This window comes from Opisthocomus hoazin, chromosome 6 (genome assembly GCF_030867145.1).
Source record: "Opisthocomus hoazin isolate bOpiHoa1 chromosome 6, bOpiHoa1.hap1, whole genome shotgun sequence".
Classification (NCBI taxonomy): Eukaryota; Metazoa; Chordata; class Aves; order Opisthocomiformes; family Opisthocomidae; genus Opisthocomus; species Opisthocomus hoazin.
Window position 1 is genome coordinate 28,719,314 of NC_134419.1, and position 876,265 is coordinate 29,595,578.

General features: G+C 49.8%; 23 protein-coding genes and 1 long non-coding RNA gene across 53 annotated transcripts; 9 read left to right on the top strand and 15 right to left on the bottom strand.

The window, feature by feature from the left end:
• Nucleotides 1–3,069: 3,069 nt before the first annotated feature.
• TMEM121 (transmembrane protein 121) lies at nt 3,070–43,141 on the bottom strand. 2 transcript variants are annotated; one of them, XR_012764197.1, is made up of 3 exons: nt 43,049–43,141; nt 4,995–6,732; nt 3,070–3,153 (listed from the first exon to the last, which is right to left on the bottom strand). XR_012764197.1 is itself a non-coding variant. In XM_075422373.1 (2 exons), the coding sequence occupies exon 2, from the start codon at nt 6,114–6,116 to the stop codon at nt 5,178–5,180; it is 939 nt and encodes a 312-aa protein (XP_075278488.1). In that variant the 5' UTR covers nt 6,117–6,732; nt 43,049–43,141; the 3' UTR covers nt 4,763–5,177. The 2 variants fall into 2 exon arrangements, 1 of the variants encoding a protein (XP_075278488.1); XM_075422373.1 differs by lacking the exon at nt 3,070–3,153 and having other exon boundaries at nt 4,763–6,732.
• A 65,684-nt stretch (nt 43,142–108,825) lies between these two features.
• TEDC1 (tubulin epsilon and delta complex 1) lies at nt 108,826–183,792 on the bottom strand. The gene is made up of 8 exons (XM_075422374.1): nt 183,631–183,792; nt 182,701–182,779; nt 175,512–175,714; nt 161,723–161,893; nt 155,308–155,406; nt 133,814–133,900; nt 130,669–130,881; nt 108,826–110,050 (listed from the first exon to the last, which is right to left on the bottom strand). Exons 1-8 carry the CDS (start codon nt 183,790–183,792, stop codon nt 109,691–109,693), a joined length of 1,374 nt encoding a protein of 457 aa, XP_075278489.1. The 3' UTR covers nt 108,826–109,690.
• Nucleotides 183,793–192,116: 8,324 nt separating this feature from the next.
• Nucleotides 192,117–196,245, bottom strand: CRIP1 (cysteine rich protein 1). Its single transcript, XM_075422376.1, has 5 exons — nt 196,160–196,245; nt 193,169–193,263; nt 192,991–193,048; nt 192,823–192,870; nt 192,117–192,474 (listed from the first exon to the last, which is right to left on the bottom strand). Exons 1-4 carry the CDS (start codon nt 196,197–196,199, stop codon nt 192,830–192,832), a joined length of 234 nt encoding a protein of 77 aa, XP_075278491.1. The 5' UTR covers nt 196,200–196,245; the 3' UTR covers nt 192,117–192,474; nt 192,823–192,829.
• A 9,222-nt stretch (nt 196,246–205,467) lies between these two features.
• LOC104333771 (cysteine-rich protein 2) lies at nt 205,468–220,592 on the bottom strand. Its single transcript, XM_075422375.1, has 8 exons — nt 220,471–220,592; nt 210,533–210,627; nt 208,844–208,901; nt 208,225–208,365; nt 207,975–208,043; nt 207,443–207,537; nt 207,196–207,253; nt 205,468–206,625 (listed from the first exon to the last, which is right to left on the bottom strand). The coding sequence occupies exons 1-8, from the start codon at nt 220,511–220,513 to the stop codon at nt 206,558–206,560; spliced, it is 627 nt and encodes a 208-aa protein (XP_075278490.1). The 5' UTR covers nt 220,514–220,592; the 3' UTR covers nt 205,468–206,557.
• Nucleotides 220,593–229,249: 8,657 nt separating this feature from the next.
• On the bottom strand, nt 229,250–316,429 carry MTA1 (metastasis associated 1). Of its 3 annotated transcripts, XM_075422377.1 has the most exons (21): nt 316,254–316,429; nt 296,968–297,035; nt 294,477–294,570; nt 286,288–286,414; nt 286,051–286,114; nt 280,393–280,510; nt 278,661–278,763; nt 275,228–275,327; nt 273,582–273,770; nt 272,398–272,472; nt 262,610–262,668; nt 255,602–255,717; nt 254,627–254,778; nt 253,450–253,639; nt 252,979–253,068; nt 250,969–251,121; nt 249,852–249,887; nt 243,493–243,504; nt 238,371–238,402; nt 235,331–235,482; nt 229,250–230,918 (listed from the first exon to the last, which is right to left on the bottom strand). In XM_075422377.1, the coding sequence occupies exons 1-21, from the start codon at nt 316,279–316,281 to the stop codon at nt 230,780–230,782; spliced, it is 2,097 nt and encodes a 698-aa protein (XP_075278492.1). In that variant the 5' UTR covers nt 316,282–316,429; the 3' UTR covers nt 229,250–230,779. The 3 variants fall into 3 exon arrangements, with proteins under 3 accessions (XP_075278492.1, XP_075278493.1, XP_075278494.1); XM_075422378.1 differs by lacking the exon at nt 243,493–243,504; XM_075422379.1 differs by lacking the exons at nt 238,371–238,402; nt 243,493–243,504 and having other exon boundaries at nt 230,832–230,918.
• Nucleotides 316,430–320,005: 3,576 nt separating this feature from the next.
• Nucleotides 320,006–405,514, bottom strand: PACS2 (phosphofurin acidic cluster sorting protein 2). 9 transcript variants are annotated; one of them, XM_075422385.1, is made up of 25 exons: nt 405,352–405,426; nt 404,531–404,643; nt 375,684–375,771; nt 371,403–371,492; nt 366,876–367,001; nt 364,372–364,534; nt 363,247–363,320; nt 362,391–362,471; nt 360,040–360,099; nt 358,209–358,366; nt 355,994–356,084; nt 355,201–355,278; nt 354,301–354,422; nt 353,401–353,536; nt 352,582–352,686; nt 350,652–350,758; nt 349,756–349,910; nt 346,299–346,409; nt 344,110–344,218; nt 336,895–336,937; nt 333,337–333,379; nt 331,936–332,071; nt 328,416–328,642; nt 326,374–326,487; nt 320,006–325,417 (listed from the first exon to the last, which is right to left on the bottom strand). In XM_075422385.1, the coding sequence occupies exons 3-25, from the start codon at nt 375,687–375,689 to the stop codon at nt 325,299–325,301; spliced, it is 2,454 nt and encodes an 817-aa protein (XP_075278500.1). In that variant the 5' UTR covers nt 375,690–375,771; nt 404,531–404,643; nt 405,352–405,426; the 3' UTR covers nt 320,006–325,298. The 9 variants fall into 9 exon arrangements, with proteins under 9 accessions (XP_075278500.1, XP_075278503.1, XP_075278499.1 ...); XM_075422388.1 differs by lacking the exon at nt 404,531–404,643 and having other exon boundaries at nt 353,401–353,533; nt 355,201–355,275; nt 362,415–362,471; nt 405,352–405,514; XM_075422384.1 differs by lacking the exon at nt 404,531–404,643 and having other exon boundaries at nt 355,201–355,275; nt 362,415–362,471; nt 405,352–405,514.
• Nucleotides 405,515–405,830: 316 nt separating this feature from the next.
• On the top strand, nt 405,831–414,115 carry SEC22B (SEC22 homolog B, vesicle trafficking protein). The gene is made up of 5 exons (XM_075422390.1): nt 405,831–406,001; nt 406,275–406,384; nt 411,042–411,202; nt 411,538–411,684; nt 412,077–414,115. The coding sequence occupies exons 1-5, from the start codon at nt 405,927–405,929 to the stop codon at nt 412,229–412,231; spliced, it is 648 nt and encodes a 215-aa protein (XP_075278505.1). The 5' UTR covers nt 405,831–405,926; the 3' UTR covers nt 412,232–414,115.
• Nucleotides 414,116–423,086: 8,971 nt separating this feature from the next.
• Nucleotides 423,087–511,110, top strand: NOTCH2 (notch receptor 2). 3 transcript variants are annotated; one of them, XM_075422391.1, is made up of 33 exons: nt 423,087–423,189; nt 433,386–433,467; nt 443,412–443,671; nt 444,361–444,696; nt 451,267–451,389; nt 467,369–467,602; nt 468,440–468,595; nt 469,717–469,905; nt 471,043–471,156; nt 472,308–472,421; nt 475,663–475,896; nt 476,391–476,501; nt 478,169–478,361; nt 479,913–480,058; nt 480,584–480,703; nt 480,814–480,966; nt 483,750–483,978; nt 486,453–486,654; nt 489,229–489,382; nt 490,355–490,539; nt 491,388–491,520; nt 493,220–493,465; nt 495,345–495,457; nt 496,024–496,553; nt 497,314–497,661; nt 497,910–498,052; nt 498,917–499,127; nt 499,747–499,843; nt 500,302–500,470; nt 505,128–505,429; nt 505,784–505,931; nt 506,451–506,548; nt 507,388–511,110. In XM_075422391.1, exons 1-33 carry the CDS (start codon nt 423,108–423,110, stop codon nt 508,729–508,731), a joined length of 7,299 nt encoding a protein of 2,432 aa, XP_075278506.1. In that variant the 5' UTR covers nt 423,087–423,107; the 3' UTR covers nt 508,732–511,110. The 3 variants fall into 3 exon arrangements, 2 of the variants coding, with proteins under 2 accessions (XP_075278506.1, XP_075278507.1); XR_012764198.1 differs by lacking the exons at nt 476,391–476,501; nt 478,169–478,361; nt 479,913–480,058; ... (17 more) ...; nt 506,451–506,548; nt 507,388–511,110 and adding an exon at nt 474,604–474,761 and having other exon boundaries at nt 475,663–475,742; XM_075422392.1 differs by lacking the exons at nt 475,663–475,896; nt 476,391–476,501; nt 478,169–478,361; ... (18 more) ...; nt 506,451–506,548; nt 507,388–511,110 and adding an exon at nt 474,454–474,590.
• A 2,628-nt stretch (nt 511,111–513,738) lies between these two features.
• Nucleotides 513,739–515,583, top strand: REG4 (regenerating family member 4). The gene is made up of 6 exons (XM_075424137.1): nt 513,739–513,843; nt 514,512–514,599; nt 514,730–514,827; nt 514,909–515,046; nt 515,117–515,222; nt 515,394–515,583. The coding sequence occupies exons 2-6, from the start codon at nt 514,536–514,538 to the stop codon at nt 515,465–515,467; spliced, it is 480 nt and encodes a 159-aa protein (XP_075280252.1). The 5' UTR covers nt 513,739–513,843; nt 514,512–514,535; the 3' UTR covers nt 515,468–515,583.
• Nucleotides 515,584–516,560: 977 nt separating this feature from the next.
• On the top strand, nt 516,561–519,989 carry HMGCS2 (3-hydroxy-3-methylglutaryl-CoA synthase 2). The gene is made up of 10 exons (XM_075422393.1): nt 516,561–516,716; nt 516,983–517,422; nt 517,693–517,818; nt 518,115–518,279; nt 518,351–518,519; nt 518,614–518,784; nt 519,258–519,364; nt 519,456–519,581; nt 519,662–519,782; nt 519,866–519,989. The coding sequence occupies exons 1-9, from the start codon at nt 516,625–516,627 to the stop codon at nt 519,766–519,768; spliced, it is 1,503 nt and encodes a 500-aa protein (XP_075278508.1). The 5' UTR covers nt 516,561–516,624; the 3' UTR covers nt 519,769–519,782; nt 519,866–519,989.
• A 530-nt stretch (nt 519,990–520,519) lies between these two features.
• Nucleotides 520,520–524,047, bottom strand: PHGDH (phosphoglycerate dehydrogenase). Of its 2 annotated transcripts, none has more exons than XM_075422395.1 (12): nt 523,806–524,047; nt 523,445–523,596; nt 523,195–523,260; nt 523,059–523,113; nt 522,883–522,981; nt 522,645–522,777; nt 522,408–522,556; nt 522,092–522,244; nt 521,841–521,973; nt 521,365–521,492; nt 520,982–521,210; nt 520,520–520,756 (listed from the first exon to the last, which is right to left on the bottom strand). In XM_075422395.1, exons 1-12 carry the CDS (start codon nt 523,935–523,937, stop codon nt 520,602–520,604), a joined length of 1,584 nt encoding a protein of 527 aa, XP_075278510.1. In that variant the 5' UTR covers nt 523,938–524,047; the 3' UTR covers nt 520,520–520,601. The 2 variants fall into 2 exon arrangements, with proteins under 2 accessions (XP_075278510.1, XP_075278509.1); XM_075422394.1 differs by having other exon boundaries at nt 523,800–523,961.
• A 3,106-nt stretch (nt 524,048–527,153) lies between these two features.
• Nucleotides 527,154–561,334, top strand: PDE4DIP (phosphodiesterase 4D interacting protein). 6 transcript variants are annotated; one of them, XM_075422413.1, is made up of 44 exons: nt 527,154–527,252; nt 530,619–530,674; nt 530,885–531,063; nt 531,494–531,604; nt 532,054–532,127; nt 533,426–533,549; nt 533,622–533,776; nt 533,972–534,089; nt 540,260–540,379; nt 542,037–542,156; nt 542,398–542,490; nt 542,605–542,820; nt 543,370–543,528; nt 543,900–544,013; nt 544,249–544,386; nt 544,700–544,879; nt 545,156–545,350; nt 546,213–546,356; nt 547,405–547,483; nt 548,011–548,099; nt 548,282–548,398; nt 548,840–548,977; nt 549,299–549,411; nt 550,146–550,273; nt 553,674–553,774; nt 553,880–554,040; nt 554,143–554,458; nt 554,554–554,722; nt 554,848–554,964; nt 555,050–555,524; nt 555,738–555,973; nt 556,185–556,236; nt 556,528–556,745; nt 557,123–557,317; nt 557,883–558,104; nt 558,282–558,413; nt 558,563–558,682; nt 558,916–559,093; nt 559,178–559,302; nt 559,523–559,606; nt 559,789–560,231; nt 560,307–560,445; nt 560,558–560,604; nt 560,838–561,334. In XM_075422413.1, the coding sequence occupies exons 1-44, from the start codon at nt 527,233–527,235 to the stop codon at nt 560,868–560,870; spliced, it is 6,543 nt and encodes a 2,180-aa protein (XP_075278528.1). In that variant the 5' UTR covers nt 527,154–527,232; the 3' UTR covers nt 560,871–561,334. The 6 variants fall into 6 exon arrangements, with proteins under 6 accessions (XP_075278528.1, XP_075278527.1, XP_075278524.1 ...); XM_075422412.1 differs by lacking the exon at nt 527,154–527,252 and adding an exon at nt 527,289–527,341; XM_075422409.1 differs by lacking the exons at nt 527,154–527,252; nt 530,619–530,674; nt 530,885–531,063; ... (3 more) ...; nt 533,622–533,776; nt 533,972–534,089 and adding an exon at nt 535,344–536,698 and having other exon boundaries at nt 559,789–559,964; nt 560,094–560,231.
• Nucleotides 561,335–561,485: 151 nt separating this feature from the next.
• Nucleotides 561,486–569,494, bottom strand: PRKAB2 (protein kinase AMP-activated non-catalytic subunit beta 2). 3 transcript variants are annotated; one of them, XM_075422417.1, is made up of 8 exons: nt 569,388–569,494; nt 566,644–566,821; nt 566,244–566,410; nt 564,918–565,011; nt 564,223–564,337; nt 562,861–562,994; nt 562,479–562,547; nt 561,486–562,356 (listed from the first exon to the last, which is right to left on the bottom strand). In XM_075422417.1, the coding sequence occupies exons 2-8, from the start codon at nt 566,803–566,805 to the stop codon at nt 562,279–562,281; spliced, it is 819 nt and encodes a 272-aa protein (XP_075278532.1). In that variant the 5' UTR covers nt 566,806–566,821; nt 569,388–569,494; the 3' UTR covers nt 561,486–562,278. The 3 variants fall into 3 exon arrangements, with proteins under 3 accessions (XP_075278532.1, XP_075278529.1, XP_075278531.1); XM_075422414.1 differs by having other exon boundaries at nt 564,217–564,337; XM_075422416.1 differs by lacking the exon at nt 569,388–569,494 and adding an exon at nt 568,766–568,995 and having other exon boundaries at nt 564,217–564,337.
• Nucleotides 569,495–569,926: 432 nt separating this feature from the next.
• On the bottom strand, nt 569,927–576,032 carry LOC142358787 (flavin-containing monooxygenase 5-like). 4 transcript variants are annotated; one of them, XM_075422396.1, is made up of 8 exons: nt 575,311–576,032; nt 574,012–574,200; nt 573,772–573,934; nt 572,848–572,990; nt 572,389–572,588; nt 571,949–572,298; nt 570,724–570,796; nt 569,927–570,648 (listed from the first exon to the last, which is right to left on the bottom strand). In XM_075422396.1, exons 1-8 carry the CDS (start codon nt 575,443–575,445, stop codon nt 570,291–570,293), a joined length of 1,611 nt encoding a protein of 536 aa, XP_075278511.1. In that variant the 5' UTR covers nt 575,446–576,032; the 3' UTR covers nt 569,927–570,290. The 4 variants fall into 4 exon arrangements, 3 of the variants coding, with proteins under 3 accessions (XP_075278511.1, XP_075278513.1, XP_075278514.1); XR_012764199.1 differs by lacking the exon at nt 569,927–570,648 and adding an exon at nt 571,515–571,594 and having other exon boundaries at nt 570,778–570,796; XM_075422398.1 differs by lacking the exons at nt 569,927–570,648; nt 570,724–570,796 and adding an exon at nt 571,387–571,594.
• A 103-nt stretch (nt 576,033–576,135) lies between these two features.
• Nucleotides 576,136–581,057, bottom strand: LOC104333764 (flavin containing dimethylaniline monoxygenase 5). Of its 2 annotated transcripts, none has more exons than XM_075422401.1 (9): nt 580,860–581,057; nt 579,758–579,915; nt 579,351–579,539; nt 579,111–579,273; nt 578,727–578,869; nt 578,109–578,308; nt 577,425–577,774; nt 577,110–577,182; nt 576,136–576,856 (listed from the first exon to the last, which is right to left on the bottom strand). In XM_075422401.1, exons 2-9 carry the CDS (start codon nt 579,887–579,889, stop codon nt 576,511–576,513), a joined length of 1,596 nt encoding a protein of 531 aa, XP_075278516.1. In that variant the 5' UTR covers nt 579,890–579,915; nt 580,860–581,057; the 3' UTR covers nt 576,136–576,510. The 2 variants fall into 2 exon arrangements, with proteins under 2 accessions (XP_075278516.1, XP_075278515.1); XM_075422400.1 differs by having other exon boundaries at nt 579,758–579,977.
• A 1,858-nt stretch (nt 581,058–582,915) lies between these two features.
• PLPP6 (phospholipid phosphatase 6) lies at nt 582,916–585,993 on the bottom strand. Its single transcript, XM_009939305.2, has 2 exons — nt 585,552–585,993; nt 582,916–583,807 (listed from the first exon to the last, which is right to left on the bottom strand). The coding sequence occupies exons 1-2, from the start codon at nt 585,943–585,945 to the stop codon at nt 583,437–583,439; spliced, it is 765 nt and encodes a 254-aa protein (XP_009937607.2). The 5' UTR covers nt 585,946–585,993; the 3' UTR covers nt 582,916–583,436.
• Nucleotides 585,994–586,284: 291 nt separating this feature from the next.
• On the top strand, nt 586,285–591,658 carry FAM78B (family with sequence similarity 78 member B). 2 transcript variants are annotated; one of them, XM_075422402.1, is made up of 2 exons: nt 586,285–586,590; nt 587,135–591,658. In XM_075422402.1, exons 1-2 carry the CDS (start codon nt 586,328–586,330, stop codon nt 587,655–587,657), a joined length of 786 nt encoding a protein of 261 aa, XP_075278517.1. In that variant the 5' UTR covers nt 586,285–586,327; the 3' UTR covers nt 587,658–591,658. The 2 variants fall into 2 exon arrangements, with proteins under 2 accessions (XP_075278517.1, XP_075278518.1); XM_075422403.1 differs by having other exon boundaries at nt 586,318–586,688.
• Nucleotides 591,659–592,745: 1,087 nt separating this feature from the next.
• PRDX6 (peroxiredoxin 6) lies at nt 592,746–601,960 on the bottom strand. Its single transcript, XM_075422407.1, has 5 exons — nt 601,804–601,960; nt 600,215–600,371; nt 595,656–595,802; nt 594,905–595,051; nt 592,746–593,452 (listed from the first exon to the last, which is right to left on the bottom strand). The coding sequence occupies exons 1-5, from the start codon at nt 601,893–601,895 to the stop codon at nt 593,321–593,323; spliced, it is 675 nt and encodes a 224-aa protein (XP_075278522.1). The 5' UTR covers nt 601,896–601,960; the 3' UTR covers nt 592,746–593,320.
• Nucleotides 601,961–602,065: 105 nt separating this feature from the next.
• TADA1 (transcriptional adaptor 1) lies at nt 602,066–618,753 on the top strand. The gene is made up of 8 exons (XM_075422404.1): nt 602,066–602,220; nt 602,474–602,565; nt 603,699–603,764; nt 610,096–610,193; nt 613,102–613,311; nt 614,344–614,495; nt 615,447–615,609; nt 616,597–618,753. The coding sequence occupies exons 1-8, from the start codon at nt 602,147–602,149 to the stop codon at nt 616,747–616,749; spliced, it is 1,008 nt and encodes a 335-aa protein (XP_075278519.1). The 5' UTR covers nt 602,066–602,146; the 3' UTR covers nt 616,750–618,753.
• A 25,979-nt stretch (nt 618,754–644,732) lies between these two features.
• Nucleotides 644,733–652,363, top strand: TNFSF4 (TNF superfamily member 4). Its single transcript, XM_075424783.1, has 3 exons — nt 644,733–644,930; nt 650,298–650,340; nt 652,008–652,363. The coding sequence occupies exons 1-3, from the start codon at nt 644,733–644,735 to the stop codon at nt 652,361–652,363; spliced, it is 597 nt and encodes a 198-aa protein (XP_075280898.1).
• LOC142361768 (uncharacterized) lies at nt 647,215–649,730 on the bottom strand. The gene is made up of 3 exons (XR_012764374.1): nt 649,577–649,730; nt 648,493–648,600; nt 647,215–647,740 (listed from the first exon to the last, which is right to left on the bottom strand). It is a non-coding gene; the product is annotated as an uncharacterized LOC142361768 (long non-coding RNA).
• Nucleotides 652,364–797,218: 144,855 nt separating the features above from the next.
• On the bottom strand, nt 797,219–801,686 carry FASLG (Fas ligand). Its single transcript, XM_009939259.2, has 4 exons — nt 801,281–801,686; nt 800,860–800,905; nt 798,955–799,008; nt 797,219–798,512 (listed from the first exon to the last, which is right to left on the bottom strand). Exons 1-4 carry the CDS (start codon nt 801,668–801,670, stop codon nt 798,118–798,120), a joined length of 885 nt encoding a protein of 294 aa, XP_009937561.1. The 5' UTR covers nt 801,671–801,686; the 3' UTR covers nt 797,219–798,117.
• Nucleotides 801,687–811,714: 10,028 nt separating this feature from the next.
• On the bottom strand, nt 811,715–859,847 carry SUCO (SUN domain containing ossification factor). Of its 4 annotated transcripts, none has more exons than XM_075422419.1 (24): nt 859,561–859,847; nt 848,200–848,308; nt 839,275–839,376; nt 837,789–837,934; nt 834,326–834,466; nt 833,986–834,148; nt 831,974–832,094; nt 831,626–831,750; nt 831,073–831,140; nt 830,332–830,439; nt 829,055–829,160; nt 827,141–827,161; nt 826,850–826,905; nt 825,741–825,832; nt 824,939–825,004; nt 821,423–821,497; nt 820,904–820,997; nt 819,014–820,180; nt 818,037–818,124; nt 817,173–817,277; nt 815,296–815,450; nt 814,819–814,910; nt 813,815–813,870; nt 811,715–813,668 (listed from the first exon to the last, which is right to left on the bottom strand). In XM_075422419.1, exons 1-24 carry the CDS (start codon nt 859,623–859,625, stop codon nt 813,222–813,224), a joined length of 3,768 nt encoding a protein of 1,255 aa, XP_075278534.1. In that variant the 5' UTR covers nt 859,626–859,847; the 3' UTR covers nt 811,715–813,221. The 4 variants fall into 4 exon arrangements, with proteins under 4 accessions (XP_075278534.1, XP_075278533.1, XP_075278536.1 ...); XM_075422418.1 differs by having other exon boundaries at nt 820,904–821,000; XM_075422421.1 differs by lacking the exon at nt 827,141–827,161.
• An 11,074-nt stretch (nt 859,848–870,921) lies between these two features.
• Nucleotides 870,922–871,909, top strand: PIGC (phosphatidylinositol glycan anchor biosynthesis class C). Its single transcript, XM_075424139.1, has one exon. The coding sequence runs from the start codon at nt 870,922–870,924 to the stop codon at nt 871,798–871,800; it is 879 nt and encodes a 292-aa protein (XP_075280254.1). The 3' UTR covers nt 871,801–871,909.
• Nucleotides 871,910–876,265: the final 4,356 nt, after the last annotated feature.

Genomic DNA, 876,265 nt, shown 5'->3' on the forward strand with positions numbered 1-876,265 from the left:
ACGAATGTTCAGTCCCCCTCTGCTCAACAAATTAACCCAGGTTGAACAAAAGAATTAAAAACCCCACTTATTTGCACGTGGTCCGAGGTGGCAGTGCATGGGGCTGCACCGGGTGGCACCAGGACGCATGGCACCCCGCAGTGAGGGAGTAGGAGTTTCACAAGGGAGGGAACGGGGCCAAATTCTTTTCAGTAGTGCCCAGCGACAGGACAAGGGCCAACGGGCACAAACTGAAGCAGAGGAAGTTCCAGCTGAACATGAGGAAGAACTTCTTCCCTCTGAGGGTGACGGAGCCCTGGAACAGGCTGCCCAGGGAGTTTGCGGAGTCTCCTTCTCCGGAGATATTCAGGACCCACCTGGATGCGGTCCTGTGCAGCCTGCTGTAGGTGACCCTGCTTCAGCAGGGGGTTGGACTAGATGACCCACAGAGGTCCCTTCCAACCCCAAACATTCTGTGATTCTGTGATTCTGCCAAGTTAAATGCAACCTGACAGCCTGGATCTCTTCCCCCCCCCGTACGCAGCAGGGCTGGGCACACAAGCACACGCTCAAAGAGGAAATCAGAGCGGTGCAGGTCAGGAGGCAAAGCATCCCGCTGCTCTGCTGCCTGCGGGACGGCATCTCCTCGCACCCCGACGCGGCTTCTGCCCTCTGCACGTTCTCGGGGTTGCTTTAGGAGGTGACGCTCTCAGGTACCTCGCGAGCAGCTGTGTCCCAGGGCTGCACGGGAGCCTGTGCTCTAGGAAGGACCGGGGTGGGAGCGGCAATTAAACCTCAGGAAAAAGGAGCAGGTGCCGAGCTGGGAGAGCAGCCTGTGCCCAGGCACCCTGCTCTTGGCATGGGGTTTGCAAGGTCACCCATTGCAGAGCTCGCCTGACTGCAGGGCCACCCTTGTGCTGCATTGTGCTGGTGGATGTCTTTCTTCTCCCGAACCCTCCCAAGCACTTTCAGACCCTGCAAAGACACCAGCGCCGTGCTCACGCGGAGAACCTGGCTGCAGGACCGCAGGGTACTTTCGGATCAGCACCTGACGCCAGCCACCCTCCTCCCAGCCTTGGACAGGGACTGCAGCAGCAGATATTTTCGCCTGCCAAAGGGAGACCATGAGAGGACAAGCAGGACACGTGAGAGCTGCTAGGATCCTGGGAAAGAAAACCCACAGTGCGCGCATGCCCCACTCGCCTTCCTGGTGCCTGTGGCTGTGGAGCAGAGCGGCACACAGGTCAATGCAGCAGCAAGGTGCTCGTGCTGCGGCGTGCTGGATGCGAACTCCCAGGAGGGTAAAACACCTGGTGATTCAGCCCGAGGCAGAGACAACGGTGGAGGTAGTGCAGGTACCACGAGGCTGTTGGGATACAAGAGTTGGGTCCAGGCTCTTCGCACAGACGGTGCCGGGCACGCAGCAGCACAAGCCCATTGCTGCCTCTCCATCCAGATGATGGCAGGGGGACAGGACCCAGGCTGATTTGTCTGGGCTCGGTGCTGCACAACAGCCCGGCATGGCTTGCTTTATTCCACTTACTGGTGAGCTCCTGTTTTCAGTTCTGCAGCGCTTGGGAAGTGGATGGGTTCAGTCCAGCCCATCCTCACTGCCCGGGGAGCAATCGCAGACCATCTGTGGAACAATTTGCTGCCCTGCGGGACCAGCCTGTCAGGAAGGCTCGGAGAGGCTTGGATTTTGCACCTTTGGAGAGTGCCATTGCTCTGCTGTCGCCTGCAAGCTGCAGGGTAGACCTGGCTCCTCCTGGGGCTGTCTCATGGTTTGGAAGGAGGTGTTCACCTCAGCACTGTCCAGCGGGTCGGGAATGGGCAGGACAGCACCAGTTGGACCCCCAAAGCGCCACCGGCCTCTCCCCACCAAGGGCACGGCTCCCTGGTGCCCATGGCCTGTTGTCAAGCTGCAGCGAGGGATGCCGTCCCTGTGGGGTTTCCACTGGAGCGCTGGGATTTCGCAACCCTTTTCCTGCGTTATTGTCGTGCTGCTTTTGCTTCAGTAGGTGGGAGCCTGCAACTTGCCAGAAGGGCTTTGCATTTCACCAAGGAGCTCTTTTGCCAACACACCTTCTCAGTGGAAAGCTGAAAAATTGCTCGGTTCCAGCCTATTTAGTTTTAATTGTTTCCTTTAGTTCTCATTGCCCGCGGCAAAATATCACCTTCCCCTAACACACAGCCAGGCTGGGCGCCAGTCACCCTGCGCAGCCGCCGCCACCGTGCCATCCCTCCCACCGCTCCCCCGGGTCTGCTGTCTCGCTGGGCAGGGCTGGATTTTGGGATGGAGGTGGTGGCGGCTTGCGTTGCCCTCAGCAAGCACCGGGCGAGGAGCAGTTGCATCGCTGCCATCGCTGCGCTCTCTCCCCATCTCCGAGGTCTTTGCTGGCTGCTCTGGCTCTCCCCTCCGCTCGCAGACACTTGCTGCGCGGACTTTCCCAGCAAGCTCTCCTCTCCCCTGCTTCCCAGCCTTTCTCTGGCGGCTGCTGCGGAGAGGCTGGCTCGGAAGGCTTGCTTCCAAGACGGCTTTGAAAAGAAAGGACTGTGCCGCTGAGTGAGAAACATGATGCACACAGAGCCCCTGGGGAATGCGGAACAGCAGAAGAGGAGAAAAGCCTCTCCTCCCTCCCCTGGCCACAGAGCAGGCTTCGAGCACCAGCGAGCTCAGGTGCCTTTAGGGGAGCGATGGAGGTCACCGTGCCCCGGGTGAGCATCACCTCCACGGCCTCTCCTCCCGCTCCTGCTCCGAGCGCAGGGGCGCAGGGCAGCCCTTCCCCAAGGACACCCCTCTTCACGAAGGCGACAACCCCATGGCACGGCCAGGGTCCTGCAGCCTCAGGGAAAAGGCTGTGGGGACTCCTAAGCCTGCTCGGAGGTTACGGCACCAGCAGGATAGAGCACTATTCCCTTTCCATGCAAGCTCTATCCAGGGAGCGCACCCAGACAACCCCCCGGCAACCTTAGGAACAGATCAGACTCAAGGGAATATTAACTTATTCCAGCATAAGGCACGGCTGCAGAGCCAGCTATCAGGCCGAAAAAGAAGGAAACCACACACAACAACCTGCCAGAGTAACCCCCGGGTAATTTATTTTATCCCCAGGATAAAATATTGCTGTGCTTCCAGCACCTACAGGTTTTCCTCCGCTCACTTCTGGGGAAGAGCTGTAAAACAAAAGGCTCATTAATTAATCAGCTAAAAGAGTGACAGAATGTTATTAGATACTCAGGAGTTAATTGTACTGATGTTAATCGCATGCATTTTAATGGCACCAGTAGAGAAGTAATATGCAATTCCATAGGTATTCCAGAATAATTTAGCAAATTAATTAATTTCTGCTAATACTTTTTGTATCACCTGTCCTCTTCCTCTCATGTTCTCCCAGGGAAAGGAGGAAGAAACCTTTCCCGCTGGCTAAATCTACTGAAAACTCACTTTTGCTGACAAAGACAGAGTTTTATTTCTCAGTGGATTTATTCCTGGCAGAGAAACCCCCCAAAGTCATCCCAGGGTGACAGGGTGGCCAAGCAGGGCTGTGATTCCCTGGTCGTCAATTTGGAAAGCTGGATCAGGGCTGGGCAAAACGTTTTGGACAGATGATGATGGGCTGAAAAGATGGAGGCTAAAATGGTTTGTGGATTTAGGTCAAATTCGGTGAGCGGAGCCAGGACAAAATGTGGAAAAGAAAAGTAAACAGCATCAGGCATTTTATTGTCTCCTCAAAACGAAATGTTTGGCTTAGAAAAAGCAAAACTCTCCCGTTGCAGCGTGCTCGAGAGGCAGCTTTTCTGCTTGTCTCCTTGCGCCTCCCCCCAGGCACCAGCAGCGGAGAGGTGCCCAGCATCTGGGGCACCATTTCAGCTGGAAAAATGATTTATATTGGCTTTCTGCACCCACTGCTTAATGAGCGCAGGGCACAGCACCTCAGGACGGAGGTGGATATAGGAGGAGACAGGTGATTTGGGCCATATGGGAGCCGCTCCTCAAGCTGTCCCCCTCCCTCCCCACGCTGGCAGAAAAGAGACCACCAGAAGCCATTGCTCTCACGGGGCTTTTATTGTCGGGCTGGCCCTCGCCCCCTGCCCCACTGCCTGCGGCTGGCCGAGCCCCTCGCCACCGCACACGCCAGCAGAGGAGACCCATGCCCACTCCCAAGCCCAGCCGCCTGCCCGGGGCAGCACATCCTTCCCAGCTCTTTTTTGTTTTGTTTTTTTTTTTTTTTTTTTTCTTTGTTTTTTCTGAAATATTTTATTTGAAAAATATAGTAGCTGTGGAAAGCAGCCCTCTTTATAAACACTCGATGCCAGAGTGAAACGCATCGTCGCCATCCTTATTACTACGCCCTCGCGGGTGCCCACGCCTGCCTGTGGCAGTGCCGGCGGGGCCAGGGCGGCTGCACCAGCAGGGAGAGAGACACAGAGAGACCCTTCCAAAAATAGAAATATTGTGCTGAGTCGTTTGGAGTGAATGGAATACATAAAACACCAGCATTAGATTAGCTTTAGTTTGTCAAATATTGCTCCCAGCGGAGTCGGTGTAGTGCGCAGTCCCCCTCATCCCGAGTAGGGGAGAACCATGCCAGCCCTCGACCCCGCTCCCCACCGCAGGGCTCGCTGCTTTCGCCCACCGCCGACTGCAAGCACACCGGCCCCCAGGACAGCCCAAGAGGCCCCAGGAGCCGTCATAAATAGGAAAACTGTAAACACAACCATTGGAGATAAGAGACATCTACAATCACAGGGTTTACTGGTTCAAACGTCCCACCCTCCCTCCCAACCCGTACACCTATGCCCCTGTCCCCACTCCATAAAAAGGTCTCCAGTAACAAAATCCTCGTTCCAGGCTTGGAGTAAAGGTGAGGTGCTCGAGGAGTAAAAAGGAACATTGCAACCTTAGCGGTCTTTGCTCAGGAGGGGAGAAGTTGGCGGGAGGGAGGGAGGGGGTTAGCTGGTTCAGGTCCTTTGCAAGTTCATTTGGTTTGTCTGGAGGACTCCTATGGTTATACCTGAGATGAAGACGTCTAGGGGACACTCCATAGCTCAATTAAAACACGGTTGATGTTTTGTGCCTTGAAGAGCCCTCGCTGCCGGGATTTGTCCGTTGCGCTCACCCCGCGCAGCAAGAGAGCAGCATCCCTCCTCTCTCAGCACGGGGCTATCTGAACCAACACTCAGCCGGGGCTGATCCCTCATGTGTCCAGGATCTCGCTGGTGGGCGATGGCTCATGGGGGATGCCCTGTACGCTGTGAATGGTCTGGTTGTGGGAGAGGGAGTTCTGCTGAAGCTCCAGGGCGATGGCGTTCTGGGGGAACTCCTTCACCTGCCGCTTGTACTCAAGGAAGGTGCACGCCTTGGTGGCGATCGCAATGATGTTCTTGCCGATAAAGATGGTGGAGACCCTGCTGTCCTGGAACAAGACCATGTTGATGGCCCGGATGAAGATGGTGACGATGTTAATGGTCACCAGGCTGAGGACAGGATAGAGCATCATTTTTTGTGGGGCAATGTGTTCCCCTTGCATGCTGATCTCGCTGAGGGACACGCAAGGCAGGATCAGGAGGAGTATGTAGCAGTAGAAGAACATGAGACCCTCCGCCCAGATGGGCAGGCCGGTCCTGTGCGGCTCCCACAGGTTGGCCTGGATGTCCAAGATATCCAGCAGATCAAGGGCCACCCAGAAGAGGCGTCCCCGCAAGTCCTCTTTCTTCCGAAAGGTCCGTATGTACTCCATGCTGTCCAAGGCCACCAGCACCAGGTAGAGCCCCGGCACACAGATGGAGAGGAGCAGGGTCAGGGCTTTCCTGGCCACCGTCTCCAGGTTCTTCTTGTCCGCCTTGTAATTCTGAAAGATGAAATACAGCTTGATCTCCAGCACGAAGATGTAGAGGAACCACAGGATCATGGCATAGCCCCTCTTGGCCGTCTTCACCTCTGCCCCCACCCATACTGCCACGTAACGCAGCACGATGAGGAAGCAGATGTCCCCCACCAGCACGATGATGCAGACGCCAATCTTACGGGGCCCCTGGTTCTGCTCCACCAGGTAGGCGTCCATGAAGGCCATGCTGGTCATGATGACGATGGTGGTCAGACAAACGTGGCGTTTGTCGGGCGGCGGCAGCACCATGGTGAGATGAGCGGCTGTCCCTCCGCGCTGGCACTAGGGGAGCAGTCCTGCCAGTGGGGCACGGGGGGACATCCGCGGTGAGCCAGGGGATCAACGGCTGCTCCGTCCCCCAGCCCCAGGAAGAGGTCCGTGGAGGAGCAGCGGCTCAGCCAGCAGCCCTGCTCTCCCCGAGCTCTGGGCTGCCCTTGCAGACCCTGTCCCCAGCTCTTTGCCCTTCGCTGGCTGTGCCCCACGAGCACTGCGGCTCTGCTCCCAGTCCTGGGCAGCCTCCGCCACCAGCAGCCAGGACTCACAGAGCTGCAGGGCGTCCTCGAGGGATGTCCCTCCTCCGTGGCGGGTCCCCCATCGTTGGTCAGGGTCTCCAGCGATTCTGCGGCACTAATGCACGTCTGGGCTCCAAGCCCCAAATCCTGGTGCAGATTCCTTGAAAGATGGTAGGTGACCGGGCAGCAGGCAGGGCAGGCAGGGGAGCTCTTTTCTTCCCAGCGAGACTCCACGCTCCTCTGGGGTCTGGAGGTGTCCCGCTGTGTCTTCACAGGGAACCACCTTCACAGCTATCCCTGCGGGGCTGTGCCGTGCTCCCGCTGCTCCCAGCTGTACACACATCCCTCCATCCCTGGAAAAGACGGCAAAGAACAAGCGTTAGGGTCCCTCTGCATGCTGGCCATGGGACGGTGAGGACCACAGACCCCCTCAGCTCGCACCACTCCACGGCGTGAGCCAGGATCCTGCCGGGTACCGTCCCACCTCCGGGGCACCCACCATCGTGCCCTGCGCACGGCTTAATGCAAAACAGCTTTTTATTGAGGACGAACACAGTCTAGGGTGTCCCGCGTGGAAACACGGCATGCTGCCCTTACACAGGCACCCTCCGTCCAACACACCTCGACGAGCTCTGGAGTTTCGTTCCCACCGCTCGAGCAGCAGCACTTGGGGCAGCAGGCTGCCAGACCCACAGACCCACAGAATCACAGAATGTTTGGGGTTGGAAGGGACCTCTGTGGGTCACCCAGTCCAACCCCTCTGCCGAAGCAGGGTCACCTACAGCAGGCTGCACAGTACCATGTCCAGACGGGTCTTGAATATCTCCAGAGAAGGAGACTCCACAACCTTCCTGGGCAGCCTGTTCCAGGGCTCCGTCACCCTCAGAGGGAAGAAGTTCTTCCTCATGTTCAGCTGGAACTTCCTCTGCTTCAGTTTGTGCCCATTGCCCCTTGTCCTGTTGCTGGGCACCACTGAAAAGAGTCTGGCCCCATCCTCCTGACACCCAGCCTGAAGGTATTTGTAGGCATTTCTAAGGTCCCCTCTCAGCCTTCTCTTCTTCAGGCTGAACAAGCCCAGCTCCCTCAGCCTTTCCTCATAGGAGAGATGATCCAGTCTCCTCATCGTCCTCATAGCCCTCTGCTGGACTCTCTCCAGTAGCTCCTCACCTTTCTTGAACAGGGGAGCCCTGCCCAGGGGGAACAGCAGCTCGCAGGCTGTGGGGCTCGTCCCTCCTCGAGCAGGGGTGAGGTCAGGGCTGGCACACAGGGCAGGGGGTAGCAAAGCTGTCCCCAGGGCGGCATGAGGTCCCGGCAGCTTTCTGGCCTGGCTCAGCTGCTCGTGGCCACAGCCCCTTCTCACCGTGCTGCGCCTGCATAATCTGTTCTGCGTGGGGACTGCACTCCCGGGAAGTGAACAGGTCCCACTGCACTCAGGAGTACTATCAAACTGCTTACACGGAGTGAAGGACACAGATAACGGTCAGAGTCAGACGTGCTCATCACACGCTGCGTGACAGCCAGCCCTACGTGCGTAGCAGCTCCCTGGGAGGAAAGGGCTTGACTCCACAGACTCCCCTGTACATCCCCCCATCTCATCCTGTGGAGCCCGGCCACCATGGCTGCATCTACCCACGGATCCCCCATCTCTCACCCGACCCACGCTTCGCCAGCCCTCAGCACCATGTGCCTGCTCAAGCTCTGGTGGCAACGACTGCCCCGCAGATAACATCTCCAGGGTGACGCAGCCAGGCTGCTGGCGTCAGCGAGCGCTGGTGACCCAGCCCGCTGGGGTGAAGCAGAGCCTGGACCTGGGTCTGGATGGCTGTCAAGGTGCTGAGCTGAACCCCGCGCACGCGTGCAGTTTGGGTGCCCATCCCTCGGGGCAGGCGGGCATCACTGCTTGCAGGAGGGGGCCCAGGACCCAGGGAGAGCCCCGGGAGCTGTTGGAGGGACTCGGTGCCAGAGCAGCACCAGCAAAGCTGGTGGCAAGAAGCCAAGCCTAAGGAACTGTAAGCCATTAACAACCTGCCCTACTTCGCACGGGGAAGCGTATTGCAGCTGCTTATGTTTATGGGGCCTCATTTAAATAAAAGCTGTATTCTCTCCCGTTTCAGAGAGAGAAGAACAAAGAAGAAAAAGTGGGAAGCCAGATGAGTCAGAGCCAGCCCCAAGGTGTGCCTGAGTAGGTGGACACCAGGGATGCGTGTACCTGCTCCCTGGTTCCTAAAGGACGTGGCAGGCGAGGATGCGGTGCTCAGCAAACGTTAGCGGGTGACTTCAACCCTGCTGCCCCAGCTGGGACCCACACGTTGCTCTTCCCAGCCCACTGACAGACTCGTGCACGGCTGGGAAAACTGGCCCATTAAAATCAATTCTTAGGCAGGAATTGCACAGAAAGAAACCAAGGAGCCCAGGGGGATTCACGAGGACCCCCAAGACAGTGCTTCCCAGGCAAGGCGCGCACCGCAGCCCCGCTCTCACCAGCGCAGCTCTCCGCGATGTCTTGTAGCTGCCATTTAGGGCTTCAATTTGTTCTTTCTTGAGGTTTCAGATAAAAATATACAGTCACTGCTGTAACTGCTTTTAAACTTGTGCCAAGTTTTACAGGGGATTTATAGCCAAGGATGGATAATTCCAGATAAATTAGGTCTTTCAGGAGGGAACAGTGGGTTTTTTCTTTCCCCCTTAAGCATTTATGCCTTCAAAAGACAGCTGTTATTGAAAGGGCAGTGGGTCCATCACAGCACATTAAGGTTAGGAAGCAGCTTGCTGGTAAATCACGCCCTCTGCCCCTGTGCAGTACAAGTGTGATCTGGGAAGTGGGGCAAGGCACACGCTCCCAGCCCAGGCTATCCTCCTGCCTGCAAGAAAGCACACGGAAAAACCCTGCCCTGCCTCTCGGTGAATACCCAGGGCACCGGACAATGTTAAATCACAGTGTTTACAACAGCAGCAAACAGGTCTTTCACCACCAGTGCTGAGCAGATCGCTCTCAGCAAAAAAATACGCTCCGACGGTGGATTCTTCCCTCCCGTCCGCTCCTGAACGACTTGCAGCAGCTTGGGATGGGTTTGATAAACACGTTCATTTGTCATGGTGACCTTTCAGGGCGGAGGAAGAGAATGGTGGGGCTGAGCTGAATCACAGGGCTCGAGCACTGCTTTATCTTGGGTTAAATCCTGCATTACCCAGGACAAGCACCTCTTGCCTTTTGCAAAGAGTTTCCAAGCATTTGCTGCAGTGCAAGCTCTTCTCATTTTCCAGCTGTGCAATAGCTGGTGTTTTCCCCACCTCTTGCAGCCCTGGTGCCACATGGAAATACGAAGGTCTCTGCCTATCTGTGGAGCAGAGCTCGGCAGTTTGAGTGGTGTGTGACCATCCTGCCAGGGAGGGGGCACGTAAAACTCTCCTTGGAGGACTATTTAAAAAAGGAGGTAGTTTTTAAACAACTATAACTCTGAAACATCCTGATTCGTAATTTTTAAATGACTTGCATTTGACAGTACATTCAGAAACTGCTTGAGAAACGTGCTGGATAAACAAGAAAATGAGCATGTCATATAGCCACAAGAGCATATCAGAGGCAAATATTTGTTTAGACAAGTATTCACAAACTTTTCCTTCCTGCAGGAATTCTTGTAAATAAAAGCTAGCTCACCTGAACATAATGAGCTCGGGGTGCTACGGATGCCAGCGAGCCAGGCTGGCAGCTTCCTACGGGAAGGGATCAGGCAGCCCTGGCATCCCGCTCGGTGCCAGGGCTCCCACAGGCAGGCACTGCAGTGATGCTTCACTCTTGGCAGCTACGGGCCTCCTCACCAGCACAAAAATCAATCCAGAATCGCATATCCTCCTCTACCACTACCCTATGCAAACAGCTCGGTCGCTTGCACTGGAGCAAGCGGGGGCACTTGGTAAGACCCACAGCAGCTTGCCCAAGGGCAGTGTCCAGCCACGCCGGCGAAGGCTGGCAGCATGGCACGGGGACAGGCAGCAGCAGGGTGGCCCCTCTCCATCTCCAGGGCTTGCTTGGGGACATCCCTTTTCCCAGCCCAGCCTGCTCCTTCCCAGCATCCTTGCAGGGTGGGAGAGGCTGTGGTGGGAATGGGGGGGGGGGGGGGGGTGTGTGCTGTGGTTTCCTGGCCAGACTCAAACTGACGTGCAGGGTTTGCACTCTCATCTCTGCCCTGCTGCCTCTGGCACCGAGGGAAAACGAGCAGCAGAGGTGCAGCCATCCCCTGCCCTTACTACTCTGGTGCCTCTGTTCTGGCTGGGGAGTTATTTCTTGGTCTTGTACCTGTTTTTCCCAGCCCTCCCAGTTGCTATATAGCACCTCTGGTTAACCCAAGGACATGCAGTCACAGCCGTGCTTCACCATCAGCCCAGGCAGTTTGGAAGAAAATTAAACTGTACTTTCCACCGTGATGCTGGTGGCTTGGTGCAGTGTGATTAATTACTGCTAGCTCTGCCGTCACCGGTGTCTGCAACCCACACCTGCATCCACTCCTGCCTCCGCCCACTGCCCGTGCCCGGCATCCCCCAGCATGGCACCGGGCACTCCAGAGCCGTCCCGGGAGCCCCCCGCATCCCCACACACCCGCACAAACCCCATCTCCCGGGTCTGGGGAGCAAATGGCCACAGACAAGCCTGGAGGGCTTGTGAAGCCACTGTCAAAACACAGCCTCATTAATGCCAGCAGGCACTTCCCAAACACCAGCTCTACCTGGCAAATTAGTTTAAATTATTTAAGTGATCTGAATTCTGTCTATAAATAAAAGAAGGAGCGAGCGAGGCAAAAGTATACAATGCGTTTCCCAGGTAGTTAGGATGCCGCATTGCTTAAAGCTTCATTTGCACTTTAATTGCTTTGATTTATTCCAGCTTTCCTGGGCGTAAATCTGAAGCTCCCCTTCACTTAGGCCTTCAGCCCTCTGAAGAGCTGCTGCCCCACAAAGCCCCTTCCCCAGCGGGCAGTGCCACCCCGCCATGCCCTGTGTCACAGCACTGTCCCCAGCGTAGAGCAGGACGACACATCTACACGCTTTTTAAACACCTCTGAGGAGTCCCCGTCCCTGGAGGTGTTCAAAAAATGTGTAGATGTGGCAGTTTGGGATATGGTTTAGCAGGCACGGTGGTGTTGGGGTGATGGTTGGACTCGATGATCTTAGAGGTCTTGTCCAACCTTAATGATTCTACGATTCTATGATGAGGCAATGTGCATGGCCACCTTTTGCAGGGACTAAAAGCCAGCTGCAGCAGAGCCACCTGGGCACCTCGTCTTACCGGCAGCCGGCTGCGCTTCAGGGAGCAACCACGTAACAGCCAAGCAACCTGCTCTCGGCAGAGGTCCGGGCTGGGGAGCAGCTCTTCATCGCTTACGCTTTTTGTGACCCACCGAATTATTTGCGAGCTCTGTGCACCACGTAAGGATGGGGTTTACAGGGAGAGCAAATTCTCCTCCGACGAATGAACTATAAATCATATTGTCCCCATGCCATTGCATTTTCCTGCTTCACCTTGCTGAAGATTGGTGCTGGTGGGTGTCTCGTTCAGCCTCACTAACCTGCAGCCTGGGATTTCACTTGCACCCCCGGGGCAGCCCCTGGGGACTGATGGAGGGGGAGCATTGCTGAGGGGGATGCTCGTACCCTGGGGAGTGGGGAAGGTCGCTTCTGAGCCGCGGCTGCACCGTGCCTCCTCCCAGGCAGTACCGGCATCTCAAGTGCATCCTGTGAAGGAAATGAGATTGAGGAAAATTTTTCCGGACCCTGCCCACTAATTGTGTCCGAAGGAGGAAACAGCTTACTTGCTAATGATTACAGATAATTTACTGTGTAGGCACATCGAGAACCAGGGAAAGGGCTGCAAACTGTTCCCAGAACCTGCCCCAAGTCAACAATGCAGCAGGGCTGGCAGATGAAACCGGCTCCAGCGGGCGCAGCCACCGCACCCTCACGCTGCAAACCCTCTCAGTCCCCTCAAGGGTTTCATTTCTCCCCCCTTTCCCAAAAAGAAACTCGAGCAGAAAGTATCAGACCTGTCGCCTGAGAAGGAAAAAAACAAACGCACCCTCTCGACCACATCATTTTTGTGACAGGGTGGGGAACTGCTGCTCGCCCACAGCAGAGCCCTGCGCAGGATGGATGGCCTTTTGTGTTCGCAGCCCTGTCCCCCGCGGCTGTCCTGGCCAGGGCTCTGCCACCGATGGAGGCGGCTGGAGCTGCCGGGAACATTGATTGCCCCATTCACAAACACGCCGAGTTTGACAATATTTGACAGATGTTCCAAAAAAGAAAAAAAAATAGGCTTTTCAGATATTTTGGGTGTTTAAATGTAGTGTTTAGAAGGTAAATGATTCATTTTGACTTGTACATAAAACGCGAAATTATCAAACTATGTTTTGACACTACCAAAACAATTTACCATTCTCCCAGCAAAACGTGGTGTTTCTGTAGAGGAATTGCTTGGCATTTCCAAGTTGGGTAGATTTGTAAGAATTCGTTCTGATCTGGACAAAACCCCAGAGTTAAAAGTGTCAAAATCCCCCACGGTCTGTCGGTTTGGGCGTGTGTTTGGCAAACCCCCGGCTGCACGTGCATTTGCCACAGCAGGAGATGCATGTGGAGCTCAGTGTCTGTGGCGTGCAGGTCCTGCTCATGGACGTGTCCCCATCCTCTTCTCCCTACGGCAGGCTCCCTGCACCCTCTGCTCACCCTTTAGTAGAGCTTTCCCCACTGGTCCTGGGGCTTTTCCTACCGGGGGGGTCCTCCTGGGCCTGCCTCACCCATAGGGAGCTGCTCGTCCTCTCCCAGAGTCCACCAGCATCTTCCCCATGCCCCTGCCCTCCCAAGCTCCCCTCCCGCCCCAGTGCTCCTGCAAACGCTGGCCCCAGCATTCGCTCTCCCAGCGGTGACATGACTTGCCCCTGCTAGGGGAATTTGACCCAACTACACTTTTTTTTGTTGTTTCCCAGGCTGTTTCTCCTCTTCTCTGAGACTCTGTTGGATTTTAAGCCCACCTCCCAGGGTGCCACCAGCAGATGCAACCAAGACCCTAGCCAGGTCACCCTTGACAGTGCCAGTTCTCCTAGCAGTCACTGTCCCCTGCCTGGGAAACTGTTTTGCTTTCAGCTGAAGGAGCCGTGCCAGCCTTGTGCTGGGGGCAAAGCACTTCACGTCAGTGATGAGGGACTCGGTGCGCGGGAGCCCTCCCGCCCCAGGCACCGCAGGGTTGAAAGCGCATCTGCAACTTGCATTTGCACAAGTCACCTAACTAAAATACAGCAACACACCACCAGCTTTGACCTCTGCTGGCACCTTCCTGGATAGATCGGCTTAACCCAACCGGTCACCAAGCCTCACCTGCCAGCAAAGCCCAGAGCTTTGATTTTCTCTATGCTACAGATAGGCATCAAGGCAAACACCAGGACCAAGTCAGGCCAGGAAGGTAAGACTTGGATCCGATCTCGGTAGCTCGAGGCTCTACTTTTGTGTGTGACTCACTGCCAGGTCCTCAAATAACCTTACACTGTCAGCATGAGGAGAAAGGAAAACATGGAGCCAGCACACAGCCCGCACATGGACGCTTCTCCCCACTCCCTGCTGGAAATCCCCATAGATGGAGGATGGAAAAACTCCCCGCTCTGGCTCATCCTTGTCCTCACTCTCCTGGGCGCTGGCAGGGAGGCACAAAGTTTGATAGGAGCGGTGCTCCCAGCACCCTCACCCCACACTCCAGAGAGCTTTCAGGGCTGCTCTGGCGGCATCGGGCACCTGAGAGCCAAGCAGCTCTGGCTGCCCCTCTCCTCATCTGGGCGTGATTGAGAGGGAGTCAGCTAATTAACAGAAAATGGAGGCTGGTGTGTGAAACTATAAACAGGGGAGTGCTAGGAGCTTCCCAGTGCTAGATGTGCACTTGTAAGGGAAGGGGCTGGTGGGACCTCTGGGGCAGAACTCCAGAAACCTCCCAGGGAAGATGAACCTGAGCTCTGCAGACATCTCCTACCTACATGAGACAGCGTTTAGGCAGGGATGACTCTGCAGTAGATGGATGATGGCTTGCAGGCACCTGCTAGTTTCTCTGACCTAGGGCCAGGCTGGATGTCAGACTAAAGGCAGCAGCTGAGGGACGCATTCTCCTACCTCCTCCCTCACCCACACAAGTCAAGGCTGTGGGCAGCAAGCAATTGGTGCTTATAAACCAGGACAAGCTCTAAAGCTACGAGCTGGGAGGACAGAGGGGTCTGACTCTCCAAGTGCAACCCTGGAGATTCCTGCTGCTTAATGCTGAAGGTATGGAGCATTTTCTGCACTCAGTGGCTTTTGGGAGGTGCTGTGCCAGTCCCAGAGAAAGCTCTGTGCTAGGGTGGGAGGACAGCAAAAGTGACCATGTGTGTCCCTCTTCCATAAGAAAGCTTCCCCTCCTTGTCTCTCCAAGCGAGCAGAGGGCCTGGACGCTTGAGGAGAGAACTTTGGCATTGTGTAGGCGGGGAGGTATCTCTGGAGGCCAACCAGCTCACCTGCCAGGCCAGAGAGATAGCTTCTGCGTGAAGCAAGTGGGCATCTCTGTGCTCCCTGGGAGCTGCCTCGGGCTTGTCCCTGCTGCCAGGCTGCGGTGGCATGCTGCAGCCGGGCAGCAATCGCAGAGAAATGCCCCTGCTATTCCCTGTCTGCCCTGAGCATGGAGTTAGTGGAGGTGGGATGAGCCGGGCCAGCAAGCAGAGACTGAGCTGGGCAGTCTGCTGCTGCCATCAGCCTGGCCTTTGATTAAGAGTGATTGTTCTGCTCGTTAATTAACACAAGGCAGCTGCTGGCCACTCTGGTGGAATGAAGCAGCAGAGCTCAGTGAATGTGATAAAAGGCGAGTGTGTCTGCTGGCTCCTGCTGGGCCTGGCAATGCTGCTGTGTCCCCGGCCACACGCCTGGGCTGCGTGCAATGCCACCTCCAAACCTCGCTGGGGAACCTCAGCCCAGGTGGGGGAACTCTTCCCCCTCCTGCAATGCCAGGATCCAGCTGCTGTAGGAACCAGCAGCGGAGACGGAAGGGATCCGGTTAATCCCTGGGGTCGTTTTGCTATATCTGTTCTCCCAAGCCACAGTGAGATGGTACCGCTGGCGACGCCTGGCTGGCTCCTGCAGGCTTTATTTCCCTATCTGCTCCTCAGAGGAGACCTTCCTGAGACAGAGCTCTCCCGTGACAACAGGTCTCATCCGTCAGTGGTACCTGGCATGCTGCTGCTCACCTGGGTCCAAGGCAGCAGTCTGCCCTGCATGGGGTGAGGGCCTCCCCCGGGAACAGGCGTGGAGCTGCTCAGCCAGCTGTGTTTGCAGCTGAGGCAGCTCCCCAGGAGATGAGGAGGCATCTCAGCTATTTCTGCTCCCCAGTGAAGTCACTTGTCAGCAGGCAGCAGGACATGCGTGTATCCCAGCAAAATCTTCACCAAGAACATATGTCTTTTTTTCTGAATTCACCTCAAACCTTGGTAATACAGGGACAGTAAGCAAGAAAGAACTGGTGGGTGACTTGCAAAATCAAGGGAACTTTGCCTTGCCACGCACTTGGTGAATTTATTTCAGCAAGGCTGGTCCAATGTTAATTATTGATGGTAATAGCTCATCGCCGATCATCATGAAATCTTAGCAGGACAAGAACTCTGAGGCGCATCCTCCAGCAGACAACTATTAACTTGTCTGGTCTTAAATCACAGTTGAGTCATGGTAGGGGTTTGGTGGTGCCACAGAGCCAGCGATGAGCCTCAGTGGACTCTGCTCTACTTTTGCTCTCCATCATTTAAGTCCATGCCACCACCAGATCCTTCTGGAACAGGTTCTCTGCCAGATGGTGAGCCAGTGGGTTGTGGTGCTTGTTAGGCTCAGGAGGACAGCAGGTAGATGTGGTTGACCCTCCATGTAGGCACCAAGCTCAGGGTCACCCTCCCCACACTGTGGTGCCACTGCATCTGGGGTGTAGGCAGTGCTGCCTTCTGCTGCTCTGACATCGTTTGGGAGATAAAACATTGCACCCATCTTGAAGCAGCGCAAGAAGAATAATGCCAGCCCAGAGGTCACCAGGGAGACATTTCCCTTCCTCTGGTTTCTAGCCTTCCTTCTACCAGCCATCTAATAAATCTAATAAAATCTGTCTTGCTGGTGTCTAATTCAATTCCATCATCCAGAGACCAGACTTCTTATATCACTCACAGACCTAACCAGCTACATCCTCGGTGTATGAGCCAGGCCAAGGGGCTGCTGCAGGCTACTCCAGAAGAGAGCAATTACCTGGGATCAGAACTCGCTCTCCCAATCCATTACATGTTTATACTTTTTCCTTGGGTCACACCTAATTGAATTATTTAGATGTTTGAACACCATGGTCAGAGGCAGCTGATGACTTCTAGACTGAAGCTGGGGCACTAAATGAGGTGCCTTTTGTTTTGTCTCAAGGACAACTCTCCTGCTCATACCCTGATGCAGCACTCGGCAATCTGCAGTGTGTTCAGCCTAATGCCATCTCCAGCAAGCAGCTGGGCTTTGACTCTTGCTCTAAAGGTGAAGGACTTCCCCAAACTTGCTCCAGCACCTGGAAGCGCAGGATAGTGTCTCTGCTCCACGGAGCATCTTCTGGTCCCTTGCGCCAGTGGCTGCAAGGTCACATTTCAGCAGAGCCTGGAGGCTTACAGAGCCAGGGCTGCAAATGCCCTGATCGGTGCTTCCAGGACCATGTCTCACAAAGGCTTCTGGTCTCACCATCTTCACAAGGAGGATCACCCATGCCTTGTCACACGCAGCTAATGAACCGCCGCACAGCTCCCAGCTGGAGGGAATTGTGTTTCCACCGTGCTGCCCTCCCAAAGGTCCTCCACCCACCTCCTGGGCAGTGACACAGCGATGCTCCAAGCCACCCGGGAGCCAGAGCGGAGCGGTGCTGGGAACTGCCGCAGAGCCTTGCACGGGCATCAGCCAGCATGCAGCCGGGAAGGGGTCGGGGCGGCCGGGGCGAGTGTGTGCTGGGGGATTTGAAGTAGCAACATGCATATGTCGGTCAGGATCTCTGGTACCCCGCCGGGTGGTGTGGAAGCTCCCGGGCTCCTTGCTGCCAGGTCGCAGGTGAGGAGGGTGCTCGGCGCGGAGGTTGCACAGAAATGGGGAGATGCCGTGGCTTCCCCAGCCAACCGCGTGAGCAGGCATCCTGTCCCCCAGGAGAATGTGACAATTTGCTGTGCTGGAGCTCATTGCCAAGGAGATAAAATATTTATGGCTGCTCTCTCTTGCTTCCCGTTTCAAGCCACGGTGACTTATTCTTGACAAATTCACATGCATGTTTAGAGACATCTTTACATTCCTTCTAAGTACAAAAGGTTTATTTCTCCACGTAGCATTTTGCCGGTCAGAATCAGCCGCCCTATCTACTCTGTGCTGCGTTTGTCCCCAGCTTCAGTGCTCATTTTCCTCTTGGTAATGATTATCATTATACTAAGAAAAATGGGTCATTTAGAGCGGTTTCTCCCCAAATGAAAGGCTGTGGGATACAGGATATCATTAAAATTCTAAACCTGACTTCCAACCTCAAAAGCAGGCTCTTGCTATTCGAGTATCTCTGCGGAGGGAGGGAGGAAGGGAGGGAGGGGAGAGGGCGCACGGTGAACGCGCTTTGGCCACAAAAGGACTGTCTGGGTCCGCGTGGGCTGTGCCGCCGACATCTGCGCTGGCATTAAATGTCCCTGGGCTGAGGCCGTCGCCTGTGCTGCTGACACAGATTCGCTGCCCAGCGGTGGAGGGCAGAGTCCTCCCCGGGGCTGCCTCCCAGCCAGCGCATCCGAAGGCTCCGGCTGCACCCACTGCCCAGCCGCCATGCTAATTCCTACAGTGAAAAGAGCAATTTCTCTCCTGCCAGGAGGGATGCGGCCGGGTCAGGTCCCCTGCAGAAGGGGAGGCTGGCAGGCTTAAAAGCCCATGCTCGGACAGGGAAGAAAGCAGGCTGAAGTGCTCAGGTGCGGCATCCCTGGAGGCAGCATCTGCCTTGCCCTTACACATTGCCAGGGCTTAAGGAACCTCAGTCTGAGAGTGTCCGTGCTGTCCCACGGGCCACCTGGCCGCGGGCTGGGACCTGCCACTGGTCCCTCCGACACCCTCGTCCCCGTGCCTGGGGACGGAGGGGATGCTCACCTGAGGTCTCTCCCCCGCTCCTCAGCCCTGGATCCGGGCTTCTGGCACCAGGGTCCCTGCCAGGCTCCACGCTGACCCCTCGCCTCCTCATTCCCAACGACAGGAAAGCGTGTCCTGCCCAAGTTCAGTGCCAGCTTTGTCCGTGACAGCAGATCTGCCACCCGCCTGGTGTTCTCTGCTCCCCGTCCTCCAGCATGCTGCTGCCCCAGAGTCTGGTTTCGATCTCCCGCTATCCCCAGAAAGGGCTTCACGGGAAATGTTTTGCTTGGAAAGGCCACGCAACTTCTGTGCAAGCCTGAAATTGTTGTGTACAGAGCTGTGAGGCAAAGCTAATCCATTTTGCAGCTTAGCCAGCAGCAGAAAGATGCTACTTAGCAGTGAGGAACTGCTAACTGTTTTTCTCCCCTCTGCGAAATGAGAGGGACAAGGGACATTCAGAGGATGAGAGATGGAGGCTGACCCAAAATAGCTAATTTAGAAACGTCTTTTAAGAAGGGAGACTTGCCTCAAATTGTCAACTTCTGAAGTCATTTCTTTCTAACTGTGCTTAGAACGGACTAATTTTTCATTCTCTTTTTTCACATTTTAAATCAAAACGCGTACAGAAAGCTTTCTCGCCACTGATCGCAGCCAAGCAAGCGCACGGCGCCCAGCTCCACGTCTCTCACGCGGGACGCAGGGGCAAACGTATCAGCCCATGGCGGTGACTACGTTAAGCAGCTCCACGTCACGATGCCGACCTCACAGCCACAGAGTTCTTAGTGTACATCACTTCCAGCCTTGCCGTGTCCGGGCGTGCGACCCTCCCCGCGCTACGCAGTCCCCAGGCACCCGAAAACTGCGGCAGCTGCAGAGCCGGGCACCCCACCGGGGAGGACGGAGGCAGGGGAGCGTGGGTGGGAGAGCAGCTCTCCTCCCAGGGCCACGTCTCCGTTACGGGTGTCTCAACGACAAGTTAGTTTTGGTCTAGCGGACTGGCTGAAAATCCAATATAAATTATTTCTGTTTGACTGCCACTTAATTATTTTCAATTGCGTCTTTGAGCAAAATAAAATACTGCAAAGAATGGTTAGGAGTCAACCCGAGATGCTTTGTTCAGCCTCAGAAAGATGTCCTTTCTCTCTGGGGTTATTTTACCCTTCTCCTCCTCCTCCCCTCCCCTCTGCTGCTAATTTCACATCGGCTTTGAAGTAGCAAACTGCTTGGACTTTTCAGGAACAATAAAGAAGATAAACACCACCTTGTGCGGTTTGCTGGAAAACATAGTTTCCAGGGGAAGCGGCTTCAAACCTCATTCCCAAATGATGTCAGACAAAGGGAAGAGCAAGAAAACCTCTTTCTCTCCACTGATGCCCACAGAGCCATCACTGCACCTTTGCCCCTTCTTCCCCAGCGGGAGGGAAGCTCATCCCTCGGGAAGCGGCAGTGAAGCATGGAACGGATCAGAAATTTCCCAGTTTTTCAGAGGAAACGTGAAATGTGGTAAATGCCTCTTTCTGGCAGGTATTTCTCTCTGAGTTTTCAACTCTAAGAGGCATGGGAAAATTGGTGTTGGTAGAGCAAAGGCATCCCTCCGGTACAAAGTGGGCGATGATGAAGACTTGCCAAGAAAGCGGGGAGACTGGGGGGTTGCTGCAGCCTGGGTCACTGCCGAGCTGGCAGAAAGCCCACCGGGCTGCAGAGGCAGAGCAGGTACACTTGCAATCAGCTTTTATTTCAATTTGCATTCTGAAACCTGCTTCTGGAGGGCCTCCTGCCCTCCCTAAGCACTGCATGAACACTTTGCGTTGATTTTTGCACGGCCATTTTCCCTCTCCCACCCTCGCTCAGCCTCACCTTTGCCACCCTCCAGCTGAGCACACCACCACCCTCCCGCAGTGCCCTTTCCTGCCCGATTTGCTTTGTTAGGCAGCCATTTCTCATTAGGATCCCTGGCAGCCCATCTCCCAGAACAGGGGAACCACAGGGACCCTCGGCCACCGCAGCTCCAGGGGTGCTTGTCTGCTCTGTGGCTCAAGGCTTCCCTGTATTTCCATATTTGCATGAAACAAGCCTTCTCCTGCTCTGGGTAGTTAATTCCCGTGTAATCAGGTCGCTAACATCTGCCGCAGCAGCACCGCGAAGCTGCCACCACCACGCTCAGCACCTGCCCACAGGGATGTCCCCGCGTCCCATGCAGCCGCTGCTCTCTGGGCACAAGCAGCCCAGAGGGACCAGGTATGAGCACGGAGGCCAAATATTGGACAGAAAATCACGGATTCCTGTTGTCTGAGGGATGCAGCAGCAGAGTGCAATAGAGAGCGGGGTGCTCGCACCCCTGGTTTCTCGCCCAGTGCCTGGCTGGCCCCCTTGCCCCGGCGGACAAGGCTTCCAGGCAGGGTGCAAGGGAGCAGGGCAGCAGGCACCAAGCAAAGACTTCGCTCACCACAAAGCCAGCTGCCAAGCGTTCGCACCCTGAAAACATGAGGCACTCAGGACCCGGGTCTGTGCAGCTGGGGAACAGCTTTCAGACATAAAAGCCACCGCAGATGAGTTCTTCCAGGGGAAGCAGTGGCAGCTCTCTGCTCTCTCCAGGCACAGGGCATCTCTAGCACCCTGGGGGCTGATCTCGATGCTATTTCTGGCATCGGTGAACCAAGTGAGTGCAAAACGCAAACAGTGCTGCAAGCAGCCAGGTCTGGACTGCGTTTGCTCCTGCTGTGCACTGGGAGGGCACACTGGTCTGGGGGCACAGTGACCTCTTTTAAGGTGTTGGGGGAGCTGCCTTCCCTGCCACGGCTGGGGCTGGGGTGCTATGCTAAGGGGAGCTGTGCTATTGGGATGGAGCTGCCCAGCTCTCCACCATTGCTGTAGGACACGGGGATGGTAGAACCCTCCTTTCACCTTGGGCTGTGTCCTATGGAGCCCTGACCCCCTCCGGATAAAAGCATAGATCGAGCTGCTCATCACTTAACTTGGCTTTCTGCTTACTCAGCCGCGGGCTTCTGCCAAAGGAGGGACTGGCCTCCTGGGCTGCGCTTGGCTGACACCACAGCTCTCGTGCTTCCTTGCCTGGGGACAGTCATTAGTGCCATTAGCTCTGTCCTGCTCTGCTGCTCTCCCTGATGAGTGCTGGCCCAGGGAGGGGACATCGCTCAGCGGAGCTCTTGGCCAGCGGAGAAGTATCCCTGCTTCTGTGAGATGCTCTTCAGGCTCTTTTCCCCAGCATTTTGCTTCAGCTCAATTTTTGGGAGTTTCTTCCCACCTTGGGAGCCCCACAGCCCTTCCTGAGCTCCATTCTTTCCAAACCTCTCTTCCCAGTCCATTTTGTGTGTCACAGCCATCACTCCACCCTTGTGCGATGCTCTGGGGCTGGTGCTTGGCCATCTTGCCCGTAGTGACAGTCAGGTGTTTCTAACCATGTAGCTCAACCCTGATGTCCTGCTGCAGGAATGGAGTGAGCTGTCTGGGGCAGTACATGCTCCCCACCTTGTCTGCTTCTTTGCCCCCCAGAAATAAGGAGGGCTATGAGGATGATGAGGAGACTGGAGCATCTCTCCTACGAGGAAAGGCTGAGGGAGCTGGGCTTGTTCAGCCTGAAGAAGAGAAGGCTGAGAGGGGAACTTATAAATGCCTATAAAGATCTGCAGGGTGGGTGTCAGGAGGATGGGGCCAGACTCTTTTCAGTGGTGCCCAGCGACAGCACAAGGGGCAATGGGCACAAACTGAAGCTTAGGAAGTTCCGTCTGAACATGAGGAAGAACTTCTTCTCTCTGAGGGTGACGGAGCCCTGGAACAGGCTGCCCAGGGAGGTTGTGGAGTCTCCTTCTCTGGAGATATTCAGGACCCACCTGGACATGGTCCTGTGCAGCCTGCTGTAGGTGACCCTGCTTTGGCAGGGGGGTTGGACTAGATGACCCACAGAGGTCCCTTCCAACCCCTAAAATTCTGTGATTCTGTGAAATCAGGGCAGCTCCAGCCTGCAGTGTGAATTTGGGGGGTGCAACCCACTGGCAGTGCCCAGCCCTGCTTCCTGGCTGGGGTGGTGGGTCCTCTGACCCTCCAAGCCTCCCCTGATCCTGGGACAGAGCTAGATGAGGAGCACACCGATTTGGGTGTTCTTACATGAATACTGAGCCATCTATGGCTTTTTGGGTGCATTTTTGTGTTCCTTTCCCATTGAAAGCCAATTTCTTTGTGCTGTACTCCAAAATAGCTCAAGTGTCCTTGTAGAAGAGACTGTGGAGAGCTGGCTTTTCTTTCCTGTGAGCTGAAATACAAGCACAATTCTGCATGATGTTTGAGTGAGCTACATCCCTCAAGATACCCTATAAGCCTTTGGCCCTGAGCAATGGCAGGCCTGGGAGAGCACCGCTAGATTCAGTCTTGCACTAATTTGACCTCAGGTCAGCTTTAAACTGATTAAGGCATACCCAGTGCAAATCCTGAATTAGTCCAGTTTATAACTGAATAATAACTACACACTGCTTTCCACTGAATGAATTACACGTGCACAAACATACCCTTTCTGTAAATTTAAACAAGGTCTTGAAACACAACTAACCAGTCATGGCTGTACGAATCTGCCACTGTCAGATTGCCACTAATGCTGGGATTCCCTTCTCCGCTGAGCGAGGAGACATCCCTCCAGTTCATACGGTTTGGCCTACAGCGGTCGGCTGAGCACGTTCAGTAAGAAAACAATGCAGATAAGGAGGAAGGAAAGAACAAACCTGTTAAACAAACACAGGGCACATCTGTCCCCTTTCTGCTAGCTGATAGACATGCTACACCGAGCACCAGCTCCTAGAAAGTCATCACTTATCCCCATGTCTTGCTAGACAGCATCCGCTCCAGGCAAGATTATAGATGGACTGTTAGAGGTGATAGTAGATGCTAAGATCCCATTACAGGCGTCATTTCTTCTGTCAACACGTGGGGAGTTTATATCGCAACTTCTGTTCGGTGATGGTGAGCTCCCCAGAGCCAAGGAGGCTCCTCGGTGTCAAGCGATACACATTTCCGTGGGCTGGAGATAGCCCCTAGCAGCAGTAAGTGTTTTGGGACTCCGCAGCGAGAAACAGCATTACTTGTTTTGGGCAGTATTCACCGGGGAAAGTCCTTGGGAAAGTCTCCATTTTTGGGTACAAATGCTACGCATCAGGAACACGGAAAAGCTTCATGAAGTCTAAGCTGAGCAAGACCACTCCACCTTCCCGTCCCCTACTGCACTGAAAGTAGTAGTAAACAGGTTTCTTTTTCATTATCCACCTAGAAATTCATCTGGTTTGGGGAGGGGAAAAAAAAAGCCCCAAAACTAAACAACCCATGCTAGGGTCATGTTCGGATGCAAGCCCTGAACTTGAGCCTCATACTCCATCCCCGATTTAACCAGGAATCAGCTCATTGCCTGAGCGTGCCCAGCTGTGGATGGGGTTCTGCTGGCAGCTGCTGCCTTTGGCTCTCTATACCCCTGCATACTAATACGAAGGAAAACGGGATGGGTAATTTAATCTCTGCCCCGCTAGAAGCAAAGCAACCCACAAGCCTGCTCATCCTCTCCTCTTAAGTTTAGCCCAACAGTGTATTAAAGTGCTGCTACTGGATTCTCGCCAGCCCCTACTTAGCTAAACTACCTGACCGTGCAAAACAGCAGAAAATTCTCCGTTCTGTGTCATTTCTGATCTTTGGGAGAACAACCCAGCTCCATGAAGAAACTTGACCCCCTGGGCCCGCGGGAAGCCAGTGTCATTTGGGAGAAGGGGTGGAGCGACGCAGGCTTTCTCGTGATATTGGGCATGTTTCCCGTGGATGTTCTGCTGCCTGGAGCCTCAGGGCTCCCTCCATCCCTCCACTGCAAGCCCACGAACAGTAATGAGTAAATCTGTCCCTGCTTACTTATAAATAGTTTATAAAAGGTACATAAATGATGTCTAGATGTTGTAATGAATAGTTAATCAATTGTTGCAGGGTCCAGCGGGTCAGCAGATTGCTTATAGCCATCAATTACAACGTCTGCTGATGAGCTTATAAGCATCAGTAGGACTCCACTAATGTCCATGACGGGCTCATAGCATCTAGAAAGAGTTAATAAATAATTAATTATGCAAGTGCTTTTAATTAAAACCTGTAGATGGCCATCGCAAAACGCATTCTTGGAAAGCTATGGACAACACAGTAAGCAAACATCTGTACCTGGGTTTGAATCCCTGCCTCTGAGGAGCAAACCTGGCAGAGAGCTGCCAGCCCAGCCCGGCAGGCAACCCAGCTGCCCAAAGACCAGCAAATTTCCTTCGTTCAGGGCAATCCGGCTGATTCAAGAGAAACTCTGTGCCTGCCATGGGCTGGAGCAGTGCAGACCACTCCTCATCCCCTCTTTGAGCCCAGCGGTGGGATGCAGAGGTGCCCGCGCTGAGGATTTTGGTCACCTCGTCCCCAGCTGCTGCAGAAGCATCCTCTGCGCGCTGGCTGCCACAGGGAAAAGCACTGGGAAGCCAAGAAACAGGGATGCTTGGGAAAATTCTCCAGTTTTGGGGGGCTCTGGCCTGCGCCTCTGGACATTAAAGTGCTCTTCCCTCCCGGCCAAAGGGTGATTTGGGGTGAGGTGCAGCCCCCTGGCCTCAGCATCCCCCTCTGCCAAGGGGGGAGGATGGCACACAGAAATGCAGTGCCGAGGAGCTGTGCACTACAGCACCATGAGGCAATAATGTATATGGTGTTTGGCCTCCTTAGCAGAAGTGCTTTATTATCATTAAAAGCTGAATATTTCTGGATGATAAAAGCAATTAAGTGTAAAAAAAGGTAATGATCCATTCCATATTACATCCAAAAGATATGAAAATCCCTCATAAAATTATCACCCTAGCACAGAATTGGACCTAAATATCTTTATAATGCAAGACAGAGAACTTTGCTTACTGTCAGAACATTTATAAGGCATTCAATTAGTCACTAGAGGGTTTCTTAGTATTCCCCAACTCTCCACGAGCACAGAGGCAATTACAGGAGGATCTAACTTTTTAAATTACATACAAAAGGCAGGCGAATTTGGACAAAACCTGTTCCCACATTCACCTCGGAATGTATATGCAGAGGAAATTTCATACATATCGGGCTTAATTTACTGCGTAATTTAGTCCTGAGCCAGAGCAAGACTCTTCCTGCGCATTTTCTGGAAGATCCTTCTGGTGGGAAGGGGACCGGTACGTGATGTACTGCTCTGTGAGCGGGTCCTGAGGATGCTCCCGCAAGGGCTGGGGCAGGGTGCTGTCCCTTGTCCCCCTCCTGCTCCCTCCGCAGACCCTATTACCCCTGCAACGTCCCTGCACCCTTCAGCAGGAGTCCCATCCGCCTTGCAAAGCCGTTCTGGGGGTGTCTGTGACGGGTCTCCCACCTCCCTTGCTCCTGGCCCGTGGGTGCTGGCAGCAGCCGTGCACGCGTGGCAGCGAGTGTCCGTGCCTGCAGCCTGCGCTGCCTCGCTGCCCGCGGCTGCTCAGCCCCCACTCGCTCCTCCATGCACCATCGCACAGCGCAGCCGTGCCCAGGGACTAACTTAGGTTGGAAATAAGGTGTATATTTGTAACAGGCAGTTAATGGTGGGGGTAACTAATCACAGAAGCAGATTAGCGAGGGACGTGATGGATTTCCTGATTCTGACATCTTTAAATCACAATCAGTTTCTCCTTCCAGACCCGCTCGGGCTGAGACAGAAGCGATGGGCTCAGCGACGCATCACCAAGTCAAACCAGTGCTGCGGTGGGAGCCCCCATCCACATCCACCCCGCCGCAGGGTAGTGGGGCTCTCCCACCCCGGGGGAGGACAGTGGCAGGGAGGAGAACCTCTCCCTGCACCAGGGGCTTTGGTCACCTCCTCCTGATTTATATGTTGCGAGCGTTTCAATGGATCAAGATGTCAGATCTGTAGTGCTGCCAGGAAACACCATTTTCTTTTAATAAGCAGAGGGCAGCGGGTCATTTCATCTCCTGTGCCTGCTCTGCTCCTCCAGCAGAGAGGTGGGACTGCACCTTCCGCGGGCAGTAGCACCTCTTGGTTCCTTTCTGGGTGGCTCTGGCAGACCCTTCCCTTCACTGAGAGAGCAGCAGCCCAGCACAGCCCCATCGCTGCAGCTTCTGGGGATCCACACACCCCTACACATTTGCATGAGCGTTTGCTTCTTCAGAGCTGCTCCACGCCGTGATGTGGCCTCACACAAGCACTGGCAGCCGGTCCCAAGCATTTGGGCCTCCTACGACAGATATTTCATGAGTGGCTTCACGATCATGGCAATATTTTAAAAAGGCATCTGAAGCTGTGCCTTTCACTTTGCTTTCTGGCTCCCGAGCCTACAAGACTCGCTTGGCTCACTTGCAGAGCCTTGTTCTTCAGCCACCAGCGCTAGACGCTTCACGCTGGCTTCCAAGGCAAGCCAAAAACCTCCTGCAGCCACACAACAGCCTGCTGCCTTCCCAAGCAGTGAGGACTGCAAAGCTTTTAACACAACCAGAGGAGATCCCAGCCCGGCACCCCAGCCTCCCCGATGCTGTATGGGGCCCTAAGGACCTGGACAGGCAGAAGCATCATGGGGACCGTGCTCCAAAGGACCTGGGCAGGCAGAATAATCACAGGGCTCGTGCTCTGAAGGAACTGGGCAGGCGGAAGCATCACAAGGACCCTGCTCCGAAGGACCTGGGCAGGCAAAATCATCATGGGGAGCGGATGCGTGAGCCCTAGCACGGTTCTGGTTTGGGGGATGTCCCCAGGGACCCTCCCCGGAGCTGGCTGGCACAGACTGCTATGTGAACCACCGCTATGTGGTGAGGGAGGAACGAGACGGGCTTCTCCCACCCCCATCCCACTGCTGCACATCCAAACCTTTCCTACAAACCCAGCCCCGCTGGCGGAGGCTGGGTTGTGCATAGGAGAAAGTGTGCAGGGGAAGGAAACACCGCTGAAAGGTGAAGTGAAAGTTAATATAGCCGCATAAATGAACTCAGACACTCAGGGAGAACACAGCAATGCGTAATGCTCAAAATTACTCTTTTTTTTGCTGAAAAGCAAAGCTCTCTGCTACATTTTCCAGGGCACATGAAAACCTGAGCACATCCTGCCTCCCTCGGGGCATTCCCTCGAAACTCCAGGGTTCCCCGAATGCTCTCCATGAGTATCAGACAAAAGGCATGCAACCTCCTTAATCCCACGCCACAGCGCATTTTGACGCTGCTGCTTCGCCAGAGCTGAGATGGTTACAGCGAGGGCCAGCTGCGGCAGGCCAGGGAGGCAGGGATGCTGCATCCCCTGCCAGCATCCCCCGGGCCTGACGCCCGACAGCGTTTCGTTTTACCCAGGGCGACGTGTCGATCCCAGCGATGCTGGCAGTCGGCGTTAAAGCCATGCTTTGGCATTTCCCAGCTGCTGCTGCCCAAAGAAATAACGCTGACTGCGTGTTCACACAGCAGGGCTGCGCGCCCGCACTGCCTTCCCTGTGCCCCGGCGAAGCGGCAAAGGACTGCTAGCACGCAGATTCCTCACCGAGAAAGCAAGTGCTGGCTCTCGGGCCACTTACAGTCAGGAAAAATAAAGGGGAAAAATAAGAGCATGTTTACAAATATATATATTTTTATATATATATGCATATCTATATGTATGTCATTATGCTAAGTCATGGTGAGACAAAGTGGATCAGCTACAGCCTTGGCATTCTAAAATTAGGTTTTATGTAATGTAAGTATTTGCTTCATGTACGGCAGTTGGTATTAAGATTTATTTTCATCCTGACTTGTATTACTGCTTGGTACGATTGGGTAAAGCCCAGGGCACATGCATATCGTTGCCATTCATAACATACGCATGGATTCATGACCCAGCTAGCAAGCTGAATTGCCTTGCAATCTTTTTTCTCCTGCAGAAATCTTAATAAGCATATAAGTCTTAGAGCAAAAAGAGACCCTACGTATTTGCTCTGCAAGAAGAGCTCTTGAATGGAGCTGTAGGAGCTAGAGAAAGCATCGCACCAACTGCCTTAACAATCATTACCCGGGTGGGCTCATTTCTGAGAGCAGGACCCATTGCGTCTGTGGGACTAACAGGAGGTGAACGGGCAGTAAATGTTAGTGGAGCGGTTGTGTAAGCTCCAGGACAGCCCACGACTTCCCTTTCACGAGAAAAAATTCCCAGTGTGTTTATTTACTTCAACTCTTTAACCAAACGCCTCTGGCAAAGGCATTTTACTGTTATTAAGAAAGCATAAATTGAATGCTTACAAACGTATACACGTGAATCCCCATGCTCCTGCAGGAACAGAAATATGGTTACCATCAACAGGAAGAAATAGTGATTTTAGTAATGACTTTTACGTCCTCTGGGGCTTTCCTGACACAGTGAGAGACACATCCTCACTGCAGCTCAGGTGCAGGGCTGGGAGAAGTTACCCAAGCCCACATGTGGCTGTCGTGGGGATAAACATGGAAACAAAAGGTCCATCACTAACGAGGCCCGGGGAGCTAAGGCTGCCCGCAGAGAGCGAGGAGAACAGACACGAACACGAGGGGAAGAAGCAGCCGCCTATCCATCCCCTCATGAGGGGAAAATGAGCACGGTTTGGTTTCTGCTGCAGAGGAGCAAGGATGACAGGAACACGGCTGAGAAACAGCCCTCTTCAAGAGACCTCCACCAGTCCTTGGAGAAAAAGCTCCTGACAAAAGATAGAAAAGTCACAGCTCGCTAAGGAGAAGGAAGATTCAGGTTCATAGAAAAGCTTTCTCACAAGGGGAGAGAGATCTGTGAAGGACTGGCTTGAAAGTCCCGGGTTTCTAAGGTCAAAGCTGACACGTGATACCCTGAGGGAAAGAAACAATCTGATGCAAGCAAGGAGATGGAGATGTATCCACCAAGAGAAAGGGCCTGACCACGTATGTGCAGGAATTCGGATCACTGGTGCCAGCTGAGAGAACAAGTGGTTTTAGAATAAAAGGACCATGGTGAGGGTCTGCTATACATCCCCCTGGGAGTCATTTTGGAGCAATGCCACTGGACACCGCAGTGCTGTCGGGACCGATATTTCGCAAGAGGCTGCTTTCAAGGCTGAGACTGAGGTGCAGATGCTCAAACTGATTCTGGATGTGGCTAGAGCAGGCTTTTTACCTGCCAATTAGAGAACTGACATGAGGAGATGCTGCTTTTGTTTGCTTTTTAAGTAGAAAGAACACTGTAAAAAAGGCAGCTATAGTAAGTAAGCTTGGAGTGAGCAATCACCACTGGCTTCAGCACAATTACACAGAAAGGTAAGAAAAGCAGGCTCATAAATGAGGGCTTCATCCTGAAGAGGAGAAACTGCTTGAAGTGACCTCCAACCTCTTCCATGTGGGTATTTCTGGGCCCTCTGGCCTCAGCTTCAGCAGGCTGTGCTCACAGAATCACAGGATCACAGAATGTTTGGGGTTGGAAGGGTCCTGTGTGGGTCATCTAGCCCAACCGCCCTGCTGAAGCAGGGTCACCCAGAGCAGGCTGCACAGGACCTTGTCCAGGCGGGTCTTGAATATCTCCAGAGAAGGAGACTCCACAGCCTCCCTGGGCAGCCTGTGCCAGGGCTCCGTCACCCTCAGAGGGAAGAAGTTCTTCCTCATGTTCAGCTGGAACTTCCTCTGCTTCAGTTTGTGCCTGTTGCCCCTTGTCCTGTCGCTGGGCACCACTGAACAGAGTCTGGCCCCGTCCTCCTGACACCCACCCTTCAGATATTTATAGGCATTTGTAAGGTCCCCTCTCAGCCTTCTCTTCTTCAGGCTGAAAAAGCCCAGCTGTGCTCCAGCTGCTGAGCTGCCATGCCGTGCTGTGCCATGCTGCACAGGGGGCAGACCCTGCACAAACCCCACTCACCAGCCCAGCGAGGCAGGACCAGCACTGCCAAACGCAGCGGGGCCATAAGCACCAGCGAGGGAGCAGAGCTGTTTAAGCTAAAGGACAGTGCTGTCACAAGCACAGGTGAAGATAAACTGGCTGTGAATAAACTCAGGCTGGAAGAAGGAAGGATGGAGCTTTGGGCCAGCTCCAGAGCGGAGGGCATAGAGAACGGGAGTCCAGTTTTATTCCCAGCTTTTCCAAGGAGATGGCAGGATGCGCAACCCCAGAAGTCCTTAGCCCACAGACCCGCTATCGCCTGGCACGTCCTCTTCACCACCCATCCTGCTGTTGTGGGGCCAGGGGCTCCCTGCTGGACACCACACCCTTGCCTCCCAGCTCCACCAGAAAGTGTAAGCCCTGCTTTATTTCATACATGTGGTTTGTTTAAAACATGTGTGGCATTTCTTTACAAGTGTCAGCATCGACCTTCATAGCTGCCATGGTGATGAGTACCACAGAGAAGCCTATAAATAACATGAATGTGCCACATGCTGGCCCTTTTATGGGCCCTACTCTTTTTGATTTACTTATATGCAAGATATTTTACAGGACAACCCAATTAAGCTTGACAGCTGGCTGACAATGAATTCCTGCCTAGTGACGGCTTGCAGACACTTTATATTAAAACAGACAACGTGATGCAGAAGACCAGTAGAAGCTACTGGTGGGATTTTATATTTGTACTTGCCACTGCAGGGTCCCCTACTATCTTTACAGCAAGAGCCAAAGGACCCCCACACCACTGGAGATGGGCAGAGCTCACCCCGTTCAGCACCGGACTGCAAGTTTAGGAGGGACCCTTAACTTGCCCTGCTGCGTGCATCGGTCAAGCACTCTCAAGTAGGGTCCCACCGAATTTCTGGGATGCTACAAGGATACTGCACGCATACATTTTAGCTCCGACTCCATCTGAGCAGGTTGCTCTGCTGTGAAGGTAATGCAAAAGCGCGGTCAGCCAGCCTGTGCTGCACAGCGACTGTGAATTTTGTAGGAGGCCACCGCAGAAGCGAAAGCCCTTGCTCAGGGGTGCCTTGGTGGGATCAGCACCCGCCACTGATCCAAGCTCAGTCCCTTTGCCTGCAGCCTGGCTGCTCACCCGGGCTTCCACCGCACCTTCCAAGATGGGAACTCCTCACGTGGCATCCACCATAAGTAACGTCTCACTCGGCAGCTTTCATCCGATACCTCTGTCATTCCAGGATTAATTCCTACATTCCATAGAAGTGAATCAGAAATAAAACAGCAGACCTGGGGCTTGCATGGCGTTGCCTCTCTCAGACTCTGATAAGCTGTAGCTATTCTGGGAAAGCCTCTTTCGCTCTCCGGACCCGCTTCCACTTTTTCTCCCAACCAACCAAACAGCCGTGATAGACAACCCTCATCCCAGAGCTGCTTGAGCCAGCCCGCCTTCCCAGCTTGACAGCATCTTCCTTGCTCTGTGCCTGCACACTCCCGTACCGCCAAGCCAAGTGAGAGCATCCCCAGCACAGACAGCTGAAAAATGAGGTTAGTCCCTGTGGAACTAACCCAAGTGCTTTCTGCGTCGCTCTCTGGGCAAGGCAGTGCCTGGATCCTGCCCCACCTCTTCAGGGAGACAGGGGGAAGGAAGCCCCCGTAGCACGTGGGGAAAAATACAGGCTCCTCGCTCACAAATAAACACAACAGCATTTTCTCAGCTCTTTTTGGCCAGAGCCCAGTGCTGGATTTCAGGCCCAAATACCCATTTTCAGATTCCTGATTTTGAATGATTTAACAGTATTGAGGAAGGCAGCTGCCTCGTAACCACATTCAGTCACTTGAAAACTCAATTTTCCAGCAATTTTTCAAACAGAGAAAGTTTTGATCGGCTGCAGTTTGATGTTGAGCTGACACCTGAACTGGGGTGGCTGGCAGGTTAATGAAGAGCAATGAGTCCCAGTAATGTGTCCTAAACTACCCAAGCTCTGTGATTATTTGACCGCAGGTTTATAAATTCCCCCCAAATTCACATGAAGGGTGCCAGCTCTCCCCTATCCTTCAACATTTTCTCCTTTGATGTCTGCTGCATTTTCCTCTGCTCTTTCTTCCCTCTTTGCTGGATGGTTTCATTTTGCCTTTGCCAAGGAAACTGAGTGCAGCACAACCCTGCAAAGTTCTTTTGCAGCTACAAACTTCCTACACTCATAAAATCATAGAATCATAGAATCACAGAATGGTTTGGGTTGGAAGGGACCTTAAAGATCATCTGGTTCCAACCCCCCTGCCCTGAGCAGGGACATCTTCCACCAGACCAGGTTGCTCAGAGCTCCATCCAACCTGGTCTTGAACACTGCCAGGGAGGGGGCAGCCACAGCTCCTCTGGGCAACCTGGGCCAGGGCCTCACCACCCTCATGGTGAAGAATTTCTTCCTAATATCTAATCTAAATCTGCCCTCTTTTAGGTTAGAGCCATTCCCCCTTGTTCTATCACTACACACCCTTGTGAAAGCCCCTCTCCATCCTTCCTGTAGGCCCCTTCAGGCACTGGCAGCTGCTCTAAGGTCACCCCGGAGCCTTCTCTTCTCCAGGCTGAACAGCCCGAGCTCCCTCAGCCTCTCCTCATAGGAGAGGTGCTCCAGCCCTCGGATCATCTTCGTGGCCTCCTCTGGACCCACTCCAGACTCCCCCTGATAGACTTGGGTGTGAAGAGGGAGTTTCAAGCAACGTTCCGCTCTTCTCGTGAATTGGAGGCAAGATCCGGGGGGGGGGGGGCTGTGATGCTTCACCGCCAAAGCCCGGTTACACAGGAGGACAGAATTAACCCAGAGGTGATTAAGCCCCACCCTGACCTCCACCCCAAGCCAGGGAGACATGAGCACCACCCGAAGTCTAAGGGCATGTGATGCTACGCAAGGCAAAAAATTGTGCTGGCTCTTAGGTGGGACGAGTCATGTAGCAGCAGAAAACACAGGAAGATCAGAAAAGCTAAGAAATCAGAGGAGAAACCAAAGAAAACAAAAAAAAAGAGACTGATTTCTATCAGGGAGATAAGAGCTGAACAAACCAGTGATGGTATTACTGTAACTGCAGAAGGGTTGGGGAGGAGTGGAGGGAAGAGGCTCCCCAGGAAGGGGAGCCCTGGGTGGCTCACTGCTGTGCCGCACGCTGAAGACCAGCGGTCATGCTCACCAAAATTTAAGATACATCGGAAGAATTCAAACAAGATCAAACCAGAAGCCGGATATTTTGCAACGGGATTAAAAGGAAGCTTTGGAACAGGAGCCAGTGGCTCCACGGGTACATTAATTATGTGGAAGCTGCCCAGGAAAAGGACACGTAGCAGCAAGGAAAGCTTCGTCAGCACCACCGGTGTGCAGGACCCGCAGGTTGGGAAGCCGAAGTACAGGTACGCAGCCTGCGCGGGGCAAGAGGAGGTGTCGATCGGCAGAAGGGCTACCCAGCAGGTTCTCCTCGAAATGCAGTAAGGCAGGGAAGCTGTCACAAGCCAGGCTCTTGCCCGCAGAGGTTAAACTGTAGCAGGAGCTTAAAATCCAGCTCTGGAAGAGCATCGCGAGGTTGCAGTCCGCAGCAGGGAGCAGTTGCTGGGATGCAGAACGTGCCCAGCCTTAGCGCAAGGGAATCACTCTCACATCTCCAGCAGACCTAGAGGAATTTCTTCTGTTTTTTAATGTAGGCATACAAGTCCGGAGGAGTCAACATCAACCCAGGCTGTCCTAAATTTAGTAACGCAACAACTCGTTATCTTTAATAATAAAGGCTCTATCAGACTACACTTTCACCTCACAATATAAATGATGTGCCAGGGCAGGGGGTGGCTATAGAAAAGTTAACTGAAACCGCCCGGCTCTGCTGCTGTTGCAGAAATGGACCCCCAGGGAACAGAAAAGCCATCCCAGGGCAGCGGCAGCCGGCAGCCTGAGCGATCCGCTAATTGCCGAGGACAACCAGGGACCTGCAGTTTGTTTGCTGTCTTGCTCGGTCTTGTGTGTGGGAAGGGCGAGGGCACGCTCGCACGCCGCATGGTTTGCAAACGGCACAGGGGGAAAAGTTCAGCTGAAATGCTTCTGTTGGGAAAAAGCAGCCACGTATAAGGAGTAATAATAGCAGCTTTCTTAGCCAGAGTTACCAGCCAGACCGCAGCGATGTGCTTCCCTGAGCAGGCAATGCTGCGAGCTGTTTAACGGGGCTAGCCCGAAAGCAGCTACGCAGCGCTCCTGACGCGCTGGGCAGTGCGGCAGCTTCCCGCTGCCCCCCTGAGCCAGGCCAAGGTGCCTCCGGGCGCTCACAGCCCCTCTGCCCGGCTGTTTCAACAGCCAAGATTGAAACACCAGGAGCGCAGCACAGCCCGCAAACGCACGCGTCCCCTTCTGCTTGCGCAACGGCTGTTGCAGTGGTAGGAAATGGAGAGGCTTCTTTCATCTGGGGAGCCACAGTGTTTCTCCGACCCTCCCAGCCCTGACACCACAGGAGGTCTGGAGAGAGCATGGTTCCGAGGTCCTCGTCCATTCGCTCCCTCTAGCCTCACAGCCTGAGGAAGAAGCACTCGGCCCCAGGGGAACTGAGGACTTCTCCCCTCTGTGGGTGCAGGGACCTGGATCTGCTTCCAGATGCTTCCTCTGGGAGAAGAGGAAGGTGTGATGGGCTCGTGGGAAGGGATGAAGATTTCCTTATGCAGCCTGAGCATCAAACCCGCGTTCCAAGCAGGTTCTCTGTGGACGCTCCACACAGCTGGGCTCTCACACGGGTTTATCTGCAGAACTGTCACGGTCCGAGCCTCTGCTTTGCAGCCAGATTTTTATATTCTGTGCTGATTTCCCAAGGGTCTTCATTTGGGCTCATCATCCCCACAGGGATCAATAGGACTGCAGCTGCCGTCCTAGCATCTGCAGCCAGCTTTGCTGAGCAGCAGTGTGGTCTGCTGGATAAAGCAGGGGCTGGGAGCCAGGAGCACTGAAAGCCATCCCAGCTCCTGCCAGGAGCCTCTGCTGATGGCTCGGTCAAGCTGATCAGTGTCTTCAGAGACACTCAAGGCAAGTCCCAGCCAGGCATTAATACCAGTGATGCTCAGGGAAAGCACCGAGGAGCTCTGTGGGTCCTGCAGGCAGGGTAAGCCAGGTGGTGGTCCGCTCCCCCTGTATCCCACCCCAGCCCTTCCCTCAGCAGATGGCTCTGACTCACAAAGCTGAACGCTGAAAGGCTACAGCATCCGTGGCTGGGATCGAGTAAGAGGAACGTAATAAAAATAGCCGGCGTAGTCCTACATCTTGGTGGTGGGGAGGTGGCTGGACACATCTCCTCTGCCTCAGGTCTATGCTTTAGGTAACTCCAGGGGAGAAGACCTTCTGAAGAGAAGTCTGGTGTGTGCGGCTGGCTGCAGAGCCAAGCGCTGCTCGCTAGCAGAGCCATTCCAATCTCCCTGAGTGCTTCTGGCCCTTTCCAACCTCTTATTTCTAAAAACCCAACAGCAGGCTGTAACAGGCACACCAGAGACCAGCAGCCACCTAAGATGATGCGGAAAATACATCCATAACTGTGGGCTAAAATCTGGCATAGGATCAGCTGCATTCCCGTTCACGGGGATCCTGTGATCTGAAACTGATGCACACTTGGTGTTTCGATGCTGCCTCCCAAATATCTGTATTAATGCCAGGTATAACCTACCTTCCTTCACTCTGCTCTGTGGTCACCGTGCTCAATGTGCAGTGCAGGCATTGCCCAGCACAGGGATTCAAGCCTGATTAGCAGCAGCAAAAGCTCTGCCAATCTAACCGTGTAACGATGCCATCCCAGCCCCTCTGATCCGGAGGAGCTACACCCGCAGGGAACCACGCCAGTCCCCTTGGTCTCTGCACAGCACCGCACGCTCAACAGCGTCGTCTTCGGCTGCTGCCGGAGCCGGGCCTGACTCACCAGCACGTTTCCCTGCTACGTGCCCCTTCAGCTGTAATAAAGCTCCAAGGGAAAAATTAAGGCTGCAGTTTGCCAGGTGTCTTTGTATGCAGTGATGGATTCTGCATCTAGCTATTAACCTCTTGCAAAAGCCCAGTGCTATCTTGTATGGAAGTAATATTAGGTTAAACAGCTGTTGATAACTTATCTCCCACTATCAGTGACTTCTTTCAAGGCCAATATTTACTCACATCCAAGAAGCGTCGCCGTATTCCCAACGGCATTCATTATGGAGTCAAATGAGATCAGCTTTTAATAGATCTTAGGTATTCAGGAGGCCCACATTACCCAAGCACCTCCTAAGCTTGAACGTGTGGCACAGAAAAACCCCTGGCGGGTACAAAGCCTGGACACAGCACACAATCTGGGGAGGAAACCTCACCTGGAGGAGGCAACTGAACCTGGGGGAGGAAACCTAACTTTGGGAGCATCTCCTGCAGACACGAAGGTGCTGACCCAAACTCCCTACCCGCTGCCTCCTGCACCAACCGCTTGCGCTGCTGCTCCTTCCCACCCTTCCTCCCGCCAAAGGGAGGTCAGTCGTGGGCTAGAAGGTCCCAACAGACCCCAAACATAGGTATGACCCTCTCCATCTCCTTCTTCATCCTCTAATGACAGCCCTTCAGCTGAGGGCTCAGAAGAGACATGCCCTGACACTCCACTCCGCCATTCAGATCTAGCGTAGGTAGGCTCCTTTTGACTGAAAAAGTTAAGTCTTTGTGCTCTGGCTGTGGACACTGTCAAGAGCATGTCAGCGGTTTGCTCCGTGGTATCTTTCCAGGGAGCCCATCCTCTTCTTTATTACTTTTGCTGATGCTGTAACAGTACTGCAAAGCCTTAGGCAGAGACTGAGACCCCGCTGTGCTGGACGCGGTAGAAGCAGAGATCAGAGGGAAGAATTTGCATCCAAAAAAATGTGATCCCTGCAGTCTGACTTCTCCCACCGCTATTTACTGGGCACAATCTTGCGAGTCAGGCCTGGGATGGGGACTGGGGGTTCTGAGTTGAGATCCCAGGTGTTTCCCATCAGCACAGGTGCCCGAAGCCCCCCGTCACGCTACTATGCATACCCTCTCGGCACCGCTTGGAGCAGTCAGCGGTGGCACAGCCTGTCCACACATGTGCTCCTGCTTCCCCTGCTTGAAGTTAGCAGGCGTGAAGGCAGAGTTTCCCGGCGAGCTACACAGTCCGGGCTCTCCTCTCCTCCACACCACCGCTGGTCCACACTGCAACCAGAAATTATACCTCGGTGATCGCTGGGCTGTTTTATTACGCCATTGCAGCTGGTGGAGTCAGCTGAACCGAACCCATGATCTGTAAGCAAGCGGCAGCCCTAGGAACGGCCAAGGGCTGGCGAGAGACCGTAGTTAATGCTCAGTCTCCGTCGCAAATGGCAGGTACGTTGTAAGTGTGTCCCCCGACTCCGTACCCAACTGCGGTGAGTTTATAGCCTTCGATATTGTTACATTAATCATAAGGAATCTCCCAGTTTCCAGTGTTGGAAATACAGCAACAAGCTCTCCAGGGCTGGTTTCAGTAGTTTTATTCCTAGGTAATAGCCCTCTCCCTCATTTATAGCTATGTCTAGACACAAAGTGAGGAAGGTGCTATAAACGATGTAAAAACCCTGTCTACCTCCTAATTCCTGCATTTCACATCCCAACCGTGTGCTGAGTGCATGGGTATAAAGTCCGTGCTCACACACCTTCCCATGCCACCAGCCCTGCATGACCCAGCTTGCTGTCCCCAGCACCAGAGTGTGGCAGGTCCCCAGGGGCAGCCCGGAGGGTCCCCGAGGGAGGGAAGGGGGGGCTGTTTGCTCAGGTCCTACAACGCGCCTAGAGAAAATGGCCAAGTGGGAAGGAAAGAGGCAAGGTGTGCCACAAACCTTCTCCGGAAGATGCAGTAGGAGCAGCTCTGCTCACGATGGCATTTCCCAGCGCTGCCCTTCCAGGCACCCTCCGGTCACACACTACAGGGCGAAGTGGACGAAATCAAACTCACCCGTAAACAAGGGGAAAGAGAGGAGCTATTTAATCCTTTTTTGGGGTATGCTAATTCATTATTGACCAAAACCAAGAAAACCAATGTAATGGGATGAAATCCTACAATGTTCAAGGCCTCTATGGATGTCAAAAAAGCATTTACTAAGTTTAAATATTGTGTTTAAGGCACCCATAGCTCCAGTGACACCACCCCAGTTACACCTTGCACAGAGGGAGCCTCTCTACCTATTCTAAGTCTCCCCAGGGCACCTGAAATAACTACCGCTGTTGTGGCAGACAGAGGAGGGTGAGAGTGGTAAGAGTTGGAATCTTAGAATGGCAAGGGTTGGAAGGGACCTTAAAGATCATCTACAGTGTCTGGGGAGGATATATGCTGAAGCCTGGGGATGACCCAACATCACCAAGACTGGGCACATCACAGGAAAGCAGAATTAAACCACAACCCTATGGGAGATGATAGTGATGCTGCTCAGGACCAAGCATGCGAGGTGACAGGGCTTGGGAAGGGGCTGATCAGTACCATCAAGCCTTGGCCATGCCGGGCCAGCACAGGACCACACAGCCTCACACAAGTGTCACACAAGCATGACATCTAAAACTTTGACCTGGGGTCTTGCAGAACAGCTTGGCTGCACCAGCTCACGACACCGGTGACAAATCCAGCAAGCAGAGCCCACAGAGGCAGTCAGGGGCCGGCAGCGGGTGAGCCGGTGACCTGCCTGTGGGGACTCTGCTGCTGCCAAAGGTGGTGACTTCACCTCACGATGCTAGTTGTTGTCAACTGTTTTCCAGTTCTGGTGTGTATTCACGCACTGCATAGCACTTTGGAGCCTTCAAGATGAAAGGTACTTTCACCAGCACTTCAGTGGCTTGTTTCCTATTATAGGTTTGGTTTCGACACTCCCCCACCCTCTTATCTAACCTTGTCTACAAAGCTCCTCTCACTTTTTCATCTTTCTCCTGTGGTCTCTAGCCAGGAAAATAAAAAATCCAAAAAAAAAAAAACAAAACATATTTATTTCCTCTTTGGAAAGCTTGAGATTAATCAGACACAGTGGTCTGGGGACAGGAGACTTTCACAAAGGTGATTCTTCAACAAAGCAGTCTGCAGACTTTTCTGCAAACTCCTCTCTTCAAAACAGCTTGGTGCTTATGGAAAAAAGGCCTTTGTTTTTCGCTTTTAATGAGCCCAGTGGATGTTTTAATTAAGTCGGATAGGAATTTTCAGAGTTACTTGATGTGAAAATGCGAGCCTATAAGAGCCGCCTTTGATGCTTGAGTTATGTTTTAAACACTTGATGAGTCCTGCAGAGCTGTTAATCCTTTCAGCATAGCTAATAGCTATCGCTCGAGTGCTCATGAAATCCTGGTTTGTTTGTGTCTCCGCTGAGCTGGAGACTTCCTCCGAAATGGCAGCAGAGCTGCCCGCAGAGCCCCACACTGCTCGGGGTGGGGGAAGAGGACACCTGGGGACCCCAGGGCAGGGGGCTGTTAGATGGGGGCCACGGGGCTCTCCCAGCACATCCGAACAGGGGGATGCTGGACCGCTCCGAGCATCCGCTTGCAGGAGCACGTCCCCGTGGCATCCCGGGGTTGTGCTAGGGTGAGGTCAGAGGCATGGGCGAGCCCCCCTGTCCTCTCCCGGATGGGTCACCCACTTGCGGTGCCTGGTGGGAGCTCAGGTATGGCCACTCAACAGCAGGGCACACAGCAGTCTGTGTGTGCAATCCTCTGCCATGTCCAGAGTTGCTACCTTAAAATAAGAGCTTTCCTTCTCAAATATTTGGAGTTCATCCCTCTCCAGAGCGGGAGAGCCACCCCTCACCTTGCAAAAAGGCTTTCCTCTGCTCTCTAGCTCTGGATTTGCTTGAGGGACAGGTAGGGAGGAACCGACTTTGGGGAAATGCAAATGCCTTCCACAAAGGATGCTGCAGGGAGAGATGAAAGCCAACTCCATTTGCATTAGTTCCATAACTCTGGATGTTTTCACACACACACACACACACACACACGTTTTTGCCACAGAGCTATTCCGCTGCCAGCTGCTCCTCCCAGGAGCCTTGACCAAACCCCCGTCTCCAGGCAAAGGTACCTGTCAGCGCGGCGGCAGCCCGGGTAGCTGTGGTTCAGCAGAGCCCTGCCGCGGCTCCCGGGGCCGGTGCCATCTCGCTCCCATCCCGCTGCGCACGAAGGGGGACAGCCCGAGCACCCCCGCACCCCTCCTGCCGCCGGCCCTGGGCAGCGTTAGGGTCCTGCAAGCCAAACGAACGCCAGCACGATGGCGAGCCCCACCACAGCGCCTGGGCTGTGCTTTTATGTGGCCCATAGCAAAGTCTCAGCAGCAACCGATCAATTTGTTAAAGCAGAAAAACAGGCACAGGAGAGCGCTCCCTCCCTGGATCTATGTGCTAAACAACCGAGTCCGCAGGGCTGTCTCCCAGGTTGGTATGTGCCGGTGCCCGGTGCTCCCAGGGGATATCCCTTTCCATGGCGAGGCGGCAGATCCTTCGCCGGGTTTGCTGTGAAACGCTCCTCGGAGCACCCACAGCACGCACCCGGAGCCGGATGGTGACATGGGAATGTGGTGCCGGGGACTCTGGCTCCAGACCAGAGCTCCAACCACGACGCTGTGCCAAGCCACGCTCACTTCCCCAGCTCACCGCTCTGAAACCCTCCTCCAGCATTTGTGCAACATTGTGTATTCATTTCCCTTGTTATTTTTTAAAGGGAGCAAGGGGATACCTCTCCAGCAGCAGCCCTGGCTCTGCCAGGTCCAGGGCAGTTTAAGAACAGTTATGATCAGGCAGCCTTTGAAGCCACGGAGGTAAACGGGAGGGGGCTGGAGACCCTAGTACTGCTAGTGTCTTCACCAGAGGCAATTTTCTGTAAAACTGGCTTAAACAGGCAGCCAAACATCTGTTTTAATTCTGACGGCAAAAGCTTTGCATTGGGAAACAGAGAAAAACCCATTTTACATTCAGCCTGATCTACCGTTGGTTGCAGCAAAACCTGTAGAGAGCCCTAAAATTGCAGGATCCGTGCTTATTGCATCTCACATCGGTGACGCTCAGGAGAAGGGGCTTTCCGGAGGAGGGTTGTGCATGCAGCGATCAGACTCTCGCACTCACACCCGTTCTCCCAGACGAGCCCAGGGCACCCTCCGCACCCGACAGGCCCCCAGGGAGGAGAGAGCAAGTGCCACCCATGATGTGTGGCCACGGGGTGGACATCCCGCAGCCTGAACGCAGCCCGGCACAGCGGCAGTCGGAAGAGCTATGCAGGACCCACGGGGCTCAGCAGGCTTGGGAGATGTGGAGGGGATTGTACCAGGACTGGGCATTACGGTGGGCTCAGGGGAAGGCAGCTCACAGCTAAAGAGGCACCCAGATTCCTGGAGAAACCCACCACAGGACACCTCAGCCCCCACACCAGCCACGCTGCCGCCCACCGAGCAGCGTGCCAGCGGCATGTCCAGAGGGAGGGCTCCGGATCTGACCACCCCCCTGGCTCAGCAGCATCAGACAGGGGTCCCCAGAGCACAACTTCCGCGCGGATCGATATCCCGCGCCGACGGGCAGCCACGGCTCAGCTGCGCAGCCTGACCGCCCGACGGATGGTGACACTCTGCCACCACGCAGGAAAAAGGGGGAAAAGGCTCCAAAAGGGGATCTGCCAGGCGCAGGAAAGCTGCTCCTCACCCCTCCCCCTCCCCCCAAGTAAAATCCATGCTCATTAGTGCCAGCAAGGCAGGACCCCCAGCAGCACCCCCATCCTCCCCTGCGCACCAGGGTGGGCAGCACCTCTCCTGGTGGGGTAGGAGAGGGGAAGGTCCCACTCGGGACACGTTCAGCAGCCCCGGGGGGGAGCCAACCCCTTTGGTGACCACCGGGCTGTGCCACCTCTCCTCCCACGCTGACTTTCGGAGGATGACTGCAGAGGGCAAGCGCTTCCAGCGGGGAGACCGGGAGCATCCCCTGCCCGCAAGGTGAGCCCCCCGGCACTCAGCCCCGCTGCGAGGGGGGCTGGGGACCGCTCGCTATCCCGAGGAGGGGGACAGAGATCACACGATCCCTGGGGGGCAGAGCTCAGACACGGGTCTCGCATCCTCCGGCTGAGGCCTAGCCGGAGAGCATCCCGGAGAGCATCCCGGAGAGCGGGGCGGCCGCCGGCCGAGGCCAGGTGCCCAGTGCCCCCCGTAGCAGGGGGCTCCGGGGCATGCCCTTCGGGGACACCCCCGTCCCGCGGGTCCCACCCCGGGGGGTCCCGGGTTGAGGGCGGGTTTCCCGCAGCCAAGTTTGTTTCAAAAGCAACAGAGGCTTCTCCCGCGCCAGCCCAAGCAGCCGGCTCCGCTCTCCGCCCCGCCGACCCCCCCGTTCTGGGGGGCAGCCCGGACACCCCTCCTGCGGCCGGACGGCCCGAGCGGGACCCCGGCCCACGCCGCTCCACTGGGGGGGGGGGGGGGGCTCGGGGCTGCGGGGGTACAGTAGGGAGCGGGGGCGGGGGGGGATGCAGCCCCATCCCTGCAGCATCCGATGGCGGAGAGGGGAGGGGATGGACGGACACGGTGCCCGGGGGGACCGCAACGGGGGAAACTTGTGCCGCGTCCGGAGCCCCGGGCAAGAGCTAACGCACCGCGGGGGTGGGGGGGGGGGGATACCTGGGGCGGGGGCCCCGGCGCTACCGGCGGTGCCTTACCTGCGGGGGCCGCTCGGGAGGCTGCAATCCGCGCCGTAAATCCGTGTGCTCGGTGCGGCGCCGGGCGGGCGGGAGGCTGGCTGCCCCCCCCCACCTCCCTCCCCTCCCCTCCCTCCCCCCCGCCCCGGGGCCGCGGAGCCCCCCGCCGCTCAGCCCCGCCGCCGCCCCCCCGCCTGGCCTCCCGCCGCCGCCCCCCCCCCCGCTTCGCCGCATCGCTGCCGCTGCCGTCGGGGGCTGCGGGCCACCCCGCCGATCGCGGGAGGAGCGCTGGGGGCGGGCGGCGGGGCGGGGCGGGGAGGGGGGGGGAGAGGCTGTCCCCGCAGCCCCCTCCGCCCCGCTGTGGGGGGGGTGGGGGGGGATGTGACACCCGGGACCACCCCCCCCCGCCCCGTTCCCGGGAGCTGGGGTTTCCTCCACCGGCAGGACCCCCATCCCCGTTCCTGGCACTCGAGAGCATCCCCGTCCCTCCGGGATCCTGTCCCTGTGTGGCTGGGGGCTGGGGCTGGTCCCACACCTCGGGACATGTGTCCCCATCCCTGGGACCTGGGAGCGACATCACAGCCCAGAACCCCCACCCCGGTCTCCGTGCCCATCCCTGGGGGCTGCGGGCAGTCCTACAGCCCCGGAGTCCTCGGCCCCAGCCCCTGGAGCTGGTCCCAGTGCCACAGCCCAGGGCTCCCTTTCACCATCCGGGGGGGCTGTGACCAGTCCCAGAGCGCAGGACGCTGACCCTACGCCCTTCTCCTGGCTGTGCCCTGAGGGGGGCTCAGCTGCTCTGTTGGGAAATGGGGAGGGGGCTGCCCAGGCTTTTCGCCCACCCCATAGCCTGTCCTCCGGTAGCAGAGGTCCCCCACCATCCCGTGTGGAGCCCAGGCCAGGCACTTGTCCTGTCTCAGTGTCACTTCTCCAGTCCCCCTCCTGCCCCTGCTGTGCCTTCCTACCTCTCCCAGCCCAGCCACAGGTACGATGCTTCACCGGGGGTATTGCTGCAGCAGCTCTGATCCCAGCGGCACCGCAGGCACCCTGCCATAGGTGGGCTTTGTGTGCAGGTGACGGGGATGGGAGTTGATGCCGCTAGAAATCTCCTAACTCCACAGACCTCGGCTTTTGACAGCAGCGGCTGAAGTGCAGCGAGTCCTGTGCTAGACATCCAGCCTCCGTGTGCGTGTTTGCTGGGGTGCAGAACCAAGGACCCGGGAGAAGTGGCTCCTTGGCTAGCTGTCCTCATCCCCGAGGACGCGCAGCACCAAAAGGCGAAGGGCAGAGGGATGCCAGCCTGCAGCCCTGCTCACACCCCGCTTACCTGCAGGCTCACAGCGCTTTGCAAAGAGGGAACCGTCGCGCCTTCACTCTTTGGAGAGGAAATCTCCGTCCCTTCGTGGCACGAATGGGGGACCCTTGTGAGATGCAGAATTGGCTGGCCCAGAGTCTCCACTGCCTCTCCAGCAGCAGTTACCCCCGACACAGCTGGCTGGCTCAGCTCCCGGACATGGCTAGGGTTCCTCTGCACTGGAAACCTCCAGATACTGGAAAATTATCAAACCCAGAGCCAACGGTTTCTGGAGGTAAAGGCTGGAGGCTGCTCTGTAGCAGCTCACTGCGCCGGGCCGGGCACAGATCCCCCGGGGAGACCGTGAGCACCGGCAGAAGTGGGTGCCTGCACAGCCTCTTGCCTGTAGCCAAAGCTGCTCCAGATGAACCACCCTTCTGCAATTACGGATGGGACTATTTGAGAAGGTGGCTCTCTCATACAGCTGAACGAAAGCAGATTAAGGCAGCAAGTGTGTTTATATGAATATGAGCTTAATCTACTAACCAGATCAATCACAGCTGCAAGTGATGCTTTTCCCCTGGAGTGCCTGCGCCCATTCCTACATTGCTGCAGCAGAAGCTCTGCCTGGCGTACACAGCAGCTGCCCTCCTACATCTGGACCTGCTTTATCTACACAGGCCAGCCATGACCCTAATTTCCAACCATATTAACGAGCAATACTGTAGATTGCTATGAGGGACCTATGGCCGTGCCAGGTATGGCAGGAAGGCTTCACTTCGGAGCTGGAGCACCAATAGAACTGGGGTGTGAAGCCTCGCAAAGCAGGACGATTTAGAGACCTCTCTGTGTGCTCCCGGTCACTTATCACACTTAAGCTGAATTATGCTTCACTAACATCCTCTAAGGTTGCTACTTCAGTGAGCCAAAGCCAGCTCTTATGCTAATGTGACTATTTGTTAGTCTAATAACTCTTACTTGCGTTTACTGTGCAGCTTAATATTGTCAACACTCCCTAATTTCGGTGTGAGAGTGGTTTTACAGTGATTTATAACAGCAGAGGTTAATTTGCAGAAACGCAACTGTCCAGCAGACCCATATCCACAGAGTTTATAGCAGAGAGGTTTGTACGCCATCACAGCTGACCGCACACACACCGCAGGCTGCTTACCCTGTTACTTCTGCACCGGACCTTGTATCTGCCTTGGCCGTATCTACCGGTCTCTTCAGCATGGAGCACATCTGTGTTTCCAGGTCACTTGTGAGCCCCGCTGAACCTCCTGAGACCACGTCTCTCCCAGCGTCTTGCCCGCGGGTCTGCGCTGCCTTCCCGCCCGGGGTGGAGGCATTACAGAGCAGGCAGCACGCGGGACACGGGCTCGGAGAGTTTGACTGTGAATCAATGCGCTGGCTCACGCGAGCTAGTTCAGAACAAGGCTGAAGGATTTTACGGGTCCCTGTTTGGAAATACACATTAGCTGGTTGTCTGTGTCATAAATCTCCCCATTTATCCTGCCGGAGCTGGATAAATAATTGAAGAGAGGTTTGTGGCTAATTGATTTGCTGATCAGTGGAAAGAAATCATGAATAATTTATCTGACGAATATTACTTAACCTTCCATAAAGCTGGTCAGTTACTGAAAATAATTAGTTGTAAACACTCAATTTTTCGGTCGACAGCTTTGTCCATTTGCGAAGGTGCCTCACACTTCTTGCCCTCCAGTGTGGGTCCCCACCAATTGCTCCTGGGCTCGATGCAGAGGCTGCGCATCAGAACAGCCTGAGCACTTCACCACGGCTCTTCTGCTCCACCCACTACTTCATGTGCCACTGCCATGAGCTCTCTTCTGCTTCATCCCCATGTTGCAAAGCTTCCCCTTCCTCCCCGTGTCCTTGCAAGAACAGGCCGTCTGGGTCGCACCAAACTTTCAAAGCGGGACTCAGCAAACATCCTCCATGTGAGATCAAAGCATTTAGCAGCTTTGCTGGTGGAAGGGGAAAATGCAAGCACATACGTGCGTGACACCATCTGCTCCTGGCTCTTTTCAAGCGGCGGCTTTGCTGTGTTGGTTTAGTCCCATGAAGGTACCTGTGCATCCAGCCTTCAGGGCGGAGATGCTGCCGCTTGCCTGCACGGCTGGGCCCGAGAGAGGCCGGAGCAGGGGGCTGGGACGAGCACAGCGGAGGAGGAATATCCCACACCAGTTTCTAGACATGCCAGGGCAGAACCAGCCAGACAAGGCTGTCCTTTTTCCTGCGTCTGCGTGGCTCCTGGTCCTCCCTTTGCAGGCATCCCTTGCAGCACCTAACACAGTAAACAGGCAAGACCTGCACAGCCACCTCTTCTGGGTTCCAAAAAAAGGGGAAAAAAAGAGACTTTGGGGTTTCTCTCGGGTTGCTGTTTATTTTCCAGCTCTTGCATGTTAAGATTTCTGAGAAAACAATCAATCTCTGGAGGCTGGTGGATGTTGTTTGCCTTCTAGTAGAAATCTTACCAGGTCCTCCTGTGGTTCCCAGATGCTACAGGGTCAGCTCCCATCCCTCCTCTTCCACCGCCAAGCAACACACAGGCACTCTCCCCATTGAATTAACAGCATCTTTCACCTGCACCTTCCTCTCTGAGTGACTTCTGGGTCACAAGCAGCCGCAAATTTGTTCTCTCTGTGGCTGGGGATACCGAGCAGTGGGATCCAGGAGCTGCCCGGCATGTGTGCGCTCCTGTGCCAGGCTGCTCTTCTTTGGGAATGGGAATATCCTCTTCCAGTTGAACCAGGGGTGATGCAGAAACCTCTACAGCAGTGCTGTTATGTGTAAGTTTAATGGAAATAGGACACCCGTCTGAGCACACCAGCTTGCTGTCCCCATTCGGGTGCAGAGGTCCCCCTCTCTGTGGCAACCCCATGAGTTTATGCTGGCATCCGCAAGCCTTGAGCAGTTTTGGAGAGTGATTTTGTGGAGGGCTCAGAGGATGCCCAGCCTTGAGCAGGGCCGGTGAACGCCCCCGAACCTGAGCTGGCACTGCTGCTGCAGCCTCGGAGAGCTGCTGCTGCCGCTGCGCCTGCCTGCTCGGCGGGAAGTCCACAGCCCGGGACCGGGGACGGGGGGGGGGGGTAATTTCATTATGCACTGTTTGTAGCCAGAGTCAAGAGTTTAATTACGTCTTTCGTTTTCTTGCTGGCTCTCAGCAAAGCCACGTCTGCTCTGCTCAGGGTGATGCTCAGCCACGTCTGCAAGAAAGTGGGCTTGTTACGCAGCAGGGAGGTGGAGGATGGAGGCTGCAGATCTCAGGGTTGGCAGTGGAAGCCCCTGCTTTGGGTGCTTGTCCCTGGCCACTGCCACCGATGCCAGGCTGGGAATTTGCACGTGGTCCTTACGGCCCAGAGAGAGAGGATGTGCCCGGTCCTCTGGGTCTGTGACCCCAGCTCCCCGGTGCCTCGGGGCTTTCCCCCGCACTGGGGTGCAGCAGCTCTGCCTCTGTGCAGTCGGTGAGAGTCAGGATGCAGCCCGGGGCGGCAGCTCTTCCAGCCCGCTCACGGCTCGTGCAGTGGGACCAACCAACACCCCTTCTCCTCCCTCCTCTCTCTGTTGGGGTTGTCCTCCCCCGGGACTCTGCATGCTGCCAGGGGTGGCTAACTGGCTGCTGGGGAGCCAAGGCTGCCGGGGCTGCTCTGCCACCTGAATTTATGGTACTTTAATCTATTCCTCCCTTCCCCTCGCAGCAGATGCTCCATGTATATCAGCGCCGCAGATGAGCCACGCTGCTCTACACCATCTGGGACTTTTGGCCCTGGAAGGCTTTGTTGTGGCCTCCAGTAAACACCGCGAGGTGTTAACCCAGGCTGAGCTGCCTGCCAGCCCACCCCACGCACCCGGAGAGGCTCCGGCAGCCTGTGCCAGGCTTGGGTGAGCGGGCATGGTCCTGAGAGCAACAGGGAGGAGATGCCTTGCATGTGCACATCCCTTCGCAGGGGGGAAAGGGCCGTGAGACAGATGTCCTTGATACCCACCCTGCCTTGATGCCTTTATATTTGCAACCAGCTTTGGAGAGAGCCTGCCTGGAAACAACGGGTATTTTTCACCTTCAGATTTTCTGTTGAGCTTGTTTAGGTGGAGGATGGGCTTAATGGTCTAGGCTTAGCAGAAAGAAGGGGGAAATTTGCTCAAGACAACATAATTGATCTTAATGAGACAGGAAGGGCTTTGTGCTGCAAACACCAGTGTTTGTTTTGTGGGTTTAATGCGATTTCTGGCTGGGTTTGATTACTCTGGGGAAGTCCTCCGGCCTAATAAACAGAACCATAGGGAATTAGCACTGATAATTCCAGATGCTGCTCTCAGCCCGAAAGAGCACAGCCTTCCAGGGTGGGAACAGAACCAGGGAAAAGGTAATTGTGAATGGATTCCATTAGCTCCCAGTGCCGAACAGTTTGGGCTGCTCCGGTGGGTGGGCAGCAGCCAGGGCCCAAAGAGCCGGGAAATTGTCTGTGGAAAGCCCTGAGGGTTATTTTCCCCAGTCAATAATGATGAAAGCGGTTGTTTTCAGGGGGGAAATTCTTTTTCAAACCCTGGGCGTTTGGACTGTGAGTTTCCTAGAACATGGTGTAATTCCCGCTTTCTTCTAAACTGAAAAATGGGACCACAGTGTGGTTTTCTGCTTGTTTTTTATTGGTATCTCCTTAAACGGAAGGGGAAAAAATGACTCTGAATCTCACAGCTGCTGCTGAAAAAGTGTTTCTCCGGAGAGCAGTGTTTCCACCGAGAGGTTTCTCCGTGCCCGCTAGCAGCTCCCTGACCCCGTGGACTCGCTGGGCAGCGTCCCCGTCCGAACCTGCCCCAGTCAAGAGCTGGGGTGAGGGGGTGGCCGAGCTCATGACAGTGACACACCGCGCTCCTGCAGCTGTGACCTCAGCCGTGGCCGAGAAATGCCCCCAGGATGCCGAGACCTGGCATGCCTTGGGAAAAAAATGTGCGGGGATGGTGCCCAGCTCCTGCTGCCGTGCTCGGCACCTCTCGCTGCACCCTCGCCGGGCAACTCCCAGCTCATCCCCCCAGCACCCCCGGCAAGGTGCCTCTGCTGCTGTCGGTGCCGGGGAAGGCAGGCACTGCCCTCAGAGGTACACCAACACTTGGAGCCAAGTGATGCCTTCTTATGGCAAGGCAAGGGGGGGAAAGGGGGAGCATTTGGTGAAAACACAGCAGTTTCTTTGCGCTTGCCTTCCAGACAAGCAAATCGCGGAGACAAATCACTGCAAGCTCTCCTTTCTTCCATCAGTTGGAGGGAAAAGAAAATGGTCATTTGTCTTTTTTTTCCCCTTTCTTTCTTTTTTTTTCTCCCTTCTTTCTTTTTTTTCCTTCCCTGTGCAAACGAAGCTAATGAAAAAGAATGTCCCTTCCTGAAATTCTTTCCCCCTCCTCCAAATCTGTCCCTGCGGATACAGCATGCGGCTGGCACAGGGCTCTGCACAGCTGCAGAGACAGGGCAAAGCCACCTCATCGTCGTCCCCAGCCCATCCTCACCACTCGGCCACCCACTAGAGACACGCCAGCGCCCCGGGGACAGGCAGAGTCTCGGTGGCAAGGGCTGAGCAGCGCCGAGGGTCTGAGTCACAGGGAAGCCATGCCTCTGCATCCCAGGGAACGTCATGGGAAGAGGGGAGAGGGAGCTAAAGATTATTTATAGCCACAAGAGCAATTACACGGAGCCAGTGTAGAGGAGCTGGCAGGCTGCTGGCTGTGCAGGAGCGGTCACCCCCGGGAGGCGGTGGGATGGGGGGCCGGGAGCTCACAGGGGGCCAGGGGAGCAAGGCTGTTCCTGCCAGGGCCGGGGCATGGCTGAGCGTCCGGCTGGCCGTGCTCCATAGGAAAACCAGGAATAGCTACTATCCTCCTCTGCCTTGTCCACATCAGTATGGCGCTGCGTTATGGTCCCCAGCTCCCATCCCTCGTCTTCCTTCAGAGCTTGAAAAATCCCCTTCGTCATTTTCTTGCCCCCCCGGACCAGGGATTTGTTCTGCTCACTGCTTTTGCTTCCCAGATCAATTTGCTGCATTTCACATTGATTGCTGTCTGTTTTCCCATTTTGCTTTTTATTGCTAATTACTCTTCTTGCTCCTCTTCTGGGGGCAATACTTCTCTGTTTGTTTTTAACTGATGTTAAGGATGTTAAACTATATTTACTAGAGATAAACATTTTTAAATCTTTGGCTCTGGACAGGCTTCTGGTGGCTGCCTGAGCTTGCAGATCTGGCCAGAGGCCGATGATACCCTGAAATACTCTCTCATACCCAAAACTGAGACAGGGCCACGGTCTCCCTGTGCATTTTGTGGTTAAAAAAACGAACGCTGTATAGGGAAGGCACAGCTGGAGACCGTGTGGGTGAGACAACAGCTCCCCGCAGAAGCCCAGGCAGCTGCAAAGTTGGGTTATATCTAATTTCAAATACCTTGAAGGTTCCTGTTTGATTTCTGGGAGGATTTCAGACCGAGAGCTAATAGGGGTAGAGTTGAGGTACATCTAAGACTCTTTGCAGGGCTCTTGCTGGGCCCTTCAGAGGAAGCTGGGGCGGTGCTGGTGGCTCTGCTTGGCGAGGAGGAGAGGTCTCGGGCGGGAGGATGGCCCAGGGAAGGAGAAGCTGCAGAGCCCGTAACGACTCCGGCACCATGCACATCGCAGGCAGGGCAGTGGGCAGGCAGGCTGCAGGCAGCAGTGTGGCCTCAGGAGGACGAACCACCCAGGAATGGCTTTGTAGGCAACTGATGGCCCGTCAGTGCACGTTATAAAGAGACAAATGATTCAGGCTCAGAGCTGCAGAGGAGCAATTTGGATAACAAGAACTTCTGTCTGATGAGATAGATCTGTCAGCTGAGGTTTATTAATCCGAAATGTCGGCTGAAGCTGTCAAGTCAATCAAGGACTGGATCTCCTGGCCTTGCTCCTCACCTGTGAGTCAGCCAGCTTGGCAAGGCAAAGGCATGGGAAGGCTCTGCACATCGTCCCTCCTTTCCCTTGGGGTTTTTTTTTTAGCCATTGGAAAACTTTAAAAAAAAGAGGTTGGGATATATTAACAAAGTCTCTGTTAAAAGGCTGCAAGCTCAAGCTTCAGAAATTCATGAGACTAGTTTTATGGTCTGCAGTTTGACCTTTGTTCTGCCCCCATTTACATTGTGATGCAGTGTTTAGTTAAATGATCACTTGCTCCTTTCTCCTGGGGCTTTTCTCTCATTCCAGTGCACATGGAGTCAAATCAAAGTTGCGCAGGAACCACAAATCTGGCCTTTCCAACATTTAAGTACGTAACTTGCCGCCTGAGCAATAATTTTTTAACAGAGCTTTTTGTCCCTAGTATCTTAAATAATTTGGTATCAGTTCCATTCCCATGGAACTCATGGAGTAATTAGCTCCTGGTTATAAGTGAGCAGCATATAGCATCGTTACCTCACCTCCCCTACAGAGAGGCTTTGCTTGTCACCATGGTATGGTTTTTCTATTAAAGCAGACTGGTTGGTAAATGCCCCAAGAAACTCTCTTGATTCACATGCTGCCGATCGAGCTTCTATATTAAAAACCCATTCAAAGCTCCCCAGCAAAATGTGTGAATTAGAAAAGTTAGAGGGTATTAATTCTTTCTCAAATATCCCAATGATAAGCAAGCCCAGGATGCTGCTGTCTGTTCCCATACACGGCTCTGTGCTAATGTGTGCTAATTTTCCTGGGGAGCTGGAGATACCACTGTCGAGCGCTGCTCTTAGAAATGAGTTACTGGAGCTTTGTGCAAAGGAAAATGGGTTTATTTTCTGTGGAGAGGACGGTGAGTTTGCATCTCAATGAATACCTTTTCCTGGAAGGAGTTTTCCATCGTAGGAGTAAAAAATTCTTCTGGTGGGGAAACTGCTCCAACCATCTGACCTGTGGGATGTGCGTCCCCAGCCCTCGCAGCCTCACCAGGAAGGTGCTGGCAGGGAAAGTCTGGCCTGGCCAAAGGGTGCTGTTAAAAGGCAAGAAGTGAAGACAAGCTACCCATGCTCTGCAGGCGGGGTTCATTGCACAAGTAGACAGGCTGGAGATGATCGGTCTGATGGGGAAAGCTGCCCGATGTCTACCTGAGACTGAAAATGCCACAGCAGCTGGAGGATTTTGTATTCCTCCCCAAATCTCCCCGCACCTGGATTCGGGGAGGGAGGCCATGAATCGTAGCTGCATGCGAAGACCCAGCTCTGGAAAGGAGCAGATAATCGCAGTGGTGATGGAACTGCATGAATCATTTAGAGGGATGTAATCTTGCACAATATGTTATGTGTCAGTACGTGGAGAACGTGTCGCATCCATTAGGATAATAATTGCACGGTTCATCTTCTTCTTTGGGGAAAAAAAATCCCATTCTCTAGGCTCAGCAGCACTTGCAGGGCAGAGATAGGCTGCCTGTAGCACTGCGTTCCAGCGGCAGAGAGACTGGGTGCCAAGGGCAGGCGCTCGGGGAAGCGTCAGGCTGTGTCGAAGGAGGGGAGAGGGAAACAGCTGGGTGGGAAGGGAGTTGGGGGGAGGAAATACTGCTTCAGCAGGCCAAGGGGGCTAAATAAATCATGAGCTTTTCTGTGGACATCTGCAAGCAGGTCAGGATGGATGCCAGGCCCTGGGTGTAGGAAAGCCAAAGGCTTTTGCATACTCACATCTTCCTCGTTTCCAGCCAGAAATGTTCCGGCTTCTGAATTTTGTTAAGCCTTTTCTGTGAGATTAAAACCCCTCTGCTGCTAGCGATGACCTCCTTGCTAGGGGTCTGCAGCAGCGATGGGTGCCCCTGCCCTTCTGCGGCTCCCTGGGGGGCTGTGTCTGAGAGCCTGGCAGAGCAGGATGGGTGGCACTGGCACAGGGCAAGCAGCTGGCATCGCCACAGGACCCCAGGCACTGCGGAGGGGAGTGGGAGCTGGCAGCCGCGCAGGTAGCGTGCGCAGAAGCGGTGGCCGCCCGTGCAGCCGAACAGCCCTCCCAAGGTGTGCTGGGGTGCCGGCTCTGGACAGGAATTAGTTTTCATTAGCAGTTTTCCAGGCTCTTAGGCAGCCATGAAGCCATGCCTGAAAGACTCTGGGGTGAGCTGTCATTATTGCACAAAGGTAGATAAGCTCCCAAATCCTGTTAGTGGAGAGGGAAGAGATGATGCGAATGGCCTGAGGCAAGACAGCATCCAGCTGTGACAGCCAGGGGAAGGGCAGCATCACCTTCCCACACACCTCGCCTCACCTCCACAGCCGCAAGGCTGATGGCTTTTTCTCCCTCAGACCAGCCGACCCAGTGGAGACTTCCAAAACCTCCCAGCATCCATGGTGCCCACTGTCCCTGCTGTGGACTGCCCACACTGCCCACCTCCTGCCACCGTCCCCCGGGCTCCTCTGCCCGCTCCCTGCTCCGTGAGTGCCTTTATACATCGAGGAGCTGAAACCCAGCCCCTCGGCTTCCCCGTTGAGGAAAGCCGTGGCTGTGGCTCTCCTGCTGACTTAGATTGGCTTGGTGGGTGAAGGTTACTGTGCAAATTAACTATATTTAGCCTTCCAGGTTTTTGTAAGACACTTCATCCAAGCGTTAGATGACATTTCGAATTTAAATAATACCACTGCCTATCATCAATAAAGCGTAAGTTAAGAGGCAGAAAAATTGGCCAGGCTAGAAATTGCCATCAGCAAGGAGTCATCACCCATGGCTGCCACCACCAACCTGGAGACCTCCGGGCTGTCTCGTGTCGCAGGCAGGGAGCGATGCCCCACGGCGGGCAATGCCCGGGAGCAGTCCTGTGGGTACTCACGGGCCCTGACACACACAGGCACAAGGAGGCCCGAGGGGACAGGGTCACATCTTTGCTGCAGGGGACTGAAGGAAACGTCTCACACACCACCTCTCCTGTCTCGTGCTGCCCATCCCGCCACGGGACCCTCCTGCCCATCTTTATGCAAGACCTGCAAACAGCGCTCATGAAGGTACTTCCAATTTCACAGCTCTAATTTATGCCCCCTGCTTCGCCTCCTCTCCAGCTGCAGAAGCCCATCAGGGTTTCAAAAACACCCCAACACCAAGAGACCTTCAAAGAGACACAACCCCAGCAGTGAGCAGGCACCAGCGCCTCCTCTTTCCAAAAACGTGGCGGTGAGCGATGCTGAATCCCTTCCGAAAGGAGAAGCCCATGGGGCAGAGCCGTGCGTGGGTGACGCCAGCCGGCCCTGTGGGTGGGATGGGCTGTGGGTGCCTGCAGCCCGGTCGGTGGTCGGTGGTCTGCTGTCCCCACAGCTGGGAGTGCTCAGGGGGAGACGGCATCGCCCCGAGCCGGGGGTGCCTCTGCTCAGCTCATGCGCCATCGCCCTCCACACTGCAGCACTGATTTTCTGGTCCAAAGGGCTGAAAAACGTCACTCAAGGCAATGATGGGCTGACTTTTCTTCCCAGGCATCTTCTCTCCTTCTCTGACTGCCTGGAGTGTCCCTTGGACGTTCTAGTGATAAACTGCCCAAAACCAGCCAGGGGGGTTTGCCATTCCTGCATCCTTCTTAACGGCAGAGCATTGCAGAGGGCTTTAACGAGCCACCCCATACAACACTGGGGAGCAGTGGCTGTCCTGCATCTCCAGCTCCCAAACTGAGGAGACTGCAAAATTTTTCATTCACCAGAAGCTCTAGCAGAGTTTTTAAGAAGAAAATGCCGTTACCCAGAAGGGACCATGGCCGTGGTCGGTGCTGTAGGGCGAGGACCAGCGGGGAGTCTGCCAAGGAAAAGCACGCTCGTTGAAGATGTGTACAGCTCGCTTTCGGGTCCAGCACCAAGACCAAGATTCTGGGGAGCAGACACCGACCTCCCACCACCCAGAGCCCTTCTGCTTGCATTTCCCACTCTGGTGGTGTCGTCAGGGCTGGGAGTGGGGGAGGAGGAGAGCCCAGCCCGCTCCAGTCAGCTTTCCAAGGCTTTCTGTGTGTTACACTCTCCATCAAGTGATTTTCACCCCACAGCAAGTTCGAGGGAGCGCTGTGCGTAGCAAAGAACTACAATAAAATTGAATTATTCTGGTGTGAGAAATTCTCCTCCTCGCCATTTGTCAAGCTTTCTGCATCTCGTTCCATAGCAAAGAAATATCTCCCAGCGATCCATCAGAAAGTGGAAAAACCATAAAACCCCCGCAGCAGGAGTGTTGTGCGGCACAGCACCCGCACAGCTCCCGGGGTGCTCAGGCTCTTTGCCAGGCTGCTGGACCCTCCCAGCCCATCCCTCTGGTGTCATGCCCCTCCGAAACCAGTGCCAAGCAATTTCTGAAAAAATAATCTGCAGTGAAATAACTGATGTGTAACATCGGGGAGGGCAGCCCCAGGTGAGGCTGTTTCCAGGGAAAGGTTTATTTTGCCCCTGTGGGGACTGGAAGTGGGGTGGTGTTGCCAAGGTTGTGCTCTCCTGAGCCCCTGGTACAGAGTGCCGGGGAAGACTCACCTGCAAATATGAATTTCATATTGATTTCTACGGCTAGATGCCCAGTCTATTGCAATTCTTTATTACGGAGCTGAGTAGCACGCAGTGACTGGAAACTGCAAGGAGGGCTTGAACTGCAGAGGGGTTTTCTGAAATATCCAAAAGAAACTTCTTTTGACACAGATTGGATAGAAATAGCTTGGAATTTGTTAGTGATAGAGGGAAGTGAAGCAAATCATTGCCCTTCCCTCCTCCACCCAAAAAATTCATTTTGACTTGGTCAAACTATGTGAAACTAGAATGAAATAGAACTTAGCTTGCATTTTTTTATGGTTTTTTCCTCCAGAAAAGTCCTGGGGAAAAAAATTAGTTGAAGATTTACTAAAGTACACTGAGATTTTATCCATTCACAAAGCAGAAATCTAAATTTTGACTCTAATTAGATATTTGAGCTCCCATGCCCTCCCCAGACCTGCTCCATCAAATCGAAGCGGACAACATTCAAAAGAAAGACGCCTCCGAATGCCACCTGGCTCTCCTTCTGCTTTTGCCATCTGCGCTGCTGGGACACGTCCTGCCTGCACTCAGACCCTGAAGAAAAATGAATATTAGCCTTGGGGAAGTCCATATCCCAGCACAAACCCTGCCTCTGCACCACCACACCCGAAAACGAAGGAGACAAGACTGGGATGCGCCCAGTACCTTGCTCCTGCCCGGGAAATCTGGGGACTGCGGAGAGCCCGTGGGTGCTTTGGGGCATGGTGGGGGGATGCTCTGGACCCCAGACCTCTGTCTCTGCCTCAGCCCTCTCCAAAGTCTCCTGCCCTGCTTCATCCTGATCCATCGCAGGCCTGGCGTCAGGGCAGTGGGTGCCGCCACTCCTCCCACAGCCCCCCCGTTTTGCACAAGGCTTGAGGGCTTTTTGCCTGCTTGTACTGTGGTTTGTTAAAGTGGAAAGGGAATGCCCCTGGGGAGGAAAATACTCTGTTCTAGAAAGGACAAACAGGGGGCTTTGCAGGGAAAGTGTTTATTCTTTCTTCTGGAGTGAGGTTGTAGCCACTTTCACATCTTCCTCTGGAGGATTTTGATGAAATAGAATCTTCTGGCTGAAATGACTGTGTCAAAAGGTGTCCTGCCAACTCCATTCTGCTTTACCACATCTGTTTCATCTGTGAGTACCACTTCTCTCAACAGACTAAGCGCTTTCTTTCCTTTCCTTTCCTTTCCATTCCTTCCTTTTTTTTTTTTTTTTCGCCTAGAAAAGGTCAAACTCTTAGTTTGTTGGAACTTCATAGGAGAAGCTGTGCTGGACTTGGCATATGTCCTCAGGGGCGGAGCACGCAGCGAGACGTGGCTCAGCGGCCAGATGGGTGAAGGGCTGGGCGATGGGACCATTCAGCCCAGAAGGCAGCCCAGAGCAGAGCCCCCAGCGGGGACTGAGGTGACCCCAGCAGCACTGAGTCCCCTCTCTGTCCCCTCCTGCCATGCGGCTCCACCAGGATCTCTGCTCCCCCCCGCTTGTAAGATGCTCTCATTACGGCTGCTGGCCCCAGCGAGGTGTTCGTAGCGGCAGATAAGGAGCCGCACACTCTCCCGATCCTGTCAATCACAGTTCTCAATGGCTTCCGCAGAGGCTGGGGACCCGCCACAAGCACGTCGTGTTGCCAGGGTCTGCAGGAGGTGAGGTGCTGCTCCCCGGCCAAGGGCAGACCGAGCCCCACAGAACTCCCACCCGCCAGCCCCCCCCGTGTCCCCAGCCCAGTGGCTTCACAGCTGCTCATGGTGTGTGGGGGGGCTCCTGTTGTGGACATCGCACCCCACCAGGTACATAAGGGCAGCCCCCTGAACCACGGGTGGAAGGAGCAGAATATCAGCGACGCCAGAAACCTTAATCCTTGCCTCGCAAAGGGTTGACTTTGCATCTTCAGGGTTTCTTCCCTGCCCTTCGAGCTGCTGGTGCCGCCCGCAGTACGGTTCATTGCTCTGAGCCGCGGTTGCCTGCACAGTGCCAGCTGGCAGGAGCTCCCTTTGACAGCCCGAATCCGTCAGCAGCCAAATACCTTGAACTCTGGAAGGTATTGCTGTCGATATCAGTGAAAAATAAGGGGCCGTCCTCTCAAATACCTTTTTTTTCTTTAAAAGAAAAGAAAGCCACAAGCCTTTTTCCTGGTTTTTTTTCTTAAAAAAAAAAAGGTTTAAAAGTCAATGCTTTTTACTTTGTTCTGTATAAATCTGTTCTTAAAAACTGCTTTTAAGAGAGATGCTTTGCTCCTGCCCAGCAATGGTACCCAGAGCCAGGCTCTGTCTCAGCATTACCCTGGTTTTTCTGGGTGCAGAGCTGGACAAGCCAACCAATCTCTGCTCTTTTGCTCCTCTGACAATTTTGAAGAGGTAGGAATGACCTGTTGTGGTTATTTGGTGTCAGCGTCAATATGAAATAGCACTCCTTCACACTTCTGACCTGGGTGTCCTGGTGGACGACAGGTTAACCATGAGCCAGCAGTGTGCCCTGGCTGCCAAGAAAGCCAATGGGATCCTGGGGTGCATCAAGAAGAGTGTGGCCAGCAGGACGAGGGAGGTTCTCCTTCCCCTCTACACTGCCCTGGTGAGGCCTCATCTGGAGTACTGTGTCCAGTTCTGGGCTCCCCAGTTCAAGAAAGATGAAGAGCTACTGGAGGGAGTCCAGCAGAGGGCTATGAGGATGGTGAGGGGACTGGAGCATCTCCCCTACGAGGAGAGGTTGAGGGAGCTGGGCTTGTTCAGCCTGAAGAAGAGAAGGCTGCGAGGGGACCTTATAAATGCCTACAAATATCTGAAGGGTGGGTGTCAGGAGGATGGGGCCAAGCTCTTTTCAGTGGTGCCCAGTGACAGGACAAGGGGCAATGGGCATAAACTGAAGCAGAGGAAGTTCCGTCTGAACATGAGGAAGAACTTCTTCCCTCTGAGGGTGACGGAGCCCTGGCACAGGCTGCCCAGGGAGGTTGTGGAGTCTCCTTCTCTGGAGATATTCAAACCCTGCCTGGACGCGGTCCTGTGCAGCCTGCTCTAGGTGACCCTGCTTCGGCAGGGGGGTCGGACTAGATGACCCACAGAGGTCCCTTCCAACCCCTACTATTCTGTGATTCTGTGATTCTTGGTGGCTCAGAAATACCAAATAAATTAATAATGTCATTTACCATTATGGAAGAAACCATCTCCTTGAATCTGAAATGAAAGAGTGCTTTGTCACTGGTCTTTACATTTTCCTTTGAATGCAACTAATAACTGTTGCTTCAAATTAAAAAAGGGAAGTAGTACAGATGGTGTTTTTTTTGCAACTGAACCCATCACCATTTTTTTTCTCTTTTCTAGGGTGAGGAGACAAATCCAACTTTCCAAATTCTCCTCCAAGACATATAGCAGAAGGTTTCCCCCAGTCCTGGGCAGCAATGCACGGGACCCCCAGGCTAGGGCCATGACACCGGGAGCTTTGCCGCTGCCCTCCCTGACTGCCAGTGCCGCCCCTCCACCTCCTCCATCACCCCCCATCCTCTCCATCCCCTCCATCCTCCCCTCCCCTCCATCCTCCCCCCCCATCCTCTCCATCCCCCCCATCCTCTCCATCCCCTCCATCCTCCTCCCTCATCCTCTCCATCCCCCCCCCCCCATCCTCTCCATCCCCTCCATCCTCCCCCCCCCATCCTCTCCACCCCCTCCATCACCCCCCATGCTCTCCATCCCCTCCACAGCCAGCCCTGGGAAAACCCTGCTGCTTCTCGGAGGTCGCAGGCACACGTGCTGTCGGAACCTCTATGCCTACCAAACCTGCTCTCAGATAAGCAAGAAATACACATAAATTTAATTGCCTGTGTCCTGTAAGAGCAAATATTTAGCTAGTGAAATCAAGGTAAAGAAAAAAGAGCTGGTTTGAAATAGAGCCAAGCAGGCTTTATACAAATGACATCCTTTCCAAAAGCAACGTCGTTCTCTAAGCTCATGGAGACGTCATGGCCCCAGCATGGCACCTCTGCCTGGCCATGTGCCTCAGCCAGCTGGAGAGGGAGTGCAAGGGACCTTGACACAACTTTGAGCCCTGGACCCGGCAGTCACCAGTACGCATCGCCTCCCTCCGCAGACCCCACCGTCCCTGGCAGAGCCCGCCCCGGGGAGCGTGCCGACCCCCTGCCCTGCCGTGGGGCAGCCTCGGGTCCGGCTTGCATGGATGCTCAGCTCCTGGTGGTGTCAAGCGCTCTTGCTCCAGTCCCACCGGCTGTGATTTGGGTGGCTCCTCACTGGACACTCTCTGTTGGCTCCTGCCCACGTCCCTCATTGTCCTTCATCCCCCGGGGTCCATTTCTCCCTCTCCATGGTTATGTGCAGCTCTAGTGTAGGACCCTCACTGTGTTACTGGTAAGAACTGGTTGGGACATATTTATTGGGAAGTGTATATGAGGTTTATAGTCAGAAACTCACAGTCATCCGACGAAAAGTCACACTTTTTATTGGAGCTCAGCCCTTGCCAGGTCCTGGCAGGAGCCTGCTGCAGCCCAAGCTCCCCGCAGGGTCACAGCCCCCTTCAGATATCCACCTGCTCTGTCGTACGGTCCCTTCCACAGGCTACAGGTGGATATCTGCTCCACCTTGGACCTCCATGGACTGCAAGGGGACAGCCTGCCTCATCATGGTCTTCAGCACGAGTTGCAAAGGAAGGCTCTCTGCTCCGGCATCTCGAGCACCTCCTCCCCCCTCTCCTTCTTCACTGACCTTGGTGTCTGCAGAGTTGTTTCTTTCACATCATCTCTCTCCTCACTCCTGTTTTACTGCAGGTTTTTTTCTTCCCCTTCTTAAATATGTCATCACAGAGGCACTACCACTGTCACTGATTGGCTTGGTCTGGGGCAGCGGTGGGTCTGTCTTAGAGCCAGCTGGCACTGGCTTTATCAGACAAGGGGGAAGCTTCTCACAGAAGCCACCCCTCTAGCTCCTCTGCTACCAAAACCTTGTTGTGCTAACCCAGAACAGCCACACATCACCCAGAGGCGCCAGCATCTCCCCTGGGGTTATTGCTACTGGGCTGTGCTGGCTCAACTCATTAAGCTTTATGTCTTCTCCATGCATTTCAGGTCCCCCTGGAGCCCCAAGTCACACCTCTCTGAGGATTAAAAGAGCCATCGCTCTGCCACATTCCCTGCAGGATCAGGTCCCTGCATCGCTTACGGAACCCAGGCAAAGAATGCGAGGGACTGTCCACAGGGAAAGCAAGAGCAGAGCCGTTCCTACAGAGCTGGCCTTAACTACACACTAAATTTGGGTTAATTATGAACACATGCTCCAAGATAAAACTTGAAGGAAGAGCTGAGCATCAAATACACAATGAATCTAATTAACGTGAACACAGCTAATTAGATTTGAATCTGCTCACAGTGTTGCGTGTGTGCTCAAAACTGCTGGCTTTATGGGAGTAATTAAAAAAAGTTAAGTAGGGTTGGATTCACAAATTAAGCAGCCCAAATGATTTCCTTTTAAGCATGTGGTCTTTCCATATATTGTGGTTTTATTTGATTTCTTGAAGAAACTGTTAGTTGTGGACCATTTATTCCCCCAGAAGCTGACAGATTTGAGTTCCTGGAGCTACCTCTGCTCTTGCACAGGGACATGGGGATTTGCAGGAGCAGCCATTCTGCACAAGCCTTTAGAGGGAAAAATGTCTCCTGCCTGGGAAATCGCCTGCAGAACAGCAAGGGCAGGAGCCCAGCGGCTGCTTGGCCAGCCAGGTTGGCGTGCTCAGATCCCAACTTCTCCCAAACCCCCTTCAGGGGCTTCCTATGGTTGGTTATGATGGAGCTCAAGGCAGGTCCTGCCAATTCAGGCTGTCCTCCCCGACTCCTAAGGCTGGACCATGGCTGCTGAGCACACCTGGGTGGCACCTGGAGGCTTCCCAGGGCCAGCCCAGGTGATGGGAATCAGCCTGGAGCAGGCCTGCTGAGGGATAAAAGGCAGCTCCAGGCTCATGAGAAGGGTTTGGGGGTAGGAAGAGGGTTGGGGATATAGTGCAGGCTCCCAAGAAGAATGGGAAGCTGCTGTGAGATCTTTGGACCACCTCTGGGGTACTGTAGGGAGGCAACATGATGAATTTATGCGTGAGAGAAGTGTTTTGCTTCTTCCTGTGATAGCTAGAAATGGTGAGTACCTGCTGAGGAAGCCCCCCTCCCTGGGAGGGGGCAACCAAGGGAGGAAGCCTCTAAGAGTTCTTGGGGTGAGCCTAGAGGTGGGGATACTAGTGAATGGCTGTGCTGGAAAGCAAGCAAATTCTGCTAGCTCCCCCAAAACACAACACAGCACAGCTCCCAGGGTCCCTTGTAGTCTGCTGTCTAGTGATGGAGGGGGCCTCTGTATGCAGTGGGAGCACATATGTTAAGTAAGATGTATCACATATGTTGAAAGGTCTTAACCCCTCATGAAGTCAGACTACCCTGAGTCCTTAAAGCTGTTGCTTTGGCAATTTATTTAATTTTTCTTCATCAATTGTAAAGGAGGAGGGAATTGTGCTCTTGGTCTGTGTTTCATGCTTCTGACTCCTGCTGCTTCTCACTGTCACGTAAAGACGTGGTCTGGCTTAGGCTTCTGACATCTTCATTTTAGCTGGGAATCCACCATGGCTGAAGCTGCAGGTTAAAGATTGCCCTTGTGTTACCATAACCTGGTCATTGGGATGGGGGGGTCCAGCCTGGACCAAAGCCCCATGGGCACCCCACAGAGTGCACAGCCCCTGATGTGCGTTGCATGCCCCGTTCCTGCTGCCTCACGAGCTTTCTGCCTGTTTTCGAGGCCTGGTTCTGTTGTGTTGTACCTGGGGGAAAATGGCTTTTTGCTCAAAGCAAAGCCGAGGAAATGAAATGCAGGGTGGGGGAGATGCAATGGAAACTTGCCTGGGAGTTTTGGATACTAGCGCATCCAGCAGAGGCAGTTGGCTTTACTTAATTAAAATGATCATTGTGCTGAAATACTTAATTAGATTCAGGCACCTGTAGCCAGACAACTGCAGTATTATGCATTAGCTGTCGTGGCAGAGATGCTACTGCACTCAACAGCTCTCGCCTGGCACTGTGTCAGATGGCTGCACTGGTTCACTGGGCTTCGTGCTGCTTCCCGCTTTGGGGGCCAGCCTCCTGTCCCTGCCTGTGGGACTGTCCTGGAGCAGTGGGAGAAAGTGTTTTGTCCCTCAGTCATGGTGGAGGGGGCTGCTAGGTGCTCCCATGGCTGCAACTATTGTCACCTCACCTGCTCCATTGTGCTCTACTCAGCAGCTGCTGTCCTTCGGGCTGAAACTTCTCACCCGGGTCGTGCATCGTGTCACTTCCCAGGGCATGTGCCTACTGCAGCCCTTGGTGCACTAGGTCTGGGTGACATGCCATGCAGTGCTGATGGGAGCAATTTTTCAGCATGAAAAAAAAGAGCTTGAACTTTAGCACGCCCCTCTCTCTCAGCCAGATTTCCTAAAAGTTTAGCTGTTGAGGAGACATCTTCTGTCACTGATGGGCACTGAGACAGGCCATAGCAGCAGCCACAGATTTCAGGACAGATGGGTTTTTAAAACTCCCAACCCCAAGATCAGAGGCTGGGGAAGTTGAATCCATGGGATAAATTCCTTGTTGGGAATGCTTAGCTCAGGTGTTAAACACCTCCAGGGCTGCAAGGAGCTGGAGCAGGCAGTAGTATGCACGGTCCTGGGGATAGAGGGTGGTCTCTGCTTGTGCTGAAATGGCCACAGCATATGGCTATGTTCTGACTCTTGGGTTTGTGTCACCACTTGCTGGTGTGGTGCAGCGTTTCCTTCCAGCTCTGGCAGCAGCTCATGGGACCTGTTGCTTGCAAGCTGCAGTGGTGGCTGCCTGTGCAGTGCTGGTGTGTCTCACAGACCATCACAGCACCCTGCAGACCCTCCAGGCCTTCACCAAGCTGCAACCACTAGGAGAAGGGTCACCGGGGAATGGCTTGCGTGGCTGAGCTCAGCCGGCTCTGTTAGACTGTCTGCATGGGAGCTTGCTGGGGTTGAGACCAGGAGAGTGCCAAGTGCTGACGTGCAGCTTTATCGTATGATCGATCTGGTGATGGAAGGAGCTGGGAGTTAATGAAGCCAGCCATGGAGTTAAACAGGTGAGGGTTGCTTGTGTTCTCTTAATGGGGATGAATCACCAGCGATGCCTTCCCACTCCTCACTGCTGGCGTGAGAGGGATGGGCTCCCTGGCAGTCCCCAGCCCTGCTCGGGAGGTGCCATAGGGGCAGGATGCAGCAGGGTGCCTGGTCCAGGAGCTGCGAGAGGGACAACCACACCTCCTGGGGAGATGGGACGCTGCACAGGGTAGCAGTGGCCAGGCCACAATTTTGGGTGCTGGGAGGGAGAGTGAAACTCCCCTGAGCTGCAGAAGCAATTTCATGAGTCACCAAGTCCCGAATTTCACTCCAACCCACCCATCTGTCATGACTTGGCTGCAAGACAGAGCCATGAATGAGTGATCTTCCCACACAGAGCAGAGCAGAAACAGACGGGAATATGCCCTGTATTTTCAAAGTGGAGGTTTTGATTACCACGGAGCACAATAACTGACAAGCGCCTTGTGGAGTAATTATTGTTGTGAAAGTAAAACCACCACCGCTTGCTGTTGAATGCGCTGTGAAGCGCTGCTTTGGCAGCACAAGATGCAGCCCTGAAAAGGGATGTCTACTTGCAGCAAGACGACGAAAGCATCTGAGGAGGAGGAGGAATATGGGGTCTCATGGGGAGAAAGGGAAATGTGGCCGCAGAGTGTTGAAGCCTTTGCCTCCGCAGGGCGTGCGAGCTCCTCTGCGAACCCAGCCAGATTGTAGCAAGACTCCAGCTAAAGATCCTGTAGATCATTGTAATGTGACTATGTCTTACAACTGTACAGTGTGTGCAAGAAAGGAATGTTGAGACCAGATGAGCTTTGTCCTTTTAGAAATTGTGAGCTGATCTATTGCCCTGTTTGAAGGCCTTGGACAGCTCAGCGATGCTCGCAGGCCTCTGTGCCAGCAGTGGTGGACAGGGAGGCTGGAGGAGATGGGTGTGTGGCCCACTCCTGATGTGGGGCGCTCTCAGGCTGTGTGAATTGGAGTTATTGCCACAGCATTTCCCAGTCTTCTTGGATCCAAAAACACATCAGTACTTACTTTGTTTAACTTACACTTGGTCTTCTGCAAGGAGTTTCTTATAGTTCTATCCCCAAAAAAATGTTCCAAGGAAAAGGTCAGATCCTCAGGGCCCAGCACTTCATAAAGCCCATAGCGAAAGGATGGAATATTGCAGCAAGAACAGAATTGGTTTCTCTGTTACTGAACCCCCCTCAGGTCACCGGCATGTTTGCCAGGCTCAGAGTACTTCATTTCTCTCCATTTCAGCCATTTCCCAGAGCGATTTCCGTGGAAGTTTGGAGCTGCAGGGTGCCGACAGCCTTGCTGCTGGGAGGACTCCCAGGCGTGATGGTAGGATGTGCCTGGGTTCGGTAAAGATGTTTGACCCTTCTTGCTCACAGTCTTTGCTAGTGGCGAAGCGATATATCTGTGCGGGGGGGGAAAAAAACCCCAACCCTCTTCATTGCTCAGTGAACAGCTCGTTTGTTCAGCTTTTACTGCTCGGGTAGTACCAGGCAATTTTGGAACCAGTCCCCGTCCAAAGTCTATTTCATTTCAGAGCAAATCAAACTCGAGTCGTTTTCTTCCAATTGTGTTTCTGGCTTGTGAGGAGCTGAGACAGCTCCAAACAATGTTTTTTTTCTCTTGAATGCTAATGAATGCTGGATTTTACAGAGCTATCAGGGCCATTCCCAGCAGACTCAATGTACTGGGCTTTCTTGAAGGGGGAGTGGTGGGATGGGGGGGATTTTTTTCCCCTCCTGGCTTTGGATGGACCACTCCATGCTTCTGCATGTGGTGCTGAGACCCCCAAGGGTATCTTTGCTTTTCCGGGGGAAAGAAGCTGCTCCATCCTCCCGTGGGCTGTGTGACTTCCGGACTGGGGAGGGATATACTGGGAAGCTGACATGAACCTGTGGAATTGGGGTTACTTGCACAGATGGAGGGGGAAAACTGGACGTCAGGCTGGGTAAAGCCTTGAACTGTATTCAGGGAAGCATCCAAACATGCATGTGTACTTATTATCAGTCAAGTTACCTCCCTAAATTCATTTGCAGAGATGTATTTTGAGCAAGGCTCTGCAAGAAAAAATTGATTATTTTCTTACTGGTTCAGTGACCAGAGTGTTTTTTTAAAAAAAAAAATCTGTATTTCATGTTGAATGAAGCACTCAGTTCAATTCAAAAGAAAACACTTTGGTTTTGTTCTGCAGTACTTACTGTTCTCATTTAAATTTAGCTTGATTTCTAAATGAAACATTTCTAACGCATCACTGGAGCCTTTCAGAATTGTTTCTATTTAACATTATGGCTTAGAAACCATAATATTTGGGGGAAGAAAAACACTTTGCCAAATGAACAATCATTTAGGTGAGGCTGCAATTGCAAACGGCCTCTAAACAGATGACCGTGCTTCCTGAGCCTTGTCTGGGGTCCACTGATGCTGAGGTGGCCAGGCCAAGCTGGTGTCTTGGATGTTCCTTGCAGGCGTGGATAAGACCCAGGTCTTTCTCCTCCTCTGAGGCTGGGTGCTGTTTTGGCATGCTATGCAGGCAGGGGACCCGGGACAATAGGCTTCCTGCTGGGAGGGGGTGGCTGGTTTTAGTTGGGGGGCACCCCCAGCCCCATCCCAGCTCTTTGGGTGCCAGACTCTCTGCCCTGAGTCATGGGCTGGGTTGGGGGGCTTTAGATCATTGTCCCCACTTCTCCCCCTGTCTCCCACACCCCTGAATTACTCACTTCACTGCAGAGATCTCATGAGTTATTGATCCAGAGTTTGGTGTCTCCTAGCAACCTGTTTACTTATTCCATCTCCATCCCTGTCCGGTCTCTCGAATGCATGGGTTGTCCCTGTCCCCTCTCCCCTTGCCTGCAGCGGGTTGTCACAGCACGGCTGAGCCCTTACACCTAACTCTGCTGGGGAGATGGGAAGGGTTTGCCAGAAGCTCTGAAATGAAATGCTCCTCTTAGCAAAACCTGTAGGCTTTGTGTCATCTCGGGAAGCATCAGTGCTACCCTGTGGATGCTTCTGTCTACCCTGAGCTGGATTGGCTGCTCCACAGCTGCTCGCTGCTGCCAGAGCTCACATCACTGTGTGAAGCTGGGAAGTCACCTCTTGGAAACCCCTGGGAGGTTCCCTGCCTCTGTGCAAAAGCAGGGAATGGAGGATTAAGGAAAGTGAGACAGCAGAGATGAACTTTTCCAAATAGTGTAGCTGAGAGGGCAAAAAGCACCCAAAACCAGCCTCTGCCTTGCTGTAGTAAATGAATTTCCCTGCGAGAGCAGATGAACAAGTGGCAGATGCAAAAGAGCTTTTCAGCACTTGCCAGCTGTGGTCTCCACCTCTGCCCTAGCCCTGCAGCCTGCATGGCAGTTACCGGAGACCACCTCTGGCTTCTCCATCCAGCTGTGCAGTTGCCTTACTGAGCGGGGTCCTGGAGGAGCCAGGGTGACCGCTGTTGGACGGAGCTGCTTCAAGTGATTCCTCATTAGCCTGCTCCCTGGTACAGCTTTCTGCCTGGAGGCACCGTGCTCAGATCAGCAGCACCCAAGTGCAGTGTTTCTCGGGACTACCTCTGTATTGCATGGGGCTGGTGGCCACTGGGCAAGGGGAACCTTAAGCACTGGGGACCCCTTAGAATACCCCTGCCCTTTGTAGCTCCCCGCTAAGATTCTACATACTTTAGGCTGAGTTTGCAGCTGGCTTTGGGGTTGGCATGGGTTTGCAGGGTGTACCTGCAGCAAAGCTTTCCTTCCAGCTCCTGCTGAATCAGTTCTGTGCAGGTGTCTGATTGAATCCCCTGTGCCCATGTTAAGAAGTGGCTGATGCAGCCCCATGCTACTAAATCCTATAAAATGCCACCTTCTCTCCCTATGTTTCATGCATAATTCAGAGGATCCTCTAAAAATAAAGTTCCCCAGGCAGCCTCTGAAGCCTGAATAATTTGCCTCCAGGATCAGGGGAGAGGTGAAGAGCTGGGTTCTCCCTTGGGGCTGCTCGTTAGCAGAGAGGCTGAGGTCTGGCCGAGGTCCCGGTGGCTCAGGGAGCAGAAACCTGCCTGCTGCAGGGCAAGATCATGGTCCTTGCCATGTGAGAGGGCACAGCCTGGGCTCTGCCTTTCTCTCACCACATAGCCAGCCTGTGAAAAACCTCCACTTGCCTTCCCCCCACCCCCCCCCCTTTCTGTTGTTGCTGCAGGTCACTGGTAAGACAGCGTAGCGCTGTGGGAGTTTGAGAACCATGTTGCACAGAGCAAGAACAACACAGGTTATTCATTAACGAGATAATAACAATAAGACGACTATATTTAGCTGTTACGTGTTGACTTATGTGAGTATACACAAAGGTCTGCTACCAAATTGGGAGCTGCACAAAGTAAAATACAGTATAGCTGCCTATGGGAATGTGTTTTGACTATGCTACACCGCCCAAATCCAAGGTTTAATATCCCTAGATAGGATTAAAAAAAAAAAATCACACCAAAATCTCAGCTTTCCCTCCAATATCTCCCATTCTTCTGAGATACCTTGATAATCTTCTGCTTTACTGCATCTAATTTTTCTGCACCTAGATCCTATTATCCTACTAGTGCTTATCATCTTTATCCATATTTAGTCACTCTTGGTATAACACTTGAAAGGCTGGAAAGGGCAAAGTTAGAAAAGTCTGTTCTCTCCTGGTTTAGCATGCTGCCAACCCACAGATCACCTGCTAAACAGTCTTTTCTGATCAATGGGCTGATAAACCAAGGACCTTCCTTATTCTGTTGATGAAGTCAATGAATTCCGTCTCCCTCTGCCTGGAGAAAGATCCCTGCCAGTTTGTCTGCAGCAATGGCAGGCATTTCCATGGGCAGGAGCACCAGGCAGGTGGCAGAGTGGACCTCGGTTCTTCCCTTGGCTAATGGACTTGGTAGCTAATCCTGGGAAAACCAGAGTGTGATCAAAGCAGCCCCACAGCTCTGCTGTTCAGCCCTGGGTGTTTCCAAGACTTGCTAGCAGGCTCAATCATGCCCAAAGGCACCGTGAGCAGGCAGGTATGGATGGTTTGCTCAGGAATATGACAGGCAGCAGACAAGAGTCCCTTTATGTTTTCTGATAGTCCATTAGTCATCTCCTGATTTCCCTAAATAGCAACCAAAATAAATAGTTTCTTCCTGGTATGATGATAATAAATGGTTTGGGAGCAGCTCTATGTCCCACATGGCCAGTGCTGCAGTCCTGAGCTCCTCTGCATAAGGCATCCCACTGCATGAACCAATGCGAGTCCAAGTGCCACTCCAGGACTCTGTGCTGGTGATGTCTGAAAGACCACTCCAACCCCTGTATATTGGACCTCCTTACTCCTTTCCATATTTTTGTACTTAAATGGCGGACCTCAGCATCACACTGCATGGTGGGGTAACAAGCATCTGCATGGTTTTGAAAAGTTATGAGGCAATCAATTGAAAATAAACCTGCTGCAGACAATTATGCATAGCAGTGGGGCTGGTTTTGCTCCTGGGTGCCCGTGCTCTGTCATGCCCTGTGCGTTGCCACGGCTCTGCTGTGCAGCTGACAGCGTTCCCCGGTTGCACGAGCATCTCTGCGTGAGTTCAGCTGCTGCCCTGCAGCGAGCTGCCCGAGTGCAGGCCTGGGAGTTGCACAGGGGTGCCTGCAAAGGAGGTTTGCCCAAAGGAATGGTGTTTGCAGTGTTTCCAGCACTCTGTGGCAGGCAGGTGTGTGAAGACACTTATGTTACAGACTGCAGGATAAAGGAGAGTGTAGATGAAAAAGCGGCCGGGGACTATGTTAGGCAATGGCTCTTAATTTAAAATGGTGTTTCCATGCTGTTGGTGTGGGACTTCTGTTTCTGGTGCTTTTGAAACAGATCTCTTCTCACTATTCCTGCTTTGTTCTGATCGAAGCTCACTGGAAGGCGCTGGGGGATTCGGTTCTTGTTGACAGGGCTCTCCTTGCCCGTGCCAGCCTGAGCGCAGGGCTCCAGCCCCATGACCACAATTTTAGTGAGGAAGGGAAACGGCTGAGATACTTCTTATTGGACAGCAAATCAATATCTACTTTTAAGACACTTTTGTATGGCTGTTGATTGCTTCATATTATATTAAGAGGCAGTATATTCACTCGGCTCACTACTGCATTCGGAGTTCATGGCAATGTTGAGAATATTTTTTTGCTCTTCTACCAAAGATGGGAATTCTTCCCCATCCTCTGACCTTCTGTGTTAGCAAAAAACAATGCTGCTTGCTTTGGAATTGTTTTCAGAATGGAAAGTATGTGTAATTGAATTGGAGACAGCTGCTAGGATTTGCAGAGAGCCTGAAATAGTTACTGCAAGATGTATAACTGCTGGGTGCATTTTGCTGTGCTCCTACTCATAGCGCAGGAGGCACTTTCATTATGTGCTTATCAGCATGTCCAAGGAAGAAAAGATTAAATAGAGCTGTAATGTAGGAAAATGAAGGGGGAAAGATGAAGTGCAAATTCAGCTATGCCTTCTGGTAGCAGCTTGTGAAGGCTGGTCCCTTGATGTTGCAGGGGCATCCAGTGCTCAAAGTTTCTCCTTCACCAGGGTTAGAAAGCGCAAACCTTGCTGGGGTCCAGCGACTGAAGCAGCTGGAAATCAGAGAGGTTCCCAGTCATCCCCAGGGCTGTTAGTTAGGCAAACCCCTTGGCTGCAGAGGAAGATGCTGCTGCTGGCCCTGGAGTGGCTGGGACAACAGGCAGCTGCTTTTTGCTTTTTAATCTAAGCACAGCAGGCACCTGGAGCAGGTAGCAGAGCGTGGCTCGGATGCTGTGGAGTAGGGGGAGTGTAAGTGGGAAGACTGAGAGCCCCATGAGAGATCCCTGATCTCGTTACCCATCGATGGGAACAGTGGGATTCACCTCATGCTGTACCGTTCCCACCCAACTACCAAGCATGGCTGGCCGAAGCTGCGGTTGCTCTGCAGGCAGTGTGGGGGCCAGCAGCTCTCTGCTCTTTTGAACAGATGGGCAGGGAGGGCTAAAAGCAAGAGCTCAGCCGAGCTGGCACATTAGGGATGAAACAGCTCGTGCAGGCTCGGATCTCTGCACGCCATGGGCTCTCCACAGCCGGGAGGAGAGGGCAAAGCACGAGTTCCAGGCTGGGTCTCTGCTCTCCCTCTCATGACATGCACCTTGGGCCAGGCCGGTGCTGGTGTCTGGTATTGGTTCAGAAGTTTTACACACGCAAGTGGCCAGCTGAGAAAAACTGCTGGATATCATAGTTCAGCGAGAAAAGGAAATTTTGGGAACATTGACAGGCCCTCCCTGTGTCTGTGTTCGGTGAAAACAAGGTCATTTCTGCAAGCCCAGTTCCCTGAGACATTGTTCTGGCAGAGTTGGTAAGCTCTTCTCTCTTTTTCTGAGAGACTCCTTCGGCCCTGTTTCGAGATGCAGACAAAGACATCCCGTGTCTCACAGAGCATCTCTCAGCTACAGCGGGAACGTGCTGTGCATCAAAACAACCCGTCCCCTGCCACCACACACCTTCGCTGCCGTGACCTGGCAAGACGAGCACCAAACCCACGATGTCCTTGTGCTCCTTGTTCCCTCAGCCCTGGCAGTGCTTACCAACCCAGTGTTGGGTAGGTGGTACCCGCATGCCTGGAGGTGCCATGTTAGAGACCCCAGCTGACTGGCAACTAAATGGGCTCCCTTGGCCACCACCGAGGACCTCTGCAGCACACCTCCTTCCCACCCTGAGCAGCAATTCCCTGCTTGTGGCACCTCTGAGGACAGGCTGTTGCTCTTCCGCTGCTTTCAGCTGCTTTGCCTGGTAGAAGGGCCCACAGCCCTGCCAAGCCTACAGGCTGGGGCCACCTTGGTGCGCCCTCCATAGCTGGCTTAGCCCCGGACTGTGATGGGAATCTGCCTTCATCACTACAAGGGTCACAGGTTAAGTGTCTGGAAACAAAGTTTGTGGCAGGTGATGATGCATCAGCAGTAAACCAACCCTGCAACCAAGCTGTCCTCTGGCCAGCAGAAATGGGCAATTGCCTGCGCTGGGCTTCGGTAACACTGAGAAAATCAGATGCTTGTGGCTCTGCATCTGGCAGGGTTACGCACACTCTGAGGGCGAAGCACAGCTTTCTGCCCCCTAATCCTAAGACATCAAGGGCAGGCGTTTTGTGCAGGTTACAGCCCTTGGGGAAGGCTCTGCAGCCCTGCTTTCTGCCCTGCCCGTGGACAGCTCAGCCCCTGCCCTCCTGCTTGTCTCCCACCTGCCCTGGACAAGTGCAGCCCCATAAAAACCCACTGCTGCTTCTGCCATTTGCTGCTGTCAGACCCCTCCGACCTGCCCCTCGGGCTGCAGTGAGCGGCTGTGAGCACCCCGTCCCTTGCCAGCACGCTGGTCTTGCACAGGAATGTCTGTGTTGGCGCAAGGGGAGCCTCAGCCACCCACCGGCACCGGAGCGATGCCGCAGCTGCTGGCTGGCGAGGGGCTCCCGGTGCTGCAGCGTGCAGGTATCTGTCCCTTTACAGTACTTTATAAATTTAGGTTGGGAATATTTGTTTTAACGGCGTGACCCATTTAGCACATTTGAATGTCTCCTGCTGAAGTGACAGTTTTAATATTTCCCTTTAACCGGTACAGATTGTGCCACCCCTGGGTAATGTGTTAGCAAATCACATTGTTAGCGCTGTGCAATAAACCACTTTTATCTCGTGCTAGGAGAAGATGCAGAGGCTTCACCGATATCGCACTTGTTTTGTCAGCCAGGTGCCAGGTTTGGAGCCGGCTGATGTTGGCTGGCCAGCACCATGCACAAAGGCTGAGCCTCCGGGAGGGGGTGATGCTCTGCCTAAAATGGGGGGTCAGGACTCCCAGGGGTACTGTGCACCACTACAGAAATTCTCTCAGCATCACCTGGAGGTAGAACAAGGCGTAGAGGCTAAACTCTCCTCTTGCCTCCTGTTGCTTGATCTGAAGGAGAGCCCTGGGACGAGGAGAAGGCAGCAGCAGTGAACACCCAATCCTCTGGCGGTGGCAGCCCTGCCAGCCCCATGCTACATCCCCATGTGCTGAAGATCACTTCATTTGCCATTCTCAAGAACAATAAAAGTTGGCATCTGATGTTCCTTTCAAATCCTGGAGATGAGAAAATGGGATGAGGGCCTCAATATCTCAGCATCTCACCACAGAGCCTGCCATGGGTCCCTGTGACAGAGGACGCCAAAGGAAGTTTGGTATGATATAGTTATTATTCCCGTAAGTCAATTCTTCCATTTTTCTGTCGGATGGTTCCCTTGATACAGACTTGTTTATTTACTGAGGGGATCAGATCTATGTAACTTCAAATATCAGGAAAACAAGTAAGCGTTGGAGACCACCAAGTTACTTAGGGCTACAGAGGGACCCTTAAAGTTCACCTATGTGAAGACCTGCTGCTTCCTCCCTCTGTGCTCTCACAGCCTGTGCCACATCAAAAGCAAAGCTGCAAGACGTGGCTGGATTTCCTTGGCTGGCGGAGGTGGTGTTTTGCTTAGCTCTTCTGCTCAGCTGGGCGGTAATTCAAAAGCCAGAGGTAGCCCTTCGAGTTCTTCCAAGATGGCAATCTGCTTTCTCCAGAAAAGCTCACGGACCAAAGATAACTGCCACCTCAAGTCCAGAGGAACAGCAGCAATGTCTCGGGAGAAGACAAATGGCTTTCTCCAGGAGAAACACCACCAAATACAGTTGGAGAGATGTGCAGCCCGTGCACTACCTCCAAACTGTAGCCCTCTGGAAAACTTCTTCCTAGCTGCTGGGCTCCAGTGAAAGCCTGGCACTTCCTGGGGAATATAGGCATCCCACAACCTCCTCCCACGCACACCAGCTCCATGTGGTACTCCTCATGCTATGGGCATCCCAAGCCTCTGCCCTGAGCCCCTGCACCCACCTCCTGACCTTGGAGGATGGGAGACAACCCCCAGCAGCGTGGTGCTTGCTGAGCATGTGTCTGGGGTGGGTGTGCAGGCTCTGTGGTCCTTGGCATGGCTTCAGCTGGATCCATGCTGCAGGTGATGCTTTTTGAATTTCAGCGTGCTGGCCTGGTGCCTTAAATTATGTCTAACTGCTGTCATCTGCCGAAAGGAAAAAATGTGATCTCTTTGGCCAGGCAAGCCTTGTAGGGCAGATTTCTGTAGAAGTTCAGAGCAATTTCGGCACCTTTGCAGGTCAGAGGTTCCTGTGCCTTGCTATGGGGAGGAGAGGGCAGCACCGGTCAGGGCTCTGCAAGAGCTCTTAAATCCTGCAGCAGCACTAATATGTATCAATTTGCACTGGCCCTAAAGGCCATGGGATGAATTAGCCGCTTAAGAAGATGTTTTTAATGTACTTTGCATGCTTTAGCATCATTAATGGCTTAATGAACTAGGCTAATGATGACTTTTGAGTTGCATATAGGTCTATATACAAATGCTTAGCCTGCTTCATGGGATTAAAAAGATTATTTCTCTTTCCTTTCAGGCCCTTAGGCAGGCTGGGAAGAGAAGGAGATGCACAGATGCTGAAAGTGGTTGGAGATGAGATGCTGTGCCAGGCAGTACTGGTGAGTACCTGATCGTCTGACCAGAAGAGCCTTGCAAGTGATGGGTCCTGGGAAGGTGGCTGAGGCCAAGCAAAGGAACAGAAGAAACTTGAGGTAAAGTTGTTACCTGCCCTTTGGGAAAGTGAGGGAGAAAGAAGCAGGTGTGGGGGACCAGCAAGAGCATAAATGCAGGGGACAGAGACTGGGACAGGGCAGATGGGGAAAGGAACTGTGGTGGTTTCAGTTCCCGCTCAAAGACCACTGGTGATGAAGCTAGACGCTCTGCACCAAGACCATTTCTGGAGCATTTAACCCAGATTGCTTACTAGCATCCTTGGGCAGCCAGCCAGGGAGCCTGGTCAGGCCAGGTTAGTGACCTCTCAGCCTGTGTTTAGCACTGCTGCTATCCTGTCCCTACCATGGTTGTACCACAGGGACTCTGCAAACCCTGGCCCTGCAGAGCCTGGAGGTCTTTGGTTTGGCCGCCTGCCTTGCGATGCTCCGGGCTGTTCTCATCGTGGGAAGGACTTAGCTGATGTCTCTGCCTAAACGTATGTGATACACTGCTTCTACATCTGCTGCCAGCATGATTTTTTCTTCACTAAGTAGAAGAGAAGATGAACCGATGCACTGTAATGATTTTCCTCTCCTCAGACTTGGCTGAGTATTGATATTGGCTCAAACACAAGGAGGCACAACAATATCTAAGGAACAGCAGTTGCAGGCAGGCTCTCAGGAAAGCCTTTCATCTATAAACCAGGCCTGGCCTCATGGCTGCCAGGCTCAGAGAAAAGCAAACCAACCATTTCCATCCCGGACACGCAAGAAAACAAGTAGTACAAGAGGATGTGGATACACTGGAGTAAGTCCAGCAGAGGCCACCAAGATGTTGAGGTGGGCAGAACACAGGACAGACGAAGAGAGGCCAAGAGCACTGGGTCAGCTCAGAAGAGAAGGCTTGAGGGATGATACTGCTGTCTGCAACTACCAAACAGGGGGGTTATTGGGATGACAGATGAATGCAATCCAAGGAAATTCAGAGTAAAGCTTCCTGAGGAACAGAGCTGAAGGAGATGCAACATTTCCCACTACCCCCAAATCTGTGCTCCCCTTCTCCTGCCCCTTACGAACTGCCAGAGTGCCTTGTACAGGTTTTACTCGTACACCTCTGGTTGTTCCCTCCCCCAGTGCAAACTCTTCCTCTTTAAACAGTGCTCCCACCAGCCGGAAGATGGAAAGCTGAGTTCTGCCTGGCTTATGAAGTTGACAGCTGGAGTTACTATGTACTTCTAACATAAATCATGTCCCCAACCCCTCTTCCGACTGTGGCTCGGCTACAACTTCTCTAATATGAAAAACACTCGAAGGGTGGAAGCACCACTTTGTCCTGGTCAGGAAGAAGCAGCTCACAGCTTCTATCTAGTGTTTGGGTGAGGTTAGCCCCAAAACCTCTCTTAGAGTATTATCCTGCTAAAAATGTCACATTCGTGATTCAATAGGGCATTGATTGTGCAGGCTTTTATTCATGATGGAGAACTGTGGTGATCAGCCAGATAGCAAATACAGTGTAATTCTTCCAAAGTGCTGTGCAGTTGCGGATGAAGACACTGTCAGGACGCAGAGGAATTACGAGTGCTCACGAGGAGTTTAATGCTGTGCACAAATGAACTGATGAGATCCTTGGACGAATAAAAAGGAAAAAGCTAAGCAGACATATGGGCTGGTGTTGGCACTTGGCTACGCATCTAAAAGTACATATAGGAAAACTGGGACAGCTCAGAGAAGGGTCATTTCTAAAAGCCACTTCACGGGAAGAAACCTAATGGTCTCAATCCATTTAGTTAGTCTGAAGATTGAGATGGTTTGAACACAATTTTTTAAGAATCTACAGGAGGAGACTATACTTCCGGGTCTATTTGTTTAAGGGCTTGTATATATATAGGGCTCTTAAATCTAGAAGGCAAAGCCATAAAAAAGATTAAGGACAGAATGTTTTTATTCTGGAAGCGTAATTGACCCTCAGATGCTCCACCACAACTCCAGGCAAGCTGTTCCATTATGCGGCATTTTAAAGCCAGATTTCAATGACACTTTAAAGAGCCAGGGTGTAGCTAGAGGTAAAACCTCTTGCTAACCTGGCTGGAACAAGCAAAGGATGCTGGGGGGTGGGGGTCCAAGCAATGCCCAGTGCTGGGTCTCTCGGAGCAAGTGTCCTCCCATGGATGGATGGGGTTGGGCAGCTCTGATGGTGTCCCCACACCTTGCCAAGGAGTGGGCAACCAAAGGAGCCTCCAGCTGACGTGTTGACACACTGGGGAGGAGGACAGTGGCCAGCCAGGCAGAAGCTGATGGCCCAGGAGATGCAGCAATTTGGGCCACCCACCCCTGCATCTGCAGGCAGAGCCCACCAAGGGCATCGGGGAGAAAACAGGCTCTGCTCCTCTCCCTCCTCGCCTTCCGTTCCTGTTATTTTTCCGTGCCTTGTTGCTGGGTAACTCTGCTCAGCATGGAAGGACACTGTTTTCAGAAGAACTCAAAACCAAAGTGTGTCTTCTTCAAACAAGAAGTGATTAATCAGAAAATTTGCTTAGTTTTTTGGTTTGGTTTTTCTATCTAACTACAGCTGGTAGGAAAAAGGGGGAAAAAACCCACAGAATAGGCTTAAAAACTTTTGACTCCAAACATAAACAGATCTTTTTGATGCTCTTGGCTAACCTCACCTTTAAATTAAATCTGCCTTTGAGGTTTCAAGGTTGTCATAGGTGTGTAGCACTTCAGACAAGCAGAGAGTGAGCTGTTGGCGTGGCATGCGGGGGAACAGTCCTTCTCCTGGCCAGGCAGGGGCCCTTGCCCTGCTTCAATGGACGATCTTCCAGATCATGGGCTGATTTTCCTCTCAAGGACAACCCATTTCTGCTGCTACATCTGCAGTGTTTGCGAACATGCGGAGGTCTCTCTACGCTAAGCATCAAGACCTCCTCAAAGCCAGAGAAAGCTTCGATTTCTCTCTTGTTTCACGGCACAAAGCCTGCTCATGGGGCTTATTGCAGGCTTAAAGATAGCTTGAAAAATAGCCTTCAAGTAAGACAGCCCAAATAGCTCCCAGTGCTTTCTTTTGAGAACAGGCCACCTCTCTGCAGGGATGTGCACGGGAGCCAGCAGTGCCTCTGCCTTGCACACTGCCTTCAGGGACCTGGACTTTCCCTGGCAGATTTTTTTTTCCCAAGTGCAGATCAGATTAAACCGTTATCTCAATCTAAAATACAACGGATTTCTCTTCTGGCTGCCGCAGCCGTCAGAAGCAGATATGATAGCACAACACAGCTTGCGAAACACTAATCAGACATCTAACGGGAAATGCTCAGAATAATGAGCTGAAAAAGAGCTCTGAAATTCATTCCCTGTGGCAAAGGGGAAGCTGGAGGGAAGACGATTTGCTGTGGCCCAGGAAAAGTGCTGTATTTCTCAAAAAGAGAGATGTGAAACAGTCCTAAGCCTATCTTCTGAAAATTACTTAGCACGCACTAAATCAGTTAAAATAGGCATGATGGGATTTTTCATAGAGCAGTGGGTCACTGCCTAGGCTTTATTTGTGTGTATAAATAAGAGTGTTTAGGGAAGAGTGTATAAATAAGAGTGAAGGATTCAGACGTCGCAGAGAAGAAACTCTGAGCCTTAACCCAGGGAAGAATGCCACGTTCAGGCTGCAATGATTCGCAGCGGTGACGGCCCAGAGCTCTGGGGTAGGTCCTCCTCCTCCTCCCCCTCTGCTCCTTCTGCCTTTAAGCTATGCCCTGCCCTGACCCGTGCTCCCGGCCCCAGCCATTACCATCGCGCTCAGGCTTCACCACGGCGTTCATCAAAGAGCGGGCTGCTGATGGATTAGATCTCATTGATCTCATGCAAACTCTGGTGAGAAATACATAATACATGATCCTGAATTTGGGCATAGCAAGCTGAATCACTGCTGCTTCCCCAGGACATTTTAAAGCCTCTTTTCAGCTGTGCGGGACCTTGGGCTGGATCAGGCGTGGCTGGATTTGCGGGCTTGCAGCGGCTGCAGGTGAAGTGTTCTCTTTGACCATTGTAGGAGTACCTGCGTGTTCCCACCCACGTGATGCTCGAGGTCCATCCTCTGCCTCCAAGGCCAGGCAGCACAGGATTGCACTCAGAAAATGCACGTGATTTATTGCACTTCGCTGCGGGGAGAGAAGAACCAAAGGGAAACGTGATTGACATCAATGTACATAACTCGCCAAATCATTTCATCTTGATGCTGATATTAGCAGCTCCCTGGCTGCAAGCTCCACTCGGAGGCTCTCCATGGGATGACTTCTCCTACATAAGCTGGACTGCAACCAGCTCCAACAAATAGATGGGTAAAAACTGGGTAAAACGAAACGCAGACTTTCTCTCAATCTCTGATGCTTAAAAGTGCTGGGTTTAGTCAGTCTCCAGTGGTGGGGGAAGGATGGAGGCCAGGGGAGCTGGTGTTCCCCCTCCACCCACTCCCGCTCTCCTGGCTGGGCAGGGGCAGGCGTGGGCACCGGCCAGTGCTGGGCAGCACAGCTCGGGGCTCCCTCAGGATTTACTCCTCTGTGCAGCTGCTCCAGCTTTTTGCTGCTACATAATCACACTTGATTAGTTCCTGGAAATACGGAACAATATTTCCAATGCAATTTATTACAGTCAGTGAGACGTAAATTCTGGAGGAAGGGAACAACAGGCTGCTGCAGGGAAAGGCTTTCAGAAGGCAGGTGAGAAAGAAAAAGAGCAGAAAACCCTCTCCAAAGGTTCAAAAAGAAAAGCTTATTGTAACTTAATGCTGTTGAGGAGCCACACCTGTCTGGGGAGTCCTTCCCAAGGATGCTGCTGGGAGGCAGTCCTGAAGAAAACAAACAGGATGGCAGAGCAAAAAATGGGGGAGCAGGACCAGCACGGCACAGCAGTCAGTGCTGAGCAAGGGCTGGCGGGAGGAGCGGAGCTAATTGCACTCAGGAGTGGATTTAGCCACTGTCTTTGCTCTTGTAGGATGCATGGCCCTTTGCACTCCCTTGGAGAGAGATGCTTCTGAATATTGAAAACCAATAGTTCTGTGGGTATTTAGAGAATTACTCCCAGGTACCACATGTCAGTACTGCGTCAGGTAATAGAACAAAATACGGCAAGAGCAGAGATTTCCTGCTGCAGCACCGGGGTGCCCAGCTGGGACCACCTGTCTCACCCCGAAGCAGCATCCCACCTCAGCAGCAATGTGCTCAGCATCGCGCGGATGTCTGCTGAAGCAGCGAGGGCAGCTCTTCAGTAGGAGGAGGAGGAGGCACTTCACTGGCACTTGGTTGAATTCAAAGTGACACCAGCCTGTGGGTGGTTGCTTGAATCCTTGCCAGTGGGAAAGAAGGGGAAAAAATGAAATTATTTCTTTATAAATGACCTTTTTCTCTTGGGCTTATCTTGATTCTTAATGTTGTTCCTGATCAGCCAAAGAACACAAAATGAAAGGAAAATTCATTTAATTAAAAAATGGCTGAAAAAGAAAATACATTGTCAGAAATGCTAGCCTAGTGTAAATGTCCAAATGACCTCACTTTGCAAGGCTAAGAGGTGAATGGTCCCCCTGCAATCCCTGTAAAAGCTCCAAAAACGGCGAGGCACCTGAACGAGGGAACCCCAGGAACAGACTGAGCAGATTGAGCCAACTTTGGTGTGCTTTGTGGGTGAGTCACGCCTGTGTGAGAGACAAAACCTGCTCAGGTGACCGTGGGGACTTCATAGCTGCGCATTTCCAGCACACACATGCTGTGCTGTGCTGTGCTGGCCATCCCACCGGGGCCCGAAATTCATCTTCTTCACGGGGTCCAGCCAGGGCAAGGGCTGAAGCGTGTCAATTGCTTTGTGCCAACGGACTTACGCAATGAAAATCTGTGGGGGTTTTGCTCAATAACACACGCAGGGGAAAAAAAATTCTATGAGTTTGAAGTTATTTGTGATTGAAGCATTGAGAGCCTTCTGCCAGGCTGGATCTTCAAGCAGGTACAAGCGTGACGGACACACTCCCTCGCTACTTCAATGGCAGCAAAGGCGGGGGATGAGGAGTGTCCCACAGGAGGGACGTGTCTGGGAGCAGCTCCCAAAACCTCGGCAGAATCAATCCTCAGTACATCAAATTTAAGCACAGGGTTGTGTGCTGAAAACCCACACTGGCACGTAGGGAGAGAGGGATGTGAGGATGGAGACTGCTCCAGCCACCAAGAACATCTCTGTGGAGCCGCGGCTGCAACCTAGAGGAGCTGGGTTAAAGGATGAGGCTGGAGATGCTGAGGTTTCCATGGGCTGACTGAGGACGAGCCACATGACAACCAAGTGGCCTAAGGCGTGTGCAAGTAGCGTGCGGTCTTGGCATGTCGTCGTTCCCTCCCCACGGGGAGAAACGACCACGGGGCCAGGGAGGAGGGAGAGGGAAGAAGCCCAGAAGCATTACAAATATCCTCCAAAGGCTTGGTAGGAAGGGATGACTCTCCAACCAGACGAGCAGCAATTAGAAGTGAAGCAGGAACGCGATAAGGATGGTGATGTTGATGGAGTAAAACTTGTGCTTGGGCGGCCATCGACGCGTGTCAGTGACTTACCTTCGATGTGTCAGTGGCTCGAACCGTTCCAAGCTACCAAGAGCTTGAATTTGAGGTTCAACCTGAGCATAAAGGTTGTGTGCGCAGTGCAAATGGGAAAAAGCAGGTGGGGTGAGGGGTGCCTGCCAGCGCTGCCCAGCACGGTGGCCTCCGGCGAGGGATGTTGGAGCTGGGTGTGCAAAGCAATAATTGCCTGTGGCCTGAGGCACCCCAGGGCTCAGGGTTTCTGATGGAGGTGGAATCTTTTGAGCCAACTCTCTAACTGGTGGGGGGAGCGGATGTCATCAGCCAGACCCTGCCACAGAAATGGGTCTGGCGTTGCGGAGTCGGTAATTGGTGATGATTTTAACGGTGTGCTCGAGCCCCACAGGAGAAGCTGTTCTGCCTCAGAGAAGATGAGCCTTGACACGGGTTCCTAACCAGGCCAGACAGAACACCGCAGCGATAAATGCAATCAGAGACGGTCCTGCTAGTGTCAGCATCTCACCGGGAAGCCGGTGTCAAAAGGAATAGAGCCGAGAGGCTCAGAAAGCCCAGGCAATTCTGGTGCTGGGTAGAGCGTCGGGCACCTCGCAGGGCTGGGCTGGAAGGATGGGCATGCCCAGGCTGCAGGCAGGGTGACAGCTGGCATCGGCGGGCAGTGCCTGGGAATCGCCAGGCCACTTTTCCCCTGGGTTTTGAGCTTGGCAGGACAGATGGCTCCGTGGCTCCAGCCAAATCTCATTTATTCTGAGAGCTGAGCTCAGATCCTCCGTGAGAATGACCCAGCCTTCAGATAATATCTGCTGCTGCTGTGAAGGGCTGAGACTGATTTACTAGCTTTCTTGTAAATTTAGTAACTTAGAGTTAACAAGAGCAAATGGAGGCTCAAACCATAAACACGGGCATGTGGATGACAAGTCTCTCCTCCCTCCCCAGAAGCAGAAGTCTCCCGTGGCTGCAATGTTGCCTGAAATTAGATTTTCTGTGTTTTAAAGTATTTGCACTTGGGGAACCCCAATACTAGCTCAGAGCTCCCCGGCGCTGCCCCTCCAGCCCTTGGGGATCTCACAGAGTGCAGGGTCCGACTCCAACAACACCTGGAGGATGCCCCGAGGGGTGTCCAGGCGTGTTCTCTGCTAAATAACACAGAAGGCCTGAAGTTAAGCACATCCCGAATAATTCATAAGAAGAAATGAATTATTAAATAACTTCTCCTTATTGCCATTCTAATTACAGACTGTTAATTTCATACCTGAAAGGTGCCGTAATGTTCTTGCTGAATCGTATCTTGCTAGTCCTCAAATTTGAGGGTTTCAACATGCCTGTGGGTTTGGAAGATCAAAGCAAAGCTGGAGGGGAGCCAGGGCAAACACTTCAGGGGCAATTTCACCATTCGCTTTGCAGCAAAACAAATAATTTTGAAAATCCCTTTTCCCCAAACCCTGGGCAATTTCCAACCCCCCAAATCCCTGTGCTTCTTTCCCCTTACTGTATACAGCCACAATATTTTGACACGAGGGGCAGTCTGAAAGCCAGAGGGTCAGTCTGCAGGACGAGGGTCTGCTCGTAGGAAACCAAGCGTCGTCCGAAAGGTCTCGTGCAGAGCAGCGAGACTGCCCGCAATGCTTCATCGGGCCCGGGAAGCAGCGTTTGCTGGCACAGCCGTGGCGCTGGGACCTCTCCGGGCAGCTCCCTGCGGTGGGCTGTGAGCTTTGGCAGCATCACCGGGGTCTCTGAGGAGCGGTGCTAACGGGTCTCTGCTGCGGAGCGAAGAAAAGATCATTCCAGGGAAACGGCAGTTTTGCCTGATTTGTGGGAGTTTCCTCATGCTTTTACGGCAGCCCATAAAACGGATCGTCTGTCTTAGAAGACGTGGGCAGGTAATCGCAAGCTCGGCTGAGGTCTGCCTTGCAAACCAGTGCCTGTCGAGGACTGCGGCAGGACCTGGGGGGAGGCTCTGAGCCATCGGCCCCATCCGAAGCATGTCGCTGCTGCATTTTCACCAGCAGATTGAGCTATCTGGGGACTTTTTGGAAAAAAAAAAAAAGTGCCTGGGCGGGAGGGATGCTCCATTCTGCTTAGGAGAGCAGGAGACAGCCACAACTCTATTTTCAGCTGAGGTTTCCAAGGCACTTGTTTACCAGCACTGCCAACGAAATCTGTTATCACATCGGCACTGCTGACAGCTCTGTCTGGAGCTGGCTTTTAAGGGAAAGCACCTCAAGAGTGTTGGAGGCAGTGCCGGGGCTTTGTAGGAAGGACACAGCAGCCATGTGCACTTGCCCAGCCCTGAAACCCATTAATCAGCACCTAAACCCTGGGAACCCACAATCTGCTTACCCTTGCTGGGACAAAACCAGTCCCTGCTGACTGGTGACAGGGGGTTGATGTGTCCTCTTGGGGTGCTATCTGCTCTGGAGAGCCATCCTGGGCAGCTGGATCCTTACCAGCCACCGCCAGGGTATGTGTCTTGGGGCAGCTGGTGCCATGATGATGCTCAGCATTGCCCCCAGAGCCTGTCTCATCAGCCAGGTCCAAACCTGCCATGTTCGTACCTGACCTGTACCATGTTCGTACTGTAGGTGACCCTGCTTTGGCAGGAGGGTTGGACTAGATGACCCACAGAGGTCCCTTCCAACCCCAAACATTCTGTGATTCTGTGATTCTGTGACCTTCTTGCTACACCATGGTGTTATATCTGCTGTGCTTCTCTCAGCTAGTCAGTAGGTAATTACCTGGAAAGTCACAGAATCACAGAATGTTCGGGGTTGGAAGGGACCTCTGAGGATCATCTAGTCCAACCCCCCTGCCGAAGCAGGGTCACCCAGAGCAGGCTGCACAGGACCGCGTCCAGGCGGGTCTTGAATATCTCCAGAGAAGGAGACTCCACAACCTCCCCGGGCAGCCTGTTCCAATGCTCCATCACCCTCAGAGGGAAGAAGTTCTTCCTCATGTTCAGACGGAACTTCCTCTGCTTCAGTTTGTGCCCATTGCCCCTTGTGCTGTTGCTGAGCACCACTGAAAAGAGTCTGGCCCCGTCCTCCTGACACCCACCCTTCAGATATTTATAAGGTCCCCTCTCAGCCTTCTCTTCTTCAGGCTGAGCAAGCCCAGCTCCCTCAGCCTTTCCTCGTAGGAGAGATGCTCCAGTCCCCTCCTCATCCTTGTAGCCCTCTGCTGGACCCCAGTAGCTCCTTATCTTTCTTGAAGTGGGGAGCCCAGAACTGGATGCAGTACTCCAGATAGGGCCTCACCAGGGCTGAGTAGAGGGGGAGGAGAACCTCCAAGTCACTTGGGTTTGCCTGGACAAGTGAGTTTATTGTGCACCCATCCTGCCGATTTCTCCAAGGCCCACAAGCTCTGAAGAGCTTCTCCCAGACAGTGATGCAGGTGGCCGGCGTCCTCAGGAGCTGCATCAGGAGACACTGAGCTGCTCTGGTGGAGCAGAGAGCAGTGCCAGGATGGGGACAACCACCCTCTCTGTGCCCATTTGCAGGGCAGCATCTGTCTAAGGGTCTTGTCCTGTGCTCCTGCTGCTGCTGTCACCGCTGGGACCCCCATCCTGGGCACCCTGACTGCCCACTGCCACACCAAGGCAAGCTCGGGAGCTGGCGTGGAGCTGACACGGAGCTGAGCTGGGGGCTGCGAGGTACCTTCCAGTCCCGTTTCCACAGCCCTTGAGCAGGATGGGGGAGGCGATTCAAGGAGCGTTGTGTGAAGTTTCCAGCCTCACATCAGTCTCCCATCAATTTCCTGAAGTAATGAAGAGGTAATTAAATTTTGCAGGGGAAGGGAAGCTTCACCAATGGCAAGAGCATATTGAAGCGCCCGATCTCATCAGGGGAAAAGCGAGGCTCCAAATTAAATGCGTCTACTGTTTCGTGTACCCTCGCCTGCAATCGTTGTAATGAATCTGGGAATTAATTGTTTGCCCATTTAAAACAAGTCCCCTCTTGCACTGCACCGTGCTCTCCTCCTCCCAGCCCGCCGTAATTTGATATTCTGGTTAGAAAACAAATTGGCATTCATTGCAAAATCAATCTTTTCATTGTTTAACTCTCATTTCTCTGGGGAATGTGTGGGAATGGAATTACATCCTCTGATATGAACCCTCTCTGAATGCCTAATTGCGGCTGGGGAGCCGAGAGGCTGCCCGCATCCCGGGAGCCGCCAGGACCCTGCGCCGGGAGCATCCATCGCGCTGCATAAGGAGGAGCGCGGCGTCGGGCCGTGCCAGGGAACATCAGCCAGCCGCCCCAGTAATGAGCCCAATCACAGAGTCTGTCACTTATTAGCTGGGATACAATGGAAAGTGCTTCTTACGGTGGCAGCGATGACAACAGCGTGAAGAAAAGCCTGAAGACACGCTGCATTGTGTTTCGTCAGGCTGAGGAGAAGAAAAACAAACAAAATCTGTCCTTTCGCACCGGTGTGAGAAGCACCTGGCTCCTGCGCTTCCGTGTCCCTGCATATCACTGCTTCTGCAGCGCTGGGCCTTGGGCCACTGGGGTCCCCAGGGACTGGGTGGGAGGTCCCCAGGGTGCTCTTACACCCTACCCAGCCATCCCCTCTGCACAAGGACAGAGCAGTGCCTGCTCCAGCGTGCTTTTTACTTGCAAGAGGGCACTTTCTAACCACACCAGGCAGTTGGCCTGGCAATGATGCTTTTACTTCCCGTGGAGAGACTTGCTACTGAAATAAACTGCTAGTTTTATAGGTAGAATTGGTTGTCTTTTACACTTACTGCAGGAAAATGAATAGCCACTTTTACGCAAAAAGGTTTTACTACGATATCAGAAAGCACTAATGAATATACAGAACTAAATTATATGGTACCCCATGAGTCAAAACTCCCGGACAGAGATTTACAGCAAAATGAGTGGCAGGCAAAGATAAAAGCCTGCAGCCAAAGCGGGTCATATAATTAATCGGGGACAATAAATTTCTGAAAAATTGAGCTGTCAGTCCTTTCCATCTGGAGGCCCAGCTCCACTTCAAAGCTAAATAACTTGTAGCGGCAAAGAGTTAATGCAGCAGATAAAGCAGCACCGCAAAGTCGGCCGCTGCCTTGGCAAGGGAGGAGGCTGCACCCAGTCAGGGTGCACTGGGCAGGCACTTTGGTGCCGGGCAGCCCCCGGAGCATCGCCCTCCCCCAGGGCATGGGCTCCCTGCCCACCTACCAGAGGTGCAAACGCCTGCCAGCAGCTTTCTCCCTGCCCACCGAAACAGGAGGTCCCATCGCTTGGCTCCGTGGGACAACACTGTGTTTGTCCCCAAGCCCCGGGTGCACGCTTGTCCCTTGGCTGGGCTGTCACTCACTTGCTTTTCCTCTTCCCCTCCCTCTCCTTGTTCACAAATTAGCGACAAACGCGTTCCAGGTTGTACTAATTAGTTGCCTGGAAGGTTTCAAGGGACCATTTGGGTGAGCGTATGGCACTGCTGGGAGCCGGCTCCGCAGGCTGCCTCCCCGCAGCCGCCCCAGGCAGCCCCTGCCCTCCGCTTCCCCGTGGGGCAGCTGCCCCACGCCGCCCACCCACCCGCTCCCCGCAGCCCCAGCAGGCCGCGAGGGGAGAGTGAGGGTCCCCAAAGCCGAGCGTGCAAGCCGCGGTCGCGCCGTGGGGGATGGCACGCCGCGCTCTGCAGCACCGTCATCGCCTTCCCTCGCTCTGCTCATCTTCTCCCTTCGCGACACGGTGCGAGCACATTCGTCAGGCACATATTAGGAAACATTCTTCATAAAAAAAATAAGGGCTGTGGAAGTAAAGTGACCTCTCCGAGGGTTTCGATTACACTCTAAGGTAATTGTGTCCTCTCCAGGTCTCCACTGCGGTGTTTGGGAGTCTTCGGCAGCAATTTATGTATTTATTACAGTTTAAGTATCCTTAGCCCTCAGCTCTTTCCAGTAATGAAAATATATAGCGCCAAACCAGGCAAATAGAGGCTGAGCCGTGTGTAAAATACGACGGCAATCCTCCTGGCCATCACGCTGCGGAGAGCAGTGGCAGCAGCTCCATACACATCGGTCCCGTCGGCCGGGCTCTGCGAGCTCTCCGTAGGGCATCTGTAGGTGGCGGGACAGAGGGAACCACGGCAAAGGGCTGGGGCTAAAACCCTCTGGCTGGGACTGGTACCAGGGCAAGGCAGAAAGCCTTCCCTGGGAAAAAAAAATACAGATTTCGTACTGTACTTGGCACTAAAGGCTGCTTGGGATTGGGACAGAAAGCCAAAGCAGGCTTGGCTGGGTGGTTGTGGGGTGGGTTTTTTTTTTCTGCAAAGCCTTATTTTATGTGCAAACCTTTTATTTTGCAGGGAAGGAGCGGGGAAGGGCTGCAATGGAGGAGAGGGGCTCAGCTCCTCATGCAGCCGGGGAGCAGCCCCAGGGCCAGCTGAGGCCGTCAGCAGCTCTGACAGGAGCGGGGCTGGGGCTGGGGCTCCCTCTGCCCGGGGATCTGCCCAAAGCAGAGCCGGGACAGGGAGGCTTTGCGTCACCTCTCGAGGTGGCCAGGATGCAGGTGACCCCAGGAGCCGTGCCCCATGTGATTCCACGTGAGCTGGTGGATCTGGCCAGGGCAGCCACTGAGAAAGGAGACGAAATGATGTAAAAAAACAAGGTAATTCTGGTCCTTTCTCCCCATCCCCAGACTTGAAAGTGTCTGAGCATGCTGGCAGAGAAAAGTAGCCTGAAGGGACCAGACTTTCTTCCTCCCTCAGCTCTCCGGAGCAGGTCTTCCTGGGCTGCTCAGCACAGCAGAAGTCTGCACTGAAAACGCAACAGTAAAAAGACCTTTGTAAGAGGCCATGGAAAAAAGAAAGGCAAAAAAGCAAATTTTTTTTCTTGTCAGAAAGACACAAAGTCCTACACCTTGGGCGAGAAAGGGATGATTTAACAAGAAAGAGATGTCACTAAATCCCTGAGCTATAAATCACTTCTCTTGCAATCTTGTAGCAAAAACACCAAACAGCCGTTCTGTGCAGCATCCGTGCAGGAGCTCGTGCTGGGGATTGCGGCTGGTCGAGGGCAAATGGGGCCTGGCCGCTTGCTTTACAGTTGTAGGAGAATTATACAGCAGCCGGGAAATATTCCCTGCCCTGCTGTGTTACTGCCTTATGCCAAGAAGACGTGCAACCAGCCTGGGACATGCTGGAAAGCCTCAGGGACTATCTGCTGGAGGCACCCTGGGAGAAGGGTGTTGTCCTAAAAACCTTCAGATCAATCATTCACGTGGCATCACTGGCAATTTAGGATTTTTTTTTCCAAATAGACAGCAAGAAGGGGAAAAAAAAAGTCTGTTGAGTTAACACAGAGATCAGCAACGTCCCTCCCTGCGGGGTCTGAGTGGTGATGCCGTGGGAGAACCTCCACCGGGACTGGCGGTGACCAGGGCGAGTGTCAGGAGAGTTTCCCAAGGGTTCAGCCTGACGTTTCCTGGCACAGAAACTGCTAAGCCAGGCACAGAAGGATGCTGTATTGCTGCAGTGGTTTAATTGCTGAAGAAGAGGTAATTGCTTAGGGAGTAGTGACCACGAGCAGATCACAGCCCGCGTGAGCAAACAGCGAGCAGCCCCAGCCAGTAACACAGCTATGAAGTGTTTCAAAAGGGCTGGCATAAATCAGGGGAAATTACCAGAAAAACTGACTGGGTGGAAAAAAAAAAATAATCGTTCTGAACGGGAAGTTAAAGAGCTCTTCAAGAAGCGTTTAAGAAACAACGAAGGAAACTGCGTTGTCGGAAGTTTAGCGTGACAGCTGTAAAAACAAGAAACCCATACCTGGGAAACCAGGAAAGGAAAGGTGTCTGTGCAGAATAGACTACAACGAGCACAGGAAATTGAGATGGGAAGGTAAGTAATACGAAAATTTTCAATGTTGGTAAAGATGCCGCTGTTCCACCGAGGAGAATTTAAGCAGAGTTAGAAAAGAGAAAGCGGATCCTCCTGTGGGCAGGAACGGCTCGCGATTCGGAAGGGGCAGGCAGGTGTGATTGAAAGAAGGAGGGCATGTTTACACCAGCTGAAGATGATGGATGCTCTCTCTTCTCTTTGCACTAAAGAGGCATAGTTTAAAACTGGCTGACCTACCTAGCTGCCTCTCCGGAGCCTGCAGCATTGCCTGGGTGACTTCTGTCCCGTGCTCAGCGCCTGAACCAGACCGGAGCCGTCTTCCCCTGGTTGGAGCATGTGGAAACAGATGGAAACCATGGGGCTGCAGACACCAGCCAGAGATGGGTGGGGACAGTGCCCAAGCCACAGCGATGCCACCACCCCCGTGCTCCCCATGGCTTTCGCAGGGCTGGTCTCCCGGGAGGATACATGGCAGCGATGAGAGCAGCCATGTGCTCATCACACCCCAGTGCCCACAGACTGGGCGAGAAGGGGCCAGCAGCAGCGTGTCCAGCTGAGACCATCCCAGCCTTGGTGTGCCAGCTCTTAGGCACCAGGCATGGCCTCGACTTGTTGGACCTGAGCTCAGCTTCTGCTTCAAGGGTAAGTGAAGGCTTTCAGGTCCACTGCACTGCGGTGACGCTGGGTGCAACAGGCAATGTCCCCTTGGGGAAAGGCCAGCTGGTGCAGCTGAGCAGCTGGGTCCCTGCCTGGAGAACCAGGAGCTGCTGTGGGTGGGCTCCTTCAGGAGCATTGCTGCTCGCCCACCCGTCTCCAGGCGGATTTGCTCATCTGAGGGAAGCCACTGTTCTGGTAAGTGACTGCTCAGTATTTCACCGCCCGTTCCCCCACAGCAGCTTTCTGGCAGCAGGCACCACAGAAACCCTCTGCCCTGATTTTCCAGGCTCAGCTGAGCATCAAAGAGCAGGTCTGCCACCTGGGCGGAGAGCGATTTGGAGAGCTGCAGGCACGGCTGAGGACATCACCTCCTGACCGCACCAGCGTCACCTCTTGAGCTGCCTGCTCTGCCGCCAGGCCGAAACCACTTGGTTTTACTTTTGGTTTAAATCTTTCCATTTTGACCCCAAGAAGAGCAGCCAGGAGTTAGAGGAGCTTTTCTTTTCCTGAACACCGCCACTGCCACAGTGACACAGGCGTAATTATCTCAAGCTGGACTTTAATCTAAATATGAGCCCAGTCTTGCTGCTTTTCGCTCCTTCGTTTTTATTGATTCTTTTTTTTGACTTGTTCTTGCTTCCTCTTTTTAAATACTTCTAAATGTATGGCTGACTCAAAGGGAGCATTGCTGTTGTAATGAAAAAATATAAGCGGTTCGGTGCTGTAACTTTCTGGCTGTTTTCCTGGGTCCTTGTTACGTTTGTTTTCATCCAAACACCATTTCCGTAGAAGAGTTGCAAACAATATTGTATTAGCCTTAATTTTGACCTTGCCTCAATTTCTACCAGAAAATTGTCTCGGCTCGGAAATGGCCAGATTTACTCCTCAGGCCAACAATAATCAGTCTGCAAGGTTGAAAAGAAGATGTCAAAAGCAGGCACTAAAGATCACTTTAAATGATAACAGTTGTACTTGAAGCAAAAGTAATATACAAAGCTTTCATCTAGCAATTTTCATCCTTGGACAGCAAAGTGCTTTACAGCGGAATTCATCGTCAGCAGCCCTGTTTTTAGAGGTGAGCAGAAATACGGCTTTTGCTTTCTTCACTGTGTTCCTCTACCCGAAACCAGCTTGTTAATCTGAGACTCGCTGGCTCTCCCGCTCCCCCAGGACGTGCCCGTGCCCGCTTGGCTGAGCAAAGATCTTTGCAGCGACTGCCCACGGGACCTGCGGGGTCCGGTACCGACTCAAGAAGAGGTTTGCTCTTACATGATTAGCTGAACCCTCCTTTTTTTTTTGTCTTCCCACCGAATAGAGCTGACTTTAGTCTGGGGAGGGGGTAACGCAGCTGCTTGGGTTTGCGCCCTGTTGGCTCAGCCTCGTGCTGTGGAGGTGGCTGGAGCTGAGGGCTTGCTACCCCACCGAAACATGTCCCCTGTCCTGGGGGCTGAGCACTGTGGCATGATCTGAGCCAAACAGGCCAAATCCAAGTGACAGCACCAATGCATCCCAAACACCCCCAAACTCATCAGAGCAGCTTCTTTATGCCTAAAGAAGAGGCATCCTGCAAGAGCAAGTACCAGGACTGGCACGGATGTCTGAGACTGGTTTCACCCGAGGGCTGGGCATCCCTCAGTCGCCGTCACGTCTGAGGGCAAAGCACTTCTCCCCATACTGAATAGAGCAGCATCACCCTGCCAAGGGGGGCTGAATTAAGAGTAAAACCAGCAACCTTCTGCTCATTAGTGGGGGCATGGGGCACTGTGGGGCCTTGCTGCAGCTCCCTGTGCAACACCCCAGAACATTTCATCTATGTGGGCAAATGTGGTTCATTAAATAAACCTTGGTGTCTCACATTAGTAGTTCTGGAGAATCTATTTCTTATCTTTGTGCCCCTGGGGATGAGGACCGATGGGGTAAAACACCTACTGCACAGGCTGGGTGAAAGGAGCCACTGCTGGGAGGTCTCCACTGCCCCAGGAGCGGCTGTTCCTCACTCCAAAAACGCAGGCTGCAAAACGCTGCTGCCTTTGAAGGTCTGATGCCCGGGGAAACACAGGTGGGACACAGTCCTGCGATGCTGCCCACCAGCTCCTACCTCTGCACGTAGGCGTGGGGTCACACGGGGGACAGCGGTGACCCTCCTGACCCCACGGCTCGGCTGGGAGGCTGCACGGGGCGTGTGGAGCCTGTGAAGCACCCACACCGAACGCCTGGCTGCCTGCTAGACTGGCAAAGCTGGCTGCCTGCTGCCTGCCCTCGGCTGCTGGGCGCTTTCTCCCCGCTTCTGAGCTGAACTGTGAACTCATTTGAACTGAGCGTTTCTCCCAAGAGACGCTGGAAGCTGGGTGGGCTTTTCCTTAGCTGAGCGCTGCCCATCAGCACCCTGTCACCTACCCACTGGGTTTTCTCACTCCTGCCTTACACCCTTTCTGCAGAGAAAAGTATCTGAGCAAGCCCTGAGGCTCACCAGAAATGCCCACTGAAATAGCTGGAAAGGCTCTTTGTGTAATCCTGTCAGCTGGCCAAGAGGCAAGAGGTTGCACCTCTGGCCGGGCTGGTACCAGGCTTTGCCTTTGCACCTCCTTACTGGCTCCGCAGAGTTTGCTGCCGGGTAAAGCTCAGCGAGGAAATCATTCCTGCAGGAAGCCTAATTGCAGCCATTAAGCCTTTCATCTAACCATGGTTTGTATCTCCCAATGGCGACGCCGTCCCTGAAATACGGGCATACAGCCACGTACCTGCTCACTGCTTGTTTAGTGTTGCGTTTACAGCTATTTTTAGTGAAAAAGAAGCAGGTAGTTACACCCTTATTCAGCCATAAAATTAATTTTTGAAAAAATAAATAAACCCCCCCCAACAAAAACAAACCTATGCACCCTTGAAAAAATAACACCCACCTCGCAGTTCCGCGGAACGTGAGAATCTTTTGTGGCTGGATGCCTCTGCCTGGTTTTCTGCTGTCGAGACCTTGTTGCTTAAGCCCATGGGGGACACAGAGGCCCCCCCCACCTCACCAGCTCGGCACCCTCCCCACCACCGCAGCAGAGTCCTGGAGCCTGACCAAACTGGTCCTCTTGTGCTGGTGACCAAGCTGTCCCACCATGCTGTGTGGTCCCTCCAACATGCTCACAGCAATTATCAGTCCTAGAACTCGGGATGAACACATGCTCCAGACCTTGACAGTAATGGGATGCATTGCATGGGGATAAAAAAGGAGGACCAGCGTGGCTCACATGTTGGGGCTGGGGAAGAAGATGATGGTGACCAGCACGGGCTCATTCACCAGTGGAGGCTGCTGGTACGACCACCCTGCAAATCTCTTCCTTCAGCTCTTCGTGGTCTTCATCAGCAAGGAAAAGCCCTGGAGATGCCAGCAGAGCCCTTTGGAGCTGTGTGATGGGCACACAGCCTCCCCACGGGGACAGATGACTGCCAGAGACCCACCAGCTTCCCAGCCCACCTTATGAACAGGCTTCAGGAGTCAGCTAGAAAGCAGAAAGACCTTTTATTTTTTTGTCCAGCCAAGTTTAAATGAGCTGTCCTGCGAGAAAACAGATGCGTAAAAGTTATAGACAAACACGGACAAAGTGGGGTACCCCCCAAAAGGCTGCTCTAAATAGAGACTTCATTTCATCTGGATGTCTTCTTCCAGTAAAATCTTATCTGCAAGTTTCAGGGCTGCCTGGGAAATCTTGCTGCCTCACCAGGGAAAAGGATATTTAAAAAGGATTAAATCTGACAGTCTTATATCAAAAGTGGATTTTTAAGATATAAGCAAAGATGCAAGAGGAAAAGGCTAGCAGGCTGTTGAAAATGCAACCGCATTTAGGCTAAGAAAGCTGAATTTCCAGCTAGATATTACCAGCCTGAATGGGATGACCCATGCTGACTGCTGGGCTCAGGTACTGCTGCAGGCAGGAAGACGCTGCGGTGGTGATGGGGAGGGAGGGGAGCCAGAGCCCTCTCCTTCAGCACATAGCCTCCCCGGCCATGCGTCCCCACCGGGCCACCCACCCCCAAACGCTGCTGAGGTCCTGGGTGAGCAGCAAGCACTTTTGGGGGCAAACAACAGCAGCCTCGTGAAAGCAGGCGTTCAGGAAGGGTTGGCTGGTTTATTCACACCCCAGAATCGAGAAAAGTTTTGACCTGAATTTAATGTATATTAGACACCAAATAGCCACTTCTCCTTCCAGGCAGGAGGTCTTGCTCTTTCCCCAACCCTACAGAAAAACGCTTGCATCAGTTAGGGCTCAGCTCACCCTCCAGCTATGGAGTAACTCCTATCAATCAAACACTTCAGCTCCTTGCCCATTAAGGCTTGCTCCAATTAGCTTCAGCTTTAAAACTGAGCAAGTAGGATACAAATTCGGTTTCACAAAGCTCCCATCTGTATTTCTCCCCAAATATTCAAATGACATTTCTGCCCACTGACAACAGGATCTCGGAAAAGACTCACGGGATAGTTCATTTGCTGGAAAAAAGAATTGACAGCCCAATTAATCTCGCAGCCTGTGACTTTTAAACCAGAGCTGTCAGTGTAGATGCTCCGGGATGAGAGCAAGAGAGACTGGATAAATATCACAAGACGCTGTTGTCCCAGAGCAGAGACATCAAACGCCTCTCCTCGGTGCCTCGAGGCTGCCCACCACCCCCGAGGGTGGCAGAGCTGCCTGGGCACCCACGGGCTCCCTGAGCTCGGATCTGGATCCGTGTCCCTTTGTTCATAGCTGGTGTGGATGTGGCTGATCACAGAATCACAGAATGTTGGGGGCTGGAAGGGACCTGTGTGGGTCTTCCAGTCCAACCCCCTGCCGAAGCAGGGTCACCCAGAGCAGGCTGCACAGGACCGCATTCAGGCGGGTCTTGAATATCTCCAGAGAAGGAGACTCCACAACCTCCCTGGGCAGCCTGTTCCAGGGCTCCGTCACCCTCAGAGGGAAGAAGTTCTTCCTCATGTTCAGCTGGAACTTCCTCTGCTTCACTTTGTGCCCATTGCCCCTTATCCTGTTGCTGGGCACCACTGAAAAGAGTCTGGCCCCGTCCTCCTGACACCCACCCTTCAGATATTTATAAGCATTTCTAAGGTCCCCTCTCAGCCTTCTCTTCTTCAGGCTAAACAAGGGATAAGGACAGGCACCCGTGTCCCTGACCCACAGCAGCTCCAGAGTTGCCTGGCACAGTGCAGCCCTGCCGCTGGGTGCGAGCCGAGCCGAGCCATGCCGTGCCACAGAGGCACCGGCGCTGGCGGTCAAAGCTGCTGTCCCACGCAGGGTGCCCGCAGCCCCCTGCCAGCACAGAAAAGGCCCCAAAAAAGGGAGAACTTGGCTTCCCATTTTCTTTTCTAGCTAACGATCCCGCGGTGCGATCGCCTCCCTCCTTCACTACCGATGCTCTCCAGAGACTCGCCTCTTGTTCTCACCACAGAGAAGCCAGTGGCCGGGTGATTTATGCACCAGCAGCTGCAAACACTGATGCCCCTTGCAAAATAACTCTGCGTGCGCTTGTGAAAGGTGGGGGGGCAGCTACCACCACGCAGCTTGGCCCCACCGAACAAGCCCACCAGGCTGCTGGCCATGGCAGCTGCAGCTGCAGCTCTCCGAGGCCGGGTGTCCACCACACGTCTGCTCACCCCAGCACAGATTTAGAGGCACAACTCATGCTGCTGCACCCAGCACTGTGCCAGCCGTGATTTGGGGAGGGGTGGGCAGAGGGAGGGGGTGATGGGTTTGCAGGCAGCTGGACGTGCCCGCTTCCTTCCCAGGTACAAGCCATCCCCACACTGCCCACACAAATGGTCGGATCGGCCTTTCAGTCCATTTTAGAGTGTTAATTAACTTGTTCCTTATTTTTATTTTGATTATTCTCTTCTCTCTGGGTACAGAAGCACCTCCAGGCACTGCTGCAGCATCAGCTTAAATCCTCTCCGGCTCCTGCACGCAATCTCTGCCATGCAAAAGGCCTCGGCTGGGTATCAATTTCCTTGGCCCCATCTCTGAAGTGCCAGAAGAAAAGGCAGCGCTTTCATGCTGTTTCGTTCTTGCTGCTCTCTCCTGATCTGCAGATTGAACACATTACACTGCCTGCTCCTAGCCTTGATCCCGAGGCCGGATCAATGGGATTAACTTCCAGCTTGCCTTACAACCTTTCTGCCAAGAGCTGACTTCAACAACGCGCCGTGACGTCCCCCAGCACCCCGGGCTGCACCCTGACAGGCACCGGCATCCCCCCGCATCCCTCCCCAGCAGCCGTTTCCAGGCCAGAAGATGCCCAGGAGGACAGGATGGTCTAAAGCCCAGATAACCCCCACCCAACGGCGCAGATGCTGCCAAGGCAGGATTGCTGTGACCCAAGCCATGCCAAGCGCCGTTGAAAGCCTGGCAATCGCTGGGAGGTGCCTGCTGTCCCCCCCTCCCCGACCCACAGCATGCTTCGCAATTCACCGGGAAATGGAGCAGCTCATCCCAATGCAGAGTGAAAATTCCCACCGCGGCCCGCGCTGCAAACGAGCTAGACCTCTGCGCTGCCCCTGACGCACGGGAAAATTGCTTTTCGACTCTGTGCTAACAAAAAGCAGCCGTGCATCACTTACCAATATCGAGTCCGTTTATAAAAACAGAGTTTTGCTCCGCTTTAATTGCTTCAAGTGAAGCAATTGCACTACGCTCCCTCCCTGCATTGTACCTCGCCGACAGACACTCTCCACCAGCTCGCTAAATTTGCCCTCACCGTGAATTAGATCTCCATGCTCAGGCGGTGGAAACGCGGACGCGCTGCCCGTCACACCCTGCTGGGATGCTAACTGGCTCGCACAGTTCTCCCGAACCCCTGGTGCAGGCTGGCAGCCGACCGGGCTGGGCAGAGATCCTCTTCCAGCTTCACCAGGGGGTTAATTCAGGAACGAGGGAGACCAGGCAGACCTTCTCTGCGAAGCAGGGGTGCAGCCACCCTCCTTTGCTCACTCTTGGTTCCTAACCAGAGCTGTCAGTGCTGTTTCTGAGGCCCAACCTGGCTCTGCTCCTGTCCCAGAAGGTTTCCAGGGGATGCCTGGAGCCTTGCAAGCTCTGGATAGCGAGGTAGCACTGTTGTGTTAACCTAGTGCTTGGGGCGAGAAGCAGAATAAATTGTCCAATAATAACAATAATTATATATATATATATAAAATAGAATAGAATAGAATAGAATAGTCTAATAGTCTAAATATGATACAGGTTAGCCCATAACTCACCTGACCTTTTATTTCACATCATTTTTAATGGCATTTGTCATTAACAAGCAGCTCGTCACTTCCCTCTGCTCTCAGGCTGCTGCTGCAGACCATGGGGCGTCCCTCTCGCAGGCAGCTGCGCCCAGGAGATGCTCCCCTCCCTGGGCTGGCTGCGCTGCCACTGCTCCAGGCTTATCCCTTCTCCTGCCATGGTTTTCCCGTGCAATGTTTAGCAGCCAGCAAGGGACACAGGACCGAAGGGACCGGGACTCTTCTGCTTGGGATGGCCTCGTGCCACCACCTCCGGGCCAACAAGCAGAGGGACTCACAGCTTCTCCAGGGACAGCACCACCGGGGCTGGAGCGGGAACGCAGCCCCGGGCTTTGCTGCGGAAGAGCTGTGCGAAGGGGAGCACCGAGGCATGAGGGCTGCGGCGTCGGCACCGCAGCTGCGATGGCTCGGGGACCTCCGGGCTCTGGCCTGGGGCTGGCTGCTCTCCCCGTGCCACAGCTCCCCATGTGCATGCACACACACACACTCTCACACGCCTGCACACACAAACACGCATGCACGCTCTTCCTGCCTGCCTCGGGAATCTGCCCATCGCCATGGAAACGGTGGTGACATCAGGCACTGCTAACGTTACCCCCATGACTAATTGCGTTACAAACGGCGAGCCAAATTACTGAAACAATGCCCAGGCCCAAGAGAGCTGGACCGAACAGCCCAGCAGACGCCAAAACGAGCCCTTCACCTGCAGGGATGCAGGTAGCTGGAGGGGGACAGCTGGGGACCCTCACCCGGGCTCGAATGTGGGGCACAGAGGGGCTGTTTGGGTTCCAACCCACTTTTACTTTGAATCCTAATTTTCTTGAGGGTCCTTGAGAGCTGTTTTGTACCTGTTTAAGCAGCTGGAGCAGCACCCCAAGGGCTGCTCTCGCTGGCACCTTGGTGCAGCTGGGCTGGTGGCACCCCTGCTGCATGGGGTGCGGGAGGAGATGCTGCGCACCCAGGACGGGAGCCTGGGCACCCAGAGAGGGTGAACACGAACTGGTGGCATCAGCCTCTGCAAAAACAGAGCCAGGCTTCCTGATTTTCCCCCCAGTTTTGTTAGATTTAGCAATGTGCCCAAAACCCTTAAGGGCAGCGTGGGCACCTTCCACCCTGTTGGCGCAGCAGGGAGGAGCATCGCACCGGATCCATCCCACTGCACAGTGAGTGTCCGGCCCACGGGATGCTGGCTATCCCCTCAGTACATGATTTCAGAGGCTTCATCAGACTCCAGAACAAAGAAAAACTCTGGGGAGAAGGCACTTTGCCACAGCAGCTGACATGAAAGGCAGTCAGGGCGTTAGCTATTCAGCTATTTTATTTTTAAATGACAAATACCACAAAAAGAGCCCCAGTCAGAGGCAACTCATGGGACAATGAAACCCTTGCTCTCAGCAGACAGCAGCCGTGTGCAAGGCTGCCTGCCTGTGGACTCCTTTTCTCAGTAATCTGCTGGATCCTGAAGCCATCTGAAAAAAAACAGGCCAGATCTGTTTGTTTATTCATTTATACGTTTAAAATCCCTTCCTTAAGATAACTTCATAGCTTATTGCATCAGCAATTTATAACTCCTGGCTCCCTACAGCATCCGAGCTGTTTATGGCTCTGTATTATTTACTGCCTGACACCGAAATAAGAAAAATCATGAAAATATGCTAAGGAATTATTTGGGCGCCCTGGATCCAGCACGAAACGCACGGCTGTTTGCATCCCTCTGAGGTATTTCACCCTCCATCGCCCAACCTGCAGGCAGGGCAGCAGCGGTCCCTTCATCCCCGCAGCCCCCACCGGTCGCATCCAGGCCCTTGAGGACGGCAGGAGCAGGCGCTGACCGTGTGTAATCACGTTAATTAGTGAAAGACACTGATTCCACCCTCACGCCACTCCAGGAAGCGTTAATTGCAGGAGAAGGCAGGACAAACGCAGGGGCGTTTCTCCCCGTGCCCGAGCCCTCGGCGATGCCCAGCCGCTGGGGAGGACGGGCGGCATGCCAGCGTTTCGGGATTCTCACGGTGCGTTCTCGCAGCGCTCCCTGAGCGCAGTTAGCACAGCAGCTCTGCTCATAAATCCCCACTCAATGCAAAAAGTTACCCCCTCCCAGAACGAAGTCCGTTAGGGGCAGACTGGTCATTTTTTTCTCAGAAAAATTCGAAAATTTATTATTTCTCCCTTTTTTTTTTGTTTTCTTTTCTACAAAACAGTGCACTTTCCCACGCTGGACAGAAACACGGGTCTCTCCGTGGGCTGCCAGGGGCTTGGGCTGCAGCCCGGGCGAATGGCTGCGGCCGATGTGGCGGGGAGTCTGCATCAGCTCTTCCCCATTAATAGGATCATTTAGGCAGCTGTCCCCCGCAGCTCCCATTAAGACACCAGAGAGAGTGCCCGGAGGTGAGAGCTTCACTAATCAAATGTGCTATTAAGATCCTAATCCATTTCATTAGCCCGTTTCATTTGACACTTACTGAGGCTCAGAGACGCTCTGTGTAAAGGGGACGACCGTGCGCGGCCTGTCCTGTGGAAAAATAATCCTTTTCAGTAGACTCCTAATTTCCTTTTGTCCTTTATTAGTTTATTTCTAAACCCAAAGGGCACTGGGGATGCGCAGCTCTGGCAGAGATGCCATGGATTTTCCCTTCGTGTGTGTGTTACCGTGGGGAGCGTAAGAGCGGGAGGGATGCACAGACAGCAGCGATATCCGAAAAAAAAACCAAAAAAGCCCACGACGTTATTTGATGACATATTACTAGACCGTGTTTTGGGGATGTTAACTAGAAGACGCTCCACTGAATATTTTGGAGACTGACATGGTTAAATACCTCAGTCCCCACCTGAAATAGCTTCTAATTTCTTTCTTCCTCTGACTGGGAGCCACGTGAGATGGTCTCAATGGGCAGCAGAGAGGCGGGATGCGGGACTGAACAGCGATCGTTTCAGAGGCTGATAACCCAGCCAGCTAAATTTGCACCAATGCACTGGGCAGGCAGCCTGACACCACTTCATCTTCAGCACGGATTCTGTATCACCTCTTCAAAACAAGTGAGCGTGATGATGTGCGACTCCGCCTGGGAACTGTACACGACCTTGGGGATTTTGTGCATAGGGAAAGGTCTGAAGCTGTCAGATAAGCAGGTCCTAAGCTATCAAATAAGCATTCCTAAACATGAGGACTTCCCACACAGAAACACGCTTGAAACTGCATTAAACCTGCGTACTTTTAAAGAAATCATAGAATCAGAGAATGGTTTGGGTTGGAAGGGACCTCAAAGATCATCTGGTTCCAACCGCCCTGCCATGAGCAAGGACATCTCCCACCAGACCAGGTTGCTCAGAGCTCCATCCAACCTGGCCTTGAATACTGCCAGGGAGGGGGCATATTTTATGAAATATTTTATGAAGTAATAATTTTGTGACCATAATATTCATCTCCAGGACTAGGTCATGGCAGGTCTTTGGAAAGAGCTGGGGAAAACTCCCACACCTCACTGAAACTCTCACTGAGCAAAGCCGAAATATTTCAGCCACAGGTTTCAGAAGATCCTCCTTGAGATCATCCTTCTCCCTGGGTGCCCGAGGGCTATTTGGGAGCAGCCCCGTGTGCCAGCAAGGGCTGCACTGGCCCTGAAGCCTCTCCGAGCTCACCCCATGCTGGTAGGGCATGAAGCAGGTGGGTGCAGCCCTGGAGTACCCTGTAACCATCCTCCCGTGGCCACACAGCCCCATCGGCAGAGCCCCCAGGTCTGCGTGGCTTCACCTTGCTTGAGAAGGTGTCATTGCCCATGGTCCAGGACGGTAGCAGGCACCTCGGTGTCCATCCCCAGGCAACCCAGGAAAGGAGAGGAGGTGCAGCCTGGTGCCGCCCTCCTCGCTTTGTCTCGCTGGGGTTGCTGCTTGCGACGGTGAAATGGGGAGAGCGCCCGTCCCCACAGCCAGAGGTGGCAATGGAGGGGGTGAGCAGCAGATGGAGAAGCTCTCCGGGGAACTCAGGCCCTTCTGGGAATTTATCAGCATACACAGTTCCCGCAGCCAAAACAGCAACATCCCCTTTTCTTCCTCTGTTCTGACCCATTTCTTCTGAGGCAAACAATTTCTGAGCAATTGATGCAAAAAAAAAAAAAATTTAAAAAGCATCTTTGCCCTTAGAAATTCACTCCCATCTGCTCCGTCAGCACTGCCCGGGGCATTCGCCTCCCCCGAGCAGCCGGGAGCAGAGACGGCTCCCACCCGCGCCCGCCGGGACCCCCGGGCTGACACCTCGAAGCGCTCCTCGGGGGGAACCCCGGGAAGGCGGCTCTGCCTCAGGCACCGCCGCGCTCTGTGGAGTCCCCGCCAGAAAAACCGAGCTCAGAGCGGGGTGCCACATCGCTGTGCTGGGGAAAATGGTGCCGAGAGAGGGGGCAAGGTGCAGCACGCCTGGCTGGGAGGCAGTCGGGTGGTAGGGGCACCCACCGGGGCACCCCAGGGACCCGCAGACGTTGAGGAGGGGTTTGCATATGAGCAGAGCAGCAACACAGCCACAGCCAAAACAGGAGGGAGGGACAACAGTCTCCTGGGGTGCATTAGGAGGAGTCTGGCCAGTAGGCTGAGGTTCTCCTCCCCCTCTTCTCTGCCCTGGTGAGGCCCCATCTGGAGTGCTGCATCCAGTGCTCGGCTCCCCAGTTCAAGAAAGATGAGGAGCTACTGGATAGAGTCCAGCGGAGGGCTACGAGGATGGTGAGGAGACTGGAGCATCTCTCCTATGAGGAAAGGCTGAGGGAGCTGGGCTTGTTCAGCCTAGAGAAGGCTGAGAGGGGACCTTAGAAATGCCTATAAGGACAGGGCCAGACTCTTTTCAGTGGCGCCCAGCAACAGGACAGGGGCAACTGGCACAAAGTGAAGCAGAGGAAGTTCCGTCTGAACATGAGGAAGAACTTCTTCCCTCTGAGGGTGACGGAGCCCTGGCACAGGCTGCCCAGGGAGGTTGTGGAGTCTCCTTCTCTGGAGATATTCAAACCCTGCCTGGACGCGGTCCTGTGCAGCCTGCTGTAGGTGACCCTGCTTCGGCAGGGGGGTTGGACTAGATGACCCACAGAGGTCCCTTCCAAAACCTAAAAGTCTGTGTTTCTGTGACTTGTTACAAGGGCATGTAGTGACAGGACAAAAGGGAATGGCTTCAAACTAAAGGAGGGTAGATTTAGATTAGATATAAGAAAGAAATTTACTGTGAGGGTGGTGAGGCCCTGGCCCAGGTTGCCCAGAGAAGCTGTGGCTGCCCCCTCCATGGCAGTGTTCAAGGCCAGGCTGGACGAGGCTTTGAGCACCCTGCTCTGGTGGAAGATGTCCTTGCCCAGGGCAGAGGGGCTGGAACTGGATGGTCTTTAAGATCCCTTCCAACCCAAACCATTCTACGATTCTGTGAATACCCCCACCAGCTCCTCAGTGCACCCCACGTTAACCACTCATGGCACGACTGTGTTAAGCACCGCCAGGGCAGCACCAGGAAACTTCAGCTCTGAGTTTTCAAGTGTTTAAGAGAGAATTTTTATTTTTTCACATATACCATCATCACCAAACATAATTAAACACAGGCAAGCAAAAAAAAAAAAATCTCTCTGAGCAGTGAGACCATAAACCACTCCCTTTCCTATCCCTGCTGGCCACAGAGGCTGGAGCGTGGCGGTGGCCAGAGGCACGCTGTCACAGAAGCACGCTCTCCAACGCCTTGGGCTCCGTGATTGTCTCCCCGGGAAGTGTCAGAGCCCTGCGAGCCCACCCTGTCCCCGTCCCCATCACAGCTCCCGGGGCAGCGGCTCCTGTGCACCCCCGGGGCTGGGCTGGCTGCAGCAAGGGCAGCTCGGGGTGATGTTGTGCCTCCCCGCTGCCCTCCTGCCCTTCCCATCCTGCAGCCCCCTCCTCCCCCACAGCACTGACAGCCCAAACCACCGCCCCGACTTCCCACGGGAACGCAGGTTTGTGCCTGTCCCGTGCCGTGAGCCACCGCCCCCCTGCCCGGCCACGCAACGGAGGTGCAGACCCCGAGCACGTCGATGAAAAGCTCTTCTTGACTTAGCGATATGAATTACAGAGTGATATAAAGGCCTATTAAAGGCTGCTTTCTAGAACAAATGCTGCCCCGGTGGCTAATCAGCAGAATATTCCCTTCATTGGGAGGCAAAATTAATATCGCTGCTTGGCAGATGCAACGATGCCGAGTAAATAACTTGCAATTGAGCGTTATTGTTACGACCGCCTTTTGTTGCTGGTCTTGGCCTCGAGAGGGTGGCAATGAAGAGGGTGAATACAAATGGAAGCCTGTGAGAGCCTGAAATAAATGCGTGCCCCGGAACTGCGGGGAGACAGGGACTCATCGGGGATGCCAGCGTGCACAGCCCAGCCACGCTGCCCTGTCCCCCGCGGTGGGACCGGCGGGCAGGGGGTCGGGCCGCAGCCGTGGCCACGACGTCTCCCCCAGCCCCGCAGGCAGCCCGGACCCGCGGCTGTAGGCTTGACAGTGCATTTTCGTCTTCAAAAGGGGTTTGTAAAGGGACGAGATGCTGTGACAGCACCATGAAAGCCAGCATTAATCAAGGGCAACAGTGTGGTCTCCTTGTGGGTAGTTAGCATTATAAAATACATACGAGCATTTTTAATATTAATCAGTATAAGCAAGAAAAAACCTTTAAAAAAAGCTAATTAGAAAGCTCATTTACTTAGAGGACCAGAATGAATTAATCCTACATCTCAGGGTCGTGAAGCATTCGCACAGAGTGAACTCCCCCAGGCTCGCAGCTCATCCACGCCTCGCACGTCCGGGCTCTTCCCACACCCCACCCACGACCCTCTCCTCCCAGCTGGGATCAGGGGCTGGTCCTGCTCCAGGAGTCACAAAACACCTCATGCCCAACACGGGACGAACTGCGCTTCAGAGCTCGCCATCGGGCTAAGCCTTCCTCCAGCTCCCTGCCGAGCCCGCGGCAGGAGCAGGCGCTCTGCGGCGCGACCTGGAGAAGCCAAGTCATCGCGGGGGTCCGACGCTGTCGAGTGATGGGGTGGGCTGTCGCGAGAGGCAGCGATTTCTGCGCTTACAGAAAGCACACAGACTTCTACCCCCCTTTCCTCCCTCCCTGGCAAGGGATGTGAGGGGGGCTGCAGTGGCTCGCAAATGGGGGGCTGGGGGATCCACCAGCTCCCCTGCTACGCTCCACGGTCATCAGGGAGCCTTCACCTAAAAGCATCCCGAGAAAGCCTCCACCTTCCCGCTTTGCGTGGCCAGATCCCCCGTGCCCGGCATCCTCCACGGACCGGGCTGTGCGCACAGCCCCGACACCGTCAGCGACAGCCCAGGGAAGCTGCACAGCCCACGACGAAGACAAGAGGCAGGCATGAGTAAAGCAAAGTCCTCCACTTGCCCCCCAAGCCCTGGGTAAGATTTTACCAGCCGAGCAGTCACTTTTTACCTTGGATTTGGATTTGTAACACAACGGGCACTTGAGCCCAAAGGCAGGCAGGGTCCTGCCGCGCCGGCTCACCCCCGCATCCCGCTCCCTCCCAGCATTCCAGTCGTGCTCCACTGAGCCGTTCAGTCCTTCCAGAGATTTCGCAGCTCCGCTCCCTCCAGAGCAGCCGTGGGCTGCTGCGAGGCGAAGAAGGCGTCTTGCGAAACAACCAGGCTGCGTTAATAAGGTCAGATGGGAGAAGGAGAGCGTTAGTGGGGGCTGAGAGCCTACTTTGACAGCTACCCTAGCGAATTCCTTGTTTGCTTGTCTTTGAGGCAGTCAGCCACGCTAGAAAGCTAACGCTCAAACATTTCTTAGCTGTGCTTAATGCTAAATCAAAGCGTGAGCCACCAAGAGAGCATGGCTCCCTCCCAGCCCGGCTGCCCACCCGGACCAGCCTGGCTGCTGGGGCCGTGCCTCCGCTGCCCGTTTCAGCCCCCCGAGACACGGGGGGCTGCTTTCCCCAGGGCGGGGGGCTGCCCAAGGCACAGCCATCTGCCCGGGGGCTGCAGGGCTGGGGAGAGCGTGGAACTAACGAGAGCCAAGGGGCAAGGCAAGGTCAAGCTCGGGGTAACTCACCTTACTCACAGGTTGCAAAGCGCTTGTGCTCCCTCTGCTCACGTTCAGTGTCTAGCTGTGCCTGCACAAGGAGTATTTCTCAGTGAGCAAAGGGCTCTCCGGCCCTACAGAAGAAAGCAAACCAGAGGGACTGGGTGCAGACCTGAAGATTCATGCTGGGAAGTAAGGTTGCACGGTTAACCAGGAGGTACCCAGCTGCTGCAGGTCCCAGACGCGCAGGGCACGGCTGCCTTGCCACTGGGGACGGCGGTGTGACATTGGCAGAGTCGCTCGTATGCACGCAGCCGCAGAAGGACAGGCATCGCCAGCCCAGGCACGAGAGCAGGTGGCTGCACGCCTCTGCCTTCCTCGTCACCCACTTTGGAGAACAAAACCCCTCGGACGGGCACGCGGAGAGGGGCAGGGCTGCGGGCACAGCGCAGCGGCTGCACACAGAGCTCCGAGCAGTTGGCTCCAGGAGGCGAAGGGCGAGCATGGAGTGACCCAAGGCTCTGCTGCAAGCGGCCGAGAGGCAGAGGCGAGCCTGCGAGACCATCAGGCTTGTGTTACCTCCCACCGAGCCGCCATACGCACACACGCGCTCACACCAGCTGCTACCAGCTCATCCTCCCGCGGGAGCTGGTGGAGGAATCCCATAGGGAACCCAAAACACTCTAGGCTGGAAATTGCTACTCCCAGCAGCTCTTATTTTTAAACATAGGTTGCAGCCTTTATTTACCAGCAGGCGTGGTGCTGTCAGGAGCAGTGACTGCAGATGCCTTGCCTGCCTGCTGCAAAGCAAACCTCCTGTTTCGACCGCAAGCTGATGGATGCTCAGTTCTTTAGGAAGGAGTATTTCTAGCTGCACAGCGCAAGCCAGGGTTACCAGCCAATTAAGTATCCACGGCCAATTCCATTTTCCTTGCAAGATTTTCGGAAAGTGAGCACTGGTTACATCAGAGAAATGGGTTAAACTGTGCTCTTCTGTGAACGCCTCCATGCTGGCCTACCAGGATCTACAGACACAGAAGTCCTGTGGAAGCTCCTCTTCTTGCTACACTTGGAAGCAATCCATCATCAGAGAGAGTGCGGTTTAAAGACCGCAGCACCAACTCAGCCTGTCTCCGGTGAAGCATTACCAGAGCATGAAGCAAACGGCCAGCCGCTCCCTGCCCCGCAAGAGGAGGGTTCGCTGCTATGGGGGCTTCCTACGGACTGGCTCGGCTGTCAGCTAGCACCAGGTGAACATCTGGGACAGCTCTTTACTGCCTGACCCTCGTCAGGTGTACCCCACAACCACATGCAGCATCTTGGGTGGGTGCTGGTTTAACACTGGTTTCCTGCTTTTCCAGCCTCGGCCGTCACCTCCGATACACTCCTGTCTTCCTCCTGAGATCACTTAGAAACGCTTCATCCAAACCCAAACCAAACCAGCTCCCTTTAGGATGCACCAGCAGGAAGAACTGTTGTAGCCTCTTCTAAAAACCAAAGCAAACCCTTCTGCTTATTCCAGATGCTGGGGCAGCATCACCATCAGCCTTCCCCTACCCCCTGAGCTCAGCAACCAGTCACACGCAACGTGCCACTCGCTATCTCCCAGCTTCTCCAGCTGACACCCACCCCTCTCTGCTCAACTTCATCAACAATTTTAGGGCAGATTCCTGCTTTCACAAGGAAATGTACAGCCAGCGTGGTGACACAGCAAAGGACAAACCTCTTAACAGCTTGTATCTTTGCTTTCCAGGCTGTAGTGTGTTGTTCACAACATTTTCCAATTTCTGTGAAGTAATACTTAACATTTACCGAGCATGCTTGAGCCCGCGGATGAAATGCACTGCTTGAGTCATCTTCTGCCTGTCTACCAGGGCAGCCATTCCCCCTTCTACGGCAACTTCAGCTGCCGACGTGGGGCCAAGCCCCGGTGACTGAGCAGGTCATTGCAGCCTTTAAAACCAGTGGGCGGCGGTGGTGGGTGAGAGAAGTCAGCCTAAACAAGAAAAGGCAAACACTTCAGATGCCAACGGTGGGGGTACGAGGTGACAAACATCCATTGTTCCTGGGTTATGTCCTATTAAGTGTGACCGCAGTCACCCAGTTCACTTTCCCGCCCTCCTTGCAGCCAGTGTTAATCCAGGGATTACTTTCTTAGGTTTTTAAGTGGTGTTTATCAGACAGCATCTCCCAGCAGTACTGGAAAGAGAGCTCATGCCTTGCCATGCTCCCGAGGACTGGAAAGCATCTGTATTCCAAATGCATCAATGTTGTCTCAAAAGCAATCAAAAGTTGTGACCAGTCACCAAGGCACGACCACAGCTCGGTCCCTTCGTGTCCAGCTCCTGTGGAGTGCTGTGATTTCCAAAAGGCAGCCTTCACAGGAAAATCACCCTCCAGATTTTGGTGCATGAGAGTGCCAAGCCCTTAAAGTGCCTCCTGCTTTGTGCTCTCTGTGCTGGTGCTGAGAAGAAGGGGCCACGGGTATCTGTTTTAACACCACTGCCAGCTCAAAACACCCCGCTGACCTAAAATGGGGACCACAGAGTATCTGCTCTGGTTTAAATTGGCACTGAAACAAAAGGCAGTGGGAAATGGGTGCCAGAAAATAAAAACTATACTTGCCTCCACTCTTTGCACGAAGTGTCTGAAGCACACAGCAGCAGCGCAGCCCCACGGGTGGCAAGGCAATCTCCTTTTAAGCTGCTTTCAGCTGCAGCCCCTCTGGATGCTGATGCCAGGAGAAGCAGCTCCACCTCCAGCCCGATGGCTCTCCCAATGGCTGCCCATACGGCCACCTTGGTGCAACGACTTGTGCCAAAGGGTAAATGCAGCTCACTGTAGGCACTTCCACACATCACACACACACACAGGCATACTGCGCACCGTCACTTTTACACTCCATTAGAGAGACAAATGATTCTTCAGGGTCAAGCAGGGGGGAAAGGCGCTGCCAGTTGTGGTCTCTGCTCAAATGGGATCCTTGGATGAACACTGAAACACGCTGCACTAAGTGCTGCACGGTGACAAATACTTGTCTCTAGGAAATAAGTCATGCCACGAGTGACTACTGTCAGTTTAAGTGGACAGCAGCACAATACATCATGGTATTCGGCATTAAGCCAACCCTGATAAGCCACAGCAAGGCATAAGCCAGACCTACACCTGAATCTGAGTACTCTCGCTGTGCTCAAGAACATCTGTCCACTCTTCTCTGCTGAAAATCCCCGGAGAAAAAACGATCTTTTGAGTGCAATGTTTTAAACCTAAATGTGATGCAGTATGAAAATTCCCTTGTATAACAGCTGAAGGAGGATACAAAATGCTCAGAGGGAGATAAAGTGGTGCTGCCACTCTCGTTAGTTCCACGATATACTGTTTCTTTCCCATTCATGAATAATTTTCTGTGAAGCCTGTGTCTGAATAAGTCCTCTTGTGCATTGAATGTCAGCAGCCCTGAAGCCAACGCCCTCCCAAAGTTGTACCAGCTTGAAACAGCTGGGTGCCTGGTACTCTGCACCCACAGAGATGGTTTGCAAAGCAGTGATGTGGATTGGCTTTTTAAGGCCAGGACTGTTCTTCCAGGAGCAGCAGCCTGGGGCCACCCGCCCCAGAGATGGATCTCGCTAGCCCACTTGGGTTTTCTGCTCTCCACCGACACTGGCATTGCCACTCACTTCTGCAGAAACTGCAGGAGAACCAGCACCGGTGGTGCAGATGAGCAGGGTCTGGAAGCACCTGAAGTTTGCTTGGTGTAGCAGAAACTAGGAGACCTAAGCCTTGTCCACTCGCTCCCACCTGCAGACGGTCTCTCTGCAGAGCAGCAATCGTACTGACACCTGGAAAGACGTCCTTAAAAGTTCCTCAGGTCTGGCTGCTGAGTGAGCCAAGAGCAGCTGGCAATCAGTGACACCGCCGAGGTCGGGTAGACGATAGAAATCCAGATTGAAGAAAGCCCATTGCTCACAGCAATTCACAAATGAAAAGCAAAATTTTTTTTTTTTAATTTATTTATTCCTGAAAGTGTACAACTAGAATATAAAAATATTCCTTGGTGAAAGAAAAACAGAAAAGGGTAGGAAACGAATGCCAAGTGAAAAACATTTGCATGTTACAGGGAAAGAAGCCTCCAGAGATTGAGCTTGGAGATTTATCAAGCCTGGAAGTTAAGGTCATATTTCTGTTTTACAGAAATTTCCTATAGCAGATCCATAAGTTACCTCACTGTGACTCATAACTGGGTGGAAGTGGTTTCTAGTTTGTTCTCTTTGAGAATCCAATTACTTCAAGTGCATCACACCAGTAAAGGAAATCAGTGTGCTGCTTTATTTATTATTAGGCATTTGTTTTTCCTTATGGTGACTGCATTATAGCTGCCACGAATATGCAAACCAGCTGAATTAAAACAGCACACTTCCTTGAACATTTCCAATCTCTGTAAGCCTTGGTACTTTGCGTGTTCTCCAATACCTGGATTTTTCTGACTAATGAACTCTTCCATTTGCTGGAAAATACTGAATGCAATTCGTGCTTCAATGCGCAGCCTTAAAGTATGCCGTGCCTAGCAGCTGAGGACTGTAAAAGAGCCCAGTGGTTGGCAGAAGAACCAGAAATCCAAAAGATAAAAGTGAGATTTATGCACACTTCCACCAAGGCCTGCTGCAGAATTTAATTGGCAAGGTTAGCAATAACAGGGCTGCAGAGAGAGCCACCAAGGTTACGGCCCCAGCACAAGTCACAAAGCAGTAACAAGTTATGATTCCCTGGCTTAAAAATTAGAAATTGCATTTGGTTCCTCACCTCGCACTCCCCCATGCCAAGCCACAGAATGTGTTCTGATCAAGTCAGTCTATTCCTTTGCTCTTCTCAGTCCAGCTTCCCCTCTTCAAGGGGAGACGCAAATCACTCCATCGAACCCTTCTGCGACTTCACCCAGCCTCTGCCTGCACTCCTCCTGCAGCTGCTCCAGCTCTCTCTCCAGGCTGGCCTCTCTCATCTGCAGCTCTCTGATCACCTCTGTAGCACTGACAGCTGGAGCAGGCTCCTTGGAAACAGACCCACCAAAGCCCGTTTTGCTGGCAGGATGCTTGCTTCTGAACACCAGTCTGCATGAACCATGCATTTTTTTTTTGCTTGGAGCACAAAGGTGTGTAAGATCTGGCAGTTTCAGTTCAACACTTTCCTGTATCTTCCTAGCAGTGGTAGAGAACCACTCCTTCTGTAGTTCTTCCTCTCTTGTTTTCACCTGTAGAGAGAAGAAAAGAAAGAAAAAAAAAAAAGAGCGTGGTGGATTTCTGTGAAAAAATCCTCCAGCCACGAAGCAACATAAAATGTCATGTTTGGACTAGGACGTACCAAAGAGACAAGAGCCAACTGTGAGTGTAAACCTAAGCGCAAATTGAATTATGCTAACACGTGCTTTCCATCAGGTAGCAGCCTCAGTGACCAAAAAGCTGCCTCTAGCAATTTGTTTGCAGATTCAGTCTACCAGCCGCTCTGCTGATGACTAACACACAAGCGCTCTGCACACTTCCCTCTTGCCCAGGAGTGGGTGGCTTGACTTCAGAGCAAAACAGGAGACCCAGCAGAGTGACCTTCATCACCGTCGTGCTCTAAGCCACTACGTTGTCATAACAGATTAACTGCCTCATGACTAACAGAATTAATTCAGTTTGCAAATGCTTTCTGCACTTGGCAATGCTAAAAAGTAAGGATGACAACTGTAAGCTAGAAATTCCTTAATTCTCAATTCTCATTATGGGGTAATAAATAGGAAAAGGGAAATAATAGAGCAGAGACAAAAAAGTAGAGGCTAAGATCAAAATGAATACCCGTCAGCACAATTTCACTGAAGATAGGCCCAATAAAACAAAGCTTTTCTTGTGACAGAATCGCAGTCTGGATGATAAAAGCAATTGTATATACTGGGATTTCTCTGAAGCATTTGATTCAATGTTCTCTAACAATTTGATTTGAAGAACTTGCAAGATGGTAATTGCCCTTCCAATTTTACTAGGGGATTAAACATGAATTCAGTGACTGATCTCAAAACGTAGTTGTCAGTGGGGAAACATCCCTAAGAGGTACCGTGCTACCACCTTCAGGGAAACGGTTCTTGGTCCAGCGGCATTTTCTGTTTCTGCTACGGCAACCAGCTGCCAAATCAGCTCAGCCAAAAAGCAGCAAAGTTTCCAAAATGCGATGCTGCCTCTGCAACCTGCACAAGTCCCGGAGCTCTCCTGGAATGTGTTCTGGAGTTCGCGCTTCAGGAAAACACAGGCAAACAGAGCAGGATTTGAAGACAGGTCACCCAATGACTCACAGCGCAGAAAACAACCCTTACAGTACGAAAGAGCTCAAGCTATTCCATTCATGGAGACAGATACATAGTTTGGTTTAGATCTTAAAAGAAAGTAGAAAAGTGAGGGACCAGACTTTGCTGACAAAGCCATAAGAAGATGAAATGGATGATATCTGAGTTAAATATTCAGCTTCAGAATAAGACATTGTTTCCTGCTGTGAGGATAATGAACCGTGAAATGCTTCATTGCTGCTCCAGGGATGAATCCTTTGGCCAAAGCTCAGCTCAGGTCAAGCCCAGTGCTAATGATACCTCCTTCCAGCCTTGAAGCTTCTCTGCAAGCTCCCTCTTCCCTGGCCATGGACGAAGCTGAACAGCTCCTTGGGGTTTTAAACCTGCAGAGCTGCATTAAGATATTGGTATCTCACTTCTTAGGGCTTTGAGAAGTTCCCTGTGAAGTCAGGGACATTTTGGCATCTCTGTGAAACACCAGAGATCAGTCTGAGCTCAAAGCAGCACCAGCTGCAAGGACAAGAGTCCAAGGGTAGCAAAGGCCCCCTCCCTGCATTTGCCACTGCCAAGCCACCACTGCTCCAGGTCAAACCAGCTGCCATATCTGCAGACAAAAGGATTTTTTCCGTAGATGAGCAGGGAGAGTTTCACTACTGAAATAAATTCAGACACTTACGACATACAAGGGACAAGACTATGCTCTCTCATGGTGCGAAACACTGCAGGCGCGAGGGCTGCAGTCACAGTTAAATTACCCCACTGACACCAGCTCCACCAGGGCTTCACTCACCCACCCCACATCTTTCATCCGAATAACTTCATGAGTTTTGCAGCCAAGTAATTAATCCTCTCCATAGCCTTCTGATGCATTATTCTCCTCCCCTCGCTCAAAAAAGATTACGAAAATCCATCAAATCAGAAAAGGACTAAATTTCTCTGAATTTTTCCTAACACTTTCAGGGCTTTATCAATGTAGAACTATCTGTTAAAGGAGACCTCTATTGATTAAGGCATTTGAATAGAGAGCTGAAGCCAAGAGAAGTTTATCTCTGCCCTTGTCCAAGAACCCAGGGTCCCTCTTTATCATAATCCCCGCGGAATCCCAGGACATCTCTTGCTGTTGGCTAAAAGAATATCCAAGTCCAATTCTCTAACATCACTTTAGAAGAAACAAAACTGAAAAAATAAATTCAGTGTTATCTGGTCTCCCCACTGCCAGTGAATAAATGGAAAATAATGTTTGCACAAAGTGGATTTAACACTGGAATCCAGGATGGGAAAAATTTCCCATTACTTACAAAGAACAAAATCTCTCAGCAAACAGAGCCCACAAACTGTTATTTATTTTCCTGCATTAAACTCAGGCAGAATACTAGCAGGGCTGTACAAAAGGATTCCTAACGAAACACAGGTTTTCATACTGTCCACCAGCCAAAATTAGAGAATTTTATTATCCACTGTGCAAGGCACATGATGGAAGAGCATGCTCCTCTCAGCACTAAGTGCACTGAGTTCTAACTCACAGCAACAGCAGGAGTAGGAATTACTGTACTGAAGCAGCAGCAGCTGTAAGGACAAGGACAGCAGCCTTACAGTTAGGCAGTCAGGGAAGCAGAAGTATAACAAATTCTGACATCCAAGTATCAGAAGGGCACTGCACGTGTTATCTTCTGTTAAGGGGACCAGTATTTCCTGGGACATTAGATAAATTTAACAGGGGAAATTTTCAAAATAATGAATATGAAATAAGAGAATAAATTTAGCAAAGCACTATTATTTCCTACCAGCACAATCTGGAGCTGGAAAGCTAGCTCGAGTTCTTTTTTGCACTGCTCTTCCTGGTAAGCTCTGCAACTGTATGTAGGACCACAAACACTCTTGCTGCTGTTTGTAGATTTCAATAGCTAAAAATCTCTGAGGGTTACCTTCAAGCAATATTCTTTATGCTTCACACCCTGAACGCTTGCGAAAATACTCAATAACCTCCTCCTGTACACTTAATTGATGCTCTTTAACAGCTTGCTGTCTCCCATTAGTCAGCACACAATGATTATTCTACACTGCAAAACAATCTCAGCAGACCACTTTGTATTAGACAAACATATTGTAAAAGATTAGGAGCCTCAGCATTTTGTGCCTGCCTGTGTCTATCCCACAGCTCTGCCCTTCAGTCTCAATCTACCAGCTGGAAGTTGAATTCCCAATTAGGTACATAGTGCTGTCTGACAACTGCTGCACATCCTCTCTGAATAAATACAACACCACGATAAACATCATTTCCCTTTCTACACAACCAACCTCATCCCAAAGGGACCCAATGCATTTTGAGAAAAGCCAAGCCAAACGTAGAGGGAATCAGCTGATGAGGAATCAGCATCTTCAAACCGACACACATCCCGCTCTGACGCGAGTACTGATCTGGTTAGCTGTTCACAACACAGCAGTTATTCACAGACACTGCAGCTGAGCCCACGGAAATGTGCTGGCCCTCTGCGCGCTCCAGGATCAACGTCCCCTACCAGGTTCCACACTCCCAAGACCGTGACAAGCTAGAAGGAAACTCCCATGGCACGCAAGCATCCTACAAGGGCTGCAGATGGACAGACGCCATGAGCGTACACCAAGGCAAGTACTCCTGCTGAGCTCCTTCTGGCTCTTCACCTCCACATGTCACCAGCTGCTGTTTGGGAAAGGATAGTGGCCAAACTGCCCCAAGTGTTCGTAGATAGCTTCCTTTAAAATGACCTTAGTCATCCAAAAGGCCACTGTAGGTTTTCAAAAGGTATTAAAAACTAAAAGCTAAAGGGAAAACTACAATAATTTTCATGTTCTAAGGAGAAACCAACGAGCTAGTGTAATTGCAGACAGAAGTATCACATCTTAGATCACCGACTGAAAAGGGACTGAGGTGACAAGACAACGTGTGCTGCCCTTCCCAAACTTGGCACAGCGTAAAGTGTTGCTTGCTGTGTGCACAGTCACTGCTGCCACTGGACTCACACGCAGGAATATACAAAGGAATAACATAGGAATATACAAAGGAATAAGCACTAGAATAAAACAGCCAGAGGGTGGGCAGAGACAGGCAGCCTCTAGCTCCTGACGTGGTGGGATTAAGCCAGGTGGCACATCCATCAAGCGTGGAAAGGATTCCCTATCTCCCCAGGGACAGCGCCATGACTGATGCTGCGTTTCCAAAAATGTCCAGGTTGAGGTCTGATGGAGGAAAATGGCCAAGTCAAAGAGAAAAGAGTGGGCCCAGTCCAGCGCTGGATAGGGGCGGTGAGGTGAGGCACATCCAAAAAACAGGCTGCGCAGGCAGCTTGGCTCAGTCCCCCGCACGGGGATTAACTCCTGCACTGAGGCACTGGAGAGCCTCAAGCCTGCAAACACCTACGCACATGATTAACTTCCCTAGCGCTTCCTCACCGCTACCTTCTCCCAAATTTCTTCCAGCCTCAGGAACCACTGGCTGCCCTTTTCATCCAGACAGCTATCTCAGCTATCTTCAGTCCTGGGAATCTTTTGGCTTTCAATAAATTTTATAGCAATGAGCTGAGTGGGCAAATCATGGAACAGGTAATGTCGCACATTTTAAATAAGCTGCCTTCCAGTTTCTTCGCATGTTCCACTGTTTTGAGGACAGAACAGTAATACCCACATTCACCTCCTCTGAATAGTCCCAGTCTTTCAGTTGCCCATGTTGTGGAGGTCTGCTTCTATCAACTACTTAGATGACTTACACATTTAGCTCATTTGATGTCTCTTGAGGAGACCTTCCAGCCCTTCACAATCACTGCTGTGGTTTCCTCAGCCCCCTCACATTTGCCTGCACCTTGCTGGTAATGAGCTTCCCAGAGCTCTGTGTCTCATTCTGTGCGGCTCAGACATCCCCAAGAGGCTGATCTGTCTCCGTTTTAACAGCTCACTGATAAAAAGCGTGGTAAAAATGATTCACAAAACAGTTCTTTTTCTGCTAAGAAGCAAGTTGGATGTGAACTTCCTTGGAGAGAATTTTACCAACATGCCAGACATCCCAAGGAGATGCTAAGAGATCTAGATAAGGACATCAGGTTATTTAAATAATTTTCAGTAATGACCTAAGAAAAGTGACAATCTTCCAAATGCTGGAAGTCAGCACTTCAGCTTGTTAAAACCTCACGTGGCAACCACAAAGCTTCAGGAAGAAAATGAACGCTCAGCCTCTCAGTTACGTACCTGAAGGAAGCCACTAGCTAGAGATGAAGTTTACAATGCAGCAGCAATGAAAGGTCCAAACCCCTATTTCAAAGAAGAGAGTGGGGGAGCGTAGGAGCATTTCCATTCTATGATCGCATTGTTGTCAGCTTTGAGGAAGGAGCAGCAAACCAACCAATGGATGATAAAGACCAGAATAGTGTCATTATTTTTAAATTGCAATCTCTTCAAATTATTCTAGGAGCTTTGCAGAAATGGCTAAAATCGCAGTATTGTGCAGAAAAACAAACTGCACACGCCAAGAAATGACACACTTTCTGCCTCCAGTCCTATCTGTCCACTCACTGTCTCATATTTCTCTTCTGAATAGGGAGAAGACCCCATATGCATACAGCACAAAATACAAATTATTCTTGCCATTCTGTACAGATACTACAAACTGCAATGCCTGCCTTTGCTGGAAAATAGAGTGCAGCCTGCTCCTTTGTGCTCCAAGTCACAAGGAACAAACAGAAAAGCCTCAGATCTTGTCTTTTTGGAGTGAAAGGAAATTAGGAAATACAAACAGATGCAATATCCAAGCCACCAAGCCATACTGCCTTTGCTATCAGGGCATAATCGCCCAACACCTTTCATAAACTCATCTAGTTCCTCCGGAAACACCAAACAGCATTTGACTTGCAAAATTTTTCATTCCTAAAGAAAGCTCATTTCCAAGATTTACTTTAAAGCTATCACGTCTCAGATGGCCTCCTGTACCCAAGCAGCTGAAAAGGGTGAAGTGAAATATTACATGCTCGGAAATATATGATTAATGAGGGGCCAGGCTGCAGAAATCGAACAGACCTGCCAGGCCAGCCGGTGCACTCACCTGCCTGGCTGCAAAGGGCTCCCAGCACATCACAGTGTCCCAAGCACGGGCACTGAGAGGCATTCCTCAGGTTAGAGGAGTTGCCCAGAGCTCTGAGTCTCCACCTATACTGAGCAGACTCTCATCCAACAGACAAGCATCAATTATAGATAAAAATCTAGAAGTACAAAATGAAAGTGGGATAAGCACAGAGGTACTGGCGTCACTCAGACTGCTGGCATGGATGCCGTGCATAAATCCCGACAGCTGAGTGCTGGAAACCAAGCGTGGCAAATTAAGGCTAGTTTAGGAGTTTTCCGTTTCCAGACTGGAACTCAGATCAGTCCAGGGGCTGAACCTTGCAAACACTTGTCTTTAATCAGTACAAGCCTGAATAAGACTTTATAAATGATCATTATGTATACCTTTTGCTGTCTCAACAGTTTATGTCTAGTGTTTATTCCACCACCACCCCCTCCCGCCCCCGAGAAAAACCTTGCAGAACTGCAATGCCAGCTGACAGTCTATCTGGGACAGAGAACAGGATAGAGAAGGATTTGCAGACTAGTTTTAAGCAAGCCCTCCTTGTCAGCACTGAAAAAACAGCACTAAGTACAAAAGGAAAGAGAGCAAAAGGAAATAATAAGCAGAAGTATCAATAACATAGAAGAGGGAAGAGCAGAGTTCACTATAAGCATAGCAGAAAGATCTGTAGGTATTCATTAAAAGTGGAATACAATAAAAATAATTGCAGGGATCCCACAATTCCCACCCACAACCTCTCTGTGCTCCTACACAAGAATTTCCTGGCTATACAGTATGCATTCTGCACCTTGCTGCAGACAGAGCAGCTCTGAAAAACACGCACCCTGGGCTGTCCGAAAGCAGGTGCCCAAGCAGAGGTCGGCTCAGACATTACAGACAGCAAGAACTGAACAAGCCAACACCGTTGCTCTCCATGTTTGTCACTGTTTTCTGTACAGAGCAGAAGAGTTATAAGCCAAGTGTTTTGTGTGCTTGTGTGTTCCCAAAGGCATACAAATAAAACATTTGTGTGTACATAAGTAGGGTGAGGGCTTTACACTTTAATAAACAAGCAATAATTTTGGCCAGTTTCTTTCACCAAAAATTTGCTTTTTGTTTTTTTTGAACAACCATGGTTAAGTGTATGACAAATGCTTTCCTTCCTTAGCTATAGACAGTGACCCGCTAAGCCTCAGAGAAGCAGAGGAAGACACCGTTTCAAGGCATGCTGTGAACGTGCAAGTGATGGAAAAATCAAATCCTGCAGCTCCTGCTTCGGGGAAAAATTACGGAGCGGTGGGAGGGCAGGACCACGCAGAGCCTATGAAGTTCAAACATTTGCTGAACAGTGACTTCCAAGAAAATCAGACCCCCAGCCTTCAGAAAAACATCTAAAGGTATTTGCTGCTTATACAAAAAACTCCTGAAGTTAAAGCAAAAGCAGTATCTGCAACCAGGCTGTTCTGGAAACACTACAACCCTGAGTAAGCAGGTGTTTTACTATAAAAAAAGCCTTACTCTAATTTCAAATTCATGTCTTATAGTAACTTGTCCAGACATAATTTCAAACCTCTAAGAAAGTTATTGAGTTAGTACTGCAGGTCTATAAAACTTCTCTTATTGAATCAAGCTTCTTTGCTGTAAGCTTTCAAGGTTTTTAATTTTCTGCAGCAATTTCTACACGCTGAAGAGTAACCAGTTAAAAACGCTGGAAACCATCATTTTCTATTTTAATAGCTGAACACTTCCCACACTGTCCTGCATAAATGAGGTTTTTTTTCTTCTTGTGAGATCCTTGATTGTACACAAAAAGACTTGATGTTCTTCTGAAATAGCCCATTTAATGCCAATGCTCATGCATTTATGGATTTAAAGTCGTAATAAACTGTTCGATTAGTCTAGCCTACCGCAAAGCATGGGCTACAGTATCTCACATAGTAATTTCTGCAACGTTCTACTACTTTTTGGTAAGCTACAGGGGCTCTTCTAGAAACACGTACTTTTGGGTTTTTGAACATAGGCTCCAGCAGATCAAGAAACTACCCCACCACTGTGTCATCTCAGCAGTGAAATACATTCTTGGTTAAAAATACACCCCTTTTCAGTGAGTTCCGCCTCAGCCACTGGGTCTTCTTATACCATCTTTCATCTGAAGTCTTCTATCCTCAAAAATCCACTTCTGTCTAAGAACTTGCAGAGTATGATCCAGAATCACAGAATGGCAGGGGTTGGAAGGGACCTCTGGGGATCACCCAGTCACACTCCCTGCCAAAGCAGGGTCACCCAGAGCAGGCTGCACAGGACCGCGTCCAGGCGGAGTTTGAATATCTCCAGAGAAGGAGACTTCCCAACCCCTCTGGGCAGCCTGTAACAACTGTAATAAGCTATAACTTTGCCTTGGTTAAATGACGCTTTTCTCGCCTCTCAAAAAGACAGACCGAGTAATTCTTTTATTACCCCTCCTTTAATCCTTTCAACCACTTGATGGTGGCATCAGTGGGGCCAGCACATTTCATTAAGCTCTGAATTGTGATCTACATCTTACATTCAATGACCAGCAGCAGACAGCAACACTCAGTTGCCCATAACCTAACAACTTTTCCATGTCCCGTTACCATTACCTTCTATTTCACAAGACCATGAAATGGAAAGGTTTGCACATATCCAAAACCTGAGGTTGTAGGCAGATCAAACTCATCTGAGCTACATGCATGGGTATTTCTTACTAAACCCAAACCCCAGTGACGGTAAGGAAATCAAATAATTTCTTTTGGCTTAACAATAACAGCTAAAGCAAAATTTCACCATAACATAGTTACTAATTTCTAACACTTGTGATTAGTTCAGCAAAAGGAAAAATCTTAGGCCTTTGGAACTGGTGGTGAACAAACGAAAGGGGTGATCCCAAAGTAATATTAATGGCGGTATTATTTGTACCATAAACTGTGAAGACATTTTAGAAGGGTTGTAAAGCTGAGCTATAGCAACTGGCATAAGATGTAATTATACAAGCAGCTGCATTCCAAATTTTGCCCAGATTTGCAATTTCCTGCAATTAGAGAGGAATGTATGCATCTCTATCCTATGCATTTTAAGCACGACATTCACCGTCCAAATGCCAGCTCCCAGGCACACCTATTGTCATTCCAAAACAAACTGACAGGGAAGCCACCAAGAGGCGAGGTACCTATTTTATCCAGGAACAGAAGGTCATTTTTTAACTAGGGGAAGAATCCTCTAAGAAGAAACTAAAAATAGAGTTTTAATACCAGGAACACAATAGCTGCATCCAGCGAGAACACCTACCACGGTCTGGCAGGGCACTGCTGCTCTGTGCTTCCTTTCATTACACACCGAATACTGCAAAGCCCTTCGTAAGCCTTCAGAACGACATCCACGCTGTTCTCCAACGGAAAGCTCTTAGACAGTGAGGAAGCACAGTAATGGAAAGTTAGAAGTTAATTAAATCATTTGAATGAGATAATTTCATAAAGAGGAGTGGCCTGATCTTGTCTGAATGGATAACATTTTTGCTGGGTTTGGGGTTTTTTTTGCCCCCATCCCCCTTTTTTTTAATAATCAAATAGGTCTGTATTTAGACTCATGTATCTACATACCACATTGACAGGAGTCAGAAAAGTCAGTTGAGCTTAAGATAAAGGAAAATGATATAGGATTAAGAAAACAGGAAAAGAACAACATTAAGTTTTGTTAGGGTCTTTACCAGAAAAATTCGAGTATACTTCCAAATACCAATGCAACACACAAAAGCACATGACTGATAAAAGCATTGCCTGTTTGCCGAGCCTACAAATATCTATCACACAGGCAAAGCAAATGCGAAATTAATCCTCTTAGGCCTAAAAGCAACTGGAAGTCTGCTACTGCTGTGCAGTGAGCCCGTCTGAGCAGACTTGCTTACAGTAAGGGCTTCACCCAGCTCTCCTCCTGCAACAGAGCTGCACTGGATCCTAGCCGTGAAGAGACGCACAGAGGCAGTTGCTTCAAGGACAGCCTTTGGGTTGGGTTGCTAAAGGAGACCCCTGAGGCAAACGAAGGCAGCTATGCTGAAAACCACGTGAGATACATCCCTCTTCCATAAAGCTACAAAAGATTCCTATTGTATGGATATTTTCTGAACTCTCTGTTCCTGAGTTTTTGCATGAGTAATTTGTTTTTCCAGTCGTTAAATTTTGAGGAGAACAAATGAGCTCAAATTAAAAAAAAAAAAAAAAAAAAGATGTGATTCAAAAATGTCATGCAATTATTCTATTGCAGCAACTCTGTAGGCAGAACCAGCCAGGGACAAATCTTAAAATAATGAATGGTCTTCAAAGAAATGAGCAATTTCTGCATCACCTCTGTGCAGCTAAAGAGAATGCCAGCACTGTCAGCAGAAAAAGAGCAGACGCAAAGCATCAGCAAGAGCATACAACAAGATGACCAGAATCACTGTGCTCTGGAGCCAGGAGCTCATCTAAACTTCTTCAGCTACATCCCGAGAAGATAAGCAAGCCCACCACCGGGTCCGGTCCTGCTGATCTCAGGAAGGTGGGACAACTCCAGGCAGGAGCATCAAAAACTTGCAGATTCTTTACCATCAACTCCCAAGGAGACACAGTTCAGACTTGTGAAAGTCCCATATGTCACACAACTCTGAATGCGCACCACAGGGAATAAGAGATAAACACGCAGTTCCTTCTCCAAATCATAAGTCTTCAGCATTTTACAGTAATAAAAAAAAAAAATCCATTCTAGCAGCCTGGACTTCTATAATGCATTTCTTTTTAACTACAGTTTTATCTCTGGACTTTCCAAAATCGTTGAATTCAATTAGAAGATCACACAAATTAACGTAATAGGCACATACTGAAAATATATGATACGAAAACCAGAGTGTGTCAGCATAAGTAATTTAGACACTTGCAAAAAGACTCCAGTGCTACTTTGAGGAAGACCCTGACAACTACAAATTACAAAAGAAGGCAACAGACAAGTATTGCTTCATATAATAAATTGCTCGCTTATTTTTCAATGTGTTCTTCCAAACTTTCATCTTGGGCAGCAGAGACAAACACTGATGATATGAGATATCATCTCAGATCTAAGTGACTTGCAGAGGCTTGGGGGGGCCCACTTTGTTTTAGGCAGAGCATTATCACTGCGAAACATGAAAGTAGCCACGTCAGAAAGAGTGAAGCCACTTCTCTATACTATCCTGCTTTGGGAGGACAGGGCACAAAACAAATTCAAGCAATGTAGTCCCTCTATACACAGCCAAAAAAGGAATGTTTATACAAACCGCTCCTAAAATACACAGATGAGAGGAAGGTATTACCACTTTGACAAATTTTCAGAAAACAGTCTGTCTTACTCAAAAATTACAAGGAAAATGAAAGTTAAAAAACAACACCCAAAACCCCACGACTTTTAGGGAGTTTCTTCACCCCCAAACTGGTTTGGGTTTCAGTTCGAACCTCCACCAGCACCCAGCCTTGCAGCTCTTCTCTTTGCTTTAGGGGGAGGCCAGAGCAGGGCATCCAGAGCAGCAAAGGTTGCTCCAGCGACTCAGCCTATCCACAACTATGTCACAAGGCAAATGAATTTTAACTCCCAGGTGGAGATTTGTCTACATAAAACATTTTCCAAGTTTCAGTGAAAAAAATCAGACATTTTCTAAAGCCACTACTCTTAAAATGCATTCAGCAGTTTCTCTTACTAGCTCATAGCTTTGATGCTGACTAGCAGCTCTAGATGGATGTGAAGCTGCTCGAACGGCCATCGTGACTCTTGCAGCAGCCTGCAAAGGGAAAAACCAAGCAGCTTTTTGGGTTTTGAGAGCACCAATAAGATGAAGAGTTAAAAGCAATGAGTTCTGAGCTCAGAAGTGTACTAAAGCTTTGTCCAGATGCATTTCTGGCTGGGAAGGAGAGACGTGACAATATTAAATTACAGATTTACCTTTATGTCAGCTCTTCTACAAGCACAAGGGACAAAGACACAGAAATGAGTTGGATAAATTTTTCTCTTACAGTCAAGTACCCTCAATTTCAGGGCAGACGACAGAGAACAAGGCCAAGGCTTTAAGAAAAAAAGGAAACCTAAAGTTAAGCTTTGAATGCACAAATGCAAAACAGACCTTCTAAAAACACCTCTATCTACTCACCTGAAAACCAAGCAGTACTGCAAAGTACGCAATGCTTGTAACTCCGGCTGGCGGAGGAGGAACCCATCCCGATATCTGCCTGGAGCTGTGAAGCAACCCACATACCCCCTGCAAGTTACTGTCCCCAAAACCTACTCTGAAAGGTTCGGTAAAACACACTAATAGTGTTTCAGGTAGAGCTGCTCTAGCATACAGCCACTGGCTATGGTGTTTAATACAGCCTCTATCAGCCAGAACTAGCTATGTCCCCAGGATACTGCCCTTGTGGAGGATGGCATTTGTTGCAGTGGCTCACCGCTTACAAGAGTGTCTCTAAATCCAGCAGCCTTGTGGTCTCAGGTACCTCAAATCCCCACCCATCAGCCTCCAAGTTTTTTAACATTCAAAAGACAAAGCAAGCCGGTGCTGGGACCTCTGATCTTAAATACCTTTTGCATCTGAGCCTTACAGGCTTTCCTAGTCTTCATCCATGTTTTATTGTGGGTTTTAACTGTGAGAACATAAGTACTACACTTATTTCTTTAAAATGTACTAAAACATTTACAGTGGCTACAAAACACGTTCTCTCATTGGAATGGGTTTTTTTACAGTTTATTGTTAAATAAAGTTCATCTAAAATTTATTGGAGTATAATTCTTTAGCTGCATTTACTACATGTTTCATTGCCTTGGTCGGTATCCAACATCTTGGCAAATAATGTGAATAAAATATTAACACTGGTTATTGATTATACTTTAACTGATTCTGTCACCTGAGCAAACATTCTGCATTTCAGCAAAGGAAGGGAAAACAGCATCTCTTGGGAAGCAAGAAGATCTTTCCCCCATGTTTACTCCAAACCCCAGAGTTCTGCACACAAAACAGGAGACAGCACTGAAGTTTTTAATGTTTCTCTCTTCCCTAAGGAGCTGGAGTCTTTTAGAATACATAAGCCCCATGAAAAATGTCAGGCTGGGTAATTTATTTTCAGTTACAGTTTCTGTGTGTGTTTGAAAATGGTTTGCCAATTTAGTAAGTGGTACATACAGTCTCTCTGTCTCTCACACAGTTCAGCACTCGTTCAGCAATCTGCACAGCAAGTTAGATCTGCAAAGAAAGAATAAATACGTATCTTTTTCATCTCTTTGTACATTGCAAGCTCAACATTGACTATTCAAGTCCGACCAACCTGCCCGAGTTCTCAGAAGTGAGCAAGATGCTTCCAAAAATCTCCCAGCTCTGCTCATCTGCAGTCACTTTCCACATGCATGCCAGCCTTAAACTAGGCTAACCAGGGGCTTCAGGTCTAATGCACATGTCAGATCCTGCTGTTAAGAGGAGAAGCCATGCACATAGAGATGGCTTCTCTCCTCCCTCCAACAAAAGAGAGGGCACACTGCCCTCCAGGAACAGCCTCCTGGACCTTCACTGCAGTCTCCAGGCACTTCCCAGAAGCAAGCAGCCTCAGACCCCCTGCTGGGTATAGTGATAAATGAGTGACAAATAAACCAGTGCAACAGAATACATGAACTAACAGTAAATACAAACATTAGGATCTTACTTCCTACTGTTTAGAGGAGATCCATGCCTTCTCATAACCTAAATCTGCTAATACCATGGCAATTCCATCAGCAGAAAATTTAATCCTACATTTAACTAAATAAGAACTACACATAAAAGCCATTAGCCTTGTCCCTCCTTGCCATCCTCCTGTCCATGTCCCCCACTGCTCCCTTTGATGGACGTTTCTGTTGATCTCCCTGGGTTTCCTTCCCGTACCCAGGCATCTGGGCGCAGCCAACCATGTGTTTCCAAAAGCTGCTCTTGTGGCCTTGCTAGTTCTTCAATTTCTTTTTGCATGAAAAGCTCCACTGACAGCTGCTCGGTGCTCCAGATGGAGGTTTACAAATACAAAGTGGAACACAGAAATGCTCTGGGACCAGGGAAGGGGCAGGGGAAGGGAATGTGCTGACTGAGGAAATACGCCAGCACTGAACCATTCCCTACCACTCCCCCACTTCCTACACCCTAGACAGCCTGGATAATTAACTGCTCGCTACACTAACATCTTCATATTAGCAGAAAGCCCAGAGAACTAGAACAAACCGCAGAAATAGCAAAGATGCAATGTGAACAGTTTGCATTAAAGGAAGAAAAAAAAAAAAAAAAGAGCTTTTGACAAGCAAGAGCCCAGCTGTCCTTCTGCCACAAGTCCTGGGTTTAAGGCAGCAGAAACACGAAAACACAAGCTGGCCTCGCACCACTGGAGGAGGGAACGCAGCACACCAGGAGCCAGCCCAGTCCCCACCATCACCCAGCACCATTCACACAGAGGAGACAATAATGAGACTTTGTATTTCCCTCACCCATACACATACACTGCACGTGCCTTTATTTTCATGCAGGTTAGCCGCGTGCACAGCACAGCCACCGAGCACTGGCAGTGGCTACTAGGGCATCCACTGCTCCTCATCACCCCCCTCCAATTCATTACAAGGCTTACAGAAAACCTTTGGAAGTACATTTGTTTGAGTAGATAAAATTCAACTCAATCTTGGTAAGAAGAACAAAAAAAAACCAAGCAAAACCAGAAGGATGTAAGACCATGTTTCAGCATCAGCCTCTAGAGCTGCTTCCCTACTTCAAATAGTGAAGCCTTAAATCAAAGTGCATCAAAAATCATTCAGTCTTCTATAAATCTAAGATCCTTCGAAACAAATTTATTTTTATTAAAATCTACCAGGTCTCCAGTAGTGCGCCGTGATGCGCTGGCAGTAGCAAAAAGTTTGAGTGAATCACAGGACTCTTGGGATGGAGCGACAGCCCCTCTGCTTTTTAGCCCCCGCCACCCCCACTTGATGGGGTGTCCCAGGTCATTCCTCCCACCACCGCTGACCACCCCTGCACCTCCCCTCTCCCCAGCCAGAGAAAAGCAAACATCCTTCTCCCATACAGCCCCTTCCCAACACACAGCCCTGCATCCTCCCATCCCTATCAAGGCTGCAAGTGCAACAGTTTGGGGAGGCTGGGGGGTGCTGAGCAGAAGGGGAGGTGACAGACAAGAAAAATACAGAAACAAAGACCAAACGCAGGTTTCAGCATGCTCTTCCACTGTCATTAAAGAACTCTGATACAGGCCTGGGACTGCAACCTGTTAAGCCTCAACTCTGGGTAGTCAGCCATGATGTGAGCCAAGCACACAAGCTTGTTTCTGGACCACACAGTGTTTCTGGACCACACAGTGTTTCTGGAGAAGACTTGCATGTGGACGGAGCACGTCCAAGCTCAGATTGATGGCTCTAAGTCTTCCTGGGCCATGTTTCAGAGGCATGTGCATGAGCAAGCTCCAACCCATCATATTGCCATCTCAAAGGACGCTGGCTTGCTTTTAAATGCTCGTGAACCCAGAGGATCCCAAGATACAATACCCCAAGCTGCAACAAAAGCTCAATGTGGTGTGAGCATTTATGTGATGAAAACTGAAACGATCACCTATTGGAGTGTCCAATACTCTGTATTCAAACATTTGGCATCCAAAAGCTGAACAGACTGAAATTAAATGCCCCTCTCAAATAAAGGAGTAGATAACAAGAAATATACAGAAAGGAAAAAGCAAACAAACAGACAGACAAGTTCTCTTCTGGAATTAGATTTCATCTTTTACCTTTTTTTTTTTTTCCTAAGAAGAGAAACATTTCTAAAGCTTAAGCATTTCTCTCAACTTCTTGATCATTTACAAATCCCCAAAATGTCACCAAAGAAATGACGATTATTTGCCCAGTACTGCATGGAAAAGAACAAAGCTAACAATAAGAAAGCCCTGTATTCAGATCACACCTCTGTCATACGCCTTTTCTCCTCCAAGATGCTGAACACACTGCTGCCTAGAGATGGATATCAGTTAAAATGTCCTATTAATCAGGGTTTCACAAATCACCCAAATCCCATGGCAACATTCAGATGTCTTCTAGTGAATGTCCCTGAAAGAGGAAAGGCTTTCAGGGTCCTTCCAAGCACATAACCAAAGAAAGAGCTGGGGGCAGGCAGAAACCAACAAAAGAAAACAAGGAAACAAACAAAGAAAGAAAATAAGAAAGAAAAAAAAGAAAATAAGGTCTTTAAAAGATTTAAGATCAATAGTTTTAACTACCAGAATAACAGTGTGCAAACGATCAAACTTGCACCAAACAGACACACCACCCCTGAAACCACATCCTGAATTGGATAAGAAGCGGTTGTGTTCAGTGGTGCAAACCAGACATTGTGGCGTAGCAATGACTTTTAAGACACCTGAAATACCTCTGCATAGTCCAAAATAAATAAATCAATCAATCACAGGCTTGCATAAGTGAAAGAGACTTCAAAAGGTTTTGAAGCCCAACTCACAGTCTTCGAGCAGGTCCAACTCCTCTTCAGCCATCCCCAAGAGATATTTGCATAACCTGGTTTGTGCAGGGTCCAAGGATGGAGACTTCACAGCTCATCAGGCAACCTATTCCATTTCTCTGCCCTAGGCATTAAGAAATTTTTTCCTTCATATCTAATCAGAATCTCTGTGTTATGATTTACACACATTATTGTCCCATTCACTGAGGACATGGGGAAAAAAATAAAAATAAAATCCTTTCCTCCACAGAAAACTTCTCCATGTCCAGACTCACATACCTCAACTTAGTCTTTCTATTTTTAACATCAAGACCTTTAAAGACCTTCCATTCCAGACTTAACGATGATTTTAATTTTCCTCTTCTGGACTCTCCCCAATATCTCTCCTTTAATGTGATGCTCAAAAGTGCATGTAAATAAAGAGCAACTGTATTTTGCTGTATCAAACTTCTGTCTAGCCCAGCACCGTCTCCAAAAGTCGTCAACAGCAAATAGCTAGGAAGTAAGTTTAGGACTAGGCAAATACATAACAATACCTCACTGGAAGATACAACTTCCTAAACTCCAGTAATTTGCAGCTGAAGGACTTCTGTGACCAGATAATATTTTTCATACTTCTTGCTTAACAATTATTTTTTCCTTCATCAGTCTGTCCAGTAATTCCCCCTAGGTTCACCCATCTCGAGAACCAAGGAGCATGGAAAGAACAGTAAAAGAATGTTCCCTCCCACTCCAGTGCAATACCCCTCTTCATTCTCTCCTCTTCTAGTGCAAGGAGCCCTAGCCCAGTTAAACTTCCTTGCAGAGAAACCCTTTGACAACTCGGGTCACCATTGCTTCCCCTCCTGTGCCTTTTCAGCTCAACCACATCTTTGTTTTTGAGTTAGGACTGGGACCAGAACTGCACACGACATTCCAGGAACGGATGGAAATATGTTAATTTTCGTTTTCTTCTGCTTTCCTAACAATCCTTAGGATTCAGTTTACTATTTCTGACCACTCATATTGCCACAGAACTATAGTTATAACCCCAAGAGCTCATTCACGAGCCACGATAGTCAGATCAGAAAAAACACACGTAAAATTATGATTCTCCCTTCAGATAAATTTTGTTACTTTTATCTCCATCTAATTTTTCTGACATTTTACCACTCCGTACAAGGTTCCTCAGTGATCCTTTGCTCTTGCCCTTCACACATGCTCTACAGGATTTAGTCCCATCTCTCAATCTGGGCACCTCCCTACCCACTGCCTTTCCCGGGGCAGTCGTACACACGCTGCGCAGCACCGGCCATGGGCTCCACTGGTGACCGCTCCGCAAACCCAGCACGGCTGCCGCCTCTGCTCTTTGCTCGAGGGTAAGAGGAAAGACAGCCACATGGGCAGTTTATTTTTGTTGAGAATCTTTTCAGGACTTTACCAAATGCCATTTGTAAATGCAATTAAACCACATCAATCCAACCTCCCTCGCCCACATGCTCGCTGGTCCCTTAAAGATCTCCAACAGATTTTAGATTCATGATTCTTCCTGCAAAAACTGTGCCGTCTCTTCCCCAATAAATCACGTTTCATCACGCGCCCTCAATTCTGTTCTTCAGAACAGTTTCTACTCAGTTGTCTGGCACAGACACCAGGCCTACTGGTACCAACAGACATAATTACTCAGTGGATTATCATGTTTTTTGAGAAGTACAAGGTAGGGGGCATAAGATCTATAATAAACCTTACTGTCTCTCCGCTGGGCATGCTTGTGAGAGCCAAGATAATTTCCAGATGTCTCAGTATCGCAAGATACAAAGTTAGAGATAATGACCACTTTAGCTACCACTGTATCTTCTCTTTGACTAAAAAAATACTATAGAAGGAAAGATTTGATAAGCTTATTTCTCCGGGGAAAAGACTGAAGGGGGCAGAAACATACAATTGATAGAGGAGCCTGCATTCAGCAAGCATCCGGGGGGGGGGGGGGGGCAAAGACTACAGATAAAGCATCACATAAGCAGCAACACTATTTGAAGGAAAGGTTGATATAAAGAGGATCGATGGAGAGTCATCTGACCCCCAGAACTCCAAAAAATGCTGTCATGTAGCATTACAAAACAATTCAGTTCCAGGGCATGTAGAAGAGTGATAAACCATCCTTTTAACGACACACTAAGATGCACTCCATTTGTTTCCCACCATCATAAACTCATCTGACATTCACTGAATCTCACAAACACTGGAACTTGACCGACCGTCATTCAAATCCATTCAGTGCATCTATTTCAAAGTACACTGAAGAATTCATTGATTAATCTTTTTGGACTTCATTTCCACATTTAAGCAAAAATAATTACAGTGTGATTATTATATCATATTTAACATAATATTTAACAGCATATATACTGTTACATATAAAAGGAGCCAGAGCATATGTCGCTTTGGAAATTTTATTTTTAGAATTCAAGGCCTGAGTTGTCCTGCAACAGTCGTGTCCGTTTTGCCACAAAAGCAACGAAATCTGATGATGCCAGGGATTTGCGTAGTCCAGTAGCCCATCACTGACCTTGACTGACAGCAAGCGCCTAGAGAAGACTACAGTACTAAGGCAAATACATGGAGATACTTCCCCAGAATAATCCCCCAGTCTGTAGTGATTTGTACTCCCGCAACTTCCTAAGCTTGTGATTCATATCTGTATATTTAATAGTCTTTGACACATTCTTGGAAGATGAAATCCACCAAACAGATTTTGAATCCATGCACACTGCCTATATCCACAGTGCCCAGTGGAAGAAGTTCCATGCTCCGTACGAAGCAGCAGCTCCTTGTGCCTGTCCCTGTCTAACTGACCCTAACTAGTCCTTTGTCCTTACAGCGGAAGAGAGCGCGATTAGCTCTCCACACACTTTTTCCATGCCAGACACTTCTGAACTCTTGGGTAAATATCTCTTGACCTGAAAACCCACCACTTCTCTTTTCATTAGCTGATCTACTATCCTGTCTACCAACACCTCAACCTAAAACAAACAAACAAACAAACCCCCAAGCAAAACATCCCCTCTCCTGAGTTAACACAGACAAAAAACAGCGATACAGCATTTTTGTTACTGCTCCATCTGCCTCAACTGTTTCTTTCACTTTTTGTCCATCCACAGGTTTCATAGATTCCCTGGTATCCTTCTTTCCTCTTGATGCCTAAAATAAATGACTAGCTTTTATGCCTGCATCTTCATCATACCTTCTCCTTGTGCCTGCATATTAATATTCAAATTAATCTTCTATATCCACATCAACAACTCCTTTATTTGTGCCCCACCGCCTCCTCCGGGAGCTTCCCAGTGTCTCCCCATCCCTGTGTCAGCGAATCCCATGTACACTTCCTTCATATCACCTCCCTTCCTCCGCAGCCAGCCTCCCACAGCCAGTCTGTTCTTCCACCAAATCTTGCGCTTAGCCCCTTCTCTCACTTCGCAGGTTTCAAATCCTTCTTCTTCCTTCCCCCATCAGACATTTCAAAGACTAGTAACTCAGTGAAAGATGGCAAGCTCTGGCCTCTCCTACCCTCATTTCCCTGCAAATACTTATCTTTTACTTTTCTCGCTATAACCATTACTGATGCTTTCAACCTGCTGCCTCTGTCCCCTCCGGGGGCTGCCATGATTTCCTCCTCTTCTCGTCTCTCCTCTGCAACCTCTATCTTTGATGCCTTCCCTTCCAAAAGAATGCTTATTTTGTTTCAGCACGCTGCCTCTCCGGGACAGATGCCTACTTTGTGTTTGAAAGAGCATCCGGCATGCTGTGGGCATGAACAGACAGGCCCTGAAGATCTGACATTGAGACTGCAGCAAGGTTGGCACAGAGCAACAACAGGGAGGCGGCCCTAGGATGGGCCGTAGCAAGACAGCTGAAAAACACAGGATCTTAAAAGCCTCTAATGATCAAGAATGCCACTCAAAGGCTCACCTTCTCACACCAGGCAGCCTTTCGGTGAGTTACAAGCTCATGCAGTTGGTAACGGAGAGCTGTAAGATCTCTAGATAATCTGTCAATTTGTCCAGTCAGACTGTCGGCCCAGGGGCAGCTCGAGGTCGCCTTTGGCAGCCCGCTTTTCTCTGCATGAACGTCCAGGGACTTGCACATGTTTCCCTCTTCAGCCATATTGTCTAACACAGTTTCCTAAAGGAAAAACAATAAAATTTACTTTTCAGCAGGAGCTAAAATGGTTTCACACACACACATCATCCTGGTAATTCATAACTCGGAATTCACTGCTGCCATCTCAGTATACAGTTGCTTCATAATTTCAGAGTTATTTCAAGAGATAACCTCCTCAGTTCACTACAACACATTTCTAAATTAACAGAAAACTTATGTTGCTAACCTAGCTTATTTTAGAAAGCATGGCATACTGTGAGCTACCCTCGACTGCAGTAAAGCATAATAACTCCTATGGGACAGAGACTATCAGTACTGCAGCAGCTCTAGGTATGTCCCTTCCCCTGAAACTCTGAGGTTGGATGCACTTCTAGGGCTTTTTGCAACGAAGTGATGACCAGGATGGAGCAATGTGCTTACACCGCTCAGGAGAGCCCCATCTGCTATGCGGCACAGTAAGTTGGGACCCATGGGACCACTTGTGCCCATGTAAAACTCCACAAGTTTAGGAACCCCACGAGATCCCTGCTCCAGGCTGGTCAGCAGCTCTGTCAGCTCTGCTCGACCATGACCACCTAGCTGGTTCTATAATTAATTCCACACAGCTGCCTTTGGAGATAGCAACTGTTATTTGAAATACTCAAAAGAAAAACAAACCCAAATAACTTCAGAGTCCTTGAAATGCACGTACCTATACACCGTGGTGCACAGATTATGTAGAAACAGTTTTCAAGCCAGAGTAGCAAAGCATAACTAAAAAACCCAGGCCTCCTCACTCAAAGAGTATTAAATACTTATTTCCATATTGTTATCAAGAAGACATTAAATAGGAGAGGTCATAATCTCTTTTAAGGACATAATTTTTGCATTCAAAATTATCTTTAGAAATTGGAGTAGTAATTTGAAAACAGTAAGAGGAAATTCAGCAGTTCAGCAGCACCGTCTAGGGCAAAGAAAAACCAAATGCATCATTACTGGCTCAGCAGCAACACTGCTGGAAGATACATCAGAAAACCAAAAGTCACCAATGTCATACTGTTAAAGTCAAGTACCGTTTTAGAAAGTATAAAGTCCCCATGATAGAAGAGCGCTGACTGTAACACTGACATACGGGTGAGGCACCTGAATTTAAACACAGACAACTGGGAAAGTCCCATATGAGAGCAGCACCAACCATCAGAAGTTTGCATGAATGGCCTACAGCGAGACATGGAGAGAACCAGTTTTGTTTAGCCTAGAAACAAGGACTGAGAAGGCCATGACATGTTAACAGTCTTCACTTACATAGAAGATTGCTGTAAAGAGGATGGGAATCTTTCTTCCTTCCCCCCCCCTTTCTCTCTCTTCTCTGCAGGTAAGTTACAAACTCTGGCTTAATTCACAGCAAAAGATCTTTAGGCTTATACAAAAAAAAACTTTGCAAGATAGCTAAGAATGGCAAAAGACACCCTACAAAACCTCCTTTCTCAGTGAGCATTGGCATTGCTAATTGGCACAAAGCAGCACTGAAGCCAGCAGTTCATGCTGACCAAAGGCTCAGCTCATGACAATGCAGACATGTTCTGGGCACTGACAAACTAACAAACCACAGGGATATAAAACAAAGCTTTTTTGGTTTTGTTGGTGTTTTTGTTGGTTTGTTTTGTTTTGTTTTTAATTTGAAATTCATTAAATGATAGAATTTTAAAGTAACATCACTGCAGTCACTCCAGTTGCTGTAGTTAGGTGATGCTCTGTCATGCTCCTGCCCACAACCCTAGAAAGACCTGGCAGTAACGACGCAAGAATCACCCCATGCATCAGATCAGCAATGCAAAACATGGGCCAAGTGGAAAGAGAAAAGTACTGTATCCTCAAAGCACATCTCATTCCCATACATCCTACAGCATCTGGGAACAACCACCATCATCAGTGAAACAAAAGAAAAAGGCAAATTCACCATCCAGCCTATTGAACAATTTAAAAAGATGTGCTGGTCAGGTTTTCATAAGTATTTATTTAGGCCGTAACTCCAGGAAGCACACTAACGCTCACAATACTCCTCACACTGTTCAACATCTCAGAGGCAAACGTGGACACACTGAAATGCCGTAACACTTGCTGTTATATTTTGCTTATTTGGAGCCAGACTTATGCTTTCCAAATAACCGTAAGATGGTTGACATGTAAAGCAAAAGCCATTACAGAACCAATTTGAATGGCTCTGCATTGGAAGTACTCTTCAAGACAGGTGAGCTAATTTTACACTCCTTTGTCTTGCTTTTAGCATAGACCAAGGCATATGGGCAATTAACAGTCAGCTCACCGATTCTCAAAGTTCTGTAAACTCACACAGCTAATGTGTGCTATGAAGAATTATTTTCAGCAACTGTGAATGGGTGAAAGTTGTAGAAAGAAGTGAGATGGATGGCACCGTTTACACTCACTTGAGAAATCGTAAGATGCTCAGAGAAAGGCTTATTGATTTTCTTAGGATCATTCAACACAGTTCAAGGGGAAATCGGCAATTTCAACACACTATTTGGCCAGGAAAGATCGAGTTGTTTTATATATCAGCTGCTTGCAAATTTAGTTGTTCTCAAGTCTGCAATAAAGCTTAGGGGCCCTCTTCTGAAAAGCCATTTAATTTTAAGAAAATGTGCAATTGCTATGTTTAAAAAACATTAAAGAGATGAAGATCAGACTTTTTCATTTGTGTTAACTATATGAAATTCTGCCACTCTGCCCTGCAGTTCCTCAGCTTAGCTGAGTGAGTCTTTAGTGAAGGAAACAGAGGGATGAAGGAGAACTATGAAAACATTCCTTACTGTACCAAAGGCTTTTTTCCTTTTTCTCAAATGCTGTTGAACAGCTGGTTTGCAGCATCTGTTTTTGGGGGAAGGGGCGTTTGGAAGTGGTCAGCCATGTTAGAGTCAAGAGAGCTGCACCCCTGAAAACCAGTCTGGTTCATTACCATCCACTGCCAATAAACTGGTTCCAGTTGCTTCCACTCCAGAAAGGCTTCTAGTTGCATCGTTTCAGACTCCAGAAGCTGTAACAACTAGAGGAAAGGAGAAAAAGGAAAGAAAATCAGGTAACGTTGGTCACTTGGAAACTAAATGGAATGTGTGTTTGGTCTGAAGTACAAAAAGAGTGTCACTGTTACATAGGACAACACTGGGTTACTTTACAAGAACATTATAAAACCAACTGCAGAAACGTGATGTGAAACAATTTTCCCAGCATCACTGATTTATTTCTGACCCCGAATGTACAAACAAAGCCTTTTATATACATAAATGTGAGTTTCCATACTGTTTTGAAGGATCAAAGAGCCATAATTCTGATATATTAAGGCCTAGATGCATGCCCATCTTCAAATCTACGCTTCTTGACTCCCAGAATAAGCTATATTTCTCCAAGAGTAGTTTTTTCATCTACCCATTCACTCATATCTATCAAGGCTGTAAGGCCTAAACACCTTCTTCCCTTCCAGGCCACGTACAGCCTTCTCTCAGCTAAAACTTACACGCTTGGTCTTTGACTGGGTCTCCTCATATTCAGTAGTAACGACCCTAACTGCGACATACTGGTACCTTCACCAGTCCAAAGCATCTCCTTCCCATGGTGCTCCCATACCCATAGAAAGCTCAGAACTCCAGTATCTCCAGTCCTCTCTGCCTCCTCCCCCAAAACCCTTCATCCCTTATTCAGGTCACTCCAGCTGAGACAATCTCTGATGCTCCAAAATAGTATGGAAGAACTCCCTCTAAAAATGTTATGTATTTTATAAATTGTCTGATCTGCTGCATGAAGAATCCCTCCCTTAACCTCTCTCCTGCAAGTGCCCCTCAGGTAATGTTCTAGCTATATGAATAATAATTTTTTCATAAATATATACATAAGACACATGTATGCACACACGTATATGGAGAAAGAGACATTCCAAGATTAAATATTTATGCATCAGTAAAACAAAAGTTCTTGGAAAGAATGACAGATGAACAAATTAGGCATAAATCAGAGCTTACGAGCTTTAACAATTTCAGTACTGGCCATATATTTGAAATTAACAATTTTAACACTAATCTGATGCCAAAGGCAAATTTTAAGATGACACATAAACAGTATATGGTCTCAAAGAGAATAAGGACCAGATCAGCACCAGTTTAACCCACCTAATACAGACAACTACCTTCTGCTACCTTTGTTTGGTTTAGTTACTTATTACATAACATAAAATCTAAGTAACTGCAAAGCATGAGTTGACTTTGCAATTTTATTCTGCAGATGTAACTTGAAGATAAAGAAATCTAAGAAAGGAACACACTTGGCAAGAGTAACTGTGGGAAATTATGAGCAGTTTGCTCTAAAACACTGCTGGATCCAAAGCACAATTATTTCACATTTGTTCGCACAACTGACACTTGGCATTACACTTAATGACTCTGCTAGTTTCAAGCTCAGCTGATATATGAAAGGTGGAAGAATGGGTTTCTGTCTCCTTTTTTCTTTCCTCCGTTTTTTCATAGGTATATCTACAGCACAAAAGGCTTACATTACGGGATCTGATGCTGGCAATAAAACCCAGCCAAAAAGTTGATTAAATATTCAGGCAACAGCTAAGTTACTTGACTTTAAAGTAGCTTTGTAATGTTCATGAGCGGCGTGCGATTGCAGTATGAACACGTCTTGTGACAGCTCAAGAGGGCTGAAGGTTGGAATGGGGAGCTTTTCATTTTAAGCCTCAAAAAAAAAAAAAAAACAACTTAGTAAAAACCTAGTCATCATCTTTAGTTTAAGTCTCACCAGAGGAGCTCCTGAATATTAAAAAAGCCCATATGCCACTTGCTTTCACACCACAACCGAAAAGATATGGTTCTGAAACTTTACCAAACCTATAAATGATCTCTTGGAGTTACTGACCTTAACAACAATCAAAGGTTTCTGAGTAGTCTCCTAATCCCAAGCCTTTCAGGATCTTTTGCATCCGGGGCAGGGGGCTGGGGAGGTGTGTGTAGTTTTTTTTAAAAAAAACACAAAAAACAAAAACCAAAAAAACCTGCTCCATTAGTTATGCAAAACTTGAACAGCTCATTTGAAAACGTTCATCTGACTCATCTACTTATGGCGTTCTCACCTTTCACTAAGGTATTACCACCCTCAGAAATATCAGGCCAGCAACTGTCTGCTAGATTGTTTCAGCCATAAATCACTAACGGGATGACTACACCGCTCATCCTAGGAGGACAGTTTTCAGCCTAGCTGGAGCACACTATGACAGCCTTAGGCAGCCTGCAGTAGCCAACATTTGAGTTTCTGCCCTGAGGGACTGAAGGCACTGTTTCTGGATGCCAATATCCTCTTCCATGCAAGACTGACGTTACTGCAGCACGGAAAATTAAGCAGAACACAATAAAAACGAATACAAATATCCTTGAGATACCTTAGTAAAAACCACAAAAACAAATAAACCTTCCAGGCGGGGACAGGACAAGGGATGGTATGCCTGCATGCCATGAATTTGGTCACAAGGAGTCTCCACGTGACCCCGCAGTGAACGGCTTTCGCTCAGACATACCTGCACTCAGCAAATTAACAGCTATCCGTATCAGGCAGCTTCTTTCCTCCAATCTCATCCTTTACTCAAGTTTCTCATGGGCTTTTATTCTTCTTCAACTAAACTATGTGTTTTGTGACTTTGCGGTGAATGGCATCCGCTTTCCTAGGTCACTCACAGTCACACCACAGCTGGTATTTCAGCTGTATTTGCAATTGTGGAAACCAAAGCCCAACTTGTATCTCTGCATCTTCCCCAAATACAGTACCTTTTCTTCTTCATTTAGTACCAACAACAGTTCATAGAGATGCCTTTATATGCAATGAGCACTTCCACTTCTGCTGCTGCATAAATCTCTCAAAACATAAGACAAATTCATAAGCTGCAACTACAGCTGCCTGCTCATTTTTTTTGACCTAAAGACCCAGATGTTGTCATGCCTCCTAATGAAATTTAAAGAGTAACATCTGCAGAAGAGCATTAATTTTGTCTCATGAACAAAGTGAAGCAGCAAGTCAAAAATATGCCTCACGTGGATATCTAAGTGATGCTTAGGAAGAACGTTTGAAAACTGTCTTTCCCCCCCACACAAAATTAAGACAATGAAATCCATCTCCTTCATTCTTCTGGAGGAAGTTATTGCTCTAAAATACTTACATTGAGAGAAAAAAAGTAATGACAAACTCAAATCACTAATCTCTGCAGAGAAGTAATTCCATAATGAATGCTGGGAGCAAACACTTCGCAGTAACAACTTCTCTAAACCATTGTAAAGAAACCATCACTGGCGCAAATGACTTGCAAGCAACAGTTTTGCTACAGAGGCTAAACTGTGCTTAACTGAGCTGCCTCAGACCAGGCTGCCAGGAACCCTCACACTGACGCAGAAGAACGCAAACTCTGTAAAGAACAAGCCTTGCTTCCTCTGCACATGGCTCTGATCTCCAATGCCAAACATCTCGCATCCAAGGGACCTCAGCAAACTTGGGAACTTCAGCTGCACAAGTCCTAGGTGACATCATCTAGGTGGTTTTGGATACTCAGAGACCAAAGTTGAGTCCTCTTTGGTATCCACAAATCTAACTCACACCAAAATCGTTATTTGAGCATATTTGTAATTACTTTTTCTGTTGAGATATTAATCTTTTCCATATTATTTACTAGCATATTGCTAAATTCATTGCTGCCTGTAGACTGTTACAGAAATCAATACTTAAAAATTTGCAGCATAATGCATCCTTTTCATAGTCTTAGTTCCAGAGGGCTCCCCGCATTCAATCTCTGATGCCCACAGATCATAATTCAGTTACCATACCACCAGCAAAAGTATTTTTTAATCAAAAATTGCTCTGCCTAAATATTCAGAAAATCATCCTATTGTTAGACAGACAAAAAATGGTCAAAATACTGTTGATTCATCACCCATTCACGTATGACTGTAGACAGAAAACTTGCACTGGACCCCAGATCACTGCAAACCTCACTCCAAATGCCAACATCAAGTATGGCTCAAGGCTTGAGACAGGGTTGGACAGGGCTGGCTTAGTATGAAAGCTTATATCGGGAAAGTATCAAGAGACTATTTCATACTTTTATTTGTTTAATAGGAAATGGTTTTATTCAGTTTGAATTCTGGCAATCTGAATATTAGTTCTGAATATCTGAGAATGGCAGGAGAGAAGAAAAGCAGAGAAATCCCTTACAAAAAACGCAAAGAAAGGGGTAAACGAAAAAAAGTTACACAATTTACATCACCAGAAGTATATTATCACTGGGATTAAGGCTTTATAGATGTAACCAAGCACCAGGTAAAAGAAACAAATTACAACACAGCTCCATCTCTGCTACCAACACAAAACTCCCCTACCAAAAAAGCCAAGCAAGCAAACCTTGACAAATGAGAGACTCTCAGAAGGCAGGCTATTAGGTGGATGATGTTTGGTTTAAAGGCCAAACTGCACATTAGCAGGGCTAAGTTTTGGGACCCCTCCACAAAAAAGCAGAAAAAATCTTGATATCATAAACACCTCAGGCTGGGACAAAAACCCAACATTGTGGGTGGACACACTCAGTGCTCCAAGATTCAGGTCCACACTGTGATTTCTTCAGAAGCAAAGCTGGTTTAAGACATTCCCATATATCCCTTGAAGGCTGAAGAAAAAATAAATAGGCCTGAAAAATAGAAAGTCACACTGGTGTAGTGTGAAATACAAGCAGCTGAATAGCAAAAACCAGCAGACCAATAAGCAGCCTCTAGCCACAAGGCAAATGCAGCTCTACTCAATTTCTCGGCCTGTGAAATATCACTGAGGGTTGAGACAGAGCAGGAGAAACACTGCAGCCCAACCATCACAAGGCAGGTGGATCAGAAAGGCTTCTGGGTGACAAAAGTGGATAAGAACTTCTCCCACTGCCAGCTACGGACCCCATAGGGACCTTGACTGAAACACTAACAGGGATGGGGAAAGGCCCTCTGCGGCCCTGTGGTACCTGGAAGCAGGTATTTCTGTGCCTGCTGAGCATCATATCTCTTTTGGAATTGTAAGGGTATTATTTATTTGTGGTGCAGACTGTAAGGGAAAAACAGGACTTGGATCTTTTGCAGAAGTCAAAACACATAAAATACAAAACACAGTAGCTCTGGGTGGAGGAGTGTAATTTCAGATGCTGGGATGTGTGCAAAACCTCCAACACTGAAAACAAAGTATGTGACTTTTGCACTCCCCGACACCAGTTTTACACCACTGCAGCTCAAACTTCAGTTGAGCTACCTCTCAGGTTTACATTGCTGAGAGCAGGGAATCAAACCACTAGTTAAAAACCTCAGTGACAAAGATCATCATTATAAAACATAATTGCTATTTGTGGAGGGATTTAGAAAACAGCTGTTTAAAATGAAACTGAAAGAAAACGGAATTTCAAGCAATCAAATTAAGGCATTTGGCACATAAAAATTGTATTACAGCTTTCACATTGATAGTCAATGAACTAGGATGTACTAACAACGACATCCATTTGCAGAGGAACAGGTCAATGAACGGACCACTCGGCATTCTTCCCTGTGGAAATGGCACATATTAAAACAGGAAAAAAAAGATCAGGAAAAAGATGACCGAAGTGTGAGTTTTGTACTCTAATAGCCAAGATCAAGATGTATAAGAATGGAAAAGGTACACATCATCTTCCCCAAAGGTACCACTGATTTTGGGTGCCTACCTTGGCATACCTGAAGAGTCAAATTTTCAGGCAGTCCTATGTACCTTTAGCTGAATGTATGCTCAGTTAAAGCACATCCAGCGGGTACCAAAAATCACGATTTACTTTAGAGAAACCTCAGCCAGAGGATTTCAAAGGAAAGCACCAAATTGTATCACAGTACTGCCTGACAGCTGTTTATACTGTACTGCCAACCAGAACCCCCATGTAGCTGATGTCAAAAAAAGGCCATTATTCATCCGCTTTTATTCAGACTGTTTCTGTACACAGAACAAAGCATTACCCATACTCAGGGTTCTTTTCTCTCCTCCCTCCCCCCCATATACGTGACAATTTTCCTATATTTTTAACAGACCACAAAAACGCATGTAGAAATCAACAGGAATGAGCCATTTCTAATTTGCTTTTTAAACTCATCTGAATTCAGAATTGATGCTACACTTCTGAACAGTTCCAATAATCCTGGCTTCTGCATGTTTCCACACTGGATGTTACCACACCATGAAGCAGTGCTAGTCATAGGAGAAGCATTTCCTTTCCTTTGTGTGTGCGTTTGTTATGACTACTAACTTCAGCAGGGGAACTAACCCTTCAGGTTTTACCCTCCCCCCTTTATTATCCCATCCATCCTTGCCACCAGCTTATTATATCCACCTACTACGTCCTTCCTTGACATCCTTATCCTGCATTTGGCAGTGAACAGACAAAAACACTATCCTTATACAACGCCAAAGAAACACCTTTTTTTAAAAAAAAAAAAGCAACCAAAAAACAACCAACACCCTGTACTGCAAACATCTACTAAGCCAAGGGACTGGCTTTTCTCCTTCCCTTGAGCTTTAGCACCTTCTCTTCAAAAGAAAGGGCTAAGCAGCACAAGTTGTGCACAAGTGATGTATTAAACTCCTGCGGGGGCTTTTCCGCAGGGGTTCATCTGTTCTCAGCTGAGTACACCACAGGCTGCCAGTCCCAAAGGCCACGTCAGGCTCCCACATCTCTTTTTCCTTCCCTGTCTGCTCCCGGCAAGAACAGGGGCTCGGAGGCTCAAATGAGGTGTCTTCCCACAGGTGCTTGCCAGTTCCCTGCCACCTTCTTTGCCTATGGCCTGTAAGGATGGGATGAGCAGTGACATGCAGAGCTTGCCCAGTTCTGCTTCAAGGGCCGACTCGTCAGGGACGGAGCTGCACAGCTTCACCCGCGCTCCCAGGGCACCATCAGATGTACATCACGACTAGGACTGGCTCGTACAGCACCCACAGCAACAGAAACCCAACCTCCAAGCACTAACAAATAGAAATGTTCAATGAAATTTAGCTCTCACCCAAAGACAGAAAAGGAAGCATACAGAAGAATGGCTCCCGTCATTGGAGACCCAACAGCACACAGAACTACCACAGATGTTCGTGTCAGTTAATTAATTTAAAAAGTTATCTGATATGCGGATTAGTCTAAGCTTTCCGGCTTGATATGAATGCAGTTTCTCGCAGCCTAGCTCTTTTTGAGAAGCCATCATAGCCTATGATGCATGCAGGTATTTTCACACATTTTGAAATATGCATTATCAACTAGAGAAAGTACTAATTTAAAGTCTGCTACAGTCTCCCTTATGTCAACTCATTTCTCTTGCTAGTCTCTTAACACAGTCCTCTAAATTAAGCGACAAATATATTTAAAAAGAACCACAAATCCAAAACCACTTGCAAAGCATGAGTAACAGCTTATTTCATTACTCTATTACCCTGGCTATTTAAAAAACAAAAAATACCTGCCAGTAGAGCTCAGTTAACATTATGAGTCAATTGCACACAAAGTTTAATTTTACCAGGCTACAAAAAAAGCTCTACCAGTCTCCTCCCAATGTGAGCTGCATTCTCACCTCCAAAAAGCAGAGTTCAGTTCTGCTTTCCAGCAGCAGTCCAGTTGTGACCAAAGCCATTGCAATATATCAATTTAACTGTAGTTTGCTTCTTTAACTAGCATGAGGCTGGAGAATGCAGTGGTCCTGTTTTGCTTGACTTTCTGGATGGTTTAAGTGTCTTTTTGATGCAACAGTGGATGCAGGACAACAGAGTTCCCAGCGAGGGATCCCAAGATCATCATAGCTCTGGGGCTCTTCAGGATTAGCCTCCACCAATAGCCGTATTTTGGCACAAGAGAAGAGTGACAAGCCTGAAGTCTCTTTTCTATTAGAAGCTGACAACTGATCTCTCTCTTGGATGAAAACCACAACAGTAAAGACTCCGCAAGCAAAGATGCTCTCTAGTGGCTACTGTTAGCTTCAAGGCACAACTCAAGAAATGGGTTACGAGTCTTCAGGCTCCTCACCTTAATGTTTTTCTCCTGAGATTTAATTTCTTCCTTCAGGGCCGAATACTCCAGTTAAGATCCACTAGGCTGGACCAATGAGACCCTTTCAGATTCCATCACCAAAGAACGGCAGCACGTAAGCAACTCTCACTCTGAGGTCTCCTACCGAAGAAGGCTAAGAGGCAGCACGACCAGGGTATTTTGATATGAATGTGGAGACAAGACGCACCTCTCATACCACACATGTCCCTGCATATCAGACTCAGCTGACCCAGCTGATAAATGGGAATGTCATCATTCAGTTGTCAGACACCAGATACGACGCCAGTACAACCATTTCCATAGCACTGTCTGGGATGACAGAGCCTGCCTGCCCTCCCCATGCTGGCCTAAAGCATCGCCTGAGCTGGGGCAGCTTGCTCCCACCACTGGGTTTGTTAACACTTCCATGAAAAAAACATTATCCAATGTCAACTGATGACAAAGCACCTCAGCCTTATCTCTCCAGCTCATTAATTCCAGCTGCATTGTCTCAGATGGAATTATATTATAGCCTGTTACTGTCATTGTCACTGTCACAGCATTCAAATTATGTTAAGTACGGTATAAAACAAGCAAAAGTACAAAAGCAGCAGTGAAACTTGGTATCATCCTATCAGTTTTTCTGTCACTGGTAATCACAAGCAAGTGTTCGTATCAGTCAGGTCACATACTGCAATTCCTACTTCAATGCAGTACGTATCCACTGCATTTCAGAGGTACCTTCCTTTCTTATGGTGTAGGAGACTAAGATATTGCTGTTACATAGTCCAGCAATTTATGGAGTCCGTGATGAACCACTGCATCGTTTTTCAAGGACCAAGAACTCTATATGCTTGGTCAATAAAATGTACTAAGCAATAATTCATCCCAAAAAAATGGTGATGGCAACTGCAGAACTGCAGCTCTATTAACTCCTTTTTTTTTTTGTATGGATAAGTTTAGCTGAAAAGCAATATTGGCAACAAATCGCAGCCCAGGGAAATTTTCACATCAAGGTAATAACGCCACGAGGTAGAATGATTTGCTTTAGTGTGGCCATATAATGCTGCCGGTTCTTCCAATGGGACACTAACTGCAGCCGAAGGCCACCTTGCTCAAAAAATATCTAAAGAAATATTTTAGCACTAAAACTGTCTAGAATAATAAAAAAAAAATAAAGCATCCTTCCCAAGAAGGGACACTGGGAAAGTGAAAGCAGGTACAGAGTTCAACAACTAAATGATTCACAGCTTGGTGACAAGCTAGTGCGTTGTCAACTGAAGAAGCTGGTCTTGTGCTAACACTGCCAGCTGCCAAGCAGAACCACGCAGGTGGGAAGGGACCTCTGGAGGTCTCTCATCCAACCTCCTGCCGAAAGCAAGGTACTCCGGGCTTTGTCCAGCAAATACTGAGTATCAGCAATGCAGATGTCATCCCTTCTCCAGGATCTGGTTCCACAGTTTGACCACTCTCGTGGCAATTTTTTCCCCTTATATCTGGCCAGAATTTCTCCTGTTCTAACTTGTCTTTGTTGCCCCTTCTCCTGTCCCAGTGCACCTCTGACAAGAGCCTGGCCCGTGCTCCAGCCCTGGCCACCTCAGCAGCCTTACTGGGCTTGCTCATGCATGCCACTGCCCTCATGCTGGGAAGCCCAAACGGGATGCCTAGCACCGAGTCCCACGGGACAGGATCTGTCCCTTCACACCGCCAGCTGCACTCCCGCTCTCACAGTGGGGACACGGTCAGCCCTTGCTGCTGGGATGCACCACTGGCTCCTGGGCAACTTGTTGTCCCTGTGGACCCCCACGAGTCAGTCTGCGTTCTTTTGCAAAGCTGCTTACTCAGCAGTCAGCTCCCAGCCTGTACCATTGCACGGGGTTATTCCAGCCCAGACGCAGGCCTTTGCACAAGCCTTTACTGAGCTTCCTGGGTCTCCTCTCAGCTCCTTTCTCCAGCCCACCTTGGTCCCCCTGAACGGGGGATGCTCCCTCCGGTGCATTCACTACTATGCCCAGTTTGGTAGCGTCCACACATTTGCTGGTGATGTGCTCCATTCCATCACTCAAGCCATGAGTATGATGTTAAACAGTACTGGCCTAAAAGCTGATCCCAGAGGGACTCCACTAACAACCAGACACCAATTTGAGTTCAGTAGCCCAAACCATTTTCCGTTCACGTTATCACACACTTCTCCAGCCCACCTCTAACCTCCTTGGCTATAAGGATTTTTCTGTAGTGATACATAAACACAGGCACATTCTCTGTCCCTATCTGCCTTTCTCGGAGCTCTTTAATTACACGTCTCTGCCTCCTTCCGGGATGGGACACTCCACGCTGCTTTGAAAGGGAACCACCAGCAAGATCTGAGGGGAGTGCAGAGGTGGAAAGTGCCCGTCCCAGAGCAGGCAGGACGGAACCAGTCGCTAACAGCAGGCACCAGATGAGTAGAAAACCATCTGACAGCACAGTTGCAGAGAAGGAGAAACAGAAGAGATTGTTTTGATCGTATTCATTCTTTGAGATTTAAAGCAGTTTAGCTTCTGCAGAGGCTTCTTTCTTTCTTTCTACAGCATGACGAAGAGTCACTCCATATGTTTCTAGCCTCTCCAACCTCCCCAAATTAACTCTTCCACGGGTACCCATTCACCCCTTTCCTGTCATCAACCCCAAACTTCCACCCTGACCTGCAGCTGCTTCCCGGCTCTGGATAGTCCCTGTCCATCTCCCTGTCCAAGCTCCACTGCTTCTGGAGGGGAGTACAACTTCTCACAGCAACACAATGGGGACAACCAGGGAAGTTAGGAGAGGAATTCCTTACCCAAAACAACTGGTCCACTGTCTGCCCCAACCACACAAAGCATCCAAAGGCAAGTCATTTATATTTAACTTTTTTTTCAAAGCCATCCCTTCTAAAATTGTCTTAAATCTGCCTCAGAACTATCAATATACGTTATCATGCACAATTTGATTGCTCTTGCTACTACAGGGCCCAGCTGGCCAGAGCCTTTCACTTTCTTAAGAAAGATCAGGACCTCTGCTACAAGTAGACTCGGTCTAAAAGCAGCTTTGAAGGCATTTGACCTCTGTAATTCTTCCTGATTTTACACGGATGACAAGGGTTGCATCTGCTCTGCCTCATTATTGCAAATGAGTACCTGATCCATTGTTTCCAATGGGTTTTAATAACTACTATAGCAAACCATGTTTTATGTGATAAATGTCAGCAAATGAACTGAAAACCAATTGCCTACGGTATTTCAGAAGGAAAATGATATGGCAGCCTACTCCCTCCTTCTGTAGAGTGAATCATTAAAAAAAAAGGCAGGAGTAAAATTCTTTGTTCCTGCCACGTAGCACAGGGTGGGCAGCACATGCTGTCACTGACAGCTTCTTTGCTTTCTTAGAGCTTATTCTTTCCTTGCAATGAAATGCAAGAAGGAACAATGATACCTGAGTCACGCAGAGGTTTTTGATTTCATTTTTAAATTGTTTTCTCAGTAGCCATTCTCCTACTCTACAGGAAATACGTAACAACCACCAAATCACCCCATTTGTAAGGAGTATCCACTGCTGCTCCAGTAATTGTGAGGAGGGGTTCCCATGTACATAGCCGGAAGAAACGACATACAACAGCTTTTTCCAATTTCAACAACCTTCAAGGTACCAAGCTTCAAACCAACAGAGCCTTCTCCCAGAAAAACAACAATAAGTAGTAAACATCCTGGATTTCAAAGGTGATCTAGGCAGTACCACTAAGAGGACCAAAATGCTTTAATGTACTGTGCTGAACATCCTCATGCACAAGGAAAACATGGGTTTCCCAATACAGCTCATCCTCCCCGCAGGCTCTGAAACTCTGCCCAACCCCGTGCAGCAGATTTCACTGTGCACAGCATCGCGGCGGACACTCTGCTCCTGACATTACACCAACAAACGATCAAACTAGAGATATGCAGAGAGAAAAAACGAAAACTTTCAGCCAACATAACCCATGGGGGTTTAAAGCCAGTTCCTGCTCCATCGTCAGCTTACTGATATCAGGGCACCAAGGGGAAAGCAGTAATCTAGGACAGGGCAGGACTCTCAGACAGGGCTGGAAAGCCAGCTCAGACCAGTCGAGTATCACTGACACGCTCCTGACCCTGCTCACCACACAGCAGCACAGAGGCTATATTTCATTGGAGCCTGCAGGTGACCTTCATATTAAATCCATCCTTACAGCCTCCACTCTTTCTCATTTCAACAACCACCATCAAAAAAATTGAGTACTCTGGATCATTCAGCTCCCTTGAGCCTTCTTGTGTGAGCCTCCAGGCCTCCTGCATTTAGGTGCTGGAGCCCCATATATAATTCAATACGTTATCAGATCTGCTCTCCTTTGCAATATTAATATGTCAGCTCCCATGTTAGCTCTCACCAACCTGACTACCACGCATGTAAAATGTCTAAAGTAACTGTGGCTGGAACAACACAAAACACTAATTCAACAGGGGAAAAAAAAGCCTTGGCTTTAACTGACAGTGTTGTTCAGAGCACATGGCAGTAAGCATGTTCTACACTTTTAATGCACAATCCAGCAAGATAACTGCTAAGGCTGGAAACTGAAGCATTCAAATTTAAAAAGTGCCAGATTTCAAGCTGCCTAAACAACACTATTTTCACCATCCCAATGTGTATAAGGTCTAGAATTACGTGACCAAAGTATTTCCCTTCATAATCTGTCTCACCAATGGCACAGAATGGCTGGTGCTCATTCCACAAGCTATTCCTTTTGCTTTAATTGTGTTATTATTCTGTCTATTCTTCAGAGGGAAGTTGTGGACTTACTTGCCATACATCATTCAAATCCCATTCTGAAGACAGAATTTTTATCTTCCACATAAACAAGTTATCTTTCCTAATGACCCATGTGAGATAAGATGATAGTATTATTGTCGTTTTACAAATAAGAAATGAAAGCAAAGAGATGAAAGTAAAACGCTTCCATTTCTTTTGGATGCCTTCACTGAGACTTCCGAGACCCGATTTTCACAGAATTTAAAAATTACTACAAAGCACTTCATGGATACACCTACCCAGCACAACACAACAACTTGCAGAGATGCTTTAGGTAGTTTTCATTGCATTAGTTCCTGAGCCAACGCAGCCATGGCACACCGCCTCGGCTGATTATCTCTAGAGGAAGAACCCAGGTGCCTGGCCCGGGCTGCATTAACACACCCCGCTCTACTGGCTCTAGAATCCAGACTAATGCTTCAGCAGGGCAGTGTGCTGCAAGGGCCTACCACACTGTCTGGGGTTAAATCTGACATTACTAGATGATGCTGCCTGCACTGCTGAAACTGTGGAGGGGCTCCAAGGAGAGGTCCCACCAAGTTCAGCAGCAGCTAGGAACACTTGGCATTTCCGGAAATCGGATCTCTGCGCATCAGATTGGGCACAGAAAAAATGTGAACGTCCCACCGGCAGCCCACCATGGGAAGTCCAGTTTAAGTAACTTGCCATGGAGAACTTGAGAACCCAAAGGCACAGAAGTCTGGCAGCTCTCCAAGACAAAGCACTACCGCCTCAGCTATTAAGGCTTCTTCCCTCTTCCAACAATTCTCCCACTCTTACTACTACTTCTTCTCCTTCATTAACTGCTTTCTTCACTACAGCTCTGACTCAGAAACAAGGAACTCAGCTCTCTGAATGACAAAATAGTTCTGGGATAAAATATCCTACTAAACATACATTACAATGCAACATTGTACTCCAATTCAGACTACCTCATCTTTGGTGTTTTCAAACAGATACTTTTGAAAATTCCTCTGCAACATCAGAGATACCTGCTGTGTACCTGCAGGATCATAACCTCTAGAGATACTTCAGACTCTTGGGACAATAGACTAACTAGCAGCCGTAGTAAGTTGTCCACTGGACTACTGGTGTCCACTTCGACCATCACTGGAGGGGGATGATATTTTCCTGCAAGCAGGAAATTTCTCAGAATGCTGCAAGGAGCCAGAACAGTGATTCAAGTCTTTACACAGATCCATATTCCCCATTCACAGCTCCCTGTCCTAACTCTCATCTCCAGTCTTGACCTTCTTGTCCATATTCAGCCCCTCCTGCTGCAGCCTCTATTCAGCACCTCACTCTGTCTCTTTTCAACCAGTCTGAATTCTTTCACATTAGAGCCACCTTGCCTCCCCCATGCCCTCATGCAGGCCTCTTGTCCGGGCATCTTGTCCAGCTCCTGACTTCACTGAACAAGAGCCAGCGCAAAGAGACTCTTCACTGCGCATCCTATCCCTTTCCTCCTATTCCTATCCAGAACACATCCTATCCCTACTTCTGCTCCCAGTCTGCAGCTCCTAACATAGTAAGTCCATGTTCCCTGCGTTATTCAACGGAGAATGTTAGAATGGTTTAGTGAAGACAGGAAGAAAGGAAAATCTGAATAATTTAAAAGGGCAAAGCATTTGCTATTTTTATTCAAAGTGCTGTGGCGAGCATAATTATGCAAATTCAAAAACCTTGTCATAACTGACCTTTTCAAAACATGTGTGTCCATGGGTCTAACATACAATCCATTGATGAACCCTGAAATTTATTAAAGGTCAGAAGTTCTAGAACTTCTTCTCCTTTCATCATTAAAGAACTTATTTAAGATAAACCCAGCAACAATCATTGATGAAAACAGATAAAATTTTGATTCATTGGGTTAGAAAAACCTGTACCTTAAAGTTCTGTAAAAGGAAAAGAAAAAAATTGTTCCTGCTACAGAATCTGTCAGCTTACTTGTTATTCTGAAAATTCAACAACGCCAGAATCCAAAGATTCTAGTCATCTGAAGCCCTGTAAGCAGATTTAGTAAACAGTCATGACACTTTGTAACATTTAGTAAATGGTCAGGACAACAGTAAATGGTCAGGACTACTGATTCAAACTAAGTTTATTGTGGCAGTGTGTAGCGTAAGTCTAAAATCTCGTTGTGTTTAGATCCTTTGGGGCTTGGTTGTCTCTTCTGCCCTACAGCTCCCAGAACTGTGTCACAGACCTTTGTATTCCTTCGGGGAAGATTGTTCTCCACCTTTCCGATCTCATTCACAGCAATACGGTCTCTCTCCACCTTGAAAATTGGTTCGTGCTACAATCTTCCTACGAAAAGCTCACACAGAACCTGGCATAACACCTAGTAAAATGAATCTACATGAAGATTTCTGTGGAGTCATGACTGGCCAAGAAGGGATTTCCAACAGAACATGCACAGAAAAAAAAACAAAAAACAACCAACAAAAAACACCCCCATTTTCACAAATACTCCCAAGCCCTGATACAACTACTCTTGAACCTTACGCTGTACTATATTTTATGCAGGGTCCACTTGAGAAATTTTAAGTATTTTTTCCTTTCAAGAAACTGAAACACAATGACTAATAGGCAAAGCTGTCCTTAATTAGAACTGTAGTTACAACATGAAGTACTGATTCTGTTCCATGACAGAAATGACAGAACTATGGCTTTTACCAAGGGAATGAAGTAATGAACTTAAAAAAAGCTGAGGGCCAGATCAAACAGAATTAGTTGCCTGAGCACCACAGAAGATAATGAATCTACGACAATTTATACCAATGAAAGCAGCTTGTCCTTGAAGCTCAAGGTCATTTTTTCAGAAAAGAACAAATTTTTTTCTGGAATTTGCATGCAGTACAAGCCTTGGCTTCCTGAATTAATCTTCTACACAGCAGCATCACAGACTACAGCATGAACGTGACTTTTTTTTCATAGGTATTTACGCTCTGAGAAATATGTTGGTTCAACTGCTTCTTGTAGAACAGATGGAAGGACATCATGAAATATCAGACCGACCCCTAGCAGGCTCTTTGAAATTCAAATAAGGCTACAGATCCTTCACCCCTGCCATACAAGTCTGTAACAGGGTTGATGACAGAAATACTACATACTAGCACAGGTCTGTGTCAAATCAGTAATGTGACACAGCGTCAAGATTAGCAGCAGGGATTTAAGTGTTTATTTTCATTTAGCGCCTGCCTGCAGTGTCTGTCACCACCAGGAACATTCCATGAAGTCCTAAACAACCAGCACAAAGACATCAAATATAGTCTGGCACACGGTAGCTGGAACTATCCTGCCATAGTTATTCCGTTCTCATCCAAGATGGTCAGCAACTCAGGATCCATTCCTGGAGATAATGCAATACCATAGCAATTATTCAGTAAGCACCTGAATAACTTGTATTAGATAACAGACTTCACTTCTGCTGCTCTGTCTTCACGTATGTTCCAGGAGATGGTGCTGTAACTCGGACGGAAATGGTCCAAAAACTCTCACGCGGTGTTTGTGCACTGAAAATACTGGCTGATCTTACAGTTTAACATGCCTATGCAAATAAAATACTTCAGCAGATCAGGAGGACTTTATGCAAGAAGTGCACAAGCCCAAACGTGCATGCACGTGACACAAACTGAAGACTCAAATTTCATGCAAAGTAACTAGGTAAATGCATGTTCAACATTTTTGAAAATTCAAAGCCTATCAGTTCCTAATGCTCCCAGTCTGCATGTACTTGTTCTGAAGAGAACAGAAGCTCTTTAATGCTCTGCACGAATTCAAACCACGGGCTATTACTCACAGAGAATAAACCTGCTGTGTCACCCATCTGTAAAAGCCATCTGGGACAGATATTTTAAATGGAAACTGCCATGAGATTTAGGGTTCCAAATCAACTTATCTTATAACTTGATCATTTACTCCTTGAACATCTCAATAAGAAATTATGGAGTCCCACCTGACCGAAGGAAGCAATACACATACTGTACATCGGCTTCCTTCCCCGATACATGAACAGTCCAGAGAGCAGATCAATGCAACCCCCATACCATCCTATCCCATCCCTCCCAACCCCTGCTGCTTGGAGAGATAAAGCTCACCTGAATTTTTTATGGGCATCGAATTGACCATACATTATGTACACAAAGTCAGATAGACTATTTGTTTGTTCTTATTTACTTGGTAGCAAGCACCTCAGTTCCTTAAGCCAAAGAAATTCCTTTTTAAATGCATTAATTATCAACAAGTATCAACATTTCTCATAAAATTCTGAAATAAAATTATTAGCTATTCACATCCAAGTTCTACAAATTTCTCTGTATCCATCTGTCTGACAGCTGCATTATTTATTTGCTGTCACACTCAGTAAATTGATGTACTGGCATTTAAAGGTGTCATTCTTCACTCATTACAATTTCGATGATCACTCCAGCACTGCCAGCATTGTACCAATGACCCGAGTTCTGACTACAACTTTTAAGCTCTGCTAATCACAAAACCTGCAAGATTGAATTCCATATATAAAGCAGTATAAGAAGAGACAGAAGAAGTTGAAGGACTAGGCTGCTTTGCTTCAGAGTTCATTGATCTCTCTATGGTAACAATTTGATGAGAAAATGAATTTAATGTCTCTGAAGTGCAACACACATTTTTTGAGCTCAAGGTAAAACATCAGAACTGGTGACACTGCAATGCAGAATTAAGGTAAATGGGCTTCATAGACAAGAATGGGATTAGATTATGCTCACAACAATGAAAAGCTACCCAACTGGTCCAACATCACAACCATAGTCCTCATAGTCGCAAGCGGTCCGTGACTGCCTCCGCACAAATAGTTGAGACTGCCCTGGAGAATTCCGGGCAGGCGTTGCCTACCCTCATCATACCCTCTGCCTGCTCTCCTCAGTACACTTCTATTTTAGCTGCAGTGCCAGAGACCAGAATTCTTTCTGCCCTGAGATATTTCAGGCTGGCAGATAACAGCAGCCCCCCAGTCACACTGGGGAACTGTTTAAACACGAGCAGTACTGATACAGCTTGGAAAACGTACCAAAACACAAGACATTCAAGATGCACTAGACTATGTTCTAGCATACTCCAAGTGATACACACAAGAGGTTTTAAAGGAGAGAGACAATTCCCTAGGAATGCAGAGGGTGTTGCGCGCTGCCGTCCTGGAATTGTCCCCCATTTGCACGCTCTAGAGCATGGCCTTGCAGACAAACCGCTCCATAACCATCACCACTGACTGAGGCGCTTCTGTGGAGAAAATGACCACCCAGCTATTTCTCCTGCAAGCTAGGAAGTGCTCAAAGTCATGACAGCAGCCTGGGAAAGAAAGGACATGCATATAGAGGTCAAGAGCTAACATGAGCATGCACATGTATTTTAAGTGGAAATCAAACACCATCTGAACTAACATCACCTCCCCTTCACTGACACCCCTGGGAGGCACAGGAATGAAACACAGAGGTGACCTGCAACTCACCGCCCCGCACATATTTAGCCACAGCCAAACCAAACCGCAGGAAAATTTGGAATTTTGATCATGCCTCACTAGAGGAAAAACATAATTAAAACTATTACTCTTGGAAAACTTCCAGCTCTATGAATCTGACAAGGACATTTATGATGATAAAAGAATAATAATGTCCAGTAAAATCCCTGTATGTAAAAGCACTAAAAGAGTTTTATAGTCAGAAATCCAAGGGAAGAACATTTAAAACAAGTTAATGTGCAACTTCAATAGAAAAGGAGTAGCATGGCTTTTCCATTTCATAAACTTAAGTTTAACTTCACAGCTATATGTGTCCTATCAAACTTTTCCTGTCAGGGTAAACATCTCATGTTTTATTACAGGTCAGAGCAACTTATCTCGTGGGGTATTTTTGATGAAAATGAACTCTGTAATTCTCACAGAAAGGACATCGGGCTGTTTCTGTTGAGCTAATTTGTGACACTTCGATCCACTTTGCATTTCTGTCCTTTGAAGGATGCCTAACATGAGAGGAAATTCATAACATCATCTAGCAACAGGGGTGCATTACAATAAGACATATTGACATGCTTGCTCTTTTTATTGATCCATGCAGCAGGTTGTTATTTGAGGTAACATTAACAGAAATGTCACATTACTTTGAGAAAAAATTATTTCACAGTTTTTGGAAAAAACATTTGGCAGAGTGCTGCCATCTGCACCCATATTTGAAAACCAAGCTATTCAAATATGTATAATTTACTTAATATTATCATGATATTTGAAAACTAGAAGCTTTTTATTACATTTTCCAAAGCATCATCTCTTTGCATATCAACTATTATATCCATCTGGAAAACTGACACTTGAAACAGCCTTGCCTTTTCAAGTCCATACCATCTTGTTATATTGGGCTCTTCATACACACTGAGCATATGATTTCTGGAGGTGCTTTTGGGAAATAAAGAAAATGGGAGACAAAAACTACAAAGATTGCTCAATTGATGACAATAAGAAATTTAAGTCTCTTGCAAATACGTATATTGAAGTGCTGTGATTATTTCCTGCGATTTTTCCTATTTATTTTAGAATCCGGCACAAGAGAGCAGCTTTAGAGGAACCCCTTTTATTGAATAGCTTTGAGAGCTTCAAGAGATTAAGAATTTCACTGCTGATTACGCTGACAAACAATTCCTGTTTTGGACCAGTCCAAGCAGTAAGTGCCATAAGAAAAGAATTTCCAGCACACGTGCGCTGGAGCCTGTTTGGGACTGCACCTGCTAGAGCCCAGAAACCGGAGACAGAGACCGTGGCCATTCACAGTCTATTTGCAGAAAACATCTTCTGCCACCCTGCCTCTGTCCCTCTCAGTCATCACCCTTGTTTCGAAGCGGTGTCCCTTGTTTCACGTATTTGCTGTTTAAGCCCAGGAAAGGTGGAATAAAGACTCCACAGATCTTAACTAAGCAACATAGCTGCCCACTAAACCTTCTTGACTATAGCACTTTACCTAACCACAATGTTTAAAATACAAAAAGATTCTTTCCATTTTATCCTGAGCCTCTACTGAACAAGCACACCTAAAGCAAACATCCAGGGAAGGGAGCAGCATGCAAGAAAGGCACCTCCTGGAATGATTCATTAACAGCACAGTCAAAAACAAATAGGCTTTAATCAGGGTATCGTTCTGCTTTACTGTAACAGATCAGTGACACATTCAGGGTAAGGCTTTGGAAAAAGGTAGTTGCAAAGTCCTTGTACACAACCTGGAAGTTTCTAGTACCAGCCCACCAGACCTTTCTGGACATTTGCTAAGCTCTAGAAGACTATAAAGTACAGGCTTCAGAGGACTGTGCTGCTGTGTGTTCTGAGCTGCTGAGCAAATCGTAGGAGGTGGACTGCGAAGCAGAAATGAATGAAATCTCAAGCTGACTTAGCCATTTGCTCTAGAAAAACAGTAATTCTCCAGGAAAATGTTCTAAACAGCTGAACCTTATCAAGAGGCTGGATGTAAACCATCCATCCAAGGAATGCTCAGTAATGAAAGATTAATGTGCACTTTAGGGGGTTTGAACCTAAGGCTATCTCCCATCTTCAAATGTACTTTTCAATCTTGTTTCAGTTTCACATAGAATGAACTTATTAGAACTGTTTTGTAAAACAAATGTGTTGTATTAAAACAAGTGAATTGTACTACTTCAAATGATAAACTGAAACATCTATGATAACTGAGTATTTGAGAGCAGCAGCAGTATATACTTCAGGGTAAAACAGTACACTAGGAAAAAATTATGTTGCCTGAGAAGGTTCTGTCTGAACACATAAGGAAACACTTTTTTTACTGTGAGGATGACTGAGCATGGAGCAGGTCACCTAGAGAAGCTGTGGAGTCTCCACCCTTGGAGATATTCAAAAGCCATCTGGACATGGTCATGGGCAGCCTGCTCTAGGTGACTCTGCTTGAGCAGCGGGGTTGGAATAGGTGACCTCCAGAGGTCCCTTCCAACCTCAACAATTCTGTGCTTCTCAAAACAAACCCCCTTACTACCATCCAAAAAGGTAGTCAACCTGTATAATTTCTGGAAGTAAGGAATGCTAGCATCAGATGTGCTTTGGCTCTCCTGGAGAGATAAATCGGATCTCTCCATGTTCTCACTGACAGCCCGCTCAGACAAGGTCACAGGCAGACACTCTGCCTGGCTGGCCCAGATGTGGTTACTGGTAGTACACAACAGCAGTCAGCCAACTGATCTAGAATGTTTTATTCTACAGGCCTTTTCTTCAGTGGCACTTTCAGTCAGGTCTCTCCCCACTCCCTACCTACCAGTTTTTGCAAAACTTAACCTAATACCTTTGTGTCTATGTTCTATCAAACTGGACAAAACCATTTGGTGAATACAAGTTCTAAGTGAGAAAACTGACAATTCAATATATAAACCCTTATTTCTGTTGGAAACCACGTTAAAAACATGTTATAAGGAGTGCAGTCTTCTGCTCAACAATGTTTGTATAAAGCATGCTAAACATCCAAGAATTACAGGAGAAGCATTACCTGCTTGTAGTTCTCTGGTTGTCTAACAAGATCTGTTTCTGTGACAGAAAAATGTCCAAGGAACTGATCCATATGGGAGCCACTAGTGAATAAATGGATCTGGAATAGATTAATTTAAAAGATTTTGTCAGTACAAGGACCAGATCATTACAAACATCATTAGCTACCATTTAACAGCTGCATGGACTGGAATGGTGATGTGAACCAGTGGTTACAAGCCCACTCCCAATGGACAAGTACAAATGTAACTACTACTACCAGTACAACAGACCTTTTTAAAACAGCCTGCAGGAAATTATGGTCGTGCACCACAGTCGTCTCTCAAAATGGTCCATCTGGTTTTGTTAGCAGAACCACATGCAAGAATTGCTGCTGCTGCCACCACAGTAAAACTGAAAGATTTCTCTTTTCATCCTGTCTCAAAGTCTTTTTTCCTGACACTGCACAAGCTCGTGTGCATAGCATGAGAGGAGAAACTGTTTACACAGATAGCAGCAGTCTTAACAGAGTTAAAGGATACCCTCACGACAATTTTTGCCTTCTTCCATTAAAGCAGAAAATGCTACTTAGTTACAGTAAGTTTCTCTTTTGCTGCTATATTTTGTTGGCTTTCACTTACTGGGACCTTGTCCCAGCTGTGCTGGTGATGGTATCATCAATTACTTGACGAAGAAGCTTCCCAAGTTAGTCAAGGGAACAATAAAAAGCAATTCCTCCTATTCAGAGCTGATCCCTTTGTTACTGTAATAACTGCAGCTGCCAAACAAGATAGCAGTGCACATTTGTCAGACAATTGCTCATATTTCATTAATATTTCTGCCAGAAGACAGAGAATGTTTCCTGCTTTTCTTCCTTTATTCTAATATGAACTTTATCATACACTTGGGTATTGACAACTATTCTAAAGTTGACAGGCACTGGGTAATTATCAACCCTTCCCTGAAACTTCAGAATATTTTAGCGTTCCTTTCCCAAAACTCACTTCTGGTGACAACCATCTGTCACATGTGCAGAGCTATGCAAGTTTAAAAATAAAAGAGCACCTCCCCACACACTGTTCTTCCTTTCTGCTTGCCACTCCTCTCCCTGCTGCATTCTTGCATAACTCTGGCTGACAAACCTTTGGGCCTCCAGCACCAGGGGTGAATTTCAGCCCCTCTTCAAAAGTATGTTGCAGCAGCAGCACTGGCTAAAGCCCAGAACAAATATTCTAAAGCTGTAACAACAGAGGAATAAGGTGTTCCCCCAAAACCAGACTAGATGGATACTGGAATAGTCCAGTATTTGTATTTCTACAATCCGTTACTGATAACCCCAGCATACTGAAGATGAAACAAGACTTGAAAAGCAAAGCAGTACCAAGGTAAAAGCAGCAGGTGAGAGGGTGAGAGACAGAGCACGTGTAGCTGTTGCTGCATGGCACTGGAATGGACTGAGGAGGAGGAAGGTCTGATTTAACCTCACACTAACTTTTGCATGAGAGTACAGGCACAGCCCCACACCGAGCACCACTTCTAGGGAGTTTCCAGTATGAATTCCTAAACACCCTTAAGCTTAGACACCCTGAAGGGAGATCAGCTTGTCTAATTCACCTAAGAGAAGATGAAAAGGGGCGTGTTCATAGTTCACAACACTCCCACAAGAGGAAAGAATTCTACTGCATTAAAGAACATGCTATTGAGATCTAACAGCAAATCCACTTGAGGAAGAAACAAAGATTTTTAAACCAAATATCTCCAGAGAAAAGAAGATATAATTAACCAATGTAGTAATTTACAGTAACATGGTAAATTCTTCACGCCAAGATACAGATGCATCTAACAATTGCAGTTTAGCTCACTCATAAATTACTGACAATGAGGTAATCATCCAGCACAAGTCTCTGCCCTCTGTTATTCAGAAATCAAGACTTTGTCCTTGTCCCTTTACTCTTTTGCTACATCAGATATATTGATACGTCCAATCCACTGTAATACATCTTATTTTATATTGTTTATCTTAGAGGAGGCACAAGAAACCACTCCATGCATAGGAGGTATTTCCCAGGGCTGCTCTGCATTCCTACTGACAGAATACAACTCTTGCTCTTACAGTTTCCAAAAACATTACAGCCATTATTGTCATTTTACCACAATCTGACGCCAATTATGTTAAACTCTTCTTCTATCATCAAGAATTCCACTTAATATCATTTTACCCCTACTAACCTATACACATAATACACAATCAGATGCTCACCTGCTTAACAAAATTCACCTCTGAACCCAATCTAACCCTCCCCTATTTCATGTGTAATTCCTGTCCTAGTCTTTTAGCAGATGGAGGATACCTGAAAATACCCACAGGAAATCCATCAGTTTTGCAGAAACTCACTTGTTCCGCTGTTTCTTTTCACATGCTGATCGTGGCACAGTGCATTTAACAGACCCAAAAAACAACACCAGTTTTAAACTATACAGGTTCCTACCTGTTTTTCTGAAACAATGCAAGGCTTCTCATTCACATATTTTAAGGCACAGTGGTAATTCACAGCCTAACTAAAACCAGCTGCTCTCCCCTATGAATTCAAGGGGTATCAAAAGCCAGGCAGACAGATACTCCTCCGGCACTTGACAGAAAGAGGAAGAAACAGAATAGAAAGAACTAAGGGGTGTGCCGTAACACAGTGATTTATCCTTCACGCTTCCATATATTTGAAGGTATATCAGGTGAATATGTGCCACTGAGAATTTCAAGGGAATTATAATGGTATTACTACATTAGACTTTCAAAGCAGGCCAAACTGTCCACGTTGAGAAGCCATTATAACATTATTTAACAGCTCATAGCCACAGGCTGCAAAATTCCTCAGCAACAGCGAGGTTAAGGTTTCCCTGAGGAAGTCTTCCTCCTACAGCAGGACTTGTGTGTCTGTAAGCTTCAACACACCTTCTGGGAGCTGAAGTCACTGAAAAGCAGCTCATCAGAAGAGCTAGCAAAGAGGAACAGCCAGTCAGACCACCTAACAAGCAATTCCCAACACACAACCGGCTGCAGCTCCAGGGACACTTCGCTCTTCAGTAACCTGCGCTGGCTGCTGCAGAACTTCATACCATTAACCTTAAGTGGCTGCAGGCAGGACAGAGTAATAAAGGCCCCAGCAATCAGTTTCACTTATCATTTGTGTACTTTAAAGAACAGCCATTTATCTTTTCCTGTTTCCCCCTCATATTTCCCTCCTAATGCTCCCTTACCCTTTCTTCAGCCAGTACAATGCTATTTCATTAAGACATGAGTCATCACTTCTAACCTGAAACAACATGTCCCTGATCACCCACACGATTCAGAATCTTTTCACAAAATCATTGAAACAGAAGAGACCTTTGGAGGTCTTTGGTCCTTGTTAGAGCAGGAGGTAGGACTATCGCCAACATCAGTCTGTGGTTTTGTGTACAGGAGTCTTGGAAACCTTTGAGGATGGAGACCATTCAGTGTCTCTGGAGACCCGCTCCAAGGCTGCCCATCGTACTAGAGTTTTTTCTAATATGCCTGAACCTGCCAAGCTATAATCAGCGGTCCCTCGCTTTTTGTCTTCTGGTACTGCTGAGAAGACCATGGATCCATCTTTGTAACTACCCATCAAATAGCTGAAGGCAGCTATTAGGTGACCTCTTCCTCAGCCTCCGCTTCACCAGAGCAAACAAGCCCAACTCCTTCAACCTCTTCTTGGAGGCCATGCCAAACTTAGCTAGTCCTTGACTATCTTGGTAGCCTCTCGCTGGATCCTCTATACACAATTCTTTCTTCTAGTAGCAATATCCATACTGAAAAAATACAGAGCGGAAAAGCAGTCATCTCCTCAATAAGAACACATTTTCCAAGCATGATGCATTTTTCTCAAATAGACAATATGTTATTTTAGAGACTGCGTGAGTCACAGAATGAAATCTGTAGAAGTGTCGCCACTACTTGGCAAAAATGATAGCTCATGATCAGCAGTAAATAAGACTGTTCCACAGTTGAGATACATAACCTGTTAAGTTATTAAACAGAGCGAGTAAAAGCCATAATTATCATTTTGTAGAGAAAGCCCTCTGTAAATCTGTCAGCATAATTAGAAAACATAGCACTCATTAGCCTTTTGCATACTGTGTTTGTGGTTTATATGAGAAAAGCAGCAGCTCATACAGAGGTCACATTGGGTCAGCTCAGTCTTCTAAAACACAGCAGACTAGTTTAAAAGTTCTAAAATTAATGCAATAGCACAGCTAAAATTTCCCTATAAAGTCAGGAAATATCAATTATTGTTTATGCAGCTGTTAAATTGTATAAGTATGTCATATTTTGTGTTACCGTAAATGTTAACATTCATGTGGCACCGCAATGAAGTCCCTTCCAAAGTCACTTTTACCTTTCAATTTTCCTGCTTTTAATTCAGACTAAAATATAAATCAGAGCACTGCACTTTATTACAGCTGTGAATAGAACTCCCACAGCTGCGCATACGTATTTGAGCATGCGTAATATCAGTGTGTCATCCCATACAGAGGAGCTGGGATCCAATCTATCCTCCTATGCACACACCTCTGATGGCGGCCCGCGACATACACTGCAGAGCATAGTCCGATTGTAAGAATCATCACCAGCACCGCTCATTGCATTCAGTTTACTCCAGCGGTGACTGCTGGAGAAGGCAGTAACGGCAGCTTTGGGCAACTGGATGAACAGAGAAACATTCTACCTCTTGATTATTCTTCTAGATTCTGGAAATCGTGGTCCAGGGAACTGCAGCATAACTAGCCTGTCCTTTACATTTGCCTGACTGTAACAGTCCTAACTTTAGCAAAATTTTTCTTTGGATAGCCACAGGGGAGGGGGAAAGTTGAAGCTTGTTTCAAAGTACAGTCCCCCATAGGAGGGCATCATCTGACCTGTCAACAAGTTTAGCACGTTGCCCCACCAGCACATCTCCATCATTTCAGTGCCTGATCCAGACCATGAGCGTGTGTCTGTCTGCATTCGAGGCCCCAAGTTCCACCCGCTCTTAATTCTTCCTTGGTCTCATTAACTGCAAGCTGAGGTACTGAAGCTGCCTAATAATTTGTTACTGCCAAGTACCATATAAATCAGAGCACTGATGATGAGTTATGGAGACACTTGCCTCACCTACTATAAAAATCAGCATACCTTAAATAGAGGTAGCTTATCAAGGGGAGAAGATGCCAATCACTTCATTTGAGTATTATATCACTAAGCCACCTCTCCCAATAGCATCACCGTCTGGAATCTCAGTGCAAAAGCCAAAGACTGCACCTGCACTTACAGTGAAATGCTATCTTCATTCCCAGCTCAGGAAAGCACACTGGTAGTGGGCAATGAGCAGCAAAAGGTTATTTTAGATGCTGCACACAGAGCACCTGATCTTTCCCTAGGGCTGTCAATCAGACATCTTCCCTAGCAATCAGTTCATGTAAAGAACAAAATGTAACCTCATTAGAGTTTTCAGCATTGCTCTGTCAGACACAGGATGAAAACCAAGAAGGCATCTTCATTCAAAACACTCTTGTTCAGATTCTGACAACCTTCTGATAAATGTTGTTCTTTGATGATAAATTTCTCAAAACTGTTCTTAGTCTCAAAAAGATTTTCTGTCAAGGTTCTGAGTACAACACCAAGTGGCTCCACATACGTTACCTGAAGAGATATGAACGGAGAAAGGGGGCCTAGGGAAAACATGGCTGAATAACCTTTAGGACAATCTTTAGAATAATTTTTTTAAAATATGTCTCTGCAGCCACCATCACTGTCAGCTTGGGACTGCAGGCTGTTTCCATCATCAGCATACATGATGCTCCCAGATGTCTGTGATTTTCAGACAAGTGTATAAACATCATTCATAAATGGGACTAGAACTGGAATCTTAGCAATGTAGAGACCACTAATGATCCCTGATCTAAAAGCAGGTAGATTTTGGGTTCTGCTCAGATGTTCCCTAGCACTTCAGAAAGGGAAACTGCATTTTATTTTGCTGCTATTACTTTCAACATCCATGCTCAATATTTTGAATCCACATTTCCTATGAACTTCCAGTTCTGAATCACTACTTCTTGTCTGTGGGACCAGAACGCTGTCCTGCTTCTACCAGGCATTTTCTAACAAAAATGGAGACAGCCTACAGTTGCAGAAGTGACTCATGGGCCAACCTGTAAGAGAGACTTTCATACAACCATTATAACCTTCTGAACACTGTACATACGTCATTTTCTCCTCATCCTGCCCCACTGGGGAAAGGTGGGGGTATTTATATTTAGAGTAATTCACTCTTATCTACAGAAAATGCAGAACCAGCAAACAAGAATAATTTGTATGTTTAGCAGCAGCTGACAAGGCTTTTAAATAATAAACAATGCCATAGTGAGTTAGAAGAATCATTTACCTTGTGCAAAAGTTTGCACTGCTCTTGGTGCTGAGCATGCAAACTCCGCCACTGGAACTTCAGCCTCCCATTTAACCACTGCAGGTATCGAACATCTACTCTGTCTTCCAGCCCATAATCAGGTGCTGTTTCAGTTGTACCTTTCTGGATGTTAGGCAGATCATCTTCACACTAAAAGCAGAAGAGAATACCAAAATGTTTCAAGTTAGCTTCGACACTTTCAAATCATTCAGTAGCCATAGCAAATAGTCCAAAGAGGAAAAAAATCCCCCAAAAAGGAAGTTCCAGCAGTAGAGAGAAATCATAATCTTTTAGAATACAGGACTGGGAACAGCCTAAACAAGTACTAAAGTCTGGAATAAATATCAGCTTCTCAGCTATGACGTAGTGAGCTGTCTCCTCTCCCATCTTTCATTTTCCGTACCCAGGAAGACACAGTGTTCCCGAGACAGCAAGCATGTTCTTTACCCAGATGGGAAAAATCACATTTTGACTAGATTCTAATAAGTCAAAGAACATAAAAAAACAGATTTAGCTCCTCCAGTGTCTTCCCAAAAGGGCTGCAGGCTGTATTTGGTGACCCAATTTTGTAAATCAGTGGCTTATATAGGGACAATATTGCAGCCCTGTGCTTACACAGCTATTTTCTATCCTCCATCCAGCATTTCCCTTCTTGCAGGACAGAGGGAAAGAAGCAATCATCCAGCTGACATGGGCCAGGAGTCCTCAGAGGCACTCTCAGCTACAGTTGCACCACCTGTCTTGCCTTGGTTTGCCTTTCTCTAGAGTAATTTGGTAGGAAGAAGCGAGAAGCAAAGAATTTCCTTTTGTTCATCTTGTCCCAGTTCCCTTCTGCTGCAGAAAAAAACCCAGCAACAACCACCTTCTTTTGGATGAAGTTTCTGCTTGGCCAATGGTATAAAGCAAGCAAGACATTTCTGTAATATCTCCCAATGAACATGGAGGGAATTCCAGCTCCCCCAGCCTCTTGCACAAAGAGGTCATTCACATTCACAAACAGATCTCTCTCTCCCTTTTCAGCTCAGGCTCCTGCAGACTGCAAATTAAAAGGGGATGAAGACATGGGTTGTTTTACTTCTGATGCCAATAACACCACTTCAAGTAAAGCTGAGCTGTCAGCTTCATCCAGTCCATAGAAAGTACATACAATAAGCACAATCCGTAATTCCAAATTTTTTACTACAGTATATTGTATGAAGTCAAAACAACACAGAGCTGCGAAGGCCTGGTTATTCATAATGGGTGTTCGCCACCTAAGAAAGTGTCTCCTGGTTGTTGGGCTCTCAAGAAATTTCTTTAACACGGAAATTTAAAAAGCGCATTTGAAACACGACTGTTTTCAAGAAAACACTTAAGCAGATATTTGGACCCACACACCTTGATGGTGTTTAAACATATGTGCTTCCCTGCTTCACAGACTTCCATGTTCAATAAAATCTTTATAAGATTCAGTTGGCAGGCAAAGCTTGAATGTAATTCCAATTTGGATCCTAAACTAAAAATGCAAACTGTAAAGTGAAGAGACTTTAATCTTGCCTTAAATGCAGATTTCAGCAGAAGGGTATCTATAACCACGATCAAATAACATTCTAATACTTGTTTTAACCTAACTATCACCTCAGTTGACAGAGCCTCTAATACAATGAGTGTTCATATTACTTATAAGCACAAAAATGCTGTTCTGGTCACATAACAAAATGTATCAAGAATACAGGGTTTTTCCTTTTGCTCTGTGGCTCAGATAAATGCATGCTATAAGTCACAGGGGTGTAGGGCTGGTAAAGGGCTTTTCCTTTTAAAGTCACAGATTCATCTTTCAAAAAAAAAAAAAAAAAATAGACAGTATCTCCTTTGTGCTGACTGCAATGTCATTCTCTTTCCTCAGCTGCCTTCAGCCCCGTGCCCCTAAATCAAAAGGCACTGTGTCCTAGGGCACTGCAGTTCTAGCTAAGCACTTTCATGGTTCAGATTGTCTTGCCCACACCAGGAGAGGTTTCTGGACTATGAAACCATACAGATATGATTACCAAGTTGTCCATAAACATGATGAGCCAAGCAACTGGATATTAGTCACTACAGCAGAGAAAACGCATGTGTAAACAACATTAAAACACTTCACACAAGCAGCCAGAAAGCCACAAGGCCAAAGACAGACTTGGGATTTCCAGATTAAAATCTGCATTTTCCATAATTTACAGTTCATCTCCTACTTCCCTGGTTTGAGGTTTCGGAACAGCACAAATACTGCTCTCCTGGGGATTCATTTCAGGAAGGAACGGCATTAGACTCGATTCCTTTGGCAGTACAGAGACTAACACCATGCAGAGCTAATTTTATTGTAGCAACCTGTCTTATTAATATTAAAATAAGGAAGCCAGCCAATGCATTTTTTAACAGGCGCTCTCTATTATTTATTAAACAAACTGCACAAAAAAAATTTACTTTTGCTATGAAATACTTAGCCTGGCATAAAGTAAACAAGGTAAAAAATAGTCTTGCATATTACACTGTGACCTCAATTTCTAGTCCCATCTTTACAATCTAAGACTATTTACTGCTCTCCCAGTGGGAGAAAAATCACTAAAATACCAGCCCAAGCTAGAGCCTTTGCTTCAAATATCACTGTGAATTTATCTAATCTATGCAGCAATACGGGTACACACCTACATTCACTTCTGAGATACAGAAGTGCATATTATTTAGTCAAAGTCATAAAGAGAGCAGCCAAAGCAACTACCCAGGGCTCTCAATGGCCTCCTCGCGCTCAGAATGCTCCACACCAGCTCTGAAAGAGATCATTTCATAGCCACTTACCAGAAAAGCTTTTTGCCTGTAAACTGTTTGCTGCAATTAGTGTTTCTCTTTGATTCTGTTTCAGAGAAGGGAGGCGCATGGACTCCAGCTCAAATGGACTCCAAGCCACAGGCTTGCAGTACAAAACCCACATCAACACGTACCGATACCCTCACTGCAGGGTCAGACTCTCTTCCCATTACACTGGCAGTGTAAGAGCTAGTCTTGTCAAACTGGACGATACGGACTTGTCAGAGCACATGCGATTAGCGTCACAAGCAGAAGCTAGTATGAAGCACTTAATTCCAACTCCCATTGTAACTCAGCCCAAATGAGTTTTTCTGTCGTAAAAGCTCAAAGTACTGCTGTTAGAAGACCTCAGTATCCATTTGTTGGCAAGACTGAGAAAAGCAAGCACAAGCCTGACTCTCGTGGTTTAAGCCAGCAGCCAGCAACTAGGACGACTCAGTCGCTCACTCTGTCCTCCCCCCTGCAGTGGGATGGGGAGGAGAATGGGCTAAAAGTAAAACCCGCGCGTTGAGATCAAGACAGTTTAAGACGACAACAAAGGAAGGAATAATAATAATAGAATATGCAAAACAAGCCATACACAATACAATTTCTCCCACCGCCCGACAACCGATTGCATGGCCCGGCCCAGAGTAGTGATCAAGGAAGCCATGGATTTCACCGAACTTGCCAAACCCATGGAAAAGTCAAACTCACAGAAAAAAGTTCCTGCTCCTCCCCCCCAATTATATACTGAGCATGATGTCTATGGTATGGAAAAATTCCATTGACTGACTTGGGTTAGCTGCCTGGCTATACTCCCTCCCAGCTCTTGCACACCTGCTCACCAGCCGAACATGGGAAACAAAAAAAAAAAAAAATCCTTGATTTCTTAGCAACAACTCAAAACATCAGTGTATTATCAACTTTCTTCTCATACTAAACCCAAAACACAGCAGCTACTGGGAAGAAAATGAACTCTATCCCAGACAAAACCAGGATAGTGATGAAGGTGACATGCATATTTTACATCAACTCTCTTCAAGCCAATTCCTGAGCTATCACCCTGCCCGCATTTAGGCAGAACTTAAGTCCAGCTCTCCTGTGGTAAAAGATCCAGGCAAATAACCAGCTAAGTCCCATAATAAACACACATTCCAGGACACCATGCATCACATCTCAACTAAGGTAGTGTACAAACTACAAAACCTGCCCCAAGCTCACAAATACTTCTCTGGCTTAGTCAGAGCTAAACACAGCTTATGTCCTAAAAGCGTATCTTTAAAATTTTTGCAAGGCAGCCTAGAATTCAGTCTCCAATGCCACAGGAATTTTGCCCTAAACATTCCTCCCCAGGCTATTTCAAGTCCAGTTGTTAAGAAAAAAAAGATGCCAAATCATTCTCAAAACATGCGAATGGATTTGCAGTTTGACAATGCAGTAAGTGCAAAAAAAGGCAACACAGTAAGTGCTGGCAGAAGTGCTCTGAGCAGACAAGTCAGATGAACTGAAAAAAGCCCTAAGATACAAAAAGTACTCAGAGGGAAAGAATAAGGGGTGGGAGAAAGGAAGGTGTGAAAAAAAGACATAGTGATATATCAATTTTCATTCACATTCCATACATCTGAGCAAACAACTTGCATGCAACATGTTTAGAGAGAAATTAAAGATTAAGAAGTTTTAGCTTTTGTAGCAGAAATGAAGCTTTTCTTTTCTGTTTGAAATACAAAGCAATCCCATGTTATTGGAAATCGGAGAGCAGTTCTACCAACAGTGGATGGAGATAAACTATTTATATGATGAAGTACTTGTTTAATTTACCAAAGAACAACATAAGCATCAACTTGTTTGTAGACGTGTGAGAAGGGAGCATTTTTTTTCACTGCTTGCTCCATTCGAGAATTTTAGTGACCTGGTGGTTGACCTTGCTCTGTCCAGACACTTTGAATTCAACTCTAAAAATTGTTTTAAAGCAAAATTCCTTGCAGATTCAGAGGCGAACTTACAATGTGCCACAAGCAGTACTGCAAAGAAAACCCTTTGCAGTGCAACTTCACCACACTTCTACACTTTGTGTACTTTTCCAATACACATAGATATCCTAATGCTTATAAATTCTTACCTTAATAACTTCACTATGCCCTGTACACGCAATGGAAATGAAAAAGCCAATGCCATGCGATGGCAGAGCCGGTTCCCCCCGAGAGGCTCTTCTGTGACCACGAGCTGCTGCCTGTCACTAAGGGACAGAGCTCAGCCACCACCAGCTCATTCCCAGCCAGCTTCCAAACCCCTCCACAGATCACCTCCTTGCTTCTGTATTTGGACGGCCAGCAAACAGCTTGTTGCTCTTCCCATGGAGAAGCAGCCCTACTGGAACACAGATAATGTATATATCCATGGGTTAAATGTGTTAAGTCAACTCCCTGACATTATCCTTGAGCAGAGCAAAATATAGCAGCTGCCAGTTGAAACCTCCCACGCATGCTCCCAGCCCAATACCGACTTGCACCCGAGTTACTTACTGTGGGTCTAGATAGAAACTATTTACTCTCAGGTACTACTCAGATCTTAACTACACTAAGCACACAGCCTGGTACCACGAAGGTGGGAAGGAGCATCCCTCGCTGCAGGACTTAGGAAAGGCAAAGCAATCACATAAATCAAGCCAATAAAGTGCTTCTGCAGCTTTTATTGAGCGCTCGTTCCGAACTGCTCATAACTCAGGCAATGGTTTTGATGTGACATATGTTAACCTGTGTAATTACAGATCTCTAAACGGAGCGTAATTTTTTTTTTTTTAAATTAAACACCATAGCCAGAAATAACATTATCAGACATGCTTTCTTAATTAATACAGCCATGTATCTATCTGCAGGAGGGGAAAATGTGAAAAGGAACAAGCTGAACAGATGAATGCAAAAGGGACAACACTATTTCCATCAACAGCACCATCAACAACACTAATTGGATTTCCTCCTAGACAAGGCAGGATCCAGATTAGATGTACGCATGGAAAGATAGATGGTGTAAGAACCCACTCCCACACGATGAACATACCAATCAAATATCCAGATATTTGCAGAGAAAAATGTTTTCCACAAATATAAGTGCTCACAACGTAGAAGTTATGCTCACAGCATATTCAGCAATTAAAAAAAAAGTAAAATTCTATCTTTCCGCAATGTCTTTTAGCTTTTAAATTTCAATGCCTTTTGTAAAAACTACTACTCACAGCAGCACTCCCAAGAGTTCTGCTAGTATCCGACTGACAAAGAGTAAAAAAGAGAAGGTGCTGAGGGAAGACAGAAAATGAACACAGCTCCTGCCCATTCCTGCCTTGTTCAAACCAGCCTGTCTGGCAGTAGCCACAGGCCTGAGGCACTAGAGCAAGTCTGTCCCTTATCCCATTCCTCCTCGCTCACTCAGGAGGTTACTTAAGAGCTCTGCAATGGAGCAAAAGCACTATACCTTTAAAAAAAGCACAGCAGCGCTGCCTAATCCTTGGAGCTCCAAGGTTTTAAAATAACATTTAAATCCCAAACCTCACTGCATCATGTATTCAGACAAAACATGGAAACCAAATATACTAAAACAAACACGTGGCAGGGTAGAGCTTAGCTCACAGAGCACCGCATTTCGCAGGGCTCAGGAAATGCAATATAGATAACACGTTGCACTGCATTTCCTCCACCTGCAGCTCTGCTTGCCCACGTGCTGGACAGGGGGTAACCAGGGAGAGTGAAAGATGCAGCATGCTACATCAGCAGCAGACCTGAGGCAAGAGGCCAACCAGAGAAGAAACAGTGACTGCCCTCCAGGAGACGGCAGGCAGAGCTCTGCCGTATGTAGGTGGCCTGCCATTCCCTTCTTTGCACACTCCTTTTGCCCTCCTGAGGAAAGAGTGCTTTATTTCAAAAGATCCTCCAATAAGAGTTAAACCTTGATCACTTTTAGCAGCACACCAAAAGCAGAGGCTGTTCTCATTTAAATCCAAAGGCCACACAGCACAGAGAATCACAAGGAACCGAAGCTACCAGCTGCTCCCATCCACCGGAGGGCAGGGGAGGCATTAAAATATCTTAAAATCGCTCTGTTTCCCCAACAGACAAGGAAGGGGCTCCCTCCACAGGATTTCAGCAAAGTGCAGAGTACCAGTATGACCATGCTAAGCCTTCCTATTAGCACACCAGTCCTCATGTTCCTCTCCTCACGCGAAAGCTCAAGCGACTCCAGTGCCTGCTGGCAGAACCTTATCCAGACCACATCAGCTGTAAGGTCAGGTTCAAGAAATTTCACATTTATTTGAAATTCAGACATTACCACAGAAACAGCAGCTTCAATAAATTATAAGCCTTTCTGATTATTTCACTCCTCTTTAGAGGAGTGAAATAATCAGAATATCCTGATATGCTAAAAAAAAAAAAAACAAAAACAAAAACCAAACCTCTTTAAAAGTGTATTCACTGTGTCAGGCAAAAATAAATGTTATTAGCCACACGTTTTCCAGTGCACCACAGGAAATCATTTTTCATTGGGAAAAAGGTTCCACGACAAGTCTAAAGCAGGGAATTAAAAAAACCCACAAAAGATCAGAAGGAATAGCATATACATATGCACATGCAGAACAGGGAGGCAATTTCAGCTATCAGAAGGGGAAAATGTTTTTAGCAAGGCCTGTTGTGATAGGACAAAGAGTAATGGCTTTAAACTAAGGGAGGGTAGATTTAGACTAGATAAGGAAGAAACTTTTTATGACGACTGGCACAGGTTGCCCAGAGAGGTAGTGGAGGCCTCATCCCTGGAAACATTCAAGGCCAGGTTGGACGGGTTGATCTAGTTGAAGATGTCCCTGCTCACTGCAGGGGGGTTAGGCTAGGTGACCTCTAAATGTCCCTTCCAAGCCAAACCATTGTGTGATTCTCTGATTCAAGAGTCCAAACTGAAATGTGCTCCAGTTCTTGTATGGCGAAAACATATTCCTAATTTAATCACCTCTGACCACAAAACACTTTTAAGCCTATAGGCAATATCAGTAACTAAAGACAAAAATTAACACTTCAGGGTGCAATAGTCACCTATTCAGGAAGTGATTTTAAAAAGTACAAAAGGCAGAAAAGCAAAATGCAAGCATTTTCCTCCCTCAGTTTCTGGTACAAGCCTTTACAGAGTGGGTAGCAGCACAAGGAGAGTGCTACGATAGCTGTGCCAGCCACCCAGGAGCCCTGAGAGCTGCAAAGGTCCGGCTCTGGTGCAGCCCCCGCAGCAGCAGCACAGAGAGCAGTGCAGCACACACCGAACAGTCGGGCTATGATGGGCAAAGCAGCGGCAGCAAAAATGAGGCGAGGGAAATTCTGCAGCAGGAACTTTGGGTATCCTGTGCCCTCTGTTTAGGTTCCTGGGGTGGCTTTTAAAAGTGTTCCTTAGCAGCTACTGAATAGGGCAACAACAGTAGCAAGCAAGGGCAAAAAGATAAATGGTGAGAGTTACCAGGAAGACAGGAGGACAAAGAATGGAAGTGTAAGCACAGGGAATAAGTGAGGGAAATCAAAAAAATGAAAGCTGACAGACTAATACTGCCCATAAAGATCTGGAAAGTAATTATGCTTCTGAGTCAGAATCAATAGGTTAATAAAATTCCCTCCTCCGCCCCCATTGGAATAGGAGAAGAAAGAAAAAAAACCCACAAAATTTATATTTACTGACACTAGTGCCAAAGGTTTCCTGGGTTTCTGCTGGGTGGAACATGAAGCTTGGCTGCTACATTAACACTTTTCTCTAATAACATGGTTTATGGAACAGCAGCAACAGTCGAGACTTCTATAAGAGAAAGGCATTTCAACAGCAAGATTAGACCAAGCATAAAACTTACGCTATAGTGGAAATAGCCAGCGAGCCAAACTAGACCATGACAAACAAAAGATTAGTCAAATTGCAAACCTAAGAGTCAAAAGGCATGTTTAGTTTCATTTTTCCCCACCAGAAGTAATTAAACTGAGTTCACTTTGGCATACTGGAGAGACACACATGAATTCGAACTATAATAGGCATAATAGCTCTATTTGTTGATTACTATAAATCCACAAAGGGGGAGGAGCGCCCAATTTCACTCAGAGGGCAAGGAGCAGGCAGAGAGAATTAATGGAACCAAGTACCAGTGTCTGTACAACATATCCTGGTGATAATGAGGGATATAACATCACTATCCCCATCTAAAAAACTCAACAGCCTCCACACATAATTAAATTATGGGGCACACATAGAATAATTTCAGCTGTAGAAGTAATACCTGGGCAGGACGTGTGCCTCCCTGGAAACCGCAGGAATACATGCTCACACAGGATTGCTATTATATGCACAAACCATCGTAGATTCGGACAAAGCTGTGATGATATCACTAAAATTTAAAAAGCGAGGCAAAAAAACATTAGTCAAATAATAAATGTGCTAAAAAGGCAGGTTTATGTCTAATAATTATCTGCTTCTCAGACAAAGAAAGAATACAAGAAATCCCCAGGTCTGCCTTACAGGTTCAGTGAAGGACAGCGTTTCACCCATGGTTTTCAGATGTGTTTTCTACTCTAGGATTTTCATGTGTAAACAGGAATCAATGAATAGCACTTGAGAATAACGTGCATGTACATGATCACTGATGTTAAGACTGACATCACGGCAGTGCGTATTTGATACAGAAATCCACACGGGGTGTAAAAAGCCTTTGAAGACAATGTCCATCAATTAATCACCCAGTGCTTTAAGGCAGTAACAACAGGGGAGAATTCCCAAGTTGACACTTCAGTAAATTGATGTGAACCTCCAATTCAGATTGTACTTAAGTATTTGTAGATCTCATAGAATTAGTGATTACCTTTTAAAACAGCTGACCAATGCAAGGCTTAAACTTTCACTTACTGCCCCTGGAGTCACCAACCTGCTGACAGGTCAGCATAGTAAATTCCAGGAACGGACTTGCACTGCGGCAGCCAGGTATTGGAGTTTGACATTCACCATCCATCCCTGCTTCCCTCTCCTGTTCCCTCTGCACAGCAACACGGGCTCCAGTGTGCTCTTTTAACTACCTCCCCCCTCAGTTTATAAACTTCACACATGGGAAGAAAGCCATGGGTGAAAGGCTAGAGAGGGCAGTGGCTCCTTCAGCCCTGCTCACTGGGGCACCCTGCAGCAGGCACACAGCACCCTGACTCAGGAGAGAGACTGCAGCACCGCCTTCCCCAAAAAAAAAATGAGCTGAGACTACAGGAGACAAGAAAATCCTTCAGGGCACCTTACCTAACACACAAAAGCAGTCAACCCATATAATCATCCTAGGCTACTAACCACATCTGTCCTTACCAACAACTACCCCAAGATTATTATATACATCAGCCACCTTAAGCACTACCTCCTACCACCTTAACCCTTTCATCATGCTTTCACCACTGTTTAGTTTATAATTTTAGGAATCACTTAACTTCTGATTCTGAAGATGTAAGTGGTGCATGTAAAATTAAGCTTGTGGAAGCCTTCCCCAGCTCAGGATCTTACGATTATGAATTCCACACAGCAGCTGAGTTCCATGTCCATCATGTGTCATGAATACCCTTGTCCCTCTATAAATAACCATCCTGAAATCCTTCAGAGCTGATGGAAGTGTTCAATTTGAAGGGGAAGAAAACTGTGTTGCTAAGGAACTACCAAAGAAGAAAAGGCCACAGAGTAGTAATCTGAAATGAAATGAAAGGAATTAATTTAATTGGCCCTTGATATGTTGGGTATTTGGCATACCATCAACAATTTAGCGGGCTGTAGGCTTCCTTTCAACCTTAGGCTGAAAGAATAATCAGAACATGTTAGCTCCCTTAATTTAGGGATTACCTGCATTCTCTCTTCTTCATACAACAGACCCTGTCCACTTCTGTGGATTTCAGACAAAATTTTAAAAGCAAACCACGTGAATATCAGTTTGAACTACAGCTATGCCCACACTTCTTGCGACTCCAGTTTTTTAGATGAAGACGAAGGCTAAGGATTTTCTTCATATTTAGTCTCACTAGTGGACCAACAGATGTGCCTTGCTAGTAAGTACTGGCTTTCATGCTTTGCTGATTTTGGCAGAGATCTCAGCAATGCACAAAACCAAATACTATTTCATGGATTTCTGATTTGCAACATTTTCATTTCAGGAAAATATTTTCAACTGTTTATAATCATTTTAAAAAACGATACTCCATGAGGTGGAAGATGTTTCAAGCTCTTTCTCAGCTGAGAATTTAAATTGTTTTAAATAGCATTTTGTTTTCTTTCTTCTTTTTTCAGACAGATCTTTCTCTAGTGAAGCTTTTTTCCTTCTTTTGCCTTTTTCCTTCAATTTACTTAAATAGAAGAGAGTTACGACTGCAGAGCCTACATCTCTGGCATGTTTAGCAACACCTTTACAATTTGTCACACATCTTCCAGCATTTCAGCTTCAGTATCACAAATGCCTGGTATTTAAGATTCCCGGAGTCAAAATTCTGGTATTTCAATCATTCAAGCTGTACTTTAACTCACAAGATGTCAGGTATCAAACCGACAGCCTCACCTTCTTCGTTTCTTACTATGATTTCAGGGGCTATGTTGTTGAACATTGTCTAACTGATGAGTAGACTTTGCCACAGAAAGGTATCCCACAAAATAACAATAACAATCAAATAACAATATATAGCAATAACAAAACTATCACACTTTTACGCAACAAACAACAGGCTTTCATGAGTGGTTTACAAGGAACTGATTTACAAACCAAAATGAGGTGTGTGACCCACCTACGCTCTTCTCACCCACCATCACCTCTGTAACTAAGCATTCCTAGATCCTAATTTGGTTGGGTCTGACTGGTTGAATTTACTGGTTTTGTAATGCCTCATTGATCAAATAAAAGACGAGACCTCTCACTGAAAATTCACAAACATACTAATCACACTGTAACTACATTCTACCATTTCCCCCCTCCCATGAACATCTGTTTTCACTGGAGCATGAAAACTTGCTAGACAAACATCAGACAAGAAATGTTGCCATTAATACAATGATCTTTACATACATATGCTAACTCCAACTCCCAGTCTATAATATTTTTGTCTGGCTATTGAAAAAAATTTTCCAGACGTGTAAACCTTTCCAAACACTGTTTCAGACAGTTATTGGATAAAATCATTAAATATGTATTACATGCTTTTTGAGAAACACAGGTAGAACTGGTTAGAATTACAGTGAAAGGTACAGTAATAAATTTCTCAGTGTGCCCCTCTGTGGCCATAAGAGACAACATTGTATCACCACAGTTCTTCCATCTCTTTTTGGAAAATGCAAAACTTCAGACCTTCAGAGAAAATAACTTAGGTGCTGAATGAATTTCCTGAATTCATGTCACTGCTACACTTCACTGATCACTCTTGTAACAGAAATTAAGGACAAAAAGTAATCTGCTACCACACAAGAAAACCAAGAAAAAGGTAAGGGAAGTTTTAAGTAAAAAGTTTTCCAAAAGTGTGTTTGTGCTGAAGTCTCCAGGCACCCTTCACTTCACCAGCAGGCACCACCACTCGCACTCAGTGCACCAAGCACAGCCTCTTGCGCTCTCCGTTCTGTGCAGCAAACAACTGCAGTGTAACAAGTGGTCCCTTTTCTCAAAATACTGTTAATAAAGTCGTTACAAAGGTGACTCTTCCCTTTGAACTGTTTCCCATTTGTACAACTGTTTTCCTTCTGAAGACACTGTGTCTACATCGTATCTTTCCAAACTCTCGCTTCTCTGCTTTTCTGTGCCCTAGAAAGTTTCTAGAAAGCCAGGCAGCCTACAGCCTAGGGGAATGTGTATACATAACCATGAAGAACACAAGGTCTTAGACACTACAAGATATCAGAAGGTGGGGTCTCTGACCTACAATGTCCTTTGCCAAAAAATGAGACAATTCTGTGAGCCTGTCATTTTGAACCAGACTGAGCAGTAATTAATGTCTGACCAGATAATGATGACTTAGAGCAAATCCAAAGCCATCTAAGAGAGGCCTCGGCCACACTAATGCATTGTGCTGCTCGGTTTAAATTCAGCCTGTGTTACCTGTTGCGTTTAGAGTAGGGACAGTCTATTTGCAATAAACAAGATATAAACAAGGAAAAAACATCTTCACCTCTCCTGAGCTTCTCACTCTACGCTCCAGAGCGATTGCCTACATAGTAACATGTGCACGCAGTCTTAAATGCAGGAATGGATTTTAAAAGCAGTATTACCAAACATTACTAGACTGTGGTTTTGCGGGGCTTTTTGTCCTTTTTTTTTTTTGGATCACATATATATACTGCAGCTAAAACAGACAAACAGCTATCCTTAACTTGCTTCAGAGCAGGCTTTCTATGCGCTAACATCTTTTTATTGATGGAAATACAACAACACACCCCACTGTTATCTTAAAGAGGCTACAAGGTCATTGGTTACCCAAGAGCAGTAGCTGCCTTCTGAGATCTTGATGTTTTTAAAAAGTACTGTTTGCCTTAGCATTACTTGCTCTACCCAGTGCCAAAACAGCCGCATTCACAGCCAACCTGTTTGCCTACACTGTACGACCACTCATGCTACAGTCTGGAAGCACAAAACTCCGAAGCACAGAGATCAAAGTCATTCACTTACTTGCACTCCTCCACACTTGTCTCACCTATACTGGAAATAAAAATCAGGGAATTCAGGCAGGGGTGGGAGTCTGAGAAAGAGAAGGAATCCAGATCACCTGCACACAGGAAGTTTAGAGAAGGGAAAGAAAACAGGTTCCAGATGCTGACCCCGTTAAGTTTTTTGAAAGCCGGAGTGAGGCATTTATTTGTAAAGGTATCAAGATACCACACATTACACAATGTGACACAGCACGGCTGCTGTATCACAGAGCATTAGTTAAAGACAGATAAGGTGGAAGGACACCAACATGCTCACCGTGCACACAGAGGTCTCATCCCCGGTCTTTACTCTGTTCCGAGCCAAAAGCTGCTCCAAGAGGCTGAGTCTGTGCAGCAGCCAGGAAAACGCCAGCAGCAGCTCCCGACTACCCGCTGAGCCGTTGGAGGGAAGACGATAGAGTTCTGGCCTGCCATAGCCATGGTACCACAACGCTGATTTTACAAACCTAATTTGGTTATCTGAAAAGAAGAAAACAATTAAGAATAACATTCTGTACTATTCAATGCATTTACCCATTCAGTTCCAGAAACTGCTGCCTCCTCTGACAGCAAGATTTTTAATCAAGCCTAAGATTAGTGGAGGACAGTGGAGACTACAGTCTTTGTCAACAATTGATTAAGGACAGGAGCTAAACGGTAAGAGTCTTCCTTACATTGCCCCGTTCTGATCTGCAGGAGCTACTGCTAAGGGAAAAGAAGAAATTCAAAGTTGAGATCAAAGCCAGTAATGGCCTCTTGGAGATTAACAAAGGCAAAAAAGGAAAATAACTATCCCCACTATAACAGGGCTCCAATTCACCCACTCATTTTTTTATGAGCCACCAAGCATGCCATGAATTAGTAAACACTCTGACTCACTTTACTCCTGAATGAAACTGGAATATAAAGATAGGAGTTTCACAGGCTGCTGCAAATCTCTGAGCACCAGTGAGCAGGCAGAGATAATGCAGCACACCACATTGCATACCAGACCACATGGACTATTTACCTCTCAGGAATTCTCTGATCTGTATTCCTTCACACCAGCAAATACTACTCGACAGCTACAAGACAGGCACTACAGAACTATAAAATACTGACGAAACACAGAGAAAATTATTATTAAAAAAGCTTCTGACCAGTAAGCCTCAGCTCTGTACTAAGTCACAGAATCACAGAATGGTAGGGGTTGGAAGGGACCTCTGTGGGTCATCTAGTCAAAACTATAATAAAGAACGTAATTAGGGGGCACAATGATAAACAATACATACTGGGGAAGAATCAACAGTTGTTTGAAAAGGAAGTCCTGCTCAAAAAGCTACTGGAGCTCTCCACAGGCAACAACAAACAAGTGATTAAGGAAGATTCAACCAGTGCAGGACATGTAGACTTCCCAGTGGGATTCAACTAGCACAAAGAAACTAAGCCACTGTGGTGGAGGGAGAGGGAAGGCCCTTGAATCAGTGACAAGTGCCTAGCAGACAAGAACCAGAGGGTAAGAACAAATGGTGGTATCACATGTTCAGCTCTGTGCTGAACAGTTGCTGTTCAACCAACTCAAAATGACACACAGACAATGCGATAGTGACAGAAATTCGGTGCTGATGTGATATTACTCAGTAGTAAGGAACGCAGGCAGATCATGAAGGACCGCAGAACCTAATAAGCCCAAGCTTTAAAACAACAGATAAAATTGTTTTTCAATAAAATTTAAAATGATGCACACAAGGCAAAAAAAACAGCCCTAACTTCACCGACACAGCAATGGGCTTGGAGCTTACCACTGGATTCAGGAATACAGTCTTAGATGGCAAGACTTCTCATGACAATATCACACTCCGTTCTCACATGCATCCAAAAGCAAACTGAATGTGAGAAACCTCGAAATGAAACCACACAGAACACAGGGAACAACGTTATGTTGTTGTCCATATCCACTGCGACCCCACATCTTAAATCCACAGTGTTGTTTTATTTCTTCAGTCCCAAAAAGGCTACAGAAGACTTGGAAAGAAACAAAGAGAAAGGACAAGTACAGTCACAAGTACGGAACAGCTTCGCTGTAAGAACTGATGACATATGCCAAGCAGGTGACCACGCATGGATGTGACAAAACTCTTTAAAACCATGAGTGTTGTGGAATGGGTGAATAGGGAATAATTTGTTTGCATGACATTCAATACAAGAACTGTGAGCCACCAAAAGTTCTCAAGTGTGTGAGTCACAACAAGTTAAAGAGATGTTCTTCCCACATACAGCTAAGCTCCGAAATTTCTGGCTGTGGGACACTATGGGCACTGAGGGTTACACAGGCTTAAGGAGAGACTGGATTTACAGAACAGGAGTCCATGGAAGCTTATGAAAGTCCATGGAAGCTCTCTGGTTCGGGAAGTCTGAGATGTAAATTACCAGAGGCTGAAAGAATACGCCCCTGAAAGCATCTTTCTATATTTGTTCTTTCCTTTCCCCTGGACATCCACTGTTGACAGCTGCCACAGCTGACTGGAGCAAGAGGAACCTCCAGCTTGATCCAGTTTAAGCATTCTTACAACGTAAGGAAGCAAGCTGCCCCCCTCTTCCAGCGTAATGCTTCAGGATCTCTGTAGGGTTTCATAAAAAAAATAACAGGAAGTAAAAACCTCACACAATCAGGGATTGTCACTGCTGTCCTTAAATAACATACCAGTTCACCACATTACATACTCATTTGCCTGCTCCTTGCCACTTGTGGTAAAAACATCCTTAGCATTGACACATATTGTAATCTTTCTTTGTCTGGCATCAAATGCTGAAGCTCAAAAACCACATGATGACCGACTTCAAAACAAAAAAAAAAAAAGAAAGAAAAAAATCTTGTTGCTCTCTAAAGGAACTCGTTAATTACAAGACTCTCACAGTGAAGAGTGGTTGATTTAGCTGGATTTGCAAAACACAAGAGAAGTCACCCACCAAAAGCAATACAAAGCCAAGACACAGGGAGGAGCTGTAAGCTGACCTCCGCTAGTAACCCTACAGGAGCAGTACATGGTTGCAGCTCTGCTGAGGCTGAAAGGAGCCAGTAGCCATAAAGAGCCCCCAAGACCGTTGCGCCATGACCAACCACAGGGAGGTATGTTGTTTGACCAACTTTAGGATTTAGGGAAACACAAGCGCAGATCCCTAAGGAGATGCCTACTTCCAGAGAGCTCCTCAGTCCAAACACAGAGCTGAAACCGTTACACAGATCACTACACATCTTCAGCAGCAGGAGCGGGAATACACGATTGCCACGTGAATGCTACAAATTAATACCTGACAAAGACATTCACCATGGCTGGAGAACAAAAAAACAAGATCAAGAGAATGATTAAGCAGGTGACACAACACTGCAGAGCTACTAATTTTTTTGCAGAACTAGTGTTATGCGTAGCAGAGCTTCTGCAGACACATGACAGTTGCACAACTCGTTTTAAAACTAACTCATTTCTGCATCACAGACACAAGGAAATCCAAACAACTGTATCATTCCGTTTGCTCTTCTTGCAGAACCTGTGAATGCAAAAACAAGCAGCTCCCCTTCGTGACGCTAGGGTGGCAGAAATGCCTATGCTTTGCTAAAAATCTTGCTGTAGATACGCACTCCAATGACTCATGTGCAGACTGGAGCACTCAGGTATTAGAGATTTTATTCTGATTACTCTTGAACATCCTCACACAAGCTAGGTTTTCATGTTGCCCTTTCCTTTCCTTTGTACATTTGCCAAGAAAGGAACTGCCATAACAGGTAAAGGCAGCAATACTCAAAAGTGAAGGCAGATCGGTACACACTTCCCTCCTCCTTCAAAGCAAACAAGCATCACATGCTGCCATCTGCAGTTCAGAGAGCTCCCCAAGAAATCAAGAAGGAACAGAGAAAAAGACAGGTGTTTTTTTTCCTTTATCACCATTTCCCTGCTCTGATACACCACTTAGGACCAGATCCACAAAGGCAATTCGCCACCTGAATTTCTGTGTTGCTCTGGTCATTGATCTCCCCCTGTTCCATCTCTCCCTTTGCAACACACTGCCCTCACGTGAGAGGATACGATTGGTGTGAGTATCAGGCAGGAATTGTGGGCGAGTGGTCAAAGCATAGATCTGGAACTGGGGCTCAAAGAGCCTTTCCATGACCTTAAAGATGTCCTCATCTCTACAGTGCTCTGCTCACAAGGAAACAGTGCTCAGACAAATGGCAGTAAAGGCTATATATGTACCCAAGACCAAGATGGATTCCTCCATCATGTGCAGCTGAGAGAGAGGAAAAAACATCACTCAGACAGCAGACAACACCAGTCATTCGAAAAACCTCCTCTTTGACAACATCTTCTTATGGCATTTCATTAGCATTAGACAATTTATAAAGACAGATCCAGAGTCCTAATTAATCCCCTTCTGCATGCACGTTATTTATAAATGTACGTTCAGCAAGTAAGACCAAGCTGTCGATGAACCTCAGGTTCAGCTCTCTTCAAACTATACTCAAGCTGTGCTCTTCCGCTTTATGAATCCTGCAGAATACTTTCAGTGAATTAGAACATGATATTCAAATAGTCTGGCAGGCTAAGATGGAAAGGAACTAAATCAAGTACAAGAACAGACACAGATACATTACTTCATGCACTCAGGCAAGAAACACCAGCATAGGTATGGTATTATGGGAAACTACTGCTGCAGAAGAATATTTTCTGCTTCATTTGTCAAACAAACAAAAATATAGACCTCTTCCCCATACTATAAAAAATGAATTGTGACTCCAGAAAAGAAACATTTCCTCCAACTATCTACATGCACATTGCACTGCTACCTGGTGCAGCTGTTAGGTTGTTAACCAAGCCGATCAGCTCTCAGACTCCACGAAGAAAGAGCAGCATGAAACCACTAATCATGACTTCATCAGTAAGGTTATGCCCAGAGTACGGCTACACAGCTTATTTTGACCCATACTCCACCAACGAGAGACCTGTTGTCCTACATGTTCAAGGGGCTGGAGTGTACTAATAGCTTCCCAGCAAAGTTTACAGCAAGTTGTTTTTCACTGTGTGAAGAAAAAAAATCTTCCAAAACAAGACACCGAGAGAGCCATCTGCAGTATTTTATAACCACTGACTGGCAGGCTTCAGAGGCTTCTTTTTGCAAGAACGCAATAGTTCCTACATTGTAAAACATCAGACTGTGTGGATTTTTTTTTAATGTGTGATCTTTCAATCACATATTTTCTGCTAGCTAGGCAATAAAATACACCAAGCATTTACAAACATGATGCAGAAAGGTTTTCTAAACAATATCACATCGCAGCTATAACAAGGGAATGACTAGCAGCTGTTCTATTTAAAGCAAATTTAAATCTCTAAAATTCACCTATATGACAAGATCAGATAAAAACGTGACTAATGAGAAGCACTAACTTGAAACAGAAATACACACTTGGGTGCAACTTCAAAAGTCACTTGATAAACAGGAATTCCCAAACCAAGGAAAAATTTTCTGGAAAAATCAGTCCTTTCCATGGGCAAAAATCTGTAAAAGGATTCTCTCCGTACAACACACTGCTTTCTTCTAGCACCTCACAGCTGCAAATGGCCCAACATCCGGCATGCAGCCCTCAAAATGCAGGTCTCACCCTACGGAGTAGTGAGAAGCACCACTGTGACCCCAACAACACATGCAGACTGCAGTCCAAAGCTCAGTGTTTCTTTTGGAAAAACCTTTAGCCTAAAAAAAGACGGCATACAAGACAATTTGAGTATGGGTTCTCCTTTCCACAAAGCTACACCTGCACCTATGCACATAGTAACTTATACTGAAGGAGTCTTCACAGCCTTCCTCTGAGAACTGGCAACTGCTACTCTCCTTGTTTTAGCTAAGATAATTAAGCAGCTGTACGAAAACAGCAAAGAAAGGAATGCCCGATCCATGGACTAAAGCACAAGACATGGATTAGAGGAATCCATTTCAATTCTTCGTGGTGCTACAGGATCCTGTGCAAGCCAGAGAAAGTTCTTTAGTCCCTGTGCCCAAGGCATCCACTTCATTTCCACCAAATAAATACATGCAAGACTAAGTGCTCCGGAGTAGGGTCAAAGAAGAAAGGTAGTAAAATATTGATCGTGTTCACAGCAGACAACTCATTCACTTGCCCAAGCAAAAGTAGTTAGCGTAATTTGAAAAACTGTACAGCTATCTAACCTGAATTTCAGCTTTAATCACGGAGTTGAGACCAAACCAGTTTCTTCAAAACCACCTCAGCAGTTCCGAGCCAAACCACATGCTCCTACCTCTCAATCTACCAGGAGAGGCTGTGGTTGCGCTCTCTACAGCCGGCAGCCTGCCACATGCACATGGAAATTCTGCCTCCAAATGCTACAAGCAATTAATATGGGAGCAGCCAGGATTCAATGAGGTTGCATTTGTGCAGGACAACAGCAAAGCTGTAGGAGACAGCCAATAAATTGAGTTACCATACACAGCAGATTGTGGGTGAGTAGAAAAGAAAAAACAGACAAACAAAAATAGCAGTTCAGTGAGTAACACAGAACCATGCTGAGCTCCTGCTGAGCTACCAGCAAAACTACACTGGTTTTCCTCCACACTCCTTGAGACGTGTCATCCACAATGCTTAGCCTTTTTTAACTCCATTTACAAAGCCAGCGGATTCCTAGCTCTTCAGGGGCTAAAACAATGCTGTTTGGGCTTTTTTGCTTCAACATCAAACGTGGATTTTAAACAGTTTTGGTGTGAGGACACCTCTGTCCCTCAGACAATCCCATTCTCAAAACTTCCTCTGACAATGAAAGAGCTCTAGATAGAGATCTTTCAAGAGAGAAGTCTGAGGCGTAGTATCGTACTTAGAATAATATACATTTAAGAAGTAAACAGCACTCTGTCATTGTGAGAAGCTAACCCACATTCAGCTTCTCTCTGAAGTAGTGGCCCTGTCCACAGAGATATACACGGTCCCTCTAAAATACTTACACTTTACTTTTTGTTTTGTCTAGAACTTCAATCCGAAACACTGCCTTCATGGTTCACATGCTATAATTCACATCCCTGACACAGGAATTGATAGAAAATTAACCACAGAATCATGCGTCATACGTGGATGGGGAAAGAAGGAATCAAAGGAAAAACAAATGTATTTCTGCAATTATCTCTGCAGATGCTGAGAACCCATAAGATCATTGCAGAGATTTACCCACAGTGAAATGTCCAAAACGAGCAAGAGCCTCTAGCAGATGCAAGAACACCCCAGTTTCCTGGGCAAAGCAAGCCAAAGAGGAGCAAACCTGCCTGCACAGCTGTGATGTAACAGTAAGTTGGTGGCACAGGTATTCAAAATGGAGCATTCCTGACACGAAGCAAGAAGCCAAAGAACAGGTGCTACAAAACCAGTCCCAGTACTTCCCTGAGACAGCCGGAAATCGCACAGTCAGCCAGACTGACCAGGTTACCTATGGCATCAGACTCGGTCCACTGCCCTCCGTGGATTTGTTTCAGCAGAGCATAGAGCAGCCTCCAGAAATCCAGGCTCTGCAGAGGAAAGAGAGGGGCGGGAGGAGATCAGCATGCAAAATACCTGCCATATATTTACTCATAATTAGGCAATTAAACCCACATCCTAGCACCAGCTGCTATGTGGAAGAGCACACCTGCATCCTGCCAGCACCGTCGAAGCAGACAGGTTCATGTGTTTGCCGTCTTGCGAACACAGCCTACAGTAAGGTGCCCTCAGAAAGAGTGGGGCTGCTAATGCTGGTGGCACAGCGAGACCCAGCGCTTCTACTTTGAGGCACAGGAGCACGGGAGCGCAGCTTCCAAAATACCTGCTCTGACAGAGCCACATATGGCACCAGTCGCCCGTAGCCAAACAAGCACTCGCAGATGCTGAAAAGACGTAGGATATCACAGGATGGTGGTAAAAACTGGCAAGCAAGAGGCGGCACGCAGTGAGCTGGGACTGGAAACCACCCGTTGCTCCCACAAGGACAGCACGCTGCCCAGCCGAAACAGCGGTTCCTACAGCTGGAATCTCAGTTCTCCCTCACAACACGCCTGAAGGGGGCCGGTGAGCAAGCGGAGAGCCCTGCGCCCGAGGCCTCACCAGCGTCGCGACGCCGAGCCCCGGAGCGGCAGGGCCCGGGCCGGCGCACAGCCAGGGGAAGCCAACCTCGGGTGACACCGGACAACGTCACGGGCGAAGCCAGAACCGCCAGAAAACGAACCCCTCCCGAGGGCAGCGCCGCGCCAGGCAGTGCCGGCTGGGGCCCACACGCGGGTCTTCCCCCCCCCCTCCAGGGGCCCGCCCGAGCGGCAGTCCCGGCCCCGGGGGGCGCGGAGCCCCTCGCCAGCGGCCCGCGCTCACCGCCTGCGGCCGGTCGAACCTGGCACGGCGGAGGGTGTCGGGGGCGGGCCGGGCGCGGGGGGGCAGGGCCCGGCACAGCGCTCCGACGGCGACCGGCAGAGCGCGGCCCCGCGCCTCCTCCCGCCGCCGCCTCATCACGCGCCGCCGCTTCCCGCCCTCTGCCGGCCCGTCGCCGGCGCATGCGCAGCGCCGTGGGGCAGCCTCCCGCCTTTCCGCCGAGCCCGCCCGCTGCGGCGCCCCCTGGCCGCTGGGAGGGCTCACTGCGCACAGCGGGCGGCAGGCGGCGGGGTGGGCTCTGGCTGCCCCCAAGGCCGGGCAGGCCCGCCCTGAGCCGCAGCCCTGCGGGCTCCCACCGCCCCGCCTGGGTAAAAGAATTACCCCAAAACCCCGCTTCGGCCCTCCTGAAAATGCGGCTCCGCTGCTGTCAGACCGAGAGGTCGCTCCTCGCCCGGATGAGCCCCAATCCCCGTCTTCCTGCCTTCCCCTCGGGGTTTCGCAGGCAGCTCGGGTCCCCTGTACACCTGTAACTGGCGCAGTCCCAGAGATTAATGCTTTGGGATTGGTGGGGGGAGAAACGGTCCTGCCATCTGGGAGCCAGCCCCGTCACCGTGAGGAGAATCCCACCTCTTGGCTGGGGTTGCCGTGGCCGAACCCTGGCCCTGGGCTGGGCTCCGGCGGCCGGTGGGTGCCACGGCTGCCTGTGCCCATACGTAAGACCTGCTTGAAACCGCCTCTGCTGGCTGTTTGGCCGGTTACCCGGTTTGTCACCCGTTTAACGCGCTGCCTGTGGACCTAGCGCCATGCTTTTCCTTTTTTTTCCCCCCAGCGTCTGAACACCGTGAAACAACACGTGAAATTCCTTCCAGCCACGGAACGGCGTCTGGCAGCCAAACGGCCGCTGGCAGCAAGGAGAGGAATCGCGCTGGCCCGCCGAGGCCTTCAGCAAAGCCCTGCTTGCTAACGTGAGCTGTGTTCGCACCCTGTCCCACTGGTTGCCGCCTCTCCTTCCCACCCCTGTGCCGGGGAGCGCAGCCCTTTCCGATGCCGAGTGTTGTGTTAGGGCTCTCCCAGTCCCACAGATCCTGGCTGCTGCTCCAGCCGGCCCCGAAAGGACCCCTGGGTATGAGTTATCCAGGCTAAAGGATTTATAAAATAACTTCTTTAGCAGCTGTTCTCTCACATCCTCCTTCATTCCTAACGGCCTGGAAAGCATTTTCCTTATTCTTCATCCAGCTCTAGCTCAGCAACCGCTATCCGCTTCTTCACTCTCCTTACTAACAGGTTTGGCATCTCCGTACGTTCCCTGCCTTTGGTTCCCAACAGCCCAGAAAGTCCTTTGCTATTGCCCAGAGCCTTATCGGACCTCGATAATCCTCTGCTGTCTTTGGCATCCTTCTTGGCTTCCCATACCTTGCTGCTATCAGGCGCTGTCTGGTCCCTCCATGACACATCACTTGTCTATTTTCCCGTCCCCGCTGCAGCCTTGGGGCAGGAGGATCTTCAGCTGGAGCCAATTTCCTGTGTTTTCTTGACCACTTCGTAAACCCTGCTCAAAGCCATCCCTGTCCCCGCATACATTCCTCTGTCTAGGTCTTCTGTCCCCAGGGCAGCTGGCTGCTCTGCCGCTGCCAAGATAAGGAGTATCCTGCAGAACTGTGCACCCACCAGTGGGTGATCCTGCCCATCACCCCTTCTCTGCGCTCCTGTCCTCCTGGCCAGCAGCTCCCGGTTCCTGGCCCTGCGGCCCCCCAGCACGCAGCCCATGGGCACAGCTGACACAAGACAGGAGGGTTGGCACCTGGCCACAGCAAAGTCAGATGCCAGGCGGCAAATCCCAGCCTCTCTGGCGCGGCACGGCGCGGCGGGGGCTCAGTCCTGGCACGCGAGGCCCTGCTTATCTGCTCTCCCAGCTGCCTGGGCGGTTTTCCCAGGGTGGGAGAAGCCAATGGGAAGGCGGTGGTTTCCTGCCGCGGAGATGGACTATGTGCTGCAGACAGATGAAGGAGGTGATGGTGTGACAGACCCAGCATGCTGTGGCAGTAGGGATGGCGATGCCAGCCCACAAGAGCAGAGCCCCTGCCCCGCTGCATTCCGGCCACCATCACCTCCCCTGTCCCGAGCCGCGTCCCATGGGGACTGCCAGACACAGACGAGTGACGACTGATGTCAGCACACCGCTCTGATGTCACATTGAGCACACGCGACTGGTGAAAGCCTCCAAAAGCCCAGCTGGACTTGTCTGGCTGCTCCTCCAGGCCCCCCAGCTCTGCCTCAGCTCCGAGGTGGCTTTGGGAGCAGCCGAGCTGTGGATCGCCCCAGGAGCCCGAGCGGCCATGGGGACCACAGCGGGAAGGGAAGGTCCAGGCAGGTACCGGGAGGCCAGGGATGCTCCTCCTGGGGAGAGGCCACCACGCTTCACCCTCTCCCGATTCCCTGGGCTCACATGACATCGCGCAGATGGCCGTTTTCGGCGCGGTGTGTCAGCCGGGGTCATTTCCGCCCCGGGTGACTCAGCCGGGGCCGAGGCCGCCTGTTTGCACCCGCGCCATGGCAACCCGCCACCGCAGACGGCCCCGCTGTTTGCGGCCGTTGCCAGAGCTGACGGCCGCATCCCATTGCCTCATGCAGTTTGCATGCGATAACGACAATCTCTGCTCGCTCCAGCGGCAGCACGGCTTCCTGATGTCGCCTCGGCTCAGTCCTGCCGAGGGAAAGGTGTGAGCTCCCCTCCTGGGTAAACAACCCCTTTTCTTCATGCTTTTATCCCCGGCTAGGCGCTCAGGCCATGCATCGGTGCTTCCCACACTCCGCCACCAGCTCGGGGCAGATGGACCTCCTTGCTCCTCTCCTCTCGTCTCCTTTCTCCTCCCCGCAGCAGCGGCGGGGGCTGAGCAGACATCAGAGCAGAGAGGAGCTGCTCTCCCTGCCCGTGTGAGGGAGGCTTTGGGTGGCCGTAGCACTGCACACCCTGAGCAGCTCGGGCAGGCTGCGCCGCTTCCTGTGGCAAACATTTCCAGCCCCTTCCCAATGCCTTCCCGGCAGGCACTGTCTCCCCTCGCTGGGACGCCAGGTTAACCCAAGTGGGAAAAGGCACAGTCTGGCCATGCTTGGGGTCACAGCTCCCACCAGGCACTGAGCAGCCCCAGCATCTGCTGCTGATGATCAGTTGTGGGCTCATGCCTCCATCAGCCGAGCAGCCCTCCCTGGCTGGGGAGAGGATGGTGCCTTCCAGACCAGCCACCCTGGGATCTCTGCTGACGGAGCCCAGCCGCCAGCACGCTCAGAGCAGCCGCACCGGGTCGCAAATGGGCATCTCCTTGCCGGAGGGCAATGAGCTGCCTCCTGGCACCGTCTTTGCTGGTAGGTGCAAGGGGTGCTGATGCCGCTGGGATGGCCAGCACACATTTAGCATGCTGAGTTGCATCACGTAACAGTTTCAGATCGCTGAACAAATGGCTACACAAATACTTCTAATGCCGGTTTTCCTGGATGCAGTGAATTAGTCTGCAACAGGCCTGTGTGGGAGCTATCACACCAAAATTCAAGACCAGCTCCCAACAGCTGGATGGTTAAGATAGCTGTTTAGGCATTGGCGTTTCAGGCCCTCTGATTCAGGGTCTGCACTTTCAGTATGGTAAGTGAATTGGGAAGGACTCGAAGAAAAAGATCTGAGATCTTGCAATTCTCTGTTCTCAGGAGTTTCACCCTTTCGTTTTTACTTAAATAGCCAAGCTGACGTTTTTCTGCACCAAGGGGAACTCCCTGTGCCCTCTTCCCCCCTGGACCTTTAACCCAAGACTCGCCAAAGAAAGACAGAGGCTTTGGTGTGAAGATCTTATACCTTCCCTCTTGGAAACCTTCCCTGTGTCCTTGAGAACAGCACAACAGGCGTGAAGGTAAAAGAGTTCTAGTGCCTAAAGCCAGCTTTTCTTCTCAGACTCCTTGCTGGGCAAAGCCACCCAGGACCTGGCAAACGTCCCCAGGGCTCTTCGGACCCAGCTCCTCTCCAACACTGGATCATCAGCACCGGGAATAGGGTGATGGTGGAACCCTGGTTAGACCTCAGTCTCCAGTACCCTGATTCATGGTCTTCTCGTTATGGCCCTGGCTGTCTCCCTTACCCAGAGACCCTCTGCCTTCAGTATCTTCAGCTGCTCCAGTATTTGCTGGGGATGTTGTTCTCCATCAGGAATGGGGTTTGAACCACTCTTTGCCACCTCTGCAAAGCTGTTTCCGCTGGTGGGATGGGGCTTCCCCAATCCGCTGCTTTGCAGAGCTGGGCCAGGAAGTCGCAGCCTGCTGCATGATCTTGCAGAGCTCCTGCTGCCCACCACCAGCTGCACCTATCTCTCTTACCATTGCCCAGATAAGAGGGCAGATTTCTGAGGTGTTAAGAGATGGACAGACACTTTCTCGACTCAAAAGATATCAAAGCTCTAAAAGCTTAACATAAATCAGCCTTAAAAACACCCTAAGTGGTGGTGAGCTGGGTGCCACACCGTTACAGACCAGCTTTGTCACCATGAGCCCCGTGCAGCAAAGAGCAGGAAAACCCCTGCCACTGCAGCCCCCCTGCCACGCTCCCCTGGCCCTGCCTGTGCCCTGCCTGTCCCTGAAAGGGGCACAGCTTTATGTGCAGAAACACACCGGCAGGGAAACCAACCGCTTGCCACCCCACGGCAGGGGCCTGGGCCCACCCGTGCCGCAATGTCTCCCGTGTCCCCAAGGGGCTGGAGATGCAAAATCACCATGCCGGAGGTGTCGCATCTGTGTCCCCATCAGAGCTGGCTGGGCAGGGTCGGTGGCCCCGCCGGCGACTCAGGGAGGCAGCGTTGAAGCAGAACCCCAGGCTCCCCGGCACGTGCGATGCAGCCCAGATGTGAGCGGCAGCTGGATCCCACGGCCACGCTGGCAGGACACAGCCCTGGCCCTGGGCTGCTGCTTCCATGAAGGACAGCGATGTTGAGCGCAGCACCCTGCTGTGAGGCTTCCAAGCCTAAGCTGTGCCCCCTTGCCAGCTGCAGGCTCAGGGACACATCTGTCCCCTGCTTCGGATTAAGGTCTGTCCCATCTGTGCTGGGAGGAAGACGCAGGAGCAGGCGACCCACACTGGTCCCTTCTGCCTGCACTCTGCCTTCACTGGGGGCTGAAGTAACACCCCCCCCCCCTTATCAGTCAGCTCTAGGACCCCCAGCCCCCTTTCTGCCCCTCTCTCCTTTTTTCTGCTGTACAGAAAGCCGCAGAGCCGGGGCGGGGAACAGCAGCAGTTCCGTTTCTGAACCCATCCTGTTTCCTGTCCTTTGCCAAAACCTCTTCTGCTTCCCTACCCAGGGCGTTGGGGCTCGCCCGCGCCCAGCTGCCAGAGGATCGGGTGATGTTGTTTGTTTCTTTTATCACAATGATGAAGTGTTTATAGCAACCATCGCTCCGCAATCCACAAACTTCACTGATCTCAGCCCAAGCTTCTGAAATAAAGGCAGAGGAAGCACAGCCCCCCCCTCCGGGGTCAGCAATGGTGGGCTTCGGGTCGCCGAAGCAGGGGACCTTCGTGTTAGGCATCACCAGCTGGAGATCAGCCCACATCTTATGCTGTCCCAAACGGGCACCTCGGGGCTGGGGCCATGCCCTGACCAACCTGCGATGGCAGCGATATCCCTGTGGCTACTGACTGGTGACCAGGTGGGACGTGGGGGCTGCCAGCCACCTCCCAAGGGTCTCCTCTCTGCTTCGAGTGGTGGAGGCAGCGGGGGGGGGCACACCGAGCCAGTATCCCTCGGCTGCTCCACAGAAAGCTGGGATTTCCCCTGAGCATCCGGCTCTCACCAGCTCCCCTGTCGCAGGAGCAGCACAGCCAGGGCACCGCTGCACTGGGAAGGAAGGGACCATCCCTGCCCATCCCCAGCTCCCACCGGAGCTCAGAGCCGAAAGCACCGCAGAAGAGCTGTGCTGGAAGCCACGCTGCTGCCTGTCTGTGCAGCTCATGCTTCAGGCCACGGAGATTTGCTGTTCAACGGAGAAAAGATGGTGTCTGCTGACAGCCCACCTCCCGGGCACACCGGCCGCTGCCGAGCCTCGCTGCGTATCGGAGGGGAGCGCCTGGCTCAGGAGCGGATTTCCTATCCAAATGTGATACAGCTGTTTCTGCTTCCTCTCCAAAGACTGAAGTGAGTTTTAAACAGTCAGTTTATCATGTATTTTCTTTATCCAAGCCTCCTTGTGGATGTGACCCATGCCTGAACTGCCCAACCTCACAGCATCAAGGCTGGAACAGGCAGAGAGCATGACTTGTACAAGCCCAGCTCTTGGAGGGGAGTATCCTGACAGCAAGTCCTGGGGCTAAACACCATCTCAGTGGGAGTGCCTGTTGCAGGGCAGCCAGAGAAATAGGACAGTCAGAAGGAGCTTTTTGGGAACCAACACCCAAGAGCTTGTCCCCAGAGCTTGCTTGAGGGACCCCTGGTTTCTAAGCTCCCCCACATGCAGCATGGAACGAGGCAGCTGCAGGATCACATTTAGCTGCTTTACAGGTTTCCTGAGGCTGCACAGACCTTGCAGAGTTCCTACATCTCTCCGTGCACCCAGGGCAGGGAGAGCTGTCCCCCAGCCACCCCACCTACCTCACAAAGCAGTGTCAGGGACCAAAGCAAAGGGCAGCCCCGAGCAGCACACTGCAAACAGCCTCACGCTGCCTCCTGCCCCAGCTGTGGCCACTGCCCACGGAAAGGACTTTCAGCTGGAGGGCTGGATCTCCCCAGGCCCTCCTAGAGCAGCACTTGCTTTTCCATACCTCTCACTGGTTCCCTGCTCGTCCCTTCTAGCCTTGCCCCTTGCACCTGGAATTTGCTGCTCCTGGAAAGTTTTGGTGCAGGGCCCTGTTGGGAAAGACCAGGAGCCCAATTCATGGGTCCCTTTCCCAGCTGGACACACTTATGCAAGCCCAGAGGATGACGAGGCCTGTGTTTGCCGTTATTTTTAATGATGTGGGTAAATGCTGTCTCACTGGCACGCTCAAGGCTGCTGAGATTATATCACCAGTTCACTCTGAAGCCCAGTTTGCAGAGGAAAGCCACGTCCCCACTGTCCCAGGGGCAGGCTGGGTGCTGGTGCTGGTGCCGGTGCAGTGCAGGACGGTGTCTCGCTGGGCAGGAGCTGTGGGTGCTGGCTCCCCAGGCAGCTGCTGGCAAGGGCAGCGGTGGGAGTGGGAGGGCCGCGGGCCCTATGAGCCCTGGCTGTCTGGGAGGTGTGCTGGTGGCCAAACAGCAATAGCCAGGGTTTGTCTTTGACACAGAGACCTGCGTTTGTTGTGCTAACTGGGAGGCAGGCGAGGCAGCGCTGGCTGGTCCAGCTTGTGCCACTGAAGCGTGCCTAGTGGGTGCAGAGCCTTGTGGCATCAAGCACACAGGAAGTTTTAAGGTGCTCATCAGATCGGGCTGCTTTTGACACCGAAGATTTTGACATTAGACATGTACCTCTGGCCCCTGAGGGTTTTGGCCAAGTCCCAGCAAGGCCAGTAAGATACAGAGCAGTCTCTAAGGAAATGCTCGCATAAACCGTAGACAAAAATATCCGAGGGTGTTGTGAAGTATATCTGAATATGCAAATGGGCCAGTTCAGGTTAGGGAACGACATGGCTAAGCAACCATTTTAGAAACATCTCTCAAGCTGACATCTTTTACATCTGTCAGTGCTGTTCTTCCAGTGGGGCAAAGAGCTTGAAACACCAAGGAGCAAAGCACTTGCGAGCCAGCTCTCACTTTGTAATACTGCACCTTTGCTTTCCCTCTCACCAGTAACCTCCGCCTCACCGGCCCTTTCATACGGCTGCTCAGAGCGAAAGCAGCACACAGCAGGTTTTCCTGACGTGACAGTCAACCATCAGCCAGCGAGACACCTCCCTGCCCCAAGTGAGGGCTGCAAAGTGCCGGGTCCCATCCAGGAGCAGGGAGCTGGGGGCTGCCCCTGGGCACGGCTTGCCAGCAGGCACTGCCAGGGGCTAGGACATGGCCCGGAGGCTGCTGAGTGCCAGAGAGACCGTGGGTCAGCGGCCTCAGATCCTCAGCCAGCAGCGCTGCATGCCTCTCCTTTGACCCCGTGACAGCCACAGGCAACAAGAGGTGGCTCATGGCGGGAGCCGCCACACCCTAGGCTTTGCAAATGACACAGACCCAGTGAGGCTGTGGGTAGGGTAGGACCTTCCACCCGAGCCCAGGGAGACCCCAATCCTGGACAAGCACCGACACGACACCCAGCACCCCTTCCCTTGGGGCACGCTCAGCCCTGGTGCCCACAGCACCCGGGGGCTGCTCTCACCCCTCCGGGCTCAGGCAGCCCCCGGGGTGGGCAGCCAAGGGCAGGACCCTGTGCACACCACAAGCAAAAGCACATGGAGCCATCACATGGCGTGGGGCTCGATCCAGAGGCCACGTGGGGTCCTCAAGCAAGCAGCAAGCACTTCACAAGCAAGTCCTGCGGGACCACCCCCTTACAGAGAGCACAGCCACTACATGGAGGAAGCATCTTTCGATCTGGGTTTATTAAAGGATATGAATACAACTGTGGGCCCAGCCACGAGAGCTGGGTGCCAGAAGCAGGGCTGGGTTTTGGCTGGAAGGGTGCGGTCTCCTCTCCAGGCAGCCTTCAGCGATACTGGCCAAATTTCCTATCCGGCAGGGTGTCCCAACGCCCCCACCCTGGCAGCGCTCCATCTGGAGTGGAGCCCCTCTCCACACCACCCCAGCCTCGGTTACTTATTGCTTTTAACGTGCTAAGTCTAGTAGAGAGTGAATTAAAACCAAAACTGCATGTCTGTCGCGGTGCGTTTGTGCTGTCTTCGGGCTGTGCTGGGGAACCCTGGCCATCAGACCTGGAGAGGGATGGAAGAGAGGGGTGGATGAAGTCAGGCTGGGCGGGTAGCAGAGACATCCCTGGGTCAATGATGCTCCGGGACAGACCCTGTCTTTGCTGACAAGCCACAAAGCAAAAGCCTTTGGTGTCCGCTGCCAGAGCTAAGCGGGTGTCGATGGCCTCTTGGGGCTGGCAGAGAGAAGGAGCTGGCACCCAGCAGATCGCTCCCGAGCACCAGCGTGAGGGCCAGGAGTCACAGCCAGCCCGGAGGGACACCACGACGCGCCTGCCATCCCCGCTTGCCTGGGGGAGCACAGCCCCCGCCAGCCCCCACAGCCGGAGGGGAGCTTGGAGGGGAGGCACCAACCTGAGGTTTATTTGAACGTGTGGCTCTCGGCTCCTCCCCGGCCAAAGCCTGGAAGAGAGACAGAGCAAGGTCAGCATCGCTGTGGGACAGCGAGCGCACCGAGGGATGCGCCTCGCCGAGAGATGGGAGCCCTGAGCCCCCTTCCCCTGCCTCCCACAGCGACCCTACCTTTGGGCCCAAACAAGGCAGCGTAGCAGGGGTGGTTGCAGTACGGCTTGCCCTCATGCTGCAAGGAGAGAGAAAGGGCATCAGCCCCGACCACGCTTCAGCTCCATTTCCGCCTGTCCCACCGCTCCTGCAGCCCCTAGCTGGGGGAGACAGGGACCTCCTGGGCAGCAAACCTCACCTCCGCATGGCCTCCAGACGTCAGGGTCTTGTTACACTTCTCGCATCGCAAGCAGGGCCGGTGCCAGTCCTTCCCCAGAGAAGTCACCTTCTCGGCTGCCACAGAAAGGAGATGGGTTAGCTGAGGCACTGGTGAGTTTTGGCAGGTTAGCCTTCCTGCCACCAACCCTAGGGAGGACATTTCTGGGCATTTTCTCAAATCTTATTTGTCCAGGACACAGGGCACTCCATTTCAAACCCAAGTGCTTGCTGTGCACACACATTGCCGTGCACATCCAGGTGCCCGGAGCCGAAACCACGGTGCTGTGCCCAGGGTGAATGCCACCGCATCTATGTGGATGGCCCAACTTCCATCTGTCCTCCAAAGATCTGGGGACCTCCCACCTTCCAGCATCAGCCCTGCAAGTGGATGAATTTCTGCCCGGCCAGCTGGAGCCCAAGCAATCACCAGAGTTGGCAGGGGTGAAGGGGGGGATGCTGGCAAGGACCGGGGAGGCAAAGCCATCGCCGTGCCCTGCCCCAACACAAATCAGTCCCCTCCAGCCGCTGGCGCTCTGGCCACAGCTCCAATTTTGCACACACCATGGCAAACCAGAGCGGAGCTGGGGCTCAGGCGGCTGCGGGGGGACAACGTGCTGTTTCCTGGGGCCAGGACATGTTTATGGAGAGAGAGGGGAACACAGGGTGGCTTTTAATTGTGGCACAGCAGGGTGGAAGGTATTTTCTGTAGACACATGCAGTCTTCATATTGGCAGCTGTACTTCTGGGGATTTATTAAGCGATAAAGCAGAGCCTTCCACAGCAACCCCATCAGAGCTGGCGCCGAGCACTCTCCCCACGCCTGCAAAAGGAGGTTGAGCAATGGGACTGAGCCACTGCTGGCAGTGTGTGCCCGGGGTGGCTGCTGGCACCATGAAGCACCTCTTCTTCTGAGTCCAAATATGCTCACGATAGCTTATGCAAGGAGCAAGCCGGCGGCTGCAGAGGTGGGAGCGGGGGCAGTGCCCAAATGTCACGAGGCAGCCCTGCTGCCATCCCACCGTGGCACAAAGAGCCTCCTGTGCCTGCAGCCCGGCGGAGGCCACAGCGTCCTCCCCCCAGGCAGCCCCAGGAGCCCAAGCCTGGCCCTCGGCGGGGCCCTCCCGTCACAGGATCTCTGGATGGAGCCCAGCCCCCCCAACTCTTGCACAAGCATTTGCACCGACACTCAAGCAGGAGCTCTGCCAAGGCTTGCTGCAGCGGGGCCCCCCCCGGCTCTCAGCCACAAGGGCCAGATTCCCCTGGAAAGCTGGTGGTGGCCCTGCAAACCCCAGACCCAGTCCCCTCGGCACCATCTCCTCATCAACCCTGGTCTCTACAGACACCATTCGGCTGAGAGCAGCCCAACGCACACCCGAGCAATAATGCCAGGCTCCGAGAGCCCCGGGGTGCCCCAGAGTAGGGCCTTGCTCTGCTTCCTCTGCCAGCGCTCCTTATCTCCAGAGACAGAAATCAGGCAGCCAGCTCGGTCCTCCAACAGCTTTTGAACCCTCCTCACCCTCTGCATCAACAGAGGTGGTTTTGTAAGAGCAGCCTGATAAGTGCAGGGCCAAACCCCTCCTTGGTCAAACGGTCCCATCCCACTACCTCCACGGCCGCACCTGCAGGCACAGCAAATCCAGCTCACCCCGACTGGTATCGAAGCAGCTCCGCAGGGACACGGGAAAGGCAGACACTGACACCAGCACCTTGGTAGCTCCTGGTATCAAGCCACATGGGTAAATGAGGTGCCCCAGTACTCTTGGTTGCAGGAGGGAGTCATGAACCGTGTTGTGCCAAAACCCCACCACAAAGCCTGGCTTCAAGCAGTGAGATCAAGTTTAGGCAGAGGTGTTCCCCAACCGTCGGAGCCACGTCCCCAGCAGCCCTGCAGGCAGCACCCACGCCAGACCCAGGGTGGGCACCGCGAACGGACACGGCTTTTTGGCAGAGAGCGCAGCCCCTGTTTTTAAGCCTCTGATCTCTTCGGCACAGCAGAAGTTGGGGCACAGACACAAGCAGAGCAGAAACAAGGCAGAGCGAGCCGAAGTCAATGATGGCACCCGGGTCCCAGATCCCTCATCTGAGCAATGAAAGAGCAGTGAGGGTGTATAGGGGACTCCCAGCAAAGCCCCCTAAGTTCAGCGAAACCAGGGAAGCAGGGAGGTCTGGCAGCCAGAGCTTGCCTGTTCCAGCAGCTGCTGCTGGCAGGGCAAGAAGCTCAAACCTCCCCCCCAAATATTCTTGGGCAGGACAGCAGGACCACGGCACCAGAAGGGGCAAGAACCTGGAACTTCGGTGCCCCAGCTCAGAGGGAGGACACCTGCCCGAAGCCCAGCAGCCAACAGCAGCCCAACAAGGCTCACAGCTAGCCTGCAATGGCAGCTTAAAAAGAACACCCCGGGGCTGTCATCTCGCTGGGCTAAATCATGCAGGACAACGTGTGGGCAACCCACTGACCCAGGACCATGCCCAAGGGCAGGATTCGCCCTCGGGAAGGGGCTTGCTCGCCTGCCCAGGGTTTCAGAGCAGCGGGCGTTTGGGTTTCCAGCTGAGCAGTCTTCGGGGCTGCGGGCGATGCCAGGTAGGAGCCAGGGCTGAGCTCCCGCACTGTGCCGTGGCCTTGTCTGCAGGCTTTGGGGGTACCCGCTGCACCCCACCCCCTGCAGCAAGGCACCTCCTTGGGGGGATTTACAGGGCCACCCGCCCAGGGAACCCTGGGGACACGCAGCGCGGGGCTGCACGGCTTCAGGGCGCGCCCAGGATTTGCATTGCTGGGGTGCACGACGTCGGGGCACCCGGGACCCGCGGCGCTGGGGGTCTGCAGGGACCTGCAAGCGGCGGGGTGCCCCGGGGACCCCCAGAACCGGGGTACCCGGAGACTCGCAGCCTGGCGGGGTGCAGCATGGAGGCACCCCGGTGGTCCCGGCCGGGGGGGTCGGGGGTTGGGGGGGGGGGAGCAGGACCCCCTTACCGAAGTAGACCTCCTTCTGGCAGCGGGGACACTTGGGCATGCTGTCGGCTGGGCTCGGCGCTGGCTCTGGGATGCGGGGCGCCGGCCCCGCCGGAGTCACTGCGCGGCCGCCCCGCCCAGATGTGCGGCCCCGCCCGCAGCTGGAAGCAGCCGCCCCGCGTCACCACCCTGCGGGGGCTCCCGGAGACGGGGGGGGCCCCGCACCCCGCACCCCTCCCACGCTTGGCACCCCTGCGCCCTTCGCGTCCTATAGCCCTGCGCCCCTTGTACCCACCCCCCCCCAACTCTGCGCCCTGAGCCCCCGCACCCTGGCTCACCCCCCTGCCCACTCCAGTGCTCCTCGGGGTGCTCCAGAGCCCCAGTCGGACCCGGGCTGGAGGTGAGATTGATTGGCAGCTGTCAATTAACCTTGCTCCCAGGGGAAGCTTCGCTGATCGCCAGGGCTTCACCCCGCTCTGAGCACAAAGCTGTTTTCTCCCAAGAGAGCATAACAGTTGACCTTCAGGCAAGGGGTCTCCTGCCCGTGGGGAAGTTTGGGGTACGAGATGGAGCAGGAGGGAGCTGTGGGGCTGGAACCCCCCTCGGGCAGCACCTCGGGAATGTTGTGGGTGCGAGGCGCGGCCCCACTCACTGTGGAGAGCCAGCCCATCTGCCTCGCCGACTGTTGTCATTTTATGATGAGCAAGGACTGGCTGTTCCTTTGTGCTTGGCCGTGAAGGAAATGAAAAGCCTATCCAAAGGTCTGCTTTGTACGAAACAATCCTCCCCAGGGCACGCTGCTGCGCTGCAAAGGTCATGAGGGCTTGTGAAAGCCAGCGCCAGGACGCCCGGTGTCTGCCGCACGAAATGCAGGGCACCCCTCGCCGGCACAAACGGGGGGCCCTGTCGACAGTGGAACCCGCCCGTGGGTGGGTTGTCACGCTGAGACAGTGTCCTACAACATGGGCGGAGAGAGGTGTCCTTCCCACCCCGAGGCACCACGCGCATGCAAGCGCCGTGTTTCAGTCCTGCCACGTTCCCCTGAACTGAGCTACAGCACCCCGTGAGCACCCGGCTGCGTCGCCCAGACCGGGACCCTCTACCTGCACCCTGATGAAATGCAGAGCACAGGGCATGTCCTTCCCCCCTCTCTGGTGGCCCTGCTTCCCCCTTTGAGGCCACTGCCCGGCTAGGACAGGCATCTGTCAGCTGCGCTCCCTTTTAAGGCAGGTTTTGCGTTGGCAGGCAGCTGAAAACTGGCGTCTTGCAGGTCTGCTTTGGCTGGCCCAGCCCTGCATGTGGTCCCCATGGACTGCTCAGCCCGCGGCAGGAACGCTGCTGTCCCGGCCAAGGCAGCCCGTGCCCCTGCGTGGCACCGCGGGCCGACTGACCCGGCTGAAGCAGAGCCTGCTTCACGGAGGGGTGAGCCGGAGCTTGGCGTCGGCACGCGGTGCGCCACACAAACCTACGGGAATCACGGCAAGCCAGTGTCGGGGTGAAGGTTGCCACGAGTCGGTAGCCCCCGTTTCTACACCCTGCTGGGGCTGCGTGTGCAGCTTGCTCGTGGCCGCTGCTCTGCTCTCGTCCTGTCAATCGGTGGGCATGCACGGCAGCAGGGCAGCACGGCAAAGCTGCCCGGTGCCCGGCAGGGGCTGTGGGCGCTCCCAGAGCACTGCAGCACTGCAGGAGCCCAGGGGATGCAGCCTCCTGCTCGTTTTACAGGGAGCAGGTCCATAAACACCCCTAATGCCGGCGTGTGAAACCCATCAGTGTGCTGCCGTGAGGCAATAAACCAAGCCCCCGCCAGCCAGCGCTGGAGGGAGCTGTCTGGAAACATTATGGCAGCCTGAGGTTTGGGGTCATTGCTCCTCCTGCCACCCAGGGTCCCCCCGGGAGCCAAAACCATGCCGCAACCATCTGTGAGCCGTTTCTGAGCGGCGGCGAGCGGCAGCCAGCCCATCCCTCTGCAGTGGGATGCCGCCCACGGTGCCGTGCCCACCAGCAGCAGGCAAGCTCTAGCACGGGGCAGAGATGGCTCCAAGGAGCAGCGGCAGAGGGGCAGGGGTGGTGTCCTCAGCAAAGCCAGGTCCCAGCCTGACCACTGCTTCAAAGCAAGGTTCTTAGCCTGCCGGCGAAACAACCCAGCCAAGGGAAAACAGCCTCCTCAGCAAACAGCGTTATCTTATCTGGAGACCTTGTTCCAGCTAATTTAACCATTAGGGCAGAGCACGCCTCAGCTGTCTGTGCCCTCTGATAGGAATCAGTGGGTGAGGCTCCATCCCGGAGCATCAGGCGCCAGCGCTCCTCGATGGCATAGCAACAACCCTCGGAAAAAACCTGGGCCGTCCCGTTTGTTTGTTTGGGTGGCGTTGTTATGGCCAGGGTCCCCTCCCCAGTCCCTTGGCACGAGCCAGCACCAGCTCCCCAGGTCCGTAGGCGGCATATTTGGTGCCAGGTCGTCGCAGCCCCCGAGGAACCCCCCCCTCCTAGAGCTTCCCAAGCTCTTGGGGCAGGGTTGCAAGCTGACGGCTCCCAGGCATGCTGGAGCTGTGGGCACACGTTGCCTGCCCCAAACATCCCCCTCGAGCAAGTTGGCCCCTGGTGACTATGGGAGCAATGACTGGAAAATTCACCGGCGTTTTAGCAGGCAGGGTGGGTAACATAAGCCGATTTGGGTTTGTTTTGCTAACACAGCAAGAAAAAAACAGCCATTTCCGCGTGGCAAACCAGCCATCTGCCAGGGCAGCAGCTCCTGGCTCCCCTCCTACCCCCTCTCGCTGGAGCGGGGCAGGGGCTCCCACGCTGCTCACATCACGTTCGGGAAGACGATGCACCGGTGAAGGCACAACACAGGTGCTGGTGGCACTGCAAGCGCTGCGAAAAGCTCCCTCCCCAACTATATTTCAGCCCACACTTGCGCAAGTTGAGGGCCTACTCAGCCAAGACGATTTGTTGTAAAATATGCCCTACCCAGCGCAACATGAGACTCTAATTTGACAAGAAAATCATAGGGTGCCTTAAAAAAAGCCCAGCAGAGGCTGCGGGGAGCTGCCAGATGAAAGGCCTGCGAGATGCCGGCACCGCGGCTCTCGGAAGCAGCACGGGGTGCCCCGCGGCAGGCGGCCGGCGTGCACCCCCTCCCCACTCGCCTTCCATCACAGCCGGATTTGCAAACGGCTAATCCCATTACCGGCCAGCCGGGAAAACGGCAGCACGAAGGCGGCTGTCAGGGCGAATTACACCCGAAGGAAAATCTCTGGGGTATGTCTTCATCAAGCTGAGAGGCGGCTGACAGCTGGGAGGAACTGGGAGCGGGATGGCAGCGGGAGAGGCAGTGCGGGAGTGGGGGGCTTGGGGAAGCGGGTCGGGAAGGGCCTCCCTGGAGGATGCCGGCAGGGGATCCCAGCACACCCATCAACACGCTGCCACTGGTGCCATGAATCACAGAATCACAGAATCACAGAATCACAGAATCACAGAATGGTAGGGGTTGGAAGGGACCTCTGTGGGTCACCCAGTCCAACCCCTCTGCCGAAGCAGGGTCACCCAGAGCAGGCTGCATGGGATCTTGTCCAGGCGGGGCTTGAATATCTCCAGAGAAGGAGACTCCACAGCCTCCCTGGGCAGCCTGGGCCAGGGCTCCGTCACCCTCAGAGGGAAGAAGTTCTTCCTCATGTTCAGCTGGAACTTCCTCTGCTTCACTTTGTGCCCGTTGCCCCTTGTCCTGTCGCTGGGCACCACTGAAAAGAGTTTGGCCCCATCCTCCTGACACCCACCCTTCAGATATTTATAAGCATTTATTAGGTCCACTCGCAGCCTTCTCTTCTTCAGACTGAACAAGCCCAGCTTCCTCAGCCTCTCCTCGTAGGGGAGATGTTCCAGTGCCCTTCACCATCCTCGTAGCCCTCCGCTGGACTCTCTCCAGTAGCTCCTCATCTTTCTTGAACTGGGGAGCCCAGAACTGGACACAGTACTCCAGATGGGGCCTCACTAGGGCAGTGTAGAGGAGAAGGAGAACCTCCCTCGACCTGCTGGCCACGCTCCTCCCAATACACCCCAGGATCCCATTAGCTTTCTTGGCAGCCAGGGCACACTGCTGGCTCATGGTCAACCTGTCGTCCACCAGCACTCCCAGGTCCCTTTCCGCAGAGCTGCTCTCCAGCAGGTCCGCCCCAAGGGGTTTAAGTGTGCGAAATAACACTCGCTGCTGTGCCAAAACCTGTGCTCGCTGCCCTCGTGGGTGCAGTGCAGGGTCGGTCCCGCCGTGGCAATCACATGGCTGTTTCCAGCAGAAACCACCATAAACAGGTTTCCAGCCCGGTTAAGGGAGCTGGCTCTCTGCAGCAGTCACTTGCCAGGTCAGCTCTCAGCCTCAAGAGCCGGGGTGTGAATTATTGTCACGCAGTTAATATTACACCGCGTGAGCAGTAACAAACAGGGGAGCCCCAGGGCCGGCTTTCGGCGCAGCGCTGACACACGGCACGGGGACTCGGTGGGGAAGGCGTGAGCGCTGCTGCCAGCAGAGCGTGGGGCTGCCCGTGCACGGCCGGGCCAGGGGTGCACCTGGGATTGCCATCCATGGGACAGAAGCGCTCGGTAGCCCTCACCCGCCTCTCCAACCCCTCCAAGTCCCAGCTACACGGAAAATCTCCTCCGGTTTCACCCAGGCGCCGTTCCCTCGGTCTCCCTGCGTACGGTCTGGTCAAAGTCTCCACTACCATCTGCCCTTTTCTACAAGCTTTCCGTTAGTGGCAGCCCAAGGAAACCTCCCGGCTAAATCCTGCCAGGGGAGGGTTTGGTGCATTTTCCTGGCACGGCCCCGACTGTTTCTGTTGTGGCTATCGAATCCAGACAGGATCATCGAGGAAGCAACGCCCGCTGTTTTGGGAAGCCGTGAGGCATCGCCTCTGCCTTCTGGGGAGACGTGCATCCATGCTGGGGGCTGGCAGGGAGCGTGGGCACAGCTCCGGGGCTGCTCGCAGGGGGCCAGTGCCAGGGACCCCCTCCCCAGCCCTGTCCTGGTGTGAGGTGCCCGCCCGGCGGCACTGTTTGCCCTGGGCTGGGTCCAGGCCTTTGACGCCACAGCTTTTATTCCTGGTTAAATATTCCCCGGAGGGGAGGCGAAGGGGCGCAGAGGTGTTTGCTCTCTCTGTCAGCACGCAGCTCAGCAGGGTCACGTCATGCTCGCGGCACGGGGAGGGGAGAGCGGTGTAGCTGCTCCGCTCTGCCTTACCCAAGCAAGACGGAGGGTCAGGATAGAGCAAGAGAGAGAGGAGCAAGAGCAGGTGCTGCAGGTTTGCACACCCCTAAGCAGCGTGCACAGCTCCGTCCCACCAGCACAGGTATTCCTGTGCAAGCAGCCCCCCCCAGGAGCCCCCCGAGTCCCCAGGACATCCCCTGACTTCTCACCCCACTGGAAACCAACTGGTGATATAAAGGCTGCTCTGAGCCCAGCCTACATCCCTGGGGGGAAATTGCCTCATGGATCCCCCCAGGTAGCAACAAGCTGGGGAACCTCAGAGGGACCGAGCCAGCTCCTTCCTCGCCAGTGCCATGGCCGGAGCCTGCACCGGCGGCTCTCCCTGTGCCACAGTCCAGCACGCTGCGCTGGCAGGGGGGATTTACAGCCCAAGTCCTCCTCTGCTCCGTGTTCCTCCTCCATCATCCCTGCCTGCTCTCCTACGCCCTCTCCACTGTTTACACCCCGTACTTCAACCTCCCCCTGGGGCCGAGCCAAAGCCCGGCCAAGCCAAGGAAAGCCACACCACTGACTTCAGTGAGATCAGAGCCGCTTCTTGGCCCTCGTGGGAGCAAGCTGTGCTTACCGGGTCGCTTTTAATATCCCGTCTTAAATCACATCTTCCAGCACTTCATCCTTTTTGGCTCCTGTTTATTGACTTCCCAGTAAATGCTTTAAATCTGTCTTGCCTGGCTGCCCAGCTGTGCTGCTCTGGCTCCCAGCATGTCAGAGCCATGGTGCCAGACACAGCCGTGCTGTCCTGACACCTCCCCGCATTTTGGGAGCCCCCCCCACACCGCTGTGGTTCCATCTCGCTTCCCTGCACGGGCTGGCTCAGGTGTTGTAGCACAGGGCTGCCCTCCTCATTCCTACCCTCGCCAAGCCCTTCCGTGGTGTTCTCTGTGCAGGCAGCCTGCCACGTCCCTCTGGGACCAGCCTTTGGACACTCACGGGTCCCTTTCCTGGGTCACTAACGACTGCGCAAGCGATGCAGCCCCATTGCTGATGGCACGGGTGCCCTCAGCCGTCTGCTGAGAAACACCACTAGGTGACAATCCTGCTCCTCGGGGATACCTGCGCTGGCACCCATCACTCAGGCTGCCCACGAAACGGGCTGACCACCAGTGGGTCGTGGCAGCTGGTGGGATCCCTGACCCAGCACCCATCGCCCAGGCTGCCCACGAAACAGGCTGACCACTGGTGAGTTGTGGCAGCTGGTGTGATCCCTGACCTGGCACCCATCACCTGTGGCAGCTGGTGGGATCCCTGACCTGGCACCCATCACCTGTGGCAGCTGGTGGGATCCCTGACCCAGCACCCATCACCCGGGCTGCTCGTGAAACGGGCTGACCACCGGTGGGTCGTGGCAGCCGGTGGGCTCCCTGCCCTGCGCCCAGCGAGGAGCAGCAATGCCCAGCTCCCTGCTGAGCTCCGCCGGCTCCCGGGAGAACTGGGAGCCAGCAAGGGTAATCGCCCAGGACAAGTTCAGAGGGCTTGGGGGATTTCCAAGCAAAGCTGCATCCACTTTGTTCTTTATTTTCCTCTGTACCGTGGAGAGCATGTCTGTAATCACCAGAGCCCTCTAACCTTTTTATCCCACTAGCAAGTCTGAGCTGAAAAAAAAACCTCATCTGGCATCCCCGAGGGGAAGGATGTCTTCCAAGCCTCAAGTGAGGGAACATTTTCAGCTCACATAGGCCTCCCAAAAATAAATACAAAAATGCACCAAGGATTAGAGGCCAGAGCTGCCACTCTGCTGCGTCCGTGCCCCGTTCCCACACACCGACCCGGCAGCATAGGGACAGTCCCGACCCCTCGTCACGCATACGGATAACCCCACGTGGGATCCCAAAGCCCCGCTACATCCTCCAGCTTCCCAGTCTTAACACCCACCCCGTGGGTACCCGCTGTACCTGTGGGCCACCTTCTGCCATGATGGGTGCCCGGCTCCCCTGCCACACCAGGGTGGGGGCACAGCAAAGAGACGTCACCCACCTGGAGCCCGAGCAGCCGGGTTGTCCCCTTCGGGGCAAGAGGAAGCTGTGAGGGACGCAGGCTTCCCAGCACGCCTTTGCACAGAAAAGCTGAATTCTGTCTATTTTTAATTTCATTGCATTCCCCCAATAAAACTCTCACGGGGAAAAGAAAATGTAAGCAAAAAAAGAAAGGAGGAGGGGGGAAAAAAAAAAGCCAGCCCCAAACCAAAATAAAACTCTGCATTTGATGGCTGCCGCCTGGGAGGGGGCAGCAGCTGGGGTGCTGTACCTGCCCTGTCCGTACCCCGTCACGCCCAGCACCAACCCAGGTGCCAGCCACCCTGGCATCCCCTCCCACCCCCAAACTGCCTTCTGCCTAGCTCAAGACCACTGGCTTAAACAGCCCCAGCAGCCCCGCACCAGCTCCTTCCCAGCCCGCTGGGGCTCAGGCGAGACCCCCCTGCGGCGGGGCGCTGGGCAGGGGACCCTGCTGCTTGGCCCCCACCGCGGGGCCAGGGCCCGTGCCCACCGTGGGGATGCTGTTGGGGCTGCCAGGCCAGGGCCACGTGGGTGCTGGGGAGGGCAAACCCCCCCCCCGCCACGGAGCTGCAGGCGGAGTGGTGGGGAGGGAAATCAGCCTGCCCAGTCCATCAGGGAAACTCCCTGCTGCGGCGGGTTGCTACAGCCTAGCAAAAAGGCTGGCATATTAAGCTCGTTAATTAACAATGATAAATAAGCGTTGCAATGAGAGCTGAATTTGTGCCAAGGGCTTTGACAGCAGGTGAACCAGGTGCCGGTCAGGCGATTGGGACCCCTGCTCCAGCACTATACAGGGCAAACTTGGCAAAGTTGGGCTGCAAGGACCCAGGTCCCTGCTGCGGGTCAGGGAAGGAGCTGGCAGAGTGACACCGCTCTGATTTACGCAGCAGCCTCGTCCCCTAAAGCATTGCCGGGGTCGAGTCTCTATGGAAACCCCACCAAAACATGAACACACAGAGCCCGTTCCCCGGCCGAGCCCTCCGTGCCTGGGAAAAGGCTGCGCGCCGTTGGGATCGCTGCCGGGAAAGGGAAAACCGGCAGCTCCTGCGCCCGCTGCTCTGCCAGCTGCCTGAGCCCTGCGGATGCCGCTGCGGCCGAACGGTCCCCGCGGGCGCGGGGATGGAGTCAGCGTCCCTGTTCTGCAGCGCCCGCTGTGTTCCCCAGCCGTGCCCGGGCGAGGAGCAAGGCTGGGGGCTGCGGCCAGCACCCACCCACCCCTCTCCCACATGGCGATGGAGCAGCTCCGGGGCTGATGCTGCTACAAGGATGCAAGACATTGCAGGGGCACCAGGTCCCAATTTTCCCCAGCACACGGGTGCCTGTGTCCCCGGGGGGGGTCAGAGCCAGCCCAACCGGGCTCTTGCAAGAACCTGCCAGAGCGGATGAGCCGGAGCAGCAGTTCCCAGAGCCACTGTTTGCCTTGGCAGCCCCAGGCTCCGTGCCTCGCTTTCCAGACACCGAGCTCCTAGGGGGAATAGCTGGATGTCTAAAACCAGGCCTGGCAGCGGGGCTGGTATCTGGCTGGGGACATGGTAGCTCCCAGGGGCTGGGGGGGGACGGCCCGTGCCCCCACACTGCATTCCTGTGCCGCTGCCGCCGGGCTGGTCTTTCCCACCGGCAGCCTCGCTCAGGCACTGTGAACTCAGCAAGCTTGGGCTGGGGGGGACGGCGTCCTCTGCTGCGTAACATCCCCCCATCAGTTTTCCACCCTGCGAAGCCAGGGAGGATCCCATCCCATCCCATCCCATCCCATCCCATCCCATCCCATCCCATCCCATCCCATCCCATCCCATCCCATCCCATCCCATCCCAGCTGCAGGCCCAGCACAGCCTCCCACAAGCCCGTCCTGCTCAGAGCCTGGGGAGCAGCCATGGCTTGTGCTGCACCAAGAGCAGCTCTGGCCTACGTGGCTCTGCTCAGTTGGACTTGGGCTGCTCTCTCCTGCCCCAGGAGGAGCCCACTGGGGCAGGAGCACGGCGGCAGGGTCCCCACGCTGTCCCGGGACAGAAGGTGGGGGGATGCTGTGCCGTGCATGCAGCTTCCCTCGCCCCCACCCAGAGCCGAGCCGCACAACGCATTTCTCCAAACCTTTATTGTCAGCAAATAACAAAAGTCAGCCCCACGGCGGTGCGGGGAGCCCGGAGAGAGCGGGGTGCTGGCACCCCAGGGCTCGCCGCCCCGGCGGGTCCCCTGCACCAGCCCCCTCCCCGGCCTCCTGGGCAGCAGCAGGGGGGACAGGTGAGACTGGGGGGCACGTGTCATTCTCCAAAGCGAGGGGCACATTTACAACTGCTTATAAATAAACAACAACAACAAGAAACCTCTGGCTCTGGGAAGCAGGCGGGCGTCCCGCTGCCGAGCCGCCAGCCCAATGCACTCTGCCCTCCGAAAGCGGGGAGCAGCCCGCTCCCCGGCACCGCGGCTGCCCCCCCGGCATGGGCTTTGCTGCCATGGGGGACCAGGCTGGGGGGGCCACCAACCCAAACCAGCTGGTGGAGAGGGTCGGGCACCTACCCGGGTGCACACACAGGGATGCCCTGGGGGTGCAAGGATGGGGATGTGGGGAGGTACCAGACCCTGCAACCCCAACAGTGGCTGGGGTCTGCTGCGGGCCCCGGGGAGAGTGAGAGCCAGGGCACGGAGCCCGGGAAGGGCCAAGGGAAGGGCAGCGCTGCCAGATGGGCCAGAGCCCGCAGGGGACCCGCATGTCCCCAGCAGGGCTGGGTGCCTGGACCACCAGTCCCTGTCCCCAAGCTCCATGGGACGCCTGCCCGGCTCCTTCACCTCTGTGTGGTGGGCAGCAGTGGTGGGACTCCTGCCACCATCTCCCTCCCGCTCTCAGCCCCTCGGCTGCCACCCACTGTCCCCTGCCCACGGTGACATCTCCACACCCACCCCACTGCCTCCCATGCTCGAGGGGCTGGTGGGAGGGCTGGGGAGGGCAGAGCGCATTGGGAACCACCAGAGACACCTTCTACCTTTGCCTTTAAACACTGAAGCTTATATTAGAGACTATGATATATAACCCGGGGGGCAGGGCCGTCCTGCCTGGAGTAGAGACAGCAGAGAGCACAGCTCCGTGGCCAGCCTGGCGAGGGTCTGCTCCGGCTGCGAGCAGGGGGTTAGTAGAGGGGCACAGAGCGGGTGGGCCAGGGGGACGCCATCTAGGGCTGGTTCTTTGCCTCAGGGTCTTTGTCGTAGATGTAGCTTCCCACAGCTCCGGTGTTGACACCTGCATAGGGGGAGACACAGGAGGGTGAGGGCTGGAGCACCTCTCCTATGAGGAGAGGCTGAGGGAATTGGGGCTGTTCAGCCTGGAGAAGAGAAGGCTCTGGGGTGACCTTAGAGCAGCTGCCAGTACCTGAAGGGGCCTGCAGGAAGGATGGAGAGGGGCTTTCACAAGGGTGTGTAGTGATAGGACAAGGGGGAATGGCTCTAACCTAAAAGAGGGCAGATTTAGACTAGATATTAGGAAGAAATTCTTCACCATGAGGGTGGTGAGGCCCTGGCCCAGGTTGCCCAGAGAAGCTGTGGCTGTCCCCTCCCTGGCAGTGTTCAAGGCCAGGTTGGATGGAGCTCTGAGCAACCTGGTCTGGTGGAAGATGTCCCTGCTCATGGCAGGGGGGTTGGGACCAGATGATCTTTAAGGTCTCTTCCAACCCAAACCATTCTATGATTTTATGACATGGGTGGGAAGGTGGCACGCTCCAAGGAGATGTCACCTCTGGGCGGTGGCATGAGCATCAAGAGGGGTAACCCAGGCGGGATCGGCTCCCCAACCCACGCGACCCCAGGCACTCACCCTTCGGCCCGAAGAGGATCCCGTAGCAGGGCTTGTGGCAGTACGGCTGTCCATCATGCTGAGGGGCACAGAGACATACATGTCACCTGGGGCAGGGGACCGGGGAAAGGCCAGTCCCCAGGACACGTTCCCCTGGCCGGGCACCTCTCCCGCTCTGCTCATGCCCTGCAGACACCCGCACCCAGCACCCCCCGCTCTCCCCCAGGCTGCAGGAGCAGCACGGCACAGCTCCACGGGACGTCCTCACCTCGGCATGGCCCCCCGGAGTCAGTGTCTTGCTGCAGCGCTCGCAGCGTAGGCAGGGACGGTGCCAGTCCTTCCCCAGCGAAGTCACCTTCTCGGCTGGAGCGGGGACAAGGAGAGAGGGTCACGCTGGCCCCCTGCACACGTGCCAAGGGGGTCTGTCACCTCCGCACACAGACTCCCGAGACAGCGCTGCGGACCCCAGCCTCCCGTGTCTCTCCCTCCCCTCTGCTGCCTGGCAGGTGACGGAGGTTGGTCAAGGACAGCTACTAAGCCACCAAGGACAGCTGTTAAGCCCACGCCACCCACCCAGGAGGTGACAGCAGGTGACACAACACAGATGAAGCCCTGCATCCAGGAGCTCCTCCAAGAGGACCCATCCTTGTAGGTTCCTTGGGCACATCCCTCTGTGCCCCCAATCCCATCTCTGAGCCAAAACCCCCTCCCAGCCCCTCTGCGGGGTCCCACATGGAGCCCCAGCACCGTGGGGCCGTGCCACCCCGGGGCACATGCCCGCCACCCGCTCGCCGCCTTACCGAAGTAGACTCTCTTGCCGCAGCGTGGGCACATGTTGGGCTCCCCGGTGAAGGTGGTGACGCTGGAGGCTGGAAGGAGAGGGGGCATGGGAGTGGGAAGCAGAGGGACGTCTCAGGCAGGACACATGGGTGCAGAGGACCCCTCGCACACACCCCGCACCCCACGCCATTGCCAAGTGCCGTGGCTCTGGACCAGCTGAACATGGCGGCGGCAGAGGGGCCAGGCTGCCCGTCCCACCCTGCCCCTCACCTTTGCTGGGTCCCTTGGGAGGAGCAGCATTCACCTTCCTGTCCTCCACTTTCACCGGGTGCTCGATGGGTCCCGGAGCCGTCTGTCCCTCAATCTGCGGCTGCTCGTAGATGTAGGACCCGGCGCCGCCGATGTTCACCCCTGCAGTGGGGCAGAGGGAGGCTGCGGTGGCCTGGGAGCTCTCGGGGTCTCCATCCTCCCCCCAGCCCCCTGTCCCACCTCCCCCAGCCCCACTGAGCCACAGGGCCACTGCGGACACTACTCCACTTCGCCCCGATGCGCTTTCTCCAGACCCAGGCTTTCTCCAGCCATGTCTGGGGTAGGAGAGCGACTCCACCTTCTGTTTGAATGGGAATTTGTTTTTTAAATATTAAAAAAAAAAAAGGAAGGACAGCTGTCAGGACGGACCCGTCGCTCCCTCCAGCAGCTCTGCTCTCCCTCTGCAGGAGGGGACAGCAGGGCTGGGACTGCAGAGTGCTGGCCTGATGCTCAGCCCCTGCTCGCCTGGCTCCTGGGGTGCTTTCGGGGCCACGGCTCCCCACCAGCAGGGATGGGGGGACCCGGCTCCTCCTGCAGCCCTGGGCACAGCCACGCAGGCACCGGGGGAGCACGGACGTACCTTTGGGGCCGAACAGCGTGGCATAGCAGGGCTTGTGGCAGAAGGGCTTCCCATCGTGCTGGGGAGAGAGGGGAGCATTAGGATGCCGAGCGGTGACCACAGTTCCCTCGGGATCGCTTCCATCCCTGTCGGTGTTCAGAGACCACCCTGGCCATGCACCGCTTTGCCCCGTAAGCATCCCAGGCACCGTCAGGGACGATTATCGCAGGAAGGCACGAAGCGGGCGCTAAGCCCCGGAGCTCCCCACCGCCGCTTCTCACGGGCCAACGGGAACCGAGTCCGAGAGAACAGAAAGAAGATCTGTGGCTGGGGCAGGGGGACAGCGGGGCTGCCACGCACACCGCCCCGCGTGGAAAACCCACCGGGACCCCGTCCTTGGGGATGAACCCACCCCACCCCTGCTCAGCTCCCTGCAGCATCCCAGCCCTGCTTCATGCCCCATGCCCCTGCCCTCCGTCCCCTGGGCTGCAAGGCAAGGACGCCTGGCCCGAAGCGGCAGGGCGGTAGCTGGGCAGGATGGGGGGTCCCTTCCCTCGCCTCCCGGAGCCGTGCTGGGCTGAAGGCCGGGGCTGGCTGGGGCAACGCTGGGTCAGCGAGCAGGCAGCGGGCTGGCAGCTGCAAAATATCGCAAGGCGTAAATATCAGTGTGCTCGCAGCGTTACCATGCCGGAGGGGAGGGTAAACATTTAGCTGGTCTCCCCGTGACACCTTTCCAACCCAGCCAGACTCGCGGGCTTGAAAGGAGGGAGAAAAAGCAGGGAAGGGCCAAATCTTGCCGCCGGCGCAGCCGGTGGGGGCTTGGCCGCCAGCCCCCAGGGGAGCAGAATCCGGCCTTATATGGAGAAGCAGCAAATCCCCCAGGCTTCACCCGGCCCAAAGCAGAGATCCACCTGCGCGGCCCCATCCTCCCCAGCAGGACCAGCCCTGCTCCCCCATGGGCTGGTGGCAACCAGCACGGCTGTCCCTGCCACCACTGCCGCCCGCTCCCCAGCAGTGCTGCCGGCTCGAACCGTGATAAAGAGCCGGTGATGCTCCAGCACGACAGACGCTGCACAGAACCCAGGGCACCCGGTGTCACACCGGGGCGTCGCAGAAGGAAAACACGGTTGCTCGCAGGCCAGAGCACCTGCCACCGCCAGCACGGCACCCTCACGCTCCCAAGCGCCGCAGCCATGGTGGCATCACCGAAAGTACCGGTGCCGAGCTAGCATTGCCATGGCAACCTCCGCATCCTCGATTTTTGGTGGTTTTGTCCACACTCTGGTGCAGGCTGTCGGCACCCGCATGCCTTCGAAGCCAGAGCGATGCCCAGACAAGCCTGCTCAATGCATGGGGCTGCTGGACGTGCTTCCCGGGGCAGGCTGAGCCCTTCCAGGCTGCCTGTGAGCCCACGCTGGGGTGGCACAGCTGCTGGGGCACCACGTGTGTTGCCAGCACCGCTCTGTGGCTTGCCCAGCACTGTGCACGAGAGCTCTTGAGCACCAGCAGCAGCATTTGAAGCCACCACAGTGTGCGCTCCTGGGCTTGCGTGCCACAGGAACAGCCCCTCCACATGGCGCTGGGTACGTGCCCCAGCCCGATTCCTGGCACTCCCCATCCCTGGGGTGCTGAGGAGCCCTGGAGAGCCCACCAGGCCATCCCTGCGCGGCAGCACAGCTTCCCCACCGCGTCCACCCCGGGGGCTCCTACCTCAGCGTGCCCGCCCGGGGTCAGGGTCTTGTTGCAGCGCTCACACTTCAGGCAGAACTTGTGCCAATCCTTGCCCAGGGAGGACACCTTCTCCGCTGCAGGGAACACGAGAGAGAGGTGAGCGACCGGCCGGCACCTGCGGAAGCCCCTAGGGAAGCCAGGCTGCAGGCGCCACAGGGGGCTGCGCTCAAGGGGGGCTGCTCACAGGCACGCTGTGCCAACCGGCCACGCTGCAGGGACAGCTCTGCTGCAGCCCGCGGGGGCCCTGGGGCCGCTCAGGCCATGGGCACAGGGCCCCCCTGTCTCTGAACCCCCCCGCGCCGGCTCTGCCGTCGCACGGACGCCCTTTCCCACGCGCCAGTCCAGCAGCGCTAGCGCTTCCCTTTCCACTCCCCGTGTCTATTTTTACCCACCACGTTACCCGGAATGACCCCGCTCCCATTCAAATATTTGGTGTTACCATGCCCACCCCGCCCGTTTAGTCACGCCTGCCCCACGCACGCCCACCCTCCCGGGCTCCCCGGGGAGCCGACGCTGCGCCCAGGACACCCGCCTGCCTCCAGCCGGGAGGTCGGGATGGCAGACAGCCCCCAGCGTCACCAAGGATGGGCGTTTGGCCCCGGGAAACACCTGTCTCTTGGGCATGGGGGTGCTTGCCCCCCAGCCCGGGAGCGGGCACGACGCGCAGACGGGTACGTGGGCACCATCCCTGCGTTGCCCCAGGGTGCCACGAGCCCGCGGAGCAACTCGCTGCCAGCACCAAAAACAGTTTCAAAGGATCAGCGGGCAAATTCAGGGAAAGAAAATGCTTTGATATCAGCTCCACACCAGCACCTCCTGCGGCTGCCCCCGAGCTGTACGTCTGCAGGAGGAGGCACGGGCTGCCCGTCCTTGTCCTGCATCCCCGGCCTCGCGCCATCCCCCCGCCCTCCCAGCTCCTGTGGGGCTGGGCGCTGCCCCGTACCCCCCGCCGAGTCCCCTTCGCCCTCCCTCTCCCCCACAACATCTGCAGAGACAGCTGGAAAACAGCGTGAGCCCGTGAAAGCCACCGTAAAACTAAATCAGAATAGCCAAATAAAATATTTAACAAGCAAATAAAAACGCAACCAGAGCCTGGCCCTGCTCTACAAGACCTCCTCCGTGACAGCGCGTTTCTCAGCCCTTTCTGCCCCTCAAGGACCTCAGCAAATGTCACCTGTTTGCACTGGATCAAGACATGGGTCAAGAGCTCCCCAAGGGCAGGTCCTGGCTTCCAGAGCCACCCTCCTCCCAAGGCAAACAGCTGCGTCCGGGGCACGCCACAGGGCCAAGATACGCCGAAACAACTGCCATCACCACCCAAAGAGTCAGCCCCCATGTCACCCACCCCAGGGCAGGGTGGCCGGTGGCAGAGGGGGGCAGAGATGGAACCATCACACCGGGGTGCAGAGGAGACCCCCAAGAGCATCCCCAAGCAAGCACACAGAGGACGGGCTTGGGGGAGCAGCACCCGCTGGAAGAAGCTCCGGACCAACCTCCCAGCGATGCCACGCACAGGCCCAGGCTGTCGGACCAGAGCCCAGGAGGCAGGAGCGGGCGGCGGGGTGGAGGGATGCCCGGCCACAGCCGGGGGTCTGGGGTCTGGGGGTCTGTGCCTGCCCACTCAAAGCTGCTGGGGCAAATCCCTGCCGGCCCCAAGCCCGGGGGCTCAGGGGGATCTCGTGCTCCCCAGCCCCTCGCAGCAGGCAGCCGGACCCTGCCCTCCTCTTCCTCTGCACCCCTCAGACACCCCTTGAAGCAGAGAGCCAGCCCCAGCGCACACAGCCCTCGGCCCCCCAGAGCGTTCCCCAAAGCGAGGGGGTCACAGAGCTCCCTGCAGCCCACTGCCTTGGGGCTGTTGCAGGAGCCCCGTGTCCCCCCGAGCCCTCCCTGGCGGGAGCGGGTGCCACCCTGGGGCAGCCAGGGAGGGAAACGGAGCGTGACGGGCTGAAAGCGGAGCCAGGGGCTCCGGGCCAAAGAGCCGCTCGGCTTTGTCACGGCGGATGCACAGCCAGGCCAGGCTGCGCTTCGGCTGCGTCACCCTAGCTCCCCCCAGCACCCCGGCCCAGTGCCGTCACGGCCCTGGGTATAAAGCAAGGAAGAAACTCCCAGCGGATATTTTCCAGAGGCCATCGCCATCACAGCCCACACCATCTCCTTCCTGCTCCTGCGAGACGCCATGGCCCCCCAGCATCTCCCCCTCCGCAGCATTTCAGGCAGCTGTAAAGCCCTGCTGCTCCCTGACGAATGTACCCCACTGCCAAGGCATCCCCGGGCCACGCAGAGCAAGGGGGACCTCGCCGGCACCCACAGCCCCTGGCAGGGGACAGGGCAGGAGGGAAGAGGTGGCCCAGGGCACTGTCCTGCTCCGAGTGGAAACACCATGCAGAGCTTGGAGAGAGTCCAGTGGAGGGCTATGAGGATGAGAAGGGGACTGGAGCATCTCTCCTACGAGGAAAGGCTGAGGGAGCTGGGCTTGTTCAGCCTGAAGAAGAGAAGGCTGAGAGGGGACCTAAGATATACTTACAAATATCTGAAGGGTGGGTGTCAGGAGGATGGGGCCAGACTCTTTTCAGTGGTGCCCAGCGACAGCACAAGGGGCAATGGGCATAAACTGAAGCAGAGGAAGTTCCGTCTGAACATGAGGAAGAACTTCTTCCCTCTGAGGGTGACGGAGCCCTGGCCCAGGCTGCCCAGGGAGGCTGTGGAGTCTCCTTCTCTGGAGATATTCAAGACCCGCCTGGACAAGGTCCTGTGCAGCCTGCTCTGGGTGACCCTGCTTCGGCAGGGGGTTGGACTGGGTGACCCACAGACGTCCCTTCCAGCCCCCACCATTCTGTGATTCTGTGATTCTGTGAGCTTGGTCGGGCATCCTCCGGCTGCAAACAAGGGCTCCCAGGGGACGCAGTCGGGGCCGGCACAGCCTGTATGGCTTTCCAGGCGGCATTGTTCGCGCCGAGCAGCGGAAGCAGCTTGGAGCCACCCCAGCCCATTTCCAGCTCAGCGGAATCCCGCCCGCGGCCATGCTCCCCCATAAATCACTGCGGAGGGAAAACACCAGCGCCCAGATTTCCTGTCACTCAGCCCCATCCGCCCCAGAGGAGAAATCTCCGTCCACGTCCCGCCACCACAGCAGAGACCCCCGGGGCAGGTGCTGGGGGACCCCCGCTCCGCACCCCCAGCTCCGGGAGAGCATCTCACCATCTGCACTGTGTCCGGCTCTGCGCAGGGAGTGCAGGACGGCACGGGGCTCCGGTGCAGGCTTCGCTCGGCCGGACATCGCACTGCTGCCAGCCTCCGCCGCCCAACGCCGGGAAGGGACGGGCCAGCGCCCGTGTCCTCTCAGCACCACACCAAGCGCACACGAGTCCTGCCCCGCTCGCTGGCTCCCGCACCTCCACACTCAGCCAGTGACCAGGCCCTCCCCCCAAGCCTGCCAAACCCCGACCAGCCACGCAGCACCCCCAGGGAAGAGCAGCGGGTACCCAGCTGCGGGAATTTGGCCTTGGCCAAATGTGCGTGACCCCGGGTTTGCCCGCCCTGGGTTACCCGCCTTGCTGTGGGTGGGCACCGGGTACCTCTCTCCTAGGGGAAATGCCCCTGCGGAGGGGAGGTGGGGGTCCAGCCGGGTACACGGCCAGCTGCAGGACATGGCTGCAGGGTGGATTTGCACCGTGCCAGGGTGCAGCCCACCCCAACGAGGGACACCACCAGAGCTGGGGAAAATCAGGGGCCAGGAGCGGGAAAGCGCCCGAGGGGGCTGCCGAGATGCTCAGCTCCCCAAGGCTCTGCGGCAGCCCCACCCTGGAGACAACGCCGCTCACCCCTTAATTACACACCGTGCCCGGGCAAGGCAGCCGGTGTGGGCCAGAGGCGGGTACACCCTGCTGGGGTGGGAAGGGAGCATCCCTCCTCCCAGCCTCGGCGCCGGGAGCCACGCCGAGCCGGCTCCAGGACCTCGCACCGGTACTTCCACGGCCTGACGTCAGCGCTGCTTCCAGCCGGAGGCTTATCCAGCAAAAGCAGACGTCGCTGCAGCCGCGTCCCTGCACAGGGCTGGGCTGCTCCCCATCCGCCCCGCCGCCGCCCTGGGAGGACAACGGGGGAGGGCTGGCAGAGCGACGAAGATGCCAGGTCCCCAGAGGGTCCCAGCGACAGGCGTCCCCGGAGGAGAGGGATGCTGTCGTACCACCACAGATGCGCTGCGAAGCAGTCGCAAGCACAAAGGAATGGATGAGAGAGACGAGCGCAGGGAAAGCAGCCCGGCAAACGGCTGGAAACAAAGCCGAGAGCCCAGGCAGCCGGCAGCCCCGGCCCCTCGCAGCGCGGCCGGGAGCTGGAGCAGGCAGAGGGATGGCTGGAGGACTCCCTGCCATGCCATGCCGGGCCGTGGTGCCCAACCAGTCCCCCGGGAAGGGTCTGTGCTGCCTTCCCACCCCGACCCCTCCTTGGGCATGGCCAGGCAGCTCCTCTCCCCCATCACACAGCCGGCACGGACGGTTACGCTGCGCTGGGGTTTCGTGGCCGAGACGTATATATTCAGCCCCCCCGCAGCAAGGGGAGGCGAGCCCTGAGGGCCCCAGCCGCCCGCTTGCTGGGCTCCCTCCCAGTGCACCGCAAAGCCAGCTCCGCAGAGCCTCGCTGGGGAGCGCCGGGAACGAGGAGTATCCCCGAGGGTGGTCCCGCTCCCAGCCCGAGCGGAGAGGTGAGGTCTTCCCCAGGACCCGAGCCCCCGAGTCACTGAGCCGCTCGGGCGCAAGCGAGGGCTGTTTGATTTCCAGCCGCAGCCCTCACGCGCGGCATGGCTCCCGGCCATCCCGCCGCTCCCCGCCTCGCTGCTGACGAAACCTCACCGACTGCAGGCGCTTTCCTGGCCGTGAGCCCCCAACCTCCCGCTCCGGTGCACGGGGCCAGCGCAGCCGCCACCAAGCCCCCCTCCATTTTCCATGGGGCCGCTCCGCTCCACCGCGCAGCGTCCGCACCGAATGGGTCCCGCCGGCTCTGAGACCGAGCAGCTCGACCATGCCTGTGCTGGGAGCGGGTCGGCAGCGTTTCTCGCCAGGCATTGGGTTCAGCCAGCGCTGAGCCTAAGAAACCGGCTGCTTTTTGCCACGACGGCGACCGACACGTGAGGCGTTGCGGGCAGGCATGCAGGCAGCCCGCAGCCCTCCTCTCACCTCGCCGCGCGGCGTGGGGCAGAGAGGCCAGCGCAAAGCCAGGACACAGGCAGACACACCAGCAAAACCCCACCCTGGGCAACCGCTGGTCCGGAGCACGGTGTTCCTCCTGCGCGCTGAGATACCATCTCTGGCGGGCAGCGCCGGCAGGGTGAGACGGCTTCCTGGCCTGTGTCAGCCAGAGCAGGACTCAGAGATGCGCTGGAGCGGCCAGGCCTGCCTATGCACCCCTCCAGCCCCACGGCTCCTCACACCCCCACCGCCACGGGGCTCCAGCTCCAAGCAGGGTTTGGCCCAGGGCTGTGGGCAGCGCGGCGTGAACAGAGATGGCAGCAGGAGCGGATGGTGGGGACCTGCCCGGGGGTCACAGCACCGGTGCTGCAAGTGCATGGCAGGCTGGTGGGAGAGCTCTCCCTACCTGCACGCCAGGACCTGTCCCCCACCGCCACCTCCCTGGATGCTGCAGGGCCCCCCAGCCCACCAGCAGGCGCGACGGGCACCACCACCCCACCGCAGCCGATACCGGCACCACAGCACGCGCTCCGGGCTCCGTGTTTGATTGCAACATCGCGGTGACAGATTTTCCATTACCTCTCGCTTGGGCGTTCCCGCTCCACCTTTCCTCGTCTTTCCTTTCCAGTCCCATCACCCCACCTCTCCCCATCCCCGTGGTCCTGCCAGGGACAGGGAGGGAGGGCAGGAACGCAAGCGGCTCTGCCCGAGACCCGCGACGTGGGCGCAGAGCTCCGCAAACCAGTCACTGAGCGGAGCGACTCGGGCGCAGACGGGCTTGCGGAGAGCTGCCGGCCCCCAGCACCGCACCAAGCAGGAGCCCAGCAGCTTCCCAGCGTGTGAGAGCAAGGGGCCCGAGAACTCGCACCGTCCCAGCCCGCCCTCCCACGGATAATTTTCTATAGCTCGCGCTGTTTTCCTGAGGGAAAAGCTCATGCTAATCAGCCCGTCCTTCAGGTTCCCACAGGAGCATCCCCCCCCGGCAGGGCCCTGCATCCTCAGCTACCGTTCTGCAAGGTCCACGCACGCCCCGAGAGCAGCCGCCCCGAGACTTGGGAGCGGGCAGCGACCCGCCGAGCCCAGCCAGCCTTCGAGCCGCCAAGCTAGGGGCCGTGCCGACGCTGACGTGCCGGCTGCGCTTCAAGAGCCGCTTCCTTTGTCAGGGACGGCTGTAACTGAAATCACAGAGTCACAGAATGGGTTGGAAGGGACCTCTGGGGGTCACCCAGCCCAACCCCCCTGCCGAAGCAGGGTCACCCAGAGCAGGCAGACTGCGTCCAGGCGGGTCTGGAATATCTCCAGAGAAGGAGACTCCACAGCCTCCCTGGGCAGCCTGTGCCAGGGCTCCGTCACCCTCAGAGGCAAGAAGTTCTTAAAGCCCTCCTGCCTTCTCCTGCCCGGCCACCGGTGGGCCATCGTCTCCCACCAGCCAGCGCCCGCAGTCAAGGACAGCGATTACTTACTAATTGCAGAGCGGTTTCTGCAGCTGGAATTTCTGCGGGAAGAGCACCCCGCGCCTCGCTGCACCCCGCGCCTCGCTGCACCCCGTGCCTCGCTGCACCCCTCTCCGCTGGCATGCTCGGGATGTCAGCGTCACACTGACGCCCTCCGAGAACGCCAGGCTGGGAACCCCTCCTTGCTTCCCGGCTGGATGTGTCCGTGTCCTTAGTCCCCTCCGGCACCCCGTCAGCCGCAGACACAGCCGGGAGAAGCCCCAGGTGACCCCCACACGGTTTTAGGATGCCCCTTCCCACACGAACAGCTCAGCAGCCTCACGCCTGCCCTCAGACACCCCGGCATGCGCAGAGAGCCCCCCCGAAAAGCCCCCTGCCGGCAGACCCCGCTGCACGTGCACTTGCCGCATCCCCGGGGCTTTCGCCTGCCTGGTTGGGATGAGAAAACAGGAAACCCCCCGCCGTCCCCCGCAGTTCCCGGGGAAGAGCGGACGGGAGGCGGAAAGGCTTGGCCAGGGCTCCCGGCGACCCTGCGAAACTCATTTAAGGCTCGCGACGCAGAAGGGAGCTGCGGGAACGCGCGGTGGTTCAGCTTCGGGAGACCGCGGTCCCTCCGGCGCTTCCCGCCAGCAGGGATCACCCGAACCCAGCCCCAGCCCCAGCCCACCACCACCTGCCAGCGCGGGATGGGAACCGGCCCCGGCAGCGCTGCTCCGCCGGTTAAACATTCACCTCAGCCCTCCAACCTCTCCGCAGGGCGAAAGTCAGCCCCTGGAAACAATGTCACAGACCTCGGCCTGCTTGGGAAAAAAAAAAAAAAAATTAGAAAAAAAGCCAGAAATCTATTTTTATATTTCCCTGTACTTTTTAAAGGAAAAAAAGCTCATTCTGCAGCTCAGGAAACGCCCACATCCTCCCGACCGCGCAGGGAGGAGCCCGCCGGATTTTTCCAGGGAGGACGGAGCAACAGGCAGGGCTGGAAATGAGTTTTCCGACGGTACCCGTGCCGGTTGGCGCGGGTCAGCCACGCAGGCGCCGCGCGGCGGGGCCAGGAGCAGGGCATGGCGGCGTTTCCGACGTGCGACCCGCGGCCGCCGTCCTGGGCATCCCAGAAGCGAGAGCTGCCGGCGCTCATTCAGCGCGGGCGAGGAGCGCTCCCCAACACGCGGGGCTTCGTGAATCGCCTCCCCGCCACGGCTCCATCCTGCCGAGGAGTCCCCGAGCATCACCAAACCCCAGGCGCAGAGCTCCCAGTCGCCTTCCTGCCGAACCCCGGGAGCCGCATCCCGGCTCGGAGATCGCACCCAATTTCTCCGCGTCAAACGAGCGGGCCCAGGTTTATCCCGCTGGCGCCTGGGCGGTTCCTCAAGGAACAGCTCGAGGCGTCAGCAAGGAGACGCTCCAGCCTATCTCTGCTCCAGGCAGGGAGGCTTTTGGCTCGCTCGCCTTCTGACTCGCCCCCCAGGTCTCTCCCTGGGGGCTGCGTGGTCCCCGCGGGGAGGTGTGCGATGACGGCCGCCGCTCCCCCAGTCGTCGGGTACCTGGGGGGCAGGAACGGGTGAGCTGAGGAGCAGCGGAGACCTGGACACGGACCCCCACACCTACAGACACCCAGCCCGGGGAGAGCGAGCCTGCGCACAGCGGGGGGCACAGCTACGGCACGATGCCCCCCCAGACCACATCCCCCAGAGACCCAGGAGTCCCTCGGCGCAGTGGGCAGCGCTAGGGATGGCGGTTCACCCCCTGGCACAGCCTGGCAGGGGGATCCCCGAGCCCGGCCCCAGCCCCCCACGCAGGGCAGGCTGTTCCCCAAAGCGAGAGGAGCGACTCTGACCCCGGGCCGGTGCCCAGCTGGCTCGACAGGACACGCTATTTTCTGCTTAAAAAGGAAAAGATTCACACAAGGAAAGATAGCCAAGGGGCCGAGCCCTTCCCACCCCCACACAAATAGGTTTATTTAAAGGAGGAAGACAGCAAATTCCTATTTCTCTGTGTTTACTTGGAGATGGCCGGAAAGGAATGAAAGCACCAACGCCTCATGTGCTCAGGCACCATCAGGACCCTTTGGTATTTCTCCGTCAAACAAACGTGCTGAGGCAGCAGGGGCTGAACCCCGGAGCACGGGAGGGAGATGGGCAGGAGGGGGGCAGGCGGGCAGCGCCCGGCCGGGCCAGCTGGACCCCGCGGCCAGCAGACCCCGGGAGGCAGCTGGGGCTGGAGCACGGGATCTGTCCCCGGAGCCGCCCTGAGCACAGCCCTGGGACCCCCACCCTGAGGATGCCCATCCCGAGATGCCCATCCCGAGATGGCCACCCCAGGGACAAGGGGTGACCTGACCGGGCATGGGAGCAGCGGGCTGGGGCAGGCTCCTCGGGGAGCGGCGGTGAGGCACGAAGGCAGGGGATCAGCCCTGCTTCCCACCTCCGCTCCCGGCGTTTTCGGCAAGCAGGGCGGCGGCGCTCGCCCCAGGATGCCCGACGGGAGACAGCCCAGCCCCGGTTCTGACCGGCCACAACCCCAAACCAGGCCCTCGGAGACCTGCAGGGACTCGCTGCTGGCCCAAACCCGGCCCGGGCATGCCGAGATGGACCTCTGAGCCCAGCCTCTGCCTCTGAAAAATTCCCGTAGGAACCCCAAACCACTCGCCCCGCCGGGAACGGCCCACAGAGGACTGGGCGAGACAGGGAGAAGCGAACGGCACACCTGGAGCCAGGCTCACAGGGGATGGGAACAAACTGGCTGGGAGAAGGTTTGGTTTCCACCTGCCACCACCTGCCCCTCCACACCGAGAGAACCCCCCCAGGCTCCTGGGAGTCCCCCGCCCAGCACCCCATCTGCCTCGGATGGGCTGGGGTCCCCTATGACCAGCAGGCACACGGGGACATGAATCCCCCCCCACCCCAGCACCAAAACAGGCTGCGGGCACCCACCCCAAGCAGGGCTCCTCACCGCCCCCCCCCTTCACCTCCTCAGCCCAGGGAGCAGGGGAGGGTGCCCGGGACCCCCCTGTCACCCACCCCCCCGCATCCCCCATCCTCGGGCTGTACTGGGGGATGCTGCCGGCTGGGGCGGGGGTCCGGGGGGGGAGAAGCAGCCGGTGCCGGGCAGGTCCCTTGGGTGCTCCGGGGACCCGAGGACACACACCGGGGTTTGGGGAAGGTGGGGAGAAACGCCAGCTCCGGGATGGGGGGGTCCCCCGCCAGCCCGGGGGAAGGGGGAGTGGGGGGGATTCGGGACCGGGGTTGGGGGGGGGGGGGGATTGGGGGAATGCTCTCACCGAAATAGACGGTCTTGTCGCACTTGGGGCACTTGGATGCCATGGCGGGAGAGCGGAGCCGAGCCGTGCCGTGCCGAGCAGAGCCGAGCCGGGAGTCCCGCTCCGCCCGGCCCCCGCCCACTGTTGCGGGGGGGGGGGGGGGGGGGGAGGGGGGGCGGGGCGGGGCTGCCCGCAAAGCCTTTGCCCGGCTCGGTATGGCACGGCACGGTTCCCAATCTCCGAAAGCCCAAAGGATGCCAAGAGCTCCCAATTCCCCCCGAAAGGAATCGGGGAGCTCTTGGAATCCTTTGGGCTTTCCCTTGCCGAACCCCACAGCCCAGAGCCATCGTACCCCCCCTCTTTTAGGGGTACGCATTCCTGGGGGGTTCGGCTGGTGGAATAGACGGGCGTACAACCGGTCGCTGCCATCCTTCGGGGTGACCAGTCGGGGGTCTGGGGGAACTCAACGTCAAAGGCGCTGGCCGGGAGACCACCGGCTGCATCCCGACAGCAGCTGCCCTCGCCGACCCCGGAGTTTCCACAGCCATGCAGGAGCTGGTTTTGGGGGGGGGGGGATAGGAGGGCGCAGGGAGAAGCCCCCCACCCCGGGAAGCACCGGGTATTATTAGACACGTTTTTTTCCGGATGGGGTAACTGAGAAATCCAGATTAAGTGGCCGGGACATCGGGCTTGATATGGGAGACCTTGGCGGGGGGACGAGGGCGAGAGGCCCTGGGGGAGCGGAGATAGCGGTGGCGGCAGGCGGGCGAGGGGAGGGAGGGACCCCCATCTCCTGACGGCCTTGCTAGCGCGGTGTGGCACGGCATGGCATCGCCGGGGCACGCCGTTGGCCTTGGGGGTCGAGCTGTGGGTGCTGGTCCCAGGGTCAGCCCCAGCAGAGGGGGTTCGGGGCATCTCCCACCCCGTCTGCAGGGTGAGCAGATGCGCTCGCCGCCCCGGTACCCCCAGCCTTGCCCCGCCGTCACCCCGCTCCGGCAGTGCAGGCTGCCTTGCCACGGCGCCCAGCAGCCCCCCTGGTTCCCAGCGCCATCTTGCTCCGTTGCCATGGAAACGCCCATCTCAGAAAATCCCTCCGGCTGCAGAGGGATGCTGAGGGAGCCACGAAGCGATGCTGAGGCTGGAGTGCCGGCTTTGCCCGCTCCGAAACACGCCTCGTGGTGGGGTGCGGACCCCCCGCACCGAGGGAAGCCCCTCTGCGCCCGGATCCCGCACCACGAGGCTGCTGCGGGCAGCGGGTGCACAGGCAGGGGGCCGTCAGGACCCCTGGCTGGGGTGCTCAGGAGGACTGCACCCCTGCTCCGCCACCCCGCAAGCTGGGGCTGGCTGCGGGTAAACAAGAAATCTGCCGCTCCCCGCAAGCGGAGCGTTGCATTATTCATCAGCTGGCAGCCCGGCTCTCCTCCGCCGCCATTGTCATCTCACTCCTCCTTTCTCCGCCGGCAGCTGGTGCAGCTGCCGGGCCCCAGCCGCAGCGACGGCACCCAGGGCTCCGGGATGAGACGGGGTGACCCCGGCCCGTGGTGGGACGGGGGTGCTCGGCGGCAGGTTTCTCCGTCGGCCGCCCACCCCGCCGCCTCGGGAGGACCCAGGCGCCCCCGTCACTCGGCGCCCAGCTGCCGTCACAACAATGTGGGGCTTTGTGGCCTGCCCAGTCCCCGGGCGGGGGGACAGCCGGCTGGCCCCGGCAGAACGGAGCCGGAGCCCCCAGACCCCGGCGTCGGCAGGAGCTGGGGATCTGCGGAGCTATCGGCTGCTGGGAGGCCAGCTGCCTCCACCGGCACAGCCCCACGGGCATGCGTGTGGGTCCCTCCGCAGCACCCTTGCCCTGAAGCACCACCAGCATCAGCCCCATGCCCGCAGCAGTTCCTCTCCTGCGCTGTGAGGGTCAGCCCAAGAAAGGGCCCACGGTCCAAATCCTCCAGATCCGTAGGGAATCTCGTGGAGGGGTGGGGAGGCAGGAGGAGGAGGAGGGAGGCTGCACCACCTGACAGCATGTGTGAGGCAGCCACCGGTGAAGCCCCCATGCAGAACCCAGCCCCCAGCCAGGCTCTCGCCCACCAAGGGCTTTTCACACGGAGAGGCTGGGGGTGGGGGGATGGAATTAAGACAAATCACCCAAAGGTGTGAATCCCTGCCTGCAAATGCGCTAAATCCCAAGTGGATATGCTTGTTCAGGGGCAAAGTGGCTTTAGCTGGTTGTGTCTTAATCTGCCCTGGCTTAGGGTTGGCATGCTCCCACACCAGTGGCAGGGCTGGCCCGCACCCACGGGAACAGCGGGACGGGTGACTCGAGTGGCAATGGCTGAGCAAGCAGGGTGGGGACAGCTTCTCCAGGGCCAGCACGCCCAGCGCCAGGCATGGGAGCACACTGAGAGGACAGCCCTGGGGAGAAGGACTTGGGGGTACCGGTGGATGAGAAGCTCAGCATGAGCCAGCAATGTGTGTTTGCAGCCGACAAAGCCTACTGTGTCCTGGGCTGCACCAAGAGCAGTGTGGCCAGCAGGGCAAGGGAGGGGATTCTGCCCCTTTACTCCGCTCTTATGAGAACCCACCTTGAGTCCTGCATCCAGCTCCGGAGCCCTCAACATAAGAAGGACATGGATGTGTTGGAGCGGGTCCAGAGGAGGCCATAAAGATGATCCAAGGGCTGGAGCACCTCTCCTACGAGAAGAGGCTGAGGGAGCTGGTGCTGTTCAGCCTGGAGAAGAGAAGGCTCCGGGGTGACCTTAGAGCAGCTGCCAGTACCTGAAGGGGCCTGCAGGAAGGATGGAGAGGGGCTTTTCACAAGGGTGTGTAGTAATAGGACAAGGGGGAATGGCTCTAACCTAAAAGAGGGCAGATTTAGACTAGATATTAGGAAGAAATTCTTCACCATGAGGGTGGTGAGGCCCTGGCCCAGGTTGCCCAGAGAAGCTGTGGCTGCCCCCTCCCTGGCAGTGTTCAAGGCCAGGTTGGATGGAGCTCTGAGCAACCTGGTCTGGTGGAAGATGTCCCTGCTCAGGGCAGGGGGGTTGGAACCAGATGATCTTTGAGGTCCCTTCCAACCCAAACCAGTCTATGATTCTATGATAGCCTGCTGATGGCGGGGACGCAGGGTGTGTGCAGTGGCATGGGGACACGTGGGGGACATCCCCGACCCCGCTGTGCCACATTGCCGGACGGCTGCACTAATGCCCAGGCTGGGGACACATCTCCCGAGGGAGTCACCTTGACCAAACGATGCATGTCACAGCAGGTTCTGCTGACCGTGAAGCAGGGATCGCCTCCACCTGAAGCCTTCGAAAGGCACAAGGGCTTTCCACCTCCTGCGAGGCCAGGTCAACCAGAGAGCGTTGCAGGGAGAGTAAGGCAAAGTAAGGAATAAATAAGGAGTAACTTTCCCCAGGCTGCCTCTCCTTTGGCTCACCTCTCCCCCTTCCCTTGCTGACTCCCCTCGGCCCTTTCTTCCTGCTTAGATGCAAATACCACAAAAATTCATGCACTGAGATGGAGCCGCTTGGACAGGGAAGCTGGGCCTGGAAAGCTTTCGCCTGCTCGCCTCTGCTTGTGTGTCTCACATTTTCTGGCACCTAGGATCCGCTGGATTTGTTATGGGACAAGAAGAGACTGGGGGGGAGGGAAATATCCAATACAAAAAGTGAAGGTAACAAACCCCCGCTGCTGGCTGGGTTCGCTCAGTCACCCCCGCGCAGACCCGCAGACCCTCGGCTGCCACATTGTGTCAGCACCCACGCGCCCACTCCGCTCTGTCCCCTGCATGGGATCCCCCCCCAGGGCGACAGGCTGGGGCTGTCACCCCTGAAGCCCCTGCACCCAGGGCAACAGGCTGGGGCGCTCTGTCACCCCTGAAGCCCCCGGATGCAGGCTGCGGCCAGCTGCTCGCGGTGACGAAGGGCAGAGCAGCCAGCTGCCACCACGGGCCGCGGCGAGGAACAGCTCCCTGCTTTGCCTCGGTCCCCGCCGTTTGGCTGGAGCTTCGTGCCAAAACTGGTCAGGCTCCCACCCGAGCCCTGGGAGCGGTTCCCAGTGAGCGCTCAGGGATGCAACAGAGGAGCCTTTCATGAAACCAGGCAAAACCTTCATTTTTTTAGTTTTCTACGCAGCCCTCCTGGACGTGCAGCGCCTGCCAGCCCAGATCCAGGCATCCTGCGCCCCAAGGCTGGGCTGGGCAGGGGGCTGAGCAGGGAAACCTCCTCCCCAGCACCACGAACCCCAGGTGGGCTGGCTGGGAGGGGGACGCAGCCTCGCTGGTGCAGGGTGGCCACGGGATAAGCACCCAGGGGCTTCGGAAGGATTAGCAAGAGGGGAAGGCGGAGGGCCAGAGTGGGAGCGTGCCGAGGGGCTGGCAGGAGCTGGGTCTTGTCAGGCAGCACATGCCACCGGCCTGGCCCCCACGCCCGCTATCTGGAGCTCCAACCGTCCACTTGTCGCTTCTCTCCTTTAAAGGCATCCGAGCCCCCGCCGTTATCAGGCAGGGCAGATAGTGCCGTCACGCCGGAGATAAAGAGGTTTATGGACATCACGCTTGCCCTTGGAAGCGGGAAGGGACATTTCCATCGTCCCCACGTCCCCTTCCCATGGGCTGCAGCTGCCAGCCCGCCCAGGGCCCGTGGGCATCCCAGCAGGCTGCACGCAGACACCAAGGATCCAGAGAGTTGGTGTGGAGCAGGTGAAGCTCCACAGAGCAGGCGCGATGCCTCCACGAGGAGGGATGGAGGCGCCTGAAAAGCGGTGCTGTAGCCCAAAAAAGGCAGGGAAGCAACTGGAGAGACACGAGGACAGCGCTCAAACCCCCAGCAGAGTCGGGCAGGGTGGTGGGGCCGCAGCCAGCCCCGGCTGCAGAGGGGAGACCACGTGGAGGGTGGCACCAGCGGCTCTGCCCCGCTTTTCTGGGGGAAGGAAAGGGTGCCCCAGGGGACAGTCTGTGCTCAGGGACAGGCTTTGGTGACAAAGTCCAGCTCCCGGCTGTGAGAGGCACCGCAGGGTGGTTTGTCATTAAGCTCTTCCCCTGCCATGGCTCCTCTCGGACGCCCCGTGGACAGAGGTCAGGCTGGCCATGGTGCAGCACGACTTTGGGTGCTGGCAGGGCAGCAGGACAAGCATCAAGGTTTTCATTCTTCATGCCCCACGTGCACACCGCCTCCAGGACAGGGCTCTTGGTGAGCTCCTGGGGCAGGGAGGGGACTGGACACACGCTGCCGTGTCCCCACAGCCCCTTACAGCACCATCTTCTTTTTCGGGAGCACGAGAGGGAAGGTCCACCCACTGGGATGCATTTGCCCTGTGTCCCCACCGGAGATCACAGGCATTTTCTTGGGATGCAGGGAAACGAGTGTGCAAACACATCGGGCCTGGCTCGACACCCACCCGCTCCCCTCTCGTACGTCCTGCGCGGGGGCAGCCAGGACGCAGGCAGCGGGGGAACAAACCCGCTCCTGCTGGAACCCCGCGGATGGAAAAATCTCCAAACAAGCGCAACCTGGCTGAAATCCTCCGGCGAGGACCTGTAAATCTGCTCTCTGTGACGCTGCCAGCATCCCGCAGAGCGCCGGATCCGGGTGGAGAGTCCCCGTGCAGTCGGGAGGGGAGGAAGCTGGCTGCAGAAAGACCCTGAATTTATGTTACTCAAACTCGCTCCAGGAACGCAGCGAATGAGCTTGCAAAGCCCAGAGCAGGAATCAAGCGTGGTTCAGCCCTGACCTTGCCTGACTCATTTTGAGGCTGAGGAGGAGACGGGGACAAGCCCCTGACCCCACAGCCCAGCTGAATTTACCGTGTGCATTTTCTTGAAACGGCTTCCCTGTCGTGAGAGCCTGCACAGCACAAGTGTGATCATCTGCGGCCAAGTCTTTCACCGGGTTTCAAAGCTGGCCAAGCAGGGCAAACCCCTTCTGTTCAGCCCCCGGGAAGAGACGGGAGGGCAGCGGGGACGCAGGGGACACGCCAGCCTCCTCCCTCAGGGGACGTGTTCATATCCTGCAGCTGGAGATCACGGCAGATCCCATCGCTGTTGGCTCTCGGAGGCTCTCCTAGAAAAGTATTGACTAAAAAGCACATTTACAGAGAAAAAAACAAACAAATGGAGCTGCAGCCAGCCAGCTAGAGAGGGCTGTCATGCCCTGGCTTGCCTTTCTGCCGCAGTCTCTTCACTTCTCCCTCTAACACTGCTGACAATGCTTATTGTAAGTTAAAGGCGTTTTTATAAGCCTGTGCCCTCTTGCTGGATCAAGAAAACCAGAAGAGGCACAGGGTCCAGTTTCTGTACCAAAAACCCTTCCACCAGTCAAAATCTGCTAGAAGACTTTGTTCCTGGTCTTCTCTGAAATCCCCGAGGCGTGCACACCCGCCACGCTGCTACACAGCACAGCGGTGCCCACGCCGTCGCACGAGCCGGTTAGCTGCCCCGTCCTCCTCAGCAGCGGAGAGCGGCTCCACCACCACGAGAACCAGCTGGTCCGAGAGAGAATCCCAGGCTTCCCAAGGTCTGGCTTGTGTAAACGCTCGCACCGAGAGCCAGAGCCCGCGGCAGAGCTGGCACAGGCTCCAAATTTCCATTTCAAAGGGAATTTCAGCGTGTATTTTGCTTTACAACTCTCCAGTAGCGTCCCGGTTACAGCCCACCTCCCACAGCAGGAATGCTAGGTTTGGAATTGTTAGTTTTGGTCATGCTTTGCTCTTATTCCACACTATTTCAACAGTGCTGTTACAGACGGTGCGCTGCCATCGTTTTACAGTATCAAAAGCAGAGATCAAAGGGAGCTGCTACTGACAAGCTGTAAAATGCAAAATGCAAAGTAAAAAAAAGCCAAAATTCCAAAGTTAGCTTAAAAAGAAAAATTTATAATGAAAACATTTTGTCTTTAAGTATTGCAGGAATGTTTGGACTTCTGTTTTGTTTGTAAAGACTTTCCTGACGAGCTCCCTGCTACTTTTAAGCTTGTAAAAGCGAAGCATCGTAGCGAGCCTGGAGTCCAGCACGCTCCGTCCACGTGAGCACGAAGCACAGCCTCTTCCGAGGGGTCGGAGCTGAGCCTGTGACACGTCTGCTCCCCCGGCTGCAAGGCAGAAGAACGAGTGAAGGACGGGGACGCCAGGGACATGCGGCTGAGGGAAAATACCAGAATGCATGGGGCAAAACTTACCATGGTCTGGAGGCGCGTGCAGTAGGAGCGACCTGCTGCGGGCAGGCAAGCACTTCCGAACGCCAGGCTCTGCGCCACGGAGCTAGCGTGCCCAAACGCCAGCCCAGCGTCTCTCACTGCGACTCCCCTCAGAGTTTGTCCCCTGCAGCCCCAAGGGCTCTTCACAAGGTGGAAGGGACAGTGAAAAGGGGACACTGCCCCAGCTGTATGAATCTTATTTCTTTTTACGAGGCTCTGAACAATTAAAGGCAATTCCTGCAGCAACAGCACATCAGCATAGGGAGGTGAATATGGAAGAGGGGAGAGGCTGCGTGACAGCAGCCAGCTGAAGAGCGACGGCTCAGGCTTGGGTAGGTCAGTGGTGGGACCTACCATTCCCTCTGCACTTCCCAAGCACTGGCATTTTAGTTCGGACACTAAAGGCATCTTCCAGTCCCTCCTCCCAAGCTGGTGCAAACATAAGCCAGCAAAACGCAAGGGAGTGAAGTCCGCTACCACATGCCGGAAAACGGCATCCATATTAAAGGACGCACAAGGGATCCTTCAAAGTCAGGGCAGCTCAGGGTTTGCTCCCTACTTGTCTGGACCCATTCCCAGAGCAGTGTCTGGAGCCGCTCCAAGCAAGCTTTCAGCTGCTGGGAAGCGCAGGGCTGGCACCCCCAAGTGGTTACTGTCCACGCAGCCCAACGCCTGCGCACAAGTCTCAGCAGCTCGCCCACCGACAACCAAAGCGCACCGTCCCCGGCACGCCGGGACCTCAGATTTTTTTCAAAGTCATCTCTTCAGATTTCATCTTGCAACAGGCAGGAATCCCTACGAGGCCTTTCACTCGCAGACAAAAATGAAGTGTTACAAAACCTTCCTGCAGTCAGCAGCATTTCTGATGCACACAGGGCTGATCCTACAGATCAATGGAGGCAAACTAAAGCTGCCAATGTCTCTGCTGCAGTCCTGCGCTGTTGCACGCAGCCCAGAGGCTTTCCATCCAGTAAGCTTGGTGCCCTTCCCAGGTAGCACATCCTTCAGGAACGGCTGTCCCCTCCCGCTTTTAAGTTACGGATAGGCAAATGTGACCATCAGTACAGGCTACACTTACAACATCTGCTAAGTTGCACAGCTACTCACAGAGTAAGTCTTACCACTCCCGAGCAGCAAACGAGACCAAACATTGAGCCTGCTTTGCTTACCCCAGTAAGGAGCAAACGCAGAAATGAAGCAGTACCTTACATGCCGGCGGGTCCGGCTGCTCACCCCCAGGGATTTCACTCCGCCACATGCCACAGCGATGGCCCAGATCAGGAAGCCGCATGAGCCACCACGGACAAAAGGCTCATTCAGAGCTTGGGAGCTGCATCTGCTGCCGCCTTTACGAGGAGGAGGAGGGAGGGAGTCCCAGTCTGAAGTGCTAGGAGCGTTCAAACTGCACGCGAGGGGAATCAAACTACGAATGACTCTCGCTCTGCACAGCACAGCGGCACTGGCAGCACAGGGACACGCCGCAGCTCGGCGAACACTTGAGCACGGAGCACAGCTTGGGACGTGGAGGCAGGCGTGCCAGCCGGACGGCACCCTAAGGGTCTCGTCCGCTACTTCAGAAGAGACAAAAAGCAGATGTTTCACAAAAGCTCACTTTCCAGGTTTATTAAGTAAAGTTAACTGAATTGTTTTCGCTTTGTGGGGATTCCTTTCCGTCTAACCCGGTGGGGTTAGCAGAGTTGCACAGAATCACGGTTGGACTGTGATAACCCAAATACAACTTTGGCTCATCTCACCGCTGACACATATGGAATGACTCGGGGGATATTACATGCTGTGTCTGCTTGAGGCAGGTACATGTACAGATCAGCACAAGTTGCAAATGATAGTTTACATCCTTTCAGAACAGAGCAGGGCATTCAGCAAATGCACTGCAATGAGAAGACGTATGAAAAAGAAATTATACAGAATTGCAAATACATAAGAAGTTCAAGAGATGCAAGAAACCTCGAACACAAGAAATGTCAAGGGGGGAAAAAACCACTTAATTTCAGACACAATGTGTTCAAATGAAAACCCATCTGTAATTCAAATTCCCGTCGAAATGGGAAACATACAGTAACGCAATTAAAGAGAAACCAGGTCTCGTCCTGGGAGAGATGTGTCCAAAAACACTGATGCACAAACAGGTTCAGAGTTCTAAGCAAAATGTCCCTGGGCATTGGTGTACTTGACTCTTGGAGCCAGAGCAAAGCAATTCATTACACTTGCTGGACTGCTGGGTCTACTGCTGGGTCTTGGTGGTATAACAGCACGTAGGATTCCAGACGTCAAGGAGAAGGCAGCACGCAAACTGGTTACTGGGAGAAATGCCACGGGCCAGATCTCCCAGGAGCTGACTACAGTAAGGACACCTAATTCTGGTAGCCTGGCCTCCACTGCACACAACGTTAGTGTAATGTTCTGCAAGGTTCTTCAGTTCTTAGCTCACTACTTTCTCAGCCTGAGTTGTTTCTGTCTTGTGCATGAGCACAACTGGCTGTGTAAAATGATCCAAAAACATAAGGGACAGGACCAAAGAAAACTGGCTGAACCTGGGGCTGGCTTTCAGCTCCTATTTCCAAATATCGGTTAAAGGTTGGAAATTTATCTACAAAAGAAATAATATAAATGAAATAAAAAATGGCACCGTCCACAAAATTAAAAAAAAAAAGGAAAGAAAAAATCTTACAACACAGCCTTGTAAAAACATCTTTGTAACGAGAGCTCAGACACAAAATGAAGGGTTCTAGCTCTTCGTACATCGGAAGAGGAAACAAAGCTAAAAAGTACTAGTCCATGTTCTCTTAATAAGTTAAACTTACTTTCCCTCCCCCTGTCTACAAAAGGGGTGGAAGCAAAGGGGAAGAGAGGCTACTAAAAATAAAAAAAAATTAAAAAAAAAAGAAAAAAGAAAAAAAAAGAAAGGAGGGAGAAGGAGAGAGCACACGCGAGAGAGAGCAGTCTGTGGTCAGAGGCTCAGAGCAGGGCTGAGTTCCTTTTAAGGGTTTAAAAGATGCAAAACAGTTCCTCAAAAGTTCCCTCTCTTCAACAGTTAGTTCAATGCCGTAGCCATAGAAACTCAAGTATATATTGGAGGAGAGATTCTTTCGGGCAGATCCACCGTCATCCAGAGAACTGCTCAGCGTGTGTTAATCCTCAATGATTATGGGTTCGTCATTCATGGGCTGGCGTAGCTGCACTGCCTGGATGGGCCGGAGGATAATAGGCTTGTAAGGGCGTCTGGCGGCTCGCTTGGCTTCGGAGGAGGAAAGCAGCTTGCGGATTTTCCTGCAGACAATAAGGAAGAAAGGAACCGATTACAGAGACCGGACGCTAAGACACTGTAGAGATCTCGATTTCTCCAAGTGAAACCAGGCCTGCACATGCAGAGGCTGCTCACTAACAGCATGAGCTGACGCTGTTTATTTCAGCAACGTCCTCCCCAGGGAACTTTTGTTTTCTGATTTATAAACCCACCAATGGAGAGGAAATTACATTCTCCGTTCCAGAATCCTTCCCCTGCAGAGCAGAAGGCATTCTGGTCCAGCCTTGTAGGACCAGGGTCTACTGCTGTAAACATAACATGGGAAATAGTTATGACAGCCAGTTTCCATACCACTAATTTATTTTGATGCAAGCAGACACATCGGTTGGACATGCTGCAGGCACCTTGGTGGGAATTTATGAATTCAAGTTACAACCAGGCCTCTTCTGGCAATGCTGGTCCCTTCCCGCCTGCCCACCCATCTCTTGCAGAGCTCTCCGACACCCCCAGCCCCAGGCAGGTGCACACAGCTGCTGCTTCAAAAGCAACCCGCTGCAGCCCAAGCCAGTGACACGTGGTCTGCCATGGAGCTGGGCCTCAAGGCTGAGCTGCCGCAAGGGAGCTCCACACTGGCCACTAACCAGTGAGCCAATGCTGGAGCCTTTCCCCCACACTGGGAACACTAACAGGGCGTCTCCCTCTCTTATTTCTCCTGCACTGCGTGTGCCCAACCCAGAAATGGGTAATATTCACACCCTGCATTTGTTAAGAGTTTCCCTATATGTTACAAGACCAGCAGCAAGTTGTATCAGATGCAAGAAGCTGTTTTCCATACAGAAAGAAAGTAAAAGAGGGAGAAAGTAAAAGAGGGAGAAAGTAAAAGAGGGAGAAAGTAAAAGAGGGAGAAAGTAAAAGAGGGAGAAAGTAAAAGAGGGAGAAAGTAAGAGGGAGAATGGAGAGAGGACACATTGAAGTTCTAAAATTAGCAAAATAAGGTAGAAAGAGACAATACAGAATGATTACTCTTTTCCTTTTGTCAATACCAGGCTTAGAGCTGAAGGAAGTTAAAAAAAAAAAACCTCCAAAACACCAAACAAGAGAGCAACGATGATAAATGCACGACGCAACTAAAATGAGGAATTCATTTCCAGAGGATGTTGTGGTGGTCAAAGGCATACCGAGTTTAGACAGGAGAGTGATAAATATTCACAAGTGTAGGCTACCAGTAGCCACTACACACAGCCTTCAGTTCAGGAACTGGGGCAACAAGGCAGGTCTGATAAGGAAGCACTGCCTGCCCTTATAGGCTCCTACCTTAATTCTTTAACTTACCATGAGACGCACTATACTGCACTAGAGCAAGGGCAGCAACATGGCTTTACAGTCCACAATTCAACTGTCTATCTCCTAAAGATAATTTTTACATTTTTGAGGCCAAATTTTTCATTTTTAAAGAGGGTGGGAAGACCAGACACATTCATAGGAGTAACTGACTAAACTACTACCACCGCCATCCCCCACAAAATTCACCCTCCCCACCATCAGCACTGACAAATCAGCAACTTCAGCTGAAGAGTCTGGATCAGCTCTGGTGAGATCTGGTCATCTCTTCGCTTGCTTTTTTTTCCCCACTGAGCAGAACGAGCCTGCTACATAGAGCTCACACACGCAGAGACACGTCTTTTGTTTGCTCAGCGTCCCCATTCCTCCAAGTGTCTTCTAAAGTTGAAAGGGCACAGGGTGGGGAGAGCAGAGAGCAGGGTGGAAAAATGGTGGGGGAAAAGACAAAAAAAAAAATCTTCATGTGGTGATTTTTCCAAGACTCACTTAGCTGAAGTGATCTACTTTCAGTCAGCTTCTTACAGTAGCCGTGTGTGCTCAGTTAGACACGCTGCCATCAGAAACACATCTCGTAGCAGTTCTAGATTCTGATCAGGTCACTCGCTCCCTCCGCTTGCATAAATTATAAATGCTGAGTTCCTCACTGTGAGGCTTGAATTCAAAAACTCATTCCTTTTCATTTGACCAACTTTCCAAATTGTTCCCTCGAAGCTATCTAGTTTTCCAGCACTGTTCTCAACAGTGGTATACAAAAAGGGGAGGGGGGGGTTGTAAAACTTTAGGAAAGCTTACTTTCTGTGACTGAAAACACAGCCTGCCCCTCAGCTGGGGGATGATATGCAGATATTGCTCCTAGATTGATTGCTATGGAGCCAACACAAAGCTCAAACTGTTTCAGAGCTCACAAACAAGCCTTACATTCTTGACACTGGAATGCAGCAGATGGTTCAGGGAAAAGTTAGAGGTGAAATGCCCGACAGAAAACCCGTGCCGCTTACAATGCTACATCGCTCAGGCTTCCCTGCTTTTCAGCAGGCTGCCAAACACCTCTTTTCAGCATTCATCAGTCAGCTAAGCAGCAAGGCTGTCAGACAAAGAAGGCTTTTTTTTTTTTTAAAGGAAGAGGTAAGGTCTTACTGAGCTGACGTCTATCACTGCGCTACAATTTCTGTGTTAGAGGTGTGCTGGTTGCTGTTGGACTGATCTTTCCTGCCTTGCTCAGTGGTTCTGCAGGAGCAGACGGTTCTGTGCCCTTACAGTAAGCTGTTCTCATAACCGACACAGCATTTGATGAATATTCTCATCATTCTGTACAGATGAAAGGGCAGGACCTTGTCGTAGTACTGAGACATTACTACCATGGACCTGCAGTATTTCTTGTTGGATGATGACAAAGATGTCAAGTGTTTTCGTAGATGCAGTATTATGAAATAAGCCTTGAGCATCTAAGGACTGAATTAGAGACTGTATACCCTGCATCTGTAACGGCACGTTAATTTGCCACAACTGAAGGTCTGTAACAGGATCCCAGTGCCTCTTTACCACTTCCCTTGAAAATTAAATACTTCCCTCACTTTACTTTCCATTATAGAAGGGATCCCACAGCTTACTTTCACAGCATCTCAGAGGAACAGAAAAGGAGAAGGGAAAGACAAGGTAAAGATGTCAGCTGGTGTGGAATGCACAGTTGCATTAAAGTTGTTCATAGGAATAAGTCTAACAAGGAAATTAATTTCATGTTTTTTCAAACAGAGGGGGTTTCCTATGCTGACATCTGATGACCCAGCAGTTAAGTTGGACATTACCAGTCTCAGCTTGTCCATAAAGCCTGTCTTTGATTGCAAGACCCACAAAACAGTCACTTGACACTTGAAATGCTTTGCAGGCGGAGGAGGAGGTTGGGGATGTCAGGAGTCTGACTGTGCACTTCATGCTGAACAAACGAATACTCAGAGTAGCACCAAATTTAGTAATACCAGCAGGGATGAAGTACTCAAAACTCCTGGCCTTCTTGGTCTCTTGTAAGAGCTCAGACATCCAGTAATTGCCATGTCCATCTCTGCTAGGTACTGGAGGGAATGGTGAGTGCTCCTCTGCCTGTTGGGGCACTGGTACCGAAAGTGTTGATAACTCCAGGCTTCAGACATGGACAAAAGCCAGAGAGCACCTCTGCTTGCAGAGAGGGCTGAAAAGCAGGGCTGCGGCTTTGCTCTGACCTTCTTCGAGGTCACCCAGGAGAGAGGAATCAAATTCTTGGGAGGAAGCCACACAAGCCAACGCCTCTACCTTTCTCACCACACCCAGCACCTGCCCTGCTGTCCTAGGAATAACACAGTCCTGGGAACATGCAGACAAAAGTTTTGCTTTAGGCACATAGCTTCTACTGCTCTTCAGTAGCCTGTAAACAGAATTTCAAGTGGAACTCATGCAAGGAAAGTTTCTTTTTTCCTTTTTATCCGGTGGGCAGACTAATGAGAAGGACTAGCAGAAGCAGTACCACAAAAGGAGGAAGATGCACACTGCAGGGCTAAATCTCACTGCTGCTGCTGGCAAATACAAACCACCAAAGTAATGAGGCAACTCAGCTCCTGGAAACCCTCTGTGTCACTTGCAGCTTTCAGTACTCAGACACACAAGGAGACATTCTGGGAGGTAATACGAGAGAGTTCAGCATGCAAGAGGGCATGCAGAGCTCCATGTACAGGAGGCTCCGTTCCTCCACATCACTCGTGCGCCAGAAGGCCCCCATGCTGTTACTGAGACACTGGGGTGGGACCTCCAAAGGCCTTTATGGGTCTGAACCAGGTGAACTCCCCACCTCAGTCTTCCTCCCCTTGTTGCCCACCTCTTATAGGAACTGCTCTGGAAGAAGAATCTGCTTTCTCTGGTGTGCAAGTGTGTGATTCGGCACATCAAACACAATTAGGTATATCACAGCTTTCATCTACCCAAACACCAGAAGTGGCATTCAGTTTGTAGCAACAAATCTGCTGAAGAGATCCTTGCCTAACCACAAAACCAGCTACAGCTCCCACTAGGAACACAGACCAGAAGGCCTCCCCTTAAATCCTCTGAAAAGACCCAAGTTTCCTACCTGGTTTCTTCAGTGGCCATGTAAAAAACATCGTCTGGTGCATCAATCCAGTTCATCCTCCTCCTTTTCACTGGAGGCATGGATCCACCACGAATTAATCGGACTTTTGTTGGGTATGATTTCCCATTGAGCAGCAAGTTTCGGCTTGGTCCCTAACATGATATATAAAAAAGTACAATTATGGACTGCAACAAACCTGCAGTAGCATGTGATAAGCACTCAAAGGGAAAGAGAGTTAAAGTTTTTGTATGAGTTGTTCAGAGTTTCTGGTAAATACATCCCCTCTTGCCCATGACTGAACACGGAATTCACACAGAAGCAATTGTCCACAAGCAGTAGAAGTTAGGCACCTTCAATATACACTAGGACAGCAATACTCCAGCGACAGGACAGATAATAAATGGAGGGCATTACCACTAATCTGTTGTTTGTGTCTGAAAGATGACATCAAGTTTGAAAGATTGAGCAGAAGAGTTAGATTTCAGCTACTACCATAAATCTAGAGCAACTCTATTGATTTCAGGGCAGAAAATCTAGCTACACAGCAAATCAAATAAAAAAGTCAGAATTCACAGTTATTCTGGGGTACCAAACTTACCCATATCCTTTTTGTTCCAGGAAGGTTAATATTTAACGATACATTAAATATGTTGTTGAAAACAAATCTAGAACTACAAAACTTAGCAGCTTTTATCATAAAATCCCTTCAGCATTTAACACCACAGACTTCCCACATATAATACATTTGCTTTGCGAATCAACACAGGTGTAATTTGCCAGACCCACAGCAGACCCACTTCCATTCAACTGGAAAAACATGAGCTGTTATTAAGAGAGGTGCAGTTGCAAGGGAGCAAAGGACTAAGCTTCTCAAATGCAGCTGTCCTTGATCATCTGAAGTCCAGTTCTGCTGCCCCTCTTCCTGCTGATTAGCATATTGAGAAATCCCACTGAAATCAGTAACACTGGACAAGTCAAGAAAGATGCAAAGTAAGGGCCCAGAAAATTTTCTATGACTCAAAGCTGGTCAGAAAACACCCCAGCAGAAATTCCATTCAGGTATTTCACATGCCATCCTCCGAGGGCAGACCATCTCCCCGCATGCACCCAGGCTTCCTCTTCAGCCCACGAAATGGGAAGCTGAGTGTGTACATGGGGGATGTCTGGTCTCGGAGATCCACCTCAAAAGGAAAGGTGGGGACATGAGGTACTCAGGTCCTTAAGTGTCAGGTTATGTCAAAAGCCCAACCAAATTTTAACACTTAGAAAGGGAAGACTTCCATCTGTCAACCAAGAAAAAAAATCCAACAAAACCCTGCGTCTGCCTCATTTTTATCTGAGGAGAAAACAAAAAATGATCGATGACTTTTTTTTTTACTAGCCTTAATCAACTGTTCTAGCACGATCTGTTTCTTGTAGAAAATTAGGGCTTTAGAGCTAAACAAACAAAATCCCACCTTTTAAAACCCTAAGCTCTTTAAATCCATTATATACAAGTGCAATAATGACTTAATTTCTTAGTTGCCCAGCTCCATGTTATAACAAGACAACTTCAGCACCACAGCAGACCACTGAAATACTTCAAGAACTGCTTTCATATTTGAGGTTTATTAATAAAAAGGTTTCAAATAAAAGGCTTTTCTGTTGTTGTTCTTTTTTTTTGACCCCCTCCAGATTTCTCCAAGAAAATCCTTTCATTAGTTTTGCAAAGTATATTTTTTCCACACGTGCTACATATAAAGGAGAACAAGTCCAGAGAAGGTTCTTGGAAACACCTGGAATGGGCACCCCTATGCTTCCAGGTTGCCTTTTCTCTACCTGCACAGAGCAATCTGTTTCAAATAGTACATCTTGAAAGGTGGACCTTTAATTTCAGTTCAGCAGCACACTTTGTCAAGCAGCCAGAAATCAAGGCAGTGCAGGGGTTTCACCCTGAAACACCTGAAAAGGGCTAGGTCATCACAGATTGCTCCCACTGCACTGAGCTGGTTTCTTCAGCAGACACAAACAAGTAGCCAGTCTCCTCAGCGACAAGAAGTGAAGCTGAATTCAACGAGGAATGCAATTTACTACTTCATATCAGATGCTCAAGTAACAAACCAAAAGAATGCTTCGATATTACAAGCAGACTAGCATGCTCAAGCTATAGCTTACCCTCATGACACTGCACACCATCTGAGAGACTTATCAGATTTAATAATGCCTGTGATCACCACCCAGGGACCATCAGTCATACCTGCTGCCGACTGACCCATGTCAGAATGACTCTACTGACACTAATACCTTGTGGCAGTTCACCTAATGAGGCAAGCTCCACTTTATCAACACCAGAAGATCACTTCTGGGGAAAAAAAAAATATATATATATGTATGCTTGAAGTTCTCTCCCATAAGCCGTGCATACGGGGGGGAAAGTGATGCACAGCCTCTGCGCCAGCCCCTTCACACCGAGGTGAATTTCATGAGAAAGCATTTTGCCAGAGACGCATCAATCAGACTGGCTATTTGCTTCTGTCCTTTGATAAAACTCAGCATAATGGATGAAAGGCTAGGGCTCATTTTTACTAAACAAAAAAAGGAAAAAAAAGAGGGGAACACAAAAACCAAGCATTCTCAGCAGACAACTTGCACACCAACTTCCTAAAAACAAATAAACAAAGAAACTGTTTTCCAAACAAATCCTTCCATCAGTTAGGCCTTCCTCCGTCAGTGAAACACATTCCACCTAGAAACACATCCCAGAACTTTGCTATAAACAGCCACTCGGTTTCTGTATGAGCAGAAACAAAATGTTCCATTCAAAACAGAATCTCATTTATACAGAGAGAGAGATTTGAGGTTTAAATTGTATTTAACCACTTCAACATTTCATATGCCCCCAATTTTTTTTTTTTTTTAAACTTTTCAATTAATTGGGAAAGATGACCAGCTGCAAACAGCAAAGACGGAAGTGAAATGCTAGGGTTTAATGGGGTGTTCTATCTAGCGTGGGTTAATAATTCTTCTTTTCCCTGTTTTGGTTAAATGAACATTCTCTTACCATTTGTCTGGTTTGTCCGTGGTTAGGCAGACCTAACAAACAGGAAAGAGAATAGAGCTGGTAAGACCATTGCTTTTCCAAGACAGAAAAAAGTACAAAATCAAAACACACGCAGCTATGATTGCAACTGTGTTGTTTTGCTAAAACAAGAGTTGTCTACCAAACTAACTTCTCCCCTCCTTGAAAGGTAACTGAGAAAAGAGCTTCCTTAACAACATGGTTCGAAGAGCAGAGCCCCCACGTTAGAAACACATTCCATTCGCTCAGTCTTTTCTCCATTTACTCACACCTTTCTTCAAACTACCGCTAAAAGTACACCTCCGCTTTCAGATCTGAGGTTTTCCTCAAGTCTTGGGAAAAAATCTGGCATTCTGTTTTAGTTTTGGAGGAATTTACTGACATCAAGAAGAAGAAAGTGGAAGGTACTATACACTGTCAAGACAGCAACAAATAAAATCTTTCCTATCATCCTTGGAACCCCAGGGAACTCTTCAGCTCAGATGTTAGCTACAAACTGTTAGCAAACAGATTGTATCTGCTGAACCTACCACAAACAAATACTTCCACAGGTGCAGCTCCATCAGCCACAGAGCACAGCGACTCCAGCTATCGCACAAAGCCCTTCCACAGTAACACAGCCAGCACCGAGCACAATGGCTTGATTTCACGAGCGTATGTGCTACGCTATCCGACACCCTACCACCCTGCCACAGCGCACGTGCTGCATGGTACACGTGAGACCCTGCAGGGCACAGAAAGGTCTTGGGCTATAACAGAATGATGTGTTGCTATAAGGCAGCAGGGTATGGCACGGAATGGACCAGGAGACCTAATAAACCTTTTTGTTAGCACCATTTAGTTTTCTAAGATGCACGCTCCCAGAAAACACATTTCATTAACATCAGTGCACCAAACCATCCTTCTTGGCTCCTTCTGCCCGAGAACCTAAACGTCAGTACATCAGATCCAACAGGTACTACAGGACAGACACCAGCAAATGCTGTCACTGGCTGCAGAAGTTATCAGTATGAATTCTGCTTTCACATTTATAGCAAGCTTCGCAGCTTGACTTTTGAAACTTCCCGTTGCTAGCGAGTTAAGCTGTGATGAAACCGCAAAGCTTTTTAAGGAATCCAGCAAAAATTCAATTTCACAGCTCAGGGTCCACACTCAACACATTCCTTGAGATTCTCCTCAGTAAAACCAAACACATTGTACTCACAGCAAGTATGCCAGGAAACACGTGGCACAGCAACGCATCGGCAGGGAGGCAGGCAGAACGGGGGACATTTTCTGAGCACCGAGTATCATGACACCACATTAAAACCAACAGTTTATATCAAGTGTATTTTCCATTCTGTGTAGACATATGCTGCTAGCTACTTTAAACACCTAGTTTCAATTTTTGCAGCATTTTTGTGCCTAAGTATCCACAGTGATGAAGAAATAGTTGCCAGAAAGATTTCCATCAAATCTGTGGAACAGATGTACCAGGCACCAAGCAAGAAGACCAGTAACAACCTTTGGATGTTGACAAAAGCAAAGCAGGTGCCAGATAATCACTCCTTTTTACAGGGGAGCAGCCATCGCATCCCAAACACAGCTGTGCACAGCTGTTTGAGATGGATGGACAGAGTCCACAGGTGCTGGGAAACAGCACAGCCAGCAGGAAGCAACCCGAATCTGTTGGCTTCAGAGTCAAGCTCTAGCACTTGTTTCTTCTTCCCCCTTCCGTAACAGAAAGGTAACATTTTCTCCATTCGCAGGAGCTCCGAGAGATGCAAATCAGCCGACGCTAGTTCCTGGACTGAAGCCACACATTTCACTTCAGTCACACTCCAGACCAGCTCTTTTCTTGTACTAAGAACATTCTCGATGCCAGAAAAGACCAGCCTACAGGAGCAGCTGATACGTGGCTGCTTTGGTGACTACCACCAGGTGTAAAACAGAACAGTAAACAGTGCTATGCCTAAGCCCCAGAACTAACTCAGAATATTTCACGGTGAGAAGAGATGTTGAGACTGACACAAACTGAGCAAAGGCTGAGCAAAACTGCTGCCTGCTCCAAGCCCCAAAGCTCCAGAGGCCTCTAACAGCAAAGCAGCAGTGGTTACAACAGGGACACACCTCATCCCCTAAGCTATAACTTCGAGCATAAAGCTGCCCATGACAACTTCTTGCTTCAGTAAAATAAGGCACAAAACAAAGATACAGTTCCAATACAATTTATACTCTTGCTATCACAGTAATAAGGTATCAATTAGCATATTAATCTTAGCTATCTGTGAATTTTCCCTTTAGTCACACTTTGATAACTGGAGTTTGAAAGGATAAATATAAAAACAGACACTAAAAAGACTAGCTTCACTTTGCAATAAAAAAATCACACTAAAAGCATATGCAGCTGAAGCACTGCTGTTAAATGAGCAACTTTTACCCACCATGGTCACCAAAGAGATGCAGAGAGACAGCACAACATCTGCAACCCATTGCAGAACAGCTGTCAAGTCAATAGGATGCATCCGTACTGGAAACAACGGATTCTCATCCAAAAGTTTTTGGTGGCTTCTGTGTGAGAGATGAGGTCTGCGAGACAGACACCTCTGAGAACTAAACCAATGCCCCGTCTCTGGGTGAGGAGTGGTACAGACAGGTACCTGGCCATATGAATGTGGTCCTCCCCCAGGTGCTTGCTGCATTTACACAGACCAAGGTTTGAGAGAGACTTCTCACACACACACACATCCACAAGCAGGTTAAAATAGTAGGACAGCATATGAATATAAACCAGAAGCAAAATCCAACAGGGTTCTGGCAGCTCCTCTACAGGAAAAAAACCCTGTCTTTATTTTACAGAGGGATTTCTAGAGAAGCCACAGGGTAGAAAGCGTGAATATTCCTTTCAACGACGTCTAAGGTCCAACTGCTTAAATTTACGTAGCTCCACATCAGAAACAACAGTAAACTCCACCAAATAATGAAGAAAACCAACAACAAAGAAAGGAGGTGACCAAACCGTTAACAGCTAAGTGTAAAGGTCTACAATGATGAATTTAAGCATATCTTCCACTCTTTTGCAGCCAAAGATATTGAAATGTACTCTGAAAACTCAAGATTAAATGTTTTTTTCCATAGCACTGAAAAATACCCCAAAGCCCTAGAAAATCTCCTCCCATTCAATTCCTCCTGTCAAAGTCTCCTCTACAACACTGCAAGCAAGAGGAAGTCCCAGAGGATAAAATGTAGACAAGGTAAACTGAGGGTGTGTCTGCAGACAGCCATAGAGGTCCTTTGCCACAAATGATTCTACCTTGTTAGTGAAATGGCAATAGAACAACTAATTCCAGCACAGAGATTAACTGACACCCTCACAGCATGCCTCCACAATTTAGTGAAGACGACCTCAGAACGATTCCTCAAGCATAAGCACAATTACCAAGATTTTGGTTCAAAACCAGGTCACTACGCCCTAACGATCCTTTCATGCTTGAACTATCCAAGCTGCATGTGATATACATATATGCATGTATACTTCCACCCCCCAAAAAAACCACAGGTGGGGAAGGACTATCAGAAACAGCAAATGAAGTCTCTTACTACTGTTTCTTTGCAGCTTTGTTTTATCTTTTGGGATTGAGGGGGGACGACCTCTCAGTCAGCCAACCTGTTTCTTCTCATGGAACAGTCTCATATCATTTGGATCTAACGCCTTCAGGTTTATTAAAATTAAAATAAAAAAAAAGAGGTAATACTCAAACCTTAACTTCCTGCAGCAACTAGAGCACCACCCAAAGAGCATGCTGCGGGAGTCAGGAATAGTTGGCACCCAACAACACAAGTGGAATGTAGGAATCTAGTTTCCCAGTGGGAAGCAAACCAGCACATCTGGTCCCTCTGGAAGCCTGAGAGGGGACGCACAGGCTCTTTGCTGATCCAGCCCCATGCCCTGCGAGTCCAGCCAGAGGTCCTCAGCATCTGAATGGCAGCATTCAAAAATTACTCCCACAGCTCAAATTCAGCCTGATGTTTTGGCCAACTCCACACAATACATAGCTGCCCTTTCGAGAAGCAGGAGAGCCTAAGCCCTCCACAGCGTGCCCCATGCAGACTGGTGTGCAGGGCTATGTTCAGAAGTTACTACAGCAAGCAACAACCAGCTGCAGGATAAGCACAAACCACGGCTACTTTTCTACTCAGGTAGAAATCTTCCAGCACTTTTCGGTGCCTGAACATACACACCGTTGCCTGTGTATTTACAGATCATTTCAGAATTTGGCACAAGAAGTCTGAACAGAGTTGCCCCTAGCACCAATTAAGAAGAGTAGCCCAGCTTCCCGCCATAGGACATGACTTGGAGCTGTTAAATCTGCATTTCCTGGAACTTACTAACTCCAGTCTTCAGCACATTCACCACACACAAAAACATGGGTCCTTCATCTCATGTTAACATAATTACTTTTTTTTTAAACCAGTCAGAATATCAAGCAATTAGTCACAGATGGTGTTTTGTTTTTAACTTCTGTTTACCAAAGAGAAGTATCATGCAGAACATGCAATATGCAGTAACATTCATAAGCACGTCTTCAGTCACAATGAATGCACAGATTTTAACACACACTTTTACAACCAGCAAGTTTACTATACTAAAATACATCGCTTTCAAAAATCCATACACTCTTCATATGCATTTTCCTTTTCCAAAACTAATCCTCCTGGGATTCCATCCTTCCCAGCAGTAACAAAAACATCAACAGTACCACATTTGTGAGCAAGCTAGAAAAAAATACAAAAATCCATGCATGAATGAGGTTTGATTAACAAGGATTTCACTTCAAAGTTACTAGTTCACTTGAAGTGGTCTCTGCGTGTTGACATATACACACACAGTTTTTGTAAGCTTACACAAAGGCTCTAGTACACCTCTCTCTCAAACTGCCAAGAGTGTGTTACCACTGTGAGCGGATTGAGTGTCCATCTTCTAACAATCAAAGGCTATACACTTCCAGGAATGCAAGTGCAACAAGCAGAACTGAGAATAAATTGTACCAAACATCACCTAGACTAACATTTGCTTAAAGTTCTGTTGTAGATAAAAACAATGTTAAAATTGCAGTTTACTTACCTAAGTAAGTTCCTACCAAGATTGGCAAAGGAAAAGGAAAAAAAAGATTTAAGGTTAAAAAAAGGAAAGATTCACATAGTTCAGAATACAGTAGCCCAGCCCCATGCAACAAATAGAGAACACACTGTTTTGGTTGTAATGAAACACACAAGCGATCACAGTTCTCCGTTGGACAGATAACCCAAGACAACATTAAACAAACAGTAACTCCAAATGAGAGATTCCACAAAGAGGTTTAATTTTGTATGACTAAGTAGTGGTGTGTTACCCATCTCCTTCCACTAACTCCTGCACAGTAACCTCGTTGGATTTGGACAGTCCTTCCTACAACGCTTGGTCTAACAGTTCACCTTTATTTGCTTCACAGTACCTCACAGATCACGTGTTTGTTCATGCAAAGCTACACCTTCTGCTGAGAGTACTTCACAGACCCTAACTAATATCTTCTGGGCAGTGACATCCAACTACAATGAGTCAGCCTCTACCCGTGGACAAGTATGTTGAAAATGGCAAGTCGCTATCTATCTTGGTGTTTAGTCAACCGATACTATCCATTCGCATTCCTAAAACAGCATCACTGTATATTTTGGTCTGGCTGCAACACACTAAATGGTTAAAAAAAAAAGGAGGTAACAAAACCATACACCTCACTGCTTTAGGATTTGCTGATCTAAGCCATGAAAACTAGAAAACACTGAATTATTCACTGTTCCTAGAACTGGGAGTGTTACACATCATATACACGTGTGTGTACATAGATATATATGACATGCGTCACACATGTAGATTCCACTTAATTACAAGCTCAGGCTTTGTATTATCAGGGGTTTTGCAATTCTGCATTCTTTTCCTCTCTTATAAATTACACCTGCTCCCTACTACTGCCTCAAGATAGGCACTCTCCTCTCACTCCGTCAACATTTGCACCTTACTCCATACCATCCCTCATAAATGAAACAGTTTTCACTGGTTGATCCATAGAGCATAATGCCCACCTCCTGACTGCATTTCCAGATCTTTCCCCGTAACGCCAAACGAAACTAATCACAGTACCATGGCTAACCTGAAAGCAAGTGAACCAAGTTTCACTTAACATCTGAATACAAAAACCTAAGTACAATTCTCAAAAATAATCTGTACTGTTGGCATATAAACTAAAGCAAGGCAGTTGCAAAGGCACATGTTTCTTGGGGTCTCCAAAAAGCATTTCAAGCAACTTGTCATTCTTCCCAGCTGTGCTGCTGCTGGCAAGAAACAGCCATTTCTTTAAGAAGCACCGAACACTTTCTCTCTTGACACTAGTCAGCATTACAGCGGTCCGGATATCAACAGCTAAAGTCAGGACTTCTCCCCAGTACCACACGTATCACATTATTCATTACAGGACCAATACTCCCTGCTGTTTACTGCCATTCCTGGATGGGCAGATATCCTTTGGCTGGTTGTCCTTGACTTTGGAAGGGCAGCCAGGGGCACTGCTGGTAAGGGGAGAATTTTAATGCAACTTCTGCATACAGGTAAGTCCACATTTTCTGCAAGGTCTAAGTCAGCCAGAAAAAATCTTTGAGATAAGTCTGGTTGCCTACATAGCTGACACTAGAGAACTTCCTTATGCTCCCGCCTCAATAGATGGTTTTGACCAAGAACAGCATTTCTATTTTCATGCTCATCTCTTGATAACTAAACTAATGCCATGCTAGGCTGATGAACGCTTCCAGTTCTAGGAGTTCATTCACGTTTCCCCAAAAGGAGGTGAGAAACAATGAAGCAGAACACGTTAAATTAGATTGACATTCCATTTCGGTTTAGAAATCCCCAGAAGCAGAAGCAAGGTATTCCAACAGTTAATTAACCTCACTCAAAAATTTGCAGCTTGTTTCCAGCCAAAGTTTTTCTGTGGTACCTTCTGGCTACTGCAGCTCATTATTCCATTCCCGGTTAGACTAAAAAAGCCCTCTATTATTACACTTCTGCTGCTCCTGTCAGCAGAGACAAACACCTACAACTTCCACTTTGATAAAAGCATTTTCCATTATACAGTGTGTTTTTTCCAGTCCCTTCACCGTTTTCATGGCTCTTCTATAAACCCTCTCCATTTTTCAGCATTCGATCCACTACCATTTTATCAATGCAAGTTTGTTGCTGGGAAAAGCCTTCCCTTTATTTCAGCTACTCATTCATGTTCTCTCTCTTTCTGTCAATTTTAGAGTGCATGTGATGACCCTGAAAAACAAATTTGATTAGATGAATGCTAACATGGTGTAAAAGAGGGGGGGTGGGGGGGGAATCTAACAATGCTCCCTCCCTTCCCCCAGCAGGAATTTGCATAGACAAGTATCACATAGACCCCATGCGGTATAGCTGTAAGGAAAAAAATAAACAGGGTCCAGAACATAAAACATCCTCTCTCTCTCGAGGAAGTTTCATGGCAAATATTGTCAGTCAAGCTCCAGAACGCTAATGAAATGCAATAAACTAGTAATTTTTTAACATCACACTGTATTCGACAGCTTATGAGACTCCATGTACTTTTCACGTTCCAAAAATAGGATGCTGCAGAAATTTGTCCACGCTAATCTAATGCTGAAGGAGAGCTGGGAAGTGCACTGGATGCCTAATGATGCCTCCAATGCGATTTAAACAAGAGGAAACAAAATAGATAAAAGGACTACACCCTCCTTATAAAACAGAGTGGAGATAGTGAGGAGAGTTGAGATTAAAAATATTTTCCCATTCTTGGAATTCAAGCACCAGTGGAAACTCTAGATGCCTGGCCAGACAAACATGTTTAAAGCTTGAAAAAGTTCAGCTTTCCAGGGTTAAGCAGGGATGACTCAGAAAAAGAAAAGTTAAAGATACTTAGCTGGAGTTACAGTAGCAAGAGAACAAACAAACAACAAAATTTCAAAGGAAAAAATCTGAAGTACTCTAAGTTCAGCAATTTCCAACATTTCCACAACTAGTTTTAATTAATTCTGGCGGCAGCCCACTAAGAACAGTCTCCTTTTCTTTTCCTCCTTGATCTCTCACCACCAAGGCTCCCATTTTCCCAGCCTTTCCTTACTTCCCATTTCTACCTCTCTTCACACAGAGTTCAACCTGACCAATCCGCACCTGCCCATAGACTAGGTGGCCTTCCACCTCCAACCCCTTCACCCTCAGTCATGGTCTGGGCACATTTAGGAACAGTGTTTCCATTTACGCAGGAACATTCACCAAGCACTTCACTGATAAACTTCTCTGAGGCCTGAATTGTAACTACCAACCACCCATCGTCCTAAATACCAAGGGCTGGTAGAACCTCAGATGAAAATCTTCCAGCAGTGCTGCCTGAAGAAACACCCCAAAAACCTGTAAGAACAGTTAAATTTTCAGCAATGTTAAACAGCAGGTGAAAGCAGCAGGTGCCATGGGAATTTAAATGCCTTAGAAACCTGACCACCAATATATACGTACAAACATGGATCTTAATGCTTTACACTAAGCACAAATACAAGATGCTACTTGGCTCATTCCCTGCAAAGCAACCTCTTGATTTTATATTGCTTTACCATCTGGCCATGATGAAAGCCTTATAAACTCACCACATGCCATCAGCTCAGCACCCAGCCATAACTTACAGTATACATACTCCTCCCATGAGTTTGGAAGTATAGCCCAGCACCAAAAGACTTTTATCACCAGCAGAGAGACCTCAGCTAAAGCCCGCTATAATAGCTGTCCACTGTCATATGTCAGACTTTGACAGTGATGTGTCCAAACCATAAGATATCTTTCAGGTGCCACCAACACAGCACATCAGCATGAAGCAGAAAAACTCCTGGATAATTCATATAACATTGCATAGGCTAACATCTCATTGAAAACTATTTCACCACAGGCGGACAAAGTGTCTTCCTGCATCTAAATTTGTGTCCAAAGAATACTTTCAGCCTCTCTGCGCAGTCATCTTAATACCAGCTTTTCCCTGCAGTACACTCCTACAATGACCTAAACCAGCCAATATGCCACCATGTATCACTAAGGGAAGAGGAAGAACAAAAACAGCAAAGAAACCCCCGCCAATTCCTGTAGTTATAGGAGCTATGTAAATGAAGAATCTGACTGGTTATAACAATTCAGTTTTATTCTCATTAATCTTTTTATTCTATTTCAGGTCAGTTACGATCCAGAAATCAGTCACTCGGGATAGATGGGTTTATTTCAGTCCTTTAACATTAACTCATTGGCTCCTGAATCCTGGTCACAAGGCTTCATCACTCTTGCTGCCTTTCACTCCTTCACAATGGTTCCAACTTGTGCTCTTCCTCCTCTCTGACCTCCTCCTCTCCCTTCCCACCAGCAGCCTCCCAAACTAATCAGGCCGTAGGACTCCATCCAGAGCCAAGGAGAAGTCTCAGCACCACGTTCCCAGTTCTGGCACAGCACATGAAACCATCGTTAGCCATGCGCAGAGCCAGCAAAGCTTACCAATGCACATGCAAAGCAAATGGGAACCAATGCTAAGTGGCACTGGCACACAAACTGGCTCCAGGCCAGAAGTAGATCCACCAGACTTCCACCATCTGTTTGCCTGTGCCCAGCAGATCTTGATCCATGTTCTTTAAACCTTGTTTTCCCTGCAGGTGGTTTCCTTCCCTCTCTGTCTCGGCAAAGCTTCCAGGAACCCACAGCCAGAAAACATTCCAGATGTCAAAACCACAGCATGGCAAACATTTTCCATTCACAGATAAATCTCAATCAACAAGTTTAAGCTGAACTGCTCACGAGAATATCCAGTTCACACTCACCACCCCAGCAGGTAAACAGATTCTGAGACTGATTCGTAACTCCGCTACCTGGCAGTCACAGGAACAAGTACTACTGCAAGTATTTCAGTGGCAGGCTGAGAACAGACCAAGCAGACAAAGCAGCAGGCGCCCAATGAGAGCCAGCCCTGAGAGTCACAGAAACACATATTCTGAGCAGCCTGAACAGGTACTTCAACAAAACCACCTTTTTGCAAGCTACTCCAGCAACAATTATGACTGAAATGTATGTAATTAAATATGTATACCAGCAGACAGATGTTTTAAAACACTAAAACAAGAACCCTCCATTGCCAGTAAGTAAGTGATCTCAGGCTATCAAATTCAGCGCTCTATGCAGAGAGAGCCTGAGGGAAGAGTCAGGTCTTCCACTTCCCTCCTCTGGGCCACAACATCTCAGAGCTCCAGGAGCGTGTCATCCGCCGAGTGACTCGGCAGTCCCCTTGCTGATGAGGACATTTAGCAGGGAGCAGCAGGCATGCCCATAAGCAGGTAGTCCCTAGGAATTGTGGAAATTCAGTGAGCTACCCCGCATCTACATCCCGCGTTACTGAACAAAGCTTCCGAGGAAGCCAAACCGACTGAGGCAGCAGGGTTTTGTTACTCTTCCCAAAACACAAAAGTTTAAAAGCACATGAAAGAACTCAGCAACACAGTATCAAGGCATAAATTCCCAAAGACAGCAAGACAGCAGAAAGATCACTGTCCTCATTCTTATTGTATTCTCCACACGCACTTCTATACGCATGCACGTAAATATTGATAACAGTCATCCACTGTCTCAGCCATTAAACACATAGCTTCACGTCAGGGCATGCAGTGTGGCATTTTATGGCAACATGTAAGCTTACGTTTTAGTGTTTGTCTGTCTAGCAATGACATTTGTATATCCTAACTACTCAAAATTAGTCTGTTCTATTGAATTTGGTTAAGTGACATGGTATGAGTGTTTCCTGCATTATCAAAAATGAAGCTTCTGGGGTGTGTTCGTTAGCCAGAACCGAGTAGTTTTTAACCTGTGGAAATTTTGAAAACCATTTCTATTGCAAGAAGAGAATGTGCAGACAGTCTCTCACTGTTGAGACTGTCCACTCACAGTGGACAATAGAGAGGCTTGAACCTGGGACTCTGTATGAATACTGTCTTCTATTTCTTTTGCTCAAAGTGAATTTGAAGTAGTTCAGGACACATGAAACATTGATTTCTTAAAAGCCACAGTGAAACAACACCTAGTTTCAAACCAACCATTACAGCTTTCAGCAGTTTCTCAAAACCACTAGAAAACTGTTCCATCAACTTGAGGAATTAGTAATCAATTCTGAACATAGCACTTCATGTCTTCAGTACGGCTGTACAACTTGTCGCCTGCATCTCAAAAGCCTGGAAGGTGAGCAGCATAACCATGGGTGGAAGTGGTTACCCAAGGAACACTTAGACATTGACACAGAAGGTGCACACAGACTCATTAGCCACAAAGCACAGAGAAGCCAGCAGATGAATCTAAAAAAATGACTCTCCTAGCATAAGCTGAGCGCAGCTTCAAGGTCTTACCCCTGCTAGGCATCAACAGGCGCTTCTTCATGTTGCCTGATAGAGCATAAGTGAACAGAAAAGAGAAAAACATCACATCAGCAACCTGAACAGCAGCAGTTTTAAAAGTTCTTAATGTTAAAACACGAACAGTAAGATATCAAATGTTTGTAATTATATTTCAGATAAGCTACATATAAAGTTAAAACTAAAGGTAAAAAATGAGAAGGATTCTCTGTATCTCCCTTCCTGCCCAGAGTCACCATTAAACCAACTGTTTCTTTCCCCTGTTAAGGAGAGCTACCCTCCATGTTCTCACTCCCGTTAAGACCATTTGAACAGACCCCTTTCATCCTCATCTGAGAAAAAGGCTGCACGTTCTCTTCCCCGACACCCTCATGCAAGAGCAACTCTTCAGAACAGAGCCCTGGAGTCCGTGCCAGGAACATCCTGCGTTTATCTCCCACTTCAAACACCTTCCCCTTGCCTTTTATTCTCGAGGAGATGAAGCCCCAACTCCACTGCACAGAGGTGCTCAGTGACAGGGGCAACAAAAGCAAATGCTCTGGCTCTGCGAAAGGCAGGAGCAGGCTTATGTCATGCCAGATCTGGCACGTCTTCTGCCTCTCTCGGTTAAACAGCAGCCTGCCTCTCTCAGTGGCATGCAGTCTCAGGTAGCTTTGCTGAAAGCCAGGTGATCCACACGTTACAAAGCGACCTGGGAACTGCACAGCTACTACCTACAGGTTAAAAAAAAGCCGTAAACCTCAAGAAAAATGAACCATCACTAGGAAAAGCTATTAAGGTTTCCTTCCTAGTACTCATTTAAAAATTGGAGGGGAAGTTTCTCCCTCACTATCCCATTTGCAAGGCTGGTGAAGCTAGGCAGAGTTCCACTCGCACAGTACCTTTATGTGCACGCACCACTCAGGCAGTACACACCACATGTCACACCCAGAAGGAGAAATGGGACAAGTAACTTCTACAAAAGGAAAAAGTTACCCTCTCCCCCAGCCCCAAGAATAAGAAACTTTGAATTAATATGAAGAGCTATAATTTTAAACAATCTCCTTGTACACTGAAAGGATAGAAGAAAAAGCCTATGCTGACAATACACATTTTGCAGAAAAATATTTACCATCCATTCCATTGTGTTGTTCATAACTTCTTTTTCCCAGGATCGTTGGGGACCCATTATTAATGACCGGCGTAAACTTAGCAGGAGTCAGACTGTTGAGAGAACTGGACAAGCTCTTTGCAGGATCTGGTTTCGGAGGACATGGATGAGACTCTGTCGTGAAACAGCAAGGGGGTTTTTTATTAGATACTGCAATTATAAATCTGAAAGCAACCTACAACCTGAAAACATCCAAGGTGACCAAGTATGCCTCCCCTTATATACAAACTATCTCAGTCAATAATTTTGACTGAAGATTGGTATTTATATATAGCATTTTAAGTATATTTAGGAATTCACCTCTACTTAAGATGTTAAAACCAATGCCATAATGTTCATTGCAACATATTATCCTAAAATAAGAGTTGATAACAAAAGCACTTCACACCTATTTCCAGAACACTATTCTCTGACAATCTGAGGTCATCCGGGGGCTGCTCTATATTAAAAGCCATCTTTGGGCTGTCATGCAACACCCCTAAACTCTGGGGAAATTACAGCTTTGCCAGTTTTGCAAGGTTTGTAAAAAATACAATTTCTAAACTGGCCAAACAAGTGAGGATTCAAACCACCAACATAAGGAACAGAGAGTCTGACTTCAAGCTTCCGGCTGAAGCAGAGATGAAGCACACATTGTTCACCTGAGAAGATTCTGAAAAAGTTACAAGCAACAGCACATGGAAGCTTCAACCGAGTTTTTCTCTTGCAGCCCCAACAACCGAGCAACAGGTAACTTCAAGCATACTGAGCATGACACCACCAAAACCACCTTCTCATCAGTCCGTCAGTCTCCTTCCACTTCCTTCCCTTCTCCCAGCTCAATAGCCAAATGGAGACCCTGAACAGCGCTAATGAAATCTCATAATCTCGTGCTACATTCTGTAAAACTATTAAAAGTAGAATTTTACCCAACAGCGAAACTTCTCCCTTTATTGGCTTTATTTGGTTGCACTATAGGTATCCAAAGTTTTCTCAATCTGTGTGTCTCATCAGTGCACAGTAGAATTACAACAGTCAGAGTAGTAGTAAATATTTAATAAACCCTGAGCCTTACAATATTTCATCAACATAAGTGTTCAAAGAAACATAAAAATCAACTCCAGTGTTTCTTATCAGAGTAAAAAGGCAATCCATTTCATTGTTAATCCGGAAGCCTTCAAAGTATCACTGTCCACGCTAACTTTCTGTGGCTAGACTCACATTAGACTGCTGTAACAACCTGAGACATGTCTTCAGGGCATCTCTAGCAACACTAGGGAAAGAGATTTTGCATTCGTTTGTGGTCAGAGCTGACATGTCACATAGCTGGCCTCTTCCAGCACCTGAAACTTACACCAAGGTCCAGGAGAAAGCTACTCAGTACTCCCCCACAAAGCAGCTGATGAGGCCCAAGTCCTCAAGAAAACCATAAAAAAAACCCCCAAAAAACTACCACCAACCTCCCCATCCTAGAAGAAAGTAAAGAATGTAAATATAGTCCCCTTGCCTAGCTCAAGCGCAGAAGACCCAACAACTGATTCACAAGCTGTGGGATACAGTGCTGTCCTAAACCCAAGCGGCTTCTTGGAAGACCCAACTGCAGGAAGTGCCTCCAGACAACCCAAAAATTGGAACAGCAGACTGACCAATTGTTCCCAAAACATTACATTTGTGCCTTCACCAGCAGATGGTAACTTGTCCCCTACATGCATCAGAAGCCACAGCAAACACGTCCCTCCCTTCACTTGAAAAAGTTTCTGACAGAGCTCCATGAGCCCAGAGTGGACTGCTGAGCCACTAGGTCTGTCAAATCAGGTAGAAAAATGAAAATGGCCAAGTTCATGGGAAGGTTTCCATGTTTGGTTTTTAATCCAGAAACTGCATCTAAATCCAGAACGAAATGCAAAAAGAAATCGTTAGTAGAATTAGCTAGACAGTTTTGCGTTTGGTTGGGGTTTTTTGTGTTTGGTGTTGTCTGGGTTTTTTTAATACCTAAATACCGGAGTACTGCTTCTAAAGGCTTTCGAACCACTTGCTTTAATAGCAATGGGTTTTCTGATGCCTCAGGTAAACGTGCTGTGCCTGTAAAATGAAAAAAAAAATAATTAGAGGGTAAAGACATTTCAATATTATAACAAAACTAAATGAGTAACTCAAGTGTCCTAAAAGAGCTTTCCAAACAAAAGGAATTTTACAGGTTGCAAGCATGTCTTGGCAACAGTACAAATGCAGAATGCTAAATGTAATAGCAAACATTAATATTCTATAACAAACAACTCATGAATTTTCAGAGTTATTTGTCTAGCCTACAATCAGTTGGAATACACTGCGAGTACAGCTAGATTTTGTGAAACCGCTAGCTACATGCAAGAGAGCATCTCAAGAAGCTGCAACTCCAGCTTCATAGGAAAGGAATCTCAAAGGGCTCCTTTGCAAGCAGATCCCGGCTGCATCACCACTCACATTCTGCTTTGATGGCTGCACTGTTAATAGGCAGATAGGGATGTCTTGCAGCATGCCAAGGGCGCAAGATATCTCGACATAAACGTCTGGCAATTCTTGTCAGTTTTGTTGTATGGAGATAGAAAGCCTGTCGTGTCTTCATAGCAAACTTGGGACTCCCACTGTTTCGTACTGGCACACCATGAGGACTCTAGAAAGAATGAAAAATAAATAGGATTTCTAAGAAATAATTATTCAAAGTATGGTTTTAAAGAAGAGAAAGAATATCATGTAAAATCACTTTCAACTACTGATTCACAGACCTATTTACACACTTTTTAATTAACAAACAAGAGGTGTAAGGCTGATAAAACCTGGCAGTTATCTCAGCCATTAGGTAGCTTCAGAGGGCAAACAGAAGCCTGGAAAGGACAGAGGATAAACAAAAAAAATAGCATAGAAAGAGAATGATAGCAAAGACTAGGAGAGATGAAAGAAATTAATCTAAGACCAAAGTTCAGTGTGCACTATCCTTCTGTCCATGTGATGCAGCTAATTTTTCTGATCAGCTCAATGTATGATGCTTCCAGAATGAACTTCCACCAAATGCAGAAAAATTCAGAGAATTTATTTTTTAAATAAAAGTGGAAAAATTAAACAGAAGCAGCTCGTACTATGCTTGCTCAAACCTATCCAAAAGGAAGAAGGACTAATTAAAAAAAAATAGGATGAAATAGAAAAACAAAATAAGGGATCTCCACTAGCTATTTGGGATATCTAATGTTGAATGTGCCTTGGCAAGGGGAACAGGTTTCAAGAAATGGTGAATTCCTTCATGGGAGGGAAAAAACATCATCTTCCCCCTGCAGCAAAAATCATAGAAACCACATACCAGAAGCACTGGGTGGCATTTCAGTTTTTTCCACCTTCTTTAAGTTGTCCCATGCATTTGATGGCTAGTTTGCTAAACAAGTGATGGTTTTTTTCGCAGGGCAATACTTGGCAACAAATTACTTATAGCCAAAGTTAACGTGCCAACTTTTGCAAGACCTGAAATACCAAACCCGAGGACAACAACGGAGGCTGAAGGCATTCTTTTTGTCATTAAATATTTAAGAATAGTGAACAATTAGCTGGATATCATGGCACCTAGCTTTCCAGGCAAGAGCACCGAGCAGTCTGCTTTGCAGATACCTACCAAATTATTGCGGTTTGGTCCTGGTCTTTCCCCATCTAACCGTGTTGGCATTTTCAAGCCACCGTATTTCTTCCAGTACGTCCAACAGGATGCACAGAGGCGACACTGCATGTTAGGGGGACCCCAAGAATACCACTGGTAAGACTGTGTGGCTAGAGATAACAAAGGTGGAAATTATATATATCCTTAAACAGGATCACTTTTCAGAGCTTATTCTCTTTAGAACCATCACAAAAGAAAACCCACACAAAGACAGTGCAAAGCTCAAACAAATCTTAGAAACCTGACGACGGCTTCACCATCATCCGCACTGTTAAATGTACTTGCGATTTCAGCAAAATTAATTACACATATAAAATCCTTTCAAAACACAAACAGAAAAACCAACTAGTAGGATGGGAAAATGTCCTGCCAATGAAACTGAAAGCTCTCATTTTACAAGACTGGTAGACCACAATTGCTGCAGAGCACGGGAGGGAGAACGCAGATTGTCTTCAGGAACTCCCCATACATTAATTTTATGGCTAAAAGTACGTAAGATAAATCTGTGACTTGACTTCTCGCACACTCCTACACGTGAGCATCTCTAACGGCTCCCCATAAAGGAGGGGAAGTATTAGAACTCAGTAGATCAAATACAAAGATATCACGTATTTTGAAATCTACTAAAACACTATGAAAAAATTGTCAACTTCACAGCTCAGTGATTAAAGTCTTTGCTCAACAGCCACTTGCAATTACACAGGACATTTACTAACTTCCCCTTAACTATTTCATAATTATATTTACGAACATAACACCAGTAAGAGCGAAAAATCCCCACCTTTGCTTAAATGCTGCCATGTCAAATACTGTGCCCCCACCCTTCCAAAGCCTTCTCTCCCACCCCCCGCCACAACATGGCTTTTACTTTACTGTTTGCAACACAGCACTCACACTCCCTGTGCATAGCTGCCATACTGGCACGTCACTTACTGTAACAGCTTTCACAGGCCCGTCCTGCTCCCGTGTTCTGTGCCTGTACTCCAGTACCATTTACCACTCCTGGTTTGACATTATTTACATTGATCTGGTTGGGATTTGGCTTGTTACTTAAAACACAAAGCAAAAAAGAGGACAAACATTAATTGAGGCATACAATTTCCTATGTGACTTTAAAAAATATGGCCTAAAACGTCTGAAGATTTAAAGTTCGCTTCCAGAACTGTAAGCTGCACTTACCAGCAATGTGACTTCCATGAACACACTGTCTCCGATAACATTTAAATAATGCCGATAGCAAAAATAAATATAATAATAGTTAAATACCATTTTCATGAGTTAAAAACCTTTTAAAAACAATAAACCACCGAGGCCAGGTAGGTATCACTATCCCAGACATTCTAATGTAGGTGACAAAAAGATCTTATCTCTTTCAGTCTTCAACATGAGTGATATTTTACTTAAATCTCCAAAAAAAAGCTTGGGGGAAGAAGCAGTAGAGGTAGATGGAGAAAGCTCAACCCCTGCCTTATTCAGGGAAAGATAACCCTAGACTGCAGTCACCAATATTTCCACATTGTCTCACTGCAGAGGTTTGCATCATGTAGCCACAATTTGCACACGCACACCCAACACACCAAACAGAATCTTTGGACATGGTGTATACGCAGATATTCACAAATATAAGCCTTCTGGCAAGTCTTAAACTACGGTCCACGCTTGTAGTAAGAAGCATTTAGGTTTCTACTAAATGGAGAATGTCTGAAAGCTTAACATCCACAGAGCAAGAAATGCACTGATGACTGTCACTAATACATTCTAACATAACATCTGAATCACCTCAGCTCATCCCTATGGCTCTCTTAAAAATGTTGACTCAGGGAAAATAAAAGGTACTGGCAGGAGCTGAGAATGGAAGGGCAAATAAAGCCTTGGCATAGAGAGCAGTATGGAACAGTACAAGGTCCCTGCAGAGGAAAAGGTGTCAAAGGGGGGAAAAGGGAGGCATTCAAAAAATCCTTGGCATGGGAAGGAACAAAAAGGACAGAGAATTGATATTGCAGAGACAGGACTTCTGGGGAATGGAGGAAGATGGGAGAAGTCACACAAGACGTCTCACAGAAGAATACACAAGGAACTTACAAAAGGACTCCCAGGTACTGTTAGGACTTCAGCTTATAGAAGCAACAAAAAACAGGCAGCTGTTGGTGCCAACTTCTGAACATAAGCCCAGACTGTAGTGCTGATTACATTTCCCTCATATTCTCTTACCTGCAGACCGAAAGGAGTGGGCATATCCCTTTTATTTCCAACTAATAAACCCATGATTTGGAATCCACTTATTGAAGCAGAAATATCTTTAAATGGCTTGCTGAAAACACATTTACTTGCACATCAGTTGCACACTGACACAGCAGTCGCAGTGATTTCAGTGACCCAGAATACTTACTACTTTTCACCCTGGCTAGTGCTGCAAAAACAGCATTGTGGGAATATGGCCAAACTAATTTCTTTCTAATGAGGCATCAATATTAGGTTTCACATTCTCAGCAGTGACTCCGGAAAGCAGAGTTCCAAGTGACTGAATTCTGAAGACAACTGACCCTTGCAGCTCCAGAACAAACCCAAATGCTACTGGAAAGCTCACACTGCCCTGGAAGCCAGAAGGTCATCCTTTTCCTCATCTGAAGATGTCCGATCAGGCACCGAGATACAGAGCTCAGTACAGCTACATTTCTATAGAGACAAAAAAGATTTGGCTGTGAACGACCTACAAGGACCACACATGTTGCATAAGGAGGTAAGAGAGCATTTGCCCAGTCTCAGAAAAACTTCAGATAGCATTCAGATAGTGCTCCTCACTGCAAAGTTCAGGGCCTTTCTGCAGAAGAGAAAGCTTAGGAGGCTACGTGGCACTCAAACACTGTAAATAAGCTTGTTCATTCCGTACACTGATTAGCCCATACACAACCCAAAAGAAGCAAAGAAGAGAAAAAAAAATAAAGGCGTTTTGGATTAACAAGCCTGATCAGGTTTTCTTCTCCCTTTGCTTATTAATTCGCCCGGCTCTTACACAGATTGAAGTGTTTCGAGGTGCTTATCAGAATGGCACGAAGTTCTGACACCACTGATGGCAGGAGACCTGCAGACACATTTAACAAAGGGGAAGTTGACAGAGGGTACGTTCATGCTACCCAGCATTTTCTCTGGGATGTCACTATAGTAACCTGCTGCAAAAGAACTTCTGCCAATGATTCACTAGCAAACTCCATGTGCAAACATTACCAAGATGCTGTAAAACAAACAGTCCTCACAGATGCACACTGTCACAAGCGGTGTCGCTCAACAGACAGAGCAGAAGACTGAAGAAACCTAAGCTTACGGCTCAACATGAGACATGCTGCTTCCCTTCTGTACATTTATTTATCCTCTGAAAAATGGAGTAAAGCAGCCTTAAATCCACCAGTAAAGCACATAAAAAGGTTTGGGGTTTTTTTGAGCAGCATGTTGGGAAGCCCTGATGTGTCTGGTTGTAAACAGCAAGTTGAGAACAAGACTGCACGCACTGGCACGCACACCCAAAGGTCTAAGATCATCTGCAGAACGGAGGGCGACGGCCTGACTCCGCTGTCCTCTCTACAACCCTTATCAAACTCATATTTCAAATGCAAGTGAAAGGGATGTGGGGGTGAAAGCTGATCACCAAATCACGCTGATCACAGAATTGTCACACTTAGTTGTGACAGTAACTTCACTTCAGGATTTTGGAAGAGTACAATTAACGTAGCTGCAACAAGCACCAGAAAGCGTTCTGCTCCAAAGCTAAGGTCAAGTTTCACCACGGCAGTAACAAAATTCGGGCAGCTAATGTCTTCATCATACAAGAAGCAAAAAGCTCTTAATTGTTGATGATACGTTAATTAAACTTGTTTGATACCACCAAAGCCTGCTACAGCTATTAATAAGCAAATTAGATGAATAACTGGATGAATCATTAGGCAATTAATGAAGCCGAAGTGAAAGATAAAAATAAGGTAGTGGGAATACTCATGTGCAGTAAACTATCATTTCCAGTTCTTACATCAAGAATGCAAGTCTCAAACTGGTTTCAGTTGCACTGGAGCTAGAACACGGATCACAAAGCGCAGACTTCTGGGCTGCATTCTGCAGGAGATCAGTCTCAACCAAAGAGATTGAGGTGATAAAGCACATGCAGAAAGAAGGCACAGGAAGCCACCCGTTGTGGACTGAAGCCCCTACCCAAAAAACCCAACCTGAAGATAACCCTGAGCCACGCAGAACACTGAAATCCCTTCACTATACGAGTGGCTAGCACGTCACCACAGCACAGTGATAAAATTTTAGTTGTTAAAAATAACTATAACACCACCAGTTCCGCACTACTCAGGAAACCATAGTGGTGCTAGATGCAACGGAACAATTCAGAAATTAAGCCTCAGAAATAAGAGTAACTTTCAATCCTTTGTAAGGAACATTTATGCCATTTACCCCTAGGCATATAACCCAAGTGTCTGGATTCCTTACCCAGACAACAGAGCGCTGAGCTCTCATCACATGCTACTGTAAACACCCACTTCTATTAGAACAGGTCTAATGACTGCTAAACAGTTCTTTTCAAAAATGAGAAGCTTTCTCCAACAAAATGTCGAAGGTCACCATTTTAACTAGCACAGCTACACAAGAATGGACGACATTACGCCTTTATGTTTCCCACGTTGCACTGGACCTCTGCACGGTTCTCCACAGAAGGAAAAAATTCTTGCTCCTCAGGCAGAGGACAACAAACAGACAAAGGAATTATCTTCAGTTTGTTAAGCAGTTGCCCCTTGTAGTCATCCAAAGCTTTGACCTATTCCTCCAGTCTCCCTATTTGCATAAAAAAAGAGGCAGGGCAGGGAAAATAATATTTCCCTACTTTACAAGTGTTTGCAAGGCAGCATTTGCAGCTTGTCAAAGTGCTTTGAGATTCTCAGAAAAAATACCGCAAGTAGAATGTATCCATTTACATCTAGATGTAAATTTAAAACCTACATTTTATATTAATACTTTCTGGAGAGTGGGGATTGTGTGGAGCACTCCATTCTTTCCTTTCTGTTCTGACCCCTTTTGACATCACTTAGATCAAAGCAACAGAGAGAAAAGCCACACAGAATTGTATGTCTCAGCCTTGACGATCTGCAGATGTCCCAACCCCAAAAAGCACCAGCTACACAACCACACTGTCATCAGAAAGCAGCACCTAGTACCTGCGATGCCCGTCAGTTCAGTAAAACTGGAATATGGCTTCCACAACAGTCTGAAGAATATGTTTGGGTACACACTAGAAAGAGACCGAGACTACAACTGCAACAAGAAACTCCGTCACGCTGGTGGACGACATGATGAAGTGTGTAAGAACATGGCATCTCTTTGGGCATTCAGGCTCCTTGCTGCTTCTTTATTTAACACCATTCCCACTGACAGAGAAATTGCTAGAGAAAACAATTAAAAGATTTTTCTCAGTATTTCCTGAATGCAGGATTCAACTGATTTTACACTTCATCCTTCCACCGGGAAAGCACACCAGTGCTTTTCAGCCCGAGGGATGCACTACAAAGCCAAGCATACAAACACTGGGTTCAGTCACATCACCTCCAGATGTCTGTCCCAAACCCAGGGCTGTTCCTGGAAGGAGCACAGAAATATCTGTCCGACATCGAGGACAGAAATGTTTTTCCAATGTCTAGGATGTTGGTTTAGAGAAATAACCTTTGAAGACCACTTCTATTGTTTTTCTTCTTATTTTCCTCCCCTTTCTATTAACATCACACAAACAAACATGAGTTCCATCAGTGGAAGACAGCCAGAGACAAAAATAAGATAAAATTGTTTCAGTCTGATATCCTCCAGGGTCTCTCTTTGCAAACAATTTTACACCAGTTATTGTTAGAATAGGTTTTGCTCAATCAGCTGATACGCTTCTGCGTAGGTCTTGTGACAGCCTACATCAAGTAATTTATTTTTGAGGTGACAAGTAGATCATTATGGTTCAAGCCTTGAAACAGGAATGGGCTCAGTAACACGATAAGGACAAATCAATAACATTGATATTTAGATCCCTACACCACATACTGCTGTTACAGGCCAAGAATATAATCTTCTTCTAGGTCACAAGATAATGCAGATGCAGTACATTCCCTGTGTGCCAGACCTTGTACTGAAACTCAAGTAGAAATACTCAAAAAATATTAGAAATACTTAATTGTTGCCACATTTGGAGGTATCAATAGCAAAAAAGAAGCAGACGCATTCATGTGGGAATAAGTCACATACGCAATTGCTGCTTTTCCTGATATGAAAGGATCTTGAAGGAGGAGGAAAATTTGACACCCACTTTATCAATTAAACAATAAGTAAGTTAAGGTGTAACACTCACAAAATCAACTGTGACTGGAAATCAAAGCCACAGATAAAAATAGCAACAACAGAGGTAGAGACAGTAGTCTCTTCCTGAAACAGAGAGGCAAGTTGCTGATTTTATTATATTCTTTAGACAGCAACATGAATTATTTTGCTGAGATACAGTGTTGAGGGATAGGATACCACTCCAGACAGCCACTATCAAATGAGCACCACAACCTTTCAGATACAAAGCCCTACCTACATACATTATAATCCAAGAGCAACAGCAATATCCTTTTGCATCTGCAGTCTAAATTACATTGGCTTTTGCTTTACAAGCTTATCACATTGTGAATTCATGTTTAATTTGCTGTCCTGTGTCCCCCTGCAGAGACACACCATCCACAAAAAGCAATACTGTTGAAAAATTGCATGACAAGAAATCTCTTTCGTTTCACTCTGAATATTACACCTAATTTTTAGTAAATTCACCTGCAAGATTATCAACATATTTCAAAGAAAAGAAAAAAGAATCAGGGATCCTCTATTTTCAAGAGAAATAAAGGATTGTCTTGCAAGCTAAGTATGTAAAACTCAGTTTTGTCTTAAGTAACAGCACACACTGTAGAAATTCATAAATATTTGAAAGCAGATAGCATAAAAGAATAAAGGAGTCATTTGGGATAATACATGTGGGAACCTATCTGTGAGTGAAAGCTGAAAAGAGAAAGGACAGGGGAGATTTAAAGTTCCACACTGTAAAAACTGTTAACTGGGTTATGCAGAGGAAATGCAAGAGAAGAAACACATTTCAGTAAGAATTTTTATATATATCTATGTTTTTGTACTATTTTTCATTATATATTAAGTTTAATATAGGTCCATATATAAATTTATGTGTATCTAAATGACATTAGGAACAACCACATGCTGGTGATCCACTGATGACAATAATTCATAAAAACCAGATATATTCTTGAGTAGTTAATTAGCTACCGTTTTCCTCATGACCGTGCTGATCTGCTGCCACGTCCCCAACTCCCAATCCGTATAAAAATAAAAAATAGAAGATAAGTAACAGTCGCTTCTGGATAGAAAGATTATACAGGATGAAGGAAATGAGCAACATGACAGCACAGCATCCTAACCAGGAAAGCCCCAAAGGCAAAGTCCTCGGCTGCCCGGGGAGGAAATAGCCTGTGTTCCACAAGCGGAAGGTCAACGAGTGGCAACAGCTTTGTCTTTTACACACCCATAACCAGCAGCGTAAGTACACAGCAAGGACTGCTGCTTTGTTCTACCCAGCTTTGAAATACCAGAGCTATCATGGTTTCCTCCACAGGACTCCCAGTTGTTTATTAGCATCAGGGTGGTTAGCATCAACTCAGCTAAAACACAAAGGAATTCAAGCCTAATCAGGGATCAGCAGAAGGTTCGTTGTACTGGTAACCTAATTTAATAGTTCTTCAGCATGTTTGTTCAGCTATGCCTCGCATTATGTAATTAAAGCAAACACATAATACTGGCAGGCCATGGGAACTGCTACACCAGACCGTCTACAATGAAATAGGAAACAAAACAATACAAGGAGATACTTACTAGTTGGGTATATACACTTGTTTTAGCTTGCTTTCTGCTTCTGCTGCTTTCAATCGTTTCTTTAAAAAGAAAAGAAAAACATTAGAATAAAAAGAAAATAAGGACTATTTCACCTACGAGCCAAGTAATTTACCTGTAAAAACTTTAGCGCTTATTCACAAACAATGAAGTTTTCCTTTCAGTAAGCAGCTACCACAAAGTCCGTTTCCAATAGGAAAATATCCACTGAAAACAACTGCAGGCATCAAATGACTACGTACACAGCTTTCAAAAAAAAAAAAATCAGAGATGACAATCTGCTATTCATATGGACAAACTTTTCAGTCCCATTCACTTCAATACAAATTCATGTGTTGTTCCTCCCACAACCCTTTTTTTTCATGCAGAGGAAGATCTGACATATAGGTCTGCATTTGTTCTCCATGATAACATTCACCAGTTGGACAGTAACAGGTATAGTAATGCATTCTCGCCATCGTTATTTCCTCAACAGCTGAATCAATTCAAAGAGTTTGAACGCAGACTTTTTTGTTGACGGTCCTCATTTTTGAAGACTGAGTGACACACGAGATCTTTAAAAGTTAAAGAGGACAAAAGGATAGGGTTAGAGATCATTTACACAAACTGGACACCCTCAAATCCATGGGCCCCGATGGGATGCACCCAGCAGTGCTGAGGGAGCTGGCAGATGTCATTGCTGAGCCACTCTCCATCATCTTTGAAAGGTCCTGGAGAACAGGAGAGGTGCCTGAGGACTGGAGGAAAGCCAGTGTCACTCCAGTCTTCAAAAAGGGCAAGAAGGAGGACCCAGGGAACTACAGGCCGGTCAGCCTCACCTCCAGCCCTGGAAAGGTGATGGAGCAGCTTATTCTGGATGTCATCTCTAAGCAAGTGGAGGAAAAGAAGGTTATCAGGTGTAGTCACCACGGATTCACCAAGGGGAAATCATGCTTGACCAATCTGATAGCCTTCTATGATGGTGTGACTGGCTGGGTAGATGAGGTGAGAGCAGTGGATGTTGCCTACCTTGACTTCAGCAAGGCTTTCAGTACTGTCTCCCATAACATCCTCCTAGGGAAGCTCAGGAAGTGTGGGCTGGATGAGTGGACAGTGAAGTGGATTGAGAACTGGCTGAATGGCAGAACTCAGCGGGCTGTGATCAGCGGCGCTGAGTCCACTTGGAGGCCTGTAGCTAGTGAGGGTACTCAGGCACCCAGGGCTCGGTACTGGCCCAGTCTTGTTCAACTTATTCCTCATTGACCTGGATGAAGGGACAGAGTGTACCCTCAGCAAGTTTGCTGATGGCACAAAACTGGCAGGAGTGGCTGATATACTGGAAGGCTGTGCTGCCATTCAGTGAGACCTGGACAGGCTGGAGAGCTGGGCAGAGAGGAACTGCAGGCAGTTTAAAAAAGGCAAGTGCTCCTGCACCTGGAGAGGAACAACCCCATGCACCAGTACAGACTTGGGGTGGACCTGCTGGAGAGCAGCTCTGTGGAGAGGGACCTGGGAGTGTTGGTAGATGACAAGCTGACCATGAGCCAGCAGTGTGCCCTGGTTGCCAAGATGGCCAGCGGCATCCTGGGGTACATTGAGCAGAGCATGGCCAGCAGGTCAAGGGAGGTTCTCCTCCCTCTCTTCTCTGCCCTAGTGAGGCCCCATCTGGAGTACTGTGTCCAGTTGTGGGCTCCCCACTTCAAGAAAGATGAGGAGCTACTGGAGAGAGTCCAGAGGAGGACTATGAAGATGATGAGGGGACTGGAGCACCTCTCCTGCAAGGAAAGGCTGAAGGAGCTGGGCTTGTTCAGCCTGGAGAAGAGAAGGCTGAGAGGGGACCTTAGAAATGCTTATAAATAGCTGCAGGGTGGGTGTCAAGAGGACAGGGCCAGACTCTTTTCAGTAGTGTCCAGTGACAGGACAAGGGGCAACGGGCACAAACTGAAGCTGAGGAAGCTCCATCTGAACAGGAGGAAGAACTTCTTCACTCTGAGGGTGACGGAGCACTGCAACAGGCTGCCCAGAGGGATTGTGGAGTCTGCTTCTCTGGAGATACTGAAAACCCAGCTGGATGCGGTCCTGTGCAGCCTGCTGTAGGTGACCCTGCTTTGGCAGGGGGGTTGGACTAGATGATCCCCAGAGGTCCCCTACAGCCCCTACCATGCTGTGATCCTGTGATGAGCTCAACTTGGTGCTGATACAGAATTACCCAAGAGATTTTTTTTTTTAATTATGGCATGTCATCACTTCTGACTAAACATCAGCCATAGGTAATCTGTATATTTGCACTTTCTAAAGGTAAGCAACTCTAGGCACACAAGCACTGTGCATTTATCTCCCTGTGAGACAAAAATGAAATAAAACCCTGGCACATGTGCGATCTCAGGGGACAGGTAGCAAAGAACATCAAGGGGGGTAAACAGGGGAGAAGCTAACTAGACCAAACAACAAACCCCTAATGAAAAACAGTATTGCCAGGAGATATTAAGGTACATAAGAGATATGCTTATGGGAAAATACACACAAGCAGAAGAGTTTCAGAGCACAGGGGTGCATGTTTTGTCTCTTTACATGGCCCTGCTTCAGTAAATCCATCCATTAACTTCTGTCCACACTTCTGGAGTACATGGATTACAGGATCCTTTCAGTGGGATGTATGGAGTAAATTCCAGCAGACCAGCACTGCTTTTCTTTTCTTTTCAGCCACAGCTGTAAACTTGCTGATAGCCCATGAGAACATGGCAGAGGTAGGCAGTTCGCATTAGCTTTAGTAACTTGCCAAGAATTCCATTTATAACTCAAACCTTCACACCATTTAAAAAATAAGAGACATTCTGAGATTCAAGTTTTCTCTTTATTACATAAGTTAAGTTAATTTAGGGTGAACCTCTGGAGGCCTCTAGTACAACCTCTTGCTCAAAGCTGGGCCCATGCCAACATCCACACCAGTAACAGCAGTCTGCATAAAGCCACCATAACGTTTTCCAGACAAACCAGCAGCATGGTGATATTCTAGACAAAGAGATTAACTTAACATTTTCTGTGCAGTCGCCTCAAGGCACAGTCTAGAAAATAATTGTAAAGCTGAAGTCAGTATCTTCATAGACACAGGAAGACCCAGAAAATGTAATAAAATCGAAGAGCGTGTCATTGAGGAACTGGACAAACAAAAATCCTTTTTACAGGGACATGATGGACACACGTAGAAACAATACAGTAAAAGTTTCCCATAAGCATAAAGCTTGCTTTGATCAGAGGGACAGTCTTAAGCATGGTTTTCCATTTGACAGCCTGACAGTTCTTCGCCAAAGATCTCTAGACTCCTAAAGAAAACCCCCCTCTTACATTTTCCTGCAAATAAAAGTCAACCTATGTCAGAAATCAAAGAATGAAGTTGTCAGAAAAGAGAACAAGGACTGAAAAAACAGAATTTCTGGAAATTATCCACAGATTATGCGTACACCTTCAGACAGCTGCATCCAGAAGCTGACTTCTTTATGCTGGTGTAGGCAAGTTTCCCAGATTGCTTCTGATAAATACAGTTTAGGACAAGGACAGCTACCTGAAAACTGTCTTCAAGAAAACCCAAATGAAGACTTCATGGAGAGGATCCTTATCAATCCCACAGACTTAGGGGAATCAATAGTACACACTTTACTGGCAATTGGTGATGGAACTAAAGAGGTTCTCCCTCTGAATACAAACCACAAATTCAAAGTTGAACATTTTCAAAACACCTTGCTCAAGCCTTTTGATGGCAAAAACCAAAGCATCCAATGACAGGCCTCAAAAAGTGCTGTGACAATGGTTCTCCAACAGCATCAGAAACCCTCCTCCACCTTCCACAGAGACACTACCCCCAAAAAATCATCCTTCAACAAAATGCATGCTCTCAGGTGCATTTCTGCTTATGAACTGAAGGCTGTTCCACCCACAGCCTGGACTGAAAACCCAGTCTTCTCTCCCCAGGCACAGACTACCACAGACAGTTATGGCAACAGATGAACAGACATGGAGCTCACACTCTCCCCAGGAATTACAAGGAAGTCCAACATCAGATACTGATAAACAGTTTAAAATACTGCTTGAGGAACTCTGTACAAGAACTGTATTTCCTTGAAGTCTAAGCAGGAAATCCAGGGAACTTCCACTCTGGCAGAGAACTGGGGTTTTTTTGAGGGGTGGTTTTTTTTAAATTTCCATTAGATTTCTAGATTGTGGGGGAAAAAAGCTGCAGTTTTCTTGACAAAAACTCCCAAGGGGACTGTGTGGAGTCATTATGTTATGACAGTTTTTGAAATCCATTAATGGAAAAAGCTTCATGCAAGCACAGTGCATTACCAGCAGCTGAAATATTCTACCATCCACAGTATAAAGTCACTTGCCTTGGAGACATGGGTAATTTAGGGTATTAAGCAACATTTTAGTAAACTGATGAATGTTAACCTCACACCACAGATTTTCTTTGTGAGTGATGCCCATCCCATTGTGTGAGCTCTGAGCTAACAATTGCTGTAAGTCACCTGGACCTAGCAACACTCTCCTCTGCTAGAGCTAGCTGTCAGGGGACCAGCACAGAGCACGACATACAGCACAAGCCTTTATTACAAACTAGTATACCAGGGAACATGGAAGGTTTTCAGAAGGTACCACACTGTACTGAAGAAAAGGAGGTTGGTTTTGCACGAAGTACCTGCGGCTGTGGACAATCAATAGACCAGATATGATGAGTTTCCTATTTTCTGACAGTGACTGATACCAGAAGGTACAAAAGAAAGGTGCCTGCAATGTAGTCATGCACAATTTCAGAACAATCCCTTCACTGGGAAAGTGCTTTGCTAGGTCCTTTGCCAGTTATTGATTTGTGCCTGAAGCGTATTTACACTATAAATTCTTAATGTTGTCTGATGTAGCTATGAATGTCCTCATCCGCAAAAAAACACCTGAACATTTGTAACTTTTCCTAGTAGTTCAGCCTAAATGCAATCTTATGTTTTTGAGTTAGTTATATATGCACATCTTAAGTATATCCTCCTATTTACCTCATCATATGTTCCCCATCTATAAAAGGGAGATATTACCAACTTGTCTGTCCCAGAGGGACCACGGGATTAAATGACTAAGCACTGTACATTTGAGTTGGTGCAAACATCTGTCCTTTATATATCCTCTGCCTAGATTTAACATCTTTCATTCTACCCACTGAGCTCGAAAGAGTTTTATAATACGTGACGTATCAGAGCAAATGTTCATGGCTATTTTCTAAAGAGTGAACATTTATAAAGAGGAAGTAACAGAAGAAATCTAGGAATGCAGGGGATATTTCAAGGTCTGCAACACAAGAGTCAGGCTGGTAGACAGCATGGGGGCACCTCAAACATCCTCAAATACTAAGACTTTATCAGTTGATGACGGGGAAGATAGTCTCTAAACTGCACTTTCTGGATTTAGAGGAGAAATTTCATTTATTCTTTTTCAAAACTCTGAACACCTAAGTGCTGCTGGGAGGTGGGGACAGGAAAGGTAATTAGTCCATGATACATTTGGGAGAAACATTTCCAGCTGCTTGCACTCCAGCAACACATCTCAGCACTGATGTGTGGTACCTGCGGTCTCTCTCACTTGCCAAAACTGCCATAGTTCCATGTTACTGTAGGCTTAACAGGAGGTGTTTGGGGATAAAATGTCCTACGTATGCAGAAAAACATTTCTTTGATGTTCTTTTTCTACTTTGCTAGCACACCGTACTTTATGAAGTCTAGTACATTAAGATGTCACTCGCACCTCTTGGCTAGGTACACAGAAAGTTTGCTTTCCTTAATAAAGATGTTTTCTATCTACATCAAGATTTAGCCAGAGCTCCCTCCTTTATGCTCCCTACATCATATAGTCAAATATAACAGCACTTTCTCCGTATCTTCTCAACACCATGCCTACCTTAAAACCGATTTTCTCTCTCTTCCTTCTAAGCTTTTCTAATGGTACTTCCACATAACAAATGGAACAGCAGAAATTCTTAATACGTGATCTTCCTCTTGAAGTTACAATGCAAAAATAAATATAAGCCTTCAGCTCTCAGAAATCATGACTAACTCAAACAGCTATCTGCCACTGTCATATCCTGAGTTCTCCTCAGCTTCATCTCAACAGCTGGAAGGTGTTCTGTTTAAAAGCTTTCAGGACTTCCCCTTATGATATGCAAAACAACAGAGGCATTTAAGGACCTTAAAAAAAAAAAAAATCATCCTGGAATTCACAACTAGATAAGAACCTGACCTTCACTTTGAATGAAAATGGAGGCATACTTCAACACCACATCAACTCCTGAAACATCTGAAGAGTTCTCAAATCTCTGGGGGAAGCCACCACACAGCAGTTACTCAGTGAACACCATTTCCAACCTTTCTGAATCAGAAATACAGGCTCTCATGAATTTACACATGAACTGTGTCTCGAGAAAAGAATGCATTAAAAGCAGACATGGAATACTGAATTTGGAATGCATCTCCCTCATTTTCTTCAGGACAACTCTGAAAGGGTGTCTCTGACAGGACAACTCTTGGGATCGCTTGGACAGACATTCAGGAGCCTACATCAGACCAAAAATTCTGCATCAACATGGCAGTAGGAGAATTACTCCTAGCAGTTCTGTTCTTGGGGGGTCAGACATCCTCTTGTAATGACTGGACTCCTAATAATACTGGTAAACTTCAAAAGCATGGTATAGCCGAGTCACATGAAAATTACTGGATAAGAGATCCAAGTGTATGCTCCAGAAGTGCTGTATTAAGCCTTCTGACCTCAGGTATATCAAACATTCAGACCTTTCCCCATCCCATACAAACACGAATATTTCTGTATGCTAGCACTTCAACAAGAACAACTCATTCTACTTATTTGCAGAATACTCTGGCTACTGGAACTGTAGTTTTAAGCTTACATAGATAGGGCTTTGCGCTTCCCTTATTGTTCAGTTCTACAGAAGGGTCTTCTCTTGAAGTCAACTCAAAAATTAGCTTCCTCCACAGGAAGAAACAGATGGATTCTGCTTCAGGGTTATGACAGTGCTTTCTTGCTCCAAAAAAAAAATCTCAGAGGAAATACAGGAGGAGGTAAACAGTTCCCTACTAACTGGTTTTCATCAAAGCAAGCAATTGCAAAACAAAAAAAATTTCATTAATATGTCGTGTAACTCACAGAAATAGACAGTTTAAATAGATGTTTCTAAGTTCATTTAGCCAAAGACTCTACAAAAAAGAGTCTTTTCTTCAAAGACAATTTTTTTTTTTTTTTTTTTTTTTAAGACAGTAACATACAGCCTTGGAATATAATTTAATCATCCTCTTCGAAGGAGGGCAAATGAAAGTGAAACAACTCCGGATACACAGTTTGTATATCCTTACTTAGCACATTTTCAATATCTCATGTACAAAAATGCTGTTAGCCCCAGAACCATTCTGTGGTATTAGACTAAAGAAAGAATCTACACAGATGAAACACTATGAAGAAACATATGGAAAAAGCGGTGAGAGATGTGCTTTGTCAAACATTTTGCACACATCAAGTAAAATATAAATGTAATACACCATTATTTCAAATGCAACTTCCTATGCTTTCTTTGTGGTTATATATAAATACCTCTCCCGGGCTCTTTATAAATGTTTAATATTATTATTTGCTTGTACAAGCCGGGAATTTGAGATGAGGTGTTCACTCAGTTCAGACTTAATTGATACGGTATCTGTGTACTGCATTTTCTACCTGTTCAGCTTATACTCATACTGTTTCGTAAGTGCAGAGCCTCTAACTGGAACTTATCCCCAAATCCCACTCCCTGGTCCCAGACTGCTGGGCACCACATGTAAGGTATAGTATAACCATGACAAAAAAGCCCACTGCATAGGTATATAGCAAAACAGTATGAGAAATTGTAGGTTTGCTGGGTTTTTTAATTGCTGCAAGAATAAATAATTAAAGTCTTTCATGCAGCTACCCCCTCTGCCAGCTTGTCTATGTAATGAGAAACTTCAAGAAAGTGGAAAAAGAACAAGAATTTCACCACTTCCCAATAAAGGCACAGTTTCTCCATTTGTTTTGGCTTCCCAGGCACAGGCTGGAAGTGAACTCCAGGGACAGTATTCTGATCCTTCTCCTACAGTACTCAAGAGCGAACACCAAAGAAACTGCTCCCTACCCCTTATTCCCACCACCACCGTTACATACCTCAAGATGGGCAGAAACGTAACTTCACCATTGCAAATGTATCATGGACTTCATGAGCTGCATAGAGATGCTTTTTGTTTTATTCCTTCCCAAGAACTCCTACTATTGTTTGCTGTTCTGACTGCACAGGGGTGACAATTCCACGCAACAGCCTAAGATTCTAGTTTCCACTGACTGACAAAAAGACCTTTCCTCACTTTTTCTGATACCTACCATATTGCTAGATTTTTATCACTAAAAGGAGTGAGGTGAGATAAAAGATGCAGAGAAGATAAATGGATTCCTCTCAGTGCAAATATTGAGCATAGTACAGGCTGAGTACACTCAGCTATCGTCTCCTGAACAGCTGTAGTCAGACAGTATAGCAGCACTCACTATACCAACGGTACACACAGTTCAATGGGGAAGGAAAGACCACGACCTCATTTCTTCAGTACCGTTTTTCCCCCACCATGCCAACTTCCATCACCATCCCCCTTTCCTACCACCCATTTCCTTACCAGGAGGAAGAAGTTTCAACCAAAGAATGAACTTGGGAAAATATTAGAATGAAGATGCAGTTAATATTTTTTAAAAAAATAATATAGAATTGATGCAAAAAAGAGTTCTTATTTGTCCTGAGGATCCCTCTGTAACTTAAGCAGTGTTCCAACTGGAAAGAAAATGGTAAAAACCACATTACAGACCAAGGTGCCCAAATATAGCACACGCCAAATATTGTTCAACACCTCAGACATCTAGTCGTTATCCCAGGCTGAATTTCCAAAGAAACAAGTTAAGGTAGGACATTTGTTATAATTCCACTTTTTCTAATATTTCAGATAGGTATCTAAACACAATACTGGTAATTATAATAAAAAATCCTTTATGTATTTCTCCTGTCTTTTAATTAATTTTCCCATGAAATATTATAAGTAGTTTCAGCAACTGATACTCTGCAACTTTTTGCATGCTGTTTGCATTGTGCTTTATTTAAGGGGCCAAGCAGCCTTTGTATTTAAACAAGTGAGAGAGAAAAACAATTGTAAACACTAGTCAAAGTTGATTCTCAAGTATAAGTCTATAAGTATAAGTCTGCGAATTTGAGCCATCAATGCTTTCCAGACATACTCTTTACCCACAGTGCTTACAAAGGGGAGCCTGTGCATCTGCAGCGAAAGTCATGGGCAGGCAGAGGTGGGGAATGATCACGGGTGCCTGTTGTAAAGCAACCGCCCACCCCACAGGTTGAAACTAAAGTTAATGCTGACCTTGAACTCTACAGGAAGAAATTAACTGTATTCCCTTCCTCAAACTGATGAATTCCAAAATAGACATTTGAAAGCTTCAAACAAATCAAGTAGCAGCAAACATGAGAAGACAGCACAAATGCCAACACTACATGGTTGTATCTATGGAATGGCTGATGTGTTTAGTGACAAGGCATTGTTTGCTGCTTCAGATCATTACAGAATCCACCTGTTGGCAAGGCTGAGCCCAAAGACGGAGAATAAAGCAACAACGTTTGGTTTCAAAGGCAAGAAAAATATCTTCCGTTAGAATGAAAGAGGTGATTCTGACTCTCTTACCTGCTGAACGTATCTGTCTGTAGTTTTCCACATATAGTAATATTCTATTATGCTTGTTAAGGACTTCCACGGGAGCTAGGGACATAAAGGAAAAGCAGCAGTCACTGCAAGGAGCTGGCACAGAGCCTCACTGAAATCACAGGATTCCTTTGACAGTTCATAGCAGAATTTTGCAATTACTAACCCTACTAACAAAAAAAAGACAGTCAGTGACTGAATCTCCTAAAGGCATTAGATGCACAGGGGACCCATGTTAAATTAAATGCCCTTTAAAAAAATAGTGCTTTCAGTGTAGAAGTAGAGCAGGTTACAGGTAAACCTTCATGTCGCATTGGCTCCACAGTAAACCATTCAAGAGAGGCACAATGTGGAAGCCCACCGGCTCAGACTCTCTTCTGCTTGAGCAGCAAAGACTCAAGCAAGAGCCTCAACTACAGCATCACAGTTCTGATTTGCTTGGCTTCTATGGAGCTGTCCCATTAAAAAAAAAAAGTAATAACTACTAACAGAATTGTGCCCTATCAGCTCTGTTCTCTGTGAGAGAAGCACGAGGATTTCAGCAGGACCATAGAGAGTGTTGTGCTGTTTCCAAGTCCCTCTGTCTAAAAGATTAGAGCAGGGAACAAGCAACACTGAAACTACTTGTTTTGTTCCAGGACTCGAAGAGCAAGACACTGAAACTTGGCTCTCTTTACAGTGCTCCATTCAATCTGCAGGCTGAGCACCTAGGGTGGAGCTTTGGCCAAACTACAGGACACTTCCCTTGGATGCCCAAGACTCCTTTTAAAACTTTCAAAAGGCCCTTTCTGAAATCGCACTATAAAACTGACTAAATTTTCATGTTTCAGAAAGCCCAGTACTTATTCTCATTCAAACACAAATTAATCTACAGCAGCTAGGTTGTCACAACACTTTCGTAAATCCTCCCTCAGCTGCAGTGGAGCAGATTATTTTAAACTAACATCTCTACAGGAAAAGCTATCATCTGTGATTTGAAATTCTGACTGTACAATAGGCTGACTCCAGTATGAGGTCTGCTTTTCTCCAACTTACAGCAAGGCATACGCTCCAGTTCAAAGTCCTCTTCAACACAAAGAAAACCACCACACTCTAGACGAGCTGCACATCAGCTCTGGCACTGATCAGAACAGGTCAGTATGTGGGGTCCATTCTTGCATACTTACAAAATCTTGCTGAATGTCAGTGAAATCTTTTCCGTATTTTTCTAGTGCTTCCTCAAAGAGGTTTGCCTCTGAAGCAGACCACTCCTCCATCTCATCTCTGCACAGGACTGGCCCACCTTGTGGCACAAGTGCAGAGATTGCCTTGGAAATGTCATAGACATTTTTGTGCAAAGTGTCCATAGCATGGAACTACATGGTCGTAAAAGAGAAAGATAAATGTAAAGACAAGCATCTAGGGGGAAAAAAACGTTTAACAGTGAAACAGCAACAGCAAAAATTCTGCACCAAGACTTGAGGTGCAGTATTCTATACTTCACACAGTCAGTAAAAACTTGTTCCACCCTCAGACTTGCTGCAGTTGTCAGCGTACAAGCCTCATGTTCGCTAACCCTAGTGGGGTTTGTGGAACACGAGCCCTTGCACATCAGTAATTCCTACTTAGCTACTCACCAGCACCTCCACTGTAGCACTGCTGTTAAGAAAATGCAAGGATAGTGTCCCACTCACCCCAGGACTGAGAAGCCCTGTTAGGTACCATCCACAGATGGGGCATGAAGGCTGAGGTCTGAAGGCATATTTTCTAATAAACTTAGCCATGCACTTTCTTTGGCAAACAATCCATAAAAATTGCATTTAAGACAAATATTTAAGAAGAGTAGCACATGCATACAGTCCCCCCAAAGGCCAGAAATCCCCAAAAAGATTCAAGTCAACTCACACATCATAGCTGAATAGGAAAGAATTACTCCCAGGAGCAATTACTCCTCAGAAAGCTGAGCTATTACTGTCTGCAATTTGTGATCTACAAAGGGCTGGGCTAAGAGTATGTTGCCAGGGAAGAACTGGTATTAGTAAATGAAAGCTTGGCTTGATTTCCTGATTTCTGTAGTTTTAATCAGGAGGTTATTTGCCTTTCATCATATCAGTTTTCACACGTGCATAATTAATCTACAGTGTTCCATCCTAGAATTTGCTCTATATATGATTTCACATTATTACAGTTATGAGGTGTGGCTTTGATAACAGTTCTCTGGAGACTTCATAAACTTTATTCAAATTTTCATTAAACTTTCCCTAGCATTGAAGTTCAAGTTTCCCCTTTCCTCTGTCTACTCAGAACCCTTTAAGATAATAAAATATTAACAACATCACCACTCCTCAGGTACTCTATAATGGAGCTTGTCAAAGAGAAGAATGGAATCAACTGAAACTTCTTATCTGACCACAAAGCTTTTGCCGCAGACGATCTTGCCCCAGGATGCCAGTGGCAGTCTGGCATTGGGGAAGTGATGAGCAGTGCCATTCTGGCATTGTAACACTGCAGACAGGCAGATCATAATTTGCATTCTTCTCGAGCCAGCTATTAAGCCCATGCAAAAGAGAGGCTGTGAACCATGTCATCAAAACATTTTAATAAAACAAAAAAATAAATTATCTCATAGAAATATCCATGATGGATTCTAGGAGGCACAAGGCCAGAAAAAGTTACTCCATATGTAAATAAAGGGTTTCTTTACAATGACAGGACCTGCTTCACAGCAGGCCACAATTACGATCCATCTGCCCCTCTCTCTTTCCCAATTATTATTGCTGAGGTGAATTATTTTTCATGTCTCAAAAACTTAAGGTCCTCTTAAACATCTTACCAGCGTGATGTCCCTGGAGGCTGCTGCAGCACTCATGTGCAAACTTGGCTGTCTGACAGAACTACTGCAATCTAGCGCTCGGGCAAACGTACCAACAGACCTGAAAGAAATTAAATAGAGCATTAGCTTTGCACGCAAAACAAGTGTAAATATAAACACGCAGCCAACACTTTTTAAGATCAGCAGATTCCGTTTTCCAGTAACAAGATTACATGGTTTGGTGCTAGATCTGAGCCAAAGACCATTCTCTTCAGGTGTGATCTGTTATTATAAAGGCTTTACTCTACTTAGTTCATATGACAAAAGAGGCTTAGGCACAGGAGTTTAAACAGTGACAGACTCAAGGATCACAAACGAGTTTTGGACTACTCTTATCCCTTATCTCTCAACAGACACAAGCTGTAACAGAAATTGAGCACAAGTTTTATGAATGGCAAAGGTCTCTTCCACAATGGAAACAGCAGTGCTGCATTGTCCAGAAGTACACAAACAGATGCCACGACCAGACAGAAAAAATGCAGTAATGCAAGCATTTTTCTAAAAGTTTCCATGAAATTAAAAACAATCTCTACTTTATAACATAATATAGTATACGTATTATATAGTCTGCATAAGAATACAACAATTCTCAAATACTTCCCAATGCCAGCCATGCCTGCTTGTGAGACAACAATCCTCATGCTGCTTACTTTGTCCCCGAAGAAACCTTTAACAGGAACATTGCTTCCAGCAACTCCTACTCCCCTCTCTGCTTGCTACACCACATGGGTGAAACGCTTGTGCGAAGTGAACTGGAGCCAAACTCCTCTAAGCAATTACAACAACAAAAAAAGGTGGGTTTGTTTTTTTTTTTTTTCCACTTCACTCAGATCACTTCCCCAATCTAGCTGAGTGCACAGAAGAACAAACCAGTGCCAAGCAGTGCAGGAGTAGGAAATGCAAATGCTTAAGCAGTATTTGTCATCAAGTATCTAATTTTGGCCAAAATCCAAAACAGCCTCCCGCACCCAAGTTTCTGTGGCGATTCACACCGCCCTCTCCCCAGCCTCCCAGATGCTATCCCCATCCCTGCTTCCCCTGTCCCCAGCTTTAGCCGAGCTGATACTTCTGCGCTTGTGGCATCTAATTATAAACTGGATCACTTTTCCAATTCTGGACAGAAGCAATTTTTATCTTGATCTCTTCAGCAATTCTCACTACCACCATCACCTTCGAGTAGCTGTATCAGCAAACCCAGTGGGCAGCAGCAAACAGCCAGAAAGCATTACTAAAACCAGCTTCGCCACTAAAAGCCCACACCAGGTGGAAATCCCCATCACAAAGCAGCTCTACAGTTGCTCCAAACCAAGCCACGTGCAAACACCCACCCATCGGGGCACTTCTACCCTCTGACTTCCTGCTGGGTCTTCCTGACACCAGAGCACTGTGTGGCTGAGTGGCAAATTTGAGTCAATCCTGCTGAATATTAATCCAGAAAACAAAGTTCTTGGCTTTTCGGTGATGTCCTGTACTTCACTTCATTAGAAGCAACTGCGAAACTGCAGCCCTGTCAAGAAGGGTCCCTTAAGAAGCAAGAATACCCTTTGCTGGAGATATCCCAGCTCTCCCCATTACTCTTTCATGTTTGTTCTGCATCACTAGTGGAGATTATCCTCTCCCCATTTCCATCCATTTCCCTACGTCCATCTCATCAAGCAGAAATAATCTGTTGCACATAAACCACTTGGTTCAGCTGGCTTGACTTTACTGTCGACACAGTTGAAGTGAAACAGCAATGCATCACGCAAGCAGCACAGTGAAACTTCCACAAGCCTGAATTTTATGGGAATTCTTTAGCATAGCCAGAACACTGTGAACTTTATAAACCTTAAAAAAGTCTATACAACAAAAAGCACGTGTTTAACCAAAGGCAAAAATATATTCATGGATTCTGAACTGTCTTCAATCTGGAGGGCAGTTAACATTTTTAATTTTAATCAACCTAGTTTCAACTCTTGGCTCCCTGTTACTGGACTCACACACAAGACCCAAGCAGACATGTAAAGGTTTTTAAGTGCTGCAATTCAGATTAGCAATTTTAAAAATTTTGGCTAAAGTTCTTAATAATGGCAAGTTTTGTCTTCAAAGTACACAGAAAATTCGATTTGGGTGTTTACTTCTGAGTATACACACTTCTCATCTTGAGTACTTAAAACATTGCATTTCACCATCTCCCTCATTTTCCTCAATCGCCCCCCCAGTTATTTCCCTGAGCTTGAATCACTCCACATGTTGAATGGCGTATGCACTCTCCTTGCACCATCCAAGAGCTTCAATTCAGAACCAGAAGGCCCTGTCCAGGCCAATTCTTACACACCAGCTCTAGGGCTGCCTCTCTGGGGAGCATCCCATGAACCTACCTCACAACAGGCACAGCAATGCCACACATGGGGAAGTTCGGGGGAGACTCAAAGCATGATAACTCCAGTGGGGAAAAAAATCAAGAATCTAAAGGCTGACGGAACCAGGGCCCAACTCAGAGCGTCTGAAACACAGGCACAACTCAGTTTTCCAGGGCTAAAGCCCTTGGCTGACACAGGCAGCCCTCCGAGTCAAGGTCCACATCTATCAGATACCACTCTCAAGACTAGCAAACCAGATACTACTAGCAGCTTCTAACTTTACGCGCTCCTTTCCTAACCATATCCAATGATAGCTTGCTCCACTGACTGAAAACACCACAAGGTCCAACTATCCATCTACTCACACCACTCTCCTCCCACACAGTCCTACAAACTTACCTAAAAAGCACAGAATTTGGAGAGTTATTTTTTCTTTTTTTTTTTTCCAAATTATTCAGTCCCCAGTTGCTATGAAAGCCTAAAATTTAGTATAGGCTTCTTTAATTGGTGTGCATTTATATGGACTTTTGAAAAATGAAAAGTTGATCAACAAAGATTGCTTTGGGCTTAAATGAAAGCATGATTTCACCATCTGTACAGATTTGCAGGGTTTTACTTTATTGTGCCCACCTACTGGAATCTATGCATTAGAAAGCATCCACACTCCATCAAAAACATTTTACCAGACTTCTTAGCAAACTATTAATGGATGCTAAAATGTCACTGGATTTGTAAATGGGAGAAAATGCACAGAGTAATGAACTGTCAAGAATTTAGTTTGCTAAGCCTTCTGCATGCTGGCCAAAGAACTTGAAAAACCTCAGCAATTACAGGATACTTATTACATGCCATTTGCTTTTCTTTTATGAAAGTGATTAACTGTAAGTTATAAATCTGAGTAGCTGTTCCTAAAGTCATGCAATTCCATGGAAGGCATGTAAAATGTGCATCATTTCAAAATGGAGCAGATGAATCAAGCAACCAAATACCAGTAAAGCAAAAAGAACATAAAAAGTACTCGGAAAAGAAGAGTTATTAAAATTTACTCTTACCGTGCTACCACCAGGAACTGGTCTATCTGCTTGTCTACTAGCGGGTTAAAGGCTTCCCAAACTTTTGTTTCAAGTTTTGACTGATCTCTTCCATCATCCTCACCTGGTTGGAAAACAAATTAGAAATGCTCAGTACGGCCATGTTAAAATAAACAAACTTCTAGATTTTTTTATCTCACAATAATTTAACTGCTAACCCATCTCAGTTACTCTTTCTAACAGGCGACTGTGAAAAATTCATTCACTCATTTGTCTGTAACTATTTCAGCTTGACAGACACAGCAACACAGCTCATCTGAATCCAGCAATCAGGTTTTGAAGAACTGGTTTTACAGGACATGTAATGGGAAACAAGAGTACATGCTTCTCCGAACTAGCCAATCTCTCTTCAGCCCCTCTCCCCAGCTTCTCTCTCTTTCTCCTTTATCTTGCAGCCCTTTCAGGAAAACAGGCATACTTCCAGCTGCTCTGAGCAGGCAAAGAGTAGCCAGTTCAACTTGCATTGGCTGCTTTCTAAGGGGGAAATCATGGCATCAGACTCTCTTGCTTTTATTTACCTGATTCTACACAACAAGTCAAAATACCCTGGAAAAAATACAGAGGCAACTGAGACTTTTTCTTCTTTTTTTTGCTTTTTTCTGCTCCCTTTAAAACATCTGGAGATTATCCTTATCTGAAGCCCTGTTTTGGCCCACTGAGGGGAGAGAATGCCTTTCAAATTAGTTCATCTTCCTTAGGAGGCTTGCCCAGCTGCTGAATAAATACCAGCTTCATAGACAAATTAAACAAAAGTCCCGACCAACTTACTTGCCTCTTCCAACATGAGGCTAATAGCATCAGCAAAGCTCCTAAACAAAGACAGAAGCGTCTCCTTGCTTTCACATCTCTGCCCACACCGTCTGCAGAAGGTCCTTCCAACATGGGTCACAACCCCTGCTCTCTTAGGAGAAGCATACCAACAGACCTTTCCCCATGCATTACACGGGTCTCAGAAAGGAGCAATTAGATGCCAATATTCTCCATTCCTCTCAGTTTTTCCACTCACTTTAGGATCTATAGTGCAGTGCAATGACAAACCTTAAGTTAGTTACTATTTGGTAACTAGTATCGGTTACTGCTACTACTCCCTCTTGCTCAGGCTGGGGTCCTCATTGTCCTGCTGCTGCATGACATGGCAGGGGCAGGCTGAGGTCTCACCACACCTTCAGGCCAGAAAAATTATCCTCCTGCCTGTTCTGCAGGTGAGAAGTCTAGGCTGGCAGCCAGCACTTGGGATGGGGAGAGGGCTCCGAGGAAAAGACACCCAGCAATAATGGGCAAATTTATGAGAGGAGAGAGCATTTAATTGGCAGTAATTGGGGAGGGGCTCTTAAAGGGAAGTGAGGCTTGATTAAAAACACAAAAAGCTTTACAGAAGCAATGGAAATTTGTGTTTCCCATGGAAATTCTGAAATCTCTTAATAAATAGAGTACAAGCTCTGAGAGAGCAAATTAATTCAATTTGTCTCAACAACTTTTATGATTTGGACAAATGCCCACTCAAAGACTGGTTTGAGACATAACTAATTGCGTTCAGTGGGCAACAGCTTCAGTCACCAACCAACCAGGCCACTGTTGTGCCCATGTCCTGGCAGTGGAAATCTCCACCTCCCATGCTTACACAGGCCACACACATAAAAGCAGCCACATCAGACATGGCCTCTTGAAAATTTAAATAATTTATGGAAATTACCCTCTTTTAGTAAGTCTGTTATATCTGCCTGGTATCTGTTTCCAACTCGAATCTCTCCTTTATCAGCGAGTAGAGTCTTTTGCTGAGGATCATATACTAGTGAATAGAAGAAGAAATCCTAAAAATAAAAGAGCAGCAAAAAAGTGAACAGTATTATTAGCTTTTACTTCCAGTTTTACGTACATACTAGCAAGCTTTTACATTTTAAGTTTGGTTTTATTACCTATATATAGGACTTCAAAATTGGGTGAATAAACAATAAATGAACCACCAGTTTTAAAACCCTACGTCAAATGCTGCCACTTTCCTCTATCTTATAAGAGTAACAGCTCTGCTCAAAAGCAGCCATTCCTTTAATATACAGTCTTTGAAGTTGAACTGAACAAAGCTCCTCTTGCACAAACGAGGCTCAGAAGGGCCAGGAGATAATTTTTAGTAGCATCAGCTGTTTCAGAACACAAAATTGCACTTTCCCATATACCAAAATAGCAGTACTAGACACTAGTGAGTTATCTGCATAGAAATACTGGTGCAAAGGAAAGCATAACTTGAGCGTTACAGCTATACCAATGAAACACCCCATGGAGACACGAAGCCCCGGACAATCTCTGTGGCCTCTGCTGGACTTGCTCCAGTGCATCAATGTCTCTCTTGCACTGGGAGGCCCAAAGCTGGACACAGCACTCCAGAAGTGGTCACACAAGCGATGAGCTGAGGGGATGAATCCCTTCCCTCCACCTGCTCACTACACTCCTGCTAATATAGACCACCATGTGCTTGGCTTTCCTTGTCACAGGGATGCCACACTTCCTTCTGCTTATTAGTGGGAGAGGGGTGGCAGCAGCAGTAATTAGCTGCAGGTGACAATACATTAATTTGTTGCTTTTGTGCAAGCAGATGAGAAAAAGGCTAACAGAGCTGCTTGGCTTCTGCTACCTGGGTATGTAAAATTAAGGCAAGAAGTCACACCAGAAAGAGAATGTCCTGCCAGGGTGGAGAAAGCAAACAGCCAAAACTTGAACTACTGCACTGTATAAGTAATTAAACTTTCCCCATATTTCTGTGTCAATAGCAGGCACCCTGTTTAAATACATCTCATTTCACGCTCACCTCATTTTCCCTTTCCCTATATTTGTATGTGTCAACAGAATTCAACAAAAATTAGGACAAAACCAGCATCAGTTTCAAGCCCTGTTCATCTTCATGAAGAGGTGGCAAGGGAAAAGAGACTCTCCCAATCTGTCATACCGAGCCCAAAAAAGGAAGAATCACTGTTTCTCCAGTAACATGCCAAAAATTCTGTGTGCTAGGCCTTCAAAGGTACACACTCGTTCTGTTCCTCAGCCCTGTGCATTACACACGTTAATCTAATTATGATGTGATAGAGGTAAGGTCTCCCGTGTTTTCTTTATATGTATAATGCATCCAGCATCCAATTACACAAGTAAAAGAGCGTTAAACATGGCAGGTCTCTATTTTCTGGTCCGATTTTAGAAAAAAATCAGCATCTTCTGGGAAGAGATAAACTTCTACGGAAGGGAGGAAAAAAGCCAGAAAAGAGCCAAGTAAGCCAGCCAAACCTGCTTTCCTCTCTGACAAAGCTACTGCACAAACAAGTATCACCTATGCAGCACAGCCCAAGAGGCAAGTCAGGAATTCATATCTATCTCCTCCAGCAAAAAACCAGCCATTTCCCCACCATGAATGCACGAACTCCAAGGGCAGGAACAATCACACACTATGTCACGATAACAGGATAGAAGTGATAGCTAACACTTGGCAAAATGGTCCTCTGACACCCAGCCAAGGCAACCAGAAGGGCTGTCTGTGGTTGGGTTTGGGTTGGGGGGATTTGGTTGCATCCTAAACAAATGACATTTTTGACAGAATTGATTCCTACTCCCACAGGCACAAGGGTCAATTTACATCAACCTACTGATAGCAGAGAGCTTCAGAGTAGATGAAAACTCATTTATATTATAGCTGTGTAAAGAAATCTGTGTCTCTTGCTCCCTGACATACACAAAATTTAAGATATTACAATATTTTGAGGATTTATTGTTGCATGAATAAAATGTAGGAAAGGTTTTTGTCTCACAAGCTTCCATGTTATAAATATAGTGAGTGTTTTATTTGTTCCAGCTCCAAAATACCTAACTGTAGGACTAAGTATATGCAGTGCAGCATTAATGCTTTTCAGGCACATTGCCCAGCAAACCAAACACTGTAGTATAGTAACACAGTGGGCCCCAAGGAAGGTCAATTCTACAGACGATTTCTTAACACAGTCTTTCTTGGCCAGGGAAAGTCACTGATTGTGGAGAGGTTTTCTCCCATGGTCTCTGACCGTTAGAAGCCTTCACTGCTTCTCCTTCATTGATTATCGCTATGAATTTTCTCTACAGAATAAAACCCATCCTTCTCTACCAGTCTCAGGTCAACCTTTTATATCTCATCCACTTTTGTCCCGAATCAAGCAGGTTTAGCGAAAGAATTAAAAACCTCCGACCTCTTCTCCCCAACTAGAGTCTCCTAAACAGACGAAAGATGGAAGTTTAGGGGCTCAAGTGTGAATACAAGACAGACTGTAATCGCCAGAGGTAATGCAATACCACCACCACCTTCTCCCACAGAAGCATGAAATTCAGCTCATGCAAATGGAGTAGGATTTCTGGAAACATTAATAAATGTCATATTAGTGCCAATGCAAACTATTGTGTAAGGAACAAAGCAGATCCTTGTAGACACTAAAGCACATGTGAACTCTTGACCACCACTACTCGATAAGAACAATTTTTCAGCAGGGTTTCAAAACAAGAGTGATGGTCACAACAAAGTAACATGGCTCTTCAAAACCCTCCATGCTCATTTTAGCGGTCAAAACTCTGTATGCTGAGTTTGCAGCACTGAAGAAAAAAGAAGGGGTTTCTCTTTTAATTTCAGATCACAGAAAACACCCAACATGTTTGGAAAAATTAAAATGACCTGCCAAGAGTTAAAATTAAACCATGACTTTCTACTTCTCCAAAGTGTTATACAGACACATATGCTCAGAGCTTCCCTTCCCAAGCCCCTAAGCTACCTATAGCCAAGATTCAAAGCCACTAAGAAACTGCAGAAGAACTGGAAAAAAAAACAGGCTCAAAGTGAAAGTACAGTACAGAAATAGTGGTTTGTTCATTACAGCTTGCAAACTTACTTTCATGAAGTCAGTTCGGGTGAAGGGGAGGAATATGTTTTAACTATATAGCATTTTATTTTTAGTGAGGTACCAAAAGGTACCAAAATGCTAGACATCTACCCAGCATGCAAAAGTCACACAAGCCTCTGGATCTATCCTAGCAGAGCAGTAAAATTGATGGTACACATAAAATAGTTTCCTGCAAAACAGGGAAATATTATGTTTTTGCCATAACCGGCTTTGTCCTTCTCTTGATCTCCCTGGAAATAGAGTATCTACAGGAAATTCAGGTTTTCCGGTTGCTTTTTTTCTTTTTCCTCCTGTTCCTCACTCCTGCTACAAACCCAATTCTGCCAGGCACAGTGAAAGAGTCAGTGCTGATCCCCCTTCAGCCTGCTCTTCAAATGTAATACAGCAGTCTTCCTGAGGAAGATGAGAGAGAGAGAGGGTGGAAGCAGGAAAACAGAGACAACACAAATGTAATTTTGCTATGCTTACTACCCCCCTAAAAATTTCTGTTTGCATGTTTAACCTCCTTCGAGGTAGACAGCCTTGGGCTGAAAACCTACTTTTAGTGGTCATAACATACAAAAAAATCAAACTACAAAATCCCTAGAACTGCTTAGGCCTTATTGACAGAAGCCATGTTAAAAAAAAAACAACAAAAACACTCAACACAACAACAAAAAAAACCCCAAACATTTTGTAAGCAAAGAACAGTTTAAAAGCAGGGAGGGAAGAAGAAACAGTTCAAAACAATACCACCCAGTGCTCGGAATTCACCAGGCAACATCTATCTCCTTTTCTTAATCTCTTTACCCTCCACCCAAGCACATTTGTGTTCCTGAGCTTTTAATTTCTTTACCATCTGTCCAAGTTAGCTTGCACCACAGCAAAATACTGTGCTAAGTGACAGGACACATTCAGGGAACTCTCATTCTGTGAAATCTCTAAGTGCCTGCTCAGTTTCAAAAATAACCCACATCACTCATCTTGCATTTTGAGAGTTCAAAAGGATGAAAAAAAGAAATCTCTTTCTATTCCTATATCTGTAACAGAGCAGTTGCATGATTAGAGCAAGCCAGCTCCCTTCTCTGTGTCAAGGTACTCACCTGTAACATTAGTGGTAATAAAAATGCGTTTGGAGCAATAACGAACAAATACTACTTAAAAGTTGGGTACTAGTAAATCTAAAATATTTTCAGTTCGATTAAATTCTGCTTTCAAATTGGCATATCCAAGACTGCTAGCTGGTAACAAGCATTTCTGAATGCAACGGCCCTTGTTTGATGCGCTGCCACTTGGCAGCCCTGAGCAGACTCGACATGTTTTTGGTTTCACATTCCAAAGAGAAACCCGACTATTTAATTCCTGTGCTTTGTTTAAAATTCTCTTAAACTAGAGTATCAGATTAAGATTAATCTTATGCTTAAATAAATACTAAAGAAAGCTAACAAAGCATTTAAAAAGAAAGCTCAACTATGACACAGACTACAGCATGCTCCTTGCAGAAAACTGACCTGTTTTCTCCTTGTTTCTTAAAGGCTGGTAATGACCGTTACCCTACAGGTTTCAATTACAAGATTTCCTCTCTTGTATAATACATTTTAATGTTCTCAAAGGTAATGCCTGCACATGTATTCAAATAACATACTGAAATTGTTTGCTAATCTCCCAAAGTAAAGGTCCCAGATTGTCAAATTCCAAGATTGTCTAACCCAGCTGGCAGCCAGAGGTCTAGCCACAATTAAAGGTTATATAAATACATTTAAAAGAACTACAATTGTAATTTTCACAATCCCAAAATACCTGAAAGAGTAAAACCCAAGATTTATATTCTGAATATTGATTAACAATGCAACACAACTCCATTTCAAGTGTTCAGTCTGAAGTACCTTTAAATAGCCAGATTTCTGCAGGGCTTGGAATTAACTGACAAGTATTTTTTCAGGGACCTAAGTGTCTGTGGTGCCATATGAAGACTACAGGCAAACAACAGTGAACTCAAAAGACAGAGAACTAAGCTCCTCAGAAATCTGAGGCAAGATTGAGCTTAAACAATATTAACATAAATCTGTAAGATTTCAGGGTAAAGCAAATACATAGAAATACAGCATGCTGGCTTGCTGCCTCTTCACATTGATGCCATCTCCCACCCTGGCTTGTGTGGGGCACAAGTCTCCAGGTTTGAACTTTCAGACTGCCAGGCTGACAAGCAAACAGGGCTCTCTTCACTGAAGAAAAGGCAGCTTACTGTCACAAGGATGTAGACAACAGGTCTGGCCTCTAGATCCACAAAGTTTTACACCAGAATGTAAACTGTATTGAGCCTACAGCCTCCCACTGTCAATGCCCATACGGTGTACGTAGAAATGAAAGAACCACCTTCTTTTTAGAAAACCTGTGAAAAGCCACCAATCCTAAAATGTGCCAGAATAAACTGTTCAAGCTTGGTAATTCACAAAATGGGTTCATACCTCCCGTTCCAGATATGATTTAAGGGATTCTGTCTCATTTAACAGAGTAACGCTGCATTTGCCTCTAAAAAAAAGAGAAACACATTTTATGAAAAAACATTTTAAATGTTCATGTGATTCACAAGATGGTATTACTGAAGCTGTACACAGAATTTAAAATTACATTGAAGAATACTTGAATGATAATAATGCCATTTGGTTTTTGAATAAAAAGGACTGGAAGAAAATAGTCATTACCTAATGTGTGTGGCTGGCAGAGATTCCAGCTGTCGTGACAGAAACAACTCACGATGTCTTAGCTGATGCTTCTGTTTCTCTGGTAAATCAACCATTTCTGGATTTTCCATCTCTTCCTCCATTTCTCCTATTTATAAAGAGACAAAATTGACCATCAAGAACAGTGCAAGTATTAATTCTGAGCCAACTGGCATGAGCTGCTCCAAAACCTTTGCTAAATAATACACATTAGTTAGATGAAATCTAACTCCACTGAATCCTCACGCTTCAGCCAACTGAACAATCAGATAATTAGTACAGATCCTTCAAACGATGCCTGCAAAGAGTTATTATTTATTCACCTCTGGGATCAAAGCATTGCTGGTACGCACAGGTCACACTGGCTCACCAAGCTGAAAGTCACACAAATCTGTGAGCGATCTCTTCAGAGCTGCTCTTGTAGACCATCACTGCACTGTCAGCTCCATGGGGAAGAAGCTGATGCACGATGAACGAGGCAGTGAAAGCGCAGTCTCTCCCCTCTGCCAGGCATCAGCTACCTCAGACCCTACCCCTCTTACAGCATATCACAGACTGCTCCATTCCAACTTCAAAAGCTTTTGCAGGAAATGCCCACTGAAAAGGTGAGTTTATTTATTTAGTGTATTTTATTATCTTCACCCCAACCACAGCCATCAGATCACAGTCACAAGATTAACTGGAATGTAACCAAGTGCCCAAGGCCAGCCTTGCAACCAGCCCCACCCTGCCACACCACATGCATTTGACTGGCACTCCAGTGTTGGCAGTACTGCTATCTTTCAAATGTTTCTTTCTTTTGCCGTCAGGATCCACCATCTTGCTTTCAGGTATCCAATCTACATCCAACCAGTTTTTAAATGAATGCCAAAGTAAATACATGAAATCACATCCACACCAATACACAAGTGATCCAAAACAACTCTAGGCATCTTCCTTCTAAGAAATAAATTATTAGTATGTTTTGTGTTCATTAGCAAGTATCCTGACCAGACTTTCTCCTTCCCTAAGCAATTAAGGCAGTTACTGTATTTTGCAAAACCAAGGGAGAGGTTTCCCAGACTGTTGTAGAATAAGCTGTAAAGTCTCATATGTGAATAGTAAAACTCTAATTTTACAGCAGCGGTACTCTCAAAGAGCAGACTTATGCCTGCAGCTTAATTCAACAGTTGTTGCCAAGAAACATTTCTAGTCAGAAACACATACAGGCACAGTTATGATTTATACACCCTTAAGATTAATTAACTATAATCCTCATAGTTATCCTAAAATAAAGCAAACAAAAAGGAGAGATCCCCATTTTATAAAACACTAAAATTGCACTTAGTTTTAAATAGGGCACCATTATGCCAAAGGGAGTGACAAAAAAATCTGTACCCTTCAGGTTCCCCACAATTTATCACTGTTTTACTGTCCTGGAAAAAGACCCGTGGTTTATATGCCCCTCAGGTAAGCTGCTCCAGCAAGGAAGGAAAAAAATGGCAGCATAATTAAACCATACTGCAACATACAATAGGTCTTACACCACAGGAGCTGTTCAGCATACGACAGCATGCACTTACATTTTACTATCTTCCTAGGAACCAGAAGCCCAATTTACATTTGTGCCACAGTTTCATGGTTCTGCAATTTATTTACTGAAGTGGATTCTGTTTTAGCTGAAAATTAATATTGTGGCTGCTGACCTACACTATAAATACACCAGCAGCAATCCACAAACAAGTCAGCAAGTTCCAGGCTGGCTTGCCCAAAAACCGAAGGATGCACAAATGAAAAGGCATTCACGCCTGCACTTACAACAGTTTTTTGGAGAATGACAGTAGTGCACTGTGTAACGCAGGGAAAAAAACTGTAAGAAGCAACCTAAAATACTTCATATCTCCAGTGCATTTAATAGCCTAGAGCTTTCAAAAATTACATTTTTTAAAAAATATATTAACCACTATGTGCCAATCAAATCTACAAACAAAACGAAACCACTCAGCACAACCAAGCTGATCACGGGAACCACATCCCTTCAGCTCAGCTCATCTTCCAACTAGTATTTTATTTATGTGTCTAGCTTTTGTAACAGAATAAGGAAGGTGGGAAGCTTGTATCTTCTTGTTTTGCCAGCTCTGCTGTGCACAGCCTTTCAAAACAAAACAAAAAAAAAAAAAAAAGCTTTTTTTTAAGGAAAAAAAAAAAAAAAGGCAGAGATGAGGAAGAATTTCTTCATGAACAGGCTGCCCAGGGAGGTTATGGAGTCTCCTTCTCTGGAGATATTCAAACCCTGCCTGGACGCGGTCCTGTGCAGCCTGCGCTAGGTGACCCTGCTTCGGGAGGGGGCTGGACTGGATGATCCCCCCAGGTCCCTTCCAAGCCCTGCCATTCTGTGATTTCTACAGGTAACAAACAACTCCCTCCCCACTGCGATGTAAAATCGTCATAGGTCCTGAAGACAGAGGTAGGAATATTCCAAGAAATAACAAACAAATCTACACAAGCATCTTCCCTCCTTTTCCACAGCCATGATTTAGTACTGAAAAGAACGAATCTGGCAAATGCATTCAGAACCATGGGAAGGAGAGAATACAGGTCTGGATTCAGCACAGGAACCTCTGCATCTCCCTGAAGTCACGCAGAAGTAGCTTTGGGAAAAACCGTAACTAGCACTATCTCACTGCCTCTACGTAGACGGCAAAGGCTTAAGTCGGACCACAAACCGCAACAGGGGCTGGTCCAGGACAGCCTGTCTGATGCTTCTGCGTTTCACCCTCCTATAGCTCAAGGACTCAAGCTCTCAGCGAAGCAGACCTCATCCTAGACAATGGTGGCCCCTGAGAAATAAGAACCATAGTCTTCGAAGAAAAAAAATAATATAAAATATATAAGGAATATTTTCAGAAAATTTGCCCACATTTTTGACCGTACTGCAGCGTAAATGGTATGGGAATACTGTAGGTGCCATATATTGGGACTTCCAATGCTCTCAAAGCCTTACTTCAAAATTAATTTCTCAGCTTGATAGATGTGCTCATGCAGATTTAAAACTAAACATTTAGTCTTGGTACAAACAGTAATACATCAGCTATGCTGAAGTAGCCAGTGGAATGCTGCAAGGAGTGTATTAGATTAAGTACTATTTGATATTTGATGACAGAATCATTAACAGCACATTAACAAAGCCTGCAGATGACTTATATTGGAAACAGAGACAGGCAGGCTGGACACAAACAGCAAGACTCATGTGAAAGCTAACATATATGGGGAAAAATAATTAGAAAGAGTAAACTTTGAGTTGGCAGGAGAAACCCAAGAGGCAGTAACTGTAATTTAAAATGACAGTGTGTATGAGATGCGAAATTAAACATCAATATTTGCTAGACACTAGAAAGGACAGCAATTTGATACAGATCAGATTGGGCTCTCTAGGACATCAGCAGTAGACAGCACCAGCCCTTTCTCTGCATTCTGGGTGTCGTACAAGTAGCTACATGGCAGAATTCAGAAATGCACAAAGGCAAACAAGATACAGAAATTAGGTTTTAGAGGGCACACTAGGGAGTCCAGCTTGGGAGACAGTCCGTAGTAACAAAACTGGTTAGCATGGTATCACTAACAACAAAATGTAAAGAAAAATGGAAAAAAGCGTGGTCAAAACACAGGGAAACAGTAAAGTCAGCGCTATTGACTTGTACAACAGTTCCTTTGGTAGTGAAGGAAGCTTAAACTCTTGGTACTTTAACAGCTCAGCTAAGCAGCTTGGAAGGACATTATGGAAGTGCTGCACTTGAAGAAATGAACAATACAACACCACATTCTTTCTCCCAGTTTCACATGGTCTATATTAAGACTCAGCCTTATTAATCTTCTCTCTAACAAAAAACAAATATTGATTCATAGCTATAGAAAATATGGTGAAAGTTTTAACAACTAGAAATCCTTATACCTTGACACTTCAGAACAAGTTAGCTGTGTTATCAAGACGTCCCATTACGATCCCTTCCAAAACTTCTTGTGATCGTCTCTTGCAGCCACGGCCAATATTGCAGGCAGCATACAGAGCAAACAGACACTATTTTGGACACTTTGCTTATCTTTCCTCTCTGCACCACCCCCAGAAGAGAAAAATCATAGTTTCGTCCTCTCAGTAACAACAGAGCCAAAAGTATCATTACGGAATTGATGAATTCGACTTCTCTTAAATCTGTATGTGTGGTGTTGCGAGACAATGGAGGAGAACAGAAATAAAATGGAAGAAATGCATTAAAATAATTTGTGAAGCTATTGTCAAACTGCATTTGGGCTGGTGTTATCTAAAATTTAAAAAAACACCAAACTAAATAGACCCCGTAGCTATTTAGGCACACAGGTCTCGTGCAACTCATGGACTGACTGAGTAATGACATCTCACTGCTGCAAGACATTTACTTTTAGAAGCTTTGGCACTTACAAAATTATGCTGCCATGTGTGCCTGGCACCCGAACATCACCTGCTGTAAGCTAACCATAAACCTGCCAAACCGGTGGGCACTAACTACTCAGTTCCCAAACAACTACACCAAGTAGCCACTCATCATTTTACAGATCAGGATAAATGTTTTTAATGAAGCAAAAACTGTGGTCATAAGACAGATCACAAGTAACTGGAGGTGGGTGGTTAGAAGGGGGGACACGGGGTCATATTCCTACTGTTGGAAATATTTACTTAATTATATAAGAAACTATATAAGACATTATAGAGAAGCTATATAGGGACAAAATATATAGTCACAGCATCCAACAGTGCTTGAGGAGCAACTTAACTAACTTTCTCACTTCTCTTTCATCAAGTTCCGCCTGGATTTTGTTTGCACACAATATTCCACCTTAAACCACTACGAAGTCTCTGGGCAAGAACACTAAATAGTGTCCTACTGACAAAGCAGGTTCAGTTCAGAAACAGGCAGAGAAATTCCCTAGAATAGTTTGTGAGGTGATTAAAGAGACTTATGAATAAAAAGTGCTAACAACATATGGAAGCCATTATGAGGTTGAAAGATTTATAAGAAAGCCCAGAGAAGCTTTTTATCATATGATAAAAATAGTAAGATCACAGATCAAATCCAAGAATCAGGTTGCACACATCAGGTACCAAATTATAGTCACCAACTACAGAACAAGTTGCTTCAAACTCATTTGTCTTTTTAAAGAGTTATGAGAAAAGACAACGTATCTCAGACTTGTCTGTTTCAGATATCTGATTGATTACACAAGTTAAAGTGCCTTTTTAAAAAAAAAAAAACCAAACTCTGCAACATTCATTTCTCAATCACATTTTTTTCCTTTCTTTATTGCAAGAGAAAAATATTACAGAAATATACATATACTTTTTCCATTTATGTTCTGGCCATATCTTCCCATTATTTGGTTCTCTCACTGCACTGATCTCAACAGTAGGTCTCAAATAAAGGCATCTTAAACAGAAGACTGTGTGAATCCAGAAACGTCTGCAGTCAGAAAGCTCCATTAATCAGCTGAACAAAGGCAGTTAAAAGATCAGCGATGCAGATACGTACATCTACTGCAAATGCACCAAAATGAGGCAACAGGAGACTTTATGGAAATGAACTCAAAGTCAGTGACAGTGTTGAGTATCTGTACTAGAATCTTAACATCCACAAAATTTAATTTCACTATATCATGCAGGATGTAGATATTTTTTTCAAACTGAAGAACTGACAGCTGTCCAAAAGCTCCTTCTTAAGGAGGGAGGAGAGAGTAAAATTAAGAAGCCACACGACAACAAATCTAAATAAATGGAAGTCATTTAGTACCAATTTTATTCTGCACCAGAAAGAAACATGCTGAAAAATACGGTAGTTACTAATGAAATTTACACCAGGAGACAGTCCAGTTGTCTCCGGTGGCTCTATTAATAGGACTGTGCTATAGAAGAATTTTCCTGTCTTTCAAACACACATGAATATGAACAATTAACTACTTGTTTGCACACACCAAAAAAAAAAATCTTAAATTTCTCATCACAAAAAGAAATCAGCCTTTGCAGGTTCAAAGAGCTTTTATATGGGTTCAACTACTTTTCATTTTCATCCTCGGGCATGTGTTTCTTTGAATCATTCCTACCTGCTTCCTTTGCTAAATCTAGTGAAGTGAGACACAGATGAAGGAATCAATAGTCGTGTTGTTTATGGTGAAGCTCCTGTCCAGCTTCAGTATTTTTGGATAAAATGACTACTGCTGCACTGAAGAGATATCAAAAAAGCTTTGCCTGCTACGACAATTCTGCCACACAGCCAAATCTCATCTCAATGTCACATTACTTTTTTCCCAAGGTATGGTTGAACCAGAGGGACTTATTTGGACTTGAATCTACAATAGAAAATATTAAAATTTATCAATAAGGAGCTAGTTTTGCTGCATGTTTTCCCCAATGGCACTACAGCACTGAGAACACAGCAAGACATCATACTCATTGTTAAAATTGAATATCTGATTTAACCAATCCTCATGCAGTATAACTATGTAGATCCATATCACGTATACATCACAGTCTATTCATACATACACCAAGAAGCACATTAAAAGACAATGATGCTTGGCAGCTAAACAGTAATTTTGACATGCCCAGATCTGATTGCTTCTTTTTCATTTGTGTACGTGCCTACAGGAAAGCCATGAATTGATATGGGTGTCCATGCTTTTTGCTAAATTTTAAGCAATCTTAACAGCTACATCTTACATACTAAACTGCTTACAATTAAAAGCGGTTTAGTAACTCCACCTGTTTACTCTTTCTCCGCCTTTGAACATCTCTTGTTTCGGTAACTGTTTTGTTAGTGCTGTATCCATCACCTTGCAGAGAAGGGACAAGAGGGATGCTGAACTGGCAGAGGAAAGTGTAATGAACCTAAACCTACTCCTCACTAGCAACTAGAACAGAGTCAAACAGGCTGGAAGCACCCCAGATGAAGTGCCCAATGTCATGTAACATGCTGCACTGTTTCTCCCCTGGAGATGGACACTCTCTTTGAGAGCCAGCTAGTGCACCACACTCCACCCCTTCTGAGTTTAGAGTGCACTGACCTACCAGCAGCAGCTACTGTGTGCGGGTTTTTGGTTGTTTCTGGGGTGTTTTTGTTTTGGTGTTTTTTTTTTTTTTGAAACTATCTGAATTTTTTTGAAATATCTTACCTTACAGATTTATAGAGGCAAACATCTAACCTATACTGACACGTAACTATATTTTGTATGTACTTTTTAGAATTTAGAACTGTTTTCATAATGGAAAGAGAGCTGTAACACTAAATTTTTTGTTTAGAAATAAGCTTCCATCTCTACTCAGCCAGGTATCTCTTATGTGTCTGGCCTCATTGGCAGAGAAGTACATGCCAACATAAGTTAACACAACATTCTGTAAAATAATAAAAATCAATAAATTAGTTATGCAACACATACATGGAAAAGAGGATGATGTAAAGTAGCATTAACAACCCTCTGAATATTATGATAGTTTAGCTTCATGATTATTTTTTTAGATTAGAAAGTACGATACTCAAAAAAAAACCTGTAGTTTTCAAGTCTCCTCTCAGCCTAGACATAATCTTTTTCCTAACAAAATGACTTGAAGTATTCAAAATAGTGACTGAATGCCCTAAAATTCAGTGCTTTTAAAATGCACTTACTGAGCATGTTCAGACAAAAGCTGTCACTACAAAAATATTACTAATATTGAAGTGTAAAAAGACTTACTGTTAGCCAAGTTTCAAACGGGCCATGTTTCAAGTCGATTTCCTATGACCAGACTATTTGATTTAGTCATAAACAAAGTTTGAGGGTGTTTTTTTTTAAACCTGCTAACCAAACCAAATCATCCATGAGAAGTAATGTATGAGACAGGGAGAATACTTTCACTCATCCCAAAATTTAAGAAGTTCACTCCTATGAAGCAAATAAGATACCTTTATGCAACCTTAACTGAAAACTTCTGTCCTCGAGGTTTTAAAAGGTTTAAGGGGTGAGCAAGAGAGAGAGAAAAGTCAGCCAAAGTAATAATGCAATTTGCTGAAGATGAGTACAGCGAAAGGACATTTACAAAGAGTAATATCGATAATTGTAACCGCAATATCAAAGTTCTGTCCAAGTTTGGCAATTTCGTGTAGAAGCATCTTGAACACAAACAAGCTTACTTGCGTGTTTGTCTGCCAACACAATAAGTGTACTTGATATGTCTCTTCTTCTGTAGAAACATACCACCTTTGCTTCCACATTTCCATTGGCAGTCTGAAACAGGAAAAAAAGAAAACAAATGAGCCCTAAAGAACAGAACTGTATGCACTGAACTAGAAAACTTCATGAACAATTTGGAATTTTGCACAAGAGCTACATAGCATCACCTTTTAGCACCCTCCATGAGATACACTCCAGCTGCACACACATTATCTAACACACAAACTCCGGTCTGATCCATTCCAGGGTAGGGAAACAGAGCTTGGCCCTTCCCTCCTGACTGTTTCTGTGGGATCACCATTTTTGCATTTGCAGATGTCTCAAGGGGTGGGAAAAAATACTTACCTCTAGTTACAATATATTAACAAGCAACTTTGCTACTTTTCAGGTGATGCCTACATTTAGTAGAATTCAAAAGCATCCTTAAAATCCTAATAAAAACAACTGTGAAACAGAGCAACAAAATTCAGGTTCAGGCTGTTCTCCAAACTCTGCAGGACAGTAGGAAAGCAAGAAAGAACCCAGCCATTATTACTTTCACAGAAGAAATCACATAAGGTTTTCTTTCTCTGACAGCACTGGTGAGCTAAACAATGACTAACACAAAAAAGCCATTCCAAAAGGAGATCCGAGAAAGCTGCAGCAGGCAATAAACTCTACCCCTGTGACAATACACAAAAAAGTCTGAATTTTTGAAACGTTTGGAATTTTTCTTTTTCTTCAAACTCTTCAAATGAGGTAGGTGGCAAATGTCCTGTAAGATGGTATCGGCCAAACTGTGAAACTGGCTTTATGCAAACTCTAGGGGAAATACACCTTCAGGTTTGTAACAGCCTCAGCTAACCTACTGTCTCTAAAACAAATCAACAAATAATGAAAATGTAACCGAAAATAATTGTATCCTACTACTGAAGAGTCCCTGAAGACCACAGTGATGACACACAGTTTAAGAAACTAGAATTTCCCTCTGGGAAATCTGCAACAAAGGTAGTGGTCCAGCAATCTGTCCACAAGGAAACACAATAAAAACATGCTGCTTGTTGAGATGTGAATGGAGGAAAAGTTTCATATTTTATAATGCAAATTTTCCTAACAATCAGACAATACATACATGCACAAATACTTCCCCTTGCAGCCTACTAGTTTTTGATACAGACCCTGCAGAATTTCTATCCTTTTCTGTTAAATAATTCAGAAATTTTAAATTTTGCAGAACTAAAATACAAAAGGAGGAGCCATCTTTTTAAAAACACAGCTCCAATGTAGAATTATTTATTTCATTTAATTGCCCAGGCTTTGTTTACACTCAGTGAAAAAAAGGCAACACAGGATATACGATTCATTTCAACCTGAAAGACCCGTTTCAAAGAGTAGGTCAGAGAAATTACGGCTCAAGCAGGAGTTGCACTCAGATGAGAGATCCAGGCTGGAAGTTCTTTTTTCAACAAGTGGGGAAAAATGAAGCGGGAAAAGAACAGTAAAAATCTCTTTCCTAGAAAGTGATTAAGGAATTTGCACCCTGTAACTGATGGCATACAGCTACTGATACCTCATGGCTATGGACCCGCTAAGAACACTTTAGGAACTCTATTATAGTTTCCTTAACGGAATGGAGAAAAGTATTTCTGGAAAAGACCTCCACTAAAAAGACAGGGTTACAAGGATGTTCTAGTCTTCAGATTCTTTACTTGTCATATATTAATAAATATTCTCTTCCAAGTAACTGCCTTAGAAAGATGTGTTTTTCCATCACTGGTGGCCCAAGAAAAAGACCTAATTTTAGTCAGTTAAATTCAAATCCAAACCAGCAATGTTACATTCCTTCTCTATGGGCTGCAGTGGACATGCTGGTATTAAACCTGAGAGAGTGGCTTGTTCAGGACACATCTAACAGCTTCAGAACAGTCTTCCCTACTCAACTAGGTAAAATTTCAGCATCGAGGACTTCAGCTGGCTTCCCACATACCAGCTATCGCGCTTCCATTTTAGACACAATGAAAGTGAAATCTGGCAGACGAAATAATACACTGGCCCAAAGGACAACCAGCAAATATAAAGTCTGAGGAAGCAGGTAATAGCTCCAAACCTTCCTGTTGAGCAAGAGCCTCCCCCAAGAAAGATCAAACTACAGAGCTCTCCATCCTCTAGGCAAACTGTTATTTTATCTTCGTATCACATGTTCCTGGCAGGGAACTGAAGAAATGCAGAAACCTCCTGCCCTACAGATGGGCATACTCACCTTGAGAATGACCTGTCGTTGACACTCAGCCCTTTCATACCAAAGGAGAACAATCTAGCACATCTCAAAGCATTCCAGAAAAATACCAGAATAAGAGTATTTTTAAGCTTCTGATTACCAGAAAACTGCTACAGAATTGTTTTGATTTTAATCAAATCAAACAGGTGATAAATTCAATTAACTTAAAAGATTTGAAGGAAAAATTTGCCTACCTTATTGAGCTCTTCTATTCTTCGTATCAAATACGGGTTGCTTGAAGAATTTTCGAAGTAGACATAATCTGACAAAAAGAAAAAAAGACTCTTTAAAATACAAACTGCTCAGAATCGAATCAAAACCTCACATGTAGACCTGTTAAAGTCACCATACCAAATGCACTTCCTGGCACAAACAGTATTTCAAATGTTCCTGCTAAATCCAGGATTTTAGGCGAGGAAATGCAAAATCCATGCCAGTATAAAAAACATATATTAGAGCAATCGGAAGGCTATAAACTCACTTTGCGGGGGGGAGGGGGGGGTGGGGGAGGGCGGGAATATGGAGCTCTGTTATCAGCCTGGAAAGCAAAGTGTAAGATCTTCCTTCTCTCTCTGTTCAGATTACTTCCACTTTGATCACACTGTTTACTTGCTTCCTCTTCTTTCGTATTGCATTCTTCCGTATAGTTTCATTCTTTTTTTTCCTATCTTACCTTTTCCTCTACTTCCTGATCTTTTACATCTACATTATCCTAGAATACGCTCAACAAAATTCCATATAGTAAGCCAAACAGGTCAGTAATGCTCATATTTCCAAGCAGGAGTCTTATGTTACAGGAAGAAAGTTAGTTATTTACTCAGGGCAGTGCCTTCAAAAAAATGAGAGCAGCATCAAGGAGTGCCATACGAGTAATTTGGTACCACTGAGCTCCAATCTTTAACACTCTTTTTTACAGGTAAGGAAACAGAAGCTCAGGAGTCCCGAATGGATTTGACCTTTCTCTCCCAATCCTCCAAAGGCCAAACCCTAAGCCTTGAATGTGGCAAAAAGAGGGCTGAATTCACCTCCCCGCCGCAGGCACCCACCCTCGGGTGCTGACCTTGCATGCAGATCTAACAACGATTCCTTCCAAGACTATCTACTAAATTTAAGAGGATTTCCCTCCAGATTTCCCAGCTCACCCATAGCCGCAGGCACCCACCCTCGGGTGCTGACCTTGCATGGAGATCTAACAACGATTCCTTCCAAGACTATCTACTAAATTTAAGAGGATTTCCCTCCAGATTTCCCAGCTCACCCATAGCCCCTAGGCAGGACTCAGGCAATCTGCAGGGAACATATTAGCATGGCACTCCACCGCTGAATAGGCGTTTAGTGGTGCCAGCCTATTGTAAATAAGGACAACTACTGAAGCTGTTAGCCTCAATCTGCCCGAAATACTTGTTAAAAGGGCAGTTGATAGCAGAGATACCAAAGGAAGGCAGACATCCCCCCACAGGGCTCCTCAAAAGCTGCACTGTGAGGGTCAGGGAAACACCCGAGCATCCACTCATCACACCCTACAGCAGCCCTTCCAAGTCGCCATGTACCACACCGATTTTTTCAGACTGTGGCTTAGAGCTCTGGTGACCCACCACCAGCCCTGGAGCAAGCAGGTCAAGGTGCTTGCCACAAGAGCCCAGCAGCGAGCGCTGGGCAAGTGACCCAGCAGGTCCTGCAGCCCGCACACAACTCCAGCACCCTGGGGTCCCTTCAGCAGGGCCAAGCTGCCCAAGCAGAGAGCACGGTCACAAGGCAACAATCCCAGGGGTTACAAACCCCCAAAATGGTTTCCAAGCTCTTCTTTCCAAAAAACGTGTCATACACCATGAGTTGCAAAGACACCTTGACAATGGAGTCTCAGGGTGGTCTTAGTTGGAGTGACAAGTGACGAGGTTGCAATGTCAATATGCAAACAGTGCACATCTTGGGTTATTCAACCATACATAGTGCAACCAGGGCTAATAAAGCACAGAAATACTACACCCATTTTTTTATTTCTATGCATTCCATGCTCCAGACCTCTCAGACTGCTCATCAGGTATCTTCACACACACTAACACACATCTGAGCGACTTCTTCCTGACTGCAAGAGTCTGTTCCTCCTAAACATCACTTCCCTGCAGGCTTTCGACTGAAGAACAATCTCACCTAAGGAACTCGGACTGGACATTCGGTTTGTAGAAAAACAAAGTCTGCAGAAATGGTTAAAACACCCAAGTAACCAGATCCCAAATCTCCACCCCCAAGCACCCACTCTGTACAGCGCACCAAATGGGAAACAACAGGCTCAACATCACTCTGACCAACTCTACCAGAAGTCACAACACCAAACAGATCTTTGGCTGCTTCAGCAGTCACAATTGCTGACTGAAATAACGACAACAGGCATTAAGCATTTTACAGATCAGCAAAGAGAAGCCTTTTCTCCCACAGCAGAACCACCTATGCCCTACCAAGGTGCTGCTGCAGTGGAGAACGTGGAAGCTTTGAGGTGCCTCCAAGCTCACTAGCCACCTCTCCAGTCAAGGCTTCATCAGCTGAAGAAAGGACAACTTCTTTCCCTCCATCCCTTTCATTACTCCCAAGACAACCAGCTACCCCTTGCTTCAGGCACTTTGGCTGAGGCTGACGCAAAAATCTTACATTTGCGAACACTGTGACTGAAAATAAAAAATGAAAATTAAAGAAAACATCGATCTCTGTCTTGAAAATACAACTTGTCTTTAATTCCATGGGTTTCATGCGACCATTACAAATCTTTATAGTTCACATAATTTTTCTAACAGCTCTTTTGTGTGCACATATGTGCTAATATTCTCACAGGCACATTTTCTATGTCAAGTGAACATTAACTCAATTTTTTTATGTAACTACAGTTTATTGATTGTAAAATCTGGCATGGATGTAAAGAAAGTTTTAGCACAGATGAATGGTTTACCAAAGAACAGCTCACAGTGGTATCTGACAGTTTTGAACAATAAAACCCTCCAAACACTGTTTTGCTCAGCAGCAGAACATCCCCAAACCCAGACTCTGTGATCAGTAACTGGAAAGGAACCTCGCACAGAACAGCGAACTGCAGACGGCTGGCAGAAAGGCAGAACCCAGGCTGTCCCACCGGATGGTTCAAGAGCTGACACAGGACACACAGTACAGGTGCATACTTAGATCAGTGCTTGATGACTTCATATTGTCACACAAATGCACAGCCCAGTATATCTCATCCATGTTTCAGACTAATCCCACAACTATGCTAAGCATTTCACCAGCAGCTATGCAACTAATGGAGACCTACTGCCCATTACTCAAATTACCTGGAAAAGGGTTTCTTCCTCTCTGCAAGTAATGCAGAGCGCAAGCGCACTGCAAATCACACAAAACAGAATGTATGAGCAGAACAGAAGGGAGGAATTTGCATTTTTCATAGAGATTTTAAATACTTTAACTAAAATTAAAATGCTATCCCTCACAGAGAAATGCTCGAGTTACTCACTGTTCCACATATACTTAAAATTTCCCTTGTACAATAAGCCACTCCCCAAACTGATGCTTTAGCAGGCAAGAACGCTCCTCTTAAAATTGTTCCACAAGCAACACCACCAGTGAAGGCTGGTTTCCTACACACCGGGTTTAAAGGAGGTGCAGCACGATGCTCCATTGACCCCTACAAAACACCTCCTCGCCCCCTGAGCAGCGCGTCCCCTTCATCTCCAGCTTCCTTCCACACCGTGGAAGTGCATCCTCCTCAGACTGCCTACCCAACTAATACTATTCCCAGTTTGCTTTCAGGACAGCAGCTACAACTGCACACACGCACACATTGGATAAGAGAAACCCTCTGCAGGCTGCCAGCAACCCAGCTGTCAATGGGAGACATCCTGTAGGTGCACAACTGTCAGTCTCCGTGCCCTGGGCTGAAAGAGGATGGGGAAAGAGACAAAATTAACTAACCTCTAAACAGGAAGATATGCATCTTGGCTCCTACCACAGAACAGGAAGGAAAGAGTAGACTAAAACAAAAAAATAAAGTCTAAGGATGGAAAAGAAGAGCTTGACAGCAAGCGAAACAAGTCAGACTCTTCAAACACAACAGTCTGCCTGTCCTTGCTGATTTACTGGCTTTCCTGCTCACAGGGCTGAAAGGACCAGCCTACCCGCTCTGCAGCCCATGCACGCAGCACAGCTCCTTACCAGCAACAACCGCCGTAAACACACGGAGCTCACCCCCTACCACCCAACCACCTGAACGAAGGTTGGAGGTTCAATCCCATACCTTCACAACAGCTTGCAGCTTAAACTCGCAACCCCTGAATTAATCAGCCATGCACTCACACCACGATGACAATTAACAGCATCACTCATGCACGTTACAGAATTCTCTATGATCAGGCTAAGGCAATGACTAAGGAGTGTGGCAATACCACAAGACGGCAAGAACCATCCTGCGTATCACCACCTTCTGACACAAACTCAACATTTCTTTCTTCCTCTTGCCTGTACTGTTATAGAGCAGAAGTACCTGCATAGGTCAATCTACCCAAAAAGCCTATCCTGTAACTTTTTTTTCCTGAAGCCGAGAACAGACACAACTTAGTAGAAAATACTGCTGTATTACACAGGTACTAAACTGCTGTCACACAGAGACAAACACACTTGCAACAGTACAGCAGCTAAAGCTAGAATGACAGCCCTACAGACCACAGAAGATGGAGATTTTCCACAAAGGCAGTAAAATCATTGTTCTCAACTAGCAATAAACACAGCAGACTTTCTTTTTGCTCTCATACACTTTTAAGACATTATTCTAAGATTATCTTCTCCCTCTGCCCTCTTCATGTTAGCTGTTGGTTAAGTCTACATCAGCCCAGGGAAAAGAAAATCAGGAGAGGGTACCACAAAAGAAAGAACACATATTGTCTAGAGGTCATATATTTATAAGATTAGACATGTCTGACCTACCTAATAACCTTATGGGCTTTTAGGTGATCAAGTTGCAAAAATGCCCAGAAGTATTTTTATCCTTCCCAACTTGCATTTGCCTTTCAGGCTACAAGCGCCTTCCGAGGACTGACCTCGCTGACTGCTCCCTACCTCCGGAAAAGTCTCACACGCTGCGTACTGCATCAGCGTACAGATGTACCCAGGACACGAAGGAGGCTGAAGCCTTCCTCTTCCCACACACTACCGCTATACAATGTGCATTTCCAGACACGTGATAAAGAAGTAACTTCACAGTTGCAAATATTTCCCCTGCCCAATCCACAAAGCTGCTGCCCTGAATTAAAGATGAGCATCAAGAGAGTGCATAAACTTACGATGACCTGCTTACTTTATGACTTCTTTTACAGGAAATCTATGCCTCCTCATACTCTGAATTTCCAATTCAATTCTAGGCCAGTTTCTTTTGGTAAGCTCCAGTGTTCAAATTATTCAGCAGCTTGGTCCTGAAACTGTCAATCACTTTACACTTTGGATAATACAATCCCTCCTGGTCTACATTCTCATGAAAGAGGATGCTGGAGAGGCTAATGTTGCTTTCAGCCTAAAAGTCAAGCAATCTCACCTGGCAGAGCCCAGGTCCCATTTTGGCTGTTCAAAAAACAGCGTCACTTACAGCAATCACCTGACGAAATGTTTAGTTACAGAACAGACAGAGTTTCAATAGAGAAAGCCTTACCAGCGCAATATTTTCATTACCAGAAAAGCAAATCTGAAATAGTTCCTGTTGCTAAAAGAATTATGAAGTCCTATGCACCTAGCAGGATACACGAACCAGGTATTTAATGTCTTTCACAGATCAACAAAGTTATTAAAGATATACTGTCAGCACAATTTCATTTCATATTTACTAGACAGCAGCGTTTGTCGCTACTGCATGCACAGGAGACGTTGCCTCATCCTCAGCCTGCTGTGCTATGGGCAACACCACTACTACTGCTCAACTCCCTAACACAGGGGTGGAAATGGAGCAACAACCCAGGCACACAAGCATCTGAAATACCTATAGTCATCTAGCGAGGGACATGGCAAAAGCAAGCACTAATTCCTGCAGAAATCTCCACTCCATACTGTTAACAGCAAACCGTTACTACATTTAGTAATGATAGGTTGAGGTACCCCAGTTAAATCAAGCTAACTTTGCTCTTCCGAGCAAGTGACCAAGTCAAAAGGCTTGAGAGGCTAGAGATCAAAACAAATAAACCTTGACTGAAATCTTTAACCAAGATAGAGGTCTCAAAAGGAACCATGCTCATGAGAAGAATCCACTACTCGCATAACATGCTCTCAAGATTAGCTGCCTGGTCTCAACAAAAAACCTTAGCTACAACAAAACAGGGAAAAATAACCGAAGCAACATATTTTCACTGCTAAAGCAGAGAGTCTGGTTCTCCGCAATCGATCAAGATTAACACACCACTGCACCACTTCCTTAAGCCCAAAATATCTAGGAAGTTTACTGCAGGCAAGTTAGCAATGACAAGCTGACTTGGTGCATGCACATCCATCCAGAACAGTGACTATCCCATCTCTCAACACGCAGTGAAAACAGTCCCAAGTCAGGTAACAACAGACAAGGCTTCCTTCAGCAAGGAAGGCAGCCACCCTCAAGAGCTATCGGTCACAGGACCCAGCAGGCTCTGGCAGTCAGTCAAATGTTTTAGGTCACCATCAGGTCTACAGACATCGCAAACTCTGTCCAATGAGGGTGGGATGGTTCCACGTGCAAGCAAAGCGATCCACAGCCAAATTCTCCTGATGTACTTAGAGCTTCTCAGACTGGAGCCAGAAAAGATTCTTAAAGGAACTGTTGCAGCCCTACCCTTCCCTTTACGATTTCCTCCTTCAGCCTGGCAGTAAATAGTCTTCACTTGGGAGTTTCTACAGCGTGACTCCTCTGCTAGCTCCCATAGCTTTCCAGGTTCAGTAGATGTTGAGAGTTGGCCTAGGCAGGGAGTTATACGAGCACACTCCCTCCATAGTTATGTCTAGTTAATTACACACTGAAATTATATGTATGGAAAAATCTTAATTTACAATGCTGTTTTGTAATTATGTAAAATGTTTGTTTCTCCTAAGAGACCAGCCCTTACAATGGAACGTTGCTTTTATCCTCCTGGAGGGCGTGCAGACAGTATAACAAGGGTGCGTGTACAATCCTGAGCCTACAGGGACATACTGGGAAGACAACATCCTAGATATTAAAAACCAAATACATCATAACAACATCCATGTGCCAAGTACTTTAGTGGTGAGCAAACACACAGCCTCTCCACATTCTATCAGCTCATATAATATACTATAAAACCTCTAAAAAAGCCAAATTTATAGATATCTGTATACAAGGATATGCAGCACGTTCAGCTCAACTTCCCCTTTCCAACCCTTCTCCAAGAAAAACAACATGACTTGAAAGAAGGCTGGAGCTCTAAAATGAAGAGTCCGGATACATGCAAGGAAAAGACAACTCAAGTTTCATTTAATAAACCAAAGCCTCTATAATGACAATCAAATTCCAAGCATGCATCTACACACACACGCCCGCAGAAGCACAGCTCAAGACTGCTTTGTACTAAAGGAAGTTCTGCCTCATGTATTCAAAACGTATGGCAGCCGTCCATGTTCTCAAGTTTCATACCAGCTTCTACTCTTATTTTCAATAACACAGTACAAAACGTCATTCCAGCACCCAGCAGAGAGAAGGTAAAAAAAGTGGCAAATTCATAAATATACAAGTGAGAAACCCATATACTTTTTGCCAAGTCCCCATGAAACACGCACACGTACGAAAATGGGTAGAACCGGATAATCAGTGCAAATATCAATACCTTATTTTATCATAATTTAATATCACACTTCCACTCAGAGTCAGCATGCTTGTAAGAAACAGGCAGTGATTTTCCTGAGTTTGTTAATTCATCTTTTTCTAATGGCTACGCTCTTATTTCTAAAGGTGGATTGCCCTGGAGAACGCGATCAAAGCCACGAACATAAAAAAGCAGGAATAGCTTTTTATCTCTTCACCTTAAAAATTCCCAAACCGTAAAGTGATAAGAAACAAGGATTATCTACACATTCATATGGTAAACGAAATGTTCCCATTACATCTTCTTCCAAACGTGCAGAACTTGTATCTAGAAAGGCACAGCCAAAATAACTTGGCTGTTTTAAGATGAAACCTACACACCAGTTTTTCTGACTTGTCTCCAAAAGTCCAGGTTCAATACTCCCCAAGCTGTAACCCTAAAGTAGAAGCAATTCATGGCAAAGTCCATGTAACAGGACTACGGATTATGCACACACCTATAAAAAAGCTGATATAATCTTTTATCGGTGCAAGCTCTTCTCATGTAGTTAGATACGCTACAAAAACAAACAAACAAACAAACAAAAACCAAAAAATACCCAAAACCAAACCTCTGAAGGACCTGTAATGGTTACAAACAAAAACTCAAATATCTACCACACAGAACACTACTCAAACTGAGAAATATCCCCTATCTTCCTGAAGCAAAAAACCCATCTAAGTTAATAACATGCAATTTACTTGGACAAACTAATGGTTGCTCGATTCAGTTCAAATTCTGAAACATTAAGGGATCTGGAACTGTCCAAAGGTCTTCTGTCCTTTGTTTTCTACCATGTCAAAGTGGGAAAGAAAAATTCCTGTCCAGCTATCTCATATCATTTTTCTGCCTAAGTCTTAGCGAAACAAGGTTTATGCAACTCCATTATCCATGCATTAGTTCTTCCCTATTAACTCCTGAACCCTTGGTGTGATTTAAAACATTTCACAGAGGCACAGAAGTCTCAAAGATAATTACGTTCTGAGCACTGTTCCCTATCTTAAAAACATAGATACTGAAACTACAAGAGAAAGCGAAAAAGGTAAGGCAGACAATTGAAGATAGGAAATGGTTCCCATTGCAGAAACAATTAACAGTTTTAAAGCAAATCACTGGAGATTCCGCAGTGAATTTGGGGGAATTATCAAAAACGCTTGCTTCCTTACACACTTCCCAACACCTCTATCGTCAGTGCTGTTCAAGGCAGGTCCTGGGCTTGATTAACTCCTGATCTGATTCGTTATGACCAAGTGTGTTCCCAAACATTTACCCTCTGTGTCGGGGAGAAAGGCAGGTATTCCACCTAGCAGCAACAATCTGGAGACTCAAGGTTTTGTCTGTGGGCAAGTCACAGGACTCATCCACATGGTAGCTCTCCCAGCAAAAGCTGCAAAATTACAAAGAAATGGGAGCAGAAGAACGTGAAGAACCACCTCACGGAAGAAAGAACACAAATTTCAGATAAAGTATACATCCTCCTTTCTGTTCCTCACAGCACTGTTGGCTGTTTTCAGTTGCAGCAGATCTGTGGAAAAAACCAGAGGACAGCAATCTGCTGGTACTGGTGAAAAAGAGGTTACGGGTGTCAGCTGTACTTCATGGGTCACTCTTCTTATCTAAGAACTACGCCGCGCTGAAGTAACTGCTACTAGGGATGCCAGCTTAAAGGTAAAGTCGGGAGACTGTGTACAGACAAGACTCGAAAAGAGAATTTGTGAGAAACCTAGAAATAAAATAAAGCTTCCAAAGTACTACCCTGAGGATGAAGCAGCAATCCTGCTGCTAGAAATCAATTATATAGCAATACAAGGAAACCAATTTCAATTAATCCACTCCCAATATCCCAGCCGTAACTGAGGCACATCTGCATGTGGTGCTGACCTTTGAGGTTAACCAAGTCAACTCCCTCCAGCTTCCTGCAGGACAAGCATACACTAAGTATTCCTGGAGAACCGCTTTTTTATTCTCTGCTTTACATGACATATCTAAGCATGGTTCGAAGTCCTCTGGACACAAAGCCTCTTCTGCCACTTCAGTTCCCAAAGATGTAGCTATACCAACATTTTCGGCAGTAGAAAAGTTGCGAGCCTATGTCATTTCAGCTGCGCCAGTACAGCTTTTTGTGGGGCAATACCATGAACCAGCTCATGAAAACAGTCCAGGCTTAAAAAAAAGAAAAACCTTTCACCAAAGGTGGGTTATACAGGAAGACCAAGATGGTCTAATTTACAGAAGAGCCAGAGCAATACTTGAGCAGATGGAGACACTAGCAAGAACAGAACTCCTTAAATCATGGGGGAGTATTGGGGGGGGGGGGGGGGGGTGTGCACAGAAGAGGAATATCCTGAAACTGCACCCTAACAATCTTCTCTAGCACCCAAGAGAACAGCCTGTTCCATTGAATTCTCATCGCTAAGGACAGATAAGCAACATTATTTTTCAAAAGATAATTAGGCAGCACGGAAGATGGCAAAAAAATCAGCTTCATGTTCCCTGCAAGTATCTCAAGAGTTTTAAAACAAGAACCTCTGAAGTACTCAGAAACCAAGTTTGGTATCACCCTCAAGAAACAAACAAAACAACAACAATAAAAAAGTTCTGGGTTTTGTTTGGGTTTAGTTGTTTAAGAGCAATGTTTGACTTCAGTTAGTCAACATGAATTAATTGCTTAGGCCATGGTATGACAGTATATTCAGTCCAGGAGTAGGGGTTTCAGTGCCAGACCAAACCACCATGGCCTCACAATGTAACACACGGATGAAGTATAAACTCCTGCCATAGTTTTGCAGATGTTTGTTCAAACAAAGAGTGCCAGTGAAGCTGATTCATCCCCCGCCCTCTCATACCACCCCCTCAAGTTGTGACAGTTTCTCCTTGGACGGGAGGAGGCAGGCACACATATGGTAAACCTGATTAGGAACTCACCCAGGTCAAAAAATTGTCTCCAAACCCAACCAATTCCCTGACCTGCTTCGCTGCAGAGGCACACCGAGCTGTGGAAGCCCAGCTAAGGAAACATCCACATAAACGGTCTCACTTGGCTGGTTCAAATTTGCTCAGATGTTGACAACTTAACTCTGTAAGGACAAGCTCTGCGCTAAATCAGGAATCATCTGCTCACACCACACTAACTTTATGCTTGGTCAAGTGTCGTCTATCCTCCTATGTCTTGCATAATAAAAGCATAAAGTCCCTGAATTAACCAGAGCACATCATGTGCAATTTAACAGAAACATTACCATGGGCCGCATCTGACACAGTTCATGATTGGTGATCTGGCAACGTACAGAACCAGAGCTGTGAAATCCCAGGTGCCACATAGACTAAACAGCTTGCAAGCAGCACAGGTGCAAAAGACTCGAGAAGCCTACATTTTTTCTTTCGCTTACAAGCTCACTTGAAGCTGCCAACTAACTTCTTTGCTTTGCTTCATTGATCAATGTCAAGTAAAAACTCTCAGGAACACTCCTCCTTCCTAAAGAGGATCCAGCCAAAGAGCTGGAAAAGGAGACTGTGTGCATGGTTCCTTCAGGGCTATGCTACAGGTCTGAAAGCTTCACCAGTCCTTCATAGGTCCTTCCTCCGAAAGTGATGCATCTGCCTCTTCACGTACTCCAGAAAGCAGAAATTGAGCTTTAGCTAGGAGTGATACACCAAAACCAAACAGGTTTAATTCTCCCGAAGACCATAAAGAAAACCTAATTCTTCAAGACTTAAGCCTTCCCTTATGGCTGAAGGGGATAACAAACTGAGGAAGTCTTCATGTTTCTCACTAGACACCCTACTCACACTCACACCCCACAGGCAATGGGGATGTACGTAAAGGTAAAGGATGAGTCCCCACACTGGCAGTGAACTGATGACCCAAGCTATGGATCAGGAGCTTTGCTTGAGGGGACTCCCCTGCTGAGTCAGGCCTAGGTCTCACCCAACCCATCAGAGCTTATAAATAAACACAAAAACCTTTCATGGAGGTCAAGCTGAAATTTCTAGGTTTTTTTTGTGAAGCAAACACGGAAATCAGAAGTACACAGGCTATTGTCTTTACAGGCTGAATTCTTTGCTGAGATAAGAATGGTTTCCATGCATCTTGAGGCATCAAATAGTGTTCAATCCACTAAGAATCACCCAAAAAAACCCTAGCGTGCAAGACACGCAGGAGCAGCATGGGAGAGAAGACAAGGCGTTTCCTGAAGCTTCTAAAGAGAATGAACATGTTCTTCCTTAAATTCATCTGAGATTTTACAGTATATTTAAAGAAAATTTGTTAAATATATGCACATAAAAAGGTTGCCAGATAAATTTAAAGCTTAAGTTTTGTTATGCTTGAACATTCAGCACCAATCCCGAGAACCTCCTAACGTATTGACTTCCAGAAACAGCGTATCCCATTTCTCACTGGACATGAGAAACTTGCCATCTGCAATGGACAATAAATTATTCATCTAAGCACCAGGGTTCAACCCCCTTTGAACTGTGGCATAACAAAGTTCCTTTTAAAAAGAAAGTTGTCTTTTATACTGTGAAAAATTCCTCGATGCCTTTCCCTACTGCAACGCTTTCTTACACATTAAATAATTGCAGCAGAAACTTCTTAGTTCTTGTTAACAACAGACAGTCCAACAGACCAAATTTGGTTTTACAAGTAAAGAAGAGAGAAGGAATCATACCAGACTTTAAAAAAAACACTTTGAAGCAGGGCCTCTTTGTATATTAGATCTACAGCAGAGGGCTCCAACATACTGAAGGCCTAGAACCGTAATACCTTGCAAGAGCACCTTTCCCCCCAGTTCTAGTTATCTAAACCTCACGGGGAAACTCAGACAAAGCAGCTGAAGGGCTTGGTCAGTTACCTGGCTGGGGATCTCAAAAAATAATGATCTCACAAAGCAATAAGACACAGCGTAAAAACTCCTTCCTTGGTGCAGAAGTAACACTGGCTTAACAGATTACTTGTTGCCAGAAGGCGTGCAGAACTACGAGCGGTGACCTCCAACAGTTCACACCCCTGCTTTCAAGCAACCCTAGACTGCTCAGGAGTAGTTTATAAATCAAAGTAAACACAGTAACAGCAACCACCTTATTCTCATCTTAGTGGGGAGAGCTTAAGTACTCTTTATTTATTTAAAGTTAGGATGTTTAAACATCAAAAGTTACTTGAAAAACAACAACTAGATGCAAGTGAAAGGAAAATTTCTTACACTCACCCAAAATCTCACTAGTTAAACAAAAGGAGATACTTCAAGAGTTTAAAAGGGCCACAAAAATGATGAGAGGCCTGGAACACCTCTCCTATGAGGAAAGGCTGAGGGTTGGGGCTGTTCAGCCTGTGGAAGATAAGGCTCCGCGGAGACCTTACGGCAGCTTTTCAGTACTTAAAGAAAAGATGGGGACAAACATTTTCACAGGGCCTGTTGCAACAGGACAAGGGGTAATGGTTTGAAACTAAAAGAGGGTAGATTTAGACCAGATATAAGGAAGTCATTTTTTACAGTGAGGGTGGTGAAACATTGGCACAGGTTGCCCAGAGAGATGGTAGATACCCCATCCCTGGGAACATTCAAGGCCAGGCTGGATGGGGCTATGAGCAACCTGATGTAGTCGAAGATGTCCTGCTCACGGCAGGGGGGTTGGAACTAGATGACCGTTAAAGGTCCCTTCCAACCCAAACCATTGTGCGATTCTATGAAAGTCCCTCTTCCACCATTTCTTATTAAGTGTCTCTTATTCACCATCACTGGAAGGCAAAACGCACAAACACGACCGAGGGGCTCTGAGGGAACAGCACGCAGGCACTCCCGAGGGGCAGCTCGGCCACCCACCAAACCACCAACCAGCCCCTGGCACGAGCCAGCCGTGCCCCCCAGCCCAGCCTCCTGGCAGGCCCCAGCCCAGGAACTGCTTCAGCTCGCTAACCCAGAAAACCGTCCCCATCGCTGTGCTGGCTTTCTAACAGGCCAGGAACACCAACCCAGCCAAAGAGGCAGCCAAGAAAAAGGAGAAGAGGCAACAGGTAAGCACCACCCTGCCGGGGACAAGGAGGGGGGAAGCCAGATGGCAGAAGCAAACTCAGTACTTTCACTCCATTTTGCCAGCTGCAGACAACTTTACGGTTATTACAAATCCACGGAGTGTGTACTGACAGAACCCTTACTGGTCTAGCCCCTAAACACAGCTAAGTCAGCTCACAACACACTCTCCCACCACATAATGTTTCTCAGTTAAAGGCTAATGAACACTGAAGCAGTCCAATATGGGGGAGACGGGGAAGGAAAGGAAGGCTGTAAAACACAAGATGATAAACTCTCGCATAACCAGAAACAATGAAAGGAAAAGATGAAGAAACCCACTGCCTGGCTGTTGCTGGAAGGTGATAAGCTAGAAGCTGCCCTATATTTGTTAGGGCAAATGACCGCAGAAACCTATTTGTAAGTTGCAAGAATAAACTCTCATTTTTATTATCTTTACTGGTTGTTTAATACCTCTCTCCACTACATGCACTCTCAGCTCAAATTATCTTCAAACACTCCACTTCAGCTAAAAGTTAATAAAGAAAAAAAAAACCCCAAACAAAAAAAAACCCACAGTAACTCCTCCTGCAAAATACATACACCCTGATAACCCAGCAAGGGGACAGGAGAGGGTTCACACATGCACCTGTAGTCAAATTATCTGAATTACATGCTCCAGATCCAGACTCAACACGTTTCTGTGCAAGCTTCCTTACAAGCTCTGTACTTTGGTTCTTTACTGGGAAAAGCACAGAAAATTGTTATTGACATCATTGCGATGTGAAGAGGACCAATGCACCCATCTCCTCACAGCTCGCCCACAGCAGTACAGATGTCAGGAGTTGAATGCTGCCAGGAGACTCTGGATGCCAACCAGGGGTATGTAACGGGATGGGGGCAGGTCAAACCACGGTCCCCAGACACGCATTAATAACACCCAATAATAACAGAGCGATGATGTCATGCTGCCATTCTTAAAAACTTTGGGGATGGCTACACTGAAATGAGAAGTATGACTGCAGCACAGAGAGGCGCACCAATACCAGGTCTAATCTAGCGAGCGAGAATAACCCCACCAACTCAGCTGCAGACCTTCAGTCTCCAGCACACTGGAATAAAGCTGCCGGGAATCCTAGGTGCCCACACCAGGCGCTGTGGGGCCATACTGGGACTTAAACGTGTTAGATGCAGCTAGCACATACGTGCCTGACTGACTTGTGGTTGTATCTCCCCGTGCCATTCAAACGCACCTTAAATGTACCACAGACTCAAAAGCAGTGCTAATTTTGTAGCCTAGCACGCTCCCACCCAAGAAGGTAACTCTTAAAAGCTGAGAACATGTAAAAGGCTTTTCATCTAAAAGCATAAACTGACATTTGCCTCAGCCAAGGTGTTGGCTTCAGTCGTTCTTCCTCCATCCTTCCTCTCCTTTCTTTCCCCATCCTCTTGTTCCCAGCCCTCCCACTGAGCCCATTCAGCTGTTCACACAGTCCCACGGTGAACCAGATTGGGTAGCTGATGCAGATTAAAAATAATCCAGGAAAAAACAAAGAGTGAGGAGGAGGGAAGGTGGAAAAATTTAACTTCTTCAAATCAGTGCAAGATAGAAACGCAAAAATCGTTGTCTCACTGCATCAAGGGAACGCCAGAGGAGCACAAACCTGCAGTGGAGCCCAATCAATCACCACCACTGGAGAAATACTTGTCATACTACAGTTAAACTCTCCTGGAGAAGGTGGAGACAGAATAGCTGTTGGAAAGTCTCTTGATACCAGGATGACCTGTTCTCTTCTAGGCAGCTGACACAGCACTCTCCTGAAAGCTGAGCCTGGCGCTAGCTAGAACAATGAACATCTCTCTCCCACATGCATTTTTTCATCAGAGGCCCCAAATTCCAGCTCAGAGGTCCCAAGCTTCTTGGATCTGGTGTTTAATCCAACATTCCCATACGGTTTGTGATCGTGCAGGCTGCCAGTTCGCTCAATGAAGCGGCAGGCCAGCCCACCGTGACTCCTTCCAAGCAAAAGCAGCCCACTCTCGTAATGCTGCCATTTGTTTCATGGCTGTGTGGCAAATGTTGAGAAAAATCTTCACTTTTGCTACACTGGAAGCAGGTGATTCCATGATTTCCTTCTGGACAATGAGCAACATCCCATATTTCATTCTGGAATTTAATACCCTGGCATCTTCTCTACACACTTAAAAAGTTTCATATCCCTTGTAAACCATGGTAGCTTATGAGAGTCCCATTTGTACTGGCAACCAACTGCCCTCCATCAGAAATGTACCAGTAGAAACTTGGCAGGAACCAGGGGAACCAGTTGCTTTCTCCAAGCAACTCAATGCCACCAGTCAACTTACCCACAGAGTCTCACAACCGCTCAAGTGGCAGCTCCTAGCCCCCTCAGCATGCTCATTCTGCTACACAACGCGGAGGAGAAGACTCACAGGCCACCTTCAGCCCCCACAGTGCAGGCTCATCAGCTCCTCTACACAGGAACTATTGCTCGTCAACGTTAAAAGAGAGCAAGACATTTCATGTCCTCTGGAAGAGCTGTCAACTACGTGTTTAAAATCAGTTTTTATCAGAGAAGTGCAATCCACCTACTGCTTGCTGAAAACAAAAATTCACAGCATTTCATGATTAGGCTAAAACTGATCACTGTCCTCTCCTGAGTCAACGTATACTTCGAGGAGCACTATTGATCTATAGCAAACAAGCTGCTTTTGGTAGCTGTTAGGTTCAGTAGCCACAAGAATAACAGATTATCTGCCCAATGTTTGTCTTCCAGTGGGAAGTTTATTAAATGACTATGCACAAATCCCTTTCAGGATTTAATCCTGCCCTGGAGTTCACACTCAGCTTCAGCGCACAAAACCATTAGTGGGAGATACCAGCACCAGAGCTCAGAAACAATTCAGCAACACAAACTCCTCCAGCTCAGGCTGAACAGAGCGCTCATACAGAAACAGCTGCATCCATCCATATGTTGAATTTGGTAATATGTCAAATCAAGACTTCATCCATATGTACAATAACGAAGCGCTGTAACCTTGGCTATCAGCCTACTGCCTTGCCCTCTGCCCAGAAAGGTTACAGAGCAAACCCTGGACACCATTTCCAAGGACAAGAAGGTGACCGAGACCAGCCAAAATGGATATATCAAAGGCAAATCATGCCTGACTAACCTGACTGCCCTCCGGGATGAAAAGACTGGCTCTGCAGCAGAGGGGAGAGCAGGGGGTGTCAGACACCCTGACTTCATGTCAAAGGCCATGACAGTCTCCCACGGCATCCTTCGAACCAAAGTGCTGAAGTGTGGCCTGGATAACCAGACAATAAAGGTGGGAGAAATCTGGCTGGAATCTGGCCAGGCTCGAAGGATTGCGATCAGCAGTTACAGCCTCCACCTGGCTGCCAGTCACTAACAGCATCCCTTGAGGATCAACACTGGGGCTGGCCCTGCTTAGAAGGTTTTTAATGACCTGGATAGGGACTAGAACATATTCTCTAAAAGTTTGGAGACTTGGGAAAAGCATACTACATAGCGAAGGGCAGGGCTGCTATTCAGAGAGACTTAAAGCAGTTGGAAAATGGCCTGACAAGAATTTCACACAGTTCAACTACGGCCAGAGCAAAGCCCCACATGTGGCATGGGATAACTCCCCACAGCGGGACAGGCTGCTGGCAAAGCGTCTCTGCAGGAAGGCACCTGGCAAAACAACAAATTGCCCAGGAGCCAGCAGTGGCCCCTCACAGAAAAGGTGGCCAGCATCGCTGCGTTCGCAGGAGAGCAGCCGGCAGGGCGAGGGGACAGATCCTGCCCCTCTGCTAAGCACTCGTAGGACCATTTGGAGCACTGGGTCCAACTTGGGCTCCCCACAACAGGTGACACACAGGGAGGAGTCCAGCAGAGACCACCGAGGTGGTGCACGGGACGTGCAAAGAAAGGTGGAGAGAGGCGGGTTAGGCCAGCCCTGCAGGAGAAGGCTCAGAGGAGACGTCACTGCTCTCTACAACTACTGAGTGGGAGGTGTACGCAGACGGGGCCAGGCTCCTCTCAGAGATGTGCAGGGATAGGACGAGCGACACCAACGGGAACACAAGAAAACCCAACCAGGCACACAGAAACAAATACTTGCCTTAAGTATGGTCAAACACTGGACAGGGCCCAAAGTAAGGGTGGCATTGCCACCCTGGAGATACTCAGAAGCGGGCTGGCCGCAGCCCCCGGCACCCTGCTCTAACGGGACAGCTTCTAGCAGGAGGTTGGCCTAGAGGATCTCCAGAGGTCCCTTCCCACCAGCCATGGGCTGCACAGTACACATTTAGTGATGCAAAATACTGGAGACTACACTCCACGCAAGACTGGCACCTGTAACATTGCATGCCAGACAATAATTTCCAGAAAACAATTCCCTTCGCAAGTCACACCAGGAACAGAGCTGTAAATTTCCACAACTCCTCTTTGCCCTTCATCTTTCGGTGTCTCTAAACCAACAAAATGCTACATGCACACTATCAGCTTGTAGCAACCCAAGAAACGAAGCTGGGACAGCCAAGAGGCGCACCTCACCCCTCTACGAAACCAAGTGCAACCAGAAAAAAAGTAAAAACATGACAAAAGAAGGGACATTTTTCAGAGCACAAAGTAAGGGTAGGCCAGAACAGCAGAAAGAACAGAAAGTAGTTGTTGACGGCGAACAGCCAGACAGGATGGCCTGGCCACCTTCGCTGTATTTTTTCCCTTGTTTACTTTACTCCAGTTTTACAGAACTCCACAAGAAACAGGGCATTGTGAAAAGGCGTGAACCCCTCAGAAACACCTTCCTGCACATCCTATAGTCCTGGGGAGAGGGAAGCTCCACAGAACAGCTTTTGCGAAGGAAAATGGCTGAGCGCAAATTCATGCCAGACCACCCTCAGTTTATATTCCACAAAACGCAGTCCCAAACCCTGCTGCCTCTCCTTTCTCTTCACGTGAGTCAAAACAAAGGACAATCAGACAGGAGCGCAACCCCGAACGGAAGACTAATGGGAAGGCACACAACAAAACAGCAAGAGTGGAAGGGGAGGCCCAAGACCAGCAGGACGTGCCTCACACGGCCCCCCCCGCACCGCCAGCAGCCTCTGCCCATCTTTGTGCCCCTTCCTATCTCACCGACTCCTCCTCGCTCCCCACCCCTACAACCTCGCATGACCCACACCTCAGCAGCCGCCCGCCGCTCACTCCGCCCGCGGCCCCTCCGCTCTCGCCTCCCTGCCTTGCCCCAGCCCCGCTCCCCGAGACCCCCCAACTCCCCGCACCCCCCAGCCCCTCAAGGCCCCACGAGGCCGCTCTCCACCCCCTGGCCCCGCAAGCCACCCCGTCTAGCCCCGCGCCAGCCCTTCACCCCGTTTAACCCCGCGCCAGGCCTCCCCCTCCCCGCAGCCCGCCAGGACCCTGCCCCGCTCCCGCCTCCCCCCTCGCGCTGCCCCCGGCCCGGCCCGCCCCAGGCCCCCCGCCGCCCCGCCCCGGGCCTGCCCCGCCGCCGCGGCCCGCCGGGCCCCCGAGGCGCCGCTCGCAGGCGGGAAGCGGCGAAAGGCCAGGGAGGCGCGGCGGGGCCCCCGGGGGCTCTTACCTCCCACCCGGTACATGTTGGCGGCCATGCCCGGTGCGGGGCGCGGGCCGCTCCCGCCGCCGCCTCCAGGTGCCGGATCCGCTGGAAAATGGAGGCTGGAGCGGCCGGGCGGGGGAGGGGAGCGGGGAATTAAAGGGGCCGCGCCGGCTGCCGCCCGGCCGACGGACAGGCGGGAGGCGGAGGGCGGGGCGGCGGCGGGCCGGGGGCGGTGGGCCCGGGCGGAGAGGGGCCCGGCGGCGGCGGGAGGGAGGGGAAAGGAGCCGGCCCCGCGGCCCTGCCCGCGGCGTGTGAGGGCGGCGCTGGGCGGGCTGCGCCGGCGGGAGGGGCAGGAGGGGAGGGGAGGGGAGGGGAGGGGAGGGAGCGGGCGGGCGGCGGGCAGCGCCTCTGCTCACGCGCGCAGCCACGGGCCCTCCTCAGGCGCGCCCCGCCGGTCCCCAGACACACACACACCGCCCGTCCGTCCCCTCACAGACAGACACACGCACACAGCCCGTCCCCTCACAGACACACGCACACAGCCCGTCCCCTCACACAGCCCGCCCGTCCCCGCCATGCAGACACACACACACACTGCCTGTCCTCACGTACAGCCCCGCGCACACACTCTCAACCACCATCTGTGCTCGCACACAGCACAGCACTCCTGATACACACTCTGGGTGTACTCACAGCCCTCCTCACACACACACCCCCCCACCTGTACTCACAGCCCTCCTCACACCCTCCCACCTGTACTCACAGCCCTCCTTACACACACACTCTGGGTATACTCACAGCCCTCCTCACACACACCCCCACCCGCCTGTACTCACAGCCATCCTCACACACACACACCTGTACTCACAGCCCTCCTCAGACACACCAGGCATTCTCGCACACCGCCTGTCCTTACGGACAGCCCCCACGCTGCCTGTCCTCACACACACCGCCCTCCTCACACCCGTACCTATGTCCGTACCCTGCCCAGTTCCCGTGTACACCCCTCCCTCCCGTCACACGCACATGGGAGCCCCATGCCCTACGCACACCTCCTGCTCACCCACCCGTTCCCCTCCTACACCGTCTCCCTCCGGTCCCTGTGATGGCAAGGGGCTGCCTGGCCTATCCCCTCTGCCCCGAGACACTGCCGTGCTGGAGCTTTCCCCCCTCCTCGGGTGTCAGTCCAAAAGGTGAAGTGCAGCTGGCCGCCTTAGCTTCCCCTTGCCCACTGACCTGGGGGTGTCACCATCCCTTCGTCACCCACGTACTGCTCCTCTCCAGGTGTCTCCTCGGCAGCCCTGCAGCAGGTACGTGGCTGTTCAACAGTCGCTGGCTCCAGATCGCTCAGCAGAACTTGCACGTTGCCGTTGCCATTTCCTCTCCTACAGGAACTGACAGGCTGACACCAAAAAATACCCCTGGAAACCATCAGTCTTGGGTACGTAACACCTTTACAGCAGGTCTCCCAGCAAGGGCTGATGAAGTACAGCAGAGCCCGTGACCGGCCATCCCCCCCCCCGAGGGCTTCTCCACGCCCTTGGCCAAGGCTGGCTGGTGAACCCCAGCGAAGAGCTGTGCCTCCGGTAGTCAGCACCAGCGGCCGCTGGGCACCACGAGACGTCTACACTCGCTCCTCGGCTCCAGCGCAGAGCTGGAGAATCACCTCACGTTGCCGGAGCGCAGGGTGTCAGCCCAAGACCCCTCCTCACAGTCAGACAGGTCACAGTGGCTGAAAAATACCGGTCACGAAACTCTTTGCTGGAGTAAGCGGTTGACGGCGCAAACGATCATAACCTTTACCAGGGTTGGGTACAGCGGCTGCCTGCGCACTCAGCCCCACTTATCAGAGTCCTGAAACAGCTACACAAGACCGCCCAAAACCTGGACATCTGCCCAGATGCATCTTGTTGAAAAAGAACTGAGCTTTTGTTAAAATTCGCTTTGCCTGGTAGAGGAAACTCCCAAATCTCCAACAGGCAAGGAGCATGGCAGAGCAAGGAAAGCGCTTCAAGGGATGAGAAACCGCTCAGCCAAAAGCAGCTCAACGTGCCGGGGGGCACCTCTGTGGGGGGCATGTTCTTCTCCCAGGTTAAGCAACAGCCGCAGCCGCTGCCAGGGCGTTGTGCAAGGGGCGGGAGGGGAGCTGGCAGCCGCAGCCTGGGATGGAGCAGGCTCTGGCGATGCCCCATCTCCCACCGTCAAACCCCACTCCCACCAGTGCCGCCAAGTCCCACCGTGGCAAACCCCATCCTTCTGGGCAGGTCTTGGCGTGTCCCGACAGGGCATCGCTCGCATTTGCCGCCTCTCAGGCAGCAGTAAGGGTGCACCTCCGCCAAGAAGGGCCAAGACCTGCAAAGGGAAGACACTGGCGCTTCGACAGCCCTGTCCCAGGCTGCCTGGCAGAAGCCAGCCTGTTCCAGTGCACATGGGTGACAAAGGCTCTCCAGGCCCGTTGCGTGATGGGCACACCCCGCCCTGAACCACCCTCACTCCACCCAGCTCTGTTTTCCTTCTCCGTCATTCCAGAAGACAGCGGAGTGTGTCCACGGCCCCACCTGGGCTTTTGGCATGGAGAGCTCGCTCATGCTCCCCGGTGACATGGGGAGCACTCTGCTCACCCCGAGCCTCCCCACCACCCCGGCCCCCTCTGCCTGCGCCCTCCTTCCACGCCGAGACGAGCTCCTTCGGGGGCTCAGAAAGGTGAAGCTCACACTAAGCCTTTTCCATGCAGCTGGGCCCTCGGTGCGGATTTACAGCTGAACCTGTGCAACAAATACAGAGCCCAAACACAGCCTTCGCCCAGCTGCCTCCCCCACCTCGCCAGCGGCCCGGCCCCCTCCGTGGCTTTTGGTGCTGTGAGTCCTGAATTAGCCCTCGCCCCAGCTACGGACCTTCCTCCTGCCCGGAGCTACCCAAGCCCCGCTCAGTGCCACCTGGGTCGGACTTGCGTTCCTCAGGCCATGAACACACCTGCAAACCTGGCCGGGCCATGCGGAGGAGCCGGGACGTCCATCAAGACCTGGGGGCTTTGAGAGCACCCTCACCCCCACCCAGCTCCTTGCTCCACCAGTGGCCACCCCTCCTGCCCTCACCCTTGGCCACGGGTGCAGGCTGTGCCGGCTCGGCATGCCCACCGCTGCCTCCAACGTGCTGTATTTCCCAGGGAACACGGCCAGGGGCCCGTTTCCCAAAATTTTTTCACCTCTCTGCCCCAAAACAGCTGCTCAGAACTTTTTCCTTCTTCGTGCCACCTTCCCACTCCCCAGCACCAAGCCCAGGCGCTCGCCACCCCACACGTCCCGGTCCCTCCGCCACCGCTCTCCCAGGAGCGCACACAGCTTCAGGCTACCGCAGCCTCAGCCCTCCCCCAGCGAGATCCCCCCTCGGCACCCTGACACCAGCTGTGCCCACCCAGCGCAGCCGCCAGACCAGAAACGGACACCAGCCTGGTCCCTGCTTGCTGCGAGGGGTGAGGACCCGGGTGCTAGAGCGGGCTGCCGGCTCCGGGAGAGCTGCGGGAGCGAGTCCCTCTGGCAGAGAAGACATCGGGGCAGGGGAGAAGGCAGCGGGGCTGCAAAAACCGCAGGAGGGTTCGGTGTGGGGAGGACGTGCGGATCCACCAGCTCTGCCCTGGCAGTGCTGCCGGGCAGCTGGATAAATAACGCAAAGCGATCCCCCCACGCCAGAAAGCCACGCTGCTGTCTGCTGCTGGAGACCACTGCCCCAGCCACGCCAGAGCAGCCCCTGCTGAGAGACGACTCAAGGGACGGGTGTGTGCTTTCATGTCCAGTTTTATTAGTGTTGCATTAGTACCATAAAATAGTTGACGAGGTCGAGCACGTTGCAGTTTGTTCCAAAAAACGGCTATTTACATTTAATCTGTCTTCATTAAAAAAAAACCAAAAAAACCAAAAAACAAATTAGAACCCAAACAATACAACAATGAAACAGATGGACAACTCGAATCTACAAAGTGGTAACGTCCCCTCGTACGCCGCAGTCCGGCCAAGGCTGGCGGCACGCAGCCCCACCGCACGCGGTACCCCCGCTCGCACAGCACGGACGCAGCCGGGCAGGCAACGCTCCGGCAACCCCCCGGCCAAGGCGAAAGCAGCGGCTGGCTGGATGTGGCCCCACACCAGTGCTCTCCTGTAACAAAAGCAGTGACTGCTGTTTCCCAAGTGGCATGTCCCCTTCTCCCCCAGTCTGTCCCAAAGCAGCCAAGTGACCCTGCAGGAGCATCTCCCACGAGAACCTCCCTGAAGAGGCTCCACCAAACCTCTGGGAGATGCCGCTGCTCCTTTCTGGCCTCCTCCCTGCCAGGCAAGCCCGGAGGGAGCATCACACCAAAACGTCACCACACAGCCACCTTACGAGATTGAGACCCCCTGAACGAAGGGGACAGAGGTGCTGCGTCCAACGTAGCTTCAAGAGAGCTCCAGGGCCCCCAACCCTTTACCGCTGCACGGCGGGACTGCCCTAATCCCAGCCTTCCCCTGCCCTTGGCACACCAGGCAGTAGGGTGAGGCCACCAGCTCTGCTGCTGCTCACCAGGATTTTCTTCTTTAACTTGGAGGTGCCAGGTACAACGCCCTCCACCCCGGCTCCCCAGCGCACGCTGCCGGCGAGAAACGCAACGAGGTCTTGGCTGCAGTTGCAGGGAAGCACAGGGCAGCGTAATTCTGAGCTTGATGGTGGAAAAAAGCAAACGAGCACATCTCCTCCAGCCCTAGGAACCTCCCAGCCACCCAGCCCTGCCCTCCCTGCAGGATAAAGCCACAGGCGTGTGCTAATTAAAGCAGCAAAACACAGCCAGGAGAGAGTGGCTCTCCCCAAACTCATGTGTAATTAAGGAGGACTCTGCAGTCACCGCTGAGATGTAACCGTAACAACTGAACTGGATGGAAACTGCAGCGCGGAGCTCCAACAGCCACCCACGGTGCCCGTGAAGTCGCCGGCGCTGCAGCAGAGCCGGCAGCTGATCGAACGCCGGTGGCAGGGCCAAGGCTGAGCCTTTGTCTCCGGGAAACTCAATCTGGAGGACCAGGAAGCGCTCAAGGTACAACACGACGCCACAAAAACCTTCCATCTTTCATCTGCTCGTTAGCATTGCTAAACTAGGTCAGCGCTGCAGAGCCCAGCACAGCAACCAGACCCTTCCTGAGACCTCACCTCCGAGTGAGGCGGAGGCCCTCTGCCCGCAAGCAGCTGGAAAAGAACCCGGCTGCTTTGAGCAGCCACAGCCAGGGGAGCGGGCGAGACGAGCTCTGCGGGGAGCAGGGGGAGAGCTGGGACACAAAGGGACAGGGAGCCCGGGGGGACACCACCTTCAAAGTGGCTCCAGGCCAGAGATGAGCTCAGATGCTGCCTGCTCCAGCCCCTGCCTTCACTGTCAGACCACACAGCTCCACAGCAAGCCCCATCTAACACAAGCGGGCGAGGTAACGCCACTGCGTTTCTTCACTTGAGTTGCACCTTCCTCGCCAAAACCCTTGAGAGCCGAACATGAGGCAGTGCTGTCTCTGCTCTAAGCCATCCTTTAGTACTCACCAACTCGCACGCCATCATCTAAGCCCACCAGGCTGGCGCAGCTCTGCAGGCACAGGGCCCATCTCTGCCTGGCAGCTCTCCCCGGCTCCACAGCCCGGACCCCTCCGGCCAGTGGGGCTTCCTGTGTGACAGTCCCCTGGGAAACTGCTGGGGAAGCTGGGAGGGTGGGAGACCTGAGATCGGTCACTCATACATGTCACCAGATGCAAACCCCCTTCCCAAAACAGCCTGAGCCACACACATGCTTTGACATTTATCTCCCTGTTTCTCCTCCCGTCGGGGACAGAAACGGCTGCACAAAGTGGCTCCACGTGATACACGAGAAACAACAGAGGCACAACACCGCCAGCGGAGCAACACCACCAAACTCGCACGTCCACCCTCGCCCGCAAGGCTGGGGAGCACCACAGCCCTCCTCCGCGGGCAGGTCCAGCCTGCCGCTGCCAGCAGGACGAGGCTGAGGAGCCGCGAGGTTTCCTCACACGGCAGAGGCATCTCAGAGCAACAGCAGCTTTCCACAGGGCAGAAGCCCTGCAGAGACGCAAGCCCTCAGGTCTCAGGTGTACAGAGTTTCCCAGTGAATTCGCTTGTATAAACTTAGAACCAAACACAAACCAACACGAAATGCAACGAGCAGAAGTGTTTCTCTCACACGTACACACACACGGAGTAGGGCAACACACATTTGACAGGCAGGACCTGGAAATCCTGTCCTAGCTACCGTTTGTTTCTTTACAGTAGGTTGAAATACAAAGAGGAGCACAGTGATGGTTCCCCCCTCACCCCCCAGCAAACAAAGTTATTGCAGTCGGTCAGCCCGCCCCACCTCGGCAGCACCAATACGCTCCAGCACCGAGTGCTGCCCAAGCTGCGGGCAGCTCCCGGCGCAGGAATCCAGCCCAACCACTCTTGTCACACCAGCGTGAGACTCACAGAAGAAATCACACACTGACTAATTTCCTTTAAAAAGCTTTTTTGTACGAAACAGCCTCACTAAAGAAAAAGAAGGGATGTGCTTACACACCATCTCCCACGCTACCGCTGCTAGGCAACGCTACACAGCCCCAGAGCACCAGCTCAGGTCAACCGGAACCGCACGGGCCGATGGACGCGATGACATTCAAACTAGAGCCGAGCTTCTGCCGCAGCCAAGGGCTAGCAGACGGCAGGCAGACCTGCCTGCGGGACGCAGCAGAGTGTCGCAGCCAGACAATCTGTTGTGTTCAGCAGCGTGCCGCCAGGCCTGGGACCACGTCCTCCTCCCCTGCGCGGGTTGGAGGGAATACCCAGTCCCTGGCCAAGTAGGCTGCCCTTGTGCTGGGAGAGGGCTTCACGCCATCAGAGTCAGTGAAGCAGCCCACGTGGTGAGCTGCGACAGGCACTGGATCCAGCAGCGACCATGCTCTCGCCTAATCACCCCTCGCTCCCCGTCAGCGGGAGAAGGCTTAACAGAGCACACCACCACCGCCCTGCCCAACAGAACCCGGGCGGCCCCTGCGCAGAGCGGGACTCACCAAGCAGGGCAAAGCGGGTTCCCCAAGCCTTTAAAAACCCAAGGGTAAGGGATCAGACCGGAAAAAAAAAAAGTTCAAAAGCATCACTGCCCTCGGAAAGTGCCTTCTGGAAATGCTTGCAGAGCCTGGCCTGCCCACAGGGGTGGGACCCAAAAGAACTCCATCCAAAACCTCAGTCCCTTGCCCTAAGTGCCAGCGATGTCTGCTCCCCGAACGCCAGCTGCCGCCTGCTCCCAGTTCCTCCCAGGCACGCCTCAGGAAGCCTGCAGAGCACAAGGCCACAGCTGCAGCACCCAGAGCCACCCAGACCTGCGGCTTGTCACGCTGTCCCCTCATCAGAGCATTGCCTCCTCCTGGCACCCCGAGCACCCCTGGCAGCAGCAAGGTGTACAAAGTGAAAACAAGTGCAGCCGGAGCCAAGCCAACAGTGTGAGACACCTAAAAAAGTCTCTCTCCTCCATCTCACAGGACGCCTCGCTGCCCGAGGGGGACAGAGAACCTGGCTGGCTTCATCACCTCTCACGTCCCAGCTTCCGCTGCGCCTTGGGACGGAAACCCCTAGCAAAGCCTCAGCCCACAGGCAACACTGTGCCAGGGCAAAAGCACGTCCTGCTGGGGAAGGGACGCAGCCCACAGAGAAATGCCCGCGGGGAGGAGGAACACTCGGAAAGCAGAAGGTGAGGACAACGTCCACCCGCAGCACAGCCCGCGGGAGGCTGCCTACCCCCAGCACCCTGCGTTTTTGTTGCAGTCTCTCAGTCCCTATGAGCTGAGGTCCTGCATGGTTCGAGGTCATGGCAAAAACGCGCTCTTGCAGCAGGCCTGAGGGCAGGCAGCCCGCACCCAGCGTGGGGAGGTGCGCGAGGGAGGCGGCAGCAGGCTCCAGGGAGCCCGGCGCGGTCAGCGCAGGACAAAGGCAGCAGATGAAGCAGCCCACGCTGCCTCACGTGTGCGGTTTGACAGATGGACGGGAAGGCAGCTGGACACGCAGAGCGCCTGGCTGGCTCCCAGTCCAGCCACTACAGTGATGTATCACTTCACAGACAACGGCTCATCTTCCTGGGTTTGTTCTTTTGGCAATTTAATTTTTTTTCCTCTTTTGTTTTTATTATTATTTTTTTTTTAGAAAGCATTAAAAAAAAATCTGCAGCTGTTAAAAAAAATCCGTTCCCTTTAGAGGCTGGACGAGGTTTTATTGACAGGTAAATAATCGGTGTGAGTACGTAAATAGCAGCGACCCCACTGACGCGGTGTCCCTCAGCAGTGCAGCCAGCTGCGGGGACATTGTGACTGGCTCGGTTTGGTCATCGTCACAGACCTGGGACACTGGAGTTTCCTTACGCCTAGTGTTTCCCTAACTCCTGCTCCTGCCCAACCTCCTCGGGCATCGCTTCAGCACAAACGCCTGCCCGTCCCCGCGGCAGGCTCCACGCTCCGAAGCGGATCTCCTCTCCAGACCTCCCTAGCTATGCAAGTGGTTTGTTTTTCAAACTGGACAGCTGAACTCCCTTCCAGACTCGCTGATCTCTCGTCCTCCGTCAGCAGGAAGAAAGACTGGCCATCGTTTTTTCCTAGAAATACCGAGGGAGGGGGCCGAACGCACCGTGACACGCGTGCTCTTGCGCAGAATCCGGTTGAGCTGATCCACGGCTCACACCAATGAGGTCTCAGGTTAATAAGCAGTGCAGTTACTCGGCTATCTGCTCGTAAGTGGTAGGTGTTCTTGGGCAGGTTGCCTGCTCCTGCCAACTCCCCCACAACTTCATGTTGTCAGCACATCTATATTTAAGACTGGGTTTTTTTGCCTTTGTTTAAAGGGGTTTCCTTCCCTTGTAGTAAACTTAAGAGTTAATAGAAAAAAGTAATTCAAAGGTAATCCAAGCACATCTGTAATTAATTCTGCAGGAGAGGGCAGAGCGACGCGAGTCAGAGTTGGCACGCAATTCCTGGCTCCTGGTGTGCAGTCCCCTGGACGGGCAGAAGGTCCCTCCACCGAGCATGGCTAGAAGTTAGATTTGGAGTGTCCAAATATGCAGATGGGAAAGTGCTTGACATGAGAGGACCACTGTGCTGCCAGCTGAAAGAACTTGACGTCGTTCCACTCCACTCCATCGATCAGGACTACAGGGGAGGGTGAAAAGAGAGGAGAGTTAGAAAATACCACATGGCAGCAGCCAGCCTGAAACAGCTTTGCTAGGAACCTCCCTGCAGTCGGCAGAGGGAGGCCTGGCCACGTTCTGTGCTCAGGGTACACACTGCTCCGCCCGGCCACCCCGCCGCTGTAAACAGCTGCCAACACAGGGGAGTCAGGCTCGAGAGCAGACCAGGTTCAGGGAGGACAGCTCAGATTGTTGTTCCAGCATCGTTCACTGACACTGGAACTCCTCGGACTGCCGATTTCAGCATCACCTGATCCAATTTCTCAAATTTCCTAAACACATTCCACTTTCTTTTTTGGGCAAACGCACTCTCACAGAGATGGACATCAGTCTCTCCTCACTGGCACTCTCAACCAGGAGATCCGCATCTCCTGAAGAGGTGACACAGGTTCTGTGACCGCCCCTCCCACTCACCAGCCTCGCAGGGACTGGGCCGGGATTAAAGGGCTGACCTAAGCCGAGCCCTCTGCCCTTACCAGTGGTGGGGATTTTCAGCTGAACAGGTTACAGGGATATTTGTGATGCTGGATGCACAGCTCCACTGGCAGCCACTTTAGGTCTGTCTGCAAGACGCACGTATGGCTCCTGCCGCGGCGAGCCTTTGTGCTGGCATCCTGCCCACAGGAGCAGCCACACTCTCACTGCTCTCCACCACCACTCGCACCAGACGTGCCAGGGAAACGGAGAATGACAGGGAGGGGAAAGCAGCCCTGCCCAGCCCTCTTCCTCATCCAGGGCACTGATTCAGAGGAGTTCCTAGGTAAGGGAGGATTTTCCCACATCCTAGACCTAGTAAAGCATTCCCCCGTCCTGGATACGTCCGAGCTCGTTCGCTAGAAACACCCCCATTACACCCTTTGTCTGGAGGACAACGCTAGCAGCTGAGCCTTGCCCCAGGGCCCCATGGGCTGCACTTACCCCGCAGCATGTTCTGCTGATGCTTCGCTGTGCAAATCAACCTGCTGATTCCTTCAATACACTGGCTCTTCGACTCCACCTCCTTGTCTTTTGTTTTCTTGGGCAAAAACATCACTGGAAGAAAATCAAATGGGCACACAGTGAATCTGCCACTCACCGGAGCTGCACCAAGGCTTGTTTGGGCTTTTGTATTTAAACATTCACGTCTGAAAATTCTAACTCTAATTTTAACTCCTAAAATCACCCCTGTTTGGCAGGAGTTTGACTGTCAGTGCTCAGCACCACCACCTATGCACATGGACATCTTGGCTCTAAGCGTCTCTGCGTGAAGCATTCCCAGCTCATAACCCAGGCCCCAACAGGCAAATTCAGGGTAACTCCCGCTGCTCTGGTGGGACTCCAGGGAACACAGGTCCATCTGTAGCGGTCCCCAGCCTGTGTCCTGGGCTGGGCTGACGGGATCTGCTGGGCGGCCACACAATGTAGACAGAATCCCACACACTGCACTCCAGCCTCCGATGTAGCTGCAGGCAGGTTTGCTGCACCAACAGCGGCCCAGCATGTGCTGGGGCTGCACAGACACCTGGAGAGCAGGAAGGACTACTGCCATGGGCAGCTGGTGGAGAGGGAAGGTGTTAGGAGAGCTAAAAAGGGTCCAGTTGCCCAAGAACTGTCCAAATGTATGAGCAAAGATGTACAAACCAGCTCCACAAAAGCTGATGGTGTTGAACACCACTGCTCCAGGCTGGGCCAGCCCCAACTAAGAACATTCTGAGTGTCTCAGGATTGCCTGTCCCTTAGGCATGCCAGTTAAACAGGGTGTAGTCAGGGGTGGGGCTGCTGGTACCAGCAGTGCCACAGCTATGCTGGCCCAGCAGTGACCTGGCTGCAGGGTTATGCACCCATGTCCTGGAGCCACTGGTCCAGGAGGCTGTGCCAGCCTTCTCTGAGCCCTCAAAACCCCCAGTTCCACCAGGAATGACTCCCAGGCCAGTGGGCAGGAAGACGTCGTGAAGGACAGCTACCGGCAGTCAAATGGATGTGCAGAGCTGCCTTGCTGCTTCCTTGAAAATACTTCGATGCAGAGCTGTTCTCAATTTCTAATATGTTGCACATTACCAAGGCCAGGAAGCAAATACAGAATTACTGGCAACATTCAAAACGCCTTTTTTGTCTGTTTGTTTTGAGAAAATAAACTCAAAGTCATGAATTTAAGAGCAGCAGATTGAAAAAAGAAAAAAGCCAACATCAGGCTTTACGCCAAAAGCATTTCTCTTCCACCTCCTTTTGCCCCAGAAAGCACTCTGCAGAAAAACATAGGAGCTCCTGCAGAAGAGCTAACACTGCTGCAGCCCTGCTCTGAGTGACACCACCTCTTGTATGTACAAGCACACCCAGCCACGGCTTGGCAGGTCCGGCTGGTGCGTTTGTCTGGCTGTGACAGTGGTATTTTAACATGAGGACACCAGGTCAAATCTAGCAAAACATCTCCGCTGGGGCTGCTGCCATACGCTGCAACACGATGGGATGCACACACATCCTGCCTCTGTCTGCACCTCTGTCGTGTGGCAGAGGAGAGACCAGAGCGTGGAGCTGTACAGGCTGAAGGCTCTGCCCTGGCTCTGGCAGTCGGGGCACAAGCTGCTTCTTACCTAACCCAAGACCACCAGCCAGCACCAGCAGGCTCACAAGGAACACAGGGAAGCTGTTCAGAGCAGCGTTCCTCCGGCTTTCTGCACAGCCACTCAACAAACATCTTTGCTCTGTCCCCACCTTTGTTCTTTTGGGCTCTACCATTTCAGCTGCTCAGCTGCAAGGGTGAACACATCCCCTTTTCACAGCACAAAGAGGAACCACCCTTTCAGACCCTATCGTCTTATGCAGTCACTTCTCATCTACAAACAGACTAGGATTTTGGGGATAAAAATATGACTAAGGTGCTGTAATGCAGGACTGACAAGTCAGGCAGCCCTGGAACGGCAGAACAGGGAAAGCAGCATTGCATTCCTGGCCTTTGGCAACAGCAAATGTGTCCACTTTACCTTTCTTGTTCTTCTCTTTTGTCACAACAGTCATGGACATGGTCGGAGTGGTGGCAATCTCACCGCTGGCAGGTAACCTGCTGACCTGGAGGGACCGGAAAGTGCATTTCAGTGTGTTTTTGGTAGTGGAGGGGTCCTTCTTCTCTGGGTCTCTCTTTCTGTCCATGGGTGGAGCTGCAATCCAGTAATCCACCTGCAGGCCCATCAACTCAGCACCAAGGCTCTGGCTGGAAAACAAGAGAAGGAGGTAATTTCTGGGCAGCACTCGGCAGAGGTCCCCTCATCTGTGTTTTTTTCAGAGCGGCTGCTGTTCCTGACCAGCTGGTCAGAAGACAAGTGCCTGGCTCTTTGGGAAATCAGGCCGCAACTTTTTGTAGCGAGACCCAATAATCACAAAAGCACAAGTCAGCACCCAGTGATGCAGCCTGGGTCACGTTACGTGGTGGCACCGGCTCGGCAGCACAGAACCGCAACGAGCCAGACAAGCCAACCTGCTGCACAGCCCCAGGGACGAGCAGCGGGAAGGGGAGCTGGCAGGCGCTTCCTAACGCGATGCCAAGCTCGGTGACCCAGACAGCAAAGGCAACCCCTGAGGTGGCCCAGATCACTTCCAGCCTTTGAGTGGGCAAGATGGTCTGTAAGCACCTTGCTGCTGCTGACTCCCGAGTACTGACGAATGACTGACTCCGGCCAAGCGCAGCACTGCCAATATCATCTCTGAACTGGGGCGAACAAAGAGCTGTTGTGTCCCTGAACACTGGGCACCCAGTTCCCAGCCTCCCTGACTGCCTCCCATCTCCTCTGTCCGTGAGCTCTCCCTGTCACCAGCTGCCTCCCCTCCTGTCCGGAGGCTCCACCAGGTCACACAGGATCTCTGTTCTCCCCAGGTCGCACTAACAGAGCTGGCACTGGGCGATCCGCTCCACGGCCCTGCTGCAGGCTGGAGAATTCCTGTGCTGGGAAAACGCTCTGCCAGTCCTGTGATGTTTGCTAAACAACGGCAGATTTCAGGGCCTGATATGCTGTTGAAAACTCCCGCACATCGTGTGGTAACAGACACGCGTCACCGAAACGCTGCCAGCCTTTCTTGAGCCAGAAAAGGGAAGATGAGCAGCCTGGGAAATTCCACCCCTCGCCTGCCCCTGCGCCTCTTGCTAGCTGACCCTGCGTGGAGCAGGGGTTTATCATCCAGACCTACAACTGACAACCTATACTTCTTCCTACACAACGATAAAGTGTTGAATAATACGCAAGTACTAGACAAAAAACTAATTTCATTTATCTACCAGTCTGTGTCCCCTGCTTAAGAAGCAGCAGTTGTTAAGGAAGAGGAATCTGTGATCTTGAATGAAATCTGCATCCCTCTACACCGCCTGTCTAGTAAGAAACTCCCAAGGTAACACAAGGATGGCCCATCGTTAAGGTCCTCGCAGCAAATCATTTCCTTTTCTTTGCCATTGCTCAGCTGAAAGCCAGATTGCAAAGCAGAGTTCATCTTTGATCACCAAAACCAGGTTTTGGGTTCTCAGATCAATTTCAGAAGCGAGATTCTTTAAGGATGAAGTTTTGGAGATGCAGCTTTGGATTTTAAGGCTCCTTTGCATCACATTTCTCATCTCGGTTGTAAAGACAAAGCACCCTAATGTTTGCTACGCCCAGGCAGGATTTTCTGTTCCATTCCTGGCTAAACACGTGCCTTAATCTTTCAGTCTGGGTCACCCTCCAGCCCCACGCTGTCACAAACAGATCAGTGGAGATGGAACAACGCTGAACCTAAACTTCCTCATTTCTTGATGATTTTACCACACAGCATGAAACCAAAAAGTACCGGATTCCTAGAACCAGGCTGTCAAATTCAGATATATCACGTCCTTGGCTCACACCTTTAATAGCATACAATCCTGTGGGTACAGGTTCCCAAACCACTTCCACATTCGGGAAGCTGACACAGAGCTCACAAACGAGAAGTCAGCTCTGCTCTCCAGAGCCCGCGCAGCCCCCAGCTCTCTGCACTGCCAGCCAGCTGCTGCTGCGATGGCTCTCCTGCCACCAAACCACAGGGGCCATCTGGAGGGACCTGGGGAACTGGGCCTCCTGGCACAGGCTAACAGACACTAACACCTTCCAGTTGCTGGGCACCCTGCTATATTGCGACTTCTACATTTCCATTTCCTCTCATTAAAAGGGAACTCTCAAGCCAGTTCAAGAAGTCAGAGGTTAAAGGCCCCCAGAGGGTTCTCTGGGGTGGGCAGGAAAGGTCCCCATTCTGTCTCCAGCAAGGACAGCAGGACACACTGCTCAGGGAGAGCCCATGAGCCCAGCCTCTAACTGCACAGCATCCCATAGGACCTACCCAGCCCGACAGTCACAGGATTGGGAATGGTAGAGAGGACATTCCTGAATCATACTTTAGTATCCATTAATGGATCTGCTGTCTGTGAACTTGCCTAACCGCTCTTTGATCTGCCGATGCTGCTGCCACACAAGTAGCAGAGGCAGACACGGTCCCAACATGCCTTTCCTGCTGTGTGCAGAAGTCCCTTCCTTTCTCTCTTTTAACTGACCTCTTGCCAGTGTCACCGCGTGCCCCCAGGTCTTGTACCACAGGTTTGGTGAACGACAGTTCAATATTCAACAGACCTACAACCACTGTGATTTTGCAAAACTTGAGTGGCTTACCTCTTTCCCCTCCTCCCCGAAACTGCAGAGTCCAAGCCCTTCTAGTCTCCCCTCACCAGGCTGCTGCTCTGTCCCCTTCTTAACTCCCCTGAACCTTTAATTTCACCATGTGCTTCTGGGTACCAGAACCACACACAAAGTGTTAGACAGCTATAGCAACGTTTTGTGCAGCAACAGAATGGGAGTCCTGGCCAGGGTAATTCTTTACTGGGAGATTTCTAGGGGTTTCCTCCCTCCACCCCTAAAAATTTTAGCTAAGCCAGAGCTTCACATTGCTTACAGGTGTTTGTCCTCACTGTTCTGATATGCTTTCAGGCACATGTGTGAATGGGAACTGCAATTCCGCTATGCCACCTTACAACTGTCAGCTCTCCCCTCGCAGAGAAAAAGCCTGCTCCTTCCATAGAGTCACTCTGCCCTTGCACCCACTTGGTCCTTAAAAATGTAAGAATCATGAGGGATTAGGCTAGCAGTCACGTGTATTAGTGTCAGTATTTTCTTCGGCTACACATGCCCCCAGGAGCACCCAGTCTCAAAACAAAAATACCAGTAGATGGAGAACACAAACCTTCCCAAACAAGCTGCCATGATGGCTCATCAGAATCAGGGTTTCTGCCACACTATCAGAAACAAGGCTGCCCCTTTTAGTTCAGATGTGTGTGCCCTTGAGAGGTGCAGTCTTCCCATCAGGTGCAAGATCCCCCCTGCCCTCCCCAGCTCCTTGTCAGCCAGCAAGGACACAGTCATTCCAGAGGCAAAAGAGGGGAAGGGGAAAGGTGACAGCTTCAAGAGCTAAGATACGACAGCCAGGGGAGCTGTAAGGAGACAAAACATGCTTTACCTTGAGGACGTGACGCTGCCTGTGACAGACGGCGAGGAAGGTGGTGTGGGGGAGGCTTCTTTCACAGCAGGTGACACAGAAGGTGGGGTAGAAGAAAGGACACTGGAGCTTGAGGGAGCTGCGTCATCAGAGTCACCTTGCAGAAGAGAAGACAAACTGTTTGCCTAGGCTCGTCTCGCAGCCCAGCACACGCGTGCTGGGATAGCTCGGTCTCTTTGCCCACCCTCCTGCTGCACAGGTTTTGTTCAGACTCAATCCAGAGCTCAGCCAGCCCACCGGTTCTGACTGCCTCCACGCTTAAACCACAGGATTTTCTATGTTTGGGTAGGAGGCAGGCACAGACGTTCAGACTCCTCTGGGCTCCCCACCTGGCATCTGCTCTCCTGGGGTTTGCTCCCAGCTGATTTTGAGCCTCCTGCACAGTCAAGAGCCCAGGCCATTAATCCCTGCTGGGGAATCTTCCCCCGCAACCACTGCAGGGCAGCACCACTCCGAGACTCTTGGAGAATCCAGTACACTTGGGCTGATCACAGGGATCTCATCACCCCCTCTGCTTCTACCCTCCACAACCAAGGCATCGTTCCCTTCACATTGGCCCTTTAGGACGGTGGGAGCGCTGTGGCAGCAAGGAGTGACCCAGCGCTGTGGCAGCAAGGAGTGACCCACAGAAGGGCTGCCTCCATGCACAAACCTTTGCATAAGCCAGGCCACAGGAACCTGCGTTTAACAGCAAAGTGATACAAGAAACAAGCCCAAGAGATGAGGGAAAAAAAAATATTCCTGACTAGCAGTGCATATAAAGGAGAACAAGTTCACATCGATAAATTAGCACTGCCCCACGTCCATGTGTGTAAGCAGGCAGTATCATGTAAATCAGCTCTGCACTCCCCCATTAAAAAAACTGCGTCGAAGTTTGTTGTTAGATTGGCAAACTGGTCGCCTGACATGGAGCTCCCAGTGTCAGGCATACGTTTGAGATCAATTTTATTAGGCAGCTGAGCCCAGTGCAGGGAGACAGACATGAACTTCCAATGAACTGCCTGCCCATTTTGGAGCAGGAACCTCAAATAACCAGAGTGGTGAATCCACCCCACTGTGAAGACACATAAGAAAAATCAGTGTTTGCACATATGCGTGGAGCTCCCCTGGATGAGGGTGTGGGAATTTTAGCTGGCCTGAAGGTCCTTGTAAAGTAACAAGAAAACGGGCCTCTTTCAAGAGAGAGGCCTCTCTTTCTGTGAACGGCTGCTGGGAGTCAAGGCAGAGGAACTGGCAGCTAATAAAATCCAATTCCACCTTACAAAACTCCAAGACATGAGCAATGGACAAGCTTGTTAAGCCTGTGAAGCCAGGCTCCCACCAGCTGTATGCCACAGAAAGCACACACAAGACGCTTGTTACCTGATGTTGCAGAAGATTGTTCCACTATTCCAACCTTCACCACCTAGAGGGGGCAAAACAGAAGAGCTCTGTGAAACAGGAGTCCCCTGAACTTCAGGGGGGAGCCCCCACCCCCAAACTAAGCCCATGACTATAGCTCCCTTGGCACTGTTCTTGCAGAGTAGTGTCAAAGTATGTTACAAAGTGGAGTCTTCTAAGAGCCGGGCAGGTCCCAGCAGTGTCCAGCCAAGCAGTACCAGCTCACCACCCTTCCCTGACCTAAACCAAAGACAGCACAGAACCTGTGGAGCTGTTACAGACCCACGCAGCTCTGAGCGGCTCATCGTCAGCCGCAAGCTATGGGAACTACAGTGCCTGTCTGTGACACCTGCTAATATATATACGTCCCTTTAGCGTTGCTTTGATGACACCTGCTGATTACAGACATATTGCTTCCATCTCACAAGTGCAGCCACTTCTAGGGTGCAGCGTAGCTGGGGTTAACGATAAATGCCACTGCTATAATTTGTGGAACAGAGCATGCTACAAACACTAGCTCCCAAGAACACCCTATGCCTAGCAAGATAAAATGACCCTTGGTGATATAAAAGCAGGGACCTTGTGTAGCGATAAGCTGCTGCAGTACACAGTGATCATTACTCTTGCCACTGCAGAGGAGAGATCCTTCTGAGAGTCCTTAAGAAACTTGTATCCAGGGCTAATGTCTACCCTATATAAATGTTGACAAATGGGAAAGAGCTGCACAGGGATCTCAAGTCAATAAAACCTGCTTTAGAATGAGAAATGATGTCACACAGGCTATTTAGTTTGAAAACAGAAGGTGGTTAAGTTCAGACATGACCATGTCTAGACCACATCCCTAGGGAGCACATTTCTGTGTTAAGGGATCAAGATAAAGGACCTAATCATTAGAAGCAAAAAACTCTGCACAGTTCAGAGTGGCGGGGTGTACGCTCAACTCTAGATGTTGGAGAGCTGTCAGGCTCTCTGGTGGAGTCTCTGTCAGCTCCGGTCTCGGAAAAGGCATCTTGAACTCAGCAGTGTGTGCAGAGAGGCTCCCTGAGGGGGCACCAGCTTGGAAGGAGGAGGCTGCAGCTCGGTTTGGCCAGTCTCCACTTGAAGGGCAACAAACCAGGCTCTGGAGTTCAGCAGCCATTTGTGCTGTATCTGTTAAACGTCAAGAGGATGTTTCACAGACTGTAAGTAGCTGTGAGCAAGAGGAGGTGAGGCAGAAGAGTTAGAGGAAGAACAAGCAACACAGAAAACTGCCTACAGCCACCCTGATCGGCAAGCCAGACAGGAAACCTCCTGCGGTCTCTCCCCCTTTGCTGGCTGGCTGAAGATGCTCAAGTTCAGACGCACGGGAGGAAGACAAGGTTAAACATTTTCCCTTCCCCTCCACTCAGGGCGGCGCTTGAGACTGCTGCAGCCCCGACGTCGCCTCCATCCAGGAGCGCTGCAGCAGCCAGCCTCCCTTCCCTTCAGGAAGGAGGTGCATCCTGTTAACTCTCCTGGAAGCTAGCTGCCAGCAGGCGCACGGCTGCGCAGCCTCGGCACCCGGCCCTGCTTTCTCTCCCGGCTGGCCCCTTCTGAGGCTCCGCTCCCAGTGCTTCAGAGCCTGGCCGGGCAGCACAGCACTGCCCTGCTCGCTTCTGGGTCAGAGACTGCACAATCCAGCTGCAGGACACCAGGTTTTGCACCCTAAAAGCCAACAGAGTCCAGCCAACGCCAGGAGTCACAAACCCAAACGTTGCTGGCTCCCTCCCTCCCTCGGCCAACAGCTCCAAGCAGGATGCAGGTGAGGGAAAGAGCTTCGGTGTTCATGTTCAGCCTCAGACTTTGCGAGACACCTGCAACTGGCCTTTCAGAGTCTCTCCAGATGCATCTCATGGGGAACTACTGTGTCAGGAACACTTCAGGAGCAAGAACAAGCAGCACTAATCTGACCCTCACCACCAGCTGACATAGGAAGTCAGTCTGCTTTCAAGGCAAGTTTTTTTGGGGGTTGGCAGTGTTGTGCACCCAACAGAGATGTTCACTCTTCCCACTTTCAGAAAATCAAACCCAGACTGGAAAAGCATTACTAACGTCAGGGCAATGATCATTTTAGAGCAACTGGACAAACGCTTTGAGTCCCATTTGCTTGCACATAGCACTGAAGTAGATCAGCCCCAAAGAAAAGCTTTGCAGAGCCTAGAAGCTATAGTGAGATGAGTCCAGGAGCTTCCAAGCCCTTCTGGGCTTTTCATTTTACTGAGAAAGGTGAAACAACTGTTTCATAACAACAGTTCTTCACCAGCAATCACAGTTCGTGGGAGGGACAAGATCACATCAAAGCTCATCAGCAGGGAACAAATTGGGAAGATGTGTCTCTCCGCTTTCACGGAAGACATCTTTCCTTCAACAAACAAAAGTAGACTGTCATCTCAGGAACACTGCAGAGAGAGACTCTCACTTGGAAGAGACACCAGAGCGAAAGCAGGGCCAGCCTGAGGGCAAGAGAGACTAAGCTCTTTAAACGCCTTGGGATTTCAGATTAGCTCTGACGCACTGACAGGGATGCAAACAGGAATGCACACAAGTCAGCTTAACACAGAGCAGGCAGAACAAGACAGCCAGCATGCAAGAAAAAGAAGCTACAGGAGAGCAGCAAAAACTGTGAAGAGGGCATTCCATAGCTGAAGAGCAGTCAGGGGATATCCTTTTGGCCACATGCCAATGACTTTATACCTAAAACTTAATGAATTGAAGAGCGTGATCAAATATAGGGAGGGAAGCTAGAAAAGGCACAAAATACACTGACAGAAGCACAAACGCACCCCTGCCTAGATACTAGGCACTTGCCCACCCGAGCTGGGAACATTTAGAGATAAGGACAGGAGGAAAAGCCAGGGACTACTCTCCCAAATACATATTCACATGGTAAAATGCATTAAATAGCTATTGCCCCAGACTCAAACTTAACAGTGGTACAAATGATCTCCCTGGTGAGATGTACTCTCCACTTCCCAAGAGTGGATGGGATATTAAGAGGATCGGAGACTGTTCATGACAAGCACACAGAAGACTGACACTGGCATAGCAAATTTGGCCAAATCAATCACTCAGGGCAACGCTGGGCACAGCAACCCTGAGATCAGGTTTCCAGGAACACACCACCTTCCTCCGCACGTGGCCCAGCAGCAGTTCTCCACCAGCTAGGTGCTTTGGTCTGCAGCAAAGATGGGCTGTGGATCAGAGCACTTCAGCGTCACACTTTCCTCTCTGTATTGACTGAACCAGGCAATAGCGAGGTGCCTGCTTCAGCGCTGGCAGGCACACAGCACAGAGCTGCCCAGAGCCAGCTGCCTGGGAAGTAAAACACACCCTGTAGTTTGTTGAAGGATCTTAGATGTTTGCTTACATACCAGGCAGTTGCATCCAACCATCAGATGCTCACGCTGACTACCTTAGAGCATCCAGTGCTCCTGCTCTACCCCAGAAACCAGGTAAGTTTGGGCTAACAGCTGTGGACAAATTCTGTCTGGCTTGAGACAGTGTAACTAAGATGACACTCACCCCGACAAAGGGAATGAACTTCTGCGAAGATTCTTCGTCAGGGCTAAAGGCAAAGAGAAAAGAGTTGTTAACAGCTTGCTTCCACACCAGGCACAATACTCACTTTATATGTCGCATTCAAGCATGCAGCAGGGATGGACAGTATGCAAGCGCCAGTCCAATGTCTCCTCTCAAGGCCCCCTGCCAGCAGGCTAAGAATCTGCAGGGGTGGGGAAGAGCACGCGGCTTACGGCACATCTCAGGGGAAAGGTCTCTTCCTCCCTCCCTCACGCTTGACAGAGAAACATGCTTTAATGGCATGGCAGTCATTACAGACACACGACCTCCTACTGCAAGGAAATGGATCTGTGCCACAACAACATGGAGAACTGTGCGTTACTTACTAGTACCTGAAGCGCTCTGCACGCATGGCCTTCGCGCGTCCCACCTTTGGAGTCACATGCCATACCTTGCATATCCCAGCATCGCTAAAGCAGTTAGCCTGCCACGGGGTTACAAGCCGTGACACGTGGTTATTCGTACAGCACCAGCAAGTACACACACACACACACGCACACTCACGCACACAGATACGCGTTCCCTGCCACTGGGAGCTTGCGGTCCCTCACACAGGCACACTGGAGACCTCGGTAGTGGAGTACACCGGGCAGATCAGGACACCAACTCGAGAACGGCAAACAGCTAAACTAAACCAAACCAAATGCACCCCACGTCCCAGAAACAGCTGAAGACAACACTACACATGTTTCAAAAGCAGAAAGGCATCAGCTCCTCCTGCTCTGGCCCTGCCCAGGACTCAGAAGCCACAGGGTGGAGAAGGGCCAGCAACAAAGCCACAGTCAAATCTAGCAGGAACTAGGGAGAGACTGAGCAAAGACAAGAGAAGGAAGACCTGAGCGAGGAGGAAGGCAGGCGTAGAGCCACTGCTCCCTCCACGGGTGACAGAGATGAAGACGAACCCACAGGGTGAGGAGAGGACTGCAGAAGCACCTCCGCGTGTTCCAGTTCAGCAGTGGAAGTGACTGCACGGGCAAGACATGCAACATTTCTCAATGGCCAAGCACAGGAAACAGGTAGCAAGCAGACAAACACTGAGATTTCTCATGTTTCTCTTTTCGTGCATCCCTCAGTGCTCGGACCACGGCAATGTTCAGAGAAAAACCATCCAGCATTGCCTTCATCCAGAATATTGATGGGTGCAGCACAAATGTGTCAGGAAAGCAGGTATTTCTGTGCTGTTTCCAGCACAGATCGGAAATGCACCAAATGGGCAAAGGTTGCCAAGCACTGCGTGATTAGCACGGGCTGGACAGTTTCCTCTAAGCCCTGTGGAAAGAATGACACAGAACTGCAGCAAACAGGACCCAGCCAGAGCTCCTTCTCGGTCCAACGCAGAGTGTGCTTTTGCAACTAGCCTCTCACTTTGGCTCAGCTCTGCTTACTCATCTCTAAGGCAAAGCCAGGGGCTTTGCTCCCTTCCCACCTCACAAGGCCAGGCACCGCACCCTTCATTCTGCCCTCAAAGCACACGACAAAACGGTTGAGTCCCCATTTCTGTGCTGGAAGCCAGAAGGGTCACATCTTTCCAAACACGGTTGCAGGCCCCCCAGCAAATGTATCTCCTACGAACGTGACATTTCCAGCTCCAGTTTTGCAAAGTGAAATGAGAAACCAACAGAGCTGTTGGGAGCAGCACAGAACAGAGGCTCAGCTTGCTTCTCATGTCTTCAGCTCCACGGACTGAGAAGCAGGCAGAAGCGAGTCCTGCTGACCAAGTGAGGGAAGCACAAGTCACCTAGTCATCTCTCAGCTACTGGATGGCTTTGCTGAGAGCTCTCAAAAACCAAACCATGCCCAATTCCAGCAGAAAACTCATTCTTGTTCCCCCTGGGAGCTCAGATGCCCACTGAGGAGAGCTCAGGGGCGATTCTGAAATAAATCGTTTGCTTCAGTCACCATTTATCACAGCTCACAACGATGCACAGACTGTTCCTAAAGCAATCCAGCTGGATTTCAGCTCGGCTAGTCGAGTCCTGTCACGCATCCTCTTGGGAACTCTGATCTTGCACATGTGCCTCTGAAAATGCGGCTTCTCAAAACAGGTGCTCTTCACGTGGATAGAAGGAAAGACGAGATGATCATGCTTGTTCTCCACTTCCTCTTTCACATTCTTTCCTGATTCTTGTCCTTTGGGATGCCAAAATATTAATCCAGAATCCTCTCACCTTGATAACGGTTTCTTCTGTTCCTCCTACCACAGCCCCGCAATTAAAATATCCCCTGTCCCTGGAAAGGCAGTTCTCCCCGATCACCTACACTGCACCAATTCCCAGGCTGCAGAGGTTTTACCCCCATAGCGATGTCCAAGGTATTGGTTTTACCCACAGGGCTTCTGAAGGCCCTGGCATCTCAACCATAATTTAAAGCCAGACCTGACCCTGGTCTGTGATTTTTAACGGTGTGATTGATACTTCAACTCTGCAGTTCTGGGGGAAAACAAATCCCAAATCCTGGGGAAAACAAAAAACAGATCTATGCAGAGAGGCTAGGAAGAAAACCTTTACCTGCAACGGGAAGTTGTCTAATTATTATTTTCGCTTGGGCAAAATCCATCCACCTGCAATCAGTCCTTCAAAGGTAAACTGTCCAGACACGCAGGGTCCCTCCCTACCCCAAGAAATTAATTCAGACTGAACACAGACCTACAGTCAGATTTATGTGTTTTAGGACTCTTGGGAATGAGAAGAAGCCACTTCACCAGGAGTCACTCAGCTGACAAGGTGAAGGCATAATCTCTCTCACTTCTGGGGCAAAGTACAAACTAAGCTGCAAAGCACTCGGACGCTACAGTAAGAGGGGTTGAATAATCACTTAGAGCAGTTATGCCAGTTATTAGCCTTTCAGTAAGATATCAGTAAGAAGTAACCCAAAACAGGTTCAGATGTAGCCAAGCACCTGCAATTTCCTAGCAGGAGGGTCTCAGGAACTATCTTTATTCCACGCAAGTCCTGCAAGGGTGCAGCAGAAAAGAACAGACTTCTACCACCGCAGGACCAGCAGGCCTCTAAGCGAGTTCAGAGACCAGCACCTCTCCAAGGTTCATCTTTGGTGTGAAGCATCTGTTGTTCCCACCCGGCAGCTGCAGCTGTCTGCTGGCTAATACTGTCCCTGTTCCACCAAGTCTCCAGCACTCAAACAAAGCACAGCAGCTCCAGGTCCTCAACACATTAGATGAGTCACCTGTCTGCTCCTCAATGAAATTGTCCTCCAGCACCTTTCACGTTCCCACAGAGGGTGGGAGAGACTCAATAGGACACTTCAGCACATTTCTTCAGCCTTGACTCTTTGCCGCATTGCTCTGCTAGGCAAGGGGCACAAGCAAACTTCTGCTACGTTTCCACCAACTGCACAAGGAGGTTCATACAGCAACAAGCCAGGTGAAATGGGTACTGTGGAACCAGTGGAGGGACCGGGTCCCTCTTCACCAGCTGTGTTCATGTCCAGAAACTGCTGCAGGTTGGGTTTTAGGAGCAACACTCAGAGAAAGGACCTGGCCTCTGCCTAGCCACTGCCCCACAGAGAGTCAGAGACATGCAGCAGGCAGAAAACAGCGCTACCCCTGCTTCCTATCGCCCAGGAACCCATGCTGGTTCACCCTCCAACCCAAGGCACTTGTACTCCACAACACATGGGAGTGAAGGGTTTTTAGTTACATGTTTACTATGTAGGAAATGACCCAGCCCTCACCCTGACAAGTGAGCAATGCTTTTATTTCCAGCAGCCAAGCTGGTTCCCAGATTCACGTGAGGGCTATCCAGAAGCCACACGGCATGAACTGAATTACAGTGGGTGACACCAGCCCAGCTTCACGGAACTGATCAGCCATCCAGCTGCACTGGAATGAGTGTCTGCGAGTCCCACATCTCAACTACTGCAGGGTTTCATTCAAGAAAGCAACGCAGAGAGGCACCAACGTTGACGATACACCCCTCCTAGTGAGAGGCCTGCCTCTGCCAGCATGGTCTCCGTTCCCTGGATGTTGCCTGGACTGCAGCATTTCTTAACAATTCAGTAACCAGTAATTCTCCCAGTGCTCAGAGACAAAGTCAGTCACCCAGTGTAACGCAGAGGAGCTGAAATGGCAATTCACTTCTTTCCTGAACCCCCTCCTCATTGCCAGCCCCCTTGATTTCAGGTAAGGTCAGCAGATGCTCCAAAAGAATGGGATAAAGCTTTTGCGCCATTGCAGTCCATCACAGGCAGTACATGCGCAACCTTTTGCCAAGACAAACAGAACAAGGGGACAGGAAGGAGAGCAGAGGTAAGTCAAAATAGGGATAGCTAGCAATAAAGTTATGAAGCAGCTCGTCACATACAGCTACGTCCTTAAGACTGGGTTGTTGGCTTGGCTTTCCTTGGACCACTAGGGCTTGTTTAACAGAGCAAATGCTAGGATACTGGGAGGTTTATCTTACAATGAATTTGTAGGTAGCACTGCTGTTTTTACATGGACCACTGCCTTGAAGCAGCTATTCACCTCTGGCCTTGAGGGAAACGGAGTTGCAGTAACTCTGTGAACTGAGTAAAATAAACAATGCCCAACAATCCTATGACTCGCAGTAGGAGACCCTGCAGAAGCAAGGGGGTCTTGGAGGCAGCTCGGTGAGCACAACTCCCCTGCTAGCATACATCTGTCTCCTCTTTATTCAGCTCAGAGAAGGCCCATACGTTTGAGATAGCCTGTCAATAAGAGACTAGTCCTCATTTTTTTGATTACAGGGAGAAGATTTGCTGGTCTGCACTCAGACACTGCATGGCTGAACCCCACCCTGAGTCACTGAGTGTCACCTACAGCACTCCAGTTCCAACAGAGGGGATCTGCAAAGCCTTTGCTCAGTCCTGACCCTTGTGGAGCTACACTATATCCTCTGTCGGCTAGGAAGAAGGGAAGAAAAAAACCCTACCTTCTCCGTGTGTGACTGCTCAAAGCCACTCTCTCAATAACCACTTCATTCCCACTCAGTTTGCTCCCCAGGAACCTGTATGTGTGGTCCAAAGGCAGAGCAGCAATGTTTAAGAAGCGTTCTGCCAGCAGATGCCATAGTTTCAAAGCAGCGAGCAGCATTTAACCTAAAGCACAAACTGTGCATCCCAGACCTGCAGGACCTGTTAAACAAGGCACAAAAGACCAGTTCATAGAGGAAAAGGTACAGGAGACAGGAGAGGGAACCTAAAAGGAACTGATACCTTATGGTAAAATCAAAATGAAAGCTCTTTTTCCTTTTCAGAAAGCAACCAAAGAAAAAGATAAATATGTTATTACAATTACAAAAAACGGATGCATTCATTTAGATAGTGCTAATGGAAATATGGTTTCTGTGTTGTTTTTCACAATACCCTCCCTAAGTTGCTGCCAGTGACAGAGCGCTGCATTTCTAAAGAAAGCCACACGGGGAGATAACTGCCCTTCACCCCACGGGAGAGCTTGTTCGTCTAGCTCACCCTCTAGTTTGCTCATGGGGTACTTAACTGAAAGTAGAAGTTATTCTAAAGTGGACACGACAGAGATACTAAGAGACTGCAGGCTACACCAGGAGTCTGACTAAAAGTCTCAGCCATCTCTTTTCCAAGTAACCTTCTGCAGGGTTTGAGCCTGATCCAGCTTCAGGCATGGCGCCACCAAGTCCAGAGGGTCTAAAATCCAAAGGGATCAGACCAGCTTGGTAAAGCAGTCATGCACGCTGCTGGCAGGGCTAAGGGCATCAATTACTGAAGACATTTTGGATGTTTTCAAACAAAGTACCAAATTATCTTTCTGGGCACATTAGAAGTAAAAATGATTACATGCATGTTAATGACAAAAATGAACCTGTAACAGAACGGAGAAGGCAGTGGAAACCACTGCAGATCCCAGCAACCGAAGGGTGCAGAGAAATAACAAACCAGCCATCACAAGGGGTTCACACTGCCCTAAGAGTATCTGAACTCTGTATTTGTAACTAAGGTAAGTCTTCCCACCAAAACAAAAGATGGAAGCCAAGAGCTTCTGACCCTGCGGCTCTCCAAACTTCACATTTATCAGGCTAAAATTATAGAAGTTCACAAACAGTGACAAGAGTATGCTCTTTTTAATGGACTAGCCAGTCTGGAAATATTTGCCCTACGAGAGCATGAAGAATAGGCTAAATTTTACTGAATCCTTTCTGCAAAGTAACATAGAGCAGACACAAAAGCAATATACAACGAGCATTTTCAAAAACAGGCAGAAAAGTGACTCTGCTCTCACCTTTAACCCCTCCCAGTTTTTATGCAAAGGAGGCACCAATGAGGGATGTTAATGGATCAAAAATGAAAGATCAGATATAACATGGAAAGGGTAGTAATTAACATAATCCATGCCTCACAGGAGACTGTGAGTCTCCAATTAAGAAAAATCACGAGTTGAGTGTTCGTCCTGCTCTGAGAAATTACTGGGATGTGTGTGAGTTGGAGTCTATTATTCTCCTTTGTGCCTCAGAAACAACACATCTCCACCCTTCAGTGACCGTTACTCTTCTTCCCAGAACACAGCCACATGAGGCTCTACATACCTCTCAATCTGTTTTTCCGACCCCAATCCTCCCTCCTACAGGCTGCTTATCCCTTAAGAGAAGTTGAAATAAAACTTGGTGAATGTCAGCCCTCCCCAGTAGGAATCTCAGTAGCCTGCAACTGCCAGTCAACAAGGATTTTCTCTCTCCTGCGAGAAGCTCTGCTATTTGCGCTCTAAAAAGAAAGGGTTTCAGTTCCCTCAACACTGGTGCAAAAAGGCCAGGTCTCATGGAAGATACTTTCGTGGCGGGGAGAGGGGGAAAGGGGGGAAAGCTGCAATCCAGTATTACACACCTAAAGTCTCCATGCTAAGTGAGAGGTCTCTGTGGTAAGAGGTCTCCAGCACATGACCATATATAATCTGTCCATCCCCCATCCTGCCCAGTCCCCACTTCCTCAAACTTCTCAGCTCTTCAAAGAAATCACGGCACTTAAACAAAGCACACTGTTGTAAAGTCACTGTGATCTAAGTGGGACACATCTCTGGGTGCAGGCTACAGTAAGGATCCCAGGGTGTTTGCAGGTTGGAGTGATTTTAAGACGGCTGGCACACGAGATGAGAAAAGCACTTTGCTTTCACCCTGATGCTCATTCTGGACAGTCAGCGTTCTGTCAGCGACATACCTTTTCTGCTTGTACGTCAGCATCGCTTCAGCAATGGGCAACTGGTGTGCACAGTTTGCCCCTGCTATATACTGTGTTATCCGGGAGACCACGTCAGGCGTTTCTGGAACTGCAACAGAACAAAGAGAGAAAATAAATTAAGTGACTTCTCGGACCAGCACCAGCAGTGTCCTCCATTTGCTCAGCCAAGCAGCTCACGGTAGGCAGCCAGCTGCATGTGAACTTCATCTTCCAAGGGCAGCTCTGCAGCCTACCCCAGAGCACCGTACAGCTGTCTAACCAAACGCAAGCGTCCTGCAAGAGCCCCACAGTAAAAACATTAGGAAGGCACACTAGATACGCCCACATCTGTACACAGCAGCATTTCCTGAAGTATTAGTTCATTTCTATTTGTTAAAATGCTTTTCTTTGAAAATGTGTACCTGCACAGAGTCAGCTTTAGACTTTTTTTGCACCCTGACTGTAGGTATCTGCTGAAGAAAGTGCCTAGCCATCTCTCCCAGGGCCTTGGTGGGCTGCCCTGCTCACACCAGCATCTGAGCTACCTGATTTCCTGACAAGCTCAAGGCCTTGCTGAGTTAACTGCAAAGACTGAGAGCCACACAAGGGTAGGAAGAGCACAAAGATCACACGTGTAGCACAGCAAGTATGCTTCAAGCCTGTGAGAGTGTTTGATTGAAGTTGACAGGACATTTCCTAAATGCCTTCCATATTTCTTTGGTTTCAAGCACAAAGCCTCAACTGTGAGATCAAGGGAACACAAGTTACCTTCACCAGCCACCTCCGCACCTTAACGGGCATTTTAACCCGGAGTCTCTTATGACAATTATTTGAACTGTGAAGAGCTATGATTCTTTGCCAGATCTTCTTATGCCATCACAGGGTTTCTGCACTGTTCTCACTGCACAGATGAAAATGGAGAATCTACAAGGCCTGGACTGTACAAAAACGAGGCTGCATTTTCCTCATAGTATGCAGGCAAATAAATAATGGCTGCAGCACACAACCTACTGAAGAGCAGATACGGCTCCTGAGCTAGATTTCTATAGGTAATGAAGTATGCCTAACCTAGACACAAAAATCAAGACTGTATTGACATTTGTCCGCATTTTCAAGGGCGGAAAGGAATTAAAAGAAACCTCTTCCCAACATCTGTTCTTCCACAAACTTGAGATCAAGTAAAAGCGTGGGTTGGGTGGCACATTAGGACATCTCTAGTCCAGCCTCCTGCTCCAAGCAGGGCTAACTTCACCTCCAGAATAGGCTGCCCAGGGCCTTGTCCAGCCAAGTTCCCATCTGCCGGAAAAAGCCCTGAACAACCCCCTGTGAAGAGGCCTCTCCCTCTCCTCTCATGGCTAGAGGACTTCCAGGATCACCCTAGGACCCCGAGGCTCCCTGCAATTCTAACAGGAGAACCAGACTGCAACCTCCCCACCTGTGCAGCGCTCCAAAAACCACAAAGCTTTTTCCTGCTAGTGACATTTCTGTGGGAGATATGCTGCCACGAGAGCACCGCTCCTCAGTAAAGTCTCAGGTAGCCCTCAGTGTCAGATGCAAATCCTCCTTTCTCCTGTTTCTTTCCATTCTTGAAGGAACGGATGGAAAAACTGTAAGCATTAATATTTTAAGCAAATGAGTACCTTAACACACAGTAAGACTTTATCCTGGCCTAGAACAGGTTCAGATCGGAACAGGAACTTGTTGATCTGACCTAGGGTAGCTCCCACGTTACAACACTGTTGAATAACAAAATTCTTCTTTTAATGAGAAAGATCCTGCCAGCAGATTTCAGAAATGTCAAGGTCATTCTCACATGCAACTAATAGAAGTTAATCTTCCCAGAGTTCCCAGTTTTCCAGAACTTTTAGGCTGGACAGTTTCTGAAGGGCCAAAGAAAACAATGTACCAAACTTGGTAGTGAGACCTCCACATTAATGAACAAAACTGAACGACAAGTAAAAACAGCGTGACTCAGAGGCAGTTAGTGCCTCTGGGAGCCAACAACTGTTTGCAAACCACCACGAGGAGGACATACAAAGGTCAGCATCTGAAAAGGGAATGTGGTGGAGTGAGGAGAAAAGAGGAACAAAAACATTTGTCTGCTTCCTCTTGTATTACATGACCTTTGCTAAAATTACTCATTCAAGCCTTTTATCCCACACAGGCCAGACAAAGACACGTGGTCTTACCAGTGGTCTGTGCTTCAAGTTTGTTGAACAGATCTCTCCAGGCTAGATCTTGGAAGAAGTTGTTGTATCTATAATCTACAGACCCCAGATACTTGGCCACTGGATGAGAGCCTAAGAAAGAAAGGAAAACATGACAGTTGTTCTTCCCAGCAGTGACCGCAGGTGTGTTTTTTACGCTTAAGCAATTGAATTTCAAAATCAAGACTACACTAGACACCCCAGAAATAAATTTCTTCAATTATAATAAATTAGTCCAGCTTATCTCTACAAGAGCATGCAAACAGAATTCCCAGCAGAGAGACTGCTTCAACACCACTGACATCTTTCAGTGATGCCTCCCCTTCCCCCTCACCAAATTAAATTTTAAAAGGCCAAAGAAAACAGGACTGAGAAACTGCTGAGGAAATAAATGATTTGGAAGACACACAGGCCCTAAGGCTCTTCATCTCAGTCTCTCAGTTTTGCAAGCGGCTTTCCTGCCCAGAGGCTGCACCGCGGCCAGGTCACCTCCGCGTAGAGCAGTCAGACCCCTTCCTCCAGACACCATTCGCACACCACGGCTGCTTTGCAATACAGCAATTGTCTCCAACCAGGAAAAACAACCCAGGGAGGCTCGTTTAATTGGTGGAGAAGGGCTGGAAGTTGAATAAATAGTAATTAAAGACAGAAGGATTACAAGGACTACAGTCTCTGGTGAGCGCTGGCATACATGTCAGATCCCTGCTTGCTCTAGCTTTACAGCTCCCCTAAGACCTACTTGCAGAAAGTTTGTGTGTCCTGCCTCCAGCCCTGGATGGAGAGCTGCCTTCACACTTACTTCTACTGAACAGGACAGGGAAGGCATTTAAGTGACAATATCTGCCCCTGGGAGGTAGCAAAAATTTCATTTTAGGCCACATGTGTCCCCAACGCAGACAACTTGCTCTTGCAACTACCTCTCCAGTCTTCCAACACAGGAGAGAAGGCGTGCCAGGACTGCACTTTCCAGTCACCACATTTCAGTCATGCTCAGCTTGAGACCTGTACATTTACACTCAGCCATGAAGTGGCCTCAGAGTTCCTCCTGATGAGCTTATTTTCATCCTTCCTGCATACCGTATTCTCAACTCAAGCCACGCTTCCAGAGCCTGCAACAGCTGGGTCATCAGCTGGTAACTGGTAACCTGACAACTCCTTCCAAGAAGAACCCAGTTGCTTAACTATAATCACCATCCTCCAGTAAAGCCCACGGTGGGAAAAAACCACTGTCTTTTCTCAGCCCTCCAAACCAGTGCTGATTTCCAGACTTCCAGGAAAGGTTCAAGCAAAAGGCCTCTCTGAGCTCCCCTCAGTGTCATTAGAGACTGGGGCCTAAGTTCTCTCATGGACCCTCCTGATCATGGCTACTTTCAGACCCATCATTTCTTTTGCAGTGGAGTTTTAAACAGTGCATGTGGAACAGCTCTGCACCATGTGCTGGAGAAGCTTTCCCTCATGCTGGGAAAACACATTGCACACGGCAGATGCAGTTGGAAACAAGCACCAAACACAAGGTCTCCCAAGAATTTCTATCCATGGGAGCTAAACAAAACACTAAAAAGCCCCAAACAGCAAAAATAACCCCCAACCTTTTTTTCTTTTGTATTTTCCTGTTTTCAGTTGTTTATACACTGGTTTGGACATCAATGGAGTCTTTCAGCCACAGAATCAGAAGCATGAGGCAGGACTGAGTCTCCCAGTGCAGATGCTTGCAGACATGAGGCATTTCTCACTGTTCAACAACTGTAGGTTGACTCTTCTGTCACTGCAGCGTGTAGTTGTGGACTACGAAGGTAAAACCCCCTTAGAAAAAACTCCACCACTGTTACTTCAAAGGTGTTGCTAATGGCAGAAAGTCTTTTCCAAGACATTAATGGCATGGTCGCCATTCTGACTCTGGTGCTTATCAATTGTCAGAAAAGAGAGGTTGCTGCTCAACCATTTTAAAGGAACTGCCAGAAAGCTGGCCAGAAATAAGCACTTGATCCGATCAGTAAATACTGCAGATTTCTATGGGAAAAGCCCTGTTAGGTAAGTTTCTGTACTTGAAGTACATTTAAAAAGCATTCAGAGTTGTGAAGCACTTCCATTATCAAAGAGTTTTGATCTTCCTTTTTTTTAATTACCAAAGAAAGTTCTAAGATTAAAAAAACAACTAGGAACCACACTAGCTAAATCCTGTGTTTCACTTTCAGCGAGAGAATATTTTCATATGATTAAAGACTGCAGGACAGAAAACTTCTTCTGAGGCCAGGAGACAGTCAGCATGTGAGGACCGAAGTCCTCAATCACACAGACTCTCATTCAAAGCACACTTAACCCTGCAGAAATAATTTTTTGTGTGTTTTTACCCCCTAAAGGGCATTCTCATCTTCCTGCCAATGACTTTGGAAATTAAATGCCTTCCTCACAGACGAATCCAGCTTTCTTCTTCTGCCTTTTTTATTTGACTTCTGCAAATCCCATCACTGAATTGACAGCCTAACCCCACTGCTGATGGTGCCAAGCAGCAGCTTCCAGCTCCTACAGCAAATGCCATCAGCCAGTCCCAACCCTAGACAACTGGAAAATACCAAGAAAAAGTGCTTTCCCAGTTTTCTGTTGCCTACACCACCTAAGTGCCCTCTTCACACAAACTAAGCCTTGGACTAGACCAGCTTCTGGCATCACACCCTTCCAACACCAACACTGCCCAGATGCCCCTGCCCACTAGCATCAGCGACCGCCTGGCTTTCCAGGCCTTTCCGCTATAACATTCCTCATATTTTCAACTACGACAAGAGCCCTAAGGTTATTATCGGCCCACTCCACTTGCACCTACACAAACAATCCAAGCTGGGTTACTTTCCAGCCAGGCAGGCTTGTCGAGCTGTTGGAAGTCCAGAGATAAGGTGCTGGAAAACTGAGGGTAACACCCGAGGAGAACAGCACATCAAGAAAAGGTCAAAAGACACATGTAATTTGAATAATTTAAACTCTCAGCAGTTTCAGAGCCTTTAAAAAATTTTCAGTCTCCCTTCTCCATAAACATTTTCTGTGTCAGCCTCAGAGAGGCCAGAGCAGTTATCACTTCGGGAAACATAGTGCTCAATGAATTTAAGATTTCAGCCAGGGAAAGGGCTTCCAGAACATTATTGTACACATTCATTGTGACGTGATACAAAGATATATAAGAGCCTCCCTGTATGGGGAGAAAGTACTCAACCCCTTGCTTCAAACAAAAAGGTTTACAAGCAGACTTTGGCATCAAGAATGTAAAGATGAAATTCACTCATGCAAGAGCAGCAACGTAAGCGTTACACAGTACTATGACAGCACGACATTTGCCTCGCATAACAGCCATATACCTAGCCAAAGCTTCCAGGAGGGCTTCTCCTGAGGGAGCAGATCACATTTAACCCGTTCGTCTTTCTATGAAGAAAAATTGTTCCTTATTTACCTAGAGGGATGATCAAAAATCTCATGTAGCCGAGCCAGTCTGGGGTTTTGTGAGACAGCTGCTCTACAAAGAGCCTCAATACAGCACTGAGGTAATTCTGGGCTCCGGCCACTGCAATTTTAATGGGGTTTGGAGGCTGTGAATTGCAGTTACAGCTAGACAGAAAAAGAGGGAACATATTCATAATCGTGCTTCCAACCAGCTATTTCAGAACAAGTACAAAAATCGGTTAATAACAACCAAGGCAGAAGAGAGCTTGTTCAATACACAAGGCAACATCACGATGATTATCAGCAACTTAAAACGTTATTAATAAAATGCAACGTTGTTCAGTACTTTCTTAATTGGTCTCCTTGCTCCTCCTTTCACACATTTTGAGACTCTGTAAAGCTGAACTCAAATATGTAGATTAGGATGTACCTATTGTAACTAACTACCGTGTCAGAGAACATACCCAGGTACCCACAGCCCTCAGTGGGTATCTAGGGAACGCCTTGAGGAACTGAGAATTAATACGGGAATTACTTGGGGGTGGGGAACAAGAACTCTTTAAAAACCTACCTATTAGGTTTGTGTGCTTTACTGGTTACTAGATCTGACCTATGAGGCAGCCTCCAAAGCATAATCTTTTAAAAACACTGGTGTCAGTGAAAGGAGACTTGTATCCTCACACGCATGGCAGAACAGCAACAACCTTGCAGGGCTGGCGAGCGCTGAAGAGCCACGCAACTCTGACGTCAGGAAAGCAGATTGGGGAGAAGAACTGGAAGTGAGAAGTATAGGAAAGGAGAAGTATTTCTCAGCTATTGGATGGAAAACTCCCTGGGCATGGGGGCAGAGGAGCTGAGAGGCTTTTAGAGCTGAGACTCAACAAACAACACAAGGTGAGAACTTACTATCTCTGTATCCTGGAGACAATAGTGCTGAAAGCTGCCTGAATATCAGCTGAGGAGCATGTGCAGACCACTGGCAAAGTATGCTTTTGCAAGACATCTGATAGGTACTGAGGAGAGAACAGAACATGTTACGGTCCTTCTTTTGGTACAGTTTGTGACAAGAAGCACATCTGCCTCCCCCAGTCTCCCAGGTGTTCTCGTACCCAAGCACGGGCACTCTACCGATGTCCAGTTTGCAGGTGATTCAGCTGTTTCCCAAATAACTCATCCTTGTGCATCAGTCAAAAGAAAACTATTCCACACAGCAACACTGCACCTTCTTGACAACCACCAACACTATATCCAAACCACAGTATTTCTGGCAACAACCACTCTAATAAGGGGCAATGACAACTCTAATAAGGGGTAATGGCTTCAAGCTGAAAGAGGGTAGATTTAGACCAGAGAGAAGGAAGAAATTCTTTACCATGAGCATGGTGAGGCCCTGGCACAAGTTGCCCAGAGAAGCTGTGGCTGCCCCCCTCCCTGGAAGGGTTCAAGGCCAGGTTGGACAGGGCTTTCAGCAACCTGGTCTGGTGGAAGGTGTCCCTGCCCACGACTGGGGGCTTGGAACTGGATGATCTACAAGGTCCTTCCAAGCCAAACCATTCTACAACTCTGTGAACTCTAGAAGAGCAGGGGTTTTATGGACACAGAGCAGGGCGGCAGCAGAAGGTTGTTCGCCTCGGAGACAGCACTTGGTAAAAGCAGATGTTCTCTGATCGCCTGCTTCTGGGACTGCAGTTGCACCTCTCTGATTTCAAAAGGACTTAAACAAATGCAATGTTCTGCTCACCCTGGAGCACTAAAAAGGGGGAGGGTGCTACCAACACACACGTTCCTCATGACAGACGGCTTCCCCTCCATGCAGCTAACAGAAAATAAGTTAATACACACCTCAGGTATACATGGACATAACATTGATGAGATTTGGCAATTATCTCATGTTTTCAAACTCTGCACCGCTAATTCATAGACCGCAGCCAATGCCATCTTCACCTCCTCTGATATTGCACACACAAGCTGCTAAAACTATTGGGAGAAGACCTACAATGCCTTCTGTTAATCTCTGGAAGGTATTTCTCCATCTTCCAAGTATAGAGGAGCTGGAACCAGTAGCTCAGCTGGTATTTTTCATCTCTGACACTGAGACCATACTTCTTCCAGAAGCAGGCGGCCAAACCAACCGACATAACTCCATAAGCCTGGTGCAAGTTCTACAGGCACCAGTCACCCAGTACGTATTTACTGGGTTTCTTCCATACACATTTTATTACTTTCTCAGACTGAGGTTCCAAAAGGAGCAAAATTTATTCTGAACTCCCAACCAAACCCATAACAAACCACCCATGTTGCCAGCATAAGAAAGCACTGCTCAGGGTTCTCCTTAACAGAACTGTCACTCAGAAAAGACAGGGTGACATACCTGTAGCCAGGCATCACAAGCATCCATGCAAGGCAATAGAGCAGACCTGAAACATTTTCTCCTGTGATTACCTGTGCCCAGAAATCTCAGCCTAAACTACAGGTCAGTCCTTCCTGCTTCCTCCGTCCCAGCCTACCACAGCCAAGAAGTAGGCTCCTGAGTGCAAGGGTCTAGATGTTCCCAGTGTGCTGCTAAACAGAAGGAATGGCATTTCTAAGAAAAGGTAAAACCTCTGGGAAAGGACTCAGGTGGGAAAGCCTTACAAGATCCACAGCACCTCCCAGTGAAACAAATCCCAGTACAGGCACTGAACTCTCAGTATGCTGCCAGCCCCTGCACACCACAACTGCTCTTCCAACCAAGCAGCAGAATCTACTTGATTAGCGCTAGAGCTCAAGGCCTGTCCATTCCTGAGGAGGAACAGTGAAGGAAAACTTCGCTTCAGGTAACGTCTCCTGCCTTTACCTGGCCTTGCCAATCAGAAGTATTGATAAGAATAATGTTTTCTGGCAGCTGGTCATCGGAAACCAGGATGTGATTTAGTTGGTCATATACCGTTTTCCTGGGGATCTGCAAATAAAGACACAGAGAAGAGAATGGTAGGAGAAGTCAGCTCTAATTCTCCAGCCTCCACCTCTTGCATTCATGCCAGGTGGCTGTGCATGGCTGGCCAGGGCTCGGTCACCCCATCAGCAAAGGCATGCTAGCAGCCGTGCTGGCTGTTGGAACTGACACTTACCAGCTTCTTCAATACTGCAACATTCTGCAGGCTCCTCTATTAGACACCTAGATTTTGCTGGCCATTACGCCTTCTGCCATTGCACTCTTCCTTACTTCATTTTATATCAACTAACAGTAGTCTGAGGAATTTTGGATTCACAGAAGCTAGCAACAATCTCCTTAAAGGAGGGAATTAACTGAGTCCTGCAACTAACAAAAGCACGGCACATGCTCTGCACAAGTTAGTGCCCTTTTGCAATTCCTAGCAATTTGCCTTCTTTCAAAGCAGTAATTCCTCAACACATCCCTACTCCTTTCTCATCACAACAATCTGTTCCAGTGTTTTCAGTTTATGGCTGGCTGACAGAGAAACAAGCTGGCAAAACCCAGCAGACTGGATGGAAGATACAGTATCAGCCAAGACATAAATTCCCTCCTTCCTGGAGCCGCAGAGCTGCGTTTCTTTCCAGCAGGGACAGCACTTGGACCAGAAGGGACCACAGGAGACAGTTGGAGAAGAGGAAAAACTATGAGTGGCTGGGGAGACAGCAATTTTTTTCACACCTGTAAGTGGTGCCGGGTGTCCGGAGAGCGTTCATTGTCCAGACTGTTCGCTCTCTCGTTCTGTGGCCTCACTGGCTGCCTCTCCTTCAGAGACGTGCTCCTTCCTCGACGTCCCGTCTGCTTCCCTTCAGACCTGCTAGAAAGATGTGCTTGCAATCCAGAGCTGGCTCACACCTGAGCAAGATCCAGCCCCCAAATCCCAGATCACCCAGTCTAGCAACCTCAGCAATGTGAGTGGAGGCACAGCGGAATCGTGCATGTAGATCTGAGCTAGCTTGAGACTTGCTAATTCTGCTTCTGATAGTACAGAGCACACAGCTCCGCTACACAGCATGTTCCCAGGAGTCCCAGGCAGACTTCCACAGCCATGCTAAGACCCACATCATCACCCTGCTATTGATACACCAGCATAACAACTACGCAAACTGCAGTCACACCTCAAACACAGCACAGAAACACCTGTTCAAATGAACATCTATTTGTCTGCAAATAACCACAGAAACTATATGGTGGCATTGCTGAAGCCCACATTCACCATCCTATTCAGGAAGGCTTAGCAGGACGTAAGTTAGACTTGACAGCCACCTTCAAGGCCAAAATCTGCATCAGACATTGACTTAGCAACAGCATCTTCAAGCAAGCAGCTCCAGAGCTTCATAAAAACTTAATTGGACATGGAGCAGGTACAACACAAGAGACAGGAGCAACCTCAAAGCAATGTTGCTCTTCAGGGTTCCGAGCATTCATTTATCAAGTGCTCAAGACCCATCAGCTGCGTGCCTGAACAGCAGGAGGGTCTCCTCGCAGTCAGTGGCTTAAGGCCATCCTGAACTGCTGGCAGGCTGTCTCCGACTTCCCAAGCAGCCCTGCAGCAGGCGCAATGCTGCGTCACCACCCTACCTGGTGGACGGGATAATGAGGGACTCGGTCTTTGTGATCTTCCCACTGGGTGGGAGCTTCTCGACAAACACATCTGGTGTGGGAAGTTCAGCTTCCTGGACCTCAGCTTGCTGGTTAGATTCCTGCAAAAACACAGGGAACCAAGTGATCAGGAACAAACCCTCCCCTCTGTCTCACTACCACAAGGGCTGGCAGAAGGCACCCCAGCTTGGCTCTGGTGGGGCACGTTCAGCCTGCCTCTTCCAGATGTGCTCCTCACTGCCAAAAGGGAGAAGCCAATACTGCCTCTCTGGGACTACCAGTTCCCAGCTGTGCCTCACAAGGGAGTTGGAGGCAGGAAAGGTGGTCAGAAGCTATTTGGAGTAGGCACTCTCCCAGCTCAAACCCAGAGATGCGTCTTCTAAAGCAACAGAGATCAACTCAGCTTACCCAAATGAACTAGCGGACAGTGAGAGACATGTGAGAAACATTACAAACTGCATGTCCCCAGTAAGGCAACTTCAGCTTTGGGATTTTTACCCCAGGACCAGCTCAATTTCTGCCAATTCAGCTTGAAGTAATACTTCCATCTGGTAAAATGTAACAGCCCTGAGAACACTTTTCAGGACGATACACATGCTCAGTAAGATACTGTGGGCCAGCCTTCCTCAAACCAAGAGAAAGGTTGTTTAAACAGAAGACCACATAAAGGATTTGAATTTCAGAAGGCTGAAACACAAGAATCTCCATCATCTAAGGTCAGGAGGAGAGCTCAGCATTATCTTCACTGCAGCTAATGTTCTCCACATAAATGGTGTTGCATACGCAACTATACGGATGGACAGGCGCACACCACAGTTCAGTTCACAGCTGACACCCAAACCGCCACGGGGAATGTTCAGAAGTGCATTTTCAACTTACATAAGAGACAGTATCAGAAATACTGTCGCCTGTGTGTTTGGCTCCAAGACTTTTTGTCTTTTCAGGCACTTCTACCTGCTTGGGAGGAGAAAAGTCATTAGGAGGTATGGCACCAGCAGTTTTCAGCCACACTCTCTGGATCAGGCTGTGCAAAAGACACGCTTCTCCGTTTAAACAGCACACAGCTCTGCAGCAGGACCAGGAGTGCTTCCTGGTCACACCAGGATGGAATGCATGAGTGTGGGATGTGGCAAAGCAGCAGCTGATGCACACCACACAGCAGAAGCAAGGAAGTGCCCTGGAATAGGGTGATATTCTTTGTGCCTAATATACCCATCCACAAGCAGGTGTAAAAGGGGGTGAGCTGCCCCTCAGCGTTCGCTCCCAGCCGCCAGGAAAAGCATCCCAACAACAGTAAGGAAAAGTTTCCCTGCAACAGTGCCAAGGAGTCCCTAAAACTCCCAGGCAACATCTCCCATCCTGGCAGTCATTGCAAGTACAAGGGAATCCGGAGTTATCCATACTGTTAGCAAGTATTCAATATATAACCTGAAGATGTCCCCCTGAGTTAATACAATATTTGCTTTAAAAAACACCAAACCAAAACAAAAAACTACAACAACAAAAAAAACCCCAAACAACAAACATGTTTTCTTAGCAGAAAATTCATACATACGTATACAAGTCTTTGGAGGAGGTCAGAGAGGGTGCTTTAATGTACACATGCAAATAGAGACCGTGCAGGTCTGCTGTATTACCTGCAGATAGATAACCTTCTTGAAACATGACTTACAGGACTTGATGGCTCTCTCTGGCTCCTGATGCTGTGGATGCTACCAATTTCTGTCTGAGAGCTGGAGTGTGACAGTCCTTCAAAATAAGGTCTGAATAAGGAAAGCAAAAACAGTTTCTTATTCTCAAAAACACTAACAGAGAAAGTGCCCCGGTTTCACAGCAAAGCAACATGACTGTTCCCAGGCTGTCTTACTGCTCCCCACTGGTTCCAGTAAAATTTATAGGCAACTTTTGAAAGGAGAGGGAGGTCTCCAGGACAGCAAGAGAAGCCAGAAAGTCCAGGGACCCCTGTCTAGCTCTGACAGTGACTGACTGACCTCCATCTCATGGATCCAATATGTCACCTGTCACACAGCACACCAGAGTTATACAGCTCTTACTAGGAACGCTTGCACGCTCCCACACTGCACACCAAACAGCAGCTTTTGTTTCCATAAAATCCAGGGTGGGCACGTGGGTCCAGCGTTTTTCTACAGCAGAACAGAATGCACGTTCACCCCACACAAGCAGTTGCGTCCTCGCTAGCTCACGCACCACGTGCGAAGTTTCACACTGCAATTCTCGTTTCAGGTCTGCAAATGCTGACTGAACTACGTGCCATTCCGGATGGGGTCTAGCTCTTGACTGAAAGACAGCAAACAGAGTTACTGTTCCCCTCTGATACTCTGCTCCTGCGGGTAAGTGACTCTTGGTGCTACCACGCATTTTATTTCCAGCCTGCATCTGGATTTGGCTGCCAGCCCTAGGATCCAATTACACATTTGCTCAGTGAGATAAGGTAGCGCATACAATCAGATTGCGCTTCCACATAAAAAGGCAGTTTATCACACCACGCTACAAGGCTCATTTACAATTTAAGGAACTGATTTTTTTTGTTGCAGGAAAAACCTGCCTACAGGCATCACCATTTATCACCTCCATTTCAACATACGAACACAAGAACTGGCCAGAGCAAACCACAAAGTGGACAGAGCAAACCACAAAGGACCAAATGGACATGTGAAGTTCTTATTGCAGCGATACTCCAGCAATCACATAGCTCAGAACAGTTAGCTCCTCGGCTCCAAGGAACACGACATGAGCTCTCAGTGTGTGCAGTACACCACTTTGGCTTGTTTCAGAGCAGCTGCTCACCACAACACATCTGCTTTCAAATCCCTTCAAGGCAGGGCGTACCAACTGTCAAGGTATTGGGTCAAACTCCAAATGCCTTTACAAGTCACCAGCCCCATCACTTAACACTGTTGCCCAGTCTATCCTTGACGTCTTCTGGCTCAGTGACAGGGAACAAGTCACTCCAGATTCAGAATTGATTCTTAGCCCAACTAGGCTATTCTACCTTAATTAGGATATTATGACACCTGCTAATTAGCTGGCATTTAGCAGACACTGTACTGCCCAACTGCAGTGGGAGGCTTTGCTTGTTTCAGAGCCGTCACAACACTGAAGGCCTGAGCATGCAACCACATGTCAGTCAGAAGCATGACGGCAGCTCGAACAGTCTCACGTTTTCAGTCTTTACTAAGGCAGCGACATGACATAGCTCTGTTAGCTCAGGGTTCTGCATCTGCTTGAGACCCTGAGCCAGCAATCCCTGGCTCAGCTCCACTGTGCTGTGATTGCCCATACATCAGTGCCCACGAACGCCGGTTCAGAACAGCCTTGTGTGTATCTACGTGTGCTGCAGTCAGTCCCCTTGGGCCCTGAGGAACTCCTTTGTCTCCCGCAGTTCTGCTTCCTTAATCCCCACAAAGACTCTCTTTCCACACAGCTGTGTCTTATCAGCTTTTCCAGAAAGACACAGTCTGCCTTGTCCATCCCTGCCTCTACTCCTGCAGCTTCCAACCGTATCTCCTTCTGCCTCAGCACAGATATCCCAGCTGTTCCTACCACCTCTTCAAAACATCTGTGTATAGCTTAATCTCCTGCCTGCCTGTCAGCAATTCCTACCCTGTGCTCAGGCGGCAGGGCAGGCAGAATGTCTGCAAAGGGAACAAGGAAGAAACGAGGCAGAAAGGAAGCTGGACCCAGCCACAGACTACCCCCAGCTCACAAGCAGTCCTTCAGGCTGTAACCACACACGCTACGGCTCCAATACCAGGTCAAGAGGGGAAAAAAACAGGATGGAGGGGTGGCAATAGAAATAACATCTAATCTGTGCTGACAGTGCACGTGGCCTCTCTCTGGCCCAGCATCAGCCACCTGACACTTACTTTAACTTTGGCTTCGGAGTGCTCAAGACACTGTCATCATCCTCCATTTCTGGCCCACTGTCACTGGGGTTCTCTATATCCAATGTGTCATACAGAAGGTCCAAGTCCTCCTCCACCTCTGGAACGTGTTCTGCTGGGTCCTGCTCTGAATCCAGAACCTACGTGCAGGACAAAAGCAGGCATCACTGACTCTGCTAGGAGCCAGACTGATCCCATGACACCCGAGCTCCCCTGAGGACTGCAGCACATCAGTCTCGGGAGTAAGATTCGGAAGCCCACAAAAATGGTCAGAGGGCTGGAGCACGTCTCCTATGAGGACAGGCTGAGAGAGCTGGGGCTGTTCAGCCTGGAGAAGAGAAGGTAGTGGGGAGACCTCAGAGCAGCCTGCCAGTACCTGAAGGGGCCTACAAGAGAGCTGGAGAGGGGCTTTTTACAAGGGCATGGAGTGACAGGACAAAGGGTAATGGCTTCAAACTGAAAGAGATAGAAGGAATAAATTCTTTACTGAGGGCAGTGAGGCCCTCGCACAGGTTGCCGAGAGATGCTGTGGCTGCTCCCTCCCTGGCAGTGTTCAAGGTCAGGTTGGATGGGGCTTTGAGCAACCTGGTCTAGCAGTGGGTGTCTCTGTCCATGGCAGGGGGGTTGGAACTGGATAATCTATAAGGTCTTTCCAACCCAAACCATTCTATGATTCTGTGACATGAGAAGTGCTTGTTTTGGGTCAAGCTTGTCAGTGTCTGGTTAAGCAGGAGTTTCCTATTGGACTAAGCAACTACAAACAAGCTATTAACAGTAGATTATGTCCATTATTCAACACCATTCTATAAACAAAGCTTTTAAAAGGCTCCAAATGGAGTCCCAGTTTTCTTAGAATAAGTACACAAATGCAGTACTCCCAACAGTGTAATCTGTCTCAGGTTTTACTGAAAAAGTTGCCATGACACCTGCTGATTCGATACCCAAGCAGACAGAAATGACAAAGATGTCTACAGGAGGCACCTGGAGCATGGACAAAGATCAGCTGCCACCCACACGCAAAGCGGGAGAACAGATACGTCACACAGAACTTCCACGCACTGCTTCACACATACACCAGAGTAAGCAGGCAGTTGTGCACAGCTCACAGCTTGATTTTTGAACGGTAGCTTCAGAAAAGCAGCAGCTCAGCTGGCTGAGACCTCAGCTACGGGTGCTGACTCTGCTGAGCTAACTTGAGAAGAACAGCAAAGCTAACAGGACTGTTTGGAAGCATAAGGAGTTACTCACTCTTTCCCACAAGCCACAAAATCAGCACACAGCCAGCCAGCTGAGAAGTTAACCGTTTTTATATTAGATACTTCATGTTACACAGGTTTCTTGGGTTCTGGATCTCTTTCATTTTCACCTCTGACCAGACAGCTGACTCTCCTGTGGATCTGCATTCCCTATCCAAATTTTTCATGTCTTGCCTGGCTGTTTTAGTAAGATAAAACAGGCTGGGACTTAACTTCACAAGCAGCATACGCAGTAGACTACTTGCCTTTGAAGGAGTCAAAGATAATTTCAAAGCAGCCTGCAAAACTAATGGGTGCACATGTGGTTGCCAAAATCTGGTTTTGATAAAACTCTATCTAGAAGATGTTTGCTGACGTTTTAAAGTTGGCCCTCAAGACTCCATGCAAGGCCAAGGTGTAAGGAAAGGTCACATCCACTGCAGACTTGAAAACAAAATCAAGGGAAGTAGGGGGAAACAGGAGATTGTTCCTGAAGACTAAAGCAAGGTGCAAAAAGCAGTCAGAGGGCAACAGACAGTAAGGGCAACACAGGAAGGCTTACAGACCGAATTACTTACCTCATCAGACACTTTAAACCTCTTCAGCAATGCCACAACCTTCTGTTTGAAGTTTTGTTGCTGCAAGTCAAAGACACTTTTACACAAGTGAACTGTTTTCTCCCAGTCTGCAAGAAGCCCAGACACATCTGACACTGGTGCTCTAGCTGCTGCTTCAAATCAAACAACTCCCAGCACCACAAATGAAGTCTCTGCTGTTCTCATGCTGAAATCAGCTTTTCCAGACCTATGGTACTTTCTCTCCTGCATTACAACAAACTCGGTCCCACTCCACCAAGCATTATAAATCTCATGGCCCTGATGGATGGCATACCACTCTTGGTTGGACACGCAGTGGATAACATTCTTTTATCTGCCAGATCACCTCCTGTACCTGTTTGATAAATTTCTGGCAAACATTTGACAGTCAACTTTTCTGATTCTTAACAAGGGTGAGCCAACACAGGCATCTACCCACTGACCCAAAGTACAAATATGTTTTCTACCAACAAAGCACTGTTTTGCCATGAGCTTGCAGTTCATCCTGGCAGGGTCATTTACTTGAGAAAAGTTGTGTGGCTTGTCCTTAGCACTCACCTATCAGAAAATGCTTTCTGAGTCTGGTACCCCCAGACCCTGGGCACAGCAGGTACCAAGTCCAAAACATCATAAGCCAAACTGCTGCACTTCTTTTGTGCTTACTTGCCCCCAAGAGACATCTCTCTCTTGCAGAGCCAGACAGCTGAGATCTGCCACGAGCTGCTCAGCCTTTCTGTCTGGCACTGACCAACCTAATATGCACCCTCTGAAGAAAAGAGAGAAGAGCAGGGCCCAGGCGTGAATGCTGGTACAGAGCATTTGAGGTGGAATCCCTGTGTCAGAAGGAAAGGGAGAAGAAAATGGCTGGCACCAGGTCACTCTTAGGTGAAGAAAGTTGCTCATTCGCTGGCTCTCCTGTACCTCACGCAAGCTCTTCTTGCAAGTAAAGCTGCCTGCTCCCACTCTGGCCTCAGACACTTCACACCGCCTCCCACCTCCAAACCTAGCCATTTGCCTCTGAACTCAAATCCTGTGAGCTGCAACCACCTTCTGCACAGCTGAAGTTTAGGTGAAATAAATCCACCAGGTCTCAAACAAGACTCTCCAAACACCGCCCTATCTATTTCTGTCCCCAGTGCACTGGTGAGGCCGAGATGCTCTCACCATAGTGAGAGTTGTCCTCTGGCTCAGGATGCCAAGCAAAACCGTCCATCACACAGACCACCTCGGATCAGCATGGCAGTGGGAGGACACACGGCATGCAGCAGCCAAGGTGATAGGACAAGAGCCGTTTGCTGGCCTGAACGGTTTGACGGCAGACAGGAGGCCTGTTGGCTTTGGTGCTGGACTGACATTAACTTAACTGGCAGCACCAAACCCAGTTTTACACCAGCCCCACATGCTGGAGATTCAGCATCAGTTTAGTGGTCAGGGCCAGAAAGACATTGTTCTTGCTAAGAAGAAGTTGCTCGTTTAATAACCATGTGGTGTATTTTGTCCTGGCCAGTCACCAATACCTGAAAACAATACTAACTACACCAAGGATATGAACTAGAATGCTCCTGGTCTCATACATAGGGTCTTTTTAGTGGCAGATTCATGTCAAAACAGGGTTTATTTCAGACCTTATCAAAATACAGATTTTAAGAAACAGCCTCACAGGAGGTACAATGATCACCAAACTCACCCCTAAGTCCAAAAGAGAAAACCTAGCCCATCCCGGTGGTTTTGACTTATTGTCATCACAGATGCGCGTAAGCAGAAAGCTGCATTACGGCGTGGTCAAGCACAAGACACTGCTCCACACAGGCACACACACGCTTGCTGTGAGGGGAAGTCGCATGCAGCTATCCACCCTAACGCCTTCAGTATCCTGCTGCTTCTCTCGCCTCAGCACCACGTGCACCACTTCAGGTTTATCTGTCAAGCTCCAGCTCCTGACTGAGCTACTGAACTTCATTCTGAAACCTTCCCACTGGCCTCTCCCATGCAGAGCACAAACAGAAGAGATTCCCTTCACTTAAAGCTACTTTCAGGACTTACATGAGCATGGATCCTGCACTGGCTTCTTCATGGGAGTGAATTTCACACACTTACATGATTTTTGGAGCTCCTTAACCTTGCAACCAAAGGACATGCAAGACAGCACATACACACACCTCGGACAGACCCACCCCCGAACTGGCTGCTTCTGGCAGCTCTTCACATGCTGTGACCATGCCCCCAAGCTCTCTGCTGGGCCAGCACATCTAGTACTGCTGCTCCCGTAAGTCACATGCACTGTGCATCCTGGCCAAACCCCATCAGTGTTAGTAAAACTAATTTCCACCGACCCTGGTTATGGACGTCGTTCTTACTATCGATCTCCGCTGCTTCTTGGGCTTCCCCAGCTCGTACTCATCATCATCCAAATCCTGAACAGAAAGAGGATTCCTGTGTTACCTTTGTGATATGGGGACATACGAGCATTTAAGTGCTAAAAATGTGCCCTCTATGAAGATTAACCTGCTGCGCTGTCTTCCAGGCTTTCAGCATTTGCCTTAATTGCAGTTATGATGGCAGAGGGAAAAAGGAAGTGAACCAGGTCTGCAGAGAGCCAGGAATAACAGCTTGGAGAAGCAAAACAGCCCTAGTTCTACATTCAGAAACAAGGATAGTCACAGCCCCACATTTCAGTGGTTTCCTCTCTCAATACCCTCCCAGAGGTGGAAGGCAGGTGATGCCAGAGTCTGAAGGGAAATAAGACCCAAACTCGAAAGCATCTCGCAGCTAGCCACGGGGTTCTCTGTAAGGAACTATTTTGTAGAAGGTATTAAAGACTAAAGATTGACTCAGACCCCACTGGCCCTTTAATTACAGCTAGGGATCTAGTTGGGCTCTTTGAATCCAATCAGCATTACAGAAGCAGTCAATTGATGTCTTGACCGTTAAGCAGAGAAACGCACAAGGATGCTAATGTTTTAGTGTTTAAAGAGAGCTCAAGTCCAAACACGTGAACAGATAAATCACAGCACGGTGGTAGAAACCAGTCACTGAGCAGGCCTTCTGCCACTGCAGCTAAACACTTGGTGACAGTCTCACACTGTCATGGTTTAGCTAAAGAAACAGGCTTTTAGTTTCAAGCATGAGCTGAGAGTGTACACGTTCTACTGAAGCTCTTGCAGGGAGAAGCCATGCCCTAAACAGTACCTGGCCCTGTACGGCATCATCACTGGCCTCCTGCTCAGAAGAGAAGCTCTCGTACTCTTCCTCGGAATAGTTGTCTGAAAGGAAAGGAAAGAGGGGAGAGATCCTGTGAAACTCCTTTAAGGTGAGGGGACAGTCTCATCTCAGGAGCAAAGAAGGCCAACTAACAGTCACAAATCAAGAAAGGAGGCACACAAGGAGATGCTGCTAGTTTATCTTCTAGTTGTGCTACAGTCAGTGAGATGGGAACCACCTGGGAGGTGTAGGAACAAGAAGAAACATGTCTAATTGGAAGGACCAGCACACAGATAAGGCTGCTTGAAACACCACCCCCTTTTACCCTGGAAAGAACCACCTGGTAGACAGCAGCAAGAGGTTTCTCCACAAGGGAAATTACTTTTTCTCCTAACATGGGCATAACTGGCTTAAAGGAGCAAGTACGACATGCCAGGAGAGTCTAAATCCTTTATTGAAACGACACTTCAGGTGAGCTGCCTGGCCTCGGGCAATAAAACACAAGCACCTGCATGCACTACCTTCAACAGGTCACTCTTCTAGCAGCGAGCTGAAGGCTGGTACCACGTAAGATGACTGTCACCAGTAGAACCCTAACGACTTCCCTATATAGTGCACAACACCATGGATTTACACTCGTTAAACCAGGCCACAATCCACACCAAAACATGTTGTTGGTTTGCAGGTCTCACCTAAGTTAATGAGATTTATTGCAGAATACTCAAAGGAAAAAGAAGTTGGAAGAGTAGCTAAAATGTGAATTTCCCAAGTACAACACTGTTAGCCAGGTGAGAACTACAGGTTCTCAACACACCCACCAGCAATGCCCGAAGAGTGTAGGCGAGAACACAGCTAACCCTTGCTGGATGGCTCAGGCCTGGTGTGATATGCAGGAGAACCTTGACAACTCAGTCCCCCCACTCCTGCCACACTCGCTGCTCACAGAGCAACAGGTTTGCAAAGTGAGTTTTCTTTGCATTAATCACTTACAAACACAGCAACTTCTGCAAACCAGTTCTCATTTGTCCCAGGAAGCATCTAAGCCCAGGTGGGGTTTAACTCCAGCTAGTTCAGGAAGACACTGGTCCTCAGAGCATTTGGTTGTACTCTTACCTGTAGACTTGATCTTCTGGCTGGCCTGCATAGTGCTGTCTTCATGGTCAATTGGCTGACTTGACAAGGAGAAGATCCAGATTTCTGCTACTTTCACCGCGGCCTCTTTGATGTTGCTGAAAAGGCTCAGAACCTGGCCACCTTCTGTTGGGTGCTGCATGACCTGGGACAGAAATTAAGCAGTACAAATCTGCATTTAAATGTATTTAAACTTGCACCATTTGCATACTACAAGAGTTATTTATGTTAATACAGTTACTCCACATCTCCAAGTACAGAAGCAAGCCAACACCCTGCAAGTCCAGGAGCCACCTGCAGGCACTACACAACGCTAGTTGAGATTTTATTTGACTACTAATGGAAGTGATGGAAGGAAAGAAGAAGCGTTCTGATCTCGACAGCCGGTTAGCTCCTCCTTGAAGCACAACACTTGACTACCTTATTACTACGTATTTGCTTCCACGCCATAGCATTGATTTGAATTATTAAGTTACCAACCTTCTCAACACCTAATTAAGGAACTTCATTTTGTGTTAAAGCTCAGCAGAAGAGCCAGTGGCTCACAAAATTCTTGGTGAGATACAAATGCAAAGTGCTTTCTAAAGCAAAAATCCCAGCTCCAGAGAGCTGGCACCTGAATCTCAGACGGGCTGGCCACCCCAGGATAACGAAGCAGTGGCTTAGGAAAAACAAGGCAATGGTGGAGGCAGAGTGACATCTCAGTGTGGGTTTCTCCTTCCTTCTCCACTCGCAGCTCACAGGGCTCTCCCCAGAACCTAAGACTCACGTTCTTCTCTTGCCCCTCCGGAGTCAGAAAGCGCTTCCCCGCGCCTGCACATCGGCTTTCTAACACACACCAGGCTGCTTTGTCAGCTCCTCACGTGGCTTTAAAAAGACCTGAGCTGATAAGGAACACATACCCCCCTGCTCTTAAACTCTGCTCACACTCACAACTCCAGTTCATTGCTTTGTTTCAATAGCCAAGAGAACTTTTATTATTTTCTTTTTTAAAGAAATACGTCAGTGATGTTTAGGGATCATTATACCAAAAACTGCAGGGGGAGGAGTGTAAAATCTGTTTTCCTGAAGTCTTCAATTTCAGAAATATTCTAGATGAGCTGGAGAGCAACTGTTTCCTAATACTGTGAACCTTTGAAAAATTTTGACCTTCTAACCTCAGTCAGCTGACATTACAAAAAGACATAAGAAAAACCACATGCAGCAGCGGCAAATGCCCAATGCTCAGAAGTTCACTGATGGGTCTAATTCACAGGTCCACATGTTTTCTGCCTCACAGCACTATTTAATTTCTAGTTCCTAAACAATACAAACACAGTACAGGGAAAAAAGTTAGCTACAACATCACAAATCAGAATTTGGCCAATTCAAATGAGGAGTTCACCATTTACTGCAAGTCTAAGGGAAGCTGAACTTACACACACGGAGTGTTTTTTATAATGAATTATTTAATATAGTACTAACTCACCACAGCATAACACTAGTTTATTTTGGATGGAAATGATTTGTTGACAGAATGCAGTCTGATGAAGAATACTGGTGTTAAGATGAACTTGCTACTGCTAAACCCATCTCTACATACTCAGAAACAGAAACAGCAGAGATTAAACAGGGCATGAAATAATGAAGCACAGAGCTAATCCATTCAGAAAGCCTTAGCGAATAATTTACCCATATTTGACTCCAGCATTAATTTTCAGATGCAAATCTGAAAATTTTATCATTTGCCTCTCATGAACAGAACTCCACCTAAATAACCAGCAGCCATGAAATAGGAATTGCAAAGTGTATTTCAAGCAAATGGAGAGAAACTGGTTGATACTGAACTCTCTCACAGTAGCACAGAAAAGCACAGCAAACCTTGTTTTAACTTTAACATTATGGCCTCAAGTTGCGTCAGAGGAGGTTTAGTTTGGATATTAGGAAAAATTTCTTTACTGAAAGAGTTGCGAAGCATTGGAACAGGCTGCCCAGGGAAGTGGTGGAGTCACCATCCCTGGAGGTGTTCAAAAAATGTGTAGACATGGCACTTTCAGGACATGGTTTAGCAGGCATGGTAGTGATGGGTTGACAGCTGGACTTCATGATCTTAGAGGTCTTCTCCAACCTTAATGGTTCTATGACTCTATGATTTCTTAAGGTTGGAAGGCTTGCCCGTGTAACCCTATCTGTCTTGTTCTGCACTTATGATCTGGACACCCTAACTCTAAAAAACACCATGCAACAACAACAAAACACTGACAAGGTAATACATTAGTCTCGTGAAAGCTTTAGATCTCAAGGCACTATCCAGAAAATGTCCAATATTATTACTCTGTAGTTAAATCTGTTTAAAATATTGCCCTGTGAATACTGATTACAATTATTAAGACAGCTACATGAAAGCCCACCTAGTACTTCTCAGTGAGGAAAGTGACAACACTGGGTTTAAAGAGAAAGGAAAATGTCTACCTTTGTAAACAGAGATCATGTCAAATGCTGCTCACCTCAGCCATGTTGATAGATCCAACAGCCAGAGTCTTGTAGCCTAAAATGGTTCGGTTCTTGTACCGCTTCCGCCGCTGCAGCATGATCTGAAGCTTGTTGCCTTCTCTCTTCAAGAAGTGAGGGTACTGCGGTTGGGAACACAAGGGAAAAGTTTATGACATCTCCTCTCCCAAGCTGCCTGCTTCATGAGTAAACTCCATTCCCAGGGATTAACCCTAGGGCTTCTAGCAGTGCCTACAGCTAGCTCACGCTCAGTGGACAATCCTTCGTTATCCCAGGGAAGCCTTCATCTCTGCCCAAACAGCTCAGCCCAGCCAAGCACACTGAAAACACCATCAGGGGTGCAGAGGAGCTGTTCAGCTTGGGACGGGCTGAGACCAAGCCCGCTTCCAGAGAGACAATCAGCCTCCAAGAGACATCTCCCCTGACAGCTAAATGGGGGCTGCCCAGAACTGGAGCCCCAGAGGCGCTGCCCGGGGCATGGGCTGCCCCTGCACAAGCAGTGGGCAGCACACAGGGACAGCCACGGACCCCACGCTCTCGGGAGGATACTGCCTTCGCCTTCTCAGTGTTTGACCCTCTACTGCACACGTCTAAGAACCTACTGTGCTCTGAATAGCAACTGAAAAGAAGCACAGCTATGAAGAGGCCAAGGATTTGCTGATGCCTATTTTGCTAAAGCATGGAGACCTACATGGTCACACAATGATTCTCTCCAGGACAATGCTGTCTCCTTCAGGCACGTGGCTCTTGCAACTGTCAGTGTTTTCGAGCATTAATATACTCAAACATCTGTTTGCTCCAAGTGGTTGAATCTTACGTAGTTAAGTCAAGAAAAATCCTGTCCTACTGCCAGGCTATATTGCATAGACATAAATCCCTCCAAGCCACGTTCCATGCAAGAAAATATATTTGTTAATGTACCATCCAAACAACTCCCCAAGAACAGAAAGGCTGTGAAGTCAAGGAGAGACTGCTAGGGAAAGAGTGGGCCTGTCTCCGTTTGCCCTGCTCATCTACACAGAGTGTTAGCGCAGTCAGGCCCTGCTTTCTGCCAGGATGCCTGCCAGAGCACTGACAGTCCCCAGGGCAGCAGGAGGAAGCAGCTGTGCAACAGGAGCATTCTTGAAGAAAAGATGCAGCAGCCACCTGACCAGGTAGCTGAGTCTCATCCTGAAAAGAGGGGTGAATGGGACACATGCTCCAATTACACAACATACATAGCACTAAGTAACCTGCCGACAGGAGAATCTAACTGCAGGGAGCTCACACAGGACATTCCCAAGTGAGAGATGTTTCTCTCGCAGGCAAGACCTACTTTTTGTTTTTCCCCCCTTGGGACATTGTGAAAATAACATCCTGCTTATTAAAATGTTTGATGAAAACTAATGCTGAGTGCCACCAGAAACCCTGAGATATTAATTTGCAGTCCAGAGCAAGCCTGATTGCTACAGAGAGAGCTGGGAGCAGTGGCCACACAAACAAGCAGAATACTAATTAACCAACTGCTCTGCAAGGGTGAGATCTACTGTGCTTTGTGCAAGGCAGCGGCCCTGCAGAAGAGAGTAACAGCAGTCCACGTGATTAAGAGACAACCTCAACACACACCTGCATTCAGACACAAACGGAGTCTGGGGCCTTACAGGCACGTAACGTCCCTAAACAAGGACAGAAGAAAGTCATTGGGGGGAAGGGGCAAGAGGGGCTCCAAAAGCCAGAGGCACATTTTGCATTCAAATCTACCGTCTCCCTGACTCTGGGGCCCCTTCATGTGTTGGAAGGGCAGCAGGAGAGAGGGGCTCCTTGCTCTCAGCTCAAGGGACTTGGGTCACACCAAGGCTCCTTAAATACGAGCCTGCAACTACAAACTCCAAAGTCATGCTTGGTCCCAGGCCAGCTTGGTGTCAATGCGTACACTTTTTCAGGGATTAAACTGGATGGCTCAAGACCACACATGTGCAAGTTTCTGTTTTTCAAAGGTGTGCTGCCTGGCCACCTCTGACGAGCGTTCACGGAGATAAAAGAAAAGCACACAGAGGCCACTCGGCTCCTCAGCTAAAAAAGCAACGGCCTCTAGAAGAAAAGCTGAGCTATTTTCATAGCACAGACAAGCTATTTTTAACACCTGCCATGCCTTATCAACTCTACAAAACGGCTTCGACCAGAACTTTTCAGTAATTCTCAGTCTATGGCAGACATTGGAGAGGAAAATGGTTCACCCCAAAACATCTGAAAACAAGACTTTTTGAGGAAGCACCAACACTCTCTAAGGCATCTCTGAGAAGTGAGAAGAAGCGGCCATCACACACACAACGGGAGTCAGGGCAAGACATTCCTTCTGAAGACCTAGTGAGGTAATTCCTGGGTCTTCAGAAGTTTTATTCGTAATAAAAGAGATTTATTAGATTAAACACAGGAATTTAGTGCTCTGGAGAGCTGTGATGTTGCGCTTGGAATATCTGGGGAATTTCACTTGATCCCATGAAACCCACGGAGGTTCAGGAGAAGCAGCCATTCCAGCAGTAAGGGTTATGGTAGCTCACCTGCCAGAAAAGCTACCGCTGGTCTAGCCCTAGCTGGCAAGGCAAAATAGGATCAGAGACACCGCTAACTCCAGTCTTACCCCAGCTGCGTAACAGAGCAAGAGGAAACTCCTCCCTCCTGTTTGAGCAGAGGCCTGCCAGACACAATGGGCTGCTCGCTACCGTGCCAGCCTGCACCGTCACCTTCCTTGCTTAGTGCTGCCAAGGAAACGCTCTGTGCAAAGGACAAGAATTTCACCCAGAAGCAGCTGAGAAGGCGGCAACTGTGAAGATACAAGGGGCTGCAAATCCAGACAGCTTGCACAGCGTGCACGCACACAGAGCAAGGCATACAGTTTGAGGAGGTGACAGTGCAATATGGAGATACTGGCTCCTGCAAGACATTGAGACCTTCTTGTGCTGTGACACCCACATGCTTTTACTTTACTACTCATCACTCTCAAATATATCCCAGGCACTAAATTCAGACTGTATCTGGCATAAGCTGCAGTTCTTAGCTAGGAGTAGCTTCCAGCCATTGTCCAATTAAGAAACAATAAAAGCTGTCATAAAAATCCTGCTGTGCCATTTCAAGAAGTCTTCCCAAGCCTTACTGCAGCCAAAACCAGCAATCCTTCCTGCAGTCAGAGACCAGCAGCACATCTCTGCATGAAGCTTGCTCACCTCTTCCGAAGGCTCAGTGTCACAGATATCGCTCTCCTATTCTGGCGCAATTCCCAGCCCCTTCAGAGGAAACCGAGTTAAAGGCAATGCTTTGCTTTCTGCTGCAGCACTGCTCCGAGTCTCAGAAAAAAAACCCAAACCATATTTCCAATTAATTCCACGAAGATCTGCAGAAATACTTGCTCCTTGCTGACACAGGACTAGAAGAGGGAGACCTGGCTCCTGTTACAGCTCTGGTCCCAACCATGGGAAAGCTGCAGCCCCAGGACCCAAGCATACGTATTCCCGGCACTCTGTGGGTGTGTGGCTTTGTTATTGCAGTTCACAAAGGAGGGGATGCAATGCTGCAGTTAACCCAGCCTGTGGGCTGCACCAGGACAGAACCAGAAGCATCAGCCATCTGTGTACCTGCCTGGGCAGCCGCAGGGTTATCACCCATCTACAATGAAATCTTACCTGCTTCGAGTCCGCGCAGGCCTCAGAGTAACAACCAGTTTGTCTCACATCATCACTTGAGCCCTTCTGCTCACCAAACTCCTGACTTCAAGATCTAACCAATAGTCCCAAAACACAGGTAATCACTGCTGCTGCTTCCCCACATGGTGCCTCCCTCGGCAACTCCAAATCAGAGGTTCACCTGCCCATTCCTACTCCCACCCTCCATCAGCCTGCTACTCTACACCACCCCCATGGCTGGCACCCTCCAGTGCCCATTCATCAGGAAAGCAATAAAAGGCATAAACGAGCCATCCTGCTCTGCTCTAGGTCCTGCCACAGCCATAAAACGAGGAGGACAGACTGCAGCAAAGTCCTCATGCTCCTGGGCTCCAAACACAGGATGCACACTGAGGAAGGTCCCCTAACAACACTGCGAACCAGCACCCTGGCCCAGGCCCTCAACGCTGAGAGGCAACTCGGACAAAGTTGTGTTGCTGCACTGAGAACACGCAAATTGCAGCTAGTGTCTAACGTGCCTGTTTCCCCCAGACAAGTCAGGATTAGAGATCTGCCTTCTGTGATGCAGAGTTGGCCCCAAGAACAATTCCAAGGGTTTATATGGCAGCTTTCCTAGTGGGCTTCCCCCTCCCCAGATCCTGAAAGCATCTGGGCCATTTTTTCCTCAAATTCCCCACCGCTGACCACCCAGAGACAAGCCAAAAGAGCTCAGATAGCTCTTCAGAAATGCCTGGGACTGCTTTAAGAACAAGCATCTCCGGCAGCACTAGAAGGATCTTCACCTCGGACCCACAAAGCACCTCAGCTCACTCTAAGCAGCAAGTCCAACAAGCAGAGAGCCCCCAGGGCCACATCCCAGCCTACCTGCAGCGAGAAGGTCAGCGCAAGCTCCGTCTCCACATGTCCACTCGGGGGCAATACAATCTCGTGAGACCGCAGGATGCGCTTGGAGCCCTGTGCAGAAACAAAGTCCGTGGGGTGAACTCCTCAGAAGCCAGCCCGTACATCCCACCCCAGTCCTACTTACTGAAAACCGGGAAACGTTGTCAGGGACTACCACAGAGAAAGTGAACGGATGGGTCTGACCTTGCACTTCTGTGAAATATTAATGAACTGAAAGCGAGATATTCGACTAACAAAGATTTGGGCATATTTACTGTCCCTAACTGCAACAAAGCAGCTCTTGTTCTGCCAAACTCCAGCATTCAAAAGCTATGAGTCAACCCCCACCCCTCTAGTTCAAGTCTTGGATTTTTACTGCAGCCAATAGGTACAAGGCTCATCGTCTCCTGGGCTCGAAGGCTGCAGTGTCACACTTCAATCTCCAGCATTAGCCATGACCGACTGGTCTTTTCTTTTTGTGCACACGTCCCTCCCTGGGGAAAGTGGAGATTTTAACCTGTTTCAACAACCGCAAGTAGTTGGGGTTACAAAAGAAAAAAATCTACTAAGCATTGCAGTGGAGTCTGGAGACCTGATAGTATTACAGGGTGTCCTGGTTTTGGCTGGGATAGAGCTAATTTTCCTCCCAGTAGCTGCTGTGTTTTGGATTTAGTACGAGAAGAACGTTGATAACACCGATGTTTTTAGTTGTAGCTGAGAAATCAAGGACTTGTTCCAGTCTCCCATGTTCAGCTAATGAGCAGGTGGTGCAGGAGCTGGGAGGGAGCACAGCCAGGCAGGTAGCCAAGGTGGCCAGTGGAAATATTCCACACCATAGACGTCGTGCTCATTTCAGGAATGGGCGTTGGCCGGGGGGCAGGAATACTTTTATCCGTGATTTTCCTCTTTTTCGTGGAGTTTGAACTTCTCCTTGAGTTCAGTCTTTTTTTCAGGAGTTCCACAAAATTTGTGAAACCCATGAGTTCCGTGATCGTTGCTCAGGGACTGGCTATACAACTGGTCATTGGGTGGTGAGAAAACAATTGTGTTGTGTATTGTTTGTTTTGCATATTTATTATTATTATTGGTAGTATTTTCCTTTGTTGTTTTATTAAACTGTCTTTATCTCAACCCACGAGTTCTACCTTTTGTCCATTCTGGCCTCAGGTTGTGTCAGGGGAGGTTTAAGTTGGAGATTAGGAAGAATTTCTTTACTGAAAGAGTGCTCAGGCATTGGAAGAGGCTGCCCAGGGCAATGGTGGAGTCCCCATCCCTGGAGGGGTTCAGAAAACATGTAGATGTGGCACTTCGGGCCACGGTTTAGCAGGCATGGTGGGGTTGGGGTGATGGTTGGACTTGATGATCTTAGAGGTCTTTTCCAGCCTTAATAATTCTATGATTTTCCCCCCCATCCTGCTGGGCGGGAAGAGCAGAGGTGAGTGAGCGGCTGTCTGGTCCTAGTTGCCAGCTGCCAGGTTAAACTACGACACAGAGCAACTCCAGATCACCACTGTGTTTGGGCTGCTGTACGCTAACCGAGTTACTGGGCTACGTACTGCGTGAGCATTTCGTTTCAGGGGAAAAAAAAGCACGAAAGTGTGACAGACTGCTGCCTAGCAAATCCCTCTGCACTGTTCAAACACAGTGGCAAGTTTCAGAGGTCCCTGGCTCAATGTTCTGCTGAGGCTGCAGAGCTGGCTTTGTCCAGATGGGCTGATCTCCCAGAAGCACAGGACTGCAGCTCTCAAACAAGCAGCATCTGGGAAACCAGAGACAGACTGGGAGGGTGAACACCTCCCAGCTACATCCAAAGGAAAATCTGGTCTGCCCGTATCAGTCACAAATAGCATCCCAAGATGAGGGAGAAGCAGAGACTCGTTTACATCCCCTGCTCCCCAAACACATCTCTCAGGCAGCCAGAGTGAATGCAGCGGTGCCTCAGCTCCTGCACAACACTGCGCAAAGCTCCTCTGGAAAAGCCGAGGTGCCTGAGCTCCATCGTATCAGACGACAGACAGCTGAGCAGGGTGAGAAATCGAGGGCTCCCCCCAGGGAAAGCAGCACACATACAAGGAAAGCACAGCTAGCCTCGCCGCTGGCAACAGCGGCATCTGTTCTGTTGGTGCAAAGCTCCTAACAGCAGCAATCTTGCTTTACTTGTTGCGCAACTCAAAATCTAATGAAAGACCAAATATAGCCGCCTTTAAAAGACCGCAGCGGATAAACAGAGCAACAGCTTGGGAAATGCAGTTGACAACTCTTTGAACATCACTGTTCAGGAGGCAGCAAGGAGATGCGGGAAATGCAGGTGAGATGCTCTCATTAGGTCTGAATTCAGTCATCCCCTCTGGAAGGACTCCGGTGCCTGACACCTCTCTCTCACAATTCCCCATACAAAGGCAGTGAGTCATTTGACAGAGATCATATATTTGATGACCCAGTATCACCAGCCTCAAACAACAGCCATGCCAGAAACCTGAGTGCTGGCAAATTAAGTGTCCCTGAAAGAGCTTGTCAGCATCACCATCACAACCTGGAAGCTATAAAGGGACTTTTAATAACAGGGCTTCAAATCTGCCCGCGTCTGAGACAGCTGCAGTGCTACTGACCCACCGTTAAATGGCACATCACAAAGAAACATACGTGCCGATCCAGCACAAGGGACACCTAAGTTAAGGCACCCTCTGGGACAGTGGTCATTCCAGCCACTGTCACCTCGAGGTCAACTGGGAGGACAGAACAAGGGCAAAAGAAGGATGGCCTAGGGATGTGAGCTGCAGCCTGGAACTTGGCAGATAAGCAGCCCAAACCTTCTCAGCAATACAGAGCGAGTCCTTCTGCCTTCCAATTCTTTGGGGATCTGCCCTGGTGTGGAGAGGACTGTAGAAGAACTACACGGGTTCCAGCGTCTGAATTACTGTGGCAAGGCAGATCGCAACACGTACCCAGACAGACAAGAAAGTCCCACGTGTTAAAACTCCATTTGGATTTGCAGGTCTGGAGCAGCATTTCCAACCTTTCACCCACAAAACGCGTAAGCAGTCTCAGCAGTAACCTGGACTGGAGAAGAAGGCTTTGCTCTAGCAACAGTTACTGAATTCTCCAACCCAAGTCTGACACACTCCGGGTGCAGATCATTTCCTGACAAGCCTTGGGCCCTGACAGTGATGCATCCACCATCCAGCAGTACAGACATACGGAAAGCGTTCGGTACTGATAAGCAACACCTGACAGCCCAGGAACCCACAGCTGTGCTGCTTCTTCTGAGGGTCCCATGAATCCGGGTGTGTGCAACGATTCCTTGCCTTTCTGCTTCCTGCTGTGGGTGCGTGAACCCCTTCCAACACAGACGGACATACTTCTATCGCAGCTCACAGAGATGAGAGATGCTGGTTAAATTCTGAGCTGCATGATGCTGCATCATACAGCCTTCCTGATTTCAGTTTCCAAGCCAGATTTTGTGTGTTTTGACACAACCAGCTCTCTACAGGGGTTTGCCTGGCTCTTTACTTGAAAAGCAACTGTTTTTCAGCATGGTTAATGGTATTTTTCTACTTACAGATCTGCTAGGCTTTTACTCACTTAGCACTTCAGTATTTGCAGTGGTGGTAGCACGTGAGCCAAACTGATGCTGTGACGCACTGTGGAATCCAGTCCCCTTCCTTCCTAGCCTGCCCAGGCAGCGTGACCTACATATAGGCAACTAATTAAATGGCACAAACATAGGCTTCAAAGTGGGTTATTTACCTAGGATGACAGCTGTATTTTATGGAAACAAATTAAAATGTACAGGCACCCTACAAATCCACTGACAAGCACCTGACTATGAAATGAGTTGGAGTCCTGATAGCAGAGCTGTCCATCAGCAGAGGAAGGCCCAGACTCCCGAGCCCCCTGACCAGGACCAAGTTACGAAGATGTTCAGCCCTAAAGTGAGCTGAAGCATGTTAAATAGAGAACCAGGCTTGGATATAGTGACAGCTCAGGTGACAGCGTATGATCGGTAAAGAGCATTTTTACATACAGATACGCTCACGTTGAGCCCTCGGTGAACAGTATGATTCACTTACAACAGTGAAATGCAGTAGGAACACAGGGGAAGGATCAGAAGAGACTCTCCACACTTCCAGAATGTCCGGATGTACTTGGGAAGAAGCCCTGGGCTACAATGGACCCTCATATGGAGGTGAAGCTCAGTTCAGGCATCTGCCAGTATTTTTACGCAAGCAACACATTTAATTCTTAGAACTGAGCAGCAATTACCTGCATTTTGACAGCAATGACCCCAGAAATAAGCTCCTTATCCAATTCCTTTAGGACTACCAGTTTCTTTAATGTCAAGCTGCACAACCTGCAAACAGGAACAGAAGAGAAACAGTTACAGTCATGCCTGAAAAAGGAAAAGCTCTGAACAGCTTTTACACACAGCAGTATCCCAGTTTGAGGGAGAACAGGCTCCAGACACAAGCCACACACTGATGGAGACATAAAGACAGCAGAAATATGTGAGGCGTCCCTGGCTTTTCAGACTGAAGACACAAGAGGTGGACAGGAGGTCCGTCCGTTTGTTTGGTACAGACTCATGGCCACACGAAAGCGCCTTGCAGCACGGACTTCCACTGACCACAGCCTGGCAACTCTTGCTCTGAGTCAGACCAAAAGCTTTAGGGTCAGAGGAATTAAATTCCAGCAATACAACAGCATTGGGTCAGGCTAATTTTAAACTTGTCTACAAAGATTTCCTAAACGGTTGGCTTTTTCGGTTTCGGAATGCTGGCTCCCAAAGATCTCACTCCCACCTCCTCTTGTCAACCCACACATTCTCCTCCTCATCCCCAAACTAAAGTGCTAGCAAGCGGCTCAGGCATCTCTAATGGGGGGGGGGGGGGGGAGTGGACTCAAGCAGTGCCCTCTGGCCCTGGCGTTCACATGCCGCACATACGCAAGTAAATCACATTCTTTACCCAGGCAATGCTACATTGTTCTGGTTGAAGCTGTTTGCACTTCTGCCTTCCAGCCCTGGGAGGGGATGAAGCTTGGACTAGGTGCACCTGAGTTCAGGCTCTGAGGTACCGGGACCATGGTATTGCCACTGTCACAATTTCCGAGAAGTTACCACCAGCTGGTGTAATTAAGAAGGCATGCCTAGAAACCAGCCGCAGGGAAAGTCCAACCCGAAGCAAAGGCAGCTCAGCTTGGGGAAAGCAGAGGCCACAGAAAGCTGCCGGGTGGGCTCTAGTGACCGGACAACATACGTCACGCTGGCCAGGAGCCGGCACTACCCTTGTGCCAGGTCCCTACACCATGGCATGGCCATCTTTGGCCTCCGCCATGGGATGCCAGTAAGCCTCAGCACGGCTCCTCTGGAACCCACTGCAGAGCTCTTTCTCCCAGATAAAGTGTAACATCAGGGCAGCTCACGAAGGGGTCAAATCCAGCAGTAGATGAGAAGGGAAGAGGAGCTGTCACTGGACTTTGGTGCGTGCCCAGGCAGCAGTAGCACAACTGCCACTGACTGAAGCCTCCACTTAAACTACAGGGCCCCACACTGGTACCAGGAACCCAACAACTCACCACTGCAAGGGTGACTTGCACCTGCACCACCTTCTCCACCACGGTGGGAAGCTGAAAGATTGTTTTGCCGCAATACCTGAAGGTAGACACGATCAGCCCGGGTACACAAATGCAGGGGAGGCGCAGCTAAAGGCTCTTCTCGACAGGAGCAGCAGCAGATGTTGAAGCAGCTCCTGCCTGCCACATCCAGAAACACCTGTGGCTCTCCCTGAGCTCTGCCCTCTCGCACGGGGCCAGGGAAGAGCTGGTCTTAGCTCTTAGGGTGTTCACTCAAGCACCTCTTCAAACCTACCCTTGCCAGCCAGCCTCCTCTCCAGCCCAGCCCATGCTCTCTGCTCTCCCTGCTCATTTGCAAAGCACTGGTTCCTACTATCAGCCCCCAGCCTTCCCTCCGCGCCCCGAACAAAACGGCAAGCACAGACACACGCAGCCACTGCCGTGGAGCAGCCGGGCCAGGATCTGGAGGAAGGAGGCTGTGATGCCATTTGTTTTCTTTGTAAGGCTGTAGCTGGAGGACAATCGCGCTCAGCTTGCCAAAACCCACAGAGCTCGGGCCAGTCAGGTGCTGAGAGCAGAGGTAGGACAACACACTGGCATTGTCTCGGCTGACAGGCAAGGAACAAAGGCCTTTTCTCTCCGGCCCTGAGCTCGAGGATGAAAAAGGTACAGGAAGAAACAATGGTGTTCTCAGCGCACACAGCAGAACACAAGGAGGGCGTTCTGTTCTCCGCTGGGCATTCCTTCAATTCATCATTTATGAGCTTTGATCAAGCCCTGTGGAGCACTCACTGCTTGGGGAAAAAAAAAAAAAAAAAAAAAAAATTAAAAGCCTCCTTTACAGCGATCAGAAAAACAAAAGCAGTTAAAAAAGACACGGGACACATCTGCTTTCTTTATCCCCCATTACTGGGCTGCTGGTACCAAAAGGCGCTTTACACAAACAACAATGAAATGTTTATATTCTCCATGGGGGGGGGAACGAACTCAGAGTTTAAATCCCATCAAGTCAGTCTTACCCTCAACACACTTCTTGTTCTGGGTCTTCTGTCTAAGTTTGTAGCTTACAAATCAAAGCAACCTTCAGAACACGTGGCAGAAAGGGGCCGTACCTTACTCAAATAATCATGAAAAGGCATATTCCAGCATGTCACTGCATCCAGAGCCAGCGCTGTGGCCCCGCCGCCAGCACAGTGATCCTGAACCACTCACATCCACAGTTACGGCAAGGATTTCTCTGCCATAACTGCCTCCGATAACAGTGGCACCTCCTTCCATATACTCATTTTTGCCTAGGTTTTGCTGTACTTCCGTTAAGTCTCAGGTATCAGGAAGGGGAACAGTCTCCCAAAACACTTCTGTCAATGAGTTGATGGTTGGACTTGATGATCTTGGAGGTCTTTTCCAACTTTAATGATTCTGTGATCAATGAACCTGTTAATTTGGAAGTTTCACATACATATATATTTGATCTCCATGAACACAGGGGGAAAAAACCCTAGAGCACAGACACACAAGGGGACCTGAGGAAGCCTCATGTAGAGCTGAAAGAGCCTGAAGGTTTTTTTGACTGGTCTATAAAAAGCTCAGGACTGCAATTCAGGAGGTGCAGACAAATCCCTCCTTTGCGTGTTTGTTTCAGCAGCGACCTATGGCTGCACGTGGGGAGCTCAGCTAGCGAACACTCTAAGTTAGCTGAAGCAGTGTTAAATAAGGGCAAGGGAGGTCTCAGAGCCAAGATTTTCACCCTTTTTTGAAGGCTCGTAGTACACCTCCCCGCCGGGAGCACAGCCGGGTCCCACGCAGCAGCAGGCAGGGCCTGCTGAGGAGCCTGCGTCCCCGCCACAGCGAGGAGGCATGAGGTACTTGCCTGACCCTGTTCTCAGGTTAACAAATCCTGAGATGGCTTAATGCGTTCTACAAGAAGAAAAAAATCTTCATCTTTTTACATTACTGCTGCAAAAATGCAATTTTAAAGAGGAAACCTGGACCTGACCCAATGGTTTCGACTCACCCTGCCAATGCAAGTTGCGCTGAATAGCTTCATCACGAGCTCTTTGCTCGGGGGGGCAGTTATCTGCAAAGAACACAACATTTTGGTAACTGAGACCCAGCAAACATGCCCAGAACATCCAAATCAAGTGCTGCACTCTTTGCTCACTGGATGTTTTGCTTTTCCGTCCCTCTGAGTAGGAAGATGAGGCAAATAAACCCCCTCCAAGAAAGAGTCTGCCTCATGGAATTAAATGTCTGTGTCTCCACAGGGAGCGCAGTAATTGCACAGAGACCTCGCTCACGCAGAGACAGTCGAATCAACAGGAAGGAAAAATTAAAAATTAAAGACCTGTATTTTAATTAAGCCCCATAGAAGTCAAGAATAATAACAGATGCATCCACAGCTATAGGGGACTCCAAGTGCAAGATGGGAGCTGGGGCAGGAAGACTCTAGCTCACTACACAGATGTCCTTTGGCCGTCTTAAAAGCTGTGAAGACAGTCTTCCTCGAGAAAAGACTTCATGCCAGGCGCACTCTCCTCCAAGGTCTGTAAGCCTCCATCAGCCAGTGGCCACGAGGAAGGAATTGGGCTGTTTGGTCACTGGACAGTTTCACCTCACCCAAGTTATTTCAGTGTTTCAGGACAGCAAGCAGCCTCCTGCCCTGCCGCTTTCAACCTCAACTTTTGAGTGCTTTACTCTGAGCTGACACTTTACACCCAAGTCAGTCCCAAAATAAATCGTGAGCCACTTGAGGGAGAAGTGGAGGGAGACACCCGCCTACACACATGCCTGCCCAGACAAACAGAGCCATTCTGCACATAGCTCCAGGGGCGTCTGTTCAGGAGAGGCCGGAGCGAGAAGCCCTGCGCAGCATTTTTCAGAGACAGCTGCTTAAGTAAGGTATGAACGCTTGCAGCGCATGAACAACCAACTGCACGAGCGGTCTCCTACACCTGCTTCACCCATGCCAATGAACATACTCATGGCTGCACTTACACACTGAAGGCAGAGCTCTGTGCTGGCCTAGGAGAGTTAGCTTGGGGAGAAAAGCTGTCCTCTAATATCACTGAAGCGTTAGAGTGGGGCCTCTGGGCAAGGGTAGGAACGCTAGAAACCCCAGGAGGAGTGCTTCTTCACTTTCCAAAGCTTAGGAGCTAATTCGCTCAAAACGATCTAATCTCGGTCCCATTCTCAGGTAAACTCCAAGGCAAGAAGAGATTAACCGAGGCAGCAGAGGTCAAGCGCCCAATTTCTGTCATTTTTGTAAAGAAACACAATAGTCCTGTATTAGTGTCTGTTACTTCTGCTTCATTCACACTCACCACCAAGCTAAACAGCAACCTCTGGCCAGCTCTTCTGGCTACAGATCCATTCATGTAAGCTTTAAGAAGCCAGGAAACAATTGCAGAGCAAGTATTTTCATTATTATTCTTCTCAAGGATCTTGAAATCCTCTTCCCAGCATTAATACAGAGAATTACTCTCTTAAGATTCTAGAGACTAAGATCCATAGAAATGCTGTAGCAAGCAGTTCTTGTTCAGACAGGTAAGAGGATGGCAGCTTATTTTACGCAACAGGCTCTACGCAGTACCTCCCAAGGACACACATGCACAGCCAGACACTGTCCTGCAGATGAAACGCTGTCCTGCTCACTGCAAATATATTACACATACACCTGCTCCAAATTGAGCATACAACAGTGGTGGGGATGTCAAAATTTTGCAGATCTGCATCATTTTTAAAAGATCCTAGATATCCGCATGAGCATATTTGCTATTGGAGGAGCAGCATACAGTTAATATGACCGAGGATTAAAGCGCATCCAAACTTAGATACTCCAACATATCAATTTGAAAATGCTGATAGATGTCTGTCTTCAGTGGGCCAAGACATTGCTGGCTGGCTCTAGGGGACCCACCTAAGGCAGAAAGGCGTCAGGATCCCTGTGCGTCAAATAACTCTGGCTCACAAAACAGAGTTTACACATTCCCTTGGCACTTCTCACTGCTTAGCGTTTCAGTAGCCTGGAAAGGGCACTACCGAGACACAGTGATGCTGGTGAAACCCACAGGGGCTAAAGCTAAATCTCCACAGCTCCACATACTCTTCAGGTAGCCAAGCAAAACTTCTTGTGCAAGCTGGCAGTTGTGTCATGCCATATTCTGACTACTAGCTGAGACCTGATGTATTCCAAGTCACATCAGCAGGAAATCAGCCTGTCTGTCACCAACTGCTCGCCTCCAGGTACGTGGTCTGAACTGTTTTTCCCAGAAACAGCAGCTTTCTCTCCCTCTAAGAAGTCACTGCAGCGAGAGCTGAAGCAGCTCGCTTCACACATCCATTGACCTCAGCCAAGACAGCAGTTCTTGCACACACTGCTATACATTTGGCTTCTCACTCTCAATTCTGATGGTTTCAAAGCCGATTACAGGGTGACTTACGAGGGGAAAAAACCAGAAAGCAGGGATTAGGTCTGTTTCTCAGGCAGGCAATGGAGTGCAAAGGTGTTAGAAAAACTCACCTATGTGTTCACACCACGCTGCCTGCAAAGCCAAGCACAGGCGCAAGTCTAGTTAAAGACACCTCTCCTAGTTTGGCTCTTTCAAATCCAACATCCAGAACACCAGGACTGCACGGCATCCTGACACCAAGGTGTGCATCAACGAAAAAGCCTAGGGTACCGGTGGAAAGGTCTGATCAATATTTTTAAAGTTTTGAGGCAATAGGAAGGTGTTTTATTGGCTTTAAAGACTAAAGCCAGCAAATGACAAAAAGCTGATTCTTGGTTAAGGCTACTTTGACAGGCCATCAGGATTACATTTTCTATGTTACAGATGACACAAACACATCTGATAATTGTTGTATCAATTTAGCAGTAGCTGCAGTAACCAGAGGCACCACCACCAAGGAATGAGCAGCAAGATGGAGACAGACCAGGTATCGCCGCATCCATCTGACCAAAGGCCAGTGGTAGCTATGGGTCTAACAACCTTCCACGAGATACCCACGCACTGCAGCACAGCCACTCGCCCAGAACACCTCGCAGCACTGAAACGCCCGTCTCCCATTTCAGCACCTAAAGAGGGCAGTCAAAGTAGCACATGTCAGGGAGCGGGAGACTTTAGGGTGCCGGCTGGTCAAGCTGTTTCTGCAGCTAGGGCTTCATTTCTCAGCTAGCCAGCAACAAAACAATGACACAACCCAGTAAGCGTGTATGAGCCAGTCAGGGTGGAGGGCAGCTCCCCACCACGTGCCTTATGGATCGGCACAAAAGCATCTACACAAATGAGAAAACAAATCATGCCCCGGACCAAAAGGAGAGTCTAGAAAGACAAATGCAAAAACCAGTCCGTGGGTAGAGGGTGAAGAGGAGATCTCTTCACAGCTGGAACAAACGCAGCAGCCCCCCCCCCGCCTCGAGTGCCTTCCGTAGCAACCCGCCTTCTCCTCGCTGGTCCCCCGCCCCAGACAGCAATGCCTGCCACACAGCAGGCTGAGTGCCAGGATCAGCTATTCCAGACGTGCTACAGGAACGCTCTCCCTGCCTGTCAGGAGCTGTTCCTATCTGCCCCTGAACCCTCTGGGACTAGCGGGAGCTGCACAAAGTAGCCAGCAGAGGAGATGGAACACCCAAGCTGAAGGCTTCCTGATGTGTCCACAGCTTGCCAGAAAGCATGGAGCAGCACATCTCTGCCTCCATCTGCACCAGCATCTCCCTCCCCAGCTGACAGCACTGCAGCCGGCTGCAAGAACAAAGACAGCACCTGGCCTGCCCGCACGCACCCGAGGAAATCCTTGCAGTGGTAGCTGGCTCGGTTACAGGCACCAGTCAGCGAGACGAAAGGGTTAAAGAAAATGTCTCAAGGCACTTGTTTTCTCCAGCATGTGCCTTGCCTGGATGATACTCCTCACTCTCTCCCCTGTCCTCTCCTCCACCACATCCAGCGCCACACCTGAGTGCAGCATCCCCAAATGCAGCGACAGCAGCACCAGGTCAGGAGCTGTAACGTCTCCACAGCAACTCGGGATGTCACGGCCGCAGTGTGACCAGCTCCCCGCAACCACGCAACAAATGAGCCCAGCTCCTCCGACAGCCTGCGTGTTCCTCCTCGCTCCCCTCCCGAGCAGTCTGGTGGCAAATCCTCCTCCACCACCGTGTTGAGAACTCTGTTCTCCGAACAGCCACTTCACCAGCACTGCAGTGCCAGCCACAGCACATACTGTCCCCAAGGCCTGCAAACCACCAGAGGCCAGGACGCAGCCTGAAATATCGTCATCTTCCCCTTTGTCTGTAAAGCAGCCATCAAAGGCTCCCATCAAGAGGGGAAAATTATGCCAACAGGAGCCTTGACTTGAGGCCCCTGTCAGAAGAGCTCATAAGGAAGAGCTCAGTTCTGCTCGGGTTACCCGTCACTGTGATCTCTTCATCATCAGAAATCAGGGCTAGGAAGCCTCCAGCTAAGAAAGCAGGCAAGGAAAAACAGATGGCTTCCCGGTGTCCCCAAATCAGAGTTTGTTCTCAAGGCACGAACAATTTGCCATCTCTCTGCCTTATTTCTCTCCACTTGAAGAGCTTCCATGACACCTTCTGATGCGGAGGTAAGCTGAACAGCCTGTCACTCCAGAGACCAGACAGGCTCACACCAAGGGTCGCATCAAATTACTTCTCACTCAGCCATCCCCGAATGCTGCCCCGCTCACGTTCACGAGCAGTGGCCCTCCCAGTCAAAGTCAAGCTCCTGACGGCATGTAATCCTTCAGACTCGGTGCTTCTCTGAAAGACAACCACTACACCACTCTGAATAAACAGACTTTCTGAAAACTGTTGTAGGAGGGTTTTTTAAAGGAGTTTTGGTTTTGGCGGTGGGTTTTTCTGTTGTTTTTTAAGCTTGCTTTTCCCTTGCTGACCCATCTGGACCCCAGGCAGCAAAGCCAGGGTAGGTGGGCCATTCCAAGCACACTGCCATTCTGTAACCTTGATTCAAACCAGTTGCACTGAGTCTCAGATGAACAGAATTTTGTTTGTGAAATTTGCAAAATGACCTGAAATAAACAAGATGGGAGAACCACACAGGTGTAATTTAGAGCCCAAATAGCTTTTATGTTTGAACTGAGAACTCAAAGCGTGCTGCAAGGGTAAGGCCAGAGCAGCCAGCAGCAGTGAAAAACATTTGTGAACTTTGATGGTATGTTTGGTATCAGCCAGCACAGCAATCAAATATGCAAAGCATCTCGCTAGCAGGCTTGCTTTCAGGCTAGAACACTTCACAGATCCCAGTGCTGTTCTCGTTGCAGCAAGTCTGTCAAAGCCTGCCATTCTGGCCTTCTGCCAGACCAGCACATGCAGCCAGCCACCCCAACACCTCGCAGAGCCAAAGGTCTACGCTGTTCCTTTACTTGCCCCATGCTTAACACTGGCTCCCTCCTCGCCTGACTCCAGAGGTGAATAGGGTGACAGTCAAACAGGTATCAGAATTCATCACCTAAGTTAGAAACGTAATTTTTGCACAATTCTCATCATGCCTCAAACACAGGAGGACTATTCAGCACCCTGAAGTATGATTCCTTTCCAGCATGCAGAGGTTCCAAAAATACAGCACTCGTAACCTGAACTACAGGGAAGGAGCCGCAAAGGGAAAGTTACAAATCCAAACCCCAATGTATTCAACAGCAGCTTGGAAGGAAGGTTAGGAGACCCACCAGCTCCACAAAGAGCAACTTCTGCAGCTGTATGAAGCACCGTGCGTAGTGCTTGCAGCACCTCAGCTGCCTGCTCTGACAGCACCATAGCACACAAGCACCGAGCCTCTCCGAGCCCCACAGCACCAGCTCATCTGTGCACAGGTGCTTCGAGCAGGGGACTGCAACGCTGACAACCCATCTGCTCTCTGGCCACAGCTCAAAGGATGTTTCCAAACCAAACACAACAAAATAGCTTAAAAAGGAAGGTGGTTCTTTCCCAGAAGCATTTATTTAGATTTGAATGGTGCCAGTTTTCACAAGGCAACAACACACAGCTGACAAAGCAACCTCCATCAGCACTAAATATAATTCACAAAGAACTCTGGATCCTGTCACTGAAGCTGGGGAACTCTATTCAGCATTAAACACATTGGAAACACTGGTTAACATCCCTCAAACTGGAACAAAACATCCAGGGTAAAGCAGATGAAATGTACTATCCCTTGCAGATTTGTCTCCCCAGAAAGGAAGGGGGGCAAACCGAGAGAAGCTTTGCAATAGTAACAGTGGTCAAAAAAGGGCTGAAATGCAAAAGCGTTCAGCTCTCCTTGCAAGAAAAGCAATGCCTCATGATGCCTTTGGCTGAAGTAGAGGCTTCAGCCTCCGGCCCTGATCCCTTGCATTTCTTCCATCATATATTCTGGGCAGCGCCTGTGCATTTGCACACTGCCTGCTGGAGTGCTCAGAGGAGCACAGATAATCTGGGAAGGAAATCACCACAGAACAGGAATAAGGGATCTGATTTTTGCCTCTGTCCTCACTGGCAAGTGCTCCAGGCACACTGCCCAAGTCGCTGAAGGGAGAGACTCGGAGAATGAAGAACAGCCCACTGTAGGAGAAGCTCAGGTTTGAGACCATCTAAGGAACCTGAAGGTGCACAAGTTTATGGGACTTGAAGAGGTGCATCCCTGGGCCCAGAGGGAACTGGCGGATGAAGTTGCTAAGCCACTATCCACCATATTTTAGAAGTCGTGGCAGTTTGGTGAAGTCCCAGTGATTGGAAAAGGGGAAGTATAACCCCCACTTTTAAAAATGGAAAACAGCAAGACCCGGGGAACTATAGGCCAGTCAGTCTGCCCTCTGCGCCTGGCAAGATCATGGAGCAGATGCTCCTGGAAACTATGCTAAGGCACATGGAAAATATGGAGGTGATTGGTGACAGCCAACAAGGCTTCTTCACTAAGGGCAAATCGTGCCTGACAAATTTGGTGGCCTTCTACAACGGGGTTACTGTGTTGGTGGTTAAGGGAAGAGCAACTGATGTCATCTACTTGGGCTTGAGCAAAGCATTTGACACTGTCCCGCATGACACCCTTGTCTCTAAATTGGAGAGACATGGATTTGATGGATGGACCACTTGGTGGACAGGGAGTTGGTTGGATGGTCACACGCAAAGAGCTGCAGTGAATGGTTCAATGTCCAAGTGGAGACCAGTGACAAAAGGTGTTCCTCAGGTGTCAGTACTGGGACTGGTGCTGTTTAACATCTTTGTTGGAGACATGGACAGTGGGATTGAGTGTACCCTCAGCGAGTTTGACGATGACATCAAGCTGCATGGTGCAGTTGACATGCTGGAGAGAAGGGATGCCATGCAGAGGGACCTTGACAGGCTTGAGAGGTGGGCCTGTGTGAACCTCATGAAGTTCAACAGGTGCCAACTGCAAGGTCCTGCACATGGGTTGGGGCAATCCCAAGCACAAATACAGGCTGGGCAGAGAACTGATTGAGAGAAGACCTGAAGAGAAGGACTTGGGGGTGCTGGTTAACAAGAAGATCAATGTGACCCAGCAATGTGTGCTCGCAGCCCAGAAAGCCAACCGTACCCTGGGCTGCATCCCCAGCAGCGTGCCCAGAAGGTCAATGGAGGTCATTCTGACCCCCTACTCTGCTCTGGCGAGACACCCCCGGGAGGTCCTGCGTCCAGCTCTGGAGCCCTCAGCACAGGACAGACATGGACCTGTTGGAGTGGGTCCAGAGGAGGCCAGGGGGTTTGGAACTGGATGATCTATAAGGTCCTTTCCAGCCCAAACCATTCTACGATTCTACGATGATTCTATGAATACCAGCTGAACAGGACCGAAAAGGCTTACAGAGAGTGCAGGGCCTAGCCTGCTGGCAAGCACAACACAAGCTCTCCATTGAAAGCCTTGAAAAATACAGAACCCACCAAAAGTGCACTGATGAACAGAAACTAGGATCTATCGTAGTCTTTAAAGCTGACCCGTGGAGGTTACGTTACAGTGAAGCAGAAGCATTGACAAAGACTGCATCAAACATCGTCCCCCCAATTCGGAGGAGATACCTGAACAGGAAGGAACCTGCATCACCAGGCTGTCCTTACAGCCTGGGGGACAGCCAGCAGAAGACGAACTTCCAGGCTTTGCAGCGGGGCTGCAAACAGCTCAGGTTTTCAGAGCACTTCTGATCCCCTCTTACTGAGAGCCACCTCCTTTAGCGAAACTCCCAGTCTCCAGGTGATCTCAAAATGTCTCTCAACAACGCTTTAAAAATGTCTTTCCCTCCCCTGCAATCTTTCTCTTTACTTCTAAATATACTCTGTATGCTCTACTTTTAAGAGCTGCTACTGAAAAAGAAAGCACTTGTTTGGAAATAACTCAGCACACTGTTTTCTATTTGTTTTCTTTTCTGTAAAAACCCCTCGTGACTGAGATTTCACTGCGTTTCTCATGGAAAAGGGAGAAAACCTGGCAACTCAGACTTTGCTTATCCTCTTTTCCGAAAGCCTACATCACCTTTCAGCTTATCAGGGAATACAGTAACCACAATTTTTACTAAAGGAGTTCAGAAGAACCACCAGTGCCAAATGCTTGCAGTGGTGGACAGGACTCAAGGATTTGCTCCGGAGAAACATCTGCATTTGCTTAATATTCTAAACCTCTTCACCAACTGCTGGAAGTTGAGCTGACAAGCAGAGATTCAATATTATTTAGGTATTATATTTCTCCAGTATCACTGCTGGCAATATTTCATTCCTGAAAGCAATAAGGAAGCAGCAAAGCAAACCAAATGCCTGAACTTGTTAGTTCAATTTGTCAAGAATATTTATTATAAGAGTGACCTGTGTAAACAAGCAAAACAGTAAGCTGTGATCGACACAAGGTGCTCTGAGATGCTGGTCTTCACTGCCCAGAACTTGCTCCAGACCCCTGAAAGATTTTGAATGCTGAATATAAGCAATAAAGCTAAGTCATTTATAATAATCATAACCCATTCAGTCCCCACAACCCGTCGTCAGGCCTACAAGCTCCCACTGAACTCATATTTATCAAGATAAACTGTAGATGCTCTACAGAATAAGCAGATGGAGGTAAATGAGGCATGAACAAGCAGAGGCTGGACGGAAGGCAGCTCTTCCTCAGTGGGATATTACGGTTCACTGCCGGGAGGGATTAGTGAGGATCCCATCCAGCATTAAGAGAGAGTTACTCCATTTGTGAACAGGACCACACCATGAGATCACTCAAGAAGACCAGACTCAGCTCCCTGAAAGTGTTCTCCTCTAATGCACGTGCCTGATGCAATCAGCTAATAAACACCAACATGACAGTGATGCTGAGAGCAAGGAATAGGTATCAGCATCATTCTGTGGTAGTGCTTCCGCCTATGGATGAGGCGAGGAGCACCCTGAAAGCAGGTGCACATACGTACTCCGGCTGTCAACGAGCATTTCTGTCACAGAATGAGTTGAGCATCATCAGCAGGGATGAGACAGGGACAAGCACCACAACATCTTTCCAACCATCAGGATGAGATGTATCCTTAATTTTACGCCCTTCTCACTCACAGGACCACACTCAGCCCCCGGGTTTTCACCACAGGACTACAGCTAATACCAAGCACATCAGACTTCGCATTGGGGGCTATGACTAGTCATGCATGAAATGTTTTTATGTACATTGCATGTTTCTGGCTGCTGGGATTTTTCACCAATAGCCTCAAATACACTGACATGCAAATGATTTACTGAACACTACATTTTTTAAGTTGTGAAATGTTCCACATCTGGCAGATTGAGCTGAGATTTAAAAGGATGATGCAAGATGTTCTCTGTTGGGGTACCTGTAGAACATTCAACCCGCTTCTCTGTGCCTGTCTGTTACAGGACAATACAAATCCACCACCCCTCATGCTGTTTTCCTTTGGAGCCTGGGCACTTACACTGAAGCCGTGATGAGAGGGGCCATCCTTACCTTTTCACATCTTACAAACAGTAGAATAATAACTCCCATTCTAAGATTTTGCATGCAATTTGCAAGAAGTCTCCCAGGCCATGGTCTGGCATGATAGTCAGCACAGAGGCAGTCAAATCCACATCTCTGAAGAAATATTTCCCTACAGAGAGAACAAGAAAAGTGGTTTTGGGGGTCCCACAATCCTGGTGAGTCCAAGCTCTCCAAAGAGCCAGAGTAGATTTGCTACCACTCCCCAAGCGTTTATTTTGAGCCTTCATTTCCACCACCGTGAAGCCAAGCTCAGCTCATCAGCTCACAGCAAGCGCCTCAAAACTGGCTGAAGGGAAACACTGGCATCAAGGAGAGTGCATGCTACAACTGTTTCACTAAGAGATTTTCTCATGTTACGCATATGAGAATTCTGACCACACACAAACTTTCATATAATTAGAAATTATTAAGTCATGTCTGTTTTCACACCTGAATCAGCAAGAACACTGCAGAGGCAGATGGCCCCCCATGACTGATACTCAGCAGGGTCCACTGTTTGCAGTTACCCATCTCAAACACAGATTAGCTTCTACTCAGAGCAGATCCTATGGGAGGGCCGGTGGAGAGTATGAATCCACTCACAGGAGAAAAGCCCAAAGTTATTCATGCAGTAGCCTGGAAAATCTGGTGATAATTTTGGAACCATGATAGCCCAGGAGACCGTCAGCAGGAGCAGCAGCAGTCTACTGGCAGAGAACCGAAAACAGAGCAACAAAAGCTAGAGATGGAACCTGAATTCACTGTTCAAAAGACAGGAACTGTGGGAGACAAGATGAACTGTTGGATCTCCAGAGATCAGAGAATTGTTCACACTAAGTTACATCAAATTCTGCCTTTAAGCTGGCACAAGCCTTCTGTGATGTCCTGGATGTCAGTAAACCTATTCCAACTCACCCCATAAACAGATGCTGGCTCTTTGTATGGCTGTGATTCAGCCAGCCCCATACCAAACCCTGGCAGCCCTGAGCCATAGTGACTGCGACAGAATACAGTATGCCTGCAGATCCCAGTTGTTGGGCTTTGTTATGCACCATAAAAAGCAAGAAATCACAAAAGCATCAAGTCTGATGGATTCAAAGAGGAAAGAGTTGCAAAATTTCTCCACCCAGTGGGAAGGCAGAGGAGAACTGCAGCATGCAAGACTGGGTATTCCTGATGCTTCAAACATCAATAAAACTTTTGTCTAATGTGTCCTTTACTGTACTCCAGCTGTCATACGATTTCTGCAATACAATGCAGGGAGAGCAAAGGAAAACTCAGCTATGTACCTTTTTTCTCAGGGAAACATCTAACATATTTCCTCACAGTGATCTACCCTGCTCCAGATACTTCCTATCTGCACTCCAAAGTAGCGAGTGGTCAAAACAGTCTCAGAGCTCGACAAAAAATAAAAGTCAAGTGTTTTCAACAAAATCCTCTTTGTTACCACATTCTGATCACTTGGCTACTGGAACTGCAAACCTGTTCAGAAAGATGCCTTAACAATGAAGCACCACTTTAAAATGCATTTGCAGCTGTGTATATTTCACTTCAGTCACACGATTGTGAATTATACCTCAGCATGCCACGGTAGAAAAGAGGTGGGCTGTCAGGGGGATGGGAAGGGGGAGAGAAAAGAAAGGAATTTCTGCAGAACAAAAGAGCTCCAAGAAACTGATACAACTTTGCTGGAAGCTATTCCCAGCCCACTCGATATTTTTGATTGTATACAGACATACCAGAACCCCAACAAGGGGCATTTTTCCCAGCGCTAAAATTTGAACCATCAGCAAATCTGACCACCACCAGAGAGAAATACAACAACCTAGTGGAAGCAAAGAAAAGCAGAGAGAAATCATCTTACGTCCTAACCCAAGAGCTACATCTGAGGGCTCACTGCAGTGGCAGCCTCACACAAACACATGCCCAGTATCCAGGACACTGCTAATCAAAGCCAAGCAAAGCAGGATTCCTGTGCAGTTGCTTTCTTTACTGCCAGAGTCATTTACACGGCACTTAGAGCACCTTTTCCCCGCCTCCCTGGAAGCCCTGTGAAGAAATGTATGGCTTTACCAATATTCACCAGATAGTTTCACAGTGACCCATTCTGCAGGAAATCGTGCACTGACTCCAAGTCCATTGAGAACCCAAGCACTACGCCTTGCTTCCAGAGCTCGAAACCACAACAGTGGCCTGTGGCAACACTGAGAGAGGCCAGGGGAGAAGGAAATACCGCAAGAACGCAGGAGGCAGCACGCGGCAGGGACGTCGGTGAGGCTGGGCTAAACTGACTCACAACACAGCTCTGAACCACAGCCTGTACTCTAGCACCTGGGTGCAACAGGTTTTTTTCATGCAGAGATTCTCTTGAATGCTAGTGCTACACAAAGGCAGAAACACCAGGAACCAGGCTACTCAGACCTGCAGGAGAGCAATGCTGCAAAGCACACCTAAGCATCCGAACCCAGGCAAGGCAGATGCATCTTTGAAACGCGGTACCATCAGCATCTGTCCAGGGCACCAAGAAGAGCTGAGCAACACGTGCGTGGCAAGGGACCAGCACCAGAAAGCCGGCCTTGAACGCAGGTGCAGCAGGAACATAAACAGAGCTGCTCAGCGCTGCCAGGCTGCATGCATGTTTAGCTTCTGATCCTGGAACACGGAAACAATTGAATGAACAGCAAAAGCTTATTATAAACGGGTTTTTAAGGACACCCAGTAGGACCTGCCATTTACATGTCAGAAAAACAGGAACATGCTGACTGAAAGCTGAACTGAGAAAATCCACCTCTGAAACCCCTTATCCCTGGAAAAAGCTCTACTCGCTTCCTCAAACAAAGCACTGGCCAGGCTTCTGATCCTCAAGCACATCCCCATGGGCCAAGGGGAAACGACCACCAGAGTTCTGTCTCAGTGAGCAGCTTTACACTTGAGCTGCTGAATGCTACGTGTTGGGAGGAAAAAGTCCTCTGATCTGCTTTGGCATCTGCAAGCAGCTGTCTCGGATCCTCACTGGGACTGACGATGAGCAGGCAAAGCTCATCCAAGTACCTGGAGACACTCAAAGTCTATTTGTGAAGCAAGGACAAAGCCTACATTAATGGTCTTTAACTCTATTAAGCAAAATAAAGCAGAATCCTGGCACAAAGAAGATACAGATCCCACCAGCCTGAAAGAAATCGGAGCACCTTAAATTCTGGCACGCTTTCAGGCACAGCATAGGCAAGAGGTAGAAGAGCAAATAAAAGGGAGTTCAGCCCCTAGCAAGCCACTAGCAACATGAAATATATATGATCCAGTTCTTGCAGTTCTCAGCTTTCCTTGCAAATCCTTCATTTTAAGGCACTGCAACTTGATCGGGAAAGCAGCATATCATCTTTCTAGCAGTTAGAAAGCATGCAGGTATATTTTCATGAAAGGGGACGTTTTGGAATGATCCTTTTGACACTGAAAACTACCCTTCTGAGAGGAAGAGACCACAGAGGAAGGCTGCAGGACAGCCCCAAGGAACTCAGAGCAGACCCTGCAAACTGTAAATCAGCAGGCGGATGGAAGGGTGGACAGGGCCACGGGAGAAGGATTAGAAGTACTAGAGATTTACGATAAGTGATGCTCTAACTATAGCTTGCTTTTAAGAAGGAAGCTCTTCCTGCTGTAGTTAATCTACTTAGTCTGAATATAAATTTATACACTGGGGAAGAACTGCATACAAGACAGGCAACTCCTTGGTCAGCTAAAACCTAAAGTTTTAAAACTCCTACAATACCTACCCAGTGACACGGACCACGGCAGAGGGGTAATAGTCTCTCCCCCAGGCAGCTGTCAGGGGCTGCTCAGCGGAGCTGCTCCAGCCTTTACATGGGCTAGAAGATGACCTAGGAGTCTTATTCAGCCACATTTTCTGTTTTCATTGTTTCTCCCCACCCCGAGAGGTCAAACAGATGAAAGCACCAGTTTAATGCCAGATGGGAGACAAGCTAAGCCATATGAATCTTTGCTTATTATACGATTACCTTACTTTCTTGTAGAAACATGGAAACGCTTACAGTCACTGGCTGGATATTTTGTACATAAACAAACATTTCTAGGCTGTTTATATTTTAAAGAAATTAAGTCTACATGGTTTTGACCAACTACTCCATTACCACGTGGCTCATTCATGAAAAAAAAAAAAACAAGCCTAATTTTGAAGCTACGCCAGGAGGTTGCAGACATCAGTCTTCCCCGCCCCCCCTCCCAGGAACCCAAAATAATACTTATCAAATGTGCTCATTAACTCACGGTCACAGATCTACTGGGCAGAAACTTAAGATTATTTGCACTCAGTGTTAAATACACCAAAATATTTTCTGCAGAACTCAAGGTCATTAAATTTACCTTCAGTGAGCCTCAATACATCAGCAAGGAAAACAGCACTGAAATGTTGAAGCTCATTTTGCTACTGAACCAGAGCAGTATGGCAGTGGACAGTTTCAGCACCAAACACACCCAACCATGTGCCAGAACCTCGACAGATCACTTGCGTAAAATCTACAGGGGAACTTCATCGGTACAGGTAAGAGCAGCACTGAGAAACTGTTAACAGATGCAGCTCTGCAAGTCATGCTCTTACTATAAAGTAAATAGCAATTAAAGATCCAGTGCACAGATGCTGAGTTCTGAATGGAGCCAGCTGTATTTGTAGGTGTCCCATTAGAAACCAGGAGCACATGTTTGAATTTGCATAAGAATCGGTGTGAAAGATTCAGTTACCTCCCCAACAATCTCCAGTAGCTTTGGTTACACTGTCAATTATTCAAGTTAGAAAGCACCTGTCTGACAATCTCCTCCAAAGAGCCTAGCTCCCAAAACCTTCTTCGCACCAGAGAACCCCCTTAGAGCCCAACAGAAGGAAAGACCACCTCCACCCCAACCATCTCTTCCCCTTGAGGCACTCTGCAGCTCTGACAACAGCAGCCCCGAGCTGCAGAACACACATGAGACTTCAGACCACCCAGGGTTTCTAGCACACAGCTAAAACACAAGCCTCTAAACAAGGGGCTGGGCTTCTCCCACAGTCATTGGAAGTCATTTCCCCGGTCTAAAGAGCAGCTCTGCTAAATTAGAAATGCGATACATACATTGGGAGCATACAGAACCACTTATTCCTTCCACTTGATGACTTCCCAGCAGCAGCGCTAGATTAAATGGGTTACCTGCTCCGTCCTCACCCCTGCACTCTGCCTGCACAACCACTTGGACCATCACGCAGCAAAGCACAGCAGAGAACTGACCCAACTGAAACACAACCCACTTCCTCACCTCTACCCCCAAACCCCGCTCTGGTCCGCTTCACCCTGTGAACTCTCAAACACTTGCACTGGAACAAGGCAGAAGGTGCTGTCAAGCAGCAGCCTAAGCAGGTAGGTTACAAAAAGCCACCAGACACATCGGCCTCAGAGGAGTTGGTAAAAGCTAGCCATAACCTTGCCTGAAGAGTGGCAGGACAGTATGCACAGCTCTGTGCACATCTGAGAAAGAGCTCTTCAGTGAGAGAGCTATTGCAGCTTTGTTGTAAGAGGTACAGGACCGATAAATGCTTCATGTCTTACACTCACACCTACCCACTGCACAGATGGAACGGTATAAAGGTAGGGACCCCGATGCTGGCTCCCTGCAGCTGGAAAATGGATACTACAACTGCTCTGCTGAGAATGGTAATGTCCCTGTCCCCGTTACAAACCAATGAGTTCACATGGTTGAGGCAGCAGTGAAATCAGGACATGGTGAAATAAAGACTCTGCACGTGTATCTGATGAGCTGGAAAGTTTGAAGGATTGTCTTGAGATTAGACCCCTGTCATAGACACCCATTTTCAGGACAGCCCCTCCACAGGCAGTCAAATCTAGCACAGCCTCCAGCTGAAGTGTGCTCTGCTTGAAGAAACTCAAGACCGAGTGACCTCAAATGATACTGCTATATTTGTAAAAACATGTGCGAGGAGATGTCCTCCAACAGCCCTATGACTTTCACGGGCCTAGGAAAGGCAGGACATGTCTTGTCAAGCTTCCAGCCCGAACAGGGTTAAGAGATACACTGACAGACCAGTTCCTTAAAAGACATGAGAAAGGAATCAGCCTCTGCAGTGTAGAAAACAGGGCTGCTCTTTTAAAAAGAAAGACCTAGAGCCACAATCCCAGAGCCAAATGAATCCAAAGAGAAGCCATGCCTCCAGCAGGTCCAACAGAACCTCATGAGCTATTCACAGATTGGCACTTCAAGCTGGTACAAAGCTCCCCAGACTCTCACTTCTTCAGTTTAGGGATGCACTACAAAAATGCTAGGTGCGCAGCAAACTCTCTGCCGTAGAAAGGCAGCTGTGCTCCGCTGCAGCTGGCCCTCAGCAGCTACCAGGACAGCGACAAAACCCAGTGCTGCACCAGTTGGAAAAAGTCACATACTATACGGAAAGGAAGGCTGGCTGGGAATGGCCTCAGACATCCTAATGGTGAAACTGCACAAGTGCATAAATTAATGGGAGACCACACCGCTGTGTGAAAAGGCAGCCTTGTCCACCTCGCTGTGTGTTCCCACTTCTGATCTAAGGTACCTGCTAGTTTGGGGTTTTTTTGCTGCATTAGGATGAAGCAGGTGGCATGAGCGCTGCACATTTTTCCTCATTCCTGAAGCAGCAGTACATCTGTGCAGGTTCTTCTCACAGTACACCCCGGTAAGCAGCTGCAAGAAAGGGAACTGGACAGGGGCAAAAATCCTACAACAGCTATTTCCTGTCAAGTCATTGCCAAGCTACGATCTCACCGCTTTACTGAGAGCGCTCAACAGACCAATGTGCTCCGAGGGACAGGCACCAGCAGCTCCACACGAACGACGTGCCCCAGCCTCGGCAGCTGTTCCCGCCGGCCAGCGGCTGCTGCATGCTCCCACAGAAGACAAGCCTAGCTGGCTGCAGGAGCTTATCACCAGCTTGCCACAACAGCACGGTCACGGCACAGCGTTGCCGGGACCCTCGGCAGAGAATTCCCCACCGCAATAGAAACCAGGACACAGTAGGGAGAACTCACACAGGATGCAGCAGACATGACACTTTCGGACCTTTGCCTGGTTCTCAGAAGCAGGGGTATATCTGCATTAACCACGCTCCCCAGGCAGAGATTGTCCTCTCAGCAGAAAGGGGATACAGACTTATATCGACTATATATAGATAAGGCTTCCTAAGAATCTCTCCATGGGGGTTACTCTCTGCTCTATATCTAGATCTGGCCTAGTGCCTGTTGGGAAACAGACAAGTGTGCATGCAAATTGCAGCTTATTTTGGCCATTAATGAGAGCCCTGCACCAGAAACCCTCGAAACAGAGGCCGGAACCACATTTTGAACTCCGTGGTTTTCTCACGTCTCCATCTGCAGCCCTCCAGGTGTTACCCTGCAGAGGTGAAGATCCCTTTAGAAATCTCTCTCCTGCACATGACACTTACTCACCAGCAGCAAGGAGCACCTCCAAGCCCCCGCACTACAGTGGCTTTGTAGAAAAATACAAAGAGCAGGGAACGATTTCTGAACAAGCAACTTCATGGAGCAAAGGGATCTGATGGAAGGAGACACGTGTCTTTCTTCAGAAGATTTTTAACAGCAAAATAAAGTACTCTAAGCAGTGAAAACACGTTTCACTTCACTCTGCACATAGGCACACACTTGATCCCACCCCTCCTTTACAGCCTCACACCTTCAAACCTCCACCTCTCCCCAGCCCCAGCAACAGACACTTTAAAAAATCCATCCTGGATCACCAGGTTTGTTCCTTTTTTTTTTTCCCTTTTGGAACAAGGTCCAGGAGGACCTGCAAGCTGTGCAAGTTTTGGTTAAACACTGGTGTTCTGTCTTCCCTACTCCCTTCCACTTACCTCCTACAAGCTCCAGAGCACGTGACTGCCAAAAAGGTGAATGAACAGGAGAGGGAAGCTGGGTTATCTTTAGGCCAAACTACAGCTTGGGGGCAGGGGGGAGGCCCCACACATCTTAGAGCACCGGAGAAAAGGTGCTAAACTGCCACGTTGCAGCAACAGCAAAGTGATCATATTTATTTATTTATCTATCTTTCCTAGACTTCGGATGAGCCACTGCAGGAAACGGTGAGTTGATCAAACCCTCTGAGTGTCGCGGTGCTGTTCCCTGCCCAAATGTAGCACAACATCAAAGTTGATATTTTATGTTAATCTGCCTGCTTACAGGAGAACAAATGCTACTTTCCGTGACAACTCCTCTGAAATAAGATCTGAGCAACCGTGCAGATTTCAAACTCTTCTGAAATATCAGGAAACCAAACGCTCTCACTTTCAGTGCAAAAACTCTCAAGAATGGGCACTCTGCAGTTCAGGCAGGCAGCGACTTCCACGCAGCACGCAGCCCCCAGGAGCTGCACCCAGCACACAGCTGCCGCAACGGTGCAGCACCCACCGCGCACCACCCCGAGCCAGGCAGGCAAGCCATTTTCTGCCTTGCAGACCCCAGCTCTAGTTTAAATACATGAGAGCCTCCACTAAGCAAAATTCACAGTGTACAAGTTGCTCTGATTTTTCTTTTTGCCACACACTTCAAAAACTAGATTGCTTTCCCACGGGAGCAGGGGAGGTCCAACGCTGACATTTGAGCTCCTGATCAAATATAGCTATTGCCCCGCAAGAAACTGCACTTGAAGCCAGACTGGCCTGCAGACTCACAGCTGCTGGATGAGAAGGAACAGGCAGGCCACCTCCGAAGTTAGGCACAGCTCCTGACAAGTGACACAGCCACACAGAGCACTGCTGGAAAGGCTGAAGTGGTTCTAGAGAATACCGGTTCCAGACTCCAGCACGCAACAAGAGAGCCCAGGCACCTCCTTTTCCAAACACAAGGAGCACATGTCCTCCTCCTTTCCCCAGACTCGGGCTCACCGGGCAGATCTGAAGACACTCTACTACAGTTGCACTGACCCAAGGACAGGGACTGTGTGTGCAGCAGTCATCAAGGACCCTCATTTTTGAGGAATCCCTTCTCCAGGGCTCCTGGCTGCAGCATACCCATCAGGCTCTCTAGGCAATTCACTGTTTTAAACAAATGAGTGATTAGCAAGGATCCACTCTCTCCTTGTGAAGCTGGCTGCATGCCCTGCAAGCCTCCCCATCACTGTACAGTACTATAATCCAATTAAACCTCACCATGCGAGGAGCTTCACGCTATCACATTCAATTAGGCAGTTAAGCTTCTTATCAACCGCACGTTGGGATCCATTCGGACTCAAACTCCCCCAGCACTGCTGGGGAGGCAGCATTCTCAGACCAAGCAAGGACACAGAGATGTCCCGTCGGAGCTACAGGAGCACCATACAGGTTAAGAAAATCATAGAGCTGGCTTACAGGGAGGCAGAAACACAAGAAAAATAAAATACTGCAACTGGTTCCTGCCCACTCACACTTATGCACTCTCTGAGGCCCCGCACTCCCCCTCGTCCTCCTGCTCCCCAGCTTCCCTGGGAAATGGGGCAGTTCTGAAGGAGCACGAGGGGCCCAGAGGAATTTTGCTCTCTTTATTAAGCCAATGGAAAGGCAAAGGCTAATGGAGGACCTGGCAATACAGAGTCCTTTGGCAGCCGGCCACCAGTTCCATAGGAAATACCCTCCCTAGAAGGTCACCATAACGGTGGCAAAATTTGGCCCCAAAGAATCAGAAAAAGCTGCCAAGATGTGACGCAAATAAAGCCAGCGAGCAGGCCAGCTTCCTGCGCAAGGCCAAAACACGAAGTGCTCTTGGAAAAAGAAAGATTGAGGGTTGCAAGGAACATAATGGCCTCTTGTAACAGCCGAGTTGTTGCTTTTCTTTTCTTGGCAGAAGAGAGGGATGTTCTGTTGCTGGCTGATTAATCTATTATGCAAATCATTTCATAGCTAATTTGATACAGCCACTAGCTTGCCACAGAAATCATCCGCAGGCTCAGAGCTGATGAAAGGTGGAGTATCAACGGCTCCATTCGACAGAGCTTTTACTTCCCATCCAAGCAGCTGCAGGGTCGCCTCCTGCCACGCAGGGCTGCAGGAGCACGGGCCAGACCTGCCAGGGAGCACGAGGGGAAGGTCTCTTGGGCACCTTCCCTTGGTGGAAGGCAGGGAAAGAGGCCCTTCAGGAGAGCAGCCCTTTCCTTCCACTCCCAACACCCTTCTGCACCAGGCATGGGCAAAGCGTCCAGACGAACACCACGCACAGCCCCATCCAGCGACCTTTCGCCAGCAGCTTTGAGGTTTTAAGACTCGTTCAGAACCATTCTCGACATGCACAAGCCTCACCTTACGTCAGCTTAAAGACGACTCAAAATAGGTCTAACTGGAAGTGTGACTTCAACAAACCACTCAGCCTCTAGACAGAAATTTTTTTTCCACTGAAGGGTCCAAATTACATTTAGTATCGCACAAAGTGACAAACTTAGTAACTGCTGTGATAGGATTTACATGGGGAGCACTAAGGGATCATCTGATCTTGCCCAAAGTAACGTTATTTCAATCTTGCTATCTTCCACAAAGACTAGGAAGGAGAAATAGGACCTCCTGGCTCTAAGAATAACAGGGTTGGTTTTGGCGACCGCGCTTTACCCCAAGCATTTCACCTCCATTGCGCAGTCATGGATGCTCTTCCTCACGCATCTCAAATATTCAACATCGCCTTAGCGATTTTTTTTTTAAAGCCTATCCTGTGTGCTCATTTGTATTCAATTCCCTTCAGTGTGAAATGTTAGGCATTCCATGCTATTCAAACAAAGTCAAAAAAAAGCCTCCAAATAAGCACTTCTGAAACATACCTAGCCATCTGAGTAATTAAGACTTTTTCCTAGTTCCAAATGTACCAAAAATTTAGTCAGCTCCAAACAACCGTGCCAGCAGTTATCTTAAACAAACATACTAATAGATCAGGAGGTTGATACATTTAAATTCACATCTATCCCTTCCTGAATTAATCAGCATTTTTAATTATGTAGCATCACCTGATCATAATTATCACCCTAGCAAGTTGTCCACCTTTCTCTGCTGATACGGCATATAGTTGCCATTGCTCGAGCCAGGCCAGAACATGCTCTCACCAGCCACGCAAAGATCCCATTCCCAGTGTAGGCACGCATCCTTCGTAGAAAGAGGCAAAGTCTCTCCCTTCTGAGTGCATCTGCAGCTAACCCTCACAGAGAACAGCCAGACGTGGACTTCATGCAGGTCACAACCCCCTCAGCACTGAGCTGGGAGAAGGAATTAACACTGTGTAGAGGTGCAAACACGAAGCTTGCTGGAGTGGTCCCATGCCCCAGCAGTCCTCACTGTGTCCCTCCCAGTCACACATCCATGCTGTCACCTTTACATGCTCGCAGGCCCCTCTGCAAACCACTGCAGCTCATTAACCCACAGAAAACCAACAGAGAGACAGATCAGAAGATGGGAGCTGGCACAGGGAGAGGAGCACATAGCCTAGGGCATGAACAAACTGTTAGGACCCACTCAGCTGCTGTGAATCCACAGCCTCAGCCCAATCAGTTTCCACTGCCCTGGGGATGTTCGCACCAGGGCTGGTGTGAAAGTCCACGTGCTTCAAGGCCGTCCCACTGCATGCTGAGCAGCAACATCCCTGCACCAGCAACCTCCTGTCTGAGTCCAGGGGATGTGCGCAGATTCCCTTCATGTTTCCCCACCTGGCAGGCAAGCTACAGCAGCAAGCTGGCATGTGGAATGCTCAGGCAGTGCCCAGTAAACCGCCTCAGATCTCCAGCATTGTCCTTTCCCAGGTGTACTCCATAGCTTCCTTCATATCTCCAAGGGACACCAGGTCACACCTGATCCATGCCCAGTTTGGTCTCCATACTCTTCACAGCTCAAAGCTTAGCAGGAACTAAGAAAGCCAATGGGATCCTGGGGTGCATCAAGAAGAGTGTGGCCAGCAGGACAAGGGAGGTTCTCCTTCCCCTCTACACTGCCCTGGTGAGGCCTCATCTGGAGTACTGTGTCCAGTTCTGGGCTCCCCAGTTCAAGAAGGATGAAGAGCTACTGGAGAGAGTCCAGCGGAGGGCTACAAGGATGGTGAGGGGACTGGAGCATCTCCACTACGAGGAGAGGTTGAGGGAACTGGGCTTGTTCAGCCTGAAGAAGAGAAGGCTGCGAGGGGACCTTATAAATGCCTACAAATATCTGAAGGGTGGGTGTCAGGAGGATGGGGCCAAGCTCTTTTCAGTGGTGCCCAGTGACAGGACAAGGGGCAATGGGCACAAACTGAGGCACAGGAAGTTCCGTCTGAACATGAGGAGGAACTTCTTCTCTCTGAGGGTGACGGAGCACTGGAACAGGCTGCCCAGGGAGGTTGTGGATTCTCCTTCTCTGGAGATATTCAAGACCCGCCTGGACAAGGTCCTGTGCAGCCTACTGTAGGTGACCCTGCTTCGGCGGGGGGGTTGGACTAGATGACCCACAGAGGTCCCTTCCAACCCCTACTATTCTGTGATTCTGTGAAGTGTATGGAGACCAAACCAAGTTGTATATGTGACAGCTAAGGCAGCAGCCTAAAGCAAAGCCCATTCTGAATGACAGCACTGACCCTCGGCTTCTCCTGCTCCAGCAGACCCCCTTCCAACAAGGCTTTGTCCCCTCCAAGACCACTCTTCCTCTAGACAGCCTCCCCACGAGGCTCCTTTGAGACAGGACGGTACTGCATCCAGCCATTCACACCCACAGCTTCACCAAGAGATCAGAAAGAAAAAAAAGAAAACAAAAAAAAGCCCCAGCCCCCCCCCCCCCCCAATAATTCTTACTTTTCAGTGCAAGGAAACAGAGTGAGAAGTTTTGATTCTCTCAGTCCTGCAGCAAGACCACCACTCTCAGTTTTCACAGGTGGTAGGGAGAACTTTACGTAATGTAACCTTCTGCAAGGAAAAATATTTCAGGGCACAGAAGAAATGGCAGACAAAGGTAAGCATCTCTGCCTTCTGGTACGTGGCAGGTACACCCAGACAGCGAGACAGTTTGAGTCACATTTCTGGGACGACTAGAAGAAAGCACTTCCATTTCAGAACAGAATTTCACCATCGTTGTTCAAAACCCCCAGGAGCTACATGTGCTGGAGAAAGCAGTCAGAAAATCACTTCTGCAAATGGCAGACAAGAAAGGGAGACACAGCACAAGTGCAAAACACCACCTAACCTTGTGTTTCACTCAAAACACACAATTGTGGAACAACACTACGGTTCTTCACTATTCTTCTTCCTTAAGCTTAGACACAGCCTTTTCACCCAAGGGAACTTTACAGAGGCACTGAGGCAGCCTTCCAGATTTTACTGACACCACCTCCCCCCCCGAAGCGGAATGGGCTTTCGGTAAATCACCCTTCAAAGAAGAGCTCGTTGAAGAGCCGTGCGTTAGAGATCTGCCTCCCACGGCCCAGCTCTCAGCCACCCTCTGGGAAGCACGCACCGCATCCGCAGGGGCCCTCCACCTCAGCACCCACCCACACAAGCCATGGCCGCACAGGCACAGCCCACTCCAGGCGCTGCTTCCACCCGGCCACTCCTGCTCCTGCCTAGTGTAGGAGAAAAGGTTCAGAAACAGGGTAAGATTCATCATACCAAAAAGAAACGGGAAGGAAGGAACACTCCCTCCCCAAACACATGCCCCTCTTCCATGAATCCACTGACTTTCTGCCAAGTTCAAGTCTCTTCTCAACTACGAAGGCCTGTCCTGTCAACAGAAACCCAGCGGGGAACTTGTAGCTGGTGGAAATCTCAGAAGAGACCAAGGCAGCTCCACTGTACTTGACCACACACCAAGGCCCACTCTCCTCCACATCCTCCTTCCACGTCCCCACAGATGCCTGCTTGAGCAAGCTCATTTTGAATATTGTTTCCCCTGCAGAACAGTTTTAACCCCAGTCTCTCTCGCTTTAACACAAAGAATCTCAAATGCTGTTCCATCACAGGAAAAATCATTACAATAAAAACTTAAAATATAGAAGCAACAGTGTAATTTAAAGGTTTTCAACCTCCTGCCTTCTCTGACAGAGAGGTTTGCTGCAAAGCCTGAATGAAATGCAAAGCCTGGACCTGATGTTGCATCACAAGACACGACGTTAAATGATTAGAAACAGCAGGATCAAGCGTCCAGGCTCTGCACCCCAGCTGCTGCCACAGAATTCACGGCTTGCCCAGCACAAGCAGCGTAGCACACACCTTACCCTGCGATCAGGCTAACATTGCTGCAGGAGCTGCAACATCAGCTGCTCCTGACTTCATTTCAGAGGGACACAAAACACTTGGCACCCGCAGCTACAGCTGCAGCCCTGCCACACACTGCACCCCATATGCAGCCCTCGCACGCGTGCCCAGCCCACGGCCGGCGGGGCTGTGGGAAGGCCGGCTCCTTCGGTCAGCAGCGGCGGGTGCGCACTTACCCTCCAGCTCCAGGAGAAAAGGGCACCCTGGAGCAGCAGGCAAAAGTGATGGCAACAGCAGGGCTGAAAACAGAGGGACCCACCACCACACGCAAACTCCCTCGCACAAATGCTACATTCTGAGAAGGTCCCAGTTGCCCCAGTCCTCCCATCGTTGCCTCAAGCCCCAGTACATGCAATGTGAGCACTTCCACCAGGCCCTGCTTCACAGCTTGCTCCAGTGACTCCAAAATTTCTCCCTCAAGCCCCACTTCTGCCCCTGCTGCCCAGACACCCACGTGTCCTTTGCATCACCCAGATTCCTCCAGGCACCTTGACCAGCTGCCTGCAATCTGCTGCCCAACGCAACTCAAGCAGCCAGGACCCACCCTAGATGCCAAGCCCTATGCAGATGCACCCCCATGCCCTACTGCATCAAGGCAGGGCTGGTGTCCTTACACTGCATTTTCCGGTCATCTACAGATCTGCAAACAAGCAAGCTATGTTGTGAATTCGTTTTCAGATCTGCAAGTATCAGCATAAATGATAATGCAGAACTAGAAGTCCTTGACAGCGACAGACATTTGGGTTTTTATTTCAGTTGAACAGCCACTGTTACAAGGTTGGATGAGATGGAAACCCAACCGCCTTCCTGTAGTGGAGGGCACAATGGAGAGAACAGTTTTCAAAACAGTGTTACAAGAGGGCCTCCGTGCCCTCTGTACATCACACCAGGGGCGACGCAAACCGCACTGGAATCCAGTGCAAAAATCACAAGTGCACCAACTGCTCCTCCAGCTCCTCCCATACAGGCAACTCCTTCCATGGCAGAGGGAGTCCTTGCAGAGGGGCAAGTTCCCCTTGGTGCTAGTCCCCTTCCAAGATCTCGCACTGCAGAGAAGAAAGGCTAAACAAGACACAAGCAGACAAACTTGCTGCCCAACAGATACTCCAAGGCACTGTCAGCACAGACAAGCTGTTAGAAACCAAGATCATCTGCAACTGCAGGGCTCGGGTTTTCTTCCACCCCATCCCGTCACCCTGCCCACGATGTCAAAGCACTTCGACTGTGGGTAATGTTGAAGCTAAGACAGTTACTAGCCCCAGGAGCAAGCTGCTAGTCCTGCAAGACCGGGGCACAGCCATCAAGACCAACCTGCTATCTGGATAGCGCAGAAGACAGAGGGATTTGGGGGGTTTGTAAAGCTCGCAAAGCTTTACATTCCTGCGAGGTCAGCCCGATGACTCTGCTCCCTTTTTGCTCACTTGCTGCGTCCCCATGAAAAAAAAAATAAAAAGAGAAAGAGGAGTGCTGCAAAGATTCATCTTCAGAGTGCTTAAATCCTCAGAGGCGTTCTGCTAAAGCCAGGCTTGAAAAGCGCAAATTTCATAAAAACTCGAAAGGGATCCCTCCCATGCGGGCTGAAAAAAGCGCAGGCAAGGGATGCATCTGCCTGTTTCTGCACAGGAGATTCGAGACTGGGAGCGGGTGGAAGACCAGCGGAAAGAAAAACTGCTGCCCACCGACGGCGGGGCATTTACCGGGCGAAGCCCCCGTTAAGAGGACTGTCCACACGGGATGGCGGGGCACGGGGAGCACAACCCGGTGGGGGAAGGAGCCGGGCACCCCAATTTAGGTTATTTCGGGGGGGCACTCAAATGCATGGGGGGAGGCCACAGGGTGACTCCCTCATTGACCTGGCGCAGAGGGCAGCACCCCCTCCCTTTTTAGGGTGCCTTCACACGGTCCTCGCGCCCCCCACCCAGTCCCAGTGAAGGGGGAGGGGGAACCCCGCCCACGGCTGTGGTAACGCGGGGCGGGGGGGGGACACGACGACGACGACAGCCCAAAATGGACGGAAGGGACACTCAAACTGAGGGAAAGACCGCAAAGCTACGGGGAAAGGGGGGGTGAGGAAGCAGCCCCCCCCCGCGGGCGGGGTCCCGCTTGAGGGAGAAGGGTCCGCCCGCCGTTACCTGGGGACGCAGCTAGGGCTGGAACCGTCGATCTCCCAAGTGGCGAAGAGGTTCATAGGTACGGGCCGCCCCAGGGCCCCGGCACCGCCCGGGAAGCTGAGGCGGCTTCGTTCCGCCGCCGCCGCCATGGCTGCCGGCCCTACCGCGCGCCCACCGGGGCCGCCGCCGCCGCCGCCGCCGCCGCCGCCACCCCGCCCCAGCGGGGCGTCACGTGTGAGAGAAGGGGCGGAGCTTGGCGGGGCGGGGCTAAATCACAGCGAGGGGCTCGACGAGGCGGAGCCGTGAGGGTGGGATGGGCGTGGTTAAAAGTGAGGGGCGTGTTTTGGGAGTGGGCGGTGCTTCAGCACGGGGGGTGTGGCTAGGGAAGGGGGACGTGACTGCGCCCGGTTCGTCGCGCTCCTCCTCCCCTGCCGCCGCGGCCGTTTAGTGGCGGGGTCGTGTTGTCGCCCGGGCGGTTTGCTGGCTCCGGCCGGAAGTGCCTGTGCAGCTACGGTGGTGGGACCGGATGTGGCGGAGGTTTCCGGCCAGCTCCGTGGCAGGCGGCGGCGGCGGGCGGGGCGCGGCGGGGCGGCGAGATGGTGCTGCTCACGATGATCGCCCGCGTGGCGGACGGGCTCCCGCTGGCCGCCTCCATGCAGGAGGACGAGCAGGTGGGGCCGCGCACGGGCGGGGGTCCGGCCCGGTGTGTCGGTGAGGCGCGGGCGGGGGGGTGGGCGGCCCATCCGGGCCGGTGCAGCCCCTCCTCACAAGCGGGGCGGCTCCCGCACAAGCGTTTCCCGGCCGGTGGGCGCGGGTGGGAGGCGGGGAGTCGCCACTGCGCTGCTGGGGGCGGCTCCTCCTCCTCGGGCTGAGCCTGGGGCCCCGCAGCCCCCCTGCCTTACTCCGGCAGCAGCCGCCCCCAACAGCCTGTCCTCCCTTCTCAGTCAGGCCGCGACCTGCAGCAGTACCAGAGCCAAGCGAAGCAGCTCTTCCGCAAGCTGAACGAGCAGTCCCCCACGAGATGCACCCTGGAAGCGGGAGCCATGGCTTTCCAGTGAGTATCCGCGGGGGAGCGGGCGTCTGCCGCCGTGGAAAGGAGCGAAGGTGCTGCTGGGTCGGGGTGAGGGTTTGTTAGAAACGGGGCTGCCTGAGAGAGCGTGAGCTGTTGGATTGTCCGCTCCGCCAGCTGAAGCATCGCAGCTGCCCGACGGGGAGAGCGGGTGAGGGGCTGCTGCTTGGCGCTGCTGCCTGGTACTTGTTTTTCTGCCGGGTTCATAGTTTTGCCTCTGCTGAACAGAAATGTAGGTGCTGTTCCTTCAAAGTCTTTCTGTTTGTTTGCACCTGCGAAGATACTGTGTTTTGTCTCTTTAAAAAAAGAGATGTTCTTGGTAAAAACAGCCTGGCAGTACCACTGTGAGCTCCTCTTGCACAAGATTTTCCTCCCTGCATGTCCCGTGAGAGAGTCCCTTTGCACACATTAGCATCACATGCAGAAGCACACAGAGCATCTCTGATTTTTTTCCTTTTTATTATTATTTCCTTAATATCTGGCAGACTTTTTTCTCCCGTCTTGTAGATTCAGTCACTTTGTTGCCATATGTGTTGGGTGCGTTTAGTTAATTTCTTAAACTGTTTGGAGACTTTCAACTTCAAAGCACTTTTGGTGTACTTGAGTAGCACACTAATGAGAACTTGAATGTAAAATAATGAAAGCTTACAGACAATGCAGGTCAGTCCTTAGTCCTTAGCCAGTAGCAAGGGAACTGGAAAGGCAGGTAAACGGGGGAAGAATTGACAGTGAAAGGCAGGAGACCAAGCTTATGTCTGAGAAAAGGAAATGCTTCTTTACGTGGTGTAGTTACCTAGCAGAATAATACTTGAGAACTCGATCAAGCCCAAGATCTCGTCAAGAATCAGGATTATGCTGTTAGCGGAAATAATTGTTAGAAGTTTCTGAGACCAGATGCCACGTGAGGTCACCCGGGCAGAGTCGTGGAGTTTTGCCAGTGAAGCACCAAGATTTCCGTCGCTTGGCACCACTTGTGCCACGCCGCCAGCAGCGGGATCCCTCTCCATTCCCCAGTCCTGGTGACCGGGTGCTCATTTGCAGCTGGGTGGGTGGGAGACAGCCTTTGAATGCACCGCAAGATTGGCTTTTGGTCTCTGTTTCCGTAACAAGGACCCTTTAGCAAATCCCCTGCCCTGTCCCTTTCTTCAGAGGTTCAGCGACATGAAAAGGCAGGAACAAGAGGTTTTTTCGGACAGGCAATATTCGGCAAAAGCCGTGAAGTTCTGAGGGCAACTTTTCTTGTGATTGTCTTACATATAACTGCAACAAGGGGTTTTTTTTTTCATCTCTTTCTTTTGGCTTCTGGTTGCCTTTGATAGGGAGTTAGAGTGCTCAGAGGATAGCCTTGATTAAATAGTCTGGCCATCCCTGTCTCCTGTCGGGTTTGGGTGTTGTTGCCAGCGATAACTGGAAAGCGCTGCTCTGCCTCATCTTCTTTCTAGAAGTTAAAACTTCCTAGAATTTAAAAACTTCCATGGCACTGCATGGGTGTAGCTCTGACTGGCAGTGAAACCTTGGGAAAGAGTCTGTGTAGATTACAGTAAATCCCTTCTTGTGTTGCCTCCATGGCTCCAGCAGAGTAGTGTCAGGGCAGGCTGTGCTCCTTGCAGTGCCCAGGAAGGTGAAGCCTCTTGCCAGTGGCCGTAGTGTCACCAGTTCTGACAAGGCAGGAGGGCTTGGGCAAACTCGTGTTTTGACAGCAGTTTCAAAGAAACGGCCGGGTTACCTGGCTGGCAGAGGAGTGGGAAAAAGAGTGTTTCTCTGTGTTACATGAGTCCCTAGACAGGTTCTACAGGTAATTGACAGCTGCTGCTGCAAAGCACTCAGCTGCTGCCTCTCTTTAAATGAGACATTAAAGCAGCAGCTGTGTGAAAAGAATACTTTCAGATTGAAAAATCTCCTGTGATAACAGTACAGGCAGGGGAGGAAATGGAGGAGTTTGAGATTTAGTTGAAAATAATGCTGATTGATGGCCATGCCGTTTGTTAACGCAACACACCATTAGCTCTGCCAAATCAGAGCTCTGACTGCTGAGGGCAGCACAAACCAAGGCAGAGCGTTTTGTGGGGTGAGAGTTACACGTGTGGCTAAGGATATTGCTGAACTTGCCGAGGTGGTTTGGAACATTTTTAGCTTGATCAATTTGGAGAAGAGCCTAGTCTTGCTGAAAAGTGGAGCTTAAACTATGGCCACTGAGGTGGTTTCTGTCAAACACAGTGTTTAGACTTCGGCTCCACAAGTGGTGTCACCCTGTCAGCTGCAGCACTCGGTGAACGCAGCTGTGCAGGCGCAGGAGTGCCAGCGGAGTCTGCTGTGCTGTCAGTCTGTAGTTGACCTTTGGCTGCTGAATGGCTGGAGCAGCTCTTACCTGTCGTGCTGAAAACAACCCTTGGCCTTTGCTGCTGTTACCAGGGTAAAGCTTTTCCCTCACAAAATAATCAGGATAATTGTACGAAACCTACTGGCTGTACTCAGGGCACGGAAGTGCTGTGTACAGAAGGTAGCGGTGGCAAACAGCACCGTCTGCCCCGCGTGCGTGTGTGCTGCTGTGTGGTTGGGTGCTATGCTGGAGCTCGGAGGCACCCACCAAGGGTACGACTGAGAAGCCCAGCTGTGCGGGAACTGACTGCTCCGGTGTTGAACGGGGGCTGACAAAATTGAATCGGGGACAGAATGAGGTGTGCTTGTGCTCAGTGGTGCTGACAGATCAACTTTAAATCCAACACATCTAATATCACATCAGGGGAGGAGCAAGTGGGAAATACAGCTGAAGAGCTCCAGGCAGGACCAGCTGGCACAAGCAGGGATAAGAGATGGGGAATAAGATAAGAGATAAGGACAGGGAATGTTCCTTAGACTGCTCTCATCTGGAGTTTACTGCTCTGGCTCTCAGGGAATGCTGTCAGGATTCCTGTCTGACACGAGCTTTGCTTATTGCAAAAGACTTTCAAATAATGCGGTTCGTGACGGCGGCTAAATCGAGCTCTAGGTGATGGTTTGTAGCAACTCCAAGCTGTCAAGCAGATCTGCAAGGGTAAGAGAAGAACAGATGCATGGTGTGCTGTGGGATTAGTCTGGCACGCTGACGCAGCGCAAGCTGAGAAACGTAAAAAGGAATAAAAGCATGGGCTCGTGGGGACACGCTTGGGGAATGGATTATAGTGACTGGAGTTTCATGCTTCTGGTTGGGGTGGATCGGTTGTTATTTGGAGGCTTGCAGGATTCGCACACAGGCCATATAGAAGCTGGAGAAATGGACACTCCTGAGCCCAGAAACAAGCTGAGAATGGGTAATTGAAAGGACCTGGACCTGTTGAGGTATCTGGAAAAACAGTGGGGAGCAGGAGGAAGTTGTTTTGTAAGCCTGATACAGCTATTAACAAAATTTTAAGCTACTTACTTAACTATGGCGCCCTCGTGACTGGGTCAATTCTTTAATACTGTGAGTCTTTCTGCTAACTAGGCTGCTAAATGCTGGCATTAGGCAGAAAGTCAAAGGAAGGTAACATAAAAGTAGCATTTAAATTTGACCCTGGATAATACAGATAAACATGGAAAAGCGTATGCAGGGTTATCTGCCGTCTTCGCTCCCTTGGTTTTGGTGGAAATATTGTTGCCTTTATTTTTCTGTTGGCTAAATGAGGAGGAAAATGTAGTAGGGAATGTGCAGCAGCAGACAGCTGTAGCAAAGCCTGAATAATCTCAAGATTGGTTCTATCTTATCCCTTATTTCAGTAGGCTTTTTGGCTGAATTATAATGAAAAGCCCCTGTTCTCAGTGCTGACGGAGGCACTGGAGCTCACACTGAAGCAAGGTCAGCACTAAGCCTCTGCAAACGAGGACGGATTAGGTGCAATGGGATGGGGTGGTGGGAGGAGGAGAAGACCTCTGCGCGTTCAGCTCCAGAACAAGCCAAACGGCATCGCACAGCAAGAGCAGCTCCTAACACCACAGCCGAAGAGCTGGTAGCATGGTCATCCTCACCCACGGCAAACCCATATGGGGAGGTCACAGAAACCATCTGGCACCAATATTTTTCCCCAGCTGCCTCTGAGGTCACGCGTGTGGATAGTGACACCCCAGCCACAGGCTGGTGTTTGGGGAGGAAGGGGATACCCGGCGCTCCGAAACGGAGAGCGGGAGCTGGCAGTCGCTGCGCGGCTCTTTAGCACTCTGAGACCGAATTCTTGTGCGTGTCCTAATCTCAGGGCAGAGCTTCCCGTTTGTGGGCCTCGGGTTCTTGGCTGTGCTGTGTTGTCTTAGAGCCGTGTTGGCCACCTTCTCCTCTACTCCGCTGGCAAACTTTCTTCTGCTCCCTTTTTTCACTGCAAAATTATAACTCTCTTGTTGCTGGTATTTTGTGAGGATAATGGTGTTCACAGGCCAACGTTTGTTCCAGTGCAGTCAAAGCTCAAGGCTGTTGGCATGGTTATAGGGTCTGAGGCTACATGAAAATTTATTTTGGGCAAAGAAAAAATAAGCCATTACTTTGTAGAAAGATTTACACCCGATCCAGACATGGCAAACTGGAAGTCCCTGTACCCATTTCTCATTGCCTCATGGGAACAGAGATATGCAGAGTGGTGTTTGATAGGATAGATTCAAAATTGATTGATTAATGCTCTGTCTGCTGTTCTTGTAGCTACATCATTGAGAAAGGAGTGTGTTACCTGGTCCTCTGCGAAGCTGCATTCCCCAAGAAACTGGCCTTTGCATATCTGGAAGACTTGCATTCAGAGTTTGACGAGCAGCATGGCAAGAAGGTGCCGACGGTCTCCAGGCCCTATTCCTTCATTGAATTTGGTGAGGTCCCTCACTTTGTGGCTGGTTAGGAAGCTTCTTGATGGGGGGGAGCAGCAGGCACAGAATCCTCTCCAGCTTGGCCTGTGGAACTGACGGTTCAACTTCTTCTTGGCACCGGAGAAATGGGTGTTTTGAGCAAGAGAATAGAGAAGCGATAGGGAAATGGATGGTGGCTGTCCTTTGACTCAGATTTCCTGCTTTGAAGTCTTTTGGCCTCTCTCCAGTGAATGTTTGCATGCAGTCTGCTGGCTGTCTCAGCAATGTTCTTACTCCTTCAGCAGCCAGGCTGCTCTGTGTTAGGCGAGATTCCCTCTGATAGCCCCCTCTCGTTCCAGACACCTACATCCAGAAAACCAAGAAGCTCTACATTGATAGCCGGGCGAGGAGGAACCTGGGCTCCATCAACACAGAGCTGCAGGACGTGCAGAGGATTATGGTGGCCAACATCGAGGAAGTCTTACAGCGAGGAGAGGCCCTCTCAGGTACAGAGAATGGCTGATATTTGGCATACGGTTCCTTGTCCCCGCGTCAGCTGGGTGGGTAGAGCATACCGGAGGAAAGGCTTGCTGATCCCTGAGTCTCCTGAGAAAAGCTGTGGCCTTGGTGGCCATCTCGGTTGGATCAGTTGCATCTTGAAGCACCTGGCAGGTACTAGTGCTTCTTTTGGGCCAGACCAAGTGTCCCACCAGCTTGGGTGGCTTTCATCCCAGCAAGGACAAGCACCAGAGCACTGCAGATAGCCACAGGCCACACTGCCGTGTGAAACCAATGTGCTTCCAGCTGCTCCAGAGGAACGTGTACAGTTAATGTGACATTTGGGGAACGTCTGGTTGGGTTAATCTTGATTAACTTCTCTCCCCTTTCCCTTCAACAGCTCTTGATTCCAAGGCCAACAGCTTGTCCAGTCTGTCCAAGAAGTACCGTCAGGATGCGAAGTATCTGAACATGCGTTCCACTTACGCCAAACTTGCAGCTGTAGCTGTGTTTTTTATCATGTTGATCGTTTATGTGAGATTCTGGTGGCTGTGAGCCAGTTGCGATCACGGAAGAGGGAAAGCTGGTAGCCTGGCAGGTGTATGTGTGCAGGACACTGTTCACGGGGGATGTGCATTAGAATCCACACAGGACCATCACTTTGACAGGAGTGTCCTGAAATTGTTAGGTGACACCTGACTACTGCATCTCTTGGTGAAGCCTAACGATAGGTGTAAAGGCTTGTTGACTACAGGCTTTTCCTCTGAGGCAGTTTGCACTAGGGTACTGCGGAGTTTGGCCTCCCACGGCTCTGCCCCCCTCCTGGGGCTGTGCTCTGGGAACAGTCAAGCAGTGTGGTTTAGCGTAATGGCGGTGTACGTCCTCCCGTTGAGTAGCTCTAGTGGGAACTGGACTCTAATGAACATTCCTTGTGTTGTCAATGTTTGCTTTTTTAGAATCTCAGTCTGCAGTTATTTCTCTTTCTTTCTTTTTTTTTTTTTTTTTTTTGGAAGACAAGACTCCCCTGTTTGAACGCAAATACTGCACTGTACATATAATAGCTTTCACCTCTGTCAGAATAGCTATTGTTGAGTTTTCTGTGTCGGACATTTTGGCTTTTTACACTTCAAATTGCTTTAGAAAGAAATGTATGTTAAATTATGCCTTAAAATACATTCTGTCTGGTACTAGGAGGGGCAATGAAGACTTCTATAGGACTGATTCCTACACAATTAAACTCCTGGTTTGTGAGTGTCCGCTCTCCCTCTCCTGACAGCTGTGAATGACAGTATGTTTCCGTGTGAACAGGGTGTGTAATCCGAGTGCTGTTGGAGCAGGCACAGTGCAAACTATGTCAGCACTCTCTCCTTCTCCCTTCTGTCTGCAGATTCACTACATTATTTCATTCCTTTTTATAGTCGTGCTTTCTTTCCACAATGTGTCAAAACTGCCAGCGTTTCATCTCTGGGATGCTTGTTTTCTTTCTCCCTCTTTTCCTCACCCAAAACAACCAAAAAAACCAAAACTGAATGTTGCTGTGGAAAAAAAGGCAGTGTTTCCTTAAAGAACACTTTAACTTTACGTGAAGGATTCAGAAGGATAATTTTAAACCAGTGGAATCCTTTGGAAACACCATCTTTTTTTCCTGTGGTCACCCTTTCCCTACCTCAGTTGGGAAGTTGAAACTGCAGGTGAAGAAAAACTCGTTATGGGGCAATAGTATGTAGCTGCTTCTTTCTCATGGGCCAATCTATATATTTCCAGTGTAATGTGATTTTTTTTTTTTTTTTTTTTTTTTGTCCACATTTTACCAGTCAGCTTTTCTTTTTATTTAAAAAAAAAAAAAAAAAAGAGAGAAAAAAGAAACCCCACAGCTCAGGCACGCTTCTGCACTCAAGTGTGTGCTGCTTGGTAGGAAGCAGGCAGTGGCACAGAAAGAAGTTTCAGGACTCCCCTGCACCTTTACTAGCGGATAATCTTGTGTAGTTCTGGAAGTGTAAACTGTGACCTGGATGTGTTTCCTGCTGCTGGGTGTGGAGCAGGGAGCTGTTGTCCTGCCTGGGAATGCTCCCCAGCTTGGCACTGTGTTGGGCTGGCAGGGACGCGATTAGCGCTCGTCCACCAATAAACCTAGCAAATCTGATCTGCCATGTGGTCTAAAATCCTCTGGTGTCTGCATGATGCCTCCAAGTGTTACTTGGTAGTTTGCATTATTATTATTAGCATTATTTTTAATCCTTTTAAGTGGTGTCCCTAACAGGTGAATGTCCCAGTGATGTAGGTCTGCGTAACGTAGGTGCTGCCAGCTGAGCAGACACCGACCGTCCGTGGATTGTCGTGATTGAGGGGAGTGACGCTTCTGCAGTGAAGGGCAGCTCGGTGAGCGGTTGCCTCCTGCGACCCCAGTGTCAGCAGTGAAATAAACGCTTCTGAAAAATCCCCTCGGCAGCGCGGCGTTTCCCGTGTCTCGTTTCTGTGATCTCGGAGGATGCTTGCTTTCCTTCCAGAGACAGAAGAGGGTAAAGGCCCCGAAGGTGAAGCCACATGGCACAAGGGCTCCTTTCTGGAGGCAGAACTAGCTGCAGAACATTATCTTGGCCATTTTCTGGCAGAGAGACTATGCTTTGGTTATAGCAGCGGTTTCTTTCCCTGCTGGCATGGGCCTCTGCCTGTTGGGTGGGAGCAGGCAGCCCCTCAGCGTGGGCAGAGCCTTGTGGCTGCATGGGCAGCCTTCTGTGGGGACAGTTTTGGGACGATTTCACGTGGGGCGTGTGTGAAGCAGAGCGTAATGGGAGGGATGTGTGTGTACCCCATCGTGTGCGTCAGTATTAACAGGTCACAGAGCTGCCACTGCCACTTGCTTGAAGAGGAAGGCTCATCTCCTGCAGGCCAGCATGGGCTCCAGGGAGTGCTTTTTAGAATCACAGAGCCATTAAGGTTGGACAAGACCTCCGAGATCATCAAGTCCAACCGTCACCCCAACAACACCTTGCCTGTAAGCAGGCCCCTTGCTGCATTTGCAGTGCGGAGCCCCTTGTCCTCCCTCACACAGTGCACAGTTGCTCCTGTCCCGCTGCTCGAGGCAGAGGGCAGGAGAAGCTGCTGCTCTTTTCTGCAGGTGTTCCATGACAGCTTGCTTGAGGCTCAGGGACGGGGCTGCCTGCCTCAGTGGGCGCAGGCCTGCTGGGTGTGGGTCACTGTCGTGGTTGGGTTGCCACTGGCTTGGGGGTCATGGTGCTGCGTGCTTGGTGCTGGCAGCAGCCCAGAGCCGGGCATGCATGGAGCTGGTGCGGCACGGAGCCATGCCTGGGGTTGGGAAGGCAAAGGGGGCTCTTCCTGAGGGCACCCCACCTGCTCACAAGGCCGTGGCCACTCAGAAGATTCACAGCCTCGCGTGAACCTGGGGATCTGCCTGCAAGGGCTCCTGGGCTGTGCCACGCAGGGCTGTGCCGCCTGGCCTCCTCCCGTCATGCAGCTGGGATGCTGCGACGGAGCTGGACGGTGATGCTTCCCAGCAGGGCAATTGCCCGAGTCAGCTCCTACCTGATGCCCAACCCATTTCTGTTTCTGAACTGCCCCTCTGCCTCCAGCCACTCCGGAGCAGCCTTTACCTGCTGGGTTCCCCCTTGGTTCTGCGCCTGGTCCTCGCAACCGAGAGGGTTTTGTTCCATGCCAGGCACACGCGGAGCAGAGGGAGAATCACAGAATCACAGAATGTTCAGGGTTGGAAGGGACCTCTGTGGGTCATCTAGTCCAACCCCCCTGCCAAAGCAGGGTCACCCAGAGCAGGCTGCACAGGACCTTGTCCAGGTGGGTCTTGAATATCTCCAGAGAAGGAGACTCCACAACCTCCCTGGGCAGCCTGTTCCAGGGCTCCGTCACCCTCAGAGTGAAGAAGTTCTTCCTCATGTCCAGATGGAACTTCCTGTGCCTCAGTTTGTGCCCATTGCCCCTCGTCCTGTCGCTGGGCACCACTGAAAAGAGAAGCAGGACTGGGATCGGTACAAAGCCCTAGAACCTCTGCAGCACCTGAGACCCCTGCGCTGGGGGCCTTGGGGGGTAGAGCTGGGCTCTCGCTGGCCCCACAGTGTGGCCGTTGCCGCTGAGACCCCCTCGGCGCGGGGTATGGGCAGGGAACAGCAGGACGCAGAAGGAAAGAGGGTGGTGCGAGGTGCCCCAGGAGCTGCTCTGCTCATGGCAGGATTCTTTGCCCTGAGTGTCTGAGAGAGCAGACAGGCAGAGCTGGTTCCCTGATGCTACCAAACCCGCCACAGGTGGGGGCACAGCACTGCGGAGAGGAAGAGTGTGGCTGGATGGCAAAGGCTCTTAGGGTGCTCCAGCCACCGTGTCAAATATAAACCAGGTCTCACCCAGCACCAGCTGCGGCTGTGCTCTGCACCGTCACCGCTCCCAGGAGCAGCCATTCGGGCACTGCAGGGTTTTGGTTTCTGTGTTTAGTCGGGCACCAGCTGCTTCCCCTGCTTTGAACCAGCTCCTTGCACTCGCCAAGCCCTCTTTCGGGCAGGTTTTGAGAAAAACCCATTTTCAACATCTTTCCGTCTGGCACCGAATTTGACCCCTGGTAGTTTCTGGCAGCTGCTTTGCGGTGGGTGGACGTCCTCGTGGCACAGAGGGCTGTGCCAGCATCCCTGCGGCAGGGCGAGTGCCTGCCCGCAGCACCCAGCGCCAGGCAGCTCCCTGGGCAGCGATGGTCATGGCGGCAGGGCTTGGAGTTCAGCCTTCGAGCACTTTATTCCTTCCCCTCCCTCTTTCGGGGGCTGCCGCGGGACCGTGGCAGCTCTGTCCGTCTGCGCGGCCTCGCGATCCCAGCGTGGCCGGGGAAGGATGCCCCGCAGAGCTGGGCCAGGGGGCTCGGGAGGTCGCTTTCCCCTCCCTCTCCTCACGCTCTTCTCTGCTGCATTGCCGCCGAGGCGACCTTTCAGAAAAGAGGATGTCGATTTTCTGCCTCCCGAAAATGAAGGCTGTTCCGATGGCAGGGCTTGGCGGCCGGCCACAGGCAGCTGACTGCCGGGACCAGCCCTCCGGCACGGGCCTGAGTCAGCGCCGCGTCCCATCCCAGAGCACCCCCGAACCGTCCTGTCCCCCCCATCCCGGGTGACACGGCTGGGCTGGTCCCCAGCCCTGAGCACTCAGCAAGCCCCAGGGCAGGACGTGGGGCACCCCCCGAGCCCTGGCAGCTGCCTTGCTCCATCTGCCTTGCTCCATCCCTGTTGGTCCCCCCAGACCTGAGCCCTTTGGGGTTCCCTGGGGGTCCGGCCGCCCCTGACCCCCGCAGCCAGCACCGGGGAGAAGTGGGGTGCAACCTCTCCACTGTGGATGCTCTTCCTGTGCTTCCCGAACAGCCTCCCACCCAGCTGTCCATACGTGTCCCCGGCTCCGCTTCCCCTGTGGCAGCTGTGCCACCTCCCCTCCCCAGCCTGTCCCCCTCCTCCTCCAGCTTGTGCACCGTTTGAGTCCCCTGCGGGCACAGGGGTGCCCGGGGGTTTGCCAGGGGCCGTGCCCGCAGCACCGAGCCCCGCAGGGTCTCGCGTGGCTGCTCCCGGCTGGCTGCAGTCACGCCTGCGCTCGCAAACCCTCCGGAGGGTGTAAAGCAGAAGTTAGGGAGTCCCCGCACCCCGTGCCCACCCCGTCAGGGCTGCCAGACCCCAGCCACGGGGCTTTCCCTGGGCTGACGGCTGCATGGGGGACCCCAGCGTGACTTTGAATCATGGCTCAGAAAACCCCCTGCGGCTGGGCGCCAGAGGCTGCAGAGAGATGATAAACCTGTTTCCTCTGTCCTTACTTTTGTTTTGGTTTCCTTCCCCCAGCACCCCTCCAGCAGCAGCCCGGCCCCTGGGTACTCCCCGGCACGCTCCACTCCCCTGGCGTGCCACCCACCCTCGCTGGGAACAGGACTCCCAGCCCCGTCACGGCACATCACCCGGAGCCGAAAGTGCACCCTCCCCGTCGGCCGCCGCTGGGGCCCCCGAAAATGGCAGCAGACACAGGATTTGCATAGAGGAGCAGAACTAAACGTGCTTGCTGGAGTCGTGATAACCTCAAGTCCTCCGCACTGGGACCCGTGTGGGTCCCAGTAGAGCCAGAACCTGCAGAGCCTGGGGCATGCGGGGCTGGCTGGGGCCTTTCCCGGAGCTGCACGTCCTCCCTGCCTCATGCATGGCCACGAGCCCCTCGCGGCTGTGATGGCATCTTGGCCCTGGCATCCACTCGGGAAAGGAGGGACCGTCGAGGCGAGAAGGGACCCAGGCGGTCTCTGGCTCAGCGTGGGCTCGGAGCAGGCTGTGCGGAGCAGCCCGAGGCTCCTTCCCGGTGCCAGGAGGGACGCAGCGGCACGGCGGGGGGCTGAGGCCAGGCTCTGAGTCCCACAGGAGTAGGAAGAAGCCCTATTCTGCTTTCCCTTGGCCCTTGGGGACTACAAGTGGCGGGGGCTGTGCCCAGGTGGCCAGCCCTCAGCAAAAGGCGCCCACAGGGTTGGCTTGCACTGGCCATGCGTGTGCCGGGAGAGGAGCGGGGTACTTGCCTGCTGCAAATCACCGCTGTAGCTCCCCAGCGGCTGCTGATTGAGAGAGAGAGCTGCAGGTTCCCATCGACGCAGCCGGTCCTGGGCGCAGACCCAAAAAAGCAACCGAAGGATGGATCTGAGCGGTGCTGAGCCGCTGCCCCTTCCCTGAGTGGCAGCCACACCCCTGTGCCAGCCGTCCTTGCGCCACCAGCTGCTACCTGGGGGGTGACCACAAACCAGGAGCGTTTTGGGAGCTTCACCACCACCCTGTGCATCAGACCAACTTTTGGTAAAAGCCTCGCAGCTCCACCTGCGGTGTAAACACTCCAAGGGGCTGCTGAGGGCGAGGGCAGCGGCGGGGGAGGCAGAGAGTACGAATTCCCCAGGCGATTATGTCCTGCGAGGGAGGCAGTTTGGGGTGCCTGGAATGCCTTTGCACTGCTGTGGGGTTTTTAAGACGAGACTGGCTGGCAGGTAAGGTAATCGCGGCAAAAGCCAAGTCATGTGAGCGTTAAGAGTTAGCAGACGAGCCACAGGACAGGCTATTTGCGGCGCAAGTGCAAGGCTGCCAGCCCTGAGGATTTTGTTGGAAACCTCTCTCCCTCCTGTTTTTCTTAAATGTCTCGGCTGCTGACGTAACTATGAAATACCCTCAGCCTCCATTTTAACGGTGTTCCAGCTCTCCTGTCGTAAAAGAGAAAGCTGGGATAGATGACCCAAGCGTGTCCTAAGGACCCCCGGACCAGGGGCAGGTAAAAATAAGGTGATGTTTATCCGAGTGTGTAAAATGCTGGGATGCAAGGCAGGAGTTTGGGTGTGAACGCCTGAACCGCCAGCAATGTCACTGAAAGGTTATTGCAAGAAAAGACAATTAATTCTGAGACAGACAATGCAGAGCTGGTGAAACCAGCAGTTCCTCCGAGGTGAGGGACAGAGGACAAGCGGTGCAACGCTTGCCGAGCACATACCGATACCCAAAAAGCACCTCAGAGCAATTGAATACATTTTGCCTTCTGCGAGGAGAGCTGGGGAGAGCACGGGGCACCTCTGCTGGGCAGCGTCCCCCAGGTTGGGAGTGACGAGCCCCACGGGACGTGGGGAGGTGCTGTCCCCGTGGGCTTCTTCCCGGCGTGGAGTGAGCGCAGGCGGGCGGCAGGACGCCTTCACCCCTTTTCACAGGCGGCCATGCCATCGGTGGAGATCAGCAGATCTCCTGCTGAACCGGGGGGACCCGGACCCCGACATCGCCCGGGGCCGGCACACAGGGCTGTGCTGGAGCAGTGGGCCAGGCAGCCTGGAGAGCGCTGGGGCCGGAGAGCTGTCTGCAGACGCCGAGATCAAAACGAGCGTGCCGCTGCTCTGTGGAGTCGGCAGGCGAAATCGTGGCGGAGCGGGGCTCCTGACGTGGAGCTGCGAAGAGGACTTGATCCCCCCGCCTTTGTCAGCCAAAGCGCGAGGATTTCCCTAACTGCCGGAGCCTTTAGATAGCGATGCTGCGGACATGGAGTCTGTTCAGCTCTCCTAATCCCTCAGCTGGCACCGCTTTCAGCGCTGGAGCACGCCCAGACCTCTGCCAGGCACCTGCACTCTGCCTGCACCCTGTCCACCACCATGCCTGCACCCTGCCTGCGCCCTGCCCACCATGCTGCCTGCCACCCTGCCCACAACCCTGCGCGTACCCTGCCCACCATGCTGCCCACCACCCTGCCTGTACCCTGCCTGCACCCTGCCCACCACCCTGCCTGCCACCCTGCCTGATATGCTGCCCACCACCCTACCTGCACCCTGCCCACCACCCTGCCTGCCACCCTGCCCACCACCCTGCCTGTACCCTGCCTGCACCCTGCCCACCACCCTGCCCACCACCCTGCCTGCACCCTGCCCACCTCCCCTCACCAACCCAAGCGACCGGGGCTCAGCTCCCGTGCCCAGGCGAGACGCTCTGTGGGCAAAGCGGAGTGAGGCACCAGGAAAGCTGGATGGAGACCGCAGAAAACTTTGCCAGAGCCCTCCCATTCCAGTGCTGGGCACTGGTGGTCTCCGGGTGGGGAACTGGGTGGGAAATGGCGTGTGGTGGAGCTGGAGGGTCAGGTCACTTCTGCCGGCGGGTGCCCTGCGTGACGAACCTCTGCCTGTTCGTATACGGTGTTGCTGATGGGACTGTAACAGGGCGCAGAAGACGAAGCAATGCTGGAGCAGATTTTTAGCTCCTCTGCAAACAGCTCATCGCTTAACGAGACAGACCCGTGATGGGGACCGAGGAGCTTTGGCGTGGGGACGCAGTAGAGCGCCCATCCTGTCGCCTTCACAGAATCACAAAATCACAGAATGTTCGGGGTTGGAAGGGACCTCTGTGGGTCATCTAGTCCAACCCCCCTGCCAAAGCAGGGTCACCCAGAGCAGGCTGCACAGGACCTTGTCCAGGCGGGTCTTGAAGATCTCCAGAGAAGGAGACTCCACAGCCTCCCTGGGCAGCCTGGGCCAGTGCTCCGTCACCCTCAGAGGGAAGAAGTTCTTCCTCATGTTCAGCTGGAACTTCCTCTGCTTCAGTTTGTGCCCGTTGCCCCTCGTCCTGTTGCTGGGCACCACTGAAAAGAGTCTGGCCCCATTCTCCTGACACCCACCCTTCAGATATTTGTAAGTATATCTTAGGTCCCCTCGCAGCCTTCTCTTCTTCAGGCTGAACAACCCCAGCTCCCTCAGCCTTTCCTCGTAGGAGAGATGCTCCAGTCCCCTCACCATCCTCGTAGCCCTTGGCTGGACTCTCTCCAGTAGCTCCTCATCTTTCTTGAAGTGGGGAGCCCACCCTTTGTACTCGTCCTGCTCGTTGCCTCCCAGCACGGGCAACTCTCCTGGCCAGGGTGGCCGGAGGCAGCTCGACCCTCGCCTCCCCGGCTGCAGAACCCGTGGTGCCCACCCAGGTCCATCTCCTGCGAACCTTCACCACGCCAGCAGCCGCTGTCATCCCTTTCCTCCAGCTCACAGAGGACGGGATATTCTCCCTTGTGGGTGGATAAGCCCGCGCACACCCAGGAGAGCGGGATCAAAGCGGAGAGATGGGAGCAACCAGCAGGTTCCCCAGATCCATGGGAGCGAAGCATCGCCTTCCCTCCTCGGGGCTGGGTGTCCTCAGTGAGCCCCATCTTTCAGCTGCAGCTGGTTGCCCTCATGGCAGATTCTGAGAGCCGTCCTAGGGTGGCCACAGATCTTGCCCCTGCGCCGGGGATGAGCACCTTGTGCTGAGGCCAAGCAAAACGCAGATGGTGCAGAACTGGCCACTTCAGGGTCGGGGATAAGAAGTAATGCTCGGTGCTGGGGGGAGCTGGAAATGGCAGCTTTCAGTGAAACACCAGAATTCCTCCTGAATTAGCTGCCTTAGGGAGAGCAACCCCAAGCCCTCCTGGCTCCGGTCACATTCCCGCCTGTCCCTCCTCCATTCCCAGCTTGGCTTCGTGATCGTTTTAACTTAAGCGTTGGTCGCTGCCACCCATAATTTTATACAGGGCAAGTTTTGGGCGTGCTGTGGGCCTGGCCTCCACCCCAGCAGGCGAGGAGCCACGTGGAGGGCGGTGTTCCAGTCCCAGGGCCACGGGACGGCCAGCGCGGCCATCGGGCACCGTCGCCTGCCCACCAGCAGCTGTTGGAGCGGCGATGGGAAGCTCCGGCACCTGTGCTGGGTTGGTGGGGGATTCTCCATCCGGGCTGCAACAGCATACCTGGAAAAAATCACAGAATGGTGGTAGGGCGGTGGTAGGTGGTAGGACCATCCAGCTCTGTGCTCAGGAGCAGCTCCTGGTGAAAATCTGGGGGAAAACAGTGAGGTTTATTCATCGCCCCCGAAGCCGGCGCGATCGTGCCTTGGCGGGCCCGGCTGCCGCGTCAGCACCGCGCACAAAGGGCGCTCAGTCCGCGGGGAGCTGGGGCCAGGGCAGACGGATTTTTAACGCTTTTAACGATGGTTGAGCGCTGGGAGGGGTCTGGAGGTTGAATTCAGCTGCTGCCCTCGCAAGACTTCTTCCATGGGAACCCGGCTCTCCTGGGCCTCTGCAGCGCGAGCAGCCGTGGGGCTGAGCCGTGGGGCGCAGAGCTCGCCCGCCACCGCTGCCACCACCCCACGGGGGCACGCCGCCTGCGTCCTGCCACCCTCGCCCCCCATCCCCACCGCCTGTGTCCCCCCGTCCCCGCTGGCCCGCGGCCCCCCGTCCCCACCGCCCTGTTCCCCAGCCCCCCAGCTCTGTTCCCCCTGCCCAGACCCACGGGGGCACCGCCTGCCCATCCCGCTCCGGCCCCTCCCGTCCAGCCCCTCCCGCTCCCCTCCCGCTCCTCTCCCGGCCATCCCTGTCTGTCCCCTCCCGTCCATTCCCACCCAGTCCACTCCCCTCCATCTCCTCCCCATCGCCTCTGCTCCATCCCCTCTCCTCCCCATCCCCTCCCCATCCCATCCCCTCCATTTCCTCCATCTCCTCCATCTCCTCCATCCCCTCCCCTCCATTCTCCCTTCTCCCCTCCATCCCCTCCCCATCCCCTCCCCTCCATCCTCTCCTCTCCTCTCCTCTTCCCTCCATCCCCTCCCATCCCCTCCCTATCCCCTCCATCCCTTCCCCATCCCCTCCCCTCCCCTCCCCTCCTCTCCCCATCCCCTCCCCTCCATCCCCTCCTCTCCCCTCAATCCCCTCCCCTCCACCCCCCGTCCCGCCCCGTACCCGCCGAGCACTCCCCGGCCGGGCGCCCCCTGGCGGCGGTCGGTGGGGGCAGGGCGGGGCGACCGGCCCGGCGGAGGAAGCGGGGGCGGCGCGTGGCGGCCGTGTCCCTCCGCGCGGGGCGGTCGCGAGGCTCCGGGGGCCGGGCAGATCCCTCCGCCGCGCTTCGCGCCGCGCCGTGCCAGAGGCGGCGGGAGCGGCCGTGGCCATGGCCCGCGGAGCGGGGCCGGCGCTCGCCGCCCTTCTCGGCCTGGTGCTGGCCGTGCTCAGCCGCGCCGAGCCCGCGGCCGGTGAGTGACCGGGGGGCGCGGGGCTGGGGGGCGAGGCGGTGCGCGGGCTGCTTGAGGGCACGACCGGCCCCTCTTCCAGCGCTCCCGGCCCGGCGGCGGTGTCACCTTCCCCCGCCGGGGCCGGGCGGGGGTGGGGGGGAGGCTGCTTTGTGTGGAGCGGGACCCTCCCCCACCCCCCGAATCCCCCCAGATCCCCCCAACCCCCGAGCTGGGGTCACCTGCGAGCGGGGCCGGGCCGGGGCTCCACGGGGTGCAAACGGCGGGGGGGCTGCCGTGCCCTCCCCCCCCCGTGGGGTCTGCCTCCCCCCCCCCGTGGGAGCTCACGCATAGCGGACAGCCGTCCTTTGCTGGCAGAGGGGTGGCAGTGATACACGCCGCCATCACAAAAATTTTAAAAAAACAAACCCAAAATCCCACCGGGTTTGAGGTTTTTTGATTTCAAAACACTGGAGAAAATGGTTCTCTGCTCTCCATTGCCTGTGCGTCCTCCGCGTCCTGGCCCCTGCGTGGAGGGAATGCCTCTGCCCGCCGAAGGAATTTCTGCGCGTCCTCCTCCGTTCGCTGCTGATCGCTTCGGGCGCGATGGAGCCGTGCGCGCCCGTCTGAAGAAACTGCTGCTTTCCGTCCCGGTTCCCTCTTACGCCTTGGCATTGGCAGCGCCTTGCCCAGCCGGGCTGGAGGACGCGGCCCGCAGCCGTAGCGGTTGGGTTCCGATGGGCTGGGGTCCCGTTCCTCCGGTAAAGCGTGTGCAGCCTCGCTGGCTGTCGAGGGCCAGCGGCCATTGAGGACTTACGTGACTTCTCATTCTTTCTTCCTTTTCGCTCCTGAGAGGTCGGATCGCTTTGCGGGTGGCTTGCGGAGAAGCGTGGCGATGGGGGAAAGTGGTGGTGGGAGCTGTTTCGTGCGTGGCTGAGCAAGACGGTGATATTTTCAGCAATTTTATGTTTTTGGTATAGAAACCATTGTCTGCAGAGTTTTGACTGTTGCTGCTATCTTGAATGGAGAGTAGCCTGGTTAATCAGTCTAGCTGTTTTGAGTTTGAAGTGATCAATATTTGTGTCCCAGGAGAAATGTTGCGGGTGTTCCCCCCCCACCCCCCAGTAACCCCATCTGAAGTCTGACTTGCTTAGTTTTACTAATATGGTGCAAGAAAATGGTGGAGTGAAAAAAAAAACTATTTCCTAAATGTGTTTTGGCCAGGTTTGCTCAAAAGGGACTGGAAAAATAAAGGATCTTTCAAGGGTAGGTGTCCTGTAAATTCAGAAACGTGTTTTCTTGGTAGGGTGGAGGTGTGGTGCGTAGTAGGACTGTTATTTCTGGAAATGGCTTACACAGCCCAGTAAGATGGCAAAATACTACATTTTGCAAAGACTGAATGTCGTGTCCGCTTAGTTAAATTGTGCCTTCCTACCAGCAGCTTACGAGCTTATCCCTAGCCCTGCAAGCCCCTGCTCTGAGAGGAGCAGCAGCCGGACCAGCACTTGCTGTCGCTTGGCCGGGTGTGGATACCTCCCTGCCAGGCTGGTCGAGGTCCTCCCCCGCTGCAGAGGTGTTTGGCGTGGTGGGTGAAATCTCTTCCCGGTGCGAAACAAAGGCTGGATGTCAGCGATGACAAATCTAGACTGAAAATGCCTCCTGTTGTTCATGAGATACTGACCTGCATCTGGTTCTTGGGAGTGGGAGCTGTGGCTTGAATTAATGAGAAAGGGAAAGATGAAGTCACCGAAAGGGTATTTTCAGGTGCATATTCAGCTGCCTTGATGCTCTTGTGCAAGAGAGGGCAGGTATCTGATGTCAGCCCTCTTGGTCAATAAATAGGAGGCTCCTGGGTGCACCAAGCGCTATGGTTTGGACTACCTCAACTCTGCCTCATCATGCAAGCCCAATGGTGTAGCAACTTGCTTTTCCAGTCGAGCCGTTGTTTAGTTTTGCAAAAGGCCGCGGTTGAAGTTGCAGCAAGCTGGGGTGGGGCAGCAGCACCTGCGCTTTTGGTGAGGATACTCGCCTGGTAATTGCTGTGAAGGATTTGCTCCTCTCCTGATCGGGCAGGAAAGGGGCGAAACGGGAATCCTCGCGAGTAAAGCCCACCCTAATCACCTGCTGTCATGATTAATTCTCGGGTTTTGCTAAGCCCAGTTTCGGCAGGTTGCTGCCGACTATCAGCCCGTATTTCTAACAGGTTGCAAGACATTTTTAATGTAGAGCAGCGCAAAGGTGGTGCGCTGATGTGGACTGCAGTTTGAGACCTGAGTACTCAAACAGTGAAACTTTTTTGAGGACTTGTGATAACGCTGACAATGCCGGTCTGCTTGATACGGCTTTCCTTACGGCAGAGCAAGTTTTACTTGATCTTTTGAAGGTGTTACTGTCTATCAAATTTGTTCTTATCAAAGATGCTGATTTAGACTTTCAGAGGGGAGCGTGATAAGAATCTGGCTAACTCGCATCACTTCCTGCAGGGCATCACTTAGTCAGATCAGAAATCCGTGAAGATCCTCTTGCTGCCGTTCTCAGGACTTGAATCCTTGGGAAAAGAGGACTTGCACCTCTGGTGGCATTTGGCATTTGAATCTCTTGCAATGGGCGTGTTGGGTTTTTGTCAGCTTCCACAGCTATTTCCCTTCCTCCCTCCCTTTTTTTTGGGTGTCTTGCTGCTGTTGCAATAGGTGGATAATTGTCTTCAATCCGCTCTGGTTGTGTTCAGCATCTCCCATGTCCAAACACAGTGTGTGTTGTGGGCTGGGGTTTGAACCTGGGACGAGGAGCAGGTGGAAGAGCGGCAGCAGGACCCTGGCAGCCTGTTCCTTCTGGACTTGGGAGTCTCGCTTAACAGCAACTTGTAACTTCGGCTGTAACGTTGTTTCCTTTGAGTTTGTGCTCTTGGCTAATGACTGCAAAGCCGAGGAATGATATGGGGGTTATCAATTCTCACCCCTCTTTTGGGACACCTTAGCGAAATGTCATCCACGTTGGGGGTCAGAAAAGAGCTTCCCTAAGCATCAGTGTTAAAAAGTCCTTTTGTAGTTATATTCTTAGTTTGTATGAATTCACTTGGAAATTGTCTTGCCAGCGGAAGGCAAGGGCTGTCGGTGCCCATCTAGAAGAAACAGCACTCATATCATTCTAAACGTGGTCATCTGAGAGCTGCAGAAATAATCGTTCGTTCTGTTTAGAAAATAGTCTGTTCCTAGGGCACATGTCCTTTTTTTAGACTGCTACGAGGATGAAAAAAGAGCTTTTGTATCTCAAAATGGCACAGGCGTCTGCTGTTTGTTCCGTGCAGCAAGTCTTCATCTCGTTTCTCTGACATCACCCTGGACGGCTGCGGAAGCGCCGCTCGGCACAAGTAGCGGGCTAGCATTTCTGCGCAGGGAAACATGCTTAACCTTCAATTTAATAAAGATTTAGTGCTGGAGAATGACGGAAGACTCGGGAGAAGAGGGGAGCATGGCTCCCGTCTGCCAGATTGCCATGGAAACACCAATACCCCTTCAGCTCTTTAATTGCCTTCCCGACATTTTTTTGTTGAAAACTTTTTTTTTTTTTAAACAATGCTTTATGTTGCTCTTCTGGATTTTAGGCATTTTGACTTTGTTTGGAAAACTGAAAACAGGGGAAGGCAGGGAACAGTAGCTGTGCAAGGAGATAGAGAATATGGTGACTGACAGACTTTTGAACTGTGTTACGAGTTCATCCTGAATTCAATATGTATTATCACAGAGTCACAGAATGGTAGGGGCTGGAAGGGACCTCTGTGGGTCACCCAGTCCAACCCTCCTGCTGAAGCAGGGTCACCCAGAGCAGGCTGCACAGGACCTTGTCCAGGGAGGTCTTGAATATCTCCAGAGAAGGAGACTCCACAGCCTCCCTGGGCAGCCTGTTCCAGTGCTCTGTCACCCTCAGAGGGAAGAAGTTCTTCCTCATGTTCAGCTGGAACTTCCTGTGCCTCAGTTTGTGCCCATTGCCCCTTCTCCTGTCGCTGGGCACCACTGAGAGGAGCCTGGCCCCATCCTCCTGACACCCACTCTTCAGATATTTATGGGCATTTATAAGGTCCCCTCTCAGCCTTCTCCTTCATTTATAACTTGTCCTTCTTCCCCAGGAACAGTGTCACACAAACTGTAGCCGCATCTGCTAGAAATAACAGTCCTCCTGTGGCTTCCTAGACCTAAGACCCCGAGAACGGGAAGACTTCAGCTCTACCTGGGAGTTTGCATGGCAGTTCTCAGCTCTGTCCTTAGGAGGGCCAGTCAGTAGCTTTTGCCAGGTCCTAGGCATTTGGAGGAGAGACTGGGAACAGATGAAGGCGGGGCGTGCAGTTTTGTGGGTCAGGTTTGCTGTTTGTGCTCTGGAGTTCGAAAAAACCTGATGGACTTCTAAAGCAAAATTTCTTCTTCTTACAGGCCTGTTCTTCTAAAATCTGCTTGCTTTTTTTTTTTTTTTTTTTTTTTTTTGCCAGTATTTTTATGTGTGGCTTACAAAGCCTAGAAAAGCTAGTGACGAAAACCAGTTTAGACATTGGGGTTTTCTCTCCCGAAAGGTACAGGACATTGGCTGAGTGCCTTCACACTCCTCTGAGCTCTGCTCAGCTGCTCAGTTGACGAGTCTGGTATTATCCAATTGATTTCAGGCTTTTGTGTGTAAAACCAGTGGAGACGTCTTAATAATCCAATTAAAGCATTCTTCCTTTACAGATGACTTCTGTGCCTTATAGACAAGCTTTGTCCTTAACTACTACCTTCTGTCTGTGGTGTGCAAACTGCTCAGCTTGTTTAAATGCCCCAAATGTAAACATTTTGTAAATCTGAGCTGAAGATAAGGCCTTATCACTTTTTCACAGTAAGGATTTTTCCTAGTTTGGTTTTCTCCCCCTCACTGTGTGGCTGCCATGGGGGATCTGTTCTTCAAAAAGACGAAAAAAAAATATGATTTTTCTTCTGTCTCTTTTTTTTTTTTTTTTTTTTAGCTAGCACTTCTTTACTACTGGGTTCTTCCCTGGTGCATAATCTCACTGGAACTGTAATCTGTTGAGGTTAGTGAATAGCGTAATTAGTTATCACTCCTTTGTGGTTTTCCTCCAAAATTTGGTTATCTTCGAGTATTCTCTCCGTTTGTGAAGCGCTTCTTACTACTTACCAGCTTTTTCAGCAGCAGTCTGTGCGGTGTGGGGTGCTGCCATGGGAGTATTTTGTCCCTTTCCGCATAGCGAGGACCTACTGCTCTTCCTCCAGAATTGCACCTCATGTTTCAGTGTTTTCTTAGCTTCATTTTTGCACGCTCTGTTTTTCCTGAAGGGAGGCAGAAGCTGTTTTTTGCTCCCTTGGAATTTGAGACCCCTCACTTTGTAGTGTAGCTGGTGTTTCTGACCTCTTCGGAACTGATCCACCTGGGGTAAGCAGCCTGAGCTGGCCTAAGGATTCCCCGTGCACCTCGTGTTGCTCCTGTTTGAGGACCTGGAATCCTTTTCCTCCTTTCTCTTCATATGTACTGAAATGACAGGCTATTTCTCCTAATGTTAATCAAGACTGAAGATCCGCTGACTGTATAAAGGTTGTTGAAACCTATTTTGTCCTTCAGTTTTCTTTCTAGTTGTTAATGTATTTTTAGCCTGACTTTTGTGTTCAAGGAGGCTGCTTTCCACCCTCTCTCCCAAGAGAGCTTTTAAACCTGTGGACCAGTTTCAGCCAAATATGGCAGAGGTCTAGGTTTGTAAAAGATACTGACTTTCTATGAACTTAACAGAAAATTTACGGACAGAAAGAGGAGAGGGACCTATATGGTGTCCTCCCAAGGAGAAAGCTGTACCACAAGCTCAGCTATGTTCTCTGCCAGAATATTGCTCTCCCTTTCTTTTAAGTAAAACCTTTGATTGGAGCCTACACTGCTTTAGATGCAGGATAATCAACCGCAGAGCTACAGGAAACCAGCTTCATAACGCCTCTTCCTCACAGCATTAATTGTTTTGGTATTTTGCATTTGTATTTCTGCTTGACTTTTTCTGAACTTGTGGCTGAGGAGTTTGTTTGCGTTGCTTTCCTTTTGGTATTTCCAACAAAGCCCTTTCAGATTTTCTCTGGTTATGGCTCTGTTTCCCTGTAGCAGTCTTCTCTCGTAAAAGCTGAACTCTGACACAGCTTCCAATCTTAAGCCCTCGCTATTTATTTTAATACTCTAACCTAGGAAGTATCTGAATTTATAGTGGGCAGATGAAGTATAGAAACCAAATTATAACTTCCAGATCATCTTGACATCCTAAAGAACAAGGAGGCAGAAACACGACTTTTCTTTTCCTCCTAGATTTGCTTCAACTGTCTCGTTAGCCAAAAAGATTAAAACCTGGGTGTGTTTTAATTTCGTGTGAGCTTTGGTAGATTTGGATGCTGAGAATCACAGCACTTCCTGTAGTGCTGCTGCAAGTAATGCTTTCTGCTTGTGCTTGTTTTACAGCAGTGGCTACCTGTTTTTTCCCTCTGGCCTTGGAAAATAGTCCTGGTAGGCTAGTTCAATGTCAGGTTAGAATTTGTGTCGAACTGCAGGCATGTGCAAGGGTTTGCATGGACTCTAGGCTGGGTAGTATAGCTAATGACATTCATCTCGCCTGCACTTACAGCCCTCGTCCGGGAAGTCTTTCAAACTTGGCTGCGATGCGTGCTGGAGACTGGGTGGTTCTTTCACAAAGCAGTGGCCTGCCCACTTCGTGAGAAGCCAGTCGTTTGATAATCATGTGGTATCTTCCCAATATTCCTGTAATATGCCCCAAAGGACTGGTAAAAATCATGAGGTGGTTCAGTACCGTAAAAAGCCATGGGATTTCCCCTTGAAGACCCGTTGGCACACTGGAGCGAGCCCTCCACCACAAGAGAGTACGAGGACTTGAAACATCGCTGCTCGCGCTTGGTCTGGGCTGCCCCAGCCTCTGGTAGTCCTGGTGGTTTTGGCAAGCTAGAGCAAGTCCAGAAACAGCAACAACTAATGCACCGTTGCTGGTTTTTTTTTTTTTTCTTTAAACACAGCAGAAAACTGTCAAAAGCAGCCTGTTAGACTCAAAGCCTTGGCAGCACGCTGATGCTATCTAATGATGGCTTCTGGAAAGGCGGCTTTGTCTTTTCAAGACAAGGTTGTCTTCCCTCATGCTGTACGCACCAAAGTGTTTCCAATTAACATAATGGGTGTAGCAAAACATACTTCTTATGCTGGCTGAGATAGAAGGTAACGTTTCTGATACTATTAACGCTTGAGCACAACATGGCAGAGGAGCAGAAAAGTAGCTTTGGAAAGAAGTCATGTTGAAATGCCTTGGTTTTGCATACATTGTGAAATTGTTAAAAGATATCATGAAATACAGGAAGACAGTGCTTTGTGCACAGAAATGCTAATTTTACTGTGAGAACTGTAGTCTTTGATTTCCCTTGTGATTTCTTTTTTAAAGAGAAGTGGTCATGTTGCTTTTTAATACTCATTTTAATATCGAATATGGTTATATTTGCATTCACTTCAGCTTTGGTTGCATTTCAGTGTACTTCTATTCAGCCTGTTTTAGTCTGAAGCTGAAAAAGTACAAAGGAGTCTTCTGCTTTTGTTTCCTTTGCTTCTTTCAATTCTAAATTACTATATACAAAATAGATATTTAGCTGCCTTCGTTGCCCAGTTCACTCTGTGTGTCTGTTAAAGAATTCTGAAGATTGGTAGTAGTTCAATGACCTGCTAAACAGCGTTTTGAGGCAGGAATAATTTGTCAAAAGCCAGGAGAAAATTAATCATTTGTTTGCTGAAGCCATTCTACTGTGTCTGTATTTGACCTCGCAGGCGAAACTGGCCTCCCTGATTCGGATCCTTCCTGCAGCCCCGAAAGCCGTCACCCTCTTGTTCCTCTCCTCCGTGCAGTCGTGCTGGAAGGTGTTGTTGGCCAAGTGCTAGTTAAGCTTTTACTACGTGGGTTACAAAATCAACTGACTGCTCAGTTCTCACAGGGGACACGGGTACTCGAAGAGATTACAAAATTGTGTTTGAAAGCGTGGGCACAAAAGAAATAATCCTCTGAATATTTGCTTCACTGGCTTGATTGGTGTGGAAAGAATGAAAATTCAAGGCAGTGAGATGAGAATAGCAAGTCTGCTTCCTTTCCCGGTTCTCTGAAATGCGGTGAGGCTCATTTTCACCTTCCTCCGCTTCCCTGGAGTAGCATAGGTGGGAAGAGAAGGCCAGATCAGTACAGGTCCTTTAGTGGTTTCGCGTGAACACAGTGGAGCTGTACTGTGCTAACTGGAGCTAATCTTTGCTGTCAGAACAAGCTGCTGTCGTGTTAGACAGAAGCAGATGAAGTTTGTAGTCAAAGCCTCATGGATGTCGCAGTTAAATGGGATAAAAATTGTCAGACAGGTGCAAATGAGTGCAAGTATTTTTGACCGCTGTGGGGGGGAATGCCATGCAAAATCCATGTTAATATTTGTATCGCTTAGTAACCCTGACTTCGGGGGTTATCTGAAAGGGGCTCAGAGAAGAATTTTGTTCATTTCCTGAGAGCTCTGCAGATGCAGTGCCGTCCAAGTGCCCCTTTTTCAGAAACCAAGTTAACAGAAACGGGCGTACTCGTATTGTGGGAAATATTGATATTTTTCCTGGGCAACTGGGTTTAATTTAACTGTATTCTCTGTAGGGATTGCAAGCATGAAGCGCTCCTATAGTATCTCGTAGTGCATGTGACCTGTTACGTGCTGCAGGGTTATTGAGAGATAGCACTTCCAGCCCTGGATAGCAGTAACTGGAGTCTGTTCCAGCTGCTGGACTGAATTTGGGCTAGTTGCAGGGAGAGCTTAGTGGGACTGATGTGTTAACTCTTCTGTTGCTGAGCCCTGTTCCTTAGTCACCAGTGTATAAACTTTGCTGGTGGTTTGGACCAGTTTTTCCTGATGCCCCTTGCTGGATTTGTGCTGATAATTTAATAGCCCTTGAGGAAAGGAAAACCATCCCTTAAAAAAAAGAAAAAAAAAGGTGATCTGCCTGACAGCAGCTGGTATGCAAGTGGGGGCAGTTTAGGTGGTTGGATGTGACTGATGCCTCTGGGGACCGTTAACTAAGACTGGTTAAATGCTTTCCCAGATGCAGTGAGATTGTTGGGGTAGGGTGGGTACAGGCAAGGAAGCGTGTGTGTTAAATGGGAGAGAGAACTGGAGGCTGGGAAGAGCTTGTGACTTCTCGGGGTGTGGGTAAGCTTAGAAAGGACCTTGATCCTCTGCTTCCATGAGTTTGGTGCTGTTCAAATGGCAGGCTGTGGTCTAGGTGGGATCGCTAAAGCTTTGTGGTTCTAGAGGGCCCTCTGCTTCCACAGGGTTTCCGTAGTTCTTGCCCTTCTGGTCGCTTTGGAAATAGCTGTGCTGCTTCGGGTCCTTGCGAAGAGATGGGCGCTTGCCAGGGCTGGAGCTGATCTGTTGCTTCCATCAGAACAGGCCTTACCAGAGCTTTCAGTAGATTTGGGTAAAAATTGACCAGTGTAAACTGTCTTGTACCTTATGTCTTTTTTAAAACAGAATACTGAAACTGTCAAGTTTGAGCTACAGAGTATCTCCTTAGAAACACCAAATTCTTTGCTGAAAGTCTTTAACACCTCTGATGCTTTCACTTACTCTCAAACACAATCCTGAGGGAAATCAGAGTGCCATGACAGTAGTGATGTTGCAGCAAATTCTGAATTGCTAGAAAAGTACAGCATGTGAGCTTATGAAGGACAGATGCCCCTATTTCAGTGCCAAGGGACCCTAGAGATAGCAGAAAAGAAGGAAAGAAATGGAGACAAAATGCTGTGAAAGAAGGCTGAGGAGTAGTTGTCTCGTTTCAGAGAATTTCAGTCCAGAATTTTGATCAGAAAGTAGTAATTGGTGACACTTAACCCAAAATGTGCAAGCGCTGACACGGGTGTCCTTGTAGCTTGCTGAAATTACTGCATGCTTTCCTTTGAAAATCTACCTAAAAGAAATTCTGGAAACATTTGGTTGCCTGATGAACAGATCCTTGTTTGATTCTTCTTTCAGTCTGCCTCTTCTGATGCTGGCAGAGATTAAACTATATGATAGTGTCTGGTTTTGTTCCAGTCATGTAAAATTTTCTACTGTAAAATTTTCATTCCCCTAAAGATGCTGATGAAGCTCTAACTTGACATGTACGGCTAGTGATTTGACTGTCATTTTCTTTTCTTTCAGCTTTGCAGTGTATGGATGATTCCAAGCCATGTGTTAATGAGGGAAAGTGCATTCCATATCAAAATGGTACAGGATATTGCAAGTAAGTTGGATTAATTTCTAATCAATTTAGTTACCAATCTTCTTTTATTCAGGGTCCTAGCCAGAAAGGAAATGTGAATTGTTAAGATTTTCCTGTCGGGTGCATTCAGCGTAACGGTTTTAGCACAGTTGGTGTTTCTCGATAATGTGTTAGTTCTTATGTGCTAGCTTTTTGTAATGTAAGAAATCTGAAATTCTTGTTCATATTTTTGGGTTTGGATCGTTTCAGTTTGACTTCTCCGCATTAGGTTGCGAAGCAAGGCCAAAGCGATGATTGAGGTAAAACTCTGTACCTTGCTTCCAGACCCACAAGTTAAGTTAGAACTTGCTCTCCATCTTACAGCTTACCTTACTTTATAGAGCTTCAGCCCCAGTTTGAATATTTTTTGTTGAAAACTACTCTGCACTCTGAAGTGTGCCACTTTCTTCCCTTCTACATGCTGGAGAGCAAGTAATAAGTGGCAACTGGAAAAACAAACTAACTAAAAAACCCCCACACCCACGTTTGTCTTTACCGCGTAATTGATTTTGGTAAATGCTGACAGCCACCATCAGTGGTGCCTTCACTTTGCTGCTGCATGGAAAGCTGATCAGCAGGGGCTTTGGCAGTGTGTGGTGTCTGGAGAATGACATCCAATTTGTTTAAATGCAGTTAGCCTTTCAAAATGTGGTGTTTAGATTTTTTAAAAATGAAGTGATGTTTTGCAAAAAGATAAATCCGCTTTGTTTGGCAGGGTTAATTTACTATGTCTGCAGTAAATGGATTATTTTCAAAATTGTGTTTACTTCGTCAGTGCAAGTTGTGCCATTTTCCGGTGTGGTAAATCATTCTTTTCTTAATGCCAACATTCTTTAAATATTAGTGAAGTCTGTTGTGTTGATTTAGCTTGGCTAACACATAGCTCTGCTCTTCACCCTTTTCTGCACATCCATCTTCCCCAGCCACAGCCTTCAGTTCTTTCTATTAATGCGGTACAGAAAACTTGATATACTTAAATTGCACCTGTGGCACACAAAGGGGAAATCGTAATCTAATTTGAGGTTCTTCTCAGTTTCAGATCAATACCTGACGTTCCAGAAAGGCTGTAGAAGGGCAAATATGTAACTTGTTATTGCCTGTTGTTTTCTCAAATTTTTAACTTACTGCTTCCTAGTCTTTTCCTTTCCGTGGATTTATGTTGCTGTCAACAGAAACGAGTTGCACTGCTAGAAAGAAAGCTAGAACTTTTTCTGCTTTTCACTTGTGTTTTAATACTGAAGCAAGAAATTGTGTGATGTTACAACATCTTTCTGACACGTACTGAAGCATATTAGTCTGGACCCAAAGTGTGTGGGTCACGAAGGCAATAAACAAGACTGGTATTGATGTTGGTGCCGCTTGTACCTTCCCAAGGACCTTTTCTCCAACTTGCCTGTTCTCTTAACCATATCTTAGACTGTACAAAGAATGTAGTTGGTTCATCTCATGAACTTCTGTTCTGTATCTGTAGTGCAGTCCAGATCTTGACCCATTTCCTTTATCACAGTAGCAGCTTCGAGCACTCTTTTTTTTTTTAGTGCACAGAGTTATTTATAATTTTAATGTTGCCTTCTTCCTTTTTGTGCAAAGTCATCTTGCAGGTCTTAAGCCAACCCCTTCAAGTAACACCTCAGTCCCTTTGCAGGTGCCAGAGTAATTGGAAAGGCTAATAGGGTAGGGGCCTGTATACAGAGATTAGTATGTGTCTTTTCTAGTTCTGCCTCAATATCTCTTTTTTTGTTTCAGAAAGGAAGGGAAAAAAGTAGCAAAACCCCTCAATTGTGGAGACTCTACCTTTAACAGGCTGATTTTTTAGCATCCTGTTTGGTTTTAACTTTTTTTTCTTTCCTGCGCTGTGAGGAACTCTAAATAGGGGAACTTTCTATCTGATGTAGTAACCTAAATGACTTTCTGAATTTTTGATGGCTGTAGAAAAATGTTTTATTCAGGAAACTGAACTTATTACTAAAGCACGTGGCTTGGCTTCTAGCTCTGCAGGATCACTCACTGATTAGCTAAATCTCCACCCCTTCCACTTTTTTCAGGTTTTCTGCAGTACTTCCTCTGCTGGGCAATGAGTTGTTATAACAGGCTCTCTTCCTCTTTCTGTACCTCCTCTCGGCCAAGTTGTTTGTTCTAGCATGTGGTCAGTCCATCTAGTTTATCTTGCTGCCTGTAAGAAACAAGCGAACAGGGAAATAATCATATGTGATGAATAAGACATGAGGAATGGAAGTGCTGATAGGCAGAACATCTCGTCTAGGTATCTGGCAAAGCAGCAAGCGACACCTTAGTGCTGAAACAACTTTCTTTGTCAGAAAATCCTGTAGCGTCTACACCATTAAAAGAGCAAGTTAGTTTTCTGCTAAGAAACCTCTATTCTGCTGCATCTGTCTTCTGTTATGGGAACAGCGATTGTGACCCTTGTAAGGAAATCGGAGTTGGATCTTTATCAGATCGCTCTTGTGAGCGCCGTGTAAGTAGCTCCGTTCCCCTGGTGACGCTGCTGGCCCATGGCTGTCATTTTGTGGCACAGTTTGATAGAATTACTGACTTTTTGACCTTGATTTTATATTTAGAAAATTACGCATTCCTGTGTTTGCATGTTGCAAGGTCAGATTTTTTTTTGGAGAGAACTTTCTACACCCATTCTGTGACTGGCACGGTCAGGATGCAGACATTACTCCAAGGAATACGGCTGCATCTGCAGTAGCAGTACGGAGGGGACCTGTCGTTCCAAGCTTTCTGGGTCCTGCCTTGACGAAAGGCAATTTCAGTTTGGGGTTTGGCTTTGTGTTGCATTGTGGTGGGGTTCCCCCGCCCCCCCCAAGCATCTCCAGGCAGCCTCTGGCACATTGAGGTCTTAAGCATGAAGGAGCCTTCTTGCATACGCTCATACCCAGCAGAGAAGCGGGACGACAGTTGCTTGCTGGTTGAGGTGATTTGTGACCATCACAGGAAAGCTCTTTCTGGTCTCCCTGCTGCCAGATGACTGGGGCAGCAGTGGTAGGAACAGCCTGGGGGACAGTGCTGCTAGCTCGCAGCATTTCCGCAGTTGCAGGCGGGCTGGGGAGGTGTGGGTACAGGGAGCTGTTTCAAGGACAAGCAGAGCAGAAATTTTTGGCAACGCTGCCCGCTATTTTCTGAGCACGAGAGTCTGCCCTGCTGCAGGGGGATGCAGGAATGGGAAGTCCCTCTGGGCTTGGAGCAGGGCAGGGCCCTGAAGTGGGGAGCATCTTAACTGGTTTCCCCGCGTCTGGCAGCTGTGGCCTCTCCCAGCTTCCCTGCCCTGCGCCCCAGTGACAGGGAGCAGAAGCAAGGCTGTGCCAGGGAGAGAAGCAGAAGTGGGAAGGAAGGGAGTCAGGGTAGGGGTACTCCCACGTTCAGGGAGGAAACTGAGCCTTGCTGCTTCTCGTGCTTTGTAGGTTTTTAAGACTGAATTTTTTGACCTTAAGACAGTTGCACATTGTGAGCCCGGAAGGGTTGTCGGTACCTCTGTATGAACCAGAGTACTGCTTTAACTCCAGAGTCTTTTGTCAGGTCCTGATGGTAAAGAAAAAAAAATGGGGGGGGGGGGGGAGGAGGTACAGTGGCAATCGCGGCTGTTTGCTGCGTTTCATCAAAAGTGGAGACTGCTGAATTTGGCTGATTCCAAAAGGACAGTGTCCTTCAGCACATCCTTTCATGCCCAAAGCTGTCAGGATCTGTCCGGCTTTGTGTGCTTCTGTGCCTCTTCAGTGAGCAGCATTTTTCTCACCGTGCGCAGAAGTTTGTGCATTCCAGGATAGCTTTTATTCCTTATCTGCAGGGTAGCAACAGGAGGACCTCAAAGCATGCTGAATTCAAGGCAGCAACAGCATGGCAGTAAGGGGCTTCTGTGCCAGTTCTAACCCCCAGTAATTCCAACCCCCTTGCCAGGTTTTTGACCTAACTTTCTTTCCAGCTGGATCTTCATAAATGAATTTTGATTCAGGTTTGAGAGGACTTCTGGGGCTGAAGGCAAGATCCTGGACTGCAAACTGACTCCAAGACTGCAGCAGATATCTTCTCAGGATGTATCTCGAGAGACTAATTGCTCCTAGACCAGTGAATGGGGAATACCCACAGGAGACCTTGTAGCAGGATGAGGTCTGAGAGTTTTCCAGAAGAGGCTAAATGCAAAAGTTGAGAAGTTGTCCCTTTCTGAGAATGGGCTGCCCTTGCCTGTTTCCTTCTGTCTCCTTTCGGAAGTTAAAGGAGACCCTAGAGACCAGGGCAGAGGAAAAAGGGGAGAGAGTACACACACTTCTAGCTTCAAATCTGGGAACAGAGTGGTGATTTGAGTCACTCAATCAAAATTTTCTGCTGTGATTTACCTGTGCCGACCAAAAGCTGTTCAGGGCTCTGATGGTCAGCAAATGCTGAACGAACCCTTGCCCGTTCAGACCTTGGTTGCTGTTGCTCCTCGGCATGCTGCGGAGCGGTACACTGTGGAAGCGCTTTCTGTGGACTAGAAACAATAGCTGTGTACCGCTTTAAACACACAACAGAGAGTTCGTCCCATCCCATAGTTTGCATTCGAAGCATGACGCATAAATGGGAGCCTTGAGCCATGGGAAGGAGCGTTTGTAAAGCTAACCAGAGAATCCTGTTTTCCCTCCTGAGAGGAGGTGTAGGTGTGGGAGTCAGAACCCGGGAGCCGGAGGGAAGTCTGGTTAAAATCTGTAGCGAAATAGCTGAGACCCTTCTCACTTTAGTCATCGGACTGCATTTTTTTTTTCTCCTTCTGTTGAAGCATCTTCCAATCAAAGTGGAGGGAGTGTTGGGCTGAGGGGGGGAGAAGCAAGACTATGAGGAAATTCTTCCCCTTGCGTTTTAAATTCAAACCATCTGCTTCCTTCTGTGCATCTCCAGATGATATCACTGGGCCTGAGTAGGAAACTCCCATGAAAATCAAACATCTGGAAGACTGGTTAAAACAGTCTATAAGGTGCATTTGAAGAGCCTGTCTTGTGAATGTGCCCAAGTAAATCTAGCACGGCAGATGAGGAGGTTTTTCCAACAGGCCAGACATGTTTTCCAGAAGTCTTTTGAAAGCAAGAGGGAACTAAGGATTGGGAGGTAACTTCAAGGTAGTTTTGTGGCAGAAGAGCCAAAAATGCAGCTTTTGTGTCTTCTACTTTCACTTTGTAGAGTTAGGTTATTAGAGTGAATGCGCCTCTGTGGATTTGTGGATACTTCAGATTTGGGTAAATACCTTCATTTTGTTTTTACATCTCTTGTTCAGCTCCGTGAGAGCCTGAGCTCAGGCGAATGCAGGCTGGAGCTGAAAAGGAGGAGGGAAAGAAAAAAAAACTGGGCTGAGCTCTGACTAAAGTATTTGTGCTGGAAAGTAGCCCAGAGAGAGTAAAGGAGAAGCTTTAATTAGAAGCAGCTGCATAGTTGATGCAGCCCACAGGACATTTTCCCATTTCAAACTCTCTAGCTTTCAGAAATAATGATTTGAATACAGTTGTATGTGAAATTTGTTCTTAAAAGATTAAATTCCTGTTGAAGTAGGCTGAGAGACCTCATGTGCTTCCAGAAAGTGCCAGAACAAACTTTATCTTCCTGTTTCTGTTTCTGAGTGTTAGATGGAAAACTGAGGAGAAGCAGTGGCTTTTATTTGGAAAAGATTGGGTTTCCTGTACTGAGCATGTCATTTGGAGCTCGCACAAGCTGCTACAATTTTAAGCTGCTCTGTAGACAAGTGGCTTTCCCCCCCCCCCCCCCCCTTCCGTTTCCCTCCTAAAGAGAACTTGAACGAGTAGGTTGGGATGAGAGCAGAGCAGGGGTGGTGGGAAGCTGGAGCTGCTGTTGAGCATAATCATAGCCTTTAAAGAAGTCTGGACTTAGACCCCCCTTTTTGGGTGTTTGCCTCTATTTTTGGAGAAACAATGTGGTGCCCAACATCAATCGGGGGCAAATATTTGCAGTTTTGTCTACACCAACATTTAGAACTAAATTACTAGTATTTGTGCCTAGAAATGTTGATGACAGGAGACATGGTTGAAAAAATCTGGGCTGTAGGTTTTTGTTCTTTAACGTTCAGAAAGGATTATGCTGAATTGCTGGAGGGGAAAATTGCATAAGTGTGGGACCAAGCGCTTCTCCAGGAGGAGAACAAAATGGTGGGTATGAGGGCCATGTGTACCTGACCTACCGTCTTTCCACAGGCAGGCACGTTCCCTCTGGCATATTCTGTAAGGCTTTGTTCTTCCAAATGGAAAGAGCTAAAGTTGAAAGAGCTTTTGCTGTTCCCTGCTGGAGCGCTCCCTCCTGTTTTTCTGATTAGCCTCAGAAGATACTGGAACAAGCCTGGTCTCGGAGCGCTCTTCAACTTTGTACCAGAACATTTGTGTACAAAACCCTGGGCCATTTGTGGGTGATGGTTGTGAGTGTCGTCTTAGAGCACAGGTCTCGGCTTTCCTTTTCGATCATACCAACAGTAGTCTTAATCAGTGTTTAGGCTCCCTCCTCTCTGTTACCTAGGGGCGATGGTTAAATGCACTTTCCAGTATCCCAGAGTGCTGGGAGAGTGGGAGAGAAGGCGTTTTGGTGGTTTTATTTGCTTGTGTACAAAACATGAGATGTTCCTCTAGACTTTCTAGTTTGTTTTACAGCCTTTCAATGAAAAAGCACTTTAGGACTTCTCTTTTAGGTGTATTTTGGTTTATTTTGTATTTTTTGGAGTGGTGAGTGGTGTTGGAGGACCTCTTGTTTCCCTGATGAGATGCCCTAGATGGGGTTCTGTAAACTTCTGGTGTGTTGCTTGCTCTTTCATGATAAAGAGAACTACAAGCGCATCGCCTGTGCCTGCTGCTGTTAGTCTGAGGAGCTCGGTGTACTGTGGGCGCTGGAGACAGCTGAGCTGCCCAGACCCCCTCATCACTGGCAGTGGCGAAACCAGAAGAAATCCCTATAGCGAGATCTCGTAAGCCTTCTGGGGCTGAAGTTCAATTTGACTTTACACGTTCATCAGCTGCGTGTAGATATCCAGAACCATGATTTAAGTGTAATTACCCAGACGGTCTCTGAGCAGAGCCAGCCAGCACACCGTGTGCAGGCTCGCACGCCGTGGGAGTCAAGCAGTCCTCCGGCTTCTGGCACAGCTGTCTTCACTGGGTTCCAGATTTCTCTGGGATCGAGCTCCTGCAAAGCCGTGCTGTAGCCTGCTGGCGTTTGGACTGATTTCTAACCCGTATCGAGGAGGGATTTGGGATGTTAAAGGAAGCCTATAGAACTGCCATGGCTTGGGCCCAGAATACCTGAAGATTGACTGTCGTGTGATATGGAGCAGCTCACGCTGACTGGCAGCCTTCGGCTCATACACCGAGGATGGCACAAGAGGCAGAGGATACTCTGCAAATGGTGTTGGCTCAGGATTTGCCTTCTGTGACTTCATTGCTCCTGCCTTGCTTTGCAAAAACTCTTCTTTCATGTCTGTTCTTGGGTATGAAGTCGAAAGTATTAAGGTATGGTGAAAGGAGCCTAATTTGGGTGTGGGGAATGGTAAGTTATGTTTATGCACATCTATTATATGACTTTCCTGCTTTAGACGTATGGCTAAAGCTAGCTCATAAATTTTAACATGAGAAAAAACAGTTGTGGTCATCTAGTAATGACCCCTTGCGTAACTCGGATAATAACCTCTCCGAATAGCTGTGTTTGAACTAGCGTGCATACTCTCTCTGAAACAGCCAATCCTGGTGTTCTGTTAAACAAGCAGGAGTGATGGAGAAATTCCACTGCAACCTTAAATGCGTTCTTCCCGTTGTTTCTCTCCACTGCTGAGAGACTGTGTATGTACGTCTGTGTCTGAAGATAAAGATATTGCCCTATTTATAATTTGAATTTATCTTGCTTGAACTTTTAACTGCTCAGTTCTGTTATCCCTGCACCCCCTAGATTGGGAATTATTGTTAAATCTGAGTTCCTTTGTGGGTACTTGGAGCTTTTGATTAACTGTTCCCTTCCCTTTTCCCTTTGATAAATAGACTGAGCCACCTGAGCTCTCCATTGTGTCGGCAGTTACCTGTTAATCATTACTGTTGACTTCTTTGAATTTGAGCTCTTGCTTTTTAAAGAGCGGACACCAGAACTGATGTAATGCAAGTGTCAGGTGTAGCATAATCTTATTTACTCTTACCTGATACTCACTGTTTGTATGTATGATGTATTCCTGGCCAAACTGTCACACTAGGAATTCACGTTCAGCTGACCATTAGGAACCCTCAGAGCGAGTCTGTCTTCCCCAGATCAGTCTCCTGTTTTGGGGAGGATGCTGTATATGTTTTGTTTCTAGATTTATGACTCCGTAATGCTAAAGTGCACTTTCCATGCTGGCTGCCTTTTTTAGCAGCTTGTGCTACTGCTCTCTATCAAGAGCTTGTCTGCTCTCTTACCTGTGTGTTTGACCAGCATTGATGTTTTCTGTTGTTACTCATTGATAGAAGTGTTGAATAGCATAGGAACAAAGGCAGATTCCTGTAGCATTCTGTTTAAAACACAGCTTCGTGACCGTTCTTTGATCGTAAACTGAATCTTAAGACCTATCCACTCAGATGTGTTTTTTTGTTTGTTTTTGTTTTTTTTTAAATCCACCATACTCTTTTAAGTGCGTAAGGAAAACGCAGTCTCTTTACTGTTACATTCTTGTCTGGGGGCTAACTAGAGACTTCGTACTTCTTGCAGTTGTGTTCCCCTCCCTTTGGGTTTGAGTAACTCATTGATTTAATAATTGCACCTATCCTGTTCTGGAACAAAGCATATCTGATGTTCACCTCTGAATTTTTTGCAGTGAAATACATGTTCTCTCAGACTGTGTGTATCTTGGGTTACTTACCAGTTAAAGCATGCAGCTGTGCATGATAGAATAAACTGCAAGTGAGCAGTCCTGTTTTATATGTTAGGTGTTGTTTTTATCCAGCATATACTCCTGCAGCTGTCTGCTACCTGAAAGAAGCAAACAGAACTGTGGGTGACACAAAGGTGGGGTTTGCAGGCTTGCTTGCCTGGGTCCTGTATCGCTGGAAGTTAAATGGAAAATTCACAGTACAAAGGCCAGTTAAAAGATGGATTACAGCTGACAAGTGTAGTCAGACTGTATTGACATAAGTTTAGGTTAGAGAGAAATCACTGCAATTATTCTGCAATCGCAGATCTTTGTATAAAATATTACCCTCGTTGTAGATAGTGTGTGTGTACTCGTTTTTCTGTGGGAGACGGAGGAACAATGACCTTGTCGTCAGGGTGCTAGCCAGGGGCGTGGGAGACCTGACTTCAGTGCCTGCGTTGCTAGCTGAGCGCAGCCTTCAGCATGTCACGGTCCCAGATGCGCTTATCAACATGAGGATAACAGTATAGTCCTGTCTCACGGGACTGTTGTGGAGAAAGATCTGCTCCAGACCTTCAGGGCCTCAGACACTGCATTTGTACAAAGTTTATAAATATTTTGGAAGATGGATAATGCCTGTGGTTAATACCTATTGCTGAAACTGGTTGATTTCCTTCTAAAAAAGAATGCTTGTTAAAATGGGAGTAGGTGCAAGGAATCAATTGTTACTGGGCAGTTCTTTAACACTTAGGCTTTTACTGAAGTTTTGAAGGGAAATGCAAGAAGAATTCCCTGCATTTGATGTAACTCTGATTGTATGCAGGATTTATTTATTTATTTTGTAATGAGTGATTTCACAATTTGAACTTAAGTTTGCAGTGATCTCATTTAGGACAATCCCAGAGGAAAGCCCTGTTACATCAATGATGTTAGTATTTAGGTCTGTTAGTGTTAGCGTTAATTATGGCAAATTCCAAGACTTTTCGTGGTCGTGGGACTTCATTCCCGGTATCTTCCCAGGACAGTGAGGCTTTAGGTGAACGTAGCTCAAGTAATTTCTTCTCCATTGCAGGTGTAGAGAAGGCTTCCTTGGAGACTACTGTCAGTACAGAAACCCCTGCGAAAGCAATACCTGTAAGAATGGGGGAACTTGTGAAACTACATCTCTGATAGGAAAGGCTACCTGCAAATGTGCTCCAGGATTCACAGGAGAGGACTGTCAGTACTCCGAATCACACCTCTGCTACGTGTCCCAGCCCTGCCTGAACGGAGGAACTTGTCATCCCCACAGCCAGGATACGTACGAGTGTGTCTGCCCTCCAGGTTACACAGGTGAGGTTCTGCGTTCGTACCTCCAGACTCCCTCCTCTGTGAATTGCTTCATCCTGGAATGTTCTGGGCAGTCGTAATATGCTCTCAAAGTTACTAGCTCCAGCACAGGAAACGAGAAGTCGTCTAAATGAGTTAATGACCAAAAAAAGTAAAGAGGGGTAGGAAATCAAACTCCCTACCCTTTACACATAAGCAGAAAAACATTTAGATCTTGTGGGGTTGTCCACATGGGAAAACTGAGTGCAGAAGCTGCTCTGGAGTGGCTGTTACGCTTAGAATTCAGAGTCTACCTTCCAGAAAAAATTAAGTAAATATGGCCAGCAATATCTTTCTGTTGGAAAACTGTAATTGGGTGCCTGAGGGGAAGCATGGAAACTCACCTCTTTCATTCTTGAAGGGGACATGAAGAAGAGTGACTGTCAGTGTGTAGTATGATTTCAGGTTATGGGTTATTTCTATAACTCGCAACATTTTATGTCTTGATGCTACCCTGACTGAAAAAACTGACTTTGTACTGTAACTACAAATTGATTTTTGTTTCAAATGTGATACTGTAAAATGAAGACATAAATTTTCCAGTAATAATTTTAAGATTTAGTACACCAATCATTTTGAGATAGCATGAAGGAAATACTATTTTCCCTAGAAATAACTTTTTACTAATGGAGTGGTCTGTCTTGATCCTACAGGAAAGGATTGCCAGTGGATTGATGCCTGTACATCTCAACCTTGTGCCAATGGAAGTACATGCACTGTATCTGGAAATAAGTTCTCCTGCATCTGTCTGGCTGGCTACACTGGCCAGAAGTGTGAGATAGATGTGAATGAATGTTCTACGCCGGGCCTTTGTCAACATGGTGGGACCTGTGTCAATTTGCCCGGTTCATACCGATGCCAGTGCAAGCCAGGCTATACAGGGCATCGCTGTGAGAGCGTATATGTGCCATGTTCCCCATCACCCTGTATGAATGGAGGAACTTGTCATCAAACAAGTGACTTCACCTTTGAGTGCAACTGTCTGCCAGGTAAGCGATGCTTCTGCAAAAGTGCTTGGGTTTGTAGGCTTGTCACTGCATTCCTGTCTGTGTTGTTCTGAAAACTTCTCTTGGAGTTTCTGCGTGATATTCGTGTAATGTAAGGTTGAAGGGAGAAATCTCAGCAAGGCAGGAAGCTCTGCTAGGATGCTAATTTCAGAGTGTCAGGATTTCATAATATGGAAGGGAAGGAAAGGAAAGAAGCGTAGAAATGACGGATTTCTTTGGAACCCAGTTAGAGACGGAGTATCAAATAGATACAAGCTATGAGGTAGCTTCAAGGAGATTAGGGTGGTATCTCCTAATGCCCATTTGGAGTGCAAAATTCGATGAACACAAACCTCTACAAATACAGTTTTGTGTCAGTAAAGGCCACAGTTAACTTCAGTGCTTAAATTAGGATGAACACCTGTATTTCCCCTTCTCAGTCTTTACCCCGAAAACATATTAGGTTCTATTCCCTTCCTTTTTCTCCTCCAGTTCCTCCAAATCTTACAAGACACCATTTCCAACTCACCACACCCTTTTTCTCCTGTAACACCTCCAGACAGATTACGCTTACTTGTTTTCTGATGCTGTTAGCTGCCCTGAGTTCATCCACAGCAGGGGTGGTGTGCTTACTCAGGATCGTGGGCTGTATTGGTTTTGGGTGTCAAGCTGGGCTCCAGTCACCGAGGCACGAGTCTCTACAAATGACTGTGTGTCACCTGGTTGGGACCCTGGTGGTCTCATCCTGTCCTTCTCCTTCCTGTGTCCTTGTTGTTTTGACCATGGGGCAGTACTAGTTGCCTTTGCATATCGGGGTTTTTTTTAGGCTGATATTTTATTACTGAGTAATTCCATCCATGGGAAACTGATTGTTTGGAAATGCTTTTGACTAGACTTCCTACTTAAGTGTATTGCAGTTTGGCACATGAACACTTGGTGTGTGGTAATCTACAAAAGTAAACTCTCTTCCCTGAAGCATTTCTCTCTTGTTATTTGTGTGAAAGAGGTAGCTGCCATATACTGTTTAGGATGGAAGGTAGAGTGACTGCGTTCTCATGAGAATCATCTGGAGACATAGGCACGAGTTGGAAAGAGCATTTAGAATGTAATTCTTAAAGAATACTCTCTTTTTGGAGACCTTTGTCTTGAAGTGGTGGTTCAAATGACCTTAAACGTACATTGCCAACCTTAGCTAGTGCCTGCACAACAACTTTCTGGGCTGTCTGAGCAAGCATGTGACTTTGAAGAATCTAGGAAAGTTGATCTTAAAATAGAAGGATGTATCATCTTTATTTTTCTGTGAAAGCGACCATTTCTAACTATGCTTGAAGAAATGGTACTTGTACATACGGCATTTGAAAATGCCGTGTCTTAACTGACAGTTGTCCTCAGGGAATTTATTGCTTTTCTGCTATGCATCTATTTAGAAGGAAATTGTAAACAAATTAGCTCTGGATTAACAGGCTTGATCTGAAATTCAGAATTTTCTGAAAGTCCGATCTGTTTAGCCAGTTCAAGGAGTTTCAGATCTCATGCAGAAGCAGCGTGGTGGGGGGAATAGGAGAGGAAGATGAAGCCTGAAGGACTTGATCCTGTAAAGCTGATAAGACAGCTTGCTTTCGTGACTCTTACAGGGGCACGAGACTGGGTAGGAGCACATTTTCCCTTAGACAAGTGTGTGGGCTGGCTAAACTACGGTCAGGAAATGAAAATGAGATTACTATAGTAACAGTTACACACCCACAGTGCTCTCACACGTTTTGGATTATTAACTGCTTTTTTGGACCTGTTACACAATGCATGTAGTGGGGGTAAGTTAATGTGGCTTTGAGAGACTTCACTTCTGTATTTCCTGTATTTGTTTAGGTTGGCCACGTTGTTTTGCTAGCTTAATTTTTTTTTAAATTAGGCTTTTGAAAAACAGCAAAAAAAAGGGAGAGGTTGAAGAGGCCAAAATGCTTGCATGAAACTCTTTGATAAAGGCAAGGCACCCAGCCATTTCTTCCCCCTTAGTGAAGCATGCAGAGCGAAATTTCTGAAGTGTTGGAAAAGGTTCTGTCTGGGAAGGAAAGGTCAACAGAGAGACGAGAAATGGTGGCCTGTCACACCCAGGGAAGATACGAACAAGGCCTGCTCATCTGGAAGAGAGTGCCAAGAGTATGGACTAGAAATTCTTCTTTAAGCTCCCTCTCTGAATTGGAGCCATGCCAATGATGTTGTGACTGTAAATGGAATTGCTCCAGCCCTTGCTCCTGGACTGCCTTAAGATGTTACCACCGCTCAGCATAACAGCTGTAGAGGCAGGAGGCGGTTACATCTTTAACTGCTGGAATGGGTTTTGATATGATTTTGCGTCCTGTGACCTGTGAAACTGCTTTGAAGAAACTGATGGTGCCCAAGCAGCAATTTAAGCATAATTAGGTCACTCCTGGACTGGCCACGAAAGAAGTTCTTGTTTCCTGTAGATGTTTTCTTCTTTGCTTTTGAGTGAATTTCATTTTATGTAGCTATAGATACAAGAGAATGAGAGCTTGAAAATACGGAAAAAAGCCTACAACCTGGAGTTACACATCACAGCAGCTTTTTCTACAGTAGTGCAAGTACTGTTTAGCCACAGTGTGGTCAAGCTGCTATTTTAAATTCTCAGGTTCCAATTTCACTTATGGACTTGCACAAACAAATCTTCCATTAGGTAATTCATGAAGTCATGTGTTAGAGGTCAGCATTTGGTGGCAAGTGTAAGTGAGGAGTTATATATACTCTTAGTATTTCGTCTGTATGAAAAGTAACTTATTTTCTGTCCATCCGGTGTAATCACATTTTGTCTGGGCTTTGACTGAGATGAAAAGATTGTAGACCAGTGAGTGTGTTAGCTCAGTTGTAACGGATAGTCATAGTAAAAAAAACCACAAAACAAACTTCTATGAGACTTAACCTGAAGTATTAGCAACTCTAAATATAAGAATGAGCTTGTAGTTATAAATATTTGACAAAAAAGGAGTTCATTTGGCAACTAACCTTTAGAGGAATGTTAAACAAGTCAATAGAGGAAGTTCTTAGCTGGGAAAGTGATTATTCATTGTTATCCATCAAAATAATTACCCATTAACTAAGATAAGGACCCTAGGGAATTCCGAGGGCTTGTTCAGGAAACGATCTGTCAGGCTGGAGCAGGCTGTTTATGAGCGCTGGAACACTTCCTGGGAAGAGGAAGTAACCTCACGCCGGTTCGGAGCCTCGCACCGTGCAGTGAGCGTCGCGGACGGGGTCTGTCAGACGTACGGAATCTCCCGCGGTGGCGAGACCCCGCTTGGTGGGGTGGAGAGGTGAGCTGCTTGCCGTGGGGTGTGAGGTTCTGCGTGGCGGCAATGCTGGGGTGCTGGGCGGCTTGCGTGCCTCCCTACTCCACCTGAGCTAGCTCTCTGGTGTGGAGTCGCCCATCTCGCGTTTGTTTGGAGGAGCTGAACTGTCGGAGGTGCATGCAGGCAACGGCTGTCAGGCCCCTGCTGTGCTGAACCTTACTTCGGTGTTAAAGTGGTGCGGGTCAGTTTTAGTGCTCTGTGTCAAGATCCCTCATTTCTTGCCAGCAGGCCCTGAATCTGGCAATAACTCGACAATTTCTTTCAGGTAGAATTTCCTGTCCCCATAACTAACTGGTCCTGCAGAAAGTCTGAGGTGTAATTTATAGGTTGAAATAGGGCTAAGGATTAAGATTGGGAGGGCACTGGTTACGGTGCTCTGGAATGGGGTGGAGATTTCGGATGATGTAGGAGTAGAGTTAGCTGCTCGTATCCGTCCGTGTGCTAGAGGAACAGCGTGCTGTTAGCAGTGGGAACGCTTTTCCCTTTGAGGTTCTCATTCCGTAGTTTGCTGTGCTTGGAGATACGGAACAAAAGTCAGGATGTGTATTGCAAACTGTTCTCTCGGAGGGAGAAAGCAAAGGACAACGTGTTAGTCCCAGCGCAGGGGGGAGCGGGAAATGGTGTCAGGTGTCCAAATACATCCAAGCAGTGAACTCTGGCTTGCTGGAAAAGGGTCAGGTTGTGGGATTGCAGAATCGGATCCTGGGACCCAGCTTAAGAAAAGCTCACATGTCTCAGAGCAACTTCATGCTTGTTGTGCTCAGATGTAGGTGCATTGGCCCGAATATCCATGACTCTAAAGAACTGATTTTGAAGAGTGGAAGCTAAACTTCACTAGGACAGTTTTATTTACCAATTAAGCAGATCACACTATTGTGGTTTAAGTTGGGCTTGAAGAGGACACAGAAGTCATGCCTTTACAGCTTTTAGATGTTCTGAAACTAAGCCAAAGGTCTTCTTCAGAGTAAGACAGATTTAAAGGGGTTTGGGAGTTGTGAAGTTACCAAAAAGGAAACTTGTGTTTTCTTCAGCCGTGCACTCGAAATAGTATAGTCTTCACCTATTCAACCCTTCCTGATTCTCTTTCCCTTGGAGATGTCTTTTGACTGAGCACACTTGACTGTGTGTCATTTCTCTTGAACCTTTTGCTACATTGCCTTTTTTTGTAAGCTCTTTTTTGTTTTATTCTGTGCTACTATCACTAGTGGTATCCTCTAGCTTTTAGTGTGGGATTAATAGTTTTCCACATTTGCATGAGATGCTTGAGGACCAGCTCTCAAATAGTAGTATAGCTGGTTAAAATGTTAAAATGTATGATGGCTTGGTGAGGTGTTTTAGTATTGGGGTGACTTCCATGCTTTATTATTACTCAAAAACATTGGGCTGCTTTAAATTTGTGTGTAGTACAGTGAGACAGTTTTAAATAAATGTCTCCTGTCAGGAATTTGTTTCCTGGAAAGTAGGGTAGGTCTTCATGTTTTCCGAGCCGAAAGGATAGGAAGTTAAACCTTTGAAGTTTGTAATTCTGGGTGTACGTCCATGCTGATGACGTTGCTGGCATGCGTGCAGTCTGTGGTCGATGGGATGAGGCTCCTCAAGCTGAAAAGCAAGCTGCTAGGACACCCCTGTGTTTGACAGCTGAGCCTTTGTTCGTGCGTGGTAGCTTTATACAGTTTTAAATACAGCGATCTGATATGAATTGTATTCCGTGGTAGTTGTTCCTCCGCACCTTTTGCCAGGAAGGCACTGCTGTGATGATTAGGATTCAGACTAACCATGGTGCATTTTCTCTTCATTTTAACCTGACCTACTGCCATGAAGTTTGCAGGATCTTGGATGAAGGTGGGAAGGGCTTTGAAGGCAGAGGGTAATATACATTTATACATTGCAGGTCGTTTTTGGTGGTGTTTGTTTTTTTTTTTTTTTTTCCAAAGTATGCTGACTCTGTCCTTCCTTGCTGATGGATGCTAATACACTTGATCCAGCTTGGTAACAACACTCCTCTTTGCTTCTGACTTTTACCTGTAGTATTGGAGAAGTTCAAGAGGTGGGAATGGATATGAATCATCTTAAGATTCTTAAGTGTAGCTGTAGTCTGGAGAAGCTGCTTCAGAGCTTTACAGTCTCAGTCTCATCTGCCACACAGCGTGATCTGCACTGGAGCAGATGTTGCTCACAGGGTCTATGTGACTTGACACAGATGTTATGGAAGCGTCTGGAACAGGGCATCAAAAGTAGATGAGTTAAAGCATAATTTTGGATGAGAGGACTGTGTCATATTAACATTACATTCCAAAGCAGTGAAGAGGCAGAGCTGATGTTTTAAATTAGCGCATATGTTCTGGAATTGTTTACTTCATCCATATTGGCATGCATCCACTTGTGCTTTGATAAATAGCTCTCTCATCCAGCAGAAATGGCAGGTTTATTTAATAAAGCATGAAGTAAATCAGCGGGTGAAATTGAGGCGAAGGTGGATTATTGATGACTCCCTTCCCTAAAGGCCCCACTTCTGCTTATTTGAAAGGAGAGGGAGATCTAGCAAGGATATTTTGCCAGTGTGGCTACATTCGTTAGGAGCCTTGGTTTTCATTAAGGAAGGGTGTCTTGTTTCTTCTGCTTTTCAGTCAGGGCTTAGTGTATAAGAATTGTTTGGGTGGTGGCTGATTTGTTGATTGGCTGACGTGTCTCACTGAAGAGGGCCAAATCAGGAATTTGGAAGCCCATTTTCAAAGCATAGAAGATCTTTCTTCAACATGTCCAAGGCACATGAACTGTGCTGAGGTATTCACGAAGTGAACGCCAGGCGCTTTTTTGCCATGGGAAAAACTTATCCTGGCTGATGCTCTAACAGCTGCTTGGTAGGCAGAGTTTACTGTATATAAGCTAAACCTCTTGGTCTTCGCTTTGTTTGCTTTGAATGACAGTGCTCATTAGTCACTTAAAGTACTCATGTCTCTTTGGGGGTGAAAACTTATGTGGCCATCTACCCACGGCAGTAGTGTTTTAACTGCGTAATCTGACCTGATAGCTATCAGCAAAGGCCTTCAGTGAAGTCTCTGGTCAGCATGCTATATTGAAGTTCATCAGGATTAGGTTAACAGGGCAAGTGTTTAGGAAAAAAAGGAGCAGGGAAGCTGGATGAAGGGTGAATTCTCTTCAAAAGAGGCTGGAAGCCCATTTCAGTGTGCTGTGTTTCTGCTTTGTCCAGGTTTCGAGGGAAGTGTCTGTGGACACAACGTTGACGACTGCCCAAATCACAACTGCCAAAATGGGGGTATATGTGTGGATGGTGTGAACACCTATAACTGCCGCTGCCCACCGCAATGGACAGGTACGTACTATGGAAAGCTTTCCTATAAGGGCTGGGCACACTTTGCAGGAATGACATGCAGGACTATTGGCCTTCACCCAAAGTAGAAGTGGAGTTGTGTACAGCTGAATACAGCCGACATCTGTGACTTGTTCTGCAATCTGGGGGGCAGATGTCAGTGGAACCCTTAAAAGAAAATTGTTTTCATCAAAGCCGCCACAATGGAGGGCAATTTCCCATTGCACCAGGCACTGTTACAGGCTTGTGTGTGCGTGGGTTTGACAGACAAGTACCGTGAATGTTGAGCTGCAATGCAGTGCAACTATCAGGGTTGCACTTCTGCTTGTATGGATTACTTTGTAAGAGGATATGTGTTTTAGAAAAGCACAAAGCGTGGCTTTGCTATTACAGGTGTGTGGGTTAACAATGCTTTGCTGATACGTGTCGGGGGTATTTTTAATCTGGAATAACAATCCCCATGTAGATACAACGCTGCTGAAGAACAGGGCAGATCTTAAAGAAGGCATAGGTGGGAGAAAGGAAGGGAAGAGAAAAAGCCTGCGTATGGGAATCTTATGTTTTTGCTACTGTTATTTTTCTGCTGTGACTGATTTTTATCTGGAGTTCTCTGACTAGCAAAGCTACTTTTGCTTCATAAATGAGTCTGCTTTACTCTGGGTCTGTAGGGGGAAAAAGTGTGAATTTCAAGAAAGTGTTATGCATGATATAAGGAAACAGCTTACAGGAAATTCAGTGTCATCTTTAGTCACGAAATGTCTCCATACCTCAAAAATAAACAAAGACCTCTGGTCTGTGTGTGTGGTTTTTTTTTTTTTTTTTTTAGTCATACTAGTCATTCTTAGCTGACACACTTTCTCAGCTAAGTATAATTTTGCCCTTCTTTCAAAATCATAGGTAAAAAATCCAGCCTTAGAAATGGAGAACTGAGGTATGGATTCAATTTGCATTTTTGCTTTCATGAAGTAGATTGGGATACTTGTTTTGGAACTAAGCTTGAACTAGCTCCTCAGGTTCTGAAGAACCTTTAGCACATTTTTCTCAGTATCTAGAAAATATTGAGTTTGAAACCAGAACATCTGTAGTGACTGGTAATTCAGACAAATGCACTGTGAGGAGATTGACTACTAGAGACCAGGAGGTTTCATGTTCTACCTTTTTTTGTCAGTGAGCATCATTCTCATTATAAACTGGTTGTTGTTAACTGCAAAGGAGGCTGACAGTTAAGAACCGTCATTAACTTTAAAAAATTATATATTCTTAAGTGAAGTTAAAATTGCATAAGAGTGAAATGCACCACTGCTTGCATAGCTCTTTGAAACTAGATGTAAAGGAGAAAATGAGCCCTCCTCTTAATGAGCAAGTACCCTTGCTTCTCTGTCTGTATGTCCTTAAAGCCTTCAGAAAGTGAGACCTGCAAAGGAAAACCTGAAGAGAGAGCTCGGGTGTGGAGCCAACAACCCTTCAGTGACCCCTAAAATCTTGCTTCATGCTGCAGAAATTACAAACCTTGTAATGCCTTCTAGCACCTGTCAGTAGTATATTAATCTCAGGCTTATTCCTGAAGAGTAGATGATATGATGGATCATGAGTGTGTACAGTGTGAGTGTGTAATCTACTAAGGGGTTATTTTTCTTTGTGGAGGCATTTTAAAGTTAGCTTGGTTTACAGGATTTGGGTGGATGGCTGCTGTCAACTAGGAATGACTTCTGCAACTCACCTGGAAGAGACCTTGGTGGTAATAGGCTGCGATCCTGTTTGGTTTTGTGGTAGATTGTCTCTCTGATTAACCACTGAAGTTCTTTGCAATGCAGTTGGTGGTGGTTCCCTCTCTGAACCTCTTATGGGCTCTGACTGACTAGCCTTGGGAAAAATCGTTAGGCCCGTGTTGTGGCCTAGTTTTGTGCCATCTTTCTTCTATGTGGACAGTCTCTCCAGTAAACTTTGTGTGCAAGAAGGATGCTTCCCTTCAGTGAAACCCTGGAAAGAGAGTGGAACTGCCCATGACTTTCTAAAACAATTTAATGGAATGGGCTTTCTGAGAATTTCCTTTGTTTATGGTGAAGTTAAGGTTATCAGCACAGTAGTGGTTTTGGATGATGGCTTCTCAAGGCCTTTGACTTCCTAGACTTAAGAATCAGGTCAGTTTGGAACTAAAACTCTTTAAGAAAGAATTTCTCGACTGTTTGAACAACAAACGTTAGAGCTGTTGGGGAACTGAACTGTCTTGTCCGAAATGAACAGTGCCAGTTTCAGTGTTCAAACTAAAACATGAGTAGCTTAAGAAGTAGCTATGCGTGTTCGTATTGGGTGTGTTTGACACACGTAGGGCACTAGCGCTGTGCATCTGCAGGATGCCTCATCCATAGCCATTCCTCTGCAGTGTAACTGCTGATGTGAGTGTCTCTGGAGGCTGAAGGCTCACGATGGCAATGGAGAGCTGTGTTTGGGGCCTTCTTTATGTTGCTTTTCTTGAAAGCCTATGCAGTGAAAAGCTCTTGGCCAGCTGGTCTTTAAGAATTCATTTATTTTATCTGTATTATTCCTTTTGCCCAATAAATGTATGTGCAGGTGATGGCCCATGACACACTGAAGTCCTGTCCACCTCCACAGTGAATGCAGCCGTGTGGTGCGAGTGGACGAACTGTCTCACAAGTCACCTGAATGCCTCTTGTTCTGCTGTGGCCCTGCGGGTCATCCCAGCCGTGACCCCATTCTGTCATCTCAGCAACGTTTTCTTAAAAGAAGCTTGTCTCTCGGAATGTCCTTCAGTCCCTTTCCCGCACCTTCAATTAGAGACCAAGAAAGTGCAGGCTAACAGTACACGTTTAGCATGGAGACAGGAGGTGTGATGCAGGGCACAAAATAGGGAAGGTAGGTGGAGGACTGCTACAACAGTTTGGAGAGAGATGTGACTTTTTTCCCAAGATTTAGCTGCAGCTGATGCTGACAGGAGTAAATTACAATAAAAAGTGAGTTACTCAGCAATAAGGAAATGATGTGTAATTGCAACTCCATTCTTTGCACAAACATGGTTTATAACATTGTAAATCATCTCTAGGGTAAGTGAAGAGGGGAGAACTGAGCAAACAGCTCTTTCGGTGTCTGTCCTCATAAATGCTTATAGCCCAACAGTGAGGAACTGTGAGAGCGAACATTTCAGGAAATCAGAAGCTTCCAATGAGACCTTCAGGTTAGAGGACATTGTGTGCTCTTAAAAAAAAAAAGGGCCCAAACATGTTTGTAAGTGAGTGTCAGCCAACACTGAAAGGAGGTTGAGTTTTCTAAAAATACTGAACAGTGTAGATGTGCTGTCTTCATAACAGTTCTTCTGCAGTCTCCTCTTTAAAATAGTTACCTGTCAAGTAATGCTGGAGAAGTTTAAGTTGGTCTCTTTGCAGCTTTAGTCTTTATTTAATCCGTGTGCTGTGGACTATGTTTGTTAACGTAGTTTGTGCTTCATGGCAGAGAGAAACCAGTCCCATTCCTTGCTAGAAAAATCAAGAAGCTGTACTGCACCTGACGAAGAATAGTTTTGTGTAAAGTAATATTGAAGCATCCTTTACTGAAACAGAACCTGTCCTAATTAATTTTGGTAACCATCTGCCTCTTGTAATTCCCTGAGAGGTCATAGGCTGGACTATGTAACTATGCATTTTTTTAAATATTTTTTTCTGCTAGGTACTAGAATCTAGCTTCTGAGAGACAGTTTGCTTTTGGTCTGATTTCCTACTCCTCAAACTGAGCTGATGGCTTCTGTTTTGTTGAAGTGCGTGCCTTCTCTTTCTCTTTTTGCTGCTTTTTCCGGAAAGATAAAATCTTGCCTTTCAGAAACAGTGACGAGAAATTCCTGCTGTCACTACTGATTTTGCCACCTTCAAAGTTCTCATATTTCATATGGTTATAATGACTGTCAACCTCATACATTTGTAAATGGCAAGACAGTCTTGGATGTGTTTTGTTGAAACTGCCCCAGATCTTTCCTGTTGCTGAGTGTGAACTGATTTGTTTGTTTGTTGAAGGATGACTTTATCTTTTCCCAGGTGAAATCCTGTGTCAGAAGCAGTGTTTGTTGGGTCCTTTCAAGGCACTGTGGTGCAGATGTGTGATGAAGCTCACCTTTTCTTGGAAATAGGTCAGGATGCTTTTGTCAGAGACTGAAGTCTCTTCCTCTGTGCATGGCAGGCCAGAGTTTGTGGGGTTTGTGTGATTTGGTGTGTTTTAAATGTGCTTAGAGTCCAAATTAGCCCAAAGTCCTGGCTAACGTCTGTGCCATGTGAAGACTCTGCTTTACGTCGCTGTTCTGCAGCAGTTAAACCAGCCTGATGGGCTCCCTGCAGTCAGAGGAGGAAGGCGGCTTTGTCTTGTCTCCCTACTCCCAGCCACCCTTCCCCTGAGCTGGCTTGGTATTTGTTGGAGTGTGCCATTTTAACTCACTAATCTAGTAAAAAATCCTGTCCAGCTGCTTTTTCCTGGCGCCCCCTGCCCCAGTCTGAGATCAGGAATTAAAATTCGCAGAGCGGTCTCATGGCTGAGCGGATGCAGAGTAGGTGATGGCAGCCCAGGGCTGTGAAGTCGTGTGGAAGGTTAGAATGTTCTTCCACAGGACACGGTGAAACCATCCGAGAATTTAAAGACTGGTCAGTCGTTCCAAACTACAATTTGTATAAAGAAACAAGGCTTTGTTTAAAATGCCCCTGTTTATTCTGTTGATGAACCTACACAGCTTTGCGTCAAGCAAGGTGACTTGAGAATTTGGGTACTACAGTGAGAGACAGTGTAAAATGCTGTAGATGCTTTTTGTTTTTCTTGGCTGAGAAGGACTCCTGCTTCGCTGTGGGAAGTTTTCAGTGTTTCAGAGGAGGTTTTTGTCATGAATCTGTGTTTGGCCCAAATCACCTTTTAGCAATGGTGCACAGCAGAGATTTAAGATTTGTATCTTCCATTAAGTCCTTTGCATAGTTTGCTCCTGAAGTGCTGCATCAGGAGCTGTGGGATGAGTTTCTGGTTTTGGGGGACATGCTATGTCCACGCTGAAGTGGTTTTGGAATACCTACATGACAGTGCTTCAGTTGCAGGTTTGGCCTGTTTGCCCTGCTTCTTTATTTCTATCCCTGTGACTGGGAAGGCGAGACTCCCATGGCAGTTGTATTTACTTAGGCTTTGTTTTCCCTTGAAAAGGGGGCTCCAGTGAACTGTATGTTTTAAAATCTAGGAGACCTTTGTCTCAAGGGAAGCGCAGTGTGCTAACAGCTGACTCCACCAAGTAACTCCAGCATTGGGAGCTAGCTTAAGAAGCAAATGTTTGTCTTGAGCAGAAAAGCTCTTCAGGCAGCAGGGCTGTGCTTTTTAATTAAAATAGCTGCTAGCTCGGTCATATGCTCTTAAACACTAGCACAAGTGTTACTTTTTCTGCAGAGCTTTAGGCAGGAATTTTCGAAGAGGGGAAGTTGAGTGTTCGATTCCTACTTAATTAAAGTGATATTTGCTCCCTACCTTGGTTTTCTTTGAAAATCCCAGCCTTAAACTCTGGGCAGACGTGACTTTTCTTTGCTGAGAGAGGAGGATAAACATCAAAAGGCTAATGTTTAACATTTTTATGTAAGATCCTATGTTCTGGTATTTTGTTTTTTTAAACTTTCTTTGCCAAGTACCACTTTCCCCAGCTTCTGTATCACAAAGTATCCACTAACAAGTCATGCTAGCTTAGTGTTCAAAAAATACTGCCTTGCTGGAATACTTAGAGGCTGGAAATGCGGAGGGACTAACTCTGACACTAGATGACATGGATAGTAAATGTTGAACATGCCAGTCTCCTAAGTGATGGAATATACATGGCTGCTGCTTTCTATAGAGAGTGTTGATGATTACCAGCCGGAGAGCGCTGTCGGGGTTGCACTCCTTTCTGATTCTGGTTGGCTTACGCATACGTAATGTGCACAGAGCAATCCTTACCTTTGTGTCAACACAGGGAGGCTGCGCCAGACTCCTGCGAGAGGGACAGTCATCTTTCCAGTGCAATGGCAGACTGCTTGGTGCCTTTCCAAACTGTATTAAAAAGCATAGTAGCCTCTTTGGTATGAGCTGAGCTCCGTCTACGCCAAACTTGGCAAGTTGGCTGGTGGTTTGCTGTCGCTACAGTGGTATCTCCAAGAGACAGCTCTCTGAAAGGGGCCAAGAGGGATTATGATTCTTTTTCTTCCTTCATGTTTGAACTGGCAGATACAAAGGGAGCAGGGAGCATGTGGCAACCTCCAGACCTGGCAGCTCTGAGTTTGACTGTACAAATTATTTGAAGCATCGGACATAAACAAACCTTTTCCTGGACGTTGTTTGTTTCCCTTGTGGTACTTGATTCCAGTGTTGTGCAGAGCGGATGGATTTCAGAGGTACTAAAAGTTATGCCGTTACTCAGTGCCTTACCCAGCTTGGATGCTGGAACACCGACCCCAACCTCCCGTTTATCTCGTGCTGCTTTCCGTTTCCCAACAGCAAGCCTGGGTTAGGGGGTAGCTGTAATAAAACACCTGAGGTGTTAACAGTTGAACTGATGCGATGACAGAATGACAGCATCCCATTTAGACCGTGCTGCCGCCTCTTCTGTTGCGCCTTTGGTGACTTTCCAGGTCGGGAAATACTCTTTTCTGATCAAATGTGCCAAGTAATCTCTTGTGGAGCTCTCTTTAAGTTTTCAGTATGTCTTGCATGTGTTTGGCACTGAAGCAAAATAGGCTAGACCACTCTGGTGAGGCTGGGTTGGTGGATGTGCGCTGTGAGACCAGGCTAATAGGTAACAGTTGTTTTATCTGCGGCTGACTCTTTTCTGGCAGTTTCTGTCCCTTCCCTTGTACTTAGAATGAGGTGATTTGTCTTTGGATAATTGCTGAAGATGCGTTGCTGAGATAGCTTGAGAACATGAAACTTTTGTTGTAAGGTTTGGCTCCAACCTTTACGCTTTTGCCTTGCAGAGCTTTTCACGTGTTAGGTATTTCCCTGATTCACTGGATTTTCCAGAGGGGTAAAGAGAAGGGCGAAATGGAGAGTAGCTTGGTGATGCGTGGTTCCTTTTGGTTACTTCTCTGTCCTGCTGCTGTCCCCAGTCGCTTTCACCTGCCACTGCGGTATTAAACCAGTCTGTCATTAGTGCATCATTAGTAATTTTTAATTAATTTTGTTCTGTTCATTTCTATTACTGCCTCTGAAGAGCTCTGTCAGGACTGCCCTCTCTACCCAGTAGTCTGTGGGGAGTGATTTAGGGCAGCATTTAATGGTTCAGGGCGTGCGTAAGTCTCTTAAAGCCCAGAGTTTTGTGTTTGGGGGTTGTAAAATCCCTTGTAAAAGCCCATTAGTTCCACTACATGCTTCCCAGTGTGGTTATGAAATTAAACTCTTTTCTCCACCGTATTAACCTAAAATAAACACAGATGTTTACTCTGCTTGCTACAATTGTAGGTTCATCTCCAATTGTTCAAATTCTATAGTAAGCTCTTAAAATTTATGATATCTTGAATAGCATTTGACACTGCCCAAGATACAGTAGATACATTAAAAACAAACCCAAAAACCTGACACCTGAGGTTTAGGAATGGCTGCTACTCTTCTGCTGCTTTGTAATTCTATATTTCGAATGGGAGAAATATGCTGTGAGATTCTGGGGAAGGAGCACTTTTTTGAGGGCTGTGATGCCTCTTGCTACTTTAGAAAACTCCTACGAGGAAAAAATATTTGGCTTCACCCGTTTTTTCAGGGGAAACTGCCATAGTACTTAAGCAGAAAAGACCTTTGCTAAACATACATGCAACTGGGGGCACTTTTTGCAGCTGTGAGCAATGTAGTCATTTGAATTCCTGTGTGTGTCTGAAGCCATCCTTGGTGCTGAAGGCAACAGTCTCATTGATCAGGTTGCCTGCAGGGAGCTGTTGAGATGGCTTCATCAGAGGGTCTGGAAGGGAATGTGATCTGGACATCATGCTTGAGATCCCTTTCAGTATTCCCTGTGTGTTGCTCTGTATGTTCTTGTCTGTATAAAGGTGTCGTCTCTTTCAGAGAAGTTTAAAGGTCTTCGCTTTGAGATATCTTGTGTCAGTAAAGCAAATGATATAAATGATCACGTATTTTCTTTACCATGTGCTGCATCTTCCCTGCAATCACTGTTGTATTATATTTTTTTATCGTTGGTCTTTCTCCCATTGTCCGTAACAGTTGCTTTGTAAGTCTCTTACAAAATTCTTCTCTCCATCGGTCTGTTGGACTCTGAACTCTACCCCAGTTTCGGTGTCTTTATTCAGAGGTGGTGGCTGCCGTCCTGCAAAATGTATTCCAGACTGAGGCTATGCCACTGCTATTACACAACAACTGCTTGTGTTACTTGTTCTTCCTTGTAGTCAAATGTCTTGTCAGTGATGTTTCTTTTGTTGATTAAAGCTGTGATTGAGCCGCGGTCCCCACTGAAGTCTTCCAGGGAAGCTGAAGTCTTTCCTCAAGGAGTGCCTAACCGAAACTTCCTGCAACAAGTCTGTTTACCTTTGTATTTTACTTGGCGTTTGTGCGTCTGGCTTTGTCTGCTGTTGGACTGCCCAGCAAACTGGCTTGTTTGAATCTGTCTGAGATTCCCTGGCTTCCTCTTGGATAATATAAATATTATTTTGTTTAAGATACCACTGCCTACTGTTCGTCTCCTTCCAGGCCATTAATGAAATACTCGAGTGCCTGTATGTATTAATTAATTGTAACTTAGTTTTTTTCAAGGACTATGGATTATTCTGTAGTTTAAAGATTAATTGAATGTTTTTACAAATACACAATTCAAAAACATGGGAGCTAAAGTATTTTTCCTACACATCATTTTACCAGAAGGTCTGATGGATCCATGCAGTTTTTCCTTTGCTCTTCCATTTGCTGAGGGGACTCACATGGCAACGTGAGGAATCTGAGCTTTGACCTGACTGACCAACATGCGTTGGGTTAGGCTGTCAATGCAGACGTTTTCCTGGAACTGGACAGAGAAATGTCCTTTCCCTAGCCAGATGCCGTCTGCCAGCTGGCGTTCTGAATATACACACGGATGGTTAGAGAGGAGAAGAAACTGCATGGTCTCTTGTGTTGTGGCACTGCGAACCTTCTGCCATGATTCAGCCTAGTCTTGTTCAACTTCTTCATCAATCACCTGGATGAAGAGATAGAGTGTAGACTCAGCAAGTTTGCTGATGACTCAAAACTGGGAGGAGTGGCTGATCCACCGGCAGGCTGTGCTGCCATTCAGCGAGACCTGGACAGGCTGGAGAGTTGGGCACAGAGGAACCTGATGAGTTTCAACAAAGGCAAGTGCAGGGTCCTGCACCTGGGGAGGAATAACCCCATGCACGAGTACAGGCAAGGGGTTGACCTGCTGGAAAGCAGCTCCGTGGAGAGGGACCTGGGAGTACTGGTGAATGACGAGTTAACCATGAGCCAGCAGTGTGCTCTTGTTGCCAAGAAGGGCAATGGTCTTCTGGGGTGCATCAAGAAGAGTGTGGCCAGCAGGTTGAGGGAGGTTCTCCTCCCCCTCTACTCTGCCCTAGTGAGGCCCCATCTGGAGTGCTGCGTCCAGTTCTGGGCTCCCCAGTTCAAGAAAGATGAAGAACTACTGGAGAGAGTCCAATGGAGGGCCATGAAGAGGATTAGGGGACTGGAGCATTTCTCCTATGAGGAAAAGCTGAGGGAGCTGAGCTTGTTTAGCCTGAAGAAGAGAAGGCTGAGAAGGGGACCTTATAAATGCCTATAAATATCTGAAGGGTGGGTGTCAGGAGGATGAGGCCAGACTCTTTTCAGTGGTGCCGAGCGACAGGACAAGGGGCAACGGGCACAAACTGAAGCAGAGGAAGTTCCATCGGAACACGAGGAAGAACTTCTTCCCTCTGAGGTTGACAGAGCCCTGGCCCAGGCTGCTCAGAGGGGTTGTGGAGTCTCCTTCTTAGGAGATGTTGAAAACCCACCTGGACATGGTCCTGTGCAGCCTGCTCTGGGTGACCCTGCTTTGGCAGGGGGTTGGACTTAGATGATCCCGAGAGGTCTCTTCCAACCCCTACCATGCTGTGATCCTGTGGTTAGATTAGGTCATTTATGCAAATATTGTTTCTTGTCTCTTAGCCCATTCTTGAGTCTTGTTAAGATGCTGTTCACCTTCTTACTTAGTAGTCCTTTGAAAGTTGGAGAAAAAATGTAAACAGTTCTAATGAGCCATGCTTTCCTTAGCTACACTGATCATGCTTACAAACTGTACAATAATCTTTTAAATACTTGTACTAGAGCGCTAGTCTGAGATAAGTGACAAACTTCTGGTGAGGTACTGAGAAGATGAGGGCATATAAACTGAGAAGATGAGGGCATATAAACTTCTTGAAACCTGGTGCTACTCTTCCAGTGGGTCCCTTAGGACCTGAGGACCAGTTTGTGATTCTCTCTGGATTATCTTTGCCTTCCAGTGTCGCTGAACTTTTAAGATATTCTGACTTCCAGTTCAGTCTGAGTCCAGTGCTGTGGTGGTCGTGATTGAAACAAACAGATGTTGCTGTCTCCTCCCATCTCAGTTTTCAAGGAATTGATTTTTTCATTTTCAAGGCATAGGAAAGTATTTGCATCCGTTGTCCTACTAAACGTTTTTAGTGCTTAAACTGCATGTGAGATCTCCTCTCGGGAGCTTCAGGCTCTGGTTCTCCAGCTACACATCAGGAGTCTTTCCAGCTGGAGAGCGGTTGAGATGCCAAGAAAGCTTTCTCCTTTACGGAAAGTCTGCTCTGCCGAAGACAAAGACCTCTGGTTGAACTGCCTGAAGGCCCTGCGTTCAGCTGCGGGATCAGTGCAGTTTGCTGCCTTGGCACTGGGGTTTGCGCAAAGCCGTGTGCGGTTCAATAGGATCAGCCTTTGGAGGCAACCGTTGCTACTTCCCGGGGCACTGGTTTGGTTTCTTAATTTGCTCAAGCTAATGCTCTGCTCTTTCAAAATAGGACTGTATTAATTTTATTTGCTATCTGCATTACTTTTATAAATGGGGCTTTACTTGTAACGTAAAAAGTTCTAGGAGAAGGGACTGCCTGTTTCTCCTCAGTGAAGTGTGGTACAACTGCTTGAGGGGCCTTGAACTGCTGCATCCTGTCTCTGTGTAAAGAGAAGCTCCTAGGGTTCCTGTCCAGTTCCTGCTGGTCTGAAAATGGGAGCAATCAAGGCAGCAAATATGTCTGTCTTGCTCTGTACGGCTTTTCTGAGGGGAAATAGACAGGAAGTAACGCAGTTTCATAGTGGACAAAAAGCGCTAAGAGTTGAAGGCCGTTCCCTTTTTCTACTTCTAGTTTTCAATTTTGAAATACCACATGGACTAGCTGTTTACTTTGTACAAGGTCACTTAGAACCTGAGTTGGCATTTTGTTGATTTCCCAGGCTCTGCAAATATCAAGGTCAGAGTAGGCTTTTATTAGGTTCTTGGAGTAATTTGTTTCCTTTCTTGTTGTCTTTTGTATGTATGCTTCTAGATTTCCATGAAAATATTGTTCAGTTAGTGTATTTGTGCTTATCTTCACTAGTTCACCCTATATTTACTATGTTTCTTTTAAAAATGTAATTGAGACTAGCAAGAGCACAGGAAAAGAAATCCCTACAGAAACTTGCAGCTAACTGAATTAACATTTAGCTGAGGTGGCTGTGGCATTCAGAAGCACTCGGGTTATGAAGATGTGTGTTACACTGGACATTTCATAAATGGATTTTGCACTTGGAAGCTGAATTTCAGTCCTGTGAATGAAAGACTTGATTCTTCCTAAAACTCTTAGCAAACAGAAAACAGGCTTACGAAGTACATGGCTGCAAATAAATATACTTGATTCAGTGACAATCTAGTCAAAGCAGCATCCCTTAAGTAAACTGTTGCGGAGATCTTTTGTCTCATTTGATTTAAATCTACCAAACTAACCCGGCAGAGAGAAGTCTTGCACAGAATATTCCTTGAGAAGTTTTAGAATTAAATCCTGTTTTATGGCTGATACTGAGACTTCTGTCTCTGCTGTGAAGAAGTCATTCAGGAAGCCCCCAGGACAGACACTCCATTGAAGACCTAGGTCACTAAAAACAGAACATCAAATCTTTTCCTTGCAGCACCTGCCCAAAATATTCACCCATTTCTCACATTTGCACAAGGGGTTGACGTCTCGACTGAGGGCAGACGTCTCGACTGAGGGCAGATCAGCCCTGGCAGGAGAGTGAGACGTTGTGGCCATCCTGCAGTCCTGCTGGGAGTTAAGTGATGCTGCTGCTTTCAGAGAGGGCAGTCTTGAAAGCTGTTTACAAATGTGTGTGCTGGTTTCTGGGGCATAAACCACTACTAAACAAAAAACCCAAACAACAGGAAAAACCAACCAAACAAAAAGCCCATTCCAAAAACCTCTGTTGAAGAACTACGATATTGACCATTAATCCCGTGTTGTTAACACCTCAAGATTCAAAAACACCATATAAGCAACCATAGGGTAGCTAAAAAACCCAAACCCCACCAAACCACCCTACCTAAAAAACCTGAATTTCTCTCTTTTGAAGACTTTGGGCTACAGAATGCATTTCCAAACTACTCAAGCCCCACTTTAGCAATAAGGGCTTTATATTCTTGCCAATTCATCAGCTCCACTTGAGAAGTACGAACGCCTTGGCCTCTAGTCTGGGATTTGTAATATTTGAAAACATAGTTCCAAAATCTTTCAAAAACTATTACACTTACATTGGTGGCGGTGGTGAGACTGAGTGCTTATTCATGTAGTTAGATTGATCTGCTCTGCTTGCCTATGTTGCTTTTGATTTGTATATCTTTGCCCAGAAATTGAGTCTAGATTTCAATTATAACTTCAATAAAGAACAGGTTTTTGTCATTAAAATACTCAGTAGGAAAATGCAATAGTTAATTGCTCATTTACGCCCCTTGTATATTGAGTTGAATTTCCTTTTTGTTTAAAACAAACTGTATTAAGATGGAGCTATGTTTGATTCATATTCATAATTAAACACAAACAGGGATGTGACCTGGTAGCTGCAAAAGGAGCATTAGAAATCTGAGAAGCTAAGTGAAGATCAAATTTAAGGAGCTCAGATGTGGTATGTTCTTGAAATGGAGTTGAATTGCTCAAAGAAGGTTTAAGCTCTGCTTTTTTCTCTGTGGAGACAATGATATACCTTTTTTAAAAAAATTTTTAGTTTCAGGCTGCGGAAATATGGAATAGCCTAGGACAAGGGGTTATTGCAAGGACATCAGTGATGCCACTTGGAACTGTTCTTGCTAGAACTGGAGAATAAGTGCTAGGAAAGAAAAATACTAAAAAAATTTCTAAGTGTTGATATTACTAGTGACACGTGAAAGGGGAAGTTAAAAACAAACCCAGAGAGTTTATAGGAGGGAGTAGATTGTCCATCTTTGCTTAAAACAAAACAAAAAAACCCCAAAAAACCCACAACACTCCCTCCCCCCCAAACACAAACGTGTGCACACACATCCCCCAGCACACCAAAAAACCCCACAAAAGGTTGTATTTCAGGAGTTCTGTTCTTCCAGTCCCAGGGCAAGTGGTTTAGAGAGAGGTGTAGCAATCCAGTGTGGTGTGGCAGATGTTCGCACTTCAGCGATCCCGAGTCTGAATTGGTTCCCCTCAAAAGGAGCATGTAAATGCTGCAGGAATGCTTCTGTAGAATGGTTGTGCTGCGGATGAGCGTTTGTCAGAGAGAGCGGTCTTGGGTCTGGGTTGGGCCCCCTCCAAGAAAAGAAGGAAAATCACTTTTATAATAAGCAAATAGCGTCTTGATTTTTTTTTTTTTTAAAGGAAGTCAATTGTGTTGAGTTGCAAGATACACACAACTACTAGGAACCAGTCCATGTTAACTGGCTCTTTTCAGTTTGGTTACTGATAAGTGACTATCAAAAGCTAATGAACAAACGACTTCTGTTATGACAAATGCATGGCTTTGGTTTTTTGTAACGCAGAGCGCTGTGTCTTGGAAATAACAATATAAAGTGTTAGATTTCCCCCCAGCTGTTTTGCTGAGTAAACTGGGAAGTGAGGATTAATTCTGAAAGCACTGCTGTAGTTATTATTACAGTTAAAATTTTATTATTTATTTTCAAGTGATAAAATCCTTGTTTTGAAGTAGTCCTGCTGGAGGAAGGAACACATGCCCAGTACAAAGTCAGTTGTGCAACTTTTTTAAACAATTTTATTTCTTTGCCACTAAGGGAAAAAACTTGAGAGCTCACAGGACCGGTGGCTAAGATTTATTTAAGTACTTTGAAAACAGAAGGAATTGTGGTTTGGGTATAGTAGATGGAGATGGTTAAGACTGAACTTTTTTACCTTCCTGCCAACAATAAATGTTTCAGTTCTGGGGGGGGGGGGGTGCGCTTGGATCGTAATTTCTGGGCTGTTAATAAACAAGGTGGCTGTTAAGCAGCATCTAATAAGTATTTTTAAATTGGCAAACCTGAATAAACTGGAGCCCAGGCATATTGGCAGGGAAGATCTGTGGCCTGCTCTTGAATTTCTTGTTCTTGGAATACCAGGGGAATTCCAGGCAAATGCAAGTGCGCAGCTGATACAGTAGCTGGAGATGGCGAAAGGGAGGATCTTCGTAGTAGCAGCACAGTTACTTAAGAGTCTTGAAGCAAAGAATGGAAAGCTGCTGCAAGTTCATGAGGGAGGTGATGTCAGCTGGAGGAGAGAAAAGAAAGGTCACATCAAACAAAACTAATCTTACTCTCTGAGAACAGGTGGTCTTTCGGTGCTGTGTACATCATATCAACATTTTGGGAAGGGTGGTAAAAGCAAGTCAGAAGGAAGCGTTAAAAGAAACAGCAAGCTTTCAGTGCTAGAGAGTTTTTAATGTACCAGAAAGGGGAGAAATAGTTTATCAAAAAGAAGGTTGTAGACTGTGGCCAGTACTCCATGGTTGCACATGTGCACCAACGTGCCAGCTGGGGAAGAAATTAGCTGGTGCTTAGCTATTAGGTTTTATCTGTTCAGGAAAGTCAAAATAAGAATGAAGGACTTGAAACTTAAGCTAAACAATTTCAGCTTATAAGTAAACCGTGCAACTTTAATCAGGAAGATGAAAGAGTGCTGAGACAAAATATTGATGCGAGTGGAAAGTTCTCCGGATCTTGATGTCAAAGCAAGATGGATTTGGATGAATAAATACTGTGGTAAATGTGAATTGCAGAGCTTCCTAGAGATGTGACTGTGAAATTCAGTATCCCTTGAAATTTTTCATACATAGTGGTCCGATGGTCCTTTTCCTTAAAGCTCCCTGAAACAGTGTACATTTGTGTTCTTCTCTTTCATATCTCCAATCATTAAAGACTTTTATTAGAGTATTTGGTTTTTTTCTTAAAAAAACCTGAACAAAAACGAACAACCAAGAAAACATCAACTATTTGTGGTTGTCAGTGGAAATACCTGGGGGACAGAAAATGAGTATTTTAGGTAGAAGAGTCTCAAGAATTCTATTCTTCTTCATCAAGTGATATTCGTTACAGAATTATGTAAGGAAATATTAAGTTCTCCTGACGAGTTACTTTGCTGCTGGCCTGATGACACTGCTTTGGCCAGGATTTTCTTGTGAGCCCGTCTTCTCTCTTAGTCCCTGTGGCTGCTCTGCAGGCAGAGCTTCGTTCTTTCTGCTTCTCACATCCCTGCAGATGTATCGTGTATACTGTAGGCTGCCTGCTGGCTCTCATACTGTGCCTTTTTAAAGTTATTTGCAGTTCAGCTCTTACTTTGGGGTCATTTAGGGCTGCTACTTGTCTTTTCCTAATTTGATGATAGCGTTGTTCTGAGTTGTCAGGCTCAAATGTCCTAGAAACAAGAAAAGACGATCAATTTGGACTACGGGGTTTCCCTTGATGGTGTTATCTGTGCAAGAATCTTCTTCGGTCTAAGTGTCAGAACTTTTATTAAACTTGTTTCTTTCTGTGCATCAGGCCAATTTTGCACGGAAGACGTTGATGAATGTCAGCTCCAGCCCAACGCTTGCCAGAATGGAGGTACCTGCACCAACCACAATGGAGGCTATGCCTGTGTCTGTGTTAATGGTTGGAGCGGGGACGACTGCAGTAAGAACATTGATGATTGCTTCACCGCCTCCTGTGCTAATGGATCTACTTGCATTGATCGAGTGGCTTCTTTTTCGTGCATTTGTCCAGAAGGAAAGGCGGGTAAGGGCAGAAAACTTTCATAGGTCTGACACCTAATAGAAGATACTTCCTGAAGTATCTTCAAGCATTTGCTTGAAGTGGTATGTTTATTTTATGCACTTTGTGACCAAACCGTGAAGAACAAAAGGAAACTTGCTGTCCGTGAGCAAAGGTCTGTTAAACCTCTGTAGCTTGGGACAGAGAAGTATTTGTATTAGGCTGGAAGACAAACTTCTTATAGTTTAGATTGCAAGGAAAGCAGGTGTTTTTCTGGTGCTTAGCAGGACCTGTATTTGCCTGAGAAGTTATGCATGAGGGTGACTTGCTCTGTGTCACTTACGATAATTGTGCTTAAAAGTCTAGAAAGCAAATTTAGATATTTTTGCGTGCGTGAGGGTGCCTTTACTGGTATAGTGGAAGATTTGCGGTTTTATGGTAGGTAAAAATATGATGGTCTCCTAACTACTACGCAGAAATACGAGTGATCAACATATCTGAATTAAGAAAGTGAGCTTCATGTGCACCTGTGTTTTAAGCTGTTAGAAATATCATCATGCTTATTAGAGAGAAGAGTTAGTGAACTGCTCCAAGGAGGAGATTTTGATAATGGTAAGCCATTGTACTGCTCCAGAAGTACTGGAGACACCTCTGAAGTCACAGTATCTATATTTAAGTATAATGTTTTATAAATAAGTGTGTGGTGAAATTCCTGTGGTGGTCTATAGGTGGAAGCCTGTAAGATATTGCGCAAGCTCCTGGCTGTGGGAGTCTGTTTGAAATATCAGGATTTGATTGTGTAAAGTACAGTTTGGCTGCTGTATCTCCCTTTTTGGAATAAACTGTCGGATGCTTCTCTAGGTCTTCTGTGCCACTTGGATGATGCGTGCGTTAGCAATCCCTGCCAGAAGGGTGCTCTGTGTGATACCAATCCTGTGAATGGACACTATATCTGCACCTGTCCTCAAGGCCATAAGGGAGCAGACTGCACTGAGGATGTGGACGAATGTGCAATGGGTGAGTTTCTACTTCCTGTTTGTGAGTACACAAACGGAGTTGGGTCATTTGCTTTATGAGCTAACCAGAGGGGCAGGAATACACGTTTTGTCATAGCTTCTCAAAATAAATGCGACTCCTTTCCTGCTCTCCTCCTTCCATTTCAGTGTCTTTAGATGAATTTTAGGTCTTGTGTGAGACTTGGGGCAAAGGGCTGAGTCAGAATAGCTGTCTGTGTTTGAACCTTTAGCATCTGGAATATGAAAAGCAGGGAGATGTTTAACCATTCTTCATTGTGCAAAAGGGCTTTAGCATTGTGCGAGGAGTGCACGCAAAGAGATGCGATAATTAAGTTGACCCTCAGAACTGCAGTGTACAACCACAGTTCATGTGGGAGTAGTTGCAGCTCCTGCCTTGCTAGAAAGATGTCAAGGCTGTTTGATAGCCGGAATATGGCTGGATCTTTTGGGTGCCTTCCGAGACTGGTGACCACATGGGCTTTTAAAGCTGCAGTTCTCTGATGTAGTGCTGTTGTGTTGTTTTGGGGATTAGCTGGACTCTCACAGACTTGCTTAGATAGTTTTGTGAGTGCTAATTTATGCTTCTAGAGTGTGATATGTGAAGGTAATACCTAACCAGCACTCATGGAAGTATTGCAAAGAAGCACTTCTTTGAATTTCGTTCCTTGGTCTGCCTTGGAGAAGAGTGCTGTTCCTGTCTGAAAACACACAAAGGACTAGTTTGGTTGTTTTGTGGTGGTGGCGGCATCTTGTCAGCCTCAGGAGTGAAGTAAACATAAAAGATGGTCCAGAGATAAGGCCTTGAAAGATCGTTAATTCTCTAATCCCTGCTACTTGATACTCTCCTCTTAAGAACTGTCATTACTAGTATGGACTGGAGGTGCTCCTTTGGTCCATTGGTAATGACAGCAATCTTTCTTCTTGCCTCTGACAGGCAGGTAACTGCCACATAATTTCATCAATCACAGTAGCTTTTCCTCAGAAGGATGAACAGTGTTTTCCCCAGTATTACTTGTCAGAAAGGAGTGGCCTTTGGGAGAGACCATGACTAATAAAGAATGCTGTGGCTTTCCTGCTCCGAGGAGAGGTTTTGACACACACATGTATGTATTTTTCTTGCAGCAAACAGCAATCCATGTGAACATGCTGGGAAATGTGTAAACACAGAAGGCTCTTTCCACTGTGAGTGCTTGAAGGGCTACACAGGACCTCGCTGCGAAATGGACATCAATGAGTGCCATTCAAATCCGTGCCAAAACGATGCCACCTGCCTGGATAAAATCGGAGGATTCACATGTCTCTGTATGCCAGGTGAGGGGAGTTTCTGACAAAGATGGGACTTCCAGCGAAGGAAAAATGCAGAAGGCAGAGCGCAGGGACGGTTGCCAGCTCTGCTGAGGCACAACACAAAATTGCAAAGGGGTGAGGCTAAATGAAACGGTGAGAGAGAGAGTTTGCTGTGGTGGCACCAGCCAAGAGGACTTGGCGTTTGTGTGAGGGAGGGAGAAAGCAATTAGAGGACTGAGAAAGAAACCAATCTCTACATCAGCAAAGGAAGTTAGCGTTCTGAGCTGGAGTGCATGTGAACGTATTTGTTACTATACCTGGTGAAGTGCATGTGCAGAAACTTTGTGAAAGCAAAGCAGGTGCAAACTTTAAAAGAGTGACTGTGTTTTGAGATATGTATATGATGATTCTGGATAATAATGTCTGGTTTTTTCCTCTGCTTAAGAGCCCAAATGATGCAAGCTCCCGTTGATCTGAGGAAATAACTGTAAAAAAAGTTACTTGATTGAAATCGTGCTAATAAAATTCACGTGTCCAGCATAGGCCTATGTAGTCTGCTATTGTGCTGTCTGGTAGAAAGTGGCAAAAAGGAAAGGGTGCAGGTTGCTAGTTGCACAGTCTTATAAAGTATAATGAAAGAATTGTGACCCCTGCAGGTGAGCAGCTGGTGCCATGGAAAGTAGAATGAGTTTTTGTTATTGTTTAGTCTGTTTTGAAAGGTGGAACTCTAGTCCGAAGTATTTCACCCTTCTTAATGTTTTTCTTTTACTCTGTCATTAGTTAAAAAGCCTTGAGCTAAAATTATCTGCTGTGTTTATTTCTTTACATTTTAGCTTGTATTGGTGCCTACCCAAATACACTGATATCTTCCAAAACGTTAAAACATAACCCGTTCTCATCAAGTGGAAGAAAACACTAGATGTGAATTCAGTATTAACTTCTCCTGTTACTGCTGGTTACGTGAGCATGGTGAAAAATACACATTCAACACCCATTTTCAACTTCTGATGTATGTTCTTACCTCATAAGTTCTGTCCAAACTGCAGACTTGCAATGAAACTAGGCTTAGACTTTCGGCACAGGTATAAGAGGCAGTTACACTCTTAAGGGCACTTTCAAAGGCCTTCAGTCACCTCTTCTTACTTCTTTTTTTTTTAACAGGTTTTAAAGGTGTTCACTGTGAAGAAGATATCGATGAGTGTCTAAGTAATCCCTGTGTGAATAATGGAGTGTGTCTTGATAAAGTCAACCGCTTCCTCTGTGTCTGTCCTCCTGGTAAGTACTTCTTTCTGGAAGATTTTCCTGCTTCCCCTTACAAAGAACTGCGTAGATAACCAGTGAGAGATTGCAGGCAGTATGTTTCTTGTGAGTTTCTGTTGTCTTGGTGCAGCATCTGTTTGAATGAGTTGCAGTCGCTGGTAAAGAAGAATAGGCATGTATTGGTTGCAGTAGGATTGTGCGCGCAACTGGGTGTCAGTGCTGAGAAACAAACAGTTGGACGTCTCACCTTAAAGGGTAATTTGGCAGCAAGAACTTCTGTTATTGTGGATATCGTAGTGAGATACAGATGAGTAATTCTAAATACATTTTAAAAATCAGAGCCTCTGCATGCGTTTTGTCCTTTTCTGAAGTTTTTAGGCAGCAACCATTTTTGCATCGGTATAGCTTATGTTGCTTGCATGAGAAAGGAAGTGGATTGGGTCTTCACTTTAGACAAGAAGGACAAATGCTGAGCTGAGAGATCAATATTAGCTATAGGGTAAACATCACTTGTCTTACTGATGACTGGGAAAAAGTTCTGAGATCAGAATATACTTGACAAAAGCCTGCTCTGCGTCTCTTCTTATTGAGTTAACGATGTTCTGTCTCCTCCTTTGGTTCCTTCCTCCAAGAAGAATTCCTGGATGTTGTTGGTAACGTAACCTATTGATAGTTTGTTAACAGTTTCAGCAAGTGCGGTTACAGATAAAGTGCTGTGTCCTAGCACCTTCCACACTGCTGTAGTAATTCTAGTCTGAAGGCTCTAGTGATGTATGCATTATTGTTTCATTTTAAGTTACTTGCTTTGATTACTTGAAAGTTTTTATTTGTGACCTCTCGGTTTTGTAGACAGGCATACTGTCCAGTGCTGGACACCACTTGTGCTCCATCTGCTTTATTTTTGTTTGACTTGGCCGTCTCAATTTTCAAGCTGAGGCTCCTTTGACCTGGAGGATAGAAACTATATTTTGGCTGGTGGTTTTGACAAGGAACAATCCACCCAGGGTGTGGTGTGTGTGCTTAATGATGCAATTGAGTTTAGATTTACTGAGCTTATATTTGGGTGGTTTTAAGGATTTGCTAATGAATAATTCCTGACAGTGCAGCTTTTTTTATTACCTACTTCAAATTACTTCTGAATTTTCATCTTTTTTTCTGCCTTTCAGGATTCAGTGGTGCCGTGTGTCAGATTGATATAGATGACTGCTCGAGCACACCCTGTCTTAATGGAGCCAAATGTATCGACCATCCCAATGGCTATGAGTGCCAGTGCGCCACAGGTTAGTAACCTAAATACAGAAAGGTGTGGTCAAAGAAATGTCAGTGTTCTTTCTTTTGTTCTCTGAAATACTGCTTGTTTGTTGTGAAGCTTTTACTCCTGTGTGGTAGAGAATAGTAGTTAAGTACAGAAAGCCTTTCACTTGTGACAGCAATAAGTTATGGGAGTTCTGGCCTCCCTTTTTCAGCCCTATCTCCTCCTTCCCAGAAAGTGACAGCTTCTTCTCTATTGACTATGGAATCCACGAGTGGAAAAACAGCAGTGTGAAGCCTTTGATCTGTGGCTTACCTTTCTGTCTTCCAAGTCAGATTAGGCAGTATACAGTTGAAGAACAAGAGATGGACAGAGCAGTACTACTGCTTATTCCGGTTTCTGTTGCGTCAGGCTATTTTATGTCAAAAGTGGAAGACTGAAATGCAGTAAAAATTGTGTCCACTGGGAGAAATACCACATAGCAGCTGCCTGCCAGAATGTAGTTGAAATGATTTGTCAAGCATCATACAGAAATTTTGACAGAGCTGTGGATGAAACTGAGGTGTTTTTTTTTGAATGCACTGAATTCCTTTACTGCTTGGTTAATTACACATTTGGAAGCATCAGGTTTAATTATTGGATTTTCTTATCTTCAGACCTCTAGGAGTGATGAAGATATATTTTATCTTAGTTTTTACATCTGGTTAAATAAGAGGGTTCAGAGCTGTTACAATCTAATTCTCAATAAGGAGTGACTTTTGGTTGCTTTCAGTTCGTGGTGCCTGATGCATTGCTTGTGGTGCAGATTCAGGTGTGGAATGCATTGGCTTGAGCTCTTCCATTAGGGAAGAGGTGAAACAATTCCTGGAGTTACCTTTGTCCCAGAAATGTGCTGTTAGGTTGGCTAGACTTGTCTGCAATTTTTCTCATTTTAAATCGTTCCATGAATCAAATTGTTAAAAGCAAATTCGACTTCACTAATTTATTCTGTGCTCTGCAGAATATAGCAGAGATTAGCTGAAGAATTCCTCCCAAGTCTTTTCACACCCCCCCTCTCCCCTTTCCCAAAGTGCCTGAAGAAACAACGAATTTGTTGGAAGTAGGCGAACGCAGTAGTTCTAATCAGGAGAGGAATAACCATTGTTGTCAGAATTCTCCTTTTGATTACTGCGTGTGACAGAATAAGCTGACACTTGCAGAAAGAAGAAAAAAGCTCAAATCTTCTCCAAACTTGGAAACTGTCTTAGTCTTTCTCAAGCCGGTGTGTGGTCTGGTAGCTTTCGTTCGCCAAGAGTGCAGAGCTTGTCGAGCCTAGGAGGGTTTTGGGTCATGCGGTGAAGGACGATGGGGAGAGCTGCGCCTTGAAAAGCATGTTCTGAATTTGGGCACTAAACTTCTGGAACCACCTTGGTATAGAAATCCTAGGTTTCCCAGATGAGGAGGTAAGGCGGCTGCTTCCAAGAAGGCACATGATGTATGGAGCATTTTCAAGGAACAGGCTGAAAGCAACCAAATGTATGTCACTGAAGCAGCAGCTTTTAGTAAAATCCTTGGTTAGTACTTTGGCTGAACATGGAAGAGGGCTTTTTTCTGTCCTGTCTGAGGGATTCTTATGTTCTATATTTAAGTGGGGTTTTTTCTAGTCTGACTCTTGTCTGCAAAGAGGGAAATCATATCTTAGTAAAGTACATTCAGTTAAGAGATCAAGAAATGTATCTCATCTTCAGGTGGTTCGGTTGAACTGCAATAGGAGGCAAGGTAATACTTTTTTAAGGAATGTATGCTAAGTATTATGTTTAATATTGACACCCTTCTGTAAGAATGAAATGTGGATTTCATCACTGGGGCAGGTCAGTTAGTGGAAAATAATGTTTGAGTATGTTCTTGATCTATTAATCTCCTATTATGAGCGATATGTTTTCCCTGAATGGTAATTGCCAGCTGCCGAAGTGATTGAAAACTGCAAAATGTTTGGCCAAATGCTGTACAGATAGCTCTATTTACTGCTTGCTTTTTGTCTTTTCTTTCCCTTCTGGCATTATTCCACTTCTCCTTCCCAGTGGTAGATCATGGCTTTTCTTTTCTTGAGTTGTCTTAGGTCTTTCCTCTTTTCTTTGCCTTATTTTTTTTTTTTTTGCCACTGTGCATCCTCTTATCGGTTTGTTTTTCTTCCTTCCCTAACATCTTTTTATATCCATCTCTCTAACTAGCTTCCCTTCCCTTTCCCCACCTACTTCCACACCCATTTATCCATGCATACGTTCGCAGAACTTGGAAATGTTAGCCGTCACCTGGTATGTTTGACCAGAGAAATAACCACAAACCTGTATGAAAAATGGGGAGCCTGTTATCCACTTGTAATACTCAGGTGAGAATCACTCTTCAGCTGTTGAAATTCCCTGCGGCTTGGTTTGTATCAGTCTCCAGTTGGTGTCTGACCTGTGAAGTTCTACCTTCCTAATCTTCAACTGCTGGAAGACACCATGGACTATTGCTCCAAAACATCATCTCTGAAAACCATTTATTTTAAGTTGTCCCTGTTTCATACAGCTCTGCTCCATCATGGAAGACAGGGCTCTTGAGGGAGTTGTTTGCTGCTCCGAGCTTCCTGAACCATTGTTTTAGCCCTTCTGGTGAATTGATTCTGTCCTTCTTTGTTGCTCAGGATGTTTCCCAGCTGAAGCAGAATGAAACAGGCCAAATTGCTGCTTGTTTCATTGCTCCTAACTGAAGAGATTGCATGCAGTCTTTCATAAATGTGCAGCTGGTGCTTGACTGGGGTTACTGGAAGGTTTCACAATGAGAGGGACAAGAAACTTTTTAATAAGCAGAGCTGCAGAAGCTTTGACATGAACCAAGGGATTTCCCTTGGGAAGGTTTCTGCAGCATCTTTGTAGTAATTTCTCATACTAAAAAAGTCAGCCCCCCTGGTATTGTGTAGAGGAAATAATGACAGGAGAGTGCCTTCAGATAGTTTATACTGATGTGTGTAAATACTTCTCGTGGAGGTTTACATGTTTCCTCTCATTGCTACTGTTCTGAATAAACTGAAGGTAACCTCTTCTAATGCCAGGATTCTCCATGCAAGTTGTTCCGTAATGCTGCGAGCAACGGAATAGTGTTGTTTTCCAGGACTGGAAAATGGGCGGCAGCTGAGATGCCCAGTTACCCTCCATGCTGTCTGCCACTTGGCTGATTCTTAGTATGGTTCTTTCTATATTTGCATTATAGTCACTACAGCATCATACTAGTTCCTCTTTTTTCCTTAGGTTTTACTGGCCTTCTGTGTGGAGAGAATATCAACAACTGTGATCCTGATCCTTGCCACCATGGGGAATGTCAAGATGGAATTGATTCATACACGTGTATCTGCAATCCTGGCTACATGGGTGCCATATGCAGTGAGCAGATCGATGAATGCCACAGCAATCCCTGCCTCCATCAAGGGCGCTGCATCGATTTGGTGAATGGCTACCAGTGCAACTGTTTGCTGGGCACGTCAGGTACATAAAGCACAAGTGGAAGGGTTGGATTCTAACAGAATTGAAGCATTTAATTATTTCTTATGTGTAGTCCGCTGTGTGCCAAGTTTGCATACAGAGATAAGCTTATGCTGTGAAAGTATCATTTTCACGTTACTTTTCCTTGCTGAATTTTGGTGTGTTTGTGTGGATTGCCTAACACTTACTGGTACTTCAGCTCATCTTGGAAGAATTTACTTCCTCTTTAATCCCAACATTCAAACATACAGTAAAAAAATTAGGTATAGTGTTCAAAACAGTTTATTCTTTTGTTTAAACAGTCAGTACAACTTTAGGGTCACAAGGTGACATTTCTTGGTATCGCAGTGCTTCTGCATCATGACGTGTTTAAGTTGCACCAATGCACATATAACTTTGAAGCAGGTGGCATTCTTAATTTGGCTATTTCTGGAAAATAGTTTTGTTGTCTTGCTTGTAAGATTTGGCTTCCTTATTTGTCTAACTTCTTTTTCTAGGAGTGAACTGTGAAAATAACTTTGATGACTGTGCAAGTAACCCGTGCATTCACGGGGACTGCATTGATGGCATTAATCGCTACAATTGTGCCTGCAAACCTGGATTTACAGGTAAAATCAGCTACTTGATAGCTCTGAGTTGTTTTGAAGATAGCTTCCAGGCAGCTAAGGAAGCTGTTCTTTGCATACTGACTGCAAGGGATTTAGTTAGTATCTTGGTAAATCCTTCTAATCTTTGAATCTCAGCGTCTTATATTACAGCAAGTTCTACCAAGCAGAAAAATGGCCTAATCTGTGCTGTGAAATGCCATTCTTGTTAGGTAATTATGTCCAATTCATGGTTCTTGGTTTTATAACAAATAAACCCGTGTGACTTTGGTTTATTATTTACAGCGTCTTTCCAGGGACAGAGAGGTTGTGGACAATATAGAGAGGTCTTTGATTAGACAGTGTCTCGGGCTTTGACCATGAACAGTATTTCCCTTTCTGTGAAAGCAAAGCCTGAACTCAGTGTTCTAATGAGCTGCTTGCCACTGTGAAGGCTCCAACTGAATAACCTGCATTCTTCAGTACTTCACTTTGTGTGGTCTGTTCTGTTTCCTTTTTAAATTGTAAAGATTTATCTAATACAGTAGAAGTAGAGCTGAAATAAAGAAGCTTTTAGGCACTTTTAGATCCACGCTTAGAACTGTAGATCTACATCAGGACTATTTCTGATGACTAAAGCACATCTCAACACTGTTTATAATGGACTTAATATGTTTTTGAGCCATGTAGGGTAATATGCTCATAAAATAATTGTTGTAAGGCAGTTGGCACTGTTTATAACAGTTTTCTCATCGCATTTGTTACTGTTTATTACTGAATGCTTCTAATTAGAATTGATCTGAAATGCATTAGAAATGGCGCTAAGAAGTTTCAAGTGTCTTGTGCTTTTCTCTTGGTGTCTTTCAAAACCTCTGACACTCCTTCCTTTGGCTCTGACGTGGTGGTACTCTTTACTCCCCAGACCAGGAAGAGGTGTGATCCTAATCTCTTTGCCTTTCAATCTTCTTTGTTGCTGACATACCATATTTGTTATCCTATTGAACTTCTTACTGTTATGCTGTTAAAACAATTCAGTAATATGATGAATAGGTATATTCCACTATTTAAGGAGCTGGCTTGCATGGGGTCTCGTTACTTTGTCCTTTCCATATGTTGAAAATGCTTCCAACTTACTGCAACATTCGCTTTGTTTAGCTTTCCAGCCTCACAAGATCTTACGGTCACTACTTCAAGGATCTTGCAGTCGTAATCAGAGGCAGGCAAAACAGGAAACGGTGTTTTTTAGAGTCCCTTTTGCGCAATAAACCACAAGACCTATATTTACTGCAGACAGTGTGGCAGTATTGGTTGTTCAAAGGGTAGGTACTTTCAAAGCAGAAGAGCAGGGCCATGACAAGTGGAGCTCAAGAGGTTTGTTCCGAGCATGATACAATTGAGTGATTTTTGCCTTCCTAATGAATATTAACCAGTGATTTTTAGTGGAATTCTGTTGAGATTCTTGACTGGTTTGTAAACACTTGTTGAGTGTAAGTGCTGTTTTCCAGGCACAGACAAGTGCTGCATCTTTCAAAAATGCTTCTCTTGACTTCAGTTAAAGCACGGAGGCATGCAAGCTTTGTTCTGCTGCATTGGCTTTACTGAGTTGTGTCTCAGTGTGTGTTCTCGCAGACATGCAAAGCACATGTTCTTATAAGAAATACTGCTTAATAAGTGTTGGGTTTTTTTTCTAGGCCCGCGTTGTAATGTGGACATTGATGAATGCACATCCAGCCCTTGTCATAATGGTGGAACATGTATAAATGAAGTCAATGGCTTTCGGTGTGTTTGTCCTGAAGGTTACCATCATCCTCGCTGTCAGTCACAGGCAGATGGCTGTCTTAGTAATCCTTGTGTACATGGTAACTGCACACATATTGCTAGTGGGTAAGTACTTACTGTCACATTAAACTGACCTGCTGCCTTCTATACTTTTTTGTTTTTCTTGCTTTGCCTGGAGTTCCAACTTGACTTGAGGTTTCTGATTTTTGTCTAATTTCTCAGATTAGGATCCAGACTTATCTGCTGCCTGTGACATAATCACAGTAAGGTGTAGACCTTTAGTCACCAGCTGTAGTCTGTGCTGTTTCAACATATGTTTTTCTGTCCTGCATTGCATTCTTTGCTGTCTTTGCATGGGCATGTAGTGCAGGGTGGACTGCCACCATCTAAAGGGAGGGTTTGGCAATTCAAGCAAGTAGAGTGAATGGAATTAAAATAAAGAAATGGTTCCAGATTGGATCTTTGGGGAGCAGCAGCTATCTGTCCCATCAAACTCTAAAACATTGAATATCGAGACTATCATTGTTGACTGGTGCTATTCTAGCCACCCAAGTACTCTGTATTAGGGAACAGGCAGACAACTTTTGTTGCAATATTTCACTTAGAACAGCTTGTCCAAGGCTGAGATTTCATCAGCTTTAGTGACATTGTTGTATGCCTGAGAGGAAAAAGGAAATCTCTTTCTGGCTATTCTGATGGCAGTGGTTGCTTCTGATCCTTCCCACCAGGAAGACCAAATGCTGGTTTCAGGAGCCTGGAATCAGACTGCTTTTTGGCAATGTGAAGTCTGGGAATGCAGGGCCCATGGAGTCAACAGGTTTGGGGTGGTAGGGCTTGTGTTGGTGAAACTTCCCGACTGTACGTGGACTATCAGTGCCTCCCAGACGTCTCCGGCATCCTGGAAAGTGTTGTCAGCACTTGGGCAAGGAAGTGATTTACCACTGTGGGTAGCTCTGTAGGGCAGGATTCAGCACTTTCCTGGAGCTGGCAGGAAGGCTGCCTTTATTGCTAATTCAGCCCCTGTGTAAGCTTGGGGAAAAAAATTTTTTTGGTTCATCTTGTCTGTCACCTGCATTTATATTTATGCCCATGTACACCTTACACTTGGTGCCAGATAAAATAAGTCTTGCTTGCATGACAGGGAGGGAGGCCAGTGTGTGTGTTGGGTGGCCTGAGTCCAGAGTGATTCACCAAATCCTTGGTTCTCTGTCATAGGGGTGGAGTGCTGCTCTGCTTTGGATTTTGAAACGTGGAGAAGATTGCTTCTGCTCCCAGCCAGCTGTTTTCATTTGTAACCACTACTTTGTATTAGATCAGTCTAGTTATCTTTGGAACCTATTGTTCCCCTCCACTTTTTGTAATCTTTTTTTTCTGTCTTTGTTTAAATGTGTTGAGGTGGTCTTATCAAAGCAGAGACATACTGCTGGTTGACTGAGTGCTTTGTGAAAACTGTAATGGAGGGAAGTGTGGTTTTAAGGGGGGGTTTATTTTCAGTATTTCCAAAACTATACAGCTTGGGTAAGCAATCTAAACATAACGTAGGGCTCTCCTAAAGAGAGGTGGTCTGGTTTTCTCTCCAAAACTGATCTGCAGGAGAAACTGGTAGAAGAGTTATTTCAGAATGCTCTAAAATTACTGCTGGTTCTGCCTTTAAAGGTACAAGTGTGTCTGCGACCCAGGCTGGACAGGAGATTACTGTTCAACAGAAGGCAATGAATGTAAATCAAACCCTTGCCAGAATGGTGGAACATGTGAGGATCTGCTGAACGGATACAGATGTACCTGTAGGAAAGGATTCAAAGGTGAAAATTCAGAGAGAAGTTTCTCTTCTCTTTTTTTCTTTCCACTCCGTTGCACCCTTAATGCCATTTTAATCTTTTCATTAAACTTCATGGAAATAGCAATCAAGAGCGGAAATGGCATGGTTGTATGAAGTTGAATTACAGTCAGTTCATGTAGACATGATACAGTAGTAGAATATTTAGTAAGGCCATATCTAAGCCTTGCTTGGACTCATTGAGAAGTGTTCTGGTAGCAGCTCACTTAATTTTCTCTGTAAGAAAGTTAGACTGGGGTATGTAAATGCACTGGGAATTGAAGGGTTATTAAACTTGGAATTACCATGGCTGCTGTCTGCTTGTACGCGCTGAGCCCATGAGGACTTCTCTGATCTCCTTTTCCTTCTGCTGAGATTTTTCAAATACGGAAATGCTGTCCACTGTTGTGTAGGATAATCCTGGAAGTTACAATCTCTTTATTCATTCTTCCAAGAAGCACCAAGCTCTTAGCAGCATACTGTCCTGTTTTTTTCCCCTTCTGCTCTTCAGGTGTGAACTGCCAGGTAGTGGTTGCTCCTTGTTCCCCTGATCCTTGTGAGAACTCAGGAGTTTGCCAAGAATCTCCTGACTCTGAAGGCTACACCTGCCAGTGTGGCCCTGGCTGGGAAGGTAATGTGGCTGGGGAACACGCTGTACTTTCAGCGCTGAGCAGGGTTGGCTTTGAGCCTCTTGACCATTGCCTTATGAGGGTTCTTAATTTTGGGCTCTCCATGTTTCAGGGGAGAGATGTACCGTGGATATTGATGAATGTCTCTCAAAACCCTGCAAAAATCATGCTCTGTGCCATAATATTCAAGGCAGTTACCTGTGTGAATGTCGGCCAGGCTTCACTGGAGGAGACTGTGACAGTAACATTGATGACTGCCTTTCAAGTGAGTATCAGCAGATTGTTCTGTGTTTTCCAGTTTGTCCTAGAGATAATTTTGCTGTACTATGAATGACTACTATTTGACAGATACTGAAAGTCCTTTTATAATCTCTTACCAAAACGAAAAAAACCCAAACATCAGCTTTGTAAGAGTTGCATATTTGAGGCGAAGTCCATCGTGTTCAGCTGCTAGGAAGAGACTACGGCGTTCTGACTGATAGTAGTAGTTGTTCCAAGATTCTTAACTTGAAAAGATCCTTAGAGTTTACATACTTTAACAAGGAGCACTGCTAAATGAAGGATTATATTTGCCTGATATGTTAATAGACCAAATTGAAGTAACACTGCAGGGCTTGCCTGTATTTCAATGTTAAGCTTGACTGAGGTCTGGTGGGAATCTGGGGTGTAGCAGTCTTTCCTGAAATGTCTCTGTCTGACGTTAATATTCTGGAAAGAGTGAGTCCTATTGCTATCCCAGTTAATCCATGTTCCAAGGCAAATTAAGTGGCAGGAGGGCACTCTATTCTGGACTAAGTATCAGTTGCAGGAGGATAGCCCATTCACTGATGAGTGCTGAAATTGTTGAACTTACAAGAAAGGAAATGTTAATTTCATCCCCTTGACAGTTCTGTTTACAAGGGAAACCAAATACATAGTAACTTCTTCTTCTTGCTGGGCACATTCTGTATCACGGTCAGATAAAATCAGAGTTTCCTGAGAAGTGTCATGTGTTTAAAAGTTCGTTTTTTAGTATTTGAAAAGTGCTTTATCAAACCTTGGAGGAGTTCACCGTGTTGTAAGTTTTTCATTTGATGGCTCTTTAAAAAAAAAAAAAACCAAACCACCTCAAACAAAAAACCCCAAACCTCTATTTTTTATTAGCATAGCCTAAGAACAAACTGAAGTCATAAAGACTTTAGGTATGAATTTAGAGAGTTGTGTTTTGCATTGGAAAAAAATTATACTTGTGACTGCTGTAGAGAAGGATCCAAACAAGTCTATTAGCAAAAGTTACTGTGTGCAACCCCAAAGCAGCACTGCTGAAAGAACTCCTAAGACATCTGGCTCAGCCTGAGCTTTTGATTGCCACTTTCTGAGCAAACAGGTACAGTACAAAAAATATCATGCTGGTGCATTGACCCAGAGCTTGGTCTTCTGAAGCCAACAAAATAATTGCTTGGCCTGTTAGTTTTTACATGGGTGTCTGAAGGTAAAAACGTTTTTAAAGCGTTCATCTCTTGAACAGCTGGGAAATCTCTCTCTATTCCTGAGTGTTCTGAGAGCTGTGAGGTTCATCGTGTGTTGTCTGTTAGGCAGCACACCCATGAGGTTGAAGAAGAATTTCAAATTACTGCTACAGCTGATTTCGTTTAGCGTAACAAAAACCTTCCATGGCTTGAGCCAAATGTCTTTAATCTATGAAGCAAACAAACCCTTCAACAACAAGTACTTATTGAAACGTTGATACTTGAGTCTCCTTTTTCTGTCGGTAAATGTGCAGCACAGAAAATTAGTGCGCAGCTTTTGGCTTCAGTCATAAATGGCTGGCTGCCATAGACACAACATTTTATAGCTGCCAGGGGTCTCACTTGAAATGTGCTTTTTCTCTCCAGTAGTCAGATGACCTTTAAATGGATGCAGGTGTGTCTCTTACAGCACAATTTTTTATCATGTGAGGATATTTCTCAGTCAATAAATGAGCTTTAATTAGCTTTCACATCTGTTTTCTTCGTTTACCAGTGAACAGAATGATCCTGTACTAAAGTTGAACTGTGAATTTTTGGTGGAGCCTATTTGTATTTTAAAGTTTGTATTTTAGTAGTACTTAAAGATAGTCATAGATCAAAAAAAATCCCTGTGCTGTAACCTTTTTTTCACCTCCCTTCCTGTCTCCCCTTTTCCTTCCCCCTCCCGGTTTTCCTCCCTGTCTTCATATACATGGATTTTTGGTCTAGGGAATGCAGAGTAGAAAGGGAAGCTGGCTTCAGAGGCGGTGTTGGACAGAGGAATGTGGGTGTAAATCTGAAAGTGGAAGGAGCAAAGCAGGAAGAAACTACTGAATGGTGGACCTCTTTCGGGTGGATTGGTACTTGTGAAAGTAGAGGGAATACAGTAGTAGGAGGTGGCTTAGAAGAAAAAGTAGTGCTGCACAAGTAGCAAGATCATGGTACGGGTAAAGAACATGTCAGGAAATGCAGAGGTGAGGAGACTCCAAGGTGGTGCATGGATTTGTGAGCTTTTCTGCCAGCCTTTCCCCAGTCAGCCTTTGATACTGGGAAAAATGCGAATTGCTCAGTAATGCATAAGTGCTCATATATATGCTAATTTACACATACACGTTTGGTTTGACTGGACTGCTTTCATGCTTAAAATGAAGCACACAAGTTCTTTCGTGTGTTGAGCAGTATCTGGAAAAGAGAGAATGGGCCAAGTTCTCATGAATAAGACTGCTGTTTGTATTGTCTTTCTCGGTAGGCATTCGTCAAAAAAGGAGAGTTTGCATTTTAAACCAAGAGACTTTGGGCTCTGGTTTTGTTGGTTTTAGTTGAACAAATCCCAGCAGAGAATCCCTTAGGCCCTGAAGCTTGGTCTTGATCCACACCTTCTTGTGAATTCATTATGGATAATGCTTTGCAATTGTCTCTTCCATAAAGTGGCTTAGAAAAACTTGTCAGTAGTCTGTCACACTCCTGGCTGCGTAATGCTTTTTTACCTGAAAGTTACTTCTCTAAGCCTGGTCTTTTACCGTTACCCATTTTAACACTTACTGTAATGCTTCTGTCATAGATCCCTGCCAAAATGGAGCGTCATGTGTGGATGGGATAAACTCTTTCTCATGCATCTGCCTACCTGGTTTTCATGGAGATAAATGTCAGACAGATACCAATGAATGTTTGAGTGAACCGTGCAGGAATGGAGGCACGTGCACGCACTACGTCAACAGCTACACGTGCAAGTGTCTGCCTGGGTTTGGGGGAACCAACTGCGAGACCAACATCGATGAATGCACCGAGAGGTGAGCTTCACTGTGCTGCTGCACTGAGGAGCCACACTGTGTGCTTGTGGCTTGAAGTCAGTCCTATTCAGAAGCAGTTTTTAAGGGTGAGGATCTGTTTCCCTGTCTTTTGTCACCGAGACGTTCTTGTGATTCATGCGAGCAAGACCTGCTTACCTTGTGCAGGATACCAGCTGAAAGACAGCTGCCTGTCAAAGTCGGTCTTCTGTTTGCAAGACCAGTTAGAAGCTTAGTTCCATTATAGGAGGAATGTGACAGCATTTAACGGATGATAAAACAGTAACAGATGCTAGTTTGTTGAAACATAAATAATTTATGTTTTGAGAAGATCATTATCGTATAGAGGAGGTAAAATAATTGATCGGTTATGAACGGTTACTGCGTTGAGAAATACGAAAGCTAGGAAAGTGCAAGTAGTGGCCAATTCTCAGAAAGGCAAGAAAATTAAACTAGTCCTGAGTTGAGTTATTGACTGCAAATAATGGAATCCAAAAAGTGGGAAAGCAGAGTGAATGTGGCAGATAAGAAGCAGCAACCAGGAGGAACACTAAATCTGCAAATTCTGTACTGAAAAGGCTTAATCACCAGAGATCTTTGAATGCTCACAAATTGAATGTGGGTTAACAGTGCTGAGATAAAACCTGAGGTCATTCCAAGCTAAAATGCTCAACAGCTTGTCCTTACAGAAATGGTTCACTTGGTGCTTTTCAAAAGCTCTTTGAGGGTTAACTCTGTGTATCTGTCATCTTCCAGCATGTTTATTTTAAGCTTCATTAGGAATGATGTAAGAAACTTTAGGTTCTCAAGTGGAAACAATTTCTACTAAAGCTTGGAATGGTGAAAAAAAATAAAATCAAAAAATAGTCGGTTCTAGTCTAGTTATCAGAAACAAATAAGGTGCCTAAATGCAAAGCTCTTGCTATTCTCGTGCATTTTCTGCACACAAAGAAAAGATCTTTCTTATCTTTCAGAAAATTGCAGTTGTGGGGGAGGAAGTATTTTAACATCTTTTTCTTAAGAACAGGCTTGTGTCACTGATGAGGGTGTGTTTAATTTGCACAACAGTTGTTTAATCAAATGAAGTATGATGGGTGTTTTAGCAGAACCCTGGTTCTTCCTTGAGGTTCATCCTGTTTTTGGTGTTGTTATCAGTCAGGACAGAAACCAGTCTTGCAGGTATGAACAAAGGATGTAGCAATTTTCAACGCTCTACCAAGCTAAACCAGTCACACCTTCTCAAACAAGATTTACAAAGCTATACTTAGGAGCGCCGCGATGGTTGGCTAATTCGAATTCGGTTCAAATAATTCTTCTGTGTCTCATGTGAGAAGCCACCTGTGAGAGAGTGCCATCTTCTTCTGGAGATGGATACCTGATTTCAGTGAAACACGCCAAGTGGTTGACAGTTCCTCTGGCTTCTCCTCCTTGTTTTGCCATGAATGTAAATGGCAGGGTTTACTCCTTGTAAAACAGAGTTCAGCTGTTGAGGCAGAGGAACATTTCTGATAAATAGGTTAATGTTGGCATCTTTACTGTAATCACAGTCAGAATTGAGATACTTAAAATTTGCATTGGAAGTTCAAGGAGGCGAGTCAGTGGCTTCTCTCATGGAAGTACCCTTTGACAGTGCACAGGACAGATAACAAGCATGAATTCGTTTTGTGTACGTTATCAAACTCATTATCTTGCGTTCCATCTAGGGCTGTTTTCGGAGGAGCGGGAGTTTCCTGGCAGACGTTTTTTAGAAGGAAAAAGACATGAGTTTTGCATGAGGCATCACTTCTCCTAATTTTCCCAGTCGCTTCTCCATAGGACACCTAATCTGGCAGAATTTCTTCTGATCAGAAGACTGGGGGGAGGGGGATAATTTGTTTGATCTGAGTTCTGCCAGGGCATGTATGAGTATTTTATAAATCAAGTACGTAAGGTTCTCATGAGAAGAGGAGGACGGGATTTAGCAATACCAATACTTTCACATAATTTCAATGAAGAACATGCTTGTGTTTTGCGTGTTATATGAACTTTTTCCTTGAGAAAACATACCGGTGACTCCTTTGAAGTGTTTTTTAAAAAAAAAAGGCAAATTGTTTTGTGTCTCATAATTTGTAATACAATTGTGATTTGTAATAAAATTTGTATAACATTTATCAGTTTGAGCAACCCACGTGCCTACCTGGTACAGTACTGTTGGTGGTTACATGGAAGCTGGGAAGATTTCATTAAAGAAGTTACCTCCGTCAGCAATGACTCATTGAAACTCTGCTTTACTTTCTTTGCCTGCCAAGGTAAAAAGTGAGCTGGAGTCCCCTTGAATTGCTGTTATCCGATTTATGCTTCTTTAGCGGGAACTTACCAGTGGTCAGAAGATCCTGTAATCTGGTTTTCTCTCTCATTGCAGTAATATTTAAGTGCCGTTTTGGCTGTGAGCTAATTGCATTTTGTGTCAGCTTATCTTTGTTCTCACTCTCTTGCAGCTCCTGTTTCAATGGAGGTACTTGCGTGGATGGGATCAATTCCTTTACTTGCCAGTGTCCGGTGGGGTTTACAGGACCCTTCTGCCTCACGGAAATTAATGAGTGCGATTCACATCCCTGCTTGAACAGAGGCTCTTGTGTGGACAGCCTGGGCACATACCGGTGTATATGTCCTTTGGGTTATACTGGGAAGAACTGTCAGGTGGGTGGCATTCTCTTGCCCCGTTTGCACAGGGCACTGTTGTTTGAACTGTCCCACAGCACAAGTGACTGAGTTAGATGTGAGGTACCAAACGTGGCAGAGCTCTTGGTCCTTCAGTTCCGGTAAGAGGTGACTGGCTCGTTAGCCCTGGGAAAAATCAGTCCAGTGCCTCTGTCTAACAGAGCAGGTGCCCCCGTTCAAAACTCTGGAAATTGAAGGTGTCTGTTTGCAAGAGGAGTAAAATGCTTGGTTATTTATGAGGACAGGTGTCATTGGAACTTTCTAGATTAGTTTTCTTCTTAAATGAAAAACAGCTGTTAGCTGTGAAAATGGCTGCATTTCATCTGAAGTGTAAAATTGTCCTGATTGAAGGCAGAGCCCTGCATTAAAAAAAATGCCAAACAAACATGAAACAAAAAGCAGAATATTGGTCTGATTAGCAGGACCTTGATTTAACTGATTTATTTTTTACATGGAGGTGTACATATTCTGGGTTGATTGTGGATTATTTTTTTTTTTTTGTCCATAAGAAGCCAGAAGACGTTTTGGGGCAGTAACTGATGTGATTGTCCTTGTCCACAGCCTCAGTGAAAAGCTCTAGCCTTGCTTGCAGACTTAAGCTCAGGTGATTTATGGTTTTCCACAGTTTGAACGTAGAAGCTGCAAACCCATACTGTAAAGGACTGACTAGTACCTATTAAAAACTTGGGATATCACAGTGGAAACAGAATGCTGATTTGATTTTTCAGATCAGAGTGTTTTTGGTTCTATTCTGTGCTTATCAAAACAGCAAGAATGATTTGAGACTATTTCTAGCTTTGGAACAGTAAATGCTGTATTTACTTCATAAGCAGTTGGAGTGCTGCCGTTTAAAAAAAAAATCTGTGAATTTCTTAAACTACTGGAAAACACTACATTTTTGTAAGAATTTTGCAACTGTCTTTCGTGCCAGTGTGTCTTTAAAGCAGTGGGTGTTAGGAGCAGCATTTTAGTGGCAGTGGGGGAGGTGCTTTTCCAGAAGTGTGTTGCTAGACATTAAATTGTCAGGTCTGCTTCTAGGTATTGCTAATGGAGGAAGTGCATGCAAAGTAATGAAGTGATATAAAAAAAGCAACCCCTCTGCTACCCTAATTATGCATTCTGGGCACACCACTTAAACCTTGTTGGGAGAATTAGCATTAAGAGTGATCGTAAAGTACTGTGAAGTTCAGCAGTTCCTCTTCTATTACGTTTGCTTTGTTTTTACTGAGAAAAGGATTAATGTTCCTGTCCCCAAATTAAATGTTGTGGTTTCTCAGAAAGTCTGCTTTATGTTCGGAGAAGCTTGATCATTATGTATTACTCATTTTATACAAGGAATCAGAACTTTCTGAATTTGTAAGTACTATTCAAAGCTGCGTTGGAGAGATTTATAGATTACAGCTACACTGTAGTTCTTGTCTTAGTGGTAAACTGGCTTGACCCAATTAGCAAAGCTAAATAAGCAGCACAAAATCAGACAATGATTCATGAGTTATAGAATTTGCATATAAAACAGGCAGCTACTAATTACAATGCATAAGCAAGAGGCTTGGTGTTTTTCTTCTTCACACTCAACTACATGTGAGAAAACTTAATTCCAAGTTTCTTTCTGGTTGCCTGTGAAAGCACAGATTTTTGTATTTTAATCTTTGTGGGGAGACAGTTTGCATCTGAAAAGCAGAACTTTCTGCAGTTGAAATTGCATTTTACAGCCAAAATTCAGTACTACTCACTTTAAAAACTCATCCTTCCCCAAGTCAGCTTGAAATCAATCAAATAGCTGTACTGCTTCGAAGACTAAGTGCTCGAAAGGAAATGATGCTTAGTGGCTGGGTTATATAAGGTCAGAGAGAGTTATTTTGGGTCTTAGCTCTACTTTCGTAAGGTGATTTACTGAGTTTTAGTCTGTTTGTTTGGAAACTGTTTTTTTATATAAGATATCAAGAAAAGCAGTATACTTTGGTCCATCTTCAGTTCATAAAACAGTTGCGGGGTTTGAATTGAATCTCAGAAGAGAGGAAAACTCAGAGATGTTACTAGAGCGAATGAAGCCAAAAGCAGGTATAGGGTAAGCTACTGACAAAAAGTAAAATCAAAAATCAAAATGTGGGACACATCTGTCATCTTCAAAAAGCAGTGAAGATGGGGGGGGAGTTTGGGAGAGAAAAGAGCACCTGTTACTGTTGGTAGCTGGAAGCCTCCTGCTGATGTGGGACTAGAAGCCTAGTCTGGGCTGAATTTTCTCGAACCCAGCCAGCCAAAGATCCGTCTGCATAGCAAGATGTGAGCATCAGCTTATTCTTGAAATGGCGCTGCCATCTGGGGTTTGCCTCTCTGTACATTTGTGCTGTCCTAGGTATATGAGCTCTTGAGCCTGACAGTGAAGCACCTGGCTTAGACTTGGGGCATACTGCCCCTTCCTTCCCAGTGCCACATGGAACCAGTTTTGCAGAGCTTCCTTTCTTTGCTTCTACTATTGCTCTGAGTAGTGTTTCCTACTGCGCTTGCCATATATCATGTTGTGTTTTGCTTTGTTTTGTTTTTTCTCTCCAGACACTTATGGACCTCTGCAGCAGGTCTCCCTGTAAGAATAAAGGCACGTGTGTGCAGAGCGGAGCCCAGACTCAATGTGTCTGTCCCTCTGGCTGGACGGGTTCTTACTGCGATGTGCCCAATGTCTCGTGTCAAGTGGCAGCTTCACAAAGGGGTAAACAAGCATCCTCTGTGCTTTAACTGAAAGCATTTCCCCATGCGTCGTTAATCTGCGCCTCCTTTCCCCATGCGCCCGCGATCACAGCATGCATTGGAAATCCCAGAGAGCTTTGCCTCGGGGTGGTTGCTCGTGATCACTTCTAAGCTAAAAAACTGTCTGCAAGGTTGTATTTGGGAGTCAGGGCTTTCTTGAGTCTCCCTGATGTAAGAAGCTAGCCTCTACCATAAAAATATTAGAAGAAATGAATATTTTATGAAGTCTCAGAGTTTCAGTAATACTGTTTTACATGGACTGCCTTTCTGGAAAATACATTGGCTATTTATGCCTTTCTGCTAAATCCCAGGCAGGCCAGGTTTAAGACATGTCCTTGTACAAGAAAGGCATCTTGTAACTCATGATCTTTGTAAGTATTTCTGCAAAGAATACTGGCTACTAAGTGTGCTGTTTAGCTATATAGGTAATACCATGGCCCCCCAAAGTAGTAATTTCCTGCTTCAGATGATGCGTGTGTAAAAGATTTGGTTTTTAAGTTAATTTCTTTCTGGAAGGTGGCTTGTAACCCAGGCTGATGGACAGTGTCATACCACTTCCAGTCCAGGAAATCCGAACAAACAGATTCACTGTCAACAGAGAAAGGTGTCAAGCTCCAGTACCTTTTGCAGACTTTCTAGGTGGAGACATTGAACCTTTATATTGCAGCAGTGTCACTTCAGAGACTTGTTTTTCCCCAGCCAGTGGTAAAATAATACAGCCATACAAATAATTCACGCTGGTGTTGCTGCTGGTGATCCAAGGAGAACAGAGCAGTGACTGCATTCAGAAGCCAGTTTTGGTTCTGACTCACTATAGTTTCAAGAGTAACTTTTTCAATTTTTCAGTTTTAGGTTTTCAATTTCTTATGCATTCCTGGCTGACCTGCCAGCGCAAGTGGCAAGTGTGTTTGATGTGTTTGCTCACTTGTTTCAGGAGTCACAGCGGACCAGTTGTGCCAGCACTCTGGTCGTTGCTTCAATGTTGGAAACACGCACCACTGCCAGTGCCAGGTGGGTTACACCGGCAGTTACTGCGAGGTGCAGCTGGATGAGTGTGACTCCAGCCCCTGCCAGAACGGTGCTACCTGCCGGGATCACCTGGGTGGATACCAGTGCGAGGTAATGCATGGTGGTTTAGTAGGAAGAGGTCTAAAGATTTAGAGCATTGTAACGCAGAGCAATCAAAAGAAATCAGAAACATGTGCAAGTGGTAGAATAGCTTCAAAGAGAGGGGATAAAAGCAACCTGCACATGGAAGGAATTTTTAATTTAGCTGCAGCAGAAGCAGTGCCCCTAAGAGGCTTTTAAGACTTAATTGGAAGTGTGATCCTATGGAGGTGTGGTTGATGGGCATTGGAACTCCTGGTCTCTTTGGAGTTGTAGTTCTTATCCTGAAAGATTTTTTTTGCCCGAGGTGTGGTCTATATTGAAATGTATGTAGAATGCATTAAAGGAATGTTATATTCTCCCTGTTGGATGGGCAAAGTATCCCTTGCCTCTCAGTGTGGGAGATGCCTTCCACTGCTTTCTGTTTCCTACAGCTGATGCAGAAGCAGTGTAAACCATAAGATTACAGCATATCAACCATCCCAAGCTTTTCAGAATGGTAGAACACCTTGGAAGCTCATGCCCAGAAGGAAAGAATGAGTTTTATGTAAACCTTAAGTCAAAACTACTAAGCTGGTCTCAGTGGTAAAGGGTGTCAGGATTTGATCACTAGATTTTGCAGGAATAAAGTCACTCAAATTCCAACATGTGGTGTGGTGCTGTTGAGGAGTCACAAGGTCAAGTTGTGTGCTTAAGCTGGCTGGCTGTGCAGCCCTTGAAGTCACTTGCAGTTGTAGAACTACAAAGGCAGTCATAATCTGTCCCACTGAGAGTTCATTTTGTCTGCGTTAGCCTTCCTCAGATGTCTGCTAATGTATCTGTTAGAAGAAGATCATTCACACTTATTTTTATACTGGCAGTGTGTGCCTGGATACCAGGGTGTCAACTGCGAGTATGAAGTGGATGAGTGCCAGTTCCAGCCCTGCCAGAATGGAGGAACATGTATAGACCTCGTCGATCATTTCAAGTGCTCCTGTCCACCAGGAACTCGGGGTATGAATGTGATGCTCAGCAATTAAGTGAATGTTGCAAGAGTGAATTTTCCTTTCTGTCTGCTGGTTTCATGACGTAGAGTCTAAAGGAAATGCATTATTTTCTTTGAAGAATGTTCCCAAAGTGCACTGAATCCCTTGAGATACATATTTTCTCTTTAAAAATAAATGCTGCTATTTTTTCTTCTTTTCTTTTAAAGTAATAGGTCATGAAGTGTCCTTTAGGAATGTATGATCCGTCTTTGGCAATGGGATGGACTAGATTATGGTTAAAGTCTCTCCCAACCCTATCTGTTTTGATATAGTATATCTTCTTAGCTAAGATGCTGTGAAATGACACATTTTTTCATGTGTATGAAATGTACAGCTCAGTGTGAGCAAAATCTCCAGATTTGTGTCAGATAGGACTAAATTCTTGGTTCATAAAGTAAATTTAATCAAAATTATAAAATAATCCAATATATTTTCCTCCTGTCCATGTGTATTACCAGTTCATTCACTTTAGTGTGGCTGTCAGCACATCTCCCCAGTCTGGATAAGTGTTTGTTTCGTTGTAAATCATTGCGTTAGCAATTCTTCATTTATTGTTCTTAATCTGGTCCTCCCATTGGGAGAAAAAAAAAAAAAAGTAAAAGTTGCTTCTTATGTCTCTACGTCAAAGTGTGTATTTATGTACCGATTTCTGCATTGCCAGAATTTCTGTGTTGTACTAAAGCGTCCACCCTCCTTTGAGAGGCTCTGAGTGTATTACTTTTAATTCTTCAGTCTATATTTGTTGAGGTGAATTTTTGGGTGTGATTTTTTTTTTTTTTTTTTGGAAATGAAAGGAATTAGAAAAGATTGATATAATTACTTATCATATCGAGACTCAGCTTTTGTCCCTGGGCCAGTCTGAAATGAACACTTCTACTGATCATAGAATCATAGAATGGTGAGGGTTGGAAGGGACCTTAAAGATCATCTAGTTCCAACCATCCTCTGTGTTTAGGCGAACGACATTCCTTGCTCTGGATGAATCAACTGTATTAGCGGACAAAACTACTTGGTCATCTTACTCTCTCTGTCCCCTTTCATCCATTACACTGTGTGGTGAAGGCAGAACCAGTACCAGACGTTGTCTCTGGACAGGGAACCCCGTAGCGAGAGGGAGAAGCTGCCACCACTAGCCACTGTTGAGAGTTTACTGTTGGTACCCAGAAGTCAAACTGCAAAAATGGCATGCTGGCCAGGAATCTGTGTCTTATCACAGTTGCTTTACTGTTGGTTTGTTGTCTCTTGTTTTAATGCTGTCACTAGAAATGCTCTTTGCCGAGTTAAAGGAATGGTGAGAAGCTTGTGGCCTTGCAAGGGCAGCGCAGGGCTCTCTGGCTGTGTTCAGTCACAGGGCTAAATTGAGTGCATCTTTTTTGGTTTGGTTTTGGTTTTGTGTTTTTAATTATGCCTGTAAATTAAGTCAAGCATGAAAACTGCTAAATACCAGTACGACCTACCGTTGAGAACAGCGTGGATCTAAAACACATGCTCCCTAGGTCTGATCTGAGGCTGGCTGGCGGCACGGGGTATGGGTTGCATTAAGCTGGGATCTTTACCTGTTTCTGGCTGGGACTGTGTGAGACGTGGTCTTAAAACGTGATGAGCAGTGTAGCAAATGAGGCCATGACACCGTATCCTCAAAATGTTACTTTTTACTGTCTTAACAGGCCGTTTGTGTGAGGAGAACATCGATGACTGTGTTTCGGTCTCAGGAGTACCCCGCTGCTTTAATGGAGGGCAGTGCATTGACCAGATCGGGGGCTACAGCTGTGTTTGTCTCCCAGGCTTTGCAGGCGAGCGATGCGAGGGAGATATCAACGAATGCCTCTCTAATCCTTGTAACCCTCGTGGAAGTCTGGACTGTGTTCAGCTGATAAATGATTATACGTGCGTCTGTCGTAGTGCTTTTACTGGTGAGTATTTGTAAACATACTTCCAATTTCAGAGTAATATCTTGAAAAATTGTCATTATTTCCGTTTCTGGCAGTGGTGTTATCTAGTCACTTCCCTTTACAATATCTGACTGTTCCCAGCGCCATTTCTCAGTTTTTAAACAATCTGTCTCTTAAACCTTCTAAGAAATTTGGCTTCCAGAACTGTCTCAAACAATGGAATCTCCTGAGACGCTTGGCTGCCAGGACTTTTTTTCTGTGGTACTTTTCTCTTCATAATTTCATGTGTCTAATATTGGAAGCGTAACTGTTCACGTGTCAGCTTCTCCATGATTTTTCATTTTGCAAAGCAGCATATGAATTTTCTCTGTAAATCAGTGTCCTGGTATCCATAATTAACTTTTAGCTTAGCTTTCACAATCCAACTTTGAATCTCAGCTTTGCAAGAGTTTCACACTGCGCAGTCTTATGTCTCTCTTGCTCTAGATCCCTTCTTTGTTAGTATTGCTGCTATTCTGCTTTTTGCCTCCCACTAAGCAGAAGTGTGGGCTAATAGTCTCCAGATGTGTCTTGACTTTCAGCTTTCCAGTTTCAATGGAAGTTTGACTTCTTCAGTATTCAGTTTTCCTCCATTTAAACCTTTCACTTTCCCTGCTTACCAATGACCTTCTCTGCATGCTTTACCAGTAGTTTTTACTCTTTTTTTTATTATTATAATGTAAAGATGCTGTGATTTTCCAATTAAGTTGTGATTGTCAGATGCAAAGAAATCACAAAGACATACATTTGAAGAATTCATGTGGTAGTTTTTGAATGCGTTACCTAAACTGACAAAAGAAGTTCCTAAAAGAGCAACATGTGAGGGAAGTGGAGCCAGGCTAGCTAGTGGGACACCGGGGCAGATCGTTGGATAGGTTTATATTTAAGCCTGTCTGTTAAGCTTGCTTTTATGAGTTACGCCTCATGTTGCTTCTGGCTCTCATGGAAGGATTGCTGGAACTTGGGATGCGTGAGTGCAGACCTGCTGCACCCTAGGAGGAGGAGGGAGAGCTGCTGTGTCTCAGACATGAAATCTGTCTGGAAACGTTAGGCACAGAGGGGGAGCAGGCTGCTTCCTCTAGCTGGTCGTATTCTGTGCATTCCACATTGACCCGTCTGCCTGGGAGGGGATGGGGTGGCTTTGCTGTGGTTGGTGACTGGTAGGATGCCAGGACTCCATGGGCCATCCTGCCCTGTCTGGCCCTGTCTGCGAGCAGTCAGTCTTGGCTGCACATATGTGGAGACTTCTATTAACTTTTTTGTAGGGGGTCCAAGTCATGCTTAGGTCATTCTCGTCTTACTAAAGTCTGGTGTCAGAGTTTGACTCTGGGAGCTGCTGTAAATGCTAGTCAGCACAGTGAGACCTCCGCCTAGCTGAGCAGTCTGCGGAGAGTCCGCTTGCTTGTCCCGTTCACTTAGGTTGCATCGGGTTCTGAGGGTTGTTCATTCATGGTTGGAGTGTGATTTGCTTTTGAACTCATTGAGCACCTCTCAAAAAGTAAGGATGTCTTAAGAACCACCAGCAGCTTCAGGTTCTGTGCCTGGATGACTTGGAGGTGACAGCAGCAAATTCTGTCTTCGTGCTGGATTGCACATATTCTTGAGGAAGCAGACAAGGTGGGTTGTCTCCAAATACCCCTTGTGGATTCTGGGCTTGTGCCTTCCTCTACAGCTACTTAGGCGGCTCCTTAGAGAGCATGTGTTATCTGAAGAGGTGTTCCCTACCTGTTCCGTGGGGAAGGTCTCACTGGAGTGTTTGGCTTGTTGGCTGTTCATCAGAGTGTCTTGCTTTGTGATGGCTTTCTGCTGTGCACACACACACATTTCTCTGCTCTCTTCTCCCTGTGTGTCTACATGTCAGGTCGTCACTGTGAGAGTGTAATAGATGTTTGTCCCCGGAAGCCTTGTCAGAACGGAGGTACCTGTGCTGTGGCCAGCAATATGCCGGACGGGTTCATCTGCCAGTGTCCTCCGGTAAGCACCGTATCCTGAAACCGAATTGCCTGCCTCAGCTGTAGAGTTCTCTGGCTACAGTTGCATTAGTTTCGCTGGTCCTCTATAGGTGAAAGTTATCCTTTCTGTACCTCTTGAAAAGCTGTGTCCTTAAACACTGTTTACCCACATCCTTTGGTTTATCTGCTTAGCTGGGTAACCCAGGGTTTCCGGGTGCCCTAGGAGAGTGATGCTGCCTGTTGTTACCCCAAACAATTCTGCTGTTGAGGCAGGATAGCTGGCTTTTCTATCTTAAACCTAGCATTAAATTTTGACAATTTTTTTTTGCTATCCTATGTTCCCTGTGCTCACTGCAAGACTCCCCTTGTTCATGGCTCTTCTGAGTCCATTTCAAAATGTTACGGAGCCTTGTAAGTTCCTAGCTCTGTGAGGCTGGATGCAGAAAATCATGGCTCCTGCAAAGAGGCTAGAGGAGTTGTGGGGGAGAAAGAGCTTGCACGTGACACCTTGCCTCAAGCCCTCAGAGTGCTGATGAAGTTTGTAATCCTGGTTGTTTTGTTGTTTGGTTTTTTTTTTTCCCCCCATAGGGTTATTCTGGAGCAAAATGTGAGTTCAGCAGCCACAGTACTTGCGGACAAGTGAAATGCAAGAAAGGGGAGCAGTGCATCCACACATCTTCTGGTCCACGGTGCTATTGCCCTAAGCTGTCTGTGGGAGAGGAATGCCAGACAAACACGGGTTGTGCCAGTGCCCCATGCCAGAATGGTGGAAGCTGTCACCCTCATTCTCAGCCTCCTTATTATTATTGTCAGTGCCCTGCTCACACCCAAGGCAGCCACTGTGAACAGCCCGTGACTTTCAGCCCAGAGCCCCAAGGATGTCTGGATTCCCAGTGTGCAGAAAAAGCAAAAGATGGCTATTGTGATGAAGAGTGTAACACTCATGCCTGCCAGTGGGATGGAGGCGACTGCTCCCTGACAACGGAAGATCCTTGGGCCAACTGCTCCTCTTCATTGCGCTGCTGGATGCTTTTCAATGGACAGTGTGACGAGTTCTGCAACACACCGGAGTGCCTGTTTGACAACTTTGAATGTCAGCAAAGTAGCAGAACGTGCAAGTAAGCTTCTGAGAACAGTTTCTGTGTCACTAATGTATCTCGTGCTAGTGCTTTCAGTAGTTGGTACGCTTCATGCCTGCTGCTCGCATCGCTTCCATTGTTTCTGTTGCTGGTCCTTGCCCATGCTTAAAGTTTCTGCTGCTTTGTCTACTTTTCATCTATTTTTGGAAAGAAAATCTGGAATTTGCATGCTATGAACTAAGTTGATAGCCTGAGCGATGGTAATGTGTTAACCTGCTTGATTGATGTGCCCTGCTTTCTGTGGAAAAGTGAAGAGGAGGCGTTTCACCTTGTGCTGGATTTCGGTAGTACTGCCTCCTATCCTGAATTTCACTTAATACCAGCAATACCTGTGTGTTTATCCCAGCTGTATTTGCTACCTCTGAATGTGTTTTCCAGCTTGTTTGTCGTGGCACTTCTTGCTCTTCAATTATTCATGATAAATGCTACAGCTTTTGCTGTGATGCTTCTCCCGTGGTGAGGCAGGAGGTGTTGCAGCTGTACCTTAGTAAACAGAATAAGCCGTTCTCTTCCACTGGTAACAGAACTGAACCATGTGTTCTTGGGGTGTTCTGTGCTGCCTACTTCTGCCAGCCAAGCTTATCCTGGGGTTATATTTCTTCTCCTTGTATCCTGAATATGAGTTTAATTTTACTTCAAATTATTATAAAGAGTATGAGGCCTTGGCGCCTAGACTGCAGGTATACTGTACAGAATGTATATGTCCTGTATGCCGCCTGTAACCCTTTCACTGTTGTAGGTATGACAAGTATTGTGCAGATCACTACGCAGATGGCCGCTGTGACCAGGGCTGTAACAGTGAGGAGTGTGGCTGGGACGGTCTGGACTGTGCTGGTGACAAAGCTGAGAAGCTGGCAGAAGGGACCCTAATCATTGTGGTCTTGATGCCCCCTGATGAGCTGCTGGGTGACGTTCGCAGCTTCTTGCGCACTTTGGGAACTCTCCTGCACACCAATTTGAGAATCAAGCTGGACTCCCAGGGAAACCCCATGGTATTCCCATACTATGGGGAGAAACTGGCAGCACGGAGTCGGCGATCACTTGTGGTCATTCGCAAGCACAGAGAACTGGAGCAAGAGGTCATTGGGTGAGTGGATGCCTTTCTGTTCCTCTGGCCTCATGCTGTTAGCTCTTGCTGGTAGGTGCCTCGGGCATTCTGGACCTTCTAGGGCTGTAGTCTGTGGGTTTTTTTTTTATGGGGAAGTGTAAAGCTATTACAAATGCCAAATTCAGTGCTGGGGTGGAAAGATTAGCTTAAAAGGCAGTTTAACCTAGTGCTTTGGCAAAAGTTTCTGTCGCTGACTTCTGTGCCCTCCTCTTACTGTGTTGGTGCAGCACCAGGGTGTTCCTGGAGATTGACAACCGTCAGTGTGCAGAGGATTCGGAGCAATGCTTTCAGAACACGGAAGCTGCTGCGGCTCTCTTGGCTGCTCAGGCCATGAAGGGCATGTTGCCCTATCCTTTTGTGTCTGTCCAAAGTAAGTAACTGCAGAGGGAAAATTGCTTGTAGAGAAAGGCCGTCAGCAAACTTTGGCTTGCAAAAGTCATCTTCAGATTATTGATCATCATCTTAGTATGTCTCACTGTTTAGTATGGTTTCTGGGAGCTAACTTACGTAATTCTATAACTGGGGATGAATATGTGCAGTGTGCTTATTCTGCTCGGAGGGGACATCTGGTTAGTAAGGCAGGGCATTTAATTTTGGACCTTAGTCATTTTAATACCTGTGGAAACAGTAATCTCTCATGCTGCGGCAATGTGCCACGCACTGCAGTGATCTTGTCTGCACTAAAAACCATACATGTGCTCTAAGCCGTGAATTCCATGAAAAAGGTGCCATTAGAGAGAAAGCGGGGGGGGGCATTCCTCCTCAGTCTGAGAGATGTTTTTTCCTCCGGCAATATGTAATCCCTTTGATTTCTGCTCCCCTCTCCCTCAGTATGAGGCTTGGCTGCAACCTCATACTAGATTGGTAATATCGCTATTCCTAGTTGGGTCATGTTTGTACCTTTACGTAGAACAGCTCCCTCTACACTGATTCAGGGTGGCTGTCTTCAGCCAGCAGGACTCTTGAAGAAGGAGCAAGATCTTTAGTTCCGCAGCCATATACCCTAAAAAATATTTTGAGAAACAAGATCAAGGGAAGCCAGAAAGACAGGATATGTTCTTACAACGGTTGCAGCAGAGCCTAAACTTCCTCAAGCCTTTGCTCTAAGTACATCACAGTATAGAGACAATGCACTCTCTGTGGGGAAGCTTCGGAGTGAGAAAAGAAAGTATGTAGAGGCAAGGTCGTTGTCTCCACTTTGTTAATCTCATTGTGTTTTAACTGGAATTTTTAGGTGAGCACTTGTTACCGCAGAAGACCCAGTTGCTTTACCTACTTGCTGTGGCAGCTTTGATCATCCTCTTAATCCTTCTCTTGGGTGTGATGATGGCAAAGCGTAAGCGCAAACATGGTTCGCTGTGGCTCCCAGAGGGCTTTATTCTGCGCAGGGATCCCAGTAATCATAAACGCAGGGAGCCAGTTGGGGAAGATGCTGTTGGACTCAAGTAAGTTTGCATTTAGGCCACTGGCAGTGTTTTTATTGGTATGTTAGAGGATTTCGAGAATGCAGTGTATAAATCTTTCTTTAAAGGCAGTTAACTCCATAGAAAAAGCTGCCTTTTAAGCTAGAACTTAGGCTATTTATCTAAATTTTAATACATCTGTTTTGGACAGAAGAACTTTAATTAACTGCAATCTATGAGATGTTAGTAAGGAATCTGATCTCCTGGTTACATTTGGTTTTCTGACACTGTGTTTAGTTCAGCAGTTGGGTACTGTTTGCATAATTTCCTCCTGGAGCAGGTGAGACTTTTTTAGGTTGATAAGTGGCAATGGATTTCTAACATATCTAACTCAAGGTGTTAAAGACATGACTCAGAAATAATGGAAAGTTTCAAGTGAAAAATCCATTTTTTGTGGTTTGGCTTTCCACTGAATTAACCGAGTTTGCAGTTGTAAATGCATGAAATGCCACTGTTGGCTGCTTGAGGTTTGTAATTTCTTGGTCCCTCTGTTTGCAAGCTACCAAACTTGCAAGCTTCCCATACTTCGTCTCTGCAGGTGTAAGTAGCGGTAGTAGCACCTGCTCAGCCTGCAAAGTGATGTGTTCTCCTTATTTGTTAGAAATCTGGCAGTCCAGATACCAGAGGGTAACCTGGCTGATTCTGGACCAGCTGAACACTGGGCAGGTGATGGTGGACCTCAGCCGAAGAGAGCAAAGGTAAGGAGCTCCAAGACTTGAACACCCCATGCTTACCACTGAAACTGCTAGTGAGGAAAACAGCTGCATTAACTTCCAGAGTACGTCCCTCACTCAAAGCCTCCCTTTGCTTAGGGATTTGTAATGTATAGGTAATGATACCTGAGGAGCAAATCCTCAGCTTAACATTGCCACCACAGGCCAGGAGAGAAACCAGATAACTCTGTTCCAGTGTCCCCTCCCTGCCCAGGCCCTGCTGCATCAAAGGGAAGGCTAACCATAGTATAATGCCTTGCAGTTCAGGCTTGATAATGTGGGAGTGTGAAAGTCGAGAATACCGAGCAGAAGTAAATGGAGACTCTCATTAGCTTAAAACAAAAACAAACAAACAACAAAACAAAGAAAATGCCAAGAACTTTCAGGGTCTTTGGCCACTTGATGAACATTTTGAAGCATCTTTTTATTTTCCAACTGCTCAGCCTGAGGATCAAGCCTTGCTCCCGGAAGGTGATGAGCAGATAGATCAGCGCCAGTGGACACAGCAGCACTTGGAGGCAGCAGACGTCTGTGGGAGCACGTCACTAGCCCTTACACCACCTCAAGCAGATCAAGAAGTGGATGTTCTAGATGTCAATGTCAGAGGGCCAGGTCAGTACTCTGAGTGTCCATGTGTTCTGTCAGCCAGCCACCGAGCTCCCCTGTCTCCAATGGCTGGGATTGCTAGTGTTTTAAAATTATATGGGGTATACAGGAACACCAGCAGAACTTTTACGGTACTCGAGGAAAGCTCATGTGCACGCCAGAAAATAAAGCTGGAGAGATTGGATCATGGTCTGCAGCACATGGACTATCATATAGCCAGGAGAAAAAGAGTTCACTTAGCAAGCACCTGTAGGAACTACAGCTATAGGATCTCTTTTATAACGACACGTGCCTAAAAGATACTGTCAGAATTCCATTGCGGCAGAAATTTGGAGTTCATGGCTGTGCTGGAAATAGCCCCCAACTTCTCCAGCTGGATCACTGCAGAAACTTGTGGCAGACTTTGCCAAGGACCAACTTATCAGGGTTTATACCTGAGGTGTCTGTTATCTGGGGTGGAAGCACAGATGGCCTTTTCATTAATAAGATGACTTATGGCAGACAGTATACCCGAATCAGCAGCATGTCAGACTTGTGTACTGGAACAGGGCAGCAAAGCAGCAACCTGGTTAATGATTTTTTTATTTTTTTTTTTTATTCACTGATTTATATCCTCAACTTAAGAATTCAGTGAGTTGATCACCATAACACAACTGTGAACTTTGAAGGAAACTTCTTTAACATGCACACGTGCACACCGGCTTGCTCTCTTTCGGTCTGAAATGACTAGAAGCAGTAAGAATGCGCTGCTGCTTTTTCTAGGTGTAGCACCGAGGCTGGTAAGAGACTGGGTGGGTCATTGGGTAATAACCGATTCCTGTGTTCTGAGAGGAGAGAGTTGACTAAGAACCTTGTCCTGGTCGGAAGAGCTGCAAGCATGGCTCTTGTTCATATGCAGAGAAATGATTCTGTTGACATTGCTGCAATTGCTTTTTATCGGATTTTATGGGAATATTTCCATGCAATTTAATGGTGACTGGACTCATTCTTTCAGTTCCCTTCTGTTGTCTTTGCTGCTTCTTGACCCGTTAGCTCTCCTAAACGCAAAGCACAGGGAAGGATTTCTGTATAATGAGTGTGAGAACATAAACCTTCAGTTTCTGCCAAATTTAAGTTTATTTCCCCTATTGAAGCTTCTAGTTGTGTGGCGGGCTAAAAGCTTTCCAAGTGCAGGCGATAATGTTCTTAAGTCTTCAGACTGCTTATTTTCATGTTCACTCAAAGCTTTGTCCAACAATAGCAATGAAATAATACTGACCTGGGAGTTGCTTACCTGCCGTTCAGATGCAACTGTGAAGCTTGCAGCAAGCTGCTGTAAGCTGTTCCCCTCTGCTTGCAGAAGCGAGCGACTGAGTTACTGTCAGGGGAAGAAATTTTTAAAAAGTCTGAGACATGTTGGAGTGATGGGTTAGTAAGGAAGGGTAGGATTCCTCACAGTTAATGTAGTTGTTCGTCTGCCCTGGCCACCTTCCTCTTACTTTGCAGGCAGAGGGAAGAAGTAGGCACTTCCGAGGGGTAGTTCATCTCTGCCTCAAGCAGAAGTCTCCTGAAGGCTGGATGGCTCATGCTCTGGTAATGCTTCACTGCCCCGAATTACAAAGGGTGTTGAGGCTGGCTGACTTGGGTGCAGGTGTCTGGGCTGGAGCCACCTGAAGCCGGGTTAGATCCTGGCCACAGGTCCAGATGGCAGGTAGAACAGTAGAGACGTTTTCTAGAGAGAGGAGAGGCAAGTCAAAACACCTCCATGTAGCAAGGGGCTGTTCCCTTTCTTAATCCAGCACCTTCTGTGGTCTCTCAGGTTCAGGAGGATCCAAGAGGTCCAGGCTCCTACAGAAGTATTGCCTAGAGACTTTGCTAGTGGGTTTTTTACATCCCAGCTTTCCGTATGTTGTGCCTCTTTGAGCCCTGCAGTTGTACCTGTCTGGTGAACGTCTGGCTTTACCAGCTTGCTCCGAGTTTTACATTTACTCAGGGGCTGTCTTCATGAAAGACAGCAAACAGAAGAGTTTTTATAAAATGCTGCTGTCACCTTTGTCTCCCCATGCTGTTCTTTCTCTGTGTCCCCCAGAGTGGCGAGGACATTCTTTTCACTGGAGTTACACTGACTGTGTAACCAGGGTAATGCAATTATAGGCATAACTGGTAAAAGCACCTATAATTAAAACTGATTAACTGTCCCTATTATATGCCCCTCTTTTTCAGTTACTAAAACTTCAGTGGTTCAGACTGGAATTTTCCATGCTGTGTGTCTGCCTCCAGCTGGATCTTTTTGGGTTCTTTTCCAGCTATTTCAGAGAACAAGCTGGAAGGAGCAAAAAAAGATGTCGTGTCCGTGGCTTTTTTTTCTAGTAGTCCATCAAGCATTTAATTGTGATGGTCTAGCTGAATGTGCTGGTTGCCAGCCTTATAAAACTACCCATGTGTGGCCAACTAAGAAAGCTCTGAAAAGAGCCACACGTACCTGAGACACTTTGTGGAGAGTGGCAGCTAATTTTTCCAAGGATTTGATGCATACTATAGCTGTGTCCTTATAGCACATCTAGGCATGATCCATCCAGGACTACTGCAGTGATTGAGCAAGACCTCTCCTGTGAGTGTTTTTTCCCAGGGCTGCGGTGCTGGAGAAAAGGAAAGCTCCTTTCTGTGCTCGGTCTCTCTGCCTTTTGTGCCGGGGCAGTACGGAGGAGACCGCAGCCTGACTTGAATACTGAGAAGTATTCATTTGGGACAAGGAAGCAGAGCAAGCAGTGGGAGGGAGAAGCACAAAAGGAGGTATAGCCTTGGACAACAGGCAAGAGGGTCTATGGACTTGGATCTTGGAACTGAACCCAGGACCGTACGTCAGTGCTTCGCCGCCGTCCAACAAATACTGAGAAAGGAGCTCGGCGAAAGCCTGCGTGTCCTGTGGCTGGGAGCCACCAGGAGGAGTGTGCATGCTGCTGCCAGCCTGCCTGGGGAGCGGACCTGGAGGCCACGGCCCTCCCCACCGCTCCCTGCCATGGAACGGCAGATTTCTAGAAAGTTTTGGAGCTACCTTGAAATAGAGAGTCAGGAAAGCTAGGTGATCAGAAGTTTGGAAGTGGGAGCAGGGCGTTAGAGCTCTGCATATTACTTTCAGTAGGAGATCATCACCTCATTTATCTGCACAGAATCCGAATTCTGCCATGTGGCTTTCTGCAGGGCTCGCACACTTCCTTCAGTGGAGACAGCGCGCTGTAGATTGAGGGTTGTGCAGGCAGGGAAGCTGTTGTCTGTAGAGTCCAGGAAGGTCCCCTGCTTGTCCATTGAATAAATCAGGCAGTTGCTGAAAGATTGTCTTGAATTTCTGCTCGTGAGTCAAGCTGAAGAAGCAAAATCTGTATTCACCTTTGTAGAGCTCCAGTGGGGCACTTAGCACAGAGTGTTTCACTCCTGCTGTCACCTAAGTCCCTCTTACTTTCCAGGTGCTTAAAATGTGTGTGGAGTAAAGGAGTAAAACCAGTAAGCAAGCGTTAGCGTCTACAGTTGGAGTCTTGGATTTTAGGTATTTGACTGTGCTGTCAAGGTCAGAGTGTGCTGAAACTGAAGCACTTGGCGTTTGATAGGTTGCTGAAAATATGTGGAAATATTTCATTCAGAAGGGTGAAAAATCAGCAGCATGAGCTAGGCTTCCTGTACCACCCTCTCTGACCAGCAGAGAGAAAGGGAGGTTCTTAAAAGGCAGCTAAGTTATATTAGAGGTTTGGAGGAGCCTTTCTCCTTCCAGTGGCAATGGAAGGATCCTAGTTGGATGAATGTGAATTTAGCTGTTATGGATGTCCCATCAGTGTGAGCCCATCACTGGAGACTTGTGGAGAGACACAAATATCTTTCAAAGCACTCAAACACTGGTGAGAGTTCCAACAATTTGTAGCTGTGGACAGTCCATGCTGTGATGGAGGGGTACATGGAGCAACATTGCGTGTGTGTAGGTTGCTGCTGGTGCACCAGGGAATAATACTGGATTAGATCCTATTCCATGGTCCCTTCCTACTTGGCGTACTGCTGTGAAATGACAGCGTGTGCTCGATCAGTTTGTTTAGGGCTGTGCTCAGGGATGTTATTAAAAGCAAAATGAAGTTGGTTCAGACGGTTGTACTGTGGCGCTTTTCAGCTCTGAGTGCTTGACTCACAACTGCAGGGTCCTTCTCATGAAGACTTTGGTGTGTAATAGAGATAAAGGCTTTTGTCTGCATGTCTCCTCAGCTTACGACCTTCGAAATGCAGTTTTCCATTAATTGTTCTCTGTAAGTGGTTTCTTTTTCCCAGGTATGCTATTAGAACATCCACGTGAATAGTTGTACTTAGTCATCTGAAGTCTTTGATTTTTATAGCCCTTGCTTCTCATTAGGAACTTAGCTACCCTTTACATTTTGAGGAAGTTTTTCCCTTTAGCAGCAGACATTTTTTGTTTTATAATGATTTGAGAAGTGTCTAAGTTCTGTTGGGGGTGCAGTGAGCGTTAAAGTCCTGCTGGGGAAGAAAACAACTCTCTAACTCCATTGGGCTTTAAGATAGGAGATGACATTTGAGTTAGTGACTGTAGGGATTGTCTCTAGCTGTAGGTGCTCAAAGGGAGAGAATTCTGTGAGGGTTTCCTTTCCTTTGCTGTCAGGTTACTATGATAACATCTCTTCTGTTGCAGATGGATGTACTCCACTTATGTTGGCATCTCTGCGGGCGGGCGGCTCCGATATTAGCGAGGATGATGAGGATGCGGAAGATTCCTCAGCAAATATCATAACAGATTTGATCTATCAAGGCGCCAACCTGCAGGCCCAAACAGACCGTACTGGGGAGATGGCACTGCACTTAGCAGCCCGTTATTCAAGAGCAGATGCTGCGAAACGTTTGCTGGATGCTGGTGCGGATGCTAATGCACGGGACAACATGGGGCGGACTCCCCTGCATGCGGCTGTAGCTGCTGATGCCCAGGGTGTCTTCCAGGTACAGCAACCGAGGAAACCCTTTTAGAGGAGCTGTGCTCTCTGACTGTGTGAGCCTGCCCAAGCCGCGCTCTGCTCACTCACAGCCTTGCTCTCATGCCTTCCGCAGTGTGATGGCCAGGCAAAACTGTATTTTGCCTCCAATTTCCTCAGGTACTCCTAGCCTGAAGAACTCGACATGCATGAATCATCTGGCATGTGTTTATTTTGTCTGTTTTGTCACCTGTTAGCTGGGTCCTTGCATTTCAGTGCTCAGGCTGCTTTTTCATTGTAAAGTTTGTCCTGAGTTTCTGCCAAATCCGCAGTGTTGGTCTGTAGAGGTATAGAAAAAATTCTGTCTTCCCCTCTTGTCCAGATCCTGATCCGTAACAGAGTGACGGACTTGGACGCTCGGATGAATGATGGAACGACCCCGTTGATTCTGGCTGCACGTCTGGCTGTGGAAGGAATGGTGGCCGAGCTAATTAATTGCCAGGCAGATGTGAACGCCGTAGATGACCACGGTAGCGTGAACACAACATACTGGGCTGGGGAAATATGGCAACCATGATGCGAGTGAGGGAGGGGTGGGCTTCTGCTCTCCCGGAGATGGGTTGCTCATAAATTGTGGAGCTAGATGAGACGCCAGGCTCTCCTGCAGCAGTCTGCCTGGTAGTAATAGACTGCAGACTGCTACACAGTGGCTTGGTTAGACAGTCCTGGGAGAGAAGCAGAAGAAGGACGGGGTTGGATATGCTGGGATTTTCTGGACTGCAGGCATAACTGTCTGGGTAGGTTATTTTAAAAATAAAACAAAAAAAAAAATCCCAGAGCAAGTTCTGAAAGTCCCATTGGATCTTGATAACACAGGGGTATGTCACAGCGTGGTGATTTCCAAACTGTAAATAAACGTGACTTCAGGACATGTTCATGTGCAGTGAGCTGCACTGCAGTTGCTTTCTTCCCTCAGTCTACCTTGTCCATCTTGGTGCTTGAGAAAATAGCTCCTCGGTTTGTTACTGAAGTTGTTGGTTTCCCTGCAGGTAAATCTGCTCTTCACTGGGCTGCTGCTGTCAACAACGTGGAAGCAACACTAGTGCTGCTGAAAAATGGAGCCAACAGAGACATGCAGGATAACAAGGTACAGTCTGGGTGTGCTCAGCGTGGCTGTGCCTCCTGACACAAAGCATCTCTTTGCTTTTGGTAGTGGGCTAAATGCAGGTCTTCCAAACCCAGACCGTGACTGGGACTCTCCCCAAGTGCTGCATGTCTTGCAGGATTTCTGATACGGGAGAGCAGTTCGCTTCCTGTTTGGCCAAGTCCTGGGCGTCAATGGTGTGTAAGAGCACCCGGGTGAAGTGGTGCTGGTGTCAAGGAGCTGGATTCCGGTTAGCAGAGAGCCAGATCTGGCAGCACAGCAGCAGTTATGCCCTGTCATGTTTCCAGGGGTGTCAATGCAGGATGGATACAGGGGAGGAGCCCCTCTGTTTGAGACAGTCTGCACTGTGCAGACCTCCTGTAGCTTCACTGTTAGTTTTTGCTGTGTCTTCTCCTTGATTTCTTTCCTCTGCCTAGGGTTTCTTTTTTGGATTATTATGTATTACATAGTGGATGTTTGAGCTACCAACAAGCTGCAGTTTTTTATTGGGCTGTTTTAGTCCCTTGTACCTTTCCCTCATAGAGGACAATGGGAGAAAGGCACCAGGTGCTTTCGCAGTTCCTCCACGGACCCGTGGCAGAATAGTGCACTTTCTGGTGAGGTAGCTGAGCCTATGTGCTCTGCTGCGGTGTAGGAAATCATCTCCTGTAGTCTGCCTTTTTCAATGGGCACCCCTCAGAGTGGGTTGTTCTTGGAGACAGTTAATGCAACACTGCATTAAACGGTGCTTCCAGGTGTTGCTGCACCATTAAGGGAGCGTTAGCTGTAAGTCAGTCCCCCCACAGTGAAGCCACTAAAATACTTATTCTCTGTGTTTTCAGGAAGAGACACCGCTCTTCCTTGCTGCTCGGGAAGGCAGTTTCGAAGCAGCAAAAATCTTGCTGGACCATTTTGCCAACCGAGACATCACAGACCACATGGACCGCCTGCCCCGAGATGTGGCCCAGGACCGGATGCACCACGACATCGTGCAGCTTCTCAACGAGTACAACGTGGCGCACAGCCCGGCTGGGCACCCCGGCGCCATGCTGAACTCTGCCCTCTCCCCGGTCATCTGTGGCCCGAACAGGTCCTTCCTCAATCTGAAGCATGCTTCTTTAAGCAAGAAGTCACGAAAACCGAATGCCAAAGGCATCATGCCCACCAACCTCACCAAAGATGCAAAGAGGAGAAGGAAGAAGTCCCTCAGTGAGAGCAAAGGGCAGTTTTCGGAGAGCTCAGTGACCCTGTCACCGGTTGATTCCCTAGAATCGCCCCATGCTTTTGCATCCGAACCAACATCATCTCCTGTGATGCCATCGCCAGGGGTGTTACACTCGTCGCCCAGCTCGCTGCTGACCGCTCCGTCGGTGCAGGCTGCGCACACAATGTCCTTCTCCAACCTCCACGAGATGCAGCCTTTAGGACGTGGATCCAGCACCGTGCTCCCATCCGTCAGCCAGCTGCTTTCACAGCACAGAACCACCCCTCCCAACAGCGGCCTTGGCAGGCTCCGGCCAGGCAACGTTTCCAGCGAGTGGATGAACCGCATGGAGGTGAACGAGTCCCAGTACAACGAGATGTTTGGCATGGTGCCGCAGGTGATGCATTCGCACCCCAGTGTTTCTCAGCAGAGCGGTTTGGTTCAAGCAGATACAAAGCACATGGGAGTGTCCAGGGAGTCCCTGCCCCCTATCATGACTTTCCAGCTGGTTCCCAAGGGTGGCATAAACCAGCAAGCACTGCCACAGCAGGCCCAGTCAAACTGCGCTCAGAACATGGCTGGTCCTCTTAGCACGATCTACCAGATACCGGATTTAGCTCAGCTGCCCAGCGCCTCGTTCTCCGTGGCTGCCATCCCTCAGCAGGATGGGCAGGTGGCTCAGACGGTCCTCCCGGCCTACCACCAGTTCCAGAGCTCGATGGGGAAATACCCCACGCCTCCGTCGCAGCACAGCTGCTACTCCTCGGCCACAGAACGGACTCCTAGCCACAACCGGCACTTACAAGGGGAGCACCCATACCTGACTCCGTCGCCCGAATCTCCAGACCAGTGGTCCAGCTCTTCCCCACACTCTGCCTCTGACTGGTCTGATGTGGCGACCAGTCCCAGTAACAACCAGCGTGGGCCTGCGGCCGCTCACATGACAGAGCAGCAGCGGAACAACATGCAGGTGTATGCCTGAAGGCTGGCAAAGGTGAAGCCCGATTAAAGCGGACTCCAGAACTCATGAAGGTCTTCCAGGATGGAAATGAAGAACCATTTTAGTATCCAAGAGTCTTAATGAGCCCAGGCTGTTCTTCCCTTGGAGGGACTGTGGTCGCTGTAGGCTTGTATGCTTTTACGCTAAACAGAGAACTGTAGAAGCTGGTGATGGAGAAGACCAGCTGGGTCACTTCTAACCAACTCCCATGCACCTTGGGTGTGATTGCTGTCTGCACTGGATTCTCCAGTCTGCTTTTAAATATGTTCCACCATTTCTTTGGAGAGACAGCTCTTCAGCGTAATGCATCTCGTGGTCGTTTCTCCAGAAATTTCACCAAAACCAGCTTTGTATCCTTATTTTGTTACTCATTTTGTTACCCACATAGCCTCTCTCTGAAGCACCTTCCACTAGTTCTCCTCGAGTTCCAGTTGCCTTGTCTTGACACAGCTCAGAGCTGCACCCGTGTTCCTCGAGCCCTCCTTCCCGCGGCCGCTCTTGCTCAGCAAGCGAGCCGGACTTCCCAAAACACCTGCAGGTCAAGTGACACCTTCTGTCACACAGCTTTCCTCTTCAAGAGCCTTTGCCTTGTACAAACCCACTAACACCCCCTAGCATTCTCACTGCCTGCCCCCCAGGTGTTATGAGATTATGTATACATGTAGTCTTCTCTTAGGTCTTTTTTATTTTTTATTTTTTATTTTTCCCCTCCCGAAAACGCTGGTCTGACCTGGTCTTCCCCCTGCGGTGGCCTGTAGGCGCGTGTCTCCTGTGTTGTATGTCTTCCCCAAGACACGCCTGACCATTTTGACACACTACCCTCCCCGTGCCCCCCGTCCTGCCAGGTGTGTCGGTGACCGCCTTCATGGGCTCCCGTGCCGGAAGAGATGCCCTGCAACTGATCCAGGCCTTTCGGGAGACTCTTGGGATGAGCACGAGTGTATCAAAACCTGAGAAGACGAGCTCCCAGTGTTCTTGCACAGTACTCCTCTCTCCTCCATCACAGGGTGACTGTGTGTCCTGTCCTCCAGATACCATATGCTGCCTCTTTATGGTACTATCAAGAAGCGTCGAGGACGTTGTTGCGTGTTTGCAGTGTGTGCCCTTCTGCAACAGTGTCCCGCCCTGTGAAAGTGCCCCTTTTGCACCGGCCCTGGGGCAGGGCTGCCTTGTCTTCCCCTCCCAAGAAGGAGGCCACAGCACTGACTCCCGAGCAGGCTTCCAGCAGCAGCAGCAGCGTCCCTGAAGCCAGGGGCTGGGCTAAAGTGGCGGACCAAATAGCTCAGAAACCATTGCCTGAACGCGGTTTCGTTACCAGGCTCGGGGCTGTCCTCCACGCTCAGCTCCAGCCTGTGTCGAGATGTCCCAGCTGAGGTGCCCCACGTGCTCTGTGGGACGGTGGTGCCATTTGTGCTGCAGCTCCCCCGATATATTTGGAGTTACGGAAGCCAGCTGTTGCTGACCTTGGGCAAACAGCCGCTCTTTCTGCTTCGTCCGCAAGAGCAGCGCTTCCCTGAAGGGCTCTGAACCAGCCAGCAGCCGAAGTGAACATTGCTGGGGGATGGTTTGCTCCTACCTCTTCGGGGGAACCCTGCAGACGTGCGTTCCAAAGAGATCGGGGCTGTCGGCTGCCGCCAAAGGACAGCGAAGGCCGCTCCCCTCCGAGCAGCGGCCAATCAGCATCCTACCGTGTACAGTATTTTCTCTGATGTTTCTTTCCATTCTAATCAAGAGTAAAAGCTTTTTTCTTTCGATTCGACTCAATGGTACATGAAGGCAGGGCCTCAGGAGGAGCTGGTTCCCGGGGCCATCATTTTGGGCTGAAGTTTTTAATTCTGAAGTTACCGCTTTTTACGACGCACACAGCGTTCCCCGGCACGCTCGCTGCAGTGTGTCCTGTGAAGTTTAGCTGCAACTGACTCAGATCTCCAGGCAGGAGCCCGCGAGCTCCTGGAGGTCTGTCCAGGTACCTGTATCACTGCGAATAATGAAGTGTTGCTACATCGATGCTAAAGAAACAAAGGGCTTCTCCTCGTTAGCCCCAAATAATCAAGTGCCTTTTTATATGTGTGGCTGCCTTTCACAAGATGAGTGCTCTCTGTGGATTGGAGCCGGTTTCGTGCCTGGCGTGTTAATACGATGGCCCTCTGCCTTTCTTTTTTTAACTACTTGTAAAGATAATATCTCCTTAAGGTGGTATTTTATCTCATAAATTGTAGAGTAACCATTCACACAGCAGCATTTTCCTATATTAATAATGGAAAATATTTGCTTATTTTTACATTTTTTATAAAAGTCTTTTATGAAAATAGTTGCTGCAAAATGTATAAGCAATTTTTATCCCCAGAATAAAGAGTATGTGCCCAGCGTCTGAGTGCTGCTGGTTTTCATTTGCCCTCCTGGCTGTCACAGCACAGCCGTTGGGTTGTAGACGGGTCGCCGGTGCTGGGTGGCTGTTCAGACCCCTGGCAAGGGACAACTCGTCAGGACCTTTGCAGTCCGCGTCGAGAGAGAGCTTTTGGGGATGAAGGGTGCTCTGTGCTGCAGCTCAGCAGCACACGAACCCCACCGCTTGGCTCCATCCGAGGGAGCTGAGAGCAGCTGAGCTCGGGTGTAGCAGGAGAATTCTGGGTCTCCTGGTTAGCTGAGAAGGGGGCAGTAACCAGCAGCCGAGCGGCTGGGCGTACTGGGAAGGACGGGGAGGGACTTGGACGGGGTCTTTTTGAAATGCTTTGAGCAAGAGCTCTCACCTGCCTGGGACTCTGGGAGCCAGGGCGTTGTGTGGCTTTTAGAAAGGTCACGGGCAAACATGGATCAGGCAGCGGTTAGCGGGGATGCGTCTCCACTTGTCCTGGCAGGTCCTGCTTGCTGCAGCCGGGAGCGGGACCCTCGTCGCTGGAGCTGGGGCTGCCTCCCTGCCGCTGGCTTGGCAGCTGACGGTCTGCGATTCTCTACAACAGGGAAGCACGGCTCCTCCGTGCTGTGTTCGGACTCGAAAAGTTTTTACTTGAACGATTAGAGAACAAACGGACAATTGGCTGCCTTCCTGTGTTCCGAGCAGGGAGGTGCCACCGAAGCCCTGGGCTCCCGCAGCACTCCCCGGGCTGGTTGTGGCAGGCTGGGACGGAGCTGGCAGCTGAACTGCAACGCCTAGCAGGGCTTAAAGCTGCTGGGGGCATTTTAAGGGTTTAATATTCAAACAGCGCAGCTCCTTTATCTCCTAGTAGAGCCAGTTTGGCAAGCACGAACCTCCGGGAGGCTTTCATCCATGTTTTCCCACAGGTCGCACATCTGTGCCAAAGTTTAGCGAGCTCTGCTGTGTGCCTGGCGCGGCTGCCTCGGGTTTGCCGCTGCTCAGGCCGAGACTTGAAACTGCGTCTCCCCGGGGACGGCACAGGCCTCTTCCCCCGCCCGGGATGGCGAACGAGGGGCTTGTGAGAACTTGTGTTGCATCCAAACAAGCCTGATGGAACCAGCTGGGCGGGGAGCTGGGGTGTCCCTTATCTAACCGAGGAGTAATGGAGCAGCCTCAGGCTCCCTTGGGGAACGTCTTCACCGTTCTTCATAAAACAAGGTGGAGCCCTGTCTTCTGGCAGGGGTGGGTTGCTGGGTTTGGTGTTTCCCCATCAGGCAGAGCGGCTGATCTCCGCAAGGTTGGCTCTTTCAGGAGAAACGAGAGCAGGGAGCAGCTGTGTTTGGACACAAGAAGGCTTTTACCCCTTTGATCCCGGCAGGTGCCTCGCGAGCTGGCTGAGCCTGGAGAAGTCTCAGGGCGCAGCAGCAGCTCTGTCCCAGCTCTGTGGGTGAGGGAGACGGGTCTGATCCCCTGCGCTCCCTGGGGTGGAAGCCAGACCTGCCTCTGCATGCTGGCCTGCCAGGAGCTGCTCCCTGTGGGCGTTGCAGCAGTCGCCGTGGGTTTTGGTAAATGCTGCCACAAAGGAGCCGTGGGAGATCCCTGGGGCACATGGCTTGATCCTGGCAGCCACAAGTACCAGCTTCAGCCAGCTACAAGCCCTCTGTGTCGGGGGAAGAGGGGCTCGGCTGTCTCCTGGGTAGCTCCTGGTGGCCTCCTCCGAGGGTCTTCAGGAGGGCTGGGGGAAGGAAAGCTGGGCATTGGCAGCAGCATGGTGCTGGGCGGGAGCTGGCAGCTTCGCAGGAGGCCACGGGGCGGGCAGCGGGAAGAGCTTTCGAAGCTGCTTGGGTACGTTAGGAGCCAGCAAGGAGATGCTCAAGAAGCAGTGTGGTCGAAGCAGGGGGGTAGATGACCTTCAGCCACCTTCCACCGGTGCCGAGAGGATGCTCCAAAGCGAGGAGCAAGGACCGTGCCAGGGGGAAGGCTGTGCCCGACCCTTCCAAAGGGCCAGGGCTGCGGGTACCGCACATGGGGCATGTTCCTTCCTCCCTCCGGGGCGCGGGCTGACGAAGCCCTGTGTCACCGCCAGGCGTGGGGTCTGGCACCCCCCCACTGCCTGACGGCACCCGCCGGCCCCTGACTGCAGGCTGTTCCCGTGTCCCCACGTCCTGCGTGCTGCTGACGAACATCCCCAGGCGGTTCAAAGAAGGGTGGTGTGGGTGACGCATGGTGGGGCCGGGCAGGCCGTGGGGCAGGGCCGGCTGCCATCGCTCGGCTGGGGACGCGGGCGATGTTGGTGGGTGGTACCCACAGCCTGGCACTCACCGTGGGGATGCTCCGGCCAGGACCAGGGCAGCCTCTCCCCATGCTAATCCCTGCCAGCCCCCAGTTTAGCCGGGACTGCGCCAGCAGGCATTCCTGCCCGGTGCCAGGCTGCTCTCTGCTGCAGTTACCTCTGTGTTTGCACTAGTAATTAATGCTAATTGCAGGGGGTTTATTGACCAACTAGGAGAGGCTCTTCCTGTCTTTCCCAGAGAAATGCTGAATGCAAACAGATGGGAGATCTGGGCAGATTTCCAGCAAAGCGGGGTGGATGGAGGGAAATCAGCAGTAGGATTTTTATGGTGGCAATCACCTGAGCTGGGCAAACACTGGTGCTGGTGAGCACCAGGCTATAAAGGGCAGCTCCTCTCCCGGCGAGCCGTGAGAAGCCGTTATTCCTCCCCGTCTCCAGGCAGCAGGTGAGGAAGGGGACCCTCATGGGGTGGCTGACGCCTCGGGGTGCTCCGAGGTGGCTCGTGGGTGAGCGGGAGCAGGTCCCGGGGGCTGCCCTTGCTCGATGGGGCAGGCTGCAACAAAGCAATTTGCGGCCCTGCGTTGACTTTTGTCGCTGCTTCTTGGAGAGGAAGATGAGCTGAGTCTGCAAATCGGCCCCGGTGCCCGGGGATTAGCCCAGATAATGGGGAACTGCGGGCTCGGGGGGTGAAAATGGTGCTGTGCACGTAGTCCCTGCAGCCCCGCTGGCCTCGGCTCTGCCTGTGCCGTCGCTGCTGTTCAAAGCCAGAGCAGGGCTGGGGTCCCCCCACCCGTGCCTTTGGCAAGCCCTCTCCCCGTGTCCTTGCAGGGCAGCTCAGCTCACCCAGATGCCTCCCGCCGAGGCTGGGACTGGGGGAGCCAGGACCCCCCACTGCCGATGTGGGCTGGGGATGCCGAGCCGTGCCCGGGGATGGAATGTGGGCACAGGGTAGGGATCTGTGCCAGGGAGGGGAGCAGGAGGCACAGCTCCATCTCCTCCGACTGGATGAAAGGGGCTGGGGTCAGCCCACAGCGGGGTGGGTTTGCACCCCCTGAGTGTGGGTGCCATCCCCTGGCCCCGAGCAACCCACTGTGACCCCCCGAGCTCTTGCAGGAGACACGTCCAGGAGCGAGGAGGATGGTGGCAACGGCCAGGCTGGCTCTCCTGCTCCTGGGCTGCGCGGCACTCCTGCAGCCAGCCGGTGAGTCCCACGGGGAGACGGGGGCTCGGGGGACAGCCGGTTTCACGGCAGGGCCGGGAGGGAGCCAGGCTCCTCTCCCGCCAGCGACACCGGCTGCCCCCCAGCCCTCCCCGCGGCTCTCCCTCCGCAGATGCCATGTACATCGACTACTGCCCGGCGGGCTGGAACTACTACAAGCTCAGCTGCTTCAAATACTTCAGCCAGCTCCGGAGCTGGGATGAGGCCGAGGTAAGCCCGTTGGGGTACGCGGGTGGCCAGAGACGCCCCAGTCTCCCAGGGGTACCCCGGCTGTGACGGCTCTCCCCACAGCGGCAGTGCCAGACCGTCCACGCCACTGCCCACCTGGCCTGGGTGGAGGAGCTCCAGGAGGCGGCCACCCTGCGGAAGGTCATCTCCTACTACCAGCGCAGGCAGTTCGTCTGGCTCGGTCTCCGCTATGGGGGCGAGGTGAGGCGGGGGGCGGCAGGGGGTGGCGGGGGGCCGGGGCCGTGCCTCTGACCCCCCTCTTCTGGCACAGAGCCAGGCCTGGGAGTGGGTGACTGGGGACAAGTACAATGTCACTAGTGGGCTGGCAGAGGACGGTGCCCACGGCGGGACCTGCGGCTTGCTGAGCCACCTCAGCGGTGAGTGCCCGGTCCCCGCGTCAACCTCCAGTGCTCGGTGTCCTGGCATCCCCCCACTCCCCTTCTCCTCCTCCTCCCGGACCAGTCCTGTCCGGGGGGCTGCGGCGGGCAGAGCTGGTGCCTCTGTCCTCGCCGTGGCCCCTGCCGACCCTGCGCCCGTCTCTCTGGCAGACTTCACCCTGTGGTCCAGCGCCGACTGCGCCCAGCAGTATCCCTACATCTGCAAGTTCACCCCCCTGCACTGAGCATAGCCTCGGCCCGAGGTGGGGACCCTGTGGAGGACCCCATGCCAGCGACGCTCCCGCCTTGCCACCTCCACTCCTCTCTCTCCCCAGCTCCTAAAAATATATCTATAAAAAACCCCAAGTGTCCAAGTGCTGCGCGAGTTTGGTGCTGGTGCAGAGCCCTGGTGCGGTCCACCCGTGGGTGTCTGGGCGAGGGAGCAGTGGGCACCGCCACGGCTCCCCAGACTTCCCGGGTGCCAGCGGAGCTGTCTGGGGGGGAGTCCCTGGGCTCTCACAGCCCGGTGCTCGTATTTGCTCACCCCCAGCCCTCCGGTGCCAAATGGGACAGGAGACCCTGGGGTGCAGGTCGGGGAGACAGGAGTGTCCCCAGGGTGCAGGCTTGGAGGACACCTGGGGCACGGACGCGGGTGGGGATGGGCGCTGTGGTGGGCGTGCAGGCCTGGGGACGGGTGTTCCCCGGGGGTGCAAACGGCTCTGCAGGGGTCTGGGGGCTGCGACGCTGCCTGGTGGCTGTGTTGACAGCAGCGCCGGGACCAAAGGTCCCTGCTTGTGTCACCGCGGTGTTGCCACAGGCATCACATGGCTGTTTGCTCTGCTGTTTTGGAGATGGCTCTGTCCCCACCCAGCTCATGAATTTTTTTCCTCTCCGGAGCCACGTGTGACGGAGGTGGACCGCGTCCTGGGCGGCATGGACGGTGCTGGCACCGAATCCCCCGGCTGCCCTCTGCTCCCCCCCCGGGACCGTGGGGGCAGTCGGGGACGCCACACAGCACCTCGCACACAGCATGGTGACCGCAGCCGTACTGGCCAGCCGCGGGCACCGGAGCTGCCACCGCCCCGTGGCGTGGGGAGCTGGGGCTGTGGGAGAGCCCGTCCCGCCGCTCAGCCCCGACTCCAGCCAAGCGCATCCTCAGGCTCTGGGGCATGAGAAGGAGACATCTCGCGAGTCCCCCCCTCCAAAGCCAGCGCTTGCTCCCCTGTCCCTGTCGTGTTGGCTGGCGCTCGGCGACCTTTGAGCACCAGGGTCCGGCATGCTGATAAGGGCCAGGAGGGCTGTGCCGTGCTACCCACACAGTTTATAAAAGCCCCATGCAAGGCCCATCCTGCTGTCCGTCCCGCTGCCCGTCCCTCCGTTCGTGCAGGGAGCCAGGGTGAAGATGCTGCACCTGGTCGGCCGCGCTGTGCGCTGCTGGGGGGCGAGACGGGCACCCCGGGCGGCCCAGCACCCCACGGCCGTGCAGAGGGCATGGTGAGCACCCAACGCAGGTCGGCCGGGGTGGAGGCATAACAAGGGGGGGGGCAGGGGGAAGCTGGGGAGCTGGCGGTGCTCTGAAACCTTGCTGGAGAAAGGGATGCTCTCCCTCCTCCCCGCAGCGCTGCCGGGCTCTGGGAACCAGCAGGGATTTGGGGTGCTCGTGTCCTGGGGTGCTCGCTGCTGGCACCCGCTGGGGGCCACCGCCTGTGCCCAAGGCTCGGGGCTGCCACGGGACCTTCGCCGCTCCCTCTGCCCCGCAGCCTCTCCAGCGCCGCAGGGACGGGCGCCTGGCCCAGGGACGTGGGGATCCTGGCGCTGGAGGTGTACTTCCCTGCCCAGTACGTGGAGCAGGAGGATCTGGAGCGGTACGACGGCGTGGAGGCCGGCAAGTACACGCGGGGCTTGGGCCAGCAGCAGATGGGCTTCTGCGCCGCCCACGAGGACATCAACTCCCTATGCCTGACGGTGGTGCAGCGGCTGGTGGAGCGCAGACGCCTCTCCTGGGACGCCATCGGCCGCCTCGAGGTGGGCACCGAGACCGTCATCGACAAGTCCAAGGCCGTCAAGACGGTCCTCATGCAGCTCTTCCACGACTCGGGCAACACTGACGTGGAGGGCATCGACACCACCAACGCCTGCTACGGGGGCACGGCTTCGCTCTTCAACGCGGCCGCCTGGGTGGAGTCCAGCGCCTGGGACGGTGGGTGAGGGCAGGGACCACGCCATGGGGAAGCGAGGGCTGGGCATGGGCTGGGTGCTGTGGGATGGGGGAAGGAGGCAGGAGGTAGGAGGTGACCTGAACCCCAAAGAAGCTCCATCCAGCCTTAAAGGGAGCCTCGGCCCCTCCAGGCTCCCCCTCGCCCCCGTTTCTCACTCGCCTCGGCCGTCACACCCAGCAGCGTGGGGATGGGGACGGGCGAGGGCTACAGGATGGAGGCTCCCGCCTGCTGACGGACCTGTCCTCCTCCAGGTCGCTACGCTGTGGTGGTGTGTGGGGACATCGCTGTCTACGCCACGGGGAACGCACGGCCCACGGGAGGTGCCGGTGCCATCGCCATGCTGGTGGGACCCAATGCCCCGCTGGTGCTGGAGAGAGGTCAGTGCTGTGAGACCCCGGGGCTGACAAGTGCCGTCCCTGGGGGTCGCACGTCCACATTCCAGCTCTGGATGGAGCTGCTCACCTCCAGCAGCACCAGCTCTGCCGGTCCCAGTGGCTGCCTATTGCTGGGTACCCCAGGATCCTGGCCGGCCACCTCCCTATGGGCACCTTGGATTGACCCGGGGAGGCTGATGGATGCTGGGGCTGGCATGGCGAGTAGCACCCATGGGTGTTTGCCGTCGGCTGGGACCCCCTGGTGCTCCCTGACAGCCGGCTCTCCCCCATCCACCCAGGCCTGCGGGGAACCCACATGGAGCACGCCTATGACTTCTACAAGCCAGACCTGGCTTCCGAGTACCCGGTGGTGGACGGGCCGCTCTCCATCCAGTGCTACCTGCGGGCGCTGGACCGCTGCTACGCCCTGTACCGCCGGAAGGCAGAGAGCCAGTGGCTGCAGGGTAAGTGGCGGCACCCCCGCCGTGCCTGTGCCACCCCACCACGCGCTGACAGCCCTCGTCTTGCCTTCCAGCCGGCACCCAGCGGCTCTTCACCCTTGACGACTTCAAGTTCATCATCTTCCACACACCCTTCTGCAAGCTGGTGCAGAAGTCGGTGGGGCGGCTGCTGCTGAACGACTTTTTGGCCGCCCCCAACCCCGACACGGCCGCCGGCCTCTATAAGGGTCTGCAGCCCTTTCGGTGGGTGAGCGGGGTCCCCACACCGCATCCCCCGTCCCCCAGCCCAGCTGGGGATGTGCCCGTGCGGGGTTCCAGCCGGCTTCTCTCTGGGCAGCGATGTGAAGCTGGAGGACACCTACACCAGCAAAGAGGTGGAGAAGGCATTCCAGACGGCCAGCCAGGAGATCTTCAACCAGAAGACCAAGCCCTCCCTGCTCCTCTCCTCCCGCAACGGCAACATGTACACGCCGTCCATGTACGGATGCCTGGCCTCCCTCCTGGCGCAGTGAGTCTCCCAAAAGCTGTCTCGGTGGCAGGGGAGGAGGGGAGGTCATTTTGGTGAGGGCTGGTGCGGGACGAGGCGCCAGCACTTGTCCCACCTCCCCCAGCAGAGACCTGACATTTTCGTTGCACGTAGCCCCTGCTGTAGACACGTCCTGCCCCGTGCCTGCTCCCTGCCAGCCCTTTCATCGCGGCTCACTGAGCTGGGCCGGCGCATAAAGCCCTTCTGTCCATGTCGGGGGGATGAAAACCCCCTTGTCGTGCCCGGCAGAACGGCTGGTCCCACACGAAGGAGCCATGGGAACAGCCAGGCACCGGGAGGGGGGACAGGACACAAAAGCCTTGTCCTGGGGCTCCCCAGGGCCATGCATCCTCGGCAATGTACCCCTGAAGCCCAGGACCCCCGAGCCTGAGAACAGGGCGGGAGGCAGCCCCCTGCCCCCAGTCCCCTCTAACCCCCCCAACCCCTCGCCACAGGTCCTCGGCGCGGGACCTGGCCGGCTGCCGGATCGGCGCCTTCTCCTACGGCTCGGGGCTGGCCGCCAGCATGTTCTCCCTCCGCGTCTCGCAGGATGCGTCCCCCGGTGAGCCCCACGGGAGAGGGGGGCCGGGAGGGGTGGGCAGCGGGGGGCTGGCAGTGCCGTCTCACCTGGAGAGGGGGGGTCCCGCCACCAGATTCGCCCCTGGATAAGCTGGTCTCCAGCCTGGCCGACCTGCCAGCTCGCCTGGACGCCCGCAAGCGCGTGGCCCCGCAGGACTTCACCGAGATCATGAAGCGGCGGGAGGAGACCCATCACTTGGGTGAGCGGGGCTGGGGCAGCGAAACCCATCTGCTGGCACCCCGCGGCCCCCGCTTGAGCATCGCCGCCCTCTCCCCGCAGCCGACCACGCTCCCCACGGCTCCCAGGAGGATCTCTTCCCCGGCACCTGGTACCTGACGCGGGTGGATGACAAGTACCGCCGGGAATACGCCAGGAAACCCGTCTAGAGGAGACTGGAGCGGTGAGCCCCAGGGTGGGGGATGCTCTCCTCCCCGCCGGCATCCCTGCTCACCCCCAGGTGAGCTCACTCCCATTCCCCTGCAGGAATCCTCGCCTTGGATGGCCGGGAAGCAGCCGGTAGCGCCTCGGGCCCCAGAGCTGGTGGAAACGGCGGCGTTTTCTGCGCAAACCCGGGTGGTGTGGGGGAATAAAGGCAGCGATGAGAGGGGCAGCGGCCTGGCTCTGGCTCGGGGATGCGAGCGGTCCTCTCCCGTCTCAGGGCCCTTCCCGCAGCCGCCGCTGGCTGGGTCACAGCCCCTTATGGGATTTATCCCATGGGAACCTGCTGGGCACCTGCCTCGGTGCTCCCGTTTCCCCAGGATGGGAGCGTGCCTCGATGTTTTTGGGGAGCCAGGTCAACCCCAGCTCCCCAGTCACCAGTTTGGGGGGGCTGTAAGACGCCATTTTCCCCGTGATGTTGGTAAATGGACACAGCCCCACGGGAAAAGCCGGGGAGGGGGCCAGGCGACGCGGGGGCTCACGGGAGGGCTCAGCCCTTCTTGGAGCACTGCCTGCTCTCTGGGCCATGCCTTGGCGCGGAACCGTGGCCGGACAGGACCTCGGCGAGGCTGCAGCAGCCACAGGGACCTTTGCACCCTTGAGTAAAGAGCAGCGGGGCTGGGGGGGGCAGCGGGGCAAAGCCTGCAGGAGCTTTGGGGTGGAGGACGAGGGACTGCAGAGATAAGGCATCACACACTCTCTCCTCCCGGACCCTTTATTGAGAACGGGGCCACCCCAAGCCCACCGTGGGGGCCGGGGGGTCCTTGCTGGTGGTCAGGGTTTACAGGTGGAGCTGGAAGACCTCCGTGATGCGCGGCTTCAGCTCGCCGAGGTCGAACAGGGGGGCCGAGAGCCCCACGACACTCCACTGCTCCCCCGCCACCGTGCTGGAGCTGTGGTAGGACTGGAGGTGGACCCCCACCTTCCCCAGCAGCCCTGGAGAGAAGGAGAGGGGTTAGGGGCTGCAGGCTGCCCCACCGCCCCAGCACCCGCTGGGTAGCAGGGCTCGGCCCACCCCAACACCCCTCAAACCCCTTGCCTGACCCCCTCCTTCCCCGTCTCTCCATGCAACGCCTTCCCCCCTCTCCGATGCAGCAGGGGCTTGGCTCTGGGGTCTCCCCACGCTGCTCCGCCTGCTCGGGGGTGATGCCAGGAGCTCACCGGTGAGCGTGGGCAGCGCGCTGGGCTCGGAGGCTTTGGCTCTGTAGACGAGGATGGGGCCAGTCAGCGGGGCCGGTTGCTTGAAGGTGGCCCCGTTGATCTCCCGCAGCACCGGGGTGCTGCCCTGCACTGTCCCCACCACCCGGTGTGGGGAGTCCTGCAGGACCACCCGCAGCAAGCCAGTGCTGTCGTCGGGCTCGGGGGTCACGTCGTTGTGGGTGGTCGTGACCTGCCGGAGAGACGCGGCCGCTCGGCACCCAGGTCCTGATTGGGGCGGGTCCCCAGGGGATGCCCCCCCCAGCCTGGGAGCTGCTTTAGCAGCCCCACGGGGAGACCCTGGGAGAGACAGGGTCTGGGTGCAGCAGGCTGACGTGTCCACGCACCTTCAGCCCAGCCTCCTGGGCCAGCAGCAGGGCGTTCACCAGGGTCACCTCCTTCTGTGCCCCTCCAGCCAGCATGCCCGCAGCCACGGCGGGCACCAGGTAGCTCCCGGCCTCTCGCAGGGGTGTCCCTGGGGTGCGGGGTGGGGGAAGGCAGGGGTTGGATGGGCCAGCAGCAGAGAGGTCAACCCCACGCTGGGGTTGGTCCTTCCACCCACCCATCCATCCCTCCATCCCTCCTTCCACCCATCCATCCATCCCTCCATCCCTCCTTCCACCCATCCATCCATCCCTCCATCCCTCCTTCCACCCATCCATCCCCTCATCCCTCCTTCCATCCATCCATCCCCCCATCCCTCCTTCCATCCATACCCCCGAAGCCCTCATCCTCCCATCACCCTCCCGTCCCTCCCTCCTCCCACCCACCCAGCCCAGGGGGTCCCCGCACCCGGGCACGGGGTGCAGCCGGCCCGGCTCACCTAGGGTGCAGACCTGCACGCTGCCCTGCGCTCGCTCGCCTGCCGCGCGCAGCACCGTGCCCAGGGCCCTGGCCAGGGCGATCCAGGGCTTGGTCTGGGGCGCGAAAGCCTTGCTGAGAGCCGGCGCGTTGACCTGCGAGGGAGAGCAGGACACGCGATGGGAGCCCACCAGCGAGCACGCAGGCTGACTCCCAGCAGACAGGGAAACTGAGGCACGGAGGCGAGGTGCCGGGTGGGGGGGACGGACTCACTATGCCAGCCAGCCCCTCCCCCGTGGCCATGTCCACGATCTGCACGGCGATCTCCTTGCCGCAGCGGCTCTGTGCCTCCCGCGTGCTGGCACCCAGGTGCGGGCAGCAGATGACGTTGGGGTGGTTCACCAGGTCGCGGTCCTTTGGGGGCTCCTGCCGACACAGCCCCGCCCCGCCGTCAGCCCCCGGCACCCACCTGGGAGCCCTCTCCCCTCGCAAGGAGGGCTGCTGGGGAGGGCTGTCCCCGGCTCCGTGGCATGTGCCGGGCGCTGCTGAGCCGAAGCCAAGCCCAGGGGGTTCCCGCGGCCCCGTTCACCTGCGTGAAGACGTCGAGGGCGGCCCCGCCACACTGTCCCGATCGCAGCGCCCGCAGCAGCGCGCCCTCGTCCACGATGCCGCCTCGGGCGCAGTTGACCACCTGCACGCCGCGGCGGCACTTGGCGAAGGTGCTGTCGTTCAGGAGCCCTGCGGAGCGAGGGAGGGAGCGCTGTGAGGGGCGGGGGGGGATGCCCCGGCTCCCCCCTATCCCCCTGTGCTGGCGCCCGCCCTGTACCCGTGGTGGAGGGCAGCAGCGGCGTGTGCACCGTGATGAAGTCGCAGCGGGGCCAGATCTGCTCCAGTGGCAGCTGCTCCACGCCGAAGGCGGCCGAGGCTTCGGGAGTGATGATGGGGTCGTAGCCTATGGTCTGAGGCAGAGTGGGCGCTCGCTCCTGCGGCCTGGCACGGTGCCCGCGGCCGGGCCAGGCGGGGTCCACGCTCCCTGTCGCTCCCCCCCCGCCCCGGCCCCTCACCTTCATGCCGAAAGCCTGCATGCGGGTGGCCACCTCCCTGCCGATGCGCCCCAGCCCCAGCACGCCCAGCGTCTTCCCGTTCAGCTCCATGCCCATGTACTGGGGTGCGAAGCGGAGGGTGAGCGAGCGCACCCCAACACGGGCACCCACGGCCCCTCGTCCGCCCGCCCTCCTACCTTCTTACGGTCCCACTTGCCCTCCTTCATGGAGGCAGCTGCCTGCGGGATCTGCCTGCGAGGGGAGGCCGCGGTCAGCGCAGGGTCGGGGGGCTGCGGGGTGCGCGTCCAGCCTCCCGCCCGGCCCTGCGCTCACCTGGCCAAGCAGAGGATCATCCCGCAGGTGAGCTCGGCGGCGCTGAGGCTGTTGCCAGTGGGTGTGCTGGGGATGGAGAGCGGCGTCACCGGAGTGTCACCCCCGGGGGTGACGGGGGTCTGAGCCCCGGGGGGGTGGGAGACCCTCAGGGCGGTGCCTGGGATGCCGTGGGTGGGCAGGGCACCCTGCCCAAGCCCCCCTCGTCCCCCCAGGAGCTCAGGCAGGGGTGACCCCACGCTCCCACCCTTACTTCATGACCAGGACACCCCTCCTGGTGGCCGCTTCCACGTCGACGTTGTCCACGCCGGTGCCCGCTCTGCCCACCACCCGCAGCCTCTCCGCCGCCTCCAGCACCTCGGCCGTGACTTTGGTGGCCGAGCGGACGATGAGCCCGTCGCAGTCCTGGGTGGGTGGGTTGGGGGGGTCACACACAGGGCACGGCGGGTGGGTACCCGGGGGTCCCGGGGTGGGGGGGGGGTTGGGATCCATCGTGCGAAACCGGCGGGGCTCTTGCATCAGCCGGGAGGCGGGGAGCGGCCCCGCCGGCTCGGGGCCAGCCCGGGGGGTCCGAGCCCACCCGCGCCCCGCACCCACGCCGCGCTCACCCGGACCTCCCGCAGCAGCTCCTCCGCGCTCAGCCCGGGCATCTCCCGCACCCGGAGGCCGCCGGCCCGCAGGATCTCCCCGCAGCAGGGGTCCAGGCTGTCGCTGATCAGCACCTTCTGCAGCGTCCCCAGCGCCATGGCGGGGGTCGGGGTGCCAGGTCGGGGGCGGGGGGTGGTCGGGGTGCCGGGGTCCCTCCGCGCGCCGCCGGGAAGCCGCTGCCGCCCGCCCGCCCGGCTAAAAGGGCTGCGAGCGGGGCACGTTTTCCGGGCTCATTGGGTCCCGTCTCCATAATCCCACCTCCTTCCCGTCCCCTCCCCGCCCCAGCCCGCCCGGCGTCCCGCCGTGTGTGTCCCCCCCCCTGCTCCCGGAGAGGGGGAGGAGGCGGAGCAGCCCCAAAGCCGGGGGGTACCCCGGCGGGACCCCCAGGCCGGGGAGCCGCGACGCCGGGGGGAGCGGGGAGCGGCGTTTGTGTCCCCCCCCCAACCCCGCACACCACGGCCGTGCCTCAGTTTCCCTGCCCCGCGCGTCGCAGCGCAGCAAAGCGGGATGGGAATGGCGGTGGCAGGCATGGTGGTGCGGGTGGCTCCCCCCGAAGCTGGGGATGCCGCTGGCGGGGGGGCAGCCAGCACCTGGCAAGCCTGGCCACAGAATCACAGAACCACAGAATGTTCGGGCTTGGAAGGGACCTCTGTGGGTCACCCAGTCCAACCCCCTGCCAAAGCAGGGTCACCCAGAGCCGGCTGCACAGGACTGCGTCCAGGCGGGTCTTGAATATCTCCAGAGAAGGAGACTCCACAGCCTCCCTGGGCAGCCTGTTCCAGTGCTCCATCACCCCCAGAGGGAAGTGGCCACGTCCCCCCAGCTCGCCCAGGAATGGGGGTTCCCCAGGCCTTTGCAGCCCAAAGGCGAGGCAGCGCTGTGGCCCATTCCCACCCCCGGCATCAGCCTGCTGTTGAGCAATGGCCCCGATAAGGGGTCGGGGGCACGGGGCCAGCCCTGGCCACTGGCTCCCAATGAGGTGGGGTGCACGGGAGCCACCCAGCAAACACCCACAGTGGGGCAAGAGCCAGTGACCTCGCGCGGGAAAGTGGTGGCCCTCGAGAGAGGACGGCATGGGGAGCCCACGGGGCTGGGCACAGCCTGGCGTGGGGGATGGCAGGGGACGGAGGACATCCCCTTGCTCATGGGGACACAATGTCACAGTGCAGCAGGACCAGGCGGACCGCGGGGGTCCTGCCTGCGGAGCAGCTGGGCTCTGACCTTTCCTTGCCCGCTGCTTTCCTTGCGCTGGGGGTGGGCAGCAGGGACACAGCACTCCCGAGCCTGGTCCTGATGGGACTGAGCCCTTCTCCGGGCTGTGTGTGGCCTGAGCAGCAGGGCTGGCCCGAACGGCCCCATGTGCAACCTGGGGTGGCCCTGGAGGCTGTTAAACCCAGCAAAGCCCAAGTGACGGACCCGTCCTGGCAGCTGGGAGGTGGCCAGGATGGCTGCCCTCACCACAGGCAGCACGGCCGAGGCGGGAGAGCCCAGCGCTCCGTACCCCCCGGCAGCGCACACACCCCGGAGCGATGCACACCCTGGCACCACCTGCACCCCGGTGCTGCGTGCACTGCAGGCACAGCCAGGGAACAACCGTGACGCCAGAGAGGTGAAAGTCCAGGGCAGCCGGCACAGGGTGAGACACGCTGTCAAGGGCAGAGGCTGGGGAAATCTGCAGCGGGGTCCCGAAACGGCCCCTCGGTGCGGCTGTGTGAGCCGGGGACCGGGACAGGGCTCCCTCTCCACAGCCTCATGCGTGGCCTGGGGGCACCCACACTGCAGGATGTGCCATGGCCCCCAGCCCCACCAGCCCTTGGCACAGCTTGCCACCAGCCCTGGCCTCCGTTAACCATTAAGACCTTGCTCAAGGTGCCCGTTGACCCAGCACCTCGGCATCCCGCTCCCTGTCCTGGCACCGCCTGGGTTTGCCCAACGTCTCCCTGCATCTCCGTGACCCTCACCCAACGGTGCCCGTGTCCTGCTCATGCAGAGGCCATGATGCAACGTCATCTTTGCTGGCTTTTCCCGGCCGGCTGGTGCCCTCTCCTGGGAGTGGTGCTGGAGGCACAGCCCCACGGCACCCTGGTACCCCGGCTTCCCGGCACCCCGTCCCTCGCCGGGGGCCTGCTGGGACACACGGGGTGCTGGCGGGGTGGCGGTGCCAGCAGGCATGTCCCCCTGCTCCTGGCCCTCTGAGGGAGCCACCTGGAGAGACCCGGGTCTGGTCCCTGCCTGTGTCCCCAGGAAGGGCCCCTCAGGCTGTCAGGGACCCCAAAGCCGGCAGCGCCAGCAGAGTGGGTGCCCGGGGCCTGTGGGGGGTGGTGGCCGATGAGCCACGACTGGGATGAGGGTTACAGGGACATGGTATCCCGCTGCTGACCCCATTACACCGGGGTGCTGCGTGGGCTCTGCTTGGTGGCAGAGGTGGGGGGCCACGGGGGACAGCTGGCTGAGGGGCTGTGGGTGCAGGATGGAGGAGGCAATGGGGTAGCAGAGGGGGGTCCCTGCAGAGCAGCTGGGGGAGAGGGCAGGGGCAGCACTGGCACTGGAGTGTCAAGCAGGGGAAGGCATGACGGAGTTCAAAGGGGACCGGGGTTATTGGTGTCGGAATAGGGGGTGGAGAGGAGAGGCAAGGGTGGGGGAGATTGTGGGTGTTAGTTTGGGATGGTGGGTGTTAAAGGGGTGGGTGGGGTGCTGGGGGTCCAGGGGGATCGAGGGTGACAGGGGTGTCCCAGGGAAGATTGGGAAGTCACGGAAGAGAGAGCAAGTGAGGGTGTTGCGGAGCTGGAAGGATAGCTGGGGGCTCTGGGGGCTCTGGGGTTGACAAGGGGGATTGGGAGTATCGGCTTGGGATGGAGGTGTCCAAGGAAGACCAGGGAGGCAGGGGATGACAAGGAGGACTGGGGGTAACTGGGGTGTCAGGATGGATATTTGGGGGAGTCACGGGGGATCTTGGCTAATTGGGGGGTTTCTTTGGGGTGACAGGGAAATTGGGGCAAGGACTGAGAGGGGTCAAAGAGGGGTCAGGGATTGTGCCTGGGGGACTGAAAGGTGGGGAAGGATTGGGGTTCAGCCCAGAGAGACTGGGGAGAGTGGAGGGTTGGGGGGGAGGGTGGCTATGACAGCCGGGGCAGGAGAGACGAAGGGGGGATGGAGAGAGGGAGCAGGGGGGGTGGGGCGAGGAGGAAGGGAGCGAGGTATGGAGCGGGGAAGGAGGGATGGAGGGAGGCAGGGATGGATGAAGCATGGAGGCGGGGAGGAGAGAAAGGAGGAGGAGGAGAAGGAGGGGATGCAGCGGCGGGCGGAGCCGGCCGGTGCCGCAGAGGCTCCTGCGGAGAGCCCCGGTGCCACCCGGCGCCCACCCGGTGCCCTCCCCGTGCCCGGCGGGTCGGGATGCGAGCCCCGCAGCGGAGGTGAGCAGCGTGTCCGTGCGTGGCCGTGTCATCCGTGGGTGCCCGTCTCCGTGGGTGATGCTCGTGTGCCCACGCAGGTTGAGGCCCAGGTACCAAGCGGCATCGGTGCGGCCGGAATGCGGGGGTTATCCTCGGGTCCGTGCGGGGCCGGACACCGCCTGTCCCCATCCCCGTCCCCCTCGGGCCGTGGGTGTCGCCCTCCCGCTGTCGGGGTCCCGCAGGCTGGCGTGGGTGGCGGGGATGGGGGACAGCCCGCTCCCAGCCGGGCTGTGGTTCGCTGGGCCGTGCGTGGGGCAAGCCCGGGAGCGCTGCCGGGCATCCAGGCAAGGGATGCGGGGCAGCTGCCGGGAAGGGAACGGGGACCCCTTGCTCGCTGCCCCGCGGTGTGAGGACCCGGGGTGATGGCAGGGTGTGCGGGAGAGGGAGAGGGCTGCGGGGCTGGGATGGCACCGGCGCCGGCGCTGGGCTCTCCCGGGGGCACTGGGTCAAGTGGGGTTTGCTGGGAGGCGCTGGGCCAAGGGTGGCCCTGCAGGAAGGGCTGTGGTTTGGGGTGCTGGCGTGGGGAGCTTGGCTTGCCCCATCTGCCCAGCACCGTTTCCATCCTCCCCGCTCTCCCCCCGGCTCTGCGCATCCCCGGTTCCCCCCCGCGCCGCCGGACGGACCGTTTGGTCCGGCACCCGGCCGGGGCTGCTGGGCCCCAGGAGCCGTGTCGGCTGCCACGCATGCGGCGCAGCGCCGAGAGCCGGCCTCGCCAGGAGCGTGGCCAACGCCGGCCCCGGCTCCCCCCGTCGTGCCGCGCTCAATGGAGACCTTGTTGGCGTGCCCTGTGCGCAGGCGGTTGGTGGGCGGCCGTGCCATGGGCTGCACGCACACACCCAGGCGCGCAGGCAGCCGCGGCTGGCTGTCCCCCGCTCCACCTCGCCCGTGGCAAGAGCGCTCAGCCCCTGCTGAAACATTTGTGCCGATGAGTCAGCGGGGAGACGGGCTGTGCCACGCTCGGCATCCCGGCACCGAGCTGCCCCGCTCACCCTGACCTTACCCAGCCCTGGCCACGGCCCCTCTGCCAGCCCGGAGACAGCTGCTGGCCCCCGGGGTGGCTGTGGCTGAGCACAGGGCTGGGGGCTGCCGTCCATCCCCCTGTCCATCCCTGCGTCCGTCGCTCCGTCCGTCTGCCCATCCGTGGGAGGTGATCCAGCAGCGGGAGGAGGTGAGCTGCCGTCGGCGCGCTGAGCGGTGCCGGGTGCTTTAGGGATGCTCTCACCATGTGCTGCGGCCCTGGCACCCACCCCGCTGGTCTCCCCTCTCCCGGCGGCACCCCGGAGTGCCAGCAAGCAGGCTCGGTGGCCCTGGTGTGATGCCACGGAGATGCTCTGAGTCAGCGGGTGCTCTGACTCAGGGCCACAAGGCACCCCTCGTGCCAGGGCTTGAAGGTACATTGGGGTGGGAAGTTCTGCCCAGCGGGTGGGGGGCCCTGGGGCCGTGTCCCTCTCTGGCTCTGTGCTGTGCCGACGGCTCTGTTCCGTGCCCCAGGGTGGCATGGCTGGCATGAAAGGGCTCTTGTCCTCCGGCAGCCCCAGCAGCACCGCGGCGGCCTCCCGTTTGCAGCAAACAAATTTCCAGTGTTGGGCACACGGATGGGGAGGGGGGAGCCCCCCGTGCAGCCCAGCCGGCCATGGCAGAGCCCAGGGCTCCTGCTGGTCCCAGCATCCCCATCACCCAGCATGGGGCTCCCAGTCCTGGTGTTGGGGGGTGCTGGCCGGGCAGCCGGGCTGCGGGAAGGGAGGTCCTCTGCTCACCCCAGAGCCCACTGCCAGCCACAGCGCCAGGGTGGCCCTGCCTCTGGGCGGCCCTGAGGACCCCCTGTAGTGCTGGAACCGCAGGGGTTGGTCACCTTCCTGTCTGGGTGTCACCCCTCTGGGCGTTGCATCTCCTCTGGTGTTGTGCTTCCTCTAGCATTGCACCTCCTCGGTGTCGCATCCCCGGTTATCGCACCGTGGGTATCGTACCGTGTCTCCGTGGGTATTGTCCCTCTGGGCATCGCATCTCCTCGGCTGTCAGGCGTTTGGCTGTCATGCCTCCTTGGTTGTCGTGTCTCTGGGTACTGTGCTTCTGGGTGTCATGCGTCCTTGGATGTCGCGTCATGGGGTGCTGTGCCTCTTTGGGTGTTTTCCCTCCTGGGATGTCATGCCTTGGGACACCGTGCCGCTGGGCGCTGTGCTTCCTTGAGTATCGTGCACCCTTGTGCATCCTGAGGCTGAGTATCGTGGCTTCTCGGATGTTTTGCCTCTGCTTATTGCACCTTCGGGTATTGGTCCTCCTGGGGTGTCATGCCTCCAGAGATCGTGCCTCCTCGATATTGCGCCTCTGGGTACTGGGTCTCCTCAGGCGTCATGCCTTTGGGTGCTGTACTTTTGGGTGTCGTGCTTCCTTGGATGTCACGCCTCCAGGTGCTGTGCCTCTGGGTACAGCGCTGCTCGATACCGTGTCTCCACGTACTGCGCCCCTGGGCACTGTGCCGCTGGCTATCGTGCCGCTTATGGTGCCTGGCAGGGCACAGGCCTGCCCAGTGCCGGTGTGTTTAAAGCCATTGTGCCTCAGTTTCCCCTCGTGGCAGGTTGTTGGTGCAGGGCCTGTGACTCCCAGGCTGGCATCGCTGTGTCCCCTGCCCATGAGATGCTGGTGTGGCGTCCGCAGCTCAGGGGGCACAGTCCCGGGGCCCCATCACAGCCTGTGCTGTAGGGACCTGCCGGGGCTCAGCATCACGCGCTGGGAGAGGGCACTGTGCCCATTGTGAAGTGGGGGGCGAGTGCCCACCGCACTGCTCATGGGACCCAACCAAAAAGCTCTCATGCTGGGATTAGAAAATAAATACTCTGATTTTTTTTTTTTTTTTTTTTTTTAAGGCAAAAGATCCGGGTTTCTTAATTTGCAGGTTGTTTGTTTTTTCTTTCTTTTAAATCACGGAATGACTCACGCTTCTCTGCTGAAAATAAACCTGCTAGCGGCTGCATGGAGCTGGTGAGCCGTGATAGCATGGAGGCAGGGGGCCCTTAGGCAGCCCCTGCTCGCTGCCAGCACCCAGACCCCCTCCCCGGGGCCACGGGGGGCTGCGTGGGGGGCTCAGGTGGCCCTGCCGGGGTTGCTAATGGGGCTGAAGTGCTCCTAAGGGGCACGGCCATCTGCACGCCTCGTGTCTTTGCAATTACAGCAGATGCTTCCCAGCTGCGGGAACGCATACGGGTCCCCCCACGCACGTGTACCCCTGTCCCGAGCCCTCCGGCACAGCAGCTGGGTGGTGCATGGGGGGGCCCTGGGGGCTGGACCCCCGAAGCAGTGTGTGACGTGGCCGTGTGCTCCTCTCCGCAGGGACCCCTGCAGCGGTGACGGGCCAGCCGTGCTCCCCGGAGCCACCCGCATGGCGGGTAAGACACCCCGAGAGCCCCCCGGTACCCCGTGTGCCCCGGCCCCGTGCCCCGCCGAGGGCGATGCACCGGTGCTCAGCACCCCGGCAGCATGCATCGCCCCAGGAGACGGAGGCTGGGTCCCAGGGTGTCCTGGTGTCCCTGCCGGGGACACCTTGGAGGCAGGCGGTGTGCGGTGTCTGACTGCCGCTCGCCCTCGCTCCCTCCCAGCTTCCCACAACGAGCCGTGGGGCGAGGGTGAGGAGGACCCTGCACCGCCCAAGCTGGGGAGGTCCCACGGCCCTCCGGGTGCTCAACCCCAGCCCGGCCCCTTGGTGCAAACGTGTCTCCTCCAGGACCTGGAGATGGGTCCCCTCGCCCAGACGCAGACCCTGCGGGACTTCGAGCAGGTGAGACTGCGGGGTCCTGGGTCGCCCTGCCAGGGACCCCCCAGCACCTCTTGCAGGCTACGTGCCGGATGCCTTGGGTGGAGCGGTTGGGCGTGGAGGGCAGGAGGAGGGACGCGGGGCAGGTGGCGATGGGACGGGGAGCCACGGCCCCCCCGGCCACCACGCTCCCCCTCACCGCCCTCCTGGCTGCCGCGCCGGGGGCCGCCGGAGCTCGGGTTTCACCACCCGTCCCGGCCCCGCTCCAGCGATTCCTCAAATAGCTCCGGGAGGCGGAAAAAGCAAAGGACGGGGGGCCGCGTCGGGGCCGTCTCTGGGTGCTGGCGGGCGGGCAGGGACCCGGGGCCGTGTCCCCGGCGCCATGTGAGGGGTGCCAGGATGCCCCCCTCATGGAGCGCCGGCCATGGCTAACGGGTACCGCACGCTCTCCCAGCACCTCAACGACCTCAAGAAGGAGAATTTCAGCCTCAAGCTGCGCATCTACTTTCTGGAGGAGCGCGTCCAGCAGAAGGGCGAGGGCAGCCGGGATGATGTCTACCGGCGGGTGAGCACCCATGGGGGTCAGGTGCCCGGTGAAGGGGGGGTTTCCCTCCCCATGTCCCCCACTTTGCAGCAAGGGGCCGGGGCCGGGGGTGCACAGCTGGTGGGGATGCCAGGGAGGGCACTGGGCATGGCACCGCGGCTGGGAGAGCCACTGCACAGGAGTTCACCCCTTGCCGCCTTTGACGGGAGTGGGGAGAGGGATGGGGAGGGTGTCCCCAGCCCAGTGGGGTGGGTGGCGGTGCCAGTGTGGGCGCGGGCAGGTGGAGCGGGTACACCTCATCCCAGCGCCGGCGGGCTGAAATACCACCCGTGCCACCCCAGGAACTCCCAAAGCCCTGCCGCGGGGTGGGGGACCCCCCACTCTGTCTTCAGGACATTCCCGCAGGCAGCAGCCCTGGGGGGTCCAGGCAGGTGTGGGTGCATCCTATCCACCTCCCTCTTGCCCCACAGAACATCGAGCTGAAGGTGGAGGTGGAGAGCCTGAAGCGGGAGCTGCAGAAGCAGCAAGCCCTGGACAACACATGGTGAGCACTCACCCCGGGGCGGATGCTGGCATGGGCATGGGGGAAGGGGGCTGTCTGCCTGCGCCCTGCCCGCAGCGGGCAGCGGAGGGGTTTGCCGTGGGGCTGGAGGGGTTTGCAGTGGGGCTGGGCACGCGCGGGGCTCCTCTTACAGCCCCGGAGCCAGCCAAAAATAAAGAGCAGCACCTGTTTGGCAGGGGAGGGCAGCGCCGTGCCCAGGGGCTGTGGTGTGGGTGTCCCGCCGTGGGGCACCGCCGGGCGGGGGACCAGGACATGGCAGCCGGGGAGCCTCCGGTTTCGGGAGCGTGCGGGGACGGCTTTGGTGGTTCAGAGCTTGAGGATGGCCTGGTGCCACCCAAGGAGCCATGTCCCCAGGGCAGAGGTGTTGGGAGGTTGCGGTATGCCCTGCCCGGGGGTCCTGCAGAAACAGCACCCATGGCGTGGGGGGGAGCTGGGCTGGGGGCACCCCGGGTGGTACAGCTTGCCCAGCCCAGCTGGCTTGCTTTTGCAAAGGGAGGCCATGCCATGCCATGCTGTGCTCTGCCAAGCCATGCCATGCCGTGCCATGTCACGTGCCGTGCCATGCCATAGCATCCTGTGCCGTACCATGCTGTGCCATGGAGTACTTGCATCCAGCTCTGGAGCCCTCAACATAGGAAGGACAGGGATGTGCTGGAGCGGGTCCAGAGGAGGCCATGAAGATGATCCGAGGGCTGGAGCACCTCTCCTGTGAGGAGAGGCTGAGGGAGCTGGGGCTGTTCAGCCTGGAGAAGAGAAGGCTCCGGGGTGACCTTAGAGCAGCTGCCAGTACCTGAAGGGGCCTGCAGGAAGGATGGAGAGGGGCTTTCACAAGGGTGTGTAGTGATAGGACAACGGGGAGCGGCTCTAAGCTAAAAGAGGGCAGATTTAGATTAGATATTAGGAAGAAATTCTTCACCGTGAGGGTGGTGAAACACTGGCCCAGGTTGCCCAGAGAAGCTGTGGCTGCCCCCTCCCTGGCAGTGTTCAAGGCCAGGTTGGATGGAGCTCTGAGCAACCTGGTCTGGTGGAAGATGTCCCTGCCCATGGCAGTGGGATTGGAACCAGATGATCTTTGAGGTCCCTTCCAACCCTGACCATTCTATGATTCTATGTTTTATGATTCTGTGATTCTATGCCATGTCATGTTGTGAGAAGCCATGCTGTGCAGTGCCATGCCATGCCATACTGTGCCGTGTCACATGCCATGCCATGCCATAGCACGCTGTGCCACACTGTGCTGTGCCATACCGTGCCGTGCCATGCCGTGCTGTGCCTGGCAGGGTGGCTGCGGAGAACCAGACGACCCGCAGCCAGGCAGTGCTCCAGCAGCAGTATGAGGAGCGGCAGCAGGAGTCGGAGCATGTCTACGAGCTCCTGGAGAACAAGATCCAGCTCCTGCAGGAGGTGAGCCTGGGGGCAGTGGGAACCTGGGGGGCCAAGGGCCGGTGACCGGGGGCTCACCCTGCCACCATGCAGGAGGCCAGGCTGGCACGGAGTGAGGCCGAGCAGGCCACGGCGCTGGCCAGAGCTGAGGCAGAGCGGTGCCGGGAGCTGGCAGGGAAGCTGAAGGAAGCTGCGAGGACGAAGGAGGAGGACAGGAGCGATGACGGCTGCGGCACCATGGCGCAGAGGTGGGTGCTCAGGACCCGTCCCCTCTGTGATGCCAGCCTGTGCCCTGTGCCAGTCCTTGGAGACCACTGAGGGGCTGCTGCTGTGCGGAGCTGGGGGGCTGCGGGCATCTGGGGGAGTGGAGGGGTCACCCCAAGGGGAGAGACGTGGGCTCCAGGGACTGCGCTGAGCATCCCCCATCCTTCCCTCCCTCTCAGGAGGATCGAAGAGCTGACCCGAGAGCTGGCCGCCAGCAACCGGCTCGTGGAAACGCTGTCGGCTGAGAAACGTGACCTGCAGCAGCGCCTGGAGGAGCCCCCAGCCGTGGAGGCGCAGGTGGGTGGGCAGGCACCCGGGGACCCCAGCCTGGCACCCCGGGGAAGAGCATGGGGGGCTGGCAGGACCCGGCGCGCGATGTCGGGGGAGAGGCCACCGGCCTGCGCAGTCCTTCTGCGGGCGTCAGCGCTGCCTGCACCCGTCTGCTGTGTAAATCTCGGGTCTTAAAATACCCCCGGCAGCCCGGCGCGGTGCCAGGCAGGATTTCGGGGCTGCGAGGGATCAGAGCAGCATGTTCCCGGCAGCCGCACAGCTCTGGTCATGCCGTGTCGTGGTGGCACCACGCCGTCGCCAGCAGCCGTGGGTCACCGGTGGGCAAGCTGCCAGCGCGGTGGTCCTGCCAGGAGACCTGCTGGGTGGCACTGGGTGCCGTGCAGGGTGCTGGCAGCCTCGCGCCACAGGGACATGCCGCCCCGGCACTGCGCGCTGGGCTGGGCACTGGCGCTGGGCACTTGGACCGGGACATGTCACTGGGTCTGGGCACTGGGACTGGGATGTGGCACTGGGGCCGGGCACTGGTGCTGGGCACTGGGACTGGGACATGGCACTGGGGCTGGGTAGTGGCACTGGACACTGGGACCAGGACATGGCACTGGCGCTGAGCACTGGGACTGGGACATGGCGCTGGGGCTGGGCACTGGCACTGGCACTGGGCACTGGGACCAGGACATGGCACCGGTGCTGGGCACTGGGACATGGCGCTGGGGCTGGGCGCTGGGGCTGGGCACTGTCACTGGGCACTGGGACCAGGACATGGCACTGGTGCTGGGCACTTGTGCTGGGCACTGGGACTGGGACGTGGCACTGGGGCAGGGACCTGGCGCTGGGTGGACACTGGCACTGCAGACAGGCACTAGTGGGGGGTGCTGGGCGCTGGCGCTATGCCCTGGCACTGTCGCCGTCGCCGTCGCTGTCGCGATCCCCGTCGCTGCCCTGCGCCAGCCCCACATGCGCCGGGCCCGGGCCGCGGCAGCCACTGCGCATGCGCAGCCGGTCGGCGGGCCGCCTACAAAGCCCGGCAGGCTCCGCCGCGGGTGCGCATGTGTGAGGTCGCCGCCCGCCGCCATCTTGAAACCCGAGCCAGAAGCCGGGCGCCGCCGTGGCAGGAGCATCCTCGGGGGAGGCGGGAGGAGCGGCGGGGGCTACGGAGCAGGGGGGCTGCCCGGGGTGAGGGGCGGCCCTGGGGGGGAGGGGGCAGCGAGGAGGAGGGGGAGCTGAGCTGGGGGGGGGGGTAGTGGGGAGTCAGCCCTGGTGTGGCTGGGCTGAGATGTGAGGCAGATGTTGTAGGGTGAGGTGTTTCTGTAGCACCCGACTTGTCACCTCCCTAAAAAAGAGGGGTTGGTGGGGTGAGAGGGACTGGTGGGCTCAGGGCTTGAGGGAGCCTGCTGAGTGAGCGGTAGAGGCCTCGGGAAGGTCTCTTGAGAGCCCCCCAGAAGTAGATTTGGGTGCTGGGAGGGAGGATGAAGGAGACCTGCCGGATCTGCGCCCGGGAGCTGTGCGGCAACCAGCGGCGATGGATCTTCCACACGGCAGCCAAGCTGAACCTCCAGGTGCTGCTCTCCCACGTCCTGGGCAGGGAGCTGTGCCGGGATGGCAAATCCGAGTTCGCTTGCAGCAAGTGTGCCTTCATGCTGGACCGCATCTACAGGTTCGACACCGTCATTGCGCGCATCGAAGCCCTCTCCATCGAGCGCCTACAGAAACTGCTACTGGAGAAAGACCGCCTCAAATTCTGCATTGCGAGCATGTACCGCAGGAACAACGAAGACTCCAGCACAGATGACAGAGCTGGGGATGGGACTGTGGACCTTTCTAACCTGCCTGATGCACGGTATGCTGCCCTGCTTCAGGAGGATTTTGCTTATTCTGGGTATGAATATTGGACGGACCAAGAAGAGCACGGCTTGGAGCCCCACAGTTGCCATGCTTCAGAGGGAGCGAGTAACCGCCCGCGGCGCTGCCGTGGCTGTGCCACGCTGCGGGTGGCTGATGCCGACTACGAAGCGATTTGCAAAGTGCCGCGAAAGGTGGCCAGAAGCATCTCCTGCGGATTGTCCAGCCGGTGGTCGGCCAGCATGGGCAACGAGGAGTCATCTGTGTGTGACGCAGCAGAGTCTGCCAGTGCCAGAGGGCCTGTGGATGGGGAAAGCATGGAGGAAGGCACACCTGCCTCCTCTGTTGAGTCCCTGGACACAGCTGTGGAGGCAAGCCCTCTGCAGCAGAAGGATGAAGATGTGGAGAAGGGGGTGAAAGGGAATGGGAAGTGTGATGATTTCTCGGATGACCGCATGACCCCAAGCTCTTCACTGAGCGGGAACAGGCTGGAGCTGGCCCTCAGTTTGATCAAGGCTTTGGACTACAAACCCCTTCAGAGCCCCCGCGGCAGCAGGCTACCTATTCCTGTGAAGTCCAGCTTGCCCCCTCCCAAGCTAAGCCGTGACTTGGCAGATGGCAGCGCTTCTGCTGGCTTAGCGTGTGCTGGTTCTGCCTTCCTGAACGCAGACAGAAAATCTTTTTCCAGAGCTCCTTTGGGTCTTTCCCTGGAGATTTCTGAACTGCAGGAGCTGTGGGATGACCTCTGTGAGGATTATATGCCGCTGCGGGTACAGGTAGAGGTCATTGTGCTGCTGTTCCATTGATCAGCGTCCCTGTGGCTGAGCCTACTAGGGATTCTTCTGTGCTGAGATAATAGATAGCCACGTGTCGCTGAACCCAGGGCTAAGAATAGGCAGCTCCGTCCTTTTTAGGTGTGCTGCCTCTCTCCTCTGTCATTCTCCTGTCGTTTGTTTCCTCCTTGTGTTCTGGGAAATTAACCTCCCTCCCTCATCAGTTCTCCCTGTCGATGCAGCCTGCTAGATGCGTCTAAGCTTTCTGCATGCTTTGTTATTTTTCTGCTGAGAAAACACCAGTTTCACTTCAGCTTTCTCCATAAGAAGTCAGTGTGGCTTTTACCCACAACCAAAGGGAGTGTTTTAAGCTTCTGGGCATGTGTTTTCTTTGTGCCTGGGTAATGGTTCAGGGTCAGGAACGCCTGCCTCCGGAGCCCTGCCTCTGCAGATCAGGCCTCCAACCTGCCAAACATGCAGATCCACGCAGGGATTCTGTGGTGTGTGCCCTGAGGAAAAGGTGTTTTACTTGCAGGTGGATTTGTGCCAGGGGATGACTTTAGGGTTGGTATTCTAGATAATTGGTTTACTTTCTGATCCTTTGGAAAGATTCACTGATTAGTGGCAGGTGTTGCTGAGAGGCGATGAAAGTTCCTGCTTTCATGGGACTTCCGAGTGCTGTTATCTGCCTCCATGGTAGTCCTTGTGTGGTAGTCCTTGTGTAGCTCGGGATTGCCTCTGTTTTGCTGGCTCTAATGAAATTTTCATTAGTATGCAGTCAAAAAGCTGAACTTGTAACTCCTTTACCACTTTCCTTAATGAATAGAAGGCCTCAGTCAGCCTCAATTCAGGAATATCCATGTCAGCCTAATTGCATTGCCATTAGCAGCCTTAGCGCTGTCTAATGCTCTAGGTAGCCTGGGGATTAGAAAAATGCTGGTTTATTGCTATGGCAACTGTGGCTGCGCTGAATTACGCTTCCTTTTCAGCCAGCGCTGCTTGCTGTCCCGTCTGCTCGGGCGTCTCCCAGAGCTGTGTGTATTTCCCGTGAAAGCCTGCTGAAGAAATGATGCTAGGGAGGAATGCAGAAAAACTGATTTTCATCTGGTGCACAAAGGGATTATGCTGGCAGCCAGGAGCTGAAGATGTGGAGCAGGGCGTTGGTGGTGCTCCTGTAGTCTGTTGCTTGCTACTAATTTTCACTGCTAGGGATATATTTACAGCATAAAAATAGGCGCGCTCGTAACAGGATGTGGTGCATCACCGTGGCCTGCTTATGCCTTGGCTTTGTGTCACACATCGCCATCCTCATCTGAGAACTGCTTTTGAGGAGTTTCTGCAGCCTCTGCCTTCTGACCGTCCCTGCCAGGAATTCATCCTGTGGGTTTTTTTACTGCCTGTTTCTTGCCATGGCAGCAGCAGTTGTGGTCTTCAGTGCAGGTTGTGGCAGAAGCGGGAAAGGGCTTAATCCTTAGGATGGCTGTAACAGCAAATTGAGAAGTCAGATGCAGCTGGTAGGCTAAGTAGTTCTTGTGTAAATCATTTTTCTTTCTCTCTGTACAAGCAACACTCTTTCTAAAAGTCCAGTGATTCATATGCATAAACACCTTTCTGGTAATGTGGAAGGAGTATATAGGGTATATAGGACCACAGATTCCTTATTAGTTTTGGGAAACTGCAGTTCTTTAAATTTACAACTGTAAGGTACAGTGACTGAGAGCAGTCAGTGTTGGGGCAGATGATCTCATAGGTACTGTCCTGGGCGTTTTCTGGAACCAGCAGTTGTTCCCCTTCATCACCACAGCCCCAGGAAAATGCCACCAAACCAAGCCTTTGTCAGACGCACGCTCACAGCTGCCTGCGGTGCTGCGCTGGCGGTGAGGGAAGCATTGCCCTACTGACAGCCGATCTTTTACCCACTGTTCTGGGCAGATGCGAGCTTGGCAGGCTTAGTTAATGCTGTGATTATTATAATTATTTTTTCTGAAGAAGTGTTTTGTCTAGGTTAGCGTGTGCTGACATTGCTGGAGCTGTACTGAGGAGGGATTGTCGGTAAAATGCTGATGTAGGAGAAACAGCTGGGGAGCCGTGCTCCTGACATGGCTGCGGTGAAGCACGAGGGAGGCAGCTTGGGCTTGGGGACTTTGGACTCTGGAGCTGACTCTGCCTTTCCCATACCTGCTCTTAGCTCTTTGCAGGCTTTCAGCTTACTTTTCTTTGGAATGTGCAAGTTGTGAGGAAAGGTGTGTTTCCCCCCCCCCCCCCCCCCCCCCCCATTTTCTTTTTGTCAACCTTATTTCAAAATAGCTGCTGTGTGACAGATTCCAGCAGCTCTCCCTGTTTGATCCAAAGCCTTCTCCTGGGGAAAATTTGAAATTACTTGCTGTGACTGTTTAAGTTGTCACTAGAATCTTAACAAAACATCAGGGTAAAGGGAAGCATTGCTGCTGTGTGGAAGCTTCTGTATGCGAGAGGCAATGTGCAGGCCTGAAGGAGCTCCCCTGCAGTGCCTGTCGATCCCAGAGACAGGGTTTCTGTGGCTGGTGAAGATGAGGATTCAGTCTGACAGGGCTAATCAGAGTTGGCTGTTGTTCTCCCTGCACTGTGTTGCCTGGAGCTGGTGCCCCTGTGTGCACTCTGGAAAGTTCTGCTGTGTTCTCATAGCCTCTGTGCTGCAACCCTGCAATTGCCAGGGCTCCCATGTGAAACAGACACCAGCACAATCGATCTCGTATTGCTGGTAATATTCAGGAATACTTAACGACTCCTGCGAGGGCTGGGGTGGGTGGCTGGTTTGAATGCTGCTCTGAGGAGTTAACAACTCACTGGGTGCACGGTAGTACAAGAGTAAGAAGGGATGACGAGGGATTAGTGTGTGCTCAGCCAGCAGGGTCTGACAGGCCACGTGTCAAAGTAGGCTGTTTCCGTTCTCAATAAATGGGTATGTCATGAAAAAAAATCTCAGCTGTGGCATTGAATTTGCTATGGCTTGTGAGGCTGCAGGGAATCGCACGCGGTGTGGGTACTGGAGCATGGGGAGCTGTGAAGGAGAGACCAGAGAGTCGAAAGAGGGAGGGTGACTGCCAGGTCACTTACCTTCAGGAGGGTAGCTGGTGGGAAGGATAGAAGGCCGTGGACTTGATTAAGGAGGAGAAGCTTGGCAGGACACGGGGAAGGAGTTTGATTTCGTGCTGGCTTTGTTTTGAGGCTGCCAGCAGGGTAGGTATGGAGGAGAGAGGTTTTAGAGACATGGCTTGGGTGTGGGGAGCAGAGCAGCCGTCAGCCTTCAGACAGTGGTTAGAGCCAGACAAGCTGCTGGGCTCACGGTGTGGGAGCGAGGAGAGACAGGGAGCCCAACCAGAGTCTCGGAGCAGCAGGCAACTTCTGGCTGGTCCAGCAGAGAGGTGCCGGTTGCCAGCCTGCCACCCAGGGGGACAAGGGCAGCATGGCATTTTGGAGACAGACAGAAAATCACGTGGGGCTGACCCCATGCTGCTGGGTCTCAGTAGAAGAAACCAGTGCAAGACTGGAGCCGTTTACTCTCAATTCTTTGTTTTCCTCCAGAATTTGCAGGATGAATGTCAGCAGCTGGCTCCAGGTGACCCTGCAGCAGGGGAGCACGTGTCCGATCTGTGTGCTGCAGACCTGCAGGGCAAAATCCAGCAGTTTGAAGCTGCCAACAAGGTATTTCTTCATGAACAGTAAATTCAGTGCCTAGTGAGTCCCCTGTAGTTAGTATTGGAGGGTGCCTCCTAGCCTGCCCAGAGGCAGGCATTTGCACCTCTGTTCCAGCAAGGGTGTGTGCGCTGACACATGATTCTTGGTGTGGTTGTCTGCCAGCTTGAGCTAAAAGCATTTATGTTTTTTGTGCAGCTGTGCTGTGTAAATTTTCCGTATTTATTTTTGCAAACCATTATTTTGGAAGAACTTCCCACTTGCCTGGTGAGCTTTCCAGGAGCTGGTGAAGGAGAGATGCACAGGGCTATTTCCCTGTCTCTTGGATTTGCATGGACTGAGCCTGGTTGAGGAGAGGGGGACACTTGCATTACGAGACAGCTGCCTTCTTTATTGCAAGTAGTAGGGGAGATCAGTGCAAAGGGGGTCTGGTTTTCAGTTTGATTTAAAGGCATTCTTAGGAAAGAAGCATGCAGCTGGGTTGTCTTGAGGCAGATCAAATATAACACATGTTGTGAGGGGTTGATGTTCTGAGTTATGCTCTTGAACTCTAAGGTAAGTTATACCCATTGGGAAAACAGAGGGATTAAATGGGGAAAAAACATTGGGATGGGTTATTTATTTAAATCTGCGGACAGTTGTAAGCTCTTGGAGCTGTGCGGACTGCAAATATTGACAGGGAAGTAAAGAGGCCCAAGGCCCAGTAAATGCAGTGGGAAGTGTTTAAACAGTTTAGGGGGAGTGTCTCTTAGAGAAGAGATAACATGACAGGTGTGTAAACTAGTGAGCAACAAGAGGAGATCATGTGGCAGCACCAACTCTGTAAGAAACTGAGGCTCGAGTGATTTCTGAAGAAGATGCATATCATTCAAGATTAGGAACGCCAACAGGCCACATGTTTAGAAGTGCTAATGAACTTTATGGTGAAAGCAGAGAACTGTCTCCTAAAACTGAGATGGTAGGCTCTTACGGGTGAAAATGTCAAAGGCAAAAGTTTTTCAGGTTGTAAACCAACTATGGAGACTAGTGAGATATTCCTCTCTGCTTCGCAGCCGTGCTGTTGGCATGATGGCACTGGCTAGACTCTGTTGTGCTGAGGCCAGTTAAGCCACTGATCTGATCAAACGTAGAATTACCTAGACCAGCAGTTGCTGCAAGAGTGCCTGGGTCGTTGAAGGAGGCAGCAAGAGAAGGAGATGGAGGATTGTAAAGGGGCAGCTGCAGTGCTCTGAAGGTGCTCAGAAGCAAAGGGAATGGTTTTTAGAATGCGTAGCTTCTCCATGAAGCAGCCCTTCGCTCTTAAAGGAACAGAAACAAATGACAGCAGCTGGGAAGGCTGCTGGGCAGTCCGAGCACGACTCTCCTGCAGTATGTGGAGGCACTATGGTGTGTGAAGCCGAGCCTGGAACCTCCACCCTGCACATGGGGGGCTGCACTGGAGGGACCAGAAGCGCTGGAACAGTCCTGTGGAGGGACTGAAGGCTTTGTGTTTATTCACCAGTCTCCACCCAGCTCAAACAGTGTTTACAGACTCAGGCAGCCCTGTTGATCTTGATCTGGTGAACACCTGGGCTAAATTGACTTGAGTAAGGAGTGGAGGGAGTCCTAAGAGTGTTTATGTAGAGCGTTAGGCAGGATTAAAAAAGCAACATGTTTCTGTCTTCAGGTGTTACAGGAAAAGCTGAATGAATTGAATTTTGAATTAAAATCTGTCCGAGAAATGTCGCAACGGCAAGATCGTACAATCCAGAGTCTGAATGAGGCCCTGAAGAGCAAAGAGAGTAAGGTAATAGTTTTGGGTGGACAGGATGGTGCTCACCGAAAGAGGAAAGGTTGCTAGCCCTGTGGGCAGTGGCTGAAAAGGAATGCTCAAGCCATTGCTAGGCATCCTGGATCTCATTAAATTATTTCTTGCGCAGGTCTTTCATGTTGTGCTGTCATGTGTCATAATCCACGCTGGAGGCTTGGGACGGGAGGGTTTGTGCTTGGTTTGCCAATGACTGGGCTTTCTGTCCTTTGACTCGTAGACAGAAGAGCTATACCATGTCATTGAAGGGCAGAACGAGACAATGGCCAAGCTGCAGGACATGTTACACAGAAGCCATATGGGACAGTTGCAGGTACATCCCTGGAAAGCTTCAAGTACATCAGGTTTCGTTCTATAGGGATCGTGGTTTTTAAATTCCTCTCGTGAAGTGAATCTATGAGGTTCTCTGCTTCCCACTCTTGTATAGATGTCGGAGAGCCCACTCTCGTCGCAGGAGCAGCAAATGTCCCTGCTAGATCTTCAGAACACGCTTTTCTGCACCAAGCTGGAGGTGCAGAAACTGAAAAGAGCTCAGCGCCAGAAAGAGCATCAACTAGCTGAAGCCAGGAGAGCAACGCAGCTCCTAGAGACCATAGTGCATGAGGAAGAGCAGCAGAAAGAGGCAACCTGGAAACACAACCAGGTATGACAAGCACAGCCTGCAAGTCCCTGGGTTTGCACAACGTAAGCAGCACTGATGTAGTCAGTACTACTCTCATCCATCCCTTCTGCCTACACCAGTCTGGGCACACTTGGCTAACCCCTTGTCACGTGTGGCAGGGAGAATTCTCCAGCCTCCATAGGTTCATATCTGAGGATTTAGAATCAAGAAAGACACTTAGTAGTGTGTATGTTGTCACTTGTATGTCTTTGGCTCTTGCAAAGGTCCGATCTGGTGGGTTTTTTTTGGGTGTTACAAAGTTAATGTCCCCTGCTGCACAGGTTAGCTGTGACTGGCTGCAGAGCTCTGCCTGTGGCCAGAGCAAGCGATGTAGATGGATGGAAACCCTGGGAAATGAAATAAATTTGGACCATCAGCATGGAAGTGTGATTTGAGATGTGAAAGCTGTAGTATTGCAGAGCATTTTTGGCTGTTCCCACAGCCCTTGTTGCTCTTAGCTTCTTCATATTGGCCAGCTGTGTACAGGTCTGTTGAGGACTGGCTGCCAAGGTATGTGCTTTTCCCTCACAGGAGCTGCGGGCTGTGGTACAGCAGCTGCAGGCAGAGCTGCAGGACAAGGCTCAGCATCTGCAGACTGTGGAGTGGGAGAAGTGCCGTGAGCTGCAGGCCCAGGGGCAGAGAGTTCAGCGTTTGAGTCAGCATCTGGCTCGCAAGGAACAGCTTCTGCAGGTGAGATGCAGAAAGATTCAATTTGAGCACAACAAGCCAGGGCCCCTGCTCCTCCTTTGGTATCCGGTGATGCAAAAGTCAGCCTGTAGCTTTCACGCACGCCCTTCGAAGAAGGGAAGGAAAGCGATGCTTCTGGGCTCCCAAGATGAGGAAGAAGGCACAGGTATCCGAGTACCTCAGCCCACAGCAATGCCTGGTGAGCCCTGGCAGGTCTAGTCAACCGGCCCCAGCTGCTGGGACTCTACCACCCTTTAATGTGGGGGTAGAGCAAGGGTAGGGTGGAGGTAGTTAGCCCTGATTCTCCAGTGCTGCTCCTAGGGGGAGTTTCTGGACAGACAGTTGTACTAGGAGGGGTTGTGTGTGACCTCTAGGAATCGAGGGAGCTTCTGCAATGCCAGCAAAGCTTGGACAAGAGCCCTGCAGCTGTGAATGCCATGCTGGAGAAACTGCAGCAGCGAGTCAGCGACAGGGATGCTGCTCTGGAGGTGAGCACAGTCTGTCGGTGGTGTCTCGATTTTCCCTGAGGCTCAGCCTTTGGGCTACCATCAGCGGTGCAGCCCCAGGCTGACCCCAGGGGTAACCATGTCTTCTACATGCTCTTCATGGCTCAGCCTTCCAGAGGAGCTCCCTGAAAGGGAGAGATGATGTGCCCCACACAGTCAGTGGTGGGCTACAGAGCCTGACTACCCTATTCTAAGCCATCACCCCCTCTCACCGTAGCGAGCAGTAGATGAGAAGTTCTGTGCCCTGGAGAAGAAGGAGCAAGAACTGCAACAGCTCCGTCTCTCAGTGAGGGAGCGTGGAAGTGACCTGGAGAGACTGCACAATGTCCTGTCCAGCAACGAGGCCACCATTCACGTGAGTGCTTGTACCTGGGCATGCAGAGTCCAGCCTGGCTGTGGCGTGGTGCTGGACCAACCTTCCTGTGAGTGCTCTGGTTGTTGCTGGGGACAGTGGCTGCAGGGTGTTGGCCTTCCTGTGGCCCTGTGTGCGGGGCAAGTTCTGGGTCACTCTTGTTTCTGAGCTGGACGCAGAGGTGAATGTGGTGTCTGGAGAGGACAGGGGTGAATCTATGTGACTCCACTAGCAGGAGAGGCTGGTATTTCCAGTTCTGTTTAATTCAGGATTAAGTCTCTGTCCCTGGTTGAGCTGCTTCTCTTGTGGTCCCCAGAGCCTGGAGAGCCTCCTGAAAGCCAAAACCCTGGAACTAGAGCAGGTCTCAACAACCTGCCAAAACCTCCGCTGGCTCAAGGAAGAGATCGAGGCCAAATCCTGCAGCAGGCAGAAGGAGCAGGAGGGGATCATCCAGCAGCTGCAGACCTGCCTGCATGACAGGAACAAGGAAGTGGAGGTAAGGCCTTAGCTTGGCGTCCTGAGCCTTCAACCAGTTTGTCTGCAGAGTGTGTGGTCCCAGACCAGAGCCTCCTGGCTGCCTGCCTCTCAGGAGGACACTTGAACCTGTGCCCAGTGCTTTGGAAGTTGGCTGCTTTTGGGACCTGGAAATATTTGTGCGTGCCAAGATGTTACTCTCTCAGCTGCACCCAGGCTGAAGAGCTGTTTGTCCTTGAACAGCTTGCAGTTTGATGGTAGCAATGTCTCTCCATCTCTCCCTGTCCACCTTGTTCAGGAGCTTACAGCAACTCTGCTGTGCAAGCTGGGCCCAGGACAGAGTGAAGTAGCAGAGGAGCTGTGCTTGCGTCTCCAGCACAAGGAGAAAATGCTGCAGGATCTCCTCAGTGACAGGAACCGTCAGACCATGGAGCATGATGCTGAAATCCGAGAGCTGCTGCAGGCCGTGAGCACCAAGGAGCAGCAGAGCAGAGTGAGTTGTGGGGAGGCTGGGGTGGATGGCTCTGCCTTGCATTAAGCAAATGTGAACTGCTCTCCAGCTGCTGTTGGTGCAGCCTGGTGGAGGTGCTGAATGTTGAAGGACCACAGGAGTCTCGACCCATCAGATGGGAGCAGTTATGAAGCAGCAGCTCTTGTAGCAGTGTTCGGATGTCAGGTCCCTGTCCTTAAGTGGACTGGGCAGAGTTTGTGTGTGGTGCAAATCCTCTTAGATATCTGTGCTCCTGGGCTTGGAGCAGCAGAGGGACCGTAGGAGGGTCACTGCTTCATGTGGATGTTGGTGTTACCAGACCAGAAAGAGAGACTCTGAGCTGTTTCGTGTGTAACATGGATATCTGAGTGAGCTCTGCTCATTGCCTCTTAACTTACATGTTAGTCAAACTCTAGCGCATGATCTTGGGCATGTAAAAGCCACTTAAAGAGCACAGCTTCTGCTGTGCCTCCTCTTGCACACTAGATGCGGTTCAGTGTCACCCAAGATAATTTGCGTGGCGTTCCCTTTAGTAAAAAGGGGGCTTAAAGGCCAAGCACTGTCTCCTCCTCTCTGCCTATCCTCTGTCTTTCTCCACGCCTGAATGGGTGAGAGAGGCTGAGGAGCTTGTTCCTCTGTGGGCCAAGAGGCTGAGCCTTGCTGCAGCTGTCTGGCAAGTAGAGAGGGAAGGGCTGCAGTGGAATCACTCTGAGTGGCCAGCAGCAGTAGCCCCCAGGCTGGTTTGCAGAGCACTTCTAGTCTCAAGTGATTGAGATGGTTTCCCTTAGTCCCTAAGGAATGTGAGGAACAGGGGTTCCACTCCTGATCACAGCCATGTCTTCCCCTATTTTTCCTGCTCAATCAGACGGCTGCTGAGAAGATGGCGAACGCTTTGGCTGAAAGAAGCTGCGAGTTACAACTCCTGCGGCAGCATGTGCTGGGGAAGGAGACTGTCGGGACCCAGTTGGCTGGTGCCAGGCTGTTGAAGCAGGACAAACAGCCCATACAAGTAAGAATTGTGCACTGTTTCTCTGCCCTTGGCCTTGGGGCTCCACAGACAACTGATTGCCACAGGAAGAAATGGGAGAGAGGGGAGCACCACAGAGAATGATAGAAATGAAAATGGGATTAGGGGAGAGGCTTCCCATAGGAGGACGAGAAGAAACTGAGAGGCAGAAATGCTGCCTGGATGTTCCGATCTTGATTTCCACGAGCCTTTGTCACTCAGTGTCTCCTTTGGTTTTGATCAGGCAGTATTTAAGTCCTGAGGGCACGTGAGAGTATGAAAGAAATCCACCCTCTAACCTTCAGCATTGACCCAGTCCTTCCTTGGGCTGGGCTGCCTCACTGTATTGTAATCCCCTCCCTGACATTGTCACATTCTGGAGGGGACAAGAGAGCTAATTTTAGGTCCCACTAATTCTTGGCAGAGCCTGCTGGCTGTTTGCTGTCTCTTCCACAATTGGAGTTGGTATTTTTAAAGCAGCTTTGCTAAAAACCCCTTTGAGGTTGAACACAACTCCAAGGCCACATATGTTGTGCTCCTACGTGAGCAGCTGTTAATGGTGAGCTGACAGGTTAGACATTTTTAAGCAGCTGTAAACAGGTTGCTGGTTTCTATTCCCAGGATCAAAGTGAGGTCTAGAGACTTCCAGGGACATGTATATGGGCCAAGCTCTGTTTTGCTTCCTGCATGATCCCTCTGGGCCACATCTTTGGATGGAGATGTAGGTCTCTGTAGAGTCTCAGTTGAAAGATGTTTTTTTTCTGCAGTTGGGTGAAACCTGTTTAGTCCCTACTATGAAGATACTCACTGCCAGCAACCTCCTAGTGCAAAATAAAACAAGGCCATAGCCCTGTTGCCCACACATACAGCTTCTAGGTTGGGTGCAGTTCACTTGTTCCCACTGCCTGACTAGATCCCCTTCGTTGGTTTCTCACGTTTCGGAGCATCAACAAAGCAGCTGGCCGTTTTGCTGCACTCCTGGAGTTCTGGGGAAGCTGTGAGTGCTAGATTCCCCATAAAGGTGCAAACCCAGAGGCTTTTGTGTTTTCAGGAAGTACTGCAAAGAGCTTGTGGAGCTACAGCCATTGCCGGACCCCTGCAGGGGGACAGCAGCTGCATGACAGAGGGAGGTGAGTGTGGTGACAGCTTCTTTTGCGGTCCCCAAACAGGGCTTTTTGCTGTGGGGGAAGCATGGTTACGTGAAACTGTGAGAGAGTAAAGAGCTTTGAGCAAGAGTGAATCTTTTGAAATACAGCTGTGCCTCCGCTTTGGGTGATGGTTCAGGGACGTCTGGGGATGGGGTTGTGGGAAGAAGAAAGGCTGGTGTCAGGTTTGAGGTGGGGTGCTTCTGCTCAAGAGCTGATGCTCCCCAGTGGGGGGTTTTGACTTTATGCTTCACGCTGGGCTGAGATAAGTGCAGTTGGTTTGGGTTTTGCCTTGGGGCCAGGATGTGTGAACTTTGCCAGGGGTGGGACAGCAGGCCTGGGACCTTGGGCTGCTGGTTAGGGATCAAGCAGGGAAGAAGAGTGTTTACTAAGAGGCAGTGTGATGAGTAGTGCAAGCATTGTAGACCTGTCTTGCCAGAGAGGGATTCTGTCTGATCCTGGGGTCAGAGCTGACACACGGTAACCCTGCAGTAACCAAGCTGTCTTTGCAGGTACGACGTCGGCAGCAGAGCTGGAGAAGGATCTTGTTAATGCCAAAGAGGAGCTGGAGCTAATGGCAAAGAAGGAAAGGGAAAGCAGGGTGAGCTTGTGATGGAGCCTGTGCTGATCTCCCTTGCTTACAGGAGACCATTGGCCTGCCCCTCACGGGAGGTTTTGGCCTCCCCTGTTACGAGGGTACCCCCAGTGAGAGAAATGGGGCAGCATCTTGCAGCGGGGTTTTGGCTTTCTGAAGTTTTTCATGGACTTCTCTTCTCTCTGTAGCGGGAGCTCGCTGCTCTCCAATCTGTTGTGGCCACGCAGGAGGAAGAGCTACAGGTGCAGGCCTCAGATATAGAGTCCTTGACCAGGACCATCCAGATCAAAGAGGACCTCATCAAGGTGAGATAGCACGCTGTGCTGGGTCAGTTCTGGCTGGGAAGACTGCAGAGGAGTTTCTTCTTCCCCCAGATCCTCAGAGTATTGTGGCTGGCTGTCCGTGGATAGTATCGCTGCTGGTTTGCCAGCACTCCTCTGTGTTACTTTGTCCAGAAAGCAAAGGCCAAACCCCCCCCAGTGTTGTTATTTGGCTTTTTGCTCCTTGTGTACTGAACACCCTTGTTCGAGTCCTTTAAACAGAGCGCACTGTGTCTCTTCTCAGTTTTTGCTCCAGGCTGTTGTCTGTGCCTGCTCCGGGTGCTCTGACATTTCTTTCTTTGGAGACCTGGGTCTTCCCAAACTCTGGAAACTTTTGGCAGTTGCGTTCCAGGGAGGGTTACGAAGGTCCAGCTGTCCTTGTTACTGATCCCTTCTTCACTGAGCCCTCCTGCTGTTGGGTTTCAGGATCTGCAGATGCAGCTGGTGGATCCCGAAGAAATTCCAGCCGTGGAAAGGCTGACACAAGAAGTGCTGGTGCTTCGGGAGAAAGTGGCCATAGCAGAGTCACAAGGACAAGAGGCTACTGGAAACAGAAAGCAGCAGGTAGCGTGCTGTGTGGGACAAGCTTGGATGTGTTGATATTTCTGCTGGGGCTCAGTTACGAGGCTTTTTTTTCAGCCTATGGATATGCTGAGATGTGGTTGTTCTGGGAAGCTGGCTGTGTAGAATATGGGGATACAAAGTTCCCATTAGCACTTGTCTCAAGAGCAGAATCTTTGGGGATTCCAGGGGTGACACAGATCATCTTGATCACTTGGGCACAAGCAAGAGAGGAAGGGGAAGGCCCTGTTTCTCTGGGGCAGCCAGATGCCTCCATTTATTTCTGCCTCTCACTGTTGCATTTTGTCTGTTCTCTCCACCCAGTTGTTACTGATGCTGGAAGGGCTGGTGGCTGAAAGGAACCGGTTAAATGAGGCTCTCCAGGCAGAGAGGCAGCTCTATGGCAGCCTGGTAAAGTTTCACACACACCCAGACAGGTAAGCAAGGCTGCTCTGATCCGCTGCTGGGCAAGCGTGGGTGGTCCAGTGGGACAGTCGCTGAAGCAGTGATCATTCTGCAAGTCTGTGAGCCCGCAGTGGGGAGGAGGGACAAATGCAGCTCTGGGAGTCCAAGTTTTAGGCTGCCTTCTTCCCTTGAAGAGGCTGCAGTGGCCAGCTTGAAGTGCTATGCAGACTTCCCCCATTGCCACCTCTTGTTCAGGCCCTGAGATTTCCATCTCTGCTCCGTGGCTTATCTCTTCCCGGCTCAGCTTCCCACCCACACTTGGCCGCCTTTCAGAGGCTGCTGTCAAATCCCCAGCCAACTGTTGGGCCAATAAGGATCTATCTAGGTGCTTATCCCGGCGGTTGTCCCGCGGTGCAGTGCAGCCTGCATTCTCTGTCCTCCGCACTAATCTCCTGCCCTTCGCGGGGCTGCAGGCTCTGGGATATTTGAGCTACCTGATAGCAAGAGAGCACATAAGTGGAGTGCTTGGGTAAGCACTGAGGAACAGCTGTGCCTAGGAGTCCCCTACCAGGGTCTGGAGCCTTTTTTGGGGATGGCCGTTCTCCGGGGAGGCTTAGAGGTGAGACAGGAGGTGGCCGAGCTGCCTGGGGAGTGTGCAGGGCCTGTGCCTGGAGTAAGCGGCAGTCCTGGATGGAGGAGCCAATTTGGTGTGCGCTTGCTGCAGCCTGTCTAACCCTCTTCCCTCTTGTGCGGCATGTCTGCTTAGCGCTGCGAGAGACCACACTCTGCAGGTGGAGCTGGAGGGGGTCCAGGAGCTCCGGGGACAGCTGGAAGAAGCTCTTGGAAGAAGCCTGGAGCGTTTGAGCAGGCTGGAGACGCAGGGCACCAGAGGAGGTGGGGAACAGGAGCGTGTGAGAGTCCTACCCCAGCATGCCTTCTGAGCACTGACGCTCGCCCGCCTGCCACGGAAACAGTTCACTAACCGAGCGAGCCTGTCTCACTGACTCTGGGAGGGTTGCTTTGGTGCTTAGTAATGGTACGATAGAACTGGTGCAGGGCTTTTTTTGTTGTTTCATTTTTGAGCTGCTTTCGGAACGGCGATCAGTGCAATCCACCTGTGTCCCGTGTGTGTTCCAGTCTGACCCAGCCTGGTGGCCACTGATGCATTTGCACATTCAAATCATTCCATTTTAGTTGATTTCCCTCATCTCCCTTCTCCTCCCACCCCCATGGGCCAAATAAAGATTCCCTTTCTCTGAAGGAAACACCAGACGTTCTCTGTCATCTCCCAAGTGCATGAGTGTGAGTTTTTGTATTCCCTCACCGTTTTTCTTACCCAGGGACATCCCCCTCTTGGGTTGATGGCAGCTGCCCCAAAAGGAGAAGGGGTATGTGCAAAAGTGGGTTCCAGAGAATCTGAGAAGGGCCATGAGACCTGGTGGCACTTCCTGGGGCACTTGCGCAAGTCTGGAGTGTAGAACCAAGCATTCATTTTATGCTTAAACCAAATCCTACTCCAGTAGTGATGATTTTACTGACTTTTTACTTCTTTCTTCCCCTCCCCCATTGTAAGTTGTCTCAGCCTGGCTTCTGAGTGCCTTCAAGGGAGCACGTCCTCCTCTTTTTGGCAGCAGATTTGGGGTGACCGAGACCTGTCCCTGCTCCCAGGGTCTGGGCTGGGTCTGCTCCCTCGCTTGTATGCGCACATCTCACAGGCTCCACATGCCCCTTGGGCAATGGGCAGGGCCCTGTTTCTACTTTGCTGGGGACAGTCCCACTTGTCACCACTGCATACCCTTTCTAGGGCATCTTTCACCTCCCCTGTGAGTGTTGGGGCTGGTGTGAGAGCTGAAAAACAATAGCAACAGCTTTCCGATGACCGGCGCTTCCCCTGTGCTGCGGGCTGTGGATCAGCTGCCTCATACTTGAGACATGCTCACCCTCATACTCACTTCCCAAGGTGTCAGGAGTGAATTTTCTACCTCTGAGCACTTGCTTCTGCTTGCTGGGGGAGCTGAACTAGGAGTGGGTGGAGCAGAAGAGCTCCGTCTCGCTGGGCTGCACCACCTGGACCTGTGCCTGCTCTGCTGCACATCTCCCTGTGACCGTTGTGTATGGCACTGCCTGTCCCGTGCCTTGCACCCATGCACAGGTCCTCTTTTCCCTAGCCCAGACAGGGCTAGGAGGCAGCACAGCTCTCCTGTCATGTGCAGCAGGTCGGCACTGCTCCCCTGCATCGGCACGTAGCTGTGTGGTGAGTTCAGCAGTTCTCCTGTGGCCTGAAGGGACACAGCTGGTGGCTGCCGGGCAGCCCTGGTACTTGGTTTGCTTCTCCTTTCTTGTGTTTCATCTCATTCCCTTCTTCTCACTTCTCTGTGTAGCACCATCTCCTCTTTCTCCTTCTGCCTCCCACTGTGTAGGAGCCATTGTGTCCCTGTCCTTACCTTTCCACCTTCCCTCCTCCATCCTGGCTCTGACGCCTGGCTGGCTCCCTGTCCCTTGGCTACCGTGGAGCCCAGCACAGGCTCCTTGGCATGAGGGAAGTCTTGGCTGGTGCTCCAGCAGCTCCTGTCTCTTCTGTGCTTTGCTGCAGATCTGTCCCTGGCCTCTGGTACCATCTCTGCTGTACAGTGCCCCAGGGGGAGCGTTGGCCCAGGCTGAGGTGTCCTAACTTTTCCACTCTGTTCTTTGGGGCCTCCTCTCATCCCTGATTTCCCTGACTGCACGCTCCTCTGCCCCGCAGGAGGACCAGCCTGAGCATCCTATGCCTGAGAGCAGCCTCTGTCAAACTGTCCGGTGCTTTGTGCTGTCTCATAGCTCTTTGTGGAGGTCTCTCCTTCCTCCCCCCCTTTCCCTTGCTGCCCTTCCCTTCTTCCCAGCAGTGCGAAGACTTCCAGTGCAGCCAGTGCTCTCGGCTGTCCTGTGCCTGCAGGCCACGTGCCATTTTCAAGCCGTTCGACTGCTTCTCTTTGCCTTCAGGCTAGGTGTGAAGGACTGGAGCCTGTGGAAAATAGTGCTGGGGCTGCATCGCCAGTCTCCTTCGCTGGTAACACAGAGCGAGCTGAGCAGCCCCTGTTCCTTTGCCTTGGCACCCTGGTGTCCTGCTGCCATGGAGGGTTCAAGCACTGGGTGAACAGCAGCCTGGGCACACTCTGCCCTGCGTGCACGCTTCTCTGCTCCCACCGCACCACTTTCCTCTTCTTCCCCTGTTTTCTTTTGGTTTTTTTCCCCTTGAGGTTTGTGCTCCTTTTTTCTGCCCCAGTCCTGGAGCGCTGGGAGCTGTGCGGAGCTGTGGGCTGTGGTGACAATCAGGGTGCTCTGCCACAAGAGGTGGTTCCCCCATGTCCCCGGGGCAGCTGTGCTGGCTGTGACCCACCCTGCCCACCCACCTTGAGACCCCTGTGCACAGGGCCCTCAGCCCCACAGCAGAGCCCGCAGCTGGGGGTCTACATCCCCTCGCACTTCAGGGCTTTGCAGCCATCGAGATGCAGCCCTAGATGGTTTGACACCTGGCAGGCTGTGTCCCTGGGGGCTCACGGGGCTGTGCTTTGGCCGTGCTGAATGCCACCCGTAGGAGCTGCTGCTTCTCTGGGGTGCTGCTGCTGCTTCCAGCCGCCTCTAAGCGTTTTGCTCCCGGGACGGTGCTTCTCCGTGATGGCTGCCCTTGCTCCCTGGGCACGGCTGCTTGGGTGAACAGGCTCCACTGCGCAGGGTGATGTCTGCCCAGGCTGGGCAGTGAGGTGTCCCTGCTTGCTTCTCCTTCCCCAGCAATGTTTGGTCTCTCTGCTCCTGCCAGGATCTCTCCTCATTCCCCTGCTCTGTGTTCAGCCTTGCCTGGGAGTTCCAGACCTGATGGTGCTGGTTTTGGCCATGGGCAAAGCGGCTCCATCTCCTCGGGGGCACAGGCAGCTGCGAAACCTGGCCCTGCACAGTCCCGGGGGCTGGTGTGGGGCCCTGCACAAGCTCCTCTCTGCCAGGGAGAAGAGGGGTTGGGGGTACACCCATGGCCCAGCCCAGGCAGCCTGAGCCGAAGCCCTTGCCCCAGGCTGTGCACCAAGGGGCCAGGAGCAGAGCTCTGTGCAGACGGAAAAGCACAGCCCTAGCTCGGCTCTGTGGGGCAGAGAGGGGTTGGCAGGGCACAGGAACAGTGGGGAGCCCTCTGCTCCACTGGGAATGCCCTGGCATCAGGCACCTTCCCCGAGGCTGCCCGGTCGGTCACCAAGGCAGAGGGGACAGAGGCAGTTCTGCCATTGCCACGGTGTAAAACCCCCTGTTGTGCTGTGCTGTCTCCTAGGACAGGCCACTGGCACAGATTGTGATGGTTCCAGCACCACCTTCACTGACGGCACCAAGGAGGAGGCAGCCCACTGTGGGGCAACCCAGCACGTGAGCAAGGTCAGCGTGGCACTGGGAACAGGGATGGCAGAGCTGGGCACTGCGCCGCTGCTGCACCACGTCCTTTGGCAATGTCCCTGTCACCCTCTGTCTTTGTCCCTCTAGAGCAGCCCCCGGGCCCCTAAGGAAAGCGGGGGCATTGGGAGGGCCCTGACAGGGAGCACGGCACTGACCACGCTGGAGCGGGAGCTGCGGGCGGAAGAGGAGCTGCGGGAGCTGAAGGCGCAGCTGGAGGAAGCTGGCTTCTCCTCTGTCTCCCACATCAGGCAAGAGCCCCGGGATGTGGGCCGGCGGGTGATGGCGGGAGCTTGAGGGGACACCCCGTGTCTCGGCCGCTGCCGGCCCTTCACACTGCCACGTGCCCCCAGGAAGGCGATGCTGAGCCTGTGCCTGGAGAACGCGGAGCTGAAGGAGCGGATGGGTGAAGCCACGTTGCTGCTGGAGAGCGGGGAGCCGGAGGAGGCTGGGCTGGGCAGCTCCCTGGCCCCGGAGCCCCGCAGGCTGCAGCGGAAGAGCCGCAGCACCCTTGGGGACCGCCGGGCTGGTGGCAGCGTCAATGGCCAGGGGGTCCCGGCAGAGAGGGCAGCTGTGCCCGCCAGATGCCCAGTGCTGGAGGCACAATCCCAGGATGATGTGCTCAAGAGACCCTGTCCTGGCACCTTGGGCAGAGGGAATGGGAGCCATGTAAGTGCCCTTGGCCCAGGAGACCGGGACGGGGATGATGATGATGATGACGATGGTGGAGGTGGGGAGCTCACAACCCATCTCCCGTGTGGCAGGTGGAGGGCATGGCCCCTGGCACGGGCTGGCCGGGGCTGGGCGCGGAGCTGCGCTCGCAGGTGGTGCAGGGCCAAAGGCAGTGCCAGGAGCTGCAGGACAAACTCGCCGCCTCGGAAGCCACTGTGCGGGCACAAGCCGAGCAGCTGGAGAAGTACCACGTCCTACTCTGTGAGTTCAAACCCTGGGGCGGGATGGGGGGGCCGTGCTGAGCCCGGTGCATGGTGCTGTGTGTGGGGCAGGGATGGTGAACCCTGCCCAGGGGGACACCCTGAGCTGACAGGGCTGCCCGGCAGGTGAACCCCACGCCCAGCAGCTCAGCAAGCAAGTGCAGGTAGACTTCCAGGACCTGGGCTATGAGACATGTGGGCGAAGTGAGACCGAAGCTGACCGGGATGAGACCACCAGCCCCGGTAAGGACAGCCAGCAGCTCCAGGGATCCCTCTGCCTTGCCTGTCTGGCATGGCAAAGCGACATGGTGCTCTGTCTCCTCTGCAGAGTGCGAGGAGCCAGATGTGTTCAGCGAGCCCAGCTTGGGCGAGGAGCCGGCATCCCTGTGCCGGCCAGGGATGCCTGGGGTGGGCAAGTCTGCCCGGAAAGCTGCGGGTCCAGCAGATGTGGGGGCCCTGCACCAGCACATCCAGGACCTCAAGGCGCAGCTACTCAATGCCAACAAGGTGATCCAGAGCCTGCAGCGCCGTGCCCGCTCCGTCTCCATCACCAGCGGCTACACCTCGAGCGCGGAGCATCCCCCACCGGGTCCCGTGGCCCTGGCCTCCCCGTCCCACAGCCTCACGGATGAGGACGAGGGCTGGCAGTCGGACGGCTGTGGCACCCTCTGCCCGCCTGCCCTGCGGACGCACCGTGACCTGCAGCACCTTATGCGCCGCGTTGCCCTGCTCGAAGCGCAGCTGCCCGTCGCCAAGCCTGGAGGGGGTTTGCAAAAGGAGCTGCAATCTGCCACCTGGCCAGGGTATGGCGGTGGGGATCGGGGCCGGGCGGGGGGCTGCCGGGATCTCCAGGGGTTGCCCAAGGCCATGGCTTCTTGTTGTGTGGGCTCCTGGGGCATTTGCACGGTGGGGCACGGTGGACAGTGCGCAGCCTCCCCCAGGGCACCCCATCTCTGCCGTGCTCTGCGGAGGGGGGGCTGGCAGCCCTGCGGACCCCTGCTTGCCCATCCCCCTAGGAAGTACGACTCGCTGATCCAGGCACAGGCTCGGGAGCTCTGCCAGCTGCGGCAGACGCTGCAGGAGGGCCGCGGGGTGAGCCGCATCCTGGCCCAGCACCTGCGCGATGCCCTGCAGTCCTTCGAGGAGCTCCTCCGCGGCACTGACATCGACTACTACCTGGGCCAGGGCTTTCGGGAGCAGCTGGCCCAGAGCAGGCAGCTGGCCAAGAGGCTCAGTGACAAGCTGGGCATCAGTAAGTACCTTCTGGGGGGACACTGGGGCTGGTCATAGTGGGGCACGGCAGGCTGGGGAGGGATGATTTGGTGGGTGCTGTGAAGGGCTGGGGCCTCATGCTATGTGGGCTACGTGCTTCAAGCTTGGCTGTCCTGCTGGGGCTCTGTTTGGGGATGGGCAGCGTGGGGCACAGGGACACTGACTGGCTCCTCCCTGGCTTGGTTTTTCAGGAGATCGACAAGATGGGGAGGATCAAACCAGCCACGAACTCCTGATCCTCAGGTACCTGTTCCCGGGGGGGGCTTGGGGGGCCTGCACTGCATGGGGCTATCACTGCTCATGGGGTGAGGGTGCGGGGTGCCTTCAGGGTCTCTGCTCCAGGTGGCCATCCCGTGGCTGCCTCTCCTCTGGGGACAGGGAGTCCCAGGCTCGGGCTGGGCACCCCATGGCTCCGGGCAGCCTTGCGGCAGGGATGGGACGCGGCGTGTGGGGTGTCACGCTGGAGCATGCGCAGCACAGCAGGGAAGGGCTGTGGGATACCCTGCCAGCTCCAGTGAAGGGCCACCTCCGCAGGCTCCGCCAGGAGCTCCAGGAGAAGGAGAAGGTGATTGAGAGCCTGGAAGCGAAGCTGCAGGAGCGCTGTGAGTCCCCGGGCAGCAGCCGCCCACCCTCTGAATCGTCCCGCTCTGCCACCAGCACCTCCTTCGTGTCCGAGGGGCTGGAGCCATGCTCCGACGGGGATGTGGCCAGCGAGTGCAGCCAGTGCCACGAGGAGCCTGCCCGACTTGCAGGTACTGGGGGGTGCCCGGGGGGGTCCCTGCAGCCCCTCTGCAGCGTCTGGGTCCTTGCAGTGATAGGTGCCCATCAGGCCTGGGCAGGAGCTGCCCGTGGAGCACCGTGCTCTAGTGCCAGCCCGAGGAGGGTGAGCACACAGCACCCGGGGCTGCAGGGGAGCGTCTCAGGAAGCCCTGCTGTGGTACCACAGTCCTGCAAAGCTGGAACCTGACTGGCCTCATGTGGGCTGTCCCAGCCTGCTGTGCCTCCGGACACAGGGACTCGGCTGCTCAGGGCGTGCCAGGGTCCTAGTGCTGCCGGGGAGGAGGGGTCCCCGCCAGGCTGAGCCAGAGCCACGCTAACATCTCTCTCCATCTCTCTCTCCTGTCTCCAGGCCTTCACTTTGACTCCTTGTCCAACCCCGTTAGTGCCCCTCTGCCTGCGCTGTCGCCCGGGCTGCCCCCCTTCCTGCCTGCTGGGCCCCCTCTTCCTACAGCCACCCTGCTCCTGGGCTGCTGTGGGACCCCCATCTGCTCCCTGGCCGAGGTGCAGCAGGAGCTGCAGGTGCTCCAGAGGCAGCTGGGAGAAAGTGAGCCTGTGCCTCTGGCTTGGGGTTGGCCCTGCCTGCCCCACGTGCCACGCTGTGCCGCGCTGTGCTGCATGGCCCCCTGCCCAATCTGTCCTGCCTGTCCTGCCCTGACCCTTCTCCTGCTACCAGGGGCTGCTGCTTTAAGGTTGGGTCCCATCACTCTGGCTGGGGGATGGTGGGAACACATGGCTGTCAAGAAGAGGGGACCTGGTGGGTGGGATGGACACAGCCTGAGGCAGCTCTAGCCCTTGGTGCGGGTGCTTGCTCATCCCAGGGCCCCTGGGAAAGGGCTGGTTTGGTTAGTTGATGGGTAGGACTGAGGCTGAGATCCTCCAAATTGTGTCACGTAACCAGGAAGCCTTGGGAGAGCCTCTGCTCTTCAGGAGGAATGGGTGTGACCAAGACAGGAGGTCGATGCTGGGGGATCACCATGGGGGGGCATGGGGCTGCACTGTTGGGCAGAGCAAGAAGGGGGCAAGAAGCACATGGAGGGACTGGGTTACCCCCATTCTCCCTCCCTGCTCCTTACTCTCCTTCTCTTCGCTGCTTTGCCCTGTGCGTGCAGCCGTGACGCTGCCCGTGGCACCAGCAAAGCCCGCAGCCCCGCTGGGCCCCTTGGGAGAGGGCAGCAAAGCCCCAGCATCGCTCTGCCAACACGACGTGCTGCAGAGCCTGCCTGAGATCCCCGGGGCCACCGAGACCCGTGCCCACTGGGACGTACCCTGCCCCGGCCGGCTGCTTCACGGGGCCCTGCCGTCGGGGTACGCCTCCAGCCAGAAGCTGACAGGTAAGGTCCATGCTGGAGAGCACGGGGGCATCCCGGCTGGGTGTGGGGGAACCGGCAGGAGCCCCGCACCGAAATGGCTGCGGAACGTGGCTCTGGAGTGGGGCAGAAGAGTGGGGATGGCACGGAGCAGGCGCCACAGCTCAGCCCTGCCCTGAGCCTTCTCCTCGGCTGTGCCAGGAGAGGACCTGCTGGAGGAGCACTTGGTGGAGATCCGCAGCCTGTGCCAGCGCCTTGAGGAGTCCATCTGCACCAACGACCGGTTCCGGGAGCAGCTCGAACGCTGCTTGGCCTTCACCGGCAAGGCCAGCGGTACGGTGCTGCAGGGGGGCCAGGGCCGCCGGGGACCCCTGCGCTCTGGGGGGGGGCCCAGCCTTCGCACACCCCATTGCAGGGGTGCACACCCACCCCGTGCACAGCAGGGTGTCAGGAGAGAGACTCAGCACCGTGCCCCTTTGCAGGATTGCCCAGCGATGTCTATGCCCAGGGGTCCGAGCCAGGGCTGCAGCTGAGCAGGGAGAACCAGGCTCTGCGTGAAGACAACCGGACCCTGCGGCTCCAGTGTGACCACCTCTCCCAAGGTAGGGCTAGGCCACCAGCATCCCCGGTCTGAATCACAGAATCATTAAGGTTGGACAAGACCTCTAAGATCATCAAGTCCAACTGTCACCCCAACACCACCGTGCCTGCTAAACCATTTCCCAAAGTGCCACATCTACACGTTTTTTTGAACACCTCCAGGGATGGTGACTCCACCATCCAGAGGGCACTGGCTGTGGGGTGAGGGTGACACCTCCGTGCTCTCCGTGCCTAGAGCTGGCGCGGATGCAGGACGCGCTCCTGGCTGTCCACTCCCAGGCGCGGGAGGCTGAAGCAGAGCTGGCCCAGAGGCGTGGGGACCAGCGGAGGCTGGCAGAGGAGCTCGCCGAGCGCCAAGAGAGCATCCGGCAGCTCCGGGATGAGCGGCGCGCTCTGCAGGAGGACAACAACAGGTAAGGTTCGGGGCACTGTGGCCTTGGGGACAGCAGGGCTGGGTGGCACGGCTGGCCCTGGACCCATGTGTCACCCCTCTGCAGGCTGCAGCACAAGGCGACGCTCCTGCAGCAGCAGTGTGAGGAGCAAAGCCTGCTGCTGCAGACCCTGCGTGCAGAGCTGCACCTCTGCAAGAGCCTGCCCAGCCCCTCCGCCGAGACCCGTGCAGGTATGGGACCTGCACCCAGCCCCCTCCACCAGCCCCAGCTCCCGGTCCTGGGGTGCCTGGCCCCTCTGCAGCCCTTGGGTGGTCCCAACACCTCTCCTGTCGAGGCAGCAGGAGGGACGCGGTGGCCCTGCAGGCGGGCAGCAAGGGTGGGCTGGCCCATCAGCTGCCCCAGGCACGGAGCTATGGCCATCCACAGGGGCTCAGACACTTCTTGTTCCAGGCTGCTTCCCATCTCCTCCTGTGCGGGATGTTGGCACCAGCTCGGCGCTGCCCCCTGACACGTCCGTGGCCCGGCGGATGGAGGGTGAGTGCCAGAGCCTGCCCACACGCGTGCCTTGGGGCTGCTGAGACCTGACAAACTCGTGGCACCACGCTTGCTGAGCAGGGACGGAGAGCCCAAGGGCAGAGCCGAGCCCCTGGGATGGGATGGGGAGGTCCGCAAGGGAAGCAGGCACTGGTCCTCACCCTGCCCTGCTCGACTCACAGAGCCACTCAGTGCAGACCCACCGGTGAGGAAGAGCGAGAGACTGACGGGGACTCACGCCATCGGCTCCCTGGACACCTACCGGGCCCTGGAGCAGCACATCCTGGAGGGGAAGGTGCTGGCCGGCGAGCTGATGTGTCAGCTTGGTCTGCCCGGCTGCCCGCTCCCGGGAAAGGAGGTAAAGCGTGGGCAGGGTGGGGTGGACGGACCCCAGGCGCCACTGCAGGTGCTGCCCTGCAGCGTTGGGCTGGGCACGGTGGGACACAGGTGCCCCGGCAGCACCTGCTCTCGCACCCGTCTCCCACAGGTGCTGGGGTGGGCGGGCGCGGGGCACCTCTGGGGCAGCGCCAGCGCCCTGCACCTCATCCTGGAGGAGTGCGTGTCTCTCCTCGACGCCTTCTGCGGCACCGCGCTGCCCGGCAGCCCTGCCCCACACCGGGACAAGGTGAGCTCCGGGCCAGGGGGGCTGGCAGGGTGGTCTGGGCTGGGCACCCAGCTCATTGCGCTCGTCTGCTCCCAGGAGCAGACACTGCAGGGTGAGATCGCGGCACTGCAGGCCCAGCTCTCCGAGAGGGAGGACGCTCTGCAGAGCATGGCCGAGCGGCTGCGCAGCATGGCCCAGCTGAAGGACAGCATGGAGCAGTTCATCGTCAGCCAGCGTACGTGGGTCCCGCTGCGGGGTGGCACGGCCGAGCCGGCTGTGTCCCTGTGTGCCTGGGGCGGCTGCGCAGCGCGGGGACCTCCCTGACCCCCTCCCTCTCTCCCTCGCAGTGACCAGGACCCGCAACACGCTGCGCAAGGCCAGGACGAACCTGGAGGTGAGTCCGCCCCAGCAGCCAGAGCACCTGAGCCCTGACGCCCTGGGGATGGGCACAGACAGCAGACACCCCACGCTCTGCGGCAGAGTGGTGGCTGACGGGGCGAGGGGGTGCCCAGGGCTCAGCTGGGTGCAGCGTGGGGCACAGGGACCCATTTTCCTTGGCTGTCCCCAGCCTGTGCGCCCGTGTCCCCGCAGCGCTCCCCCTCATCGCCACGCGTGCTCTCTCTCCAGGTGAAGGCCCAGCAGCCCCTGCCCGTCTCCTGAGCCCCAGGCACGGCAGGGCGTGATGCCCTCGGCTACGAAGCAGCCTGCCGGCTGCCGAGCCTTGCCACACTGGAGCCGGCTCTGTCCCTGAGGGCTGGGGTGGACAAGAGTGCCCACTGCTGCAAAATCAGTGGGTTTCAGCTTCCATGGTGGTCGTGTGCCCTGTGCCCACCTTCACTTGGCATCGCAGCGGCAGCTGCTGGCTTGGGCTTTGCCTGTCCCACGCTTCAGGGCTTGCCTCCTTCCACCCGCAGTGCTCAGAGCGGGGCGATGCAGCCCTCCGCACCGAGCACCGCCGGCCCTGCGGACTCAGGTCCTGTCCACAACCCCGCTGCGTCCCCGTCCCGGCTCGCGGATGTATGTATATGTATATACAGGGAGGAAGGGGTCAGAGATGCCACGTTCTGTGTGGTGGCTGCAGAGTCCCCAATAAAGGTTTCCTTTGGGTTGCGGTGTTTCTGTCACGCCCGTCTCTGCAGCAGGGCACCCTCCTCCCTGGGGGGGTCACAGGCACCGGTGGGGCTGAGGGGGAGGCTCTGAGCCACCCCCCCCCGCGCTCACTTCCCTCCCCTCACTGCTCTGCAACCCCCAGCAACACCAGGCCGGCAGCACCCACAACAATAAATACTGTAATAAATAGAGAAAACCCTGTCCTGGCGCATGGCACCACTCCGGCAGCAGGCGCTGTGGCCGGGGGCCTGGGGTACCCGCCCTCCGCCGCTACCCCCAGGCCCCCTCCAGCGTGGGCCGCAAGGGTCAGCCCTGCCCCACAGAAGCCCTCCACGCTGGGGAGGGGGCAGGCATTCAGTCCTCGCTGGTGCTGTCCCGGCGGCAGGTAAGCACGGCTGCGTCCAGCTCTACCCTCCCTCCCGCTGGCTCGGCGCTGGACCTGGCGGGGAGCCCACCTCCAGGGCCGCGGGACGGGGCGCAGGTGGCAGGCTGGGGTGTCCCAGAGTCCCCAGGGATCAAGGTGGCCTTGCAGCCTCATTATCAGGGCAACACAGCAGCCTTCAGCAGGTAGGACACGTTCCTGGAGGCCCGGGGGGGGGACAGCGCCAGGACCGCCCCGGGGCCCTTGCAGGCTGGAGCAGACGGGTGGGGTGAAGCCCTCTCTGCGGCGGCGGCGAGGAAAGGCTCTTCTGGTGAGCAGCAAACAAAGCGGCCCCAGAGACTCACAGAAGCCAAGGGGAGCTGCGGGTGGCTGGAAACCAGGGGTTAAAATCAAACCACAGCAGCAGGATGGGACAGCATCACAGGCCCCAGCGGCCCTGCGCTCATCGCCGGGGCCTGTCCCCCTGCCAGGTCCGAGGCTGCAGCCAGCGGCCAGTCCTCACAACGTCCCGTGGCCCAGTGTGTGCAGACAAAGCGGCGCTGCGTGCCCTGCGTGGGGGGCGGGCGAGGCCCCAGCTCAGATGGGCTTGTACAGTAGCGTGGTGACGTACTTCTTCTTGTAGCGGTGCGTGGCACTGAGCACCATCACGCCATCCTGCGAGAGGCACGGCATCAGCGGGAGCCGGGGACATGGCCGCCCAGGTTCTGCTCCCTGCAGGTGCTGCAGGCTGCCGGGGGCCCTTCCCTCGCGCCGCGGCCTCGCGGGCCTGCCCTTACCTTGATGGAGAGCGCGTAGAGGTGATTGAGCATGACATGGTTGGGTTCGGGCAGCAGTGCTGGGTCACACTAGGAGGAGAGGAGTGTCACAGGGGAACAGCAGAGCCCTGACCCCCACTTCCCCCGCCAGCCATCACAGGGAGCTGCCACCTCAGGCAATCCGAGCTGCTGGCACCTCTGGCTGCTCTGAACAGTAGCAGAGCCCAGCTCAGCACCTGGCAGAGCAAGGGGCCAAACCAGCGCAGTCAATGGGAAAAGCGATGCTTTTCATAGGAAACAGCAAGGTCCCCCCAGCCAAGGGGAGACCAGGCTCCCTACGGATAGGGCTCCCCTTCCAACCCCAGCGTGGCTCTCCATATGCAGGCAGTGTGCTGGTACCCACCGAGATGTTGGTGTCCTTGTTGAGAATAACCTGAAGGAGGTGAGGTGGGAGGATGGGTGGGGATTTGAAGCGCTCCTCAGGCCGGTATACGTACATCTCTTGGCCGTAAGGACCAGGGGGTGAGCTTGATAAGTCTAAAGAGAAGAGATGGGAGGAGCTGTGAAATGGCTAAAGCAGGACTGGCGAGTGCAGAGCGGCTCTGAAGACACTGAGAAGGACCCAGCAGGCTCTTTTTTCAGGCACAAACATCATCATCACAAACATGAGCCACGGCCATGGCAACAGCTCAGCCTTTTCACAGCAGCACAAGCAGCCAGGTGAGCCCTGGGCGTCTCCAAGCAGGGCTGTAAGCTGGTACGTGCGCTGACACAACACAAGCACCCCGTGGTATCTGCCCCAAGGCGCATGGCTCTCAGCGCAGCAGGGTCCCTCTCCCTGCAGCAAGCAGCCGGCTTCAGCTGTACCCTCTGCAGCAGGGGCACAGCAAGCCGCACGCCTGCACGCTCTCCGTGCCGCAGGACTGCCTGACAAGCAGGTCCCAGAAAGGGCAGATGGAAAGTCCAGATTGAGCAGCTGCTCGGCCCGTGGGAGCTTGCTGTCACTGGGAGCTGGACTGGCTGTATCTCCCAGCCACATCTGACCTGATTGTTTTGGAACTGACTGCCAGCATCCGGAAAGGCTCCACCGCCCTGGAGCTCCTGCTGCTTGCTGGCTTCTTTTCAGCGAAGCATCTCCTGCCCAGGCTGGGCAAGGATGTGGAGCTGAGGCTGTACCTGAGACGGGATTTGTACCAGGGACAGCAGGCCACACTCAGGGCGCCCTGCAACGAAACACGACGGAGCTACCTGCTAGCACTGCACACCGAGCCAACACTGCCAGCGTCCGTGCGGTAACCTAACCTGCTGCTGTAACACAAGCGGAGACGGAGGTTGCCTCTGTGTTACTGCTCGTACAAATTACCTTGGCGTGAAAGTGAAGAGCGGCTGCTGAAAATAACCCGGATGCTGCTCTCGCCCTAGCTTGTACCCTAGATCAGATGACTTACTCACAGATGAGCAGACAGAAAGGGGTGATCTTCTCCATGTTCATGAGTTTGAAACGGCTGCCTCAGCCGTGCATGGGCACCGACCCTGCTCTGGGACAGTGCTAGCACGGGACAAGTTACACCAGCACAGCCCCTCCACAGAGACGAGGCCTCAGCTGTGGGCTGCTGAGGACATGCTGAGAAACACTACTCTTGCAAGGTGTGGGCCCACACCTCTGCTCAGGGGGTCTGTTGACCCCCAGAGCAGCCAGTCTCAGCGCAGAGGACATGGAAAATAGCACATGCAAAGCCAGAACGCCACAAAAACTCACCCCGACCTGAGGTTTCGGAGCTCTCCAGGGAATCCACCTTCAAAGCATCGAACACCTCAAAGTCAGACTTCTTGACATGAATCAGGTTATTAATCGTCCCCATCTGGCTGGTGACCACAGGCTGGAGAGAACAGAGGTAAGAGTCTTCCTACATTCACCTCCAATCGAAGCACATGGAATGCTTCCTAGATCCTCCCAGCCCAAGCTGTCTTTGCTGTGCCATCAACTGAGAGCACAGGTGGCCACTGTCTGCTCTATGCTTGCAGAGCTCTGCTGCTTACCCTGGGATGATTTCCCTTTACTCCCAGGCTGCTACATCACCTCCTGTTTTCATTGTCCCTCTGGCTCCATGCCGATGGGTAAGTGTCCTCTCCTCCCCGTGATGCTACCATGTGATTCAGTTTGGAGGAGAACCTGCAAATGAGTGCTAACCCCACAGCCCATCTTCCCACGTAGCCAATTCGGAACAGGGCTTGCAGGCCTTCTGGTGTTTCCCTGCCCCTCAGCACCTCCCAGACACTCCCCCCCCCAGCATGTCAAAGCCCAGAGGAACCAGCCTCTGAAAGGACTCTTGCGACGGAGCTGCCCCTTTCGTTTTGGCAAATACCCTCTTCTCCTCCTGTTCCCCCTCTGCTACAGTCACATTACGCCTAGACCCCTGAAGAAGACAAGATCTGGATGCATAAAGCTTTGAGCGTTACCTCAGACGGGTCGTGGACCCACTGGCCATCCACAAAGAACTTGTACTGGTGCTCTCCTTCGGGGAGGTCCAGGATAGCGACAAAGTCGTTGTGGCTGTGCAGAGAGAACAGACGTGCAACAGCATTACCCCACTGATGCTCTGGGTGCTGCTCTTCCCCTGGGTGCTGGAAAACAGCCCCTTCTCACACATTGCCCATCCCCTCTACCCCAACACCTTCAAGCAGGGTGAGGCTTGCTCATCGTCAGCAATCTGAGGCACGGACACAACAGGCACCAGCGTGGCTCAAACCCCCAGGAGCCCAGCCGCAAGGAGTGCAGGAGGCCAGCCAGCCCCACATGACCCGGGAGAGTCGACATGACTGTGCAAGAGAGTGCAGAGAACGCGCGGGCGAAGGATCTATAACCCTGCGCTGGGGCTGCAGGACGCAGTCAGCAAGTGCAGCAGCTCTGTTAAGCCTGCAACTGAGATAAACCCACTCCAAATGATTTGCTGGGATCACGCCCAGAGTCCTATGCACTGTTTCCACAGAAATCACAGATGTATTGCAGAACAGCGAGAACACAACTAGGGCAGGAAAACACGCGAGGGACAAACAAACAACCCCGCTGGCACCAACACAACTAACCATGGGGTAAGGCCAAGGGAAGAGCTGACAGCTTCCAGGGGCCTGCTGCATACCTGGGCAGGGCTCTGCTGCCAGGACTAGCTGCTGTGTGAGATCCAGCTGGGCAAGCAAAGTGGCCTGTCCTGTCCCTCTGCTTCACGGCTTCCCGTGACCACAGCAGCACCACCCAGGGAAGCAGCTGGCTACGTGTTTGTGCTCAGACCCTCCAACTGGGGTGAACTAAGTAAAGCCAGTTAAGCAAAGGGAACAGCAACCAGCACAGAAACGGGAAAACACCCCCTGTGATCACAGAATCACAGAATGGTAGGGGTTGGAAGGGACCTCTGTGGGTCATCTAGTCCAACACCCCTGCCGAAGCAGGGTCACCTACAGCAGGCTGCACAGGACCTTGTCCAGGCAGGTCTTGAATATCTCCAGAGAAGGAGACTCCACAACCTCCCTGGGCAGCCTGTGCCAGGGCTCCGTCACCCTCAGAGGGAAGAAGTTCTTCCTCATGTTCAGCTGGAACTTCCTCTGCTTCAGTTTGTGCCCGTTGCCCCTTGTCCTGTCACTGGGCACTACTGAAAAGAGTCTGGCCCCGTCCTCCTGACACCCACCCTTCAGATATTTATAAACATATATTAGGTCTCCTTGCAGCCTTCTCTTCTTCAGGCTGTCATGGAGCAGAGGGGAACACAGGGTGACTTGAGGACTGGCTACCTCTTGATGAGCGGGATCTTGGTGCTCCAGTTGTTGAACGATCCGGAGATGAAGACCTCTTTGCCTCCATCAGCCCAGCGGATGACAGTGGGACGAGCTTGTTGGGATGGTTTCACCGACTCCTCCAGGTCTGGCTGCCATGACACAAACTCCTTGTCCCCAGGAATCTGAGCAAAGAAAACCAGAGCCTGACTGAGACACACAGACAACCGGGACCACATTTACTTCCCCCTGGCCTCTACCAGCCCACCCGCACATGCCAGCCAAGAGCATGACAGAGCTCCTCCAGCCTCCCAGCTCTCCGCAGACCCCTCGCATGGGAGCGCAGCCTCGCACAGCCAGTGAGCTTAAGCCCCAGCCAGGGCCCCAGAGAGCGGAACAGGCAGTGACCAGCCCCTACCTTGGAGTCATGGGAGCTGAAAACACTGGGGTCGTCGGTGCTGCCCACCATGATCTTGTGTGGGTGCTCCTTGGCTGGGTGGGGGGCACCGGAGCCGTCTGAGCGGTGGGACTTGGAGCCATGGCGCTCCCCAGACACTCGCTCACTGGTGGTGTTCCCCATGACAGCTCAGCAGCCACTGTGAGAGAGAGAGAGAGAGGAGGGTAGTGTGCCTGTGCCCACGGGATCCAGCAGCGAGGATAGGAACACAGGCGCCGTTTCCCAGTGCTCTTTGCCAGGGGAGACTGACAGCAATCCTAAAAAAGGCCCAAAGTTCATTCCCACTGCCAAGTTTGGGAGCTGAAGGGGAATTTAACAAACAAGACAGCTTGACCTAATTATAGCCATATCCTTATGAAACATCACTCCAGTTAAGCTGGTAACCGTTATACTCCAAAACTGATACTAGTCACCCTGCTTCCCATACCAGCCCGCAGCCGCCAGCATAGCAGAGGGGCTGATAGGAAAAATAAAGCCAACCTTTACCAGAAACTCCATTGCTTGGCGTTAACAGAGCCTCTTTCACAGTCCCACAGTCAGGCTCTTCAGACCCATCCCCTACACACAGCAAAAAAACAGCCGGAGAGTGAAAGTAGCAGCTGTCTAACAGCTCCCAACAAGTCTCCAAGAGCTCACGGGCAGAAGAGAGGAGCCTCATGCCTGGCAAAGGCGACAGGGAGCATCTAAAGTGTCCGAATGGAATCGCCCAAGCTAGAGTTTGGCCACGGCATCTGCAAAAACCTCAGCTCTCGACAGCATTCAGCTATGATTCACCAGGCAAGTGAGCGTGTCAGCTGCAGCACAGTGCAGCGACGAGGTCCACTTGCTGTGCCCTTAACCAGTGGCACCACCCCGTCGGCTCCAGCGTCTGCCTGGCCATCCGGAGGCACATGGCGAGGGACAGGCAATCCCAGCCACCCCAGCACCGCTCTGCAGCTGGAGATGGGCTGCCAGCCCCGATCTCACCCAGCTCCGAGAAGGCAAAGCAGAAGAACTGGCCATACAGCGCCAAGCCATGAACAACTACACACCTCTGGGGACAAACAACCAGCCCACCGCAAGCTACGTGGGACTCTTTGGGCCTTGCCCAGTTTCCAGCAGCCGAGACGGATCAGGGTTCTTGTCCCCTTCCCAGGCTTATTTTGCAGCTTTCAGCTGACCTTGTTGATCGTGGGCTCCGCAGGGCAAGGCAAGAGGACAGCCAGCCTTCCTGCATGCACTTAGCTCCGATGTCTGGGGATTTGTTTAGAAGACCAAGTGATGCAATGGGTGCCAGGGCAAGGCCGCCAGCCAAAGCCAGGCTTTAGAACATTATGGAGCAATTACTGAAGTATTTCTTAAATCCTGAAGGCTAAAAGGCAGCTCGAGAGGGCAGCTAACCCACACCCCCACCCCCTCACAGTGAAGATCAAGTGTAGCTGAAGATCTGGGGCAGATGAACTGCACTGCTTGCTCTGATATCTTCCCCCTCTGCTTGGGAGGAGGCTCAGCTGGCTCCTCACAAAGTCCACCCCTGTGCCGCTCGACGTGCCGCTGAGGAGCTTCTCCCCTAGTATCTCCACTAAGGCTCCCTCCTCACTTCTCACCCATGGGGAGGAAGGTAGGAAAAGCTGAGCATCCTCTTGTACCGAGACAGACCTGAGAGATACATGCAGGTGTCAACAGATGTGAAAGCTCCCCTTTCCATTCCCTGAAAGCAATCCAGTCCCTCGGGCTGTCCCTTACAGGCCACGCTCTCCAAACGCCTCCACAGAATCACAGAATGTTCGGGGTTGGAAAGGACCTCTGTGGGTCATCTAGTCCAACCCCCCTGCCGAAGCAGGGTCACCCAGAGCAGGCTGCACAGGACCGCGTCCAGGCGGGTCTTGATTATCCCCAGAGAAGGAGACTCCACAACCTCCCTGGGCAGCCTGTGCCAGGGCTCCGTCACCCTCAGAGGGAAGAAGTTCTTCCTCACGTCCAGACGGAACTTCCTGTGCCTCAGTTTGTGCCCATTGCCCCTCGTCCTGTCGCTGGGCACCACTGAAAAGAGTCTGGCCCTGTCCTCCTGACACCCACCCTGCAGATATTTATAAACACTTACAAGGTCCCCTCGCAGCCTTCTCTTCTCCAGGCTGAACAAGCCCAGCTCCCTCAGCCTTTTCTCGTAGGAAAGATGCTCCAGTCCCCTCACCATCCTCGTAGCCCTCCGCTGGACTCTCTCCAGGTTCCTCCCAAGCGCTGGCTCCTTCCCGGCGCGGGGCACCCGAAGACCACCCCACCTCCGCTGCCCGCGGCACTCGGCTCTGACCCAGCTCACCTCCACACCCGAACCCTCAGCCGAGCCCCCCGCGCCGCACCACGCTCCCATGGTTCGACACCAGCCCAGCCCAGCGCCCCAGCCGCCCTCGGCGCGCCCTCTCCCGGCTCGGCTGCGGCCCGCAAGGCCCCAACGCCGAGCGGGCACGGCTGGGACGAGGGCTCTGCGAGGCGGCGGCAGGGCCGCCCGCTCCCCTTCCCCGCCGGGTGACGGCCAAGCGGCCTTCGCCCCGAGAAGGAGAAGCGGGCCGCAGCGGGCCGTGCCCTCCTGAGGGAAGGGCTGCGGGGTCGGCCACGCCAGCGCGGTGCCACCCGTGGGAGTGACGCGCGGCCAAGCTTCACCCACCGCCTCCCGCGGCCTGGCCAGCCGCGACACCCCGCGCCGCAACCCCGACCGCGGCCCCCACCTGCCCGCCGCCGCGCCGCTCTCCGCCTCCGTCCAAAATGGCGACACCCCCCGTCGCCGCCGCCAGCCTCTGCGGGGCGCTCTGGCCCGCCCCCGCCCGCCGCTCTATGGCCGCGCCCGCCGCCGACCCGCTTCCCCGGCGGCCGCCATCTTTTTTAAGGGCGACCTCGCCAGTTGTTGTTAAGGGCGACCGGCCTGGCAGGCGGGAGTGCCGGCTGCCCGCCCCGCGGCTTCACCCGCGCCCCCAGCCGGCGGGCGGCCATGTCGGTTGAGGGCAGAGCTGGGGCCGGGGCCCGGGGCAGCGGTCAGCCGTGGCTGTGGGGCCGAGCTGCCAGGCCGCGGGGGGGGCGGCCTGGCTGTGGGGCCGGCTGTGGGGTGGGCGGGCGGGCTGTGGGGCCGGCTGTGGGGTGGGCTGTGGGGCCGGATGTGGGGTGGGCAGGCCGGTTGTGGGGTGCAAGCGGCCAGGGTGCTGCCTGTGGGCTGGGCCAGGCCCTGCGTGGGCAGGACAGACGCTTCGGGACAGACAGCCCCCGCACCAGGTCCCTGGTCCCCTCGGCACGGGGACAAGCTTTATTGGCCTTTTCCCGAGGCGCCCTGGCCGGGCGAGTTCCTGGGTCCCCGCTGCCTCTGCTCCGACCTGACCCACGGGTAGAGCTCGCAGAGCTGCCGGGCCAGGATTTAGGGAAGAGGAGTGATCCTTGTCCTCAGAGCAGCCCTGGACAAGGCCTGATGTGGCCCTGGCACAGGAGGAAGGTGAGACAGACCAGGCTGCATCTTCGAGGAACCGACTCCCTCCATGCCTCCTGACACAGCGGCAGACCTAGTGCAGAATACAGAGAAACACCCAAGCCCAAAGGAGGGGAGGAAGATTGCCGGCAGGACCCGCTGTCTCCTTCATTTTAGGTTAAGGAGAGAGCAAGACATAGACAAGAGTGGCCGCTATCAAACCGATGCTGAAGAAGACCTTGAAGATGTGGGGCACGGTGCTGGAGCGGGCAGGACGGTCCCCGGCTCTGGTTTGCAGGGGCTTGATGATACGCTGGCGCTGGGTGAGGATGGCCTCCCTGGCGCCCGGCCACGCGCCCGGGCCCCGCAGGCGGTACTGGTACGGCGTGCAGGGCCCGAAGGTCACCTCCAGCGCCAGCTTGGGGTCGGTGAGGAAGAGGGTGAGCAGGCTGGGCTTGACCCCCACTTGGCAGGCGAGCTCGTCCATGTAGGGGATGTAATCCACCTGGATGGTGTGCCGCTGGCTCTTCACATACCTGCGGGCAGGGAAGGCAGGCAGGCTTGGCACGGGGATAATGGTGGCAGAGGCGATGCCTGCACAGGGTCCTTACCGCTCGGCCATTTTCTCCTTGGTTTGCGCGATGTCAGCCAGCATGTCGGCAGACGGCGGCAGGTCCTGCAGCCCTGGGGAAGAGGAGGCCGTGGCTGCAGGGAGGGCTGTGCTCCCGCCAGGGTCTAGTTGGCTCTGCAGCCCAGCCTGGCCTCTGTACACAAAAGCTTTTGGGACGTTGGGGACATGCTACCATGGCAGGAGCAAAGCAGGAGGCACGGGTGAAGAAAGTAATGGCAGGAAAGCAGAGGGAGAAGGCGGCTGGCAGGCAATGGGACCTGTTTGTGGCCCCCACAAGAGAAGATGAGCACAAGGCTCATTGCAAAATGCAATGCTGGTTTTTGTCCCTATGAGTAAGGAAAAGGGGGTTGGGGCAATCGCAAGCACAGATACAGGTTGGGTGGAGGACAGATTGAGAGCAGCCCTGAGGAGAAGGACTTGGGGTTGCTGGTTGACAAGAAGATCAGCATGCCCGGGCAATGTGCGCTCGCATGCCAGAAGGCCAACCGTACCCTGGGCTGCATCCCTAGCAGCGTGGGCAGCAGGGCAAGGGAGGGGATTCTGTCCCTCTGCTCCACTCTGGTGAGACCCCACTGGCAGTCCTGCGTCCAGCTCTGGAGCCCTCAGCACAGGACAGACCTGGCCCTGTTGGAGCGGGGCCAGAGGAGGCCACAAAAATGATCTGAGGGCTGGAGCACCTCTGCTGTGAGGAAAGGCTGGGAGAGCTGGGGCTGTTCAGTCTGGAGAAGAGAAGGGTCCAGGGAGATCTTCTAGCAGCCTTTGAGTACCTACCTGAAGGGGCCTACAGGAAGGATGGAGAGGGACTTTTCCCAAGGGTGTGTAGTGGTAGGACATGGGGTAATGGCTTTAAACTGAAAGAGGGGAGATAGAGATTAGATAAAAGAAAGAAATTATTTACTATGAGGGTGGTGAGGCCCTGGCACAGGTTGCCCAGAGGAGCTGTGGCTGCCCCCTCCGTGGCAGTGTTCAAGGCCAGGTTGGACGGGGCTTTGAGCACCCTGCTCTGGTGGGAGGTGTCCCTGCCCAGGGCCGGGGGTCTGGAACTGGATGATTGATAAGCTCCCTTCCAACCCAAACCGTTCTGTGATTCTATAACGAAGGTCAGTGGAGGGAGGTGGTGTGCGAGGGGATGCTGCCAGGTGAACGACTCAGCCTTGCTATGTGCAAGGGAGCCTGGCTGTGTCCCCCCACCCTGCCTCGCTTACCCTTGAAGACGCGGGTGGCCCAGCGACACTGGAGCTCGGCCGCGGGCATGATGGCACCCAGGGGCTGGATGAGGCCGATGAAAGCCAGCGTCGGCTTCTCCAGGTCGGGAAGGAACATGAATTTGTAGAGGGGGATCTGGTTCTCCACCACCTTGGCGCAGCCCTCAAGGAAGGGGAAGGAGAAGCTGTATCCCGTGGCGAAGACCACGGCGTCTATGTCTTCCCTGGTGCCGTCCTCAAAGATGGCAGACGTCTCCGTGAACTCCTGGACGTTCGGCTTCACCAGCACCCGTCCCGAAATGATGCGGTTGGGCAGGTCGTCGTTGATGGTCGGGTGCTGGTCAAGGGCCCTGGAAGGCACAGGCAGACCTTGTGCGGGGCCCAGGCAGCAGGACGGGCAGTGCTGGGGCAGGTCCCCAGGGTGCTGCCAGGGCGCTCACCGGTGCCGGGGCTGGAGGCCGTAGAGTGCGTGATTGAAGCGGGCGTTCAGCTTCCTCTCCACCAGAAAGTTGCTGGCGTTGTGGGGCAGCAGGCTGCGGAGGAGCTGGGTGAAGCGGCTGATGTAGCAGAAGTCGAAGGGGTACCCACCGTCCGCCACCCGGTGCAGCACCCACGTCCCGCGCTTGGTGCTGAGGAAGACCTGAGAGGAAGGAAAGGAGAGGTGGTGGCCTGGCAGCACCTTTGGGACCGGGCTGGTCCCCCGCCGTGCTCCTCGGACAGGGATGCCAGCCCAGCTGCTGGGACCACAGCAGCCACCCCCATGGAGAGGGGATGGGGTGCTGGTGGTCGGCTGCGGTGCTGGAGGGAGGGGAGCCCACAGGGGATGGAGGGGGGGTTGCTGGGTGCCCCCCGGGGTCCGAGTGATGAGCACCCCGGGGCCGGGGGCTCTCCCAGCACACCTGCTTGGCTGCGTGGCTCAGCTCCACTGCGATGTCGACGCCTGAATTCCCAGTGCCGACCACGACCACCCGCTTCCCCGAAAAGGACTGCGGGCTCTTGTAGTCCCGGCTGTGCAGGTACCAGCCCTCAAACTTTTCCAGCCCTGGAAAAGAGAGGGAAGCCGTGCCGGGCAGGGACATGGGGCAGGGAGTGGCTGCCCCCCTGCTCGGACTGGTGGTGTGTTTTGGGAACAGGCTGGGACCAGTGTGACCAAGGGGAGCGATGCAGCCCTGGGATGGTGCCCAGAGAGGTGGTGGCATCTCCAGCCTGGGAGATGGTCAGTGTGGCCCTGAGCATCCTGCTCTGGCTTTGGGGCTGGCCCAGCTTGGAGCGGGGCTTGGACTGGAGACCTCCATGCTCCCATCCCAAAATCTTCCTGTGGTTCCTGTCCGATGCCAGGCGCTGGGGGCAGAGGAGCAGCTGGGGTCTGTGCCATCCCACCGGACCCTGGTGCTGGTGTTCCCCAGCCTGTTCCCCAGCCAAAGAGGTCTCCTCAGCTGAAAGCCCTCCAGGCATTTTTCCCTGGCCCCCAGAGGAGAAGGCTTCCACTAGCACCGTGCTCTTGAGCCTTGCCGGGGAGACAGAGAGCCCAGCAGGCATGTGGCCGGCAGCTTGGGGCTCCTGTCTCCAGTGGGAGAGGTGAGCTGGCGGCGGTGGCACATGCCAGCAGGGCATGTTGGCCAGGCACTGACGGCACAGCAAGAGCCACCACGGGCAGACCACCAAGATGGGTGGGGTAGCACCATGCTCGTGCAATCCCACCTGGTGTGTTAACCTGTGGAGGCATTTCTGGCAGCAGCCAGAGCGGGGTGGGGGCTAAGCCGGAGAGGAGGGTGCTCCCGGGGGTGTCGGGGAGCAGGTGAGCAGCCGACGTGGGGCCGTACCTGGGAAGGTGCTCAGCGGGAGGTGCGGCTCGGTGTGGTGCCCGGTGCACACCAGCACGGCGTCGAAGACAGCCACCTCCTGCTTCCCCTCGCTCTCTGTCACCACCTCCCACTGGCCCGTGGTGGCGAAGTCAGGGCGCTTGGACACGCGGCACACGCTGGTCTGGGTGCAGGGGGAGCGGGTGTCAGGGCCCCTGCACCCCCCTGGCCCCGCCAGCCCCCCAGTCCCCCGGCTCTCACCCTGAAGCGGATGTGGCGGAGCAGGTCGAAGCGCCGGGCGTACATGCGGAAGTACTCCATGATCTTGGAGTTGTGCATGTAGTTGGGGAAATCCTCGGGGATGGGGAAGTCGCTGAAGCACATCATCTCCTTGGAGGTGTTGATGATGACGGAGCGGTAGATGCTGGCGCGGCCCTCCTCGGGGAGCTCCTGCGGGAGCGGGGCACGGCTCAGTGCTGGCGCAGGGACCCCAGGGCTGGCTGCCCTGCCTGGGGCCTCGCCGTGCCCCTGGGTGCAGGATTAAGCCACAGGTGGTCGTGGCACCCGTCGCTGCGCCCAGCACCCTCCCGCAGGTGCGACTGCCCACCCCACAAAACAGGGAAGAGGAAGCTCTGGGTTGGTGGGTGCCAATGGGGTGTGGGGGTTCTCGTGCCTCAGTTTCCCCACTTCCCACCCCCTCCCCGACGAGGCGGTGCATTCCCAAAACTGCCTGTGGTGCCATTGCCCCAGTTGCCACATCGGGTCTCGCCGGTTGCTGAGCCAGCTCCAGTGCTCCCGGCTGAGTGGCTGCTCCTGCTTGCTGCATCTCTCAGGCGCTGCTGCCCCAGCTTGGCCCTGCCAGACCCGTTTCTGACCCACCGCAGGCAGAACTGGCGGGCTGCACCCAGGCGACCCCAAACCCCACGCTGGCGTGGTGTGGTATGTCCCCACCCTGGCTCTGTTGCGTGTCAGGGCGTGGTGGGAAGGCTTGTCTTCTTGTCGGCGGGTCCCCAGGGGGAAAAGTCAGCTGCCTCGTTATGTGGGGGCAGAAATGGGCTCCAGGGGTTCCCCGTGGCGGGGAGAGCCAAGGCACAGAAGAAGCAGCACTCGGTGCGTGGGCGAGCGGCGCAGAAGCAGCGAGAAGAGCAACAGGGACTTCCCAGGGAAGGGCCTGGCGGGACACAGGGACTGGGACAGCCAGCTGGGTCCGGTGGGACCCTGGAAGGGCTGGAGGAGACCAGGAGCAAAACAGCAGGGATGGATAAGACCGGGAAGGGAGGGATGGGAAGGGGAAAGACTGAGCTGGGGGAGCGAGCCCCCAGTAAGGTCCTTGGGGAGGGTCCGTCCTGCTGCTGGTGGGATGGAGACGGGTCCCACGTGGCTGGCACCGCGGGCACCTCCCGCTGTCCCCGCAGTTTTTCTTCCCTGTGGTTTTTGTTGGAAACCTGCCCGCCGCGCGCATGCAAAGCAGGGGCACGGTGCTTTGTTAGCTGCCAACAACCGATCCCAATCCCGCCCGTGCTGCTGCCGCGGGGCAGGCTGGCACGGCGCAGGGCTTACCTCAAAGCGCCAGAGCCCCCCGATGTCCCCGCTCCTCTCGAAGCAGGTGGGCGCCAGCCCCTCATCCAGGCAGCATTTCAGGGCGCACAGGCCAGAGGCGCCAGCCCCGATGATGGCGACTCGCCGGGCAGCCATGTCCCGTGGTGTGGTGGTGGCAAGGACAGCGGGGGAGCCTCGGGGGGCACCACACGGTTGGGGAGGGGGTGCGGAGCCTGGCAGGTCACGCCGGGGAGACACGCGGTGCTGCTGGGTCGGGGGTGGCCGTCCCTTGCGCTTTCCCGTGGGTGACCAAGGTCAGCAGGGGTGTCACAAGATGTGTTTCTTCCAGACATGATTTACAGGTTCCCACCGCCGCCGTGCCACACCTCCTGCCTGCGCCCGCCCTCCACAACGGGCTCATTAGGTTCTGTAAGCGCTTAACGACGCCAGATCCGCCCCGGGACTTCCTGGGCGTGGGGGATGAGTCGTGGCCACGCGCCACATTTTGGCAGGCCGTGGCGTGGAAAACAGAACCGGGGGGATGCACAGGGCACCGGTGGCCAGCAGTTGTTCCGGCCCTGGCATGCGATGGCCTGGACCCCCTGTCACCTCTCCAGGTCCCCAGCCCACCCCGCTGTCCTCCGGAGAGGCTGTGTGCAGGTGACAAGGGTGAACATCGGGACCCGCTCTGCCTGTGCGCGCCCTGGACGAGGCTGTTTACCCATAGGTACACACGTGTGCATGCAGCCCGTGCTGCCGCAGAGCAGGAGCTGCGCCGCCGGCACGAGGCCGACCTCCAACTCGCGTGTGTCCTCCCAGGTGTCAGTGACGGGATGGACGCGTGGCTGTGTTCAACGTGCTTTTATCTGGTTAGGCAGCCTGCTGTGCCTTTGCTGCTTAGCTCCCGTGTGAGCGCGCCAGTGGTGGCTCAGGGAGGTGACAGGTGACAGGAAAGCGGGTGCATCCCCGCCGGGTCAGAAGCGCTGCCCGAGGGGGACTGGTTTTTCTCCTGCGTGTAAGCAGGTTTCCTCGTCTGTCCCCGGCGGTGGCTCCCCGGGAGGAGGTGTGGGGCATTATTTTGGCAGCCAGGGAGGCTCCACGCACCCAGAGCTGGCAGTGGGGACGCGCCGTGGGTGCGCAGGCTGCCATGGGGCGGGGGGTGGCTGGCCAGGCCCCCACTCAGCACATCACGAAGCCTCCCTTCCCGCACTTGCAGGGCACCTACAAGTAAGCAAAAACGACGGCGAGGACGGCCGCGGCCCCAACCAGCTTGAAGAAGAGGGGCATGGCATGGGCTGATGCTTGCTTTTCCATGTGCCGCGTCTGCAGGGGCTTGATGATACGCTGGCGCTGGGTGAGGATGGCCTCCCTGGCGCCCGGCCACGCGCCCGGGCCCCGCAGGCGGTACTGGTACGGCGTGCAGGGCCCGAAGGCCACCTCCAGCGCCAGCTTGGGGTCGGTGAGGAAGAGGGTGAGCAGGCTGGGCTTGACCCCCACTTGGCAGGCGAGCTCGTCCATGTAGGGGATGTAATCCACCTGGATGGTGTGCCGCTGGCTCTTCACATACCTGCGGGCAGGGAGGGCAGGTGGGTGCTGGCAGCGGAGCCGGCAGATGCCCTGTGCACCGGCAAGGCGGCGTTGGAGGGTATAGGCATCGGAAAGGGTCAGCGGGGTGGGGGTGGTGTGGCTGAGCACATCCCTGCCGTCTGCTGGCATGGCCACGTGTGCCGGGACGCAGCCCCAGGACGGGACGGGTGCCCACGAGCAGCCGTGCCCCAACCGGCCCTCTCCCTGTTCCCGGGTAGGGGGGCGTTTCTTACTGCTTTGCCATCGCTTCTTTCTTCTGCTTGATGTCAGCATCCATCTCGTGCCGTGGGGGCAGATCATTCAGCCCTAGGGGGGATGAGCCACAGCATGGGGGGGCTGCACCCCGCTGGCAACAGTGGCTTCCTGCTCGGGGTACGGCTGCCCCCCTTCTGCTCAAGGAAAAGCCCGACTTGCTATGACGGCTGCAAGGCGGCCATACCATTGCCCGCGGCCAGGATGGCACGATGTGCTGCTGCCTCCCAGACATGGCTGGGCACCGTTTGTCCAGCTCCGGGGGTGCAGCCACAGGGGAGGTTTGCCTCGCTTACCCTTGAAGACGCGGGTGGCCCAGCGACACTGGAGCTCGGAGATGGGCATGATGGCACCCAGGGGCTGGATGAGGCCGATGAAAGCCAGCGTCGGCTTCTCCAGGTCAGGAAGGAACATGAATTTGTAGAGGGGGATCTGGTTCTCCACCACCTTGGCGCAGCCCTCAAGGAAGGGGAAGGAGAAGCTGTATCCCGTGGAGAAGACCACGGCGTCTATGTCTTCCCTGGTGCCGTCCTCAAAGATGGCAGACGTCTCCGTGAACTCCTGGACGTTCGGCTTCACCAGCACCCGTCCCGAAATGATGCGGTTGGGCAGGTCGTCGTTGATGGTCGGGTGCTGGTCAAGGGCCCTGGAAGGTACAAGGAGCCATCAGGATGCTGGGGTGTGGTGTCTCTGCTCCATGTCCTGCTGCGGCCACCGCTCCCTGCTCTGGGGATGCTTGTCCCCAGGGATGCTCAGCTCCAGGGATGCTCAGCCCCAGGGATGCTCAGCCCCAGTAGGGCGGGTTCCCTAGGGATGCTCAGCAGCTGCCACTGCACCGGTGCCACCAAGGATCCCCAGATGGGGCAGTGGTGGCTCCCGTGAACATTGCCTGGGCACACTACAGGTATTAACTGGGTTTCCAGGGCTGGAGCCTCAGCATGGAAATGGCCAAGCAGGGCTGGGGAAGTGTTTGCTGGCACCTGTGCTTTGGCTTCAGGCCGTAGTGCGAGTGGTCAAACCTGGCGTTCAGCTGCTTCTCTACAAAGGCATTCACCATGGACGTGGTCACCATCTTCTGCAGGAACGTCTTCATGCGGGTAGTGAGGACGACATCAAAGGGGTAGCCCCGATCTCCAACGCGGTTGAGGACCCACGCGCCCCGGCGTGTGCTGAGGAAGACCTGGGTGAGGAAGGAAGCATCGCCTCCTGAAGGCTGTGACAGTTCTGGGGGGCTGCCCTGGGGTCGGGGGGGAATGCCCTTGCTGCGGAATCACTCCTCTTCACACTGCCCAGGTGCTGGGAGAAGACCCGGAGGGCAGAGAGAGCCAGGAGTGGGCACCTGGCAGGGAGAGGTAGGGAAGAGCCACAGGGGCCACCCCGGGCTCGGGGATGGAAACTGAGGTATCGGTGTGGGATGGAGTCCCGGCTGCCACTGCTGCCTGGCAGCTGGGATTGCTGGGTGCCGGCACTGCTGAATGCAGCGAGTGCCGGGACGGAGTGGTGGCTGTGCCAGCCCCTTGGCCCTGGTGTCCTCGTGGAGCCGGCAGTGTCCCACGGGGAGCTGCCCTGCCCACCAGGACCCTGCTCCGGCTGCTCACTTGCTTGGCTGTGTGGCTGATCTCCACGGCTAGGTCCGACCCTGAATTCCCAATCCCGATGACAACAACCCTCTTGTCCGTGAAATCCTGGGCATCCTTGTAGTCTCGGCTGTGGAGGTAGCGGCCCTTGAACTTGTCGATGCCTGCGGACAGGGAGGAGGGATGCTTGGCTTCCTGGTGCTGGTCCGGAGGGTCACCTCCCCAAAAACTGAAGAGGGTCCCTCCCTGGCCCTGCCAGACCCCTCCCGAGCAGCGGAGGAGTGCTCCCAAGCTAAAGCAAGGCTGGGAAGGGCTGAGGGCGGGAGGAAGAGCAGCAGGGAGAAGAGGAGTTCCCATGGCTGAGCTTTCTGGGGTGTCCCCTTGGGCTGGGGCGTGGGGCCATACCTGGGAAGGTGCTCAGCGGGAGGTGCGGCTCGGTGTGGTGCCCGGTGCACACCAGCACGGCGTCGAAGACAGCCACCTCCTGCTTCCCCTCGCTCTCTGTCACCACCTCCCACTGGCCCGTGGTGGCGAAGTCAGGGCGCTTGGACACGCGGCACACGCTGGTCTGGGTGCAGGGGGGAGTGGATGTCAGACCCCTGCACCCCCCCGGCCCCGCTAACCCCCTGTCCCCCTGGCTCTCACCCTGAAGCGGATGTGGCGGAGCAGGTCGAAGCGCCGGGCGTACATGCGGAAGTACTCCATGATCTTGGAGTTGTGCATGTAGTTGGGGAAATCCTCGGGGATGGGGAAGTCGCTGAAGCACATCATCTCCTTGGAGGTGTTGATGATGACGGAGCGGTAGATGCTGGCGCGGCCCTCCTCGGGGAGCTCCTGCGGGAGCAGGGCACGGCTCAGTGCTGGCACGGGGGTGGTGATGGGGAGGGACGGCTGGGGCTGAGGTGGTGGCCCTTTGTGTGGAGCCCCTGCCCTCAGCCTTGCCCCCAGGACCCTGCTGTGGCCGGCTGCGTGCCACCCCCCCGGCCACTGCCGCCGATCCCTGGCTGCCACAGTGCTGACCACCAGCAGGATGTGCGGCTGGCAGGGATTACCTCAAATCTCCAGAGCCCTCCAATGTCCCTGGTCCTCTCGAAGCAGACGGGCTCCAGCCCCTCTTGCAGGCAGGCTTTGATGGCGCAGAGCCCACTGCTGCCTCCTCCGATGATGGCCACCTTCTTTGCCATGCTGCCCTCCGCTGCTGCGTCTCTGCCTGGGGACAGCGCCGGGGAGTGGGGACGAGGGCGTTGGGCTGAGCCGTGCAAAACCTTGGCCCTGCGCACCAAAGAGGTCCCAAGCTGAGACGCAACCCCCGAAAAACTCGTCCGGGGCTGCGAGGCAGCCGCTTTTCCCCGCCGCGGCAGGGACTGCGCCAGCACCAGGGTTTGGCAGCATGGCGGGAAGGAACGCTGCCGAGTGCCACGGAGCCTCAATGTCCCCCTGCCCACGCCAAGGCCCGGCGACCGATGGCTGCCTCCCGGGTGGCGACAGCCCCGCTGCTTGCCCCTTGCCCTCTCCCTTCCCGGGGTCGGGGGAGAAGGAGTCGGTAAACAGACGCTGCCTGAACTTTTACCTTGGGGATTATCAGGCTCAGCCCATCCCACTTTGTGCTCGCACCCAGGGGCACAGGTGGCTCTGGCTGTGCTGGTGGCACCGGTGGCACCGGGCACCGCATCACCCACGTCCCCTCGGCCCCACAGCGTCCCCAGGGCCACAGCCTGGTCCCGGCCATGGGGGTCCTAGGGACAGCGGGAAGCTGGGGCGAGGAGCACCCCGCTGCCAGGGTGCTGCTGGTGCCGGGGCAGTAGGAGCAGGTGGGAATCGGCTGTGCCCGGCAGCCAGAGGCACGGAGCAGGTGGCTTGGGAGCATGGCGCTGGCTCCCGGCACACTGGCGGCCGGACAGCCCCTGGGGGGGGGCTGCAGGGGGGCCCGGGGAGCTTCACCGCAGAGCTGAGCAAGGCGCAGGGGGGGGCCGAGCTCTGCGGCTGAAATGGTTTTAACCTTCTGAAAGCCACAGTATGTTTGCAGGAAGTGTAATAAAGCTCTTCCTGTCCCTCGCTGCTGACAAGGGCTGATCTCTACCCAGGGCAGAGGCGCGGAGCGGCCAACCCACCCTCGGTGCCTGCCTGTTGAAAAGCACCGAAAGCATCCCTTACCGGGTGAAGCGATCGGCACGGGCTGGCGAGGAGGCAGCCCTGGCAGCGCTGCCCTTCTGCTCTGCTTTCCGCTGGCTTCTGGCTCTCGCAAGCTCTGTCCGAGGGAGGCGTGTCCAGGGGACTTCTCCCGGCTCTCGGCCCGACCGTTGTGCTGTGAAACCTCTGCGCACGTTGCCTCGGAGTGTGCCCTTCTGCCTAGGCAGCTGTAGGAGGTTGCATGGCCTTGGACTTTGCCCCTGCCGTGCTTTGACTCATGGCCCAGCCAAGCCACGCCATCAAGCACAGAGGTCGACGGGAGCGCGCCGGGGTCAGGGCACGGCATTTCGGTCAAGACTGGCTTGTTGATGTCTGCAGGAAAGCCATGGTCCCCCGTGCCCAGCGAGCACCCAGGACAGACGGTGTGGTGGGCAATGCGCACAGACACAGCCAGTCTGGGCTTTCACAGCCGGCAGAGGTGCCATGGGACAAACCGAGCAGAAAGCACCCACCTCCTCCTTCCTATCAGCAGGCTGGCACCCCATGCTTGGAGGAGCAGTGATAAGTGACAAGCACCAGAGGAGACCAAAGGTCTCGCTGGCGGAGGTGGCAAGAAGCAGAGCAGAGATGAGAGGGCAGCAGGGCAGCCTGTGACCCAGCGAGGCTGTGCACTTGTGATGGCATGTGCCACCAAGCAGCTCATGGAGGGTTCTGCAAGTGAGCCGGGAGCAGCTTTTGGCACACAAATGCTTGTGGGAACAAGGCACAGATGCCCAGGGTTGCTGCTTCACCCCTCCGTGGCCTGGGGAGGAAGACCCCACCAGCTGTAAGAACTGCCTGGACGAAAAGCACCCCGTGTCTGGGTAAAACTAGAGCGAAGACGTTTTGGCACAGCTCAACAAGCCCCAATTACCCCGAACCCTGACCCCAGTGGAGCGTGCCATCTGCTCGTGACCCCGCTGCCACTGCAGAGCTCATCTCTGCCTTGGGGTGGGAGGGCTGGCCGGGGTGGCCGGGTGCTGCCGTGCAGATGCCAGACTGGCCCAGCCGGCTGCCAGGCACGCGATGCAACCCAGGGGGTATTCTTGTTTTGGACACTGGAGCGCAAACCCACAGCTGGTAGCTTCACCAGGTCACCGTGCCGGTGGGTCAGGGCTCAGCTCTGGGGGAACCTTGTCAGGTCAAGCACTTTCATTTCAGCCCCTGTAGAACTGAGGGTGGGTGACAGACAGAGACGGGGTGCTTGTACCAGTGGCCCTCAGGCTGCTCCTGCGCACTTCACCCAGAGGAACAGCACACTTAAAGACTGCCTGATTTTAATACAACTTAATTCATGCTTTCCAGGGCCTAAGGGCACTAACAGACCTTTCTGGCCACGATGAGCCTCACCTGGGCCCAGTCACCCCCACCCACATGCTGGGAGTGCTATTTAAGCTCAGTTCAAAACCCTCCCTGGCTGTGGTCCTTCTTGATAGAGATTTTGTACCTTTCTTGCCTAGCCTCAGCCCTGACTCATTGTGGAGGCTTATTGTGGTCCCCTCCTGGCAAGGACAAATTGTCCTCTGTAAAAACCAGGCTGCCGGGACCGACGGTGCCAGGGCAGAAAAGCCAGCTGGCAGGGGGAGCTGCGGCTGGCAGAGCCAGGGCCTCTTGCTTCAGGAGGTTCAGGTAAATCTCGGCTCCTGGGGCTGCCCAGCAGCCTGGGTGAGGGTGCATTGCTGGCTGCCGGGCTACAGGGAAGGGGCTCGCTCTGCAGTACGCTCTCAGCAGCATGGGTCATGTGCCGATAAACAGGAATTGCTGTGAATGTACTCTGCCCCTGGGAGACTGAAAATCGCATGGAGGGGAAATGGAGCTGTGAAGCTCTGTGGGAGGGCTTCAGGAGCAGGCTGCTGCTGGGAGCTGCTTCCCTCGTTACCTGCTGTCCTAGTTTGGTCCAACCATGTTATCTCCCTTGGTTGCACTATTCTTTCCCCATGGCACTGGGAGCCAGGTGCCTGTGTCCTCATGGCTCAAGGTCTGCCCTCAGTGCAGTACTTAAATCAACAGCAATAGGGAAGAAACACACTGCTTAGGAAGGCAGAGCTCTTTATAAACCCCAGGACAGACCCCTGTGAGCCCCATCCAGGCAGACATTCTGGAGTGGGCTGTGCAGGGTACGCTCACGACAGCAACACAGAGTATTTACAGCACACAGATACACGGGCGACTGCAGACAAATCTCTGCAAAGCCACAGCTACCACAAACACCGTGGGCTAACGCAGCAGGTGCCCAACAAGGGCGTGCCGATTCACCATATCAGCAGCGAGCTGCCAGGTGAATGCGCTGAGCCCTCCCTGTGCTCTACAGGGACAGTCTTTTTCACAGGAGAACAGTCGGTGCAGCTGCTTGGCCAGTGCACACCCTGCCTGATGGCCCATCAGGAGGGCAAGGCAGCACCAAACGTCTAAGCGCGGGCCCAGGAGCTGGCAGCACCGCAAGTATTGAAGTCTTGGCTGGACAGACAGGGTCTAGGATGTGAGTTGAAGTCCCAGCATCGCCTCCCTGTGTGCACCTGGAAAACCAGACGCGTGCCGCCACCTCTGTGAAGGACCCGGCCATCAATGGCTCCAGAGCGCAAAGAGGGCAGGCGCGCTGAGCGGGGACAGCCAGCAGTACTCCACCACGCTGTACAGCGCGTAGCCCAGCAGCAAACCAAAGAGCACGTCCGTCACGTTGTGCCTGCCCAGCATGACCCTCGAAACGCCGACGATGAGAGCCCAGAGCACCACGAGGACACGCAGCGGGACAGCCAGCACCAGGTGGTGCAGAACGAAGCGGCAGACCAGGGCGGCTCTGGTGGCGTGGCCCGATGGAAAGGAGTACTTGTCCACCGAGATGGTGACGAACATGTCCATCTTGTTGTGGGTGGGCCGCCGCCGCTTGACGAGCCCTTTCACCACAGCCACCAGCACGAGATCCAACAGCAACGCTAGGAGACAGGAACAGTGAGTTGGCAAGGTTTGGGTTTTTGTGTTCTCCACCCCCCCCAAGGAAAACAAGGCAAGAAGCAAAGCCATTAGCTAAGAAAGCAAGCACTTGGCTACCAGAACCTGCTAAGAGAAGGCAGTATTCCCCATGGCTACTGTTCCCAGACAGGAAAAGCAGGGCCCTCATCCAGTGCCTGGTGTTCTGCCGCACGAGGACATCTCCAATCTCCACTCCTGCTGCATGCAGCCCTTGTGTGTTGTCAGCCCCTCTGCCAGCCCCGGGCAGCAACAGGACTTGCCCTGGCTTGCACCCAAGGGCTTTCTTTTTCTGTAAAATCTCATCTCACCATGACTCGGGGCTCAAATTAACCCTTAACCTGAAGGCAACAGAGGGTTAGTGTTCCCCACAGCTCCCTTCCCGACAGCCCGTGCTGCCTCAGTGCTGCTTTGCCCACCCTCCTGGCTGGGGGTCAAATCGACCCGGGTGAATGATCAACTTGCCTCAGCCATGGCTCGGGGTGAGGGGCCCCGAGCTCGCGGGGTGCTGCCATGGCTCCCGTGGTCTGGCTTCCCCCTGCTGCCGCAAGGATTAATGCCAGAAAGTTAACCATGCTTTGGTTTCCAGGAGCTGAATAAAGGATGATTTAAATGATGGCAGTTTGCCCCCAGAGAGCTGAAGGCTGTTGCGACAGGAATCGGAGGCGAAGCAGTTCTGAGAAGTGTGCGGCTGGTATTTGGCAAGAGCAGCTTCTCACGTGGCGCAGGGGATGCTTTCTCCAGCCCCATTAGCTTGCCTAGCGCAGCGCTCGCAGCCAGGGCTACTTCCAAGGAAGTCTTGTGAGAGACTGACTTCCACTCTTGTTTCTGGACACCAAATCTTTTGGTCACTTCAGTTCATTCCCTTTGGTTAATCATTTAAGAACAAGTATTTTTTTTCCCCATGTGTAAACCTAGCTTTTTCTGGTTTTACACATGACTTGGGAGAATCAGCTTGGACATTCGGGGTCGTGAGTGCTGCAACCCTGAGACAGGGCCCCAGCAAGGCTGGTGGCTCTGGGCCAGGCCAGACTTCCTTGGAGCAGACGTTAGGGTGGAGGCCTCCCTGTCCCTTCCCACAGCTCTGCTGGGAGACTGTAATTTAACTGTGTGCTGCTAGATGAAAAAGATGCAGAAAGCCTATGCACCAAGTAAATTTAAATTCAAATAAGTGTGGGATACCAATTATTTGCAGCTTCAGAAAAGAGTAAGAACTAGGGACCTGAAAAGGTCTCCTGCTCTGGAGCTACTACAGTTTCTAAATGAGCAGAAATGAAGAGTCTAAGTGCACCTAACAGGTACTAGGAGGGAAATATTGCACCACACAAAATTAAAATGCACGCTGCAAACCGAATTTCCTCACTGGCTGACAGAGATCAATCCAGGCAGGTACTGCCTGCAGGGAGCCCGAGGGTGCAGACATCTGTGTGCCGGAGCAGCTTTCCAGGGAACGGGGCCGGTGTCTCAACCCCAGGCAGCCGCGCCTGGAATGCGCTGTGTCCTGATAAGCTGCAGAACTAAAAGAGAGAGTTCAGCTCCCTGTAAGTTCTGCGCAGCTCCCAGAGGGGTTCAGCTGGTGGGGAGTTCCATGGTGTGTGGTTGGTGCCGTGACAGATGAGCCGTACCCATGCCACCATGCTGTGGGGTTACTGGGCACCCCGTCTGAGTCCTGCCCCAGGCCCCCCTCCCCGGCAGAGCCCCCCGCCTCACCGAAGAGCAGGTTGAGCAGCACCTCCCTGACCGCCGAGCTCCCGCTCTGGCAGAGCCCGTAGCAGGTACCGAGCAGCCAGGGGATGCCGTGCCCCGAAACCTCGATGACCTTCATCAGGGGCCGGGCGCTGCCCCAGGCCGAGCCCTCTCCGGCGCAGACTCCCAGGCGTTTGGAGGCCCAGAGGTCGACGGCGAGCAGGGAGCTGAGGGCGATGCCCAGGAAGGAGGGGTTCAGCTTCATGCAGTCCTCCTCGGGCAGCGGGGCCGCCGCCGGGCCGGCCGCTTCTCTGCGGCGCGACGGGCTCTCCGGGGCGCCGGGGCCGCGCTGGCTCACCAGGGACAGGAACTCCGGGCGGCCCCCGCGCCGCTCCCGGGTGCTGCGGGGGCTCGGCATGGCGGGGGCCGGTCACCGGGGCCTGCTCCCCGCACCCCGCCTCCGGGGTCCAGGCCGCCCCGCTTCCGCTTCCGCCCTCCCCGTGACGCGCGCGGTTGCCATGGAGCCGGGACGCCCCGGATCGGGGCTGCGGCGCCCCCTTTCGGCGGGGAGGTCCCACCTCCCCCCCCCCCCCACCCCACCGCGTACGGCAGCCGGCGAGGGCCGCAAGAGGCGCGGCGGCGCCGGCGCCTTCGCCCTGCCGGTGCCGGTGCGGGCGCCGGTGCGCGGTCGGCGATGCGGGGCGGGCGGGAAGCGGCGGCGGGGGGGGGGCGTAGGGGGGGCCGGGCCGCCCCGCCGGCCCCGCGCCTCGGCGTCGGCGGGTGACGGCGTCCCGGCGGCGATGGGGTGCCTGCAGAGCGTGGCCTGCAAGGCGCGGGTGCGCCGGGAGCAGATCGTGGTGTCGGACGTGTCGGCCACCATCGAGCCGGCGGCCACCGCCATCGAGGAGAGCTCGCCGGTGGTGCTGCGCTACCGCACGCCCTACTTCCGTGCCTCGGCCCGCGTCCTGATGCCACCCATCGCCCGGCGGCACACCTGGGTGGTGGGCTGGATCCAGGCCTGCAACCACATGGAGTTCTACAACACCTACAGCGACCTCGGCGTGTGAGCACTGGGACCGGCGACGGGACCCCCCGGCCCCGCGGCGCCGGCGTCGTTGGCTGCGAGGGGTTCTCGGCACCGTGGCTGGTGTCGGGACGCCGGTGCGAGTGGAGGTGGTCGCTCGGCGGGGAGGGCAGTGGCCGCTGGCGGGCAGCTCCAGAGCCCGGCTGCGTCCCGGCGGGAGGTTTCCGCCAAAGCTCCCCACTCCTGGTTGCCACGCGGCGGTCGTCGCCTGTGGTGTTGCTCACGTGGTCGGTGGCCGAGATTCGGGCTGGGATTTCCCCTTTCCCCCCGGCCATATTGCAGGGGTTTTGTCGATCGTGGTGTTTAATCACACGTGGCTCCGTATGGGCGCCTGCGTTTAGAGGCTTAAAACGCGCCGTGAGGGACTCGGCGAAATAACCGAAGCCGCGTCTGTTCTCGAAGGGGGTTCCCGAGCGCTTGCCGCGGGCGGGGAGAGGGTCCCCGCACTGCTTGCCTCCCCGTCCCGCGCGGGGCGCTGCCGCCGTCTCCCCGCTAACCCGGCCTTTCTCTTCCCGTTGGCTAGGTCGAGCTGGGAGCTGCCCGACCTGCGAGAAGGACGAGTGAAAGCCATCAGCGATTCGGATGGTGTGAGCTACCCCTGGTATGGAAACACCACAGAAACCGTCACCCTGGTGGGGCCCACTAACAAGATCTCCAGGTTCTCAGTGAGCATGAATGACAATTTCTACCCCAGCGTGACGTGGGCTGTCCCTGTGAGCAACAGTAACGTGCCGCTGCTGACCAGGATTAAAAGGGACCAGAGCTTTACCACGTGGCTGGTGGCCATGAACACCACCACCAAGGAAAAAATCATCTTGCAGACTATAAAGTGGAGGATGCGAGTGGACATTGAGGTTGATCCCATGCAGCTGCTGGGGCAGCGGGCGCGGCTGGTGGGAAGGACTCAGCAGGAGCAGCCCCAGATCCTCAGCAGGATGGAGCCCATCCCACCAAACGCACTAGTGAAACCCAACGCCAACGATGCCCAAGTCCTCATGTGGAGACCCAAGCGTGGCCAGCCCATAGTCGTGATACCTCCCAAGTAGAGCGGCGCCGGTGGGCGCGCGCGAGGAGCTGGGTGCTGTCGGCCTGCTGCAAACGAACGGGGTTTCTGAGCCAAAGCAGACCTCTTGGGTTCTCCTGCCCTCGTGGCTGTGGTTGGAAACGTGGCTTCTCCTTAGGAAGAGAGCCTGGCTGGCACGGGGGCTCGGAAGAGGGATCGCTGAGCTGGAGGATTTCCCAGGAAGCAGAATCGAGCACTTCTAGGGGCTTGCGGCTGGCAAAGCGGCTGCCTGACCTAAACGACTCGTCTTTCATTGCAGGGCGATGCAAGGAGCGTGAGCGCGATCGAGCCGTGCCTGTGGCAAACGCTGCTCTCCACCCGGCTGGAGGTAGAAGCGGAGACCGTGCCTGCCGGACGCGGAGGGCTCCTGCGGTGACCCTTGCTGCCGGGGTGCGGGCGTCCCCGGGGTGTCTGTACCTATGCATTTTGGATCGAGAATCGGACCCCCAGCCAGGGCGGGAGGGCCTGGGAGCCGAGCGGGAGCTGGCAGTGCCGGAGCTCGGCACCCGCTGCTGCCAGGGAGGGGTTTCCCGCAGCCGAGGGGGAGCGGGATGTTTTGCATGCGTCGGGGTGTGTTTGGAATAGTTGTGAGCGTACGCGATGCCATAGCTCTTTTCCGTCTTGGAGTGAGATCTGGGGGTGGGTCGGATAGCCTTTCGTCTTCAGGTGCACTAAATCTTTGCAGTTCCTCAGCCTCCCTGCCCCCCCCCCCCAAATCCCACCGGCCCTTCTGTTGTGGAAGCAAAACCCGTTCTCAGCTGAGCGAGACGCTGGGAGCCCATTTACCCAGCCCAGGGCGAGCAGGTGCTCGCTGACCGTGGGGTGCCCAGACCGGCTTGGGGGTACCCCGGGACTCGCATGCTTCCACTGCAGACCCGAGTCCCTTGCGAGAAGTTGGGTGCTTGCTCGTTTTCCACGCGGGGACCCTCCTCAGCCACCCACAGAGCAGGGTAGCTACAGGCAGGGACGCTGACGGGGGGGACGGCATGCCTTGCGGTCACTCCCCGGGCTCTGCTGGGGTGGGGGTCTCTTCTCTGTGGGCCGGAGGCAGGGACGTGAGCGGAGGCTGCGCGGGGCAGGCCGGAGTTTGCCTGGGAAGGAGGAGGCAAGCGCTCTGCCTGGGCTCGGGGGATAACAGGGGTTTATTTGCCTTTCTCCTCGCCCCTCGCTGCCTGGGTCTGCTCGGTGGGACGGTGCCGGTGCCGCGACCTGCGGTTCCCGACATTTTCCCCTCGAGACGGAGCGGAGGCACGAGCCGCAGCTGCGCTGCCGATGCCCCAGCTGCCCCATTGCTCCTGGGCAGACGGTCACGGCTTTCCCCAGCTCCGGCCGCTGTCCCGGTGCGAGCCCTGCGGCTCCTCCGGCTCACGCCCCAGCCTTCTCCCCACGGGAGCCGTGTGCCGCCCTGGGGTGCGGGTGATTCCGGAGGGGAGGATCCCATCGCCCATCCTGCTGCCGGGAGAGCCTGCGGAGGGTCGCCGCGTTGGCGCGTCCATGCCAAGCCTTTCCTGCCATACCGGCAGCGCTGCCCTCGGCCTGGCCGTGGGGATGTCCCCACGGCGTGCCGGCACGTCCCTGCGGCATCGCTCCACGCCACGGCCGAGCTCCTGCAGAGCTTCAGCCACGGCTTGCGCTTGTCCAGAGCGGGATGTGCACCCCGGTCCCCGCCGGCGAAGGGGCTCACCAGGCATCCTAGACCAAAAATCCCTGTGAAACCCCCGTGCTACTTACTGTTCTCAGTAGCGTTTGCTGCTGATTCGATTCTTTATTTATTTTTCCTGTGAGAGCGTTGCATTTTGATGTCTCGACGCACACTTTCCCGTGCCAGGGCCGGCAGTCTTGCTGCTCCGGCTCGGCCTCGGGGCGGGCTGGGAACCTGCTACTTTTGGTGCCTATGTCTGGGTTTCGCCGGGGGCTGCAGCCTTGCGGTGGGAAAGGTTTGGAGGGAGAGGGGGCTCTGAGCTGCGGTTTGCTGTGTTTTCTGGAGCAAAACTTCTCCTGGGAGCTTGCTGGCGTGGGAAGATGTCCCGCTCTTGTGAGACTCTGCCCGTGGTTTTGTCCTAGTACAGGGTTGACAGTGGTTGTTGCCGTCACCGATGTTTTGTTTCTCGAAAAGCGTGTGCGGAGAGGGGTTAGAAACTTCAAATACAATTTTCCTTAAAGTTTTGGGGGGAGGAGGAGGGGTCAGCACCTTTCGGTTTGAAGTAAGGCAGATGTATACTTTTGACCCAGCGGGACAGAAATGTCTGGCAGCATCAGAGCTAAAAAGCCAGCGGAAGAGGTTCCCCAACGGACAGGTAGCCCCGAGGTGGGCTTCTTGCTGGGAGAGGGTGCTGTGTCAGAGAGGCTGCTCGAGCCAGCTCCCCGGAGCCTGCGGGGAAGGGCTGGGGCTGCGCTGCGGGGCTGCGTGCCGGCTACTGGCCCTGGGAGCTGCTGGCTGGGAGAGCAGGGACGCTGGCGCAGGGATGCCGCTGGATTCCTCGCTGTGTTTTGGGATGCGCTGGTCGGCTGGAGCGTCGGCAGTCGTCTGCCGCGACGCTGAGACAGCAGCCGCCGCTGTTTCTGTCTACACGTTGTCTGCAGCGTCCCTCGGGGAGGTGCTGGGTGCTGCCTGGCGTTGGTGTCGGGCTCCGTGCCTGGCCGCAGCTGTGTGCCTGAGCTCCCAGCCCTGTCTCAGCCTGCGGGCAGGCTCTGCCGGAGCCCCAGGGCCGTGCCCGTGCTCACCGCCCCAGGCTTCTGCGCCCGCTCCTTCCCCGATGGCTGGATTTGATGCACTTGGTTCGACGTGTGGGTTTGTCTTTGTGGCATTTCCCCATTAGAAAACAAAAAAAGTGGGTGAAAGTTGTTTGCGCAGAAAATCCGCAAACAAAGCTTGCGAAAATTTGCAGGCGTTGTGCATGTTCACGAACGTGCTGGGGCAGAGGCGCTGGGTGAGCGTCTGCGCGGGCTCGGCCGCGCTGGCCGCTCAGCCCGGGCGCGGGGCTCGCAGTGCTCCAGCGAAGGGCAGGGAGGCGGCGGGTGACAGCGCCCATCTGCCAGCCCAGGTCTGGCTCCCGTTCCCACAGCTGTACCGACGGGGACCCCGAGCGGGAGCCCCAGCTGCAGAGCCCACGCCAGGGACGAGCACCCGGACCCCCAGGCTCAGCCGCGCAACCGCCCCGCGGGGTGCCTTCCCTGCGCCCCCCCCCCTTTGCACCAGCACCCTGTTATCTCAGGGAGGGGCAGGTCATGGAGATGCCCACCCGCACGCTCCCCTTGCCCTGGGCCTCGGGGTGCCCCTTCCCCTCCATGCCCAGGTCACTTATTTATTTATCTGTATCTATCTATTTATTTATTTAAGGTTTAAGTTATTTATTGGTATTTATTGATGGCTGGAAGTCGGGGGGGTCGTTTCTGCTGTGCGGTGGGGGCAGCTGGGCTCCCCCCCGCTCAGCCCCCTGAGTTTTGGGGTGCTGCTGCCTGTTCGGGAGCGCTGCTGGGGAGGGATGCTGGCGGGCCCCCGCGCTCCCGTCCCCTTTGGAGCCGGGGAGGGGGGAGAAAGGAAGGGGAATCACGTCGGTGCCTGCAGGGAGGACACCCCGTGCCTGTCCCCTTCCCGCAGAAGCGCGAAGCCCCCGTGCCCCCTCCCCAGGCTCTGTGCCCCCTCCTGTGCCCGTCCGTATTTATTGGCCTGGCCTCCCGGCATTTCTCTGTACGGCTCCCGCTGGCTTCGCTGTTGCCAATTCCCGGAGATGGTGAGAAGAGCCAGGACGGGTGGGTGTCGCTGTGGAGAAAAGACCACACCAGGTATTCTGCTGCCGCGTGGGGAAAATCGGAAGGAGGAGAAGAGAAAGCTGGTTTTGCAGAGTGCCTTAAACACAAATGACTTTACCAAGCAGGGGGGCTTGGACTTCTGTCTCTGGATGTTATTACCAACTCGAACAAATGTTGCATTTCACTTCTCTGGGATTAAAAGAAAAGCACTGGAGCTGTACTGGAACCAAACCCTGTGTTTGCTTGTGTCCGTCTGGGTTGCACGGCGGTGCAGGGGAGCAGGCAGGAATCCATGGGCTCTCGGCCGTCAGCCCCTGCCTGGCTCAGCGGTGGGACCAGCTTTAAGCCCCTGGGTCTGGCGGTGGGACTCAGTCCCCCTTGTACTGACTCGCAGGTGGCTTCTCCAGCATCCCAGAGTGGTTGTGCCCCTTCCCTGGGGGTGCTCAGAGCAGCCTGTTTGCACAAAGCTTGCCGTGCGGCTGTGCAGTTGGTTGGAAAGCTCTGGCAAGGGGGGTGGGCAGCCCTGTTTCCCTTAGGAAACTGGATCAAGGCGAGGGCTGGGTGCCGAGGTACAGGCAAGGAACCCAGGAGCTCTTGCAGCCCGGCCCTAGGGAAGATGCTTTCTTCTGCCCTACGCTTGATAAGGCTGAAAAACTAGACAGAAAAGGGGTATTTCCCCTTTGAACTGGCAGATCCCCCTCCCACTTCTTGCAGAGTGAAAGACGGGGGCAAAAGTCAATCCAGAGATGAGGTGATTTTGTTTTCTAGTAAGAATAATACATGGGGATAATGCAGAATTTCGTAACAAAAGGTTCATTTAAAAGTCATCTGGGGAAAAACACAAAATATTCACTGTATAGTTCCTGGGGGCAATTAAGTATTAATATAAACCCTTTGTTTTGGTAATGAAAGAGGGAGTTCTCCGAAACGCAGCCATGTTTGGGGAAGGATGTCCTCAGCGGGGTGGCCTGGCCTGCAGGCTGGGGTGAAGGACAGCGATGGTGCTGGGAGAAACCAGCGACTCTGGACGGTGTGCGAGCACTGACGGGCCGCGTCCCAGGCGGGTGCGGGTGCTGCCCCAGGATCGTGGCCTGCGGGATGCTGGAGGGTAGCTCATCGCTTCCAGTGTGTTCCTCTGAGACTATGCCCTGGGCCAACCTGCGTTTGCGCAGTGCCTGGTTTACAGAGCAAGAGCGAGGGCCATCTGTGCCGCTGCCGTCCACCCACGAGCACGGGCAGACATCGCAGCGGCGTGGCCGAGGGAACACAGCAAGCGGTGCTGGGGACGCTGGCAGAGGCAGACAAGGGATACTGCAGGTAGCACTGAAAATCAGTTTATTTGCTCTATTCCCCCTTCCACAAAACCTGAAAACAATCAACTTCCAGCAAGAGACAAGAAGCAGTAAGAAGTGAGAGATTTGGCTCAGCAGCTCCTCCCCTACGCGCGGGACCAGGCAGAGGTGTTAATGCATTAGTGACAGCTGCTCCAAAAGGCACACGGCAGTTCGGAGCCCCCGAAGCTCCCTGACGTGAGCCCAGCAGGTCGCTCCTCCAGGGCCTGGCTGCTGACACCACGCTTCTCGCCGTGCCTCCGGGAAAAGCTCGGCCAGTGCCGAACAGGAGAGACCACAGCGCCAGCCCAGGAGACCCCACCTGTCTGCTAACCTCTTGCAGAACTGATTCAAGGCAAGAAAACACCAGGGTTTTAGTTTTGAGGGGATGAGAGGGATGAAAGGGACGGGGAGGATCGGTTTAGTATTGCGATGCTCCGTCAGTGAACGTAACGGTACGAGGCTGCCGGTCGCGTGGTGTCAGGGAGGCCGGAGCCCGGCTCGGGGAAGGCTCCTGACGCCGAGCGACCTGCAGCCCAGCGGGGCGGGTGGGCAGGCCCGCTCACTCCGGCTGCGGGGTGTAACGCAGGTACTTCTTGCCCGACGGGAGATCCTTCGTGAAGACTCCTTTGGGGAAGAGCTTCTTGGCTTCCTCGTCAGGTATGGTGGGCACGACCACGACGCTGTCGCCACACTGGGGAGAAAACGGGAACGGTGAGAGCAGCAGAGGAGCTGGCAGGCTTGGAAGCCCTGCCCTGCGGAACTGCCACGGGAATGGGGAGAGGAACTGGAGCATCTCCGCGATGCGGGAGGGAGCACAGCTTGCCCCAGTCTGCCCACCCGTTCCTATTGCTCAGGGACCCCTGAGCAGGCAGCGCTGGCTGCCCCTTGGTGTGCCGAGTCCCGTTGGTCTCTTCTCTGAAGTAACTAGCGATAGGATGAGAGGAAACGGCCTCAAGTTGCGTCAGGGAAGGTTTAGACTGGATATCAGGAAAAATTTCTTTACTGAAAGAGTTGTGAAGCATCGGAACAGGCTGCCCAGGGAAGTGGTGGAGTTGCCATCCCTGGAGATGTTCAAAAGATGTGTAGATGTGGCACTTGGGGACACGGTTTAGCAGGCACGGTGGTGTTGGGGTGACGGTTGGACTCGATGAGCTTAGAGGTCTTTTCCAACCTCCATGGTTCTGTGATTCTATGACAGGCGTGCTTCCCTGGGAGGGGGGCTGGTGCGCGAGCAGGCCCCACGCCGCTGGGGGCTGACGCTTCAGGAGACAGAGGCCTCTGGAGGGAAGGCTGCCTCCAGGCTCTGCTGTGCCCCGCAAAGCGAAGGTGCGGTTCGCTGTGTGCTCGGCACATGGACACGGGTGTCGGGAGGGGCGGACAGGCGCAGGGAAGCGCACCGATGCCTCGAGTTACTCGACCTCCGAGGCTTGTGGGCCCTCCTGCCCAGACGGAGCGGGTGTTTGGGACAATGGTCTGGGAGCCTGGTCCTGCCTGGCAACGCAGGAGGACTTCTCCAGGACACCCTGTAACAGCAGGAGCGCAGCCTCTGGCTCCAGACAGGCAGGCTTCCCCAGTAACCGCTATCACAGCAGCCAGACTGTGCCGTTTGTTCTTGCTTTAGATTGGCTGCCCAAACTGGTTCTGGGAGCTTTAAATAATGCTACTGAACAGGGATGGCCACAGCCAAGCAACTTTAAACAGTAATTTTCCACGAGGACGTGACTTGGCTGTGTATGTGCTGGGCAAAGCGGGGCTGTGCCTGTACTGGCCCTTCCTGGCTCAAAGGCAGGAGCGCAGCAGCCGTCCCAGGGAGGTTCCCCCCACTCTCGCTGCTCTGCGGGGACTCTGGCACGCTGACACCTGGTAATGCCCTCCCTGATCACAAACAAGGGCAGGACCTGCCTTGCCCCAGAGCTCAAGTACTGATAAGCCAGAAGGGCCAAGCCCAGACTGAGGGGAGCAAAGGGAGGTTCCTGTGGCTGACTCCAGACTGCAACAGCCCTGGGGCCTGGGCTGGGATCTAGTTCACATCCCAGGGCCTCAGCAGCTTTCCCCACCCGGTGGGTGCCCCTCCAAGGGAGGCCGGTTGACACTTCAATGCACGTTTTCAGTGCCCAGCTGTGCGCTTTGCTCCCCTCCTCACCTTCCAGTCCACAGGGGTAGCGACCTTCTTGTATGCCGTCAGCTGCAGGGAGTCCACCACTCTCAGGATCTCATCAAAGTTTCTCCCAGTGGAGGCTGGGTACAGGATGGAGAGTTTCAGCTTCTTATCCGGGCCAAAAATGAACACCTGAGTGGAAGGAGAGAGGGTCAGGGCCGGGCAGCAGACGTCTGTCGATCTGCCCTAATGGATCTGCTCGGCCCTGCTGCTCCTCCCTTCCCCAGGACGCGGCCTGCTTGGCCACACATTGGCTGGACAGCGGAGGTGCCACTGCGGGGATCATCTAGAGCAAGAAGTGATGCCCAGGCACAGGGAACATGGTGCTTGCCCTGGCAGCTCCTGTTTCCAGTGCCAGCTTGTTTTGCTACTTGAAATGTTTCCTCCCCTTGACCTGTCCCCTTCTAATGCAAGTACGGGAGGGGACAGGGGAAAGTCCAGCAGATCGAGCACTTATGTCCCCTCTGTGTTAGGGCAGGCACAACCAGGATCAGCTGGCGGCAACAGCAAGACGGAGCTGCTGCCAGCAGGCCGGCGCTGCGCCAGCCTCCTCCCGCAGCGCAGCCTGTGGATCCAGCCCAAGGAAGCCAGCCTAGCTCCTGAAGATGGTCATGCCCATCCAGGTAAGCTGCCCCCACCTCCGAGCCCAGCCCTGCGGACACGGGGCGGGCCGGGCCAGCAATGCCTACTGCTGAGCAGGCCGCCGTGCCGCGGTGCTGCAGGGCCAGGCACTCACCACGCGAGCGGACAGAGGCATGCCGTCCTTGTCCCGCTCATCTGGGTCCAGCATGCCCAGCTTGACAGAGAGCTCCCGGTTCGCATCGGCGATGATGGGGAAGGGGAGTTTCTCCTGGGGTTGTTCTCCGTTGTACGCGTTGATGTCCTGCAGAGACAAAACCATCAGCATGCTCACGCTCCCTGTTGTGGGTACCGCCGTGGGAGACAGAGGCCCGGCAGGCAGACACCCACGCAGACTTTCTGTGTGGGGCAAGGTCCTGCAGAGCGGCCACACAGAAACGTGTTCGGCAGCCACGCTACAGGAGCCTGTGACTTGCTTGGCCCAAAGGTCTCAGGCTAGGACAGCATGGCCAGGGGACTATGGCTCCCTGAAGTTTCCCTGCTTCCAGAAACCAGGTGAAAAAACAGAAACCCGTGTGCCAGGCCAGACTCTGCCTTGTTCCCAGACATTATTTGTCAGGCTGCCTGTGCTCACACCCTGTCGCGCCCCTCTGGAACTGCCCGTAGACCAGCTGTCTCCGTGCTTTGCCCAGGCAGCGGGTATGGAGAAACAGGGAATTCCCTGCCTGTGTGGGTGACACAGGGAGATCTACCCACCTTGCCCTGAGAACGGAGGTGTGCCTCTTCCAAACCCCTCTCAGCGAGTGAGCTTGCACTACTGACAGATGTGTTGGTGTCCCACCCAAACTGGGCTGCGCTATTAAGGAGCAGTCTGAGTGCAGGTGCTGGGACACTGCACGCTCCGTTCTGCACCACAGCTGAGACAGAAGCGGAAACCACCACCTTCCACAGCTGTGCAGGCTCTCCCTTGTGACCACGGTTTGCATGAGGTTGCTCCCTGTGCTAGTCCAAACCTGACCTGCTCCACAGAGAAACTGTGTTTGGAGCATCTCCGAATCTGGTCTGACCTTGGCCAAAGCATTCAGGTTTGAGGTACGACCCGTACAGGTCATGCTGAGCCACAGCAGAGCTGGGAGGAATCCGCTGAAGGCAGCACAAGCAGAGCAGCTGCCAGCATTAAAACAAATTCAATCCCAGGTTTCCAGCCCAGAACAGAGCTGCATGTTCCTTCCATCCTCTTTATGCTACAAGGGGACAAAACTGACCCTAGCGCCGATGCAAGCCTCCCATGCACCTCTGCGGTGCGTTATCAGCTGAACCGATAATTTGAATGTTACAAGTCTCCCTGCTTTGAACGTGCAGGAACAGGCTGGGTCCTGCTCAGGGGGAACTTGGGGAAGGCAGGGTTGCGCCTTGGCACTGCCCGCTGCTGCTCAGAGCACGCCAGAGGCAGCAAGAGCACGCAGGCCCAGTGCCGCTCCTCAGCCCTCCTAGGCTGACGGCGGTGACCTGAGGGGCTGTAACCCTGCCCCGGCTGCTCAGGATGCTGCAAGCAGGTCAAATGGTGCACGTGGCAAGATGTTTCCTTTCCAGCTTTTCTCTTTGCTTGTTTTCTCCCCAGGGCCTTCAGAGTCAGCACTGCACTGCAAAAAGGGGCTGTTTATCTTTGCTGGGCTGTGGTCAGGCCTGCCTTGGAAGGAAGGCATCGGTTCTGTTCGCCTGCAGACCTGCCTTGTCAGGGCAGAGCAGGGAAGGAAAGGAGAGCCGGAGAGGCCAGCCCAGGCAAAATGGTTTGGAATGCCCCACGGAGTCACAGGAGGCTGTAGACGAAAGTCAGTGACACCCCCACAGCCCTTCAGAGGTGGGGACTGGAGGATGAAGAGAGCTTCTGAGAAGCAATCTCCGAATGCTACCAAGTGTAACTCGTTCCAAAATGCACGTAATTTGATGACCCGGGGATATCTATACAAAACAGCCTCACAAACCCCACCCTATTTTGCAATAAGACACCCAAGACTTGCTGACTTCCCTGCGACCTATTTTTCTCCCCAGCGTCCAAGCTGAAACCAGACATCGCTGGAGTGATTTATGTACCCCTGACTCACCAAGGCTAAGGCATCAGTGGCCAAAGAGAGCCTCGAAACCTCCATGGACATGCACAGCACGCGCCAGTCAGCCCTGCTTAAGGAGCTCCTGCATTCAGCCAACCCCTGGAGAAGCAGTGCACGGACTGGGGAGGCATGAAAGTGGGACCGATCCCCGGCTGAGCTACAGGCTTGCTCCGAGTCCTGGAGGAAGCCTCTCGGTCTTGGCTAGGGATGGCTGAGAATGGCAGCGACCTCTTTGGCTGGGAAAGCAGAGCTGGGCAAAGTGACACGAGAACTACTGGCTACACGCTGGTCCCACCTTTCCAGGCCCCATCTGCCCACTGAAACCTGGCAGCAAAGCAAGCAGAAGTTTCTTTGGTTTATGCAGGATTTCAGTCATCCCTCCTGCCCCCTTGCTTCCTCACAGGCTGTGCTCCAGATAAAAGCAGCTTCATCCTCTCAGCAGGAGCTTCCTCCGAAGAGACAGCATACGTATATAGAGGAACACTGCACAGAGAGGTCTGCCTGCCCAAAGTTCTGCTCGCTCCTAATACTTCTCTCTAAGTTAAGCTCTAGCAAAGGAAATTGCAGTTTCCAGATCTCAATGTAGCATTTAATGGAGCCTTCTGCCAAGGCCTGTTATCTCTGTTAAGCTCTTTTTTTTCCCACGTTGGCAGGAGAACCTTTGGGGCACTGCCCCTGGTCTCAGACTTGTGCAGGTCTTAGCAGCTGCCTTCCTAGTTCAGCTCTTCGGCGCTTTGCATGATGTGAAGCTGTTCTCAACTTTGTCAAGGACAAAGGAGAAGGACCACACGTGTGGACAAGGGCTAAGAGCAGAGCAATCACATCCCTGTCCTCTCTTACGTCCATCATGATGCACGCATGCTGCGCTCACTGCTCCTTCACGCTTCCTGTGCTGCTCACGGTGTCGCAGCCTGACACGTCCTCCCGTTCCCAGGCTGGAGAGCCCCAGTGGCTCTGCACTGAAGCAAGTCTGCCCAGATCTGCAGGCGGATCTGTTCCCCCCCTGCACCTTTTCTTGTTCCCTGCAGTCTGCGAGATGGGTGATTTCAAACACGGGCTGCTTGGAAGACTCCAGTCTGCTGTGGGCTTGTCCTCACCAGCTGCGTCTTTTGCTCTGGAGGACGTTCACAGTTTTCTTTCCAACTGGTGCCTAGCTGACATTTCCAAACCACTGCCTCTGAGGCCTCTCCCAGCCTGACAGAAAGCTGCCCGCAGCTTGGACCGCTGCCCTCTGCCTCTCTCCGCGCTTGTTCCGGAAGGTTTTCCAAACGTGCTACTCTGCCTCCTGTCAGGCAGCGTCGAGAGGCTGTTCTGCAACTTCTCCTGGTTTTACCGGAGGTTGTGCTGAATAATTCCATAGCATCAGCAAAGTCAGCTCATTGTTCATCTCTTTTCCGGGTCACCCGAGTATGCTGAACCCCACGCGTCCCAGCTTCCTCTCGTCTCCCTGCAGAAATCAGCCTGCCCTTCACAAAGCTGATTTCTTTGGAAACTTTTTGAGGACTTTGTGAAAGTCAACAATACCTCAGAGCTGTTCAAAGGGCTTCAGCCAACCAGGAGATGAGACTCCCTTACAAAAGCAAACCCCAAACTTTCTGTTACCTTTAACAGGATGTTATCTGCCAATTTGACTGATGGTTTCAGCCAGTTTGACCAGCACAGGAACCTCATTAAGTGGTGTGGGATTTGTGTGCTCTTTTTTCCAGGCCCTTCTGAGGCTTGGTGGGACACCGGCCATGCACCACTCGGGTACGAAGGTCAATTTAAGCAATAAGGCAATTAGGTAATTTCTAAAGCCAGTCAGACATGAAACAATGTTTGACTGTGGAAATTTCTCACCTTTGCTACCTCTTATTGCATGCATGTCTCACCCCTGGAAAACGCGTGAGAACACTCCCAATTTTAAGAGCAAAGAAAGAGGCAGGTGATTCACCCAGGGATTTTTACACTCTGGCCATATCTGCCCGAAACGCTCACTTCACCCCCCCCCCCCCCCCCCAGTGGGCCCTGCAGTCACACCCCCTGGCACCACACCATCGCTGAGGCTGCGTCTGAAGCTTTTCACCCGTTCCTTTTAAGTTCCTTCAGCAAGCTATTTTGTTCCCAACTTTTTTAATACTCTCTTATGATGGTTTTATATTTAACATGTACTTATTTGTGGTTTTATGTTTAACACACCCCTGTTTGTTCTCTGTTCTCTTTTCCCTGCCTGGGCATGAGTTGCACCCTTTGAAGACGGCCTGTTCACTTCTGATGCCTCCTTTCCTTTCCTGTTTTACTCCAGAACTTTTTGAGGGTCTGTGGATTCCTCTGAGCTTTTGGCACAGCCTTCACATGCGTTTTACCCTTTCAGGTACCGGTAGGAGAGCGGTAATATTGTTTTCCCCTTGTTTCAAAGCATCAGTGAACAGAGTGCCCTGGACTTTGTGGAGTGCTCCATGAAGATGGAGCAGACCTTCCTGTTCATGCTCTGAATTTTAGCACCTCCTGTCCCATATGCTTTGGGATTCAGGATATGTCGTTCCAAGCCTGTGCTCTGTTCTGTGGAGCCTTTCAGAGCAAGGCAGCAGCACAAGCTCCCCTTGTGCCTGCCCACACATTGTACCTTGCTCCAGCAGAGGTGGTCTTGGACGCTGTCGATGGAGAGGGCGATCATTTTCACGTTGCGCTTGCTGAACTCAGATGCCAGCTTTGCTGCCCGGCCAAGCTCTGTGGTGCAGACGGGCGTGAAGTCCCGCGGGTGGGAGAAGAGGATGCCCCATCTGAGAGAAGAGAGCAGGAGATGGCGTTAGGGTGAGACATCGTTTCGGTTTGTACTTGAGACAAAAAGCTGTACAGGCGGCACTGCATGGACACTACCACAGGAACAGCTCACACCTCTCTGCTAAGTGGAAATCCTGCCCTGGGAACTCCTTCCCTGTCGCTAGAAGCCTTCATGAGACGAGCCCTGGTCATCACGCTCTGAAAAACTCCCTCAACCTTGCTGCCCCTCTCCCTCCAGAATCCCCCCGGAGATGCTGGAAGAGCCCACGGTTCCTGACGTGGAGGTGGACACGGTGCCACGTGAGGAAGTTTGGGGGAGCCACGTGTATGCTCTGCACCCCAGAGCCCACACGTCTGAGGGCACATAGATGCCAGCCTGCTGGCCATGTTACTGCAGAGATCGTTACCGATTTACATGGCTATTCACTGTCCTGTATACCTCATTGACCACCGTGAGGAGAAACACCTGCGTACATCACGCAGCTTAAAAGAACGGGATAGGACCAAACCTTAACCCAACTGCTGCTGTGAGCTGCTGAATGTACTTCATGAAAAAGTAAGAGTTAATCCAACTAAAGGGGGAGGCCAGAAGTCAGTATTGCGCTACGGTGATGGCAATAATGCCAGCTGACTTTTGCTCACCACTTCCCATCAGAAGATTTTGCAGTCTTTAGAGCGGGCAAATACAAGTCACCCCACTGTGCAGCTCAGGCAACGGCACACGGAGAAAGGCAGCAAAGCGGCCCAGCAGCGGGATGGGCTGACAGCAAAACAGCTCCCAGCTCTCAGGCTAACGCAAAGCCACCCCCAGCACTTCAGATTTCCTGCCAGGCACTTGTCACACCATTGCTCAGCTCAGTGTTCACAGGCATTACCGCTGCGCTCTCCGCCTGGCCCCCGGCGCTCAGTGAACACAGCCGCACGCCGCGGCAGCCAGGCAAAATCCCGCCTCGGAGATTTGGAAGGGGAGGCTGGAGGGGTGCAGAGAGCACCGGGAAGCGGCGGGGCAGCCACCCAGATCTCTTTATGCAGCCAGCACGCTCCTGGAACAGCGAGGCGCAGAAAGCTGCCAGGAAAGCTGCCGTGGCGGGTGACGGGGCTCGAACGGGCAGCTGTCAGGCAGTGCTGCAGGTTGTTTTCTCGCCCAGAGGGTTCATTTTCCCCCAAGCTGACAACGGCGGGCTCCAATGCCGGTTCCCGGCCCAAGCCCCAACCCCCCCCCTGGAACGAGCCCACGGACCGGCCCAGCTCTGCCTCCCGCCCTCGGGAGCGACGCGGCCCCGAGGCTCCCACCCGAGGCCGAGCCGGGCTCGTCTGGAAGCAAAGCCCTCGCCCCCGGCGCACCGGAGACAGGCCCAGGTGAGGCCCGGCCAGGCCCGGCGGCGTGGGGGAACACAACCGGCCCCCTCCCACCCTGGTCCCGGTGCTCACGAGTCTCCCAGGAAGTCGTGGAAGCGGATGCGTCCCTGCGTGGTCTCCGCCTCGAAGTTGGGCGCCTCGTCCCCCAGAAGCAGGCCCGGCATGGCTGCAGCTACCGCTCTCCCTCCGCTGGCGACTGGGGCTGCCGACGCCTCTGCGCATGCGCGGGGTCACCGCCCGCTGCGGGCGGCGGGGCAGCGGCGGGCTGTCACGTGACGGGCACCGGCCCCCTCCCCCCCCCCCCCCCCCCCCCCCCCCGCTCGCTTTACGGCTGCCGCCGCGCTTTGTGGCGCTTTGCGCCGCGGAGGGGGGCAGGGAGGCGGCGGCGCTGACCCTCTCTCCGGTAGCGGCGGCGATGACGACGTACGTGAGCGAGCTGGAGGCGGCCAAGAAGAGCCTGAGCGAGGCGCTGGGCGAGAACGTGAAGCAGTGAGTGTGGCAGGGAGTGGGGGAGCGAGGCCGAACCGCGGTGGGGGGGTCCCGTCGGGCAGGGCTTGGGTGCCGCGGCGCGGCCCGTTCGCCTTCTCCCGGTCTCAGAAAGGGCCGCGGGTCCGTGCCGCGTCTGTGGCGAAGCCTCAGCGGCTGGCCTGGCCCCGGGCCGCTTTGCGCTGCTGGGGGCAAGCGCTGGGCTTGGGAACAACGCCCCTCGTCCGGCGTCCGCACCTGCCCCGCTCTCCCCTAGGTACTGGGCCAACTTGAAGCTCTGGTTCAAGCAAAAGATCAGCAAGGAGGAGTTTGACCTGGAAGCGCGCAGGCTGCTCACGCAAGACAATGGTAAAAGGACACCTTTTGTTTGTTTTCCTGCTGTCCCTGATGCTGCCTTGCCCCTGCCAGGCCTGGGGGCGGTTCCTCCCTGCCCCACGTCGCTTCCCCAACGGGGAAATGGCTGTGAGGGAAGTGAAAATAGCTAGGGCTCGGGCAGCAAGAGAGTCAAAAAGGTGTGAGGTGCCCTGGCCTGCAGGGGGAAGTTGCTTTGTGGCACTGGCACTGACAGGCAGTTTAGCCTCGTGTAAATGTGGTAAAAATATAAAATATGCTGTCCCAGCAACCAAAAAAATGCCTTAGAGACCCAGTTCTTTCCGTATGGCACTCACCCTTGGGTTGGGACGAAGCTGGCATTGTGGCTGCAGTGCGGGAGGGAAACCCTGAATTCACCTGGGCGGTTGTGCAGCTGGCAGATCCCTTTCCTGGCCTTTGGGAGTGGCAGGTTGGAGCTCTGAAGAGTGGGATTCCTTCCTCCTCATTTCTGTGCGGTCCGCAAGCATTGGTGGGCACTGCTGAGAGTGTTGTGGGGCCTCCTGGCTGCCACCTTTGGGATTCCTGCAAGGAAGGGCAGGGAATTTGTCAGTGCTCAGGTTCAGAGACCAAAGGGCATCCTGTGACCCTCTGACCCTGGCTTATGCAGTTCCTCTTTGCTCTTTCTCATGCGTAATTACTCACTGTGTGTTCCAGTGACCCTTCTGTGAGGAAGTTGCATTTTATCTAGGAACTATTTGGCTTAACTTCACTTTCCTGTGGCTGGCTCTTACTGGTCGTTTTTTGGAAAAAACGAAAGCCCTGCTAGCAGGAGTCTGCATGGCAGGAGGGGCAGCTGATCCTCCTGGTGCTGGCTGAACGCACCAGGCGTTTCATGCTGCATGCTGTAGGGCTGGATTTCTGTGTGCAGCACTCTGGCAAGCAACCTAACTTGCTTCTGTGCCACGTAGTGTCCTGTTTGTTAGAATGGTAGTAGCAGATTCTGGGTCCAGTAGGAGAAAACTCTTAAAAAAGCCTAAGTTGTGCCTAAGTAGATGGGCACGTGGGGAAAACACAGCGGTGGAACGGCATAGTGAGCTACGTTAAGACCGCTTTGAGGGGGTGCCGCTGGGCACTGATGCGTTGCTAATGAACTGTCTGTCTTTATGCAGTCCACTCTCACAACGATTTCCTCCTGGCTATTCTTACCAGATGCCAGATCTTGGTTTCCGCACCAGGTAAGTCCCAAGAACGCTCATTAAAAGCTGTTGGGTAGCAAAGCTTCGCCGCGTGTGTCGTTGGTGGGTTTTGCGCAAGGCGCTCCAATTTTCTGAGCCTGAATGCTCGTGTTCTTTTTGCCACTTAGGCAAAAGGGTATCAAAGTAGTGATGCAGCTGATCTCAGCAGAGGTGCTTTTATAAATAAGCTGTGTGTGCTTGATTAGAGGTTGACGCTGGATTGCTGTGCGTGATAATTGCTGGCTTGATTTCTGGGCTGTGTGCGTGCTGCGAGCTGAAGGGTGAAGGGAGACGCTGCTTTGTTTTTGATCTGCTTTGCTTACCACTTCCTCTGTCTTCTGAACTTGGTAGTGCTCTTTGTTCTTCTCTCTGCTGGGGATATCGTTTTGGGGCGCTGGATTTTCCTGACTGATCTTGCTATCAAGTACGTATCTGATACAGAAATGCTTACTGTGAATGCTTACAGTGCATCCTGATTGAGCTATGGCCAATTAGCCCGACCTTCTGCAGATAGTTAACCTTTTAACTTTGTAAGCACTTCAGATGGCTGCAGTCAGGACTGCAAGATATGTTTTTATTGGTCTTCAGAAAAACTCTCAATCCAGAGATCTGACAAGAAGGACAACTGAGCTGCAGTTCAAGATATGAAACTCCTGTGTAGTAAGGGAGGGAACATTGTTGTAGCTCCGATGGGCTGAGACCTGAGACGAGGTTTTTGAGAGGAGACAATACCTGATTAGAGTACCTGATGTAGCTGGAGGAAGGAAAAAATGGAAAGTTAATGGATTGTCCACAGCCTTTTGTGTCCTAGCTGGTCTTTAACTATAGCAGTTGTGCTGCTTAAACGCTAACCTCCCCCTCCTCAAAACTTGCTTTGTTTGCTTTTGAACTTTACAAACACCTTTTGAGTCCTAGGCTTGTCCTCTTTAGTGGCCTGCTCTCATGTAATTTGGGAGATTTCTGTCTAAATCTTGCTGCTCCTTGCTTTTGACTTTGATAATCCAGCTGTAAGTACTCTAAGGAAAGCACAAGAACAGTGATTTCCCTGTGAGTGTTACCTGGAGTAGCTGAGTCTAAATTAGGAGGGGGAGGAAGGGAGGGGATGCCCATGTTCTCTGAGCTCAGAACTGAGCTGATGTGAGCGTTGGCAGTAGAGGTTGTAGCCTAAAGGTCTTGCTTCTGGGTGGCAGTAGTCAGGTTAGAGCCCATCGCTGTGTGACTGACGTTGGGATCGTTTATTCCTGTGTGCACCGCTCTCTGTATCACAGTATTGAATTTTGGTTTCTCTTTATCCCCAGCACGAAGCAGTGTGGTGCTCCGCAGGTGCCTTCTGTTTCCTGCTTGACCTTTTTTAAATTCAGCCCCTTCCAAGGACTTTTCCTCTTGTCCCATTCAGGCTAACTCTGTTTAAGAGCCCTTGAAGAACCCTTTGTCGTGCTTCAGCAGACTGGTGACAGCCTGTAACAGGGTGCTAGCTGACCAGCTACCTCACCAAGCGCTGACCAGCTGGTCACCTCCAGGGGTTTGAGGCAGGCTTTTGTTGGCTCTGTGTCCGCAGATCTGCATAAGCCAGCTAGAAAAAAAAAAATCAATTTAATAATGTGTGTGTTCTTAAAGACAGTTTAGTGCTCTGCAGTTCACAGTACATACTGCTAGTCCCTACTAGAGTCTTTTGCTCTACTCCAATCAATGCAGAGTCTCCCAACGGTTTTGGAGCTAAGCTGCACTGAGATACCTGTTTCTGGGCCGCTGACTGGTAGATCTGTTACACACATGTCTTACTTGCCAGTCTGCTCTGTGTGGTGCAGTGGATGCACAAGGCCAGGGCAGTGCAGTAGGAATGAAATACCAGATGTTAGGTCTAGGCTTCTTTTTCTCCCCCTAGATGCCAGTCTGACACCTGCTGGTTTTTGCTGTTGTTTTTCTTTTTTTTTTCTTTTTTTTCACCATATAAGAATGGAAAGCTATCAGGCTTTTGTCTCCACCACTGTCTTTTGGGTAGGAGGTGTTTACTTCGTGATTCGTGGAAACAAGTAACTTTAGAGAAGTGTGCCTGATGTGCTTGGCACGCCATCACAGAGGGTTACTGATGCATGTGCTTTCCGCCTTCGTGTGAGAGACAAGGGGGAAAGAACCATCTTCAAAATGCTATTTTGTTTTGAAAGAAAACAAATTGTGTGGTCAGTGTTAAGAGTGGCCTTTGGAATAGGAAATCTTGGGGAAGATGTTTTTAAGGAGTGCTCATAACATATGTTGAACCATGCAAACCAACCCATCTGATCCAAATTTTGCTGCCTCTGGTGGTAGTGGTTCCACCAGGGGTTATGAGGGAGCACGGGGTGAATGTGACCCCTTGTGAGAGCTCTTTCTGTTTCCCCCTCAGCTGCTTCGGCTGCTGGTCACGCGAACCTCAAGCCCCAGTGCAACAGCCTGTGTGGCGTGAGACGTTTAGGACTTGGTGCAGAGGGAGGAAGGTTCATGTCTATTCCCATGTGAAGGATGACTAATTGCTTTAATTGCTGCTGAGCTCCTGCTGAGGGCACAGCGGGATCCTGAGCAATCTGAAATCTGACTTTTCTGCCCTTTTTAAAAATGGGTGGTGGTGTTCCCTCTGGTAGCTGTGTTTGTAAAGACACCTATGAATACTCCAGTGGCACCCAGCTGTAACATAGCTGGGAAGCTGTGAAAGTGCCTGAAGAGAGGAACTTCCCAGAAACATGCTGTGCAAAATACTAGAGAGTGCCTTAATGGTGATTTTAGTGTTTTGCTATACCAGCCTGAGTAGCGTGGCGCACTTGCCATTACAAGAAAGTTGTTTTCTTTGATATTCTCTTTACCAGTATTTTCAGAAGTGCTTTTCTGAATTTTTATGCCTGGGGTTTTTCTTCCTCCCCAAAATTCCATAAAGCTTAAAGCCTTTTTTGACCTTGCCTGAACTTGCTCACGGAGCTTATCTTGTTTGTTGGACAATTGCAAGCAAGTTAGCAAGGTTTCTTGGGTTGATCTCACTTGAACTGTCGCCTCCCTCCTTAGCTAAGTGTAAACAATAAAACTGAGATGACTGCAAGCACTGGAGTTAGTGATGTAAGGATTTAATTTATTTACAACTAAGCTGGTGCAGCTAAGAGGTGGTTCAGCGAATTTGAACTCTTGCCTGGATAGCAGGAGCATTTTATTATAGCGGGGTTGCCCGCGGGCTTTGGTTGAAGGGCTGCCAACTAGGAGATGGGCTCGGGTTGCTCGTGTTCCACTTCTCTCCAGAGAGCTGGGAAGGGAGCAGAAGGAAGAAAATGGGAGTGTGAGTTGTTGATAGATGAAGGTCATGGGAATATATTTGGCTAAACCCTTGTCCCTGCAAGAAGATTAAAAAAAACCCCAAAGATCAAATAAACGAGGGTGGGAAAATGCATGTTTCCTGTGCCTGGCTGCTTTGCTGTGTTGTGACTTTCTCTGTTTGTGTCTTTGCCCTTTCTTCCTGTGCAGTGCTGGTGCAGCATGCCAGGAAAACCTGATGCACTCTGGACTGGCTGGTGCCATCACTGAGAGACATGGCAGAAAAACATTCTTATCTGTTGCTCATCTTTGAAGGCATATCAGCAGCCATTGCTGTGGCTTGTTAACTTCTAATTCTCTTGCTAGCAAGATTAAATAAAAACTGGTAACATCTCTGAAGTTTCGTGTCTGAGCCAACCCAGTCTTGTCATTTGTGGCCAGGAAGGCAAGTGCTGGTTTTCTTAGAATAATAGAGGGAAATTCTGCTGTCTTCATCTAGTGCAAGTCAGGCTTGGTAATATGAAAACCTGGAAAAGGAGCCAGAAAAAATCTGCTCTGGACTCTTTATAATGGCGAATAGGAGATAGTATCTCACCTTTTCCTTGTTCTAAGCTAAGTCTGGCTAAGTTTTTGTTGAATGTGAAGGCTGACATTCGATTAAGTTGCATCTTTCAGGGCCTGCTGTCAAAGCCTAAAAATCTAGTTGCCATTTAGTTTTAAAGTTACTGTTATTTTTTTAAAATAAGGCATTTTTAAAATGCAGACTCTGCTATAACCTATACATCTGTAATACATTGTCAGATAAAATGGTCTTGTTTGCTTTTTCAGTCCCTTTCTGTTCCATTTTCTCCATATGCACCACCACCGTATTTGCATGGTTAGCTAGGGATACTTTCTGGAGTGAGGGTGCGACGGAGCTGTAGGAGACTTCTGACAAGGAGGGAGGGCCTGGGGTGGGGTGACATTACGAGACATGGAGATGTGCTTTTACTGAAAACTTTGAAGTGGGCCCTGCCTCAAGGGGTCTGACCTGCTATGGCGGAGAGGAGGAGAAAGAAAGGACTGATCTGTAAAGAGCAGAACATCCTGCAAAAGAGGTAGCATTATGTTGGTAGATCCTAAGGTGTAAGTACTGAGATCTCCATGAAGGGCAAGAGTGGTCCTTCAGGCGATTGTTTGCGGTGCTTTCGCACACCCCCTTGCTAGGCCTCCACTGCGATGTTGTAGTAAGGAGTAGTGATGCCAGCTTTATGATTTTGGGAGAGGGTTTATTTATTATCTTTTTATTTCCTGTAACTGAGTGGTGGATTTGTTGTAGACTGTTGGTTTTCACCGCACTAATAAGATGTAGCTAACCTTTTTAATAAACTTATTTTTATAGGGGGAATATGCCATCTGTGTGTATGTGCGTGTAGGTTGTTTCTAACCCCTTCTCAGCAGCTGACCGTTCATAAACTTCACCTGAATCCTCTGGTTTAGCCTGATTAAGTCATGTTTTAGAGGTTTGGTTTTTTTCATGGCAGAGGACGCTGTGCTCATGCTACAGCAGTGAGTGTGGGAAGTTCCACACAGCCAAGGACTGGCAGCCAGCCTCGCTCCATATAAACAGGGCTATAGTATAACTGTGTTTAAGAATTTCTGTTTACGGCAAATTAAACATAGTTGTGAAATCTGGAGGTAAACATGCCAGTTGGCGTGAGGCTGCTGTTGAGCCACGGCAGCCTGCGGTAACAGGAGAGAACCAGAACGGGTTGTTTGTCTGTACTGGGTGACTGTGCCTGAGGCTGGCCCAGTTGTGGATGTGAGCTGTGGGATGGCTGCTGTCTCTCCTTGTCCATGCCTGGAAGAAATGGCAGATGCTGGCTCAGGTGCGGCCAGGGCATGTCTGAGACATTGCCGTGCTGCCAGCAGCCGAGCTCCAGCCTCCACGTTGGAGGTGGCTGAAGGACCTTCAGACCTGAGCTGCCCGAGCTCTCTGGAGCTGGGCAGGGACCCCAGCACTGGGCACGCCCTGCTCCGGGGGGAAAAAGGGTGCTCACTCGCTGTGCAAAACCAAGGGAGGAGGAGACCCGTGGCAGAACGCGGTGGCTGTCTCTGTAGCCACAAGAGGGCTGTCCAGTCTTTGGGTTGTTGGGTTGCACTTCTTGCTCGCTGTCAGCAAGCGCATACGTGTCCAATGCAACGTGGTCTGAAACCCCAGCGTACCTGAACGAACCGAGCGCAGATCCTGTAAACCCATCGGTGGGAAATCTGCTAGGCTGTCATTGCCAAGAGCTGTACAATTATCAGGGTGTGGTTTGGCCTCCTGTAAGTGTAGCTGTCAGCATACAGTGGACTTTTGAACGTTCTCCTCAAGATGATGTGGCCAAGTGTATTTATCGGTACTACCCAACGATCTCTTCTTCAGCTGCTTGCCGCTTCTGCTCAGTCGCAAGGTCACTGCTCACTTTGGTGTTGTCCCGCTCCTGGGCTCAGCGACCTTTGCAGTTTTTCCCCTCTCACCTTTCCCCTCAGCGTACCAAGAACGACCAGCCGTGATGTTTAACAGGGTTCTGAGATGGAGCTTGCTAAAGCTGATGGGGAACTGTAAAGGCAGAGGTAATGAGCCAGACTGTTCGATCCTGCTTGGTTAGCATCTGACCTGATCTGGGAGGTAGTGGGAGGAGAATCCCCCTCTGGATGAGCTCCTGTCATCTTCCCGATGGATCAAATGGCTTGTTTCTTTCTTGTGGCTTTCCCTGGAGGCTGTGCTCATATCTCTCCTTCCGCCATGGGTTTTTGTGTGATGTATGGACAGAAATTCCTACTTAAGTAATGGTTCATGAGTGAGTCAAGCTGGCAGGGGGCTGACAAAGGGGAAGGGAAGGGCTGCCAAAAGCGTTCTCCCTTGAGAAGTCCTTCCTCTAGGCTGTGCCTGTTGGGTTTGGCTTAAGGCTTAGCTGGGGGCCAAATGATAAGGGTTTTTCTGTGTGGACAGTTTCATCCTGGCCCTAAATCAGCAACACCTATCGAGTGGTTTTATTTTGTTTTTTTTTTTTTTTTCCTTTTCAATTTATAGAAGGCGCTGGATCTCTGCCTTGGCCAGGTGGCTCTGCAACTAAACCTGGAAAACCCAAAGGAAAGAAAAAGATTTCTTCAGTTCGACAGAAGTTTGATGTAAGTGTCCACGGTCAAGTGGTCGTGGCTCTCTGACATTCTGTTGGGGTGAAGAGCTCCACACAGTGTGCAGTTCTAGTTACAGCCAGGGGTGGTGAAAGTCCATCGCATGCAGTAGTGTAGGTTATATTTGTTTTGAGGTCTGGAATGGAGCAGGAGCTGGGAGTTAGTAGCTGCCTCTCTTGTGGAAGCCTCTTGGCAGAAAGGCTGCAGTGCGAGCTGGCATTGTTAGACACTGGAGAATCCATGGAAGTACACCTAAATGTCACTTGCAAAAGCTTGTGTTCCAGGAGCAAACTTCACACATATGCCGAATTCTTGAAGCAGAAGTGAATTCCGATTTATTCAGGCAGGCAGGCAGAATTCTGTGATTGTGTGATCCACTCTGCAGAACTCTACAATCCGAAGTGTTGGAAGTAAGATGTTCCTTGGGTGACATGTTTTAGGAGGATCAAGTTATTTCAGAATTGAAAATGCTTTGCACAAATGCCGTCTTCTGGTATGGGGCAGAGAAATGCCCAAGATCCAGTTAGTTTTGCAACGAAAGCTCTGTACATCCGTCTGGTACTGTCACGCGTCTGTTCTGCAGTTGGTTCTGCGCTGCTGGACCAGTGGCAGTGACGGGGAGAGCGCTGGTGTGAAAGAGGATCGGGATGCAGCACTGCCTTCCACTGGCAGGGTTTGGTGATTCAAACTGAATTAACAGTTTGTTGAAAGGGAGAGTGTCAGTGTCATGCTGAGCCAGATTCGTCAGGTGTCTGAGCACATTGTGATCCAGCTCAGTTCTCTGACAAGGCAGAAAACTAACCAAGCTAAAAGGCCCCAAACACCACATTTTTCTTGCTGGTTCATTCGCTGGATCAGCATTGCTTGCGGCTGGATGAATGCCAAGGCCAGCGCAGCAGAGGAAGAAGGGGCAGCCGTGTGGCTGGGGGTAGTGGGGAAAGGTGGGCATGTGAAACCTCCCGCTCTTAACGCTGTGAGAAGTTAGCCTGGCTCAGCCAAAGCGCGTACCACGATTCTAGGGACCATAATCGGGCATTATATGTGTGTGCTTCAGAGAACAGTGTTTCAGAGGGGTGCGAGTCCAGCTGAAGGCTCGTTGTATTTAGAAACAACTGCTGAACTGTTTTGCAGTGTTCACAGCTGCAACCTGAACTCTGATGGCAGTCTGTGTTATCTTTTTGTTTTAAAACTTCACTGTAACTTTTCAGTGGCAAGTAGAGGAGAGTCTGAGCAGCAAGTCATGATGTAGTGGCAGTCTTGTAACGTAGGGGTATCCGAGTAAACCACATTATACCACATGTCTAGTGTGTGTTCCTGGAATGCTTGGTAGTAAGTACTGTTTGAAGTGTATGTTATGATTAAGGGGTTTGTCTCTTACTAGTGGCATTCCTGAGTAGTGTGAGCTTGAAGTTTCGTGATAATTTCCTGATGTTTCCCACACTGGTCAGAATAACAGCTGTGAATGGCCACGGGTTCATTCCAGTTGGCTTGTGCTCTCCCAAACCACATTCCTCTTAAGAGTTGCTTACATTTTGAAGGTCTGTTTTTCCAGGCATACAGGCATGTAGCTTTCCTGTAATGAAAGCTTCAGAATTACGGGGAGGGAAACCTGCTTTCACATCATTAGTGGGTGGACTGGTTTTTCACTCTGAGTTAAATGCCACGCTGTCCTTTGAATAAAGCAGCCTCCCTTCCTCTCCTGAAGCTAAGATGTGATAAATGCACTTTGCTGTATATTCATTGTTTATATTTAAAGTATGTGTTTGTCTTGATGTCCCAAAAGAGCTTTGTGGCAGTCTTCATTCCAGACCCACTGGATTTGTGGCTTGGGGAGCTGAGGGATGGGAATTGCGGGAGTACTTGATGGGCTGGGGCCGTGTTGTTCCCTTGTGGGTTGGGGCTGGGCCAAGCGCATGTCTGGGCCCAAGGATCAGTCATTCCCATCTGCTTTTCCCCCTTTACCTGGAGACTGAGACTTCCTGGGAGCCACCACGAGCACCCAGAGCTTGAGACACTGGCGCGTCAAGGGAATTGTGCTAGAATACATGTGGCCTGGGAAATGGGGGTTGCCACCTTCCTATATGAATTCCCGTTCTGTGATTATTTTTTTTTTTTCTCTAAATAACTGAGTCAGTTCTGAAAAATAGCCATAATCCATCTCAGAATCAGTGGCTGCTCATAACGCAGCTCTGGTTAGAGTATTGAAAGTGCATGGGGAGACTAGAGTATGAAATTCAGAACTGGAATTTGGCTAAGTTGTTGCATTTAAAGCTTTTAAAGAAATTCAAGAATCACTTAAGAATCACATAAGCTTAGGATCATGGTTTTTAATCTTGATGGAAACTGTACAGTTAGTAAGTAAAAATACACCCTTCTGTACAAGAAATGACTAAATAGACAAGAAGTCTTCAGCATAGGAGGAGGTGACTGAGAGATGTGAAAGTCTGTAAAATCATCACTGGCCTGGCTAGCGTGAACAGAGATAAAAGGGACAATGACTGACCACATTTGAGACTTCCAGGAGAATCAAATAAATCTAGGAAGTGGGAAGTACAGAGCAAACCAGAGGAGGTGACCCTTCATGTGGTGTGCTGTCACTCTGTAGAACTTCTTGCTGCAGGATGTTGTGGATACCCAAAGTTTAGGTGGTTCAGGGTGCTGCTGGACAGGTTCGTGGGCTGTTGAATAAAAGGACACCAACTCTGGCTCAGAAATTTCTCCAGTTACAAGTCGTTGGGGGTTGGGAGAGTATCCCAGGGAGGAATATCACCCTGCTTGTCCTACTGTGATACGTTTTTATAGGTGTTGGCTTTCTGACTGGAGAAGGGATGTTTGGCTAGGTGTACCAAAGGGTCTGAACGAGTATTTATCTTCTTATACTCTAATGTTATGTTCATAACAGCACCGGTTCCAGCCTCAGAATCCATTGTCTGGAGCCCAGCAGTTTGTGGCAAAGGATCCTCAGGAGGATGACGATTTGAAGCTGTGTTCTCATACCATGATGCTTCCTACACGTGGCCAGTTAGAAGGAAGGATGATCGTAACCGCATACGAGCACGGGCTAGACAATGTCACAGAGGAGGCAGTGACAGCAGTTGTGTATGCTGTGGAGGTGAGACTGGGCTGGGCAGCAGTCGAGTTTGCATTATACCGGCAACAAAAGACTCTGTGTGCAGTATGGGGTAGCGTCCCTCAGTGGGGAGAGGAAGCCTGCTTCTCTGATTGCCTATTTGCCTCGGGAGGAGTAAGATGAAAATCAAAGGGCTTCCAGATTTGTGGCATTATAGATGTAAAGTCTTGCATTTTTGCCTGTGAGTCTTAATTTTGAAGTACTTGCATATGAAGAACTCCACTCATGCTTAAGTAGGTGTTTCGGAAAATGCTGTTCCTGTCGCTTAAAAGCAGGGACAGAACGGGAGCTCCAGTTTAAGCAGTTCTATTAAAAAAAAAATCCATTATAGGCGCAAGTGTCTGGCATGGAAGTGCAGTAACAGAATGGGGTAATACCTGCAGGTGAAGTGCCCGCTGTTGCTGGCTGTGACCATCAGGGGTGCATTACCTGACGTATCGCAGGAACGACACAGCCATTACTTGGAGCGGTGATGTGTGGGTGGTTTTCTGGAGTCAGGACGTGGAGGCCAACCTGAATTCCCCATCTGGGAGTGAGGCCAAATTAAGAAGCAGTTGTCTGCCTGTTTGTTTTCAGACAGCTGCTTCTCCAGCACTTTCCAGGCAACTGAACAATCTGAAAGAGAAGAGTGAGTGGTTTTTCACTATAGTTTTAGAGCAAGTATTTCAGTACAAGTGTAGCATCTAGTGCCAATTATGAAATCTCTTAACTCATTATTGAAGGGATCAGAGGTTGGGAATTTCCTAACATTTAAGAAACCTCTTTGACATTTGAAGCAGCACATCACATATTAATGTATGCTTCGCAGGGTAATGCACACAGGACTCTCGCACAGCGCCATGTTCTCTGTGTCAGACAGCGAAAACGTACAGTAACTTGTACAGATCTTGGTTCCCTTGTATCTTTAGATTATTGTGGTCATAGCAGCACCACTTCTGACTTGCCAGTTCTCATAGCTCTGACTTGGTAGGGTGAGTAAATCGGCATGTATAATAAGATTGTTTGTCATTGCAGAACCATCTTAAGGATATTCTGACATCTGTAATATCCAGGCGGAAAGCCTATCGTCTGAGAGATGGCCATTTCAAGTATGCCTTCGGAAGCAACGTTAACCCTCAGCCGTATCTGAAGAACAGTGTTGTCGCTTACAACAATTTAATTGAGGGGTAAGGAGTTCTCGGCACAAAATTTCAAATGCAGTTTGCTAGTCCCAAAGTTACTCTGTGGTTTGTCTTCTTATTTCTTAGTAGAACCTGTTAACAATGGTGTTTAGCTTTCACATGCTAAGATGACATCGGTACGGAGCACTGCGCGGCTAAACAGGGAGAGAGAACATGGGAATTTCTTGGCAGTGGGGTTTAGGGCAGTGTGAAGTCTCTTTTACCTGCCTGTACTTGTCCATCAATTTATGAAGGTGACCCCTGGCCAGCTGAATGTCACTACTGCTTTTTTGGAAGCTGTAGTGAACGACACGGGAATTTTGCCGGTCTTGAGGAAACTGCCCCTGGGCAGAAGAGCCCTGCCTTCGTGGCGGCACCGCTGTGGTGCCACAGGCATGAAATGTAAGTGAAGGCCTGTGGGACACCACCATCCTGTCACTTTCTGCATCCACATGTATTTACGGTTGCTTGGCAGGCCTTTTCAGTTAGCAGAGCTTCAAGGTCATCTTGTTTTCCAGAGGCTCGATCTCAGACAGCTTGTGCTATGCATCTGACAGCGTGTGTGTGAGAGAAGGCAGTTGTGTTTGTCTGTGACGGCTTCCAGCAGTTGACAGGAGGTCGTGGGTGTTTTAAGATTTGATTATAGCACTACAAACACTACCAGTGCAATCCACTCCAAACAACTTGCCTAACAGCTAACGTCTTTCAATTTAATGTTGTGGGTGCCTTAATTTTTATGCTGGGTGGAAATTATTGGCTGTAAATAACAAGCTGACCAAGCAGGTTTGAAGCGTGTTGCGGATTGGTTTGCACTATTTTTATTAAATTGGAATTTTAAAGAAATTCTAATTGCAACTGAAATCTTATGTACCTAAGGGCTAAGTCGACTGATACAGAAAAGCAAACCCCTGAGCCGTTTTCTTGCTGGGAAGGTTTTACCGCCTGCTCTGTCCGCAGCCCCCAGACCTGTGCGACACCTTCTGCTGGTCAGAGCCTGGCTCCGCAGCCCCCACCCGACGATGCCGAGCAGCAGGCAGCTCTGCTCCTGGCGTGCTCCGGAGACACCTTGCCAGCATCCCTCCCGCCAGTGAACATGTATGACCTTTTTGAGGCGTTACAGGTAAGCTGTTCATCTCACACCGTCGTGTCGCAGGCAGCGCTCTCCTGAGTACCGGCTACCAATTTCGGATTTGGTTTACATGCTGCATGGAGGGGAATCTGATTTCTCCTCCTACAGTCTGTTTCTTTCTTTCCCTCTCATTTACAGTGCTTTGGCTTGTTACCACTCTTAGGTAACAGCTGACGTACAGTTAGCTCATGGTTTAATGCCTGTTCTGCTCCCCTTGGTCAGAGAGTTGATGAGCAAATCCCTGTCTCTGCTTAGAGCTGCGTAAGAAAGGTGAACTCTTCCTCTGTAGCTAGGCTGCAGTGATTAGATCAGAACTGAGCTAGACTGAGATTTTGACAGCGATGCAGCAAAATGACTTGCTCGGCATGTCCCTTCTGACTCCTCGTGTTCCACCCCGGGTACTTTAGAGGAACGCTTGGTCCTGGCGTGCAGGCTGCTGAAGTGCGTTAGCTATGATCGCCTGGCCCTGGCGAGGCGACTAAGGCAGACTGGATGAACCTGCCTGTGGAGAGGCATGCCTGTGGTTCCCTTGCTCTCTGGCAGCTCTGGGGGCATTCAGGCTACTTTGAATGTCTAAAACTAGCTGTGAGAAATTCCCCCTTGATCTCCGATATTGTGAACAGGCCTTGGGATTTTGTCTCAAGGCTATGGAGGCAGACCGCTCTTTGTAAGAGCTGTAATCAAGCATTCGTCTCGTGTTTGTTGTTTGTAAGATTTTGATGACAAATTGATGCCATCGCAGGAGCAAAATGACGATTTACTTTCCATGCCACTCGCTCGGCGTAATGGGCGGTTGTTCTGTGCTGGCTGGTGTGGCAGTGCTGGCGAGTTGCAGCTCTCCTCGTGAGTGGCAGCCTGCATTCCTGCTCCGTAGGGCTGGTGCTCCGACCATCCTGTAGTAGAGGGAGCTTATCCCATGGGCAATGTGGGGAAATGTGTATGAGAGCGTGAAATTTTTTTTCTAACATGTATCTCCAGGTGCACAAAGAAGTTATTCCTGCGCACACTGTCTATGCTCTGAACATTGAGAGAATTGTCATGAAACTCTGGCATCCAAACCACGAGGAACTACAACAGGACAAAATCCATCGCCAGCGCCTGGCAGCAAAGGAGGGCCTTCTGCTCTGCTAGAGCTAGGCAGCCCTGTCAGGCTTCAGAGGGCTTTGGTGCTGTTCCTTGGACTTGATGTTCAGATGCTTTTTACAAACCTGTGTCAGCATTTCAAGCATGACGTAAGTTATGAGTCAACTTTTCCTATGGAAATGTCACTGAGTTGCGGTACACTTTCTCTGCTTCCCCAGAGTCATGTGCCGTGGCGTGCTTGCAGCAATCCCACCGAACCGGAAAGGAGAATCGAGAGATTTGTTTACAAAGACTGTTTTTTAGGAAAAATAAATGTGAGGGTGGAAGGAGTTGGTTCGAAAAAGGTGTATTTGTGTTTTCTTTTGTGAGCACAGGGAATCTGCCTCCTCACCCTCCCCTCTCAGGTAGTTTCCTTTCTGAGCTCAGTCTCCAGGAGCCTTGTCCAACTTTGTTGCAGTTGCTGGTATCCTTTTCCATTCATTTAACTGGGAACAAGGTGGGCTGCTGTGAAGGTGAGCAATTCTGTAAGCTAACATTGTTCCTCTTCTACCAGGGGAACTTCTGATGAGAAACTCTGAGAAAACAAGGCAAAAAGGGAAAGGTCCTTTCTAGCCTATATTTTGAACTGTTTTGTACCACAAAACATGAAGGTGCACACTGTCGTAGGAATCTCTCACGAGTTGCCAAAATGTGCAATAAAATCAGAGTTGTGAGTAGTGTTTCCCGTCAGCCTAGTCCTTGACTCACCCCTGTCTGTAGTAGCTGTGATCAGCTGTTCTAGGAGTTGTTGGAGCTGTGACAAGAGGCAGCCTCTCTGCCTGTCAGTGCAGCTAATGATGTCGCCATCTCCGCAGGCCACTTCACTGCGGTGGGACAGCAACTCCCAAACATCCCAATTCACTGTCTGGGTGTTGCAGACCCCTTGGATTTGCAGCATGAACAATGCATCTCATATTACTTCGTTGTAAAAAAAACCCAAACATATATATATACACACACAGCCTCATATTACTTCATAACAAATACGCAGCCACGGACGTCACCGGGTGTAAAAGGGGAGAATCCGCCTGTTGTGTTTCCGGTACTCTGCTGCTTTTCTGAGTCAGCTGTGCGCTGCTCAGATGCTGAAGGGAACAGGCATATTATAAAGTGAGAATTCTATTAAAATGTCTAAAATGTCTAAGTTAATTACTATATTGCCTGCTTTTTAACCACACCTACGCAGTACCTGCTGAAGGATGACTTGGCTTACTGTGCCTCCAGATAGCGGTTTTGAAACAGCTTCCACTGGGGGTAGATGAGAGGGAAAGCTCATGGTTCCCCTCGGTAATTGATGGCCTCGCTGGACTTGTCAGTGCATGATGAAAGACACGCTCGGACTCAGGTGCCAAGAGCCAGAGAGTTAACAAATGGAGCAACTGACTTGTGCTTATCTTATCAGACAGAAGTAATGGGGGATAGCCTGTCACTGTAAACCCAGTGATCTGTGGGGCGCAGCGGAGGCCGCGCAGCCAGAGATTGCTTTGGATAAAGAACAGATGGCCCCTGAAGTGCATAACGAGATGCCCGCTCCATAGGCGTGTCAAACTGCTGAGTCCCGCTTCTAAGGACACGACATTCTGTGCCAAGAGCCAACTGACACACAACAATTGACTTAGTCCCACCTCGCAAAAAGATTTTCAAACGTATAAAAATTGGCACATGAAAACTCTCTTTGGGAGGAGGAGCCAAACGAGAACTTTACTTGATGGACGGGTTGACGGGCCTGAACCTCTCTTCCCCCTGAGAAGGGACGCCTTTTTGGTAAGAGTTGCGCCTCTGACTTTGTCAGACGTATGCCTGGGAACACACTGTTAACTAAAGCGTTAAATCATTACCTTGAGCTCAACTTTTGTAGACAGTGCATTCACCAACGGCAATCCCGAATCTGCGATACCTGTCGCTTGAATAAATCACCTATGTTTCAACCTTGTGAAACCGTTTCAGTGAAAGTCCTTGGAAGGGCTCTGACAGGCACATTGAGTCTGATAAGCGGCTGCACACTTAACCCTTAGACATAAACCATTGACCAAGTCTGGGACTAGGAGTAGATCCAGCCGCACCTGGACTCCTCTGTGAGAGAGAGTTTAGAACGCAGGGGGGTCTGCTCTGACCCTCGTGACTCAACGGGAGGGCTCTCCTTTTGCCACTTGTCAGACTCCCTTACCCCTTTCAACACGACACCCTGCATTCTAGTTTTCCTCTGTTTGGGAAGTATTTGGGTAGGAAAACTGTCATCTTTCCCCTTTCCCATGCAGTTTCCTTCTCTACTGTGCCCCCAAGGTGCAGGTCCCCGATGTTTCCTCCCCGTTACCTTTTTATGACTTCCTTTCTTGGCCCCCCTGACTGTTGATGGTGGACTGGAGTTGTAGCAAGGGGCTGTGCAGCTGTCACTGCGTTGCTGGCTTTCCTGCATCCCCTTGTGGGATGTGCTGTGGAGTTAGGCACAGCAAGAGGCAGTGCCTGTGTGGGTATTGGTGGCTGTCATCACGAGAAGGCCATTTTAGTATTGTGAAGAAGCTGGGAAAGGAAACAGCAGAGAGCTACAGCAGGATGAGAGCTGTTCTACACTGGGTAGGTCTCTTAAGGTGTGTAGCAGTGTGTGGTTAAGGGAGGAGAAGGAAGATTTGTTTTGGTTCATTTCTCTCAACTGCCATTACTTCTGTATTGAAGCATACATAGATGTTCAGAGTGAGCCTTAGCTGAAAAGTTGACCCCAGTGGCTTTTACATGACAGTTTTTAAAAGCAACATTGAACCTGAGTAACTGTATGTGGTGAGATCAAGTCACCCAAAGTACGGGCTCTAGGGTGTGGGAGGGGGATTTCCCAGGTAATTGTTATGCTTCTGGTGTAAAATGAAAGCATCAAGTTTGTTTGCTAGAAACTTTGGAGCAGCTCTGAGGGTTTCAGATCTGAAGAAAGCACGCAGCCTCTGGCAGCATCACAAGTGAGTTCTGAAACAAAATACGAAATATGGCGCAATAAGAGCCTCTCCTGTTCGCGTGCGCCAGGGGGAAGGCTCTGCAGACAGAACCTCGTGTTCTGAAGAGCTGAGTCATCTATTCCACACTGAAAACAGTGGGTTATTCAGGACAGCTGCTAGACAACAGAGGCTCGAATAATCCTCTCAGCCCCATTTCACGGATTGGAAAACTGAAAGGCACAGGTTCACGATGCACTTTCCCACAAAGTGCAAGGTTCTCGTGAGAAGTGGTGTTGCATAGACTTCTGGGGTGATTTAGCTGGAAGGGATGTCTGAAGGCTGCTTTGTCCACCCCCGGCTGAAAGAATGGCTAAGTTCAAAGTGAAAGCAGGCTGGCTGTCTCTGGAGATGGGACCAGAGAAGTGGTGGCCTTTCCTGTTCCAGTGTGTGACCGTGCTGATGGTGAAGGTTTTCCTTTCATCTCGTCAGAATTTCTCATGGTTGTACCTATGCCTGTTGCCTTTCAGCTTTTCCTGTGAGTTTCTTTGTGGCTCCCCACAGAGAATGGCAGATAACAGTAAGATCCCCCTTTTGCCTGCTCTCCAGGCTCAATAAACCTGTCTTTCAGCTTCTCCATACACGGTGTGTGTTCCAGCCTAAACTATCTGGGTACCCTCTGCTGAACTTGCTCTGGTACATCACTGTCCTTGTGCTGGGGAACCCAGACTGGGCCCAGCTCTCCAGAGGGTCCCACGAGTGCTGAGCAGAGATGCGTTCTCCCTCCCCTCGCCCCGCTGGCTGTGCTTCTGCTAGCAGTTGGCCTTCGCTGCGCAGGCGCGCTGCTGGCTCCTGGGCTGGCTGTCCACCCATGCTTCCAGGCCCTGTCCTGCAAAGCTGCTTTCATGCCTGTTGTCTCCAGCCTGTCCTGCTGCAGGGGGTTACTCTGTCCCAGTGGCAGGGCTGTGCGTTTGCTGTTGAACTTCTTGAGGTTTCTCTCCACCTATATCTCCAACCTGTCTCGGTCCCTCTGAATAGCAGCTCTGCCAAATTTGGTGTCATCTCCACCAAATTTGGTGTCATCTGCAGGCTTGCTGCCCATATGCTCCATCCTATCACCCAAGTCAGCAGCAAAGATATTAAAGCATAAGAAGCCCCAGTACTGAATCCTAAGTGGTCCCAGTATTGAGTGCTACTAGTGACCAGCAGCCAGCTGGACTCTGAGTTGCTGACCTCTGCTCTTGGAGACCTGCCCTGAGAGCAGGGTGATGGTACTGATACGTGTCGCTGTTAGGCTGGTGGCTTTCACTGTGGCATGACACTGTGATCACTACAGTAATCAGCCCCCTGAAATGAGTAAGATTTACTGAATTTCAAAGCAGCAGCTCCTCAAAGTAGCACTGAAATTAGTTTGGAAGGGTCTATCTTCTGCCCCAAGATCCACCAAGACCCTGCCAGATCTATGGCAAGCTGAGCTTGACCAAAACTGTTCTTGACAGTTGTTAGCTGAAAAACTTGGAAGGGAAGCTTTCAGAGTTAGCTTAAGCAACCTGTTGTGCTGTTTGGTGGTCTTCACCACCAAAGGCTTTTTCCACAGTCCTGTGCCTCTTGCTGCAGCTTAGGCCTAGGACTTGTTATATTCACCCCAGAGTATTGTATGGGAAGCACAGAAGGGAAGGAATGAGACATCATCTGTCGCATCCCTGACAGCGAGAATTGCATGGGGTGGTCTGAATCCGGTAGTAGCTGTGCAATGTACTGGAAGTTGCCACTTGAGAGCTTCTGGTGCTTCTGGATCCCACTTCTGGATTTGCAGTGGAAAACCATTAGCTGTCACATGAAGAGGGGGGAAAAAAAGCACTTAAGAGCTTCACGGTGCTGGCTTCATGGCCTGAGTTTGGGTGTAGATGGCCATCTGATCTCAGGATGGGGTCAATGCTCCTGGGAGTGTAGGATACAGAAAGAAAATAGCTTAATTTTATTTTTCAGGCGGCTCCAGCTACTAGATGTGGCTTAAGTCTGACCAAGCCTTTCCAGCTGGGTGCCAAGGAGGATCCTAGAAATGTGAATGTAGTCCCCCTCAACAACCCAAATAGCCAAATTCTTGCTCCTGAGACTGGTGACCAGGAAAAATGTTTCTTGTTGCTAGTTCACAGCAGAAACCTGGAGCATAGCACTTGCTGACAAACATGCACCACACTGCCTTTCTCGTACCTGCTTGTATATTCTCTCCCAGGCTTCCCACTCTTTCTTCTGCAGGTGAGGTGGACTTCCTTGCTTGTTGCCCCAGTTCTGCCCTCCTAGCAGAAAATCCCCCTGTTGTAGAAAGCTGGGACTGGGCTTGTTGCAAAGAGCGGCTTCTCTATTTGAGGGCCAGAAACTGTGTGCCAGCAGTCCCTAAAAATGCAGATTCTGGTTTCTCAATAGAGAAAAGTTCAAGCTAGTGACTTTGTACCACCTTCCTCCTGCTTAACCTCTAGGAAACTTCCGGCGAAGAGAGGGAAATGCGACTCCTTGCATTTAAGAAGAAACCACGTGCACTGCATTTGTGTCCTTAACAGTGAATGCCCAAGAGCCTCAAACTGGGGTGGCAGAAATGCTCTGCTGTCCAGCCAAGCAAAAAACTCTACCAAGACAAGAGACGTCCTTTTGTGCTCCTGAGGTGGAAGGAGGTGTGTGACCCATTGTTGCAGCCCCATGTCCTCAGAGAAGGTCTCCACAGAAGAGGGGCTGCCTCCTCAGTTCTGAGACAGCAGCTGCAGAGAGGGGTGGTGGTGGCTTTTCCTTGTCAGGGGCTTGCAGGTGGTGATGGATGTGTCTTGCTGGCCCAAAATTAAGTGCAGAAGGGTTTGCAGCGTGCTGTAGCAGTAGCACACTGCCAGCAAGCTCTCCTCCTGGCGAGAGGCACAGCTCGTGCTGCTAGAGGAGAGCTTCTAGCAGGCTCCTAGAAGGAAGTAATTTCTCGGATCCGAAAGGTTTGCTTGTGGCGTTGCCTTTCTTCACCAGTGTGATTACTGGTGTGGTCTGGTTGGCAGGAGGAGAGGCAGAGTTCACCAGCCTGCCTCCTAGTCACTGCAGAACAAACCTTTCTGTGCAACTGTGGCTGTAGCCTGGGGCAGCCGGGAAGCCAGGCAGTGCCAGGCAAGCGCACCCTTTGTGTCCCCGAGGTCGGTATTTGCCAAACTTTGAGGCAAGCATGGCTCCGTGTGCTCCAGCCACTGCGGGCTGCAGGGACTGCCGTGGCCTTGGCACCCCTCGGCCAAACAGAGTTAACCAAGTGTGCAAATTCAGGGCACGAACACTGGTGTCCGCCTTCCTCAGGTCTACAGAGGCCGCAGTTCACGCTGAGGCCAGGGCGCTTCGGCTGCCTGCAAGTCTTTGCCTCTTCCGAGGGCTCCCGTGAAGTGTCCTGGGCACCCCTGCGCAGGCACAGCTCTGGGTGGGGTTGTGTGGCAACAACAGCGACACGGTGCAGATGTCTTCTGGGTCAGGCTGGCCACTGCTGAGCCGCTGCTGTTACCTGCCTCCAGCCCTGAGTTTCATTATGGTCCAAGGCCCTGATTAGATGATTAATTTCGTCTTTTTTTTCTAGATGACAAAAGGTGGAGGCAGCATTGAGTTATAACTGGACAGAAAACTTGTGTAAGAATAACTGCTCACCCAGGAGTGCATCCAAATGGAGATTTTTTTTGTAGCATTTTCGATTAATTTCTTGCCAGGAAATGAGTTTGTGTCGCCAGATAACATCTGGCCGATGGGGGTTTTATGACTGCTGAGGATGCTTGGGTAGAGTGTTGGAGACCTGGACTTGGATTCTTCAAGTGAGAACAAAGAATGTTCCTGTATTTGAGCGGTGCAGGGTGCTCCTGGGGCTCTGCTCGGAGCCTTGACCTCCCTGTGACATGGGTACAGTGCGCAGAAAAGAACTTCAAGCTGCCACTGCAGCAAGCGTTCGCGTCCCCGTGCCTGCCGGAGCCGTTCCCATCGTGCAGCCGCTGAGCCTGGCCCTCGCCCCGTGGGGCCAGCTGCTGCGGAGCTGTGCCCGGGAGCGGGGCTGGATGCCCCGCGGGAGGGCACTCAGCTCGTTCTGCTCCCGCTGGATCTGGTGCCCAGGTAAGCCCAGGAGGAATCGTCTCTGAAGAGAGCTCCCTCAGAAGGACAGCAGGCATCGGCTTAGTGACTGCCTTGCTGGGGGTGTGGTGTTGGCTGTCATTTAAAAAGTGTTGTTTCCATTTGAATTTCTGAAACCAGTTTCCCGTCGGTGGGTTTTGTTATGTCTTCTTTAAATTTAAAAGCGCCCACAATCAGATATCTGCTTCTGTGCAATGACAGCTGCTTCTGAAACTCCACTTCGATGATAAGAAAGGGAAGGAGCTGGGGTTGCTTCTGTCTCACAGGAAGGGCTACTGGCCTCGCCATGGAGCAGCCCGTGACCTCTTTAAACCCTCCGAAGGTTGTTAGACCTTGCTTTGGAGTGCGGAGGCAGCGCTCCGATGCGAGTCCTGGCAGCGGTGTGTGCGCGCGACGGCCCCTTCCCCTTTTCCTGCCTTGCTGCTCCCTCCACACGCACGGCCGGCCGGCTGGCTGCCGCGTCCCTGGAGGGGGTTTGACCCGGGCTCAGCGTTCTTCCCCAGTGGTTCTTGAAGCTGTCATCCTGCCACAGGTAATCACAGAAAAGCCCTGTTTAGGTCTTTCCGTTTCGGTGTGGGCTGGACGATAACAGCACAGACGCTGCAGGGAACAGCCTCCCAGATGGTTTTATTTACTATTGCAGGAGCAGATGTTCCAGGCAGGTTTTGGCAGAGCCATCAGCAGGCACTTGTTTGTGCACTGTGGGAGGTTGGCACGCAGCCCTTCTGTGAACTGTAGGCTGGATTTTCATATTAATGTATATATTTTGTTATTAGACTCTATGAAATGCTGATGGTAGCGGATACTCTGTGTTGCTCTAGGGAAAAGCAAAGATTTCAGACGTTTTTCTACTGAAACTTTCATTTCTCATGAAAATGCTATTTTCCCAGTAGAAAGAAATCACAAGCCTGCTTTATTTTTGCCTCTGCCCCAGCCTCTCCAAAACATTCACCAGAAGATTGTTCCAAGCTGTCAAATCTGTTTTTTCAGTCTGTAATAAATACAGTTAATGAGTAACTCCTTAATAAATGGCTTCCTCCAACTTCCCCGCTGTCCTCCTCCCCTCTCTACTGTGCTCCTTAAAGATAGGAAGAGGGGGAGCAAGAGCACGGTTGTCTACCAGCTTTGCTCCCATGCCCTGGGAGTGCTCAGCGGAGGTGCAGTCCTGCGGTTCTGCAGCTGGCCGATGGCTCACACCCAAGGGTTGATGCTGCAGAGGCATTAGCAGGGTTTTCTCCTTTCTTGCCAGGTGGAGATTCATCTGTGAGATCTCCTCCTGCCCTGCAAAATGTCTCCGCTGGACTCCCAGGCTTTCTCTGGAGCCTGTGAACAAGGGATGCGTGAGAACATGGACCTCTATCATAGGCAGCAGACACCACACCGCCTGGTGGTCCTTGTTCTGCCAGGACCATCCATCAGGAGGAGAGGGAGGCAAGGTCTGTGCCGGTCCCTAAGCCAGGGACACAGAGCAGAGTTTGGCTAGGTGTCCCTTCTGGAGCTGCACAGCCCTGCGAGCCATTCTGGGGTGCAGCAGCTGCAGTTCAGAAAACTCTTGATACTGATGGTGCTGGAAAAAGGGAGAATTCAAGTATTGACTCTCCTGCCCAGAACCAGCCTGTACACACGGATGCAGCGAGTCATAAATCACGTTACGGGTGAGTAAACCAGCCGTGCCTGTGCCCCTAGGGCAGCTGCTCCTGCTGTGCCTGCGCCTGCCGCCCCTGCTCCCATCGCCAGCATGGCCCCATGTTGGGCAGCCTGTGCCCCCCACGCTGCCTCGCCGAGGCGCGGCTCCCTTCGCCGACCCATATTCGAAGGGCGAGGGGGTGCCGCCGCTTGTCCCCACGCCCCCGTACGCGGTTGAGCCGGAGGTCCTGGGGCTGTTCGTACGCTGGCTGCGTTCTCCCTCCACTTCAGCTTTCTCAGTTTCGCTCCTGCCGGCTGCGAAAGCCAGCGACGCTGACGCAGTCGAGCACAGCTCGCGCTGTACCCCAGCATGGGCATCCTGTTTCCAAAACAGCCGGTGCAACCCCGTAGTCTTCAGCATCCGTATTCCCAGTGGAAAAACCTGGGGAGCTGAGGAGCTGGGGCCGAAGGGGAGAGAATGGGAGGGTGGGAATATTCCCCCCACTGCCATTTTTTTTTTTTCTTAACAAATGGGAGTGATGAAAAGCCAGCTTGGGAAGCAGACAGGCAGGAATGGTGGAGCCCCAGGAGGCTCTGGGGACAGCCTTCGCGCAGCCGGCCGGGTGCGGGGAGCAGCGTGTGGTTGTGCAGCAGCTCCTGTGGTTTCCCGGCACTGTGAGCCCCACGAAGTGGGGTGGGGATGGCCAGGAAGCCCATCACCACTGCCAGGGCTTCACCCCCCTGCTACCCCAGAACAGCTCTCCTGCCTTTTCCCAGAGTTTGCTGGTAAAGCGCAATATGCCGGGCTGGATTTAGGGGTTTTATTTTGAGATGAGCTTTCAGCTGAGATCCCTCAGGGCAGCCTCATGCGGCGGGTGCAGGCTCCGCTGGCCGATGCCAGAGGCACGCGTCAATGCCCGGTGGGCAGCTGCACCCTCTGGCCTTGTGTGGTCCCTGCGGTTTCGTGAGCTCCAGCTCCCCTCACCCCACACGGACAGTGCCAGGCATGATTTGCGTTATTTGAGTCTTCAGGACGCCCACAGGTGGAAAAAAACAAAAAAAAGGCAAAGACAAACACCCAGCAGCATGCACATACACACACACACACACACACATAAAAAAACCCCACCTGAGCACAGCCCAGCCGCTGCCGGTGACAAACGCCCACTGCCCTCACGCCGGCAGCTGCCGCTCTGAAGGCACCGCTGCTCTGAAGGCACCGCCGCTCTGTAGGCACCGCGTTTCGCAGGCTGTTGCTCCACAGGGCTGTTCGCTGCGGCGTGGTGGGTGTTACAGCTCAGCCCAGTCACCGATTTCCAGCTCCCGAGGACTTGGTGTGCGGGTGGGTGGTGGATGTAGTCGCAGCTTCGGCATCGTAGAGAACAAGCCCGTGTCCTGCGTTTTCTCAGCCGGCCTCCTCCACCTTGAGGCTCAGGGGAGGTGCTGGCCCCTGCACAGCTGATCCCATTAAAACTAAACCTCTGCGTCTGCAGCCAAAAAAGAAAGCAAGCAAACACAGGCTGAAGAGCGTTGTTGATACAGAGCAGCCACAGCCGCCTGGAGATTACACCTAGTATTTACTAGCAAGCAGCTGGTGGAGCTGGCTCGCACCTAAGGGCATCTGCCCCAGGGCCAAACCCCCAGACCAGGGGCTGTTTGGGGCCATCGAGGTCAGCTCTGTCTCTCACCCGCAGAGGTGTGGGCATTGCTGCCATCGCCCGCCTTGCGGCTGCCTTGCCCACATGTGCTGTGGTTACCCGAGGAGCCTCTCAGCTGGTGGCCCCATGCGGCCAGGTCCGAGCAGCCTGAGACCTCCTGGCCCTCACGCTGGGCGGGCGCTGAGAGGCACCTTGGATGGTATGGGGGCTGCAGGGGTGGCCCTGACCACGTAGCACACAGGGACGTGCCCCATCTTGCCGATATGACACGGAGGTGTAAGCCGAGGAAGGAGCAGCCTCCCCGGTGCCTAAATCGATGTGGGTGTCCTCCCCGGCTCGTGGCCCCCCCTCAAGCCCTCACTGCCCTAGGAAGGCGGCGATGGGCAAGTGGGACCACCGTCCCCTGGGTGCCACACTGCTGCTGGCCACGGTGGGGACAAGGAGGGAGCAGGGATGAGCCTGCAGCCAACCAGGCTACCTGGGTGGTGGTGGTGGTGTTCACCGGAGGGGAGTGTGGGCATCCCTGTCCTCCGGGGGCAAACGGGAGCTCCAGGCACCCCGGGCACCACAACCTCACGTGCGACATCAAAGCGGCTGAGGTAAGAGCACGATGCAAATGAGCAATACCTCAGAGCTGGTGCTTAACCACAGCTGCGCTTCTGCGTGCGCCGTGGGAATAAGCTGACGGTTCCCCTTTCTGAAGCGTCTCACAGGAGCCCGGAGGCGTTCGTGGTCTGCCCCAGGGCTTTGGGGTAAGGATGCCAGGCCAGGCATGGACCCAGCACCACGGCAGCACGTCCTCTGCGGGCCCAAGGCATCGCTGGAGACCAGGAGAGGAGCAGGCAGAGCACGGCTCCCCGCGCACCTCTGCTGTCATCACAGCAAGGGCACGCCATGTCCTCCTGGTGCCCCCAACACTTCTGCTCCCCTGGGCACTTGATGGTTGTTGCTTTTGCTCCTAGTAAAAGGGAATATGTAAAAAATAAAAGCATGGGCCTGACTGCCCAAGTACTGGATCCTCCAGGCATTGGAGGAGCACCTTGGTGCTCCCAGGGACTGCTCACAGTCTGGTCTCATTTCTACTCCTGTAGTTGTTTATTGCTCTGGTATTAAAATCAGAGGAACCTCTACAACCATTAGTTATGGCTTCTGCTTTCTGGGCTTTTGATGGTTTATTCCTTAGTGTTTTCTGAAAATCTCAAATGCAGGGAAAAAGCGATCCCTAGCCAGAGGCTGAGCTGAAGCAGCTGGGATGACCCTGGCCATCACAGTTCCTTATAAGAACAAAATTTCCAGTCCCTGTGGAAATGCATCCTCAGGCTCATGCTCCGCTCTCTGCTGGGCTGATGTCGGTGCCGCGGGGCCAGGCTGGCCCCATGGCCGGGCAGCGAGGGCACCGTGGGCCCCATGCCTGAGAGCCTGGCGTCCTGGGGCACGAGCGTGCCCTGGCCACAGGTCCCTGTTTCCTGTCGGTGTCACAGGCAAGAGGAGCTGCAGCTGCTTTTCAAACTGAAACGGGAGGGAGAGAAGCACTAAGGATTTCTTTTAAAGAGCAGGGCGTGGAGGCATGTCTGGGCCATGTCTGAGGCACATCTGCTCCCTCGGGCCAGGGTAATGGTGCTGCCTGCTGCAGCAGGGCAGGACCATGCTGCTCCCCAGCTTGGTTAAAGTCTGGGGAAATGCAGTGTTACCGGGTGAGCAGGGAGCTGCACCTGCTGGCAGCCACGCAGGAGAAGGCTGCGGCCAGTCTCCGTGCCCCTCGGGGGCTTCACAGGGAGCAGCGGCCGTCCTCCCGTGGCACAGATGGGGAGGTTCCGAAACCCCCTTTTGCTGTGCCACCCAGCTGGGAGACGAGTCCCAGCCTGTCCCTCCGGAGCGGGTGTGTTACCTTGGTCAGGCCAATGCCGCCCTTGCTCGCAGCTGCGGTCCCAGGGGATGCCGACACCTGGGCAGTGCTTCACAGCAGCATCGAGCCCAGAAAAGCCCAGCGAGGGGCGAAGCAGCCCCACTTGGCATCGCTACCAAAGCCAGATGCACACACCACTGCAGCCCACGAAGGGAGAGGGAGGGAGCACCATGCAGCAGCCACCCCGTCTTAACAGCTGGGGAAATACTGGGCTGCACAGGCTGAGCAGGACTGCCAAGAAGCAGCCGTCCACATGCTGATGGCACATCACCTCTCCTCCCAGTCCCGGTGGAGGCCGGCGTATGGCTGGGAGCGGGGGCCAGTGTCCCCTCTCCATCGTGCACGGCTTGCTGGGTGGGTGCTGCGGCACCATTGCTGACTCTGTGCAAACAAATGGCCACGGTGCCGTGGCCAGGCACAGGACCGGCCCGTGGTGTGCTGCTGTGGGAGGCTCCGTGTCTCTGTGCACTGCTGTGGGTCTTTCAGAAATCCCCCGATGCCGCAGCTAATCCATGGTGGCTGAATGGGGCTGGCAGAGGCTGAGGCTGGGGGCCGGCAGGGAGACCAGGGAGGGCTGGGGCTGCTGTCGGGGGAATTCCTCGGCGGTTTATACACATCTTTGTGCCATCCTTATCTGTGGTTTACTGCTCACTTCAGAATTGAGTTCTCTATTTAAAGCACATCATCTAAAGTCTTAACTCCTTCCTGGGGTCACCAGGGAGAAGCCCATCGCTCTTCAAGCACAAAGACTGATGCGTGTCCTTGGTGTGTCCCGGTCCCCACCGGCCCCTGGCTAAGAGCTCACCTGGGGAGGGGTCTGGGGTCTCACTCGGCATGAGGAAGCTGCTTTTCCCCTTGTTGTGGGCTGGCCCAGTGAATTACTTGTCTGTGAAAAAACAGAGAGGACTCAGTGGCGTCTGGGTTAATAAGATCTTGATCTCTGCATGCTTCTTCCTGCAGTGTTTCTGCAAGTGCTTTGGATCAGACTCATCTCGGTGAGTCAGAGAACCACAGAGCAGAGGGGATCCATCACTGCAGCCCCCAGCCAGCCCGGTCCAGGCCACAGCCAGCCCCCAACGAGCAGCCATGCAGCCCATGGGCAGCCACGTATGGTGGGCAAACACTCCTCCAAAGCCTGATGAAGCCATGTCGCAAATGCCATCGGGACATCAGGAGGACTCCTCCCAGCCCACTTTCGCAGCCCATCTCTGGAACACAAGAATAAATGCAGCCCACCAGGACCTCGCTGCATTTGTGGGCGGGTGGAGAGCTGGAACTGACAAGGGGGGATGCTTGGAGGGAAATGGGCTGGAAAGGGGATGCTACGAGGCTCTGAGCACCTGCACCCAGCCTGGGTGCTGGAGCCCAGGGCTGGCACCGCTCCGGGCAGCACAGGGCTGAGGAGGGGGGGATGACGGTGAGACCAGCTCCAGCTCATGTGCCCATCTCGCGGCCCGAGACCACTGCCTGCCTCGAGGCACACGCTGATGTGGTTGAAGACAATTTCCTTTTCTTAAAAAAAACACATAAAGGCTCCTGATGGATCATCTTCTTGACTCCCAATGGCAGCTGCAACAACAAGATGAACTTTATGGTGCGGAGGATCTTGTCAAATAGGAAAAGAAAAGAAACCCATCTACAAGCCGGAGGAGAGACACAATTTCAGCACAACAGTACAGCATGTTCCCCAGCCTCTTGCTGCTGGTTAGGGCTTTGCACCACGTGCAAATAGTCATCGCTGATACAGGAACATGATGCTGCTTCCAGGAACCCGGGGAGTGTGTGGGAAGGGGTATTTACTCCGGGCTGCACTCAGAGCACCTTCACTGACCTGACCTCCATGAATATGGTCCGTAGTAGACTTCGCCAAGCAGATGTGTGACAGAGCAGTTGCCATCACATCGCCGCCTGTCTGTCTGCTCATTTCCTGTGGTTTTTCCTCTCTTGGACAACTTGCATGCTGTAGATGAGTGTGAGTCTCAAAGAAACTTCAGATCCAGAAACTCAAAGGAATTAATGTTGCAGGAACCCACAGGAAACCTCTTAAAAGCAAATTCATTTCTCCTGGAGTCGGCGCCAACTGGGCCGCGTGGCCTAACGCTGAGCGATGCTGGACAGGATCATCAAAGAGGAGTGAAACGCTGCTCACTGAGGGGCTTAAATCATTACTCGCTGCAGAGATCTGCTATATATCAGAGCTGGCTTCCCAAATGGCAGCTACCGTCCATTACCTTCCCTTCTCCCAGTAGTCTAAAATTGAACTTACTAACTTTATTCCCTCCATCCTTCCCTCATGGCTTCTTGGAGGAAATCGCACCTCCAGGCATCGACCAGGCAGTCACCAGCAGGCGTGTCAAGCTGAGAACAGGATCCCAATATTTAGCAGCTTGCGCTGCAGCTTTGAGCTGGGGTAAAGACACAGGCAGGCAGGCAGCCCTGCAAGCCATCCAGCCCTCCTGCAGCCAAGGCTTCCCAACGATGGGTGATGCTTTGCGGCATTTAGTAGTCATAAAATTTGCTTAGACTGATCATCTGTGGGATTAACTGACAGCCAGCGGATTGCCGATAGATTTATTGAGCCCACAAGGTGTCAGCTTGAAAAGAGGTCTAAAAGAAGCGTGAAAATCTGTACTGGTGGGGAGGAGATGGGGACACGGGTGGTGGTCGGAGGGGGCTCGGCACTGCCATGCTGCCAGCACGTGGCGAGAGAGACAGGACGCAGCTTGCAGGGCTCACTCCAGTGACTTCCCCTGCCACAGCCATCTCGCTTTTGCTTTCTGGGGCATCGCTGGGTTATGACTCCAGGGAGGTTCCTCCCTGCTTCCTATCAGCATAGCAAAACTGCCTGTTGAGGAAACCAGCTTGTTCTCCTCCCTGCAGCTCTCAACAAACCCAGCACGGAGGCAGAAGGACTGTCATTCCCTGCAAAGGCAAGAACCGCTCAAAATAAGATCTGCCCAAGCAATTTGCCACCCGGGGTACACCAGCTGCCCCTAGTGCCAGAAGGCTGCAGCTCAGGTGCTCTCCGCTCTCTGATCCTCAGAGGCAGCTCTGGCTGGGCACAGACACACAACTCTCAGCTACTTGGCTCCTTTCTGGGGCCTCAGAGCAGTGCTGGGGTTTCTAGCCTCGAGCCGCTCCTGCAGCAAGGGCAGGATGGAGGATGACACCCAGGGGAAAAGGCTGTGTCCCTGCTCTGCAGGCAGTGCTCCCCTCAAGGACCTGGTGTCCAGCGCTGAGAGAAACCCTCTGCCCCAGGAGCCTGTTAGCCTCTGACAGCTGGGGGTTTAGTGTTTCACCTTTAAAGACGTCTAGGAGAGTCACAGAAGTCTTGGGCTGGGATCCAAAGCGTTGGATTGCTTTGGCCCTGGGACAATCACAGCCTGAAGTAGTGCACTTCTACTCATGGCTGACTACATACACACCATATTATCAAAAGCCCCCACAGGACTCTGCGAGGGGTGGAGAAGTGCCACTAGCCTCCAACACCCAGCATCGACCATCACTGCTCAGCTTGAGGGACCCTGTGCCGAGATGCTGGGGATCAGCCAGCACCCGCTAGCTCTGGGGTGTTTGCCTCAGGGGACCAATGCTGCCCCAGTCTTGGGACGTCAGGCATAGGGGCTCCCAGGCTCCTACTATGTGTCTAAGTCAGTCTGGTCAGTAATTTCAGCGAGAAGACATGGGGAGTTCTGCATAGGAGTGTTCATTTAGCTACCTGTACCCAGGGTTAACCAAAGCTCCATCGGCCTCTCAGGCAGCCCCACAAACCCCCGGCCACTGTTTCAGCAGGACACATGGCTGAAGGAGAACCAGCTGTCTCCGTTTCGGAGGCTGGAGCAGCTCCTCCACCTCTGCCTTCTCCATGCCAGGTTTGCCGTGTCGGGGTTGAGGCTCTCTCTGGCTTCTGGGGGAGTTTTTGCAGCCGAGTGTGGCTTTTGGATGGGGGTCCTTGTGCGGCTCGGGTGGCCGGTCATGGTGGGCTTCCAGGAGGCAGCAATGCTGCCTGCGGATACTCACTCCACCTGAGAATTTCCAGCCAACTTAGTCATTGCGGTATTGATGATATCGCTGGGTGGAGAGACATGACTGCGCCTGCTCCCAGCACTACGCAGATGACTCCACCATGTTATCAGCTGAACTTCTCTGGGATTTTTTTTTTCCTCAGCCACCAAATACCAGAAGTCTTTTTCCAGAAAAAAATGCAGATTTCTTTGCAGTTAAACTGCAACAAACCCCTATCAAGCAAATGCTGGATCAAAAGGCCACTCTTCAAATGCTTCTGTTGGCCTGATGAAATGCCATGGGGACAGTGGCTTTTAGAAAGTCCCCCCTTCACTCCAGTGTCACCGCAGGAGACGGGGGCCAACCAGGCAGGGCTAGTGCGTCATAACCTTGAGACAAGTGTGGGTGCCACAGGGGCTTTATTTTCCAGCACTAACCAGCATCTTCACCCAGATGTACACTGATTTTGTAGACAGTAATGGTGCAGCTGATGAGTCATAACCGCAAATATTATTTATCCATTAGCACAATTATGGTGCTAAGCCTGCCAGGAGTAACACAACCACAGAGAAATTAGCAGAGGAAGTAGAATAATGACTGGGAGAAACTTTACGTGAAAGATGGGAAAGCGGACATGAAACCTGGCAAAGCACTGAACGCACAAACCATTTGAGATTTGATGGTACCTCACAGCTAGGTCTCTTACGGGTACCTCCGTTCTCCACCATCACAGCAGGATGGGGCACCAAATTGGAGGCAGAGGCCTGCTTTCCCCTCTGTCCCAGCCTGGCAAGCCAGTGGGCTCGCTCCCGTCAGGGCTCGCGCAGGTTTCGGTGCCCATGGGGAGCTGCCAAGGGTATGTGCAAGAGCAGACCTAAGTGCGGACAGATTTCCCATCACTCCCATCTTCAAACCAGGGCTGGAAAATGTCCCAGACTGATGACAACCTGTGGCATTAAGAGAAGAGAAACCCCCGTTCGCACCACGGCTGCCTCCTTGCTCACTTGCTGCCTTCGGTTGACCTAGTTGAGTCACGGGGAGACGGCGAGTGAGAGACATCCTGCGCTGTGGTTGGCACTGACGCTGCTCCGGGGAGAAAAAGGTGCTTCTCCCGAGGGTCGCTCCCTGTCCCACGTAGGCGGGGGGAGCAGGGGCAAGAGGCGACCACCCCAAGGCAGGGCGGGTGGAAAGGACTGGCTCTGGCTCACACCCATGGGATGCCAGCCCGGCCCTGGGTCCCCATCCTGCAGTCCAAAGGGAAAAGCTGGTTTCTCTTCCCCGGCCAGAGCGAGGGATGTCGCTGGTGGCTCTCTCCCAGATGATGTGTGGGAGAGATGGCACAAGCTGAAGGCAGGAGCTGGGTGGTAGGCAAAGGAACTGGGCTCTGGGCAAGCCCCTGTGGGGACCTGGCTGGGTGCTAAACCTCCGTTCAGACACGTTAAAGCATGTTCAGATGCGTTCATCACTTGCAAGCACTTTTCTTGCTCGAGTTTCGAAGGAAATACATCCAGGTGTCAAGCCATTGCTTGGCGTGTCTTACCTGACCACTGCCTCTCCATGGGACCCATCCCAGGCAGCCCAGGAAGCCCTGCGGGGACAGGACTCTCCTCCTGGGGCTGCTGAACCTGGAGGCGAGCAGTGCTGCCACCAGCTGTGGCCCTCTCTGCATCCCCAGGCAGGCTGTGGAGGAGAAAGCCTTCCTCAGGAAAAAATACAGATTTATTATTATTATTCTTGGAACTAAAGGTTGCTCAGAATTGGGACAGAAAGGCAGGCTTTTTTTCTTTTTCTTTTTTTTTTTTCCTGAAAAGTATTTTTTTGTGTGTGTGCAAACCTTTTTTTGCAGGGAAGGGAATCAAAAAAGAAAAAAACCTCCCCACATGGGAGAGCTGGACTTCAATTTGGCTGGGGAAATGGAAGGGCTGCAATGGCAGGAGAGGGGCTCAGCTCCTCATGCAGCCGGGGAGCAGCCCCACAGCCAGCTGAGGCCATCGCCAGCTCTGACGGAAGTGGGGCTGCGGCTCCCTCTGCCCTGGGGTCTACCCAAAGCAGAGCCGGGACAGGGAGGCTTTGCATCACCTCTCGAGGTGGCCGAGATGTGGGTGAGCCCCAGGAGCTGTTCCCTGTGTGATTCCATGTGAGCTGGTGGATCTGGCCAGGGCAGCTCCCTGCTTGCCCAGGATGGGCACCATGAAAGAGGAAGAAATGCTCTAAAAACCCAAAGTAACCTGGGCTCTTTCCCCTATCCCCAGCCTTGAAAGGACTGAGCATGTTGGCAGGGAAATGTAGCCTCAGGGGAATAATGTTTATTCCTTGCTCAGATCTGAGTTATCTGTTGCATCTGTACTGAAGATGCAACTGAAGAAATCGGGCTTTTAAGGTGCTAAAGAACCTGCATACACTAAAAAAGCAAAGAATCCCTAAACGCTGGATGAGGAAGAGATGATTTGGCAGGAAAAGGTGGTGACCAATTCCCTGAGCTGTAACTTTTAAAAACTATAAAACTCTTTTTGCAGCCTGGCAGTGATAATATTTAACAGTTGTAAATGTCAGCGTGGGAGCCTGTCCAGAGGGTTGTAGCTGTATGAAAAAGAATTAAAAGCAACAAATGCTCCAAGTATCTGTTTAACGTGTGAGCTGTGGTGGCACTGGGGGGAGAGGACACTGCTGGGGGGGCAGGGGCTCATCCACCCCCTGAGTTACTGCATCCACCCTGGTAAGGAACCAGGAAACTCTCCCCGCCTGCCCAGAAGCCTGTGGGACCCATCACAGGGTGCTGGGAAGAGCCTTCTGAGACTGTACAGGGCTCACTGTGGGATGGCTTGGGGTAGGAGCAAAAGGGGAAAGGGAGGGTCAAGGCGGTTTGGGGAGGAACCAGTGTGGGAAAACAGAGGGGAGAAGGGGTCAAAGGGGACTGCTCAGATGTCTGGCTGTGATCTGTGCCTGATCACTGCGGCGTGTCCTCTCTGCTTACTAAATTCTCTTTAGCTCTTTTCCTGGTGAGGGTCTCTGCTCGGGTGTGCACGGGTGTGCATGGAGGTCAGCGTCCCAGCAGCCAGTGTGCCAGGATGGCAGCAGCCGGAGAGACTGGGGTGCCAGTGGGTAACTTGGTGTGTGGGATCGCTAGCAAACAGCAAGCCAGGCCAGCTGAAACCTAGGATAAAAGGCTCAGGAGCCAGGAGGATAGACTGGAGAAACTGTATATCTAAGACCAGCAGCTGAAGGAATCTATATTGTGTGTATTTTCTGCTAATGGCCTTCCATCCTGATTAGCCAGAGAGGGGAACAGGATGAGGCCACTGGTGCTGTTTGCGTGAGGACTGTACATTTTCTGCCTGTGCTGATCTACATGGCTGTCTGTGTGTATATATATGTACACTTACTGCGGGTGTATGTCTATATGGACTGTGTGCACGCACACTCCGCCTCGCTTGCTGGCTGGCCCCAGGGAATCAGAGCTGCGGCAGCCTTACCTCCGTCGAGCTGCCAGGTTTGGCAAACCCTAAGACAAATCAATGGCAGCACAGGATACTGGCATGAACCCCCCCGCTTGCCTGCCTGCAGAGAAGCCCCCCTGGGGTGGCTGGGGTGAGGGGGTGGTGGCTGCAGGTAAGGGAGCCCCAAACATGCCCCTGAAGCCCGGCTGTGTTCACGTCTCTGTGGGACGAACTGGGCAGGACTGGTTATATTTCACTTAAGGACTAGTGAAAGTGGCAGGTGAAGAAGAAAACAGAGGTCAGCTGCAAATGTTGGTGGTGAGGGGCTGCCTGCTCGGTCCCCCTGGGTTTCGTACTGCTGCACCCCTTGGACTTCTGCCTGCCTCCCTCTGGGCTGGCAGTGAGCTGGCTGCGTGGGCAACGCAGGGAGCCGGAGGCTCTGGGGGCTCTGGCTGCGACCACAACCTTTGTGCTGTCCCCCGCTTTAAAGCCCGCCGGAGCACGAGCGCTGCGGTGTGTAATACAGAGAAAACCTCCGGCCTGTGACAGTCATTTGAGGCTCTCGATACTGCCTCAGCCCTCTGAACTAGCGCTGCGGAGGGGCTGGATGCACTCATCTGTAGAGCCCCTGTACATACCGAAATACACGGCCAGGCGACGGCTGCGGGTGCCCCGGGGTCCGCAGCACCCATGGGCTGCTCCTGCAAGCACACGGGGCCTCCTGCCTGCTACGACACCCAGCCTCGGGTGAACAGGGCCTGGCTGCTTCTTTTCTAGGTGTACGAGAATTACGCAGCAGCTGGGACACATTCTCTGCCCCTGCAGTGGTGCAGGCTTATGACACGAAGATGGTGAGATCGGCATTAGATGAGGCGGAAAGCTGGGGGCACCCTGGGACAAGCACCTCTTGCTTTTTGGAGATATGGACCTTTTCATGTCTCACCCAAAAATAAAAGTTTAAAGAGGATAAAGAATAAAAGGAGAAAACTGAGAGCAGACTGTTTCTGTCTGCCACATTAGAGCAGAGACTGACACCAGGTCTCAGCAACCTCCCTCCCATGGGGTCCAGAGAAGGAAACGGTGATGCTGTGGGGAAAATCTCTATTGGGACTCATGTGTGACCATGGAGAGTATCAGGAGAGTTTCCAAAGGTTTCAGATGGCCATTTCCTAATACAGAATCTGGGAAGCTGGATGCAAGTGATATATTTGTTGCTTTTTACAGTGCTTAAAGATTTGAATTGCTGAAGAAGTTGTCAGGGCTTAAGGAGTAGTGACCACAACCTGATTATAGTCCGTGCGAGCAGAGGGCAGCCCCAGCCAGTAATACAGCTACTAGATGTTTCGAAAGGGCTAATATAAATTAGGGGAAATTATGAGCAAAACTGACCAGGTGGAAAAAATTGATAACTAAATGACTGTGAATGGAAAGTTAAAGAGCTCTTTAAAAAGTGTTCAAGAAACAGTGATGGAAACAATTTAGCCAGAAGTTTAACCCGACAACTGTTAAAAATAAGAAAACAATATTTAGAAAACAAGAAAAGCAAAGAGTTCATATTGTCCATGAGGGAGATGCTATGAAGCATCGTGCGGGTCAATGTGCTTTTGTTGACACCAGATCATGATTCAGTCTCTGGAGTTCCGTAACTAATGGGTAGATCTATGCTGACGAAGCTGATGGTGAGAGGCAGGTGCAGCAGTATTGCACGCATCCTGATTAGAAAAAGATGAGTTTGTCATCCCAAGAAAAAACCTGCAAAGGGATGAAGTGACTCATCAAGTAGGAAATAGTACGGCATGTGAGTCTTTCTCGCTGGGCTTGGCTGGGGCAGGAATGATGTCTAACCCTTCTCCACCTCTTCAACGCAACAGTTTGAAGTCAATGTAAGGCTGTCACCACTGAGTAAAACGCACAAGTCACCCCAAGATAGAGGGACGCATGGCAGAGGCTGGGGTTTGCAGGCAGAACTGTTGCAATCTCCAACATGCCTCTTTCCTAGAAAGGTCACCGGCTCTTAATGCCCTCTCTCCTTACTGCAGTCTCTGCTTGCCCATCTGCTCATGCTTCACTCCAGCTATTTAAGGGAGCTAATGAGAGGTAGTACCTCTGCCTGCAAAACTTCCCCAAATCCTGCTCGCAATTCCTATCATCACATTTAAAAGAAGTGAACAGGTTAGACACCAACGGGAAGAATTCCAAGCTGCAATAGAACCTAATTTTCAGGAGGGATGACTTTCAGAGTACCTTTGTTAGACAAAGAACTCCCACAGGGGTGATGAGGGGAAACAGACAAATCAATGATGATAGTGCCAGATAGGCAAGGGAAACCACTTCTTTAACCCAGAGCAGAGCTGTGTCTGGAGTGTCACTGTCTTCACGTCCTTTCCAGGGGTTTCTGAGGCCACAGGAACGGCAGGGAATGGAGCTGGCTGAGCCGGGAAGCTCTGCAAGACCAGCTGCATTTCTGAATATCAGCTGTAGAATTATTTCGTTTTTTTTGTTTCATAGATTGTTATTTCTCCTTACCAGAAAAACGGCAAAAGATGTATTTGATTTTCTCTCCTGATATCTTACGGTATGACGCTATGATACGATGGGATTTCTGACTGAAGCAGATACTGAGGAAAAGGAGGGGACATTGGTATGACTAAGTTCACCTTGACCTTTTAAAGGTGCCGTGGTTAACACTTAGCCCCTAACCACTGAGCTGATACCGTGATAAACGAAGACCACTCTGAGGAAAAAAAGAGCACGGTCCACAGGGGCTCACTGGAAAGAGATAATGCTCAGGGGAAAGATCACTACCAGCACTGGAAAATCTCCCGTCATGTCAAAATGGCGGCAGCAGCTGACCTTTAGAAACCAAACAACTCTGGTGCGAAACGCGGTGGCTGCCAGCTGAGGGCACGACGATGACAGCTTGCTCGGAGGTCTGCACTGTTGCCCATCGGGGGCCGTGCTGAACACCACGACGCTGCCGTTAAAAACTGCCATTAAACACACAGCTCTTCCCCAGCCACCGTACCTGCCTATGATTCTGACTAGACTATCCCAGAGCGTTGGGCACGCCACGGTCCCTAAGCACCAAGAAAAGCTGCCAGCACTGTCAGGGGGGCAGGTCCTAATCCTGCCTGGCTTTGCAGTGGCCAGTGCAGATGGACCTCAGCATCGGGTGCTCTTGGAAAAAAGCCGTCTCTTGGCCCAAGGTCTGTGACAGCCAGGGAAAACGACTCTGCACACGGCAGTGAGGAACCACCAGCTGCTGGTGCCCCACGGAACCCATCTGCCGCTCACCCCGCTGCTCCCGTAAAGCAGCTTGCGAGGAAAAATCCCAACGCAGCACTCTGGGATGAGGCACAGCGGGATTTACCTCGGTGCCAACACTCCTCTTTTGGGATCTCTCCACAAAATCCTGGCTCCACATAAATGTCAATATTTTTATTTACGATTTCACAGCATTTTCACAGTTTCCTTCTCTATTTCACACTGCCAAAAGTAGCCTGACTGACAAATTCCTTCCTGCTGGCTCTGCTGGCCGAAATCCTTGATACACGCATCAGCCAAAGAGCAGCTACAAGCAAGGAGCAAGAAAAATCCACGTGGAAGTGAAATCAAGTGTGAGAGTTCACTAGTTCAGAGACACTGGAGCAGAAGTCCACAAACATTTTAGGCAAAAATCCCTGACTTTGGTAAATAAATCTGGCTTAGTTACAAAACAGTTCATTTCTGGAGCAGATGGAAACATTGAACAGCAACAGCTGGAGCACATCCTGAGCAGCAGGACCTGGATGAACATCTTGCCTTCGTAACACTTTGCTTTTTCCCACCTCCTGTGTAACTGCACGGCTTCCTTTGCTGTTTCCCACTGTTTTACTAAATCAAACCACGCGACCAGTTATCCTCGAGGCAAAGACAGCCTTGGTGGAAAACAAGCAATGGCTCACAAGAAGACAGCCCTGTACCGGGTGTAAGCTGCATTGCTTGATTACAGCAATGAGAGCAACAGCACTGCTCCCCTGGAAATTTATTCCAAGTGGAGGCCAAACCTTTAAATTGTAGTCAAAGACTACCAGCAAGAGCCCAGGCCAGATCCCACCCATGAACGTGTCCGCATTCCTGCTTGGCTTGCCAGAAGGCCCAGAGGATCCCCGAGGTGAGAAGAAGGGCAGATCCCAGGAGGACAAACTATGTCCTTCCATTTTGACAACAAACCATCCATAATCACTCAACCAGCTCCACTTCAGACCATGCTTCATGAATATTATGAAAAAGAGACTCAAAACTGCTACTGAAGGCACAGTGAAAATCCATAGCGGCTCCTCTGCCCCAGAGGCTTCCTTGCCCCACAAGACGACATTGGGTTTTGTTCTTGGAAACCCACGCTGGTTGCTACTAATTGCCTTTTTCCTTCTAGATGTTTACAAACAGCCCAATCAGTAGTTCCACTGTTTTTCTGAGAAGCAAAGTTAAACTCTCCTGTATAATTCCCCGATTCCTCATTCTGGGGTGGTGAGAACACTTTCCTGGGAAACGGGAACTAAATCGAGGAGGGTGCCAGCAAGGGCTGCCAGGCCTTGGGCAAGGGCCCCCACCCCGTGACTCCCATGCACGGGGTGCTCCGTGTGGGCCAGGGGCTGTGGTCTGCGGTGAGGATGCTGTGCCCTGTCCCGTGGAGCCCAGCAGCCTCGTGGCACGGGGCACTGGCAGGCTGGGGCTCCGAGCTGCGTCTCAGAGCCGGTACAGCAACGACACTGCGGGATTTAGCCTTGACTGTGACCAACACACTTTAGCCAAGGTTTTAAAACACTTGGCTCCCCAGTCTGGGAAAGCCCAGAAATGATAGCCTAATATAAGAGATACTGGATTGTTGTAAAAAAACACCCCAGCAAGCCATACTGCCAACTAACTCAGGGTTTTCTCAGTCCTTGCTGGAATAACGTTGCTGCATGTGCCAAGAGGTGCTTCTATGGAAAACTGCTGAGACGACCAAGTAACCAGGCTCTGCTGCAGAGTGCCCATGGAGCCCCAAAGCCTCCTCAACCTACTTGCTTGGCCCATCAGTCGAATAGCACGATGACTGGAAAGGGTTGAGAAAGACCCCACCAGACTCCACCTTTGGTCCCTGTGGAAGAGAGGCCAAAATAATTCTGATCAATGCAGCGAAATTTGTCAGTTCCTGGGGGTGTGCAGCAAGCCTGCGATGTGTCAGGGTACCGAAGGCCAGGAAGGTTTCCTCTAGGAGAGAGAGCAGGGACTCTGAAAGCACGTGTCTAAAGCCACCGAATGTGCATGTACTTGGGTTTTCGTATGCAAGGCAGGAGGACAAGCTGAAGGCGATTAAAACCACGAAAGACAGTCTGTGCATAGGTGTTTATGATGCCTCTGAATGAGCTGTCCCCTTTCCTGTTTCAGACACAATACCAGATACATTACTTAAAATGTAGCTTTCGATCCTCAGCGCTACCAGTATTGTTAACCCAGGCTGAGCGACACTTGCACTGGGGGAGTACAGAAATGAGGAGGCAATTTCAGAAATACATATGCACAACCTCCACCCACATTTTTTTTTTAGGGTTTTAGAAACAAAACCAGTGCAAGATCCAGAGTCGGGGAGGGAGGAGACGGAGATGGGCAAGAGCTCGTGTCTGGTTCAAAGGCATGCACCCAAAATGTGAGAATTACAGGATCACACGAGTTTGGAACATCTTAGCTCAGCATCCCGGCATTTTTTTGCAGAAATTAAGCAGCGAATGGCAAAACCAAGTTTCCTTTCCTGGAGGGAGCAGGGAGGGAGCACGCAGGGCACAACAGCCCAGGCTGCCTGCGCTCGACAGAGCTGCTCCGATAGACAGCAATGCCTGCTCTTCCAGGAAGGCAGCCGTGGTGTGATGAGCGCGCACTCTCGCTCTGTGATTCCCCGCTGAAAGACTGACAAGTTCGTTGGCAGGCTGTGCAAGACCTGCAGCTGGCTGCCTCTGCAGTCACTCTCTGGAGGCTCTTGCTACAGGTGGGAATGCAGGGACGTGGCAGCCACACAGCCCTCCTCTGTGCCTGCCCGCTCCAGCTACAGCTTCAGCCGCGGGGACCGTAAGCTATGGGGGTCCGGGGACACTGCCCCTGAGACATCCCCACAGCAGGGACCTCTGGGCATGAGGAGATTCTTGGTCACGCATTGCGCAGCCTGGACAGCCCCCAAAGCCTTTTCGCCTTTCTCTGAGACTGGGACATCTGGGTCCCACCACTGCCATCCGTCTGCACTGCAGCCGGCTGAGACCCCTGCCTGCTGGGGAAGGACCCAGAGCTGGATTAGTTCTCCGCCAGGAAGCTTCTCTGAAGCCACATTTGAGATTTCATCTCCAGAGTCTCCGTGCGCTCCCCCATGCCACCAAGCCCCTTATGGATGGACACCAGGGCTGCAACTAGGGTGAATGTTTTCTGGGGACCTTCTAAGCAAGCACCTAGACATGGCAAGATGCTGCAGATCCAGGGGAGCAAACAGTCTCGTTTTCCACATCCCCCCAGCCTCAGCAGGCCTCCGCAGCAGCCCAAGGTATCACTTGAGTCCTCTGCAGGACTTGGCCAAGCCTGAGCCCGGTCACAGACGGCGCTGATCGTGATGTGGGGCCGCCCGGGCTCCCCAGCATTTTGTGACTCCTAGGTGTTAAAGTCCTACCTCCAAACTCACGCTCGAAATCAGAGGGAACTGCTTGGAGGCAGCACAAACTCTCCTTGCTGTGGCTCCAGCCGTATTTCTAGATGAGGAAGGAGGGTTGGGGTTGCTCCCAGGGCCTCTCATCAGGCTGGGACTCAGCTGGGGACTCCAGCTGCTGGTGAAAGCAGGACGAGAATTTCCACATGCTCAAGAACCAATGGAAAATGTGAAAGCTGAACCTCCCTCAGTAAGTTTCCACGACTTTTGGTTTGCTCTCAAGACAAACACCAGAGCGTACTCCTGACTCAATCCACCAGCTACCGGCAACTTGAGGTTATTTTTCAAGAACAAGGGTGGTGAGGGTGGGGTGTCCTGACGGCAGGTTGCTTACCCTGCTGCTGTACTCCCCCCTTGATTTGGTTTATGTTTATAGGAAAGATCCTTGCCTAGATGGAAAAAACACATGAAAGAACGTTACTCTTGCTTCCTCTGCATGCAGAGTACGTGTTTGTCAGGACATGTGCCTTGTGACAGGTTGAGAGCACACATTTTGGGGAAGGGAAACTTTCTGACAACTCCCTGAAAGACAGATATACGATAATGCTCCCAAGGGGCTCGATCCTCACCAGGACGAGGCAGCGCCTGACTTCAGTCACGACATGGTAATTTACAGCAGAAAAAATTCTGGCTAATGGAGCAGTGGAAAGAGCAGTTCTGGACTGCCCCCAAAAAAGACGCAAAGCCTGTTGCCCAAAATAAGCACAGGAGATGGTCCTTGCTGCAGACAACTGACATTTAGCAGCTCCGTGTGTCACAAGCAAATGTCACAAGGAGACCAAGCAAAGGGGAGGTGCTGGTGTCCCAAGAGACAGGCAGTCCTCTTCCAGGAGGGAAGCCTGGATGGCTCGGGGGTGCCCCTCCGAGCGCATTCCCTGGACTGCAGGTCCAGTGTGTGCAGAAGGGGATGTTCCCTGAGCAGTTCTCCATTTTCTCCCTCTTAGGCTTCATGCAGCATCCCATGCGTTTAAAGCCGGAAGATAAAGGTGAAGTGAAATGGACAGTGTATATTTTCTCTCCAATTCTTTATGCTGTCCACCTGTCCCACATCCCTTCCTATTCATTGCTTCTTTACAGAAAAGAGATTTCAGCAGCAATGTATGCTGCTGAGAAGGGAGGGAGCCAGCCCTGTAAACCCTCTGCCTGAGGCTGAATAGAAAGATGAGAGGTTTTATTGAAAGAAGATCGAGTGAAGACAATTACTGTCCACCCAACTCTTAGCTATTGTTGGAAACATCACGTATCAAGACATCCACAGCTGAAGCTATGAAAGACATAAACACATCTACTTTCAAAGGCCCTTACTCAAATCTGAACTGGGATGCAATAAATCAGCCTCCACATTCACACACCAAAAAAAAAAAGAAAAAAGAAAAGAAAGAAAGAAAGAAAGAAAGGAAGGAAGGGGAAATTCAGATTAGTCACAAAGAAGTTCCCCCGCCTGCTTCTCTGTGCGCATAAAGCAGTCTCCTAAAGGCACTGTCTTCACTTGATCTCATCTCCTGGGACAGGAGCACCTAGCTCATCTGCCCCTGGCTCCTCCAGGCTCCTGCTGTGCTCCTGGCCCCTTGCCCAGCACCTGTTGGCAGCACTGCTGAGATGGAAGGACAGCTAGATGGAGAGACAAGAAACCAAGACAAGACGGGTCGTGAAACGGAACCTGCAGAGGATGCATGGAAGAGCTGGCAAAGGGGACAGGTTAGGAACACGCTGCACCTCGTGTCTGCGGCTGCTCAGTGGATATTACTGCTTGCCTGCTTGATTTACCTTGGTATAAATTCTCTGCAACCCTCAACGGTAAGAGCTCATGTTCAACCCATTGTCTGCTGGCCTGTAAAGCTTTGTATGGGCTTTTTTTTTAAAATTTTATTTTTGAGAAAAGAAAAAAGCATTTAGATTTATCCCTATTCAAACCACAAGATTTTAATCCCTTCCTTAATGATTGTCATTCTTTTTTGTACATTGCCTGTCCTCGGAACAACACTCAGTATTGCCCAGTGCAGTGTCTGGGGACAGGTTGCCTGGAGGGGGACATCATTCCAAGAATGCTCTTTACACCGGCCCCTGGAGAGAGGGAGGTCTGCCTTCCCCCTACTCCCTCCCCTACTTGCAGCAACTCAAGTGCATTTCCATTTAATTAAATGGGATCATCTGGGTGGATGTTTTCTTTCAACAACTGCATGTGGAAGAATCTGAACCCAGGTTATTCATAAACAGCTCCTGAACTTTTAAAATGTACTGTATGTGCAGGCAGATATGTGAGTAAGCAAGCTAGCTTGCGACAGCTCAAGCAAGATCCCCGAAACATGTCAGCACTCTCAGCCTGCACATGTCCTGGGCTTTAGGAGTAGTCATCTCCATCTGCAGAGGACAACCTCTGTGTGTGTGTAGATGTGAGAGAGAGACAGTCTGATAGGGCCAGAGAGAGTTTGTGTATGTGTAACACTCCTGCAAACGATATAAATAACAGAGATGCTTGAAACTCAGAATACTTAAGCAAAAACTGCATCAAATACATTTGTCCCTTTCATGTGTTTGCAGGCAGGTGGATTGTCACCAACCTTTCACTGCTATTTCAGTGTTTCAGTGCTGCTTATGCTGTAGCTACTTCTCCACCCACATCTTCTCCAGGAGCTATGTACCACTTTAAAGCTTGTTGTGCTTCATCTTACCGGAGTTCATTCTTTCCTCCTGCTTAGACTTGGCAGAGAAACAAGCCAGGCATGTAGCTATGCAAGGAAGCGATGGCCTTGTGCTCTGGGTCTTCTGTTGTTTAACGAAAACCCTTGTGCTCTGCGCAAGTTTCACTGGCCTGTGTCTTACAGTGGTTATTAAACTGCAGAATGATGACCCCGATAATCCTGAAATATAACATTTTTCATTCAGTGCAGTCCTCTTCTCCTCCCACTATTTTGGGAGAAAGAAGTTGCACTGGAAGCCAACAGAGAAGGGCAAGCTATCACACTGCTTGAGATGCAGAAACCTCTCCTGGGTCATATTCTGATTGCGACTCCTCACCTCAGCATCTCTCTCTTCTGTAAAAATGTGAACTCAAATCCTCCTCCTCTGGAGGAAGATGGCAGAAGCTGGCAGTGCTGCCTGTGAGCCTTACAAACCCAAGAGAGCAGCAGCTGAGGAAGGGACACACTACATGCCTGGAGTTCCCCTTCCTCAACAGAAACAACCGAAACAGGGTGCTCGAGGAGCAGCGACTGCAGCAGATGCAAAGTCCAGGCCCTGGGAGTCACCGGAGGACCTTTTCAGTTTCAAACACTTGCTAACTGCAGGCTCAGAACCGGTTTCTGTTTTTAAGCAGATAACCGTGGTGTCCTGTTTTGACTGCAGCATGCTATGCAGGAGCGGTCTCGCAGGCTATACATGGGGGGATTTCATCGCGCTGGTGCTACAGGGCTGGGTAGTATAACCATCTAAATGTCTACGGAAGAGGCAGCAGTACTAATCTGACTTGACTCTCGGGGCAGTTTAGGGAGATGAACTTTATGGAAGTGGGGGCACAGCAGCATCAGAGCAGCAGGCTGTGAGCGCTGGTCCGTGGGACCAAGCGAGGGGCTGTCCCTGTTCTTGGGAAGAGTCTCCTTCTACTCTCCAGGGCTGGAGAGTGCCACGCTAACTTTAATAGCAAGACAGTAGCTGTGTTTTTTCATAGCAAGACCATATTTGATTACTTTCCGTTGTCCTCTGTCGTGGCTGAGCCTGGCTGGATGCCAGGTGCCCAGCAAAGCCGCTCTGTCACTGTCCCTCCTCAGCTGGACAGGGGGGAGAAAACACAATGAAAGGGTTGTGGGTCTAGACAAGGAGAGGGAGAGATCACTCACCAATTACCGTCACAGCCAAAATAGACTCAACTTGGGGAAATCAGTTCAATTTATCACCAATCAAATCAGAGTAGAATAATGAGAAATAAAACCAAATCTTATAAACACCTTCCCCCCCACCCCTCCCTTATTCCCAGGCTCAGCTTCAATCCCATTTCTCTCCCTCCTTCCCCGGAGCGGCGCAGGGGGACGGGGAACTGGGGTTGTGGTCAGTTCACCACATGTTGTCTCTGCCGCTCCTTCCTCCTCAGGGGAGGACTCCTCACACTCTGCCCCTGCTCCAGTCTGGGGTCCCTCACACGGGGTGCAGTCCTTCAGCAACAGGCTGCTCCAGCGTGGGTCCCCCACAGGGCCACAGGTCCTGCCAGAAGCCTGCTCCAGTGTGGGCTCCCCACGGGGTCACAGACTCCTTTGGGCATCCACCTGCTCCGGCGCGGGGTCCTCCACGGGCTGCAGGTGAAGATCTTCTCCACTATGCACCTCCAGACCTCCATGGGCTGCAGGGCCAAAGCCTGCCTCACCATCGTCTGCTCCACGGGCTGCAGAGGAATCTCTGCTCCAATGCCTGCAGCACCTCCTCCCCCTCCTTCTGCACTGACCTTGGAGTCTGAAGAGTTGTTTCTCTCACATAGTCTCAATCCTGCTGCAATTGCCATTATGCTGTTTTTTTTCCCTTGATTAAACATGTCGTCACAGAGGTGCTACCACTGTTGCTGATGGGCTCAGCCTTGGCCAGTGTTGGGTCCTTCTTGGAGCCTGCTGCCATTGACCCTATCAGACATAGGGAAGCTTCTAGTAGTTCCTCACAGAAGCCACCCCTGTAGCCCCCCCACTACAAAACCTTGCCACACGAACCCAACACATCCTGAGAGCTCCTAAAAAAAACCCTGGACTGTCCCGTGAAAACATAGCGCAAATAATGTCATGGCACATGCTCAGGAAAGCCAGCATCTGCAGCCCAGATGGTGCTTAACAAAAGGGGACAGTGATCTGGTTTCTGTCATGATACTGCTTGGAGAGCAAGCCTCAGCCGTGATTTCCAAGAGACCAAGTTAAAAAAAAAGGTAGCAATAGTCTGCTTTCACATCTGCAAGGTTCATGAGTTCCCACCTCTGCTGGAATTGCCTCCTCTTGCCACAGCAGCTGGGATCAGACCATGGGCAAGGCACCTGCAGGTGCGATCAGGGGGTGTGAAACCCCACAACGGCAAATGCATGGGAGGTAAAAGCCTTGAGCCGCTGTTGGGAATTCAAAGGCTTCTAACGATCTGTTGCAGGACGGTTTTGCCTGGACAGGGTGGGAAAAAGTGCAGGAGGAGTAATCATGCAGAGGTTTAACGTAGATGAGGAAGATATGGCCATAATCCTAATATCTCCTGGCGTGGAGAAGGTACAACCCACTTCCAGAGCACAGTCGTTTGCAATCTGTGTGACACACGGAGTCGGACATGTGATTGCAAAGGTCTCCTAAATCAGTGCACGTTGCTACCGTCCCCCGAGATTTGCGCTTTGTGCAGTACAAACCTGTTCCTGAAACTTCTGTCATGTGGTATGGCTCTGCACACAATGGCCCACACAGGAGGACATCTCACGTTTGGGGATCCAGAACAGGCGAAAAACGATGTGGAAATTCTGTGTGTATAAGATACGGGGAAATCTGAAGCAGTCAGTAAGGAGCACGTCTCTGCCCTCAGCCTTTCCCACCCACCCTAAGAAGGAAGAACAGAGAAAGAGGGGTGACTAACTTTGCTACTAGCTCGCGGACACCCTGCCGTGCATTGTGCCCGACAGTACATTCTCTCCTCAGCAGAATTTATGAGTAGATCATTGCAAAGTGCTTTGAGGTTGCGCAATAACTGGCAGAGGTGTGTGAAACAGGTAATATGCATCCGTGACAACAGGGCTGATATTCTTACAATTGCTACAAGTTTGTCACCCAACCTGTGTTTAATACACCCCGTCCACCAGTGGCCAGATTGTTCACGTTGCGGTGGATGTTGTTTGACATCAGAAGCTCAGAGGTCCTGGGCCTAGCTATCAACTTGTTGGGAAACTACCTGGAAATCCCAACTGCCTGAGCCAAAGAGTGAAATGCTCGTGCACTTCAGCACCTAGAAAAAGAGTAAGAGTAAGACTTGAGCTGCTGAGGCAATGGTTAGGATCAGTAGTGCTGGGGGAGATGGTTCCACCGGAGCTGGCATGCAATAAAAGCTAGTATTCGGTAGTCGAATCCAGCCTTGCTAGTGGAACAAGCAGTAGAGCATCAGCTGTGGCAGCACTAGAGGGTGCCAGAGCAGACCTTTCCCACCACCAGCACCCACCTCACCCTCCGGCACCCACCGCACAGGGCAGCCCGGCTCCAACCTCCTGCCCCTACCTCTTGGCTTTACCAGGGCACAGCACTGAACCTGCAGATGTGCATGTCTATGCTCACTCTCTACTCTGTCCCACCACTTTCCCGGTGCTCAGAGTGAAGGGGGTGCTCTCTTCGTGTAACAAGAGGTCAAATAAACGAAAGTCAGCCCAACACGCATCTCGCCAGCCCACCTTTTCCCTTAGGAAACCGCAGGCACAGGTAAAGAGAAGAACACGGAGTAGCGAGCCTAACCTTTCATTTTTTAACCAGGCAAAGCGCTGAAGACTTGTGGTTGTGAAGAGACTGCAGATTTGGGTCTCCTGTGGTTAAGATGAGAGATGGGTTTGAGATGCAAAGTTCAGATTTAAAAATCTAACACAGAAGTTTGGTGTTTTGCGTAGCTGATCAGTAAGATACACACTTCTGCATTTGCATTCACTTTTTCTGTTATACTCACAGAATGCAAATCAATTTTAAACGTGTCTCAATGCACTTCCGAGGGATCCGCTGAGACACTCGCATCCGGCAACAGCCTGACCCAGAGCGCAGGGAACCCCAAATCTGGACCCTCCGCTCAGTGCCTGCAGGAGGAGGGTGGCGGGCAGCAAGGACACATCAGGGGTCCCAGCCCTCGGCTGTAAGGCTGCTTGGAGCGGGTGATGGAGCAGAGGCTTAGCACCCCGCGGTCTCTCCTTACCGTGTGGTCTGCCTCAGTGACACTCACCGGGGTGTTCTTCTACACCTCACCAACATTACCGGCTGCGCTCTGGGGGCTCAGCACTGCGCTGGATGTCGGGCTGGCTAGGAACTGGCTAGAATATGAAATCATATTTTATAATGATGATATAAAAGCAATTGAGGAGCATAGGTGCCTTCGGAGGCGGGGTCCCAGTCGGGAAATGGAAGAAACAGTGGCAGCAGCGAGGGGCCCACCCAGTGCCTTACCGAGGATTTCTCTTCCCTTTTTTCACAGCTTCAGAGCAAAGAAGTGCCGTGGACCCACATCCGCTACACAGGTGGGTGGGCGTAAGGGCAGGGGCCACCCCGCAGGGCCCCCGACCCCTCGGGCAGCGCCGGTACCCGCTGACAGGCTCCCGCTTACCAGCCAGGCTCCCCACAGTCTTTCCTGGAGGGAGGAGGCTCCTGGACACTGGTATTCCCCTCCCCTCCCCTGGTACTCCCCACTCTGCCCCTCGGTCCCTGGCAGCTGGTGGCCCCTAAAATGCCGGAGGGCGTTAAGCGCTTCGTGTCTTGGGCAATGGCTGTTTCTTGGGATGGAAGAAGGTGCCGGGAGAACTGCCTGGGGAGGAGAGGGGCCAAAACTGCCTCTGTGCTGCAAGGTGCCAAAACCAGACAAAAGGGTTTTCCCAGCGCGGAAGAAAAAAACCCAAAAATCTGCGTGGATTTCTGCAGTCCTTACCTGTCTACTAAAACAAGCATTCACTCTGCGAAAGGACGAGAAAAGTGTTTTTGAGAATTTACTGAGTACACGTGGCATGCTCTTGGGGTATTTCTGAAACAAGTCAATGATTTCCTGATTTATGAAAAATGTAAATGACTTCCTGGGGAAGAGCGAATGAACGTATGCACGGTAACAGAAATAGCAGTGCTCTTCGTGCCGACTACGTTGGATGTTTTGTCCGATGACACACCTCAACAATAGAAGCAAATACTAAAATTTTAAAATCATGCTAAAAATACTTTTGACGGTTTTACTTTCAGTTAATATTGTAAGGTAGCAATTAGTCTAAGCTGATAAAACCCTATGTTCTTAGAGATAAAGCTTGAAAAATTTGGCCTCAGCCCGGAGGGGCTGTGCTGCCTGCCAGCAGACCCTCGGGGTCCCCCGGTCCCAGAGATTTCAGCTGGTGTGCTGAATACCCAGGAGCACAGCAGGGATACCTGTCCACCACAGCCCTGGGAACTCTTACTGCTCATTCCAAGAGAAAATCTTTCATGCCAAGTTCTGGTTTAATTTTTCCAGACTCTGCTCTGTATTAATTTGTTTCTTCTGTTTCTGTCTCTACACTGCTCTTTTATCCTGTCTTCTGTTAAAAAAAAAAACAACAAAAAAAAAACCAAACAAAAAACAAAACCAAAAACAACAAACCCAAAGACAAGGACTTCTGTTACCACCATCTCCACAGAAAGAAAGCACTTTTCCTCTTCCTTCCAGTTCTGAACACTTTTTCCTCTTATTTACTGTCTTTATTTTCTGTTCTTTTTAGGAACCCATGCTTCCTAAGCTCACAGAGGTTATTTACTCACATCTCTGTATTTTAAGTAAGACATACAGTAAATGAATAGTGCATAAACAGAAATGTGGAGGAATAATTCATACAAACTGGAGCTGTAGTCCAAAAGGCACAGCTTGCTCAGGAGTGGAAGTCTAGAAATTTCCGCTGTAGAGGATGCCTGTCTAGGGTAGATGATATTCTAGCTCTGTTCTGCCCTATTCTCTAGTTCACCCTCTTCCCTTCCTATATTTTTCCATGTTTCCTGCAGTCAGTCCGTATAAAATGGACATGTAGGCATGGTGGTGATGGGTTGATGGTTGGACTTGATGATCTTAGGGGTCTTTTCCAACCTTGACGATTCCATGATTCTGTGATTCTATGAAAACGACCCATTTCCAAGACGACGTTTGTCATTGTGGGATCATCTTTGCTTTCTTCCATTCCAGGCAAAACCATCAAAGGAGTAGCCGTGAATCTCACTGCTGAAGTAGGCTCTATTCAGATGAGAAATGGTTCCATCATGATCCCCCATGATGGCCTCTACCTAGTGTCCTTGAAGGGCGCTATCCTTTTCACTGACCTGGAAGAGGAGGACTTGCTGATGCTGTGGAAGACGGACAAGACGACCAGTGAGGTCCTCTGGAAGCAAACTGTCCAGGACAGCAGCAACACAGTAAATATAACCACAGTGCTCTACTTGTTTGATAAAGATAACATCACCCTGTGGACCACCTCCAATGCCACCATCTCAGATTTGTCATTTAGCCTTGTGTTAATAAGTCCCTTCATTTCCTCGCTGTAGAAGATGACTTACGGAATGTAACATGTAAAGCATAGCCTTTCCTACCAATCCATTTGCCTGTGGGAGGCTTGTTCTCACAGGCTGTACTTGTATAGGCAGACTGCTCTAGACTCCTTCCTTGGGGCTGCAGAAAGCCTCAGCTGGAGTGCCGATAAACCACAGTGCAAACGGGCTTTATCTAGTACATGCCATGTTCATCTCTTCGGAGCTCTGCGCAGCTGTTTTGCTACCTAGGATGGATCTTTCTAACTTTGGAGAAACGGATGTGTGGAGCCCTTGAGAAGAACAGAAAGGAAAGCCAAACAAAGTCACCTAAGCTTAGCTCTTATTCAGAGAAAGCCCGGGTTTCTCTGTTTACTTGACAGTATCTGTATATAGTACAAATGCACTCTATATTTGCTAAAATAAAAGTCTGGTAAATCAGGAAGATACCTCAAGTGCCTTGAAGCCATTTGGAGAATGGAGAACAGATCTGCTTGACAGCTCTCTGCCTGGCAAGGCAGGAGACAGGGAAGAAGTGAGAAGGGATTTCCTTTGCAGCGATCTGCATAAATGCTGGCTGACAGGTAAAGGCCACAAAAGGAAGGTGGTATTTTGAAATGAGCTAACAGGACTGCACTGGAGAGAAGAAATGCAGGTCCTGCAGCAACTGTGAAGTTTTTAGGAGCAGCTTTTAAGACCGGAGGCCCACTGGCTTTTTCCAGCTGTCTGACAGACTACTCCTGAGCTGAGTGAGTATCTGGTGGGACATCTATATCGTGGCACCAGCTCTTGGAGGTGTTGAGTTGAAGGAAAAACTCAAGCACGCACACACACAGATTGGCTTGACCCAGAAATGATCCAGGCACGTAAAAATTTGGAAAAGCATGAAGACTCTTGATTTGGTGGGTTCTCTCTGATAAACCAAGTGAAGGCTGCAGGTCTGCACATCCTTTCCTCTGGGAGGATTCAGATGGTTCAGATGCTTCAGAGAGATTCACAGGCATAACATTCATGGTGCACCCGTGCGCACCCCGCTGAAGTCAGACTGCTCGCGGTGATCCCAGGCTGCGCATCCCTCTTCTCCTTACAGCTTGTGGCTGCTGAATTCAAGTCCTGCCCTGCCTGCGCTGCAGGCAGCATGTGACCTGAGCACAGCCACCTACCGCTCTATTTTTTGATTGAAGTGGGGCAGATTTCAAAGGCAAGTCAACTGTCTGGCTCCAATGAACTCCAGCAACATTTCAGCATCTCGCTGCTGGCTGTACACTCCAAAGCCTTTTGTTGAAAGTATTTATGTATTTATATTATAGGCATAAGAATGTTACTTTGGATTTCTTAGAAACACTGGGAAGGGTTCAGACTTTGGGTTGTCAGGGCTAAGCTCCTCTTTGCAGATGCTCCCAATGCCCCGGTGCGTTCCTGCTACATGGGCACGGTGCTGCTTGCCCGCCTTGGCTCCCCTGTCAACCGGCTGCAGGCTGAGCACTCCTGTGGGCTCAGGTGCCAAGCAAATCTTCCAGGCTTTGTCGAGGTTTTCCGTATGTTTTGTACTGTTGTTGGTAGGTTTTATGAACTTCACTATATGGGGCCAGGCCACAGCCCCAGGGGAAACCTCTGTGGCTGGAGCAGTTATTCACGCAGTGCCGAGAAGCAGCTTTTTCTCAGCTTGGGACTGAGAAGCTGTGGGCTGACTTGTGCCCACAGAATGCTCCTCCCCAGCTGCAAGGGGCACTTTTGGCTCTTAACCTCTGGCTGCTCTGCCCGCCACTGGGACCAAAGGCAGCTGCTCCTTGCCCCCAAGCTGGGGATTGTCACGCTCCCCGGCTGAAGTGACGATGTGTTTCCCTTCCTAAAAGCTAATAAAACTTTCCTTTGTAACCTTTGGGCTTGCAGTGTCCCTTAGGAGGGGGTGCTGCTGAATTGTACATTCACTGTGTTTGAGCAGACACTTTCACTGGTATGACAATGGCATGAAATTTTCACAAACTTTATTTTTTTACAGCTCGGCTTCAGTTTCAGCTCTCCCCAAGGGTATGCAGGGCTGGTGCTTCCCAGCGCGGACAGGGGAGGCCATGTCAGTGATGTGGGCAGGGGCACACAGGACAGCAAGAAAGATTAAGCCTAAACTCAAACGGATTTGTACCTGAGAAGGGTGCACCCCTCTTTCTTCTTGTTCAGAGCAGGAGAGGGCATTTCACACGCTGATTCCTCTGCACTTTCAGGCTGACCTAGACTGACCAACATAAATACACTTACACGCGCTTGTCTTGAAATAAAGGTTGAAACAATTCAATTCCTGAGACTAATTATTTGAGAGACAGACTATTCTCATTGGTAAGTTTCCATACCATCAGCTTCTCTTTGTATCTGGCTACCCCTTCCTCCACAAGGTTAAAAGTCTCTTTGATATGAGAAACATTAATTTTTGTTATTGGACTTGTGAAGGTCTTGTAGGAGCTGGTAGATGGTGCTAAAGTCAAATCTTACAGCTCTGCTCAACTGGGTCAGTGCACTGAGGCTTTAGGTCACCCCTCGAAGCTCATTACAGCTGGAGGTGCTGCAGTGCAAGGCTGGACTAGGCAGTTTCTGGGGACAATCCCTAGCTCCGGAGGGACGTTGTCCTTCCCATGCTTACTGCCACTGAAACAGGACCTCGTGGTCTGTCCCACAGGGCTTTTCAAGAGACCCATTTCACAGAATACAGTCATCAGCCAGGGATTACTGACCCCCTCACGGTTTTAAAGTAATCTGCACTGCTGCTGTGTCTTGTGTTTAACGCACGCTACTGCATAAACTAGAGGTGGCCACCATGTATTCCTTCCCTTCTCTCTCCTCTTTCCTGCCACTCCACTCATGTAAAGCAAGGGAGAGGGTGACAAAGCTGATGTAAGAGCCACAGTCACCCCCAGGGAAGGAGCTGGCCTCACCACATTGATCAGAGCCATGTGGCTGTTGCTCCCCAGCTGAGAAGAAGCTACCAAAGGCAGTGCAGAGCAGAATGGGATGGGGGCTCCTGCTCTTTACACAGATACAAGAACAAATGATGGGAAGCATTTAATTTAAACTCCATTCATGTCCCTTCAAAAGTCATCTCCTTTCCTACCACAAATGGTTGCCAGTAATGGTGGATAATGAGCCTGTGGTTTTTAGACACCACTTAGATTTCATCAGCAGGCGTGAGTCACAGCTATTGCCTGTCAGCTTCACCAGCAAGGGAAATGAAAATGCTAGAGTGTGCTTGGCAAAGTGCAATCGATCCTACTGCTGTAAAGCTGCCACTGTCCAGCTCGGACAGCAGAAAGCACACGGATTTATCTTCCATATTCAAGTATCAAAATCAGAAAGTACGATATGAAATTCAACAGTCTCCTGCAGTAACTGGAAGGTTTGACTTAGACTTATCTCAGCAGCATCCATAACTTCAGCCAGTAGAGCTGTTCTCTGAGCTGACAGTTGGTTATTGGTTTCCAGGGGATCCGGACCAGGCCCAGAGATTTCTTGCTTCCAGCTAAGTGGTAGTCCACCAAGCAAATTGAGCAACGCTCACAGAGGACTGGGAGAAGGGGAGTTGGTTCCAGGACAGAAAGGGACAGTGGCAAGAGAGCTCCAGAAGGATTTGTCACTTGCCGTTTGCAGCCTTGTATGCCCTAAGGCCAGGGAGGATCGGAGAGCTTATTTGCTCAGTTCTCTAAAGCTGTAAAGGGCTAGCAACCTGGGCAAGCAGCGCAGAGGCTGAAGGCGTGTCTCCCCATTCAGGTGCCAAGCAGTGAGCTCACTTGCTGGTAGCTGCTCTGTATCCCAGGGCAAAATATACCCTGATGGCACCCCACGTGCTGCACTGCAGCAGCTCCCTGTGCTCACGGAAGCAGGAGCCTGAGGACACAAAAACCCGCAGGCCAAGGCGGGAGGGGTCAGTGGGGCTGGCTGACCTGTCCCAGGGGAGCTGAACGTGGGGAAGGACACTGGGCAGAAAGCCCAGGAAGCATGGGGAAGCAGAGCTCAGGAGAGACACGATGCTGCAAGTCTGTGGATTGTGCTTAGGACTTTGAGACCATGGGGTAGGACAGAGAGAATCACAGAACCACAGAATGGTAGGGGTTAGAAGGGACTTCTATGGGTTATCTAGTCCAACCCTCCTGCCGAAGAAGGGTCACCCAGAACAGGCTGCACAGAACCTTGTCCAGGTGGGTCTTGAATATCTCCAGAGAAGGAGAATCCACAACCTCCCTGGGCAGCCTGTTCCAGTGCTCCGTCACCCTCAGAGGGAAGAAGTTCTTCCTCATGTTCAGACGGAACTTCCTCTGCTTCAGTTTGTGCCTGCTGCCCCTTGTCCTGTCGCTGGGCACCACTGAAAAGAGTTTGGCCCCCTCCTCCTGACACCCACTCTGCAGATATTTATAAGCATTTATAAGGTCCCCTCTCAGCCTTCTCTTCTTCAGGCTGAACAAGCCCAGCTCCCTCAGCCTTTCCTCATAGGAGAGATGCTCCAGTCCCCTCACCATCCTCGTAGCCCTCCGCTGGACTCTCTCCAGTAGCTCCTCATCTTTCTTGAACTGGGGAGCCCAGAACTGGACACAGTACTCCAGATGGGGCCTCACTAGGGCAGTGTAGAGGGGAAGGAGAACCTCCCTCAACCTGCTGGCCACACTCCTCCTAATGCACCCCAGGATGCCATTGGCCTTTTTGGCAGCCAGGGCACACTGCTGGCTCATGGTTAACCTGTTGTCCACTAGGACACCCAGGTCCCTCTCCGCAGAGGGAGAAGACATGACTAAAGGAGTGTTTCTCCTGTGAGCTCACGCTCAGTGAACCAGACCTCTGCAAACACCTAAGCACAACCGCTGCCTCCTCTCCCCTTAATGTCAAGCCTTGCACAATTATCGTTTATACATGACAGCTGGCACCAGCTATTGTGTAATATTGCTCACCTCTTACGAAGGCAAGGTTGTCCCAAGGGGATTACAAGCTACAGCTGCTCACAAGCACAAACGTGCTCCCGTTCCTGGGCTTGCACTTTCTCCTGCCTCTGCAGTTTGCTGGGTTTGGTAGCCTATGCTGCTCTTTGGTGGCCAGCCAAGGCACCAGGGTGTGGAGCTGGGCCTCTAGGCAAGGAGCGTGGGTGGTCCATCAGCGTTCAGAGAGTAAATAAGACAAGGTTTGCGGCAAGACAAAACATGATGTGGGCAGATATACTTTCTCAAAAATTGCTTTCATTGTTTGCTTTGAGGCAAAATTCACACCTATTTACTGGCAATCCAGAGACGTGTTTCGTTTATTTATAAAGAAAAATTGGTACAGAACACATCTCCACAGATAAACAAACGTTTAACCCACTATAGGATCTGGTTCATAAAGCATACAGCAACTTTAGAATTTCATCATCAAGTAGATCCCTGAGACAAGATATCACTGGTGTTATCTCATGTAGTTCAAAGGACTCACTTTCCTTTCTCTTGTTTTGTTAATTTAAAGTTTCCATTACTACCAACATCTGCTTATTTGGCTTACTGTCACCAGCACAGAAAGTCAGTAGGATGCATACATTCAATAGGGACAGATGAAATTTAATTTCAGACTTTTTCAGGGTTATGTGTAGCATTTTGAAACACTGGCTGATCTGCTTCTCCCTTTATCACTTCCCATAGGACCCAGAGCGCATTAACACATCTGCCAACAGGAAACTTCTTTCATGTTTCAGGTGTTCCACTCTTGACAATGTGAAGAACTAATTCTGGTGGCTGCTCACCAGCTCTCATTATACCAGACCAGACTATACATTGTATTTATCAGTACCCACCCTGTACAAGAAAAGATTTGCTCCAGCTTGCATGAGAAAAATCTCACTGCATCCCAGTTGGCTGCAATCACTCCAGTCACCTCCTCGATACGCCTCGAGTTACACTTGATTCTTTTTACGAGAACTATTCTTTCTAGAAGCAGGGGCAGGTGCTGCCTACCCATTCAGTGCTTCATGGCCCATGCACCAAATTCTGATGGTTGTGATGACTGCACTGTCACAGATGCAGCATGAGACCTCAGCTCCCCTGTACCAGAAAGCAGCTGGGACTCTCTTCCTTGCTGTTATGGGTACAGTCACATACACCCATGCCTCTTGCCTTGGTTTAGAAGAATAACAGCAAAAAATGCAATAGCAGATGGAGAGAGATAACCCTCCACTGATGCTTCAGATTTTCCCAGGTATCTGCACACAGTTTGGACCAGACAAGCTGTGGCCATCAGCAAGGACTGCACTGCAGAAGGGGATGGTCTGAGCTGAACACCGGAGTCACTGGTCTCGAGAAGCACGCCATAGATACTGCAAGATTTTAGGTCAGTGCAGCTCTGCTGCATAAAGAAAGCTGTCAGAACAAAAAAGAGGCTGAATCAGTAACTAAAACCTGAGCTTAGTGGAAACAACCTCTCCTGCATAATTAACATCTGCCACACTATAAACACTGCTGATCAAAAGAGAGGAGATAGACAAAAATCACCGAAAACCAGCTCTGTGGCCACAGTCAGGTGTAAAGGTAGGTAAAGCATACGTACAGCGACAGAAGGCAGGACAGCTGCCTGCGGCTAAAACCATTCACAAATAGCTCAAAGGAGATAGCTCGTCAGCAGTAACGCAGGCAAAGGGTGCCTAGCGCAGAAAGGGCTGAAGGGTTTTGCAAGCAGATCGTGAACACAGCTTTGCAGAAGACGAGCAGCTCCTCCGTGTGTGTCAGAGCGCAAGCTCTTGACCTGGGGCTGAGCATTCCCCTCTGCAGCTGGGAGCAGCCTGCTCGCTGCTGGCTGGCACCGCTCCTGCATACAAACTCCCTAGGACAGTGTGTTTTGGAACCCAGGAAAGCCGCAGACGCAGACCATACACAAGACCAGCGAGCACTGTAATTAGCAGGTTGGTGCTACGACAGGGCATACAGGCAAATCTGCAAGCTTCATTAGAAATGGATTCAGAAGGTCATACCTTCCTAGCCTCAAAAAAAGTACCATTACAGATACTGGTTGCTCACAAGGTGAACACACAGCGGGAAGCAGCAGACAGCTCTCCAGCTGCAAGGTCTACGAATGAAGCTGGAAGGAGATTGAAGAGCCTCATGGTGCCAGGGACCACAGGCATCTCAGGGACTCTGCCTGAAAGGTTTTGGGGATGGACGTCCCATCAACGCTCAGGGTCCTGCAGGCTGGGACAGCAGCTTGTCTTATCAGCACCCCGAGGCCAAGTGCTAATTCATACAGTGAGTGACCATATTGCCAATTACTACACATCCTCCCAAGAGGCTGAAAAATCACAGTTTTACAAAAGAATTACTTTGATTAAAAACCAAGTTAGATTAGTCAGAGGATATACTCATAAGTCATATGGTCGTAAGGAAAAAACGCAGTAGTGAAAAACACAGTAGTGAAAAACGCAGTAGTGAAAGATGCCCAGATAATAATCTGTTGAGGGCCATGTGCATAAGCACATTGATTACGTGCTTTGCTCAGCAGTGATGCGTATCAGATGTCTCACTTCTTGTGGACCTTTTCCCTGCGCCTAAGGCTGTACCATATCCCACTCTGAGGAAAACATTCCCTGGCTTTGTAAGTCTGTAGCGGAACTCTGAACCTACGCCAGCTCTCTCCTCAAGAGACCAGGACTGTCTGGTCACTGGGGCTCTAATGGCATGTGAGAGCAATGTGGTTTTCTTCTTTGCCCTGTTTCGCACCCTCTGTCCCAGACTAAGCACAGTGAGTCAGACCTAAAGGTCCAAAACATTGCTTTTCTCCTTCTCCTCCTGACATGATCACCAACAGCATGAGTGTGCTAAAATACTTCCAATACATGTTGGTGAGTACGTTCAAATACTTCAAATGCACATACATTCAGTATCCTTCTTGCAATACTTTCACACTTGCATTTTCTCCAAACCCAGAAAATTGCAACAACTAATTAAGACAGCTTAAGCGGGGACTGTGGAACTTAGGATTGTCCATCTTTGCTTGTGTATTTCTAAGTCTGTTTTGCAATGCTTGCACACCCTGATCCATCCTCAAACACACATGCAGATAAGTCAGGCATGTCACCTGCTCCTCACAGCTCCTATAATATCTACTCCAGCAAATGGCAAAGCATATGAATTCAGGAATATTATGGGAAAATAAAACTCAAGCCCAGTCTGCCTGTTTTGTTTGAAAAGGATCTGAATTGCTGCTGTGGTTTTCCACAGCTTGAAAAACCAAACCAGCCACTGGGGGGTTGCAGGAAACGCTCTGATGCTGTTCAGACAATGGAGAGTTTCAGGTGGTTCTGCTCTGGTTGCAGCCAGCCAACTGATGAATGCAGCAAGACGTAACATAAAAAGCCAGTGTGCAGAAGTCACCCTCGGGCAGGCGGTTATAAGCAGGTCTCCATCAACTTTACAGCTTGGACAACAGCCTGTGCAACCACGGCCACCTCATAAACTTACTGCCTCCAGCTGCACCCGCAGTTGGATTCGGGTCTCCAGCACTGATTAATCTGTTAATGGCAGAGCAGTGCTTGAGGCAGGCAGTTAGAGCTTTAAATGTCCATATTAACACCACTGCTCCTGAGCAGCATGTTGGGAGAGCCATGGTGGTCCATGGGACACTTGTGTTTCAGGACAGCTTTTGTCCCCTCCCTGTCAGGCCCACCCCTGGCCACCTCTACATGGCTGAGCTTTGTGACAGCACAGATGTCCCCACAAAACGTCAGTCTGCCTGAAAAAGTTACTTCCTACACAACCCACTGCCTTGCTGTGTATGCAGAATTGGATACACATCCTCTAAGTCATCAGTCATCTGTTGTTAATGTAATCACCCACCATGACAGGATATGTCAGACTTCTGCCTAATTTGGGCTCTCCCAGCAGAGCTGGTGACCGCAGAACCCAGGTTCTTCTCAGTGCCCACCTTGGGCACTCCCTGCTTCAAACGCCAGGCCCCTGGCCCCAAGAGGGCAACCTTGCTCCCGCCTGTGAGTGATGGAGAGGCAGGAGCCTACAGAGCCCTGCAGAGAGAAATCCAGGCTGCTTTGCTTGCACAACTCCTCCTCCTCCGGGAGCTTGGAGAGGACCAGCAGAAAGCCGCCATCTTTTCTCCCCCTCTCCAGACATCCCCCAAGATCCCCACTGGCCACGTGGGCTTCAGAGTGCCTGTCCTTTGTGTGCCAGCCCCACTGGAGACCAGTATTTGGGTCCTACTGGTTTGGAGGCCAGTCATCTCCAACCAGCAGGCCATGGGATACTGCAGGCAGAGCCGTGTTGAAACCTTCCTGTTGTTACTCGGTATGCTGTTGTGGCCCTAAGCTGAGAGGTATGAGAATGGAGAGGTTAGGACTGGAGTCCTGGTCTCTGTTCCTGGAGCTGGTTTTGATGCATATCCAAAAAGGGCCCTAAAGAAAAATTCATTAAGGATGTCCCACTCATCACAGCCTTTCAGCTGGAGTTAGGGTCCCTCTGGCTTCTTCTTCTCTCTGTCCCATCCCCTTTGCATGGTGACACAAGCTCAACAGGCAGGTTGCAGCTGGCTGTCATACAGCAATGAGAGAGGCCTCGTCCTAGGTGCAAGTTTCCTTGCAGGCTCAATGGTGCCTGCTGCTTGTCTTCCACACCGGTGTAAAACATCGCACAAAAGCAGGCCAGCGTCACTAACTGAATTCTGGCCTTTGCCTGATTTTTCAAGCCCCATTGGGGAAGGAGGTTTAGGTGATTTCATGCCTCCATCTGCATTGCAACAGAACTCGAGCAGTGTAAGAAGAAACAGGAATTTTCTGAGAACAGTCATGTCAGGGTGAGAAAATTAGCTGCCCAGGGAGCTTCAGGCTGAATAGAGAGGCTCCTAGCTACAATACCTCCCAATGAGCTTGGGCAGTCACGGGGGGAAAAAGATGCGTGTGATGTCTCTACGTTTATGAGGACTGGATATCACCTGAAGTGCTGGCCGATGGTGTAAACATGGTGGATGGCAGCTCGTACGTGTGGGGGAAACATCTGGCTCTTTGTAAGTAAAATAAACCCTACGTGGATGTGGAAGCGGGAGCTCGCAAGGGATTGCATCACAACAGGAGCACGGGGGCATGTCGCAGCCCTGCAAGGCTGCCCTGTCTTCACAAGACCTTTCTTGCATCATGCTTCTGGGATGCCCTGAAGTGAGAACGTTTGAAAACAAAAATACACCCCCTTTCTGGCAGCACCTTCCCTGCCTGCTCCTCCTCTCCTTGCCCTCACCTCACCTCGGAAGAGCACGACGTCACATGAGATCATCCTGCCAGGTATCGGGTGGGCAGTTGGGATCTGTCAGCAACCTGCCCACTTCTGCAAGCCTATAAATGACATCTCCCTTTGCCCAAGAGGAGCAGGAAGCAGTTCCTGTCCTTTTGCCAGGGGAGATTGATGGGAGAGGCTGCTGAAGGAGGTAAATAATTAAACAGGGATGCAATAGGTGCCAGCTGGTAATGCCAGATCATCAGTTTCTGGGCTGGGCAGAAAACCTCACTGTGGCTACAAAACTAACTGAAGTCTTAGTTTTTCTTCTGGCTGAGTCTCAATCAGCTTTTCTATTCTGAAAGTAAATAGAGAAGGCAGATCAGGAAGTAGAGGGAGTCAGCTTGCACTTTCAACCCTCCATGCACCAGTGGGGTGTGAAACACCTGGTGAGCTGCACTTCAACGGCTGGCTGTATTCCCTCGTGCTGTGCTGGGGACATCGCCTTATTTTCCCAGCTCTCTACCGGAACGAACTTACTCATGCCTGTATTGCGGTAAGGGCACGCATAAGCCAAGCACCGGCTGCTGTGGCTGCTGTCACAGGGGAAAGGGAAGATCAGCTTAGAAGTTTGACTGATCATCCATTTCACACTCCCAACACATAATTTCTATACCCTTCTCTCCCACCAATGAAATACAGCAAGTTAAAACCAATCAAATAAAAGCCTGTGGTAAAGTATGGTGTGTTTTTCACAGAATCACAAAATCACAGAATGGTAGGGGTTGGAAGGGACCTCTGTGGGTCATCTAGTCCAACACCCCTGCCGAAGCTGGGGGTGAACTTCGGGAGAAAGCTGTTACTGCTGCTGTCCGCCCATCCATGCTGCAGCTCAGCAATGTTATCACTGCCAAAATGTCAGTCTTGAGATGGCCATGTCCTGCACAGTAGCTCCCAGCACACCCAGGCAACACACAATTCAGACATTTAAAACCTCGCTGGAGGCCTGACAGACAGAGCTGCAGTGCCGAGGAGCAGCTCAGAGAGGACGATAAGGTTGAATACAGCAATAGATCAAGAGAGGCAATGGAGGAGACAGTGGGGAGAGGGGCCTGGGACCAGGGCAAGCGGAGAGAGACGAGCCCCGAGGCAGGTAGAGGGTCGGTGTGCTGGGCTGCCCAGCCTCCGCTCCTCGGCTGTGAGCAGGGCTTTAAGCATCCAGAAAGTGACAGCTCTTGATGCAGTTTCTCAAGCATCATGCCTTTGAAAGGTCTGCTTATGGGTTAGATTTTAGGAAAAGGTTTGTGACTGTTCTTAATCTGAGCAAACACACTCGATTTGGGTGAAAATCCCTTAATTTCTGCCAAAATCACCTTTCCTCCAAATGCAATTCAGTAGTTCAATAAAATCAGTTGAGGGATTGGACTGTGTCATGTCAACATGATTTGCATTCAAATTATTGCAAGCACGTTCCCACAGGCAGTAATTTTCTGTTAATTCCTTTCAAGATTAATTGTTTCTATGTTTCATTTCAAAATAAGTCTTCATTTCAAAACTAACAGAGGTTGTTTCAAAGCCAAACAACAAATGAGGACCGTAAAAGCAAAACAAAACATTTCATATGGGGAGGACTGAACTTTGGTGTTTTTGTCTGCAAAGAGGAGCAGGTGAAGACATTTTTCCTTCTTGATCTTTACAAATTTTCAGTGAATTAGTAAGCCAGACATTCACACAATTCCAGGGAAACCTCCACTGGTCTTACAAACAAGCGATGGGGACTGTCCAGAACATCTCCCAGGCGTCAGGAAGTCTGTGCGAGGAAGCATGAACGCAGGGACCTTCGCAGCGATAGTGCACAAAGGAGTTGGGGGCCTGGATTTTTTTCCTTTTTTCTGGGCCAGGTTAGAGGATGACTCGTGTTTTCCCAAACCTCGGCAGAGACAGCAGTAACAGAAGCTCAGCTCTGGGAAGGCAAAAAGCAAGCTGGCAGAGATGGCGGGCTGCCACCCAGCTCGGTGGGCGGCTGTGGGGTGTTGGATTGCAGAACTAGCCCCTGGCTGAGCCCCAGGCCAGTGCTTGGCTGTTGCTCCCCCAGCTTCTCGAAAAGCCAGGCATGAAAGCAGAAGGTGCACAACGGGGATCTCCAGCCTGCTTTTCTTCACAGCGTTTCCACCCACCTCACCTTCCTCTGGACAGAGCTCAGAAACCATCTGCTAAGTAAGCATGGGAAGTGAACTCCTGCAGAGGAGCTCCTGACACAGCGCCAAGGGGTTTCTAGGAGCACAGTGGGTTCACAACTAACTGTAGAGTAGAAACAGCTTCTAGCAGGAGAGGCTGCTGCAGGTCCCGGCCCGTCAGTCAAGCCAGCAGGTCACCATGTCGCAGGCGCAGGCTACGCGTGTGTGCGTGCTGTCCCCAGGGTGCAGAGGCAGGTCCAGGGATGGGCACCCAGCACACGCCCAGTCAAGCCTGCGGTCCGCTTGGAGCGTGTTTGTGGGTGTGTGGGCTGCAGCACAGCGTGGCTGCTGTTGCAGCAGGCATTTATGATTTGGCTTGCTCACTACAAACTGCACAGGAGACAATTTTTGCTCTTATGAGTGGTGCAATGCTATGAACTTCAAAAAAACCCTGCACGGTGATATCCTCAGAAGTGGTGTAGGGGTTTGGCAACTCCTCTCTCCAAAGACTTTTCTCCACCACATCCCTGCCTCCATCCTAGGATCACGGATGGTCAGAGGAGACACCCTGAGCTGCACCACTCCCAGAAGAGCAAAGAGAGACCCCGCAGCTGGGGGGCTCTGGAGGACCTGGCATGGACCACCAGAGCCATGACCGTCAGGAAGGTGAGCTGGGAGCTCCTTACAAAGCAAGCTCAGGTAGATGTGAGCATCTCATTAAACGGACAGATAGCAGGTTTAAATGGAAAACAAGGACTTCTAGGATCATTTCACGCAATAGGTAAATAACCTGTGGAAGTCATTGCCATAGGAGGAAGCTAAAAGTTTGGACAGGCTCAGAAAGCAGCAGACTCACGCAAGGGAAATCCCTCAGAAACTACTGAACACAAAGAAACACAACACACAGCAGTCCTGACAAGTAAGGCAGGGTACCATGCTGGCTGTTATACAAGGTTGAACGGAAAGCTAAATACATTGAAAACCAGGTCGCCAGAGCTGAGTCCCCAAACCACTGTGCTGCCAGTCCAGGCTGGCAGTGCCGGCGTGCCCTGTGCCTGCAGGCTCACCGCGGTGTGCCCGGGCTGGCTGCCCCTGCCACCCACTGCCCTGACAGAGGAGGAAATCCCCTCTTGCAAAGCGCATGTGATCCAGGGCCGGCAGTTGTGCAATGCTGGGCACGAGAGGCTGCTCGCACAGCCCCAGCTCCGTCCTTCCCTAACGCTGGCTTTGCTGGTAAGGCAGTGGTTCATCAGCCACATGGAGGAAATAAAATCAGTGCACAATGAAGCAATGTGACAGAAGTCAGGAGGGGGTAAACTTTAAAAAACATCCATGCACGAGGCTGTGAGAATACAAGTAGCCACTCTTGAGCAACCCTGTGGGGAGCAGGGACAGACGAGGGGAGGGTTGGGCAGTGCAGGAGCTGGGGGTCTTACCCCGCAGCTGGGCTCTGCCTGGCGAGGAGCCCCGGGGAAGGCAGGAGCCACCTCTGACACGGGGCCATTCACCCTGCACAGCTCGCACTGCGTAGCCAGCACTGCCAAGTTTTTCGGTGCCCTGTGTCTTGGCAGGCTGGCCCAGAACGGATACATGACTCCAAGCTAGGTGACACGCAGCAGCAGGGTCGTAGTTTCATTTCAGCAGTGAGGACAGAAGCAGAGAGCGGCAGGCTGCCAGACGCTGATGCAATGCAAGATGATGATTTGTAAGGCTTTCTGAAGGATTAGAAGAAGAATTTCAGTGTCCGGGGGCGGGTGATGCAAGCGTCCCAGCCCAGGGCTGGGGAAGAACCACACTAATGTTTCATAGCTTTCAGAAGGATCTCTTTTTTCACATGTCAGTGAGCTGGGATCTCTGCCAGACGAGGAGTAGGATGGATGAGTAAACAAACTGCACTTCACTTTCTTTAAGCAATTTTGAAGGAAAGTGAAAGAGCTGAATGAGATAACAACTGCTCATTTTCCTCCACTCCTCTCTCTCTCTCGCTTTGGTGTGTGCAGGGACTACTCCACACACTCCACGGCATGCCCAAGGGCTCCATGATTTCACATGAAAACCAGATCCCATCCTTCTCTACACAACCCTCCACACTGCTAGAAGGGACATTGCTCCATCATTGTTCCACACCAGAAGAACCTGGATTTTGCACAGAGGAGCCAAGTTCTGCTGTTACACAGACAGCATGTGAAAGAGCAGTGAAAATAAAAAAAGAAAAAAAGACACAGGACAAGTCTGTAACTGAAGTAAACTAAGCCAATAACCTGACCACTCCACTAACAGAAATCCCCCAGCTACAGTAATACATATGGGCCAAGCTGATATCACAGAAGCATAGAATGGTATGGGTTGGAAGGGACCTTTAAATATCACCTAGCCCAACCCTCCTGCAATAAGCAGTGACATCTTCAACTACATCAGGTTGCTCAGAGCCCCGTCCAACCTGACCTTGAATGTTTCCAGAGATGGGGCATCTACCATCTATCTGGGCAAGCTGTGCCAGTGTTTCGCCACCCTCATTGTAAAGGATTTCTTCCTTATACCTAGCCTGAATCTATCCTCTTTTAGTTTAAAACCATTATCCTTTGTCCTATCGCAACAGGCCCTGCTAAAAAGCTTGTCCCATCTTTCTTACAAGCCCCCTTTAAGTACTGAAAGGCCACAATAAGGTGCCCCCAGAGCCTGTTCTTCTCCAGGCTGCACAGCCCCAACTCTCCCAGCCTGTCCTCATAGAAGAGGTGCTCCAGCCCTCTGACCATTTTTGTGGCCTCCTCTAGACCAGCTCCAACAGGTCCAGGGCTGTCCTGTGCTGAGGGTTCCAGAGCTGGATGCAGGACTGCCGGTGGGCTCTCACCAGAGTAGATCAGAAGGACAGAATCCCCTCCTACACCCTGCTGCCCATGCTGCTGGGGATGCAGCCCAGGGTACGGTTGCCTTTCTGGGCTGCAAGCGCACACTGCTGGGTCACATTGAGCTTCTTGTCATTCAACACCCCCAAGTCCCTCTCGGCAGGTCTGCTCTCAATCCCTTGGTCCTCCAGCCTGTATTGATACTGGGGGTTGCCCCAGCCCAGGTACAGGACCTCATGAAGTTCACATAGGCCTAGCTTATGTCCCACTGCAGCCAAGGTGAATGCTTTCCTACAGTGAGACCACGATTCATTCAGATTACTGTGCTATGTGAGAGGCTGGTGTGGAACACTAGTTGTTGAAGAACAAGTATAGGGTCTCAAGCCTAGACACAAAACCAGAAGTGTTAGGGAAGGGCAGGATGAAGTTCAAGTGATCTGCACATGTGGAGAGAGGGTCTGAAAAAATGAGATGCAATTCAGAGAGAAGATGCAAGTTTATACTGTGCCTAAGCAGGAATGATCTGCCATAGAAGTGCAATAAGGAACAAACAGTTTGGGAGAAAAGCACCTAGGGGCTACAGTGTGCTGCCACCAGGCTGAAGATGACAGTCACTGGAAAAGGCAGACCTCACACTGTACATGAAAGCTTGAAGACACAGGTCGGAGGGCTGCATCTAGTTCCAAATACCCACTTTCCAGAAAGGGCATGAATCAGTCACAAGTAGTCCAAAGGAAAACTAGGATATTTAGAGGTGTAGAAAACATCTCCCAAGAGTCCTGTTTTCCTCTGGACAGCTTGCAGGTCTTGGAAATGACTGATGCAAAGAGAAAGGAATAACCTGTTCTCTGTGCCCACGGTGGGTACGAAACAGGCCTCAGGTTTAATCTGGGAGCCTACAGGAGACTGAGGAGAAACTCCACATTAATAAGGAGAGTGGAGCCCTAGAACAGAAGGCCTCTTTGGAGTCTTTAAGAGCAGTTTAGACAAATTCCTTTTAGGTATCATGCAATTACCGGTGCTCACGCCATGGGACAAGGTGAGGGGGCAGAGGACCTCCCTGCAGAATCTGATGCTTGTAGCTGAAGGAGACAACAAGCACCAGCTTTCAGGGACAGACTTTGAAAACCATTTCACCCATCTGCAAAAGAATTTAGGCAAACAGACTTTCTGAGGCTGATGTAGAACCACTGTGTTTTTCAAACTAAACCAAGATCACTGGTACTCACTGCGTGAGGAGAGCGCAAACAGGAGACCAACCACTTGTCTGTTCTGCCTCTTTAGAAGACCCTGTCCCATTCACACTGTTGCTGGTAACGCCCACAGTCTCACGCTACAGCTCCCCAGCTTTCGCATCAAGAGGAAGCAAAGCCGAGAGTGAGGTTGCACTGCCTTTTCCAACCCAAGTAACAGCTGAGGACCCAGTAAGCACTCTGCAGTCTTTTGGACTAGAAAAATCCCCATTTTACTACAGCATTTCAGAGAAGTATCTCCCTATCTGGAGTCCCCTGCTTACATTTCAGTTTGAATGTGGAACTTGGGCAAGAGGAATGAGTGGGCTGTGGATGGAGACTCTCAGTTCCTTCACAAAGTAGCATTTGCAACATGAGACTTGAGCTGTTATCCCCGCAGCCCTCCTCGAAGAGCGCCAATGGCATAGGTGGTCCCAACACCCTGAGCAAGCACTTCCAAGGGCCTGGAGCAGGTCTCCCTATGAGGCACATCATCAAGCTTGGACCTGTGTCCCTGGACCAAAGAGCAACCCTTACCCATCTCTAACCACTGGCACATGCTGAGAACACGTTCAAAGATAATTAATACTGCTCTATGGTTTCTCTGTGCTTTACTCTCTTTCATTAGGCTGATGACGACACTCAAGCCTTGTGGCAATACAGCAGTATCCAAACCACAGGTTGCTGCCACTGCTTTGGCTGGCTTCTTTGGTGGGATTTCTTCCTGTTATGGTTTCTGATAGCTGTCAGATTGACTGCTTTAACAGTTAGTGTTCACTAGAATTACCACTGAAGGAAACAGAAGAGTTAATTAGAGAACAAGGAAAAGAAAGTGGCTACATGTAATTCCATCATCAGATTGTGTCTGACACATACGTCTTCGCAGGAAAGAACCAGGAGAACAGAGGGGGCGTAAAACAAGGCAATTGTTTTTCGTTCTTCTTACTGAATGGAAACTGGTCAGATTTACTGGCTCCTCCTCTTCTTCGAACACGTGTTTTTTTTATATCTGTTTTTATCCTGCTGCTAGGGGATATTTGTGGATACTGCCCAGATCCAAGTTAGCACACCCCTTTCACCAAGGGCTGTTGAAGGGGAAATAAGTGTAGGGGAAGGGAGGGAAAGCTGGCATCATTTCATGGTCTCAGCCTAGGACAGACTCACCCAAGCCCCCTCATACTTGGATCTATGGCAAAATCCCTTTGAAATCTCCCATTTTGACTCCTGCGCAATAGCTGTCACTGCAGGATGTGGAAGTCGGACTAAAGCTGGCAAGGGAAGGAAAGATGGCAGCAAGATGCTGTCACTCCAGAGAAAGGTTTTACAGACTAGAGGCTGCTGGTAGAAGCATCACAGCTGGAGGGTATCCAGTCTGCCACAACACGCAAAGCATAATTTCATCCCACACCAGGAAAAATGTGGTTCTAAACTCACATGGGAAAAACAATTCTAGGGAAGACACTATAGCCAAGATTATCAAGCTGCCAGTCACTAATGCATAACCACACTATTCAAAAACATGCACAGAGCAGCCAAGAACCATATAAGGAAGCCGAAGAAGCCTCTTGCACAGAAATCCAACTGACTGTGTAGCTGTGTACAATGTGATCCTGGAGTAATTCATATGATACCACAAGAGTCCAGAAGTTTTGGAAAAATTTTCCTGAATAAATTCTGGTTGAAAGTCACAGGTTCTGAAATGCTTACTCGGTCCCGAAATACTTCAGCCCCAGAGCAGCCAAGCATAGCTTGCTGCTTTTCAGCTCCAGACCAGCAAATATGTTTAACACTACATTTCAGATCTCAGATAGCATCTGCAAGGATCACAAAAAGCACTTCTGGAAATCTCTTCTCAAATGGTGCAGGAGAAGAGTCAGCTTCCAGAATTTAGGTCATGTTTATGATGGCTGTGAGCAGACAAAACTGAAGGAGCAAGTAGGAAACCCAGAGATCTGCTAGGACACTTACTTGGTTTAAGCCTAGAGGGAAACTGGTGAGGATGGTTGAGATGAGACAGGATCCTCTCAAGCATCTCTCTCTTTTATCTTTGGGCTCGCAAGGAAGAAAAAAACCCCTAGTGTCTATGATCATGGAGGAGGCTCAGTGATGAATGGAGATGATTCTGCAGAGACCGTGGCCCAGCGGCTGTGAGAGGGATGTCCTGGGGGGGACAGACCCAGTCTTCACACCAGCCACTGCATTAGTGGAAGCCATCCAGTCTTCTATGGAAAGGAGATGTAGGGCTGCTGTCTGTGCAGTTTGCTTTGGGTGACACCAGTGCATTTCAGGGACCCCGCATGCTCAGTGCAGACTTAGAAGCAGGTACAAAGCAAGGCTGGCTTCTCCCTGCTGTTCAGAGGAGCAAAGACCACAGCAGCATGGAGGAGGCAGAGCCTGCACCCCTGCTGCTTGTCCTGAACGTGTTACTGCAGGAAACCCTTCTTCTTGGTTTTGTTGCATGTTTGCTTCTACCTAGAATAATAATCACAGCACCCTAGACACACTGCCCAAGGTGAGTGTGTGACCTGGCAAAACGCATGCTGCGTAATGGTTTGGGAGAGGCAGGAGGAACGGACCCAGTACAAACACCCCTCAAAGAAACTGTCCTGGTTTTGGCTGGGATGGAGTGAATTTTCTTCCCAATAGCTGCCGTGTTTTGGATTTAGCACGAGAAGAATGTTGAACACTGATGTTTTCAGTTGTTGCTAAGAAATCAAGGACTTTTTCCAGCTTCTCATATTCTGCTAATGAGCAGGCCAATGAAAATATTCCATGCCATAGATGTCACGCTTGGTTTATAAAGGAGGGTTGGCTGTGGGGCAGGAAGCCTTTTTTTATTCTCTTTTTCGTGAGTTAGAATCCTCTCTTGTCTGGGAGTTCGAACTTTTCCAGGAGTTTTGTCTTTTTCAGGAGTCTTGGGAGTTTTGTGAAATTTGTGAAATCTGCGATTTCTGGGTTCTGCAATTGCTACTCAGGGACTGACCGTGAATCGATCATTGGGTGGTGAGAAAAATTGCATTGTATATAGTTTGTTTTGCATATTCATTATTATCATTATTACTATTTCTTTTGCTGTCCTATTAAACTGTCTTCACCTCAGCCTTTTTGAGATTTACCTTGTGTCCGTTGTCTTCCCCACCCCACCGGGGGGAAGCGAGGGGTGAGTGAGCGGCTGTCAGGTCCTAGTTGCTGGCTGCTGGGTTAAACCATGACAGGCACAAAACACTGGTGTGTGTCAGAGAGAACCTCACCGCACCAGCACAAGGGCTGACCACCAGCAAACGCTGGATTCACAGAAGCTGGCACTCTGATCTGCCTGCGCATGTAATAGAGAGCATGGAATTTCCCCCTGCCTGGTGAAATCCCTGCTGGGAAACACCACGCTATATGACCACCTGTGCCCCACCCGAGTTCATCACGATAGCTCTATCAGCTGCATCACAGGAGAGTGGTTATGTTCGGTGGAGCACCATTGGCAGATCTGACTTTTAGGATGTTAAAATGCTCACAAATGGAAAATACAAAATGGAAAAGGGTTTGGGAGGGAGAGGAAAGTTGCACAAGGAAAGGAAGAGGAGGGTAGAGGACACGTCATCTGTGGTGTTCATATACGACAACGTCATCCTCCATGGTGCTGGTTAAGGGAGATCAAGAGGAAGTGAACATTAACTCTGAGATGACAGTGCGGAGACGGAAAGCGAAGGAGGCTGCTGGAAGAGATGATGAGTGCAGGAACAGAGGGGTGAGCTCACAAGTGCAGCCCTGTTTGGTGGGCTGGCCTGCCTGACACTCACCCCTGGCACCAGTGACAAGAAGTGACGTGGAGAGAGAAAACACAGGGGACAGGTGAACTGCAGGAAGCTGGAAGGCTTGCAACAGCTTGTTCCCAGTAAAAATAAACGCAGTTTGTCAAAGGCCAACATGATACTCTCCCCCCCTTCCATTTTCACCATCGAGATATACTGCACCTTGCGCATTTTGTGATGTATTCAACTGCCAGCAGGTGGAAGGCAGGGCATGCCCACCTCGCTCATGTTGCAGCAGGGAGACACTTTGCTTGACACAAGAAGGCATCGCACACCACTGTCCCCTTCCGCTGCGTTCTTGGGAGCTTACGATGAACACAGGGTGGATTTACTATCCTGCAGTCAACAAACAGCCTGAACCAACAGCCAGCCCCTGCCTTAGCCCTGCTCACACCTAGCAACACAACAAGGAGGCGAGCTCAGCGTGGCTAGGGAGCCAGAGAAAAACCTGAGCCAGCCCTGCAGCTGGTGGGGAGGTGCCTCCAGCCCTGAACCTGCCCTAGCTCTGTGGGAAGATGAAGGAGCAATGCTGGTATTGTGCATCAGGAGAAATGTTCTTTCATCTCAGATAAAAAGCCCTGAACGGGAATAAGGAATCACAGCTTTTAGAAAACCAAAACCAGGAACATCTGTTGTGCAATGGAACATTTCAAACACAAAATATCCGTCTCTGTGAGTAGGTCCTTCAGAGTTATAAGAGCCTGCTGTGGATGTCACATGGGAACTGGACTGAGCTCCTTCTTCCCACCCCTCCCATTCCCACAACTCTCCTCAGAGGAAGGCATGCTGCTCATGACCTCATGGGCTGGAGCTACCTCCAGCCTTCTTCCAGGAGCTGCTGGCTGTGCTGGATTAAGGCTCCAATCACCGATCACAACATCAGATACAGAGAGGACAACTTTCTGTCTAAGGTCACATTTATTACGCAGCCATTGTTTCACCCACACCTGAAATCTGTCACTGTTCATATCATACCACTCATTAACCTGGCAGCCAGTGGAGGAATAAAATATAGTGGATAAAAATCGAAGGCAAGCACACGAGACGCAAGTCTTTAACACCGAGAGTGCTTTGCTGAAGGAAAACCATAGGTAGGAACGTCACAAATTTGGCACAGCCTGCAGTCAGCTCAGGCCCAGGCATCTCTCCAGCAGCTGCGCTCTGCGGGAAGCTCGCGCACCTGGGCTCCCTCCAAGGCGCCCGAGGAATCTCCCCTGCGCCGCAGGCAGCTGCATCGCAAGGGTGTCACCATCCTTCTTGAGCCATCAATCTCGGAAGCACTGCCGCTTCACTGACAAGCATAAGGGAAAATCAGGAAGCTCCCAAGAACCAGGGAGCAGGCTGCGCCCCAGGGAGACCGCAAGCAGTATTTAAGGAGAGAGTTTGTGAAGCTGAGTATTTGTCTGTTGTACTCGGGCAGAGCACTGTGTTTTGGAATAAAAGCACTCAGGGTTTTTCTGACACCTACTGCTGTCCTCCAACACCAGCCGGGGCCTTTGGCCAACACCAGTGCAACAAGCACTTCTTCTCAGACCGTCCCCCCCACCGCCCCGCTCTGCACCTCTGTTTCAGAGTCCAGCTCGGTGCTAGCTTGGGCAGACACCCAGCAGCTGTTGGTCCCGTGGCGGGGTCTGCAGCATCCGTCTGGAGCAACAAGCTTCCCACTGAGCCTTGTGGGTCCTGGTGTGCACCCTCAGCACAGCCTCATCAAAGCAAGACATTTTCACTCTCGGGCACAGAGCCATGCACTTCGATCAACGTTTAGACCTTAGAGCAAATGAAGCCTGACTCAGAGAGATGCATTAGGTGTTCGCAGTGACCATGCAACACCAGAGATTTCACTGCAGCTCGCCCACAGTTTACAAGAGTACTTCTAGCAGGCGGTGGTTGTGGGTACCAGGAGGCAACACAAACCAAGCCATGCAGGCGTTTCACCAGCTGCCAGGACAGGGTGCCAGCGCTGTCCGATCGCTTCCTTCGTGCCTAGTACTGGGGAACTCATCACTGTGGTCCCCACTCTGGCTCCATGCCAATCCCAGGGTCTACAGCACTGAAGCATGGGACTGACCGGTGCCCAGGGTCTGCCCTGACAAGGCATCTTGCCATGGTTCATTTTCCCAACGGCAGCCTTTTTTTCCAGTTTTGCCCACTGATTTTGTTGCCCCTCCAAAACACTGAGTTAGAGGGAAAGGAGGACAGCAGTAATGCCCGCACAGTTGGTGCAAGAGATAGATCTGAAATTCAGGATCTTCCAAGTGAGTCTGCTTTTCTTTTTCTCTACTCCTGTAGACCGGGGCTGAAACTCCGCTAGGGCTTTGCCGTGCTGCTTAAGCCTCTCTCCTATCCTTGGAAGGATGTGGCTACTGGAAACACGCCAGCCTTCCCACAAACACAGATAAAGGCAGGCTGTGCCACAAAGTGAAGATAGGGCACATTTTGTTGCCACTGAAAACAAGCTCATCAGGACCTGGAAATCTTACCCCAGGGTTAAAGCAAACTTCATACTTATAGTGAGTGGTGCTAATATTTGACGATAAAAAAAATATGGGATTCTGTGACTGCTGAGGCTTTGAAAAGGAGCTCCCCAGGGACAGGCTGCGAAGCACAGTCCAGCATCTCAGCAAGAGGGGCTGGAACAAGCTCTCTAACGAAGGTTGTCACATAGCATCAAGCAGGCTAACGGAAAGCTTCCGCCTGAATACATGGGTGGTAAATCTGCAAGCGCCAATCTGTGCCTGAGCTGTGAAATTACGGCGAGTCCCCAGGGCCAGGTTTAGGCAGAGGAAATGAGGTTAGGACTGAACAGCAGTTAGGCACATGATTTTCCCATGCTACTTTAATTATCTTAACTGGTATTTCATATTTAAAAGTTGGATAAGAGTAAAATGCTTGCACCCATGCACTCCAACACAGTAGAAATTCAAAGGCTAGCGATGAACTTTGTGTTTTGAGCGGTGCCATTGCTAGTGTGAAGCCTGTCAAACCCTTGTCTTTTAAAGAAACCAGGGTAGGGAAGCAAGGGAGAAAAGGCAGGCAAGAATCATATCCTAGTCCTTCGTACGGAGCACGGCTGCTTCTACACTGGATTTGTTTCCATCCCTTCCTAACAGGCTGTTGGAAGAGAGAAAGGAAAGAAAAGGAAGGACAAGACCAGTGGCCACAGTGTCAATAAACACATTAATTACAAAATCATATTCCAACAGCTGAGGCTAGTTTTGAGAAGCACCAAGAAATGAGGAAGAAAATGAGCCCAAATGTGGCAGTGATCGCATCCCCCGGTCTGCTGGGCTTAGTCTGCGTCTGCTTTATCACTGGAGGTGGCATGGCTAAACACTGGCTGAACAAAACTGCTGAGGTCTGTAGGGAAAACACAGTTGAGATGCAGCCATAAATTTTCTTGCAAATAAAAAGAAAGCCTTAATTTAAACAGTGCTTTCACTGCTCCCAAGCCTGGCTGAGGCTGCAGGAACTCCAGAACGGAACACTGCCGCTTGCCAACTCCCGCCAGGGCTCCTCCAGCCCTGCCCAGGGCTTGCCGCATCCCTGGGATCCTGGCACAGCGCTGCGGCACCGTGGCTCTCTCCCTGTCACGCACCAGGCAGCAGATTTACAGTCCCTGGCCACAGTCCTTGAGTGCTGCCACTTAACAGGAGTCATGAAAGCTACCATATCCGTGCTTCACATAATATAATACGATATAATCAATATCAAATAAATATACTACTAGCTGGACTCCGCCTCCACCAAGTGAAATGTCTGTTCAAAGTCTGGAAGTATTCAACTCCAGCCCCTTATTGATCCTGTACAATCCCTCCCTTGAACAATCCTTCCCATTTTAACCCTGTATTAATCTAAATAACTGGCAAATTTTGGGTACCAGGACTGATATTTTCTGCCCCTGAGCTCTATTTGTGGTAGCAATAATAATTTTTTCTTTGAACAAAAAAAGTGGTTGTTTTGCAGGTTAAAAACAAAAAAAAGTTGCTGAAATTGCTCTTGGTAGACCTTCTTTTCTTCTTGTAATATTTTCTTGGTTTGTTTTGGGGTTTTTCTTTCAATATACTTATTTTTAGACCCTTTGCTTCCTCTGTGCTGTATGGGATGTCACAGGAAGTCTCACCTGCATGCTTTAAAATGAAGATTGTTAGGTCTTCTTTTGTGGTCAATGCCAGGAGTTTAATAAGCAGCAAGCTTAGCATCTGGGGCTGTGGGGCTGGAGCTGCAGGCCAGTGCTGGTTTGGTGTCAAAACAGGGCTTCTAAACCAGCCTGCGAGAGTGTCCAGGGAGAAGCAGGCTCTCTGTCCATAACCAATGCCTGTTTGCAGCCAGCAGTATGTTTCTCACATCAGTGTGGCTGCATTTCAGGGTGATTGCAGGGTTTGGTCCAGCTCAGAGGAACACTGAATCATCAGGAGCTCTTGCACGTATGGCTTCAATGAACCAGTTATTTAAGGGAGAGAGAAAAGGGGCTGGCGCAGGGACAGTCATTTGCTCTTCCCTGGTGTTGCTCCAGGACAGGGTGCAGAGGAAGGCATATATCATAGAGGTTAATAGGTCTCCCCACACAGGCTGAGTTCTTAATTGCATTTTTTAGGAAGGAGATCGTGGAAAGTACCCTGTCTCCTTGACATTAGTCATGTGGAGTCACTACTAAGGCAGGTAGCAAACCCATATGAGCTGGGGGGGCCACAGGAAAGTCACACTGAGGCTGTCTGGGGCTTTCCTTTCCCACGGCTTGCCCTGAACTTGCCCCGAGGGGCAAACAGCCCTGCCACAGACCAGCCCCAGCCACCACTGCCCTCGCATGTTTGGCTTTGCTTCAGGTAGCTCCCTCCCACCTTTCCTCTGAGAAGCTCCAGGTTTGACTGTAAAAAGCCCGGAGAGTAGCAGCCAGGGTCATGGGTGGCTTCGGGCTTGCGGTGGCATGTCCCCCTGCACTGGCAGCAGCACAGCTGGGAGCTCCCCAGCAGCTCAGAAGTTTTCTGGAGGCAGCACAAGCAGATTTCCCTCTGTCTCACCCTAAATTAAATGCGTGCTAAGCACCCTCTGTACTGCTAAGTGAGAATTCGAAAGATGAAGAGGAGTATTAACACAACAGTTCAGTTTTTTAGTTTCGCTCCTGTGCCCCTTCCAAATTTCTGTTTCCATTTCACCCCTCTGCAAGACACAGATATTTAACTTTGGTTCTGTGCAGCTGGAAGTGTTAAGGATTCTTCTGCAGCTTGGGAAGAGCACAAGACTAGAGTGTATAAAGGGCATTTTCCATGCATCTCAGCCCCAGACAAGGGAGTGCAGCAAAGCTGGCAGAGGTCTCTAAGTGACATCAAGGACGTCAGAATTTCTTTTTCAAATAAACACCAGTGAAGAACATTTATTCACACTGAAAGAAAATTCAAAAGAACGTGCCAAATGTAAAAATAGTGACTTTAAAGATTGACAGTTAAATTTATATTTCTTTTAGGTCTTGTTTAGTTTTCATTTGTTTTTTACTTCTCATGCCTATCTGCTTTTTCTTTCCTTTCTCTTCTTTTTGCCTTCCCCACACAACTCCCAACTCACAATTTTGTTCCCACAGTAAGGAATTCAAAAAGTAGGTAAGAAAAAATAAAAAGGGCAAAACTAAAAATTATTTTAGGAAGACTTTGAAAATCAGCCAGCTCATTTCAAGCTGCAAATTGAAAGCCATTTACACAATCCCAACTCCTTTCCTGCTCTCCCTCCTCCTCCTCGAATGGTGTCAGTGTGGAAGTCAAAGTCGGTGGTCGGTGCAACGGTTTCCATTTGCCGCTAAGGTTATACTTGCGGCTCCAGACAGTGCTCGCTTGCAGTCATATTTTTAAGTGTGTGTAGTTTCACTTTTGCTGCATGAATCATGTCCTCAGGGAACTTCAGAAATGTCCTTCTGTCATCAGTGCTCAGATCTGTGCTGTCAAAATGCAAAGCAGATTTAATCTGTTGCCAACTTCTCAGCCATAAAAAACACTGGTACCTTTGGCGACAGAAGTGGATTGCGTGCAGCCATCGGGAGGTTCCTGCGCTTGGCACCTCACCCTTTCACTTTGCGTTTGCTGGAGGGTTGGTAAACTTGACTCCTTGCGTGAAAGTCCAGAGTGCTTTTCGGAGCCCTCGCAGCCTTGTTGCCGCAGTTTCGTTTTGGTCATTCTGGGCCAGGAGCCAAATGAAAGTTCTCTGCCTCAGTTTCATAAGGAAGTGCTAACGCATCGCCTCTTAGCCCGGGCTAGTGATGAAATGCACCATGGCTCCTCCTCTTGGCTTTATTAGCATGGGGAAATCTCCAGCATATAATTGTGTCCATGCTCCGCTCTGGCAAGAAGGACCTCAGGAATTCTCGCAGTACCCTTCTCAACCGTGGTGCTGTTTGCATCCTCACCCTTAGCTGTCTCAAGGATAAGCATCATGGAAGCACCAGAGTTGCTGGAGAATGGCAATATTCCACAGAAAAGGAAATTCCCTTGTTGTCAAGTAGCTTTTTGTACTTTAATGTTTGCTTTGATTATGATTTCAGCAGTCTTCTGTTTGCTCTATCATAAGCAGGTAAGGACAAAGCAAAATTCCTAACTCTGAAGTATACAACGTGTATTATTGATTAACATTGCCATGTTGATGTTATCAACTAACTGCAGCCTAGTCATTCTTTCTCTTTTGGAGACACCTAATGCTTTTAGTTTCAAGCTTTCAGCTGATAACTTTTCTGTCATTTCCTTGGGTAAATATCATAAGTTTAATAAAAACAGTTTTTATTTCCATTCTATTTCCTCTCCTGCACCAATGAAGTACGCTGTCCTAGTGTGATATCAACTGATGATGCTCTGTAAGGACAGGAGAGGCTGAGCAGTCCTGATATTTCATCAGGCATGAAGCTTTTTCACTCCTAATTTTGCCAAATGCTAATACAGTCTAGCCCAAATAGCAGTTACTGAGTCAGATTGTCTGCTGCGTTTCATTAGCTGGTTTCGATGGGCTTTTTCTATCTATATCTGTATGTATGGTAATGCACAGAAATATGGGGCTAAGCAAAGTGACTCATTTGCTGAAGGTCAGGTTTTTATTTTCTGTTTTCCAAACTGTGAATCAGTCTCCCGGATGATCCAAGTGCTAGTTTGGGATGCTGGTTTACACATCTCGCTCTGATGCAGCACCCTCCAGTTCCAGTTCTGGGGAAGAAGAAGACAAGGAAAATGTCCCCTTCTGTTAAGTGACAAAATGGCTTGTTCTCACGGTCTGACAGCTTCTTGTGGAATGATGACACCAGGAACACGTCTGAGGACTGATCCTACAAGGCACTCCTTGTTTTTGTAAAATATGAAAACTGCTAAATTCCCACAAAAGAGGAGCCTGCTCTGCACCTAACAGCACTAATATTTAGCAGACAACATAAAAAAAATTAATTGCTTTGCTACATTTAGCCCTGCTCCCATGGCCTTTGTCATCTATTTGGAAGCTGTGAAGCAGCAGGTCTGTGACCTGCAGTCACAGCCGCATCCCTCTGATGGCAATGAGCACACGCAAGCACACAGCATTTCACACGTATTCTGCTCTTCATCCTCTATTTTTCACATTGCAGAAAGCTACTTTCGTAAGTGAAAGAACTGCCTTTAGTCCCATTGCTTCATATTAATCGGTGAAAGCAGGATCGGGTAACAAAAGCCTTTTCCCTGCAAGGAAGCTGCCAACGTCCCCAGCACTCAGGACAGCAGCTTCCTAAGGAACAGATGAAGTAGTGCTTCAACAGCGATTTTAAGCATTTCAGAGCTTGCATCCATAAGATGCGAGACATAATTGGGTAGCTGTGTCTGTTAGTTGATGCCAAGTCTGCTTTTTATGGGCTCTGGCCAGAGAGAGAACATAGCTGCTGTGCAGGAAGAGCATGACCTCTGTAAGGAAACACTGAGCCGTGAGTCACAGGAACAGACTGAAGTCTTGTACCACTGACCGTTTACTACCTGGACACCCACGGAGCCGCCTCCTTCCCTTGGCTGGGTGGGCACTGGAGAGCTGCTCTGACTGGTGGATCAGAAAGCACTATGCTTGTTGCCCAGAGCTAAGCACACTGCAGTGGTTAAAGAGAAGTAGGCTTAAGTAGGCTCAGTTGTCCCTCCCATGGCAGGGGGGATGGAACTAGGTGATCTTCAAGGTCCCTTCCAACCCAAACCATTCTATGATTAAAAGTCAGAAGCTGCCCTTTCCATTCTGCTTATCAGGTGTGACCTCAAGGGCATCCCTTCAGCCCTCCATGTTTCCTTCTTCCTCCTTCCATAGGGGCTACAAAGCCCAAGAGTGACTCCAAAGAGGAGGTAACTGCTAGTCAGCATGCCTTTGCCGCTCTGAGATCGCAAAGTGCCACAGAAAAGCAGCATGTGAGAGCACTGCGGTGCAGGGCTACTACACAGCTCTGCCACGCACCAAATCAGCGCTAAATGATTTCAAACTATGATGTGCAGAAGGAAAGGTTCGTGGTTCTGATGAGGGTGAATTACCACAACACTGCACACCTCCCCATGGGTACACGCTGGCTTCAAGTCGAGCCCGTGTCCACAGAGACATCACTTGTGACAGTCTGCCAGAGCCGAGTCCAGGGATGAAATTAAAGTCCTCTCACCCGAGAGGAGCGTAGATTTCCTTCTAGGCACTTCTGATGGTTGTCTTTTTATTTTTTGAGAAAAAAACACCAAAATGCTGATCTGTTTTAAATATTTCAAGCTTTGTTGGAAAACCACTGTTATTTCATAACAAATAATTGCCTATATTCGTTTGTAATGATGGATGAAAAGGTTATTTCCCTTCCTGGGAAAATCCTTTTGTGCTCTTGTAATGATAATGCTCCTTGCTAAGCTCCCCGATAGACAGAAAAATTGCAGCAGAAAACACTGACCAAGCACTGCTTCTTTCCACAGGCACCGGGGTCATGCTGGGCACATGGATCGTGTAAGTATGGAGATGCTAGACCCGCTTTCTGGTTTTGTCAGACTTGTGCTGTGACAAAGATGACTCTTTCACAGCCCTTATGCCTGGTTACAACTGCTCGAAGGACGGGCGTGAGTCCTGACCGCAGAAATATAGAGCCCATAGGGCACTGTGTTCACAACAAATAGAGCTCTCCAGCTCTGCACCCAGGGCTGCTGGAGAGCAATTCTCTGTCTCTGCCAGAATCAGCCACATGCACCTTTCTGAAAGCAGCCAGTAAAATCAGCATCGCAAGGGTCAGATTTATTGCTGCCAAGTGTTAGTCATCAGTTTCCCAAGCTCAGCCTAGGCAGGTAATGCCCCATACACCAGCTCAGCCCCTCAGAGAGGTTTAATTAAATCAGTGAAAAATTTCTGCATGCATAAAGCTTCAGCTAACGACTGTTGACTGTGCAAGACCCTAAGCATCCAGGAGCGCCCCAGGCAGATGCAGTGGCTGAAGGCACCGACCAGCGCTGGGGCGCGAGCTGGATGTCCCCATTATACGGCATTTGATCCATTCTGCAGAGACCACATCACGTACCGCAGATACACACGCCCTGGCAGCATGCACAGCCTGATGTTGCTGTGCGTTGCTGTCTCCTTACCCCGTGCGTCAGTGTGTGCAGTGAGGGGTGTGGTGGCTGCCACCCATCGTTAGTTTTAGTGCTGACAGCACGTGTTCATCCAGCGCAGAGAGAGGGGGGAGATCTGGGAAGAGCCTGCAGGCTCAGCTCTCGTGAAGGACTACAGCCACAGCATCCAGAGAGCAGAAGATTACTGTAACCACCCTAATCATCCTCAGATCCGGCTGAAGTTCTACCGATGAATTTTTTCTTATTAGACACCAGTTTGGACCCAGTCCTCAGCCTGGGAGGTTCACAGTCTCCAGGGTGCTTCCAGCAGCTAAACTGTCCTGACAGGGAACCCCTCCAAGCCACCCGTGGCCATGAGATGCTTCACAGCCTCTCCTGGCAGATTAAGACCCCTTCCTAGCACTTCTGAAGGGTTAGCAAACTCAAAAATATCATTAATAATAAAAAAAATTACAATTAAAATAGTAAGTAAATAATAATAAAGTCAGGAAGAGAGTGGGGGGAGTGAGATGTACCAATAGGAAACAGTAACAAAACATACTTATGTACAGAACAAGGTTGTCCTTAAGCATAATTAATCACCATACTAATTTTTGTCTGTGTTTTCCTCAGTAAAAGAGTCTTCTGCACCAAACCTTGAAGGTGCCATGAGCTGGGACTGGAAATTAGAGCACTGCAACGGATTTGTGCAGGAGGACCACGACCGGTACCTCATAATTGAGCAAAGTGGCAACTACTTCATCTACGCGCAGGTCAACCGCAAAGCAGATATGGAAGAGCCTTTCACACTGATGCTGTACAAAGAGCCACGTATCCCCCTCAACAAGGCTGTGGGACCAAACAGAGGAGATGAAAAGGGCACGATAAATTTTGGGAGACCCTTTTTCCTGCAGAAGGGAGATAAGCTGTACTGTGAGGCAAATTTTCATCTTGACTATGTTCTGGAAGGGAATCAGACTTATTGGGGCCTGTATAAAATATAGCAGGATTCTGCTCTGAGTCAGCTCCTCCTTTATTCCCTCCAGGGCATGGATGAAGAGTCTGCAATTTCTTTGTATGAAATTCACCTTGCTGGAGTGCATGCCATAGTAGGCTGGTATCCTGCAGTGACAGAGTAAGGTGTAAAAAAAAAGTGAATGGCAAACTTTGACAATAATGGATGGCACCTGATCATCACAAAGTGTGAGAGAAAGATGCTTCTGGGAGGAAAAGTTCTTGACGTGTTACGGAGTTGACTCTCAGATCCTGGAAAACAAAGTCACTATATTCAGTGTGTTCTGAGCTGGGGAGGAGCTCTGCTCTGCAGCAGGTTGCATTTCAGAGCTGGGTATGTATCAGTACCTTGTGTCCCTTCTAACGAAAGGTGCTATGTAAACCTAAGGTATTCCATATCCTTCCTGTGCAACCTGCCCGTGAAGCAATGTGTCTAGAGCCAAAGGATGAAATAGTTCAGAAACAGTCTGTGACAGAAAGAAAGCTTCTCAGCCCCATCCACAGCCTTGCCACTGGCAAGGGAAACACCACGTAGGAGCTTCCTCAGGGAAGCTCCATCTACATGGGTATTTCAGAGCACAAGGACCTTTCCAGTCAAGCACAAGCAGCGCTGCACCTCTGTGAATTCATGCCAGCTCTCTGCCACAGTCCAGACGCGCACCACAGCAAGCTTGTGGATCCATTTTTTACTATGCTGCTTAATAGGTGTTGCAAGCAGGGCAGGGCAGAGCAGACGCAGTCCTGACATGAAATGGGGAAGGGCTGAGCATCCTCCCCTACCATCTCCCCCAGTCCGCGCCGCAGGCACAGCTTTGATACCCAGCACAAAGCACAAGCTGTGCCAGTACTGCAGCAGGGAGGTGAGAAACATGAGCTAACAGGGGAGCAGCACACCCTTCACCTGCCTGGAGAACCGGCAGGTACGGAGACGCTGCTCGCTTCAAGGCCTTGGCTATTGGGCCGATCATAGGAAGGTCTCAAGACCTCAGCAAAGGCAAAGTGCTCTTGGAAAAGCAGGCTGCTGTGACTGCACAACAGCCCAGCTGCCCCGTGCCGTGGTTCCTCTCCCTTGCCTGACCAGTTTCTCTCAGGGGCTTTGTGCTTTGCTTTCCTGCCACCAGGACCTTCCTGGGTGAAAACTCCTCTACCATTCCTCAGAGCACGTCACAGCCTTGTGGCTGGATTTTCATGGGGAAGCAAAGAAACTGAGAAGCTAGCTGGAAATAAATAGTGGTTTGGGGTGGGTTCGGGCAGTTAGGGGTGCTATTTAATCTTATAATTGTATTGTAACTCTAACAAACCAAGAGTCAACTTTTTGCAGATATCTGCAGTCTGGTGTATTGTTTCACACAAACTGTTACCAATTAAAATGTTACTCTTGTTCTTACTTCGCTTTGTTGATTTGCTTTAGTTTAAAATAAAAAAAAAAACAACAAACCTACAAACCACAAATGTATCTCACTTCTTTGATACGGACTGAGAAGATCAACTGACACATTTCTCTACCCTTCATCTACTTTCGCTAAACAGTCTTTTCTGCTCAGAGAGGTTGGCAGTATCAGCACGGAGCAAGACTAGTGTGAGCTGTACAATGCCCAACTGGGTCCTCTTCCCAGCACACCAGAGAGCGGCATGCGGCCCAGCCCCATTGGGATGGGGGGGGGGGGGTGTGTCTGTACCCAGGGCAGCCCACACACCAAAGCGCATCAAGCTTTGATGCATGCAGGAACAGCAACAGGAAGGAGAGGCAAGTGATAAAGCTTCAGCATCTGGCAGAAGATGTTACGTCAAGACACACATACCACCACTGTCGCCAGTTACTTTCTGAGACACCAAACAAGCCCAAAAGGGTCCACTGGGGATGAAGGACTCCTTGTTCTACATGTCAGACCAGCAAAATTGCAGACCCTGATACACCTTGGCCTAAAGATCTGGCTCCAAGACCCAGGCACCCAAAGCAGGGATGAAACCAGAAGACAGATGTGGAAATGCCACTGCAGTGAAATTGCCTGGAGGCCTCCTTGCTCCATGGGATGTTTTCATCATGCCCAAACAGGTCACTCAGAGCAGAGATGATGGATGCTCACAACAGGGCTTCCCATAGCTTCTTACCCAAGCTGTTGGGCCTCCCATCCCTCCCCTGCACTTCAGAAACAAATGGGAAAATCTCTCTGTTTCGAGTCGGGCTTTGCCCATGACATGCCTATTCAGCTCTTCATACAATAGTACTCACATTCAATGGGGCCAGCATCACGAATGGCAAGAAACAATAAGCGCGCTCCAGCCCTTCCTCCCCAGCCTGCCAGTGACCAAACTGTTCAGATTCCTTGAACATGTAAATGTGTCTCCTTGCCTCGCCTCTGGCATCTGGGAATGCATAGCAGACCCAAAAGATGAGGTTCCCCAAAAGCCTCAGGTTGGCAATCCTGCCTCTCTGAAAGCTGTTACGCAGAATTATCAAATCAATGCAGTGTCAAAAAGTCACTTACATACAAAACTTTTTTTGACATTTTTAAATTATCACTTGCCACTTGGAGAGCTCTTTGTCCGAGATGAGGTGTTATGAAAAAGTAGTATATTTCTCCATGCCACAATGCCTTTTAATTATACGTACTACAGGAAGTGTGGTTTAAAGGAGAGTGGATGCATCATGAGATTAACTGTATAAATAACTAGTCACGTGCCTTGAACCAGGAAAAAATGCCTTTTTTTTTTTTTTACTGGACTTGGAGTTTCTGCTTTCCCAGAAGCTTAGTACACTGCACAGCCCCCCACAAGATCAGAGATGCAAGTGTCCCTTAAAGTACAGAGTTCTGTCTTCAGAAATTAGCCAAAATGTGGTTCTGTAAAAGGAATAATCAGATTATTTTTAAATAAATACTCGAATACAGGTAGCCACAATATGTTCAGCAGTTTTTCTGTTCAACATACAGCCATGAGCCACCTATTATCAGCACACCTCGGTACACTATTCTTTCTATAGTCAGTAGAGGTTGCCTATTTTTCATTTCAGCATGATTTGCAAATTCAATTCAGACTTTCAGGAAAAGTGCCACAAAGCACGTGAAAGCCAGCACGGCCTTTCCTCTATGCAGGCAGAGACACTTCTGAGGATGTTACACAGACACATGTTGTTTAGAACACCACCATTACAGGGGCTTCTCAGGCTGCTCTGAAAGTCGCTGCTGAGCCTGGCCATTCCGATGATGTAGCCAGCAGACCCTGGGGCAAAGCAGACCCAGTTTTGAACTGCCCAAAGACACAGTGATTTCTGCCTAAACTGCCGGTGTGTGAAGAGCATCCTATGTCCAGAGTTATCATCAGCTCTGTGAGGACAGGCAAGTGATACAACATGCAGTAACAGCGCCTGAAAACCTGCCCCAGCACAGTGACCCCACACTCTCTGCTTGTGCTGGTTAACAAACATACGGCACATTGAGGGTTTTTCTGTCCCCATCTCTGTCACGCAGCACCCTGTTCTGAAGATGAAGTACACATTGCATAGTACATGTGCGTGTATCTCAAAAACAAGGTAAATTTTCTGATCGGTGCAGTGAGTGGATGATGCTGTCCTCTCTTCGCAAACAGGGAGCCCAATCATGAAGGAAAGGTAAATGGCAATCTTTAATTTGGGTTGCTTGAAGCAAACTATCTACAGACCTAATTTTTCAGAGTAGGTTGTATTCTATAAGCATAACTATAATTAACTTTGGTTGTAACTTCCAGAGCTCAAGACTTCTGCATATCAGTCCAATGAGGTAATGCAGCTTAGGACGTTGGAGCTAAGCAAGCTGTCTTTGGTCCTGGCGGGAGGATGGCTACCTAAGCAAGGTGTTCTGAAAACCCTTTCCTCTGGACAACATAACCTACCCTTCCTGGGCAAGAATGAACTGTCCCAATGGAAATTTTGCCATGGAAAATATTCGGTCTGGCACAAAAACCCTGCACTAGCAACTTCAGCTCTAAAGATGAGTGCGTGGGAAGCTCAGAACTGGTCTAAACAGTCTGCCAAGAGAACCAGTAGAGAAGTATTTTTGTTATTCCTACCCATGCAAAGTAACAACTGCTTTTATGGTTATATTTCCCATAAATCCTCTCAGTGAGACAGCGTCTTGTGGTGGTCTCACTGCTGTTGCCTCTCAGCTGGGTGGAGATTTAATGGTGCAACCCAAAGGGCCTTAGGCACCAGGCTTCTGGTGACAAGTCACACACTCCAGCTGAGGTGCAGCACTCTGGTTTCCTGCTATCTTCTCCCAAGTTAGGGAAGGATCTGCATCATGCCCAGCCTCTTCACCTCCCAGGCACACCAAAGGCTTCCTCACCATGCGAGGTGGCACTAGCAGATGCTTTGGGAGGAACCACCCCACCCTCCCACCTACAACCAGGTTTCTGTGTGCTTTGCTACCTCCTGATTTCAGGGATCCACTGCACTGGGCACTTCAATTCCACATATAGCAAAAGACAGCCCATGTCATCACAGATTTTAGCCTAATAAGCAAAACATGTCTTAGAGAGGAAAAAAGTATTATCAGCACTTTAGAGATAGGGAAGAACGGCACAGCAAGATGATGTTATTTCCTTACGGTTACTGGAAGCCCAGGCAAGCAGAGATGAGAATTGATCATGGGACTTTGGGGAAGGTATTAACCAAACATCCTCACTGCGGACAGTAAGAGTGGTGGTAAGGGCACTCAGGAAACACACCCAGCAAGTGCCACATCCGGATTAAATTCTCAATTAGTTTCCAGCTCTTTTGAAGAGAACAATGTAATACATTCACAATATCCCAGAAGTGGACAAAAAAAAAAAAATCTTCCAAATGCCAGAAATGTGACCATGGTGCAGAGTACGGTGGCGTTAGCAAGCTGGCCAGCACAGTGCTCACCCACTGCTTCCTTTGGCCTCGCTGGACACTTGCCTGTTCTGTGGATCCCTGGGCTTTGGCAAGCTGGGCAGCAGAAACCCATTTCTACTTCAGGTCTTTTGAAATAGGATTTTGTATTGAATGACCCTCCCAGCATAAATTTGGCAGATCCCACCATTCATCTTCTTTGAGATGAAAGAGCACAACAGCATTTTTTTCCTTTAGCATACAGCATTAATCTGTGGAAAAGAAATTCTGATATCATGTCATCCCTACACAGAAAGCTCCTGTGGCACCTCAGCTCCCAGAGGCCACAGAGCAGTCACAGGGTACTGTTGGCCCAGGCTTTACGCACAATGCAGAAAACACTTTTGCTTTTGGACCTTTTGATAAACAGCATGAGGGCTCAGCCACCAAGTGGTATTGGTGAAACTGTCTCATGGTATGGCCATGCTGCTGCGGAAACATTTGCTGATATGGGCCAGCACCCTGCTTACCTCTCTGGCAAACCTCTGAAGAAGTAGGAAGCATTTGGAAGCGACAGGTCCTGTCTTTACAAAGTAAACAATTCACAGAAGAGCCACTGAAGGGAAGTCACAGGGGTATGACTCACTCGTGGTATAAAGTCACAAAGTATTTTGTTACATGATAGCCTTAGAGGTGAGAGATGGATACTGTTTCATCGTGCAATCCCAAAACCTTCCCCCAGCTCCACCCTTGTATCTGCCCTGGCACTCATTTTTCCTGTTGGAAGGCTTTGGGTCATCTCAAACCCTGTAGACGTTTCCAGCCTGAAAGAAGGTCTGGCTGGTTGATGCCCTCTCCTCTATGTACAAGCTTTGGCTCCTAGTGCTCCTTTCCCTCCCTCGTATTACCTCTCCTGCAATGCTGACAGCTCACTGCCACCTCTGATCAGCACTGCTAAGCTTCCATCATGAGCCTTGCCAGTGCCTTTCCCAAAGCACCAGATACCAGAAATGCAGGTCTCGGTTAAACAGTTTGCTCTTTTCCTGAGAGGTTTTGGAGTAAAAGCAAAAAAAATAAAAAGAAACCAAAAGTAGCAAAAAGTTCCAAGATTAACAGAAACTAAGAATTTTGCCTTTGTTGATCTTCACATTTTATAGCTGGTTTCACAATATTTGAGGTCTCGATCCATATTTTTGAGTATCTGAGACTAGCAAAATGGAAGATAAAGTAAATCTTATTAAAAAACACTAACAATCAGTGCTATATGGAAACCATTATGGCCTTGTCAGCAAGCCATAGCTTACCTAAGTGTTATATGCTGTGGACTGCGTTATGAGATTTAACTTAGTAAAAAGCTATACAAACTTTTGAGATGCATGGAAGAAGTGCTGCATGATGTGGTGGGAAGGAATACGCCAGCAAGTTCCAGTTTTGGGCATTTCTGTGTTTGTCTCAGCAGCCCCTGAATTTATAGAGGTGGTCTTGTTTCTTTTCATGGCTGGCATTTGTCTCAAATTCCTTCATATGTGCATCAAACTGTACAGCTGGAGCCGAATGCTGGGAAAAGCTTTCAAATTCCAGATCTAAAGCTGACACCTGAACTTGTAGCTCAAAGCCAGGATGATTAATACCACTAGCCTTTGACGACCACCAGGTTCGAATTTCAAAAATGTTTTCAGATCAAGTTAATTACATGTGAAGCCCTTCTCCTGAAGCACCGTTATAAACTTTAAAGGTAAAATTTCTCTCCAGTATCAAGAGTATCCAATATACCTTCCCATAGGAAAGGGAGGGACCCTCCTAGATGCTTCCCTCACATACAGCAAGTCCAGACCCATGATAAGCAAAGTGAAGCAGGGACAGGTATTCTCCAGTATGAGGAAGATCAAACACCTAAGCAGCCTCTGAGTTGAAAGCCAAGAAAAGACCTTTGAATGGACGAAGCAGCCACACACCAGTTAAACCTGACCAGCCTCTGCAGCCCCTATTTACAAAGTTAGGCAGCTTTCTTTGCATACAGAGGTCTTTACTCTGAGAAAGAGTCAGAGCAGGTGCAGGACAGCTCTTCAGACTCTGCCTTTCTGCAGGTCTCCGATACAACTACTCATCTTTACAACTTTTCTTTCCTCCTTCATTTGCCAGACCAAGGCCACAAGTGGAAATGCAGCTCGCAGCACCTGGTGAGCTAGCTTTTCATTTAAGCACCTGCCTGAACAGCAGAGCTGAAATTTAGGTATGTGTATAATTGCTTTTCTGAAAAGGGACTATGGGAAAACTAGTGATGATGGAAACCAGGGGTGAATCTACAACAGTAAGTCTTCTTTGGCACAAGTCATTTCAAGAAAAAGCTAGAAAATCTCACAGTGCATGATGAGGAACTAGAGATGACTGAATCCTTTCCCCATTTTGGCATGGGGGAAGCTTTGGACTATAGTAACTGCAGCATGGATTCTCCTCCATCTTTCAATATATGCTTTTCAGGAGAAGAGTCAGCAACTCAGAACTTACTTCCCAGTATTTACAGCCCTCACTGGATGGGTATAGACATGCAGCTTAACGAGCACTGAGATGAACAGAGTTTACTTCTTCCACAAACCTAGATTTTGAGCCTGGATTATCCAGTGTTGAAAACAGATACAGCTTCAAGCGAAGCCCTTCCAGGACTTAGAGCTTAGACTGTCCTGTGTGGTGGGGTTCAGCTATTCCCCGATCTCTCTCTTTTGTACTAATAATCCCACCCCTGTCAAAACCGTAGTAATTTGAGATTATTCCTCTTTCCTATTTAGCTGATACTAGCTGTGCAAAATAGGTGGAGGGGTTGGTGGGGATATAGAGGGCACACAGATGCATGCCTGATCTCAGACTCTTCCTAATCATAAAGAACTAGCCTCAAGCAGCATTTTCACGTAACTGTTGTTGAAATCCTTCCTGCAAGTTTGACATTTTTATAGTCTTTTTGTTGTCAGCATACATATACCCTTTGATCTGATGTTCCCCTTTAAACAGGAAAGACAACAATTTATGGTGTCTTAGTCTTCACGTATGCTACGAAGAAACACATCAAAAGATCGAACATTTGGTGGTCGAGAACAATATTTACCAAAATTATTTTTCAAATTTTCAGCCACGTGCTTTATGCTGAACTCTTCTGGTTTTTGGTATGGGATTTTCTGTTCCTCTTCAGGTAAAACTGTACAGTAGACTGGAGTGAAAATAACCATTTTCAAACTATGTCAGAATAACCTCTCAAGACAACAGCAGACAAAAGATATGAAATCTTCACAACGTTTAGGAACCATGCAAAGGATCACCTGTCAGTGGGAGCAGGAAATTATTGGTCTATCGTTAAACTTAATGCTCTGTGAAGCCTACGCTATGGTCTGAAGACTGATGAAAATTAATAGAAATGTTCACATCAATTTCAGAATTAATTCCTTTTGTTGCTCTGTGTCTGCAACAAAAACCCTGCAAGAAATTTTCATCTCGCCCCTCTGGAAAATCTCTGTGTGGCTGGGAAGACTTCAAATGACCAGCAGTCACTCTGCTCCAGCCCTGCTGCTCACAATCATATTTATATTCTCCCATACGTACCCTACCTTTGTATGTGTCCTATCTACCTTTGCAATGGCTCAATCCTGTGCCAAGGAGCTGATCTGTGCTCTCCCCCTCTGTCCCAGAGACACTGGAAGAACTGCTTAGTTTACTGAAGAACACACCAGAGATGGATCCAGAGAAGCCAACTAACAGCCAGCTTCACTTTCCTCTCACTGCAGGTAATTGTCTAGGAAAGAAACGAAGTCAGAAATTAGACTGGGGCAAAGAACTGAAACACCTCTGTGATGAGCTTTCCCTCCCCCTGGAAAAAGAACAGATCTTGTTTCTCTCCCACCTGATGGACCTCAGTGCTGTACATGTGATGCTGTGATACTGACTGGCAGTAGTCATAGGTACTCAGGAAACCACAGTAAAAAAGCTTGCATCCTCTCTGGAAGGACCCAACCACTGTTCCAGGATAAGAGACCTTGCTTTGATTCTCATCCCTCATTTAGGGTGTTCCACAAAGAATGCGCTTAGATGAAGCTGCTGCATCAGACAAAAGAGGTATAAGCCATTAGACGAGCTTTGAAAGAAACTCAGTCCTGCTCATCCCCTTTCTTGGATGGAGCCTTTACCTCCAAGATGGGCGAATACCTGCATCAGATCAGCAGAGACAAGAAAACCATTTTGCAAAAGCACTGGAAAAAGACCATCCTAGGGAGCATACCTAGAGCAGAATTTGATCCAAATACCTATGGATTCTGTTATGGACATGAAAATACTACCAGGTGCCACAGGCTTTCAAGACTTTCAGGCTTCAACTGCGGGGAGGGAATCCAAACTCTACTGGGCTGGAGCTAGCCAGGTACAGACCTCAACCCTGACAAACAGCTGGGCTACCGAGCAGGAAATAGAGGATGTCAAGGAATCAGAACATATGTATGCATATACCACAGTCTGGCTTATAAAATTACTTATCATCAGTATAAGTCAAATAATTTGTTTTCACTGTTGATGAAAGGATGTGAGGAAATATTTTCCCATCTGTCAACATGCTTACATGTATGCTTTTTAAATACTGTTTTTGTGTATGTGCTGAAATTCAGCTGGTTACACAAGAGCCTTAGCTTTGAAAACACAAGCCTAGTTATACACTAATATTATCTGGCAGGGAAATTAATATAAATAGTTTATCTTTAGTTGTTTATAGTAACTCTTCCGTAAGTGGGGGAGACCGAGGATATCAATCCAATACAGTAACATCTCCTGGTTAATCATCTGGTCTTTTAATACATGGGGGCTGAGGACACCATCCTACCCTTAGCAATGATCATCCTAAACTTTATGCTGATGCTTGATTTGGATAACTTTAATATGAGCAGAGATTTACGTATACCTCTAAGGACAAAGGCTTGACTAATTATTTACTATTAAATAATTGTTTAATTGTTACTGTTCATTAGATGAACAAAGAAATGTAATAAAAATATGGTTCAGATTATTTTGATAGTATTTCCTGGAATTCTATTGGAGTCCTGAAGCCCTCCAGGCATCCCAAAACACTGAACGATGGAGCTGTCTTGGCTCTGCCCTGACAAACTCGGACGGGTGCTATTAGCGTAAGATCAGGACTGAGACCCAGCAGACACTTCTTCAAAGAGCGCACAGAAAGCTACTATTCCATTCCTGGAATTCACCTGCGTACTACTTCTTAGCTCTGCCTGTTGGGTAGGCAGGTAGTTGAGGTCTCACTCAGTTAGGTCTACCTGCTCGTCTGGTGGAGCATGGCACTGGAGGGACAGACAGGAGGGAGCCTACTGTGTCTGCAGTCTTGCCCTTGCATAGCACACATGAAGCCTCCTGGTTACTTTACCACTAGTTGTTTATTAATGTAATTTGGGTGAAAGGGCCTGTGGTATCTGGGACCGCACAAACACAAACTCCCTGCCCAAAATTGCTTGTGAGCTGAGCTGCTTTAAGTACAGAAAAGGGAATTTCACATTCCAGCTTGTAGGGAAACAAAGCGCAAAGTTGTTAAGTTAGCATGAGGTCAGATGACGCTGGGAGAGATCTGGGATTACAGTACCACTGCCTTAATTCTTAAACCAGGAAGGTCTGGATAACATGATTCTTTATCTTGCATGTTTGGAGGTGGGGAAAATTGCAGGGACATGCAAAGAACGTGGATGTCCAAATTTCAGGTGTAGCCAGGAACATAGAGAAACTGTGATCCCTGCAGCACTCTGCATCTGTCCTAGCAACAACTCCCTTCTGGACAATACTAAGCAGCAAAGGCCACATCTTCCATAGAGCATGACTTTCCTGACACTCGCCATGGCACTCAAAACTGGCAGAGTGGGAATTTCAAGATGCTTTGAGAAGAACCATATCCCTCGTTATAAAGATGTTCAGATGATTTGTCGCTTCAGAGCAGTGCTTGAGTCTCCTTTTCATCTCTGTGTTACCATTATTATGATTATTATTATTATTATCATCACCATTTAAAAAAGGTATAGATGCAGAGCTTAGGGAGATGGTTGAGTGCTGGAATTGACAGTGTTAGGTTAACGGTTGTACTCGATGACCTTGAAGGTCTCCTTCAACCTAAACTATTCTGTGATCACGTCCCTTTCTGCGTGGTCTGTTGCGGCTATGTATTTGGACTAAGAAGTCAGAGTTTCCCAGTTTTTCCTCCTAATCAAGTAGATACCTGGGTCTGTTTCCACTTGACTGAACTACATGAGCAAAACACATCAACATGGGATTCTGTAAGTCTACCTCATACTTTTTCCTAGGAAAATAATTTAAAGCAGACAATCATTTCTTCTGAATGCCTGTGGCTGTTCTGCATTGGCAACAAAAATGCCCACAGATGAGGAACAGGCACTGAATTGGAGATGTGCCATCTTGGGGCTTTCCTATTCATCTTTTGCCATGGATTATAGTGGTGACTGCGTGCCCTTTCCAGAGTGGAGGTGATAGCAAATGAGGGCCGCTGCTGTGTTTTACCACAGGCAGAGTTATCTGCCTGCTGTCTCTTCACTTGGCCAAAATTTTCTTCTGTTAAGACCCTGAAAACTTTTACTAGATGAAGCCCACTGGAGAAACTGGTACCTGACAGACAGGTCCTCCTCTGCCCTGGGACCGCCAGGGAGCAACACAACGTTGTGCTGAGTGCTGTCCAGACTGGGCACTAACCCAAGCAGAGCTTGGGCACCTCCAGTCTGGAGACTGGCTCAGGCAAACTCTCCCTCCCTGCACTGCAGGAGACAGCACAAAAAGAGTTTCAGGGCTCCAGTTTGGGATTTTGACACGTTATTTCTCCTTAATTAATGCTTCAGGACCCAAGTCCTGTTTTGCCTCTCTTCCTTCACGGTTAACAGGAGTACAAAGAAAACATTTTAAAAGACAGTATATTCATGTCATCAGCTCAAATTTTCAAAGTTTAGGAAATACCGGAATGCAAACTTCTTTGCAAATGTTAATTATAATTCTAGCTATTTGTGTGTATGTGCACCAAGATATGCCATGGCACATTCTCACTGCACCAGGTCTCATTTTCTGCACAGCAAAATCACCCCTTAGAGGTGGATCTGATCCTGTGAGGAAAGAAGGTCCAGTCAGTCTAAGCTCTGTTGTATTTCCTGCAGAAATGGGGATATATGTGGGGCACAGAACAGAGGACTACAAACTGACAGACAGTAGCCTCTCAGATAGATGACTTCAGGATGGTTTGATCATTTTACTTTTGTACCTTGTTCCACCAACAGTGTATTGTGTGATGTTAAGCCAGTACCAAACCCCAAACCTTTTAAATGTGACTGCTAATTGTACATTCCTCATTCCCTGACTTGAGATACTGGACTCTGATTTTTCAGAGCTGCAAGGATCCATAGCTGCAGGTTAGATGAAAAGGGCATTTTACACTCCAACAACAACAAAAAAATTAGGGAACATCATCATTCAGGGCAAGGTCCTGGAGCATGTAAACATGGACCGAGAATACAGTCAGTAAGTAAAAGCTTGCCCTAATTTCTGTACACAAGGAACCAAGCTAAAGCTGCAGAGGTGGCTCTACAGCCGCGTTTCTTGCTTCCTGAATGCTCGACCAATCAATCTTTACAGTAGTTTAACAACACAGGTGCAAGATTTCTGCTTTGCGTTTAATGCATGGACAGTGGCCATTGCTAATCTTAATTTTCAGTTCTTTTGCAGCATAGCTAGTATTAATATTAATTTGGCGTATTCTACAAAGACTCTCGTTATGCACAAAGACCTGCTTACTCAGCATTTATAAACAAGAGAAGAATCAAGTCACAGATTTATCTCCTAGACTGAGCAGGAAGGATATTTTCTTTTCCAGAGGAAATGGGTAGGTTACAATTTAATTACCGTGTCCAAGAATTTGTCTGTATGACCACACATCTGTTATCTGCTGTAAGCTACTATAAGTCTGCCAAGGAGTGCTGTTTCACCAGCATCTCAGTTCCTGTGCAGGCCCATGTGCTGCCCAGTGCTTCCATCTGTTGGGTTTCAACAAATTGCATGGCTGCCCTATTAGCTGTGTTTAAGGAGGTCTCTTTCTAAAACAACTACACTTGTGCTCTTTCTGTTTAGCTCTAAATACACACATTAATTAATATACAAAGTAAAGACCCCATCTTAGAGCTTACTTTCTGCTGAACTCCTTATATTCAGGCATCTAAAATTAGACTAAATTTTAAATCAGACTGTTTAACACACTCTCCCTCTCTACCCCCACCACCCAATGGCACAGCAAACCAATCCCTACCCCTGCCTCCTATCAGAGGAGCTGATCATCCCCCATCAGGTGGATATCTGTAATCACAACCCCTGAAAAATCAGGCTCAAAACATCTCAGCTATTCAGAAAAATACACTACTCGAAGAAACAGATCTGCAAGCCCTCAATATCACATTCAGGTATTGGCTCACAGAGGTTCCTCATTCAGTACAGCTCTCTTTGAAAGCAGGTGATGATGTGGAGGTACAGGCAGAGAGTTACTCATGCAGGTAATCTGTCCAGTCTATACAGTGCGTTGCACAAGTACGGTTGCTGCAGTATCAGAGTCTTGTACAACTGATGGAGGACTTTTAATACAAAGCTGTTATCCCAGTTTTGTAGGAAGCAAGGGAAGACCAGCAGAGCATAAATCACAGAATCATTAAGGCTGGAAAAGACCTCTAAGATCAGCAAGTCCATCCACCAACCCAGCACCACCATGCCTGCTAAACCGTGTCCCCAAGTGCCACATCTACACATCTTTTGAACACCTCCAGGGATGGCGACTCCACCACTTCCCTGGGCAGCCTGTTCCAATGCTTTACAACTCTTTCAGTAAAGAAATTTTCCCTAATATCCAATCTAAACCTCCCCTGATGCAACTTGAAGACATTTTCTCTAGTCCCATCACTAGTTACTTGGGAGAAGAGACCAACATCTGCCTCACTACAACTTCCTTTCAGGTAGTTGTAGAGAGTAATAAGGTCTCCCCTCAGCCTCCTCTTCTCCAGACTAAACAACCCCAGCTCCCTTAGCTGCTGCTCCTCCTAAGACTTGTTCTCCAGACCCTTCACCAGCCTCCTTGCCCTTCTCTGGACACGGTCCAGCACCTAAATGTGCTTCTTGTAGTGAGGGGCCTAAAACTGAACACAGTACTTGAGGTGCGGCCTCACCAGTGCCGAGTACAGGGGCATGATCACTGCCCTACTCCTTCTAGCCCCACTATTTCCGACATAATTGTTTGTCTAAGGTTACAAAGTGGTTTTGCTACATGCTTTTCTGACTCTCAGACTAGTACTGAGGCAGAGAAAAGCTCCATGTAGCAACCAGTGACCAACAGCAGCTACTTAATCTTCACTCCACCACCTCCCCGCTAAGCAAATGCTGTGACGCACGCTAGCTGAGGAAACGTGCTTGTTCCTCCCACATCAAATGCAAAGCCACATGATTTGTTTAGCTTTTCTGCTTTGACCTTACCCCCTTGTGGGTGCTTCTCCGGTACTGAGCAGCACCTACCCACTCGGCCGGCCCTAGAAGTGCTTAAAACGGTACACGACTGTTCCTCAGATTTTTTTGACTAGTCTTGTTACATTTTACAAGTAATCTGCCAGAGTTCAAGAACGCGTCCATTTTCCTCATTTGACCTAAGTTTTTTAAGAATGCTCTGTGGCTGCCAATACCACCCTTGCCTGGCCATTCAGCCAGCTGCTTCCTTCAGCTCCTCCTTGGCTGTGGATGGGCGATACCTACTGGCTCAGAGTCTCCAGTATAGACCATAAACCCATTCTTCCTGGAAAGTTTAACTCTCTCACTGCATTTTTTTGTCACTGTTTTTCCAACAAGCTTTCTCATTCTTTTGTAGTTTCCATTTTTGAAGCTGACTGCATTTGTGAGCGTGAAGGGTTTTTTTCTTTCCTCTTTGATGGTTCCTGCTGGAATGCTGAAAGTGCAATGCAATTGCTGGTACAGAGTGATTACAGTCTTGGGGGCTGTGCCTGATACACAGGGAGAAGGGAAGGGACTCCACTGCCTCTAGCAGGTTCCCTGGCTAGCTCTTCCAGGAAGCTGCCACTAACCGCATTTTGAAATTTCTTATGTATATCACATCTTGATGTGATGCTTGCCCAATCTGTGCATGTCAGAGAAAGGGAGAGGTGGTGGAAGTCTTCCATTACGACTGCATTTCCTGCCCTCGCAGCCTCTGTGACCTCCTTTGGTATACCACAGGCCATATAGTTATCCTGATGGTCACTCATTAACACAGACCCTAAACTACGCTTTTCCTATCTGGGCCTAGAATTTTAACCCACAGGATTGTGTGGTGCTGCCAGAATTGCTAGGTCATTCACCTGGTTTGACTCTAAATTGACTTCTGTGTGTATTATAAAGAAATATAAAATATGTATTTTCATATAATATACCTCACTTCTTCCTCAGCAGAAGATCTTGCTCTATCTCATCTCTCTACTTCTCATCACTGTGTTAACAGAAATACCACTGCCCATCTTCTGTCCATCAAATTTCTGATATGTGTAGTATGACCACACCTAGCCTAGAAATGGTTGCACTGCTGGTTTGATTTTCTTTTTGGTGCCTCATTTAAACAGAACTTGGTTGGTCTCTTCTATTTTTCTTTTCCTGTTTGACTACGGCCATCCTCTGCCCTTTCCTCAGAGACACAGAACTTCTGTGGCCTCCACAGTAGTGACTGTGTCATCTTGAAACTTGTGTGCTTTGTTCCCTGGGAATTTTCCCCTGCTCTTTGATTTGAAAGGCTCACTGATGACACCTTTCTGGATTTGAAGTGACAGCTGCCCATTTCACTTGTAGTTTCAATGGAGTCTGTCCTTTTGACAGACTTTTTGACATAGGCTTCCTATGTCAAAAATACCCCCACAGTCCCTGGTCAAGCAGAATCCTTCCTCCCAAAACCATTTGCTCTGCCAGATACCAAAATTTCACATCCCTTCTTCCCTGGACCAGCCCTACAGGGATCATTTCAAACAACAATGCCACAGATGGAGAAACTTGGAAAAAAAAATATTCACTGATAATTCTTCACAGCAGGACAAGCTGGGGTTTAATGTTCCTTCCTGTCAATAAACAAAGATCATAGCAATTATAAAAAACTAACTGCGAATGTGCTACTCAAACACGTGATAGCTATGAATCACAAACACAGTGCAGTGCCAACTTTTGGAGCATCACTGCCAAGGACAACAGGGACTGGATTTCTGATCCCTGCAAGTTCTCATCTAGAGTGGAAAGGGTGTGCAAGCCAGGAAAAGTTACTCCTGCGAGGAGGCTTTTTTGCTTGCATCCCGCCATTTACATGAAAGTTAGCACAGGTATCCTTTCAGTTAGCTATGTTTCATTTATGTTCGAGTTCTTGTTCTGAGAAGAGATTTACTGCTTAGGGCACACAGAAAAACTAGCAACTTCAGCAAGATACCCTGTGTGGATCCCCTTTCAGATCCTTTTGAGATAGGATTAGTTACGTTCCTCCTTTCACTATCATATAGCTTCTCTGAAACTACACAAGAGAATCGGTGACCACCAAAACTCCACAAATGACCAGGTCCTTTGGTTTATGAAACTCTATGACCAAAATAGATAACAGAAGCAAACCAGCATAACAAATGACAGTGAGACACAAGAACAGGACTGAAAGAGAAAATTTCACTGCACTTCAAACACAGAAAGTTTTCTATGTTTAAAACTCTGATCTTCAGTTTATTCGGCATGAAAATGTCTCAAATACTTCACATCCTATAACATGATGACTATGACTATGATTGCAGGACAACACATACAAAGGGTGGAACAAAAAAAGTAGCCCTGTGAACAAAACTGAACCTTATTGGAAATCACCTCTTACGTTTAAGCCTTCTCAGAGCATTTGTTTGGTTTTGTTTTATTTTAAAAAGGCTGGCTTCTCTGAAACAACATCAAGTGGACACGATCAAATTCACAGTTCCACCTTGCCTTTTATCGCTCAAATCCACCAAATACAAATTACCAATGTTACAGTTTAAATGTACTTAGATAAGATTTTAATTAATTTTAGGCATAGGGTGTTTGAAATAATGGCAATGCATTATCCTAAAACCTCCTTTTGGCTAGTAACAGAGGTATGCTCAAGCAGGTGTGGCAGATCCTGATGAAACAATAGTAGTTTTATCTATCTGTACAATTTAGATGCCCACAGGCCAAGAGCTTATGTCCGAATCAGCAGGAAATTTACCCCAGCAGAAGTTTATTGTGCCTGTCTCCTGTGCGTGGCTCAAAGCTTTCTTCCCAGTACTGCTGGCCACAGACAGAGACAGTACTTGGCTGGGGACCATGAGCCAGATGGTGTGAAAAATACTCTTTCTAGCTGGTGAGAGAACTCTTTCCAAGATGGAAGATTCAGATTTTAAAAGCCCCAGTGCTTTTAATGTGTAGGACCAGGTCCTCACCCAACAGCCTCAGCAAAGCTGTAATAACTTATGCAGGCTAACATCTACTTCATATAGAAAGATTTTACGGGAATGCAGGGAAACATCCTCCTCTACTGTTCAAAGCTGCTGAGGGGTATACTGGTTATGACTCTGTAGCTGGTTGCAGACATTTATATTTCTGCGCCATTTCCAGCCCAGCACCATCCCTGGCCTTCCTTGCAAGGCAGGGTGCAGCGTGTTGGGCAGCTGGAGATCTGCGTGGAGCAAATATGTGACACTCGCATAGGCATGCCCTCAGTGACCTATTCAGCAGAGCTAATTATCTGGGAGCCAGACTCATTCCTCTTTTGTTATCATCATACCTTCATCAAGCTCTCATACACCTGCCTGTTGCTGGAGTCCTCCCGGGTTTCCAGCTTGCTTTGCTCGTTGAAACCATCTGATGCTGGAGTAGGAATCAGTAAGCATTTCTGCACGTGATTCAGGGTACTCTAGGACAGGAGGAAGAGGTGCAGGAAGAGAGAGTAGCAAGAATAGCTTGTAGGACAGAACAGGTAGCATACTTCAGCATATCCTCAGGATGGGAACAGGGAAGAGAATTCCTCCCCCCCCCCATTAGACAAGGGAAAGCTTCAGCAGTTGTGACAGGATTTGTAAGGATCTTCCTAAGGACACCCAGCTCATGAGTATGCCAGACTTAGAATTAAAGTTTAAAAAAGTGCATAAATTTCAGAGTGGTTAGTAGCCTTTTATAGCTGCAGCACATTATGTAGCAAAGATCCCAGAAGCAGTTCAAAACTACAGCCTACATTTGGACTTTTTCATTGACAAAGTGAGTCTAAACTTAATGTCTTCTTGGTGGAGGCACTACGGTAGGCCTTAGAGGGTCCTCATCATAGCAGGGTGGGCTTCAGGGGTGGCTTCTGTGAGAGGAGATCAGGAGCTGTCCCCATGTGGGACAGAGCCATTTCCAGCCATCTCCAAAACAGACCCACCACTGGCCAAAGCTGAGCCCATCAGTGACGCTGGTGGTGCCTCTGTGATAATGTGTTTAAGAAAGCATAAAAAATGCTGTGCAGCAGCTGGGAGAGAGGAGTGAGAAAAATGTGAGAGAAAAAGCCCTGAAGACCCCAAGGTCAGTGAAGTAGGAGGGAAGGAATTGCTACAGGTGCCAGAGGAGAGATTCCCCTACAGCCCATGGTGAAGTCCACGGTGAAGTGGGTTGTCTACCCACAGCCCACGGAGGACCTCACACCAGAGCAGGTGAATGTGCCCTGAAGGAAGATATAGCCAATGAAGAACCCATGCCATAGCAGGGTCCTGCAGAGCCTGTGGAGAGCAGCCCATGTAGGAGCAGATTTTCTGGCAGGAGCTGTGGCCTGTGGGGGACCCATACTCGAGCAGTTTATTCCTGAAGGACTATACCCTGTGGAAAGGATCCACACCAGAGCAGTTCTTCAAGAACTGCAGCCTGTAGGAAGGATCTACTTTGGAGAAGTTCATGAAGCACTGCAGCCCAAGGGAGGGACCCCATGCTGGAGAAGGGGAACAGTGTGAGGAGGAGGGAAAGGCAGAGATGAAGTGTTAATGAACTGACCATAGCCCGCATTCCTCATCCTCCTGCATGCCTCACAGGGAGGACATAGAAGAGTCAGAAGGGAAGTTAAGCCTGGGAAAAAAGGGGGTAGGAAGAAGTTTTTTTTAAAAAAATTGTGTTTTTTTTCTTTCATTATCCTACTCTGTTATTAACTGAAAATAGATTAAATTAATCTTCCCCAGGTCAAGTTTGTTTTGCATGTGGCAGTAATTGGTGAATTATCTCCCTGTCCTCATCTTGATCCATGAGCTCTTTCATCTTATTTTCTCACTTTGTTCTGCCAAAGAGAGGGACTGGGAGCATACGGCAGGGTGGGCACCTGGCAGACAGTCAAGGTTAACCCACGAGAGTCAGCAAAACACACACAAATCCTTAATCAGAACAGCAGTATTTTCCCTCACATGAGCAACGAGATAATTGAAGTCACAGGGAAATCACTCTCTCTCCATTTTTGGTTTCCTATCTGTATCTATGAGAGACTTCTCTTACACTTCAGGGTATGGGAAGGTCACATCTAATGGGGATGAGACAATGAAGAAATACATATCTAGAAGTTTTAGCAGCGTCTCAATAGAAGCCTAGAGAAGGGTTGGAATGTCTGCTCATGTGTGTCTGTCTGTAATTGCACAACAGTCCTGCGCAATTTGTTATGATTATTTTTAATCTGTGCCAACTATTTCAGATACCGCAACAAGGCCATTAGTCATAGTAAGTCACAAGGAAATAGACTTTATAAGTATGTACAATAAAACATGAAGACAATAATTCAATCCTACTCAATGATCTGCTTAAATAAGCGAGGCTGAGGACCCCTTCTTGAAATGCTGGTTTTGTCTCGAAGTCTGTATTCGATGGGTTAGCAAGTTGTTGTATTTGGGGAAGCACTCTGGGTGCAAACTAAAAATCTCTGGGATAGTGACAAAGTTTGTCAACAGATAATTTGTTTTCTTTTTTTTTTTTAATCATGGCTTTATAAAACAAGGACAAAGTAGGAACACACACTACATTTCAGCATTGCTTCTGATGTTTTCTCTTTCTCAGGCAATAGACAGTAAGAAGTCTTTCAAATGGAAAGACTGCATGTGATGACACCAGGAGCTGAACGTGCTTGATGTGCAGTTGCATTACACCTTAACAGACTGAAGCCCTTCTCTTTTCCACCATTTCCAGATGATGAGTTTCCAAGAAACAGCAGCCATTCCTATTTTTAGCCAGAAGAGTGAATTTGTACTTCATGTTACTGAGGCTTGTTGTAAGTCAGCATGTAAGATATGTTTAGCAGCAAAAGATGTTTGCTATTTGCTTGGCAATAGAAGGAAATTTATCAGCAGAAACTCCCTGCTGGTGGTTGGAAGGAGCAATGCTCCACACCACAGCTGCTGCCAGTATTAGAGAAAAAATTCCTTGCTGGTCTGAAATGTGGCCACCTGCTAAGCCAGAAGTGCATGAGTAAGGCAAACCACTGAGCACCAGAGCACCTGATATCAGCAAAAGAGCCAGTACACCTCATGCAGTCTCTTGACTCCAGTTGTCAACCATATCTGATACAGCAAGACAAAAACCCCAGATGCGGAATACAACTTGCACCTGGCAGAAAACAAGAACTTCCTGATCTCAGCAGATGACAAGCAGAATCCCAGAGCAGTAACTGAACATTAATATTACCAAAGATTAATGGTTGTTTAAAATACTCTCCATCCCTTTCTTACCATGACTAACACTACTGGTGATCCAAGGTTTTGTTACCATTATAATTTCCACCCCTTATTCTAAGATGACCCTCAGATAATGTCCTCCTTCCACTCCATAGAGGAGCAATCCCACAAGTCACCCAGAAAGCTATACAGCTGTTCAGAGTGGTTAAACAGCTTCTGGCAATTTTCAGCTTCATCTATTCATGATTAATTAGTCTTGGACTCAGAATTAACTTTAAACTGAATTCGTCTCCTGCTTTGTGTATTTCTGGAGAAACTTGGCATGTTCTGTAAATCTGTCTGCTAGGTTAAACAAGCAGCTCTCCACTCTTTTTATCAAAGGAATGGATCTCTGAAGGCTGACCTGGCCATCCTAAGAATCCTTTCGCTCCCCTGCAGTTTATTTATTTTCTTTTAAACATCAGGGATCAAAACCATACCAAGTACTCCAAATGGGGTCTTAAAAACATCTTCTACAATTGCACTAATGCTTCTTTTTCTCTACTAGGAATTTGAAGTCTGATGCATCCCACAGCCTGACAAGGCTTTCTTACAGCTGAGTCATAATGACAATCCAGCCTTCTCTCTCCTACTCCACCCTCACTCAGGAATAACTTCCCAGGGTATTGCAAAAGTTTGTGCTCCTTTTCTTTTAAAAAGCAGCTATGCACTTCATGCTACTGCTTTGAATCCTCATTTCAAAAGGTCATCTAATTGTTTTCCTGTAAGAATAAAAAACAGTCCTCCACAGTAATGATATTAATCCCAGCTGTCTCATCTGCAAATTTCATGGCCAAATACCTAGATAACTAAGAAATATACTAAATAAGGTCAGTTCTAGCTTCAATACTGGTGCCTCTCTTTAGCATCTCCATCTTTATCTTCTGATTTCCATTATCTTTTCCACCATGAATAAGTAGGTCCTTAAGGAGTTAAGGATCAATGTTTTACTTGACTTTTGATTGTGCCCATGGCATTACCCTTTTAAAGAAGCCAGTTATCTTCTAACAGAATATATTAATTCTGAAATGACTGACCATGGGGGGTGTGTATGAAGACTTTAACTTTCTCCCCTTCCACTGCCTTCCCACCCTCAGCCATCCTTCCTTGCACAGAATCATACAATGCTTTGGGTTGGAAGGGACCTTTAGAGGTCATCTAGCCCAGCCCCCCTGGAGTGAGCAGGGACATCTTCAAACAGACCAGGTTGCTCAGAGCCCCGTCCAACCTGGCCTTGGAAGTTTCCAGAGATGAGGCCTCCACTACTTCTCTGGGTAATCTGTGCCAGTGTTTAACCACTCTCACGGTAAAACATTTCTTCCTTATATCTAGTCTAAATCCACCCTCCTTCAGTTTAAAGCATGTCAAGACTTGATACTTCTAGCAGCAAATCAGTAAACATGTAAGTTTCTGGGTTATTTTTTTCCCCCCATTTTGAAGGTAAGCCCTGTACCTGCCACTTCTCTGCTATCAAATTTACAGATTAATAAAAATCTCTTCAAATGTGTCTGCAATTTCATGCACCAATTCTTTTAACAGCCAAGGAAAAAGCTTACTCAGAGACCATGTTTTTTTTGTCCCGATTAGCCTAAATTTTGCTTCCACTCCAGATGCTGAACTTCCCTGACTGTATTCACATTTCTACTACAGGCTCCAGCACTAACCTCATGTATTATCCTTATGAAAACTGAGTTCAGACATTAATTCAGAATTTGGGCCATACCTCAACTTATGCAACTTCCAGTACAGCATCTCCCCTTCCTCCTTCTAAGAGGCTGATAATTTTTCCCTCTACTACTTGTTTTCAACCAAGAACAACCAACATCAACCAACCAACCAACCTTGTTTTTCATGTTTCATTTCAACCTTTTATCCACAACTAGGCTCCAGGACATGGGCTCCTTAAATAGTCATACCATTTTCACATTCCATATAGTTTCTAGATTTACCCTTGCTTGGGGTGTTTGCTCAGCTGGGGAGATCCATTGCTGTTCTTTAAGGTAATTTCTTACTCATAGAAACAAAGCTTAAAGCTTCATGGTTTTGGCAGAAAACCTGTGCCCTCTCTCCACAGTCAGATACTATCACTTCAGTTTCAAGGTCAGCCAGATGTTTCTGTATGCCATCCTAACCAACCTTCTTTCATACTGACAATACCTCCTATTTGTGCCAGAATTCTCCTCTCCACCTGCCATCTATGTGTAATGGTCAGCATCCAGTCTTTCCAGAACTTGCACGGGCAGTAGATCTAAGTTAGACAAAATTTCTTATGATTAGACCAAGACAATATCAGCCTCACCATGGCTATTCCCAGCAAGCCACCTCTCTCAAAGACAAACAGCTCTTGCTCACAAGTGTACAACAGCATCAATCAGTTCTAAATGGGCAGGTCTGATTCCAATCTCAGTGCATCCAAGAGAAACAATGATGTTCATATTCTACAGCCCAAAGGCATATCTGGATGCAAAAATAGTTTGGGGTTAGGACTTCATAGGTCCTTGACAAAACTAATCTCTCTCAAATCAGGACTCATCTTTACCGTCTCGTTTGTGTTTTTCTTGAATTTGTGATTCCTCCCTAACATTATTCTAAAATAATTGATTAAAAGGTAGCATATAACACAACAAAGAAACTAGATCATTTTGCAGCCCTAGTATCTTTAGCAAACATGATGATAAACCACAAAGCGGTCATTTCTACTAATGAAGTGCTCTTCTCTCCTTCAGATTGCTCAGGTTGGTACAGCAGTAGCACCAGTGTCGCAGCCTCCTGCTTCCAGAACAGTCTGAACAAAATTAATTTGTACTATGTCAAAAGCTACCTTCGGCGCACCGGCTGCTCTGCACCTTGCCAAACAACAAATCCCTTCTCTGAGACAAGCAGCAGCTTATCTTTAATACATGACAGGCAATCTGAGCCTCCAGCCACAATGCTGCCACTACATGTCGGAAATGTACCCGGCAGGTTATGGTGAAAAGGCAGAACAAGACAGGAGCATTCACCTGAGCAAAGAGAAGCGGTGGGCCTGGGGAAAGACTCCTGAGCCTGGCGGCTCAATGGTCAGCAGGGCAGCATTGCGTGAGGCAGCGGTGAGAAGCAGTGTCCCAGTTCCTGGCTGCGAGTGCCCCCATGGCCCCGCAGAGCTCACAACCAAGCTCTCTGTGCTCAGTGGTTGTGCCAAAGTGGACTCAGCCTGCTTCTACTGTGATCGGTGCACAGGCTACCGAGCTCTCACCACCTCACCTGAAAGACCAAACTAGCGAACCACTCACTTTTTATTTACAAATTCAGGAAACGTATCTGCATTTTTTTTCACTTGATTCGTAGATCTCAGCGGAGGGCATCAAAGATCTTGGGCTGATCAGCCCAGGCTCTGCATGGCTGTGATATACACAGTCTTGCACACACCCCTCCATGGGCATCGCAGTCCAGGGCTCATAGCAGCACTCTAAACAAGACAGGGAAAAGAGGGCTTTAATGGAAGGCCAATGCAGATGGTGTCTGCTGGCACATGATCACATAGTTTCCAAAGTCATGGGACTCTCTACAGTTCAAGTATTAGAAATGTGCAAAAATGCTGCAGAGCAACAGTTTGGAGGACATGAAAACCATATGAGCAGAGTATTAGAACTACCTCTGTTCTGGAAAAGAAAAGCCTAGATGTTTTCTCCCATTTTGAAGGCTAATGCAAAAGGGAATGTGAAAAACAGTGACCTTGTTTTGGGAAGGAAGATCTTGGGTGGAATGTTTTAGGTCACATCCCTAGCATTCCAATTATGGTCAAAGTGAAGACTTTTTAGCAGTTTCAGAGGGGAAAAAAATGCACAAAGTCAATAGTTTTGAGACTATCTCATTCTGACTTTTGGCATTGGGAAGGTTGAAGAAGGAAACTTCATGAACTGCCTGTCTCAAGTCAGCTCTTCCACGAAGAAGGTCAGAGAGAGACCACAAGGCCCTGAGATCTTTCCACCCCATGAAGAGCAAGATTTCTGCCTTCAATCTCTCTTCAATTCTCTGTTTCCTTCAATCATCTTGCTGATTTTTCACACCCACTTTTCACATCTCAACAGATCTGTGGTCCACCAGAGCTCTTTGGAAGGACATATGTCATCTCTGATAACACCCTCAGCCTGTCCATATTGCAGTTGCTCATCTTTGACATTCCCCTGCTCTATGCCAGTTGTACCCATCAGGACTCAGATCAGTACAGAACTTTTGTTTACTTCACACCTGTACCTGCATTTCACACAGGGTCCCAACATCAGCCAGGGCATCCTGGCATCACTATAGATTGAATGCTACTGGTAAAATCCTCCGTAATAATACCTGTTTTTCAGTCTTGGCCAGACACAGAGGCCCAGCCTCCACTGCAGTTGAAGTCTAGAGTACCAGGGTACATCAGACTCTATCAGCGGAGACCTAGAATGATTTTCTCGTCTGCTGTATTGCCCATGACTTTCACTGCACCTCTTCCTTGGACGGCAGCTTCTACCTTACTTGCCTGGCTTCTCTTACCCATTTCTAGATATTCACACTTGCCATTTCACTTGTCTCCTCCTTTCCATCCCTTCTGATCCCCCCCTAATATATTCCAAAGCATTATGGAAACACCAACTCATTCTTGTACTCCTGCCTCCCTCTTTTCAAAGGGCAACTGTGACATCTCCAGATTCACTGATCTAACCACAGATAAGTGCTGCCATTCAAGCCAGGATGGTGAAAGAAAAACTGAGTATATGGATACAGGTAGCACAGAGAAGCTAGCAATGGCCATATCCCTTTGGAAAGTAAGAGTCCTTCTCTAGCAAGCTATGTCCCTAATACCAGTGCAGCTGTGCTTTGTCACCCCAGGCTGCACTCACAGCATTGATGAGGGGCAAATGACCCTGTTCCCTGGAAGTTCTGTGCATCAACCTGATACTACAGGTTTCTGCTATTATGCAGTCCTAGGAAACCTCTCAGGGCAAAGGGAGACTGAGTCAACAAGTTTGCCTAGAGAAGCGATTCGAGACAACATCACCAGCTACATGCCCAAGGCTTGATGCTCTCACCACGTGCTAGGGAAATCCCTTGGCAGAGGACTAGGAAAACATGAAGACAAATACTCCAATCTTCAGATTCCCTTCTATTCACTTGACTGACTGCATTTCTAATGCTCAGTGCCAGAGACAGCTACAATCCCAAAGGTAGGAGGAGTGTACTTCTCAGGTGGGAAGTTAAATATGGCTTTCCTCGTCTTAAGCAACGTCAGGACATAGTGTCTTTTTGAATCAGTGAAATATAGATAAAATGGAACGAAATAAAGCATCCAAGCACCAGGAACATAGAAGATAAATGCTCCACTAGCTGTAGTAAGATGATCACAGCAGGTATCAGACACCTGATGTTTGGCAGAGTCAGCTTGGCTCCATCTCTGTGACTGAAGTTCTATACACCAATTCCTCTTCACTCATGGTTTTTAATCAAGATGGTGTGACTGTTAACCACCAGCTGTCCTCAGCAGCAGACTCTTTTTGAACCCAGAAGAGATGGATGGATGGACAGACAGAAAGAAAGAAGGGTTAGGCACAGCAGTCCCATCTCCTCATTTCCCACACCCGGTAATTGCAACTCGAAAGTCCCAGGACAAATCTTAGCTTTCCTGTTTAGACGGCACTAGCAGGTGCTTGGCTGTTTGTGAGTTTAGGGCAGGACTGGTGTTCCCGAGGACATTGCCCCTATTCCCCTGCCTTTCTGCCCAGGGTTGTACCCAAAGGGCATGATCCAGCTTCTGAACATAGCAGCATAGAGCTGCTTCCAGGCTGAGCTTAACAGTCTAGGCACAAATATGAAGAAGAAGTGGCAGAAAGCAGAAGCGTGTCTCCCACTTCCCACTGCCAGTCCTCCTTCCTTATCACATAAGCACAGGAATGCCTGCTCTGAAAAGTGGACATTTGGAGAACTGCAGATGTGGGATGAACCACACACACACACTCTGACATAGTTTTACCAACAGAAAAACCACCTCCACCCTGACTCGAACAGTTTCCTACCATCACTTCTCTCATGATGGGACACAAGTCAAAGCCAGTTAGACACATTTATTCTCTAAAGACTGCTATTTAATAGAGGACTGTCTGTTGCAGTTCTGACCTGCACTGTAACCTGGTTCCAGCAGCGATCTTGGAGCAAAGCTGCTGGTACTTGCTCTACCTGCAACCACCAAAGAAAATATCAGTGTGCTAAACAACACACCACCTTCACCACACGTATGTTGGTAGTGGCCTTCACAAGCAGGAGAAGATGGAATTCAGGTGATGGTTTCCATGATTCACACGCAATAAAACAAAACCACTTAAGGTAGGATTGTCTCCCCTACCATTTGATACCCGATAGCTGCTCAGCTTGACTGATTATTTAAGTTCTCACTAAACAATGGGGAGAGATAAGCACTCAGAGAAAATTCTTTATCTCTGAAACTTGTTCAACCTAGGTTAGGATGAGAGGAATAATCCTCTGGACATGACTGACTTTCTTCACGGACAACAGAGGAAGCCTAGAGGTAGCCACTGTCTGGAATCTGAGGGAAGGTGTGATGACTTGCACTCCCGGGAGTCTCTGGCAACATAGCTATCCCTGGTCAAGCAATGCTGCGGCAAAGGGGTAACTTCCATTTTGACAAAGACAGTGGCAGAGCTGCAGGAAGCTCTATCAAAGGAGCTCTGCAGACGGCCTTTGGTGCAATATTAAAACTTGACATTTACAAAAATGTCAGCTCTGTATGAACGTGCAATGTCGTTCCACAGGAAAGTTTGTGGGATGAGTGTCAAAAAACTTGAAAACCACTGGCCTAGTCAAGGGAATCAAGGGGTCACTGCATGGAATTAGCAAGATTTGCAATCAGTTTCTTAACAATTACTGTGCCCTGTGGCAACGATCATGATGTTGACGTGTTTTGGAGTAAGTTATTAATTGCTGGAACAACCTAGTGGGGAAGGTGATGGATGGTTCATCTGATGGATGGTTCATCTGATGCATTTTCATCCAAGACTTGCTTACTCAGCAAATACTTGATTAATACAAGCATAAGCTGTGGATTTGTAACAATCCCTTCTAATACCAAAAGACTGCTTTTCATAGTTAGCCACCTCTCTGGCTGGGCAACATTTTGTCGTGCAGGGTGTTTATAAATCCCCACTCAAGCTGTTGTGGAGTAAACAGCTGATTATGCTAAAAGCCCCAAAACATCTGTTTTTTAAATACAAACAATGCTGAAAGACAAAGACCAAGATACAACGGCCTTAACATTAACTGCAAAGAACAAAACAAGAAAATTTCTCAGACTTATGGATGGATTCCAGTACAAGCACTTCATATCTGCCACCGTCCTTTCTGCAGTTGTCACAAAAAGTTACGAGACACATCAAACCCAGAAACAAATTGAAAACAGAAACTGAGACACTAAGTATGTAGAAACCTGAAGAGGACCTATTATGTAATTATCGTTACTGGCACAGGAGAAACTGAAACAGATTATTTCTATGTCAGTGTTAAACTGGAGAAGCTGCAGATGGAGTGCTCCCTCGTACACAGAAAACTACAAGTGGTACCGGAAGGAAATTTAAGCAGGATAAGTAAGCAGCAGAAGTACTGCACTATAGTATGGGTAGGCGTCAGGACATGAAAGAGGATGCCCAATTGTAACATGAGCATGCCACAACTCATTCTGAAATTAATGAAATTACACTGAGGAAAATTACTGGCTTTTGCCCAGTGCTGGAAATTTGTGCTCTGCAGCCCATCCCTGCACAGTAATACTTGATTTAACAATTTTCAAGATACCTCCTGCTGCTAAAAATACTTATGTTGAAGTGATGCTAGAGTAAAAAGAATTAAGAGATTCTTAAATTGCAAGCCATATCAAATCTACAGAGTGGCTCTGCTCTCCTTTCTGCTTAGTGAAAGGGTTACCTGGACGGTGATCTATAGCTCCGTGGGAGGGCATCGCACTGCGCAGGTCTGTCTTTGCTTTTTTCAGTTCTGTATGTGGGGAAACCCGCTGCTTTGCCTCAAGTCCCATTCCTCTTTCTCTCTGGCAGAGGTTCTGCCTGTCTGAATGCTGCTGCAATGAGGACAGGGCAAACAGCCTTTCTCTCCCAGTAAGCTCAGATCTGTCTGTAGCTATAGACCATCTCCAAGGCCCCCAAAAAAGTCAGAAGGAGGAAGAATCCATAATGAATTGGATGTTTCAGACTGGGAAGTGATGACATTATTATAAAGATCAAAGACAAGAGCACACTGTTAGCAGCAGGGTTGTTATTAAAATAGTTAGAAATCAAAAAAGGCAACCAGAACAAGCAATTAATAGAAGGTCCTCCCCCCAGAACTAATGTCGCTTTTCTCCCGGCTGATCTGGTCCTATCTGGATAATAGTTCTCTCCCCTTCAGGACAGCTTCCCCCCCCAAGCACCCACTACTCTTCCACCCAAGGGCCCTCTCCTGTCCTCATACTAAAAAGCTTTTGGGACTGGGAGCCCTCAAGAGACAGTTTAAAGGACCGGGAGCCAGGTCGTAAGGCTGTATTAATAACTTCCTGCCTCCGCTCATACTGCAGAGTTTCTTCCCATTCTACATGCATGTATCATCTAAGAGAAGGAAGGCTGAAAAGCCAAAAAAGGCCAAAGCACCTATGAACATTCAGTGCTGAGCCGCCAGTTCCTGTTCAGCTGCCTGTCTGGAAAGCATCGCAGCCAGAGAGAGCAGCAGCACACCGGAAATCTCTCCCATTCATTTCATTGCCAAATTGCAAGTTTGAAGCTGAAAAAGAAGTCTTTTTCGCAGATGTCAGAAAACCCTTTGAGAGTAATACAGCAGTACACTACCTGGCTAATAAAAAGCCTCCAATAAATAACAACAGGAAAAATCACACACACTCTTGGCTTTGCTAGCTGAGCACACCGATAGCTAGTTTTCACCATCACTTTTGATGCCTGAACCACTTTGGCTATATCTCTGTAAAGAACAAGCCTTCCTCAGAGGTATTCACAAATAGCTTAGTGCTTACTGTATCAGTGGCTGTGTCTATACATGATGTTTATGACTTCCAAAGCATGTCTCCACCACATGTCATTCACACATGAGGGCCTAGCTTGCTTAAAATGCCAGGGCAGAATTTGAACAGTGATCCCGTGGGAAAACTGGATCTGGATTCAGAATTATAGTCCGTATTAGTTTGTTGCCAATGCAGCCTCATCTATACTATTAAAACCTTGGTAATCACCAGGTGCTTTGTCCTTGGAGTTGAGATGCATTGCATTGGCTGCATTGTGGTTATGTGTGATAATTGGTGCAAAGATCATCAGTCACCAAGTTCAATTTGCAATCAGATAATTTAGTGATGGGCGAGCCTCCAAATTTATTCCATGTTTAACAGCTGGAGCATTGCCCAGCTTTCATGGCGTGGAAACATTAGGCATTTGATGAGCAGGTCTGGGATAATTTGTTACATGGCAGAGGTGTTCAGAACAGCCATACTGAAAGACAGACATCTGCTCAGGAGTCACGGTGATTCATGGCCATACTTGCAGTCTGTGTTGCAGTTCTGGTTGCAGGAGATGGGGGATGATTAGACGTAAAGATGGAAGTTGGCCTTTCACACCTTTCTTTCAGCACTGCTGCCAAAGCCCTGAAGGAATTCTGAACTCACTGACACACAGGGGTTTTTCTGCTCATTTCATCACGCTGTGATATCTCAGAACGCCTTGTCTCCAGGTCACTGCTAGTGTGCACCATGGCAGTTCCCCTTCCCATGAGTAAGACATTGTCATTACCTCTTTCCCTGTCACACTCTTATTTTCCCCACATGATGAAATGTTTTGCTGCAATATAAAGAGATAAGAAAAGCAGGAGAGAGTACCAAAAGATCACACTGGCTGTTCTGACACACTCTCATTCATACCACAATCCTTCACTACTGCTTCCTGCACTGCTTCACAGCTGATTTCTCTGGAAATTGTCCAATACAAGTACAGTCTGTGAAAGTATATGTGCACATGTGTATTGGCTCAGCCCAGCAGTTGAAGGAGATGAGTTCTGTTAGTACAAGTGCCTGTTTCTGTGCTGAAATGGCAAGAAAAATTGAAATGGCAGGAAAACGGCACCATGCTGTTTCACATAGGCATGCACTTAGATAGAAGGACATGAAGAATACAGCAGGGTTTGTGGCAAAGGAGAAATTCTTGTATAAGAGCAGCCAGGCAACTCAGAACTTCCTCATGAAGTGAAGTCAGTGCAGAAACAACACTCTGCCTTTGACAGATTGAAAGGGATGAGACTGCAGGCAGCTGCAAGCAGCCTCACAGTCACAGGCCCTGGTTTTCATGGGGGACTTCAACCACCCTGACATCATCTGGGAAGACCATACAGCTAGGCAGGCGCAATCCAGGAGGTTCCTACAGAGCATTGATGATAACTTTCTGATGCAAGTGGTGGAGGAACCAACAAGGAAAGGCGCGCCGCTGGACCTTGTATTAACAAACAAGGAGGGACTGGTGGAGGATGTGAAGGTCAGAGGTAGACTCGGCTGCAGTGACCATGAAATGGTGGAGTTCAGGATCCTGCGTGGAGGAAGCAGGGCAATAAGCAGGATCAAAACCTTGGACCTCAGGAGGGCTGACTTTGCCCTCTTCAAGGGGCTACTGGGAGGAATCCTGTGGGACAGGGCTCTCAAAGGCAGGAGGGTCCATGAGTGCTGGTTGCTCTTTAAACGACACTTCCTCCATGCTCAGGAGCAATGCATCCCCCTGAGAAAGAAATCGAGCAAAGGAGGCAGGAGACCTGCATGGTTAAACAAGGAGCTTCTAGCGGAGATCAGGTGGAAGAGAAAGGTTCATGGAATGTGGAAAGAGGGGCAGGCCACTTGGGAAGAGTACAGGAACGTGGTCAGAGCGTGCAGGGATGCGACAAGGAAGGCCAAGGCCCATCTGGAATTGAAGCTGGCAAGGGATGTCAAAAACAACAAGAAGGCCCTCTTCAACTACATCAGCAGCAAAAGGAAGGCTAGGGACAACGTGGGGCCGCTGCTGAATGAGGCGGGTGTCCTGGTGACGGAGGATGCGGAGAAGGCAGAGCTACTGAATGCCTTCTTTGCTTCAGTCTTCAGTGCTAAGACTGGCCCTCAGGAGTCCCAGGCCCCGGAGGTAAGAGAAGCAGCCTACAGAGAGGATGACTTTCCCTTGGTCAAGGAGGACTGCGTGAGGGATCGCTTAAGCGATCTGGACATCCACAAACCCATGAGCCCCGATGGAATGCACCCATGAGAGCTGAGGGAGCTGGCAGATGTCATTGCTGAGCCACTCTCCATCCTCTTTCAGAGTTCCTGGAGGACAGGAGAAGTGCCCGAGGACTGGAGAAAAGCCAGTGTCACTCTAATCTTCAAAAAGGGCAAGAAGAAGGACTCAGGGAACTACAGGCTGGTCAGCCTCACCTCCATCCCCCGGGAAAGGTGATGGAGCAGCTTATCCTGGAGGCCATCATCAAGCAAGTGGAAGAAAAGAAGGTTATCAGGAGTAGTCACCACGGATTCACCAAGGGGAAATCATGCCTGACCAATCTGATAGCTTTCTACGATGACATGACTGGCTGGGTAGACGAAGGGAGAGCCATGGATGTTGTCTACCTTGACTTCAGCAAGGCTTTCGACACAGTCTCCCATAATATCCTCCTAGGGAAGCTCAGGAAGTGTGGGCTGGATGAGTGGTCGGTGAAGTGGATTGAGAACTGGTTGAATGGCAGAACTCAGAGGGTTGTCATCAGCGGCGCTGAGTCTAGTTGGAGGCTGGTAACTAGTGGTGTCCCCCAGGGGTCAGTACTGGGCCCAGTCTTGTTTAACTTCTTCATCAGCGACCCAGATGAAGAGTTAGAATGCACCCTCAGCAAGTTTGCTGATAGCACAAAACTGGGAGGAGTGGTAGACACACCGGAAGGCTGTGCTGCCATTCAGCATGACCTGGACAGGCTGGAAAGTTGGGCAGAGAGGAACCTGATGAGGTTCAACAAAGGCAAATGCAGGGTCCTGCACCTGGGGAGGAACAACCTCATGCACCAGTACAGGCTTGGGGTGGACCTGCTGGAGAGCAGCTCTGCGGAGAGGGACATGGGTGTCCTGGTGGACGACAGGTTAACCATGAGCCAGCAGTGTGCCCTGGCTGCCAAGAAGGCCAGTGGGATCCTGGGGTGCATCAAGAGGAGTGTGGCCAGCAGGTCGAGGGAGGTTCTCCTTCCCCTCTACACTGCCCTGGTGAGGCCCCATCTGGAGTACTCTGTCCAGTTCTGGGCTCCCCAGTTCAAGAAAGATGAGGAGCTACTGGAGAGAGTCCAGCGGAGGGCTACAAGGATGATGAGGGGACTGGAACATCTCCCCTACGAGGAGAGGCTGAGAGAGCTGGGCTTGTTCAGCCTGAAGAAGAGAAGGCTGCGAGGGGAACTAATAAATGCTTATAAATATCTGCAGGGTGGGTGTCAGGAGGATGGGGCCAGACTCTTTTCAGTGGTGCCCAGTGACAGGACAAGGGGCAATGGGCACTAACTGAAGCAGAGGAAGTTCCAGCTGAACATGAGGAAGAACTTCTTCCCTCTGAGAGTGATGGAGCACTGGAACAGGCTGCCCAGGGAGGTTGTGGAGTCTCCTTCTCTGGAGATATTCAAGACCCGCCTGGACAAGGTCCTGTGCAGCCTGCTGTAGGTGACCCTTCTTCGGCAGGACGGTTGGACTAGAAGACCCACAGAGGTCCCTTCCAACCCCTACCATTCTGTGATTCTGTGATTCCATGCAGCTGCATTTTTACAAACAATATTTGATAACAAGAACATCTGCCCTATGCATGAGCCATGGGTGTTTCAAGAGCCTGGCTCTCCTGTGGGCTCGTCTGGGAGAGCCCTGGAACCTGCCACTGTGCATAACTCACTTGTGACACCTACCGTGCTTGCCACGTCTGAGAAAGCTCTGACAACAGAGATTCAGCAGCTGAAATGGATGATTGATGACAGTGCCTCATCATCCTTACCATTAAAGATATCTCTTGGGTCCAATTTGAATGTTATTCTACTGCAACAGGTCATGACTTTTTGCCCTGTGCACCATGGATCTGGAGAAGAGTTCATCTTCCTTCCTGCACGTGCTTATTTGCCTGTGCTTGTTTGAACTCTGTTATGTCCCTGCTCAGCCTTCTCATGTGGAATAGATTCAGTTAATTTGATCTGTGAAAGCATATATTTAAGACCCACATGGAAAAGCAAGCAAGCTACTATTCCATTTCAGAACCAGAAATTGTTAAACTGAGTTCCTAGGGCAAAGTCTTTATTTCTAATGATAACATAAGCTGTGACAGGTGCTCGGGCTCCAGATCTTAGGACGAACCTAGTAGCCAAGAAGCTCTTACCTTAAAATTAAACATCTTTGATCTGAAGTTAAAGACAGACTAAACATGGAAATCCAGATACTTTCCTCTCTGCAGAGTCTACATTAGGCAGGTGCAAAGGAAGTGTGTTGTTGACAAATACAAAATAAGCCACTAGAAGGAATTAATTTATGCTTCTTGGAATTACTTCTGGGTCCTGAATTGGTAACACCACTCAGGAAAAATGCAGATGGGTTTTCTCGGACAGTTCCAATAAAACAGCTGCTCAGGAGGCAGCTATAGGCAGAACAAGGTCAGAGGGATCAGAAAACGCTGTCATTACGTTGCCTGTGTATCCCAAAGGTCTCACTGCACTTCACCACTGCACCTCAGCCAGCTTTCTCCTGACTCCTGACTTGCTCCTGCCCAGCTCCCACACAGCCTTGACCCTCCCCGTAGCTTGGCCCATTGCTCCCCGACAACCTGTCAATGCCAGCTCCCTCTTCCAGACCCACAGACACAACAGCTCTTCCACATCAATACTCTGCTGTGCATTTTATCCTACTTGCCTCTATATGATTTGCCTTTTTGTACTTAGAAGCTAGCAGCATTGAGAGTCTGAGGCAACTTCTTGCCCCTTGGTTCTGTAAACAGCCAAATTGCTTGGACACGAAGCAGAAATGACATGGCAAACCCACAGCCCAGACACGGAGACAGATTCACCACTACAGACACATTCAAAGCACTTGTCTCCCAAACAGGAACATGTTCCTGCTAAAGAGACACAGACAGATCCTCATAATCTGGTTGGATTTGGATTAGTTTTTCCTTTAATTGCAAAAGCATGCATTCCTGAAAACTACATGGTTTCTCTACCAAATTCAAACGGGCACTCCAGGGGCAGAGAGAAAACCCTCAACAGTGTGGGAGCTGCAGAGGGAACAAGCTGATCAGCAAGGAAGGCTCCCTGCAGCTCCAAACAGGAGGTAAACTGAGCAGTTGCAGCTAGCGTGAAAGAGTTTGGCAGACTGACATCTAACTGAAAATAGCATTTAAAGTATTCTCATTCTACGTCATTTCCTGGAAAAGATGAAAAACCAGGAAAAGGTCTAGTAATTGCTAATCATCTACTAATACTGGGAATTTGTGTGTGTTTCAGAAATAAGAACAACTCTCAAGAGTCTTCACAACTGACAAATAAACAGAGGTATTTGTGAATGCTTGAGATACACCTGCCCACACCAAAAACTTCATTTGGGATTTCACCGTGGATAGTTCAGAAAAGACACTAGCAACAAAGTAAAACATCAGGGGAGGAAGTTTAGAAATATCTGTCTTTCCCCACATATTTTCAAAGAGTTTCAAGACACATTCTTGTTCTAACTTCAACAGGTGAAATGCTCCTCACATTACAGCTAAATGAAATTCAGGGTGAAGGGTGGATGATAAGGTTTGCTCAAATATTCACAATAGTGAAATAAGGAGGTGACTGAAAAGTCACAGAGTGCTTTTGTGGTCCAGGGTAAGTAAACAGAAAACCAGCAGATGAAATTCAGAATTAGTAAGTGCTATGTAATACAACTGGGGAAGAAAACCTGCTAATATAAGCACAGGCTAATAGTTACTAAACTGATGGGGAAGGAAAACCCAATGTCCTTGTGCAGAACACTGTGAAAACACAAACTCAGCACTCATGAGATTATGACAGAGCACTAAGAATTATCTTAGGGAAGATACATGAGAATTAGAAAGGTGGAGAGAGGGGCGAGGTAAAAAAGCAAAGGCTTAGAAGCCGAGCAGAGATTAGCAAAAAAGGATTTTTCAGTTTGGAAAATATTACTGGAGGAGGAGCAGGAAGTACGCAGACATACTTTATGAGTGATAAGATGATAAGTAGAGAAGGATTATTTATTTCTCATTGCACAAAATGTAGGGGCAGCCAATGACATTTTCAGGCAGCAGATTTATAAGAAACAAAAATAAATGTTTTGCCTTACTGCATACTACTAAACAGACTGTGGAAGATCCCATGGAAAACTGCAAAGGCCAAAATACAAGCAGGTTTGAAAAAGCATTGGACAACACAATGCAGTGTCCTAAAACCTGTGTATGTTACGCCCATAAACATGAAGCAACCACTGTAAATCAGAGATTGTTGAAATTAAAACCGTGCGTATGCTACTATTTGAAAGCATCCCCCATCAGCTGCTCCCAGGGGTAGCATCAAGGGCCAGGTAGGATTTGCTTCGACGCTGTCTGGCTAGAGGGCTTGCAGAAAAGCCCTCTTTCTCAACACTGCACATTGTCCTATTTTTCTGCATTTGGCAAATACATTTGCTCTTTCCCTTATTAAGCACAGCTCTTCAACCAGCTTGAATTTTCACTTTCTCAGGACTCCAGTACAGCAAGAAAAAGCATCTACCTCCCAGAGAAGGGAGGTATCTCTTCTTTCACACACACAGGTACAAACCTATTTTCCTGAAAATAGCCACTTTCACTAGAAAATGCCTTTGGGGATTTTAAAAGCTCCAGCTGGTATCTGAACGCCAGTTTTCATTGTTCTTATTAGAGATTTAACACATCAAGTGTCTTACCTCGGAGGAGAGCACGGACTGTCAGGTGTTTTGGCTGTTGAGTGTTTAGGCCGTCAGGTCTGAAGGAGAGAAAACAAAGAGAGGGGGAAGAGTAAGCACAAGAGACCACAGAAAAATACAGCAGGAACTCTTGGGCAGCTCACTGTACTGCGTGTGGTGGACTCAGCTGCCTGCAGAGAGGTTAGTATGGACACAAGGAACTGAACAGTCATGAGAACATGGAGCACTGAAAGTCTAATTTTTTGTGGATGAAGCTGAAATATTTTTCAGGGTATGAGTTTCACGAAATTATTCAATCTCAAGCAGCAGTTTAGCCTGGGAATATCTGCCCAAACAATAGAAACCTGGAGGAAACTTCAGCAATTAAGAACAGGGGTTAACAACTTGTGTGCCCTGCTGCCCACTCTGCAGAGGCTGGGCTGCTCCACAGGGTACCCCAACTTCAGTAGTAAGCCTGGGACCTCTGAAGGCAAGACTTTGTGTTTTGGTTACTCCTGAAGCCTAAAGAGCCCAAAACATTTGACAAGCTGTTGCTGTTTTTGTTCTCTTCACAATATGGACACTTTCTTTCCTGTTTGGAGACGGAGGGATTAATATGAGTCACTCAATGACAGAGGAAGTCTTCAAAGGTGGAGCACCTCGTTCCATTTCCCGCGGTCCAGGTCCCAAGGCCTCTGTGACACTGATATACAGGCAAACTGGGTTCTGCAGCTGCAAAGGTTTGGGCAAAAGCTCAAACCACACAACAAAGTTTCTTACGCATGGGAGGAAGATGCCAGAAAACTGTAGGTATGTAAAGCACCTAACTGAAATACTGGAAATCTCATCTAGGTCTTCCCTTCATAGGGGGTATCACAGTCCCCCTGCCAGGTCTATGAGCAGGTTAAACTTCATTTATGCAGGTGGGGATCTGTCTGACTGTAGGACAGGTGGTAAGGAGCTGTGGGAGGAGGGGGAATTCAAATGGCTGGATTTGTGTACGCTCCTCCCTGTTGCCCCAGCAGAACAGGGCCAATTTCCCTATTTCCCATGCACTCTGCCCACCACAGTAATTTATTCGATGACATTCACCCACTGGTGATAAACAGACAAGGAGGGAAAGCAGAGGTACCCTTTCACAGACAACCCTGAAACCAAACTGGCATAACCACATGCCAATTCCTAAACGCCATATCCCCAGAACACCTACCAGCAATGCTAAAGCACAACAGAAATTTTTCTACTACTAAGACAAGCCCCCATGAGGTATGCGATTCCTTTACACAGCTTCAATAGAAGTATTCAGAATTTACAGTACGAGTCACAGATTTATTTTTAGGACTCCCATAGGTACCTAAAGTTTCCTCTCTCAGAACCAGTGAAACTTAGGAGGATTGAAACTAGAGTTGCACAGGAACTTAAAAGCACTGCACGGTAGTTTTATGACAGCTAAGATGTCTTTCATTATACCTACCACTACCAAAACAGAGAACAGGTAAAATCCCTTCTCTGAAAGGAAATCAGTGGGCACTGACTTGAGGAGGGTCAGGACTTCAGCCGATACGATTAGAAGGACAGAGAAAGATACAGAAAAGCAGGCAAGTGGCAGATGACGTTCAGAAGGTGATGCATTAGTTGTAGTGATTCAGCACTGTACCGAGCATTTAAAATTTTTATTCTTTTTTTTCTTTGCTTTCTTGAAAGGAGAAAATGTACACCTCGTTACATTTGGGTAGGACATATGGCAATACAATTTTCACTCAGGAACTGAAGTTTCCATTCAAATAATCAATTGCTCTTTTTTTTTAAATTTCATCTTTCTGTGAATAAAATTATGAAGCAAAGTTTTGGTCAGATTTTTTAACTGAATATTGAACTTAGCTGAACTGTGCTGCAGCGGTTTCATTTCCAGGCAATATCAGATAACACAGAACTACACTTCCCTTACAGTCTGGAAAAAGTTACTCTTATTTGGCTCTTTGGGGGACTTTCTTTCTTGTAACATTAAATTGATTTCTAATTGAACCAAGCTGTGTATAATGCTGCAGGAGCCATAATGACCGCAGCATTATACACAGCTTGGAGATACAAACCCCCAGGAGAGACCGTATCAAAGGTTAAAATGGCAGCAGCACCCTCAGGAGCTGTAAGACTCACAAGGTACTACGCTCTTGGAAAAATTTTACTTTTTGTGAACTAGAAGAAACTACACAAGTCTGTAACTCGTTTTTTTAAACCAAACTACTCTGATCAGGGGAAACGTCAAGAAAATCTCAATATTTTTAAATGTACTTTTTCCTGACACATTTCAATCTAACAAGAGCATTTCAGAATTTTGTCTTGATTTGGAAATTCAGAAATTTGTTCAGCTTATTCTGTGATTTTCCAAGGCGTTGTGATAGGTGACCAGACATAAAACACACAAGTCATGGCCTCTGAACCTCTCCAAAATTTCTCTTGGTAAAAGAGCAAGAAATCTATCCTGGAGTTGACATATTCACTAACTCAAAGCAAGCAACAGATTCTCTTTCTTAATAGAAGTGGTTCTGGAATGTATTTATTTCAGTCACAGTAAGAAGAGAAATTATTTTCTGTCTAGACAGGAGTGCTGTGCTTAAGAGCAGCTACTTGTGCTGGCTCAGAAGCAAACAAAACCTTCTGCACTGCCAATTCACCTGACTGCAACTTCCTCTTCCGATGAATCACAGGCAGCTTTTTCCAATTAGGACACAGTCTTGCACATCTTATTTGGACTAAAATCTACATGATTGCTGGGCTATGTAGTTAAAGACTGACAGTACTTTTTACTTTTACTCTTTCATTTTTCCTTCATGAAACTAATGGAGTCTTTAAAGCCAACTCATACCTGCCAGCAGCTTTACCCTGGGCAGAGGGATAATCTAAGACTAAAGGGAGAACAGAACAGCAGTGTGACAACTTGGTGGCCAGACCAATTTCTGACAGTGACAGATCGGATCTCTAAATGTGCCTGAGCCTGAAAATCAGTGGAGGTACTTTACATGGTTGCAAGTGCTGAGATTCTAACCTTACAACTGTGAAATCAAACAGCGCTAATTAGCACAAGCTGAGAACATGGCTTATCCATCTTAGGACATACAACTGGCTAAAGCAATGCCTGCATTTGCAGGCAAATTAAATGTCAAAACCAACAGGCCTGCCAGATGGCCCCATTCAAGTGAATGAGGATGCTGCAAACATGGAGCTGAAACAGCAGGCAAAAAGCACCTGTGATTTGTTTTGGTCCCAAGAAGATAGGTTGGAGGCACACTGGGGAGCAGACACAGGCAATCCACCTCCTCCTGGGGAAACTGCAAAGCTCTCGGTGCTAAGCCCAGAGAAGGTCCCTCAGTCACAGTGTTCAAGAGATAAGAGGAATGTGTGATAAGAGAAGAGCCAACAAGTGAAATTACTCATGAGTTATTTTCTTTAGTCCCCCACTTCTTCCAGCTACCACTGGAAATGGTCTCCCTTCACCACAAAAACCTTGAGTCAGAAGAATAAAATAATTTCGATCTAGTTTAAAACTTTGAGATGTGATGGGTAGCAACTCAATCAAAGGATATCTTGTACATATCATCATTAGGAAAGTTCACCACTGTCACAGAGATTGAGACATTCCAGGCTATTCCCAGAAATTCTTGTTGTGCAAACTGGAAAACAAAGTCTCTTTTCCCTGCACCACTCATGTCATTTTCTGTGTTGGCAGTGTTCAAGGAAAGGGAGTTGAACACAGGAGCAAAGTAACAAGATGTGGTGTAAGAGGATGTGTCCCAAACACTGCCACTCTCCCAGAATCAGGAGGCTACAAGTGGCAAACTCCTAGGTCACCTTGGCAAGGACAACAACTCAACAAGGGTACAAAAGGGGTAGAGAAAAATCAAAGATCTTCTGATGCCCCCAAAATAACTTCCAACCAAAGGTAGAATTATCCAGCTAGGGCATGGACCCTGCAGCCGCACCAGTGCCAACAGGAGCACAAGACAACATTGCTCACTGCACCTACTTGTTCCAGAAAACCAGACTGATAGGAGACAACGCCAGCCTAAGAAAGGAGTTTAAGGCTACCCTCAGTGTTTTGGAATGCTGGGGTTCACACAGAGAGTGCTCAAAACATGTCAACACAGTCCTTTGATCTTCCACACAAACCAATGAAAAGGTGAGGCTGGTTTCAGACCTCGTTCTGCCTTACTCTTCTGAAAACCTCAGCTGAGTCAGAATGAGTCACTATGCCTCTGCCTGCTCATATGTTAAAAAAGGGGGGAAAAAAAAGAACAGGTATTATTCTGTTCTGTGTAGACATTAAGTATACTTCGATATTTTCGGGTTCTGAGGAAACAGAATAAAAAGCATCAACTAGCAATAGAGTCTAAATGTTGGAATAAGCACAAGGCTGGAGTAAGACCATGAAAAGCTGAAAAACAGGTTGTACAACCCCAAAGTACTCCTCCTGCCGATGCTGACCTGACTGGTGGGCTCCAGCTCTATTTTGGAGACAGGCTGTAACCTGTGTGTAGGACAGACTAAGGATATTCCTAAAGAAAACATCCTGCCCAAGAAAATTCTCTCGAATCCTTACCGTGCAGTAGTAGCCCTAAAGAATCAAAGGGACATGGTCCCAACTGTCCCCTATCCCTGACAAGATGAGCAGCAGTAATTTCGGGCAGCAAGAGCTGGATTTAACTGGCCAGACCATGACAGAAATGAACAGCATCAGCACAGGCTCTACAGACAAGCAGAATTAACTGCACAGTCTGTTTTCTGCTACTGTCTTTAAGACTGGTGGTTAGTAGAAACACAGTTAGGACCCAGAAAGTAAGTCATCAAGAAAGATTATCATTACAAACCACTGTTGACTAGAGCAACCAGAAAACATTACCTAAAAATCTGCAACGTTTGGGGAAAAAACTGCAGAGGAAGAATACAAGGTCCTAAACACCCATCACCTGCCACAGATAACACAAAGGCTGAGAAGAGGATGAACAAAACCTGGGAAGACATCTAGTGATGATAAGCAGGGAATCTGAGCAGAACATACACAAAATACTACACTAAGTGGGGCAGGAACTAACGTAAGACTATAAAGTTTATTTCTAACATCTGGTTTTGCTGAATATGTAGGGAAGAATCTGTGTAACCAACTCTAGTGAGCGGATAACAAATTTTACTATGTCTGAAATAAGTACATGTTTTAAATACCAGCTGCTAAAATGAGAGATACTCTCATGATACAGCTAAACTCTAGAAAACAGGGTGAAGCAAGTACAATCTAAAAGACAGAATATCGAAACAAAATAAAAATTTCCAAATGCATTATCAAAAAAAAAGATTTTAAGGAAATCCCATTGCTTTGGGCTCCACAAAATGGTATTTAAAAATTATTTTGCCCATACATTTCTATTCACACCCCACAGAAAACTTAAAACACAGACTTTGCTCCCAATTGTTTAAGAAGGCAGAAAGCTGCTAATATACTTCTCTTAGCTGCTCTTCTCTCTGGGTCAGAGCAGTTTTGCCACTTCAGAGAAGGAAAGAACTGTGGACAGAGACTTGCACAGAAAAAACTTCTTGGACAAAAAGAAAGCAAAGAGCAAGAGGGATCCTAACAGCAATATAGTTTCTCATGGGAAACTCGAGAAAGTAGAGAGGCAGATGAGAGGAGGTGGACAGAGGGTGGATAAGTTAACAGGAACCAGCCTACAGTTTTGTCTGGAAACAGTTAGAAAATGAGACAATCAGAAAAATAAACACGCAGCACGAGATCCCAAAACAACGTGCAAAGTGCATCACAGAAGCCTAGTCAACCATGCAGGATTAAACCCACAAGGGTGAAAAGGAAGACAAAGCTATGTTCCCTCATGGGGACAGGGGACTTTCTGCAGAAGAGGGGACAGCTTCTTTGGACATCTCCCTTGAACAGGAGAAGGGAATGTAAAGCCTTCGACACAGTCCCTCACAACATCCTTCTCTCTAAATTGGAGAGATATGGATTTAATGGGTGGACTGTTCAGTGGATAAGGAATTGGTTGGAAGATTGCAGCCAGAGGGTAGTGGTCAATGGCTCAATGTCCAGATGGACGCTGGTGACAAGTGGTGTCCCTCAGGGGTCCGTACTGAGACCTATACTGTTTAACTTTTTCATCAGTGACATAGACAGCAAGATCGAATGCACCCTCAGCAAGTTTACAGATGACACCAAGCTGAGTGGTGCAGTTGACATGCCAGAAGGATGGGATGTCATCCAGAGGGACCTGGACAAGCTCAAGAAGTGGCCCTGTGTGAACCTCATGAGGTTCAACAAGGCCAAGTGCAAGGTCTTGCATCTGGGTTGGGGCAACCCCTGCTATCATTACAAGCTGGGGGATGAAGGGCTTCAGAGCACCCCTGCAGAGAAGGACTTTGGGGTACTGGTGGATCAAAAGCTGTTTGTGAGCCACCAATGTGCGCTCCCAGCCCAGAAGGCCAACTGTATTCTGGGCTGCATCAAGAGAAGTGTGGCCAGCAGGTCGAGTGACGGGATTCTACCCCTCTGCTCTGCACTAGTGAGACCTCACCTGGAGTCCTGCTTCCAGCTCTGGAGCCCTCAGCACAAGAAGGACAGGGACCTATTGGAGCAGGTCCAGAAGAGGGCAACAAAGATGATCAGAGGGCTGGAGCACCTCACCTATGAGGAAAGGCTGAGAGACTTGGGGTTGTTCAGTCTGGAGAAGAGAAGGCTGGGGGGGGGGGCCTTAGAGCAGCTATTCAGTACCTGAAGGCACCTGTAGGAAAGATGGGGAAAATCTTTTTAGCAAGGCCTGTTGTGACAGGACATGGAGTAACGGCTTTAAACTAAGGGAAGGTAGATTTAGGCTAGATAGAAGAAAAATTTTTCACAAGGAGGGTGGTTAAACACTGGAACAGATTACCCAGAGAAGTAGTGGTGGCCCCATCCCTCAAAACATTCAAGGCCAGGTTGGATGGGGCTCTGAGTAACCGGGTCTAGTCGAAAATGTCCCTGCTCACTGCAGGGGATCTGGACTAGATGACCTCTAAAGTCCCTTCCAACCCAAAGCATTCTACGATTCTGTGATTCTAAGGAGACCCACCAAGGACGTGGCTTGGGCGCACTCTGAAAGCCTGCAGCACCAGCCTGCAGCACCAGCCTGAGCTTCTATGACCTCCTATTCTCCTACAACCTCCAGAGTTACCAGAAGAAGAATTACACCCACACTACCGGGAGGAGATAGCACTGAGGAAGAGATAGATGAAAATGGAGTCTGGCCTTGTCAAACAGTTTGAAGACAAGACTCAGCACTCCATGGGTTAAGCCCCACACAGCCTACGCGGGGAAACAATTCTGCTTATGCCCCATACAACTGAAAACTTGCTCGTACTGTCTAAGACGGATGAATCACGCAGAGACAATCTCTGCAGGGAACACGAGGACAGAGGAAAGATCATTGCAGCCAGAATTCACCTAGCGTAAATTCTCAGATGTGCCGTGAATGCCCTAAGTGAGTTTGCATAGCTTTTTATGTTTGATGCACCAGGCAGCCACTGAGGAAACAAAAAGCATTTATGTTTTACCTGCTCAGGTTGTAACTCCTTGGTACAGTGCTCCTTGCTATGCAGTTGTCCTGCATCTAGAGTATGGGCCTGGTGCTGCTACACAGCACTGTTGGCTTCAGGTGGGAGCAGGCAGCTTCCATAATGGCTGAGAAGTAATCTGTGACCCAAAAGGCACTACGGTCTCTTCAAAACATGAAGAGAGGGAGTGGAGCTAGGCCAGGCACTGAAGAGAATGTACCTACATTGAGCTTGTCTGCTGGGGAACCCACTTCACACAAGGCAGGGGAAAGTGCAGCACAGACGTAAAAACCCGTCACTATCACAGTGGCTGAATCAGAGTTCAGCTTTGCTGGAAATGCTTCTGGGAGGAAGCCCTAGAAACTCTTAACCCCAGAGAAAAGGAGACAACAGACGTGCCTTCAGCCACTCTTCCCAGACGCTCTGACTGGCTCAGCGACAAATAGCCTGGGCAAGTATAACCAGACAAACAACAAGCAAGAAATGTTTTCTGCTAAGCTTCCCAGCAAGGTCACCATCTGCAATTCCTCACAACATTAGCTCAGATCTCAGGAAGGCAAAACCCTGGATGATTCCAGGCACCTAGAGGGAACAGAGGAGTACATTCCCTCCGTGCTGTGCCTGGATAGCTGACGGGTAGCAGAAACAAACAAGCCCAGCTTCAGTGCTTGGGAGAAGCATCACATGAGAACATCACCAGATTTGACTTATTGAGTTACAGGACAAGGTCATGACAGACCTCGTGTTTCTTACAGTTTAGAAACTTGGTTCACATCCTATCACATATCATCAGTAGAACCGAGTGTGATATTCCCGACACAACATTCACAGTGCAGAAAGCTCCCCAGGCTGTCTCTGAGGTCTTGATTATTAAGTGAGCCAAAAATAATGGTTCATACTCACTTGACATTCCAAAAATATTAATGCCTATTAGTATATCATTATTCATCTGAGAAACAAAACTTTTGGGACTGCTAATGTCCAAGTGAAGAGCACTTAACTTCTCCATTGAGAATTAGGGTCTTTGGGGATTCTTTTGGTTTTCTTTGTAAAGCTTCAGAATATATATTTAAAAAAAAATATATCTGACTACTACATTTAACTTCTGTGATAACAAACCTGCTATATCTCTGCTTTTACCAGTAGAAGCATCCAGGAGCTGTGTGCCTGCTCTCAGTGCAGAGCACATGCCCCAGTCACGCTCACTCATTTCCATGCAGCTGTGACATACCTGCTGCATGTTTGTTCCCAAATACACACGGCACACTTAAAAAGTTGTTCCTCAATACCTGCTTTATATGAAGTAGTGTGTTTCCAAATAAATGGCTTTATCATTGACATAGGCACTTGGTAGCTACGGAAATAATTAAATGTTGACCACGGCTTTCATCTGAATTTCTGTTGGTCTTACAGACAGGCTCTGTTGAATGCGATTAGCGACCTATGAAAACGCATGCATGATAAAACTGCCCTCTAGTGGGACGGTACCAATCATATCCATGGCCGAGGCACAGAGGAGGACTTTGGGGCCACAGTACATCACCATGCCTCAGGGACTGGATCAGGCAGCAGTCCTACCCTTCTAGACTGTCCTGCATCTGGCTTGGCTGGGGCTGCCCCACTGTGAGGGGCTGCCTGCTGCATTCCCAGCCCCGCCACACCGATTTGGCCAGAGGTAACACTGCTCTGGCTTTTTCAGCCAGGCTCTTCCTGTACCACCATTCACTAGGGCCTGCAGAGGACTTCCTCTGTCAGCTAGTACCACCTATTAGTTGGGGAAGATGACTTACTGGAAGCAAACTGAAAAAGAGTTGGGCAAATATTAACTGGCAGACAGCTCGGCATTTTTCAGAAGCCTTGCATTCACATGGTGTTAGCACTTGGCCAGCACCAGGGCTGAATGCACATCAACAGTGAAAGCTGAAGCCCTAGTGAACGAGAAGTCTCCCCAGGGCCACAGAGATACCACCACGCTGTACCAAAGAGCCAAGTACACCCACAAGCCCCACTCTCCTGCCACACGCATTAAACAGTCCAGCACCTTAAAGATGTTCACGGTGTTATCCCTTTTTGCAGCACAGTTGGGGTAGGGCTTGATCTAAGGATGGAGATGTGTGTCCAGCAATGGCCCAACGCTACATTTACAGAGCAGCATCTCCTCTACTAGAGGAATGATGTGACTGCTGGGGTTCAGGAGGTCTACGTGAAGGAGAAAACAAGGCTCTTTACCAAAAGAAAATGAATTCCATATAACTGTATGTCTTGACAATGAAAACTTATTTCAGAGAGGCTTGAAGCAGGAATAGAGACATTACAGCACAGGAACTAATTGTGCAATGCTAATTTTATGTCAGCACCCTGCTTTCAAATGTATCTTACCCATCTTTAATTTTCAAAGCAGAAATGTTGAGTTTTGGGGTGATCATGCACTGTGTTTCCAAGGATACAATCTGCCTTTCTGCCCAGAAATGATGTCTGGCAGGCCAGATTCATGACATGCTGAAATCAACTTCCCCCCCCACCCCTGAAGGCACACACCCAGCGATCCCCACACTTTCCAGCTGTACCCAGCTCACTCCTCCCACTTCTGCCTCAGACACGTGGGCGTGACATACAGAGAAACCTGGTTGTCCTCTTGAATCCGTGGAGGAACCGTGCTCAGTTTATAGCTGGCTTTTCATTAACAAAACCTCACACTCAAGGCATTTGCCATGGTTTTCTTCTCTGGGAAACTCAGTCATTAACTCCAGTGTCCTCGCTGCTGTCACCTTCTCAGGCTTCCCAGCTGTACTGTCAGCCAAATGACTCCAGAGATCAGCCAGCTGGTCCCTCTCCAGAAGTCCCACCCAGGCTTTCCTGTCACCACAGACAAAGTTGTTAGAGCTGCCACAGAATTGCAGCCCTTGTTTTCACCAGTCATACCACGTCCTCCTTACAGGGTTCATTGCTTGTCTCCTTCCAAAAAAGCTGGTTACTTTTAGGCCAAATTACTCAGTGTAGTCAGGACCTTTGTGTCTTTCCACCTCACTGAAATAAGAAAAGCAGTAATACCTCACTCTGCCCTTTCTCTTCTTGTTTGCTCTCTCTATGACAAGACACAGTGATCCTCTTGCACTCTCTCTTGCCACAGATTTAGAGATGCAACGGATGGCATCCTCGAAGTGCTACCTGCCCCCAAGGAGAAAGGCTCAATCATTGCACCTTTACAGATGGTAAGAAGCAATCTGTACTATGCTCTCTTGGCCACATTTCACAGCTGCACCTTGCAAACTCTAATACATCCATACCCACTCTGTGCTGGCAGCACCACCACACTGTGACATGCAAGCCCACAGCAGGGGCCCAGGGTAGGAAGATGGGGAACATCCAGCCCTTGCAAACAGGGTCTGTCGAACATGCTTTACCCAAGATCATTCACATACCTTCAGCAACCTCTGTTGTCCAACAGCGTTCAATAAAGCCTATTCCAACAAGACCACATCCAGCCAACAGAGAGATAAAGGAAGAAAATAGGTGCAAGGTCAAAAGTTGAGTTTCACTAGTATAACGCAAGATTGCAGCATCATTTCCTCACCCCTTGTGCTGGGGTGCATGCAGAAATGAGTGTATTCTTGGCGACATGAGTCAGCCCAGTAATGTTCCTACTGTCATTAGGCTCTGTATTTAAACTCCGACTTCACACTTAAATGTAACTACTACAACAATGTCACACCAGTCCCTCTGGTCCGATCTGCCTGCAAAGCAGAGCAGCAGAGCTCAGAGCACCAAGGCTCCATGTGCCCTGGTCCTTCAGGCACCCTCACAGGAGCTCTCCCCCTGGCCCAGGGCACCAACAGGGCAATATCTGCCAATCCTTCACCCCTGGACAACAGTCCCAGCTTGGACTCTGTTTATTATTTCAACCCCACAGGATCTGAGGGCTCTGACTAAGACACCACAGAGACTCACAGACCTTCTGACAGAATATGAGTGCTGAGCAGGACCATCTCTTAACCACGGCTTGTTCACACAGCATTAGGCCAGGCAGCTAAAGAGCCACCACGACTCTTTCCTAGAAGCAGGCTGTGGATGTATGATCCTGAACAGCATTCCTACCTTCCTCCAAGAGCCTGAGACCAGCATGTATGGCTGTGCTAAAATGCTTGCAAATATGAGCTCCCACCTCGAGCTAAAATAGTCACTGAACGAAAGTGCCTACGGAAAGACTGGTTTCATACTGACTGAACCTTGCAGCTGAATTCAATCTTCTGAAGGCTGATTCAAAGCTTTTTTTTTTCCTCCAAGTTTATACATATGCAGGTTGTGCCAGAAGTTCCTTCTTCATGAAGGTGGTGGGGCACACACTGCTAGCATTAATCTTAGAACAGAAAATGTTTAATGAGCTGACTTGAACAATTTCTCAGTGTTTGACTGCAGACCTTCATCTCAATCCCTTCAGCAGGCCATCATATTAACAAAAATTTACAAAGCGGAATCAGTTGAAGACATGTTTATAGGCTATTACATTCACTTTTACAAAATGAGATCATATTGTCTCACACACCTGGTGGTTTCCTTTGACCCTGATGATGTGAGAGCCCTTTGGGAGCACCCTACAACTGGCCTCCAAGTTAATTCAAAACCTGATATGGCCAAACTACACATAACAATTTAAGCATTCTGATCCAAAAGCTTTTTGCCCCAGGCCATTGGCTATAACTGTAGAAATGGTCAGTATCACAGGGCAATATCACATGGTCAACAGACCTTTCTTATTTGAGCATTTATTTTTCCAATGGATGTCAAATAACTGTTCTTCAGGGCTATCAGAGGAGAACCCTGAGGTCTATGCAAGTACTTCCCTGCTTATACTGCGCTCTTAAGAGTAGATTCTGCTCTCCAGTATTCAGGGCTAAAGCTTGCACCCGAAGATAGTATGCAGAAGTTCTGCAAGGGAAGAGGGCTTGCATAAAGGAAGATGTGCAAACTGAAGCCTCCACTTTTCTTTTTCCTCAGGTCAGACTTTATTCTTCTACTACAAACTTCTAAATTACATTGACAGCCAAGAAGGAAGAGCTGAGGTTAAAACTTCACCCCAGACTTTGTCTCCACGTTTATGGTTTTAGAATAATGTTTAGATCAAGATAGTTTAGTTTTTACTCTTATATACATTTAGAATTTAGTTGCAGAAAGATGTGCCTGGTCCACAGGGGAACAAAATATTTTGAAATACGAGGATTTCGGAATAAAGCAGGTGTCCTTTCTCCAACGGTGAAGACAGACTGATCTGACACATTTCTTACTAGAGAGTTTTTCTTTGCCAAGGAAATAGCTGTTTGTCTCAAACCATGACCTAGAAGCATTCAATCCAATTAACACAGCTCAACTGAAATGCATCCTTAGTTACTAAATAAACCAGACTAAACCTATTTACTACATTGACTTGAAGAGAGGAGGTGTTATCAGCAATTCTTCACTCAGTTGATACCCTGAGTGAGCGCCCATCCACCCATTAGCCCCACCATCCCCCTCCAACAGGTCTGCACATGACACGGAGAGGAGAGCAAGCACCAAGTGTCCATAGCAATTCACCAAAACCCTGCTGGATCCAACAGCAGTGGCCACTTTTCCCCCTTCTCCAAAGGCAGCATTTGCCAAGGGACCTAGAAAAATAGATACCCAGGGGATGTAACCAAATGAGTAGTGGACTAGAAGAAAATCAAAAACACAGGCTTCATTGCGACTCCAGTGCCAGCTCAGCTCCAAGACATTTTGAAACTGCCCTATACCACAGTGGGAAACTCCTCAGGGTTGGCAGAGCATCTTGGTCTACCCTATTTGAGCAAGGTATTATATTCTTTACACAGTGTTCACTGGTTTGGGGATCACAATTGCATGTCAAGCTTGCCTTTATTGCTTAGCTTTCTCCCCATAACATCTGTGTGTGGCAGAACCTAAATACCATGATGGGGAAGATTGCGTGTGGGGAAGAACCAGTAACAGTGAGACTCAGATACACAAAAGCAAACATTGTCATTTCTCTAGAAGCGGTACCTGAAAGGAGGGCAGGGAAGACTGGAGAAGGGGCTGCCAAAGGGACCGAAAGCCTCATCAGGTAAATCATCGAGAAGGGAGACAGCATGTGCTTAAAACACAGTGATAGGAAGAGACCTGCATTAGAAGGGAGAGTGCTTTTCTTCCCTGGGATTTTAATCACACTGTGGCAGCTGGGCAGAAAGGATAACTTTAAACAACAACAACAAAATGTGGTTATAAAGCCACTTTTACTCAGAACCTGATAAGTTGCCAGTCAACCTCCCATTGCCAATTTTCCTGTTGGCACTCTTGAACAATCACACCAAAGCAAGGAGATCCCCTCCGCGGTTCTCTGCCTCTCTTGCCTCTGTAGCAGGGAAAGGGAACAGATGAGGGCATCTCTTTCATGTTTCCTTTTAGCAAAACAGCAGAAGGAACAAGAAGTTCTGCCACCAGCAGTAAGGCACAGATTGGTACCGATTCCATGTCACCAATGTCAATCGATAGGAAGAGACAGCAGCAGTCAAACACTGCGAGGTATCAGCACAAAACCAGCAAGCAACAAAGATATCAGTGCTTGACCCAAAGACATTGTCACACAAATGACAACAAATGCATGCACGGACCAAGCAAAGAGCAAGAAAAGTAGGAGCATGCAATAACAGACAAAAAAGCAGAAGTCAAGTTAAGCATGTTGGTCAGTGAACTGCTACACAGGATTAATGAGTGTCAAGCAAAAGTGAGGTTTCAGAGAGGGCATGTAGACTCTGAAACTGCAGGAGTAAGGGAAATGGAGAGACAATATAATTTTGCTCTCCACAACAAGAGAGTATCTCCTCTGTAAGAAGTCTGACAGAGCAACAAAATGGAGGTATTTTCTTGGGGTTGATTTCAAGAAAAAGTACTTGCTCATTTAGAGTAGTTCTGCAAACCTCAGGCAGTATTGCAGTCTGACTAAGGGACATGCAACTCTCAGGTGGATAGTTTCGTTGGTTCGCAGAATTGGGACAGGTCCTGAAAGGGAGAAAAGAGTTTCGGTAAGGGGAGTTTCCAAGGTTAGGGGGATTTTTGCTTTTTTTCTTCTTTCTGAGAATCCATATGAGGATGAAGAGCTGTGGCAAGGATGGGAGGACTTCATCTCCTAAACCATACTAACCACGTGTGACAGCATGCAGTGAATAGCTCAGGAGCAGAGAGGTGGGTCTGTCCCTTAAAGTAACCGACTCAAAACATTCCCTCACTTTCAAGGAAGAGGAGGGAAGGTCAACCATTTATCACCTGACACAGGAAGGGAAGGAAGAGTAATGCATCCCTATCTGCTCCTGTCACATACCTGAACAGCCATCTCCTCCCTCATCTTCCCAGGCACCTACCAAAAGAAAGAACATCCCAGACAGGAAAGCTTGGTAGCACCGGTAGCCATGAAGCCTTGCCTGAAACCTGAAGCCACAATGATATTCTGCTTTGGAGTCTTGTGGCTGTGTGAGAGCTATCAGGTTCATCAGAAATACAACAATGACCACTCTGTAAGTCATAAAAGAAAACCAAGTATTGTTGCTCAGGGAAGGGAGAGTTTGGTTATGAAACAGTTTGCGCCGATATGTTTTGCACGTCACCAGCCAATAGTCCATGCAGCTTCAAGATGCAGCAGCTACATATCCACCTTCAAAACGAACCATCTAACAGGGTGCAAGCACCACTGTCTCCCAACCCCTCTGGAAGGGACTAATTAAGTTTTCTGAGATTTCCCTTGGCATAACCCTTGGCTACTACAAATACTTGCAGCAGCATTTTCAAAAGTCATTAGCGCATATGAGTATTTCAATTTTCACTTGCCTCTGCTGGAGACACCATAGTGAAACCGATTTTCTAAAGGTCCACCACTCAGTGCTGTTGGAAATGAGCTCCATTTCAAGTGTTCTCACTCGGCCACCCACCGTCAGATATGCCTAAAAAGCCCTTGCTCTATAACTGCCATAAAGATTAGGTAAATAGCACAGACTCGGGGAAAACTAACTCTGAGTAGGACAGCCCTAAACACTCACTAAATTCAAAGGAACATTTGCCCATTTGCGGTTAAGCACAGACATAGCTGTTTTACTGAACAGGAGCATTATGGCCCAATACAAAAAGGAATATGCCCAAAAATGATCATTATACTGTCTTAGTCTTGTATACTGCTAACACAACTTGAGAACTTTATCAAGCCTTTCCTGCATTACACCTTCCCCACAGTGTCCTGGTTTCAGGTGGGACAGAGCTGATTTTCCTACCAGTAGCTGCTGTGTTTTGGATTTAGTGTGAGAAGAATATTGATATTTTTAGTTGTTGCTATGAAATCAAGGACTTTTTTCAGTTTCCCATATTCAGCTAATGAGCAGGTGTGCAGGAGCTGGGAGGTAGCACAGCCAGACAGATAGCCAAGCTGGCCAATGGAAATATTCCATACCATAGACTTCGTGCTCAGTTTAGGAATGGGGTTTGGCCAGGGAGCAGGAATACGCTCTTTTCCAGCAGTTTGGTCTTTTTTGGGGGAGTTCTGTGGAATTCACGAGTTCCATGTTCCATCATCACTGCTCAGGGACAGTTGCACAGTGCTCTTCTCTTTCCACAGCTCATGGATTACACACACACACCCCTGCAGCATCCTCAGCTTGCTGGAGCTGCCCCCCATTCCTAATCCAATAGCAGGAAAAGCAATGGCTCTGCATCCCCTGCACGGGCAGGCAAGGCAGTCATGGAAGAGCCAGAAGATAACTCTTTCAGAAGTGTGCGTGCATGCCCTGTGCCTCAGCGAACTCCAAGCATCCCCTGAAGAGGAAAATGCTAAACCTTCCAAAGCAGAGGTGTAGCATAACCTGTTCACCAGGCAAACTTGCAAATATCAGAAGAAACCACAGAGCCCACTGTGGTCCCCCGATCCAACTCCAGAGTAGCTTCCTCTTGCCCCAGGTTCATCATGACTAAATAGTCCCCTGCTTCTGGGAAGGGGCACACTGCCTTCAGTGACCACACAGTAAAGGTTAAGCAAATGGAAAAACATTCATACCCTTCCTACTAGGTTGCTCCCATGTTCCCAGCTGTTTGCTACCTGTTAATAGGTACCAGCAATGTATAACTTAACAGAAAGATGTACCACCCAGAGACCAAACTGGCTTTGTGGAAACACAGTGGAAGTTCTCTCTCCCTGCCTTTTTTACTACTACATTTTCTTTCTAGTCATTACCATCCCCTTTCCTCCTCCTTGTCTTTCCAAACCATAGCCAAATTCTGACATTTGGACAGCACAGATTCAGTAGCTCCCTTAATGAGGTCAGACATGTAGCCTGACAGAAGTAAAGCAGTTTTAAACAACAATTTTCATATCTGCACTGGGCTCCGCATTTTCCCCTCTGCAGAAACATTAGTCCTCCTTACTGCTCCTTTGTCTCCCCTCAACAAGTAACAGTCATATCTATCTCTATAGTCCCTCTCTGGCCCATCTCACCCCCCATACCCTGATCTCCTGGCTTCCAGAGGTGTAAGCATCTTCCCTGCCTCTTCCCATCACGCTCTCAAAAAAAAAAAAAAAGGGGGCAAATAAAAAAATTCTTCCATATCACATGCCAGCTAAGCCTTTTCTGCCTCTCTCTACTCTAGCCCCAGCATTTAGTAGGCTCTGTTTTTTCCCTTGCCACCTTCTCTGCTTAGCATACTCCCTGCAACTGCGGTACTTCTTTCATCCACCACTTTCCTCCAAGGCAAGCCTGACCTTCTCCAGTTTGGGAAGTGCCAAGCTATATATCAAGATTAGGGACAACCTACAACACTTCTCCACAAAATCAACCCACACCGGGAGTGACAGGCTTGGACCCCCAGCTACTTTATATCCAACAGACACTGCTGAATGGCATGAAGCTTTGTGCATCTGTGCCAGTGAAGTCTGGCTCACTAAGTCCAGCTGGCAAAAAGGGCATCATAAATGTTAAACACAAGTGTACCACAGTCCTGTCTGGGTCACAGGAAGCAGAGATCATATAGAAGTGTAGACTATGAGCAATGAGTGCAGATGAGCAAGGTCAAATTTCCTGATTCATGCTTTGCAAAAATGTCAACAGAAGGCTGCCCCCAACTGTCACTGCTGCAGCAGCTATCACTTTCTTTTTTGGGTGTTTTCCTTACTCACTTCAAGATGCTTGAAGAACTGCTTAAAAGCTGCTGCTGCATCATCAGCGCAGTCTGGGGAAGTTTCTTCTTACACACCAGCAATGGGCATCCACAGCAGACAGCATTGTAGCAACATATGTGTGGCAAGTCCCAAGGAAGTTCCCTGTGACTGCACAGGCCCTTTCAGTAGGAAGTCCATAGTGAGTTGTTGAGCACATTGGTTACAAGGTTGCCTTGCAACCACAAAACCTTGTATCTCCCTCCTCTTCATACATCAACCCCCCAGTCCTCCTCTTCACACATCAACCTCCCAGAGGTCACCCTTCTTAACCTGCCTTACAGATGTCAAACAGCAGCTCCCTAGGTTTGACTTGAGACTCTCTTGTAAAGCACAGGCGACACAGGTCCCCGCGGATCGGAGAGGGGAATGTTCCCACTACCTCATGCTGGACGTCTGCACTGCACGCACATCGCTCGATCCCTACGAGGTGCAAAGTCTAGTTCCCAAAGAGGAATAGGCAATTCCTTTGGGGACCAGACAATGCATCAAATCAAAGCGGACAGGAGCTGAATGACCAGGTACAGCAGGCTGCCACACACAACGTATCTCATAGTACAGGCATGCTTGCTGTAAATAAATAGAATCATAGAATCATTTAGGCTGGAAAAGATCTTTAAGGTTGTAGAGTCCAACTGTTGATGTAACACTGCCAAGTCCACCACGAAACCACATCCATAAGTGCCACATCTACACGTCTTTTAAATATCTCCAGGGATGGGGACTCAACCACTTCCCTGTGCAGCCTGTTACAGTGCTTGATAAGCCTTTTGATGAAGACATTTTTCCTAATATCCAGTCTAAACCTCCGCTGGTGCAACTTGAGGCCATTTCATCTTGTCCTATCACTTGTTACTTGGAAAGAGTCTGACACCCGCCTTACATCTCCTTATACTACAACAAAAGGTGAAGGAAGGAAAAGTAAAATATCTCCCTGACTCCAGTACTTCAAAAACCTTGTTGCCGGTTTCATCACTGCGGACAATGCCAGGTGATGCTGCTCCCCAAAAAAGCGGCTAAAACCAAGGCATTCTTTACACTGCCAGATTTGTCATACTGCAGAGTTGATGTAGCTGCACCGATTTCCCTGATGAATCACTGCTTCCCACATCAAAGCAGGAAGGATCCCTGCTGCTGGAGCAGCACACTTGCCTCTTGATATCACAAATGCAGCTGAAGGGCGAGTGTAACCACTGGAGGCACAGAACGGGGATTTTACACAGCCACAAAGAAGAAAGGAAGTTCGGTAAATGAACTCTTCAATTAAAAGGAAAATTACCATGACAAAGGTCAAACATCACTACTTCACATATTTTTCCCCACTCCCCCATCCCATCCCCCCCCCACTTCCTTCCTTTCCTCCCCCATACAGCAGCCCAGCTAACACGACGAGTCTAGGTAACAGGAAGATTAAAAAGCATAATTGTTACCGTCTGCATTAGTAGATGGCAGTGACCAGTTCTGTGGCAAATTTGCAACTGCTAAAACTGAAAGAAACACTGGTCTGAGCTGTCAGTAGGGATGCACATAAATACGGCTGCGATGTTAAAGTAATATGCAAAAATAAAAGGTGATGCTTCAAGTTGAGTAATTTGCAGTTTAGACGAGATCACTACAGAAAAGTTCTTTAACCAAGTCCCTTTCAATGCATTAGGGTTGGCCAATTTGGACATGCGAAGCAGCTCGCTCAGATCGAAGTCAGGACCAAAGGAACCAAGTTAGCCCAGTAGCACAGGGCAACAGAAACTCCCTGCCATTTGTAGCTGCCACACAACTGCTGGCCAGCTCAGCCAGCTCTATCTTACAATTTACCACACGTGATCGCTCCTCCCTATGTGTGCAATTCCTCACTGTTACAAGTCAACAAGCTAAGAGAAGGACAAAGAAAAAAAAATGACCATAGAGAAGAGGGAAGAGCCTGATGGAGTGCTATAATGCACATAAAGCTTTAAAATTACCTTTTTCTTATGGCCACATAAAGGACAAGCACTGTGGCCGCTACTGAAAACCGTAGAACTGTTTCTGCTAATAGTTCTATTAATGTTTCACCAGTTTTGGTAGTATTTCCTGGGAAATTCCTGGGCTGATCCAAATACTGTGGCAAAGGCAGGGAATTCTGAAATGTAAGCACTGGGCACTCAGCCAGATCACACACCCACCCCAGAGGTGTTTGTCCACCTTGGGTTTGACAAGCTACCCACCAGCCACAGTAGGTGATCTGTGAAAAACCTGCTTAGACATCAAATTGCTACAACTGTCCCATCTCCTAAACACCAGTTGCTAAACCAGAAGCAAGTCTGGCAACTTTTGAGTGCCCCACTTTCTGCAGCTTCATTCCAAAAGCTGCTCATAAATCAGTTCCCCAAAACACATGGCAATATACAGTCCACTCATAGCAAATGACACAAGGGTTACTCCATACTGAGCTCCAAACGAGAACGTAAAGAATAATCTTCTTGCTTAAGAGAAAGTATACAATTTTCAGAATGACTGTAGATCATGTTCACAACCTGGCCCGCCAGCACGCCCTTGTGAAATGCAAACCACAGTGCTTAAAGGCATTATGGCAAGGAATTCAAACGAGTAATAACAGCTCTGATACCACGCTAAATGCGTGGCATCTGAAATATACACAAAAGGACAAGACACCAAAAAGCAGTCAGCCAGTGGGATTTCACAGATTACTGTATATGATGCTACCAAAACATTAAGGCTGGGAAATACAGCTGCATAAGTGGGTTATTAGAAAAAGTTTTTCTATTTACAGTCAGATGACTGAATTCAAAGACCTTAAATGACATTATCCTAATTTATGTTATAAAACCACAGGCTGCCTAATTCCTTTATTAAGCTCTAGTTTTATGATTTAATCAAAGCTTTTCCTCTAGAAAATCATGTGCTTCGGTTTAAAATCTTAAAATGACAAAGTCAGCTCATTTCTCTGTTACCTACCTCTATGACTATCTGCTCTCTGATAAAACATCTTAATTTTTCTCTTAATTCCAGCCAAAACTTGTCTAATTTCTTCTTCAAACAAAATACCGTTTTGTTATATCTTTTGATGTTTAAGCTACTAATCTATTTTTTGGAAGAATGAATAATGTTAAAAATCTAGGAAAGGCTAGGAGAATTACAAAAGGCTCATCCCAACTGAGACCACATCCTTTGAAGCATTGCTAAACAAATGGATTCCAGATATTTTCAATTTTTTTCCCACCACCTGCTGTAATTCTCTGTCCAAACCAGGCATCAAAAAGCACGAAGTGTAGTAATATCTGAGGCCTGCTAATATTTGTTGCATGTTATCACTTCTCATCTGTCTCTCCCTCCACCAGGGTGAATTCATAGGTTCACTGAGCTGCTTGCAGAATGAATTCTCCTTCGAGCTAGTACTCCAAGTATGTGCTGAGAGTCAGTGCCCTAAATAAAATACAAGAAAAACCTATTTCCAGTAATGAATCATAGAAGAAGCTAAATCAAGAGTAGAGGAGTAAAAGAAAGTTTACCAGAACATAAAAGAATAAAAAGTGTCAGAATACTGTACTACACTATTTAGCAATGAGCTACAAGATGAAAAATGGTTAAAAGCAATAGGTGAGGTCATATCCCTAAACAGGCGTGACACTCCCTAACCCAACACCTGATGGGGCTTACTAGTTCTCAACTATATGCAAAGTTTTTGATGGGCAGGCCAGAAAGAAAGAAAAATGGTTTTCTGTTTGTTTGCTTACCAAAGATGAACATGAAGCCAAAAAATGGGGGTTTTTTAGATATAGAAAAAGGCTCAGTTCCACGGGTAACGTTTCTCATTTCATCCAAAGTATTTAATCCATCTCTACTTTCTTAAAACTTCCTCACCCCCACAACATTATCATAAGAAAGCCATTACAAGATGCTTATTTTTATATTTAGAATACAACATATTTAGAAGATGACATTGCCAAAATTGCCCAGTATCACAAAATAATTGCAACATAAGTCTACAACAATTTCCATATACATACTAGCCAAAATAGTTTGGCTGGGTTGTTACGGTAAGTAGCATTATTCACAACTGACTATAGTGAGCAGTGATCATAACAATCATTACTACAGAATTAAAAAATGCTCCTCGGTCCTGGACCAGAGGAAATTGCACAGCTGTTATAGGTGTCGGGGTTTCCAAACAACAAGCTGTGAGTGGGGCTGGTCTCAGCCCTAAAGCATAGTAGAGAACAGTTCCTCTGCTCCTTAAGGTTATCTAGACTAACTTGTAAAGCAATTTTGAAATTCTTTGCTTACAGCATGCAGAATGAGAGAAGCTTCATTCTTGGAGTGACGGGACATTCCTATGCACTTCCTGTGATCATACACCCTTTGTACAGGGTTGCTGCTCTCTCCGAGTAGAAAAGGGCTGTAATTTAGGGGAAAAAAATTGTATATAAATGCCAGAGTAGCTGCTTCCCCTCACAGAGTCAATTTTGCATGTTGCCCTTGTATGTGGAGGATTTGCCTCTGGTGTGACAAGGCAGTCAAACAAAAAAAGCTTTTCACAGCAGCAGTTGATTTTTTGGATGTATATTCAAGCGTGACTGGATTTGCAGTTGAATGCATTAGCAAACAGAGATAGGACAAAAGCAGACTGCCAGGAGACAGCATTTAGTGCAGCAAGAGGTGACTTGGCTGTCACAGCTGTGAACCACGCTCCAGGGAAGAACCAGCGACAGGCAGAATTACAACAGGGAGGTTGATCTATCTCACCTCCTTAAAACACCAACAGTGACTGCCTTTGAGGGAAGAACCAGGTCAACCACAGAATTGATCTGCAGTGTTTAGGAGTGCTTTGGACAGAGCTTACTCATGGGAGCACAAAACAGTTGGCTTGTCAGGGCTCAGGTGCCAGGTAGCACAACTGCAAAGCAACAGCTCACCCAGATTAGCTAGATCACTGCTAACGAGTCGACACATCTTCTATCTACCAAAGCATTCCCTGTTCCAAGGGAAATAAGACAGACTGTGGAGACATCCAAACCCTTCCCTCTCCTGCAAGTGTTTGCTGAAGGTTTCAGTACAAACTTCTCTTCAGCAAATGTGATTTTTTTGCGCGTTGCACCAAAGATCTGAGTTAACCAACTGCAGGCCTCAGGGGAAAGCTAGAGGACATGGCAACCCCAGAACTACCCAGTCTCAGCAGGAAACAAGATGGCTTGACATTGCTGGATGGAAAAGAGGGAACTTCCACAAAGGACACTCCTGTTGTCACTACTGCTCGTTAAAGTGGCAGTGCTCCACAGAGATTCAGGCAGCATGGGCTGAGCACTGGTCCAAGACGAAAAGCTCCCTATCTCTCACTCAGAGGAATCCTGTGCTGCTGGGCAGAGAGAAGCGTCACCAAAAATCTGGGAATAAAACCTCGTGACACCAATGTAGTGTTAAAAGGCAGGCATTATTTATTGCAGCGCTGGATGCACGGGGGATAATTCCACCAAACATGCATACCTCATACCTTTTCCATGCAGTTTATATAGATCAAAAATATACATATTTATTTTATTCATGCATATTCAATATTATTCTCTTTGGCCATTGGTGTAAACTTTTCTCGCTTCCTACGTAAATTGTTGCGCAGACTCAGTTACCCTCTTCTATTGTTTCTTTTTGAGTAGGTGGTATTACTTGAGTAGGGGGCCAGTAAGTCGGTGGTCGCGATCTCCCCTTGCCGGAATTACCTTTTACCTATTAGGCTCACGAACTTGGCAAACATGGTCAGTTTCTTCAGCCCGTTTCACAGAACAACACTCCATCATTTCTCTTGACAAAAACACAATTACCTACTACGGTTAGCGTTAATGGTTACCTAGAGACTAGACCCCCTGTTCCAAGACCTAATGTCCAGATGGGTAGGGCTGTACCAGGAACATAGCAGCATTGTTCGTGTTTATGGTCAACTGATTCTATCACCCTGGTCACAGAAGCACATAGGTGATGCGAATATTTGGAAGTAAGAGTTGGAAGACTATTGGACATTGTGTACAATTAAGTAAGCTCATAAAAGCTTTTTTTTGTTTTTGGTTCAGACCAGGAAAAGCCTTGCTCCAGAACCGCAATGCTTGTTTTAGAATATCCGCTGCTTTCCTAATGAACTGGATAAAATAGCACAAAGCAGAGGAACTGTTCTTGGAACTAGAACAGGTTTCTCACCTTAAAAGCATATCTTTTTATGAAGATAAGAAAGTCTATGGAAAAAGTTGTTAGTTCCCTTTATGAAGCATACAACAAAAATTAAACCACATGGAAAAGTTATTATTAATGGCATGAGATTCAGGAAACACCTGAAATAAGTTTCCCTCTGCCACTTTAGTTTGGCTTCCTTTCGTGCACTCTTCATAGAACTTTCAATTACCTCTAAAAATAGCCTTTTCCCCTAAGCACCATCATGTCATCATACAAAAGACAGCCAAGCAATCATTTACTGAGGATTAAGTTGGCACTTGCTTCCTCCCCGTTGTTTAACATACAACTGTGACCTTATTAATGCACAGCATTTAAAACTTCCACTAAAAAGGGGTAATTACTCTTCTCTTCAGAGGTTTTTCTATAATTGTCACTACACAAGAGCAGAGCATTTTGAAAGCATTACAACCCTGTGAGATGTAGACAGACACAATAACAGGGAAGGAACAAGACAGTTTGGAGGTGGATAGACCGGATGGTGTACCAGTGATGCAGGTGGTTTGTCCTAAAAAAAGCCAGAATACACTTTTCTGGGAACAGCGCTGACAGGTACAAGAACTAGGCTGCAAACAGCTCCTTTCCATGAGAGCGCAACAAAATGGATGGACCACACCAGAGAGACTCAGCTGGTCTCAAGGTGGCAGTCCCAAACAACCCTGTTCTAACATGCATTCAGGACCCCTCTGGTTGTGATCCCCTCCCACAGCTCTCCTTTTAGCCTTTGGACAGCTTGGCTTTGGCACTTGCTACCTGCAACATTCAGCTAAGCCTTGTCATCACTGGGTTGTTTTGTCCCATTTCCCTGGGAAAGTTCTGCTGCAGGACATCTCACAGTATTAAATTTCAGCTCAGATAGTTAAGATCATCTAAGTTTTAAACAACTGAAAATAGGGTTTTCCAGTGGAGGCCTCAGCTGTTATTAATAAGAAAAGGAACCAGCTGCACCTCTACCTTTTTCCAAGAAGTCAAACTATTGGTGAAAAAAATGTTGTTCCTATGTTTATGCAGAATAGACTCCCAACAAGCGATGGTGGACACCCCTCACACTTGAAGCAATTCTCCTGTGTAGTAGATCACTTCCTCCTTCATGCTGCCTTCACAGAACCCAGCAAATATACACAGTTTAATCCTACCTTGATATTTGATTCAGAGAATTGGCTGAGAATTTGTAAAATGCAGTAATCAGCCACCACAGAGAAAAGGCAATTCCTTATTGTCCTCTAACTTGTAGCATCACTGTCTTCTCAGAAGCTGTAGTATACTCAATTGCCCAAGATCAACCCAGTATGGAAAGCAGGAGATGTTAGAGATGATAATATTATTTGTTCCTCATTGCTGCTAACTTCAAAATACATTCCAAAGTCCTCATTAAGTCTTACAATCTGCTTTGCCTTCAGACTGATGTGCAGGCATCACTGCGTACACAGAAATCAAGTAGTTCTGCTCATTCTAATTAAGAAAATAGAAATGACTGCACTTTGACCCGGTAGTTTGTATCTTAGCAAGCAGAGGACTTCACTGCCCAGACAAGAGAATAGCTACAAAGCTACTGCTACTGACTTCCCACCTTTTAGGGTCCAAGAGGACCAGCTCCCCTGGTGACCTAGGGATTGACTGCTGATACTCTTGAGGGTTTACTTAGCTACCCTTTCACTGAAGGTAAGCATCACCCAGGGTAGCTTTCATAACTTAAATATTGTTCTGTGATGTTAATTACCTTCCCAAAGGCAGAAAATACATATCATTGATTGCAAAGAAGTTAAACCACATTTATGCTGATTAAAAGCCACTGAAACAAATGGTATTTTATCAAAAATGGGTCTGACCCCAAACTATAATAGCTCTTGTGCAATGAAACCATCTTCTCGTAGCAAACTAAGACTCGCTTCTGCAGAGAAGTTATTTAATGATTTTGGCATGCTGAATTCAATCAGTATGTTCAGAGACGGATTTTGAACAAAGAGCTTGCTTAGAAGTCAATGAGCAGCACCAAAAATTTTTAAATGCTAGTTGCAACCCTGTTAGACAATCATACTCAGCAAAAAATACAGCTCTTTGTTTTCCTGACTTGATTCCATTTATTAGTGGAAAACACTTTTATGAGCACTGTTACAGCTATGAACCTTCAAGGACAATTCTGCTGTCTCTGTGCCCTGAACTCCTGCCCAGGGAGCTGGAAGAGTAAGCACTGGGAGGCAGGATGACTTAGGAAACACCCAGCACCAAGTCGAGAGAACACTATGCAACTTTTCCACTTCCTTTCAGGAATGTATTTTGTCTCTTCACTTTGCTGCTCAGGTGTTCAAACTCAAGGAGAAAGAGGAAGCTTAGTTTTCAAGTGCCTGTATCCTAACAGTCTGTGGTGTCAGGATCCAACATCATCATCATGCATTTTTCATGTCCACGTGTGGGTCTTTTACAACAAAGGCATTGATGGGAAGGGCACCCTGTGCAGCTGAGTATATCTACAGTTATGCTGCAGAAGGCTCAAGCAAAAAACTCCAGTGGAATTTTTGATCTGAGTGTCACTCACTTCACAGCCCAGATGCATTCTGCAGACCACCGGGGCTGGCTTTGCAGGAAGCGCCTGTGCTAGAACATGGTGGGGTGAATATCTTGCTTTAATCCTGCCCGGGGCTCCCTCACCCTCTGAGCAAAATGCATAAGGGGAAATTCCAGTCTCCAAATCCCACGGTGGGCTCATGTGAATACTTGTAGTGCGGTACCAGCCATGGTCCTTGACTACTGGCTCTAGAAACCCAAGTGGCACTCTGCATATTACTCAGCACCATATTACGCTGACATTGTTCTCGGGCACAGTTTATACAACCATGGAAATAATGCTGAGTCAGATCACAAGGAGAGGGGGTTTTCCTCCATCCCCATCTCTTCCCCTCCCATACAGCAACCTGATAAATGGTCATGTTGGCTGTGCAAGTTGATGGGACAAGGTCTCTGACATGGCCTGAGGATATCACTGCTCCTCTGAAGAGGACACACAATTACTTCCCAAAGGGTCATTCCTTTCTTGTTACCACCATGATGTTGCTCAGTCCACTGTTTCTTAGAAGACACATACTAAAGAGGGTAGATTGAGACTAGATGCAAGGAAGACATTTTTCACAAGGAGGGTGGTAAAACACTGGGACAGGTTGCCCAGAGAGGTAGTAGATATCCCATCCCTGGAAACATTTCAGGTCAGGTTGGATGGGGCTCTGAGCAACCAAATCCAGTGTTAGATGTCCCTGCTCACTGCAGGGGGGTTGGACTAGATGACCTTTAGCAGTCCCTTCCAACCCAAACTATTCTGATTCTACTTGCTGTTCAGGATGAGATTAAGCAAGGCATAAATTCTAAACGCCAGAATGTTTTGAAGGGAAGAGAGCTAGCACTGAGAAAAAAAAAAAAATCGCTGCCTTCTCAGCTGCGCAGATTGAGTTGTCCTGTACAGTTATCAGAGAACTAGCAAAACCTAAGGGTTTCCTGCAGGCTCAGAATTAATAATGGAGCTCCTGAGCCCATTTAGATGGGTGTGAGGGCAGGGGACAGTGACACTGGGGCACAATTCATAGCCTCTATAGAGAGTACTTTGCCACATGCTCTGCTGCACTCTTCTGTGAAAGTTTGATGAGTCAAGAAGACATCATATCATTCTTACACTGTGGCCAATTTAATTCTTCATTGGAAACTAAGATCTACTACTGCATCAGTACAAGTAGTTAGATTGGCACAGACAGGAGTAAGACGCACATGGTTCTCAGGTGCTACTGCAGCAGGTAAAGTCTGCCATAAGCTGGACATAAGCTCCACAAGCTCCTGGTTTGCAACAGGATCTGAATTATGGAGTCCCTGGAAAAATAAAGACTTATTTCAACACTATCAATATGTCCCTAGGGCTAGTAGACACACCATCTTCCTGCTCAGATGGGCAGACTTCCTAAAACTCTAGCTCTAACCATCCCAAGGCAACCTTCCAAAACTGGCCAGAGCGATGAGCTGTTCTGTCAATGCACCTGTAGCCAGCCAGCTCCAATCCTCCTGTTCATGTCCAGCGTCTCCCCAAGCATCAGATTCCTCCTTCCACCTGAAGACAGGCAAAGGTTCTGTGTTTCCCTATCATCTGTTAACCAGAGTCATTCTGGACCATCTAGATGGTGAAGGGATGGTTCATGCAGAGGCTTTCAGCCACCTAGTATTTCTGCCAGGAGGCACAGGAATGGGCAATATTATTCTATGCGGATATCTCCCTCACAGAATTTCTATTCTATGTTGTCCTGGTAATGCAGGCTTAGGTCTGGGAAATAGTCCCCTGGTGAACATCTTTCCCCAAGAAAAGTGTAAAATGCTCCTTTTTTCCCCCTTAAGAAAATCCAGAATTTTTTGCCTCAAATTTTCTTTCTACAAAGTTGAAGTGTTGCATTTCTGGTTAGGATCTCCAAGGCAGGAAAATGGCTGTTTCTTCAAGCACTTTTATTCTAGGTCAATCTACTATTCAGATACATTAAATTGAAAGGCTTTCATGAAACACCAGAGCTGTTATCCAAGTGCTTGTTCATCTTTATGAGCAGATCAGCGCTCCCACAGTGCCTCACAGCCTCCTCTCCAGTAGCACCAGCATGAGACTTTACAGGAACTGCTCCCGAGTGCAAATTGCCACACACCATATCCCTTAGGGCATGCTGAAGCAAATTAAGAAAGCAGGCTCCAGCTGGGAGATCACAACATGCTGACATTTTCCTTGAGGGCAAGGCAAGTAAAAAGGTGATTTTCAAATGACTGTTAATATCTCTCTTCCACAAATAGCTCAGATTGTTTATTCCCAGTGCAGGACAAAAATGGTATATTTATACATTCACATTTTCCATGGGAGAAGAGTAGATTTTTTTTTTTTTTTTAAAATGCAGCCTCTCCAATACCTTCTGTTTCCACAGCATGAATCATACCCCTGTTCAGTAAAAGACTGCGTTCTCTGACAAGCAGGAGACACCAGCAGGGCCATCCTCTGGGAATACACAGTACAGCAATCCAAGCCCTGAACTCATAGATATGTTTATCAAAAGAAAGCATTGAGGAAAACAGAAATGATCCACGCGGAAACAATCACACCGCATTTCCCTTATGTGAGCTGTGCCATCTCATCTGCCTAGCAAAAGGATTGCACCTTTCTGTGACAAAACTTCGTGGAAATTCAAACACACCAAAAAGAGAAAGTAAAAATAATTCCTACTGTTCAAAAGCTCTTTTGAAATACTTCACCAGAAATTCAAGTAGCAGAGGAACATACTGCAAGTGCCAACAGGCATCACACCTCAGCAGTTGAAGGATGACACATCAGAAAAGTGGAAATACTGTTTCTTTTCAACCCCTACATTTAATAAAAGGGTAAAAACATATCAGGTGGGTTTTATGTTCCACCACAGACCATTTTAGACACCATCATAACTGTTGCACAGTTTAATTTTCCTGGAATACACACAGCAGCATAGCTCTAAGGAAGGATGAGAGCAAGCACAACGATGACCAGGCAGCAGTGAGATCACACGCCTGGAAGCAAAGGATACTTGGCCAGGCACAACGCAACAGACCAAGCTTCAAACCTTAAGGCCAAGAGAGGTCTGAATGGAAAGCCAAGAGGTTAAATCCAGAATCAACTGTGATTGCCTGTTCACAACAGCAGAAGAGAGGAGAAATGAAATGAAAAATTTGAATGACTCTCAGAGAACATCTGCATGAGCACAAATAGATCTTTAGAAATATTTGTGCTGGCCACACTGATGAAAAGAACAAAAAACTGAGAGAAATAACTGTCAGAACCTTCCTCCAGTAAATAAGGACCAATGCTTCTGAAACAGAAAATAAAACTTCAGAGATGTAAAGCTAAAGAAGGAGAACAATCAGGCTACAAGGCAGCAACAGACAGAAGGGCACAAGTTTTGGCTGGCAGCTCTAGAACAATAATCCTGTGGGATAACTCGCTCTCAGCAACACTACTTGACTACTTGAATCTCTGTGACATTAAAAACATTGCAGGAGTCAATTTCAGATGCAGCTGTAATACACCATGCACTCGGAAGTTGATCCTGGGGTGGATGGAACTGATTGACCACGCATCATGGAGGGCTTCGCAAGTATGTTTACTGCAGAAGAGCTTCAAGGCCTATCTGATCTAATTTCTTTCATACTGGAGATACTTCTCCCATAACAATAATGTTGCTTCATTGACTCTAGTGGACATGTCCCTGCATATCAGAGCAAAAAAGATGAAGAATCAGACTCACTCGGCTTCTCCCATACTTTCTTACTTTTTCCCCCTCTGGTCTAATGCCACCCGTTTGTTTCCCAATGTAGATTGGGCCAGTTTGCACTTCCTGCTTTAGACCAGAGATATTTACACGTACAACTTTTAGAGACATTTTGAACAGGAATTTGCACAGCAGTTGGAGAAGAGGATAATGCTCCTATTTCTCTAAAGTCAAGCTTAGCAGGATAAGGGGATGCTCCTGTCAAACAATCGCACAGAAAATTATCTGCTCATATGCGAGAGGAGTGTCAAAAGACAATCACTGATCATATAAAAAGCTGACCTGGTGGCAGTATCTAACTCACAGAAATAAGCACTCACACTCATATAAAGAAGGTGAATGTGATGCTCTCGGAAAGATGCAGCTTAAGGGGTGTGACCCTCGACCTTTAGTTCAGTGGTGGACAGAACAGTTGGTTTCCCAGCTCTTAATTCCCTAATTCACTCCTACAAACTCAATGAGGTAGTGTTTTCACACTGGGGGTGAGAAGCAGAAGTCATCACAGAAGAATCTGAGTCAGATACTATCTACAATGCAAGGGTGGGGGCAGACTAACACTTAAGCAGGGTCAAGTCATCAGAAACCCACTAATAAAAGGTCAGCTTCTCTACAGAGTGAATCAGCACAAATCCACGTACTTGGAGAGCAACTGCATTATCACCAACTTTTTTACTTGTAACTTGACAACTACAGGTGTACTTGGTTAGGTGGAAATTCTAGGCAAACTGAAGAGTAAAGATGTTAAAACAGAAGGCTTCTTTGTGTTTCATACTGCAACACAAATATCTCGTGCAATTGTGGTGTGTGGAGAAACTGGAAAGGACGAATGTGTTGGCTACCTGATTTCAGTAGTCTGGCGAGATGAGCAAGCCGGGATCTGATCCTGCACTCTGCAACATCACTGCAGAAGTTATTTGTATGGCAACAAGTAGGTGTAGGCAAGGCACATCAGCCACCATATTCAAAGCTCTTATACACATCTACGAGGCAACAAATCCTCTACTAGCGAAGTCACACAATACTCTAGAGAGCATCTAACACTACACACTGCCCTCCACCCACTTTGGAGATGGTAAACACTGATCATTTGGCTAAAATCTAAACAGCTTTCCTCCACAAATGTACTTCCTAGCCCTTGCAATTTAGATACTTCAGCTTGGCATGCAACTTTTCATCTCACACGTAGCTTCCTTGACTCCCTGTGCTGCTCCACCCAGCTCCATGAGAGCTGGAGACCCCGTCATTTGTGCATAGCTGGCTAGCAGATCATGCCAGCGTCCAGCTTTCACTTTGGTCTGCGTAGTCCAAGTGACAGGAATCCACTCTGAAGCTCCCAGAAGCTACCTTCAAACAGAGCAGTGCAGTCAAACATCAAATACATTGTTATGAAATGCAGAACTGAGTAAAGCACCCCACCTTGGCATGCAAAACCACAGCTGGGAATGGCGGATGTAAGTATGTCTTCCCACACACCTGCTTTAACACAGTGAGGACCTACTCTGTTGTCTTCCCCATAGCACTAGGCACAGCACTCATTGTTCTGCATGACAGCCTCCTGGTAGGAAGGGGAGATAACGAAATGTATTTGCATACAGTTATACACTGTTGACCACTGTGTGTATGTGTGCATTAGAATGGCCGCACAAGGTCAGACAGAAAAGGATGATTGAGAAGTCTACATCTAGCAGTAGGTAGCACCAAATCCTTTAGAAGGAATATCAGGATTAGGATTGTTTCGGTTTAGCCTGGATAAATGCCAGGTGCCCACCAAAACTGCTCTACCACTCCCCCTCCTCAACTGGACAGGGAAGGGAAAATATCATGAAAGGCTCGTGGGTCGAGATAAGGACAGGGAGAGATCACTCACAAATTACCATCACAGACAAAACAGATGGTACATGGGAAGAAAAAAATTTAATTTATCACCAATCAAATCAGAGTAGAATAACAAGAAATAGAAAAAAATTAAATACCTTCCCTCCACCCTCACTTCTAATGTTTGCTGAGCCACTCTCCATCATCTTTGAAAGGTCCTGGAGGACAGGAGAGGTGCCCGAGGACTGGAGAAAAGCCAGTGTCACTCTAATCTTCAAAAAGGGCAAGAAGAAGGACTCAGGGAACTACAGGCTGGTCAGCCTCACCTCCATCCCGGGAAAGGTGATGGCGCAGCTTATCCTGGAGGTCATCAACAAGCAAGTGGAGGAAAAGAAGGTTATCAGCAGCAGTCAGCATGGTTTCACCAAGGGGAAATCATACCTGACCAATCTAACAGCTTTCTAAGATGGTATGACTGGCTGGGTAGATGAAGGGAGAGCCATGGATGTTGTCTACCTCGACTTCAGCAAGGCTTTCGACACAGTCTCCCATAATATCCTCCTAGGGAAGCTCAGGAAGTGTGGGCTGGATGAGTGGTCGGTGACGTGGATTGAGAACTGGCTGAGTGGTCAGTGAGGTGGATTGAGAACTGGCTGAGTGGCAGAACTCAGAGGGCTGTCATCAGCGGCACTGAGTCTAGTTGGAGGCTGGTAACTAGTGGTGTCCCCCAGGGGTCAGTACTGGGCCCAGTCTTGTTTAACTTCATCAGCGACCCAGATGAAGAGTTAGAATGTACCCTCAGCAAGTTTGCTGATGGCACAAAACTGGGAGGAGTGGCTGATACACCGGAAGGCTGTGCTGCCATTCAGCATGACCTGGACAGGCTGGAAAGTTGGGCAGAGAGGAACCTGATGAGGTTCAACAAAGGCAAATGCAGGGTCCTGCACCTGGGGAGGAACAACCCCATGCATCAGTACAGGCTTGGGGCGGACCTGCTGGAGAGCAGCTCTGCGGAGAGGGACCTGGGTGTCCTGGTGGACGACAGGTTAACCATGAGCCAGCAGTGTGCCCTGGCTGCCAAGAAGGCCAGTGGGATCCTGGGGTGCATCAAGAGGAGTGTGGCCAGCAGGTTGAGGGAGGTTCTCCTTCCCCCCTACACTGCCCTAGTGAGGCCCCATCTGGAGTACTGTGTCCAGTTCTGGGCTCCCCAGTTCAAGAAAGATGAGGAGCTACTGGAGAGGGTCCAGCGGAGGGCTATGAGGATGATGAGGGGACTGGAACATCTCCCCTATGAGGAGAGGCTGAGGGAGCTGGGCTTGTTCAGCCTGAAGAAGAGAAGGCTGAGAGGGGACCTAAATATATACTTACAAATACCTGAAGGGTGGATGCCAGGAGGACGGGGCCAAGCTCTTTTCAGTAGTGCCCAGCGACAGGACAAGGGGCAACAGGCACAAACTGAAGCACAGGAAGTTCCAGCTGAACATGAGGAAGAACTTCTTCCCTCTGAGGGTGATGGAGCCCTGGAAAAGGCTGCCCAGGAAGGTGGTGGAGTCTCCTTCTCTAGAGGTATTCAAGACCCACCTGGACAAGGTTCTGTGCAGCCTGTTCTGGGTGACCCTTCTTCGGCAGGGGGGTTGAACTAGAAGACCCACAGAAGTCCCTTCCAACTCCTAACGTTCTTTGATTCTGTGATTCTCCCAGGCTTAACTTCACTCCTGTTTCTCTACCTCCTCCCCCTGAGCAGCGCAGGGAGACCGAGAATGGGGGTTGTGCTCAGTTCATCACATGTTGTCTCTGCTGCTCCTTCCTCCTCAGGTGGAGGACTCCTCACACGCTTCCCCAGCTCCAGCATGAGGTCCCTCTCACAGGAGAGAGAGCTCCACGAACTTCCCCAATGTGAATCCTTCCCATAGGCTGCAGTTCTCCATGAACTGCCCCAGCATGGGTCCCTTCCACGGGGTGTGGTCCTTCTGGAACAGGCTGCTCCAGCACAGGCTCCCCACGGGGTCACAGCCTCCTTCAGGCATACATCTGCTCCAGCGTGGGGTCTTCCACAGGCTGCAGGTGGATATCTGCTCCACTGTGGACCTCCACGGGCTGCAGGGGGACAACCTGCCTCATCATGTTCTGCTTCATGGGCTGCAGGGGAAAAATCTGCTCTGGCACCTGGAGCACCTCCTTCCCCTCCTTCATTGACCTTGATCTCTGCAGGGTTGTTTCTCTCACATCACCTCACTCCACTCTCAACTGCTGCTTCACTGCAGGTTTTTCCCTGTAAATATGTTATCACAGAGGTGCTACCACCATCACTGATTGGCTTGGCCTTGGCCAGCATTGGGCCTGTCTTGTAGCCAGCTGGCATTGGGTCTATCAGATATGGGGGAAGCTTCTCACAGAAGCCATCCTTGTAGCACCCCCCCCCCAAACCCTTGCCATGCAAACCACAACAAGCATACGCATACAAGTCCTCTTTCTGTGTGTCTTCTGAGCTCAAGTAGCAAACCATTGCCTAGGGTTTTCCTAACAGGAAGTTACATCAGGATTTCTTGTGTTAAGAACCTCTCAACCTCCATGTGTCAGATCCATTTCTTCATGTATTACTGCTCTACAAACTGAAGCAATGAAATCCCCAGTTTAATCACACATTCCTGACAGATTTTTCAACCCATTCTTAGAAACCTCACAGAACAACAAGACCATACTCTCTATAAGCCATAAATATACAAAAATTTAACAGGACACTAAACCTACCTTCAAGAGCAGATGCTAATTCACAGCACAGCCTTGAGAAGAAAGCTCCCAGGACCAGGGAACACCCACAATCTCTTTCTAAGAACGGCAGCTATTATCCCAGAGAGAGGACAGCATGCAAACAGGGGAAGTCTGGCTTATTTTATGGGTGAAACCGCAAAAAACTTTGTGAGGCTTCCTTTTCCTTCCTTCCTCTTCCTCTCATTCTGGCCCCATACAGCCTGTGCAATCCAAGCATAAAGACAAAGAACAAAAAACTGAGCATTACAAGCGAGCTTCTGAGAAACCTCTGCAAAACCAGAGACATTAAGAAAGTTGCAGGCTGATTAGCAGGTAATCCCTACTAACAGGCAACAGTTGTCAAAAAAGTTCTTGTGGTTTATTCAGAACAGGTGCTTAGCTCTCAGTTACTCTCCTCTGAGACCTCTGCTTCTGGATCTCAGTGTTCATGCTGCATGCTTGATGCCATGAAGCGGAAAAGGGAGCTGGTTGGGAGACCATCTGTTTTTCCCTGGAGACCTCAGTCTGTTCATGCACATGCAAGACTGTTGTTTTGATTTTTCATCAGCCTTTATAGGTAAAGCTTGTGTAACGTTTGCTAGTATTTGTCGGGTCACAATACAAACTGCCTGCAGAGGAGTGGAGTTAGCAGAACATGGTGATCAAACATGTCCTCCCAAGAAACCAGGGCTTCCCTTCAAAGCTGCCCACAGAATTTCACTGTCCAACACAGTGCTCTCAATCTTTATGTAAACACACTCACAGTGGTCTCCATCCAGGACAGCTATTCTATCCAGCCCAATACCCTCTTTCTGATAGTGGTAAAAAGTGGATTCTTCAGGAAGCATATGAAAAGGCATGTGCATAGTATGGGACCCTGCTTTACACTTCCCAGCAGGCAAAATTTGATGACTTCCTGAGCTGAGGTCTTGAACAGTCAGTCATGGATCTACTTTCCACAAACATATCTAACCCCTACAGGCAGATGTATTTCTGGCTTCTAAACTACCCTGTTGCAATTCCTTCCACTTGGATTCTGTGTTGTGAAAACACTGCTTCCTTTGGCTAACCTGCTGCTAAATAATTTCACTGCATGCCCCTGCACTTGTACTACAAGCATTCCGAAATAAAACATATTTCACATCTCTGTTGATAAACGCACCAGTCTCCAGCACATCTCCTCACAATTGCCTCTTCCTAGAAAAAAAAAAAAGCTTTGTGTAGTCACCTTGCATATGAAAGCTGATCATCCTACTTGTCCATCTCTGCATTTCCTATAGTTCTACTGTAAAGTTTCTCAGGCAAACTGGCCAGAACTGCCACCAGCATTGCAGATGTGGGTGCAATATGGATTTGTGTTTCACTTTGCTCTGAATTCTGTTTGTTTGCCTTTTCTACTCCCACTAGGAGCTAGGGTGAGCTTTTCAGCCAGCCATCTACCATGATGCCAACAGCCTTCCAGAGAGGCAATAGCTACTTGCAAAGTCAACATATATCCCTAGAGCAAGCCCTCATCCCCACACACATTGCTTCGCAGTGGCTGGTGACAAATTTCGTTAGCCATATTCTCATCCAGTCACACCGTTTCCCAAGATCCTCTGGCACCTTATCTCTTCATAGGCAGGCTAACGCAACTGTCTTTGTTTTGCAAATATTTGGGGATTTTTGTTACTCATTTCCAAGGGAAGTGTTTTGCTAGGAAAAAAACCACACATACGCTAATAGATAACAGTAGGGGTAGAACCTTAAATAGTCAGAATCCTCATTAAATTATTTCATAACTGCAATATTACCAAATTCCTTTTCATTCATACTTCCAGAAAGCCTAAAGGGAAGTAACTAGCATCAACAACTAGTGAATAAACATAGTTACAGTCCTAACCACACTGCAGACTCAACTGAAAAAGATTTCCACCTCTCCCTGAACTGCAAGCATGCGCCTGGGAAACGCTTTCCTTTGTTCACTGGGGCATGGTACCTGTGCTCCTTACAGCCAGACTCCCAGGATTTTAACCACCACTCTCTAGAGGTTACTCCACCTGAAAACATTAGTAATATGAAGACTGCAAGGTTTAATAACCAGGCTCAGGAACCAGAGGTCCTCATGAGCATCCAAAAATTGTGACAGGAAACAGTTCACCCAAGTTACATGGCACCATCTTCCAACTATTTCTAATCACAGAATTCAGTCTTCCCTTGCCAGTGGTCTGACAGCAACCACACTGCTTCTTGAGCCAAATCTGGAAGGCAAGACTCTCGCCCACAAGAATGGAAGTAGTAGAGATGCCCTAGTCATCGCAATGTCTCTGGGAGAATCAAGGTCTAACCTTGTCCCAGCTAGATCCTCTTAGCACTCCAGCATCCTGCTCTTTTCCAGTCACTCCCCCGTTGGTGTTTGTGAACCTCTGCTGCTAAGGAAGCCCTGCAGCAGCACGCTAGACAGAGTACAAACTCCCGCTTGTACTGTGGTGCCAACTGCGAGCCTCTGGCTCACTTGTGATGCTTGCTGCTCACAGCTAAGTCACACTAATAAGTACTGACCGCATAGCCATCATCACAAGACTGACAGGCTCACCTGCATGCTCCAAGCAAATTTGCAGCTGACCTGTAGTAGTCAAAGACTGCCAGCCTGGTGGCATGGGGTGGTGAATGACACCAGCAGTGTGCATCCCTCATTACATGTGCTAGTGGCTAGGGATCAGACAAACCTCACAACCCTGGTGTGGTCTGCTGCTTCACAATGAATTTCTGGACCTGCTGCTCATCCTTCCAAGGTCTCTGCGCTGTTCAGACTGCAAATGGAAAGTGGCAAACAGAGACCCAAGAGTTTCCTCAGCCACATAGGACAGCAGGTGAGAAAAATTTCTGCACAGAGATGCCTGAGGAGGAAAAGGAGTTTTCATATCAGGTACTAGGAATAAATCCCAGCAGATAAAGAAACCCACAAGGTGCAGAGCTCTCTGCAGTGTGCCAGAGTCCAGGCATACATTTCCTCATCACCAGCAACAGCAACATGGGCTAGCAGGTTTGACAAGTAGCAGAGTAATGTATGTATGTTTAGGCTGGAGAATAGCTAGCAAGTCCACAGCCTTAATAACCAGCACAGCACTGTTGCAGTAGAACATATCTGAAGGGAACTGGAAAATTAAAAATACAACAACAAAACAACTTGGCTTGCCTAGGGAATTGCATATTGGAAGTGAATGCAAGATCCGAGTTGTAAATTTAAAAAAAAGCAGCATTCCGTTTCCTGATGCTATAGAGAGAAGCTAGAGGAAATACTTTAAATTTCACTCATTCATGTCTTCCACATATACAGTCCAAGATGACATTACATTTCAATTCGTATTGTTTCAGGAATTAGTCAGGAAACCCTAGAGGAACAGCAATGTAATTATCACACTTATGTTCGGTGTCAAGATGAAATCAAGAGGATTTCAATTGTATAGAGGAAGCTGGATGTGTTATAGAAGGAAGCTAATATTTTAACAAAGGCAATAAACCAGAAAGGAACTGTCAGCTTTGAAAGACTTTTGGCTTACCTTGCCATAGAACAAAATCAACAGCAGATTTTGGTTTAAAGATGACTTGTGTGCTGATTTTGGCAAAGCCATCAGTATTTCACTTGTAATTACAAAGACTTTTCAAGGCATTGCTTTTGGTTCAGTTCTGCCTGATTTGCATGCAGCCCTAAATCACCTTGGTGAGTGGCAGCATAATCAAACACAATCACAACAGGAGCCCCAGCATCTCTGCTGGCCGCAGCTGAGCAGATCAGTGCAGGGAATGTTTGATCTGGCTACGCAGGGCATTAAGCTCTGACACGTTAAGAGTCAACAGCCGATATATCCTGAATCACACCACCACAGACACCATATGGCTACCCTAACCACCCACTGAGAGGGGAAGAGCCTGTTTACAGAGGACACATCTGGGATGCAAAGTGCTCCAAGTGCTCTGCGATAACCAAGAGTTGTTCACACATGAAAATCAAGCAACTGGAAGACTCCACTCCATGCTGGAAACCCTGCGAGCAGTGCCAGAACATTCACTGCAGCTTTTTCACCGTTCTCTGCTCAGCAGTTTACAGGAGGAGCCAAAAGCATGGCAGCAGTGGGAGGCAGCCGTAGCTCTGCTGTGTGGGATGGAAGATCTGCCCAGAGTTCTCCTGGCAGGTGGTTGGGATGTACCCAGGCTGTGCCTGAGCCCAGCTTGAGAGGGTGAGGAGGGATGAACCAGAGCCTCAGTTCTCACAGGAGCTGCACTAGCACCAGTCCGCCCTTCTGCCAGAGGCATGGAGAGGGCCAAGGGTCTGTGTCTACAAAGGATGTTATCTGTAAATGTCAAAAGGATTTTCACTTCATACATTCAGGTAAATAAAGATCTATCTGTGGAGAGAGAGGATAAATTTAAATGACAAAAAAAATAGTTAAAAATACAGATAAACTGAAATAGCAGCTGGACTCACTGCCCAGCTGAAGATAGCTTCCATGTCTCGCATCGCTTAGAGGGTGCGTAGGCAGGTAGTGCATCTGTCAGGAGCAACTTTCAGAAAACACTTTTTCCCCATGAAATATGCCACAGCCTGGGAAATCCCTGTCAAGTTTCCCTACCATGTGACATCCACTTTATGGCCTCACCAACCCAGCAACTGATGAACTGTAGGAATTAACTAGCACGGATTGAAAATAACGTATTTCTTGGGACAGAAGTCAAATCAAGGCCCTCACACACATGTGGAGAGATACTAGGTCCTCTTTTCCTTGCCCAACTGCCACAGGCTATTTTCTGTTTGCTGCTTTGCCACCAGCAGTTTGAATGTCAGTGTGCGTATCTTGCCCATTGCAAGCCCAGGTCGACTGCAGCTCAGGCACATCTCCAGAGTATTTTCTTCCTGGCACCAGCAGAAACCTTCTTCCAGTGCTCTGTTTTCAGTGCCACAAAGGGGGCACTGGGTCCCATTGCCAGTGCTTCAGTGTCACCACTCAGGGAACTGTAAACCACACTGGAAGAGATGCCAATGACACTGTGAATGGCACCACAAAAAGCTGGGCAAGCTGGTTCTGTCAGCAGTTATTCCTGCAGCCAAAGCCCAAGAGACAGACTAAATCTGTTAAAAAGACCCATGGTTCTTGCAGGAGGAAAACAAATACCAGTGCACACTCTGGAATGGCTAATTCAAAATAAGCGTCTACAATCTCCATATCGGGTTTGGAAGCGAGTCCAGGCTGCATGGTAAGGCTTATCACTGGTTTTGAGTTTCCCAGGTACATTTTCTGGTCTAGTGGGAGCTGTCCTGTAAGGACAGGGGCATCTCAACTGCAAGACTGGTAAGTGTAGAGGAAGCTGACTGTGCCCCCAAACCAGAGGGAGCTTCCCTGTGTCAGCACTGCCCAGGGCAGGCCTGGACAGTATGGATGTCTTTCCTCAGGCACAAGTCCCCTTTCTCAGGGGCAGCACTGCTCAGATGCTGACAGCTCCGTAATCATTTTGGTATCTTCACACGGAGACCAGGTCTGACTCCCATGTGCCATGAGCTGCTTTGCTCCAGCGAAGTACCCTGTTCCAGACACAGACACGTGGGAAGATGCCACCCATCCATAACCCATGTGAGCCATCCACTGCAGTGCTTTTTGCTGCTGGCTGTAGTTGGGAAGCCAAGAGCCTGCACAGTGCGTAGGGACCAAACTGCCCTTGTGTCTTGTCTGTAGACTGAGCAATGATGGAGAAACCTGCCAGAGGTGAAGACCAAGCAAACTCCCTGTGTCCGGGGACCATGACAGACTCCCTGTCTGTGCCACCCTTCCCTGTTGCATCCAAGCACCAGCTCCCTGCCCTGACAGACAGCATGGCACAGCCAGCCTTGGGCTGGTGCAGAGGAAGAGGCAGGGAGGATGGCAAGCAACCAGACTCTCCTGCCTTCCCTGCCCTCCTTGCACAGCCTTTCTCCTGGTGCAGTAACAGCCTTGCCCCTGGGGTCCCCAGAGCACAATACTTGGGGACAACGCTGTTTGAGCGCGTAACTTTTTGACCACACTGGTCTGTCACCCAAGTATGTCCTTACTTAGCCTGTGCTAAGGGCCAGTCTTGCTAAATGCCACAGCAAACTCCCCCTCAGTCAGGCTTGCATGCTGGCAAGGAAGGGGGTGATGGAAACTCATCCTGTAGTTTCCTTAGGGAGAAACAGACAGCTCTATCTACCAGGGCTGTCAATTTAAGCAGAAAGTTTCCAAGTGGAGGGTGACACAAAACCCACTGCAAAGCAACAGTGTATTGTTTCGCATGAAGTGTCACATGTAGAACCTACAGAGATTTCTCATTCATTCTTTTTCTCCATATTCACCCTCCTGTAGCTGTTAATAGGAAGGTAAGCTTTACTGTTCCTGTCTGTTAGGAAGGCGAGGCACGGAGAGGGTATCAGATTTGTGTTGGATTTGCTGAGCTCCCAATCCAGCTTTCTCTCCTGTGAGTATTGCAGCCTCTTTGTATGATGCTGAAGATGAGCAACCCTGCAGAGCTCACCCAAGTGCAGGTAGCAAGGCCAGCCCTCATGCAGAGAGCGAGATGTTGGGGCAGGCGAGAGAGCTGCACTTCTCCCAGGAGCAAAGAGGCATCTGAGCTCAGGGCTACACTCCTCGGCACAGGGTATAGGTTTAAACGACTCCCAGTGCAAGTTCAAGCTAAGAGAGCTGTGAGAGGTTGTGGTGGCAACCCCAGAAAGTGCTGCAGTTAGTCACAGGTCATCTGTCAAAACCCTCATTATTGCTGGCCCAAACTACCTCCTTAAGCAGAATTACCTAGCTGAAGTTGGCAGTTATCATTTCCAGATAAATACTCATCTACCTTCCACTTAACCTAAGCAAGTGCTGATAGTCCAAGTAGTCTTTCTCTTTGGCAGAAGAGAAACATAGAAGGCTTACAGTAAATAAAGATTAATTCTCTTCTGATAAAGTCTTAGTTTTAGTATGTTTCTTGGTTTAATATTAAAATCATACCCACTTCAATTTCTTTATCTCTAATAAGCTAGACCACATCATTAATATCAAGTCACAAGGAATTTGTTAGCAGTGCTGTGTGAGCAGAGCCTTGGTTTCATACTACGAGTTTATCATGTCGCACTGCCAATTTATCTGTACTTTGTTGCTGTTTGACTGGCAGTGAGATATATCCTCTGTGTTACTAAATAAGTGAAACCCCGAACAATGCATACTCTTTTGCTAAAGGAAGCCTGACCTGTTTAGATTTTACTGTAGAAAAACCAATCTTTTCTGATCCAAAGACTTTCCTGCACTCAATTTTCAGACAAATTTTAACAACATAGGAACTCTTACAGGAAAGTCAGTCTTTATAATTTAAGTGAGGTGTCTGGATAATTTCAGTATCTGGATGGGGAAAACACAATATCTAACATTTACTTTGGCTTATAAACATTCTCCTGAAACAAAAACAAACACACACATGCTATTAAGTTCACTAACTGTCTCACCTTGGAATCTAAGTTCCTATGAAGCTCACACCGCTCCAGCAAAGGGCCTATCCCAGCTCCTGTTAGCTCAAAACTGTATCAAGAAAGGAGGCTCTTGGTAATGTTCCCATAAAAAGAAAAGTAGCATGAGTCAAAGTGAAACCCTAAGCTTTCCAGTGGTTCTGTTAAAACCAGTGGCTTTAGGAGGAAGCTTGATATTCAGCAGTTGCTACATGCACAGAGTTGCGTTTAAAAATACAAGAGCTCCTCCTGATTTTACTCACATTGAGGTGGGTTAGAATAACTGCAACGAACTAAGCAAAGTTACATCTCAGAAAGGAGGATTCAAGTGGAAAAAGAATAAAGCCCATAAATTTTAACTTCTCCAAAAGGGGATTTCTGTTTAAAAGACATTTCACTGTGATCTATCTACTACTGAAGCCCTGACGCATACCTGTATGGTTCTAGGCAAAAAAATATCCCCTGCTGCTAAAACAGACCAGCTCACTTCTTTCCAGCTATTTTCAGAACAGTAGTTGCCAGCCTCTTCAATCAACAGTACCACTTTAACACAAAGAGAAGCCAGGTATAGATACCCACTGCTTTGCACTTCAATTAAACACAAGGACACAGGGAAAGGGCTCCCAGCCTGCTCCAGTGGCATCCCATTTGTTTTGCCTGGTGGTACATGAGCGCAGCAGGAACCAAACCAAGGAAATCAACCCTGGGGAGCCGCCAGGAGCTCCCAGGTTCTCCAGCTGCCTTTTACAGCCCAAACCATTCCCAGCAAACGGAAAGGTGGGGACATCAGTCCTGCTTCATCAGGGCCCTCTGGCTCTCCGATCTGAGCTCTGTACAGTTCTAGAGTGGCCACAGTGGAACCATTTGGGGCTGGAAAAGGCACCCCTGGAAAACAAATTCAGCAGAAAGCAGGAATATGAGAATGAGCTGCTACCAGGGAAATTAGAGCAATTCTCAGAACAAGCAGGAAACACAGGGAAAATTGACAATCAAAAGAAATACTGGGTTTGCTAAGGGACAGCCTTAGCAGCAGCTAATACTTTGAAACAGGTGCTTTGTGTTGCAGTCTTAATATTCACAAACAGGAGTGATCAGTGCCTCTCTAACTCCACATTACTAGAGATGTTTTTAACAAAACTCCCACCATTTCCATCTCCATCCAAACTGCAACAGGTTCAGCAACATCAGGAGCCTTAATGGAGATGAGTAAGTCTTTAGTATCATTAGTCATTTGTGGGACCAGACATAGTAGATAGCCTCCTGGCCCAAGTTAGGTGACACAGCACTGGTAGAAACCAGACACTCCTCTCTGAGGGCTCCTAACTGCACTGCTTGTACCTTGTTTGCTGGAAAAGCACCCAGGCCTCTCATTCTGAATCCCCCAACCACCAGGAGAAGTTTTAGGTCCTGCACAAATGGAGCAAGCTCCTGGACCCTCTCCCAAGTTCTAAAAAGCCATTAACTAGAGACCCCCTCAGATCAGTGTTATAGCAGGTACTAGATGGGTCAGAGGAGATACTCCCTTAATAAGAACATGCTTAGCTTGGTTGAGGCTAGGCCAGCGTGGAATGTAACAAAGGTTCAAAGCCTGCGGTAAAAACCGCAAAGTGGTGTGGAAAGCAGATCATGGAGGGAGCTGCAGAGATCTACCACATGGTCAGTCTCTGTTCTTACACTCTGCCACAGTCCTCTGCTTCAGGCCACCCCCTGACCCAATACAGCCCCTCTTCTGCTCACAGTTTAGGGAAACAGACCCTGGAGGCACCCAGAGTTTTAGGTGAGAGCAAGCAAACCCCTGGATTTGATGTACAGGTGAGCAGTGCAGGTGCACCCTGAGGGTGCTGTGCTCTGGCTGCAGGTGGGTGAAGCCACCCCATCTCTGCTTCCGGTGGTGCCCTGCTCATCCCAGGCTGCTGGAGCACAGCAGGGGGAGGAAGCAACAGCCCCAGGCCCTGCACGGTACCACAGCAGAACGTGCATCACACAGCAGTGCTGTTAAATTGAATTTCTCTACGGCTGCCTGCTGACTTTTTGATCCTGCCAAACAAAACCACCCAAGCTCCTTCTGACTCTAAGGAAAAAAGGTTTTTTCCTGCAGCAGACAAAACGCTCGCTATTTAAGTTACAACACTATTTAAATACAGAAGTGAAACCACTGTTGAATGGAAGTTAGCAATACAAACAAAAAGTATTTGAAGTCTATACTGACAAATCAGCAGATGTCTACTTTGCATAAGAGCAATTCTGATGACAAGAACACAGGCTTTGTCTTGGGGCACGGCTGCAGAATCATCAGTTCAGCAGAAGGTTGCAGCAGCTACACACCACTCCAAGCATACATGGATGATCAAGCACCACCTTTCCTTTCCACATCGTTCTCTAGTTTTTAATTACTCCACCTGGGCAAGAATTCTTTAAGTATCCATTGATGCTCAATATTAGTTTTGTATATTTTATTTCACTTGATATTATTAGTAAAACTGTCTTTATATTCATTTTGTAAGCATCTGTCCCTTTTCCTCCTTTTTCCCTTCCTCTGGTGGGAGGGCCGGGGGTTAGAGAGCATCTGCCACGCAATTAGCTGCCACCCTGCTCTAAACAGTGACACCAACACAGGGAAATCCCAGCTCTGTCACCTAGTAACAAGCTTTCAACTCCTGTACTTAAATCAGCATGAACACGTGCAGGGCCACTTTCCTGAAATCAGTGTTCAGATGATCTATTTTGGCTTATCTTGCCTCAACAAACTTGGGGCTTGTGAACACACAGCTTGGAAAAGATTGGTTTAAATCTCTGCAAAATTCTGTAGTTAAACCAATTACAAATGCCTGCTTCCACACATTTTCAGAAAACTCACTTCCAGTGATTGACTTTGTGCTCACAAATTATCTACAAAACTGGCAGTAGTTTAACCAACGCCTTGTCTGGGAGCACCGAACTGGTTTATGGACCATCAGAGCTAATCCTGTGCCTGTCAGTCCCATGGGCCTGTCATTTACTTGCCTGCAGCGTGTCATTTTAGAGAAAGGCTAGATTTCTTGACACTTCTACATCTAAGAGGAGATATTCTAGACCCTGATGATTAGAAAACCTCCTAATTTGCAGCCCAGATACGTTCATCACCAGTTCTCATGTTTTCCTTCTTCTGACAGTACTACCCTTCAGTTTAGGCTCCTGTCCCTTCCAAATGTTCAAGCCTTCTTGCTAAGAAAAGACAAGCAAGATCTAAAGATGCTTGCCTGGCATCCTTGGACATCCGCTTTGTTATTCTTCACAACTACACCACAGATGGGACTAGGGCCTGTCACGACTCACCTGGTGGATCCTCACACTAAATTTGCCTTTTACAGAGGAACATCATACTGATGGTTCATAGTCATCCTGTGATCAGTCAGTACAATGATATCCTCCTCCTTCTCAGTATTTCCTAACTGATGAGGCCCCTGCTTAAGAACAGGATTTTGTTATTAGTCACTGAGCACCCTTACACTCTGTACTGCTATTTCTACTACTCTGGTCTCAGCATTCCTGGTACGATATTCTGGCCCTTCCTCATGCCGAAGTTGCTTCCCAACTTGTATCCAAAGCACATTTTGTTAACCAGCACTGGGTTTTCAATCCAGAGGAATTAATGAAAATATTAGGTAAAGAGTACTTCTCACCTCCAACCATCTCAATATCACCAATTATGGTATTGCTGGTTGTCTCCCAACAGAGCAACTCCTAATGCACCTTCAGCAACCCCATCTTTTCTAACAAGGAGTCATTTCCTATGGACTTACTCCTCGAATGATGTCCAGCTGGGTGAAGGCATAGAGCAAGTTATATTGGCAAGATTTAACTTGTGGTCTTCAACAACTTAAACTGGAGACACACAAATGCTCTAGATGCTTGTTCTCAATTTAGGAATTGCTTATTTCCAGTCAGGTCTAACTGACTCCTAATGGGCTGAAACCAACTTATAGCAGACTTCAAGAGTTACTGCCTGACAGCCAAACTTCTGTAAGTATACGGGAATTGTCAGAGGCATGAGCATGTTCATGCATCTGCAGGGAGAGCGCACAACCAGCCTGTACTCAGATACAGTTCACCCATGATCAAGATGGGCCAACAACACACAGGCATTTCCTACTGCTCAATGAATGCAGCCACTTCACCTAAGGCCACCTTTAACCTACTACATACCCAAGTCTTGAGGGTTCTTCTGCAAGTTCTACCTCAATTTGATGAGCAAAGCTTTTAATCACAGCTTTAATTAAATCCAGGCAACTTCCTTCATTGTTTAGATACACATTATCCCTGTTTCAACCCACATAAATTGCACCACCTTATCCGACCGTCTAGCAAACTGACTGAAAGGGCTAGTGTTGTATTCTTACAATAAGAACATGCCCTGAGAATGACTTCTCTGCCTTGACAGATAGGAAAGACATGACATAAACAATACAGAGCTATGGAAACCAGCTTGCCACCAGATACCAGCATTCCAGATACCCATGACTCAGGTCCCATCACCTTCAAAGTGACCCAGGAGCCCAGCTGCTGTTCCTATAACTGCAAATGAGACAGAAGACATATGTTTAAAGACACTTCTTTGGACTTATTTGGTAATTTAGGCTGTACTTTCTTTACAGGCTTCTGAAAATATTACCAGAGGCTCCCAAACTCACATTTTTGTCAAGATTAGGCTTCTCCTCACAGCTTCCCATCTGGTTTCAAAGCTACAGAAAACAAAGATGGATCTTCACATGCATTTAGACTTGATCTACCCAATCACTTTACGCAGATTGATTAGGCTATGCTCAAGCTGGTGATGCTGCAACCTTCCCCAAAGAATTTTGCATCTCTGTGGATGCTGAAGCAGCCCTCATGTCTTAGACAAGCTCCCTTCCTCTCATGTGGCTATGGTAAGGCCTGGTGGCTCCAATCCACTTCTCACTGGAGGGAGACCAAGACAGAGTCTTCCCAGAAGTTTGGGAATGGTTACAGCACACAAAGACTACTTTGGCTTGGAGCCATAATAGTGTTTCAGAGCTCTAGGCTACCACTGCAGTCAAAGAGCGAGCAAGCAAGCCCCACAGGCACAAGCCTCCTGGGCTAGGATAGCCACAGCTGGGGAACTTGCTTATCTCCAGTTATCACCAGCCCTGAAAACACTACAAGAGACCCCTCAATCTCCTTGCACCAACAAATAAGACCCCGGACAGCCTCCTCTGCAACCAGCGCTTAAATTCACTTTACTTTAAAAATCACCCTGTCTGGGCAGACCTAAGGCCCACTGCCATCGCCCACCCTGCAGCACTGGGACATCTTTTCACTCACAGTCAGGGTACTCCACCCTGAGAAACCTCCTTTCCTTGTTACAATCTTAGTCATGGATGACTCATATATACATGGAATTTCTCAAACGGAAAGCAGATGCATTAGGAAAACAATCCAACTAAACAGATCATTCCCTCCTGTTCACAGCACAGTGACAGGGGCTCCACCGTGCTCTCCAGCCTCTCCTCGAGATGGCAGTGGCAAGACAAGAGCACCAGTTTCAGTGGTGTCTGCGGGAACCACCAGCCCACATAGAGGTCATCAGCTGCCACAGCCAATAGCTACTGGTTTCAAAGCAAGGAGTCATGCTTGACAGGCTATTAATAGCATCCTAAAGTCACCTGAGACTTATGTCTTACCTCAAGTGTCACCCCTCCTCAGAAATATCTAGGGCATCACAACCTCATACACTCTCTATTCTACACCGGCACCTTCTTGACACCTCATCAGATATCACGCATCTGTTTTACCTAGTTGGTTACACACATAAAAGATAAACTGTCCTATAAGGAAGGGATGCAGGAGCCACACTAGCAGCATGCCTGCCCGGCATTGTAGCTGTATGGCAGACATGACAGCAAAACCCTTTAAACTCAGGCCAGGCTGATGAACGGCCTAGGATACCACTACTCATACAGCAGTCAGAGCTTTTTTTCATTTTCTAGGATCTTTACTGGTCAGTGGTGGGCAAGGAAAACTTTGGCCTAACAGCATCAAGTCACAGAAGAGGTGCCTCCACACCGCACTGCACGACTGACAGGAAGGATTCTAGATACAACCCCTAAAAGCACACACATGGCTTCGTGCAGCCCAGGGCAACCCAGGCAGGCAGGAATATCACCAGACTGCCAGAGTCAGATGCCGGGTTGAAGCATCACCCATCACTGCCGGCTGTAGCCCTCCCACTCAGTGGCACCAACAACAGTAGAGGCTGGCGAAGGGAGCCACTGGTGACAGGATTGCTACAGGAAATCTCCATCCATCCATACTGCAGCACCAAGCACAGGATGTGAGCTCTGTCTGTATCAAAGTCCTTCCCCACGTGCATGCAAAAACAAAGTCTCTTGCAACTGAGTGAAAGATAAAGGTCACAGCAAAACCAGCAAGTTTCACAAAAACCAGATAATTCTAAAAGAAAAAGAGAAGAGTTTTGCTCGTTTCAGTGAATCTGAGTCAACTGTTCATCTGTGTTTTTTGTGAAACTCCTCTGGCTTTCGGTGACCTTTCTCAGACAGCTGCACAGCACCACCAGTCTTTGATATTGGAAGTTAAATGCATCATCACACAACACGATGAAAGGAAACAGGTTAGGCCCTGTCTGAGAGGCTGGTCTGAACATCAACTCAGGCCTGTGTTTCAGAAAACTCAGACCCAGAATGTGATCCATAGCCATGCAATGTCTCTGCACTTCCAAATCTAATCTGCCAGTAGGAATGTAGGGCACCTATCCATATGGCAGGAACATAAACACAATCTTGAATTTTCTATTTTCAAGGGCCTCACATGTGCTTGACTTACCCAAAATGAGTGACATAAGAAAATGCTGCAGAAAAACCTCAGCAAGCTGAGTAGCACCCAGCTGGAGTCCATCCTGGATGCACCACAAATATTTCACTAATTTGCTTGGTATGGGTTTTTTTCTTCTTCTTCAAAGGAGACAGCACAGGATGATGAACTCAATGGCAGGAGGAAAACATCATAGAAAAGTGTCACTTCATCTGCAGAAGAGCTGTTGAAGTAAAGAGACTCTTGTAATGATGCTTGCAGTATCCTCTGGTGTGTTTGGCATCTGTCAGAGCAGGATCATAAACTGGGTTTTATTGCTAGCATTAAATCTTCTCCAAGGGACTGTATTGTCTCACATCATATGGGACTGAAGTAGCACCAAGGAACTGAAAGAGACAAAACCCCAATGCAAGCAGTTTTACTGGAAATTTCTCAGCGTCTTTACATAGCAAAACAGCCACCTTTCTAACAAGAGCTTTAGTTGCATTCCTGTTGTTATAAGAAAGCTCTTCTCATATCGAGTCTCAGTTCTGGGTGACTTCAACCACCAGTTCCTATTTCTCACTTCCAGCTGCATGACTCCCTCTGCTTGTGCCTCTCACTAAGCAATTTTTGTTTCCTTGGGTGCCATTTTGGAGCAGAGCTGCAGTCACCTTCTCATCTAGGGCACCCTCCTTCCTATCACCCTCCCACAACTGCTCAAACATCCTGCACATCTACTACCATTACCAACACAACGTGCTGCATCTCTGGTTATGAAACACTTCAGCAGAGGATGGGGGAACTTTGCTTTGCTGATTAATGGGGTCAGGCCTTGTTGAAGGCTCTTCTTTGTGGCTTAGCTGACTTGTTAATTTACAGCCATAAGCTCAGCAGCATTCAGGCAGAGGTCAAGATGCAGTTAAGGTGGCACGCATATACCAGAGAGGTTCAGAAAACCTGCACATTACTGTAAGTGTGCTAGGAGGATCCTGTTGTGCACCAGTACCTGTTCTTAGTTACCATCTTCTCTAAATAGCACTTTGGCTCATCAGCTGTTCCACATTTTTCATAATCATCCTGCTAAGTCAAGAGAGATGCCACTCCTGGGCCTGTGTGATTCATGATGCTTCTCTGGAGATGCACTGAACTCGGCTCCTTGTGGTGTCCAGCTCTAGTACAGCCCAATAAATCAGGACATCCTGTATCTAAGCTACTACAGGGTTTGGACCAGCAACAGTCTGGTAGCTCCAAGCCACACCAGAACCCACTGGACCTAGGCTCTGACACAGACCCGTGCCCGACTTGCAATTTAGAGAAATCGGTGCTCCTGCAAAGTTTTCTTTCTGTCATTTGCTTTGCCATCTTTTAGCAGAAAATGCACTGACTCAATACCACACTCCAATGGCAGCATCATGCCTGGCCTGTTTACCATCAGCACATCATGGCTGGTTTGGCAGCTTGGGACACTAGTGTCTGCTCTTTATTTACTGAGGACACACAGCATGGGCACCAGCAGCAAATGTGTTCAAAATCCCCACACTGTGGCAGGTCAACACTAGGACTCTTTAAATCTTTCAAGATTCTAGCACTGCATCAAATTGTCAACGGAAGTGATAATTTCACAAGTGAGGAATGAGACTGGAGCCCCTTGATAACCTCTCACTACCCAGTGGACACCATCTAACCCCGGGGAACTTCATCCCATACTAGTGGATGGCTGGAGTCCACAGCAGCTCAGTGCAAGGCCTGTGCCCGATGAGCTGTCTCCTGGGGCTGCGCAGTAGCATTGGACTCCACAGTACCTGCTGCAGCAGCACCTCAAGACTGCGCACCCACACGTCCAGTCAGCACAGGGACACTGCAGGTTAGGTTGGAAGAAGCTGATCCTCTCAGTGCCTCTCCATGGTATTTTACACACATCTCCTGAGCAAGGCTCACACTTGCTTGTGAAAGTACACTCACTTGTGATTCAGAAAATCAAAAGCACAGGAGGGCCACATGAGCAATGTTACATGCAACCACAAACCACATCAGAGCCAGTCAACCAGCTCATATGGTGGGAGAAGCTACAGCTCTGAGCCTGCTTGAAAAAAGGATGCTCAAAGGAATCCTGCAAACAGAGTAATCAAAGCATTTTTAGGCACCGAAAGAACTGTGAACAGCAAAAGTGTGAATCCTTCAGACTGGCAAAGCAATGGCTACACTGTTTGTCTCACAGGGAATTTCAGCTGGTTTCCTCCCTTAGAGCAAGGCTTTTCTGGGATGAGGAAGATGTTTCCAAGCTTATCAATAGAAAGCTGTCAGCCAGACCAGCAGCGGCTTTCAGATAGGAGCACATCCAGACTTGCTCAGCATCATGTTTCAGGAGTGTCAGAGCCAGTCACTGGAGGACACTGGTGTTGAATGTTTTGACTCCTCTCACTCAAGTAGCATTGCTAAGATTTTCACGCCCATGGCTGGTTCCAACCCCATAACATCACAGCGGTGTGAAACAAACCATGTCAGGGCTGGGTGTTACCCCAAGCCTATGGGCTAGTCATACAACTTGCATTAACAGGGTTGGGCAGGCCTCACAAGGTCAGCTGGTGGGTACAGGTTCTCCCACCTTCAGCTCATGATCTCAACCCTCCAAGAAGTCTTCTCCCTTGTCATCAGCTTCTCCACATGGAGGTCACCTCACTCACATTATGACAGAACAAGACTGGGCTTACAGCAAGTCCTTGTGAGTCTGGGTGATCTCCTTGAGTCCTCTTCCCAACATCTCCAACAAGACTGTCACTGTGGCAGTGATGAGGCCAGACTATAGGAACAAGTCCCACTTGGCTGCAAGACACATGCTGCCAAGAATTTGCTTGCTGGGAAGAAACAGGTCAGAGGCAACTGCACAGCACTAGGTCTACAGACACAGCAGCCAAAAAAATTAGAACAAATGTCACAAAATAGTGTGTGTTGAGATGGGACCTGCATCCAAAGACAGGAAATCAGGCATGAATCAGAAATCAAGCAGAAGCCACAGCTGCCAGCAGTAACTGCAAACACCAGTCAACAATTGCAACCACAGACACCACTGCTGTCCAATGTGTCCCTGATTAGCATGGCACCAACTTGCTCATTCAGTAGTTCCTGAAAACATCTCCTCAGTTGGGAATAAGCAAGCACATCTCTGGCAGGGCGTTGCAGACTTATTTCTCCTCCGTGGGTCTTTGCTGTGCCCTTAGCTGCCCCTTGTTTCCTCTCTGTGTTCTGTCTTCTCCTCACTGCCTTTTTCTCCTTCACAAGCTGGAAGCACATCCAGCAGTCATGGGGAACAAAACAGAGGCAAATGTTGTGCTGGACACAGACATTTCTACAAAGAACAAAGCTCAAAAGGAAGGGCAGATGCAAATCTGAAAAAGGAGGGGGTACTTGGCAAAAGGGTCGGGTGCTGCTGTACTTTGGCTGACCATATGCACAACTCAAGGAGTAACATTATGTCAAGGTTCTGCTCAGCAAGAAACAAATCCTGGCCTGCCCATCACACAGCCTACTGGGGGACCCACCAACTTTAGTGCTGGAAGGAGGCATCCTGTCCCAGACCATCTATGAAACCAAATCATTTTTCTGTCTCTGCTGCTCTGAGAAGGCCTTGGACTAGCACTGGCTGGAGGCTTCCACTCCTCCGAGAGGCAACTTCTCTCATCTCCCGCTCTTACCTCAAACACTTACTCTGCGTCCAGCTGCAGCTTACTGTTGCCTCTAACCAGTTAGGAGGCTGTGACAGAAGTTTACATTTTTCTTGCTCTTAGTTTTGGATACAGAAGATGATCTTGTACTTCCAGACACCTCAAAGAGCATTAACAGTACATCTGTCTGGTTTGGGAATAAATGCAGGGCTTAGAGATTTAAAAGCCTGACTGACTACTACTCAGACCCGAATACATCAATCCACAGAGCTTCTCAGACCTGAATACATCAATTCATAGAGCTCTGAAGTTATAAAAAAAACCCTCCATGTGACCAGGCTGCCAGAGGATCATGTATCCACACTGCCAGCACAGCATGCAGACTCCTGGTGTGGCACAGCCCAGCTGCAAGGTAACCAGCTAAGCCTTAGCCCTGCCTTCACAAGGCTTTTTCTGGTGTTCCCCGCTGTGTCAGGAATGCAAGTGTTCATATTCCTTTACGAGGAAAGAAATACAGCCCACTTCCCATTCCCCACACAAGCTGGTGAATGCGTCTGCTAGATTCAAAAACAGGGGCAACAGTGCACACAGGAGCAAGCAGTGATGTCTTCGCCAACGTGTGGATTCTTAGGTTTCCTCAAAGGGTACACTAGAGTCTGTCTAATACCAAGATTTAAACAATCAGTTTGGAGACTATATGTCTAAACCAATATCAATAGATTGCCTTGCTAACTGGAATTGAAGGAGAAAAAAAAAAAGGAAAGATAAGATCCCCAAGAGACACGCTGTCTGCTTCATACTTCACAAATGCTAGCCCTGGAATAAACACCATTGAGCAATACCCTAATTGGGCACAGACATCTGTAGGCAGGATCTGCCTGCAAGCCAAAGTCTCCTTGAAGAAAAGCCAGAGACAAATGTTCTTTTAAAGGTAAGGGCAGGAGCCAGGGACAGCTCTGCCCCATTACCCCCTGTGCTACGGCTCTGATGCCCCTTTGCAACACCCCAGCTTCCTCTGGCTCATCTGCTGCTGGCTGCTTTACCCTGGGCTCTGCTTGCTGGTGCAGCAAGAAGCAGAGCGTGGGTCTGGTAGGCATCTTCAGAGAGCACATCCACATTCCTGGGAATTGCAGAAACACCCACAGCTCTGACCAGGTCACACTTCCAGCCAGGAAGGGCCTCCAGCCGCATCTGGACAGAGTCCCTCTACTCAGGGACTTCAATTACATGTCTGGTGTGATGCAGTACAAAGAGCACAACACACGGTAACTGTTATCCCATAGCTGCACCCTCCCCTTAGCCCTGTAGTGCTCTGAGAGCTCCAATATCACACGGGCAGGCTCAGGCACGGCTCTAGGTGGTTCACAGGCCAGTTCCCCTCCCTGCCAAGGGGCCCCTTGCATTGGGCTAACCCATGATCAGCTGTAAGGGGACACAGTCCCTTTTCGCACGCTGCCAATTCCTATCACTTCTCCACACAGCCAGCACAAGAGGGATGTGGTACTCCTCCACTGCCACACTAAAGGAATCTCTGCCTTGCACCACCCTTATGCATTTTGTGGTTTAAGGGCTTGCCCTCAAGCTCAGCCACTGAGCCCTCCAACTCCACACATGTCAGAAATGCCAAATGTCAGATGGGCTATGCAGGGAGACCGCTCATCCCTCTGAGCGGTCTCCCAAATCTCTACAGCAGGGCTGTGCATCCCGGGCAGGCTAAGGCAGTTCTCCAGCCTGCACTGGTGGAACTGGAACAAGGGATGATGCAGAGTAGGAAGGGTCTACATAGATGCCGGGGGGTGGGGGGAGCGGAGTGGGAGGGGACGGGATTTAGGGAAAAAGGCACTGCTCCTGCATCAGGCCGGGCTGCAGTGAGTCCAGCCTGTGTCAGGATCCCTTCAGGAAGCAGAGAGCAGGATCCTTCCTCAGGTGCAGGATCTCACCCCAGGGACATCTGAGATCATTCCAGCAACCTTTGAGGCCCCCCTGCTCTCCCACAGACCTTCCCTGCCCTCCAGTGATTTTAGGGGAATTGTAGAAGACAAGCACAGGGAGAGCCTTCTCCTCTACCTCCTCAGCAGATAGCTGGGAGGCTGTTCTCTGGTACTGGCAGCACCCTAATCTTGCAAAGGTAAAGCAAGCTGCTTTGGCAGGGAAATGCAGGTCTCTGGGGTGGGACGCAGATTCAACAAACACCCTAGGATTTGGGGAGCAGAGACACATGTTGCTCTGCCAGCAGTGAGGGAAGAGCGAGCAGGGCTCTTTCTCCACCACTTTGACGTCACTTTCCAAAAAGACCTGTGAGCCCTTGCTCAAAGCAGTCACTCTGCTCAGACACACATGGCTGCCAGGACAGTGTGGAGAGCGCCACATGGACCCAGAGCTTTAAAGAGTTAAAGGGTTTGTATTTCCTGCTGTGGCCCAGCATACTTGAAAGGTCCTCGATACATAGCTTAAAGCACATCTCATCTGAAAACTCCAAGCTGAGAAAGCACCTTCTTCCCACTGGAAGCACAACTGTACCAACCTCTCGCACAGCAGAGACCGAGCTGTGCCACGGAGGCAGTGGCAAGCCTGCAGCTGGAAGGACTCGCTGCAGGCAAAGAGCAAAAGCCTCTCTTTTGCTGTTAAACAAAATAAGACTTCTTGGCAAGGGACAGATTTCACTGTGGTTGCAGGGGCTCCTTGCTGGGAGCTCTGACCACAACAGCAAAGCATATCCCACCAGAGTGCCATGAGTTGGTAGCATTAGCGTGGCCTCAAGCTCCTGTGAGCCACCTCCTGGTCATTCACCATCCCACTCTGTGCTGCAGAATCGGCCTCTGACCCCGTCCTTTGCTGTCACCCTTCTGTCCTCTCTGCACGAGACCACGATTTACGAATTGTGCTACATCTCTGCTGTTTAGAAGCTAACAAACCCGTAAACCACCGCCGGGACGGCTGCTTGTCAAACCCTGGTTTATACAGACATCTAGTGGTGTATGCTCAAACTCCACCAGTGCCACCACGCAGCACCACCATCGCCACAATTTATTTGCTCTGTCAAAGTAAAACCAAGGCATCCACGTGTCGGACACTGCACACACGCATAACGAATCGGCACAGCCCAAAGAGCTGCCAATTAAATACGGTTATTTAGGGAGCACATGCCACAAATCAAATACTTCCAGATCAGTCCAGTGCTCTGGCCGTTTTTGAGAGGTGTGCTCTCTTCTATTGCTATAAAGACCGACAATCTATGATGCATGCCTGGCAAAATGTCTGTGCATATCTCCACATGAGAAAAGGCAATAATGGCAGATGTCACAAAGCAGTGTCTTGCCAAGCCAAATCTTGCCAAATCCAAAATAAAACACACAAAAGGGTGCCAGGAAACCTGGTACTGCACCTTAAAGGGACATTTCAGCAAGCACAGCCCCCCAGGGTGGTACAACTGAAAGCATCGCCTACTGAACCAGCGCAGGGCCCTCATCTCTGCTCTCCCAGGGGAAGCTGTGTCCTGCAGGGACTTCCTTACAAGACCAGAGCATGGGCCTGGAGGCTGACAGCTTTAAAGAGTTTGTATTTCCCTCTGTGGCCCAGCATACTTCAAAGGTCCGCAAATACACAGCTTAATACCCATCTCCTAGGGAAACTGCTAGCCGAGAAAGCTGTGTCCTGCAGAGCACACCCCAGGCATCAACATGCCCAACGTTGTCTCCGACTCCCCTCCATTGCCACTGTGACTTTTGGCAGTCATGCCCTAGTGAGATGAAGAGGCAGTGCTGAATTTCTGTGAAGCTAGGTGCCTTTGAACAGGCTGAAAGCTGAATATCGACATATCTTGCTTAAAAGTAATATAGATAATCTTCCAACATTAATGACTCTATGATTAGAGTCATTGACTCTAATGACTAAGATCATCAAGTCCAACCGTCAACCCAACACCACTGTGCCTGCTAAACCATGTCCCAAAGTGCCACATGTACACATTGTTTGAACATCTCCAGGGGTGGTGACTCTACCACTTCCCTGGGCAGACTGTTCCAATGCCTGACCACTCGTTCAATAAAGAAATTTTTCCTAATATCCAAGCTAAACCTCCCCTGGTGCAACTTGAGGCCATTGCCTCTCGTCCGATCACTGGTTACTTGGGAGAAGAGACCAACACCTGCCTCACTACAAACTCTTTGACAGATGCTTTGGAGTACCCAAAACAGTCAGCTTCAGCCTTAATTTATTTGTGTTTCTACCCCTCCACTTTGAGACAAGAATAACCTGTCTCCACCCCCAGCATACCCTGAAGATAGTAAACTCAGTCTTATTTCAGTCACATACATGGGTGGGGGAAGCATATGGGAGCGACTGAGGGTTCACACAGTTTACAATCAGAGAGCTGTGGATCACCATCTAGGCATTCAGGAGAGACAAGAGAAATCCCAAATGCCCACTGTTTTGCCAAACAAAGTAGAAATCTCACACCAAAAAAAGCAAGAGAGTCACAATATATCAGGACTGCCCTGGTAGCAGCAAGTAAGCTAGACTCTGTGCCCACAAACCATTTTGGTTTTCTGAAATTCTGATTTAAAGCAAGCAATCCCAAAATGGAGAGGGACAGCCTTGCCATTAGTCCTGCAAGCCCTGCTCCTCCCACCCTAGTCTGGGTTTCCCCAGTCAGGCTCTCCCCTAGGGCATCCTTGCCTTGTTCTGCACAGAAACACCATGACTCCATCCCACGCGTGACAGCGCGCTACACACAGCCATCACAGAGAACAGGGTTGGAGTACAGGGCAGAAAAGCAGGCAGCCTCAAAGGGCAGCATAGGGCAAAGCAGCAAAGAAAAGCCACCCCCAGGAGGAGTCCCCGCTTACTCCGTGCAAAGGTGACCCAGTCCCAGGCTGCAGCTGGGGAGCTTGGCTCTTTGATCTCCAGCGCACATTTGAATTTGAGGAGGTGGGGATGCCCCTGGAGCTGCTGCAAGCAGCATTTGAGAGGTGTCCCACCACCTGCGAAACTAAGCAGCAGCTGCCGTTATCAGCAGTAGTTGAGATTATCTCATGGTTTCCTGGAGGGGTGACGGTGTGAGTCACTCAGCAGTGGGAGGGTGGTTTCTTCTTCTGCTCATTGGAGCAGCCAAAATGCGTGGGCAGGGTAAAAACAATGCAGATGCAAGTGATTACGGGGGCAGGCAGAATCACCAGCAGGATAGTGTTTTTCCTACTTATTTGGGTATGTATAACATTCATCCCATCTGCGTACGGAATTGTTTGCACCTCTCCCCTCCCTTGTGCCAGGGCTGCTAAACACAGCACCTGTGGCCCAGAGTTGGGGGCCCTTTGGTCTGCTCCTGTGCCATGCTGCCCTGCATTTCTGCTCTGCCTCCACACACACTTATTGCCCTTTCTCTCTGCCTACCACCCAGCAGCACCCTCCATACGCTCCTCCCAGGACTTCACCCGATACCAGACTTTGCAGCCTTCATCTCAGGGCAGGATGAATCAGGGAGGTTTGTCTGGTGCCACTTTGGGCAGCAAGGGCACAGCAAGCCCTGGGCAGGCAGGCAGTGCCGTCCAGATGTGCTGCCTGCTTGCTGGGAGGACAAAATTCATCCCCCCTACCCTTGACACCAGCCCTTGCACAGGCAGGACAACAGCAGAGGGACTGGCCCCACCGTGCCCCTTTGGAGAGTGTGATAAGAGGCAGCCGCAGGAACTGACTCCTGCCTTGCTGGTACAGCCCTTCTCCGCATCCTTGCCCTCCCAAGGCACAGCTTTGCTCACTGCTGGGCTGCACCCAGGCCCAAGATACAGTTCCAACATGGGGAGAGAAAAGGGCCATGTCTTTCAGCCACAGGTCTCCCACTTGCTCCTCCACACACCCACAAGCAATGGCCTCCTCATCAGCCCCTCCCCACTCTGTGGCTGCTGGAGACTAATGATACTAATGAGTCTTCAACTACGGCTTTTCACAGTATCACTAACCACTTGGTAAGAGCAAAATAGCCCTTCCTAGGACAGCCCAAGGTTTCAATGTACCTCTCACCCCACCCAGAACAAAACCATATGCCATAATAAAGCCATGAGAGTTAGCAAGGGCTGTGCTCGACCATACCAGCCACTCTCACCACCCCTCCGCACACACACAGCCCTTGCACCCAGGCTGAGTGGCAGCATCTCCACCAGAAGAGTTCCAGCTAGCACAAATATCTTGTATCTTTGGGGATGATTTTGCAAAGGATTTGAATAACCAACTCTTTACCAGCCAGCATGGGAAAGCAAGCCACATGATTTTCAGACAAATACTTAAATGAACAGCCTTCAATAGCTGGGAAATAGGAAACATCACATCCCAAATGTGGTGACAAACCTACATCCCTTGGCAAAAGGCCTGGGCAGTTACAATGCTTGTGCCTAAGCAAGTAGTTTAGAGCAGGACAAAAGAGCTTTGAAAAGAGACAGTATTTCTTCCACCCAATTAAAAGCAGCTCATTTCATACATGAAAACAGTAACTCTGAGACAAAAACTCTCTGATTGCCACAGCTTAGAAGCTCTGTAAATCACTTCAGCATGGATAAGAACTGGAGGCATTACAAGATGGAGAGAGCGCTCCAAGGAAGGAGGTATGAACCTTCCTCACTCAAAACCTTTCAAAAACCTTCTCGGGAAGTTATGGAAGGAGGATTCTCACCTTCCAGCCTCACTCAACAACCCTGGACAAGCTCAGTTTACATAGGCGCTACAGCAGGAGGCCCTGCCCTGACTCTGGGCACAGCTTTGAGGTTCCTGCTGGGAAGATGTTCAGCCTTTGACATTCAAACAATCCAGTGGGGAGTACATGATAGTTACAAACAAAATGAAACTAAGTGATGGAGAAGGTTTTGCATTTCAGTCCCTCAACGCAGCTAATTAACACACAGAATTTCCTTGTCATTTTCCAGCCCCACCACAGAGAGGAAGGCTAAAAATACACTCAGCTAAGGCACAACAGGGCAAGAAGACAAGGCACAGAGCAAGTTAAAAGACCCCTTTACACAGCAGCCACTACCAGCTAACTCCAGAGTGCCAGCATGCACTCATTTCTTCTAAAGCCCGCTGCTGCACCATTTTCTGTGCAGGCTATCACAGTACAGAGAAGTTCTGGGTTAGAGTGAATGGCCCCTTTGCTGCTAGACCCTGGGTCAGCATGGGTCTTCAGAGGAGGCGAGAGAGCCAAGTGGGTAGAGCTTCTCTCCCTCCGCTGGAGCATGGAACCAGTGAGGTGGTGGTGGAAAAGAGGTTATTTTCTTTTATGTCTAATGGAAATGCCTACCAATAGTAGCTTATCTCACCAGATCAGCTTTCAAAGGGGAAGCATTTGTACTACGTTGCTTCTGATCAAACAGTGTCTGAAACAAACTGCATAGACATGTCCCCCAACACTGCTCCTAGACTCAGACTCACACCAGGCAAGACACCCAACCCAGCCTTGGAGCAGGACCCCCTCCAGACCATCAGGCTGCAGAGCCCCTCTCCCCCCTTACCTCGCGCAGCAGCATCCACAGCCAGCTCCATGCAGTGTCTGCAATTGCGCCGCTCCAGTCCAGTATATCCCAGTCTGCACCAGTCCGTTTGTGGCAGGAAGGCTGGAAACATGCCAGCTGAGGTGCCTGTGTCAGAGGGCAGCCTTATACATGCTTATTTAGTCACTTCAGCCCTTGCGTATCAGGCAGCAACCTGAGGAAGAGCCAGCACTCAGAGGTGCAAGAAGGGAGCACAGATCCAGTCAGGTAAAATCATCAAGACTGATTTCACAGGTGGTTTCCGTTCTTGTAAACACTTTTTGATCCCTGTGTGACTGCTGGTTAGCTGAGTCTTGTTCTCTCTCCTTTGACTGCATTTTCCTGTGTGAAAAACACATGCAGGATTTAAGGTTCACATTTTGGTTTATGACCACAGAAGAGCATTTTCGTGACTGCAGTCCCAAAGGCTTCAGCGGCACCCACTGCGGAGGGGAAACACAAGGAGGCCTGCAAATAGGGTGATATGGAGCTGCACACTAGCCAAGGTCACGGAACCACAGCTTTCACTACTTTTGCAACTAGGCAGGGCAGACAAAATGTAATATTTTAAAAGCTGAGGTGCACAAATTCCTCTGCAGTCTGTGTATTGGGGACATAGAAAGAAAACAAGCAGAACAATCCTTGTTGAATAAGATTTTGCTGCCTTCGGAGTTCGTCCAGCCTCTACGTTACCAGCTGTCCCAACGAACCACCAGAGACATGGTTCTCAGTAGTTACACCAAGGATGCAATAACTACGCAGCACTACACCACCTCCCGGGTCAGACTAAAGGCCCCCCAGCCCATGTCCACTCTCTAACACTACACAACAACAGATGTTTCTGAATAACCTACTTCTGAAGCACTTTCTCAGCTACCAGAGATTAGCTGGCACAAAGCCAGGCCACTTTCAAACACACACAGCAAAATGCAGGACAGTGGCAATGCCCTAGGCCTAGACAGGAACATTAAGCTGTAGAGTTTAAAGCACAAAGGTAGAAGAAGATCATGCAGCCTTATCTCACAGCCAGCACAGCCCAACTAAACTGGCTCCTGCTCACCTTTACCCCGCTTTAAGTAATTTTCCCAATTAGGGCAATTAACCTTTGGCTGAACCTTGTTCTCCACAGAGGTGTGAGGATGCCTCAGATCAGAATTCATCAGGTTAAGCACCCTCCCTGTGCAAACCAGGTGTTTTATTTTTCACCCAGATTAGGCTGGTTTTCACTAGTGGACCTCAGGCCTTTTCTCCAGTAAGGGAAAAAACCTTCTGTATTTTTCCCCAAGAACAGTAGTTATGAGCCAGAATTTCTTCTCAGCAATTCCTTAACCACTATGGTTTAAGTTGCAGTCTTCCTACAAGGTAGATGCTACATAAGTTGGTTAAGAGGTAGGAGGAATGCCTTTGGCCTCTGCTCCTCTGTCTGTCTGTCCCAGCTCAAAGATTTTTCCGCCACCTGCCACGGGTGACCTAGAAGTTGTTTCTTGCCCAGGACAATGCTAGAGGCTCTCCAAGGTCACCCCAGCCCAGAAAATGGTTTTGTATCATACAAGAGGTTGCAACCCTTGAGCTGGGATTTGCAGTGACAAATGATTCAGTGGCAGTTGTGCACCCACGTGTAGGTTGCCTCCCAGCGCCACCTCCCTGTCCTCTGTTCTGCTGTTACTTGCCTGTTCCCTCATTTTCACAGCAGGAACTTGATCAGTAATGTGAGTGATCTAGAGGCCCTCTCAGGAATTTAAACTGCTTTTAGATATCTTTTTGCTGTCCCTTTAGAAATAATCCAGAGCTATTCAAAACTGCAGACCCAGGTTGAAATTAAAAGCACCTGCAAGCCAAGCCTGCAGAGGCTAAAGCAACTCCAGACAACACCTGTGAGCCATTCAAACGATGGAGACAGCTTCAGCTCCTCCCTGTTGACCAGGCTGATATAGGACCTTGCTAAGTTTCCCAGTGTTCTCTCAGGGGTGATGTTAGCACTTTGGCTACTGTTGCACCTACTGTCACATATCACTGGTATGTCCCCAACCTCTGGAATTTCCTTGTCTTCTAAGGATTCAAAGTTAGCACACATTTTCTCACACAACTCTTTCAGATTCTTAGATACAAGTCAGCCAGGTCAGAAATCACTGAACAACTTCTTATGACTGAGCGAGTTCATTTCCCTCTCGCTTCTTTCTACTTCTCGCAGCAAGTCCTGCGTACCCAAGTAATATAGTCTTTTCTAAGCCTATGGCAGTTTTGTTAGAAACACTTGACTTTTCAGGACATTTTTGTTCATGCTTAGCAATGAAGACGACAGTGGCCCATCTCTTGGTAAGGACGTCTCTGTTAAACATGTTACCAAAGGCAGAGGAAGAGCAGTGGAAGGCTGCAAACTATATCCAGTGAAGATTTATCATAGGATGCCTCTTCTGTGCACTCAGGCCATTTGCTTTCACATCAATACTGAGCACTTTGATGACGAGCCAGCCTAAAGCTTTCAATTTGGTATGCATCATGTCACAGTCAGCCCACACCGGTCCCCAGAGACCTATGTGGCATATCTTCAAAAGAACTGTGAAAGCTCCAGCCACAAAGAATTTTGATACTACCTTGTTTGTCTAAAGCTCTGCAGGGTTACAGCTGGAAATAACAATATTTTGCCTAGCTGGTGAATAGTCTCAATAACGCAGTAATGACAATAGCCATCTCTAAGTTCTCTGGACTTAGTCAGATGCTTGTTTGGATCTTAATCTACTTTTGAGTCTCCTGAGGATTTTACTTTTGAGATCACTTTGAACTCAGCTTCCCATTTAACACTCTCAAAGCAATCCAGGTATGGTTTTGCCAAAACCCGCTTTTGATGCGGTGCACTATCTGCACCCAGAAGCCACATATTAACAAGCCTGCAAATTTGCATATGTAAAGCAGGGTGTCCAATTAAATTGTGCTCTTTAAGCCTCCCTGCCCCAGCCTTCAAGGCCTCCGCATATTTCATGGCAGCAGTTCATAAGCTGTCCTGACTTCAGCTCCTTCCCCGTGGAGCGTTTCCTGAGAGCGCTCATCCAGCCATGGCTGGGATGCGCAGGACGCACAGCAGACTACCTCTCAGGCTACTGGCATGACATCCCTGCTCCCCCTCACCAAAGCCCTTTGAGGCTCCTGAGACCCCATCAGGAACTTAAGACAGTGCCAGTTCTTGGAAGCAGCAGTGGATGAAGACTGTTGCCAGCAGCATGCGAAACCCCTCTGACTGCCCTGTCCCTGTCCTCAGTAACCTCTGCTTCCTGCCCGAGGTAGCTCAATTTCCTGTAGCTGTGCTTACACAAAATAAAGAGGAAACATTTTCTGTGTGTATCTGCTGTTCTAACAAGCCCCGAGCAGTTTGTCGTGATCGTTCCCTTCCAGGTGGCAGAGAGGCGTCACGGGTGACGGCCCACCGCGAGCACCTACCTACGGGTGGAACAAGCCTGTCACCCCAAAGATGTCTGGAATGGGGAGGAGCTGTTCAGCCCCTCCTGCACATCCTCACCTCCTCCCTGGCTGCTGGAGGAGAGTTTCCCTGCGTGAGACTGCAGAGATGCTGCAAAGAGGAAGGATAATTCTGTCTTGAGGCTGAGCTGGGACCTGGTGGTGAGCCATAGGCTGAGAACGTGGGAAGGGCTCTCCGGAGAGTCCCGGTCCAGCCATCTGAACTGGGCAAGGCTAACAAGTAGGGCAGAGTGCTGGCACGTGTCAGCCCAACCTGTAGTTCCCAGTCCCCAAATCCCTGGCCCGCATGGAGCCAGAATCTCTTCCTGCGGGGTGTCCTCCTGAGCTCAGGGCTCTCCAAGGGAGGCTACAAGTTTTGCAGAGAACGCACATTCATGCAGAGGCCTCATCCTGTAGCCACCAGCCATCACCTCTGCCTCTGAGCCACGAGGCAAGTCTCATTTCTGGGATTAAGATAAACCCACGGCCAGCCAGCCACTAGTGCTGTCCCTGCTCAGGCCCCCAGGGACCCACAACCCAGCCAAGGCTAAACCTAGCAATCTCAGGGAAGGTCTCCTCACATCTTAGATCACCAGCGCTTCTTGCCCCCGCCACCACGGAGCATCATGCAAAGTTTTGAGCATCGCCTCCCACCCACAGGGAGCGCAGCGTGGGTGGTCACCATGGCCTGGCAGGAGCCGTAGGCCCTCTCCAGCGGGCAGTGTGCCAGCCGGCAGCAGTGTGTGGGGAGCCCAGACCACCACTGAGCATCCCCAGCACCATTCCAAGCACCCACCCAGTCACAGGGAATGGGCACTGCTGCAGAGTCGGGTGGGCACCTCACCCAGAAGTGTGGGGTAAGGAGTTTCCAGAAGGACCTCAGCTCAGCATGTTTCATGGTGCCAGAGCGCTTGGGCCAAGGAAGCTGCACCGCCCTTTGTGGAAAGAAGGGCCTTATCTCCCCCCAAGACCTCACCACCACCAGATGTGATTCACCCATCCCAGCAGAAGAGTCATCTGCAGAATGCAAATATTCATGAATCACCTGTGGGCCTTGCTGTCTCCAGGCTGTTTTGGAAGTATCACAGCGCTGTCTCACAACGCCACACTCCCTGGCAGGTGATGGTGCAAACACTGCAGACCACCAGCTCTCCTGGCAGCACTGCGTGGCAGAGCCAAGGAACACAGGCAGGACTCAGGGACACTGGCTTAGCTGAGCGTTAGTGCCGCATGTGCCATGGGGCTGGAGCCCGGATCTGCCCTACCTACAGCTGGGAACTGTTGTTCAGCTTTCCTTGTGCCACCAAAGAACGTTTTCATGTGGTTGGAAGACCCGTGGTTTCATTCAGCTTGGAGACCCCTGCCAATGTCTGTCCAAATCCTGATCGTCCCCTCAAGCCTCTGGCCTCTGCCCCTTTTTCCAGCTTTCTCCTTTACTGCAGGGTTAGTGTGGCCATACCTTTCCTCTTCTCTGCTCCACTTCAGCTGAAAATGTCCTTGTACCCATGCCCTCACGAATTGCACACCGAGAGTCAATTCAGACCAGTGTCCCAAAGATACTAGGCTCTGAGACAAAGGAGATTATATCCTTGAATCTAATTTTCTTGTGAAGTGAAAGGATGCACTCTAGCATGAGGAGCTCCTACATAGTTCCTCGCTTCTGTATTATCAGACCCCATACCCGCTCTTACCCATATCCTGCCTCCAGGCAAGGAGTTCAGGGCATTTCCCACTCCCCAGCACTTGCCACAGCACCCATGTGCCCTACTGTCCCTCCCAAACATCCGCTGGCTGCTCACCCGAGTCACTTCTCTGCCAGGTCCCAAAATCTTGCAAACACAGCCACCACAGTGTTCATGTTCCTCAGCTTCCCGGCCCTGCCTCATGCCAGCAAATCAAAGCTCTGTGGCAAAAAAGAAAGATGCTATAACCTTGCTTACAAGGTATCTGAAGTAATTTTATAGACCAGCTCTTCCCTCCCTCCAACACTGGAACACAGCCCCCTCTTGGTGGGATTAACAGCCCACACATTAGCTACTCTGCCTCGTAGTTTCTTCATCAACAGTGCTTGTTTTGGGGCATTGGTAACTCTTTGCACATGGCTCCCATCCCAGAGTGAGGGGGCCTGGAATGCAGTAGCAGGAGACTCTCCCAGGCAGAAGCAGCTGTTCCCTGTTGCTGGTTGCACCCTGTCCTGCACCCTTCCACTTCACCAGCCATTGCCCCAGCCTTTCGGAGGAAAAAACAGCTCCTCACCCATCATTTTCTCCCCCTCCACCACCAGTCATGTACCCTCCTCTGCCTGGGCACAGAGCCATAGGCCATACAAGCTGTGTGGAGAGAAGAGGCCTTTAGAGATGTTTTATCAGCTTTAGGCACTGTAGTAGACGGAAAATCGTTCCATTTTGGACATTCACCCACATGCATACATGCACAATTGGCTGCCACCTGCCAGTGTTTATTCAGGCTATTTTTTGCCTACCACAGGCACTGCACTTCCAGTCAAGCTCACATTCCCCTCACCCTTAGCCTTGCCAGCTACTTATTCCAATGTCTCAATATAAAGCGAGCATCTCCCTTGGAGGGAACTTTATTTTAAAGTTTAATGTTCACATGAACTCAAGTCTAGTTTGTACTCTGTTTTAGAGTTCATGTGAACATTAACAACTGTGAAGGGAAAACATAAAAAAAGGATGACATGAAAAAAGTGAGTCATCACAGATTGCTGAGAGGACCTCGGTAACACTTGTAGATGTGCCTGCACACACCCCATGTTGCCACTGTACATCAAAGTGCGCTAAGTTCTGACAAGAAACACATAAATCATCGAACCAGATAGCAAGCAGAGTCATACGTCACCCAGAAAGGCATCAAAAAGATGCAACCAGAAATAAAAAGCAAAGAACAACACAATGCAGAGTGCAAACCACAGATACTGGTTGCAGCCACCAGCAAAGGCTGCGTGGGAAAACACTGCCTGGGGACCAAACACATGCTGCTCTGGATGAAAAAGGAGTAACTACTCCTGAATCCAAAGTTTTCCAGTTTCAAAGGGGAATCTGGCTGTGACGAAGAAGGCTCAGCAGCACAAATGAACAGTCCTCTTCTGCTTTTATACCCACAGTCTCAAACTCCCATGTGTCACAGAATCATAAAATCATAGAATGGTAAGGGTTGGAAGGGACCTTAAAGATCATCTGGTTCCAACCCCCCTGCCATGAGCAGGGACATCTCCCACCAGACCAGGTTGCTCAGAGCTCCATCCAACCTGGCCTTGAACACTGTCAGGGAGGGGGCAGCCACAGCTTCTCTGGGCAACCTGTGCCAGGGCCTCACCACCCTCATGGTGAAGAATTTCTTCCTAATATCTAATCTAAATCTTCCCTCTTTTAGCTTAGAGCCGTTCCCCCTTGTCCTATCACTACACACCCTTGTGCAAAGTCCCTCTCCATTCTTCCTGCAGGCCCCTTCAGGTACTGGCAGCTGCTCTAAGGTCACCCTGGAGCCTTCTCTTCTCCAGGCTGAACAGCCCAACTCCCTCAGCCTGTCCTCGTAGGAGAGGTACTCCAGCCCTCTGATCATCTTTGTGGCCCTCCTCTGGACCTGATCCAACACATCCATGTTGGATGATCCCTCTGGATCCATCCAGAACTGGACGCAGTACTCCAGGTGGGGTCTCACAAGAGCAGAGTAAAGGGGCAGAATCCCCTCCTTCACCCTGCTGGCCATGCTTGTCTTGATGCAGCCCAGAACACGGTTGGCTTTCTGCGCTGCAAGCACACATTGCCGGCTCATGTTGAGCTTCTCATCCAGCAGTACCCCCAAGTCCTTCTCCTGAGGGCTGCTCTCGAGCCACTCTCTGCCCAGCCTGTACCTGTGTTTGGGATTGCCCCGACCCACGTGCAGGACCTTGCACTTGGCCTTGTTGAACTTCATGTGGTTCGTGCAGGCCCACCTCTCCAGCCTGTTAAGGTCCCTCTGATGTGAAAGAGCTTTGTCTCAGCATGCGTGACAGGGCATTCCCAGGACATCAGGCTAGAAAAAGGGGCAATGAGACCCCACAGAATAGCTGGGAAATGTACTTTCTGTCAGGACTCCATGAGGCAGCATCCCTTTGGCTATGGCCCTCTTCCCACTCTGCACCTCATGCAGCTGCTGCAGCCATTTTGGGTGTCACACTGAACAAGTGCCTCTGGCACATGGGGCATGCAGTGGGCAGGCATCGTGGCCCTCTGCCGCGAGGGCTCGACACTGGCCTGGGGCGTCAGAGCAAGGCACCCCAGAGTTACTTGCTCACTGCCTCTTGCTTGATGGCTCTGCCTCACTCTTGTCAGGGACAACTCCTTGCTCTGAGTTGTCTCTTACTAAAAAGAGGTGTTTCTTAGTTTCTACTCAGGCTTTCCCTTCCAGCTGCTAGCTCTGCTTTCACACCAGCAATTTTGTTTCGAACAGATGTCGAGCTGCCAGCCAGCCTCAGCGTGCACATGGAGACTTGGTCCAGCCTCACGCCAGCAGCTCGGGTGGCTCCCGTCAGAAGCACAAACCCAACAGCAGGTCTCTGTGCAAGTCCTCCATGCCTGGCACTGGTTTGAAGCCTGATACTGGTGAACTCGCTGCCACTGGAAATACAAGCATTACATCACAGTGATGATTATACTCCACTTCCTTCCCAATGTAAACCCCAAACACTTCAAGTGCCCTGCCCAAATTGCTGGAAATTTTATCTGCTCCGTGGCTGGCTGCAATTTGTGTTATGTTTGGGTTTGGTCCATTTCAGGGAGGAAAAATAAATCCATTTATAGACATAGGTATTACTTATTCATTACTAATTACTCTCTGTCTTCCCATGCATGCTGCAGCCGGTCATTTCTACTGTCCCAGCCACAGCCGTCTCCTCACAAGCCTTTGGCTGTACACGCACAGCCATGCCTCGTCCCCTCCGCAGCCATTTCCTGAGCCTTCCGGATGTCGCCCGCCACCCCACGACCAAGGGACGCAGGGCCTTGCTCTGTCGTGCTCAGAGGCACAGCCCCGGAGATGGTCCCACAGATCCAGCACGTTACTTGACCGCACAGCAACACCTTTCTTCTTCTCAACACCTTTCTGGAGCTGTGCCGCTGCTCCCCGAGCCTGTCAAATATTACCCGAAACAGGGCGCCGGGGATCTGTGCCCAGGCATGGGCAGCCATGTCTGTGATGAGAGCTCAAGTCTGCCCTGCACCGGGCATAGCCTATTCTGCCCACCTCAGCAACAGACCCACAGCTGGCGAAGATGGTGGCACCTCTGTGAAAATGCATTTAAGAAAGGGAAAAACACTGCCCGGCCGTGAGGAGTGAGGGGAAAAAGCGTGAGGTGAGAGGAGGAGGAAGCGGGAGGGGGACCACGCCGGAGTGGGGTAGGACGGCAGCCCGTGGAAGGATCCACGCCATGACAGGGGAGCAAGGTGAGGAAGGAGGAGTGGCAGAGAGTAGCTGTTATGGGCTGGCTGTGGCCCCCCTTCCCTGTCCCCCCACGCCCCTGGAGACAGACAGAGGAGTTGGGAATGAAGGTGTGAAGTTGGGGGGTACAGGCTGAGTGGAAGGTGTTTTGTCTTTGTTTCTCACCATCCAAATCTCTTTCAATGGGCAACAAATGTGTTTCCCCAGATTGACTCTGCTTTGGGGGCGAGGGTAGTTGATCGGTGATCTACCTGTATTTATATCAGCTATGAGCCTTTCTGCCTTATTTTCTCCCCCTGTCCCACTGAGGAGAGAGACCGGGCACGAGGGGGTGGCCACCGGCAAGCTGGCCAGGGTCACCCCACCACAAGTGCCAAGCATTATTTGAATTTCAAGCATTCAGAGGCGTGCGGAGTATTCATCTGGTGCATATCATGTCTATAGCATGTTCCAGGTGAGAGTTCGAGTACTTTACATACATCTCACCCCTGCTTGCCCCACAGCAAGGCACCAGCCCTGTTCAGCACTCAGGGATGCTGAAAGGAGAAAAAAAAGCACTTCCATCTGCATCTCCAGCAGAGACACTTTTGCAGAGCTGACAGGGCCTTTGGAGCCCACAAGCCCACGCAGCGGCCTGGGGAAGGAGGGATTCCCGACAGACGCGCTGCCCCGCTGTCTCGGCAGCAAGGCTGGGGGTTTACTGGAAGTCAGCACGGGGCTTCACCGCCTGCCTGCTCCCCTTTACGCTCAGCAAGGGAGCACAGAAGTACTTCATGTTCACATTTCTGTCTTCAATGTGCTTTTCAAGACCACAGGAAATAACACTTCTTAGAAGTAGGGCTTCAGGGGGCAGCATTTTTTTTTCCTCTTTTCTTTTTTTCACAGGGGAAATTAGAAGTAAGGAATGCGAGGAGTAATAGAAGTTAAAGCAAGACTGAATTTCCAAACGAGTTATGCTAAGCGTATTGCTAACAGGCAATTCAATGGTTCAGCAAGTGGTTTTCACACCGTAAGAGCAAAAGCAATGTGTTCAGCAGTGGCACCAGACTTGCAGAGGGTACAAATCACTAGAAAAGAGTCGCAAGAAAACAAAGGAGAGCAATTCGGTCACAAGGAAGAGGTCAAACTTCCCAAGAAGGCTGGACAAAGAAGCAACACTTGCTGTCGCAGTCAGTTTCTTTTCTCTAGGCTGTGTCCTGCGTTCATGTAACCTTCTTCTCTTTCTCCAGAGGGCTCGGTGTGCTGATTCGACCTGGCTGCTGGAGGGGAGCGGCTCATCACTGTCACCGTTTCCTCATGCGCTTTTGATGTTGGTCACAACCTCAATACGAGCACTGCGGAGAAATCGGCAAGCTTTTCTTTATCGTGTCCTATAAAGTTAGGTGCTAAGCATGGTTTACAGGCAATGAGCTGAAACACAGAGAAACGAAAGCGCTACTGCCAAGTCCCACTTTTAGGATTTTTTTTCAAATAATTCAGAGGTTGTACAGCTTTTGGTATACTCTGCATTCAGCCCCAACAGTCCCAGACACCAGCCCTGAGTATGGCAGCCTTGAGGTCTGCCAGCATGTCCCCATGTTCTCTTACTTCATCCCCTCAGTGCATCTTCCAGCTCCATCCAAACAACAGGGCTGGATTTTTGTTTAGTTAGCTCTGCATGAAGACAAAGGATGGAGGGCGGAGGGAACAATTCTGGCTGAAATGGTGGTTAGACCTTTCAAGGCCAGAGTCGCACAGGAGCGAGGAATCAGCGCATGGAGGCAGAAGCTCCCGGTGCCCAGTGCCACCTGCGGCCACCACCAGCCCTTGGCAAAGATCCTGGTGCCAGCAGGGACGGGTGCTGTTGGTGCCCTGGTCCCTGCCAGGACAGACTTACCCCTGTGCCTCAGTGCAAGGTCCCAAGTCCATTTTCAGATTCTCTCATGCTTTCCCTTTCCCTCCTCAGCCTGTCTGATGAGCTAACAAAGTAGAAATTAAAAAACCCACAGAAATTACGAGACCCACAGAATGCCTTCTGCTACAACCTGCAACCTTGCTAATGCCATTGCCTAGCACAAGAGGAAGAGAAGTGGAGTTCTGTGGCATGGTTTTCCTAGGCCTCCTATGCAGACTCGATGCCACTAGTGGTCACTGCACTGATACACGCTGGGGGTGGCACCAAGGATAGGCTTCCCCAGGCTTTTATCCCAGGCTGGGGAGCTCTCTCTGTGTCTTTTCCATCCTGCGTACACCCTGGGAACAAGGACCCCTCACAGCAGCAAGTTACTTTAGCATCAAAATGAAAGTCACACCTCTCAAGGCCAAGTGCACAGCACTGGTACTTCTCTTGTAGCACTGCACAGACAATCCTGCCAGGTCTGAGACGTCTTTATTCTGTGACTGGAAGGGCACTAGATACGTTGACTACATGGATGCATAGAATGACAGATGGATCACAACAGGTCTTGCCACTGAACTGTGCAGAATGAAATGCGTATGATGACGAAATAAATACTTTAAGGGCAAGGAGACAGCACCTAAGAGTGGTTCGAGCTGGCTCAAGAAATTACCACCCTCTTCTCTCCTTCAACTGCCCGGCCTGAGTCACATCCTCCAGCCCAGCAATCAGGGTCTCCACAGGATGCAAACGGGGAGTTTCGAGCAAACCTTCAAAACGATCGTTCCCTACCCTCACTGCAAACTCACAGATCAGAGTCGCTGAGGAGCCCTCGCAAAGCTCCTCGCTTCAGTCCATGGCAGCTCAGCTAAACAAGCAAGCGCAGTTGAGAGCAGGAGGCAGAAAAAGCCCCTCCATCCCCAGACTCCAAAGGCTCTGACAACAACAGTGTGTTTGCTCTGCTAACAGACAGTAGCTGTGTGAGCCGCAATAGCTCCCTGCCACATCCAAGCTTTAAATACCAGCTCTCAGCAGCAAAGCAGTGCACACGTGCAGCCGCACACAGCCTGGCAGGGCCGCTCGATGGCTAGGACACGCCGTACTGATTTCGCAGCACACAGCAAGGAACATCGCAAAGGCTGTAACAGCACATGTCTGCTGCTTATTGAAACACCAGCCAGCCAACTTGGCCTCCCTCAAACCAGGTGCAGCAATGGGATTTGTCTACTGGATATCCTGAGTTTCTCCCAGTCCTTCCCTGTTGAAACCGAGCAGGGAATTAGAGCAAATTACATCCTCCTTTGTTGCTAGAGCATTTCTGATCTTCTGTGGTTTGAATTTCTCTTTCAGGACTTTAACGAAAGACAAGTCTTAGATACCTGTTCTCCACGCAGAAATCGTAGCCGGGAGCATGGATAAAAAGAACGGTAGCAAGCCACTCTATCCTTTGGAGCCTGTGCTGAGATCGGGCAGCTTGTAACTGTTTTTTGGCTGACCTCGTGGCAGCAGAGAATTGCACCAGCCGGAAACAGCTTTGCAGCCCACTTAGGGAATTTCTTGTTCATCACACCTCCAGCATGAAGACCTAGTTTGTAGACTGCTTCAATTCGGAGACACATATCTCCCTCTCTGATGCCTTTTTCTGAAATCTTTTGCCTCTGTGTTGACATAAACCTTAATAGCAATGCCAGGAGAAATCCATGTCCCCAGCACAGGGCTCAGGAGAGCACACAGTCCAGTTCTGGTATTCAAATGGCTCAAAAGGCCGGCTACTCGCCAGGCCAGTGCAGCTTTCCAAGCTGAACTTCCCAGGGAATTAGCTGGCCAGCAGGCTTTCACTCCCCAAGACTGACCTGACAAAAGGGAACTGGAGGAATCTCCAGCAGGAAAAAGAAACTGAGTGAGGAGACTTTCAACTACTGTTGAAGGAAACTGGTCGTGGAGTATGGGAAAGAGAGACATAAAGTCTCTATGACGGTTTGTAAGTAGGGGACAGAAGTTGATTCACCGTAGAGAGGGCTGAGTCATACAGCGCGTGCTGAGGAATGGTGAGACAACTGAGGCAGAGTAAAGCATGTTTGGGTTTGTTATTCCACCCAGAGCTTTTTGTCTCTCTGCTAACAAAGCAAAGAGCTGCTTATTTTCCAAAACCCTTGAGTCTACATAACAGAAAGCCTACGTGTCTGTTCGCGTGACTGCTGGTAGCCTAGGAGGGATAACCAGCCAGACCAGTGCCTACTGGTAGGATCCTAAATCAGCATCGCTGGTCACACCACAGGCAGGGACCAGGGAACTCAGCAGGTCCTCACACCTCTGTCTGCCAGAAGACACTGTTGCAGGCACTGCCAGCCTCCTGCACCACAACCTGCGGCCCTGCATCACCTCTGTCAGGGCTTCGGGCATGTGCAGGGAGTGAAATGTTTGACTCTCCCTGTTACCCCAAGAGATGAATCAGCAACAAGTTGTCAAGCTTTTTTTTTTTCTTCTTTTAAATTAAAATCAACAAGAAATTCACATGCAACTTGCCTCAAAACTCCTCCCCTGTCTTTACTCACCTCATCCTCTCTTTTGTTTCAAACCTCAGTCACTTAGTCATGCCTAAAATTGCACTTTTGTTACCATGATGTAATAGGCCCACACGTCAGTACTAGAAAAATAACAGCAATATTTAAGTTTACCTCCCTTCCCCTTTTCTCCCCCCTCTAACCACTAGACAATGCTCCTTCCCAGCTTGGTAAAAATTTGGCAGAGTCTCTACAGCTCTGTGGGCTGGAAGAAGTAACCCCACAAGACATTGTAACAGAAACTTAGAAAGCCCAAAGCTGGCTTCAGGTAAATTAATAAGCAAAAAAACAAACAAAAAAAACCCCACCAAATTTCTACCCCCCAGAAAACAGCCAAAGCAACAATGAAACTTGTCAGATCAAATAGAATGCTCCTGTCTGAACTCACAGGATTTGAGTGGCTTCAGACATATCAGTTCTTCCGTTCTTACTCACGCACTCTCTCCACCCCGGGGGGGGCTACAGAAACGGTCACAGATAACACATCTCCACAGTGACAGTTCCAGCCAACTACACCAGCTAAGCTGTGAGGTTTCTGAGACAAGATTTGCATCCGAGTGAGCCTGCCGAGAGCTACTCCGCATTGCAGCTCTGTTTCTTGTCTCTGACACTGCTGCCTCAGCAGATGCTGGGGATCAGCTGGAGATCAGCAGCTGCTTCTGCTTTTGAATTACAGGTGCCCATTGAGCCTTCACACTGCACCAGCCACCTTCCTGCCTGCCACGAGTGACCACGGGGTGGTAAAGAGTCAGGACACACGGATGCAATGTGCAGTATTGATATGAGGGCTGCTGGCCATAGCTCTTCAATGGATATTTCTCCCTCTCTGACCGGGGTTTCTCTGCTGGGGAAAGCGGAGCTGCAGCAGGCACTGGCAGGGCTGTTTGCAAGCGTACCACCTCCACAGATCTGTGAGAAACAGCACTCGCTGTGCAGCAGCAGCCATCGCACACCAGCCCTGCTCATTGCTCACCCTGCCTCACTATCTGCTTATCGTCTGTCCCTCAGAGCTCACTCCGCATCCCTTTGCTCGCGCTGTGCTTCTGCTGTAGAAAAAACAGTCACCTTATCCATACCATCCTTTCTATAATGCAGTGCTTTCTACCACCTTGGTTACTGTACATAGTGAGCCTACCCAAGGTTTTTAAGACAGTGGCATGCTGCCCTCCTCTTTCCTCCAAAGGGCTAGGTAAACAGCATGCAGCATCTGATACACATCAACCACAAAAGAGTCCGTATCTCTGTCAAACAGCTCCCTGTGCTCGGCCATGTAGCAGCAGAAACGCTTCTATGTCATGCAGAGCCCTGATATGGCCAGGTACACACCATGAACGCACAGGCATTGCCTGCAAAGCATCCAGCTGACCACGAGAGCTGTCTGTGTGCCTGCAACGTGCCCGCTGGCTCAGCACTCGCCAGGTCCATCAGGCTGAATCGTGTAGGACAGCACACCTGTGCCTAGCAAGAAACCATGTGAACTACAGAAGACCCCCAGGGTAATGGCAGCAGACCAGAAACCTCCTATCAGAAGATGATCTGGGCTTGTCGCTTCTTGTCAGCCACGTTCTCCTCAGAGGAGAATGTCTCCAGAGCCCCACTGAACAGTGCCCAAACCCTGGGGTGACTCCACACGTGGCCTGGGCTGCTGCATCAGGAGAGAGGAGCTCAGCTCTGACCACTGCAATCTAGAAACAGGAGCTGCAGGGAAGAGTCACTTATTTTCCTCACGAAAAAAATTTAATAAAGTCCCAATGGCCAGACCTGCTGATGGAGCTGGGATATGCCTTCTAGTGCAGATGCCCTTTCCTTGCTGGGAAGGGAACAAAACTCTTGATAACTTCAAAATAAATGTCAATAATTTGAATACTTATTAAATAACTTTAATTATAGCCCCAGAGCTATTAATAATGTCAGCATTAAATATTCATTAAGTATTTAATGCTAACAGTAAGCAAGTATTTCACCAGCTGAACAGCTCATGAGCTGGATAAACAGATGACTTTAATAAAGCCTTTGCGGCGCAAGCAGTCGATGAATTGACTCTGTATGGTTTGAAATTGTATAATCCTGTCATGACCTTGCTTTGAATCTTTAGTCAGAGCCCACAAGCTAAGTAGCGGATTTGCTCTGGGCAGTTTAAAGTGGTATTTCAGGAAGGGATCACGAAGCAGAAACACGTCTACTACTGCCAGCCGTGCCGCTGACTCAACGCTGTCACAGCCGCTCTCTGACTGTGGGGCAAGCCTAGCTGCCCCTAGCCTGATCCTGCAAGGGTAAGCCAGCTCTGTCCAGCTCGGGAGATCCCAGCACTATTTATAGCATGACTGTCCACTCCACCATGCCACTGTATCTGAAACATGCAGGTCAGCGTTGCCTTTAGCATTTCAGATAAACAGACCCTTGCCCCCTCCTGACGTGCAGCAACAGCAACTGCCACATGCTGCCCCCGAGCTGACTGTCTTCACAGTCCAGGTGAGTTACTGCGTGCTGACTTACAGGTACCTTTGGGAGCTTTCCAGCCCTTCACCAACGCAGCCCCTTACAGAGAGCATAACCTCAGCATGAGTCTCCTCCGGGTGCTGAATGCTCTGTCTCTCTCCCAGCTGCTCACCCACAAAGAAAGGAAGCGTGCAGTGTGTCCAGCTAGTTTTGCTACAGGAATAGCTGCAAACTTGCAGATATGTGGACGTACAGATGCCTACTCCCCACTTGGCTGTCTGGTCACCAGGAAAGCAACACAGCACAAACAGCAATCAGAAAAGGATAGCAACTTCCAGCCTTCCCAGACAGGGTCTGGATCCAGCACCTCCATCCCTGTGCTATGTGGTTGGCCCCTCTGACACTAGGAGGGGGTGGGGACAATGAGAGAGCATCTATCAAGCAAAAAGGTCCTTAACCTTTGACCTTTTGAGGCATTTTCCATCCTGAGAATGCAGTGGAAATCTCTGAGTACAGCAACAGCTGTGTGAGCAGAGAGGTGCTGTGTTCACTTCACACTGGCCACACAAGTAGCCAGTCCACTTTAAGTTTCAAAGAAACACATTTCCCTGAAGCAAGCAGCAGCAAACCACAGGCCACACACCACTGAGCCAAGAGCAGCACCGTAGAAAAGGAAATAAATGCTGCAGGCTGCTGAAGAGCCACTGTTCACTGCGGCCAACATCAGACCCATGAGAGGGCTGGACCACAGGCAAAGGCGATGATGCACCACAGCCACAGCCATTGCGCACTGCCTGGTGGCAACGTGGCAGACAGCCCCCAGCCTTAACCTATGCAAGGGAAGAGCTCCATGGACCAGACACCAGACTGAGCAAGTGGGGTATGGTGGGGTTAACATCAAAGCATCACTTCCTTTCCTTGCCCTTCAGACCACCACATGAGAAGTGTTGGGGCCAGAGGGCGCATGGAGGAACAAGGTGCCTTGAGGGATGGCAGTGCTTCTGCTCAGCAACAAGCATCTGGCTCCACTGAAGCTCAAGACGATGTTTTGAGATCAGTTCCCTTCATGATGGTCAAACAGAGCCTGGGCTGCCTGGTTTGTGCTGCCAACATCATGCCTCCCTGGTCCTCAGATCCCGATGTTTCAATGCTGGACCCCCAGAGCTCCATGGCAGGGACCCTGTGCCCCACGAAGCAGACAGCAAAGTGGGGTCAGGCTCCCAGGTTTCTGCCACAATGCTGGAGAACGAGCTGGCCCCCATCACAGAGGCCTTCAGGACTTTCGCTATTGCAGACACCTGCTGCCCCAAATGAGGAGAGGACAGTGCCACTTACTAGAAAAATATGCCTTTATTTACCATCTGTGGTTTGCTCAGTAGAGAATATTCTGTGGCAAGGGGACCAGCTGAAGCCATGCTGTTGATTGTGGCTAGCACATCCCCACCTGCACCATGCAGGGGGTGGCAGGATGAGGTCTCCATCTACAAACAAGGTGCTTATAGATGCTGCTTTCATCTCAGGCCCCACTGCCCTCCACCGCTGTGTTGTTCAGGTCCTGTCAGCAGAGCACACAGCCTCCCCACCAGCCCCACCACCATGCTGTGGTCACGGTTTCTGTCCGGGGTCAGGAACCCTTACAGGGCACACTGCTTCTGGCACTTGCCTTACAAGGCAGTTGGGATGAGTTAAATAATGGGTTGGAGGGACAGTTTCTGAGATGGGAATGGTCGATAACACAAAAGAAACATCTCACAGCTAATGAGCCAACTAGCAGGCAGGTGCCTGTCGTACAGCAGTCACCGTGCTGAATGCCTGTGCAGGGTGGTCAGCCATGGCTCGGGTCAGGAGGTTGAAGCCTCTGCACTACTGGTTCCCACACCACTGCCTGCAGTGTGGCATGGCACAGCCCAGCCGCCCGCAGCGCTGGCATGAGGGGCCTCCTCGACGCCTGCCAGCTGTCCCCACAAGCCTGCTAGCCCAAGCTTATGGGGGCCATGATGCCATGTGGGGCCCCAGCACCAGTATCTTCTCAGGTAGCAAGTAGTGAGTTTCAATAGGGTCTTCAGCACACTACATTTTGATTTTGTTGTTGTTTTTCAGAGGTCCACTTGCAAGCCTTTACCAGTTGTTGAGCCCCCTCATGCTGAAGGCCAAAGCATACTTTCTTGGTGGGCTTCATAGTGTGAGACCTCCAGCTTGGTCACTGCTGCTCAGGCAGCACTCACCCCTCACACATCCTCCAACAGCCCCATTTAAAGCTTAAATAAACCAAAGAAGGTCTTGGATTCCTCAAAATTAATCAGAGCGATTTTGGAGACGTTGACGTGCAAACTGTCCATCTTCCTGAGCTTGAACAAAGCCCCCAGGTAGCTCTTCCGGGCCCATGTTTTCTGACTCGTACAGTAGTTGATGCCTTTGTCCTCCATCAGCACGTGGCTGCCTGGCGAGGCCGGGTTTTTCTTGTAGACAATGTGGGTCAACACCTGGCTGCTGCAGACGCTGCCGCGGAAAAGCACGTTGGAGTACACGAAGTACAGGCCGGTCTCATTGATGACAAGGCCCTGGTCACGGTACTGAATGCCGTTGGTGAAGGCATGGCCAGAGATGGGTTCCCACTCCAGAGGAAGGTCCTGCTGGGCCGGGTTCCCTGGAAGCCGAAATGAGAAAAAGTGCAGTAAGTACAAGCAGTTGCGTGTTTTTTCCTTGAGTCACACCCCATGTCACAACAAGTCAACTGTTCTCCAAGCCCTTGTCTGCAGCATGGAAAGTCCACCCCAACCTCACACTGGTGGGAGCTCTCACCTTCACCTCGCTCAACACCAGCCACTTGTGACAGCCTTCTGCCCGCACACCCCAGATGCGAACCAAAAACCAAACCAAAAAACAGAGCCCTCACTGAAAAGCCTAAATGAGGGGAAGATTTCTGGTGTGGAGTAACTTCCCACTGTCAGAGCACATGTGTTACCAAGGGCAAATAAGAAAGCCTGTGCGAGGGGGGCTCCTCACAACTACGACCATGCCACCCTCTTACCCCAGCCACGTCCACCCTATCCCCCGCTCCCACATCCTGCTGGCCCCTCAGCACATACCTGTTAAGTGTGCTGCCCTTCTCGCTTCTTTTTTCATTGACTGCCCCTGCTGCCCTGCACAAACATAGGGAAGACATTAGCCATACGGTCCATGGAGAAGCCAGCCCACAGAGCAGAAGGGAGCTAACCACGAAGCTGGAATGGGACAGATTCAGAGCAGTACCAGGCACATAAGCACCAAGGCTTAGCAGTGCTTGGGCAAACACTGCAGGGCAAGACGAGGAGCTGAAGAGTTGCAGCAAAGGATCCAGATGCAATCAAAACAGAGGGAAAAAGCAAGGAGAGCTTTCATTTTATAATGGCTTGGTTGGTAAGTTCAAGCAGAAGACTCTCACTAAGGGTGCAGGAGAGGGACAAAACTGCGCCTTCGCTCAGCATCTCTGGCCGATGCCAAGGCAACTGCTCACATTCTCTCCAGTCCAGCACTGCCAAGGGCAGATGTACCCACGGCAGGGGGCTTCTGCCTGCTGACTACCAACCCTCCTTACAATCAGATCAGAGAAGACACTAGAGACATCCTGCAAACCATCCTGCTGGCCATGCAGACCTTGTCGTCCAAGAGACAGAGGACAGCTGGGAAAATCCTGCCTTTCCCGGAGAGCTGGGTTCCCCATGGAGAGATGGGCCAGTTACAGTGGCTCAGTATTCTGATCCCGTCCCACCCCATCCTTCCCTTCTTCTCAGCATCTACTTCCAAGCATCATGTTCTCAGTTTTAGAAGCAGCCTTTTCTTTTCTCGAGTCAACTAAATTTTCCTCTCCTCTCCCCCTTCTGCTTTACACTATTTCCCTGGGTTTGTTTATTTATCCATTCCCCTCAAGAAATTCTGGATTACTCTTTAAGACTTATATTCAACTACTGCTAAAGCAGCCTATGATCAGAGCACTGAGCATCCAGTTAAAATGACAGCTTCCCTCCCCCTAAGCAAGAGATTACAAAATTTATTGATATGGGAGTTGATGGGAACCAGGACTGCCCTTTCCAGAGAATTTTGTTATTTCCAAATTTTCTTTCATTCAGTACCAGAACAAACTTGAAAAGAAATTAACTTTCCTACTAGCCAAAATTATCAAAAAATAAAAACCAAACCCAAACCTTTCCAGATCTAGTAAAAACTGTCAAGAGAGCTGAAAATTTCTTTCTGAGTTGGCCATCTTTAAAATGGGATATCCTCACTGATACCATTAACGTGGAATGTAAATGTAAAATAATAGTTTGGAAGTTGAAATAACGATTTTTGAATTGTTCCATTCAGATTGAAACTTTTTGGGTTTTTTTCCCTAGATGAAATTTAGAAAAATTGGCACGTTCTTGTGGAAAGTTTCAATTTCACTGAAATGACATTTCGAAATTAAAAAACCACCACATATAATCAGGCTCTTCTCAACTAGCTTTGGCTGCAGTGAGACTTCCTACCAAAATAAATTAGGAAAAAGTAAATTGCGTTCTCAGGGATGAGAGTGAATCCCCCACCCCTAAAGAAAATGAAACCCACCGCATGCTCCCAAAATCTTAACAGAGTGAAGGGAGAAAGCAGTAAAACGTGCGGGGCCCGTCTCCGTTCTCCTCCTTCCATTCATGATGTTGCTATAGGTTAGGACAGTCAGAAGGTCGTTTTTACAGCAGAGCAGCCCCCGTGCTGCTGCCCCACCAGGCCTGGGAGGCTCCAGGGGAGAGGCACACACTGTCCCAGGACCTCTAAGCGCTCCAGCAGGCAGGGTGCAGGACCCCATCCCCACACCCCGGAGATAAAGCTCGTTTTCAAGCCAAGCAAGCAAAATCAGCACTTCCAGAATATCGAGCTGCGACCTCGCTTTTGCCCCCGATGAGGAGAGGGAAGAGTTTGACAGGAGCATTCACACACACTGGCACAGAGGAGTTCCTCCTCTACATGCATCAACTCACCTATGAGTTTCTCCAAAGCTGGAGGGATGTGTTCAGTGCTGGCAGACTGTCAAAAGAGAAGAGTGACCAGCTGTTTGAGCAGAGTGAGAGCATAAATACATCATCTAAAGCAGCCAAGGACTATCTTTGACAGTGGCTGATTTCGGGTGCTCACAGGAAGCTGCAAAGTGCTAAGAAATATACAGGGAGAGAGACCTTGCAGCACTCAGAAACACAGAGATCCAGATCCATCAGTCACCAACAGAGCAGTCCCCCCACAGCAATGAGCAGCCCCACTGAACATTAGCGTGGAAGACATCTAAATGCCACCAGCCTGCCCCTTGGGGAGTTTTGCATCACTTCAGCACCTCGGACCCAATTTGAAGTTTTTCTTTTTTTCCTGTTTCCCCAGAGCCTCCGTGAACAGCCAGCCAGACCTCACCTCTCTGAGTTCAGCCAGTTGCTTCTCCAGGTGGAAGATCTGAAACATGCTCAGCCCCACTCCAGTGAGGGCCAGCAGGATCAGCAAGGAGATCACCAGGAAGCCAACGCTCCTCCTTTCCCTGTTGTTCCTCGTTTTTTTCCTCCGGTCTGGTACCGGTGGTGGGAAAGAAGCGCTGGGAGGTGCCGGAGGGCAGGAAGTACTTGTGTTGGTACAGCCGTCCACCCAAAAGATCTGGGGGTACACGTAGTTCAAGTTCTGCTGCATGGCCGGGAGCGGGATGGGCTGGACGTGCTTGGTGTGATCTTCCATTTGGCAGCCATAAACTGCCGGGGCTGTCCCAGGCTGAGCCCTGGGGGAAGACCCAGCTCTGCCTTTGTACGCCTGCATCACTCCAGCAGTGAACACCCAGCTCAGATGCTGCAACTCTATGAAAGCCTCAAGTATCAACAGCAAACCCCAAAGAGCTTCCGCCCTTGGCTGCAGGTTCGGGGCACCCGCCTGCTCCTCCCACACCGCGGCAGCTCACACAGGCAGCGGGACCAGCCCGGCAGCAGATTCTGCTCACACAAAACCGCGCTCAGCGGCCAGGCTTGGGAAGTGGGTGCACGCAGCAGCGAAGCGCTTGTGGGGTACGCGAGGGCTGCGCTGTCGGTCGGGTGCCGAGTAATCAGCCCAGCGCACACCCACCAGCTAACCACCCTTTCCAGCAGCCCACACGGGCAGAGGCAGCTGCTTTTCCACTGCGGTGTCCTGGACCACAAGCAGAGCAAAAGGAATGTCAAAACCTCTGGCTTCTTGCACAAGGAGGGAGAGAGGTAGAGCTGAGGACCTCTCCCCTCAGCAGAAGGATGAAGACCTGTCCACGCGCAGCGGTGGATGCTGGGGAATTCCTTTGTTTCACAGAGGACAAATTACTTACCGGTCTCTGTTGTGCATCCCACCTTTACCTTGGCTGCTCTGCAGGACACAGATCCCAGGTCACAGAACACCGGTCACAGACACCTTTCCACTGTGATAAAATCCAGCTTACTCGAGAAGAGGCAGACACTGTCAGTCCTTCAGCCTCAGCAGAGCTGCCCCGGCGTTAGCAGCCGAGCAGAGCCAGCTCAGTGGGCTGCCTTCACCCACACCACATCACCACGAAGCACCGGCAGGGTTGTAATATAGGAAACACACAGTACCCTGGGGCACAAGGACACTCTTCTGGCAGCTTCTGCTGCCCCTCTTACCTTCGCAAATACCATCTCTAGTCCCACAGTCCTCTTCTAACCCGAAGAAACCTTAGCGAGGGAAGGGCTTTTTTATCATCTCTTCAGGTCAATGCTGAGCACTACAGCAGGACCTAACCTGGCTGAGTAACTTGTGGTTAAAGCCTGGGGTAGACACTGTGCTGCTCGTCTTGGTAGAAGTTCTCTTGCCTTCCAGAAAATGATCCAGAATGCAGGTCATGCTGCAAAGGACCAGCACTTACAAGAGCTCATTACAAAATCATAATGAGAAGAGACAGGGACATTTCTACTCCTCAACTTCCATTTTCTCACTTTCTATTCCTTCTTGACCACAGACATCCAAGTGGTGGCAATGAGATTTTCCCACAGATTTAGAGGTCCACACAAAGGAGTATAAACAGCAACTTGCTCTTCCGTTTTACAGACCTATGTTGAAGTGTGTATTTGTATTGGGTAATGTTTAAAAAAAACCAAAATGCTTAATACAAGAGCGAACTGGAGATTCATCTCCTCTGTGGCTGAAGGAAGTTGTCCCAACACGCAGCCTTTGATCTTGAACATCAAAACTGGGGTCTGCGAACAGCAGGATTTAAGAACGTATGCACACTTGTTTCTCCAAAGCAAGGGCTCAGCTTTGCCTCCAACCACACCAATAAGTCAGACGTGTCCTCAAAGCCTTCCCTGCACCACCAGACACCCCACTGCTGTTTGAAGATGCTCACCACAGCCGTTTGCTGCAGCAGTGATTCGCAGCACAAGAGGTTTCAGCAACCCATCTGTCTCTTCCTCGTACTTCTAGGTTTCTGACATAAGACACAAAAGTAACATAAATCCAGCTCCAGCAATTAAAGCCTGGTCGTGCTTATGCCCGCCCTCACGTAGCCCTCCCCTCTGCATCCCAGAAGAGTTCTCCCCAGCCAGCCCGAGGACGGGTCCTCATCCACTCCCATGGTCATTACAAGAGAGGGTCACACAAAGGGCTGGGCTCAGCTCCACGTGGCTCAGGGAGCAGGGGACTGAAGCCCAGGACTCACTCAAAGCTGGAAGCGTTGCTGACAAGCACGTCAGAAGCCATTGAGCACTTAGCTTTGCCTGGAGAGGATCCAGTCAAGTTTTTTCTGACAGTGGCCATGTTTAATGCAGACAGCTTATCTTGGTGGGATTACAGGCACAGCAGGCTCCCTTAAATGTCAGAAGTGTACTTATTTCTCACCCACTGCTTCCTATTTGCACAAAGACACCTTTTTTTATGGGTGGGTGAGAGGGAAGAGACAATGAAACCAATGCAAGCCTTTTCAGCCATGTCTACTGCATCTTCTGTTTCAGATGCTCAGATCAAGAACCTGCACCCTAGAGATCCACATGTTGTGGCAAGCTGAAGACTGGGGCTATTTAGCCATCAAAGGATCGGTTTTGGTGCACAGTGTGTTTTCAGAGACATTTCCCTCCCTAGCACACTCTACTGTGCTGGTGACACTCTCCGTTTCCCATCACCACCTTCAAAGATCACCAAGATGGTAAGCACTGGAAGACAGTGGCAAGCGGGGCTGTGTCTGTGTAGCACATCATGATGCCTGCGGGCTCTCGGCTCTGCTGGCTTCCTATTGCTCAAGCGACACACACTGTTAACAGGGCTTTTGAAATAATAGTGGGACTATTTGCTGCAGGTAGACACTTAAGTCACGTGAATCTCTATTGCTAGAAGGCCTAGAGCCAGAATTTCAACAAGGTTGAGCTCTCCTAAAATACGGGGCAAGGATAGCTGGGTGGGAAAGTGGGAGTTAAGAAGGACAAAAGAGGTGTCAGGTTTGTCTTTCTGCCTCCCTATCCCTCTCTCTGCCCAGTCTGCAAGATGCACACTCTGTTTCCAGCAGCCTTGTCATGTCGTTTAACAGGAAGGAATAGTTTCAAATGGAAATACCTTCCATATGCTTTATTAAAGAAAGAAACCCCTTTGCCAAAACCAACAAAAGACAAGCCACAGTTACACAGAGAGAGGATTTGCTCAGAAGAACCTCCTGCATCCCCACCTTGCCTCCAGATGAGAGATGGGAGCTCTTATTAATGACACACACTATTCTGCTAAAGTTTATGTTGATAGCAAAGAGAATCAGCCAGCAGCTAGATTTAAGGACAAAAGGATGAACTGCTTGAAACACACCAAAGAAAGCAGGACTTCAACAATGACGCAGATCTAACACTTGACAGAAAACAAAATTTAAAAAAACTCATAAGTGTGAACCACCACGTAGGAGATGCTCTCATCAGGTTCTGGGCAGAGTCAGATATGTGTTTGTCTGAAAGTGATTAACAATTATTTCCTATTACACTAGTGACTAGTGGAAATGCTAAAAAGCAACTATCGAAAGCCCACAGGGCTGCATAAATTACACCCAAGAACAACAGAAGAAGTTGAGAATTCTGCGCATTCAAAAAACAGGATTCAAAATATTAACCCGAGATATTAACAGCCTCGGCAACCTTCGGTGGTCCCAGGCTAAACCACACAAGCAGAGCCAGCAGAAACAACTACTGCAAACCGGGTAAGGATCAGCCCCAGCTGGCAGAAGAGATGGCACCCATTAAAGCTCACCAATGGGTGGAGTGGAAAGAGTAGCCGAGAGCACCATCCAGGACAAGGCTTCTGATTTTCCACCAGGATTGCCCTTAACACAGTGCTATTTCAACTCATTTACCACAGATCTGGAAGAAATCAAGAAAAATATTTCACCGTAATATCTGCAGATTAACATAACTGGCAAGAGATCCTAAGTAACCATGACGACAGACAACTGAATCAGAAGAAAATAAGTCTAGAAACAAAGAGTACAGTTCAAACTCTTTAGACAGAAAGAGACATCCTAAGAAGATTATACAGTTCTGAAACAGAGAGGCTACCCAGCTGGACATGTGCTTCCAGCAGGGAAAGCCCACGGGCTCCCACAGGTATGAGCTCCCGTAGAGCACTAGATAGCTACACTGTCCCAGCACCCATATTGCAAGTTTACGGTCAGCTTTAGAGGGGCTCAGGAAGCAGTTGCAATAACAGCTGGACAGCAAAGGCATTCAACTTGGTCCTTTCAAGAGCAGACTGGCAGGGAGGGATGGCCAGCGTGTGAAAAATCTGTATAAAGGGGGACGATTGCCAGCAGCAGAGGGTTCTTGAATCTCACAGGAAAAAACAACCTTCCCAGGGAGCCAGTAACTGGGAGCCAAAGGTGAAGGAGTTTGTGCAAGAGAGACATGTATTTTTCACTGTACATTTGTCACATTAAAGGGTTTCAAGGAGTCTGACAAGCAGCAAGAAGAAAGCCCTCCCATTGAGTCATGAGGTTTGGAGTGAATCCCCCTTGCTTTCTAAACTCCTTCTCAGAGAGGGGCCTAGGTGCGGCTGGGTCCACTCCTAGTCCCAGACCTGGTCAATGGTTTATGTCTAAGGGGTTGGGTACGTAGCCGCTTACCAGGGTCAACATTTGCCTGTCAGAGCCCTCCCAGGGACTTTCACTGAAACAGTTTCACAAAGTTGAAACATTAGGTGATTCATTCAAGCGACAGGTATCACAGATTCGGGATTGCCATTGATAAATGCATTGTCTACAAAATTGAGCTCAAGCTAATGGTTTAGCGCTTTAGTTAACAATGTGTACCCAGGCGTAAGTCCGACAAAGTCAGAGGCACAACTCTTGTCAAAAAGGTGTCCCTTCTTTGGGGGGCGAACAGAGATTCAGGCGCATCGACCCGTCCATCAGGATTGTTTGGCTCCTCCTCCCAAGGTGGTTTTCAAGTGCCAATTTTCATGCTTTTGAAATCTTTGGCAAGGTAGGACTAATTCAAGTATGTGTTGACTAGCTCTTGGCATGGTACGCTGGGTCCTCTGGAGCGGGACTCAGCAGTTCACCATGCCCTCGGGGCTGGGAGCTCAGTACATGCTTAGAGGAGGCCTTCTGTTTTTATCTGAAGCAACATCTGGCTGTGCACCCTTCCTCGCACCCCAGGGGTCACTCAGTTTATAGATTTTATACTTCTGTCCGATCAGCGAAGCTCATTGTTCCAAGTTGAACTGCTCCCTTCTGTTAATTCTTCGGTTCTTGACACACGAGTCCAAGCAAGTCTTGCTCTTGCATTGACAAGTCCAGCAAGGCCATCGACCCACAACATTGGAACAGATGCTTCTGAGAACTGCCTCCTGAGGTAGCAGGTTCTCCATCCACTGAAGCCTTCCAGGGGCACGGAAGACACCAGAGTTCACCCAGCCCTTGCAGTTATCACTGACATCTTAGTGTTGTTTCTTTATTACATGTTTTTTTAACAGCTCAGTTTCCCAGACAAGGGTGATGCTTTTTGTTTCCTCAACAACTGCTCTCTGATAGAAGTACTTGCAGCAATGTGAAGCCATGTGAGCTGTTGGCACCAAGACAAGGGCGATATTCACATATTCACACTCAAGGGCAGGTTTCAAAATCCATTTCTAACAGCTCTGGCCTGGCATTGCAGTGCTTAATATGTCCCTCTTCCAGTGAGCAAGGTGCTTTGTTCTCTCCTTCACCGTGATCCCAACAAGCAGGCAGCAGCCCTGCGTTCAGCGGAAGAGGTACAGGGCTCTGACCCAAGGCAGGAAAGAATCCAGGCTGGGAAGAAGCCAAAGCAGCTGAGAAAAAGAAGAATTGAAAGCAGCAGAGTAAGAGTTTTTCTGTTGCATCTGTAAGAAGAGCAAGGAAATAAGATCTAGTGGTTACGAGGTAATGGGATCTATTTCTTGAACATCCGAGAAAGAGAAGCAGGTCATTCCGTAACATACGATAGTTTAGTCACGGGACAAAATGGAACGAGGTGTTGTGGCCACTCAGAGGTTGCAAGAAAGACCACAGCAGACGTGAAGATGTTGATTTCCTGTCCTCCCCAGTGATGGTCGAGAACTGCATTCGCAAGCCCTTCAGTAGGATCCATGCCTAGCCCCAGGCTGCCTGCACAAAGCCAGCCCTGGCCAATGCTGGCTGGCTCTGCTGGCCAGTGCAGCCTGGTCAGTATTTGACAGTTTTATTCCTTCTTGGGAGCAGCCATTCTCAGCCCATTAAAAAAAAAAAAAACAAAAAAAAAAAAACCAAAACAAAAAAAAAACAACCAACCAAACAAGACCCAACAACAACCCCCCTGCCCTGAGATCTACCTTGAGATCCTTGCCAAGTTCCACCAGGATCACACCTCAGCTCCGTGTCACTGAGCCAATTCAGGCCCTGCAGCACACGAAGATCCCTACACCCGATGTGGCCATCTCCTTACACAAGAACCTTGACACCAGCGACCCATGTCAGCTGACTTTCCAAAGCCCCGAGGGACCTTCAGCTGACTTTCCTAGGATTTAGCTTTGAGCTACAGGTGGTTTCACAGGCAACGTACACAACCTTGCCATTTCAGCACTAACCATGTCAAATTATGTCTAACAAGATAATCAAGCTATTTTTCTGGAAAAAAATGTCAAATATTCTTGTTTGCTGCAAGTTCACAGCGGGCCCAGCAGCCAGATGTAGGCTCTAGCCACCGCTTCTAACAAAAGAAAAACAAGCCTCAAGATGGCAAACGAATTTCTTTTCCATTTCTAGGTCCACAAAGTACAAAGTCAACTTCATCTCCATTCCCCACCAAAAGCCATACCCATAATCTGTGACTTAATTAGTGACGAATGAAAAGCAGCATGGGCAAGACCAGTTGCAGCTCCCAGGCCATGTGCCCAACATGAGATAGCGGTAAGGCAGCAGAAAGCTCCTTGGTAGCTTCTTTTAACATTACTATTCTTAAACTAGAGAAGGGATATGGAAGAAAGATTCACGAGTTTCATTATCCTTTCCTAAGCTAACATGTTTTAGGTAAACCAGCTCTGGGAACACCGCTTCTTGTTGAGCGGTCAAAAGCCCCAGCAGTGCCTTCAGCAGTACCTGAGGCTGTTTGACACTCAGGGTTTCCAGGAGATGAGACACACGCTGCTTGGCGGCCTACCCACAGCACTTTGTGGTCAGGGCTCTACACTTTAATTGTTCCAAATGAAGCGGAACACGTTTGTACCTAATCAAGCGAAGCATGCTAAGCTGTTCCATCTTGTTTCATCTCACACTAACTTGGCAAAAGCAGAAGCCACACAGAGACACCTCACGCTTGAGTTGTCTACTCACCAGTACCACACAGCTGTCAGAGTTTGCATATTTTCAAAATATTGGATTTCCACTCTGATGCTTAATGTATACCACCTAAATACCTTCTTTTGGCAAACATGTCTAGTAATTCACTTCTGCAATGCGTATGCTTGTGACTATCCACCTTCCCACAGAAACCTTCACATTGCTTCAAAATTTTTTTGACCTTAGGCTCAAGACCTGCCCGAGGACTGCAAGGATGCAGTCCTCATTCACTACTGTGTACGCAGGTGGGCTTCTTGGCATTTTATACTGACAACCGTCCAGCATCATTACGCAGTATCACAAGATGGATGAGGCCCTCACTAAGTACCCACAATGCCACAGGAGTTTGTCAAGATTTATAAGCTGTCTTCAGTAGAAAGTATTATCTCTAGATAAAGATTACGACCAGTTTATGAGGGACTTGATTTCACCAAAGAATCAAGTTTTGAAAGGTAGAGCCAGTGTGACATTAATAAAACTGGAAGTAAAAAATGACTCACGAGCCCACATGAAAGGATAACATTAAGCAATAAGAACTTGACATTAAGAGCCTTTTTTTTTTTCTTTTTTTCAAAAAAGAAAAAAGCGGTTACAAATAATTAAAAGCAGTAAGGCAGCAGCGGAAGCTGTGGTTCAAACTCCCATCTGCTGCCAGAACACACACCCTTGAGTTTGCGATAGCACCGCCGGCTCCGTAGGTTCCTTCAGACGCTGGCTTCCTCAGCAGCAGCAGCACAACCTTTGCTTCGATTGGAAAGCTCAGACCTAGAGACAGTTGCAAGGGTTAGGTACCGTACCGAGCAGAACAGGAAAGACACTCCTTGGCTGACAGGCACCAGCAGGGACTCCGACAGACATGCTTTCTTCACCGGAGTCGTTGCTGCAAACGGCCACCTCCACTGACCCAGCACAAAAAACACCCCAGGCTGACATTTTTCACCGCACAACCTCAGTCTCTGTTAGCCAGGTACTTAAAACACCAGAGAAGTCCGCACCATGGGCAGCACCTCTGCTCCCCATCTCAGCAGCTCAGTTGATGCCAGCTCCTGCCGACTCCAAGCCCAGAGGCGGCATTTCTTGGGGACGATCCGTAGCTTTCAGGAAAGCGAGCCTGCACAGCCCATGACATCGTTGACCCTTCACATCGGTTTGGTGGCACACTTTCAGAAGCGGGAATGCTGCAAGGCGCTCTTGGAACAGTCTTGAAACACAGAAGCCCGAGTGCGAAGTTTCTGGTCCCATGTCACCTACCACTTGCATCTGCCACATCCCCGGTGTGACAGCAGCCACGCGGCCTCGAGCCTTATCCTCCCCACAGAGCTCTGCTCCATCCATGTAGGATACACATCATTCCCATGGCACCTTTCCTCATGTTCGTTACATGGCAAGCTTTATCGCCATTTTTCCACAGAATGCAGCAACTCCTTAGATGTAAGTCACAGCCAATTTTCGAAACATATATAGAAAGTAGAGTATTAAAGGACTGCTTTAGAAGGCATTTAGTTTCACATCTGAAATTATTAACTTGGAAATTTGAACGCGCGCTTGGAATTTAAATACGCACAACCTACTCAGGCATGAAACAGATCGTATGAGCAGAAGGCGGCCAGCAGTAATGGATTTCGGTCCAAGGCTAAGTATCACCTTCCCAAGAGAGAATGGGATGTACACCTACACCCTTTTAAACAAACACAATACGCTCCTCTTGCATGAGGAAGCACTGAGGAGCGCTGCTAGTTCCTCAAATGTAATTGCCAAGTGATCTTCAAGGATTGCTCACCAGTGCTGTGGGGTAACCCAGGCCAGGAAGCGAATGCACGCAGGACAGAGTAAGGAGTTGTCCCTTACAGCAAAACAGAAAAAGGATAAGGAGGAAAGTTTCTGGCCATCCATGGAACTGCTGCATCCAGGTGAGGCAATCTTCCTTGCCCCAGAGCTGTGTGCTCACACCATACAGTTGATAAATATATATGACCACCACCATCTTTGGTTTAACTTCAGTTTCACAACCAGATTTTCTTTCATCCAATGCTTACAGGCGAGCTAGAACGAAGCACAACTAACCCCCCCTGTTAAGAGACACGCCTGTTGCCTGCATATTGCAGCACGACTCCTTTGGCCTCATTCTACACCTATCACAGCACATTCTAGGTCTGTCAGCCTCCAGTTTACAGCCAGACAGTGAAGATGGGCTGTTCTAAGGATTCGGTCACGTCCAGCTTCAGCTGGTTCTTACTGACAAGAACAGCACAGCGATTGCCAGGGCAGTGAAGCAAAGCGCACTTCCTACAAGTGATGCTTCAAAAGGAAGAAATCAATAAAAAAAGACATCCCACAAAAAAAAAAAAAAATCATATCCCCAGAAACCATCCCAGCCCACCCCCCACTCGATTGCTTTTTAAATCATAGTGCTGTGATGAAACAGAGAGTCTTGAGACACTCAAGCGAGAAATTAGTGCTGGGGAGGTCTCATTTGACAAGAAAAGTAGATGCTGGACAGCCGGTGAATCTGTCGTTCAGCTGCGCGCAGTGCTGCTATGCCAGCTAGGATAAGTTCGGAGGAAGGGACCAGTAAGGGGCGAACTTCAAGCTGAAAACTCTGGTTTGAAATTATAAACGACTATCATTTTCTTTTAATGGCCTTTTATACCCTTCACAGACCTCAGCTCTGAGTACCAAGCAATAATTTCATGTGGCCATTCTCACATAAAGCTTCTACTTTTAAGGATCCCCCAAGTCAAGACGAGGGCTGACACCGGCTGGAAGCTCCTCTAGCTGCTTCTTCTTTTATGTGGCCACAATTCCCGAACTTTCAGACAAGGCACCACCCAGTCTTCAGCTTCCCTCACTCCACTCCCCCCTTTTCTTTTTTTTAAATAGGCAAAAACACATCTAGGCCGACAAATAAGTTCATCAGCTCCTTATTACGGCCGAAAGGACCCCAGTCCTAGTCCTGGACTGGAATTTAAAGACTAGTCCTTCTCAAAGAATTTAAGTCACAAGTTTCATTTTCAGAAGAAAAATGCAAGTAAAGACAAAGTGTTCAGATTTATTTGGAAATTCACAGTTTCTAATGGCACTACAGCTCTGTAGTTACATACTCTTGTTCCACAACATTGTACGCTGCACTCAGGTGGTACATATTTTCCTCATCCAGGTTTGAAACCTTTCTGAACTCACGTTCAACATGTCTGGTTCATGTGCTCTGACTGGCTAATTGTGCAGATCAACCCCAAAAGTAGATCACCTTAAAGTATTCATAAACTAACAAGAAAGCAGCAAAAAAACCAAAGGCTTTAAATAAGTCACATTACACACAATACCCAGGAGAGGCATTAGATCTGTTAAAAAGGGTACCACTAAAAGTGCTCAATAAGTTAACTTATTTTTTACAACGTGAACCTGTAACACCTGCCAAAAGGAATAACCTTTTGCTCCACTCGCTCAGATACACACTCAACATTTTAGCAGTCACACATCCTATAGTATCCAAATATACAATCACAGTCAAAATAAAAAACCCACTTGGATATGAAAATACCAGCCACACAAACACTGCACATTTGTTAGCCAGTACAAAAGCAAACGTTATGGAAACGCCAACTTTGAGCCAACCTGACCAGTCAGACTTCAAGGCTTTGCAAACTCAACACACCCAGAGCCAGCTCGGAGCAGGGCCCAGCTGCACCAGCTCGCCCTCACATTCTTCACCTGAGCTCTTCCCTGAGCTCTCAGCACAGAAACAGCGAGCATCCCCTGTTCACTTCCTTCAGAGAATTACAGCAGGCAATTTAGATAACGAGCACATTCATCAGCCAAAGACACCATCACACAGAGGAAATTCTGTAGAGCCACTGTCACTCATTTAGCACATCAGACTACGGCTCTGACTGGTAACTGAAGGTACAAATAAACACGATTACCATCCTTCGCAAGATATTTTCCTCAACAGAGTTTGCAAAACCAGGATCTAGTCAGGCAAGTCCATCTATTAGTATTTTTACAGTATTCAGTCCACATTACTGAGTCCAGCTGAAGGCCAACGCATGTCCCTTTACAGCACTGTAGTGTTGCATCTTCAAAAAAAGCTAGAGAAATTACAAAATAAATCAAATGACAAACAATTATATCTCCCCTCTTCCAGTGGCATTATAAATAGACAAAAGGCACATAAATATGGGAAGGTGCAAGAAATAGGAACAAAGCTAAAGGAAGAGGATTAGGCTTTTATCCCTATTCCACCCAACAAACTGGGTTTCAAAAAATCTCTGCCCCAGGAACTGTGAAAAAAAACCTTTATAAAATGAACCCAGCCCTCCCTCCCCCCACGCTGTTCTCATAGGAAATTATCAGCTTTGTAAAGCTGCACCTTATAGCCAAGACTGACACAATCCCATCTATTTAAAAAGGCAGAAACCAAATTTCTGAATACTTTCCAATTAGTTGAGCTCTTCGTCTCCCACTATCCTCCCACAGAATACCACAGACTGTTCTCAAACGAACAAACACTCTCCTGTTTGACAAGTTCAGCTAGTTTTAGATGTGTCCAGAAACTGCCGTGACACCAAGTGTTCCCACTGTTATATCTTTGTTTCCTTTGATTATGTCATGCAGGCTTGGCATTGACCCTGACTTAGTCTGTATCAGAGTTTTTATGAGCTTCCCTTGGTCTGAAACTTTTGACCGTCTTCGTTTCATAGCCCTCTTCTCAGTTTTTGTCTTTTGGGTCTGTCCATTGCACAGACTCGTACACGCTGAAATGCCACAAAAATAGGACTCCTCAGACTGTGATGACGTTTCGGAGCTTCCTTCGGATGGAGGACCCTTATACGAAGAGTGATAAACTTCCCCAATGTTAGAGAAGTCCCTCTGGTTCGTAAACGGCTTCCTTCCTTTAATTTCCCCATTGGCTATTGGATGCACAGGCTCTGCTGTTGGCTTAACAGTCTCTATTTTTTCACTTTTGTATTTACAACGCTTTTTCTGAAACCACAAGCGAAAAGAGAAGCAGTTAGGTTCTGGCAGGCAAGCAGAGCGTGGGAACCGGTGCAGGGGAGAGCCGCCGAGGCTTTCACCACCGGCCAGCAACACCACGCTCGGCTCAGCCCCCCCTCCCCGCCACCCCGCACCTTCTTCTCCGGGGAGAACTTCAGCGGTTCTACAATGTACAGGTCCTCTGGATCCACTGCAAGAGAGGGAACGTAAACTTAGCAGTCCTGACGCTGCCAGCTCTAGAACAATGCAATTCTAAATAAGCAGAGGCATGACAAAATATCCCACTTCTCACACACAGTTTCGTTCCTGTTATACGCCAGTCTGGCATCCCTCCGTCAGGGCGCTCTCAATCATTCTCCCCAGTCAAAGCAGGGGAGAATTTAGAAAAAGCATGGCTTTGCAAAGAAACCAGTCTATGCCTTGGCTAGTCTCTAGCGTAAGATGTTCCCAGTTCAATTCATGAACTTTTTAAAGTTTCATGCAGTTTTATTCACAGTACAAAAAGCCGTGAAGCAAGTCTGCTGCACCCAGTGTCAACTGCATTACTATAATTTGCAACACTTCTGCTTTTGCATCATGATGATGGCCTAAGAAATGACAATTCAGTTGCCCTAAGTGTAACATGAGTACTAAAAAGACCAGATCATTCTTCTTAACCAAGCCAAGACAAATACTCTAAATTTTCTTACTACAGTTGATAAGTTTGGTTCCTAAATACGAGCCAAGTTTCAAAGACAGACTATCAGGACTTCTCAGAATTAGGGCATTCAGACTTCCCACATCCAGAATTAAAAAAGGAAAAAAGCCACCTTCTGCAAGTTTCATAGCTTTATAGACCTGAATACCTGTACAGATTGCTACTAACCCCAGGAAAGCATCTGTAGAGTATAAACAATAGCAAAGACTGCAAAGACTATATTTAATGTTTCAGCATAATTTGGCACAGTTCTGTGAGCATCTGGTAACTTGTTCACGAACCACCTTGTCCTTCAGAATGTATATGTTAACTACTACAATCCGGTGTACTTGGAATTGCCGGTCAGTGTCAATTTTCACACACTTGCAGTCACACACACATTGTATAGCACTAATACAGTAACACTAGAGACTAGATGTACAACACGTGAATAATAAATACCTTCTTTACCAGCTAGCTGAAAAGACTGTGATCTGACCAGTGGAAGAGAAGTTCTTCTTTTCAAATTCATATCATCATAGGAGGAAAAACATCTGTGAAGAGAGAAAAGAAAAGGGGAAAAAGAAATCAGCAAAGCTTTTGCAAACACATTTTTCTCAGACCTCTGTCATACACATTTCTCCACTAGGAAACAGCTTTGGCAGAAGGACAGCATCAGTCACTTAGACGCCCAAGAACACCCAGCAAACAGGCACAGTACTACACCTCTGCAACAAGCTATCAAGGCATGTTAAGTGCAGTAGCCCCACAATGCTCTCAGGAGAGCGTTCCTACAGAGCAGTAACAGCTCTTTGTTAACAATTTTGAGTTGAAAAGAAAGAAGACTCAGAATTAAAGCAGTTATGCCAGCCCAAGCGGATTTAGGAAACATCACTAAAAGCTGCAAAAACAATTTTGTTTCAAATACAAAGACGTTACCTCTTGGGGCTAGGGTAGTGATTACTTTTGGGAATTCTTGAGAGGTAGTCCTCACGGACCTGAGCAGTGCTTCTGCACCGCTGTACACAAAGCACCAAGCCCAGAATGACACAGAGAACCAGAGAAATCACAAGGTAGGTCTGCCGATCAGACACCTGGAAGAATGTGATACACTTGTTAAAGACAAAGAATAATTTAATGATACCATTATTCTTGTGTTTTAAACACAAAAATCTTTAAAAGAACACAAATGGCATGTTCTCCTTCAATTTCACTAAACACTCGTTCAAATTTGAGTATTTTTTCAGAGGTTTGATGTAGTCTATTGGCTGCGCAGCATTCAAGGACTGCAGGCTGGAAACCACTAGCCAGTAACACGGGACAAGATCTCACTGACCAAGGTACTACCATAACTTAAAGAAGCAGCCGCCCCTTGCAAAGAGCATTCAAACCCATCTGAAAGTAATATACGTTCTGTAAGAAAGTGCATTAAGAAAGTAACTTCTCTTTTTTACAACTGACATACATTTAATACCCAATGGCTTTTCATCAGCAGTACTTCACATAATACATACCATTATGTTCACTTGATTCAACAGGTTTCATCTTTCTGAATATTCTACTATTTCACAACCTAGCAGAAGGATTTTTTTGAGTATGTTCATTCCTGAAGATTGGTAGATAAAGCTTACTAGAAGCTTATATTACTAGCTTACATGGAAGCTGAAATCCAAGGGTATTTTACAGACAATGTTTAAGAAAAATGAATTGTACTGTTTTCCTATTAAAAAAAAAAAATCTATCAAACACACTAAGAGATCTTAGAAGTCATAGGAAGACTCTGGAAAAGACAAAGAACATGAAATCCCATTTTGTGATGAGCAAATGTCTCAAACTAACAGACTCAGGTGACCAGAGCCGAGTTCAGGGAAAACCACATACTCAAATTCCAGGGTACTCATCTAACATACCCTGATGATCACCACTGCCAAATCCTGGTTAAAACCACAGCACTCACAAACAGGAACTTAGCCAGCCACCAACATGCACAGAAAAGGTCATTTACGGCAGTGCTCGACATCCCAGGCTGGAGAACAAACATCTGAGAGAACATGCTCCTAACATTGTTGCCAAGACTCCCCAAATCTTGGAAGATCGCAACAGCCAGAGGGGAAAGGCAAAGGGTGTCTCAGCCACGTAAGCCCCCCATTCAGCAGCTGAGAGTGCAACCCTCCACACGCTCGTCTTATCACAGCCCACTTTAACAGTAGCCAGTACACTTCCTGCACACTAAACCTCCTATGGCAAGAGTCTGTGAATACTGAAGTACACAATGTAAGTGGTGGACGCTGCAAACCATCCCATTCTACTGAAGCCACTCAGTACAACTGGTTATAAAATACAGCAAGTGACAGAAAAGATCTTGAAGCATGAACTTTACCATTCCCTCCAACACAACAAACATTCTATATGTGCAACAAATCCTGTTATTGCCTTTTAAAAGTCAGTGGTTAGTCTTCTAATTTCATTAAGAATAGTTTCACAGAACAGTATCCATTCCAATGCACTACAGGAAGGCTGAGATGCTAAGTTATTCTAAGTAAGTTTTATCTTTATCATTAGCTCAGACTACAACTCTGAGTCTAGTAGGTCTGTAGTAGAATATATTACCAATCTTGTTGTGCACAAGATCACTCCAGCTACCCAAACTTTCCTCCCCTCCCTTGCCCAGCTGCCAAAGTAGGCTGAAAGCAACACTACAGACAACTTCTCAACTGAAAAGCTTCATTTAAAGACTCCAGGCCTCTTCAAACTGAGATATGTTGATGCATCTGTTTCCTCTGAGTTCTCGTGTCATATTGCTGTATTATAATTACCTCACGTTTTAGTTCCGCCACAGTTGTTGACAGATTGGAAACTAGCTGCGTCATGTTGGTGAGCTGTGCTTGTAACAGCTGGATTGCTTCCGTTTGCCGCTGATCCTGTATTAAAGAGCCATGGCCACGCTATTGAGTTGTCGGGTCCCACTACCATACATTCCCACTCCCACACGTACCGAGTTAGCGCTCCATCTGACACGGCCAGGCATTTTGCAGCCATGTGACCTATTCGGCATTGTTTTCAACACAACTTTCATATAAGACTGCTTAAGCAGCATTAATCACACACACACACTTAGAAACATCAATATTTTTCCTTATCAGATAATGTTTTGTAACATTATGCTAAGTGCGCCTCATTACAGCAACTTCTGCTATCTCCACTAAAGGCCGATTCAGTAGCCAGCTGCACGCAATGCCTGCCAGGAAGCTGAGCACTGTCATGTTACGGAATACATGTGCAGATGACCAGGCAAAGCTGAAGCCTAAGGGCTGATGCACAGCTTCTGTTCTGGGATCAGGGAGCCAGCCACTTAATGGCAGGAGCCCAAGCCAGCCAGGAACAAGTCCTTTGCAGCTATCATCTCCTGAAAGAGCCATTACCAGTTAACAACTGATTTTGTTTCAAATACAAAATGAGAATACAGAGCTGGAAATGGCTTTACTTTAACACAACCAGGAACATGTCTAAAAACTATATTACAGAGAAAAAACTGGGAAGCATAGAATGGATGCTTTTATAAGGCAGACAGGCAGTTAATAAAAATCTTCAGCTGAAAGATAGTTTCTGCACCTCCTTGCAACTCTTAAAAGTCAACTCTCCTAAGCAGGAAAACACCTAAGTACTCCAACAAACCATACCTGCTCTTCTGCTATTCTTGAGGTGTTCTGAAGTTTTATTATTGTTTTATTGAAGGCCTTCTGCATTTCCTCCATTTGCTTCCGGTACCTAAAACAAAGAGTGTAAAGGTTGAAACACTAGTTCATAAAACTTCCAGCACTAAATTTGTCTTTAGGAAACACCACTATGCAAGAGGAAAGTTTCTCTCTGTCCGAAGACATTTTATTTAAAAGTCATGTGTTATTTCCTTTTAAGTTTCAAACACAAAACAGGAATCTGTCTCTTCCTTGTTTTTTTGTGGTTTTTTTCCCAAGGTTAAAGTCAAATCTGTTTCAACACCTTAGAGCTTAGCACCAGTTGACCAGAATTCACTATGGAGAATTCTCCACAGAACACTGACTGCCAAGAGAAACACAACAGAGTATAATAGAGAGCCCCTTCCTTGAAACCAGTTCTGAAGTGGGTACCATTTCCAGATTCTCGAATGGCTAAGGAGCACGCATAAACATTAATTTACATACACAACTCACAGAAAAGTCTGAGGTCCCTCTCCATGCTCCTTTCTTCAACAAGAGTTATTACAGATAACACAGTTTAAGTGGAAACAACCAATTCAGTACAGAAGGCACTGCAGGTCTGCGTCATCCAGTTTAACAGCAACAGGAAGATACGCCTCTTTGTTGAAAGGATTACGGACAGGCTTCGCGCTCACATCCTGGCAACTCCTGATCATTTTAAAAACCCACATCAATATTTCTCAAAACAAAATAAATGTGATTGTACCTGAAAATACAGAAGGGGAACCACTGGCACTCGCAGACATCTAGGTCTCTGGTAGCTACCCAGCATTAGCTACTCTTCTCAATTTTCCATAGAGCTTTATGATGTTATTTACATTATACTCTGCTTCCACTTTACTTTCCAGATGTTCCTTTGTATAGTTGGATAAAATCATATTTACATACAGTAGATTCTTACCAGTCTTCCTCAGACTCACCTTTGACTAAGTTCTTCTAAGTAACGGCTGCTAAGAGACATGTTTACTTCTAGGGCTTTTATGCGATTATTAAGGCGCATGAAGACGGACTCCTTTTGATTAGATCCATGCACAAGATTTCCGTTAGCATAGCCTAGATCTGTTGAATTCTGCAATTCAGCATAGAAGTCTGTAGCTGTTCTCTGCTGTCCCCCCAAGACCGGAATCGCCATTAAGGCTTCTTCAGTTGTCTGATCATCCTCCTTTGTTTCAGGAGATACAGAAGACTCAACAGGAGGCAAAACAGGTTTCTGCACTTCCAGAGTGCTTTCCTTTCCTTCTCCGGCATCACCGGCTAATACGCCCACTGTATATTCAGGCTGCAGAACAGTCTCTGTAGGCTTTGAAATCACTGGGATAGCAACAGTCTCTCTTGTGCTCATCTCCTTTACCTCAGTGGCCATAATGGGCTCAGAAACCACAGGGTTTTCTTCTGCAATAGAGCTCTCAGCCTTTTCTGTTTCTGCACTGCTCTCGGCTACATCCACCTGGGGAGTGACCCTTGGTGCTACCTGGCCTGCATCTTCTTTTGCGGGCTCCAACACCACGCCTGTTGTTGGCAATGGCTTAACTTCAGAAGTAACTTCTAACAGAAGGGACTGAGAAACAGTCTGAGGATGGCTTGGCTCCAGTTCAATTGAATCTGTGGTCTCGTTAATGATCTCCTCATGGACCACACTGCTGAAGTCAACTGCAACAGTAGATCCAGATGGTCTCTCAACTTTGCTGTCTAATTGCTCAGGCAGAGGCTCATCTATTGATGTATGTATAGATTCGGTCACAACCACCGGTGGCTGCTGAACATCGGCAGGATAACTTTGCCCTTGTCTGCCTTCAGTTTTACTACGCTGCCGATGCATGGCTACTGCAACTGAACACCATTTGAATACATATTCTGAAAAGGTGGAAATACAACATACTGTTGCCATGTCATAGCAGTACTTTTCTGTCTCAAGTTCAAACCATGCCGATGCATCGTCCTCCTGATCATCACTGGGCAGCAAGGTTACTGTTGACTGGCTTGTATCGTCTTCATACTCTTGTACTAGCTGAACAATAGGACTTTCTTTTGTCAGATCCACAATTGATTGCTCTTTATCTATCTGTGGAATATCTGTAGTAACAAGTCTACAACAAAAGAGGTAAAGATAGGCTATTACTTCAACAGTTTCACACGCCTGCTCTGGAAGAACTGCAAAAGCAGGATCTTCTAGAAAATCAGTGAAGCTTACAGTCAGAAATTCTGTAAGTTTTGTATTTTCTCTGGTGCTTTTCAATCCCGATTTGCAATCAAGTTATTTCAACTTTTGCTTCTGAAACAGCAAGCTTTCTCAGTCACATATTGCCCCTTCCCTCACCCCTGAAAAAGGTCACCAGTTTGACTATCACTAAGCTCTCACATAGCATGCACCTTATTCTTCTGCTGCAGTCTTCAAATGCAAATACAAGAATCACAACCTTCCCACTGACCTTCCTCAGTCTCTCAACAATCAGAGCGCTAGGAAACCATGAAACCACTGAACACAGCACAAGTCATGTTGTAACGTTTAAGAGCTAGTCTCAGCTCCAAGTAGCCAAATAAATTCCAAACAATTGAGAAAGTTAGTGATATATTTTGATATTTAAGTCAAGTGTTAAAACATATCATAATGGAAACAGCTATAAACAGCAACCAAAGCTACAAATTTCCCTGGTTAGTACGCTACCATACTACACATTTCACCAAATAACCTGCCTTTTCACTTAAGGTGGTGTGCCATACCCAAGCATTCTACTGCAAAAGATTCCAGACTGATGCATGTTAGTCTCTGCTAGAAACACGCTCAAAAACCCCCAGCACTAATCACTTACTCTGGTGAAGGAACAGGAGTTGGTTCAGGCAGTCTTGGTGCAGCTGTTGAAGTTGCAGGGGTGGCAGTGACATTTTCAGACACAGTTTTGTTCCCTGCTGCAGAAAGGAGGAAAATTTGAACAAAACTCAAAACCCATCACTGTTTTCAATGAATTTGGGGGGTTAGGGGATTTATTTTTAGATTATGAACTGCACTACCAAATTAACCGCAGATGACATTCAAAGTTACGTGAATGAAAGTGCTACTGACAGTTTATGCATATGATGTAATACAGAGAGTAAAGATCTCCAAATACAGCTGAACAAACATGTATGTTATCTTTGTATCTGTTCCTTTCTCAGCAAATTCAGCATCTTTGTTCCGCATTTCAGAGTCACTAGGGTAAGAATTCTACAGCACTAATCAGGTATGCCATAAAAGGTGAAAAAAAGTCATTTAAACCAACCCCTCACAAAAAATTGTAAAGTAAAAAGAAATTAAACTTTCCAGAATTTGTTTCATCTAAACCAAAAAATACCTTCAGCTTCAGGTGACTCTTCAGTTTTGGCTCCGAGCATATTAGCAGCAATATTCATCATACTTAGGATAGCATCTAAAAGAGAAAACAGCTCAAAGAGGACATACTCAGAAGGCCCAGAGCTCACCACCACTGAGCAATCTGCTATTTTGTAACATTTGCTTGAAACAAATCACAGCCTAAGGACATAAAAAAACCCAGTCATTCTATTACACTGGATGCATCTGTTGCTCTTAAAGGACACATTTAGAAGTCAGAAACCGACATCTGAAAACCCACCTCTAGCCTTTACCAGCTACAGCTGCTACCACTAGTCAGAAGTACTCACTGGTCACCAGTCCACTGAAACCAAGTAAAGTAAGACAGACAGAATATTTAAGCATGGCATTTTCTGACAACTTGAGTGTGCGAACCACTGAGGTAGGTCTCATGCCAGAAATTTAGAGCTTGAACACTCAAACGGAGGAGCTCTAACAAAGGCGGGCTGGATCATTTGTCATAACAGCACTGAAGCAGAGAGTCAAGAATTATCATTTGCTAAATGAGCAAGACAGAATTCTGCCTTTGAACACAGGACGTCCACAGCAGGACACAGAAAACTAAGCTCAACGTGACCCGGCAACGTGCGCTGGCAGCCCAGAAGGCCAACTGTACCCTGGGCTGCATCCCCATCAGCAAGGGCAGCAGTGCAATGGACAGGATTCTGTCCCTCTGCTCCGATCTGGTGAGACCCCATCGGCAGTCCTGTATCCAGCTCTGGAGCCCTCAGCACAGGACAGACATGGACCTGTTGGAGCGGGGCCAGAGGAGGCCACAAAAATGATCTGAGGGCTGGAGCACCTCTGCTGTGAGGAAAGGCTGGGAGAGCTGGGGCTGTTCAGTCTGGAGAAGAGAAGGCTCCGGGAACACCTTCTAAGCAGCCTTCCAGTACCTGAAGGGGCCTGCAAGAGACCTGGAGAAGGGCTTTTTATAAGAGCATGGAGTGACAGGACAAGGGGGAATAGCTTTAAACTATAAGTTGGTGGATTTAGAGTAGATATAAGAAAGAGATTCTTTACTATGAGGGTGGTGAGGCCTTGGCACAGGCTGCCCAGAGAAGCTGTGGCTGCCCCCTCCCTGGCAGTGTTCAAGGCCAGGCTGGACAGGGCTTTGAGCAACCTGGTCTGGCGGAAGCTGCCCTTGCTGGGGGCAGGGGGGTTGGAACTGGATTATCTATGAGGTCTCTTCCAACACAAACCATTCTGTGATTCCACGACCTACAGATTTGTTCAAACTAAGCTGGACTCTGTCATTTTGCATCCCATCTCCCTCCTTAATCCCGAATCTTGCTTTTGGCTCTGATACTGCTGCAACATAACAATTCCAAGTATTCTAACATTTGAGGAAGAAAATCTATGCTTTGCAATCTGTTACTTGAAAGTAGTCTAGATCAGTCAAGGCAACTGGATGAAAACAATAACAAATATCCACAGATCTGGCTTAGATATGTATTTTTTAAGGATCTGTGAAGTAGAACAGTTTTTTTCCCCCCAGAATTCACAGAACTAAATGCAAAGAGGGCCTGCTCTTTATCAGCACAGACATTAGATACAGCTAACTCTTTGGTCTTGATAATGATGATACTGAAAAAACCAAACACTGCCAGGCTTATTTAGAAGACAAGGAACTGGGAAAGAGAACCTTATTGTAAACATGCGAAAGTTTGCCCAGTTTTGCCCATTTCTCTCCTACCCACCAACACTCCTCTGTACTGTATGTCCCATGGATAAGTTAGAGAGGCATTTTAGTAGTAATGACAAATTTCTTAAGACTCCAGGAAGCTCCGTTCAGAACCTTGGTTCTGCCTTTCCTCCAAAACACGTCAGAAAACACATTCCTGAACTACCATGTCTGGGGCTGTATTCCTTGAGAAGCCATGATAAACAAAAGACGTTAAACTTGAGGTATGAATGGTTTCTTATTATTGATAGAGAAGCAGAAAGAGATAATTAAGAGTTTGTACAGAAGCCTACCAGTCTAGGAGAATGACAGGAAGAACAAGGATCTACCCTAACAGGTTAGACTAGCAGAAGACTGCAAAATACTTCTTACAAGATCAAATGTCCAAGAAGCTCACTATCTCTACCTCAGACGTCCCTCTTCCTCACTGTGTATCAGTCTAAGACAAACATTGTAAAACGGAAGGCCATCACGTCTGTCCAGGCATGCACATACAAAAAACCCACCACTAAAAACCACTCACAAACACTGTATTCCTTCAAAAAAGAAACAGTGACTACCCTGCCAGAGATGACAGGTCTCAATAACAAGATCCACCAGCCAGAGCTAAATAACGATCACTGCAATGTTTCAGTGCTCAGCTGTCTTTCTAAATGCACTATCAGTAACAGGTGTTGCAAATCTTTTCATCATACCTTTAGTACTCTAAAAGAAAAACAATAGAAAAGTCACTGCATTTTTCAGACAGTGAACAAAAAAACCCTGCAACGCTGCAGACAGAACATGTGAATACGCCTCATTAAGACAGCTTGAAGACGGAAACTTTGCAAGTCACAGATAACAGATTCACAGTGCCAGAGAAGAATGTACTGCTTTCTCTAATCTGTGAGAGGCTAACATTTAGAAATAAACTGCATTTTCCACTATTTCCCCTCCAAAAACTGCGCTAAGCTGTGCAATACTCCTAGCCATGACCTTTTTGTTCTTAAGTGACAACCACATTCTAGGAAACGGTAGCAAAGAACTCTGCAGCTTTGATCCACTATGGGATGAAAGGAAAGCCTGAGCCCAAACAGCATTCACTTTGAGTGCAAATTTACACTACCGTAACAAATCTTCACTAACTGGGACAGAAGGAGGAGTGGTACTGTGTAAGAACTGTTTAGAAGAACTTGCATGACAGCTGATACTATCCTAAATAATTCAGCAGTTAAGAACTCCATTAAAACTGAATATTCAAGTATTCTTTGCCAAACAAGCCCCACATCTGGAGGTTTTCCAATGGAAAAGTGACAGGAGACAGTCAAGAATCATTAGTTCTCTCAAAAAATATACAGTTCTTCTGAAGAGCACAGAAGCTACAAGATTTACATAAAGCCTTCATGGAAACAGTGTTCTCCATCCCTTATTTTCAAGTTGTACACAGTAAATCTTTATATTGCCTCCTCTAAATACACCACCTTAATTCACAGATTTCCAAGTTTCGAATAATTATGGTTCTACAGCACTTTAGTACTGGTTATTTCTAGCCCTAAGTAACATTTGTATTAATATTACAGAAAGCAAAATCTGCAGAAAACAAATTTGGAAAATTCTATTTTCAGAACACTTTAAGAATGATACCCCAACCTTGAATTGTTACTATTTATTCCTATGCAATTAAACAGGAATCACAACATGTTGTTTCAACAGAAAAATAAGAAAGTCATAGCTATTGCAGGACAAAATGTCATTCCACTTTTCAGTAGCTCATTTTGTTTCAGTACAGCAATAACGGTTCTAATAAATTATACTCACTTGTAGCAGAACCAAGGAGATTTTTTGAAGATTTTTCTTCCCCTGTATTGTAATCCAATAGATAATCTACGTATAAAGAACACCACTTATAACTACCAAAATTAAATGTGCCACGGGCAAAGAAAATAAATCTCAAGATTTAACATGTTATTCAACTATGTCAGTTTGACAGTGTGAAAATACAACAACAGAAATAGAGTTGAAGGTCAGAGATTACATACTGAAATATCAAGCTCCAAGCAATGAGAAATCCAAAGAACAGAAACCCAAGGAGATTCAGGGTTCAAGCTTCAGCTTTCCCAGTATTCATGACACAGATGGAGTAAACAGTTCATTGAGCTTCATATAGGGTTCCTCCCCTTCCTCCTCATGAAAGCTGGAGGTAGGCATTTTTGCATTTTTTTACTTAAACACAAAGTCTGCAAGCCAAAAGAAGCACCTTTCCAATTGCTTGCAGCATTGATCACACAAATAATCTCAGAAAATGGGCTATGGACACTAAGAATAAAGCTGTTTCATGTGAGCTGCTTTGATTCTTTTAGTTATCCATTACACATAAAAGTATTATTGCCTAGCCTGCCAAGCGAAACAGACTCATTACTAGCATTTTAAAGCAACCCTCCAAATAGTTACAACTCATTGTTTACAAGGATTATTGGGTAAGCCTAGAAACGCTGAAATACTGTCAACAGGACTAAGAGTAAATCTAGCAATCAAATCTTTTAGCATACGCAGGAAATGACGAGTCAGACTAGCACAAGACATGTCTGAAGGGCTAAAAATGCAGAAATTATTTGCTTACCATAATCTTCATCAAAGAGTTCTTGTCGTTCAGACTGATACTGAGAATCAGCTATTTCTTCATACTCTTCCACCATGCTAGTACCAAATACCCTATAAACAAAGTTTTAAAATAAAAACCTCATATCAGTCTATTAATAATGTGATTACGTGACATAATTGACCATTAGATAAGCAATATTAACATTTTGTAATATGTAGCTAATAATTAGATAAGTAATAATTGCCTTCACTTAACCAAGATCAAGCAGCAGCTATGCTTATTTTCTCACACCTGTATCTACAAAGTCCACTGCATGCTTTCAAGTGCTGCACCAAACATAATGCTGGTTTTAATTCTAGTACTTCCAATGAGACTTTTCCTCCTTTTTAAATTGAGCTCGTACCTAGACTTCCTTGTCTTAAGCCCTCCATGAGTTCTACCACCTCCTCTTCCACTCCATCTTTGACTAACTTCAGGAGTATCTATTCATGACTACCTCACTTTGCATGCTATATTCTTTGACCTGCTCTGCCAAAATAAAATCCATCCAATATAAAGCAGTCTCTTCAACTGAAAATATGGTTTGGCTTACAAAACCAGAGTTCCCAGGTTCAAACCCTGACCTAGCTTTGGCAGGAGAATTGAAACTGTTTTTCAGGAGCAGTACAGAGGCTGATTATTCTCTGAACTACACACGCAGTTGTTCTCATTTAGATGTTCCAAGCATTACTAACCACATGTACCTGGGGTGCTATGCAACACAGCAGCTTCTCAAAAGCACTCACAACACCTACTCTTTTTAGTTCACCCACTTGTTCCTTGTTTTGCTTGGTCAGCCTTGAAATGCTCATATCCTCCTGTAAGGCTGCTCATGCTCCTGTTTCCTAACACCCCCCTGCAAATACACGCTATTCCTTACATACTGGAGAACCAAATCAAAAGATTCAAGCCTTCTTTACATAGATGTGAAGCATGCTACGCAGCAGGTAGTTTAGGCTACAATTCACAGTATTTCCAAATAACTTCCATAAACTGAAAACTAGAATTTGCTGCCCAACTATTATCAAAACACACTAACCCTCGCTGGAAGAAGGCAGAAAGGCAAAGCAAAACACTTGGGATATTACCTTATAAGACTTAAAGGACAAAAATGTTCTGATCCAAAGTGCGATATCAACTCCACCTAAAGAATAAAAGGTACTTAAAATAAAACTCCAAAGGCCCACAGAGTGCACAGTTCATTTAACATACATCCAACCTTGAAACTGCAAGTTTTGTTTACTCAAGGGATTCGTAGATTTCCCACAACAGAAAAGACTCTGAAAGATTTGTTCTTGCCATGCATTAAAGTGCTGAGCAGCAGCAGAGAACACCCCAAGCCCCACACATTCATCATTTCAAAAGAAGAGGTTGCTAACCTTTATGTACTTGATGAACATCTGAAGCAAGAGAAAGGAAAAGAAAAAAAAAAAAAAGGATGTCAGTACAAAGGCTGAACACATGCCACAGGCAACTACAGATTCCTGTTGTTTTTAATTCAGTACTATAAATGCCTAAGAAGACAAGTTATGAAGGATAAAGTTGCCATACTACTTCATCTGCCTTAGGTAGCAAGATTTCATTTAGCCTTCGCACATTGCAGACAGAAGGTAACATGCAACAAGCCTTTTATTAATGAACTTAACAAATCATTCAATTTTTCTAGGCAGCATGACTGCAGACAGAATACTGAAGTGTGTTAAATTTAAGTGTGTTTTTTCCCCTTAGAGCAGATTACAGAAAGTGACTGAAAAAGGGAAAAAACCCTCCGTAGCATGCACTTTATGCCCTGCTGCCGCAAGTGCAGTATAACATACTTTGATTTAGACAAGTACCACTGGAAGAAAATGTAGAGAGCATCTGAAGATACATTTAGAAGCTTCAGTCAGTGTACTTCTAGTGAGAACTTGACTGCACACTGATATTTATTTAATCTAAACTAATTTGCAAGTGTAGAATGCATTTATTAAACCACTGCATAGACACTACCAATGAGGGACTGTACTAATTTGCAAGTGAGATCAAGACAACTACTCCCCTAAAAGCACTCTAAAAAAATTTTCCGTTATTTTTGATACAAGTTCATGACGCCACTTCAGAAATCACTTTTTGAAAAATTTTTTGGACTCTTCTTCTGTAGACTAGGTACACTTGGAACTTGCTTACTTTTTGTGATAATAAAGTAAAAACATCGCAAGAACAACCCTTTGAAAGTTTTACCATACTACATTATTCAAGGCAGAACACTGTATCCTCCAAGGGATTAAGTGCTGAAGCGTCTATCAATTCCGCAACTTCAGTGACAAGCAAGATTCCAGCTACCTTAAGGCATTAGTTCAGCCAGAAAGCAGAATTAAAAATAAATGAAACCTTTATCCTTTGACTCACGCAGAATTTCTGGGCAGAGAGGTTAGATAACTATCATTCATAGCTACTTCCTCATGAAAGCACAAATTGTAATTCAGTAGCACAAACCAAATTTTTCTTTTTTGAAGGCACCATAATTGGAAGATAACACATCACTGAAGAGGATCTAGAAGTCTGTATTTTAAACTTCCACTACGTCCCAATATTTTCACAAAATCTTTTATCCCAGTCCAAGTACTACATTATTTATGGAGTTTTACTCTCTGAGTCTCCTGAGTAAAGACAGCTTGCTGCAAGTTATTTTGAAGGCACAGAGATCATGGCAAGTGCTCCAGTAGCAGTAATCCTAAATAATTTGCACAAGTCGCAGTTAGGATTGAGTAACAGCAAAACTGCACTTCAACTCTATTGATGAGAATCAGAATTCCAATGGTTTCTCTTTCAGATTCACTTAAAGCTGTACAGCAGAATACAGCACCAAAGTATCAAGAATATGCATATTCTGATCTATGCTCCAGGGAGAGAGTGTGTGTGTATATATACAAAAAGCAGACACAGCCAAGGGACACAACAGGTTGATACTTTTAATCTCACAGTCAGGAGACAGTTGATTAAGTCAAATAGAACAGAACGCTGTCTGGATCTTTCTTTATTCAGATAGCAACTAACTATGTATTTGGACACAAGGTAATAGGTGCTTCCCAACAACCTCTCAGTCACCACCCTGAGCAAAGTAACCTACTCCCAATTGTGTGGAAAGGGTTTAGTACGTGGCAAATCACACGAGGGCCACTAACGAAACTAGTGCAATTAATGGTAAAGCACGCTTTGATAACATGTTTCTCTGGATGCTCTGTTGCACAGGGTAAATGCAGCAAACCTTTCCTTTCCTGAGAAGCATGGATGCTTTTACAGGGTTAAGTTACCTTAACATATTTTGCATACATCTGTTCATCCAGAGGAAAGCTTTGGACATTTCTCTCATCTCTAGCATGGAAAGTACCTAATTTAATCCATTTGTTTGTTGGATACCTAGAAAAAAAACAACGAAGACAGCTAATGAAACGCAAGAACTTGTGGTTTACAGACATTTGCTGAAGTTTCTCAAAATGCCTTTTCACAGAAAAAATAAATAACTTTTTTTTCAGTTGCAAGATAGTGGCAATGTATTTTTAATGGAAAGAAGAGTTACAAGATAAGGCTAGTCCGAACACTAAACCTCAGCAGTACCTCTTCACACACTTAAAACAGTGTGCAAGCCCCTGAAGGGCGAAACCCTGTAACTGATCCAATTACTGAAATTCAGCTAGCCTACAGCAGAGTTTCTGGAACTGAGAAAAGTCGCCTCGGATGAACACTGAAGATGACACATGAGTGATAGGTTGTAAATATTATTGTAAGCAAGCAGCAAAAAACTGTGAGCAAAGCAGAGTTAGAACTAGGCAACAGACCAAGTGTTGAAAATCAGAATCTACATGCTTTAAGCACTGAAAAGAAAGTGAGTTTTTTTGATGCACTGTGTGAATGTCTCCTCTTTCACATACCAGAACAATCTGCTCACTCCAGGAAAGCAGTAGGGGTACAACATTGCCTAAAACACGATAAAGCCACCCTTTAACCAGCCATTCAGCCAACCAGTAGTATTCTTACCCCTTCCAATTCCACAATAGTGTACTACTACTTTATTTTTTAACATAATTTGTTTTATTTGGGGGTTTTTTTTTGGGGGGGGAGGGGAGGAGAACGGGACGCATGACGGGGACAGGCAGCATTCAGCACTGAAGACAGCTTAAGCCACGTGAAAATGGTCTCAATGACAAGGGAAGAGACAGCCTACAACCCCAGTGGCATTCTGTTAAGGCATGATCTTTTTATGATCTGTCATCCTCTCCCCAGCTACAATAAAACTTCTACGGCTTCACTGCTATTTTTCAATTAATTTTTCCTTTTCGTTTTGGTGGCAAATAAAAAAAATACAGGAAGCATGGAAAGAACACAAACCATGTCTTCTAGGACTTCACAGTTGACTTTCCATGGAAAAAAAAATGCTAGTAACTGATAACGCACACAAGAAAGTCCATGGGCTTTTCCAATGAACTACACTTTGCACAATTAACAGGAATACACAGACCGTGTTTTATGAAGTCATCCATCTAATAATTATTTCATTTCTCATTCAGAAGGGCAGGTTTTGATAACGTACCTGTCACTAATAGACACCAGAAAGTCTTTAGGAGTGGAAGAGAATAATTCATGATTTGCAATGTCAAGCTGCTTTACTTGGACTGGTTCACAGAGCTCGATAACAAACCTTGAAGATGAAAAGGAAATTACTTTTAAAAAAACACTTTTCCTTTTACAGTTACAATCCTCAGTCCTTCACCTTGTTACTGCATCCTTCACTGGGTATAAAAGAACACTACAAAAATGTTGTACAAGAAGCAGGGATCACTCGTTGCTCCCTTCAAAATCACTAGTGACATTTACCTGCATATCTAGTTTAGTAACTCTAGATAGCACCTGCAGCTACAAAAGCTTCACCCGTCTTGTACTCAAAGGCAAAAAGTCACAGCACTAAAAAATAAGGACAGCAAACACCATTTAAACCACACCTGAAATACCAGTTAGTACACGCTAAGTGCCAATCATGTGTCCTACAATTACATGACAGCTGGAGAAAGAACTAAACATCTTTACTTGAACACTCACTGCTTTCTCTTCTGCAAGGTTATAACCAAGCAAAACCTACAAATACTAAAGTCATTCCCCTTAAGCTTACTTCTATGGGGGACACAGTGTCCACTACTAAATCCGTCAAAGTTCCTTACACACACGTCAGGCAGAGACACACCAAGGTCACGGCAGTCCCACGGGATACATACAGCCCCACCGCGATGGAAAACCATAACCACTCCTGTCATACACGCAAATCCCAGCAACCTACCAGATTTTAGTACTGCAAGGATTTAGCATATAAAGGTCCATGTTTTCCATCAAAATAGCTGAAGTGCTCTGCATAAAGGACAGAATTAGTATTTTAAATTGTATGGTTGACAATCATGCAGCACCAAGGGTTTTTCCCCCCTCTCCCCCAGAATAAGTTTGATGTTAGTTACATAGACTAACAGCAAGTTTCACAACATTCTAAGCAACGTAATATACAGGAGACAGTGTGCTATACTACTTTTGGGCAATCACAGATTATTTACTATGGTAAGCTGTTTAACACAACTTTGTTCAATTTCCGTACTGAGTAAACTCTGCTCCCCCTTCCAAATTCACTTAGAGATGTAAACTACAGCAATCCCTCTTAAAACAAGGGACAGATCACAGTTTAAGTTCAATTCTTGTAAATCAAAAGTCACAATAAACCCAAACAACAAAAATTAAAGATTACTTTGGAAATTGGTACTCAGTTTTAAATAAGTGTACTTTGTACTACTTCTTGCATAAGGGTAAACTGAAGTGATGTACACTAATAATCACCAAATGCTTACCTTCGCCTCTGGATTTGCTGCCAGAATTTTGGCACCACACTCTACAGAGGCATAGTTATTTCTGTTTTTCTGGACCTTCTTTGTGGAATGCTGCCCACCAACAGCAGAAGGGTGCATTGACTGACCTAGGAACAAGATGATATTGCTACTGTAACAAGCCACACAAACAGTATTTTCACTTTCAGTGAACTTCTGCTCACCACTTTTATATAAGAAATGCTATCAATTATGTAGTTCGAGTAGAAAAATGAAGTTCCAGACTGCATATCACAATCCGACAGTTTCACTATTTAAATTTGAGACAAGATGGAAGTACTCTGTATTAGACCAAACTAATTCTGAACTTACTCTTTTCTTTCTCCACTTCCATCACTTTCTTCTTCCATTCATCAAATGTTGGAATGTCTCCAGGGTCCTTTGGAGTTATCACTGACGTAGGGTCAATTTCTCCTGTTTTCTTATACTCTTTCTGCAAAGGAAAGAGCCACCAATTGTGAATATTTTTCAGGACCAACAATGAAAATAAACATGAACTTGAGTGCTTTAAAAAAAAAAAAAAGCAAGCAGCATGGTCTCATCAAGTCAACAGCTGACACATCATTTGAACCCATGTGAAAAGCCTAGCACCAAGGTAAGCTCACGAGCATCACAGTGATGATTTCCACCCAGAATCAGAGATTCTTTTACTGAGATGCTGGTACTTTTTGTGGCTAAACTAATACATGTTAAGTAAAACATAAGAATTCTATCTCCAAAAACATCTGCTTTTTCCTCAAGATTTTTGCTTTTCCTCCTCCTAAGGAGAAAAAGTTTCCCTGTAGCAGAAACCTTCAAATAAGAATGCTGGCCATTCCAGAGGTCCCCTGGAGTTTTTGAACACCTTAAAAACAGCAGAATGAGAAATTACTGAAAAGTGGTTTATTTAATGTTTAATGATCAAAGAAATAATGTTTTGGACTTGCCTGACAAAGCAGCAACCCTTTTAAGTCAACCATATGCTGCACCACTTCAAGTCTTACCTTCTCCTTTGTACAAATACATTTCCAGCACACCACCAGATATGCAAAAAGCTTTTGCTAGACATTTCACATGTAGAGGTTACTTCGTAGACAGCATTTTACAGGTAGTTTCCAGTATGACTACTTTGTATGTTGACATTTTCTCTGCACTTAAAGCAAAAAGTATTTCACACATAGTTCTACAGCTGAAAGTCCTCAAAAAAAGAGCCACACACACATTATTTGGACAAAAGTGACAGCAGAATTCTTCACATGATTACACTGCAACAGAACTTTATGTGGCATAGTGATCCTCCTTGGACTATGACCAAAGTGGTAAGTCAAAAAACTGACAGAGCAAACAATTCCAAATCATGCTCTGTTTAACTATGACATCATGCCAATGCTGTATTTATTTAAATTGTAGTCTTTAAATCATAAATACAGAAAATCTTGTGGGTTTTTTTTAAATAATGGTTTACACCAGGTTGTTTATAGTAAGTGCTTTAGAAGACTCCTCCTGACTGCACGTCATTATTTTAAGGCACACTGTACTTTGCTCAACGATCTCAGGAAAAACCTCCTAGTTTTAAGTGTTACCTAAGTTATTAGTGACAGTTTAAATTGGATCCTAAAGTAGCAAAAAATATTATTGCCATGGCCTTCGTCATCTTTTACTTATTTAAAAAATGTAAGCTTTAGGAAGTGCCTCACAGCAAGTACATAAAAGCAGTCATACAGTTAAGTATAAACGACCTGTCTACCTAGGTAACTAACAGTGGCCAAATAAGATGCCTAGGAAAGGATAAACACACACCACTCATTCTGTATTTCCTCCAGCTGTCATCATTGCCTCTAGCTGTCTGCTTGCTGCTCATGAACTTCCTGACTCAGTCAAGATTCAGCCCTCAGACTTCTCTTCTACAAGCTTAGCTGGACCATGCAACCCCCTGCCTTCCCCCCTCTTTTTTATTTTTTTAAACCCATGTAAAAAAAATCATCATCCATAGTATCCCGTGGGAAATCCCAGCTTAACAATCTGCTACATGACAAACATTTCTTATGGATTCTGCTCCAGACAGTTTTATATAATTTCCCCAAGTCTTGTATTTGAAGACTCTTAGCTCAGAAAAACTGTTCTGTGCCAGTGGATCAACCTTGCTGCCCTTTTCTCCCAGTTTATCACGCGCTTGTTGAGATGGCAATATCAGAACCGCACACAGTGCTCAAAATGTGAGGGCTGTACATTTCTACAGTGGCAATCAGAAAAAGTGATGGATCTCACCATCTTTCATAATGGTGACAACCTAGCAGGAGACATTAGGCTCTTGTGTGTATCGAGCGGATACCAGTACTGCTTACCTCCCTTTTCACCTCCCTTTTTAAGTTCTCCGAGGCATTCAGAGCAGATTTTTGCTCCTCTGCCTCCTTTTCAGCTGCTGAAACTTTTGACTCAAACTCAGATTTTGTCTTCTTTCCCTTGCCATGTGAAGATGATATGTTCTCTATATGTTGACCTGCAAGGCTGAAAGTTTTAAGAGTATTAGAACCTATGAAATGATGACATTTCCAGCCATATGCAATATTAAACACACAAATATACAGATAAGCAAGCACAGACAAAATGTTTGTTGCAAGATCAGGACAGAAAAGAACAATTACCTTTAAATTATTCAGACTCACAACCTACTTCAATACTCACCTTTCTGGTGGACTGACAAGAGAGGAAGGCTCACTCTGAGGGTCAGCCTCAAGTGTCCCACCAATATCACAGTCAGGTTCTGACTGCTCAGCTTCACTAGAGCTGACTACAGGGATATCAGCACGGGAATTTTCTATTGCACTGAAGGGAAAGAAACAACATGCTTTTTACCCTTCTGATAACACAAGTAAATCTGCTAAACAACCACTCAACTAAAGACATTTGAAAGTTTTAAAAAAGCAACAGTCTGGCAGAAATAATTAAGAAAAGAAGAATGAAGTATGCTATACTTGTGGAACTGCATTCTCAGCTGTACCCATGCAAGAACGGAATTTCCTTTGCCAGACTGTTTGTCTCTGCAAAGGAACACAAAGCTAGCTTCTCATCTCCCAGAACTCTCCTCTAACATCTTACCAAACACTGCAATGGATAATTTTCCCCACCATAACTACAAATAAAGAACAGCTTCAGAGTTACCTGACTGCCAGCAATTTCCTCTTTCAACACAGGAATCCAACACAAGACCAAGTCCATCACTAAAAGCTCCTAACATTCTTAAGTCAATGGCAGCAGTCAGAACAGAACTTGGCTAAAACTAGAGCAGAAAAGGGGTGGCATGAAGATAGATAGTAGAGCCAGCCAGACTTCCTTTCCACTATATTTTTTTTTTTGCTAGTATAATAAAAATGAGCTAACCCAGTAGACCATTATCCAAGCTCCACCAACAGCCTGAACTAGCTAATCTGCCCACTGCTTTCCTCCTTCTCTCCCAGAAAGGCTGAACACACCACATTAGACAAATCCTAAGGCAAACACTGGTAAGAAAGCCTCCTTATATGCTCTTTAGGAATGATGGAATGGGTGGGGAGGAGAAGATGGACAAATAACACCCTTCAGGTGATAACTTCTGTGACTGTCCTCTCTTCTCCAGTACAGGCATGATTTTCATATTGATCTAGAAGGCTATAAACCACGTCTAAGTAAAAGCTTTATTCTGCCTCCTAAAATTCAACATAAGCTTTCTTCAGTGCCAGCAGCAAACCAGGTTAATCCAATATCATGATACAGAGCTGCCAAAACACAAACAGCACATCAGCAACTTAAAAGGGAATCTTTCCAGTTCTCTGACTGCTGCAATTATCAACAGAAGCAGCTGCAACAAACCCAGGGAGCCCATTTTAGTACCTTTCATAAGCTAAAAGTTCCCACAGTATCAAACACAAAACTCACAGGTATTCAAGACTTTTTGCTATGTAGCAAAATCTCATAAATGCTAGGAACACAAGGATTTATTAGCTACAAACGGGAAGCAGTTTCTCTGAACACCCCAAAACACACACATCTGAGATGCACATAGTTTAGCTCTGCATGCAACACCTGAATGACTGAAGCAAGGTTGACCACTACACTCAAAATTAAAAAGCTCCACATATTCTTGATCTTAGTGGATAGACAACAATAGAAATAATTGTCAACTGAATAAAATACAGGGTAAGTATGAACTTAAGAATACCCTGATATCAGGGGTGTACCTGACTGGCCTCAGGTCAGTAATTTTGGCAGAAGGCGAGTATCATGAGTCTAAAAGCTATAGCGCTCCCTCTCCTTTGGGTACTTTCATTTGTTAGTAGCTCTGCCTGAATTTTTAAAGTGCATTACCAAGCTCACTTTGCATGGCAGCTGCCTTTACTTCCAGCCAGAAGAGAAGCTCAGATTATTTTTCAATAAGTTTTCCCCAGATTAGGTCTGGATAGAAATGCTAGAATCAGTGCTGTCCTAAAAAAGATTAATTGCAAAAAGTAAAAAAAGTTTGGAATAAAATTACTTCCAGAACATTTTGACTACAAGGTCCTGCTCGAATATCAGACCAGTAACACCTCAGGGAGCCGGATTTTGTTACACTGATGAGAATCAGCACCTAAAACAGGAAAAACGCTCTCTCAAGATAACAAATGCAACTGAGTCTTTCTAAAGATCTTGTTTAACTATGGAGTTATCCAAACCAGCTGTAGTCAATCTGTACAAAAACAGACCACCTATTACTATTTAAAATTAAACTGAAGTTTGAAATAATGTATAAACATGCATCTCCTATACTCTTCCTACCCTTGACTCCTGTAAATGGTACTGGTGTCAGAAGACTACCACCAAGCACTAACTAATACATCAGGTGCTCCAAAACAAGTTGTCCATTTTCATTTGTTTCACAGTTCAAGCCTTCAGAGTTCATCACTCTAGCATTCCCCAGCTATGACAGCAAGAGTATTTTCAACAATTAGAAGATGCCAAGCTGAATGTTCAAAAGATAATAAGATCCTGAATCTCCTTCTAAGACCTGACAATAGCAGGACTTACAACATGTTACACAAGCAAATCAGTACAGTAGTCCACAAAAGGTATAAAAAGAAACATTCTAAAACTACATTCCAGTTTTGCTTTCTAGAAACTGTGAATTTGGGAAGGTTGATTTTCGAAGACTTGCAATTAAAAAGACAATGTGCAGTACCAAAAGGTGCTTAAGCATTAGCCCTAGCAGACTAGGCAAGACCAGTAAGCAGACAAGATTTCCAGACCTTTTCTATGGTAAAGAAAATAAATTTGGTAAACCACAAAAACCGGACTCTTAAAAAAAACCCGAAACACCCAAGAGCAAGTCTACTTCATTTTTAACGCGTTGAGTTTTTATCTACCAAAATATTACATCTTTATCAACAGACAAGCAAAAGAGTCTATTCCCTTTTGCACACGTTAAAAAGCCTAGGAGCATTTTCTGAAGGTACCTAGAAGTACATACACATGAATTTCCATACCACAGTTCACATTTCATAGCACAGCATTCCACAAAAGATGGGAATCAAAATTAAGCACATCAACTTCTGCAGACTGCCTGCAACAGAGGCAGCTCTGCAATACACTAAGTACCAGAATTACGAACTGTCTTGATTGCACTTACACTACAATTTGCCATTTCATCAGAAGTCTCTTAACATCAGAACTTATTTAAGACCGCTCTGTTGTAAGTCCTGGAATAAAATGCTGCAAAGTTCTTCCTTAACTGAAAGCAAAGGCCATCGCTGAGGCAGCCTTGATGCTTGCTGTCACAGATGTGAAACCACATTTGTGAAGGGCAGAAATCCTCATGGTAAAGACCTGAGGGCTTTTATACAGTACAGATCATCTAGCACATAAAAGACATCAGAGTTTTTCTGTCAGTGCAGCAGCTTAGAAACTGGTAACAGCAACAGTATGACACTTCATGCAAGTACACAACTCTCAAACCCCACACTGAGTAAATGATGGCATATTCCATTAGCACTAACACCATAAACCACAGTACAGCAATAGAGTCGTGTGTAGCAATCTACCTTATCCCTACCAAACCTGAAGAGGTAACCCTTTTAGCAACATCAGATTTAAGTAGTATTCTCTCCAGGACTAAAACAGTAAAACTGAAAACGCTTACTGGGTCTGTGAGGCTGGAGGTATCTCTGAGGTAGGTGAACTGGAAACATTTTCAGTGCTTGCAACTGTGCTAGACAGAGCTTTGTTTACATCTACTGAAGGTGGAGTCTCGGCTTCAGGCCGGCTTGCTTCACTCATTTCTGTAGTCTGTGAAGACATCACAGACAAACACACGTTCTTCAAAACTTGAATAGGAAAAGCACTCACACAATAACATCTATCTAGTATGGAATTTTAACAGTTCAGTAGTTCAGATTTCTGTCATCAATGAACCTGAAAACCACACAGCAAGACAGTTAAGAAATACATTTTCTTTCTTCACAAACCTAGGTGGTATTCAGTGCTATAGGGCTATATTGGGACAGTTGCAGCACTCTTTCAAAGTCCGCAATAATAGTGTAAAAATATTAATTGGAGAAGGCATGTACTACAGCTTCCTCGACCATGCATTTCTATAAAGAGACAGCCATGAGAAAATAAGCTTGAATATTTCAGCAACTGAAATAAATGGTTCTATTTGCATTCTTCATTACAACAAAATTTACTGTTTTCATCCTATGTTTAATTTTGGGGAAGACTTTCAATTTCACTGCTCCAACGGAGGTCCAAAAGTCTACTCCATGTTGTAACTGAACAAAGCGATAAATTGCTTATCATTTCTGAGAGTCTAGTAGTCTTGAGTGTTATTTATTCCAGGTCTTCAATTTTCATTGCATAACATAATCAAAATAAGGCTCTCTAAATCTGGAAGAGTACATAACCACTGAAACAAGTCAGATTAATAGTATTTTCTACTGATGCAAGTTAAACAAGAGCCTCTGGCCAACAGCTGCACTACTCCATTGGAGTCATCTAACTGAACATGCAGAGGTCTGGAATGTTTTACTATAGAATTACATATCTAAACCACGCAATACATATTCAGAAGTATGTCCTGTGTATGTTGTCTTGTAACCTACAAAACAAAAATAAACATCAAATTATCTTTAACAGTGGGCTTCATAACATTTAACACCGAGCACTGACTTAACGGTATTAATCATACATACAACTGAAACACAATCCTTTTTCCATTTTACCAAGGGCAATGAGACTGACAGCAGCCATGCAGAATCAAAGCTAAAACACACTGCAACAATCACCAAGTCTGATCTACATAAAAGACCTCAGTGAGAAGCTTTTGTGTTTTATCTATCAAGAGACAGACACACTTATAACTTCCAATTATCATTTATCTTGGAAAAATCTATTTAGTCAATACCTACAAATGTTAAATTACCCTTATTATTACTTACACACATGTGAAATGCAAAATCTGTTAGCTCACATTTTTGCCTTTATTGGAAACATGTATCTGACAGCAACCCTGAGCGCAAGTGAAATGTGATCAGTGGTTACTACGAGCTTTAGATAACCACAATGAAAGACTGAAATCCAAGAAGCATATGAGGAGTGTATGGAGACAGTGAATGAAATCGAAGTCTTGCCTGGTCAGTTTTTGTGAAGTCATCAAGTAGCTCTTCCGTAGAGTAACTCCGTGTACTTGAGTCTGCACGCTCAGACTCCCGTATGGAACCAGCCTCTTCCCCCTAGTACATTAAAGGTAAAAAAACAGTAAGTATGCAGTACTGCAGGCCTTCTGTTCTAGTAAGAGGAGTTACCTTTGCTACCGACTGAATAATACTACCTCTACAACCACCAAAGTATCAATAAGAAGTTAAGCTACATGAATCTTCCGAGCCACTGCCCACGTATGCTTAAAATCTCATCTATAAAAAGACTACAGTAAGTTAAAACAATTCAGTTAAAACTTCGCAGCAAAGACCATGCTGGCATCGTCTTAAATCGTTCAGTTTGTGTGCTAAGGGAAGTTCATCATTCTGCTATGACTTCCCATGTTGGCAAATCCTCCCTCCTGGCTGGCCAAAACAGCAGGAAAAAAAAAAAAGAAAAACCTACGATATCTTGCAGCAGACAATCATTAAAAAATAAACACTTGCCACATTTCAGCTGCATCAGTCTTATGAGCAGAACTAGAATAATTTCACAGGTCTGCTGTAACCTTTTCAAGCAACTTTCTCTTTGACAGCAAAACATTTATAATAAGGTGCACCGAATTCTCAAAGTAAAAGAGAACAACACTTGAGAAAAAAAAAAAAAGGTTTAAAGTCAGACTGTAAAACTAAAAAGAATTTACTTGCCCCTCTGTTATAGTTTAGCTGCGGCCGGCAACAAAAGCACCACGTGGCCACCCCCCCCAACCCCGGGGTGTGGAGGAGAATGGAAAGAACCAGACAAAAACTGGTGGGTCGGGATAAGGGCAGTTTAACAGAACAGCAAACAGAGGGAACAGCAGCAACAACGATACCGATAAGGAGAAAACACAACACAAACCGCACAACCCAGAGTGCCGCCCTCCACGACCGCTGCTGCACGCTCCCTAGCCATGAGTTCCCGCCACCCCACTCCCCCCCACCAGAACCCAGCATGACGGCACATGGTATGGAATGCCCGGCTCTGTTTGGCCAGGTGGGGTCAGCCCACCCGGCTGTGTCCCTTCCTGGAGTCCGGTGAAAATTAACCCTGTCCTGGCCGAACCCAGGACATTATCCACCCCTTATTCCATACCATCTACCTCATGCCCAGGCCCCCCATTGTCCAGTTGATCACCACCACTTCTCCTGTCTCCAGATATCATTCCCTTAGTCTATGGATCATCACTCTAAAGTGTCCGTTGAGTTCATTTAATGCATGACTTCAGGCTCCATCTGTTGTAACGGTCTTCTGCGGCAGGAGAGGTGATGTGTGGTGATGGGCAGTCACTTGCTGCATCCGGAGCTCACAGCTGATGTATCTGGTGCGGCCCGTGCCCACAGTCTCCAGGAGATGTTGATCTTGATGAAGTTGCTGGGTGCCAGTTGTTGAAAACCAGGTCCAGTTCCATCATCGCTGTGCTCTGTTAGGTTTTCATCAAAAAGTCCATCCTTCTTTAATCTGGATGATTCTTACTATGATACTACTGATACAACATATAACAATTATAACAGTGATAACAGACAGTGACAGGGTTATTTAACAATTAACTTTATACAATTTATTCATTGACTGTTCTCACCCAAAATCAAATCCCCATGAGGTACACATCAGACTTCCCCATCCTTCCGCATTACCCACCAGGTACACCCAGGTCCTTGAGCAAAAGCAATGCCGCGGACGGGCTTGCCTTTGCCCGAGGCAGGACTAACCCAAACCGTCTTCCCTAACATGTTCCGCATGTGCACTACAGGGACTTTATCCCCTTCTATGGGGCGCTGAGGTTTTGACTGGGCAGGACCAGCCCGGTTGGTGGATCCCCTGGTGTTAACCAACCAGGTGGCCTTTGCTAAATGAGTATCCCAGTTTTTGAAAGTCCCACCCCTCATTGCTCTCAAAGTGGTTTTTAGCAGCCCATTGTACCGTTCGATCTTTCCCAAGGCTGGTGCGTGGTAGGGGATGTGATACACCCACTCGATACCGTGTTCTTTGGCCCAGGTGTCTATGAGGCTGTTATAAAAGTGAGTCCCGTTGTCTGACTCAATTCTTTCGGGGGTGTTGCCACAGGATTTGTTTTTCCAGGCCCAGGATGGTATTCCGGGCGGTGGCATGGGGCACAGGGTAGGTTTCCAGCCATCCGGTGGTGGCCTCCACCATTGTGAGCACATAGCGCTTGCCTTGGCAGGTTTGTGGCAGTGTGATGTAGTCAATCTGCCAAGCCTCCCCATATTTATATTTTAGCCATCGTCCTCCATACCACTGAGGCTTTACCCACTTGGCTTGCTTGATTGCAGCGCATGTTTCACATTCATGGACAACCTGTGCGATGGTGTCCATGGTCAAGTCCACCCCTCGGTCATGAGCCAGTCGGTATGTCGCGTCTCTTCCTTGGTGGCCCGAAGTGTCATGGGTCCACCAAGCTATAAAGAGTTCACCCTTATGTTGCCAGTCCGGATCCACCTGAGCCACTTCAATCTTAGCAGCCTGATCTACCTGGTGGTTGTTTTGATGTTCCTCAGTGGCCCGACTCTTAGGGATGTAGGCGTCCACGTGACGGACTTTTACAGCCAACTGCTCCAGCCAGGCAGCAATATCTTGCCACAATGGGGCAGCCCAGATAGGCTTGCCTCTGCGCTGCCAGTTGTTCTTCTTCCACTGCTGCAGCCACCCCCACAAGGCATTGGCCACCATCCAGGAGTCGGTGTAAAGATAGAGCACTGGCCACTTCTCTCGACTGGCAACGTCTAAAGCCAGCTGGATGGCTTTCACCTCTGCAAACTGGCTTGACTCACACCTTCTCCCTCGGCAGTTTCCGTGACTTGTCGTGTAGGGCTCCATACAGCAGCCTTCCACCTCTGCTGCTTCCCCACAATGCGACAGGACCCATCCATGAATAGGGCATACTGTTTCTCTTCTTCTACCAGCTTGTTATATAGTGGGGCCTCTTCAGCACGTGTCACCTCCTCCTCTGGCGATGCTCCAAAATCTTTGCCTTCTGGCCAGTCCATGATTACCTCCAGAATTCCTGGGCGACTGGGGTTTCCCATTCGGGCGCGCTGGGTGATCAGCACGACCCACTTACTCCACGTACCATCGGTGGCATGATGCGTAGAGGGGACCCTCTCTTTGAACATCCAGCCCAGGACCGGCAATCGTGGTGCTAGCAGGAGCTGTGCTTCAGTGCCCACCACTTCTGAAGCAGCTCAAACGCCTTCATATGCTGCCAGAATCTCTTTTTCAGTGAGAGTATAGTGGACCTCGGATCCTTTGTATCCCCGGCTCCAGAACCCCAGGGGTCGACCTCGAGTCTCCCCTGGTGCTTTCTGCCAGAGACTCCAGGTTGGGCCATTCTCCCCAGCTGCGGTGTAGAGCACGTTTTTAACATCTTGCCCTGACCGGACTGGACCAAGGGCTACGGCATGAACTATCTCCTGTTTAATTTGTTCAAATGCCTGTTGTTGCTCAGGGCCCCATTCAAAATCATTCTTCTTCCGGGTCACGTGGCACAGAGGACTAACAATCTGGCTGTAATTTGGGATGTGCATCCTCCAAAACCCCACAACACCTAAGAAAGCTTGTGCTTCCTTTTTGCTGGTTGGTGGAGACATAGCTGCTATTTTGTTGATGACATCCATTGGGATGTGACGGCACCCATCCTGCCACTTTATTCCCAAAAACTGGATCTCTTGCGCAGGTCCCTTGACTTTACTTCGCTTAATGGCAAAACCGGCTTTCAGAAGGATCTTAACTATTTTCTCCCCTTTCTCAAAAACTTCCTCCGCTGTGTCACCCCATACAATGTCGTCATCGATGTGCTGCAGATGTTCTGGAGCTTCACCCTTTTCCAGTGCAGTCTGGATCAGCCCATGGCAAATGGTGGGACTGTTTCCACCCCTGGGGCAGTCGATTCCAGCTGTACTGGATGCCCCTCCAGGTGAAAGCAAACTGTGGCCTGCACTCTGCTGCCAAAGGGATAGAGAAGAATGCATTAGCGATGTCAATTGTAGCATACCACTTGGCTGCCTTTGACTCCAGCTGATATTGAAGTTCTAGCATGTCTGGCACGGCAGCACTCAGCGGTGGTGTGACTTCATTCAGTCTCCACTCTCCAGTAGATTTGCTCACTGGCCATGCAGGACTATTGAAGGGTGAGCGAGTTTTGCTGATCACTCCTTGACTCTCCAGCTGGCGGATCAGCTGATGAATGGGGAGAAGGGAGTCTCGGTTGGTACGATATTGTCGCTGGTGCACTGCTGTGGTTGCGATCAGCACCTGTTGTTCTTCCACCCTCAGCAACCCCACAACGGAAGGATCCTCCGAGAGACCAGGCAAAATGGACAGCTGTTTTATTTCTTCTGCGTCCAAAGCAGCTATGCCAAAAGCCCACCAATACCCCTTTGGGTCCCTGAAATACCCTCTCCTAAGATTGTCTATACCAAGGATGCATGGAGCCTCGGGGCCAGTTACAATGGGGTGCTTCTCCCACTCCTGCCCAGTGAGGCTCACTTCAGCCTCCAGTACACTCAGCTCTTGGGACCCCCCTGTCACTCCCGAAATGCAAATGGACTCTGACCCTTTGAAATCTGATGGCATTAAAGTACACTGTGCACCAGTGTCCACTAGAGCTTTATACTCTTGTGGATCTGACGTGCCAGGCCACCGAATCCACACCGTCCAATAAACACGGTTGTCCCTTTCCTCCACCTGGCTGGAGGCAGGGCCCCTCTAATCCTGGTCAGAGAATTCGCTGCTCACCTGCTGTAAAAATGACTTGGAGGTCCCCTCCAGAGGATCGGAATCAAGGTCAAACTGCCTGCCTGGTCTAGAGAGCTGGCTGCTAGAAACTGGAGCGGCATTTTTCCTAACAGAATCCCCTTTGGTGATTGTTTTACCTTGCAGTTCACGTACTCATGCCTCTAGACTTGAGGTGGGTTTTCCATCCCACTTCCTCATGTCTCCTCCGTGGTCACGCAGGTAGAACCACAGGGTGCCCCGTGGTGTGTAGCCTCTGTATTCTCTCTCCTGAGCAGAGAAACGCTTGCCCCTAATGGCTGAGATGCTGGCCCATACAGGTGGGGAGTAGGATATATTCTCTTTGATTTGCTGGACCTCCCAGGACAGTTTCTTCACAGCTGAGACAAGGGAGGAAGAGAGACTTTCCTCATATTGCCGGAGTCGGACAGCCACCTCATCCACTGTTGGTGCCTCCTTACCTTTCCAGTTTACAACTGCCAGGGAGTTGGCATATGAGGATGGTGCGCTCCGCACAAACTTCCTCCACATAGATGCTGTGCACTGGACTTCATCTGGGTCTGTGGGTAACTGCTCATCGTCTGGTTCATTATAAACCAGCTCCCGCACAGCTAATTCCCTCAAGTACTGAATACCCCTTTCCATATTGGTCCACTTGCCAGGGTAGTATACAAAATCGTCACTGAAGGGGTACCTCTCCCTTACACTTGACAGAAGTCTCCTCCAGAGGCTGAGGACTTGTTCCTTTTTCCCAATGGCCTTGTCAATGCCCCCTTCCCTGGCCAGGGATCCCAGCTGCTTGGCTTCCTTGCCCTCTAATTCCAAGCTGCTGGCCCCATTATCCCAGCACCGCAGCAGCCAGGTGGCAATGTGCTCGCCTGGGTGGCGGCTGAAATCTTTCCGCATGTCCCGCAGCTCACCCAGGGACAGGGACCGGGTGATGATCTCTGTCTCTATCTCCTGCGATGACCCTGGCTCATCATCATCCCTCCCGGAGCAATCTGCTCTCTTTGCGTCTTTCTTTAGTTTTACAGGGGCGACTGCTACTGGCACAGGTTGGTCATTGGGCTCAGCCGCCATGCCTGCTGCTGGAGCTGGGGCTGGAGCAGCTGCCATGCCAGGCAAACGGGGGCAGACCCTGCAGCTGTGGCAGCGGCAGTGCCAGCTGGGGGGGCTGTGACTGCCTGCTGGGCTGGAGGGGCTGCAGGGCTGGCTGGGGGGGCAGCGCCAGTCGCAATGCCTGCCGCTTTGTTTCCCCCCCCTTCCCCTTTAAGGCAATGAACAGTGTTGAACAGGGCTCGGTAGGTGTGCGCCAGACCCCAGCACATTGTGGTGATCTGTGTCTCTCGAGTTCCCAGGGTGGCAGCACACTTTTCGCAGATATTTTACTAGTTTGTCCGGATTCTGTACTTGTTCAGGGGTGAGTTTCAAAGACACTGGGGGTGCCCACTGCCCTAGACACCTGCCCATGCTGTCCCACACACCCAGCCACTCATAGCCATCCAGCCCCAGGGCAGGTCTCTGCACGATGTTCTTAACTACTTGTTTAACCCTAAACAAAACCTGCAACCCATTCAGGGGGCAGAACAAAAGGAGAGTGCTGGCCTGAGCATCCCACAGGTACTCGAAATTCTCAAAAGCCATAAGGAACAGCCTGAAGGAGAGAGGGGGGGGTGAAAGAGTGGGGGAAGGTATCCCCTCCGGTTTTCCCCACAGATTGGGTTTGATTATTAATAAATTCTAAGACATAGGATCCAAGGTACGGAAATGACCGCAGTGCCACATGCAAATACAAGCCTAATTTCATGCACAGTGATGCTATCATCGTACAGTAGAGCAAAATCATCATCCTGATCCTTTTCCCAGCAATGATGAACAGCACGGCAGTGAACACATATAGCAAATAAGGATTCAAATACCACAGCCACCTGATCAAAGTCAGCAACATTTTTTACTGGTGACTATTTAACTAACACAGTAAATGCATATAAAAAAATTTGACAAAGTCTAAGAAAGCTGTTTTAACACCCTCTGCTCAGCCCTGCTGTTATCCCCGCCCCATGCTTGGGCACCAAATTTAATGTTATGGTTTGGCTGTGGCCAGCAACAAATGCGCCACGCAGCCGCTCCTCCCCCCACCGGAGTGCGGAGGAGACTGGAAAGAAACAGGCAGAAACTGGTGGGTCGGGATTAGGACAGTTTAACAGAACAGCCAGCTAAGGGAACAGGAACAACAACGATACCGATAAGGAGAATGCACAACACAAAACAGCAGAACGCAGAGAGCAACTCTCACCGCCCGCCACACACTCCCGAGCCGCAACTGCCTTTCCGTCACCCGCTCCCCCCAGCCAGAGCCCGGCATGACAGCACACAGTATGGAATACCCTGCTCTGTTTGGCCAGGTGGGGTCAGCCCACCTGGCTGTGTTCCCTCCTGGCTCCTGGTGAAAATTAACCCTGTCCTGGCCAAACTCAGGACACCCTCAAACTTTTTTTTTTTAATCAGTTGTGAATACAACATATACAAGTTATTTTTGAGCAATAATGTAAAATATGGCAAGATATCTGCTGGAAGTTTACAGAGTCCTCATTTCATAAGGGCTATGTAAAATCCTGTGGTCATACACTGAAGTGCTAGTGTTTGGATCCAAAACGGGCTGCTATACTATACAAAACACAATCAGATTGATTTAAGGAAGTGAAGGCATACGCTGGAAGAGCAGGAAGTACGAATTTGAGCAGGCAAATCTCAACACCAACAGCTAAGCAACACTTTTCGCCAAATATTATTAGGTCACATCCTAGTCCCCAAGATTAAATAGCATCAATGTCTTGAAAAGGCAACTTATCTAAGGAAAACTGATCAAGGGCTGCAAGACTGCTCTTTTTGAGCAGGACAGCTCCAGCAGCCTAGTCAGCAGTAACAGACAGACGCTCTCACCCAAGAGATTTTTCTTCAATGAATAAAAAGCAGAGTGTAACACATGAGCTCTCACATCTTTGGGTTTAAGTACAGAAATCTGTTTAACAATGCAGCCATGTTAACAGAATGAAGGGAAGAATGTTGCAAAACAGTAGGAAAACATACACCCGTGGCTTCCCAGCCTCAAAACTTACTTGATCTTTCCAGTTTTATTATATCAGCCATTAAACTCGAACAGGACTTTTTTTCAGGCAGCCAGAATAGGACTGAATGCTATTTGGTCAGCTACTCTAGTTGTTGAAGTGTTTAAGAAATCTACAATATTTAAAGTATTTTTTCTGGTCAGGCAGCTCTCCACTTGAATCAACCAGAATGCTCAGCACACATTTTCCAGGTTTGATGTGGCATATAAAAGCTTTCTTGGAATGAGGACCATGATTAGCACTACTGCTGACCGATGGAGGAAACAGGAAGACCAGTAACATCAATACTACCCATGTTTACCATAGAACTGACTTCACCTGTGTAAATAAATTAAATTACCACAACTTTTTGATATGACTCCACAGCTGCGGAGCTCACTATGAAATTGCAATATGCAGAAACTTGTAATGAGTTAATCAGGGTGGGACCATTACACTCAATTTAACCTAAAGTGCTGAGTAATTTAAATAAGAAAGGGACAGAATCTTGTTTATTTGCATTTCACATACATATTTTAGCTTTGTTACTTTTTATTAAACAGGAGGAAAACAAAGTGATAAATACAGACTTAATAAACAATTAATATGTAATCTTCTATTTAGTATAGCAATCATTCATGCACTGGGTTTTTAACACAACACAGATGCAACTGACATACTGTGTCCTAGGCTTATCCAGGCCACCACCTGTTACCATGGTCTCTACAGATCCACATACTATCCTTGATGACCACTTCTAACATCTGGTGCCCAATTAAGAAAGAAAGCTGAGCCACCATTACTAGCTTTACTATCTGTCCCCCCCCCCACACACACACAAACTGTCCAGCTGTATTGTTGTATAACTGCAACAAACTTGAAGGGAAAAAAAAATTGGGAACATAACAGAGTACATTAAATATTCTGGCCAAGAAGACTCAATGAATCAAAGTGTATGAACCAATTTTTTTTATTTAATATCAGACTGAGTATCTAATTAACATGATTTATTCGGCATACCTTTTCCTGGACAATTCCATCATCATTTGCCAGGGCACATGCAGCACCTGAAGCATCTTGCACTGCCGATGAAAGACCTTCTTTACAAAACACATGCCAAACTGGAAGCCTATTAAAAAAAAAGTCAAATTATTCATTTAAAATGAATAAATGATATTTTAACATTCCCTCAGCTCTGTCTCCCTCAATCTTTTTTCTGTTGTTCCTAGAAGGTGCCTAAAAAACAGTTCATAGACACTCATTTATCAAAACAACTGGAGAACTTAACTAAGAAATTAGTAACAGAAACACTACAAATTTGCTACTTCCAAAAGACAAAAGTATCAGCAAAACAGTTATTGGGACAATACCATGTCACAAAATGGAAGCTGACACAAGTTAAATCACTGCAAGCTAGAAAGAATTTGAATCAACTACATTCTTTGTTATATAGTAACAGCATATCTTTAGCAATGAGTATTACTAAGCAAAAACTAAAGCCACAGATTAAAAACATAAAGCTCCTTATTTCTCTGTACGAATGTAGAGACAAATGGCAAACCAGGTGCTGGCTTCAGCAACAACCTCCACAGGGATTTGTTTTGTACTTTCAATCCTGAATAGTTTTGCTTCTCAGTAGAAATCGATTTATTTCTGTAGAAAAGCAGCCAACATCTATACAAACACTTGCGCCAGAACAGCATCTTTTGCTGCTTATAGTGCATTGCCCCTTCGCATCCTAGATAGCATCCATACAGCAAACAGCCATCAGGCTTGGAGGCCCAAAGGCCAAAGGTCTTCATGCAAACTTCAAATACATCCAGCAAGATACTATGCAAACCGAGCTTCTGGTGGAGTTTTCAACATCATCAGAATCACCTGCCACTTCAACACCAAACACTTTCCTGGGACACACTGTTTACTTGACAGCCAGGTGATCAGTATGACCCCCTGCGAATTTACACAAACATCACGCTGAACCCTGAAAAAAGGGCCTCCCTCCTCCTCAGGGGAGACACATCTACAGAAGATCTTTAAGCACACATGAAATCAGGACAGAAGCTTGCTGAATCCAAAGTTTTGAAAACTAAAACACAGCCTTAACAGTCAGTCATAACAGTAAGAGTACATAACAGTGGGTCAGGATTCACTTACACAACTGGAATCAGTCTAGTGTTTAGAATTTGAATTACTGCCTGAAGATCACCTTTATTGGAAAGTACATGGAGTGTAGATTCCTCCACCAAGGAGGAACCCATGATGCAACCGACCACAGTCAAGTACTAAATTTCTAAAACCTTTTTATACCTATATACACAGACGCATATACATACATACAGACACACACACATAGGGAGCACTGCTTCTGCAGGTTGCAGGCAATCAGGCTTTTGTTGTAGAGCTACAAACCTATTGCTCCTCTTCCACATGAGCAGGGAGCATTAGCAAGCACTAGCGACTCCAAATCCAGCTCTTACCACTAGAAGACAGCGGACAAGGAACTTGTGGGGTCTGATATGGGCAAATAAGGTGTCCCAGGACTGTCTCAGCCCCTCTGCACCTCCGTAATTCTTCGTATCTTTGAGTTAACAGCCTTCCTCTAAACTAAATGGAAGCTCAAGTCAAGCAGACACAACTGCAGTTACTGGAAACTAGATCACTGAATATAAGGGTATGAAAACATTTATAACCACATATTGTAGCAGGTACAAAGTCTCACATCTCAGTTAAGTTGAAAATGAGGTGTATGCATTCTCATGCGTCTTAAATTCCCTCCCATCATGTAGTTACTTGTTTGTATTAATTGCTCCATCCAACCTCTCTCTTATCCTAAGCACAGGATGTACATTTAAGGGACGGGATGAAATGTTACCAGACTTTTAGGGCCTTACTTCCTAGCTCTCCTTTGCGAAAATTAATTATGCAAATACTTCGAGCTATTTATTTTTCTGAACAGTGGTTTCAATCGTTTCACGGAGAAATTTTCTCACATTCTGAATTCCAGTACCTCTGGTCTCTCCTTCCAGCTACAAGAACTCCCTGGTTCTTCATAAAAAAATAGAAGAGAAAGATCAAAAAATAACAGAACATACTGCAGCTCATTCCACCCCTTTATTATATATGCACACAAGTATGTTACTTCCTATTTTGCTTACACTAAGGCGGAGACATTCAGTGAGCTGTACAGAGCAACATTAAGTCCCTTAATGTAGAAAAGGAAAGATATCATTGGCTGTGAATCAGCTTTTCAAAACACAAGATATATTTTCACAACCACATTAATAACTACTTTAGCACTCAGTCACAAAAAGCACTTGGCACAAGAGGCACACATTTCTTGCCTTAATAAATTGATCATGCTTTATCAGAGCATGAATGCAGCTTTCAGAAGAATGCAGTTTGACAGCTCATAGATTTAAGCTGTTCTGACATAACCTGTGTCCAATATCTGCTTTGTTTATTTTCAGTAATTCTTCTTGGTCTACTCCCCAACTCAAACATGATACTTCACGTCTCCCACAAGCCCTCCAAACAAGGGAGGGGACTGAATTCCTTCTCTACACATGTGCATGCATGCGCCCCCAGGAAAACCCGTGCCCCGCTGCCACAGAGGATGCAGCAGGCAGGACGTATCATTCAGCTGCTGCCAACCAGCTCCAACAGAGCATTAAGAACACAGACCCACAGAACGGGAGGCCATGTGAGACCAGCTGTTCTGTGAGAAGTCAAACCAATCACCTTCTTGGGACCACCGTTACTCCTTTTTTCTTGTCTTTCAGCATTCTGTGTATTCATTCAACGAGCTTCTTTAGCCGCAGGCCGATGATACAGCTTGTAATACAAAAATTCCCAAATGGCCTAGCACCTCTGTTAAGCACTTCTCTATGTGCAGAAAGACAACAAACATGAAAATCTAAGTGCTAATTTAGAGAACAGAAATCCCCTGAGTTTAGTAAACTTGCACCGTACATCCAGTGACAGCACGGCAGCCTCTGCATATATTAACAGATTCTTGCCTCTCTTATAATAGAGTAGTATTTTAATGCTGACTTAGAAGCAAGCGGATCTAATACCCAAATAATACTGGAGATTAGTCACTAGATATACTGTCTCACATACAAGGTACATCTTCAAGCAATATAACAGTGCAAAAATACTTCAAGAGATTGTTCCAAACACATGACCAACAGTTAGTGACTTACACGGATACAGAAGTTTTCAATAGTTCCATTTTCACTAAGTATTACTCAAAACAGCAGTTGTTATTAAATCTCACAAAGAACAAAGAAACTTAAGCATGAGTCTTTTAGTATCATCATTAATGCAGTTTAAAAGCTATTTTCTCTAATACGCCATGAATCTTCCAGCTTGATACGCACAAACCCAAAAGCAAAAGTTGCAAGCCCAGACACAGACTTGTAGGGGGGAGGATCTTTACTCTTCACAGGGCAGGCACACACCGTGGTTCTCTACTGAAGCAGAAAGCCTGCTTACGCCTGACTGGTACAGTACATTTATTGCTATACAGTTAGCTATGGTCTACTGATGGCTGCTAGGCCTTCCAAAAGGAAAGCACTGAAATTCAAAAGTGCAGGTGGTTTTGGAATTGCAGTGCAGCTCTCGTGTGAAAGACTGTCCAGTTCTAATTTGGCTCAAACTCTTTAAGTAATTGTGAAGGAGGCTGCAGAAGACTATCAGAGATAGTGAAGCTATTGATAACTGTTTTGACAAGCATAAAAATCAAGTAGTAAGTAAACAACTGGTAAGAAAAATTGAACATACAAATTACAGCTGACAAAAATACCCAAATTATCAAAATATGAACCCACTTTTCCACAATCTGATCTTCCCATAGAAAAACAGCCTCAGCTTTCCTTTCCAAAGACTTCATACAAAACCACTAACACTCATACAAGATTCAATTCAAACACATCTGTCCTCTGAATGATTCAAGAGTTTTCTTCAGTTCTCCCCAGATGAGACCTATTTCTGGACACTGCAGACTGAAACAGTTCAAAACAGTTTACAGTTGACACCTGCGAGATGGGAGTAATTTTAAGCAAAGGGAAAACAAAAGGAAGCTGTCACCAGCGCACCGATTACCAAGCCCTCTTCAAATGCACAGGGAACCGTCTCTCTCCAAGAGAATCGCTGACATTTTCTGCGCCTCTCAGAGGGCTGCATTACCACCAGGTGCAGACGTGCCAATGCCCCACAGCTAAGAGGGAGAATGAAGCTGTCATGGTCCCCTCCTTGTGACATTCCTCTACCGAAAATATTCATAGAATCAGTTCAGAATCGGCCTGTGCAAGGGAAAGAGGGCGAGTTTTGGACCTGGCAGGGGGAAGAGAGCTGGCAGAGCGTATGAAAGGCGAAGAGGTGCCTATATGTTGGTTTTAAAGCTTACCTTCCTGATTACAGAATAATTTATTTTGGATTAATCAGTTAATAAATGAGAGAAGTTGTGAAAGGGCAAGGAAAGCAGGAAAATATCTTTCGCTTTGAACAAATTCTACAGGTCTGTGACTGCTACCTTTAGTCTAACTGTCAAAGAGGAAAAAAGAACCGGGAGCTCAGCAGATCCAGAACTGACTCTGGAATCAGCAGTAACCTGCCTTCCAGCCACTGGTAATGCAGAAAAAACAGCAAAACGAGGGAACTCTCACCCTCTCCGCAGTAACTTCATGGAATCCATCTTGCTCTCAGAACCGTCCAGCAAGAGGGACCTGCATTTAAAAGGGCCTGCAGAAAGAAGTAATTATCTCAGAAAATGGAGACTGGGCTCTTAGGACAGGGACATTATTTCAATCAGAGGAGGAAAGCTGTTTGTAAAGCTTTAGCACAACCTCCCCAGACACAACACTCATTTCTGCACTTGAAGTGGAAGTAAGTGTTGATAAACACATTGAAAAACTGTTACTCTCCCTTAATGCTGCTTAAGATAAAAAAACAAAACAAAACCACATACCACTCATTTAATAGCCATTTATTACCACAGAAGAGCAGCACGCATTACTAAGATAATTTTAAAAGTTATGATGGGTCTTTAAGAGAGAAAAAAGCTGAAGACTAGATCTACAGACCTAGACTAAGCAAGGATGCTGCTGGCAAGGCACTGATACCATCTCATTTCCTACCACTATGCACTGACTTGATTCATGTGCTAAAAAAAATTCGAAACAACTGAAATTGGAGCTTTTTTGCAAAGCCTTTCCCAACTCTGTTGTATTTTGCAGTTATTTTAGGTTTTTAATATCTTGCCCACTCTTTGCAAAGAATGTGCTCCCCAGACTGTCTCCTAACTGTAACACTACACAAAAACCAGAGTTACTCTACATATTCAGAAGAGCCCAACACAAAGATACTTCTGACAATACTGAATTTCATAGCTTCAGACAATGAGATTCCAACCATCAGTTTAAAATACAGCTTTTAGCATTTAAAATGCTTAGCACGCAAAGACTGCAAAACAAGGTCACAGCTGCACCATATACTTTATCAGATTTCAACTGATTTACTGCCTGAAGGAGTAGTCCTGCATCCCACTCTCAACCACACATTTCTCTGCACTCCCTGATGCGATCTTGAGATTGTGGACACACACCGGTAACTTCTGAGGGGGGGAAAGCTTTGAGCTACTGTACACTCAGACACAAAAATCCAAGCAGATAGAGGGAGAGCATACCATCTATCCATGACTGTCCACTGTTGTCTTAACAACAGTAATCAAGGCCAAGGACTAACAGTGGAAAACCTCTTAATTCCTTTCTTACAGGACTACCAATATTTCTCATCCTTTCCTAGAAAAGGCCACCGAGATAGCCGCCACCTTCACAGCACTGTTATTGTGTATTGTTTGGATACAGTGCCCATAATAGACAACAGCCGATATTAGATGCATGCTAAGAAGTAATACTGAAACACACACCTCTCGCTCCTTTCCTGAAAGCAGTGTCCAGGTACCCTATTTCAGGCACTTAAAGCAAGTCACAAAGCCCAGCCTTCAAAAGGTGTCCATCTAGAACAGGCAGTTCCTAGCAACTCTTGGTAACAGACTTCTGTAACACTGCACTGAAGACTGCAGGTTAAGAGAATCCCCTTGTGTTGCCAAACTCTAGTTTTTATCTTTAAGGCAAGAGTTTCAGGAAAAGAACACATTCTGGAAAAATATAATAAAGCCTGATACTGACCACAAAGACTACAGGAAAATACCAGAACAGCCATGAACTGTGATTAAACTTTAAGGCCTTTAGAGTCTGCAGTAACTTACAAATCTTTGAAGATTTCCCTCATCACTTAAATTCATCAACTTGCCTACCCAGGCACGATACTGCAACAGTAAGCTCAGAATCACCATCAGCTGCTCTGCACCAGCTCTCCATGCTTAAAACTCACCATAAACACAACACAGCTTAACACAATGCCAAGGAGTGAAACTTTAGCATAAATATGGCAACAGGAATTTTGGCCTAGATCACTGTAAAGCTGCTATCAGCTAACTCCCTGACATTTTAGAATGTATTTTTAATACACTTCTTACCTTTCAAGGACTTCAACGGTATCTTCATTGCCATTCCAAAATTCACCCAACACAAGAAGTTTCCTCTGAGCCTCTAATCTAATTTCGAACTGCTGGAACCTTTTACTGATGTTCCAATCCAACTTAAACAATTTGTACCAGTATTTTCACCCACCTGAGTAAAAATTCTTTGCACTAGTTTTGGCATCAGTCTGTCTGTTAGACCAGCTCAGTATTTTCACCAAGAATTACACACAAGCTTTTGGAGTCGCAGTTCTATGTCACTCAGTCGGAAGTTCTCACGTTCAGAAACACCGCCCTCTTCAGGCAGAGGGCTGTAGCACCTCCAAGCGCTAACTTTAAAAGACGTTGTACACCCTCCCCGTGAAAGAAGCACAGACTCCACCAAAAGCTAGATTAGTAATGAACATTCAAGACAAGCAAAGCAAAAAATGCCAAGAAGTATTCTGTAAAATACTCAGAGTGATAAGAACATTAAAGTGAAGAAGAACTAATAACAGGGTAGAGACAGACATTTCAGAAAAAGCTGAAATTAAGCGCTCAAGTGAGGCACATCCAATTGCCACAGGCAGGGTCCTACACATCAACACAACCACCTCATGAGGGGGTACATGCCACTTGGGTACACCACTTGCATAACAAACAAACAAATTTGAAGTTTCTAGGACAAATATTTTAGAAGATACTGCATGAAAGCACTCCACTGATTTTCAATTTATTTTACAAGGTAAATATTCAATAACTGATTGAGCCAAGCATTTCTTTTGCAGAAGACTACCAGAGCCTCTGCTTGCAAACAGCACCTTCAACTTGAGCAGGCTATAACTCAGGCAGGCTCATATTTGATTTTTCAGAGTCTGACAGTTCCAAAGCAGTTGTTGTCCCAACTTTAATTACAGGGCAAAGACGCTTCCAAACAAGATACTCCATACCTGGGAACATAATCTTCATTCTGAAATCTCATGTCTGGAACAAAAGTTTTGACTATATAAACAGTGCCCAAATCACTTCATTTCTTCCTGCCATAAAACATACACACAGAGTGCTTTATCTAGTGTTGGCCTTCTGGAGATATTTAAGCAACTACACTAGAGGAGAATCACCAGCTAAAATTCCAAGTCCCCGTACAAGCAAGTTACACTAGCAGTTCTACCCAGATCATCAGGGCAGTCTCCTGTAAACATTTTACTCTGCTGAAAAGAGGATTCCTGTGAGAAGAGGTGTGTTACACTGGACCACAAGCCTCTGTTATTAACAGATGCAAGCTCAAGGTCAGATTATTAACAGATGCAAGCCAAGAGTCAGGGCCAATAAATGTTCAATTAGCAAAACCTCTACTTCTGTGACCTCTAATCTGGTTTGTGTAGCTTGTGCCTGTGCAGGACAGGAGTGGCAAAATAAACACTACTGATGTTATCATACTGCCAATATAGCACTGTTTTTTCAGAGCTCTTCTTGCATTACAGAAGCTCTAAACCAGCCCACCTTCAAAAATGTAGAAGACTAATGCAAACCAAAACAAGAAATATTTTCTCTCATTAAAATTCACATAAAACTTCACAGTTAACATTATAGGGAAGAATACAAAGCAATATCCAAATCTTCCACCTTCCGATGGGCTTGTATCTAGGCATTATTCCTGGCTACGCCACTGACCCAGTCTGACCTTTACAATTTTTAGGGTACGCTCGCATTACGGATTTCGGAGTCAGAGCTGCTGGACTAGGGGTTTTCTATGAGGAACAGCACATCCTGCTGCCCAGTCACTCTGATACACGCCTTACTTCACTGATGCAGCATACTCACCCATATAACTACAACCAAAGAATCCTCATGTGCACATGCACTTAGTCCCCACCCTCCTTTTACTCAGAGTTGTAACACCAAGGATGATAAAAGAGTTCATAAAAGCTAAGTAGATCAGGATGTGCAAAGCACTTTCTGGAATAGAATGAATCACAGAAAGACACATCAGTGCATGCATGATTTCTTTATTAAACTCGTAGCTAGCACTTTGAAACTGCAGCTTATGGCAGGCAAAAGCAGATGTCAGAACAATTTATACAGGTTACTGTTCAAACAACTGTCACAGTTTGTCTCAATTCAGGTAGTACTGGAATCCCTTTAAGCTTCTAAATCTACTTCACCTATTCAGCTCTGCATATTGTCAAACTATGAAGCACTACAAGTTATAAAAGTATTTTTTTGCATTATGATCATCCACACAAAGGGATTAACTGAAGCATGAAAAAAAAAATCTTTGTAGACTCAGGACAACAGGAGTCATGTGTCACGTACAGTCAAAGCTCCAGTCTGCACAGATGCGTATTATTTTTAGAGCACTACATTCCTAAGCCTTACCTCCATCAAAAGTATTTCTCTAAAACCATGCAGCCACCCCACTCCTTTGAACTACTTGGAACAACCTGGCTGGCTCAGGTTTGTCAGGGAGCTGTGTTTGTTCCATGCACACTTTGCTTCAGAAAGCCTCAAGTACCAATAACTCTCTGACCCTGCACTCCCAAAGAGCACCACGTTGCCTTTATTGAAAAGGCACCGGCTAACAAACCCCTAAACTCAAACTTCTGGGGGTTTTTGTGCATTTCCTCATACACAGTCGCATTTCTAACTTACAGGATGAGATCTTTTTAAACAGTTTCCAGTTAAACTGTTAAATCAACCTTTTTTTCCCTCCCTTTGATTTTTATCAATTGATATTTCTCTATTGGCCCAACTGCTTTAGACAAGCTTTAAAATGCATGGTGGGAGATAAAAAACCTTCCTATTTTAAGCTTAAATTTCATCAGACAAAAGCAAATGTCTATCCAGAAATAAAACAACGTCCAAGTTTAAAAAAAAAGATGATAGTAGTACTTAGAGCCCAAGTAGCCCATACAGTATTCTTTCAGCAATTCTCTTTTGTCTTGTGTTTTTCCCCCTGCTTTTTTGTTTTCAATTTGATCATCTGTTGACCACTACTTTCATCTGTAAGAAAAGAGCCTCTCCCTTGAAGATTACATTTCAAGACAACTATATTTAAAAAGTCAACATCTATAACACAAAGCCTTCCATTTACTATTTAAAGTTCCTTAACTGCTTATGTGAACAAAGTTGCTGATTTTCTTTTTAGGAAAAGGTTAAATACATCACAACTTTTCACGTTACACAGTCCAGCAACAAGACAGTTATTAATAGACTTCAAGATATTCCAATGACACATCTGACATGGCTACTGAAATCAAAGCAAGCCACAACACCAATCCGCAAACAGAGGATTTAAAATTCTCTAATGTGAATTTATGCTTGGACAACAGAGACTGGGGAACTAGAGTCATACCAGTCCCAATATCTAAACTAACCTACCAGCTCTTTAATCTCATGCAGCCAGACTGAGCAGGGTGAACACACAGTCTGAATTTTTTTTTTCTTCACTTTTTATAAATAGTAAAACGTTTGGCATACTCTAGCATAAGCCCTGAGATCAGTTAAGACACTGCTTGGAAGACTATGAAAAAAAACTCGACTCAGTTTTTCTGCTAAATGTACCAAAGACAAACACAGAAGTTGACCATGCCTTACAGAACAAGTACGTTATTTCAACAAGTTAGTTGAAGATGATATTCCTTTATCAATACAGACTAGGTGAGCTTTTTCTTAAACCAAACGATTTCTTTAAAATAGCAGAGTAAGAACACACCAACAAACAACTACTCTGACGACCTATATATCACTAAGCCAAGAATACCTTTGTTCACAAATCACCTCAAGGCAGAAACAGGTTACCAGCCATCAAGACAAAGTTAAGAAAAAAACAAAAACTGTTTTCCTAATACGAATCCCAACAAGTAGTACCTTCCGTGAGAAAAAACTTCAATGTCCAACAAGCAAAAAAAAAAAAACTGTCTGGAGAGAGTTCAGTCAGGTTCACAGCTCAGTTAACCTACATGGCTAGGAGCTTTTTCTTTTAAAATTTTGCTCAACATAAACACGGCAATACAGTTTTCAAGCACTTTTTGGACTTGCTGTCTTGTCTCCTACAAATAAAAACGCGGTGACACGAACCAAATTTTCTCCAGGACGGTCCAAACCCGGTAAGGCAAGGGGCAGTGCCAGATTTGGAGCTGATTCTGTACAGATGCCTGGATTCCCCCTTCTTCATCCAGCTGGAACCAACTGTGAGGCAATCCAGAACTTCAAGACTACTTCAATGCTTTCTTAACTAGGCTATTTACACAATTTACAGGAAACATATTAAAACAATACACCAGATACACAATTATCTCTAACAGCTGCTGCTGTTCAGTTCTCAGCATCTACAGTTTGCTGTTCAGCCTGGCTAGCGTTTCTCAAACTGTGAGTCACGGAGTCCAAAGGTGGCCAGAGTTCAAGCAGCTCAGGACTTAGCACACGGAAAGACACTCTCCTAACATTCGTGTCCTAATAAACGCCACGTTTTAAGGAAATTTGAAAACAAAGTAAACAGAAGATGCTGGAACGAGGTGGAGCTAAGGTGATCACTATCAAAAACATTCTCGAAGACAAAACCAACGCAAGAAAACAAGAGGGCTCGCTGGCTTCAGGCTACCGCGACCCCAGCCAGCCACAGCAAAACCCGTCAGAGGACACAGACAGAGCTCAACCTGAAACCGGAAAGTTAAAAGCACAGAAGGGCTCCGAGTAACGCGGAGCCTCAGAGAATCAAACCGCCCCCCCCCCCAACACCACCCAACAGCCCGGGGCTGCCGAGGGGAAGCACCCTGCCCCCTCCCCACCCCCAGCAGCGGCACTGCCTCCACTGCCGGCCCTCAGGGCCACGGCCCCCCCCCCGCCCCAGGTCTCACCAGAGCACGGCGCAGAGGAAGAGGCAGGAGCCCAGGGCCAGCAGCCGGCGCGGCGGCTCCCTCATCGTCTCCCCGGTCTGCCTGCCGCGGCGGCGGAGAGGCGGCGCATCCTCCCCGGCGGTGGGAGAAGGGCGGGGGGCGGCGGCGGGGCCCGCTGAGGAGAAGCGGCCGTCGGAGTGGGGCCTCCCCGGCGTGAGGCGGCGCGAGCGCAGCCCTTACCGCCCGCCGGACCGGGGCTCTCCCCGCCCCCCTCCCCGCTCCTTAGCGCCTCACGCGCTGAGCTGGAAGGATACGCGTCACCCTCCCCGCCGCTTCGCCGCGCCCCCTCTCTCCGCCGCCGCCAATTGCCTGCGCAGTTGGGGGTGGCTCCGCCCCCTCGGTCCCGGCTGCCGGCGCAGATTGGCTTTTCCCCTCCTGCGCGGCGGCGAATCAAGAGAGCGGCCTTCTCTTTCCCCGCCCCCCCAAGGACCCCGCTGAGGTGTCCGCGTGAAACAAGCCGTCCAAGGGGGATGGCCACAGTAATAAATGACGGCTGACAGCGAACCCCGAGGCCGCGGAGCCTCATGTCCCTCATTGCTATCAGCGCGAGGGAAATTTTAAGGAACAGCGCTCTGACTTAGCGGGATTTTTAATTTTCTCTTTTGACCAGGCTTCTCCACGGGCTGCCCCACAGAGCCGAGCGCTGATTGGTACCGGCTGAGGCCCCCAGCGGAAAAGCCTTCGCGGAGTGGGCGGGGGAACGCCATTCCCCAGGGGGCGGGGCGGGGGCGCGCAGGGGCTGCTGGGAGCTGTAGTTCCCAGTGGGTGGGCTAGGCGGCGGGGCCTACAGCCCGGCGGCCATTTTGCGGGCGGCGTGCGGTGGCTGTGAGGGGCGGACGGGCCCCGGCTTCGCCCGCTGGCAGCCGGCCCGCGTTCGTAGGCACGGGGGGGGGGGGGGGGGGGGGGGGGTGCCGGAGAAGCCTTTGAGGCGTTCCCGTGCGCGTTTATTCATTGCAGGGGCAGGAGCCCAGACAGGGTTTGGCCGGGCGCGTCCTGAGGCCCACACGGCGTGGAGCTGTCCCGGGGGCCTGGCGGAGCCCTGCTGGCCCAGCCTCTCTGCCCAGCGCCGCAGCTGCCTGTGCAGCCCTTCCCCATCTCCCTGCCCAGCAATGCCTTCCCTCTGACGGCCGCGGCTGGGAGACTCTCGGGGGAACGGGGGGCAGGCGGCTCTTCAGTGCCAGCTGTGGGCACCCGCCCCGATGCAGGACAGGAGAGAGGCACCTTCCCTGGTGCCAGCACGACTGCTAGAAAAACACCCAAGTTAGGGGTTATTACCAAAATGCTAAAGGTTTTGTGGATAGGCAAGCCTAAATCCGCCCCTCTGAAGCGTGGCGTCATAAGGCGGGCTTTACGCTGAGCAACAGTGGCCAAGAAAACCATCCTGGCAGCTTACTCTTTACAAACACTGGGTCTCCCGCTCCCTCAGCATGACCGGAGCCGCAGTGAGCAGCGAGGCGCACCGCTCTCCCAGCCCGCAGGGCGTTACGACAGCCCGGAACGGCACAGGCGGGTTAGTCAGGAGCGCGCCGCGTTGGAAACATGCACATGTCGGGACTCTGAACAAGGAAGGACAGCTTTGCGCGGAGGGAGGCACAGGAGGGTGTGTTTCACAGCAAGCCTTGCAGGAGCAGGGCCCTCCCAGGCCGCATCTGCTGTTTTCCCCACAGGAGCTCCAGCCCCAGCCCTACAGACTGGCCTTTATGCCCATCCCAGGGTGCTCCCAAACGGGAGGGGTGTCTGCAGGGCTCAGCTTGGTGCTGCCGAGCTGCAGGATGGCGTGACGGCAGTCAGCCAGCAGTGGATAAATGTTCCCAGCCAGCCTCTGGAGAGTTTTTGTGTCTGTTCTTTTCCTGATTTTTCACCCTATAATTTTGTGCTTTCATTAACATTTTGGCATCCCCTGCCCTTCCAAGAGCTCCGCATGCCACAGGCAGGCCTGCATGCCAACACATCGAGGAGAAGGGAAGGAGGAGAAGCTCCAGCTTTGTGCCCCGTCACCACAAAAGCTGGGGTTTAAACCCCCTTGTCCAGCAACCCATGGGCTGCCCTGTGACAAAAATGACCTGTCCTGCAGTGCCAGAGGAGGGGGCTGTCATGGGAGGATCCCAACCGGATCCCTGCTGTGTCTCTTTGGAAAATGGGGAAATAACAGCACAGGGGGCAGCGAGCCAGGGTGCGAAGCAGCGCTCGCTGCCCCACACCTTGCAACTGAACCAGAAGCCTGGCTTGGAGCTGCTGAACGAGGCTGTGACTCGTTAGGCTGAACAGGTTTAAAATCCTGTGCAAGTCACTGGTAGGTGTTGGAAGAAGCCCGTGGGATTTAACGTGAACCTCTAGCAGAGGAAAACGGGCTCGCTAAACCACAGCACAGATTGTACCCAGACAAAAGCGGCCAGGAGGGCGGCTCTGTCAGCGAGCAGCTCTGCTTTCTGTCCCGGCCGCAGAGCCCGCTGGCGGCTCTTCCAGCAGGTCAGCGGTGAGCCCGGCTGCTCCCTGGTCAGGTCCTGTTGCCCTGGGAGTGAGGATGACACGGGAGCCGCCCAACCGGTTGTGGGAGTGAGGCAAGTCCTGAAAAACGCTGAGAAGCTGCTTCGAGGCAGCAGCGGGGCATGAGCCAGCACCTTTGCCACGAAGGTTTCTGCGGCCTTTTGCAGCGCCGGAGCTAAGATGTGGCACAGCAGCAGCGTGGATCCGTGGCTCTGCGACGCCTGGCCATCCTCGAGAGGATGATGAGCAGAGATGCAGTGCCGAGGGCCCACTGCACCTCGAGGACCCACAGCAGGAAATCCACCCATGAAGCGTTGGAAATTTAAACAACTGCTTAGCTGTATGCCAGAAGAGCTGGTAAACATTTATTAACCCACTGCGGAGTATTTCCAGCCAGAGCACTTGCCTCAGCGCTGGCAGGGGATGCTTTGCGCAGGGCCGCACCACAGCGTACGGCTGGGACCGGCTCCGTCGTCAGCCTCTGTCGTGCTCCCGGGACAGTAATTCCTGCAGCCCCCTCGCCAAGGGCTTTTCCCCAAGGGGAGGGGAGTAGGCTGCAAAGCCACGCTTGCTCAGCCCGTGCGGCTGCTCTTGGCTGGCACAGCTCCTGCACGCTACGGTCCCGTTAGCAGCCGGGGATTAGTCATGTACAGCTTAGGCCAAACACAACTAAAGAGCTGTCAGGGAGGATGCATCATTTCAGGGGAACCATTACAGTGACCAGGCAGGATCCCAGAGAAAAAGACCCTTCAAGTCAGGCCCCAGCAGGTCCGAGCGTCCACCCGAAGAGCCTGCTGCCGTCAGCCAGCCAGAAGTCCTGACTCATCACCTCTGACATGCCCGCGTACCAGCGCTTGCTAAGCTTGTTTCTCAACCACTGATAAGATGAGCAGTGTAAGGGTAAAAAAAATTACAGATTACCCAATCTCCCAACTCGAGCCCATAATTAACCCAAAGTGCAACGTACCGTAGGTTTCCCTGGGAGCAAATATTCCCATGGGAGTCTCAAAAAGCGCTGCATGTTTGCAGCGGGGGCTTGGCTTTCCCTTGGCCAAATTTCTCTCGGCCGAATCCCAGGACGAAGCGAGCTGGTGCAGTTCCCGCAGAGGGCGAGCCCTGCCGCGGGCCTGAATTCGAGCCACCGCGTTGCCCGACGGTGCGCATCGCTGCGTGCCCTGCGGTGTTTCTGAGGAGGAAGGAAAAGGTGGCACTGTTTTACCTGCAAAGTGCACGCAACGAGGGGGCAATGCTTGTCCATCGCACTCCAACACTCAACAGGACCTCAGAGCGTTGGACAGGCTGGAGAGCATCTCCCAGAGATTTGGGCACCGAAGCCGTGGAGCAACGTTTGACTTCTGGAGAGACCCCTGAGCTTGAGCTACACCTGGGCCTTCGAGTTGCTGCACTTTCCAGCATTTGGCTGCTGCAGGTGCTGAGCCTTCTCTCCCCTCCATCCCTATCTGCTCCTTACAGAGGCTTCTTGTTTTCCCAAGTGGGCTTGGGTTTTTTCACATGATTTAATTCGCACAAACTCCTTCCTCTTCTGAGTATTGATCTTGGCTCCGTACTGGTTAAAATAAAGTAAATCTTTCATAAGCAGGTTTTGACAACGCAACTTTTGTTCCTTCCAGACACAATTTCCTGTTTAATTTCCTGACCGTTTCTTATTTAGCAAAGGAAAAGCTGTAAATTGCAAGATTGCTTCAGAGAGCTTCCTCTGCCTTTAGATGACCGTTAACCACTTGCAGGATAGAATCCAGTAAACCAGTGTAAAGCTTTTTAATAATGCTGAATTTCTTTTCTTTTGTTTGTTTTCATTTGCAGCTCACACCGAGGGGGAACAAGCTTTGCAAAAAACGGGGTTGGAATTGTTTTCCTTACAAAACCAAACAGGAGCAACTCTGCCTTCAGCTTGTCAGGTTTCCTTAACGTGGGCCGGCGCAGCGGTGTGTGATGGCGCCGAGCGGCGGCCGGCAGCTCTCCGCTTGGCAGGCATCGACGATGGCACACAGCGACACTTGGCAGGGGCTGTGTGACCTGGTATAGGAGAGCGACTGCTCTGATCTCCAGCCAGCCGGCTCCAATCCGGCCTCAAAGAGCCTTGAAATCTGGCGCGGGTCGAGGGCGGCGCGGTCCTGGGGCTCCCAGCAGCGCTGACGGATGCGTGGCTGGGGTCTCCTGCGGCAGGCTCAGACCCCGCGCGCAGCTCTCGAGTCTGGAGAGATTTCCTCCACCTGGCTTTGAGCCGCCTCTTTAGAGGCTCAAAACCTTGAAGTCAAAACTTTATCTGAGATGGTGAACGTTAATTGAAATGAGAATTCCGCTATTGAACACATTTGTATTATTTCATTTGCTCATTTCACGTGGCTTCATATGGATTTTAAAACTTTGGCCAGGAACACGAGACAAAAAACCCCTGCTCCAGCGGGGATGCCCAGGCGAGGCGCAGCAGAAAGCCACGGTGTCTCCCGGCCCCGTCTTGGGACCACAGAGACCCTGCGTAACAGCAAACACCCTTTCCTACAGCCGGTGCTTGGGAACGGATGGAAAACGGCTTCGAGGAGAAGAGATCCACCTTCTCCTAGCCCAGCTGGCCGACATCCAAGGCACAACCTTCAGCAGCATCTCGGCTCGACGCCGTGACGCCGGTGCAGAGGCCACTGCCCGCTGCCAGCCGGAGAAGACAAGGCAGTCGGCAGCCGAGGAGCTGCTCTTGCCATCCAGGAGGGCTGATAGAGCAGGGAAAGTCCAAAGGCTGCTGGCAGCTGAGACGCAGAGAATCAAAATTAACTCTTGGGCGCACGATGGAAGCGTGGTGTGGGACCAGGGGCTGTGGCAGGCGCCTGCTGGTGTCCCCGGTGCTGGTGGTTTCCCCCTGGGAAAAGAGAACACAAATCTCGCTACAGAAATGGCAAAACCTCATGAGGGAGGTTTTTTGGGGCTTTATTTCTGGGAGGACGGCATGGGCTGAAACTGCCCATGGAGGGCGAGTGGAAGGGCTGGGAAGGCACCCAGAAGGCGCTGGATTTCCTCCAAGGCCAAAGTGGCAACATTGCAGGCGCATGATCCAGCAGGACAGCACATTGGTGGCTCGCTCAACACAACCCCAAAACCATGAGCCCCCTGGGGCCGGGAGGGCAGTCGGGGCCCCGGGGCGGCAGAGCCGGGAGGGCGGCACAGCAGCACCGCTGCCAGATGCGTGCGGTGGGGTGAGGGATGAGCAGGGCTGAGCACGCACAGGGAATGCTGCAGGCTCAGCTGCTTCCCTTCCCCTGCTCCCGAGAACTAAAATAAACCAAATTCCCAGCTGGCTCTATCCCCTCCCTGGCAGATATTTAAAAACAGGGAGGCGGGTGAGGGGGTGGCCGGTGGCAGGGAGTGCCACTCCTCGGGGACCCACATGCTCTCAGGGGAACACGCATGTCCCGCAGGGCCGGGCCCAGGGTTCCTTTCTCCTTCCATTTTGGGGCAGAACGACCTCGTATTGCAGGGAGAAGCACACTACATGTGTCAAATACACCCCGATCCCGACAGCGCACTGCTCTTCCCAAGCACGAGGGCTCCTGCTTGGAGGCTCCAGGTGGATGTTCATGGGAAGAGGGCAGGAAGGGCTCCTGGGGTGAACATCTCCTCCTCCTGGCTCTGCTTCCAGGCTGAGGCCATGTTTGAACAAATGCTTCTTTACTAGTCAAGCGGGAAGGCACGCATGGAGGAGGAGCCTCTCGCAGTGCACCGAGCTAAAGCAGTGATTTACGACCTCTTTCGATCTGTACGTGCCAAATTTTTCCCCAGCTGGCCCACCTGCATGCGCCGTTCCACCCAGTGTCCCCCTCCCCATTTATTTCTGGCTTGCTCGGCACCTGCACAGCTACAGAACAAACATGTCCCCTGAGCAAGGCAGCAAAAACCTCGTTAGGGAACACCGGGTCCCTTCGTTCCTCTTGCTCCGCATCCCAGAGCGGCAAGGGGAGGGAAGCAGCTGCTGGATGAGGCTCGGGGCGATGGAGAGCTGGCACCGGAGAGCTGGAGCGTGGCTCCGGCCGCAGCTCCAGCAGCTGCTGTCGTGGTTACCAGCTCTCCCCAATGGTGCGTTGCCTTCACCCTCTGTGGAGTTGTTTTTTCAGAGCATTTTGCCACCTGTAGCTCTTGATGCCTTTTCACTGACTGCGGCAGAGCTGGGTCAGCGCTCCTCATCCCATCCCCACGCTTCAAATTCAGGGCTAAACGCAGGGGAACAGGCTCAGAAACTGCTCAGCGAAAGCTTCATGTGGCTCTGCTTTGCTCTGCCAGTCTTGGGGGCACCCACAGGAAACAAAGACCCTCCTCACTCCCAAATTTCGGATGTTTTTCACCTTCCAGGGCAACCTGTGCTCAGGCAGTTTAATTTTTTGCCCTCGAGCTCTGGTTTGCTCCCTGTGTCTGTGCGTTAGGGACGTGCCACGTAGGGCTGAGGGTTGAGCTGAGCTTACCTGGGCAGCTGAAGTTTGGACTCGTCCCACCTCGGAGAGCCTTGCAGCTAGCAGAGTGCATCACTGATGTTATTTTTGGCTGCAGTTTCCTAGGGATTTTTTTTTGTTTAAGCAAATAAAAACAAAACAAAAAAATCTCTTCACTATGTGACAGCTTGACCTGCAGTGCATTCCCCTACAGAACGGGACCCTACACTGCCCCGGAGCCGGCCAGGGACCCCAGCGGGGCCAGCGTGTCCCCCTACCTGGAGCTCAGCGCGGGCAGGGGCGAGGGCGTTCTGCCACGGTGTTTCACCGATCCGGGCTGACTGCTGGGGTGAGCCAGGACCGAGGGAGCTCGGTTTCGCAGCCACTCCGGAGGCCGTGTCTGGCAGAGCTCACATCCCCACAACCGTGTGCCTTTCCCCATCGCGTCCCTCCTGCCCCAGCTCCTCATCCCAGCTCCACAGCAGCTTTCCCATCCTTCACCCCCTGCCACGGGCTCAGCAGATCCCAGACCTCACCCTGGCAGATGCTGGTCCAGCCTGGGTTCCTCAGACCCCATCCCAATTGCCCGGACTGCTCTCCCCAGCCCTGAGCAGCATCGCTGGGTTTCTCCAGCAGCCTCGGTACCTCCTCATCTCAGCTTGTTGCCCGGGACGGTGCTAGTTTCCCCCTTCCCCCCTTTCCCACCACTCTCGTTCTTCCCTGCAAGCCCCCACATCTCGCCTAGCCTGTCCTCCATGCCCCTGGGATGCTGCCGCGAGGGAAAACAGTGACTCACCAGCATTCAGGTCCTCTCTGTCCTGGGCAGGGGCCCTTCATGCAGGAATGCCTCCGTGGGGTCTCCAGCAAGGTCCTGGCTCGTGCCCTGGGGCAGGCTCCTCTCCATAGTGGATGGAGAGCAGCGCAGCCCTCCTTCCTTTCCCTCCTGGCTGTGGCAGCGGGCAGCAACCTCCCTTCTGCTCTGGAAATGGCCTGCCTGGAACTGGGAGCTCTCACCCCAAAACCGGTGACGTCCCTGCCAGGAGCTCCGGGTGCAGGAGCTCTCACCCCAAAACTGGTGCCGTCCCTGCCAGGAGATCCAGGTGTTCCCACGCTGTCCGGCCTCAGGATGGAGACCCGTGAGGACAGTGGCATGCTCCCTGCCCCGGCTGCACTCTCGACTGAGCTCGCAGGGTTCCTGGGTGGTGGGAGATGCTGTGGAGGGCAGGAGGGCTCGGGGGTCTGGCCAGTGAGGCGGTGGGCAGGAGCTGTGCCTGGGGGTCCCAGGAGCATCCCTCGGTGGCATGGCTGCCATGGCACTGCCGGCTCACAGTGCTGCTGGTGCCCAGTTGCCCCTGGGACTGGGATGCAGAGCTGGATCCAGGAAACCCGACCTGCGCACAGGGAAAGGAGATGCTTGGGAGAGCCGGAGCAGCAGCGGACTCCCCCGCACCGGGGCACGTCGCTGCGGGAGACCCAGGGACAACCAGCCCCGCATGCCCCAGCATCCCCCTGTGAGGCTCAGCCCAGCTGCGAGGCGCTGGGCTGGTGTTGTCCCACTCCGTGCTGGGGCCTGAATCCAAAAAACAGTCGTTAGTCCTTAAATAGGTGATTGCACGCGAGCAGAGGTGGCCATGTTAGGGGGCCATGTAAGGCAGGAGACGGTCTCTGGGCATGGAAAAATTCAGCCTCTGGAGCTGAGCCAATCTGCCCCCCCCCCCCCCCCCGCCCCAAAAAACATTCCTGCGGAGGGAGGGTTCAGCACCGGGGTCAGAGGGGAAGGCCGGGAGATCGCTCGGCAGAGAAGCGAAGCCCGAGTGTCCGCAGCTGTACCCGCAGCCGGCCCCATCGTCTCACGGCTGGGGCCCAGCTCCACCGCAGCAGCCTGGGACGTGTGGCACAACCCTCCCGTGCGCCAGTGCCGGTGCCGCTCACTGTGGAGGGATGGCGAGCGGGAGGGAGCCCTGTCCCCCGCGGGGTGACACGGGTGGGATTTCAGCGGAGGGTCTTGCAGCACTCGCCATCTTACAGCCTCCTCAGAGGCCAGCGGCACTTGGGGACACCTAATCCTGAGGTGACGGAGGCCTGATGGGAATTAAGACGCTCACTGTTGCATCCTTGACCTTTCGCTGCTGCTCATCCCTGCCAGGAGAGCCCCGCTGGCCACGTAGCTCCAGGAGGGCCGAGGGTTCGCTCCACGGCGCACGTTCCCCTCTGCCTGCAGGGACGGACGGTGACACGGCCAGTCCCGAGGCCGGTCCTGCTAGGACGGTAGCGCAGGCAGGTGAGTCATTCCCCTGCAGACAAAGTCCGGGCAGGGCTGAGCTGCCCTTCAGACCGCGGGCAGGGCGCTCGCAGAGCACACACCGTCCCCTGAGCCGGCTGCTGCACCAGAGCCCCTTTGGGACCCCCAAATGTCCCACATTTGGCAGCTGGGCACCCCGTGGGGGGCCACAGCTGCCGCGCTGGCATCTCCCCGAGCGGCTTCGCTTCGCCACCGCCATGGCATCGCCCGGTGCCGCTCGGGGATGGTGCGAGTCACCAGAGAGCAGTGCTTTCCACGGCTCCACGCGAAGTGTGGGCTTGGGGGCTTTCGGGGCGGACCAGCTACAACAGAGCCCAGCTCCATCCCGGCTCAGGGGCTGCCGACTTGGCCCCTCGGCACGGGGCGAGCAGCCGCCCCTGCCCTGCAGAGCAGGCGCAGCGATACGGGGCTGGGAGGTGGCACTTTCTGGATGTTACCGCGGGGCAGCTCGGGCCGAGCTCCCCCCCGAGAAGGCACAGCAGCAGTGTGTGGGTTACCTGCGGCTCCGCACGTATCTGGAGAAGGTGGGGTCCTGCGTGGGGACACCCCCCCCCCCCCCCGCAGCAGGTGCTGGCTGGCTCCTGTCCGTGCGGAGGGAAACATGTGAGGGCAGGGGGGGAACAACTGCCAGCTCTTCCGCCTGCTCCCACCGCGACGGGACAGCCGCGAACGCCCCTTCCCAAAGCACAAACAGGGCAGTGTTCAGGACTGCTCTACCCCCGGGCTGAGGCCTCTCGGGTGAGGCCAAAGTAAGCAGCTCCTACACAGCAAGCTCCTCTCCGGGGCTGGGAAAGCTCCGACCGGAGCGCAAACAAATCACACTTACAGAAGACACCTCTTACCTCTGCAAAGCCTCCCCTCGTCCCTCTTTCTTCCACAGCCCCCTTGCTGCCCTCTAGCTCGGTCCCTTTGGCAAGGGGACGGGCAGCACAGGAAATGGGTGTCCCTGCACAGCCGCGTTCCTCGGCTTCTGCTCCCTTTCGTTCCCCCCTCTGCTCCCCGAGGGTGCCGGCAGGCTCTGGGAGCCTGGCAGGACCCAGCTGCGAGAGGGCGGGAGCCACCAAGGAACAGCGACTCGTGCTCACAGCATCGCACCCGCTCTCCCCGAGGTGGGTGATGGAGCCTGGTTTGGGCAGGAAAGCTGGTGCCTCGCTGGGCCAGGACGGCTGGTTGCATGGGCTGGGGTCACTCACTGAGCAGCGAGGCCAGACGCACACGGGGACGTCCAAGCAGGAGAGGACCAGAGCAAGCCCCACCAGCCAGCTGCGCCCTTCTCCGTGGCCACTTGAGGACGGCACCCTTTGCCATGGCGGTCCCAGCAGCAGGACCAGCACAGCCCACAGCGGGAGCACCCCTGGCGAGAGTCCGGCGGAGGGCTGTGAGGATGATGGGGGGACAGGAGCATCTCTCCTATGAGGAAAGGCTGAGGGAGCTGGGCTTGGTTAGCCTGGAGAAGAGAAGGCTGAGAGGGGACCTTGTGAATATCTGCAGGGTGGGTGTCAGGAGGATGGGGCCAGACTCTTTCCAGTGGTGCCCAGCAACAGGACGAGGGGCAACGGGCACAAACCGAAGCAGAGGAAGTTCCAGCTGAACATGAGAAAGAACTTCTTCCCTCTGAGGGTGACGGAGCACTGGAACAGGCTGCCCAGGGAGGTTGTGGAGTCTGCTTCTCTACAGATATTCAAGCCCCGCCTGGACAAGGTCCTGTGCAGCCTGCTCTAGGTGACCCTGCTTCGGCAGGGGACTTGGACTGGGTGATCCCTTCCAGCCCCCCCGTGCTGTGACCCTGGGGATCCCGGCAGCTGCCGGCCCGGCCGTTTCGGGGGTCTGTTCAGAAGGGGGGGGAGGCAGCCGCCGCAGCACCTCCGCGCAGGACGAGGGCCGAGACCCTCAGCACGGACAGAACCCGGCGGGGAGCTGCGGTCTCCCCCGGAAACACCCGCCACCACCACCGTGCACGAACGGCGCCGGCTCCCGGCAGGTGCGGCGTGTGGCCGGCAGGGGGCAGCCGGGAGGCCCCGGCGTCCCTTGCGCCGCCAGCGGGGCCCGACGGAGGCCGTCCCCGTCCGTTCCCCCCCCCCCCCCCCCCCCCCCAATATGGATGCGGTCCCCGGGCGGCGGTGGCAGAAGGTGCTGTACGAGCAGCAGCCCTTCCCCGACAACTACGTGGACCAGCGGTTCCTGGAAGAGCTGCAGAAGAACGTGCGAGCCCGTCGGTACCGGTACCGGGCCGTTGTCTTCCAGTCGGGAGCGGTGGTGCAGCAGCTGTGCAGCGTCTGCGTCTTCGTGGTCGGCTGGTGGTACATGGAGGCCGGGACGCTGAGCCCGCAGGGGCTCTTCGCGGCGGCCCTGGTCTCCTCGCTGCTGGGCTACGTCCTCTTCGACACCGTGGACGGCGGGGCCGGGCGGCGGCGGAGCGGGCGGACGCGGTGGGCTGACCTGAAGAGCACGCTGGTGTTCGCCGCCTTCACCTACGGCTTCTCGCCCGTGCTGAAGACGCTGACGGAGTCCGTCAGCACCGACACCATCTACGCCATGGCGGCCCTCATGCTCCTCGGCCACCTCGTCTTCTTCGACTACGGCGCCAATGCCGCCGTCGTCTCCAGCACGCTGTCTCTCAACATGGCCATCTTCGCCTCGGTCTGCCTGGCCTCCCGCCTGCCCCGCGCCCTCCACGCCTTTGTCACCGTCACCTTCGCCATGCAGATCTTCGCCCTCTGGCCCGTGCTGCAGAAGAAGCTGAAAGCCCAGACGCCGCGGTGCTACGTGGGGGTGACGGTGCTCTTCGCGCTGGCGGCGCTGGCGGGGCTGGCCACCATCTCCGGCGTCGGCGCCGTGCTCTTCGCCTCGCTGCTGCTCGCCGTCTCCTGCCTCTGCCCCTACTGCCTCATCCGCCTTCAGCTGCTCAAGGACAACATCCACGGGCCGTGGGACGAGGCCGAAATCAAGGAGGACCTCTCCAGGTTCCTCATGTAGACCTGGCCGAGGGGGGACATTCTGCTGAGAGCAGTGCAAGGGCCCTAGCTGTGGGGGAGGACTCCAGCCCAATAAAGCCCCTCGCGCAGCAGCGAGGACCACGTCTGCACGCCGTACCCTCAGCGTCTGTTTCCAGACCCGACCCGCTTGGTTTGGCGAAGGAAGGAGCCGAACCCCGCAGAGCAGCGGGCTCTGCGCTTGGGGTGGGGGTACAGGGGGTGTGTGGGCACCCCCCGAGCAGAAACACTGCGCGGAAACGCGTCTGGCTCAGGCGTGCCCACCGAGGTCCTCGATGTACACAATGGGGACTGGCAGCGCTTCCCCAGAGGGGCTGACGGGGCTGGGTGGGGGTCATGGGGGCTGGGCCGTGGGTGCTGCTGCACCAAGCACCCCGGTGTCAGGGTCGGGTACGGTGTGGAGCCCTGCTTGCCCACACCAGAACGGCCCCTTGACACTGCCAGGCACCTTGAATCCTTCGGGGGGACCTCTCGGACCCCCTCCCAGAGGCAGATGGGGCCTTGCCGCGGGGCCAGACCCCGAGCCAGAGGGATGGAGCTCAGCATAGAGCCCCACCGGAGCATCCACCGGCCGGGGAGATGCCAGGCTGCGAGGTCCTGCCTGGCAGCCGTCCGTCTGTCCGGCACCAGACGCACCGCAACACACCCCCAGCCCTCTCCCATTCCCTGCTGCCATCTGGGACCCTCCTCAGCAGCCCGGCCATGCCCCAGCCCCACCTCGCAGGGGTGCATTTGGCATCACCTCGTTTTTCATGAAACTTTTCTCAGTTGGAAACCCAGCGCTGCAGAAGCGTGACTTTCTGCTCGGTTTTCCCTGTCCCGCTGAGCACCAGTGTCTCACTCCCGCGAGCAGGCGCTTGCCCCGCGCTCCTTGGGCTCTCTCGGAAACGAGCAACCCCCCGGCAGAGTCCCCAGCACCTCCCGTGCTTTGCTGTGGCTCTTGCCAAGTGCTAAACGTTGCTGTTGTCGTTGTGATGACTACACCTTACTTTGGTTTTAATCACAGAAAACCTGCAGAGGTTCAGAGCACGTGCTCCAGTCTCGCAGGGAGCGCAGAGCAGCCAGATGTTTATAGGGAGGATGATGTTTTTTTGTTATTTGGGAAAAAAACTGTTTTTTCACAAGGAGGTTTCCCAGAAAGCTGCTCAGCAGCTGGGATGCCCCGTCTCACCAATGCCACTGTAACCCAGCCATCCAAAGCTGATTCCCAGAGTCCATCAGCAGGGCGAGGCCCGAGTGTAAATCAAAGGCAGATGGGATCCAGCCTGCCGGGCTCCTGTCGGTAATGTCTGTCACAGCAGAGGCTACAGGAAAGCGGAGTTTCTGCTGCACCCATTCCCCCAAGTAGAAATATTTCCCCGAAAAATACTCTTCCCAAATTCGAACTCTCAGAACCAGCTCCAGGTTAGGAGAAGTGCAAACATCAACGACCCAGACGTCGTTCCCAGTGGAGATGGGCACGGGCTGCTGCCCCCGCCTCTGCCGCGGCTGGAACCCAGCAGATCGCTCTGCAGATCCCTGGGCTTCAGGGGGCTTCAGGCAGCCACATCCCTGCTCGCAGCGCCAGGCCCCTCTGTCCAGCTCCCTCCCTTCGCCTCCTCCTCAGCCTCCGTCCTTGCCCCGAGACACCCCCAGGGAAAGGCTTAGCTCTCCCCTCAGCTTGCCCGCACGGCCACCCTGCCCTTCCTAACCCGGGAGTCTAAAGCGATAAAGCCCAGTCCACGGCCTGGATGCACGAAGGGACTCTGAAGGAGGGAAGGACGTGAGGGAGAGCCAGGGAAAGGAGCGGAGGAGATGCAAAGGCCAGGCAGTTTCCCTGGGACTTCTCCGACCTTCTCCCAAGGACGCGTGCTCTGCAATGCTGCTGAAGTTACTGAAGATGATGAATAACTGGCCATGAAGAGTAGGGTCTTTATGCCCGAGGTCAGAATGTGCTCTGCAGAACACAGCTTTGCCATAACTCTGCACCCAGTTCAGCAGTGCAGCCGGACGCCCTTGGAGCATTTGCTACCTGAGCGTGCCAGTCTGCGGCTTCTCTGAGGCAGCACATGATGACACCAAAGTAACAGGTCCTTCTCAGTCTGCGTGCAACCACATCATCCTCAACCAACTCTAAAGAGTTACACGTTATTTTGGATTACAAGGAAGTGCAGTTTCTTTCTCTGAAGTTTCCAAGTCCACTGAGATCGAGCACTACTTCAGTGGGACATTTTCTGATTTGATTTGAAGCTGGCCAAATGTGAGGAATTATGAACTGGCCGGGGCTAAGCCTTGCTCCTGGGGGAGCGGCTTACACGTGCCGTCTGGCATCCCCATCTACAGCCTCTGCTGCAGGGGAAAGGCGAGCATCAGCCACCCACACCGCGCTGTCAGGGGCCTGCATCCCTCCCCACGTGGGGCTCTGGGATCTGGGAAGCCTGGAAAGAGAGAAGCTTTAGTCTTTGAAGGTAAGATCCTTGTATCTCTTCAATTCCCACAGGAATCGCTAAGCTTTTTCTAGATTTGTGGCGTGAGAGGCAACAGCAACGACGTGAATGATCAGGAAACCAAACCAGGATTTTGGTCCTAACCCATCCCTTGAAGAGCAGCCTAGGACGCAGAATGCCACCAGCACCTCTAGCAGAACGCGCACCATTGCGGGGTGGAAATCGCACTGACAAGGCTGAACAGCTTCTTCAAAAAGCCATTACACAAGCTGATGCCAAGGTTCCCCAGCACACCAATACCTTTGCCTTTATACTCAGGAGAAACCATGAAGTTGAGAGTCCTACTTCCAACAATATTTTTCATCAAATACTTCAGAAGAAGGTAAAGATTTCTGTGAAATGTTTAACACCGTGAAACGCCCCAAGAAAGAAGTTTGTGCCCGACAGCCTAACGCATGGGGGTCAGCTAGCAGCCAGGAGGACAGCAGCAGCTCCGGGTTGGGGTGCTGTAGGTAGGGCCACACAAATAAAATATCAGCCACCTTATATTTGGTGTTGGTTCATGTGTCAGTACCATGCCATACCCCAGAGGGAACGCAGTGAGAGCTTCCCCCAGTGGGGAACCGATTTTTGAACAACCTGGGGAAAAAAGCAGCTTCTGAAATTCAGCCTGTTCCCATCCCCTCTTACCTGAGAGGTGAAGCACAGCCAGAACCCTCGTAAGAGCCCGCTGGGTACAAACACCGTCGCTTCTGTGGTAGTCCTGAAACTACACAGTTCCTGAGCTGGGCTGAGGTGGCTTTTTTGCCTCGGTACCTGACAGCGGCGAGTTCCACAGGTGAAAGATAACAGCCAGCCAGAGCTCCCCTCCTCATCCCTGCTCTTGAACAGTTGTGTTCGTGGGGCTGTTGGGAGCCTCCACTCTCCCTTTTTCCCAGGGCACTGGGAAGCCCCTTGCCCATCACCTTACTCTTTCCAGCTCCACCAATTCCTAGTTTAGCACACGCAGGTCTAACAGGAATGATTATTTATCTCTTCTCTCCTAAGAACTGCTCTACTTGGGGCTTCTTCTTTTCCCCCTCTTTTTGCTAATACCATTGCTGTTTTTTCTGGTGCAGCCTACTGAAAGACAAAGTCTGAGAAGAAAGAAAAGTCTGTGTAAGTCTACAGCTCTCTGGGCTTGCACCTTCTTATAATGTGAGCAAACTCAGTGCCGGGCATTTGCCAGCCCACGCAGGTGGTTCAGCAGCTCCCTGGGTGTAGCAGAGATCAGCAGGGACCTAAGTCAGCTGGAACAGGAGGAATTGCCCAAATTCAGCAAAGCTGTGCTTGAAACCAAGCTCATGCTGTGTGTTGTCAGGCCCCTTCCACACACACGGTACTGATCCCCTCCATGCTCCGGCCCCTGTCCCTGGAGCAGCCGCTGCCGCTCCCTCTCACCGCGAACGTCCCACTGCAAAGAAATGTCTTGTCTGTGCCCCTTAAACCAGGGGCTGGAGTCCTGATGCTGCGTTGTACCTCCAGTTTGTATCTGTGCAGTTCCCGCCGATCTGTCCGCAATGGTTTGTGAGGCATCCCTTCTTCGTTTTCATATGAGAAAAAAAAAAGTCAGTAAAACCCTTCCATTCACCCTTTTTTAGATTGAGTCTTCATATGTGTCTCTGGCACCCAAAACAAACACATCCTCTAAACATTACATCCCAGATTTTATCTTTCCCATAGGGACAGACACATTTGGAATCCCCGAGGTAGCTACTTACGGCTGTTTGAGCTCAGATGCTCCGAGGAGGTTGGCTCGCAAGGAATTCAGAGGTTTAGCTTGGAAGAAAAAAATGGTCAGAGCAGCTGTGATTTATTAATAATTGTGCAGACTGCTCAGTGGAGAGACTGCTGCAGTCTCCTCCTTTGACTTCCCACTCTGCCCACAGCCAGGTGCTGCCGCTGGTGGGTCGGACATCTTTTAGGGCTCTCCTGCTGTTAAAGAAGCTGGCTACTCTTCTTCCCGTTAACGCTAAGCCGAAG

Bases quoted from the DNA above. Each gene is read 5' to 3' on its own strand.
- FASLG (XM_009939259.2), bottom strand. From the start codon at position 801,670: ATGCAGGCGTACAAAGGCAGAGCTGGGTCTTCCCCCAGGGCTCAGCCT. The intron at 799,009-800,859 runs GTGAGTTGATGC...ATGTTTGTGCAG, and splicing joins AGCTTTGGAGAAACTCATAG to GGCAGCAGGGGCAGTCAATG. The intron at 798,513-798,954 runs GTATGTGCTGAG...TTCGGCTTCCAG, and splicing joins AAGGGCAGCACACTTAACAG to GGAACCCGGCCCAGCAGGAC.
- PIGC (XM_075424139.1), top strand. From the start codon at position 870,922: ATGGATGCGGTCCCCGGGCGGCGGTGGCAGAAGGTGCTGTACGAGCAG.
- LOC142358787 (XM_075422396.1), bottom strand. From the start codon at position 575,445: ATGGCTGCCCGGCGAGTCGCCATCATCGGGGCTGGCGCCTCTGGCCTG. The intron at 572,299-572,388 runs GTGAGCGCCCTG...TGTGCCTTCCAG, and splicing joins GGCCTCCAGCCCCGGCACCG to GGCCCTTGACCAGCACCCGA. The intron at 570,797-571,948 runs GTAAGCGAGGCA...CCTCTTCCCCAG, and splicing joins GGCCACCCGCGTCTTCAAGG to GGCTGCAGGACCTGCCGCCG.
- TEDC1 (XM_075422374.1), bottom strand. From the start codon at position 183,792: ATGCGCCGGCGACGGGCCGGCAGAGGGCGGGAAGCGGCGGCGCGTGAT. The intron at 182,780-183,630 runs GTTCGACCGGCC...TTTCCTCTGCAG, and splicing joins GACACCCTCCGCCGTGCCAG to AGCCTGGATTTCTGGAGGCT. The intron at 110,051-130,668 runs GTGAGCCTTTGA...TTCTCTCTACAG, and splicing joins AGGCTGCCTGGTGTGAGAAG to GTGAAAACAAGAGAGGAAGA.
- TNFSF4 (XM_075424783.1), top strand. From the start codon at position 644,733: ATGGAAGGACAGCTAGATGGAGAGACAAGAAACCAAGACAAGACGGGT. The intron at 644,931-650,297 runs GTAAGAGCTCAT...CTTTTTTCACAG, and splicing joins ATTCTCTGCAACCCTCAACG to CTTCAGAGCAAAGAAGTGCC. The intron at 650,341-652,007 runs GTGGGTGGGCGT...CTTCCATTCCAG, and splicing joins GACCCACATCCGCTACACAG to GCAAAACCATCAAAGGAGTA.
- PHGDH (XM_075422394.1), bottom strand. From the start codon at position 523,937: ATGGCGCTGGGGACGCTGCAGAAGGTGCTGATCAGCGACAGCCTGGAC. The intron at 523,261-523,444 runs GTAAGGGTGGGA...CTCCATCCCCAG, and splicing joins AGGGGTGTCCTGGTCATGAA to CACACCCACTGGCAACAGCC. The intron at 522,982-523,058 runs GTAGGAGGGCGG...TTCGCACCCCAG, and splicing joins GCAAGTGGGACCGTAAGAAG to TACATGGGCATGGAGCTGAA.
- CRIP1 (XM_075422376.1), bottom strand. From the start codon at position 196,199: ATGCCCAAGTGTCCCCGCTGCCAGAAGGAGGTCTACTTCG. The intron at 193,049-193,168 runs GTGAGGTTTGCT...CTCTCCTTGCAG, and splicing joins CGTCTGGAGGCCATGCGGAG to CATGAGGGCAAGCCGTACTG. The intron at 192,871-192,990 runs GTAGGGTCGCTG...TCTCTCTTCCAG, and splicing joins TGCCTTGTTTGGGCCCAAAG to GCTTTGGCCGGGGAGGAGCC.
- FAM78B (XM_075422402.1), top strand. From the start codon at position 586,328: ATGGGGTGCCTGCAGAGCGTGGCCTGCAAGGCGCGGGTGCGCCGGGAG. The intron at 586,591-587,134 runs GTGAGCACTGGG...CCCGTTGGCTAG, and splicing joins ACCTACAGCGACCTCGGCGT to GTCGAGCTGGGAGCTGCCCG.
- SEC22B (XM_075422390.1), top strand. From the start codon at position 405,927: ATGGTGCTGCTCACGATGATCGCCCGCGTGGCGGACGGGCTCCCGCTG. The intron at 406,002-406,274 runs GTGGGGCCGCGC...CTCCCTTCTCAG, and splicing joins CCATGCAGGAGGACGAGCAG to TCAGGCCGCGACCTGCAGCA. The intron at 411,203-411,537 runs GTGAGGTCCCTC...CTCTCGTTCCAG, and splicing joins CTATTCCTTCATTGAATTTG to ACACCTACATCCAGAAAACC.
- NOTCH2 (XM_075422391.1), top strand. From the start codon at position 423,108: ATGGCCCGCGGAGCGGGGCCGGCGCTCGCCGCCCTTCTCGGCCTGGTG. The intron at 468,596-469,716 runs GTGAGTTTCTAC...TTTTTCTTGCAG, and splicing joins TGTGGACGAATGTGCAATGG to CAAACAGCAATCCATGTGAA. The intron at 499,844-500,301 runs GTAAGGAGCTCC...CCAACTGCTCAG, and splicing joins CTCAGCCGAAGAGAGCAAAG to CCTGAGGATCAAGCCTTGCT.
- PACS2 (XM_075422387.1), bottom strand. From the start codon at position 405,479: ATGGCGGCGGCGGCGGAACGAAGCCGCCTCAGCTTCCCGGGCGGTGCC. The intron at 360,100-362,390 runs GTCGGTGGAAAT...TTTGACTTGCAG, and splicing joins GAACGACGTCCATAACCAGG to CAACAAAACTTCAAACAGAA. The intron at 336,938-344,109 runs GTATGTCGCTGA...CTTTGCCTTTAG, and splicing joins CTGACGTACAAGCAGAAAAG to CCCTGACGAAGAATCTTCGC.
- MTA1 (XM_075422377.1), bottom strand. From the start codon at position 316,281: ATGGCCGCCAACATGTACCGGGTGGGAG. The intron at 278,764-280,392 runs GTAATTTCCATA...TTTTCCAACCAG, and splicing joins AACAGACTTACTAAAAGAGG to GTGAGGATGATGGAAGAGAT. The intron at 254,779-255,601 runs GTAAGTGACGTG...TGTTATCTCTAG, and splicing joins GGCCTGTGAAAGCTGTTACA to CCACACAGTCTTACCAGTGG.
- SUCO (XM_075422418.1), bottom strand. From the start codon at position 859,625: ATGAGGGAGCCGCCGCGCCGGCTGCTGGCCCTGGGCTCCTGCCTCTTC. The intron at 848,309-859,560 runs GTGAGACCTGGG...TTTTTTTAATAG, and splicing joins TTCCTCTGCGCCGTGCTCTG to GCTTCCAGTTTGGCATGTGT. The intron at 815,451-817,172 runs GTAATTATAATA...ACATTCTTCCAG, and splicing joins TGGCGGAACTAAAACGTGAG to GTGTCTGATCGGCAGACCTA.
- PLPP6 (XM_009939305.2), bottom strand. From the start codon at position 585,945: ATGCCGAGCCCCCGCAGCACCCGGGAGCGGCGCGGGGGCCGCCCGGAG. The intron at 583,808-585,551 runs GTGAGGCGGGGG...CCTGTCTCCTAG, and splicing joins GCTGCTCAACCTGCTCTTCG to CGTTGCTGTTGGATCTCGTG.
- PDE4DIP (XM_075422408.1), top strand. From the start codon at position 535,550: ATGAAGGAGACCTGCCGGATCTGCGCCCGGGAGCTGTGCGGCAACCAG. The intron at 559,094-559,177 runs GTAAGGTTCGGG...ACCCCTCTGCAG, and splicing joins CTGCAGGAGGACAACAACAG to GCTGCAGCACAAGGCGACGC. The intron at 560,232-560,306 runs GTGAGCTCCGGG...GTCTGCTCCCAG, and splicing joins CTGCCCCACACCGGGACAAG to GAGCAGACACTGCAGGGTGA.
- TADA1 (XM_075422404.1), top strand. From the start codon at position 602,147: ATGACGACGTACGTGAGCGAGCTGGAGGCGGCCAAGAAGAGCCTGAGC. The intron at 602,566-603,698 runs GTAAAAGGACAC...GTCTTTATGCAG, and splicing joins GCTGCTCACGCAAGACAATG to TCCACTCTCACAACGATTTC. The intron at 615,610-616,596 runs GTAAGCTGTTCA...ATGTATCTCCAG, and splicing joins ACCTTTTTGAGGCGTTACAG to GTGCACAAAGAAGTTATTCC.
- REG4 (XM_075424137.1), top strand. From the start codon at position 514,536: ATGGTGGCAACGGCCAGGCTGGCTCTCCTGCTCCTGGGCTGCGCGGCA. The intron at 515,047-515,116 runs GTGAGGCGGGGG...CTTCTGGCACAG, and splicing joins GTCTCCGCTATGGGGGCGAG to AGCCAGGCCTGGGAGTGGGT. The intron at 515,223-515,393 runs GTGAGTGCCCGG...TCTCTCTGGCAG, and splicing joins CTTGCTGAGCCACCTCAGCG to ACTTCACCCTGTGGTCCAGC.
- LOC104333771 (XM_075422375.1), bottom strand. From the start codon at position 220,513: ATGGCATCCAAGTGCCCCAAGTGCGACAAGACCGTCTATTTCG. The intron at 208,044-208,224 runs GTGAGGGGCAGG...CTCTCCTTCCAG, and splicing joins TCCCAAGGGACCCAGCAAAG to CCTCCAGCGTCACCACCTTC. The intron at 207,254-207,442 runs GTGAGGACGTCC...TGTGCCCCTCAG, and splicing joins CTCCGGGGGGCCATGCCGAG to CATGATGGACAGCCGTACTG.
- PRDX6 (XM_075422407.1), bottom strand. From the start codon at position 601,895: ATGCCGGGCCTGCTTCTGGGGGACGAGGCGCCCAACTTCGAGGCGGAG. The intron at 595,803-600,214 runs GTACAATGTGTG...TTGTCTCTGCAG, and splicing joins ACCACCTCTGCTGGAGCAAG to GACATCAACGCGTACAACGG. The intron at 595,052-595,655 runs GTGAGTGCCTGG...CCTTCCACTCAG, and splicing joins TGCCTCTGTCCGCTCGCGTG to GTGTTCATTTTTGGCCCGGA.
- PRKAB2 (XM_075422414.1), bottom strand. From the start codon at position 566,805: ATGGGGAACACCACCAGTGAGCGAGTGTCTGGGGAGCGCCATGGCTCC. The intron at 566,411-566,643 runs GTAGGGGCTGGT...TTCTTTGCTCAG, and splicing joins TCAGCTCCCATGACTCCAAG to ATTCCTGGGGACAAGGAGTT. The intron at 562,548-562,860 runs GTGGGTACCAGC...CTCTCCTCCTAG, and splicing joins ACAAGGACACCAACATCTCG to TGTGACCCAGCACTGCTGCC.
- LOC104333764 (XM_075422401.1), bottom strand. From the start codon at position 579,889: ATGGCAAAGAAGGTGGCCATCATCGGAGGAGGCAGCAGTGGGCTCTGC. The intron at 579,540-579,757 runs GTAATCCCTGCC...CTGCTCCCGCAG, and splicing joins GAGGGCTCTGGAGATTTGAG to GAGCTCCCCGAGGAGGGCCG. The intron at 579,274-579,350 runs GTGAGAGCCAGG...CCCTGCACCCAG, and splicing joins TCCGCCACATCCGCTTCAGG to ACCAGCGTGTGCCGCGTGTC.
- HMGCS2 (XM_075422393.1), top strand. From the start codon at position 516,625: ATGCTGCACCTGGTCGGCCGCGCTGTGCGCTGCTGGGGGGCGAGACGG. The intron at 516,717-516,982 runs GTGAGCACCCAA...TCTGCCCCGCAG, and splicing joins ACGGCCGTGCAGAGGGCATG to CCTCTCCAGCGCCGCAGGGA. The intron at 518,785-519,257 runs GTGAGTCTCCCA...CCCTCGCCACAG, and splicing joins CTGGCCTCCCTCCTGGCGCA to GTCCTCGGCGCGGGACCTGG.
- TMEM121 (XM_075422373.1), bottom strand. From the start codon at position 6,116: ATGGTGCTGCCGCCGCCCGACAAACGCCACGTTTGTCTGACCACCATC.